We start from the raw sequence: 1,153,433 nt of genomic DNA, 5'->3' as shown, positions 1-1,153,433 counted from the left end.
TGTACTTACAATAGGATAAGGTATATCTAGGTCTGTAATTAGTTTATTAGCTATAGCATCAGATACATTAGTAAGAAAAAAACAGCGAATTTAAGTTTCTCATACAAAACTAGTTTTTGCTCTATTTCGTTTGTTTTATATACTAGAGCTATAAACTAATTACAGACCTAGATATACCTCATGTCATTGTATTTATGTGCAAAGTTTCATTACAATCCAACACGTAGTTTATAAAACTCCGTTTGTATAAGAAGGTGAAATTAAATTCGGCCGAGCTTGCCAGGGACTCTTAATTTTCTTCAAAATATATTTTATTTTTGTAATAAGCAATCTCACTAATTTAAAAATGTATATTCATCGAAGTGCTCCGAGTGTAGCTAGCGGGCGGAAAGGAGAGCCCTAGGGTGCAAAGCCACGATTATCCAACCTCGCCGGAGGGAGCCACCCCTCGTCGTATATTGCCAAACAACGCGTGTCGTCCAATATCTATAACATCCAGAGATAACGTGTTTGGGGTTGGATTTGAGGATTGTGGAAGTAAAACAAACATTATTACTTTTTACCAGACTATGGGAAAATTATTGTTGTTTTAGCACCCTCTCATTAGTCGGTATGTATTACCTAAATTATGTTTTATGGATTTGCCACACTGGGTGCGTTCTGCGGTCAGCGGTCAGGTTAAACTTCAACTTCAAAGGTTGCTGTCAATGTTGTTCATACATAATGCGGGTTCGACCTGACCGCTGACCGCAGAACGCATCCAGTGTGGCAAATCCTTTATCGTCAGGAAAACTACATTAGAATTGTGTATTCTTTTAAACTAAGTAGCTTTGCCTATCTTTCCGTCAGTGTCAAGTTGTCAACTGCCGTTTCCGTAGAGCCAGCCTCTTCTTGATTTCAAATTCAATAAATCTAGAAGCATATGAACTTAAGTCTAGTCTTAGGTATAATTATACCTAAGACTAGCTTTCTGCATACATGCAAAATTTCGTTTAATATCTGTGCCTTTCGTTTATATGTTTTTATAGCCTTAGCCGTGTGAAGCCCGTGTAAGTTAGACAGAATACTTTCGCGGTTAGTTTCACTACACTTATATTGACCGGGATATAGACCGTAATTACCTTTTGTATTATTTGTGAAATATCGGGAGCTCACAAATAATACAAAAGGTAATCACGGTCTATATCCCGGTCAATATAAGTCTAGAGAATACTTTCTCATTTACGAGAATACGGGAGCTGAGATTTAAATATTTTAGGTGAATATATCCGTCTCGCTAACGGAAGCGGCTCCTAAAACTAGTGCGATAAGGACAACGCCACGTTAGGGAAAAAATTCTATAAAAATCTCAAAAAACGAAGTTTTCTTACGCGATTGTTTCCTCCTGCAAAACTTAACCGAATGTAACGAGATTTTGAAATCTAAATGGTAACGAAATTATCTGTCGAACTGTTTCGCTTTTAAGGCTAATTGATGTTAGTTTTAAATAATATGCTTCTCTTTGCGGCCTAGTAAATTAGGCCGTTTTTGCGAATATTTGAAGTGCTCTAGCGCCTTAAAAAACAAAAATAGCTAAAAAAGCAAAAGAGTCCGACACAGATATTAAAAATAATAATCTATGTTGAAAAAAATCATTGTTCTAGCTTCAAAAACCACGAAGGAAACAGTCGAGTACGTTTGTATGCAGAAATGACTACTCCTGGTGGCTTTTGGTCCGAATGAACGTCACAATCACGGCAGTAATGCAATGATAAATGAAATAGATACAGCGGAGGCAACAACGACTCCGCAACAGTAAAGCAGCTGCAGCTGACATCCGGACGTCACCTTATAATACAAGTACTTATGGAATATCGCTACAGAAATAATCGGACTCGGACCAAAAAAAGCAGAAATCTCATCTAGATAAGAGATAAAAAACTGCACGTCCGTGACATGAAATAAATGTACTGAACGGCCATTCAGCCAAAGATGGCGGGCTGGAAATAAAGTGTTTTACCAACAGACGACCCTTAATCGGGGCCTTGCAAATGCATTTCGCCGCTTTGGCCCAATTCACAGAACGCGGCGAGAGTGGCGACATTATTTACGAGAAATTTATACCTATCTTTATTTAAAAAGTGAAAAAGAAAAAGTTTATTTTTAAAATTAAAAAAAGAAATCTTATACCTTTAATTTATATATATTTCGGGAATCTCGGAAACGGCTCTAACGATTTTGACGAAATTTGCTATATGGGGGGGGGGGCAGAGAATCTTTGAGTTTTCATATATTTTCCGAGCAAAGCTCGGTCTCCCAGATATTTGTATTAATGTGATTTTGACGCTGTTGACTTGAAATCGGCACAAACTCGTTAACCACCTCGCCTTATGTGGTAATAATTTAATAAATTAAGAAACTAAACATAGGTACCAGTAATCACTGCGTCCCTCCGTGCGTCATTTACAATAATTAAATATTGCAGGTCTTGAAAATAACTTCAGCTTTCCTACTGATAATGTAGATACTGCCTGCCACTGTTAGGTAAATATTATGTATATGATAATTTATAATAAATCCCGTGCATTTTACTTTTTATGTGACTTTTGCGAGCTACAGGAGTCTGTGCGAACGTATTGGTTCCCTTAGATTCCATACGACTCTTCTCTTTCCGCACTTGGTCTTGGAAGTCTTGATTCACTTTGACGCTAGGGTTGTCACTTTGCGTACTGTACACAACATTCGGCATCTGATAGTTCATGTTTACTTGTTCCTTTCTTTTTTACTTGCCTACTAAAGCTGTTTGCATGTTAAGTGACGTCACGATCGAGTAAGGTTTAGTAAGTGGCGTTTTGCGCGTAGAGTACGATTTAGACTGGCAATCATTTCTTACTTTTGTATTATATAGTCCTCCACATCGATTTCGATGACGGCGACCTCAACAATCAAGGTTTTTCCCTCTCATGAGCTCTTATGTGGCTGGCCAGGCCAAACTTGCTCTTAAAAACTCTTTTACACTCACGACAGTAGAGTTGACCGGCCGCATTGTACGTATACACGTAGGAGGGCTTAGGTCTTTCCTTGCGCAATTGTCGTTTTACATCTAACGTTGTGAGGCGGTTTTCCTCAAACGACTTGATGGATTCGAAGATGGTAGACCGCCAGGATGACCGTTTCACAGCGAGCTCCTCCCAACATGTAAGATCGATAGAGCACGCGCTCAGGTGAAGCTTAAACACATCCTTGTATCGAAGATGTTGACCGCCGTGCTTCCGCTTACCCTCTGCTAACTCCGAGTAGAATATAGCTTTGGGCAAGCGGCGATCATCCATTCGGAGAACATGCCCACACCACCTGAGCTGGCGCTGCATCAATAGCGCCTCCATACCATACATCCCGAAACGACGCAAAACCTCAGAATTCAGGATACGGTCCTGCCACTTAATCCTAAGTATATATCTCAGACATCTTAGGTGGTAGGTGTCTAGTCTTCTGATATCTGGCTTGTACAGGCACCAGGTTTCTGCGCCATACTTTTGTATTATGTAGGTACTTAAAGGCAATGGGTTCCATAAAGATATTTGATCCTCAAAACAAACAAATAGCCTTACCACGACTGCCTTATCACTGTCAAACTGATATATTATATGCGAGTCATCATCATCATCATCATTTTTATTCAAGAACAATATTACATTGTGTTTGAAATCTTAAAACTAGGCACATGCACACAAAAAAAATATTACAAAAACAAACATCATAGCCACCAATCTACGAGTAGGAGAGTACGAGTGAGATGCATAGAAACTAAGTTACGCACACGCTAGCGATAGCGAATGTGTCAGTCAGTGTCAAACTGGTGGTAGCCGTATTGATCGACGGATGCCATTAATAAAAACGTGTCATGAAGCCTATTATGTTTAATTTTATTAGACGCCCAGCCCAGCTTCTGGCACCTATAGGTACAAACTACGCTATTATTTTAAATTACTTATGTAGGTAATTCACCTATTATTGTTGGTCAATCGAGCATCACAGCTTACCTCGTCGTAAATTTAACTTATAAAGCATTAATTAAATTTTCACATCACCAATTCAAAAAGGGCTTTTTCTTCCCTGCTAGGAGGGATCAAAGTAACACTTTTCTGTTCTAGGACACTATTTTTAAAAAAATTCACATTATTTTTTTAGCTTAAATAATAGTTTTAAACATTATAATTACCTCATAGGTGATGTGAAAAGCAATATGTGTCACAAGGTAGCAAAATTATTTCCATCTTGGGCGTAACACACTTGAATCCCTCACTACGCTCAGAATTCTACTTTAGAACCCCTCGCTACGCTACTCTCGGGATTCTATTATAGAATCCTTCGCTTCGTTTAGGATTCAATTGTACGCCCGCCCTCGCCGTAAATATGTCATTTTGCTCCCTTGTGACACAATCTACTATGTACTATTAGTTATTCTGTGCTACTATTACGATTACCTAGATATACCTACGCCATAAATTATCTTTAATAATAAAATAATATATTAGTAACTCAACGCCTTGTCTCAGTTGTCTCACATGCACTAAAACTAATTTACATTGCAATGATTTCCTCAGCTTACCTTTCAGTAATAATTACCAAGTGTGTCCTGTCCTATTCCTATTACCTTATAAAAAAGTTCCTTATATAAATAATTATAAAATTAAAATTATAATGTAATTGAAAGTTGAGAGCCTTGACGACATTCCCCCGCGTCTCGGGCCGCGTCCAAATGGCAATTTGTTTTTTTTTTTCTTGATTCCGCGAAGCACGAAACAGGTTGGAGCGAGTTTTTTGGACGGGCAACTCCGTGTGAGCGTGGTGTTGCCAGTGTAGCTTTGAAGTGTATCGGAATCGGAACAAGCTCAATTAAAAATAAAAGGAATGTTATCTTTGGAACGTGAATGTTTTCACCAGTTTTCCGACTGGTTTCCGGCTTCTACAGACGATGCAACAAATAAATAAAAAGTAAAATAGAATGCTTTTATTTCAGACAAAGCAAATATTATTATTTTATTTCAGGCAAATGGCATGCGATTATCGGTGATGTTTGGAGAAGCCATTAACATTTCACTACTGGGTTGCCCGTTGCCCTAGCAATACCTACTGTACAATGTTTAGCTTAAATTTGAAAAACGTTTTTTCCAGATTGCGATTTTTACCATTCGCAATTATTACCATTTTATCTTTTCTCAATAGCTTCCTTTGCCGAAAGCATGTCTAACCATACGCGTATTTTCCCATTAATTTTATTTTCCAATAGCTTATTTTCCTGTTAGGCTTTCTAACCATTCGCATAATTTGGATATGTATTCTTATTATAATATACGAGACACTTAACTAAAAAATTACTTATTTTTGTCAATCATTATCGTACAATGAAATAAGTCGGTTCGCTACTGCTCGGCTTCGCGCACTGTTTTGCTCGCAGTTCACCTAACCTAACCTAACACACTCCTCGTCGCTTCGCTCGTCGTCGCACCTATCTATTATCTATCTTCCGTGATTGTAAACAACGTGGTTGTTTTATTATTAAACAAATGACATATAGTGGGAAATTATGCTAATGGTTAGAAAACCTATCATGAAAATAAGCTATTGACGAGAAAGAAATATAATGGAAAAAATGCGAATGGTTAGAAATTCTTTCGGAAAAGAAAGCTATTGAGAAAAAATAAAATTCGCAATTTTTTAGCGAATAGTAAAATCGCTATTTGGAAAAAAAATTCACACACCTACTATGCGACTTATATGTGCTTTCCCGGGCCTCAAACTATTTCCATAACAAATACCTTCAAAATCGGTCCAGCGGTTTAGGCGTGAAGAGGTAACAGACAGACTACAGGGTATTTGACTGTATTTAAAATAAATTATTTTACACCATGCATGAAATAAATCATCAAAAGATTAATAGAGAAACGTAGACAGCAGTTATTTTCAGACACAATTTCTATTTTAAAACCCGTATAAAACTATAAAGAGTAGGTAATTTGATTGTGACGTCACATGTTAGTGTTTCATATAAATTCCATAGTAGCAAATAAAAATCGTTTTGACAGTTCGAAAAAATAAATTGATTTGACTAGTAGTCAAATACCCTATTATTAGGAATTATACACTGCTTTTCACGTTGAATATTTTATGATATTTAATTTCGTGACTAAGTACTTAAGTGGGATACTGCGAGGTCTGCGAGTTATGTTATGATATGATACGATATATACTTCACTTCCGGGAGCTGTCAAGTAACGAACCGTATCTGTGCTACAGCGTAAATTTAATTAAAAGGGAAAGTGTACGGCGGTACGAAATATAATTAGTGACAATTAAATCACAAACTAAGGGTGACGGAAACAGTGCGTAAAAACCGAAAAGCGCGAAAACAAAAAACAGGAACAGACATAACTATACATATATCTAGTTATCATAACCTACGAACTGTCACATATCGAAACACGATATCCGGTGTTATGACACTTAAGCTGTCAAATACATAAGAAGTTGCCAGTACAAAAAGCTACCAAAGACAGAATTAGTGTTACCAAGTACTGCCCAGTGTTGCACGATATTAAAAAATCCTACCAATTAGTAGAATTTTCAACAACTATGGAAAAACTGATAACACAACTAGTAGAAAAAATGGAGACCATGAACATAAATATAAATAAAATGAAGGAAGAATACAAAGACCAAATGAAGGCACAAACAGAAAAACTCACCACCGATTTGGCCTCCACAATCGATGATAAGCTGAAACCACTCTTTGAAGAAAATAAGGTACTGAAAGACAAAGTAGAAACTCTAAACAACAAAGTCCGAAGCCTGGAAAAAGAAACTAGAAGGAACAATATTATTCTTCATGGAATCGATGAAACAGAGGAAAATAATAACGAGCTCCAAAAACTGGTCATTGAGGCATTCAGCACGGTGAGCACAGCTGCGGGATCAGAACCGTTCGATAAGTGGGAACTGAGTGACGTCTACAGACTGGGCAGAAAGCAAGAAAAGAAACGTCGACCCATACTAGTAAAACTTACCCTCGCATGGAGAAGGACAGAACTGCTAAAAAACAACAAAAAGTTTCCCCTGGACACCTATGTCACAGAAGACTTCCCAAAAGACGTCTTAAACACAAGAAAAGAACTCAAAGCAAAGATGCAAGAAGAGATCAAAAAAGGAAACAACGCAGTGATTCGCTATGACCGACTCATAATCAGAGAAAGATCGAACGCAACAGAAAAAAGAAAAAGGTCACCAACGATAACACCAACAAAAAAAGACTCCGATGAAGAAGTGCCCCAGAAGGCACCAAATAAAATATATAAGACAAATGCTTTCGATCTCATGAACCACCCAAGGGCAAATTCATATCAGTCCACGAGCGAACGAAGCGAAGAATAACAACAAACGACAGACCCCCGGAAACACACCACAGTAGATCAAGCAACCAACATAAACTATCATTCCCCAAGACGAATAGCGGTCATCGTGGGGAATTATGACCGCAACCCTCCAACAAAAGAAACACAAACAAATCATGCGCAACAAAACTCTAACCAGTAATCCCAGCGAAACTAAACAACAAAAAACTACACAACAGAAACTTGAACAAAAAAAAAACTATTTCAAAACAAATGAAGAACCTGTACGCAGAAAAACACTACAAAATGACATGAAACTGCAGGGAAAGAAAAATGGAGAGAATTGGAGGAGGCCTCCACTCAAAGAGGGGTCCAAATTAAATTAAATTAGTAAATAACATACACAAACTTAACACTAACTACTAGCTATAAGAAAATTACTAACAACACGCAAAAACTTTTAATGTAAAATTGGAAATTTGGAAATAAAGGCTTTTTTATTTTATTTTATTTATGATACGATACGCGGCTCGCAACACCCTTCCCGGATGGTTGTATGGCTGATTTCAGATTTTGTTCCCATAAAGGTCTCCGTTTATGCACTAGTGGAGCATAAATAGTTATTTGTGCAACAAGAGAGGAAAGTTGGTTTTTCTTGCGAGTGTTGATTTTGAGTCCCAAACAAGCGAAATATTCTACAATTGAATCACGGGCGAACCGAGTGATTCTAAGTTAGAATCTTGAGCGTAGCGAGGGACTCAAAAACACGAGATGTAAAATAACTTTGCTCTCGTGTTGCACAATCATATAATTTTTCACAAAATGTATTTCGAATTTGTAATGGACCCCGAAGTATGAAGTGGCAGTTCATGGCCTTTACTAAATTAAAAAGCTACTTTGTTTCACTCCCTGGAGTGACGAAAATCGCACATTCGTCACTCCCTGGAGTGAGGAAAGCAGTAGGCTTGTTCGAGCTGCTGAGGTGAAAAAGATATTTTTTCATACTGTTCATCTCGCTTCGGGAAGAAAAAGTAGGTACATACTTACAAACTTATTTTGTGCTTTCCACTCCCGACCTTTTTAACTTTTAATATCGTGCCAAAGAGTCAATTGCAAGCGCAATGACAACACGGTAGTTACGCCCACAGGTCAAGCCATATTTGACTCGTAACTAGGAAACACTCGCAGGCTGGCAACCCAGACAGTCAGGCTAATTGCCGACCGCCCGCGGCATACTAATGGACGGATTAAAATAGTTTTATAGCCCATAAACGTTGCTCAATGCCGACTTCTTACCTACCCAAACACCTACTTATACCATCTCTACACGTTATAGTAAAATATACCTTATTTTCACTAACTTTAAGGTTTATATTAAAATAATGTTTAGAAGACAGATACGAGGTTGTGAAAGTGATTGTGGATACGTCGTGTCGTATCGTAAAACGCAACCGGATAGTTTGCCTTATCGATAACTTGTATTGAAACTTGGTTTCATGTAGTTCGATTTGAAATTGCGTTGTCAGATTTATGATACGTAGGGAATGAGTTGTGGTAGTTCTGTTATCACTCGATTTAAAACTTCAAAAAAGGATATTTAAGCATGTTTTGTATTTTGTACAGATCAAAGATAGATATAACTCCGTAACAGGGACCGGACAACCCTTTCCGCGATAAAACCCTTTCAATGGGCGACACTTAAACACGGCTAACACATTGAAAGACTTTCCCTTTTAAACTGCAAGCCCATTCATACCCTTACCTTTGACTAACCCTTATTGAAAAGCTAACCAAATATAAGGCTAGCCCCTAATAAGGGTTACCCTTATCTTTAAGCGCTTTTTATAAAGGTTTCCCTTTGCGTGAAAGAGACAGGATTAGTATATATCTACGGTAGTGTATGAAAAGGAAAGAAAATACGTACCTAGTCAAAGAACGCCGCCGTCGCCGCCGACGATCGCTCGGATTCGAAGTAATGTGTGCTTTATGAACAAGGTAGACGACTTAAATTAGCACGCTTATATGCTAAAAGGGAAGCCCTTTATAAGGCTAACCCTTATAAGCAATATGCAAGGTGTTGGTGAGCGGATGATAAGGGTTTTGTAAGGGTATTTGGGCTACCGATTACTCAAATGTGGTAGCTTTATATAAGGGTTTTTAAAACCAAAACAAAGGGTTTCGTCTGGCAAAGGGTATGGTGAGTTAAGCCTTATGCAATACCCTTATAAAACCCCGATAAGGGATAGCGGGCCGGTCCCTGCTCCGTAATAGATGGATACAGTCTAAGGAAAAAACGTGCCTCGAAAATCACGAAAATTTAATCAAATTTTCGTGATTTTCGAGGCACGTTTTTTCGATCAGATGTCGCTACTACCTTTGGCCTACTCTCGTATAGAGGGCGTTGACGGTTTCGTTTGTTATTTAACAATTTTAACGCATATCAGTGAAAGAACATGGGTCAGATTAATAAAAATAATTAATGCAAATAAAAAAAAATCATTTATCCATATTTAAATACATTTTATCGTATTTTTATAAATCTTCATTTTTAGTTTTAAAGTGTGTCGATAGATGGCAGTGAATTTACTGTGGTTACAAAATTCCCTATGACAGTACCGCTCTATAATATTATCCTCTTTGGTACAGATGGACCTAGGCCCAGGGTAAGCCTTTGTGTTCTAGGTACAACGATATATAAAATAGATTCTCTCTCTCTCTCTTCCTAGCTATCTATCCCACATGGTGGTGGGGTCAGCTTTCCTGCCAAAAGTATTTTTTTAAGAACCCTTTAATTTCTAACCCATTCAATTTCTGGGTGGGTCTGTATTAAGTTTTCATACAGTATCTTTAGACCGAGTGACATCTTTTCTAACCATCGCTAAACGGTTTAATTCACATCATTATAAAACTCATTTACGACTAATAAGAATAAATAGTTATCGTGTGTTTTTTGAACCCAATCAATATGGATAATTCCAAATATTACAAAACAGTGTATAAAATAAACTTGATAATCATAATTACCTTTTGTATTATTTGTGAGCTCCCGATATTTCGACGCAGTTACATGCATCATGTTTACGGGTCACTGAAGATATCGGGTGGGTGGGTGTAACTGCGTCGAAATATCGGGAGCTCACAAATAATACAAAAGGTAATCACGGTCTATATCCCGATCAATATAAGTCTGTTGATAATCATACTTTTGTTTTTATAAGATTCAAAGAAAGTCAATCGGCTTTCTTATTTAAGAACTGGGGACTGAAGCCAGGAATGAATCCACTGGATCTACAAGGCGGTAATACTACCCAGGGTGCTATATGGGGCCGTGATATGGTGGCATAGGGCACACATTAAAGAATACCAAAAAGACCTAACCAAAGTACAGAGACTAGCGTGCCTCATGATGACAGGGGCTATGGGAATGACCCCGATACATGCAATGGAAGTAATGCTAGGGTTGAAGCCACTCTGGATTGAGGTGGAGAAAAGAGCCACTGAACAGTGGTATAGAATGAAAGGATGTAAAGAATGGAGAGGAAGCTATGTGGACAAGAGACACGCGCTGATTCAAAGAGAGGCACTATCAAAATTTGATATGTTGATGGCCAATAACGACCTCATAAAGAGGCAGGAGATATGTGACAAGAAATATAGAGTACACATAGAGACAACTGGAAGGTGGAAGTCAGACATCCGACGACTATCTGCTTGACGGATGGCTCAAGATGAAGCTCGACGAAACTAGCAGGAGCAGGCATAGTGATCCCTAAACTGGGAGAGAGAGTATCAGTACCACTGGGTAGATATGCTAGCGTGTTCCAAGCTGAGGTATGTGCCATAGCGCACTGCGCACGTATAGTTAAAGAGAGTGTGCAACAAGATGGCGCTGTTGTAATATACACAGATAGCCAAGCAGCACTGAAGGCACTAAAGAAATTATCGGTCAACTCTCTAGTGAGAGAATGTCGAGAGGAGCTTAACACGATAAGCAAGCAGAAAAGCGTTACGAACGTTACGGTGGCATGGGTACCAGGACACCAGAGAGTAACGGGAAATGAGAAAGCGGACGAGCTGGCGAGGATAAGGGCGGAGACGGGATATATAGGTCCGGAACCGGCTCGGCCTATGTCAGCGGATGTCACGAAGGGAGTAATAGAGAAGGTAAAAGAGATAAAAGCACAGAGAGAATGGGAAAAAGAGGCTGGATGCAGACAGTCGAAGATGATGATTAAAGGTATAGATCACAGGAGAACCAGGTATCTTCTGAAACTAGGTAAGAGCAGTCTGAGACTACTGACAGGTATTATTACAGGTCATAACATACTCAACAGGCACCTTAAGATAATGGAAATTAGTAGAGACGCCTCCTGTCCACATTGTGGTAAGGAGGAGACTAGCTTTCACTTACTAGCAGAGTGTATTATGTATGCGGCACCGCGATATAATACATTCGGTAGAGACACACTGAACGAACTAAAGGACGTCGAACTTAAAGATGTCCTTCTGTTCTGCAGGATAACGAGAAGATTTGAGGAGAGTAGTGTAGGAATGCCGCCGGGACAGTAACCTGCAGCTCCAACTTCAGGGAACTGGGCGAATGAACGCGACACGTGATCCACAGCCCGCCTGCTTTCGGCTGGGCGTCCCTACACTACATCTACATCTTATTAAACGCTATTTTGTACACATCGCGGTAACGAATGCCAGTTTTAATGGGCTCGTTGCTTACCTTATTTATTTTGCGTGATAATCTGTGTATTTTTAAGTTCATGTTTTTAATTGTATAATAAAATACGTAAATATAGTGTTTTTATCAAATTTTAAACTTTCATTTTCATTAATTAATTATTAAGAATTCAAACTCGTACGGGGTAAGAACGATGCATTCTGACGTTTTTCGGGGGTCTATTATAAACCTTCAATATAACGTTGAATGTCTTTAGAACTTGTTTTGTCTCTTTCTTTTTGCTAACGACGTAAAAGGGACAGAGATACTATTATATCAGAGATACTATTATTATCCTAGATTCTATAATTCAAGTATTTCGAACTTCTATTAGGTGCCGCATGTTATAATGACATTGAATATTACTCACTAGAATGTTATTTTGTATTACTGTGAGCAAAATGCGATTTTGCTCACTGTTTTTAAGATGCAAAGTACCCTTGTTCGAGCTGCCGAGGTGAAAAATATTTTTATTGTAAGATCCGCGGGAATAATCCGATTTGAGTCATAAAAGAAAATACCCATCCCAAAATGTGCCGATCAACAGAGAGACCTAATTGTGATGGCGCTTACGTTGCTACGAGTCGCATATTTTATTGATATCACGATCAGAATGGCGTAAGCACCAACAGCCTTAAGGTCCTTTTCTATATGAAGCATCACATATATCTGAAAAATAGTTCAGAGTTCTAGCATCCTCTGAAGTGGCTTTGTAAGCCCGTCGGCACGTGTGCAGGGATCAAAGTATTCTTCCCCGGGCTTTCACAGAATACGCAGTATTTTCTTATTTGATTGTTACACAATGGGATATTGCTGGCTTTTCCTTTTACGGGTTTGGGATGTCATTGTTTGAGGTGTTTATTAAATTTCTGGCGACGAAATTCATGTTATCCATAAAATTGTAGAAATTAAATTAAATGGAACGAAACAAATTAGAAACACCGGTTGACATTTTTTGCTGACATTTTTAAATATAGTTTTTTCATTATTTTCGTCGGTCACCTATAAAATATATTACTATTTCTCCTCCATACCTTTACTTTTCCATTCTTCTGACATTTCGCTTTCTAGGAATAATAGTAAATACATTAACTCCTAATACATTGAGTCATCAATTGATATGGATTTTGCGTTCATATAAAGTGTAATCCAAATGAACATCCAATTGACTGAAGAAAATTAAGGATTCAAATTAAAAAAATAAACAAGTTACAATAGGCGCTCGGTATTCTGGCGCTCGCCAATCCGGCACGCCCAGTACCTAATTAACGACTGAGGTGACCTAATAATTCTTTTAAGGTTTTATACAAAGTTTATTTTCTAAATTATACAGAATTAACCGTAAACTTAATAAACTAAAACTCAAAAAATAAAGCAATATTACAATAATATACCCACCTACTCGTATGTTAAATCCCCCAGGTCTGACCCCTGCGGATGGGTGCACGAATTTTGAAAATTAATAGGTATTTAATTTTTGTTATAGCTATAGCTTAATTACCATGTTCTGAAAATATATTTCAATACACCTGCCTTTTTCAGGTATTTCTCATATTTTGTGCCAAAGTTAATTGGAAAGAATAAAAGCGACGGAGCAACTACAAAGGGCAAGTTAATTGTCGCATTGTTGCCTCACAAAGACAGCGTATTTAAAATGTAGGTAAGTACTTATAAAGGGTTTTTTCAGGTAGTCTGAGTGTAATTGCGTTTACCCTGCAGTTATTTTTTACTCTGCTATTATGAAAATACTCGTATTTCGCCATGAAATAAATTTGCCGTCTCTTTATAAAAGGTTTTAGGTTTTAGTCTACAATGAGAATATCTAACTCAGCTTTTTTTAATGCACATCATGAATTTTAATTTCCACATGTTGTGCGTAATGGATTTTCAGGATGTAGATATTTTATATGTCTGGCCCATGATCAATTCATATTGATTGGAATGTGATCGGAATGGATATAATCTATATGAAAAAAAAAACTGCCTTCACAAAACAATTTGAAAGCCATTAATATTATTTGAAAGCATAGCGCATGTCATAAAAATAATACAATTAGCCCCAAGACCTAAAATACTTGTCGTGAAGGAGTTCCAAGACTAGTCTTCATGACCAGCTCCATTTCATGTTTTCACCAAATACAACTGTTTAAAAATTAAATTCTTGGATGGAAAAAAAATCGCTATATATATCGCTTGTAAGATCTCAGAGTTATTCCCTCGATTCCTTATGGAATCCATCATCAGAACTCGACCTTGACAAAAAATTTGCTTAATAATGTAACTTGATGAACAATCTAAGTGAAGAAGACACGTCGCCAAACGTGAAATATGTGTCGTTGAGGTGTTCCATTCTGGGCACCGTCAGGAAATGCACTTCATCAAATGTCACTTTTCTGAATGTTGATGAAAATACAGAAATAGTATGTCTATATAAGATTTGAGTAGTTGTCTCGATTCCTCATGAATCAAAAATAGGACCAATTTGTAAGTATTATGGGTTCAAATTATTTTCGTTGTCTTGTTTCTGACCACTCTGTCACACTTCTTTTTTTGTCTTTTATCAAATTGAGAAAAGTTAAAAACTAAATTTAACCCCATACAAAAAGCTCCACTCCGTCACATTTTAGGGGATAAAAAACAAGACAACGAAAACAATTTTGATCCGTACCTATACTTTCAATCAAAATAAGTTTCCAAATCGGTTGGGTAATAAACATCAAAGAAAAAACATACAACCGAATTCTGAACAGAATTGGTCCTCCGATTCCAGTTCTGGTCAAATCTTGTAAAAAATCGAAGTTCAAACATGTATTAATTGATTTGAGTGACTATTACTTATATTATATATTTACAGTAGTGTGCAGTATACTTATACGTAAAAATACTAATTACTATAGTATAAATAAACAATTTATACAATAGTAACTAGATTAAATCATTTGAACACATGACCTGACAAGTACTCGAAATGTTTCCGGCGCCAAAAAGAGGAAGAGGAAGGCCCCTCCAAACATGGACAGCTACCATAAACAAGGACATGAAAGATGCAAATGTCACATCTGAGACAACCCGGGACAGAGCGCCCTGGCGAAGAAGGACTAGGAGAGCCGACCCCAAATGATGGGATAAGGCTAGGCGGAGAGAGAGAGAGAACATAGAGTAAATCATTTCTAAAAATAGGTATAGACTAGACTGTAATGGTTTGTCGTATAGGTGGCACTAAGTATCTCCTAAGGTTTTTAAATAAGGGATTTAATGGACGGATTTTTTAAGACATGAGACCGCCTACGAAATGAAATGATTTTTCGGGTGATGTCGAAGTTATATCAGGATATTCATTGTTTTTTCATATGGCAACTCTAGTCTTAAGGGGCCCACTGATTACCAGTCCGCCGGACGATATCGGCCTGTCAGTTGTTCGGAACTGTCAAATTTTTGTTCCAACTGACAGGCTGATATCGTCCGGCGGACTGATAATCAGTGGGCCCCTTTATCTGTCCACTCTGTTTGGAGAAAACAAAATACACCGACCTACTTGAATTCATTTCATGCCACCAAGATTCAGAAGTCGCTAAAAATAGCAGGAACGGTGGCAATTTGCCGACATTAGCGCGGTAGTTTACAGCGCAGGCGCGTTATCTGCGCCATTACGCAAACGACCTTCTTGCGCGCGCGCAACGCATAATGCAAGACCTGTATGTGCATATATGAGACTGTTTTAAGATGACATCGTTTGTGGGAATATTTGCGGTCACACGTATTAATGTCGAGACATAAAAATATTTTGAATGCTTATGTATCTACCTATGCACCCACAAATTTAAGGTATATTTTGCAACATACAGATACAGAGCCCATAACGAAATACTCTGGAAACTGGAAAACTCGAGGCAAATTCATTTTTCATACTTATAGATTAACTATCCAATTGAGCGGCTGTTTAAACGGGGTTTATGGGGCATTGACACCTATTGCTTGTAGGAAATTTACTACGGATGCCTGGAAATAAGATGGAAGGGGCTAATCACTGGAGAGGGGCGACATTAGGAATTAGGATAGTTTGCCTAATTAAGTATGTACCTACACTTGAATAGGTTAAGAATACAAGAAAAAAAAACAAGTGCGAGTTCGTTTAACTCGCGCACCGAGGGTTCCGTACAAACTTTAAATTATCTCATGTTATAAACACAAAAGACTTGAAGTATGCTGAGCATAATTATGTACAGCGCCATCTATCGGTAAATTAGCCTACTAATTTGTGCGACCGGTAGTAGGTATGTATGTTGGTTATTCAGGGATAATTCTTTATCATGTGAACCGAATTCAATTTATTTTATTTTATTTAAAAGAAGGTAATTCAATTGTAATTTCCGAGAAATTTCAAGTACAATAAACACTCGCAAAGGTGGCAAAATCGTAAATTCAATTCGGAAAAGTTTTTTTGATATTTAAAAAAAAAGTTTTCAAGATAGAGGCGTGATTATATTTTTCCTGTAATATTTATGATAATGTTAATGTTGTGCAAATATTTCATGATTTTTATTGGTAAACTTCGGAGATGGAGGAATGGTATTTTTTTACATTTTCCTTCATAAGTAATTTTTTTTCTACTGAAAATTTTTTTTTAATTGTTTTGAAATGTACAATTTGAGCTCTTTCAACTTTACATATTTTATATTTATTAAAAACAAAATCAAAAAATAACAATTTTAATGTGTCTGGGTTAGCGTTGTTCATGACTATTCCAAATTTCAAATCAATAGCTCTCGAGATATTTAGCGATGTGACAGGCAGACGGACGGACAGTCGCACCATAAGGGTTCCGTTTGTACCTTTTTGGTACGGAACAGTGTGTAATTTTGGCCCGGCTGCGGCCACGTGTAGCTTATGTGTTTATTCGAAAGAGCTTGATATGGCAAACAATTGACAATGAGGATATAATAAGATAGAGCGGTACTGTCATAGTAAATTTTGTAACCACTGTAAATTCACTGCCATCTATCGACATACTTTAAAACTAAAAATGAAGATTTAAAAAAATACGTTAAAATGTATTTAAATATGGATAAATTATTTTTTTATTTGCATTAATTATTTTTATATGATTTTGACCCATGTTCTTTCACTGGTATGCGTTAAAATTATAAATAACAAACGAAACAGTCAACGCCCTCTATACGAGTGTAGGCCAAAACTAGTGGCGCCATCTGATCGAGAGTCAAATTTTCGTGATTTTCGAGGCACGTTTTTTCCTTAGACTGTATCCATCTATTACGGAGTTATATCTATCTTTGCAATTGATAAAAATTCCGATAGTAAATTTCTGTATAGGTACTTTTGGAGTTTTTTTTGTGAAAGGTCAATGACCTTAAGCAAAAATTAACTATTTTTTCACTCCTTAAATATAATTGTTTATATTTTCGTTAGTATCTTATGTAACGTAACATTGCATTATCTATTCGTATAAAAAAATAGGAAATGTAACTGTAATATGAGTTATTTAAGATTTTCTTATTTTCTCTTTTTATTGATATTTAATTTAATTTTTAGTCGGTCGCATTTTATTCTTCATTATAAATATGAACAATATTGTTGTTTATTATGTCCTAAAAAAATACACACGACGATAGAAGGGGTAGACAGATATAGAGTAAGTATTTTAGAAATTTCTATGGAAATAGGGTTGTCCAAAACTAACCACAAAAATAAATCCTATTAAGATTATAATGTGAAAGCTTGTATGTTTGGATGTATTGCTCGATCACACAAGAACGGCTGAACCGATTTAGATGAAATTTAGCCTACAATACAATACAATTCTTCAGATGATAATACGATGTTGTTATCTTCGTTATCGTCCGTATCCCGTTCAAATTCACTAGAAGTATCATCAGATTTTTTTTTGCGGTAACGAGTCGACATGGATAAGTACGGTATACATTGTGGGTTTTAAAAGTTGCAGAACTTTTTCTGGAATGGCAGAATGTTTTCGTTTTTATTTGTCTATTACGAAATGACATCGAGAAAAGGGGGTCAGGAGACTAAAGCTCGGTGGAACAAGTCAAGGACAGTGGTTTTACGGTCTAATTTTCGTGCATGGTGCTCTAGATCATAACGCCAAAATTTGTTCCTTGATTCACCGGCTTGTTCTGAGAGCATTCCTATGGGTAAGGAATGTGAAGAAATTGTATGATTTTCGCACCATGTACTAGTATTTTATATTGGGTTTTAGCGTACGCTTGACGAGAGCAGACCCCTTCCCAATACCACGCAATGTCCTTCATCGAAGGTATGGTATGACGTATGACCCAACGTTCTTTTGCGTAGCACAATTTTTTAAGAGTGTCAAACAGGCCAGCTGGCTGCCATATACAAGCATACGCCGACGACATACTCCTTGTGTGCACCTCCAAAACGATCCCTGAACTAGAACGTGTGACCAATCTCGCACTACAGATGGTTGAGGATTGGGGGGAAAGCGTCAAGCTTACCTTCGGCCATGAAAAAACTCGGATGATAGGGTTTACTCAAAGAGCTAAACTCGCCTAAGTGACTTTTACTTCCTCCATGAAATATTTAGGGATAACTATTGATGAGAAGCTAAGATTTACGTCACATGCTCTAACCACGATGGAGAAAGTCAAAAAGCTCTTTTACAAACTGCAGACTTTCATCAGACCAACATGGAGCGTGCATCCAGAAAACATTTGCACCATTTATGAGCACGTAGTAGAGCCTATTGTAACCTACGCGTTTTTTTGCAGTTATGGCTACAAACTTCTTTTATGAGAACATATTTTATTTATTTGCATATAATGCATTTGAAAAAAGATATTGCATTTTTATGGTTTCTATTTTTTTTTAATATATTATAGGACATTCTTAGGTACAAAGATTGACTAAGTCTTGTGTTATGGGTACTCAGACAACGATATATATAATATATAAATACTTAAATTGTTTTATCCTATATTTCATCTATGCCTGGTAACGAAATAATTTTTTTTTGTATTTTTTGTATTTTGTATTAAATACATAGAAAACACCTATGACTCAGGAAAAAATATCTGTGCTCATCCACAAATAAATGCCCTTACCGGGATTCGAACCCAGGACCATCGGCTTCACAGGCAGGGTCACCCAAGTACCCTCTAGGCCAGACCGGTCGTTCTATGGGTTTTTCTCGCAAATACCTCCGAAAATAATTTAAAAAAAACCTTCGGTGTCTTTGTCAGACCTCAAAAATAGTAACAGCTATCAATTAAACACATAAACCACACATAACCGCATCCAAGCCAAAATTACACACTGTGCGGAACCCTAAAAAAGGAACAATTGGAATGATTTTCAAATAATTCTGTTCTGGTCTAGCAGGACATCCACAGGACACAAACACATCACATGGGTCACTGTGTACAGAGATTTTCACTATATATATCAGAAATTCAAAAAAGGCGAAGAATAAAATATTCAACTGGTGCTTAGTGATTCAAAGTAAGGAAGCTTAGGGATAGGAACTTTTAGATGGTTTAGATTTTGTCTCTTATTTAGCTTATAGTCTTCTAGCTCCTTGTTTTTCCTCTACCTCCATTACCTCCAACCCCCTCTTTCTTCATCAATGAGGACCTCAAATATATGTAATCTATGGGTCTGTAAACTTTTGTAACCGAGTACCACGGCTAGGCCTCCGCTTCCTTTTCGCGACCCGGATTGTTTGCAATTTGACGAGGTGGCAGACTAAAAAGAAAGAAAGAAGGAAAGAAAGAATATACGTTTATTTAACGCCACAACAGATTACATATATGAAAAAAGGAAACATACAGAAAAAAACATTTGAAGGTTAAAACAGGACCCCACTCAGCATAATGCCGCGGTAATCCGCGGCGCTGGTCGCTGGTGGTGGACTAAACTTTGTGACAATAAATAAATAAATATTATAGGGACATTCTTACACAAATTGACTAAGTCCCACGGTAAGCCCAAAGAGGCTTGTGTTATGGGTACTCAGACAACGATATAATATATAAATACTTAAATACATAGAAAACACCCATGACTCAGGAACAAATATCTGTGCTCATCACACAAATGCCCTTACCGGGATTCGAACCCAGGACCATCAGCTTCACAGGCAGGGTCACTACGCACTAGGCCAGGCCGGTCGTATAACCTAAACAATACACAACAATACAGTACAATACAATACAATACAATACAATACGATCCAAACAATACGGCGGCGGGTACAATACGTCCTGCAAACTATAATAACTATAATATATAAACTATATGTTATATTTATAACAAATTATATTAACAACTAAAACTCCTTATAGATCTTTTATTAGTTTTCTTTATATTTCCTTTCAATTCACTATGTCCTAGACTAGACAAGCAATTTCAAGTCCTTAATTACAAAAATGACAAAAATACTAAATGAAATCAGTGAAATACCTCTATAGATACTATAGATGGAACACAACAATTTACATTATGTACCTACTGGTACTAACAACTCACCTATTTGAAGAACTTCTATGTTTTTGGACTTTTTGTCATACATACCTACGTAGTATGCTCAAGGCCCTCAGGATAAATGCAGACGTTGCCACTTTGATGAAACAAATTACATACAATCATCCGTTTTCTTTGTTCATCAGTGTTGTGATCGAGTATCGTCGATTCGTCGCGTCTGCGACTTCCGTGAATAAATTAATCGGAAATTCACTAAGTGAGAATGCACCCAGGCAGGGCCGTCTTTACCCGGGGGTGCAAGGGGTGCGTGGCACGTAAGTACGTGGCACCCAGGCGCAAGGGCTTTGGGGACGCCAGATATTGCCCAACACCTAATACATAATTAGGCATAATCTAGTTTTGAATATTGGTAAAATTTCAAGCCAGGCAGAGGAGTCACCATTGTTTTAAAATGCACTGTAGGTACGTGCATACCTGTAACTATCGGCACATTTATTTTGCCAAATTGAGAGTTTTGATGTACAAATTGCAAGCCAATGTAGATCTTATTACCACAGGAATTAAACATATGTTACCCACATCTTATATCGCAAAGCATTTCACCGACAAAGGGACCGCACCTAAACGTTTAATATAATCATTGACATTTTAAACCTCTCGCAGTATTCATGATAATATTCATGATGTTTTTGTTTCTAATATGACCCACTCGAGTCATCAAATACTAGGCTCAAGTGACTTAGCAATAGGTTTGGGCATTAACCATGTTTAGTTTTTACGACAACTCTGCTCTAGGGAGATGTTTTATCACTAATTAAAACAATAAAATAAAATTTAAATAGTTACCTACTTTGGATTTTTGGATAGTGATTTTTTTGGAAAAAATCAAATAATCCATGTAATGAACTTATTATTTTGTGCAAATTGTTTGTGTAATGTAAACTTGTTTAGTGGGTATCAAAATCATCATTACTAAGGTAAGGTACTTACAACATTTTACATTTAGAGTTCCGTAGCCGAAGTGGCAAAAACTTAATCATTATAGTTTCGCCATGTCCGATTGTCCGTCTGTAAGTTACAGCACAAATTAATAAGTAGTTATGGTTACAGCCACTTAAATCAGTAACAAATAAATGTATGTAATGAAGTTCCAAGTTCCAACTGGTGTAAAGGTACGTATTTTTTTTAACTGCTCTTAAAATTCATTTTTAAGGGGCAAATAAAAATGTGGGGCTAATATTTCGCAGATCTTTATAAATAGGTTATTTAGGCCATCATCATCATCTTCCTCGCGTTGTCCATTTGGCATGGCGTGGCATTTTGCCACGGCTCATGGGAGCCTAGGGTCCGCTTGGCAACTAATTCCAATTTTTACGAAAGCGACTGCCATCTGACCTTCCAACCCAAAGGGTAAACTAGGCTTTATCGGGATTAGTCCGGTTTCCTCACGATGTTTTCCTTCACCGAAAAGCGACTGGTAAATATCAAATGATATTTCGAACATAACGAAGTTCCGAAAAACTCATTGGTACGAGCCGGGGTTTAAATTGAACCCACGACCGCGCGCGTGATTGAAAGTCACACGCCCTTATCTCTAGGCCACTAGCGCTTGTCTCTTATCAAATTGATCCTAAAATATATAGGTTTTGTTTCTTTGTTCAAAATTGTAGGCGCAGTAATTTTAGAGATGGAGAAAATGAAGGAAGGGGTTAAATTTTCGCCTATTTTCTTAAATAACTTTTTATTTTCCTTTTTACTACTTATAAACAAAAAAAAACAGATTCTTATTTATAATGAACCCTTTCATTTGATATGTCAGACGACACGATATCGTTTATTTTTTTAATTTTCTAATTTATATCCCAAACTGATTGATTTTGAGTGCGTCCTTATTTTTTAGATAAAATTAATGATTTTTTGCACTGTTACGACTAGATAAAGTGTGGACACGAAAAAATCCGATCATGCATGATATGGTAAATCTTTTAATTGAATTACGGGATGTCTTTTGAATGTCCGCCACTACTTACTTGTGTCGAACAAGCAAAGACCCTCATTGGGTTGCTAAACCAGCGTAGATGAAACAGTTTTTAAATGTTACCTAACTTTAGGTACCAAAGGTTACTTTGCTTGTTATTTTAATATTTATTTTACCTTTAGGGGCTGCAACCCTTGCTCTATATTCATATTCATATATTTATTGATAAAGTGAATTACACGTCCAGAGTACATAAAATAAAATTACAAAAGTAAACATCGTTTAAATTTAAAAACAAATCATCGCATACATATATCTTAAAGCGAAAACGGAAATACATTAATATACCATGTCAGTCGTAATTATAAATTAAAATAATTCTAAATTTGGTCACATAATTTTAAATAGTGTATAGTAATTCATATAATAATGAAATTAAAAATAAAGATTCACAATGAAAATAATGTCCCATGAAAACAGCGAAATTAGACTTTTACATCGTGTGTGTGGATCGATGACACCCTGGCGAAAAATTCGTCGATAGTGTAGCACGCCATCTCTAGTAATGTTTTTTTAATTTTATTAGTAAATGTGACATCACTAGAGATATCTCTGATTTCTCTGGTTTTTTCCTGGTCCAACAAGTATCACTGACCATACAGCGATGGAATGCCGCCAGTATTTTTGGCACATTTGGTTCGAGTGAATCAGAGTGGGGGGTAAATTTGTATTTAAGTTTAGGTTTTAGTAGGTATAGGTAGGCAGTTGACGAAACCTGTTGTGGGTGTATAAGTATTTAGTATTAGTAGGCTTTACCTATGTATCATATCATATGGATGAAGACTGGATAACTTTTCTCTCTACATCTACATCTATCTATATATAAACATTGTAAGAGTTCTTGAATAGCTGGTTATGTAAATTTCCGTAATGAAGGTAAGTAATGTATAACTTCATCTTGTGGTTGAATATTAATTTTATAAGAATTTGCAAGTTTGTATGTAGGTTTTCATGTCCCTGCATGTTTTCCTCATATATTGTCTCTATTCTTAAAATATGTTAATGTTAATTAAGTAATATATATGTTGATTCATCACTTCTCTATTGCAAAGTGCAAATTGCTCTTATTCTCTCAATATTTTAATAATTGTAAATTTTTATTTATTAATAGCTTAAGTCTAAATGTCCTACTGTACCTATATTGTATGTCCTAAGATACTGGTATAAACTGTGGTTACCTATAATTGGACAAACATCTAACCTCAATGTTATGTAAGCTACAAATTATTTTTTCATGATATCGGCCTGTCGGTTGTTCAGAACTGTCAAATTTTTGTTCTAGCTAGTTAGGCTTACTGGTCTAATAAGTTACGGAACTTTTTTAATTTTACATCATTACATTCTCATTTCATATATTTCCGATAAAAGCAATTATTTTAAAAGGCAAAGTCCCAGCAGCAATCAGCTAAAAACCAAATGATTTTCCAATCCCATTTCCGCGTGGAAACCAGACAAAAGATCACAAAGGCCGTTGTTTCCTGGCCGGGCCGGGCCGTGGCCCCCTGTTGGCACCCGCCCCCCTGGCTTCCTTCCCCCTTGCCCCCTTCGCCCCTTATCCCCCTTGGCCGGCTTGGCCCCCTAGGGATCGCGTACTCTAATTGCGACGCTAAATTGGGGTAATGTATGGAACTGCGCGGATAAAACGGGCTAAGCTTGAAGGATCAAAGCTGCCATTTGTTTTAGTTAGCAGGATTTTCCTGTCTCGTTTATTCTTTAATGGGATTTTTGGTGTACGGAGATCGATGTGGGATTATAGCAACAGGTTTAAGGACGACAATAAACTTATACTCGTACCTATATCCAGATCAATTTCAGCTTAAGGCCGTTCCATCGGTTTGCCGCTGTCACTGTCACATTTCGCAAGAAAGAACGGGAAAGATCATGCGCGCCAAGTGTCAATTTTAAAAGAATTTTGTCGATTTTTATTTACTTCAAAAGGTTACCTTACAATATCGAAATTCGAAAGCTATGAAATTTACTATTTAAGTTAAGATTGTTTTTTCTTCGTTTTTGTTTATAGTATCACATTATAAATAACCGAGTAAAGTTTGATTAAAAGTCCGAGTTAGAGGTTAATACTTTGGGAATTAATTGTATCGAGCGAAGTGTCATAATTCGTGTATCGGAAGCTATGTTATTAAAGATAATATAGTCAAGAACTGCATATATTTTTTCCACGTCTACGAATATCAACGCCTCTTAGAAAAACATGATCATATAAGGAGATTTTTCGCCTTCTGGCTCAGGGAACCGCCTTAACATCTTTATTCTCCTACCTACTACTACTACTGCTGCTGCTATAGGAGTAGGACTAAGTTGTTGCCTACTGTTGTTTTTAAATGCGATCAAAACTGAATTACGAAATATTACAAAAGTATCTAATAGTAAGGTGAAACAAAAAGGAATAGAATGTTTGATTCAGACATTGATAGAATGATATATTCAAATATCAACTGGCAGCAACTGTGACACGGCATGCAGTAAACAAAGCCAACATAACGAGTTGATACGAACAAACGCTGCGCCCGACCTATTGGAATATGTAAATCATACAATGTAAATGGATGGAACCGAATACCAAAATGAATGAAATGATACATCGCGTGCGGTGCGGGCGTTCGCTTTCCAGTCGTACCTCGTCACGAATGTTATCGGCTGCTATTAAACGAGGCAACGAACATAAAATTCGATTGAAACGCCGTAAATAAAACATGTTGCCGGTCTCCCTTCGCATTCGCGTTATTGAGTTACGCGGCCCTGGAGCGTTTTGCCGCCAAAACAACGAACATTTTGCCCCCCGGCGCGCGTAAAAACATCCACAGAATTCTCCACGCGAGAGCAACACGAAATTAACGCGCAGGACAGAAAGGGATGGCTGCCTTAATATTTGATCAGGCATCTTCTCATCAGGAAATTAAAGATCATTCAAAATAGAACTCTGGCTAAACGTCATAGAGTTTATAATGGGATGTCGTCAATGACCATTGAGTGTGTGCCCTTACGTCGGTGAAAGGAAATTACAACCACACCCACGTATAATGTTGCCGCAATAAAAAACGTGTGAGAAGAAATAATGAGCGGTTACTGGCGAGTCGCGCCGGCCGGCGATTTGATCTTTTTTCGTATCCCTTTAATTGATTAGAGGAAGGAGCCGTCAAAGGACGCAGGCCAAGACTCAGGTCATGAATGATGGATGAAGGGTCGCAAATCTGATTACAAATTTAAATGTCGCGTACAGATGAGTCGTGATCGAGGCTTGTTCAAATTCAATGAGAACGGGGCCACCGTGATCATGCATCGATAACACTGGATTGTTCATGAATTGTCATTCAAAACATCCTACCGACGCATTCGATATCTAAATATAGAACTATTGTGCTGTTCAAAAGACTGCATCGATACTCAGTGACGATTGAATAGCCCGTATTATTATTTCGCAATATAATTTTTTTTTTAAATAGGGGCCAAAGGGTCCAACCATGCACTTAACTTGCTTGCAGTCCAAAACAACTCATATCTGCTTTTAAAAATTCGATAGGAGGTAATGAAAAAGTTAGGAAGAAACTTTTTGACAAGGTTAATATTGAATAGGTATGCCATTACCATCTAACCATAGACGATCAAAGATTTCTACAACGTTGGCATACCTAACGAAGGGAAGGTTCTGGAGTGGCGTCCGCGTACCGGAAGACGAACTGCCGGTAGGCCTCCAACGAGATGGAGCGACGACCTGGTGAAGGTCGCGGGAATTCGGTGGTTGCGAGCGGCACAGGATCGGTCGGAGTGGCGAGCCTTGGGGGAGGCCTATGTCCAGCAGTGGACGTCTATCGGCTGACATGATGATGATGATGATGATGATGGCATACCTAACTGTGATAGGTGAGTAACTAGTAACCAAATTACTTCATGCTTGTCTCGGGTCCATCTTTCCAAAAAAACCGTGAATTTAAATTACATTCATTCCTCAATCAATCAATCAATCAATCATTTATTACAAGAACATAGTAACAAGTTAACTTCGTGCTGCCCCCCGCATAGCAAGTACTTGCCAAGTAGGTACGGGGGTTGAGCGTATCCGCGTATCAACACGTTAAGGACTCACACTGACAAATTCATATACTGCAGTGGGGCCAATAACCGCCCTTAATTCATGGCAACAGGTCAAAATTCTACCAACTGGCCAAGACATAGAGCGGTACTGTCATGGTCATAGTAAATTTTGTAACCACAGTAAATTCAGTGCCATCTATCGACACACTTTAAAACTAAAAATGAAGATTTATGAAAATACGATAAAATGTATTTAAATATGGATAAATGATTTTGTTTTATTTTCATTAATTATTTTTTTGATTTTGACCCATGTTCTTTCACTGATACCTATACGTTAAAATTGTTAAATAACAAACGAAACCGTCAACGCCCTCTATACGAGAGTAGGCCAAAGGTAGTGGCGCCATCTGATCGAGAATCAAATTTTCGTGATTTTCGAGGAACGTTTTTTTCCTCAGACTATCCATTAAAATGTTGACGTGTAACTCTGTTATTAATAATAAATCTCATTTCATTTCATTTCTATTACTGATATCGGGCTTCGCCATTACAGGGAGCATTTAATTTGTAGAGCGCTTGGCTCGGTCCTTCGCTCCTACATTTATTAAATTTATCGCCTTTTTCTACTGACAAAGCTGGCTTGCCAAAGTATAATTTATAGCTTGAAGTGCTGGAGTAGGCAAAATGTTTTATATAGCTGTACAAAGTATAATAGGTACCTATCTTATTTTTTTGTCCAGCAGTGCAGATGTTGGGGTACATAAATATTGTCATAATTCTTTTCACGGATCATCATCATCATCATGTAGATTTGTAGGTACATCGAGTTTGAAGCCAGTTAAAAAGAGCTTGTTACACCTTTCTTAATTTAGTAACTGACAAGAGGGACGCCGATATGTAAGACGCGATAGGAGATATTTTTTATCGTGTCTCACGTATTGCGGTGTCCCTCTTGTCAGTTATAAAATTTAGGTAGGTGTAACAAGCGCTTTAGATGCCTTTTTTACAACCGTAACAACCAAGTTACATGCAAGAAGCTGTAAATGGCCAATCCTTTAAATCGTACTGTAAAGGGGTTACGCCTAGTGGGAGGATGTGGAATGGAATGACCGTATTTCAGCACTGCTGCTATGGATATCTTCTTATTTTTTTCATTCGATTTAACTAGTACAAATAAATATGACTAGCCGAGACGGCTGCCTCTTCAGGAATGGCGAACACGCACCCCCGTTCCATTTGACAGGGCGATACGATTCTAAATTCAAAACGTGGCTGTTGCCAGTTACTGATAAAAAGGCTGTAAAGGTTACAAACCTTTACAGTACACAACACAACAGTTCCTTTAAAAAAAAATGTTATTCTTACCCAGAAGCGTGAGCTCTTTTGTTCCTAATAGGATGAAAAAAAAAACATGTTTTGTTTCATTCCGATATCTTGTTTCATAAACTATATATATTATATAGTTGCTCAAGCAAATCTTGTCAGTAGAAAAAGGCGGCAAATTTGAAAAATGTAGGCGCGAAGGGATATCCTCCCCTAAAAAATTTGTTTTTCGCGCTTTTTCTACTGACAAGATTTGCTTGACTAACTATAACCGTGTATATCCCAACACCTCGCCAGTTAGAAATCCCGCCAAGCGATAAAAGCAATAATTTTTAAAGGCACTTCCAGTCCTAGCAGCACCTAGCTACCTAGTACCTAACTACCTAGTAGTCCTACCTACCTAGTACCGTCAAAAAACATTTGGCGATTGTGAAAATTAGAAATCAGAACCAGTTTCCTTTATGTTATGACGTTTTTCAATAACTGAATATTCAGAGTAGGAGTCCAAAAGCTTACCAACATTAAATAATTTAAAAAGATACCTCGTAACAAACGAATAAAGTTAAAAGATTGGTACAAGTATAGTTTTCATCATCAACCCGGTAATATCCCACTGTATCTCACTTACCATTTTGCTTCGAAAATCTCATCATCGTCCTAGCGTTGTCCCGGTATTTTGCCACGGCTCACTTGGGGAGGCTGAGGTCCGCTCGGCAAAATTATACCAAGAATTGGAGCACAGGTACGAGTACCAGGTACTTTTTGCGGGAGCGGCTTGCGTCTGCCCGGAAACCTGCGGAATAAGTTACGATAACGGTTTCTAGATCTTCTACCATGTCAGTATTTTTCCTTCTCATCTTAGCGTTTTTCCAGTTACAACTTAGATATCCGGAGGGGTCCGCTTTGTCGTATGATTTGTGGGCCTCGACGGCGATGGCGAGATCTACCTTGCCGCCTTTGATAGGAACTTGTGGGAGAGGAGTCAAGACCAGGATACGTGGAAAGGAATGGTGAAGGCCTTCGCCCAGCAGTGGGTAGAGTATCTCACTTTTCTAAGAGACGTTGATATTCGTAGACGTGGAAAAAATATATGCAGTTTTTGATTATATTATCTTTAATTAATAAGCTTCCGTTCCGATACATGAATTATGACACTTCGCTCGATACAATTAATTCCCAAAGTAACCTCTAATTAGCATTTTTAATCCAACTTTACCCGGTTATTTATTATGTGACACTATAAACAAAAAAAAAGAAGAAAAACAATCTTAACTTAAATAGTAAATTTCATAACTTTCGAATTTCGATATTGTAAGGTAACGTTTTGAAGTAAATAAAAATCGACAAAATTCGATCAAAATTGACACTTGCGCGCATGATCTTTCCCGTTCTTTCTTGCGAAATGTGACAGTTACAGCGGCAAACCGATGGAACGGCCTTAAGCTGAAATTGATCTGGATATAGGTACGAGTACAAGTTTATTGTCGTCCTTAAACCTGTTGCTATAATCCCACATCGATCTCCGTACACCAAAAATCCCATTAAAGAATAAACGAGACAGGAAAATCCTGCTAACTAAAACAAATGGCAGCTTTGATCCTTCAAGCTTAGCCCGTTTTATCCGCGCAGTTCCATACATAAATAGTTATTTGACCGCTTTCGAATTTCGATATTGTAAGGCAACGTTTTTAAAATAAATAAAAATCGACAAAATTCGATCAAAATTGACACTTGGCGCGCATGGTCTTTCGCGTTCTTTCTTGCGAAATGTGACAGTAATAGCCGCAAACCGATGGAACGGTCTTAAAGGGCTGGCATTCAGGCCATTCCATTAAAAAAACGAAATTTTTTTACATTTTTAGGCATTGACAGGGCAAGCTAATCAAGCTATGCTGGCGCCATCTGCTAAATACTTCGACCGGCCAACCCCATTGGGCCATTGCCTTGGCAAGTAACTATTGTCGCCCACTGACACCCACAACACTAGAGAGGTATAGTGTTTTTCAAACGGGAAGGGGTGACATTTGATTTTTTTCATTTCATGCTATTGACGTTTCAGACCAATCCTTTTTTAACAAAAATAACTTGAATCCTAGTAGGCCAAAAAATATATATATATCTTCTATCATTGGGTTCTGGCCAAGAAAAATTTAATTGAAGAATACTACCTACAATCAAACGACGTTTGAATGAAAATGGTCTAAAATGGGTAGGTACTTATCGCAATACGGTGAAGAAGCCTCTCCTTACTGAAAAGCATATGGAAAACAGTAGTAGTAGTAGTAGTAGTAAAACTCTTTATTGTACAAAAAGAAACATAAAACAAGAGAAAAACGCATCATTTGTACAAAGGCGAAAGGGATATCTTCCAGTTAACCTTTGAGCAATTGAGGGAGAGTTGGAGAACGGTAGACATCAAAGCTGTAGATTCTAAACGGCATAAAAGAAAATATTTAATTTCCTAAAAGACAGGTACACGTTTAACCTACAGTGGCTACAGTATATAGCATAGGCATAGGATTTATGTGAAATAAAACAAATATATATATATAACAGGCTATTGTGAGCGAGAGAAATCAAAAACCGAGATCGGAATAAAATGTTTTTTCCGATGAAGCTTATTTTTGGGCAGCTAATTACTCGACTCTGGCACGGCCGATAATAGAGTGTTCGTGCGAACCGTGAAACACACAGTAAAGGGTACCTACATGTTTGAGGATGCTTCTCGAAGTAGGGTTTCGGTCAATTGCACTTGTTCACCGCGGTACACTGGACGCCCATAAAATGGCCAAAATTTATGAAAAGGCCTTCCGCTATTAACATGTTCCCAAAGCATAACGCTTCTTGGATTCACCAAGAGGATAATGACCCTAAACACCGAAGCACAGACGTTGATTTGCCCGATTTAGGCGGCCAAAAGCCGATTATACAAAAATCAACATAGAGATAAAATAATTAACACATAATAACACTGTCACATTAACCCAGGGTTATTTTGCTACCCCTCTTACTCCTTATCGATAAGTATATTAAGGAGCTCAGGAAGAGGTCAAAGTTTGACTACCGCTCATAGTCTACGTTTCTGTTCTCGACGCTCCTAAAGTAACAAGTTTTATAAAGTATTTTTTTTTCTATCGTTTTTTAAAAAGTAATTCAGGTAAGAAGCAATGTAGAAGTAAAAAATTTAACTATATTTTTATGATGTATTATAGTTTTTGACCATGTTAAACTTGACCTTATATATTTTTTTCTTAAATTTTGATTTTTAATTGTCATTTTAAAATGGTTCCTAGTCCGTCCGAGGTCTAATTTTTTTGGACATTATAGTTACTCTATATACTTAAGTACATCTTAAGTATATTATCATAAAAAAAATAGGCGTGCCTTTTTAATTTAGATGCATTTAAAGGTTGTCAGCGAAAATTCGGGTTTTTAACTTTTTTTTTTAAACTTGATTTATCATTGTTTTTCGTTTTGCAGATCTACTTACTGCCTCGGGGAGTAGAGTTTTTACTCGGGAATATATTTTTCAATAGATAGTTGGCCAAAATTTGCCAACTTTTTCTGAAAATATGGATAGTTATGAAGAACATTTTATACTATCATACGGAGACACGGAAGATCACACACAATATCTGAAGCATGAATTTTAGCGGCGTGCCTTTTTAATTTAGATGCTTTTAAAGGTTGTCAGCGAAAATTCGGGTTTTTAACTTTTTTTTTAAACTTGATTTATCATTGTTTTTCGTTTTGCAGATCTACTTACTGCCTCGGGGAGTAGAGTTTTTACTCGGGAATATATTTTTCAATAGATAGTTGGCCAAAATTTGCCAACTTTTTCTGAAAATATGGATAGTTATGAAGAACATTTTATACTATCATACGGAGACACGGAAGATCACACACAATATCTGAAGCATGAATTTTAGCGGCGTGCCTTTTTAATTTAGATGCTTTTAAAGGTTGTCAGCGAAAATTCGGGTTTTTAACTTTTTTTTTAAACTTGATTTATCATTGTTTTTCGTTTTGCAGATCTACTTACTGCCTCGGGGAGTAGAGTTTTTACTCGGGAATATATTTTTCAATAGATAGTTGGCCAAAATTTGCCAACTTTTTCTGAAAATATGGATAGTTATGAAGAACATTTTATACTATCATACGGAGACACGGAAGATCACACACAATATCTGAAGCATGAATTTTCACGTAGGTATTAAATCACAATTTAAAGAAAGATGGCAGAAGGCAGGGAAAAAAGAAAGAGATTTTTAAATCATAACCAGTCTTGGCCGACCAGGCCGGTTCTCCAAAGAAGTGGGAAAGTTGCGTTCTATTACCCATTGAACAGTTGTCTGAAGGAGCAGCAGAAACAATAAACATTTCAGGGCGTACCGGCAAAACTTTGCGAGGAAATTTTTAAGGGAGCAGTGTAATTTAGATATACTAACTTACTGATATCAGATCCATTCATTAGTTGTATGAGACCAATGAAACAAACTTCATTCTCACGCAAAACATTTCTGACGGAGACAATCGAACTTTTGTTGTCTGCCGAACCATATTTGCCGGAACAGGAATGTTTTGAAAGTGAAGAAAATGAGAATGTTTAATTATCTTTAATTGAAATAAAACTATGAAAACGGATTATATCGCGTATATTTAATTTATAATAAAACCAATTTCCTTTTTCGAACCCTTTAATTTAATTTTAATGTTATTGTTTTGTTGTCCCTCTATTCTATTACATATCCCGAACGCATTTTTGTTTATTTTATGGGTATGTAGATAAACGTAATTTGATGTTTTGTTAAATATTTTTACGAATATTTTGTTAAATTAAGAAAATGTAAACGCTTTTTTTACATTTGTTTATTATAAGTAATTATAATGCATGACAGATTAAATATCAATTTTTAAATATATTTTTTTTCAATATTAAAAAAAAAACTCATCATCTGCCTCGCGTTGTCCCGGCATTTTGCCACGGCTCATGGGAGCCTGGGGTCCGCTTGGCAACTAATCCCAAGAATTGGCGTAGGCACTAGTTTTTACGAAAGCGACTGCCATCTGACCTTCCAACCCAGAGGGGAAACTAGGCCTTGTTGGGATAAGTCCGGTTTCCTCACGATGTTTTCCTTCACCGCAAAGCGACTGGTAAATATCAAATGATATTTCGTACATAAGTTCCGAAAAACTCATTGGTACGAGCCAGGGTTTGAACCTGCGACCTTCGGATTGCAAGTCGCACGCTCTTACCGCTAGGCCACCAGCGCTTCAAAAAAAAAACTATTTAATTAAAATAATGTAAATGCCTTTTAATAAAAAAACATTTTTCCGTTTTTTTTATTCCATTTAGAAATAATTTACACCATAAAATAATTTTGGCGCCTAAATCGGGCAAATCAACGTCTGTGCGAAGAGCACTGTATATTGCATGGAAAACTGAAAATGGCGTCCATGTTTTGTATTGGCCCTCACTATCACCCGGCGCCAATGCGACTGAAAATGTTTGGCGTGGAAATAGCTCAAATTACGAGGAAAGAATACTGTTAATGTTACTGATCTAACTCGAGAACTGAAGCCTGTGTGGAGGTCTCTTCTCTACCTCGCAGTTAAGCTGAAAATTTGGTCGAAAGTATGCCTCAAAGACACCTAGCTATTATCGATAATTCGGGAGACTGGACGCTTTATAATTATTAATAATTATAATAGGTAGGTTCTCTTATATAACGTATAGTAACTATTTGATATGATCTCTACTTTTTCCCAAAATGTATTGGTCACGCTCTTATTGTACACATACCTAGTGTACTACCTACGTACAAAACATATTAAAACGGTTCAGTTTATGACAAATATCAATATCGTCGTATTAATCACTTTTAGCGCGTTAAATGACAAACAAGACAACGTAGGCATTCATAACTCCACCGTGACTCTACCTAAACATTTATTCATTTCATTCAAGCAATAAGAATGAAACACCGCGGCGCCGACTAATCTCCGACAATCATAAATAATAACATCACGAGTTCCCACGTCAGTCAAGACGTCTTATTTATAAGCTTGTTATTCACTAACGCACTTGACCCTTTCAGGTCCGGTCCCCGATAAAAAAAAAATACAAAAAGAATAAAACTTATGAACGCATCCATTAGGCACACATGCAAGCGATAACCTCATTCGGACGTATCAAACGATTTAAAGTCATACACACGCACAAAACCCTGTTCATACCCGCACAAGCGTAAGTAAACCCAATAGTCTCACACATGCGCAGAGAACCGTGTTACCGATCAAGCATTCATGTGGCTTCCAATTTCAAATTCTCGTTCGTTTGCTCCGAACGGCGGCCTTAATTTGGATTCGTCTCACTTGCGCCGTGCGGCTCCGGCCATGTTCGTCGTATTTTTAGAGCTGATGCGCTGTTTTGCTGACGCTATATTTGCCGACTACGCGTTTTTACCGTTAATTCTTTCGAAGTTAAGCATTTTAAAACCGTGGCGTGTGGCTAATGAGCTGATACAACAAGTTCCTAATAAAGACACTGGGTTATTCCTGTTTTTATGATCAGGAAAAACATCTTGTTAGATATATGTAAATTATCGTGTTTTTATGAAAGTAGGTAAGCGATAACTTTATTAAACAGCGCATATTCATATAAATGAGTTTCATAGAACTGCTAATTACGTAGGTAATATTGACTTACTGCATGGTCGCCTTATACCTATGGGAAGGAGCTAAGTGGACTGAAAAACATCACCCTCTTTTATGATAAAAAAGTAGTATTCTATTCTTTCATTCGATAAAACATGGTTATGGTGATATCTAACCGTGTGAAAATTATCATACATTACTTATAGAAATTGAATGTAATGAGCAGTGTAACCTATTGCAAATTGCAGTTGAAATATCCGGTTCTAAAGGAGCCCACTGACTATCAGTCGGCCGGACGATATCGGCCTGTCAGTTAGAACAAAAATTGGACAGTTCCGAACAACTGACAGGCCGATATCGTCCGGCGGACTGATAGTCAGTGGGCCCTTTATACCTACCTACAATCTTCCTAAGGTTTTCTGCACACGAGGCGTAGGCGTGAGCGTCTCGTCAGCGTGGCGTGAGCGTCGCGTAGAACGAGAGCGCAACGAGCACGCACCTACAAGTTCAAACAAGTCCGCACACGAAGCGTAGTCTTGACGTAGCGTGAGATCTCTGCCGTCATGGGCGTCATGACATGCGTAAGCCGCGTAAGCGTGGCGTAAGCGTGAAAAACTTGTATGCAAACAGAACGATCACGCTTTCGCGACGCTTGGTGCCCAGACTCAGAACTCTTCTCATAACACGCCACGCCTACGCCTCGTGTGCTGAGGGCCTAAGGCTGCCAGCCGTCCCGGATTCTTCGGACCCGCATTTAAATATTAATAAAAAATGTGCAGTACGATGCTTATAATGAATACGGCTAGATGACTTTCCTGCAGAGACGCCGTGTGAACGATTTTGTAAGTTGCCATACAAATTTTGCTCTCACTACGGTATTCGATGGTGTGAAACTTGTTTGAAATAAGTATTTAACGTACTTATATGAATAAATGCAATTTATATAGATAATCAACGTACATGAGAACTTAAGTATGTAAATTTTGCTTAACCATTATAAAAGAGTAAGACGCGACGGTAAAGGTACGCAGCAGTAGCTTCTGACACCGTACGAGTAAGAAGGTTTTATGGTCACATTAATTCAAATAAATGACTGCTAGAGTTCCAATAGGTACTTACGGCTTTATTTAGAAGCGTATTATAATACCTAGGTATATATAATACGTACCTAGATTATAGTGTTGTAGTCAGAGATTCTTCAGTGTAAATTTGAAAAACTTAACTCGCTTTTACGAAACTGCGCTAAAAAATCCAGGTTTTTTAATTCCCGAGACGAGTATTTTAAGCGCAACGTAACTCAATAGGACTCGAACTCTGAATAAAGCGTCAACAATTTTGTAGCTTTTATTAAAATAAATACCTACTATAAAGTAGCAGTAAAGAAAATAAACGTTATTGTATCGTGTACCTAACACATGAATTTTACATGAAGACAATGATTTAGTATTTTTTTGTTAAAAAAAAGGAGAGCTCTGAAAAAGACTCAAGTCTCTGTAGAGACGAGTAACCAGAGTCTGTTGTAACAGACTCTGGTTACTCGGGTATCTATAATCTAACAAGTTGAAAGGGAACTCGAGCTGCGACTTCATTTATATGAGTGAAAAACACAGCCGAGTCTTAAAGCAGAGGACTCAAAGGACGTGTTAGTCCCGTAAGTTACGGGAAGTTTGTCTATCACACCTGACTAGTTTTCCACTGATCTACTCGAAGGTTAGCTAGAAGATATCCCTTATAGGGTTATAAGTTCGGCTTTGTACTTCCATTTCTGTAATTTAGTTATGTAAACCTGTGCTGTTTACAATAAAGTTATTAATACTACTATATACTTAACCAACGCAAAGAATCGTTAGAATAGGTAATAATCCATAAGATTGTTTTGACTTGTTAAATAAAATTTATTTCAAACTTGACTAGGTAAACGAATTAGGTAGGTAGTAGGTATATACCTACTAAAACGTCTGTCTACTTAATTGAGTTCTGATCTGATGGTGGAAAATCATGGATTGGTGGATTCAAGATGGGAGGCAACACCGCGACAGGCAAAACATCTTTCCACGTTCTAAATTTAAAACCCGGAAATAAACTCGTGTACCTACGAGTAACTCTGCGCTTGTGTTACTAAGGGCCACTTGCACCATCTCACTAACCCGGGGTTAACCGGTTAAACCCGGGTTAGTGAGATGGTGCAAGCTGCCCTAAGTAAATCAAGATGTGCAAATTTATGAAAGACATTACGGTCAGAACAAAAGTATACTAATATACAGTCACTGCGATTACTTAGCTGAATTATACAGGGTGTCCTTAGCCATTGGACAAAGCCGAAATGTACATATGCATTAGGGTATTTAGAATCAGTATACAAAGTATCATAACAACCGGTGTAGCGGTTACGAAGAAATTAACAAATTCCGATTTTTTACTTTGGAGCAGCCTGTTACAGTATGTGTTAGTAGCTCCTGAGCTCCTGAGGTAATAAATACTATGAAACCTTCTTCGACCTTATCGATTATCTTTTTTATTTATGACACTAATAAGATTCTGACTTTTAACAAATGTCATCATTGCCGCACATTTTTGAACAAATTGTCAAAAACACTGCCAATGATTAATACACTATGTTTCTTTTTGTAGTCGATCATTGGAATTAATTTTTGTTTGAAAATTTATTTTTTTATCTAATTAAAAATATAATATCCCAAAACGTCACAATAATTGTAGCGTGAAATTACAATTGGTTTCTGCAAAAGATAACTAGTTAAGAACTAAACTATAACGTATCTATTAGATCTTGTATTGTTCTCGTATCTAGTAATTATTTTTTCCCCTCACTAGCTCGGAAAGCCGCCTTTTATCCTTTAAAACAAGCGGGGAAAAACGCATTTTATCCACTAGTGGGGAAAGTAATTTGACCTTGAATGGAGCGTGTTTAAGTAGCTTGACAGATAACAAAACGTAAAACGCTCATAATAATGGTTCGTTCGATATTAATTATCATTAAATAAATGGTTTGAGAATCTAATAAAAAACACCAGATTTAGCTTTATTTGATGATTTTAAGTCATAAACCTTAAAATTCCATAATAAACGTTTGTTTTTTAATAATTATGTTAAATATAATTCTGAACGCACAAGTTAAGTCGATGCAATTTCAAAACGCATCATTGACATTTCATACGTCAGAAATGTCAACATTGTCAACAAAAATTTTACTTAAAAACTTCTCACGTAAAAGTACAGATTTTCCAGAGTTTTTTGTTATAATATGGTAAAAAAATCAGTGATTCCAGTTGAAGAAGATGATCTAACGCCTGTGGATGTTGCACTTTCCTCGCTATAGTGAGGGGAAAAGTTTTGTGTTACACACGGGTGCAAATGTATTTTACTTCTCGTGTGTTAAAACACTCGCTTCGCTCGTGGTTCAACTATAGAATCCTTTCGCTTGCTCGTGTTTCAATTCCACACTCGCGGGTAAAATACAACTTTGCACCCTTGTATAACAAATAACTATTATCACGTTGTTCAAATTGACCGGTCAGGTTTAGTAATCCGACGCTGGATACAAATTTGGATAAAATGCGGTCTCTTTGTTATTGTACCTCTAAGTTCTACTTGGAACTCTTTTGTGACATGTTCCGTACTCCGTATTATTATACCACGTGCTGTTATTTAGCTCCAATATCTACTGGCACAGTCAGCATCAAAAGTAGCGGATCAAAGTACGCGTCAAAAGTACCTATTCATTTTCTAATAGCTTAACAAAAAGTGAACTGTGTCTCTATATATGTATGAGATATATCTCGATATTTCAGGGTGGCAGATACTTTCGGTGCGTTGTTTCAACGTTACTTTTAATGCTGACTGTACCTAAGAATGTTCTCGAAAGAAGAAAATGCACGGATCATACGGAACTAGAAAACCCTATTGATCACGTGGAGTGACGCGATGATACTATTACCATAGAGTAACTTATACTAGAGCGGTACTGTCATAGTAAATTTTGTAACCCCAGTAAATTCACTGCCATCTGTCGACACACTTTAAAACTAAAAATGAAGATTTATAAAAATACGATAGAATGTAATAAAACTATGAAAACGGATTATATCGCGTATATTGAATTTATAATACATCCCGACGTTTCGAACTCTTTACAGCGTTCGTGGTCAACGGGTGACCCGTATTATAAATTCAATATACGCGATATAATCCGTTTTCATAGTTTTATTTCATGAGTAACTATCGCGGTAACCGAAGACAATATTACGATAGAATGTATTTAAATATAGATAAATGATTTTTTAATTTGCATTAATTATTTTTATGATTTTGGCCCATGTTCTTTCACTGATATGCGTTAAAATTGTTAAATAACAAACGAAACCGTCAACGCCATCTATACGACTGTAGGCCAAAACTAGTAGCGCCCTCTGAACGAGAATCAAATTTTCTTGATTTTCGAGGCACGTTTTTTCCTTAGACTGTATCCATCTATTACGGAGTTATATCTATCTTTGCTATTACGCTACCTGTGTGTGATGAAAGCTACATTTATCTTATACCTTTAAACGAGCAATTCTTGTATATACATACATATATATATATATATATATATATATTGATGAAATTTGCTATATGGTGTTTTTCGGGGGCGAAAAATCAATCTAACTAGGTCTTATCTCTGGGAAAACGCGCATTTTTGAGTTTTAATATGTTTTCCGAGCATTGCTCGGTCTCCCAGATATTAACTTATAACTTCTAAAACGTACAAAAATGCCTTGCCGTTTTTGGTCTGACTGAGTTAAAAACTTTTTACAATAGCGAAACAAAACGGCTTACTAGCATTCTCAAGGGCCCTCCACCCTCGCGTACGCGGCTTCGCGCCGCGATTCGCGCAAGAGTGTGGAGCGAGCTTTACAAAAATCTAAATAGCGTACCTACGTAAGCGACTCTGATGGAAAGGTGGAATGGTTTGATTTGGATTTGACCGAATATAGTGAAGCCAAGGTATAGGATATATCTACAGGATCGAGTGAAATTGAACATGATTGCTGAATTATTCTGTAAGCCCTTTATTAACTTCTTCTCAAAGACGTGTTAAGTTCTTATAGATTCGCTTCTCTCTTCTTCCTTCGTCCTTTTGTTAGTAATGAACAGAAAGCTTTCGATATTAATTAGAAGAAATATATTCTAAATACTTTTTTCTTTTATTTAATATACTATCAGCACAGCCCGGACGATAGCCACCCCGTAAAAACAGTGCTGAACATTAATAGCACGCAGCGACCAAGAGGCAGAGGCAGACCGCCCGCCACTTGGTGGTACACCGTCGAGAGGGACCTAAAAACCCAGAATATCCCATTGTTGACAACCCAGGACAGACTGGCCTGGCGCAAGCGCACAAGAAGGCCCTACCCCAAATGAAGTTGGGATTAAGGGCAGGAAGAAGAAGAAGACTATCAGCACAGCCCGGATTAGAATGAACAGTAACATTCGGAACCCATTAGAAACGCATGAAATAAGTGGGTGTTAATGAAATTTATGGCATAATTTTATTTTGTTAAAGGATATTGCCTAATTTTCGTTGTATCCCAATATCCGATCGATTGTAAGCGTAATATACATACGAATTCTGCATTTCTATCTATTCAGGTAGGTACAACTCGATCAGGTTCCCCTTACCTATATAGACCTCAAACAGAGTGGCGGCCGCACCCACGTTATCGGTAGATAGCCGTGACAACTCTAAACTGCCCTTCACGTACGAGCACGTGCAATGGCGTGTTCCCCTTGTAGCCACATTATTTCACCCGTTGGGTACTCATCGATAGTCAATGAGTGTGAAAATTCTGTACAAAAATCGCCACTTTTTCATGTGTTTGATGGTCAAAATAGTGGGCTAAAACCTCGGTTGTGCTGCATATGTAGAGCAAAAAAAATGTTCTCGAAAAAAAACAAATAGCTAGAGCTATAGCCTAGAGCTTCGATCAGGATCGTAATCAAACACAGACAAGAGGTTAAGTCGATACTGGTAGATTACATTCTTCTAGCAATAAATAAGCAGGTACCTATACGTAGGCATTTAGCATTTGTCGCAACTAATTTAAGTACAATATCTAGCATATTTGGCACTTTTGGGCTGGGTGGGGGTCGGAATGAGGCTGATAGTATAAGCAGGATAGTATATCAGTAGTGCTCTTATTTTTTTTTTTTTTTTTAGTTAGTTTTAGTGTCTTTTTATGTTTTTTTTATGTGCATACGTTTGTGTTTTAGATTTTAAGGTTTAACGTATATTTTGATCTTTGTAACTTGTTCTGAAATAAATTTTGACATTAGTACAATGTAACTAATGTCATTAAATCTTGAAGTCGTCATTAAATAGTTATCAACAACACCGCTGCACTACCAAAAACTTCTAGTGTACTCCAAAAACTTAACTGTTAATATATTCTAAGTTTCACGCCTAAAACGTTTTGCCGGAATTCGTGCATATTATGTCAAATCACGCTTAAAGTTCATACTTCAAAAGACGAACGTCTTCATAGTCGTTCTTCTGTTGAGTATGTTAAATTTCTCTTTGTAAGTAATAAATCACTCCTGTAACAGCATATAAGTAATATTATGTTTCTGTTTGACCCAATGGTTGAGTGGTAAACAATGAAAGCATGATGCTGTATACAAATTGTGGACCTAATGCCAAATTAAGTCCGCCAGTTGTAGCATTTTCGTTTTTGGTGCAATATAGCTTAAATAAATAACGCATATCACGCTGGAGGACGAATACTAACCAACCAAAAAATGTCACTCAGTGGACGGAAGCTACGAGTATTAGCGGTGTCAAGCGGTGCGCTCCGGCTCGGCCAATCCGGTTATTTTCGTGTACAAGCTGGTGCGCAATACCTACTTACCTAACCTAACCTATCAAAGAATATGTTTGACATAAACCAGTGGTTTTTTTTATGATGAATAGGCAGGCGTTTGACCACGATCCCACCTGATGGTAAGTGATGATGTGGTCTACGGTGGAGCACGCTTACCTATGAGATACCTATTAACTCTTGCCTTGAAGAGCTCCAAATTGTACTCATGCGGAAACACAGACTCGGGCAGGGCGTTCCACTCCTTGGCAGTTCGCATAAGAAATGTGGAAGCAAAACGCTTCGTGCGTATTTTTGGAATTCCTACCAGCGGCGGCTGGTGATTCTATATTATGGGTGTTCACTATCACAGTAAAAAACTACACATTCAATTAACCGACACAAAATACGGTCATTGAACTCTCTTATAGAATTTCGCTATTACGAATATCTTGACGACCGATAGACGCTAACTGCAGCTCATTTTACAAATGGATTCTAGGTTGTGAATGTTGTTTTAAAATTTTATGGAAATATGTACTAAATTGTTAACACATCGGTTTCGGTCCAAGCAAACTCACCGCACAGCCGTCGCCCGGCCCGCCCGCGCCCGCTCCAAACAAGACATATGTACTTAGGTAGGTAACACGATAAACTAAAACACCTAGTTACTTTTATCACAGCGACATAACACAACCACGGTGTTTTTGCATAGCGATCTTATTTAATGACATATAAGTTTTTGTTTTTGACGAACATTGTTACGAAAGTTCAAGGTTTTCCTTTTATATTGAACTCGAGTCGATTTTGTAAACTTCTTTCACATTCTCCCGTTAAATTCATTCATTTTAAATACCTCACAACAAACAAATTATGTGCACTTACTGCTTAAACTCTTGGTTAATTATTTATAATAAAAAAATGCCAAAATTCCATTCACGCGCGTACTTTAAAATTGACTACTAACTAAGGTCTGTTTACAAACAAGTGACAATATGGCGCGCACAATGCGCGCGCATTTGACGAGAGGGCGCAAGGTCAAACGGGCTACGGAGCGCCGCTCCAATTTTACCCCTTTCTTCAGAGAAAATCTTCTGTTTCACGTGCGGAACTGTAGCGAAACTTCTCTTTCGCTCTCATTGAATTTCCTATTGATTTTATGTATTAAATCTTTTTCATAGGAGCGCAATCCAAAGCGCTCCGCTTCGCGCGTTACCTATGATTCCTATGAAATTATAGGAGTAGGCCGAGTAGTATAGGCCGTCTATAAACTTATAATGAATAAAGGTAATTATTTAATTGGTATTTTACTTTTGTACGATAGATCTTAAAGAGTAATATATTAATTAGGCACTATAATTTCATTATGATTATTTATGGGAGTGCACTGCACAAGCGCTCCTTAGAGGAAGCCGCGCCTGATTCCTACCATGAAGCGATGCCGGAGTGCCATTTGTCGTGTGGTCCGATGGTAAAAATGGGACGGAGGAATAAGGTTGTGCAGTTCCTCGGCACACTCTCCGAAATGTATCCTATAAAAGAAAACCCCGGTTGGAAGCTAACGGCACCAAGTGGAGCGCTCCGGCTCGGCCAGTCCGGTTGTTTGTGGAGCAGGATTCCGTGCGTTAACGAGCTGCGCACACGCAGCGCTTCTGAGAAACTGCCGCTCCACTGCCATCAGCTTCTAATGCATTCCGAAAACTTACTGTTCATTCTATTCTAACCTGCCCTAATAGTGATGACGCGAGCATTTAAATGCTAAGTTCTGCTAAAGAGATGCTCACAAAAAAATATATCGATGCCAATGCAGCATTTATGTGACTGCAAAGCTTCTACAAAATTGAAACTTTCATGTAAATGTATACTCATATATATATGTAAAGCAATATATGTGTAAATGTAACTCAAGTAGCTTGAGAAAACACTCCACTGCCATCAGTTTCTACTTTCTAATGCATTCCGAGTTACTATTCATTCTAATCTCGCTCGAAAAATAGTAATGAAGAGAATTTGAGAACTGACAAAGTTAATAAGTAAGGTGAGGTCTAATGTAGTGCGAATGACTTGGGTGTAAGTTTCTGAGAAACAGCCCACTTCACTGCTATCAGCTTCTAATGCATTCCGAAACTTACTATTCATTATTTCTAGTATAATAAAGAGAGAAGAGAATTTGAATGCTGACAAAGTTTGCAAGCTGTACTATCGACTACCCTGTTTCTTTCTGCATATTAATGATAGGTTATTAACCAGATGATGGCGATAGCTACTACTACTGCGGGCGCAGCACGGTTCCATTTTTAACGCCTGTCACTATGCCCGTCACTTTCACACTTACATACTTGTTAGAACGTGACAGGCATGGTGACAAGCGATAAAAATGCGACCGTGCTAACCCTCCAGGTCGTGATAAGTGTCATAACGCCCCCCTGAGCAGGTGTCGGACTGTAGGAATTGTAGGATGCAACTTGAGTCTAAGATCTCGACCTCCCTTAACCTTTCCGACGCCGTGTCAAAGACAAAAGCTGTCACTCAGACGCCACGTCACCGAAGTATCAAAATTGAAATTGAACTTTATGCACATGCACGTAGGTCTATGCTGCTCTGTGGTCTATGACGGATTAATCCGTCTTTGGCGTTAGACCTGCGCTGCCGATATATCGGTCATTGGCGTCCAAAAGGTTAAACAGCTAGACGTCATCTCATTCTGTTCAACCCCAGTAAGTCACAAGGCTGCGCGTTTCCCGACAAGCAAGCGCCATTTGTCACAGCGCCAAGGTTTCAGGGTTTTCCCCGTACCATCTCTAAAAGTATCGGGATACTTAGTGTTGACATTACGAACGAAGTCCAGTTTCGGAGTCATCTGGAACATAAAAACCAAACTGGCCTTCAAGAAGCTTGGGCTGCTTAACAAAGCCAAACAGTTTTACGTCTTTTAGTTACAAATAAAGTGCTAATAAGTGTCGCTTAATTGTTTGTTGGGAGTACTTCACACCGGCTTGTGTTATATAAAGCGAAGGTTCGATCTCATATGGACTAGGGTAGGTACTGTTCTCATCTCTGGTCTGGCGCTCCGCAATACCAGCTCCTCTCTCTTGACTCCATCCAATGGCAGGCAGTTCGTATTGTTGGCGATCTCGAACTTAATGACGGCTTAGAACCTCTTAGCCTTCTGAGAAACGTTGGCTCTCTATGTAGGTATGTTCTACCGTCTGTCCATGGGGAATGCTCCGAAAAACTTTTTGAATTGGTGATATCGTCTCGCTTTTATCACCGCACCTCCCGCCAAAGGAGCAAAGTTCATTTCCACTTCTTAGATACATGGCACACCAAAACTAAGCGGCCATTTTGCTCATTTCTTCCCAGAATATTCCCATTTCTGCACGCAGAATGTGGAATGAGTTACCTCCCGAGGTATTTCCTTTACGCTATTTATTTATTTATCGTATGGCAATTTTATTTTACACTGTAGGTACATTCATTACCTAGTTTATGATCTAAATCTACATTTGTCCAAGTAGGTGATGGCTGCACTCGTTACGGTTTTAAAATCTTCCACTGACGCTATGACATGAGGTTCTTCAAAAAGCGGGTATTTAAGATTCTCAAGGGACGTATACGTGGCTCCTGTGATGTTGCTTATGTCCATGGGCCACGGTGACCGCTTCCCATCTGGCGGCTCGTCTGCTCGTTTGCTGACTATCACATAAAAAAAGTTGTAGCGGTCCATTAAACTACATTTATTCCTCATAAACTCAATTTCCCAATAATTAATACTCGAATAATATTTCATATCAGTAAATACGTGACTTATCTCAACAAAACTTCTGTACGTATTGTGTGTGTATTCAATGTTTCAAACATACTCAACACTAATAGTGCATTCATCGGAAATAAACCACTCGTCTCCCTCCCCTTGTTCAAGTCTCATGGGATGACACATGTGTATTGTGTACTAGTACCTAATGCACATACACAACTGTCTAGATGAGTTAAGGAACTTAAAAAACTTGTGTGAGTAGTAAAGGCATCTTTGAGTGTGGGTATATACAGAGAGTTCATTGTAATTGAAAATTAAAAAATAAAGTTTTTCAAATTATATCGTATTACATATCAAAATTAAATGAACGAGCTCATTGTGAGAATCTCAAATACTTATTTTTTATAATTTAAGGATAAACAGTTTAGAAGTTATTTAAGAAAAAAAAGACAAAAGATTGTCCTTTAGCTCCGAAACAACTGAGACTAAAACTGAAAAAAAATACACAAAATAGTAATAGTAGAGTCAAGCGTGTCAAGTTTTTGATCCGAGCCCTACGGGTTTTTAAAGACATTTCACGCACGTTTCATATAAAAAAAAACATTGTTAAAAATTGTGTAACATACGGAGCCCTTGGAACGGGAGTCCGACTCGCACTTGACCTGTTTTATTATTATTTAAAGCTTATGTTACACGCTATAATGTTGACATTTACCTACGCCGTATGATTAACAATATGTATTTAACACCGAAATTAGTACTAAACTAGCAGTTTTCTTGTTACATACATTCATAATTTATTATCAAAATCTAAATCCACACTTCAACTTGCCTCAAACGAGTTGCCTATTCCATTCTTAGCCGCGACAGCCGCCTACACACTCATTCATTCAAGCTCATTTACATCAGCCTCGACCCCCACGCGCCAGACAAGGACAAAATTACACGTTAGAGCAAGAGGGAGGATGTCTAAAGCGAGGGTTCGCTATCGACTAATGAGCTTCGGACAAGAAGCGTGGCGGCACTCGATAAAAAGTAGAAGTGTGATTAGAAGTTGTGGGCTAGATATGAACGATTGTGTTTGTTTCTAGGTTTTGTCTTAAAAATGTTGGCGTATGTTTTGGTATTTTCTTATCAATACATTCTTTGAAGTGGTAATCATAGGTATAACTCTTTGTATGATCATGTTACATAAAGGAATGAACTTTTTCCAATAACTGCGTAACAAAGCAATCAGTAGCTCAATTACAGGGTTATGTCATTAGTAAGATTGTGCAGGATTTTTTTTTTCTAAAGTACGATAAGGAATGAAACCACATTACCTATAATTTTATATAGTTGGTCAAGCAAATTTTGTCAGTAGAAAAAGGCGGCAAATAAAAAAAATGTAGGCGCGAAGGGACATAGTCCCATAGAAAATTTGAATTTGCGCCTTTTTCTACTGACAAGATTTGCTTGACCAACTATAGATAATGATCCAATTATTAACGTTGCACTAACAGAAGTAATTATTGGGTCGCGAGCGGTGGATATTTTAATGAGCCTATTACTAGTTTATCGTTAATCGACTTGTTTTCCATTGCCAGTAGCCATAATAATTTTACCAATTCAACCGTCACGGTAATGAGATAAAACAAATTCTACTAGTTAGGACAAAGAAACAACATCAAAAGCGCAATTAAGTGTTTAAGACATATTTAACACCAATTACAATAAAACACACCTTTGAACAAGCCCATTACAAGCGTCACACACCATTAAAGGTCAATTAATCTCACAACGTCAAACAAACGACTCTACTCTGCCACAGTAGAGCAATAAACACGCACAATTCCCATTTAAAACACTAATTTAATTCAAAATTGAACTTTACCCCATATAACTACGCGTTACATTCCAAGCGTCTATACATGCGCGTAATACGTTGTTTTGAAAGTTAGGGGTAATAATAGATACTTTCTTCAACCGCAAGCGGCGATGCATGAAGAAGAGAATGGGCGAAAGAAATGGCGCAATGACACATGGCCGGCATATGGCAACTAATTTACTCTAATAATGGAATAATTGCAATAATAGGGAAACACCGACATTGCGAACATAGCTATTGTGTTTTTGCTTTCGTCAAAATGTTAACAGTGCTAAATGATGGGTGCTAGTTCCTTACTATCGAAATTTAAAAGTATAATATATGATTATCTGTCTAAACCACAATGCGCGTAAATATGAAGAACTTACAAAGTATGTCTGTTAATTCCTATTATGTCGTTTTGTTCCTATTCCTCATCCTCTTATTTTCTTTGAAATAAATATCATAATATACTGCCATAAATATATCAACATTTGATTTACAATAGATTTGTAAAGTAATATTCTCTGTATGAATCAGTATTTTATATTGTACTAATAATTGCGTAACACTGATCCCCGATAATCTTTAGACAATCATACGGAATAACTGCAACTATGCCAAATAATTTCAATATAAAAGGCGTAATTTTTTATGCAAATATGTACGAGTAGAAGACCTGATCTGTGCCTGTCGGCCTGATCCTGATTCGAACTTTAAGATACGTCAAAAATTTGCTAAAGATACGACATGAATCGGATAATATATGTCAGTATCAAAAGTGACGTTTCTTTAAACAAAAACTTTTGGCATTGACATATCCGATGCATATGGTATCTTTAGCAAATTTTTGACGTATCTTAAAGTTCGAATCAGGCCTTGTGACTGCGCAAAAACTGCTAATTCCAAACAAGATTAATGGTTATTCAATACGCCCCTACGCGTAAGCGGCGAAGCGGTAACGACACGCTATACCTACAATGTAACGATAATTGATACATTATCACGTGGTTATGTAACAACTATCATTGTGGTAGAGGTTGAAAGTGTTAGATACAGATACATAACGTGTCTTTTATTTATCCCATTTTGATGTACGCGGATCTAAAGCTTGAACGTGAAATGTGTACCAAAATTCAATGCCGTATTTATAATTAAAAAGAACATGGTTATTTTTCATAAATTTTCGTGTATTTTAATAATGTATTTAACAACGTTAAATGCAAGATAAAGTTTACTCAAATGCGAGATTTTTAACGGAAGTTGTGGTACTTTAAAGCCATCGGTGTCGAAAACACAAATGTTGTCACTTCTAGGAGTTCTAGGGTTCCGTACCCAAAGGGTAAAAACAGGACCCTATTACTAAGACTCCGCTGTCCGTCTGTCCATCTGTCCGTCTGTCCGTCTGTCCGTCTGTCTGTCACCAGGCTGTATCTCATGAACCGTGATAGCTAAGACTGTTGAAATTTTCACAGATGATGTATTTCTGTTGCCGCTATAACAACAAATACTAAAAAGTACGGAACCCTCGGTGCGCGAGTCCGACTCGCACTTGGCCGGTTTTTTAATTTAATATTTAATCTTCCTTAGGAAAAGTTACGCATACGAAGTTTCGTATGCTCAATATATTTTACATTCTCGTCCCTTGGACCATTGCTGTTCTCAAAATAATAGTTACCTTGCCATACATTTCCATTTTAAGTGACATATGATTAGTCCCCCATAAGTCCCATCCCATTACGCAAAAACAGCTGTTTTTGTACTTTTTTGTCGGTAGGTATGACGTATCCAAAATTTCAGTTCTTTTTTTTATTTTCGGAGACGGTGACCTTAACGTTTCTTGAATGTTTGCCGATGTCCATATCTTAAAGATATTTTTAAACAGTTTTACTGCCACATTTGAATAATCTCATAATATGACCTCTCTGTAAGATTATGTGACTCTGTGGGCCGTCATTATCTTCAATCGATCTCTCCCAGGAAACTGGCTAATGCTGGAATGTTTACCTTCGCGATGGTGTTCTTCTAGATTGACCACAATTTCAAGAGAAAGAATCCAATGCCCCTGAAACTTACCGTATTAATTGACAGATATATAGACTTTAAATTGGCAGTTAGGTATAATTTCAGTTTAATTTTTTATTTACTTTTTACATGTTCAAATCTTTGTCCAGATTTCACTCCGCATACGTTAATCAGGGATGAAAATATATAGGTATAGAAGTTAAAACAATAGTGAGCTAGGGGAGCTGGTTGCTATGCCCAATACCTATAATTGGCGAGATCAAAGCCAGCACTGGTTCGGTTCAGACATCTGGAGGGGATGGGAGAGGATCGAGCTGTGAGAAGAGCGTATTTGGGCACCCGGGTAGAAGACATCCGTCCGGAGTCCGAACGTCCCAGATATGCATCAGTGCCAAAGCGTCTCCGTCGGTTATTGTGGAATTGATCTGTGAAACGCTTTACGTAGACTAATATAAAAAGCTACAGGTACAATTTGCTTTTCTGAATATACGTACCTATTAGTATCAAATATTTATTAATAGATACTAGATTCTCTATAAATACAGACAAGTAGCGAAATGTAATCAGAAGCAAATTAATTACGCAGGGAAGTTACGACCCTCAGAAACACAACGCGACGCAGGGAGGATATTACCTTTAAATATAATAATTATACTTAGTATAATGACAAACAATAGTAGGGGATAAAACAACACGCTATTATAAGTATTTGTCCCTAATAACAGTTCAATAGAGACATAATTATCTCTTTCCGTAAACGTTGTGACGCTTATCCGTTTACCACCATACTTTTGATGTCAGCTTTTAAATAATAAAGTATATTTTGCCTTATCTAATCCACACTTAATATTATAAATGCGAAAGTGTGTCTGTCTGTCCTGTTCAAGCTAAAACCGCTGAACCGATTTAATTGAAATTTAGCAAAGAGATAGTTTGAGTCCCGGGGAAGGACATAGGGTAGCTTTTATCGCAGAAATCATCCTTTAAGGGGGTGAAAAGGAGGGTGGAAGTTTGTATGGGAAATCGATAATAATTATGAAGTTAAAACTATAGGTTACATATACATAGTACTTTAGTTGATTTCTCACGCTTTAATATTCAGTCAGATATCGAGTTGTCAGCAGATCACAGCTCGCGCACCTGTTTCCTGTTCGCATCCTGAATTTTATTTATATTTTTACTACCTTTTGCAGCAGTGGCTCTGCGCCCCGCGTTCGTTTTAATGTTTTTCTCATATTAAAAGTGAAAAAAAGATTTGATTTACATAGTTACAAGTGCCTTTTTTATCTGTAAATAAAAAAAAACCCAGTTCCTAGTGTTTGATTTAGCAGGAAGGTTATTGCAGTCAGGTATGAAGAACATTACTCTTGTAAAAGCAAATTAAATGTTTTTCAGACCATTTTAGAAAGCCGATAGACTACTCATAGTTATATTGGATTTAACGCGTTTAGGTAGGAACAGAAAAGAAAAAATATGTATACGGAAATCAATTAAAATTATGAGACTGACCCATTAATAAAAAAACAGGCCAATTGCGAGTCGGACTCGCCCACCGAGGGTTCCGTACTTTTTAGTATTTGTTGTTATAGCGGCAACAGAAATACATCATCTGTGAAAATTTCAACTGTCTGAGCTATCACGGTTCATGAGATACAGCCTGGTGACAGATAGACGGACAGACGGACAGTGAAGTCTTAGTAATAGGGTCCCGTTTTTACCCTTTGGGTACGGAACCCTAATAGATGAATTCTACCTATTGCCATTGTGATTATGAGACTTATACCTAGATATGACCGCAGATCTCACACTATATTTCGCTGCGTCCAGCATTTTGAGACTGACTCGGTGAATGAATACAGACATTGAATGACGAAAACGTGAACAAACCTGACATTTACTGATGTACGATTTAACGTCTAGCTAGGACATTCTAATTCTCATATTTTATACTTTAGAAACAGTCGTTACGGCCAGCGTGGCTGGCACCGGGAAAAGTGACGTCTCAATGGGCATTACAATGATGGATGGGATAACCACCGGCCGACCCATTGTCTCGTCTGTGTAAGACAAAGTACGCAATAATACCACATAATCGTATCTAATACCTACTCTATTCATTATTCAGTAAGGTTGAATTTTGAATGTAGTTTTAGGATAATAGAGGTTTCTCTTGCGGTTGCAGGAGTTTTTCGTAGTTTTCGCTTAGTTTTAATGCTTTGTGCTTTTGGACATATTTTAAAGGACTGCTATTATTTTGAAATGTACGCATTAACGCATTGTTATCAATTTTTTTAATCGAATGGATTTTTTACGTCTGTAGGTAGTATAATTTACATACGTCTGTAGTTTTATTTTTATTTATTTATTAATCGATCAGTACCTACCTAATGTATTAATTAATACATATACAGACAAGTAACAATATTTTTAACAAATTACACCAAAAAAGGACAACCAGTACCAAATCTAATAAACAGTCAGCATTATATTCTCATACTTATAAGCGTAACAAAAATACATATACTTATGTATCTATGTAGAATGTGCCAGATGAAATTTTCTCTACTCTATTTGGAAAAAGACTCTACTTTTGGAGCGTTGGTTCATCCGCTACTATTCATACTGACTGTACCTAGTTCTGAAACTAATAATAACCCAACCCCAATTACGTGAAAACTCACTGGTCAGACCACACTCCAGTGCGCCCATAAAAGTGTGAGCGAAGATAAGCGAGGGTTGAAGCTCGAGGTTTTCAATTTCCGCCCCACCCCTCCCCTCACCTTCACCCTTCGGGCCTGGGCTGTTAAGTTAATACAATTGCTTATAGATTTTTTGTGTGTCAAACGCGTTCACGACCAGTATAACGGTTCTCGGAGTTGTTACGGTTTTTGAGGTCAGTTTTAAACTGGTTATTGTGAGCGTTAGATTAGACGTCGCATAGTAAGCGTTTGGAAGCGTCCCGGGCTCGGGGCCCGACGTCGGTAATTTTATTAAAAACGCCGGGACTGAATTTTTATCTCTTCATGCATTCCGCGTTGGTTTTGCTATTTGAAAGGGGTCGATGTTATTTTTATATTTGGTGAGTTAAGTACGTTTTAACGTCTCTATTTTATGGTTTATGACGAAAATTTTATCTCAACCAACGTATACTTACTTACAGTAGGGACCAGTTATATTAGAGATGGCAGAAAAAGTGACTTGGGTGTCGATTTGAGGCTTACGTACTGTAGGTAGGTGTAGCTGAAGATCAAAATCATTAGGGAAGGTGAAACGAACATTTTCCATGACTTTAATTTCCCACCAAATTTTACTGAAGGCGCAAATGTTTGTTTTTTCACCAAGATCTAACGCTAGCTTACCTACTTAAGTATTATTTTCCTGTGAAGCCTAATACATTTAGGTCAACGTGGGAAATATCGTCTATAAGAGAAGACCGTCTACAAGCTCTTACGTCGCTTTTAACTGTTTCGCCTTTTGTAGTCGTCGTCGTCACGAAGGAGTGAAGGTCTTACTTTCTGACTGTGTCTGAGCGACGTACGTTATTTCCCTATGACGGTCTCATCAATACATTTTACGTTACGTGGCGGTCTTCTCCACATTGAACTTAGAACTTGACGTTTTGCAGCAAACCTTTAGGTAGGTATATGATCATGGGTAAAATCTTTGGTTGTTGTCAAATAACCGACTTCGACGCCAAGTCAATTATGGCTTTATGACGTTCCTGTACATTGTCACTGCCAAGCCGGTATAAACAGCTCCAGGTTCCAGATAGCCTGCTCCAAAGTCCTTCATCCTTTGTCTGGCGAGGCCGAGGTAGGTATGTTGCATTGGATTGGCTACTGGTGATTATGTAATATGGATTACTTACCCGATTTTTATTACATAAACTCTCCACTCGAACACCTGCAGTAAAATTACTTTTTGCTCGTGTGCTCTTGTTTACACTGTGGGTTTACATAATAACATTTTAATAATATTTCTATAATCGATGACATTTACTCTTGCGTGTGACTTTATTTAAAGAGTCCTTGCCAGTTATGAAATGTTTAAAGTAAACATCAAAGTAGTAGTTATTCTAGTAGTATTATAAGTAGTATTCTAACAAAATTCCACAATGTAACGCGAGTTTTGTAATGAGCTAATGAGCCCATAATGCTGAGGGTCGAGCTATAAAATTAATGGATTAAAAAAATGGTATGATTCTGAAACAAAAAAATATTTCATCTTTTAGCCAATATCGAATACTTATCGAATACAAAGTCCTAAAGCTTATAACTAAAATATCTAAAGAGATTGAACCTCTAATAGGTTAAACTCAATGGCCAATTGCCTGATAATTAATATGTCAGTCTGAGGTTGTCAAGTTATGTCAATCATGTAGGTAATATAGTTGCTGTTTTGCTGTTCTCTTGTAAAATTGTACCTTATTCAAGATTTTCACGAATATACTTTCGACACTATATCGAGGTAAGATTAGCATTGTTTTAAGGAAATACTTACTTTCGGACCGATCAACAGAAATTCACACCAGGCAGTGATGCTCCAGAAATAATCAGGCAACATTGAAATATTTCAAATTTAGATCTAATAATTAATATAAAGAATAGTAGACATGATTGACGACTACTCTTCCAAGAGAGAATGACGAGTAATAATATATTTTGTGGAGAGCAACGGTCACCACGCTTTGAGTTGTTGCCGATGTGCAGGAAGGTTCCCACGCCATCACGCTCTAAACGACATTAGTAACATTACCTATACGCAGAGCGCTCGTCTCGGCAAATATGCCTTGCTCGCTGGAGCCCCCGGGTCTTAGCCGGTCCGATGGCAAGAGGCCGGATGGCATGACGTTAGTGCCTTGGCAGAAGGGTAAGTGCTTGCTTTGGGACGATACATGCGTCAGCACTTTTGCTGCTTCGCACATAAGTCGCACACGCACAGTAGGTTTAGCAGGAGCAGCTGCTGAGATAGCCGCTCTTAGAAAACGGGAAAAGTATGCGTGCTTGGGTAATAATTTGTTTGTTCCACTCGCGGTGGAGACCACTGGATGTTGGTGCTCGAAGGCACGGGCCTTCTTTAGGGAGCTCGGGAGTCGCTTGCGTGAGAGGGGTCTGGTTCCCCGCTCCGGGTCATTCCTGGTGCAAAGGTTATCTATTGCGGTTCAACGCGGAAACGCAGCGAGCGTGTTGGGAACTTTTGCTCCTGGAATGACAAGGGGTGGGTTATATGATTAGTTGTTATTCTGCTTTTATGTTCTGTTTTTTTTTGTTTTGTAATTTAATAATTTAATTTAATAATTGACATTGTAATTGTATTTAGAATTATGAATTTTATTATTTACGTTTTGATTTATGTATTGCCTATTTTCTGTGTAATGTAATGTATATACATGATTATGCAAATAAATAAATAATCATTTTTGAATAGGTAGCTACAGCTAGAAAAGATTTTGTGTGTAGCTATATTTTTTCGGGTTCTGACTTCTGACGAGTATGGTGTACATTCGCCGGTAATACACGACTCTCATTTCAGCTTTAGTTTACAAAATAAGTAGGTTGGAAAGTGCTGGCTGCTCACATTGTACATGATCACGGGAATATTTATAAATGTGTTTCTATGACATGTTTTTAGGATTCTGTACCCAAAGGGTAAACACGGGACCCTATAACTGAGACTCCGCAGTCTGTCTGTCTGTCTGTCCGTCTGTCACCAGACTGTATCTCATGAACCGTGATAGCTAGACAGTTGAAATTTTCACAGATGATGTATTTCTGTTGCCGCTATAACAACAAATACTAAAAACAGAATAAAATAAATATTTAAGTGGGGTTCCCATATAACAAACGTGATTTTTTTGCCGTTTTTTGCGTAATGCTCGGAGCAATGCTGAGCCGAACGGCGCCGAGAATACCCGAAAGGAGGAGTTTCGCACCCCTACTATGGACAAACATCAGTTAAACTCTTGTCTATGTACATAGTACATATGACAAAGGATTCTAACCGAATTTATAGTCATCTTATTGCATTTTTCAAAACTATTTATTCTGCTATTTCTGCTCTATACAGCACAACCGAGGTTTTATAACCCAAAATCTTTGACCACCACAAACACACATATGAAAGGTTAAGCTACCTCCCCCGACTGTGGCAGCATTTTTCCTAATCTAGATATATAGATGCAATCTATCTAAGTAGTAGTAAGAGTTTCTTCTACAAGTAAATGTCTACGTTTGTATTGGCCCATAGGCGTGCGTCATAACTCGTACGACGGTACCTATTAGTTACAGGCCGAAGTATTTTTAACAACACATCAACATATCTTCGTCGGTTATGCTACATTCATCCAAACAGTTAGCTCGACCCCGTCCATTTCTCCCTAGGACATTCAGGGTAGCATATATTAGTTCAGCGGTCCATAGGGGCGCGACGTGACTTCTACCGTTTCGAACCATCGTCAACCCTGTTGCAAAGTAAACTTTATTTCAAAGATATAAGGTCCACCGATGGCTAACAATGTCAGTGTTGGTACGTGTTACGAATCAGAATCGGCACCATTGTCTGCGATGTCTTCCTTTCGACATCTGGTCTGGTAAGTTTCACGATTATATTTTTGCAATTGTAGTTTGAGAAGACAAATTGAGCACGTTTCGTTTTAACTTTATGGTTTTAGAATGGGGTATAGCTAGTATAGAACTGTAGTTTTATTTTAACGAGTAAGTATGTTATACTGTAATAACTTAGTTCAATGTCTTGTTTGCATAAATATGATGATGATTGATGACGATGAATGAATGATGTAAAAGGAAAAGTATAGGCCTTTATTTGTAGTTGACCGAAGCGTAGCGAAGGTCTACGGTTTGACTCGCGCATTTTGCTTTTGTATGTCCGGATGTTCTCCTCTACAGGTCGCAATTCTCAACCGATTGTCGTGAAATTTTGTGACCAAATTCTATCACTAAATAGAATTTTTTTGACGATCCGGTTTTTGGAAATTTTTCAAAATGGCGGAGTCGTGATAGCTCGCGCCTAAACAAATAGTTGTATCGATATCATAACAGTATTTTCTTTTTAAGATATGTTTACAGATTAAATGTCGAAAAATGCAGAAATTTTGTATTGCTGGCTTTGGCGGTATTTAGATATTTGGTTTTTACTCGAGAATGAGTAGCTGAATTTCGTCAGCTTAGGTAAGCACTATCATGGCGTGTTTTGCAAACATTCGCTTTTTTCGTTTGCACCGGGTTGTCCCTGGTTCGATCCCCAGTAATTGTATGCTGCTACATAAATTTTTGGATTTTGTTTTTTACACTTAAAGTTACATTTCGTATTGTTTTTTTTTATTTGTTTTTTTTTTATATTTTGAAATTAATTGATCAAGCGCGGGCTTAGCGTATTCGTTTTATTTTTACAAGCTTTTATTTAACTAGCCCTAAAAAATATATTTTATTTTTGTTATTTTAATTTTCTAAAGTGTTTTGAACGGCGGAGTCATACATTTAGTTAGCTTTAAGTGGTTATCTCCTTTTCCGAATTTCATACAATTTTATTTACAGTTTTTCTTTTCAAATACGTAGATTTCTTACACCATAAACTTTGAGGTTTATGAAGTATAGATTCGTTTGTCTGAGCGGGTTTATGTGATTAAATTAACTACTGAAAAAATAAACGCCTGGTTAAAAAGCAGAATGGGGAAAAACGCGAATGGAACAAAAGCTATTGGGGAACAAAAATTTTGGGTAATTAATCTATACAGTCTTCGCAATAACTTCCACGCCACGTTTCACATCAACCACTGCGGCTGTATCCCTGATACAGCCTATCGAGGAAAACTTTTCCCATACAGTTTGTATGAAAATGAAATCTTTTATTTTTCACATGCTATTTTTTATGACAATTATTTTTAAAGAGAAATTTACAAACCTACAATATATTATGCTGAAGCGATCAAAATCAAAATCAGTGATTTGTTAAGATTTATTTAGTGGAAACCGTTTTCTGCCGAAATGGAAATTGTATGAAAAAAGTAGTACCTATTGTCTGTAGCTATTCTACCCTCTTAAACGTAACAGGACTGATTGGCGAGATAGGAAAATGTGAATAAAATTTCACGTTTACTCCATAGTAAATGTAAAATTTTGTTACCTACGCACGCCAACAGCACTAAGCTATCAATAGAAGCGTTATTGTTTTTGTAGTTATCGGTAGAAGAATTCGCGACACTCAATTGATAATAAGAATAACATACTCGTACGCTTAACTTGAAAAAGAACGTTAAAATTATTTAAAAAAAATTTGCACCGTCGGGGTTTGAACCATGTAGGTATCTCGGCTATTATCTGGTTTTTTTTTCAAACAAGAGATTACAGATGCTACGAGCACATGACAATTAATGTCTGAAAATATCAGTGCCTTGTCAAAGTCTCAAACAAGAATTTTAATTTAATTTCTAATTTTTATTAACAATAATCATTCCATCCGCTATCTAGGTTACTTTACTTTACGAATCTACTGATCTTTTGGTGGTTAGTCGGCAGGACAGCCCTAGACACATCCATCTTATCTTAAGCTATGCTCGCGAGGTCTACAGCTCACAGAGCCACTAGTTATATGTATTTTACATAAAACAAGCTTCAAACGGAAAGATATACAGGGTGTCCTTAGCCATTGGACAAAGCCGAAATGTACATATGCATTAGGGTATTTAGAACCAGTATACAAAGTATCATAACAACCGGTGTAGAGGTTACGAAGAAATTAACAAATTACGATTTTTTACTTTGGAGCAGCCTGTATGTGTTTATAGCTCCTGAGGTAATAATTAGTATGAAACCTTCGACCTTATTGATTATCTTTTTTATTTATGACATTAATAAGATTCTGACTTTTGACAAATGTCATCATTGCCGCACATTTTCGAACAAGTTGTCAAAAACACTGGCAATTATTAATACAGTATATGTTTCTTTTTGTTGTCGATCATTAGAATTAATTTTTGTTTGAAAATTTATTTTTTATCTATTGTCTAATAAAAAAAATATGAACGTTAGAGCATTCCTGAGAAGTAACCCTACGTGGGATTTCAGGGTTTGTCCAATGGCTAAGGTCACCCTCAAAATCTATCTATCGGTTTCTATTTAGAATGAGTAATATAATGAACCACAACACAAATAACCAAAACTAATTTAAGAAACCGATAACGTGATAGAAATCTGTAGAAATAACGGCGACAACAAAGGTTCATCGCAATTTTTTTGTACAAGGCATCCAAAAGCCACATGGTGATTCCGACCGCGCAAATTCGCAAACAGAACCGTTCTCAGAATATCCTTTGTCAGCCCAGACTCATTACAACGCGCAAATTTCGCCCGACATCGCATCCCCTTTATGTATGCCAGACATTAAAAAAACAACAACATCCAACTATCAATCTTAAAGCTCCCGCAAAGAGCTCATTTTCAAGTGCGCGCTGGGGTGAAACGAATTTTACCCCTCTGTTATTACGCTCAAGGCACCTCCGGTGCTTGGCTTCCACTTTCAGATATCACACAAACTAGCGCTGCATATCCATACTTTATTCGCCGGTCTAGCTGAAGACAGATAGCTTAAGCGCTTCAGTCGCTGAGCGATAATATAAGGGTGAAGGAAAAAAGAATTTGTCGAATCGGTATTTTCCCAAGCCATTGTCGGGGTCTTTTCAGAAATACCAAATGTTATTTACAATACTGGATTTGTTTCTTTTGTGCTTATGCGTAATCATATATAGCAGAGGTTGCTTACCTGCCCGAGCCAGACCTTTTTTGTGGCTAAAGGCGGACCATAATTTACGAGGCTTAGACAGATAATTGCAGATGATAAGGTTATTTTATTCATAATGGTCACCCATTGTCTCTTTAAGTGGTTTTTGCGCAATTCGTGTTGTGGAAAAGGTAAATTATTGTCATTAATGAGGGTAATGGTGTTGGCACGCAAATAGTCAATAATTAATGCTATCCGTGTATTTATATTTTTAAAAAGAGTTTTGCAGATAAATACAACGTACGCAATAGGTATGTTGAGAGACGAAGTAAAGGTCAGTATGATTAGTATGAAGATAGATAGGTATGAATGTTAAAGGAAATTTAGATGGGTTATCATTGGTGTTCTTGTACAGCGAATAAACGGTGAGAGATAACCGGAAAAATATATTAGATACTATTAGACACTATGCATACCGATAATGGGCATATTTTACTATTATATATTTAGACATAATTGACAGAAGGAAGTGAACTTTGATAGAGTCAGACCAAGAAAAGTCTGCAACGATTTCGATAGCACACGCAGTGCAAGTGTTATTTTAAACGTCAAACTTCTATGAAATTATGACGTACAAATAACACTTGCACTGCGTATGCTATCAAAATCGTTGCAGACTTTACTTGGTCTAACTCTAAGCCTTTATTACTTGTGCACTAATATTGCGGTTTGTATATTAAAGTTCAGTAGGCCTAATCCATTTCCAGTTCATAATTTTCTTAGTACTTGAATTTCCGAAACTAAATATCTATATTGTACCTACTAGCTCCTGCCCACAACTTCACCTGCCCAAAATGAGTGCTTAAATACTTCCAAAATGACCCTTCCCCCCTCCCCTCTAAAGGATGATTTCCAGAATAAATAGGTACCCACCTACTTACTATCCTGCCATTTGTACTTACTATCCTACATCATTTCCCAAGACAAAAACTACTTATCTACATACCAAATTTTATCTAAATCGGTTCAGCAATAGTCAGTCTCTTTCAATTTTTTTATTATTACTAATTATTGGATTGTCAACACAACTTTAATCTGTTCTGTTGTTCGCTTCAAGTTTTTGTTTGTATTTTTTTTACTGTTCGTTTTAAATGTATCAACTTGGTTGGTCATTTGACATTCTGCTAACAACTAACAACACAAGACTTTTATATAATAATAAATATTGACTCCTAACGGATTATCAGTTGAATTACTTGAATTCTTATAACCCGTCTGTTGGGTTGCACGATCAATCTACATACCACTTAACTACTCTTAGGGTCTCCTAAAATGTTTCCACAGATAGCTTGAAAATTTTTCGGCACTGTTTGTCTTTTTTGTAGTAAGGTGCGTTGGGATAATATTGAATAGGTTTTTCATGAGGGGTAAGACAAAAAATCATCCGTATGCCGAAGCATTACGGGCGACTTTTCATACTATCCCTCATGAAAAACCCTTTCAATCTTACCCCAACGCACTTTATCAGCATTGTATCTTTTGATGTAATCACTGTTCAATCAATCAATCAAGCTTTAATGTCAAAAACACATGTCAAAAATTACAATACAAATAAAATTAAAAATACACAACTTACCCTAATTAAATAACAAAATCACATATTAAAAAATAAAATATAGTAATAATATACATAAATGTCAAAAATCAAAAATCATTAAAAATCTAAAAATACAAATGTCAATAAAATAATAGGTACTATGGGAATCATTTCATGTTAAATTTACTATAAAACTCTTTTACCGTTAAAAATGCCTGGTCAATCAAGTCTGTTTTGTTGTCATAATAAAGAAAGGAGAAAAAACCGTCCATCATCTTACTTATACATATTTCCTTTGACAAACACTACATGACCAATAGGTGTAACAACTTTCCCTTGTCACCAAAGCGAATCCAAACAGATTTTTATTTAGCACTAAATACATAATGTAAACTAGAACCAATATTTCATACGCTTGCCGTGAGTCCATACGCCTGGCAGGCGGGCACCGACATCACTCAAGCAATATTTCTTGTGCTGTGCGTCGCTTTCACCCGCCGCCGATTTCTAGACCGCCATCAACATTTGATCGATAAAGGGCTAAGACTCACGCAACGCAAATATTAGAACGCTTGGTTTAATTCCAATGGTTTTCCATAACGCAAAATTATGCTGAGGGAGAATCAATCTATTTCTTGTGTGTCCCGTGTCTATGTCCCGTTACCCAGGCGACAATAGTACATTTTGGCTGGTCCATTTTCTATGGGAAGGTCTTTTTTTCCCGATTTCGTGGTTGGTCCCATAGTAAAAGTTGCTCAATATAATCCCAAAACCTCCCTGGCAACGGGAATGCCCTTCTTTTTAGCCACCCTGTATATCGTGCTTGGTAGATGAGATCACCCATTGTGGAAATAACTACCACGGAATTAGTGTAGGTATGTTTGGGTAATTTACTGCCATAAAACCAGGATTTATGAGTCCCCGGCAAGCTCGGCCGAATTTCACCTTCCCATACAAACGGAGTTTCGTTCTCATTTTAAAACTACGTGTTGGATTATATTGAAACTTTTCACATACAACGACATTAGGTATATCTAGTACTGTAGGTAATTAAATTAGTTTATATAGCTCTAGCATATAAAACAAACGACATAGAACAAAAACATGTTTTGTATGAAAAACTTAAATTCGCTGTATTTTTTTAGCTATGGTACCTGAAACTACATAAACTAAAACTATGAAAACGGATCCGTTTTCATAGTTTTATTTCATGAGTAACTATCGCGGTAACCGAAGACAATATTATCTACATAGACTAGTTAGTCGTTTTAAAATGAGAGCGTAACTACGTTTGTATGGAGAACCGAGCTTGCCGGGAATGCCGGGGACTCTTGGCGACCGTGACCATGGTAACGAGTGACAAGAAAAAGTTTATTCACCCAACATTCTGACATTGCATTGCATTAACCTATATATTTCTGAAAAGTAAAAATCACATATTCTCGCGTCGTTTCTTTTTTACTAGATTTTTCGAATAAAGCGTGATGCCCCAACAAAATTAGACATGCGAAAGAGCTTTTGCGACTTACTTGAAGAATAAATTCTTGATTTTGCATTGGAAGAAATGTTCGCGTAACAGTAACAAAATGTTTTAATACTACTTAGGTAGGTACCTACACAAAAATTGGGACTTACAAACTATTTGGTTTTAACAACAATTTTTATTTAGGATATTGATTAAAATTTATTTCTTTATTAGGTACGTAAGTTCAGTTTTTTAAGAATTTCTGCCACCTGCCAAATGGATTTAAGATAACAGGCGAATCAAACTACAAAGATATATTATATACGAGTAGGTACCTACCTACCTACTTAAGTCATGCTCATCTTGGTGACATCGAAACTAAGCTTCAGACTAAATAATTCCATAACGATAGACGTTAACCAATAGATCACCTCCGGAAGGAAGTTTTCAGAAGCTTGCCGTGAAGAAAACTCTGTGATAGAGATTTTATGTATTTTTGATATTCGATTTGAAGTAGGGTACCCACCGAGTGATCTGCAGTTTGACCCATGTTTGATCTCCAAGGGAGAAGGAAATGTCAGATTCAATTTAAAAAGGCACTGGTCAACCTTCGATAAAAACTTAGTAGAAGCAAACGTTTTTAATTCTTCTTCTTTGTCGTCTCTCATCACTGAGGCTAATTAAACATAATATGTAAGGTACCTATAGCTTCCTAAAGCGCGGTCTAAAGCCAAACGAATGAGATCCGATGAAATATTTTTAACTCTACAGTACTGAACCAGAAAGTAATTCAAGAGAAATCTTGCAATGCCTTACCTATTTAATCTGTTTAGTCGAGAATAGGATTTGAAATATTTTAAACCTACCTGTGTCTTCTGTTCTGTCTTTCTCCTCAGTACAAACCTAATCGACTGATACCATTAAAAAATTGTCAACTATATACCCTATTGTTTCTATAGTTTGTCAAGCAATCTTTCAGCACTAGTATTAATAAGTATAATGAATTAAAATTAATAATACTATGTACCTAAACAAAAATGAAGCTATAACGGTTTGAGTCTACAGAAGAAGATACAAATTTCAACAATTCTTGAATTATCGACAAGCAAAGTCATATATTCTGGAGCATACCGTTCCAAGCTGGATCAAAAAAAGACGAAATCCGGCCCACCGAACGTCGTAATTTCTGCTAAGTATTTCTATCGATCAGAATAAAATTCCAAGCCGTTTTTGAATTTGAATTTCGAATTCTAAGGTTTCTAAATGCGGCGCGGGTGTGATAACGATCGGAGCCGAAACCCAACGGTCAGTGGCGTGGCGATAAATAAACAGAAAAAACTCGAAGGGTCGGGGGGTCCGCCGCGCCGAGTGCCCTATTTGCATAACCACTAAATAACGGATCGAAATTAGGTAGTATTGACGTTTATGTATGGACCAATACGAACTAGCAATAAGGAGGAATTTCATTAGGTAATTAATTTTATTATTGGTGTTCTTAAAAATGTCTACATTTGTTACCATGTTACCATGGTTACCAGTACAATTCGACACTGGGTTAACGGATTAACCGCTTAACCCCGGGTTAGTGGTATGGTGAAGGGGCCCTAAACTATAGCTATTGTCTTAAAAGAAAATCTATTATTATTTTATTAAAGTTCTAAACATTAAATAAATCGCAGTTTCATGTTTCTTAACTGCTAAGCCAGAAATGGCTTGTTTACAGCCAGAGTTCTGAAAAATTGCACTACATAGGTATGTTATAATATTCCACATGTCACGAGCGTAATTTAAAGCACAACTGTAACTTCAAATAATTATAATAATTAGTTATATTATATGTTTGCTACTTTTCCTTTGATAGTTAGCCTGTGTATATTAGGTTATGTACATATCATATAGGTATATCTAGTACCTAAATCTTTTCCGCCGTCCGCCATTAAGAAAACAGCACTACAATAAGCGCTTTCTGTCGTAAATTTGCGCTCACTTTTTAGGGTTCCGTACGCAAAGGGTAAAAACGGGACCCTATTACTAAGACTCCGCTGTCCGTCTGTCTGTCCATCTGTCTGTCACCAGGCTGTATCTCATGAACCGTGATAGCTAGACAGTTAAAATTTTCTCACATGATGTGTTTCTGTTGCCGCTATAACAACAAATACTCAAAACAGAATAAAATAAATATTTAAGTGGGGCTCCCATACAACAAACGTGATTTTTTGCCGTTCTTATTTTATTTATTTTAACTTTTGTAGGTCACATAAGTCAATACTGACCTCAGGTCATAGATTAGGTATTTCTATCAGCTGAGGTACAGTCAGCGTCAAGTAGCGTATGAAATAAGAAATATAAGAACAACGCGTCAAAAATATCTGCCTCCCTGGAAGATTTTCCAAATAGAGATACCTATATCTCGACTTTGTTAAGCTATCAGATAATACTTATGGCGCATAGTCTGATAGGTATTCTACTTTTAACAGTGATACATTGAAATCTTAGCTTAGATAGGTACATATATAAATACCTAACAAATGCAGCTATTCGGCTTAAAAATGATATTCTGTCTTGACGTCGTCAATCCGCGCTGACGTAGGATTCGTAGGAAGACAGAGTTAGACCAAGAAAAGATTGCAACGATTTTGATACCATACGCAGTGCAAGTGTTATTTATACGTCATAATAATAATACTGATTATTTCATAGAAGTTTGACGTTTAAAATAACACATGATCTCTGTGTTATCAAAATCGTTGCAGTCTTGTCTTTGGTCTAACTTTATTCAATTTAATTCCTTTGAATCCCCATATAATATTCATTTTTACAAGCCAATATAATCTCTTGCAATTATTAGGCTCTCACGAATTTCCCCGCTCGCGTGTGCTATGAGGTAAAAACAGTGTTTAAAAACCGAGGGTATAACTTCATAATCAATCCAACATTGGTATATTTGGTATCGTCTCGTCTGTTTAGGTAACATATTTAAGCCAGTCCATTAAAATTAGTCTTATCAATTTTAAGGACTTATTTATTCAAAGTATTCAAACGCGCTACAAGCCAAGCTACAGTGGCGTAACTAGGGAGGGGGGCAGAGGGGGCAAGTGCCCCGGGCGCCATCCAAGGGGGGGGGGCGCCAAAATGGGCAAAAGGCAGCAGCAGGGAAACTTTTGTCAGTCGTCAGGGGGCGCAAATTTTGTGACTGCCACGGGCGCCATATCCTCTAGCTACGCCCCTGATAAGCTATTAATCGTCTTGTCATTTTGACTTATGTATTTGTAAGAAAGGGATAAGGCATAGATAATTTAATTAATATTGAGGCTTGTAAAGTTTTGCCTTGCTGGTTGCCTTGGATTTGGTTGGTTGGACACTAGATTGCCTTGGCTATATCAGCCTCGTGTAAAAAGTCTATGCATAAGGAGAGCTACTATTTCGAAAATTAATGAGAGCTATTGAGATGGACAGAATTTCTTCAGAATTCGATTTTCGCGGCTATCTCTATTGATGCGACGAGTTGACGATCCGAAACCTTTCGAATGTCATCAACCCCTGACCTCTCAGCATCGAAAAAACGTACATAATATAAAACATATTGTGCTGTTCAAAACATTTAATGCTTAAATATCATAATAAGTATTGCTTACATTATACAATACAATACTGTGAAACCGATAAATAATGCCGTTGTTTACAAAAAAGGCCGCCTGAGCGGCGCCGTTTACGTCAAGCTTAGGTAAGCGATATAGAACGCTACACGTATGGATGGTATAGAAAGGATCGCAATCTCTTATGGCAGAATTGTTGTAAAAGTGACCGCGTTAAGCTTTAAATAATAGTTCCTAATCTCTCCGGTGGAGCTAGTTAGGCTCTGGGACATGAGTATAACATTAACCATATAAGGCAACAAATAACCCGACCAAATTACGTAGGTTGTTTTTGGTAGTATTTCGGTGTATGGTGGCGCCGCCTAATTACTGTTTTTTGATGGACACTTTTCATACATAGAGATTTGGCTCCTTTATACAGTCTCCATGGCTACACGGTTTACCGTCTAAGAAAAAGATGACATGTGATTTGAAAGAACATTAAATTTGTAGGAATTTACAATAATTGTCATTTATGTGTGCTATGTTATGGACTTCCTTCTCAGTCGTTCACTTTTAGCAATGGTCGTGGTCACGCATTATGGTGGTTGTTCTCGTGCTCTTCCAGTCTTTCCACAGCGTTTTTTCGAGAAATATCTGTAGAAATAGCGCGAGAAGGAACTCGAGCCTTTTGGGTCAAAATTTGACGAACTTGACTACTCGTAGTTGTCGGTGTCACGCAACTCTGCGCATAAAAAGTCCCGAGTTAAGCGCAACTTAAAAGGACTAGAGCCTTCGGATAAAGACTTCGTCAAAAATTCTGTAATAGGTTTTATCTGAATGAACACTAAGGAAGATATACGTGCATTATTGAATGATGTGCACCTAATCCATGAATGAAAATTCGTGGAGACAATGCGTTTTAGAGAACTTTTTATACATAATTTTAGTTCTCTTTAAAAAGTCGTCTTTGCAAAAGACTCAAGTCTAGATAAGAACTCAAATTTAGAGTTTGAAAAACTGAGTAGTCTTAAGCCCGCTCCAGACTACACGGCGAGAAGCCGCGAACGCGAGTGTGGAGTCGATTTCGCTGATTAGCGAACTAGACTCTACACTCGCGTTCGCGGCTTCGCGCCGCGATTCGCGCATGAGTGTGGAGGGCCCTATAAAGCAGAGGACTCATAAGACTTGTCTTAACCGACACCAGAAGCGTGCGCACTTCACATTTTGCTTGTTACCTATGTATTTTCTAAGTCGGTCTAGTGGGTTGGTGCACCCTTATCCCTTCCATCTTACTATGACACCAAAATGGGCCATGAAGAGACCTGAGCGACAGCGGCAACCTGCCTGAGTTGGGAGAAGATGTAACCTTATAGAGATTTAAAGATGAAATGAACGTGGTATGCTGGATGTTCGGAATAACGCGAAATAACCGGCATAATTTCGCAACTTTAAGGCAGCCGCTTGTGTCTATAAGGCTTCTTGCGAAAACCGGCGAATTACATAGGTAACAAATGCCGCCTCTGCCTGGACCCGGTAAAGGAGGAAAGTCCTGACTTCTCTGTTGGATTGGACCCAATCTTTCAGCTCAATTCGACTTTAGGGCCGGTCGATCTACAGTCGATGACCCTACCAAACTATACCTAAAAGAAAAAGACCTAGCAAAAAGTGCGGTTGACCAAGAAGAAGTGGCCTTGGCAGTCCTGGCGGTATCCGCGCCACCAAGAACGCCGGCATCCGGACATCAACAACGCATTCAACAACATCCCGTTCGAGACGTTGATGCAAAGCAAGGGCCTGACACTCTTTGATAGGGAGAGATAGTCTTATTGCGACTCCTATAAGAGGAAAGAGAAAATAGTGCCATGCTTTGTCCGTATCACCGACGGGTGGCATCATAGGTAGGAGGCGATGGCGAAATACCGAAATTTATAAGAGTGAAAGAGAAAAAAACCTATGCTGCCCAAATTTTATATGAATATTCTTTCTCTTACCCCCAGTCGCTCTTGAAATGTCTATGCTTGAAAGAGTATTTCGTGCGTAGGTACGCATCGCGAAATTACCTGGAAAGCGGCCCTTTGTTTCTAAGCAGATGAGGACGCAACCGCAATAAATACCTACGAAAATGAGAGATTCCCAGAACGAGAGTGAAATGGGAATGTTCTTCTCAATAGGTAGTAGTCATACCGCCTATTGTCGTAAAGCGCCCTTTGAAAAGCGCCGAAGCTCCGGTGGTACACCGCACTCGCGGTACACCGCAGCACCTTTACCAACACTTGGTTTGTGAGGTTCCATAACTTTTTTATATGTAAGTAAGATAAGCGCATAGTAAAACTTGTTCTGTATAATGATATAATCCCAAAACCTCCCTGGCAACGGGAATGCACTTATTTTTTAGCCAACCTGTATATCGTTGTGTAGGTTGGAGACAATAAGACAAAAATCGTGCCGTCAAACGCAGATCCTGATTTGTGTAAAGGAGTTCTAGTTTCTACAGAAACCGGCGGTTCTAACTATTTTTACGGTCCACATCTAGAATTCTAATTCTAAGAATAAGTAGACTATATATTCTTACTACAAAATTTACTTAATTACTTATCTATTTATTCGTATTTCAATTACCTACCTAATGTAGTTCATCGAATATATATCTACCTATCAAGTCAAGTGCTTGGCTGTGATCTCCCTGTCTGAATAAAATAAGATAAATGAAACGTCAGCCAGGCTCATGTTAAGACGTAACATAGCAGCTATAGCTATAGCGATCCGCCCCGGCTTCGCACGGGTTAGCATTATACACTTAAACCTTCCTCAAGAATCACTCTATCGTAAGGTGAAAACCGCATGAAAATCCGTTCACTAGTTTTATTAGTACTCGTCAACCTCGCTACGACACCTAATAATAAAACACAATACATATTCGCGTCCTTTGTGCCGTGCCGTGTCGCAAGCTGTATACTTATCGCTCGTATCTCCGCCGAGCTGACAACAATGCCCCCAATGTGTGCCCGCATCCGGACCCCTCGCTATAATCCAAAATGTCCGTTTATTTTTCTACATGAGCAACGTAACAAAAAACAAAGTTGAAAATCGGACTAGAGAGAGAGGCAAACACGCAACTGCCGAGCCGCGTCGGGCGGGGCACTGCGTCGCGTGTTCTTATTGGGCGCCTCGGCTTCTCGCCCGCCGCCCGCGTCGAGCGGCCAATCAGGCGTGCGTTCGTATCTCCCCTCCCGCACCCCGCAGCCACGAAACGACGACGGCTCACGAATACCGACCCGATTCGACACGACTGTGAGTGCCTTAGTTACTTCACACGCGTTCTGATAGCCGGTCGCTTTCGCTGACGTTTTCAGTGAAATTTAAATAAGCTGGACCACTTTCGCGGCCGAATCTTTGTTGTCTTTCGACGTAGTCTATTCGTTAGTGATCGGAGCTGTGTTGTGCCGCTACTAAACAGGTATAATTTAAAATAAACTCGTCACATTGTTCCTAAAGTCATACTAAACCTAATACTTTTTACAGAATTAAAATATCTCTTCAAAATCCCGTGATAAACAAGTAATTTCGCGCCGGATGATCGAACGTAAAAGCGGTGTCCTCGTAATCAACGTAGGCCGTTCGGCGCGGCAACGTCGCGCGTAAATAATAGGGTAGCGCCGTGTTTCTCTCGCAGCCGGCGCGGGCTGGCAACGCCGCGTGGCTCCGCGGGAAGCGCCCGGCGCATTCACCGACAACCGAATATACCTACATAGCCGCGGCCGCGCGCAATCACAACAACTGCTTTCCTTTTGCAAATTATAACTTGTACTACGATGCCAACTCATTCAGAGTATATCTTTGATGGTTTGTCTATCACCTAGGATCTTATCTTTATATACCTATTAATCTTGTTATAGTACACCCTTATATACATATTAATTATGTGTTATATACAGTTATCTTATATGAAAATGGAAATTTATATTCATGATAATACTAATTTTAACATCTTAACAGCATCTATAAAACTTGATAGTATTATAAACTGAAAATAAGGCACGGTGTTGATGAAAATAAAACTTGTTTACAGATATCGAGCGGTTGTTTGAAGACCGGTGGCGCGCTCTGTCGGTGCGGCGAATAGTGACGCGAGCGGGACGCGCGGGGCGAGGACCGCCTCCCCCTACTTCAGTTTCTGCCGAGAGATCATACGAGGAGGCCGCGTCGCGCGACTCCAAAATCAAGGGACGTTCGCGCGGCAACTTTAAACTGTGACAGTGTGCGTTGACAAAAACAGTGTACTGGATTGCGGTGCCTAACCATTTGGATGCAGTGATTGGATCACACTAACTGGATTGCAGTGTTGTTCTTGGATCTGTTGTACAAATTTGGCCAGCAAACTGGGGATGCACAAGATGGGCCTCGGCGACAGCGTGTACGCCGCCGAGCGTATCATGAAGAAGAGAATTAAAAAGGTGAGCTTTCATAGTTTTTACGCACGTAAAAGTTTACGCAATTCGTTTAAGCAAGATCACATACCGGCTTTAGCTCTTGGCTTGTTTCATAATAACAGCATGTTTTCTTTCGCAAATTAAAACACGCTTTGTGTAGTTAGTGCCTGATGCATGGTCTGATTATAATTTAGATTCTGGTGCATTAATCCTGGCATTGTGGCGGCAGCAGCTGGTAAGGGTTCAGGCTCCTTTCACGCGTGTTTATCGTTGCTTATTATTATCAAGGCTCCCCTTACATGGCCCACAGAAACTGGGGCCCACTGAGAAATTGAATGGCCCATTATGCCCGTCTTGAGATTTCATTAAGTTTTTGATAGTAAACAAGTTTCTCATGAGGGTAGCCTTGTGACATTGTGATGTCTTTTTATGTGTCTTTTGGTTCTGTTACTAACCCTGAGTTTGAATAAAAGTTTGAATGGTTCCTGTTTTTTCTTGTGTGTCCGGACTGTCCGGTTTTATTATGGGTTGCACGGGTAAAGGTCACCCACGGGGAAGCTCGGCTTGTGGGAGGCGAGTGTTAACTCGATACGCCCACTGCGATAAGTACACTTTGAAGTCCTAATAGACATTTCAATAATAACAGTGTGTTTTTAGACATTGAAATATAATTGAGTAGTTATCATTTGTTCTATGGAACGTTACAACAATCAATGGAACAAAATGGGGATTATTTCCTAAGAGATAATTGGGATATTTTTTGTTGTACCAAGCGAACAAATGGGAATAACTCCTCAAATTTACTTCAGCACTCCTTTGTGGAGGTGTTATGGACTGACATAAGGTTTTTCTTCATGAAACAAAGCTCTTAAAAGTTCCGGTTACTTAAAAAAAAGTTGCCGGTATAATGTCAATGCTTCTTGTGACACTGGGCGTACACTTCAGTTTCCGGCGTTGCAATAACATGCTCAGGGGCTAACTGCGTACACTTTTATGATAATTGCGATACTCTCGCGTGTAGTTATTTAGTGCTCTTAAATTTTATGCTTTCACTGTGTACAATAACACATTGTAAGTATACTTTTATTGATATTTATTCTGACATATTTCTCTACCTAAATATTAAAAAGCATTGCAAAATACATAAAATTTTATGAATTAGTTTTGTAGCATGTAAAAAAGAAAACTATTGTTTTTAGTGTGATGTTTGGATGCCCCAAAAATTGACCCCATTTTTATTTTTCTTATGAATAAGTAGATTCTCATTTTGTTCATGTTTAATATTTCTTTAAGTAATATTTTAATTATTTCATACTGTCCTCTTTTCCTTGCCATTTTACTTTTAACATTTATCCAAATAATGTTCTTTTTAATGCGCTAATTAATTTGACATTTTGTCGGAATTTTACACACACACGACCTGGTGTACCGTTGCATATTTCTTTAACCTAGATTTGGCCCAAGTTCTCATTAGGTGTAGGTATATTTGTTAAATCTTATGACAAAATCATGCTACAAAGCTTTATTCGCGTATTAGTAGACATCTAAAAATAATTAATTTACTTAACATTCTTATTCAACCAAATAGAAAAACTTTTGTACACTGCAAAAAAATTACTCCGTTCAAATACACGTTATACCAGGTATTGAAATGTATTTTCTATTCAAAGCCGAGAATAGTTCGAAATTCATAATTCATTAACCATATCATCCTGATGCGCTCTAATAGGAAATGAATCCCGAAATAGGCTTCATAACTGGAATTCTGGAATATCAATATGTATTTAACCATCATAGAATGCCTTAATTGATCCTATTCCTGGAGTTGCCCAGTCTGCCGTGCGTTCATTTGCGCAAGGGTTGCTCTGAAATATGTCATAGGTAGCCATTTTAGCAAAAAGTTATTCAGAAATTTATTTAGGTAAATTATTTAATCCTTATTCATTGCTGTAGTCAAAGATAGATATAACTCCGTAATAGATGGATACAGTCTAAGGAAAAAACGTGCCTCGAAAATCACGAAACTTTGATTCTCGATCAGATGTCGCTACTACCTTTGACCTACACGTATAGAGGGCGTTGACGGTTTTGTTTGTTATTTAACAATTTTAACGCATATCAGTGAAAGAACATGGGTCAAAATAATAAAAATAATTAATGCAAATAAAAAAAATCATTTATCCATATTTAAATACATTTTATCGTATTTTTATAAATCTTCATTTTTAGTTTTAAAGTGTGTCGATAGATGGCAGTGAATTTACTGTGGTTACAAAATTTACTATGACAGTACCGCTCTATAATATTATATCCTCTTTTCTGTAGTTTACCACCGTTATCTTAAACAAGCTCTTTATCTCATTTTAGTTATAGAATAGTTCTCATTAGTCAAAGCTAATACCCAGCCCGTTCCGAATTCACGAAGCTAAATTGGAACCGATTTGGCGAACACGTGACTCGTGACTAGCAGTTAACGACACATATTGTTTTGTACACACGCAGTGCTGAAGCAAACGTACAAAATGCAACCATAAGTTATGTGACTATGACAATATTATTATAACATTTCAAAACGTGCGAAGTTTCCTACTGATATTATTGATGTCATATCTGTGCTGGTACATTTTGCTATATAGGTATTTCTTTACTATTAAGAAACAAACAGTCTCATATATGTAACAATAGGTACAACTGTAGTTACTAATATTGTAGACTTACAGTTTCCCTAATTAAATTTATGTAAACCTAAACATTAAAACAAGCAAGTATTTGTACGAATTATCAATTTGAATCGTTAATATTGTTAAAAACATTAACGGTGTGTTAATAAACAGTGCTAGAAAACTTGCAGTTATGCAAAAACAATATTAGAAACAATATATGCTACATTAAGGGCTTAACTTCATTCCTTCATATATTTTCCCATAGTTTAAAGCAAAGATAGATATAACTCCGTAATAGATGAATACAGTCTAAGGAAAAAACGTGCCTCGAAAATCAAGAAAATTTGATTCTCGTTCAGAGGGCGCTACTAGCTTTGGCTTACTGTCGTATAGATGGCGTTGACGGTTTCGTTTGTTATTTAACCATTTTAACGCATATCAGTGAAAGAGCATGGGTCAAAATCATAAAAATAATTAATGTAAATAAATAAATCATTTATCCATATTTAAATACATATTATCGTATTTTTATAAATATTTATTTTTAGTTTTAAAGTGTGTCGACAGATGGCAGTGAATTTACTGGGGTTACAAAATTTACTATGACAGTACCGCTCTAGTATAAGTTACTCTATGTTTAAAGTAAATCTGGGCTCTAAATATCCGCGAAAAGGTCAGCCAAGTGCAGTTAACGATATATATTGTTTTGTACACTCGTAGGTACTTGTTTGGAAACGTGCGAAATATTGTACTTTTTGTTACTGTGTCTATGCTGGCCCAGGCTTCCCTTTTTGCTCTGGATAAGGGCATCACTATTAATTCCTTCATATATTTCACATAGCTTAACGCAATCATATTTAAATTTGCAATATCGGCATAAGGGATATAAATAATTTAAATATCCGCAAGTCTTGCGCGAACAGAAATAAAGTATTTACTGGGTAGAAGGAAATGCTTGGAATATATGGACTAAGCCAATAAATATTAATACCTAACTGAATAATTTAATATCACGCGTGCATCTAAATATACAAAAATTCACACTACAAATGTCAACGTGAAATGTACCCTTTATTTTCTTCATTCATTATGACAAGCTGCTGCTGAAGTAAGCCTCTACGGCACGGCCGCGTCAAATTTAGGAAACTACTTAATACCAATATAAATAAACCTGTACCAGTGGGATTTAAACCATCTCATTAGTCAAATAAAGGCTATTTCAATGTGATATCTCCTTGGCATCTTATCAGTCGGCATAGTCTAACGTCGAGCTAACGTACCAAGTTGTACGAATTTCAACTCTCCATCTCAGTTATACCGCGCAAAACGTATAAACAGCGTATAATTCGTAAAGTAACTCCTACAGAGCGCTGTGGCCCTGGTATCTCGGAGCGAACGCGCCAGTATTCGGCTACGACCGAACGGACGTCGAATGCGCATGCTCCCCGCCGGTTCCGCCGACCAATCAGCGCGAAGCACTCGCTCGCTAGCGACTAATGCATTCCGCACGTCTTATTCCAGAAAAACTAACTCAATTGAGTTTTATGGATGCATCTTAACTTTTTGCTTTCTTCACAAGAAATACCGCCAGTATAGTAAATCTTACAGTAATAGCCATAATTCGCGTTAGAATATGTTGTTTTTGCGAGCAGATAGATGCCACTTTTACACTACACTTTTGCTAGCAACATCCGTTGTAGTTCAGGGGTTGACGGTGAGATGGCGTTGTTATTAATTAGTAGAAAAGTAAGCCAAACCCTGTTGATTGCTTCTCTGATAAAGAAAGTTTCGAGAAGGGTGGATTAGGGTAAGTTTTAGTTAAAATTTATAAGTTTCTAGTATTAGAAAGAATATTTAAGCAGTGTGCTAATTATTTTCCTATTTTTACTCTTATGTATCCAACTGTTGCTGTAATCAATACAATCATAACCTTGCATTTACATAACCTTGCAGTTATCTGATTGCAAATTGGATGTATTTATGTGCAATACATGTGTGGGTGGCATTTAACAATTACATGGGTACCAAAATTAATATCATGACTTTAGGTATTAGTTTCATAATTACACACAAAGTTTATAATATAAAATCTACTCTAAAATTTATGATAGTGACCTAATTTTCAAATATTTGTGGACAAACAGAATGATTAGCAATTGTCGCGAAAACCATAATGTTTTAGGTATAGATAATAGAATTAGAATAGCACTGCATAAATGTTAACGTGTTTCGAAAAAAAGAGTATGTAAATATTTCAAATTATAACGGTTCTTGAATTCAAAAAGGTCAAAGTAGGTAAAATTAACAAAAAAAGACACCGTTATCCACGGGTCACGATCTCACCCGAAGCCTTCGAGAGCGCCAAGAAGCGACGCGGAGCGACACAAAGCGGCCAAATTTTCTATAAATAATCGCCTGACAATGCCGAGCTGTAATTTTATCCGGCCCTACCTATATCGGAATGAAATAAAAAACGCGAAGATAACAGGGGAAGGTGTGGAGAGGACGTTTTTTATTTTTTTATTGACGCAACGATTATATTTGTTATACTTACCGATTTTTTACTTTACCTTACGGGCTGTATTAATTAAATTGAAAACATAGTAAAATAAATAAATGTCTGTGGCAAGTTTAGGTAGGTATACTATAGTATAAAAACATAAAATTTAAAAACAACGGATAAGAAGTAGAACATGACATTGACACGTTTATTGCATAGGTTTAGTTTATCATAAAATGTATTCATTTATGGTCGGCTAGAAAAAAATCCGCGAGACCTCGAAGTATTGATGCATTTCAATAGTAGATTGTTAACCAAGGGATGAAAGGGACTCATTCCTGTTCGAGCGCCAATAGTCCGAGGCAGAAATGATGCCTTTCACCCGAGTTAAACACTCTACTTTTCATTTCGAATACGAGGAAAGAAAATTGCATGTTTTTTTTAAAACATGACTAAGTATACATTTTTATAGTATTTATTGATGGTACTTTCAATTAACAATTCAGGCAAAAGTATCGTTATTTATGGAATGGGGAGTCAAATATCAGAATGGAAATTGTGTAACAAATCCATTTAAACTCAAATTTCTATTGCTTATCGTAAAATTAAAAAAAAAAAAACATACTTCTAGCGTAAAATGCTCTAGTGCAGACACATATCATTTTCTGCACACCTTTTAGAACAACAATAACCCTCTTTCAGAGCATGAGAAATGAAATAGTACATTTCCATGTTAGTGCGGAAAGTATGTCATTACTCCACGAGTACCGAGATATCTTGCCACGAGCCGTAGGCGAGTGGCAAGACTCGGGACGAGTGAAGAATGACATTTCCGCAAGTGTATCGAACGACGTTTTTTAATACAGTTGCGAAAAAATAAGAAAAACAACAAGTAAGTAATTCGAAACTTTTATATTATTAATTCTGTGACACCATTGACTTTGACATTATGAAGAGGTGTTTTTTTAGCTGGGTGTTATTATTATTGAACCCACTTCAATGAAAGTTTTTTTTTTAATGCATGTTCTATAAGACAGAAACAATTGTAAATATAAAACATTGTACTATTATTACCCAAATATCGTTAATTACGATTATTTGTGTATCGTACATTTATAAAAACAATATCGAATGTTGCCTTTGGAAACTTAAAGCAGAAAGAAAAAACGCCTCTTCTTTGACAGGCGTTCCGTTCCATTCAGACAACTTATTAAGAACGGTTTTTCAATATTCAATATAAAAAAAATAGACGTGTTATAATGATGAAGATGTAAGTAATAAAATATGAAATATGTATATTTTTCGTATTCTTACATTAACAGTAGGTTTTTATGTTGATTACGACGTTTAAAGGAAACTAATATCAACACTCATCAATAAGTAGTTATGAATTGGAACAAGAATAAAATTAAAAAAATTGAAAAAGTAAAAAGCACTAGTTCGCGAAAACCAACTTTCAGTACGCTAAACAGCTACGTAAAGTAGCACTTTTTGAGCAACTGTATTAAAAAGTAATTTTATAAACACAAGTTACTTGTTTTTCAAAGATAATAAAATAAATAAAAGCCGCAATTACATCCACTGCTCTCGTAGTTCCAATTCTTCCTTTCATTATAACTACATGCTTATATACCCGTTGTGTAGGTACCGGGCCGCCACCCTTCAAAAAACTATGTGAAGGGTCCCCCTATATTTAGAAAGCATACTTAATCGGGTACACGTTCGCTCCGAATATTAAAGCAGTGAATGGGGAAACGTCATATGGGAACGGACCCCTCGCAATTAGAGAGAACGCATTGTCTGCCACTTGCGTAGCATTCCGTTACACGCGGCGCGACGGGAACCACAATGCGAAATCGCGTTCTCACAGTATTCGGGGTCTGGTTCTTAAACGTCTTCGAATGAGTGTTTTGCTTGATGACTGCTGGCTTCGTCTTCTTATCTGTAATGATTTTGAATGAACAAAAGCCATAGTAGATGATATACTACTTCTAGAGTAATCAGGCTGTCTAATCAGATGGGTAAGTACTTTATTGAAATGCCTGTTGCAATTTTCATTAAACAATACTAGTTTTTGTGCAAGAATTATATTTAGAAGTGTTTGTTGATATCTATTTTTTTTTTTGTATTTTTCTTCAATCCGTTTGGATTTTAGTGTTTATACCAACGTTGAGCACCTTTTCTATCCTAACATGACACTTAGAGACACCTTCACTGCCATCACAATAATTATAATATCAATACCTATTATCATCACCAGAATCATCGTCACAACTGAACTAAACAGTTTCCTAATATTGGCCTATTTTGTCGGTTTTAGACCTGAAACAAAATCCCACCATCAATAATTTAATCCCACTTCCACATACGAAATCGGAAACGACATCAAAGAACATGGACACCATTACGAACATAAAAACGAGAGACAAGTTGACACTCAGTCATTATAAACGCCTTTAAAGATGAAAGGTAGTATAAAAGCATAAAGCCCATACAGCGACTGCTTTTTTAATGCAGTATTATAATGCGCTCGCCGGTTGGGTCGTTATGCCCCACGCATTATTATGTAGATGTGAAACGAAAAGTAAAGGTTTTTTTGTGGCTTTATCTGATGTAGATAATAAAGCTATAAAGGGATAGTAATTAGTGAAGGATATTGCAGGTGAGATGTTCCCACATGACGCGAACTAAATTGTATTTTACAGGAAACTAAATAATTTTTGACGCATCTGCTGTGGTCGTTGTGATTTTGCCCCATAGGACCGCATTGCTCAATCTACAAATGTAAGCACTTTGATAATTACTGAACTGAGCGGTGCCCCCACAAAATCGGCCCGTTGTCAGGCCTCACCCTTCTTTATAACTCTTCTAAATCATCCGCAGCACATAATTCCATATTCCTATAATGGAATGTAATCAGTAACGCCGCCTGCAAAGGGCAGCGAGGGTCAGCGCTGGAAAATATTTGGTGTATCTGCGTCCCTCCATTATTGTGTTTTTCTTATCGGTCCCGCAGGGAATGATGACTCTTAATTGAGTTATTATTTGCATTCATACATATTTGGGTCCAAGGGTTATTTGTTGATCAGATTCAGAAGTTAGCAGAATACTTATATTAAGTTTTAATCTGCTTTGTCTGATAAATGAGCATCTAAAAAAAGGAATAATCTCTTAGCGCTTGTTCATAAATCTCATTATTTTTCCGCATTAAAACCATACGATGCATCACTATCCCACCTAGGATATTTTGTTTGTTAATCAGAAAGACCCATCCGATAATTTACCGTATTCACCGATACAACAGTACTTTTCTAACAATGAAGAAACGCGGCGTCTGCAAATCAAATCAGGACGGTCATGTCCTCCACAAGTGTTTGTGAAGCGACTTAGAGACGAGTGCGGAAGGGTCGCCCCTGCCCGTGCCTGCAGCCCTACATCGCCCTTTTGCTTAATTTGCCCAATACAAGCATTTGTATCGCAAGAGTTTTACCTATCAAATGGTTCAGGTCCTTTTGTGCCAGCTTAATTATGAATTTGGATTTAAATGGTGCCGTTTATTGAACAAGTTTGACTACCGGTCGTTGTCAATGTCACCATCTCGTTATTTAAAACATAGTAGACGTTATAATTTGAAACCTATTTCATGCATATCATGTCAAAGCTGTTCTAAATTCTAATGAAATATTACTTTGACGTCGACTTTAATGTCAAAATGGCTCACCGAATTTGCATTTAAAAATGAGCTTCAAAGTTACATATGTAAACAGACCCCAAAACTAAACAGATAAAATCAAAATCTATCTAAACACCAAGGCCAATTAAATAATTATGGCCCGTCTGACAGCGTGTTCGCCGATTTTATAACACTATTGCCAAATCCATTCGTGTTTAATGATCTATATAAGATTAACAATCTGTTATGGATTCGATTTATTCGTGAATATGAATTTTTTATTGCATATTACAAAAGAATTTTGTGTTTAAAGATTGCACGTCGTTGTTTGTTATTCAATTATGTAGGTTATTCATAGGAGAGTCATTAGGGAAATGTCTGTATTTTGTATAACAAACCCCTATTCAAGTGATATATTATAAGAATCCTTTTGTTGTGGGGATTACGGCGCTGATCTTTGCCTGAAGGTATTGCGTTGCGTCTTGCTGGCATCCTTTGAGCATTCTACATTTCTATTGGCAAGATTATTAAGCTTCTTATTTATTTGTAGACCGGTTGAATAAACATTAAATATACTAAACACATAAGTACATTAAATATAATAGACTTCATAGTGGTCGTTTCAATTTCTCATTACCTAGATAATGAGAATATATTCACGGAAGAGCTTCTGTTGACGGCAGCAAAAGAGGATCATTGAATTACCTGGTTTTGCCGGTTTGCTTTAGCTATATGTCAATTCCAAATTCAATTCTTGTTAATAAAAATATTAACATGTATAATTTAATATACCTATCAGCAATTTAAGTCCAATAGCGCTACAACCCTGCAAACATTATCGTCTTTCCCGCTCATATTTAGATGCGTGACGGGTGCGGGTGACAGTGCATCGATTTAAGTCGAGTCGATGACCACGAGCGCCGTTATCGGTACTGTTTTACAAGGCTCTCCAAGGCTATATAGGTTCATTTCCACTGGCGTTTTGGGTAGCAACGATACGATTTGTAGGATTAGTAATGACATAAACCGTTACATTGACATCATTAACTTCAAAATGTATCGGTTTTGTTAAATCGACTTTTTTCTTCAAATCATTCAAAATACACTCAATACTTTGTCTTCGCCTTCACGAAGCAACAACCTATAATTCATTCATAAAAACATATCGATATTTTGAAGACGACACGTCCGTGCGGCATCGTGGCAGCAGAGCAACTGGCGGCCGCCGTCGCCGACAGCAGCCCGGCCCAGCCCCGTTCCCAGACTTGCTCGCCTTGTCTGGCGTATCAGTTTTCTCTGCTCGAACCACTACAGCGCGCCGCTGCGCTCCTGGTATTTGAGTTACGAAAGAATACGCGCGAGACTGCGTCGGCTGATAAAAAACCGGCCTTGTTCTTGTTGTTGTTTACCTTTATTATTAGAAATTCTCACTGCAAAGTGACTGATACGTCTTTTTTCTTTCACATCGCCCTTAGCAACCGTCACGTGTGAGGTCGTCTGTGTTGTGAGGTCCGTACGTGGCCGGAATAATCACGCTCACTCGGTGCGAGCTTGTCCTCGGACACTTGTGATGCTGCCCGCGTTCTGCTGGCTGCGAACTTAACTTGATTACGTGAATAATTTACGAAGTCTAGAGACTTTATTATGCAAACATTCATGAAGAGCCTCGAGATCTTTCAACATGTATGTTACACCCCTACACTCAAACTACACACTTACACAGCATATTAAAAACATAACTAGGCATTAACGAAATTAACTTCACTACAATCGCTATTATTATCACAATTCTCCAACAAGTTGTGTACGAGTATAAACAATGTGGAATAACTCGCACCTAAGTCGAGTTTTCATTTCTAAACATCTTGGTTCACGCGTTCGTTGTAATTTAATTATCATAGCTGCAGTGTTGCCCTTATTAGGCGTTGTTACGACTCCCGTACGAATTCACAACCTAGGCTCTGTAAGGCTAGCTACCGAGAGCTGATAGTCATTTCAGAGACATCAGCATAAAAGTGATCTTAAAATCTAAGTACATAAAGTAGGTACAATCAGAACTCGGTCAAAGTCAAAACTCCTTATTTTCATATTTTCCGTATTAGCATAGAGAAATATAAGTAAAGAAAGAGTGGTAACTCCATACATTAGTTTTCTTACCAAAACACGAGTTATTTCGTAGTCGACATCTAGCGTCAAGTAGAAATTTTGCAATGGACGCCATTATCTTGGTCCTAGTCTTCAGAGCACGGCCGCATCTTCAATGTTTGTCCATTTTTTTATGTCGTTGAACCAGTTTGGCTGTTTATTCAACCATGTAAGTACATAAATAATGTTCTACATACCAACATCTATTTAATGGATAACGAGGAAAGTCTAATTTATTTCTCCATAACATTTGGCGATCTAAAATAACAAAATAAAACCGGACAAGTGCGAGTCGGACTCGCCCACCGAGGGCTCCGTACAAATGTAACATAGGTATATATATATATTACAAATTTATAGTTTTGAGATTTTCCGCTGTACTTTGTAAGACGGTATTACTTGTCAAATTTCATAGTTCAAGGTCAACGGGAGATACCCTATAAATTTTGATTCCCTTGAGGTTGAGAGATTCGAAATATATGTTTTTTGCGGCATAAACGGCCGTATCTTTTTTTAACGTTACCTTAGAAGTTTGATTTTTCCACAGCTTTGAGGGACTGTAGACCTGACTGACCTGAGTATACGGTTGTAATTTCAACTCGATACCTCACGCGTTTCCGAGATAAAGGGTCTTGACAGACAGACGGACGGACGGACGGACGAAAGTGATACTATAAGATAAGGGTTTTGTTTTTTTCCTTTTGAGGTACGGAACCCTAAAAACACTCGCTTAACACAAACTGGAGGCAAGCCAGATCGGATCACGAAGCAATTATGGATAAGCTTCCGGCTACGAACGATCGAGGCGTGTCCACGGCGTAAAAATAACATTTACATTTTTTTTACAGTACATATAGTGCTACTTTCTCGCACTAGTGCTAAAAAGAGCACTTTTCCGCACTAGTGCTTTTTGTTTTCAATTTTTTAATAATTGTATGATACACGTGCGTAAAGATGATTTCCGACTCGTATTCCTTTATACACTCGTCGGAAGTCATACACTTTCCGCACTTGTTGCATAAATAGCAATTTTTTTATCCGTGTGCTGGTGCCGCTTGTGGTAACGTAGTGGCAATGCCATTGCCTTTTCACAAAAAACAAGTTCTTGTCTGAATATATGTGACGTTTTCAATCAAAAGGTACCACATAGTCGGTTGTCGATAAGGTTGATTTCTGATTGAAGCTATATGGAAATAGCGCCTTACTGACAAGCGGCAATAAGTACCCTTTTGGTTGAAAATGGCACATATGTACCTATAGGTACATGCTTAATTTATTTGATTGCGATATCTATTCGAGTCTTCAAAGGTTATATATTAAAAATAATATTCAATTTAAAACAGTTGATTTGAAACGGCACTCAAGAAACGAAAAGCCAATCCAATTTTTTTCAAGATACATCGCACGTCGACTAGCTCTCGCCTTAATAAAAGCAGTGAAATATTTCATTTTATACCAATACCTTTACATCTCCGGTCTCGATATTGCGGCCGGACGGCCCGAGGGGGGTGGGGGGGAGATTAATAGCCTGCCCCGGGACCACTGAGCTTGGCGGCTGTCAAATGCTCCACTTTACCAAGTTTACCTTATAGTTCCGCTTAGTTAAATACATTAAAATTTAAAAGCGATATTGTGGGTTCAACTAGGTAGTATGAGAAACAGTGGATACGCACTTCACAGTTTTAATAGGTATCTCAAACAAAATTAGGTATGAATTTGTTTTAAAACATCAATAGGTATCCCTCTGGCCTTTTCAGGTGATTTTATCTGGGGATTTTTATTCTGGGTTGGCTACTATTCTTTCATTTCAGCACTAAATATTTGATGGAATATCGTGTTTAAGTTTTTAATTGTATCTTGTTGTCTTAAATATCCCTATAATTGATTCCACTTACTTCGTAACGTTAAATTACTTTATTAAATAACAGAAAAGTAGAGAAGTAAGGAAAAAAAGCATTTTTTTTATTGATGTTTTTTATCAATTTACGTTTTTGTGTAACATAGTCATAAAGTAGGTAAGGTAATATACTCGTACTTAAATTAGGTCAAGCTCTCAATATATTTCCAATCCCATCTTAAAAGCACTTTATGTAAGAACGTGTAAGATATCTGCTATTTGTTTCATACTTAAGGCACACCGCCTTAACAAATTGTGTGAGCAATTTTACTCAGTCTGAACTAGCAGGCATTTTTTTCTGCATTCCGCTCCGCTAGTCTTGGTATATTGATTCGAAGTTGATCTCTCAAAAAATCTATAAAATCATTCAGCAAATAAAAATCTAATTAATTCATTAGCACCAATTAGGTTGCTTTGTACCTAATTGTGTTTTCCTACTCAGTGACTACCTACCTTTTATCTATCAGTTTCCTGAGACATCGTTAATATAACTGGCAATCTTCCGATCCCAGCAGCAACTGCTTTTCAATGGGATTTCAACCGTATGTGCATGACATAGAGTATCTTCTCAAAATTACTAGTAACTCATAGCGTTACTTAAGTTACTTTGGAAGCGTGACGCTGACTGTCCTATCCATTAACGTCTTTTGAGGAATGCGTCTCTTTAATTTAAGCTATTGAATAAGTAAATTTTCGTAGCTATGTTAAGAACTCAACAGTCTCAACACATAAGATTGCTTTTTATATTTGACTCATTCACAATCGTTTTGACATTTCGTTAAAAGTAACTCATATGTCTATACTATATATAGCCATTCCGAACCCCTATTCTTCCCTGGCATAGATTTAAAAGCAAAAAACAATTATAACACCCGCGATAAACTATCAAGTTCATGTCGATATCTTTTCTAAAAATTACTGTCATTTTAACTCCGACAAAATTTGATTTCAGAACACTCCATAAATTGCTCTCCCGGCAAGCTATAACGATCCCAATCCCCAATGCCCCAGGGTGTAAATTTGAATGTAATCCGATTGTAGCATTTAATTTCGCGACCCTCCGCGTTAAAAGGGTGGGTAGAGGGTGAGGCTCACAATTGGCGTGCCTAATAAGCTGCCGTGATTAATTTTTCAATGGAACTTTATGAAAAATGGCACTTCGCATGTCTTACTTTCGGAACCTCTAATCTGTCTTGATTGCTTTGTTACAATTACGACTGTATCTAGTCTGACTAAAGTCCAGATTTGTAGAAAAGCAGAGGTTTAAGTTTCTGTAGATTGTTTGAGGACTTGTTGATTGGGTGTGACGCTGACGACTGACAATTCAATTCTTGACTACGAAAAAGGGTTTTGATTGATGCCCGCTTCAGATTCGATGCCCGATTTCACCGCTAATTGAACAAGAAATTGTCGCGGCTCTTATAAAATCTGACTCTTCACTTTTTAAGTAAGATTAATGAGGGAGATTGAATGAGAAAAGTATTTTGTTTTTCGTTTTATAGTTTAATACGTCAGTAAACGGGTGGGTGCGGGATTTATGTATCAGATGAAAACTATGTTCTTAATTTTCTGCTATAGTAGGGAGTTTGATCATTTCCACATCCATGAGTTATCTACAGCAAAATATCTACTTATTATTAAATCGTTTGAAAACTATTACCATTAGATTATTTATATCCTATTCGAGCCCAGATACCTTTGTAAAGGACCAATTCCCAATTATTTTTTTAGTTTTATTAAACAGGACATGCTTCCAAATTCGAAAATATAAAACTTCTGGGGTCCAGGAGGAAATTAAAATTATCATAAGTATAGAGGTAATTGTGAAGTCAACATTTTATTTTGTTCTGCAAATAGAGGCCCCAGGGACTCTTTAAAATTTTGGCAAAGAAAGAAATGTTATCAAAAAATAACCGACTAGTTTGCCCTTCTCGTTATCTCAATGTATCTTGTAAGACAAACATTAACCCTACCAGCGTCACAGAAGGGGCACATCAGTTAACCCCACTCGCGCGCCCGAGGCGGGCAAAGTCGCGGGATGCGGGCGATCTGTGCGCTCGTTAATATTGAGATTTAGCCCACTAAAATACTCGCTCCAATGGTTATTTATCGTGTATTTATGTTTAAAATATGCAACCACTTAACGGGTCTGTTATAATATAAAATTTCGACGATTCAAGTTTGTTATCGGTTCACCATTCTAGATAGTAGGTAGGTAGGCAGCACAACCTAGGTTCTCTTGCACATTCACACTACTTCGCGTAGGTATAATAGAGGAGGGACACGAAAATATCAAGAATTTATATGACTTAAATACTCGACTCGAGCTTGTAAAAATGAAACGAATACGCTTTGCCTGCGCTTGATCAATAGACAATACGAAATTTTTAATTTAATAAAAACGATGTTTAAGTGTAAAAAAAACAAAAAGTTATGTTCCAACATACAGTAACTATGGTGGATCGAACCAGGGACCTCCCTACTTTAAAGCGAATGTTTGCAAACTGCGCCATGATAGCTCTTAGATTGGCCACTACTTATATTAGGTATAGCTTGGCTGACGAAATTTGGCTACTTATTCTCGAGTAAAAACTAAAATATCTAAATACCTAACCAGCGATACAAATTTTCTGCATTTTTGCCATTTACTCTGTAAACATGTTTCAAAAATAAAAAAATCTTATGATATCGGTACGACTATTTGTTTAGGCGCGAGCTATCACGACTCCGCCATTTTGAAAATTTTCCAAGAAACGGATCGACAAAAAAAAAACTATTTAATCATAGAATTTGGTCACAAAATTTGACGAGAATCATTTGAGAATTGCGACCTGTAGAGGAGAACATTCCGGACATACGAAAGCAAAATGGCCGAGTCAAAACACTCAAAACGTTATTTGATACCTACGCGTTACTCATCTATTGTAGGTTGTAGGTTGTATCTACCTAAGTTGAAAAACCGGCAAAGTACGAGTTGGACTCGCGCACGAAGGGTTCCGAACCATTACCCAAAAAATGGCAAAAAAATCACGTTTGTTGTGTGGGAGCCCCACTTAAATATTTATTTTATTGTTTTTAGTAGGCATTTGTTTTTACTTATAGCTGCAACAGAAATACATCATCTGTGAAAATTTCAACTAGCTATCTCTCTTTCAACTCTATAGCTATCACGGTTCAGGAGATACAGCCTGGTGACAGACGGACGGGCAGCGGAGTCAGTAATACCTATTAGGGTCCCATTTTCACCCTTTGGGTACGGAACCCTAATAAACGCGCGCTCGATCAGCAGAGACCGTGCAGTCGATGCTTCAGTCGAAGACCCTCGACATGGATATTCGTTTTTATATGTCTCGTATTGTCGAGCGTTTATTCGACTACTGAGTAACTCGTTAAGGCGGTTCCCTGAGAGAGATGGCGAAAAAATCTCCTTATATGATCATGTAAATAAATGTAGTATGGCTAAATTTAAAAATGAGTTAAAAAAAACGTTATTGGAAAAGATACCCTAATATTAAAACTGTAAACTATATTTGAATATACCTTAATTAGTTGTTAAAATAGTCTAAAAGGTGTAGTGACAATTAAACAAAAAGATAAAATAATATATCTTTTTTTTTTATAGTCATCATAAACTATCGCCATGCATGCTCGCTTTTCGGATAGTATCTAAGTTTAAGTTTAGTTTTTTAAGTGCATAAATGCTTAAAATGTAAAAATGAGCGCTATCTCGCCAACAAACTGCAATCGCAGTTTGGCGAGGAATATAATTGTAAGAAAATTGTTGTGATGTACATTGAGATAAATAAATTAAAAAAAAAAATGTTTTTCTAAGAGGCGTTAATATTCGTAGACGTGGAAAAAATATATGTAGTTCTTGACTATATTATCTTTAACAACATAGCTTCCGATACACGAATTATGACACTGCGCTCGATACAATTAATTCCCAAAGTAACCTCTAACTCGGACTTTTAATCCAATTTTACTCGGTTATTTATTATGTGATACTATAAACGAAAAAAGAGGAAAAGACAATCTTAACTTAAATAGTAATTTCATAGCTTTCGAATTTCGATATTGTAAGGTAACGTTTCTAAAATAAATAAAAATCGACAAAATTCGATCAAAATTGACACTTGGCGCGCATGATCTTTCCCGTTCTTTCTTGCGAAATGTGACAGTGACAGCGGCAAACCGATGGAACGGCCTTAAAATAATTTTAATATGACCCCGAAGAAAGGCGGATCCATGGTCTAGAAATGCTTAGGGCACCTACGGGCTCTGTACCAAAAAGTAAAGTAAAGTGTGTGTTTAAAGTAAGAAAACACTCACTGTAATCACATAGCAATCTTATAACGTTGCGTGTCGGTAATCTGCTTATCCAACGTAGCATTTGTGTCGGGCACTGCAATAATCTAACAGGGGGTATTATTGCATTGTTCTGCCGCCAGAGATGGACACTAGCAAATATTGTAAACCATAGAGTAACTTATACATACCTACTATGCCTCAGACAGTTTTTTGAGAATTTCTCACTATGACTTTAATGCATCAAAGCGGTTTGTTTACAGGCCTACCGCGAAACGTAAAAATCGAAATTTCGCTATCTGCCTCTTTATTGCACGAATTTGCAAGAGTGATAGAGAGGCAGATAACGAAATTTAGATTTTCGTGTTTCGCAGTAGGCCTTCAGTACCTATATACTTAGTCTAGTGGCGCTCCCTGCCCAGAGTTTTGCGTAATATCCCCTATTGGCATGGCATCACAGTACAATCCTACATACCTAATACCTACTACCTACACATTTATCTACGGAAATTGGCACATAAGTAATTTTTAAAGTTAGAAGTTTTTATATACAAGAGCTCAACTAGGTGGGGCTACACGTGGCTAATATCTCGTCCACATACTCGACAAGTGGTATGGGAAGTATGCAGGGCAGTATGGCGGCCGATAACGAGTAACGCGACCACACCACACTATATGTCTGCCTGCTTCCCTCGCTACTTCCCATCATGCCACTCGTCGAGTATGTGGCCGAGGTATTATAGAACCTTTGAACTGATTACAAAACGCTTGTGCGATCATTTTTGCGGCTTCCGTATCCGCAGCGAAACACTTCACTTGTAGGACCTGCTTAAGTAATTTATTTGTTCGATTTTAAACCTAAATCTTAGCTTTAAATCTCAACACTTTCTAATAGGTTTGCTATAGGTACCTTTACATGTGAATTTAGGCTTTGAACTTGGACTCTTGACTCGATAGTACAAGAAATCATGAAGGGGGATTGTTGAATTCAGCCATTCTTTAACCTTTCAGCGCTCACGGCTGTCTTAATAAGACCAAGCTCTAATATCTACACACGAGAATTTAGGGGTCCCAAAATTAAAAGGCCCTTGGCAAAAAGATCGGTTTCACACCGTTCGGGTAGGTAGGTAACGTTGTAAGTAATCAATAATCCTTCGATGCTTCCATATCCACCCAATTATTAACTGCCAGTTCCATCAGCAATTCTAACCAACGTCAATTAAGCCCTAGGTATTATCTCAGCGACCGCATTGCGGCTGACTTTAATTACTCGCACTAATTACTACGCGTTCCGATCTGTCCTAATTGGCGTCGTCCGACCAGACGCGGTCCGCCCATGGCGCGATTACTACCATCAAATCTACCATCTTAGCCACACCCACCAAACAAACAAAACTCAACCTTAACTGTTTGTATACAAGGGCTATAGTACTGGCATTAGTAACGTGGTAGGTCGAGCCGGACGTGCGCGGGGGTGGGGTGCGACGCGGAGGAGGCGGGGCCCTCCCTTCGCCCCGCCCGGGCCGTCTCTCGGCCAATAGCGGCGCGCCAGCCGAACGAGTTCACCTTGCCCATACGTCCCGGTGGGCCCTTTTATTTTTTGAAGGATTGCATTCGTTTATGGTTTTGAGTTTGCTGCGGCGAATACCTGATGTCTTTTGTTTGGGTTTATTGGTCTGACCAGGTAAAGAATTTTAACTGTCTTTTTGCTTAAGTTTTTTACCTGTTTCTTGACATTATTTATCTAAGGTAACCATAAATTAGTTTAAAAGCAATCAAGAATACATACCTACAATAAAATCATTAGGTAGATTTTTAATGCTTTTGTCAAAACAAAGTTTTACTACCATTCCGGTTTCATGCTGATTTGAGTTAAGCAGCTTAAGTGTGGATTCATTGAGGTTAAACGAATTTCAACAAACAATTTGGCTGAAGTCGTTTATGAATAACGCCATAAGTGATTATACTGAAGTACTTAGTGGTTAAAGCGAGGAACTCTCGTCTTAATCATTTGAGATACCTAGGTACATATTTACGTATTAAATATAAATGTTATCTATATTTGAGACTTTAATCTCTGTCTCTCGGGTACCGGTTACTTGAATGAACTTCGCTCGATATAAATAAATTCTTTATTTTCCTTTTAACTAATAAAATAAAATTATTTTTATTCGATCGATATAAGATATGGGTACTCAGGTCGTTTCCCTCCCGGACATACCTATTCTTATATGGCATTTGAAGATGGTCGCCTTCAGTGGTAGTAGGTATTTAGGTAGGTAGGTAGTCAATGAGGTAAATTGTAAAATCGCTCAGGATTCAGGTTATTCTCAAATCGTATTGAGTATTCATTTCTTTTGGTATTTAAGGATAAAGGTATTATAGGTATAGATTTTTCGTATAAGCCGTAAACATTAATTTTAAATACAATGGTATTTCTTATTTATGTACTACATAGATACACACTTATAGTCTCTATGCAATTGTGTGAAAGTCGTAGCTACTGCTAAAGTTAATACCCATAGCTCTAGTTTAAACCGGTTACATGATTCCTATGAATTCAGATAGAGGGAGAAGTACTCACTAGTGGTATTAAAATTATAAAATACCAATATGTAAATATAAAACGGTTCAATTTGTCCTTATTAGTAATTAATTTCTCCTGCACCAACATATATGTCTCTGTTTTACCCAATGGTTGACTGGCCTTTTGACATTAAGTCCGCCATTTGTACATGTTTTCTTTATTTGTGCAATTAAGTTCAAATAAATAAAAATAAAATAATTTAAATAAAAGCCGAACGCCCGTACAAAGTCACATCGCGCGTACCGCGTTCCTACTCACCCTCCGTCACTAAAACCAATAAGAGGCGAGGGTTCCCGAGATCCCGCCCAGTACCGAAACGGCCTATGTACATAACTACCAATAGAATTGAAGCCTTATGTAACAAAGTTTAGAGTTGGATTTTCTATGTGTTGGTTGTGGAATTAAGAGTGAAGTAGTAAAATGTAGGGTTTTATTTTTGGTTGCGGTGTCGCGTTCGAGTAATTTTATTGCGAAGTCCACAGATGGTCGATACTGTTTATATTTCGAAAGGAATTTTATTGATACGTACTTTATTAAATTATCTTTCATATTACTTACCGCAGTACACAGATCAACGTACCAATAAAGACAAGAGCGTCTGTGGTATAGGTAGGTACTTACCTAACCTAATGTGTAGACCTAACCTAATGACAATTTAACTTTACCGACTTATATTATAAGGCACCTACTTACTTACTTAGAAGCAATAAGTATAAATAAATATTAGGGGACATCTTAGATAGATCAACCTAGCCCCAAACTAAGCAAAGCTTGTACTATGGGTGCTACTGGTGCTAGGCGACGATATAGAGGTACATACTTATATAGATAAATACATACTAATATACAGAGAAAACACCCATGCCTCAGAAACAAATATTGGTGTTCATCACACAAATAAAATGTAGCTCAATTTCCCCAAGAATTATTTCTACTCTTATTTCTATTCAATTACTAGATAGGTATTAGGTAACTACTTAATTGAAAAAATGTCTTAATCATAGGACATTAGGTTTTTGAAAAATGTGTTGTTTTTCAAAAAAGCCTAATTAGTTAACCTTCTACAGCAGCAACCATTTGGACACTCAATATAAGATATGGACATTAAAATACAGTTTTACACATGCCTAGTTCCTACCTACTGGCGTGACGATGTCAGATTATAATAATTATGTGACAAATATAATACAAACAACATATATCATTATAGTCCGTAAGTTTATGTCCTTAGAAAAATAAAATGTAATAATCTTATTAATCTGCCCTTACATTGCATTGCACGTCCATTATATAGTACAACAATAACCTTATTAATCCCTCGTATAGCATGTCAGGTTTGCATGGGTATTCATTCAATAAAGCCTGTTATTATATGTTTTACCGAACGATCGCGTAACGAAACCAGTATAAGTCACTGTTCTTGTTTCTGTATCTGTATCTGTAGCGATAGACCACGGATACTTTTACTGGTTTTGCTTTTTATTAATACTCGGTAAGTGTTGACAATAGCCGACTGCACGAGCGAGGGTTCTCGGTTCGATTCCCGGGGAGATAGTCGCCAGCTGGCGCGGCAGGTGCGATGTCTTTTGGCAATTATTTTTTAATACTTTAGGGCCCCGTGTACTTTTTTAAAAACGGAACTATTTTTGTTTGCCTCATGTGGTCATTTTTTTTTTGTTTACAGGGATATGAGGTAGATAGGCATACCTACTATTATTATATCATAATAGGTAGGTATTAGGTATGTAATACGACGACATGGAAAGGTTTTAAATTTTTTTTTTAAAACGAGCCATGCATGATGTAAAACTTAAAATGGCACAACTATATGTATTTAAATACGGCATGCCGCAATGCAATTTAATAATGCTAAATCAAATCAGTAACTTAATTGAAGTAAATACCATTATCTAGGCACCTATGCATTTCGTCGAAAGTAGAAACTAATAATTAATTTCCACGTATTATCTTAATTATCTAATTTCGTGCAACGACTAATTCATTAAAAAAAATAAGATAAGAGCCGACAATAGACTATAGAGAACATGCAAGTTTAACGAGCTACAATAATGACTGAACCCACGCTCTCACGCGAGTGAACAGTCGTTAGGGCTCCTGTAGGTAGCCTGCAATTCCCGCAATATGCCTTATCGCCTAGGTACAATCAACACGTACTTATCATTACGGTGCTAACGTGCCATCTACATCACAGAATTTGCAACCCTAAACAGTGTAACCTAAGATAAAAGTTCGCTAACACTAAATTAGGGCCGTTAAGTTTTTGAATTGTTTTAAACACTTTGTGCCAACCCTCCCCGACGCCAGTCGCGGCACGAACGCCTTCCGAGCATGACTTAACGTACCGGTCTCTTGTTACAGGGCAAGGTGGAATACTACGTGAAATGGAAAGGCTGGAAACCCAAGCACAACACCTGGGAGCCGGAGGAGAACATTTTAGATCCAAGGCTGATCCAAAGCTTCGAGAGGGGAGAAGATTCAAAGAGGCCAGGGAGGGAGAGGAAACGCGAGCGCGAGCACTCACCCGAGAGAGCCCGAAGCGGGTCCGACGAGAGGGGACCGCTGCCTGGCAAGCGCAAGGCGCAGGTCCTATCGCAGGAGTCGGGGAAGATTGGAGTGACTATAACTATGAGCCCACAGAGGAATCGCGCGCCACCGCCAGTGCAGCCTCCGCCAGCCGCGTCGGCTGGAGGCGCTGCCGCCCCCGCCTCGCCCGCCGCCGAAGCGGCCGCCCCCAAAACCGGCCAGCGACGAGTACCCCATTCACCCGAAGAAGCCGACGCCCACACACCTCTTGAACGCGAAAGGCGCACACAGACGCAGCCTGAGGCGAAAGCCCCCGCGGAGCCTAAAGGCGCGCGACCACCTCCACCCGCACCTCAAGAAGATGAGGATTCCTGGAGCGAACCTGCTGTGGTTGCAGCACCGGCCCCCCAGCCGCGCCGCGGCGCCTCCTTCTGGATGGCGCGATCTCCTGTAGCAGACCAGATCTTCATCACCGACGTCACGGTCAACCTTCAAACCGTTACGATACGCGAGTGCCGCACGGAGCGCGGGTTTTTTCGTGCCCGAGAATCTCGCCCCCTCGATGTCACGTAGACTATCCTGTATTCATTTATTAGTGATGGACAATGTACAGTAGCTAGTTATTTAGTGATTACAACCGGAATCTCGGCTCCCGTAAACCGTACAACCGTCTAATGTCATGCTAAATTTATCTTGATGCGTCAAAATATGACTAGCTTGTTAGACATAGAAGTCACAGAAAAAGTACGGAGTACGTAGACTGTCCCCAAAGTTTATTAAGCCTAATGCTGGACAAAGTGATTGTCAATTGTTAACTATACTTAGATTATTTAGTTGTTATTCAATTGGTTCGGCTGTGGGCATTATAAAGGACGTTAAATACAAATGTGAGGACAATTGTTGGAAAATGTATGCAAAAATACATTTATTTAATATAAATTTGCTAACTAGCCTTTATAAATCCCAATTTAATAAATCAAATATCGGTTTAAATGTACAAATGTCAGGACCTATAACTAAATGCCAAGTGACTACATGGTACCTAAAATTATCGTGATTTGTCTGTTTGTAACCGTAAGGACGCTTTTAAGTATGTATTTACATAATAACCTACATTTTATGATACCCAGTGATTTCATAATCATTTAATTCATATTATGAGCATGACAACTATTTGTATATCAGGTGGCATGTGTACAGATGTACTGAGACTGACTGAATAGCATGACAAATGCGACCGTTTTCGAAAAAATACCATGGGAACCGATTGTTCACTACATCCGTATTCAGTAAATACATTTCTTAATGAGTTTTGTCCTAAATTTAGGACATCGGGCCTAGTATGTGTAAACATATGAAAAATGATCTGCAAATAGCTGTTCATGTATTTTAAATATTTATTTAGACTGGAAACATGCAAAAGATTTTATTAAATTATTATGTCACTTGTATCTAACAACTTTATTCAACGACGAATTAATTTACAGTTGTTTTATTTTAATAATTGTTGTTGTTATTTATGTAGCCTTGATTTAATTGAATGATTAGTATAAGTTATTTATGCAATTTTTTGAATTCTCAATTCTCAACACTGCCGAGGAGCAAGTTTAGTTTTAATGCTTTTAATTGATCCAATCGTTGAATATACCTAACTAGTTGAAAGAAATGTAATTTAATCAGGTTCAAATAACACGATCGATACAAAATAGGTTTCTTCAGACATATTAAAAGGAACACTGAAAAAGTGTAATTAGTGGCTGTTGATATATATGATAGATTACATTATGATACCTACGCATTTATTTCTTTTAAAAATGATTCATAATGCACTTTTAAGGCCAGTGCACACCAGTTGCGTATGCAGCTCCTACAATTTTAGAATCTATAGTCGTCGCGGCTGCATAGGCATGCGGTGTGACCTGGCCATTAGCCATTATTGGCCTATAGTAATGGCTCCTCTACACGATGGCCCAGCGTAGACCAGTCCACGGGAGCTATGCGGTAGAATGAGATAGCAATATCAGTTGCTCCCTCTAACGCATAAATGTGTCCCTTGGACTGGCCTACGCTGGGCCATCGTGTAGAGGAGCCGTAACAGAGTGCCTATCGCAAACCACGTTCGACGTGTTGCCTCCCTGTCGCACTTACGTACGTATTTACAAGTGCGCCAGAGAGGCAACACGTCGAACGTGGTTCGCGGTAGACCCTCAGCTCCTGAATGAACTATTTGTTGAACCTATGTCATAAATATAATTTTGTTCTGTGGTAGTAAGTTATTTTAGTTATTACATTTTAAGATTATATAGCATTGAACGCTAGTACTGTGTTCCTTTAAACTTTTATTGTTATTTTGGTTCCTCTTTATCAATAAGGAATTGTAATTACCTGTATTCTTGGATGGATTGAGTTGAGTATTGACTTGACAAGTATTTCGCGGCATTGAGCCTTGTAAATAGTGTAAATATAATATAAACCCTGTTTTATAATGTGATAGTTTCGCATTGTAGTCTGTAAATAAATGAGAATGAATTAGACTACGTTGTATTATTTCCAGCTTGGTTCTAGGTACGTGAAAACATAAAAGACACATGCGATTTAACAAAATTAAATAGAAAATACGTAGTTAATATATTTCCCGTGTTCTATGAGGACTATGAATTCTATGACAAATTTTGCCTAAAAAAATACCTACTTACACTTTGGTATATATGGGCGAACGATTTTATGAGTTTTTCATTTTTTCAAGTCTCTTTCAAACCTTAGATTATATCAGCATAAATCTAGAACAAAAATCTTTTTTGAAAATTGTAATACCCAACCGATCAAAAATTACCAAGATTTACAGTATTAGGTAATTATCTAATTAGGTATGTTCTGTATGTAGAACATTGGGTCGTTTATAAAAAACCGGACATGTGCAGGTCTGACTCGCCCACCGAGGGTTGCGTACTTTTTTGTATTTGTTGTTATAGCGGCAACAGAAATACATCTGTGAAAATTTCAACTGTCTAGCTATCACGGTTCATAAGATACAGCCTGGTGACAGACAGGCGGACAGTGGAGTCTTAGTAATAGGGTCCCGTTTTACCCCTTGGGTACAGAACCCTAAAAAACAGACTCAAAATGAATTGCAAAAAATATAAGTAAGTAAGTGAAGTGCATGTGTTATTTATACATCATAAATCATAAGTTCATAGAATTTGATAGAATGGTCCAAAGAGTATATAACCACTACGTGAATGGTCCTTAGCTATACGTACGTACGTTTTCCCTGAGAAAATACCCTGTAGTTTTTTTTTTTTTTTTTACTTTCTTGAATATTGAATTAACTGGTTAAAACAAAGCTAGTCTGTCGACTATCCAGTATGTTTGGAAATAAACAACTTTTTCAGTAGAAAAAGGCGCGACATTCAAATTTTCTATGGGACGATAACGCTTCGCGCCTACATTTTACAAATTTGCCGCTTTTTTCTACTGGCGGAAAGGCTTGACAGACTATAGATTTAATAACCAACAAATATAGTTGGTCAAGCAAATCTTGTTAGTAGAAAAAGGCGGCAAATTTAAAAAATGTAGGCACGAAGTTATCGGCCCATAGAAAATTTGAATTTCGCGCCATTTTCTACTGACAAGATTTGCTTGACCAACTATATCAAATTTTAAATTAAAAAAATGGCGCCAAATAAAAGTCCGCTCAAATACCATTACTACCATTAGCAACGGATGTATCTCTGTTTAACTCGGTGGTAAGCACAAGAAACATAAATATGTATATAGCACATATATGTATAGTATTTAATACTACGCTGTACCCAATTATATACACAAGATATATAATTTGCTTGCACAAAAACTGTAAGTATAATAGGTAGTTTATTTTGTAATATCTGAACGTAATCTAAATATGACAACCCTGACTGGATCGGTCTGACGACAAATTTATCGATCGGCGCGTCGACGTTTGACAGTTTGCTCCGGCAACCGAATTCTCGAACGACAATCCGCGCAATCTAGCAAACAATCCAGTGATCTGTCTTCAAATTATTTCCTGAGTAACATTGCAAGTCCAATGTTTACGTTTTGCTGTGCCGACTTGTGAGACGATGGAGTGGTCAAAAGAGAAGACTTTAAAGTTAATTGAGTTGTTACAAGTGAATGCTAGCCTATGGAATCCTTCTTTGTGTGATACGCGGAGGGACAAGCAGAAGAGAAAAGAAGAATTGCGTGGGATTTCTGCAATACTAGGTATTTCTGTGTCGGATACTACGAAAAAAATACAGCATTTGCGTACCCAATATAACCGGGAAGCCGCTAGAGAGGCTAGGGCTAACGAGGAGGACCCTGAAGACAGGTTTTTGAGTAACTGGTACGCGTTCGAATACTTGCACTTCATGAAGGACTCAAGTAAACCTTACAGGGTCTTGCAACTGGTAAGTGTCTTCCTACTTTGGTAACTTTTGCATAAAACCATTTCAAGACTTCATTCAGGTCTGAATGTGATGCGGGCTGTACACACCCGTCGAGAGACCCCGAGACAGGCCGAGAACGAGTGTGTATATACTGCTCCCATCTAATCTCGCTCTTACTTGTCTCGTTCTCCGATTGGGTCGGAGCAGCGCCAAGACTTGGCTTGGCAAGAGGCTCTTAACGAGTGTGCACAGCCGGCAACAATATGAACTTTTTTTCTATGATAATAGTTCTGTAGAAATAATTCTAATAACAATATAAGTATATCATTTTACAAACAACCATCTTTACAAAAAAGAATTGAAACCCCAAAGTAAAATAAACATGTAGCTTATTAAATAAAACTATGAAAACGGATTATATCGCGTATATTGAATTTATAATACATCCCGACGTTTCGAACCCTTTACAGCGTTCGTGGTCAACGGGTGACTGTGACGGGTTTTATTTCATAAGTAACTATCGCGGTAACCGAAGACAATATTATGTAGCTTCTTATTTTGATGAATGTTTCTTAACAGAATAGATCATTTTAATGTTTCTGCCCCTGTATAAAAAGGTGTTATATCTATATCACATGTGTATAAGTTTACTACAACTATTATTAATTCAATTTCAGGACAACCATTCAGATATCAACAGTAGTCTTCCCTCAAACTCAGATGGCTTTGTTGAATCCCTCCAGAACAAACTAGAAAACCATTCTCCGCCCCACAAAGTTCCACGGACAGACAACTTACACTTAGTCAAACCTGAGTTTGTGTACTCGTCTCCGCAATCAAGAGATGAGTTCTCGGTGTTTGGAGAATACATTGCTAACGAGTTAAGGTCCTTGAAAGGCGAGAAGAACTTACTTGTGCTAAAAAAGAAGATACAGGATGCTATATTTGAAGTTAAAATGGGGATGATCCATGAGCCAAAGACAGAAGAGAGTGCTTGCACGGTGTATGTGACCAGTCAACCACAAAATGTTACACCCATACACAGTAAGCTGTACACTACACCGGTAATGACAACTACGGCCCACATAGACCCGCTCACGTCACAAACACCCACTTCTGGCATCAGTGAGATAATCATTAATGGTGCTTGCCATTATTCCAACTTTAAGGTGGACAGCCAATAGCCATGTCATCCACTTCCCAATTAGATCAGGCAACAATTGCTCAAAAAAAGTTGAGGGAAATGCTTGGAACACAATTTTTGATATTGTAATAGGACTAGGAGGTGAACATATCATAAGTCCCCAGCCGGCCAAGATAAAATTGAGCCCTAAATAAACTTTCAAGAGTGGATATCTCAAAAACTATACAAGATATCGAAAAACTTGACTGAATAAAACTTGTAACAAATTTAATCAGCTTTGGTTTTGTGTAAGTAGTCATGTTACTAAGACACAAAGTTTCCAAGATATGTGAAACACCAAAAAATGGGACCTTTAAACCCCCCTCTCCTCGGCTCAAGGGCTACGGCCGGGGACTTTTGATATGTTCACCTCCTAACTAGTCCAAACAAAGTTACGAAAATTGTGTTCCTAGCATTTGCCTCTAAACCTTCTTGTTGCTTGGCCTAAATGGGGAAGTGGATAAAAATGAGACATACTATTAGAGGAATTAAGATACTCATAGTTTATAAGTTCATCCTGTGTTACTTTGAAGTTAAGTATTAGAATAAGCTATACATAGACAGTTTTAAAGTTAAGTAGGTACTTCTCTCAAGTTATTTACCACAAAGCTAGTGCCAATGCATGACTGTATACTCACGCTGTGTACATAAGTAAATCATTCACAGGTTCAATGATTGAATTAAAAATCATTAGATATTTTTTCTAAACCACGAAGTTGAACAAAACTTAATTAATATTAACATTGCTAGTTTATACCAATGTAAGTCTTGCCTGAATTGTCTGTTTGTCATTAATGACTTTGCAAAATGTAAGAAAACTTTGTCATTCAAAGCCAATAATAAATAGAGGGAAAGACAAACATACTATACTAGTAGGTATTGCTAAGGACTTTTACACTTGAGTTGACTGCCTTTTATTAAATTTGATTTGGTGTAAACACATAAAATATCATTACTTAATATTATGGAATTTATAGAGAAGTGGTAAATGTTGCGATTCTTTTTTTGTTAAGACGAAAGTGGAGGATCCGCGCAAAATCGCCTTTTCATACAAACATAATCCTCATTTTCCTCTCTGGATATTAACTAAAAAATCTGTTTTTCTCACCTAATTTTTACAATAATAAAAAAATTGAAAAAAGTCAAACGTAGGGGCATAGCTATGGTTAACATACATCAAATTACGTAAAAATACTTTGCATAAAGTCAATATCCAGAGAGGAAAATGGAGACTACATTTGTATGAAGAAGCAGCCGTCCCCTTTCCTCTTGATGGTACAAACCTGCTAATTGAAGAACATTAATGACATGCATAGTACTGACAGGTGTTAGAAAAAACACAAATTAAAATTATGGCCATGTAGCCATAATTAGTACTAAAATAATTAAATAGTTTTTATCAAATGATGCTTGTGGATTTACCATCAGTGTCATATGTCAGTATTTCTGATAATGTATCTAGTCATCTTCTCTTTATGTTTATGTAGTCATATGTTGTTGTTGTTGATGCAGAGATACCTGGCCCCCCCTGCATATAAACTTCTATTATACAGGTGTCTGCAGCTGAGCGACTGTATTTGTCATTTCACTAGCCATAAAATGTATAAAGTTTACTAGTAATGCTAAGTCTGTTAACTTAAAATAAATATACCTGTACCTGTAGCTTTATTTTAATCCCTGTATATACTATAGCTGAAAAACCTACACTTAAACCTATTAGCGCCACTTGCACCATCCCACTAACCCGGGGTTTTTACAATAATAAAAAAATCTAAAGAAGTTAAGCGTATAAAATTATGCAAAAATATTTTCCATAATGTCAATATCCAGAGAGGAAAATGGGGATTACGTTTGTATGGAGAAGCGGCCGTCCCCTTTCCTCTTAAACTGTTAACCCAATGTCAAATTGTACTGGTAACTCCAGGTTTAACCGGTTAACCCCGGGTGAGTTATTGGTGCAAGTGGCCCTATTATGGGTAAAATTTAATTTTATTGTTCTGTTACGATAGTATGTAGTGTAGGGGAGAGTGGGTCACGGGTAACAGTGGATCTTTTGCAATAACTTTTCTAATATTACTTGTACAGGGGTAAGCTCTCACGACGTTACCGCTTTTAAGCCCCTCCGTTTGCCTAACTATAACTAGATACCATCTCACCTTCAGAACAAACATTCGCAGTGATGAGCATCGCCTACCGCTACCACGCAGTTGTACAGCTATTTTTAGGGTTCCGTACCCAAAGGGTAAAAACGGGACCCTATTACTAAGACTCCGCTGTCCGTCTGTCTGTCACCAGGCTGTATCTCATAAACGGTGATAGCTAGACAGTTAAAATTTTCACAGATGATGTATTTCTGTTGCCGCTATAATAACAAATACTAAAAAGTACGACACCCTCGGTGCGCGAGTCCGACTCGCACTTGGCCGGTTTTTTACATGGTTTTCAAAAGAATCGCTTTCTTTATGGCTTGTGATTAAAAGTTCTTTCATTATTGTAAATATGGTTTTAATGTATGAAAAATCGATTGATTGCCTTATTTTAAGCATAAACCATACTAATACATTTTTGAGTGATTTTTTTACAACAACCATCAATGGGGGAAGAGTTGATCATATAAAATTGGGCCATGGTACTCATGGTAGTTCAAAGAAAAATCGGGCATGAAAATTAAAAAAAAAAATTATGAAAAAAAAATCATGATACTAGAAGCACAAAACTAATATACCTAAATCTCCACACAAAGAGCAAAATCCCTGTTATTCAATATGTAACCAGTATGAAAAAAATAAGATTAAAAATCATGGCACACGGCACACTACAAAATTTTCATCCAAATTTTGCACATATGTCATAAAACTTAATATATTTTAATGGATAAATGCTCAAACAATGCAGCAGCTCTTATCGTTTCGTTTAATCGGACGGCGATCCACTGTTACCCACACATCGGTATGATGGGTAACAGTGAATCATTCTCCACTTTTATATAAATTTCATCTTTTTTTATTTCTAGCCTTCCTTACAGCTTTTTTCTTAATAAGGAGTTAGATTGATTGATTAGGCTTAGATTAAGAAAACGATACAATTTGAAGTTAAAAATGTCGCAACTACAGCTCTTAAAAAAAGTGATTCACTGTGACCCACTCTTCCGTACAGTAAGCTGAGGAGATAAATGACCCCCCCGGCCCCTGCAAACAAATTTCTATGCAGGAGGAGTCAGCTACATGTACCATTATTTTATTATAATTTTCTATGAAGGTGATTTTCTATGATCATACAGAACGGCCACGCACCGCCCCGCCCCGATTCCTGTCATTTTTATTAGAAAATTGTATACCTTTTGTTGCAAGGTCTGCAGAGGCCTTTTGGTAACTGGCAACTCTACATATTTCTTTTTAAATTATAATACACATAGGTGGTAAGATCCTATAGATGAGCTCTCTTATAGTGTGCGACCATGAGTCTCCATTCGCACGAGAGCTTAAAAAGCGTTGCGTGTGGGACGCACCCATAAGTAAGAGCGAGAAAGCGATATCTCTTTCACGCTCTTATTGGGCCTGAGGGACAGAACACAGGCAATGCGTTGCGCAAATTCTTGTTGATTGGTCGTGTTATTTGTTCCCCCATAAACCATACTATTTTTTTTTCTCTTTATTTAAGAGCTTGTCACCGAGGTGAACATGTCGCTCCATAAAACCATACTAAATTTACGGTGGGGAATAAAAAAACCGGCCAAGTGCGAGTCGGACTCGCGTTCCAAGGGTTCCGTACATTACACAATTTAAACAATGTATTTTTTATGTGAAACGTGAGTGAAATGTTAGGGGTCGGATCAAAAACTAAGTAATTAAGTCCGACTCACGCTTGACTGCACATTTCTAGTAGGTTTTCCTGTGATCTATAAGTAAAGATCTATTTTGTGTATTTTTTTCAAAATTTTAGACCCAGTAGTTTCGGAGATAAAGGGGGAATGGTCATTTTTTGCCTATTTTCTTGAATAACTTCTAAACTGTTTATTCTAAATTTACAAAAAAAAATATTTAAAATTCTCACAATGAGCTCTTTCATTTGATATGTAACACGATATAGTTTGAAAAACTTTATTTTTTAATTTTCTTATTTGCCCCCCAAAAGTGGCCCCCGTGTTTAAAATTTATTTGTTTATGTTACATGTCCGTCGTTGGGTCACAAACTTACATATGTATACCAAATTTCAACTTAATTGGTCCAGCAGTTCTGGAGAAAATAGGCTGTGACAGACGGACAGACAGACACACGAGTGATCCTATAAGGGTTCCGTTTTTTCCTTTTGAGGTACGAAACCCTAAAAAGTTAGACTGTGACAAGGACAAACAATAATAGCGCTTTCTCTGATGCTCCTACTGAAAGATACATTAGACTATTCCGTTCTGTCAGTTCCCCCACCACTCATCATACCCAATCCGTACCATAATACTAGATTCATGACAGAAACAGACAAGTAACCCGACCAATCATTTTGATGCTTTGCGTATGTTCTGTCATTAATCTGTGGTTCTGTCCCTCACGGACGCACGCGTTAAGTAAGCCCATCTAGAGGATCCTACCAATTTTGACATTTTAAATCCAAGTTGGCAGCACTTGTCATAAATGTCATAATAATCACTATAAAAAGGTTTGGTTTTGGTTGGACCCGGTCGTATCGTACCGGCCGGCCGTTGCGAAAACTCGAAAAGTTGTTTGGACCTTGCAACGTGATAACAACTAACGGTAAAGATAATTGTGTTCTATATTAATATTATAACGAGTAATGCTAAGAAGTTATTCAATATGAAAAGTGTGTTGCTGTTTTTTCTGCTCCCTCTTATAAGTGCAGAAATTCGTAATGAAAATTACTTCAATGTGGAAAACTTCGATGTGTCGCGACGACGTTACAGTCCTGACTGGGATGATTTAGATACTCGACCTCTGCCCCAGTGGTACGATGAGGCCAAGATAGGTATTTTCCTGCATTGGGGTGTATTTTCTGTCCCGAGTTTTGGTTCTGAATGGTTTTGGAATCATTGGCAAGGTGAGTTAAGAAAACTTTTTTCTATTTTTTTTAGTTTGGTGAAGTTCATTATTAATCTGCCATGCCTAGCTTAAAAATATTATACTTTATTAAAAAAATGTTTCAAAAGTATTGACTTCTACCTGATTATCTGTCTTTTGCAGGGAAATATGTGAGGTATACAAACTTCATGGAGAAGAACTACCCGCCAAACTTTACTTACCAGGAGTTTGCTCCGATGTTCACCGCTGAGCTCTTTGACCCGGAAGAGTGGGCTGCCCTGTTTGCTAAAGCCGGAGCCAAGTAAGAACCTTACACCTAAAATACCCTTACAGACATGTAAAGAAAATGCCCTAATTTCTGAATCCTTTAAGCACATTTCTACAATGTAATTATTTTAAATCTCCCTTATTGATAACTTTCAAACTTTCGTTCTCGCTTTTCATATCATCACATTTTTAATCTAGCCGACATGGGCCAAAGTGGGAACTACATAATAAAAAATAAATAAAAATAAAATTCATTTATTTTGGACAATTCGGAATCCATATATCACAATTTACATATCAAATATAAAATATTAAAATTAAAATTACAGCATTGTTTAAATTATAAAATTACAATTAAAATAGAATTAAAATAAATAATTAAATTAAAATTTTAAAAATTGATTGAATACAATGATCAAGTTAAATTAAATTACACATCTTAAATTAAATTAAATTAAATTAATTAATGAGGCTAACTTGCATGGCACAATAATAATGCATTGTTGTGAACTCCGATAGAACTGTAAATGTTATTATACTTTTTTATTCATTTTTTCCTGTGGATTCTCTTTGTTTCATTTAATCCTATAATATTTAAAAAGTCCAATGTCCTTATATGTGCCATTTTCAACCAAAAGGGTACTTATTGTTGCTTGTCAGTAAGGCGCTATTTCCATATAGCTTCAATTATAAATCCACCTTATTAACAAGCGACAATGTGGTACCTTTTAGTTGAAAATGTCACATATATAAGCCCTCCTACACTTACACCTGCAACTCGACTGGACTCCATTGCGCATCATGCGGCCGCATCTTCAAGACAAAGTTTGGTTTTGCGCGCCACATTAGGGCATTTCATAATCTGGATAAGAATTGTTGATGGAGTCACCATTGCTGGATAGGGCAATGGTGACTCCATCAACATTTTTTACTTAGTGTAAGGCCTAAGTGAACGCTCTAAGCGGAGTGTTCGGCGGGGCGTGCATCGTGGCGTCGGACTCACAAGTGATTTGAGCAGTTTGCACTAAGGCTGCTCCTGTATTGTTTGATTGAAATGTTATACAGGTATATAGTCCTTACAACCAAACACCACGAGGGCTTCACGCTGTTCCCGTCCAAGCGCTCATTCAGCTGGAACGCTGTCGACGTCGGCCCACATCGCGATTTGGTCGGCGACTTAGCGGCAAGCGTGCGCGATGCAGGTAAGTTTGCTAAATCGATGGACCAGACCAGAGAGAATAACCCATCCCCTCTCTTCACACAGAAGGAATGGTGGTTAATGGACTACCACATCGAAAAAAAAAAGTTATAGTACATTCAATCTGATTATGGCTAAGAAAGCCGATGACAGAAGAAAAGAAAAGAACAAAAAACAAAATCGATGGACCATCGATGGGTTGGGACCAATAGCCGTACCTACGTTGCGAGGTGAATATATTAGGCATCCTGAAGAACTTTTATGGTACCTTACCAACACCAAAATCACAAAAAAGAATTATCTGTTTCATTATGCTCCAAACGATTAGTATTGTTTACCTAATGTAGGTGACATTGCTGCGCCCATCAGGGTTTTACGTGTCATTTGTGTACCTACCTATACTCTTAAGTACTTGTAAAACCTGTAATGTAAATGCAATAAATAAATACAATACAATACACTTTGGGCGGTACAATAGCATAACTTAGCTTTCAGTATGACCAACATATTCACAGATTAAAAAAACCGGCCAAGTGCGAGTCGGACTCGCGCACCGAGGGTTCCGTACATTACACAATTTAAACAATGTATTTTTTATGTGAAACGTGAGTGAAAGGTAAATTGCGGTTATAAATGTATTAAAAAAAACTACTTACTAGATCTCGTTCAAACCAATTTTCGCTGGAAGTTTGCATGGTAATGTACATCATATATATTTTTTAGTTTTATCATTCTCTTATTTTACATTTTACCACTTTGGAAGTGTCTCTCGCGCAAACTATTCAGTTTAGAAAAAAATTACATTAGAAACCTCAATATCATTTTTGAAGACCTACCCATAGATACCCCACACGTATGGGTTTGATGAAAAAAAATTTGAGTTTCAGTTCTAAGTATAGCGACTCCCAAAATTTATTTTCTATTTTTGTGTGAAAATCTTAATGCGGTTCACAGAATACATCTACTTACCAAGTTTCAACAGTATAGTTCTTATAGTTACGGAAAAAAGTGGCTGTGACATACGGACGGACAGACAGACAGACAGACATGACGAATCTATAAGGGTTCCGTTTTTTGCCATTTGGCTACGGAACCCTAAAAACATCCTGTATTACAAGAATACTAAATGGATATCATACCTATTTAGTGTATTAATCATTGCGCGTAATTATTTTTTTGGTTGACACAGTTTGGTTAACATTGCTTTACGGCTACGATGGTGGGACTACCGTCTTTTAATAACATAAAAAAATGTATAATGGTTATCAAAAGGTTCCTTTCTTACGTATGCAGGAATAAAGTTCGGCGTCTACCACTCCCTCTACGAGTGGTACAACCCTATCTACATAGAAGACAGGGAAACTAACTTCACTACACGGACTTACGTTATCAACAAACTATGGCCAGACTTAAAACAGCTGATCAACGATTACCACCCCTCAGTTCTCTGGGTCGATGGGGACTGGGAGACCTACGACCGTTACTGGCATTCGCAGGAGTTCCTAGCTTGGATGTACAATGACAGTCCGGTTTCTGATGAGATTGTGACTAATGATAGATGGGGGATCGGCTGCTATGGCAACCACGGAGATTTTTATAATTATGCTGATAGATATAATCCAGGTTAGTCCTTTTTAGATTAGATATTATCTATGGCCGGACTTGAAACAACTGGCCAACGACTACCACCCCTCAGTTCTCTGGGACGATGGAGACTGGGAGGCCTACGACCGTTACTGGCATTCGCAGGAGTTCCTAGCTTGGCTGTACAGTGACAGTCCGGTTGTTGATAAGATTGTCACTAACGATAGATGGCTGCTATGGCAAACATGAGATTTTTATAATGATTATTTTTATTATTTTACGCGATTAAATCCCGTCGTTGTGAATAATAATGAGTAAAAATCGTGAAAGTAAATCAGTGTATTCTAACAGATATAATCCAGGTATAGTAACTTTAAATAGTCCTCGTGCGATCTCTCAGGATTCAGAGATTATGGAAAGGAAAGAGGTGTGGGTATGGCGTGAGGAGCAAGCGGGGGCTTTTCTATACCTTGGTCTATTGGTCGTGGAAAGAGGTTAATATGTATTAACCTCAATCTGTTGATTTCGAACCTGTGTAAGAACGCTGTTTGTCAACCTCGATTTCATATCAGATCTTATAACATATTGAGGTTGATATGATCATGATATTAACCTCGTAAGAACGCTGAACTGTTTGTCAACCTCGATTTCATATCAGATCATATAACATATTGAGGTTGATATGATAATGATATCACGATATTAACCTCAAGAACGCCTGTTTGTCAAACTCGATTTCATGTCAGATCTTAACATATTGAGGTTAATATGATATCATGATATTAACCTCAATATGATAAAAGATATAAGATCTGATATGAAATCGAGGTTGACAAACACAGGCGCGGATCCAGCGTTGTGGGCAAGATGGGCATGCCCACAACCTTTTTTACACTTTCACGGTATATTGAGATCGATAGGCCTTCATAAAATAAAAAATAAAAACAATGAATCGTGCGTGATTCGGAACGCAGCAAAGAGCCATAGACAAAAATGGTGATACTTTTTGTCACATTTTTACAACATATTATCTGTTTCTTTTTGGCGCATGAATATGTATTAGAAAAAAAGAGATGACTACTGGTTGGAAGCGCGCACTCGCGCAGACCATAGACAATAGACAGATCTACTAATTTAAAAGCAAGAGTGTATTGAGTTGTATGCATGCACATGTAGATTCCCGCCAAAATGCCAAAAGTTCCGAGGCAAGCCGCCATTCTTGAAAAGTTTTTTGTTAATGTCAGTCAGGGTAAAATAGCTGTGATAGTGTGATTGTTGTTTCGACATGGGTAAGTTATTTTAATGAAATTATTGCTATTTTACCGCTCTAATGCAATGCCCTACTCTATATATCATTTGTAACTTTATTTTAACTTTGTTTTTTGGTCATTTCGGCCAGGGTTTACCTAAACAATCAGAGCAATTTATCGCTCTGATTGTTTCTCGACGTGTAAGTAAGCTACTCTATGTATATTACTTTATAATAAAACAAAGTTACAAATTATCCAATAAGATATTCATTACCTACATTGTTTATCGATTTATTATTTGTACCTATGATATTTCGTGTTGTGTGTGATTTGTTTTCTTGAGGGGGTTTTTTGGCGTCTTCTAGTCAATGACTAAGTAAATATCTTGAAAATTAAATCCTACAACTACTCACGTAGCTGTGCAATAGGTATATATTTATGGGGCATATCATGCTATCTCGACTGAACATTTAGATTTAAAAATTTTAATTGGGTAGATTCTTTATGTACCTAGTCAAATATAAAATAATTTACCTACATATTTAGTGGTCGATTGAGTAGTAATGAAATACCTCATACTATAGGGAAATAAGTCAGCTAAGCGTAACTACGTTTACTAAGTATTAGGTTGAAGGGAGTTTAAAAATGATTCATAATACGTATGTATTATTAGTAATTTTCAAACTTTACCATACTATATATTAAGTAAGGAAACTGGTATATGGAGTACTCTATACTTACTTATTTATTTAAGATTTGTACCCTAACATCAAAATGTTTTTACAAATATTAGCAACTCTCCCGGTTAGCGTTGCTACCGCAGAGAGATCTTTTTCTACTCTTCGCAGAGTAAAATCTTGGTTGCGGGCCTCAATGGCAGAGGAAAGGTTATCCGGGCTAGCTCTCCTGAATATACATAAAGATACGAACCTAGATATTGATCAAATAATCAACGTTTTCGCAAAAAAGAAACGTAAACTTGAATTTGTAATTTAAGTATATACTTAAATAGCAAAATCAAACTTACGTTTGGGTGCTCCCACAGTTATACCTCGTTACCTCGCGCGTCCAATGATGATGCCTATGACAGTTCATTTTTGTATGGAACAGCTGTCACGTAAAATGTTCGTACACTTTATTGGAAGTATAGCACATTCGTTTATTTAGAAATGTACTAATTAACTAATAAAAATACGGTATAAACATAAAATATTTCTTATCTTAAGTTCTTAAGCCTATTCAAATTTGACTTTGGAAAGTAGGTAAAGGTGTAAAACTGAGTCAAAACTTAGTAATAAATGTAATAAATAGATATATATTGATTATAGTCTAACATGACTTAATTGCTTTTAATGCAACTTATAGATTATGAAAAGCTCTGACAACTAAGTAGTCCACAAATTAGCTGTCTATCATTTATGATTTTTTACTTAGCCTCCTTGGGCTTACCGTGGGACTTAGTCAATCTGTGTAAGAATGTCCTATAATATTTATTCATTTATTTACTTACGCAAAAGGCTAAAATGTAAAATTCTTACTTTTTCATAATCTCGATACGAATGACTCCCTGTATACATAAGTATATAACAGATTGGCTCAAATATTTTTTTGCAAAAAATTATTGTAAACAAAGAGAGTGGTGCAAAACTGAATCATTGCAAATAAATATGTATGAAGCAGACCACTGATTAATTTTTGCACGTAGTATTTATTTTTGCAATAATTACTAGATTTAAGATTTGAGAGAATTGCTGTTTATTATAAGACGCGTTACAATAACAAAACAAATTAATAATAAAATTTTATAGGAATGTAAATAGGTATAGTGTTGTAGCACTATACCTATTTACATAAAAAAATCCTATATTTTTTTTAAAGTTCCTACTTAAACCAACTTGTCTGTATTATATTGGTTAAAAAGGAGTAGTTATATTACTAATCATCAGTCATGATCATTATCTTTAATTTCTATTTAAGTAAAAAAAATTAACCTAATTATCTATTTTTAGTTCATGTACGTATAATAACTTGATGGATGTCAAAGGATATTTATGAAGATCTTAGAAGTTTTGTTATGAAAAAAAATACCTGACTACCCGCCAATCATACCTCTATGATTGGTGCAAAACATGGTAATAACTTTTTAAAGATAAAATTCAACATCCTATTTTCAAATTACTCAAAATGAGAAATAATTTACAGCAAACATAATTGCTTACCAAATTCGTATACCTACATTTAAGATTCATTTCAAAGTAGAGTAGAATGCGGTTCGGTTTAGCATCTAACTGTTAATAAAGTTATTTAATGTAAAATGTATACTAGCGTTTAATTTAATTTGATATCATTTGAAGTAGCCGAAATTTCATCAAATCGGTTCAGTAGTTGTAAATTAAGTCTCGCCTGGTGCATGTCACTTGCTGGTCACACTACAATTTCCGAGACACAGTCAAGACACCGCCCAGTTTAGTGTCCCTATTGGCTTACTAGCTGTGGCTAGTATAGGAAACAAAAAAAAAGATTGATTGAAATTGATTTGGAATTTAATCAAAACTGACTATTTAATTCAACGAAATCAGCTCTGAATTAATTCAAAGCCAAAGTCCTGATGCGCAGGAAAAAGGAAATAGGTAATCAAATTCAAGTCATTCATGACTCATAATTGCTTTATGAGCGAACTTAGAGTCGCACTTGGCCGATTTTCGGTTTTCGGGTGGCTGTGACCACAACCTTTTTTGAGGGCTGGATCCGCGCCTGGACAAACAGCGTTCTTACATAGGAAAACTATTTACTTTGTTGAGACCAGGCGCGGCTTCCTCTAAGGAGCGCTTGTGCAGTGCACTCCCATAAATAATCATAATGAAATTATAGTGCCTAATTAATATATTACTCTTTAAGATCTATCGTACAAAAGTAAAATACCAATTAAATAATTACCTTTATTCATTATAAGTTTATAGACGGCCTATACTACTCGGCCTACTCCTATAATTTCATAGGAATCATAGGTAACGCGCGAAGCGGAGCGCTTTGGATTGCGCTCCTATGAAAAAGATTTAGTACATAAAATCAATAGGAAATTCAATGAGAGCGAAAGAGAAGTTTCGCTACAGTTCCGCACGTGAAACAGAAGATTTTCTATGAAGAAAGAGGTAAAATTGGAGCGGCGCTCCGTAGCCCGTTTGACCTTGCGCCCTCTCGTCGAATGCGCGCGCATTGTACGCGCCATATTGTCACTTGTTTGTAAACAGACCTTAGTTAGTAGTCAATTTTAAAGTACGCGCGTGAATGGAATTTTGGCATTTTTTTATTATAAATAATTAACCAAGAGTTTAAGCAGTAAGTGCACATAATTTGTTTGTTGTGAGGTATTTAAAATGAATGAATTTAACGGGAGAATGTGAAAAAAGTTTACAAAATCGACTCGAGTTCAATATAAAAGGAAAACCTTGAACTTTCGTAACAATGTTCGTCAAAAACAAAAACTTATATGTCATTAAATAAGATCAATATGCAAAAACACCGTGGTTGTGTTATGTCGCTGTGATAAAAGTAACTAGGTGTTTTAGTTTATCGTGTTACCTACCTAAGTACATATGTCTTGTTTGGAGCGGGCGCGGGCGGGCCGGGCGACGGCTGTGCGGTGAGTTTGCTTGGACCGAAACCGATGTGTTAACAATTTAGCACATATTTCCATAAAATTTTAAAACAACATTCACAACCTAGAATCCATTTGTAAAATGAACTGCAGTTAGCGTCTATCGGTCGTCAAGATATTCGTAATAGCGAAATTCTATAAGAGAGTTCAATGACCGTATTTTGTGTCGGTTAATTGAATGTGTAGTTTTTTACTGTGATAGTGAACACCCATAATATAGAATCACCAGCCGCCGCTGGTTGAGACAGATAGGTACAAGTATTTACCTAACTCGAGATAACTATGTCCCTACTCTTCTCGACTTACGCTGCGTTTTTAAATATTTCAGAAAAGCGGTCAATTTGATTTTTCTTTGAACTTGCTTTTTGTTAGTTTTGGCGATTTGCGAAGTGTGTGCCGGGGTCCCAAAATCAACGTGGAAACAATATAGGCTCTAAATTTGATATTTGCCTAAGTGTGCCCTATGCCCTCAAGTGATAAGATAAAGATGCCTACAATAAGAAATTCACTAACCAGTTTGTATTTATAGGTAAACTCTTGGCCCACAAATGGGAGAACGCGTTCACGGTGGACTCTAGGTCGTGGGGCTACCGGAGGAACGTTAAACTGAGCGACGTGCTCAGCTTCGACGACTTGTTGTACCAGGTCGTGTCGTCCGTCAGTTGCGGAGGTAGGTTTAGGTTAACAGAGGGCAGTTATCAAAGTTAGCACTTTCCGTCCCTTACGTTATCCCACGACTCAATTGTTGACAGTGTAAAGTTCAGCGTTCGACAGTTATTTGTCTTGAACACAGTAGTAAAAAACATTTTCTCAAAAATGGACGGCAGTCGACGTTGCCGGTTAAAAAATAGGTCGCGAAGTGCGTTGTTTATGGTCAGTCAAAAAATTAAAAATTTAAAAACATTGCAGTCTCGATTTCGGGACTGCAATGTTGCATACAAATTCCATTATTTGTCGAGTTCCAAACTTTTTAAAAGTTGAAGTGGCCATATCAAATGCAGGCATAGGTCCATTAAACAGCCAAACAGATGATCAATACTTATAATTATAATGTTGGTACCGCGACTATTTAGGTGTCTCAAATAGGTTGGCGTATTTTCAGCAGAAAAATACACTTCTATTTTTAATTTAAAAAATAAAACGGCGGCAAAGCAAATCTTATTACTTTTTTCTGTGAAAATATATACATAAGAACGTTGCTTCTGTAAAATATTTCTATTATATTTGTATTTATTGCGCCATTTTTGAGAAAAGCACTATATATGACTCGGCTGGAAGGCTACTTGCTGGCTTCGGATTCAATTAAACGGACTCCCAAGGTCGTCCGTTTAAAACGAATCCTCAGCCAGCAAGTAGCTACTTCCGAGCCTCGACAATAATGTACTATTACTCATACCCTATTATAACCCCCAGATTTTATCTGGCAAGCGACGTGCAGATTCATTCCACGTACAAACATTACTCATCAGCAAGACGTACGAGGACACAGAAATGCAGTAGAAGTAGTTACATAAAAGTTATGAAAAGTAGGAGAGATTTATATATATACTATACAAATAAATTATTTAGTTATGTCACCAATTAACGTTCTAGAGAGTAGAAGATAGTCATAGTCATTTTTTTAGGAACTGCGGATCAAAATTTTTGTTTTACCTCTAGTATACGTGTGCCAAACGGCTAACCTGTACATCGACTTGCGGTTTTTCTTTGAAATTGGGGTCGAGCGGCTTCCACTATCTGCCTTCAGCTGCGTAAACGAGGTTCTGGGTTTTAAACATACTTGAATTAATTACCCATAACGTAGATAAAAAAAGGTCTGTTGACTGACAAACGGCCTCATTTTCTTTCAACACCATAAGAATTATTTGGCCTGGCCTTTATAATATGTCACCAACAACGCAGCATTTAAACTTAAAAAACTTAACCAATGTTTTTTGTCCTCACTTATGCACTCTCATATGTAATGTGCCTCTAGTATCCAATACTACTCAGCTGATTAGACGGAACAGTAGTAACTGAAGATATTATAAGTTAAAATATACTAACACGAGAAAATGCCCTACCCAACGGCTTCATAGGCAATTTAATTAAATATATATATATTTGTATATAGTAATACATGTAGTCTAATTTAACTATATATGTGTAGTATGGTATATGTATTATATTATGTTTTTATTGTTTTCTTTATTTTGCACCACCCGATAACTACCGCTTCGTTCACCATCTCTCTATCTGAAGGTTCCCTGGAAGAGATCGCTGTTTAGCGATAAGTCCGCCTGTTGTTACCTACCAATTTATATCTTTTCTCAATTTCTGTATCTTTTTTCATGTAGTGTGCACAATAAATCATTTTATTATTATTATTTGTATCTCCTTGGATATCACGGGCCTATAAATCCCGGTCTTTTGATAGGCTTGCGTGGGGATATAGATCCAACACGTAGAGGCCCCTTGGAGAGCTTTTATTTAATTAATGTCATGTAGAACGCCTGCTGGAACCCGTTCACAGGCGCAACAATAGACACCCATGAACCGGTCGCAGCAGGCATTGGGACTATTGCAGAAGAAGTGAACAGTATACCGGGCTATGGATTGAAGTTTGGGTGGACAATGAGACTGGGCTATTGTAAAGAACTCCGGACACCTGCCATAACAATGTTAAAACACGTTATCGAGGCAGGTGGTGACTTGCCGCTGACTAGATGGGCCCCTGAAACTGCTATCGTGAAGACGACCAGGAGCAACACCGGTGTGAGCGGTTCAGGGGTGTCGAGAGGTGTGCGCCGCTTTCTACCCAGTGGCTGTTAGCAGCCACTGTGCCAACTCGCGTCTTATGCATCTTTCACTTCCACCCCTAGAGCATATAGCTCTTACGACTCCCCTCTGGACGGCTAATGAAGGCAAGCCAGAGCTGAGAGTCCTGCGGGTCCCCTTGGGGTCCACTCCGACCGTCGAAGACACGCCGGAGACAGAGACCCTGACCGCCTCTCTGGAGCACTCGGGCCCGTGGGGTCGTCACTCCCCAACAGCTCGCCACAAGCTGCCCTACTTATTATTATTATTAAATAATCCACTAATACGTGCAATATTTCAGGTAACGCCCTAATCAACGTCGGCCCCACTAAAGAAGGCACAATCGCCCCAATCTACCAAGAACGGCTCCTGTCCCTAGGCGCCTGGCTCGACATCAACGGCGAAGCCATCTATGCCTCCTCGCCCTGGCTTCACCAGAACGATTCCGCCAATACCGACGTCTGGTACACTTGCCACAGAGCCGAATACAATGCACAGTCACCCACATCGATACCTGTAATGACTGATAGTTTGACAGCTATATATGCGATAGTGTTGAAATGGCCGCAAGAGAGCGTGCTGGTGGTTAAGGATATAACGATGACGCTACATAGTGGAAATTATAATATTGAGTTGTTGGGTAACCCGGATATTAAAATACAGGTATGTTTGATTAGAATTAGGGAATGTAAACCGGTTTTTGATTGTATGGAAAAACCGGTTAATAAGGGGGCGTCCATTTATCACGTCATACGAAGTAAGGGTGTCTGAAAAAATCACGAATGATCACCATGGGGCGATCTAAGGAAATATGACGTGTAATTTTTTCTTATATTGGGCCAATCTTAAGTGTAATAAACAGCACCAAAAAAATTAATTTGTTCATTAACCAAATCTTGTTAAGAGTGATGTGATTGGGCCAGCATCCCGGTCCGACCACTATGGTCCGATATCTTGAGAACTAAGCGGCGGATTGGTGGCACTAACGTACACAATAATAAATAAAATAATAAATAAATAAATATTATTGGGACATTCTTACACAAACTGGCTAAGTCCCACGGTAAGCTCAAGAAGGCTTGTGTTGTGGGTACTCAGACGATATATATAATACCTATACAAATACTTAAATACATAGAAAACATCCATGACTCACTGATGATACGTACTTTAACATATAGGTCTCATATTCTACATAAATGCTATCTACACGTACCTACTATTGTTAGTTGATTGATACAAGATGTGCAACAGAATAGCTAGTGCCTGCTACGCTCTAAGCTGAGTAGCTAGGACAGTCACTCCAGAGGTTGCCCACTCACTTCGCTACCATCCACTCTCTCTTGCAATATGGGGCTGAACTCTGGGGTCGCTGTGCCGAGTGGGAAAGGGTTTTTCGCCTACAAAAACGTGCCATCAGAATCCTTGCACGAGTACCAATTGATACACCAGCTAAACATCTGTTTAAAGAGTTAGGCATACTTACGTTACCTGCAATTGTAATTATGCAAATAGCAGTGTATGTGCGTGAAAATATTAACACGTATAGAACAAATGGCATGGTACATGGTCCGCAATACTCGAAATGCAGATAAGCTCGTTTCTATTATCAGCCGCAGACTAGCCAAGTCCTCGAAACTGACTCTTGTGACGGGCCTTAAGGTATATAACCATCGGCCAAAAAATATAAATGCGGCTCCTAATGTAAGCAGCTTTAAGCACCGCCTAAAAAGATGGCTTATTGAGCGCCCGTTCTACAATTATGACGAGTTCATAATGACCAAGGAATTATAATTGTAAAAATTACTTGATTACTTTCTATTAAGTGTTGACTTTCATAATATTAAATTTACATAATTAAATTATTACTTTGTATCTTCTTGGTTGTAAACTGATATGTGATCTCGCTTACTATATGTAAGGATTCTTTATTTCCAGTATTTTTTTTAAGTTGTACCCAGACTGACATGTAAATTACCTTTACCAATAAAATGATTATGATATTATTGTACTTTTTTTTCAGTGGACCATAAAAGAAGGGCGAGCTTTGATAGAGTTGCCGAATAAAGCTGTGGTCAAGTCTTCCAATGCATGGGTACTGAAATTTACTTTAAAATAAAGGTTTTTTTTGTAACTGTTTTTTTGTTTTACAATCTACCTATTACAATGATAATAGCCCAATTTTAACCTGGTACAAGCTGAACTCGAGCCTCAACTCGTATACCTATAATGTAACAATAAAAAACCGTCCAAGTGCGAGTCGGACTCGCGCACCAAGGGCTCCGTACCATTACGCAAAAAACGGCAAAAAATCACGTTGGTTGTATGGGAGCCCCACTTAAATATTTATTTTATTCTATTCTCAGTATTTGTTGTTATAGCGGCAAGAGAAATCTGTGAAAATTTCAACTGTCTAGACAGTTGAAATTTTTGGGTACGGAACCCTAAAAAAGGTTTTGCTACTGGCGTTAATAATGATACCAATTATAGCTGGTCAAGCAAATCTTGTCAGTAGAAAAAGGCGCCATATTCAAATTTTCTATGGGACAATATCCCTTTGCGCCTATTTTTTTAAATTTGCCGCCTTTTTCTACTGACAAGATTTGCTTGACCAACTATAACCCCACAGCCGTGCGTGGCGCTTTTTTTTTGAACCTGACTTGGGCTCTATTGCATCTAGGGCAATTAGAGCGGTAGGACTGTGTGGGGGGATGGTAGCCTGGGGAAAATCCAAGACCCTTCCGCATCACACGAGACGAGCTACATCTATTGTAACCCGCCTTTTACCATAGGAGTTAAGGGTTCCCGGCTAGCTCGGTTCTCAATACAGACGTAGTTCCGCTCTCATTTTAAAACGACTTGCTAGATTGCTCTGAAACTTTGTTCTTACGGTATATCTGTCTGTAATGAGTTTATGTAGCTTCAGATAAAAAGAAACAGCGAATTTAAGTTTTTCATACAAAACTTGTTTTTGCTCTATTTAGTTTGTTTTATTACCTGGAGCTATATAAACTAATTACAGACCTAGATATACCTCATGTCATTGTATGTGCAAAGTTTCATTACAATCCAACACGTAGTTTTAAAATGATAGCGGAACTACGTTTGTATGGGAAGGTGCAATTCGGCCAAGCTTGCCGGGGACTTAAGATGTGATGCGATGTTTTGTCAGTAGGCGTGCCACTTTGTCTTTTATGCTAGCGCAAATTGCATAACTCCACACGATAACGTGACACGTGTAGATATCGTAAGTAGGTAAAATATGTTTAATTGTATTATTTTTAATTTAATTGCTTTTTTATAGCTACTACAAGACACCTATCCCCGTAGGTGCGGCCGATGAATTTGATTAGTATAAAAATACCTTGTCACAGTGACAACTATTTAATTAAACAATTTTAATAACCCCTACGCATTATGCCAAAAATTTCCATGCCATGCCTCATTTTGGAAAAGAAATGATACTTTTCAAACTACTGGATCGATTTTTATCAAACAAAGCTAAGGAAACTTACTTTCACCTAAAAAAACCGCTTGAGAGCTACGATGACAGACAGACAGACATTGGCGTCAAACATATAACACCCCTGTTTTTGCGTCGGGGGTCATAAATATGAGTCCGCAGCTTTCATATAGATTGAGATAAGGGCAAACTAATTCAACAGCATTTTGACTAAAAGCGTATGAAAGGAAGCCACAGTGTACACGCTCCAGCCAGTGTATTGTTTTTGTTTATTACAAAGAAATAAAACCCGATAGATAACGTCAAACAAGTGTATTCATGTATACAATCCTTCGTATTACAGAATAATCAGGTAAACGGTTGGAATACATAATTAGATAATCCCAAATTGTGCATTGATTACATTAGGAATGAATTAAATCATGGTGTACCATCGTACATATCGTACAACGTTTTACAGTACATATGGCCCTTTAAATTTTCGACATAGTTACGTAATGTCCTAATTATCGCACTAGTGCGGTAAAGTAGCACCATACGTACTGTAAAAATTCTTATAGGATCGAAAACTTTATAGACAGCTTAAATTTGCTGAATGCATGCATGGAATAATTATTCCAGTTAAAGCAATTTTCGGTGTTTAGACAAAATTTGTGTAAAACTAATTAGGTAAACGTAATTTCATTAATATTTTGTTAAGATAAGATATGATTTATTAATTACATGATACTGTATAATACAAAACTAGACTCTACAGGGCTAAACATACTTCATAATTTTTTTATGATTATAAATAATGGGACATTCTTATTTTAAGAAGTATAATTATAATATTGTCTGGTATCGGGTTGTAGGTACCTGATTTCTGTAGCACAGTAGCAATTTTATCGCCTGTCACGTTCTAACAAGTATGTAAGTGCGAAAGTGACAGGTGATAAAAATGCAACCATGCTGACACCGCTGGTATGATTACTGGTTAAATACAAGCTTACAAAAATATACTTATATTTTGATAACATAGATATAAAGAAAAAAAATAGTATTATATAAACAGTTGAAGAATACCATCAAATGGGGTAAAATAGGTCGTAAGGGGTACCATTAGAAAATGAAAACCGTTTATAATTAAATCATTTTACGGTTTAGACTCACTTGTTTTAGTCACTCGCGTGACATGTTTCGGAGAGCCTAGGTCTCCTTTCTCAAGCACTAATAGTCTAAACCGAGTAGTAGTGAGTCTAAACCGTAAAATGATTTAATGTTAGTATGTCTCACAACAGTTTAAAACCGTTTATAATCTTTGCATCTTAAACGGAAACTTGATCAATATTGCGCACTGGCTTGAACAGTGAGGCCGGTTGTAGACGTCCGGTGTTTTTGCCGGCAGCCGGACCGTATTACGCGACAACGTCCAGTTTTGTATGTGGCTACCGACAGCTGTATCCAAGAAACGACATCATCGCGGAATCGGCGAAAGCGGAATTGTCTAGTTTTTTCTAGCCAGGGAGTATTTAGCATGGTAGGCAATATTGACGAAGTTTGCGGTCAGTAGTCATTCTTATAACTATTAACTATGTAACTATCATAGTGATAACGTTTTCTAGTTGTAACATTACCCCTCAAGTCCCAACTTACCGAGTTTATGATACATCGTTAAGCGGTTTTAACAGTTCTAAGTACTGTAATATAATACGACAACCCTAGCATTGTAGTTCATATCATCAGTCAAAACCGCTATAAGGTCTGCCTGCTATAGTTTTTCTGTCTATGGTTTTAGTAAATGATTTAAGGTTCTTGAGAATATCTTGCACCGATCTCCAGTGGACACCAGCGATGCCATACAAATAAGGTATATGAACACTTAGTTCATTGGCTTTAACAGTCCCTCTAGCCACCCCGGCCAGTATCTTTAGTTATTGCACTACATCCACAAACGGCGTATATAAGCGAAGCACCATTATTTTACATATGAAGCATTTGCAAGCTATGAAATATGCAATCCCTCAGTACTTTCCTAAAAATATTTAGCTTAAAAAATAAAATATGATTAATACAACTATAATTAATATGGCTACTTTATAAATTCATTTAAAAATAAAACTTGGGACTTTTCAAAGTGGCTATAACGATATTTTTTTGTTGATTGTATAATGTATGAAACAGTTAATTTGGTTCTTTGCATGTTAGAAAGTAATGGATGTTTGTTTTTTGTAAATAATACCATTCTCTAAAAAAATCTCGTACCTATTTTTGGCAATTCATATTATTATAATGACTACAATGATTCGATTCTCACCACCTTTTACTAAAATTCATGGTAATGGAAACAAGGAAAAGACCCATTTCTTCCTAATATTAAAAAATAAGTAACAATATAAAATTTGGAATGTTATTTTTTTATCGCTTATCATGCGAATGTTTCAAATGATAAAAAAAATCAAAGCAATAAATTTAGACGCGGCTATAAATTTCATATCATACCTGTATAATTTTGACCTAAAAAACATAATGCCTTTCGGTAGTTATGCGATTATTTTAATGAAAACGGTTTAACTGTATGAAAAAGTAATAGAATTCAACGCTAGACGTATTGGTAACGTTTTTAAGTTGCAATGTTATTCACTCATCATTTTATTAGCATTTACGATTGAAATTTATCAAGTACAGTTAAGGTTAACTTTTGTTAACAAGTAAAACAATTATAGGTAGTTTTCTTGTTTAAGAGTCCCCGGCAAGCTCGGTACTCAATACAAATGTAGTTCCGCTCTCATTTTAAAACGACTAGCTAGATTGATCTGAAACTTTTTACTTACTTATTTCGTTTGTTTTATAAACTGGAGCTATATAAACTAATTACAGACCTAGATATACCTCACGTCATTGTATGTGCAAAGTTTCATTACAATCCAACAAGTAGTTTTAAAATGAGAGCGGAACTACGTTTGTATGGGAAGGTGCAATTCGGCCCAGCTTGCCGGGGACTCTTAAGAATTAAAAGATAATGTTACACTAATCAGTAAAATAGACGAATATTCGCACGTATGTTACTAACACAAGTAACAGGTCAATACGGTAGGAGTTCGCCATAAAAACACCTACTCTTCAAAATAGAGATTGTTTCGGATACGATACCATTACCAAAGATTCATTCATCGTATGCGATGTATAATTAAAGGCAAAGAAAAAATCGTGCCCCCGAGGCTGAACAAGATGTCGCTATACATCGCTAGCTGTTTTGTTGTAGCAGAATTGTCAAACGGAAACTTTCAACGACAGCTGTATAATAGGGAGTATTACTGCGATGTTCTGCCGCCAGAGTGCAGCACTAGTGCACATACTAAACCATAGAGTAACATTTACATACTAAGCCTTATACAGTTTTTTGACAAGTCTACACTATGACATTGATGCATCAAGGCGGTTTGTGTACAGGTGGCCTACCGCGTAACGCGAAAATCGAAATATTGTTATCTGCCTCTCTATCGATCGAATATGCAAGAGTGATAGAGATGCAGAAACCGAACTTTAGAAATACGTGTTTCGAGGTAGGCCCCGTGATTGTGCTAGTGACGCCCTCTATGTAGAGTTTTGCGTAATATTCCCTATTTACGGAGCCGTACAGCGCCCTCTACATAAGCTGTCAAATTCAAAGCACGAATTTGTCTTAGGGCGGTATTCCACTTGTCCAATGTGCATTGCGTCTCACTCTCTCATTAAGCAAAATGTGAGACGCAAATACACATTGGACCAAGATGTTGGGCAGATGGAATACCAACCTTACTATAGCCGGTTAAACGACTTTGTCAGTAGAAAAAGGCGCGATTTTTTTTTTATGGAACGATTACCCTTCGCGCCTACATTTTATGGTTCCGTACTCAAAGGGTAAAAACGGGACCCTATTAATAAGACTCCGCTGTCTGTCTGCCTGTCCGTCTGTCACCAGGCTGTATCTCTAGAACCGTGATAGCTAGACAGTTGAAATTTTCACAGATGATGTATTTCTGTTGCCGCTATAACAACAAATACTAAAAACAGAATAAAATAAATATTTAAGTGAGGCTCCCATACAACGTGTTTTTTTGCTGGTTTTTGCGTAATGGTACGGAACCCCGTGCGCGAGTCCGACTCGCACATGGCCGGTTTTAAAAAATGGCGCTTTTTTTACTACTGACTGAAATCGCTTGACAGACTATGTTAACTCTCATACAAATCAATGAATCATTGCTATTAGGAAATAAAGTACATACTACTGGTAAACTGATAGGTACCGAAATACAAGTACATGGCGGTAGCGATTATAGTCGCAAAAACCCTTTGCTTGGTCAATGGGTCCATTCCATAATACTCGTTGTCATACGAGGGGTGCGAAACTCCTCCTTTCGCGTATTCTCGGCTCCGTTCGGCTTAGCATTGCTCCGAGCAATTATTAGGGCTGACACAAATAGACGTCCCTTTGCGTGCACGACCACAGATAAGAAAATGACTTGAATTTTGACAACCCTAAATAGTCGAAAGGGATAGTTGCATATATGTATTAGAAAAGGACAGCATGAGTCGTCCCTGAACCGCTGTCAAACTTCGGTTTTATAGGAAGTTTCCTTTCTGTACGGTAGTACTATTATTTATTCTGTGGTCATACGTTTAACAATTTATTTTAGCATCAAACGATAACCGCTCTAACATGACGTGGAAATATTTACAATGCATATAGTATTGCGCAAAAGGCCTCATTAAATCTCTTTCATAATTAGAAAAAAATGCATTTATAGTTCACAAAAACCTTCACGACATCGACTGAAGCCTGTCTCTTTGTTTTAAGGCTTCTAAATCAGGTAATATGGATACTTTCTCGTTGAAGAACGCTTCTAGAGGTTCCTGTGAGAGCATTGTGGCGAGGAACTGCTCGAGGGAAATGGACCATTCTTCGTCCGTCGAAGGTTCGGTTTCCTTTGACGGGGATGGCTCAGTTTCTTGATCGGAAGTTGTGTTGCCGTTGGGATCCATCTGTACAAAACGACGTCTTATATGTGTGATTTTAAGATTAGAAGATAGAGATAGGATTAGAGATATGTTTTATGCAAAGCAAGTACTCATTGATTTAGATTTAAATCCTAAACGGTTAGTAAGTTTAATGTAATAGATGGTGTCGATGGTGAACAACAGTATCTTAAGGGGCCCACTGATTATCAGTCCGCCGGAAGATAGCGGCCTGTTAGGTAGAACAAAAATTTGACAGTTCCGAACAACTGACAGGCCGATATCGTCCGGCGGACTGGTAATCAGGGCCCCTTTACCTGACGCATCGCGGGCTGCTTTTCGGCTGCTGCTAAGAACAGGCTGTCTTGTGATATCTCGCGGTCCAGGCTCGCCCTTCGGTGGTTCCATTCGCCCATCTTCAACAGGAGCGTACCTAGAAAAAAAGGTACCAAAATGATAAAGGTGAACATTTTTATGTTTACATGTTACTCTGGTTGTACGATATTTTTTATCCCGGTAGTCGATCCCAAAGAAGGAATACTGGAAGTCTGAACGAGATTACGATTTATGATTTTCTTACAAAGTCGCGGCAACGCTATAATAAAATTCAAAGTAAATATGACGTGATATGCCAATATGGCAGGACGTAAAGGGCTACAATCCGTCCAGGTCTCTTTTTTAAAGTTATTTTGAGACTTGAACCGACTTTTTAGTAAATTCGGCGGCTTTTTAAAAATTTAGGGGGTTGGGACTCGACGAGTTCAATTAGTATAACAGTTACGTACCAGCTTGCACGGCCGCCTCATACAACTGGTCTTTATGCAGCGTGAGCGAGTGTATGGCGGCCAGCAGCTGCAGGAAGTGCGCGCGGGGCAGCGGCGGGGCGGCGGGCGGCGACGTGCCGGCGCCGGCGCCGGCGCCGGGCGTGGACGCGCCGGACCCGGGCCCGGGCCCGATGCCGGACCAGGCGCAGGCGCGGATGGATTCCGCTATAGGGTCCACGCTCGTTGCTGAAAAACCTTATTCATTCAATGAGGGCTAATGGTGGTCTTTTCCATAATTCGAAATGTCAAATGTCACTTGTCACTTCAATGACTGACAGCTGTTATTTAGTCTTTTGGACCACGATCAACAGAGGCGCCAACTGGTGAGCAAAAAAACGATAGCCCTCATTCCGTCCCGTTTTGAAGACTCGAGGGAATCCGCCAGAAAAGTCATTCACTCTCGGACTTGGGAACCAAAATGGTTGTTTTATAAGTTTTTAGAGGAATATTTTGCAAACGCACTAGATTAGACATTAGAATTACTTATTGTTTTTTTTTATTTAGATTTACATTCAGTATTTGACTTTTTATGATTTAATTTAATTTATTAATTAGGTAAACTTTAAATGATGTGGCTGTAAATAATAAGATAAGATAATATTTATTCATTTAAAACTTATGCTAATTGGTTTTATACAATGGTAAATATACAGTTTATACTTAAATATTAGTACATTCATAGATTCAACTCAAAATAGGTACAGGTCAAGTTAAAAACTTTAATACCGAACGAATTTGTATTTAATAATTTAATATTTTTTTTTTTTGTAAATAGTAACAAGGTGAAAATATTATTGTAATGTAAATAGTACTATTTATTGTATATTTGGATGTATATACACAAGTATGGCAAATAAATGATTTGACTTTGACTTTCCTATAACGAACCCTCCAAAGAATTGAATGAAGGCTGTGGAATAAACTTTTTGTTAAAAGACTTGTCAGATACGGAGACTTCAAAAAGGAGTGCGCATTTTTCTAAATTGAAAGTTTCTAAGCTGAATTTGCAAGCGTGCATATGCTACCGTAACCGCTTACCATCAGACAGACTATATGCTTGTTTCTCAAATATGTAGTACTACAGAAAGATAAAACCGACTTGGTCTACGGTACGAACAGCCAAGTAAAAAGTTCATGTACAATAAGCTGCAAAGACAACTGACCCCCCTTGCATATAAACTTGTTTGCAGAGAGGAGGGAGGGTCCGTTATATCTGCTTACTGTACCTGATAGGGTGTTGGAGCTGTCGCTGGATTTGTCCATGTAGCCGGCGTCACCGACGTCGCTTATAGACCGCTGCAGCTCTTGAGGTAAAGGTTCAGATCCGGACGGGTTTTCTACACTGTAACAATAAGTCACAGTGGTACATTTTCGTTGTAGGCAAAAATCGATGAAATAGTGTTAAGGGGCTTCCCGAGGTTTTAATCGATTTTTGACAAATTTTAAATCGTATTTCTTCCATTTGCACTATAGATAGAATTATAAGACAAACGGCTATCGGTTCTTTTATCTCCATTTTTGTCTACCGGAATTTGAAAGAAATAAATACATACTTATTTTTTATGATTTTTTAAAACATTGTCTAAATAAAATCTTTTTTCGTATCTCGATTGCTGTGAAAGATCTTACATATACGAAATCTACATATTTGGGTTCGTGTTTGACATCTCAAAAAAATGGTCAGAGGAATTAAATTTTAACTAGTTTTTCGGCCTAAAATTGTTGAACTTTGATGCCAAATATCTCGAACACAATGAACTTTGAAGTAAACATGGGATACTATTTGCTTAAAGCCGTTGCTGTTAATATGATAAGCTACAAAAAACTTTAGAAAACTAAAGGATTCAGATGGAAGGTCATTGGGGCATGGGATCCCCTTAAGTAATTGCATTAAAATAAGTTAAATGCTTTTAGAATGAGGGCGCCGTAGGCTGCAGTGCGCACAGCGCGAGCCTTACGTTAGGCTAGGCTCAACTTTTTTTGTATGCGGGCACACTGGGCACTGGACGTTATATGGGCGCCAAAAGCCAGTTGCATTGGAACGCCGCAGTACGCCTTATACATATACACTTTTCATGATTTTAGTTTGAGGGCGCTGAAGTTTTATTTATTTATTTATTTAAACCTTTGGGAAACAAACAGGCAGATACAACACACATAGTAAAATCAGAATACACTTTCACAAGCCACACAGTTTCCACGAATGAATAAATGTGTTTTTATAAATTGTATATGATATATTAACCATTTAAAAAAGAGTTAAGAGCGAAGAACATATTCCATACATTTTTATGAAGTTTTTATAATAATTAAAAAATTCAAACGAAGGGGAATAGCTGTGGTTGATATACATAGAATTGTGATAAAATATTTTCAATAATGTTAAGACTTGGGAATTGTGATTTATACAGAAAGTAATTGTTTTATTAGAAAACACAATTCCCCTAATGAGGGCGCCACTGGGACGGTCGACGCAGTCTTAATACAGAGAGGAAAATGAGGACTTCGTTTGTATGGAAAAGCGATTTCGCGCGGTCATTCGCTTTCCTCTCAACAGAATAAGCGCCACTTGCACCATCCCACTAACCCGGGTTTAACCGGACTCATGGTAACCGGTTAACTCCGAGTTAGTGGGATGGTGCGCGTGGCCCTAAATAAGATAGTAGAACACGGCATCGGCAACCTGTCGAAGAAGGAGATGGCATCGGCGGCGAGCTCGGCGCCGGCCGCGGCCCCGGCGGCCCCGGCGGCCCCGGCGGCCCTGGCGTCGTGCAGCTCGAGCTCCTCCCGCGCCAGCAGCGGCGGCGCGTGCGCGCAGTACAGCACGCGCAGCCGCCGCGCCGCCTCCGCGCGCGCGCTCACGCCCAGCGCCAGCGACAGCCCGCGGGCCGACACGAACCCGTCGCTGTCGTTGTCCATTAGCTGGTATAATAAACAATACGGTATTTGACTGTATTTTAAATAAATTATTTTTCTCAAACATGCTCTGTAATATTGATATTACGTTCTTTATATTAGGCTGGGAAGTATCACGACTCCGGCGCGGCTAGACGAGGGGCCTGTAATGAAATTTCATACAAAGTTGCAGGCCTAGGCCGGGAAGTGGCTCTTTTTTAATTTCCATTTCACATATATTTGAGACACAGCATCATGGCATTCAGCCAAAAAAAAAAATTATAACCAATATTTGCTTATGGTTCGGAATGACATTCTGCCAATACCCCTTAAAAAAAACAATAAACGATTATTAATATATTTTGCAGTTTTATTTGTATCAAATTTACAAAAAATATATAAATAAAACATTATTAACAAATTCCAATAATATTTAATTACAAATTTACCTACAAATACAGAGAATATAGTTGGTCAAACCAGTTTGTCAGTAAATAAGAACAAAAAAACTATACTCATCCTTTTCTTTTGGGTGCTAGTACCAGTATAAGACAAAGATAGTATGATTATCTCTGTCTATGTTTGAAATGAGACAGTCCTTTGACAAACATATTTCATTTAAATATTAGCGGTAAAAATGTCTACTCAAACACGCGTTGGTGGTTTTTTAATCGTTTTGGAGGTAAAGTTGAACATTTTTCATTGTGTATCTGTAATTATATTTTATTGGATTTATTGTGCGTTGTTTATTGTGTTATTTAATATGAGTTCCGACGAAAATATTAAATGAATACCTGTTAATTATACTCCATGTTTAAGGCAACGATGTATGTGAAGCATAATATCAACATAAAAAACGATGTAATCTTAGTTATGTGGCTAAAACTACAGTCAGAAGGATACAAGGCGAAAAATCAAAGATACATAAATATACCTTTGAACATTTGTGTAATAAATTGATTAACTACATGTGTAAAATATACGACACGTGTGATAAAGATAGGTACAAGTGGTAGTTATATTTTGTGCCTAGTTTACTTTTAGTTTCTTTAGAATTAAAACTTTGATTTCGTGGAGATTTCTTTATTTATTTCATTGCATGTTTGAGAAAAGCACTATACATACATCGGCGTGAAAAGGGGTTGTCGGCCTCATAACTATCCGGCCTCACTACGTTCGGCCGTATATATGCATTCGGCCGGCAACCCCTTACTTCCCGGCCTCTGTAGTAATGTACTATTACACCATGCATGAAATAAAGCACCAGAAGATTAATAGAGAAACGTACACAGCTGTTATTTTTAGACACCATTTTTATTTTAAAACCCGTATAAAACTATAAAGAGTAGGTAATTTGATTGTGACCTCACATGCTAGTGTTTCATATTAATTCTATAGTAAGAAAATCGTTTTGACAGTTCGAAAAAAGAAACTGATTTGACTAGTAGTCAAATACCCTATACTACATATGTGACGTTTTGAACTAAAAGGTACCACATTGTCGGTTGTCGATAAAGTTGGTTTCAAATTGAAGCTTTATGGAAATAACGCCTTATAACCGACAATAAGTACCTTTTTAGTTGAAAACGGCACATATAAATATCCACTCTTCTATACAATTAAGCCACACAAACATTTTGTTTAAAAACCCACGTGTTTCTGAAACTGAACAATAGGGTATTTGACTACTGGCCAAATCAGTTTCTTTTTTCGAACTGTCGAAACGATTTTGCTACTATGGAATTCATATGAAACACTAGCATGTGACGTCACAATCAAATTACCTACAGGCACCTGCCGCGATAACAGAGGACGCTGGTTCGATTCCAGCCTGGGGCACTGGAGGCCTTGGTCACTTTTTCTTAGTATATGACATTTATTTCAGTTTATAATTAATGATTTTTAAAAACTGTAATAGATGTCATATATTAAAGAAAAAGTGACGAAGCCCTCCAGTGGTGAAGGCCGGATTCGAACCGGCGTCTTTAGCTATCGCGGCTAACGCCATGAACCCCTAGGCCACCCCGCCACGGCGGTGCCCGTCCGAATTTCTCGACTATATGCCATCTTAGTAAGACTAGGCGTCTTTGACCAGCTCTAAGGGCAAGCAGTGCGCGCTTGCACCTCCTAAACGAACTCCTTACGGATTTACGTTGTAGCGAGAGAGACTGGTGCTGCCATCTATGAACAAGTTTGGGAACAAATCAAATTATTTTATTAAATATTTTGATTTGTGTTTTTTAAAGTAGTCACACTACTATATATAAATTAAAAACTGTAATAGATGTCATATATTAAAGAAAAAGTGACGAAGCCCTCCAGTGGTGAAGGCCGGATTCGAACCGGCGTCTTTAGCTATCGCGGCTAACGCCATGAACCCCTAGGCCACCCCGCCACGGCGGTGCCCGTCCGAATTTCTCGACTATATGCCATCTTAGTAAGACTAGGCGTCTTTGACCAGCTCTAAGGGCAAGCAGTGCGCGCTTGCACCTCCTAAACGAACTCCTTACGGATTTACGTTGTAGCGAGAGAGACTGGTGCTGCCATCTATGAACAAGTTTGGGAACAAATCAAATTATTTTATTAAATATTTTGATTTGTGTTTTTTAAAGTAGTCACACTACTATATATAAATTAAAAACTGTAATAGATGTCATATATTAAAGAAAAAGTGACGAAGCCCTCCAGTTTTTCTTTAATATATGACATCTATTACAGTTTTTAATTTATATATAGTAGTGTGACTACTTTAAAAAACACAAATCAAAATATTTAATAAAATAATTTGATTTGTTCCCAAACTTGTTCATAGATGGCAGCACCAGTCTCTCTCGCTACAACGTAAATCCGTAAGGAGTTCGTTTAGGAGGTGCAAGCGCGCACTGCTTGCCCTTAGAGCTGGTCAAAGACGCCTAGTCTTACTAAGATGGCATATAGTCGAGAAATTCGGACGGGCACCGCCGTGGCGGGGTGGCCTAGGGGTTCATGGCGTTAGCCGCGATAGCTAAAGACGCCGGTTCGAATCCGGCCTTCACCACTGGAGGGCTTCGTCACTTTTTCTTTAATATATGACATCTATTACAGTTTTTAATTTATATATAGTAGTGTGACTACTTTAAAAAACACAAATCAAAATATTTAATAAAATAATTTGATTTGTTCCCAAACTTGTTAATGATTTTTAACATAAGAAAAGCGTACATCTTACCTTAAACATCCTAGCAGTGATGGCCTCAGCGCACTCCCCCTTCCCCCACGACGACAGAGCAGTGAACAGGTTCTTGAACTGTGTGTAGTCGAGTCTATACGCTTCGTATGGGGCTTCTAGTCGCTCGCACGGCACGCGTTTAGCCCAGAGGAGCTCTTCACGGATTATACTTAGTAGTTCCTGTAAGTAACACAAACATTCTATGTTAACAATTAACATATATCATTGGTATATTGTTTTCGTCAAGTATATTAATTTGCAGACAATATACTGTAAAAGTTTTGAATGATTCACGGTTAGTTTCACTAGACTTATATTGACCGGGATATACAAACAATCCAAAAGGTAATCACGGTCTATATCCCGGTCAATATAAGTCTAATATACTGTACTTTGTGCCCTAGCTGGGACCAAATGGGAAATGTCAGTTTGGATGACAGCTGTGTTATACTTTGCCTACTATAGGTTAGCAAAAGTCGTGTGTCAGTGGAACATAGGCAGACACAATCACACTGTATTTTCCTTATACTATTATTATAACTTACAACCCCAAAAAGAGGGATGAGTAGAATAGGGTATTTCACTACTAGTCATATCAGTTTCTTTTATCGAAATGTTAAAAAGATTTTGCTACTATGGAATTTATATGAAACACTAGCATGTGACGTCACACCAAAATAGACATTGTGTCTAAAAATAACTGCTGTCAGCCGAAGACGGCTCTCTATTAATCTTTTTGGTGCTTTATTAAATGCATGGTGTAAAATAATTTATTTTAAATACAGTCAAAATACCCTATGTTGTTCTTCTGCTATTACTGACAAAACTTGTTTGCCAGTCTATAAATTCCCAGCTGGATTGGAATTGGAAAGTGAAATCGGAGCCTAGGCTCTTTTAGGAACCCCAGAGCGCTAATAAAAGTAAGACCTGCAGTTCTTGCGGCTCCAGCAGCCGGTCCATCTGCAGCGCTCGCAGCGTGTTCCTCTCGAGGCTGTCTTCTAACTGCCGAACCACTCGGAGACGGTGCTTCAGCCGAAGATGTTCTATGCATTCTGGTGTTACGCTCTGCCCGTATGAGCGGTACGACTGGTAGATGATGTCTTGGATTTTGACGCTCTGAAAAAACAATGAGAAGAAACATGATACAAAAAATTTAACAACTCTGAACAGAGTTTGGGATATTCGTTTCGGATTTGTTTTAGTCTTCTCACGATAGGTCACGTTGGTTGTGAGCAGCTAGCACTTAGACCCTTGTCCACAGTCACGTTCAGTGCTTGTCTAAAAGCGCACGCAATTCTATAGCGTTAACGTATGATAGACGTCTGGACTGTCAGTCAGACTTTGAAGTCCCGTAAATTACTTCTTTCAAATCGGATTATTTCAAATAAATCCCAGATTTATAATACATTTACGACCTGATAGAGCAAATATCACTTTTTGACATTAGATCCCCAGCCATAACATAACGTTAGGTGGTAGGTGGTCCAGTATGATCGACACGACTTATGGTCTCACCTTCTCAGCGGTCCTCGGCTCGGTGGATAACGCCATGGCTTCATCATTGTAGATGCCCTTCAGGTAGTCATTGAGCACCTGCATTGCCTGCCCGTCTTCTGTACATTTGAGCAACTTGTCTCGGTTGATATCTAGAATTTTTAGAGTCACCTGGAAGCATAAAGAAATCGGGCATTCAATGTGGCTTCGGAAGTAGAACTGAACTGAAATGGACCACTCCTTTCTCTAATAAAGGATTAATAAAAAAGTCACCGCTATTTAAGATTAGTCTTTCACCATCCAAACCCAATGGTTTGCAAAGACCTTGATCAGACCTTCATCAATATCATCATCAATAGTTTTAGCCGAAGTACTGTTAGAAACGACCTCCTCTATTATTATCTTTAATAGTCTTTCGTTACTCTCTTCCACAAAAATCACGAGCAGGTCATCCACAATACTTACGTCCATCAGACATAAGATAATGACCAAGAAGGTCTTCCAACTGCTTCCTAAGATCTTGAGCGACTTCATGTTTTGTTGAGGGCTTTCCCAAGGGATCTTAAAAAACTGTTGGAAGAATGGTCTCCTTCGATGCCAAATATACCGAAAATCATAAGACACACTTTTCAATAGTACTTTAGGAGGAACCCTTACTGACCTGAAAGATGACCTTAGCTCCGTCGTAGAAGAAACAATCCATGACGTTGACGGCGCACTCGTAGGGCATGACGCTGATGAACAGCGTGAGGAACCAGGACAGGGAGATCATGTTCATCATGCCGAGCTCGTCTAACTTCGCGTGGAGCTCGGGAAGGTGGGCCTCGGTTAGCTCTTCTAGTACGCCTTGGTCGACCTAAAAATAAAAATTGAATTAGCATCGGTTGTATCTAATGTGAGAAAAGACTATGACTATGACTAATATTCTGAGAATTATGGCGAATAAAAATTTGATATCTAGTGACACTTTAGTAGGTAAGCCCAGTCTAGTAGTTAGCTCACGCATTATATTATAAAAAAACCGGCCAAGTGCGAGTCGGACTTGCGCACCGAGGATTCCGTAATTTTTAGCATTTGTTGTTAAAGCAGCAACAGAAATACATCATCTGTGATACTTTCAACTGTCTAGCTATCACGGTTCATGAGATACAGCCTGGTGGCAGGCAGACGAACAGACGGACAGCGGAGTTTTAGTAATAGGATCCCGTTTTTACCCTTTGGGTACAGAACCCTAAAAACTATGGCGAGCAACAAATAAAAGACATTTCATGATTTACAAGATAAAGAAGCTTTTTTTAGCTAATAAGATAGTAAGTTTTCAACAGGTGGCATATGATCGGCAATGAAATTTGGCAGGTACTTAGAGATTCTTGATTATAATATAATGTTTACGGCGCCTACACATTTCGCAATTCGCCATATTTTTCCAAACACGGTTCTGCAACTCTTTGTTCCTTTAGAATGAGATCCAACACCAATACTTCGGCAAATATCGATATTTTTGTAGACATTAAGTGACTCACCAAAGCACCAACGACCCTCGTATTGTAATAATCCGGCAGTAGCGTCTCGCAGATGGTGGCCAGCAGCCAGAACGCTTGCTCTTCGGGACAGTATATAAGCAATACTGAAGCCACGATGTTCATGGCTTGGCAGTAGCCGATGGTCGGGTTCTTGAGTGCGTATGCGCAGAGGACGCGACGGAGTGCAGAAATGCCTGGAAAGATCACATTCAAATTTAGAATGCAGTAAAAATAGTTTCATTAAAATCAATAAGGATGGACGCGAAGGTCTAGAGTGACAACCACGGTCAGGAAAGCGCTTTACAGGACAGCATTTGACAAGATGGACGGACAATCTCACAAAGGTCACTGGATGGAAAGAAGTAACAAAAAACGTACTCACCAACATTATCTTGAAAAGCCGGATGCTCGGGCAGCGACCGATGCAAATCCCTTTCAATTTCATCATTCGCCTGATTCTTGGAAGATAACGCTTCATTCACGAGCCGTTCATATAGTCCCTTATTCTGGGTCTTCTGTAATATGGAGCCAGAGAAGACGCTCCATAGTTCGCCTCGAAGGGACTCTGGTATGCCGTTGATGACCAACTCGCTGCCGGCGGTGGTTTGGTACATGCTTATACCGCGACCGACGTCTGTCATGTGGTCTTCCCATTGTTTCTCCTGAAAGAATAGAATAATTACTATTTTTGTATTTGCAGCTCTATCAAAATGTAACTAGATGTAGACAAAGGTTAGTGTGGATAGCCTTCGTTATTCGGGAAGGTACCTACTAAAAGAAACACTGAAAAAAATGCGTGTTTAAAAAGAGGTCTTCGTAAAAGCAGTCCGCGCGTAGCCTATGGCGATACCATTCCGCTGGTTGCTTGTCTAAATATTATCGTTTGCTCATTCCAATATTTTACGACTCTGGTTTTGTATGTTGTACACACACACACACAGTTACCCATTTGTAAACCTTATAACAAAGACATAAGTTCCATGAATGATCAGTTAAGTATGTTGTTGTTGCTGTTAGTATGATATAGAGTTGTACACACCTTTTTCTGCTGTATCTGCTTGATGGGCGAAGTCTGCTGCGTCAGGAACAGCGACATGAGCGGCGGCTGCGGCACCCACGACGGCTCCTCGGTCTTCTTGTGTGGCTTCTCCCTGTACACATCACTGACATTCAACAGATTGAGAATTTATTTAAATAAAGGGGGCACCCTCGGTTAGTAGACCATACGCGTAGCAGGGGTAAAATTGTATGACTGAAAATGATACATACAAGTTGAAAGATACGTTTCAAACTTTTTTTGTGAAATCGTTGAATGCAAAAGGTCAATGTAACTGGCATGAACTTGATAACAGAGATCATACATTTTGCTAGTTTATTAACGATTTTATTCACATGTTCTTAAAAAAAGTTTGATAATATATCCTTAACTTGAATAACTCCAAAAGTCGTCCTGGCTGCATTCGAGTTAATAGCTGAAATGAAACTGAAAAATTAGATGATAGAGCCCAAAGATGAACAAAGGCAAGGGAAATTGATAAGAAATTGAGAATTTCTTGCTATAATATTTTATTAATAATTCAATATAGGATCAGCATCTTTGATAATATTGCTGATACAAAGTAACCCGTGGAAGGTAAAAATTGTTGTACCTAAAAAATCTTGTGACCATGTTTATCTCCAGTTTACAAACTGAGCCCAATTGTTAGTGGTGGAAAGGTAGAATATTATGTTAGGTTCATGTGTTAAGTAGTGTAAGATATTGTAGTCACATATGTTGAAGTAAACCGTTCTTTACGGCCCCTTATAATATGTGGATCAGCAGGATGTCAAACATTTACTACTATACCTCGTTGTTTTAGTATTACAAAAATGGTAAACAATCTTGAAAAATGTTACTTAGTGCACAACTACGTTGTGTCGATTCTGGATCGTTCACAGATTCAAACAATGTCGGATATCTGGCAACCCCATGATTCGACGTTTGCATAAGGTGAACGACTAATAAGCTTAGAATCATTCATTCACTCACTTGGGCAGCTTCGCTAGCAGCTCTGAGATCTTGTGCACCAGGAACTCGCGGTCGGAGATGTTCCCGAAGAGGAAGCTGGTGTGGTGCGCGGTGGTGATGAGGATACTGCCCGAGTCCGAGCTGCCCGTGCCGCCCGAGTCTGCTCGCTCCACTTGGTGCACGGTGCGCAGGGGGATCGTTAGACGAACCAGGTTACGCACCTGAAATTTAGTGTAAATCGGATGTGAGGTGGTGTGGTATTGTGAGATGAGGTGGAGGATTAGCTATATTAAGAGGGAAGAATAGTTTTGCGATCCTAACGAAATAGGGTATTTAGGAAAACACATGCTATCGCTCATGCGCTCATGCCGACCCCCAATCGTGCGATAGAGAGCGTTGCAGCTCGCGACTGACAATAGGTGCTTTATTGATGAAATTTCCATTTCGGAAAAAACGGTTTCCACTAACTAAATTTTAACAAATCACTTTTGACGTCGATCGCTTCAGCATAATATATTCTAGGTTAATAGGTTTGGTTTTTTTTAAATACAGAGTTTTTATAAAACAAACGGCTTAATTCGACCAAGTTTTAATAACAAAAATTAAGTTTTTGAGGTGCCTATAAGTTTCAATCTACTTATTGCAAATTTTGAAAACCTATAAACCTTGTCTTTCATTGTGTCAATAACGTACTAAAAAATAATAGAGAATGAAAAATATTTAGAAGTGGAAAAACTATTTCTCTTTTTGTATGGACGAGTACGTAGTATTCTTCCCTCTTAATCAATGGCAGTGGCAGAATAACAGCGCCCGTTACTTGAAGCCCTTAGGGCCGCTGTGCCCCGAGGCCTTCTGGCGCAGACATTAGCTGAGCCACTTTCCGTTTTAATTAGTTTGTAAGCATTATAATGTGTAAACATTTATTATTAGGTATGTTTAGATCTGGTACACGCGCCGCGAATGCACTTTCTATTATGCATGTCAAAAATTTGAAATACTTCTGACAATTGCGAGTGTGTTTCATAAGATTACCACATTATGGTGCAAATTTAAAATTTCTTTATGAATTAAATTTGCCTATGTTCGCGTGGCTCCAAGTCTTCTTAATCATTTTATACGTAAGTATACTGTAAATCTACAAATACCCTTAAAATAAATTAGATTTCGGCCTCACCATTATCATAATTGCATTTATAGCTCTTGCTTAAGTAATTAAATAGTAACATCGCGTCGCGTGCGACGATGCGATAACCTATTCGGCTAACAAACAATGTCAACATGCAGTCTTAATATCATAACATAAATTGTTATAATGTAACGCTCTGTTTAGTCTGGGGAACTATGTGAATATGCAAATGTACCTAATTAACACTATGAGCTACATGCATACCTACTCAGTGTTTACCGCCAATTAGAAGTCAATTCTGAAATGTATCATTTCAATACATTTTAGACTTGAAAGTGGCGATTATGGAGGTAATTCAAGAACTACACACTCAACAACACAATGCACACTTTCATTTCATACACCTTCCATATACCTATTCTTTATCTTTCTTTTTCTCATTTAATGTTCTTAATACTTAAGGTTTCTTTTTTTTTTTTCTTTTATCACTTAAAACTTTTTTTGTCTTTATTCCTTTTATTATGTAATAGGTACTTATTGTTTCTTTTTGTTTATAGGATCCGACTGAAAACCAGCGTTGCAGTAAATTTACTGCAACATTATGCTGAGTCGAGACTCCTTTTTAACATCACGCTGTCTTTAATGCCAATGTCAATTAATTTAGTTAAGAAGTAATGTATCTAGTTAGGTACATTAGTAAACTATTAACCTACATATTTTATGTTTCATGTTTTGTGATGTTAAATAAATTTTCTCTCTCTCTCTCTCTCTCTCTCTCTCTCAAATGTCGCTTACTAAATGTCTTTATTCCAATGCTTCTGAAAATACTAAGAACTTTGGTCTGGTATTTTACAATTTATACCTAACAAATTATTCTCGAGCGTTACGCATTTAATTGAGATAGCTGCCATGAAAGGCAAATTAAAGCGTCTTGTAAGCGTCATCCTCATGAAATGCCCCTATGACAAGTTTTCTTATTGACAAGATTATTTATTTAGTTGTGATAATATATGTATATATATGTATATATATTTATAGGTATATATTTGTGTTTATATGGATATGTATTGTATATATATATATATGTTTATTTTATATTCTAGATTACAGGTTTTAATTATTTACGTTTGTAATAATTGAACCATAATTTACTTTCTGTTCATAGTGTTCGTTTGTTTATCTTGATCTGTTTATTGTTTCATTCTCAATTGCTCAAAGGTTGACTGGAAGAGATCCCTTATAGGGATAAGTCCGCCTTTGTACATTGTATATATTTATGTTCTTTTATTGTGTTTGTAATCTGTCTTATGTACAATAAAGTGTTTACATACATACATACATACATACATACAAATGGCATTAATCCATTTGAATTCCAGCCTTGACAACAAACAAAACAAAGTTAATATTTAAACCACGCTGGCGCTGCCGCAGTTTGACTAATTATGATAAACCATCCGTCAAGCACAAACTAAAGGTAAAACCGTCGTAATCTCAAGCAAATAATCTTCACATTTACTTACCCGACTATCAAAACAAATGAAATTCTGCGATAAGTACAGCCGCCCCCAGTTATGCCTTTTATTATAAGGCGTCCACAGGGAACACTCTTCGGACCCGTCCAGCTTTTCCGTCTGCGGCAATCTGAACCTTAGCGTGTAGAGATTAGACTGCTTTCTCGCGTCCAGGTCTCGTTTTAAGAAGGAGGGTTTCTTTGGTACGTTTTTGCTGAGTTTCGTTAGAAGGTCCTTGTCTATATTGAAGCTACCTGGTTTGTCATCGATCAACCTTGAAACAGATGGAATAAAGTTATAGGATAACCCATTTTACACCGCCAGTTAATTCATAATTCATAAACCGTATTGCAATAACATACTATGGCTTACTATTAACCGAGCGAAAGCGAAAGTCTAAGTAAACATAAAGAATACCCTAAAATACTAACGACATAATGGATAGTTCCGTATGTCTGGATGTTCGGACGAGAATCGGTTGAGAAATGCGACCTGTAGTTCTGCCTATATTAAAGGAGTCAGAGTTTGTTAGTATAAATCAAATCAACACAATTAATAAACTAACACTTATCAGTCACTTGATATGTGTGGAGCATATATCAAGTTAGTGATGATATAATAGTTTGCGGAGCCTCCGCAAACTATTGATATAGATCTATGACACACCAAATCCGCGGTAATACTTTTAATTAACCCCATTTCAATTTAAAAATTAAACTATAATATTTTACCTACTCTGTACTAGTTAGGCTTAGGCCAACTGCACTCATTAAAAAAATCCATCTTCATTCTGCCATAACATAATCAAAAGCAATAATTAATCAGGTTCCCAATTATTTTAGTTGTAATACAATAGAAATACTTGCAAGTAAAAAATATCTCAGCTAACAATTAAACTCAACCTTTGGATTGAGATATTTGAGATTAAGGTTAAAGGCCCATTTACAGGGTATTTTACATTTCAATACATTGCTAACTATACATAGAATACAACAAGATTTCAGGAGAACAGTGTGGGAATGCCACCGGGACGGTAACCTGCATCTCCAACTTCGGGGAATTGGGCTGAATGAACGCGACACGTGATCGACAGCCCGCCTGCTCCCGGCCGGGCGTCCCTACACTACATCTACATCTATAAAGTACAGAGAATTCAGCCGTTTGACCAAATACCGTAATTTAACGAGAATCGTATGCAAGTTTTATATTTTGTAATTTGTTAAGTAATTTGATTAATTTTGTGCTTCAGTATTTAGTGTTTGTATGACGATATGTAAGTAAAATATTGTTTTGTATGGTATACTATTTTAATTTCATTGTTAAATTGGTAGACACACATGAATGGTACTTTAACACATGTAAGAGAGAAATGTTTGATGAGGCACAACTTACATTAAGACCTCTCCTTAAACAGGAGATATCCTGTACAAACAAAAATACTCACTGTTTCATTGCAATATTCGCTAACTGCTGCATAAGTGCATATGTCTCATTTTTCTTTAAAAACAAGGTAAAGTAATGCTCCGCATCTCTCGTCACCACTTTGATAGAGTCCGGAAACAGTAAACTGTTGGTCTTGGCTAGCTCTGTCACATCGGCCCATCGGATCTTGATTGAGGTCTTGTGTCCGAATATGTTGGAGTAGAAGCACATGTAGTGGACGGACAGGTATATCCAGCCTTGTCTAGGCATTTTGCTTTTCCAGTAACTGTCAAATGACTAATATTTCAGAATCATGAAATGCAAGTTAAACTACAATAAATAATTTATTTTTATAAATGGTGACCAGGATAATTGAAATTGTTTAACATCCCAAAGACTGTATATCTAAACTTATTTTATTAGAATTATCAAAAAAAAAATTGGGCCTATATGCTACATACATAATAGGGAGGTCATCAGGAGAACAAAACCATTTTCAAAAACCTTCATTTTATTATAAATCTTCTAGCCTACACAAGGTTTACATTTATGTTGTAAAATTTTGTTCATAGCAAATAAGTATTCAAACATACACAGTACAATCTCACTCCTGAGTTACTATGTTATCAAAATCAAATTTTAAATTAAGCAGTACCCAGACCTCCATCAGAATTAGGTCAAACATGATTCACATATCAAGACTTGAAATAACAAAGACAATGACTCACCTACAGGAGTAATAACACACCAATTTTTCATCTTTTGGCATTCCAAACCTTTGGTGGAACTCATACACAAAATTTTTGTATGTTATTGTATCCTCGTCTAAAAAAACAATAATTTTTACAACAATCTTCAGGCAAAACACATAAATATACATACATTATTTAATAATCTAACCCAATTGTGTGATTTATATGTAGAAAAATTTACAATGGTATTGGAGGGACATAAAGAAAATAGAAAACAATTAGACCTTCTGTAAAGTTTTCTTGTTCCGTAGCAATGATCGAGTTAATTTTACAACAAACAAACTCGGTGATCTCCTCCTCAGTATCAAAGGAGTGTAGTGTGGGGCAAACATTGTCAAGCAACCACTGCCAATCTTGACGAATATCTTGCTCCGTTAGGGCTGATGATATAACTGCAAACGTCAGCAAGTTGTATATGTGAGGGCAACTTTTTTAGATCATAATAAAAACTGATCCAGTATTAAACATCACAATGGTATGAACAACTAGTTACTGAAGTAAACTATTCATTTTTGACCAAATAATGTTTTAATGTTTATTTGGGCACAAACGGTACATGTTTCTTATTACTAGTGTCTTATACATAATTCATAAACCAAGACAGTTGCCACCACTTAATAGCTCATTATAGAAAAACAAAATATGGGATAACTAAAGTTAAAAATTAACAACAACAGTTGAATTAGGACAAGGGCTTGATTAATGAAGATAAAACAATTTTTATACATTAAATATGCAATTAAAGTGTAAAGTTACTGTGTACCTATTTAATTCGTTTGTTCTTTTAAAACCAAAAGTACTTGATGTTTAAATTTAGTCAAGGAATCATTAAATATATAATTTTTTGAGAAAATATCAGTTAAATCTGCAAGCTCTTATCAGAAAGGAGTTTGATTTATATTTCTTTTTAGCAAAGGGAATAAATAAAAGTAATTCTAAGTCTAGCTCTAAAATAGTGACAATCTACCTACTAATTTGATTAAATAGGCAATTTGAAAGTTAAACCTAAGAATTCTTATAGTAAATTCTTACCATAATATATTTCCGAATTGGGAGTTTGGTGGAGTATCCGGTATGGAGCAGGCTTTGTATCTCGGACACTGTCAAACGTACTAACGAGCAACGAAGACAGCCCCGCCGACTTGCCATGCCCTTTCCGTCTCTGAAGTACGAAATATAGCGTCGTTTCATCACTATCCCTGTAAAATATTACTCCATTTCAACTTCCAGATCATCGTTACAACTGCATAATATGTACAAAATAGATAAGCCACTGCTTGAATATACATTACCACAACGCAGTTTTTATAAACACTTCCTGCGGCTTAACCCACATTATAACACTTTACGATAACTTTGGCAATGAATCTTCACCGACCATCAAACATTATTAGCATTTTAAAACAATTAAGTTTTCTGTGGACGAAATTAAAGATATTATATGGTACTTGTATGGTACAAAATGGCACAATACAAAACAACGGCAACTTGACAGAACCACACTCAAGACAGAACTTGACAATAGTTTTGTTTTGACGTTTCACTGTAAACGCAATATTTTGGCGTTTACAAAGGTCGCTGTGAATGTTTGATATTTTTATAGTTGGTCAAACCAAATTGTCAGTAAATAAGAACAAGAAAACTATACTCATCCTTTTCTTTTGGGTGCTAGTACTAGTGTAAGACAAAGATACTTAAATCGATATCTGAGGATCCGAGAGGCCCCTTAACACGAATCTGAAATCGAAATTGAACGGAATCGTCGCCATGAATGCCTACTTTAGTGTGATATGTTCCAGAATAAAAAATAAATGGGCTACATTATCCAATTTTTTATTAAGTGCAAATCACCACACTGTAATTGTAACAGCCAAAATTGTCCCAAAAAATTACATAACATTTTATGTACAATTTTATTTTATTTTATGGAAAGGTATAATAATTATTTTAGAAATGAATTCCTCGTCCCTAAATTAAGTATACGAAAATGATATATAACTTGCCCTAAATGCTAAGAACAGGAAAAAATATAGTAGAGATTGCACCCTTGCGACCCTTTCACCCCCCCCACCCCCTTTTTTTGGGGGAATGCACGGTACGACCTCGAGAATCGTCCCAATGGGGTTGGCCGGTCGGAATAATTAGCAGATGCCGCCAGTATGGATGGTATAGAAAGGATGCCAATCTCTTATGGCAGAATTGTTACAAAAGTGACCGCTTTCAGCTTTAAATAATAGTTCCTAATCTCTCCGGTGGAGCTAGTTAGGCTCTGGGACATGAGTATAATATGAACCATATAAGGCAACAAATAACCCGACCAAATTACGTAGGTTGTTTTTGGTAGTATTTCGGTGTATGGTGGCGCCGCCTAATTACTGTTTTTTGATGGACACTTTTCATACATAGAGATTTGGCTCCTTTATACAGTCTCCATGGCCGCCAGCATAGCTTGCCCTGTCAATCCCTAGAATTGTGTTAAAATTTGTTTTTTTAGTGCCCTGGATGCCAGCCCTTTAAGCCAAATTTCATAGAAGAAGGGGCAAGCTATGATGGCGCCATCTCTGCAAACTTTTGACAGTTGCCAACCCCATTACTAACCCTACTATTACTAGTGCTGTCGTAATGACAAATCCACCTGGCATTTTGGTGACCCCCTAAACGTGGTGCCCAAAGCACGTGCTTATTTTGCTTATTGGACAAGAGGTTAAAAAAGCCGCAGCCGTCCACTGTAAATACCCTTGACTGCACCGTTCAAGGGGAAGTATGTAGTTTTAATTACTTGCGACCCGCCCCGGCTTCGTACGGGTTACCCTTATCCTTATTACCTTAACAAATTATACACCTAAACTAAACCTTCCTTAAGAATCACTCTATTGATAAGGTCCCTCCACACTCGTGCGCGAATCGCGGCGCGAAGCCGTGAACGCGAGTGTGGAGTCTAGTTCCGAAAGAACGTTCCGTCTCTAGAACCGTTCGTTGCGGTTTTCATAGGTGAAAACCGCATGAAAATCCGTTTAGTAGTTTTTACGTTTATCGCGAACAAACAGACATACAGACAGACGCGGCGGGGGACTTCGTTTTATAAGATGTGATTTTGCAGTTTATCGGTAGTTTTATTGAACAATTATAATGGTAACAATATTTTCTTAATGATGTGCTTCTTTTTCAGCTATTTTTCTCTGGGATTCTGCCCAACTTGCTTTATTTGCGTCAGAATTTACTACTGCGTGAATCTTTGCAAACGCGAAAAATCCAACAACCCAGCCTAGTGGATAATACATCCAGATAGTGTTATATTTCATATAGTGAAACATAGGAAACTGCGCAATTTTTGCAGATAAAGTGTAAGGAAATTTCATGTGCCTTCCGGATTTCCTGAAAAAAATATTAAATTTAATACGATTAGGTAGCAAGGTATTTTAACAACAAAACGGGCGCCAAAACTAACTTCGGATAAGGACAGTTAATTTGTGCCCGTGCCTGATAATAAAATTGTAACTGTTATATTTAAGTATTAGATAACACTACTTACTACACTACTATATACTAGTACAGCGGCCAGATGGCCTAAAACACCATTCGATGTGACTGTACAGTATACTCGTACTACAGACAAGTGGTATCGTTGTGTTCGGTAGACTCTACTGAGTACGAAATAACAACTTGCCACTTTCTAAGAGTGTGGGGGGATAACTGTGACGTCACAAAATCGGCAGTACAAAGTTTTTAACTTTTTTCTTTTAAATATACCATGTGGGGTACCAAATGAAAGGGCATTGTAAGTAGATTACAAATATATAACATAGTCTAACATTTTTACCGATTGGTCTAACAAAATATTAGAAAACGCTAAAAACGCTCTTGGCCCTGGGGTAAGATGATTTACTTGGATGAAAATGATGATAACATGACAGCGGTTCACACTCATCACAATCATAATAATCAACATAGTATGATGCAGTTTTCGTACTGATTATTTTTTGCATTTTTAAGTATAATGTAAAGTTAGATGATTTAAGTACAAGGTACAATTCAAAGAAGGGGAATTATGTATATTGTAACTTTTGAGAAAATTATATACCCAGCAAGAAAACCCACTTCGCGCAGAGTTTTCTCAAGTACACCATAAAAGACTTGCATGACATTGGGAAAAACCATATTGGCGCTTGTATTTAATGAAATAGTCTACCGAAATCTACTAAACACTTTTCTTTCCGCTAAAATCTATTATGGATTTACAAGTTAATTTGGCAAAACAAATTGACATTAATTCGTTCGAGGTTTGACCATTTATTTAAAGATTGTCATTTTTTATTCTTTTTATGTCCAGATTTTAGGGTCTCTAAACCTCACCGATATCGACATTCCGGTATTTGATTGATATCAAAGAATATAAAACACCCTCCACACTCGTGCGCGAATCGCGGCGCGAAGATATCGACATTCCGGTATTTGATTAATATCAAAGAATATAAAGGCCCTCCACACTCGTGCCCGAATCGCGGCGCGAAGCCGCGAACGCGAGTGTGGACTCTAGTTCGCTAGTCAGCGAAATCGACTCCACACTCGCGTTCGCGGCTTCGCGTAGCGTAGTCCGGAGCAGTTTAAAACGTAACACACCATCGCACCGCACCAAGGTCATTGTGCCACGCACAATAACTTTGGTGCGGTGCGATGGTGTGTTATGACTTTAATACTCACTAGAATTGATATATCTCAAACACACCCAACTTGTCAGTAAAAAAGGCGCGAAATTCAATTTTCTATGGGAAATCAACCCTTCGCGCCAAGGGCCTGACACTCTTGGATAGAGAAAGATAGTCTTATTGCGATTCCTATAAGAGGAAAGAGAAAATAGTGCCATGCTTTGTCCTTATCACCGACCGGGTGGCATCATAGGCAATACCGAAATGATCCTATCCTGTGAGAAAAAAATCCTATGCTGCCCAAATTTTGTATGAATATTCTTTCTCTTACCCCCGGTCGCTCGGTGGCGCGTCTATAACTACTTGTATGTACTATGTCTATGCTTCGCGCCTACTGCTGCCTTTTTCTACTGACAACGTGGCTTTGCCAGAGTATAAAATTCGTTCTTTCTTTCCTCAGAATAATGACTCATTATTCTGAGTTTCTTTCTTTCTTTTCTTGATGGACTTGAGGGCGGTGTTGCCCGTAGCCAATGTCACGTAAAAGGGTAGGAACAAAATAAATGCTCTTAGAGCACGACGCTGTTCGGTGGTTGTTGTAGTTGTCTCGTAAAACCGATAGCTGGATTTTACGAGAAGCACGTGGACTACCGGCCGTTGACTCCAAAATGGTGGTTAAACACGCTTTGAGATTAATTCTCCATTCACTGCACACTACCACATTAGATTATTGTATAATAAAGCTATCGATATTACACTTTAAACAATATTAATGAGCAAAAAACAAAGGAATTAATCACGAGGCTACTATCAAGATGGCGTTCGAACCGGAAGTTCATAAAATTCATTACTTAAAGGGAAATAATTTTGGGGTCTGCCGCTGAAATCGGAAAACGCTCAAAAAAGCAAGAGCGATAGAGAGGCACATAACTATTTTCGATTTTTTTATATGTTGGCGGTAGGCCCTCTGATTTTAGCATGAAGTTTATCAACTGTCAAGAAAAAAGTCACCTCCCACCCAAAACTCCTCCTTCTCTTACCTTCACTGACATCTGTTCTGTCACCTCACGTCAATTGGCGAAATTACTTCACGTGAACCATCGGAAGGAAATTATTAAAAATTTACAGACGGCTATTCAGTTCATCAAAATTCTATTGCAATGAGTGATAACGAAAAGGAAGAAGCTGCCAATTTGGTAAAAGACAAATATACAGAAGATAAAAACATAATTATTTAATGACATTTTAGAGTGCTATCCTAACAATGTAACGTTTGGGGTTTTTGTGTTTTTTAGAAAGAAGAATTCGAATGGGTTCTTCGAGAGGAGGTTCACTCGATCTTGCATCAGCTACACTCGGTTTTAGTCGTAAGTTTTTTTTTAATTTAATGAATCAATGTACTGTGGCATAGTTAGTATATGGATTTGTTTTGCAGGGTTGTGCTCACAGATTTCCTGTCCCTCTGTATGGGAATGAGGGCCAGAAACAAGACAAATTTATATTGACCTCGCAGCCTGAACAGCTGAAATGCATTGTAACACTAACTGGCGACAGCATAACTCATGCAGTGAGTATTATATTACTTGTAAATCCTCACTTATTGGAATACAAATGAGTGGCCTTACACGGTTGGAATCACTAACAGATGTTTGTGGTGAGCTTGTTAATACATTAATACTTTACATGTATTGGTGTGTATGTGCTGGAAAGATTTTTGGTTTTTATAATTAACTAGCTATTGCCCGCGACTTCGTCTGCGTGGAGTTAGTAATTTGGGTAGCTTATTTTTTAAACCAATCTGCTTTTTATTGATTCCCCATACAAACTTCCACCCCCTTAAAGGATGACTTCTGGGATAAAAACTTCCCTATGTCCTTCCCCGGTTCAGCGGTTTAAGCGTGAAGAGGTAACAGACAGACGGACACACTTTCGCATTTATAATATTAGTATGGATTTAATATAGTACATTGTTGGTTTTTGAGGTAAAATAATGCTTAAGTTTTACTCATGTTTTACTAGGTACTAATAAAATTAATTGCTTTCTAACATATTATGAAGCTCTATTACAGTAATAATGGCATAATGTGGGTGGCAATCTAAATTATATACTGCAAATATTACTAAGGTTTGTTAACAACTCTGGCAAGGCAATAAAAACACAAAATAGATTTACTAAATTTGTTTTTGAAACTGTTTATCTTCAATAAACAGTCTTGTTTCTCCCACCAGGACATAAGTTTTAAAGTGCTTCGGCAAATGCACACAATATGCCGCACTTCAATCAACCAGGACGGGCCGTGGAAGCTTCAGCAGATCCAGGACGCAGCCAACCACTTGCAGCAAGCCATCGGCTACATTGACAATGTAGACAAACATTATATATTCAGGTTAGTGATATCTAGATGACACTATTTTACAAGGGCATTATGGAAATAACATGACCTTATTGTTTCTGTAAATATATGATAGCAATGACATTAAGCCTACTTTCATTATTTTTCGCCTGAAAAATTAATAATTTTCAGAAGAACTGTGCATGTCTTACACCTTTGTGGCTTATGTAAACCTAACTGACAGTATTTTAACTTAAAAATATGGTACTTTACTTTAACCATAAGGTTCTCACTTCTGGTGGAATGTTGTCAAAATAATACTTTTCAGTTATATCTATAATTAATGAAAACGAATTAAATTATTAGTTAACTCATTTAGGTGCAATTAGTGCTCAAATGAGTTTACCATAAAAACAACACCTGGAAATAACAAATCTCAAGTTGCTTAATCAGATTCACAGTAGCATTTTATCACTTTTATTTTATCAATTCAATTAATTAGTGATTTTATTAAATCAGATAATTGGCTAAGATGAGAGCCTTAGCTAGCAATAAACTCATAATTTTTTATGTTGGTTTACAATAAGTACCTATGTCTTCATTGCAGGTCATCAGATGAAGTCTTACATATAATACAATGCCTGATTGGTTCCCTTCAAAGAGCCCGCACAGCACTAGTCCTCCCAAAAAAGAAAGCCATTGATGAACTAATGAAAAGTCGAAATATGGTAAGTACAAACCCCCTTATTCATGAAACTTAACAAGCCTCAATTAGTTAATTTATGTCTTATACCTTTCTTACAAATACGTAAATCAAAATGACAGATAAAGACAAACAATTAATTGATAATTGAGGTTTGTAGCATGTTAATGAACAACGCCAATGGTGTTTCACTATCAAGTCTACAGTGATATATTTGGCAACGCCACAATAAACATCTTTATGAAAATGAAGTAGGTAGGTTAGGTAGTTATGGTGGCGATGTTAACAACCACTATGCTTACGTGCAACAAAAAAACTATTGAGGGTAAGAGTGTTTTTGTATGAGGGTAAAATCTGTTATATGCGCAATGTTATCTGTGACAGCAAGCAATACTTGTGATGTAAGTCCTTGACAATCTGTTTTTGATCATCCAGATTAGCAATAAGAGAATTAGGTAATATAATTTTTATCAGAGGTGGCATTGAAAATAAACTGCCAATACTGCCAGTCTTTATCTGGGTTTCGTTAAGTTTTATTGTTGTTATCTCGATAACTATCACGATGCATTCAACTTATAAGGCTTTACCATATAACAGTACCTATCTCCTATAATCTTTTATATTTTTCATTTTACGGTTGAACTCACGACACAAATACCTACTGCTAAAATAATAACCCTTCCATAGTCATGTAAAAATAACTAAAAATCAAGGAAACTAAATATTTATACAACATAAGAGTGTTTTAATCGAAGTTGTGTAACTGTATATTCCCATGTCCTTAACTGTCAGGAAAATAAATAAGGACTCAAATCAGTGTACGACTCATTTTCTCAGACAATGTGTTCATGTGTTTTTTATTATTATTTTGTTTCTTACCTATAAAGCATTAAAGTTGAAAGTCCATTGCTTCACCGTTTTTGACCTTCTATGGGATAAGAATGACATAACAATAACACGAACGCTCATAAATTCATGTTATCGCACGACGAGCGTTGTCTAGAAAGAAACGCATTTATTATCTCAGCACATGAATTATACACAAAGAGTTATTATAACTATTGTAAAAAAGATGGAAAACGTAAGAAAATAAGATTGCCGCACAATTTCACAGCCTAATTAGATGGCGCTATAGGGAATACAAATTGAATTGTCAACCATCAACTTTTGATAACCACTTTTGCGGTAACTTGCATAAATTTCTCGAGGCACGAGTTTTTACTTTTTACTTTACACCTCTTCTTCTGAACTTCTTTTATCGTCGTGAATAAAGCACTTTCGATAATACATATAGTTATAACTTATATACCTACCTGTTAGGGAGTTGTTAAACTATCCTTTATCCGGTTCACCATTGTATTATACGATCTCTATTAGCGGCTTGGCGGCCCTGATTCTTGAGTGCCTTGTCTTTACGCTAGAAATTGTTTACTGTTTGATTTATTCTCAGACCCGAGCACTCGAGCAGCAGAAGGGTAGGGAAATCGTAACCACTCGATTGCCCCGTCCAACTTACAACTACTGGAATAGCCTCATGTCGTATTTGCGTATAACAATGTCTGCCCAATTTTGCGGGGAGGTGAAGAAGTAACACACACAAAAGATTAGATACTCACACATGCAAAAGTGATCTGTGTCGAAACACGAAGAGACATGTTAAATTATTTTAAAACAGGCCACTAACGTATTATTAAGTCACACGCACATTTAAATAAAAAATTACACATTCTCATTTTGATGCACACAAAAATATTGATATGAAATGAAATGAATATTTTTATTTCGTGTAACACATGGCCACATATTGTTATTAGTAGAACTTATAAACTAAGGGGTTAGTAGTTACTGCGAACTTAAATTTAAAACAAAACAACACTGATGGGGGAATGTAATCCCTCACAGTGCGACAAGTAGGGACAGTCAACCCTGTCCGCTATCATTCGTAGGACGCTGTTGGGACTGCCACGCACCCGGCGCACCAGGGATGCTGCGCATTCACGCATGGTAGTATAGAATTAGTCCACGCGCGCCGTCGCGAACATCCCTGGTGCGCTACAGAAATGAGGCAGCCCCATCAACACCCAGAGCGCATTATTGTACTGGACCTTAAGAGCCCCATATGCCCGTTGCGTTTACTGCGCCCATAAATTGCAGGTGTAGAGGGAAGTGCAAAACGCCCTAAACAATGTGACTTTCACCTTAATAGAGCACCTTGCAAATCTGCGGGCGATCATATTCGCCCGGACCGACAGGGCCCTTCGTTTCCTTTCATGTGCAGGTCGTCTTTGAGGTCAGTCGCGATCACATGGTCGAAGTACTTAAAATGATCCACTCTATCTATAAGGGTACCATTGAGGAAAATAGCAGCATTCAGCATTCTTGCGACCGCACTCAAACACCATGAACTGGCTCTTGGTTGCGTTATATTATAGTCACGATTTTAGACATACCTACGTTTCGCAAATTCTCAACAGTTTGCGCAGCCCACACACCGACGCGCTCAGCAGCACCATGTCGTCCGCATAACCACGCTTAACTTATGTTGTTGACACAAACTCCATCCACATGACAGCCGACCCCCCCCCCCCCTGTCTCACCCCGCACTCCAATCTGTACTCATCAGATAGCACGTCTACCCTTCTAACGCTGTTGACCTGGTTTTCATACCAATATTAAATATTCGAATGGTTTCCTGCGGTAAACTGATATTCTCCAGCTTCTTCTACATTATGTCATAGGAAACTAGGACAAAAGCCTTAGACAGATCAAGGAAACAGCCTACCACCGGGGTTTTACTTTTGGCGTAATACCTGACAGTGTGCTTAAGAGTCCCCGGCAAGCTCGATTCTCCATACAAACGTAGTTACGCCTTCATTTTTAAACGACTAGCTAGATTGCTCTGAAACTTTGTACTTACAATAGGATAAGGTACTTTTATCTTGGTCTGTAATTAGTTTATGTAGCTTCAGATGCAATAGTAAAAAAAATTCAGCGAATTTAAAAAATGTCATAGTACCTATAGGATAATTTTCTCTGTTTCATATTACATTACGTTCTTCCTTTTAGCAGGGCCTGGCAAAATGTGTAACCTTTATACGTGTAACATTTTTATTTAATTTCTAAGCTCAAGTGTCCCCTCTTTTCAGAAAGCCCTATCACCAAACCTACCCGAAGACCTCGCAATATCATTCTACATCCAGTCGCACAAGCTGATATTCGTGGCCTACCAGCTCAGCTCGGTCCACGGCACCATGCGTATCGACTCGTGCCAGGCGGACTGCGCCGTTCCGTGGCTTAGTGATGTCTTGTTCATGCTGACGGCCGCATTACACATGTGTCAGCAGCTTAAGGATAAGGTGAGGAGGGATTGTAGCACCATTTGCACGGATTGGCCTGATCTTGGAAGCTTTGTTTGTGCTACTGTTGATTATGATGACTAACTTTTTTTAAACATAATGTTGAAAAATAACTCGCGATTTCTAACTATGTAACTGTTGTAAGTCAACCAAGATAGTTGAGTCCATGGTGGAAATTTCACTTTTTTTTTACAAATGGATAGTTTGTTGCAATTTTACTGTGAATGCAGTAACCTTGTCAAATGCTTTTAGTAAACCGGAGGTATATGCATTTGCTTGTTGCTTGTAATAAAAAAAAATAGCATTGGTTCTATGGACGCAATAACCCTGGTTGACCTTAATTTAACGATATTTTACATTTATATGGTACACACACAATTTTATAGTTATTTTACTTTTATTTTATTGTGATAATAAAATATAACCAGTAATTTATAATAGATTTGTGATGTTTTGTTTTGTGATGTTGTTTTTACGTTATACTAAACCGAAATAGAAGAAGAAATAACAGAACCTAACCCTGCTTAATTCAATCCCTAATACATTTATTTTTCTACAATATGTATGCTTACTTACCTGGCGATATACAATAGATACATAATAGAAATATGTAAAATTTTAGACAGAAGAGAATTATGAACAAACATACTTGAATTAATTTCTCCTAAAATAGCTAGCGAATATTCAAACTCAATTTGGTAGATAGTACGGTACGTGTTTCGCCTCCCAAGAGTAATTAAATTAACATTAATATGTACCGCTTAATTTCGCTAACTCGTATTATTGTTTTGGATTCAGCCTAAATATGAACTCTTTTTCTATTATCACTAAGTCGATTTTGCGGTTGGAGAGTTGAGTAAAATACGAGTTTGGTCTTGCATTTCGATGTGGGTGGTTTTTATCTTGACGTGACCTAGCACTAGCACACACCTTGATATTGATAACGTTATAAACGATAATAATCGAATAATTAGGTAAACTTTTTTAATCGCTTGATTATTGTAATCGATTTATCACACCAATTCTAAGTTTTCTAGTCTGTGCAAAAACGGTTTACTATCTATGAGTTAGAAAGACTATCTTCTGCGTTCTTCGTGGTAAAAAAAAAACTACGGCCATAAATTCTCTATGTACCTACATACGCAAATTGTGTTCGTCTGTCTCTGTAGCTTTTTTAAATCTATCATGGAAAAGGGACCTCTGAAAATTTATTATTGGCCAAGAACAACCATTTGGAAGTTTTAAGCAGGGACCGGCCCGCTATCCCTTATCGGGGTTTTATAAGGGTATTGCATAAGGCTTAACTCACCATACCCTTTGCCAGACGAAACCCTTTGTTTTGCTTTTAAAAACCCTTATATAAAGCTACCACATTTGAGTAATCGGTAGCCCAAATACCCTTACAAAACCCTTATCATCCGCTCACCAACACCTTGCATATTGCTTATAAGGGTTAGCCTTATAAAGGGCTTCCCTTTTAGCATATAAGCATGCTAATTTAAGTCGTCTACCTTGTTCATAAAGCACACATTACTTCGAATCCGAGCGATCGTCGGCGGCGACGGCGGCGTTCTTTGACTAGGCACGTATTTTCTTTCCTTTTTATACACTACCGTAGATATATACCAATCCTGTCTCTTTCACGCAAAGGGAAACCTTTATAAAAAGCGCTTAAAGATAAGGGTAACCCTTATTAAGAGCTAGCCTTATTTTTGGTTAGCTTTTCGGTAAGGGTTAGTCAAAGGTAGGGGTATGAATGGGCTTGCAGTTCAAAAGGGAAAGACTTTCAATGTGATAGCCGTGTTTAAGTGTTGCCCATTGAAAGGGTTTTATCGCGGAAAGGGTTGTCCGGTCCCTGGTTTTAAGACGAAAGGGGACGACAGTCCCGATACCGGTTTTCCATACAAACGTATTCCCCATTTTCCTCTCTGGATATTAACATTATTGAAAATATTTTTACACAATTGGATGTATTTTAATCATTTAAGCTATTACTGGATTTCTATTACGTTATTATTAGGTTTCATACAATTTTTTAAGCTCCTAACTCTTATAAAGTAAAAAAAAAAAAAAAAACAAGCTATGATTAAAATACATCAAATCGTGTAAAAATATTTTCCATAATTTCAATATTTAGATAGGAAAATGAGGATTAGGTTTTTATGGAGAATCGATCGTCCCCTATCCTCTTAACTATTAATACCTATGGCGCAAAAAGTCTACAAAAGGTTGTTCTGTTATAATTTCGCAAATTATTTAGGTGCTTTCAGGGTCCAACGCTTACGAATCATATTATTAAAAGTACCTACAGTTGGCAATAAAAGATTGTACCTATCTTTTTTAGGGTTCCGTACCCAAAGGGTAAAAACGCGACCCTATTACTAAGACTCCGCTGTCCGTCTGTCTGTCACCAGGCATGAACCGTGATAGCTAGACAGTTGAAATTTTCACAGATGATTTATTTCTGTTGCCGCTATAACAACAAATACTAAAAAGTACGGAACCCTCGGTGCGCGAGTCCGACTCGCACTTGGCCGGTTTTTTTACTTACCTAAACTTTTTCGTTACAGCTGTGTGTGTTCTCGCAGTACAAAGACTTCACGGTGGGCTCCCGCTCCGCGTCAATGGTGTTTAACTGATTTCCTTCTCCACGTGATTCTCAATAATGTACGTAGGTATGATTAACGAATGGGGTTGGCCAATCGAAGCGTTTTACAGATGGCGCCAGGATGTTTCCCTGACAATAGTATCAAATTCTTTTTTTTTTTTTTTTTTTTTATTCTTGTTGTTTTTTGATGTTAGTCTTAAGCCAGCCCATACTCAACCTACGGCCTGCCGGGCTTTTTAGGTGGCCCGCCAGGTGATCCTGGTCACCTTTAAGCAAATTAATCATACGGCCCGGGGCTACATGGCAAAACCGTTTTTGTGGCCCCCTCATAAAAAAAGGTTGGCTATATGGCTGCTTTAAGCCAAATTCCTAGAAATGGGAAACCTATGCTGGCGCCATCTATGAAAACCTTTGACAGTTGCTATTCCCATTGTATGTATGTGTATTTATTTTATAGTTAACGAGTCCATTGTTGATATTCTTGTTGAATATGTTGTAACATAATGTATATGCGTAATAACTAACATTAATTTATTTAAGTATAGTTTAGGGAGGTTTGCACATGTTAGAAGGATAAAGGATGGTAGGTGTTGAAATTAATATTATGGCGCACTACAAAGCTGTTTCCACACTTTGATTTAGCCTATCTATCCCAACGACAATTAAACCTTTCATTATAAAGTCCAACGAAAGAATAAATAAAATAAATAAATATGTCACTGCTCGTAAACTGAAATAAGTAAAATACACCAAAGAAAAAGTGACCAAGTCCACCGGTGGCCGAGGCGGGAATCGAACCCGCGTCTTCAGCTTACGCGGCTAAAGACGCGGGTTCGATTTCTGCCTCGGCCACCGGTGAACTTGGTCACTTTTTCTTTGGTGTATGTTATCTATTTCAGTTTATAATTTGTATATAGCAGTGTGACTACTTAAAAAACACAAATCAATAAATATTTCATTAAATAATTTGATATGTTCCCTAGTTGGATGTCACTGTTTGAATAAATAAATAAAACGGTTTTTTTGGCGTCTCAAACGTTGACACATATTATTCAGTTGGCATTTTGAGGTGTCCTGTTTTCATGATTACAATGAGGAATCGGATTTAAATGCCTCGCATCCACAAAAACTATGACAACCTGTCAAACTGGATTTTGTCCAGGGAAGGAATTGGCAGTTTTCATACATGATTAAGAGAGTAATTAATTTTCATGAAAGTAATATACCAAAGACATTCCTTAAATAATTCAATTTGGGTATTAGATTTGTAAAAAATAATGTGGACACAGCTTTTTACACGGAAGCAATATAGCACAGGGATACCTCTGCCGATTAGCTTAATGTTAAATCACAATTGTATAGAGTTGTAACTTCACAGACTATTTTGACATACAAACATGTTGGTAGGAATTATTTAGTCTTGTAATAAGTAACTAGAACAGTCTCGTATAAGTTAGGCTAAACAATGCTTATTTCTTGTACAATGGGTGATTGCAATGATTAATAAGCCGATTTACATTCGCGGCTCGTGGCTCGACTCGTAAGTTCGTCGAGCTAATGATTACACTCTCGTCTCGTGGCTTGTCTCGTCTCTCGGCCACATCTCGTAAGCTAATCGATTTTAAACACAAACGCGAATGTAAACAGCAAACGCGCGTTCCCCGCGAGCCCCTTTGACTCGAGCCCAATAAAACCGCTCCTCCACGCGAGCCGAGCCACGAGCCCACCGATTACACTCGCGTCTCGTGGTTCGGCTCGCGGCTCGCAAGCGAATGTAGATCAGCTATCAAATATCAGTGTAGCGTTCTACAGACGTGTCAGTGAATTACAAAAAAATCGACAGTTTCAGCTTCAGCTAAAACGAAATTGTAACACGTACCTCACATTCTAACAGATAGCTGCATCTCATAATAAATTCAGTGCAATCTGGAGGGCGAATAAATTGAAGCTATACCTGATTTTTTTAAAGCTTCTGCCATGCTTATAACAAAAAACCGTGTCGGCAGTTGGTATAAGACTTTCACTTCGCAAGACTAATGTTAAATTGTTATTAGTTGTTATATACACTAAACTGCAATATTTGGTGCTATGGATTTTTTGTTACAGAAACATGTCAAGTATACACTGGATGTATTATAATTTATAACTTTCTATGATATTTTATTTAATCAATCCAATCAGATTTTGATATGCCTGTTATAATGTTATTTGCCAATTTGGGCTAATCGGCGTTTTTAGGGCAAAAGCTTTTAATTATATGAGTTACTTTTTCTTTCAATCGAAATAGAAATAACTACTTATATTCCCAAAATATGGAAAATTGTTATTTTGTTCTGAAACGAATTACATTTTATAATCGATATATAATTATTATATCTATTTCCAATAGTAAAAACAAACGCACTGTACGCAACTTCTTTATAGAACCCCGATAAAATCGCAATGCTTAAAAATCTACTAAGCCTTTTAGTAGATTTTTAATTTTATTTTTCAGTTTTAAAATTGTATTCGGATAGATCTGAACGAAATGAAAGGTTGTTGGTTAGTAATGTAATTTCGAAGCAATAACGCTTCCTTTAATTTGATCGTATTAGTCGCGAAAATTAACGTAATCCTCGAATTCATTGTAATTTGTAGCCTATTAAGTTTGTAAAATAAATATAAACAATGTCTCTTCCGAGAATTCAGATGTCAAATTTTATTTTCTATGAAATTATACTGCCTACATTTTATAGTAAAATACTTACCTTTAATACATAGCATTATATTAGATAGAGAGAGACGAGTAGAAAATTTAGAGCCTTATCACACTGGCGATTTGTTGGAAAGTTGAAAGTGAGACGGCTAGTTCGCCGCGGGCGCGCAATGATTTCGCCGCGAGCGCGCTAGTGTGATGTGGCTCCTAGTCTGCTAATCTTTGTGGAAAGTTTCATCTCTGCCCGATGGCGCCACTTTAGACCTCGCTATAGACAGCCCTCGAGTCATCAATCACCTACAAAAAGCAGGAGAAACACCATTGCTACATTGATTAGTAGTCTATATTATTTACTTATCTCTCAATTAACCTAGAGTTGCCTTTGTCACTGTCCAGAATTGTGCAATTAATGTATGTTTATATACCAAATATATAAATTCATGATATCATTGTGTAAATTGGAATATCAAAATATACATTCATAACAGTTTTCAGTTTCCATTTACCATAAAAGGAGGTCAGTGTGGTCACTACTAACGAAAATAATGGAGGTTTACAGACGCAGCCATTTGTGACTTTGGCAAGTTTGGCATCTACATTATAAATGCTATAATAGGTTCCGAGCGAATTCGTTCGACGCTTAATTTTTGCTAGCAGCATCGAATGATTGTTGATGTTGCAAGCGGCAACGTCAGATGCAGGTGGATGCAGCGGATTTGCTCAGAGCGTTTTTTTGGCAATTTGGCCTACTACATAGTCAAATATAACAAGTTGGTGACAAAGTGGTGACAAACTTGTTACATCTGTAGATGTCATATTATCTTTTAGGATCTGATAATAAATGCATATTTCCGCAATAGTTCACAACTTTTTGCTGATGTAATATTATAATTAAAAATATCAAAAAATACCTGTAACTTAAAAATCAGTAATTACATTGTTCCAGTGAAAAACCATCTGTTATTTTTAGTAGAATTTACTACGTACCTATCTTTTAATTTAAGGATCTATTTAATTATGATGTAAAATTATATTGTGATAATAAATCAAACAACGGAATTGGGAAATAAATAATGTTTAAATTGTATTTTTATGCACACAATAATAAAATTATATGTAGCTAGTTAATATTGTTAACGCACTTTCTATTGTAACTTATAATAACCGTTTGAGAAGTACACGTAGGTAAGTACCTTTTTTTAGTCCTTGTAATCAAAGAAATGTATTATTGTATTTTTAAGTTATTTAATCAGTACAAACGGTACCTAAAGTCATAACTCCACTAGTTTTCTGGTATCGGTTCAGAAATATGCAGGCCATGCACGACTCGTGCAATAATAATATTGATTATTTTTATGTTATAATCCTTATAGCAAAGAGTTAGTTATTGCACAAGAATTATATAGTCTATGAAAAATTGATGCTTCGAACTTGAGAGCTGAAAGAGATGGCGTTGTACGGCTCCGTACATGCGATTTATGCGGTAAAGTACCCACAAAACTAATCTCAAACTCAGGACACAGTTTTTTCTTAAACTTATAACTCTTCTACAATCAATAATTCTTTGCTTATAGTACCTATAAGAGGTCTCCTGTATTTGGTTTATGTCCAATAATATATATTATATCCAAGAACTGCATTTATAATTAACATTTTCTTTTTATATGACCTCTCAAGTACCACCTGTGTAAGTTTTTTGACATGTTTGACAATAAAATTATTATACTATACTAGTATTATTAGGTAGTCTCGGACTATTTAAATCTGTAATAAATAATCAGTTCTTGTGATTGTGTTGTGTTTCAGTAAACCAAAATGCTGTTACGTGTTTGTAGTTTTATTTATGTTTATTTCCATTACTATTTGCAGATCTTAAACATGCTCAAAATCTTCGGTAATACCGCGATAGTTACTCATGAAATAAAACTATGAAAACGATTTATATCGCGTATATTGAATTAATATACGCGATACAATCCGTTTTCATAGTTTTATTTCATGCTCAAATTAGCTGTACCTATTTGAGTCCCCAGCTATGCCCCAGCTTAGTCGCCCGTCGGTGTATAGGACCCTCCACACTCACGCGAATCACGGCGCGAAGCCGCGAGGCACGAACGCGAGTGTGGAGGCTAGTTCGCTAATCAGCGAATCGACTCCACACTCGCGTTTATGATTGATGGGTCTACGACGTAATTTATGGTGATCTCACACACTGGTGTTATACAGGCTGGCAAAAAAATAAGTGCATTCCCGTTGCCAGGGAGGGTTTGGGATTATACTCAGCCATTTTTACTATGGGACCAACCACGAAATAATCGTCACAAATTGGTCCGCACCCCATTTTATTGGTCAGGTTGGCGAAAATTGTCCTCGTCTGGACAGACCTTCATGGTGCGCTATAAATCTACACGACCAATCATATTGTCGCATTGCGTATGTTCTGTCTCTCACGGGGGCACGCGGTAGGCCACTTCTATAGGATCCTACCTTCTATGGTTTTAGCCAAGCACGTATTGCAAACTGTCTCCGTAAACGCCATTAACCTTTGGCTGCATTGACGTCTATCAATAGACGCTTTTGTTTTGAATAACTTTTGTTGACGAAAACGTCGCCCTATTTTTCACAAACTGTTGTAGGTTGTGAAGCAAAGATTATCATTATTACATGTAGTTAGAGTTTAGAATGGTTTACGATGATTAAATCACTATTGATAAAAATAACGTTGCATTTCCATTGATATTTGGAAATTGTAGTGTTTTAGGGACGTAGTGTTAAGTTGATTTCACTGATATTTTCAATTATTTATATTTTTCTTCGTTCTAATGTAACTAAATTAGGGTCCTGCAATTGTAGAATCTCAAAAACACAATGGCATTAAGAATTGGTGGGTGGTTTGGTTTAATTTCCGTGATAATGATTGGGTTGTTTGGATTCGGATGGTATTTAACAATTCTTTCGTTTTTGGTCTCATTTCTGGCAGGGTAAGTATGTTTATTTTAACCGAAATTACTGTAATTTCATATAAAATATCCATGAATCTAGTTTTGACCTTTCATTGACTATGATTTGTCTATAATTTTTAATTTGCAGTATATTAACCATCCTTTACCTTAATTATGACGACAAGAAAATCTTCAGTGTAGACATAAATTGCCTGGATGACCCACTGCAGCGAACAAATTATTCCATTCAGTCTCCAAAGGTGAGCTTTAGCAGATTTGCTAGGGTATTGGTTATGGTGCCTTATAATTAACCTTATAAGGCTTTATGACCTATTATTGGTTGTACATTGATTCAGGTGATAAATTTGTTCCAGAAAAGTGCTTCAAATTACCCAATCAATGCCCGTTTTAAATAACTGTTTTTTGTAACTCCAGTGGACTTATTCATATTGTCCGAATGTTCATAATGTGGTGTTAAAGCTTTTTTCTGCACTATATTTTTTTATACTTTGTAAATTTTTCTAATGTTGTGATTCTTATATAATTGATTACAAAATATTGAGTGAAAATTTTAAGTTTTATTCATTAATGTAATTAATATGTTTTAGATCCTAGGACTATTCAAATCAAACAAACCTTTGCCAAAATTTGACCAACGCATAACTGGCAGTGATACAGTTGACTCCTTCCTGAATGAAATCATCACAATAATCATAAATGACTATGTTACCACATGGTACGCCATCTTGACTGATGACGAAGAGTTCACAAGGCATTCAATCAAAAAATTGGTGATTTCTACGAGTGCTAATGTAGCCAATAGGTGAGTTTTGCTTTAATTCATTTACATCCTGCCTATCAACTTCCTGCCTCGCACAGTTAAACTGTGGAATGAGCTGGTGCCCGCGGTATTTTCTGACCAATTTCCAACCTAAACTTCCATCTTAAAGCTTTAAAATTGCTTACCATTAGGCGATTTGTCTGCTTCTTTGCCTTGGTTTGAAAAACATTGATTTAATGTGTGCTTTAACATTAGTAAGAACTGAGTCTAACTCACGGAGTAGGATGGAGATGGCAAGTGGGCGTTCCCGTCTATCCGACAGTTAGTAGCGACCGACTCACTTTATGCACAGACTATGCTCAGTTGTTGTGTAAACTTCATGCTCGAATGACATTCACGTCGTACGTACGCTCGTCTAACAAAAATTGATAATTAAATTTAAAATGCCGTCTTGTGCAGTATTAAGCTGCAGAAATCACAGCGGTTTAAAAAATCTTTCACGTGGAGGTATTTCCTATCACCGGTGGTTATTTATTTAAATATAATCCGATAAATACGAAAAATCTGTTTCTATTGCATTATTTACGAATGTTCGTTAAGTAAATCTATATTTTATCAGTTAGAACTTAGAGTTCACAATCCTTTGTCACTATTCTTTACGTTTATCTGGAATATTCGCTATCCTAAATGTCAAATAACTTCGCTACTCAGATGCTGCGCAATGTCGATATTTATATCGATAAAGTTAAAGTTACGATATTTCAAGTTTGATGTTTGGTAGTTCGGTAATAAATTATTATTTTAGACACGTTTCTAATTATTATTTGGGATAATCAATGTCTTAGTAAATATGGCAGCTCTGGTCATCAAGCACTAAGTTAAGTCGGGGTCATTTCATGGCAACCTTTCAAACCTTCGTATTCCTTTACATACGTTTTTGTTTTTTACACCCATCATATTTTCATCGTTAATATAATTAGACTAGGTACTTAATGCACTTATGCGTACAATGCATGCAATGTGCCATGAATAAACGTTTTATATTTTCTATTTCTTTATTATTAATTATTGTAGGTTACCACAAGATGCCGATATTAAAAATAAATGGGTCAATGCTACTGGGCAAGAAAATTAGTTTCCGCAAAAATATAGCACCATTTGCTAGGAGCATTTCTTAGAGAAAGATTTCTGGGGATAAAATTGCCATACATCTCATCTAGCGTCCACACGCCTAAAACTTAGTTACTAATTTAGTAATTATTAGTGACATTCGGGCTCACTTAATTAATAAAAAGTGTTCCGTACCACGCAAACTAGCGTGAAATATTGGAATTTTGCCGCCCCCCTTCCTGATTTGATAGGTCACAATCTTACAATCAAATCAAGTGGGATCGATGAGCCAGTTTCATGTATGCTTTCACACCATACAATTAATTTGACAATTTAATCAGGTTGTCCCGTCTAGATTGGCCTTAAATGCTGCTACAAGTAAATATATTGTTAAAGACGAATACTTACCTATGTAAGCAGGGACCGGACAACCCTTTCCGCGATAAAACCCTTTCAATGGGCGACACTTAAACACGGCTAACACATTGAAAGACTGTCCCTTTTGAACTGCAAGCCCATTCATACCCTTACCTTTGACTAACCCTTACCGAAAAGCTAACCAAAAATAAGGCTAGCCCTTAATAAGGGTTACCCTTATCTTTAAGCGCTTTTTATAAAGGTTTCCCTTTGCGTGAAAGAGACAGGATTAGTATATATCTACGGTAGTGTATGAAAAGGAAAGAAAATACGTGCCTAGTCAAAGAACGCCGCCGTCGCCGCCGACGATCGCTCGGATTCGAAGTAATGTGTGCTTTATGAACAAGGTAGACGACTTAAATTAGCACGCTTATTTACTAAAATGGAAGCCCTTTATAAGGCTAACCCTTATAAGCAATATGCAAGGTGTTGGTGAGCGGATGATAAGGGTTTTGTAAGGGTATTGGGCTACCGATTACTCAAATGTGGTAGTTTTATATAAGGGTTTTTAAAAGCAAAACAAAGGGTTTCGTCTGGCAAAGGGTATGGTGAGTTAAGCCTTATGCAATACCCTTATAAAACCCCGATAAGGGATAGCGGGCCGGTCCCTGTATGTAAGTAATTGCAGATTTGTGATCACAAAATAACAGCAATACCGAGTTAATAAACCTTTAAAGAACTATGATTTTATCTGTTTGACTTTAAGATATATTTAATGTTCACATTAACAACCTAGTTGGTCAATTAATAAGAAACAAATTTCTAGTTAGATATTTGTTGTACTGTACTACATATTATTTTTCATACAATCACGATTATCACTACCTATATTATAATCATAAATAAAGTATCATCTAAATGTGTTAAAACATACGGTAATGAAATATCAATACCTAACTGAACACACAAATATCGATAAAACACTCCGATTACACTGTCCCCTCCCTATATCGTCGAATGGAAAGAAGTTCCAACGGTTAGCTACTCGCAGGCGTGTAGAGGTCTCGAAAACACCAGTGTAACGTGACCGTGAGATCCGTAACAAACCATGCGTAATTAGACCTTACTTATACTGGTTTTTTAGCCCTTTTCTCGCCTGTTAAGTAAGTGATTTTAAAATTATATAAAATAACGCCATCTGGTGTTGAGTAGTTGTATTAGGTGAACGTTGAGCGAGCTTTTGTGAGATGAATGAGATAATGAAAGAGTCGTATGTCATATAGCTTTGACATTATAATTTAAACCGTCACTCATGTAGCCTACAGTTGATATTCGTTCGAGAAATGTCCACCGGTAATAGCTTTTTGGTATGGAAAGTTGCTACGAATCAGAGCAATTTTGTAAGTGTGTGACGTATTTTAACGTGGCTATGAATGTGTGAGTTTAGCGACACTGGTTTTCATACTAAATAGGAGTCATTTCACATCCACTAGTTTATTAATTCGTGGTCTAACTTATCTATTTGTATTATGGTGTTGTTTAATAGTAATACAGTCAGCAGCAGCTGTTGCTAAGCGGGCGAGGTGTGAAAATGATCTTGACGCAACTTTATTGTTAAGAGAATAAGAGTGTGTCAAGGTAATTTTGAACACCTCGCCCGCTTAGCAACTTCTGCTGCTGACTGTACAGTGGAACCTCGATAGACAGCATAAATTATGACAGTATTTTATTTCGTGTTAATGAGGATTTCGTCTTATCGAGATTAGAGTTAGCGAGGTTTCACTGTATTAACTTGAGTATCAAAATACAATTTTTAATATTATTGTCCGCGTAATACGCTATTTTACGCTGGTCCCTGCAACTTGTTTTCACAATTTTATAGTTAATATGCTTTCCCACTTAAGCCGCGTTATTGACCTGGTCACTTAAGAAACCTCCTTAGAGAAGAGAAATACACGCAAATACATAAAGAATATTGACCAGGTTCGATTCCCAGTTATGTATGAGAGTTAAAAAAAAAGTTTGAATGTCATTATTATTAAATCTAAAATCGACGCCATCGTTCCTAAGAACAGATTTCGCTATCTCACATAGTTTCTGACTTCTCCATACTGACCCATTTGGATTGGTCATCCTGTATATCATGTTGTTTTCTTCATCTGAAGGCTGTGTCCTGAAATGCTTGGTGACCTCTGTCACCAGTTGTCTCCAATCTGCCCTCAGCTTTTGTCATTGATCCACAAAAATATCTCATTACTTTCAAAGCTATGGTGGGACAAATTCCGCAAAGATCCTGTCCAAAGGTGTCCACTGTCCACATTCATGTTGACTGTCAGAGTTGGATAAAAAACCCCTGTTACTGACAGACTAACATGAATAATGTGCCTTGTGAATAAATCACAAATGCTCTTAGATATAAACATTTGTTTTGAATATAACATTTTATCCGGGGGCACGGCAGTGCCCCCGCCAAGTCGAGCAAAACAAAGAGGCACGGCTGTACCATCCTTTTCTCGAAGCCACTCAGGCCATTTTCAACGTCCTGTAATTTTGTGATAGCTAAAGCTAGAACCCTGAATTTTCACTGACGTATAGAGCATAATATGATTTAGATATATTCCCAATGACATGTAATTTGAACATGTAGTTTAAGAATTATTGCATGTCAAAGTTCCTTAATTTTGTCACTGACACACTCACTCACGATCATCATAATTCTAAGGTACTTCTAGCAGACCCACAAGCTCCAAATTTGAAACGTAATTAGTTTTTAGCGTAATAAGCCAATAAAAATTTAAAAATACTGCAATATCAGTCACGTTTTAAAGATTTAATAACTGCACAAGTAAGTTTGTAATCCTATATAAATATATGCGATAACAAAGTTACGTTTGCAGTTCCTACAATTAGTAGGTTAAGTATAGGTACACTACGTTGTACGATGTAAGTATGAATTAAGATGTGTATTATGATATGTGTATACATAGTATGGGTATGGTATGGGCATGAGTACACGAAAAGAAGGACTGTCTACAAAAAGAGATGAGATCCCATCAAAAACATTACATGTAAAAAGATGAAAGTCTCGCTACGCAGTTCATCTACTACAAAAAAGTTTTGAGATGTAATGTGAAACCAAGTCGGTTATTTTAGATGGTGCCAGGGGGTGTTAAAACCGTAACAATATTAGATATCTTTATGTTTTTAATACATACATATAATTGATGGGATATAAATATTGTAGTTTAAAAGAGGTTAATGTACGCTTGGAAACATAATTAATGCTTATCTAATGAACTCTGCTAATTATGATAATACTGTCAAGAAAGATTTGTTGCTATAGTAGATTACTTTAGACCTTTAATAACAAAACTTCCGTGAGACATAGACATATTAAATATATTAATGACGGGTCACTCACGTGTTTTAAGTCGAAAACGCTCGACATGTTTCACTCCGTACCGAGGAGCGTCATCAGGAGCTTGCGTCGACGGTGACGGACCGGCGCAGACTGCGGGCCGCAGCCCTCCGCGCCCGATGACTCGGCGGATACAAACCACAGTGTATCGTAAACCAACACATACAGATCGATATCTGAGGGCAGATTCGCACCATCATCCGTGCCACTTATCTTCTGTGCCCAGAACACTGTTTAATCGGGCCTTGAACCTCTGTGATCCACAGTACTTGGACCATGAGCTGGGTCACGTGAGGCGGGTATTGGAATGCAATGGCTATAACTGGAGGCAGAGTTATCGTGTTGCGAACGCATCAGCGCGTCCCCGTTTAACTACGGCAGAGAGATTGCCCCTATACCTACCTTACATTAAGGGCGTGACGGATAAAATCGGACACTTATTACGCCGGAGATACTGCATTAAGACGATTTTCCGTCCTCATATGAAGCTAGGACAGGTGCTGCGTTCGCCAAAGGATAGGGAGCCTTTGAACAGTCCGGGTGTATACATGATTCCTTGCTCCTGTGGGAAAAACTACATAGGAGAGACGGGCCGAAACATTTCCACCAGATTGTCCGAGCACATACGTAGTATGAAGAACAGGGATAGCCGGGGTTCTGCGGTGACGGAACACGTGTTGGATTCGGATTCGACTCACTATATACGTTTCGATAAGGTAACTGTGCTGGCGAAAGAAAAGTTATCGAAATTGGTCGTCATCCGAATTTTAACCGTGATTGTGGTTGGTCAGTGCCTCCGAGCTGGAAAACTGTTTTGGGTACTACGTCGGTGGACAGTGTGGACGAACCATTAGCGAATGACGTAGTGAGTGTTGTGTGCAACCCATCATTTGACAATAATGCCGTAAACGAGGGTAGTTTCTCGCCCCCCTGCCGCCACCGGCGCCCGCGCCGAGTCATCGGGCGCGGAGGGCTGCGGCCCGCAGTCTGCGCCGGTCCGTCACCGTCGACGCAAGCTCCTGATGACGCTCCTCGGTACGGAGTGAAACATGTCGAGCGTTTTCGACTTAAAACACGTGAGTGACCCGTCATTAATATATTTAATACTTTAGACCTTGACAATATAATTAGTACTCAAACATATCATAGCACTTGGCATATTCTTCATTGCTGCAATTTCGTGGCAAAAGTTAAGTTCGTAAAGCTACACAATTTTTTTTTTCACTGACAATTTCCTATGCATGCCTGGGTTGGTAAGAGTAAGAGCATACTCCCATCTTAAATGCTGGAAACGCATTTATAACTGATAATATAATATTTATGGGAGATGGTAATTGCTTACCATCAGGCGATTCCTCCCTAACAACCATTTTCGGTCGCCGTTACGACACGGTGTAGACACATCTTGCGTCGACACCGTCTTTTCCGGTCACAAAACGGTCGCAGTGTGGTCGCCGTTACGTCGCCGTTACCGAAATGGGGAAGGCTCGACACAGACACATTTCAGTCACAAAGTGTCGTCGCCGTGTGCACACATTGTTACCAGTTTGCGACTAGTTATCCCAAAATCATTCGTTCATTTTGTTCGTTTCAAATGGGAACTGTCAGATGGAAATATACTTAAATAAAAATAAACAAGTGACAAACGCCATCGCTAAGAAGGATTTACAAGACGTAAGTATTTATTGTTTGCATTTATATTACATTATGGCATTAAATACTATGGGAAATTAAACTGCTCGAGTGATTTGATTAACTAGGTGTAATTTTATCAACGCGCCACCTCATTATTTTAGTTTAGCCAGAAATGAAATTATTTACTTCTCAGTGCATGTGTTCATAACTACATTATTTGATGCAATTTTAGTGCTCCGATGCATATACTATACCTAAATAATAAAAATAACGCTTTACATATTACTAAACTTGGTACTTATGATGTAAAAATATGGTTTAAGGCTGAGAAAAATTCCAGTCACAAAGTAGTCGCAATGTTACGACTCTGTGTAGACTCTGTGTAGACACTGTGTAGACATATGTCAAAAGTAGTAACAAAGTTACTGGATTTGCAAAATGGCTCCTTGTACTCATTTGTTTTCAGATCAGTGTTGCCAGATCGTACCTCTTATTTACGTACTTTTTGAATAGCATATGTACTTAAAACGTACCCCGCCCAAAACCGTACTAAAATCGTACTATTTGGCTAAACCGCACATTTTAGTACGATTTTACGTACTTTTCGTATGAGCGGTTCAAAAATATGCTATAATGGCGTAGAAATAATAGTGACAGACCAAAAAAGTACGATTTATTTGCGTAAAAATTTGTGACTATGTTTTGGTATTTCTGTGCCTTACTATTTTGCATACTGTTCCTTTTGCCCTGAGAAAAACAAACTAAACATAGTTTTTTGCCCAACGTGACCGCAAGTTATCTTTATTTTCAGATCTAACCAATTGCTACAGAATACAAATGACAAAGAAAAGAAGCAAGAAGGAAATAAAACAAACAAAAATACAAATGATTCCTCGACGCAATCGGGTTATTCTTAAATTGTGTCCATTTTTTGTTTTTGTCATAAAAGTTTTTATAAGAGTTTTGAATGATTCACGGCTAGTTTCACTACCTATATAGACCGTGATTACCTTTTGTATTGTTTTTGAGCTCCCGATATTTCGACGCAGTTACATGCATCTTATTCACGGGTGACTGAAGATAGCGGGTGGGTGCAAAGTTGTGTAGACTGCGCTCTGTCTACCCTCATTATATCATATCGGGGATATTGGGAGCTCAAAAACAATACAAAAGGTAATTACGGTCTTCTTTTTTTCATACAAAACATGGTACTATATTGGTGATTCTTGAATTGTGTCCAGAAGTTTTTTTGGCATAAAAGTTTATTTTTCACATATTGTTACATATAAAGTACATACAAAAAGTGAGCGTTCCGTGACATTTCTTGCATTTTCTAAATATGTATTCTTTATCTATGAGGATCTCACTAGAATACCTAATATAATTAAGTCGTTAATTTTTAATTATCCTGTATAATGATCTCAGTAATTCGTTTTAGTAGTTTAAGTTTTAAATAAGTATTAAATAAGTACAAACGTATGGTTGTGATATAATATATAGACTGCGAGCCACGAACCGATTTTAATGACCAAATAGCCTCCCGGGCGAAAACCCGTAAAGTGGAATACCTAATATAATTAAGTCGTCAATTTTTAATTATTATTTATAATGATCTCAGCAAGTCGTTTTAGTTTAGTAAGAGCCTGTTATCGATTTTAGTCGCAAAAATGTAAAATTGTTAGATTAAGTCGCAGAAATTGTACACCTTTTGATACGTACTTAATAGAAATAACAAGTACTGGTTTCTATTAGCACGTCTTCTCATCTTGCAGTTTTACAGATCAATTTTTTGAAAACAGACTCTAAATTAGTAATGTTTTTTTTTCAGATGGACGTTTAGCGCGCGTAATGCACTGATTTTGTCGCTCATATTTATTTGTAAACTTCGTAAAGTTTGGACTGCTAAAAATAGTAATTTTGTATTACACATATCCTGTACTCTACCTTTTACAGACAATTTTTTTATTATTATGACTGAAGTAGTGTAAGTTAGACGAAATCAATTTCTAGTATATTGTTCTTGAAATCATTTTAGATCATTTAAAGCTTTTTTTTTCATACAAAACATGGTACTATATTGGTGATTCTTAAATTGTGTCCGGAAGTTATTTTTTATAAAAGTTTTTATTTTTCACACATTGTTACATATAAAGTACATACAAAAAGTGAGCGTTCCGTGACATTTCTTGCATTTTTTTAAATATGTTTTCTTTATCTATGAGGATCTCACTAGAATACCTAATATAATTAAGTCGTTAATTTTTAATTATCCTGTATAATGATCTCAGCAATTCGTTTTAGTAGTTTAAGTTTTAAATAAGTATTAAATAAGTACAAACGTATGGTTGTGATATAATATATAGGTATAGACTGCGAGCCACGAACCGATTTTAATGACCAATAGCCTCCCGGGCGAAAACTCGTAAAGTGGAAAACCCTGGTTTTTTTCTTGTTATTTTATAATAGTTTAGTATGGTCAACCACTGAACAAATATTAAACTTTAAAATATTTTGAGCCTTGCCAAGATAAGGGTTAAAAAAAGTATGCTTAGAGAATGTTAATAATTAATGTTTATTTATCGAAGCGTTGATAATATTGGAAAGAATACCATTTCGGTATTGCAATCCATAGCAAAAACTTTGCATTTAATGTCGTCTAAATTATATTCTCTCAATTCTTCATTTTCATAAATGAGCGCTGTGGCATATATGTTTATGTTTGATGATTTAAATGGCAACTCAAAAAAAATATATTTGTTTTTTATATTCCCGCCGAAGACTTTTATTTTTCCTTCTACACAAGTAGCGTATTGCATTTCTATTAAATTTTTGTCAGTAGTTAGAAACCACTTGTCCTTATTGTTTTTAAGCTTAGAATAAATTTAAAAGTGGAAAAATTACTGCCTTGGGTGAGACTTGAACTCACGGCCTCTGGATGCCTCGGCAGAGCGCTGGAGTATCTATTGTAGCAATTTTGGGAATAAATAAAAAATATAAATGCCACAAGATATATATATTGATATTTACAAGCCAAGGAAATCAACCTTATTAAATAAAATGCCACGGAAATCAATTTTATAAAAATGCCACGGAAATCAATCTTATTAAATAAAAAATGGCTAAAGCCTACTGGTACCAGTGGGGATCAGCCAGGAGTGAAGGCTGCGAGTAATAAATATTTAACAGTGGTTTAAATTATAAAAGATATAAAAAGGAAGACGTTGAGTAGATTGCCTAAAATTGGTAGGTAGGAAATAGGTACTTCCCTTGAGAGAGGAGAGTGAGCTGCTTGGAGAAACAGGCCCAGGCCTATACCGGTTCCGGTCAGGCGGATGTCGGAGCCGCAACCAGGGATCTATGCCGGACACTGTGGTATGGCGTGCGCCGTGATCCGTGTCCAGAAAAAGTAGGAGCAATATGTTCTCCAAATAAAATGAAAAACTGCGGACGAAGAGAAGGGCCACGCTATAATAAAGTGATGAAATGAAAACCAATAAAATAATAAAATAGAATATGGAACGGACTTACCCGCGACAAAAAGCGGTTCTCCTTATTTCTAAAGGGTCGGCTATTCACGTTAAAAAAACTTCCGTGATCCTGGATAAACCCGGTACTTGTTATAGATGGGCAGAAATGGCAGAATTACTTTTATTTTGTGAAAAGATCAATTACTTTTTCACCATCACATCCAATTCCTTCTCACATTGACAGTTTTCACACCTTCATCTTTTTTTCATTCTTTTGGCAGTTGTCAAAGCAAATCAAAGAACTCACTTGTAAAGAAAAAAAGGTTTCTCCTAAAGCGTTATGCTGCACTATCCAGAGGCCGTGAGTTCAAGTCTCACCCAAGGCAGTAATTTTTCCACTTTTTAATTTATTCTAAGCTTAATAGCATCGATCGTAGACGTTCCTGCTTGTTAAAAATTAACTTATTATTTTTAGATATCGAGTATTTTTTACTAATTCTGACTGTCTTAAAAACTTTTTCACCAGTTTCCAGTAAAATTTCGTTTTTGAGGGCGGGATCTGATTTGTTGCAAGTAGTCTCTATATTCAATTTCGACAGTTCTTGTATGCGATTCGCTACTTGCGCCAATGGTTGGTTCCCTTTTCGTAACAGGTTTTTAATACTGTAAAGCATACCTTCAAAAGGATAGGCGCTAAGAGAAGGTAGAGACCCGAACTTCATAACGTCAATCATTGACAACATGGCATTAAATCTTTTATACTGGACGCTCGATGCCCAAAAGGGACGGTAGTTCGGAAGGGACGACAAAGGGACGGTGTGGCATTAAAAAGGACGGAAAATCGTCCTATTTGGGACGATCTGGCAACACTGCTATTAATGGACAGTTTGACAAACCTTCGTTTCCAATAGGTATTTTATATTGTCATTTGCGGTCACAATGTTTCGAAACATTTCAGTAACCGTTACGACACATTGTGTAGAGATTTGGTCACAAACTGAACGCAAAGTGTACACAATGTGTCGACACCTTGTTACCGAAAAGTGTACACACGGCGACGACACTTAGTTACTGAAACAATTCTGGCCACATTGTGTGCACACGGCGACCACACTAAGTTACCAAAACTGAACACAGTCGCAAAGTGTAGTAACGGTTACGACACCGTTTCGACACATCTGACATTTAGTTACTACTTTGATGATTCTGCGACCGGAATGGTTATATGGGCTCTGCTTGTTTGCCTCCTATATCATAAAAAAAACGTGGTACAGTCGCCATCAGATATATCGGAGCGGCCAAGGTGTTCACAATATCTGAACGCGCTCTAGAACGCCTTGACAATAGAGGCCAGTTCAGATATTTGTGAGCGCCTTGGCCGCTCCGATATATCTAATGGCGACTGTACATAGCGTCAATATTTAGGGACCCTATTGTCGATGGCGCTTACGCTGCACAGCGTCGCGCGGCATTGTATTTATATCGGAGCATCGTTTATAATGGCGTGCACGGTGAAGGTATTGATTATGTATAGTGTAATGTTCGGTTCATATCAAACTGTTGAAGTCGGGTCGCGACTCGCGTCTTCATAATCAAGGGTATCTGACGCTGCTGTAGTATCTACTGTATATACATCTACAGAAGGTTCAAATTCATTTGACACGAGTGAGACGTGGCACGGATATTATGTTATCTTTTGCAGAGTAAAAACCGTGGACTGGATCCACCTCCTCTCGACAAAATTTCCTGAGGAGCTAACAATGCACCTAAAATTATTCAAACAGTCAAGAGTGAGGTTGAAGCACGTAGATCTAGTGGCTGCTAAAGAGGTCAACGGCAACGGCAAACCTAGTCCAAAGAAGGAGGAAAAGAAGACCCATAGGAGGAATAAGAGTGACACAGATTTGTCCTGGTCCCCAGGTATGTTTAAATCTAAATAATTTTGAATCCAGAATGAAGAATAATTCATGTGGTTACGATACTTTATAAAATGTATACTTTATATCTATGTGGATTCAAGCCTTCTGAATCATATTTTGATGATGTTAACAGCACATTCGTTTTATCTTAACACACTTAAAAGTGGCGCCTCAGATATGCCTTAAAACAACACGCCATGTCTCGTTGTCGTCTGTAAAACTATTTGCCTAGCTCTTGTCTGAGCTAAATTTGAATCTCGGCTTATCTAAAGTCTGCTCATGTTAACAATTTGTAAATTAAAGGTCAATCCGCCCTGTGGCGGCTAAAGCCAAACATAATCAGCGGCATTATTTTGTTTTCCAGATACTCAAACGTTTGGAAAGTCTAAGTTTTACGATAGCTCCGAAGATATCAGTGGGAAATCATTGACCGACCTGTTCTTCGATTTGGAAACCTCAATAGAGGGCAGACAGCTCTGCCGCGACGCTTTTTGCACCGATCCTAAAAAGGAATATGGTAAGAAATAGCCAATTTTAAAGTTTGTAAGAAAGGGATAAAACATAAATGAACAAATTGAGGCTTGTAAAGGCTTGAATAAGGGGGTAAGTTTAATTTTATACTGATACAGATCGGAAGTACCTACACTTAAAAGCAATCAATACGGGATAATTTTAATTAAAATTCGTATTTACAGTGACTGGTTTTTATTGCTCTTAAGTGTAAAAGTCATCATTATAACTGGTAATAGGTTGCGTTTATGTAAATTAAAATTTCGGGTGTTGATTTTTGTTCCGATTGCCAGGCTGATATACAAACACAGCGCAATTGTATGAATATCATTTTTATTCTATACACTTCTGAAATATTTTTTGTGTGATAAGAAATGATGAAGACAACCTAGTTGTAAAATAATTGACTTAGGTTTTGTATTGTTTTTCAGCATTACTATGCGAAGTGTCCGAAGCCGTGATTTACCTGGTGGCCCCTGAGGAGGTGTGGAGATGCCACGCCTTGAAGATGCTACTCATTGATCTACTGTCCTCAGTGGTTCTGCGACCTGCGGTGGCGCTGCTTAGCGATCCGGACAACATCAACAGAGCCATTATTAGGACGGTGAGTGGGAAACTCGTTATATAATTAAGTATTTCGCTGCTGGCATAGCCGTATCAAAAAAAAGGCTGATGCCTTGCAATGCTTTATAATCTCAAGGATGCCAATTGAATAGGTAATTTTGACAGGCAAGGCACGTAACACATTATAGCAGGTGCAGTCACTAACGATCTACTGCTGTAGCTATAGGGTGGCAAAGCGGGCAAAATGCCACGGGCTCTTGGCCCGAGAGGCGCACAGTTGGATCTAAAGGTCAAGGCACACGCCCCCATTTCCCCAATCAATGAATTTGACTCTCTCCTCCAAGATAATAATATGTATCCTACGTGATGGTTGGGCTGGTTTTCCGTATTTTTAATTTCAGCTCCGCCTTATCCCTGATAGGGATTTACGCGGGTATCACACTGATGCGGGTCGTCACAGCTCCGGTGTGTGAGCGAGACAGCGCTATGGACGTATTATAGCGGTGTCCTGCTAGTATACGGGATCTAGGCGGGGATCTCTATCGCATGTGAAAACCGCTTTATACTCTCTAACTCCCTACGGTGCTGTTAATGTTTTTTTCAGAGTTGTCGCGACGGGGTTCTGCCGTCAGAGCAGTTCCTCACGGTGATACGGTGCTGCGGCGACGCCGAGGAACTAGATGCCACGCTGGAGATGGTGCAGAAAGACATACAAAAACTTGTAAGAATTCTTAACCTGACATTTTATTGGTAAAAGTGATCTACAGCGACTAGCAACCAATTATTTTCTCGCATGTCAAACCTATCGTGTTATTTATTTAATGTACTCATCTAAGTGTAGGTAAACACTGTAGGGTCCACACTGTCAACTGACAATTCGTTAACTTTATTGCAAAGATATACGCGGTGGCTAAAAAATAAGCGCATTCTCGTTGCCAGGGAGGTTTTGGGATTATACTGAGCAACTTTTACTATGGGACCAACCTCGAAAATCTGGCTGTTTTATACATTTTGGCTGGTCCATTTTCTGTGGGAGGAAAATTTTTTTTTTCACGATTTCGTGGTTGGGCCCATGGTAAAAGTAGCTCAGAAGAATCCCAAAACCTCCCTGGCAACGGGAATGCACTTATTTTTTAGCCACCGTTTAGTACTAGGAGATGTGCGAATAACTTAACTTTTTTAAGAGAAATTACACGTTCGCGAAGAAAATAACTTGTTTATCGCCCGGGTCTGACGATATTGTCAATATTCAAGGTATTTATGTCATTTTATTGTAACATAATTTATTGTAATTCTAGCATTCGAAAGACAGTGCTGGAGAGTGGGAAATGCAAGATCGGCAGAAGCTGTCTTCACTGCAATATCTAACTAGGATCATACAGGCCCGGAAAGCCACTTTAGGTCCTCAAGGTAAATTTAGATGCGTGTTTACACTTTTTTCTGTAATTTTTTATCTGTAATTTGAGCTTAAGTTACAACTCTGTAACAGGCCACAAATAATTTTATGTGTGTGATTGGCTATTAGTCTCTAAACCCGTCAACGGAGCATCAGCTGACGTTTACCTGACCTCCTTTTTAGGAACCAGCAGCGCCACAGAAGTGAAATTGTCTGAAGAAGTGATTAGATCCGAGAAATTTCTGCGGGCACAAGAGAACTGGAGGTCTCAAGCGCAGTACACACTAGACATAGAACTCAATGGCTCAACAGGTTGGTTTTAAACATAATTTTAATTACCAATTCTTTCTACTTATAACACTTATAACGTAGCATAAATTTTACTAACTTAGCGGTTACACACGTGTTTTAGTCACTCGCGCGACATGTACTTAGTGTATCCGCTAACTTAGTTAAGTTAATATGTCTCACGATAGTTTAAATTCGATTGTAGCATAAATTGGTACACAAAATAACTTAAAATCGTGCTTTGTTGTCATTATTTTGGATTTATCAGTAGTATGTTATTTTACTTTCTAGGGTCATAAAACTGCACGTTACACAAACAAGCTTATACTAATAAGTCTAATAACTATAAATATTAGTAATATTAGTTTTTAGTTAGAAGTACAAAGAGACCTAGACAAAAAAGGACAAATTCTAGTTAGACAAATTCAAGCCATGGTAGTTATTATGTTCGTAAATTCTTGTAATTGTAATACTTGTTTTATATTTTAAAGTGACTCTATTTCGGAGGATGTCAACATTATCAAACAGAGGTAGGCCTATTCTGTAAAATAGGCATTTTAGAGATTAGCCTGTAGTCCTGTAATGCTTGCTTACTAGGTAATCATTAGATATAGTACGGTAGAGTTATTAATAGTGGAGGAGCTGTAGTCCATGGTATAATAATATACTCCGCCTGGTATTCTCTTCCGAGACTCGCGAACCACGTGACTGACACACCTACGTCTACGTCATCGTGAACCTGTTAACGGCACGATAACGTAGGCTTGTGGCAGTCACGTGGTTCGCGAGTCTCGGAAGAGAGTACCTTGTTATTATTATAGCATGCTGTAGTCTAAGAAAAATTGTGCCTCGAATTTGACAGCTGAAACACGTTGCTGTACAGTCGATCGCCTCGTACATTGTGCAAAAACTTTCATTTTCAAACGAAGACAATTCAGTTAATTGACAATTGCCCCCATATAGCGCCACAAAGTTCGACTATCAAAACCCGGGGGCACTATCTTTTTCAGACTCTACATCTCTTCTATATTCGACAACTTATATTTCATTAGAAAAACATTCAATATCCTTAAATCCTATAACAGTCTAGCAGTCTAGTGATATTTGCCAATCCATGTTTAGTCTCATTTGGATCGACTTAGACATAAAATAGACGCAAGTTACCTTATGCTGAATTCAACGCGCAACGTATAAAACGCAACCTAATTACACAAACATAAAGTTACATTTCCAATTTTCAGATTCGATACAGTCCTCAAAACTAGTGATCGACAAGCTTCGGTCATCCGCCTTAGAAGTATGTGACACGTACTTGTCTCCGAACCGAGTGAGCGTTTTGGGCCTCCCTGAGAACTGTTACGCGGAACTGGTCAGGAAAATAAATACGGAAGGAGAGGAGTTTGCTAACAACCCTGTTACATGCTTCGATGAGGTGTACAAATGTGTTTGGGATGCCCTTCAGGTGAGTTTTTTTTCGTTGATTTACTTTGTGTCTGTATTTGTATGAGTATTTCTATTGGACGTAGTTTTGTAAACGTGAACCAATCCCACGAAAGAATTGGACTTCGAAATTTAGTGTTAAATTAAAACATAAATTAAAAATTTGAATGGATATTTAGTGTGGGATGGTTCAAGTTGGTTCCCTTTTGCAGCCCCTTAGGTTTCCCTTTTCGGTATCTTGTTTATGAGCTAAAAACGCCTTAAACATTATAACGAATAAAAAAATTAAATTTCCGTCTCACCGATCACCGCCTGTCGGATGGCTACCTAGACTTGATTGAATTTGTTAATAACTGGAAGTATATTATTTAATTTTAGGACGATTATTCGTGGCAATTGTATTCCATGACGAATGGAGAACAGGACTCAGCTGGTAACAGGTACTACTGAATTTGTTTATTTGAACAACAAATGAAGAAAAATATGTTTAGTTATTCTTAAATCGTGGTGACATATTAAACTTTTATTTTCAGTGAAATCAAAAAAGATGACAAAGACACCAAGAAATATAGCGGTAAGATATTCAGTGAAACATTAGATAACTGTTATGCAGTACCTAACTTTAGGGACCGTGCGCGTAGGAGTCTCCGATTGCTTAAAGAGAAAACTTAAACTTTGACACTGTTCGCCAAGAAGCGGGTGCTACGCCTACGCCATACAGTTCAACGCGTTGGACAGTTCCCACTTTGCAGTCTTAATCGGAAATTAAACTTAAGTTTCGCGCCAATATGTTGGAGACTCCTGTGTTGTACCTACAATTCACACACTCTCCCAAATTCCCCATTGATAGGCATTAACTAATAAGATTAGGTATAATTACATGGTCAAAATAGCAATTTTTTTATGTTTTTGGATACATGTGAACGGCTGCGAATAGGGTGTGACGTCACACCCTTGTGTCATTTACTCTCATTTCTTATTGTTACGTGGCTTCAATGCAGGTATAGACATGTAATCCTCATAAAAATAGTATAGATCGACAATATAAAAACATTTAGTCAACATGCGTCTTACATTAATAGTATTTATGACCAAGGCCACCCAGGGAAATGCAAGAGACTATTGAAGTCGTGCCTCAGCACGTTCCCCAAGTTGTTTCACAAAAGTGACAAGCCCCAGTGGACGAATAAGGCCTCCACCTTCCCACGCAACGTCGCTAGAAGACCACCGTGCGACAGGAGCCATACGCTGCCTAAATGCAAATTTGGTATTTCGTTGCGGTTTTGTAGTACAATACCATTTATAATAGCGCCAGCGGAGTTGTAATATAAGTTGTAATATCTGTCACAATAGCTCGTTTTTTGGATTAGAAAAATAACCGTCTAAATTGCCCACATTTCTTTATTTATTCCAGCAATCTTGGAAGAATATTTTCAGTTTTAATATTGTTTTCTTAAGCGAGGTTTAGACTAGCAAGAACTTGCATGCAATTTTCATTACATTGCGGTATCTGGTAAACATTTTGAATGCAGTTTAGTAGTCAGCAATGTAACGTAAATTGCATGCAAGTAGTTCTTGCTAGTCTAAACCTCGCTTCAGAAATTGCACATGTTCTTAAAAAAACCGGCCAAGTGCGAGTCGGACTCGCACACCGAGGGTTCCGTACTTTTAAGTATTTGTTGTTATAGCGGCAACAGAAATACATCATCTGTGAAAATTTCATCTGTCTAGCTATCACGGTTCATGGGATACAGCCTGGTGACAGACGGACAGACAGACGGACAGCGGAGTCTTAGTAATAGGGTCCCGTTTTTACCCTTTGGGTACGGAACCCTAAAAACGAAGTATAAATTTCGACATACCTACGATTTTAGTTTAGTGACAGCTATATTTTGCCGGCACGGTGTTTTCTAACTGTAATATGTATCTTTAGTGTCAGTTGGTACTTAGATTATAGATGTAAATTGGAGTAGCATTTGGTTAGTTATTGAACACTAATAAATGTAGGTAAGTAGGCAAACCTTGGCTTTTCGGTGATACTTGGTAATTCGGTGATACTACGTTATTGTCTTACACAGCTCTCACCATGAGGAAATACAAGCTACTTATAAAATCGATGGCAGCTATCAGTTTTGAAGCTTGCAATCGGGTTGGCAGCGATTTAATTGCTTACATTTCACCAGTGTGAGCTTAGCGTTAGATAATAACGCAGTATCACCGAATTACCAAGTATCACCGATAAGCCAAGGTTTGCCCTACCTATTTCGCTCTGGATGAATACGTTTCTTTACTGAAACGTATTATTGATTACCGAATTGGCTAGATTTTATAGATGTACCTAGTCGGCTCATAAGTTCTGTCACTGGCCTTTAAAATTTAAATTTGGAACTCCTAAAACAAAAACCGTTCTGCATTTGAATTTCGAATCTTTATTAAATATTTGAGTAGTATAATTTTGCAATTTTCTGTTTTCTTCAACATGGAGTGGACGCTTAAAGATAGCCGTACCGCAATAATTGCAGTATATCGTTCTGGTCACTCGCCGACTAAAATTTTTAAGCTTCTTGAAAATTTAAAATTCTCTCTAAGATTTGTGTATCGTACCATAGAAAGATACAGTGAGGTCTCTAGTTTAAATGACAAGAAAAGAAGCGGTCGTCCGCGTACAGCTAGGACTCCAGCGGTTGTACAAGCAATTTGGGCACGCATTGCCAGAAATCCCGCTAGGAAACAAAAAGTTATGGCCCTCCAGATGGGTTTGAGCAAAAACACGGTGAAAAGAGTGCTTAATCAAGACCTGAGACTTCGTGCTTATAAACGAAAAACTGGCCATCTTCTCAATGGTCGGCTTAAAGCTTTAAGGCTTAAAAGATCTAAAGCTTTATTGAAGAAGTACGCTAAAAATAAGCACCGTTGTATACTGTTTTCGGACGAGAAAATTTTTGACATAGAAGAAAACTGTAATAAACAAAATGATAGAGTGTACGCTCGCAATAGTAAAGAAGCGTCTAATAGCATTCCCCGTATTCAAAGAGGTCATCACCCTTCATCTGTGATGGTTTGGCTGGGAGTTTCTTATGCGGGCGTCACTAGTATGCATTTTTGTGAGAAAGGAGTAAAAACTAGTGCCAAAGTGTACCAAGACACGGTGTTGACTAATATTGTGAAACCACTATCCCATACGATGTTTCTAAACCAGCATTGGGTTTTCCAGCAGGACTCTGCTCCAGCCCATAAGGCAAAGTCTACACAAGCCTGGCTCGCCTCCAATAAAATCGACTTTATACGGCATGAAGATTGGCCCTCCTCTAGCCCAGATCTTAATCCTTTAGACTATAAAATATGGCAGTATTTAGAGGAAAAGGTGTGCTCAAAACCTCATGCAAATCTAGACTCGCTGAAAAAATCTCTTGCTACGGCAGTGGCCAATATCGACATGAAAGTGGTGCGTGAATCCATTGACGACTGGCCACGAAGACTTCAAGCCTGTGTAGATAATTATGGCGGTCATTTTGAATAAATGTTATACATTTAGATTCTCTAGTTTATAAGCTTTCAAACGCTGTATAAATTATACGGAATAAACTTAAACGATTGATTTTATTTGATACTATGTATATGACAGAACTTATGAGCCGACTAGGTATATAGTAGAGTTTTCATAGTTACTTCCCTGATAGTGGATATTACTTGAACGCGTTCGAACGCTAGCAACAATTCTTTAAATTAAACAAAAAGTATTATAGTACTGTTGAACCTTCTTTATTTCTTAGTATGTTTTTTAAGTTTTAAGCGTGAAATTGCACAAACAGCTGTTTTTTTTTACTAAAGTAGTGCCTATGTTCTTCGTCAGTGATAATATGTTGTATTCATGACAGGAGTAGACACGTTACCAGTGCCTGGTGCAAGACACAACCGATCCCGGTCTGATATTGTGGGGAATTTGGCCCAAAAAATGATCAGCGAAGCTGCAGGTTTGTTTCTCCCTCGCTCTCTTATTTGTTCAAATTAAACATTATCTTGCAAAAAATTCAGTTTCTTGAATAAGTTGAACTAAATTATAAATGTTATCGTAACGAAACTTTGAAACTTATATGTTACTCTAATCTAAGTGACATAGTTCGCACTTTCTCAGGGGTCCATCTCTTTGGGTCATCTTTCTCTTTCCATGTTGAGTTAATGATCACGGTAATTGTTGCGGACTCTTTGTTAGAGCATTTCACCCTGTGTTTTTGAATACTGCAATATTATGTACCTACCTTAGTATTTCCATGCACGTGAAAAAAATCGTAAATTTTCAGGACCGTCAAATTTGACTTCTCCCAACACGAGCAATATGTCGCTGTCTCACTCAAACATCAGCCAAAACGCAAAGAATCTCACCTCTCCATTGCAAGCGTCAATCATTGAAACAGGTAATCATTTTATGAATATCAATCATGTATTGAAAGGTATTTCATTAAAGAAAGTAGAAATTTAAAGCCCGCTCCCTATTCTCGTGGAGAACACCCGAGAAAAAAATAAAAAAAAAAATAAAAAAAAAAATCATTTATTTCGGACCACAGAAATCCATAACAGGTTAGTCGAACATGCGGGAACTTAAAACTATGTTAGATACAATTAATTATTACTTAACTTACTAGATAAATGCTCTCTATCTATAAGTACCTATATGTATAGCCCGCATGATTTTCTCAGGTGCTTTTATCGAGAGTGCGGGGCTAGTATAATGAACAGTCGTCTAAAACCCATCATACAAAATGCTTGAGTATTATTTTGTAAACTTGACCGCAAATCAATTGAACAAAATTTGTGCGAGTGTTATGTTCTAAAAAAAGTATCGTTTTCATTGAAATCAAATGTTTATTATGTTAATCGTGTAGAAAATGATATGATATGATATGATATGATATGATTTATTTATCTCACAATATACAATTGCACTTAAAATTACACATGGTAGATTCTTAGGAATTTATATTGTGATTGTGGTTGTGAATGTTTTTATATCATGGCTCATGGCGTTAATAACCTGATACCTTCCTTGTAGCTCTGATGCAAGACAAAGGAAAAACAATTGGAATCTACGCTATAGCAGTGACGAGAGTGTCAGATAACGAGAAATGGCATATTTATAGGAGATACAGCGACTTTTATGACTTACATTCATCGATTAAAGATAAGGTACCTAAATGAGCTGAATTTATCCCTGACTCATTATAAATAGCAACACTTTTAACTTATGTCTCGGCAATAAGGCATACGAAATATTAGTTAAAATGTTTACGATGGCATGTGACGCGTATTCGTGATATTCAAACGCATGTACATATAAAAGAGTGAACCCTTTTCTAATGCGTCGGACCAAAAATCAATATAAAGCCTGACCAGGAATATATGATTAGTCGATCTTTATTTAATTCTTCTACTTATATTTTATGTTCTAGTGGCCGGAATTAGGCCATCTACCTTTCCCGGCGAAGAAGACGTTTCAAAACACCTCCCGCGCCGTCCTAGAATCCAGAAAACGGATGCTTAACAACTACCTGATGAATTTAGCGAATCTTGCAAGGGAAAAACGTTATATGGCGCTATGGTCACCGGATTATCTAGGAGGGTTCCTAAGTCAGGAGATACAGACGGGGAAGACTAGCAATATGGTAAGTACGACTCTACATGAAATTAGAAAGCGAATGCGAATGTTAATGCTGAACAACTACCTGATGAACTTAGCGAACTACGCACGATTGCGCGGTACATGGCGCTCAGGAAACTAGATTATCTAGGAGGGTTCCTGAGTCAAGATATACCTGCAGACTGGGAAGACTAGCAATATAGTAAGTAGAAGTACCATCGCCCACACTGTTAATAAAATTGTCCATCGGTAAACCTTATTACACAAGGCATACGGTCCACCGATGGACAAGTAACAGTGTTGCTGTTTGTACTAAAGTTGTAACAAAGTTTAAAGAAACCCTATCATAAAAAACTGAACTAAGATAGTGAATATAATAATCTTTTAATTTTTCACAGTTCGATGCCCTTTTAGTAAATTCAATAAAGGCTGGCGTGAGGACCTTAAAGAACATGCCTGACCAGTTTGCCAATACAGTCGACGGTGTTATGGATGGTAAGAGATTGCTCTTAATTTTCTTGGGGCCGTATAAGCATACCAGTCGCACAGTAATCTTAAAATTAATAGCTTTTAAGCATTTTAGGTACTCATTTGACGATATTTACCTACACACATTGTTATTATACTTACACTCTTATAAAAAATCCATGCCATCAAGGTTCCATTTGTATGGTAACTACATACTTAGCTTTAGCCGGTTTGCCAAATATTATCATTTTTACAGGTATTTCAAAAGTATTCCAAAGCAAAGGAAGCGACAGTTGTGAGGACCTCAGATATGGGAATTCTTCGGATAGTCAAGATGTAAGCACTTTTTATTTAATTTGAATCTCTGAATTCTAGGTTTAAACTTGATGATGATTGATGAAGATGATTCTTAGTTCTAAAAGCACTTATGGCGGGTTGCAAGCCTGAAAAATCAACTAAATTATTAACAGGAAATACTATGGTAGTGCTATTGCGCATGATATGGCGGTGTGCTTTATTTAGAGATGAGAGCGGGCGTATAATGAACGCGGTTTCCGCGTAGTAACCTCATAATAGACAATAGTATTTTATACAATCGTGATATAATAGAGAGCTTTTCAGTCGAGTACCGTGTTTAAGCAACGAAGCTTGCTGAGTTGCTTAAGTTAAGGTACGAGATTGAAAAGCTTGATTATATCACTATTGTATACAATACTTTTTCTACGAGACAAAAAATAATACTTTCAACTAGTAGAATCATATAAGTAAACAAACCAAAAGTATACAGCTAAGATACGCGAGCTGCCGCAGCCCGCGATACCTCGCGGCACGGCCGCCGGGCCCGGCGCCCCCGGCGGGTTGGTCAACGACACCTCGTAACTCATGAGGCCCTGGTACCTGCTCCGCGCTAAATTCAGTTTTAAGACAGTTTTTTTCTCGATTTTGGCCACCGTAGCCTATGGAGACTAACAAGCAACGCTAAGCGGTTTTCGTAGGGTATGGATGTTGCTATATGAAGGGTGTCACATGCGCGTTTCTGACTTATGAAGCAGTTATTTCTACTACAACATAAAATAAAATGTTTTTGTTGGCCAACCAATCACAAAGCAGATGCGATAATTTGCATTGAATCGAGTCTCCTTAAACAAGAAACATTTTATCGAAATGTATGAAGTTCTATTTTCAAAATTTTTATAATTGACTAAACCGTATCGATAAAATTCTTATGCTTGAGTCAGAAGTGCCATAGACTATCCAACGTTGAAAAGAGTAAGGTTGTAGTGTTGCATGTTAAGTTGTAATACACAGATTATACTCGACGAGTAGAAAAAGTCTATTTACGTTATGTCCTGGTAATGATGTATTATAAAGTATTGTATTATTTCCACAGGAGGGCGACGAGAGCGCAGCGCTGCGTCTGCTAGAAGAGGTGTTAGGCATACGGGGGCTGTGGCTGCGGAGGAAACTGCTCGCGCCCTTGCGCACACTTATTGCAGACCGAGTCAACAAGTAAGTTCGGTACACCCATACCCCATCCGGTATACGGCTACCACCATCCACTATCACACTGACATATTCGCTAGCGTGTGCGTAACTTACTTTCTATGCATCTGGGTGAATCTACTTTTGGAAACACTGATTTCGTGTTTTAGCAAAGAGAAATCGATTTTTCAAAAACCATGTTGTTTTTTTTTACTTTTTTGTTTACACGGGCATTAGATAGATAGATAGAATACTCTTTATTGGCACACCTCAGTAAAAGATACAGCTTACGAGTGAATATTTCTCTTATTTTTACAGAAAGGTGTTTGATTTAGTATCTTCGGTGACGTCGCCCCGGAACGTCGTTCAATATCTCAAGACATTTAAGTAAGTTGGATATTATAAACTGAAATAGATGTCATATATTAAAGAAAAAGTGACGAAGCCCTCCAGTGGTGAAGGCCGGATTAGAACCGGCGTCTTTAGCAATCCGGGCTAACGCCTTGAACCCCTAGGCCACCCCGCCACGGCGGAACCGGTCCCAATTTCTCGACTATATGCTGTATGTACTAAGACTACCTAAAAAAAACACAAATCAAAATATTTAATAAAAATAATTTTATTTGTTCCCAAAGTTGTGTACGTTGAATACTACTTTAATTGATTGCACCATCTTCTTAACCTTCTCGACGCCGTGTCAAATACAAAAGCTGTCACTCGGACGCCAAGCCACCGAAGTTTTATAACTGAAATTGAACTTTATGCGAATGCACGTAGGTCCTTGTTGCTCTGTGGTCTAGTACGGATTAATCAGTCTTTGGCGTTGGACCTGCGCTGCCGATATATCCGGCGTCCAAAAAGTTAAAATTAGGTATACAGCCATCGCATATAATTCCCAGTCCGCTATAACTTGGATCTTTTTAAATCGAGAGTGAATAGACATCATTTAGGTAAGCATGATCCATCCTAGACTGCATCGGCACTTACCATCAGGTGAGATTGCGGTCAAATGCTTGCCTTTTTGTAAAAAAAAAAAAAAAAAATATACTCGCCCTCAACCAATATTAAGTAAACTCAACATATATTAATATTATAAGTGAGCGGTGTATTAAAATGCCCAAAGTACTCGTACTTTTGTCACCAAAAATGATTACGCAAGCCATTTAAAATCGCACACACACGCTTAATTGTTTTTAGGGTTCCGTACCTCAAAAGGAAAAACGGAACCCTTATAGGATCACTCGTGCCTCTGTCTGTCTGTCCGTCTGTCACAGCCTATTTTCTCCGAAACTACTGGACCTATTAAGTTGAAATTTGGTATACATATGTAGGTTTGTGACCCAAAGATGGACATGTAACGTAAACAAATTAATTTTAAACATGGGGGCCAGTTTTAGGGGGTAAATGAGTAAATTAAAAAATAAAGTTTTTCAAACTATATCGTGTCAAATGAAAGAGCTTACTGTGAGAATCTCAAATACATTTTTTTTATAATTTTAGGATACATAGTTTAGAAGTTATTCAAGAAAATAGGCAAAAAATGACCATTCCCCCTTTATCTCCGAAACTACTGGGTCTAAAATTTTGAAAAAAATATTCAAAATAGATCTTTACCTATAGATCACAGGAAAACCTATTAGAAATGTGCAGTCAAGCGTGAGTCGGAATTATTTACTTAGTTTTTGATCCGACCCCTACGGGTTTTTTAAGACATTTCACTTACTTTTCACATAAAAAATACATTGTTTAAATAGTGTAATGTGCGGAACGCTTGGAACGCGAGTCCGACTCGCACTTGGTCGGTTTTTAATTTGTCATAATGATAACCTTAATTCTGTGCTCTTGTCTATATGGTCTATATGTGGTATTTCCTATAAAAAGGGACCTTATTGTCGATGGCGCTTACGCCATTATAAACGCTGCTCCGATATAAATACAATGCCGCGCGATGCCGTGCGGCGTAAGCGCAATAGACAATAAGGTCCCTTTTCATAGAAAATGCCCCATATGGATCCCGAGTATCCTGACCTAACAATATTTGTGTTTCAGACAATGGCTCACGAGTCGCAACAACCCGCAGGGCGGTAACCGCGATGCGGCCACTAAGGCTAGGACGAGAGTTGCCGCCAAAGTTGCTCTCTTAGCTGCTTCATCAGGTTACAAATATTACGTGGTTACAAATATTAGTGTACGCCAAAAAAAAAACCACAACTCGATGTATAGTTTGGCGCACGCATACTAGAAAAACAAAATTTTTGACTTGTGCTGAGTATTTTTTCAGAAACCTATTGTGTGTGGTATCATATGAAAGGGCTTTTTGAGGCGATTCTAAAAAATAACACAAAAAACAAAAATAATTTTCAAGGCATACCAAGTTTGGGGTCCTCCAGATACGATATGGCAGATTTGTTTTATACCACAAATGATACGTGATACCCTCATATCTAACCCCAAGAAATCAATTTTGAAGATTATATATATACAATTTACAAAATATTGAAAAATTATACACAAAAAATATTTTCAAAATGCTTTGGACTTTTTATGAGAAAAAGTATAGATGTGAACATAAATAATCGGTTATGTTGTTTCTATTCTACGATCAGTTATCAGTTTTAGAAGTACATACGTATTATGTGTAAATAGCAATGAGGATATAATAAGATAGAGCGGTACTGTCATAGTAAATTTTGTAACCACTGTAAATTCACTGCCATCTATCGACATACTTTAAAACTAAAAATGAAGATTTAAAAAAATACGTTAAAATGTATTTAAATATGGATAAATTATTTTTTTATTTTCATTAATTATTTTTATATGATTTTGACCCATGTTCTTTCACTTGGTAAATAGGAACTATTTACTCGTATACTAGTTTATTTTGCTACTTTGTCTGTCAGTAATTTAGGAGTTGAAATTTTAAAACATCCTTTTATAGTGGAGCTCGATGTAATTTGAGAACAAACAAGGTTTCAACGGTGTTGTAGGCTCTGCGTTTTCTATTCGTGTTATTTAATTATAAAAATGTAAGTAGGTAATGTTATTGTTTGACAGATGAGCTGAAACACATCGTCGGGTCTGACGCGGCCAGGCGGGGTCTACTTACAGTCTTCGACCTATTCCAAAATGAAGAGATCAACAAGAGGCTTATCTTTGTGCTATTGGAAGGTAAGTTCTTGTGTATCTCGAACTATTGAATAAATTATATGAGTTGCGTCATTAAGTGTAGTAGTTTGTGTGCCCAATTATTCTAGAGAAAACATTAAAGTATATTAATTGGGGCTATATAGTCACCAACAACAATGGTTTTTTTTTATTCATATCAAAAATACAGTAGTCGTTTTTAGGGTAATTTTCACAGATGATGTACTTCTGTTGCTGCTATAACAACAAATACTAAAAAGTACGGAACCCTCGGTGCGCGAGTCCCACTCGCACTTGGCCGTTTTTTTATTATTCTTATGTTATCGTGTGTAAGTTCGGGGAATTATTAAATCTCAAAATTAATTGTTTGGCATTGTTACAGCTACACTGGCGAACTTGTTCCCAGACAACGAATTCCCAGAACTGTTCAAGAAACTATACTCTAATTCGCCGAGAGTGCCTGCGTCTAAGAAAAATGTTAGTACTTAGATTAAAATACAACAAATTAAATACATTGTATTTAAAGTGAAGGGACCAGCCGGTCTGATCTGTTCAAAATGCCGTGTGCCAAGTTATTGACTGGAATTGATATGTTGTTATTTAAATTAGCGGTATATTCAAGATGATTAGACAAAATATTTTGTAATGACTTTCGCATGTACAGCGAGCTGCAAAATTGCATAGAAACATTGTGAATGGAATTAATTCATAAAGCGGTCATGCACTGCAGCTGGGTGTAGGTACATTGTACAGTCAGCATTTAATAGATAGTGACGGCCGAAGTGGCCAAATATATCGTAACACACCCTAGGTGTTACGATATATTTGGCCACTTCGGCCGTCACTATCTATTTGATACTGACTGTACCTAATTATAGTAAGAGCACGATAAAAAATAAAAACCCATACTACAGAGAAATGTGTTAATTTCTAAGCGTCAAGTAGATGTACGGTATACACGACCACGATGATAGACCATCTTAAAAGAAATTGTGAAGTCACTATACTTAATTTAAGAAAATAAAAATTCAACTTAATTTATATTCGTTTACAGCGCATGGTCTTAGTTGAACAGTTATGTTTAAGATCTCCTGTCTGAACTTAAAAAAAAAAAATTGAAAACGCTAAAATAAAAATAAAAAAACCCGGTTTATTATCGAATGAACTGTGAATCTACCGCATGTTTTTTTACCCATAAAATCAAATTTCATTTTACCTGTCGTCTACCAAACTGTCAAATAAACACACCCCTTTACCGAGGCGTATTTGCTACGTACGGAGATTACCGGTCATTTTACCCGTCGAAAAGCAGTTTTATTTAAAATCAATATAAAGCTGCTTTTCGACTGCGAATTTCCGAAAAAATCCGTCGGTACAAATCTGGGGTGGCCCGTGCGGGTGGTGAGCGGTAGACGGGGGCAGCGAACAATTGGCCGGTAATATCCGCATTTGTTAGACAACAGGCTGATCAAAAAATTCCATCCTTTATGAATAGACTAGTAATATACATATTTAAGTAAAGGAATACATTGCACCGTGATTAAAGTATTATTCATATTTAATAAAAATATAATTAGAGTATTGGAAATTATAATGTGATAAATTAGTAAAATTTACATACTTACCTAAATACTTGTACAAAAAAGCTTTTTACTATTGTTGTAATATTTACATATTGTAGCAAAGTTTTGAGATTACTTCGCAATTAATATACTATAGTTGTATGTAATTTAGGTTGTCTTGGTAAAAATAACAAACCTTTGCTTTGTATTGTGGAAAACTATGAACATACTTAAATAGTCCGAGAGCCAATCGTGTGGAATTTAAACACGACCTTTATTACGACCATTAAACGATATTATTAATTTACCATTGAGCGATTCACGCTTAATTTTAAAACATACTGACAGTAACACGGAAGTAGCATGAGTTTGCTAAAAAATATATTATGATTATGTACTTTATTGACATAAAACATTTTAGAAACAATAGTTATTTGTGCAACAAGAGAGGAAAGTTGGTTTTTCTTGCGAGTGTTTATTTTGAGTCCCGAGAAAGCGAAAGCGAGCGAAGCGAGTGATTCTAGGGTAGAATCTTGAGCGTAGCGAGGGACTCAAAAACACGAGATGTAAAATAACTTTGTTCTCGTGTTGTACATATAATTTTTCACCTCAGTAGTGAGAACATATTAAAGGTTAAAATGTATTTCGAATTACACAGAATAAACAGATAAAAAAAGTATTATAATATGTACGATACGATACGAGACGAAACCGGACCGGACCGTACCGTACCGTACCATAAAAGAAATGTAATAAAAGTATGAAGTTCATGGCCTTCACTAAATTAAAAAGCTACATTGTTTCACTCCCTGGAGTGAGGAAAGTCGCACTTTCCTCACTCCAGGGAGTGACGAAAGTAGGCTTGTTCGAGCTGCTGAGGTGAAAAATAAATATAAGTACTCTAATTAGGAATCTGGAGTAAATTGCTGCGAGCGCATGGTATTTAAATACTAGTTGGCATCTTGGACAATATTGTGTACACGCACTTCATGTTTAAATAACTTTTACGACAGAAAACTGAACTAATAGACGTACAAAGTAAAAATAAAGGTGCCGTAATGTGCCACGTCGTACTTGTCATAAAATTTTTGGGCTTTGTGAGAGAGTTATTTCGATAGCACATAAATTCTCTTCTGCTTAGCACGACTATTTGTTGGGGCTATCTGTGTTTTTATAAGCATTACATTATAAGTAATTATTAGTCTGGAGGGGTGCCATGTGACGGTTAAAATCTTATAATTTTACTTTTATTTTAAGTTTTGTTTCTTTTACTCAATGTATATTTTTAAAAGAGGTTATACAGGGTTTATGGTTGCTGGTCTGATAAAATACTTTTAGTTCAATTTAAAGCAATAAAATAGTCAGCACATATCATGTAAGGTTAGGTAATTTCCGCGTTGTCCTCGTTACTATAATGTTAATAGTATTATATTTTTTATAGCTGGATACATTCCACTTGTTTAACTTATTAAAATTTTATAAAATAGCCGAATGTTAGTGTAATATAGTTACGTGCCTATTTATTGATTTGAAATAAAATATTTGAACTTGAAGGAGACATATGTTTCATTGACATTAAAACACTTATTTTTAGGGTTCCGTACCCTTTGGGTAAAAACGGGACCCTATTACTAAGACTCCACTGTCCGTCTGTCTGTCACCAGGCTGAATTTTACGAACCGTGATTGCGAGACAGTTGAAATTTTCACATATGATGTACCTATTTCTGTTGCCGTAGAACTATAGAACTACAAATACTAAAAACAATAGATAATGGTACGGAACCCTTCGTGCGCGAATCCGGCTCGCACTTGGCCGGTTTTTTTGTTACTCGCCTTCTAAAACTATTACTCGTCAGATAATCCTTAACATACCGTCATCTGTATTAAAATGCCTCTTATTACTTAGATTTGAAAAATGTTTAACTTCGCTGTTTAATTCAGCTCTCTCTATTCAGAAACAGCGATTTTACGATTCTGTTTACTTTGAATCACTTGTTTTAGTACGATAAATTCTCCATCTATTGAGGTTATTACAATAACCAAACTTACCAAAAGCAGGTAGCCCAGATTTATAAATATGCGCTTTCACGACTTAGCATTTTACAGGCATAACTACTAGGTAAGTCCTATATGCTTGTAAAATATGCTCCAAAATCTGCAAATTCCGCCGAAACTAGACCATTAAACCGCCTCGTTTGCATACAATTCATCGTTAACCACAAGCTTTACTCATTATAACAGCAATTAAAACAGTGCAAGACGTTCAAACGTAGACACTTTCTTAGTTTTCTTACAAAACTTTGTGAAATGGCTCTTGATTTCTTGGGTCGACCAAAGCCGGTCACGAAGCTTTATGCTTGAATATGACTTTAAAACTTAAACCCTTGTTTGACCAACTGACAGACCTTTCAGAACTATTCTGCGGTTCTGTAAAAAATTATGCCCATTGCGATGATGGTACACAGGTACAGTCAAGGGCATAAATATATATACATTCCCAAAGTTTCAAAAATATGTAAACGCTCTTACACCTTAGACAATAAAGTCGTGTTCACATATTTTTGAGCCATTTGTCTGGATCGATATTTTTGCCTTCGACTGTACCATCGCAATGGGCATTCAATTAAAATAAGATCTAATTGGGTCGTAGTGCGCCATGCAGTGACGTAGGTAATTCATAGTACGACCAAAGATATATATAACTCCGTAATAGATGGATACAGTCTAAGGAAAAAACGTGCCACGAAAATCAAGAAAATTTAATTCTCGTTCAGAGGGTGCTACTAGCTTTGGCCTACAGTCGTATAGATGGAGTTGACGGTTTCGTTTGTTATTTAACAATTTTAACGCATATCAGTGAAGGAACATGGGTCAAAATCATAAAAATAATTAATGCAAATAAAAAAAATCATTTATCCATATTTAAATACATTTTATCGTATTTTTATAAATCTTCATTTTTAGTTTTAAAGTGTGTCGACAGATGGCAGTGAATTTTCTGGGGTTACAAAATTTACTATGACAGTACCGCTCTAGTATAAGTTACTCTATGGTACGACACAAATGTACAAACCAACGCATTTCACATTCAATGTCAAGAAGATAATAGCCTATATAGGTAGGTAGTCCCTTTATTGTTAAAGTAGGTATCTTGACGACAAGGGTCAAGAATTCCACTCTTAACTTCAGACTCCTTCCTCTAACGCGACCACTCTTACCAAACTCGACTAATTAAATCAAGTAGGTAGTAGTAATAGCAACAAATCGTAAAAGTATCTAAGTTGGTAAGTATATACAACAATCCACAATTTCGAAAGAAGTCCACTTGCTTCCCTGATTAAAAACCGCACCGCGTGGCCAAAGGCTAACTCACCCTAAACCTACTTAACCTTCCTTAAATTATTCAAAAGGAATAATAGTGTAACATGAATTGAATGCATATTACTATGCAGTGAAAGATTGCCAAATGAAGGCGGTAAACGTTGCGACCACTTTGTGTCTTGGGGGTTGGGTGGCCGCCAGAGGCCCCGATGCCAAGTCGCCCTCGCACTCGTTAATGTGAATGGATTTGGACTTCAAATCTGCACGTCCGATGTGTTTTAATGAGATGTAATCAACGCAGGTTTCTTGCTAATTGCTTTTAGTTTTATGTTTTGCTATTTTTTGTGTTTTAATTTTGTCTCATATACAAATAAACACAAGCGAAACGTTGGAATTTTCTTGCTCCTCCTTATTCGAAGTCGATTATATAATGTAGCCTATGTCATAGGCATCATCAAAGAGAGGGTTACTGTCTCAGTAAATTTTGTAGTCACAGCAAATTTACTGCCATCTATCGACACACGATTAAAACTAAAAATGAAAATGTATAAAAATATCAAAAAATGTATATATATATAATGGATAATAGTTATTTACGATACAAGTGCGGAAAAGAGGAAATTCGAAACGAGTGGCAATAAATCGACACGAGTTGCGAATTACCTATTCGCACGTGTATCGTACAACGTTTTACAGTACATATTGGCCCTTTAAACTTTCGACATATGCACGAAAAGTGCTCTTTACGCACTAGTGCGAGTAAGTAGCACTGTATGTACTGTAATAGTTATTTACGATACAAGTGCGGAAAAGAGGAAATTCGAAACGAGTGGCGATAAATTTAAACACGACCGCAGGGAGTGTTTTAAATCGACACGAGTTGCGAATTACCTATTCGCACGTGTATCGTACAACGTTTTACAGTACATATGGCCCTTTAAACTTTCGACACATGCACGAAAAGTGCTATTTGACGCACTAGTGCGAGAAAGTAGCACCATATGTACTGTAAATAATTTTTTTATTTGTATTTATTATTTTTATATGATTTTGACCCATGTTCTTTCACTAATATGGTGATATGTGTTCAAACTGTTGAATAACAAACGAAACCGTCAACGCAATCTAGCCGAGAAAAGGCCAAAGGTAGGCGCCATATCTGTCCGAGAATCAATTTTTCTTGATTTCCGAGGTACGTTTTTTCCTTAGGTAGACTTTATTCATCTTATACGGAGTAACATAAGGTCTTTGACATCATGAAAACGTATCGATTATCATCTTATAAGTAGGTAATGTAGGTATGTATACATAAAAATCGGCTTAAAGGTTTTGGCGCTACGGTAGGTATATATATATACATGTAGTACTTTGCCCGTCATTCTGAATAAAGTTTTATTTGTTCTTTAAATTAGTATATTATCTCATTGTCTGAGATACAGGATTACGTATATATTCCTAGTTCAGGCGCACGCAACAATGTAGGTATATATATATATATATATATATATATATATACTTACTACTACTACTTACGTACGTACGTTACGACTACGTAACAAACAAATAAAACTAAATAAAACTTTATTCAGAATGACGGGCAAAGTACTAACTTTGCCCGTCATTCTGAATAAAGTTGTATTTGTTCTTTAAATTAGTATATTATCTCATTGTCTGAGATACAGGATTACGTATATATTCCTAGTTTAGGCGCACGCAACAATGTAGGTAGGCTAGGTACGTAATAGGCATGTGAAAGTGCACGCATTATGTAACATTAAGCTATAAGGCTTTATCAATAAATTATTCTTCTTATTCTTATCATAATTCCTTGTTTTGGGTTTTTCAGTGGATCGTTGGTAAGTTGGTGGCTGGCTACCTACGTGACTTGCTTTGCTTGAGAGCATTTTTATGTTGATTTTGTAGTGAGCTTTTCAACTTAGTTTCCTGAGAATGCTGAAAATGAAGCTCACATTTCGCATCTTTATCCTATTGTCCACAATGTTTATTTACTAAAATTTGTGACTCGGTTGCCTATTAATTAAAGCTTTGTTTGGTTGTTTGTTTGTTTGTTTGTGTGTTGTTCACAAGAATGCATATTTCCAATCAACTCCATTGCAGTAGGTATCGCTCCTTCACGCGGTAGGAATCGAAATAGCGATAGAGGTTCAAGATGAGGTGGTTATTTATTAGGTATTGCCTATACTATTTAACAAGATTGTTACTACACAGTGTCTTGCAAGCACACTATGTGACACAGTCACAGTGTCTTGCAAGGTGCCCACGAGGAACTAGAGAGATTTTAACCACGCATTTCTGAGGGCAAGAGAAGGGAAAAGTATATTATATATGAGTCAATTTCGCCAAAAAAATTGTTTTCGATTTATTGTAAATAATGTATTTGTACATACAATATAAAAGCAATTTTCCCCTCACTAGCTCGGAAAGTTGTCTTTTATCCTTCAAAACGCGTTTTATCCACTAGTGGGGAAAGTAATTTGACCTTGATGGAGCGTGTTTAAGTAGCTTGACAGATAACAAAACGTAAAACGCTCATGATAATGGTTCGTTCGATATTAATTATCATTAAATAAATGGTTTGAGAATCTAATAAAAAATACCAAATTTAGCTTTATTTAATGATTTTAAGTCATAAACCTTAAAATTCCATAAGAAACGTTTGTTTTTTTATAATGATGTTAAAAATAATTCTGAACGCACAAGTTGAGTCGATGCAATTTCAAAACGCATCGTTGACATTTCATACGTCAGAAATGTCAACATTATCAACAAATTTTTTACTTAAACACTTCTCGCGTAAAAATACACAACTTCCAGAGTTTTCTGTTATAATATCGTAAAAAAATAAGTGATTCCAGTGATGAAGATGATCTAACGCCTGTGGATGTTGCACTTTCCTCGCTATAGTGAGGTGAAAAGTTTTGTGTTACACACGGGTGCAAATGTATTTTACTTCTCGTGTGTTGAAAAACTCGCTAAGCTCAGGATTCTATTTTACGACCACTCGCTTCGCTCGTGGTTCAAATATAGAATCCTTTCGCTTGCTCGTGTTTCAATTCTACACTCGCGGGTAAAATACAACTTTGCACCCTTGTATAACAAATAACTATTGCAAAACTGTCACTCAAAAAAAAAAAATTGTATAACCTAGATTATAATCAGGAATGTACCTACTGTTAAAATCTCTCGGGTTCTTCGTGGGCACGTTGTACACGGTGTAACATGAGGAAACCGTTTAATTTTAACAGCGTATTCCTGTTCATATTTAAAGACTAAAATGTCCTATAAACTTTTCTGTAATTCGCCTAGTTTCAGTTAATATCAATTTAAAAAAAAATAACAAGTTTTTATTGTTACATAGTGCAAAACGCATTTTTGATGGCGATGTTGCCACTATGGGACGTAGTGTCCTTATTAATAGCAAGTAAAAACTAGGTTTTTAGAAAAAAAAGTAAAAGTCCATTTTAAGTGACAATTAATAAGTTTACCAATAAAATTTACTTTTTATGTACAAAAACATTTAAAAAATCGAAAAAACAAAGTTTTTCTTGCGAATTAGACCTAAACTCTTATTAAATTTTTTCCTTCTTTTGGCCTCAGAAAAGCGTGGTTAAAATCTTTCGGTTTTCGGTTTCCTCGTGAACACCTTGTTGGTTCTATAATAGTTATTTGTTATACAAGGGTGCAAAGTTGTATTTTACCCGCGAGTGTTTTAACACACGAGAAGTAAAATACATTTGCACCCGTGTGTAACACAAAACTTTTCCCCTCACTATAGCGAGGAAAGTGCAACATCCACAGGCGATTTTTTTACGATATTATAACAAAAAACTCTGGAAATTCTGTACTTTTACGTGAGAAGTTTTTTTTTTTTTTATCCTATCTGGCTTTTACTCCCCGCAATTTTGCACGGGGTGAATTTGCCAATGTCGGTTTTTGACTTTCACACGTGAGGAGAATGTTCGGTAGTCTGGGAGGTGTGGTTGGGAAAACCTAAAAACGAATAATTGTTATGAACATCACAGACAAACACATGACGAATACAAAAATTAGTAGAAAAGCGGGAAGTGGGTGACAGAACGTTAATAGTGCCAACATGAAGGAAGTGGAAGAGAAGAAAACGATATATAAAATAAATATGAAGTATAGAATAAAACATAAATAATTAGACGCATTAGATTATAAAAGATAAGACGCTATTTAGAGTTTAATGTTGTTCGTTTGTAAATATTTAATGAGTATAGAAGTAAGCCTAGTATCCATGTGACAAAGCAGTGAGCTAAAGCATATATGAGAAGTTATCAAGTAAAATTTTTGTTGACAATGTTGACATTTCTGACGTATGAAATGTCAATGATACTTTTTGAAATTGCGTCTACTTAACTTGTGCGTTCAGTTATATTTAACATAATTATTAAAAAACAAACGTTTATTATGGAATTTTAAGGTTTATGACTAAAAATCATTAAATAAGGCTAAATCTGATATTTTTTATTAGATTCTCAAACCATTTATTTAATGATAATTAATATCGAACGAACCATTATTATGAGCGTTTTACGTTTTGTTATCTGTCAAGCTATTTAAACACGCTCCATTCAAGGTCAAATTACTTTCCCCACTAGTAGATAAAATGCGTTTTTCCCCGCTTGTTTTAAAGGATAAAAAACGGCTTTCCGAGCTAGTGAGGGGAAAAAACTATAGCGCTATTTAGTTTGCGTCGGGTACAGCGACATCTTTGAGGAAATTTGGACAACAAACCAAACATACTTTACATACTCTTATATGTACATATATGTATATGTATGTATGTATGGTATGTTATTTTATTATATTTTGTTGTTGTTGTTGTTGTTCTTAATCTTCTTAAAGTAGCACTGCACCGCCCACATATCCCTGCTTTGCCTAAAGGTTGACTGGTATAGAATGCCTCATGGCATTAAGTTCGCCTTTTGTACTGTAAGTTTTTCTTTTATGAAATAAAGGTTAAATAAATAAATACTCCATATCGGCTCGAACAAGTTGGCCTAATTATTAGGCATAATTTACCTAATACTCTTAAGACTGATCTTATTATTATCTCGTTGTGCATCTCGCTTGTATATTATATTAGTGTACGAGATTAGTCCAATTTCTTTGTCCAATATGTATTTGCGTCTCAAATTTTGCTAAGTGAGAGAGTGAGACGCAATGCACATTGGACCAAGAAATTGGAACCTAAGCAAGATGTGATGCGAGTAAGTAAGTACTTAACTAAATGTTAAATTAAATGAGCCAACGAATGAAGGGCTTAATTTGGCTTGATGGTTTTACATTAACTACCTACATTATAATGGTAGGTAGTTACAACGGTTAAGCAATTAGGCAATTTTGACTCTTTTTAATGTTTTACAAGAGTAAGCCCTGAATTGGACGTCGTCCAGAGTTCGAAGCTGCTGACGCGACCCGCGGTGTCAGGGACCTCCGGTACGCTCGTCGCTTGATGAATAGCGGAACTTACTTGACAACAGTTTAAACTTTCAGGTAAAATCGTTTTAACAGATTTGTCGCAGATAAATGGTCCGGGATCTGTTTTTGTTGTGGTGGCAGATTATTTGCAGATATAAATCCATGATGAATGTGCCGTCGACGTTCTGACGTTGCGATATATTTGTATCTTCATGCGTACCTATTATTTTATACCGTTGAATCAGCTATGCTTTCGTTTGAGCTTATTATTTGGGAAATGGGATAGGGTTCATAGAAACTAGCTCGCTAATTACCACTGGTTTTAGATGTGTGGCCGTGGACGTTGATACATAAACTCTATAGCTGAACGCGTTCTTAAGTCAAGTAAGTACCTATCGGTTAAGCCGATCATTTATAACCTATTGAAAATTTGCGTTTAGAGAGAAAACAGGTTAGACCCTCATTTATTCACGTCAAAAGAAGGAATGTAACATATATTTTCATATATAGAATCTATCTTGAACTGTTCATTTAAACATAACTCTCGCTCATAAGTAAACCTTCTATTCAGTAGGGCACAAAGGCGGAAATTTAATCATAATTTTGTAGTGAACAGCTGTTAAATTCCCAAAATTCTTTCTTACAACAATCATCGGGATTTCCCCAATATACTTTACTTTCGTCTAATCCGCAAGTTAGGCGCTTCGTATACTCCTGGGGAATACCGAAAAGACTCACCTCAAACGGTAAACAATTTCACGGACAGTGCTTCGATTTAATTGGTCGATTATCTTTTTTTACGCTCGGGTTGCGTAGAACCGTCGTCAAGTGTGTGACAGACAATAAATGATGCATCGGGCATCGCTAACTAAAGGGTTCGCTTAGCGACCGAACCTGGGGTCCTATTGACTTGTCCGTTTTTGAGTGATTGGTGGCCAGCAGCGGCGAAAGGTCACGTCCTTAACTGTCTTTGATTTGTGCTCTTTTGTGACGGAACGGAACCGTTTAAAATTTCATTGATGTTGCCTTGTAAGGATTTTAAGCACTTAAAGGAAGCATGGGTTTGAAGCGTTCACCGTAATAATAACGAGTCGCTATTCAATACTTGCCATTGTTTTTGAAGTAGCAAATTGGTATGGTGCGAGGGGTGTTGACGGTAGTAGGTACATCTTTTTGAATTGATCAATCAGATAAGGGCCGTCTATAATATCTTGCCCTAATAATAGAGGGCCTATGTTAAAATTTCATTGTTGCACTCGACAACAACCCGATTTCTTTCATGTCGAAATGTAAACATAATACTTATAGGTAATGGTTAATGGGTGGAGAAGAATAGGTTGTACTATAGGTATAGGTAATGTAATTAACCTACTTTAAAATAACTACTTTACTTCATAGATGCATATCTACCTCTTAGTCTAACCCGTTCGTATAAAAATACCGCAAATCGATGTACAGGTTAGCCGTTTGGCACACACATACTAGAGGCCTTAAACAAAATTTTTGACCCGCAGTTCCTAAAAAAATTTCGCTGGGGGGGGGGGGGGAGTGGTAAAACATTATTTTTTTGTATGGAAAAAAAAATCCAAAACCTATCGTATGTGGTATCATACGAAAGGGCTTTTTGAGACGATTCTAAAAATATATCACATCATTACATTTCGGGCATTTTTTTTAAATTAAAACAAAAAGAATTTTCGAAACATACCAAGTTTGGGCTCCTCCAGACACGATATGGCTGATATTCTTTTTATACAATATACCACACATGATACGTGATATCCTCATGTCTAACTCCAAGAAAGCAATTTTGAAAATAATATCATTACCAATTTTTTTTAATTTTTCAATTTTACAAAGTGACACAGTTCTACTTCAATACCTATTTCACGAGACTTATGGAACTATACTGCAGATACGGTACATATTAATCATAAAATGATACGTAATATCCATATATCGAACGAAAAATACCTCTTTAACCCTTTAACTGCGCCTTTCCTTTCATCAGTTGGTATAGTTTGTTTAGTTTTTGACACAAAATAGCAAGATTGTATGTGGTATATTGTACAAAAAAAATCAGTAAGGTATATCGTAGCTGGACGATACAACCTTGATATTTTGTGTCAATAACTAAACAAATTATACCAACTGATGAAAAGGCGTAGTTAAAGGGTTAAAGAGGTATTTCCCGTTGGATATATGGATATTACGTATCATTTTATGATTAATATGTACCGTATCTGCAGTATAGTTCCATAAGTCTCTTGAAATATGTATTGAAGTAGAACTGTGTCACTTTGTAAAATTGTAAGATAAAATAAAAAATTGTTAATGATATTATTTTCAAAATTGCTTTCTTGGGGTTAGACATGAGGATGTCACGTATCATTTGTGGTATATTGTACAAAAAAAAATCAGCCATATCGTGTCTGGAGGAGCCCAAACTGGGTATGTTTCGAAAATTCTTTTTGTGTTAATTAAAAAGAAATGCCCGAAATGTAATGATGTGATATATTTTTAGAATCGCCTCAAAAAGCCCTTTCGTATGATACCACATACGATAGGTTTTGGATTTTTTTTCCATACAAAAAAAAAATGTTTTACCACTCCCCCCCAGCGAATTTTTTTTACCTGTACATTGATTTGCGGTATATCTTTGAAATTGGGGTCGAGCGGCTTTCCCCCCCCCAGCGATTTTTTTTTACCTGTACATTGATTTGCGGTATTCCTTTGAAATTGGGGTCGAGCGGCTTTTCCGCTATCTGTTTAATCGAATATATATTACAATAAAACTACATAACTTGCAAACTGCCACGGCGAAGTATTCGAAGTAGGTACCTACTTATACTGTGTATTTTCGCGTTTACTTGCCATTGGACGGTAACGAAAACTTATGAGCAGAACCCGAACAGCAATAAACCATTGCACGGCTAGATGTCACAGCGAATAAAATTATCTGAAAGTATTTTCTCTCCTAGCACTCAAACTGCCAAACTGTAGGTAATAAACTTGCAAAGAAAATTAAGAATGTGAAAAAACAGTGAACGTTTTTTGGCAATCGCCCCAGAAGGCGGCCGACGGCCGACCTTGCGAACACAACCAGAGAAAGTCCAGGATATTGCAATTCTCTTCGTACTACATAGATGAGATTGAGTGTCCCTTTGAAACGACTCGAACGGCGAGGGGTCTGCAGGGCCATTTGCAAACAATAAAACGCCCTACACGATTTTAAAAGGCAAAATTGTTTCCTCTGCTACGGTCTTCGGCGGCAATAATGTAGGGGTATTTAGCAGACTATTTACTGCGCGACACTGCGCTCGGCGACTCCTCTAATACTCTTAATTATTTTTGCTAGTGTAAGCTGTTTTTCTGACGGGGAAATGCAATTGCAACATTTTGCATCCCCCTGCCGGCGGGCGCTCTCATTACGTACCCCGCATCCGTCCGCCACGGCTGAGATCGCAGAATAATTAGACTTTAAATCAGGAGTACGAGTAGCAAAGCGGTCAACCTCTCCAATGTGGTATGAATAGTCAATCGTCATTAAATTGTTCAGCTTTGGTAGTCTAATGCGTTCGAGGGCGGAAGGAGAGCCTTCCGCGGCCCTGGCATACGTGCTCACGTATACCTACGTCTGAGGAGAATTTATAATGAACGTCAACCTAACTACGGCGAACTACGGATTTATTTACGTAAATTAATTTGTTGAACTTTCATTTCACCTGCGCTTTCCAACTTGCCGTTCCGGCTCGTATGTGCGCTGCGCTATCTAAGTGCTGCATACCTAATTATTTTATAACAAAAAGTTACCGTATAATAAAATTCATTAGCGATTAAAATTAAATTAATACAGTCCGGGTGGAGTTCGCTCAAATTTAAGCAGTGCAAGATTTAAACGACAGCTCACATTTCGTACGTAATTATACCGTGGGTCGCCCGCTCGTAGCGCAATGTGCCAAATCGCTTACTCGCGGCTCTGACGAGCTACCATCGTTACTCATCAAGTCATTACATATCGCATACCTACTTCAAGGGTAAAAAAACAGGATCTTACATAGTGTCACAGTTATAGTGTCGCTAACTGCGACTATGCGGTGATATAGCGAATAGCTATTAACCATATTGTATACCACACGTTCGGTCTCGGTGCGAAATTAACGGGTTATTCCCACTAGTTACCACCAAGTGTTACCACTGGTAAAATTTGGGATTTTTTTCAAACAGATTAACCGGTACAAGTACAAAAACTATAAAATATATATAAAGATAAATTTAATCATTATTCGCACTTAAACTATCGTGAGACATATTTCAAAAGCGACTAAAAATAATAGTGAGTAAAAACCGTAAGTACTGATCTAAATATTAATCATTATTCATTTAAATTTTTTTTAAGTGATTTTATTAGGTAATTAAAAGTTTATGTTTTAGTATTTTTGATAATTTTCAAGGCAGTTTACTGAAACGAAACACTAATCAATTTATAATAATTTATTAAAGCAAAATTTATTTAAAAAAATTGGCTGTCATACATTTTGGCTGGTCATATCATATCATTTATTCAGACGGTCTGATGTTGAGTCCGGTAATTACATGTAAATAATTTACATGTGAATTGCAATAAATAAATACAATACAATATTCTCACGCGAAAAACGTATTTGTTCGCGTAGATGCATGTTGCTGGCGAATACTTTTGCTAGAATGAAAAACTCGCTCGCTATGCAAGCCGATCGCCGCCGCCGCGCCGCCGCGTCTCGAACGTCTCGGTCCCAGTTACTAAAGTTCCCCGCTTACCTTTACTCAAAGCCGCTTACATGTTCGCTTTTTGTGTCTTATCATACAAACCGCTTCCTATTAGGTACCTTAGGCTATAAACTGTCAGTTCATCGTTTACTCAGTCAACATTTCAGTACCGAAAACAATAAGTGCTTTCTTCCGCTTTCAAAAAGATTAGGTGTTGCAAAAATGTTATGAAGCCTACTTTCATATATACGAGTATATGTAGTCTGTCAAGCCATTTCCGTCAGTTTAAAAAATCGGCAAATTTAAAAAATGTAGGCGCGAAGGGTAATCGTCCCATAGAAAATTTGAATTTCGCGCCTTTTTCTACTGACAAAGTTGTTTAACCGGCTATACATAATAAACATAATTAAATAAACATTCACATATAACAAATAACATGAAAAATATATAAAATAAACCTTCGCTTCGCTTCGCGTTCGCGTGTTGTTCGCCTACGTAGTGCGCTGCGTGAGTCAGCGCCGCTCACCGCCCTCCACTGCCCGCTTCCTGTCGCTGTATGCTGTAAAAGAGTTAACCATCAGTTCATAGGTCACTTGTATTGAAAGTTACAATATCTCACGCTGAACTCGCGGCGAGCTCGCTTAGTACCGCCGCAGCGATCCTGAGTCAGCGCCGCTCGCCGCGCTCCGCTGCACCCCGCTTCCTGTCGCCGCCCTATGCTACAAACTTTCAGTTCATTTCATCGGTTAGGTTTATTGTACGCAAAATGACAGAGTCGGGTTTGTTGTTATCTGTTCACTTGACTTGTTCGGTGAAATGGCGATAGGAATTATTACAAATCGATCAAATTTTATTCGTATATATTATTTTTCTACTAATAATTGGCTTGCCTGTAAAGAGTGTGGCACAGGTACCTATAAAGAGTTTGGCAAACTAATTTGTCGGTAGAAAAAGGCGCAAAAAGGATCAATCTTAAATACAAATTTTGAATTTCGCCTTTTTCTACTGTTAAAAGTGCGAGTCGGACTTGCGCACCGAGGGTTCCGTACTTTTTAGTATTTGTTGTTATAGCGGCAACAGAAATACATCATCTGTGAAAATTTCAACTGTCTAGCTATCACGGTTCATGAGATACAGCCTGGTGACAGACAGGCGGACAGACGGACAGACGGCCAGACGGACAGACGGACAGCGGAGTCTTAGTAATAGGGTCCCGTTTTTACCCTTTGGGTACGGAACCCTAAAAAGGCCCAAATATAAAACAAACAATGGAAGACCCTACATTATTCAAATTTGTCGCCTTTTCTACTGGCTAATTAGATTGCCAGATTATGCCTTTATTATTTACCGAGGTACATATAATTTATTCACATAACTGAATTGAAACAGAATTGGTAATAAGTAGGTAACTATAAGGTAATAAGCAAGTATAGCTGGTCAAACAAATCTTGTCAGTAGAAAAAGGCGGCAAATTTAAAAAAATGTAGGCACGAAGGGATATTGACCTATAGAAAATTAGAATTTCGCGCCTTTTTCTACTGACAAGATTTGCTTGACCAACTATAGTTACGTCTACTATAGTTGGTCAAACCAAATTGTCAGTAAATAAGAACAAAAAAAAACTATACTCATCCTTTTCTTTTGGGTGCTAGTACTAGTGTAAGACAAAGATAGTATGATTCTCTATCTATGTTTGAAATGAGACAGTCCTTTGACAAACTATATGTAACAATTTTAACTATAAAACTCCCGTGAGACTCAAACATATTAGATTATTTTAAAACCGGGTCACTCACGTATTATTAAGTCGAATAGCTCGACATGTTTCGGTCCAATTTACGAGGACCGTCTTCACGGAGACACGACACGTCTTCACTGGTCGAGGGCGCGGCGTGTACTTGCGGCGGGCTTTGGCCGCAGTACTTACACGTGTCGTGTCTCCGTGAAGACGGTCCTCGTAAATTGGACCGAAACATGTCGAGCTATTCGACTTAATAATACGTGAGTGACCCGGTTTTAAAATAATCTAATATATATGTAACAATATCTATACTTGACACTCTTTTTAAAATAGGTAGCGACGTAGCGATATATAAATCTTCCTAAAGCCGGGGTAATTAAAAGAACGGCGTTTTACATTAGAGCTTAATCAGCAGTCGCCCGCATGGAGCACGTGATACGTTTGCCTCCAATGCAAAACAAAATAAAGAATTTTCATCCACTCCAAATAAATAAATTTCTAGAATATATAGGTATTTATGGATGCTCGGTATTCTCGGTAAGTACTAATGGCTTGTGTTAACGGCCTAGACTGCGTGGAATGATAATATGGACTCAAACTATCTCCATAGCAAATCTCATCTAGAGTTAGACCAAGCTAAGTTAGCAGCGATTTTGATAACACACAGTTTGCACAAGTGTTATTTAAACGTCATAATTTCATAAGGCCCCTCCACACTCAGCCCTATAGAAGTTTGAGAGTCCAACCAGACGCAATAAAAATCGCTGCAAAACATAGCTTGGTCTAACTCCAAGAGTATTTACAGACGGCCGCAAGGGACCGCGACCTTGGTGCGGTCAAAATATCTTTTTCTCGCTCTCACTTATAACGGCGTCCTTAACGGACGTACGGCGCCGGCCGACAACCTTACACGCGATCGAACGTGGGCCGGATCGCACCAAGGTCGCGGTCCGCTGCGGCCATAGATATGCTGCGGCCGTCTATAAACACTAAATCGGTCCGCATATCTCTTTCTCGCTCTCACTTATAGCTGGGTCCTTAACGGACGTACGCCGGACCACCTTCCACACGATAGAACAGGCCTCGGACTGGACCGAGGTTGCGGTCCGGTACGCCCGTCTGTTACGACTTTTAGCCACGCCCCCAAGCCTCGCGGCGCGAGACCCCGAACGCGAGTGTGGAGCGGCGTCCCAGATCTACGAAATCGACTCCACAACACACTCGCGTTCGCGGCCTCGCGCCACGATTCGCGCGCGAGTCTGAGGGAGCTCCACAACATGGCATGAACTGTTTTCCGTAAGCCGGTAACTATGTTTTTATTAGTACCTCATCAATACCTCATTAAGTGGAAAATATAGTTTGTCAAAGGACTGTCTCATTTCAAACATAGACAGAGATTATCATACTATCTTTGTCTTACACTAGTACTAGCACCCAAAAGAAAAGGATGAGTATAGTTTTTTTTGTTCTTATTTACTGCCAATTTGGTTTGACCGACTATATCCTTTGACAACTATAAAATTCGGTGGATGCAAGCGGCACAGGATCGGTCGGAGTGGCGAGCCTTGGGGGAGGCCTATGTCCAGCAGTGGACGTCTATCGGCTGACATGATGATGATGATGATGAACTATATACTTAGGAACACACCCAACTTGTCAGTAGAAAAAGGCGCGAAATTCAAATTTTCTATGGGAACTCTTTTTGCGCCAAATTTTTTAAAATTTGCCGCCTTTTTCTACTGACAAGGTCGCTATGCCAGAGTATAATATATGTTTATTCCCTAAAGTAATCTAAGTTTTAATATTTGACAATAAAAATATAATAATATAGTTGGTCAAGCAAATCTTGTCAGTAGAAAAAGCCGCGGAATTCAAATTTTCTATGGGAAGATAACCCTCCGCGCCTACTTTTTTTAAATTTGCCGCCTTTTTCTACTGACAAGATTTGCTTGACTAACTATAGCTGGTCAAGCAAATCTTGTCAGTAGAAAAAGGCGCGAAATTTAAATTTTCTATGGGACGATATCCCTTCGCGCCTGCATTTTTTAAATTTGCCGCCTTTTTCTACTGACAAGATTTGCTTGACCAACTATATATTTTATTTCTAAAGGCCTATCCAGACGAGGACAAGTTTTCGCCAATCTGATTAAATTGTCCGATCAAATCAGGCCGTGCGGACTCAAACGCCAATTTGGCTCGCCGAATTCGGCCGCCGATTATGACCGATAATGCCGATAAAATGTGGTCCGAAAATAATAATACCAATTTGTGACTAGTATTCGCGTTTGGGAGCATTTTTTAATTTAGAGCGCTCAAATACATACACATAGTATATACAAGTAGTTATAGACGCGCCATCGAGCGACCGGGGGTAAGAGAAAGAATATTCATATAAAATTTGGGCAGCATAGAATTTTTTTCTTTCACTTATAAATTTCGGTATTTTGCCATCGCCTCCTACCTATGATGCCACCTTGTCGGTGACAAGGACAAAGCATGGCACTATTTTCTTTTTCCTCTTATAGGAATCGCAATAAGACTATCTTTCTCTATCAAAGAGTGTCAGGCCATAGTCAGGCCCTTGGCTCAAATATCACCATAAATTTAAAATTAGTGAAAGTTGCCAAATTGGCGTTTGAGTCCGCATGACTTGATTTGATCGGACAATATAATCAGATTGGCGAAAAATAGTCCTCATCTGGACAGGCCTTAAACTTTAAACAAACGTGGAAAACCGCGTGAAACGAAAAGTCATAATCAGGTCTGTTCTAGGTTCTAGTTATCACTCATCACTCCATCTCACGTTTGGATAGTTTGGTGAGACCTCAGGGTGAGACCTTAAATTGTCAAATTGATGGAAACAGCAAAAACCGGCCAAGTGCGAGTCGGACTCGCGCACGAAGGGAAATTACGCAAAAACCGGAAAAATGTCACGTTTGTTATATGGGAGCCCCACTTAAATATTTATTTTATTCAGTTTTTAGTATTTGTTGTTATAGCGGCAACAGAAATACATCATCTGTGAAAATTTGAACTGTCTAGCTATCACGGTTCATACAGCCTGGTGACAGACAGACGGACAGATACAGACATACAGACGGACAGACAGACGGACAGTGGAGTGGGTAATAGGTTCCCGTTTTTACCCTTTGGGTACGGAACCCTAATAACTGTGGGAAAACATAGCCTTTATGAATATTGTTCTAGAACCGGGCGGCGGCTACCCTCTGCGCATGGACTCTCCGCGGCCACCGACGCGCCCCGCCGCGCCGGACTCGCCCGCGCTGCGCGCCCTGTTTGCATCGCGCACCTCCTTCGTGTCCGAGCTGCACAGCGACTCCACGCCTACCCCCAGCCAATTTTAGTACTTCTGTTATTTGTATAGTTTTTATTATATTAAGATTTTTAGTGTTTTATATATTTTTTTGTAAATGTAAAATGTGACCTGTAAAAATTGCTTTTACCAATAAAGTTCTGTATTCTGTATTAGTTTTTTTTTCTTGTGTAATTTAACATTTATATTTATGTAATTGTTTTTTGTAATTTTGGATTAATTTTATTGTTTGTAAAAATTGACATGTAAAAGTGCCCCTGTGGCCTATTTGCTGAATAAATGTTTGATGTTTGATGGTTGTTCAAAAACTTTTAATTACTAACTATTGTTTTACGGTTAATGAATCTTATTTACCCTTGACTCGAAATTTTAATTAGTTTAATAAAGTAAAAGCGAGAACAATAAAATAAAAATTAAGTATGTAACAATTAAAAGATTTGCTTTGATCGGAATTAAAAATTTTGGACGTCCGGGAGTGGTCTAGAAACATCCTAAATACTTATTGCCTCATTTTACTTCCGTTTGCGTGACGGCTGCCATGGCGGCGTCCATGATTTTTTCGCGTTGTGACAAATAACTAGAGTTTTTAGAAATGTGCTAATTTAGTGAAGTTCATGTTTGTGTAAATAAATATGTATTTGTAGTTTTGCAAGTGATTTGTGGACTGAAACTTTGTCGCCTTCAAAGCAAAGAGACGATTGCAACTCCAATCCTGGTCAGGAGCTGAGGATACGTTAAGCAGCAGTTTGCTGGTAGCGTAGCTGCAAAATAACGCAGATGTCATTGAGGTAGGTACGTTAATCTTGTGATTCTTAGAAACATTTATTTCTATTTGCTTGTTCGCTGTCTGTTAGTATTTAAATCGGTAGGTTTGTGCGTTACACGGTCTGATGAAATTATGTAATGTTGTAGGTGGTTTAATAACAAGGAGTTACTCTAGTCTAGCGCTTATTAAGTACATCTACACGGTCGCCGGGCACGTTTTGTAGGAAGGTGGATCATATTTATTGTGTTGTTATTTTGTCCCGTTAGCCAGGGACCAATAGTAGCATAGTTTGTTAGAAGAAATGTTATTACTAATTTCTAGTAATATTATGTTGTGACCCATTATGAAATCGGCTTATAACTGCTGTAAAAATGTATGTTTGGTTTTTTTATACAATACAACTAGGGTTTTAAGTGAACCAGGAAAGCGTAACCATGGCAATTTTTCATTTGTCGCCAATAGGTACATTCGTATGAATCATTTCCATTTGTGCCTGCCCCACGTGACCGCCGCCATACATGAGGCGGGGACAGATGGAAATGATTCATACGAATGTATCTTTTTCCATCTGTGCCCGGCGGGGACAAATGGGAATACATTAAAATTATGGCAGCAGTACTGCCTGTACATTTATTGCAAAATCTGTCGAAGCCAATAAATTGTCTTATAAAGTCAGGGAAGGTCTACTAAGACTTTTTTTATATAATCCATCATTTATACAGCGGTTAACATGTCTACAAACAGAAATCTCAAAATAACTCCTTTTATTCGAAGAGACCTTCCGCTAGCAACTATTGCAGGTGTGGTACACAAGCGCACTATTGCAACACAATGCTGCACTTTGATAATGCTCCACTTTGATTAGACGGCTTTAAACCCCTTTAATAAGCATACCGGGCTTAAACCAATAAATCAGCGAGATTTGATTAGCGGTATTTAGTTACTGCCGCGGGTCACGTGTTTGCCGGGCTTGCGGGATTATGACGGATTCCGGCATTACTGCGTTACGGCTGCAGATGTACTGCACGCGTGATCATTAACGTGGCTCTTACAATACAATACATTTTTGAAAGCGTTATGCGTTACATACTGTGCTGTGCTTTATGATCATTAACTGGGTTGTTACAATACATGCTTCTCGCGGCAATGTGTAACACATTGTACATTCAGCAGCGCCCGATTTAAAATATTTAAATGCAACGGAAACGAGTCTTTCTTTCGATATTTTCTAAAAATGTGTGGGTATATATCACTTTAATGTTCAAATGATAATGAAAAATCTTGGAAATAACTATTATTCACAGCTGGCGGTCCGTTTTTACTAAAGCTTCTATTATTTAGTGCAAGCAGAAGTCTCCGTTTATACTCATTTTAGAAAGGGACTCGCTAAAAATTGTGAAACATATTGCACATGTGATGCACTAGCATATATATTAACTACAACACGACACACGACTACATCTTATCGGACGACTTCAAAACCCTTTAATAAGCATACCGGGCTTAAAACTAATAAATCAACGTGATTTGATTAGCGGTAGTTACTGCCGCGGCTCACGTGTTTGCGGGGCTTGCTTGCGGGATTACCTATGTCAGATTACGGCATTACTGCGTTACGGCTGCAAATGTACTGCACGCGTGATCATTAACTTGGTTTGGCTCTTACAATACAATACAATTTCAAAAGCTTTCTGCGTTAAATTTGCTGTAGTTTGTGATAATTGTGATCATTAACATGGTTGTTACAATACATGCTTCTCGCGGCGATGCACTCTTCAGATTGAACTGCAATAACGGACAGTTTAATATAATTACCTTCATGTACGAATGATTATGCCTTATTAATCGAACTAGGAGTCTACTTTTACAAGGTTTAGCACAGGTAGTTAGATACAAGCATCATCACCAAAGTTGAGGTCACAGCTATAGCAAGATAGAATACTCGCTTTATTGCACACCTCAGTAGATTATACAGCTATAGGAAAACAATTGGACGTTGCTTGAAGTTGTTTTTTGATTGATAGGTACTGGATCATTAGTCATTACATAAAACTACAAATTACACCATGTATAGTTACTAGAGCGCGTCAAATATTGGAAGTGTCAGTCGCGCAACAAGTCTCTGATAACAAGGGTATGTTAATCTGCCGGTTTACATAGGCATAGGTGGTCATACGGAAGGGTAGAAAATTTGGAAAAAAATAATTTACTCGGGCGCGTCAGATATTCAAATGGACCCTACAAAAGTATCTATTTCAATAATCTGACGATTTCAGCGATTCGTAAGGAAATGGCAGTCACAAAGTTGCAAAAAAAACCGCCATCTTCAAATACTCGAGCGTGTCAGATTATTATACAGACAGGTTCAAATTGATGTCCCAGTTATGTAAAACCTTAATCTGACGATAATGTGGAGCAGTATCCTTATTTTGGCGAATAAAAAAAAATTTTTTTTTCATTTAAAAAAAAATTAAAAATTGTATGTTGTATGTATTTATTTTATTTGTTAACTTTTTTGTGCCTAAAACTCCCTGCTCGGTATCAAGGACGCATACTTGGTGGAGGTACTCAACAGGTTGCAAGGTATCCCCCATATCTTAATCTGACCCGCTCGAGTGACTCCAATAATCCCCTCTTGGGCTCCCTGACCATAACGCATTTGGCGTAGGTACTATAACTGCGCAGTGCGCGTGTTCAGATATTGACGCAAATTGATATCAAATCAAATATCACATTGTAAAAGTCTGAACACGCCTCCTGTCTCGTCACAGAATGCACCCCGCAAGTCCTGATGCCAGTTTAATTGCTCCCGACTGTTCTAATGCCCAATGTTTGCAAATCTCTCGCACGATCAACTTACTTGATAACAATGTTGTGTGAAGTTTATCCGCGGTTACCGTAACTTCGGTGCGGAATTAAAACAAGCGTAAGTGATTCTTTAAGGCTTTGAATACGGGTTGAGGGTTAAATTTGAATTCTGTTTGTAATTATTTACGCTTTTAGATTACTTTTTTATTTATGATATCACTAGTCTTCACAAAAATTTAAACTTACCAGGGTTTACTTCGGAAAGGTGTCAATGTTGATACCATAAATGAATTCAGCACCCCCGATTTATACGAAAACGTAACCGAACCCGGCTTCGCAGCTTCCCTGATGTAGATAATCAACATAAAAATGAGAGCCCTAAATAAACCTTCTAGAGCGGATATCTTAAAAACTATACAAGATATCAAAAAACTTGACTTAATAAAACTTGTAACAAATTAAATCACTTTTCATTTTGTATAAGTGGCCATGTCGCTCAGACGCATAGTTTCCAAGATATAATCGAAAAACCGAGAAATGGAACCTTCAAACCCCCTCTCCCCCCCAGCACCAGGGTTACGGTCGGGGACTTTTGATATGTTCATCTCCTAACTAGTACAAACAAAGCTACGAAGTTAAAAATTGTGTTCCTAGCATTTCCCTCTATACCTTCTTATTGCTTGGCCTAGCGGCCAACTTATCAAAACAATCGCTGATAACTTATAAAGCAAGTCAGAATCAGAACTCGTAGTACAATTTAGACTTTTCAAGATACACATTGAAATGAATGATAGCATCCACCTAATAAATTTGATGATTAAAACTGGAAGTTTAGACGTTAATAAAATGCTCGCGGCATCAGTGGAAAGTTTCATTTATAGATCACTAACTCAATAGATAGAGCATATAAGACTAATCAAATTGAAACGATACAGTACGCGTCGCGCGGGCATCGTGAACTGGTGCTCAGCACAATTAGTGCTTGAAAATGGAGACCTTTCCGAAACACGTTAAACCCTAAAACACTGAAAATACAATAATCGTAAAATTTGCTAGACATAAAATTAATCGTTCGAACTTTTGAATTCGACTACTGATTGAAACCTGCACCGGTAAGTCCGGTAACAATAGGTACATACATCTAGCTTGCACTTAAATATTGCGAGGAATTTTGACATTACTCAGAGTAATGTCAAAATTCTATATTCTATTTTGAAAGTTCGAATGCTATTCATGAGATCAGAATATAAAGAATAAAATATGCTAAGTTCAGTTACACCGACGTGAATACCCTGAAACTGCATTCGAAATTGAAAATAATCTACTTGCTTTGAATTTGATTTGTTATTACCCACAATGCTCAATACTAATATTTTCTATAATATCAAATCATGTGCCTATTTCTATTAATTCCACTCCTGTACGCGCATAAAAATGACCAAATTTATACGTAATTTTAACTTGGACTGTTGTACTTGTAGAATAAAACAATGTAAGATGTACCTAATTAATTGTTGGGTACTTAATGTACTTATATGTAAGAGTATATAATGATATATGGTGTGAGCGAGCTTTCGTATAATCTTTATAACGCGAATCTAGGGGAGGTAATCTGTGGTTGGGCTAGACAAAGCTCGACGGTCAAAGGGTTCATTACTTTATTGTAAATTACTTCGCAATAAATTCCAACACAGATGTTTAATTTATCGATGCTAAGTATCGCAGTCGGGGTTTTTATGCTTGCCCGTAACGTTAACGAAAAAGTTAAGTTGTTTGGAGACTATTAAAACATTTTTTAATTGGTTCTTTTAAATAGAATACTTTACTTTTTAAAGGCAAAGCGCTTTTAAAACGACGAGTTCCTCTATACTGATTATTTTATACAATATTATAGCGACAATACCGACTGTTGTCTAGTTTTTCTTTTTTGTACCAAATGAAAATAAATGTTTGTAGTGTATATATTGTATTGTATAGGACATGAGTGGCATATTGTTTTAAAAGGTGCCTAATTAATTAGGATTAAGTATATTTCTAACATTACCCACTTTTACATATTTTGTTACACGTGATTGGCGAGAGCATGTTTAAAAAAAAAACAAACAACATATGACATTATACCATAACATATAAACATAATATTTGAAATTTGAATTACCGTTTATACATACAAATACACAAAGGACAGAATGCCGTCAAAGCCATCTTTTCAATAGGGGATATTACTGCAATGTTCTGCCGCCAAAGTGCAGCACTAGCCTTTTTAGTAAACCATAGAGTAACTTAAACATACCTACTGTACCTTTAACAGGTTTTTGACAAGTTTTCAGATATGACAGTGATGTCATACATCTAGTTGCCGCGCGGGTTTTGCGAACTACCCGCACTTGAATCTTGATACAATTCCTCGCCAGTCTGCCTGTGACCACGAACGTAACGTCACGTTCGAAACGTCAGGCCATAAATAAACGTAAGTTTGTACGCGATTAAGTCCCGTATTAGATTTAAATTATGAGTGAAAATCGTGTTAGTTTAAATCAGTATATGAAATTGATGCATCAAGGCGGTTTGTTTACAGAGAACCTACCGGGAAACGCGAATCCGAAATTTCGCTATCTGCATCTTTGTCGCTCGAATATGCAAGTGACAGAGATGTTAGATAACGAAACTTTGATTTTCTTGTTCTCTGTTTCGCGATAGACCCTCATATCGTGGTAGTGGCGCCCCCTGCGCAGAGTTTCGCGTCATATTCCCTATTTACACAATTTTACATCCCAGTTTTAACACAGTTCTAAAAACCTAGTTCTCAGTCAGGACGCGCTAGCCCCCGGGTGCAGGTTCGACTCCCGATGCTAGGCGATAAAGCGTGTGAAAGATTCATCACTGCTCCCCCGGGGGCGATTCCTCTTCAAAGTTGTTGCCGACCCTCCCTCTCGCTCCGTTAAATATCATATTTTTCAAAATTTCCCGCAACTTCGAAATTTCACCGGCTATATGATGAGAACTTTTAACATTGAATAGGATCGACGATCCAATATTATCGTTGTTTTGCTATCAGTTTAATTACGTTTAGCTCGGCTTGATCTAGTTCTGTTGCTTAGTTTGTGGTTTTTAATAAAAGTTTAAATTGTTTGAAATTTTTGGTCGTGTTTCGGATTGTTTAAGAAGGAGAATCTTGGGTTTTAATTAGAGTTTAAAGTAAGTCGGTCCTGAGTTTGCTTATTTACTTAATTAGATGCCTAAAATAGCAGGTGCGTGATTAATTGAAATCACAAACGATTATTGTTCACGCGAAATGTATAAAGTTTGGAATTCAACCTATTTTATACTTTAAGTGGGTAGATTATCATAATTCATTTGCAATGTTTTGTGCAGATGAATGTAACAAATCGCGGGCCAGGAACAGATTTCCATGACCAATCGCCTCCCGGGCGAAAACTCGTATAGTGGTTAACCCTCGTAAACGTCAGCTGCCGCTCTGTTGGTGGATTGAGAAAAGGCAGCAAATAAAATCTATTAAAAAAATTTGTCATCGCCTCCCGCTTGATACTTTGTCAGATGATAGTTTAGATGCTATTGTGAATAAACAAAATCTTCAGCCGATTGTATCGCTGTAGAAAGACCGTCAGCTGGTCACATGAACATGTAAAAAAGAAAATTCTTTTCAGTCATCGGCGTCATCGTCTATAAAATGTGATTCGGAGTCAGTTTATTTAAAAATGTGGACTGAGAACGCTATGTGCGCAATCGTGATATTGATAATATTTATAGTAGGTACAGGTACCTTATCTTAAATGCTTTCAGAGCTTAACTGTTAATCTAGATTTCGTTGAGGAACCCTGTAACTCGACGGTCTCGATATTGACCACTTTTTGTCTAGGTTTTGTAATTAGCTAAGCCCGAGGTCTCAAATTTGGGTTGTTCATTATAAACAACTATGCAAAACTTTGAACTAACGGATTTGGCGTAAAACTTAAATGTTTAAGTTAAGTTTGGATTAGTGTCCTAGTTTGGGGGCAAGATAAACATACCTTTTTCAAATATGGCCTAAGTCTCATTTATTTATATGAAATAATATCGAAATATGATTGATTAACAGGGTTACAAGTAACACAATGTACGGACGACACACAGAGAACAGACTAACACCTTTTAGTCATGTCTTTCTCCTATTACCACTAGACATCTACGTGAATAGTCGTTATTTGATTAACCCATTATACACTTGTGTGCAATATAATAGCAGTCAATAAGAAAATGAAAACTATAACTTTAGATCAATTATGTTGGATCTTTTTTTATAAGTCTTCTACATTATTTGACATTGTTTCAAAATTAACTGTAACCTTTACTTAAATAATATTGGAAGTAAAAAAAAAAACATGCAAACCGGCTGTTTTACTGACTTGTGGAAATTCTTATAAATTCGGAAAGTTACCTGTAGAAAAGTTATTTTTTTGTCTGGATGACACGGGTTTAGCTTTGATTGGAAATAATAGATACTAAATTACAATTATAGTACACAATTGTATTTCTTTCGTAATAAGAATTTCCGCGAGTCAGTAAAAAAACCGGTTGTTATGATTCTTTTTTACTACCAAAATTATTTAAGTAGAAGTTACAGTTAATTTTGAAAGAATGTCAAGTAATGTAGAAGAAATATAAAAAAAAGATCCAATATAATTGATCTAAAGTTATAGTTTTCCCCTAATTTTCACTTTCTTATTGCCTGTTATTAGATTGCACACAACTGTACAGTCAAGGGCATAAATATATTATACATTCCTAAAGTTTCAAAAATATGTGCACGCTCTTACACCTTAGACAATAAAGTCGTGTTCACATATTTTTGAGCCATTTGTCTTGATCGATATTTTTGCCTTCGACTGTACATGTCTGTTATTGCAAATGATTGACTTCTTTCAGGTTTGCACTGCATCTGCTCGGGATTCTTCCACCGGCTTTTCAACCGAACTATACCGTGATTATCGGCAAGAGGAAACTAGGCGCTGTAAGGGTATGTGTGGTTTTATTTTATCCTATACCTTGTCCTCTATTTCTGTCATATAACTCTGCTGTCTCTTTCTGTTCATCGAAAACTACACAAAAGGGTAAAAAACGGGCTATCTGTTTTCAAATTTCCATACAAGGTGATCCGTTTTTAACTCTCTTCACTGTAGTGTACCTAATGAAAAATATTAATTAAAGGATATATAGGTATTGACATTATAAATTGCGTTCCTAGAATAACATGACCGAAATAAAACAGTGCCTTATTTTTTTTTATTTTAAATTTTTTTATTTAAACTTTATTGCACAAGCAAAGAAAAATTTACAAATGACGGACTTAATGCCAAAAGGCATTCTCTACCAGTCAACCATTAGGTCAAACAGAGACATAAATGTTGGTGCAGGATAGATTCATAAATTATAACGAGAAATAGAACCAAAAAAAGTCAAATATTATGTATATATATATATATAAACATAATAAAGTAAACTAACAGATTATTGCAATCTAAATGGTACCTTATTGTAATCTAAATGGTTTTTTACCTGAGTATTAGTTGAGCATGAGCGTAAATCAAACTCCAACAGAACAAGACACTAGGCAAGTAGGCACTTAAGCCTAAACGCACCATATAGCAGCAATAACCGATTTGAGAGGCATAACTTGATAGCTCTCAATAGTTATGGCGCGGTATCGCGTACTAACGAGACATTAGTCTGCCGGTCGGTCAAATTGCATATCATCTTGATTATAATTAACTGGCAAGTTATAGCCGGCAGCCACTCCCAGCCGTTAGGGCTGGTACACACCTACAGGAGTATTCTTCCAATCGTTTACCTAGCGCAGGCGAGTTGTACTTACCAGCTTATGAGAGCTATCTGATTATATAGTCGTTACAGACCTCGAGGTCAAGTAACATCGGTCGGCCTTAGAACTAGAGTTTGCTGACGCTCGCTCATGCGTTGCGAATACAAGGAACGGCTATATGTGTAATTGTGTATCGTCTTGTTCGTTCTCTCGATGCTTGTGCGAGACGGTGCTCTTATAAAGTAGCTCTAACGCAAGTATCTTTATGTTGTTAGTAGGAACTCATTATCAATTAGCTGGAACCTGAGAATTGATATTGAATAAGAAATGGATTTTTGAAATATTTGTACCAATATTTTCATTAAAAATCTAGAGATTTCGCTACTTCACAACACCGTTAAAAATATTGAAACCGTTTTTTTCTTTTTACTTGTATGATAACAAGAAGAAATGCGTATACTGGGTGTAATTTTTTAGGTGATACAAGATATATTGGACGCAATTGTACTTATTGCTATGATCAACTTTTACGGTAGCAGTAACTCTGATATCACAAAAAAGTCCTGGTCTTCGACTCTCCGTACAATAAAATTGTCGAATTGAAGTTCAAATATGGATAACCTGATCTTTTTTTTTTGCGATTACAGGATTGCTCTCATAACAAATGTTGCTCACAGTAATGAGTACAGTCGCGTATCACTTAAAACATTACACCCCGTATAAAAGAAACACTGATTTCAAAACTTAAGCTTAAGTATACTTATAAATGCTTTGTAAGAAATAAAATATGTAAAGGATGTCGTAAAAGTACGTACCTATTTATTCGTTGAAGTAATTTAAAAATAGTCTAGCCATAATTTTAAACTTAATATATATAGTAGATATTCCATGTAATAATTATTACAATTAATATATTAAACAATACTCATGCACCGAATATTAAAACGGTTTTCGTATATTTTTTCGGAGCTCATTTCAAATTTTCTAACGTTAACGAGTGGGTTTTGTCTCCTAAACTAAGTAGCGTCTCACAAAATACCTACCTATGTCATAAATTTCATTAAGATGGTAATACATTATAGTTTCCGAGTATAATTTTATTTATATTTTTTTATTTTATTTTATTGATAGTATACAGGAAGATTTCTTATTGTTCAAGTAAAATTAATCTTTGCACTAAATAATCATGGTCACCCTATGAAAGCGACAAGCCGTCACATTGAGTAGGGTGACCAAATTGTATGCAAAAAAGTTTTTTTCTACTTGTCATCTGAAAAATAATCATCGTTATTGGTGATAAACAATAATTAACAACATAATTAGGCTTATATTTGAATTTTATATGATGTCTTGTTCTCTTGCTACACGACCCCGAAATCACCCTGTAACGGAGAAACTATACGGATTCCGTTTTTGCCATTTTTGTTACGGAACCCTAAAAACCAACATTTAAAAACCTAAAGGATGATCCCGGTAAGTTTAAAACATGAAACTAGACAAGAAAGAATGTAATATTGTCTTCGGTTACCGCGATAGTTACTCATGAAATAAAACTATAAAAACGGATTATATCGCGTATATTGAATTTATAATACATTCCGACGTTTCGAACAACAAAACACACAACAAACAGCTTACAACAGTTTACAAAAGCTGTAAAAGGTTCCAAACGTCGGGATGTATTATAAATTAAATATACGCGATATAATCCGTTTTCATAGTTTTATTTCAAGAAAGAATGTCTTATAGCATAAGTAAAGGCATAAATATTTAATCATCGGTACGGTTTCACTCACTATTATTTTTAGTCGCTTTTGGCGACATGTTTCGGATTTGTCGTAAATATTTTGAAATATTTCTCACGATAGTTTAATTTCTATTAAAGGCATAAATCTCAAAAATGTAGTAGTACGTTTGTATACTTTTTGATGGCAAAGATATTTGCTTTTGGTTTGCGTTTGCTTAAGTGAATGGGGGCAACTGAAAAGTTAAGTTTGCACCACTATTCGTATTCATAAAAGTAATATTCGTTGCATCGCTAAAAGACAACATTGTTAATATTATTGGTACCTACTATTGGAAAAAAACTGTTGGGTGCATAGCATAATGGCTTCAGCCAGGCGTCAACGTTTTGCATCACTTGTGTTTTATAGGTCACAAAAGTGATATTTTTACAAACAAATAGAAAAAGAATAAATGGAATAAAATATCTTATTCAGCAGAGTTGGCTGGGAGGGATCGGTACGTTACTTTCCCGGGGTATGCCTCCCGAGTAACTGCAATAAATGTCGGGAAACTTTTGCAAAACATCCTTTAGTTGCGCTCGTTCGACATGTTTGGTTTTTAGATTTTCACTTGAGCGAGTTTCGCGATTTCGTTTCTTAGTTATAGTAGATACTGGTCTTACCGGTTCGCGTGTACAGTAGACTCGTTAATTTAAACCTGCGATAATCAAACCTCTCTATAATTCGAAGTTATCACGAGTTCCCTAGAACATCTCTTTATATTTCGAATAAAATCAATACATTTTTAAGCACTTGGTAATTCGAACAAAAGAAATCATCTCTACGTAACAAAACTACGCGTTAATTCGAACTCATAGGCGCCAAACACTCGACAATTCAAAGTTATCCGATAGCAGAGGTACCTACGTAGGTAGTCTACATTTTGAAACAAGTTCAAGTTCATCGTTGCACGAGCATTTATTATTGTAAAAGCCTTTCGGGTACTATTTCTGATAAAAAAGTTATTGATCAGTCTCAGCAATGTGCTTTGAGGCGAACTAATATTACAGGCTTCTTCCGAAAGACTAATAATTAATTCACATTATGTATGTACAATTGTACCTGTATGTACCTCTAACCTTTTTATATTGTTATAAATTGGCAGTTAATCAATAATAATCGATTATTACTTAATAATTCGAACTTTCGTATTTTTTCTTTCAAAAATTTCGAACCATTTGATATTTCAAACTCTCGATAATTCGTTATATTTTAAGTCCCTTGAGTTTTGAATTAACGAGAGTCGACTGTATCTGATTTGTATAGTAGTTCCCGCATGGTTTAACTAGGATTTACGCATGAGAAGATTGTCATGTTGACATGTCTCGAGTCATGTCGATTGGAAGTGTTTTACGTTGTGAAGAAAGGGTAGCCGTGGGCGATTCCTTTTATGAATAAGATATGTTTGCAAATTTTGGTATGCATGAGTAAAACACATACATATTTTAATATTAATATCCTCTTTTGTAGTGACGATATACGAATTTACGTAGATTTTACAGAATGCTGAAACCACTTGGCTGTTTTTTTTAAAGTTCATCAAATATTTAATAACAGAAAAATAACAATTAGAAATTAAGTATGATTTTTAATACTTAAGAAATGAAGACGATTTATGAATTAAACATATTAAAAATAACTTCATAAATAAGCCTGTAAAATCTGGTTTAGTTAAACATGAACAAAGTCAGACAAACAAATAAATAGAACAAGACGTAAATAGCAATGTGTTTGTGTATGAAGGTCGATCGATACGAAACAGAAGTTGAAACCTAACGCCGTAAAATAACCGGGATAAAACGGTATCAATAGTTTACTAAGTAAATACAGGATGGGTTGTAAATTTGTGCCCGTTTTAAACATGTCATCTTGGAATTGTTCTTACTTTTCTATTTGAGTAAAAATATTGTCTAGCTCAATCTCGTCAATGCTACCATCTACAAGTGGTAGGTACCACTTGTAGAAGATTCTATGACAGAGAAGAGAAGAGACCGATGACTTGACTGTAGGTATCGTAATTTCAGTAAATAGGTATTTTTATAGCTGAATATTATTGGTAATAATTCTAAAACTCATATACATATCGTTCATACAGGCCAATTCGAGTTTTAGTTATTCGATCTGTTTCCGATATGATACTGTTATGTCAGTGAGTGTAAGCGGTGGTCGGCGAGTGGATATGACGTCCGAATTTCAATCTGGGTTCAAATCCTGGCTGGTACCAATGAGTTTTTCGGAACTTACGAGGGGAGGTACAAATATTCGCGGAATGAAGTATTTGCAAATTAAATAAAACAAGAGAAGTATTTTTCTTTTTAAATATATTTACCCTCGAGTTTAATATATTTTTCAGATCGACTAATTAATTTATGTTGACCGTCAAAATTTTTTTTTTATCTTAGCCCTCAAAATGAGCCGAAATAGCCTCCTTCACTTCTTCATCGTCACAATTTTTTTTCCTCGTAGTTAGTGTTGTTAAAAGACTAGTCTTTAAGATTTTTGAACCTTAACGACTCGCGAACCTTTAAGGCTCAAGCTTTGAAATCTAAAGCGTTAAAGGTTTGCTCACAGAGCGGTTTAGAACCTTAACGACTCAAACTTTTTATGACTTGTCAAAATGAAGTCTTTAAGACTCGGGCCTCATAGGGAACTCTAGCTTTTTAACTTAAGCTCAAGCCCCCGAACCTTAAAAGCTTGTGTCAAGCTTAGAGCTCATACGTTGAGCTCTCTTTGCAGAAATTATTTTTGTGTAGAGAATTTAGAATAGAATAGAATAGAAATCATTTATTCAGGCAACACATCAATACAACACATATATAGCAAATACAGACAAAGATAAACGAAACAGTAGAAATAGAGATGTGAAGCCGAAATGGTCTCCACTCAGCAATGCAGCTGGCACGACTAGCGTGGTCAACGGCGCTGGTTTTCTGTGGAGCCAGTGGAGTGTGCGGGACAGCATAGTTCGGGACGGGACACGTTGTGGACGACGTGACATAATAACATAGAGTACTACTAATATAAATATATACATCGAATTTATATATATATATATATACAAATATACATAACTTAACTGGTGAATAACTAAAGAACAGAACAGAATAGGTAATAATGACGATGACGGGATCCGGATTTTTTTAAATATTTAGCTTCAGGCAGCAAAACTGTTGGTCCATTAGGTACGCTTTGAGTCTTGATTTAAAGGAACCTATAGTACTGCTCTGTCGGATTGGTGGCGGAAGATTATTCCAGCACTTCGTGGCAGCGTAGCGAAAGCTGCCACGGAATGCATCGGTTCTGTGCCTTGGGCATAGTAGTCTGGGACCACGCCTGATGTGTTGATAGATGGTCAATTTCTCAAATAAGTACACCGGCCTTTTCCTGTTACAGATACCAAAGAGGAGCGTAGCAAAATGTAGAATGCGTCGATTATTCATGTTTAAGAGTTTATTAGTACTCAGGTATGGGCTTATGTGCGACCGAGGTGGTATCGGGAAGCAAAAGCGTGCGCAGGCATTTTGCAGTCGTTGAATAACTCTTTTGGTGCGAGCCAGTAAACAGTTCCCGTATACCGTATCCGCATAATTAAGTTTGGATAGGATAAGAGTGTCACATAATTTCACGCGCATGTCCACACTGAGATAGTTTCGCACCCTGTAAAGAACTGTTAATCTATAGAAGCAATTTCTAACCGTTTCAATGATATGGTTTTCGAAATGCAAGGAACTATCCATAAGGATTCCTAGGTTACGGGCTTCTGCCACCATGTCCACATTTTGACCTGTAATGTTTACGCTCGGATTTAAAGTATTAATACTAAAGTATAATTTACGAATATTATTATATCTATATCGGAAGAGTAACTTAACATCAGTTAACGCATTTACTGCCTGCAACGTATACAGGGTGGACCATTTAGAACCGTGATTCCGTTGCGTATGTACATCCAGATTCCAGATACATTTTCTATGACACTATATTTTAAAATTTTCCCGTTTTGTTCCGTCCTGTATGAGTGAGTCATAAGAAATAAAAATATAAGTATTTAAAAAAAGATTTATTACTTAATTAAGACTGGGTGATTACTTGAAGATTTTTTTTTGTTTTTGCTCGAGCACTCTTTGTTAGCGTGTTCACATTTCACAACACATACCTATTCATACCAAGTTTCAACTTTCTAGTACTAGTCACTGAGCCAACCCGCGGACTGACAGACAAACGAACGGACAGATGGCGAAACTATAAGGGTTCCTAGTTGACTATACGGAACTCTAAAAACGCGATAAGTCATAATTATCTTTTTCTGTTTTTCCCTAATTCACAAACACGTATTAAATTTCACCCTACTCTATAGCATAGGTTGATCTTATTTGTTAAACGCTTTTACTTTTTGCTCCAAACCTTTACTGCTAAAAACCTTACAGACTTAAACCTTCAAAGATTAGGAGGCTTTAAAGCTTGAGGCCAAAAGACTCGAGGTTTCTTTGCTCGTAAGCAGCAACACGAACTCTTAGTTCGAGTCGTTAAGGTTCCGAGGCTTTAAGGTTCGAGGCTTCAAGGCTCAGCAGTCGCCACTCAAGTCTTGTAGTTTACGCCTCAAAGCTTAAATCCACAACACTACTCGTAGTTCTTTAAAAAAACTTTGGGAACAAATAATAATCGCTGAGGGCCAGATCCGGGCTGTAGGGTGGGTGAACCAGCAACTCGGAGCCGCACCTATTAAGAGCAGCTATCGCAACATGGCTCTTGTGAACCGGTGCATTGTCGTGCACCTCCACTCCTCCCGTCCTTCATGGAGTGGCTGGGGAGATCCTATGGGGCCGTAACATTTAGGCTGGCACAGGTGATGACCGTACACGGATGCTTCGGTCATTACCTGTGCAGAATAAAGAGGGAGGCCAACCCGTCTTGCCATGAGTGTGGCGCGCCGGATGATACGGCACAACACACGCTTGAAGAATGCAGTCGTTGGGCCGTAGAGCGCCGCACCATGACTACGGCTTTTGGAGTGGGAAACCTTTCGCTGCGCAACGTAGTAGCGGCTATGTTGGGCAGCGAAAGGAAATGGACGGCAGTTGCCTCCTTCTGTTAAACCGATTTCACAGAAGGAGGCCGCGGAAAGGGAGCGTGAAAGTAGCGCTGACGCGCATCCGAACCGACGCAGACGGCGGGGAAGAAGGCGGGCACAATTTGCCGCCCGTCTAAATCCCTAGCAGCGCCAGCGGGCTGTGGGGGCCCGCACAACACGGCGCTACACGATTGGCGGAGGGTCCAGCGTCCCTGACTCTCCTTTCCATCGGTGTGGGTATTCTGGCGCAAGATAAGCCAGGGCCGCCGGAAGGAGTCACGGTAGAATCTCAGGCATCCCATGGCCCCTTCAAAACGGTAAGACGGGTGACGCCGGAGTGGCTTTTAGTGGGTATACCTCCTCTCCTCCTCTCTTTAGGAGAGGATGGCTGCAGGAGGGAGTCCCACATATCCTCCAATGGCTCCCCAGGCCGGGGGAATGCGTAACGCATTTTACCACTCCGTCAAAAAAAAAAAAAGGTTAGAACTGCGACCTTCACAGAAACAAACTGCTACTAGAAAAGTGGGTAATTATCTAATTATAAATGAAATAATTCGCTTAACCACTGATTGCTTAACAGAATTTGATTAATGGTGGATCGTTTTCTGCCACTCAAATAATTGATTTGCCAACCAAATCATCAGCTCAATATGACATTAATTGCGACCTGGTTTGGAAATACTTGCTAAACCTTAAGTTGCTAACCAACTATATATTTTGGCTGACCAAATATATATTTTTGTTCATCAAAATAGGAATATTTTGCAGATCGAGTAAATGACACCCAATTTATAGTGTGATAGCTGAAACAAGACACTAATGCATATTTTTAACTTTTTTCTTATTTTAATTAATGTATAAATACATATAATATTTTTATAATATTTATGCTCACTCAATACCACCAAATAATACCATTTGATCATCCATCGAACGTTTTAAACTTCTTTTCTTTTAGATTTTTTTTAAATGTATCTTAGATTTTTTACCAATAACTTAATTGTGACTATAAATGCATAAGGTTATTCGTTTTCTTTTACTATTTACCTTCTCATATTACACTGGAGTAATTTTTAGAAAGCAACATTATGTCCAGACGTATTATAAACCCCTCCTGTATATACCGACAAATAAAAAGTATCTCTTAATAATAACAGTTAAGATAATACGCGTATGAGATCCAGAAACAGTAGTTTCCTTCTTCTTTGGTTATTGTTCAATAACGTTAAATCGAGTTGTATAGGAGCAAACTGGGTTACTAACTTCTGGAAGTCGCTGCTGCTTCCAGCAAAATTGATCTTACTACATTTTTGCGATAGTTTCAACTGATTACATAGTTGTTTATTGTTTAGCTGGACACTCGAGAGGAATAAAAACGAGTCACTGTGTTTGGATATTTCTATAATGTAGAACCTCTTTTAATTTTAAAGTGTAATGGCAGTTTTTAATAGATATTTTGCATTTATGCTAAGATTTTATTTTTATTTTCCAGTGTTAGTTTTACTATTTATTTCTTGCGCCAGATCATAAAACAACGTAGGTAAGTCTAAGTGATCATAGAATAAAATAACCATTACTGAGAAAGTCTAAGTGCTGGTACAAATAACACGAGCTTGCTCAGCTTAAAGTAATTAAGATTCTTTGTCCAGACAGTCGGTGAGTTCGTTCATATTTGAGTAAATTTAACCGTCTTTCACTCAATCGTGTTTAAATGTATCAAAAGTTGTTTGGACCCGGGTATGTCCTTCAACTGCGTCCGGACCCGGATATGTCCTTAAACTACGTCCAAAAGAGAGGTATGGGCACTGTGAATGACATCTCGCTTTGTGTGGTAGGGCACAGGACACCGGATGTCATTCCAGATCTAGAGCAGAGCCCGACTGGGGAAGTACCTCCACCTTACAGAAAACCGCAGCCAAATAACACTAGACCCTACCAATGAGGATATAATAAGATAGAGCGGTACTGTCATAGTCAATTTTGTAACCACTGTAAATTCACTGCTATCTATCGACATACTTTAAAACTAAAAATGAAGATTTATAAAAATACGTTAAAATGTATTTAAATATGGATAAATGATTTTTTTATTTACATTAATTATTTTTATAAGATTTTGACCCATGTTCTTTCACTGGTATGCGTTAAAATTATAAATAACAAACGAAACAGTCAACGCCCTCTATACGAGTGTAGGCCAAAACTAGTGGCGCCATCTGATCGAGAATAAAATTTTCGTGATTTTCGAGGCACGTTTTTTCCTTAGACTGTATCCATCTATTACGGAGTTATATCTATCTTTGACCCTACTCATAGTGTTGTGTTCCTGCCGGTAAGTAAGGTTGCCAGAGCTCAACGAGGGAGAGGAGTGTTAGGGTCGGCAACGCGCGTGTAATACCTCAGGTGTTGCAGGCGTCTATAGGCTACGGTAACTGCTTACCATCAGGCGGGCCGTATGCTTGATTGCCATCGACGTGGTATAAAAAAAAATGTTTCAAAAGTTTGGGACTATATGGTGTATTAACGGCTGTGTATATAGGTGGTAATTGGTACTAAAAAAAATAACGCATCTTGAATCTTAAATGCGTAATACCAAAGGTTGTTTATGTAACGTGTACAATAACACTTTATACACATCAATAGTACATTACTACAGAGGCTAGGAAGTTGGGGATTACCGGCCGAATGCATAATATGCATATATTATAGACCGGACAGTTAAGAGGCCGACAACCCCTTTTCACGCCGATGTATGTATAGTGCTTTTCTCAAACATGCAATGAAATAGATAAAGAAATCTCCACGAAATCAGTTTTATTTCTAAAAAAACTTAAAGTAAACGGCACAAAATATAACTACCACCTATACAGCTATCTTTATTACACGTGTCTTATATTTTACACATGCAGTTGTCAATTTATTACACAAATTTTCAAGATGTTTATGTATCTTTGATTTTTTCGCCTTGCATCCGTTGCAATATTCTGCAGTTTTATTTATATAAAATTGACATGAACATAATAAATAACACATTCACATTATTGACAAATTCCAATAAATGTGAATTGCAAATTAAACTACAGAAATACACATTTAAAATATTTCATTTAAATATTAGCGGTAACAAAGGACAAAATTGGAGGAGGCCTTTACCCTACAGAGGGGTTCTCATTTGGAAAAAAAAAAATATACTACGTCGGTGGCAAACAAGCATACGGCCCGCCTGATGTTAAGCAGTCTCCATAAAAAAATATTATATAAATAAAATAATAAATTAGTATATAAATTATTTTCAGTGCATGAATTAATAATAATAATAAAATAAAATAAATAATTAAATGTTTTGTCACAATTAAATTAAGTATTATAAAAATAATAAATTCAAATAAATAATTAATAATAATGTCACTGTAAATTGAAATGTTTACATTAAATATTAGAATGAATGAATGAATGAATGAATGAATGAAGTCGTTTATTCACAATGAACATATGGTAACATACGTTCTTAATTTATATACATTGCTTCCCACTATACATTCAGTCAAGATAGACATGTGAATATATTTGTCAGTGATATATATGTCACTCAGTCTGATAAAATTTGAATTATTTGTTTGTTGCATGTAAATGAAAAAATGTTACTCTGCATGTACAAAAATGAGAAAAATAAAAGGCTTGTATTGTATTGTTGTAGTTCGGGCGATTTTCCGCAACTCGACGACTGGCGCCTATTTTGCGTGACATGGGGGGGGGGGCTAGTCTTGCCAGCCCAGCTCCACGAGGAAACCTATCAAACATGTTTCTATTTCTATGTGTCTCTATTTCATGTTAACAATTTTTGTTTTGTACAATAAAGTGATTTACTACTACTACTACAAACCTTTGATGTTGAGTAGGACCTCAGGGAGGTCTCTCGGGGATCCGAGATGTTTTGCTCACCACGTGAGAGGCTGTTTCTTCTGTCTCCATGCATCCTCTGCATAGGGGACTGTCTGTGACACCTGTTAGAAAAAGATGTTTGTTAAATAGTCCGTGACCTGTTATGACATTGGTTACCATGCTTCAATTAGGAAAGACCCGACTGGTCTTTCCTAATTGAAGTAGCACCCTTGTGAGCTTTCCTTTGATGCCAGGCATGGCTTGTTTGGGCTGTCTGCATCCAGTCTGGTTTAGCCATGTTCTGTGCGTAGTTTCCCTGTACGTGCCAGCAGCATTGAGCGTACCTTGCTAAACGGTATCGGGAGGATCGGTTCTGGGCCAATCGAATAATAAAAGGCTTATTTAATTTAATTAGCGGTAAAAATGTCTACTCAAACACGCGTAGGTATTTTTTACATCATTTTGGAGGCAAAGTTGAACATTTTTCATTCTGTAAGTAATTCTGTTTTATTGGATTTATTGTGCGTTGTTGATTGTGTTATTTAATATGAGTTCCGACGTAAATATGAAATGATTATTAATTTACTCCTACAAAATTGAGAGCGAAAGGAGAATTGACTTAAAATAACTTGCTGCCGCCAAAATCAAAGGCGATGTATGTATATGGATTCTTAAGGCAATTTTGTAAATTGAAAAACTAAGAAAAATGGTCACAGTTTATCAGCATATTTTAAAGAACTGAATGTAACTATAAAGTCGTCAACACTGTGGGAATTATACTTCATGCTTAAGGCAACGATGTATGTGAACTTGTGAAGCATAATATCAACATTAAAAAAACCGGCCAAGTGCGAGTCGGACTCGCGCACGAAGGGTTCCGTACCATTACGCAAAAAACGGCAAAAAATCATTTTTTAAATATTTATTTTATTCTGTTTTTAGTGTTTGTTGTTATAGCTGAAATACAAATAAATCATCTGTGAAAATTTCAACTGTCCAGCTATCACGGTTCATAAGATACAGTCTGGTGACAGGCGGACAGACAAACAGACAGATGGACGGACAGCGGAGTCTTAGTAATAAATAATAAAATAATAATAATAAAAACGGGATCCCGTTTTTACCCTTTGGGTACGGGACCCTAATAACTATGTAAACTTAGTTATGTGGCGACGAAACGATAAAACGAAAGATGAAAGGCGAAAAAAATCAAAGATACGTTAATATACCTTGAAAATTTCTGTAATAAATTGACAAAATACATGTGATAAAGATAGGTAAAAGTGGTAGTTGTATTTTGTGTCTGGTTTACTTTTAGTTTCTCTAGAAATAAAACTTTGATTTTGTGGAGATTTCTTTAATTATTTCAATGCGTGTTTAAGAAAAGCACTATACAGTATACATACATCGGCGTGAAAAGGGGTTGCCGGCCGAATGCTTATGTTACTTACTTCCCAGCCTCTGTAGTAATGTACTATTGGCAGTTTTTTGGAATTAATCCGGTTTCCTTACAATATTTTGATTTACTTAATGACTGCTAAATAAATTACTGTCATGTTAGCAATTTTTGTTTTGTACAATAAAGTGATTTACTACTACTACTATTACTTAGATAAATACACTTCTTAGATAAGTTTTAAGAAATTATTTGATACCAGCCGGAGATCGGGCCGGCGGCTATTCAATACCAATCTCGATATATGACTACGAAACTATTTTTGCTAAAATCAGGCTTTAAAGAGGTCCACTGACTATCAGTCCGCCGGACGATATCGGCCTGTCAGTTAGAACAAAAATTTGACAGTTCCGAACAACTGACAGGCCGATATCGTCCGGCGGACTGATAGTCGGTGGGCCCCTTAAGAATTCTGTACCAACGACCAACTTTTTATTTGCGCTTTGACTTTTATAAAACGTGTATACATACTTCTAACTCCAGGAGCAGCATGTACAGTCAGCAATACTATTACAAACTTTTATCCAGGGGGGGGGTGCCTTTTCTCTGCAGCTGACTGTACATATTAAAAGTATTGTCATTTACCTTTTTAACATAATGATAAAATGAAACCTATAACGTTTATCTAACTGAGGTAGATGCGCTACTCTACGATTTATCTCAGTCCGTATTTGTACCATTTATTTATTTAAAGGTACTGAGAATACGTTTCTCAAATATGTCACGAGCACACAAATTCAAAGTTGCCCTAAATAATGTGTGCATTTCGTGGAATTGTCACACGTCGCTGGCTTAACACGCGCAAGATAAAGACATAGCTAGCACACAACGGCCTCGCTAACTTACCTGGCATTCCTGTTTAACTTTTTGGCACTTTCGACTAACACAAATATTCTGAAGAAACAGTCGAGTGAAATGGCGCTGACATTTCTAGCTGTTAGAAAGTTTAAGATGTTTGTTAAGATTTTACGGGTTACGTCTAACAGTTTTGCAGTTTTCTAGTGACAAATATAGCCAAGGAAATAACCAGAGGAAGCCAACCGCGGCACTTAAATAATCAGCCAGTTTTATAACCACATTGACCTAGTAGAGATAGAGGTTTAACATTTAAAATATCTGTAATTGTTTATAGACCGCGGGCCAGGAACAGATTTCCATGACCAATCGCCTCCCGGGCGAAAACTCTTATAGTGGTTAAAGGCTATGTATGATAAACCCTCGTGAACGTCAGCTGCCGCTTCGTTGGTGGGTTGAGGAATGGCAGCAAATAGTCTATAAATTTTTTTTGTCATCGCCTCCCGCTTGATACTTTGTCAGATGATAGTTTAGATGCTATTGTTAATAAAACAAATCGTCAGCCGGATGTATCGCGGTGGAAAGACCGTGTTACGCGTTTCGGTGGCTGCCATTCCTCAACCCACCAACGGAGCGGCAGCTGACGTTCACGAGGGTTCATCATACATAGCCGGTAACCGCTATACGAGTTTTCGCCCGGGAGGCGATGACTGACGAAATTTGCGCCTGGCGCGCGGTCTATTATTAGAGAGCAGAATAAGTAAATTTACATTATGTACATCGCCTAAGCTTAGTAGAACTGTAATAAAGAAGTTTTTCACAAAAAAAAAATTACGGTTATCTAGTTTCTACCTTCTACCACATATTTAAATATATATTATATTTATTATATTACATAGATTAGATTAGATTATATATATATATATATTATGTATATATTTATTTCACAACATATGATTACAGTACAAATTACATTAATGTCAATTTATAAGAAGACGTGGCAAGTAAACGTAGTACAGGTACATAAAGTTAAGACAATTTTTATGTAATTTATATAGCATTGACGGAAGATATTTAAATTTCAGAAGAGTAATATAATCGATAAATCGTAAAATATCACTTTAGAAAAATTACGTAACGCTAACGATCAGTTCCGTCTAATACAATATTCATTACCGCTCTCCGTCGATTAGTCTTTGATCAGTGCGTAATACCGGGCTATTATATCGAGGATCCTCACAAGGGCCTAAAAACGTGCTATGACAAAGAGTGTCGGGGCCTCGCCTCGGAGGGCCTCGGCCGGCCTCGCCCCGCGAAGGGCCCTCGGCTTTTGTTCGAGTTGCAACAATGCCTCTGTAAGGGCACTTGAGCGCACTTCAATCCGATGTGATATTCGCTGCTGGATTAGGGTTTCCAAGTAACTGTATGTTAAAAAGTGCCTTTGTCTTTGTCCATAAATTGTAGAATTTCTTAAAATAGGAGCGCTAAGTACTTAGCTGTTAATGTATTCTGGGAATACGCCTGCAACTGAAGGAGCCGCATCTCCTGTTGCTGATTTGTTTCAAGGTATGCTCACTTTTCTTGTTTATCAACACTAACAAGATTATGTTTGTTTAGATAGAGAGAAAGTTTATGACGAAATATTACGTATATGTATAAATTCCATACAAAAGACGAAAGCCAAAGTGCGTGAGTAGAAAGTCTCAGTAAACGCCAGAAATAAGATCACTCAGCATTGTTACAGTTTACAGTTTCCATGCTTCAACGAAATGCCATCTCTTTCTGTCAAATACACGGTACTTACGTTCTTCTGTAGACCGAACGAAGAGTTGTATAACAACGGCAAAGAAGCCCTCTCGCTCGCTCGCATTCAACAAATTAGACTTACGTATTATAATTGTGGATGCAAACTTGTTATTATTACGCAGTTGACAGAGAGTCTTTCCGGCGAAGTTGCCCTAATCCTCCGTTGTTTGACACGGCTGTGTGTGTATGCTAATGAAAACGCAACAGGGAAGTAACAATGCTTATTTATGAGCATTGAGAGAAATGCGATGAGAGAAATTATAATTTATAGGTTTATTAAATTTAATGATGCCTAACAATAGAAATAAACATTATAATCCGCCTCCTATTGTCATAATAAACCAAATAAATTCATTTATTTTTCATAAACTAGAGAGGTAAATCAACCATTGGTGTAAAATAGAAAAAGTCCGCGAGAAAACTGGTCTAAATCTATCAAACTTAATAGGCAAGTGTTTCATTACTATACAAAAATATTGCCTTTCACGTTAAAATACGGTAGGTACCTACGCATTTTTTTAGGGTTCCATACCCAAAGGGTAAAAACGGGACTCTATTACTAAGACTCCACTGTCCGTTTGTCTCTCACCAGGCTGTACTGTATCTCATGAACCGTGATTTCTAGACAGTTGAAATTTTCACAGATGATGTATTTCTGTTGCCGCTATTACAACAAATACTAAAAACAGAATAAAATAAATATTTAAGTGGGGCTCCCATACAACAAACGTGATTTTTTTTCAATTTTTTGCGTAATGTTATAGAACCCTTCGTGTGCAAGTCCGACTCGCAATTGGCCGGTTTTTTATTTAACATAAAAAACTTAATCTATACCAATCAGGATAAAAACTCCGGGGTTTACGTGGATTCAAACTGGCTTGAATAAATTGCGAATTTTATAGAAGCCATCTCGCAAAATGTTTCCAAAATCATAGCGCACAATAAAAGTTTTATTGGCTCGGTATTGTCTCGCGGGAGCTCGGCTCCGCTTGGGGCTCACCCGCACTTTATTTTCATTGATTAAACTGTTTGTTTAATAGAACATTTCGTTTAAAATCGAATAGGTGTGTTAGCAGTTACAATGACCTTTTCCAGCATAGATTTGATGTTCAACATAAAATATTTATATGTTTTGTACCGAAGTCAGCTTTGTTTATCTTCACTGATGGTTTTGTAAACTACTTAGTTCAAATAATGAAATTACATACTAGAATTTTTAAAGTTCAAAACGTACTTAAGCTTAATTTTAGAATGCGTTGTATTGTCAATATTGTCATTGACGCTCAAGTCTTTTGGCATTATAATTGTACCACGAAATAGATTGACGACGGCGCAAACCGCAAGTAAACAACCTAGTATGTAGGTACAACATTTTCAGGCTGCGAAGATGAGATAGGGATAGTATTGATGCATTATGAGACCAGTTAGTACTTCAGTTTCTCCTTTATGTCTATAAAGGTTGGTTGCCACTGCATCGTCTTTGTTAAAATGTACTGTACACTGTACAAATTTAAAACTTAGGCTTTCAAAAAGGCAAAAAAGTTCATTATTTGTATTTGATGAAAAAAATACCTTACCTTTTCAGTTCTTTTTTTCAGTGACGATCCCTATATAGGTAGTTTTGTACAAACTAGGTAACTAGCAAACCTAAGCCTCCCACCCCGCGCCGCATCGCTTCGATTCGCATTCGCGTGTTGTTCGCCTACGTAGTACGCTGCGTAAAACATGCAACCAGAAAGTCGCTTAGATGACAAGTCATTAGATAGATCTAAGTAGAATGCACCCAGCGGCGTGGGCGCGACTGCGAGCGGAGCGGGAAGCGGAAGCGAGTTGACATGGCGTCCAACAACTTCGCCGGACGGGAAGTTGTGTAATTTTTACAAACCAGAAACTTAAGCATGACACCTTGCTTGTTTCTCGATACTTTGCAACCGATGTCCAAAAGAAAAACGTTCTCAATTCGACTTTGTTGCTAACACAGAATTTTGTAATTCAGAAACCTATGCATATTTTTGACCTCTTAGTGATGTCTGATACTAAGACAGATCCATGAGAAATCGTCGAAACTTAGGAGTTAGGAGCTTCTGAAATGCTCGCTTCTTCAGAGTCCAGAGGGTGGTCCGTTTCCTCAGAGTAAGCCAGTCTTTGGGGAGCTGGTCTAAATTCCCCAACGCTTAATGTTTCCATACAAACACCTGTCTTTCCGTATATGTTCGACATACCCATGTTTAAAAAATCTTCGTTATTTTATTTTCTCCGCCATTATGTATAAAAAAATATATCAAAAAAATCTAATCAAGAGGCTATGCTGTGTTTAATATACCTATATCAAATTATCCAGATAAAAATCGGGACTAAGTTTATATGGAGAAGCGATCGTCCACTTTTCTCTTAAATAAGAGGAGCGTTATTTATTACTGTTGTTAGATTTCCTCGAAGAGTCTAATGTTTCTATTATAGTCGGTTTTTAATTAACTATGCAGTAGGTACTGCCCATAGGAAATATTATGGAACGCTCATTTGTTTCGTGCATAAAAAGTGTATATAGTACTTTATCATATTTATTTATTTAATCTTTCATTTCAGTACGAGTAATTACAATTACAAATGGGTAAAATTAATGTCTTAAGGTATTTTCAACAGTGAACCAGGTAGTCAAGTACTATCGGCCCTATTCCAACTTTAAGATACGTCAAATATTAGGTCTAGAAACGATATGGATTAGTTATGTCAGTGTGTCAAAAGTGACGTTTCTTCAAACAAAAACGTCACTTTTGACACTGACATCTAATCGATATCGTTTCTAGACGTATTTGACGTATCTTAAAGTTCGAATCGGGCCGTTAGTTAGTTTTAGAGGGTAGAGGGAGGGAGGGTAGAGTAGTGAACATTTTGAGGAAACACTTCGTCTGGATCAAATCTGTTCCATAAATATTTAATTAATAACCATTTTGATAAATTGAAATTTCTTATAATTAGACACTTTACGTGAGCGATGAATGGATAAGTCTGGCTTCAAAGTGCTCCTATTACTCACGAATAATATAACTACATAGGAACACTCCCGAGGATGCACTGAAATGTCAACCAGGCATCTGCTTTTGTTTTTATGAGGAGTCTAAACGGGCCCACCCATTACCAGTCCAGTCCGCCGGACGATGTTGGCCTGTCAATTGTTCGGAATCGGAATTGTCAAATTTTTGTTCCAACTTACAGGCTGTTATCGTCCGGCGGACTGGTAATGGGTGGGCCCCTTAACACAAATCAATCTAACCCCAAACTAAGCAATGCTTGGTAGGCGACGATATTCAATTATTCATACGTGTATAGATAAATACAAACTTAAGGGCCAATTCGAACAATGATCTAGATATCAACTAGATATACATATATCCTCAGATATGAAACAGACCGTAACGAGATATTTAAGAAAGTCATGTCAAATTTGACATTTCCTCAATTCCGAATGTCCTCTTGAACGATCTCTTTTAGATTTGATTAAGATATTACTTAGACATCCAATGGATATCTAATGAATATCCCAAAACGTCACAATAATTGTAGCGTGAAATGACAATTGGTTTCTCGAATCGAACTGCAAAAGATAACTAGTTGAGTACTAAACTATAACGTATCTATTAGATCTCGTGTTGTTCTCGTATCTAGTAATTATCACGTTGTTCGAATTGACCGGTTAGAAACATTCCATAACTTAGGATAAAAAAAAAAATCGTCACAAATAAACGCCCTTACCGGGATTCGCTGTTTTTGGAGTCGCAGTTTTGTTTGGTATCGGTGCCTTAGGTACTTTCATTTGCCATCATTGTTTTTATAAGCGTTGGTTAAAATAGACATACGACTCTATCGAGTATTTTGTTGGCCGAACGTAGAGATGTGGATTCCCTAAAGGTTGGTTTACCAGCCACCGGTGTAAAACGAAATGTAACCATTTAATGGTTTAATCCGTTCCCTATGTGAGAGAAAGAATATCGTTCAGTATAGGGTCATCGTCAACATCCTATTATGTGCTGTTGACCATGATCAATATACGTTACGTTTAATAATCTCAATCTGTTTAGGATCGATGCTTAGCAAAATAACTTATACCAAGTAAGATTTCCTACATATTCCAAACTACTCTAACAGCTACAAAGTAACGTCATACAAATGCCATTTATAAGGAACTCGTTTTACTTTTGCAAAGTTGAACAAATTTAAACTAGTCGAAGTGCGTCATTTCAATACGGAGCCAGTGTGCCCCCCCACCTTAATCTGTGCGGCGGATCTTAGAAACAATCCCGCCAGATCTTTCCAACAACTGAGGGCTTACCGCGAACCACGTACGACGTGTTGCCTCTCTGTCGCACTTGTAAATTCGTACGTAGGTGTGACAGGGTGGCAACACGTCGAACGTGGTTCGCGGTAGGCACTCTGAATTGAATTCATTATTCGAAAGAAAACACAACATGGCCAACTTCGAATTAAGTACTGCACTTTTAAATTGTTAGTAAAGTGAACTGGAGAATTGCATCGATTTCTATATTTCTCGCAATAAAGGAGAATCTAAATTCATCGAATACAAATAAAACGAACTTGAAAGTTCTACCGTGCAATTAAACCGCACTTTACTGCTACAATCCCTTCAGTTAAATAGAGAACTTTTAAAGGCGTGTCCTTTTGTCCGAGTTCCTTTATTTCTTGCCGGGAAATAATGTCGGTGCGACCGATGTACCTATTGTACCTGCACTGTATGCGACGTCCGACCTCAAATGGCGATGCATTTTGTTTCTTTTCGGAAAGAGGATTAACCGTATTTTGGAATCATTTGCATAGTACGTAGGTACAAGTACGCTTGAGTGCTGGACTCTTTTGTTTAAACTTTAAACGGTAAAATAAAATCATGGGAACGAAATGTGTTTACATAGACACGAGATTAAACAACGCCTTGCCTTAGATAAAAAGACAACGCCTTGGACGACCGTATATTATGGAGTTTAGTTTTCCTGTCGGTGGTTTATAGTTGGATTTTCATTGTCATTGCCAGAACGAAGCTACTGTTTTCGAAAAAAACAAGCTACCGTTATTTCGAATTTCTGGCTCTTTGTCCAATGTCCGACTAACTAATACTATAAGTTGTAATAATGGCCATTCAATAATGACTATTTTGAATAAAATAGTACCGTAACGTAACGTTTTTTTACTCATCGTAAAGTCGTTTCTTTTGTCACATAAAACTATTAATCTATACTTAAAAAATGTTTTGACTCATTATTATTTATTTACTGTCGCTCAAAAATAAGGTCCCAAATGGCAGTTTTTCTTCCACGAACACGGGCTGTTATCTGTGTATATTTAGACGCGGGTAGTAAGAGGGGGGGGGGGGGGGGCGAGATAGCAATCAAATAGATGTTGTTTCACTGCAGTCCTCGTATGCACACGTGCCGACAAGTGGTCTCGACGTCTTGACACTTGCGCTTATATACTGCGATGTAGATTATGACAACGGACCAAGGCCGTTTGTAGGACAAGAGTATATTTTCACATGACATTCGTGTGCATTGTGACTTGAACGTGTTTCAAAGGATGGTTACGATCGATCGCTACTCACGAAAAGTTTCTGTACAATGTAGGTTACAATATGAAGTTGTGGTCATTGTTTTATTTTCCAACATGTCTGAATAATGCAAGATTTTTAAAATTCTTTTGGTTTTTTTTCTTAAACAATTTATTGTACAAAAACAAATATTAAAGCGAAGTACAAAATCGAACTTAATGCCTTTGAGGGATCTCTTCCAGTTAACCTTTGAGTAGATTAGTTAGTACAAAGGTTATATTTAATTTAAAATATTTATGTAGGTAATTGCCGATTATCCTACAGAACAGAACCAAATTAAAAATTATTTGGATTTTTCATTCGATATCCTATTTATAACATGATTCATTTGCCGGGCTTGCGTCGCAAATGAGAGCCCGATGACGAAGCGTTTTGTCCAACTATCCGTGGCATAAATATTAAAATGCAACCGATACAGTTGATCATTTTATTCTATCGTTTTGAAATTTTCAACAAAATATGCAAAATCAGCAAATGTTACATTTTTCGAGCGAAATACAACGGTGAAAACCGATGTTTTGTGCAAGTGTAAATTATAAATTGGTTCAGTGGCAACGTTGCACCGCATTTCAGAGGTAACATTTGAAATCAGCGCTACAATTAAAATATTTTGAAATAAATTTAATTTAGGTCAGAAACATATTTTAAAATCGTATTAAACGGTGTAAATTTTCACGAAATGCACGGGACGAGAGCAATGGGCCCATAGCGACATAAAATATTTCTGGTTATATTGCGGTCGCTGGCGACAAGCTATTGCGGCAGGTATTTGTGAAGATATTGTTATAAATAATATTGCGTTTTGTGTTGCAGTCGCTTCTGTGTTTCCAAGGAAACTCACTAAATGCAATTCATAGTCGCTAACAATGTAATTTTTGTAGTCCGCAAATAATATCCTGGAACAAAAGAGGCGAGAAAAATGCAATTTTACGCGCTAAATCATATTTCCCTGCTTTATAAAATAGTGCACTTTGCCCTTTTATCTCTGATTTTACATTCCTTCTTATGCTTACAACCACCATAATATCACTGTACTATTTACCAACTAATATTAAACAAAGAAGAATAACAAACTATCAAAACTTCAGCTTCCATGTACATTTTTCACCTGAAGTATGTTTCGGCTGACGTAACGGTCATGAAACGTATTTTGGAAGAGCGATAAGGAAATGACACAAAGAAAACAAACTACAGTCCTCCTCGGTTGAAAATTTGTCGAGGCGGGCGGAGGCGGGGACGGCAGCGGGAGCGGGAGCGGTCGAGATAGTAGCAAATGTCAAAGTTATCGAAACGATGTCAGCGATCGCTCGCAACGGATATCTATCGACTTTTACGACGTTATTGCAATCTTTCGACGCTTTTAGACATATTCCCGTTGCCAATAAATTGGCGAGTTCCTAGGTAAGCTGCGTTTAATAAAGTATGTACGTTATGTTGTTCGCGGAGCTTTGTCGTAAAATTATTTTGTGACATTTACGATCGAGCAGTTTGCGCGAAATTGAATAATGGTGATCCCACCTCCTGAAAATTGTTCTTTTCATATGCAGCAAGCTTTTACTTGCTGCAATATAAATTTATATTTTTACTAGAGATGATTAGACTAAAGATAAAAGACGTTTTTTTACTTATTATACGAGTACATTGATTATTTTATTTATGTAAGCAGTAAATATGAGTACACTAGGGAGTTATTCCTGGAAGCTAGACATGACAAATCGATAGGCATTGTAAATTCAGTCCAGATTAGAATTGTATGCCGCACGCGAGCGATTGACGTGTCATCATATTGTCTTTGAAAATAGCTTTTCAAGAAATGATTTCTATAGCCGGCCAGTAAACATTACAGCAGCGATTTGTCAAGGGAATGGATTTCAACAAAAGGGTCCCAATTTGAATGGCAACTTGTTGTACGGCCGTTTTAATTTCATAAGTCGTTTATCATAATCAAGGCGTCGGGGTGATTTCACAACCCATGTCAATGTCTCGCCGTCGCCGATCAAGGAAATGTCACATACCTGCTTGGGCAGATGTGTGGACAAGGCCCGGACAAATAATCCACATGCTTGATAAAACTAAACATACTTTAAGGAGTCAGCCCGCAGACTACGTTGATCCGCCAACTCGTGTTCCCGTTGAAGCATAAAAATTTATAACAGCCTGAGCCGTGAAATAATAGTGTAAGCCGTTCGCATAAAAAAACCGCAAATCGATGTACAGGTTAGCCGTTTGGCACACGCATACTAGAGGCCAAAACAAAATTTTTGACCCGCAGTTCCTAAAAAAGTTTCCCTTAGGAGGGGAGTGCTGAAACATTTATTTTTTTGTATGAAAAAAAATTTTTTTTTTCAAAAACCTACCGTGTGTGGTATCATACGAAAGGGCTTTTTGAGGCGATTCTAAAAATATACCACATCATTACATTTCAGCCATTTTTTTAAATTAAAACAAAAATAATTTTTAAAACATACCAAGCTTGGACTCCTCCAGATACGATGTGGCAGATTTTTTTTTGTACAATATACCACAAATGATACGTGATATCTAACCCCAAGAAATCAATTTTGAAAATAATATCACATTTTTTTAACATTAACACTTTTTTTTAGTTTTTCAATTTTACAAAGTGACACAGTTCTACGTCAATACCTATTTAACGAGACTTATGGAACTGTACTGCAGATACGGTACATATTAATCATAAAATGATACGTAATATCCATATATCCAACGGGAAATACATCTTTAACCCTTTAGCTGCGCCTTTTCATCAGTTGGTATGGGTTGTTTACTTTTTGACACAAAATATTAAGGTTGTATCCTTCAGATACCATATACCTTACCAATTTTTCTTTGTACAATATACCACAAATGATACGTAATATCTTGATATCTAACCCCAAGAAAGCAATTTTAAAAATAATTTCATTTAAATTTATTTTTTATATTTCAATATTGTAATATTGAAAAAATATACATATGAAAAATAAAAATCTTATCTCTTATCAAGATATGACCTATCATTTGTGGTATATTGTACAAAAAAAATCAATAAGGTACATATAAGGTATTTATGCGTGTGCCAAACGGCTAACCTGTACATCGATTTACGGTTTTTCTTTGAAATTGGGGTCGAGCGGCTTCCACTATAAAAGAGGCGGCTTCTTACGAGCTATTTGTTAAAAAGTTAAAAGCGTTTTTGATTGACCACGCATTCTTTACGGTACAAGAATTTTATAGTAAATTTAACATAAAATGATTCCCATAATATTATTGACATTTGTAGGTAGTATCGTTTTTTAATGGTTTTAGATTTTTGTTATTTGTATATATTTTTAGGGTTCCGTACCTCAAAAGGAAAAAACGGAACCCTTATAGGATCACTCGTGCGTCTGTCTGTCTGTCTGTCTGTCCGTCTGTCACAGCCTATGTTCTCCGATACGACTGGACCAATTAAGTTGAAATTTGGTATACATATGTAAATTTGTGATCCAAAGACGTGTAACGTAAACAAATGAATTTTAAACACGGGGGCCACTTTTAATAAAAATTAGAAAATTAAAAAAAAAAGTTTGTCAAACTATCGTGTTATTAATTATGGGATATCGTGTATAATTTTGGGATAAACAGTTTAGAAGTTATTCAAGAAAATAGGTAAACTACTGGGTCTAACTTTTTGAAAAAAATCCACAAAATAGATCTTTACCTATAGATTACAGGAAACCTATTAAAAATGTGCAGTCAAGCGTGAGTCGGACTTAATTACTTACTTTTTGATCCGACCCCTACTGGTTTTTTAAAGACATTTCACTCACGTTTCACATAAAAAATACATTGTTTAAATTTTGTAATGTACGGAACCCTTGGAACGCGAGTCCGACTCGCACTTGGCCGGTTTTTATATTATGTAGAATAGAATAAGATTTTATTCGTAAGCACAAACAAACAAGACATTACATAATATAAAAGAAACATAAATAAGATTAAAGTGCCACGAAATGGCCTCATCTCAGCATGTTGCTGGTGACTTCCAGCGCTGATCTTCCGATGAGACCATGATGTTCCGATGTGATTTTGTTATTTAATTTAGTGTAGGTTGTGTTTTTGAATTTTATTTATATTGTTATTTTTGACATTTGTTTTTTGCCATTAAAGATTGATTGATTGAAGAGAGAAAAATGTCGAGTAATCTTTGACTTAAAATACGCGAGTAACCCGTTTTGGGTGGTGTATCCTAATTAAAGAATATCTTGATTTTTAGGGTTCCGTACCCAAAGGGTAAAAGCGGGACCCTATTACTCTACTCCAGTCCGTCTGTCTGTCATCAGGCTGTATCTCATGAACCGTGATAGCTAGACAGTTGAAATTTTCACAGATGATGTATTTCTGTTGCCGCTATAACAATAAATACTAAAAACTATGGAACCCTCGGTGGGCGAGTCCGACTCGCACTTGTTCGGTTTTTTGGTATTGTATTATAAATATCTTTGTGGTTTTACATAGGTACGTGATGCCGAATACACATAAAATGATTTTTTTTAATTATAAGCTTACGAAAACAATCACTTTAACATTAAACAAAAGTAACAATTAGTATTTTGTGCAACAGGTACATAATAAGGGTTCTTAAAATTCAAGGGCCGAAGTTACAAAATGAAATGAAGTTGAGTTTTGTAAAGACAGGCCCGAGAATTTTAAGACCTAATTATGTACCGTTGCACACAATATTTTTTCTAAGACAGCAACGAACACCTAAAATTATAAATAAAATCAAAGTAAATAATTGTTTGTAGATCTTTGCCTCGAAGTCAGAATAAAATATAAAAACCGGCCAAGTGCAAGTCGGACTCGCGCACGAAGGGGGTTCCGTACCATTACGCAAAAAACGGCAAAAAATCACGTTTGTTGTATGGGAGCCCCACTTAAATTTTTATTTTATTGTGTTTTTACTACCGATTTGTTGTAATAGCGGCAACAGAAATACATCATCTGTGAAAATTTCAACTGTCTAGCTATCACGGTTCATGAGATACAGCCTGGTGACAGATGGATGGACAGACAGACAGACGGACAGACGGACGGACAGCGGAGTCTTAGTGATAGGTTCCCTTTTTACCCATTGGATACGGAACCCTAAAAAACAACAGTTGAAAAATATTGTATGAACTTCCGGGGCCCGCCGCGCTTATTATTTGATTTCGATCTCACTGGCAGTCATTTAATCTAGATATAGGAGTGCTGGAGTAGATTTTTTTTTTAAACAATGTTACATGGTTTATAATGTTGGAAAACCGAAAGCCGTCTCCTCTTATCCGAGCAGGAGACATTACGACAGATTCAGGTTTCAGGTAGCTAAATAGTTCGCGCGGACCGATATCCCTAATCTAATATGCTACATTGCTACGTCCGGGGTCCGATGTCCGTGCCGGCTGCAATCTTCACTCTCTCTCCCTCCGGTTGCTGCTGCGGTAACAGTGTCCTTTTCACCCACTATTACTTGGACATTTTGTCCAGTGCTGACACTACTTGATCAGTGGTTTTCGAACGCTCGAAATAGTAGAATAATTTTCGGAAGTGTAAAATACTTTGTTTATTGTACCTACTCTTTAAAATTCAATTATTGTTAATTTAAACTATTTGACTTACAAGCCAATTCGAATGTGCACTGCTATCAAACCGATATTGGAATCAAATCACGGGCCAATTCGAACAATGATCTAGATATCAACTAGATATCCACTAGATATGAAACAGAAACGCTAACGAGATATTTAAGAAAGTCATGCCAAATTTGACATTTCCGCGATTTCGAATGTCCTCTTGAACGATCTCTTTAAGATTTGCTTAAGATATTACTTAGACACCCAATGGATATCTAATGGATATCCCAAAACGTCACAATAATTGTAGCGTGAAATGACAATTGGTTTCTCGAATCGAACTGCAAAAGATAACTAGTTGAGAACTAAACTATAACGTATCTATCAGATCTCGTATTGTTCTTGTATCTAGTAATTATCACGTTGTAAGAATTGACCGGTCAGTTAGCTGTCATTATGTATGTCAGTAAGTTGGGCGTCCCGCTCGCATTAATAGTTACTTGTGCGGATAAGCGGGCGGGCGGGCATTGTGTATGTAAGCCAACCGGCCAAGTGCGAGTCGGGCTCGCGCACGAAGGGTTCCGTACCATACGCAAAAAATCGGCAAAAAAATCACGTTTGTTGTATGGGAGCCCCACTTAAATATTTATTTTATTCTGTTTTTAGTATTTGTTGTTATAGCGGCATCAGAAATACATCATGTGTGAAAATTTCAACTGTCTAGCTATCACGGTTCGTGAGATGCAGCCTGGTGACAGACGGACAGACAGACAGCGGAGTCTTAGTAATACCCTCTTTTACCCTTTGGGTACGGAACCCTAAAAACTACCGTTTTTGTATCAACCAATTGCTTCAGATATTCAAGTCAGTAGGTACCTAAGTCTATAATAAAATCAATTTTGTTTGATATCTAAGAAAACAATTAAGTTTTTTAAACTTACTGAATGGCTAAATTTGGTGGATATAATCCAAATTTACAAATTGTGATCAACAATGAAATCTAGTTATTGTTTCTTTAGTTGGATTCCTACTGAGAATCGTGTTAGGAAATAAAATCGTGTTCACTCTGATTTTACGGTACGGTACAGTACAGTAACATAAGTAGGTACCTATGTAAAAAATTTATATGGTAATATCCGAGTAAATATCTGTAAATGTAAGTTTATTTTAGTTATAAAATACATTTTGCAAAAACTGAATAAACGCTGCAATTTGCCAAGTGACAAATTATGAACTGTTTCGCTAATTGCTACCCGGTACGGTTACCGCGTATTCGAAATGTTCTACGAGTAATCATATATTGGTTGAATTAAAATTAACCTTACTAGCTGTGCTTAAGGACTTTATATTTTATTATAAATTCAGATAAAACCTGGGCCGTAATCTGGCTCAAGTGTTTGGTTTCAATTGACCGTGTCCGTCACTACAAGTCGATATCGACTGTCAGAAAAATTCCGCAATGCTCAAAACAATTCTATTCCCGGAAACAGACCCACAATACTTTTGTTTTAAAAATAGCTCCCAGAACCCGAAATCTAAGTACGAGTATACGTATACATGTAACTGAAGAACTCTTTATTTCTTTAGCTTCACAGTCGATACTCGCCGGCTTTATTGCGAAACTTTCGGCAAGCATTCCTCTTTTATTACTCCAATTTTGTACGACTAAGCCTACGGAGCAGAGGGGCCGCGCGCGATCTTTATTATTTAGATTTCGATTGTTTGAGCTTACACACAAAAAAACACGGTAACGCGTCATATATATTCAGCGTTTCAGATTCGGAATCAATTGCGGATTTATAGTCTCGCGGCATTAATGCTTTATCTCCTTTGAGATTTTATACTCAGCTTTGTTGAGCGTACCTACTGCCAATCCATGACAGAAAGCCTTTTAGACATTTAAAAATAAAGTCGTTTTAATATTGATATTGTAAAACGTTACGTCAATTCTTGGGATTAGTTGTCAAGCTGACCCCAGGCTCCCATGAGCCGTGGCAAAATGCCGGGATAACGCGAGGAAGAAGAGGAAGAAGAAAAAGATTATTGATATAGTATGGCCTTATCAGGCACCAACAGGGTAGTTGACAATTTTCTATGAATGGTGTTAGTCGATTAGGTTTGTTTTGAGGATCAAATGTCTGTATGGGACCCATTGCCTTAAAGCAATACGAAACTGATGGTCAAAGTCTAACAATCGCACTTCACTGACGAAACGGTCCTAACAAAATGGCAATACATCGTGATGTCTCACCATGAAATAGAAGTCGTTTCGATGTATGGAAAACAAGGAAATTGCGATTTTGTCGGTGAAATATTGCGTTTATCCATTAACATTAATAAATATCAATTATTGACTTAATATCAACATCTGCACGTCCGTCTCGCACCTGTATGCGAGTAGTTACGATAATAGCTACTTACATTATTCTAAGTAAAATGTAATTAATGGATAACTGTTATTGGCCATCTGTTATGTAAACATTCAATGTAAAACTTATTTACGGCTGTTGTTGTCCTAAATATCAATAAAAAAAAACGTTACTCGACCTCCACCTTACTGGAACTTAAGTATTTGCAGTAATAAATGTAATAATTTTATTGTTCTAACTTTTACAGTGTTTGAAACAAACATTGCCCGACGCCTTAATTGCACTCTAAGACAACTAATTGCTATTGTATTAAGTGCACCGAAAACAAAAGGAATGTGATAGACAAATTAAACCGTTACCAAAACGAAGCGGGTCGTTTGGCGCTTAGCGTTTTTCGAGTGGTTTAAACATACACCCCCATACGTACCCCTATATAACGCGGTAAATAATTATCTACGTGCTAGCCGTGACGTATGCGCGCTATTTAAGGCAGGCGTCCTTATTTCCAAAGCGTTCGAGAAAGTTCCGATAAAATACCTGTAGGAATTCTACATCTAAATAGGTGATGGATTTGTAACTATGAAATGTAAATGTAACAAAGTTCCTTTGAAAACAAGATAATATTTACTGCCGTTTGATGTATATGTTTATGAATTATTTATTTATTTATTTATTAACGAGATAAAACAGAATCAGTCACAAAAATACAGCGTGTTGGTAACATCATTACTTAGGTATAGACGTTTCCTTAAACATATCTCACTGTGAACACAAAAAGTTATACACATACGCGATCATTACAGATAAAAAAAAAACTGAAATGAGTTTACTGATGAAATTCTGCATTGCAGTATCTAAACGTTAACGCAATCCGACTAAATTAGAAAGTCTTTATAAATTGTTCTTGCTCTTTCTTAAATATATATATATATATATATACCTATATAGTAATTAGCGTTAAGATTAAAGTTATAATTTATCTGTAATCATCGTGTTCGTATAGCTGCCGGCCGCCGCTCTCGCATTGGACTTACTAGTCATTTGCGGAAGTGCCATACTCTTATGGACGCTGTGACCGATAGCGAAGCGCAAGCGATTGTCACCTTGGCTAGGCCGCCTGAATCGAAAGCGAAAACAACTCACGCTTCTAAGCAGGTGCTGCCCCTACACTTCACGCTGCACTGGCTCTATTTCGCATTGTAGGGTCTGCCATATAGTGGCTTGAATCTAAAAATGTAAACTTGACATAATGCTTCTTGCCAATGAATAGAGGGTTTCTGTTGTGCCGTCTACAGTTCATGAACACTCTATAGGTACGTAAAGTAACTATAAACTAATGTGTAATGTGTGTGTGGTAAACTCATGTTTTTACATTCCAACCACATTTCGTAAATAATCTCGCAGGTGTCAGAATAGGCTCCCGGCGGGAGTGATGGCGGCGATAAGCACTAGCAATTAAAGCATTGCTACGCGACGCACGCGTTTCTTTGCGCCTCCCTTAATGGAGATTTGTGGTTGCCTGCTCCGCGTGGATTGGAGTCCGCGATACCTACTACAGTACTACAAGATGGCTGGGTATAAAAAAAAAAACACTAAGAAGCGTATAAAAGTACACTGCATTTTTTGTGCTCCGTCTTTGGTTGAAACGCTAACAGGATTACGTATGTGTCTGCCTGCCCGGTTTTGATGTATGTCTTAGGGCCACTTGCACCATCCCACTAACTCAAGGTTAACCGGTTAAACCTGGAGTTACCATCCTGTCCAGTACAATTTGACACCGAGTTCACGGTTTAACCGGTTAACCCCGGGTTAGTGGGATGGTACAAGTGGCGCTTAGTGACCGTGAAACAAAGAAAGCTGGAATTATTATAGCAACTGTTGAGCCAATTAAAAAGTTTCAAAGTTAATACCTATGTATGTTTTACTTTTCCGAAATCAATCGCGGGGACCGATTGAACGCTTGAAAATTTAAGGTCGATTCACAGTTTTTTCTCCTTTTCACTTCGATATTTTTAGGGTTCCGTACCCAAAGGGTAACTAAGACTCCACTGTCTGTCTGTCTGTCACCAGGCTGTATCTCATGAACCATGACAGCTAGACAGTTGAAATTTTCACAGATGATGTATTTCTGTTGCCGCTATAACAGCAAATACTAAAAACAGAATAATATAAATATTTAAATGGGGCTCCCATACAACAAAAGTGATTTTTTTGCTGTTTTTTCCGTAATGGTACGGAACCCTTCGTGCGCGAGTCCGACTCGCACTTAGCCGGTTTTTTTAAGTACTTTTGTGCGCTTTGTACGACTTTTTCGATGCTTGTGAAATATCATCTCTCAAGTTAGCGAAATTAAGAAAATCAGCAGGCATTCTATACTTTTACAAACTCATATAATAATTAATATTTTAAAGCAAGTAGCAACTTAAAACGGAGTCCTGTTATATGAAACTAGGTAACAATTTCACGGCGAGTATTAAATGCTCAACTTTCCGCCCGTTTGGCCGGTTATTTCAGCTTTTTCAGATCAATTACGGCTTTCTGACTTTAATCCGCACTTACTGCGGCACTGAGCCGGTTTCAATTCTAGTTAATAACTCTCGCGCGACTTACTTCTCAACTATTGTATTAGTCTGCTAATATGTATGTAAAGTATACATATAAGTAGTGTGGTTAGTAATACAAAGAGAAAAAAAAAACATTATGTAAGGCTCGTTTTATTTAATAATAATGTTTTTAAAAATTATACCTTTTAGTTCTTTTGGCCTTTAAGTAGTGATGTGTAACTTTCACTAGACTTATATCGACCGGGATATAGACCGTGATTACGTTTTGTATTATTTGCGAGCTATATAACCCGGAACGGGAATATCCTGGTCGATATAGGTATAGTGATACTAACCGTAAATCATTCAAAACTGTGTTTATATTTTATGTACGTACACGTACATAATTAATTTATTAACCGTATAAATAATTTGGAAATATGAAAAATTATTTGAATTAAATTGTACAAGGTAGAACCATAACCTAAAATCACAACAGATGAAAAATCCAGGAGCCACATTCGAATAGATAAATCATTAATATTTATAATGTAGCGATTGAATAGTTATTAGTTTACAAGGTAGTAAAGTTGTTCTTTAACCGCTCGTGCTAATATTGATACCCGAGCAAGCAAAGATTCCAAAATTGAACCACTAGCGTAGCAAGTGGTTTGAAAAGTGGAATCTTGAGCGTTGCGAGGCTTTCAAAGCACGAGCGTGAAATAAATTTTGTCAACGAGTGAAACACAAAATTTTTCACCACACCAATGCGAGGAAAATACTCACTGTAAAACATCAAACCATTATCATTCAAAATCATCTTTTCAAAGCCATTTCTACCAGCCAACATCAGGAAACAACTCAAAATTTGCATCAAATTACTTTGCCAGTCTTGTGGATAAAATGCAACATTCTCATCAGTTTTTGAACAATCAAGAGAGCCTTTACGAGCTGGTGTGGTGAAACATTATATAGGTATTGAATGTTGTGCTAAAAATTCAGTGTAGTAGTGTTAAAAGATTATCGCTTTAAATGCTCATAAATGCTGATAAGCCATTTACCACGACGCGACATAATAATTTTACGTGGATTATGAATGGTAGTCTTTAATAAAAAATAAAATAATAATTAGGAAACATTAGAATATTACAAAGGTTAGATTATTAGATTATTTTCCGCTACTGTACAATGAAAAATAGTTTTCGTGATTTTTTTCTATTGAGCCAACTTTTACTTTTTAAGGTTTTGCTTAGAGTCTGCCCTCGCAAATGTAATCCAGTTTCTTTGTGATTTTTTTCATGGCATTTGCTATTGAGTAAAACGTAATTTTTTTTATATAAAATCTGTAATTTTGTGTTATCCCCCTCTTAAACAACAAAAACTTATAACATTTTAAAACTTTCGCGTTTTGAACACATATATTAATTCACATTTACAACCGGGTCTATCGCGAATTTCTTTTGTTACCTTTATTTACCGACGTTTTCGACACAGGTTTCACTGTGTTTTACAAATATTGAGATTCATTATTATTGAGATTCGAGTAGTAAAGACTGTACACGATGAAACCCAACCACGCATGATGTGGTAAATCTTTTAAATGAATGTACATTTTCATGCAGCACTTTTCTCTTAATAATTTGTGGTTATAAAACTACATAATACAATTAGAAACACAATATAAAGTTAGGCTGTCTGTGGCTTTGAGCGTTATATATTCGTCAGTACCTATATTTTTTTGTCTACGGCCTTCTGACAGTCTTTACCAAAATTTCCAGTTAAAAATATTATATTATTTTAATTATATAAACCAAATTATACCTAATTACATTCTCTTTTCACAATTAAACATTTACAGATTATTAAAATAAAATAACTTCTTGAATATGTGCATTCGGTAAAAAGATATACCAGATCATGCATGGCCGGGTTTCATCGTGTACAGTCTTTAATTATTATCATTAATCGTCACATCAATCTTCCTTATGCTGGTATGTACCTATGTATATGTATAAAGACGTCCTTAATTTATTGAATGTTTGGAGACTATATTGGCTCTTTGATTTTAGTGCTATATTAATAATTAACTCCGTTTGGGACGCAGACGACGTGTATATTCAAATATGTTTATCTAGTTGGCACCTAGCTAGAGACCTTAGTGATCCTTAGTTAAATTATACACAAACGTATATTATACAGTGTGTAAATCCAATACGGGCAATAAATTAAACCAGATATAGACTTTATCCGTCTCCGTCTGATCATTAATTAAGAGGTTTTTTTTAAGTTACACTTAATTTTTTAAAATTTACTGAGCAGCAATGTACTGCAAACATTAATGAGACATAAGATGACATGACATTACGAGATACGAGCTTTTTACTCGTAATACGAGCCCAAATGCAAATGAGTTCGTCTAGTCACTTGCATAGCGACTTTTTTTTTAATTTTTATTACCGCATGAATGTTAATCTTTCAAAATATATTTAGCATTGGTGTCAATGTTGACGAACATAGTTTTAGGGTTCCGTACCCAAAGGGTAAAAACGGGACCCTATTACTAAGACTCCGCTGTCCGTCTGTCCGTCTGTCTGTCTGTCCTTCTGTCCGTCTGTCTGTCACCAGGCTGTATCTCATGAACCGTGATAGCTAGACAGTTGAAATTTTCACAGATGATGTATTTCTGTTGCCGCTATAACAACAAATACTAAAAAGTACGGAACCCTCGGTGCCCGAGTCCAACTAGCACTTGGCCGGTTTTTTTCTTTATATATTAATATCGGGCTGATATTGTACATAGCAAGAGAATTAATTATTTTTAGGGTTCCGTACCTCAAAAGGAAAAAACGGAACCCTTATAGGATCACTCGTGCGTCTGTCTGTCCGTCTGTCACAGCCTATTTTCTACGAGACTACTGGACCAATTAAGTTTAAATTTGGTATACATATGTAAGTTTGTGACCCAAAGACGGACATAAACAACGTAAACAAATCGATTTTAAACATGATGGGGGCCACTTTTGGGGTAAATGAGAAAATTAAAAAATAAAGTTTTTCGAACTATATCATGTTACATATCAAATGAAAGAGCTCATTGTGAGAATCTCAAATGTATTTTTTTATAATTTTAGGATAAACAGTTTAGAAGTTATTCAAGACAATAGGCAAAACATGACCATTCCCCCCCTTTATCTCCGAAACTACCGAATCTAAATTTTGAAAAAAATACACAAAATAGTTCTTTACCTATAGATCACAGGAAAACCTATTAGAAAAGTGCAGTCAAGCGTGAGTCAGACTTAATTTGATCCGACCCCTTGACGGGTTTGTTAAAGACATTTCGCTCACGTTTCACATAAAAATACATTGTTTAATTTGTGTAATGTACAAAACCCTTGGAACGCAAGTCCGACTCGCACTTGGCCGGTTTTTTATTTTGACGTCGCACAAGCAAACAAGTTCGTTTCACACTACTCGATGCAAAATAGTTCGTCAAGGAAGTAATTAGTGCTTTTAGAATCAATTTAAAAATAAAATTTGTTAGAAAAAAGAATTGTTTGATATTTTGGAAATGTCAGTTTGGCTATAAAAGACAAATTTTCTTAATCTCGTATTATTTACCAAGATTTCATATTCAATATGGGCCGCGGTAAAACAATTTCGCAAGACGTTCGATAAGTTATAATTCAAGCAGTAAATCAGGAGAATCTACGTATAATATAACTCAAGACCTTCACCCAGCGAGATCTACTATACAATATATTATTCAGCATTACAAGAAAACTGGATGTGTATCAAGCTTGAAGTAAACTCGTATCACAACACCAGCCCAAACAGAGTCTTAAAGAGGATCATTAAGCAAAATCGACGTGCTCGGGCAGGGGAACTCACCGTAAGATGGCGAGAAATGATCAACAAAGATGTTTCTGTCGATACATGCAAACGAGTCACGAAAATAATGGGATACGGATTCTATACGGCGATAGAAAAACCTTTACTTACTTGAACTTCAGAAAAAGAAGATGGCGACAAAAACAAGACAAATATAGTCTACTCTTTATCCAGATAATAAAGTCCGTTAATTAGTGCTGGATTGAGGTTTATGTCAAAGCTAATATGCGAGATAGAAAAAAATAATCGGTGATTTGGTACATGTAGTGGGTACTAAATTACTGTATTTTTTTCAATTAGGAATTTAGTCGTAGGAGTAGTAGACAGCAGAGTCTAAGAAAGGAAGTTTAAAAGTTTACTGTTTGAATTTATAAACGCGTGTATGTATATTATGTATATAGTAGGTACGTAGTATATCCCTAAGCCTTCATTACATGATAACATATTTATTTCACTACATTGCTTCCCTTCTTCCTTGTAAAATTATGTATGACGTTCCGATTCATGCGAGGCTTAAAGATTTTCCCATCAGGATTTATATTCTTGATCCAAGCATGTTCGTAAAAACCCTTTCCAAATATCCTCAACTACGATAAATCACACTAAATGTAATAAGTACATTTCCATTGGGAATTTTATTTCTAAATCGGGAAACCCTCTAGGTATAATTTAACAACGAGAAAATCAGGAAACTTAGTAATACTCGGTTCTTGCTAGCTTACAATTTGCGAAGTTCACTTCAGTACCCGTAACTAGAATTTGGTAGTTTGTAGCAAACCTACTTGAAACTGAAAAGTTTCAATGGATGCTGGTGCATAGGGAAATTAAACGTGGATTAGCAATGAATAGACTCACAGTTAACTTAGATTACGGTGCGCAAAACAGATCTCTCCGGTCCTTTGGATGGTTAGAGTCCGCATTATTAATATTTGGAAGACAAATATTTTTCGGCTGAGCCCCGATTTTACCAAACTATGCCGAGGGCTTTATCTACGATTATGGTTAAAATTATATGTCCGATCTGGATTAGTTATCTCCGGGGATACTCTTATCTTGTTTAGTCTGGTATTAACGTTCAAAATTATTGGATTATCAGGCTACTATCATGCATCAAACTGGCTTACTTAGGTACCTCTAGTTTGTCATTGACAGGTGATTTTTATACAATTGAATTTCTACATTATTTCAATTCTCATAAATTATATATTAAAAGATTCATAACTACTGGCTACGTTCTTAAAATATCAATTCTATTCTGTTTGTTATAAGGTACAAAAGTTTAAATTATTTATTAAATCACATTTAAAATCGGGTCTATCGCGAATTTATTTTGTTACCTTTATTTACCGACGTTTCGACACAGGTTTCACTGGTCGTGGTCGCGGCTAACTGTCAATCACAAACTAGATTTAATGTAGCTGAACACTTTTATGCTAAGGATCTTAGCTGGTACATCGTTAATTTAGGCGTGAAAATATTTCTAAAATGTGATATTACTTATATTGTATAGAAGATAAACTGTCCATGGAGCCTAAATATTGTGACTATTCTTACGGAAATTCATAAATGAATTGAAAGCGCATTGCATAGGTCAGGATATCCGCACGACAATTAGCACAAGTGCGTCAATGATGAACCACTAATCCGGCACAGAATAAATTTGCATCCGTAACGGCGCATTATACTTAGGCGCATGCAGGCTAGGTATATAATGCGCACTATTTCCCTATATCAATAATAATACCTGCACGACCATGGGTTGCCCAAGAGACAAGATGCTTGTTCCCAATTTCAGGCTTAGCCAAGATGACAATCGTACATCGACAAACGCCAAACGAAAATATAAAATGTATCGACGAAAATTCACGTGACTATTCGTAGCATCTGTAGTCACTTACATTATTTAAATTTAGTTTTGACTGGCGTGTTCTATCAACGATTGCCAAGTTGGCTACATTATATAATTTTCATCCACGTAAATAGTAATATTGCTTATTAAATGATCACTAGACTAATTTTGCACAAGCTTGGTAGTAAGAATGCATAAATATCCCCCTATGAAATCCATAATTGACGTAGCACTGGACATGAAGACTTAGCGCGGTCAGACTTTCATACTGGCATTATGATTTAAGGCGGTTCCCTGAGCCATCCTGTTTTTTAAGAGGCGTTGATATTCGTAGACGTGGAAAAAATATATGTAGTTCTTGACTATATTATCTTTAATATCATAGCTTCCGATACACGAAATATGACACTTCGCTCGATACAATTAATTCCCAAAGTAACCTCTAACTCGGACTTTTAATCCAACTTTACTCGGTTATTTATTATGTGAACCTATAAACAAAAAAAGAAGAAAAAACAACTAAATACTAAATAGTAATTTCATAGCTTTCGAATTTCGATACTGTAGGGTAACGTTTTAAAATAAATAAAAATCGACAAAATTCGATCAAAATTGATACTTGGTGCGCATGATCTTTCCCGTTCTTTCTTGCGAAATGTGACAGACACAGCGGCAAACCGATGGAACGACTTAATACGTGAACATCAAGAATAAAATTTTCAGAAGTTCTAATACTTCATCCACCTATATACCCCTTGATGGCTTGATATGTGCCTATATTGCGTTCATATTAGACTACCCGCATTGTTCATTGTAAGTTTCTTAAAAACTACAAAATAATCCTGAATACAGCTACAATAACTACAGTTGTTTCATGCATTAAAACAATGTTTATCTGTAAATGCAGGGGAAACTGGAGAAAGATTGCATCATTTGCATTGCACCAATTCGTTTGCCTCAAAATACCTACAGCGAAATAATCCACCTGCATCATACGAAACCCGCCGCTATTACAGGGTTCCGCGGCAACCGTTACAATCTACGCTTAATAGAGAAATTGGTCTCATTGTAATGCGTTTATTATTCATAGTGAATTTAATATGTGAGCAATGAACTATGCGACATGTAATATTTAAAAATATTATAAATACATGTCTATGTCTACTTTGTATACGTCTTACATTCTGCGTAAATATCTTAGGAGAATGTACTTCTCTATCATCATTAATTATTGTTATTTGCCTTAGTTATGTTTTTAACTTCATGTAGCAATTAACAGAACAAAATATAACATCTTCCCTGCAGCCGGATTCCAAGATTTATTTTTCTGGATTTCAACCCCTTATAGCTAGATAAAAAAAATTTAAACGAGCTTTGTTTTTATCTTACATGCATATCGCCATCCAAACATTATTTAGGAACTCCACAACGTTTGTGTATGTACGCATCATTAAAATCGGCTTATCTGGGATACCTCAGTCCATATAACGTGGACTGGGGTGGGTAAACATAATTATACTTGTTTTATAGCAAAATGTAGGTACTCCCACGTAACTCGTGTAGGTATTTTTCAAATATATTATCATCAAGTATGTGAATAACATTTGATACGATAAAGTTGGTATCCTTATCGAATTACATCATCTGGAAGTAATGATTTGTTTGATGTGATGTAGATTCCAGAAAGTTAGTACATAAGTAATGCCATGATTTCATCGGTCTGTTGAGCGTTAAGTGCATGCGAGATCTTACTCAATGTGGCCGGCTTTTTTGAGTTGCAAGTGTGGCCAATTTTTTTACACAATTCTTTTCTAGACACATTGTGTGCATATGCATAAGAGATGTGTGTGTGAGATTTCCATTTCTTTTTCTTCGGGTGACTGGTTGCACAGTAATTTACAGGTCTAAAACGATTAAATTTATGTATTTAAAAAACTACATATATTTTGCAATTTTTCATTGTTTTTAGAAAAAACGGTTGAAGTTACAACGAAATTGTGACTTAACAATATATCTTTCATTAAATTTTCTACAATAGTTTGCTTTAGACTTCCAAACAACATATAGGCCAAGCAATAAGAAGGTATAAAGGGAATGCAAGGAACACAATTTTTAACTTCGTAGCTTTGTTTGGACTAGTTAGGAGATGAACATATCAAAAGTCCCCGACCGTAACCCTGGTGCTGGGGGGGAGAGGGGGGTTTGAAGGTTCCACTTTTCGGTTTTTCGATTATATCTCGGAAACTATGCGTCTGAGCGACTTGGCCACTTATACAAAATGAAAAGAGATTTAATTTGTTACAAGTTTTATTCAGTCAAGTTTTTCACAGTACGGGCGGTACAGAACAATATGGGCGACATCAGCTAAGCAAAACATGTTTTTTTTTACTGTTGTAAAGCATAGTTTGGTGATATTTTGCTGTCAGCCCGTCTATGGTCTTTTGACACATGGATCCCTTCCTTGGTTGGTTCACATTTCTTAAAGCTACCATGCTGATTTGTATGCTAGAACATAATCACTCGTCAAAATGAACACCTCGCATAATTTGAAAACTATAACTCCATAACTGAAGAAGATGTCATATACTAAAGAAAAAGAGACGAAGCCCTCCCTCGAGTGGTGGAGGCTTAGAGTTCGTCAAAGACACTGAGTCTCTCCCAGACGACATAGTCGAGTAATTGGCACTTGTTCCGCCCGCCGGAGTGGCCTATGGGTATCTATTTTTTTTCCTATATATTATATTTGCTTTCTTCCGGTTGGGACTGTACCCTGAAATCATTCCAACCCCCTGGCTCAGTTAATGTTTTTATACAAATAAAGATTTTTCAAAATTTGCCCTTTTTTGAAATTGCGACGTTCCCCTAATTACCTATAACAGCCGTATAATACTATCATATGTTATAGGCATTACTGACAGAAATATAATACCCACCTGTATAAGACGTAAGGCCTCATTTATAGAGGAAAAATGCCGTCGGTTAGTGCAAATGGAGCACCATATATCATGTGTTACTGACCGCTTGCTATAGTAAAAGCTTTATTGGTAGGGCAGTCCGTAATGTAGTATTCGTGTGACTATTGAACGCTGAATGTGAACGCTCCTACCAATATATTTCAGAAAAATTAATCAGTGGTTATTGACAAAACCTAAATAATACTCTTTATAGTTAGAACGGTGAAGGAAAATCTCAAATTATGAGAAATAAGTCCATTTATCGTAGCAATCACGAAATCGAATTTAGAGGTAAGAAAGTTTCCTGGATTTATTTAATTAATTTTCATTACCTTTGCGTACCTACTTCATCCGTCACTATAGACAACCATTAACATAATTAACGTGTATTCGGGGTACATAAGGTACCCCGGTACTACATAAGGTCGAAAATGGGGTAATGTTGAAAATCATAAATATTTATTTAACGACCACTTTAAACAACCATATAGCAACACTTACAAAGCCACCTTGCAGTGTTGCAGCAAGAGGCGCAGAGACCTAATAGTCTGAATTTTATTCTTACGGAATTATTGTAAACAAACAACTGTCACTGTCAAAGTGACACTTGCAGGCAGGTCATCGGATCAAATTGATAACCTCTACCTTCAAATTACATTAAAGCCATTAAAAGCGATTACGGGAGCACTCAATCTCGAAAGGTTGTGAAAAATTATGTTTAGTGGCCCGCTTGGTCGCCCGGGTGAATCTCTATAGTGAGTGATACCAGTGCAATAAATAAACTACCCGACAAAATCACCTTTTTCTACTCGTCGAGTATAATCTGTGTATTACAACTTCATATGCAACACTACAACCTTACTCTTTTCATCGTTGGATAGTCTATGGCACTTACGACTCAAGCATAAGAATTTTATCGATACGGTTTAGTCAATTATAATTTTTTTTTCTACTCGTCAAGTATAATCTGTGTATTACAACTTCATATGTAATGTGACACTGCATTTTGTATAGGTGTTTCAGTTTAACAGTTTTGCTTGCGTCTCAAATAGTGCGTAGTTTTTTCATGTGACAAGTAAGTCTTTAGTGTAGCATCATTCATATGACAGCCAGTTGGCCGATGAAAAACTAATGGATGTTGCCACTACAAATTAAATTCACATTTATGGAATAATAGAGAATAGAAATTTAAATATAAAAGATTTAATTCATAGTGCAAAAAAAGAGTTTAAATATGTTTAGAAAATTAACTTATTACTTATCGTGAATTTATATATAAAATATTCCATAAACTTGAAATCTGTTGGGATTTTGAAGAGGTCATCCCCAGGATCTAGCTTGGAAGCCATTTCCTGGTTTGGGTTCGCCCTTGTCGGTCAGGTTTTCTTGTGAGAAAAGAAGCTGATTACATCATGCTCTAATTGAAGCAGATAGCATAAGATGCAATAACAGCTGCGCTCAGGAGCTAAAAGTTCCTACAGCACTTATTTTGGCACCAATAATGGCTCGGCCAAACACAAGGCGCGACCTAGCGCCGCGTCCGCGCCGCGTTCGCGCCGCTCTCAACACGCCCTCATCGCGCGCGCGAACGCGGCGCGATGCGGGCGTGACTCGCGTCCGATACAGCAGCATACGCGCGCGGAAGGTTTCTCATTTACGTCCGACTGATGTGTGACCCGGCGTGCCGCCGTGTGGACGCGCGCGACGGGGCGCGACAGAAGCGAGGCGCGATGCCGGCGGAACGCAGTCTGTTTGACGTCGCTAACCTGTTAGCATGGGCTGCGGTCGCGCCGCGCGACCGCGGCGCTGCGTCGCGCCTTGTGTTTGGCCGAGCCTTAAAAGTAAGTAGAATAATATAGTAGTGTCTTCAGGTTTGATTCCTTTGTCCCTGCTTATACTGACCATGCGTTTGTTTCCAGTCTGATGGTGGAATAATGTGGCGGGAAGGGGTGTCACAGCTGTGAAATAAGTCCAACATAAGAATTTCCAGCTGGTAAGAAATCTATATATATATAAGGGTCGGCAACGCGCGTGTAATATCTCTGGTGTTGCAGGCGTTCATAGGCTACGGCAACTGCTTACCATCAGGCGGGCCGTATGCTTGATTGCCACCGACGTGGTATAAAAAAAAATATAAACGTAAAAGTCCTGACTAACTGACTGACTGACTGACTCACTTAAATCACCGCCTAGCCCAAACCGTTGGACCTAGAGAGCTGAATTTTTCACAATAGATAGCTTTTATGACGTTAGTATCCACTAACAAGGGGTTTTTCAAAATTCATCCCCTAAGGTGGTGAAAAAGGGGTTGAAAGTTTGTATGGAGATCATAATTTTTTTTGAGTGCGGGACTTGAAACTTTGTGTAAAGGCATATTATTAAAATACTAGAAAAGCAATTTTAGCGTTTTTGAAAATTCATCCCTTAAGGTGGTGATTAAGGGGTAGAAAGTTTGTATGAAGGTCAAACATTTTTTTAAGTGCGCGATTTGAATCTTTGCATAAAGGCATGTTATTAGAATACAAGAAAAGTGATTTCAGCGTGTTTAAAATTTCATCCCCTAAAGTGGTTAAAAAGGGGTTGAAATTTTGTCGTGGTCCTAATTTTATTTTAAGCTAGGTACTTGAAACTTCATAGAAATATATATAAATAAAGGAGAAAAAAACTTATTTCAGCATTATTGAAAATTCATCCCCCAAGGTGGTAAAAATGGGGTTCAAAGTTTGTATGGAGATCAAATATTTTTTGAGTGCGGGAATTGAATCTTTGTATAAAGGCATATATTATTAGAATACAAGAAAAGTAATTTAAGCGTTTTTAAATATTCATCCCCTAAAAGGGTTAAAAAGGGGTTCAAAGTGAATCTATTACAAATGCTTTGAAACTTCTTAGAAAGGCATTGTATAAGATTCCAAAAAAGTTATTTCAACGTTCTTAAAAATTCAACCTCAAAAGGGGTTAAAAAGGGGATGTAAGTTTATATGTGGTACAAATTTACTTATAAGCTAGGAACTTGAAACTTGGTAAAAAGGGCATTATATTAAAATTGATTACTTACACCGTTTTTGAAAAGTGTATTAATAGTTTCGGGAGCGAATATTTTTTTAAATAGTGGACTTGTAAATCTTCTAAGAGGGTCGAGAGGGATTATATCGGAAACAATTTTTTTCAGTTAGGGTCTTGAAACTTCGTAGTTTGTGAAAGACAAATTTCATGCGTTGTATAATTATTAACAAATGATTAACCGTCCCTACTGATCAATCTTTTGCTGCATAATGTTCTATATTATGCTCATGTAGAATATATAACCACCAACATACAAATCCAAGCGTACGAAGTCGCGGGCAACAGCTAGTCAGAATATATATTTAAGGGATCTAGAAAGGTTAAGATTCCACATGGTCCTAATTGTTAACAAAATTATATTTCTTTCAGCTGACTGGTTGTTCCATCGTGTTCTATTGTGTACTATTCTGTTTCGTTCATGTTCCGATGACACACAACGCCCTGATGATGGAAATCTGTCCATGAGGGTCAAGAAAGAAACCATCTCCAAGTTGAAGCCTTAGCCGTCTGCACTGATCCGTGGCGTGGGGTCAATTGTGTGCTCCTGTATTGGCTCCGGCGCGGCCGAGGATAGCGCAACGGGCTTGATCGGGTGGTAATTCCTGGCAGGAGATTGGTGGACATATTTCTTTTCATCCTAAAAGGATAGGGTTAAAAGTGTTAAATTTAAATTGGTAAATTTCACATGTACGTAGACGTATGTGGTGGAAATTGGTAAATTAGGTATTAACAAACTTAGATAGGGCTGCTTGTAAATCATTGTGGAACCATTTGTAGCACGACCCAGGCTCTACCGACTGACAATTTTGTAGGATAAGGTGTGAAATGCTCAACTGAATGATTTGCTAGCAGGTTACTTTCATTGTTCTTAAGCAGTAATAAAATTATGTGTCGCAAATACTAACTTGTTATTACTATCCCATTCTTTTGCCCTGAAATGTTGATGGAAGTGAAGTTAATTTAGTTTGTTTTGAGTTTAAATTTCGATAGAGTGTGTTAACTGTCGGGATGTATTATAAATTCAATATTCGCGATATAATCCGTTTTCATAGTTTTATTTCATGAGTAACTTTCGCGGTAACCGAAGACAATATTAAATTCAATCCAATTTCTGGAGTAGAATATAAATTAAAGATTTATAATAAATATAGAAAATATGGACAGTTTAAGTACCTGGAATGCTGCAAAAGTTTTTTATCACCGGCCACACCTTTGTTTACATAAATTCCGTGAGAAAAAAATTCAGACTATAAGTGTTGCCAAAGTATAAAATGCTTCTAGTTAATCAAGTTTGGTAGATGTTCTATAAGGAATCCTAATATAAAAATATCTTAGAACTTATTCCGTTCTCTTGCTTTATTAAACAGCGTTTATATCTAAAGTTTATGACTAAGGATGATAGTAAGCAAAGTGTTCACCTACAAACCATTAAATAAAACAAACTCAACGCTAACAATATTCTTTCAGACCCTCACTATTCAGTTTTATCTCCCTTTGCAGGTCCTTAATAGCGTAAAACATTCTATTACACAGTTTTACCGGGGCCGTAGCCGATTTAACTGCAGTCCGCTTAGATTTAACCTTTCACGTGGCGAATCATAAACTGCGCCTGTTATGGAGCTCAAATTACGAAGAATGGCAATATGCCTCCCTCATTGTCTGCCCTTTAAGGGCCTGAGTGTACAAAGGAATACACCGAAAATGCCCAATCGTATAACATTTCTGTGACCTTTAAATTTGGGTCAGGAGAAAAATTGAATTGGTTAGGGATTATGATGGGGCTTTTATGACTGAGCTTGTAATGTATGGCATCGAATGGCTTGTTAAAAGGCAGGTCGTTTCGTTGCGTAATGATTTGCTATGAGATTTTGTGGGTTGAGAGAAATAAATTCTTTCAGGTAATGCGGAATACTTAGCTTACCTGATAGGGCGTGTATATGTTCTTACATACATGTACATTCCGAATTGTCTCTAGAATGTTTTAAACGCACGCCGTTAATAATTTTCGTGGATCAAAATATTAAGTAATATTAATTTAATTACTAAAATATTTACAATGAGAACTTCCTTTTAGTGGGTAATAATGAACAAACGAATGAAAGATTTTTGACAGTCTGTTTTAAAATGAACCGTCATGTTTTACTTCGAAATAAGAAAATAAAGTCATCAATCAGCAACAAGCACGAACAAAAACTGCAAATTAATCGCGAGCGATACAGACTGACAATAAAGTGGAGACGTCCCAAATTGCGGGCCACTTCGAGGCGTAAATAAAAATCGTGGGTCGTCGAAATTAAGGTTCCTACGAGCGTTGTCATTAGGGCCCGAATAGGGTTGTATCCTGGTGGTTGTAATAAGTCATGTCTGCCGCAGGACCCGACGCCCTCGACCCTGCCCCCCGCGCCGTGCTGTCCCCTCCCCTGCGACGCCCGGAGAACATTATCGCTCGCTAAGTATCGCCAACAGTCAATTTAATGGACAAATAGCCCGCCTGACCGATACAAACAAATTTTCTGGTTTCATCCAAAATCTATTTATTCACTTACGTTAGTGCGTAGGTACTTAGGTAATTAATTTGTTTCGGCTTGATTATGCCAGCTTACGTGTTTGAGGAAATTTTACGAAGCCGTATTGCGAACTTGCTTACTTAATTGTAAACTTAAGAACATTTATAATAATTATTCATTACCACTCTGCTTTGTAATATTTGTATTTAGTACTATTTTCCGATAAAATTAAATTGAACCAAGTAGAACACAGTTCCCCGTTTATCTTGAGTTAGTAATTTGGAGGTGCACTTATTCACCGTTCGTACTTATTCATGTAAATACCTCACACACAAATCCTAAGCGTAAGCTTGCGGCACTTTCCTCGGTCCCCCGTATCAGTTCGGTCCATAAACTACGTGCCCCTCCCGTGCCCCACTTTTCCCCCCGATGTGTTCCTTTTTGCACCTCCTTCCCCCATACGTTCTTCGCTTGTGAACATAAGCCCGGCCATTTTTTTAAATGCGTGCTTCGGACCATGCCGTTACATGCTAGGTATATCGACTCTTTGAAGTGTTCAACTTTTATTTCTTCCGTAGGTGTGCTAGGATTCTTTTGTTTCCCACGTTGTGAGTGATATATCGAATGGCGCACATGTTAGTGCTGTTAGAACGTATAAAGAGCATTGAAACGTTTTTAGTCCTAACGCGTCTACTTTTTCCTTGTTTATTATAGTTTTTAATTTCGAACTAAAAATGAACTGATTCGAAAATACATTACTCGTAGTACTTAAAAAAAACCGGCCAAGTGCGAGTCGGACTCGCGTTCCAAGGGTTCCGTACATGTGAAATGTAAGAGAAATGTCTTTAAAAAACCCGTAGGGGTCGGATCAAAAACTTGACTTCACATTTCTAATAGGTTTTCCTGTGATCTATAAAAAACTAATTTGTGCATTTTTTCAAAATTTTAGACCCAGTAGTTTCGGAGATAAAGGGCGGGGGGGGGGGGATGGTCATTTTTTGTATATTTTTCTTGAATAACTTCTAAACTGTTCATCCTAAAATTATAAAAAAAAATATGTGAATTTCTCACAATGAGTTCTTTCATTTCATATGTAACACGATATAGTTTAAAAACTTTATTTTTTAATTTTCTCATTTACCCCCAAAAGTGGTCCCCATATTTAAATTTTATTTGTTTACGTTACATGTCCATCTTTGGGTCACAAACTTACATGTATACCAAATTTCAACTTAATTGGTTCAGTAGTTTCGGAGAAAATAGGCTGTGACAGACGGACAGACGGACAGACAGACAGACAGACGCACGAGTGATCCTATAAGGGTTCCGTTTTTTCCTTTTGAGGTACGGAACCCTAAAAGTAACAAGGTTGAAGAAAAAACATATTTAGTGAATACCGACTAAAAATATTTATTCTTTAGTTCTAGGTCCTTATTTATATTTTTCTAATATTTTTCAACACATTTGCTCAAAACGACGTTTTTATTCCACCGATTGTTGGCTCGTAATCCTAGATATTAAACACGCGTGCTTTTTCAGTATATTATAACACTCGTGCTTTTTCATTATATTATCCGACTGAGTTAAGAAGGTAACCGATTGCTAATAATATGCATGGAAACGGAGCCTTCTTAATTTGGTCGAGTAATATATTTTTTTAAACCAACTATTAGGTTTCAATTGTTAGTTCAAAGAGTTTTATCTCTCCAAACAAAATTTATAGATTAAATTATCTCGTAAATGACATTAATGAATAAATAAACATAACATTGTATCGATTTGATCTCCATCCGTCGGTGAGAAATACGAAAATATTAGCTTTTTTACATTTTTTTTAATTGGCTGTTGGTCGATTTCGTTCGCGCCTTTGCCTTGTGGGCGCATTGGAACCGTGCGTAAAAAAAAATAACGCGCCAGCCATTTTCCGTATTTGTCATAAAATTGGAATAGTTTAGCATGTTTTTAGTTTATATATTGACGAAAATGACATTTTCAAGCATTGAAAATGAGAACACATAAAATTGACGCTACCAATACTAATAGAAGCAAGAGCCGAGAACGATAGCTGTTTACCATCAAAACCAGGTGAAAAATAATTGGCGGCATATGAAACTTTTATACAATGGAAAATCAGCAAAAACGCCCAGTCTTTCTTGGAAAACGTATTGGTAGCTTACTTCAATGAACTGGCGAATAAGTGCCTACAAGCCCAGCACGCTTTGGTGCAATTATTCGATGTTAAAACTGTAATTCACCATTTTAAATTTTTTACTTTTAATGTTTTGACAAAATAATAATCTAATTTATAAGTTTTGTGTTTTGAAAAACGTCGTATGAAACGCGTGTGCATTGGTCATTACCCACATCGGCTTTCTTATTGCGCGCTCGCTTACAGCTCGCGCGCACAATATCGCCTCGTGTGTAATGACCAACGTAGCACACTTGTATCATAAAGTACTATTACGTAACGCAGAAGACAAATGAATTAATAGTATGAGTATTTTAATATACTGTGCATAAACTACACATTATCTGCCGTAAATGTTAATAGTAAACAGATTAGAATAAGCGAATCTGCCATGATACCAGTTTAACCAACATTAAATTAATTTTGGCAGCGTCATGTAACGTATGAGGCAAATAATTGCAGCGATTAAGTGGGTTCAGATAGGATGTCTAACCATTTTGAAAAGTTACTATAGCTTCAGATTGTGTAAGCTATTTACATGAGAGTTATTATTTTAGTTCGTCATCATATAGATACAGATAAATCTTAAATCTAACCCCAGAAAATTAATCCATTTGATAGCTTCGTCGTTTAGTTTTATCAGATCTTCCGGGTGGCATCTTGGTGCGAATCTCTAGTTTCTCTAGGATCGTAATCGAAGGATTTACAACGATGAACCCGTAACGCTGCCTACCTATACATTCTGCGTGAAAGCTACCAAGTAACAGGATAAAAACTACCACTAACAGCCGCGTGGTAGTTTTTGCGAAAGGTTGTCACAGAGGCATGACGGGTCGCGGCCTCTTGTGTCGCAGAAGTGTCGCGGAGTGTGGCAATTAAAACTTGCGAATGTCAAGTACTTGCGAGGTCGCATTATAGTTTTATAATTGTAAATGTTGGGATTTGTGGGGCATTTATGTACTGTGGGTCGCATAATTGCTGTGGGGCATTGTTTTCAAAAAGAAATGTCAGTGTGATTATGAATTTAAGTATCCACACTGGGTTATAAGAATGTTTTGTATAAGCTTGCCTTATTTAGTTTGCCGCCAACCCATTAAGCTCATACAATAAATAATTGTCATACTTTTCTGATGGATTTTCGCTTCGAGCGCACTATAATATGATCCTTCCTACGGCGTAGCCCTACGTGTGTAACACAGGCCAATTCCAACAATATAATGTTATACTGGTCTATTATGAATCTGACGTCATTCCAACATGCAATGGTTTTATGTTAACGTATTATGTTAACCTTCAACCAAAAACCACTTTTGACACTTACTTCCAGATCAGTACCATATTGGAATGAGATTTATGTAATAACTAAAACTCGAATTGGCCTGACATTCACTGCCAGCGCGAGCTACGCGCTACACGCTCGTAGCGCTTAGCTCGCCCACAACACCGAAAAAAAATTTATGTAGCAAAAAGCGCCTACGAACAGAGAACCCGCCAAGCGGGTCGCTGGCAGTGAATGTGGTAACAGAAAAAAAAGTTCAATAGGTAAATTTTGTTTATTTCCACTCTATTCAACTATTTAGGTAACAACTCATTATTTTATGAGTTAGGGTACATTACTATATGTATATAAAGTTTAAACTAAAGTAGAAGTCATATATGTAATATAGAAAAAATATGATAATTTACAACTAAAAAAAGTAAAATCGATACTTCGAACTTTTTTGGCAACTAAAAGTATGTTCTCTCTTTCTAAACGAATTGTAGTCATATCCATATTACGTATATAGTGTGACACTATTTTGACGTATTTTGCATCCGTCAGCCGCCCATTAATGATCCAGCCAGCTGTCAACAGTGACATTTCTTCAACCAGAAATTCTGTTCCCTGGGTCAAAATTATTTTCGTTGTATTTTCTCCTCAAAAAAAATGTAACGGAGTGGAGCTTTTTGTATGGGGTGAAATTTAGTCTTTAATTTTTCTCAAGAGAATTATAATCAACAGCTAGCAAGTGACTTGCAACATGCAATATCACTCGACTTTTTTTATTTATTTGATAAAAGACAAAAATAGAAGCGTGACAGAGTGGTCAGAAACAAGACAACGAAAAGAATTTTGACCCCCCTAGTCGAGTATTGTTTACTATCCTTTTCAGCGTTTCACGGAGGTGGGTGACTTTTTAGGCCAAGCAATAAGAAGGTATAGAGGAAAATGCAAGGAACACAATTTTTAACTTCGTAGCTTTGTTTGGACTAATTAGGAGATGAACATATCAAAAGTCCCCGGCCGTAACCCTGGTGCTGGGGGGTAGAGGGGGTTTGAAGGTTCCATTTTTCGGTTTTTCGATTATATCTCGGAAGAGCGACTTGGCCACTTATACAAAATGAATTCAGTCAAGTTTTTCGATATCTTGTATAGTTTTTGAGATATCCGCTCTTGAAGGTTTATTTAGGGCTCTCATTTTTATCTAGATTATCTACATCAGTGAAGCTGCAAGGCCGGGTTTGGGATCGTTTTCGTATAAAGCCGGGGACTTTTGATATGTTCACCTCCTAACTAGTCCAAATAAAGCTACGAAGTCAAAAATTGTGTTCCAAGCATTTCCCTCTATACCTTTTTTTGGGCATTTATTTCCTGGCCTATTTAATTAACAACGATCTTTGCTCTTTCATTGCAAGTGATGCCAATTGACTATTTCCTTCACCAGCTGCCGTGTTGTCATCGTGGTTCATGATTCTTTTAAACTATTACTTATTTTCTATTAGAAATTACTTTTTAATCATTTAATAAAGATAATAAAATAATTAGGTTGCCAAAATAATGAATTTCAGTCGTCAGATTTAAAGAAACCTAGGCATAATTTGCTTTTTGATATTGGCCAGATGGTAAGGCATGAGCGAAATGCAAAATGAAGTTTTATTGTAGCGAAATTACTAGGTATAAAACTAAAAATAGTGTCGAAAAAAAAAACTGCAACTTTTTAAATATAGTCATTAAACTTATTTAGAAACGTGAACCACGATAAGATAATTAAATACGTACACTGTGAACCCATTCTGCATTTCGCCTGCAGATGAAATGGTTTAGAATCATTGTAGGTACCTACATTAAATTCTTCGTTTAATGAAAAAGTACCTATATTTGATAAAAATTCCACTTAGATTATTTTACGCTCATTTAAGTTGACAGTATTTAATTTTTAACTTAATTACGAGTATCTCAACATATCTAATAAAACATTGAACATTTTCGGAATCGTAAGTGCAGACACAGATTACTCCCGCATTCGTATATGATTTTTATGTTTGCACTACGTTAAAAAGCAATCGCATCGCAAATATCAGCACATTTTAATCCAGAAAAGCCTTTGTGCAACATGAATACGACTGAGCTTAATGGTAGGTACCTTCTTGCAATTGACACTCCACGCCAAATAAATTAAACGTACACAGTGTCACAAAAAGTTATTATCATGCAGATTTTCAGGAAATGGGTTGAATGTTTATTTTTTATTTTTTCATAAAGCTTTTCTTTTGTTTCTCGTTTCTTTTTTACTTAGGTATAGTCAGGATATTTTTTATCTACTCTCCATTTCATATAATGATGAAGCACGCTTTTACCACATCATTAAAACAAAATCAGGTGTCAGGGGCTAATGGCTCCATGATCTAATCTTTAAGGCTGTAACGAAAGTCAGTCTTGTCATTCCTACCTAACTTTTGAAAATGTAGGTAAGTATATTGACGCAATTTCTAGCAACCTGGAAAAAAATGTCCGATGTTTAATTTTGACGAATGTTTTTTACCGGAAGGTCTTTTCAAAACCTGTAGTAGTATTTTATTTAAAAAAAAAAGCATCTATAACGGGTTCACGGGTAAAACATTCTCAATACTTTTAACCAACCCTTTAGAAGACAATAGGTTTGGTAAAATTTGTAATGCTTCTGAAAATCCGACGGTTTTTGAAAAACGCGTTCAGTCAATTGAAAATATTGTAAATGATATAAATATAACAAATAATGTTTCGATTTTTCGAGCGAATGGTAACCCCCCTTATGTGACTATGCACCATTTAGATATCCCATTCGCATTGATCACTTATGCATTTGTCGATTTTCAGTTTCCTCTCCCCTCCGTACGTCGCAGTTACTTTTTTAGCTCGCTTCATTCTTCCATTTAAATTCGAGAGCTGCTCGGTCAACTTAGTACAAAAGCCATAATCGCATAACGATTCTTTGTATTTACCATCCAATGCGGAATCAAAAGAGAAATTCGCTATAAGCGCAGGTTAATAGTACTTGCAATTGACACAGTAAAATACGATAATATTCAAAAGTGGGGTTTTATCTAAGGGAATCTGCGCTTGGGAGTGGCAAGAATCAATTGTTCGGCTAACGGCCGAGGCGATAAGCTAAACTTACGACGCCTTTTGTATGTACCGCCGATTCTTTATTGTGAGTGTTGTTGGGGAGCGCTGCGGAAATAATTGGAATAGGATAATTAAGCAAGTTTTATTGAGTACTTTACAACTTTCCAAGAACAGAAATGATGACTGAAATTATAAAGTAATGGTAGAATAATTAAGCATTAATGAAGTATAATAGTTGGAACTTATTTTTATTAGTTCAATGCAGTGTATTTTAGTAAACAAGTTTCATACATCTTTATTGCGGTAACGACGAAGACGTTAATTAATACGAAGCTCTTGATAATAAATAAAGGTTTCATTTCTGAATGTTGAATACAGTAAATTAGCATATCAACCGTCCATTAAAGTACTAGCATTTTATTTCGCAACTTTTTAACTGCTGGCATTAGGCGGCCAAAAATGGTACCTTTTGCACCCGCGGGTATCTCAGGAAGCCTCGCTGCCCGACGGGTCATTAGGCAAAAAAAAAACGATTATAACCATTTCAGAAAATGGTGAAAAAAAAACCTTTTTGCCTAATTTAAACTCGTGGATACCGATTACGCTTTACAGCTAAATGAGAGTTTTAGACAAAGTTTGTCGATAGCAACTCGTGCGCGTAAATGTTTCAAACTGGTTGAATTTCTGACCCAATTTTAAAGTAAGTACATACGCAATGCTCGTCATAATAATTCCCGTTATTCGGTAAACTGACTCAGTGCTAGTAGATCCGTCGTGCTCTAGTTTCGTGGCAGCATATAATTTAATAACGTCATCCTTGAAAACCGTAACATTGATTTAATAGTCTATTAAACTGAGGAAGTCTCAGTCGCGAATTATTATATTTTGTTAGCTTAGGTATTCTGCTGCTTATTAGGAATTGTGTAGAAGACATTTAAATGTAATAATAAAAAAAATGAGCATAGTGGCGAAACTAAAGAATAAAGGGAGTTTATACAAAAAACAAACATCGCAGTACGTAAAGTCTATAGTCAACGGACCATCAACAAATATTTTAAATTCTAACATCAAAAACATCCACGACAGAAAACGAAAAAAATACTTATTTTTTTCACTCTTAGTCGTGGAATTACCCATTACTATTATTTGAATCGAACACAAAAAACATTTTTATACTTATCGTAATTAATCGTGAATCTGCATAAACATAAATTGGCTTCATCATCTTTATCCAATTTTCCAACCAAAACCCACTTTAAGAGGCAAGGGGACGGCCGTTTCTCCATACAAACGTATTCCCCATTTTCCTCCCTAGATATTGACATTATAGAATATAAATAATAAATAATAGAATATTTTTATTTTATTTATAGCTATGAAAAGTACGTTTGTATGAAAAGGCGATATCGCGCGAGTCCTCCACTTTAGTCTTAAGTTCCTTCGACGCCAACATGCATCTCTTCTCAACTTGTTTTTATACTTATTTAACGTCTTAAATGTTATTAAGCTATTATTTATCTGTTCAATTTGTTACAATACAATACAATATTATTTATTGCACAAATCGTTTACAAAACAAGTACAGAAACAAATAAAAGACAATTGTTACGTGATTACGGTTAATTAGATCTCTCAATAATATATGTAAATAATATTGCATTTAACGGAATGTTTACAGGAAATGAGTCAAAACACGTTATCTATATATGTACACCGTGGAACAGCACGAGGGACCTTTCCAGAAATGGGAGGCCTTAAGGCTACATTTTCCCCATATAAACTATAAAAATTCTTGTAAAATTTTGTATTAATATTTAAAGCGAATAAATAAAAACTATTTTGAAGTTATAGCCTTTTAAACATTCATGTAAAAAAATTACTTTGTGCCAACCTTAAACAGGTGAGAGGGTCAATGAACTTACTTGTAAACAATCGTTAGACGACAGAATATTATGTTAATTTGATGCCGTTTTTCCATTCCTGGGTCTGCCTCCAATGCCGTCAAGAATCGTTTCAGGATTTGCAGAGACCATTCTCTTTGTGACTCCATTTGTTAAATTTTTGGATGAAGAACTTATGTTATTCTCTAATATGAAATACTAACTACAACAAACAGATCGAGTAGTGACATTTGACAACCACTGACAACCAAAGTCAATCGTCATAAACAATTCTATGATACCTATCGTAACCTCTTTCATCATAAAATAATCTGTTTACCTTACGTCTGATTAAAAGGTTTTATAGCTGAATTTCACACAACTATTTCCTAGTGTATTGAAACTGTGCCCTGGTTTAGAAGGAATATTTTCATGCAATAGCTTGTCCTTGTTTTTTATTTGGTTTAAAACGTGGTTGCGAAATATTAAATACATTCGAATCAATACATTCTTGATGACTAACTTACACTTTAAATGAAAATGTCATTTTTACCTAATGCCTCAACTAAAAATGCTCTTGTTAGAAGCTCGTGATTATTTAAATTTGCTCTTATTATACGCGACATGCAATTATGGCTGATTCTTAATATAAATATCGACCACCGCATCAGACTGGGCGTAGGACGATTTTACCTGCTTTTTTGGTCATCGTTTCGATTGCTGACAATCAGCCCATTGTACTACGAACAAGCTCAGAATGACCAACGAACGTGGAGGAGGTGTTGTTAAAATTGCGGCTAGACTAGAAGAAAGAATGCGGTATTTTGAACGGAATCCAAAGAAAGGTTACATTTAATCAATATTAAAATGGCCGAGTGGATATGACGTCCGACTTTCAATCCGGAGATCGCGGGTTCAAATCCTGGCTCGTACCAATAGTTTTTCGGAACTTATGTACGGAATATCTATCACTAGCTTTTCGGCGAAGAAAAATATCCTAAAGAAACCTGCATACATCTGCGAAGAAATTCGAAACGTGTATGTGAAAAGTCTCCAATCCGCATTGGGCTAGCGATAGCGAGGTGACTATAGCCCAAGCCCTCTCGCGCACGAGAGGAGGCCTGTGCCCAGCAGTAGTGCCCAGCAGTAGGACGTATATAGGCTGAATTATTATTATTAAAAAAAATATACTTCGTTAGTTTGAAACTTTAGGTAGGTTCTGTAGCCAGCTACACATGTATAGAGTCTGTTCGGAAAGAGAAGAGTCGTGGAATGTATTGAGCCCCTAACATGACAACGTAAATGTTAATCAGTTACCCTATTTAGTTACATCAAAAGGGCATAGTAAAAATGTTATTAATTAGTAACATAGACTACCTAGAGTTGCAGGATAAAGACCTATAAGTGACTTTATAAAATAACCGGCCATGTGTGAGTGGGACTCGCGCACGAAGGGTTTCGTACCATTACGCAAAAAAGCGCAAAAAAATCACGTTTGTTGTATGAATATTTGTACCTAATATTTATTTTATTCTGTTTTTAGTATTTGTTGCTATAGCGGCAACAGAAATACTGTCTAGCTATCACGGTTCATGAGATACAGCCTGGTGACAGACGGATGGACAGCGGAGTCTTAATAATAAGGTCCCGTTTTTACCTTTTGGGTACGGAACCCTAAAAATAAGTTACCGGTAAACTGGGATACCTTTTTTTATTAATACTACGTCGGTGGCAAACAAGCATACGGCCCGCCTGATGTTAAGCAGCCTCCGTAGCCTATGTACGCCTTTTTTTTTTTGACGCAGGGGTAAATGCATTTACGCATCTCGCCCCCCGGGCAATGGGGAAGCCCATTGGGGGATGGTATGTGGGGCTCGCTCCTTCCAAGGCTCCCTCTGTTAGTCAGAGAGAGAGGAGGAGAATACCCACTAAAATCCCCTGCGGCGTTTCCGTCACCTGCCGTTGACGGGAGGCGCCATGTGATCGCTAGCATTCTAACCACGACGCCTCCCCAGCAGTCCTGGCTATTTATGCCAGGACACCCACTCCAGGGAGGGGACAGTCAGAAACGCTTGACTCTCCCCAAGCCTATGTACGCCTGCAACTCCAGAGGAGTTACATGCGCGTTGCTGACCCTAACACTCCGCACCCTCGTTGAGCTCTGGCAACCTTACCTACTCACCGGCAGGAACACAACACTGAGTACTGGAGTACTTTGATTCGTTGGATAACATGAACATCGATTAAAAAAAAAAAAAACTAAAGAATACGTTTCTGAACGCTTTCGTCATAAATATATTTCCGTCATCATAAAATTCTGAAGCTCGCGTTCAAATGTCAACTCCCTATTGCTCAAAAATTGATCATCAATGTTAACCCACGAATCAAAGTAACCCAATATGGGACTGGCTTAAATCAACCATATTAAATCACATTTAAAAACGGGTTTATCGCGAATTTATTTTGTTACCTTTATTTACAGACCAGTAAAACCAGTTTAAATCAACCAGTTGTAATGGATGATGTTTTTGGTTAATGTAGTTGTAATGAACAAAATTGTTTTTTTTTTTAATTTTAATACGCCTCCTGGATTAGCTAGCCTTTCGATATATTTACGTTAGATACCTATGTTTACCCACCCACCTGCAAAACAGTAGCAAAACACCTGCAAAACTGCAGTTTGCTTTTGGTTCTCCTTGTGTTTTAATGTGCCACGAATAAACTATTTCTATTTAAAACAATGTTCAAAATCCACATTTCCTTAGAAACATCGTCGCGTGTGCAACGGTATTAGCTCGTAGTGTATCAGTGCGCAAGCCAATCGAGCCATTAGCGATATTGCACCGTTTGTTATAATCCTATCAACTAAAAGTGGACTGCATCAAATACTGCCGCGTTGTTGATTCAAATCGAGGAAATTAGTTTGTTAACTGCTTGGGTATTTAACGAATTTTGTTGAGGCTCGTTTTTATTACACAACGATTTCTCAACCACGGTGTCAGTTATATATCTATATTTTTTTAAATGTTTTTATCCAAGGTTTTTATCCAAGTCACGCTAACAGACAGATCTGTTAATCAAGTGACTGACAGCAGGATGTAAACAGTACACTTTAACGGTATATTTAATTAATATAGGCACCAACATAGTGCAGTTCAGTGATTAGCTGTTAGCAAACGTTAACAATTTTTAATTCATTATTATTTATGATAATAATTATATATAAAGTACGACATTAAGGTCACATTTTAAAGGTCACAGGTAGAAGAAGTATGAATTTTATTCTATCACTATTCCTTTGGGGCTTGAGGGATAATCTGCTCAATTTTCTAAAATTATGCTTTTTTCCTACTAATTGAGTTCTAGGGACGCGTCGCCAACGATAGTTATTTAAAAAAACCCCGAATCGATTCTTCGTCATTATTAGGTTTGTTAAATTTATGACTGAAACACCGAACGCGCGGAAAGGGATTAACTTTTTTCTAATAAAGCTAGTGTAGGAAAACGCTCGCAATTTGGAGTGTGGCGTGAAAATAAAAGTGGTGTCCGTCGCGGGATATATTTAATTTTTTATCGCGAACGCGGCCAGCCGCTAACTCACGCCGCTACTGCACACGCGGCCGAATCGTGCGCAACTATTTGTTCTAGAATCCACTAGAATCTACTATGCTCGTATCAACAATTAAGATAAAGTGAATTTTCTAAGTAAGTATTGCAGCTTAATATATTAACTTATTAGGTAATCTACAAAAACGTCATCCAGCGAACGGAATAATAAGTAACTTAGTAACTAAACCTCGAGCGACTATTTGCTGACTTAGTTTTTTAACTGCACTGAATATGCTTGTGCCGCACAGTGCCGTACACTGCTGGAATCCCGCCTCAAGAGGAAAGGGGACGGCCGCTTCTCCATACAAACGTAGTCCCCATTTTCTTTTTTGGATATTGACATTATGGAAAATATTTTTTACATAATTTGATGTATCGTAACCCTAAGCAAATGCCCTCTACTTTGTTGGATTTTTTGATCATTGTAAAAATTTGGTGCGGAAAACAGATTTTATGCAAATTTTTAAATGATCCTAACTTTTATAATAATTAGTCGAAAAAAAATTGAACGTACGGCCGTTTTGTTACTACAATAACTATTGTATAATAAAAAATAATGAATAATAAATCAATTTTTCACCTTACGTCCCGGTGACGATTAGCGAAACTGCCAAGCCACATAATTTGACTAAGGTGTAGAGTTTGTGAAGTTAGGGCTTGTAGAGTTAGAAGCTTGGCTCTACAAGAGATCTGATAACTTTTTGACAGTGCGAGCGGTTTCGTCTTGGCAACATTTTACATGGAAATGTTTTTGGTGGGATTTTTACTTTACCAGCTGAGGAGGACTTGGGGGTGCAGTGTGGGATCATTTGGTGAGGTCGTTTGTTTCATGGGCTAGGTAGAGGTAGATAGCTTGCCAGATTTTTTGTGGCAACAACGGCACTTCCAGCTACTTCGATTTTCAATAGCTATTCGCGCTTTTAACTTATACATATTATATTTAAGCACTCCAAGCAGAAACGGATTTTATAGTATTAGCATTCTAAGAACTTACGAGGCGCTATTTTGCAGCCACATTTACCAAATAAGGGCACCATGTTATTTGTGTTTGGAGACATAAATTTAGAATAAAAGGTAGAAATAAATAAAATATTTTCTGGAGAAAATAAATATGGCTCACACAAATCGAAGTGCTACGACAGATTATTTCTTACCCGTGTATTTTTGTGCGCTACGCGCTACGTCGTAGCATGTCATAACCCCGGCGTCTGGATGAGAAGAGCACGAATTTATGTTATAGGGTTGAAGTCAGATAAAAAAATCAAGAATGAAATCTTTTCCAGGTTCTAAACAAACAAAACGAAAAACAAATTTAATTTTATTTCAAACACCCATAGTACTGCGGCTAATGCCGCGGCAATCGCACGGTTTGGCGGCGACATAGTTTTTTAGAAACAGTCCATATAAAGTTAACTTTATACGAACGTTTATGCAAGGAAAAGGATTTATGTTAAACTTGAAGTTACTTTACGGACTACTTCACTTTAAGGATTGTAAAAACAAAGCCGTATACTATACCGGCGGTTAAATGCTTTTTACTACTTGCTGCTACCTGCATAGTTCATTAAAAATAATCGCTGCGTAGAGCTTTACTTATGAACATTTTTCCCTATGAAATGGTTTTTAAATGATTGCATTGGTAAAAATATAGGTGCCCCCAGTCGAAATAAAAAATATATTTCTCTAAGGGATTTCTAGCATACGCCCATTACCTATATTTCTTTGTAACCACTATCAAATTATCGTTTAACAACCGACTTGCTGTTAACTCGTAAATAGTTGCCACATTTAAATCTTGATTAAACATATATAAAACAGTGCCCTTGCGTGACACTTACCCTTTTGCTCTAAATACCACCACACTACGTTATCCGGTCGAGTCAGAGCACTAGTAGCATTATCCGTAAACACCAGAAATAACAATTCAAACACAAAACATTCGTGAAATTCTACCGCAAATTCTGTGGTATTCCCACTTAGCGTACACATGCGCGGTCGAGTCCAGAACGTAAACTATTTAATCAACTCATGCAATATGCATTCGCCGAAATTTCGTCTCGTCCAGTCCATCAACTGAAGTCCTTATCGACGACGGCTTATCATCAACAGGTCCGCTGCCGGCTCGTGCGCTGTTATCTCCTGCTACAAATACTCACTTACTTAGCAGGCTAAAAAGCTTCTAACACCATTTTGGACACAGTATAATTTCAACCTCAATGCGAGTTCGTAGAGCTCAAAATTTGAACGACAACCTACGATGCTCGTATAACAGTGAATAAACGTACCCTATGGCACACATACGCCAGTCGCCTAATGCGCTCAATTCACGACAATGTAGACAGGTCTTTAGTAAATTAGTACTAAAGTCTATTGACATTGCAATAAAACAGTCATAAAGTGAGTTGACTTAAGTGTATTGCATATTACTAACATGAAGTAGCTCTCTTAGTTATGAAATTAATATCAATATAGAAATTAAAACGGTTCGTGGTAATATTTGCTTTGCTGTAGCACTTTGTTGGATGCATGGCGGTTGCGTTTAGATTCAGTTTATATTGATATTACTTTGCGCTCGGCTAATACTAGCAATTAATCCCGCAACATGTTAAAATTAATGGCTGCATTCGCTTATTGATTTTGTGTTAACAGCGACATAGTACTTAAATACAATGTAAAATGTCCACCTTGTTACTGGTTTATGTTCGTTTAATTGCCCTACAGCATGGGACGTTCATTACACCAGTTTACGAGAGTGCTATTTGACAAACGACCGTGCAATATTGCCTATATATTACACAAATACCAATAACATTCGATTATATTATAATAAATTCTGATGTTCCGTGTTACTGGAACCTAAATCATATCTGTCCCAGACTATTTGAATAACTAGATTAAACGAGAATGGAATATAGTAAAAGTATCATTCATTTGGCTTCTGAAGCAGAATATTATGTTTTGGTAAATAAAATGTACCTATTAGTTTTAAAATGACGTGGCATGACTAGTAATTGATCAGATTAATTATTAGTTTGCTTATATTTAGATGGTCTGAAATATAAAAAATTAAAAACAGAACTATGAAAACGGATTATATCGCGTATATTGAATTTATAATACATCCCGACGTTTCGAACTCTTTACAGCGTTCGTGGTCAACGGGTGACCACCACGTTTTATTTCATGAGTAACTATCGCGGTAACCGAAGACAATATTAATTAAAAACAGGTCATTAACTACACGCATACGCATAATATGATAAATAAAGTAACAATTTATAATTAGGAAACGTGAGTCTAAACAGCATGGCATAATTAGGGATATTCGTTCTTTTATATACGAGAGGATCAAATTGATGTGGGTAGTACTTAACTAATTTGAGTAATTTGACTGTGATGTGTTTGCCTATATGTGTGTTGTAAGTATTTAGAAACATGATTTTCAATATTAAACTAATTTTACAGTTTTGTTCGCGTATTTTTTTGTTTAATGTTAGTATGACTCAACACAGTTAAAAATTTTCGATATTTTTCATATGGGTACATACTTATCTAACTAAAAACTGAAATCTGCTCATCTATCTGTACATTTAATTCCTACATCTCTGTAGGTACAACGTATTTCAAAGACATTAATCGCTGACAATTGCACCTCAAAGATAACCACCATAACTTCCGACCACTTAGCCAACAATGTAAGGGAATTGAAGAGTCGCCGCGCAGGTGCCAGACATTGCTTTTAATTACGCTTCTTACTCTAGTGAAACTGCACTGGCGAATACGCTAGATTAAAGGGAACAATTAAATTCTATGTACTACAATTGTATTCGTTCTGTGCAATAAAAACATTTTATATCTTTTTTATCTTATCTTTATCTTAAATATTATATGTATTATTTTAATACTTTAATGTTACAAGTATTCGTATCCACGGAAGACCAGCGCTGTAGCATATACATGTTAGAGCATATGCTGAGTGGTGTCCATTTGTAGCCTCTATAGCAGCATCAATACTGTAATTATTGCATGTTAGTATAAGCTACAAGTAATTTTACATGTTTAGTGTAATAAGATCTTCTTCTTTTTTAAACTAATATGGTGCTGTATGTAGATGGTTTCTGCAATAAACGTTTTCTATTCTTGTTTCTCTATTCTATTATCCAGAAAATAAACTGGAATCACGCACGAGTTGCGTTGGAAGAAACAAATAAAAATACTCATGAAATAACTATGAAAACGGATTATATCGCGTATATTGAATTTATAATACATCCCGACGTTTCGAACACTTTACAGCCTTCGTGGTCAACAGGTGACTGAGGAAAAACTACAAAGTGCATAAATACCCACATACAAAAATAATGAACCATCATAAACTATAAACTTTAAGGCTGATTTTACATCGCAAAATCGGTTCATAAGGCTAGTTATACGATACAACTATTTTCAAGTAAAGATACATACGCGATAAAGCTACGCCGGCTGCAATTAACCTCTGACCCGAGAAGATTTAATTCCCTCCTAAATTGAAGAAGGGTATCCCAATATGCAGTGCCGGCCCAAGTCCTTGATCAGGGTAGAGCGAAATTGGGTTTTGACGCCCTTCGTTGAAGTTTTTTACCCAAAAGCAAAACGAACCGTATTTGTGGCCCGCGTCACACTCGCGTCTTTTAAAACAGTTGCCATTTTGGCGCCCTCCTTGCCATCCGGCGCCTAGAGCGGCCGCTCCACCCGCTCTACCCTAGATCCGGCCCTGCCAATATGGGACTGGCAACAAACTCGACTGGACACATCTTTTCAAAACATTATACTCAGAATGTCCAACATCATCCAACACAAAGGTCTCACAGTCTATGTCTCGCTTGTTTCTTTATGAGATGGACTACCGGATCCCAAGCTGGTGCCACCAGCCACCACCACTGGTGGTGGCTTTTCTCTACCACCAGTTTGTTGCCGGTCCCATATTGGGATACCCTCCTACAATTTAGGAGGGAATTAAATCTTCTCGGGTCAGAGGCGTGGGGTTGGAGCCGGAGTAGCTTTATCGCGTATATACATACATCTTTACTTGAAAATAGTTGTATTGTATAACTAGCCTTATGAACCAATTTTGCATGTACAACCAGCCTTAAAGTTTATAGTTTATGATGGTTCATTATTTTTGTATGTGGGTATTTTTGCACTTTGTAGTTTTTCCTCAGTCACCCCTTGACCACGAATGCTGCAAAGGGTTCGAAACGTCGGGATGTATTATAAATTCAATATACGCGAAATAATCCGTTTTCATGGTATTACTAGACTTATATTGATCGGGATATAGACCGTGATTACCTTTTGTATTGTTTATGAGCTCCCGATCTTCAGTCACCCGTGAACAAGATGCATGTAACTGCGTCGAAATATCGGGAGCTCATAAACAATACAAAAGGTAGTCACGGTCTATATCCCGGTCATTATAAGTCTAGTGAAACTAACCGTGGATCATTCAAAACTTTCATAGTTTTATTTCATGAGTAACTATCGCGGTATTAACCGAAGACAATATTAAATACCCGTATGATTTCTTTTGTATGAATTTAATTTTAGGGTTCCGTACCCAAAGGGTAAAAACGGGACCCTATTACTAAGACTCCGCTGTCCGTCTGTCCGTCTGTCACCAGGCTGTTTCACATGAACCGTGATAGCTAGACAGTTGAAATTTTCACAGATGATGTATTTCTGTTGCCGCTATTACAACAAATACTAAAAACAGAATAAAATAAATATTTAAGTGGGGCTCCCATACAACAAACAATTTTTTTGCCGTTTTTTGCGAAATGGTACGGAACCCTTCGTGCGCGAGTCCGACTTGCACTTGGCCGGTTTTTTATTTATGTTTTCGTTGATTCAAAAATGAAAAATATCATCTGTTATAATAAATTTATTAATTTTGGGGGATAAGTCAGAATATTTGACACCAAACAAAGAAAATAGTTCTGTAACTATAGGTTACAGGAAAAATCATAAATGTCCCACTCGCACTTGACCGGTTTTCATAATGTTACATTTTATTATTATTTTCACGACATGTAATATTGGCGCGAAAATAGAGCAGGCGTAATTTTTTTTTCATACTAAATGTATGTAGAACATTATCTTACTGGCTTTTTGACAAAATTCACGATTTTGTCCCTGACTGTACATGTTTTCCAAAATCTTTAAAATACAATCATCCTTAATTAAATAGAGAATGTCTCCTAAGATCATTTTCGGGTAGCAGCACAGGATCTGGTAGCTGCCCTCAGTGCCCTATTTAGGAAATCTGCCCTGTATATTTGACAATATATTACAAATGTGTGTACTTAGATGAATTTAGTGAACCCTTCACTCACTACTTTTCAAAGACCCCCCCAGTGTTTACCTGTGGATTATAAATAGCATCTCGTTCAGTCTATATCGAGCAGTATCACTAGTTGTCGCATGCCGTTGGACCCGTGTCCTAGTACGCTAATCGACCTACTGTCAAACGCACTTGCTCCTTCCGAGCGATCATCCAAACTGACCCAACCAGTACTTGACACCTAAACAAACAAAATACACTCTTATCACCAAGGCTTAGAAGCAGCTAGCAGGCCTGCAGCTTTTACGTCAGCCTAGCTGTCATGCTCGCTGCGGTTGATACGGCCAAAAATCGACTTAGTCAACACTATTGAGAGATTACGAAATGCTTGCTAAGATGGTTAAGTGTCTTAAAATGAATGTAATGTCCACTACATTGCCCATCGATTTCAGTACCAAGAAGGGTACTTGCATGTTGGCATTTGTAAAAAAGTTGATGATTTTGTTATATTGTATCTGGTTCATGATGACGATTAAATTGTGTACCTAGGTAGTGATTGATGTACAAGATTTGTGTAGAATTTGTGTTATTTTCTTATTATGCATGTAGGTAGGTGAAATTATTGTTTATGTTCTGTATTTTTTCTGTCATGAATTTTGTATGTAAGTAATAAATCGGGATGATCGAGATCTCCTTGATGCACATATTTGAATATGACGACAGTGATGTCAGTGATATAACTGGTAGGTTAATTCATTTATCTATAGTACGTTGGTTTTTGGTCTAGAAGTCTTCTGGAAATCGATTTTCGCTCATGTCATCGCAAATATGGACATATTTGGTATCAGTGCATTCAGTGTGATGTCTTGAACACAAATATATGAGATGACAAGCGCGAAAGTGGTGGGGGTAGTTGCTGTGACGTCAAAAAGTCGGCAGTACAAAGTTTTTACCTTTTTTTCTTTAATCATACCATGTGGGGTATTAAATGAAAGCGCTTTGTGAGTAGATCACAAATATATAACATACTGTAACATTTTCACTACTTCGTCTAACAAATTTTTAGAAAACGTTCAAAAATTTCACAATTCACATTTGACTTTGAACTGCTCTAAATTGAAAATGTCATCGCGGCGCGCTTGTCATCATATATTTGTGTTCAGGACATCACACTGAATGTACTGATACCAAATATGTCCATATTTGCGACGATATGAGCGAAAAGTTACCTAAAGCCTGTTTCGCCAAGCCACTACTATCACCGTAGCATATATCTAAGGTAGACGTTCGATTGCTAGTCACAGTAGTCACTGAGGCCAATTCAAACGTCCATTTTGACATCAAAATGATATCTAAATGATATCATTCAGATATTATTGGTGAGTGCATTTCGTTCGCACTTGTCCGTACATGTACCGTTGTGTAGTATTGGCACGAGCAAGACGCACGGGCGACTGATGACAAAATGACATAATTTCGATATCATTTTGATGTCAAAATGTAAGCTTTAATTGGCCACACTGTCCAAGTAACGTGATCTTTAAACTGACATCATAGAAATGTAATGAAATACGAGTATTTTATTATCTCTTGAGGTGACAGCAACTAGGACGTTTACCTTAAATATGCGATTAACGCTTTTCAGTACCGGCCCGGTAGATATTACTTACTTTTCAAGTTTTTCCTCAAATATTTTTATTATGTGTGAATCTGGCTGACTTAAGACATTTTGATCTCTTAATCGAAATTAATATATTTTACGAGTAGCCGGTTTGGTAAAAAAACCATTACAATAACAAATTAAACAACGCTAATTGATCGAAGACCGAATTTACCGATAGTTTAGTTTACCGGCATTAAGCATTCGTAGCAATATAGAGTGAGATGTAACCCGGAGATACTCGAACCCACCATAAGTGTCTTTAACACTAATTAATCCGTCTAACGTCGTCCAAAGCCGGAAATGTGGCTGGGATTATTGATATACATCATGACGTCAATCAACAATATCAACAGTCACTGATTACAATCCATCAGCATCTTCGGAAATGGGATGTCATGTATTAACATGCAAGTATTAGTACATATAGGTATATTATGTACATAAGTTGGTATAAGGTATTGCTCCCAGTAACATCATATTTTATTATAAGTACGAATATAGTAGCAACGCAAGGTGGGCAATAAATATAGCAAAGAGCGTGGGATACAATAAAAGTGAATTATTTCCGCAAAACATAAGCGCATTCTTATTTTTTGCTGTGCAAATACCTTTCCTTTCGGATGTTGGCGAGAATTTTGGCCCCGAGGTCGCGTATGTAATTTTAATCGTCACAGTTTCTAAATTTCAAGAGACATCGTTAAGATCAAAATACGGTTGCCAAAACATATGAATAATCTTGAGTTCTTTCTCAACTAACCTCATCACGAACATAAATAGGTTTAAAACGCAACATTCAATATTTGTAACAATTTTTGCACAAAAGCTAAATAAATAAGTCGCTAAATAAAGGTAACAAAATAAATTCGCGATAGACCCGATTGTAAATGTGATTTAATAAAAGCTAATAGCTAAATAGCATCATGATAATTGCTTGTAAAAAGGCGTAATTTTATTTTTGATCGAACTCATTGATACTTTTTTGTTAAAAGTAAAAATAACAATTCAATAACACTGATAAGAATATCCGTGATCCGGGGCACGCTCAGTGGTCAGCGAACTGCGTTCGTAAAAGGACTTGAACTCAAGGCGCCTTAATTCTGTAAATTAACATCTTATTTAATTTAGGATTTTAAGATAACTACGAAGTTTCTACAGGACACTTACATAAATAAAAATAAAGGTTGTAGGGTTTAGGGTTGATCACTCAAACGCCAATGTCAACAATACTTTTTTATTGACTTATAGGTACATTACGGGTTCATACAAAAAACAGGTTTACTTCCTAACTAAATTAAAACGTGAAGTAGTCGGCAAGGTTGAGCACGCCTACTTCCGTTGCAAAGAGCCAAGGGACAGTCGGGAACCTATCGCCAAGGCACTAGCTAAATCCTAGGGAGGTCAGGGAGAAGACTGCAAGTGGCTATTGAACGTTCCACTGAGACTAGCCAAAGGACAGAGGGTGTACCTATTGCTAAGGCAGTCGCTAGCTGAATGTGTCTGATGCGGCGCGGACCCGGCTTTTATTCGGTCCGGTCGGCGATCGTCGTGCGCGCTCGGTGCTCCTCGGTGGCTGGCCGGTGAGACGCAGTACTGTGCGAGCGAGAAAGTATTCGAGCCCGCGCGCTGTGAGAATTTGTATTGTTACATTCTCCCCTCTGGTACTCGATGACGTCCCGTGAGAGTACCAGGATTTGTATTGTTACATTCTCCCCCTCTGGTGCTCGATGACGTCCCGTGAGAGTACCAGGATTTGTATTTATTGTTATAGTCTTTCCCTCTGGCACACGTATGTCTGAAGAGAGAGTACCAGGACTTGTGTAGAACGCTGTCTCCTTCAGTTTCACCAAGTCGACTAGTTGGCACTATCCTACCGCAGGTACCGCCTGAGAGGGTGTTCGTCGGAACCCTCCCCCTGGAGTGAAGCTGGTCTGATAGCATACATCAACTGCATTGGTGTTACTGTGGATTCTTCTGTTGCTACTTTGTCTTCAAGTTGTGTTGTTACTACCTTCTTTGTACATGATTCGTCGTTAACCTCCTTATTTATCTCGTTTACAACCATTTTGTATGTAGAAAATAATGTAGGGTAGGTGTAACTTCTTCTTTAAAAGAGCGGGTAGTTCTCATTGTTGAGCGTGACAACTCACAATGTAAAAATAACCAAGGGACAGTCTATGAACCTATCGCCAAGGGACCTAGGTAAGTCTGGGAGAAGACTGCAAGTGGGCTATCGAACTCCCGACTCATTGTGACTCGCCAAAGGACAGAGGTGTACCTATCGCTAAGGCTGCCGCAAGCTAAGTGTGTCTGATGCGGCGCGGACCCGGCTTTTATTCGGTCCGGTCGGCGATCGTCGTGCGCGCTCGGTGCTCCTCGGTGGCTGGCCGGTGAGACGCAGTACTGTGCGAGCGAGAAAGTATTCGAGCCCGCGCGCTGTGAGAATTTGTATTGTTACAAGGTTATATTAAAATGCATTAGTAGTCTGTAGTTAGTCTGTAGGTAGTAAATTTACCAGATAAAAGCAACTAAATAATGTAATAAAATGAAATAAAACTATGAAAACTATCGCGTATATTGAATTTATAATACATCCCAACGTTGCGAACCCTTTACATCGTTCGTGGTCAACGGGTGACTGAGGAAAAACTACAAAGTGCAACAATACCCACATACTAAAAATAATGAGCCATCATACTAACTATAAACTTTAAGGCTGGTTGTACATGCAAAATCGGTTCATAAGGTAAGGTAAGGTGGTTATTTATATCGCGGTAACCGAAGACAATTTTAATGTAAAATTAATGATTTTTAAGGGTTCCGTACCTCAAACAGAAAAAACGGAACCCTTATAGGATCACTCGTGCGTCTGTCTGTCTGTCCGTCTGTCACAGCCTATTTTCTCCGAAACTACTGGACCATTTAAGTTGAAATTTGGTATACATATGTAAGTTTGTGACCCAAAGACGGACATGTAAAAACAAATGAATTTTAAACACGGGGCCACTTTTGGGGGGTAAATGAGAAAATTAAAAAATAAAGTTTTTCAAACTATATCGTGTTACATATCAAATGAAAGAGCTCATTGTTAGAATCTCAAATATATATTTTTAATAATTTTAGGATAAACAGGTTAGAAGTTATTCTAGAAAATGGGCAAAAAATTACCATTCCCCGTTTATCTCCGAAACTACTGGGTCTAAAGTTTTGAAAAAAATCCACAAAAAAGATCTTTACCTATAATCACAGGAAAACCTATTAGAAATGTGCAGTTAAGCGTGAGTCGGACTTAATTACTTACTTTTTGATCCGACCCCTACGGGTTTTATAAAAATATTTCACCCACGTTGAACATAAAAAATACATTGTTTAAATTGTGTAATGTACGGAACCCTTGGAACGGGAGTACGACTCGCATTTGGCCGGTTTTTTAAGTTTTAATTTCGCGGGAAGTATTTCTTTTGTTCCTTAATGTATTATAATTTATTACACAACTTCTGATATCTTAAACCGCTGAAAAGTGCACTGTTGTATTTAATGTTCACTAGTTCTGAATCGTTATTCCCATCGACTAGCACATCGCCTCAGAAGATTCTGATTACTAACAGTTGTTATGGAAGTCAGTGTTTGAAACTTGTCTATCTCTATCCCTGCCACTCTAATATAGCAAGATATACGAACACATGATAAACGTTGGAAATTAGTTTGATATCAACGTCTTCGTCTCGTTCGGTTCTAGAGTTCAGTCATACTATTATGTGCTGCGAGGAATGCCTGCGCAAATCACTCGGATCGGATATGTAAAGGCATTAAAATCAAATTGTCACATTGTTACTGGTGAATTCTCAATATAACCTGGGACTCCGGGGCCGTTATGATAAAATATTCTTAGGGTAAATGTCGTTATGTTCCTTCCTAAACAAAAAAGGAAGGAATGGGAAAATTCACACGCTTCTGGTGAACTTCCGTAGCTCAATTGGTTATTATTTTATTATTATCATTATTATTCAGAGCCCACTGTGTCCCACTGCTGGGCAAAGGGTTCCCCCCTCTTTTTCCACTCGTCTCTGTTTAGTGCTATATCTGGCCAGCCTCTCAAAAAGGAGTTATCCCGCCATCGCCGACGAGGTCCGCCGGATCCCCGGTTAACTTAGCCCACAAGTCATCCGGCATTCGGCAGACATGACCAGCTCAGTCCCATTTCAACTGAACCGCTTTCCGAGCTACGTCTATTAGTTGAGTCAGCTCAATTGGTTAAGAGTGAAAATTCGAGTCTTGCCGACGCGGTGGTTTTCCTTTAATATAATAAAATGTAGTATCGCTCGCAGACTTAAGTATACAAGAAAGACGTTCGTTTTCCAAGATACGATATGGATCGGATATGCCAGTGTCAAATGTGACGATTTTATTTAAAGAAACGTAACTTTTGACACTGATATATCCGATCCATATCGTATCTAGAGCAAATTTTTGACGTATATTCAAGTTAGGATCAGGCCGATAGTCCTCGTATTAAATATTTGTTACGAATCTCAACTATCTCAATGCCACAGTTACTAATAGTTAGCCCGAGTCGAACGCTCGTCTGACCTTTGTGAACACGACTCCTGAACTCAGGCCGCAAGACGGCTATATCTGGAGCCCGCGTCAGCCAATCTTAACCTAGCTATTAACATGTAAATGAAGAAGCTCGACGAACACGCTACATTGCCACGTAATCGCTCTTGACGTACTACAGACGCATCGAGTTTTATCTACTCTTTTTTTTTACTTTAGTATATGAAAAATCTATGCGGGATGCACTGCAATGCTAAGGTGATATGTTTTCAAGCTTTTTTGTGTTTATTTATTTACTATGAACACATTCTCATGTCACTGATGAAAAAGTATCCTGGGCGTAGTGGGTTTTGCAGTATTTGTATGTAATGCACGATTTTACGATGAACACGGTGTAATTCAATTTAGTTATACGTAGTGGGGCAGTATAATTGCTGTTTAAATTGCGTGCTACGACGTAGAACCGCAGGAGGAGCTAATGCGTCAAACTTAGAGCACCATTCGAATGAATTGTTTAGATGGTACTGTCAGTGTATTTCGCTAGCGGCAATAACATGCACGATGGAGATGTATGTATATATAAGTACCTAATTATTTATTTATTAAGGCAGAACTTTTAGAACGCATCATTATAACAACTATTTAACTTGGTGCGTTGAGTCAATTAAATATAACATAAACGTTACCTAGAAACATGTTTATTCCAATACCTACTAATTAGTTTTATTTACAATCCCTGGGTTTTTTATTAATTTACAATACAATAAAATTACAATAAAAGAATACCATCAATAAAAATACCTATTACATAAAAATACCCACAATAAACTTAACTAACACTAAACCTAAACTAACCCATAAAAACTAGTCGAATATCCCACCCCGCATCGCTCCCGACGCACAGGTGCCCATCACGCTTGCTGCGTTTCCGCGTTGCACCGTGATGGACAACCTCTGCGCCAGGAACGACCCGGAGCGGGGGTCGAGTCCCCTCTCCCGCAGGCGACGCCCCAGCCCGAGAAAAGTTTTCGCCTCCGCGCACCAGCACCCAGACATCTCAACAGCAAGGGGAACGAAAAAGTAGTTAGTTAGCCTCGAGTACTTGTCCCTTTTAGGGACGCCGCCTGCTCAGCGGCAGCTCCTGCCGGCCACACGGTGCGGCCTAGGTGCGAGGCGGCGAATGTGCTGACGCAGGTGGCGTCCCACAAAAGGCACTTACCTCTCTCCCACGGCACCAGAGTCAATCCGTCCGGCCTTTTAGTACCTAGTGTAATACTAAGTCTAGATCAGATTGGTATAGCTCTAATGTCAATCATTATTGTACCGCGCCAGCAAACTTGGTATAGAAATCAATAAACATAAATTGAATAGCATCTTTAACGGAAAATATGCACTTGAATTTTCAGTAATTATTTACTTCTTCAAGAAGCAGCACACCGCCATTTCACAGTCCCTTGCGTAACGAGGCGGCGACCGTTACAGTGATTGCGACTTAGGTGTCTCTCGGACGTCTTGCAACTTTGCTATTCTCGGGCCAGATATCGATTCCAGTGAACTTTCGACCGACTTAACAACTACCTGTTTATTCAGTACCTACCAGCAACTGACTAAAGCTTCATCAAGCAAAATCTCAATAATCCCAATTAATTTTAACTGTGCATCCGACTTGATATTAGAATATGAAAATATCACAGAAAGTATTATTATACCTAGTCTAGCCATAAATTCTGTTACAAAGTTAATTGTCTCTAGAGACTGTAATTTTTAAGTTATTTAATAAAGTTTTATACACCTAATAAAGGGACTAATAACGAATAAAAAATGCCTTATAATTATTCCATGTTGCCGTCCCTCACCTTAATACATGCCTTTTAAGGAGCAAGGGAAGAGGGCCTAACCACGCAAAAATTTTTGCGACAATATGACATTCTTGTTCTAAAAAAAATATTCATAGGTGATCAAATTTTGTTAAAGCCATACCTAAAAGACGTACCTAACTCCTATTTCCCAAACCTGAATATGGATTAATTTACCAAGGTTATTGAGGCAACTTACTGACTCTCCGCAAATAAATGTTTGATCCACTGGATAAAAAAAAACCGGCCAAGTGCGAGTCGGACTCGCGTTCCAAGGGTTCCGTACATTACACAATTTCAACAATGTGTTTTTTTTATGTGAAGCGTGAGTAAAATGTCATTAAAAAACCCGTAGGGGTCGGATCAAAAACGTAGTATTTAAGCCCGACTCACGCTTGACTGCAATTTCTTATAGGTTTTCCTTTAATCGAAAGGTAAAGATCTATTTTGTGTATTTTTTTCAAAATTTTAGACCCAGTAGGGTCGGAGATAAAGGGGGGGGGGGGGGGAATGGTCGTTTTTTGCCTATTTTCTTGAATAACTTCTAAATTGTTTATCCTAAAATTATAAAAAAATATATTTGAGATTCTCACAATGAGCTCTTTCATTTGATGTATAACACGATATATTTTGAAAAACTTTATTTTTTACTTTTCTCATTTACCCCCAAAAGTGGCCCCCATGTTTAAAATTCATTTGTTTACGTTATATGTTCGTCTTTGGGTCACAAACTTACATATGTATACCAAATTTCAACTTAATTGGTTAAGTAGTTTGTAATTCATTATAATTCTTTCTTGCATTCATGTATAGTTCCGTTTTTCCCTTTTGAGGTACGGAACCCTAAAAAATGTTATGTATCTTAAAGAACAAGGCCTATTCTACGCGATACATAAAAATAGTTTGTTACAGAAAAAAATTAAAGAAATTCCCGACGGAGGTGGTGAAAAAAGTGAAAAACTTTGAAACTTACAGATAGCTATGCCTACTTTAACATATATGTTATGATTTCTAAGCTGCGTGTGCGTGTGTGTGAGCTGTGTGTGTGCGTGTGGTGAAAAAGATTTGCGTATTCTGAGGCACTTCGATGCTTCATTAAAGGCTTTAAGATTTTCTAGTTACACTAACACCTTCCACTCCCAACGAATTTATTAATAAACGATTGATTCATTTATTATTCGTACCAATGCTCATAGTTCTCATACTAGACGCATTTTTACATTAAAAGATTCTTAATATGCGTACATGGGTTAAATGTCCCAAAAACGTATTTTTTTATTATTAAAAATATGCTGTTTAACTTTTTTTTATTAATTATTCTTGATTAGAATATTATTTAATAATAATTAAATATATATATATATGTATTAAAAAATGAAAACGAATTAAAGCAAAGCCCCTTCGAGGGCATTTTGTGTTGTAACAATGCCTATTACTAGGATTTCGTATTTCGATGCGACGCAGACGACGATATTTTCGATCTTTTTTTAACCATTTCAGGTAGGTACTCCAAACTTTCAGGAAATACGTGTTATTATTACTGTTTTTTCTTACAACAATTATTATTAAAAAAAAGGTATATATCTCCATACAAGGAACTCATTAGGGTCGCTATGTACCGTCATATAGGCCGCCATCTTAAATATCTCAGTTCCAGTTAAGATTTCGATCGTTCAACTGGCAAATTCGGATTCAGCGGGGTCTAATTAAGGGGTGTACCAAAAAAAAAAACTAAACTTCAAATGGCTGTAATTTTATTTTCCAAGCAAGATGACGACAGCTTTTTAACCGCAGTTAAAAGTCCTATTATTAAATTATATATTCCAATATAAATAATTCTGGTTTTACGCCATGCGACGTTACACCGGTGAATAGAAGAGATCACTGAAATTTAATCTTTTCCAAATGGCAAGAAAATTTTCAACATCCTCCACGCTTGCTTTCGATACACTTAAAATTACCTTGAAGTTTCGTGCATTTCATAATGTAATTAAATAATTTTGTACGTTGTCTCTTGAACAGAGGTCTCGAAGCGGCAGACCTCTAGGAACAAGTGACCCAAGGACCCTCAGAAAGAAGATTCGTGCAAAAGTTAGGATAGCTAAAGTAACCGAAAATTTGCGTTATTAATTTCTGGGCCAAGTCGAAAATCATACAATTTCCTTCGTACAAAAAGTCGCATTTTGTAATAGACGATGAGCAAAGTAAGACCACCATACACCATATAGAAGTGCCGTTCTCTCGACTATTCATGGGCTCAAATCAAGAGTGTATTAAAAGAGAAGGATAAAACAGACAAAAAACTTAAACAACTCCAGCAGGTGTTGGGATGGTGCAGGCAAATACGAAAAACAGCTCCGTAAAAAGCTGCCACTGAATGCGCTAGGAAAAAGCTACTTATCACTCCTGCAGAAAATTTAATAATAAAAAAACTGATAATTATTTAAATTAAAAGTAGCTTCATATTCTAGTAATCCTATATTCCAAAAATCCTTATCAAGTGCATCAGTTTTTTTCATTTGAAGTTTACCGTTTTTTTTTTCGGTACACCCCTTAGGACCCCTTAAAAAACCCAGTTGCCAAAAAGTAATAGACCGCGAGCCAGGCGCAAATTTCGTCAGTCATCGCCTCCCGGGCGAAAACTCGTATAGCGGTTAACGGCTACGTATGATGAACTCTCGTGAACGTCAGCTGCCGCTCCGTTGGTGGGTTGAGGAATGGCAGCCACCGAAACGCGTAACACGGTCTTTCCACCGCGATACAACCGGCTGACGATTTGTTTTATTAACAGAGGGCGGAATTGCTCATGGCAAAAATCAAACGTTAATAGAGTTGGAACGTTGAATTTTATCGACTTTTCAGCTATCGATAAGTTCAGTCACCTTAACAAATTCCGGAAATGTGGATTATTAATTTTTTTCCATGGAATGTTGCAACAAACGAGAAATATTATCAAATCTAGATTATAACTATTATCGTTCTTTATCTCTTTAAACTCGGGTGAATGTGTTTTACTCGTTATGTGAGTTTCAACGCAATATTTTTTTTAGGTGCTTTAAGTGAACCTTACATTTTAGAGCAGTATATTGTTAAGTTGTTTTCGTTGTAAGTAAGACAAGGATATTTCTTTATCCATTTGTTAATTGTTTTTCTTTTTGGATTTACCATTTTTTTAAAACGTGAATTAGTTGCAAAAAGACTAGTGGCAGAAATGACAGTTAACTGCCATGCAATTTACTTTTAATCTAATCAAAGAGATTTTATCGCGAATATTGAGTTTATAATACATCCCGACGTTTCGAACTCTTTACAGCGTTCGTGGTCAACGGGTGACCACGCCACGCGGGTGGGCACGGGTGGCCGTTTTCATAGTTTTAATACATGAGTAACTATCGCGGTAACCGAAGACAATACTAATCAAAGAGGTCAAATGGCCAACTAGCTAATCAAAGAGGTTAATGTTAAAGTCAGGTGACTGAACTTATCGATAGCTGAAAAAGTCGATAAAATTCAACGTTCCAACTCTATTAACGTTTGATTTTTGCCATGAGCAATTCCGCCCTGTTTATTAACAATGGCATCTAAACTATCATCTGACAAAGTATCAAATGGGAGGCGATGACGCCGATGACTGAAAAGAATTTTCTTTTTTACATGTTCATGTGACCAGCGGACGGTCTTTCCACAGCGATACAATCGGCTGACGATTTTGTTTATTCATCTGATAAAGTATCAAGCGGGAGGCGATGACTAAATTTTTTTTATAGACTTTTTTTGCTGCCATTCCTTAACCTACCAACGGAGTGGCAGCTGACGTTCACGAGGGTTCATCATACATAGCCGTTAACCACTGTACGAGTTTTCGCCCGGGAGGCGATTGGTCATGGAAATGTGTTCCTGGCCCGCGGTCTATAATATGATTTGCCGATCGCATCAAGAAGGAGAGCGATTTTAATTTTTTTTGTCTATATTTTGTAAACTTTCATTTAACTGTACTGAATTAGGCTCAAAAAAATTATAGGATCTCTAGATTTTCATGTCTTTTGACTACTATCATTAAAACATGGCGTTACGCAAAAATTTTAATATATTTATTGTTAAAAACGTTCCCTATTATGCACAATAAATCATATGAACATTCCTAGGATATTATATGAAGCGTTTCCTGTGTATTGACTCGTAACTAATGGTTTAAGTTTGCTCATTTATTTACAATAATTACTCTATGGTATTTGGCGACAATGCTCCGATGCTGGGCAATATTCATTAATATTAGGAAGATATTGTATCGGTCTACCTTCAACATTAATTACGTAAATATTATTTAGAAACGAAATTAATGACATCACAATAAATATTACCATTATTAATTGCTTGGTGTGAAAGTATTTTATCGTATATTAAACCAAAAGGTCTAAAGCGCTTTCGGGTGCTTAGTATATACGGTGAACTAAATATATATAACAGTAATAACTATATATAACTTGCTGCGGGTCTATGGTGGAGAGCAACGGGCACCATGCCTTGAGCTGTTGCTGGTGCGCGGGGAGGTTCCGACGGAACCACGCGTCAAATGATATTATTTATTCGAAGGGCACTGGTGTCAGCCAACATTTGCCAGCCATTTGAGGCCGCCGGGCCTTAGTTGGTCGGATGGGAAAAGGCCGGTTTGACTTTGGTGCCCGTGGGAGAGGGATAAGTGCCTTTTGTCTGATGCCACCTAAGTCAGTACGTTCGCCGCCACGCACCTTGGCTGCACCGTGCGATCAGCTCAGCTGCCGCTAAGCAGGCGGCGTCCCTAAAGAGGGACAAGTACTCGGGGCTAAGAAGCTACTTGTTTCTTCCCCTGGAGATGTCTGGGTGCTGGTGCGCGGAGGCGAAATCTTTTCTCGGGGAGCTGGGGCGTCGCCTACAGAAGAGGGGTCTCGTCCCCCCTTCCGGGTCGTTCCTAGTGCAAAGGTTGTCCATCGCGGTTCAACGCGGAAACGCAGCAAGCGTGATGGGCACCTCTGCGTCGGGAGCGATGCGGGATGGGTTGTTCGACTAATTTTTATAGGTTAGTTTAGGTTTAGTTTTATGTATAGTTAAGTTTATTGATATATTATTTTAGTTCATAAGTATTTTTTTTATTGTGTTTAAATAAATATTTTTCTATGGCTTATGTAATACCAAAGATAGATATAACTCCGTAATAGATGGATACAGTCTAAGGAAAAAACGTGCCTCGAAAATCAAGAAAATTTGATTCTCGTTCAGAGGGCGCTACTAGCTTTGGCCTACTGTCGTATAGATGGCGTTGACGGTTTCGTTTGTTATTTAACCATTTTAACGCATATCAGTGAAAGAACATGGGTCAAAATCATAAAAATTATAAATGCAAATAAAAAAAATCATTTATCCATATTTAAAACATTTTATGGTATTTTTATAGATGGCAGTGAATTTACTGGGGTTACAAAATTTACTATGACAGTACCGCTCTAGTATAAGTTACTCTATAGTAACACTAGCGACCCGCCCCGACTTCGCACGGGTAGTTCAACAAATTTACACAAAACATTTACAAATTATACATATAAACCTTCCTCTTGAATCACTCTATCTATGAAAAACAAAACCGCATCAAAATCCGTTGCGTAGTTTTAAAGATCTAAGCATACATAGGGACAGACAGGCGGAAAGCGCCTTTGTTTTCTACTATGTAGTGATTAACGTAGCTATGTACATACTTAAGTCAGCATGCATTTAAAAAAAATGCTGGTTTTATAGTAGTTCTGATGATTACAAGTAGGTATGAACAATGTTTGGTTACTAAAATATTCGTACAATGAATTAACAAAAAAAATTTCAGGGCAATATTAATAGCTAATAGCCTATTATTAAGGTTTTTGTACTAGATATTGACAACATTAGTTTAATTGTATTAAGTATTCATTTCCTGAATGTATTCTCTGTTTACAAAAAGATCAATACACATTTATTCAATATAATTATAGTACATTACTACAGAGGCCGTGAAGTAAGGGGTTGACGGCCGAATAGAATAGATAGTTTTGAGGCCGCCAACCCAACGCCGAGGTATGTATATTGCTTCTCTCAAACATGCAATGAAATAATGATACATACAACCATGATGATGATGATGATGATTGTTTGATGTCGTAATGTGATAGGTTATTCAGTGCGTGGAGTATCGGGGAGGTACAAAAATTTGATTATTTTTGCGCTACGACGCACGGTTTAGGAGATACAGCCCTATAAAGATTTTTTTCCGTTTTTTTTCCTTTTTTGCGTTTTTTTTTTTTTAAATATTAATTAAGGGTTTCTTAAAGGGGAACGAAAATTTGATTATATTTGCGCTACGATGCACGGTTTAGAAGATAGCGCTATAAAGTTTTTTTCTTCTTTTTCATTGTGTTTTTAGGGTTCCGTACCCAAAGGGTAAAAACGGGACCCTATTACTAAGACTCCGTCTGTCCGTCTATCTGTCTGTCACCAGCCTGTATCTCATAAACCGCGATAGCTAGACAGTTGAAATTTTCACAGATGATGTACTTCTGTTGCCGCTATAACAACAAATACTAAAAAGTACGGAACCATCGGTGCGCGAGTCCGACTCGCACTTGGCCGGTTTTTTTTGTATATTACTTTGGAGTTTCAAAAAGGAAAACGAAAATTTTATTATTTTTGCGCTACGACGCATGGTTTAGGAGATACAGCCCTAAAGATTTTTCTTGTTTTTTTTGTTGCTTTTTTTAAATATAAATTAAGGGTTTCATAAAGGGGAACGAAAATTTTGTTATTTTTGCGCTACGACGCATGGTTTACGCGATACAATCCGATAAAGTTTTTTTCTGTTTTATTTGCGTTTTTTTTATATAAATTAAGGGTTGCTTACGGGGGAACGAAAATTTGATTATTTTTGCGCTACGACGCACGGTTTAGGAGATACAGCCCTATAAAGATGAAAAAAAAAATCTGCTGTTTAGCCTGTTCACATGAACACAGAAGCCATGTTTGCATTAAAATAAAAAATAAAAAAAATTACTTCCCGGCCTAGGCCTTCAACTTCGTATGAAATCCTTTACAGTTCTCTCGAGTTGCTCGGCCCGAAGCGTGATACTTTGAATCCGGTTATGACGCACGTAAGAACGATATTTCATTGCATGTTTGAGAAAATAGATTGAAAGATTTGAAAGACTAAACATGTACCTATAATAAGTTTTATCCCTTTCATAAATCTATATATATAAACGTAAAAGTCCTGACTGACTGATTGACTCACTTAAATCAACGCCCAGCCCAAACCGTTGGACCTAGAGAGCTGAATTTTTGAAGAAAGGGTTTTTCAAAATTCATCCCCCAAGGGGGTGAAATTGGGGTCCAAAGTTTGTATGGGGTTCAAGTTTTATTTTAAGCTATGAATTCGAACCTTAGGTAAAAGATATATTATTAAAAAACAAGAAAACTACTTACAGCGTTTTTGAAAATTCATCCCTTAAGGTGGTGAAAAATGGGTTGAAAGTTTGTATGGAGATCAAAAATTTTATCAAATGCGGGACTTAAAACTTTGTATATAGGCATATTATTAGAATACAAGAAAAGTAATTTCAGCGTTGAAAGTTTGTCGTGGTCCTAATTTTATTTTAAGCTAGGTACTTGAAACTTCATAGAAAGATGTTTAATTAAAAGAGAAAAAAACTTGTTTCAGCATTATTGCAAATTCATCCCCCAAGGTGGTAAAAATGGAGTTGAAAGTTTGTATGGAGATAAATATTTTTTTGAGTGCGGGACTTTAATCTGTATAAAGGCATATTATTAGAATACAAGAAAAGTAATTTAAGCGTTTTTAAATATTCATTCCCTAAAAGGGTTAAAAAGGGGTTGATAGTTTGAATCTATTACAAATACTTTGAAACTTCTTAGAAAGGCATTGTATAAGATTCCAAAAAAGTTATTTCAACGTTCTTAAAAATTCAACCCCTAAAGGGGTTAAAAAGGGGATGTAAGTTTATATGTGGTACAAATTTTCTTTTAAGCTAGGAACTTGAAACTTGGTAAAAACGGCATTATATTAAAATAGACGAAAACTGATTACTTACACCGTTTTTGAAAAGTTTGTATTAATAGTTTCGGGAGCGAATTTTTTTTTTAAATAGTGGGCTTGTAAATCTATTCGAAAGGGATATTATATCGGGAACAATTTTTTTCAGTTAGGGTCTTGAAACTTTATAGTTTGTGAAAGACAAATTTCATGCGTTGTATAATTATTAACAAATGATGAACCGTCCCTACTGATATCTTTTGCTGCATAATGTTCTATATTATGCTCATGTAGAATATATAACCACCAACATACAAATCCACGCGTACGAAGTCGCGGGCAACAGCTAGTAAATAATAAATGTCGTGCTTGTAATTCGTACTAGGTCCAAAGATTACATTCAAAGAAGCCGACATAGGGTGTGGGCACTGTAGCTACGTTTTGATAACACGATACCTTCACCTCATTGGAGATACCAAATGACAGGGTACTGGTTGGATTCTGTAGTTTCTCCGTTAGTTTTCCGAAGCTGACATGTGAACAGAGCAAAAAAAGTGATTTTAGACAGTTCATAAATAATTGAAAGACTACTTTATCGGATACTATTGTAAATTTATAGTAAGCTCCTCGTCTAAGAAGTTGTTGTTCTGTTTCTTGTCATTTAGTTGGTAGCTTATAACATTTCATTTGCTTGTTTATACTCTGTATCGTTAGGTATTTAAATAAAAGTAAACAAATAATTTGTACATTTTCGGGTAGATATAACGGGGTCCCTTTGTTTGACATAATTATTGTAAGTCATAAGTAATGATTTTCAGGATTTTCCTTGGGTTATCCTATAGATAGGTTAGGTTAGGTTTGTTTTATGGCAATCCTGAAAAGTTATGCGTTTCTCAGAAAAACCAAATTATGACTAATGATAATATGACAATCATTACATTATGACTTTCAATAATTATGTCAAACAATAGAGACCCAGTTATAACGTTTATTGGTTAACCAACCAAATACAAAACCCCTTGGATCTGTCACTGAACGACCTGACTTTAAACTACATTATTTGATCATGTAATGTTTTCAACTACCCTCAACTGGCTTAAAGAGCCATTTGAGGGTAGATTTTGTTTACTTTTATTTAAATACCTAAAGATACAGAGTATAGAAGTAACAATTAGAGGCCTTATTCTACAGCCGTTCCATAATAAACCACTCAAGTTTAAGCACGATATAAGCGAGCACCCTGTGTGGCTTCTTGCGAGATATTGCGATCAAAGTTTACAACATTATTGGTACGTTAACAGCAGCTGGATCTACATGCATCAAAGAATTATTATTTAAAGAAGCGATACTCATTTATATTCCTGTTGAGCTTTATGCATTAATTTCTCAGTCAGTTCTGAGCATTTGTTGACATTCTTGATGATAAACTTTCAAGATTTCAAGATAAATATAAATTAACTTAAACGGGACTTAATCTCGTATGAAGATGCTTGAAAATTGCCTCCCACGTTTCAAAGGTGACATTGCCTTCTTGGTCCCGGAGAGAGACTGGTAAAGTATTGTGTAGGTTTATTAAATAGTGGTTAAAAGCTTATTAGTAAAGTATTTTTTTTAATGATAGCATGCCTGGTATCGGCCATGCCATGGCGTAGTATCCGTTTCTTACCTCCCATTCTGAGAACCGGCTTTTGTATAATATTTGACATGACGTGCCTAGACTTTCGCTTCCGCTTGTAGAAAGTATTGTGTGTGTGTTTTGCATTCTATGCACTGAATAGTCTTTACGATCTGAACATTAACTAACAAAATACAATTACAGATTACTCATTAACAAATAGGTATATCAACTTAATAGGCACATAAACAGCAACCGACGAACATTTATCAACAAAAAGTGGTAATTTTGTCTAACACATTTCTCGCCCTGCCAGTTACGACTACCGTAGTTACTCGGCTTGCTTTATTACTTTTACGAGAAACCTAATGTTAAGTTGTTTGGTCGGCAGTTTCATTATGGGGGAAATTATCGTGATGGCAACTTTCATTCATGACATTTGCTAATTATGTTATGCCGTATTTTAGGTTGCAGTACGTTTCTTTCATATTCATATTCTTCTTTGTACACTGTTTAACCATTAAGGGGAAGTTGTTAATGGGACGTATTTTTGCAAACGGGAACCAACCCACACCAAATACTTATTCAAATGTTTGCTACATACATACATACATTGTTTTAACATTAATGTTCGATTTTCAATGAGTACTTATTTGGTGTGGGTTGGTTCCCGTTTGCAAAAATACGTCCAATGACATTATCTGATGTAGACAAATGTATTCAATAATAAAAATAAAAAACAAAAAGAACCTTCCTAAAACCCGGTCCAAAGGTCCTCATCACACTAGCTACAAAGTCATTAAAAATATAATGTTTATGTGCTCTTTCACATACTAATCCATTATTATATAGTCAAAAATATGTCATAATTATTAATATTATTATATGTATCAAATGAACGTTTTAACCTGCGAGTTCCTACTCGTACGTCTGTTTGATGTCATTCAAGATATCGTGCGTGTACCTTAAACAAAAAGCCATACATAGTTATAGTTAGCCTCGCTCTGCATTTTCTATCGCATGACATGGGATTCTTCAAGAAGCGGGTATTTAGGGCTCTCAAGGGTCGGCAATGCTTAAGTGGCTACTGTGATGTTGCTTACGTCCATGGGCGACGATGACTGCTTCCCATCAGGCGGCTCGTCTGCTTGTTTGCGAAATATCACATAAAAAAAAAATATGTATAACGGCGTGTGCTCTGAGGATTTTGTCGGACTAATCCCTGGTGTACTTGGTGGTGGTGTGCACGTCTACGCACACGCACCCGGTGTGCAAGGCCTTTAATAATTGTCAGTATACCTCCAGGGCATGGAGACTATATAACGTAGCAAAATCTCTATGTATGAAAAGTGGCCATAAAATAACAGTAAATAGGCGCGTCACCACCACCATACACCGAAATGATATGTCATAGACCTAGTATTTTATATTGATGTGCGCCCATGCGACTGTGAGGGATAGAACATACGCAATGCGCCAAAATTAAAAACACGTTTTAACATTCCTGACAACATACCAAAAACAACCTACGTAAGTTGGTCGGGTTATTTGTTGCCCCTCCCCCATTTCAACTCTATACAAGCATGCTAGGTATGACATGAACCATAGAGGTATAATAATATATTATTATACCTCAATGGTTCATGTCATACCCCAGAGCCTACTTAGCCCCACCGAAGAGATTAGGAATTTATTATTTACAGCTGAAAGCTGGTCACTTTTGCAACAGTTCTGCCATAAAAGATTGTCGTCCTTTCTATACCGTCCATACTCCAGGGTATAGAACACGAAGCTAAAATAGAAGGTATTCGAATTGTCGTAACGTTGGCAATTTACTTCCAGGTACCCCATAAATATCGCAAAGAGTCAATAATTTAGGTCTGTAGAGTGCGACATGGAAGGAAACAATGCGCATATTAATCAGACAATCTCAATGGCGGGTCTAATTAGGTCTGACAGTGACAGAGCAGAGCGGGCGGGAACACTGTTTGCGTGTTGCAGCCGCATTCATTGTTTTCGCGGCATTGTCCCGCCCGCTTTGTCCTCTGTACACACTGTTTATTACTATTGACTATCTAGTTGGATATTTAATTTAAAACGTGGGTTGTAGAAAAAAAAATTGACACGAGAGTCTAAGGATAGCTTATTTAAGGGGACTGGAGGTACTATACCTAACAGAGCGATGTAAAGTTTTATCGATTATGAATTAGATTTTTAAATGTATTACGTAACATTTATCTACTTATACATATTAAAAAAAATATTGTATAATGTACCTACCGATTCGACATACAAGTTGTTCGTGCGATCAGTGGGTGAACCATACTATTTTTTAATTTATTATTTATATATGTAAATAAACGAAATTATATATGTAAATAAACGAAATTATATTTAGGAGTTTCCATTACATCTACTCTATGTAGAAATAACACAGTTCACACGCGATGCAAGCAGGCTGTCCGGAACGCCAAGATCCTCACAAACTTCATCAAAGAGTCCCGTATGCAATGGCAGATTACACGTCTGCTATATATAATGGTCATCGTACTCACAATCACATACGGGTGCGCGGCATTAACCTAAGCTAATAGATCTAAACTCGGACGATACGAACGAACAATTTTAAGAGACATGATAAATAAGTCAGGAACAGCGCCGAGACCCGGTAAGGTTTGCGATATATTATTTAAATGGCAAAACAATTACCAAAAGGATGTGCTATTTACCTAGGACACATCCTAAGACGCCCAAAACCGCACCTTTTAGAAGCCGCATATAGATATAGAGCTAGTAAACTTAAAGTTGGAAGACCAATCTACACGTGCCAAAGCTCAGCAAGTCAACATGGCAGGTGACAGAGGAAAATGAACAAAGCAGCAAGAGAAATATATCACCTGGACGAAACCGACAGCGAATCAGACGAAGAAGAACCAGCACCTCGAATCGACGAGCAAACGGCATCCCAAGATGACATCGACCTTGCTTGATACAAAATATTACAAAGACCGAAACGGAAACGACGAGAAACATATCACCAACGCTCTCCTTCGACGACATAACCTAACCCAGCTATCTTTCAATATTGGCTTTAGGCTGCTTAGCCGGTTGATTATAACTATCCCTTCCCCTTCCCGGAGCGTGTCACTTCCCACAAAATTTCGCCCCCTGGTATGCCGGCTGGTCCGGAGCAGGCATGTTCCAGGATGGGTGAGGCGCATTCTTATCTTCTTGTTATATAAAGATATATGTAAATACAAGTATAGGTTTGCATAGTATACCTATATGTATGTATATCACTTCTCCTTATGAAACAAAGTCCCCCGGCGCGTCTGTCTTTTTGAATGTTTGTATGTTCGCGATAAACTCGAAGACTACTGAACAGATTTTTATGCGGTTTTCACCTGTCAATAGAGTGATTCTTGAGAAAGGTTTACATGTATAATTTGTTAACCCGTGCGAATCCGGTGCGGGTCGCTAGTGATTTAATAATTATCTATTTGTGATTTGTGTCTCACTTCTCTGCTATTATTATCCTGCACCGAATTGTCTGAGAATGCAAAAACGTCATTAAACCCGTCATATGATCTTTCTTGTCAATACAAGCACAATTGCAACAAAGGTTAAATAAATATACAACAAACCTAGACCAAACATTTTAGATATGTTAAAAATATATATGCTGCATTTGATAGCCACTGTACGATAAACATAATAATTACTAAATGGTTTAAATTTCTAAATGTATAGTCATCGATCGGATTGCTGATCTGACGTAAATACATGCACATCAAAATCAGACAATATTTTGCTTAATTACCGAAAATGATAGTGATAGTGATAGATAGGACCTGCGTGAATTGCGCTTAGCGATCGCATCGCAAGCACACAATGGATTGCCGAACCAATCCGCCGCTGCTTGCGACAGACGTATAAAACCATTGTTGAAACCCAACATTGAGTTAAAGCTAATGACAACGAGTGTTATATGTATAGGTAGGAACATACAATAACCCAGGATAAAGTGGAACGAAAATCACGAGTATGTTAGCTAGTTATCATCTACCTTTCATTCCTATATAGGTTAATATCTCTACTTATTAATATCATAAATACGAAAATAATTTAATTTTTAATTTTATTTTATTTTATTTATTAACCTACTTTACATTTACAGTTAAACCAAACATGCAAGTTATGGGTTATAAACATATATGTACTTAAAACTAAAATAATATGCTTATCACTAAATTAATTAATATTAATAGTTGTGGGCGTGGATATTGATTCTAGGTAGCGGGCTGCTGTGGCTAGGAATTTCGGTTCTGATTGCGAGAATATGTCAAGAGTGGGATTATGTAAAATTATGTTATTAATATGGTTAAGTGCGATAAATAGAGGACTAGTGACTAGTGTCATTGTGCTGGTCTTAGGAATTACGAACATTGGTGAAATGCGAGGTCTGAGAGTAGCTCTAACGAATGGTGTCGGTACCTTAAAATGAACATATTCTAGTAGCAATGGATTAACTATTGATCCACGTATTACTCTAAAAAAGTATTTTACTGTTGCAAGCTGCCTTCGTACTTCAAGTCTTTGATATGAGACCATTCCCAATACAAACGGCGTGGGATACATGTAGGGATAGTACCCATGTGTTTTCCAGTAGAGATACCTAATAAATGACTTTTGGATTTTTTCAATAAGAAGAATGTATTTTTTTTCGTGCGGGTTCCATACAATACAGTCTGTCCCTCTGTTACCTCTTCACGCTTAAACCACTGAACCGGTTTGGGGTCATCCATTAATTACGTCACACGAATTTGACGATTTTTGACCCTCTCCCCTCTCCTTGTTACACCTGGTCATATTTGGCAACCCCCTCCCCCCTGGTGTGACGTCACATATTTGGCAATTTTTTTTTATTTATTTATTGGGGAAACAACAGAGGTATGCGACAGGGTAATAGGTTACATTGTTAGGTACATATATGATTGAGATGACACTTACTTCCTTAAACGCTCTCATTAAAACATACTTAAAATAAACGGACTTAACTAAAAGGTATGTTTACATACAAGTTTACCAAGTGTTCCAGACCATGCGTATGTGTACTTTAATTAGGTACTACAATTAAAATGAAAGAGAAAAGAAAAGAAAAATACCAAAAACTTGGAAATACTGACAACCAATCAAATCAATATATGTAATATTAAGTACAATTAAGTACAATGACAGTAGCGATACTAATAAATAGGCGATACTATAGCAATGATGACGACACATTACTGACGAACACTATGTTGGCCGTTGAGAATATTGAGTATTTGATTCAATATTTGGGCTTGGCGACATTGAATATATCGATGGAAGTAAATTCTTTATTGTAAGTGTTACAAATACGACGTACGGAGGCTCGCAAACCGGCGTTACTAGAGGCGGTGGAAACCGAGAACAAAGCATTAGAGCGCGAGCCGCATCGAGCTGGGACTCTGAACCGTATGAGCTCCAGCAGGTCTATACTGTTAAAGTGACCTTTGCAGATATTAAAGAGAGTAATTGCGTCACAGCATTTGCGTCTGGTATCTAATGACTGCAATTTATAATAGCGCAACAGATCAACGAAATCAGCAATTTAAATCCCACCAAAAACATTTTCATGTAAGATGTTGCCAAGACGCAATCATAAGGCTCGCACTGTCAAAAAGTTATCAGATCTCTTGTAGAGTCAAGCTTCTAACTCTACAAGCCCTAACTTCACAAACTCTACACCTTAGTCAAAATATGTGGCTGGGCCGTTTCGTTACTACTATTACTACAAAATTTATTTTTTAACAAGCAGAAACGTCTGCGTCTGCAGAAGCTTAAAATAAATTAAAATTTTAGCATGGGTAGCACATCGTAACTGGTGAATTACCAATATGACTGGGAACTCCGGTAGCCGTTTAAGTGTAACGCTCTTACGGTACATGTCGCTGGGGTCCCCTAGACCCATATGGTGGAAAGATTCGCTGGCTATGGATGAGGTCTTGGTGGCTCAGTTGGCAGAGCGTTGGACTATCGATCCCGTGGCCGTGAGGTCACCCAAGGCAGTAATTTTTCCACTTAAAAAAATCTCCCTATAATATATTCAGAAACGATAAGCTAACGACATTGATGTAGATAAAACAGTGTATGTAATTGATCCTTTTATGAAACTAATTTCATTCGTTTCATAAACCCACACTCGTATTTTAATGCCTTTCGTAATGTAGCAGTCACATAAACTACTAAAACCTAATGTATCACCATTTTTTGAAATTCCTGCTATTCATTATGTAAGCCAAAAGACATTGATTGCTGCGCACAAGCATCCTCCGAGGATTATTAACCAAATCGTCGGTCGAGATCATTTGGAACCACCTGCGTTATCTAGTACATTTCCGACACTTAAGAACCTTTTTGTATACTTGATTAGTCACACTATATACTTTGCAATTTTTTTCATTCCCTTATTTTCATTTATTTACCATACATGCCCGTTTTTGGGTCACCGACATGTGTGTACAGAATTTCAATCAAATCGGTTCAGTAGTTTCTGAGCAAATTGAGTGTAACAGACGAATGAACAGACAGACACACGAGTTGTACAGCCCGTCTACTTAAGCCAACACTGCACCAACTTTGACGTGACAAAGTGTGGATTGCCGTTATTAACGCCTTATTTTCACACTAAATGTGACGTTTATGAGGACACTTGCACACTGTCAATGCAAAGTTAGCTTGGTCCGACTCTACAGGGTTCCATTTTCCTTATTCGAGTTACGGAACCCTAAAAATAGTAGACAAGGGTCGATCAAGTATTCAAACCTGTTAAAAAACGTGTTCATACTTTTGAATCGGAGCCATGTTTGTAATTGATCTTATTTATTTCACAAATTGAAACTGCCACGATTTCCTTCGTCACTGCGAAAAAGTAATAAGAGATCCAGCTTTTTTCCGACTGCATGAATCAAAATAAGATTGTATGACACAAAAACTTCAATAACACACTTCGACGCTATGCATATATACCTACTTTCAAAGTTACAATAATCACCTGTTTGCCAATCGATAAGTACTATCAGTGATGACCAATATAATTCATGTAAATTATGGCTTCAGCACATCATTTCTTTCCCTTATCGGTAAATCAACAGCCAGTGCGTTGAGATATGACACATAATCACCTAATATACATAATTCACAGCATCCACAATAGAGCATCGGCATAGACCACGGCATTGCGCATATTAATCAGCCTATTTCAATGGCTCTAATTAGGGCTGACACTGACAGAGTTACACTAAGCGGTGAACATTATACACACCACCTCCATTAGACACCGGCAAATAGAACCAACACACCATTCTCCACCTTAAAGCCACGTGGTAAATGTTATTACATTTAAAGTATGTGTAAGGTATGCTGGCACAAATTACGAGATACCTTCGTGTGGTGCGCTGCCTATAAATTCGACCGTCAGGTGTTTCTCAGCTGTCAACAATTTTAGTTCCTAAGAAAGGTCCAAGGTTGGAAGTTACGGCTGTTTTAATAAGTACGAGTAAGGTGGTGATCAATTGAATCTGTTAAACTGTAAATAAACGAATCATTCGTAATTTTTAGGATTCCGTACCACAAAAGGCAAAAACGGAACCCTTATTGGATCACTCGTGCGACTCGTCTGTCCATCTGTCACAGCCCATATATTTTCTCCAAAACTACTGTTAGTACCAGTCAAGTTGAAATTTGGTACAAATATGTAAGTTTGTGACCCAAAGACGGACATGTAACCTAAACAAATTAATTTTAATCATAAGGGCCATTTTTAGGGGGTAAATGAGAAAATTAAAAAAATAAAGTTTTTCAAACTGTATTGTGTTAGGTACATACATCTCAAATGACAGAGAATTGAGAATCTCAAATAATTTTTTTTTGTAATTTTAAAATAAATGGTTTAGAAGTTATTTAAGAAAATAGCCAAAAGATTACCCCCCCCCCCCTTTATCTCTGAAACTATTGGGTGTAAAATTTTGAGTTTTTATGCACTTGGCCGGTTTTTCATATTATTGTGCGGCGGGTAGATACATTGTAAATATCCGCTGGCGTGTCTTATGTTTCGCAGGCCACTTCTCCAAAAGAGACTATTCCTGGCGCCTATTTCACTAACTTGACAACTGACACTTGATACTGACAATTTCCTGTACATTTCTGGGTCGATAGGTAACGACGGTAGAGCTCTTTCCCAACTGAGGTTCGGTTTTTTGCGGGAACGGTTTTTTGCAGGATCCCGTTTTAGTAGTATACGTGCTAATATAGTAACGTTCACACGAGCATTCTGTTTGCGGGATCCTGCAGAAAACAACCCGAGGTATCCGTAAAAAACTGGACCTCAGAGGGAAAGAGCTCGTAAATAGCGCGAATGTTTACTTGTTGGACCAGCAATGTACGGAAAATTGTCAATGTTGGACAACAATTGTCAGCGTGGTGAAACAGGGGCCAGGTTTTACAAATTATAATAAATATAACGATGTCAACAAGATATCATATGTCCGTCTGGTGCATTAAAAAAAACCTTAATATAAATAGGTCTTTTTGAATTGATTTTAAGGTTGAACAATTTTGTATGTTAATATCCTCTCTATTATTGATAGCCGTGACCTTTATTATTCGTCCGGCCCGCGGCTTTCTTACTAAGAATAAGCAATTGTAACTTTTAATTTTTAGAATAATTTACAATTCTTAGGGCCTGTTTCACAATGTCCAAGTAAAGTCCTGAATAAGCTACTTGCCACTTATCTGACGAATAAAGTCATCGTTAGCGTTTCACAATCTCCAAATAAGCTTTATCTGCTGGATAAAGAGCTTTTTTGTGTAGGAAATATTATCTGGCAGTTAATTTATTTGTTAATTAGCTATCCAATACTTTAGTTGGACATTGTGAAACAGGCCCTTAGATACTTTGAAGAATTTAACCTCAGTTCATTCAGTCTTACTCAGAAATAACAGAAAACGTATAATTTTCTGATTCGTTATTTGAGTTTATAATTCAGCTCATATACTTATCTTAATCCACCGGCTTTTGCTTTATAGTATATTATTTTCTATGAGAAACGGTTTTGAACTTATGACATTAGAACTAGACATGAGTTTACTTCATCCAAATAGAGGATGAAGTAAACTCATGTCCTCTCAGATTTACAAAACGGCTAACTTTCAGGATGTTTTACTTGCAATGAAATGAGCCCTGCTTACTTGAACAACTAATCAAACTTTAAAATGCGGCCATTAACAATTAAAGAGCTCTTCTGAACTAATTAAAAATGAGCATCGTCATTAAAACGGGCGCTTCTTCGACACAATTTGGACTATTTAAGTGCTTACGCGACCCGCTTCTGTCCAAGTCTGAGTTCAGAATAAAGAATTAATTATGAAGTGGAGAAGGCCAAGTTGGCGACGACGGGCGACTTGCGAGTTGGAACCGGTTACAATTTGTGGGAAAGTCGCAGGTGTGACTCGGGCCTGAAAACTTGAACTCCCGTACACACGCTTTGTTGCCTTCGCGGATGATAAAGTTGATTTGAATCACAGATTGTAGGTGTATTATAAACTAACTATTGTCGCTGGGAGTAGTTGTTTGCTTTATCTACCTACTGTACCTATCTATCGTAAGTAGAGGGAACATTTAGTCACGACACGTTTACATACGCATGGCTTTACTCTCTTGCAAAGGTAGTCAGAGACAAGTATAAGCACTGTCGTGCTGTGAATAATACTACATCTGCAGCGTTTTGTACGGAATAGTTGAATAGGACACGGCGAGCGGGTTGTTCGCCAGAGGTATTCCCTGGGGTGGGGACTATGATAGTGATTAAAAAGGCTTACTATTGTTTTTGTAGAGCTTTACACTCAAATCATTTTTATATCATAAACATGTTGGATCAAATACGGCTAGGCAAGCAAAGAATCGTCAGATTTTTTTAAATTATAGATACATTTACACCACCTGACGAAACTTGTTTGCTGGGAGCTTAAAAATGTAAAGCAATACATTCGCTCTTTAGCAATAAGACTGCCTGTTGTCTGCTTCTATCTTTAATCAACAATGTTTCTAAGTTGTATCTTAGGTACCTATGCCAATAAAGAGTATTCTACCTATATCTCTATCTTCATTAAAATTAAATAATTAAAATCACTTTTAAAGGTGACAGTTAACTGAATATAATAAAATAAAATAAAAAATACTTGCACAGGTAATTTACACAGAAGAATTGACTCAACTTGTAAATACATTATCAATTTAATTAGTTTCTAAATATATATCTTGAGAGGACTAGGTATAGCCACACAATAGTGAGAAACCGAATTCTAACAACGTGTGGTCTCTGTATGAGGATGATGTAAGTTTGACAATCTGTATATTTATTTCACCTAAACTGGATGACTTCAAAATAATGGATTAAGAATAAGTAGGACAAAAACAGAATACATGGTCTGCCACTTCAACCGCGTACATCCAGCCGATACTGATATCACATTAGACAATATCAAGCTGCCCCAAGTTAACAAATTTAAGTATCTTGGATCTGTGATATCAGACGATGGCACTATAGACGCGAATGTTATGCACAGAGTCACAGCAGGGTGGAACAAATGGCGCCAACTTACTGGGAGTTATATGTGATACAAAGATGCCAGTAAGAACCAAAGGCAAAGTGTTTAAGACTGCAATAAGACCGGCAATACTATATGGCACTGAAACATGGGCTGCTAAAAACATACACACACAGAAGCTCCACACCGCCGAAATGCGAATGCTGAGATGGTCCAGTGGTGTCTTTAAAGACAAAGTTCGGAATGAATATATTCGAGGTAGTCTCAAGGTGGCCCCGATTGCTGATAAACTCGCAGAGACCAGACTCAGATGGTATGGTCATGTGATGCGTAGACCAGACGATTATGTCGCGAAGAAGTGCCTTTCCATCGCAACAGGAAAAAGGGGAAGCGGTAGACCGCTAGCCTCATGGCTAACGACTGTCCAAAGGGACATGAAAATTCTCTCATTAGAATGCAATGACGTATATGACCGCAACAAATGGCGTGACATGGTTAAGAAAGCCGACCCCGTGTAGCGGGACAAAGGCGAGGACAAAGAAGAAGAAACTGGATGACTTCAAAGTGTCTGGGGTGGTGAATCTGTCGCGGTCCCCAGAGCTGCCTACGTTCCCGTATAATGTAATAAAACGTCATCTTGTGGAATGCACTGGAGATCAGGATGTGATAAGAATTCACTGGAGGGTTCGGTCATTTGCGTCGGGCCCTAATTCGATTAATTGCTTGTCATCTGTTGATTGTACTATGCAGACATTAGTCAAAACGAGCCTTGAGCTATGGCGCAATTGATTATGGCTAATAAGGGTTGACCATGCTACTATCCCAAGGTAATTTATGTATGTCTTGTGTTTTCGCTAAGCACGTAATTTAGAAACTTTGGGCATGTCGTTGAATACTATATACATCCTTTTAAGCGCTACGATGCAGCGATGCCACAGACAGACAAAAATACTGACATTGGCGTGAAACATATAACACCCCTCTTTTTGCGTCGGGGATTAAAAATGGCAGTAAAATGCATGCGTCTGATTGTGAGTAATCATGTCGAACGTCCACAAAGACATACATATTACACACCAATGCACACATATCATCCTTTCACATGCTTGATGAAAGTGGTTTTACAATGCGGTTTGAATTTGTGAACGAGCCATTAGTAGACAGTGATAACATGGTCTGGGCGTCTCCAAAACAGGAGTGAAGAAACGTCGGGCCATAAATAAACGTAAGTTTTTACGCGATTAAGTCCCGTGTTAGGTGAAGAATATATATATATATATATATATATATATATATATATATAGGCTATGGGCCGGATTACTGGAACATTCGGATTACCTACTGGAAGTTAGAGCAAATCTGCATATTACTGATCTGTTTTTTAGAATGTCGTAGAAATACATTTTACCAAAATAAATTTTAATTTAAAGAAAATTCTACTCTTATCTGAAACTTAGCCATTATAAAGAGAGTGAAGGGCGAAAATTTAAGCGCACATAGTAAATTAGGACATAGAATGATCATTTGTATCCCAATTTTAGTGCCGAATTACTGGGTAGGTATACCGGACCATCGAAGTGCCGGATTTTCGAGATTTCACTGTGTTGTATTTATCAGTGGAATTAATTTTTGACACTGTCGTCTCTTCCTATCAATTGAAAGGCTCAACCAATGGTCAGTTGGTGGTACATGCAAAGTATATATCTTTTATCAGATTATCATTTTGACAGTCAGTTTTCAGACTTATTTCAAATATTTCCGTAGCAGACTTGGTACCAAGATAAGGTGGTTAGGTTGAATCTTTAAATGAATAACGGACTCAACTTGTAAACAAGCATTTAGGTGTCATATACTAAATAAGTTTTTTACTTCTCACGCTTGTAAAGTTTGACTTTAAGTCGTGCGTAGACGACATAAAGTTACTTATTATGTTCTAGAGTAATCTAGAGCATAAAGTTAAATCATCTAAGCTATTACGACCCTGATTGACTTAGCAATAAAGTCCAAAATCTGCTATACAAACTGCCAGCCCGCCGGCGCGCCGCCGACCGGCGTGCCCCGCGCCCCCGACCAGCCCGAGTACAAATTTCTTTAGTCTTGAATAAATACGGTAAAATAACCTACAATATTGGATATTTTTATACGTATATTTAACTCACAATCGAAGTGAAAAGCAGAGTGTATAACTCAGGCATAAATGTCCATTTTTATCCTCGACTATATTGGTCCTCGCTCCGCTCGGACCAATAAATTGCCTCGGGTTCAATTGAATCGTTTTATGCCCTTGTTGTATAGTTAACGCTATCTCTACTGAGCTCGTTCACTTACGTACTAACAATGGAATTATGTTAAACAAAAGCCATTATATCTTTTGTGCCTGAGCGCGTGGCCTTTGTGCCTGAGGCTCCCACACAATAGCCACGCGATCAGGCACAAAGGCCACGCGCTCGGGCACAAAAGAAATAATGGCTTTTGTTTAACAGAATGCCATTGTCAGTGAAGGTAAGTGAACGAGCTCAGTAGATAGACCGCATACTATACAATCTACTATTTTGAGCAATACTTACCAAGACGCCTTGATAAGCGTTTCGAAGAATAAAATGCTTTTATTGAAATTAAATTCGTGATCTTCGAAATTACCCCGGTCTGCGAATTTGCTTCGATGCACTTTCCATATTGCCATATACGTATTGAAATTCTTATTATATTGCTATGGATTACTTATTTCAGGATATGACTGGTGTAAAAATCTATGAAATATAATTGTATAAATATTCGTACGAATGGTAATTATCTACAGGAAGTATCCCGTAGATAGGGCATGCCGGCGCGGGACAACGAGCGAAGGACACGATTACAGCTGACAGGGCAATTAATAAGGGCAGATGGCGATTGAACACGCGTCACCCGCTCGACCGGTATTAATCATAGGTACTGGGGTTTATTCCGTGTCGATATTGCTATTAGTTACCACTTCCACGAACCAACATAATTGATTTTATGGTAGCTATAAAAAATACGTATTGTCCCTGGTAACTTCATGTACATAATTAGATTAAATAAGGGTTTAAGTTTTTTAATAAAACAAAATTTTAGATAATCAACCCTTAAAGGGTGAAAGGGGGGGGGGGGGAGGGTGAAAGTTTGTATAATAGAAACACAAATTTGTACCAAAAAGGGCAAAAACGCATTCGCATACTTTATGAAGCATTGAAACATTATATTCATGCCTTTAAAACGCCAAATTGTTTATCTTTATCTTTATTTTGGATTTCACTGGCCTATAAACCCCGGTCTTTTGATAGGCTTGCCTGGTGATATAGATCCAACACGTAGAGGCCCTTTGGAGAGCTTTAATGTCACGTAGAACGCCTGACGCCTGTATCTTTATGTAGGATGTAAGATGTAGACACTTAAAATTAAGATAAAAATGAAAGCCCTAAATAAACCTTCAAGAGCGGATATCTTAAGAACTATACAAGATATGAAAAAACTTGACTGAATAAAACTTGTAAAAAATTCAATCACTTTTCATTTTGTATAAGTGGCCATGTCGCTCAAACGCATATTTTCCGAGATATAATCAAAAAACTGAAAAATTGAACCTTCAAGCCCCCCTCTCCCCCCCCCTCCAGCACTAGGGTTACGGTCGGGGACTTTTGATATGTTCATTTCCTAACTAGTTCAAACAAAGCTACGAAGTCAAAAATTGTGTTCCTTCCTCCAACCTTCTTATTGCTTGGCCTATTTGATTATTTTAATAAAATCAAAATGAAAATTGTCAGTTCGTTTAGTATGTCTTCCGGTTAATACGACGTAATATCAGCGTTCCCTTGGAGGTCGTTATAACCGGATTTTACTCTTTGATTTTCGGCTTACTTTTCATTGCATAGGTACTTAATACAAAAAAATGCTGGGAAATGCTATCGATTTTAATGGAATTTAAACTATCGTGAGGAAAAGTTGTTTTTGGGCCTAAATTCAATGTAGAATCTTAGTTTTATATTCAGCTTAATATTATTTTAAGGCGGTATTCCACCAGTGTGCGGCAGTGCGGCACAAGCATTTTTGCTACAAGCACAGTGCTGTACACTGGTGAAATGCCGCCTTTAGGATGTTGTGTTTGAACTATATCCGTTTGGTACTTAATGTCGCCTGTACACACTTGTCGAGAGCCTCTCGCCGAGGGTCTCGGCACCGCGTTGATTCAGTCGGAGAAGCATGAGACGAGACAAACGTTCTCGGCCTGTCTCGGGGTCTCTCGAAGAGCGTGTGTACAGCCCGCATAACACTTTCACCGCTGAGCTACGTCGTTCGTCGTTGCCGATAATCATGGGTTATATTAAATATCGGCAATTGTCGTAACTAAGATACCCATTCTATTTTATAACGATAACAAAAATCATTTTATCTTGCAGTCTTTTTATGCAGCATTCCATATTTTTTTTACCTGCTACTTATTTCAACCTCCTAAGATAAGCGTCCAAACATACATTTTTTGTCGAGTAGCTCTAAAGCTACTCGACATCCCAGCATCGTCCATAAGTACCTAACAAGTCACGGGTTGACGCTTGGCATATCGGTATTAATACTTAACCTTTTACAATATAGTAAATAATATATATCTTTCATTTTACGACTAGCTGTATCAGTATGCCGAATTGAGTAATTTTAACGTCAAATGTAAGATTCCTCCAATAAAAAACATACACACGGTAATCAGCATTTTATTTAAACCGTTTAAGCGGCCGTAAACGTAGAAAGACGCTTAAATGCGTAAGTAAATATATATTTATAAAGAGTGAACTCATTACTACCTAATTTTACTTAAACTATCCCTTATAGGGATAAGCTCGCCTTTGTACCTAAATTTATATGAATTTCATGTTAACAATTTTTGTTTTGTACAATAAAGTGATTTACTACTACTACTACTACTAACGACTCTGAAGTAGCAGTCAACACACCCGAATACAGAGAATGTTGACAGTCTGTGAAAATTAAGTTACCAAGCGCCCAGTTAGACCGATAGTGGGACCATATTTTTGACCTTAAAGTTATGATAATTCTAAAGAAGGAAAAGTGATGCTTATATGGCAGGGGACATGTTTTTAAGCATATTTGTAATTTAAGACGAAAAGTTAGAACGAGCGTTAGGTATAAATTAGGTATTTATATATTTTGATTGATGCTTTTTGAATATTGAATTAAAGTGCAAAGTTTAAGCTTCATCGTTTAAATTATGTATGACTCTTTAAACTGTTACATTTTTAGAAAAAAATTTAACGTGCTTCTTTGTCAAACTAAAATTAGCTTATTATTTTGTCGATATAGAATTAAAGTTTTAAAAATCCACAATAATATCTCTAAATTCTTAAGTTAATAGACAAAGCCGAAAAATTAGAAAAATAGGATTGCTGCTTAAATTTTAATATGCGTTTTTTGTCCTGTAAGGTCCAATATTGAATTAAAGTCTATAAAGATAAGTTTCATACTATAAAATAATATATGCAACCATATTATGAAAAGTAAGAAATTTCTGTGTGTAGCTTCCATTGTTATAGCCAAATCTATTTAAAAAGGCGCGAAATTCATACATACGCCGCGCTGGTCCGTCAAGGTGCCGGCGCGGCACGCGGGAGCCTATCGTAGCATTCGTATCTATCTATACCTATAGGTACCTCGCCCGGTCGCCCCACCCCCCGCTCAGCTTCGTAAGCGCTGCTTGACTTTTCTTGTCATTCATTAGTTTGTTTACCATGCACATAAATTAGATGCCGATATTACGTGAAATTAATGTAATTATGACTTCAAAATGAGTACAAAATGTTTGTTATGTGGACTGATTATTTGTAGTTACTTAGTGGTCCGAGAGCTGGTAGACATTTTGGAGTAGGTCCTTGAGGCAAGCTGAAAATTTGCCTGATACTTCTCCTATCATACCCTAATTCAGCACTGGAGGTCTGGCTGCAGGGTAGCGGGGCTAAATCAACCCTTATATTTTTTAAGATTTTTTAGGGCTCCAAAAAAGTTCGTGAGGCAATCTGTAATATTTACAGGTTGAAGTTAAGTATCTAAATAGTCACAAAAAAATAAGCCTGAACATTTGGTCGGGTCTTTGACCTTGCCAGAAGATCTAAAAAGTAACGTATGACACTTACTCGTACGTAAAATTAAGTTTGTCTACTATAGTAATTGTATGCATTACAAAGTTATTTTTGTAGTACAGTAAATTAAAGACTACTAGGTAGGATGTACAGTCAGCAATACTATTCGCTTAGCACCGTTGCATACAAACTTCTTTACAGGGGTGGTATCTTTTCTCTGCAGCTGACTGTACAATGTGATTGTAACTATGACGATGGTGTATATTTATGATGTATGTTATTTATTGTGTTTTTTATATGTTACTTAAGGGCTTCTGTTAAGGGAACGAAAATTTGATTATTTTTGCGCTACAACGCACGGTTTAGGAGATACAGCCCTGTAAATATTTTTTTCTGTTTTTTTTTCTATTTGTTTTTTTTTAATGTTTATTAAGGGTCCACTGCAGGCGAACGAAAATGTTTATTATTTTGCGCTACGGCACACGTTTTAGGAGATACAGAATTATAAAGGTTTTTTGTGTTTTTTTTTAATATATTAATGAAGGGTTTCTTAGTGGAACGAAAATTTGATTATTTTTGCGCTCCGTCGCACGGTTTAGGAGATACAGCCCTCTAAAAAAATTTTTTTTTTTTTCTTTTCTTTTTAAATGTTAATTAAGTTGAACGAAAATTTTATTATTTTACGCTAAGACGCTATTATTAAATTATGTTAGATTTTGAAATTTTTATATTAAATATATCTGCTTATATATAGGGTTGAAGTTTGGTTATTGAATTTTATATTATATAAATATACAAAAAAAGAAATATAGGGCTGTATCTCCTAACCCGTCCGTCGTAGCGCAAAAATAATAAAATTTTCGTTCCCCTTTAAAAACACTTTTAATATACAAAAAACACAATGAAACACAATAAGAAAAAAAAAACTCTACACGGCTGTATCTCCTAAGCCGAGCGTCGTAATATTTAAAAAAAAACAAACAAAAATACCAAAAAAATCTTTATAAGGCTGTATCTCTGAATCGTGGGTCGTAGAGTAAAATAATAAAATTTTCGTTCAACTTAATTAACATTTAAAAAGAAAAAAAAAAAAAGAATTTTTTTTTTAGAGGGCTGTATCTCCTAAACCGTGCGTTGTAGCGCAAAAATAATCTAATTTTCGTTCCCCTTTGAGAAACCCCTAAGTAACATACAGAAAACACAATGAAAAACTAAAAAGAAAAACAAAGAAAAAATCTTTATAGGGTTGTATCTCCTAAACCGTGCGACGGAGCGCAAAAATAATCCAATTTTCGTCCCACTAAGAAACCCTTAAGTAATATATTTAAAAAAAACACCGAAAATCTTTATAAGGCTGTATCTCCTAAACCGTGCATCGTGGCGCAAAATAATAAAATTTTCGTTCCATTGAAGTGGACCCTTAGTTAACATTAAAAAAAAGAAAAAAAAAACAGAAATAGTACATTTCGATGCTAGTGCGGAAAGTATGTCATACTTTACATACTTTCGAAGAATGACATTTCCGCACGTGTATCGAACGACGTTTTTAATACCGTTGCGAAAAAATAAGAAAAACAACAAGTAAGGAATTCGAAACTTTTATATTATTAATTCTCTGACATAATAAAATAATAATAAAATTTTCGTTCAACTTAATTAACATTTAAAAAGAAAAGAAAAAAAAACAGAATTTTTTTTTAGAGGGCTGTATCTCCTAAACCGTGCGTTGTAGCGCAAAAATAATCTAATTTTCGTTCCCCTTTGAGAAACCCCTAAGTAACATACAGAAAACACAATGAAAAACTAAAAAGAAAAACAAAGAAAAAATCTTTATAGGGTTGTATCTCCTAAACCGTGCGACGGAGCGCAAAAATAATCCAATTTTCGTTCCACTAAGAAACTCTTAAGTAATATATTTAAAAAAAACACTGAAAATCTTTATAAGGCTGTATCTCCTAAACCGTGCATCGTGGCGCAAAATAATAAAATTTTCGTTCCATTGCAGTGGACCCTTAGTTAACATAAAAAAAAGAAAAAAAAAAACAGAAATAGTACATTTCGATGCTAGTGCGGAAAGTATGTCATACTTTACATACTTTCGAAGAATGACATTTCCGCACGTGTATCGAACGACGTTTTTTAATACCGTTGCGAAAAAATAAGAAAAACAACAGTAAGGAATTCGAAACTTTTATATTATTAATTCTGTGACATTATTGACATTAGACTTATATTGACCAGGATATAGACCGTGATTACCTTTTGTATTATTTGTGAGCTCCCGATATTTCAAAACCTCCGTGAATCATTCAAAACTCTAATTATTGACATTGACATTATAAAGAGGTGTTTTTATAGCTTTTATTCGACTAGAATGGATTTTGTTATTATTATTGAACCCACTTCATACAACATTATACACATTGTATTGTTTTACAAATATAAAACATTGTACTATTATTACCTAAATATCGTTATTAACGATTATTTCAATACTCAGTAATCAACATAAAAACCTACTGTTAAAGTAAGAATACGAAAAATATACATATTTCATATTTTATTACTTACCTCTTCATCATTATAACACGTCTGTTTTTTTATACCTATATATTGAATATTGAAAAACCGTTCTTAATAAGTTGTCTGAATAGAACGAAACGCCTGTCAAAGGAGAGGCGTTTTTTATTTCTGCTTTAAATTTCCAGGCAACATTCGATATTGTTTTTATAAATGTACGATACACAAATAATCGTAATTAACGATATTTGGGTAATAATAGTACAATGTTTTATATGTACAATTGTCTTATAGAACATGCATTTAAAAAAAAACTTTCATTGAAGTGGGTTCAATAATAATAACACCCAGCTAAAAAAACACCTCTTCATAATGTCAATGTCAATGATGTCACAGAATTAATAATATAAAAGTTTCGAATTCCTTACTTGTTGTTTTTCTTATTTTTTCGCAACTGTATTGAAAAACGTCGTTCGATACACGTGCGGAAATGTCTAATAATGACATACTTTCCGCACTAGCATCGAAATGTCCTATTACAGGGCTGTATCTCGTAAACCGTGCGTTGTAGCGCAAAACTAATCTAATTTTCGTTCCCCTTTGAGAAACCCGTAAGTAACATTCAAAAAACATAATCGAACAACAAAGAAGAAAACAAAAAAATAAAAAATCTTTATAGGGTTGTATCTCCTAAACCGTGCGTTGTAGCGCAAAAATAATCTTATTTTCGTTCCCCTTTTCTTTTTTGTTTTTCATTGTATTTTTTGAATGTTACTTACGGGTTTCTCAAACGAGAACGAAAATTAGATTATTTTTGCGCTTCAACGCACGGTTTAGGAGAGACAGCCCTGTAAAGATATTTTTCTGTTTTTTTTTTTGTTTTTTTTAAATGTTAACTAAGGGTCCACTGCAATGGAACGAAAATTTTATTATTTTGCGCTACGATGCACGGTTTAGGAGATACAGCCTTATAAAGTTTTTTTTTTAAATATAAATTAAGGGTTTTAAGTGGAATGAAATTTTGATTATTTTTGCGCTACGACGCACGGTTTAGGAGTTACAGCCGTGTAAATATTTTTTTCGTTTTTTTTTGTTTTTTCTCATATTAAAAAAGGGTTTCTTAGAGGCAAAGAGGATATAATAAGATAGAGTGGTACTGTCATAGTAAATTTTGTAACCGCTTTAAATTCACTGCCATCTATCGACATACTTTAAAACTAAAAATGAAGATTTATAAAAATACGTTAAAATGTATTTAAATATGGATAAATGATTTTTTTAATTGCATTAATTATTTTTATATGATTTTGACCCATGTTCTTTCACTGATATGCGTTAAAATTATAAATAACAAACGAAACCGTCAACGCCATCTATACGAGAGTAAGCCAAAACTAGTGGCGCCCTCTGATCGAGAATCAAATTTTCGTGATTTTCGAGGCACGTTTTTCCTTAGACTGTATCCATCTATTACGGAGTTATATCTATCTTTGTTAGAAGGGAACGAACATTTTACTTTTTTTGCGCTCCGACGCACGGTTTAGGAGATACAGCCCTATAAAAAAATTGTTTACTTTGTTTTTTCTTTTATGTTTTCATTGTGTTTTTTGTATGTTACTTAGGGGCTTCTGATAGGGGAACGAAAATTTGATTATTTTTGCGCTATAACGAACGGTTTAGGAGATACAGCCCTGTAAATATTTTTCTGTTTTTTTTTTCTTTGTTTTTTTTTTTTTTAAATGTTTATTAAGGGTCCTCTGCAGGCGGACGAAAATGTTATTATTTTGCGCTACGGCGCACGGTTTAGGAGATTAAGCCTTATACGGATTTTTTGTGTTTTTTTTAATACCTATATTAATTAAGGGTTTCTTAAAGTGGAACGAAAATTTGATTATTTTTGCGCTCCGTCGCACGATTTAGGAGATTCAACCCTATAAAGATTTTTTCTTTGTTTTTCATTGTGTTTTTTGTATGTTAATTAGAGGTTTCTCAAAGGGGAACGAAAACAAAATTATTTTTGCTCTACAACGCACGGTTTAGGAGATACAGCCCTCTAAAGAATTTTTTTCCTTTTTTCTTTTTTTTAAATGTTAATTAAGGGTCCCCTGCAGTTGAACGAAAATTTTATTATTTTGCGCTACGACGCACGGTTCAGGAGATACAGCCTTATAAAGATTTTTTCGTTTTTTTTTTGTTTTTTTTTTTTAAATATTAAGTGAGGGTTTCTTAAAGTGGATCGAAAATTTGATGATTGTTTTTGTGCTACGACACGCGGTTTAGGAGATACAGCCGTGTAAAGTTTTTTTTTTCTTTTTGTGTTTCATTGTACGACCGGTCTGGCCTAGTGGGTGACCCTGCCTGTGAAGCCGATGGTCCTGGGTTCGAATTCCGGTAAGGGCATTTATTTGTGTGATGAACACAGATATTTGTTCCTGAGTCATGGGTGTTTTCTATGTATTTGTATATTATATATATCGTTGTCTGAGTACCCATAACAAAAGCCTTCTTGAGCTTACTGTGGGACTGTCAATCTGTGTAAGAATGTCCTATAATATTTATTTATTGTGTTTTTTGTATATTGAAAGAGGGGAACGATTTTTTTTTATTTTTGCGCTGCGACGGACGGTTTAGGAGATACAGCCCTATATATATTTTTTTGTTTATTGTTGTTTTTTTTTATGTTATATAATATAAAATTCCATAACCAAAATTCAAATTTTTATATAAGTAGATATCGTCATGAAACATCCAGGTGGGAGATGTTCTTAAAATATACATTATCCGAGGCATCGCGAAACAGTTCCGCAGAAGAACAAGCGAAACATGCGCGGATAAATGGCTGAGGTGTATCTGGGCCTTAGCTAAAGCCAACCTTTTCTCTTCCAGAGCCGAACTGACGCCTTCCGGAAATATAGGAGCACCCAAAAGAGAAAAGGTTGAGTAGATATACTCAATATAAAAATTTCAAAATCTAACATAACTTTTAATAGAAATGTCCTCATACATCATAAATATACACCATCCTCATAGTTACAATCACATTGTACAGTTAGCTGCAGAGAAAAGATACCACCCCTGTATAGGTTTGTATGCAAAGGTGCTAAGCGAATAGTATTGCTGACTGTACATCCTACCTAGTGGTCTTTAATTTACTACAAAAATAACTTTGTAATGCATACACTTTGTTTAGTAGACAAACATAACTTTGCGTGCAAAAATAACTGCGATGCATACGCTTTGTATAGTAAACTTAATTTTGTGTGCAAAGATAACTTTGTAATGCATACAATTTGTATAGTAAACAAACTTAATTTTGCGTGCAAGTAAGTGCCATACTTTTTAGATCGCCTGGCAAGGTTAAAGACACGACACGACCAAATGTTCTGGTTTATTATTTTTATGACTATTTAGATACTTAATTTTAACCTGTTAAAAATACAGATTACTTTTAGAACATTTTTTTGAATTTTGTGAAATATTATTTTGCACGCTTCTAGTAAGGTTAGGTTACCCGCTAGCCCGTTGATCTATATACCGTTGATCTACCTATATATCAATACCGTTTGATCGCTGCCTCGGCGGCGCACAGCGCGGCGCGCGCGAACATGCCGCGCGTTTGAAATGTAACGTAAATATAAGCACGGAATGCATACGTATCAGTATTTAGTGACGCACAAATTTTATATTTCTAATCTTTTGTGTGGGAACTAAGATCATTGTCATGACCGTTTAATATTAACTCTACAAACTTTAATTCAATATTGGCTATACTGCTTAACCAGAAATCAATATCTAGAGAAGCACATTGTCTACATTTCTAATTTTTTACAAGTATAATAAGCTGATCCATAATATCGTAATTTTGCAATATCAGCTACTCTAATTATTTATTTACAAAATAATTCATGTTTTTAAGTTCACCAGAAAGCACATGTTCCAGATTTCTAAAAACCGAATATTGTGTATAAATTAAAGTGGTATTGAATATGTTAAAGTTTTTTGTAACTTTAATTCTATATTTACAAAGTTATTAGCAGAAATTAAAATATTTCAATATATCCGAACGCTCACCCTAAAAATTTCTAACTTTTTACGAAAGTCTTATTTAACATGCTAACAATGACATATCTAAAAAGAAAAAACTTTAATATTATCAAAACCCATTTTTGTTCCACCGCTGGTCTAAGTCGCAGTTCAGTGTCCATTTGATCTTCCATTGGCACTTTAAACTTTGTAATTGAACCGTAAGTGAAATGGAGCAGAAAATGGACAATACTGTTGCTTAAATTTAACGCTAATAAGTAAGTGAACTCCAGGCGCCGAATTGCCGTGATTATGAGGGACGTTATGTTACAGTTATGGTATAACCATCCTAACCAGGATCTAGTTGAATAGAAATTACTTCTTAGCAGTTATTGTATTAGTTAGAAAAGATGAGGCAAGGGAATCAGTCTACTTGGATGTGAATCTATGTTCTTTATCTTTTTTGCCATCGTCATTTCGTGAATAACATTTACAATTCAAAAATAACCCTTATATTGTCATGCTTAAGAATCTTGCGTACTAGCCTTGTTTGTTTGCCTTTTAGAGCAAATATGCCATTTGCAAAAAGATGATTAAAATTGTGTGCGTTACATAGTTTACGGTTAGCATTGGGAATTTTTTTTATATTAAAACAATTTTTTATTTCTTATAACATCAAGCAAAGTAAGAACAAAATATATGACAAAATTTAACAATATAAATGATGCCGTTTGCTACAAATGCAGGTATACAACAAAAAGCACATCAAGTAAGTACTTACACAAACGTAGTGCAGCGTGCACCAAGACGGTAATTCCATCAACCGAGTGGCAGTGATCTCCGCGCTTATCGGGCACCTGTGGACTTGTACAAAGCCGTCCATTTTGAGAAATGGACCACTCGGTGTCACCCATTTGCAGATTGTAACTAGATTGCTTCCGTTACATTGCTCTGACTCGGCATTGCACACCAATCGTGATCGAGGGCTTTTTCATGTTTTCGCTATTAAAATTATTACAGCTGGAGACGGGTCACTAAGGCTTTTGTTGTTATTTTGGCAGGTGATAAGCACTGTGTAAGTTTAAGTACCTATGTAACAGAACAAGTTGCAAATTAAATACGTATATACTATCCGGCAAATACTTTAAGTATTATAAAATTTTAATCAAACTTTGCGCTCTGAAATTCCTTCAACCATTTATTCCTAAATAGCCGCTCGTATGTTACTGCTAAAATATACAATTTCGCGAACAAAGACTAGGCTACCAGCAACATACAGGTGTTACCAACTGCGTCTCAATTCCGAGCTTTACAAGACCGCAAAATCTGTCCCCGTCGAGCGCCGCTGCCCAGCTGCACTTCAAACTAATAGACGGCTCTGCTAGCCTGGTTTTAATTTTGGTACGTTTTGATTTACGGTGTCCATATGAAAGTGCGAGCTGTGCGTACATCTTTTAAAGTCTGGTCTGTGAAGTAACAACCGTCAACCCCTTGGAGATAGGTTATGAGACGAAGTGCGGGCGGCAGGGAACCTCAACCGGTAATGGTGCTATAAATACGCCGCCTTTTCAGGTCCATAACGTAGAATTAGTTCAGCTATTCATTACACGGCGGCACGCGGTGCGATGTTGATTGCTTATTGAACTTGTTGATAGTTGACGGGAATTGCTGTGAAGGCGGAAATCACAAATTGAGGTTAATTTAGAATTCATAGAATGCAGCAGTTTTGTTCCATGTCGCTATTTTAACGCTTCCAGAAATTCGAGGTTTATCGTTTATTTGTGACAAAAAAGCTACTATCAAGTGGGTACTACTCGTAGTATTTTTTTTAAAACAAAGTGTGCCTTAACGTCTTGCCGGTCACGCAGGCTTTCCGAAAGGTATGTTATCAAAACAAATGTTCTGCATGGTATGCTGTTTATCTGTTTACAAAATGTCGTAATTTTAGGTACTGGTACTATTTATTGTGATATAGTGGTCTGTTGCTTAAATAAAATCAATTCCTCGGTAATAATTAAAGGAAGTTTTAGTCAGAGGGTCAAATTACGAGTAAGCTACCTAGTTACCACTCAGTGACTTATAACTGTCTGCTACATACTGGGAAATTATATGTAACTGAATTATTATTTTTTTTACAAAACAGATACGTCTGCAAGTGATACTATAAATTTCATATCAAAGGAAATTCCATTTTTTTTCTTTGTATTAAGGGGATCCCATGCCCCAATGACCTTCGATCTGAATCCCATGTTTTTTGTAGTTTATAATATTAACAGCAACAGCTTTAAGCAATGTAGTATCAGAAACTTCAATTCTTACGTATCTACTTCAAAGTTCATTCTCGTCTTCGAGTAATTTGACATCAAAGAACAATTATAGGCAAAAAACTGGTTTTCTGGCCATAACTTTTGTGTTAATTAGTTTGAAATTAAAACCTCTGACCAGTTTTTAGAGACGTTAAAGACGAACCCAAAAATACGTAGATTTAGTATATGTAAGTCTTTGGAAGGTTAGCGATTCAGGTCTCAGGAGCAGCAGGCGGGGCTCTTCAATGACGGCTTCTTATTTTGATTTTTACGAATTGTTTTTATTGTATTTTTAAATTATTAAATGCAAATTTACAGAGCTTGAAAAGTAAGGCGATTTTTATATAAAAATGCAAATAATCGCGTGAGCGGCTTGTGTGTCGTGCCGTGTAGATGGTAAAGTGTTAGCTATCGCCGCGCCCCTGCGCGGCCGTGGTTGGAAACTCCGCCTCTTCTTGGGATGCCCGCTAGGTGGCGTTAGGCTCGCGAACAGTAAGATCTTTCCAAGCAATCGAGATACGAAAAGAGTGTTTTTTTAGACAATGTTTAAAAAAATCATAAAAAAAAGTATTCATTTCTTTCAAAATCCGGTAGACAAAAGTAGATGATGAATGGAAAACGAATAAAAGATTGAGCCGTTTGTCTTGTAATTCTATCTGTAGTTCAAAAGTAGGAGATCCGATGCAAAACTTGTCAAATATTGATGAAAACCTCGGGTAGCCTTAATATAAAACTGATTAATATTGATGTCGAAGGCATTTTGTAAGAATCCGCCGTTTACACACGGCGCCGTCATTTTATAAACGCGAAGGGGTTTGCAAATTGCCAAAGGCAATTTGTTAGTGCGCTTAATAGCGTCAACGTCAAACGTTGTGGGTTTCGTTAGGGTGATCATGGCTTAAAAAAACCTAAATCCCAACTGAACTAGACGGAGCCCAGCGGGGCCGGGTCCTATTTCTGGGCGGTTTGCCCTTAGGGCATCTGAAGCTACCTAACAAACCTAACTTACCTACCTATTGATTTAGTGTGACGTCCGTGAAAACATTCCACTCTGAGGAAAAAAGCGTAGGGAGGTAAGTAGGTTAGATGTTTTCACGGACGTCACACTAAATCAATAGGTAGGTGGGTTAGGTTCGTTAGGTAGCTTCAAAAGCTCAAAGGGCAAACCGCCCAGAAATAGGAGGCCCGCGAAGCGGGGCTCCGTCTAGTTAAGTCGTGAAAGAAATGATTTTTGAAAAGAAACAATCCGACGAACTCCAGATTTGATGGACACCCTAGCGTTTTTCATAGTTTTGATGTGCAGCGCCACGCGTGGTAAATTAAAGAACTAATTCGACCAAAATATTGTAAGTATGGGAAGTTTCATAGATCTCTGCTGCCTTACGTTGATCAATCTGTTAACTGCGGTTTGTGCAACTAGCCCTAAGTCGTCCAATTTATCTAACAATTACTTTATAACAATTAAAACAGTTTGAGAAGTATTTGATGAGCGAGGATATGTTTCACGGTAATTTCAGTATTACAATTCTGCCCACTAAGAAAGCTGTTAGCGATCCAACCTTTGTGGTCTAGCGCGGATGCTACTTATAAAACTATAAATTTTAAATATATGTCATAAAAACATTCGCTATAAAAACAATAAGATATGTCAATATATTCAATGTTAAACACAATAAATAATATTCTGATTCATTATATTAACAAGTTTTCATTATTACAATAATAAAATCAAGAATATAGTTCACGCCTCATAGGCGCGTGAACAAAGCAAAATGATCATGGTTAAAATTGCGCCAGCTTAAGAGTCCCCGGCAAACTCGATTCTCCAAACGAACGTAGTTACGCTCTCATTTTAAAACGACTAGCTAAATTGCTCTGAAACTTTGTACTTACAATAGGATAACGTATATACAGGTCTGTAAATAATGTAGCTTCAGATACCATAGTAAAAAAATACAGCGAATTTAAGTTTTTCATAAATAACTTGTTTTTGCTCTATTTCGTTTGTTTTATATTATACTAGAGCTATATAAACTAATTACACACCTAAATATACCTAATTTCGTTGTATGTGCAAAGTTTCATTACAATCCAACACGTAGTTTTTAAATGAGAATTAAACTCCGTTTGTATGGGAAGGTGGAATTCGGCCGAGCTTGCCGGGGACTTAATGAAAATAATAATTTAAGCGTGGATTTAAGCGTCAGAACGCTTAGTCGCATAAAATACTTGTTCGAAGTGAATATAGCATTCAGCTGCATAATAGAAGATGCAGGTTGAAACAAGAATAGAACCCTTGGCACAGTGGTAACAACGTCAGCATATTTCGATATTGGCTTGCCAAGTTTAACCTGCCATCTTATTCTGGGCGCTCACAAACCTACCAGTGTGCAAATAATATTGAAGATTGAAGTTTATTTGCTTTGCTGTTTTATTTAACGAGCGATCTATAATTTTAAGACAGAAACTTAAATCATATACCTATAGCATGATATTAATACTTTAATACTTTTGCACTTTTTATGATAAATATTTAATAACGTTAATTTGGTTTGATTTTATTTGATATTTTACAGTTAGTATTTTCGTCGCGATGGTGTGGTGAAAATTTTTGTGTTTCACTCGGTGGCAAAATTTTCTTCCTCTTGTCTTTTTTTGAATCCCTCTCAACTCGCAAAGCTCAAGATTCCATATTTCGAAAACTTATATTTTGGAATCTTTCGCTTGCTCGGGTGTCAATATTATCACGAGCGGTTTAACAAAAACTTTGCCTCCTTGTAAAACAAATAACTACATACTAATATATTTCTGTGGCTCACGGAAGTTTTGTTAAGTATTAAAATAATTAAATTTAGGTATGAAAAAATATACAAACTGACTTTTTTACTTTTGCTTCTTTGTAGTCATATTCGACATCCAATACCGGATCGGATATTGTGAAAACGTTCTAAGCCTATTTCCTCCGTGTTATTAGGCCGCCCCCGCCCCATCAGCGAGCGCGCAACGAGCGACGAGGCGGGCGGCGCGGGCAGTACACGACGTACAACCGCCGCGGACACTCGTGCCTGAGGAAGGATTCCCAAAGAATCCGAAACATGTCGCCAAAAGCGACTAAAAATAATAGTGAGTGAAACCGTACTGATCTAAATATTTTTACTATAATTGTTCTTAATAACCGTAGTCATAACTGTAGTAATTTACGAAATAATTGAAAACATATGATTATTTTACCGTACATATACATTAAAAGTACTGCTAAAACATGCACCTCAATAAATTATAACTTTATCGCAATAAATGTTATTTTAAAATATACGGGAAATTTTATGAGCTATCCAAAAGTATGTTTTATTGGTGTATAATATTACACAACCAAGTAATAATGAATTTTGTTCAGCATGGGTCACTGCGCATCGTCATATAAATCCCAACAAACAATTAAGCGATACTTAGCACCTAATTAACAGCAAAATGTCAAAACAGAGATTTGCTGGGACGTCAGTTAGCCGCGACCACGACCAGTGAAACCTGTGTCGAAACGTCGGTAAATAAAGGTAACAATATAAATTCGCGATAGACCCGATTGTAAACGTGATTTAATATGTGTTCAAAACGCGTAAGTTTTACATGTTATAATTGAAATCTTATAACAACTTAATTATTACCTGACTTTCAGAGCCATAATTCGTTTAAAAAACTAAAAAAGGTTTTTAAATGCGATATCAAAAGCACTAAACAAAAAATAAAACCTGCAGCATTTAACTCGGGAGTTCGGGGAATCTATTACGGCAACCACTAATTTTGGCGTGATCCCTGTAAACGTTGTCGTACCGTAAGCCCACCAAGTCCCGGTACATCATACCGTCCTGACACACGGCTTTGGTATTTGATAAAGTACCTGTTCACATATTTTATAGTACAAACATGGGTTAAAATTTATTATAAGGTGACGGTTTATAGCGGCACGCGTTGAAACTATTTGTTTGTGCAGTGGGTTGTACCTAGGGTTTTTACCAAAAACATTATGATTAAATTTAATAAATAAATATTGGACAATCTTACATAAATCGACCTAGTCCCACAGTAAGGTCAATCAGGCTTGTGTTGGCTAGACGACGTTACACAATGATAGATTTGTATTCGTATTAACACAAAAAAACTATTAGTAAGAAAACTAAGGAATGGTTAAAAAAAAATGGGCTCCTATCATTTTGGCAGCATTTACGGTGCGATTCGGGAAATGAATTAGAGATTTACTAGATATGAAATAGTAAAGATATGTGACGTCCCACGGGTAAAGGTACCTTGTGGCGGTTGGCGCTTACGCTATTATTAACGCCGCTCCAATTAATATTGGATGGCGCTTACGTCGCATAGCGCCGCAATAATTTGCGACGTAAGCGCCAGTTGCCATAAGTTACCTTTTGCCGTGGAACGTCACATATCTTTACTATTTTATATCTAGTGAATCTCTAATTCATTTCCCGAATCGCGCCGTTAGTCGGGCACACATTTTTTTTAATTCATTAACATTCATTGACTGCTTTGGAGATAAATATAGGACACGGGAAAATTAGATCGCAAATAAAACTCGTATAATATTTATTCATTTGATTGAACTAAGTATATACATATATATTATATCAGAAACCTTGATGGTAATAATTTACATTCACTATTCTATACTATGTTGTTTGTAGTAGGAAATGCCACAAAATCTACTAAACAATATAAGGGTAAAAGTAATTACTATCTTGGGGACTATAAAGAAGGCAACAAAAAATAAAGTACTTCTTGGATCAAATGCGAGGCAATTAAAAATCGAATCAAAACTCTACTCTTAGTTATCGATACCTACTGTTCATGATGAAGGTGTTCCACAAAAAAAGCTCACAATACGGGACACGAAAAACAGTTTAATTTCCGAAAAGTTACAACACCACGTGATTTAAATATGAGAGCAGTATGTACGTGTCTCGCGCGCGGATCTTAGACAAGCCGACTGACCCGTGGTCAAAGACAAAAGCCGTTGGAACCTTGTCGCTGCGTCACACGTATATCTACCTCCAAATTTCAGCTTAAGATTAAAGTTGTACAATTAACATAGTAGTCATAGTACCACCATAATAGACAAAATTAGAATACAGAGAAAAAAACCCATTTTGAGCACATCGCTAACACCTACTAATGAATTAAATTCAAATATCTTTGTAAATGTTATTTTACTTTATTAATATGTGTAACTTAACTGTATTTATTCAATAACTATTATATCTAAATGAAAGACTTAATTACCTATAAATATTAACATTTGTGGTCACGTAATTTGAACGGTTCAACAGTGAGAAACCTTCAAATTCCGTGACTGTACTTTTAATAATGTACAAAAGTATATGTCAGTTTGAATTTCCATTTTTAAATCAAGTTTGCTCAAAATTGAAATAAACGTAATTCGCCAACCCACAACAACAGAAAATTATCAAATCATACTGGCGCCTCATAATCCCTACCTAATCAACCTGGCTCGCTAAAGGGAATAACTTATTCGATTTATCCGCTAATAGAGCTACGAATAAGCAAACAAGATTAAGTTGAAGTAAGCGGGCCTTATAAATTTATGAAGGAAATCCTTTAATTCTCGAATCTGATGTTAGCGTTTTAAGTTCGCCTCACGGGAAGATTATAGGAAGTTCGTTAATCCGGCTCGGTGCTTGCGCAGCGCTGGACCGGCTTTTCTATGTGAGGAAAAATTCCTTATCTAGTATTTCTTGGATTGCCAATGAAATTCTATTTGAAAAATATAAAAGCCGTAGTCATCAAAGTAACCGCCTAGTTAGGGTTCCGTACCCAAAGGGTAAAACGGTACCCTATTACTAAGACTCCGCTGTATGTCCGTCTGTCTGTCCTTCTGTCACCAGGCTGTATCTCATGAACCGTGATAGCTAGACAATTAAAATTTTCACAGATGACTTATTTCTGTTGCCACTATAACAACAAATACTAAAAACAGAATAAAATAAATATTTAAGTGGGGCTCCCACAAACAAACGTGATTTTTTTGCCGTTTTTTGCGTAATGGTACGGAACCCTTCGTGTGCGAGTCCGACTCGAACTTGACCGGTTTTTTATACCGTTTTGCTTCTAGCGAAAACATAATACTGCAGATGTAATACTTAGCAGTTATTGTTATTGTGTTTTTTGTGCAGTTTTATATTTTATAATCGTTTAATAGCTTACAATTATTACCTAAAATGTAATAAACACTTTCAAATTATTTCCACGTATCTGTATACAACAACGAATTCGTTTCGGTCCTTCATGTGAATTATGATATTTCCATGCAAAACCAAGCTTGAAATAGAACGTAATTTAATCCAGAAGTTGTATTTCGCAGAGAATGTTTAACTTTTTGAATTATTTAACTAAATTTTGGACATAAAACCAGAATGATTCAATTATGTAATTTTTGCATATTAAATATTTATTTCCTCGTTGTGACACTCATAGTACGGTATGATTATAATTCCTAATGTACATAATAACAGGTTACGAATTTGATCTGGAGGTCAATTCAAACTTACATTAGATATCACAATGATATCTAAATGATGTATTTTGTTATCATTCGCCCGTGCGTCTCGCTCACGCCAATGTACGGACAAGTACCAGCGAAATATACGCGCGTATGATAAAGAAATTACATCAAATGATGTACAGTAACGAGCATCATCGCGATCGTTCGCGGAGTCATTTCAATATTTAGGTTTTAATTTGATATTTCTATTTTTGGAAGTCAACTTTGTTGAAACAATTAGGTACCCATAATGTGGTGTAAGCAGCCCCAAAGTTTGTCGGTAGCATATTTGACAAATATAGGTCAACCCCCCAAAGGCTTTCATGAACGGAAGATAAAACTTTTATTTTTCTGCATGTGTATATCTGTTACCGTAAAACCCGTTACCAGTGAAAACGTGTTTTTTCCTAGTTAAAACTAGTGTTCCGTTACAGTACCATATATATATATCCACCCATCCAGCTAATAGTTATCTAATACGTGATTGTAATGATGGTTTTGTGTTAGAGGTTTGTTATTTTTATATTATATCGATGTTATTAAACGAATGTACTTTTTGGCAAATGTAATATGTATAAATAAACCCAAGAGGATTATCTGTCAGTATTGAAAGTGAACAGGTACTCAAATGCAAGTTCAGTAATTTTATTATTGTGTCGTTTTATTTCAACCGGATAATAGCGCGCGGGCGATACACGGCAGAAAGGAGATTATCTTGGATTTAGCAATACAATTCCACCAGTCCAATACATAAAAGCGCAATCCATTAAATACCGGGCTACATTGTTTCGTAACTCTGTTTTTGTAGAATTGGAGTTTGTACGAGGATGCAATCGAGTCGAGCAATCTGTATTACATCAAATTTGATTATGATCAGTATTTTTTGTATGTGTTGGTTTTTAATCAAACTGATTTAGCCAATTCAATATTATGTAATTACGCGCTATTTAAAATTAAATTAAATACGATTCGTATACATATGTGGACACGCTCTTATCACCATCATCATTCGCTTGCATGACATTTACAGTTGCTTAATTGTCAATTATAATACAATATCTAAATTCTTTACCCATTAAAAATAATTTATAATGTAATTTAATATTATGAAATAAATAAATCTAAATCTAAATCATTGGGCAGCATTTGAATTAGGTGAGTGTAGGTTAGTACCTATGTATAATGTGGTGTTTAGTCTGCAGTGGGGCCCTGCAGTCGCATGCTGGTGAGTCTCGCCAACCACACTTAATCCTATTTAATTGGGCTCGGCGAATCATGTTTATTTCTTCTATAAGTACCTCTCTGTCGCCCGTCATCACGAAATTTGAATAGTTTATCCACCTTCTCCTTTATGCGCCTTTTCTTTTACGTCTCCCTCCATATACATTCTTAATATATTTTTATTCACATGACTTTTAAAGTTCCACATCTCATGACCGTGGTGCCATGCAATGCGACTTCCCCTTGATTTTTCTGCAAAGTTCAGATATTGTAAAAACCATTATGATCCAGAAATAAACAGTTAAATCTCCACTAACTCTATTACACCGCTCGCCAACGCAGACAACCCAGTATTTTAAAGTTATACCTACATAATGCATAATTTATTTTTAGGTACCTAATGCGTTATTATTATTTGAGGCCAATTTATGTCTCTCGTTAGGGTTTAGATGATCCTATTGTACGATACATGCCGTAATGGGTTATTGGAAAATTATTTATAATACAATCACTTTGCTTTTTGTACAAATGAAAAAATAGTATCTTAACAAAGGTTGTGTTATTGCTTGCGTATTTTATATATGTATATGGAGTAAGCGTTAGTAGATCTACATTAGTGTGACGTATAGTGGAATAAGTCGTTTGGCATACTGTAGTAGGTAGGCAAAGAAGAGTATGTTTATGGTAACTTATTTTATTAGGTCAATCAACCTCACAAATGATTTTAGAATAAACGTTAGGTATCGGAGGTAAATTTAAAACTTGGCCGTAGATGAGTGTAATTTAGATTAAGGTACGATGGGACTGGCGTAATCTTAAGATTAAAAGTCCCTAAATAAATACATGAATAAAAAAAAAAAATTAAAACTTATTTTTCGCGATTAAGTCCCGTCGTTGTGAATCTTTAATATTAACCAATTATAAATATGAATGAAGTTCTTATACAGTTCTATAAGGCCAAAGAAAGTGTTTATAAATATTACCTTCCTTTAAAATTAAATCCATAAAGTAATTACACTTAGAATCATCATCATCACCATTATGGTGGCCTTTTGGTGATCCAATCTTGGATGTAGGCCTTTTCCCTCTTCTTCCACTCCTATCGATCTTGTGCCCGATTCATCCAGTCCCGACCTCCGTGTCATCGGATGTCGTCCGTTTTTTTTTTGATTAAGTATTATTAATATTTTTTATTGGTGGCTATGATGTTTGTTTTTGTAATATTTTTTGTGTGCATGTGCCTAGTTTTAAGATTTCAAACACAATGTAATATTGTTCTTGAATAAAAAATGTTGATGAAAATGATGATGATGATGACGCAGCGCTGCGGTGGTCTACCGCTCCCTCGTGTGTCCGCTCTGGGCATTTAGAATACACTATAGGTAATATTCAGTAATAAACCTCGTGTCGGTCTTTCAACTATTATGGTCACAATCTATAAAGGGGCCCACTGACTATCAGTCCGCCGGACGATATCGGCCTGTCAGTTGTTCGGAACTGTCAAATTTTTGTTCTAACCGACAGGCCGATATCGTCAGTGGGCCCCTTAAAATACACGTCAAAAAAATAATGAAGCTTGAACGAAACACAACTACAAGATATATATTACTGTTAAGATATAGTCGAAATAAGAATCAAAGTTTTGCGTTTCAGATTATCGACCCAGTACCGTCCGCTCAGAGTTAACATTGGCAAAATAGCTCAGGGCATGCGTAGTGAGATCAATGTTCCTTAATCCCACTACATATGCGTATATTCTAGTGTAATTGCCAACTTATGTTGTTGATGTAATCACGTTAATTATCCTCACCCAGTGGGGTGTGAACATTATTTCGACTGCCAAACGCAGAGGTCGCTCATAGAGCTATTGACATTTAGACTGCCAATTGTAATCAAAAACGTATACTTGTAGTTATATTTATGTCGCAGGCAAATTGTATGAATCCGCCGTTTACAAACGGCATCGTCAATTTACTAATGTTTTCACGTTTGCAAATTACCGAAGGTAAATTGAGTGCGCTCAATAGTGTCAACGCAGACGGATGGTTGTCTAAGGGGTGACCATGGTTTGCTGTTTTATAAATTAATATTAACTTTTTTACCACACCACCATCCTCACGGCCACCAAAATCTCACCCAAAACCGAATCAGAGCACCCCACTATCCACGTGGTCTTGTCTGTCCTACCCCTAGAGAGCAATTGCGAATCGGAGGTGCGGAGGGAGAGCATTATCACGCGAGGGCGGAAGGGCGGCTCTTCCGCAGCGCCGGAGCCACCCAGATCCAAAAGCCTCCCTCGTCCCCTAAGCCCCTTATAAGTCCGACGAACTTCAGATTTGATGGACACCCCAGCGTTTCTGTGTGGCGCCACGCGTGGTAAATTAAAGAACTAATTCGACCAAAATGCCGCGGCTAATTACAAACGGCGCTGTTAATGTCATAAGGTATTTTACAAAATGCGGACTTTACAATTTGCATTCGGCATTTTACAAACGGCGGATTCTTACAATTTGACAGCGACATTTATATAACTACGAGTATATGAATGATAACCAGTACGAATAACATGGTCGTATTTGTCTACGTGACAGCGTGAATATCCTGTCTCTTTCAGTCGCGCGGTGTTAAAAAGTGATACTTATTTTATCACGTGGATAAAGCCATCCATAATAGACCTGCTGATTGTCAACGGAATTGACATGTCGTTGAACTAACTATAATCATGTACATTTGTGAGTTTTATCTCTTAAAATGGTACCTATATTATTGAGAAACATATGTTTGACTTTAAAACACACGACACACTTACTCGTGTGTCGATTTATAGCATATATAATACATATATAGATAATTAAGTAGACGCTTGGTACAAATATATATATGTACAATGTACCTACCTACATTAAAGCTAACATTTAATTTCGCATAAGTACCCGTGGTCCCGCAAACATCCAGATTTTGATAACGGTGGAGATCGTTAGTATAATTTCACTGAGCTCTGAGAAATTTCATGCAGTTTGCGTCTGGATTCAAGTGTGTTTACTTAGAATTACCATATCGACCACTTCGCACTGCTCATTTTCAATTTACGAGTATCAGTTTTCGATTCATATATTTTGTTGTGTATTTTTTTCAATTTCCCTCACACTTATCTGCATGCTGTACAGTATATGTGCCCTAACTTAAGTAACTTATATTCCCACGTGGATACTTATGTTTGGGTACTGACTGTATAGTCCTCCACATCGATTTCGATGACGGCGACCTCAACAATCAAGGTTTTTCCCTCTCATGAGCTCTTATGTGGCTGGCCAGGCCAAACTTGCTCTTAAAAACTCTTTTACACTCACGACAGTAGAGTTGACCGGCCGCATTGTACGTATACACGTAGGAGGGCTTAGGTCTTTCCTTGCGCAATTGTCGTTTTACATCTAACGTTGTGAGGCGGTTTTCCTCAAACGACTTGATGGATTCGAAGATGGTAGACCGCCAAGATGAAGATGACTGACTGTACCTATTGAGCATAATCGTTATTACTGTTATTAGCATGACGTATAAGTTATCAACTTCCTTTTTAGGGTTCCGTAGTCAACTAGGAACCCTTATAGTTTCGCTATGTCCATCTGTCTGTCTGTCAGACGTTTTGCTCCGTGATCGTTAGTGCTAGAAAGCTGCAATTTGGCATGGATATATTGGATATATAAATCAATAAATACAATAAAGTACAAGAGTCAAGAAAAAAAAAATTTAGGGTACCTCCCCTACACGTAGTGGGGGTGTAATTTTTTTGCGCTTCAACCCTACAGTATATAATTTCTCTAAAACAGTTTCATTGGCTGAATGCTTAGGTAAATGACATACATATACACTGGACATAACGACATAGGTTATATTTATACAGAGGATGTCGACAAATGTCCATATATTAATTGCAATGACTTTTGTTTCCGTTCTAAGTCTGGTGAATGCTGGTTACTCGGTCTCGTTGGGCTCGTGCTTCATGTGCTAATGTTTAAAAAAATACCAATTTCAAGAACTATGTACTGTCCTTTGAATTTTAGTTTGCCATTATGTCCTTAATTGGTGTGTCATATTACCCATACTATATGGACAAAATAGTTTTTGGCATGCATATATATTTTTCAGAATATATATTTTAATATGGTTTCTATTCAAAGGCTGTGTTAATGTTAGCCAATGAACCAATGGTGAGTATTAATAACTAAAACCGATTATACCTAATTACTTTAAATAAAGAGATATGATTCAAAACCAAACACCCTGTCATTTTGTCCGTACTTCCCCTGCGTGATAGCGCATTATTATTTAATAATTAATTCCTCAATGTAATTTGACGTAATGATACCGTTTAGAAAATGTAAGTCTTCTTACAGTAGATAGGTATGTCACTACGAGCCTTCCTATAACATGACTAAATTATTTATTCACGGAATAGATGCGAAGTTTGACATAAAAGACTGACACCAAAACCCATTGATAGGTGAGTAAATACAATCCCTGACGTCAATCCTCACAAAAGCGAATAAATCCCATTGACACCGCAGACGATTTTATTAATTTCATTCGTACTTAATACTTTCGGTTGGAATTGAGCGAAGTAGCTAATCTGATTTCGGAAATCATTGTCGGCCAGCGTGAACCGGCGAAAGCATAAATTGTGATAAAAATATACAGATATGCTTTTGCATAATTATACATGTAGTCGATCAAAACGGTGACGGGTTTTGTGGAGTTTGATCTTGTACTAGTCACCTAGTCATTCCTATAAGTACCTAGAATTTTCCCCAGCAAAATGAGGGATTGACAAAATGAAACATCGACCAACCTGTTATCGATAAGCAAAGCAAGTCAAAGATAAATTATAAAAGTAAATCGACTATATACACGGTGTTACTTGAGCCACTGAAAACCCGAAACACCCCAACAATTTTTATTTATTTTGAACTCATCTTGAGTCTTTATTCTTTAATCCAATAAATATTTAAAAAAATATTAGTTGTTTAGTTTTCTTAACTATTCTATTCGACAGGTAATTCTACACAAGATGCTTCGTCGTATTAGTGACATCAAACAATTGCTAGTTACCATCGTAAACACTATTAACAGACCATTTGCATACCTTACTGCGACGAGATAAGGTTTACCAATGGCCAGTTAAGGGTGTTACTCATTGACAAATAACGTGTCAAATGCTAGTAATTGATATTGTTGCATTACAAACCTGTAGAATGGGCATGTAAAAATAATAAAAATTATAAAAAAATTACCCCCATTAAAACATAGCGTGATTGATTCTCCTATCGATTCTTAACAAACTGTTTTTAGGTTTTCAGTGGGTCGTGAAACACCGTGTATTAACCCTTCTTATAGAACCTGACTATAAAAACGAAAACTAATATGTATAGTAGGTACCCTAAAGTCATTAAAAATGAGTCATATATTAAAGAAGATAGGCTACTACTATTTCGCGGTAGATGTTTTCTTAAAGAATGTCAATTATTCTCTATAGGTTGAGTTGAGGTATCTACGTATCGATAACAGTTATGTCGATATTTCATTAAAATTTTGTTAATCTCTCGATTTTTGCTAGTCCCCCATTCCTAGCAAAGTTATATTTTTTAATTAAACGGGGAAAAATCAATATGTTACTTCAAGCGGTGTCCACTCCGAAACCAAGTAAACTAACAACTTCACTTGAAGTCGATTAATATTTTAAACACTTTTTTATGCTCCAGGGAGCCATATAGATTATTACGGCAAATATTTTTATTAAAAATATTTGCCGTAATAATATATTTTCTGGTTTGAAATTCTTATGATAACGGCACAGCCATGGTAACTGTCGTAGTTATTTTAAACTTTAATAAAATATGAATTCAATAAATTACTTTTTTTAATAGTAGGAAATCGGCCACAAGCTTCGTCCTCTTCGCTCAAAACAACAGTCATCGGGACAAGACCTCAAACTACTCAACTTTAAGAGCATTTTCGCTGACATTCCCATCTATCCCACGAATGCTATTACCAAAGATCTATGAAGTGTATAAGATAAATAAATTCTAAGAAAAAAACGTGCCTCGGAAAATCAAGAAAAATGTTATTAATGCTCGTTTGATATTTAACAATTTTAACACATATCAGTGAAAGAACATGGGTCAAAGTCATATGGCGTTCTAAAAGTTTTAATCCTGTGTCAAAAGATGGCAGTAAATTTAGTGTGACTACAAAATTTACTATGACAATAAGCCTCTATACACTCAAATTTCTTTGCCATTACGAAGTCGATGAATGAATACTCGTAGTTTAGGCAAATCGAAAACCAGTAGCAAAGGCAAATGAGGTCATCTATTTAGGAGAGGGTAGTAATTTGATCTCTGCTGTATTAATGTGTCAGTTCATTTGTGCCTAGTGCCCTGATAGCTGGCTTTATAACCACTCCGCCATAAGTACTTTGACCTACAGTGAATGGGGAGATTATGGTATCAAGTTAGTTAATTTCTAGGCGATTGTGTCAATTACATATGGCCGAAATTGTGGCGCGTTGTTACACCAGAGATAACATGAGAATTACAGAGCGAACATAACACTGAATTATTAAGTACCTATATAGTACATATTTGCGATAGTATAATAGAAATGAAATAAAACTCTGTAGAGCAACTCCATCTGTTAGAAATCTCGTTTTAATCTATTATTTACACGTGTGAATCTCGCACGTACCAATATATAAGATGTGTTTTAGCTTACGAGTAAGTGAGCTTGTATGAAAAATTGCAATAAGTCGATACTCGTATAAAACAATATGTACAGGTTGGAACATTTCTAGCGACTGAGCTGAAAGGACAGTGTTATATAAGTGATCTACAATCGAGTTATTACAATCGCAAAGCTGGATTAAAAAGTAAAACAAAATCGAATTTAAACTATCGTGAGACATATAAACTTAACATATTAATACGTGAGTGAAACCGCTAAGTTAGTTAAGTTAAAACAAAATCATTAAAATTAAACATGTTTATATCAGTGACAACCCTACAAAGTTATTTACATTTTTAATTGACACATGTCATGTCATTAATTTGAGTTTACATTCTATGCTCGAAAGTACCGCCATGTCGCTATGCACGCATTATGCACGCTGCCGCCCGTGCCCGTGTATGACGGTGGACCTGTGATAACATTCGGTTTCGGGCATTTCTGCGAAGTGTTTCAAAGGCAACTGTAAGCCTTTGCCTCATCTCGTCCGCGGTGTTGCATTCCTCCTTGTACTCTATTTCTTTTAAAGTGCCTCATAAAAAATAAATCCAAGAGTGTTAGGTCTGGAGACCCAGGTGGCCAACGGCGTGGCCCAAATCTGCCTATCCGATGATGTCCAAACATGTCATTCAATTTCTCACGCACTTCAGCTGCGGAATGAGCTGGCGCTCCATCTTGCCACCAGACACGTCGCCTTTCGGCCAGTGGCAAATCTAGTAGATGAGGTCCCTTTGTTTGACATAATTATTGAAAGTCATAATGTAATGATTCTCATATTATTATTAGTCATAATTCCGAAACCGTTAACTTTTCAGGATTTTCCTCGGGTTATCCTATAGATAGGTTAGGTTAGGTTTGTTTTATGGCAATCCTGAAAAATTAAGCGTTTCTAAGAAAAACCAAATTATGACTAATGATAATATGACAATAATTACATTATGACTTTCAATATTTATGTCAAACAATAGAGACCCTATTCAATCAATCATCAAACCAAAAACTTCGCCATCTTTAAAAGAGGTTCGTCTGTACTTCAAATTATTGTACTTCTTCGCGAGACACTTTACTATTCAGAAATTAGTGATAAACTTTGAAAAATAGTAAAATGTGGTAACAAAGAAAATCGTTTAGAAATCTAAACATTATTAACAATTGTAGTTGGTAATAAACCTTTTTATTAACCCCATACTCTACAATTTCAGCATACCATGTCTATGCTAGGACTCAAGCAAAAGTCAACGTTACAGTCATGGAGATGATGATGTTGGATGGATGGGATGGATGGATATAAAGGAGCCAAATCTCTATGTATGAAAAGTGTCCATCAAAAAAACAGTAATTAGGCGGCGCAACCATACAGCGAAATACTACCAAAAACAACCTACGTAATTTGGTCGGGTTATTTGTTACCTTATATGGTTCATGTTATTATATACTCATGTTCCAGAGCCTAACTAGCGCCACCGGAGAGATTAGGAACTATTATTTAAATCTGAATGCGGTCACTTTTGCAACAATTCTGTCATAAGAGATTGGCATTCTTTCTATATCCATAGTTACAGTGACATGAATGCGTCATTGTCATTAACTTTTTTTACTACATGACGTCGGTAAAAAGGTCTTATTTAGATAACTAGTACACCTTACTTCGTCATGATGACGTCATCGGATCTACTTGCTAGGGTTGAAACATACAGATTTTTGCACAAATGTTTAACAAACTGTATCTCACAAACGGTTAGAAATATTAACGTGATTAATAAGTGAAAAATAAAGTACGTAACCTAAACAATTCCCCGTTTGCGTAAAGGTCGTTCGTTCGTCAGTAGTTCCACTACCAAATATTGCTTTCCGAGAGTATGTGCACGAGTTACTACCTATATGAAAAAATATTGAAATTAACAGTGATCTATAGTTACTGTGCTTCTAATATTTAAATTATCCCCTGTTTCATCATCAGATACTGATTTGCAAGAAAAAAAAGAACAAATATCCATATTGAGAATACAGTAGGCATATTGAGAATACAGTCGGTCACGTTGCGGATTTTATCTTAGGTATTAGCTAAAGCAAAATACTTACTTGATTTTTATATGTCGTAGTGTAAATTTCCAACTCTGTTAGCTGTACGTTCCGTAACTCGTTCAGTCGTTAAAACTGTCACAGAACTAGTTTACAAGCTTTTCTTGAACTTTACTCCCGTGTTAGTTTAGTACATTCGGGTAACATGTTTAAAGACGATTTTCATCTACTTGCATTTTAGTTTACGTACGTATGGCAAGAGACATATAATTGTTATATTGATTTCACCATCATATTCATAATAACATTATTTCTGTTAATAATATCCCTTTTTCTACTCCAGCACTCTTATTTGTAGATTAAATGATTGCCAGTGAGATCGAAATAGACTTCATAAAAAGCGCGGGGGCCCCGGCGCAGTGTTATAAGGATCCTACAGCAGTGTTCTTAGGGATACTCATACAATATTATGCAACTGTTGTTTTTAGGGTTCCGTACTCAAAGGGTAAAAACGGGACCCTATTACTAAGACTCCGCTGTCCGTCTGTCCGTCTGGCCGTCAGTCCGTCCGTCTGTCCGTCTGGCCGTCAGTCCGTCTGTCTGTCCGTCTGTCCGTCTCTCTGTCACCAGGCTGTATCTCATGAACCGTGATAGCTAGACAGTTGAAATTTTCACAGATGATGTATTTCTGTTGCCGCTATAACAACAAACACTAAAAAGTACGGAACCCTCGGTGCGCGAGTCCGACTCGCACTTGGCCGGGTTTTTTTTTATTCTGACTTCTAGGCAAAGATCTACAAATAAATGTTTACTTTGATTTTATTTATAATTTTAGGTGTTTGCTGTTGTCTTAAATAAATATTGTGTGCTCAACTTCGTTTCGTTTTGTAACTTCGGCCCTTGAATTTTAAGAACCCTTGTTTCTTTCTGAATGTGTTTATTATCCACAACAGAATGAAGAGTTAAAGAGTAAGTTATATTCCCATAATAATAATTTATGCTAAGAATCATCAGATTGCCACCACAGCCTTAACCCATTTAGCCCGACCAGTTGTTTATAACATCGCTTTATTTGTTGTATTTTTTGTAGTGGCTAATTTATACTATTTATATCGAAAAATCTTAAAAAAATCGAGGGGTAAGATTTTTTATAAGCTAACCGGCCTTAATAATAAAGGGGCCCACTGACTATCAGTCCGCCAGACGATATCGGCCTGTCAGTTGTTCGGAAATGACAAATTTTTGTTGTAACTGGCAAGCCGATATCGTCCGGCGGACTGATAGTCAGTGGGCCCCTTAACAAGCATCTCGGTTTGATAGCGAATAAATATTTACATTCCGAACTAACTGGTAAAAGTTCAAGGTAATTTGAAACTACTAACAGCAAAGCTCTTAACTGATCATACGTGGGATTTATGGGAAACTATCGAAACTTCTAAATATTATTGGTCCGATGTTTCATTGCCAAATTTAAATTTGCCCGCATGCGTTTTTTTAGAAACTGTTGAATTTTTAAAAACGTCGCCAATCTAACCTAGCCTAACCCGATGGCTTCTAGAGGATGCCTTAGAAGTTTAGAAAAACTAACGGTTTTTTTAAAAAACGCGTTCGGTTAAATGAAAATTTTGCAAATGAAACATCAGGCAAACAAACTTCAAAGTTGCGATATGATACTGGGGCTACCTATGTAATAAGGTGTAAGACACTTTTTTACTTTACTTGTAGTCTTACAGCCACTTTTAATCATTGTATAATCCATGGTATAGGTAGTAATGTATGTGTAATATGTAATTGTACTACTCAATAGGTAGGATATCCTGTTTAATTGAGTAACGATGTTACTCCGGTTTACAAGTATGTACTACATATATGTATATTGGCACCGACAGGCTCTTGACGTACCTCAAGATTTACTTGGCGGCTGAATTGTATAGATGCGTATGACTAGTATTTTATTTGACCTGACTGTTACAAATAGTGTTAATTAGCATTGATTTCTTAATATAAGCACCTCCTTGAATACATTAAGTATCTACATTTGCATCTAGATATGTTCCTGGCACTAACGGTTTACGTTTAAAAAAAGTTTTTTAGGTTAGAAAGGTCGTAGGTAAATTGGCTAGCTGTTGTTAAAGCATTACCGGTGTAATTGGACCGCTTAGTCTGTCACTTATTTTATCAAGGAGATTGATAAGTACCTACATTATCCGAATGCCGCTCCTGCAACGCTGCGTCGGCAATGCTGCTGCTGTCGGCAATTACCTTAAGCCATTTTTACGTTAAGTCCAAATTAAATTTATACTACTGCTCGTGCACATTGGCAATACCAAATTTGACGCCTCATATTCGGATGATTAGGTTCTTAAACTACACAGTTTGAGATGATATTATTTTACGACAGTATTATACCCTTATTCATACAATTTTGCAAACTTCTATCAATTAACAGACATGTAGGTGTAAATATTACAGGTAGAGTGCGTCTGAGCTAACTGCTGCACACACTTTGAAATGACAAAGTGTGCAAGTGCAACTATAAACGTCATGTTTTCATAGGAATTTGACTGTCACTGGCGACACAACACAGTATGTAAATAATGATTTTTATTTCAAAAGATTCTGTGTTAAGCCTGTTATTTTACATAGAAAAGAAATAGTAAGCATCAAATTCAATAAAACAAAATTTAATTAAACTGAGAAGTTAACATTAAACGTGTTTTAAAGGCGGTAGGCCTGAAATTTTATATTGGTGGATTCTGAGCTGAATTCAAGATGTTTATGAATGATCTGCTGAGGGCCCGTCAGGGCAAGTATCTCTTAACACCGATGTACCCACAGTATTGATGAAATACGTGGTTTTTTGATTTCATATCTCTATAGTAATTTTTTGAGTTAAGACGTCAAATGACAAACAACAAGCGTAAAGGACGCACTTATGCGGCAGAAGGAGGATGTTTGCACCATGTGTTGCCTGTTGAAGCTCAGTGGTGCCCTCAATAATTTTCTACAATTTCTTGTCGGACTGTAGCTCGGTTCGTTACTAAGGGATAAAGTATTTTTAACGGCATTTTAGAGTGACAGACGTTTATGAATAGTGCCATGTATGTACATACATAATTGTATATACTACTTTGGTGTTTAACCTACTACAACAAATCTTTCAAGCTTTTCTTGATACAGACCAAATGCATATTAGTTTAACTGCCCACAATTGCAGCTTTTCATACAAGACCAACTTTATTTAATCAGATAAATTAAGTCAAATTACTTTTGGTCTGATGAGCCTATTCCGGCTTTTTACCTGTATACTTACCACAATTTCATCAACAAAATGCAATGTAATGTCCGTCTACCCGTCTGTCCATCTGTCCGTATGTTACAGTTATTTTACTCGAAAACTATAAGCTATAATTAAGAGCCCGGTAACGATTTGAGAGCAAAAATGTAAAATTGATAGATTTAGTCGTTGAAATTGTACACCTTCTGTTACGTAATATCTAAACAACAAGTATTGGTTTCTATTAGTGTGTCTTCTCATCTTGCCTTTACCTACAGAACCCTTCATTATGCGCGGCTCATGCAATTGCCCGGTTTTTAAGTTAATCTTCTATGGAATCTATGGTAATGAAGGCTCTCACTTAGCTCACTGTTTTACCAGTTGCATACTTTGCTATTACTTTGGATCTTGGAGTTGCAACTAAACAATTATTTATCACCACACCAGCTGGTAAAGGCTCTCTTGATTATTCAAAAACTGATAAGAAGGTTGCATTTTATTCACATGCGAGGCAAAGTAATCAAATGCAAATTTGGAGTTGTTTTCTTATGTTTGCTGGTAGAGTTGACATTTAAATTTTGATTTTGAATGATCAATATTTATCACCCGATCGGTTTGCTTTGATTTTGTTTAATATTTTACAGTTAGTATTTTCCTTGTGTTGGTGTGGTGAGAAATTTTGTGTTTCACTCGGTGGCAAAATTTGTTTAACGTGCCTTGCAACCCTCGCAACGCTCAAGATTCCATTTTTCGCACGATTCGCTACGCTCGTGGTTCAATTTTGGAATCTTTCGCTTGCTCGGGTATCAATAATTAGCACGAGAGGTTAAACAACATTGCCCCTTGTAAAACAAATAACTATTACTGTATTAACATTTTCAACACACTTGCTCAAAACGACGTTTTTATTCCACCGATTTTTGGCTCATAATCCTAGATATTAACGCGTGCTTTGTCAGTATAATATAACAATCGTGCTTTTTCATTATATATAATGAAAAAAAAAAAAATATATATATATATATATATATATATATATATATATTAATATGAAAGTTTCTTTTTTTTCCTCGCAAGTGTGTTGAAAAACGTTGTATGAAACGCGTGTGCATTGGTTATTACACACATCGGCTTTCTTATTCTTATATACAATATCTCCTAGTGTGTAACGACCAACTTAGCACACTTTTATCATAATGTACTATTAATGTGTGATACCTAGAATCCCTTTTCTGGGCTATGTATCTTACAAAATGCATAATGTTACACCCTCTTTTTGTTTTTTTTAGGTAGTTAGGTGTATTCCCGTTTGTCCTCGCCGGGCACAGATTGGAATAGGTGTTTTCATATAATTGATTCCCATTTGTCCCTGCTTCATGTATGGAGGAGGAGTTCACGTGGGCGTGTGAAGCGAGGCTTGAACTCCTTTTTTAGGGTTCCGTACCTCAAAAGGAAAAAACGGAACCCTTATAGGATCACTCGTGCGTCTGTCCGTCTGTCTGTCTGTCTGTCCGTCTGTCACAGCCTATTTTCTCCGAAGCTACTAGACCAATTAAGTTGAAATTTGGTACACATATGTAAGTTTGTGACCCAAAGACGGACATGTAACGTAAACATATTAATTTTTAACACGGGGGCCACTTTAAATGAGATAATTAAAAAATAAAGTTTGTCAAACTATATCGTGTTACATATCAAATGAAAGAGCTCATTGTGAGAATATCAAATAAATAGTTTAGTTATTCAAGAAAATAGGCAAAAAATTACCATTCCCCTCCTTTATCTCCGAAACTACTGGGTCAAAATTTTTGAAAAAAAAATACACAAAATAGATCTTTACCTATAGATCACCGGAAAACCTATTAGAAATGTGCAGTCAAGCGTGAGTCGGACTTAATTACTTAGTTTTTGATCCGACCCCTACGGGTTTTTTAAAGACATTTCACATAAAAAATACATTGTTTAAATTGTGTAATGTACGGAACCCTTGGAACGCGAGTCCGACTCGCACTTGGCCGGTTTTTTAATTTGCCATGGAATATAATTTATAAATGTGCACAGAAATAGTTTTAGCTTCGGTACTTGTTCATATCCCTCTTTTTACTTTTTCACTTTTCAAGCATTATATAAGGAAAAAAGCTACGTTTTCGTTATATCTAATTTGTGATTGTCAGACGGCTTTTATATAGGTACATTGAATTATCCCTATTATCTATGCTTAAATCAAGTTAGAAGCAACATAATTATTAGGTTTTGGGTTTTAATTGTAGTCTTACGGTAGAAAATAGAAATAATTTAGTTTGTCGTAGATATAACAATATTGGGGTAAAATAAAGAATGAAACAACTGGTTATTGTTTGAACAATGTCCATATTATATTTATTACCACATACACACGGCACGATGTGAACCTTGTCTTAAATCATTGTATCATAATAGGTATATGTACATTGCACAATGTGTATACATACATCGCCATACACGCGCGCCCCGAGAGGCTGTATGATTATATATCTCATAGTATTATGTACGTTATATAATGTAATATTCCCATAAGTTAAAGTGCACTGGTGCACGGAATCGGGGCGGCGGACATACCCACCGCTTTTTACAAAATGTTTTGATATTATTATTTTAGTAAAGAGATGACGTAAAAACTAATTTATTTATTTTATTCAATCATTATGATTTATATCCATATTGTATACAGATTCATGTAACATATAATACACGAAGAAATGACGAAAATATTGCGTCGACGTCGCGACGAACAGTCGCGACCCGTTCGCCTATCGTTATCCTTCTTTCTCTAATATTTTAAATGTACATGACACCAAATTCGAACGTATATAAATCCAAATTTATTTTAATGTAAAATCTTAGGTAATTGATTTTTATTGCTATAGAAAATCAGTCAGCACGCGAAGCACGCAATCGAGAAGTAACCGCGAGAACGAAACCAAGCGGGCGGCGTTGCGCGGGGGGCGGGGGTGCCGGGTGAAGAGGGTGGGGGGGGAAGGGAACACAGACGCGAGCGCCGGCGGCGACGTCCGTCACCGCGCGGTCGCCGCCCGGCGGGCGCAGGGCGCGAGCTCGTGCTACATGCGCGTCGCGTGCGCCGCTAGCGGCCGGCGAGCGCTGGCTGGCGGTGCCGCCGCGGCCGCCACTGCCCGCTGTTTAAGTGACTTCTCATCATAATTATATCATAGACACGCTCTGATGGTGCAATGAAACAACCGATCGGCTGGGGTCGGTTCGTGCGGAGCCAATGCGCGTCCGGTTCTACGCGAATAAGTATACCTTTGGTCCTTGAAACATTAGGTTGGCCATCGCCGAATATGCAAAGCTACTTGATCTAAGGCCGCCACGGCGACTCTACGAACTTTACCAGTCTGTCACGTTATTAGATTAAAATTAATTATTATCTTTAATAACAATATAAAGTAGGTCGAGTGTAAAATAATGTAGAATGTTATTATACAAAATATAATAAATTATCTGTTCAATTTTATATATAAGATAAGTCGCAATATTAGGATCACAACGAATTTTTTTAAATAAATTTGAGATCTCGCTTATTATTACGTAGTCTTTATCGTGATATAGATCACATTTCTAAAAATGATGACTGAATTAAATCAACTAACGTATATACGAGGAAGCGAGAAAGCGGTGCAGTAGCGGCAGAACGCCAAGGCACATGCATAGAGGCGTCGGTTCACGGCGCCGAACTATCAAACTGATATATACTTTTTATAGGTTAGAAAGTTCGATGCCATCGTATTCGTATCTATGTTTGTACCTCTTGGGCATCTCCCGCGCCTTTCCGCGGCAACTAGGGTCACACTAAAGAAACAACCTCACATACCGTATCAACAAACCATTTCAACAACAATGGAACTAATCCATCGTCAAGCTAATCCTGATTGCAACTCGAATGAGTCTAATTTCGATCATCAGATGGTATCGGCTAACGTCTTTTTACATGCGGCTAACTATGTAACTATATACAATAGTAAGTATCATCGTCTCGATGCATCGCGGCGAACCGATGGCTTCTCACGAACGCGGCGAAACGAACGTCTCTCACTAAAATGTTTGTTTGTTTGTACTCGTACTCGCACGGGGACAAGCGGCCGTGTGCGCTTCTCCTACATTAAAAAGGTCGGTAAGAAAATACAATTAGAGTGAGGATGTGAGAGTGAGAATGAGTCGGCCGACGGCGGAGGGGAGCGCGGCTGCGCCGCCGCCGGCCCGGCCTAACAAGTATAACATCTCATCGTAATAATTAAATATCCTAAGAAAAAATGTCTTAATTACCTATAACACCGTAAATGTAAAACAAATAATTACGTTAATTTGTTAGGTATGATATCGATTTTCCGACCGTCCTACAGACTCACACCTTTCGATTTCATTATCAATTTCCTAGCTAACGTTTAACAACATAATCGCGGTCGCGTCTCCTGCGGTGCGGTGTGTGCGGCTCGGTGCGGCCCGGCCCGGGCGCGCTCGGGCGCGCTCGGCGCCGCTCAGCCGGCGCGCGCGGCGCTGTCACCGTCGTGTCAGCGAACCGACTCTCGGCACGAACGAAAAAACGCAAAGCGAGCGCGCCGCCCGGCGACGAGCGCACTCCGTCTAACACTCCATTATTCAATTAACTACATACTCATAAGTAATAAATCACCTTTAAAAAGAATATTGATTTATTTCGTATGATTTTCAATATTTTTTTTTGTAACAGGAAACATTTATATTTATAACGTATTTATATAATAATAGCATTTAAAAGATTGTTTATACCTAAAATTTAATACCTAGATTTATAATATTAATGTTTAATTGATGTAGATAATGTGTAATAATAGTAATTAATAGTAAATAACGAACGAACGAATGCAACCGAGTGCATGTGTGTAGCGAGCAGGCGGCTGCGCAGGCGCGGCTGCGTAGCGGCGCGTAGCGCGTCTACGGCGTAGCGGGTTACGACACCACCTACGCGCCTGTCTGCGGCAAACTAGATAAAAGTGGCCGATAAAAATGTCTCCAGTACCTAACGAATATGATTAATGAATTGACTTCATATTTAATCTATTACCTCGAGCCTGCACCTTTGGCTGAGTTACTTTTTGTGATATCCCTGTCTTTATTTTATTGAAATGCTTGTGTCGTGTGACTTTATTATCTGTACGAAAATTTATTGTTAATTAATAATTTGATTAAAATTGTAAATACAACTAAGTACAGTGTGACGCCACAATCTAGCGACGCCTCATTACTCATTAACAGTGGTCTTACATTACGGTAAATACAATCGTAAGAAACAATGAAATATGTATTACGTAATGCACAAAATTGTCATTTATTATTATTACAATACCTACTTTTAAAGGTACAAGACAGAAACGAATTATTATCTTAACGCGATGAGAGATATTGTGAAATGTTCCGACTTAGCTTTCCGACTTCCGTCTATTATTATCCTTAGGATAAAATTTAATATCATAATACATAAATATTAGAAAGTATGTATACGTAGTATTTTATCGTAACTAACGTAGTCTTATACAGAAGTAATCGAGAAACTGTTGTTAACTACTTGAAACGGAACAGCGGTTCAAAGACGTGATTTTATACAATTCGAATTAGGCGAAAAATTATTACATTCATAGGTAAAATATGCGTAATATATAGTAGTATAATAATTATGTTAATATTTGACATTAATATTAAAAATAGAATAAAATATGTGTTGGTGGACGAGCTAGGAGCGTGGTGCGCGTGCGTCGAGCCGGCGCGCCTCGCTTATTGTCACGTGGCCGTCCGGGCTGCGGGCCCGCTGCGCCGACGCACGCCGCCGCCATGCTTGCGACACGTTAGAACCTCCATACATAACTGCTCTTCATTTTCAAACTCCTACTCAATACAAAAGCTTGTTCCTAAAAAATTGTGACCTGTGATACGCGCTCGGTGGGCGACGTTATAGTACATGCCAAGTAATTCTGTATCTAGAAACAAAGGTCCCGCGCGCGTGGAGGGACATTAAGTTACACCTTAAAACTGTAATTTAACTATGAACAATAAAATAGTGAAGATATATCTCCCTGCGATTTAACTGTCTAGATGCATGTTTATATAATTATGAAATGTATTTTTTTGTAGTTTAATCCTTTAATATTCTGACAACACATCTACGGTACAGTTGAAAGCGAGAAAAATTTGAAAAAATACCTGTTTAAGTAATAGACTATCTCTCGTTCACACGATAAAAAGTAGATTATTATTATTTACAATAGACAGGGTCTCCTTAGGGTCTTCTCGGGATAGGGGTTGGATTTAAGGAAGGAGGAAAGAGGGAGGGGTAGTGATGTTTGTGGTCGACGGATCGGTCCGCGCGGTGGTCGGACGGATGAGACGACCGTCGCCGGCGCACGCGGGGACGCCCGGTGGGCGCGCGGGGCGGCGCGGAGTGAGGGCGGCGGGTGCCAGTCGAGGAGACGTGTCGTGCGGCGGCTGCCGCGGGACGTTACGCGACGCCACACCGCTCGCCACCTACGCATACGACATATATCGTTTCACATACTCTCCAAAGTCACACAATATTTATATAAGTACTCTAAAAGTAACCAAGAAAACCAACGTAGATATTTAAAATTCAAAGAAAGTAATCTGGTACTTTCTTGAAAGTCGAATCCACTCGCGTTTTACAATGTCCCCACTAATTGAGAAATACCTAACACTTGTAAATAATAGTTTAGAATTAGATAATAGTAATCAACTAGTCTATTGTACAAGTTATTTGAGAATAAAAAATTAAAGTGTAAGAATGACGAAATGTGAGGGAGGACGATGAGTTTAACGCTAAAAATACTTACGTAAAATATTAGTGCTGAGACACTTTCAATGGTATCCATTGGTAAAAGCCGCAGGAATCAGGGGTCCCTGAAATGAGGAGAAAATGCCATCAAATACTTTGTTGTAATCCAATTTTATTTTAATCCGAAAGGAAGATTTTCGACATTGCACTTAATGTCCTATCCGTTTCGATTCAGTTTTAAAATAAAGCCGAACTGCAAGCCATAATTGAATGGAAGTATAAAGCGTTCAGTCGAACATTATCCTCTCGGGGGACAGATTTAAAGGTAGGTAGTAAGTTTGGTGTTCGCAGTCGATAGAGCGGTAGAGGCTTGGTGGCCAACAAAATAAAAACAGTGAGCGGATGAGTTAGAGCTGCGCGCGACCGCTCGCCAACGGTAATTACACCGCTTGTTCTCCTTGATTTACTGTTATTGCCCGGGGGGCACTCCCGTTACCTAATAAGACCGTTTTACACCCGGGAACCACATGCGCCGCGGCCCGCCCGACGCCTGGACCGTTCATTCTCTCATTAGCGACATATTTGTTTTGCCCCGGCGATTACGGACGATTGAGTTAATATCCCATTTGATATATGACGGGCCTGCAACGGAAGGGTAGCTTATAGCCTCCGACCACCCGAATTAAGCGTCGAAAAACTTTAGCTCGTAAGTCTACGTCTACTTAAGTCAGTAACTGTCCATTATTAGCACTAGGCCGTTTTCGGTTCAAGTATCAGCAAATGAAAGGAGCTTCCGCTCTTGAAAAATGTGTTCGAGATACGACGACGTGGTGTTAAGATCTCGCCGGCGGCAGCGCTGGCGGGCGCCGACATGCAATGAAGACTGATGGCGTCTCAGAGAAGCAGTTATGGAGCGTGGTCGCAGTTTTAAAAAGCCATTACCCGCGGCACTGCACCGCGTAGATTGCCGCCCCGCCCGCTCGTCCCGCTCATATTTCGGAACACTTTATAATCGCATCTCTCACGCTTCACTCGCTCGCTAACTTATGGTGATTATGCTTTAAGAGCGACAAGGAAGATCGGTTCCATAATGAGATTGGACCATCTCGCTAAAATTTTAGAGTGCCGTCGGCTGCTAATTGCGTCTGCGGTGCTCGGCGCGCAGCTCGTGGCGCGCGCGGCGCGTGTCCCTGCCCCGCTCATCAACACACCCACTAACTAACTGCTAACCACATTTTTTTTTCACAGTGAGATTTAAAACCCGCTCCGCATTTCCTGGGCTATGTAAATGATTGTGGCTATAAAGAAAATGCAAAAATGATTTAAACATCTCGAAGCGCGAATCAAAAGCCCCGAAGAAAAACAAAACAGAACAAGCATTAATTTGAATTCCGTGACAGTTGAAACTTCCCAAACGAGGACAATTTTAGGAATTGCTGTCGTTTGAATCGGCATTGGAATAGGCATTTTTGAACTTGACGTAATAAATTAAAAAAGTTAATAACTAAGTTAACAAGTTTTAACATTTGTCCGTGATGAAAATACTAAATTGTTAATTTGTTTACTACCCTATCCATAGGTACTATCTAATATAATATAAGAGTAGATACTTAACAGTTTTAACCACTGAAGTACGAATGAGTTACGTCGCGTAAATTAGTTTTAGTTTATATTTTTTTTTTTATACCAATTTTAGTAATTTCCTAGCATGCAGCGATCAAAACAGATGAGAACGAATGTGAACGATATTTATAAATAGGTAAATTTGTATTCTTGACGTATGTGGTCAGTGTTGGTTTTTTCACAAATGATTGTATTTCTGTTGGCGCTATAACAACACATACTAAAAAGTACGAAACCCTCGGTGGACGAGTCCGACTTGCACTTGGCCGGTTTTTTTGTAATTTTTTTCTAATAGATAAGATATGTACTAAAATATTTGTAGCCTAATCAGAACACCTATTGTAAACAGCAGAATGTCATTCGTACATCAGTGTTAATGTAAGAAAAAACACGTCAGTGGTTAGGGGTTAACACATTGAGTGCTGGGAACCCCCGCGGCGGGTTCTCTGTTCGTAGGCGCTATCCTCTACAAAGCGGGAAAACGCTGGGACCGGCTACGAGCGTAGCGCTAGGAAATCGTTGGCAGTGAATGTGTTAATATTTTATGATATCATAACTTTTAAATATTTAAATCGATCAATACATTTCGCTCGCTAATCCTCCCCACCAACACCGGTCGTACAATACATCATTCACGGTACACTCCGTGAAGCTATGGAACGCGTTGCCACCTCCGCTGAAGCAGTGTCGGTCTGTGGCGTCGCTGAAGGAAAAAATTAAAGAGGTTATGGCTGTCAAATTAATGCCAAGTGGAAGAAACGTAGGTATATAGGATTGTGCGGTTATATATATTTTATATATTTATTTATATATAGATGTAGTTATGTATTTTTAGTATGTATGTATTATTATTTTTTGTTTTTATGATATGTAGTTATTTTGTTTTGCCTTTGCACCTAATGCATCGTATTGTATTGTATAGGTATTTAGTTATGTTCCTAGGGTTAGCTATTTCTTTAAAGTTTTGCCTTCATGTACATATTATCTTAGTTTGACTACCATTTCGTATGTATCTTTCTCAGTTACTTAAAGGTTAGCTGGAAGAGATACCTTAAGGGGATAAGTTCGCCTTTGTACACATTTACTGTATTCTCTCTGTGTTATGTACTTGTTTTGTGCAATATAGTGTTTACTACTACTACTACTACTACTACTACTACTACTACTACTACTACCTACTACTACTACATTTTTCCCTAAATAAACTTAATTGTGGTATTTTCTATAAAAAGGGACCTTATTGTCGATGGCGCTTACGCCATTATAAACGATGCTCCGAAATAAATACAATGCCGCGCGAAGCTGTGCGGCGTTAGCGCCATCGACAATAAGGTCCCTTTTCATAGAAAATGCCCCAATTAATTATGGAAATTAATAGCATAATTAGAAATGAAAGAGTAATAAAACTGTACAAAGTTAACGTATAAGTAGGTAACATATCCTAATAAAGTTTTAGCGTCAGAAGTTCTGACTCAGAACCATTTCAGTTTCAGTGATGTTCGAAGTTTGCCAATCTACAACATTATTAATACATATAAAGTAAGCCACATAAGAAGATCGTTAGAGTTTGTGTAAATAGTATTGTAAGATTTGTAGTAAGTTATTATGATCATTGCAAGTTATTATGAACAAAAATATTCCGTACGTTTTTCCAGTTTTCTAATCAGCTTAACCTGTTATAATTTTTGTGCCCCGAAATAAAAATCAAAACGAATGCACCAGGATCTTACCGGGGTGTAATTGAGGGGCGCGCGGCTGACTGCGATCGCGGGGAATCCAGAGGGCTGGGGGCTGGCCGCCTGTACGTAGCCGACGCTATCCGCGGCCGAGCCGTACACGTCAAGCGCGGGCCCGGGCGAGCTGGCGGCGGGGAAGCCGGCGCGGCCGCTGGCGGCGTGTGGGGACGCTGGCGGCCCGAACCCGGCGGCTGCCGCTTGGTAGTTGTTCATCACTGTGGATGCAGAAGCACACAATGAAAGCGTGTAGCAATTCGAAAATTTTGGCTCTTAGCACTTGAGTGCGTGTTTATATGTAATTAAGAAAAACAGAAAAACAATTGGCTAATTATAAGAAATACAATAATGTTTTGAAATACGGCCAACCGTTGCTCCAAAGATATATCATAATGTCACACAACATTTACATACATTATGTCTTTTTTCACTTATGGGGTTAAATCGGACACCTTGTTGTCCCTTATTCGTAGTAACGAGTAAATTGTACATAATATTTGTATACTATGATGCTGGTTCAAGTTTGTATTTAGAGATTATGATAGAAGATTGCCACTTGTTTCTACACAAACCGAAGTAATGACAATACGAGTATATTCGATTTAGTTCAAACATTAGTAATTATGTACTTATATTACCCGGTACACGATAATCTTATAATGGGACAACAATCTTTTTGCCCCGGCGTAATTATTATTTCAGTAAGTATATGCAGGCAATTGCACTAGCCACCATTAATTAAGCGTAAGTTCGTTAGCTAGAAATGACTTGCTTTTAGATTTATGTTTTAAAATAATGTTTAACGTAAATTGAAGTGTTAGATTATATTAGTTTATAGGTATACCTAAAATATTTTCCAGCAAAAATGAGCGATTGACAAGTTTTATCAATCCCTCGTTTTTGTTAGATAAAGTTCTAGGTATAGGTAAGTTTATAGGTTACGATGAAAATTTATAAATTTAGATTAAAAATTCTACAAAACTGTAAACCAGGGATCGTTACCGGTATAACTTAAAATCAAAATATGTTGTGGTTAAAGATTTTTTATTGATCTCAAAAGAAATTTACATTTCACTTAATGAGATACATGCACTAATAAATTATATTCAAAGTTACTTTGGTTTACGCCCGTGAGCGATAGTTTGTTTCTATTTAATACAATAACTTTTTTTTTATCAAAATGTCACCTAGCATTTGAATTATTTCTTTGATATTGTAGAATGGTATTTAGGTAAGGACAATGAGTTATCAGATTACCTAAATGAAATGGAGAAATATACGTAAACAACCGAGATACCGAAATTAAATACCGGTTATTTTGTTTGAAAAATATACCTGTATTTGATCCCTGCTGTAAACATTACTTTCGACCGTATAATTATCTAGCCTCATAGGCTACTTGCATGGCCATTTCTAGCGTGTTTGCGTGTAAGTTTTGTATCACATTGAGATATATAATATATAATAGCCCCTACAGACTTACGGCCAGAAAACTGCTAGGTTTACTGATAATTCTGGATAATTTAGTGAATCATCCACATTCACGGCTTGTTCTCATTTATATTCTGGTCACCATCCAGTATGCATGTGTGTATGTAGGTGTAAGTGCGCCAGTATAACTATCGTAGTCTCATAATAACCTGAGCCCTAGCGACAGTGTGGTTTCATTCTCTTGCTCGTGAAATCCCTTTAAAGTGGGAAATAACTTCATAGCGCCTGGAGACTCGCGAGTATCGCGAGGCCCAAAATGAAAAGACAGGGAATTCATCATATACTTGTTTCTCGAGGGTTTTGATTCTTCTCGCCGTGAGTGTATAAAAGGGATAAAGGAGTTCTGAATTAACAGTAAAGCCGTTTATTTGAGTACCTACTAAAGTTCTTGCTATGTGTCTATCTAAAAATAATCAAAACTACAAGCACAAAATAAATAATAAGTAATATGAAAATAAATAAAATGGTTTCCATGTCAAAAGGTACCTTATGGGCAATGCAAAAGACCATGGACTTTAAAAACAAAAATTCTGTTCTAAGGCTCAACTAAGAATTTTTGCTCAACTGGAATTAAACTATTAAGGGGATAAAAAAGGGTTCAAAGTTTTTAACACTTAAAACGCGGGTGAATACGCAGACAACAGGCTAGTATTTTCATAAAAATGTTGTAATATTTTATGTATTATCTAAAATAACAAAACTTCCGTGAGACACAGACATATTAAATATATTAATAACGGGTCACTCACGTGTTTTAGGTCGAAAAACGCTCGACATGTTTCACTCCGTACCGAGGAGTGTCATCAGGAGCTTGCGTTGACGGTGACGGACCGGCGCAGACTGCGGGCCGTCATTCGCTAATGGTTCGTCCACACTGTCCACCGACGTAGTACCCAAAACAGTTTTCTAGCTCGGAGGCACTGACCAACCACAATCACGGTTAAAATTCGGATGACGACTAATTTCGATAGCCTCTCGTACTTTTCGCTGAATCACAAACTTTTCTTTCGGCAGCACATTTACCTTATCGAAACGTATATAGTGAGACGAATCCGTATGATGCCGTAAACGAGGGTAGTTTCTCGCCCCCCCTGCCGCCACCGGCGCCCGCGCCGAGTAATCGGGCGCGGAGGGCTGCGGCCCGCAGTCTGCGCCGGTCCGTCACCGTCAACGCAAGCTCCTGATGACACTCCTGGGTACGGAGTGAAACGTGTCGAGCGTTTTTCGACTTAAAATACGTGAGTGACCAATATTAATATATTTAATATTATCTAAAATAATTAGACGTAATATTGTCTTCGGTTACCGCGATAGTTACTCATGAAATAAAAGTATGAAAACGGATTATATCGCGTATATTGAATTTATAATACATCCCGACGTTTCGAACTCTTTACAGCGTTCGTGGTCATCGAAAATCGTGGTCTTCGTGGTTCGTGGAAAATCGGTTCATAAGAATAATACACTACAATTATTTTCAAGTAAAGATATATATATATACGCGATAAAAACTACGCCGGCTCCAACCCTACACCACGGACCCGAGAAGATTTAATTCCCTCCTAAATTTGTAGGAGGGTATCCCAATATGGGACCGGCAACAATTGTTGCATGTACAACCAGCCTTAAAGTTTATAGTCTATGATTGTTCATTATTTTAGTATGTGGGTATTTTTGCACTTTGTAATTTTTCCTCAGTCACCCGTTGACCACGAACGCTGTAAAGAGTTCGAAACGTCGAGATGTATTATAAATTCAATATACGCGATATAATCCGTTTTCATAGTTTTATTTCATAATTAGACGTACTAACAAAAGATAAAGAAAAAATATTTACACAAACTGAAGAGGAAAAAGAAAACAAGTAAAGTAGTCGTTACACCGTTTCCGTTCTGGTGTGTTGTTGGTAATATTGGACTAAATAAAGTTCGACGTAAGTAGGTAACAAGTACAGAACATCTAACTAGTACAAAGCAAACAGAAATGTAGTTGACAATGACTAACACGCTATTAAAAAACACAAATACAACACTGAGATCTCAAGCGACCAACGTGGTGTCAAAATTTCTGTAATGAAATTTTGCGTTATTTCGTGTAAATTGTTAAACCTGTAGGAACAAAACAAGTTACTGCTTTAAGCGTCTAGCAAAATTTTGCGTGTTATGACAGCGCTTTATTTTATTGTTGCGGCAATGCGTTGCGTTAGTACAAAAGCCAAGTTTAGATTTAAAAAGTAGTGAAACGGGTATGTTCGTGTGGTTATTGAAGTACATGCGCAGGATTGGTGGCGGAGGGAGCGGGTGCTCACCTGAGAGCGCCTGCGCGAGCAGCGGTGTGTTGTTGTTCGGTGTCAGTTGGCCGTTGGTCAGGTCAACTGCAAACATACACACGGTTCGCATTCGCTCCACGTTTGAGTGACGCGCACTCTCGTTAGTGACACACACATCCATGACTGAACCATCGCATTTTTGAATGTCAAAAACTTGCCACCTTGCTCTCAACACCTCATCTTTTCTCAATTTAGCATATTGAACGGTAAAGTGACTATCGATGTAATCCCAACTCAATATTAAAGTTCTCCAGAGCGGATAAAGTTGGAGCGCGTAAATGCATGAATAATTTAGCCATTGGAGACAGATGCCGTGCTGACGAATGAGGACAAGGAAGACTCCCCGGACTTAGATTATGTCGGAACAAAAAATATCACGTATGTCACGTGCATTCAAATGAAAAATAGTACTCCGAGTTTCGCGGGTATAAATCACAGAGGGCGAAAAAACTTTTACAAACTATCCAGTAAATTATCCGACGTGAGTTCTCGCTGGCACGCGGCGGTGTGCTTATTGAATAGGGAAGGCATTAGCATACGGGGCACGTCGCAGCGTCTTGACGCCGCGCCCGCGCGGCTTACGCATTCCGCGGGGTAACTTTGATACAGCTTGCCGGACTACGGCCGGGCGGCGGGTGCATAACGATTGCGACCGGCTGCGGACGCAATATGTCCACGTACCAGTGATTTATTCTCCGTCTGACACTAACTTGCAAGTTATTCCGCTTACTAAATTACGCAAATTACGATTTGCAGCGAATTCAAATAATCAAAAGTAGTCGTGATATAATATGTATTATGAAAACGAGTGAATGTTTATTTTGACAGAAAATCTTACTTATCAAGTAGCCGATTAATGTTTGCTTGTCGTTTTTTGCTTGCTCATAGTGTTACCATTAGCCCTATCAGCTTGTGCGACAAATTTAATTTTTGTCAGATGCGCGAGTTATCATTTGGTGTGAAAAATGGAGGTCCGCGGTCGCACCAGGTGATTACCGGCCTGCGAGTGACTTTGCGAAAAAAGTACAATATAAGTAATGGAGGATGAATGATAGATGGCGTCGAGAGCCGGGCGGACGGCGTGCGTCCCGTTCGTGTCCGCGGCTGCCCCCGCTTCCGTTCTCGCTCGCGCTCTGCTTGGCGCGCCTCTGCTCGTACTAAAATGCTGACACGTTTTAATAACATTACTTTGCGTTGCGAGAGGCTATTTATTTTAGGGTTGCTGTGTACCAAATATGAAGTGGAGTGTTAGTTCAGACACGTCCTTTGGTCGTTAGCACACCGATCCGTCAAACTTCATTTTTTTCCCATTACTATAGGAAATAGGCTTGCTATTTAAGTAGCACTATTTATAACGAATACCAATATTTTTGCGGAAATAATATTTCTTTTGTATGTTAAACTTGGAGGGCTCAAGGGATGATAAGAGCCGGTGAAACATTTTATTGAAAATGTTTATTTACACACTGAATTAAAAATAATTAATTAATTAGGCGATTGATCCACAACTTCCTATTGCATGCTGTCTGTAGATTAGCTTATATTTCGACTCTCATTCCCGGACACTAGTTATATTTGTATAGCTATATAAACGTTCAGCTATAATAATCCGGCCGCAAAAATGGCAGTCGAGTGCCATAAATCTTTATTTATCCGTCTCAATCATAGCCCATGGGTCGGTGGCGATCAAAGTCACAGCCAGTATTCGAGTCCGCTGACCTCAAGTAATTCACGATTCAGTTTACAAGCACGGAGAAGCAACTCTGTTGTTAGTTCTAACGCCGGTCATATCTGCGTCTGACGTTAACTTCCAACTGGAAACTTGTGGGAATTACGATAAAATTGCGATCTGTCTTGGTTTCGGAATGTCCTACCACGAGCAAGAAAAACAGCAAACAAACGCATGAGACAAAAAGTGTTTGTCCTATAGCAGTAGCAATCTATGTACTTTGAAATTTGGTATGAAACGTTAAAAAAATATTAAAACACAAATAGAGACCAAACGACAATCGTGATTAGCGCTGAAGCAAATTGCGAAATAAATTCTTATTATTCCTATTATTTCGATTTCTAAAATAGTGATTGTAAGAAACCAGGAGATGTATTCTGATTGTAATATGGTAAATTGCCTGCTAGCCTAGTCGATAGTGACCCTGTCCTGCCGGTAAGGGCATTTATTTGTGTGTTCATCACAAATATTTTTCCTGAGTTATAGATGTTACCTTTGTATCTAAGTCTGTATTTATCTATATACGTATGTATATCGTCGTCTAGTACCCATAGCATAAGCTTTACTTATTTTGGGGCTGTACAGTCTAGTTAAGCTGGGTTATATAGTCCCCAAATATTTATTTATTTCTTAATAACAGGTCAAAAGTGATGTTTCTGGTTGATGAAATGTCACTTTTGACATTGACCTATCATATCCATAACATATCCATAATATATTCATAAACTGTTATTACAATCAGAATACGCCTCCATTTTACTCGTATCCTGTGTACTTAGTTAACCGCATCAGGCGTGGCTCACTCCACGATATCGTCACATCGCTACAAGTACATGCGGCAACACGCGGCCGGCACCAGTTTTGGTGTCTAGCCATAGTAGTTGCCGCGCACAGCTACGGAACGGACGCCTGCTCGCGCTTGCGCCACCTTGCGGTCATATCTGTCGTAATATACGCGTTTTGTTAGAGAGTGAACCTTCTGTACCTAGTATGATTATTTATTCTGTGACCGCATATACGTATTATCTCTAAGATTTACATTTAAGATCTCGCGATCTGTCAAACGGCCGTTAATGAAAATGTAAGCTGTCTTAACTCCGCACACTTGGGTCAGCGCGTTAACAACATAGTGATGTGCTAATATTCGCCAAGTATGTTCTACCTTGCAGGTGAGCATACATCTATAAATTCAGGAGCCGTCCTGCGAGAGCTATTCGAACTTTCATAATTGCGAAGTTCGGGGAAAACTTAATAATTCTTCTTCAGAAGTGGGATGACGGTCGAACGGGAATATTCACAGGGCGTACTCGCGTAACACCCGCCCTTCAAGCTACTATATTACTTACAAGTGCCAGCTTTTTATATCCTCCACGCAATATAAAAAGTTTTACATGAAAATGTTTGGATGGTGTGTTGCGGAGTTTTTGAGTTAAATGGTGTGTGGGAAAGTTTTACTTTGAGCTAAACTTACAAATTCTTATTACGGCGTTTCTTTATGTCTTCAAAGTGCTTAGTTAATACGTATAAAATATATATATAATGTGCCGTACATCGCTTCATACATTAAAAATATTGTAACACAATGTATAAAATAACCGGATTCAACATTTTTAAGGAGCATTAATAAAACAAAGGTATCTGGAGAAAAAATTCAGTTAACGCTCTCAAAGCGATGCTCATCGTAATCGCGGAGGGCATCACTTGTCGATAACATATGCGCATCTACCGACATTCGCAACCGGCGGATTGAAATGTTTTATATGAGCGGTTACGGGAGGCTCGTCCGCACACGCGTTGCCGTAAACGTATATTTAATAGATGCCATCAATAACTCCTCGAGATGATACGCTATGCGGGTTTTCGCGATGGTTTAGCCGTTGGGACTAATCTCAATTGCAAATTAATCGAATTTCTATGCTGGGTGGCCGAGGAGTGGCGATCGCGCACGCGCCAACGCCCGGATTTGTAATTCAAAGAAGCATGCGTCCTTTCTTTAAATCTCTCCCCGGACTATATTTTAGTGCGGCTCGCCGCTAATTTAATAAGCTGTTTACTTTGACGCGCTCATGCGCACCTACGTCATCCTGGTTCAGTCATGGACACGAATGTTAATCAGTACAAGTAAAGCGACATTAAAGAAGCAAAATGAAACATAGACAAACATTTTTAGTTAAAAACCCTTCAACACACGCTTCAAGTACTCAAAAAATGCTACTTAATTGATTACTATCTATAATATTTGTTAAAAAAAAACTACAATATTTTAATACAAGTTTTAACGTTACTCTCCATCAATTTGGATTTACCACTACATACATTGTACACTACAATAGTGAAATAACGCAGAATTATTCTAAACTAGTTTTATTAAAATAATTTCTCTATTCTAGTTGCAATTTGTGAGTTAATTTTAACATTGTAATACAATTTACCTAAGGTACAACAGTGTTCAAAATACAGTCTATGTATCTTAAAACTAAACAATAATATTCAACACGCTATAAAAAGTTTGCACCACCAATCACAAATTATGTCGACCATACAAAGAACAGCTACCAATTGTATCAATTACTGATAAAAGCCAAGTTTTGCCATCCTTTTATTTAGCATAAAATACATGGGGCCCTTTATACTGACACTAGTTCTGAAGCTTTGCTAAATTACATAAAATCAAATAGTCCACCATTAACCGAAATAGATATCGTACACTAAAGAAAAAGTGACAAAGTCCACCGGTGGCCGAGGCGGGAATCGAACCCGCGTCTTCAGTTTACGTGGCTAACGTCCTGACCACTAGACCGTGGTCTATACTATCTTTGAAAGGCTAGGCGCCTTTGACCAACTCTAAGGGAGAGCAGTACGTGCTTGCACCTCCTATACGAATCCTTTACTGGATTACGGTACAGTTTCTTTAGTGTATGATATCTATTTCAGTTTATAATTTATATATAGTAGTGTGACTACTTAAAAACACAAATCAAAATATTTTATAAAATAATTTGATTTGTTCCCTAGTTAGTTCACCATTATTTTAAAACAATCTAGACTATTATACCGATTGAAAATTCTCTAGTTTAAAATTGGTTAATAACGATAACAGATCTACAGACTTTAGATTACTTTGACACGCTTAAAAGTTTCTATTTCTTAGTCTATTCTAGTTTCTATCAGAATTCACTAAAAACTAATTCAGCATAATGTTTATCTATTAAAAATCTACCACACTTGGATTTTAACGTATGAAACAACAATATATCCAACGATATAATCAAACTATTCTATATTTTCAAAATGGTATAGTACCTTACTGATCAACTCGATAATGTTCAAATAGAAAATTACTCGCCCTAGCTTCGTCGTCGTCACACTCCATTCACCAAACTGCTGTTTCTCTTGTTATTCTCTTCACAGATTTTTTTGTTTATGCTCACTCATATACTTGACTATTTGTGCTATAGCGTTCGTAAATCCTTTATCCCTTGCAGGGATATGAAAGGTAATATTGCTTACGTTGTAAAGCAGCAGCAGTGTAGAGTGTAGAAAAAGCTACGTCGACGAGTGTTATTACGACACAGAACGTCAAGGCTTTGGCTGGGGATTGGTGTTACCAGAAACCTGGCGCAAGGAGAGACGAGTGGCTAATGCGCATGAGAGCGCTAACTGACCGTCCATGCAGGGGGGAAAGGATTTACTACGCAAACATCCCGGGTTTCTGCGCTGAATTCGTGCGCTCAACTGAACACTAACTAGAAGAGATTAGTATGCTAATAGTCACCATTATGGTCCCACGGACACACTTCCATTCGGTGAAACACTACATTAAAGTTTATAGGCGATGGAGCTCGCTAGACGTGTTTATAGTCAAAATCTATAGACATCCATAAAATAAAATAATCATCTAAAACAACAAACTAAATAATAAATTCTGACCCATCCATACACAGCACTCCTGATCTAAGACAGCGATGGATGGTCGCCGGCGGCTATGATCGACAGCTATGTCTATATATGGACTAAGAATGGTCAAAAGTAGCCGGCGTCTCGTCTCGAGCTACGTTCTGACCAAGCAACAAGCACTAAACGTAACAGTTACTAACACAGTTAACGGTCAAATATCTTAAATTACAAATGGAGTTTCCACAGTTTGCGACACGCGGCCACTCGCCGCCTCGCCAGCTAATTATTTGGATTCAACCCGACGGCTGTGTGACCCTTTAAGGGATTTTGTTTTAATGCGCTAATTTCGCTGAGGCAAACTTGAAACTTTTTAAAACAAATCTAAATCTAGAATTTAATCCTCTGTCTTTATAGTTATAATATGGGCAATATTTATCTGGAAGGCAAAGCTGAATAATTCAGTTTTGAGTTGAAAGCATTAAAGTGGCCGAATTAGGTAGTGTAGGCGTGTTCAGTTCAGTACCTAGATAGTACATTCTGGGGGTGAACATGTAGAATGCGAGGAATGCGGATTACGCGTGCGAGGCGGCGGCGGCAGCGGTCACCGGGCGTCCCCGGATGTGAGGTCACTAGTGCATGCACTCGGATTGCAAGTTGCACGCTTACCGGCCGGTTGCGCAGCGGCGCGCCGTGGACACCACGCTGCTAGTGCCGCATTGGATGAGTCAGAAAACGAAAGCCACCGTTAGAACACATCGAAAACACGGACGCGGTGCGCTTTCCTAAACCCATGTAAGAAGCAATCTAACTTCACCACTCGCTAGCCAACTCCTCGCTAACACACTATCTCTTCCAGTTATTTTGGTCGCAATCGATATGCGAACGAACGGTAAATAAGTGAGGCCGCGATTGACCTCCATTACAAAACGATCAATTGGACAATAAGCGATAAACGTTTTGCTTATACAACGGCAATTTCCTTTATTTTAAAATATAGCGACTTCACAATATGACAAACTTACGGATAATGATATAAGACGATATGTTAGAACAGCGATAAGAACATTTCTATTGACTTATTATTAAGAAATAGACTTATTGAAATATGAATTTGACAAGCGTTTACATTACAATGTTAAAAGTAATGCGCCGTTGACGACGCTGTTTATTATAATATAGGTACTTAATTATTTATATAAATGGTATGACTTCCTGAGGGAGACCGCAATTTCCTGATTAAATTCGAAGCGAATTTGCTCAAGTGACTTGAACGGGCTATATGGGCGAACCTAGTCGGGCGATCATCGGCACACATCTGCGAATCCGGGCGGGTTCAAAGTTATTTATAAACCCTTAGTTTTTGCGACATTGCATTCCTGGACCGCGGATCGGGGTAGCGGAGGGCATAATACCAAAGAGATATTCGTTCGAGAAAACATTTATTTATGTTCTTAGATGTATCCGGGAGCCGTTAACGGGTGGTGGTAGAAATAGGGGAGTGGTATAGCGACGTGGAGGGCTCCCCGGGAGTACGACCGACGAGGCGCTACGAGCCCTGCCCGAGCACCAGAGGGCTAACGTACTCAGCGCCGACCAAGAGCCGACTTTCCGCCGGGATAACTCCTACTACACCTGCGGCAACAAAACAAAAAGCTACAAAGCTGGCCACGCAGCCACTGACCGCTCAAACCAACAAAATATATAATTACTCTTAGAAATAGTATAAAAAACGGAGTATATCCCCCGGGGCTCCACTCATCGATTCTTTATGGGGAAACTTGGAATTGATAGTTTCCTGTTTACTGTTTTTAGGATATTTAAAATAGTTTGCACGCACAGACACGGAACGATAAACTTGGCTTCATTTGGTTTTTGTACCCGTATTCAAACTATCTGCATCACGCCCTACCACGATGCGGGAGGGGGCATTACACTTATTGATTCAATCAAACTATCACAAACATACGGTTATTTACTAATATTTGATTTGGCGTTAGTACATCTAGACACGCACTGGGAACTCAAACGGAGTAAATATGTAGTCCAGCTGCCCGGAGTTTGATTTTTTTGGAGGACGGTTTGGTACATAATAATGGTTAGTGCTCTAATGATACTTCCAAGTATGTCTGGCGCGAACTGATGTAATAGGTGCATGTTAATAGCATTGCTCTATCCTAAATAGGAGTACATTATTTTGTCTTATTGCAATATAACCTTATTGTTATTTATGACTAGTTTAGAGGATGGCGATAAGGACGGTCGCTCACTTCGGTGATAGCGATTTAATGATCAAATATTAACTTATTTATGTAGTAATTTTGATATCACACATTAAATTTTGACAAAACGTAATTGCGAGGTTTGGTAAGCAATGGCCAATGAAGCACATACTTGCCACAAAAAATTGTCAATTAGATATATCGTAAGAGAGCGGTACATAAGGCCGAACCAAACCGGATGCGTTTGCGTAGGTACTCCTAATGTGGTTCGGTCTTTACTGCCCTTTAAATTCGTTGCACCGTTACATGAATACAATGAACCACTCCATAACAACAATAACACGAAGAAGAGCATAAAACAGTAGCATTCAAAAATATCATACAACAATAACAATAAATTTTATAATTAGTTCATTTTATATAGAGCCGTGTAAATATAATTATAATAGAGAAATAACTTTTCGAACAAAAATTACACAACAGTTATTAATGTAGGTATTATAGTGAATACAAGATAAAAATTTAGTAATAAATTATATTATCAAGCTCGATAAAGTTTTTATTATTTATATACGATTGGCATAGGAATTAGTGAGAATCTAAACTATAGTCTATCTATACGGGAAGCTAAGTAACAAAACTGCTAAATGTACAATTGTACATTGGTTAGTAGTACTCATCCTCTAAACTTAGTAATTTGAAATTAACGGCTAGTAAGTAACCTTCTACTACCTATCCCTTAACTATCTAGGTCAGATTATTTTACTTATCTAACTTTAAACTCTTAGATAAAGATAAATCGAAATTCAGACTGATAATAATACTACGGGTATATCCAACGTCAATTTAAACTCAATCATCGGATTGAAAAAAAAAAGCATAAAAATCAAATTAGAGAACGTTAAGAATTTTTATTTGGTACAAAACGCGTCTTGTAGTATTATTGTTGGATAGTGTATGAAACAACGCAACTTAGACAATGACAAATGACTTTTATTCATTTTATTGTACGAAAGTACGGCGCGGGCGTATGCCCGTCATTTCCTATGCATGCACTGGGACATAGAACCCCTACTACGATCTACTACAAGCAGTCGAACATAGGCAAAAACAAGAAGCATACTTTTCTTATGCTTATTTAAAAATCTAAAAATAATTGCCCTGCAGTTCCTTAGAAGAAGGTCTCGTGTAGGTAAGGTACCTGATGTTTGAAATATAATAGCAGTATTATCGTCATTCTAATGAATTCGAAACTATTTTCTACAAAGCTAAATTGAAGATTTCCAGAATATACGGACTATCAAAAACACTACAAAGTGCCTAATGCGTCTAGTTATTATAATAACTATTTTATTACCTATTATAGAGAACTAAATTGATACTAAATTTAATTTTATTATTATATATGTATGTACTGTGAAGAGCTGTTTAATTTTTTTAAATGCAAAAGTGATCACTGCATCGTTTCAGCGTTAATACATTGTATAATATAATATGTATAATAGAAAAAAAAATTGTCACGCCTGATGTTCATAGTTATAAAAACCAGTAAGTTGTTTCTGGCAAACTTTTATTATTAGTTTTACAAGTTTCAAATACTGAAATTAACTACTTAGTTATTAGGTATGTATGATACATACCTAATAACTAAGTAGTTGGCGCACCTTAGAAGCTGATAAATACAAATATTCAACTATTACTTTACTTCTCGACAGCGGTTTCGCGCTCGTGGTAGCACACAATAATTTGACCGAGTTATTTGCCATCGTAGTGCGAACTATGTGTAAACTATGCCCTTGCGACTCGCATCTTTTCTGGCAACTGAGGCGATGTATTAAAATGTCAAAGCTACGAAATTTTCTTATTATTTTTGGAAATAGGTTTAAATCTAAAATATGTTCTAGTAAAATATTGGTATTTTTTATTTTCTTCATTATTCCAGTACATATAATCGTTACGTAATGCAGGTTAAAATATATATATTCCTGTGTCAAAGTCAACATATTTTATTGATGGTAAATAGTATTATGATTTCAGCAGCGTGATGTAGGTATGTCTGGGGGTGTAATTAATTTATTATGTACTTAAATATCGATGTAGATGACGTTACCAATAAGCCGGCGTGTCGGCGGAGGAATGCTAATGGCCGTAATGGACGTATGTACATTAATCGCGGGCGGTCGCGCGGCACGCGCACGTTGCGGTGGCGGGCCCGCGCCGGTCGCCGGTCGCCGACCACGGCTGCCCGCCGGTTCACATTTACCGCTTCCAAGAAAATGATACCTACCATATACGCGCTCTTTAAATTTCACCCTCAATAATTAATCTTTTATTTAAATGTACCAGTACCATTGCTTTTATCTAATTTTGTTTTTGTAATAAGTAGCTCTCTCTGGATTATACATGGTATCGAGCGGCTAAATATTGCTTCCATAAACCCATTAAATAAAAAGTTTCATATGGGACACTGTAATTATTGGGCCGGTTCTATTGTTAAATTATATTTACAACTAAACGAACGCCTACAATCAGTGTCATTTTGTGAGCCAGCCTGAAGAAACGCCTCTCTCGCGTGCCGTAAAACGCTCACTCGAAAGTAATTAACGCGGAACGATTTGTACGACTAATACAAAACAAAAACTACCCTAAGCGCGATAGCATCGACCACCACCAAGTTTTCCAAACAGACGCAATCCAATACAAACTGAACCACGGTTTACGCGTGATTCTCTCAGTTAGAATTCTCAATTGCCTTTGTATTTCCGGATTCTGCATGCTGGGTAGTGTTTGGGTCCAAAAAAAGTGTCAAAGCTTAGTGGCGCAATTAAGGCGGAGCGAAGGAGGCTCAAGCACGTAGTGTGGACAAATATCGAGGAGAGTATTTGTACAGCTGTGCTCTGCTTCTGCGAATCGCCTTTCGATGCAACTCACTGACCTCAAAAGTATTGTTAGATTCAAGCAAAAATTAACATTCTGGCCTCATTCGGGGGGCTCTTCTACCGACCTCAAGAGGACTACGTTTAATTAGTGGAAAATCTTTTTCGTCTGTTCGAGATTTACATAGAAGACCGCAAAAAGGATGTCACTTTTTCAGTACTTTTGTTTGAATCTGTTTAAATCTCTTTTAAAAGCTTTTGCTGTTAATGAGGGGCCGGCGATTGTGCGATACTAGTCCGGCGCGAGCGCGGGGCAGACTTGCGGGCGGGGGTGTGTGGAGCGAAGGCAAACACGGTATTTGCGCTAGAGTGTTTGCACGACGCGTAGCATTTGAGAATCGTTATAGGGCGACTCGTCAGTAAACATCGAGCGAGGCGCTCACGATTGGCCGGATTTTCTAGACAAAATTCTGGAGATAAACAATAAACATCATTTCTCAAAACATGGACGTTTTGTAATTGACAGCTTGGCAGATTTATCTACATGGCTCAGTCGTTGTTAAAGGTGTTAAATTATTAGTAAAGTTGTTAGTGACGTGAGTGAAGTTTACACGAATGAAAGTTTTGTTTTAGAACAAGTTAGTTGAAATCACAAGTTAGAAGTAGTCACCACAATTACGAGAATGCGATTTTAAGTTGTGTGCCTAGTTTTAATGACGGCATAGAAGATAATAAAATAAATCTACGGCAACGATTCGAAACATGTATCTAACTATAGGTATCTTGTATCGTTTGACAAGTGGTCCGTTTAATCCGATATCTGACGCACTTCTCGTTGATCGAGTTACAAAACGGTCGAGATATCAAATGAAACGAGGCCGAGTGTAGCGCGACAAATGGAAGCGAATCGTTGCCGCCGGAAGTTAGTGGTTAGTGGAATGCATTGTCGCAGGCGCGAGTTCACAGATGCATGGCGTGTACATTGTAGACGCCGCTCAACTCGAGCGGATGGTAAGGCAAGAGTGTCGCCAAGTGGTGGTAATGATTGCCGGACAGTTGGTGGTGCAAGCTCGTCAAGGGATTACCTGCAGGGTATGGCAGCCCGAAGCTAGGATAGCCCGAATAGCTCCGTCCTGCCGCGTAGGCGGCGTATGCTGCGGGGAAACCTGTACAACAAACGAAAGACATTAAAAGCTCCGCCGTGAGAAGCAAAGGGTAATTGTCAGGTTGCATGCTTATTTGAAACTTTTGAATCGATTGTACAAATGTGTCGACGACTCTTTTCTTGGCCGTGATATTTAAAACTTGTTCTATGTTCCTAAAACTTGTCCTGTCCTGTGGCCCAATTCTAAAATAGAGCTGTCTCACTGAAAACATAGGTAAGTGTATCGTACATACATACTTCATCGTACGACATCGTTTTGGACAATGTCCAGCAGAATATATTTTGTAAACATCGTTTCATGTTGCGCACTGTAAGTGGCGTAACGACGGCTTTATTAAACAGCTACAGCGATGCCTAATACTGCATGTCGTTAACAATCTATCTATGCGTATCGTTTTGCAAAACAAAAGGTAATTACACTATTTTAAAACATGACATTAATACTAAAACAACTAGTTACAACAATGGTATCATGGTGTCATTAACATGTAGGTACTAAAAAATCTACTTGTTCATCACATTTCCGATATGAACAAAGTACGGCAAATATAAAATGTAAAATGAATGATGACCGGACCCGTCCACGGCGGCTGATATGATTACTACACCGGATTGTTTATCATATTATTGCCAATCAAAATAGTGTATCTGTCAGGCTCCGCAATCCATCATGCGGTAGATAGGCGTACAGCGCGACAGGCTGATGTTCGATAATTCATTAATTAAATGTACTAACACCTACTAACACTTAAACTGACTCGCAGAGTTAATTATTACTGCCATAATCCATTTCCATAACCCCAAGTAGGACAAGTTCATTAATTGACATCGAAAAGTTTATCGAGAGACATAAAGGACGCGTTCATTCCAATGAGAAATGATCTGAGAGATGCAGGATAGCAGAATGAAGTGACTGGTAAAAAAATATGCAGTAAACTTACCGTCAGGAAGAGCACCCAATGACCACATGAAATCTAGAAATGTAAAAACATTTACATAAATCGATCGATTCTTACACTTATAAATGTGTCAAATTGATATAATAAGAGTTATTTGACATCAATGTGCCGGGAGACACTATTTTGCTTGGCGAAAAGTTATGCTATTTATTAGGTAATATCAATACTGATTGTATAAAGAGCGTGGAGTAATAATTAATAATGAATGTTTTGAAAAGCATTCATTGAAAAGTGTTCCGCCACCGACTGTATGATCAGTGGCTCAGGGGGTATGTTAGTTATGTCATCAATGATGATAATAGTAGCTAATTTAACATGTTAATCTAATCTACACATTGTTAGTCTAACGCTAAACATGTTAAACAAACAGACGTTTTCAAATATTTTGGAAATGATATTTATTAAACTAGACTACCGATTACCTACTTTAAACGTTAATATACAATTAATTCTATTAGTTAACGAGAACTACGATTATAATACAAATTCCAGTATATCATTATAACTTTACTGCTTTAAAAATAGAAGGGTTTAAGAAATCTACACAACTAAATCAAACAAATGATGAACATCTGTTTAGTCTTAAATTGGTAGAGTAGAACGGGGACAATTGAAACACGTTATGATTGAAACAAGCCAAATTTCTTGAAAACTACAACACCCGTGCATGTGACGCAGTACTCAGACTTTGCGGTCGGTCATTGTTAAATCCTGGACCAATAGCGCTCGAGCGCGTGAGCAACGCGGTAGAGGAGCCGTTCAAAAATTTCGCGGTAGTCAAGTACCTGTACTCGCATACTTTTCGTTTATTTTTTACTTATGTTTTGATTACTTGAATTCGTTAAATGAAATAGTCATAGGCCATCAAACATAAATTGTTTCAATTGTACCCAGTCTACCCTATGAATCATATAATAAATAATAAGAATACTAAATAGTGAACATCTATGGTATTCAATATTTATCTAAAATTAGGTGACTATAAATACACACAAAGATGCTTTTAAGTATGTATACTAAGTTTGAAAATCATATCATTATTATGACACAAGTTAGAAAAGAACAAGTAGTTCCTAATCGTCTAATTGATAGCACAAAACGCATAAAATTCACTGATAATACCTCTTGTTTCCACTCATACATATTTTTCAAAAGCCGACATCAAACTGTAAAGCTATTTATAGTAAAAACTACATAATAATAATATCAGTTAGGAAAATATGGTTTATAAGTGACTTCACCAAGTATCCTTAATTACTGGCGCGACTAGATTCTGTGGCTAAAAGGTAAGTTAATATGGATGGACATGTGGCATGGCAAGCTGGTCGAACCAAAAAGCTCTCTCCAAAATGTATATCATATTAAAAACTAGATAAAAATTTAAAAATACCAGGCTTAGTATTTGTAAAATCTACATGTAAATCAAATCGAATTAAGCGCCTACTACCTGGTAGAAAAATATTCCTCTCTATCTCCCTAAAATTACAATTGATCCTGCTGTTTCTACTTTATATTTAGCAAGATGATAATATTATTTTGTATTAATTAAATATCCGAACTCCTTTCTATGGATCTTCTAAATTCTGATTAGTACACAATTCGAAAATCTGCTAACTAACTGATTTACTAATGGCATTACTAAAATAAGACACTTTAAGATATTATCAGTTTCCTTAGAATTATAAACTTCGTCGGTCGGAGAGAAAGTCGTAGGAATGTAATATATATTAGGAATACATAGGAAGTTTGCCGCAAAGGAGAAAACAAGCGGAGTGGTATCATCGATGTTAATTTTTTCCCAGAATTTTCAAAAGGGATGGTGCGGATGTTGCTGGAAAAGGATCGCGGATCAGAGGGGCAGAGCGGCGGGCAAGGCTGCGTGTGTCAGGGGGGAGTAGAGCGCCGGGATGTCCAGGGCATGGGCACCCAGCAGTTCAGAGACGGAGTACGTCAAGGGAGGGATAGCGAGCGGTGCGAGCGCAGGACGCGGAGGCCGCGGGGCGGGGCGGAGAGCGGCGAGCGCGCGGCGGTAGGCGGCCGCGTGCGCTGAACCTCCGCCGCCCGCGCCCGCGCCCGCCACCAGCAGCTGGGCGGGCGCTGGGAAAGGGTAAGGAGCGTACCGGATTCCGCTGGCACCGGCCACCCCCGCACTGCCTAGCAACTCACCGTACGCGCCGCGACCGGCGGCTCTCGTCTTCGCCAGATTCGCTGGTAGCATAACTTCTTTAGGTTGTGCTTTTTTGCATTCCACCTGAAACAAGTATATATTATTAATTTTAACGCATAGAGTAAATAAAACCATTAATTGCTTTTAGACGGAGGTTAGGCCGCTTAACAATTGACTTTATACAGAATAGCGAAAATGATTCCTTGGCGCGGGTGTTCGTAGAATTATGGAAGAAAAGGGGCGAGGAAGCCGGTCGACAATCCGTTATGTTTCACGGTTCGACTCACAAATTGAATTTTAATTTGCTTTATCAAGTCAAGGAGCTTATCATTAAGTGCTTAGTATACAATACGCCCAATTTTACGAAATCTAAGGCAATTGTCAAAAAATAATGTTCAGATTGTACGAACTGGTGTTTAAATTACGAATATTACAACAAAAGTTACGTAAATATAAATATATAAAATGCAGAAAATCTTAGTTTATATGTTTAATAAATGGTAAATATTCAACATTAATATTTATTTGTTAAGTAGTTACAGTCAAAACAGTTTATAACGACTAAATACCTAACGATCAACCGGGTACAACGACGAAACTTTGAGGTCCTGTCTTAGTACAATATGAGTATTTAATCTTGGTTTTAGCGACTTTCGGTTATAACGAACGTAATCCATGGGTCCCTATGGTCGTTATGTGGTGTATTTTATTTTAAAGAAAACAATTGGTAGTTCGTCTTAGTACATTACATAAACATACAGGGTGGCCCAAAAATACGTTGACAAAGAACTGTACGAATCGTCGACGATCCCAAACTCACAAGCGGTATTGAACCTTTAAGTCTAAGGAAAGACTTCGCCTCCTTATCAATCAATCAATTTATTTTGCTACAATAAGGGTTGGTTATGCGTGTTCTACCGCTTGTACAATGGGCTGTGCTCCGAAGAATTGTTTGACATGATGCCAACGGCCGCTTTCTATCACCGCACCGATCGCCATCGGCAGGGTGTTCATCCTCACAACCTAGCACCTAAATGGTCGCGTACTGTGCGGTTTAGGAAAAAATTTCCTCCCGCGTACGCTTTGGCTGTGGAATGAGCTCCCTGCCGAGGTTTTTCCGAGGGGCTACAGTATGGGGTTCTTCGAAAAAGGAGTGAACAGGTTTTTAAAGGGTCGGCAACGCGCGTGTAATATCTCCGGTGTTGCAGGCGTTCATAGGCTACGGTAACTGCTTACCATTAGGCGGGCCGTATGCTTGATTGCCACCGACGTGGTATATAAAAAAAAACAATTTACTTTTTACTGATGAAAAACTTTTTTGTATTGGACAGGCCCATAATCACCAAAATGACAGAATTTACTCCTCTAGTCGCCTTGGTGAAGCCGCAGTCATTCCTCATCGCCAAAAGCCGGATTCAGTTATGGTTTGGGATGGTATTTGGTGTGCAGCAGTGGTGCAAAGATTATTTTCCCGGATTCATAAGATCAAAAGAGTGGCCACCCTACTAGCCTGATCTAAATCCAATGGATTATAGTTTGTGGTCAGTCTTAGAGACAAGGGCCTGTGCTATTAAACACAAAAGTGTTAACGTTCGAAAAGCAACACTTACCAAAGAATGGGAAAAAATATCCTTGGAAGAGCTGCGGCATATCGTTAAACATTTTAACAAACGTTTGTACTTGTGTATTTTAGCGAAAGGAGGCTATTTTGAAGTCAATTATTTTTTGTTCCATAAAAAAGACTGTAGTTTTAATTTCTAACTTATTTTGTACTAGTTACGTAAGTACTTGATAAAATATTTAGAAAAACTTTGTCAACGTATTTTTGGGCCAGCCTGTAAATAGCTATATTGTGCACCTCTGTAGTAAACTACATTTTAATATCTATAAAATAATTAAATTCAACGCTTAATCGATTCATTAGGTAATTTAAACGAACAAGATAACTCTCTGCAGTGCTTGTATCTCCCCCTCCCGAGGTGGAGGGCAGGAGGCAAGTATAAATTACCCAATCTACGCTAACCCAAACCTTTAGCAATAGAATTTTCGCTACCAAGTAGCATCGTTACAGAAAAGTACATAGGCTTAAATAATGTTAAAGCCAGTAGGATAAATCACTTACTCAACTCTCCCCCGATCCTGTTCCGAAGTTAGGTACGTTCCATTCAAACGCGAGTTTCTACTTGATGAATAGTTATCGTACAACGCTTGACAAGTAAAAACTTTTCAGTTTCATTTTTCATAGCGGTGCATAATCGCGGTCGACTATATGTGTGTATATTTAGCTAAGGCAGAGGCGGTGTAGGTAAGTCGCGTCCACATTTGTCACGCGGACGTCACGAGCCGACAAATGAAGGCTTTGCCACGGCGTTCGCACACTTTGTGCACTTTGCACAACTTTCTGCGCCGACATGGAACTACGTGCTCTTGCATTAACGCGGCGAAGTGAGTGCGCCGCCGCTGCAATGAGTGTCTTTCCACAAAGTTTTATGCCTAGATAAAGCTGATTCATCAAAACGTAAAATTAAAGTTTGTAACAACCTCGGCTTTAAGTAATAAACCGCGTACATACACGTACCGCAATGAGATCTTAAAAGTTTTTAGATATTCGTGGATTTCAAGAGTTGTATTATTTAATTATGTACTAGCTTGCATCAAAGTTGCAACATAAAAAAGTTAAACAATACGAAACAGAGCTAAAGCTAAATCGTTCCGCAACATGAACGGTATTCTTCGATCGTCCGCGACATAAAAATAGTAAGTGTCGCCATTTGTCAGGTCCGATAAAGCTTTACAAATGAACCGGCGCCTACGCCAGTAGCGGCCGCCAGCTCCGGGCCCACCCTCCATTTGTTCCCCAACACGCAACCTAGGGGACATGCCAGATAAATACCACTCCACTTTAAAACTAAGACAACACGACTTTTGAGATTTGTTAAAATTTAACGATCCTACTTTGTTTCGTGACCTCGGAATTGAAGTTAAGCCTGGAGAATTTGAGCCCAGTGACATAACGGAAGTCCCGCATATATATGCAGTATGCAGTATTATTCAGCGGAAAATAATTTAATTTTAAATCTATCTACAATTTGCCAGTATATTCACGAAGAAAATTCAGCCGGGGATCCGACGTTAATTGATGTCGCGTCGCTGGCGGGCGAGCGAGAAACAAAAGCTCACAAACAATTCGCATTGGAGTTCGCAATCCCGATCAAGCGTTCCGAGATCGCGACGCAGTTAAATGACACGAAAAATAACAAAGGTAAATTGTATTTAACCCCCGCTAGGTAGGCGACGTATCGATCCGACACGGATCGAGTAGTCCTCGATGCTGCTGATGCCGACGCGAAGATGTCGGTTTAACCGAGCGGACTTAAGATCCGCTCCGACGCGCCCTAGCTTAATGCGCCCAACCAGGGTCTTTCGCCCAGAAACTCCGCGCTTCTAATCCCGACGATGTATGAGAAATTTAATTGTTTCGCAGGAAAACGCCGTCCTTTATGCTCTACCACACCACTGAACATTCGCGTATGAAGGTGAATTCATACGAATCTGAAAGCAGTCATTAAATTTTCGCTCGATTGGTTCTGGTTGAAAGCCTTTTAAGGTAAAACAGTGTTGTCAATAAGGTAGGTTGGAAATGATTTGGCCTACCATTTTATGAACGTCATTACATACGTGAATTTGAGTAAATACCAGCACAATAAGGCAGCGTTTTTCGACTTGTTTCGTTAGCGTTAAGGGATTACGTGAGAGCTTGTGGAAGCAATCGGGCTCCGGTTGATGTTTTTTTTATTCACCTTTATGGACCTACCATTGAACACAAAAAAGCGTTGAAATAAAACAGCGAAATAAAATACTCAGGAATTTTGCGAATAAAAAGTCATGGCGTGTGTTTAAGTAGATCCATTGAGTCGAATTTTATTAATTCGCATATTGGCTGTATATTGCGGGGACTGATGAGTTATTGGCGACCCTGCTCCTAACGGGGACCTTAGGAACAAAAGACACTGAGATTAAGACATTCACTGCCAGCGACCCGCTAGGCGGGTTCTCTGTTCGTAGGCGTAGCTCGCTCTAGCAGCAGTTAAGTGATCGAAGGAGATGTCGTAAAACGCTACAGTGGGAAAAGGCGCCAAAGCAAAGTATGAATAGTAACTAATACATTATTTTTTAAGATTTTCTCAAATTCTGTATTTTATTTTTAATGTAGTGTGCAAATTAAATAAATCAGTGATAGTAACTAATCTATATAACAATCAATAGTGAAGTAGTAGCAACCAGTTAGACCCATTGCGCCGTGTGCTCTGAGTACAGTAGGTACCTGCCTAGGCTTATGCCGAGTACTACTGACGAAACAAAGTCCTGTGGCTGTTGACATTAATTACTTCAGATACCTACCTAGCGTAGCGCAAAGTAAGAACTTGTAGAATAAAGCAACTTCCCCGACTTGGGTACAAGCTCACCGAACCAGTCGGCATGTGTGTTGACGTTAACTGCATTTTATAAGATTTCGTGTTTGTTTTCTTTTACTAAAATTCCTGTTTCCATTGAAATTCTTGCGGCGGTCCTCGGGCAACCAGCCAAATAGACAACTTTTATAAAAGGATAAAATATTATGGCCATTCTTAAACGAATATGAATTGGTACACGTTGAAGTGACATTTGATAACTTCTGAGTATACATTTATGTGAATACTCTAGGTTGTCTTAATAAACTGAAGTATGTGATTTTATATTTAATTCGTTGTCGTCTTAAACGTTATAGTTCGAACTTTTTGACTGTTACATAGAGTCGACGCACTGATAAAAAGTCAAGGAGCAAGCGACACATTCGGAGAGAGTAATGTGGTGCGGGCGAAGCGTACGGAACATTCGTGAGATAAACGCAGTCGACGGGGGAGGTGCGGGGTAGAGGGGCACCGGGGAGGAGAGGGCTCTAGATAAGTTTATCAAGGAAACCTCTCGCCTTCGTATTGACAGAGCGCCTCGCAAGCGCGCCCTGATTGCCGCTAAACGGAAGCCCGAACGTGGGAACCGGGAACAGTCAGGTTTTTCCCAAATAGGTACTCGATAAAAATTCTAAATATCGTCGATCATTTTGGAAGATGTTCAAGAAAACGCCTAGTATTCGTATATAGAGTATGTAGTTATTATTTAGAATTAATAGTGTTTTAAGCGATGGGAAAACAAATAAGAATCTTCTTAAGCCTTAGCGTATACTTCTTTTTAGTTATTGCGATACGCAAGCATTGATTGATTGATTGATCATTTATTTGTCAATATGGGTTACAGAGGTCTTAAAACTATTTACAATATGTAATTACATAGGATCTCCACATTGTGCCTACAAACTGGCATACAAATTAGATTAAACTAGCCTAAGTCCATGCATATTATATTAACTTAACTATTAAGGAACTCGCCCACACTGTAGAAACATTTCCCACACAGCCAAGCTTTCATCATTTTCTTAAATGTTGTATTCTTTTCCCTTTTAAATTCATCCGGTAACTTATTATAAATTGTAATGCACATGATGTATGAATTTTTAGATGCTAATTCTAGTTTTGTAGCTGGTTTGTGTAATTTATGTTTATATTGTTGTCTGACATTACGAGAGCTCATCTGTTGTGCTTCTATGAATTCATCTTTATATTTATGAACAAACATACAGACCTCAGCTATATACACGCAAGCAACAGTTAGAATATTGTGCTGTATGAAGAAAGGCCGACACGATGCACTTCGGTCTAAATTAAAAACAGCCCTGACACACCGCTTTTGAGCCAAAAATATTTGATTTATTAGTGTACAATTACCCCAAATGACTAAACCATACCTTATTGTTGAGCTAACGTAACCATGGTATGCCATTAAAGCCGCTTCTGTGGAAACTGTTTGTCTTGTTCGTCTCAAGGCAAACACAAAACTGTTGAGTTTTGAATAGACCTTATCTACATGTTCTCGCCATTTGCACAGACAGTCCACCATTATTCCCAAAAATTTCGTACATTTAACTTCTTCTATAGGATCGTTATTATAGTGTACATTTAAGTTAGGCGGCGTAGCTCGTTCTGTATGAAATTGAATATAATTAGTTTTTTTAATATTAACCTTTAAATTATTTACTTCAAGCCACTGAATTGTTTGAGTTAATGTTAAATTTATATCATTATTATATGTCAGCAAATCATTACATTTAATTATAATAGATGTGTCATCTGCAAATAGAATACATTTGTGGGATAAGTAATTCGGCAAGTCATTTATATACATTAAAAATAGTAAAGGTCCCAGTATACTCCCTTGAGGAACTCCGTAACCATTATTCATATAGGAAGATCTATAAGACTCTATAGTTCGAGAATTGTTACAGTACTTGAGAATCTCTACACATTGCTTTCTGTTATCAAGGTAGTCCTTAATCCAATCGAGTGAGGGACCTCGTATACCATATCTATATAATTTGGCAAGTAGTCGCTTATGGCATACGAAATCAAACGCCTTACTCATGTCCATAAATAGGACCGTAACTGGCGTTTTATTGTCTATGGCATCTATCACACTTCTAATTAATTTGAATGTTGCCAGAGATGTGCATTTGGATTTACGAAAACCGTGCTGTTCTTCATTAATTACATTATTTTTCTCGAAGAATTTTATTAGTCTACTATACATAGCCTTCTCAAATATTTTTGCAAAAATAGGTACTAACGTAATTGGCCTATAATTACCCATTTCAGTTTTGACTCCATTCTTATACAGAGGCTTAACCACTGCCATTTTTAACTCTTCAGGGAAGACTCCCTGTATAAGTGAAAGATTAATAGCGTGAGAGAGCGGTTCTGCAATAATCAACATACTTTTCTTTACAATGTCAGTTCTCACGTTATCATGTCCAACAGAATTTGAATTATTAAGCGAAGAAATTATTCTAATCAATTCATTTACATTAATAGGATTCAGAAACATCGTAAGATTATTATTATCAATTTGAATGTCATTAGTAGTAGTAGATTTTAAATTATTATTCACTGTTTCAATAAAGTAATTATTGAACCTTTCTGCGATGTCTTGAGGATCATCAATACATTTTTTGTTTATCACTATTTTATCCACTGATTTACTGTTACAGTCCGCAGAGCTATACTTTTTTATAATATTCCACACTGCTTTACATTTATTACTATTTTTGTTCAGATATTTTAAGTTTTCTGTCCTTCTATGCGCTAATATACAACGTTTAAGCAAGCGTGTATAGTTTTTATATCTTAATAAACATTGTTTACAGTTTCTACCTAATATATATAACTGTCTTTTTTTACGACAGCAAGCACGTAAGCTTTTTGTTAAACATTTCGAGTTAACCGATGCACTTGTTACCTTAATTCTAATTATTGGAAAACATAATTGATAGAACAGAAGATAAAGTTCATAAAACTTTCTGAACGCTTGTGCTGCATTATTTTCTTCAAACACGTCGTTGAAAGATAATGAAGACAAACACAGGAGAAATTTTTCTTGATTTTCTTCACTGTAGTCCCTCTTAGTTTCATACCACCATTTTACTGGAGGAGGAATGCGCTTTTTAATAGGCATATGAAACGATTGTGCCGTATGATCAGAGAGACCTAAATCATGTATTATTGTTTTCCCGTCCTTCACATTGGTTGCTATGTGGTCTATGCAGGTTTCTGTATTGGCTGTAATTCTCGTAGGTTTCGCATTAGTTAATCTTATACCATAACTTTTTAAAGTTTGCTCAAGTTCTTTCGATATTGCTGTGTTTTTGATAGTGTCTATATTGAAATCACCACAAAGTACATATTTTTTCCTGCTGTGACGACAAACGATATGAAGTAATTCGTCAAGTTTGTGAAAGAACATAGATGAGGGCGATGCTGGAGCCTTATTTGTATAAACACAGATCACGACTACGTTATACTGTGGAATAGTTACCGCACAACATTCAAAAACGTATGATTCAGCGAGATGTATAATTTCTGTGACAGGTGTAAAGCTCAACGTATTTCTAATAAGAATCATAACTCCTCCCCTTTTTACTTGCTTACGGGAGTAATGGGCAGCTACTTGGAAGTTTTGTATTTTTAAGTTGGCCTCTGATCCTCGAAGGATATTGGTTTCACTTAAGCATAAGATGTCTACATGTATACCTTCATTTTCTAGATCCATTATTGAAGAGGTGAGTAGTTCTTGTTTATTAATTGCCCCGGAAATATTTTGGTGCATGATTCCTAAGCTGTTTTCAAAGCCGTTGGCGACGAAAAAATTTGCCCCTGCCTGTCGGTTCAGCTGTTATCTTCTGACTATTCGATATTTCAGATTCTAGCGCCACTTCAGTTTCTTCGTCAATGCTCAAACGAGTTTCAAATAAACTGGGACATACGGATAACTTTAGTTGCATTTGCGACCAGGCGTTGTACAGGTTACAAGCTATATGATGCGCAATTTTTTTTACGGTCAACATTTTTAGTTGATGTCTAGAAGCCCATTCTCCGTTGCTTAAATTTAGAAGTTCACAATGTTGAAATTGGTTAGCTAAATATTCTATCATATTATTTAAGGCCGATTCATTAAGATGGAGAGAACTAGCCACTTTAGATATTAGGACATTAGTGTTTTCAGCATTCTCAATAGTGTAGTACAAGTTTGCGAACATCTTGTGAGGGTTATAGTCATTACTTCCCGTTAGTATTATTAAAAAATCGTTTTTGGTAAGTGAGGTACGTGCTTTCATCGCTGCTTGAAGAACCTGTTTTGTGTCAGCTCCTGGGCATGAGTAGCATATTATGTTAAAATATTCCCCATAAATTTGATGTAGCGATGATCCCACGTTTGTCCCCTGTTGATCAGATACTATGAATAGCTTTCTTTTATTTAGACCCTGTTTCGTTCGATGCTTAAAATCTTCTTCAAACAGTTTAATGTACATATCTTTGTGATTTTTGGTGACACTGTGAGCTCCAAGTGGTTTAAAATGGTTGACTAAATCTGCTGTTTTATTTGTTTTTCCTTTCATGATCGGTGGAGTATCTTTATTACGATTATTTACTACATTGTCTGCGTCTGGTCCCACTGTATGAGGCTCTACTACCTTTTCGCGCGTTTCATTCAGTGTTTGTACAAATGACAGTTGTGAATTGTTCCTTGTGACCTGATTTTTATTCTTTTTTCTGGTACTTTTATTTTTTGCTGGCGTTGTAGATTTGCAAACATGAGTAAGTTGTTGTATTTTTAATTCATAATCGTTAACTCGTTTGGATAGCGTGCCATTTTCTGATAGTAAATTTTCGATTTCTAGTTCCGCTGAGCGCAGTTTTTCTTCAAGCTTTGTAATTTTATTTGTCAAATCATCTACTTTGTAGCTGTTGTTTAAACGTAGCTCATTTAGACTTCTATGTAAGTCACATTTTGGTGTGGAGGATAATGCTGAGCTATCAGTTTGTTCGTCATCACTGTCATCAGATAGCGTTTCGAAGGAATTTTTTGTGTCGACATTTACTTGATATTCTACACAGTCCGGTATGCTATCCTCGGAACTCTTTGGAATTGGAGATGGTGAAGTTGATTTTGTTTGGCTCTCTTGTCGACAAGAGTTATTATCTAATTTATCCAACGTCTGAGAAGATGAACTAGTTTCTACAGTTTTTCCATTGCTTTGTTTATTTTTATTCTTAGTTTGTCCTGAATTCGATGCTTTGTGAGTGCTGTTTTTGTTCATTTTCGGTGTGCTTGTTTGCTGTTTAATTTTACTCCTAGTCTGCTTTTTGTGGAGACAATTGACGCAGGTCCAGTCCGCTTTGCGTTGATTGTCCATTAAATTAAATATTTTTTCCTTATTTGTACAACGCAAATCGTATGAAAGCTTGCATATGGAGCATTCAAGGTATCGTTTACCGATAATTTTGTTGTGACACTTAGCACAATATTTTATCTGTATGGGTGTCATTTTAAATTTTGCGTGAATCAGAACGCATATGATATTTAGAGCGCGTTTCCGAACGTAAAAGCCACTGACAGTTATGTTATTATGTTGTCAATGTCAAATCGACCACGATCAGCTGTTGTTCAACCCTTATTTTTGCAATATTTTTTACAAAATTGGCTGTTAATTTCGAATGCTTTGCTTGTGTGAGTGTGAATCGTGTTCAAAACAGATTTGTTTTTATCATATTTATACAAAATCAGCTCACCATGGTGCGTTTTACGATGTTTAACACTTGCGGTGGAGTACTGTTATTCGTTTCACGGGTGCGGCGTAAGTTTCCACTTGATTTTACTATATATTCATTCAGTCGCTAAACTATTAAAATACTATGTTTTTGTTAGAAGTCCTTTAGTACACGTGCTTTTTTTACCGTATTTACACGTACTTATTTAAGAGCGCACTGGAGAGTGGAGCAGCTACACTAAAAATAGCAAAATATTAAAATATAATTATTTTTATGATAATATTTATAGCCAAGTCCAGTACTCGCAGTCGCTGTGGCCCAAAATGGGGTAGTACTCCATCATATCACATCATCACGTATTTAAATACTGCTAATATTCCTATGTCAGATAGTTTTATGTTTACAGTTTAATGTAATTTACATACGTATGTAAATGAATGACTAAATTATATTTAAGTATTGTTACGCTATTTATGTGTGTTTAGCTCCTCCACTCTCCAGTGCGCTCTTAAATACGTACGTGTAAAAAGGTCTACTATTTAAGACAAAGTATTATATGGGCTTCATTATTTCCTAGAAATCGACGAGTCATAGGGCTTGTAGGTACATTTAAGCTACAGGCAAGGTTACGTAAGAGATGATTCACAAATCTTGCGCTCAACAGGTCACGGCACAGATAATGAAGTAGTCAGCCGCACCCCAGGAGCTCTTTCCATATTTACCTAACCGTTGTCGGATAAAATAAGACAAGCGCGAGTCGTGAATTTCAGCTCTCAACTCTGTGTTTACGGAGTAGGGATGGGGGCCCGATGGGCTGTAATGCGAAATTCAAATCAGATATAAGCGATCGACGCTCGGCGCCGATAAGCGGTAACGTTACCTGCAGTGCTTCGCTGATAGCCCTCCAGCCAGTCTTATATTGAAGACGTTTTATATGGAAACGTTAAAAATTAATTTAAAATACGATTAGCAGATTTTATTTACGCGCTCAGGGTGCCTAGCCAAGGTAACAATCGCTTGCGCAACGACAACGAAACGTTTTTTGTCTCCATCACTCTTCTGTATTAGTGCGACAGTGACAGTTGCGTTTCGTTCGCTACGAAGCGTAAACGACTGGCATGTTGGCTACGCGTCGTGAAATATAGAAACGTATTTTTAAGCTTGTTGGGGGATATGAATTCTAAATGTTTAGTCTTTTATTCATAATAATATATTAGGCTAATATATCCCCTAAAACAGTTTTACGTTGTTTCATAGACTACTTTGTATAGAGTTTCGTTTCATATAAAATGATTAAAATATCATTGGTTCATTAAATAATCACTTTTAACCAAATTTTAATCGTAGATTTTTGTTGCAAAGAAAATATAAAGTTTCGATATTCATTTCAGTATTCAGTATTCAGTATTCATTTATTTCTTGCTTCCATGGTACATTTTTGGGTAGTATTTACATATTTCTTATGGTATCACATGGACCCTGAATAGGGTGTAGCAAATACAGATAATTAAATTAAATTACAGTTACTTAACTATATCTAGTGGCTTTTACAAACTTATAACTACGTATATAAACTTTGTATATGATATAACACAAAATTATTACTAGTAACAACAATAATTATAATATATATGTATTACGAGCATATCGATCAATAGGGGACGTAGGGGAGGGGGTAGGTGGGACGACCTATGACTATAATTTCCTTTCTTCCATAAATTCGGTTATTGTATAATATGCTTTTGTTAATAAATGCTGTTTTAATTTCTTTTCAAATGTATTGTTGTTTTCTTCTGATTTGATAAAACTGGGGATATGATTGTAGATTTGTATCGACGTGTAGTATGGGCCTTTTTTATAAATGTCTATTTTTGGTTCTGGTAGAATTAGATCTAAATTACGGCGGGGGTTTGTACTGAAATCGAATAGATGAATATTTTTACGAACAAATATGGCTGACTCTAAAATGCAAATTGAAGGTAAGGTTAAAACTCCTAGTCTAATAAAGTGTGGTTTGCAACTAGTTCTTTGTTTGATATTTACGATTATGCGTATGCATTTCTTCTGCATGACAAAGGCATCATGTGCGTCAGTACTGTGTCCCCACAATAAAACTCCGTATCGTAACAAGGAATGCGCATATCCATAATATGCTGTAAGCGCACATGATTCATTTGTGTTAGACTTAAGTACACTTAAGGCATAAATAAATGAAGCTAGTTTATTTTTAAGTCTTGCTATATGTCTTTTCCAATCGAGATGTGTGTCTATAGTGATGCCCAAAAGCGAACAATCCGATACCTCTTCAATGTTTAATTGTTTTGCTATGTAACTTATGTCTATGGCGCGTTTTTGGTGTGGTCTGAACTGGATAATTTTAGACTTTTTGTTATTGATTACAAGGTTGTGATCTTTTAGCCAGTTTACTATTGTGACGTATGTTTCGGTTATATTTATATAGGCGTCGTTACTCGTGGGGCTTTTGAAGAGTAGTGAAACATCATCGGCAAACATTACGCACTTGTGTTCTGTAATTTTTGGCAGGTCATTAATATATATTACAAAAAGTACACAACCGAGCACGCTGCCCTGTGGAATTGAATTGTTAATGGATATTAAATTAGATTTGTATGTTTGTAACTGACGCGATTGTTGATTGTAATATTCTATTTGGACATACTGTTTTCTGTTATTTAAATATGATTTTAACCAGTTCAGAGCTGGACCACGGATACCTATGTCATTTAGCTTTTGAAGTAAGATGGGATGTGATACTCTGTCATATGCCTTAGACATGTCTAGTAACAATCCAACCCCATAGGTTTTATCACGTAAATGCTCTAATACCGTTTGTATATAGTTATAAACTGCAAGTGTTGTTGAGCTGTTTTTTCGAAAGCCAAACTGGTTTTTATTTATGAGTTGAAATTTCTCTAGATAGTTATATACACGGTTTGCTACACATTTTTCGAATATTTTTGATACAGTGGGGAGTACTGCGATAGGCCTGTATTGGTTGGTATTATCTTTTTCCCCCGATTTTTTATACACAGGTCTAATTTTAGCTATTTTTAGTCTTTCCGGAAAACAACTTTCATCTAGGGATTGGTTAACTAGCCTAGTTAGGGGTGCGGTAAGTTCGTTTACGCATGCTTTGATTAATACAGAAGGTATTTCATCATGGCCACAGCTGAATTTATTAGGTAGGTTAAGGATAATACTACGCACTTCTTGCTCTGTAACTGGATATATGTATATAGAGTTAACTGAACAGGTTGCACTTGCGATGGAAGTGGTTTGTTGTTCACTTATTGACGCAAAATATTCGTTAAAATGATTAGCTACTTGCTGAGGGCAATTTATGTCAGTATTAGATACTCTTAGTTTAATATTATTTGGCTGATTTTTTGAGGCATGTTTCCCTGTTATTTCTTTTATACAATTCCACATAGTTTTTGTCTTATTTTTAGATTTATCTAGGGCTTTTATATACCTCATTCGTTTGGCTTGCTTGACACAGTTTTTAAGTGTTTTTGTTATTATTTTGTAATGTTTTGTTAAAATGATACTGTTTGATTGATTTACTAATATTTTTAGTAACCTTTTGTGCTTGCACGACTTTTTTATTCCAGTTGTAAGCCAGCTGTTGTTTTTTAGTTTTTGTCTGGTGTGTTTATAAGGTATATATTTGTTTAACAGTTGTGTTGTTGTGTGTTTCATATAATTTCAAATCATATATTCTTTATCCTTATATTATTCAATTTATGAAAACTTTTTACCAAGACATATGTTTTATATAATTATGTTTTATAGCCAACTTAAATTATAATACGGTGGTTTTTGGTCTAGAAGTCTTCTGCAAATCGATTTTCGATCATGTCGTCGCAAATATGGACATATTTGGTATCAGTGCATTCAGTGTGATATCTTGAACACAAATATATGAGACTAGCTTTTGCCCGCGATTTCGTCTGCGTGGACTTAGTAACCCCAGCTAGAGTAAGAATAGCGCCTGGAGAAATTCTTATAGCAATCATTCAATTTGAGCATAATATGCAAACAAATATTAGGCAACTCATTATCTCAATTCCACCATGATTCCACCCCGCTTTTCACCCTCTTAAGGGATGATTTTCGGGATAAAAACTATCCTATGTCCTTCCCCGGGACTCAAACTAACTCTACGCCAAATTTCAACTAAATCGGTTCAGCTGTTTAAGCGTGAAGAGGTAACACACAGACAGACAGACAGACAGATTTTCGCATTTATAATATTAGTATGGATGGATGACAAGCGCGAAAGTGGTGGGGGTAGTTGCTGTGACGTCAAAAAGTCGGCAGTACAAAGTTTTTTACTTTATTTTTTAATCATACCATGTGGGGTGTCAAATGGGGCTTTGTGAGTAGATCACAAATATATAACATACTGTAACATTTTCACTGCTTCGTCTAACAAATTATTAGAAAACGTTCAAAAATTTCACAATCCACAGTTGAATTTGAACTGCTCTAAACCCCTAACCGATAGTGCTCTGCGTTCCCGTTCCACGTCTTCATCATCTTTGAGATTGTCTGTGACCCATGGCCCAAATATTTAAATTTTGTAACAGTCTGAAGAGGAAAACCGTCTAGACTAATAGGTGGTACAGAATACGTTTTAGTACCAGACTTAAAGACTAAGATCTCACTCTTCTTGACATTATATTTGAGCCCGTGGGCCACAGCATGTCTCTCACATATAGCCAGCAAGATTTTTAATGCGTTTATTGAGGGGCTCAGCAGCACCATATCGTCGGCACCTTTTTTTTTTACATGGGGAATGCCGCCGAGCTGGGGAAGAAACCCGGACGGTTATGTGGGACTCAGGGCTGTATAGAGGCCCCACTACCCACTAAACCCCATGGTGTCCTCTCGCCGCTATGGTTGCGCGGTTACGGGGAAGCTAGCGTAATGCGTCCGCGACCCCGCAGCGGCTATCCTGACTAGGATCCAAACCCTTTTATTCCCCTGACCTACCCAGTGGAAGCGCTTCCGGGACACTAGGTCGCGCTTTCCATCTCGGGAGCCAGCGTCATGGGCGGGAACTCCCCTGTGTCCGCCGCCCGTTGGCTCTCATTAGGGCAGCAGGTTCCGCTCATGAGTATCATTCAGTAATCATTTTTTTTACGTGGAGTAATGCATTTAGGCATTCCGCCTGGCCGGGGAACTAGGACTATGTCGGACTCGTGGCCAAGGGGCCAAATACCAACTAAACCCTCCACGGTATGCCCGTCTCACAGCAATGGTGACGGTGAACACGGGATCGCAGAGCATTCCACCGCGAACACCGCCTGCTGCCGACAGCCGAAGCTGTCCCCTCCTTGGACCCGAAGGCCCTGGAGCCGAAGCTCCCCCTCTCGAAGGTAGTGTGCAGGGCGACACCACACACTGATCCCTCATGACAACCTCCACGCCGGGAGGAGATGGAAAAACCCCGGGTTCTACCCCCTCAGGTTGCCTTAGCGATTTTTTATAGAGGTGGTCATCCTCGTGGCCACCACGCCGGCGCCGGCCAGCAGTGGCAACTCCCCCAGCCGTCATCATAGGCCCTCTGCCTAGACAGTTACGGGGACCGCAGTTTTATACAGGTCAGCGGCATTCCTGTGCCCTCACGCGCCCGGCCCGAAGGCCCCATCCGCGACCGCAGCCGCCCGGCCCAAAGGCCCCCCTCCAGCACGCACTCAGGTGAACTCTCTCTCATTGAGAGGACACCCTGTGCGGAACCCCCGTAACCCCCCCCCCGTGACAGGGCATTTTCAGCACCCTTCCCTTTCCCCCGGATCAGCTGATCAAGAGGAATCCCACATTTCTAGTAGCATTTTGGTTCTGTAAGAGTCGCAGTTCTAACCCAACCTAACCCACTTTTATGGTAGAATTTCGTTTCAGTGAAGGTCACAGTTCTACCCTAATCCATTTTTGTGGTAGAAGTTCCGTTCTGTGAGGATCGAAGTTCTAAATTAACCGACTTTTCTGATAGGTGTTCGATTTTGTAAGGATCGCAGTTCTAACCTAACCTAATCCATTTTTCTGGAAGCAGTTCGGTTCTGTGAAGGTCACAGTTCTAACCTAACCTACTTTTCTAGTAACATTTCGGTTGTGTAAGGCTCGCAGTTCTAACCTAACCTGACCCACTTTTCTGAACAATTACGTCGACGGACAATTAAAATAATGAAAAACAGTGTTCATTAAAACATAATCCTAGGTACTGTATGGTAATTTAATAAACTAAAATAGTAAGATTTTAAAGTTCATTGAATTGCATTTCTGTGAATTATGTTTCATTGTAGTAAATAGGTGTTGAAACAAGAATATTCGAAATAAAAGAACAAGGACCGAGTATTATATAAAAACGAATTTGTATAAAATTTGAGTCTGCGAAACAAGAATACCCCACTCTAAGAACAAATTAAATTATTTTCTATGAAATATATATCTATATGATTATTTCAGTTTAAGAATGCCCCAAATATAATTCTATTGTTTGATAAGTTTGCTAAATAAAAAAAATTGATTTTAAAATTCATTGAATTGTGTTTCTGTGACATATGTTTCATTCAAATAAATAGTAATTGAAACAAAAATATTCGAACTCAAAATACAAGGACCAAGTAAGTATTATATGAAACATTTTCTACGAAACAAAATTTTATGAAATTTCTGTCTGCGAAGCAAGGGATCACCTGTATTGTTACAGGTGCCTTTTTATCTTAATGAATAAATACCCTGATCGTTCTGGATCCTGCCTTTCATTACTACACCTTGTTGAGTGAGGCCTACCTACTCTGCCCCCTCACACTGGCTGTGGCTGTTAAATACCTATTAACATAGTAGGAGACAAACATAAAACTATACGAAAGTATAAAGTAGCTGCCAACGCCCAACAGAAGCTACAGATAGGTAATCAATAATCACAGTAAAAAAAAACATACTTTGCAGTTAGAAAACAATAAGGAAATGGAATTTTTCTATCATAATTTTATAAATATCTCACACATCCTGTTTGCAACTAATAACACCTGAGGCTAGGCTATCCCTAACTTCTCCTCTGCTGGCCATGCAATGGTTGTATTTCCTGTAAAATTATGTTCTATTCTTATACAATCTCTATAATGAATATCAAAGCAGGAGGTCCCGGGTTCGAATCCTGTAACGGTATTTATTTGTGTGTTTATCACAAGTTATATGTATCTCGTCGTCTTGTACCCACAACACAAGAGAGAGGACGAAATTTCGCAACTGCGATTTTTATAGGATTATAAAGCATCAATATATTGTGTTTTTACATTTTTACAACCAAATATATTATAACAAACCTCCATATCGACACTAAATAGCAATTCGGTTACACTAAATATACCTACTTAAGAACACTACATAAACTGATTCGAGAATACTCTACATTCGACGAAACGCCCAACGATAGTCGCGGAAATTTCTAGCGGTTTAAAAACAAACTGAATAAAATCACTTTAAATATTCAACAAATAGTTGGCAATCAGTAACGGCCTCGACATCACAAATTTGGCTCTACTCACATTAATGTTGAATTTCAAATTACAGTGGCACTTGCCTTGCGATTCGCCATCATAGAAATGTTAGTTAGGCATTAAGTATGGAGGGTGGTGTAGAACGGGGCTTGCAACATTCTGAGCAAATGTAGCACCCGCGGCTATTCTGAGACATCGATGGCAATCGATAGTAATCGCTGCGAGCCGCGGAGCCCTCGGCCTGGCGCGGCCGCTTCGATGCTCACTGATTTATTAATTTTTACATTTTACTTGCACTTTTGGAGTTATGGAGCGTAAAGTAGTAGGCATGTATAAAAGTAATGTAATAAAATATTTTTTTGACACAAATATTGTTGTTATAATTTATCGGTGTAAAATATTGTGAAATATGAACTTCGAATTATTTAAATAAATTGTTAAGATTTTGTATAAAACTTATAATTTTAATTAGTTAGTAAGTTGAAGTTGAATCTATGTAATGCTTTGGTGTATACTTAAATATTACGTTTAATTTATGATTCCAATAAATAATAATAATAAAGCGTATGGGCCCTGCCATGCTGCTGGCGGCACCCTGGGTTTTTTAAATTAAACACATTTAATGTATGTACTTTGTATTGTTTTTGTATGTGATAAAACGAGAGATGAGAATGGGATGAAACGATGCGGAATGACTATCACATATGCACACCGATTATTAATTTCAAATGTATGAAGTAAGTAAGTAAAGAAATTTTGTGTATGTATTAGCGGGTATATAAAAGTATTTTTAATACAGTTGCTCAAAAAGTGCTACTTTACGTAGCTGTTTAGCGTGGGGAAAGTTGGTTTTCGCGAACTAGTGCTTTTTACTTTCCAATTTTTTTTAATTTATACTTGTTCCAATTCATGACTACTTATTGATGAGTGTTAATATTAGTTTCCTTTAAACGTCGTAATCAACATAAAAACCTACTGTTAATGTAAGAATACGAAAAATATACATATTTCATAATTTTTACTTACCTCATCTTCATTATAACACGTTTATTTTTTAACATTGAATATTGAAAAACCGTTCTTAATAAATTGTCTGAATGGAACGGAATAGCTATGGAAGGTAGAGGTAGGAATAGCTGCCGAAATGCCCGTTAAAGAAGAGGCGTTCTGTCTTACTTTTACTTCCTACTAAAGACGCGTTTTATGTTTCCAAAGTTTTTAATCCTTATTTGTTGTTTTTATTATTTTTTCGCAACTGTATTAAAAACGTCGTTCGATACACGTGCGAAAATGTCATTCTTCACTCGTCCCGAGTCTTGCCACTCGACTACGGCTCGTGGCAAGATATCTCGGTACTAGATAGAATATGATAAGATACATTTATTGATAAAATTGTACAAATTTTACACGTCAATTCAGCCATATTATAATATACAATGTCAACCATATAATTATAATAAATTTATACTACATTACAATATACAATTTGTGTTCGTATTTGTGTACTCGTGAGGTAATGACATACTTTCCGCACTAGCATCGAAATGTACTATTCCGTGTATTCAATTGAAGGCATGTTTACAAAAACAACATAACTAACATTTTTTGCAGATTTAAGTTTTTGGTATCATAGCATTCGTCTAAGCAGGAATTAGACGTAGAGCAAAAGATAGTGTCCAAAAATGACCCCAAAATCAGTAAATCCACTAGTTAAGTAAGATAAATCTGTACCTCTCTGATAGAATACAAAACATAATTTCTATAGAAACTTGTTTTATTTTCTTACAAAAATAACATAGCTAACAAAATTTTACAAAACCAGCAAGTGACGAACTTTTTTTTCAATTTTTTTTCCAAAAATACTGGTCTTTGAAATGTGTAATCATATATTTCGGAACTATTGGCCACTTACTAAAATCACCTATACAATGTTTATGTCACTTGTGGATGTGACTGGGGATCGTAGGGCTGGCAGCTTCCTCGCACAGCGCATTAGTATTGCAATTCAGCGGGGTAATGCTGCCAGCATCTACGGCACCTTACCGAGGGGTGAATTTTTATTTTAGTTAAGGTTTAGGATAGGTAGTATATTTTAGTTACGTTTAGTTTATAAGTTTTGTTACTATATTTTTATTTAATTTGTTCCAATAAAATTTATAGTATATTAAAATATCGGTTATAACTAATATATAAGAAGACATTTATTTTTTTCGTTTCCTGTAAATTCATGTAGTTATGTTGTTTTTGTAAACATGCCTTCAATTGAAATGCCCCGGGAAATCGCTCGGATTGGTTGCAGCACCTGCATTAGCCAATAAAAGGTAGTCGTTAGTGAATGCAGCAATGCTTAATTGATACATATTGGTGCAAGATGGTGGTACACATGGTTGGTGATACATAGTGGTGATTGCATTCAAATTACATTTATTTGTTTTCCTTTGGTGTGACTCTTGAAGTAATGTGCAGGTGACGTAAGATTTTAATGAAGGTGATTATTCCAGGAGCCCGCACTAAGGTGAAGTTTATGCCGTTGGTACCTACGTACATATCAGCTGCAGCAATTAGTTGGCAGTAATTAAGTAGGTTAGAGCAGGCGCCGCCGGCACGGCTTGTCAGCCGGTGCCGACTAGATTAAGGTCTGGAGCACGTGGTCTCACCGCTCGTAACTTGTTTTGCATGAATCTGTACGCGACTTTCATGTGACTCCCGTAGGAGTCTCTGCTCAGCACCTCTAATGTAAATGATATTGTGCGCAGGAACCAAGAAACAAAGCAGGGCTTCTTGCCCGCTATTTATCGCCGCTCGCGTCTCCTAACTCCCACGTAATGGGAATGTGGAGACGCCGAGCGCAGTAATGAACCGGCCTGCCCTAACGTATGGCCTTTATTGATGACGCCCGCGCCCTCAACACTCTCGCTACTTTATTGTCTCGCTACGCAGCGACACCGTTTCAATTACGCGCGGCTTCTTACAATACTTTATGATGATTGTATAATTTGTCGCAAGCTCCCGTTCGAACGATTGAGTTACCTACCATAATACTGAGTCATTAGGGTAGTGCGCGATTGTTAAAAGTTCCAGCCGTGTCAGCCGTCCTTTACACCAGGGGTAGGTATTCAAGTGTAAGCATATAGGATAGGTAAGGCAGGTTCGTGTGCGCGATGCCGTGCACCACCTGTGATTAATTAATTTTCTTTCACGCTTCGAATTTCAGTCGCAATCGTTAACGGCAGGAAAGGCCTGTTGAGCCATAATTTACGTCTTCGCGTTCGACTGGAGTTGGTCGCGTCATTTGGAAATTGCGTGCCGGTTGCCTTATAACCATTAAATTTATATTGTAGGTACGCACATAGGAAATTAGGCAGTTGTTCAAATACTGACTGCCGTGAGATTAGAATCGAACTTGTAAATTTTCGTTAAAAAGGTTCGAATATATATAGGTTAAATACCCTAACTTTTAATTCATCGATGTATTTTTCGGATTTAATTTAGGTTCCAAATATACGTATATTTGGATTAATTTATTTCATAATTTTATTGTGCAGGATAAAGCGGTTCTCGGATCTCATTAGTGGGAAGGTATTGCACACTGCTAATCCGACAGGGGATTCATGGTAACGTAATGCCTCTATTATTAATGATACAGATATGCTCTGGGACAATTCCCAGCCCAACTTTAACAAATGCACATATACCTACATATATATGAGTATCCAAATATTTTGCGGCCTAATACATTTGTAGACCAACGATACTAAAATAACGTCAATAGTTTTATTGACGTTATTCTCAAGATAATCAAAAATATTATTTTTGATTTTAGTAGTATTTAGGTATAGGTATAACGGCTGTTCAAATGTAGGTAACAAATAATCAAACTTTAAAAGTAAGCCGCGGCAATAGTGAGTTTCAAAGAAAAGGAGACTGTCACAATAACACTTAATACTTATATAGAAAGCGTAAAAATAGCTAAATCGATAAAGCTTAGAAGAAGCGAGCCGGGTCGTGTTAAAACGAAAAGTTTATGGTAATCACGGAGCAGAGGAACCCGTGATTGATTGTTCGACGTGCCACAATAGCGGGAGAGACTGCTGAGTCCTGATAGACGTGTCTCTCCAACACGCATATCCAGCGGCCGACCTAACAATGGAGCACTCAGAACAAGTTAAGCTTCATTTAAGTGACTCTTTTAATCAAAAGTTAAGCTCGGATTGGCTTGTGACAACGGCCGTATCTCCATCTTAATTTAAAGGGTTAAAGGTCGTGAGGCGTAATCCTTATCGAGGGCTATCAGCGCCGCTTAGGTATGTAGGACATTCTTTGATGCGCAGTAACGACAAGGGTGCGCCCGGTCTCGTACCAGTTAAGACACTAAGAAAAATGGCGATCGAGGATCCCAAGATTTAAGTGGCAGTTTCAAATGTGCCTACTTTTAGTGTTATTTCCTAAACGGAAACCATTTGTTTGCCTCATGCTCGATCGAGGAGAAAAATATACGCACTACCCAATATCTTTCCCTTGAGCGTTTACGCGAGGATGGCCTAAGCATTTATGTGCCACGCACAACTTCGTTTTGAAAGTGTTAATTAATATGGAGCTCCAAAAATATTAAAAAAATGTATCGTGTGAGGCGTATCTGCCATAAAAAAACTTGCCTATGAATCATCGAGTCCTGTCACGTTGTTTTGGGAAACCATTAGTTAAACGTCCAATAAAACGCAACGCGTATAGCGAACGAAAAATAAAATTTAGGGAATGCTTTTATATCGCTAGTTATAAAAGTTTCTTATGCTCACAAGTTTGAAGTTATAAAATCTCGTTGAACGTATGCAGCTACGAAGGTAAAATATAATCAATTTAGCTGAAAACTGAAAAACATATTCATGAACTCGCGAAGTGAAACATATCCGCGTCTGGCTCTGAAAGTGTCATCAGAAACAAACGAGCCTTTTCCCTAGTATTTATGTTTGGCGTCGAATGTTTACAAAGTTGATGCGATATAGTATTCCCGCAGAGGTGGAGTTGGCGTGTTTTCATTTATACAGCAGCGCAGGTGCGACTTCATGAGGCTACATATGCATAAGGCGTGTCGACACTGCTTCTGCCGTTGTTGCATTGATTGCTTATCGACTACCTACTCGCGCAAATATGAGAACAAGAATTTTATGTCATATCGAGAAAGAATTTAACATGCTAATATTGTATTAACTATAAAACTCCCGTGAGACTCAAACATATTAAATTATTTTAAAACGGGTCACTCACGTATTATTGAGTCGAATAGCTCGACATGTTTCGTTCCAATTTACGAGGATCCTGTTCACGGAGCAACGACACAACCACCACCAGCCCTCAACCAGTGAAGACGTGTCGTTGCCCCGTGAAGAGCTATTCGACTTAATAATACGTGAGTGACCCGTTTTAAAACAATTTAATGTATATGAATCAAGGTGACTCACTAACCAATGTAACATGTAACACGCGCTTAGTAATACCGCAATAATTTCATAAAACACGCATTTTTACTGCCGCAAGAAAGTCACGGTATCACCCTATCACTCTCGTGCGAGGAGGCGGTGCCGCTATTAGCTTAACGACCATTTTAATATAAGAGATGACATATTAAATTTACGAGGGCAGCTACCCGTAACGCAAACCTCGCGTTGACGTGCCATGACCCCTCAGCTGTCTCCTTTATTGCTGGAAATATAACTATCGGAAGTGTTTATGAAACGCAAAACTGATTGTTTGCATTCATACTATTTTCTGTTTCTCCATGTATGTATGCATCACATCTATTATAGCTTATACTTTACTTGAGAAATACTTTGTCAAAATAAATTGTTTGATTAACAACTTTATCCAATGTACAAATTACATAAAAACACAAAAACAGAATATCTTTTGTTAAATTATAAACTGAAATAGATATAACGACCGACCGAAACCGACGGTCGACCGACGAACCGAAAAAAATAAAACCGAAACCGAAGAAAAATTTCATAAAATAATTAATTTTGAAAATTACGTAAGCACCTCTCTAACTCGCTTAAAAATAAATGATCCGCATGTTACTTGTATACTTGGGTACATAATACAATATTTATTTATATATGTATGTATGTATGTATGCATGTTTGTATATATGTAGGTATATATTGTTATTATTCTTATATGTGTAAGTGTATAAATAAAATATATATTGTTCAGAATAATTTGATTAGTGTTTCATATTTCCTCTCGCTTTCTACAATCCTGCACTAACTACACGTTTCTGTTTGACCCAGTGGTTGACTGGTAGAGAATGCCTTAAGGCATTAAGTCCGCCTTTTGTACAATTTTATATCGTGCAATAAAGTTTAAATAAATAAATAGATTTGTTCCCTAGTTGGATCATTTGTTAAATTCAGCACATTACTATTCATGGTATTTTAGCAAACATTGTCGACATACACAAAATACTTTGTTACTTAGCAACTTTGTACATTTTATTAGAACACGAATCGGTTATTAAAACACCTTCAATGGTTCAATATTTATAGTACAAATACAAATGCACTATAAATATTGAGCTTTTACAATTCACTTGATATAGTACATTGTGCAACATGAGGCGTAAGTATTGCAAACGAGAGTATAGTTAAATCGCGACGGCTCGTCAGAGCGATTTTTAGACTCGAGTTTGCAACATTATTAACATTGTAACTTTTAAATTGTATGTTGATATGGGTGTACAACTGTACGTGTTGCCTGAAATAAAACTTTATTTATTTATTTATTTTATTTTATTTTATTAATACGCCCCGAGTTACACACAATGTTTTTTATCATACTTGCGATACGAAAATTAAGTATAAAGACAAAAAACTGATAATTATAATACTAGAAACTTCATAACTCCCTAGGGAAAACGCTTTTTCTATAGTTCCCGCTAAGCCTGCGTGCCATTCTACATTTACTGAGCGAGTGTGATGAAAAAGTATTTTTGATCGTTGATAGTTAATAAGTATAGTATTATTGATGCAAGGAAGTATTCATCTCAAATTACAAGGTTTGAAAACGATTATGGCAGCACTTGCAAGTTAAATATATAGTGCTGCTTAAAAACTTAGCGCATGAATGAAATTATTTAGAAATCTAGTTTTAATATCTATATGTATAAATAAAATATTACATAGGGGGTAATCTTAGATAATGCGACCTAGTTTCATACTAAGTTCATTAAGACTTGTGTTGTCAACATACCTACATGTGTACATACTATCGGCCTAAACCTTCTTAAAACATATCCATGCATATGACATAAATAATTGCCCTTAGGCCGCTAGTCTGTGTTAGGCGACGATGTCTTCTTGGGTGTGTTGCTGTTGGTAACCACATACAAAACTGCACGTAGTCGCGTATCACGGTCCGTTGTCCGGTGAAAACAACGGACATATAGGTACAGGCGGCTTTACAGTTGTGGCCAACTATTGGAACACGTCTCATAACACAATAGGAGAAATAGTTAAGGGTGGGGTAAATCATATCCAATTGATTGCGCCTTGCTTTCGAAGTCTGTATGCAATGTTAGGCGAGACATTATTCGATTAATTTTCGCTGTCTGCGTGTGTAGGTACATTACGCGTCGCGAAAAGAGCCCGATTCATGCACACCTCACGTTTTGCGGAAGCGAACCGTAATTGCTCTAAAACGCCGCCCATTTGTTTGATGTCTTTGTTCCTTGTTTGCACCACTAAGGGTACATCAGGCGGTACTGTACTCTTACGAATTCAGACCCGCGAGTTTCTACACCCATTATGGCGTAGACAATGGATGACACAAAAAACAAGCATTAATAATCAGGAATACCTATGCATCGGCTGGGGGCGGGTGCTGAGGAGACTTTCAGCGACAGTGAAAGATGATCCCGGTGAAAACTTTTAGTGACAATGAAGGTGGGGGCTCTGAATTGCGGGTGCGTTTTAATGAGTGTTCGCGGATTTTCCTCGTGAAGAGTGAAAACGTATGGTATTGTTAACGGTTAATGCTTCTTTACACTCTCCTGTTTATGAGTAACCGTCCCGAGTTTTTTTGTTGAAAAAAAAAAACATACACCTACACCTACAATAATATTTAACATTTTATACAGAAGCCCGTTTACTAGGAGTATAACAACTTACATAAATATAATATATGTAATTATTCATTTCTACAAAGTCATTCGTGGAACTTAATTGTGTACCTAGTGGTCAACCGAAGATGACCCCTCTATATCTCGCGTTTTATTCTCCAAGTTACTAGAGGACTGCTCTTGTAATTCACGATGTTTAACCCTTAAATGAATAGTGATGGATGCAGCCTACAGAAAAAAAAAACATCTAATTTTATGCATAAATCACTTCACTGGCTGATGATCCACCTAAATGTATGTAACCTTAATGTATAAATGATGCTGTATGTTTTCCTTAATAAAGAAAAGAAGAAAGAGATAAATACATAAAATCGATCTGTACCTGTATATATTGACAGTAAATAAATACATTTTCCGATTTTTTATTCAAATTTGTGCAGTATTTTAGTATTAAAAATTTACATTTCTTTTAAGACGAAATGGCGGAAATTTTGGAAAAAGCCAAAAGTTGATGATTTTTAGTATATGATTTAGGCGGTTTCTTTCGGGGTTTGCGATTATATTCTATTTAAAATCTTTATTATAGGTATATAATAAATAGTGTAAATTTCCGATTGTATTTAGTAAGATTTCATATATCTTACCAATAATTTTATATTTACATAATTATGATTTACCCTATCTAACTTCTAACACTAAATTAGCAGTAAAAATCGATGTTTTAATTTTATTTATTATTTTTCCCCGAATCAGTAAACAATTACGTGACACATATATGTATTAATTTCGAGCAAAAAGAAAAACAAAATCATGCATTGAAGGGTTAAAAAATAACTCAATTAGACGCAAATTTAAATTAAAACTATTTGAGTCTCGTTAATTTAAATCTTGTATTATTCATCGTCCTATCTGAGGCATAACACAAATGACGAAAATTTAGTATATTATACTGGACAACGGTTGCGTGTTGTTACAAGTTAATCGAGGGCGAGGTTTACTGCGTCACATGATTGTAATGGTCTTGTAAAGGGTGAATGTAATGTATTGCGGACGGCTGTAGACGACAAAGTACAAGTAAACGTTAGGCAAAAGGTTTGGCCAATGCACAATGTGCGAACGTGTAGTTTCGTAGAGAGATGTAACTTGATTAAACCATGGTTCAATCAATACTTCAATTAAAACCGAAATTCATGGATTTCGGTTTTAATTGAAGTATTGATTTGAATTTGCAATTCATTTAGCATCTACATTTTTTAAATGATATTGCAATTATCTTAATGGATTCAAAAATAGCTGTTTTTTAGCAGTTCAAAGTTCTGAATAAGCTGCTGAAAATTTGCGAAACATACGCGGAGAGCCACGGGCTAAGGTATAACGCGAAAAAAACAGAGCTCCTCGTGTTTAGGCCGCAAGGTGGTCACGTGGGTGCGGTGCCACCAGCGTTCCTGTCCGCAAATGAGATTAAGCGCGTGTCACAATTTAAATACCTGGGCCACTGGCTCACCGATGATTTATCCGATGGAGTTGATGTTGAGAGGGAGAGAAGAGCTCTGGCGGTAAAATGTAATATGCTCGCTCGCAGGTTCGCACGTTGTACGAAACAAGTAAAAATCTCCCTTTTTAAGGCATACTGCCAAAGCTGCAGCCTGTGGGTGAAGTATACGCAGAGAACGTTGGACACTATAAGAGTTCAATATAATAATGGGTTCAGGATGTTAATGGGGCTGCCGCGACACTGCAGTGCCTCGGGTATGTTTGCAGAAACGCGTACAGATGGGTTTCACGCGATTATACGTAAGCGTCGCATCCCTGGCGCAGGGTGTTCGTGGCAGTACCAATGGCATCCTGACCGTAGTGAGCAATAGGCTAGACTGTCCTTTTCAGAAGCACTGGATGGAGCTTCATGTTAGAGCGCCTACCCAGTCTAGGGTGTAATTTTATGTTGTACTTGTATTTTATCTTGTACTTTAATATTTTTTTGTAATTGTTTTGTTTTGTTTTGTGTCGTATGTAATAACTAACCTATGTTACCTACATGTAAATATTAATTCTACCTATACTAACACACTATGGACCACGGTCTGCAATAAATATTTCAATTTCAATTTCAAACTCGGTTTTCGTAGTTTAAACTAGTTTTCCTAAATACCATATGTACCTCTCACTGTTACTTAAAGGTTAGCTGGAAGAGATCCCTTAAAGCGGTTAAATTCGCCTTTGTACATTTACTGTATTATCTCTGTGTTACGTACTTGTTTTGTGCAATAAAGTGTTTACTACTACTACTACTACTTACTACTACAATGATGGAAGTAGGTTTTTACTAGTGAAAACTAGTTATTCTAAATGATTTCGTTCAAAATAGTTTAAACCACCTTTCAAAATATTTAGATCAGTACGGTTTTCATTCACTATTATTTTTAGTCGCTTTTGGCGACATGTTTCGGATTCTTTGGGAATCCTTCCTCAGGCACGAGTGTCCGCGGCGGTTGTACGTCGTGCACTGCCCGCGCCGCCCGCCTCGTCGCTCGTTGCGCACGCGCTGATGGGGCGGGGGCGGGGGGCGTGGGGCAGTCCGCAGACGGAGTCGTCAAGTGAAGGTCTGGTAGGGCGGCTGTATCGAACGAAGTCAAGCACACTGCACTCACTATGTCTCCGCGATCGTCACAACACACTTGCCGCTTGACCCTAGGTGTTATAGGCTTCCATGCAGGTGGCAACATCCAACCTCCGTCCCGACTCGTGCCTGAGGAAGGATTCCCAAAGAATCCGAAACATGTCGCCAAAAGCGACTAAAAATAATAGTGAGTAAAAACCGTACTGATCTAAATATTTTGAAATATGTCTCATGATAGTTTAAGTGCGATTAAACCACCTTTCCTTCGTCAAAACTAGTTTAATACAAAGATTAATTGCAGTTAAGACTAGTTCACGACGAACATCATGTTAGGTAAGCCGAGACCAAATAACAGTAGCGCCGACTTTATATTAATGATAATTAGGGACTAACAAAGAGATTTTGTGTTATTAAGACTAAATTGTCTAATTAAGACTGACATATACTTAGTTCTTAGTTAATACTAATTGTCATCTAGGTCAATCAAAGCCTTTAAGAAAACTTGTTTTAACTATGACGCCTTTATTATGGGGTTTTACTTACAAACATGTGTTACTACAAGTAAGTACAATACTTATTGATGATACGTTATTTGATGACACGATATTAGTGATGATACGTAATATCCATATATCCAACGGGAAATACCTCTTTAACCCTTTAACTGCGCCATTTCATCAGTTGGTATAGTTTGTTTAGTTTTTGACACAACTGATGAAAAGCCACAGTTAAAGGGTTAAAGCGGTATTTCCCGTTGGATATATGGATATTACGTATCATTTTATGATTAATATGTACCGTATCTGCAGTACAGTTCCATAAGTCTCGTTAAATAGGTATTGAAGTAGAACTGTGTCACTTTGTAAAATTGAAAAAAAAAAAAAAATTGTTAATGATATTATTTTCAAAATTGCTTTCTTGGGGTTGGATATGAGGATATCACGTATCATTGATGGTATATTGTACAAAAAAAAATCAGCCATATCGTATCTGGAGGAGCCCAAACTTGGTATGTTTTGAAAATTCTTTTTGTTTTAATAAAAAAATGGCTGAAATGTAAGGATGATACCACACACGCTAGGTTTTTTTTTTAAAAAAAGTTTTTTTTCCATACAAAAAAAAAAATGTTTTAGTACTCCCCTCCTAACGGAATTTTTTTTAGGAACTGCGGGTCAAAATTTTTATTTTGACCTCTATGCGTGTGCCAAACGGCTAACCTGTACATCGATTTGCGGTTTTTCTTTGAAATTGGGGTCGAGCGGCTTCCACTATAATTCAAGACAACGTTTTTAGCTGTAGTGACATCTCGAATACACACGTCGCGCCCCTCTCCGGGAAAAATCTAAACACAGTAAAAGGTGAGTTTACTGGTGTTTTATTGGCTCCGCTTGGAACCGCGCCAGCGCACTTCTTCGCTCCTAATTGATATCTAACCGACAATGTTAACAGTGGGATAGACTTGCGCTGCGCAGACGGTTTCATGTTTGTGTTACGATTCTTGAATTTAAACAAAAAGTTCATGATCGTTGAAAACATGTAAACTAAGAAAAAATGTGACCTTGAGTTTGACAGCTGTACTGGATGGCCCAGGCAGGCTAGGCGCCATATGTTTTGTGGTAAAGTAAGGACACTAAACACGCAAGCAGCATATAATTATCCGCATGCAATATAGATGCAAGAAGGTTATACGGAAAGCCCGATTTCTTCACGTTCGCCGTGTAGGCGCCAAGCTAGCCTCTTGGATGGAGATGGAGTAAGGCGTTTTGGTCGCTGGCAAAGTCGGTGGAGTCGAATTTCTGTCGCCCCTCTTTACCTCCATTGCTGAGGCCAGATGGATCACTGGCACATACACCGAAAGACAAGGCAAACCTGTTTGCCTCTCTTTTCGCAGAAAATTCGCGTCTGGACGCTGGCGTCGCTAAGCCTCCCTCCTTACCTACCTTTGGTGCTTCAATGTGTTATTATGTGTGTTATTATGTATATATTAATTTAGGGTACCTACTAATACTAGCTCTAAGTAAACTTTTGTTACTAATGGACATTATGTTTCCGAAATAAATTATATTTGAATTTGAATTTGAATGCCCGAAGTAAAAATACCCGTCAGGGAGTAAGGCGTTTTGGTCGCTGGCAAAGTCGGTGGAGTCGAATTTCTGTCGCCCCTCTTTACCTCCATTGCTGAGGCCAGATGGATCACTGGCACATACAGCGAAAGACAAGGCAAACCTGTTTGCCTCTCTTTTCGCAGAAAATTCGCGTCTGGACGCTGGCGTCGCTAAGCCTCCCTCCTTACCTACCTTTGGTGCTTCAATGTGTTATTATGTATATATTAATTTAGGGTACCTACTAATACTAGCTCTAAGTAAACTTTTGTTACTAATGGACATTATGTTTCCGAAATAAATTATATTTGAATTTGAATTTGAATGCCCGAAGTAAAAATACACCAAAGGGAGGTATTGAAAGCACTGCGCTGTCTAGACGTGAACAAAGCTAGTGGTCCTGATGGAGTTCCAGCGATTGTGTTGAAAACTTGTGCGCCTGAGTTGTCTCCAGTACTGACATGCCTGTATCGTCTTTCCCTGAGGTCGGGTCAAGTCCCCGAGTCGTGGAAGCTTACGTACAGCCTGTACCTAAGACGGGTAGTCGTGCTGACCCGTCAAATTATCGGCCTATCGCGATCACCTCCATACTTTGTAAGATTATGGAGCGTGTTCTGAACACCAAGCTCCTGGCATATCTCGAAGGTAACGATCTCCTCAATGATCGGCAATACGGTTTTCGCCGGAATCGGTCTACTGGGGACCTTCTGATTTATGCCACCCACCTATGGGGCGAGGCCATCGAGAGACATGGTGAGGCTATCGCCGTGTCCCTCGACATTTCCAAGGCTTTTGACAGAGTCTGGCACGACAGCCTAATTAGCAAGCTTTCCGCGTATGGGATCTCCTCTGGCCTACGCTCCTGGATCACTGATTTCCTGAGGGAACGATCTATTCGAGTTGTCCTAGATGGATGCTCGTCTGATCTTTTGGCTATTAATGCCGGGGTACCTCAGGGTTCAGTCCTCTCCGCGACCCTCTTTCTGCTGCCCATCAACGATCTTTGGGTACGCGGATGACAGCACGGTTACAGAGAGATACCTTGGTGACGCGAGGGTCAGTGAAGCTGACACCAAGATCCTCAGGGAGACCATGGTGGAGCGATTGAATCTGTCCTTGGATGCCGTGTCCGAATGGGGCGAGGCCAACTTGGTTGGATTCAACGCCACTAAAACACAGGCGTGTCTTTTCACCGCAAAACGGAGCCAGTTCACCTTGGCTCCCACTTTCCGAAATGTGTCCCTTCCCGTGACCAACACTTTAGAGCTTCTCGGTCTAAGTTTAAAATCAAACTTAAACTTCGGGTCGACTATTGAGTCTAGGGCTAAAACTGCTGCGAAAAAACTTGGTGTCCTATTTAAGGTGAAGCGGTGTTTCACCCTGAATCAGCTTCTCTCCCTATACCAAGCACAGGTACGCTCGTGCATGGAATACTGCTCCCACCTATGGGACGGTTCTGCCAAATATCAGCTGGCGGCCCTGGACTCAGTAGAGCGCCGGGCTCATAGACTCTTTGGCGATGACCCATCTGTCAAGTCAAGGATACAGAGCCTTGAGCATCGCCGTCGAGTCGCTTGCCTATCGGTGTTCTATCGGATACTTTTCGGGGAGTGCGCACAGGAACTACACGACCTGATCCCGCCTTCCCCTTTCCATCATCGGACATCCAGGCGCGGGGAGCGAATGCACCCGTTCGTGGTCCACATTCCATTTGTTCGGACGAAACGTTTTGCCTCCTCCTTTTTGGTACGGACGGCTAAGGAATGGACTGCGCTCCCGCCATTTGTATTCCCTGATCAATATGACCTCGGTCTCTTTAAAACAAGAGTGAATAGGCTGTTACTGAACCGGTGAGCTCCATCTTAGGCCCTGTCTTCACTTTCCATCAGGTGTGACTAGGGCCAATCGCCGATCAGTTTATATAAAAAATAAAAGATAGGAACAGGCAGGTCAATACACGAAATTATCCGAGCTTAGCGTTCTTACTTTAACCAAATTATCAAACGTCAACTTTTGACAACCGTTTAGGTAAATAATGCACGGAGCTGTACATCGGCATCTACATTACACATCTTATTCACATTCATTTTTAAGTATGTATGTGAAAATCTGCATTTGTTAAAGAGCAATACGCAATTTTATACATACAAGTTACTTAACATAATACATCGGGTTGTAATTACATAAAACTACTTACCATTTTGTTGTTGATTTCGTGAAAATGTATTTCGCACACTTTATCTACTATGTCTTCACTTTGAAACGTGACGAAACCGAAACCTGAAACAAAACAATAAAATGTTAGAACAAGGTATTATAAACTTTTACAGCATTTATTGCGAGATACGTTCTAACTGCGAATATAAACTACTCGTAGGTACTAGAGTAGTAAAGGTAAGTTTGCGCTTCGAACATTTCACGATTCGACAAGTCTCGCTGTTATACCGGCTAATACCCTGGAAAATAAGTTATAAAACTGTAAGTTACCTGTGCACCGACAATAGTTATGTTAAAATTGTTTTTAAATCTTTGGGATCGTTTTAATTAAAGGAAATTTGCGTCGGACTAGGTTCAAAGAAACTGCACAAAAGATCCCTATGGGTCGAAGTGTATCCGCAAGGGCCCCCGAAAACCATAAGATAAGAAGATAAGGTTCAAAGAAACGCGTCAGTCAGTTTTCGACAACAGCTATCGGGCTCACTTATGACGACAAACCATACAATATTCCTTCCTTTAAACGTTCCCAGATTCGCTGAGCCGCAGTGCCGAACAACTTCGGCGATACGTTCCGCATTCGACGCATAAGATCGCTCAAGTTCACCCCCTTATGGGATTCATGAATTACAAATTGCGATTTCGAGTTTCCCACTCGACATCCGAATTGCTTTCCGATATTTACTCTATACTCTTAAATAATAATTCAGAGATTGAAATGTGTCACAGGAATAGCTCAACTCGACACGGAATGCCTGAATCACGTAATCACCTGACACGGGCAAGTTTCCGCTTAAAGTAGCAAACAAAACACGATGATGAACCGGCGTGTTTCGGTCAGTTAACGATGAAGACACACACACACGCAGACGTGACGTGACGCCTCCACTACGACAAATAGCATTAGCGAGCTGCTCGACAAACAGGAGGTGGCGCCGCGATTAAGCTAACACGTAGGTACCGAGGGCGCGACTCCCCTGTCTCGCGCAAAAACTTTCTAGTTCGTCCCATGTCCACATGTTGATATGGGCACGTGTGAACAAGTCGCTCGCACTACACATAATGCGGGATCAGCGTCTCGCTGCTGTATCAGGATTTTAGGAAGGGGATAAGTAATTTTGAAACGGAGTCACATTCTATAAACAAACCATGAACCGCTGTTTTGAGCCTCGATAATCAATACCCGTCAAATGCTACCTTTAGAGAAGGGAACTATATGACAATTTGATAGTCGATAATTCGGGTTTGTTAATATTAAGCCTATCACCTTTCATGACTGTTCTGCCCTAAACAAACATCGCGAACTCTGCGATCGGCGAAACTAGCCAATATAATATAGCCTTGGCTGGCGGGCCAATTCGAACAATGATCTAGATATCAACTAGATATCCACTAGATATGAAACAGAAACGATAACGATTTATTTAAGAAAGTCATGTCAAATTTGACATTTCCGCGATTCCGAATGTCCTCTTGAACGATCTCTTTAAGATTTGCTTAACTTTACTTAGACATCCAATGGATATCTAATGGATATCCTAAAACGTCACAATAATTGTACCGTGAGATGACAATTGGTTTCTCGAATCGAACTGCAAAAGATAGCTAGTTGAGAACTAACTAAACTATTAGATCTCGTATTGTTCTCGTATCTAGTAATTATCACATTGTTCGAATTGACCGGTAGGACGCATTTGGTATTTCGCGCGCGAACGGGTGGCTTTACGTTGGAATTGAGGCAAAGATAATAATACCCCAAAAGGCAAATAAGGGTTCCCGACGAGTTCCATAGATGATGGTGTTTTCTTAATCCGTCGGGCATAGAAATGCATCAGAAAAAGTTGAGTACAATTTTTTTACTGACAACTTTTTCGCAGTTCTTCAGCTTGCTAGGTATTTGTTTATTATACTTATGTATTTACAGCTTTTTGATATTATTCATATTAATTATTTTATTAGTTATTATTTTTTGTATTTTATTGATAAAGTATATTGAGTGCAGTGAGTACATACATAGTGGATATCACATTGAAAAATGAAAAGAGTTGTTAGAATTGGCGGCATATTTATGCGGGTCCGCAAACCGAATAAAGTAGGAAGTAAGCAACAACGGTCCGACTGAACTTATCTGCGGGCCAATGGCTAAGCAAATATGAAATAGGATCTCCGGATCAAACTAAATGAAGTTTCTCTAAGTACGCAAGTTAAATTCGTCAATGTCAGTGACCGCATAAAAAGTTTTGGGTTTCGTTTTGCTTTTGTGTGGCCGCTCTAGATAAATTGGCCGTTTTCAAGAAATTCGTCCGCGTCACTTTTGGTAACAATGGGGAAGATAAATATCGCTGCGTAAGAAAAGGATTCTGTAAACATAATTATTTGAACTTGTAATTGTAGCCGTGAAACGCTAATGAAAGTTCTCGAGCGGCGTCGCTCCAGGAATTAACTTTATTTTTTCCGGCTTCAATTAGACTACCTACCTTTATTTTTTAGGAGGAATACTTTAATTAAATCCGGAAGCTTACAGGTGATTTGCGAGCAGTGCTTTGGACGTTCGGTAAAATAAATTGAGTTTGCATCAGGGATCGAGATGTCCCTACTTATATTAATAGCGGGCTCGCACCTGTGCAGGTGGTATTTCCTATTTTAATATGTAAGAAGTAGGGGGGTTGTAAGGCGAAGATTATGAAAGTGTCTTCCGATATCGGGTATCTCGACACATCTGTCGGGCGGCACGTGGTGCTGACAGTGGGCGGGCCGCCTGCCCCGCGCCCTCACCCCCTATCGGGGCCACAGGCAGTATAATCTGCCCCGGCACTGTATGAAACACCGGCCGGTGGCGTTTATGGCGCTATAATAACCGTATAAAGTGCGTCTTATTGTAGGCGTCGATAACGGACGTTATATACAACCTTACGCCTTTAGTTCGTGCCCTCTATACTGACGTTTTCGTCGTCGAAACCTTTAAATTTTTATGGTGCCTTTCTACAATACCTTACTAATACAGTTACTAAGCCAACATTTAGTCCTAATATTTCAGGTAACATTTTGAATTGCCATTTCGTCGGCCTAAATCGCAAACCTCGTAACTCAATTTGACCAAATTTTACAGGAGGCACAAAAAACTTCATTACCAAAAATTTTGCATGAAGACTTACTTAGTATTTTTTTTAGATAATGTTAAATTAAATTTAGCCATCAGATTGTTGAAACCTATTTTTTTTAAATCACCTGAACCTGGAAAATTTGGAGTTACTAGTTTTTCTTCAAAATTTCTAGAAAGCTAATCGGGAGTTAAGAGTTTTGCTATAAAAATCCGTAAAAATAGAGGATAATCTTTTGATCTCAACAAGGTAATTGTGAATTAAAAAAAAATAACTTGCAAATTAAAAATATTTATTAAACATAAAAACAGCAAAGCCTCCTCTGGCTTCCGACGTTAAAGTGGGAGTACAGAATTGCAGCGAGTCGGTAGTAGGATCCCATGGTTTGGGTAGCCAGAATCATAGGGGGCAAATGCTTGTCAACTTCCTCGAGAGAGGGGCTTTTCTTGATGAATTCGTTCTTCAACCATTCTAGGGCATTTATTTGTGTGATGAGCACAGAATAGATAGTAAATTTGTTCCTGAGTCATGGGTATCTTCTATGTATTTAAGTATTTATATATTATATATATCGTTGTCTGAGTACCCATAACACAAGCCTCCTTGGGCTTACCGTGGGACTTTGTCAATCTGTGTAAGATTGTCCTATAATATTTATTTATTTATTTAAGAAATAGCCCCAAAGGAACATGGAAGTGGACGTGATGAAGCCCAGATACTATGACAAAAAATGAGATCACAAAAAGCATATATATTCAGAGACGTCTCAGTGATCAACAGGTTCAACACCGGTAGTGATCACCGACTTGTTAGAGGCTCTCTGAATACAACCATAAGCTCGAACGTATCCGTTAGATAAGTCCAGGCTCCGACTTCCGACCTAGGCTACTCCAAACCATGGTAGGATCTAAAGCATTTCAGTCGAACCTGGAGAACCGATTCGCTGCCGTGGAAAGCACAAATGCCGTTGACATAAGCCAGACCCTCAAAAATGTGGTTGGAATCCTCAGGAAAGAAGGTATGAGATCTTGCGAAGTACAGCGTAAAGCCGGGAGGTCGAAGCTTTCAGAGGAAACCCTCAGGCTCATAATGGAACGATGGGAAAGACCCACCTGCCAAGTTGCAGAAGAAGGAAGGGAGGGAAGGTGGAAGAAGTCTTCACAGCGACGGGCTCTAAACAAGAAGATCGGCAACTAGTACAACGTGACTTCCGGTGCTAAAATACACGCTTCATTGAGCAAGCAATCGGGGGTCAAAAGTTTTTGTCCAGTCCCTTGGAAGAAGCCACCTGACGAAGCTGACCACAACTGATGGGGCTGTTGTATCCTCCCGGTCGGGGATTCTCTCTGAAATCAAATCCTTCTATAGCCTACGCTTCGCACGCATCTCAGTCAGATCCCGAAATGAGGATTCTAGAGCCACATTGATCCACACACATTTTATGCGGCAAAGCTTCTGGTTTATGATGAGCGGTTCTCATCACGATGAGCCGATTTCGTGGCTTGAAAAGCGATTTTTTTGTGTCCACAAGGTGCCTCCAGAGGCAAGCTCTTGAAACTAGTTACCAGCAGAAAACCACGTAACTAATCTTCATGAGTAAAGATCCAGGCGAAGCAAACCTCGTATGTCCATGGCACGCAACCAAAGGACATTTTCAATAGTCTAATGTGTTTAAATATGATAAATATCTATCAAGAATAAACAATCAGTAAAATCGTAGAACCTTATACACATACCTGTTATTCAGCACCCGTTTTCTTCTTAAATATTTACGCAAAACTGACGAGCAGTTACAACGCCATCGCAAACTGTACTGATGGGAGTAGCGGCGGGGGGAGATACGAGGTATTTCTTTTACAAAAATGGCGGTCGGGAGTTGCGAGTTTTTCTATTTTGCTTTTTAAACGTAAACGGTTTATTTTTAGTATTTAAGAGTTTTGCCGTTAGATGCGTTCAGAATAGTACTATCTAAAAGTGTCAAAACACGATTTTCAAAAAAAATGGAGTTACGAGGTATGCGATTTAGGCCGACGATTTATTTAATTGCAATTGAAACCTCATATAATATATCGGGTGTAGCCTGTAACACGAGCAAATAATTAAAACAAACGGTGACACTTTTGTTCAATAACTTTTAAAAATTATTAAGTCTTTAGATTTCCTATTTTTCATACGAATTAAATATTATCTTCAATCAATTACCGCGATAGTTACTCATGAAATAAAACTATGAAAACGGATTATATAATCCGTTTTCATAGTTTTATTTCATTATCTTCAATCATTGTAATTGACGTTGCTTGTCACGCCTTAAACATAACAAAATTTGCAATACATTGCGTCTTAGAATAATCTTTTTTTTTTAATCTTATTTATTTTATAAGCCATACATTTTATGATTTAAAGCTATTAAAACTCAAAATAAAAATTATTTTTGAAAATTGCTGAACAAATGGTCAGTTCTAGGAGTACAGCCTATTTAATTTTTTGCTCGTGTAGTTCGCGAACCCCAGAATACTAAAATGTGTGATGATTTCCTTTAGAAAGGCATTTGTATCAAAGTCTAAGGGGTTGAAGGGGTAAATATTACACAACAGCGTAATGTCGGTCAGGACAATTGTTTTAACTATGGCGCAAATGCAACTACTCTAAAAATAAAAGGAGTCTCTAGAGCTAGAGCCAATTCTATTCATGGCACACTTTCCCCAGTCATAAAATAAAGGTAGCTCACCAATGGTATAAGTGGCTCTAGCTCTAGACTTACTTCTTGTAGTTTTAGAGTAAGTAGTTGCATTTGTCCCATAGTGCAAATTGCCTTGGCCGATCATACTTTATATATGACAATCTAAGAGCGAATTACAAATCTACTTGAAATGTTAATTTGCTGCCTACACGCAGTCTTTGCAAAGTAAATTAGAGCGCAAGTCAATGACGACAGTGGACTACGAAAAATAAAAGTTGCATTCTATGTTCGCGGTAACAAGTTTTCATTAGGAGCGCGCAGAACAGCACTCAAATGAGCAGCAAACTTGCCCGGCCGCGCTCCGACGTCCAAACTTTTGTTATTGTTTCGCTTCATTATTGTAATACGAAATACGCAGCAGTATAATTAAGAGATGCCCTAGAATTGTCCTCGCCGACATAATAGTTGGCCAAAACTTTTATCTACGAGCTCTCATCGTGACAGAATGTTTGCTGCGTAAATATTTGCCATTTTTCTTCTGCGTCCAGCTAATAATAACAAGTTAATCGTAATAGTTATTAGGAATGAGAGACCGTTAGGAGAAAATTGGCCACGCCATGTCTAAACGTCGTGGCGAATTCGGGCCATATTATTAGATATCGGCTGATTGTCGGCGGTTGATTAATTAATGGCTTACGCATAGCTGCAGGGGAGTTGTACTGTTTGTCGCCAAGTCACTATTACTTGCTAGCTAAAGTATTCATAAGCAAATACGGAATCAAACTATAATAATGAAGAGGTAAAAGTTATAATTAAGTTTACAGTAACTTTTATATTCTGTACATAAATAGCTCCAACCAAATAATTTTTTTTTAAGAAATTTGTAATTGTGGATATTTTAATTTTCTTTGAGTGAGTTCCAGTTTTAACAAAGATGGAAAGAAGCAAGAAGCAGACAATAAATTGTTATGAAAACCAACAGTTTTATCAAAATTGGAACTTTTAAGGTAGTAGCTGATTCCAAGACAAATATGTACAGAGATTCTAATGCATTCTCGGCGAAGTGAAAACTGTGCGCAAACTTACGGCTGAGTGAAGAGATTCAGCAGATAAAAGCTGTTGTAAAAAGAATTGGCTCCTCTTCATTTTCTCTATTGTGAAGTTGAATGGAACACGAACAATCAACTTTCCCGTCTAGCTGATTGTGTGGAGACACCCTTATTGTCTACCTTCAGGTAAATAAAGTAGAAACACAATTGGCCCGGTACTCGGTGCGTCGAGATGCTCAACTTTTAAATTCCCAAACTTGACTAAGTTATTTTTATTTACTTTCATTTATTTTGTTCATTTCGGTGTTCAGTTGCTGGTACGGGATGTTTCGATAGTTAGTTCTCACCAGTGTACAATTAAATTTTCAGAAAACTTGTCAAAATATATGAAAGAAACTGTGCCATTAATCAAGCACACATAAAATTCTTTAGCGATACGTAAAATACACTAGAAATATTTGGTATGTTACATTACAACGAGAGTGGCCGTTAGGCCGCAGCTCGGAACAATTTATCAAAGGCGACGGAACCCTCGTCCAATCAGTTGATAGCAATGCCATAAATATTTACTTTAATAAGATTCTGTCCTTTCTTTCGCGACCCTGTTGTTTTACGGCACACTTTGCCCTATGGCTTTGACTTGCAGTAGCCAGTATTAGATACAAATGCCATTTAATTTTCATGTAACTATTTCAATAAAATTTGTAATTTTCGGACTATAAAATGTCATATTTGATGTCATAAGTACAGTCAAGGGCATAAATATATATACATTCCCAACATTTAAAAAATATGTGTACGCTCTTACACCTTAGACAATAAAGTCGTGTTCACATATTTTTGAGCCATTTGTCTGGATCGATATTTTTGCCTTCGACTGTACCTATTTCAAAATGACAGTACGTCTTAATGACACCCGACAATAAGTTACGTTCTTCTTGAAAACGGCTCAAATAAAGCATTACTCAAGTTTTCGTAGTATTACTGAAATGCCAGAAAGACATCATTAATGCTATCCTTAAGCCGCTAAGACGCCAGCATTACTAGCAGCGTATGGATGCCCAGACAGTCGAGTATGATTGTTGTGGTCACCCGAGATCGCGTCTAGATCGCGCAAAGCGCGTAATCCTGCGGAGAATACGTGCCTGCAACTCAAGGGATGGGATTTGCGGGATCATCAGGCAAGACGGGAATTCCCCGTTGGTCTCGACGTTGCTCCGAGTCTGATCTGCGTGTTCAGTTGCAAGATAAACTCGATAGTGTAATCCCTACATCAAACTATCATCCTGTTTGTTTCTGTCATATGCAGCCGGAAGAAAACCGATGTATGAATTAAGGTTTACTTTGTAGTTGCAAGTATGCTATTTCATTTATTCATGTATGTGTTATTTGTTCAACTTATTACCAGAATAATCCTTGACTGCATAAAAATGATAGTCACTGCGTAAATCAAATAATATTCATAAAGCTGGGGTGCAAAGTTAAAACTGATGTCAATGGTACAGACCCACATATTCCAATATTAATAATGGCTGACACGAATCCCACAAAAGATTGGGCGTTCATATGTACATTTATAATTCAAGCGCTGCGAAAGAGAAGTGCATGATTCTGATAGGTAATATTATTTTAATTGCGTAGCCAGCGTGGGAGCATTGTGATGCCACAAACGTACGCTCGGGAAGGCGCTCACTTGTTAGTGAGACTGCGGCGGCGGGAAAACCAAATGCTCGACTTGGCGGGGGCACTACCGTGCCCCCAGATATTAACAATAGTGGAGATGCAATCTGATTAAGATTTAGAAGGGAACAGTACGATGTTTAATACATTTATTATGCTGATATGAAATGTATTTTTCATTTCTCATGCTCTGAAAGAGGGTCGTTGTTGTTCTAAAAGGTGTGCAGAAAATGATACGTGTCTGCACTAGAGCATTATACGTTCGAAGTACGATTTTTTAATTTTTTTAAGATAAGCAATTGAAATTTGAGTTTAAATGGATTTGTTATACAATTTCCATTCTGATATTTGACTGTCCATTCCATAAATAACGATACTTTTGCATAAATTGTTAACTGAAAGTACCCTTAAAAAACCACCACCATACCATACCATACCACCATACCATACCATACCATAAAAATGTATACTTAGTCATGTCTTAAAGAAAACACATGCATTTTACTTTCCTCGTATTCGAAATGAGAAGTAGAGTGTTTAACTCGGGTGAAAGGCATCATTTCAGCCTCGGACTATTGGCGCTCTCACTGCGTTCGAGCGCCAAAATACCTCGGCAGAAATGAGTGCCTTTCATCCCTTGGTTAACAATCTACTATTATTTAGTGGCTGTCGTAATACGAGTAGATAACATTGCCTGGTGGTCTTAGCCTCCTAAGACCCGGGCTTTTAAAATATTACTTGTTAGAAAGACCGAACTAGCTTTTAAAAGAACAAAATGGCAACCATTGTTAAGTCCTGACGATTTGAAAACAGGTCTCGTTATGACCGAACTACCTATTAAAAGAACAAAATCAATTTTTAAACTTTATTGCGATATTTTAGACCTAAACGCCATTATCTTAGTGTTTATATATTTGTCCCTGTCACACGCGTTGAATGAAACGAAACCAAGTAGCCATATTTGTTCTTAGTGGCCAGTAAAAGGGGACAATGGCAGCATGTGGGAAACAACGTAAGTAAATCCATTAATACTTTATAGTAATATTGGTATTTCTTGCAATTAAAAATTGTGTTTTTTTCTAATGAATTAGTAATATTTAACTATAATGTATTATTTTTGACAAACATGCGACGTACGAGTAAACGATGTTTTTGCAAGGTAATTTAATTTGTTCTTTTAAAAGTGAGTTCGGTTAATAAATGGTATTTCATTCTAGTGCTACGCGACGTGGACATAGTGCAGCTTATTAAATCACATTTAGAAACGGGTCTATCGCGAATTTATTTTGTTACCTTTATTCGACGTTTCGACACAGGTTTCACTGGTCGTGGTCGCGGCTAACTGACGTCCCAGCAAAATGTCAAAACAGAGATTTGTGTGACTACCCCACGAAAAGTGCATTTAAAGTTTGAGGTAGACATCACATTTTCAAACCACCCACTACACATAAAAGTTAATTATTGTCAATAGTCCGACACACAACACTCACAATCTTAATTTCGACATTACTGGTGGAGTAATGTGTCTTATAAATGTATTTGCATGCATTATACTATGTTTTATGTGCAAATAAATGATTGATTGATTGATTTGATTGATTGACAACATCCGCGCACACATCCGAAGATAGATCCCTTGGCTTTAACTTCTGGATCACTGGTCCCCAAGTTGCCGATAAGTTAAAACCATCTTCCCTATTAAAATTTCTGGGGTGCTTCTTGATTTCAATCGCTTCTCGCACAACTCGAGGATAATAATGGCGTTCAGTGGAGACAACTTTTGGTTTATGAAGCTCAATCCAGTGATTTGCGCCGCATGTAAGTAGATGTTCGGCGATCGCGGACTTGTTTACTTGGCGATTTTTTACTGCCGCTATGTGTTCTTTCACTCTCTCTTGCACACTTCGTTTGGTTTGACCAATGTACACACTTCCGCATCTACATTCTATTTTGTAAACGCCCGGATTTTGGTACGGAATGACATCTTTTGGACTGCGTAAAAGATCTGCTACTTTGAATAACGGCTTGTATACAGCCTTGATGGAGAAATAAAGCTTGCTTGCTTGTCGGTAAATAAAGGTAACAAAATAAATTCGCGATAGACCAGTTTCTAAATGTGGTTTAATATGTGTTCAAACCGCAAAAGTTTTAAATGTTATAGTGCAGCTTCTCAATGAATCTGAAATAAAAGACACTGAGGATGGCGAAGGGTCGACTTATCAAGACCCTGAAATAGACGTAGTTTCTGGTCAACGTAGCGATGACCATTATTAATGCGGACTCGTCTAGCTCAGAAAATAAATATTCTTCTGACTCGGAAAATGAGGCTGATTACCCTTCTACCAGCAACCGTCGGGCCAGGACTCAACGTTGAGGAGTTGAGAAGCAAAGCTTTGTGCGTACGCGTGGTGAATTTCTGATTTGGTCAAGAAAATAAAACCAAATAACCAATTACCCATGCTGTTTACCTATAATTATTACATTAACTACTACATACTAAGCACGAGAGTTCTTTAAAAAGAACAAAACTATGGATTAGTTGACTTAGTGCAAAAAAAAGTTTCTTTGGTACTGAATAATGTTTGTTCTAGCAAAAATTGTATAGTCGGGTTTGAAACAGATTAAATTGCTGCTATAAGTTCAGGACTCAATGACTATAATACATTTGATCTTTTTAAAGGACATTCGGTTATAGTAACATCTTCTTCGTAGCAATACCCAGGACTCAATTATGAACGCCATTTTGTTCTTTTAGCAGGCACTTGGGACTTAGGAGGTTAGATAACTTCAATTTTAACTTTTCTTTTTAACATAATTAAATGACAGTAAAATAACTTTGTTGTAAAAGCACAAAAAATTGAGGCCTACAACTTTCAAATTTATTTTAGCTGAAAAGAAAACCTTTTTTCAACTAAACGTAGACAATTTAACCCATAACGATACGTATCTCTAAAAACTTTGCACTTCAAAAAGAGTCGTCCGAAAGTTGTAGGACGGGTTGTATTTCGAGTTATCCTCGGTCGAGCTCTCAAGTGACCGGCCCGGGTCAGCCGTTATTGCGAGAACGCTTATTTGCAGAACACTAGAGAACAGTTTTCGTGCTGATTTTGGCAATATACGACTAACGGTAGTGGCCGGTGTGTGGCGGGGAAACTTTTTCGGATTGTGTTTCGTACTGGTAACAAAATCGCCTACTTTGTGATATGTCTTTTATGCAGCCACATTGTGTGTCCAGGTTTTCTACGACACATAACTATTAAGAAGGATAGGGTAAACTATCCAGCACTGCTACTGCACGGTGTAGTGATGGTAAGTTACTACAAAAATAAATGCCAATGATTGGTACTTTATTATAAGTGCCTCTTTGTGTGCACTTGAAATTCAGGTGTGTATTACACATGAGTACATTTGTCAAAATGGCAATGCAATTTTTTTAGTGACTAAATGAAACACATTAAAATTTATAATATGTGTGCATATTTTTTGCCGAAGTCTCCTAAGAAATGAATCAACTCGCAAACAATGATGAACGTAACTAGAAGTATGTTACACCACGTGTCTTCTCGCCACATCGTTTTACTAACGTTTAGAAACTCCAGGCGTATGTAGACACCCTAATTTTTGTACATCATATCAGCTCGGCCACCACTCTTCACCAAAGAGCCACTTGTGTAACCCCCCTTATACTTAAAAGTCGATACATTGAACGCTTTGATCCGCGCTTTGTTCCGGTAAGGGCCTGCACACACGGAGGCATAAGTGCAAAGCGTATTTGCGCGCCGCGATTACGCAGCCGTGTTTACAGTGGAATATTAAACGAACGTTAATGAATGCTTAGGGTTTTAAGTTTCCTTCATTTTAAGTGATTTAGGAAAACATCAATGGTGTTGTAAGGATTACACCCCCTATAAAAGTCCCGCGACTGTTCGATCTTGATATTTTGTATACAATTGTAGATCATACGTGTGTCATGTCAATAAATGGCTGTAACATACGGAAGTACAGACGGACATGACGACACTATCATTATCCTGGCATTATCAGATTATCACACATTAAACAAATAAATTAATTTCGTGGTACAAAATTAAAGCATTCATAAACCTATAACGAGATATAATGCACTTTTCATGGCGATAAATAATTCAAATGCATTAATAACAAATGATCATGTGATCGATCGTGACGAAAAACTTTTGGGATTATATAATTGAACGATGCTCGTCCATTGTGTTTAAATATTTGTAGTGAAATAACGGAACCGCTTACAAAAGAGCTGGTTCGTTTACATTTCGAAAAAAATATTTATGTACACAATAGAAAGCAGTCTACATAACGAACATACTTTAAAATATATTATTTACATATAAAGAAAGACTGATGTACGGGACAAAATCGGTTTTACTTTTTTGGTTGGTTTTAATTTTACACGGTCTTCTGACAGTCTACCATATTCTCATATTAAAAACTTTTTATTATTTTTAATTATACAAGCCAAATTATACCTCATTACATTTTCTTTTTACAATAGTTAGAACTTTTCTAATTGTATACAGATTGAGATAGTTCTGAGGTATTTTAATTTGATTTTTTGTCAAAAAAATGCCTCCCATATAAAAACGACTTTCAGTGCTTGGAGTCGAAAGTCTTCCTGAGGTAGGTCAAGTAAAAAAGAGTTTCAAAAAGTATGTTTTTGGTAAGTTGACATTCTAATGAGCATAAAACAGCTTATAAAAATATAAATACAATTGTGGCATTATAGCAGGAAGCGAGTGAAGATAAAATACATGTATGTACGAGTCCTGATGCTGTAGAATTCGTCTAGTGGAAAATAGTTGTCAGTATTAGGTATATTGTCAGAGCCGTGTTGCTTTCCATTGTAATAGCCCTATCGAAATCTGTTATATTCCAACCAGACATAATTTGAAATAGAAAATAGTAAATTAGTATTACCTACTCTTAAACAGTCTTGATTTTTTAACTAAATAGTTATATACTTTTGTACAAATGTGAGACTCTAAAAATAGGTCTGACTAGACAAGAACATCGGGGCTCGTTAGGATTAAATAAGCCTTAAAGTAGATTGTTTCATGTGGTCAACAATAGCAAACACATAGAAATACACACAACAAATACTTACATAGAAAAAAACCCATGCTTCAAAAATCAAATCCAACTCCATAATAAATAACAGGATTAGATTATCATAATCAGAGTTGTAATGACGGAATTGGATAGGAAATTTACAGGTAGGTCGCAATAAAGACGCGCATAAGAGAGAGTTAAGTGCGCAAAGTAATCGCGGCCGACCGTTGTTTTACGGTCCGATTTTGCATATCCCAACATCTGTTAGAACAATAAACCCGAAAGAGACGCCGGGGTGTTGTGCGGAGTTGTTACTTGTTATTCCGTCTATCGTAACTCTATCCTTTATATTATAAGCTTAGAAACGTGTTTTTATAAAATGCGTTTGATCTACATTAATGTGTAATCTAAAATATTGTGGATTGAAAATATGTCAGAACGGTGATATTTCATGAAATTTTAGGGTCTATTCCAAGATGCACCTAAATAATTCATAAATCATAACTAATACACATGTGTGTGGTAGAAGCAAAGCTCAAGATTTAAAAATCATTTATATGTAACTACTAGCTGTTGCCCGCGACTTCGTACGCGTGGATTTGTATGTTGGTGGTTATATATTCTACATGAGCATAATATAGAACATTATGCAGCAATAGATATCAGTAGGGACGGTTAATAATAATAATAAAATCATTTATTTCAGACCGAGCTGATCCATAGTTTGTTAGTTACAGAGTATCTTAATAACTATGTTAGTGGCACAATACAAAAACAACAATAATTAAAATTTAACATTACAAATATAAAACTACATATATTACCTACACGACATAGGAAAAAAAAAATTATTTGGCAGGGGCAAGCAAGGCAGACAACCTGCTCTACTTGGCCCTGCCAATCGCCACTTTCACCCAGTAGCTAGTGAGAGGAGAGTCGAGACGCTCAGCCAACGCCCTCAGAAGGCCGTTGCTGCTGCCCCGCATACGACTTAGCAGTGATCCAACTCTTTTTCTCCTGACGGCGAAAAAGTCATCTGTACGCGCCTCAGCAAACATTCTGGATGCAGTGCAATGTCTCGGCAGCCGCAACAACATTCTGAGGATGTTGTTGTATTGCACGCGAATTGCGTTGTAGGCTCTCTGTGTAAATTTCACCCACAGACTACACGGTTAATCATTTGTTAATTATACAACGCATGAAATTTGTCTTTCACAAACTACGAAGTTTCAAGACCCTAACTGAAAAAAATTGTTCCCGATATAATCCCTCTCGACCCTCTTAGAAGATTTACAAGTCCACTATTTAAAAAAAATCGCTCCCGAAACTATTAATACAAACTTTTCAAAAACGGTGTAAGTAATCAATTTTCGTCTATTCTAATATAATGCCCTTTTTACCAAGTTTCAAGTTCCTAGCTTAAAAGAAAATTTGTACCACATATAAACTTACATCCCCTTTTTAACCCCTTTAGGGGTTGAATTTTTAAGAACGTTGAAATAACTTTTTTGGAATCTTATACAATGCCTTTCTAAGAAGTTTCAAAGCATTTGTAATAGATTCACTTTGAACCCCTTTTTAACCCTTTTAGGGGATGAATATTTAGAAACGCTTAAATTACTTTTCTTGTATTCTAATAATATATGCCTTTATACAAAGATTCAAGTCGCGCACTTAAAAAAATGTTTGACCTCCATACAAACTTTCTACCCCTTTTTCACCACCTTAAGGGATGAATTTTCAAAAACGCTGAAATTACTTTTCTAGTATTTTAATAATATGCCTTTATACAAAGTTTCAAGTCCCGCACTCAAAAAAAATTATGATCTCCATACAAACTTTCAACCCCTTTTTCACCACCTTAGGGGATGAATTTTGAAAAACCCCTTCTTGCTGGATAATAACGTCATAAAAACTATCTATTGTGAAAAATTCAGCTCTCTAGGTCCAACGGTTTGGGCTGGGCGTTGATTTAAGTGAGTCAGTCAGTTAGTCAGGACTTTTACGTTTATATATATAGATTTCCATTTGAATTTAAAACCTTTGAGTCATTACCTTCTTACTCAACCATGCATGCATTTTTCTCCTAACAGCTGGAAAAATGTACCTTAAGGCCTGAGATACACTTGTAAGTTTTACTTACGTAAGTGGGGACAAAGCTACTTCTTAGAATGTGATAACAATATTCATTTCTCATTCTGTAGTATATCTGTGTCCCTACTTACGCAAGTAAAACTTCCAAGTGTATTTTTCGCCTAAGTTGAAGAAAACATTAATGTGATCAAAAGTATAAAAGCTATATTTAATTTAAAATTTAACCATGCTGCTGCTGCTTTATTAGATAGCTAAAACAACGTCATATTAAAAATGATATGGCTTATGGCTCCGCAAATGTTTATGGAACTGACAGGCGTATTCGCATTTTAACAACAGGTTGTGAATTCAATCTGGATCTGGTCTGTCAGTGTCAAAAGTGACATTTTTGGTTGAAAAAATGTCAGTGTCACTTTTGACACTGACAGATCGGATCCATAACTGATCCAGATCTACTTTATAACCTGTTATTAAAATCAGAAGACTCCTGTGATTCTACGAGTATAAAAGACCGATATGCGACGTAGGTATGTAGTTATATGTTATACATAAGTAACCTATAACACACCAATTGTAAAACGCGCTATGATTTAATACAAAATAGGTTTAGCATGGTCGCATCAAATTATTTAATTGTATGACATAGTCAATACGCTCAACAATGTTGATGCACGCTATTTTATAGCGATCGTAAATAATAACGATGTTCCTGTTTGCCGGCGTTCTTTGAAAGAACAAGCAAGCCCTCGTTAGTGATATTGCGATAAACATTGTCTTCAATTAAATATTATTGCAAGGATTCTAAGTTCATAGCCTTTTTATTTACTATAGACGCCTAAAGGAGTTTAGCTGGGAAGAAATTTAAAATAGATATTTTTTTAAATTGCAAACACGTATTTAAATTTGAAAAGTTGGCCGGGACCGTTCGGTTCGGTTGCGGTAAAAGGGTATTACTTATGAATCAATAGTTAATGAGTATCAATGGGAGGCTTTTGAAACTCGCCGGCCTCTCTGTGTGCATTCTCGGCGCATCATTAATATTGAAACTTACTCTCCCGTCCATTGTCTCTCGAGTGGGCCTCTTTGTATAACTATACAGCAACTTCCTTGCCCAAATGAAACTACTCATTTCCTTTGCAAAGTGCTTTTCTCTCAAAAATTATAATCGGATTGGCTTTCAGTAAGTCCATTTTACAGTTTCTATTTAGTTTTAAGGATGTCATTCGAATGTGGAGATTGTAAAGGGAGAGCGGAAGCCTTTGCCCAGCAGTGGGACACACAAATAGGCTAAAAAAATATTCGAATGTGGCAAAATCTCTGTTTGATGATTCTTTTTAAACAATGTGTGTTTTTTTAGGCCAATTCAAACGTACCATGAGAATGATATTTGAATCATGTCCGAAATTAAACTATCGTTGGACATTTCAAAATATTTAGATCACTACGGTTACACTCACTAGTATTTTTAGTCGCTTTTGGCGACATGTTTCGGACTCGTCGGGAGTCCTTCCTCAGGCTCGAGTGTCCGCGGCGCCTGTCGCCAAAGGCGGCTGTAGTGATCTAAATATTTTGAATCATGTCATTTAGTAATCGTGCATCTCGCTCGTACTTGTCCGTACATTTATTGGCGCGCGCCACCTAGCGGACACCCTTAAATCTTACTTCTGTGTTCCTTTCGAAGAAAAATAAGAATGAGTAAGTGTAATTAAATTTTAAATTTCAAGTCGACCATTAGTGATCCGTTAATAAATAAAGGTACCGATGTATTACTAGTAAATACTACTACTACTACTTATATTTTGGTCTAATTTATCTATTGTGAAGTTTTATAGTTGCTTAAAATACACGGTATATATCAAAGGCAAACGTCAATTGTCAAACGTACCGGACGCACATACGCGGCAGAATGAGATGGTTGTATGGATGTTTGCATGTGTTACCTGTTGAAACCCAATGGCGCCCTCAATAAATTTGTTCAATTTCTTGTTCTACCTATATACTCAATAGGAATTTTACCATATATGTTTGTGGTAAAACAACCTCGTTACCCAGATACATTATTTTATATCGTTTTGTTTGTAAACTAAAGTGAAGAAAACACTGCAATAGAGAAATAAATATATTTGCTCATTTTTCTATGAACTTTTAGTTACAACACTGCACGCGAAATGAGAGAAATGTTGGAAATAGAAAGCTTTTTTCATATCGCATGAAATGGCTGTGGTGTCAAATATACTATTTTTTCCCATGGAAACTATTTTAATTAAACCTGTTCGGTTGGAAGGAGTTTATTGAGGGACAGAATCAAGCGGGCGCCGATAGATTGGGAATGTTCAATTTGGGGGCCTCTCGATGAAGCTTGGTGGCAGTAATTGTCGTAGTCATTAACATTTACGATAATGACCCGGCTGGGATTGACGCAGCAATCTCCGATATCGTGCGCCGGAGATATCGTCAATCCCTGTGTGCGCAAACGACCGCGACGGATTGATATGTCGTAAGTGACGCCAACGAGAACTACCACCACCACCACGGCCACTATAAAAACAACCTGTATGTCATACATAAAAGCGGCCGTATGCCGTACAGCTAATATTATTGCTGGTATCCATTGTTAATGCAGGTATACGCTTAAATATTACTTTGCTATAAAAGTGACGTACTCAGAAAGTGACGAACTCAGAAAGCGAGGGCCTCAGAAAGTGGTGTTCTCAGAATGTGACAAAATCAGAATGTAACGTACAGAAAGTGACGTCCTCAGAACGTGACCTAACTCGAAAGTGACTTCTTAAGCATGTGACATACCCCGCCTAAACCGATCAGTGATAGCGCTACAAGGCACGATTGAATAATACATGATTTGCTTTTATACATCTTAACCGATGAAATATTGTTTATTGCTTTAATTCCGTTACGCAAAAGTAAAAAAAACCGTAATTGGCCATTAAAGACTGCCACATAGAACTACCGCTCAGTACGGAGCGTCGCGCAGTACTTTCGAATTACTTCATGAATCTTCAAAACCAATCGAGATGCCATTATAATTTTTTTTATAGGACATTAGTACACCATAAGCTACATTATTGTCTAAAAATAAAAAAAAATAAAAAAATGCGAAGTTGGAAAAAAAAGATATTTAATACTAACTTCCGGTTTCCGGTTCCGGAAAAAGATAAAAAAAACTTTTTTTATAAATTTTCAAGGAAATCAACTAATATTCTCAAATAATCACTATTTAGTTATTATTAAATCCATTGAAAGAATTGCAATAATAATTTTTAAAAAATCCGTTCCTCAAATTTTGTAGTTTTTTCAAATGCGTATAAATTTTTAACGAAGCAATATATTAAAAAAGTAATGATGCCAAATTTTTTAGTTCACATATAGGTCCAATTAATCTAACTATGAACAAAATCCAAGAACCTGACAATTTGTTTGCTGCCCGCTTGACGTGAAATGCCCCTATAGTCCCCGGTCGTAGCCCTGGTGCCGCGGGGGAGAGGGGGTTTGAAGGTTCCATTTTTCGGTTTTTCACATATCTAAACTATACATCTGAGCGACATGGCCACTTATACAAAATGACAAGTGATTTAATTTGTTACAAGTTTTATTAAGTCAAGTTTTTCGATATTTTGTATAGTTTTTGAGATATCCGCTTTCATTCATTCGGGGCTCTCAATTTTATCTTGATATCTACATCAATGAAGCTACTAGGCCATGTTTGGTATCGTTTTCGTATAAATCGGGAATGCCAAATTCTTTTTTGGTATCACATTGACACCATTTCGAAGTAAAAACATATAAACATTAAACAAATAACTTTTTTTTAAACTCCTCTTCACGCTTAAACCGCTGAACCGATTTAGTTGAAATTTGGTGTAGAGATGTTTCAAGTCCCGAGACAGGACATAAGATAGTTTTTATCTCAAAATTATACTGTGATGGTGTGAAATTTGGTGTGAGGGGGATTCAGCTTCTTCGCCGAAGTTGAATTCCTGAGGTTAATACTGTTTAAATTTAGGTTTGAAGTCATGTTTGGTATCATTTTCAACTAAATCAAACATGTAGACCATCCCAAATATTATTTAAATCGGTTCAGCGGTTATTGATTTCCCATACAAACTACCACCCCACTTTTCACACCCTCGTAAGATGATTTTGGTTATAAAAACTATCATATATACTGTCCCGGGACTCAAACCATCTCTATACCAAATTTCAACGAAATCGGTTCAGCGGTTTAAGCGTGAAGTTGATTTTTTTTTAAATTTTTTATTTATTTAGGAATGGTGTCAATGTTGATATCATTAATGAATTTAGCACCCCCGATTTATACTAAAACGATACCAAACCCAGCCTAGTAGCTTCCCTGATGTAGATAATCAAGATAAAAATGAGAGCCCTAAATAAACCTTCAAGAGGGGATATCTCAAAAACTATACAAGATATCGAAAAACTTGACTTAATAAAACTTGTAACACAATAAATCACTTTTCATTTATGATATTTATTTTATGAAACTTACATTATAACGTCACAATAAAAAAAGGAAACAAAAAACAGTAAATAGAAAGTCCATGCATAGATCGTGATCGGCAACGCAGGCTTCGTCAGGTGGACACAAAAGCAAATCAGCAACAGGCTTCGTCATCTACGTACAAATGATGTAATCCGAAGCAGGCTTTGTCAATCTTAACCACTAAATTAAACTAGGCTATGGTGCCACCCCGGACCGTAGCCGGCCCAAACGTCCCCATGACACTGGCAGCGTTGCCTCGTTGAATTGTCAAGGAGATCTGTTGGACCAGGTACGACCCGGAGCGAGGATCGCAACCCCCATCTCTCAGTCGCTGACCCAATTCCCACACAAACTTCTTAGCCTCCGCACCCCACGGTCCTGCAGTCTCCACCGCAACTGGTGTAAAATCGTACATTGGTTCCAAGGCAGGGTACTTCGTATGCTTCTGTTTAGCCGCATACTCCGCCGCTGTACCAGCAGCACCGATGGAGTGACTCAGATGGGACGAAGCAAAGGTGCTAACACACGTTGCGTCTCATAAGAGGCACCGACCCTTCTGCCAAGAAACCAATGTAAGACCATCTGGCCTTTTGCCATCAGCCCGGCACAATCCCGGAGGCTCCAGGACACAGAGGGAACATTGGCTGAGACCAAAGCCCTGCGAACCACCTCATTTATCGCATGGTGACGCGAAAAACGCCCAGCGCACCTCTGACAACTAAGGCCATGGTGACCGTCCTTCTGAACCATGGCTCCACATATACACCTATGTACCTCGCAAACCTTCGAACCCAATCGTAAGGCAACCGCAATCCTCAAAGAATCGTTATCCAGCAACGTGCCTAACTGGGGGAAGGCAACGCATGCAGCCATGCTCCTGATTCGCACCTAGATGCGACCTTGAGGCGCGCTAAATCTGAGCCAATAGCCTCGCCCAGCAAATCTGCAACCACCTTCTTACATAGGATGTCGTCCCAACCTCTTTGGGTGGCGGTTCCGTACCCTGACAAAAAGATGACCACTTGACAAATGCCTCCGCAGCAAAAAGTATTTGGGTATTGCCACCATTGTCAGACAATATTCGAGTGACTAGTCCCAAGTACCATGTGCCGAGGCAAGGACCACTACGCCTACTTCACGACACCGACGAACCCCAAGACCCCCGTGACGTACCGGAAGAGCAGCCTGGGTCCACTGCGCCCCATTCAGATGTACATTTAATATTGACTCCAGCGCTAACTTGAGTGTGTCATCTAACTTCGCTACACCGTCATGAAACATCCAGGTGGGAGATGTTCTTAGAATATATATACATTATCCGAGGCATCGCGAAACAGTTCCGTAGAAGAATAAGTGAGACATGCGCGGATAAATGGCTGAGGTGTATGTGGGCCTTAGCTAAAGCCAACTTTTTCCCTTCCAGAGCCGAACTGACGCCTTCCGGAAATATAGGAGCACCCAAAAGAGAAAAGGTTGACTCTTGCAGGCGTCGAACCCCTGGCAATACTACCTTAAATCCTGAAATGGCATTAGCCTCATCGGAATCGCAACAAAACAGTTCGCATTTACCCGAATTTATTTCCAAACCGATCCCTCTCAAAGCCGGTACCAGCTTTTCAACATCGTTCAAAACTGTTTGCGGATCACCTCCAATCGTTCCGTCGTCCAAATACTACACGTTCACGCTCTTTTCATTTCGTATAAGTGGCCATGTCTGACGCATAGTTTCCTAGATATAATCGAAAAACCGAAAAATGGAACCTTCAAACCCCTCTCCCTCCCAGCACCATGGTTACGGCCGGGGACTTTTGATATGTTCACCTACCTAGTCCAAACAAAGCTACGAAGTCAAAAATTGTGTTCCAAGCATTTCCCTCTATCTTTTTTTGGGCCTTCGTTTCCTGGCCTAACTCGTAAGCGTGTAGACATCTCGAATACCCCAGTCCAGTGTAACGTGACCGTGAGATCCTTAACAACCTATGCGTAATCGGAGAGCTTACTTATACTTATATCGGTTTCTTTAGTCCTTGACTCGCGTATGATAAGTAAGCGATAATTAGTTATAGCACTATTCCGCGTTGAGTAGCTGAATAGCATTGGCGTTGGGCGAGCTTTTGTAAGATAAATTTTAAGAGGATATTTATAAAGTTAAGGTTAAAAACGCGATTTTAATACCCTAATTTGAATAATTTTTCGAAAATTTTCAGTTAAATGCCTACAATCCGAAACAAAGTTTCACTTGCATCGTAGTTTCATAAAACCACACATTACTTTTTTCCTATCTTGTTTTTCTTTTTTGTATAATAATAAAAAAAGGTTTCTTTAAATTAAAGTACTAAAAAAGGAAGGTATATTGCAGTTAAATATCATAGTCATACCGCTATATTATATAGGTCATTTACTTCAGGCGGTTGAGAAAAAAAATTGCGGAATGATTTTCTAGTAGATTCTTCTTAGTATTGGAATTGAAAATACATAGTTTATATATTACATAACTTTATTATGCAATCAAGTTTCATGCGGCCAAGTCTTCAGGGATGTCCGTAACTGACCATAACTTTTTACCTACCGCCTCAGTGAAATGGAAGACCTATATTTAAAGGTTTTTTTAAAGGTTTTATAGCTTTCTCATCGTCAGTTTTAGCTCATTACTCCCTAGTCGTATGAGTATTGGTAAGTCATTAAGGCGGAGACATCTGGCGAGGCCTGCATATGCATGATTCGCGCATATTAATATCGGGCTCACGGCATCGATGCTCCTTGCATAAGATGCCGTAGTTATGAACTCTGCATATAGACATATTACAATATTCTACACTAATTAAACGAGTCTTTTTATGCTTTGAAATATAATTCACATGCACGAGTACTCTATATACAGGTCATGCTGATCATTCATATAATCCTAAAAACTGTAGTAGATAAGCAACATTTGGTTTTATAACCGCATTTCTTAACTCTTTCTGACAATGCGTAGAAATCGTTTTTACGATGGGATGAACTTGAAAAGTACAGGGCCGATTTTACTAAGGCGCTTTTTGTATGAAAATCTGGCCTCCAAATTGACAATGTACTTATAAGTTTGAATACTTTGAATTGGAATCCCTGAAATGAAATAGATAAAAAAATTGTATCATGAATATGCCTTAACAGCGTAAATCGTTGTCAGCCTACTCACTGCTATCGTGCAACAGAGCTACGCCGTAGCATTTCGTAGTCTTTAGCACGTTTATCATATTCAGAGCCAGCGAGCGCTACGCGCTACGAGCGTAGCCGATAACATGTAAAAACCCGTATGTAGCGAAACCGACTACGGACTCAGCACCCGCCTGGCGGGTTACTGGCAGTGAATGTGTTATGCCGTATGGCAACGCATTCATTGCCAGCGCCAGCTATTATAATCGGATCTATTCTTATTATATTAGTGCCTTAAGAACAAGTATTTTTATATTATTAATACTTGTTTAGCTATCTTTAACTTAAATTAATTAATTAATTAATTAATTTATTTACACATGAGACTTAAATAATAATAAGTGTGTATTTTTAGGGTTCCGTACCTCAAAAGGAAAAAAACGGAACCCTTATATGATCACTCGTGCGTCTGTCTGTCCGTCTGTCACAGCCTATTTTCTCCGAAAGTACTGGACCAATTAAGTTGAAATTTGGTATACATATGTAAGTTTGTGACCCAAAGACGGACATGTAACGTAAACAAATGAATTTTAAACACGGGGGCCACTTTTTGGGGGTAAATGAGAAAAAAAAAATGTTTTTCAAACTATATCGTGTTACATATCAAATGAAAACGCTCATTGTGATAATCTCAAATATATTTTTTTTATAATTTTAAGATAAACAGTTTAGAAGTTATTCAAGAAAATAGGCAAAAAATTACCATTTCCCCCCTTACCTCTGAAACTACTGGATCTAAAATTTTGAAAAAAAAAATACACAAAATAGATCTTTACCTATAGATTACAGGAAAACCTATTAGAAATGTGCAGTCAAGCGTGAGTCGGACTTAATTACTTAGTTTTTGATCCGACCCCTACGGGTTTTTTAAAGACATTTCACATGAAAAATACGTTGTTTAAATTGTAATGTGTAATGTACGGAACCCTTGGAACGCGAGTCCGACTCGCACTTGGCCGGTTTTTTTATTTTCATAATTAAAGACCCACAAACTTGCACAAATACAAACCATCTAATCAACCACAAAAGTCCACTAAAGAAAGAGGAGTAATCTTAGTCATAAAAAACTTTTCAAAAAACTTGATAGCAAGACGGTTTTCTGTTTGAGCGTCAGAGATGCGGATCCACGTCGAGTACACCATGTAAACACAGCACCCTCAAATGAGGCTTTTGGCTGTGTTCACAGTGCGCTAGCAAGCGGTTAACACGTAAGTAGAAAGGATAGGTTGTCGTGTACACATGTTAGAGTTTTATTTAAAGCTCCTCCTTGTGATATACATTGATTACTACATACATACACACATACATACACACATACATTATAATATTGACAATTATTATTTAACCATTTAGTTAATTACTATTAATCAGAACTGTTTGTAATAAGTCAATCACTATTATTAATTATTTATTATTGACGTGTAAATTGTGCTTATAAATAAAATATTATGATTATGATTACTATGTAATATTAAGAATCTTCAAAATAAGATTTAACACAAAAAAAAAATCTAACAATTCCCTCCGAATAAACATAAAATTTATGCTTCCGATATTGTATTCAGCAGTGATACCGGCCAGCTCAATCAGTCCGTATAAGCTATAACGATAGCTGTAGAAAAAATATTGTCTTTCGTGGAGACAGATGTTAACAATTTATGCCCTTACGTACTTACGGCGCGATTCGGGAAATGAATTAGAGATTCACTAGATATAAAATAGTAAAGATATGTGACGTCCCACGGGTAAAGGTACCTTATGGCGGTTGGAGCTTACGCTATTAAAAACGCCGCTCCAATTAATATTGGATGGCGCTTACGTCGCATAGCGCCGCAATAATTTGCGACGCTATGCGACCTAAGCGCCTGCCGCCATAAGGTACCTTTTGCCGTGAGATGTCACATATCTTTACTATTTCATATCTAGTGAATCTCTAATTCATTTCTCGAATCGCGCCGTTTTTAAATTACTTTAGTACATACATTTTAAGTGCAATGATATGGACTAATTTGTTAACTAATACATCAAGTTCATAATATACATTGTTTTAATAATATTACTGGCTAATTTATATTTCACAAAACTGGGCGTTCTAAAACAAGAGTAAAAAAAAAACGCATTCCGCTCCGCTCACCGCTTCCTCTTTCAAAGTCACCTGCCCGCCCGCCCTCGGCGCCGCATCACCCCGTAATGATACGTCTCGAGAGATGCAGCTCGAGGCAGCCTTGCGAATTTTAATTACGTCACGCACGCATTTATGAACTGTGCTTCATTCTTTTTTACCAGGCTTTAATATGACATCGTGAAGTCGAGCGTGAAAAATGAATGAGGATTGTTGTAAATTACGAGGGCCGGTCCGAAAGTTGTAAGCTACTCCGGCTCTACTCACGCTCTTCAACTACTATTTCAAATAAAACTACCCATACAAAATTAAGCACCTAAGGCTTAACACGAACGATACGTCAGTCATTTTAACCCTCAAACTTTTCTTTAGCTAATAAATGAGTCAGTTCAACGGAAATGTGAATCGATATAGCCCATTATTACTTCACCAACTACACATATACGCTATATTAGTTTAGGTACCGTAAATACATCAGTACACACAATTTTAGCTCTATAAATGGGGTTGTACATAATTTAAATGTGAATTAATGTTTTTAAGTGACGTACGTACGTACCTACTTACGTACCCGTTTCATAAACAAGTTTGCGATTTATAGAAAATTTCTAACTTAATAATTCTAGTAACCGTTTATTATCATAATACTTGTGAGGCAAATCATATTATTTGGTCACTGGCTCAAAGTTGTTGGTTTTCCTCGTCCATTTTATTTGATTTCCTTGAGCATGCCTAAGGAAGAATTTTATTCGCGAAATATCAATGTGTACACAGTCAGTTAGCCACCTGACTTCGTGTATGGCTTCGTGTATTGATGTAGGCCCATAATATATATATTAGGTACTTACATTACAGTTTTACTTATCACACACATTTTTTCTTTAGACACGCTACGGAAAGTCCTTGGGTCCCATACCCCCGAGAGTCGGTCAGGCCCTTCCCTCCGGCTTGCCTTCATTGGCTGGCTGGAGTGAACACTGAGCAGGGTCCGCAGGACTCTCACCTCTGGCTTGCCTTTACCGGCCGTCCAGAGTGGGGTGTCAGAGCTATATGCTCGCAGGGTGGAAGTGAAATATGCATAAGACGCGAGTTGGCACAGTGGCTGTTAGTGTTTACAGCCACTGGGTAGAAAGCGGTGCACACCTCTACACACCCTGAGCCATTCACGCGATGTTGTCCCCTTGACGCTCCGTGCGAGCGGCCGTTTTCGGGGACGGTATATTGTGACTTGGCGAGTCACCACCTGTCCATTTTTTTCGTGTGTTTAAACATAGATTGGGGCAGGTGCCATAGTATTTTCATAGATCCGGTAACCAGTACACTAACATCTCAACACAATGCCTAGTTTCTTTTGTTTCTTATCATTGCAATAGTCCTACACTAACCGGGGCTTGTCCTTGGGTGCACTACTATAGTGCATACAGGGATAATCGTCGGTTGGTGTCACATCACCTTTTAGAGTGAATTGTTTTAGAGTGTTGGCTTCGGCCCCACGCACGCCTTCCAAGTGTCCGGGGCCCCATGGTCCCGAGATTATGTAAAGGAAGAACATTATAATAATAATATATTATATTCTTTATTGTGCACCAGATAATGAAAAAATAATACAGAAAAAGAACACACATTACATTAGGTAACAACAGGCGGTCTTATCGCTCAGAAGCGATCTCTTCCAAACAACAGTTGGGGTATATTGAGTGTTTACAAGGTTATCAAGTTTTATAATGAACTTGACGGGCCCGCGGCTCCGCTCGCGTAAGTGAAATAAAGGGGTTGTCTTATGTTTACTTAAATACCGACCTTACTACGTATAATCTATCCCTTCAGCATTCAACCCTGCCAGGGTTCATAGCTGTGATAGGGACTTATTTGTAACCGTTATTTAGATAGCTTTTACTTAGCAAATTTCTCAATAAATGATGTGATTTGATAAAAGGCAAGATTGTATTTTTAGGGTTCCGTACCCAAAGGGTAAAAACGAGACCCTATTACTAAGACTCCGCTGTCCGGCTGTCCGTCTGTCTGTCACCAGGCTGTATCTCATGAACCGGGATATCTAGACAGTTGAAATTTTCACAAATGATGTATTTTTGTTCCCGCTATAACAACAAATACTAAAAAGTACGGAACCCTCGGTGGGCGAGTCCGACTCGCACATGGCCGGTTTTTTCATCCACGTATTTATAAAAAACTTTTTTTAACATAAAATTATTATTTAATTTTATAAGCCCAGTTGCAAAAAAACGTTCATTAGATTAATGTGGACGACCACCGCCCAAAAAAACACGTTTGTTGTATGTGAGCCCCACTTAAATATTTATTTTATTCTGTTTTTAGTATTTGTTGTTATAACGGCAATAGAAATCCATCATCTGTGAAATTTTCAACTGTCTAGCTATCACGGTTCATGAGATACAGCCTGGTGACAGACGGACAGACAGACGCACAGACGGGCAGCGGAGTCTTAGTAATATTATAGGGTCCCGTTTTTACCCTTTGGGTAAGTAACCTTAACAGAAATAGTAACTGTTGAAGCATACCTAGTCATATTCGGTACTTTTTAACTTAATAAAATATTTACATACACCGACACCACCACCACCATCCCTTATTACGGGCACCATCCCTTCGCAGCATTCCTTGAACTGATAGGCTACATAACTTGCTACCAGCTTTGTATTTTTGGCCATGGAATCTAACTTATGGCGCTTCTCGCCATCCACCCGCCGCCGCATGCATGACACAGTTTTTGCCAAAGCCTTAAAAGCCACTGAATAATAAAACTCAGAAATTTAAAACAATAAAATACAAATGAGTAATAAATGTAGGATGCGTGGATTGGAATGTAAGGACTGAAAGAGTGAGTGAGAGAACGAACTGCAGAATGAACGATGAGTAAATGAGAGAGTGTGATGCTGAGTGTTAGTGCGTGCGAAAGAGATGTCAAAACGCTATCGGCAGATTTTAAAAATGGTAACTGGATACGAGAGACTGGATTTCGGACGTTACGATGTGACACTGCAATTTCATGTTTTTTCCAAAAATATGAGTTTTTATAATTATTTTGAGTTGTTTGAGTTCGCCCGACCCACATAAATATGATGTTAAGACTTACACTTTCATACATCACCACTATGACATAAGTCATATGGCATAAGCCACTCGTATGGGCATAGACTAAGGTTGACAGCACTTTTTATTTTACTTCGAGTGAAAAACGCCGAAATAACTGTATACCAACATGACAAACTTATTGAACTTACGTCAAATAATTTGGTCTGTAGCACCACCGAAACGAAACCAGCCGAGTTGCCGAAAATGGCCGATCGTCGTAAAATGGAGATTGTTATGAAAATTTCTTTTGCTTATTGTAAATTAAATACACAGCGAAAGCGATAGTTTTTATGCTCTAGTTCTATTCTCATATTTAGATAATAGATTTGAACAGTTTTTTTTTCTTATCATACGTGCGTCGTATTCGAGAAACGTGTCAAAAACTTTCCTAGAAATTTGTAAGGCGCCATCTCGCTTCTTCCCTCGTTTTTTATCCCGTTCTAGTTTTTAAATTTTGTATATATAGGTAGTAATTTATATCCTTCTAAACCATACCTAATTATTGCGAATATAGGATTAAATAAAACAGTCCTGTTTTGCGTCTCTAGTAAGTAAATAATCGGGTGTAGAAATTGTACAATATCCCTAATATCCATAAATATATTTTTGGAGATAAATAAAAATGTTCAAAGGGTATGCAGGTGTGTTGAATCCAACTGAAGCCCTCGCCCTGGGGGAGTCAGAAAGAAATATCGTAAAAACTCGTGAATATTGCAAACAATTCGTGAAGTTGTAAGTACCTGAACATTTTTCTCTTTCAAGTATTCGCGTGCTGGAGGTTTGGGGCTACGTTTTGTATCTAAATGCGAGATAAGGGCGTACTTGAGAGCGTGATGCACTAACGAAGGAAAAAATGAAGCTCTCCAAGCCTCTCCACTTGAAAGAGGGCACCGTCTCTCAATAGCTCCAAATAAAGATATTAGAAAAAATATATGTTTATTTTACGAATGTTTTTAAACAAAATGTGGAGTGAAATCTATGTTAAAGTGTTTTTGACTACAATTAATACCAAGTTTAAGTATGAAAACAGCATATATAAAAAAAAAATAGTATTTAGAGTGTCATTTTCATCCTTTATAGTTATACTAGCACTTCTCACGAAATAGAACAAGAGTTGAACTTTGAGCAGTAAACATAATAATTATGTTTTTTTATAATTTGAGTTGAAATTTTATATTTTCTAATCGAATAATTTTTATTTTAACTAGTACATATTTATGAACATCGGTCAATAACACGAGCGCATATACGTATTTTGCAAACATAAAAGAAATTCTTTCATTTTTAGAGCATCAAAAGGCACAAAAACAACGTCGAAACATGTTTACGCTAGTCAAAAATTTCTCGCCCGACGTTCAGTTGAAATTTGATAAAACGCACAGTAGGTACAGACTACAGATATAGTTAAATAGCGTGTTATTTTAATTAGTGTTTTAATAAAATCAATATAATATAGTAAACAACTATGTTAATAATATGTGATGACATATTAAGTTAATTTTATGTCGCGAACTGTGTCATGCAATAAATTAGCCAGGTTTACTATATGATAGATAACTATGATATGGACATGACATAGGTAATTTAATTTGTTAATTAAGTACTTACTCGATTTTCATTTTAAAATTCCTGTTTATACCAAAGCTCAAACTAACATCATTAATATCAAGTATAGACGTTACTTACACCCACGCACGTCCCACATACTCTTTCGTGCTCGCATCAAAATATAAAAATAATCAAATTTAAAATATGTAACAGTACCTAGAAAAATAAATACACTGGAGAGCAATGTTAACTGGCCGCTTTGTATTAATACTTCCACATTATAGGTGACCTATTTTTACTGCAATTAAGTAAACAAAACGACGCACATTCTTCTTTATTGTGTTCTTAGATTTTAAGTCACACAAGAGGTTATATACAGAGAGCGAATTTACATATTTAATAATTTTAAAGTAACAAAGTAACATATTTGTTACTGCATACATGTTTCAGAAACATACGTGTGTCCTCAACAGGATTTCAGCTTTATTAATAGTTACTACGGATATCCACGAAGGCAGATATCACTAACCTATTTTGTAAAGGATAAATATACAGTGTCGTAAACTTTAATGCAGTGCATAACATCGCAGTTCTGTAAAAGAATTTCCACAGACGTCGCTGGTGTCACCGGCGTCATAAAGGAGGAATATGTTTACAAGCCGGTAGCTCGTCAGCAAATCCACCGTTGCGAAGGCGTCTTACAAATTGTCGCACCCGCGGCTACGCTGGGTTATGAAAACTTGCCACAGGTAAAGATAGCTCAGGCAAACAATTTGTGCGCCGTTTACAATATACTTGCTTAAGTGTTTACCATAGCACAAAGTTCTCTGTCGAGGGCGATGTCTGTACTGCTAATGTAAACAATAGATCATTTAAAGACGGTGAATATTTTCATAGAAACCAAATTAGAGTATTCCCGATAGAGTGCGTCGAATACATATGATATACGTACGAAAATTGGTAAAGGTTTCATAATGTTTCATAAGGTTTCTAAATTAGAATCTTGAATATTCGACACAGACACTAAATCAAGTGGCTAAATTCCTACAACCATTTTCAACAACACGCAAACCTAGATAATGTGGAAAATTTATACATTCGCGGTCCCAGCACGGTTATTATTTATCTTAATTGTAATGTAATAGCTTTTTACAAATAAAGCGGAACGTCGTACACGCATACGTCCATTTTAATCGGCCCCCGAGGAGCCTTAAATGACGACTCAATTAAAGCAATCCACCGTAAAGCGTTTACTGTAATAGCCCGTTTAATACAAATGGCATCTTCGGTAAATATTATAAACAGTTATTGGCGAGTTCTTGTATTTATGTAAATAATTATTTTCTCCTTAATTGCTTAGTTGAGATAGCGGCTCGCATTTCACCATTAATGAACACAAATGTAATGGATATTTCTACAAGGTACCATAGTGGAGAAAAGATGTTGTGTCCGACCAAACGAAGCCAATTTTGATCTATTATGGACAAAAAGCGTAATCGTAGGCTTAAATTTAATTTATCGGGAGAATGGTAATGGCTATGAAGGAAAACGTAAGGATAAATGTCGATTTATGCGTGCTTTATAATTATGGCAATTATTTTAACAATCCAAGGACTGGCTGAAATTGCTTTTTCCGGAACAAAATGTGTACCTATTTAATAGTTGGCGGTAATATTTGTTCATTTGAAAATATGGTAGCTTAGTCGCGTTTTTTCTACAGGCCTGTTAACGTCTAATTATTAATATCTTATCCTTATCAATCTTATCATTTAATAAGGCAGAGAGTGGAGTTTATGGCGGACTGAAGAAGGGCTATAATTGCAGGTTGAGGCGGTGATACCTGATACGTCGGCGTCAGTGATTTGTTGAAACTTTAATTACAGTGGTTTTAAGTAAATAATTAATGGGGTCGCGCGTTTTATCGTTGATCAGGAGAAGTTGCGTGTTGAGGCAGCGGTGCGTTATGCAGTCATATACCTATTCAATGGATTCAAGCTGAACAGAGATCGCTCTGAACTTTGGTTAATAAATGCTTAGCTTCAAATGTCACTGTTATTCTTTGATTACTAGTATTTTAATAACAGACTGAAATCAATTATTTAGTCCTAGGTAAATATAGTAAATGACATAACCTAATAGTTAGTTTGCTGATTAGACGCAATTTGGGGCATTTTCTATGAAAAGGGACCTTATTGTCGATGGCGCTTACGCCGCACAGCGTCGCGCGGCATTGTATTTATATCGGAGCATCGTTTATAATAGCGTAAGCGCTATCGACAATAAGGTCCCTTTTTATAGAAAATAAACGTACTTTTATTAAAATATTCCTTACGTTGTTGCTTTGTCAGCTTATGTATATGTATTGTTAATTTTGTTACAGTGATGCGCTTATTATGATAGCCAAAATGAATTATCATTTACATCATTACATACATTCATATTCAATCACAACAAATTAAATAAAGCTTGAATCAGAATCTAGATTAATAAGTTAATACATCTTATTGGATAAGGGCATGCCTCTGAGCGACTTGTAAAACAGAACCAGACTTATTTTTGTGCTTTGTAATATAAAATAATTTAACTTCATGCGCTATAATACTATTTTGTTAGATTTAAAACGTAACCTTATAAGTAAGCGGGCGATCGAGGGTTCGCGTTATGACTGTGTAGCACGCTGTAGATAATTACCGTAAGCCGAGTGGCGGAAACAGATCAAATATACAGTTCGGAAAAAATGAATGGGCCCTGGAGGCAAAGTTCCTTAAAATCTTAAGTTAGCTCATTTTTCTTAAAGGAAACATTCTTTTCTTTTTAAAAGAAACCTTACTGCATTTAAGGTACTTTCCCTCCAGGGCTGATTAATTTTTTCCACACTGTATACACGCACACCTCGATCCTGTCTAAAAACAGAAACAGAATACCTATTCAGGGAATCGGACTCAACTTAGACCGGGCAGATTTCTGCAGTTATTGTAAATACGAGTACATAAGGGCATAAATAAATTAAAAATGAGATTTAAAATTTCAAGCATCTAAAATATTTCTAATACTTACCGAGATAAATATATCTTAGCTGCGATAAATATGGACCAGCTTGATCAAATGCGCAATAGCCAATGTCTATTGTCTGCCCCATTTTATTTCAAATTAAACCCTTCCTACGTTTACATTACTTTAACCTAATAAAAATGTATCTACCGACCCTTGCTTTATTAAATATGTAGACTTAGGTACTAAGTATGTCCTGGCCTAGTTATATCAAACGGCAGTACATGCTAACTCTCAGCTTAGTTTTATCAAACGTGCGTCCAAAACAGCTGCACTTCCTAGTTAAACTTTGTAAATGCTAAGGCAAAGTCCTTTTATCTTTGAATTTATTCAGCCTTTAAAACTTTTCTAAGACTCGAAAGCGATTAAGGAACTGGCAGTCGCGCGCAAGATCCTGATTATTCTAAAGTGTGAGTCGTAGAATTTTTTTTAAACTAACGGTGCGCCGCGTTGGGTAAATAGTTCTGTTGTAATCTAGCACTGCTGTTTAATCGAATTTAAACTATCGTGAGACATATTAACTTAACTAACTAAGCGGTTACACTCACGTGACGTGAAATGGAGACCTAGGCTCTCCGAAACATGTCGCGCGAGTGACTAAAAACACATGCTGCTGTTTAAGCTCAAGTATGCAATATTTAAAGTTTAAAGAGTTCTAGTAAGACAAATGTTACAAATTGAAGGTGAAATAAGTTTTAGGCAAAAAAAATATTTTTGGTACACGCTTTTTTCGCTGACTTTACTTTTCTTTCCACAGGCAACTAATACTTATCGAGACAATTCTAAAAAACCCAAACACAATTAGGTTGCGTTGCTTTATCACAGAGTTCCTATTACCAATTTCTAAGAGTAGTAGGTTTGTTATAACCTTGAAACCTGATCGTATTCAAAGTCCATTACGTGACCTTTCTCACAAGTGCAAACACGACTATGATACGATATTCCATCATGGAATGCCAGTGCCTGTCTTCCGGCTTCATCATCAGACCTTGAAACCTAATCGTGGTCAAAGTTCATTACAAGACTTTTCTAACAAATCCAAACACAGCTATGATACGATATTCCATCATGAAGTTCCAGTTCATATCTTCCGGCTCTATCATCAGATTAGTTCGACAGTACCATAATATTATTGTATTTTCATCAGAACTACATACAGCTGCCAATTTTCATGACGCTACGATCCTTGGAAGATGGTTAAATTAGTTACCTTAGATTCCATTACATAGCTGCAGGTCGATGAAGTTCCAGTTCATATCTTCCGGCTCCATCATCAGATCAGTTCAACAGTACCATATTATTGTATTGTCATCAGAACTACATACAGCTGCCAATTTTCATGACGCTACGATCCTTGGAAGATGGTTAAATTAGTTACCTTAGATTCCGTTACATAGTTAGGTACAGGTCGATGAAGTTCCAGTTCATATCTTCCAGCTCCATCATCAGATCAGTTCGACAGTACCATATTATTGTATTGTCATCAGAACTACATACAGCTGCCAATTTTCATGACGCTACGATCCTTGGAAGATGGGTGGTTAAATTAGTTACCTTAGATTCCATTAGGTATATAGTCAGTTACATACAGGTCGACCTAATAAAAGCGTGTTAAAAAGTTGATAAAGTACCCAGGTACTTATAAACCCGATACGAAAAGTTGAAGTCAAAGTTGTAGTAAGTCAAAGGAATACAGCTAAGATTCCAGGTGCTTCTTTTTGTTGACGCGTCAAGATTTAAATCAATAACGGCCATAAATGCGACGTGCCGCAGAAATCTTTTGAGAGATCGTTCCCTTAACTACACAACGCAATGGGATCTAAGCTGTCACACCGCGCGCCACCTTTAAGTACACAACTTTGGAACTCCTAATGGTTGTAACATTGTGGGAGTTCAAAAAAGCAATTTCGTGCTTGCCGGTCTAAGGTTTATGTTAATGCTGTTGTGTCCCGTCTATAGCTTTGTTTAAAATTGTGCAATATTTGTTTGGAAACTGCGCCCGTGGTTTTCAGGTGCCTTACACAATGGCCGTGGAAGTTAGTTCTAGAATCTTTGTTTGGATAACGGATACAGCTTGAAATAGTGGCCGGTGTATTTTAAAAAGTGGTAAGTTGGTAACAGATTTTCACGTGTGTATTTTTATTTACGTGTAGGTAACTGTATATTGTAGTGGTGCAGTTTAAGTTTTGCGGCACGTCGAACGTGGTACACGCGCGAGGTGGAAGCTGGAATGATGTTGTACAAGTGAGCAAGTGTAACAATAATGTAATACAGATATAGCCTGCGGGAACGTTGGGCGGACGACGGCGGATTCCGGCCCCGCTCGGCTTATCATCGCTGATAACGCGTGCCACATACCTATCTTTCTACCTATACACGACGGTATTTATCTTGTGGATTTTCTAACATAATTGAGAAAAAATAAATTGAACGGTAGGTCCCACTTGAAATATTTAATTGCATATTTAAAATCATTTTGTTTATTGACCGTACCAAGTTGATAATAAATTATGATTATAAGTTTGGTAACATTAGACAATATAATATTGCGTGTTGATCAAATACTTAAGTGAACGTAATAATTAGTGATGTTTACATAATTGCAGCTCTGTGGTCGAAGAAATTATGAGATTTTGTGTATACAAGAACAAAAGTACTTTTAATTAACAGCTAGTAAACTTAAAAATCTACACTACTTCATAGGAACACATTGGCCAAGGCTTTATCAAAACTAACGTTACTTGAGATAAAACAAAGCCTGAATGTATCGGCAAGCTACTTGAATGTAGCATCATTAACCGTACCTAATACTCGTCCGTGCATTGTTATCTTCGTAATAACAGCCCTTATAAGACCACTCAGCGTGAACCCCTACATTCGCCATAGCTTATCGTTTCATCTTATTACGAACTGATCCCCTTTTTATATACCACAAACCAGGAATACCCGCTTATTTCCGAAATTAGTTCCCAACTACAGTGTTATCGAAACTTGTACACGGCTCGATTGGTCCAATTTGTGTAATATTACATAAGTTCTTGATTAAATTTAATAAAACCAAGACGGTTAGCTAATTGCGCGCGCGAAGTTTGGTTAACGATGGTTCGATTCCGGCGCGAATGCGGTATTTCCGATTCTTGGTTTGACGACATTCAGTGAGGATCAGTCACGTGGCAGAATCTTATATAGAAGACATTCACGCTAATGCTTTTGCTTTATAATCATTAAACTCTTCATATTTTTCAATGAACCTAAGTATTAATAGATTTGTTTTTGGTTGTATGATTTCATTTGACGTGCTCATTACACGTTTAAATTTGGAAGACGTGTAGCTTTCATAAAATCGCGGGTACGTTCGTTAAGATATAGCTAATGATGTATTACAGTGATGGGTCACGTAATAACACTTCATCGCCATCGCTAGTGATATTGCGTTTTTCACATTATTAGGATTATAGTCGCTAAGCCATGCATTATCATTACGAGTACATGTCAAGTTTAGCTGAGCAATCCCTTAGCTTGAACTATATTGGGGCGACGCTAACCTGGTCAAATTCAACGCAACCAAAATGCAGGCGTGTCTGTTCTCTGCGAAACGGAGTCCTTTCGGCCTGACTCCTACTTTCCGGGATGTATCCGTACCGATATCCAACCATCTTCAGCTACTTGGCACGAGTATCTCGTCTAACCTGAGCTTTGGGGCGTATATTGAATCTCTGGCCAAATCTGCAGCTAGACGATTGGGCGTCCTCTCTAAGGTCAAGCGGTACTTCACACCGGGGCAGCTTCTTCAGCTTTACGTAGCTCAAGTCCGGTCGTGTATGGAGTACTGCAGCCACCTTTGGGATGGGTCCGCCAAATATCAGTTAGCCGCCTTAGATTCCATAGACAAACGCGCTAGGAAGCTTATTGGAGATGCGGGATTAGTAGGGGCTAGACTGCAGAGCCTTGAACACCGTAGAAAGGTAGCTTGTTTATCGGTGTTCTACAGGATACATTTCGGGGAGTGTGCGATGGGATTACATAATTTAATCCCCCCATCTCCATTCTGTCACCGTGGGACTAGACGCGGACTTGCGTTTCACCCTTACGTCGTTACTCTGCCACTGATTCGTACTAAGCGCTATGCATCCAGCTTTATCATACGAACGGCTAAGGAGTGGAATTCACTTCCTGCAAATATATTCCCAGTCCACTATAACTTGGATCTTTTTAAATCAAGAGTGAATAGACATCTTTTAGGTAAGCATGATCCATCCTAGACTGCATCGGCACTTACCATCAGGTGAGATTGCGGTCAAGTGCTTGCCTTTTTGTAATAAAAAAAAAAAAATATCAAACAGCAAACAATAATATATATCTACATAGGAAACACTGAAAGTTTTTAGAAAAGGCTACTTAGAGATTATATAATACTAATCATATATTAAGCTTAGAATAAACTAGCTTTTGCCCGCGACTTCGTCTGCGTAGACTTAGTAACCGCAGCTAGAGTAAGAATAGCGCCTGGAGAAAATCTCATAGCAATCTAAATTTGAGCATATTATGCACACAAATTAGTAGGCACTTCGTTAATTATCTCAATTCCACCCCGCTTTTTACTTTCTTAAGGGATGATTTTCGGGATAAAAACTATCCTATGTCCTTCTCAGGGACTCAACCTACCTCTATGCCAAATTTCATCTAAATTGGTTCAGCGGTTTAGGCGTGAAGAGGGAACACACAGACAGACAGACAGACAGACGGACAGACATACTTTCGCATTTATAATATTAGTATGGATGGATTTAAGCTTAATAATCTTAATTTTAGCTTAATTTCTAAACTTTATAACATCGTTCGCAGACGTTATATTATTCTCTATTATATTTTTGAGGTATATGATATACACCGTGTTTGAATTCCATATTAATGTCATTTCGAACATCGATCATCCGAGGTAGTACTTAAGTTTAGTAGCAAGTGTATGAACTCATACTAAACACTAATCAATATGTAAACAGGCCCTAAGGCAAGTATACACGCACGTAGCAGCCTTATCAGAAAAAAAAAAAAATGTCGTTTATCTCCGAAATGAAGTTAATTCGAATACCGGTATCTTTGAGAAAGTTACTTGATATAGTTCAGGTGTGATTTTGACAGGCAATTTGGAAATTGTGTGTCGAGCGTTAAATTAAAAGTGACGTTAAAATAAAGAGTGACGGGCTAATTACTTAGTTACTACAGTTTTCTCTATTCTAAAAAAATTAAGTTTGCCTCTTGTATGTAGCTATAATATGTAATTATATTTGTTAAATTGCGCCCTAGGTTTTGAGGCAATAGAGTCCAATAGACAACCGACACTATTCTTATAGTTTCAAAGTATAACCAACTGCCAGAAGTTATTATGTATTCATAGATTTGAAATCAAAGCATCTTGATTATTTCGTTAAAATAGAAATTTTCTTGCTTGGGGATAAGCCAAAGGCGTTATGATTATGTTGCGCCGCGTGCTTTCAGTTATATCATTTAACCATAATTGAGAGAGAAAATGATTTAAATAATGCTCCGAACACTTAAGAAGATTGCTAATAATAAAATTATTATTTTCAAATATGAATTTGAGCTAAAGTTGAAAATCCTCGTTTTATTTTTTTACAAATAGCTTATTCATTGATGCACATCAAACATTTCACAATATTCGAAATATGCAGATATGCATCAAACCTTGCGAAATACCGATCTCACCCTATTTTAATTAAAACAATGAAAAAAAAACTTGTAAAATCGACCAACTCGATTGTGACAATTCTATTCGCGCGAGTCACCTAAACCCAACAAAAGATCCGTTTTCCATTTTAATTCTATGTCACGTTTGCGATTGAATCATTTGGGAAATGTGGGACCGAAAATGAGAAAGCCCAGCGAGTGGATGAAATGGTACTTGCGTAAATGAGATTTATCAACGCGGTAGATTTGGCAGACGATTGCCCGTTTTAATTGCCGCACCATGTTCTCCGCAACCTGGAAAGTTCGCAAACTTGTTACACTGCAATAAGCTTGCTACGATTGCATCAATATCATGTTTTGTGTTTCATAAATACTGCCAGTTACTATAAAGTGTATTTAATATTCTCCGACTGAAGCAATTAAATCTCTTCATACTGGCGCCTGGGGATCAGAGCACTATCATGTTAATATCAGTTTAAAACACGTTGGCAACATTTCGCCTCGTACCTACACGTAAGTCTGAAACTAACACGGATAGCAACACCGTGCGGTTGTTGCTTATTAAACTTCGCTCTACCTTCTATTAGTAATAATCTACATGCGTTTATTCTACATCCACGCGCTCCGATACTATTAAACAGTTAATTAAATTGCTCGTTGTCTTACTCGTACAGGCTATACAAGTGTACAGGATGTGTATTGTTGATATTACCAGTTAAGGTGTCAGTTTATATTATTATGTTTGAATTTATTAAAGAAGTTCCAAATACCTACATTTAATATAAAAAAAAACTAAAATACATAAAAACCTAATCATTACTGTTTCGCATTTATTGATGTAATGCGTGATTGCCACCGACGTGGTATTAAAAAAATAATTAAAATAGCAGCTTCAAATACGACTGCTATAAATAGTTATCTTACAGGTGTTCATTAAAGCAGTTAAACAGTAAGTAGGTTCTAGAAGCTGAACAAATTCCACAAGCAAGTCAGCTCTGACTCCTGTCTAGACTACTACAACTTAGAGCACTGCAGAAACAAAGTGAAGCAAACTTTAACTAAGACAACTACTTTTGCATACAATATTCTTGGGGACTCACTGACTTTTGACTTTGCAAGTTTAGTAAACAAATAATACAGATCAAAGAATATCGTAGACTATTGTCAGATTGGAATCGTAGATGAAACACCTTTAGGCTTTAATCAAAAATTCGTGGCCAATAATCAAAGAACGAAGAAAAGAAAAAAAAAGAAAATGATGTCTTTTTAGTTAATACAAAGGCCTAGTGAAACCGGCAGACTGTGAACAAAAACAGTAATGGATTCGAACTTATGAAGCATAATTTTATCAATTAACGTTTGGGGAGCATAGAACGGGCCGTTGAAATACCTCTCACCTCGAAAGGCAAAAGCAGAACGGAAATAAAAACGGTATTAATTTAATCGAAACTCCTCTTCATTAGTTTCAGTCGTGCAGTTGAGTGGGCAAACAAATAAAAATGTTTGATCTCACCAGTTATGCAATTGGAACGATATACGAATCGTAACAAACGGCAGAGCGCTTCGATGGTTACGGTTTTGCGGCAGGGAGCTACTACGAGGACCAACCGTTGCTTTCATTATGCAACTAACTTTCTCCTGCGTCATTTGTTAAAAGGCAATAAACAACCGAAGGTACGCTAGGTATATTATTTCTTTTAGTCAGTTTATATCAGTGACATCGAGTAACTGACCAGGAATGGTTTGATGTGAAATTTTGTATTGTATGTTTGAATAACGTTTTACGCAACTTGATATTCCAAACGTTAGTTCACTGTTAACAAGAAATTACAAGAGTGAATTATTTTTTTATGGTAATCAATTTAATTAAGATAGTGTTTCGTTGCCTCGCATATTTTAATCTGTCATCATAACTTGATGTTAAACAAATAAAACTATTAATATCTAATTTCAATCATAAATAACTTCTGGTGAACTACTAGGAATAGAATTAATATTTGGTATGTGTAGGTATTCATCAGTAGATAACATGTTTGGATTTTATTATTTATTTTATAACGTCGAGTACGAGTACTTGCTCGTCGAGCTTAACGCAAAGAGAATATTTTACATACAAGAACCCAAATAGACCACAATAATAATTTAATACTTAGGTTGCCTAAAACAAAAAAAAACTTTCATAGTCGAAATGATAAGCTTATGAACAATATAATTATACTCGTACGGAGAAAACGGTAAGTAATTACCTTTTATGCCTTAAAAAACATTCGTTGGCCAATATTCATCCAGCACATTTATCGGGATCGCTCGCAGTGAATAGGCAGTTCTACCCCCGTACGTTCTATCCGTGTTCGATTTTATGCCACTGTTATTGTTTTCATACAAACACCTATTAAAGCTTTTGACCGACTACAAAAGCTGGCCTCCGCAAAAAAGGGGAAGCGTATTTAGGTATTTTCGTGAAATGTAAAACGGTTTTCTCGATTTGGACTAAGCGGTATATTCGACGGCTTTTAAAATATGTGTGAATTTTCAAGTATTATAAAGGGTAAATTTAATTGTGAAACGGTAGACAATGGGGTAGAAGCGTTAAGCGGTGTTTGTTTTAATTACCACTAAAAGGCTAAAGGCGTCTGAGATTTTATGCGCAACTTAATGGCTAGTGAACAAATCCTAGTTGTAGGAAAGTTTGTGCTTAAATCATGAAAGCATTGTAAATTCTGGATTAAAATCTCGTTGTAACGAGTTCCTAGTCAATCGAAACTTTAGTTTTATGAATAATTATTATTCTATTAAACATATTCCTAGCTCCTGATGACGCTCCTCGGTACGGAGTGAAACATGTCGAGCGTTTTCGACTTAAAATACGTGAGTGACCCGTTATTAATATGTTTAATATGTCTGTGTCTCACCGAAGTCTTGTTATTAAAATTATTATTCTCATTGAAAAATGTTGGGGTGAGCGGCTCCTCTATCGCTAACAATGTATTCTCTAATAAGCCGAGCGAGCTCCGAAGAAGCGCCGGCATCCGTCAAGCGAACACTCGACACCGTCGAGAGGCCTACTGCGTTCGTTAGCGGCAGCGTGACGAACTGCTGTCCCACTCTGTCCCACTTCTCGGCTCTTTTCATTAGGAAGTAATTCAGAGTGGGCACTCTTCCGCTTCATTCCTCCACGTTTGTGTCTCGCAAGAGCGCCTCGTGGCCTCGCTGATTCAGGTAAGGCTTTTGTGACGAGATTAAAGAGAACACATTTCCTTAGTGGTGCAGCCGTGTTCTCGGAGCTATATTTGGAATTAAGGTTGCCTCGTTGTTAGTGTAGTTGGGAAGTTGATAACTTGCGTCGTACGTCTCCGGTGTCATAGTCGCGAGACTCGCTCGACTTTCTTACTTGTTTTGGAGTCGTCTTAATTCAATAGTTTTACCACAAATAAATATACGATAGAAAAGCAGGTATTACCTTGAAATGCGTCTTGCTAAATAATGTGCAGTGCACCCGTTTGTATGCACGCAATACCAAATGTGTGCGAGTGCGACGAAATAACAATTTAATGCCCTAATTAAATGCTTAAGATTAGCAAATGAGAACATTTTATTTTTACACAAGCCATTTATGCCATTTACATTTTTTATGCCATTGTCTTTTTCATCTTTTTCTTTCATTTCATTTACTCCCATACTAAACATAACTTTTGCCAACGTAAAATAATGATTAAGAATGTTGTTCTTGAAAATCAAGTGCGTATTGTGCAAAACTAGTGCATCTATAACAAATACTTTTTGTGTTGTACACGTATATCAAGTATAATAGAAATATAGCTTAACTGTAAAAAAACGGCATTACAAGAAATTCTTTGGAGTGGGACACGGCAGTCTCGCACGTTTCGCACTGAAATTACTGAGCGAGCCGTCACTTCAGTGAAATGACTCGCTAAAGCGGCGTGTGAAGCAATTTGGTAATGCACTTTTATCCCGACTGTGGACATCTATGTAAGGCGGTTAGAAACCAGAAATACCTCTAAACGACACTGCCATTACGTGGTAAGTCAGATTTATACCGCATAATATGTCGAACGACATTAAAAAGTCCAAAGGATCAAATTAACGAATGGGAATACTTTGATTCCAGGGGTTACTTTGATAAAAACTTATCTTCGTGGTTAAACTTAAATGATTTGGCATTTCTTTATGATTGGTTGCATCGAAAGTTGTTGTCCGTGTGAGGGTTGTATTTAGTCGTGGGGTTAAACTACACTTATTAGTCTTATGAACTTTTAGTAGCACGTATAACTGTTAAAATTATTCATTGCACTATATCAGGCATATTTAGGCCTATAATATAAATACTTATTTGGGTATTTGCACCATGGGATATCTTTGAGCGCTATGAGGGTTTACTTTGATCACAAATTAATAATTAATATAATTAAAAGTAAAAAGTATTTTAATTTGAAATATCATTGAAAGTAAAAAAGTCATCTTATTTTTTATGTGATAGTCAGCAAACGAGCAGACGAGCCGCCTGATGGGAAGCAGACCCTTGAGAACTCTAAATACCCGCTTCTTGAAGAATCCCATATCCATTTATTTGAACGATACTATATCCTACTTTATTTTCTATTTAAACAATAAAGTGAGCTAAAAACATAATGACCTAAACTAAAAAACTTACAAATAAAAAATCTGACCTAGGTCTCGGTCGTGTGGTAGGGTGCCCAGAAGGCTGGCCGCATTTCCGCGCTGTATAGCTATGCTGATGCGCTGCGCGAAATAGTGACCAGCCCTCTGGTCACCGGAAGCTATACCGATACTATATTGTACTTGCGCTTCGTCTGTTAATTAAATAATGTCAGTGGCTTGGTAGGATATCATATTTTTATAATACGTCTAAACATTACACTTTTTCATAATAAAAATGATTTTGTTTCTAAAATATTCTTGTCTTCCTTCCCAAAGGCACAATTTTTTTTTGATGTTTTGGAGTTTTATTCTTTATCAGGTTACTATCAAATTCCATTATAAAAAGGGGGTTATCAAAGTAACCCAATATCAGTGTAAATATTATTACTACCTTTTTTTTAAGATACACTAATAATAAAATATTTCTTATTAATGAAATCGATAGGGGAACCAAAACTGATGACATTTTTTCTCTCTATTTTTAAATTCATATTTGGAGTGATAAACACTTCTAAATTGTGAAATTGAACAAAGTAACCCAATTAAATAAATATATATCATGGGACAATCTAACACAAATCGACCTAGCCCCACAGTAAGCTCATAAGGATTGTGTTGTGGGTACTAGACGACGATATATATACCTAATAGATAGATAACATGGATAAATCATCATGTTTTGAATTAATCAGATAATGACTGTTGTTACAAGAGGTGTCCATAAAAATAAGGAAACTTTTCTTTGAGTTGCTTTCATTTAGATAGTACAGATAACGAATGACCCAGTAAATACAAAGTTTCTGTGTTATAATAGGGCTGTATTAAAAGTAGCATAGTATTTTACGCAAGAGGCGTATCGTAGGGATCAATCGGCGGTTATCGAGGAAGAGATCTCAGCGCGTGTGTAGGGCATGTAGCGCACTATCGCACGGCGATCGCGCGCGGTATTAGCGCCATTCGTCTTTGTCGTACCGTTACCTAATTTGAATAATCGCCGGCGACTAAGGTGAGAATACCGAGTGAATTGCCTCACACCGTACGAACCCTCCCGGCAACCTGCAAGGAGCAATATGTCTTCCAGATTGGAACTTGTTTTTCTGCCGTCAACAAAACATAAATTCCTTATTTATCATCATCATCTTCATCATCCTGTCCTGGCCGGTTTGGGCATTGCGACTGGGTTTGTACTGGCTAGTGAGAGCGACGATCGTGAGCTCTCAGGTGGCTGACGTAGCCTATTTTTGCAGTGAATGTCCTTATTTATATGCCAGCTACCAACACTATAACTCCGAATTCAGCGGTAACAACAGGAAAATAACACGTAAAAAATTACAAAAGAAATAAAAACCGGCCAATTGCGAGACGGACTCGTGCACCGAGGGTTCCGTACTTTTTATTTATTTTTTATTTTTATATTCGAGTTGATTGAATGAAAGGTAAATTGCGGTTTACGATTTATGACGTATTAAAAAACACTACTTACTAGATCTCGTTCAAACTAATTTTCGGTGGAAGTTTGCATGGTAATGTACATCATATATTTTTTTAGTTTTATTATTCTCTTATTTTAGAAGTTACAGAGGGGCGGGGGGGGAGGCACATTTTACCACTTTGAAAGTGTCTGTCGCGCAAACTATTCAGTTTAGAAAAAAATGATATTAGAAACCTCAATATCATTTTTGAAGACCTATACCCCACACATACGGGTTTGATGAAAACAAATTTTTGAGTTTCAGTTCTAACCAGGGGAATCCCCAAAAGTTTATTGTTTTTTTTCTATTTTTGTGTGAAAATCTTTGCGGTTCACAGAATACATCTACTTACCAAGTTTCAACAGTATAGTTCTTATTCGGAGAAAAGTGGCTGTTAGATACGGACGGACAGACAGACAGACATGACGAATCCATAAGGGTTCCGTTTTTTGCCATTTGGCTACGGAACCCTAAAAAGACAAAAATTCGAAGTGAGAATCTTCTTATTACACCACAAATCAACTTTTAAAACAAATATTTAAAAAGAGAAAAGAATTTGCACACTACAAAATGCTCCTCATCCCTGGCTACTGCGAAACGCGAAATCCGATTTAATTTATTTTTATCGCGAGGCTTTATAATTTCATTTTCGCACTTTCCATTTCGAGAGCGCCGGCGCCGCGGACCGCTGCTCTATCCGAATGAGATCTCTACGAAATCAGGTACAAAAGAACGATAATGAACGCTCACAGCTCGCTACGTAATCTAAATTATTATACGAGTCGAAATTCTTACTTGGGAGCGAAAGAAATCAACTTTATCTCGGTACCGGGAGATGTTTAATAAAATTAAAACGTCGGAATAGGTCTCTGTAACAGTATTTCGATTCTAATTTTCTCTCATCTCTCCAAAAACGCGTTTTCTTTTCTGCTACATAGTCAGTTCATTTCGGATGAGCAAGAAACTGGTGTTTTTGTTAGATATCGCCAACGAAAGGAGGGTTTCCACCAGCCTACTTTTCGCACTTGTATCTTAACTTATGTTTAATTAATGCGCAACTTTGTAGGTACATAAACTTAAATGACGCTCAGTTTGGATTTAGGCCCGGTTTGTCAATGTTATGTATGTATATTGGTGGGTAGGGTTAAGTCTCCCCGCGCGCCCTCTGGCGCCGGCCTTATTGTAATGTCGCTGTCACTTGTCAGTCCGGTAATAAACCTATGTACTGAACGCACGGTCTTCTGCTTTTCCATCCCCGAGAACCCTCCGTACCATCCCCTGGGCTTATATATACCAATTGGCGACGAGATTCTTCGAGCTTCACGCGAGCAGTGTTAGCAGTGATACGGGAACGCGTTGTTTTCGCAGTAGTGAAGACGAAAATAGTAGCGAGTGACGGCAATATGGCGGTGGGCAAAGTGGAACCGTTTGATATTCACAAAGGCTGCTGGGAAGCGTACAAGGACCGAGTGGAACAATACTTTCTGGTGAACGACGTCAAGACCGAAAGGAAAGTTCCACTACTGATCACGTTGATGGGTGCCGAGGCGTACGAGCTGTTAGTAACTTTGTGTACGCCGGCAAAACCGTCCACCTTAACATACGACGAAATTAACAAACTGTTAACCAACCATTTACAGCCTACGCCCAGTGTGTTGGCCGAAAGGTACAAGTTTCGCCAGCGTAAACAGGCAAAAAGTGAATCGGTAGCAGATTACTTAGCAGATTTGAAGAAATTAAGTAGATTTTGTGACTTCAAAACTTGGTTGGACGAAAGTATAAGAGACCAGTTTGTGTGCGGTTTACATAGTGAGAGCATTCGTTTAAGGTTATTCACGGAAAAGGACCTTAAATTAAAAACGGCTACGGACTTAGCAATTGCAATGGAGGCGGCGGAATTTAATGCAGCGGAGGTAGCTCGTCGAAATAATCCGGGAGGTGAGCGTGAGTCGGCAGGTTGCTATGAAATTAGCGAAGCAACGGGTGCGAGCGGTGTGTTACGGGCTAGAGCGAGAGGCAACACACGAGCGGTAGCAAGCCGGCGAGGCGGTGCAACGACAAGCGGAAACGGGCGAGCATGGCCGAACGGACAGCGTAGAAATGGCGGCGCGGAAGTGACACTGACAACTGATTATTCGCGATCAAAAGTAGGTCACGGCCAACTTTGTTCTGTTTGTGGACGAGATCATTCCAGTGAAACCTGCAAATTTAAAATGTATTCATGTCGTGTGTGCAACCAGGAGGGACACTTAAAGAAGATGTGCCCGCGATTGGCGCGTTCCGTGGGGCACCATTATGTTATTACGGAAACGGGAAACCAATCGATCCCAGAAGATGATTTAGAGGTAAATGTTTCTTTTGTTAAACAAAATAAGTGTGATTCCAAATATCCGCCGTATAAAATGATGATAAATGTAAACAATAGGGACCTATTCATGGAAATTGACACTGGAAGCCGAATTTCATGTATTAGTACGCAATTTTATGAAACTCATTTTAGTGATTGTGTTTTAGAGGCCAGCAATTTGAGGTTATGTTATTTGACAGGAGAAAGTGTGCCGACACTAGGAATGATAAAATCTGTAGTGCGTTTGGGCAACCTGAGCAAAGTTTTGGACTTGTATGTAATAGATAATGGCAAAGAAAACTTGTTAGGAAGAGAGTGGTTAACTGAGTTGGGTATTATAAAAAGAGTTGAGCAACAGTTACAATTAATGCATTATGTAAAATCGAATGAAGTTTTTGATTTGACGGAATTTAGTTCCAGATTTAAAGACGTATTCTCGGAGGGGCTGGGCCGGTACAATGGCGGGCTGGTCACGCTGCGGGTGAGAGACGGCGCCAGGCCGGTATTCCTGCGCGCACGGCCGCTGGCGTACGCCCTTCGTGGACCGGTGGAGCGGGAGCTCGAGCGACTGCAGCGAGAAGGGGTCATAACACCAGTGGAAACAGCGGACTGGGCGACTCCGATTGTTCCCGTGGTCAAGTCAGATGGATCCCTCCGGATTTGTGGGGATTACAAGATAAGTTTGAACAAGTATTTAGAAGTGGACCGTTTTCCCTTGCCAAGAGTGGAGGATTTGTTTGCCAAATTACATGGTGGTAAAAAGTTTAGTAAGATTGACCTGTCACAGGCATATGCCCAGCTAGTTCTGGATGATACCTCCAAGTATACAGTCATAAACACACACAAGGGGCTGTTTAAATATAATCGCCTTATATATGGTTTATCCTCGAGTCCTGGTATTTTCCAGAGAATTTTGGAACAAATGTTTGTGGACATACCTCGAGTTGGTGTGTTTTTAGATGATGTGGTTATTACAGGGTTAGATGATCAAGAACATTTAAAGAATTTAACTGCAGTTTTTGAGCGACTACAAAAGTATGGTTTAAAAATAAAAAAAGAAAAATGCTCTTTCATGTCAGAATCTATAACATACTTGGGTTATGTTGTAAATAATGAAGGTATTCATACGTGCCCTAAGAAGATAGAAGGAATATTGAATGCAACAACGCCTGGCAACGTAGCTGAGCTGAGATCTTTTATAGGCATGACAATGTATTATGCTAAATTTGTAAAAAATATTAGTACAATAATGGCCCCGTTATATGCACTATTAAGGAAGGAAATGAAGTTCAATTGGACAGCTGAGTGTGATAAAGCCTTTAATAGAATAAAACATTTATTGTCTTCCAGCAAGGTGTTGGTACACTATTCACCAGAGCTGCCGCTGATTTTGACTACTGATGCCAGCAGCCATGGGGTGGCCGGCGTTATATCACACGTCATGCCAGATGGTACAGAGAGAGCGATAGCATATGCGTCCCGAGTTTTGAATAAAGCAGAGCGAGCATACTCGCAGATTGACAAAGAAGCATTGGGAATTATATACTCAGTAAAAAAATTCCATCAATACCTGTATGGTCGTCGGTTTGTTTTAAGAACAGATCACAAACCATTAGTGACAATTTTTGGGGACAAAGCAGGTATTCCAGTAATGGCTGCTAGCCGCTTGCAAAGATGGGCAGTAATCCTGGGTGGCTATCAATACGACATTGAATACATTCCAACAGCTAAGAATGCCGCGGATGCATTATCGAGATTACCATCAACTAGTCAGGATGTCAAGGACTACACAGAGGTAACATATATAAACTTTGTGCAAGATTTCCTACCTATAACGAGCACGGAGGTGAGGAAAGAGACAGAAAAAGATGAAACACTAAGGAAAGTAAACCAATTTTTAAACAGGGGCTGGCCGAGTCATTGTTTAGAGGAAGAAATTAAACCATATTTTGCACGACGACAGGGACTATATAATGATACAGGCTGCGTTATGTGGGGATACCGAATGGTGATACCAGCAGCACTGCGGCCTAGCATTATGAAGGAGTTACATAGCAGTCACCAGGGTATGGTGAAGATGAAGGGCATAGCCCGCAGTTTCGTTTGGTGGCCAGGTATTGATAAAGAAATTGAACAAACTTGCAAGCTTTGTGCAATCTGTGCGGCAGACGCAGCAGCACCTGCAAAGTCAGCCCCACAACCCTGGCCATACCACGAGCAAGCATGGAGTAGACTGCATATGGATTTTTTAGGCCCCTTTGAAGGAAGAACGTTCTTTGTCATTGTAGATTCAACAACAAAATGGATTGAAGCTTTCGTGATGCAGAGAACTACAGGGTCCGCGGTGATTAAGGTGCTAATGGAGACATTTGCTCGCTTCGGGTTACCAAAAGAAGTGGTTTCTGACAATGGGCCTCCCTTTACGAGCCAGGAAGTGGATCAATTCATGACACGGAGTGGAATTAAGCACACTTACAGTGCACCATATCATCCTGCTTCAAACGGAGCCGCAGAGGGTGCTGTCAAGCTATGCAAACGGGCTCTGCGGAAAGCCACCAAAGAAAAGGTAGACTTGGATGTGGCATTACAGACCTTTTTATTTAACTACCGGAATTGTCCACACAGTACGACAGGTGAGTCTCCAGCCATGATGTTACAGAAACGAGCTCTTCGCTGTAGGCTAGACTTACTTCAACCAGGCGCTACAGTGGATCAACGAGTCAGGCAAGCCCAAAGCAAGCAGGTGGAAAGGTACACTAGCAAACCATCACCTTCAATGAAGCTGGGAGATCTAGTTTGGTTGCAGGAATACAACGGCCCTGATAAATGGGTACCAGGAACGATATCGGAGGTAAAAGGAAACCGCAACTATGTTGTGTCAAGGGAAAATGGTACCACCACTCATAGGCATACTGATCAATTAAAGAGAAGATTCAAATATTGTGTACCACCCGGGAATCAACTTGAAAACAAGGAGGATATAGGTATAGAGGTACCAGAGCCGGTCGAGCGTCCGATCCAGACCTCCGATCGCGACGCGCCCGCGGCGCTCGCACAGCCCGGCACCAGTACCGACCTGCCCGCTCAGGTTACAAGTAATGAAAATAAAAGAATGAGACGCCCGCCCGTCAGATTTGGGTTTGAGATAGATTAAGTTTCCTGATGTTTTTGCTTATTATTTTTATAAATAAGGTAAATGTCCTAGGGCTTAACCTACTGTTCCTAGAGGTGGATATCCGTATATCACCTTCAGTAAACAGGGAAGGTTACATTAATGAACCCTTGTCAAGCTCTGGAACACTCGGTTAATTCCTAGGTTTAATAACTACTGTTATTTAAGAAAAGGGGTGTTATGTATGTATATTGGTGGGTAGGGTTAAGTCTCCCCGCGCGCCCTCTGGCGCCGGCCTTATTGTAATGTCGCTGTCACTTGTCAGTCCGGTAATAAACCTATGTACTGAACGCACGGTCTTCTGCTTTTCCATCCCCGAGAACCCTCCGTACCATCCCCTGGGCTTATATATACCAGTCAACTGACAGTGCAATCCAGTACTATACGGATAGAAACACACCTATCTACGGGTGTTTTCTTGACCTGTCGAAAGCGTTTGACCTGGTTGTGTACGACATACTGTGGGACAAACTAGCACGCACGGGCCTACCAGCGGAATGTGTAGCGTTGCTAAGGTATTGGTACAGCTCTCAGGTCAATCGTGTGAAATGGGCGGGGGAAGAATCGGACGAGTATAGACTCCAATGTGGTCTTAGGCAAGGGGGGCTATCGTCACCTATTTTGTTTAACCTCTATATAAATGAGTTGATCGATGGCCTCAGCAGGACGCGTGTCGGTTGTCACATGGGCGATAAGTGTTTTAATAACATTAGCTACGCGGACGATATGGTGCTGTTGGGGCCATCGTTCAACTCCATAAGGCAGTTGCTGGCAATATGTGAGGGTTACGCTGCGCAGCGTGGTCTCAGGTATAACGCTACCAAAAGCGAGCTGCAAATATGCCTGTAAATACAACCGGGAAGCTGTCCCTGAGATCACGCTGGGTGGGGTACCTCTAAAAGTAGTTGATAGGGTTAAATATCTTGGTCATATGCTCACCAGTGACCTGAACGATGACTCGGATCTGGAGAGGGAGAGGAGAGCGATGGCTGTGCGGGGCAATATGATCGCCCGCAGATTCGCACGCTGTAGTAACGCTCAGTCAAACTGACGCTTTTCAAGGCGTCACTGTCAGACGTTCTACACGTGTAGTCTGTGGGTGAGATTTACACAGAGAGCCTACAACGCAATTCGCGTGCAATACAACAACATCCTCAGAATGTTGTTGCGGCTGCCGAGACATTGCACTGCATCCAGAATGTTTGCTGAGGCGCGTACAGATAGTGACTTTTTCGCCGTCAGGAGAAAAAGAGTTGGATCACTGCTAAGTCGTATGCGGGGCAGCAGCAACGGCCTTCTGAGGGCGTTGGCTGAGCGTCTCGACTCTCCTCTCACTCGCTACTGGGTGGAAGTGGCGATTGGCAGAGCCAAGTAGAGCAGGTTGTCTGCCTTGCTTGCCCCTGCCAAATAATTTTTCCTATATCGTGTAGGTAATATATTTAGTTTTTTTTTTAATATTTGTATTGTTCCATTTTAATTATTGTTGTTTTTGTATTGTGCTACTAACATAGTTATTAAGATACTCTGTAACTAACAAACTATGGATCAGCTCGGTCTGAAATAAATGATTTATTATTATTTATTATGTTTAATGTACTGTTGTGACTAAAGCAAAGCGAAACATCAGGATGGCAGCGTTTAAGCGAGACTGTATGTTATTTGAAAACCAATTGCTAGCACGAACGACACCTCACGTGGAGTGCCATACATATATTAGGATTTTTGGTTATAATATTATTGGTTATTAGGACGTATCTTTACATATTCTTTGACTATTTAAGGCAATATACTCGTAATTACAATGTTACAGTTATATTCTTATACAAGCATTTACGGATTTGATGGCTCTATAGTTACGCTAGACCGTTTTTTTCTATCTTTATCTACTGGCGTTTGTTACCCTACTTTTGTGATAAAGTATGTGCTTACTAATTGTGTATTTAAGGTTAACGAAATGCTAAAGTGTATCAGCGTGTCTCGCGACGGGAACTACTTTTTTTTCAAAAACACGCGCAGGAGCAACAGCACGGCAGGCTACGCCATTCATCGATTCCTACGCCCCTCCGCACTCACTTCCTCTTTTCTGCTAGTAGCCAAGTAAGCGCGCCAGGTAATAAAAATGATCTAAATACACCTTTATTGCGGGGTGAGTAAGAGCGTGTGCAAAACATATTGAGCTTGCATTTTTGCAGCTTCTTGTGCGAATAACTTCATAACTTTTTAAATATAATGTAGTGAAATACGATATACTCGTAAGAAAGTAGAAACTTGATAGAGAGTTTTAAAAGTAATAGTGACATTACTTTATATTCTTTAGACAAATTGGTTGTTACCTTTTCTACTCTAATTGCGTTTCATATTACTGAAGACGAGCTAAGTTCAGTATTTTATATCCTAAGTAATAAATAAGACTCCGTCGGGATCCGACCATAACGATGTCTGAGCTAAACTCAAATTTTGTAGAACATAATCGGGCTGAGTAACGTAGACGTCTCCCGAAATAACCGTTTCGGTAATCACGAATTGTCACACCAGTGAACTGAGCTGTAATTAGGCAAATGCACCATGTAACGTGAAGTGTACGGGGCGGGCGCGGCCCGCGCGCCCGTCGCAGCTCGCTCGCTTCGCAGCCGTATTGTTCCCGTAATGATTATATAACCGTACTTTTACTACGCAATTAAAATTTAAGCGTTCCTAAAATTGTACGGAAGATTGTACAGTGCCTACCTACTCTATTTCATCTCAACCGACCGTGGCGGGGCACGAAAGGATGTACCTACCCGAAATTGGACTTTAATGTTAAGTTCAAATATTTATTAAGCCATTCGTGTGCGAAATTATTAATATGATTCAAACGCATTGTAAACCTAGGTATCATGTCATTAGCAGATGTAACTTAAGGCTCAGTTGCGAAGTGACTGAATTATTGTCAAGGTAGCAAAATATGAAAAAGCAGCATTCTGCTGAGGGGCGACAAATCCAACAGAAAAGGTTAAAATGTTCTCGGCGGTAAGTTCGTCAGCAATACACTCGGAGTTTATAAAGCACCTTATTCGAAATAACAACGCGAAACGCTGCGGATGTCTAACTTAAATAAGATTTAATATTCCTATCCGACAGGAAGTTTCTTGAAGGAGCGTGTGTAATCAAAATCTGCACTGGGAAAGTTTGAGCGGGAATCTCCCAGCAATTGCAGAACCAAGTTGCCGGTAAAAACTGAAATGAACTTGTCGCTTGAAACTAATTTCATTCCCAACTTTGTGTTAGAATAGTTTTTTCATGTTTTGCAGCTTTTTCTTCCCAACTTGTTCACAGCTTAAAAATCAATTTCTTGAAAGTTAAGGAAAGGGCAAGTTGTGAGGTGTTTACTCCGGCCCGCGACACTGCTGTGTGAACGAAAACTTACTCTACGTACAACGGAATTTTCTTTCCTAAATTAACTAAGTAGGAAAATATTTGCGAACAAGTTTCGTCGACTTTAAAGCGGATCACCACTAGAGAAAAAGTAAAATTACATAAAAAATAAATTATTGTAGAAAAACTCATATGGAATTAAATATATTGTAAATTATTTTTGTATTATATTACGTTATTTGTCAAATCTTTCTATTGTTATCTCTATTAACAAGTCGTTTCCTAATAATCCCTACCACAAGAAATGTCGCAACAAAAACGTTAACTAACTGTAGCCGCAGGATCACTGCAAGTTATAAAAGCAATCTTATAAAAAATATAAGCTGAAAAAACATTATCCCGTTTTGTTGATTATCGGGGTAGGAGTGATCCCTCGAGTCGGCGGAAATATTAAACGTGACTAAGTACGTTTACGACAGAGCGGTAGTGCCCCTTGTCCTTCAAGAGCGCAATTAGTCCGCTTTTTGCTGCACTCGGATGCTTTGAGTAATGATTGGACGCTGAGAGCTGCGGTTGTTTACGCTCGCAACAAACGCTGATTTATAGTTGTTCTAGAGAACCATTTAGGCACATGACATCATCATTACATATAAGACCATCACGTTTTGAAAATTGTTAGTTTTCTTTCTTCAGCACTTACTAGAGAATTGCGTTTACCGGTAAAATGTGCTCCAGTATCAAACAATTCTATGAAATCGGTGTAGAAATACTCCAAGGAACAGCTTAAACTGTGACGGCCGAAAACATGAAGACTAGACAAATTTCCTTCTGCGTACACAAATATTTATCCAGGAAAACTCGTGACGCTCCACTGTGTAGACGGATAAACAAATCGCCAAGCAAATGGGTCACCCCATTTATAACCAGCTTATAATTTTCTCGTTAGTCAATATCGTCGCCGGTGAAAAATATAAATTGAAATTAACGAAAAGGATAAAATAAAACCTGAACATCATAATGTTTTCAATAGTTATGCTTCCAAATTACTAGCAGGGGCTCGAAAATATTGATATATAGGTATTTACGGCAAAAAAGAGACGGAGACGCAAGCGTAAGATGCAAATCATATAGCCGGCCTTAAGGAACTTGGCAACGAACGTGTGGTAGTGGTGCTAGCAAATCTGTGCGACAGGCTTATCAGCTGCTCTGATTCACATCCCCCCCGCATACAAGGCATCGGGGACAATGGTTACGACAGAAGCTAAACGACTATGCGACTTTACATATATTATTACCGTATGGTGACCGCGCGCTGCATATGTAATATAAAATACTCTCACAATGACTGTCGTAGATCCCTAAAACGCTAATATTTAAACGAGTAAATCATGATTATTAAAGGCGCACAAATATCGTTTAGGAAATGAAGCTAACTCTGATAAGGCCGCATAGCAAATTTGATTCTTATTTACGTGGATTTAATAGAACTAAAACATTGTAGATGAAATTGAGTTGACAAGCCGCCGATCTCGTTCAAAACACAGCACATCCAGTAAACATTATCTGCGAAGGTAATGCAACAGGAAGAGTATGACGTTAACATTTTTTCATTTGTAGGTCGTTACAAAAATACAGATAACAGCGCACGTGCCGTTTATGGCTGGAAACGTTGAGGGAGACGCGAGCACAAAGCGGCCGAGATTTATTGGTCTGCCGTAAACGCACGTAAGAGGAAGTTTGTTTACTCGCGTTCAACGAATCGCAATATCTAACGTTCAACTATTTCCATCAATTTGTTCTACTAAGAAAGGAAAAACTTAAATTGAAGCGATTAAATCGCGAGCGGCTCGTGATTGATTCCTCGGGGCGTGGCGCGCCCGCGCCGATGGACCCGCGCTCGCGCCGTTGCCCCCATTGTACCCAAGATTTATTTCTATTTCGCTGTTTTTATTGCGTACTCAGAACTTATAACGAAATAGTTACGGCTGTTAAAAGGTTTTATTGGTTAACCTTCGGTCATAAAATAGATTCGTAACCAGAGAAGCGTACGCATAGTGATAGGTAGATTTATAACTGAATCACGTGAAAAAGAAACAAATTTTCCCTACAGAAGGATATAAAACTAGAGATATAGAGGAAATTTATCGGAAAATGTGCAAATCTCCGTATAATAAAATATTTTCTATTGAATATTGTATGGAAAGAGTTTTACGGGTCTTACTCATTTCACTCTATTTTACTACCTTTTTATGCAGGACCTCTGTATCTTGGAATACAAAACAGCTTAAAGCTATGTGGGGGTTTAGGATGTCGCTTGGGGCACTTACCTGAAACAAAAGAAGGGTTCAATTAGAAATATGTAGCAATAACATTTATTATGTTATTTAATTATAAATTATGTCAATCTTTTGGCAGCTCGCTTCACCGGCCTTACATTCTAACAAATAGGCATGTAAGAGCAATGTGACGCCTGACACGATACACGATACAAGCGCAACCAATCATATTCGGCCTGCTCACATCTTTTGTCACCCATGTCCTATTTTGTTATTGCAGACCCCATATAGGCTTGTAAATAATTATTAAAGGAGGCGTGTTACCCGGAACCGAAGTCCTAGTGGTTATTAAAATCATGAATGTTTAGAGTGATCAGGTTGTAAGCGGTGCCCCTAGTGCTTGCGAGCAAATTCACTTAATTTACCTCTCGCGTCGGCTTCGAGCCCTTCCGCTAAAACTTTACGCACTTAATAAACTCCAAGACGAATTAAAATTCCGCCGGTTTAGTAACAATCGTGTCGGAACGCCGTTAACTCAGCGCTCGAGTTATTAATAAGAAACACGCCTCGCCGCTGATTGCTGCCCGTTACATTTTGTACATCTTAATTATTGTCTATATAGAGGTTTTTAATTACGTGAGCTGTGACGTTTATTTATGAATATGATATTAGTCTGGGGGCACGGTCCCGCCAAGACGAGCCAAGCGAAGCGCAAGGGCACTACCCAACTTTTCTTGAGGTGCTTCGTCGTTTTTTTGCACCCTCATAATTTGTGTTTGGATTATCCCAGATAAACAAAATTCTTGCGCACATGATGACAATAGTGGAGTTATTAAACATAGAAAGTTTCAATTACATAGCTCTTATACTTTAGATTTTATTAAAATCTGAAAAAGAAAACGATTTCGTGACTGACTCACTCACTCATTCACTCACTCACTGATGATCATCAAAACTCTTAGGGGTCTTCCTGAAGTCCTAGAAAGCTAAAATTTGGTATGTAAGCTAGTATTAGTACACAAACAACAAAAAAAATTCTACAACATGGAAGTTTTACCCCCCAACCCCTTAAAGAGATGAGAAAGGTGAAGAAAGTTTGTATGAGACTTCCGCAAATTTTGATGCAACTTATAGGGACTCGTTGTTATAAAAAATAAAATGCGTATTTCAGGATTTTTAGTAAATCACCCCCATCCTTTAAATTAGGGCATGGAAGATTGCCATATACATGTTACAAAAAGAAGTGGAATGCCACCAAAAACATTTTCATGTAAAATGTTGCCAGACGAGACCATATGGCTCGCACTGTCAAAAAGTTATCAGATCTCTTGTAGCTTCTAACTTGCTTCGAACTCTACAGCCCTAAATTCACAAACTATACACCTTACTCCAAATATGTGGCTTGGTCGTTTTGCTACCGTCACATGGGCGTAAGGTGAAAAATGTATTCACTATTCATTACTTCTTTGATATAGGTTTCTACAATACCGAAACGCCCAAGTTACATATTTTGACTAATGCCTCCTCTACACTATCGGCGATGATCGTTGATAGTATCATCGTCTATTATCGTCAAGATCATTGTGCAAGCATCCACTTTGATGCGTGCCCAAAAAACCGACATCTCACGGGTCGCAGGCGATCATTGGCGATGTTAGACGATGACTGGCGGAGACTGCCGAGTATTCCCTCTACACTGTCGTGCCCGCCAGTCATCGTCTATCATCGCCGATAGTGTAGAGGAGCCATAAGGTGTAGTTTGTGAAGTTAGGGCTTGTAGACGTAGAGTTAGAAGCTTGGCTCTGCATGAGATCTGATAACTTTTTGACAGTGCCAGCCATATGGTCTCGTCTTGACAACATTTTACATGAAAATGTTTTTGTTGGGATAGTATTAACTTTATTGTACCCAACACAATTTACAGAAATTGAGGTACAAATGCGAACTTATCCCCAAAAAGGGATCTCTTCCTTCGATTAGAGAGTTACATAAACTTGATTTGTAACTGTAAGGGCCACTTGCACCATTCACTAATCCGGGATAACCCGTTAAATCTGGAGTTACCAGTACAATTTGACACGGGGTTAACGGTTTAACCGGTTAAGCCCGGGTTAGTGTGATTTTGCAAGTGGCGCTTAGAAACAAGTGGAAAATTCTAATTAGATCAAACTTACGGAATGGAAAATAATATTTGATAAAGTTTACAACCATTGTGTTCTCAAATGAATAAAATACTTAAATAACATTATAGATTAATATACAAACTATCATGCAGCAATATAACAATACTGTCTATTACTACTTCGTTATTTTTATTTCCTTCATTACCTTAGAAGTCCTAAAAGTAAATATTTTAAGCAATAGTTTGCCTTAATAATGTACATATAACAATTACTTACATATTAAAGTTCACCAACCGTTAAAACATGGCAAGGATTTTGTTTTTGTAATCAAAACAAGACGAAATTAGTACTTGCGGTGCCGTGCGTTGTTTATATGCAAATCATTTTTCAGTGCACGTTAGTTCGGTTGCACTTGTTTTGCATAAGCAAATCGCACTCTCGTGTGGCCACTCTTGCGTAGTGCCAAGATTGTTGACAATATTACAGGGGCCCAATTTTTCTCAAACCGTGACAGAATGGTGGCTATATGAATCCCATGTCATACCATATCGATATTTCTGTGATAGTTAATGATAGACAAGAACGGCCACGTTTTGAACGAGTATTATTGTTATTGGGGTGTTATGGGCCTTTGAGTGCCACGTCGACCAAGCAGTCTATTGTGACGGCCCTTTAAAGTTAATTACTAATGCCTGTTGAATCTAGAAATTTCCAGATTCTTTGGGCCGTAATGTTCTGTACCTCATAGGGTTGCAACGCGTCATATTTATTCACCATTCTGTAACAGCATAACAAAAAGTGATGTATTTTGATATAGATATACTTTTGAACGTAAATTTTAGAAATTTATCCGTATTTGGAAAAGTTATCTGGAATATCAGATGCTTTTGTCGCGTTGGTTCATCCACTACTATTGATGCTGACTATACACATGCTGTAGCTGTTGTATAATTTGATAATTATAATATATTAATTAATAAAAATAATAACGTTCCAGTATTATATTACATTACATAAAACTTAAAAGCTATATCTAAAAATAAATAATACTAACCTTAAAATAAAATACTAAAAAATATCCTCCCGCGGCATGGTGCCGCAGATGCTGGCAGCATTTCCTCGCTGTACCGCTAGACTAATTCTTTGAGCGAGGAAGCTGCCAGCTCTGCGGTCACCGGTGACCTCTGCCAACCTTTTGGATAGTTCAACGCTCCAGTATAACATTAAGTAAATATGCTGCACTCGAAACTGAATTCTCAAGTTATCTTACTTATCGCCTTCTATCAGCAGGGAATGTTGTTCCGCTGTTCTTCTAATGGACTGCGAGAGAATTAATTGAATAAACTTACGATACCGGCGTGTTTGAAAGCAATATAACTTTGTTTCTAGTTTCCTGTCATATTGAGACGTTTACTGTAATACTTGTGGCGAAGTTGCGGAGGAATAAAAATTAAAACGCGGACGAGGAAGGTTACATTTTTGGAAACTGATGTCATTTAGTAGATGCTCCTCTACTTAACACTTACACATCTTCCTTATTAATTGCAAAGATAGATAATAACTCCGTAATAGATGGATACAGTCTAAGGAAAAAACGTGCCTCGAAAATCAAGAAAATTTGATTCTCGTTCAGAGGGCGCTACTAGTTTTGGCCTACAGTCGTATAGATGGCGTTGACGGTTTCGTTTGTTATTTAACAATTTTAACGCATATCAGTGAAAGAACATGGGTCAAAATCATCAAAATAATTAATGCAAATAAAAAAAATTATTTATCTATATTTAAATACATTTTACCGTATTTTTACAAATCTTCAATTTTAGTTTTAAAGTGTGTCGACAGATGGCAGTGAATTTACTGGGGTTACAAAATTTACTATGGCAGTACCGCTCTAGTATAAGTTACTCTATGTTAATTGTAACATATTTCAATTTCAGTATCACAAATACCTAAGGGGGCACGTTGATCTGGAAACAAATTGATATCTATTTGATTTGTAGAGTATGTTTATACAAATATTAAGACGCCTATTATATTTTGAACTGCTATAAGTTATGACTCCTGTCATGCCGCTGATTATTTTTAAACTTCTTGTCACATCAACGATCATCAACGATGATCATGTGTGACGACTGGTCTGGCCTAGTGGGTAGTGACCCTGCCTGTGAAGCCGATGGTCCTGGGTTCGAATCCCGGTAAGGGCATTTATTTGTGTGATGAGCACAGATATTTGTTCCTGAGTCTTGGGTGTTTTCTATGTATTTATATATAATATATATATCGTTGTCTGAGTACCCATAACACAAGCCTTCTTGAGCTTACTGTTTGACTTAGTCAATCTGTGTAAGAATGTCCTATAATATTTATTTATTAACAGTAATGACTTCCAAAATATTAGGTATACCGACAGAACTTCAAAGAGATAACCAAGTTTTTTTATACCTGAACTAATTAGGAATGTTAATTAATGAATTATATTAAAATTATACACTATCATACACATTGACATCAAGTAAAATGGAAGTAAGATTAGTTAGATTAAATAAAGCAACTTAATATCTTCATTCATCGGAATATTCAACTAAAGCAAAAACAAACTAGGTTGCAAACTGGAGCTTAAAAAATGGTTGTAGTATTAGTTTGGTACTCGAGTTTAAGTCAAAATTTTCTTGTGTCAAGTTGTGCTTTATCTCTGCAGTAAAATTAAGTAAGTTGCCGCAACTAGTTAGAAAATATTCTTCGCCACTAACTTAATGTCTATAAAAGTTAAAATAAGCCCCGCCACAGACTACTCCAAATAATAAACGAGCGGACTAAAGATCGCTCAAATATTAAGATTACTGTAGTAGTTAGCTGTAAAAAGGACTTTATCCCCATTAATTTATATACATAGTTAAGTTAATTAAAAAACAAGGGTTTCGTCTTCTCAATATTGGTACGAGTACAAGTACACCTATAGTTGGTCAAAGGCGCCTAGTTTTTACAAAATTGCATATGAGAATACTAGTTGTCTGTGGTTGGAATGGGGGTTATGGCGTGAGCCGTGAAAGCTGAAGACGCACTGGAAGCCGTGATTACTTTTTCTTTCGTGACATTAATGTATTCCAGTTTTTAATTTATTTTTTATTATTTCTTTTTAAAAATAAAGCAAATAAAATATTTAATTGTATATTTTGATGGTTAAAGTATTGGTTTCTGTTTAAACACTTTGTTATTGTCTCTTAATCTTTTAATGTTATTTTATATAATGTAAGTAGGCCTTATCTTGTCAAATAGTAAGTTTATTTTTGAGTTATATAGTTCTATGCAATTAGCTTTCTTATTAATATTAAGAATAATACAGTCAGTTAGTTAAATCATTTATTTCTGGTATAAATTGCATTTTATGAAATGTTTGAAATTAAAAAAACTTAATTATCTGTAAAAAGGACCTTATAAATCTCGTGTATTGAGATTTTAAATATAGAAAATGATACACGATCTAAAATATATCAATGTTTATCATAAACAACTTACAGAAACGATGTACCTGAGATCGAAATTACCATTTGTTTGCAAGAGACTATCGGGCCAATTCAAACAATGATCTAGATAATATTGTCTTCGGTTACCGCGATAGTTACTCATGAAATAAAACTATGAAAACGGATTATATCGCGTATATTGAATTTATAATACATCCCGACGTTTCGAACTCTTTACAGCGTTCGTGGTCAACGGGTGACTGAGGAAAAATTACAAAATGCAAAAATACCCACATACTAAAATAATGAACAAGCATAGACTACAAACTTTAAGGCTGGTTGTACATGCAAAAACCGGTTCATAAGGCTAGTTATACACTATAATTATTTTTCAAGTAAAGATATATATATATACGCGATAAAAATAAACTATGCCGGCTCCAACCCTACACCACGGACCCGAGAAGATTTAATTCCCTCCTAAATTGTAGGAGGGTATCCCAATATGGGACCGGCAACAAACTCGGCGGGACACATCTTTTCAAAACATCAGAATGTCCAGCATCATCCAACACTACGGTCTCACAGTCTATGTCTCGCTTGCTCCTTTATCAGGTGGACTACAGGATCCCAAGCTGGTGGTAGAGAAAAGCCATCTTCCCTATTAAAGTTTGGATATTTCTTAATCTCAATGGCCTCGCGCAGCATTCTGGGTATGTAACGCTTCTCCTTGGCAAGAACCAGAGGCTTATCAAACTTGATTGAGTGATTGGCTTTATCCATGACATGCTCACAGACAGCAGACCTAGGTCGACGGTGCTTGACATCAGCTATGTGTTCCTTCACCCGAGTGGAAATGCTCCGTTTCGTCTGCCCGACATATGATAGGCCACACTCACAGTCCAGCCTGTACACTCCTGCAGTCTGTAGAGGGGTATTGCATTTTACAGGCCTCAGGAATTGTGACATCTTCTTCATTGGCTCAGTACCTCGCGGGAGCCCTCTCAGCATTACGTGGTAACACTAGCACGCATACAAAGGATTCTTACCATTTCATCGGTGAGATTAAAGACCTAACATTGACTGATGATGAGATCATGGTCAGTTTTGACGTCCAGTCGCTATTTACAAGCCTACCGGTACAAGACTGCATTGAAATTGTCAAGAAGAGGTTATGTGAGCAGAACATGTCAGAGGAATATGCTAAGCTATTGGAACATTGCCTTACATCTGGCTACTTGCTATGGAATGGTGAATTCTATCTTCAAGTCGACGGCGTGGCCATGGGGTCTCCGGTGTCTCCAGTAGTCGCTGACATCTTTATGGAGGACTTCGAGGAGAGGGCACTCTCATTGGCTCCTGTGCGACCGAAGATATTTAAAAGATACGTAGATGACACTTTTACTATACTTCCAAAAAGTAGTGTTTCAACTTTCTTGGGTCACCTAAATTCCATCCATAGCAAAATAAAATTTACTATTGAGTTGGAAAAAGACTGTTCTCTCCCCTTCTTAGATGTATTGGTATAAAGAAATCCTGATAACACCCTAGGTCGCACTGTGTATAGGAAACCTACTCATACTGATAGGTACTTAAATGGCAAATCGCATCACCATCCCAGTCAACTTGTTACAGTAGGCAAATCTTTGTTTCAGAGAGCCCAGAGGATATGTGATGACCAGCATCTGGCCGCGGAGCTCCAGCATGCCAGGCGCGCGCTCCAGGCAAACGAGCTCAGGATACCGCGGGTCAACCAGAGGTCCCACATTAAGATCCCCACAGTCGAGCGCAGGCCTGCCATTCTGCCTTTTGTCAGGGGGGTCACGGACAGGATCAGCCACATCTTGAAGCGTGCTTCTATAAAAACATATTTCAAGCCAATGAAGAAGATGTCACAATTCCTGAGGCCTGTAAAATGCAATACCCCTCTACAGACTGCAGGAGTGTACAGGCTGGACTGTGAGTGTGGCCTATCATATGTCGGGCAGACGAAACGGAGCATTTCCACTCGGGTGAAGGAACACATAGCTGATGTCAAGCACCGTCGACCTAGGTCTGCTGTCTGTGAGCATGTCATGGATAAAGCCAATCACTCAATCAAGTTTGATAAGCCTCTGGTTCTTGCCAAGGAGAAGCGTTACATACCCAGAATGCTGCGCGAGGCCATTGAGATTAAGAAATATCCAAACTTTAATAGGGAAGATGTCTTTTCTCTACCACCAGCTTGGGATCCTGTAGTCCACCTGATAAAGGAGCAAGCGAGACATAGACTGTGAGACCGTAGTGTTGGATGATGCTGGACATTCTGATGTTTTGAAAAGATGTGTCCCGCCGAGTTTGTTGCCGGTCCCATATTGGGATACCCTCCTACAATTTAGGAGGGAATTAAATCTTCTCGGGTCCGTGGTGTAGGGTTGGAGCCGGCATAGTTTATTTTTATCGCGTATATATATATATCTTTACTTGAAAAATAATTATAGTGTATAACTAGCCTTATGAACCGGTTTTTGCATGTACAACCAGCCTTAAAGTTTGTAGTCTATGATTGTTCATTATTTTAGTATGTGGGTATTTTTGCATTTTGTAATTTTTCCTCAGTCACCCGTTGACCACGAACGCTGTAAAGAGTTCGAAACGTCGGGATGTATTATAAATTCAATATAGGTACGCGATATAATCCGTTTTCATAGTTTTATTTAATGATCTAGATATCAACTAGATATCCACTAGATATGAAACAGAAACGATAACGAGATATTTAAGAAAGTCATGTCAAATTTGACATTTCCGCGATTCCGAATGTCCTCTTGAACGATATCTTTAGTATTTGCTTAAGATATTACTTAGAAATCCAATGGATATTCCAAACGTCACAATAATTGTAGCGTGAAATGTCAATTGGTTTCTCGAATCGAACTGCAAATGATAACTAGTTGAGAACTAAACTATAACGTATCTATTAGATCTCGTATTGTTGTCGTATCTAGTACTTATCACGTTGTTCGAATTGACCGGTATGCGTTTTGTTTTAGCGTTGTTTACGTTAAACTGCGTAGGCGACGTTAAACCTCTACGCCGTAGAGCCTACGGCTTGTAGCATGCGGATCCGACTGAAGGCGCATTCTGATTGTAATAACAGGTTATTGTAAATTAGGCCTTCAAATCAGGAGCGATATTCGAATTTTAAAATCTGTTAAGGAGACCAATTTAAATTGTAAATTCATGAATGCAAGTTCATATTAATATTGATATGATACGATCGCTCGCACTTATTTGTGCACGCGAGGTAAACAGCAAGTCGTGTCAAAGTTACGACTTGGAGTGCATTATCATAGTATAAACAGGGCAAAGTATGTTATCTTCATACAACGCACCGAGAAACGCGGGTCGAGATATTGTTTGAGTGTGCGTGCGGCGACCGTAGATACAAGTCGCGCACACATATACAAGTCGCGCGCGGTGCGTTTGTATGAAGATAACATACTTTGCCCTGTTTATAATATGGCATTATGCACGTGCTCAATGGTGCTCGCGAGTTTTTAAAATACTGTAACTCATTCTTACTCGCGCCTCGCTCGATAATGAGATCAAATTGACTTGAATTCGAATTGGTCTCCATGTTCCGATTAAGTTTATCTTAAACTTAATTTTTACGATGTGTTTGTCCTCTTTTTTATTTACGTTAATACCAAAAGCTACTACAGTATTCCTAAAAGTAATGATAGTAATTTCTCGTATATATTTATAAAGTAGATATCATTAATGAGTTGTATGTACTCATATCATAATACATAACACAATGTAGGTACTCAACAGAACAGAAGGATTACCTGAGGAGAGGATAAAATACAGGATTATTTGCGTCTTCGTGCACGGCACATTGCTTGTATGGAGATTACTAGTAGGTATCTGAGACGTACGTATGTAAATAAAATAATGCGCCGGCACATGGACTCTCCCACGAAGCCTCAACGTAAATTATAATCTTCTATTTACGATTGCCAGTTGGCTTAAAGCGAGCTATGATTAACAGTCCAATTGGAACAACCCACACTGACTTCTAAATGACATCTAGGTAAATGATGTCATTCAGTTGCCGTACATTTTGCTTGTACTTATCCGTACATGTATTGGCGCGAGCGAGACGATAACTAAATGACGTCATTCATAGATCATTTACGTTAGAATTGGGGTGCAAGTCGATTTTGAGAACGAATTTTATTGAGTGAACTACGTTTAATTGTAAAACTTGTTGAAGTTCTAAGACCACGAACGGGTGCATTCGCTCCCCGCGCCTGTATGTCCGATGATGGAAAGGGGAAGGTGGGATCAGGTCGTGCAGTTCCTGTGCGCACTCCCCGGAATGTATCCGATAGAACACCGACAGGCAAGCGACTCGACGGCGATGCTCAAGGCTCTGTATCCTTGACTTGACAGATGGGTCATCGCCAAAGAGTCTATGAGCCCGGCGCTCTATTGAGTCCAGGGCCGCCAGCTGATATTTGGCGGAACCGTCCCATAGATGGGAGCAGTATTCCATGCACGAGCGGACCTGTGCTTGGTATAGGGAGATAAGCTGATTCGGCGTGAAATACCGCTTCACCTTAAATAGGACACTGAGTTTTTTGGCAGCAGTTTTAGCCCTAGACCCAATAGTCGACCCGAAGTTTAAGTTCGATTTTAAACTTAGACCAAACAGCTCTAAAGTGTTGGTCACGGGAAGGGACACATTTCGGAAAGTGGGAGCCAAGGTGAACTGTCTCCGTTTTGCGGTGAAAAGACACGCCTGTGTTTTAGTGGCGTTGAATCCAACCAAGCTGGCATCATCGCTAGTGCTACCTAAATGCCACAATGCCGCCGATGTTTAGTAATCAAATCATTAAATGGAATCAAATGATTATGCAAAGCAAAAGAATTTTCCCACAGGTATAAACGCCTTATTATACGTACCTATTCGGACACACACGAGCTCAGGTTGACACCCACGCTCGGCTATGTAAATGGACGGAGAAAATTGCGTTTGCATAACGTTGATGTTTCCAGAATTAAATTAGTATGTCTGAAATTGTGACTTCAACGGGAACTCATTTTTGTACAGTGGTCTGCCGAGCAGAATTAGGCCTCTGTTTGGTAGTGTAAATTTAATAGGGTAGTTACCTACCCTTTAATCTTTATATTTATTACAGGTTTTAACCTGTAATACGTAATTTATTATGGTTGTTTTTGATATGAACAAAAAGATATAAATATCAGAAATCTATAAATATAAATCATCATAAATTAATATGAAAGTGAAAGGTTTTCTAACGGGATGCGAATTATGTCACTGGACGCAGTAGCTACCTAATTTTTAATAATTAAAAATCTAACACATTGTATACAGGGTGATTTGTAATAAAAGTATTATCAATTATTAAATCACATTTACAAACGGGTCTATCGCGAATTTATTTTGTTACCTTTATTTACCGACGTTTCGACACAGGTTTCACTGGTCGTGGTCGCGGCTAACTGACGTCCCAGCAAAACCACCAGTGAAACCTGTGTCGAAACGTCGGTAAATAAAGGTAACAAAATAAATTCGTGATAGACCCGTTTGTAAATGTGATTTAATATGTGTTCAAACCGCGAAAGTTTAAAATGTTATATCAATTATTAGTCGTGTATTTAAATCGTATTAGAGACGTGCTTAGGATTTAAAATTATAATGCTAATGTTTAGACAGCTTGAATGTAAGTATGTGTTATACTTACATTCAAGCTGTCTGAGACTATAATTACATAATAACATTTACAAAATAAAACATTAGAATTATAATTTTAAATCCTAAGCACGTCTCTAATACGATTTAAATACACGACTAATAATTGATAATACTTTTATTACAAAATTGATAAAAGTTTACTTAAACTATATTGTATCGCAGAGAGTCAAAGTTGGGTACTAACGGTAAAGTTAAATAATAAAGTAAATCAATTTGAGATAATTAATGTGAAAATTATATTGAAAACCTTTAGTTTCATAACGGATAACGGATTCTGGTTTAAAAAAACAGCAGAACATTGACAACGCATCAATACGTACGCGTTATTTCCGCGGAGGCTATAATTTCCAGCCCACCGTGCACTTATCAGGAACAACTGTGGTATTAGCTAAATGACAGACATTTTTAACAGAATAGGAGCTAAACGAATGAAGATAGATACCTTGATTTTAACTGTAAGTTGGATAACGACAATTATGATTCCTTATTAAAGTTGGTTTAAGCTATGCCGCTTATTAACAACGTTCATTCGCTAAAATTTGCGAATAAATTATAGAAATGAGAATAAGCGGAGGAAATCGAACAAAACTGTCGACAGACGGAAGTTTTTTTATTTTTTTGGACTATATAATCGGTACAATTATCATTATAAGGTAAACGGCATAGTGCTCGACATGCTATGCCCAATAAATGACACCCTAGACTTATATCGACCGGGAACCGTGAATCATTCAAAAATTGTACATGATCTCTATTGAAAATGTCTTAAGTTTAAAGATTTTCGTGTTATAAAGAAACGAGATGAACACTTTTGGTATGCACCAAAATGATGGTATAAGAAGCGCGTTTAACCAATACGTGTATACAATCTAGACATGTCAACGTAGGACTCGAAAATAATCTACTGAAACATCAACTTATTTAGTCAGTTCTGCCAGCATAATGCAAACTAAACTGCGGACCTATTGGAATATAATTGGAAAGTTGGCTCTAATTAAATATTCCCGGATAACGCCACGTGAACGCAGTTTCTGCGATTAATGGTGCGAGCCTAATCCAACTAAGCAGGCGCACAGAATCTCGATTACAACAGTGATCTCAAATAGAAAGCAGAATCTATGCCTATCATAAAACACGGCTAACGTGAAATGCTCTTTGTAAAGTACTTAGTTTAGTATTAATGACATAATAGTATCCATGTGCAGAAATAATTTATTGAGTAATAACTATTAATTTTTGCAGTTTTATTTTGCATTTCTACATATTTTAGCATGATCTTGCGTAAAAGATGAGATTACTCCACTGAAGAGTTAATACCACTACACTACTACAGCTTTTGTAGACATGGCGTTAATGATAATCTTATATTCATGACAGGTACAGGTAGACGTATAATATTTTTGCTAATCGTAAATATGTTACATCACATATCGATTGCATTTCTTTTTCTTTTATCAAACTTTGTTCACGGAACACTTTATGGGATCACTTCGGTCTTGCAAATCAGTTAAATCCTTTTGACGTAGATGTAGATACCTAAAATTTGGAACAGTTGTAGCAAATATCACTACTAATATTGTAAATAATTAATACCATTATTATATGCATACTTTTGGTATACTGTGCACATCACTTATACTGTGGCTGGAGACGAGTACGACGGAAACTCGAAACGTTTTTTACATGTCTATCACCTCAATATTCTCGAACTATCGATTTCAACTTGATTCAAATTAATTTGAGGCGATTTTTTTCGTACAGTGGGAGTATTGTCAAACGAGTTTATTGACTTTTCCAATATGGAATGCGTAGGATATGATTTTGAAAATAAGAATGAATTCATTGGGCCTTTTCCCGTAGTTAAATAATGACATGAACCCTTCTAATTGTATTTTTTATGGAAACTAAAACAACATATAACTCGTGGTAACGGTGATACTATACACTGATCTGACTGATCTGTATTGGTTCTCAAAAATGGTTGGAGTTAGAGGAGCAGAGGACAAATAACGGGAACTGCTTAGCTATATATGTAGTTATCTATCAGTAAATTATTTACTATTTACGAATTAACTTCTTCTTTATACTTGGTAGGCGTACCTATTATTAAATCAGGATCTTCATTTGGAAATAGTAGTTTATGCAACTGATACATATTGAGAGGCCTTAAAACACAAGTGTGGTTTCATAATAGAATCACACGAGTGTTTTAAGGCCTAATTATGTACAGTTGCATACACTACTTTATCTACACACATATCATAAGTACTCTAAGATGGGTTTTGAAGCCGTAGGGAAATGACCTGCATTGCTACTAGTGCTACCTGTAAAATATCTAAAGACTATAGATATTTGTACGGTCTACATACCGCACATTGCCATCTCAGCGAAATTACTTACAATTGCGTAAAGCAATAAAATACGAGTCAGTACACGTTCATCATTAGAACCTATCACGCGTGTCCTCATTAGCAATGTCATTCATAATATCGCGCTTTTATAGTTAAGAGTATTTTAGTAGCAATAGTGTTTATTTTCGGCAATATTGTGAATTATCATTATGTCAAGCAACCAACAGAATACAATTGGTGTATGTGACACTAGTAGCCCATACAATATTAAAATAATGCAATAAAAAATAAATTTGAACAAATACAGAAACAAACTACTCATATTTTCAAATAAAATGTAAATTACAAACAACTTTTTACAATTCTACTTTCGTAACATGAAAAAACCAACAAACAAATGACAACAGTAATGGCGGCAATTCGATCCTCCAAGACGATTTTTTTTAATGATAGACAAACGAATGAAGTCCCTATTCTCATGTCACTCGAGAGCAAATGTCGTGCGGTTTATATTAACACTATATGGATCAAAATGATTCGAATTAAATAATTGAATTGAATTGAATTAAAAAAACCGGCCAAGTGCGAGTCGGACTTGCCCACCGAGGGTTCCGTACTTTTTAGTATTTGTTGTTATAGCGGCAACAGAAATACATCTGTGAAAATTTCAACTGTCTAGCTATCACGGTTCATGAGATACAGCCTGGTGACAGACAGACAGATGGAGAGACGGACAGACGGATAGCGGAGTCTTAGTAATAGGGTCCCGTTTTTACCCTTTGGGTACGGAACCCTAAAAAACATACAGAATTGACGTTTCGTATCGATAACTGTTTTAATATCAGAATTCTATGGACTAGAGAATAGAGACCCACTTGAGTTTAGACAGCTGTTCCAAATTTAAACTCATAAGCTTACCAAAATTCTATAATGTAATAACATTAAAGTACAGATTTTACCTACTACCACAGATAAGAAAGTTCTCATAGTAACTAACTAACGTCACTTTTTTGAGTTGACATCTTATTAAATATATTAATAACGTCACTCACGTATTTTAAGTCGGAAAACGCTCGACATGTTTCACTCCGTACCGAGGAGTGTCATCAGGAGCTTGTGTTGACGGTGACGGACCGGCGCAGACTGCGAGCCGCAGCCCGCCCGATGAAATATGTCGAGCGTTTTTCAACTAAAAATTTGTGAGTGACCTGTTGTTAATATATTTAATATATGTATGTATATATGTGTGTCTCACGGAAGTTTTGTTATTAAAATTGACATCTTATTGTTAAATAAGGGTGGGTTAACACATTAATGCTTATCAGCATCCGTTTAAAAATGAAACATTAAATACCTACATGGAGCTTGTTTGCTAGTCACATAAAATGGAAGATATTTCAATTGGTTATTCATTTTATTAACATGTTTAAAGTTCCCTTGGTGAGCCAAGTAGAAGCTTCGTTCGAGTGTTATGTGCTTAATCCATACGTGGTAATTAATCTTCTTTAAAATTAACTTGAACTTTGATCATAACGACGTTTATTAATTGCAAGGCACTTGCTAGAAATTATGTTCATGCAGGTAATCAAACATATATTTCGAAATGATTAAATACGGTAAGTTACTACCATTTTCGTCCATAATTTATTTAATTTTTATTTCAAGAAGTGGTCATTTATTAATTTTTACTTACCGTGCAGGGCGTAATCAAATTAGTTTATTTAACAAGTAAAGCCTTTCTTGTAGGTACATATCAGCGAAGTGTTCGCATAGGTTATTTGAAATTTGTAATAAGAATATTTGACGTAAGGTTCGTAGACATATGGTTTACTTGGTTAAAAAATGTGAATACTTACAATTAATAGAATACCACTAATAACAAGCAATTGCCAATGCAAGAAAGGCTTTACTTAAGTTACTATATTCGTTTCGTTTTGTGTCTAATTCCTTTTTCCAATTATTTTACTTACTTAAAGATATTTAAAAGGTGCCTAAAACATTCTCCAAGTATCTCCCACACGTTGCATGATGGCGGCATTGTGCAGACGTCAGCGATCAATCAACCGATTGCCTGGCTCATCTATCACGCCATGGACTTCGCACCAAATGGCGGCTAACTGACGAGAAATTAGAAAACAATTTTCACCTACTTTGCCGTGGAATATACCTTTGCTTTTAGCACGACTTACACAATAACGAGAAAGTAGGTATAACAAATATATTAATTTCTAGAAAAGTTAAAAACGTGTTGATTAGATTAAGCAAAATAAGGCGAAGCGTGCTTACTGAAAATTAATCTCTATTCTTAATAAGAGCAATAATTGAATTGAATATATCGAGAATCCCTTCAAATGACACGTAATGCTTGTAAATAATAATATTGAAGAAAATCATTGTTTAGATGCCACATAATACCGTGGATCACATGACGTAATATAATAAAATTACAGTAGGTATATATATAATCAACTCCGTATAGTGTGGTTCGTCTCAAGGTAATTTCAGTGACTCTTCAGATGTTGCTTATAGATTTGTATACTTATTGATACCAATGTTTTAAAGGTGAATGATAAAGCGACGTTGTGTTTGCAGTTTCATAAAAACCAAAGCAGCGAATCGATTCTACGGAAAAATACATTTGTTATGGCAATGACGTGTCACGTAAGCAATATAATACATTCTCTTTTGGAACAATACATTGCCGGGTAAAAAACACAGTCATTTGTTTTACAATTTAATAGCAGAATTTGAAAAGAATTGAAATAAATGTACTCGTGCTCCAGTACAATTGCAATTAACATAATCTACTTAGGGTTTTGCTACAGAACATTCTTTACTTTAAATATGCTTACCAATATTATTGTGAAGGTAAAATTAGGTACTATTTAAGAACAATATTCATTCATAAGTCGGATGTGTTTTATGGTAAAGAAAAAAAGCATATTTATTAGGTAATACTCGTAAGTACCTATATCCTGTACCTCAAACAAAAGATAATTGTACCTACATTACATGAGAAAAATGTCTATGTTACTAGTGAATGACAATGGGTATTGTTTTATACCATTTAGTCGCTTTATTGCGAAACGTTTCCGGGCACTTTCCGGGTCATAAATTTTACCCTTAAATCCTATTTGGATAAAACGCAAAAATGTTCGGAAAAAATTTAATCACGCTCGGTAATTTCTACGGGACGCGCCTAAATCGGACGCTTTTATGATGTCAGACACTTCGCGTTAAATACGAAAGCTTAAAAAGGGTTGACAGCGAGTAGCCTTGTCACCTGGCAACACTGGGACATACCGCTACCTTCATCATACGGCGCGGCCGGACGTTCATTGATAATTAATGGGCGATGCCACTGTAACGAAAACAAACGACTGGCGGTACGCGTACGATAACGATTAATATCTTTGCGGGCGCAGCAAAAACAAACCTACTTCTGGCCTTGGTGTGATAAATCATATCTCATCGAGGCGCAAAAATAAATGAAGCCAATGATAAACGACGACGAATTTATGGAGTACCGCAATAGTCCATTTGAAAATTTTAACTCTCGAAGACACTTAAAAACAATATTGCGTCATGGATAGAATCTCTGACGTCAGGACAAAATTAAGGGTGAGTGATGAACCGAAAAATAATCTGGGCGGATATTATCAGTATTATCACAAACATTTTAGGTTTACCGTCAAATGTGCCTCCGCCAATTTAGCTCATGGGCTAATGGAATCCATTTATTCCTTGAAAAAGCGGCATTATAGCGGACGATTTTACAGCCAATAAGAAGGTGACGTTTTGCGTTACGGACGTTGCTGTTAATAAATGTTAAAAGCGCAAGCGATGTTGTAAATTGCGAACAAAGTAAACATTTTAACATAATTCAACAAAGTAACATTTTTATCGAGGAATAGTCTCAATCACGTAATCTCAAAAGACTCTTATTTGATTTTACGATAATGGTCCCAGGAGCGAGCATCGGCCGTCCCCAGGTACCCCCTACGTCCAGCCTCGGAAATTGTGTTAGCTAGCCACATTCGATGACCAGGAAATTAGAAACGTTGAAGGATGTAATCGAATGTCCTTCTCTAGTTTCGGTATACCTTTGTTACCTCTATCACTGGTTATACAACAAGCTAATCAGTAAATGGAATACCTACATATTTCACATTTCGAAAGAAAAGTGAATATTTATCGAGCGGGAATTTTTTTTTTAGGTACGTTTTGTATTGGATCCATACAATTATTGACGTATTGAATATAATTAAAGATATAGCCTCAAATCATAAGTAAAAGAAGTATCATTATATTTATAATAAAACTTTGTGTTCAATCTAGGAGCTTAATTGTATAATATAAGAACAATTATAAACTAAAACTGGCGAAAAAAATATTTTCATTGCGTTTTTTTAAACAAGATGTCGGTTTTCATTCGAAGAAAAAAACCGAATAATTTTAAAACTAACAAGGGACTTAATCGCGTACACTTAGGTTTTTCTATGGCCTGACGTTTCGAGCGTGACGTTACGTTCGAAACGTCAGGCCATAAATAAACATAAGTTTGAACGCGATTAAGTCCCGTGTTAGTTTTAAAATTATGAGTGAAAATCGTGTTAGTTTAAATCAAAAAAACCGAATGTTCGTCGTGCTAATTTCTGAAATACTTTGTGTTCGTTAGACCGACGTGACTCCGGTACGGTCGCCACCGACCGACTGTGCTAATTACGTTAGTGATCCCCACCCACCCCCAAAGTAAACGACTCCGCTTTCAGTGTAAACAACCACTCAACTTTACCAAGAAAAATTCGCAAACCCACTTATTCACGTCTCTAAGGTATACAGCGACAAAACGTATACGTTTGAGAGTTCTTTGATGTGATAAGATAAATTTTATTTATTTCGTTTCAATGAGGACACTACAAACTACCGTCAACCGGGGTGAATAGGGACAAAACTTTGAATGCGGTTTTCCTGTCGATTTCTTAAAAAATACTTACACAAATTGTATCATTCAATTGGAAATAATAGCAGATTTCGTATGATACTGAAATTGTCAGGAAAATCACATTTAAAGTTTTTTTTTTTTTTTTTTTTTTTTTTATTTATCCAAAACAATCTTAAAATACTATGTACAAATATTGGAAACAGCGAACGAAAACCGCGTACGGTTTATCTGCCGCCATTGTCGCTCGTTTACATTCCGGTTAGGTAGTTTTGTCCCTATTCACTCCAGCCATCCCTATTCACCCCGGTTGACGGCATTTTTTTGAGATTTACAGAAATAAACCAGCCAAGTGCAAGTCGGACTCGCGTTCCAAGGGTTCAGTTACATTACACAATTTTATGTGAAGCGTGAGTGAAATGTCTTAAAAAAAACCCGTAGGGCTCGGATCAAAAACTAAGTAATTAAGTGAGGTAAATAACTATTTTGTGTATTTTTTTTTTCAAAACTAGATCCAGTAGTTTTTTGTCTATTTTCTTTAATAACACTCGCTGTCGCTGTTGCTCTACGTCCGTAGAAATTACCTCAGATAACCCTACACGTGATCCCCGGGTGGTGCTAACACAGCAACAAACCTGGTAACCTGCACTGTCCTCCAGGACCTCGCAGTGCTTACTGGATACAAGTCACTCGATTACAATGCCAAAAATGAAAAAAGCGAATGTCAAGAAAGACGCCTACTCGCGTCATATGACAAGAGACATTGGACCTTCCGTCCGTGTCTGCTCACTCAACATAGAGGGTATCTTTAAATTAGAATTCAATTTAAATCCAGAAACTAAATGCCATACGATAAATAAATAATAACGTCTAAACTATTTATTTTAAAATTACAAAAAATATATATTTGAGATTCTTAAAATAAGGTCTTTTAGATATAATTTTATAAACTTTATTTTTTAATTTTCTCTTTTACCCTCCAAAAGTGGCCCCCATGTTTAAAATTCATTTGTTTACGTTACGTGTCCATCTTTGGGTCACAAATTTGTACCAAATGTGTACCAAATTTCAACTTAATTGGTCCAGTGGTTTTGGGGAAAATGGGCTGTGACAGACTGACAGACAGACAGACACACGAGTGATCCTATAAGGGTTCCGTTTTTTCCTTTTGAGGTACGGAACCCTAAAAAGAAGAGTTCACTTCTAAAATGTACCTAGTTTTGTGAGGTCAATTAAGCAATTTAAATATAGGTATACTATACCACGTTAATATACAATAAATATAATTATCTAATAAAATATATAAATATTAACGGTTTATAAAACTCACAAAAGAGGAGAGAAAAAAATAGGAACAGTCAAAACCAGTAACAAAACCTGTCCAGATATTATATTTTCCAATTTATTGATCCCCTAGGATATTGTGTTCAGTTTCGTTTCGGTACCCAGAAGTTTTCAATCCCTCTGCGTTTTGGGAGTTGCACTCGACAATCTTATCAGGGAGGGAGGGAGGGAGGGAAGATTTTCCAGTGTCCGGTGCCCTCTCACCTTGAAGGATTTCCCTCGGCGCGGAGGAGGGCACCGATACTATTTCAAATTATGCGTGTAGTTCTCCTTTGAGGGCTTTACTATTCGTAACGTTGTTTTGTTTCATTTTGTTGGAAATGTGCGTAGGTCTACAGGTGAGATTTTAGCTTCATCCCTTATTGAAGTTCAATATAAAAGGGTAACGAAATTACTTTCACAGAAATGTTCATTCATTTTTCAAGTAGAATATATTATCATAAAATGTAACCAACTCAATAATAAAGTTACGTAACGTAAAATGTTTACAAAACAACTTGATATAATGGGAGCGGAGAAAAAGTTTTAAGCCTCAATCGCGTTAGAGACAGCGTGGCCCTCGCCGATGATAATGCCATTGCAATACTTGAGATCCGATTGTATTGGCAAATTGGATCAAATGCAGCGTTCGCCGCGCAAAAGATAAGGTACCCGTACGCCGTACAACCCGTGTAGTAATACGGGCCGTAATATCAAGTCGTGCTATCGGGCCCTGACCACCGGCTGTAATCGCTACATACAATCGTATTCTCAGTATTTTTTTATCCTACGGGCAATTCATTTGTTCTTGATAATAAACTGCTTTATCAGTTTGTGTTCTTAGCTGTTGTTATGAAATCTTTGCACTATGCTTGCAAATATGTATACATTTCTTCACCTTAATCCATAGCACTAAACTCCACTATTATATAATCGACTGTCTCTCGTATATATTCGTCTCTCGTCTCGTTTATTCTATTGATTTACTTTACTTTCCTTTATTTATGTATTAGTATTATATTTCCGGTAAAATTTCGTTATGGTGAAGTATGAATATCATAATTATCATATAAAAAAGTATTCAATATGTTTCTAGCGTCATCCTGCCATTTTGCCACCGTAATCAATCACTTCGAGGCACGGTAAATCAATCTCTAGAATTTGATAGAAATTACGAGTACTAGTAAGAGTAGGCGTGCGATCTCGCGACCTCCGGTTTGAGAATAGTATAGTACACCTTAGCGCTAGGCTGCCAATGTTCATAGTATTCAGGTATACTATGTTGATAAAGTAAAACAATAATGAACATTTTGTTGGAATACATTCGATTCAAAACAAACAATTGGAGAGACAGGTTTAAAAACATCGCCTCAAAATGGTATAAACATGAATAAAACACAGATGAGATAAAATAACAATATCGCAAAACATTGCAACAATTCCCTAAATGTTTCGCATGTTACAAAAAAATATATGTAATATCGCGTCGTATCAAACACAAGCGCCGACGGCGCATTCGTGCCATTGTTTTTGTAACAACGAATATCATTCAAATAAACGAGAGCGCTGTTACGCAGATTATTACTGCGCTATGGAGGCTCGTTACTAAAACACGATAAAATATGAAAAAATCATACACGCGCTTACTATTTCAATAGGGTAATTGACACATGTTGAATTTTATAACTAAATCTAGTAAAATAGATAGAAAATGAGCAATTTATCACAATAAATTGGAAACTTAAAAAAAAGGGAATAATAAAAAAATACCGGTTTCAAAAAAAAAAGAAAAAACTTTTTTAAAACTTTCAAATAGGAAAAAATAATGATATGATATGATTTATTTATCTCACGATATACAATTGCACTTAAAATTGCACATGGTGAGTTCTTAGGAATTTATATTTTGATTGTCAGTTTTTTTTACATTATGAATTATGAAAAATAACAATGACAAAATTACATTCAAAATTATTAAATTACAATCGCATTTCACATTTCACCGACAAAATCGCAATTTCCTTGTTTTCCATACATCATAACGGCTTCTAAGGAAAGCGGCTTCTGAGCAATGACGTCACGATGTGTTGCCATTTGTGTTAGAGCGTTTGCTCAGTAAAGTGTCGATGTCAGACTTTGACCATCATATTTTGTGTATAGCTTTAAGACAATGGGTCCCATACAGACATTTGATCTTCAAAACAAACCTGATCGACTGATATCATTAAAAAAATTGTCAACTACCCTATTCGAATAGAAATTAAAGTGAATCATCTATAATAAGAGGTGTTGATAAAAAATATCTATTTGGTACTTACCATAACATAATTATATCGGAATGTAATTATCAGCTACTACATATGAGAAACGTATCAAAACGTTTGGATGTAACTAGCTCAGGGTGCCTAGCCAAGGTGACAATCGCCTGCGCTACGACAACGAAATGCTTTGTATCTCTCTGTCACTCTTCCATATTAGTGAGACAGTGACCGTTGCGTTTCATTCGCTACGGAGCGTAAACGATTAGCATGTTGGCTACGCACCCAGGAGCGGGATACGTGGCGTTCACGTGGCAAGAGGCTAAAATGCTGTTGATGATAATGATGTTCAAAACATGAGGATAAATATGAAAAAAAAAAGTCATAGAACGTTTCAAAACCGCGATCATTTTCTTTCAAAACCCTTTCGTGTAATATTGGCATTTTGTTTTCCATATTAGAACAGTAATAGCGATCAAACAGCGGTTCTCATTAGGGGGTGAATTTTAAATTTGCGAGGGTGTCCCACTCAACTATGTATGAAGAGGCCCTATCCTCGCACAGCGTTTGGTCGTTGCACGCATACTGGAAACCTCATTGTGTTCAGGATTGTCAGGGAGAGTTGACCAGTAGAGTGGCTTCAGTATATGCCTGAACATTAACTTGAACATAAAAAGTAAATGTAATTAGTACTTACAATGAATTGGTACTGTATTTTTTTGTAAAACCTAGGTTTTGCAGTGTTACGTGTACTTTTTGATATCCGAATATATTATATTTAGTCCAGGCCCCATCAAATAGGCGTTTTGCACTAAGTAACAATAAAATAGTTATTTGTTATACAAGGGTGCAAAGTTGTATTTTACCCGCGAGTGTAGAATTGAAACACGAGCAAGCGAAAGGATTCTATAGTTGAACCACGAGCGAAGCGAGTGGTTCTAAAATAGAATCCTGAGCGTAGCAAGTGTTTCAACACACGAGAAGTAAAATACATTTGCACCCGTGTGTAACACAAAACTTTTCACCTCACTATAGCGAGGAAAGTGCAACATCCACAGGCGTTAGATCATCTTCATCACTGAAATCACTCATTTTTTTACGATATTATAACAAAAAACTCTGGAAAATCTGTATTTTTACGTGAGAAGTTTTTAAGTAAAATTTTTGTTGACAATGTTGACATTTCTGACGTATGAAATGTCAATGATGCGTTTTGAAATTGCATCGACTCAACTTGTGCGTTCAGAATTATATTTAACATCATTATTAAAAAACAAACGTTTCTTATGGAACTTTAAGGTTTATGACAAAATCATTAAATAAAGCTAAATTTGGTATTTTTTATTAGATTCTCAAACCATTTGTTTAATGATAATTAATATCAAACGAATCATTATTATGAGCGTTTTACGTTTTGTTATCTGTCAAGCTACTTAAACACGCTCCATCCAAGGTCAAATTACTTTCCCCACTAGTGGATAAAATGCGTTTTTCCCCGCTTGTTTTAAAGGATAAAAGACAACTTTCCGAGCTAGTGAGGGGAAATAGTTATTTGTTATACAAGGGTGCAAAGTTGTATTTTACCCGCGAGTGTGGAATTGAAACAGGAGCAAGCGAAAGAATTCTATAGTTGAACCACGAGCGAAGCGAGTGGTTCTAAAATAGAATCCTGAGCGTAGAGAGTGTTTCAACACACAAGAAGTAAAATACATTTGCACCCGTGTGTAACACAAAACTTTTCCCCTCACTATAGCGAGGAAAGTGCAACATCCACAGGCGTTAGATCATCTTCATCACTGGAATCACTTATTTTTGTACGATATTATAACAGAAAACACTGGAAATTCTGATTTTTACGTGAGTCGGTGAGAAGTGTTTTTAAGTAAAAATTTTGTTGACAATGTTGACATTTCTGTTCTGACGTATGAACGATGCGTTTTGAAATTGCATCGACTCAACTTGTGCGTTAACATCATTATAAAAAATCTAACGTTTCTTATGGAATTTTATGGTTTATGACTTAAAATTATTAAATAAAGCTAAATTTGGTATTTTTTATTAGATTCTCAAACCATTTATTTAATGATAATTAATATCGAACGAACCATTATTATGAGCGTTTTACGTTTTGTTATCTGTCAAGCTACTTAAACATGCTCCATTCAAGGTCAAATTACTTTCCCCACTAGTGGATAAAATGCGTTTTTCCCCGCTTGTTTTAAAGGATAAAAGACGGCTTTCCGAGCTAGTGAGGGGAAAATATGTTTTTTATTTTTATTGACATTGTCTTTGAATATTATTAGGAATACACTGTTAAAATCTTTTGGGTTCCTCGTGAGCATATTGTATTGAAGCATGATTAGATTTAGATTTATATTACTTTATTTCATGATAAAAATTACACTATAAATTTGCAACAATGTCAAAATTAGGTTTCTCTTCTCATCATGATCGTCAAATGAATGACTTTATTTGGCAATATTGTGCCGTAGGTATGTTTGAAGTAAGAAAGGGAGGTGATCTAGTATAAATGTTTATTATTTATTCAAAACTAAATTAAATTTTTACTTCTACGCAATCATAATTATTTAAATATAGCATTTTTAGATTGCGTTATTGCTTTCAAAATTTTGAGCTTCATACCTTTTTCTAACATAAATTCATTAAAAAATATAATGACAAAAATAATAACGTTAAATATGAATAAAGTTTTTTATTTTTATTTGTGTCCGTATTGCCTGAGATTTAACTATTTTTTTATGTTGCACGACGTCGTATGACCCACAATTAATTTATCAGTCAGATCAAGACATTCAGGTGCATTCATTCAACATTCAGTTAAACACAACTAGTAATATAACTTTTCGCTTCATCTCCGCGATCTTTCTCACTCCGCGGGTGAAAACTCAAGGTAAACCGATTACGTGGTAAAAATTCATAAGGCCAATGTTATCTTCATGTTGAGCACCTAATGTTTAGTAAGTGGGCTTGGCTATTACGCGAGTATTTGCGTTTACGTAAATGACAGAAAAAATGTTTTCGCTGATAAAAATGCCGCGTTTCCCTGCTAAGAAATGCTTTTGCTAAAAACGTTAAAAATCCAAAACCAGTGTAAATTCTGTGCTTTGCTTGGAAGTTGAACGTGGTTGTAATGGTCAAATAACTGTAGTACCTATCTTAGTAAATATAAAAACATTTGAATAATTTACGAAATCATCCATTTATACATCTTATTAATTTGAACGAATCTAATATTTTATGAAAGTTTTTATAGAAACTGTTGTAGACATATATTATGTCTGAATTTAATAAAAACCAACACGAAAATAATAACATTTTTTTTACTAGGCGACCAGTCTGATCGTGAAGAGCCTCGATGAATATCTCAAAAGACGTTATACATATGACTGGATCAAGGTGGTGTCTGAAACAGAAGGCACGGACCACAGATTTAATATATACGCTAGATGACGCAAATACCACGATTTGCATTGAAACCAAGCGTGCCGACTTTTTCATACAAAATTTACGCATAGTATAATTTTAAAATTACTTATCTGTGATAGGAAATATGTCCTTGCCTTTGGGTGCTCGCAATTTTTGGGCTGTTGCAGTTAATTAGGTATCATGCAACGAAGCATTTTTTAAGTTTTCACGGACGTCCGGCTGCAACAACCGGCGGCGTGGACTGTAAAGAGCGACGGTCAACCTCGACGCTTGGTCGGGATTCGGACACGCGAAGTAGATGCATTTGCGTCTTCTATGGTATATTTATTTCTGTGGCACGAACGGACTACCGACGTTATTCGTATTAGAACGTGATATCGTCGCTTCGCAGTCGTATTCAGGCCACGAGAGGTTCTTCTCTGTGCGTGCCCTAACCGCCGGCAGTTTAAGCCATGTCCCGCTGCCGTTAATAATTATATAGTTTTTTTTTTTAAATATACTAGTGCTCTTTTGTATATTGTATTTTATTTCACTTTTATAAATAATAAATTCAAATAATGTAAATTATATGCACTAACAATCGTAATATAAATTCGTGTAGTATAGGTAATTAGTCTAGGATAATTTATATTGTAATTTTATATAATGAGAATAAATATCTAAATCTAAATCTATTCTGTTATGTAAGGTATGCAATTTAAAAGTATGTTTGCATTTTTTAGTGTCTCAGCTGACTGAAAGTTTCGAACACGCTGTAATAAATACATAGGGATAAATATTTAAAAATTATACTTGATTATAAAATTAAGAAGGTTGCGGAATATCTGGGTTTAGTGTGAATACTGTGTATGGCAAAACGAAAGCTTATTTAATTCCACACAAAAAGGTATATAACACCATGTCCAAAAAACGAAGCCTTCTTCTAGAAATATGGCTCAGAAGCTTACAAGATTTCATACATTTTTCTTTCATGGGAGATGGTAGATAATGTATTTGTGTTTCAATAATTGGTTAAAAAATTTGTACAAGTATTATTTTCTGACTCATCTTAGAATAAAATTTTAGTAGATGATTTAGTATAACCTTTTGAATTCTGATCCATATTTCTAGAAGAAGATTGTATACCTTGTTTGTGTGGAATTTAATAAGCTTTCGTTTCGCGATACACAGTATTCACACTAAACCCAGATATTCCGGGAAAAAAAGAAAAAAAAAACCGGCCAAGTGCGAGTCGGACTCGCGTTCCGAGGGTTCCGTACATTACACAATTTAAACAATGTATTTTTTATGTGAAATGTCTTTAAAAAACCCGTAGGGGTCGGATCAAAAACTAAGTAATTAAGTCCGACTCACGCTTGACTGCACATTTCTAATAGGTTTTCCTGTGATCTATAGGTAAAGATTTATTTTGTGTATTTTTTCCAAAATTTTTGACCCAGTAGTTTCGGAGATAAAGGGGGGAATGGTAATTTTTTGCCTATTTTCTTGAATAACTTCTAAACTGTTTATCTTAAAATTAAAAAAAATATATATATTTAAGATTCTCACAATGAGCTCTTTCATTTGATATATAATACGATATAGTTTGAAAAACTTTGTTTTTTAATTTTCTCATTTAGTTTTTAAAAGTGGCCCCCGTGTTTAAAATTAATTTGTTTACTTTACATGTCCGTCTTTGAGTCACAAACTTACATATGTATACCAAATTTCAACTTAATTGGCCCATTAGTTTCGGAGAAAATAGGCTGTGACAGACGGACAGACAGACAGACGCACTAGTGATTCCGTATTTTCCTTTTGAGGTACGGAACCCTAAAAATAAAAAAATCGTATACTTTTCAAGATGGCGTTTGATCTCCGGGGGGAAGGTCAAATTTTAAGACATGCAAATATTGAAGGTGTCAAATTTTATTACTGTCAGTATTGTCTAAGCCCCATTTATGACCTAAAATATGTTTTCCGACCTTACCAACGACCGAATTTCTGAATACCGAATTATTATATTTCCGATCGGATAATGATTTAAGAATCGGAAAAAAATATTTGTGTAAAAAGTGTAAAATCGGAACTTTAAGCATTCGGTCAAATGACAATCGGATTTTAAGTTTTCGGAAAAAGCACATTCGTGATTTTATTCCATCGTGTTTTAAAAAATCGTAATTTTGTAATTTCGGACTTATAAAAAATCGGGATTATGAAAATCGCGGTTATAAAAATCGTAAAAACATGTTTCGGAATATTTGGGTGTTCCCATTTACTACATAATTATAAACCTACTTATTTCTTTTTGAATAATTCTTGTACCTACACCATTAAATAAATAGGTTTTAAGATTAATCTATTGTAACTCAATGAAGCCCTCAAGCGCTTATTGAAAACAAAAATCTCAATAGAATTGTGGTAAACAATACGGCAGAAGCTTAAGCTTATCTCCCTCGCTGACTTATGATATCATTATTTCCCTTTTTGCAAAAATTTACGGAGCAAAAACAGGCGCATGGCGTGAATACTAATTTTTTCGGTCAATATATTGATATCAGCGCGCCTCAGGCCTAACGTAATAATTGCCCCCTCGTTCGTATCGTAATCGTAAAACAGATACACAAGATTTGTGTATGTAAGTTTTGCCTGTGAAAGTTATCATTTTAACTTTCTTTGTTCACCATGTTACCTAAATTGTTCAGCTGAGCTGGCTAAATAAACTCCGCAACACATCCCTAATGTAACGAAAGCTTACTTAGTTATTAATGGAAAACCACGTTTCATTGTGGGTATTAAGCCTTTTAGCGGTTTAGCATCGGTTTTTATTTTGTTGATGATAATTCATTTTTTATAACATTTTAAATAACAGATTATTAAGTCCCGCTAGGTCAGATCGTGTCTAGAATTATTAATGCCCATATCGTGTTTTGTGTTATGAAAGGGAAAATAATGCCCATTCGCCGTCACCCTCACATAAAACGGGTGATTTAGTGGAAAATACTGCTTATTTGCATTGCCAATACATCTCTCCGTGGGCATAAAACATGTGAACGTAAAACCGGATGAGCGAAATAAGATATAAACGGCCGCTTGCACATGGAATCTCAGACTTTACAGCCGTCTTATATATCTTAAAGTGAAATATGGGACGATGTCATTTTAGTCAATCGCCTGAAGTCGAGGACCCAAGTATTTATTTGCGAGACGTCTTTGGTGTGTGTTTGACAACATAGCTCATGTTTAAAGCGCTAAAATTATACTTACATAAATTGAAAATGTCTCGTTTAATTTGCCTCATCAGTAGCTTTCAAAGTAATATCCGCGGATGATTATCTTTAATAAATATTTCATTCTGAGAAATTTGCTTTGAGCGCGTTACGTTGAAGAATTTAATAATTCATCAGTACGAGCCATAAATTAAATCAAAACCTTAGGAATAGATAATGCGATCTCTTGAGGAAAACAGGATTGCCGAAATCTGTGCAAACAGGATAATGTAGACGCAATCGTGATGGACAAACAACGCGACAACTAAATAGCGCTCTTAAACGAACTGCTTTTAGCATTGTTTGTTTCGATTTACAGAACGAGTATTCAAATAGGAATTCTATATCAGATATTGAAAAAATAAAGGGTTATTTTGATGAACTTATTATTTTTGACTTTTTAGGGTTCCGTACCCAAAGGGTAAAAACGGGACCCTATTACTAAGACTCCGTTGTTAGTCTGTTTGTCTGTCCGTCTGTCCGTCTATCACCAGGCTGTATCTCATGAGCCGTGGTAGCTAGACAGTTGAAATTTTCACAGATGATGTGAAACGTGTTATAATGATGAAGAGGTGATAAAATATGTATATTTTTCGTATTCTTACATTAACAGTAGGTTTTTATGTTGATTACGAGTATTACGACGTTTAAAGGAGATTTTTTTTAAACCACTTGTCTACATTGTAAACTATATTACTTATTTGTTTTTGTTATTTAGTTGAAACACAAAACCAGGAATGCGACTAATAAAATGTGGTATGCAAACTCGTACATAAAACCTCAGTGGCAGTGGCAGGGATTGTTCATTGTGGATGCGCGCGCTGGAAGCACAAGTTCAAATAGCGGGATCCTGCCCTTCATACATACTTGAATGAGCCTGATTTACATAGTATCGTAAAAATTGTAATTAAAAATCACATCCCAGCGTCGTTGAGAGCCAGGGAGATAACTATTGTGTGTGTGCGTCAGTGTAATATAGTATATAGGTACAATACTTGTAGGTACTAAAGCACAGACAATATAGATTCGCTTTAAAGTACTGAGATTAACCGCGATTTAAATTAGGGGTCACCATTATGTTCAGCGTTGGAGGTAATGGCGACCAAATGAAAGCAGGGAATACTGATATCTAGATTTAATGTTTACAGAAGGCTGGTTAGAAAAAGTGAGTTTATCTACATACATGTAGAAGCTTATATAGTTAAGTACAGCGCCACACTATGACACTACGGATTGGTTATGAACTATTACATACATTGACATAGCCAACTAAGCTTATTGAGCACTTATACTAGTACATAATAGTTTCGGTAGATGTCGCCTTTACATATCATAGGACTGTGGTGCCACCTACAGACGATTGAGAGACTTAATCTGTCTAGATTAGGTAAGTAGGTATTTAGGTATGCTAATACCTACTTATCTGTTACCTACTTGTTAAGATAGGTCTTAACAAATGCACACACTAAAGTATGTATTACGGAAAGGCAAAGTGGACGCGGCCGTTGAAATTAAAATAGAGAAGTATAACCATAAATTTATACAAATATTATATTATCTACTTTGTGTCCTTTCAGGTCCGTTTTGCTCGCGACAATACATGTACGGCCAAGTACGAGCGAAATGCAAGATAACTAAATGACATCATGCAGATATCATTCTGATGTCAGTGTGAGTTCGAATTAGCCTGTTCGATGCCTTCACTGACTGTCATATAAAATCACATTTACAATCGGGTCTATATTAATAGTTAGTGTCATTTAACAACCTATCAATATTTGGTATTGATATTACTTGTAGCGCCCTTTGCTCGGAACGAGATGCACAAGCAAGTAATGTCAAAATGAGAAATTAAAATCTTAACAACACTCTTTAGCATCTAATATCTATCAAAGTGTGTGAATACGAGGCAAAAGTAAGACATTCATCTAGTTTAATATCCATGTCCTGACCCGACTGCTGCGGGCAAAACTTAGATATATATCCATGCTCTATTTAAATGTTTTTTTTTCCTATTTCCTAAACGACTCAAATTACCTGTACTGTAATAATAAAACGTTTCCATAAAAGCAAATGTTGTTTGCAATATGAAAACAAAGCTTAATGTATTTTATAACAAATGTAGGTATGTCTAGTTGCTCATAAACTAATTGAGGCAGTCAAAAATGTGAAATTATGTTTTGAATTTCAGGTTTCTAGTCATTGATAAAATTTTGAATAGGTAACAAAATCTGAACTGTGATGCATATATGCAAGTCGCGCTCTTTAATTGACCATCACGTAGGTAAACGTATATTTTGTTCTTATATGTTATGACAAAGCCTACACCCTAATTAAAAGTGCGTAAAGCATTCATTTTGCTTGCTTACGCTCACACCATACATAATGCATTTAAGCCTTCAAGCGAACAATGAAACCGTCAGAACATCATTCCATTGTACGGGGCGTTATCTAAAGATACGTTCCTGAAATCAAAAGTTCATGAATAGAACGCAGATTACACGTAACGTGGGCACGCGAGGCATTTAATGAAACAATAGATAACGTTCAAAAACACAAGGCAAGCAGTAATACTACAGCGCAGCGTAAAAATATACAGATATTTCATTTTACATAGCTGCAAACGGAAAAGACTGATATTTTTGTGAAACACCTTTTTTTAGACCCAAGCAATGAAAACAAATGTAAAAGTGACTTTTTAATTAAAGGAATGAATGCAGGTAGTAAGAGGCCAATTCGGACGTAGGTACACTTGACATCACAAGGATAATTTCAACTTTTTGGTATTTTTTTTATCATTTAAATTATAGTACCTAAATTACAATACACATTCGCATGGTCTCTAACACTTGTTAAACTTGTATGTAAACATACCTTTTAGTTAAGTCCGTTTATTTTAAATATGTTTTAGTGAGAGCGTTTAAGGAAGTAAGTGTTCATCTCAATCATATATGTAACTAACAATGTAACCTATTATCCTGTCGCATACTTCTGTTATTTCTCCAATAAAGTAAAAAAATATATAAGATACCGATATCAAATTGATGTCATTCAGATATCGTTATGATGTCAAGTGTACGTTCGAATTGGCGTGTAAGAAGAGAAACAAAAGTTAAACGCATTTATCGCTAAGCTATCACGTAGCGACTGGGTCAATCCAAATGGGTCAGTATGGAGAAGTCAGAAACTATGAGAGATAGCGAAATCTGTTCTTAGGAACCATGGCGTCGATTTTAGATTTAATAATAATGACATTCAAACTTTTTTTTTAACTCTCATACATAACCGGGAATCGAACCTGGTCAATATTCTTGATGTAATCGCGTGTAGTATTTGTTTGTATAATTGATCCTGATTTTTGAATAAAAAATTAGACAAAATTTAATGCCATCATCATTTTCCTCGCGTTGTCCCGACATTTGCCTGGGGTCCGCTTGGCAACCAATCCCAAGAATTAACGTGGGCACTAGTTTTTACGAAAGCGACTGCCATCTGACCTTCCAATCCACAGAAGGAACCCGAGCATAGCTCTCTCCATTGCTCTTTGCTTGACCTTGAGCCTTCTTATGAGGCCCATCGTTAGCGCCCACGTCTCAGATCCGAATGTCATCACTGGCAACACACACTGGTCAAAGACTTTTGACTTAAGACACTGCGGCAATTTGGACGAAAAGATACTGCGGAGCTGCTGCTGTCATTATTATTAAATCTAAAATCGACGCCATGGTTCCTAAGAACAGATTTCGCTGTCTCTCATAGTTTCTGACTTCTCCCTACTGACCCATTTGGATTGATCACCCTGTATTTGCAAGGGCAGACTCCAAGCAAAACTATAGAAAATTTAAGTTGGCTCTATAGAAAAAAATATACAAAAACATATACTTACTTACTTCACTGGCTCAGTGACCCAAAAAGGATCTTGGCCTCCGACACAAGAGAGCGCCACTCTGCCCTATTCTGCGCCACTTCACGCCAGCACAAACACATATACAAAAACATATATATATATATATTTTTTTCTGTTTTATATCATTACTCTGCATACAATAGTAGTATTGTGTTAGTATAAAATAGCTAGTAAGTTGTAAATATAGCCGAGGGACCTGACGAGCAAAAGGTTAAACAGAGGTATATTTTCAAAGTAATTGAGATAAGAGGTAAACCCCGCGCGGTGATCATATCTTCCGTCACACGTTTCGCGCGGCGCGTTATCTTTTATTTCCTGGCTTTACGCCCCCTCCTTAGTATAAGATTTACTGTAAGCAAGTGTGTTTACATAAGTTTTTTTTTTAACTATAAACTCCCGTGAGACTCAAACAAATAAATTGACCATAAATTGAAGTAAATTGGACCGAAACATGTCGAGCTATTCGACTTAATAATACGTGAGTGACCCGGTTTAAAATAATCTAATAAGTTTTTTTTATTGACTATTATTCGTATAATCATCTAAAAGTTTGAAGTTTTAATTCTACTTAAGCATATACAACCTAAACATGTGGGATGTACAACATGAAATCGATTAACAATTATTCGCTACGTTTACTAAAACCTCTGCAACCTACTTTACACATTTTAAGGTGTGGTGGAAATCATTTTTCACGCAAGAGTCGCTTGATAGCGGCTAATGCTTTGCCGCGGGCTCGACCACTCCGATAGATAGGAAATGAAGACAGATTATCGCGTGACTGCGCACGCCTGTGACTATGGATAAATACACAGACTTTGGACATAACAGAGAAACTAAATTTTATAAAATTAAGCCACAATTCGGAATTAGGCCGTGCTATTTATTTTTATTATTAAATTACATCTAAGACGATTCACACATTAGTTAACACTAGAATTTTCCACAATGCTCGTGTCAATCGTCCCGCGCGCTGTCATGTCCTCAGTGTGGGACATGTTGTAGTGTCAAACTGACATGACATGAGCGTCACGATCAGTTTGTCAAGAGTATATGGGAAGAAAAAGATATCTTGCACAGATTGTTAAATCCTTTATACTAAGTTATACTTTTTGTAAATATACTCTTGATACAAAGCTATTGAAACTTAAAATTTGATTTTACATCAAACATTGATCTATTACTACTAACGTGTAGAAACGGCATAGAGAACCAGTATTTTCCGCCACCAGTTGCTGCCGTTTTGGCATCAAACCATAGAAGCGGAGCGTGAACCTCGCGACCTAAACGCGTAAGCGCCATGAATTTTTACGGCGCTTACGACGTTTTGGTCGCGTGGTATGATGGCGACAATTTCATTGTGTGGTGTGTCATCTCTATAATAAAAATAACTCAATAACATCAAATGAGTAAGCACGAATGAGGTATTATGAGAATAATGTCAAATAAAAATCAGGTAAAGATTTCAAAAGTTCAAATAAGGTTTATTCTGTGAAATTATTTTAAGATACTTGCCGTACTTTTTACACTGATTCAAAATATCAAAAATACAGCAAGTTTTCCGCTCAAAGCGTAATAATAGTACAACATTATACAATTTACGACAACAGTTTGCTCTGTTTGTATGCGAGTTAATTAAAGCAGAAAAATTACGTCATACGAGCTTAAAAAATAAAGCTCACATATTTAGCTTTTTACACAAAGCTCCTGTAGTTCTGACTACCTAACTAATGTACTTGTGCGGGTGTAGTAATAAAATATGTAGTTTTATATTTTATAATTTTTAAACTGTAGGTACAAGTAGGGACTATAAGTACCTACAGGCGCACAAATGCTACGATGGGATTTATAACTTACATTTTGCATACAAATGCATTTATACGTTACTTCTGTAGTCATTGCCTTGTAATATAGCAATTAAAGGCAACGAAAAAACTACTCGTTTGGTTTAATTTTAATCTGAACGGCAAATGATACGTCCCGTCTGTTTGTTGAACATACCTAATCCATTTAAATATTAAATTATAAATATTCTTATTGACACCACGTTCTTTTAGCAATCACCTTTGTTAACTAGTGTTTTTCATAAAATCTAACTGAGCATGAATTAGCTAAGCTTGCAAATTTAATCAGAAGTTGAGTAATTAAATAGCGTAAGCAGTGGTCGAGTCACTGCGACACACGTGGTGCGTGCGCGAGCTCCGTGCGTGCCAACAATCACGCTTAAACCAGCCTGAATGTTTACACATAAACAAGATAATTATAATTTGTCGTCCCCTATCTACCGCTAACTTATCGCTCTATTAGCCGCTGTTTTACATTTTTATTTACGTCATTCGTGAAACATCGTTATTTGTGTTTTAAATTTTCAGGATATGTTATTTTCATATATTATCATTGCTTGATATAATAGTTTTTTCATTGATTGATCTATAATTTTAACAAGGCCTGGAATATCGACATTTAATACATACAGTTTTACGGCTATTCTCGTTCCTTCTTTAAACAAAGTGGAGTTTCGTTTAAAATTTTGCTCTACTTTCGTTAGAAGCAATGATAAGTAACCCGTGAAGCGCCCTAGTATCACAGTAGTATGGAATTCCTATACTAACTACTATCACACGTGTTATAGTAGGACGCGGGTTAAATACCGTGCGTGTTGTTAAAAAGGCATCGAATAAAAAGCATTGTTTTGCCAAAAATTATAACGAAACGCAAAACTCTCGTTTATTTTTATTTTTGGAATCATTTATTTTCGTCAAACAATTAGGCTGCGAGCGCTTCAAATGCCGCGGCAGCCCGGCGGAAGAAACTTCACGTCACATCGACTCTTGAAAAAAAGGGTTATTTTAAAAGCACTTTTTTGTTACGTAATCCCAAGCCACGCGGCCGCGGTCCATTGTGCCTTCGGATAATGCGCATGGCTCAGTCGAGGCGTGAGTTTAAAAATGTCATTTGCAGGGCAAGTAAATCCAGATTTGTTTTTAGCGGGTGACTTTCTAATTCGGGCGTCGGGGGAGAAGTTTCTGAAACGTATACCGTGTTCACGAGACCTGCGAGTGACCGCGGGTGGCCTCTAATCCGATCCGCGGCCGAGCCGAAACTTCTGCCGGCTCGCCTCTCGCAGCGCCCGCTTTGTCACCGCTTTATAATCTCTACACACTATACAAAACTCTCTGATTAATTTATACCGCAGCCGGCATAAACTTTTGTATACTAAAACAGAACCGTTGTTTCCTCGCTAATCCTTATAAATGCCACCGTCGTAAAAGTTCATAGGTACCCTAATTTGAATTTGATCTGATTATTTGGGAACGTTAATTTTTAAGTAATGATATTAAACGTTCAGTTAAACAACAGCATGATAATAATTAATTAATGTGGCAAATTAAACATTTTTTAGACATCATCAGCTGAAGTCACAAACCTCTTGTCTATGCCGACTGGAACTTTATTTAAGTAGGTATTTCCAGCTCAAGTGGAATATATTATACAATACAATATAAAAACTGCTTTTCTAATTGGTAAAATTTGAGATAAAGGTTAGCGTTATTGCATAACGTCGTCCAAGTATGATACATACATCCATTTAGTTTCTTTTGGCTTGTCTCAAAACTAATAGCGGTGATATGATTCGCAAAGTAATTGGCAGAATTCGGGCGGATGGCAGAATGGGTAGCTTACCAGGCAATCAGCGGGCAGCAGGAGGCTTTATTAACCCGTCAGGGCACTGCGGGCCCAGCTAATCAATCGACGCTCGCGTGTCGACCGCGCTATCTGTCTTTGGCCGATTGGACCCAGATAACGCCGACGCAAGATTACCGACGTATACGGGAATAGCCCATTTATAAAATTAACTTCTTTTATCTTCCCGAATAGACAGCATTAGGAAGAGTAAATAAGTCTAAAGTGCTCCTTAGGAAATGAATAGACCGATATGAATGTACTATCACCGTTAGAATAGACGAGTGAATAGATAAGCATTACGAGTATGTGTGTTTACTGATATACAGCCAAGACCCGGAGTCTTAGAGAGTTTACTTATCCCTACTAATATGATAAATGCAAACGTTACTCTGTCTGTCCGTCCGTATGTTACCTTTTTACGCTTAAACCGCTTTAGATGAAATTTAATATGGTTTGAGGCCCGAGGAAGGACATACGCCATTCAGCCGCTTGGATGTAACACTGGTCTTTCTGGACCTCATCGATCCATAGGTACCGAGGCCTTCCGACCGGACGTCTATCATAATAACTACCTACATAATATTAATTTGTGTTCACGAAAGTATGTAACAACCTACCATTAATCTAGCCTTTGTTTAATTAAACTAGTCTAGTTATATTTGCTTACAACAGGAAAATTGCTAGAGTATGATTTTCTGTTTGATTTGAAAACAAAGCTTCACTGCGCAATTAATACAAAAATAGCATTGTTACCAAGCGAATGAATTCGCAAAATACAAATATTTTCACAAACAAAACGTCCAAATAAATGCACGCAAGTTGCACTGCATATGTGATACTCAAAGATTACCTATGAATCGAAGTGCATTTAGACACGACAACAAAGTTCGTTACCAAAGGAAAATGTTTTATATTTCTCGGAATGTTCGACTATTCATAAATCACTAGTCTGAATGCTAGAGGAACAACTTTAAAAGTTAAGTCGGATAAACTCTCCCTAGAACTTTTTATGATTTTCCTTGATTAGAAGACATTATGTTGTCAAATACGAAACTGAATCTACTTAATTTGTGAGAAAAAATACAAGGAGAAAACGTTCAAAAGAGGGGGATGATTATATCTAAAGGAGCATGCATTTCTAAAACAGCGTAAACGACCGCTCATTACCGTCAACGCGGATGCTGGACGACTTTATAGCGCCGATACCTTTAAGGTATTTACAGAACGGTTAAGCGGTCGCAATCTAGCTGAGCGCGAAAAAAAATCCCGCACCCACGTAATCCTGGTGAAATGCCTTTTAAGAGCCTCACAATTTAATGCTAAGCATCGCAATTTCAAGACGACGGTGAGTCGGTCCTCGGGAGAGGGTTGAAAAAATGATATACGCGGGGTGAAGGGGGAAGGGGCAATCACGGTTAGTTAGCGGGACAGCTGCTCCCGGGGCGCGATAACACTTAAGGTGGTTTACGCGGCGCTCCGACAGGCAGCTTGGCGCTTAAAACCAAGTTCTATCCGCATCCCATTGAGATATTGCTCGTTTACCCACTATCCGCTTGACCGTTTACTAAAAAACTATTAATAGGTACATGAACTCGATTGTACAACACAGCGCTGAAAAAGTTTTACCAATAGAAAATTATATACCCATACTAAATAAGGCTCCATTTTAATTCGCCCGCCCATGACAAAAGTGTAAACCGAATAAAGAGCATAAAGCAAATTTCCACTAGATACTTCGTTACAAAATCCAGTATTAACGCGGTGACGAATGACGTTTATAATCACGTAATAAACAAGTAAAATTAAAATTTACGCAGTGCTGTTAACATAATCAGTTTATTAATCAAAATGTGCATAGTTCGCAGCAATTTATTGGGCAGTCTGAACTCGTTAAGAGGATGAGCGCTAAAGCTCTCCGCTTAAATTATGCGTTTCATTTGATGTGTTTCACCGAGTGTAAACAAACAACTATCTAAATTTGAGTGGTTTCGGTATACGTTTATCACTACTATTTTGCACATAAAAGTATAAAAGACAAATGTTATACTTTTCTAACACATTGAATACAATTAAATGCAATAATGCACGTTGATGGCGTTACTTTGCTCCTATATGTCATTACCTAATTAGCGAAACGTCTAAAAACAATTGCAGCCGTAGCATTTAATGATTCTGTTTAGGGACATTACGCAGGGGTCGAAAGAGAAATAACAGTTGATTCAAACCCGCAGTTTAGGTTACGCGATAATCGCAGTATCGTATTCGTAGTAATGGCGTGGCGGCTAGTTAATTCATTATCGGGTGCGGCAGGTGTGCGCGCGGCTTTACGGCGTCGTTACGTGCGCCCGCCCGATTGATGCGCCCCCACCCACGCCTATTCAAACGCAAATGCTATAGCCAAAAAACAATACCCATTCGGTGGTACGTAATATTACTTGGTATTACGATATTAGGAATGTCTGGGCAATTAAACACCTAGGTACTTGACCACTGGGTGTTAACTGGAATGCAAATACTATCCATTTACCTAGTATATTTAATACTTAATCGAATATCGAAAACCTTTTTTTTTATAATAACATTGACATTAAAGTATCATAGTAGTATTCGCTGTACCTAATTGAATTACTATCTGAAGAAATGAAGCGTAGATGAATCAATACAACGAATTCAATTTATTTACAATTCTCCGTACATCACTGACGTATCAATTGTTCAATCTAAGCGAAGGCTGATAAACGCACAGATCTGGCGATCGCTTTCCGATGAAAAAGATTGAAGATCCATCGATAGGATGCGCGAGTCCCAAAGTGAAAAATGTACATTCGGATGGCGTTAATTCGTTTAATTTCCGGTGAGATGGAGGGGCGGGGGTGATAAGCGGGCGGGGGTGAGCGGGACGGGTCTCTCAGATTAATTCCGCGCCAACGCCGCTGCGATAAGGACACTGAAATAAATTGAAAATGTTCCGAGATTGATTTGAATACTCTCGAGGATATATCGACGGCGGTCGACGCAAAATGACCACCACACTCTTATCACATTTCTTCGAGACTTATCTGGAAATGTGCGGCTTCAATGAATAAATTAAACGCCTCACCGTCTAAAATAAATGGAAGTTTAATTGTGTTATTTAAATATAATGCCACAATATTCAATTTATTAGTGACATACCTGTCCTGGCTTTAATAAATAAATTACACTATTACCATTTTGCGTTGGATATAACCATTTTCCGTCCGATTATAAATAGCTGAATCTGAAGATTGACTTTTAAATGGTTTATAAAATGATAAAATTAATGTAATCGGTGCGAGTGAGCCGAGATGGGACATCGTTCTAGGATTCCGTGCGCCGAATGTCAAATGAACTCGGGGCCTGCCGACTCGGGGACTACCATTTACATATTGCAATTTTGTATCAATACCGATTACGAAATGGAAAACTTTGAGAAGGTAGGAAACTTCAAGATCAGAAAATTCAGTGTTAAGTAACTACAAACTTTCACCATTTACACTTTTTGTTTGATTCAGCTGCGGTCGTAAAGGTAAATAAGACAACGAAACAACATAAACTTGCAAATGAAGACACGCCACAACGAGCATCCAGTCAGTCTCGTGTTTCTGTGAAAATCAGAGAATCAAAACGTCCGAACATGAAACAAATTGATTGGTGTGCGGAGGCGCTCGACAAGCGCCGAGCTCGTCGGCAGATTGGTAATAGCGCATGCTAAGCTTATTAGCCAAACGGAAAATGGCATTAGCAGACGTACAGTCGTCCAATCTGCCGTGAAACTTCATTCTTATTTCAGTTGACACAGCCGCACGTAAATGATTGTTGCAACCAATCAAACACGAGCTAATCTGATTCCAGTCGGCCCTAGGGAACTGAATTAAGCCGACTGGTTTAGAGTTTGGATAATATTTTCGTAGAGAATTTTAAATGGGACAATAGAGTTTCGTTTCATAAAGATTACGGGTGACACCCGGTAAAATGGCCACTTCCTAACGCTAAAACAATTTATCCGGAGTAATCCCAAAGTGTCAAATGATAATAAGAATGACATTTGGAGCTCGGCGAGCGGTTAATTCTGCAGCAGCGGCCCATTGTGACACGCGCTAAACCCTGTTGCCAACGGTAAGCCCATCAGGTGTTCGTTGCGAGCCTTCGACCTCAGACTAAACTTCGTTTGCAAATGCAGTCATTGAAATGTGCTTGTTTTATAAGTGGAACAAGAATAATTGACAATTTTAGTATCGTTTGGACAATACATTGTATTCGAGTAGCAAAAATATTTTTAAGTGTCTAGGAAATTTCTAAAGATGAGTTCTAAACATAAAATTGTAACATTATATATTTCAATGGAAATATTAAATATTACCACAACAGAGATGTACGCTCATTTTAGGAAGCTATTAACAAAGAACACAAACTGTACCATTCCATTAAAACTACACGATCCATATCCCTACAGAACGAGAGCAATTATTCGCATTCAGTCAACAAAGACGTAGCAGAGAACTGCACAAAGAGACCATTTCATAAGTTAAAGCGTCGCTGACGATACTTATCTGAGCGCAACTAGTGATGCGGTAATAAATCCTGAACGTAATACGTAGGTACACTTCGGAACTGTCCCTTGTTACGTTTCTGTTCCTACCTACCTACTACTTGTTCTATCCGACAGCCGCTTTAATATTTCATTCTGTATCCATTATTATTGATACAAAAAATCTATTAATATTTTTGTGTAGCTGTTATAATAAACGACAAGAAATTATAGAAATTTATTGAGGGCACCACTTAACTTCAACAGGCAACACATGATGCATATATCTATTTATCCATCGTGCGTTCTATACAAGGGCCTGCCACTCTTTGATAGAGAAAGATAATCTTATTGCGATTCCTATAAGAGGAAAGAGAAAATAGTGCCATGGTTTGTCCTTATCACCGACCGGGTTTTCTTCATGGTCGGGTTATGGCAGCATAGGTAGGAAGCGATGGCGAAATACCGAAATTTATAAGAGTGAAAGAGAAAAAGGATTATGCTGCCATACATTAACCTGTCAATACATGAATATGTCTTTCTCTTACCCCTGGTCGCTCGGTTTCATGTCTATAACTACTATACCATGTCTATGGTTCTATACGTTTGCTGTTTGGCAGTTGACGTTTGCCGATTCATCTTTGTTCGTATTTGTCACGCTACTTCAGTCAACCTCAGTACTTTTTGTACCGAGACTGACTGAAATAGCAAGACACGTTCGTACGTTTGCGTGAAAATACGATAGAAAATAATTAGGTATCCACCACATCTGTACCTAACCTCTAAACGTCATAATAGACAAATTAGACAAAATTATTAGGTTTTTTTTTATCGAAAATCGTGTAAACCTTTATTTCATAATTGACATATTTTAAATGAAAGTTTACAATAATAAAACTTACAAACGAATAAGTATTTAATCAATAGATCTCGTACATCGATGCCTTTGATTTATCAATATAAAATTACGTATTATGTATTTATTTAATACTTACCCGGCATTTCAGATTATTCATAAATATTTTTAAAATAGATCCTTGCCAACCTGGCCAGCTTGAAATTTTGGCCAACCGCCTTTAAAACACGTTTTATGCTATCTTGTGAGCTACATTATATTAATACTTTTTATATTCTTCGAAACAAAACTCATTAGGTAAATACAGAAGAATTTTAAAATATAACCTATGTTTACAAAAATCTCACAAAAAATTGATTGTTGTGACAAAACAGCTGGTGTTGCCATTATAAGTATTATTCGATTTTAGTTCTGTTTATTTAATTTATACAATCTTGTAGGACTGTAAATACGTTTTCTCGGGTTAATAGCGACGAAACTGAATTGTGACTATTACTAGTAGTGGTAGCGGTTTTAGTGGAAGATCCTGCCCACACAATTCCCTGTGAGGATTATGGCAGAGAGAAGAAAGTAAGAAGATTAATCCCACAAGGTAGAAGAGCGGTGAAATTTATTATAAAACGGTTTCGTCGGAGGCTTTAGTGCGATCCCGCTTGGTGAATTCGCCTGGTTATCGATGTGGTTGCTGCATGAAATGTTTATGTTTAGTCTTTGTTTATTTAGTTTGAAAAATGCGTTCGTGTTTTTATAATATTTTGCTCAAACATGTATTTACGATATTGGAGTATTTGGTAGTCTTTTAAAGGGAAATAGTGAAAGGTTGCTTAAAAAACTGTAAGTATCTCTGTGGCTACCACCAGTTTGGCAATGACATAAACGCTATCGACAACGTAACTTACTTTCTATGCATCTCGCTCGTACTCGCAAATTAGTGCAAGCGAGATGTATAGAAAGTAAATTATGTAGACGTTAGCGTATAATTATGACAGTTTTGATACTTTCAGTGACTCATGGGTACGGGTACTACTTTCAAAATCTTATTTTACTGAAATAAGTTTTTCATTCGGTACATTTTTAAAAGGAATTATATAAATACATTTTAAATTAGTTTGAATTAGATGTTTTTGCGAGTATGAATATCATAGTATATTTTATAGTAGGTATTTAGTATCTACTACCATTCTGTTATACTTTAAGAAAAAGTGATGGAATGTAGAATAATTAAAACTCTAAAATATACATATACTTTTGAACGTGAATTTTAGAGATTTATCTATATTTGGAAAAGTTATCCGAAATATCAGATACTTTTAGAGCGTTGTTACGTGCCTTACTATTGATGCTGACTGTATCTTCAGATTATTAAATGAAGTGTTGCTTCAAAATTAGAAGTCAACAAAAAAGTAAACCAGATGCACGGTTAAAGTTTATCGTGCACAGTTTTTAGCTATCACGTGCTTAGAGCAAACCAATTCGTTTTAGGCAATTGCCTGCGTAAAAGGTCATTATAGAACTAATCAATAGTTTCATGCTCTACAAAATGTAGTTCAGCCTAAATGCCATGTCTTCACCTGTGCAAATGTCAGTCAAGGAACTGTCGGCGGTGGTGTTCAAGGTGACTTTGGGTGAAGGTGTTTACTGTCCGCGCGCCAATTCCGTGCATTCGGAGGTCGAGGAACTGGGGGGTGTGCGCCGCGCCCGTACGTACAAAATGACAGCACTCTGTCATGATGCCCAGCATTCCTAACATTCCTCAGCCGTGCACGGAATTCGCGCGCGGACAGTATGTTGGAATCTTGAATTAAAGACAATATTGTTTGTCGCAATTTTATGGATACACACGTATCGAATGTTCTTGAGGCTATCAAAGCCTTTTCAAAATTTTACTTCTAATAATTTTTATTTATGTTTGATATAAAGAGTTGAAAGATTCAATTTATAGTATCATATATAATATATGTTTAGTTTTTTTTTTAACTAAAACAGTCGAAGAGTCGGTTTGTCAATAGAAGATTGTACAACAAGGGCACAAAGCGATTTATCTTCATACGAGGCAATTTAATATAGCCGAGGATAAAAATAGGCGTTTGTACCTGAGTTATACACACTGCTTTTCACTTCGATTGTGAGTAAAATAAAACAATGGCAAACAAATAAAATACATTTTTTTTAAATTTTTAACACGTCATATTTACCTTAAGCCCACTGCACACTCGTGCGCGAATCGCGGCGCAAAGCCGCGAACGCGAGTGTGGTGTCGATTTCGCTGATTAGCGAACTATCCACACTCGCGTTCACGGCTTCGCGCCGCAATTCGTTAAGTCTTTATTCATACTGCCAAATTATAACTACATTTTGTAGTTTATTTCTATAATAACTATGCTGTATTGTAAGATTTTAATGATTTAGTAATATATAAAACATGGATTATTAAAAAAACTGGCCAAATTAAGTGGAATAACAATATTATCCGATTATGTTTTATTGTGTACTATGGCAGTGATTTGTTTGACTTAGTCTTTAAAAAAAAATTACTTTGTGCACTAGAGCATAAAAGTAGCATTTTGTGCAGCCTACATCTAGCACAAAGGAGAACTTAACGAGCATGAGAAGTGAAAAATATATTTTAATCTCAATCAGTGCAAAGTGCGAATTCAAATTCCGACGCCGGCATGTTATTCTATTCTAATCCTGTTGTCGCTGTCACAACACAGACACTAAACCATAGGCATATCAGCCGCAGTGACATTCCGAACATGAGGGGAACAAATGGATCTGACGTTCAGTAAGTAGGCACCTATTTTAGCGACCTTCACTATAACGTAGAAAGCAGACGGGTTATCTTCAATTATTTACGGCTCTGACAGACGCAAAGAGTCTCTGACTAAAGTGACAATAGACCTCTCTTCAGGGGACTAAAAGTTTGCTCGAATACATGAATAGAAACACATATTTAATTATACGAACGGGTCTACCGCGATTTAAATTCATTGTTTTTACCTTAAATTTCGACGTTTCAGCTGAGTTGCATGAATAGAAGTTAGGATAATGTCTACATTTTTGGCAGTTATGCAAACTTAGAAGTTTTTTTCGGGTTCGCAATATTGAAATCTTACAGGATAATTAACTGAACAAAGTTGATTTTAAAATCTTTAGCACGGTTTCCGATATACAATTTCCGTAAAATATGCGTTCCTTTTATGATTTTACTATAGGATTTCCCTGTTACAACAAATTCATCGGGGTTCTTACGAAATAGAACAAGTTAAATGGGAATAATTTACAGTTTCAAACTATCTAGACTGAAGTAAGGGGGTTCAGTCCTAGGAGGAAGTGTTCGCAGATTTGAGGCAGTAGTAGCAAGGGTAAGGGTATGAGAGGAGGGGTGCCGTCGGCCCTGACGGTGTAAATAATTGCTCTGTCGAACACACCTGCCGGGAAAGAAAATTAAGCAAAACGCAATTTGACTGAGTGATGAAGCACCTACAGCGCTGGATCAGTTTAATGAGTTACTGGCGAAAAATTACTCCTGATTAATAAATTCATTATCTCGACTCCATTATAAACAGCTTAAATTCAATTGTATCTAATTAATTTGTAAGGAGCGAGTGTCATTTTGACACTGTTAGCAATACATCTTCTATAAATAATTAAATAATAAATAAATATTAGGGGACATCTTACACAGATCAACCTAGCCCCAAACAAAGCAAAGCTATGGGTATGGGTGCTAGGCGACGATATAGAGATACATACTTATATACATAGATAACACCCATTACTCAGAAACAAATATTTGTGTTCATCACACAAATTATAAATGCCCTCACCGGGATTCGAACCCAGGACCATCGACTTCACAGGTCACTACCCACTAGGCCAGACTGGTCGTCAAAGAAAAGAAAGGAAAAAATATCTAAAAGAAAAGATATTTAATATGTACATATATAAAAAATATAGTATGTTAATAAACAATATTAGACATTAGACAAGTTTGTAACTACATAGAATACTTTAAAACAGCTTTCAAAGAGTTATGCTTAACAAAGTTGTCTCTGCACACGTACGTACGTACTTATTTTGTTCCGAAGCAATGATCCGATAACATTTCGACGCGCGACACACGCTGCGCGATAGCGTTTATGTGCTCATTGCATGACAACCCCTCCTTAAGACCGCGATACTTGCACCAATCAAGACCCTAGACCTCGTAAAACAGACTATTTTATCAAAATTACTTAGGGATTACTTTTATTTCGGCCAAATAGCCATTTCAGATAATTAGCTTGAGCGTTTTATAGTGCGCTAAAGTAAACTTTGTCACCAATTTTGTGTTGGGTAAATTGCAGAGGTCTTTCACTCGGGCGTTTATTGGCAAGTTCATAAACATCGACTCACAAATAAAACGGTTGCGAGTGTACTCTGGAACGTTAGCGAGCCAACACGTTCCATATTTTCATGGAATTCAAATAAAAATAAAGGGGATGACCACGGGCCTGCATGGCGGTCTAATTTAATATAAACGTTGCATGTTATGTCATGCGGCTGATGTACCTGCTTTCATTTTATTGCTTAGGAGGGTAGCCAGAATACAAAAATGTTACACGGGGCGGCGCGTTTGACAGCTGTTAAACAGTTATATTATTGCCGGACGAACATCGCAGCGCGTATTTGCATAATTGAACGGCCACTTGGAGCCACTAGCTTTGTTATACTCTGCCGTGCCATTTGTCATATTCGCCGTATCATTTATGCATGTTGTTCGTAACGAGAACTGCGCCGTTTTTCTGGACCATTCATTATTTCTTTTGTGTTGTTTGCTATCCCGACCAGTCTTGCCCTTACTCAGACGACATAGACACGAGTAACACATGTCGACTTTTCTCCCTATTGACACAAGCAACCGCATTTTTGTAACATGAAGTTGAAAGGACTTTAATCTGGAATTCAGTCAGGTAAAATAAACATTTGCTTTTTGTTGCGCTCCAACAAGTTAAAGCGGACTGTGATAGCTTTTGTCGCTAGCGTTTAGGTAAAAAACGAAACTCTATTTTTCAACGAAATTGCTTTCGGAAACGGTTGTGCGAAACAAAAATTATGTTCGGCTACCGCGGTGACAAAACATTGATTAAAATGTGACTCCATTGGACCCGTGGGTTTAAACGAACAAAACTGCCTGAAATGCCCAATGACAAGGAAAATAAATTTTTATATAGAAAATTTGTAAACATTGGACTCACACTAGACGGATACTACTATTACATTGCTTAACATAGCCAATTAGCCACGGAACAATTAATCCGTATCATTCCTTGCGCAAGAACTTTGAAAGCCGCCGATCAGATCAGAGAATAATAAAAGAGCCATAAAATAGGTGTAGCAAACACAAAAAGCAGGCGTTATCTCGAACGCGTAAATGTTTAATGGCACGAGCCACTCGGAGCATTCGTGCGCAGCTCGCGAGCTGATTTTAAACTGATGACTTTTAGGAGCTGGTACGGAAATAGCTAGAATCATATTTTAATTCCAGTTATATATAAATTCTCTGAGCACGTTGTTTCGAACCCCCGTTTTTAGCTTCATTGAGTTTGTTTAACGCGACTCAAATGAATTCCCAATCGTAAGGCCAATTCGTTGTTATTAAAAGAACCACTTTCTCTGTCATTTTGGCGACATTAATCAAGAAGCTATGGATATCAAACAGCAATGTTCATTGTCTGAGAACAAAGATTACAAGACATTCATAGAACGAATGTGATTTTTATTATTCAAATGCTCGCATACGCTTATTGAGGTATTGTGGAAAGGAGCTTTGTAGAACTTTGTTGCAGGGACTTTTCTTTGTTGATCCTCTTTCGACAATATTCTGTTATATTTTTAAAGCTATCATTATAACATTAATATAAATTTTAGGAACCATCTTGTCGTCGTACTGTCGTGTACTCATAGTTGAACTAAACATAACATATATTAGGACCGAAAATTATTCCATACGCAGGTCTAAGTCTAAACTAAATTGTAGTTGCTCGTAGTTGCTACCGCGGTTAAATTACGGTTTCGTATTAAACAACCTCATTATTGTCCTGAGGGCACTGTGAGTGTGAACTGAAGTCTCAGAGGTGGCAGAGCTGTTGGAGCGAGACAGCCGGTCAATTCTCTGGGTTCGCTACACGAAACCCCTGATAGTTCCGTGGTTTACTAGACAAGTTGCAAATTTGTTGCTAGCGATCAGAGAATTGAATATCAAATAAAGTTTGTCGACGTTTAACTCTCCGTTGCATCTGCATGTGTTGTACTCTAGCATGACTAATTGTTCTATAATATTTTTATGGCATAATTAATAATTATAGAGCAAAAAAAGGAAATTAGAATAGATTCAATACATGGCAATATTCAGTTGAACAATTTTAATTTTCTAAAGCAAAGTTAAAAAACAACAATAAATTATACTTTAAATGATAGAAGACTTACATAGATGCAACTTTTCTTTGTTGTAGGTGTATGACACAAGATTAAAATAACTCCTCAGTGAAAAATTGAAATTGGACAAATACTATAGTGCACTATAAAAAATAGATTGCCGCTTTTGAAATGATATTTATCTGGAGAATATGTTTGAGTTTTGAGAATCAGAGAGTAATGAAATGAAAATGGTTTCATATTCGACTAAGTGTCGTACGACCTTTTGGTTGTTGTTCAGTTGGTAGCAGTCAATTATAACCTTCTATTCGATTTGATGCTCGCTCGGTCCCTAGGGCGGTACGGCGCTCGGTTTGGCCAGCAGTTTGCATTAATTCAAGATTGACACATCGCACCTCGTCGATGCTCGTTTTTTAAATCCTTTAAGCGCCACTTGCACCATCCCACTAACCCGGGCTTAACCGGTTAAACCGTCAACCCAGTGTCGAATTGTACTGGTGACCATGGTAACTCCAGGTTTAACCGGTTAATCCCGGGGTACAGTGAATAGTGCAAGTGGCCCTAATAGTTTAGCAACTTTCAGCTCTTTATTTGTCAGATACTCAGTTATTTTTTATTTTATCATCTATTTAAGCGCTTTTTCATTGGCAGGAATAAATAACATATTATTAACATGCATTGTTTACTATTTGTTGATGGAAAACTAACATTACACAAAAAATAGTGTGTAAATAAGTTATTATACTGTATCAACGGAGGCAGCTAATATTTTTCGGCGGTGAGCGTGCACTAGCATACAAGACAAACGAATAAATCTGCTCGTCGCACACATTCATTGCGTGCTCTAGCCCGTCTCGAATTTATGGGCCAAACCTCTTACAGCTCCATCAAAGCTTGCAAAATATTTACCTGACTGAACCATCCCTAACTGAAACAGCAAACGGCAGACAGCGTTCATAAAATATCAAGCAGTTTTGAACTCGTCGCTAATACGAAAGTTAATATTCCATCCAAATAGTTGGTTATTGGCGTTGTTTTCCAATTTTGTTGTCAGAAAATTGCGAGCCAAATTTACGTTTCCACCATTTTATTGCGAAATATCTGTGTGGTACTTTGTAATTTTCGTATTTAGTTATAGAACAAAAGTATTGGTCACCTGTAAAACAGTAATGGCCATAAATGTCGGAACAAAGATTATTCTCCATGCTGCAGTTGACGACGGTCAATTTAATACATTCCCTAAAGATTAATTTGATTTGTCCAACAAAAGATAATTACTGAAATGTATTTCAGTTAAAATGAACTTAATCACATGGCGCGAAGCGCTCCGCTGTACGTTGAGAATGTGTTTTAATGCAAATTTCCATTTGGCCGGTTGATATGCGCGAGCGAGTGTGTAAATTCGCAACGAATCACGTGTGACATTCAATTGACAAGCGAACAAAATGTGTAAATGTAGTGATGTTGTCGACGCCAGAAACTTTCAGTCGCAGTGTTGTGACCCTCCACCCGCCGCCTGGCGCACTCACCAACCGTCAATGACAACTTGAAATGTATTAAATTGATCACCTAAAGGGACCTGCACTCGTGGTCGTATCGAGCGACGTAGCCAATTAAATCGGTTTTATTCAGTAAATCACTGCGTCATTTAAAACGGGGCATTAATATTCTGCGGTTTTTGAATTAATATTTTAATTAACTTGGATTGGCAGTATAGTATCAGTAGGGTCTGCGCGCGTACGCGTTGCTGTTTTTCTTTCAGTTGAGCTTTAGACAGTAGAGAATAGGATAGCTAGTGATTATAATTATAAGTATGCAGCGGAGCTCGGATCGTCCCTCGCACCTGTTGCCGCTCTAAGCATACGCACCTACGAGTTGAAAGTCCGCCTCGTAGACTTTAGTACTTATGTAGTTAGGTCTATATTTTGAACAACTTTTGTGAAGTTTGTATACCTAAATGAAGTGTAATGAATTAGCTTATTACCTTTTTCCTAGTAACACGCTAAGCAGTAAGACACATATGATTAAGTAAGTATGATTACCACATAACGATCGTAACTTGGGAAGAAAGGTGACTTCTAAGTTATATTTCAAAGGTAGGTACTGTACTTGCTGCGTAAGTTTTGAAATCCATTAAGTTCACACATATCCCAAAAATCAGACACACAATACTCACTCACGCGCGCGTACATACACATCATAGTCTCACATGTTTGCTTCTTTCTCTAATTTAAATATTGTTAAAATTATATTATAAAATGTCTAACATTGTAACCATACGCTTGTAATCGGGAAGAAACTGGCTCTTGAGGCACAGGGAAACCTACTTTGAGGGCTAGGAATCAATGTTATATAATAATTTAAAGTTGCAATAAACATTATTTTATTTTATTATTTATTATTCAAGCAGTGGTTGACCTATTAAACCAAGCGAGCTGATGAGTTGAAAACATTTAAGACCCTTTTAACAATGGATAAGGTTTGATCGGTTTATTATTCAATGTATAAAATAGAGGGTGTGCAAACTTGGGAATTTACTTGTGAGTTTTGACATAAAATAAAATGTTTGCTCACTTCAAAGTCAAATAAGGCTTAGTGTGTTGGTTTAGAAGCTTGTTCCGTGTATCGCATGTCGGTCGAATTTGTCTTACTCACAGTGCATTGCGTTATACCCTGTTACACTTTACGGTGTTCGCTTATGGAACGGCGTGGCTAGAACAGTCGACAGTAAAACTTTCAGTGGATTGTTACCTACATTGAAGCCAACTAAATAAAGGCGGGGGTAGGTTCTCGCCAGAGCTTTTTTCATGGGCGTCGCCTTTATGCCGATTTTATGTTGCATGAGCAAAATACAGCTGTAATTCCGACACGGCATATTACGGCGAATCCTTACTAGAATCTGGCAGGCGAGTATAATACGGGGATTTCTTGAGAGAGCCCCGGGCTAGGTGAGGGTAGGCGCGACTCGAGTTTGTTACATAAAAATCCCGTTATCGCTACGGAGGTCGACAGATTACTTTCTTGTTAAGAGGATGAAAACAAGAGTTAGTTCACTTACGACAAAGAAATAAATAAGAAAGATTCTTCCTTGTAAGGCTCTTTTTTCAGTGAATCCGTTAAGTGTAGCTGAGAGGCAGTTTCTGGAATGTATTCCAGTTAGGTACTGTTGAAGGCTCATACAGGCCAATTCGAGTTTTAGTTCTACGATCTGTTTTCGATATGATACTGATATATCAGTGTCAAAAGTGACATTTCTTCAACAAAAAACGTTACTTTGGACACTGACAGATCAGTATCACATCGGAAACAGATCGAATAACTGAAACTCGAGTCGGCCTAACTAATAGTCCCTATTTGTTTCAACATGTTTGACACAAATAAAAATATTCAGGATATATTACGTGCAAGAAAACCGTAATGATTGTTGTATGTGGATAAAAGTTTGGAAGTACTTTGCGATGTAAATTGGCACTCAAATCTTGTAAAAGCATATCACGCTAATTGTGACATCCAATAGTCGAGTTTAAGTAATCAATAATAAAACATATCTATATACACACACAAACACACACATACACACACACACTATATCATAAACTCTCTATGCCCCGGCCAGCATAAAGATAGAATAAATTTCTCATTTGTGAAAATGTTTTTTTTTGCAACATTATATTTGATTGTATAATGACATTCGAATGACGGATATCTCTGAAATTGAATTGAAGGAATTTGATTTGACTCCAATTTTAATATCAGTCAAGATGACGTTTTATTCGTAATAAAATGTCTATTGCAAACAATGTGGTCAATGCCGCAATGACGGTAACATACGGATAGAGAGCTTATAATATGTATGTAAATAAAGCAGTGTATGGAACTAAACATAATTAGGCATTAAAACACTAGAGTTAAACATCACACAAAACTACCATTACACTTTATGTAGAAAATACCCGGACCCGCTTAAACTACGTCCGAAGGAGAGGTATGGGCACTGTGAATGATATCTCGCTTTGTGTGGTAGGGCACAGGACAGCGGATGTCATTCCAGATCTAGAGCAGAACCCAACTGGGGAAGTAACTCCACCTTACAGAAAACCGCAGCCAAATATCACTAGACCCTACTCATAGTGTTGTGTTGTGTTACCCGGTGGGTAAGGTTGGCAGAGCTTAACGAGGGTGCGGAGTGTTAGGGTTGGCAACGCGCATGTAACTCCTCTGGAGTTGCAGGCGTACATAGGCTACGGACGCTAGTATAAAAAAAAACAACTACCACCGTGTCTTACCATCAGCAGACAGGATGAGGATACCAATGCAATAATCTCGGCGGGACTCTTGTTTTTATAAATACATGACAAATCCACTCATTAGATGCTGCATGGTCATTAAAAGATACCTAGATGAAAATAAAAACGGGGTTTTATCACGTAACTGACGCAAGTCAATGATTTATCAACCATCGAAAAGCATCACTCTCATCATCAAGTTCTGATTTGCATTCTACGACAGAACAAGAGTGGTCTAGTGCATGTAAAATAATTCATGTTATATTCCAAATTGTGCGAAAGTAATCAGTCGGTTTATCCTGTATTCTGTAATGATCTCCCGGCTGCGGCGGCAAACACGCAATTTGTCCTCAGCGTTAAATCGACCGCAAACAAAACGGCGGCGCCGGCGCCGCGCCATCATTCACCTGTGGTCGCTCGTGATAATGAGATGGACCCACTGTTCAACATATTAGGCTGATTGCAATTGTGCATGCCGTACATAAATCAGCTATACCCAGCGTTCTTGCCTATTGCAATAGATTTCCATTATCCAGACGCCATTCCGAGTTGAGCAATTCGGTTTTGTAATATTTCTTTAGTATGTGAAATAAATGTGTGTTAGTAAGTACGCAGGTAGTAAATAAAATCATCATCTTCCTCGCGTTATCGGCATTTAGCTACGGCTCATGGGAGGGTGGGGTCCGCGTGGCAACTAATCCCGAGAATTGGCGTAGGCACTAGTTTTTACGAAAGCGACTGCCATCTGACCTTCCAACCCAGAAGGTAAACTAGACCTTATTGGGATTAGTCCGGTTTCCTCACGATGTTTTCTTCACCGAAAAGCGACTGGTAAATATCAATAGTACGGTGGTTTTGGTATCAGTGCATTCAGTGTGATGTCCTGAACCCAAATATATGAGATGACAAGCGTGAAAGTGGTGGGGTTGTTGCTGTGATGTCAAAAAGTCGGCAGTACAAAGTTTTTTACTTTTTTTTTATCATACCATGTGGGGTATCAAATGAAAGGGCTTTGTGAGTAGATCACAAATATATAACATACTGTAACATTTTCACTACTTCGTCTAACAAATTATTAGAAAACGTTCAAAAATTTCACAATCCACTTTGAACTGCTCTAAATTGAAAATGACTGAATGGATCATTCCAAAATACATACCAAGTGACTGTGAATGATAAAAAAAAAAAAAACTGTACTGCCGAATTTTTGACGTCACAGCAACTACCCCCACCACTTTCACGCTTGTCATATCATATATTTGCGTTCAGGATATCACACTGAATGCACTGATACCAAATATGTCCATATTTGCGACGACATGAGCGAAAAGTAACCTAAAGCCTGTTTCGCCAAGCCACTACAAATGATATTTCGTATATAAGTTCCGAAAAACTCATTGGTAGCCGGAGTTTGAACTCCGGATAAATAGGTAGTAAAATATTACATAATTTCCTTTTTTAGGATAAATGTATAATATGTATATACTCGTATTACTACGAGTATACGTATAGTATATTACCTTATGATGTTATAGCTGAATTCATTACGAAATACCTTTTTTGTTTGACATGTATTCCATTTTTTATTTAGTTTTAATTTGACGGTAATTTTCCAGTACCTTTTAACTTGTAATTGTTAGTTTTTCATAGATTGTATTGTTTTTGATTTATCATTGTATGTTTGCATGCCGAATAATTGACGATCATAATATAAATTCATATAGATTAGTGTATGAATAATTTATATTGTAATTTATCATTATGAAATAAATAAACTAAACTAAACTAAACCAAACATAGCCGTGATTTATTTTTATTTTTGAATTTGTTTTATTTTCAAAAACCAAAATTTCAACGAGATTTTCTCCCTGCGAGATATAAAAATTATATTAGAGGCCCTAAAATATGAGTAGCCTTAAATCATTCTAAGTATCAAAAGATTTCACCATAATTTTATTATGAAAAAAGTTTCGGGGAAATCCTTATTTTAAGGTGGAATTTGAAATCCTGAACTAACTTCGTCGATAACCACAAGCGTATGGACATAAAGAGATTTTCGCGATCGCTACTTGCTACAAAATTAACGGGATAACGCTCTTTAGGCGTTAAGTTTTACCGGGTGTAATTAACTTGGCCTTAGTAATTAAGATGGTTAATAAATGGCTGCGTAGTAAGTCGCTTTGAGATATGCCTGGAATCCTTTAATATAACCAAAACAAGCACGAATAACTCGCGTTAAAGTGTTCGTGTTAATGTAACAGAAGGACTTGGGGTAATGTTTTAGTGGATAAACTGGATAAGTTGTCGCGGAGGTCGCGTAATTAAGCGAGTGCGTGCGATTATCAACACCTGAGTTTTACAAAAGTTTTATTGAGGAGTCCCTTAATAGCAATAAATTTCAGTAGCGTTCATTTTTATGAAATGGTTTTAAATAGCTATTTCAGTTTTATTATGAGGGTTTATATTTAATGTAATGTAATACAGAAACGTTTGTTAAATTTTGTTAACTATTAAATTTGTTCAACTGTATTCGCTTCGATCTGTATTAAAAACAAACATTAAGTACTTATTCATAATTAATGTGTCTTCCTTAACACTACGATACATAAACACAGTCATATATAGGAGTACTGGTAGTTATCCACAATAAAACTGTTGATAATTACCCACGGAGAAAACAAAAGGGTTGATAAAAACACGTACTGTACGCTCTTTGTTCACATAATTTAAGTCAGTATAGTACATAAATTTAGTTTGTAATTAACAATCGAGGGGGAAAAATCTTAATCGTATTTATTAGTTGTTTAGCCAGTGTTCCGTCTTTTGTCCTTCGACATGACAATGTGAAGGTTGCAGTCAATTTTCCTCGGCCCCAGAATGGATGACTTTTCAATTGCTGCCACTTTATTTACCTTGACTCGGTAAGGATGTCTACAATAGCTTTTCTACTGTGTCATTTCCCGCACTCACTATTTTTTTTATCCATCCCTTTTCGATAGGAAATGATTTGCTAAAACATACTTCTAATGTACATTGTCGAAGCGTCGGGCCCTTAATGCTCCATTGACGACCAATTCGAGGTTTCGATTTATTGCTATCTATTCTTAAGGAGGTATTGTTGTACGATCCAAAGGAAATATTGGACGATAGAGTCTGAGCGCGTACGTGATTCCATTGGTCAGATTAAACAAATATAATGGCAGTAATCGCTAATAAGAATGAAAGAAGATTAATTTACCTAACTTAAAATTGTATTCGATATCTAACACTATAAATAAGTTCACCTCAATTACACTAAACTGCTATTTTCAGCGTTTAATATTGCCTATCGTAAAATTTTATTCATTGGCAAAGTTTTTGCCACTAACTAGTTAAGTAAACCACTTATGTATAACTACCGTCCGCTGAAAGACAGACCAACTAAATTCTCCAGTATTTTCCATGCCACTACTCCCCGCAGGGATCTCAATCCTCCACTAACGTGTAAATGAACTTGTTACTTGTTGCAACAGGGAGATATGGCTGCCCATCGTCGAATTTACCTACCGTCTAAGTGTGCGGTTATGTATTTTGAGGTGAGTTGGAAGTGGTTTCAGGCTGAATTTGATTTCAGTTGAAGTGTGCGTTTGAAAATTGTAGTTTAATTTACCCACAGATAGAGGGTTATGGCAAGATGTCACGATTCAAGATTTGTATTTAAATAAAAAACCGGCCAAGTGCGAGTCGGACTCGTGCACGAAGGGTTCCGTACCATTACGCAAAAAACGGCAAAAAAATCAAGTTTGTTGTATGGGAGCCCCCCTTAAATATTTATTTTATTCTGTTTTTATAGTATTTGTTGTTATAGCGGCAACAGAAATACACCATCTGTGAAAATTTCAACTGTCTAGCTATCACGGTTCATGAGATACAGCCTGGTGACAGACGGACAGACGGACGGACAGACAGCGGAGTCTTAGTAATAGGTCCCGTTTTTACCCTTTGGCTACGGAACGCTAAAAAAGGAGTGTAAAACATAAATAAATACAATATAGATACTTTTATAATTTTGTAAAAGAAAATGTATTGTCAGGAATAAAGGCTATTTCAATTCAAATTGTCTCTATTATGGATCTATTATATATGATTCGAAATATTGAAATGTTTTATTAATGGACCTAAGACACCGAGTCAGTGAGTTATCAGTTAAATTTTTTCAATTAGTCAAAAAAAAAAATTGAATAGGTACGTAAATGCTTTTCCTAGGTAAATGATTTTTGTAAATGATTAATATGTAGTTACATTTATCATCTATTTAGTCGCCTGGTTGTCACTTTAACAATATGTCATAAGCGTGTGTTTATCGCTACCTTAATTATTGTGTAACTGTGCTTCGTTTATTGAAATACACAACCATGAAATGTTTATTGAATGAAACTTTTAAGTTTTCACTATAAATATTTTACCAAATTTTACGAAAAGAAAACATTCGATAAGAACTTAAATCCTTTCTACTCAGTCTTGAAACTGTACAAAGAGGCGCGGAGCATGTGATTACGGAGCGGTCCCAGAGCTCGCGGGCCACATCTTCTCATATGCAATGCAACGGGATGCATTCTCACTCAACCGCGCCTTCTCGGGGGAGCCAGAGACTCGATACCGTATCAATATATCAACATTCTATTTAGAAAATGCAGTAACATAAATGGTACGTAAATGTAACGCCGATTCTTTCCCCCAGTGAATTGAAGCGATTGAGGTTACTGTACGTATTTAGGTTTTGTTGGTCATTTCTTGGTGACAGTTTTAGGTGTCAGTAGGTAAAGCGATCGCATATTTGTCGTTAAGTTGAGGCGTTTTTTTGGTGTAGGTGTAAATCTAATATTGAGCAAACTTGATGTAATGATGTGGGATAGTTTAAAGACTACACGAGGAAACCCGGCCACGCATGATTTGGTAAATCGTTTAAATGAATGTACATTTTCAAGCATCACTTTTCCTTTAATAATTTGTGGTTATCAAACTATGTACATAATAAAATTAAAAACATAATATAAAGTTAGATTGTCTGTGACTTTGAGCGTTATATATTCCACAGTAAGAACCTATATTTTTTGCCCACGGTCTTGTGACAGTCTTTACCAGATTTTCCATTAAAAATATTTTATTATTTTTAATTATAACTTATCTTTTCACAATACCTAACATTTTTCTGATTGTGTTCAGATTGAGATAGTTAACTTAGGTCAATTTGACTTTTTGACAAAAAAATGCCTCCCATATAAAAACAACGTTCAGTGCTTGGAGTAGAAAATTTTCCTGACTACCTCAAGTAGAAAAAAGTTTCAAAAAGTATGTTTTTGGTAAGAAGACATTAAGCCGTTCGAATTAAAAAACCTCAAATACTAGAGGTCAAAACAAAATTTTTGACCCGCAATTTTTGACGATATACCTTATCGATTTTTCTTTGTACAATATACCACAAATGATACGTAATATCTTATCATCTAACTCCAAGAAAGCAATTTTGAAAATAATTTCATTTAGTTTTTTTTTCATTTTTCAATATTGTAATATTGAAAAATTATATGTAATATTGATAAATACGATATATTATATCGTATCTGAAGGATACAATCTTGATATTTTGTGTCAAAAACAAAACAAACTATACCAACTGATGAAAAAGCGCAGTTAAAGGGTTAAAGAGGTATTTCCCGTTCGATATATAGATATTACGTATAATTTTATGATTAATATGTACCGTATCTGCAGTACAGTACCACACACGATAGGTTTTCCATACAAAAAAATGTTTTACCACTCCCCCCCCCCCAGGGAATTTTTTTTAGGAACTGCGGGTCAAAAATTTTGTTTGCGTGTACCTCTAGTATGCGTGTGCCAAACGGCTAACCTTACATCGATTTGCGGTTTTTCTTTGTAATTGGGGTCGAGCGGTTTCCGCTATAACCATAAATTGTGGCATTGAAGTACGAAGCGAGTGACTATTATCAAAAAACGCTAGGCAAAAATTTTAAGGTATGATGGAATATATTTGGCGAAAACTTTTAGAAGCCTATACATTGTAATTATGGTTGTATTTTTATTATAAATAACAATAATAACAGATTATTAAAACAAAAGAATTGCTTGAATATGTGCATTCGGTAAAAAGATATACTTACCAGATTACTTTAGAAGGGTTTAAGTAGTTAAATCAGTTACACTTCTTTATGCTTGTACAAAACCGTGAAGCTTTCTCATAACGCACACACGTGTGTTATTAAATTGATATTTTGTAGGTATTGAATTCTTGTGTTTAATCAATGTATCGATATGTTATGATCAAATAACTTTTGAGGGTAACATAAAGTGTACAACATTAATATCGATAATAATAATGTTACAATGATATGGAGGCCGATTTAAACGTACATTTTGATATCTAAATGGTGTCATCTTTATCTTGTTATTATACTCGCATGCATTTCGCTCGTACTTGTTCGTAAGTAAATATATCGGCGTGAGTGAGACTCACGGGCGAATGATATCAAAATTACATAATTTTGATGTCAAAATGTAAGTTTGGATTGGCCTCATGCTAATTTTCAATATGATATAAATTAACAAGTGGCTTTGTTATTTTAAGCGGATAGAATGGGTGACCTCATTGTCATGTTAATAAAGCAATAATTATGATGTATTCGCGGTGGAGTAATTTATGGCTATATCTAAATCGTCAAATTAGTTGAAAACCTCGGTAGGTGTTTTAGTTATATTTGTCGGAATGCGTGTGGTTATTTTAATGATTATTAGTACTATTACGATACTAATTTAGTTGTGTACATAAGTTGCCGTAATCACTTACAAACATAAATAATAAAGAACATAATTTACTTATTATAACATCTACTTCTCAGTATTCGCGTACAAGCCGGTGTACTGATGTAAAATGAATTAATTGTAATAGACGTAATATTAACAGGGCGGTTTGGTTTCCCACAAGATGCATCTAAGCTCGATGTGCTCGCTCCCCGGGGACGCTCCCACGTGCCGCCACTTAGCACTCCGCGAATACACGCTTACGAACATATAACACAGCCCAAACAACTCTTATTGTTCACTCATAAAGTCCAAAACCGCATACTCTGATTCACGGACTAAGATAGCAAACTTTACAGAGTCTGAGAGCTCTACTCCAGAAGCTTACTCGTGTTGGAATTGCCTCGACGTGTACAAAAATAGCGAAAGTGTTCGATGAATTGAATCCAATACAAAACAAATATAACATTTTAGTGTGTTGTGTTTGATTCGAATGCAATTTATGATTCGCAGCTACAAATACGTAACAGTCCGGATACGTACAAGTTATTTTGTTAAAAAAGGAGTTGAATGTAATTGTAAAACAAGTGTAAACTAAAGTTTTAAAATAAATATCCCAAAAACTCTCTCTCTCTCTCTCTCTCTCTCTTGGTGTTGCAATTTAGACCTTATTACATTTAGGTTACATTCCACAATTAACGGAAAATGATCTGACGAATAGATATAATTACCTATATAATCAATGTAAACATTTGTTATTGTTTGCCAAGCGGAACACGTGTTCCGCTTGTACAGTAGGAGGTGGCTTGACCACTGCCTTGTTACGTAATAAGGCAGTGGTCAAGCCACCTCCTACTGTTATGAACATTCACTTATAAATGTAAAATGTTGAGAGTTCACATCTAAATACTCATAGTCCAAACATATGACAAACATCGAGTTGAAGCGCTACGTTTGATATCTCTTTTTTGAGTGAATGAAAATGATCGTCATGGACGATAGGCGATAGGCGTCTTTACACATTGCGAACAGAGTCGAATGAAATATAGATAACACTACTCTTATGCAAAGCGAAAGGTGAAATTTTCACGGTAGCAGGGCACGCACTCGACGAAATGTGTCCCATAGGCGCGTGTTCTTTACCAAAAACCGAATGGAATCCGCCCCACTGAGATTGGTTCCGCTAGTTCTTTTCCCTTTAATATTTAACAACTTGGTGGCTCACAAATCGCGTTCACCTTTTATAGTGGTATGATAATAAAATAAAATAATGCACGGCCTTGCAGCAATAATACCGACTTTATCACACCAGCTCAAAAATATGAAAATTAAATTATTAAAAAAGACAATGGAATATTTCCGTGAAGGGATGCCATTAATATATTTTTTTAACCAACGAAAGGTCGTAAATAAAAGTAAAGGGTGCTATTAAACGCATTATTCGCGCATATTTAACGTACTGTAAAGGTTAAAAGGATTTTATTTTTCGCATTTTCGACAGCTTTACATAAAAATTACCCTACGAATTAAGTCCCTATTCAACACGTATAGGCAAAAAAACAAAAAACGGGCACCAAGCAAACAATTGGAAATCCTAAATATAAGCTATCAGTTTAATAATGATATGATAAGCAAACGTTTGTTTTGTGCAAATCGTCTCTAATTTAAATATATATAAATTTAATACGAAAACCATAAAAATATATAAACCTACACGATAAAAGTAATATATAAATGCCAATAACGACTGAAATATCCCAAGCAAATAAATATATCCAAAATATATATTATATAAATATGTATTTTATAGGTAAGTAAACTGTGATGTACAGTTTACCTGAGCAAGCTCATGCGGAACAGGGACCACGTGAGTCACCTTTTACGCTTAGTCACAACCGTTGCAGGTCATTCAACTCGCTTCAAATCACTCGGCAAGCGTAAAGCTATTGTTGTGATTTATAATTCAGGCGGCGGGATATTTTGTCGTCTTGCGGTGCCTCCGCCCTGGTCCGGGCCTTCAGTATGATAAAATAGATAATAAAATGTATTGAAATGGCTGCGGGCCGGCTTATCCGGTTGAAAGTCAATGAATATTTGATTTCAATTTTTTTCCCAACGTCGCCGTGAAGTATTCACGATATACCTAATTTGATTTTCGCCATTCCGCCCGTTCGCCGGGGCAGTTTGCATTCATATTCAGTTTGAATACGCGTTTGGGTTGCCTCTTGCCCGAGTTTGATACAAATAAACAGGGATATTTTTACATTTCTTGCTAGTATAACCCGACCCAACTGATTACGTTTCTGGGATAATAACCCATCCTGTGTATGAGTATGAGCCTATATAAGGAATATTTACAATAAAAAATTATACTCTTAAATTACATCATAATTCATATTTTACGGATGGCTCTTTACATCATGATAAGTTAGTGTTTGTGTCTCACAATCTTGCGATGCGAGATAGGAGGTAATGTCATTGAGAAGTAAATCGAATTTTATGACCTATATTAACCAAAATTTCCGCATAGATTAGCACACATGAAAATATTCATAACATTTCCAATATAGGGAAATACTTGCGCCATAAATTGAAAAGAGGGGTCTAAAAGTACAAGCGTAAGCTTTTTTAAACTAAGTACCGAGTGAGGAGTAACAATTTTCATCAGGCAAAAGAAAAATCGTTGGTAAATCATTTTATGTCTTAGGATGACAAAAAAAGGTTCGTTTTCCCTGAGCTGGGAATGAACAGGATTGGTTTTTGCGAACTTGCACAAATTACGGCACAACGATATTTTACCCAGGCTGAATATTTGGGTCAACCTGTTTTTGCGTAATAGGGATTACAAAAGCAAATTTAACATTGTGCTTGTAACTGCTGTAAGGGAACCTTCATTGGCAACAAAAGATGGCCGGCATTGATACATTTTCCACGGATTTCAATTAAAATCTTACGCGTTGTGGGGATAAAGAAACTGACTGAATATAAATCCGCGAGTGATTACAACGATTGCATTATTTATTTCAAAAATCACGCCAATCCTGAAAACCGAATGTTTACTAATGGACCGCGAGCATCAACATATTTTCAAGACCACTTCCCGTCAGGCGTATAAGTATACGTAAAGCGGCAGGTGATGTTCACGAGTCTTCAATATATATTTTTTCCTTGCTACCGGATATCGCCCGGAAAGAAATTACTGATAGAATTAATTGTACCTCGCTCGAGGTCTAAAAGCAGAAAACAAAATAAAATTACTGTTCGCTAAGATAAATGTTTCAACGTTGCTGATACGGTTTTCAACCAATTTTTCCCTTTCACCCGCACTAGATACCTACAACGAAATCTACATAAGGAAGCCATACGTTTTATTCGGGCGTCGATTTGTTATTTATTAGCCGGGAATAGTTGCAATACGAGGGAGGCAACACAATACCGAAATCGGTGAGCCTATTTAGTTTCGATACCACCTCGAACCTCCGTTTCGCTTCGTCTGAGCTGTAACCTCTACCAGCGATCATCGACCTCCCTTGCCTCTCTGGGACCCTTTGTATCGCGAGGTGAGGGTAGGCTATCTGTACACTATAATATGTCTTACTCCACTGGCCGTGCTTCATCGAGCGTTGGCGTCTGTATTTATCCGTAGCTAGGTTACCAACGACGACTTTGTGGCGAAGACGGCCAGTGAAATGAGGCGAGACGAGCACAAAAATGATATGTTTCCTTATGTGACATGCAAGCCTTTGGAAGTTGGCTGTTTTTCTAAGGAAAAGGAGGTGACATGACAGCTGAGCGCTTTTGCGTTAGTGATGTGCCGTTCCCGGATATATTTCCCCAATTGTGTGCGGAATGTTTCTCGCTTTGTTAACCTTGCAAATGAGGTGATCTATCCAGGAACGGTATATTATAACCTGTACTCGCGCTACTTTTAGATTATTGTCTTAAGTTTCTGTTACAACCCATAATCTTTATTTCGGCACCGTATGTAATTAAATTGTTAATACTGCTACCCACTGCTGAACATTAAATGGTTGTTTGGTATATCGACTTTATATAAACTACCTGTTACTTACGAAATTATATGAGCAGCCCCATCATTTAAATGTACCTTCCATTTCGAATTGCTTGTACAATTGCAGACGCAGGTCCATTCACACGCAGTACGCAGGGTATAAACGAAATTCAGTTGCGTGATTCTAATGGTCAATTAATTATTTGTATGCGGAGTAGGTATAAGATGTTACAACACGCAAACATACAGTTTTTGACCGCGCACCATTGAAATTATAGGTTGACCTAATAAAGGTTGATCGCTTGAAATATTTTATGGAAGTTTGTATCGTTACTCACCTCTGTGCCTATTGGTTTGTTTGTCGAACATTAACATGGCGTCCTCGATCTGCAACAAGAAAAAAAAGACATAAAATAAAGTTCAAATCCTGAAAAGATCGGGGGGGAATATAGCGAAAAACAAGGGCGTCGTACGCGATTTTAGCCCCGCCCCGGCAATAAAACACTCCGGCGCTGTAATAACGAATAAGCACCGGTACAGAGTAAACCACACGCTGCAAATAAACTTTGATAAGCGGGGGCGAGCAGGTAATAACGTATTCATAGAGAAATAAATGGAAAGTCGGCGGTTAGGACACGAACAATAATACACGCGAGGAGAGATGTGCTGTCAGCGGCGCGCGCGCCGCGCGGGTTGCTCGCGCTCACCAAACTCGGCCGCGAAGGAGCATTTTTAAATTCCCCATCCGGTTACAAAACAGCGATAAATCTCTGATGCTAGGTAGCGAAATAGCATCGTCAATATTCATGTTGATCGTACGCATTCTACATTCATGTCGGCCGTTGTAAATTCTATGCTTTTCAACATTTTCCAGTACGTTACTTAGTCTATATACACCGTTGACATATTTTTTTGTAACATTTTTTCCTCGCTGAAATTTTCTATTATCGTAAAAAAACAAAGTTGAAAAAAATAGCTTGATTTTGTTTCTAACGACAGTAATACCCTCCAAAAGGCAAAAAAAGTTTCTGAATAGGAGTATGCATAAATTGTCTATTAATTTACTAAATTATTACCTAGTAATGTTTAAAAACATGACTGTGTCCGTGGAACACTATTGGACAAGTTACGTTTGACAAGCGAGTGCTGCGGGTCTATCTCGGCGCCGGCTTTGGCGGCGGTTCCCTCGGGCCACATTAGGCGGAAGGTCGACGCTACGCACTCCCGATGATCGATGCCGAAAACCCGTAACAGGTGACCTTTCGCTGAATTATTCTTACCTGTAGAAACGTTTGTTTAGCGGTGATTTGTTTGAGTGGGAATTGCGACACTTTTTGTTTCACATGTGAAGTGGACAATCCTTTTTTTGCAGAGAAAGAGCTGTATTAAATTGTGCCGGGTTGAGTCAACTTTTGTTCTGAGTTTTGTGGTAGGTTTTAGCTAATGTGAGTTAATACTATTACGAACTTTTGCGAGGGATTTCGTAGAATATTTAATCCTTTACGCCACTTTTACATATGTCATATCATAAAAGAGTTTACAAAAAGTATTTATCAAAGGAGCCTAATTTGCTTGCAGATATTTAACAGAGCTACAAATAGGAATTCGTCTTTAAATCTTTGTCTTTCAAAAATAAATTAGTGGCCATTGAAACGTTTTATTAGGGAAGTTTGGCGTAAAGCAATCTTGCAAGGAAAATGAGAGAATTTGTTTCGTCAGGCGTCCGCCCGCGATTCGACATCCAGTCCCTCGGGCGACATTATAAATAAAGCAGCCTATCCGACACGCCCAATCGCCCATACTACCGAGTTTGGGGAGTGCGTTCGATATGATAACTTATAACAAGTACATATCTGTCAAAATCGTAATTTTTAATAAAAACTATGGTCACCAACTGTACTTTTCTTTCTTCTTCTTTCTTCTTCTTTAGCCATCTATTATTCACCAACATGGTTCTCAAAATCCCAAACTCAATACTTTTGCGTTGTTTTTTCAGAGTTAACGGCTATCTTCGGTTTTTGTCTAAAAATAAAGACTAGCTACTTGGCAACTAAAACAATGCAAAATGTCGCAATATCTTCGGGAAGACATGAAAAGGATGATGTGTAACTGTCTACCCCACTCTGTTCTTAAATTCGATGAACAAGTATAACTAAGCGGTTTCGGTTAAAAGGCATAACATACGTACTTAGGTACTAGAGATTACCAGAGAACCATTTCCTTGGTAAATTTCAATTCACCACTTTGCTACTAACTTAGCGTGTATTTATACGGCTTCGATAACTCTACGAAGATTGTGATCTAATGCGGTATCGTAACGGGCAATTTGTAAGGTCTAGTACTGTTGTCGCGCTCTAGCTGGTCGGTGTGGCGGGGGTGCGACAAGGACAGGTGACTGGCATGGCATGGGCCGCTCCCTTGGGTGACGTTAGAGAAATCGAACTTGGCTTGATCGACTGCAGTATCTTTCGCGTTAATGATCTTATGGTATCTATCTAATTGACGGATTTGATTTTAAATTGTAACTTTATTCTGTGATATAACGTTAACGTAAGACTTTTGTGGTCTTATTTTAAGTTTATTTAATTAGTAAATTTATGTTTTAGTCCCTCTTTACAAAAGCTTTTGACTTATGTATTTGTAAGACTAACGAAATTTTAAGGGCCAGTTGCACCAACCACAGCTAACAGACTGATCAACGTTACGCAGCAGAGATATATGAAACTTCCCATACAATAACATTTGAACGCCAACAGACAGATGGTTTGGTGCAACTGGCCCTAAGATAAACGATTAATGAGTGAATTGCAAAAATATGAAAAAATATGACAAAAAAATGAGGAAAATGTATGTGAAAGAAAAAATCGACGCCGCATTATATTATGTTTCACCGCGTGTAAAATAAAAATGCCGTTAAGCAAGTAATTTATCTATAGAACAATGTGAAAACAGTAGTAGAAAACGGTTAGCTTATCATCTGTTATCCAAATTTCCAATTTTTTTGCGACAATACTGAAACACATTTTCTGACGTTTGATCATTAGCTGACGATACGTGCGTTTGCGCCGGCGAAGGTTTAAAGTTTTTAAGAAGTTTTAATAAACGCATCCGTTCATATTCTTCCTTCAAACGCGTGAAATAGCGTAACACAGTAACAGAAAGGAACGAAATCTATCTCCGATTTTCAACACAACATTATTGTTATATAAAATTTTAATTTTAATTAACCGTCTAACAAACATTTTGATAATAAGGTTTTGTTTGTATAAAAAACGTCATTTAAAAAAGTTATGAATTTTATTTTATTTACAGTGGAGTGTTGCGAGGACCTAAGCATTGTGTATGGGAGAAAAAAATACAAAGTTTTCGTTATTTTTTTTAACACAAAGTAATATTTTACTGTAAAAGAGTTTGAGTTACACTATATGTACGAGTGTTTAAAATGATTGTATGTGCACTAATTTTTTGTACAGATATTAAAAGACATTTCTGATTGTGGAAACTACACTTTTTTTTGTAATTCACTCTAATAGCAAATTGAGGCTTGTAGAGCGTTTATGAATAACGCCATATGCTATGCTACGAGTACACTGCGCTACAAGGCGCTACACCGTGATACGCTGCGTAGCAAGTTGAATTCGTTGCAGCATGTTTCAAGTTGTAGCCAAAACTGCTCGTAGCGCCAAGACGTCAATTGAAATCATGAGCCACTTTCAGATTGCAGTGCTTCTCTCACGCGCGAATAACTGCGAACAAGATGTCTTATGATGCTTCTCGCAGTGTAGTTTGAGCGCACCAAGAAGCGCGAGCAATCGCGAGGTCAATTCTGATTTAACAGGTGTTCTGTGCTCAGTAGGCAATGGTAGGCTAGTAAAAATGCCATAAATTCTTAGACACCCATTATTGTCAAATAAATTAAGTCGGTGCAAATTATATAAAATATAATATGTTTAAAATGTAATAATGTACATACTGTCTTTTCTAGCTCTTACATATACCTTGCCATTTAAATTATGCGCAACAACGTCCCGCCAAGCAAACATTTAGCTTAGTGAAATTTTCAGATATCAATATAGTACAATTAAACATGTAGCTACTCGTAAGAGAGGGCGCAATTTTGCTAAATGTCGCCGTTTCCCTACAAAGCTGCCGGCCCTATTATTATTTTACTTAGGGGGTAGCGCATCGTCGTCCCCTGAGATACCTGTCGCTGTAATTTACTACGTGTAGGTACTTGTTTTAAGAATACTCGCTTTAATTTTTCTCAGTTTTCCCTGTGTTGCCGTGATTTAAGAACAGCCGTTTCTCCATACAAACGTAGTCCCCATTTTCCTCTCTGGATATTGACATTATGGAAAACATTTTATATAATTTGATATATATTAACCATAGCTACCTACTTTTTAGGATTTTATGATTATTTCAAAAATTTGGAGCGAAAAACAGATTTCATACAATTTTTTTAATGCTTTTACTTATAATAATTAAAAAATATTTGTGTAAATATTTTCAATAATGTAAATATCCAGAGAGGAAAATGAGGACTACATTTGTATGAAAAGGTGACTTCGCGCGAGTCCTCCACTTTCATCTTAATGTAATATGGAGAATTTAAGACGTTTTATCTCTGTTATTGTTGAGTTTGTGATGTTTTAAGACTAAGCCTTCGGCTAAATAGCTTTTAATACCTTTATTTTACTTAAAAGGACTGATGAGTTTTTTGTGCCGCCCATTTATGTAAATATATTAAATTGTCACAGCCATTCATTGCTATTAAGACAAATATATTCCGCTTAGGTATTATAAACTCAAAGAGTAATATTGACGGACTTCAGAGACAATCAATGAAGTAACAGACAAGTTTGGCTTGGAGCAACACACTGAACAGTCGACTTATATTGCATTTCACAAAAAGATCGACAGGTATGTAAACAACAGAAGCTAAGTGAACGCGTGTTTGTGCCGCAGTCCATTAAAAGCTAGCATGCGATATCACGAAGCGCCAACATTTTGTCAGTTGAACTAATATCAAATCAATCACGGGTGTGTTTGCACGCGTTTGTATCGGCACTGGTTCAACCAAGCACATGCAAGCGAATACCGGCCACTGCTTTAGCAAACACGTATCTCGAACAGTAGCACGAATGCTAAACCGAACTTGTTCAAATCAAAATAGGGTTCAGTTTAAATTAAGTTGAAACTTAGACGTGAGATTATGCGATCAACGCGAATCCGTAAACAGAGTTAGTTATGTAAAATTTAATTGGTTTGTTTAATCACCATAATGTAGGTACTTTGTTAAGGGATCGATCTGATATTCGACACGACACAACTCACAACTGAAAACTGTTTTTTTTTTTTAGTTTAGCACATAACTATTGACAGCCTGTCCTGTCCCACTTCTGGGCATTTTCCATTTCTCCCGGTTTTGTGTAATCTTCGGCATTCTTTTAAAAAGGAGTCTAGATCGTCTCCTCATGGTAGTTATGTTAAAATAATATTAAAGTTTTATAGAGAGATCGACAACGTAGTATGATAACAATAACCCTCAACTTATATAATCTTGTTATTTAATTGAATATGAATTTTCAATCTCTTTCAGGCCATGCGAAATTGTAGTTGATTTGAGTTGATATACTTAAATTATTTTAGTGGATTTTCACGTCAATTTTTTCGAATTCGCTCGATATGTTTTGATTCCTAACACGCCACACATTCTGTGGAGGTGTTGCTTGATATTTTTGCATCTCATATTTTTATATAGTTTTGTTAAATTTAATGCCATAGCGAATCCTGCACTTCTAACACATCTTGTCAAAAGTGCTTCATACATCAAGCACTACTTGACATATGTCATCCATATGGATTCGCTTCAGTCGCGGCAATAAATTATGTATACGCCACATAAAGCGGTATCATTCCTCGTTAACATTTTTGAAAAACGATTTAACCTTATCAAAACTGATACTACATAATTATGACGCAAAGCATCCAATCGTCGGACGTAGTGCCAAGTTGTAAATAAGATCGATTTTCAAACGATGCGATAATGGCGGTTGTATTTACTACTAGAATTCAATTCAATTTAATACTTTATTGATAAAATGCAATTTTACATGTCAGGTAAGATGCTAAATAGTGCTAAGTCTTATAATACCTACCTACTTACCTACCTCTAGATATCATTGTTATATACTATAGTTCTACACGCTCCGTATTTAATGTGAAATATTATTTGATAATTCATATCCACAATTTAAATTCAAATTCAGAATCCCAAAACGCCAGCTCACAGATTTATGGTTCATAAATCAGCTTTTACATATTAACTTCCTAATATCCTGATATTTTTATATCAAAATGAGCTTCCATTATCCCTATATTACGCAATAATGCCTTATTATAATTTCAAACTGCGTTATTACATTTCAAACTTTGCACAATCACTTTAATTTCACTTGAACACTCACAGAATCAATCACTCGACGGTAATATTGCAAATTAGTACCGCTTGTTGTCGAAAGGAACTTTCAAACTATGCAACCGTTTTCTCATGACGGTCAGTGGTTACTTCAGCAGTTTGGGGAACAATGGTTTAGTCGTAATGGTCAGGCTCGCGTCCATCAAAATACCAACAATGTTGGGCTAACAATGCTGCTTGTCTGTTATCTTGGTTTACACTGGACGAGGATCGTTCACATTTATTAAAGCTGGATTTTAGGAGCGCCGTTTTTTCATGCTTTAGTTTTCGTGAAAATATTGTGAAAGTCTGCCCAATTAGAACTTTAAGATATGTCAAGTATTACGTCTAGATACGATATGGATTAGATATGTTTTTGACTTTATTTTAAGATATGTCAAGTGACGTTTTTGTTTGAAGAACCGTCACTTTTGAAACTGACATATGTAATCCATATCGTATCTGTACGTACTATTTGACGTATCTTAAAGTTCGGGTCGGGCCGTGTTTCACTCGTTAGTACCAGTGAAACATGCTTACTCTTTGTTACGATTACGTAGTTGTAATTTTTTTCATTTCACCCAAAAAATCATGTGGTGTATTTCTTCAGCTATACAACCTACGTTAAGTGTTGTAAGCAAAAGTTTTAATTTGTTTAAATATTTACGCGGAGCTGCTTTCCCCGGACGGTTCTCAAGTTTCACGCCTCGGCATTACACAGCCCGCGGCGATCTAATGGGACAAGCAACCTGGTCTTAAAGGCGACATAACAATTAACTTGAAGAAGAAAATATTAGTTGAGCTAATAAAGCCACTCAGATACACTTCTGCCCCTGCCCTCTATAAATAACACCCTTTCCGGACAGACGCTCTAGAATTTTGTCGTATTTACGTAATGATTCTCTAAGGAGACAACTCTCGGAAGAGGATAGCGGCATTTTATCCTGTGTTTTTATAGGCGAATTGATTGGGAGCCTCATGAAATAATCTCGGGATGGGATTAGTTTTCTTAGGAAAGTTTAGGGGCGCCCGTTTTCTTATTTAACACTACTGGGCAACCACTTTGTTTTAAACTCTCTCGGTACCTTCGCTTCCCATTCAAAATATATTATCGACTGAGATAAGAGGCAAGTTTGAAGGGAAAATTAAAATGTAATAGAAAATGAGTTGTAGTAAGTCTAGTGATGTAGGTAAATTTCTCCACACTTAAATTGGATAGCGTCGGTATATGGACTGTTCATTTAACAAATGTAGGCAAACGGGAACTTATTAATTAAGAATGACAGGCAATGTTATCGTTCAATTATATCATTGGGATTCTACAATCTTTCATATTTACACAATGAAAACTACAGACTATTTTAATGGTTTATTCTATAATTAATACATACGGATAAAAATGACAGTCCCAAGTAATTATTAGGTATTTATACAAGTATTAGTATTAGTATTACAAATAATAAACTTGATTTTAATAATTATGATTCAGTACAAGCTACAACGTAAAGTAAAGTGCGTGTCGGACCACTCATAATACAGGGTTCCGTACCTTGACACGATATAAAAATCCGTACTACTAAAGAGCGTATCTTCCAGGCACTTACATCTGGTTCAACCGGTCAACCAATCATATTCAAAATAATTTTCGTTATTTTTTTGATTAATTAATAATTTTTTTACACATCTATGTTCCAAATTTTATTCTAATATACCTTAATTTTGTGATAAATGACTGTGACATGCAGACAGACGGACAGACGGATCGACAGATGGACATGAATAAAATTATAATGTAAGGTGTCCGTTATTGCCATTGTGGCTACAGAACCCTAAAAATTAATCTTTAAATAAGTATCTACTGTAAAATGTGTCATAGAATGTCCACGGGGTCAATGAAAATCATCCGTTGCTTTTCTGTGAGTTAATAGCTGCGAAAATTCTAACAACAATTACGAATTCCTCAAACCGTGAAGAAATCAGTGAATAAAATATGAGAGAAGTTTAGGGAAAACCGAAAACGTTTTTCGTATTTGAATAATCACTTTAACAAACAAAACTCAGTCGAATCCGCTTCATTACTTATTAACCTGCGCTTGAGTACCGAGACAAGCGGGAGCAAACAGGACGACACCCCCGGGGAGCCCGATCGAACCCAAAGATGAACCCTTCGGTTTTCACCCATTCTGTTCAAACCACCGGGACTTATAATACGACCTCTGAAATTTTTCATCCGTTTCAAGCGAAACACGATATTTTATTAGGTTTTAAGTTTTAAGCTTTTTGTCGATTTCGGCCATTTGTGTACTCTTCGCAGTTTTGCAGAATAGTTTAGTTATATATTGCAGGCGTAGTACGTAATATCATAGAGAAATAAGGAAGTAACATAGATAAAAAACCCAATTAAGTATAATAAGTTTTAAGTGAACTTTGATAATACATATTTGTAATAAGATTTAAGCTTGATAAGTATTAACATATAAGCGAGTTAAAACTTAATAATAATATGTTTTACCATACCTCCATACAACTTATTATTTATTAAGTAAGGAAATTGGTGTATGGAGTGAGCACTCTAAGCTTACTTATTTTTCAGTGGTACGCAATACAGATGCAATTGTTACATTCGAATACCGACTTATTGACGCTGGCGATGTCGCTGTTAATGTTCATAATAAATTGCATTGCTGCTAAAGTCACATTAAAGTCGCGATTACAATGTTCAATGCGTCACTCATTTTATCAATGAGATAGATAGTGACACCGCCCGCGACAACGCTGCAGCAGTAACGCTGCAATGCATGCAAGCTGGTGCAGTCGCCACCAGACTGCAACCTTATATTCTAAGCACACAAGACTAGGTATCTATAATACGTACATGCTTTTAAGTAGTTAATAAGTAACTGTGTTTTTAAAATTTAAGTCCAGTCTTGAAAATGTAAAACAAAAAAAATATGTTGTATTAAAAGCAAACTATCAATCACATACGTTAAAATCGAATAGACATCCAATGTCAATAGAATTACTATTTAATTGCTCACGCTAAACAAAATTTATAAACGGGAGCGCTTGTCATATTCGGTATTGATTTAATCTCAGCATTAGTAGAATGAAAGCAGAGTTGCAAGTACTTTCAAGTTTGTACCTTTTTAATTACAAAACTTCTCCTATCATGCGACCTGAATAAAAAAGTCATCGTTTTGAGCAAGCGACTCCCTGTTAATGATTAGGGCATTCTCCAAACTTTATGAACATTTCAAAAGTTAGGACGTGGTCTGCGACTCTCGCCCGATGTTAATTACCAACTTTTTAAAAACTGCAACTCATAATAGACAGGCCGGGTAAAAGATGAATGATGTGTAGGCCTTTTTGCTGGCTTTCTTTTTCCCCAAAAAAGTTAATGAATGATCAGGAAAAAATAATGCAACGTGGATTTGACAGCAATTCTGGTACGCGAATATCCAAATTCATGGCCATGCGGATTACAGAGTAAATTAATTACGTAGTTAGTGAGGAGGTATGGTGAAAATCTATTAGACAAGCTCGGACGTTGATAAAGTATAGCCACTCATTACACTGATATAATCCGCTGAAACTTGTATTAGATAGTTGAATTGATTTAGTATATTGGTTGGTATTTATGAGCACACCAGGTGGTTGCCGGAGCGGAGTTAAATAATGCAACACACTGAGCATTTGACGGGCTGATACGATCGTTGAAAGCATAATGACGCTACTCTGAAATTACACTCGTTAGTGTGACGGAGACCGTTGCCAGTCATCACCTATGGGAAAAGACACTTTCATGTGCTCGTCTTCATTTTCTAAATTACATAATGTTGACACGACAAAACTTAGAGCAAAACTGAACACAATATTTTACTGCATACGAGTAAGCCGTCGTGAGTGATCGAAACAGTTTAATTATATTTAGATTAGATTTAGATTTATTTATTTCAGGATAAAAATTACACTTATCAATGCCAAAATTATGCTTATCTTCTTATCACGATCGTCAAACATTACATACTAAAAAATACAAAATAAATTAACATAATTTATTCATAATAAATTAATATATTTATTATCATTTTTTTAATATATTTATTAATTTTTTCTTTGTATGTAGTTAGAATATAAATATTTAAAATATATAAATATATACATCTGCAATCCAGAGGTCGCGGGTTCAAACCCCGTCTCATACTTTTTCGATTAAGGTAAACATCGTGAGGAAACCGGACTAATCCCAATAAGGCCTAGTTTACCCTCGGGGTTGGAAGGTCAGATGGCAGTCGCTTTCGTAAAAACTAGTGCCCATGCCAATTTCTGGGATCAGTTGCCAACCGGACCCCAGGCTCCCATGAGCCGTGGCAAAATGCCGGGATTTGAATTATATTTGGGACCAAAATAAGTACTATTTAATTGAATACTGGAAGTATGAGTTAAACAAATGACGCCAACAGAGACATTAAGGACTTTTGAACTTTTAGAGGCTCAAAACAATACTTAACTGAATAATTTCCTTGTCAAGTGATTTCTCGAATTATGTCGCTGACACTCTTCATCTCGCATGCTTGTCATGAATAGAATCGACTACCATTGTGATATTTTATTATCACTGAGCAAAATGCAGTAAAGCGAGAGATATTGTTAAGCCCTTACAATAGAGCTTCTGTCGTCTTAGGGTCCAGTGCGCAAAACTTTAACAAGGATCTATTTATTTTCAGTTCCGTTGAAAATGCCAGATGTTTGTATACGAACTACTACTACTACTACTATAGGAATCTATTATCTGTACTTTCAAATATTTACATAGACGGGAGAAATTACGATAAGTAGTATCGTAGCGGGTACCGTAGCTGTCAGACAGGGCGGCATCGTGAGGACGTCGCCAGCTGTGACGTCACGCTATCACGGCCGCGCCCACGCTCCTTTACTCCCAATTTGCATATAAATCGAATATCGATAATGACGTCACTATCGCATGAATCCCGAAATTCGTTCAGAATCCGATAAGCCTTGCCGGTGAAAGCCCTAATCCACAGAAGTTTGGATGACCTCGATAGGGGATAGACCTACCGTCTTCTATTATGTAAATTATCAGCCACATGAAACTTTCAACTATTTAGCCACTATGGCTTCTAAGTTTGTGGGTAAAAGTTACGTTATTGACTAGCGGTCGTAACTTTTGATAGATTAAAGGATTAAAACAGGGCTAAACAGGGGTTTAGGTACTGTTTATTTATGTTTTATAAAATTGCTAGGGGTTGCAGTGCTCGGCGCTATAAATGACTTTAGAACTGCTGGTAAACGAAAGTAATTACGGGCCAATTCGAACAATGATCTAGATATCCACTAGATATGAAACAGAAACGATAACAAGATATTTAAGAAAGTCATGTCAAATTTGACATTTCCGCGATTCCGAATGTCTTCTTGAACGATCTCTTTAAGATTTGCTTAAGATATTACTTAGACATCCAATGGATATCTAATTGATATCCCAAAACGTCACAATAATTGTAGCGTGAAATGACAATTGGTTTCTCGAATCGAACTGCAAAAGATAACTAGTTGAGAACTAAACTATAACGTATACCTATATTAGATCTCGTATTGTTCTCGTATCTAGTCATTATCGCGGTGTTCGAATTGACCAGCTAGTTTTGTGAAACAAATTTATTGTTTACGTATCACATTAGTGCTTTTTGAATGTGCATGTAAAAGAAAAAAAGAAGGAAAAAATTAAAATAGAAAGGAAGAATAGAAAGGGAAAGTTGAGGCAAAGACGAAGGAGGGAAGACCAAGGAGAGCGTACATGCATCAAATAAAGGAAAAACTCAACGTCGTGTCATATTAGGCTGTCAAAGAGAAGGCAGAGGACCGCGAAATGTGGAAATTGCTCCACCGACAAGAGACTTGAATATATGATGATGATCATGTAAAATGTTATACAAGCAATGCTCCATTGGTACTATAGTAAAATTTCCTATGAAAAGAAGAGGTCGTTGTGCCTGTGGCGACAGCAGCTGTTGGTAACGATGGGTGCAAACGAGTCGCGTAGAAACACGACCGCCGACCGGCAGCCACTGCCCGCGCCGCGCCCCGGCCGGCGCAAACTCTTGCCAATTACGGACAACGTATGACATTGCTTTAATTATTACTCGTGTGTGCTGTGGATAAGCTCCATTTTAGTTTTATATTATATTTTTAATAATGTGTGTGTGTTATGAAATTCTAACTTACCATAAGTTTTGTTTTTAAATTATAATCCAGTGACATGTACATATAATAATAATAAAGCCTTTATTCTCACAAAATATTACAAAATAGACTTAACACTAACTTATATCCTACATTCTAGGTGAAAGCAAAGCAAAAGGCCTCCTCCAAGCCCTTCCAATGATCTCTGTCTTTAGCTTGTCGAGTCCATGTATTTCCAGCTATCCTCACAATATCATCTACCCATCTTCGTTGGGCGGCGTCTTGGTCGTGTTCTCTCGCGAGGGTGCCAGTGTAATATTTTCTCACTCCATCTATCATCCTTTATTCTCGCTACATGACCAGTCCATTTCCATTTCATTCTGCAGGCAAGTTCAACTGCATCTGTGTCCTTAGTTATTTTCCTAATGTCCAAGTTCCTTTTTCTGTCACTCCGCTTGATGCTTAACATACTCCTCTCTGTCGCCCTTTGGAATACATTAATCTTCTGAACAATATCTTTAGTGAATATCCATGTTTGGCAGCCATACAAGAGTATTGGTAGAACTATAGAATCCATCGCTTTGCGTTTCAGGTGGATTGGAAGGTTTGATTTGAAAATGTCTTTTAATGACCAGTATTTGTTCCATGCCGTTTTTATTCTTCGTTCGACTTCGCTAGATGTTTGCTGTTTGAAAGTTATTAGTTTGCCTAAGTATATATACTTATCAATATACTATATTGTATTTAATTCAGTCGTGATAGGTTTTTCTTCGCCGTTAGTCATGGCAAATGTTTTTTGATTATTCATTTGCAAACCACACTTTTGGCTTTCACTGTCTAAGGTATTCAGCATATATACTAGATCTTCATGGTCTTCCGCTATCAGAACAATATCATCGGTGAAACGTAGATTGTTAAGGTATTCACCATTTATATTTATTCCGATGGTTTCCCAGTTTAGTTTTCGAAATAAAGACTCTAAAAGGGCAGTGAATAGGTTTGGGGAGATAGGGTCGCCTTGTTTCACGCCTCTTTGGATATGGAATGGTTCTCCTTTCTGCTCCAACTTGACAACCGCTTTGCTATTCCTGTATATCTCTTGAAGTATAGTTACATAGGTAGATTCCACTCCTTGTTCCTTTAATGCAATCCATAGAGGCTTATGTTTTATGGAATCAAAAGCCTTGGAGTAATCAACAAAGGCTATGTATAGTGTTTTACTTGAGTCAGAGTGAAAATGTGGTCTATGGTTGAATAGCCACGTCTAAACCCTGCTTGTTCTCTGGGTTGGTTGTTATCCAATATACGTGACACTCTTTTTAACAATACAGATGCAAAAACCTTGTATATTGTATGCTGCAAACTTATTGGATTGTAGTTTTCTAAAAGAGTAGGGTCTCCTTTTTTGTATAACAGTGTTCTAACCGAAGTTCCCCATTCATTTGGCAGTGTCTTCTTTTCTAGTATTTGATTGAAGAGTTTGGTTAATACTGGTGTAAGCGGATCCACAATAACTTTCAGGATGTCATTTGTAATTCCATCGTCGCCCGGGCTTTTTGCAGATTTTAATTGTTGTATCGCATTCTTGATTTCAATCTCCAGAAACGATGGTAGGCTGTATTCGTGATCTTGGTTAATCATACTTTCGTGCTCGTCACTTTGCTCATTGTTTTGATATAGTTGTGCATAGATCTCTGTTGCACTATGAAGCAATTGTTTTCTGTTGGTTACAGTCTCGTTCTTATGTTCTAGTGTCAGTATCCAAGGTTTAGTATTATTAATTTTACACTGTGCTCTTTTAATCGATGATCTCTTTTCCAGTTCTTCCTCTATGATTTTGAAACCGTTCCGTTTATTTCTCTCATTCATTAGGTTTTCTATGTAGGGTGTTATTATTATTGTATCTTTTTCAGCATGCTTAGGTAATTTATTTGCTGCATCTCTAATATTGTTAGTTAATTTTTTGTATGCTGTTTCAATATCGTCGAACTCGATGTCGTCTATTTGGCTTGTAACTATATTCTTAAGTGATTCTTTTTCAATCGGGTTTAACTTATGGATTTTATTTTTATAGTGGTTTCGTGGTCTAGTTTTATTTTGTGGAAGTATAAAACTTGCTCTGACAATTCTGTGATCCGTTGAAAAGGTTGTATTAATGACTTGAACGTTTGAAACTGCATTCTTGTTTTTAATGAGTATAAAGTCAATTTCATTTTTAAATTTATTGTCCGGTGAAATCCATCTTCATTACTGCTTTTTTTTTTTGAATAGTGTATTGGCGATGGAGAACTGGTTTTCTAAGCAGAATTGTATTAGTATTTTCCCTCTATCATTTCTCTCTTCGTATCCCCAGGATCCCATACGCACATGTACATATGCCATACGATAAATAATAATCATGTAATAGTAAGCTTATAAAGAGGAGAATTGATGGGTATATTTAACAAAACAATACCAATGTGGGTCACATTTTTCTAAATTTTGTAATTATGCAAAAAAAGGAATAATAATTATTCATTTGCTCGGCACAAATTGACGATATTGCCAAGTTGCGCGTTGCCTTTCCCAGTGGCGTATATTGAGTGCATGTAACTTTGCTTTTAGAACCCAACCACAACTAGCTAAAAGTAATGCAAGTTAGTGTGATTCGACGGTTCCTGTTTTGTATAAAAATAATGTTATTAGAGTCTGTGCGGAAAGAGAAGAGTCGTGAAATGCATGGGATCCAATACATCTCTCTCTTTCCGCACAGACTCTAACAGTGTTACGAAGGTGGACCTTATTACAAATGTAAATTAATGTTCTATATTTGGTTCTAATTAAGTAATTAATCTTTATTGTGCACCATACAGTTAAAATACACAAAAAATTATGTATAGTTAAAAGCTAGGTAACAATAGGCGGTTTTATCGCTCAGAAGCGATCTCTTCCAGAAAACCTGTTTTTCACGAGATTTTTATTTTAGTCTCATGAGTTGTCAGATGTCTAGAAATACATCAACGGATGAAACAATATCACTGAAATGATGTGTAACAATTAATAATTAAATATGGTAACTAAATATGGTACGTGGTCTAAACGTAGTTTAAGGCAGCTACCAATACGCTTTGTTTTCATAGGCTAGCTTTACCCTGACCCAGTTTCCTTTTAATCCATCTCTTACCTATAACTTTTTATTGGCAATGGCCTATTACGACCTACATTAAGTATTAACATCATCATCCGATTTTACTATTTCCAGTCACGTGATCTTGAATTACGAATATAAACCATACGGCTGGCACACTTCTATATGCTTAGAATAGGGACCCGATTCATTTCATATGAACGGCGAAGTGAGAAGAAAATATATTTCCTTGAAACTTTTTCAATAACACTCCTGTCGTAAAATATCATGTCATTTTGCATAGCCTCCTTAGCTTTTGTAGATTTTTTGCCTTCGAAGCTCGCACCCAGGAATCAGCCACTAAGACAAATATGAATAGGGAAATGAATTATATGGCAAGCTCCTTCGGTGTGACGTGTGAGAGATTGCGTCGCTTTGCGTCGACCTCTGAATTTAACCAGTCGTTTGTGCGCCGCGCAAAACTTGCCTCGAGGTCACATTAAGCGGATTGCCAGCATCAAACAAAATCCGCCTTTTTTCGAGATACTACGGGTATATAACAATCCTGGATACGTAAATATTTTTTGTCGGCCTGCTCTACAGAACAATTTACGTAATGAACGTGCAAATTGCATTCATTACGCCAAGTACAAGCTATTTTATGAAGCATATTTGTTTAGGTACCTAATAATCATGTTCGGTGTGTATTCGGTGCACTAGGGCAGGAAATAAATACACAGCTTAAAAGTGGAGCAACCAAAGTCTAATGTTGAGCTTCAGACTTAATTTAATATTAAAGCTGCGCTTAGGTAGATTTATTAAACGCTTCCCGCGTTAATGCATCCCGGTAAGCCTTGAAAAAAGACTAGCCTTTTTCCATGCGACTGACCATCGGTCCGACGGTCTATCGAGCCGTGGGATCCCTCGCAGATAAATTGCAAGTCTTAAAACCAGTGGCAGGTAATTCTGCACAAATTCCTGTCGCTAGCCCTCCAGCCTGCCTTGGAAAATTTTCAACGATTAGTTTTACGTCTAATTTATGTTCCTGGGTACCGATAAAACGGTAGCACGGGAGCCGAGTACAGGTGAGACCCCGACCAAATTGCCCACTTTAATTAAAAAAGCGCTGATGAGAGTCGCTGTTGAAAGTTTTAAATATTTTCAACTTCACAAGGGCGTATGTAATTTCGAACGTTTTTTGTTGCATTTGGTTTGACCTACTCGAAGGTGGATTGGTGGTCTTGAGTCTGAGGGCCTGAATGAGGGCTTACGTGAGGCTGATGAATTGGCACACATTTATCACGCGCGGGGCGGGCGTGGACGCTCCGTTGGGACGTGAACTTGCGTGAGGGATCCCATTTAAAATCGAACGTCTTTGCTTCTAGATACATAGGTACCTACTGTACATTTTTAAAATATCGAAATAAAATATTTGCACCTTGCATAAAACTTGATAACTGAAAAACCAGTTTAAATTTGTCGCGTCGTAGTACTCAATTGAATGAGTTTTTAAATGGTTGTTATGGCTCTTGTGAGTAGTGGGGCAGATACAGCGAATATATCTAAAAACTGCTTCTTAAAATCTACCACTACTGGCAATGTAAGTTATCACCTAGAACGTAAATAACTTATTAATTAAATAGCACGATTTTTTACTAAATGTTATCGTGTCAGACTGAAAAGACAGACAAAAAAATAACTCATTATATCCAACTAGGGAACGACCTAAATTATTTTATGAAATATTTTTTGACTTGTGCTTTTTTAAGTAGTCACGCTACTACATATATATAATTACAAACTGAAATAGATAACATACACTAAAGTAAAAACTTGGTGGACTTGGTCACTTTTTCTTGTAGTGTATGTTGTCTATTTCAGTTTATAACTCATTATATGATCCAATCGAAGTGAACCGATTTACCTCATCAGGAAAACTAGGACCGCAGCCCTTTTTGTACGTGATGCTTCAATGTTTTATTCCTGTTTGTCCCTTCCGTCGGATTGATTTTATCCCAGGCCCGGATAGCTCACGGTGATGCATCGGGGAAGTACACAATCACTGTAACTTGGGATTACAAGTGAACATACCCTTAAAAATTTAACTGATTCTCCATACACCTACCATTCGAAACAAATCCCTGTCCAAAGACGTCAGTACGTTAGGATTTGTATTTGCGTAGCAGGTCATGTGTAATTTTGATTGGCATTTGAAGTTTTATTTTCCTTATACCTACCTATTCCCGTGTTCTGTGTTGACGTTTTAGATTTATTTTCCTTGGCAGAAGGATGATTTACGATAGGGAACATTGAAATCTATTTGAGGAGAAGAAAGTTGTATGAGTAAAATCGAATGTTATGTTTTTTTTTTTTTTTGTGTTTAGTGTTAATTATAGTCTTGGTGACCGAAAAATTTAAAACAATTCTTATTTCGAATACTTATTACTTATGTAAAATTGGGGTCCGATAATAATAGGGGGCGTGATCGATGTAAGGTCTGATATATATAAATATTGTAACGGAATCATATGTTAAGTATGTCAATAATCCAAGGCAAATATTGACGATGTCTATATATATAATTATATAGTAAGAAAATATCGTAACGCATACTGCGAACACCGTAATCCATTTATTGCGAATGAAATAAAGATGGCGAGATTGGCTGGATCACAACGCACTTACACAAATTTTGTTCTCGTGTCTTCGGCGATGAATAATAGATGTCGGCCGAATCGGCTCGAACTCTCCGATACGATGCGTACAGAACTTATATTGGTGCGGTCGAGGCCAGTATAAATACCGATTTTTAGGGTTCCGTCCCCAAAGGGTAAAAATGGGACCCTATTACTAAGACTCCGCTGTCCGTCTGTCCGTCTGTCACCAGGCTGTGTCTCATGAACCGTGATAGCTAGCTAGCTATCACGGTTCAGTTGAAATTTTCACAGATGATGTATTTCTGTTGCCGCTATTACAACGAATACTAAAAAGTACGGAACCCTCGGTGGGCGAGTCCGACTCGCACTTGTCCGGTTTTCTATACGAATATTTCTTACGGAAATACGAGTACATGTACCTAAGCATAAAATACAAGTCCATGTGAGTAAAAATCAAGATTTACGTTACAACAGTTTTAACTCTTTTAACGATAAGATTCAAGAATCCATAGTGAATCTGTCGATTAAAAATTTCAACATTATACTTCAATGCATAAATTAAACTAATCAAGTTGTAGGTATTATTGTAACACGGAATGCGTGGATAGGAATTATTTGAACATTTGGGCTGGTACTATTGCGGTGCCATCGGCTAGTCTGTTCCTAGCGGCGGAAGAGATTTATGTTCGGTATTCAATACATCTTGTTTAAATAGAATCTACGCAATTCGCGTAAATCTAGTAGCTGGTCCATTAATCTGGATTTGAAATCGTATTACGGACGTTCATAAAACAACAGAAATTGTAATCTCAATACTTAGGCACTTAATACATTTTTCATCTCATATGAAATGGTGCGAGTAATCGTTATATCTAGGAAAATTGATGTTTTTTTATAGAATGCAACATATATAAAAAATGGCCCTACATTTCGTTACTTCATAAGCGAAGCACATCGGGCCAGGCGCGGCAAGTGCAAATGGCGCGAAACGACAGTTTTAAAGCACAACATTGAATATATCTGGTGTTCGCACGTGCGCGGCGATTACTCGGTTCCCGCTCGAACTGAGCAAGTTGTATGCCGGCGCTTTTAACGCATTACCATGAATAATATATACTCAAATTGAAATGTCGCATTCGTGTCGCTCGAGCTGCCTATCTGCTCTCGCCTCCCGGCTGCCGCCGCCAACCTCTTTCTGTATTCTGCCCCTCTCGATTTGCCAATAGGCTTTACCTTTTATCGAAATCCCGATTTTTCTCTTTCAATTGTTTTAGGATTTCTCTGTTATAGTAATCTTCTAATGATTTTCTATAAAGCCTCCAAACTGCCCGATATTAATTATTTTAATCAGTTGTAAAGATTACATTGCAATAATAATTTTAAAATTAAATCAACACGTTTAACACAGTGTAAAATAAAGCAGAAGCTCTACATACATCTCAATTTCCGCCTTCTATTTAGGTTGTTAAAGTAAACCAAAAATACTTAATATAATTATCATGAGATCAAAAGGCGAAGTAACAATATAATTTTGAAAATTACTTTTGCCAAATAGCCCTCTCTTCTTTACACCGCACTGAGTGAAACACAAGCACCACAAATTACCGCTTTATATATTTAATTTGTGAAGAAAACGGATTAGCGAGTAATTGTGGTGAAATTAATACATACGGAATGCAATACAGAATAAACCGTAAGAGCAGTAAGTAGGAAATAATTTATTACGGTCTCAATTATCAGCCTTACCCACGATGCCACGATCCATGCCATTCATTTTGCCAATTAGGCAAAATTTCTTAGAAACTATTAAAAGGGACCTTCCGACATCCACCCCTAAGAAACGAATAAAGCGAGGGTCATCTTCAGAAATCAAAGCCGGGCCTTATTTATGACCTGGACTCGACTGTCCTATTTGGGCGAGATAAGTCCGTATATTATAATATAATAAAGTTTATACTGTTAAGGACGGCTATCTTACTCCATCTCGGGGTTAAGATAAGATCTCCATTAGTTGCAGATCTTATTCATCGTGTGCGTGGAGCCAGCTGAAGGAGCCTCGACCCGTAATTACACTTATAGGGGCGCGCGCAAACAGTCGAGCCGAGCCGCCGCCGAAACGCGATATGCGGCTTTATTCCTTAAGCCATTAATTCTTCGATCGTGCAGCCCAATAATTATTCCCTCTTTAGAATAAATAAATAAATACTGTAAGGGAATAATACGTTTGCTACAAATATATATTTGGTTATGTTAGTGCTTTATTGAGCAACATTTCCAGAAAGTAAAATTGCACGGAGCAGTCTTAACCTCAATGTCTAGTGGGTTTTTAAGCTGTCAAGGAAAGGCGTGATCAAAGAGAGTCTGATGTCTTGTGTGACTTTAGTGGATCTTAGGCCGGCTCGTGAGTGCTAATCTTGGGGGCGAGTGGGTTCTTTAATCCGGGCACTACTGCTGGGCAGAGGCCGGTATAATGCGCAATAGGCATTAGTATTAGTAACGAGTGTTGCGGGTGCGCCCGTAATCAGATTAATTAGATGATTTTACGGGCGTTATTAAAAGTTGAGCCGACTAAAGCGCGGCTCTGTTACCTCTGCCAAGATAGCGGGCTTATGCGCTACGTACACTACTTAGCGGATATTATACACACGCCGGGAATGCTCTTTAATGTTTTAGTATTTTCGACTGAGGTTGCGAACTCTGTGCCGTTTTGTTTGTGCGCCGCAGTGGGCGGCTGGAATAATTCACTTAAGCTTAACTGGGAAAGATAATTAGGATTCTACGTCGGTTGATGCAAAATGAACGCGAAAAACATGGTGGAGGATTCTTTTTTTGCACTCATTCAGAAATTGAATTTTATATTTGTAGACCAAAGTTTTAACGAGATGAACATTTTTTCTGCGTTTAGACATAAAATGAAACTAGGGTCTTTTTCATAATTAGATATAGTGCCTCTATTTCTCTTTGTTATAAAGTATTAATTTACAATGTAAACGAAGTTTATGGTATTGAGGTTGACACGATTAGAAACTCATTCTTAGGATTAATGGAATATGAATCTCCAGTAGTAATAAGTAGATCGAAATTATTAATACATGTATCGCCTTCCATTAGCTGTTTTTCAAAATAGCACAAAAATTAAAATATCCGTGGATTATGAGCATCAGAATGGTTATGTTATCAATTGACAAAAGTGAGGTATTTATAAGAAAGTTACACATGGAACATACCTAACTGCTTTTGATATCGTGATAACCTCACGCACCGCGATTACCGCATGTCACTCTGTTAGGACAAGGCCTAAAAAATTATCCATAGCTTTTTCGATACGGTTGCAAAATTACGAATTCAGAGCTCACAGTGGTCTGTATTATGCAACACGTGACAATGTGCACAAACCGCCCAGCAGATAGGTCTCTTAACAGCGGATCACGGCCGGCTGGGCTGAACGCGCGACCGAACACGGCCCGTGTGCTGTCAATCAAAAAAAAACCGGCCAAGTGCGAGTCGGACTCGCGCACCGAGGGTTCCGTACATTACATTATTTTAACAATGTATTTTTTATGTGAAACGTGACGTGTTATGATGTATTAAAAAAAACTACTTACTAGATCTCGTTCAAACTAATTTTCGGTGGAAGTTTGCATGGTAATGTACATCATATATTTTTTTCAGTTTTATCATTCTCTTATGTTAGAAGTTACAGGGGGGGGGGGGGGGGGCACATTTTACCAATTTGGAAGTGTCTCGCGCAAACTATTAAGTTTAGAAAAAAAATATATCCTCCTATATTATATTAGAAACCTCAATATCATTTTTGAAGACCTATCCATAGATATATCACACTGGGTTTGATGAAAAAAAATTTTTTGAGTTTCAGTTCCAAGTATGGGGAACCCCGAAAATTTATTGTTTTTTTTTTCTATTTTTGTGTGAAAATCTTAATGCGGTTCACAGAATACATCTACTTACCAAGTTTCAACAGTATAGTTCTTATAGTGTCAGAGAAAAGTGGCTGTGACATACGGACAGACAGACAGACATGACGAATCTATAAGGGTTCCGTGTTTTGCCATTTGGCTACGGAACCCTAAAAACCGGCAAAGTGCGAGTCGGACTCGCGCATGAAGGGTTCCGTACCATTACGCAAAAATCGGCAAAAAATCACGTTGTTGTATGGGAGCCCCACTTAAATATTTATTTTATTATGTTTTTAGTATTTGTTGTTATAGCAGCAACAGAAATAAATCATCTGTAAAAATTTGAACTGTCTAGCTAACTGTCTGTTCATGAGATACAGCCGGGTGACAGACGGACAGACGGACAGATAGCGGAGTCTTAGTAATAGGGTCCCGTTTTTACCCTTTGGGTACGGAACCCTAAAAACGGGTGAAATTTCAGTTGCTCTCTGTTTAGTATAGACGTGCGACAATACTAGCTGGCTTTTAACGCGGCCGCAATACCAGTTGCATAAAGCCGCTAAAAATGGCGGCCGTACGGTGGATTTAATCAAATGTCACCATTTCTACTATGTAAAATAAAAAAATAGTCAAATGACGAACACCCCTAGCTCGAACTGAGTAAGTTATCTACATATTTTAATATTGCATGATAATCATTTTTAAGCTACCCAGGAAATACTTTTTACTTTATAATCTTCATACGTTATTTGTTTCTTCTAGCATTTTATGAAAGCGTTTGAACCCACATTTTTTTCTTCACCTTTTTAGACTATTAAATTGAAACACTTTAGAGATCTTATACACCTCTAACATTTTATTTTATTTTAAATTTAATTTATATGTAATAATACTTATATTTTTAATGATTCTGACAGGTGATAGGAGACCTTTACATCTCTATGTGAATTTAAATTTGTAATTTAGATATTTATAGGTAGGTGGGTAGGTTCTTACGAATTATGTTGTGATTATGTGGCGCTATGCCGTCTTTAATGTAACATACGAGCACAAATGTTGTGTCTTACTGAATTAATTTACTTTATATATATTAATACAGCCCGGCAGCTTGAACATGTCATGCTCGCTTAAGTCTTTGCTTACGGTGGCGTCGTTGATCGGGTCGCCACTTTCCCGAATGAAGGTTGAGGGAGACGATGGCTGAGATACGCGGTATACTCGTGAACGGGTGCTGTTTGTGGAGACCGGTCTGTTTAAGTTTACACGGGCTTCATGTTACGTTATAAGTACCTATATAACTTTACTTTTTAATGGCATTAACGTGAGACACTTCATTCGGTTCTTGTCAGTTTATCTGATTTAATTTCTTGTATTTTTATTACTTATATAACAATTCAAGTCTTGGAGACCCTTTACACCTCTAAGGATAATTTAATGATCGTTTTTTATTATATATATTTTATCTCTGACACCTAGAGACTTTTACATCTCTAAACAATTTTAGTACTTGTCTGTTGTTTGTATATTTTTTATTAGTTTTTTTCGTAAACTCGACTTTTCTTTGTAACCTTCTGTTACAAGACCGGCGGACTTCACTCGCACGTGTACGTTTGGCCTCATGTTCCAATCGCTTGCCGAGCTCAACGGACATTGGTTGCTGCTTAAACTGTGGCCTTGATATTTGTAACAAGTATGCATAATCAGAGTTCATAATTACACTGGTTAATATGAAGCGAACTCTCGGCAAGCATTGGAAATATAAGGTCCAGTACGAGCCGATAATGCACCATGCACCGATTCGTCCGGCCGGTCCATTCTTTTGTTATTTCCTCTTTGTTCCGCGAAAGGTGGTGGTATTGTTTACCCACCGGAATAGCTCCAGATTGCGCTAAGAGTCAAGATTAGCGATAACGTGATGTGTGTGTGTAAGTACCTTAATTTAGTTTCGATAATGCGGAAGGAACGTAGAAAACGTTTTGTGTGAAGGTAATACTCTTATTGCCGTATAAAAATTTATCCTTGTATTCATTTTACAGAACATTTTGTAGGTAAAATGGTACGTGGTGTATTTGAATCGTACATTTTTGTGTAAGTAGTTTAAATAAAGTCGGTCATAGATAAACGTGTTTTATGGTTAAAATAAATAGACAAGTAAACGAGAGGGTCAAGGGTGTTAAATCACGGCTTTTTTATGTACAAAACTTTAAATACAAAATGCAGTTTTTAACAATCACACTCAGTTTAAATTAAAACGTTAGCTAAAAGGTGTATATTTAGCTGTCAAATGGAACTAAATATCTTCCAAAAATCTTACTTCTGAAAATTGTTGGTTGATATTGATTAGCATAGCTGATTGGACACTGTCATTGTTGAAAAAAAGAAAAAAAAACATATTATTGGGTATAAAATGAAAAGCGAAATGGTATTCTTCCTTCTACATAATGGCTACAGAAAATTATCGCTGCGAGTTATATTTCCACAAATTTTAATTTCGTCAAACTACTTAGCTTACACACATACCTAAACATTCCATAATCTCCGTCAGCACACATGCATTCCCTCAAACTTAATATAAATAATCCCTACTATTAGTTCAATGCACTACAATTACATTGTGCTTCTAGGTGCGTACTGGGCGAGAATTATGCAAACCTTCAATTGGATTAGGCTCCCTGTTTCCTGCGTCTGGCGGCGGCATGTGACTGGACTAAGGCTGTTACGATTACTAAGGCGATCATGACTTCAGTTACGTCTATTAACTCTCCGAGTGCTGTTATGTTATAGAGTACTATGGAATAACTGTCATACTTATATGTGTTAGAACTCAAATTTAAATCAAATACAAATGATTTTATGTTATTTAAATATCATTTGCCTAAGAGATTGACATCTGAATGATGTCGTTTTGTTATCACCGTGCTTGTATTTCGCTCGTACTTGTCCGTTCATGTATTGGCGCGAGCGAGATGCACGGGCGAAGTATACAAAAATAACATCATTTAGATTTCATTTTCATATCAAAATGTATTTGTATTGGCCTGTAAAGTACTTACTGAAATTGTAATTATAACCAATAAAAAACATTATAAATGACGAAAAGCATAATAAAACTGTTTTTAATATAAATGAGAACGACGATGTAGTTTTGTATTTTGAATGAAAAGCAAATTACTACCCACGTTCATTTTAAATTGTCAATTTTCGAAAACAGTTACTACGCATAATTTTATCTTTAAATACGAATAAGCGAATAAACAGAGTAAAATATGTTTTATCATTATTTGTTATTTATTTTATCGATAGCTTAATATTTTCATATCTGAATGATATATCTCCTTGCTTCGGTGGTCTACTGTAATAAATCCTTAAGTTCTCAAGTACAAAATGATGTTTTTACTGGCAATACTATATCAAAATCTTAAGACGACAGTCACAAACTAAAAGTTACAAGACAAACTTCGATGAACATTAAGTAAGTTAAAATAAAAACTAAAATATACATATACTTTAGTAAAATAAAAATACACGTTGAGTTTTGGCGGCTATGTAAGTTTAAATGGTAGGACAGATTAATTTTTTTTATAACATATTTAGCTTTGTATATTTTTGATGGCCGGTAAGGTTAAATGTGAGTAAACTGCAAGACCCCTAAATTAGTCCCGAAAACTTATATTATGTATGCTGCAGCGTTACAGTGCCATAGAATGGGCGATGATACATGGCCTGTCATCTTCTTGATAAACTGAGTGCCGGATTGAAATGTTTTATCGCGACAGCAATACCACTAACTGTATACATCAGTATATTCTCGGATATAAACCTAGAAAGGTTCGGGGAAAGCTTGGGACACCGTCGGAGTCTCCATAGCCTGTGGTGTCCGATTACTGTTAGATTTACATTCTAGGAGTCATTTTAATAAACTATGGTAATTTCATATATAATGTGTCAGTATATCATGAAGTATGTAGTTTAAATGCTGTGCTGGTTGCCTTCATATCTAAGTATTTGAAAAATTTGGAACTTGAATTTATAAACTTACTGCCAATTACTTGGTTAAAGAAAATCAACCGCGAACTACGAATGTTTCGTTTGATATTTATGGTTGCACTGTAAACGCTCAATTTTATCGTATTTAATCCAAGTTTAAAATTAAATTCCATCCAAAGTCTCAGTGGAAAAAACACAAAAGGGTAGCGGATATATAATGGCTTATTTAATGTAGGTACCTATATCCTTTCCGCGTGCCACGCCGCATTATCGTCGGGTGAAATGGACAGTCCGGCCCCTTGAGAAGCCCAAAGGGTTCGGTTTTCGTAGGCACTCAATAATTGAAGTCGTTGAAATTCCGAGCGGATTGTTGCGGCGCCACCTGAGGGAGGGTGGCGAGGCGTTTAACGGGAAACAATAACGTTAATGTTTATTATAATGCCCGATTTATTGGCGATTCTCATTTACGGTCCACGCTCGGAGTTAAATTCGCGCGGGCTTATTAACGCGCCGCACGCGCTGCGTAGTCGATTTTACTGCGTAGTGCGGCTTAACGGCAGGCCTAGCTTAATTAAAACTAAAACGACACTGTAAATACATTGATCTGCCCCTTGTATTCATCTGCTTTAACCAACCAGACTGCTCCGTTTTCTAATGATCTTACAACCGAGATTGGGTAGAGGCCCACGGAGACCATGCGGCTTCACGATGTAGGTATAATAATTGAGCAAGCATTAATATGATTGAGGTGAACCATTTCCCAGGTAAGTAATAGAACGTGTACCGCGGTAAGCTCGCAATAATCGGAGTTCATTAGTAAGGGCTGTGTATTTTTCCCCCGTTAAAGTTTCTGTGCGTGGTTAAACTATTTTCAGGGGTCCGCGGTGAGACATTTTAATCCGATAATATCGTGCTATGTGTTGTGCAGGAGTTTGTAATGAAGTTTTGTTGTTTAACTTTATACTAAGGCTATTTGCGTAACGTTTATATGCGTCGAATGCGAGACAACTTAGTTAAGTCCCAGTTTTCGTGCAATTCAGATATCAAATTAGTTTCACATCGTTACTTATAACTTAAAAGTAAAAAAAAAATACACTTGAAAAGGCTATAATTTTCTTTTGTCGGTCAGTGAAACTTTTTTGGTGAAATTTCCTCGTACATACAGCATATCGTAGCAACCCGCATCGAATTGACGGGCCGCTGGTTCCTTCGGGGTGCGGTTAGCTGAATTCACGTGCAAATACATCTCGGCGTAGCCCAATGTGCTAATGAAAGGCAATACATTATTCAACCTTTGAATTATACAGTGGCATGTAAATCGATATTTGCACCGCATAACCGCAATTAGCTGCTGAATGCCGATATAATTGAAACGTACACTTATATGCCGGATTTGTTTCGCATCTATGTTTTGTTGAATCAATTAAGAGTAGCTGGGAATTGTTCATAATGTAATTTTTGCCACCTTGTTAAATGAGCTAGATAATTATTGGATTAATTAAATTTGCAGTGGTGTTAAGCTGCTTTTCCTGTTCGTCACGGTGGGTTGGGAATACGTCGCTGTAGAGAGGTCGGAGTGGTAGCGTTTCTTGCTTCGGCTCACGGTACTTTGGGTCTTATCACTCGGATTTGGTCTAACAATGGTGACATTATCCAGGTACCGTTTGTAGCGGAGGCACCGGCCAAATGGACCACTTTCTGCGGTGGCGATGAGCGGACGGACACACCCATCGTTCAGCGGGGGTGGGACGATATATTGTGCAGAAGGACCTTGGCGAATATGTTAGGGGAGGCGGTAGAATCTGACTTGGCGCGCCTCAAAGCCGTTGAGTCGGGAGCGTGGCTGCACACATTGCCTTCCGCCTCGATAGGAAACTTTTAGATAACGATTCTTAAAGAATCGCGGTTGCCTTGCGTAAGGTGTGCGAAGCGCATCGGTGCATTTGTGGGGTTATGGTTGAAGAAGACGGTCACCAGAAAACCGCAGCCAAATAACACTAGACCCTACTAATAGTGTTGTGTTCCTGCCGGTGAGTAAGGTTGCCAGAGCTCGAGGGAGAGGAGTGTTAGGGTCGGCAACGCGCATGTAACTCCTCTGGAGTTGCAGGCGTACATAGGCTATGGAGACTGCTTAACATCAGGCGGGCCGTATGCTTGTTTGCCACCGACGTAGTATAAAAAAAAACCATGGCCTTAGCTGCATAAAGTGCGCGGGCCATTTTGCCAGGCATCATGCCATCAATGATGTCATCCGCAGGGCTTTGGTGTCGGCCAATATTCCTTGCGTTTTGGAGCCTCCACGGTTGTGCTGCATGGATAGCAAGAGGCCTGGTGGTCTGACATTGATTCCATGAATGATGACACTCCTCGGTACGGAGTGAAACATGTCGAGCGTTTTTCGACTTAAAATACGTGAGTGACCCGTTATTAATATATTTAACTTAGATTATTATTTTAAAAAAAATACGGAGCCTGTTGCGGATATCATCATTGGTATGTTTGGGCCGAACCATGTTGCTGATTTGCATTTGTAGCCACCGGACGAAACCTGCGTTGCGGATTTCTTACATATACCTAGATTATTTTTTAATATTTTGTTTTTGTCGGTTTTTTTTATACTACTGTTGCGAACGCAACTTTTTATTTATATAAAATATTCCTAGCAGTAGCTAAACGCAGCCTTTGGGCTCGGTCATCGCGGCCAAAGAGGTACAGTCAGCAAAGCTATTGGCTTAGCACCCCTGCATACAAACATGTATGCAGGAGTGCTAAGCGAATAATTTTGCTGACTGTACCTAAATTTAAACCACGTTTTTACTGTTCAATTTCGCTAAGTCACTCTCTCATCAGCCTCCATAGCATAACCATCACTTCTACACTTTTTAACCGTTTTGTCAACTGTACCTTTGTAACCAGTATTGAAGATTATATCAGTTCACTTCAAATCGAAGTCTTTTTATTTGAGTCGTCGAGACCTGCACGGCGGCTACAACTACGTCTGTGGCAAACAAGCATACGGCCCGCCTGATGTTAAGCAGCCTCCGTAGCCTATGAACACCTGCAACTCCAGAGGAGTTACATGCGCGTTACCGACCCTAACGCTCCGCACCCTCGTTGAGCTCTGGCAACCTTACTCACCGGCAGGAACACAACACTATGAGCAGGGTCTAGTGATATTTTCTGTAAGGTGGAGATACTTCCCCAGTTGGGCTCTGCTCTAGATCTGGGATGACATCCACTGTCCTGTACCCTACCACACAAAGCGAGATGTCATTCACAGTGCCCATACCTCTCCTAAATTTCGTTTTAATAAAGTATTAAAATGATTAAAGGGTCTAGCAGGCTAAGCGAACAAGAAGTGACCCCAACGAAGGATTGGTCATTCTTTCAGGTGGTGTACTGGCAGGACCTAAGAACACTACGCTTAATATCAGTCGTCGATCTTTTTTTTTTGTTTTCGAGTTATTCAGGATAATGTAAAATAATCAGCGTATCATTGAAAGTGTCATATTTTGTAAACTGTTCAAGTTAGATGAACCAAACAAAATTATGTTTGACAATAATAATAAAATGCATATTTTTAACTTGCATCATGTCCTTAATACTTCATTATAAAAAAATCTTTCAATTTTTTTTTACTTTTCGCGGAGGGTACACCTAAAAAAATATACATGAGTAGCCACATGGTAGCCACTAATACCCACTACATACACATATAAAAATATTTGCATAAATATTCGTGCGTCATGTCATAAAAAACATTATCGAACAAGTAGTTACTAGCATATATAAATAAAGTACCAGTGCAGTGTGATGATAACTTAGTATGTAGGTATACAATCTCTTCTATTAAAACTATTTATAATGCATCGACGATGACATGTCAACATTGATAACATTTGACAAATAATATTATTTGCATTTGTTTTTTGCATTTAAATCAGCCTCTTGCCCAGTTTTTATGCATTTTGTCTTCCCATCCATATTTTTAATGTTTTTTCACAAGACTGACACTTAATGTTATCCATTTTCCAACACAAAATGCCAAAAAACAAATGCAGATAATATTATTTGTCAAATATTATCAATGTTGACATGTCATCGTCGATGCATTATAAATAGGATTATTAGAAGAGATTGTATACCTACACACTAACTTATCTTCACACTGCACTGGTACTTTATTTATATATGTTAGTAACTATACTTGTTCGATAATGTTTTTTTTGACACAACACACATACAAATATTTTTATATGTGTATGTAGTGGGTATTAGTGGCTACTCATGCATTTTTTTTTGTAGGTGTACCCTACGCGAAAAGTAAAATATGCATTTTGCACTCTATTTTATTATTGTCAAACATAATTTTGTTTGGTTCATCTAACTTGAACAGTTTACAAAATATGACACTTTTAATGACACGCTGATTATATTTTACATTATCCTGAATAATTCGAAAACAAAAGAAGATCGAGGACTGATTATTAAGCGTAGAGTGTACTTAGGTTCTGCCAGTACACCGCCTGAAAGAATGACCAAATCCGTCGTTGGGGGCACTTCTTGTTCGCTTAGCCTGCTAGACCCTTTTAAATTTATGGTTTTATGTTTTACTCGATCATTGTTATACCTAGGTACTAGTTCCTCTAGCAAAAACGAGAGGTTGACAAATAACTAAATACCGACATAACTGTTATCGATACGTAGGTGCGCTCAAGGAGTTTAATTCAATTACCATTTCGTACCTGACAATAGTATAAGGTTAGTTTTTTGTTTGTGGAGACCAGACCGGTCTGTTTAACTTTACACGGGCTTCATGTTACGTTATAAATACCTATGTAACTACTTTTGAGTGGCATTAACGTGAGACAGTTCGGTTCTTGTCTGTTTGTCTGATTTAATTTCTTGTCTTTTAATTACTTATATAACATATTAAATTATTTTAAAACGGGTCACTCACGTATTATAAAGTCGAATAGCTCGACATGTTTCGATCCAATTTACATAAATGTTTGACGTTAGTAGCGACTTTCATAATTGATTGTCACTGTGACAAGGTACAAAATGGTACAGAAATGAAATTTTTTTACTGTACTTACTTCAACTGGGTTGGTGGAGTTGCAGGCGTACATAGGCTACGGAGACAGCTTAACATCAGGCGGGCCGTATGCTTGTTTGTGAGCTTTGATGTCTACCGTTCTCCAACTCTCCCTCAATTGCTCAAAGGTTAACTGGAAGAGATCCCTTAAGGGATAAATTCGCCTTTGTACAAATGATGCGTTTTTCTCGTGTTTTATGTTTATTTTTGTACAATAAAGAGTTTTACTACTACTACTACTACTACTACTGTATATGTAGAAAATACTATGATTTTCCAAGATGCCTATATACTTTAATACTCACATTAACTATTTGTATGACTTTAGGGTACCTATTATATACATAGGTAATAATTGTTGTAGTATATCACAAAAGACAGAGGCAAAATCCACAACGCAAGCTTCGTCAATATAATCAAGCACAATATACAACAGTTTTAGGTTTTATATTCAGGTACCGACTATATTATTTTGAGAAAATGTATATAGCGATTTGCATTTGATATATGTATATTTTTTAATTATTTAAGTAACACTTCAGTGAGGCATTATAATTTTCTTTATAGTATATTTATCTTTGATTTGCTTTGCTTATCGATAACAGGTTTTTCCATGTTTCATTTTGTAAATCCCTCATTTTTGCTAGAAATAGTATTAAGAATGACTATTAAATATTTTAGCGCAATAGTCTTTTATTTGACTTTATATGTTTATTTTCGACTTTAAGTGTAGTTTTTTATTTGACTTTAAATGTTTGTTTTCGATTATGAGTGTAGGTATATTTTAGCAAAAATCTACGTAGAAGTAGCTATTGTTAGCAAAGACCATGCCAGTTAGCACATTCCGTTTAAATCAGCATTTATGATCACCGGCAATCAACAGTTTCCGGAAACAGTCAAATAAGCGTGGGCAAGCATTATGAAAAAAAGCGAAATGGAATTCCCGTTCCTCTGTTCGGGCGTTGATTAGTTCGGTAACAAAAACTATTCCCAAACGGTGTGCAACAAGCGATGTGGAAAAAATCGATAAGAGAGGGAGGCCGTGCTATCTGATTCTGGGACGTAAGGTGCAATCGACGAGATGCGTTTCACAGTGAGCGCGCACCATTTTTAAATGATTACTGTCTCTCCATCATCCCGGGGTGCAGGCTAGCTCGAAACTTACTACTAGGACTTGCGAGATCAAACATCATCATTGATGTACTTACCTTTTGTAAATGTCGCTGTGTCATTCAAATAATAGGTAACTACTTCTGAAATAACACAACTACTTCTACTTGAAAAAACACAAATTAAAATATTTTCATAGAAAATAATTTACTATCAAAATCTTCAAAGACTACATAATTATTTAGGTACTATATATTATACACTGGTTAGAATATAAATAATGTTAGTCAAATCATCACTCCATAGTACCTAATAGGTACATGTATGAAATCTGTAATAAATTTTACGTTTAAAGCACAATATTTTTAAAGGGAAGCATTAATAAAAACGATTTTCTTTTATTAAATTGTTCTATACTATAAGTTCAAAGCCCATCGCCTAGCCAATACCTCTCGACTTATAACCATTTATTGCTCTGCACAATCGGACCGAAGCTCGCACGCACTAGTTCGCTACAAAGAACTGTAAACCAATTACAAAAAAGAGAAAAACGTCTTGGAAGATTTTCATTTTACCGATGGAACGCCAGTTTTTTTACTATGGGTCGCTTCATAAAGCAACGGAGTTGGGTTTAGACTGGTAAAACCATATAATTTTTATTTTTATGATTTGATTGTAATAATAGCTACTATTTATTACGTGTTGCTTTTGTCATGCCATACATTACGATCAACAAAAACAGGAAACGATAGTGCAATAAATGTTGCCTATTTTTTAGCAGAAACGTACCCAATACCAACAGAGAACCAAAACTCGTCACTTGCGAAAACGAATTCATTCGTCGGATGTGTAAAATGCTAAAGCATTCATCTATGCGCGCTCCGCACACTGGAATTCATGAGAGAATATAGAGCACACAAAACTGCCGCGACAGCAAACCTCACTGCATCAAACAACAACCGTCACATTTGATTAAAATAAATAAAAGGGAATCATATAGCACGAGTGGCGCGCGTTCTTCCACCCCACCCGTACCGTGCACACACCGGCGCTCCACGAATGCACATACATCACCACATACATCACCACATACATCACCACACACATCTAGATAAAATTTAAAACTTTACGTTGTAATACTGCATATTATTATATATGGCAAAAAATCATTCAACAATTCTCATCTATTACAAAACAACCCAGCAATAAATTAAAATGCATGTACGCGATGTAACAAATCAAAATTGTATCATGCAAATACGTGAAGTGCAAACCGTCATAAATATCTCGAACGCACGTAGAATACAAGTAAGACGCAACACTAAAACGGCATATCTATTCTAAACGGAAGCTAGCGAAGTATCGAGTTTCAAATCGTACAGAAAATCTAGATGTTGGCCATGCTCCAATCGAGAAGTGATCATATCTGTCAATATTCTTTGAGCATAAGATCCGTTTAGACCGCTCTCTACTACACTGTAATAAAGGGAAGTTAGCTAAAATAAGCTGATTCTATGTGTAACAATAACTGTGTGCCGAAATGTATTTACACATAATTATCAAAATCATATTATCGTACGTAATGTCTTATCTACCTACCAAATATCAAAATTTTACCATATATATAGTACATTTCAAGAAAATAAAACTTAATTTGAATATATAACATAAATAAAACAACTCGACTTAGTCTTCAATCTCCATCTAAATCCTAGCTGACTCCAAAGTCTCTCTTAATCTAATTATGACAATTCACTGAGTTACCACTTCACAGGGCCTTGGCAATTTCTTTTAATAAGTTAAAATTTTGAGGGCGTCTAAAACAACTTTTTAATTAAAGATAATCAGGCTGAAATGTCAGCAATAAAGCGGTGTCACGGAGGCAAACGCCAACTTCATAATTCTGATGCGACTCCCGTTGACGTGCCGACGGAAGGAACACGTTTTATTGGTAATTATGGCAAGTGGTGAAACTTAACTTTGTAGCGGAGTACTTCGCTCGAGAAATGCACATTTGCGGCGTTTGTAGGACTGTAATGGCTTCTCCGTAGTTTAAAACAAGGAGGATTCTCGACGCAGTTAGGTGATTGCTCTCGTTAGACTGCGTCGCAAGGACACTCGACGGTTCCTATGCGAATTCCAGTCTCCTTACGTGGATTATACGGTAAAGCCCGAGCCGTGCGGCAGTCGACTGTTTTGCATAGATACGTACAGTTAAGTACGTAGGGCACAATCTAAACAATTTACTGTCGTAAACTACAAACTCGCATGTTTTGGTACAGTCAGCGCAACGGCGCCCGTATATTTACGGTACTGTCGAGTTGTCAAGTTGCGCGGCAACATTTGGCCGCCATTTACATACAATTTCATATTCATATCAAAATTAGGTGGCTGGTGTGTCTAGCCCACACTCGATACGTTGCGGAGACGAGTTGCGGAACTAGCCTGTAGCCCACTGACTCGTTTTTATTGCAAAGCATTAATCATTGCTCAATAATACTTTCTGCATTATAATAATATATTCTTTTAATTTTCTAATGTCGACAACATTGAATAATAATATAATTATTATAAAATTTTAACAATATTTACTCCCTTATTTAATAATTTATATTGTATTTTTCTGTAGGTATAACACAAGCAAAGTCAAACTGACAGACATACAAAAGAATAATTTATAAATAAATATTTCAGGCTTTTAGTACGCTTATTAATTACGCCGTTAATTTTTCTGCGTTCTAAACAGGCTGTTACTAGGAAAAACTAGTTTAACCTAGGCTGAACTGGTTGCTCGGGTTGCCCCTAATATTAGTACACTTCTGGATAAACTGGTTTGGCCTAGTCTATACTAATAGTGAATTATACGAACGGGGGATTTTCCGCATGCACAGCAGGTCAGGCAGATCAGTGAAATGCCTAATCATATCGTGAAACGTGCAAATCTTTGTCTCCTTCCCTGAGTCGACGGAGATCCGCTACCCAGGGCTCCTATTTCTGTACAGTTTGCCCTTTCGGGCATCTGAAGCAACCTAACGAACCTATCCTACCTATCTATTGGTTCATAAAACATTACACACAAACATTACGATCTGCCTGATCTTACGATCGGCCGCCGACATCGACACCTAATCGCTTAATTTTTTTTGACTAAGCAAAATTAGTATAGACTAGGCCAAACTAATTTATCCTGAAGTGTACTTAGACTTTTGAATGATTCACGGTTAGTTTCACTTAGTGTAGTGTGTTTGGACAGACCAACGAGTGTGAACGCGACCAGACCAACAAGTGTGAATGCGACCGATGGTAACGTTGAAAGCGAACGCAGCCGACGCGCAAGAATGAGGGTAGACCGAGCGCTGTCTACGCAACTTTGACACCCACCCGCTATCTTTAGTCACCCGTGAACATGATGCATGTAACTGCATCGAAATATCGGGAGCTCATAAATAATACAAAAGGTAATCACGATCTATATCCCGGTCAATATAAGTCTAGTGTACCTACTATTAAGCTCAACCAGTTCAGCCTAGGTTAAACTAGTTTCTGCAATCGGCCTTAGGACGGATCAGTTTAGCCTAGTCTAGTCTGTACCGGTTTATCCTATCGCGTAAAGGATGAATTGGTTTGGCCGAGGAAAAACTAGTTTGTCATAAAATCGGGTTTGGCCGGTAACATATAAAGGTTTTGGGCATTGTCTCCAATAATGACTTATATCTATCTCAGAATAGCCACATACAAAAGAACTATTAAAAGTATAATTAAGTTTTGGTAACAAGTATATTTATTTATCGTATGGCATATGTACATGTCACTGGAATACAATTAAAAAAAACAAAACTTATGGTTAGTTAGAATTTCGCCCTTCCCAGGTACGCGACTGCTTCATCTGACAGGATCTTAAAATACAGGATATTTAGTAAGAGGGCATTCCAGAATGATGTGGTTGATGGTCTGATCCGGGTGCCCGCAGCTACAGGCAGAAGAGGAGCTCCAGCCCCATTAACAACAAGTAACAAGTAGGTAATTTTATTTAAATCAAGGTTGTACCTTGCGGGGTTAAGCCCGTACACGCGCCTAATAATAGGTACCTTCATCCGTGTGAAAGCAAACCTCTGATTAGGTACATCCATCATTCAACATTGTCTGACTTAATTAAACCGTAGAAATATTAAATTAAAAGGCAAACAAAACAAAACAAAGCGTGGCTTTCAATGGCTTTATTTAGCACGATAGGAAGTTACAATAACTTGTGCATTGCTGATGCGAATAAGAGAAACGGAAGATAAAACAGTGCAAGTTATATTGAATAAAAACTTTATTCTTGCATACTAATGCTAAAATTTGTATTCGACTGAGTTTTGCTTGACTTTTCATTAACTTTCTCGTTTCTCGCAGGCGAGAGATGAAAATCAAAATAATCATTAAGTCTGATTAAGCGTCTTGCAAATCGCAGTTGTGATGTTTTCTTTGTTAATATTAATTAGCGATCGTTTGGCTTTGTCGTATTGAATTAAAAGGAAATGGTTCATTTAAAATATGATTTCCTATTAAGATAAATTGATATTTATTTCAGGTAACATTTCATCTCACAGTTATTAATTCACAAGTTATTAATAATAATACTTCATCCGGACGCCTTGGCGAACCTGTAACCAGCATCAATTTAGAAATAAATTAAGACCATTCCTCTTCCTTTCTTGTTACTTAAACAAAAGATTTTTTAATGTTCTAAAAAGTATTTTATTACTTGAAAGCTCATCAAAAACAAAACTAAAATCCTACTCCTATAGAAAAACCAGCTGTTTAAAATTCAACAGCCACCGAGTATTAAACGCGTTGACGCGAAGGCATACAAACTAGCGTTGCACTTAAGAAATAGCGTACAAAACCAAAGACAAGGGATGTCGTGTCATGCATTAGGCAAATTAAAAAGTTTTCCTACTACTATAACAGAGCTGCCACTGAATGAAGGGGTGCAGGTGCGATCATTCTACACGTTAATCACGGTGAAAGAGTTATTGGAATCAAACGTTCTAAACGCGCCGGCTTCAAAGGGCGCGAAATGAGCATGTTCACAGTGGAACGAATTCGAATAAGTAGCAAGCGGGCGGGCCATGAGCACGAGCAGGAATCGCACCGACCGGTGCACAAATAAGTTTTAATGTGATGAGCATCGAACTGCGGGATACCACGTACCGATAACACCGTTCAGAATCCATTTCATACGGCTCCTGTATTCAATTGAAATTAGTTGAATGGGAACTGAAATGTTATTGCAGTGTGATATTCAACAATGAAGATAAGGTAAGGTTTGATAACGTTTTATGATTTGAAAAATTTATCAGATAAATTGTAGGTAACTTATGAAAAACATAACAATTACGTATTCCCATATATATATTTCAAACTTCCATCGAATCACAAAAGGCTCGGAATCAAATCAATCCCCGTTGCGCGCCTATAGTTGGTACACAAACTATTTTGTAACTCATAAAATATTAAGTTCCGTATAAAACCACAACGGACGAACGCGCCATATACCTTTCAAAGCCGTAACTGCCTACACGTTTAGGTTACAAAACCTCCGGCAAGAATTACTAAGGTCAAACGTAATAAATTTAGTTTTAGCCAGCAAACTATGCGGTCAGAGATTTTCGGGGGAGCTCGGCCTTTGTTTTGTCGATGCCTACTTTATTCCATGTAATCCATTAAGACACATGACGAATAGTTGGAGGGGGGAAGGGCCATCGACAGCCCTCTTAACTGCCCGATGCCGTGGCAAAGATTTGTAATGTGTTTACGAACCCCTTTTTGTAGGACAGTTCAGGCCGGGATGCGGTTTCCTAAAAGGCTATTTGTTATGATTTCAAACAAAGTCCTGTCAGAGAAAATAGCTTTTGTGTTTTATTTTCTGAGCCGGATATTTTAAGACCCTTACACGCAAACTGAAACAAATGCTTAGTGCGGGTACAAGACGGCTTCGATTCAGGGGTTTGTTTGCGTATGTGGGGGTAATAGGTACGACCGCTTTGTATTTACGCGTGCTTACATATTGCGCGGAAATTAAGTATATTTCAAATATATATATATAACGGCGCGTGCTTTTTTTTTTATGATGAATAGGCAGGCGTTTGACCACGATCCCACCTGATGGTAAGTGATGATGTGGTCTACGGTGGAGCACGCTTACTTATGAGATGCCTATTAACTCTTGCCTTGAAGAGCTCCAAATTGTACTCATGCGGAAACACAGACTCGGGCAGGGCGTTCCACTGCTTGGCAGTTCGCATAAGAAATGTGGAAGCAAAACACTTCGTGCGTATTTTTGGAATTCCTACCTTCCTAATTCGATGCTCGGGCTTGGTGCGCTACTGTGGATTTGTGCATGCAAGAAAAAGAGATAAGTAGTAGTAACCTAATAATTGCCCTAAGTCGAGCGCTTAAAGGCACGGCAGCGTCATGGCTGGCCCAGAATAGTTTTGCTGCGATAACCTGGACTCAGATAAAGGATTCCTTTCTCGCTCGCTTTGACTACGTCGAAACACCTGCTGCTACATTATACAGGCTGCTCAACGAGAACCCAAATGACGGTGAATGTTTAGCATCATACGCTAATCGATTTTTAAGCACGCTAATGAATAGATGGAGTTCTTTATCAAATGAGCAGATAGCGATAGCTGTAACGTTAGCACATGCATCAAAAATTGATCCACGACTGCACGAATGCAACAAGAACTGATGGCCTATACTTATCGTAAAAGAGGGCCTGCGACATAGGATAAACCGCTAAAAGACCCCGAGTTGATTCATTACGGAGGTGTTACATATGCAACAAGCCCACGTGTGGGCACACGACACCAATATGTCAACCACGCCTGTTCGGCCTCCCGATACCCCGACATATATATATATAATATTTAATATATCATATAGTGCTAGTTTTGTTTCCTTTAAGTAAAATGAGCTAACTTAAGGTTTAGGTTTATTAAAAAAAAAAATATAATTCAGAGACATCAGAGTGGTAATAAAGTAACAGATGGAAATCATCACAAACCTAATATCACAAATCATTCCAAATTAAGTGGGCATGACATCAAAAAGGAGGAATATTCTTATTTTTTTGCTTAGAATTTTCAGTTTTTGTGCATTACAAATTTAATGTTCCTAGAGTAAAATAATTGAGGTATCTTTGTAATGTGTAATTTAATAAAACTTTTTTTAATTCAAATTAAATATTAGTATGTCTTAATAATAAAATTTAATTTTGTTTATCTAAGGCAATAGACTTCACTGCAACAGCTGTTCAGATTGCAACTTTTTTGGTTTTTAATGTACATATTTGATAATGACATAATTTTGATTTTGAATAATCAAAAATAATTGTGCCACGCATTAATCACTCACATCTGTCATGGAAATAAAGTAAGTCGCCCTTTTATATACGGATTTTTATTTAAATCGGTACAAATTATACGAAGAAAATCATCATATTCATGATCCTTTTCGAAACCAGATTTAAAGGGAAGTGCAGTGTTTTTAAGTTTCATAATAGAAGACAAACTGTGAGTACGTTCAAGTCAATTATTAGTGTCGCACACATCGGGTAACAACAATAATCAGAAACTATTTTTAACAAAATTTGTAAAAGGGATATTACGTATACGTTTCGTACCCCCACAAAAATGAAAAGGGGAAACGTGACCAGTTTCGTACACCTTCAACGAAAGTATTTGGGACATGATACCCTTCTCTTCCAAAACATTACTTACGACTAAATTATACATTTTCAACTGACTTTGAACATTTTTATGTTCAATCTCTGGATTAGGATTTCTTTTTTGGAACTCTTCATCTAGTAATTTCAATTCATTATTGTCAACATGGAGGCGGAAATATCATTGCTTGTTGACGTTTCTGTACGCATCGCGAAAACATAATAGCTTCAGAAAGTTACTCAAGGAGCGCGTGACAGTTTCATATGTAGAATCGCGACTAGAAAATTTGGAATCACTGTGGGATGTTTTCGACAGGATATGACAAATTGGTTAAAGCCTAAAGAACTACGTGACACCAGACGTGGCATAATCTGTATAACAGAAACAGTATACGACGTAGACTTATATTGAACGGGATATGGACTGTGATTACCTTTTGTATTGTTTTCGAGCTCCCGATATTTCGACGCAGTTACATGCATCTTGTTCACTGGTAACAGAAGATAGCGGGTGGGTGTCAAAGTTAGTTATAGTTAGTAATATAAGTCTAGTAATATTGAAATATTATGTTAATGTTTTATTTGTATGTGCGCCTATTTTAAGAAGCCATAGTACTGGCAGTAGATGGAACCCTGTCAAATTTGTATTTGTATAGCAACGGTTCCAGAATTGTTTGTTTACGTTTAGATAAGTCAGTCGGTCAATAACAGCCCTCATGTAAAGCCTGAATAAATTACAAGTATTCACTTTCTTGGTTTCACTGTGTTGATCTCTGCTAAATAGTGATAGGTTTATCCCCCACAGTTGTTATGGGGCCTACGCACGAATAGTGATCAAGAATAGTGTTGACGGTAATAAGAAGAATTTTTTCAGCCGAAATGAGTAGTACTACTGTTAAAATTGATCAACTCAACGAAAGTAACTATGAAACATGGAAGATCCAAGTTGAAGCAGTGTTAATAAAAAACGACGCCTGGGGATACGCAAATGGGAGTATCCAGAAACCAGAGACAGTACCCGAAGCAGCAAAATGGGAAACAGGAGATTCTAAAGCTAAGTCCGACTTAATTTTATCGATAACCCCAAGCGAGTTAAGACATTTGAGAGGATGTAAGACATCGCGAGATGTATGGCTAAAGTTAGAGAATATTCATGCTTCCAAGGGACCTGCGAAAAAGGCTACACTGTTAAAAGAGTTGTTGCTGCGAAAATTGGATGAAGGTGGTGACTTAAGAGAACATGTCATGAGATTTTTCGATGTAATAAGCAAATTAGCAGACATGGATATTGAAATGAATGATGATTTGACGTCTATAATGCTCCTGTATAGTTTGCCGTCCAGTTTTGACAATTTCAGATGTGCCATAGAATCTCGAGATGCATTGCCAAAACCAGACGCATTGAAAATTAAAATATTAGAAGAGGAACATTCCAGAAACCAAAAAGAAAGTGTAGATAAGGCACTTCTTGTAAAAGGCAAGAGATCTTCTAAACCCAAGAGTAGTATAGAGCAACGTCAAGCATATGATGCCTCTGGGCAGGCTAGTTCGAAATTCAAGTATAAATGCTTTAAATGTCACCAGCATGGGCATAAAGCCTCTGAGTGTACACAAAAGAAGAAGGAACGTAATGATAGTGCAAAGTATGTGTCGAACTTAAGTGACTTACCAAATGTTGATTCCAATTTTGTAACATTCAATTGTGTTTCAGATGTTAATGCTGTTTGCAACGAGAATGGAGATTGGATCGTTGACAGTGGGTGTACGTCACACTTGTGCAATGATGCAGATAAATTTGGTACTACATTAATACAGTTGTCTGGTAAGCTAAATTTAGCGACGAATTCGAGCACAAACGTACAAGGTAAGGGGACAGTAAGATTTTCTTCATGTGATAATGGTTCTAAAACTGAAGTGCAACTGTTAAATACTCTATTTGTTCCGGATTTGCGATGTAACCTAATTTCTGTAGCTAAAATTACTGATCTAGGGTATAGCGTTACGTTCAAGAAAAACATAGCTAGTGTTCAAGATAGCTATGGTAACACTAAACTTGTCGCGAATCGTAAAGGTAATCTATATTACGTTGAGGAACATTGTGATGGAGTGTCAGCGATTTCTGAGCGAAAGGTTGACGTATGGTTGATGCATGAGCGTTTAGGTCACTTAAATGCGAAAGATCTTGTCCGAGTCTTAAACAAATCTGGCATGAACTTAAAAATGACAGATGTAGCTGAGTTGTACGATTGTGACATTTGTGCGAAAGGAAAAATGAGTAGGTTGCCTTTTTCTAGATCGAGTGGGCCATGCGATGAAAAGTTGAGGATAATACATTCTGATGTAGTAGGACCTATGCAGCATACGTCAATAAATGGAGCGAAATATTTCGTAACCTTTATCGACGATCATACGAGATGGTGTGAAGTATATTTTCTTAGCAAGAAAAGTGAAGTCTTCACTACATTCAAGGTATATAAAAATCACGTAGAGAACCTATTCGGACGTAAAATAACTTATCTTCATACAGATAACGGAGGCGAATACTGTAATCGAGATTTCGATGAGTTCCTGAAGAAAGAAGGAATAGCAAGAAGATTGACAATTCCTGGAGTACCCCAGCAGAACTCCGTAGCGGAAAGAAAGAACAGGACCTTGGTAGAAATGGCGAGATGTATGCTGATTTCGTCAGGACTTTCCCCGGGTTTCTGGGCAGATGCTGTAGCAACAGCTTGCCACGTAAGAAACCGTTGTCCGACCAGAAGTCTTGAAGGTGAGATACCTTCTGAGAAATGGTTTGAGCGACCTGTCAAGTTAGACTACTTACACAAGTTTGGATCTAAGGTACACGTCTTGGACAAGTCAACCGGGAAAGATAAGTTCGCACCAAGAAGCCTGGAAGGTATCTTTGTAGGCTATCCCAGAGATCGTAAGGGTTACAGAGTATGGATACCGAAACAACGACAAGTTATCATGTCTAGAGATGTGAAATTTCACGAAGCATCACAAGAGAAAAGTGAAGATAAAGAAAACATAAACCTTAAGATTGACCCCTTTGAAATCGATAAGAGTGAATCAGTAAATATTCAAAATCAACCTTTAACGGTAGATATAGAATTCCATCCGACTCAAACTAGTGGAAATCCGGTCGTACATATCTCCAATCACGAGGATGAGTGCATCGAGTCATCGAGTGGTCGTGATCCAGAACCTCAGGGAGGAGACGATGTTCCCGTTGAAGTCCGCCAAATGACAGACGATCCAGCTACTATCGCGGAATCATCTCAACATGATCCTCATCAAGACGACGTTCATGTTGATGGGGGGAGGATAGTAAAGAGAGGTCCAGGGCGACCGCGACTGGAGCGAGGTCATATTGGGCGTCCACGGAAAATATACAACATGGTTGACGTAGAGCCACAGGTTTCCTTGGAAGAAGGCGTTGAGTCGACTGATGGCTCATCAGTGGACTCACCCATAAGTGATGAGTATGCAGACTGCGAGGATTTCGTTGGAGTGGCCGAAATAACACTAAAGGAGGCCTTATCCGGTAATGAGCGAAAAGGATGGAAAGACGCAATAATCTCAGAAGTAAAAAGTTTAATCAAAAACGATACTTTCGATGTTGTCAAGAAACCTATGGGTCGAAATGTTGTTGGTTGCCGTTACATATTGACAACGAAGATGAATGTCGATAGAACTGAGAAGAAGAAAGCCAGACTAGTCGCGAAAGGTTTTAGCCAACGTTACGGCATCGATTACCAGAAAACCTTTGCGCCAGTCGCTAGGCTTGACTCGGTAAGATTGTTAGTTGCACTTGCAGTGGAACTAGATCTTGAAATTCATCAGTTGGACATTAATACGGTATATTTAAATGGATTACTAGAAGAGGAGATATACATGAAGGTGCCAGATCTTCTAGACGAATGTTTGCAAGATCTAACACGATTGGAGCAGCCAGGTTCAGTTTTGCATGAAAGAGCTAGCAAGATGTTATGCGACCTGAGGTCTGGAGGCAGTGTGTGCAGGCTCAAAAGGTCGCTGTACGGGCTTAAGCAAGCTGGTCGACAGTGGAACATCAGACTGGACGAACAGCTGAAATGCATGGGATTGCAAGCATCTTTAAATGAGCCGTGTCTTTATTTTAAAAATATAGATTCGCAAACTAAACTCTTTGTATTAGTTTACGTGGATGATATTCTCGTCGCTTCGCAAAGAGGTGAATGCATTGAACATTTCAAAAAGGAACTGGCCACTAAGTTTGAATTGAAAGATTATGGCATTGCGAAATATATGTTAGGCATAGAGTTTGACAGATGTGACAAAGGCATGAAATTGTCACAAGAAAAATACATTGATGATTTATTGATTAAATTTCATATGGATAAAAGTAAACCAATATCTACGCCTATGGAAGTTAAGCAAAAGATGGAAAAACCTGCGAGTAAGTGCAGTGAAAGTGAACAGTACCCATATCGTGAAATTATAGGTTCGTTGATGTACCTCTCTACGGGAACGAGACCTGACATTACGAATACCGTGGCTGTACTGAGTCAATTCTTGGATTGCCCTAATGAGGAATGTTGGAATGCTGCAAAGCGTGTGCTGCGATACCTAAAGCATACAAAACAATATGGACTTGTTTACAAAAAGACAGGTAAATCATTGCATGGTTACTCGGATGCTGATTGGGGAGGATGTTTGATAGATAGACGTTCTTACTCCGGTTATGTTTTTATGTTAGGAGGTGGATGCGTGTCGTGGAAGTCGCAGAAGCAGAAATGTGTCAGTACCTCATCCTGTGAATCCGAATACGTAAGCTTGGCCTCGTCAATGAAGGAAGCAATTTACTTGAACAGCTTGCTTACTGAAATTGGGTTATGTAAGTTTGCACCATTATCTTTACATGTAGATAATCAGGGGGCGATTTGTCTTGCGAGCGATCCAATGTTCCATTCTCGGAGTAAACACATTGACATAAGGTACCACTTTGTACGAAGTGTATTAAAGGACAATAAAAGTATTGAGTTAAAGTACTTACCAACCAGCTCAATGCTTGCCGACATATTAACGAAGGCTTTGCCTAGAGAAAAGCACTATACGTGCATGCGCGGTTTAGGCATTGCTTGTTAATTGTTTATTTATTTTTACAGTTGTTCTTTGATGTCACTTTGATTTGTTTGTATGTTTTATTGTGTTCCAATTTATTTTGAATATGCACATTAAGGGGGCGTATTGAAATATTATGTTAATGTTTTATTTGTATGTGCGCCTATTTTAAGAAGCCATAGTACTGGCAGTAGATGGAACCCTGTCAAATTTGTATTTGTATAGCAACGGTTCCAGAATTGTTTGTTTACGTTTAGATAAGTCAGTCGGTCAATAACAGCCCTCATGTAAAGCCTGAATAAATTACAAGTATTCACTTTCTTGGTTTCACTGTGTTGATCTCTGCTAAATAGTGATAGGTTTATCCCCCACAAGTAAAACTAACCGTGAATCATTCAAAACTGTTAGTATACGACGTAACTAAGGAAAATTACTTGAATAATAAATGCGCACTGAAAGATGCACTCAGCCGATTGAAACCAAATCCAAGTAACTCCGATACTTCGGTGCACATGTCAAAAGCTACAACTTCAAACACAAGTCATGTCTGATGTCAGGCTGCCAAAGATTACCATTCCAACATTTTCTGGACTTTATACAGAATGGATGAGTTTCAGGGATCTATTTGTATCACTCATTCAAGACAATAATGAAATTGATGATGTATATAGATTACATTTCTTGTAGGGACATCTCAAGGGAGAAGCTGAACAATTGTTACGGCATATACCCATAACTAATGATAGTTACGAGCAGCAATGCTGGACTCTTTTGAATAGCCAATACAACAATGAACAGTAAGTACTAGTAGTTTGGAGCATTTTACATTGCGTTTTCGGTCAAAAAAGCATTTCAATCGAGTCTTCCAGTGCAATCAAGCAATTACTAGATGTCACAACAGAAACTTTAAATGCCTTGAAAGGGTTAGGTATTTACATGAGATGTCATGATAATTTATGTTGTTATTCTGAGAGTAGAAAGCAGTGGGAGTCTGAGGTCAGCGAACTGGTATCGAATCCAGATAATTTGCCAATAATTACACAATTTAAACAATTTTGGAGACAAAATAACATTCGTTTGACGAATTGAAACGAATGTTTACTCGATTTTGAACCAAAACACTTGGTTGTGATTTAAAATCAAACACTTTTGTTCAGAAACAGCACACATGTTAGTTACATGTAGCTCTCAGACATTTTGTGCTTTATGCAAAGAGACAAGATCATCTTAGGAGTTGCAAGGAATTTATTAATATTATTCATTCATTCAATAACAGTTATCTTGACAACAAGCGTAACTTAGTCCAAACTCAAAGGTTATGTTTTAAATGTCAAACCACGTCTTACCAAATATGCAACAAGAGGCACCACTCATTCAACAACTAAGGTATTAATATCATTTTATGGAATGATAGTTAGATGTATTCTGATTTGCAAATTTGTTAAGGTTTTGATATTGATACGATACGATCGCTCACGCTGATTAGTTCGCGCGAAACGCACTGCGATATGAAGCATCTCGCTCGCACTTATTGATACGCGCAAGGTGCACTGCGTGTAGTTTCAAGGTCGTATCATAACAATCTATGTCGTATCAAAATCTGAATACTGCTCCAGATTTTAAATACCTTTATTTGGTTTGTTAATGATATGATACGAAGTTGACGACTCCTAGTGAATATCGCACACGCTTATTGGTACGCGCAAAATACACAGCGAGTCGTGTCAGTCGTGTATCGTATGACGTTACTAACAAATTAAGTTATGATTTTTAAACTTCGAATCTTGATCTCCGCCTTGGTCCTAGTATGCATGCAGGCACTTGCTACGAGTCTAGGCTACGAATAAACACGGCGAATGACGTTTAGTGGCCGTTGTACCAGATGAAATACGGCGTTTCGTAACCAAAGATTGGCAGGATTAGTCCTTAGGACCCAAGGATAGGGGGCTCTTAACTTTACCTTGATAACATTTTTGATTTAGTTGACTTTGATTTAGAAGTTCATATTGCAACAATTACGCAGTTAATTATTAATTGAAAATACAAATTCATTTAAATTGTAACAACACCACGTACGAAAAATTCTACCCATTAAAAATTGTATTATAGATATCTTAAAAGATAAGTACCAACTAATCAAGAATTGTAATTTAAATTCTACTCAATGTTGCTTTTAAGTTCTGAAAAGACGTTTCCTCGAGTATAAATAAATCACTCTCAAGAAAGTTGTAAAATTGCTTTATGTTTTTCCCGAAAAGAAACAGAAAAGTAATAACTTTTCAACCAATTACAACAGTCTACTTACATTAATCCAGTGAACCCGGCCATTTTTTCCCAAAAATAAAAGTTTCAAAATAACTTACCCTCCGAAAGAATCCCGAAAAAAGCATAAATATCAATGGTGAGGAGGGCTCAAAAGCGATTTAAGCCTTAAGTAAGTCGGTAGGACTGAGAGAGAGGCCTTATTAGAATTGACTGGGGTGCGAGGGTGACAAACATGGAGTAATACATGACATTCACGAAATAATCAATATGTAATATGACTTCTCAGCGCAATGAAAACTTTTGTCCTTCATCAGGAAGTGGCCTTATGGAGAAAAATCAGTGGAGCGACGCTCCGATCATATATTCCGAGGGGTCCGTAATTTCCGCAGGAGAGGGTTATGTTATGAATAGTTATGTTGACTACCAAGAAATTATTCAAATTTATTTGCCTTCATTTTTAGGTATGTTTTACCTGTATTTTTGGGTATATTATGAAACAAATAAGTCATTATTCACATATTGTTCACCAATCATACACACAATCATTTATACATAAATAACAACAAGTTGGCACACATTGTGGGCAAAATACGAGTACATAATAAAGCCTTTATTTTGATATGATAATAAATAAACGTCATAAATAGGTACCACACCAAAATTAAATTAGCGGATTATTTGTGTACCCACGCAAATGTTGAACAAATGATTAAGCGTTTCCAACACGCGCTTTCTCCCAAAAGACTAATACGTTGTGTGGCATAATTACTTTAGGCAAAATGGGCGCCTGTTTAGGGCAAGATGAAGAAGAATCGCAGGTGTAAATGGCCGTCTATTGCGCTTTATATCACCAGCACGGCGGGTCGCCCGAACCTCGGCAGGATCAGCTCAAAAACAAGCTAAGCAACAAAGAGATGTGGTCTATTTTGGCACACTTAGCGAGGAATGCCCCAGAGCGACTTCGCGCGGCGCGTTTGCGGTGGAGCTACGTTCCGGACAGCGGAACATTTAGAGCCAATTCCCGGCTGGCTTGTTGTATGAACAATTAAGTGTGCCAACCTGCTCCCGCGCGGTAAGAAACGTAATGAATGTTTACTGCTTCTAAGTGGTATGTCTAATACTTGTAACGTTAAACTGTAGTGAACTGTCCTGAACTGCCGCCACATGACACTCGGTTTGCGGATGGTTAGACTTGGTACATTTGGGGTTTCTAGTCTTGTTGAAAAATAATTAGATACTGTTTTTTGAGCCTGGCAAACTTACAAGTTACAAGGTTGTTTAGCTAAATTAAGAAATTTTTAAGTCAGTAATTTCTTGATTTACAGTCGAAAATTTACATTTAAGGACTTTTGTTCTTATTAAGTAAATTATAAGAATATGTTCAGGCCTGGTCCTTTAGGCCGGAAACAACGACGCAAAATGTTTTAAAATACTTAAAACAACGCATTCCGTGTGAAGGTATTAATGTAGAAAAGCGTAGCATTAAAACGAACTTACACTCCGCCTTCGTAGTGAGCTATCCGGAAAGTATAACCGAGCAAATCTACACGCCAACTTCGTGGCCACCGGGTGTAAAGATATCGGAGTGGTTTCGGAGGGGGACTGGCGGACCGCGGCCCGCCGCCATTCTCACCGACGGCCGGCGCGAGCGCACGTCTAGCTCGACCTCCGGCCGCTCGGAACTGTACTAGGAATGCATCACGGCCGCATGACGACTTCACAACAATGACAGTATGCCATCAAAACATAGCTGCTTTGGAAAATAAAACGTTGCGACTGGAAGTGTTACTGAAAGGCGAAATTAAGTGTGATATTCTTGCGATCTCTGAGCATTGGTTGTCAATGGATAAATTAAAATGTGTGAATCTTGACGGGTACAAATTAGCATCTAGTTACTGCAGGAACGTTTCTTCGCACGGTGGGTCTTGTATATTTACGCGGGATCATGTCAAATGTCTCGAGAACCACGATCTAGTTCAGTTATCGACCGAGAGATATTGTGAAATATCAGCCATAGATTTACTTGACTTTGATATAACGGTAGTTTGCATCTACCGTACGAATTTAATTAGCAATATAGATTTTTTGATAGAATTAGAACGGTTGCTCAATAAGATAAGCGAAGCCCATCTAAACTGTCTAATCATGGGTGATGTGAACATTAACTGCTTAGGCGAACCTAACACGGACATAAACAGATGGTCCGATTTACTATCTACCCATGGTATGGTGAATAAGGTCGACTTTCCCACTCGCGTCACTGCCACTACGTCAACCTGCCTTGACCACCTGTATTCGAACTTATCTATGGATTTTTTAAGTGTCGAACCCGTAATTACCAATTTGAGTGATCATCTTGCGGTTGTGGGAGTACTACGGCTACGAGATAATCGCTCAAAAAACGTCACTCACTTGTACTCGCGGAGTTTTACAGAGTCAAATCAATTAAATTTTTCTGCCGCTATTGAGAGCGTTGATTGGAGTCATATTTTTGAAAAAAACAGGGACGCCAATAGTCTTGCAATTTCACTTATTAATATAATTTCAAATAAATTTGACATTTGTTTTCCACTGAAAAAAAAAATTGTTAGGGATGGACATTGCCCAACCTGGATTAATAATGACATTAAATTATTTAAATCTTTTTTATTTGACATGATAGAATTAGGAAAGCGGCACACGAGTAACGATAACATTAGTAATTTTATAACTGACATCAAATTGCAATATGACATTTTAATTAAGAAGAAAAAATCGAATTACTATAGTGACTTAATAAAAACCGGCAACAATAAATCTAAAATGCTTTGGAATATCGTGAACAGGGAGAGAGGTAAAAATAACTGCCCACGATTGGACGTCACAGAGGTGATCGTGAACACCGATGGGTCACAGTTCGCAAGTAAAAAGGACGCTGTCGACGCGCTGAACAACAGGTTCCTCGGCGCCGCGGCGGCATGCGGCGCGCCGCGCGCCGACAGCACCCGTGCCCTACACCAGTTGCGCGCCGCGCTGCCGGCCGCGGATCGTTCCTTGAAGCTCCTTCCTTTCAGCGCGGATGAGGTGTATCGTTTGATAACCTCTCTCATCCCTCCTAAAGCCTCAATGGACATCTACGGGATAAATATGAAGCTACTGAGGGCTGCTCCAATCCCCTTAGCCTATGCCATGGCGGAGCTTTTCAATCGCTGTATAAGGGAGGGCATCTACCCTAAACCTCTGAAAATCAGCAAAATAGCTCCAATCTTTAAGGGCAAGGGAAAAAAGGGGGATATGGATGCGTACAGACCCGTTGCTATCATCCCCGCGATGGCAAAGGTCTTTGAAAATGGACTCAGCCGCCGGCTGACAAGTTTCCTAGAGTCGACGAGCGCCCTATCCGACAGACAACACGCCTATCGAGCGGGCCGCTCCACAACCACACTGACTCGTGATGTGGTTCGACGCGTGATAGACGCCAGAGAGAGGAATCAGCAAGTTGCTGTGTTGTGCTGTGACCTGTCCAGGGCGTTTGACGTCGCAGACCACGCACTCCTTACCAGCAAGCTAAGGCACTATGGGATCGATGGTCCGACACTTTCCCTGTTCAAGAGTCTTCTGCGATGTAGATTTCAAATTGTAGTCGGAGATGGTGGAAAGGCTAGATCAGACCCGCTAGAAACTACCATGGGTGTAGCTCAGGGCTCATCGGTTTCAAACATATTATTCTCGTTATTATTGAACGATCTGCCGAATGCTATACAGGCCGCTGAAATCCTCATGTACGCCGATGATGTTGCTGCAATCATCACGGCGCAATCGGTGGACGCCATAGAAGAGAAATTGAATGAAACCGCGGCGCAGCTTGCACAGTGGTTTTATGCCAATGGTCTAGCGCTAAACCTTAAGAAGACCCACTACCTGGTCTTCAATCTATCAGGTCGCAGCACGAGGCCGCTTGCTGTTTCCGTAAATGGAACTGCTCTAGACCAATTAAGTAGCACCGGTTTCCTAGGGTTCGAAATTGACACCTGTCTAAAGTGGGACCATCATGTTAGCAGACTCAGCGGAAGAATCGGCAGTGCGTGCTTTGCATTAGGACGAGTAACTAGGTTGGTGTCGGATGAGGTCGCGCGCTCGTGCTATTTTGCCACGGTGCACTCACTAATCCAGTACGGTGCGGAGCTATGGGGACGCTGTGCCGAGTGGGAAAGAGTATTCCGTCTCCAGAAGCGCGCGGTCAGGATAATCGCTCGGGTCCCGCACAACACTCCTGCACGACCCTATTTTAAAAAACTGGGGATACTGACTTTACCAGCAATAGTCATCTTGCAGGTGGCTATGTATGTGAGGTCAAACTTAACAGCCTACAAAACGAATAGCATGGTACACAATTACAACACGCGTAACGCCCACAAGCTCGTCGGCGTGGGCTGTAAAATGGCCAAGTCGGCCAAGCTCACCCACATCATGGGGCCCGCCGTCTATAACAAGCTGCCCGACAGCATCACCAGCGCCCAGAGCTTGGGCAGTTTTAAGTGTCGCCTCAAACGCTGGCTTGTTGAGCATCCGTTTTATGACTATGACGAGTACCTAAATTTCCACAAAAGTGATGTTAACTAGCTAATTCTTTTAGTTCTATATTATTACGAATAATGTGATTTATGTGATGTTATGTTTATTTCAAATTGATTTTGTGTATTTCTTAACGGCATATGTAAATATGTTCCATTTTTATAACGTGTAAATTAGCTTTATGAATAAATGACTTATGACTTATGACTTATGAATACAAGTATGCGCAAGGATGACTCGCTTCAAGCTACACTAAATTAAGACTAGTAAAAATATTGCACGCAGGCTTTGTATCCAGCAACGAGCGAAATTTAGGCTTCTAGGATATATAAGACTGACAATGTATTTCGAAGCCTATACGAACTTACAAATTAATATCAAAGTGATCCATTTTCGATATCACTTACATGAACATCTTGTATGGTCTAATGGCGCAAGACAGATACGCTTCGAGTAAGTTATAACACTAACATAATAACATTAACATAATGTTTGTTACCTACTCGTTACTGTTCTACTGTACTTAATACATATTAAAAAAACATGTTATTTCTAGTTTGTATTTAAATGGCTGTCCTTGCGTTTTACTTCCATTTCAAACTACTTATATCAAAGAAATACGTCTTAAAAACTTTCTGAATAATTCAAAGGAAAATTCTCACCCAAGCATAGCAAGCTATTAAACTGGAACTCGAACAACTTACCTGAAATGATAAAAATAAACATATTATAGGGAAGATCCTGCTCCATCGGGTTTAGCAATATGTTGTTTAAGTCGCAACAAAAGCCCGTTCGGCGTAATGAGCGTTGCGTGCGGCTCTGCGCGCGTCAAACATGTAAGCAAACAATTTAGGCACGGCTGAGTAAATACGACTGCGAAATATCTTTGCTCGGGGCCCGTGTGTGCAGACTTGCACCTTGGCACAAACTCCGAGCGGATGCGTTTAAAAATATAAATCTGCAAAGTTTTATTTTAACGATTATTGAGATGGAGTCTGTATTTTATATGGTAAGTATTTGTGCATAATATATTTTTTAGTAAATACGCCACACGCCTTATTTACTCATTTTGCGTTTATATCGTATAATCCGGGACTTGATCTTGTGAAGTCGGTAAGCTCTAAGAATTATATGTATTCGGTTTTCCGGTAGAATCGGACGTAATAATGTAATAGAAAATGACAATGTATTATTGATTTAGTTAAAGTCTAACACACGAAGAAATAAGCCGTATATTTAGCTTAGAATTAGGTATAAAAGCAGTTGATACCCTCAAAACATATATATTAATTTGATTTTGATTTAGAAATTCGTCGTGTAAGGTGCCTTTAAAAAACGCCTTGGGCTATTTTTTTATTATACAAATAGACGGAATGTTATGATGATGGTTGTAATTTTTGTAATTTGTTCAGTAGATACAATTATGAGATTAGTTGTATAAAAATATAACTATGTCCGTGATTTCGTGGTTGGTCCCATAGTACCTAAACGTTGCTCAGTATAGTCTCAAAACCTTCCTGGCAACGGGAATGCACTTATTTTATAGCCACCCTGTATATGTTTGTCAACTAAAGTATTCCTAATTAATAACGTTACTTAAGTCTATTCCCGTGGTTACTGTAACAAAAATGATATAAAACAAATTTAAACTAATGATCTGAAGCGAACCTCAAAGAGCTCCGACTAAGTTCCGGATTGAGGCGGTTCTATTCAAGCAACAAGGGAGAGGTTTTGCGACAAAAGTGTACGGGTAAACAGATTATGTTTATAAGTTATTCGAGAGCACAGAAATTCAATCTGTCTAAAAGGTGCGTGAACCAGTACATTCTCCTATAGTCAGTTACGTAGCATGCTTTTATTTATTGTTAAAAGAGGCTGTTGAGATGATGTCACAATGTGATGAGTTCACTGTTTGACGTTGTAATAGAGTACATTTTGATGCTAGTTAGGCGAGTGGCAAGACTCGGGACGAGTAAAGAATGACATTTCCGCACGTGTATCGAACGACGTTTTTTAATACTGTTGCGAAAAAATAATAAAAACTACAAGTAAGGAATAAAAACTTTGGAAACTTAAAACATGCATGCAGTAAGAAAAAACGCCCCTTCTTTGACAGGCGTTTCGGCAGCTATTCCTACCTCTACCTTCCATAGCTATGCCGTTCCATTCAGACAACTTATTAAGAATGGTTTTTCAATATTCAATATTAAAAAATAAACGTGTTATAATGATGAAGAGGTAAGTAATAAAATAAGAAATATGTATATTTTTCGTATTCTTACATTAAAAGTAGGTTTTTATGTTGATTACGACGTTTAAAGGAGAATAATATTAACACTGATCAATAAGTAGTCATGAATTGGAACAAGTATAAAATAAAAAAAATTGGAAAAGTGAAAACCAACTTTCCGCACGCTAAACAGCTACGTAAAGTAGCACTTTTTGCAACTGTATTAAAAATACATTTTCATTTCTCATGCTCTGAAAGAGGGTCATTGTTGTTCTAAAAGGTGCGCAGAAAATGATACGTGTCTGCACTAGAGCATTTTACGTTCGAAGTACGACTTTTTTAATTTTTTTACGATACGCAATTGAAATTTGAGTTTAAATGGATTTGTAATAAATTTTTCATTTTGATATTTGACTCTCCATTCCATAAATAACGATACTTTTGTCTGAATTGTTAATTGAAAGTACCCTCAAGAAATACTATAAAAATGTATACTTAGTCATGTTTCAAAAAAAATACATGCATTTTACTTTCCTCGTATTCGAAATGAAAAGTAGAGTGTTTAACTCGGGTGAAAGGCATCATTTCTGCCTCGGACTATTGGCGCTCTCACTGCATTCGAGCGCCAAAATACCTCGGCAGAAATGAGTGCCTTTCGTCCCTTGGTTAACAATCTACTATTTACTTTCACGTTTCACGATATTTAGATATGTATAGAATAAACTAGCGAAGTGCTAATAGGACTCCCGCCCTCCGCAATGATTCCGTACAATCAGATCATTTTTTTTAGTTTTTTTTAAGTTCAAACTATTTTAATTATTTATGGTATGTTTGTTATTGTCTACAGTATGTTTTTTTTATTATACCGAATTCGAAATTTGTATGTATGACTGTTATTAAAAAACCAAAATCAAATTTCGTATATGTTCGACAGCAAATTTTATTTGTTATTGTAGTGGCACTACAAATACACATGGCTACGGAACCCTTACAAATATACACTTAAAAAAACAGTCGTCGCATTTTGATTAAAACATATGATTTTTCACTTCTCATTCTCGTAAAGTTCGACATTTAGTCGTGCGTAGACGGCATAAAGTTGCGTATTATGTTCTAGAGCATAAAGTAGAATTATCTATTACGACCCTTATTGTCTTAGCAACAAAGTCCAAAATCTGCCATACAAACTGCCAGCGCCTGCGACCGGCCCGGGTACAATTGTCTTTAGTCTTGAATAAATATGGCAAAATAACCTACAATATTGGATATTTTTGTATATTTTACTCACAATCGAAGTAAAAAGTAGTGTATAACTCAGGCATAAATGTTCTTTTTTATCCTCGACTATAATGGTAAATTGCCTCGGATAAGAATGGATCGCTTTATGCCCTTGTTGTATCTAATATTTAGTTTAATTAATATTACATATTTTTAAATTAGAATACATGTTGTTTTCTCACAATCTGTCTAAATTATCTACGGTGGAAGGATTGAACGTAGTTCAAATCTAATAAGGGCACTGTTAAATAAATAAAAAATGCAAAAATTATTATTCATCTAGTGACTTGATGAATTACTAAATAATTATGCATGGGTAATTATCTTAAACCATATGTTAGCAGTTAGTTCGCGTGCAAAGGCTATACGTGTATATCACTTACTCCATAGCTTATTATTTATGATGAAATATATAAATTATTACATGCCTGTAGCTTCAAAATGAATAAAATAATGTTTGTTTAAGCAATTTACACTAAGCTGCATGTAATCGGCTAAACAAAACACTAACGCATTAACATACCTCAGCGCAGAATTTCACTAATATCAACCGGATTCACAAATCTGCAAGTTGGGGAGCGTAAATAGAAACAGTCGGCGAAACTTCGCTGCATTAGGCCACAATACGTGGGTTGCACGATTGCGCATATATTAGCGTCTTGTCCTTTGGCGAGATATCTCTGGAAGTTTGCCGTAGCCCGCGACGATTTACATTACTTCCGAAATAGTAAGGCGCGCTCGCCAAGCCGTACAACTAGTACCCAGAGCTTGCGTTGCTTCCGTGAGAGCAAACTAATTTGTTACTGCAACGGAACGACATGCTTCATGACCTTTGAATGACAAGTGTCGGCGCGATTCGGAAAGTATTTTTAATAATTTGCGACGCTATGCGACGTAAGCGCCAGCCGCCGAAATGTATCTTTTGCCATGGAATGTCACATATCTTTACTATTTCATATCTAGTGAATCGGTAATTCATTTCCCGAATTGCGCCGTATGACTATACTTATGTTTTGCAGGCAGAAAGTTCTAGATAACAATGCCTCGTTCCTGCCAAAAAATCTAGGTACAGATTTTACTAATCTCATTCGAATGAACTATAAAAGATTGCTGCGGAATTATGACTTGATAAAATGCCATAGCTAGTTCATGATACTCTTTGCATTCTTCTCTCCTTAACTACCTGTTACTTCTTAACTGTCAGGAATTATGTAGAAATGCGATTTGCTTAAGAGGCCGCTGTCGATTTTAGTCGCAAAAATGTAAAATTGATAGATTTAGTCGGTGAAATTGTACACCTTTTGTTACCTAATTGAAATAACAAGTACTGGTTTGTATTAGCACATCTTCTTATCTTACCTTTTATCAGATCAATTTGTTAAAAACAGACTCACTAAATTAGTAATGTTTGCTTTTCTGATGGACGTTTAGGTAAACGCGCGTAAAGCACTGATTTTGTCGCTATTATTTGTAAATTTCGTAAAGTTTGGACGGCTAAACATGGTAATTTTGTATTACACATATCCTGTACTTGACGTTTATCAGACTACATTTTTATTATTATGACTTTGAAGTAGTGTAAATAAAAGTTAGACGAAATCAATTTTCTCCAGAAATTACTTCAAAACAAGTGACAATTTCTCTGAAAATCGACTTAATTTCATCGTAATTTTGATACTTAAACAATCTACAACATTTGTTGAAACTATTTTTATACATCAATTTGTATAATTTACCACCATAAATTTTTGATGAATTTTTAAAAACTGCCCCTTCTTTTCATATATTACCGGTGACGCACGCTTGCGACCTCATTATTAAAAGGCAAGATGAGAAGACGTGCTAATAGAAACCAATACTTGTTATTTAGATATTACGTAACAAAACGTGTATAATTTCAACGACTAAATCTATCAATTTAAAATTTTTGCTCCAAAATCGACTACGGCCTCTTAACTTAGTCAAACAAACTATGTTTCAAAAATGTTTACCTGTCACATAATACTTAAGTATCTGATGAAATATCCTTATTCGAAAACCCAAATACTGTGTCTGAAATCGTTAAAAAAAAAGTAGACGATAAGATGAAGTCAGAAAGCACCGCAAGCCAACCCCTAGACCGCGACACACACAAGAGGCGCGCCGCAAACGTACACGGGAACTATTTTACGTCGCCAAAAGAATGCGGAAAACGGCTAGTAAACTTCTGTCTGTGTGACGCGGCCGGGAGATGGCGGCTGCCTTCGGGTCAGAAACTAAGGATTATTTTAATGCGATTTTTTTGTCAACAAGGGTATTTAGGCTAAAGTCAGCGATACTTGAAGATGTATCAAATAATATGCACTGCATGCTGTTTAACTACGCTTGTAGCGCTACGCCGTAGCATGTAGCTAGTTAATATTAGTATGTAGCGAAACAGCGTCCATTCTGTGTATATACCTATATGGCTCGTTAGGCGTAATAACAATGTATTACGATTTGTTCTCATTGGGTATTATCTTAAAAGAAAGAGTCCTGTATTTTTAATATCTGCAAATAGTAAAAAAAAAATGTCAAATGTATGTTGTAAGGTAGGTCTTTTTTGTAAGTAGGTAATTTAGGAGTAGCTTACTTACTTAAATAATAGTGAGCCGATTCTTGACCAGACTTGTGTTCATCCTCACACCCTAGAACCTAAATGGGTCGCGTACTGTGCGGTTTAAGAGGAATTTCCTCCCTCGGACGCTTCGGCTTTGGAATGAGCTCCCTGCCGAGGTTTTCCCGAGGGGCTACAGTATGGGGTTCTTCAAATAAGGAGTGTACAGGTTTTTAAAGGGTCGGCAACGCGCATGTAATATCTCTGGTGTTGCAGGCGTCCATGGGCTACGGTAACTGCTTACCATCAGGCGGGCCGTATGCTTGATTGCCACCGACGTGGTATAAAAAAAATACTACCTGTTGAATACATATAAACTTGAAGGGATAAATTATGTGCGGATATCTGAACATCCATTTGAGGCATCTTGATTTTGACGTCGCTTTTTAAGAAATATTCCTTTACCATACCTTTTGATACTGACAATATTAAAAATTTTTGGTAATTGCAATAATTTGTACGCAAAATTATTTTAAGTAGCCACTTAACGGGGACTAGGTTAACATATCAGAATCATTCAAACATTAACAAATGACATTAGTAATGAAAATTCAACAAAACAAACGCCATTCGTGCGTGTTTCAATGGCATTCGTACCACAATATAAACGTGGTTTCAGAAATTAATTAAACGCATTATTTAATTAACCAATGTAATGGAAGTTAACAATATAGATTATTTGAAACAAATCGAAAACAAAGACCATATATTACTGTGTGTAGAAATTAAAGGTTAACAGAGCAATACTCGTTTGTGTTAACGAGCCCAAGCACTGTCTAATCAAAGCCGAGTTGCCAAATTACGTGGCTGGTATAAATGTGAGCTTACTGTAAGCTCGCGATGTGCAATACTAATACGTATGTAGAGCTGCGGCGTGTCTAAACCCAGCTCCCAACCCACTGCATTAAGTTGATACTGTGAACGTAAGATTATGCATTTTTCTTCAGGTTAAAGTTTCTTAACCCTTAGGTGCATACGGTATCAAAAATGATACCATATCTTTTTTCCACACCAACATTCATATTTTTTTTATCATCACGGTCTATTGACCGATGTTAGATACCTTTGCTCCAATACTAATTAAAAAAAAACTGGCAACCACATAGTGCATCCATTTTTAAACTAAATGTCAAAAGTGTCAATTTGTGCGGTTACTTTTTCCGACAGTGAATTTTGTAAGTTTTAATTATTGTTTATCTGGTGAATCCCGTAATATTTTGAATAGGAAAAAACTGTACAAGTAAGGTTGGTATTCATATTTATCTTACATAATATGCATTTTGGTTTGATTTGTATTCTTTAAAATATTTTTTTGAGTTTTAAGTTGGTATAAAAAACGATACTCCATGTGATAACGTCTTTTTTCGTCGTATCAAAAACGATACTCCATGCAGTCTGCTCTATTTTTCTACTTGCACGGCTTGTGACATTATGTATTTGTTTGTATTTTACTAATATTTGGCATGTAGTTTGGGTGTGTATATGAGTTTTTATTTTTTCTACAGCAAGGTTCGTCATAGAGCATTATAAGATAAGGACATAGAAGAATTATTTGGCACAGTTAGAAGGTGGAGAAATATCGGAAGACGATGCCGAGTCTGACGGAGATGATCTCGAGTTTTATCCAACTCTCGAAGAACTGCAAGCATCTCTTGAGGAAGATGAAGAAGGAACGTGACGAAGAAACATTCTACAACATATGCCTTCACGCGATATACAGTTTGACGGAATTGGGCACATTCAAATAAAGGGAGATAAGGGGATGAAATGTCAAAAGGGTTTCAAACTACTCAGCAGTGTACAGTGCAATAAGTGTAAGTTTTTTTATGCTCAAAGAAGAATTCTGACTGTTTTAATGACTTCCATTTGTAGTTAACGTTTTTCTGATTGTTTAAATTCTTTATTTAAAGTTTATTATTAAAATATCTTTAAAATTACAAGAAGTTTTTTTTAGTGCTTACTCCATGGAGTATCAAATATGATACCAAGGGATTTTTTATAAAAAAATAATTAAAATATGACTATATATTTTTTTTACTATTTTTCCCATCATTGACGTACATTTTCTAATCACATATATTTTTTTTGCAAAAAAATATTAAATCATGCACCTAAGGGTTAAGTTTAAATTCGATTTTCTTCAGGTTTTTAGTTCTGTAAAATGTATTTATATTTTAAAAAGGCGCTATGCACAAGCGATCAATTTCATAAAATTGTATATAAATAGAATATTACGTTTCCTATAAAACGCGCTTTCTATGATAGCCCTTGTTAAATTAAGGCCACGATAAAAATAGAAATAAAATGTTTTTAAAATAATAGCATTATATATGCAGGAAAGAAAGTGCGCTCATCGATAGAGTACAAGTCGAACTTTAAAAATCTCATTTCAACTATTATTGTGTTCAGTATCTGCATATTGCGTGCACCAATTTATTAGTGCGAGCGAGATATCAATACAAGATTAAGTTATTGATGAAAGATTTATAAAATATAATAGCAGCAGCGCTGTCAATGTTACATTCGGATAGCGACTACAGGAGCTACGTACCTATATATATATACTGTTACATCGTCAATGTAGCAGCGTTGAAGCTGGCGGTGTCACTGTTAATTTCCTTGATAAAATGAGTGACGGGTGGCACTTTCTAATCGCGAGAACAACGTGGAAAAAGTAAAAACGCTAATTATCAAAGAAATTGCCAGTGATGTCACCTGTGTCAACGTGGCGTCAGTTACGCTGCAACAGTAATGCTGCTTCAGATAAAATTCGTCACCTTATGTATGGCGTTATGCAGAATGCTAGTAAAAAGTAAACAAACAACAGTCATTGCTTTTGATGAAATGGTGAATAAAAAAAACATCTGTATTCTTTTAGGTATATGTGTATGTTGTTATAAGTATATACGTACTTGTGATACATATGTACCATAAGTCTCACGTTGAAGTTTCATAATAATATAATTTATAACACGTTTCTCTGATATATTTTGTAAGGTGTGCTGAGGCCAAGACTTTTATTGGGGAAGTGGGCAGACGTTTGAGAGTGATCGGTCATGACCATCGCTCCGAATCTTTCTTTATGCAAAGGTTGTCCATCGCGGTTCAACGTGGCAACGCGGCGAGCGTGATGGGCTCCTTTGCATCTGAAGGGGCGCGGGGCGAATTTTTTAAATAGTTTTTGTGTTTTTTAGTTTTTAGTATAGGTTAAGATTTTTGTAATGTATGTACCTAAGTAGAGTTTAAGATTTTTCAAATTTTATTTCTATTTGTTTAGATTTTAAGTCGTTTTATGTGTAGATCTTGTAAACGTATCATGATAAATAAAATATTAAATTTTCATAGCACTAAAAACTTTCAACATTACCTTTCTTCCGATTAACGTACTTATACAATCAAAACACTTTCTTTAGCATCCCTTTTAATCCGTCCGGTGATGTCATAAGTTTCGAGTGTTTCGACCCGGACAGGCGGACAAGCCCGGCTCCGGCATTGGCGGAGGCTAACTTATTACTTAGTCACGAACAGATGAATCCAAGGAGGTTACCGAATTAATAGTACGGTGCTGTTTCGATAGCTTCTTGCCGCTTATCCTTTATCGTTCCAGTCTCGATATGGCTGTAATTTATTCCGCAGAGAGCCAAATTAAATATAAAACGTCGTTGCGGTGTATCACTGTAAGTGACTGTGATAAATGAAGCCATTAGTAACGCGAGCTGTACTTTTTTCGGTTCATCCGGCGGCGTCGACGGGCCGGGGGTTGCGGCGAGCGGGAGTTTGTGGACAATTTCATTAGAAAACGTTATAAGTGTGTCGCCGGGTGACGGGGTGACGCGGGTGACATAGAGGGGGGCGGCGGCGGGGCGGAATTACAAGCGACGCGATAAATTTTGTCGCCTTTGCGACATTAGGCTCACGGCGAGATAGGGACCGGGACACACCGCACGGCGGCGGCGACACAGCGAACGGAACGCGCCGATCCTTAAAAGAAATTAAAACAAGGAGCGCACTTGGCGAACAATAAAAACGTCTAATAAATCGCAGCTGCTGTCGACGTGTGTCCTGCAGGGCTTTATCAGAAACCCTTGTGCCATTGTGTTCCGCTTTACCTGCGGTTCATGAGGTTCTAAGGCTTAACAAATTAATATTTATTTCTAGTTTGTACTATGACAGCCTTTATTTATTTTATTATTAAGAAAAAGTGAAGTTTTTAAAGTGAAACTTTTATTTTATCGCCTTAAATTACAGAAGTACAGCATTAGTATAGTTCTACTTTATTTCTAGTACTTAGTTCATAATAGTGTTTGAAATAAGCTTCATTATCGGATAAAGGCTTAGAGGATATAACCAAACGGAGTAGCCATTAACAGGCGTTCTCCTCTGTTGAAAATAGTCGGCGAATGGTCATACGCAATGTATGTATATGATACTGACGTTTATCTGACATGGCTATTTTGACGTTACGTATACATTTGACGTTCCCCTCCCCCCATCCCATCCCAATTTTTAAATTTCCGAATAACGATATTCCGAATAATATTATTAAAGTTCGTTTTCTTTAGGGTCGCAGTTCTAACCTAACCTAATCCACTTTTCTGGCAACAGTTCGTTTTGTTCGGCGTCGCAGTTCTAAGCTAACCTAACAACTTTTCTGGCAACAGTTCGTTTTCTTGGGGGTCGCAGTTCTAACATAACCTAACCCACTTCTGGCAACAGTTCGTTTTCTTGGGGGTCGCAGTGCTAACCTAACTTAACCCACTTCTGGCAAGAGTTCGTTTACTTCGGGGTCGCAGTTATAAACTGACCTAACCCACTTTTCTGGCAACAGTTCGTTATCTTGATCTATCGTCGATTTTTATGTCAAAAATATTTTATTTGAATATAACGGATTTCATTTTTCCGACCTTACAAAAAACCGAATTTATGAATACCGAATTACTAAAACGTGAGTCTTCATTTGAATATCACGAATTTCATTTTTCCGACCTTACAAAAGACCGAATTTCTGAATACCGAATTATTTTATTTCCGATCGGACAATGATTTATTAGAATTTAAGAATTCGGAAAAGTGTAAAATCGGAACTAAGCTTTCGATCAAATGACAATCGGATTTTAAGTTTTCGGAAATAGCATATTTGTGATTTTATTCTATCGTGTTTTTAAATATCGTAATTTTGATATTATATAAAAAATCGAGATTATGAAAATCGTGGTTATAAAAATCGGAGAAACATATTTCGGAATATTTGGGTGTTCCCTAAGTAAGCGATATTAATAATTAATTACAGTGCCATTCCGTGTTGAGTAGCTGAATTACATTGGCTTTGGGCGAGCACTGCATTTTGTAATATAATTTTAGAGGATATTTATTGTTAAGATTAAAAACGCGATTTTATTACCCTAAATCGAATAATTTACCGAAAATTTCACTTGCATCGTGGTTTCATAGAACCACACAATCACTTTTTTTTAAAGTATGAAATATAAATGAAAAATAATGCTTATTAACTATTTTTATTGGAGCACGTTTAAAATAAGCGTTAATTATTCTTGCATAACCGGCGCCCAAGTTTTGAAAACGACTTGAGACGTTACTTTCAGCTGTGGTACCCAAAGACCAGCTATAAAGTTAAAAACTAGAAATAAATAAACATTAAACACAAGTAAGAGTATTTTCATTAAGGGGCTACAACGTTGCATGTTCGTACCGACAACGATTACTTTGAAGGAAAAACTAATTACGGTTGACAGAGTCTGTAAAGAGGGTATGTGCACGCCCGCTTCTTATAGGGGAATGACGATGATCTTATAAATATAAACATTTTGTTATTTGACGTTTTATTTTAATTTTTAAATTTGAAAACCTTTACGTAAGAAAGTATGTGATTTTCTATTTGTTTGTATAAGAGGGGGACTTCACTGTTATTGTAAAATAATAATTGTTAAAATTTTGTAAAATAGCAGTGACATATTGAAGTAAAAGCGGAATTCGCCTTCAATAAAACGAAGTCGTGACACAACATTGAGCTTCTCTAAAGTGATTATTATCCTTATTGTTTTATCTTGTTTACTTAATAAATAAGACTACATTATTTTATATGTATCCAATATTTTTCCTCTTCTTTTGTTGTGTTAAGAGTGAATACAATTTTACCGCAAATCTCACCTATATGTTCAGTAAATAAAATGATCAAAAATATTTCCGTGTCCATTGCTATTACATGTGGCGGTGTGATTAGCCCGGGCACTCTTTATAAGCACTCTTTAGAAGGCATGGAGGTCGATTCTTATTTAACACCAATACTTGATTGCATTTTGCAACTTACATTAAATTAATTAACAATTTGTTATGGTTATGAACTGGTTTTGATACGACCTTGGTGATCGTCTTTGTGATTAGAGCGCGTCTCGCGTACGTCTTTCACTTCATTTCGCTTCACTTCCACGTATCAAAACAAGATCAAAACCGTAACAAATTTCCAGGCTCCTGGAGGTCGTATCGATTGGGCATTTTGCTATCAAGATGATGTTATTTTGGTATCATTCGCGCGTGTATTTCGCTCTTACTAAATTTATTCATCATGTGATAGCATGCAGTTCACGATAATTTTTTTCTTAGATTTTTTTCGCCACTATTCTATTTTTATACTTTTAATGACAAATAATCTTTAGATTTCTTATTAATTTGAATGTGTTAGAAATCATGAAAGTGTAGTAAAATTTGTTATAACCTACATAAAATCAATTAATTAATGGAATTATTGCAATCATTCATCCCTACCTGCGTTATGTTCTATGTTTTTTTTTTACCAATGTACGACAAATATCGACAAATATGAAATGATTGCATGTGTACTGGTACGCTTTCTTTGCTTAGTGCTTGATATTGCCTGAAAAGTAAGCACTCGTAATCTTATTTCCTACCGCTGCGGGCTATTTACTATTGAAATTATCTAATTTTGATAAAACTAAACTAGTTTATAGATTAAAATTATGTCTTTAAATAAATTACATGTATTTACAGGTACTCGTAAATAAAATACAATAACCTATTTTTTCCAGATATTTTGTGTAGACGTTAGGTATACCTAATTATTTAGTCCCCATTTATTTCGCACAAAAACCAATCTAACTACAAAGATAACACGCATGTGTCCTTTTCAATAGGTTGGGACTTTTGTAAATACGTACAAATAGAACGTGTACAGAAAATGATTATGATTAATCAAATCCTGGAAATATATGATGATAAGGATTCGGGTCTGGAGCCCAAGGAAATTGTAATGGTGTTATTGGCATGCATTACTGTACCCTCACCCTATCGACATTCAGGGCTCGCCCGTCCTGCTGCCAAATATATTTATCGCTTTCACCAATTAGATTTTTACTGCTTTAAACCTACCGAGAAAAAACTTTATCAAGACACATTATCTAATTCCATTGCCGAGGATAACAGTAAAGCAAGTTTTATTACTTCAACGTTGATGATTGTAGGCCTTTTATTGAGTTTAAGGAAAGTATTTAGTTTCGTGTTTCACATAAAAAGTCTAAGGACCTGGAAGTTAATTGAAATATTTTTATAGGAAGGAAATTAGGGCCGTCGAAGTATTTCGATTCGTTGCTAATGTCTACAGCGGCTGTAAAACTTCGCTGTGAATCGCATTTTGATACTTCAATTTTTTTTATGTTTTAATATAAATGTAATTTTAAATCTATACAAAAATCAGAATAAAGGTTTTGTTTAGAAATTCGTGCAGACAGCATCAAATAGATATTTAGTGACAGCCAAATTTTTTGCAATACACCTTTGTAACCTTAGGAAGAAGGATGTGTTGCGGTATATTCGGTCACTTTGGCTGACCCCATCTATTCAATGCTGACTGTATAGAACCATGCAAAAAGGAAAACTTACAAATAATAAGCACTCCTTTTACTTCTAAGAATCTTGTGGACGCTAAGGTTTTGCTCATTGTCATTCTATTAAACTAGTTATAAATTTCAACATTCAACCACTTTCCGTAATTCCGTACATTGTTGCTTACCGACATAAAATAAAATGCGAAAGTTCAATTCGAATTTAATATGTCTTCTGTATTCCGACGCCACCCTATTTCTCCTGGAGGTACTGGTATAGTTACCTACGTATAGAACTTGTGACGCATTCAATTTGAAATCACATTATGACTTTCCAACATGCAACTCAAGCTTTCTATTCCTTGCTTTTATATTGAATATGTCTAAGTCTACGTCTTCAATATGACGCACATACATGGCGAAGGCGTAGTATAAAATATGCATCGGGATGCTACACAACTGTTACCAGATATAGGAAAGGAAAAGATGTATGCTGCAATTGCTGCATATTAATTCAGTTTACGCCCAGGGGCCTATTGCATAATAAAATACAAACATTGTACTATTGGTGATTTTACATACAAACTCACTAATGGTATTAGCTTCCCAAGTAGCAAATTGTGTCGTAAAAAAGGCAGCATTACGTTTCTCTTTCAGCTATTGGTCGAGAGATAGACTTGTAAAATGTCGAAAGAAGGATCTGACCACGTTCTCTCAACGCGATTTGGGCGCACTTCTTTCAGCTTTTTAGTGCTGTAAATATCGTAAGAGTATTTTATGAATAGCCAAATAGTTGAAAGAATATCGAGTAATCGCAACTCGGATGCTACTTAATTCTATGATAGTCATCAGAATCTCTTTCATTCGACTTATTTATCGTAATATAGCAGCGCAGTTGCAATCACTTGACTCTTTGGTCGTGAGAGCGCAAGTATAAACGGCACTCATTCAACATTTTTTATTTATCTATTGAAGACCGTGACGGTTGTCAAATTTGAGTAACAGAAAATAAAAATAAAACGTAGTATTTGCTCATGATGTTAAATTTTACGCCATTCATAATGATATTAGGTAACTCTTGACGACACTAGGCCGTAGATCTTACTTTCATGTGCGGAATTAAATTTTTCGTCTACGTTTCTTAAATGTTAGTTAAAATTTCCATGGACCGCAAGATTTTTCAGTATAAAATTAGTCAGAAATAATATTAATTTAAAAGTTAAAATGAATTCGCAGTTTTGTCATCTCTCTTTTTGTGAAAATCTACTTTGAATATATCTGTATCTTGAACTCTCCAACAAAGAGTTGCGCCCATTTTGTGAATTAAGTTTTTTGAAAGACAAAATGAAAGGGAAGTAAACAAATGATGGCGAATCTTTTTTTGTTGTTTATAAAATCAGCTGATCAGCAAAGGGGTAAGTAGGTTAGGTTGGTTAGACATTTTTTGATCAACAGATTTTTCAACTAACCAATTTTTGCGGATCAGGTAAATTGTAATCCAAAATAAAATAATCCGCTTACCAACTGGTTGTTTAACAAAATTTGATTAATGGTGGATCGCTTACTGCCGATCAAATAATTAATTTGCCAACCAAATCAATTTAGAGCAGCTCAGTATGACATTAATTGCAAATTGGTTTAGAAATACTTTCTAACCTTAAGTTCCTGACCAAGTATACATTTTGGCTGGCTAAATATATATTTTTGTTCATCAAAATAAGAATATTTTGCAAATCGATTAAATGACACCCATTGTTATATACCTACTCGTAGCTTCAGCTATTAGTTTATTTATCCTGATAATTCAGTAAAGTACACATGATATGAAAGTAAATGAACAAGGAGAGTTTTGCGGGCCTAGTGTCAAAGAGCCGGAGTAATTCCATTAATCTAACACATTAGCATAGAGGGGACAGGTCGGCGCCGTTTGATCTGTGATCTACGTGGCTTACATACTCTTAATGCTACATATTAATTTTCATAATTAATTAGGTACCCAGTTTCAAGGATATACCTATAATAGGTACTGTACGTATCATGAATGTTAGTCTAATTTTCCTGCCCGCGTTGTTGTTTTTTATGTATCAATTTATTCTATTGAGGTGTGCAATAAAGAGTATTTGTACTGTATTTTATTATACAACAAATAAATAGAAGCTCATTAATTAGTATCCGTCGTGCCCCTTACATGCCTCAATACACAATTACGTTTAACCAGAAACGAGTGAGTATATTTTCCTAATAGGAATTTAAAGACTACTTTTTATGTTTCTAAGTCACTAAATGGTACTCAGTCAAGGTTGCAGTTTCCTTCTTACTCGTGTAAAGTCATGGGTCGTGTAAAGTAGGTACGCGAATCACGATACCGTCATTTATATACGAATTTAGTTGTACCCAAACACTCGAATATCCCATCGAGGGCCATTCTATGTTCTCATTTGTTGAAACGCCAAATCGAGCCGCATTATTCTAATTCTCTTTTCCGATAGCTTTGGAAGAAGCTATTTATTTGTGCCGGAAGCCCACTCTGCCCCTTCAGAGTTGAAGAAAATAATGTCTTATATTATGCTGGCGTGTTTTAAGAGCATGCACGCGTGGACTATTAAATAAAGACAAAAACATTTAAGAGATCTTAGTACATAATCAGCCTTCGTGTCGAATGAAATTTATAAGAGAAAAGAGACCATGATGGAGATGACAACAAAAATTTGGGCATTGGGAATAAAAAAAAACATTAATAAACAGTCACTCAAGGTTCGAGCACAGATTGCTCTTACAATAAATTACAAGAATGAAAGGGTATATATATCATGATAATGTAACATTCAGCACATGTGGAATCTTTATTTTATCGCGGGCTGCAGAAGTGAAAGCTGTTCCAGATATAAAAACACATGCCCAATGCTAATAAAGTTGGGCAATATCGAAAAGGTGTTTTGTATGAACGGTTTCCAAGGGAGGCCAAAAAAAGGGACATAAAACTAAAAGACGGAAAGAAACGAATGTGGAAATATGGGCAGTATTTTATTTACTGCATACAATCGAACCTTTATCACAGAATGTATCGCTTTACAGTGTTTTGTAGTACGGCGTATTTGAGGAAGTTCAACATAAATGTTACTTTGTGAAGCATAATATTTGTAAAAAAAGTTGTCTTAATATTTTTTTTGTCATAGGTTTCTTGTTGGTATCTACGTACCGATTATTATTCTTTAGGTTTACTTTGATAATAATGACGGCCTCTTAGCCTAGTCGGTAGTGACCCTGCCTACGAAGCAGGAGGTCCCGGGTTTAAGTATTTGTGTGTTTATCACAAATGTTTATCCCTGAGTGAGCTTGCTGTGGAACTAGGTCGATCTGCATAAAATTGTCCTATAATATCATGTAACAATGGTGATCCGGATATTTGAGAGGCGTGCGCGGAGCCGAAATCAACACGTAGCGGCCCTTTTGACACTTTAATTAAATGTAGGAGGACGCATGTAGAGGCAGCCACACGCCATTAATAATACTTATACTAAGTTAGCTGTGCTATGAATTGGTCGTTTTATATTATTCGTAGCTATAATTTATTGAATGTAAACATAAGATACAAAATATATAGCAAAACGCCAATAAGCTGTCCTAGAATTACCGAATCGCGTATACGATATTACATATCCTTACCCTCGCTTTGCGTTAGTGCTTGCACAACAGCCCAATTTAGACAGCCTCAGCTGAGCGAAATTGCACATCCTATGTATGAAATGTTCAGAAGATAAATTATAGTAGGTACTAAACCATACAGGTATCATATACATTTTATACATGGTTCATATTGCCTACTAAAAATTTGTTAAGTAATAGTATATAAAAGTAAATATACGTCGAAAAAGAAAATGATTACTTCCCCGTAGTTTTACACTGATATACGGAACCCTCATTTTTTTGTGGCCCAACGAGTTCTCAGTTCGTGTTTAGGGATGAAATTTAGTAATTATTCATAGTTTGACGTCCATACGTATTACTTATCCCTATTGTGGCTAAATGAATTGGCAAACAAAAATACTTTACATAAATCGAATCTGATAACAAAATGAAAAACAAACGTGTAGATTTTCAAGGAACTCAATTCGATTCCCTCGCGTTGTTCAGCCGATCATAATCAATTGTATATTAGCAACAAAGACGGCGAAGCGTTCTATCGGTAAGGCTCAATAATTGGATTCGAAGGAAAGGAATTTTAGCGAAAAAATGTTAGACAATTTGTCAGTCAGCTAGGCGGGGATCTCAGCGACATGATCGTGCTTCATCATCGTTTTTTCGTCAAAGTACCCGCCCCTCCTCGCGGTGATACCAGAGAATTCGTATTACGCGCTCTGGATACATTCTGTACACACTTTTCCTTAAAAAGAACTTTAATTCTCTTCGCCAGTCCTAAATAGGGGAAATCGAGCAGCTTTATTACTTTGGGTACGCTTGTTTTTGTTTTCTTTTACGATAAAACACGACGTTACAACATTGTGCCGTAAGTGAGGGATGTGGAGCTGCTTCATGTTATGATGAGATTCTTATAAAGATGTAGGCCGCGACGCTACTGTAACTAACACTGATGAGCAGAATTTTTGTCATAAATATCGTAGTAGGCAATTTCTTCTGTAAGAAAAAGTTTGGCTTATGAATTCACCTCTACCTATGTCATTAAATGTTTATACAGCATAGTGATAAAAACGTACATATAACGTAACGTACTAGACGCTGTTTGTTGCTTTAATACATACAGGTTGAAATCGTTAAGTATAGCCAGTAATAATACAATTTGTTACACTCTGTATACAACATCAACATTATTATTTAGCCAAGATTACGCTTATAATATAACATTTCTATGGTTAACGCTTCTTATATATTTTTATTATTATAGTACAGGTAAATGTATTGATGACTCAATGCATTTATTCGACTGCAAGCGGTAGCACCTACGCGACGCGAAGCGCAGGATTCTGTAACGCGCGTGAAAAATACCTTTTCACATCACCAATTCAAAAAAGGGCTTTTTGTTCCCTGCTAGGAGGGATCAAAGTAACACTTTTCTGTTCTAGGACACTATTAAAAAAAAAAACACATTATTTTTAGCTTAAATATTATTTTTCAACATAAGTGATGTGAAAAGCAGTATGTGTCACATGGCAGCAAAATTATTTCCATCTTGGGCGTAACACATTTGAATCCCTCACCACGCTCAGGATTCTACTTTAGAATCCCTCACTACGCTCAGGATTCTACTTTAGAATCAAAATACTTTAAATCATGTTATGCTCTATAGGTCACTGAAAATTCAGGGCTTTAGCTATCACAAAATTATAGAACGCAGAAAATGGCCTGAGTGGCTTCGAGAAAAGGATAGTACGGCAGTGCCTCTTTGTTTTGTTCGACTTCGCGGGGGCACTGCCGTGCCCCCAGATTACGACCCTTATTGGCTTAGCAGTAGAGTCCAAAATCTGCCATACAAACTGCCAGCCGTGCCGGCGCGTCCCCGACCGGCGCGCTGCCGACCGGCGTGCCCCGCGCCCCCGACCGATTGCCTCGGATAAAAATGGATCGCTTTATGCCCTTGTTGTACAATCTACTATTTCATCCAAGGAATTCGTGCAGAAATGCCGAACTCTTATAAAGCGAAACGAGAAATAAAGAAACCGAATGATGGAAAAAAGGAACGGACTGAGTCTTGCTCGCAACGCCCGTAGATCTAGGTGATTGTGAGAAACGCCGTACCGCACCTTGAATTATTTGACAGTTTGAATTGTCACCGCTCGCCCGCTCTGTTATTTTTCGCACTTTCATGCCTCGCACACCGAAAAGATAATGCGTAAGTTATAAAACATACCGAAACTTGTTACAATAGGTACACCCGTCGCCTCGGTTTGTATTACCACTTCGGATGCTAAAAGAATAATATATTCCCGGTAGATGCGTGGTGCAAAATACTTGCGTTGACGTTTTCCTGGGGCGGTCGGAATTTATGTTTTATTTATAAATATCGTGATATAAAATGTCTGATTAACTATGATCAGTTCATAGTCAATTAGACTGGTATATACTTGGTAATTGTAACTTTACTGAACACCAATTTAATCGAAGTGAAATATTTATTGGTTTTACCCGCCTTGTCTAATCAAGGCGTCCGTTCACACTAAAGATTAAGTAACTAAATGTGATTAGTTGTTTACCTGGCGTTTAGTACTGTCCGGATAAATATACTGATATCCACGTAGTTAAAAATGTCATTTGCGTTAGCTTAGCTTGGACGTTCTCGTCTCGAAGTGGTAGGTACTACTACTAATCAGTGTGCAGTAGTAGGACGATACTACGAGAGCCACGTAGGATCCATTAATTACCAGAGCAGCCCGCCGCATGAGACGTCAACCTTCCACCTCCCACCTAAATCCCAACACTGATCTTTTCTCAAATATTTTTTTCACAAAGCCGTCATAAAATGAATGAATTAGCATACCTAATTGTCCCTTGAAATGGGAACAATAAATGAAGAGTCCCTCTATAGAATCCGAGCGGATTTCTACGAGGCAATCAAAATTGAAGAATTATTTACCATTTCCATCCACACGAAAATCCTGTATTTTTAAATGGAAAGTTCATGCGAGAACAAAACAGTTATATAGGCCGAGATGATGAGAGTTTTGCTAAATTTAAGCACTTTTATTAACGTCAGATAGGAAGAAATAAAAGGAATAATTGAGTCGGCCGCGAATCAGCCTTGCGAGCTTATAAAATCGAGTCCGCAGTCGACTTGGAGAATCTTCTCACACACGCGTGAAACGAACCTCTTTCGATTTTGAAAGAGCTTTGAATAAGACGTCTCGGGCGCTCTGTTGTGAGCTGATTCAAATGCCTACGTTGATTTTTTCATTTTAAAGGCACCCTTTCTTAAAGCGTGTGGATAAGTTCAATGAAATGAATAAAACACGTCCATATAAATATAAAATGTATCGTCATTATTAATTTTGCTTAAATTTAAAGTAACAGAACTTGAGGTATGAACTATATGAAACGTCCAATTTTTGTATAAGACATTTCGTAATTCCTAACCTATCGATATGATGTAGGTCACAATCACTGAACTTCTAGGTAAGGAGTAGGTACACAAAACTTAATTTAGCAATATTACGCATACCTACCTATTTATTAAGCATTGTGTTGCTCTTGGTGTTACATTTAATTAAAACTACGTAATGATGCGCGAATATTGAATAATTGAGTACCCTAAAATTGACCAACAAAAGATACAAAAGGGCAACAACATCACAGCAGCTTTTGGCGGGGGTGATTCCGAGACTCGTTTCGTATTTTAATTTATTTTGTTATTTTGCAAATGGCCGGCTTATAATGTCCTATCGGGTCCGAGTATTGTAACAGGATGAACTAGTCGATGCGTAAACCGTATTCATTAAATTTCACTGGAAGATTTTTATTGGTTATAAAGGAATTTTTAAACAGTCGGATATTGCGATTCGATGAATGTTTTCTAAACAGATACTTAACTTTTTGTAACAAGTTTGCGGGAAAACATAATTTATATTTTTATAGTCGTAATTTTATGGTTTTTTATTTACTAGTTATGTAAAATTATATTATTTTCTCAGGTATGTATGCCTTATAGCATTAGGTTCATCTTTTGTATGTTAAGATTTTTTGGGAACAATAAAGTTGTATAAATACATATGATACTTATTACTCATTGTTTATTATTTCTAGTTAGGTACCTATTTAATTAATTATGTATTGCTGTGTACATGCACACAGCAAATTACCGCTCTTTGAAATAAAAATGCGTTATTTACAGTTAAAATTATATTTCTTAATTTCCTAAATGTCTTCCACATTATAAACAAATCCGGTCAAGTACGAGTTCGTTTAACTCGCGCACCGAGGCTTCCGTAAAAAAACGTAAACGTAGAAAAGACTTTTGACCAGAAGTATGTAATTATACAATAATTGTGTACAGCGCCATCTATCGGCAAATTGGGTAACTAATTTGTGCGACCTGTATGTATAGGTATGTTGGTTCTTTATCATGTGAAACGATTTCAACAATTTTTGTTTTATTTGAAAAAAGGGTGTTTTTGGTCATCTTGTAGAAATTTCAAGTATCATAAACACTCGCAAAGGGGGTTCAATTGCAACTTAAATTGGAAAATGTTTTTTATACAAATTTTTTTATCCAGATAAAGGTGTGATAACCTTTATTTTTCCTGTAATATTTATGATAATTTTAATGTCATGCAAAATTTCATAATTTTTCGTTGGTAAACTTCGGTGATAAGGGGGGGGGGGGGGAGGGGGGATTTTTTTTACATTTTCCTTCAAAAAATAACTTTTTTTCACTATCTTCTTCTTCTCCTTGTCCTTTTGCCATTAGTTGGGGTCGGCTCTCCTAGTTATATTTCGCCAGGGTTCTCGGTCCTGGTTCATCTCAGGTGGGAACTTTTTTTCACTATGAAAAAAAAAATTGTTTCGGAATGTTCAATTAGAGCTCTTTCAAATGATATCCCACTTGAAATTTTGCCCCCTTTTAATATTGGTAATTTTCCATAGTTAATTTAAAAAAATACTTTCGATGTGTTTGGGTTAGCGATGTTCATGACTATTCCAAATTTCAAATCGATAGCTTCAGTAGTTCTCGAGATATTTAGCGATATGACACACGGACAGCCGGACAGTCGCGCCATACCTAAGGGTTCCTTTTGTACCTTTTTGGTACGGGAACCCTAAAGAGTAAAACAATGAAATAGGAAAATAGTACCTATGCTCATAATCGCATCCATAGTCCATATAGGCTACGGTGACTGCTTACCATCAGGCGGGCCGTAGGTATGCTTTTTAGCCACCGACGTGATATAAAAGAAAATCGATTAAAATTTCTTTGTAATCGATTACGTGCATACTATTTGGAAAACATAACAATTTACGCTTAAATAATATTTTGAAACAATAATTTCCTCATTCAATGATGTGAAAACCAGTATGTGTCACATGTACCTACATGGTAGTAAAATTGTTTCCACATTAGTCGTTAACACTTAGGTACGTCCACGCCATAAATATGTCATTTTTCTGCTCCCTTCTAACACTGTTAACACCACATTTTACAACAAAGTATACCTAGGTAGGTACACAACAGATAAGTAGGCAATAAAAATAATTAAATATGCATTGAACCATAAAATTAATTGACAATATTTATCCGAAATCCCCAATAAAGCTTTTAGTTACCGTGGCCTGTCTTGTCACGTCGTCGAGTGGCAGACGTATCGCGACGTAGCCCGGGGCGTCGACAATTACGAACAGGACGAGTACTAGACTTCTAATACAAATCGCTCGCCCCAGGGTTCGTTTATCCGTACCTCCCCACCCGACCCCTTCGGGTGCGGACGCACTTAGGACGAATCAAGAAAATGTAAGGCTTAAGCGCTCTTGTTCACTAAATTTAAGGCACGTTTTTAAAACGTGCCTTAAAAAAGAGAAGTAATCTAAGTATAGGTATAAATAATAAGTATGGGGGATTAATCATTTTTGTAGGAAATACCTTTCTAATAAATTTATTTATTTTGATCATAATGTAAAGTAATTACTATCAAAATACATTTGAGAATATATTTCACTAGATTCTGCTCGCAACTTCATCTCTGTGGAATGGTGATGATTCATAAAAACTATCGTAGGTCCTTCCCCGAGTCTCAGACAGATAGTCTGTCCGTACCAAGTTAATCGCAATCGGTTCAACGGTTTCATCGTGAAGAGGTAACACAGCCATAGAGAGTTACCATACCATTATAATAATATACTAGCTTCTGCCCACGACTTCGTTTGCGTAGAATTAGTATATCCATAGAGCTACTTTCGCATTTATATCATTAGAATTTCTTGTATTTATCATACTGTATTATACCTACTTATTATTAACTACTAAATATGTTATAATGCATTGCTAGGTTTCTATTTTTCCAGTTAATCTAGTAACGCCGCACCCCAATGCCGAGAAAACTATTACATCATTGTCCCACCACATTCCGATTTTATTTCTCTCGGCGAAAGCTCTTGTATCAACAAAATATACGACAATGTAAATGTTTCGCTGCGACTTTCCGAAACTCTTTGTTTTTAGGCAAATAGAGGAACAAGACGGATATGAATGTAATAAAAACACTCTTTTTGGTTAAAACACCTATTTCACGCCCGAAAACTACACTTAATAAATAAACTAAAATTTTAACGACCGCAAATTATGTTTCGCAGCGAAAGAAACCATAGGGAAAAAAAGACAAAGGAAATTGTATCCTGAAGTTAAATAACTCTTTTAACACATTACGAGTACGAGTATACTAATGACTCACCTGGTCATGTGAACGATTTAAAAGAGTATTTCAAATAAGAAGGAGGCAATATTAAATTACACCCTAGTGAACCATATTTTAAAAGAAAAGTTCCTTAAGGGGTCATTACGTGGTCCTGTAAAATCGTTCGTAGCGTAATTAGTTCACCATTTGCTTAATATATTGGCACTCCTGCTACCCGACCCGACTCGCTTCAATGCCAATGCAAACATAAAAGGAAAAAAAGTAGTCTATTTAGAAAAATGTGCTCGTAATCATTAGAGCCAGAGCTGTTTGAGTTCCTTTACGCAACTGCATTTTATTTCTGAATCATAATTTAAATATTTTCTTATTATAACAGAAACGTGAGACACTATATTTAATCAATCAGGGCTGTTAACTTTCCCATTCACCTTTCACCTAAAATATATAAATCTGTTATATTCAGATCGTTTTATTGGAATTAGTGCCGTGTTTTCCATCATCATTGCAGTAAATTTGAGTTGGCTTTGAAACAATCATGCTACTGAAATTCAATATATGCTTTTGTTATCTAACACTATTTTATCTAAAGCTTTAAGATTTTTAACTTATCCGTTTTGTGAAATTTAAACTTTGGTAACAAGATGAAGTAGGTCGGTAATGCTAGCACTTAATTCCTACTTTATGAATTGTGGGAGTAATAAAAACCTCAAATTAGGTCACCATTAAGTTAATATAATGTTATCGAAAAAATTCAAGTTTCTTTCTTAAGAGGCCGGTGTCGATTTTAGTCGCAAAAATGTAAAATTGATAGTTTTAGTCCGTGAAATTGTACACCTTTTGTTTCCTAATTGAAATAACAAGTACTGGTTTCTATTAGCATGTCTTCTTATCTTACCTTTTATCAGATCAATTTTTTGAAAACAGACTCACTAAATTAGTAATGTTTGCTTTTCTGATGGACGTTTAGGTAAACGCGCGTAAAGCACTGATTTTGTCGCTCTTATTTGTAAATTTCGTAAAGTTTGGACTGCTAAACATGGTAATTTTGTATTACACATATCCTATACTTGACGTTTATCAGACTACATTTTTATTATTATGACTGAAGTAGTGTAAATGAAAGTTAGACGAAATCAATTTTCTCCAGAAATTACTTCCAAACAAGTGACAATTTCTCTGAAAATCGACTTAATTTCAACGTAATTTTGATACTTAAACAATGTACAACATTTGCTGAAACTATTCTTATACATTAATTTGTATAATTTACCACCATGATTTTTTGATGAATTTTTAAAAACTGCCCCTTCTCTTCATTCATTACCGGTGATGCACGTTCGCGACCTCATTATTAAAAGGCAAGATGAGAAGACGTGCTAATAGAAATCAATATTTGGTATTTAGATATTACGTAACAAAACGTGTATAATTTCAACGACTAAATCTATCAATTTTACATTTTTGCTTCAAAATCGACTACGGCCTCTTAACGTAACTTTGAGGCAGTCCGATAAAATTTAAGTATGTAGACTAAATTTTTATTAAAAAGTGTTGTTCGTTGCTTATGAAACGTTTATTTCTGCAATTGTGCGGTTTCTAATGGTAGAAGCGAAGAACATCAGAATATCATTTTAGTACTAGTATCAAACTCGACATGTGAACATAAAACAGTTACGCAAAAGCCTATACAAATTACATGCCACAACTCGAGTGTCGTTGGTGGCCAGGGCTTTAGCAGCCTTCGATCACCCGTCAGCGCATAACCAAATTAGAGCAATTTAAGTCAGGAAATTGGAAGCGCTATCGACCGTTCGATGCACCGCCGTTGCAACGGGGTGCGCCTCTACCGCCACTGGCATTTCAGACATCCACCGTTTCAGCAACCGTGGCTAATGTCTGAACAATGCACGAATCTGGACAGACAGATCCGAACGGGCCCGAAGATAAACGATAACCGTGGCGCGTTGTAACAACTGATTGATATACGGTTTGCGATGATATCCTACCTAGCTATAGAAGTAGGCTAAAGCTAAGCCGAATTCCGGGCCTGCTTCAGTTACAGTTTGAGTGGTGTTGACAGTAAGCTATGTTTAGTTAGTGTTGTGAGCGCTAAGAGACGAATAGGGATCCAGTTACATTTGTTTGTTTTGATAAACCTATCTGCTGAATCCGTTTACATTTTTTCCGGCAGCTGTTGTTTTTAAAGTGATATTGCTAGGATGTTACTGAATTTGCTTTTAGAATGCGTAACACTTAAAAATGAATACAACTTACAGCTATGACCGACCCTTCTGCACAAACATTTTACTTACGTAACGAACTATAATGCATTTAGAATTTAGTATATTAGTTATTTATGGTTGTTTTAATTTTTAACGTAATTTTTGATCGCAGTATGTATTAAAAAATGCAATGCAAAACCAAAAAAGCAAATATTTACTGGAAGAGATCCGTTAGTGTTCAGTTTGCCTTAGTCTCATACTTTTTTTGGTTTTGCATTGCATTTTTAATCCATACTGCGATTAAAAATTACGTTAAAAATTAAAACAACCATAAATAACTATTGACATATAGTAGACATTAACTACAAACACACAACACGTATTAGTGGAGTCAATATAAAGTTTAAGTTACATTAAATGCACACTCAAATTTTTCTACATGGGTGAATTCTATATCATATTGAATACCCGTCTGTAAAGTAACAACTTGATATCAGTTCCCGTTTTTGAGAAATAAAACTTTTTTTTAAATCTTTTATACTACTTAAACAATAATTCCCACATAAGATATTTTTCGTAGAATGGGTTATGAAGCTTATACGACTACACGGTGAGAATATCTCTCGACAATAATGTAAATTATAGATTTATTGAAACAGATTATTATTTTGTAAGTTTTTCATGACCGAGGAACTCCCACACCGAGAGAAAAGTTTACTATGGTGGTTGTGAAGTAGTTGTATCGATCATGTTTAAAAATCTCCCGAGTCACTACTATATTTGTAGAATAGCAGCAAGATTTTGGAAACAAACAGCAAATAATGTTCTGCACAATTAATGGACATTTCTAGTTTTTTGCCAATAACTGCACAAGTTATGGAAGAATAACGTATTCATTTTTCTCTCGATAATTAAATCAATTTCCAGCATAAAAAAATTAAAAAGTATGCGGTATTTCCAGGCATTCACAGAGGCCAATTCGAACTTTATTTAAGATGTCAATAATATATCATTTTGTTATCATTCGCCCGACCGTCTCGCTCGCTCCAAAACATATTTTAACTAGTACGAGCGAAACGCACACGCAAATTAAAAAAATGATATCTTTAATAACAAAGTTCGAATTAGCCTCAAGGTACGAGTATATTAGGAAAGTATACCTTATGGCTTATGGCATTGCGTTAAGGTTCAATAGTTCAATGCATTAAGTGTCTGTCTTTATATGAAAAACGATAGCTGTCAAATTTTTATATCTATTCACGAAACGTTTAGAATACTGGATGCTGTGTCAGATATAAATAGACCCTTGAAGTCTTACAACTATCTATTATGCTTGATCTGAATCTTACTGGTTAGTAAGGACCGTCCACTTAGTCATACTTCGAATAGCCGCCCGGACAAATTATAAAGCTAATTTCGAATTTTAAATTTTGACAATTCACGAGAAGAGTAACGTAACGTCAAACGATATGTTTGTCCCTTTTCAACGATCCTGTCATCCGATGCTTTTAGTAGCGGGAGCTGTGAGAGTGAAAAGACGCAAATGTCAGCAATTCTTACCGCTTGGTATTTGTCAGCGAGCGCATCGCGACATGGAACCAGTATGAACCTGGCCCTCGATTACGTATAATTGTAAGGAAACTTGGGATCAAGTTATATTAGTCTAAGGTCTAACAGTTGAGAATAAGACGTGCTCTGAATATACAGTGTGGAATTTTTTTATGGGCCCTGAAGGGAAAGTGCCTTAAAACCTTAAGCTCATTTTATTTTTAAAAAGAAACAAAACTGCATTCAAAGGTTTTTTGAAATTCGCTTGTCTCGCCTGGGAATCGAACCGACTAAAAATTCCAAACAATAAACACTCCCTATTTTATTCTACTAGTCGATACCACGTCGATACAGTTAATGTTAATGATAACATTTCTTCAAGAAACATTAGGTCTTACACTCGTCTGTCGTACAAAATTTCCATAAAATCGAATATTTAGTACTCAAGAATATTTTTAGACAAGCAAAATTGAAAAAAAAAAATTAAAAACCTTTGAATGCAATTTAGTTTCTTTTTAAAAATAAAAGAATGTCTCCTTTAAGTAAAATGAGCTAACTTAAGGTTTTCAGAGAATTTCCCTCCAAAAGGGGGGTGAAAGGGTCGGCTCCCCAAGTCCAATCTATGCTATATTTCTTCCTGTTCTTAGCAACTAGGGCAACTTATATATCATTTTCGTATAATTTAGGAACGAGGAATTCATTTTTGAAAAAATTATTAGACCTTTCCATACAAAAAAAATGAGTTGTTTACAAAAATTTAAATGTTATGTAATTTTTTGTGACAATTTTCCCTGTTACAATTACAGTGTGGCGATTTGCACTAAATAGAAAAATGGACAATGTAGCCCATTTATTGTTCATTCTGGAAAATATCACTTTAAAGGAATAGCTGCCGAAACGCCTGTCAAAAAAGAGGCGTTTTTTCTTACTAAGCGGCGTTTTAAGTTTCCAAGTTTTTATTCCTTACTTGTTGTTTTTATTCCTCACTTGTTGTTTTTATTATTTTTTCGCAACTGTGTTAAAAAACGTCGTTCGATACACGTGCGGAAATGTCATTCTTCACTCGTCCCGAGTCTTGCCAAGATACCTATCTCGGTACTCGTGAAGTAATGACATACTTTCCGCACTAGCATCGAAATGTACTATTTATTTCATTTGGGCACCAAGAAGTATGTTGGTAGTAAACCTTTTTGCGAGTAAAATAGTATGTAATAATGATTTAATATAATATTGTTAATTAACTAAAGTTTCATTATTGCGTCATTTCATCTCATAACCCTACTACCCATTGTATTGAATGACCTTTTTCACGTTTTCTGCAGCAATGCAGTCGACTGCAGCAATATTGAAGCGCGACATTGCTGTCGACTGCTACGGCAGTAGCCGTAAATGTCAAAATCAAATTTCCTGTCTGGATTTTGACGTTCATTTAAAATAAATAATCAAAGGGGATCATCGATTTTGGGCCCGGAGGACAAACCATCGCGTATATTATGGTACACTACACAGACGGTTACAGTAATTATAAACGCATTTGATTACGGAAAAAGATATAATATTGGGTGTAAATGAAACGGGAATGTATTATACAATAAAATAAATTATATCTATTATTAATTTCCGTAAATCACACTATCATCTTTATTAGCATAGCATAGCTTAACGCTTAATTTCGCACAAACCGTGAGGTTTTCACTAAGGAGTTTAAAAATCTCTTTGCACTAAACTTTATGGTTGGTAAAAAAGTCTGTATTCTAATTTGGCACTAACTGCCACTGTCTGTCATTGCTATGTCATAGCCTCATAGCTGACATACGTGAGATATATGCCGCAATGTATGCATTGCGCGTTTTATCGGAGCTTTGCCTGAGGTGTGTTAAGTAAGCGCGCAATCAAAATTAAACATGCGTAAACAATCGTTACGCGTACCGATGAAACTGGGTAAGTTAGTCATGGGAGAATTAACGGTCGACCGCATCGCGAACTCTCGGCAGTTCAAGCGGACCGATCGTCTACCGCGAACATTGAAGTGAGACGGAGATATGGAAGTCGATCAAACGTTCTCTACAGTGAATCAGTACCCGTCAGTTAGTGCCTGCGTGGGTAATTTAAATAGCTTGGACGTCGTAATAATTATGGTTGTATTCCATACAATATTACATATACGTGAGATTTTTTTTGTTATTACACTAACATGAGTAAGAGATTTATGAAGGTGAAACAAAAGTCGAGTGTCCATTTTCTATAAGCAACAAAAAAAAATTCGAAACAAAAATGGTTAATAGTAATTAAACGGATTCATTTACGTTAGAGATTTTTTTGTAGAATATAGTAAATATAATGAGCTTAATTAACATGTAATTTTTATGTACACATTAGTTGTTATTTTTATGTACAAAAAATTTTTTATAAAGAAAGTTATTGGGGGCAGGTTTCTGTGCCAAGCTGGAAGAAAATATAAATACTTAATGAGTATATGCCTGAGAACAGCATATTAGAAAATCTCTAGTGTGGGGATTGATGTTTTGGTTTATTTCTCTATTTTAGTAATAATTTGGATTTATAAAAACAAATTGACATATTTTGTGGAGATTTTTTTCAAAATATATTATTTGTAACATAGGTAATCACATCTCAAAAAATTAATCATGTGAGAATTAATGTAGATTTCTCATACATTTTGAACTGTGCGGACCGGCCTATAGGGGAGACTATGGACGGTTGTGACAATTTTTACTTTAACCGACATATCTCAGCAACAAAGCATACCATCGCTATGAAGTTTATAATAGTTTGTAGTTAAATCCATACTGTTCTAAAATCTGGGGGCACGACAGTGCCCCCGCCAAGTTGAGCAAAACAAAGAGGCACGGCCGTACCATCCATTTCTCGAAGCCATTCAGGCCATTCGACGTCCTGTAATTTTGTACTAGCTAAAGCTAGAACCCTGGATTTTCAGTGACATATAGGGCATAATATGGCTTAGATATATTCCCAAGAACATTCAATTTGAACTTGTAGTTTGAGAATTATTGCACGTCAAAGTTCCTTAGTTTTGTCACTGACACACTCACTCACTCACGGTCATCATAATTCTAAGGTACTTCTAGCAGACCCGCGAGCTTCAAATTTTAAAAATACGTAGTTTTTAGTTTACCAAGCCATAAAAAAACCTAAAAATATTGCAATATCAGTCACGTTTTATAGATTTAAGGCTTGGCCAAACACACGGCATGACGCAGCGCCGCGTCCGCGCCGCGTGGACGAAAGTGGCCGGCGGGACGCAGTCTGTTTGACGTCGCTAACCTGTTAGCATGGGCGGCGGTCGCGCCGCGGGACCGTTTGGCCAAGCCTTTAAGAACTGCATTTGTAAGTTTGTAGTCATATATGAATACATGCTATTACAAAGTTACTTTTGCAGTTACTGCAAATAGTAGGTCTAAGATGTACGATGTGAGTATGAAGATGTGTATAGTATGAGCATGGTATCGCTATGAGTATGGTAAGGATATGAGTATGGTGTGGAATGGGTAGGTACTAGGGTGTGAGTATTGTATGAATACAAGACACGTGTAGTTTGGTATGGTCATGAGTATTGTACAGGAATGAAGTTACGAGTATAGTGTGGGATGGATATGAGTATGAGCTTTGAGAAAAGTGGTAGCTGACGTACACGCAGTAGTACCCGAAAAGTAGGACTACCTACAAAAAAAGATGAGATCCCATCAAAAACATTACATGTAAAAGATGCAAGTCTCGCAACGCAATTCTCCTACATAACCTACTACAAAAAAGTTTCGAGATGTAATGTGAAACCAAGTCGGTTATTTTAGTCAGTACCGGGGGGGTGTTAAAACCTTATCAACATTTTTATTTTTTAATACATATAATGTATTGGCAATCGCACATAATGCTTTACTCGTACCGTACTCGTAAATATGTGTAATGCTCAAACTGCATGTGATTAGAGCGAGCGTTATATTCAATTAAAATTATTTTTAATAGTTGATGATAATCCTTATGTCATTATGCAGCCGTGCGATGGCCAAGTCATTATATGTATTAAAAATTAAAGATATCTAATATTGATACGGTTTCAATTTAACACTCCCTGCCCCTGGCACTGACTAATAACTTGGTTTCAAATTACATCTTAAAACTTTTTTGTAGTAAAAATTACGTTGCGAGACTTGCATCTTTTTACATGTAATGTTTTTGATGGGATAAAAGTATTACAGTTTTTGAGAAAATCTACGAAAATCAGAACAACCCCTCAAGTCTCCCAACACCGAGGTACTTAGTATTTGAATACGAAATTGTGGCATTTTTTAGGACCAGCCGTAATAATAAAAATAGTCTGAAATCTAAATCTAGTCAATATTTTGTTGTTGGCTTACAAGGCCGCAATTTTTTCCTTGATAGGTCTTTCTGTGGTCATCGCATCAAATTCAACATTTTGGCTATTGAGTTGTTATTTTGTCTCTTTTGTATAGTTGTTAATCATTTGAAACAAGAAATAACGTTTTAAAATTCGACAGGACACTAAAAGACCAAAAAACCACCTAATCAGCAAAAATAAACTTAAATAGGACAGTTTTGATAAGCTGTCACAACTCGCCTAGGTACAGAAACTCACAACTCATTATAGTAATAATTCATAATTGACAAACAATGTGCAAATTTTATAAAACAAAGTCACATCTTAAAACTTGGAAAACCATAGAATATAAGAAAAAATTATCACAACAACCTAAACGTAATATTGCTTCAATCAAAGTTTTTGGGGAAAAGTTACTTTTCGCGTTTTTTTGTACGTAAATGTTGTATACCCAAAACCACTTTATATGCGCCGTTGGGAGGTATACGCCTAAATGTGCATTTCTAAAGGGGTTTTAGAGCGGTGGTTCCAGCTCGTTAACAATGATAGTTTTTTAGAAATCTGCATTGTCACAACTCCCCTTTGTCACAACTCTCCTTGGTCTCCCCTACCTACAACATATACACACATAGGCACGTCTTAAAAAAGTCCTCCCGGGGAAATAAGAATAATTATACCTAATACACGTATGTTTTTAAGTAAATAAAAATATTTATCATTTCTAGCATTAACGTATATTAAATTTAACATTAAATACATCACGTTGTAAGGCAAATATTACGGGCTATATTAAATGCCAAAGCGGGTCGCCGTTGATATAAATATTCATTAATATTTTTGATGAGATTGGCCGATATTTTCGCTGCATGTAAGTTTGTTACGTCATGAATATGGGTATCGAGCTGATAATAATCTGTTTGATGCGGATAATTCCGCAAGCGGACCGGAACAGTTCGATTCGAGGAAGGGCATTGCGCGGTTGCAGTTAATCCGGATGAATATGTATAGGCTGTGTATCCGTGTACTTTTTTATTAAATTTTTGACATTTATTTTTAGATTGTGTGTATCTATTTCCTAAGTATTCTTGAATGAATCATAAACATTTTTTTCATTTAAACTTTTTTATCTACACACATATCATAAACACTATGATGCCTTCAAAATCCGTAAATAATGGCCAACATTAAGATAAACTGTTTTGTTACAGCAAAATTTTTATCTGTGAAAATGTTATTATTGCTAAATAATAACATCGATTTTGATAATATTATTTTATTCAAATTTCGAACATCTCTAAAAAACAAAGAAATTTGATTTGACCTCTTTTCTAATATCAGTCGAGATGACGTTTTATTCGAAATGAAATGTCAATTGCATACAAATTTGACAAATCCCGCTTGTTAGTTGGTATCGATCGATATGGCAATCGACCCCCACTCTAGTTTGTTTCTGAATAAAAAAAAACTACGGATGCGTGACATGCGTGAAAAAAGTTTTCTTTGCCGCCATTTGACGTGCAGTTTATCTTTTAATTAGTTTGTAAGTAAAAAATAATTTGTTTTGTTGTTTTTAAAGTAACTAGCAAAAGTTTCGTGTAAAATGTGCAATAAAGATATTTCGGAGACGCCACCTCATATCCGCGAATTCCGCCAGAGAGCAACTATGCCACAATGTCGGCTGTAATATGAGGTTAGTGAATATATCATAGAAAGTTTATAATATGTGTGTAGATAAAGCAGTGTATGTAACTGAACATAATTAGGCATTAAAACACTCGTGTGATTCTATTATGAAACTCACTACGTTCGTTTCATAAACCAACACTCGAGTTTTAATGCCTTTCATTATGTAGCAGTCACATAAACTACTATAACATACATAATAGGTACATTATAATATATACAGTAGCAAACTAAAAAGAAACAATACACACTGACTCTCCAAGATACGCTAGTAGTTAATTTGTGATATAACTTCATCAAAATATTTGATTCAGGTGAGAAAACAAGATATCTATCTTGTTTTCTCACCTGAAACATTTCAAGTTTGTTTACAAAACTGAAAAGCACAAAGCAACTCGCACAAACACCTGGTACGCCATTTGCAACTGTGTACGGAATTCCGGCATGCAGTTGCAGTCAAGAGAACATGTCGATAGCCCATACAAAGTTAAGGAGCATAAGTTAAGATAATAACAAGTAATCGTGCAAGTTAGAGCACAAGGCAACACGCTTGCGTACGAGCTCAGAGCGAGCCGGTCAGAGTTTGGACTCGCTCGACGGCTAAAACAATGGCGAATCAAGCATGCAACGGAACTTTCTCAAAGACACCCTCTTGTGCGTGCGAAGCTTAGCGAACGCTCGGTCGCTAACTTTATATTGGTTAGGAAACTTCATCGTTAGCTGAGCTTAGAACCAGTAACACGAGGCGCCAGATTTGCAAGAAAGCATATTTTGTTAATTATTACCAAATCAAGAGTAAAGAGATAACTTTGCTTTACTGTGATATTAATGCGCTGAGAAATGGAATATAATATAATTCAATGTAAAAGAATAACTCATTTATCTCGCGTCGCTAAATATAATCATAATAAGTACAAACGGATATAAGAAAAACCCGTTATGGAGAAAGTATATTTTTATTTAAGCATCACAACCATATTTGTTGAGAATAAGGTTGTCCGCTTAACATTAAATAAGATCGTTTTAGCGAAGCAGATAGACAGATAAAGACGGCATACATTTTCATGAAAACAGAAAAAATAAAATGTAAGCAATCTGCGGCAACTTGTGAGGGCTAAGAGTCTGTTGAGATTTGCAGACGCGAAGACTCGGGGAGCAATGACGCAAGCGACACGGGGTGCGCTTCAAGATGACACCTACACCCCGACCCCTGGGGTAAACATTACAAACAACAAACTCGGCTAGAATAAACACTTAATCGTCGCAGTCTGCAGAGATTACACCGGTCGTTCGGCTAATTAATTTTTAAGCATCTCGGAGCCGGTAACCGGCATTCGACTTCCAAATGAATTAGAACGCTAAATAGGTACTGCTTGAACGCTTGAAACAAGTATATTGAAAAACTTCTGAAAAACGAGTAAAAATTAATATAGAGCTATTTATTTTATGCGGAAAACAATATACTTACCTACAAGAATGTGACGCATGTCGTAACAAGGTCAAACTATTAAATTTTGTTAGCAAAACAACTTAAAGTAAACTGTAATTAAGAAGATCCTTTTAATAAGTGTAACAATTTACCCAAAATTAATTTATGAGTCGGGGTTTGGGCGCGCACGTTATTAAATTACTGAAATTTTAATTCCTTCAACGTCTTTCTTACACATATTATTCGTAATTTCTAACGGCTAACAAAAAGCCACATGAAAAGCTTCTCATAATTATCCTACGTAATTAAAGCAATTAAGAACCCTAAAGTTTTTTACGAGTAGATAATGTTTTTTCTTTAGGTGCCGTTAAAATCAACCAGGGGAATCTATTTCTGTCATCTTAATCACTCAAGATTCATTGATTATACAAAAGTCATACACAAATTCGTGCTTAGAATTTGACAAATAATGTAGATGGCGCTTTATGGCTCCGTAGATTTTCCGGTGAAAAGTTGACGCTTTAAAATTCTGTTACTGCAGAACATATGGCATCGTATTTGCTCATTTTCTTTAGCTGTCAAACAGGGAACATAATATGTGACATTTTTTTCTTGCACTTCACATATCTTCTTTTCTATTTATATACGAATATGGGTATATTCTCACATAAATATAAAAAAAGTCTTTGTTTTTTTTGCATTATAGTGCTGAAACAGCCTTTATTTTACACGTGCTTCGTTGTTAGCTGTGGTCCACCTGTACGTGCCGATTAAACCGAAGGCACGTTTTCTCCTTAACTCTTTAGCTTAACTCCTTAGTTCCACTTAAAAGTTCCAAATGGAGGGAATTTTACGGAAGGATGATGTCAAGGGAATATCTCTACAAGCGACCGATAGTAAGCGTGCGATAACGAACACTATTGAATGAAAGTTGCGCCGACCGATCGGGCCATAAATACAACTAATACTTGAAAGGGCACTGCCAAGCAGCTTTCATCAGAAAATTCTCCATTATCTGGAGGAAATCGTTACCGGGGTTGAACCTCGCCCACCCTTCAGTCCCGACCCAACGTGCTCCTTTCATTTACGACGGCGTTGCGTGCACGCGTGCCCGCGGCCTTTGCTTCAGGTGGGCGTAGTCATTGTGTTCGGTATTTAAGGGGCTCATTTGATATTCTGAGACAGTTTGCATTCGGAAAGCTCGCACGTGGGGTGGGCCGGGGCCGTATCGAGACATCGGAGCCACGGAGCACGCACACATCGCCAGTAGTGTCGGGAAGGGAACTGGCCGCACCGGGCCGGCTCTCGGTACCGCACGTGCCGCGTCGTGCCGCCGCCGGCACGCCACCTCGCCTCGTATCGTAGCTGAGACCCACGCACACGCACGCACCTACATTGCGCCGAGTTACTGAGCTCATTGCGCAATGTTTATCCACAAATACACTAATGAAGGCACCTACAAAAGCGACTGGATTGTTAATTAAACTTGCTCAAAATGTGACACCCTTACGAAATGATGCCGAGTTGGGAGCACAGTGCACGGCTTGAATGTTATTGAATTAATTTGTAATCAGAATTCTCCGTGTGCGTTCTTGGATGTAATAATGGTAGGTATTAATTTATTTAGCCGCGTTGGAGGTACCCTTTAGGCTTCTTATGTAACGCTAGACTTATACCAGGATATGGACCGTGATTACCTTTTGTTTTCTTATGTAACGTTTTGTGTAAGCGTTGGTTTTGATAGTAAACAAAGCATGTCAAGGTTGACCTAATTAACAGTCGACCTTAAAATTCTTATTTTTGCCCCGAATAAAAATCAGACTAGAAATATCCAGAATACTTTCTTAACTATTTTGTAAATACAATTTATAGAAGCCGGTTTATTAAAGAGCTACCTATGTACACCGTCCTGTTAAGTACACATCAGCCGGTTTTCCTTCCTCCCGTTTAATTAGATTAATTGCGGTTACACAATATTTGGTAGACGCAGAAAGTAATTCAAAAGACCCCATCATTAGGCCTCCGACTAAAAGGAATAACCATTCCCTTAAACATTATTCTTAAAAGTCTTCATTAAATTCCTTTTATCTCCTTCAGGATATTTCCTTCGCTCGGCATCAATCACATCGAAAAACTCGTTGGCTCGTTATTCTAAACTCTCATAATAGGTAATGAAGGTCTTGATCGGCCAGCGCGGGCGACTGGCAGGCACCGATTACTTTGAGAGCCGGCACAATGACTCCCCGGCTGTAGCCAATGTTGAATTCTGAAAAGTCCCTTAGTCTGCATCCACGATGGATAAGGGGCTAATAACGAAACTTTTGTAGATAGACACCTGCGCTGCGCGGCCGCCAGACAAAGACCAACTTATCGCAGACTTCCAGGCAGGCAGGCGCGGACAAGGCGTTAATGGAATATTTACTTTAATGTCAAATATCAGGGCTCGGCTTTGCCCATCGCCGCGCCGCTTTAGCTCCGACCGATGGTGTTAAGACGGCAGCCTCATTCAATGCCAATCTACGACTATAATGAGACAAAGCAAATTGATCTTTGATCGGCATCTTTGCATTGGTATTGATTTCAACATTAACAATGCTGTGGAAATTTTATATTAATACTGGTAATGTAGTTATGAGAGTTTTAAATTTAAAAGGATTGTCCGGCGTAAATTCTCAATTTTTGCATATTTTACTTAGTATTTCATTCATCATATATATTAACAAAATTTTATTAGGTATCCAACAAAAACTACACAATAAACGAATGTTTTTAATCTGATTTGTTTATCTTCGGGACCGAAGTAAGCGAGCATGAAATAGTCATAACACAGTTTGCGACTTTGACAGACACACGCCTAATTCGAGGGTAACGTGTTTAATATTATGTGCACGAAATTATTTAGCTGCGGGCAAAATTAGGGTTGGCTAATAACAACTGAGACATGACAGCGCGAATTTAGTACACTTTTCCAAAAAGTTTGATGTAAATTAAATTTCGCGAGTGAAGTTGGCATAAGTTCGCGCTCTCGACGCTGACATGTCTCACGCAACATATCAGCATTCCTGCGTCTTGCTAACAAATATGAGATAGGTGCATAAATATTTTCAATTCAATTTATTTATTTAAGACAACACTGGGCCATAATGGATACATAGTAGCAATTAAGATTAAAAACTAAGTGTTAGTGGAACAAAAAACAGAAAGTGACAAAACAAAAACAGACAGCAATAACATTCTTACAACTATCACCTAATAGCGGTTATGATACATTCAAAATGCCGCATTATAGGTGAGTCGTATCGGCCCGCAACAGTGGTCAGGATGGGATTGGAGCTGGCCCGCACTCTGCAGAGCAACGAGGCAATTCTCTTGCGTATTATGGCATAGTAGTCATCCGTGTGAGCTTGCGCAAACATGCCCGATGCGCTGCAGAAACGGGACAGCCCCAACAACATCCAGAAACCATTATTATATTGGACTCGCAGGGAACTGATGGTCTTCTGCGTATAACTAGTCCAGAGGCTGCACGTGTAGAACACCTGACAATAGGCTTTAAATAACGTTACTTTTACCTGTTGGCTACATCGTGCAAACCTCCTTATTAGCATGTTACAACGGACTGCCCTGCCCTGCGCTCCCTTACTATATCTAATTGGTCTTTAAGGTCGTCGGTGACATAGTGTCCAAGATACCTAAATGTGTACACGCGCTCGAGTTTGTTATTATTAAGTTTTATGTCAGGTACACTTTCCGGTAGCTTGCCCCCGACGGCCTTAAATACGGCATGTTTACTTAAGTACTCTTCACATATGCTTAGTAGTTTTCTCAATGCCCTGACCGTTGGACTGAGCAGCACCATATCGTCTGCGTAGCTGATGTTGTTGATACTAACATCATCAACTATGCATTCTACTGAAGTGCTGCTCAACCCCTCGATCAGGTCGTTAACGTACAGGTTGAAGAGCTTGGGGGAGGTTATACCCCCCTGCCTCAACCCACACTCCAACCTGTACGACTGAGAAAACCTACCAGCCCATCTGACGCTATTGCTCTGGTTAAGGTACCAATATTGAAACATTCTCCGCCGGTACTTTTTGCTCCCTTAACTTGTTCCAAAGGACATCGTACGACACAAGATCAAATTCCCTGGATAAATCCAGGAAACATGCGTATATAGGTGTGTGACGCTCAGTGTATATATCAAAAACTGACTATGTAATAAACTATATAAATATCGTCTTTGTTGCAATAAGTTGGCGGTACTCGCCACCGGAAAATAGAAATCGCTATCAAACATTGCAAACTAAATGCAACAAACTAAAATGTGCACACTACTTTCTACTATACCGGGTGTGTCCTGTAACATGAGCAAAAAATTAAACTGTAGACTATACTCCTCGAACTGATCAACATTTGTTCAGCGAATTAAATATTGTCTCAATGTACGCTGTCAGAAGTGTAATTGACGTTGCTTGTCACGCTTTAAACAAAACAAAATTCGCAATACATTGCGTCTTAGAATAAACTTTAAAAATGTGCTAAAAATAAAAATACAAGTTATTTTTAAAAGTAGCTGAACAAATGTTGGTCAGTTTGAGGAGTACAGCCTACAGTTTAATTTTTTGCTCGTATTGCAGGACACACCCATAGGCGCAGCCAATTAAAAAAATAAGTGATTTAAACACGATTTTTACACTATTGTTTAAGAAGTAGGTCTTAATCCTAAACCTAAACTTAATCGCGTTTAATCAAATTTTAAAATTACCTCTCGGGGAAGACTCTTCTAATTGGTCTGGTCAGCAACGGTAGACTTGTTCACTTGACATTTTTTGACAGCTGCGACATGCGCGCTTTGGTAGTATGGTGAGTTTAAGCGATTATTTAAGCCCCGTTTTCGTATCACTGCTTGTCGCTTACATATTCCATAGATAATATTCATTAAACCTATTTTAAATTTTAAAGCCTATTCATTAAACCAGGACATATAGGAAGAAAATGTACTTACCGGGCCAAACTGTTCGAAGTAATTCTTTACGTCTTCCAGCGTTGTGGGTGCTGATAACCCTCCTACGAAGATTTTCTTTGTCCTGGTCACCATCTGAAACAAAACATTTATATTCATTTAAAATATGTACCTACCAGTGACAATCAGGTACTGTAAAACGGAGTGACTTTAAAAAAGCGGCAAGGTTAAGTACAAAACAAGAAATCTAGCGAAAAAAAGCGGTATTTTTAATAAATTATATTTTTGAAGGCGTCCCCAAATTTTAATGCTACTATTTTACAGTACCTATACAATATGCATGTTTGAGTTCAGTGTTTACTTTTTTCTGTTCGTGTTGACAGTTAGAGTAATTTAATAGTTTTTAAGAAAATCACAACGATAATGTGAGAAATATTTGATCCCGTCTGGTCGCCATCTTCATTACAGCTTGGTATGTTTGAGGATTGCAAAGTTTCAAGACTGTGCGCCGTAACAAGCGGGCGTACTTGAATCCTAACCTTACTTTATAAAATTGCAGTACATTTTTATTATTTATTCTGCTAGGGTTTCCTGTGAAGTGTAGTGTTACCATGTAATAAAACTAGATCAAGAAAGAGAAACATTCTTATGATAAATGTAATTCATTCAGCGTCCATAAAACAAAATGAAACATTCATTTCTATGCTTATTCCAATTAAATTTGATATCATTAATTGTCTGCCCTATATATTTTTGCATTATATGAAACTCTTTGGTAATTACGAGATTTTTTCTTTAAATGCACATTTTGCAGAAAATGTTAAAAAAAAAAAAAACTACAAAAATATTTCAATAAATATATATATTTATTTTTAGGCGCTGGTGGCCTAGTGGTAAGAGCGTGCGACTTGCAATCCGGAGGTCGTGGGTTCAAACCCCGGCTCGTACCAATGAGTTTTCCGGAACTTATGTACAAAATAAGTATCATTTGATATTTATTATCAGTCGCTTTTCGGTGAAGGAAAACATCGTCAGGAAACCGGACTAATCCCAATAAGGCCCAGTTTACCCTCTGGGTTGGAGGGTCAGTGGCAGTCGCTTTCGTAAAAACTAGCGCCTATGCCAATTCTTGGGATTAGTTGCCAAGCGGACTCCCAGGCTCCCACGACCCATGGCAAAATACCGGGACAACGCGAGGAAGATGATGATTTTTTTTATTAATAAAAATGATAAGATTTCTGTGAATCGCAGTAAAAAATGTAGTGAAAACGCGTTTCCCTAAGTTAGAATTAGTTTTCCGTATCACTTCAGTGAAAAAGGGTCTTCACTAGTTAAAACTATATTTCGAACACAAATAGTATTTTTTTCTAAGTTAAGATTATAAAATACATAAAGTCGGTCTGGCACTCACCGGTCGCTATACGCTCGCTATAGTTTTCACTAAAAACGGGTTTTTACGGTGACAAAATATAATGCGGTGTTATTATGGTATTTTTATTAGTAAAGATTGTTGAGCGGTATTTATTTATGCCATACTTTAAGAGTAAAAGCGTGGAGAGGTTTAAATCGGATTTCATTATAACGTCAATATCATTGGCTCGTTGTCAAAGGATGAGCCTGTTTCTTCTTGAATATTTATGCCGGTAATAACGAGCAAAAAAAGCAGGCGACGAGCTAACAATAGGGATTTTAGGTATTCGGCGCCGATGATAGGTAGTGGAAAGTAAAAACAAAACTGCAGAGAAGCCAATTAATTTTACGAAACTTACAAAAAGCCCGTTATTTAATTTTATTTATGAATCAATGATTTTACTTGTAACATTGCTATACTAAAATTAAAGTTTTGTGCTTCAGTAACATCCCCCCAGGCGCTTTTGTTTCCCGCTTCGGCCACCGATAGACTTGGTCACTTTTTCCTTAGTGTATATTTCAGTTTATATTTATATACAGGATGGAAAAAAATTACGGTCCATGAAGGGAAAGTGCCTTTAAACCTTAAGTTAGCTCAGTTTATTAAAGGAAACATACTTAATAAATTAGCGAGTGTTTATTTTTTGGAATTTTTAGTCGGTTCGATTCCCGTGCGAGACAAGCGAATATATTTTTTTTTTAATGCAGTTTTGTTTATTTTTAAAAATAAAATAATGTTTCCTTTAAGTAAAATGAGCTAACTTGTGGTTTTAAGGCACTTTCCCTCCAGGACCCAAATTTTTTTCCACACTGTATAGTAGTGTGACTACTAAAAAAACATCAAAATATTCCACAAAATAATTTGCGGTTAAAAGTCAGTTATATATTACATAATGCGTGATATAAATTGAAAATAAAAATCAGTGGGCTATTTACAATAATTTACCTATATTTTGTTATATTTTTATCGTTCTTATGATTCCATGTCCCAATATCTTAATGTCGGTATATGATAGCACTAAAATTTAGATAATAAAATAATTATAATAGCTGTGTAGAAATTGAATATAACAAGATTCGGAAACGTAATGTAACTAATATAAGTAAGTGAGGCGCTTCGGAGTTCTGTGACGATCCCAAACGAAATCACACTCAAATATAAATGACAAGAAAGTGCCTCCGCCCGGTCCGCTACGTGTCCAAGTGGCGGTCCCATCCCTAGCATCCCCGTGTCTCCCGTAAATCTCGAGTGTGACAACATATCCTGCTTCCCCCGTGTCGTTTTCTGTATAAACCATCGATTTTATTTGTTATGGAACGATGCCTACTTCAGTTGAACTTCAATAGTGGCGCATAAATCTAGATATATTTGTATTTAGACCATCGAGCACTTACATAAAATTATACTAAATTTCAATAACATACCTACTGTTTCAGGAAATAGTCTTACTTCATTAACGCATTAACATGTGCATTTTTTACATAAATGACATCTCAAGAAAACTATTTTGCAGGACAGAACTTAATAAAAAAATATCAGAAATGATTAAATCATCCCATCGTAATCTCACGGATGAGATCGATGTGATATTCAAAATAAATAGGTAAACCAATGGGCGATAATATCGCGTGTGGGACCGATTTGTTCCGCATCGATAACTGGTCTGATCTTGAATGGATTACGTTTCGCTTCATTCATTCGTTCAATCGATATTTGCGATTTTAATCATCGATATAGTAGCTGATACATTAAGGGTAATTATAAAATACCTATTTGATGGAACTTAACTGTTAATTAATTGTCAAATCAACAAGTGTCACTAAAATGAGTTAAATACTCTCGTTGACAAATAAATTTAACCAAACGTGAGCCGCAAAGAGAGACAAAGTGAATTTTTTTCGCTACACCGTAAATTGGGTTAAATATTTATAAAACAATAAATAAAAATTTGATAAAGCGGCATTTATTAGTGGGATTGTAAAGGGCGGCCCCGCGGGAGCGAGTGTCAGGTTTACCGGCGGCCGTCAGCCGAAACTGTTGGCAATTACCTTAAATGTGGACAACGCAGTTTACTCCACCGGGAAAATTATTATTCACCGCATATCCAATTTTTGGCCTACCCTAAATTGGGTCGCAACTTGTGATTGTCTGACGTAATCGCCTCCTGACTTGTTTCTACAAACCTGGTTCCGTAAGTAAACTTCATTGCTGGTTATTAATTAATTAAATGAGTAATATTTTTTGTTTCATTATAAAAACAAAAGCGGTGATTAAAATGGTTTCTAAAATGAGTCCACGTTCTAGCGCCATAATTCAAAATTTTTAAAATGTTTACGGCAGATACAAGAGCCGACTTGGCCAAACGACATTATCCACCCCCTCGTTAACAGAGGAGTCGGTCACCGCAGTCGTTTCGTTGTGAAAAATACAACAATTTAATTTAGTCTAACTTGACCGGAGGCGGCGGCAAACACCGAACGGTCGTAGCACGACAAAAACATACACACATCAATTACAACACGACCACCCGAGCCACGCCACGAGCGTCCCTCGCGACCGCGGGATCGCGAGCGCGTCCGCGTGTCCACGTTTGCACGACATCCGTTTGCAATATCCCGGGCCATTTCCTAATAACAATTTAATACAACAGGATTAAAATGCAAACTTATAAGTACACGTATGTACCTAGTACCTAAAGATGCTTATTTTGATATAAAAGTAAATTGTCACAGCGCCATGCATCAGTATCACATTTAATTTAAGATTAATTCCAACTTCAGTTGTCAGTTGCTTATCATAATAATTTGACATATTTATTCAAAAAACAATTTTTCTCATTAAATAAACAATTTTTTTATTTACGCACGTATCATTAGTGCTCTAAAATGCGTTTAGAAACCGTAGGAAATGACCAGCATTATTACAACCAATTTTACAATGAGAACTTTCTTGCCTGTGGTAGTAGGTAAGTAAAATATGTACTTTAATATTATTACAGTATCGATTTTTATAAGGTTATGAGTTTAAATTTGGAACAGCTGCCAAAACTCAAGTGGGTTTCTATTCTGGTATCCATAGATATTCAAACATTTATCGATACGAATCGTGAATTTAGTTTGTTTTGTTAATATAAACCGCACGAAATTTGATCTCCAGTGACATGAGAATAGCTAGGGACTTCATTCGTTTGTCTATGAATTTAATAAAAACATTACAAATGCGTGACATGCGTGAAAAAAGGTTTCATTTACCGCCATTTGACGTACAGTTTATCTTATAATTAGTCTTAAGTATAAAATTAATTTGTTTTGTTGTTTTCAAACAAACTTAAAGCAAAAGTTTCATGTAAAATGAGCAATAAAGATATTTCGGAGACGCCACCTCTAAAATCTGCGAGTTCTGTCAGAGAGAAATGATGCCCAATGTCGGCTGAAATATGAGGTTAGTGAATATATCATAGAAAGTTTATAATATGTTTGTAGGTAAAATAGTGTGTGTAACTGTACATAATTATGCATTAAAACACTCGTGTGATCCTTTTATGAAAAACACTTCGTTCGTTTCTTAAACCCACACTCGTATTTTAATAATGCCTTTCATTATGTAGCAGTCACATGAACTTCTAACCCACATACTTATTTAACCCATAAGGATTTAAATTCAATTCGAATTGAATTGTTTGTAGCTGATGAATACAGGCCTACAACTATGTATTGGTTGAACACTGTCGGTTGTTACGCATAAATTACTATCGCACACATCGCTTGCTATTCATTCATAATTTCAGATCTCCACTCTAGCCAGTAGGTGTAACAACGATGTCATTAAGAACATGTATTGCATACTTTATTATTATACTTGTCGTAACAGATATAAATGTATCAATTATATATGTGACTACTGTAACTACCCGAAATTACACTTATGACTGTTATGAATAACTTGAAATCATTCTGAATGGAGCTCTCTGGCTGTATGATTATTGCCCTGATTATTTGTGCACCCGTCTGATTGAACTACAGTAGCGGGAATAATGATAATATATCGGTGAACATTCATTTTAAAAATAGCAAAGAACCGTGTTCCGGATAGTACGGGTACTGGGCCATGACGCGTCCCGAATTAGCTTATACTCGTATATTATTAGATAGTGCATAGCCTATATCGATAGACTATACCGTCCTTATGAACGTATTTGGTGGGCATACTCGGTTAGCAAAAAGTCAACTGCGTTATATTAGGGCGGCCGAAACCCATTTCATTCGTGAAAATATCGCCTATAATTTATCTGTGAAATATTAAAACATTGTATTCATACTTTGAAACGCCAAATTCAGTATTTTTTAAACATTTTTTATATTTGACTTTGGCCATAATTCAATTTATATGGAAATCGTCACCGCCACGCGCTACAAATTATTATTCACAAAAAAAATTATGTGTGCCTATTTTGAATTGATACTTTTAAGAATGAGGAATAAATGGCCTAAACTGTGCAAGTTTTTATTTAGTGCAAATCGCCACACTGTGATTGTAAAGGTCAAAATTGTCACTAAAAAGAAATAATATTAACTTATTTTACAAAAATCAGTTTTTTTGGTATGAAAAGGTATAAAGATTATTTTAAAAATGAATTCCTCTTCCCTAAATTATATGAAAATGATATATAACTTGCCCTAGTTGCTAAGAGCATGAAGAAATATAGATTGGACCTGGAGGGCTGACCCTTCTCCCCCCCCCTCACCTTTTTGGTACACGGTACGATCTCGTGGTTACCGGGCCAAATCACCTTTGTTTGACAATCATGCCAAGCAAAGCGGCATCGCTTGAGACAAAAGTGCATACTCACTGCACTTCTTACCCTACTATACCTACTGGCATTTATAAAAATGTGAAATGTTGTTCAAGTGCAATGTTACTCACAAGACCGAAGGAAGAAGAAACAATGCTTTAACTGGTTCTCAGGAAAACGAAGAAGCTTTATTATACTTTCAGAATAAACCTTCATTTTGTACTAGTCCATCAGTAACTTCAAACGACGTATTTATGTCATAAGTTCGAAACAACATAGCAGTAATGTTACACCACTTTACACCAGAAGATAATATTGAAGACGACATAGCAATTATTATTTGGTATTTAGGGTATGCAAGGCATCTGACAGCCAATAAAACCTCCATCAACAGAAATGGGAGACATATTTATAAGATTTGACTGTCAGGATGAAGAATCTTTACAGATTTATACATCAATTAAGCCACCAGTGTTGGGTTGCTTATAATCATATACCCACTTCGAATAACAATGAAACTATTTTTCCGTTAATGTACTTGTAAAACCCCTATCCGTTAGTATGCGATTCATTAATGGACGCACCATGGCCCAAATCGGGACACGGTTCTTTATTTAATTTGTATTAAACCATTATGATAAGTGGGTATTTAAATTATCGTTTCAATTCTAAGTTAGTGTTTCAGTTGAAATATGATAATGATATGATAACAGCCTTTATTATTGAACTTTTCAGTTATAAAGAATATATTCATTTGGTTTCACAACTAGAACTTCAACTCTTCCGTTGATGTAGGCCTCCTCCATAGCTTTCCATTTATTTATTTATTTCCTTTGCTGTTTGCATCCATTTACCTCCTCCGATTCTTCTTAAATCATCCAACCATGTTAACTTTTACATTATAAGTTGCAATATAAATGTTGTTACTTTATTGTTTCTTTGATTGATTTCTTATAGATTGTTTTTGGTTTTTATACTTTTTGTGTTCACGAGGTATTTTGCTTTCTGGAGGGTTTTGGTCATTTTCCCCCACGGGGACCAGCCAGCTTGGGGGAGGTTGTTTATGTTGTTTCAGTTTGTGATCTGTTGGTGCTTGGTTTGATTCCCGGTTTTTGTTGTTTCTTATTAGTTTTTTGAAAATGTTTTGAGGTGTGGGTTCGGTCATTGGTCTTGCTAGGTAGTCTTTCATGCTATTCCTGTTCATCCTCTTGGGCTCCTCTCTTACTTCTGGGTGCCCAGGTTTGTCCTGATTCTGGGGTGAAGCAGTATTAACACGCTTCCTTTTTTCGCTAATATTTCCAGGTGTGTCTATGATGATCAATTTTTCAAACCGAATGTAAGCCTGCTTTCCCTTTTTTATCTCTTCCTGTTGTTGTACTTTGAGCTCTTTCCTTTTATTCAATATGTATTTAGGGTAATCTTCGCTAACATAAACATTTTTTGGTAGAAGCTTCATGTTTTAAACAGTTTCATTTTTTTCTATGCAAGGGTTACAGAAATAAGGATAGGCCTATGTTTATCTTTGACGGCTTCCCTAGTCTACGAACATTGCTTATTTCCCATTTTTAATTTGAAAATACATTTTTCCGTTTTAATTGTGAGACGTACCACATTATTACAAGCTATAAGTCGTAAATACATATGTCAATCACAATGATAAAATCAACGATGATCAACTCTAGTCAACGTGGGCCTCGAACCCACATCCTTGGATTGCCGGTCCAATGCGTTACCAATTCAGCCAGCTGACCATCTGCCAATCAACGCGAATTTAGTCATTGTAACTGTGAACAACAAGTCACTAGCGACATCTGCATTTAAAAGATTAAAGGTTGGTTACAGGTTTTGGGGTTAAAGGTTGTAAAAAATTGGTTTTCCATTATGTTTACAACTTCGTGGTCTTCTTAACCGAAGCTGTGGGTCGAGTTGAAGTAAAGGTAAGTAAACGCTAACGTGGATTTCGGATATTATTCACCTGGAAACGCGTACAGACTCTAACTCAATTCATAATATGCCATGCACGCTGCGTCGGTGAAATTTTTATGTTTCCACCTGTATCCCCCAACGCTCTGCATCTAAAGGTATGCACCCAACGTCAGCACTCACGCTATTACTTTGAATGTAAAACCATTTTAAACTGTAAAGGTTATTTGATTAATCTCTTTTTATGATGCTTTTGAAATTAGACTCTGCATACCTTATATAGTGAATACATGAATGCGAATATATTTTATTACAGTTATTTGCATGAAATTATATTTTTATAAATAAGGATGGTCATATAATTATTATGATATGACAAAGTCCGGTTAGGAGTACCCTTAATTAGTTTCCATCCAAAGACAATTTTGCGATCACCCGTCGCCACACAAAGGTCGCCCCAACGCTGACTTTACGTTTTGTTTTTATGTTTGCTCGTTTGCTCCCGGCGTTTGGTCTGCCTATCCATTCTTTGTCTTCCTAAATACATAAACGCGTGCTTTGGGCTACATGTTTTTCATTATTACAAGACATGTGACGTAGAACTTGACCTTTCTGTTCTTTTTCATGGACCCTGCCTTTATACATAATACTACTATAGGTTTTATATAGTATGTACAATTATGTATATTTTACTAAAAAAACAAAACGATAAAGTACAATTAAAACATTACATTAAATTAAATCATTTAACCACATAATTATTTACTTACTACATCAATACAAATTACTAAAAAAGACACAAACACAAATCAAAAACAAAGCAGTCAGTAGTTAGTCAGTCAAAAATCCCACCCCGCGTCATCCCAGGCGCAAAGGTGCCCAAAACGCTTGCCGCATTACCGCGCTGAATCGTATAACGTCTGCACCAAGAATGATCCGGAGCGGTAATCCAGACCTCTATTTCGCAAACGGTTCCCAAACTCCTTGAAAAATGAAACACATTTATTTATTTATTTATTTTAAACTTTATTGCACAAGAACAATTACAAAAGGCGGACTTAATGCCTTGAGGCATTCTCTACCAGTCAGCCACTGGGCCAAACAGAAATTGTTAAGGTGGGTGCAGTGCGATGCGAAAAAAAATAATTTCTAAATATAAATTCTAATACTAACGCCAATATACAAACTAGTAATATTTATTTATTTATTTATTTATACCTTTGGGAAACAAACAGCCAAAAACAACACACATAGAAAATCAGATAACACATTCACAAGCCACACAGTTTCCACTAATGAATGATAACAGTTATGTTGCTCAGAAACTAACATTAATAATACAATTTAAACTTAATTTAACATTAATACAATTTAAAGCATGCAAAACTTAAATACCTAACTCGAATTGTTGAAGACAGCATTTAAACGTTGGCAAGTAGATGATAATGGAACTAATGGGTATTATTTTTATTGTTAGCTGTTTTTTTGAGTAATAAACTATATTTACTAGAAACAGAACTTGTACCTATAAACTTAATATATTTTAAAGAATACGTCACAACTTCCGACGTTTGTGTGAATATATCGTAAGTCGAGGAACACATTTACCTTGAGCGCAGTGAGCATTCCACATAGATAGCAGATGATCCCGTCCCGTCGTGTCGCACACCTTATCTGGTTCACAGCTCATTAGGTCCGCACGGAGCGGCTGCGAGCAGACCTGTGCCATTTGTAACAATACAAGGACCGCACGGATGGCAAATGGTGATTCCCAGGGCTTACCGTGCCAGTCTCGTTACTTCAGTCGCAGTCTCCCTCCATGCGACGTGAAATAACTACTCGGCTAAGGCGTGCGACATCAACCGACGCAAGACACTAACCGCGTACGTTCTAAATGGCAGACATTAACAAAACGTTATTGCTTCTCGGCTTCACTAGCACTTGCACAGTATTAATCTCTATCTCGTTCTGATGCTCACTATCTGACGCTTTGTAGACTAGTTAATTCCTAGAATAGCTAGACTTGGCTCAGGCACGTATTGTTATTCGAAGGTGAGACGATTTTGGTACAGATAATCGTGACTGTGAAGTGATATTAATGCAAGTGCTTGTACGTAAAGGGGTTTGGTTGCGTATACTAACTACTAGAACATTACACCGAACATTTTTACAATATTTTATGCTCAGTTATTAACACATGCTGTGAATAAAATATTTACTTAGGGGTTACGTTTTCTTTCAATATCTGAAAAAGCAAGCACAAACAAGTAAATACGAAAGAAAAAGCGAATGCATGTAAATGAGGAAACTTCTTAGAATTACGTCGTGAGCTGAATAAATAACGACTGATCGATGGTTTGATAAGCCCATGATTTTTTTAAAGAAGATTCTATGCAACGGGAGAAACATGAAGTTCGTAATATCTATTCTGAAGCTTAGATGTCATATACCTACTCTTACTTTTTGTGTGTCTTACACTAGTAGGTACGCAAAGTTTTCACCCATATGTCCACAGGACTACTTGTTTCAACATTGTAGCAATCTAGGTACGCTCTAGTAGTTTTAATATTTCACTGCAAATATCTATTTAGATAGGAAGCTAGCTAACTTAAATATTGAAATGCAGTTGAGTAAAATCTCTTGATAGAGGTTCACGCTCCTACACGAGGGTTACAAAATAAAAGGCACATTTTAGCCGTCTAAAACCGTCATCGAAACCCATTCAAACACATTGAAATGACTCCATTTCCGCGAATGTATGGCGTTTATATCGTAGTAGGTGTGCATGTATTTGCTTTTCTTTTTGCAGTCTCGCCCAATGAGTGGATGAAAGCAAGACGTCAAGCCGCATTGCCGCTTACTCCCCCATCTTTGCTAAATGCAAAAACCTACGCTCATGCTAACCCTAACCTATTGTTAAAACTCGCTGAGAATGTTTTATTTCGAATATGCAGACAGGAACGCTGAATAGAATATCGACACGAGAATCAAATACCGACGTAACTACGCTAGATTCCTGTAATTTTGCGCAATACTACGTATACTAAATTAATGTCTCATTGAGTTTCAAATAAACATTCAATGGTAGACTAATTCGTAATCTCTCCTTGTGAATCTGAATTACATACCAGGTAATGTTTGCACACGCAAAACAGAAACAGGGATAGGTTTTTGCAATTTATGACCAACTTTGTTGTAATAACAGCGCTGAAGATTTTCGGCTTTTTTATTTATTTATTTAAGATCGCTTTTTAACAACAAAATTAATTAGCGACCACAAGGTAATTTTGAGTAACGGGCCCCTAATCTCTTCAACACGTGAAAGGTATCGGTGGGGTTTCAAAAGCTGATTCTCTATCACATGATAAACCACTTGAGTTACCACTTTTCCAATAATTAGGTATTCCAAAATGTTTTGACAGTTAATTTGATTAGTTTTTTGTTATAAATGAATTCTTGAATTATGGTCCATGAGAAGTTTTGTAAGTACCTAAGTAAATTACAACGTAAATATTTTATCTCCATTACGAGTAAAAGGGAAGGACATGATGTATTTCGAGTTTATTTATTTATTTTTGCTACGCATAATCAAATAAAACTTGATTTTATGTTTCGAGTCAAATTATAAGCGGAGGGAAAAGGAAATAAAAAGGGAATAATGAATGCGGAGGCCAAAACCGGGACCGCGCGACCGGAGCAATTATTTTGTTTCGAGTGCCATCAACACAGTACGTTCTTTAAAATTTTCATACATTAAGCAAATGTCGAGAATTTGCAACAAGGTCCTAATTTTCTACTGAGCCTCTGTAGCTTCACATTAATACACAAGTACCTAAGTCAGAAGAACACGGGTTCAACTCTAAGGTAGCTTTAATTTTCAGATCTTCTGCCTACAAATGACATTACTGTCTACGGACCGATACACAAATCAGAAAATTTATTAATGTTCGATCACGTGTAAATGCGTTTGTGAACAACTGAACCATTTATTGTTCAAAGCAATAATAATACTCTGGTTGTAAAATAGTTGTACCATTTTATCAAAGTTGCGGTTTCAACATTAATATCAAACAGTGGCAATATTACTGTTTACTCGCTCAACTTTATAGCACTATAAAATTTTAGAGAAATTTGTAAAGTGTGGATACCATTTTCTTTTTTACTTTATAAGAAGTAATGGCGTCACGAAACAACTTCTTGGCGTTCGCGCTTCCACACAAAACGTGCTGGGAAATGTATGGCACACCATTCGTAAGTGTGAGTAAATATTACAAACTACAGAAACAAGTGTCATGTATGACGGAGGCTGCCTACAAAACATGCAATCCGTATGAATGATTGCCGTCTGACTGAACTCTATGTGCCTTGTAACCGTATTTTTTCCGCAGCCCCACTAAAAGTAAACGATGTTCCCGACAAAACGACTATGGAATCTGAGTCGTGTTATGTAGTATAAGAGTAGTATTCTGTATGACACATGGGCATTGGGTTGAGCGTTTTCGTCTCCACATCGGTCGATAGTGTTGACGAACAAAATAAGCTCCCCTCGGGTGGGAGCGGTGTCAAGAGGCTATAGGATTAAACTTAAACTGGGTTTGCCCGCAGTTTAATTACACAAAAGGTATGTGTATTCACGTGCGACTTGAGCAAATGAATTGTTCCCTGTCACTAAGTTATAAAATTAGTCAATTTAAATCTTGTTTCAATTTCACATTCAAACGAGACAATTCGTTCATTGGGTTGTAAAACAAAACAGTATAAAATAAGTTTTGTTACGTTGAACTTAATAAAATTCGAATTTACAAAGTTGTGTAATATACCTACGAAAGCAGCATACGGAGATTACGGAGTAAATAATTGAATAATACAGTTTCGTTGTTCGTGTGTGTTGTTAAATATAAAGGCCGCACACACCCCACGACTGTACTAAATTGTGCGTGGCACGGAAAACTATTACAATTTCATGGCATGGCAAAAGCAGGTCAATAAATTATTGGCGCTCCTCTCAAACCAAACTTGCTAGAATAAGGCGCTGTATTTTAAGATTACGGTATCATAATCCCCATTGAAACTTAATAATGGGTCATAGGAGAGATTTCATTGTATGAGATATTGCTTTGCTTTTGATAAGGCTTCGGGTGTTTGGTCTGATTTTATTATTTTGTCAGTTGTAGAAAAAACTTGGTTCGAATAAGATAAAAAAACCTCGTTTACTTAGTAGTTTTAATAATATTTCCTCGAATTTATTTAAGGATTTAGGTACACATTTTACACATTTTACTAATCTACACCTAATATTTACAGGCTGGCCCAAAAATACGTTGACATAAAACATTTTCACTGCAGTATAGGTATTATTGATAATTTTCACTAAAACTACGTATCAAGTATACCTACCTACTAGTAAAACTATGTATCTAGTAAAAAGGTTGTTTGACCACTGACATTGGGGCGAATATGTTACATAGACGTAATTACCTCAACATTATTGACGCATTTTGCCAAGTTACAAAAAATTCTCCAAGAATATGGCATGGTTTTTTTCCCATAATACATAAAAGCGACCGTATGCAGTATAGCTAATAATGATTGCTGGTGTCCAATGCTCGACTGTATACGCTTAAATCATACTATGCTAAAAAAGGGACGTACTCAGAAAGTGACGTCCTCAGAACGTGGCCTCGAAAGTGACCTCCTCTAAGAATGTGACATACTCCGCCTAAACCAATTTCTTCGGGATGTCGCCTTCTAAGCGCGCCGTTTAAAAAAAAAACATCCTTCAAAAGAAAAGAAAAACAGTGTGACGTCAATGTCAAATATGTACCTAATATTATCTCAACTCAACAGAATGGTCTAGACAAAACGTCCAAGTTGGATAGAAGGTCCTTGGCAAAAACTATCATTGAAACTTGATCGCTAAATAATAAACTTTCCTATTTAAAAAACAAGGGGTTTTTATGAGTAGTTCCAACATTGCGAACATAAAAGTACCCGTTTTACTTGCCGGCGCTGACGACGTTTCCGACCATCTGACACGGGGCAATATGGCGGACTTCCGCGACCGCGAATAACGTCACGTACACGGCTTCATGTTTGGGATTTTCAATATTTTTTTTACCTTTCGTAAGGATTTTCATGTGAAAGTATCTTAGAAGTGCAGTTTGAGCTACTGCAAAGATAAGCGTTTGCTGCAAATTATCAGTTATACAACGAATAGTATGTTTCTTATGACGCAGCTGACAGACTTAAAATTACATTTAACTTTTAAGTATCATACAAGTATAATATGACATCTGTCCTGGTTCCTGAATAATAAAATAAAATAATTTCAATACTTCCTTCACGACCTATTTATTGAAGAAGAGATTTATTTAATAATGAATTTAGTAATTGACTTGTAGGTTTAAAAATTTGTGGTATGGATATAAAAATGACAATCAAGTTACGACCTTATTCGGATTCACTTTCTATTTAGCTTTTCGTAAATACCAAAAAGATCACCGCTTAATATATTTATCGCGCGGGGTAAGGCGATGCTCCGCCTGGCGGTAGCTTACGATAAATGCGTTAAGATCGTGGCTACATTTGGATTTAGCGTGCCATTAGACGAAACTCACGTCACGCAGGTAAAGCCTTGGCATTAATTAGCTGAGTCTTACTCATTTATTATGTGCTAATTGTGACTAAATAATATTCAGTTTGTCTGAAAGCTATGTCGCTTCTAACTTAGCGAATTCCTTTCATGAAAATAAAATGCATATTTTCTTTAAAAACTATGTCAACTGAACTAAATATCTAAATAATAATTGTATAAGTAGGTACCTACTCATTTACCTAAATATAAAACATCTAGTCAGATGTTCGATGTTCTAGTCGATGTCGAGTCAGTCGTGAGTGGTATGTACGTACGTACTTAGCAATATTACTCCACAAATGAGATAGCGTCAAATAAATATGTTAACGCGCTGCAAGATAATAATAATAAATAAATAAATATTATAGCACATTCTTACACAGATTGACTAAGTCCCATGGTAAGCCTAAGGAGGCTTGTGTTATGGGTACTCAGGCAACGATATATATAATATATAAATACTTAAATACATAGAAAACACCCATGACTCAGGAACAAATATCTGTGCTCATCACACAAATAAAGGCCCTTACCGGGATTCGAACCCAGGACCATCGGCTTCACAGGCAGGGTCACTACCCACTAGGCCAAACCGGTCGTCATTTGCCGGTCATAATATTGCAGGTGACTTAAATAATATTGGTGATTAAAATTGATTTTTGTATAGTTGTGTTTACCATTTTGAATGTATATAAAACGTATTTGTTCTTTCACTCGCTTGGTACATGTATGCGTGCCATTTTTATTATTAACTTACTTAAACATTGAACCCATAAAAAAGACAAGAAAATATAAAAGGTAGGGACAAACTGAGCCCACGTACGCAACGTATGCAATGCATTAGGAAATCAGTAGGGCTAAGATGGTCGGCTCTTTATCATTTGTTGTCATGCCTGTCACGTTCTAACAAATATGTACCTAAGTGTGAAAGTGACGCTCGGCATGATAGGTGATAAAAATGCGACCATGATACCGCTGCTGGACCCTGAAATGTGTATGCTTAGAAACATACTTGTCATACGCAACGCAACGCATGACATGTATGTTTCAAAGTATACAAGTTTCAGGGTTCAGATTTCATAATGCATTGCATACGTTGCATTGCGTGGGCTGTTTGTCCCTACCTTAAGTCAATCCGCGTTCGTTAAGCAGTGTTGCAGTTAATTGCAATAAGCTTCGAGCTAGGTAGATTGGGGGCTGCTGTTGTGGGAGGGGGTGGGACTTGATAGGGGGGAAGGGTAGAGTGTTGCGCAGGCGCATGGCAGCGGGTACTCGAGCACGCGTCGACACTCGAGCGCCCTCGAGCCGGTACTCGGCGCTCGCCGCGTCGAATTGAAAAGATAGCTACGCCGACACCGCACTGAATATTCGCTCACGTATCAAAACCGTAAAATGCAAATCTATGCAGTGCGGTTGTCTAGAGTGCTCGCCGCTCGCGGGCGCGATTCATCAAATACAATCTTACATGGATTATCACAAATCCAGCATAGACATGTTTTGATAAAGAGGGTCAATGGTCAACGTTACGTTGCTCCTCATAACCTGTTAATTATAATGAAGCAATTTATTTGTTTTTTATTATTCTGACTAAAACACTTTACTTATCTGGTACCGATATCGTTATGATGATACGAGTATAGCATATCAGTGTTGCATAAGGTTAAAAATTGGACTAATGTTTTATGTACACATACAGGTTTGTATAGACACCTACAGATGCGTAATTGCGTATTGCTATTCTTACGATATGAAGTCCGTATTAGCGGGAGCCACGAATGTTGCCAGAATAAGTGCCTGTAGACTTATGAATGTGCCATCCAAAACTTTCCAAATTTACAAATTTGCCACTTGGAAAATTTCTGAAAACTTCTCATATTTTTATAAGGGAATCGAATCTATTTCGAAAATGAAAGTTTTCTTTTTTTTCTGTAAAATCTTCCTGAATTTTCCGAAAACTCAAACTTTTTGGAAACCTTATTGCACAACTTCTATTCTTGCACATCTGTACTTATTTATAACCATGTACGCCGATATGAACCTACATATTTAATTTAAAAAAGTTATATACCTACCTTTGGACTGCCCACCTTATATGTCGTTCTTTGTTTGTTTATTAGCAATTTGAATGCTTTAAACGTGTTGTATCATATTGTGTTTTATTATCTTCTCACTAAAAGTATTACAAAATTCGTGCCGGAAAGAACGTCTACACCCCATTCTAATTTTATAACATTAATTTAATAAAATGTAATAGAAAAAGCCGCTAGAGCTGGTCAAAGACGCCTACTCTTACTAAGATGGCATATAGTCGAGAAATTGGGACGGGTACCGCCGGGGTTCATGGCGTTAGCCGCGATAGCTAAAGACGCCGGTTCGAATCCGGCCTTCACCACTGGAGGGCTTCGTCACTTTTTTCTTAAATATATGACATCTATTAGAGTTTATAATTTATATATAGTGGTGTGACTACTTAAAAAACACAAATCAACATATTTAATAAAATAATTTGATGTGTTTCCAAAACTTGTTAACAATAATTTTGTAAAAAAAAAATAATGGTGCTTAAAATTTCGCATTATGAATCTAAATATAAGATAACGGATTTCTTTGTACATATTTTATTGTATGTTGTTTATTTGGCGTGTACACGAAATCAAATTACAACATCCATCTCGCTGGCCTAATAGTATCCCGGACACGTTAATAGAAAACGCAAACGAATGCGGTGCGACATGAGATAGAAGCACGGGGTCACAGGACGCGTCGCCTGTGTTTGTACAGTACCTACCTATAGTATCTACGCTACTCCAATTTATAATGCGGACAAGCCACACTGAAATGGATTTACAGCTGCAAACCTGCTTGCCTTTGATGAGGGTTTATTTTCAGATGCGGGCCGAGCGCACCGCAACGTTCCGATATTTCCAGCCGATATATTATTATTACGCTTGAATCCGAATCGATGGCATGTTATAAAATGTATTACGCACTCGTCTCCCCGACGTTTCTTATTTGTAAACAGCGCTTGGGTAACTTCTCGCAAGCCGTCGATGATGTTTGATGTCTCGTTAAAAATAAAGACGACCGTCAATTGACGCGAATAAATCCCTAACTAATTTGTCGACTGACATGCCGAGGGACGTGGTAAAAATAATTTTTAGCTGGTTTCAACATGAGTTTGTATTAATAAACGTTCATGAAGCAAGGCTTACAAGATTGGTGATCCGATAATAAAAAATCACTAAGGATTAAGAGCGTTCATTGGAAGCCATTTGAAGTGAGAGCTTATAAGAATTCAGTATGTCAGAATCGGGTTGAGTCTTCACTGTGGAGTAATGGAGTTCGATGGTGTCGCAGTCAGATTCAGGTGGCATGTAAAGTTTCGTGTAATCCGCTGTAGGTGAACTAAACTCCGCAGTGTCTTTTAGGCACGCCTACTCTGTATGCAAGCGTTTTCCTGCACATCCGTTGTACGCGACCGCGGCAGGACTTCCGTACACAAAATACTATGTTTATGTCGAGTTCTTTTAGAATTCCTCGTCGCAGTTGACTCTTCGTGCCGACAGCGAACCGGAAATACACATACTTTTAACTTTCGCGGGGATTATCAAATTCCATACATTGTATTAAGTTAAAGTTGTTTTGCTACGAATGCGTAGGTACGCTGCTGCCATATGAAGTTTACAATTCAAGGCTTGTAATGTAAGATATTGTAATAATCTTATTAGTTACAGTTACCGTTTCTTGTATGGTTCTTCTAAGCATAAGCATGCGTATGAAAGGTAGTATATGCCCGCTAGTATCGTGAAAGGTAAACGTAATAACGTCAGTCGCCTGGATTATCATATGATGTGCTAGCCAAGCCGTATCCGACAAGCCCAAATATATATAGCTTCATATAGAGCTGTGCTACATCTTGCTATTGTTTTCACGCAAGTGAGTACATACGCATAATATCCTTGTTTACTGACACGTAAGATTGAATACCAATCAGTGGAATGGATTAATAAATATGTATTATTTTGGCTAGATGGTCTTCCAATTAACGAAAAGAGGATGTCTTATAAACTTAAAATGACAAATTAACAAACAAATATGTGAAGCGTAAACTATCACGCTAGTATAAGTACAATATTTAAACATTATATGTCCCTACCTCGGGAAACATTTTTTGAATAAAATCTTAGCAGTTACCTAGGTACCAATAATTAATATTTTCTTCAAAAAATCAATTTATATTTGGTATAACTAATCAAAGTGTGGTTATATACACCGCCAACCGCATAAAGGTTAGATATACACATCAGATTGCGATTGTCTTTTGCCTTTTCATCGAACAATGCCGCGTTGCTTATGCAGGGACTGATGCAAATAAGCAATGTAAATATCAGTCTTCTTAAAAAAAAGGGACGGATTGAACGTTGTAAATAATCACGACAGTAATGCAATTTATCAACGGATTTGACAGTGACATCGCCCAATTCCTACTAAATATTGCAACGTAATATACGCCACATTGCAGTAGTAACGCTGCTGCAGTCGCAGTATGAATATTTCTTTAAAACTATCATCTATCTATCTATAGGTCACAAGAGGCCCGAGAGCGAGAACACCTAAAGAGCAGTTACCCCCCGGCACAAGAGAAAAATGGGTGACCTGGAAGTCTTTAAATTGATTAAAATCAGGAGTGGGCCGATCTAAAGACAACCTTCTGAAATGGGGAATCAACCCGGGAAAAAGTGATGTAATATATGCGAATGTGGCGACCTACAAACAACACAACATATATTATGATGCAGTGTTCCTTGTGTCCAAATACGTGCACTGCAGAAGACCTCAAGAGCTACCCCCCGGGGGTTAGAGGTGGCAAGATATTGGCAAAATATTATTTAGTTATGATCCCTTCACACGATAAGAAGAAGATCTACAGGTACAAACTTTGAGCTTAACTGGAGGACTAGGTCGATTTACGTAAGATTGGCCCATAATATATTTTTTATGATATAGGAGGCAAACGGGCAGACGGATCGCCTGATGGTAAGCGGTTATCGCCACCCATGGACACCCGCAATACCACAGTATTTATTTTATAATAAACAATCGATCAATCATCGATCAATATGTCGATATTTAATAAGGTTTTGATCGCCAATCAATTGTACTGTCACGCAGAAAAATTAATACTTAACTTTTATTCTTCTAATCATCTCTTATTTTATTTTATTGTCAATCAGATCAATAGTATAAACCTGTTAATTTTTATTAATCTCATACTTAATAAAATCAACGCGTTCGCCGCTATACGTACGTATTGTTTTTACCCACTTAGTGTGGGAGTGGCTTAACAAACAAGTGAATAGCGTAGTTCGAGATATTTGCCACACTAATCTCCATTTTAAGAACGGTCGTGCGATCCTCGAGCCTAGGATTACGGAACTTGCGTGACACTAATTAAGTTGGAATTAAGGCCGAGCCTGTATCAGGAGCCGCGGCGCGAGTTATAAATGAAAGGGTATTACGCGTGTTTACTTATTACACCGAGCTCATAGGAAACTGATAAAGCGTATAATTTTGTTACCGTTTTCTATCTGGACAAAGTAGTTGCGACTGAAAGTGGCTGGTGGCAACCTTCATAAAAAATTTAATGGCTTATGGTTTAAACAAAAAAAAAATGAACTTGATAGAAAAAGTAACTGAAGTTACACCAAAATCAGTCAACTGCCTACAACTAGGGGTACACACAGTGTAAATTTCATTCGATAGCGTGACGTGACGTACGCGTTTGCGTCGTGTCATTTTGAATGGGATTTTGAGTTTCAATAACGTCCCGCTTGGCGCGCTGTTCAAAATCTCATTCAAAAATAATAGACATAACGCAAACGCGAACGTTCGTCACGATATCGAATGAAATTTCCTTTTGTACCTGTACCTTTACCTGTTGTACCTACAAAATTGATAAAATTGTATACCTAACGTTAATATGAGTCATCAATGATAATAATTATAATGCATATTATTTTTTTGAAACATTTAATTCACACCAGCTTTAGTCAATTTATCTGTAAGTATAAATAATTTTAGCTTTTATTTTTAGACAGCATCATATTTAATCGCTGATACCATTCAACAGATACAAACAATAATTAATATAATAAAATTATATTATCAATTAGTGTTCTTAAATGTGGTTGTTCAAATTTCTAAGAAGTTTTGAAAATATATAATAGTTATAATGTAGTTTATACATTTTTATCAAAGACTTGCCAATATGATATTCCCATAATCCTTTTCAAGAGGCGTAAGTCAAACACAAATCCTACTTTACTGTCACTTGTGTTAAAGTAGGGTACTCACTTTGATGGCTTTCGGGGACAAGTTTTGAAACTTCGGTATTTATCAACTTGCCTATTAGGGGCTTATTGATGACATCGTTACGTTGTCGATTTAATTATCTGCGGTCATGTCGGTAGAATAAAATCGAGGATAAAGAAAGAAACGGAAAATAAATGAATGAAAACAGAATAAGGCAAAGATCGGACATCGATTGAGCGTGGTATTGGGGCCTCGAGTATCCGATGTAAGCTGCGCCCGATCGCCTAATCCCTGTGCTCGGCTAACGGCAGCGGTTAGGCCCTCTACGTAAATTTGTGTAATTTGGAATCCAGGCCAAGTGCCAAGGGATCGGGCGGCTTGGCGGCAATGGTGATTGATATGACGCTGTAGTGAGCAGCGCCTTGCCCTGTCTCTGGGCCGCGCCGCTGTCAGTCTCAGACAGCCCGTTGCATTGGTTGCTAGCTTCTAATAATAGGTACTATAAATATATAGGTAGTCATAATTTTGTTTTATACAATTAATGTAAATAGTTATTTATGATCTTTTTAATAAAGGTTGTTTTCCTATAAATATATACGGACTTTCTTCTAGTTTGTATATCATGAAACTTTTTAGTAAAAAAGCTTGTGCATTTCGCTGTAACTATGGATTTTTATCAAACAATATTGTCATTTCTTATTAATTACGAATGTCAAGGACCAATTTGCGAATGCATCCCGAGTATCACGATTCCCAATCTTAGTCTGTGTTTATATAAAATGTTTGTGTGACATTTTGTAAGATAATGTTTAGAGAAACAACATGATCCGTTAATACCAAGGATGCGAAACTAATGTCTGTAACAAGCAAAATTTTGAATCCAGCATGTGTGCGCCTAGTTACAGGGAAAAACTTTTGATTCGTCGACATGCAACACTTCAAATTCTAGCTTCCACAACGCGTTTAAAAGCGATCCATCTCCATTTCGTTCTATACAGAATTTATATTACTCGTACGGGTTCCACAGGCGATCGCTCCTCGCTACGAGAAACTGAATTTCAAATAGCTACGCAAAACCTGCGGTTACTCTAGCGCGCTCTTCAATTTCTGCCATTAGTTGCCTTCCGCTTACCGCAAAATGTACGCTTACCGTCGCCGTACATCGCCAGCCAAAAAATGGTTAGAGTTAGGGAGGCTGGCGATTTTATGGTACAAAGCCACTGCAATCAAAGATCGGATAAAAATAGCATTGGAAAAATAAAACTTGGTAACTTGCTTATTTTTGTTTGGTTTGCTAAATTACATTAAGAAAATAGTAGTTACTAAGGAAACTAAATTACCTATATATATGTGAGAAAATAATTAATGTTCCGATATAAATGTGTACCAGAGGAAAAGAGAAGAAACGTGCAATGAATTTAAAAAGCAGTTTTAAAGGATTGTTCTCAGAACTATCATAGATGCACCAACTTGGCCTGTTTTTATTCCGTAACATGACAACCGAGTGAATTTTTGTATATTAAAATACTAGGGGTCGGTAAAGTGCTTGTGACACCCACTGCTGTTGCCATCGCCCGAAGGCTGGGGTGGTCGCTCACAGGTAGGTCGTACGCTTGCTTGCCACCGTCGCGTCTTTGTATAAAATAAACAATTATATCGTCGCTGCGCGTACAAAAGTCGCTATGTGATTTTTAACGATTTTTAGGTTTTAATGCCATTTTGAACCTTATTCCTATACGCATATGCTCCAAAAACAGCGTGGCGCTTATTTCAATATTTAAGGATTTATCAAATGTAGGTATGTGATGACTATACAATAAATGCTCTTCCTATAATCGCTAACTGGAACACCTACATATTATGTAGGTTGACACAAAAATATTTTTTATTAGTAATGCATATACACATTTGGTCAATTTACTAACGAGCATTTGTAAAACACGCAGCTGCGATAATAACAGTACACTAAGCTTAACCCTTGAGAAATGTAGTCGAATCAGGAAACTAAATGGGAAACGAAATAATAGCAGCAAAACCACCTTCAGTTTTGTAAATTACAATAAACCGTAGAGAAATCGTGGGCAGAATTCATGATGGCGGTGCCGGCGACAATAGGCTTAGATCGGTTGGGCGGCCCGATATCTAGTGCGGATGTGAGCTCTCGCCGGCCATTTACTTAACCCGTTTTATAACTACATCGCACGACTGTTGCAAATAAATAGGTACGAATAAAAACATTACTATATAGAAAATAAATGTTATGCTCTAACGTGACCTTTACTAAAATTGCTTTGCTGGACCGTGTGACCAGCCAGACACGTATAAATTTTAGTGGTGGGTACGAAACGATGTAGCTCTTAAAACAGTTAGCTGTCCGATATGCTATGAAAATAGATAAACCGATTTGCTATGACAACATATGTATATCATATTTATAAAAGTCAGGACACTCAATACTTAGTGTATTGGAGAAATTAGCTAATAGCTTTTTTAGTACAATAATTATACTCATAATAATAGAGTATTCTTGAAGAGTATTATTTATTATATGGTATTTTCTAATCTAAATATATTATTTTTTTAAAGAAAGAAAGTTATATATTAGGTCAGTTAAAACAACGTATTCCAGCCAATGGTCAATATTATACCACAAGTTTTTTTATAATGTTTTTTATTTCTTTCGATATCGCCGCCCAATCTATTCCGTAACCATTGAGTGCGATCCTTTGTACGTTATGATAGTATGTGGCATTGTTGTTTCGATTATTTTTGTGAATGTTAAGTTTAAGTATCGAGTATGTAGTAAAATAAGAATTGATACACATCACTTGATATGTATTGTCAATTAAATGACAGTAATTGTACAATTCTTATTTTACTACATACTCGATACTTACTTTCATTCACAAAGAATCGAAACAACAATACCACATATACTATCATAACGTACAAAAGATCGCCCTCAATGGTTACGGAATAGATTGGGCGGCGATATCGAAAGAACTACGGCTGAAAAGGACGACCTCGTTATTATTTGATAGACCTCATGATGAAAATCCACGCGACACGCAACTTCCCCGGCGTTCACTCGTCAGAATAAAAACAACAATGTATGGCATTCTGTAATCCACATCGAGCGACCTAGCCGAGCTTGAGCCTTGAATAAGTACGAATAAAGAATGCGAACAGCCCGCCGAACGAGACAATTTCTTGACAAGCTATGAGGAATTGGCCTTCATCACGCACAAATTTTCGCAAAAAGCTTCGGGTATCAGCGTGAATGTACAAGCCCGCGGCGATCGTAGGTAAGCGGTGACGTCGAGTACCTTGCACTGACGGTTAAAATCGAATTTCAACCTTTTACCAGTAAACGGTGCGAAACGTTGAAGATTTACGTACCTATAACGCTATCCTATTTACAGACTAGCAAATTGTATTTGCCTAAAGGTCGAATGGAGGCAATATCGTGGACGTCGCGACGGTGTGGGCGGGGGATGCAATAAGCGGAGCGGCCAGCGGCGGAGCCGTCGCCAATTTAAAGAAAGCCCATTGAACCGAAAGACAAGCGCATTGGCGGCTCACGAGCACCGTGCCCGCACCACCCGTTTTCTAAGGCTACTCATATAATTTTCAATCCAGCGAGCTCTAAAATCGATTGCTCTTTGTAAGTGCAAAATAAAACAAAGGAGATAACCGCGCCTCGCTACATTAACTCTTTAATTTGCTCATTTTCCCAGGAAGTTTTTCTGCTATAGATCCTAAACAAACAATAGTAAATACATATAGAAACAGCACTGTACTTTTATACATATAAGTGACTATTCTTGAACTCTAATTTATTTTGACAATCCTAAGTAACTAAGTAATAAGTCTAATTTCGTTGATAAATAGTCGATTGATGTGGTTTAATACCAGTCAAACCTCAACTTTCACCCATATCAAAGGGATATCGGTATTGATGGCAGAGGATTGGGTAGTTCCATTCGTAGCCATATACCGTTTCATGCGAAGATCGCACTTAGGGGGCGAGTGCGTAATGTTCGGGCTTATCTGTCTCCTTGATGCCACTTTAATGAAAGGGTTTGATCGTAAATCTACAAGGTTAAACTTAATAGACTGTCCTATTGGGTTTTGCTCGGCAACGGTTAGTAATTAATGTGCCGTCATAGAGTAAGTTTCATAATTATAAGGTATAATAGGTATCTATTGCAAAATCTTCAATATCTAGATCGTGTAAATCAAATATAAACTGTAAGCTTTTATGTCATAAAATATAACGGAAAAAAATATATTACTTATTGTAATCTCGGTTTTTGTTTTCTCTCGCCCACGATAGGCTTTTTTTCCATATGATTTTCAGTAAGGAGAAGCTTCTACACCGTACTGCGATATTTTAAATCATTATTATTCACAATGACGGGACTTAATCGCGTAAAATAAGTTTTAAATTTACCTCCGACGTTTCGAGGACTTACCCGTCGTTGTGAATAATAATGAGTAAAAATCGTGAAAGTTTAAATCAGTATTTTAAATCATTTTCATTCAAACGCCTACCGATTGTATCTAGAGATATCTTCAAACCTTTTTTGTTAAATTTTCCTTGCCCAAAATGAAATGATAGAAGTGGATTTTTATTTAAACATCTGCAAGCCCCCTTTCACCTCCGCGGAGGAGGTATTTTTTTTTTCAGCGTTTTGTTAAGTCGTAAATATTTCAATACTCCATATAATACTTCACCCACTTAATTACAAACGCCTTCGATTTATACATATACAATCAGCTTGGTTTCGTGACATTTTGGGTCCTTTCGGGTACGTACAGACAAAGGAACGCCGCCTAGTAACGTAAATCGTAAGCGACACTCTTTTTTAGGGTTCCGTACCTCAAAAGGAAAAAAACGGAACCCTTATAGGATCACTCGTGCGTCTGTCTGTCTGTCTGTCTGTCTGTCCGTCTGTCACAGCCTATTTTCTCCAATTAAGTTTAAATTTGGTACACATGTGTAAGTTTGTGACCCAAAGATGGACGTGTAACGTAAACAAATAAAATTTAAACATGGGGACCACTTTTGGGGACCACTTAAATGAGAAAAATAAAAAATAAAGTTTTTCAAACTATATCGTGTTACATAATAATCAAAGAGCTCACTGTGAGAAACTCAAATATATATTTTTCTATAATTTTAGGATAAACAGTTTAGAAGTTATTCAAGAAAATATACAAAAAATTACAATTCCCCCCTTTATCTCCGAAACTACTAAGTCTAAAATTTTGAAAAAAATACACAAAATAGATCTTTACCTATAGATCAGTTTTTGATCCGACCCTACGAGTCTTAAAAAACTCACGTTTCACATAAAAAAATACATTGTTAAAATTGTGTAATGTACGGAACCCGTGGAACGCGAGTCCGACTCGCACTTGGCCGGTTTTTTAAGTTCTAATTACTACTTGCTAGTATGAATGTGTAAGTGGCCCTTAATAACAGATACGTAGGTATATAATAGTTTCTGATATTTGACATTTGTAATATAATCCACCATAATTAAAGCCTGACCAGTAATATATGATCACTGTCAAGAGGGCGCTGTTCATTCTCATGTATAGGGTGACAGTTCAGTATAGTATGAAAAAATTAGTTTCAATTAAATTCCGCAACATGGCGCGTGATAAAATTCCTGGTCAGGCTTTATAAATATACGAAATTAAATCTTATTAATTAGGCTTAATAAATAGATTATAGTTGTTCTGAAATTATAAGAAGCGGACTTAATAGGGCCGATATGTACAACAGTATAAAGGTCCTGTAAAATAATAAATAAAATAAAAAATCTTATTGCAAAGATATAAGGTTAACTCGAATAAAAACATCAAACATTTTGGTATTTACAATGATAGATTATTCAACAAGGGCATAAAGTGGCCCATTTTATCAGAGGCAAATTCTCGATCCTAGAGGAAGCGAGTGCCGATTTAGGTCGACGATAAAATGGAAATTTATGCCTGAGTTATATACTCTGCTTTTCACTTCGATTGCTAGGATAATATATAAAAATATCAAATATTGAAGGTTATCTTACCGTATTTATTAAAGACTAAAGAAATGAGTACTATAAGGCCCGCGCATGGCCGTGTGGAGAGAAAAGCGCGCCCTCCACCATCAGGAGCAGTGGCAGTTTGTATGGCAGGTTTTGGGCTTTATTACTAAGTCAATAAGGCTCGTAATATCATTTTACTTTGCGAGCATGAGAAGTGACAAAATATTTTTGCTGGAGATTAAGCTACCCTAATTAGCAGGAAAACAATAAAAAAACTCAACAACAAGAACCTAAAAGCCTACCTAACTTTACCTAAAAGTAGACTTAATAGGTACGATAAAAACTGAGAAATAAATTTTACCACAGTACCTATATCACTTTATTAAATTTGCTTTAGTTATCAGTCCTTTTTGGTGCAGAATAAAGAATATTTACTTATACAGTAGTGGCAAAAAATCCATCATATTCCTATTTTGTAAATTCGTGAAATTAGACTTTATATCATGTAAACGATGACTGTATCATTATCAAAATCATATATATACCAACGTCCCACTGCACGTGGAAGCATAGGCAGCCACGTTAGCACAATGCGAATTGGGGACTTCACATACACCAATTAGTGTATGTTATAAATATTACCAACAATAAACCCTAGATGGATCGATTTTCATCATTATTTTACAATTTCACATTATTTCAAATCGAATCATTAGTTACTTTACAATTTAATACCCACCGGGATACCGCAGAAACTCGGGCAAAGTAATTATTTTTAAAATGTACGCTAGTTTGATCGTATTGTCCTTTTCATACACCCCTATATTGTAAATATGATCGAAGTCGCTAGAGCCCTTTTGAGAAATTACCAAAAAAATATATATGCAAATGTATCCAAAAAAATATAATAAATTATTTTCCGCTACTGTACATGCCTGAATATTATTTGAGATGAAATTCATGAGAGCGTATTTTATGTGCAAGTAGTACTTAATCTTTGCAAAAAAGGAATTTCTTTAAACTTTGAAGTAATAAATAAAATGTCATTGTAGCTTTATTTTTTTTATAAAATCTGCCTCTGGATAATTGGAAGCGCCGTTATAGAAGAACAGTAAAATTTTACGATCCGTTTAAAAAGTCTACGCTTTAAGCGACAGTGCGGGAGATAAAGAGGAGTAAAATCGCAACATAAACTACTTATATTGACCGGGATATAGACCGTGATCAAACACAACAAAAACAAACAATACAAAGTTGTGTCAAAAACAATACAAAAGGTAATCACGGTCTATATCCCGGTCAATATAGTCTAGTGAAACTTACCGTGAATCTACTACTTACCGTGAACTAAAATAGGTAGCTGTAATAATCCCAATCCGGACGCATGAAGGCAAAAAGGCGAAGATATCGAGGTCTAAGCCGTGTAAACACCGAAAGTTGTGAATTAATAACGATAACCTCAACCCTAGCCCCCCGGGGGAGCAGTGGGCTTGTAGTAATAAGAACAAACTAACTACAAGTAATTAGAACAAGAACAACTATTATTAATTTAAAAACCACAGGTTAAGGAGCTTGTTTCCTGTTTAATCTGCATGCAACGGTCAATTAAAAACAGCTTCTCGTTACTTTTGTTGTTGACTTAAGCGCTTATATTATGTTACTCGCGATTTAATTAAAACGTTTTAATTTTATTTTCGTTCTAGGAAATAGTGAAACTTATCGTTTTCATGCCATGTTTTTATGTTTCAAAAGAATAAAATTAAAGTATCATCCACAGCACTAAATACTTTAGTTAAAATAAAATTTACCATACGCGCATTTTTTATGTTTTTTATTATTGAATTGCTATCCGCATCGTCTAGACTTTTTGTAAAATAACTAGCAACGAAAAAAAGTGATAGAATTGTATCGCTTAAGTTTTGTTATGAACTTTTTCCTTATCCTTTGACATTAAATACCACTATAACATGATATCTCACATCCTTCAGACCACTAAGTTAGGTGTGCGTCAGACATTTAAGTTTCATCTATCATCATTCCCTGCTCTTCAATCATTACTGTTTACTTATTACTGGAGACAAGAACACCAAATAGCTGTTAAGCTTTACTAAACTTCATCACAGGCCAGCCAGTATTAGGTTAGCTACTCGAATAGAAGGATTATTTGGATGATGTTATTGTTTTCTAAAATATATTATGGTTAATCAAGCGTAACTTTTATAAGACCTGAGAGTATTGGAAGTTTGGGTTGCCCTATACCATTAACTTAAAATTAAAGTTAATAGATAAAAAAAATACAGACAATACACCCATGTAATATAAAATAGATTTTGAGGTAAATTGTACAAAGTAAAATTTCATGTAAATAAACAGTTATATTTTTTACATTACGTTGCTGAAATATGCAATTACTCGTACATCGAACTGGATATCATTTTATTTATTTAACACACAATAAATAATTCAAAAACTATTACAAAACACGTACCTAAACATAAGTTCAAAAAACCATTATAAAGATTTATTTTCTTTTATTTCATGGCATAACGAGATTCCTACAAACATAATTAAATGAATGGGTTATATCGCGTCCAAAATGGAACATGCGTATGAAACAAATATAAAATTAAATATTATATTCTAAAAACTGTAACAGACTATTTTATTCTATTTTATTTTGTTTATTTTTCGCAGGCTTCAAACCTGTCAGGCAATTTTTATTCGCATGTAGGGTAAGCTGGTCTACCAGTACGTACTTATAGATCTAAAAATTCTAAAAAAATAATAATGATAGATAGGTAATCAAATTTGCCATTATTCCATATACACGGAGGCAAAAAAATAAGTGCATTCCCGTTGCCATGGAGAATTTGGGATTATACTGAGCAACTTTTACTATGGGACCAACCCCGAAATCGCGAAAAAAAATTTGGCTGTTTTGTACATTTTGGCTGGTCCATTTTCTATGGGAGGGTAATTTTTTTTTTTGCGATTTCGTGGTTGGTCCCATAGTAAAAGTTGCTCAGTATAATCTCAAAACCTCCCTGGAAACGGGAATGCACTTATTTTTTAAGCCACCCAGTATAATTTAATCATCTTTCATAAAGTGACTTAAAAAGTAGCAAAACTAAGATAGTTTTCTAATAATAATAATAACAGTTAACTAATAAAACGGCAATAAATTAATTAATAAAACGGTATGCAGTATGTTAATGCATACCGTTTTATTAGGCAGGCGTCCGGTTCTTATCATCTTAGCTCAGTACTTAGTCCTTCGCTTTCACCCAATAACCTAAGTAGTTCATTTTAGATCCCATCAACACTTAATAGTCCTTACACCCTGGCGGGTGCTGCCTCTGCGTGCGTCCCATGAATGCAAGGGCAGCATCCGCTCGGTGTACCCCTTACATTTCACTTTCTCCTCTCATCTACTCAAAGGTTAACTGGAAGAGATCCCTCATAGGGATAAGTTCGCCTTTGTACATCTTATTATTTGTACCATGTAATTTTTAATGTGTATATTTGTACAATAAAGAGTTTACTACTACTACTACTACTACATTTCATTAAAGTGTCAATAGGACCTCTACGTGTTGGCTTCGGCTCCGCGCACGCCTCCCAAAGGTCCGGAACACCATTGTTCCGTGATGGGATATACATAATAATAACAATAAATAAAAATGGGAATTGCGTACTCTTACAACCCCTATTGGATAAGAGTACGCGTTAACGCCCATAAGAGTACGCGGGTAAAAACTAAAATATTATACTGGTAGAGGTAACAAAATAATTTTATTTGACCCTCATAGCTTTTACGAGTCTTAGGTCCCTTAAAGAGGAGCTTTGGAGTCTATGTATTTTTGGCACTTTTACTTTTAGGTAAAAACTATCTATTAACTGACCAGAATTGCTCCCGTGTAACGCGGTAGGCAACGTTATTGAAGATTTAACTGTATACTTCATTTTTACGAAACAATTAAAGTATTGTCTCAAAAATATTTCCAAAATATTAAAAATAAATAAAATTGTAAAAATTTAAAATCTTTAAACTTACGTAACTTCTGTATTTTCACAGAATTTTTCATTATTTTCCACACAACACTTCTATCATCGGTTCACTTCAAAATACAACATAAGTTGCTTGCGCGTATCCTAAACAGCTCCGTAGATTTTGGTGTAGCGTACTCTTATCGGATGCGTGCTCTTAGACCAGCTTACCCTATGTACCATCACAATTTTTATGAAAGCTAACAAACTCCGCTTCATTTTGGATAATAGTGAAATTATCCATTTCCAATATAGTTTTTCTCAAGTTATTAAATGGTTTTGTGTTAATAAACTTATATATCATGAAAAATCATCCCATCCGTACCTACCTAACCTACGACCTACCTACCCTCGAGAGATCTCAATTTACCCAGACAGAGTTCAAGATCCGTTCAATGTTTATTATTGTTGTGTAGGTACCTACTAAAAGTCTTAAGCTAAGTAATTTAGAATTAGTGTAATTATAATCTAAAATCATACTAGCTTCTTAGTTATAATCCATCTCTAAAAATCAACAGGTATACACAGGAAATGTTTGTGAGAATTTCTTATTTTTTTAACATTACCTATACCATGGCTGATTTTGTGAGGTTTTCTTTAATACAAAAAAAAAACAGATTTAAATGTAACAATGGCAAGAATTGATTGTAATATGTAAATAAAAAAGTCTACATGCCTATCAATTTAAATCATAAAGCGATGTATTCAAAATTATAATCGAAATATATAATGAATAAAAAGAGTATGTTTACAAAACAAATTGACCTTCCTTTAAAATATCCATTATCATAACATTCGAATTAACTATGAGCGTACGAGTGACATAACATTGTTACACAAATCACTTGTTACTGCCCATCACTGTTAAAACAATTATTTTTATGTTCTCGTATTTAGGGAAGGTCACGCAATAGGAATATTACGGACAAAACGACGGTATCAAATAATATAAACTAGCACATCGTAACTACGGGCCTCATACGTTTAGAATTAACTGGTTATCAATAACTTTTATGTATATGAAATATGTATCAATTAATTTGATTACCTACTTGAAATTAGTATTATAGTTATTACATATTATGTCACAATACCTACTAAATAAAAGTAAACTTTCACGAATAATTCAACTAGGTAAATTCAAGACATTCAAACGCAAATGCACCACGCAAAATATAATGTTTATTGGATTTAGTATGTCATTAATAAAACTCATACAAGATACATTTCTCAACTGACGTTGATAAAGTATGACTGCGAAATAATTACATTTTATTGAAGATATTTAATGATCTCTGACAATATACCGGTGCCATGCACTTTTATCTAGGTTCACTATTATACTTGAGTCCATTGAAGAATGTCACCTACCTATATGTGTAGTACTTTACTTATACATATGTGTGGTTCATATCATACCCATACAAACTGAATGTAATTATACATATTTTAATATAAATAAACTATGAAGATAAGTACGTGAGAGCAGTTAGAAAGGTTGTAACACGACTCAAGTGTTATTTTCTGTTTTTTGTACGATAATAAATAGCAACATAATATATATATATATATATATATATATATATGTTGCTGTATTAAAACTACTAACTTCCGTCCAAAAATAAACGGTATCAAAACAGACGTCGACCCTCGAATTTAGTTTACCATAAAATGGCGTACCGACGTAATTTGAGAAAATAGTAGGTAAACTTGAACTGTGAACAGTTAATATCACCGTTGCATGCGATCGCACAATTTTATTTCGAGCTAATAGTGTAGTTATTCTTTTCTTATCGTTACATTTGGGTATTATACAAAATATCAGTTCATCAATTGAAATCCGTCGGTTGGATTAGTTCTTTTAAATCGTATCTGTTGAAAGTAACAGGTCGATTGATCTGTTTGTTGTTTTTTCAATCGAAGAGGGAAGCGTCTCCGCGGCGCCGCCCAGCAGATACGAACCACTTGCGGCTGGCAATGTGCAGCGGCGCGCACTTCAACTTTACAAAACTTTGCGCTCCAGAAATAAACTTTTTCCAAACGGTACCAATCGATCACTCGAACACCGGGATGTGAATGTGGCGAGATGATGATGATACTAACCCTGATCGTCGCGCAGGTCGGGTTCTTGTGGATGGGTAGCACTGTAGTAGCGATAGGTAGCACTGACTTTAGCACTTTGGTCATGTAAAGTCGTAGGGGTGGTCACGTGTTTGCGCGGCGCGGGCCGGCGGCGCGTGTGGAGCGACGGTCGGGCGCGGGCGCGGATGGCGTGTGTCGAGCGACGCGGCCGCGGGTAGTGTGACGCCGCTGCCGCCGCGGGGCCGGCGCGCACGCGTCGCCGCCCAGCGCACGCCCCGCGCCCCCACCACCCCGCATCGACCGCCGACACCCTGTCCGCCTACCACCACCCGACCTAGGGTTGCCGATCAACCTAGCCGCACACGCTCAACGCTCAACTTTCAAAACTTACTACCACCAAAAAAAGTTATAATCCTACGACCTACGGTCAAATTACTTCCGTATTCAAAAAAGTTTATTAATTGTATTTTAACCATTATTCAAATGTTTCTAAATAATATTTATAGATATATAACGCAAGATAACAAACGTAAGTTTGATCTAAGTGTCAGTGTGTCATCCAAGTGCAAGACGCTGGCGGCGATAACCCTACGCCCGACCGACTGTTTTTCTCTCGGCACCCGAGCGGGGGACGCACCTGATTTTTTCCGTGATATTTTTTCCTCCCTCCTCTTCGCGACGCGATCCGTTCGCTTTCATTACGGTTTCGAGTTTGATTTATCACCGCAGTAGGTCTGAAATATTCTTACAAATAAAACTGGGTGTCGATCGCTAGCCTCCCAATTAGCATCAATCGATCAAACGGTCATTGATCGGAAAAATGAAAAATAAAACCTGAATATGTTCTTAATTAGCAAAAGTATTAAAAAAAAAATTACTCGATACCAAAAAAAAAAACTTATTTATCTACGTATAGAAATTAATCCTTAAATGAGCCTTAATTATGAGACGTAATTACTGCAAAAACTCTCGAAGAAGTTTTTCGTATTTGATAAAACTTTTTCTTCAAGGGTTGTTCGTTTAACCGCGTTCCGATAGCTTTTCCGCAGCATGCTAAAGGCTGCTGTGCTACGCGTTCATTACACGTTCGTAGCACTGCAGACTACGGCGTAGCCGGGCGTAGCGAATCTCCCACATTATTTGACCACTCCGTAGTAGTAGCCGATTGGTATTCGCCGACCACTCCGTTCCTACATCCCCTCACCGACTTAACATATTTGGCCACGATTCAATTTTAATGTTTTCATATTTGTGTCATAACTTTCGGTAAAGGGGAAAACAAAAATTACTTCCACCACAGACGTTATTTGTAAACGCTTGACGTCTCGGCATTTTTATGCAAAGTATGAGACACCCTTGTTCCATTTTGAGAAATTGTTTAGGTAGCCGGTATGGGGCTTGTAAAACAATAGCAGGTATGAGTTTTGATATGAAAAGAGCCGCGGCGATGTTGCGCTGAGATTGTGCGGTTTCGTATACGCTGCAATAAAACTTGCGTGACACTGACGGATCTAATTTGTAGTTCCACAAATCTTTTACATATTCGCTTGTGAAGTAGGTCTTCGTAGTGGAGTCGAGTCTGTTTGGTGTATTTTTAATTCAGCTATAACATTTGATGGACGGAACATTTCTGTTTGGCAGAATTTCATCAAAAAAGGGGTAGGAATTAAAACTGATCGCCGTCAGGGCATGGCAGCAGAGACATGAAAAATAATAGGTATGAATAGTTGAATACTGGCGGCGAATGTGGGGCGATACCGGGGTTCGGATCTCGGAGACCGCGCTGAACGCTTATGATTTAGCCTCGCTGAAAGTATTTAGCAAACCGATAATCGAGTTCTACAAGTTTATTAACAATGCGTTATGAATAATTATATAAATGATATATTATTACAAAGGTTTGTTACTTCATCATACAAAAACTTAGATTCTAAGCATTTACTTTATGCTTTTTATATTTTATTGCATTAAAAATGCAAAACCCAGAAACCATATGCATCTAACTTGACCATCAATCTTAATTTTCCACTAGATTATTTTCTATATGTTTAAAATCAATTATCGCCTAGATCCTCTCCGATAATACTGGTCTCAGAGTCTCTAAATAAGTGCAAGCCACGAATCACAGAAACTGTGCTCTAGGGAGCTAAGTGTAGGGTTGCCACTGCACCATAATACTCTTTACATTTTTTTAATCGATGACCTAATTTTATAATCAATTATATTATATCGTTATCAAACATAACACAGTTTTAAATATTATCTAGTAATTTTGAACTACACATATTATGTTTATTTCTACTTTTCATTATTTAATATGCAATCCAACACTCGCCATAATGATGAATTAAAATAAGTCACAATTCCCTCCTCCTATTTATCTAGCAATACAGTTACAATGCTACAACTGGTATAATAATTAATACGTTTATGTTGAAACCTTTTTTGTACAAATCCTGAATATAGTACAAACTAAACTGACCTTTTACCAAAAACGCAAAATACCAAACCGATTTTATCAGAGCTATGTATTCTATTACATGTTTTTCAATAATATGAATGAAAAATATTGCTTTACATATTCGAATAGATAGCCCGAACAACGAGGTGGTTAAATTTCAAGCATTGACAGATTATAATAAAAGCATGACAGATCTAGCAGGCTGATTCGACCGTAAAGTGACATCAGAATGATAACTGAATGATGTCATTTAGCTATCTTGAGTCTCGCTCGCGCCAATACATGTACGGACAAGTACAGGAGCGGTATTTGACATGCGTTAAGTGACGTTTCGTGTTGAACTTCAGTTGAATGGAAGAGATCGTGTGTTGTCGAATAGGTAAATTTGACATTAGCAATACACAGTTAGGTGACAACGAAACCAAACCGAACCACGCCGAGTTCAGAGCCATTTTAAACCGTATAGTAGTAAGAAAACAAAGTTGATTTTTGTTGCATAATTTTTTCAATGAATGAGTTTTGGTTGTACCAAATGATACTTTCCACAGTTGATGAACAAATGATTCATTCCACTGTTGAAGTGATGTTGAAGCCGAAAATGACAGTTGTGCATCTCGAATAGGGCCCCTGGTCGATTTGCAAGAGCTGGCACGAATTGAATGTATGAAAACGTCTATATGTATCACATTAACCAAAAAAACCGGCCAAGTGCGAGTCGAACTCGCGCACCGAGGGTTCCGTACTTTTTAGTTTTTATTGTTATAGCGGCAACAGAAATACATCATCTGTGAAAATTTCAACTGTCTAGCTATCACGGTTCATGAGATACAGCCTGGTGACAGACATACAGACGGACAGACGGACAGCGGAGTCTTAGTAATAGGGTCCCGTTTTTACCCTTTGGGTACGGAACCCTAAAAATGGCGGCTCTGACTGTATACCGTATGAAAGTTTCGTTCATTCCATTCGTGCCAGCTTTAGTAAATCAAGTGCACAAGATATTTTCTGGTTTTTAACCGACTTCAAAAAAGGAGCAGGTTAACCGATTCGTATTTTTTTTTTGTATATTGTTACCTCAGAACTCCGTCATTTCTGAACCGATTTGAAAAAAAAATCTTTTTTTAATGTATATAGTCCCCAGCTGGTCGCGTTTTTGTCAAAACCCAGTACTGATGATGGGATCCATGAGGAATCCAGGGTTCTCCTTAAATCTTATAGGCATACATATAAATATTTTAGTATTACCAGCAAACCAAGCATTTTCATTTCAAAACAGAGCCATTTGATGAAGTGGAACTGCTGAAGATGACCAGAACGGGACTCTTTAACAACGCATATTTCACTTTTAAGCAAGTAAGTTCTGAAGGAACATTTGTGTTAAGGTCTAGTTATGATGATGGGTTTCATGAGGTCCAACTCCTCAAATCTTGATGGCTTCGGATCCAGATCTTAAAACTTGAAACGTACCTAACACGCAAAAATGTTTAATGATATGTTGGGACGAGTATTGCAGAATGATGCATCAATCGTAAGAAAAACTATAAATGGAAAATTAAATTATTCTTAAAAAAAAGTTAAACCGACCAAAAATTAATATCAAAAAATAATAATCAAAAATAAAAATAATAGTGATAATCTACTCTATTATGTATTATTGTGATAATGATGTGTATGCTGTGTGACGTGTAAAATTATTCATAATTTTATCAATAAATTTCTCATTCTCTCATTCCTTCTCACTCTCAAAAAGGATAAAATAAAATATCATCCCGTTTTATATGCACTAGCAACTGACTACGTTTGTTTAATAATTGTTCTTTATTTCTCACCGAACTACACCAGGGTTGGCATTCTGGTTGACGGCGTGTTGACGCTTTTAAGATTTGGCTTGGCACCGACTTAAAACGTATCAGTTGCTAGCGCATATAAAACTGGATGATATTTTATTTTATTCTTTTTGAAGTCGGTTTTACTTTTTTTAAAGGTAAATTTTATCTCGAGTACTACTGTTTCATTTAAACACTGTCATAATTAACAATAATTATATTTTGACATTTGTAGTTGGATAATGAAATATTTTTCCTGCTAACTGTTTAGACTTCATTAATGCAAAGATGTGTTAATACATACATACATATTCAAATAACGTGACCTATTTTATTTTTCAATACTCAATATTTTTATACTCCAATATTGAATAAATAAATACATTAAATAAATTAAATAATAACCTTTCTTTCTTCTATATACCCTACTAAAGTACTTTGAATGGTCTCAAAAAACTTTATACCTATTCCAATAAACTCGAATTGGGTGCAATGGTACATTTTTGAATGATCAAATATCTCGTTTCATTGATTAGTATCACTAACTACCCCAATACTCTTTAAAGCTCTCAGCCCTATAGGTCTATCTCCACAGCGCAGCGCGCGTCGCAAAACGGCCAGTGTTCCGTCCACTTAAGTACGTAAGCGGGTGCACAGCCAGCCCTAATTGGATCACAATCGGTACCTGTTACGTCAGACACGCTCCGTAGGGCAGTCCCTCGGGCGTCCCACTTGGCTTATGCCTTTTCTTCGGGTTAATTCGCTTTAGTAATTTTCGATTACATTAAGGACCTGATTTTGTAATTTCCTCAATTAGTCTTCACAAACAGAATAACCATAACTAACTGCAAAGCCTATAATTAACTGAGTAACAAAGTTAAATCGGCGGGGATTACCGCGATCGGTGGCTTCGATAGTGCAAAACAGATAAAACTCTCATCAAATACAATCAGCCGGCGCCTGGACACGGCTTACAGCACTAGGCCTGGCCGCCATTTCCTCCGAGAATTTCATTACCACTAGCTCGTCCAGTAATCCCTGCCAGGCAACTGCCTTAATCTACCAGCTCTCACTTCGATTCCAACTCTAAAATACGCCACTTGTTTAATATTTACGTATAATCCATTTTTAATTGTCTTCTCTCCTCACTTGGCCATGATTCAATTTTCGAAGAGAAATTAATTAGAAAGACAACTTTCAAAGGCCGTCGATGTGACAATAGATTGTATCGGTGTTAATTTATTAAATAAAGCCGAGTTTAGAAGACTTTTGTTTCTGATTGATGTAATTCGTGGATTAAGATTTCAGATAAGCAAAATTCTCTGGTATTGTGGGAGAGTGGAAGTCCAATCTGTGTTTCATCAAAGTTTGCTATTGCGTCGTCTACTTCATTTCAATGCTAAAGCACATTTGATAGTCATAAATGCAACCCGGCATCATCTCTGACACTGTGGTTGCTAATTATTATCTGTAGAAGGAGTACGGTGGAAGTAACGGTTTATTTACCTCTCTTAGGTAGTAGGTTCGTCGAAGTGTCGGCGGATGATAGGAAGGGCGACACGTGGCGTCGATCGCGCAAGCGAGAAGGCGTGAGCGGCCGCGAGCCGCGCGGTTTAATCGAAGACTGCAGTTACGATTAGTCGATGATTAATGCTCGTACGGCGACGCCATCTGCTGAATTAATTGCTTCATTTCCTCTCGACGGCACCAAATGGCATTTTGTATTTCGATTCGTAAAACGTTTGTCGTTTTTGAAGGACGTACTTTACAGTCGTTCAGTTCGTTCAGGTCTATTATGGACTTGGTGATTTATCTTTATTTTACACCATACTTGAATTAGCAATTTTTTATACATATACATAAGCACCCATAGTATTTACGATAAACTTGTTTGTAGGTAAGTACTTATAAATTTTCACGTTGCTCACTTTGATTCCATGTCTTATTATTAACAAGTAAGTATACGGGCAGTGAACAACTTTAACGCCTCAAGAACGAGTTGAACTCCTTTGTAGACTTCAGAAGTTTTCACAAAAGAGGGCCCGCATGATTTGTGAATGCGTGTAATTTTTCAAACGTCATATTTTTTGTAATGGTTTTCCGAACGTTCATATTATAAAGTTTGCTTTTGTACTCAAACGACTTTTGGAAATGTTTCTTTAATTTTTTCAGTACTTTTGGTTAGTCGAAGTTTCATAGTTTGTGGCTTTGTTGGTGGCTTTGTTAGTTTGAGAAAGTTTTCAATGAAGATTAAATTATTAGATTTAAACTTTATTTTTTCTTCTCTGAAACGCTAAGCACCTTCATGATAATTATATTGAAAAGGTTTGTTAGTTCTCAAAAATACAATAGGTTAAACAAAAAAAAAACATAAAATTACCCATAACAAAACATTTAGTAATCCAATTCTATTGATATGTTTAATTCTGAAAAATCTTTTTGAACTTTATAATTGAATTTAAGGTTACATTCTGATTGCGCCTGCAGAAGCAGTTGTTGTTGTTGCAGTGCTCGCAATCACAATCAAAATAATAATAATTTAACATTATACGTCGGTATAATATGAAGAACCTATCCTATAACAATATTTATCAAGAAGGAACAAACCCATTCTGTACACCCCGGCACTAAGCTCAAGCGAACTTGATTAGTTTAGCATATGGCTTGTCCGTGTCCATTTCAAAGCGCAGGTGACGAAGTACCGAGATGAGTTATGGCACAGAGGGGTACCTCTGAACGAGGTAATCCTATGACGACAAGAGCCGCAGAAAGGCTATCTGTTGATGGCTGTCATAGGCTGATCGACCGACTCTACGCCCGCTGTAGACGGGCTAGAGGAATTTTACTATTTTTACTGTCTGTATCGTTGAGACAGATATTGCTGCGAAATTGAATATCACTTGAGGACAATTTTAAATTAAGTGGTTATTGTAGTTGTAACAGCTAAAACTAGTGGGTATTATTTAAAAAATAAGCTGAATATATCGCTTAACCTTCTTATTCATAAAACTTCTAAAGCATTAATAGCATCAAAGAAGTGCCTTATTTGAATAATAATATGTTTGGACTGAGTCGCATGAACGAGCGAGGAAAGATCGCATTCGAAGTGAACTTAAACAAATTTTTACACAACTTCGGGAACAAATCAAATTATTTTATTAAATATCTTTGATGTGTGTTTTAAGTGATTTCACTACTATATATAAATTATAAACTGATATAGATGTCATAATTAAAGAAAAAGTGACCAAGCCCTCCAATTTCTTTAATTTCTTTGGGCTCCCTCCAAGTCTTTAGCAATCCGGTTCGAATCCGGCCTTCAAGTTACACTGGAGGGCTTCGTCACTTTTTCTTTAATATATGATATCTATTTCAGTTGTTAACAAATTTTTCATAATAAAATACAGTTGTTTCTCTGCAAATCATCATTGTCGATGAGCGGTATTCATCTAATCGCATTAAACTCTAGACAGAGAAATGACCTTGTTTGATAAAATTAAAGCACTTTCACGGTTGGCGGCGATGCACTCATATTTCCGGATTTCATTCCCCCGCGCTCACTATACACACAGCAAATCCAAATGTCATCATAACGTAACCCTAGTGGTGCTCCCTGTAGATTGTATTAAACAAAAGGGAATTAAATAGCAGACAGCGCGGTGCGCCGAGCCGCGACCGGCCGCTGGTGTATGAACCACTTTATTCCACCTTCTATGCTGTATGCGCTCCTAGTAGGTACCCCGCATATGTCATACACCGCCGCCGTTTTATTTTTTCATGTAAACGACAACTTTATTACGTTAAAATCGCTCGAATGTCACACTGTGACTTACAAAACAAACTGATTAGGCGAATCAACACTAGCAGGCGTTTTCGATTACCATCCCGCCGTTGAAACAGCAGCTGATTAATTAGCATAATTTGGTTTGGAAATAAACAAAGTTAATTTTGTATAAACATTTGCCGTTTTAAATTCGGCTCGTGAAGCGATCGAACAGCTGGTTTTTTTAAGCATGTAGTTCCACAGTACAATCATTTACACTTAATGATTGTTCGGGCGCGGTCACTGCTCATTACCATTTTTAAATGAGAGAGAAAAAGCAACGGTCGGCCATTAATCAAGAGAATGGAGCAACAACACTGGCTAATACACTTATCAACTTTAATTCAATAATCCGGCGGCGCCCGCGCTGCCCTCACTGCCCTCGCCACTGGACTTTTCGTAACGTGAAAAATAAGTGGGAAATGGAACGCACGACCTAACAGACTAATCCCAATTAATTGCGCAGTAATACTGCCTAGCACGGGAGAATTCACCGGACATTTAATATGTGTATTATGGTTGGGGCTCAGTACTCCATGCAGAGTTCTTATTATCATTACGCCTAGAATGTTAAAGCGGCTAGCTCGGCCGGCTAGTTAAATACTAATATAATTAGCCGGCCGAGTATATCAATAAACGGCTGAGCAAAGTGAGGCCGATTAGTTACAAAAGGCTAGCAATCCTATAAAGACCGCGGCATATTTCAATATACATAAGTTTTGTTAAAAAAATGACGATACAGTTAAAATGTGATCATAATTTTGACCTAAACATTAAATCAACAGTTTGTGGGTTATACGGCAGATGCCTGTTCTGCGCGCGCGAGAAGATCAACGAAGAGTAAATGTTGAGAAACTGGTTTGCTTGGCTGAATTATTTATATATAAATAAAAAATACATTATATTGAAACTGTATTAAAAATTGATCTTATTGCCATGTGACATAAAGTTTATAAAGTCGTGTTGGTTTCATTACAATAGTTAATTATCTTAAGTATATTATACGTATCTAGACAATAAGTGCTTTAAATTCGTTGAACAAGCTTAAAGGTGCTTCGCAACCTGTGAAATTGTCCATGAATTAACTCACAAGTGATAAATACGCTAACAAAAACTATGCTAAATTATTACAAGGCATAAATAAGAAGCGTCTACGGCGTAGAGCGTAGCACCGTAGCACCGGTCTACGAGCGCACGTAGCCCCATTTAGGACACCGTGTACAGAAAATTTGGTACACTTAAACTCTTTAAAACTATTATCATAATTCTATAGTCGTATTACGTCAGCAGCAGGCTTTAGTAACTCCTCGCTAGCATTTCGCAGTTACCTATTGCTCTAGTATTAGGTGCATTTTCGGCACATCCTGTAGTTTATTGGTTTCCTCCTGGCCTGTATAACCGCCAATAAGTAATGTAATGGATTTTAAAAATATATAATGGAATCATGGGGAACAATAAACTTAAGTATTGTTATAAACTGAAATATATTATCATTCACTAAAGAAAAAGTGACCAAGTCCACCGGTGCCTGAGGCGGGAATCGAACCCGCGAGCTTACGCGGCTATCCTAGCTGTCGGCGTAAGCTGAAGACATGGGTTCGACTACCGATCCCCACCCGCCTCGGCCACCGGTGGACTTGGTCGCGTTTTCTTTAGTGTATGATATGTACTTCAGTTTATAATTTATAAACAGTAGTGTGACTACTTAAAAAAAAACTAAACAAAAAATATATCAAAATAATTTGATGTTTCCTAGTTAAGTATTGTTGACTTAATATTAACCAAGGCCTTATGTACTTGAGGTTGAAATCAAAATTACATTTTCTGTGATCGCGGCTGACGTCATAATAATGACATTTATCTTTTAGGTGAAAGAATGACAGAAAACAAATAACAAAATCTACTGAACATATTTTACACGTATACTTTAGTGGCACATTTTAGCAATGATCACACTACGATAACGTATATCTCCAATAACCCTCGTCGATCTCTGCCAATTAAACATTAAATTACCCTGTTTTTAATCGAATAACAGCCATTCTTAAATTTCGAAAATTCAGCAGTGCCCCAGTTCTAAGAATGGCGAACTAAGGTTTCGCGATCCAATTTCATGCCTTCCTGAACTCATGCGCCAATGGTCTACCCACTAGAGAAATTTCACTAACACAAAGTTATGATTAATTGAGGCAATAACATGAAGACTGCTACATTGTCCTGCTGAGATCCCGGAAGACAAAGAGGTTAAGGCGAAGTCGGTGTTGCGGCATTTATTCCGTTAAGTAGCCATTGGCTTGTTTTACGGCGATCTTGCTTTTTTAATAACTAATAGTTTAGTTTAATGTTTATTTTAACTTATTGATCTCCAATGTTATAGCTAGAGAGATATAGCTCCAGGAGTTCGATCTTAACTGACAAATTCATAAAAAAATTATCATCATTCACGAGTGAATCTTGCTCGTACTTATTATATAGGTACCGATATTGATGCGAGTGAGAAACATTACAAGTAATCAAATCTGGGGGCCGAAATTACATCTTCGGATAACGAATAGCTGGTAAAAAAATTGAACAAACCTCCAATTTTTGCATCTTGTTTTATATCATCGTACAGGTGTTGGATTTTTGGTGTCCGAATGTTATCAACGAACTCTTCCTAAATATGTTCAATGATTAATTCCAACATGGTTATAAAATTATAACTATGTGTTACGACGAGAAGAAATCGTTTTTGTCATTAAGTGTCAATGATGGTTAGATATTTCGGCTAAAATATTGTTAGTATTATAAGATGTGTATTTAACGTAGTGTGAACTTAATTTTTACTAAGGGTCCAATCTCGTCGCCCTTGGTCACCAGGTTTCGCTCCCGGAGGCCAATTCAAAATTACATTTTGAGGTCAAAATTGTACCTAAATGATGTAATTTTTGGTATCATTCGTGCGTGTATTTCGGTCATACTTGTTCGCACAAGTTTAGTGCGGGCGCGAGCGAGACGAACGGGCACAAATAAAAATAACTATCGCTGTCCGGACATATTCAAATAAGTGTTTGCCCCTATGGCGCTATGAAACTACTGCCTCAAAAGAAAGCTTAAATAGTTCTAGCGTGGTAGCACTAGCGCCATCTGTGGATTGCTCTGACGCGTTGCTGGTATTGGCAGTTGACAAAAGAATGCGGCTTTAAACTGAGTCATTTTTTAAGGAAACAAAACTTGCTTAGTTTCAAGTTATTTTGTGATACAATACATTTATGGTTAAGAGTCACGCTAAGCTAACTTTGCACCGACTTGAATATAACAAAGCAAGGTAGTGACATTACAAACGACACATTTTTATTTAAAAAAAATACACTAATATTGCAAAGCTAAATGCCATGCAGTGTCAGTTTCGTCCGAATTTAATAGAAGTTATTGCTACAATTTTCTACGGTGTATTACATCCAGCATGTGAGCTTATAAAGTTCAAACTCCAATTAATTTTGTGTATTACATGTTAAATAGATTCACAAAACCATTTGTAGAACAGTTCACATTTCTCAGCCTAGTTAAATAAACGTTACGGCTATATTGAAATTACTCTGAAGCATAGTTACTTTGTGCTAAGGGTTAACCAAATAGTTGTAATCTAGGTTAACTCCCATTCCAGCAGCATATATATTTGACTGTCGAGAGACTCAGTAATTCATAACATTTTATGTGTGACCCTACCTTCTGTTAAACTGAGATTACTATAAAATTACAAAAGTTAATTACACCACTAAAATATGTAACAAGATAAGCTGTTTTAGTTGAGCGCGGAGGTTATGCCGGAATGAGTTTTTAATTAGTCAAGCAGGTTTCATTACTTAACGCCGTTGCCACGTGTTGCTCTCGCAGACGCAGAGGAGCACAAAAGTTTAGATTTTTCTCAAAACAATAGATATACACGGCACTGCCGAGCGCTGGATATTCCTTACAGCAGTTCCGACTTTCATACCGAAGACAAAGGGACTTCCTACGTACCAACAAAAACTCATCCACGCCAGATGATGTGTCTATGGCGAGAAATTGCAAAAAAAGAAAAGGTAACTTCTACGTGCCGCTACGTATGCGTGGAATTTTCAAACGAGTCGTTTTTTCCCTACTTTTCGTTGAAGAAAACTGTACCGGATGCGAGAGGATAGACAAAAGGAGGGCTCTCTATACTTTGTTAGATATCTGGCGCGAGTAAAAGCGAATGTAGATGAGCCTTGCCCCGCGTGCCCCGCCGCGCCCCTGCTTAACTACAAACACAAAAGTCCTTACATAAATCTTGTCGTGCCGAGAACTCGCTCGGCGCCGACTCACCTCTCGCAGCCAGTACGCAGTACGCACGCTCCCCTGCCGATGAATTCGATAACACGACAAATTAGAACGTTGCTTCGCGCCCATGCGAATATAAAATGATAAAAATGTGGATTTGCCGCCGTAAAGCTCTACAGTTTATTGGGTTTCACGTGAGTGGCTCCCTTATTTTTAAGACACGTTTTTCATAAAAAGAAATCTAGTGAAAAATCTTCGCAAAATACGTGCGTAAATTTGCGTAACTACCAATTTAGAACACCTTTTATCTAAGACATAATTTAATTCGCACTTAAATGTAATTATAAGTATCATGAAAACGGATTATATCGCGTATATTGAATTTATAATACACCACCCGTTGACCACCAACCACGAACGCTGTAACGCTGTGTGTGGTTCGAAACGTCGGGATGTATGATAAATTCAATATACGCGATATAATCTGTTTTCATAGTTTTATTTCATGAATAACTATCGCGGTAACCGAAGACAATATTAAGTATCATAAAAGTTAAGTAAAGCGATGTAACAAGACAACAATTTAATGAATCATTAAACTAAATAAATGCGATCCATATACTAGTAGGTAAGATATAAAAAATATTGTTAGTTTTATGTTCCAATCCTATTTTCATATCATTTTATTACATAACAATCACTACACTGTCAAGAGTAATTTCATTATTATAAATGTGTCGCTTAACTAAAAACTCGGGTAAATCCATTCGACCCTCTTAGCAAATATATACCCTATTACCTTTTCTTAATACTAAAATCGCATAATCGGACACATGGATTTACCCGAGTTGGAAGTTAAGCGACTCAATTAGTGTCTGAACCGCAAAATTATGTGACTAAATTTGTCAGTTAATCACTAAACACTAATATAACTATTCCAATGGCACAATAAATAGTTAAAAAGTGCTAGCTATTTGGTTTTACAAACATACCCCATAAAGCAAAGAATAAGGTTGGAAATGGCTAATGCAACGCAGTCCCGTAGTTGGGTTGATGAAGTTTTATGACGGCAAACCTTACTACAAGTGATGCCCTGGTTTTAATTAACGATTTTCTTGGAACTCCCGTCACTCATTCTGAGCAGATTGAGCGCGAGTAATATATGTCCTCGTCTTATTAGGTTAATTCAGTTATTCTATTCCTATTTGTAGTATTGGTAGCAAAATAACTGACTGCTGTGTGCGAATCGATCTCGCGCAACCGGAGTTATTAGACAATTGTTTGTAATCATCATCATCATTATCATATCAGCCGAAAGACGTCCACTACTGGACATAGGCCTCCCCCAGGGATTTCCACAACGACCGGTCTTGCGTTGCTCTAATCCATCTGCTCCCCGCGGCCGCGACCTTAACTAGATCGTCAGACCATCTTGTTGTGGGTCTTTTCCTGCTGCATTTTCCGGTTCGCGGTCGCCACTCAAGAACCTTTCTGCCCCATCGGTTCTGCGAACAATGTGGCCCGCCGACTGCCACTTAAGTCTAGCAATTCTCTGAGCTGTGTGTCGACATAGCTCAGGAGGTCCGCAGGAGAACCAAAGTTGTCGAACTTTGGTTCTCCTGCGGATCTCCTCATTTCTGATTTGATCACGCAGGGAAACTCCGAGAATAGCTCGCTCCATTGCTTTGAGTAACCTTGAGCCTTCTTATGAGGCCCATTGTGAGCGACCTCGTCTCTGTTCCGTAAGTCATCACTGGCAACACACAATGGTTGAAAACCTTCGTCTTAAGACACTGCGGTATTTATGACGAGAAGATATTACGTAGCTTCCCAAACGCTGCCCATCCGAGTTGGATTCGACGAGCGACCTCTTTCTGAAAGTTGGAATTACCTAGCTGGATAATTTGTCCTAGGTATATATAGTCATTCACAACTTCAACTTTCAAGGGAGTGGGTACAATTACGACATAATTTTCGTCTTCTCAGTGTTCATATTAAGACCCACTTGTTGTGAGATTCTATCGAGGTCGTTGAGCATTTTACCAAGGTCTTTCTTAGCCATGACTACAATATCGTCAGCAAATCGGAGGTTGGTGACGTACTCGCCATTTATGTTGATGCCGAGCCCATCCAGTCCAGATGCTTGAAGACGTCTTCCAAAGCGGCAGTGAACAATTTGGGTATATAACATCTCCCTGTCGCACACCCCGCTCTAGTCGGATAGGCTTCGTGTCCCGATCCTGAAGACGGACTGACATAGTGGAATTCTCATACAGATACCGTAGTACTTCGATATACCGCTAGTCAATTTGGCACCTCTGGAGAGACTGTAGCACCGTCCAAGTTTCAATCGAATCAAAAGCCTTTTCATAGTCCACAAACGCTAAGCATTGCAAGCAAGCAATTGTTTGTAAGGATAATAATTATTCCCGAGACTAGTTTTTAGATTTCTTTACTATACAGTATAATTTGCTTAATCACCAAGTTCCATGTTTAGGTATGTGTATTACCGTTCTGAGAAATAACATAATACACAAAAAAAAAGTAACAAGATTTTCGAAAATACTTTTTGTAAAAATACATCAACGATAGAAAGCTAAGATGTGGTATGCAGTATAAAAGGCGTAATCTCAACAAGCAGCAAAGAAATCAAAAGTCACGGAATAAAATAATGGAGAGAGAGGTAAATTTGACATTCAGTTGCGTTGATTAGTCAGTTAAGGAGCGCCGGAGATTGGCTGCTCAGTCCATGCATCAAATATTCTACAAGTTTATTCCTACTAAACGCTCACAATGAAAATGAGACTATAAAGTTTCCTTGCGACGCAGAGTGATTCTATTACGAATATGAAATGTTATTACCTCGGACGGATTATAAGCAGGAGCAGGTTTTCACAAATGAAATTGCTTCCCTCCTTTGGAATCCATTTTAGGGATGAATGGTATAATTCTTACGAGTAAAGACTTTGTCAAGCGGGGCGCGCATTTGTTATAATGAAGCCATCTTATTCATGGAGCCTTCAAATGGTATACTAGGCAGTGTTTTGCTTAAAGACATGTGTCACTTTGATTTGAAAAAATAAGTTATGGTGGACTATGTCGGAAACGCGGCTGCGGTAGGCCTAAGAAGCGCTGGCTGGACGTCGTGATAGCGGACATGCAAGAGAACAATCTCACACCTGAGGATGCTTTTTTTTAATCGTATGGCCGATAATAACCGGGTCGCATAATTATATAATAATTAACTGCTTATTACTAAGTAGGTACTATAATTTAACATCTAGCTTCTTCACCCATCGGGCTGCGTTCACATCAGGGCAGAGCAGGTCCAGGGTAACTCCGGTATATTTCCTCTGAGGATGCTGAAGACCGGGCAAAGTGGAGAAAATTGAGTATGAAAGCGGACCCTGGCGCTAGGCCGGGAAAACGCTAGGTTAAAGAAGAAGATATTTTTGTAATTGTTTAATTGTATCAGAACTTTATACAAAAGTGATGCATTAAATAACACTATTTCTATTTCCTAATACTCATAAATAATATGCCCTGATACATTACTTAGGATCACGCAACCCTTATTATACAACAACAACAAACAAGCTATCATGCACACTTGACATACCGTCTCGAACTAAACATCATTACATCCGAAAACCGACTTACCTGAAAATAAAAATGGTTTAATGTAAATAAATTTTAATTTTAATGAAGTCATAAATTGCACTAAAATAATCCCGGATTCACGACTTGCAAACTCGAACGCCAACCGGGCGTGATTAAAGGCATAACTCGAGTTTACGACGCAGCGATATGTACTTAGTCGCACTTACGTACGAGAACATAATTCCCTGTCACGGTTTTATTACAATTTAACTCCTCTTCACACCTGTAATGGCACGTAATGTCGGGCAGCCATTACTTCAAGGGTCGAAAATGATAAACACGTTAAGTTCCGGACGTTAAAGGCTTTCGTATAAGTGTGAAGCAGTTTGAACTGCCACGGAGTGGGTAGGTTTTTTACTAGTCACATAAATGGCCTCATTGGATTTTTGGCGTAGATATTATGGCCATAAAATGTTTTTTTTTTTGGCCATAAAAAAATAACACAATAATAGCTCACTAAAATAATAATTTTAAGGGATGGGACAAATACTGTGTTAAGTGCAGGTGTCTCATATATTTAATAAGTTGCATAATTATCAAATTTAAATAGTAAATTACTGTGGCCTATTAAAAATGGCGTAATGTTACAATACTGTTTACTCAACCCTAGTATTTATGTTCCCGGTGTCAAAGTTCAGTGGGTACGTAAATAGGTCTGTATATTATTTTGGGTATTTTGTATGGTGCCTGTTTTTGAAATTCACAAATCAATTATCTACTTCCGCACACATCATATCAACAAGTTAAATAGTAAACTCAAACTAATAAAACTTACTCGTCAAGTTGGTGTGAAGTGTATGATAAGCTTAAGTACCTTTAGTAGTTCATTATGTCATATACATACATGAGGCGTATCTTTCTTTACATCGGTTCAGTGAAGCCCCAAAATATATTTCAAAGGCGAAGTGCTTACAACTTTCTCCACCTACTTAACCCATTAAGTTTAGTTTAAGCTGCGGTTTAAGTGATGTATAGTTATATATCGCAGGTATAGTTATATTGTTAATGTTCATTGTAATTTTTATAATTAATTAAGTTTACCGTTGCTGCTGTGCTGCGTTTCATGTTCTGGATTATGCGCTTGTTTTTACAATAATTGTTAATTTTATAATATAATAATTTCAATATAAACGGAACTATGTTGATTGTATTGTAACCATTCATTACCAAACCTGTGATAACTCGAGGCACATTCTAGGGATTTCATATCAATAAAAAAGATGTCAATATATATTTTGCATCCGTCAGCTGCCCATTAATAATTTAGTAATTATATTGTCAAAATAGTTTTGATAAAGACCTCCTTTCAGGCATATTTTACAAAATAAACAAGGTTTGTCTAGAAATGGTTCATGTATCTAATGGTATTTTTATGACTTGAGGTAAATTACACTTTTTATGTACTTCTAGCAATAAATGAAGATGGAGTAATGTTTAAGAAATAATAAATAACGTTATAAAATTATTAGAATAAAACATTTAGTGCCAATGTGGAAATACTGACATGGTTTAAAATAAAATAATTTCTTTGAGAAAACACCTTTTTATTAGAATTTAAGAAGCAGTATACAAAGGGATTTTGTATAATTTTGTAGAACATTTGGATGTTAACAGTAACATCGATATAATTGTCGATAATATATTTTGCTACGTCACTTTAGTGGAGTTATCCTTGGTTTGTTCATTATCCACCATTCTTACCATTCTTAGGTCAGTGTGTACTAATATGACAGGTCTCACAGCGGACAGCGATCATGAAATCAAGTTTATGGAAATACACTAAAAAACCGGCCTCGCGCACGAAGGGTTCCGTACCATTACGCAAAAAACGGCAAAAAAAATCAGGTTTGTTGTATGGGAGGAGCCCCACTTAAATATTTATATTATTTTGTTTTTTATTATTTGGTGTTATAGCGGCAACAGAAAATACATCATCTGTGAAAATTTCAACTGTCTAGCTATCGCGGTTCATAAGATACAGCCTGGTGACAGACAGACAGACAGAGACAGACAGACGGACAGCGGAGTCTTAGTAATAGGGTCCCGTTTTTACCCTTTGGGTACGGAACCCTAAAAAATAAGTTCAAATATAAGTATTTTGGCGCTGTCTACTGTGTATTATTATTTTAAAATGAAATAAAATAAAACTCATTAAAGGTGGTGTACATCTTAGAGTGCATTATCATATTAAGTTCATAGTCCTACCTATTTAGCATAGATTAACTATTGAAACATTACAAGATTCATTGTGAGTAATTATTTAACCTCTGCTTTCATTCATATAACCACTAGGGCCTTTATCTGAATTAAGTGTCGCGCAACTCTAAAAAGCTTTTTTTCACATCACCTATTCGGAAACTGGCTTATTCTTCCCTGCAAGGGGGGATCAAAGTGGCACTTTTCTGTTCAAGGATATTTTATTGCCAGTATGCCAGTTGCCTGTGTGTTTTTTTAATGAAATGTTAACACAAAGTAGTAGGAAATTACTATGCATATAATTGATTACAATTTCTTTATAATCGATTACGTGCATTTTATTTTTCTAACAAATAATATTTTGTCGTAATTGTAAACAATAAATGTAATAAGCGTATTTTAAATTAATTAATAGCACATTTTAATTAGGTAAATTAATTAATAAGCCTAATATTTACAAAGAAACGTGAAACCATTAGTTCAATAATAAAAAATGTATTTATACAAATTAGGTCTAGAAACGCAGCCATACTTGTCTATGCAATTTAAAAAGTTTTGTACAAATGTTTCACAAAAGCATATTGTATAAATTTGTAAACACTTAGTTTAAGTAAAAAACTTTATAATAATAAATATAAGTGATATCAGTCTTGTTCGAAGTTTTTGGTTCAAAGGGGTAAGAGCTAATTTGTTACCAGAGAAATCTACAAACATGATGCACTTGATTTTTATTGTATCATTTTAGGTGTTTGCTGCTGTCTATGAAAAGATATTATGTGCCACGGTACATAATTATGAGCTGTAGGTACTTTTAATTTGTTAGAACAGTCACGTATGAAAATATCGATACGGACAAAGTGCCAGAAATATGTAGGTATACACTACCTTAATATATGGGAAATAAGGTCGTGTTTATTTTTGGCACTTTGTCCGTGTCGATGTTTTCAGACGTGACTGTTATACCTATGTAAGTAGTAATGATTAAATAATGTAATTTCCTCATAGGTGATGTGAAAAGCAGTAAATGTCACTACGCTCAGGATTCAATTACGCCCACGCCGTAAATATGTCATTTTGCTCTTTTGTTATACAATCTACTATTTAATACACTGTTGTCTGCTTTAACCGTCATTAGATCATCATTAGAGCGATGATAAATCGCCTATCACTTCTACCATCAGCAGCTGATTACGGAACGGCCAGTGCAGCGGTGCGTGAATAGCCTTGACGCGGCCCGCGCCCTGCGTGCCTCTGACAGCGAGAAACAAATCGCCTACAATACATATATTAGCCAGACCCCATATCTGTTATCTCTAGTAAAACCCATTTTCTAAGCACGCAATACGCTGATACGCAAAAACGAATGAAAATAAACGCCTTGAGTAATAGTTTTTATTCTCCAACAAATATGATAAAAGTACGATTAGATTGTGACGGCTAAGTTTTATAATAAGCTGTTGAAATTTTTCTGATTACTTTTACAATAGTAGATTGTTAACCAAGGGTTGAAAGGCACCCATTTCTGTCCGGGTAGTTTGGCGCTCGAACGCGAGAGTGAGAGCGCCAATAGTCCGAGACGGAAATGGTGCCTTTCACCCGTTAAACACTACTTTTCATATGGAACGCGAGGAAACCAAACAAGGCAATTTTGCAAAATCAGTATGATTTTTTTACTTAGGACTTACATAGGTGCAATCGGTTGCATTACATGTGTGAATATAAATAACCCCTAGCGATAAACATCTTGATTGCAATATTTATGAAAACAGAACACAACAAAACAAACATTTTAACCAACTGCAGTATTTTTAAAATGATTTGTTCATTTTAGTATGAGAATCAGCGGGATTGCCTCTTACTTTTTTTTTACTTTTTCGTTCTAAAGCTCTCAATAGTCAACGGCATTACTCATTCAGCCAACATAATAAAAGTATTTTAATGAATTTTAATATTAAATAACAATTTAATGAATAAAATAAGCAATTTTTATCTTATATTTTATTTTATTTTCATGAATGGGGGCCACCCATTTAATATCGTATAAACGTTTAACTGTGGCTGTGTAATATTTTGCTTTCGCTTTTTTACGCGTGTAAGGTTTAAAAATTTTTTGGTGTATTCCTTAACGTTTTTTGTTCCCGCCTTATGAAATCGAGTAAATACAATTCAACAAAAGAAATCATTGATCCAACCCCTACGGGTTTTTTAAAGACAATTCACTCACGTTTCTCATAAAAAAATGCACTGTTAAAAAATGTGTAATGTACGGAACCCTTGGAACGCGAGTCCGACTCGCACTTGGCCGGTTTTTTTTTATAGTGGTAACTAAAATATAAAAAAAGTACAAAATATAAAGGAACTAAGACAAATAAATATTTCAAAGATTCTTGAACCCCGTAACACTACAACGATTAAATTATTGTTTCTATTAGCTTTCTCATGTTTCTTCAGAAGTTATGAAGTATTTTCGTAAGACGCTATTATTGGAAAATAATTTTCTTATTAGCTTTTATATATAGGCATATTAAGAATGTAATTTCATTCAATAATTCCGGTAGCCGCATCGTATACTCTTTGACAAATTAGATTTTTGCTGAGTATTGCTGGCTAAGACGAAATTACTGCTGACTTAGACTCAAGTGCAGGCTTTTAAACGTGAATTAGAGACCGCGTCGCTCAAGCGTTAATGGCATATTATGACGAAGCGGTTGCCGCTTGTGGAAATAATTAAGTCTTTTCCACTTTTTCGATGCAAAAATTGTTACAGACAAACCGCTTTACCTGCACCCCTCTTGCGATAAACTGGAAGAGAACAAATTTAATTTCTCGCATCACCGTTGTTACGTCCTGGTTTGAAACTTTGTTTGTGAAATTTTTTCGTATTGAAAAAAAAAACAGGAAGTGTGTTCGAACGATGATACGTCCATGAATTTTAATGTATCATCTGCGCCATATCCGCGCCGAAGCGGTTTAACAAACGAATGTTGAGCTTTTGTCTGTGGACGTAGATAGCTAGGTAGGTAGCTGCTCGTGTTTAGCAAGGGTCATGTTATATATTGTAGGTCCTGTGGCGCAGCACAACATAATCGGGTGCTCGCCCGCCATCTGCCGGAAGTTTTACAATGTTTATGAGCTCCATCGGGAAGCGTACATAAATTCCGACTATTGGACGTGTACAAGCGATAACGCGATACAATGGTTTAACTGTATTAAGCCGGGTAATTGTTTATGTAAGCCTAATGTATTAATGACTGTTTGTTTTGCAATTAGGAATGTTTTCATTTGTTTGGTAGATGCCAGTTTGGTCAGCTTGTAAGGCAAAATGGTATGCGTAATTTTAAAATTATAAAATGCTGATGTTTCCTTATTTTTCTTCCATACTTTAACAAAGCTTAACGTTACATTAATTCATTGGCCATAGCATAAACTTCACATTTAGTTTATCGCTCATACTATAGGAATGCATGCTTGCAGCCCAGTTAAGTTTGTCATGCACGGTATGTATGTACAGGAAAATGTGGTCCTTGCATTAAACTATAATTTTTCGCTTGCTTGTTTGAGAGATATATTTTGACTACGTTAAAGGTGCAGCTACCTATAATAAATCTTGACACAGATACAATGTATTGTCCGTGGGATATTCATTCATTTTTGCACAAATTAACAGGCGGGCCGTATGCTTGATTGCCACCGACGTGGTATAAAAAAAGGTGAACGATTTCTCATCATGCCATGTTCATCAAATTCTTGTCAAAAACGATTAACAAAACAGTTGCTTTCCATTTTTAAATATTTAAACACGTGCGATTTATATTGTACACCGACTATTTCTCTGTAGTATACGTATTTAACCGCAAGTTTTGCTCTTCTTTATTTTAAATCCTGAACAACCTTCAAGTCGCAACAAAGAAACAACTTACACATACAGCTGTACTATAAACTAAAGGTGAAACAACGGCTCAATTTATGGACAACTCTATCTTCAGAGACGACTTCCAAAATTATTTTATATTCAGTATTAATCCCGCAACCCGGTCTCGAGCACCGTTTCTTCCATACTTTGCAAGATTTCCGAAAGAAAGCTGCTTCGAGAAACTTCAATCCAAACTCCCGTGTAATCTTACTTATAAAAATAAACTTTTACATTAACAGATTCTGAATCAGGGGTGAGCAAGTTTAAAAGGTAGGCTGAGGCCGCGTCGGCCGGCAGAGGCTAGATATAATCAGCTGGAAAATAGAAATAAATAAATACGTCCTTAGTAGTTTGACTCGATAAAAGTAAGATACAGGGTCTAAAATTTATGGAAGAGTTCGGCAGATAATGTGAAAGTTGGCAGATAAGACAGGCTTTGTCGAGCTTGCGCGCGCACTCGGCGCGGTTGAATATTCCCGCTCTCAGGACTTCCTGCACACACACTAACACAATCTGATGCATCTTTTAATGTATAACTGTTAGTTGATTCTGTGGGAATATGATAAATACCAATATTAAGTAAGTTTTTACTTTTTCTGTAAATAATATATATAGCTTAATTATGAGCACTTTTCACTACCTACGTTTTCGTGTATATTTTATTGTTGCTACAATTGATAAAGTACAACAAAATTTAATGTGTAATAAGTTCTCGGTATTTAAGGGATGTGCAGTGTAGTACGGGAAAACGTCTAGTAGGGTAATAACGAGCATAGCGGAGAAACTAAAATTTTTGATAACATATAGGATTTTTGTTGTTTTAGTTTTAGAAATTAATCTTTAGATTTTAAATTTTTATTTGTACAAATAGTTTGCTTTAACCTAGGGAAGAGCGGTGCCTCCTGACACAGGCAATTTTTTGCTTACCGAGCGGCTCCATCACCTAAATCATGGCAATTTGTGTTTAAAACAAATAAAGATTTTTGTATTTTGTATTTGTATAGGAGGGGGCAGTGATTATTGTTTATTTGGCAAGTACTCGTAACCTCCGTACTTATGTAACACATTGTATGCTACATCTACGTTGGCTGATATTATGTGTATTTCAGTGAATAAAATTAATTTACAAAACCTGTATTTTTCTATTTATTTCTATTTCTCAATTATGACGCTTCATCCGATTTGAACTACTCTCGGCCTAATTCGCACAATGCTTATAAGATGTCACAGCGATACAATACCGATCTTTCAATGTCAAAAGTGACGTTTTTGGTGATATAATAATGATAATAAAATTACCCCCATTAAAATATAGCGCAATCGATTCTCCTATCGATTCTGAACAAACCGTTTTTAGGTTTTCAGTGGGTCATGAAACAGCCTGTAGATTTTATCTAAAACATCGCAAATCTGTTTATGAATAAAAAAGTGAACAAGCGCTCATTTTCGATGTTAGTTTTTTCGCTATCTTTGGCTGGCTATACGTTTCGTACCTGTGCTGAGGCCGGGTGTAATTAAGGTGCAAGGATATCCGAAGTCTGCCGACAAGAGAGCCTCGAGGACCCTTCAGTGGTTGCTTGTGTACTCAGAACCAGCAAGTGTTGCGTAGGCCGCCTTTATTCTTCTGTTTTGTGCGTTCAAAAGATTCCAAGCAAGCTTAATTGGGTTGCAGAATGATTTTCTTTTAAAATTCTGCACAATGTTACTTTTAATGCACCGTAAAATAAATCTGAAATAACGTGAGACAGTAAGTAACGCTACTAAGTTTATTTCGCTTTGTTAACATAAGAGCCAACTTTATGAATAAGACAGATAAAGTTTAAAACCTAGAGCGTCTATAATACGAGACGCTGTCGTTAAAGCCAGAGCTAACTCTGCGCGGCGTTACATGGAGCTCCTAAATAAACTAGTGGATGGAACATACAGAAACATAGAATCCAATCTTATTACGATTGCCCAACTTATATTCCACATTACATTAATTTCTCCGGAGACGTCTCGCAAACTAAGGAATAGCAGCTGCCCCGGTCGGTCGCATGTTTATTGAGAAATTGCCTAATCTCGAAGAGCTACAAAACAAAACCACATCGGAAATGTTAAACTAAAGTATTTCTTCTCTCCAAGGATGCTAGTTGTACCCTTGTCTGCGCCAACCGATCACACCCTTAAGGCTCCCGAATTACTGTCCGGGTTGATTACCGCCCCCGCCCCACCGTCGCCTTGTGAGCCCTCGCGCTCCGGGCCCTGCGTCAACTAATATTTGTGTTCCCTACTTATAATTTGTGCGCTGGAAAAGTTCGACAAACACCAGACATTTTATTAAGTATAACAAAACTTTCCGTGAACTTCTGTAGTGCGCTCTGGGATTGTTTATTGACGTTGCCTGATCGGATCGTTACCGATCTGCAATTGAATTAGGCATATCTAATTACCTGAGCGCGATTAACATACATTAATTTGTGGGGTAGAACATAATAAGACGGTGTGCGTTTCGGAATAATAAATCTCATTTGAATAACTCGTAAAACCTCTTTAATGAATTGCTACCGACTTTAATAAATAATAAATATTTATGTATGTATTATGTACGCATTCCTCGGCGAAAATAAATTTCAATTTATTGCCTCCTCTGCTTATTCTCATTAGAGTAAAAGATGTGAAAAACATTTTATTAGCAAACATCAACGAATATTTCACAAAAGGTACACAAAAAGGCACAAGGTTTTAATGCTCTTACCTACATTCTTGATTTTTCACCAAAACGGAAAAATGTGTTCATTGGCGCGAAACGAAATCATCGTCCCAAATACGTCTGTGAACAACAAAGACCGCCTCGGTACGTGTTTTACATATTTTTCTTTAAACAGGACAGGATATTTACTGGCTCACACATACTTATATGGGTTTAAGGGGTAAACAAAGGAGGTGCGATTATGGGCTTGCTTCAGGCAAGCAGTCGATTTGACAGCACAATACAACCAATTTAGAAAGTAGTATTGTCCTTATATTTGAAAAGGTTATTGATTTTCTTTTCATTAATAGGCATATCGAACCGACATTCCACTTATCAATGGGTATGTTCTTATGGGGGTAGGGGTCATGTATAATATGAACACTATCGTTAGTTAAACTTGCAGTCGGTTATTTTTGGTAAATTAACATTAATATAAATTTGAAAATTAACAAATTTGTTTATCGTGTTGCATTGATTGGCGTCTGTGAATAGATAAAAAAAATATATATAGACTATGAATGTCTTATATGTCGATATATTTGGTATATGTAATTAAAAATTTAAGGATGTACTCCAGTCATATTATGGACCGGAAGTATGGTGAATTGGAAATCCATACTAATATTATAAATGCGAAAGTCTGTCTGTCTGTCTGTCTGTGTGTTCCCTCTTCACGCTTAAACCGCTGAATCGATTTAGATGAAATTTGGCATAGAGATAGGTTGAGTCCCTGAGAAGGACATAGGATAGTTTTTATCCCGAAAATCATCCCTTAAGAAAGTAAAAAGCGGGGTGGAATTGAGATAATTAATGAAGTATCTGCTAATTTGTGTGCATAATATGCTCAAATTGAATAATTGCTATTAGATTTTCTCCAGGCGCTATTCTTACTCTAGCTGCGGTTACTAAGTCCACGCAGACGAAGTCGCGGGCAAAAGCTAGTACCTACATAAAAGCACACTGTTGTGAATGTAGCTTAACAACTACATTGAAATTTTCAATATCGTAACGTCATGTCTTTGCGTTGAATAATAGTACATTGTGATACAAGTGTGCTACGTTGGTCATTACTCACGAGTCGATATTATGCGCGCGAGTTGTAAGCGAGCGCGCAATAAGAAAGCCGATGTGTGTAATGACCAATGCACACGCGTTTCGTATGACGTTTTTCAACACACTTGCAAGGAAAAAAAGGAAACTTTCATACTAATCAAATTTTAATTATTAAAACAGTAAAAGTCTAAAATCTGTCATACTGCCTGCCACGCCCCTCGCCTGCCGCTGGCGGGCCGGCCGGGCCGCGGCAGGCGGTCGGCGGGGCGCCGGCGCCCGCCAGTCCGTGTTGTACAATATACTCGGCAAATTTAACCTTCTAAGTCCTGCGGTACCAAATTTTGTACATAATAAAAGTCACCCTTCAGTCCCAGCATTAAGTCAATTACTATACTTTTGTTCTTCATATCCTGCTACCCTAAGGTTGTCTGGAAGAGATCGCTCACAGCGATAAGACCGCCTGTTGCTACCATTATTTACATTGTAAATCTGTTTTAAAAATTTTGTTTCTTTGTGGTGCAATAAAGAATATTTATTATTATTATTATTATTATTCTCTTTATTTATTCTTTTTCTTATGTTAGGTTTTTTATAATATGCATATAAAAGTAAAATATAAAAACACTTACAAAACAATACAAAATACATATAAACAAATTATAAAAAACCTAACCTAGGGTGCCGCCAGCAGCGGGGCAGGGCCCAAGCTGCCGGTGGTCAGGGCCGCAGAGAGAGGAACCGGCGGACTATCCGCGCCGTGTCCAAGATCACCGCCTTCTGCATCTGACCCTTGATCCAACCACCTAGCGAGAGTCTCTCAAGGTGTTGGTCGAGACTCTTCGCTATGAGACCGTTCGCTGAAACGACTATCGGGACAATGATCGTCGAATCAACATCCCACATGGCGGTTATCACGTGAGGCAAGTCTAGGTACTTACTGGACTTGTCCTTCTCGGCTTTCACGAGATTCTCATCATGGGGGATGGTGATGTCGGCGATCGATCTATTATCACAATGTCAGGCTTATTGGCTACAATAGTCCTGTCAGTGATGATAGATCGATCCCAATAGAGCGTGGCACGACCATTCTCGAGAACTGGCACAGGTAAATACTTGTAGTACGGTACTTCGCAGTCCACAAGGCCGTATAGAAGAGCAAGGTGCTGGTGAATAATCCTGGCTACGAGATTATGTCTGTGCAAGTACTCGCCATTAGCAAGATGAGAACAACCGGAAATGATATGCCTGAGTGACTCTCCGGGACGGCGGCATGCCCGACAAATGTCGACCGTACCGTCCTTCAGGATATATTTCCGATAGTTGTTCGTCATCATAACTTCGTCCGCAATTGCACAGGCAAAACCCTCGGTTTCTCCGAAGAGGTCCCCGAATCGTAACCAGTTCACCGACGCGAGCAGGTCTACATCGGGTCCCGTGAGGGCCTTGTAGAACCGCCCGTGTAGCACCTTACTCTCCCATACCGCCTTGCGGCCCGCAGCACTTTGTACCACAGGTTTGTGCCAGTTCTCGTTTGCCAAGGAGAGCGGCGTGAAGTGCCTGTCCACTGCCACCACATCACGATGCATCCCACACTCGTTGTTAAGGAAATAATTCCTGAGATTGCACACCTCGCGGTTGTGGAGATCTTTGGCGTTAAGGAAGCCTCGACCTCCACACTTCCGTGAAATGTACAATCTCATAACTGACGAGCGTGGGTGTAGCATACGGTGTGTGGTGAGTAGTAGACGGACCCTCCGATCCAGGGCGTCCAGCTCGGTCTGAGTCCACCTTAGTATGCCAAAGGAGTATATGAGTATGGGCATTACCCAGGCGTTGAAGGCGCGCACTTTATTGCCTCCTGACAAAAGACTGTTAAGGACTTTATTATTATTATTATTATAGTAATAAACACTGATAGTACATATTTATATTAAGATGTCCCCCGCTTTCAAGTTTGAATGCTTTCGCGAAGTATTCAGTCCATAGAGTTGTAAGAAGTCTGTTTAGGACTGACAGCAAATATTTATTATGTGCAAAAAAACTGAACAAGAGGCCTCTAGGACTATGACGTTTAAAAAAACAGGGACTTAGGAGGTTAAAAAGGCTCAGTTTCCGTACATATTATTTACCTTCCTATGTCAGTCGGATCATCATTCATTACCTAACAAGTTCTATAATATAATGAAAAGCAACCCTGTTTAATATCTAGGATCATGAGCCTAAAAGCGGTTCAATAACCTGCATGTTACGAGCAACTGTGTTGAACAAGTTCCTATTATTAAGCATTCAAACATCCTTGAAGCAGAAATGTGTCACGTACCGAGCGGAGACTAGCGCGTTGTAAACTACGTCTTTGCCAACGTTTTTCCAATATCAAGGCAAGTGTTAACACTTTGTGTACCAATCGACTTAGGTATCAACTGCAAGTGAACATCAGCTCTGGCTCGCAGTAGAGTTTTACAGCAGTAAACAGTTTTGTATGAGAATTGTAGATTAAATCTAAGCGCACAATGCGGAGTGAAGTGAAGGATGCCAGTTTGTCTGGTGTTGATTGTGCTGAATAGGAATACTAAGTATAATGCCGTTATCAGTCTGATGCGAATTCACACGTCGCTTCGATGTATGAGCGTGACAGCGCTATGCATCAGAGCGGCGTGCGAATCCGTATCCAATGTAGACCGTCTAAAGAAGTAGTATTTAGTATTTTGCTAACAAAGAAACTTACCTACACACGAATGAACTACATATACCGGTATTGCAGCGATATAAATATATTGTGTATATAAAACGTCATGTTACTAGGATACTGACAGATAACATACAGCTTAAACGGTCAACGGTAGTATAATCTACTAAAAAGTTTTTTTTATTAAACCCCGAAGAGGGAAGGGTTTTGAATTTTTTTAACGACTTCTACATGGACGAAGCGAAGGCGCGGGCGGAGACTAATATTGTATATAACGTAACAATACTATAAGGTATACTTTTTAGTAAAGATATATTATGAATTGATTTCCGGTCTTATTCGAACTTTAAGATACGTCTAATATTTGCTAAATATACGATATTGATCGGATATGTCCGTGTCAAAAGTAAAACGTCACTTTTCTGTTTGTTCTTAAATCTTAAAGTTCGAATCAGGGCGTTATAGCAATTTCGCATACATATTATTTGCGTACTTATCTCAAACGTGTTCAGTTATACTGAGTGGAGTACCATGAAGTTCGTGAAGCTTTTCTTAACGAAAAACGGGTTTATGCCATACACGGTTTCACGATATGACCGACACTTACTCACTTACTTATTTATATGAACCGAAGCCTGGCAACGCACTTACAACCCGTTATTTCATCAGGCGATTTTTCTGATTATTCCTCCTATAATAATAATAAATTTCCGACAGAGTCCATACAATTTTGTTAGTAAATCATAAATGAAAACCAGCCAAGTGCAAGTCGAACTCGCGCACTATCCGTAACATTTCGCAAAAAACGGCAAAAAATCACGTTTGTATGGAAGCCCCACTTAAATATTTATTTTATTCTGGACGGACAGCGGAGTCTTAGTAATAGGGCCCCGTTTTTACCCTTTGGGTACGGAACCCTAAAAAGAGGTAACACTAAACACTATTCAGAATAAAATTCACTGGCACAATCACTTATGGCATGAAATGCACTGCGAGTCTCGTGTCATTAGGCATCTTGCTCGCAATCATCGCTACGCGCGAGATGCCCTGCGTCTCAAAGTGTAAGTCTAGCACCAGTCAGCGTGAGGGATCGTTAAGGTCGTGTCGTAACCAGATCAAAACCTCAACACCTTTTTAATACAGAATTGGCCCCAATATTAGCCGTATATTTTTAGTTTAGTACTTAGTATTCTGTGTGCTGCGGGCTCGGCGATGGGTGGAGCATGCCGGACGCATTAAGACGGATCGCTGTAGTAATCAGTTAATGCATTATGCGGTTTAAACTGCAACATGGAGAGTTTATACAAATATAACCTTTAGCTTTTTTTTCAGTCATCATGAAAATATACAGTACAGAAATTAGTTGACGGGAATACTTGGTATTTTTTTGTATTTAACAAATTTTCACTTGTTTCCCGGTTGTATTCTTTATACCACATCGGTGGCAAACAAGCATACGGCCCGCCTGACGTTAAGCAGTCACCATAGCCTATGGACGCCTGCAACTCCAGAGGTGTTACATGCGCGTTGCCGACCTTTTAAAACCTGTAGGCACACTCCTTTTTTGAAGAACCCTAATTAATAATAGAAATAATTTAATTAATATACGGGTTATTCCATCTTTGCTAAAGTATATAATATTATTATCTAATACAACGTTTTCTTACACTGATCAGTTGATTACATTTTAAAACTTTGCTAAATAGCCTCTTTTTTATATAAAGTGTCCTAAAACATGTCTGTCTTTTTTTTCGACTATGTTGTGGTATGATGTCCGATGGTAAACATTAAGTAGGTCTTGAACTAATATTGTTGCCTTTTGACGTATTAATAAAAAGCTAAGAAAATTACAAAAGGGAATCTAAGTCTGATATAGACTAGCAACAGCATACTTTATCCCTCATCATTTCTATTAAGCTTACATGTTTGGTAGGTAAATATAAAAGAAAGTATTAAATTTGTTTTTGTTAAACCCTGGCTTCGTAATGGTTGCCCCATCGCCATAGCGTCCAAAAGTAAGGTGCACATTTAAGAGACAGATGGCGTCATTCGGATAATTCTGTTATCAGCCGCGAGAGGGCGCCCCTGCGCTCGTATACTCAGACGGCCGTTTCCTGCGACGTTAAATCCTTATAAAGGTAACTGTGCTACTGAAAAACTCCCTATTTCTGTGACAAAGTGCGCTTTTAACCGCCCAAGTGAAAATTCTACGAGATTTTGTTTTTATCCGACGAGATACCAATCTTGCCCTCGCAGCAAAAAAAGAATGGAGCCCGATTTCAAGACAGCCTTATTATTTTCCTATTACTATTTATAAATATAATAAAGTTTCTATAATAGTTTTGTTATTAAGCATATCGCGTCGCCGTCGCACGGCGCGCAATCAGCAGTTTGTGAACTAGCTATCTGTAGCGACAGCGATATCGCATAAACATAGAAACAGAAATAATTTCTCTCTTTAGATTTATCGGCTATTGTGCGAGTTGAATCTGAATCTTTTACTTTTACGCACTAAATCATATTTATATGATTAACGACTGCTGACGTATGAAAACAAGGTAAGTGGAAGGTAGGGTGTGAGATAAGTACACATTAATAGGGCTACTTTTAGTAACGGTGTTATTATAGATCGGTTTATCATCAAAATTGTTCCACCAGAAAACGAACAAGATTATTTTCCATAGCAATGAAAATAAGCGCATTAGGTACGCATTAAAATTCGAGTTCACATTTCGGCTGGTAGTGACATACTCGTTACCAACAATGCGGACAATTTTATCGGTTCAATTCCTCTATTCATTCCAGCATACAAAAAGTAATTTGAAGTACTGATCCGGATGAGCGCTTACTTAGGTATCTATTTTTGAGAGACGCACCGAGTCTCGAAACGAGTGGAGCTGACTTCCGCGCATATGTGAGAAGGCACGCACCGTCTCACACGTTCGTGTTGTGCTTACGAACACGGTAAACACTTACATTATTCTATTCAACAGATTCCGCTCCCCTCTGTAAAGGTAGTATTCCTTTCTGTTGCATTTAAATCATTTCGCAACGACTCGACACTCTTCGGCACTTTAGTGCAATATTAATAAAGAATTTTCATTGTCGTATGAACCTGAAGAGGTTAGATTCAAGTGGATTAAGTAAATCGCCATGAAACCACTATAGAATATTGGAGTGGCAAGCAGGCTTCGTCCCGCGAGTGGCTAGTAACAATGACGACGCAGATAAAGAGGGTCGATAACGTGAAATAGCAACGTGAAAACGTGGCGAGAAAATAGCATTATTAACCTCCCGGGCATAATACGCGTGCCAGTGCGCCAGATATGGTAATGATTATGTAAATCCCCTCCTCACAGGTACATCTCGGGAACGTTATGTACTTATTAAAAGCAAGATTGCGAGACCGAGGGGATTGTCTCACAAAAAGTTTGTCCGACCTTCAAAAGACTTCAAAAGTGTTTACCGCCCTCTCAAATTTTACGACGTAAGTAATTCGAAATCTCAGGTTTCCTGAAATCGGACTATCGACGTTGCAGTTTTACTTGGCGACTCTCTTTTCAATTTTCTTAGTTTGCCACTCGATGCAGGGAAGCATTGTATGGCTAGATTCTTATCTCTCTCGAAAGCTATTTAGCTAAATGGAATTTACAGAGCCCGCACTGCAGTTCGACAAAGTACATTGCAATATTTAAAATCTTGAATTTTAAGTCTAAAACCCAGGCATTGTATTATGTGTCTAAGGTTTCTCAAGATTCTTTTTACGAAACTCCTCCTGTGTCCCTTTTTCATAATGCACTTCGCAAAATTAAAAAGTATCCTTCGCTGTAAACATATTTTTATTTAACTCAGTAAATAAGAGCTTCAAAGTGATTTAAACGGAATTGAGAGTTCATGAAAGTTCCAAATTATCCATTTTATGTACGCTTTTGGAAAATACGTATCCGATAAACATTCGTCAACAATTACACAAAGCGCTGTTTAAGATGTTTAACTTGAAGCACCTAATTGAGCCCCGTTAATCAAGATTCAAGAGTACAAAGTTTTCACAAGTGCTTAAATTATTTACCTCAAACAAAAACATCGACATTCAAAGTATTTCTGAGATGTTGTTGCTTACACTGAAAGGGCTGAACACAAAGTGTATATTTAATGCGAATATAAAATATTGAAAGCAAGCGCTGAGCGTCAAAAAACTGACGCTGAAACTCGTTAATAAAGTTAATGAGTAAAGAAACTGAGTTCTATCACACGGATAAGTTTACAAAAGCATCTCGCAAGTTTCTATTCTCAATGCTGGTGCTACAAGCCGGAGTATTCGTTTAACTTGTACAGAGCAAAATTAAATGCATCATAAAATAAATACAGTCTTACTACATGTTTCAAAATTTCCCAACTGCTTAACACGAGTTCCAACCTATTTTGCGCATTATTCGTTAATTATGCATTTGATTGTAATAATTAAGAAGATTCTTAGTGAAATCAGTAATTATGTGATTGAAGGAGATAATTATACACTTCATCATCATCATCAATATTTAAGGAGTAATCGCCACTCTTCTCTTTGCTGGGCTAGCCTTTTAACTCCCTCGTACGACACGACAGAAACTTTATCTTTTGTTTGGCTGAGATATGTGAGCCTCGACCTTCCTCTGCATCTTTTCCCCTCAATCTTGCCCTCCAGGATGTTTAAAAAGAATCTGTCGTGCCATATCAGGTGGCCAACCATCTTGCCCCTTCTGTTAGCTATTGTGTCTAACAGGCATCTCTTCAATCACTGATCAATTGTGCATGGCAGGAGAGCCTGCCATGCACAATTGATCAGTACCTCATCGTTCGTCTTCCTTTCTGTCCAGCTAATCCTTAGCATCCACTGCCAACACCACATTTCAAAGTCCTTCAATCGCCCTCTGTCCTGTTGTGTCGTTGTGTGATAGAGAGGCAGATAACGATTTTCGATTTCTCAATGTTGGCGATAGGCCATCAGGGTTACATTGATGCCTCAGTGAAATGTAAAAACAGAGAAATAAATATGTTCCTACCCTACAAAAAGTCAATGAATAAATTCGGGTTAGACTCAGTTAAGTTAGATTCGGTTTGGCTTCGGCTGGTACCTGTGTGAGAGGGTTGGAAGAGAGCAGACGACAGCGTGCCACCATTGTGACGGAAGAGCCGTGGACACGGCCCAACACACGCGCGAAGAGTGCCCTGCGTGGGCGGAGCCTCGCGCTGTCCTGTCCGCGGCTTTAGGAAGAGACCTCTCACTGCCGGCGCTAATATTTACGCCATATGATCGGCAGTGAAGAGGCATGGGCAGCAGGCCACCTTTAACGTCACCGTCCAGACGCAAAAGGAGGCCGCAGAACGAATGCGCGAGGACTGCTAACTCGCTCCCTCAGTGCCGAGGGAGGCCAGGTAGGCGGCGAAGAGCCTTCGCAGGCCGAATGCTGCCGCCTTAACGAGAACCTGCGAGTGATGGGTCGGGAGCTCCATCACTCGCCTGAAGTGGTTCCGAGCTAGAAGGCCCTCAAGTGTTCCGAGGTGCCTTCAGCGGAGTAGGCTGCTGGGGCAGCCCCAAATTGATGGGCCCGCAAGGGCAACGCCGGCGGGGTCTCAGAGGTCTGCAAAAGTTGTTCCCGTAACCCCGCCCAAAAGCGAGCGTCGGAACACCCCAGGGGGTTTAGTCCGTGGGAATCGGCACGGCTTCTCTTGGGCCAGTGAAGTCCATAAAGGATTCCCCCTGGGTCATCAAAAAAAAAAGTTCGGTTTGGCTCCCCCGCGGGTTGATCACCTTGTCGTGGTGGAGGGGCTTAGTAACCGAGACTTAGTCACCCACGGTAAAGCGAAGAGGCAACAAGGGCCGGCCTGTTTCAGGTGCGGGCTGGGCCGAGGAGGACGCTCCAGATGGGCTTGTTAAGCCCGCTTGTGATGCATTGGAGATGGACCGTTGAGGAAGAGGAGCTTCCGTATTGCGGTGAGCCGTTCTCCCTATCTTCGCGTTCTCGTGAACTTGGCGGGGCCGTTCCGGCGGCATAGCGGCGTTGGTGGGGCTGCAGAGGAAGATGATGTTACGATGTGCCGTTCTCCCTGTCCTCTGCAGCCGAGTTGTGGTTTTGTGGCAGAACCATAGACCTGACCTGTCGCCGGGCACCGGGGAGTTTTCTGGCGCCCGTGGCTTCCTTGTGGCGGGCTCGGGGGGGTCCGGTACAGTGCAGAACGGAGGCCGAGGAGGAAGGCGCGTCGAATCATCTGGCGCGCCTATCGTGAAGGGCCTTCGGGCGTTCGCATGCGGAATGCATGCGAACGTCCTTCGAATGCGAATCCTTCGTAGTCTACCCAATCGACCTAATTTCATGACTACTAAAAATAATAATGAATATGGTAATAGGGTCTGGTCCTCTTATGTACGAAAAGCTCTAAACAGCTTTCCCATCGATGTGATTGAGAATATAAATAATAACACCATCCACCTACCTGTTGAGCACGAACGCTGTAAAGGGTTCGAAACGGGATGTATTATAAATTTAATATGCGCGATATAATCCGTTTTCATAGTTTTATTTCATGTAAATAATAAACCTAGTAATATTAAAGCTATTGCTAGAAAAACACTGATAGATATAAATGTACACAGACCCAGTAGCATATACATTTAATATATATATTTAATTGTAACTTAATAATCTGATCAAGGGTTGCATCCCCATATGCCTTAGTGCATATAATCTTAAAATTATAAGGTTAGTACAAAGTTAATAAATATGTAAATTTGTTCTATAACAATAAACAGTTTTATTTTTATTTCATTTTTTTACATCACAATTTCATACCATCCACCACACGTAATATTAATTATTGTCAATAGTTCAACATGCAACACTCACAACATCCGCGCATACAACTGAAGATGGCCCTTGGCTTTAACTTCTGGATCACTGGTTCCCAAGTCAAAAAGTGGTAGGTTAAATTATTTCGCAATAGACCTTAATTAAAATATATTATATATTCGTCTAAGATACGATAAGGTTTTTGAAGATACGACAAATATATTATTATGATATTAATTAAGTAGAGAAATGTTTACGTCTAATGTAGAAATAGTTATTTACGATACAAGTGCGGAAAAGACGAAATTCGAAACGAGTGGCGATAAATTAAAACACAACCGCAGGGAGTGTTTTAAATCGACACGAGTTGCGAATTACCTATTCGCACGTGTATCGTACAACGTTTTACAGTACATATGGCCCTTTAAACTTTCGACATATGCACGAAAAGTGCTCTTTACGCACTAGTGCGAGAAAGTAGCACCATAATATGTACTGTAAAATACTTTGTACATACGCTTAGGTACTCATTGAATTACATCTAGAAAAACATTTTCCTTTTCTTGTTTTTATTAACATCCTTTATCAGTATTATCACAGAAACGCAGCAAAAGCTTGACAGGAAAATTGACACTAGAAAATATTGGCGAATAACGCTAACAAAAACCCAGTCTCCAAAACAACGCGATACCTACGTATTTACTCAGTAAAATGAAATACGTAGTCGGCACCGGCCTTCGGAAAATGGTTTAATATCGAAATGTGATCACTTAGCGCAATCTCTTACCAAAGAAAAAAACACAGAAATTCCCGAATTTACTTAGCTTTTACCAGAACCGAAATATGTTTCAATTTTCATGAAACACACAAAAACAGTTGGATAGGCGGCGCAATCCATTCCTTTTTGTATTAGATGAATGAGTTTTGCGCTTTTTCCGCTACATGCGTTGTGCTCAGGATTTTATAAAATATTGGAATATATTATTTAAATTACGATTGTTGGCAATCCATCAGTTTTATGGTGGTTTTATGATTTTATGACTGTTACCAATTAACCCTTAAATCGTTTCTGTCATTTTTTTGTAAAGTTTTAAGATAAACTGAAATACTCCAAGAACAAATTAAATTATTTTCTATGAAAATATTTTAATTTGTGGTTTTTTCAAGTAGACACACTACTATTTAAACTAAGTTTTAAGATATTGAAGGTATTGATTAACTAAATTTGAACGCATAGGTACATAGCTGCCTTCACCTCGATTTATCAAACCTAGAAATAATTAAGTGTTCATGGAGATACGGCTATAGAATTCTTCTACGCTGCAAAAGCACCCAAGAGGAAAATATTTACGCTTTTTCGAAATGCAGATATCAAGTAACAAGGAATCGGTTTTAGCGTGGAGCGTTAGGGCTTGCGAATAAAACGAAAGCACCAACGGTGCAGTAATAATGCTTACCTTCTGAAATATGAGTGAGGCATCCAAGCATGCCGCAATGCTGGCGAATCATCGGAAATGAACAAGTAATTAGTGCAGTTTTTGATGTTTCGTAAGATTATTTTTAACGATTTTATCTACTTACTTACTTTTGATCAGAAACGAGACATTTACTTAAATTCTGTTAAATAGCAGCTGATGGCTTAAATGTTTTGATTTATTATCATCATACATTTAAGAGTAAGACTCTTGTCGGTGGAGCAAATGGAAATGTGTGTGGTGGATGGAAATGTTATGATTAATAATTTTGTAAATATCCCCGTGTCTATAATGAAACTATTATTTAACAATTAATAAATATTATTTAACTTTATATAAAAAATAACTCCATAAATTTTACTTTATTGACTTGCGCTAAGGTAAACGTTGACCTTACTCACAGACCATAACTAATTATTCAAATAGTACCATATTATGAAGTTTTAAACACATATAAAAAAAAATGTTTAAATAAATAGTATAATAAATTAAAATGTACGTGACATGACTGTACATTAACTTTCTTTTAAAAAACTGTGTCGTGTACTTTCAATATGAAGTAGAGTTTTGAATGATTCACGGTTAGTTTCACTAGACTTATATTGACCGGGATATAGACCAAAACACAAAACAAGAGGTAATCACGGTCTATATCCCGGTCAATTATAAGTCTAGTAATATGAAATAGGTCTACAAATTTTATATGTATGTATAATAAATTCAATATAATCATTTTTATTAATAGTTGGTTGTTCCTGTATCAATCTTCGAATTAAAAAACGTGAGTGACTCGTTTTGATATATTTAGTATGTCTGTCTCACGGAAGTTTTGGTTATTGAAATAACATACGAAAGGGGGAACTTAGAATAACATTTATTCTAAGATTTTACCTACAAAGATATTAGAATTCGCAGTAGTACCGAGCTTAAAATTTATGTCTAATATAATATTTTAACAAAAAAAGAAATATGATAACTTCATAATTATATGAAAATTGTTTAGCTAAATTAAACGTAGCTATGAATTTTTCAAGAATATTATACGGTCAACTACATATAAGTTTGATTATAATTATAGGAGCTGCTTAATAAAGTGGTATCTTTGTTTTTATTAAGTCGCACGTTGTCGACCCCGATCTAATCACGAGCGGTCCCGTGCGTCATTTGCCTGCTCCTCTGGTGCAAGTTCGTTTTCCGTATCGTGTAGCTTTATCAAAGCGTTATAGGAAAAATATTTTTAGACGTCATTGAACCTTAAAAAAACATTGAATTGAATCTATGAATACTACTAAGTATATAAAAATTATAAAACAACATTGCCCTCTCCCTGGTTCCAGGTTCTCCTAGCACACTCGAGGGTAAGGTTGCCAGAGCGAACGAAGCCGCACTGTGTTGACAGCGAGAGGTACCTTCGTTTGTTCCTTAAACTTTAAACACAATGAATTCTTATATACCTATCAAAAGAAAGAAATGCACATGTGGCACCTCTGGAGATGCGATCGTAGGTACATAATCTTACCATTAGGATCATACGTTTGTTTACGACACGCAAACCCTAAATAAGCTTAATCGTACTAATACCTACCTACGAATAAAACCAAATACAGAGGATGTAAGCTCCAAAGTAACATTTATGCCAAAAGCAAGACATTAAATATCGCAAGTAACAATAAGAAGCGGGATCGTGGAAAATCACTGGGTAGCGACTTGCAATTAGCGGGCGAACACCCAGCGGAAATAAATTACGATATTTGCTTCCAGCCGCAGATCCGGGTAAAAAATAAGTACAAGTACCGACACGAATATTGAGTGTTCGATAAAAATAATGCGGGTAGTATGGATTCTGTGCTTGGTACGTACAAGTTGCACTGAGTAGAATATATTTATTAATAATCTAGTATTTTTATTTATTGTTGAAGTATAGGGATTCTATTTTTGTGTCAATATAATAACATGATGAAATTATACCACAACAAGCATTATTAGACAAAAAAAGAGTGAGCCGTTTAAATAATAAAGTTAAAATATAATTTAGATATGCATCCACCTCAAATACCTACACCAGCGGCGTTAGCATGGTCGCGTTTTTATCTCATGTCACCATGCCTGTCACATTCTAACAAGTATGTAAGTGCGAAAGGTAAATTAAAAAAAATGTGTGCGTAGTTAAGGACCTGATTCTCAAGATAATTGATTCCATTGTGTTACGACAATTACACAAGTTTCTATTTAATGTAATTACATGCATGAAAGTATGTTGGCGTATGTTAATGAATTTATGAATTAAATACATTAAATGCTATACAATACAATTTACATGGTTAATTTGCGTAACACAGAGTTGGACGGCGAATCCTATGTAATATTAATTATAGTAATATTAATGATAAACTTTCAACTTTCAACAGTGGAATATAAATAAATTAAATGAAGACTAAATTACAGGTTCTTAAATAATCTTAATTAAAAAAAAAATTAAAATTAAAATTAAAATTTAGTTACGTACATATTTTTGCAATACACCGAACTGTTACTCTCATTTACTGAAAATATATCAAATTAATTATTCAAAGGCAGCGTTACCGAGCGGCCACGACTTAGGTCGAGTTTGTATTTTGTAGGTTTTTAATTTAACCCTTAACCACCTACGCAAGGTCTCTCAGACCTTTGCAAATACAAAATAGTGAATAACTTAACACGTGTTCATTGCACGGACCTCTGTGACTTTGTACCTTTCCCTGCAGCCGTCTCAGTCTTAGTGCCGGCCATATGATCGACGCCTTCGGAGCTTCGGACGTGTCTTTTTGAATTTGGTGAGCAAAAGACTGTCGTCGTGTCTCAGCGACCTTGCCTAGGTAGTTATATACTATATCTCGCTGGTCTCTGAGACCTTGCCTAGGAGGTTACGTTTATTTTTATGAGCTTGTAATTTTTAATATTTTAACACATTTTATGTTTTTTCTTTGTAAAATTGTTATGCCTGCACACCACTAATAGGGGATGGAGGGTAAAAGTTACAAATTTATATGATCTTTGTATAGAAATCATATAGGCTTCATACCAAATATTTTAGCTCTCTAGGATATCGGGAAGTGCCCAGGGTACACTAGTTCTGTATAAGTATTAAGAACTGCACCCCCTTTATAAAGGGGTGCAGTTTTAGGATAGCAAGCGGGGGGAGGTGGTAGGTGGGGGTTAAGGTACAGCGTTTTATGTAAACCCTAGGCTCATCAGGACATCGAAAAGTGTCCTAGTTTTACTCGATATATATTTAGAACTCCACCCCCTGTTTTAGAGGTGGGAGGGTGAAAGTTACAGATTTATTAGTTTTACTGTTCTATGTAGGTATCTAAAACCTAGACTACATGGGAAAGTTCAGCTTTCTAGGACAGACATCAATCAGTATTGAATAAAATGTGTAAGTACTGTATTTATTGGCTCTGCATTGGCTGCCGCGAAAAATGGCTATTTGAATAGCTTGCAATTTTATAATAATAAAATAATACGTTTTTATATAAAAGTTATAGCTGATTAGCTAGACTGATTATTGTTCTTTAAGATTTATTAATAAAAAATATATCATGCAAATAATATTTTGTGATCAAGGGATCACAAAATATTGGGACAAGGGTCCCAAAGGACTTACAATGTTTTTTTTTGTTAAAAATAAGAAAAATGTTATATGTTAAGTTAAAGTTATATGTTATTGATTAATGTTGTATCGATATTTGTTAATAAATGCTTTAAACCATTAGATAGGTAAATATTATTTAATTGCCCCTCTAACATAATTCTTATAAATATTTTAGACCCAATTCAAATAGTGATCTACATGACCTCTCGTAGGTGGTTATGCTATAGAAATCGGACGTAGGTAGTTAAGGGTTAAGTATTTCTACTGTATCGTAGTATTATAAGTACATTGTGTAACGAGGGGGGGTAAGTGAAATATTGTACGAAGTGAATTAAAGACTCGAGTAACAATATTCTTACCCCCGGTCGTTACACACAATGTTTTTCATCACACTTGCAAAAAAAGACTAAATTTTAAGCGAAATAATTCTTAAATATGGTGACATTATAGACATTCGTCCGCCATATTGTAATTTTCAGGTACGATTGAAAATTGTGTACAAATATTTTAAACGGCTATTAAATCAATCAAATTAAATATTTTTAAACATAAACAATACAATTAAATTATAAACGTTAGCATTTTGAAAGTGAAACTAATTTTATACCTTACATTTTAACAAGTATTTTACTTAGTACATAATTAAAAAAAAAACTAAATCACGTGGTCGTAAAATTATCAGTTAACCGACCAAATAGAAAATTGCTTGGATCTGTTCCTCATTGTTCTGGCTTTTACCTATTTCATTTAATCGTGTAATGTTTTCATCTACCCTCAAATGGCTAAATATTCGATCTCGTTTTAGGTTCTTTATGGGGGCGAAGTAATAGCAAATATTACAAAACTAAATTACTATTGATTAATCATTTCATCCCGATATATTCCTATTAACAAAATAGCACGATTATAGCAGTTTCGTTGTTACGCTGAGTAAGTACCTAATAATATCGTAGTAAAACTTCTGTAGGTTTTGATACATCGAGTTAAATTAATTGACTTGAAGAATTTTCTTGCCCAATAAAAAACCTACATGTGGTTTGTTTACTTTCTTTTAAAAACCTATAAATACAGATTATAAATACTGGAATAAACAAAGTACTCGTATTTATAATTACAATGTCAATTAATATAAATTACAAGAAGGCACTTTGGAAAATTATTTTACATCGAGCTTAGCAATCGGTAAGTTAATAACAATTTTAGAGTAGGAAGCAAAAGCTTTATTATTCACGGCTCCTATCTTGGTGCCCACTTAATAAACGCTTTAAACACATTTCGGCAGAATTTAATTTACAAATTCGATGCTGGGCAGTGAGCGTTTGACGTGGCGGGAGATTCACTAATGGCGACTACAGAAATGCAAATAGAATTGATTAGCTGGTCCTTCGTACCTCACTTCCCTACCTGTCTTTGCGCTCCGAATTTTCCCTACAATTCAATACATCGTTATTCAGGAGTGCTTTGAGCAATTTCGATGATCATACAATGTATGTGAAATGATATAGCGAGAAAGCGGTGGGCGAGTAAAGTGCGTCTTTAGAAAAAACAAGGCCTCTGTTGAATATCACAGGTACCTAAAATTTATTTTGTCCATTTTATTCCTGATCATAATTCTAATTAAGCATTTTTAAGTTATTTTTTATCGTACGGTTAGTTGACGTATATAATTGTGTAACGCACTTACTTAATAAACTGCAAGTATACACGATATAATTAATCCGTTTTCATAGTTTCATTTCATGTGCAAGTATTGCTTATTTTTTTTTTAACGAAAACATGAAAATACGCAGGCATTAACCAAATCAGAAAACGAAGACTACATACGGGACGTAACATAATCTGGCTTTTAATGATCCAAGCTAGCCTTCCAGATTTTTCCTCTTAAGGGACCTGCCATCGATATCAAGTTACTTTATTATTTGAATTGGCAGAAATCGGCTAAGCTTAGAATGGAAGTCATTACAAGAGGAATTTACTAGCAATTTCATTGCCGAAAATGTTTCTCAGACCTACAAGCTTACCAGCAGTTTAGTATATTATGTTGCTGTGTTATATTTCACTGTGGGTCGTGTCGTAATTCGTAGTCGGCATATTTACGCATTGCAAACACGTAGATGTTTAGCTAGGTAGACCGTGATGTACAAGCCCTGCAGTATTCAAATTCTATTCAACTTCTTATAGAACTCTCGGGAATTGGATAAGACTAATCGAGTGATAGATTTCGCAGGCTCATACGTTGTGTACGTGGCTAAATTGTTTAAAGCCATTATTATCTTAAATTAAATAATATATTTAACTGCTATTTAAGCTTATTGTGTGGGTATTTTGGCAAATAAGTTGCTTAACTGTATCAATGAGTTAACTATGTCCTGTACAGCGTGAAATCGTTATCTCTGACCAAATTAAAGCATAAGCAAGTACAAAAAAAAAATACACGAGTTTTCTCTTTTAATATCATCTAGTATAATTTTTTTGAGAAAAGAAACCACAAAGATGTCTCAAAAACCTCTAACTTTGTGGCCAACTACGCGCGTCTCTGCCCTTATAAACCGCGAGCCAGGCGCAAATTTCGTCAGTCATCGCCTCCCGGGCGAAAACTCGTACAGCGGTTAACGGCTATGTATGATGAACCCTCGTGAACGTCAGTTGCCGCTCCGTTGGTGGGCTGAGGAATGGTAGATATTGGACCAGTGCGCGGATGTTGTTAGTGTTGCGTGTCGTGCCGTGGACAATAAACATTAAACAGAAACGGGTAGATAAAATTTATTTGTCTACCCCGAAAATTTATATAAACTAATGTCGGGTAGTTTAGTGCTGTTTACCAATATTTCAATTGACATTTGCTGGGACGTCAGTCTTCCGTGACCACAGCTAGTGCAACCTAGTTGAAACGTCGGAAAAAAGGTAAAATAATGTAATCGCGTTAGACCAGGTAATGACATTAATTATGTATCCTCGCTCCGGATCGTACCTGGTCCAACAGATCTCCTTGGCAATTCAACGGGGCAACGCTGCCAGTGTCATGGGGACTTTAGGGCCCATAGCCATAGGGGCCATAGTGGGGTGGCACCATAGCCTAAATAGTTTAATTTAGTGGTTAAGATTGACAAAGCCTGTTGCGGATTACATCATTTGTAAGTCGATGACGAAGCCTGTTGCTGATTTACTTTTGTGTCTACTTGACGAAGCCTGCGTTGCCGATCACGATCTATGCATGGACTTTCTATTTACTGTTTTATTTATTGTGACGTGAAAATAAATGATTTATATTATGTGTACAAAACGCGAGAGTTTAAAGTGTTGAATAGGTACTAGTTGTGCGACATTGGTATTCTTAGATCAAATCCGTGTCTGCGAAAGCGCGGAATTGGCAATGCTTCATATTGAGCCCCATGTAAATTATCACCACTTAAAAAGTAACATTGCACCTTTTCACAATTTATCATGATTCGAAAACCTTTTTATCAAATTCCGAAACCAAATAGCATTACGAGCACGCGCGACACAGTATGATCTCGAGTCAACGTTCGCGAGTGACTAACAGTAAGCGAAGCGGTTTGTTATGGTATAAACTGCAAACTACCCTCGTTTATGAATTTTGTGTTACTTATTTGGTTTGTTTACATCTGACGTAATAGGGTGACCACGCTTCATAAAAAATACTTTTACGGAAGTTAAAAATAAATGAATAAATGCTGCCGATTTTTTATCGGAAATAGAACTTTGAAGTGATTCCTAGTGCCTGGAAAAAGTTTCGTCAAAAATAACAAAATCATCCTGTATATATTATAATACTTCTCTTTTAATAATTTTGTGTGCGACTGTTGTAATTCGCAGATAAGATCGATAAACATAGACAAGAAAGAGTCCAGTTTAAAAACTTTTTTCATAAAAAACAATCTCGTCTATGTCCTTTTAATACCAGTTGAAGATGACAGCCATAACTGTCAAAATAGGTGTTTTTACATTTTTGTTACTTTGATTATGTACTTTTAATCTTTAAGCGCGTTTAACCACCTTTTTGGAGTCAACGGCCACGTGCTTCTTGTAAAGTCCAGCTATCGCTTTACAAGAGCTAATAAAATCACCGTACACTGTCTTGTACTAACCGTACAATTTTAGTCATATTTAAAGTATTGATAGGTACTGGCGAAATAGTCCTACTGGACTAAAGCTATAATTTTAAAATAATGAATAAATAAATGACTATGTACTTTATTTTTACTAAATTATTAATATTTGTTACTACTTGTGTGCAAGTGGCACTATATCTATGACAGAAATGTTATCAATAACGTATTGTGATGGAAATAATCTATGACATAATAACATGGACAAACTGGAGTTAAGGCACCAGCTTCTTGTGAGACATCACATATCGTTAAATTATACAACAAGATAAAAATTCTGGTGTTATCTGCACCTATAAGGTAGGTACTAAAGAGTGAATTCTGTGTTTATATTGAAATCGCACTCATTGCTACGTTAATCCTAATATTACAAGGTATCTTACGTGTATTCGCCACTAGTCACGTTAGATATAATTTTTCACAACACCAAGTCGTAAAAGCTCTCTTTAAACTTAAAAAGTGGTGAGAAAGTTGCATTTTATCATTTTTATCCACAACAGTGGCAAAGTAATCTGACGCAAATTTTGAGTTTTTTCATGATGTTGGCTGGTAAATTGACTTTAAAGTGATGATTTTGAATAATACATATTTAATAACGTTCATTTGAATAAGATTTGTTATGTTTTATTGTTAGTATTTTACTCGCGTTGGTGTGGTGAACAATTTTGTGTATCACTCGGGAGCAAAGTTTTTAACCGAGTGTAAACACTCCCCACGTGCCTTGAAACCCTGGCAACGCTTAAGATTCCACTTTTCGAACCAATTGATACGCTCGTAATTCAATTTTGGAATCTTTGGAATGCTCGGATATCGATATTAGTACACAACAACCTATTAGCCCCCTTGTAAAGCAAATAACTATTATACCATAACTGTTTCAATGATCAAAAAAAAAGTGAAATGATGAAGAGGAAAAATGTGATTAGATCATACAATCTTTCTTTCATCTTTATCATACAATCTTCATCATACAATCTTGATCATACAATCTTTTAAGAACTGCTTCCGTTGAATCATGTGAGTTAAAAACTCTAGCGTTTAGTAATTCCACTACTGATAGCTTGCACTTACATCAAATGTGGACCCACTTCCATTATTGGCAGTTGCGTCTTCCTGTTCAGAGACAAAGCAACGAGTTGACAAACTACAATATTGCAGTAGGTATTTGGAGAGCTTACCAGTATAATACGCGATGACAAAGCGCCGTGAGCCGTGCCGCATTTCAAGCTCCAACTTATATGGCTAAATGCGAGTAAGTAGTGATGCAAGACAGGCTATGACAAATTGATTGAAAAGCTAGGATGTCGCCTTAAAGGTTATCGTTCGTTTTTGGAAGTCTTTTACTTATATTCATGCAAGCGACTGATCTGATCAGATCGAATTAGGTTATATTTACATCGGAGGCATGGTGGAAGAATGAATGCGCGAGCCCATGATGCCCCCATACAACGTCTGAGAGGGTGACGCCGCAGGGGATGTTAGTGGGTATTCTCCTCCCCATCCTCTGGTTAGAGGATGTACGGGAGGAGCGAGTCCCACATACCACCCCCCCGGCATCCCCAGCCCGGGGGGTGAGATGCGTAAATGCATTTACCCCTGCGTAAAAAAAAAAAAAAAACAGGTTATATTTACATCGGCCACTCAAGATTATCTCGGGAAAAGATCTCGGGTTTGTTCTTATTTTATGTTTAGAAGTTTAATTAGTTTCATAACAGCGGTATTATGAAACAGATTGAGCTTCTAAAAAAAGGCCTGGGTTTTCACCATAGCAACTGTTTGTAATGTTATATACTAATTCAATAAAATTACGACTTTTTAACCAAGCTTAACAAAACAATAACTTTTAACAGCGGCAAGTAAGCTGAACTATAAAAAACAGCGCTATTTTATTGTATAAAGCATTGTTTCTAAGTTACGTTATGGCATAAAGTTTAAAGTATAATAGCGTGAAGAGAGTTTACGGTCAACGAGCGACTAGAAATTGGGTTTAAATAAACTAGGTGTAGTCTCGGTATCGCAAAATCTTATTTAATTGAATGATAACAGCCGCAAGCCAGTACTCTGTTTATGTAAATTTGATTCGGTTATTAGACCCTCCTTGGAATGTTTCGATTAGCTCATACTAGAGCGGAGTGCTAGTGTTTTAATCATAGTTTTAGCTGTAAATGATATTTATATTTATTATATAGCTCATTACCGCAATGTTAAAAAGCTTTTAATACATTTTAAACGTTTGTAATACGTTTCGTATTTTATTATGTAATAAATGTATGCAGTCATTTATCCGATTATCACAAATAAGTGAAGGACTACACCCCAGCCTGGAGAAACAACAAAATAAATGCTTTATGCTCTATGCTCGTAGCAGACGTAGCGCTACGCCATAGCCTGCTTTCTAATCTGCTTGTTGTTAAAATAAAGGCAGAAAGCCTTATAAAATAGACGTCTTCCATATACATTTTCTCCTGTTCTAAAATTGGCACTGACTAAATCCATCCTTCCTATTAACATTCTAAAAACAATTTCATCCTCACAAAAGGGGTAAAGTGTTTATATCACACCACCTATTCAAACGGCCGAGGATAAAATTTGCATTAAATCCATTTACAGCGAAGATTATGGCCTTACGGAATAGTCTGCTCTGCGGCGCCGTATTCCGTAGGCAGTATTGCAACGCACAATACACGTCGATTCGGATTACGCTATCGGTTGCCTCGTAAGTGGCTACGTAGCCTCAAATAGGCACTTACTGACACCACAATGAGACACCTCACAGCTTCCTTAGCTAGATCGCGCCCCAAGATTTTGCTATCACCACCGATATGCGACGCGCTTTTACGCTATAATTGAATTAGACATTACTTACGTTAGCGCGTTAGTAAAGTAGGTACTTTATGAAATATGAATAATTATCAATAATGTCTGTAGGTACGAGTATTCAACACTTCATACTAATCATATACAAATATTGACGCCTAACATTATCAGTTTACATATCCGTCTATTTTTTTGCGGGTAGGTATAGGTTATACATCTAAATATATAATATTTTTTCTTTGTAAGTTTATTATATTATCAATAGTTTTAACCTATTTGAGCCTTTCGATATATTCAAACTACGTGCATTGAATAGTTATCTTTCGTTTGCGTTTTATTAAATTTCCTGACGACGCCGCTTTGAACGTTATTCCTGCGTCGACCGACCTAAACCTTTATAAACGCTAGTAACAATTTTCAGTTTTGAAATCGATACACGAAGAGCAGAATACCAGGCGGTTAGCATCAAATTCTATGCACATTTTCAGGAATAGGGAAGCAATTTTCACTCAATCCCTCTCGACAACAAGTTCAAACTTACGCTGCGTACGTGCGTTCGTATCAATGGTATAACAAATAGGCTGATATTTTGTCAGAAATAACCCGAATCAAGTTTCAGTGCGAAAGCTTTGTGTGTGGCAGGTGAAAAAGTGAGAGGCTTGATTTATTCGTCCCGGCGCCGCCTAACGCTGGATGATTGAACGGAGAACGTGTTTATACATCGGCCAAACCGTGAAATATGACAAATGAAATTCGTTTGCAATCCTAATGTTTTGAAAAGTAAAAGTCAGAGAACTCCTTATACAAGTGACTGTTTCACTCGATCCGGCCCTCTACAAATATACATTTCCATAAACTATATTGCGCATGTAGACACTATACAAATTATTGGACATACTTAGTGGTATACAATTCCAAAAATAAATTAATAATCTTGTATTCTCAGCCTTGTGCGATGTACTACTAGAATGCCAGTTTCTTTAAAATTATCTTGTTAGTTTTTAAATTGCACGTTAGATGGCGCTGTTACACGAAAACGTGATAATTCTGAATCGCGCTATTCCAAGTTTTTTTTAAACATGAATCAAACACGAATTACCAGTCGCTTTTCGGTAAAGGAAAACATCGTGAAGAAACTGGTCTAATCCCAATAAGGCCTAGTTTCCCCTCTGGGCTGGAAAATCAGATGGCAGTCGCTTTCGTAAAAACTTTAGACTAGAGTCTACGCCAATTCTAGGCATCGTTTAATTTGCTCAACCTATAGGTATAAGTGTGACAGCGTAACAACTTGAATTTTTGTTCGTATAGAAAGAAACAGTTGTGCATGTATTGCAGCTAGACAGGGTTATTTTGTTCTGTCAGACGCCTCCATTTCGCTTGGCACGGATGCATGAAACATATCACTTAGGTCGTATCTCTTTTCAAATAATCGATTTTGGGTTAATTTTTGTATTTATAGTACACATAAAAGACAATTCGACATGATGAAATGATGTAAATAAAGTTATCTATTTAAAATGCCTCATTTAAATATAATTTATAGCGTACTTATTCTCTATGTTAAGTATTATCTCAAAAACTGTCAAATCAGTGTCTTCAGATTTCTTTATTGTTATTGCAGATAATATATTTTAAAAACTAAGTATACCTAACAGGCGATCTATTATAATAAGGCAACGAATCGTTCCTATGTTTTTGCCAAATTCTTACTTCTTCACTACAACCACAAGTTTAAGTACCTAATAAGACAAATGTTTTTTCTTTCAGGAACATGAAGGAAAGTCTTAAGAGAAAGCTATGCCTACAGTCAGCGCCAGGATACGAGTACCTGAGTGAGTCAATAAGAACAGGTGAATACACACATACGAATTAAAAAAACCGGCCAAGTGCGAGTCGGACTCGCGCACCGAGGGTTCCGTACCTTTTAGTATTTGTTGTTATAGCGGCAACAGAAATACATCATCTGTGAAAATTTCAACTGTCTAGCTATCACGGTTCATGATTTACAGCTTGGTGACAGACAGACAGACGGACAGACGGAGAGCGGAGTCTTAGTAATAGGGTCCCGGAACCCTAAAAATGTACTTTTACAAATTCCGACCCAGATAACTTCTAACAGCGCCACACGATGAATTTCAGCTTACGAAATTCACGCGTGCAAGTAAGTAATAGATGCTCGCTATAATGTGTGTGGCTGAACGTCGACAGTCGATATTGACTTTGATAAACGAGCTAGTCAGTGTCGCCACAACCAGCCGCGTCACCTACTTTGGTGCATTGCGGTTCTTACTTCTTACCAACACAAGCCCTGCCCATGTTTACACTCCATCCTCGTAGGTTTTATGACTACTAACATAATATTACGTCCGACAAGAGTGCCTCTGGTAGTCGTTTATTTGTTTGATACAGTTTATCGAATGTAAGTAAGTAGAATGTTGTTAGCAACTTGTGATTTCACGTTCGCGTCCTATTGCGATGTTATTTTGGTAGTTTTTTGTGTTCAAGAACTATTGCTTTAAACTTAATGTATTTTTTGTTTAGCTGATAGTTTCCCAATCAAATTATTCAATTAGGAAAGTCTTTTAGACGTATTTTTTATTCATAAGATGATGATCTATTTATTGATCCGAACCCGTTAGAGTAGTCTTGAAAACTTGGAACATTAAGAGAGTTGAATGAACTGTTAAACATGACTTTTTCTTTATGTCAATATTAGACGTAGTTACGAGAATAATCGTTGTAGTAATGCATTCATAAAAAAGGTTCTACAACTCCCACCTAGCCAAATTTTCTGAGCACTCTTTACACTATTCCATGAGCGGCATTCGCACCTAGGTATAAAAAACTATTATTGATTTGTTGCCAATATATTGTTATACTCAGAGCGTCTCACACACTAACTTATTCATAAGTATGAACGTGATATACGGTCAGTAATGTTCGAAAAAGTCATTTGGATATCTCTGTTTAAATTAGGAAATGGTATAGATGTATTTTGATACGATTAGTTTATCAACTGACACTTGCAGGCGTTTAAGTATTATTTCTGCGTTTTGATAAAATTAAAATAACTATCAATTTAAATTACTATAATTTTACTATTTCATCGATACTGGTTGTTAGCGCTGTGGCAACACCGCTATCTTCGTCACAAGCAATGATGTGTGGAAACGCAGCCCTGCAGCTCAAGATGCCAACATAGACGGCGGGATCGGCGTCCAACCAGAAAGCGCGATGCTAGCGCCAGAGTTTCGCACATACGCACATCTTCAGGCAGCGCTGCAAGATCATCAGCTCTTGCAATCTAACTTTTACACAGAACGCGCGTGTTCCAAATATTGAAGAACCTAGCATTCCTATATACTTATTGTAAAAAGACCAGTAAAATGGTAATTTAAGTCTTGTTTTATTTATACAGCGCAAATAGGCGCTAACACTGTTTTTTGTAATTTATTGAGAGCGCTATTAAAAATATACATCATTTGTATACATAATTTAAAAAAATGTCAACTGTTGTTACAAAACAGTTTGGGATCTCCTCATAAGCAACAATTATGCTTGTGACAGAAGACCACGTTATAATCGTGAAACAGATGCTTGTTTGATACTTTCTGGTACCAAAATATATTCTATTCGGCGAGCTTTCGTTATCGTTGCTTAATGGTAACAGAGACGACTACCGGAGGCTTTCAGCCAACTAACCGATAGCATTTGCATAATATTGAAGCGTTTCCAATACGGTGCCCTGGGTTCATTAGCCTCATTGATCGGATTACGATATCAACCATATGTAGTGTAGATATCTATTTAATAGTATTGAAATTAGGTACCTACCTGCAGATAAATCGTTTACGCTATGCCAAGCAGATTACACAGAAGCCAAATTGTACAGGCTGATAAGTCTCATTATTTTTTCCTCAAAACACTGGAGAAACTGGTAGACAGACTGGTAGATATAAGGGATGGTCCTCTTAAGAGACATCCGCTGCTCCAGGTTGCAGTGTGCGTACCAGCCGTGTAAATCGACTGAAACGGCACTGCACCTGGTGATAACCAGAGCGGAACAGGTAACATGGTAACGGCTAGACCAGACAAGAAATATTTTGTACTGACAAATTAAAAAGAAGTAATATTTTTTAGATTACCGTTGCAGTGTTGATCGTGCACAGATGCACATAGATCAGTGGCTACTAGAAGGCTGATGGCGATTAGCTTTTACTCGGTAAATAAACGCAAGCTTCTGGCCGCATATTCTAATTGCTTATCGAACACAGGCGAGTTAATAGCTCAACTTAACCATCATGTAGGTGACCTTGTAATCGATAACAATTATGCGCAACCAAATGAGGGTGTTTATAATGGATTAACTGTGCGTCTGACTCATCAGCACTCGGTTAGCGAGTCGAATAACATCTCTGCATAATATTGAATCGTCAGCGATACGGATCCTGTGCTCATTAACGTAATTGATCGGCTTTCCGCTGGTCCAGAATCAATCGCACGTCCCGTCATTGATTTGCATTAATTACCGAACACCGAATGTCACATACCGTCAATGTACTCATAAAGTAAATGGTTTTGATGAACTACGGATTTGATTATAAATGAAAGCAGTGGTGTCATATTTTTGGACGTATGCCTATGGCATTACAATAAAGTCGTATTTTATTCACATAGTTTATGTGACTTGACTATCAAAGTTGTTTAATCTATTGATCCAATATCAAATGCATGAAAAACTATCGATTGTTTATACCTAATCGTTTATGAAAATAATAACCACAGTGATTCAAGCAAGAAAACGAGTAAGAAAATATCATCATCAAATCGCGTGCGTTACGTTAAAACATGTACCTAGTGAACCTAATACCTTCCGCCGCGAAACAAACAAGGCAAACAACAATGAGGCTCCGTTTCAAAACATACAACTTTGACATCTGCCAAACCAGAACAAACACAATCCAGCGGAAGGCGGTGGTACACACCCGGTTTAAATCAAATAACTGTATTGCTTTTAGCTTTGTAAAGCTTCAAGTGCAATAGCGTCAGTGGCGGATGTTCCCCCGTCTCTAGTCTGTAGTCTATGATATTGCTCTCCGCCCTTTACGTGTAGCAGGGGCCTGAAGACGGCAGGCGCGAGCACGCACGGCCCGCGCCCGCTCACCGCTCGCTCTCCGGAGATATCGCGAGCGTGACGCTCGACTTAACTGCTCCAGTTTATCCCTTTAATTGCCTTTTTTCTGGAGAGCCGAGAGAGAGCCGGTTCAAGCGCACCCGCCATATCTCCTCACGTCGTAATTACGGAGACGTCTTATGATAAATCTGCCGTAATTTGCATGAGATAGCATACGCTCTCAACTTTCACGCGGTTCTTCCTACTCTTGTCGTTTATTACATTAAGGAACGTTTCCAAGAATGAGAATGAGCTATTTAACTACTAACTAGATAGCGTTAACTACGTTTTGCGGTTTTAGTGCTGGTTGAGGATTTTTCTTGTACAATAACTGTGACGTACCTGGGGTGAACGAAATTTGGAGTTGAAAATGGTAATATGTATTATGGAAAGTTTTGTTCCATGTTTTGTCAAATTATTTATTAATGACAATCACATTTATTGCTATGTATATTTTTATGATGAAAATAATCAAATTGTTAACAGTTGTTATCTGTTAAACTTTTGTATATTTTCCTGAACCAATTTTGCGAGTGTTTCCAAGAGCAAGAATTTTATTAGCGCACTGTGCCTTCATACAATTTTGCTCCACGGAAATAAGACGGTAAGAGGCAAACAAAACAGACGGCACAATCTCCGTGTTGCAACGTAGCGGTCGAGCTGACACCCCAAGGCTCTTCGGCAATCTCGACATTTTTTCGCAGTTGCCAGCAGGTTGGTGAACGGTAAAAATTGTACAGTCAGCGCTGCCTGCTCGCCTTCCACCGCCGCCTACCGCGCCACGGCTCGCTGTCCGCCGTACGCTGCGAACTGCGACAGCTATTTGTCGAACAATGCGCCAAAACATCGCATCGCAATCGCAGGGAAAATTATTCCTCGCCAGATTTCAACTTTTTGAAGGTGAATTTACTTTGTAGGTTGGAGTTTTATGCTCCGCGGATTGGGAATTGAGATTGTCTTATCTTCTTGGCAACCGTTTCAATGCCATTTCACGTTTCGATAATGCGGATGGGCGAGTAAAAATAAAATGCCAACATCCCAACAATATTTTAAAACATATATCTAAAAAAAAAACAACATAATATTATTATGTTTTTTTTTTACATAGATACCTAAGTACCTACTTCTTATCAAAAATCTTTTGATAGCTATTTTAATATAGCGTTACAAACTGTTTAACATCCAACCTTAATTTGCATCACACACAAAACTTTTTCCAATTTTCTCCCAACATTTTAAACGTAGTAAAAACCGTCACACGAAGCTCACAGTAAAACCTCTGGTCGATAAACTTATCTTATTACAGTGGAGTGTTCAATGATCGTTCGAGCGGACGGGCGGGCTCTTACGATGACACGTCATTAGTACCGCTTAGCTTCTGGCCCGGGACGTACTAGGCAAATAAAGTGGAGGAATAAGACTGCTTGCAGCATACGAGTATCACCTGACTACTAGTGTTTTGATTACAAAATTTGCAGTTATAAGAATGAAACATTTTTTTAACTTTGTTAGGTAATTTGTTTTGACCCATATGTTTTTACTGAAATTTCACAAAATTATGTATGACATTGTAAGATGATGATATTGATAATGCAGTTTCATGCACTACAATTGAGACAATATGTACAGACAGAGTACAAACAAGAAAACTTTATAATAAATGGGTGACCAGAGTTATAAAGACGAGAAGTAAAATGAAACGAGTTCTTACAAATATTAATAAGGCTACGTGTGCTATTTCTGTTTTAGAATATAGAGCTAAGTATAGTAACATATTTTTTCTACTCGTGTACTTTTATCTGTCATTTACATAGTCGCGAACGTACATATAAGGACATACATTATTTACTCCTTATAAAAGTCTATAGTCTATTGCCCAAAAAAGCACTTGTGTCGTTTTAGAGACATTATGACACGTTACGCTAGTGTTGAGCAGCAGGTGCCACATGCCGATACATTTCTACCAACTTGACAAACGATTGAATAAAACAAATTTGTACCAAGTTCATTGCTACCAATATAATAAAAAATACCGTTTTTTTTTATCATTACTATTGGAATGGAAGGTGGACGTATTAAGGGCCCTCCACACTCATGCGCGAATCACGGCACGAAGCCGCGAACGTGAGTGTGGAGTCTAGTTCGCTAATCAGCAAAATCGACTCCACACTCGCGTTCGCGGCTTCGCGCCGCGTAGTCTGGAGCGGGCTTAAAAAAACATAACCATAGACATTACTCGCTTGTTTTTACGTTTCCCGCCTTTAATGGTAATTTCTTGTTTTTTGAGTAGTTTGTGTTACTATTTGTTTTGCGTTCATAAAAAGTATTGAAAATGGACGAAGAGGACAACATTGTTTCTACACCTGAAGAAATATCCGCTGCAGCACAAGCAGCGACCGAAAATTTGTTACCTACTAAATCGCGGCACCTATACCTACGACAAATCTTATGAGAAGTTCATGGCGTGGAGATTGGAGCACAAAACTTCGTCATTCTCTGAAAACGTTCTATTGGCTTATTTTCAAAGCCTAATTGGAAAATTCAAGCCCTCAACACTGTGGGTGGAATACTCCAAATTAAAGTCGACCCTTAATATATATCACCAGACCGACATATCTAAATATTCAAAGTTATTATTATTAGCGTTATTGAAACGAAAGTATGAAGGTTTCAAGGCAAAGAAAGCCCAAATATTTTCGCCTGACGACTTAAAAACATTTATTGATAAAGATTATTTCTATAGTCTTTATGCCAAATATCAGCTGGCGGCCCTGGACTCAGTAGAGCGCCGGGCTCATAGACTCTTTGGCGATGATCCATCGGTCAAGTCAAGGATACAGAGCCTTGAGCATCGCCGTCGAGTCGCTTGCCTATCGGTGTTCTATCGGATACATTTCGGGGAGTGCGCACAGGAACTACACGACCTGATCCCACCTTCCCCTTTCCATCATCGGACATCCAGGCGCGGGGAGCGTATGCACCCGTTCGTGGTCCACATTCCATTCGTTCGGACGAAACGTTTTGCCTCCTCCTTTTTGGTACGGACGGCTAAGGAATGGAATGCGCTCCCGCCATCTGTATTCCCTGATCAATATGACCTCGGTCTCTTTAAAACAAGAGTGAATAGGCTGTTACTGAACCGGTGAGCTCCATCTTAGGCCCTGTCTTCACTTTCCATCAGGTGTGACTAGGGCCAATCGCCGATCAGTTTATAATAAATAAAAAAATAAAAAAAAGAACCGGCTCAGATCTATCTTTTAAGCAAGGTTGGTACTTACATGTTTTTAACATTTTTGATTTCATATTATCGTGTAGACAGTACAACGAACTATATTTATAATATGTACATTTTATATTTTTTCATTGAAACCGAATATTATACAAATCTCCGTTTTCTTGTTACAGGTTGCAGTAATATTTAGTATAATGGGTGCTTGTCGCAGACAAGAGCTACATAATTTAAAAATAAAAGATGTAGTTGATGCTCATGATACACTTACAGTGCATATAATGAACACCAAAAACAGGATAGACCGGACATTTACTGTGACTGGAAAATACAATACAATACAAATCTTCTTTATTGCTCACCAATATAAAAAGGACATGACATACAAATTAAGCACTTAAACTATGGTAGACAACAGGCGGTCTTATCGCTAAAGAGCGATCTCTTCCAGACAACCTTAGGGTAGTGGAGGCAAGTTATTTAAAAGGCAAATGCTTAGCACAAAATATAGGTATTAACACATTCGGCATGATGGGTAAGACAATAGCAACCTATTTGAAACTTCCAAAACCAGAGCTATACACGGGACATTGCTTCCGAAGAACCTCGGCAACACTATTAGTGGATGCAGGGGGAGATATTACATCTTTGAAACGACATGGTGGGTGGAAGTCTACTACGGTAGCCGAAGGTTATATAAAGTTTTCTAAGATCAACTCAATAAAGAGCAGAATAAAGGTCTCCAACCTTCTAATGACATCCATAGAAGAAAAAATGCCACAGAAGAATCCACTTTTATACCAGAAACTGGGCCACAGATTAATAATTTACCTGCTTATGTTACCGAAAATGAACCGCAGAACCCTCCAACTACACCTGAAGCAGAACAGACTGTGACACAAATTATCCAGAAAAACTCTGATATACGCATCAACACGGCAGCATCGACCAGCATTCCATATTGTATTTTATTTAATATTGCCTACTCATAGAAAAAGCATTGTATGCAACGTTGTATAAGTAGTCAAAAAATGCTCATGGCGTATACCCACGCCACTCGCATTTTTTGACCCCACTTATGCCACTGTTGCATAAAATACTATAGCAGTCATAATAAGGTATTCTAAAAGAACCGCGGTCCAATCTGAAATTTCTAAGATCAAGTATTGTTCTAAAGGCATATGTGGTATAGTAAACAAGTATAGAAATAAATTGTGTAAGAATAATCAAAAACAGCTGTCCTTCAACATTTTGTCCTTTAACAGAACCATAATAGATCCTAGAGAGGTCGCTGACGCTTTTTCAACGCAGTTTAGCCATACTAAATCTCCAAGTACTGGTGATTTGAATGCCGCAGTTCACTGATTCATTGTCTGCGTTTACGTAATAATAATTATAGTAGGCACTATAAAGATATTTTGTGGAAACCATTTATGTCCTCAGAGATAACAAAGACAGTACAGCACATAAAAAACAATAGTAGATTGTGTTACAAGGGAGCAAAATGACATATTTACGGCGAGGGCGTACATTGAATCCTAAACGAAGCGAATAATAGAATCCCGAAAGTAACGAGGGAATCTAAAGTAGAATCCTGAGCGTAGTAAGGGATTCAAGTGTGTTACGCCCAAGATGGAAATAATTTTGCTACCATGTGACACATACTGCTTTTCACATCACCTATGAGGTAATTATGATGTTTGTTGTTGTTGTTGTTGTTGAAAACCGAGTTTGTTGCCGGTCCCGTATTGGGATACCCTCCTACATTTTAGGAGGGAATTAAATCTTCTCGGGTCCGAGGTGTAGGGTTGGAGGATATATATATATATCTTTACCTGAAAATAGTTGTATTGTATAACTAGCCTTATGACCCGATTTTGCATGTACAACCAGCCTTAAAGTTTATAGTCTATGATGGTTCATTATTTTTAGTATGTGGGTATTTTTGAACTTTATAGTTTTTCCTCAGTCACCCGTTGACCACGAACGCTGTAAAGGGTTCGAAACATCGGGATGTATTATAAATTCAATATACGCGATATAATTCGTTTTCATAGTTTTATTTCATGAGTAACTATCGCGGTAACCGAAGACAATATTAAATAAAAAAACCGTCTTAAAAAATTAATTTAGAAAGGACCAACTCAAAAGAGAAGACCTCTCGGAGAAGAGTCTTCTCCGAGACCACGGGGACAACGTACTAAATGGGCGCGTACTTTACGGTTTAAGAGGAATTTCCTCCCGCGGACGCTTCGGCTGTGGAGCTCCCTGCCGAGGTTTTCCCGAGGGACTACAGTATGGGGTTCTTCAAAAAAGGAGTGTACAGGTTTTTAAAGGGTCGGCAACGCGCATGTATTATCTCTGGTGTTGCAGACGTCCATAGGCTACGGTGACTACTTCCCATCAGGCGGGCCGTATGCTTGTTTGCCACCGTCGTGGTATATATTAAAAAAAAACGTCCTCGAAACGTCGGAGGTAAATTTAAAACTTATTTTACGCGATTAAGTCCTGTCGTTGTGAAGTTAATAATGTTATGATTTTCATTGATTGCGGGTATATTTTATTGTGATTTGATTTATGTAGTAGGCTCTAACTATTCTGACAATAATATGTATTTAGGAACCAGACCTACTAAGAGTACTTACTTAGACCTAAGTATCGGTACTTTAATTAAAGGATGAATTATCATAACTTGACGATAGACGGACAGTGGAGCTACAAGCGGGTGTTCATAGCTAGATTAAATTCAATCGATTTCGTTAATAAATAAAAACATTAATGATTAATAAAGGATAATATATGGCAAAAAGATCGCAGACCCTATCAAAAAGTCCACTATAAAACTATAGTTTTTGTTAATTACTGTCAATTAAGTAGTTCTACAGACAAATGGATATATTACCTCATTGTTGATCATAGTTTTCAAAATCGGCATCTAAATTAGTGCTCGTAACTCACCGCATGTAAGCCTATATTCAGTAAAAGGAGTGCCAATACTTAAGAGCGAGAGGTAGTCGTCAGCGGGTCGCTGATGAGTCTGTAACTAAGGAGCAAGCTACCCATCATCTGCGATGACACCCTATTAACCCAACGGACTGGGCTTGCTAACTTACTTTGCTAATATGTTTTGAGACGTACACCTCGTTACCATCTAGCTGTAGGCATGTTTAGCAAGTCGGTAGATTTATGTGAAACGGACATATAATGTCTCGCCGGGCCCTGTAAACTTAAGGCTGTGTTATAGAGTTATTTATTCACTGACGCGTGTCCCTTCAGTTAAATGCGTACATACGATGTTAGGAGTCAATGATTAAGGCTAAAATAAGCTAAATAAATTGGTAACAATAATGATGAAACTAAATACTTTGCAGAGATACAGGTTTTTTGCACATTTATCGTTAATTAATCAGGAAAATAAGTCGTTAATGACTAAAAATGTTTGTTATGTATTAAGGACCCGTCGTAAATAATAATGTTGAATAAAAATGTTTAAGTGGCTTTGTCCCTTTCACATTTTGTCCTCGTCACTGGTGGCCAATTTAAGTATTAATAAGACGACAAAACGTGACCCAGGCACCGGCCGCCATCCATCAGGGCCACCCGTCAAGTGGCGGGCGAGCGATTAAAAAAGTGTTCCTAACCGATGTACCTAGCGGCAGATAGGGAAAGGTATTTCGGGACGCACAGCCCGGCGGTAAATGTTTTAGACAAGGGTGAGATTAAATATTAAATTCGCGGTTAGGAATTTTGGGTTGAAAAGTAACGGCGTTGAGCATGCGCAAACCTCTCTGATCCCCGGTCGTTTCAAAATCCAGTTACCGTCGCTACATCCGGACTAAAAACAAAAGTATGTAACTTTTAACATGTTCTAGAACGGCCGGTAGACTGTATATTAGGAAATGCTTTCCATGTGTGTTAACGAATTTAGTAGTTGGGTGAATTTTGAACGCAAATAACCCAAACATGGGCCCCGAAGTTGGTAAAGGCACGTCGTGTGCCAACGCGATAACGTAACTAATGATTGATATACTCTTACGTCTCTGTTCAAACTAATGACAGGGCGAAGGGTGTTGACTTTCAAGTTATTAATTAATACAGCTATTATTTAGACAGAAATGATTACTTACACATTCGCTCCAGTTTGGCGTTGACGTTCCTAAAAATTTGGATGTCAATTATGACGTGGCTCATTGGATTAATGTTGTACTTACAACATTAAAAACATCTTTTAATTATAAATTTTATTGATTTTAAGTAGATTTAATCGATTTTGGCATTAAACTATTTTTTTACATAATTCACGATTTAAAACATAACTCTAGTTCTATTTAAAAGTACCCAAACGACAGAAAACTCCGTGTTAATGTAATCCTGGCTTAAGTAGATGCTCGATAATTAAAAGTTGCTGAAATATCACACACGGAATAGAACGAACGAAAGATTAGAAACGTCGCGTAGTTTAGATATCTATGCAAGAGATGTTTCTATACAATTCCTCAATGACAATATAATTAAAGAGAATCCTAATAAAATACTTCAAACTTTGATATTGATATTGTGATATGACTAAGGTGCATATTTCTTGCACTCTCTATTAGTGCGCATGCAATACATAAGTAGAGAACAGCGATAGAGATAAGTCTTATACTATCGTACGCGACAAACGAAAAGTAATGTGATATTGTCTTCGGTTACCGCGATAGTTACTCATGAAATAAAACTATGAAAACGGATTATATCGCGTATATTGAATTTATAATACATCCCGACGTTTCGAACTCTTTACAACGAACGCTGTAAAGAGTACGAAACGTCGGGATGTATTATAAATTCAATATACGCGATATAATCCGTTTTCATAGTTTTATTTCACGAAAAGTAATGTGATTATTGCCATATATGTAAATGATTAACTCTAGGCACGCGGAAGTAATAAAACGCAAGTTTGCGTTTATGTTGACATGGGAAACTTTCAAAATTATATCAGTCAGTTCCGTGACAAAGGCGTGCGAGTAAAAACCTTATACGACGTTGAAAATATTAAAGTAATAGGTTGACAAGAAGTATGTTAGGAATTCATAAAATATACGAGAGAAAGCCAAGTTATGAGGTCTCAACATGATTAAATGCAATTCCTTTACAAAGTATGCTCCTTGCGCCCCGTGCTGGAACTTTTGCTTTCAGCGGGCAAATGTCGAAGAAGCGATTGTTTAAGTATTAAACTGCATGTCCGCATACATGTACATGTATGGAATTATTTCCTCGTGTCTTTTTTGTTTCGAATGTTACGATGTAGGTAACTTACTACGTACTACTACTTACCATCAGGCGGGCCGTATGCTTGATTGCCACCGACGTGGTATAAAAAAAAAAAAAAAAAAAAAAAAAAACTAAATGTTTTGATATTTGGATGGCGTATTGAAAAAAAAATCTTGTGTTGACTAATATATCCCCCTGTCGAATCTTTTGTTTAGAAGCCTTACGTTATTTACTTACTGTTCAAGTAACACTGAATTTTATTTACTAAATTTTGCACGCAGCAGTACATTGCGATATTAAGTTATAGTTTGTACATTTTATTTGTTTTACTTAATTATACCTATAGCACACCAGGGCCCCAAGATATTAAAAGTGCAGCACAGTTTCGGATCAGCATTAATGTATAGCATTGCATTACGTAGTAATTTGTATATATTTCTTGTTTTATGAAAAAAAAAACTAGATTTTTTTTAATAACCAAACCTTGGAAAAGATATACGCCGTAAACCAATAAATTGTATCAGATAATCTGTTTATTTATTGGCTTTGCGGAGAATTCGTAGTTGCAAATGATATGCAGCGCTGGTTGCAGCTTCACTCTGCGGTCGCGGGACTTATGTCCCGCTGGCCGGTAGTTATGAGTCCCGCCTAGCTCGTAAGTCACTCGCCGCATCTGTCCCATTCAACAGGCTTACCTTTATTAACTGCAAGATTTTAGTACTCATTTGCTGTTTTAGATATAGTTCAGTCTTAGTTACTGTTTAGGCTATCGGTAATGGAGTTCTATAGATAAGCCTCTCATTCATTGCGTAAACGGCAAGTGGCCTTACTTGAGAAAATAATAAAACCGGCCAAGTGCGAGTCGGACTCGCCCACCGAGGGTTTCGTACTGTTTAGTATTTGTTGTTATAGCGGCAACAGAATTACATCATCTGTGAAAATTTCAACTGTCTAGCGTTCACGGTTGATGAAATACAGCCTGGTGGCAGACAGACGGACAGACGGACAGAGGAGTCTTAGTAATAGGGTCCCGTACGTACGGAACCCTAAAAATATTTTTAACATCAGGTTTTCATGTTAACAACACACACGGTTAGTATTTTGACTCTGCCATGTATTTTATGTGCATGTATGAGTATGTACCGTCAGCAAAACTGTTAGCTCAGCACCCCTGCATAAAAATATGTATGCAGGGGTGCTGAGCTAATAGTTTTTCCGACTGTACCAATTGGACAAGTTTCAACATAGAAACAAACATATACAAGTTTGTCCCCATCTGGTCTTCGTAAAATAAATATCAAGAAAATAATGTGGTTGGCTGCCGTATCTTCTTCATACCATGCTATCATATTACCTATTTATTTACGTTTACTAACGGTTAAGAAGTGGAAACAAATAAGTGCTTGCATGCGCCCAACCACACCCAATTTACCGATTCCGTGAAGCACTATCGCATAAAACCTTACAATTTCATTAAATCCTCCCTAAATAGTTCTAAAGAACTTTGTTATTTGGCTGTCAGTCAGCTTTTAAAAGCCCAACAACAAAGTTAAAACGAAGTAGTTAAAAAAGAAAACACAAAATGCTTACAAAGTCGGAAGCTCGGCTCTCTTCACTTAAATTACTTGCGATTACACCGACAAAACGTTTAATGAAACACGTTAAATCGCGCCAACTGGGCCCCGCCACCGCCACACCGCGCTCGCGCCGCCTGCCGCGCCCACCGCGCCGCCGCCGCGCCAACGCCATTCCGCCGCGTCGCGAACCGCGCGTCGCCGTCTCGCGCCCTCTACGCGAGCCATACTTCTCCAACTTCGCCACTTACTTAACTGCGGTAGGTGCGGGTAGTTTTTCCCCAAATATCTTAGCCGTAAGGAGAGTTGGAAGTACTTCTGCAAAGTCCATTAAAGAGTATAACCCCACGCCACGGTGATTACAAATGCCACCGATTTTGGCGACCGTTTCGGGCTCGATTAAAGCTTTTTAATTGAAATGACGGTGGATAAACTTTGAGTAAGCATTGATTGCTGAATAGAATTGCGATAAGTGGGTGTAGCCACGTAAAACGTGGCGTTGAGTGGACTAATTTAGAAATCTTTATTTGATAATGGTACCCTTCTGCTTGAATAGAAAAAGTTTTAGATTTTACAAAGTTATTTTATTTAAATGGATTGTTCTTGTTAGGTTCCTACCCTGTTAAATAAAATATTATTATTATCGTTATTCAACGTACACCAAAATGAACGCACCAAAATGAATGAATGAATGAATGAACGTTGAAATAAGTCTGCCAGTCAGAAAAGCCTCGGTACGGAAAAAAGAAAATCTAGATTCAGTTTTAACCGAAGTTAACAATTTGCAGACTATTAAAATTAAACGAATAGATATTATTTCATGGAACGCAAGTCAGCGCGTCGTATAAATATGTAAGCGAAGGAAACGCTGACGTCTGCGTTCCGCCGCGCCGGTACGGAAACCGCGTCAATTAACTTGGCCACGATGACATATTAGCCTTTGTTCCCGCTCCCTCTCCGCATTCTCCAGCTTGGAACTCCCGTATAATCCAGATACAGATATCGCCCACAAGTATGCAACACCCGCGTTGCATCACAAATCTTCCCCTGCTTTATTTTATAGCCACTCGACCTGCACTTCCCCTTAAGGCCAAGCCCGCAATAATATTGCCAAAAAGTTTGCGATTATACAAGCAGTCACCTGCCAGATGCTAGACAAATTAAGTTTTACTGCATCAAATCTAAATTGAATAGACCCTGTGAAAATACAAAGTTTAGTGACTGTCAATGTCAAACAAAGAAGATGAAAAAAGTTTTTTCTTCCAATTCCATTTTACTTCACGATTCCTCTTTCAGTCTCTAAAAGTTTTTAAAATAAGAGGTTTTCGCAAGAGTCTCAATTATCGATAAAGACGATATTAAAAATTCGTTTGTTTTGTTCTCAGCTTCCGCTTGAGAGCGGTGTCCCCTTTTTTCCATTGTTTGCGCTATAAGGGAAAGCAGAAGCGCCGACGATAATCAGAATTTCAAATTTTCAGCCCCCCTCAATTACTGACAACGTCACCCAATTTATGATATATGCGTATATTGCGTATTAACCACCTAATTAGGTAAAAACAATAAAAATTACACCTCGTGTAAGCAGCAACATAACATACTAACGTACTATGAATTTGTTACATTACAATAAGTACCAAAATTTTATGAATAGTATCGTTGATTTTAGACGGCACGAAAAACAAATATTCAGATAACAATTTACTTAGACAATTACATTGTACCGTACGAGTAGCTCATGCTGGAATAATAGTAGTAGTAGTAAACTCTTTATTGTACAAAAATACATATTAAAAATTGCAAGGTACAAAATAAATAATAATTTATATGAAACGTGTCATTTTAGTTCTGTTTATTGTAGAATGCAGTTTATAACGAGCGCCATAGCGCCGTTGCTAAAAACAGAGGTTTCACGGCACGAAAAGGCTGACTGTAGTAGGTTCTAATTTCGAACGCCATTCCGAGACCCCTCGTTATCACGGACGATCTATACACTCCGTCGAATTTCCATACCTACATAGTTGCCGTTTGGTAGTGCTGTGATGAAGGAACATGCTCTAAATTTATTCGTAAGCATTACACTGTAACATGTACGAGGCAGTGCTCCCTTAATGTATTCATGTAATTCGCATAGCCGGCATCCCCTTTGACCGGCCACGCAACACCGCACTGGCTCGGATAGAGTAATACAACGTGATGTTTTAAAACCATCCATCACGTTTAATGTCTATATTATGAAAGAAGGAGCCAGCATGCTGGCGATCTTTTATATAACTTGCGGTCGCTCTTGGCAAGAACGTGTTCCGACTTTTGATTTTACACAATTTTGGAGTGATTGTACATAGTTTAATCTAATATTTACTTCTGTAATGGCAATTTGCTTAGAAGTTTTATATCGTATCCCCTAAACCTAGTCCGAATTATGCCATTTATAGCGAACAAAAGTAGTTTTCAACAGGACACTGACTTGGTGATTTCAAAATAAATAACAAGGTTATATTATTGAAATGAAGAAAGAAAAATCAACTTCTGATATTTCGAACAAATACCAGCATTATATGTACCTATATATGAAAGTAACAAAACAAAATTATCAATTAGACTAACACACAACAGTACTAATACAAAAGCGAAAGCCGCCCAACTACCCTTAGTGGGGACAAATAAAACCTCAAGTTTCAGCTACTTGAATGTAAAAACGTTGCGATACGGCCGAGCTAGCGGCGGCGGTCGCCAATTTACATTAAATGCGGCCAGCCCCGACCAGTGATAACTCACACTTACTTACAGAAGCTACAAAACAAGTGTCCAACCAGCTCCATGGCGAATTGCCTTGCTATTGCCAATTGGGGTCGTGATTGGGATGTTTTGGACCTAATGAGGACAACATTAAGTGGACGGTTCGCTTTTATCTGTACCTACTGTGAATTAACTCGTCAATTTCAAAATTCACTAAATATTTCACGAAAAAAAAAACTAGAACACTTAACTCAACTTTACATGTAACATATGTTATATATAATTTCGTAACATAATGGGACATATAACTTAAACTAAGATACCCATACTTAAATTACTTATACGATTAACCACGTGTAAATATTTTAGTTTTTTTTTGTTTTCTTCTTGACATTCGAAAATACCTAGGTTGGCCCTAGCTATGTATCATTGACATCTCTTTTTGTGACATTTGTTTTATTTATTTATTTTATATTCTATTATTTGATTTCTGTTCTAATGTTAAGTTCGATATTTTAGTGAAAGCCTTCGTTTTATCCCTTTTTGTAAAATACTGTGCCCTTTTCTTTAAGAAATAAATATACCTAATCATCTAATCCACTACTAACCCCATAAGTTTCCCGTGAACCAGAATGTTGCAAGGAACAACTTGTCACGTTACTCCCTCCTCCACGTATATTGGAGGAGTGAGTAACGGAGCTGGGAGTGAGGAGGTAGAAAGGAAAAGATAGATATAACAGGGGTAGGTTCTTTATTTAACGGCTATTGTCTAAATATGACACGCTAACAGATGGTTACAAAAAGAATAAAATAAAGTTTATAGTCGCGCTAATAGCACGCGCAAGGCAGGAGCACGCACACGGATAGGCGCGCTGATAGCACGCGCAAGGTGAGGCGCGCTGATAGCACGCGCACAGTAAGGCGCGCAGATAGCACGCGCAAGGGTAAGGCACGCAGATAGCACGCGCAAAGGTAAGGCGCGCAGATAGCACGCGCACAGTAAGGCGCGCAGATAGCACGCGCAAAGGTAAGGCGCGCAGATAGCACGCGCAAAGGTGAGGCGTGCTGGCAGCACGCGCACAGTAAGGCGCGCTGGTAGCGCGCGCACGGTAAGGCGCGCTGGGTAAGGCGAGCTGATAAGCACGCTCTTCGAAGAGGCGAGGCGCGGTGACAACACGCGCCTGTTGAGGCGAGGCGCGCCGATAGCGGGCGAGGCGCGGTGACAGCACGCGCCTGTTGAGGCGAGGCGCGCCGATAGCGCGCGCCTAGGAGACGAGGCGCTCCGCTAGAGCAACCTCAAAGCACCACCGGACTTGGGTGCGTGCAGAGAGCGCCAGACTTCGCCAGGAACACAGGTAACCTTTTAAGGAGCACGATCGAGGGTTTCTTGATGGTGCGGGGCCTGGCTTGGCCCCGCACGGACCCTTACAACTGATGTTCCTTTGTTGGGAACTAGAAGCAAACTGAATTCAGATGTCCGCTGGGCCGCTTATATAGCTAGCAATAACATTTTCTAGAATTCTTCTTTACTTCGTTATTAATTTTGAAAATATTTGAAAATATTTGTTCACCAGTAACAATTTTTAGGTAAAATTTAGAACAAACTAATTGAAAACTATACGACCTAAACTTCATGCTAAGGAATTTAGAGTAATTTAATAGTTTGACGGATTATGTCGAAACAAAGAAACAAATATGTCAAGGAAAATTTATAGTGAATTTTAGGTCGATTAGCTTTGAAATTATTATAAAAACATGAAATGATTAGAAAAACAGCAAGGTAAGTTTCAGGAATTATGAAACAGCAAGCGGGGCAGAGGTTTCAGACTTCGCACGCGACAGGAAAGTTCGCGAGAGCTTTAAGCATCTCCGTAACGTTATCCTGTGATTTTCAGGCGCAGATCAAGAAAATAGTAATTTAATTGGAGCCAGGGAATGCAATTTTAAAAGGTTCGATCAATTGGATTCTTACGCTAGAAACCAAAGAAGGGAGGAGTTACAGAGAAGTAATCCAGGCATGCAAGGTAAAACACTACATTACCCCAAAAACCACGGAAAAAAAAAAACTTTTACGTTAACTTCAACGGGAAAGTTTTTTTTTTAAATTTTTATTATTATTGTCTAATATACGTAAAAGTAGTGCAAAGTGAGGTGAAGTGCTAAAGAAAACATAGAATTAATTATTAAAGAAGAATTAGTGCAGGGTATGAGATGAAGTGCTAGAATAAAGTTAAACAAAATGAAGTAGGGAATTTCCTGTCCGTTCATACCTCTCTTTCAAAAATCACGCGATTATCCATCTCAGACATGAGTAAGGGGTTGTGGTTCACGTTCGATGACTCACACTCCTAAGGAAAAACTCTCAATGACCTATGGCTTGTTTTTTTTTTTGGGAGTAGTCGGCCGCTCCACTGGAAAAAATGATGAAAAATATATACAATCTAGTCGGTTTAGAGCCGACGAGAGTAAGAAAAAATAGAGTTAGTATCTACTTAAGTTGTGGTAGGGGTAGACCTACCACGAGTATTGGGCATAAATAGAATGACCAAGTAGCTTAATATATATATATATTTTTTTTTATATTTTAGATTGGAGAACCGCTCCGGAAGAAGATGCCATGCGAGACATTGAAGTCTAGTCGCAAGCTGAAGCATATTAGATGCCTGGAAATATAAGATAAAAAAAAAAATAAAAAAAATAAACCTAAGATGAAGTGATGAATATTAATTTAAATAGGTATTAATAAAAATTAAGTTTTGAAGTCCTTAATGTGCCATTTATTTCTGGACCCATTAGGATCTTCAAGTATATAGACAAGAGGTGAGAGTTTTTGGATAACTCTGCATTTGATATATTTAGGGGCCAGTTTGGCACTAAAATAGTTGCCGGCATTGCTGAGGACGTAATTTTTCCTCCAAATTATATCGCCAACCTCAAATTCCTTAAAGGATTTTCTAAGGTCGTATCTAGTGCTGTTTTTAGAGTGTGCCTTAAATAGGGCGACTTGAACTTTATCGAAAATTGGGGATAAGAGCGCCAGGTTATTGGCATAAATATCTCTAGGAAGGAACACTATTTCGTCAAGATTTTGACAGTGTGAATAAATAGAACCACAAGGAATAGTTTCGCGTCCGAAAACCAAAAATGAAGGCGTGTAGCCAGTTACTAGGTTAGTCGAGTTATTCATAGCAGACTGAATTGTTGGGAGGTGAGTATCCCATGATCTATGATCATCACCAACCAAGGATGCTAGAGCAGTTATTATGGTTCTATTATATCTTTCTGTCGGGTTAACCTGTGGACAGTAAAGGGGATTAAAGTTAGCGAAGGGTATTTTATATTTATTAATTAAGTTGTGGAACTCACGTGAACGGAATTGAGGTCCGTTGTCCATGATTAACGTTTGTGGGACTCCAAAAACTAGAAACACGAAATTCTCTAGGTAGTAAATTATGTCTGGAGCTCGGGCACGCTTTAAAGGAAAAATTATACTGTATTTAGTAAAATAACAGTTTATGACTAGTATGTATTGATTTCTTTTTCTAGTCATAGGTAAAGGGCCTAGAAGGTCAAGGGATATACATTGGAAGGGTCGTGAACAAATTTTTGGTTTGCCCATAGGACCATAGGGTGAATGATTGGAGTGTTTGTAGGATAGGCATGTTTCACATGTAGATATGAGTCTAGCCACATCTTTAAACATGCCTGTCCAGTAATAGTGTTGTGAAAGTTTCTTGTAAGTCTTGAAGGTTCCCAAGTGAGGTGCCGACGGAAGTCCATGAAATTTTTCAATCAGCGACTTTCTTTCTGCAGGAGGTGGAACTTCTTTCCAAATGAAATCATTCGATAAGGAGTCTTGATTGCACCTCTGACGGAATAACTTGTTGTCTTTGAAGTTGTAGTTTGGATAGCTGTCGGGATTGTTTTGACAATCTGTAACAAGTCTGTTATAAAGTTCTTCGTCGTTGTTTCTATGCTGATTTTCTTGGACTATAGGTGCTGTATAGTGAAGATCCGAGTCTTTGTTATTGAAGCGTGATAGTAAGTCTGGGACGACATTATCCTTACCTCGTTTGTGCTTTAGAATGAAGTTGAAAGTTGAAAGTCTGAGAGTCCATCTGGCAAGTCTTCCTGAAGGATTAGATAAATTTGAGAACCATTTGAGGGCTGCATGATCGGTGTATACCGTGAACTGTCTGCCGTTGTCGACGTAGCATCTCCAGTGCTCCAAAGCAGTAATTACAGCTAAAGTCTCGCGTTCAGTGGTTGAGTAGTTTTGCTCGTGCTTGTTCAGGGTCTTGCTCATATATGCGATGACAGCTTCTTTATCTTCATGTTTTTGAGTCAGAATCGCGCCGATTCCGTAATTTGAGGCATCACAATGGACGGCGAAGGGTTCTTCAAAGTTAGGGCAGGCAAGGACGGGAGTTGTAGCCAAGAGTTCTTTGAGTTTCAGGAAGGCTGTGTTAGCTTCAGAAGTCCAAAGGAATTTAGGAGCGTTCTTACCCGTAGCTGCTAGCTTGTTCAGTGGTGCTGCTATAGTGCTGAAGTTAGGTATGAACCTTCTAAACCAACTGCAGGTGCCGTGGAATCTTCTGATTTCTTTCTTCGTGGTTGGTGTAGGATAGTCTAATATAGCACGAACCTTATCAGGATCAGCCCTTAAGCCTTGTTCGTCGACGATGAATCCCAAGTATTTGAGTTCCTTTTTAAAGAATTGACTTTTTTCGAAGTTAATTGTTAGGCCAGCGTAAGTTAGTTTTTCGAGAACTTTTAGTAAAAGGGAGATATGTTCGTCAAAAGTTTTGGATACGATAACGATGTCGTCCAAATAGCAAAATACCTTATGTTCGAATTCTGGGGTAAAGAGTGTGTCCATAAGCCTTTGCTGCGTTGCAGGAGCGTTGGTGAGACCAAAAGGCATGACCACAAATCGGTACATTCCTCTGCCGGGAACGTAGAATGAAGTTTTGTCCTTGTCTGGAGGATGTAATGGAACTTCCCAGAATGCTTTAGCGATGTCGATGCTAGACAGGTATTTAGCTTCCCGCAGGTGATCCAAGATCTCGTTCATGAAAGGAAGGCTGTAGGCGTCACGACGAGTGATGGCGTTCAATTTCCTACTATCTACACAGAAACGCCACTCACCATTCTTTTTAGGGGTTATAATAACCGGTGATGACCAAGGGCTCTCGCAGGGTTCGATTACCTTCCAAGCGAGCATCTTGTCCACTTCGTTGATCAGCGCCTTTTGCTTCTCAGGAGAGAGTCGATAGCAGCGTTGTTTAATTGGAGGGGAATCACCGGTGTCAATCTTGTGGCAAACCAGGTGAGTTCTTCCAAGTTCGCCCTTTTCTTCAAAAGAAATCTGCCGAAAACGAGTAATTATATCTTTAGCGATGTTTTTCTGTTCAGACTTTAAGGCTTCGAAAGTAAAGATTTTTTCTTGTTCTAGTGTAATCGTGTTACACTTTAAGTCATCAAGAAAATTAGGTTTTAGTAAATCAGGAATCAAGTCAAAAGCTTTCCAGAAATCAACTCCAAGAATTATAGAAGGGTGTATTTCCGGGAATACGTGAGCTCTTATTGCGTGTGTTTTATTGTTAAAAGTCATGAGCAAGTCTATATGGCCAATTGAATGTAGTTTATTCTTCTTTTTGGCTGTAGAAACTGTAGTTGGACACGACTTAGATAAAGGATAACCCATTTTCAAAAGGCCGAAATGGGAGTTATTGCCCAGAATGGTTAATGAACTGCCGCTATCTAGTAAGCCAGAGAAGGGAATGTTATCTATAGTGAATGTTAAAAATGGTCTGTCACTATCTTGTTCTTCCTCATAGAGAACTGAAGAAATTTTATAGACAGTGAAAAAGTTACGAAGATAAGACAGCCAATCTTTCCAATCATTTGCATTAAAGTAATGAGCTTTATCTAAGTCGCGCTGAGTTAGTTTTTTGGAGAAGAACTATTTGAAGGATTGCATTTAGGGCAATCAGGGGACTTGTGACCTTTCAGACCACATTTGAAGCAAATAGGATAGTGAGGTTGGTTACAGGTGCTAAGGGAATGTCCATTGCTACGGCATCGGACGCAGAAAAGGTTAGCAGTAAATTTATTATTAATGCTATTTACTTGCTTTGAGAAATTATATCTGCCAGGTCTAACCTCCGAATTGAATGCAGATTTAGAATTATAATTAGAAGAGAATTTGGAAGTTGATGGAGTAGGCATATAGTTGAACTCCGAAGCCAGTTGGTCTACAGCTGGTTTGGGTTCTGTGAAGTTGCGGTCTCTGTCCAAAATATGTTCATAATTTTGGCATGCCGCTAGGAGTTCATCAATAGAATTTATTTTGTTGAGTGCAACAAAAACTGAGTAAGAAGGACGTATGTTTCTCAGGAGGATTGCCAGTTGTTCAGATTCCAGCAATTGCTTATTAAGGCGAGAGAACATGCCGTGCATAATGGAGACGTAGATAACGATCGCTTCACTTTCACCTTGCGTTCTAGCGTGAATAGCAGTCAAAAGTTTGTGATCGTAGTCCGTATTTCCGAAATCTCTAACTAATAAGTTAGAAATATCGTCCCAGGAAAGATCTGGTTTACGGATTTTTTGAAAGCGTATCCAATGAAGGGCTTTATCAGTGAAGATTTCAAACACTAACTCAGCAAGACGTTCCTTTTTAAGGTTGCGAGAGGTGCTGAATTCTTGTACCTTTTGAAGAAAAGATTTTGGGCAAGAGTCACCATTATAAGCAAGTTTCTTCAGCTCAGAGATTACGTTCGAAGGAGAAACAATTTGGAAGGTCTGTTGGCCGAGAGATTTTAATTGTTGGGAGTTAGAAGTAGCTAATGATGTCTCAGAGGTCTCGGGCGCGGGAGCGTGTTGGGAAAACTGAGGGGTAGATTCCGCTGATTCAAATAGTAAGCCTTCATAACTGTTCTCCAAAACCTTGAATCTTTCAGAGAGAGTATTAAGATTATCTGCAAAAGGAGAGTCATGATCTAGATCAATACGATTAAATCTATAATGTAAGTGATTGATAAATGATTCCAACCTTTTAGTTGCATATAGCGAAGGTTTCGCTTGAAGCTGCTCAATTTTTGCTTGTATGAAGGTAAGGCAAGTCTCAATCTGTAATAAATCTTCCTGTGGAGGAATAATGGAATTAAGTACCTCCGATGCGGGTTGCGATTGACCCAAAACCTCTGCTTGCTTTTTCAAGGCAACCAAGTTTTCCCTAGGTTCCTCTAACCTAATGCGAACCTCATATTCTAGCTCTGCTTTGTTTAGATTAGCGTATTTAATGGTGCGTGCCATATTTGACTAAAGAAATAAAATAAAAAAATTAAACAGAAAGAGGCCGAAAAGTTATTTAAGATTTAAAGACACGGATTCTGTCTATAATTTAGAATTTAGAGGGTTAAGAAAGCCGGTAAATTTAAAAGTTGGGCGCCAAAACTGTGACGTTACTCCCTCCTCCACGTATATTGGAGGAGTGAGTAACGGAGCTGGGAGTGAGGAGGTAGAAAGGAAAAGATAGATATAACAGGGGTAGGTTCTTTATTTAACGGCTATTGTCTAAATATGACACGCTAACAGATGGTTACAAAAAGAATAAAATAAAGTTTATAGTCGCGCTAATAGCACGCGCAAGGCAGGAGCACGCACACGGATAGGCGCGCTGATAGCACGCGCAAGGTGAGGCGCGCTGATAGCACGCGCACAGTAAGGCGCGCAGATAGCACGCGCAAGGGTAAGGCACGCAGATAGCACGCGCAAAGGTAAGGCGCGCAGATAGCACGCGCACAGTAAGGCGCGCAGATAGCACGCGCAAAGGTAAGGCGCGCAGATAGCACGCGCAAAGGTGAGGCGTGCTGGCAGCACGCGCACAGTAAGGCGCGCTGGTAGCGCGCGCACGGTAAGGCGCGCTGGGTAAGGCGAGCTGATAAGCACGCTCTTCGAAGAGGCGAGGCGCGGTGACAACACGCGCCTGTTGAGGCGAGGCGCGCCGATAGCGGGCGAGGCGCGGTGACAGCACGCGCCTGTTGAGGCGAGGCGCGCCGATAGCGCGCGCCTAGGAGACGAGGCGCTCCGCTAGAGCAACCTCAAAGCACCACCGGACTTGGGTGCGTGCAGAGAGCGCCAGACTTCGCCAGGAACACAGGTAACCTTTTAAGGAGCACGATCGAGGGTTTCTTGATGGTGCGGGGCCTGGCTTGGCCCCGCACGGACCCTTACAACTGATGTTCCTTTGTTGGGAACTAGAAGCAAACTGAATTCAGATGTCCGCTGGGCCGCTTATATAGCTAGCAATAACATTTTCTAGAATTCTTCTTTACTTCGTTATTAATTTTGAAAATATTTGAAAATATTTGTTCACCAGTAACAATTTTTAGGTAAAATTTAGAACAAACTAATTGAAAACTATACGACCTAAACTTCATGCTAAGGAATTTAGAGTAATTTAATAGTTTGACGGATTATGTCGAAACAAAGAAACAAATATGTCAAGGAAAATTTATAGTGAATTTTAGGTCGATTAGCTTTGAAATTATTATAAAAACATGAAATGATTAGAAAAACAGCAAGGTAAGTTTCAGGAATTATGAAACAGCAAGCGGGGCAGAGGTTTCAGACTTCGCACGCGACAGGAAAGTTCGCGAGAGCTTTAAGCATCTCCGTAACGTTATCCTGTGATTTTCAGGCGCAGATCAAGAAAATAGTAATTTAATTGGAGCCAGGGAATGCAATTTTAAAAGGTTCGATCAATTGGATTCTTACGCTAGAAACCAAAGAAGGGAGGAGTTACAGAGAAGTAATCCAGGCATGCAAGGTAAAACACTACAAACTACACAAAATATATATTATATATAAAACAATTCAGTTCTACAATTATTTATTCTTCCCGTTGTGAAAATCTTAACGAAGTATTAGTAAATGTCGTTACTAAGTAACTTTGCACAACGTGAACTGTAACCGACTGATCTGCCCGTGCAGCTGTCATAACCTCCATACGAATAAATCTTCAAACATTCCGCAGCTGAATTCAAAATTACCTATTTTAGGTATGCGGTTTTTAACGTGGTCGCTTTGAGGAGCCCCATTTGCAACTATGTTGAACAAAACGGAATAATAATAGACGCCGTGAGCCTTTGATATTAAACTCAATTTCATGCATTTATTAATAAATAAGCTAAAATTGAAATTCTGGAATGGATGTAAAATTTGGCACAGACGGAAACGGTTGTGTAAAGGGGTGGATGACATTGAGTAAGCTACCTAGCGCTTAGAATGACACTTTTTGAATTCAAATGCTTGATTTGTTGATAGAAATACAAACATCGCCTGTAACATTTGAGGAGTTCCCTCAATTCCTCATGGATTCCATCGTCAGCACTGGATTATTCACAAAAATGAGACCAATCTGGAAATATATACTTTCAAACAAAAAAGGAGTTCTGAGTACAAATTCACAAAACTAATTCGGCCGATTTAATAACCCTACTCCTTTTTTAGGAGTCGAATCCCTTATATTCACTATGCCAGTTCTTGATGCTTGATGATGATAGTTTTTAATAGGTATTGGTACAAAATCAAATTCCAAATCATAGTGAATATCAAAACCAAGGCAAATATAGATAGATAGATTACTCTTTATTGGGACACCTCAGTAAAAGATACAGCTCAGTAAATATATTACGGGTCAGTCACGTATTTTAACATCACACCAACATGCGGGTCGACGCATCGGTCCGCCAACGCGTACTCCCGACGAAGCTCCTCGGTATGAAGTGAAACATGTCGAGCAAATTCCACTTAAAATACGTGGGTATGTCTGAGTCTCACTGAAGCTTTGTTATCAATAGTTATTTGTGCAACAAGAGAGGAAAGTTGGTTTTTCTTGCGAGTGTTTATTTAGAATCCCGAGAAAGCGAAAGATTCTAAGGTAGAATCTTGAGCGTAGCGAGGGACTCAAAAACACGAGATGTAAAATAACTTTGCTCTCGTGTTGCACACATAATTTTTCACCTCAGTAGTGAGAACATATTAAAGGTTAAAATGTATTTCGAATTACACAGAATAAACAGAAAAAAAAGTATTATAATATGTACGATACGATAAGATACGATACGATACGATACGATACGATACGATACGATACGCGACGAGACGAGACCGGACCGGACCGGACCGTACCGTACCGTACCGTACCGTACCATACCATAAAAAAATGTAATAAAAGTATGAAGTTCATGGCCTTCACTAAATTAAAAAGCTACATTGTTTCACTCCCTGGAGTGACGAAAGTAGGCTTGTTTGAGCTGCTGAGGTGAAAATGTTTAAAATTAATCACCTTCCTTGCATCATCAATTTTCATATTTATGAAAGATGTAATTTGATATTCATATTCGCATGAACTAAGAATCAGATTGCATTAATAACTTATTATTATTTTTTTAACTTTAAAAGCTATTTTTAATGTAAATACGTTACATTCAAAATAACTTCTATTCTAACTTTCCTTAATGCATTTGGTTGTAATAACTACATTTGAATAGTTAGTAATAAATAATTAAGTATCTATGTGCAGAGATATCATAGGAAATAGACTCGATACGTTATTACACGATTCAATCAGGGGTCGGCCTCTGACTGAATCGCATCCAGGTTAAGGATGGCCTCAAGATCACAGCCCGCATACTAAATTGTTAGCCCTTATTTATGCATCGTAAGCCAACATCTTAATAGCGAGCGAGAGTTATGTCCAGCCTAAAATAATATTTTGTGTAAATGTTTGAAAATAAACAAGCAGCGTTCAAGCGGTATGCTTTACCCTCATAATATGTCGTAACTTTGCAGTACAAGGCTGCCATTTTGCGGCGATTTAATGTCGCAATGAGTTTATTTACTCTAATGGCAAGTTTAAGTTTCAATTTATTGCTAACCACAATGATATTATGAATCACTTACCTTTGGATGTGCTCTTCTGGGAAAGGCCACTTTAGGATCAATCTGGAAAGAAAATTCACCATTACATTTTATGAATATGATAGTCTTTATTATGTAAATTTGTCTCAATATTAAGCGGAGTTGAAAATAAACGTGGAAACGAAATTTTCCGTGGAATCATAACGTTTTACAGCGTAGAGGTTTATAATTATTATAACTAGATTGTAAGCAGAGTGAATAAGGGTTTGAGTCACGCAACACTAATTAATGAATGTGAACTAAAAACCAGTTTTTCCTGCCAACTAATCATAGACCACACGTCGAGTTCGGGACGAGCTCGATAAATTCGCATCGCTAGCGCGGCTGCATCGTCCAGGCCCAAAATCCAGCTAGCAAAAAAGCATCGGACTGAAAATCCTGCGCCGCGGTCCTGTCACTCGATTTCGGCCCTCGTCTTTTTCATGTAACCGAGCGCTAGTATTTCATACGTAGCACTGTTTAAGCCCTCAGATTTTCTCCGGCCGCAGCCGCAGGTCTTTTTACTCGTACCGCGTCACTGCTGACCGTTATAAACGCAAAATATAAACCTAAAGGAGCTACCTTTGACATTTTTAGAGGTAAAATGCTTCGTGTCCACTAGCGTTGATCATTTTGTCTTTTCTGCGTACTTTGGATTGCAGCGGGTTTTATGTTTTAAAATTAGTTTTTGAGTTTTTTTTTGCTTCACTTTACATCGGAAAACTTTAAGAAAATATAGCAGAATAAATTATGAATCTCGTTCTCTCTGACAGGAAATTATCAAGCGAATCTGAAATAATATTGAAAGGTACTAAAAAAAATCAGCTTAGAAGGTATAGTAATTAATAATTGTATGTATGTATGTATTATGTTTATTAGTGTCTTATGTATTTTGTATCCAAACCTCATTGTGTAATGTACTAGGTATATGTATGTTACCGTTGTTTGAAAAATATATATACAAACTTTATAAGAGAATTTCTGAAAAATCTTAGAAACGCTATACACAATAGTTGCGCAGGCTGTAGGCATCCGCGTCCGCGTAATTACGAAGCAAGCGTAAGAGAATAATTTAAAAGATTTTGCCCAAGAGGACTGCATTATTACAATATCAGGGAAAACGGCTTTACAGCGTCATTCATACATTCTTAATTATTTAATTATCTTCTGAGTGCGCCACGGAACACCGCAACTGCAGAAAATCTACCTCACTTATTTGATTAAATTGGATTTTGAGAACGAATTAAAATTTTCTAGTAATTTCATTATGCAAGGTAAGTAACACTACATACGTAGCTTATTTTATTGTTCTTTGCAATAATTATAATCATTTTCGGAGTACGGATATAATATGTCGTCGTCATTTTTTGAACATGTTTAAACTGTTTTTTTAATATGCATTTTTTTTCTATATAGACTCATATTTAATTTCAAAACTTATATTACTCATATCATATAAATGACCAAATACCGTTTCTGTGTTTTTTTACACGACTGCCCAAAAAAGGAGTGTATTGTTTTGTATATTAGTAAGTTTATAAAAATTATAATATGGAAATAAACAATAAAATAAAATAAAAACACAACGCGAGGCCTCTAGAATTTTGAATTCGCCTAGAGATCAATCACTTTTGAATAGTTAGATTTTCAATTGAAAAATTATACAAATATGTTATAATGAACGCTTATTATGTGGCCACAAAAACCCTACACACAAACAAAACGAGGACTTGTAAAATGTAGCAAAGCTTTTAACCCCACGCAAGCAATTTTGTAAACGTTGTAAAATGAACACGATAGTACACAGAGCAAGCAGAAAAATCATAAAACCCCAGATGGTGGCGTTAAAGCGATTAAGCGGGTCGATGATAAATTTTAACGAGTTATTTTAATGGAGGCGATCGCAGTCAGTGGCTATCCAGCAGCCCGCGTCATCTGCGTCGATAGAAAAATAAAAGGTAACATGCCAAAGGGTTTTCATTATTTCGCTTTTAGCAATTTATTTTCGTGCGTAAGTTTGGATAATAATTTTAATTGCAAAATAATTACGATCTTTCGAACAAACGTTTATCGCGAAACCAATTTTTCGAGCAGAGATAAAGTTTATCCTGACTCCGATCATTCGAAGGAACCTTTCTATCAATCAACTGTTTTACGCAATAGCGATCTGTCGCATAATCGTGCATCGCAAGTTTGTAATTTGAAGTCCAAAGTCGCACTAATAGAGGGAGTTTATGGTTTTATTCTAAATATACATGTATAAAATAAGTTTTCGTTGTCTTTTTACACCATAATTATACTGCACCAAATTGACGCATTATTCCTATATTAAGTACTAGCTTCTGCCCGCAACTCCGTCTGCGTGGATTGAAGATGATGATTGATAAAAACTGCCAAATTTCATCTTAATCGGTTCAACAGTTAAAGAGTGAAAGGCAACAGACAGTTACTTTCATATTCATTAATCACAATTTTTTTACTGACAATGAGTCTTCTTGGTGACATTACGTCACATGCGAAATGTCAGGACAAATAATAATGAGTATACGCGATTAAGTCTTATATCTCATCAATGTAGAGGACCCTCTATTTAGTCCGTATCCTAAATACACCCTTTATCTATATTTGACAATTAATTGTAGAACCAAATTTCCAAAAAGAAAGCTTTCTTTTAGAAATAAGGATAACTGTGTACAGCCACAGTCAGTCAACGAAAATTAAGTACTTACCTAAAAATACAGATATAACTCAATCGGTATAAAGATAAAATAATGGCTTATTATTATTCGGGCACCTAAATTATTAAACAAGAACTTTCATTTGACATTTCATGTATCATCGGACAGCAAACGAGTCCCAGTCATCCCACAAACGACTACTTAAAGGAAGTTTTTAAAACAAACATCAAGACACTCAAACTACTCCTGCGCAAAAATGACAACGAAACATCGAAACGAATGTGACATTTTGATATGGAGCCATTTGCGTGATTACAATCGACGCAGTGGCGCACCCTCCTTAGCCACCTTCACCTCCCCCTTCCTACAACTTCCCTTTGCGATAAAGATTGACATCCCTGCTTTTAAATTTTAACTTATCCTATGTCAAACACCAGAAACCAAACCAAAATATACCATAAAATCGACCAGCTAAAACCGAGATTCGTTTACAATTCTATTGAATTTTAGCTTGTCATCGTAAGGAAAGATTGTAGGAGAAAGCACATTAGTAGGATACTACTAAGGTTGGAAAAGAGCATGTTAGCTTTATGTAGTCAGAGCGATGTCATCGACATAAAGTCGATTATGTTAAATTTTATATTAAGCAAACACAATATCGGGGTCTGACGCGGTGAACACGAACGCCCGCAAAGTGAGTGTACAAAGCGTTTGCTCACTTTTTCACGGATAATGTGTGAATTCACTAAACACATAATCCTATTGTACTTCCATCGAGATCAAAGATTACAGTTTTATTGTTGTATGAAATGCTACGAGTACTTTGATGTTCTTTACTGTAAATTATAATTTTGGTGTTTTGTCGTTTACAGGCTTTATAAATACTTTCGACTTATCGTTTAGAAAGTTATTCATGGCATAGGAAATACACCTGCACCTGTTAGATGTAAATGCGCGAATTGTGAAGATATTATTATGTTTAGGGATCCATGTCCTACTTCTTTTACTTAGAAATTTAGTCGTTTTTATATGCTACGGCGGAAATCCAATCTGAAGTTACAATTAATATCACGAATATATTTCTATAAAGTATCCAATTATGTTTCAGTGAGTGCGAATCAAAGTAAATAGTTGTTTAAGCTTACAATAATTAACAATCATCCGGCGCTTCGGTCAAAATTAGGGAGCAGCTGTAGTGCACTTTAAGTTACACATGTAGCGCTTAATGACGCAGGTATACTGAGTGAAAATGTTAACTAAATATACGTGCAGACGACACGTAAATGTCGCAGGGGCGGTATTAAGTGGGGACCGCATCATTCGGTGTTCAGCCAGCACCGCGCACTCTAACTCCGCCTAATTGGAACGAATTTGGCTCTAGGTGCAATACTCGAGTTGGCTCAAGATTAGGGCGAGCTATTGCAAGTATATTCCGGACCGTTCCTTCTGAAATATTTGATGTGCAATGTGCGACTTGCGGAGTTGCGGCCCGTGAAGTGCCACCGCATTGCTCGCGCCATCGCCCACGTGCGCTTCCACTAACTTGAATTAAATTAAGAACAATATTTACCCCCGTAGCCAAGATAAATGATATTGCACCGTTTAGCCAGAGTTTATGCTTAGTGACGCCTTATTGTACCCACATTCTTAGAATAAGCTAGTGAAGTGCCTCCGCAGCGCCACGAAGAATAAAATTAATATGAGCCTTGTTGAACAGTAAGAGAAATACGAGTCTGGGAACCACCTCCAGAAGCACGATTTAACGAGCCACGACTTTACCGTGTAGACAAATTGCCGTGTTAAGAGGCGGCATTAAACTATGCCATTGTTGTAGATTTAGTAATTTTTAAATACGTATAATTTTATCTTTAGGGGACTCCTGAGATAAAATCAGAAAATACTTTACGCAGATGGTTAGCAAAATTGGCTTTGGTTTAACGCTACGAAACCAAGCCGTGGGTAATGACATCGCCAGGGAAGAGGCTCGACAAACGTCATTACTGGGGCACGCATAAATATGCAAGGCAGGTAACGCACATTTTCATGCGACGTCGCAAGAATTTTATCGCTCGTTTAATTCTGTAAGAAAAAAGTGGAATTCTTCCCGGTGTAACACGAGACAGGCGGCCGCGTGGGAACCGGGACACCGGCTCGAGCCTACTCCTCACACCTAAGTGCAACCGAAATATATTCTCTCCATTTTGTCAGATATTACTTTCTCTTAAATACCAACGTCGAAAGCGTAAGCGGTGGATGGGAAGAGACGTAATCTTATCCATCAGTCGAAAGCTCATTCGTCGGGCGCTAATGTGGGTGCTTCGCATACCTAGTTAGACGCACCTATTAACGTGTATTTTATTCATTGCCCTTTTCCTTCACTGTTTGCTTGTAATGTTTTCCGACGACCACTGTGAGCGTAGTGACTGGGCTCTAACGACGCTCTTTTTTCGTAATACCTTTACTGACTTTCTTGCTATTTATTCATCAGTTGTAAGTTTGTTCATTAATAACGCGTCTAGACATTCTCAAAGACCCTCGTGCTGTAAGAGATTGAAATAATCTCTTTGTGGTTTTAGTTATAATAGATTAGCAGCAAAAGTTAGCTGCAGATATAGTTTATAGTCAAATATTGTTAGCAACAGCTGCATAAAGGCCAGCAGTCACGACGTTAGCTAAGTCATGTCACTTGAGGACTCTTGGGACTAAGACCACTCACTATTCCCTTCGAGTTACGAGAATGTGACCACAACGTTTAATTGTAATCGAAGTTACCTAGTAGGATTTAGTTGGTGGATTGTTTATTATTTGTACAATTTAAAAAAGAAAATCGTAATACTACTTACTATTACTAGTTACTACTTTCTATGTTTTGGAGCGTGAGAAAGTTGCAGGCACTTTCAATCCAGAGGTCCTTTAATATTTTATACGATGCTTTCGTAAAAACTGATGCCTGCACCAATTTTCTTGCGCCTATAGTGTGCCATAGCAAAAATCAGAATAGCGCTTGGAAGATGGTGAGTATTGTCATTTAATTTTCATGAAGAATACTTTATCTACGTCACATTCAATGCAGACTGTTATAACTCTCCGCAACGCAACAAATCAGAATGTCGCAAGAAATTAAACCTCGGCGAAAGCATTTACAAAGCTTAGTCCTTTGAGACTTAAAGAAAACTACGAGCTGACGATGAAAAAACATCGTCTAGTTGCGTGGTGATGTTGGTCTATCTAGAACTGTGCGGGCCGACCGGTAGACATCCGGCACAGATATTTGCAGTCAAAACAGACTTAGGGCGCTGGCTCCACTCTGCGCATGTCACTCCGCCTCTGTATTATTTAGTAACTCCAACGAGCTTCCGATGTTACTTTATTCTATTGTACAACTGTATCTATGCCGGTTCCTGATGTCCGAGCTCGGGAAGTTTGCTCCGAACTGACACGACTCGGAGAAACTTTTCGTGCATAGAATGAATGCCTGTCAGCCAAACGTAAATAGAACTGAGATGCTTAGCCGGTGTGTATAGCGCTTGCAGTTGGATTTCGATATAAATTATAAGCACAAATTGTTAAGCCGTTTGTGGGGAATGTAAAAATGTTGGATGTTGTATGTTTGTATTTCATCTTCTTTGTAATGTTATAAAGTTTATTTTATGTATTTTTCACGAAAACTATTTTACACAAATATTATATAAATAAAATAGGAAATTTATCCAACAACACTTGTGCGGCATGGCCTTGTAAGTCATCATGACATTTTACTTTTAGCGCAGGCGCAGGTTAGATGGCGCTGACGCCACCGCAAAGCGCAAAGTGGACGCGTTCGATGATAGATAAGGCCGTGTTGTACGGTTGCGTTCGTGGCCCACAAATGGTCTCGCTGGAAGACCAGGGCTGACTTTAGGATTAGCATTATGCTGAGGCGGGACCATTTCGTGGTAAACTATATATAGTTTTGTTCGTATTTTTTTTTGTAATACGTTTGTATGAAATGTAGTTTGCCATGAATAAATAAATAATCCTTATTTTTATTCCAAAAATAAACATTTGAAAATATACAAAAATTGACGCTATTAGATTTTTAATGTACATATTATATTGAATTACTCGGAGTGAGTTCAATATCTTGTAGTTTGTGTTGATACGAGGGTATGGCGGCGTAGGTGAAGTAGTGGATGTTATTCGGGGACCGGGTGCAAGTAAAGGGCTCTATATTAAGCATTCCAGAGCCCTGATCTCGTCAGGTGAGCGCGCCGCACGGTACATGAACTCAACTCAAACTTATTATTTCAGAGCATGCAACTCCTTTGTTTTTCGTCTACAATCCATACATGTACGTATAATATCTACCGACAGACTCTAATCCTCATATTATATTCTACAAATATTTTCTGATTCTAGGATTTAGTGCGTTACTATGCTTATTTAATGTCAAACCATCGACACTTATAATTACTTTAATTAATGCGTGGTTAAAATTTGTATCAAGGACAGTAAGAATACTAATTACGAAAAAAATCTCCATTTTTGCAGTTGGGACTACGTAGCGTAGCGGCATTTTTTGTTTTATCTGGTGCTCTGTAAAAGCTGCCCGTTTTAAAACTGCCTTTAAATCGTCCATCATTAATGAACTCGTTATAACGTTAATTGTTGCCACAATCGCGCCGTGGCGGGACATTAAAAATGTATGTACACTATTTAAAGATTCCCATTTCGCGGTACCCGCGTGTAGGCGATTTACGAACGCGACTGGCCCAGTGCCCATTAAGGCAGATTACGGACGAAAAAAAACCTCAACGAGCTCTTGGCGTTATGAGTTAATTTTGGAAGAATAACGCGGGCGTCGGTTAGTGTTTCCCTTTATTTGGTGTTCCAGCCGCTCGGTTTGTTTAAACGGGTAATCCAGTGCAAAAACAAGCCGAGGCCGCCCTATACGTACGGCCTGTGCTTGCGGTGCTACACCAAATGTATGTTGCTCGCAATTTTGGCCGAACGTTATCGCCAACGATAAAATCACTTAGCGCCTCGAGTCGAGTCTAGTCTAGTCTAACTGCTACTTACATAAAAATCTTATTTTCCTATATTTACACTGAATCAAACAAAGATATCATTTATTCAAATTCAGATATCAAATTTATGCGCGGCAGTGGGAGACAAGAGTCAGTAGGAAGAAGGACGTAAATAATTGGTAATTATGAAGTTGAAACCGAGAAAATAGATATTGAAACCCCAAAACTAAATCTTATGATGTACCTTTATAAAACGACGTAAACGACGAAAAATATTTACTAACTTGTATTCCCCTAAACTCTTTAGAGCCGTGCTACAGCATATAATGACGAACTTACCATGGTCAAAACGAGGCATTAATATAATTAAGTACCATGATAAACGACCTTAATGAAGCAAGTATATAAATTGGACTAGAAATGAACCTTAAAAACGAAAATTATGACCAATTCACACATTGTACCAATTTTAGTTGAAGTTAAATTAAGGGTTTCACCTCGGAATGAAAGATAATAAGCTGGAAACTCGTATACACCTTCGTTATGACGTATTAAAGGTTCTCTTAAAAATCGACGCATAGATCGTGTGCGCGTTAGAAGTAATTCAAGGTCAAATGTCATACAAATCAGTTTTTCGCGGATATCAAATTTCTATAGTTCCGATGTTATTTACATGTAGAAAAGAGTTGTAGAGCATAAAATTTTCGACAATTAGGTACTAAAAATGTTTTCATGCGATTAGCCGTTTGGATGGAAAAACGTTGGTAATTTTTCCATTCAAACGTTCTCGACATTTTCCTCTGAATTTTGGCCCTAGATGAATATATTTTTTTTAATTAATTACCTGTGTCGGTGTGTTTTGCTGCTTTTGATTTACTGGTTTTTAAAAGAACTAGGTTACTTCAAACAGCGCTAAAAACGGCCAAAAAAATGCGCCGTAAAGAGACTTGTAGCATTCAAATTCGGCAACGATAAACGCAAAAATAAAAACGGTCAGACACAGATAATTTCTTTCTCATTCCGTTCCCAAAATTTCGTTACGTTTAGTTTTTGAGGAGGAAAATGCCGAGAACGAAACCTCGATTTCTGATATTTTTACGCAGTATTTTTCGCCTAAGCTGCAGTTGTACTTATCGGACTAATTTTAGGAGCCGCCCCCGTCAGCGCGACGGAGATATTTACCTAAAATTCTCAAATCTGAGAAGGGGCTCAGCTGGTATTTCCTCTTAAGGTACCTATATAGCTGCACCAAAAGTTACTTCATGGGCTGCATTGGAAAGGATTTATTTACATGGACGGCGGCGATTCCCTGCAACCACCCGGTGTCGTATTTTCGAATTCAACCAGAGAGCGCGGAACGTGGTAGTTGACAATATGAATTTATGATTATGGGAAAGTAAAAGCGTTCAAGGCGAACGTGATTCGACGTCGCAGTCATTCGTAAACAATCAAGAAAATTATAAAATGCAAAAAATATTATTAAATACTGGTACTAGGCAAACATGAGAATTCTTGGGAGATTCCAACTGTCAAGTTGGCAAAATACTTACATAACAAAACTGATTCAACATTTTATCAGTATACATATATTATATGTGTGTGTGTGTGTGTGTGTGTGTCATGTGTTCCACCGTAGCGTCAAAATTACTAAGAACCCAGAGAATGTCATCCTAGAAATAGAAGTGACAACTATTCGGCATTAGCATGTCCAGCGCTGGAACGATTACCTTATGTCATTTAAGTTATATCAAGTCAATAGATTAGTTTTTATGACCTGGATACATATTTTTGAAAGTCGGCTTTGAAAGAAGAGGATTTTTTTACTAAGTTAAAAACCGTAGTTTCACTAAAGCTTTAACACTTGTGGCTTGTCATAGGGATAATCTACAGTCGTCAAACTACTTTTGACTAGGTACTATGGTACCCTCATAAATTTTTGAAGTATTGTAAGTAATAGCAAAGTGTTAAATTATCTATAAAATGTAATGTTCCTTAAGTATAATGTTGCTCGTTGGAATACAAAACAAATAACACAATTTAACCATTTTGTCTTTTACACGAGCACAATAATAAAAATCCAAGCTATAAATAGACGTAGCTAAGTTTAGTCTCGTTAAGGCTCACTAGGGCCCCACACAGTTCCGGCCGCGACAAAAGGGAACCCATCCGGACCCACCGACCGGCGGGAAGAGGGATTTTTAATTGGCCTCGAAATAAAAAGCCTAACTTACCTATGACAGTCACGCTTTTTATGGCGCAATTTAAATACCCAATGAAAAGATTTATTTATTAATAGTTGTTAATCTTTTTTTTTATTTACTTTTACAGCTGCAAAAAACTTAATGTATGGAATGTTATTATTTTTTTACCTTTTATTTACTTTTACAGTGTTATTTTTCAGTGTTATCAAAGAGAATTATTGTTTTTTTTTTAATAGCCTATCATGTTTCCTAATGCTGGGCAAAGGCCTCCTCTTTCTTCCGCCACTCATCACGGCTTGGTGCATGCTCCCGCCAGTCGCTGCAAAAAGCGTCGAGGTCATCCCGCCATCTCTTTTTTGGTCTGCCTCTGCCCCGACTATAGTCTGCGGTGTCCATTCGGTAGCCAGATTGGCCTACCGATCTGGGTGCATACGGCACATATGTCCCGCCCAATCCCACTTCAGCTTAGTCATTTATTTATTGCAACCATAGTATAGTACAGATCTTAATAACTAGGTACATTTAGAGTCATATGGGCCCTGGCAGGGCATTGCAATGTCATACATATTTTATTATTATATTTTTTTATTTTATTTGAATGACTTGTAAAATGTATTTTATTTTACCAATAAAGATCTGTATATCTGTATATCTGTTAATTTACAATAATCGCAATCGTTTACTATTCTATTCTTATTTGGTACTTATTATGCAGGTTTTTTTTATTCCGTATGTAATAGTCCTAATTTTATACATTATATCACATTTTGTTATTTATGTTTTTACAACCATTAGCTTAGCGGCCTTAACATCCACATCTACGATTATATTATTCGATTTTTTTTATATACACTAATTACGGTATATATACGGTACATTATGATAAAATGTTTTAATAGGTATTAGATAGTAAGTTAAATATTGTTGTCTCCTAACAGGGGGTCATGAATTGACTAACTTACTGTAACATCTTATTATGTAATTATGTTCATGACTGTGCAAAAAATGAAATATGAAATATTTACATGTATTTATGCATTGTTATAGCAGTTGCATGCTTAATATTAAAATGTAGTAATTTTTATTGGTATAAAAATAAGGCATAACCCCATTTATGTACCGTTAAGAAACAACGAGTAATAAATTATTAATACATTGTGCAACGAGAGTCAATAGATTTTTTTTAAGACTCAAGTTTACAATCGTATTACAACACAATGTTTTTCATCACACTTGCGTGGAAACAAATTAAATTTCACTTGAAATAAGTGCTAAATACAGTAAAATTACAGATATCGTCAAATTTTTTTTTTATTGTTTGAATTAAAGGCATGTAAGGTTCATACGGCCTACAGCCACGATTTAAAATTGTGTAAAAGATATACCAGATACATATTGAATCGTTCAAATTTTACTTTTTAAATCATAAACAAAAGAAATGATGAGAAGTTTTTTTTCTGTGTTAGGATGGAAATATGAGTATCTAGTAATAAACAACATAAAATAACATAAAAATCATAGAACATTTCACATTTAAGAAGAGTTAGATACACATTTTTTGAAAGAAATGCTCGTTTTACACTTTTCATCCATTTATTTCCGATTAATCTTTCCCGCTTACGATGCAAGGTACCTACCTTCTAAAGATCGGATTTCAAAAGCCTGTGTTTATCTACATCTTGATCAGTCACCTAATACAGAATGCTCAATGCTCAGTTGCCATGTGAATGTTTGTGTCATATGAAGCAAATGCAATTGGAAGTGTACTAAAGGTAGCTTCAGTTTTGGCATCTTGTTGCTTCCGGTGAAGTGTCTTTGGATGTTGACATTTGATCGTGTCTACGAATGTCTGAGCTACAAATCTATATATCTTTTGCGGTTATCTTTGCTTTTGAACAAGGCATCTCTTGATTGCCTACATCAGATCAATATAATAAGATCTATCTATCTATAGAGAATAAAAAATATTTAGGTATCTATTGATTGGCCATTTTGGACGGAATATACACTGCCTCGGGCGAAACTTGAATTCATGACTGCGGGATACCAGCCCGCCGCGCCGTCTACCAAATGAGCTATCGATACTTACCTTAGAGACGCAGCGACTAATTGTAACATTTATTTCGGGCTATTAGGTAAATAGTCAATGTTCGTATATTAAATTAATTGAATTTATTTATGTGCTATTTGAATTAAACAGTAAAGTGTCACTAGTGATATTTTCCTAACGGTACCTATAAATAATTTATCTACACTAGCTGACACTTGCACTTGTGCTGTTTCACATAAAAAGTGGAAATAGTAAAATGAACGATGGATACTTGAAATAGAACACATCGTGAAGTGTACCTAAAGTACGGAAACCGAAGATAATATTCGATAAAATAAAAAATAGCCCGCATTGAATTTATATCATAACCGCTTTTTAAACTTCGTTAAATTAGTTCGAAACGTCACATTGCGTTAACGCGCCGGTCGTGCGAGTAACAAAGTGCATCATATTTTCGAACGGCGGTTATGAAGCCGCATAAAACATCGAACATTTCCCGCGTAAGTGAAAATTTTATTTTTACGCGAAATATTCTGACGGCGTAATTTAAACGTCCCGTGATTTAGAGCGTTACGCTGCGCCGCATCAAAACCCAGGAGCGGCATGCATATTTTAAGAATTAAATATTGATTATTTTGCTCTCAGTGCATCTCGCTCGCGCTTATTCTTTGGTCCCATGACCATGCATATGTAGTCACATCAATATCAAATAAATATTTTTTTTTAAATCTGAATGCTACTTCAGTACCTTTTAAATATTACATGTTTTATATTGTTAATAAGAAAGGTAGGTTCCAACAAGCATTTCTGTAGAACGTTAAATACTCGTAATGTAGGTACTATTTATTGGTAATAACTAATAAGGTATTAATGAACAACATGTTGAAACATTAACACCATTTGCGCTCGTACGAAGAAAATATATTCGGATACAAATAATAAGATGGATATATAGTTACTTTGATGCAAATCCGTTCTTGTATAAAAAATATTGTTACAAAATTTTGATCTCAAGTTGCGTTAGGAACGTGGGTTCACAAACGCTATTTGGACGAGATGAGAGACTTTGTTCCAAAAGGCACCTACTTCAATGGTCTTTTGATCGTCGCATCGATTTTGATATACATACTTAATTCATAATTTAACTCGTATTACAAAATAAAAAAACTGATGAAATATAAAATCATTTCATTATACTTTTTTTTTACTAAATTGTAAGTGTAAATTTCATTTGATATCGTTACGTGACGTACGCGTTTGCATTGTCTCATTTTGTATGGGATTTTGAGTTTCCAAATCGTCCCGTTTGGCGCGCTGTTCAAAATCACATACAAAATGAGACTTAACGCAAGCGCGTACGGCCGTCACGCTATCGAATGAAATTTACACTAGGAGTTCAGGAGGTATCAGTAGTTAACTATGTACTTTTGAATAAAATGAATGAATGATAATTTATAACAAATAATTTCACGGTTTAGGCTCACTTATTTTAGTCACTCGCGCGACATGTTTCGGAGAGGCTAGGTCTCCTTTCTCAAGCACTAATAGTGCGAGCAGCGTTGCGATGTTGAGCGATGGATTATATAATGTTAGTATGTCTCACAACAGTTTAAATTCGATTAATTTATAACTGTTGAATTTTTAAGAGCACTGGAGAAATTCATCCTTATAAATCGAAAGTACACATTAATACAGTCCTGTTTATATCGATGGCCTCCGCTGGCCGTCCCTCTATTTCTCTGTCGGCTTGTCAGGTATTAAGTACATGAACATACAGGAATGAACATTTTTACAGTGCATATTTGAATTACAGCTTTAATAACAAATCAAAGTAAGAGAATTGAAGGAACTAGATTTCTTGTATTTATTATATACGGTCTGGACATAACTTTATTGATGAGATAATAATAGCATTTTAACACATATTATCAATTTATCAGGGCTCGAACTTTTAGTGTACATAACGTAAAAATGTAGTCATTTTGCACACAGGATAATGTAGCAAATAAAATAAGTTTTAAGGAACTGGGTACAGTAAGATACAAAGTGAAGAAATGTCTCTTTTGACACACGGATCTAAACCATAATTGATCCTGATCTAATTTATATCCTGGTTTTAAAATCAGAATACGCCTAAAAGACACTGATCGTTTATAACCTCGATTTTCGCATTCATAATTTCTGTTTGGAAATAAGTATTAAAGTAACTGCACTTCACGAGTCAACAAGAGCTGTTGTTTATTTTTAACTATTTTAAATTTTTACAAGTTGTAACATAAACGGAAAAAGGCACATGTGCACGCCGCCCGTTGTTCAATCGTAAATATTATATAAATATTGATGACGCAGAAAGCAATAATGTTCAGACATACTCCCGAAAAAATGCCCGACAATTTACGACCTAAAGACATGCGATTAAGTTTTCCGCTTGGAGGCAGCATTTAGCCGACATTGAAACCGGCGATTTTTATATCGATAGGCAACATTTTCGAAACGCAAAAGTCGTGCTTAATATTATATAGATTTTATAGATGTTGAAGATACCCTGAATATAGCGTATGGTTGTTACTACTTGAACAATACGTTGTATGAAATCTTAAAACTATCAAAAAATATTTTATAAAAATTAACAAATAAAAATAATAGTGTCGTGATACCGTGGATTATACTAAATAGCCTCAGTTTTGATATTAACAGTTAACAGGTTAATTTTAACAACAAAATGATAACGAGATTATATTATAAAACAAGTTATCGAGTACGGCGCGTGAATAATTTAATCAATACTGGTTTAGAAAGGATGACGAAAAAGCGCTGCTGGCCTATCGGTAATAACGTGTGACTTTCAATCCGGAGGTTGCGGGTTTAAACCCTGGCTCGTACCAATGAGTTTTTCGGAATTTATGGATGAAATATCATTTGATATTTACCAATCGCTTTTCGGTGAATGAAAACATCGTGAGGAAACCGGACTAATCCCATCACTTTTCGTGGGGTAGTCACACAAATCTCTGTTTTGACATTTTGCTGGGACGTCAGTTATTCGCGACCACGACCAGTGAAACTTGTGTCGAAACGTCGGTAAATAATGGTAACAAAATAAATTTGCGATAGACCCGTTTGTAAATGTGATTTAATCCCATCAAGGCTTAGTTTCCCCTCTGGCACCTCTGGGTTGGAAGGTCGGATGGCACTCGCTTTTATCTACCATTTTTAACACGCTATTAACTAAATGATCAAGTCTAACCTACTGAAAAACATACATTCTAATTGTATAACAATAGATATACCACCTGACTAAGATGTGATCACAGCAATATATTGTTGTTGTCTGTGGCAACTATCACTAATAGTCTCAGCAAAAGCTAAAAGTACTAGTAGTACACAGCAACAGCATAATAAAGAATATGAAAACATTAATTGTAAACAAATACCTACTTAGAAATAAATCCACTATTGCGATCTTCCGCGTTCGTTTTATGTAAATTGAGAAAACGCTCTCTCTTCCCGCTCGATTTGCGAGGCTTCGGCTAATCTTCCGCCAGTCGACTACAATTTAATCAAAGTAAACAACGACGGGCGCTGTAATTTATCTAGATTATTTCGTGGCGAGCGATAGTAATCGACTTTTTTCTCCATCCGTACACAGAACGCGCGGAATGGGAACTCGTAATGTGTCTCGAATCCCAAGATACAAAGATGATTATTATCTACATAAAAGGTTAGACGTTATATGTATAAATATCAGTCTTATATTTGAGCTCCGGGATTTGGCGCAACTATTTGGTTTTATCGAAATAGTTTGCCATAATAAAGCATTCGCAACAGTTGACCCATTCGTCTGTTTCAGGGACGCGAGTGAGTGCGTGATAAATTGCCAATGTATGTAATAAACGACCGCACTTATGGTTTTAGAATATGTTATTTAAAAACCACCCCCGATAAAATAATAAGTATTGTAACACTGAATGGATAAATGTCACTGTTTGTGCCTCGCCTTAAAAAAGTAGGATTATGCTGAAGGTATAATAAATGTAGACCTCAAAAATATATTCGATAAATATAATTTTCTTTAGCACTAATAATTTAAAATGTCTCTCCACTGAAGAAGCGACTTACACAAATGTGTCACTTTGGGTATGTAAATAAAATCTCCCAAGAAATCATGGCTTAAATTGCTACAAATAATATAACACGCGTTGGAGTGACGATTCTATCGTAAGTAGTCGATTCTAACGGCCTATGCATAATACATAGGTACTCATCCGATTGTGCGCTTGCTAAGGGAGTACAATTTAGGAAGCTTTGTGTATAAGTACTTAATTCAAGTTTTTTTGACACGTTTACAGATTAGACTGCATATTAATTACATTCTTACTACAGTAATTACTTACCTTTTTGCCGTCTAATTCGTGTGTTCCTTGCGCTAATACTTTATCTACACTACCAGAGTCTCCGAATGTGATAAAGCCAAAACCCCTGTAACAATAGAAAAAACACAGGTTATTTCGGGAAAATCAAATAATCGTCGGTGAACATAGCACATACACTAACAGTAGTATCCTCTAGCGGCCCATCATGAAGAAAAATAGGCAGTCAAACTTGAATCAACGATATTAGGAAATAAAATTACATTTGCTCTGTTTTAAAATGGAGCGAAATAAAAGAGAAGCAAATCTGTTACATTTAATAATGATACATTTAATTGAAGGTACTTGGTACTAGTATTAGGACGGTGAGACGCTAGAGGTTAAGTAATAATATTCACATATAATAAATGTAGCGTTTGTACTGTTAAAAAAACAATGTGTGATTACCTATACGACTTTATATTTTTGAACATGTACTTACAGTATGTGTTTTAAATTAACTTTTACAAGTTTAACCTATTATTTCTAAAAATAATCCTAACCGCATTCACTTTTATGTACACTCGAACAAAAAAATAGGTTGTATAGAAATTTTAACACATTCGTCAATTGCTTTTGAGTGTCTATTTGTCCTGTCATTTATTGATTGGTTTTCCATCGACTAAAAACCTAAGGACACATCTGATATACTGATTTAAGCTGTCACGATTTTCACTCATAATTTTAAACTAACACTAAAGACTTACGTTTATTTATGGCCTGACGTGACAACCCTAGCGTACAAGTTAATAATCAAGATCAAGTGCGGGCAGTTCGCAAAATCCGCGCAGCAAGAAGATGTTGATACAATTCCTTGCCAATACAATGCCTGTGACCACGAACGTAACGTCACGTTCGATACGTCAGGCCATATATAAACGTAAGTCTTTACGCGATTAAGTCCCGTATTAGTTTAATTATGAAACATCTGATATTCCAGAATTGCACCTATAGAACATATTACCCATAAATTCGTTCATACCCCAAACGAAACTACATATTTACTTAATAGACAAGTCAATGAAGCATTTTACCAGCTCAACAAAATCTCTGTATGAAATTAAATTTAAACTAACTTAAAATTACGTAACAGGTAGAGTACAAAATGAGAAATTTCTTCAGTGTATACTGTCGTCGGAGAGGAGACGGACCGATAGGAGGTGTCTCTCTGATTGCGCCCCGCCCGACTGCTGGTTCACAGTAGTAATTTTAAAAACAGTTCTTGAACTAGTTGCATAAACGTTTTATTTTAATGAAACTTGGAGGCCAATTCGAATTACGAATGTAATTTCGAATTATACTCCTGTAATAGTCCCGTCCAGCAACAAAGACAAAGGTAATGTGTGCATGTGTGTCATGAGTCATATATTAAAACCCCGCTGTTGCTAATGATATTGTTACGTATACGATCTGTTTATCGCACTCAGCTTTTTCAGGATAATTTGGCCTTACCCTCTGAATTCGCCTGCGGAACTGGATTTCTCTCGAGATGTCGATGCCATAAAACATACTAATTTAGGACGATCCCATTCTGAAAATTCTTTAAGGGAAGTCTCAATTTCATACACAAGTTTGTTTCGGTTCTCAATGACGTTTTACGAGAAATATTGACGCGGCCTCTGCTGATAGTCATCCGTACTATTATATGCAGAAGGGCCCACGCTGACCCTTCGATAGCACACAGCTTTAAGGGAAACCAGCATTCACAGACATGGAGCCTGAGCATTCACCGTCAACTATGACTGTTAATTAAGCTTCGGTCTGCTGAAACAGACAGAAGCGTAATTATTTTCTCGGGAGGCCCACAGGATGTAAACTTTTAAAGAAGTGCTTTGTGCCAAACCCGATCAAAGACCTTTCCTATAGCCAAACTAACTAGCAACGTTTCAGCCTTTGTCTCGATCGCCTGTGCCCAACGAAGTGTCAGATGGTCACAAGCCGATCGGCCCCCGCGGAAAACGTATTGTCGGTCGCTAAGCAGCTGGTGGTTCTTTAGGTACCAAAGGAGCAGGCAATTGATAATGGGCCAATAGGCCTGTAGTTGAACGGATTTGAGCGGTAACCTTCTGTAGGGATCGAGTGCACCAAAGATGACTTTCAAGAGGCGGGACCACGCCAGAATAGAGCCGAAAAAGACGCGTAAAGACCGGCGTCTATTCAGGAACAAATTTCAGGGATTACATCGGGCCCACACGACTTATGAATGTCGAGAAAAAAAGTGCTTTACGCATTGAGCTTTGGTGAATACAAACATCCGGCATACAGCACTTCCACCGCGGTATGATCGGCGGCGCGTTTCTTCCATCATCCAAAATAGTTGTACGCAAAGAGTTTACCCAGGAGATCGGCTTTGTCTTTTACGTGTGGACCAACAAGTCATTTCCCATGTACAGAGGTGGAAAATATGGCGTCCAGAACTTCCCCTGAATATATAATCTTTGGCAAGAGACCAGAACGCACGAGTTTCCGAAGGCAGGTGCTTTAATTTCTCGCCAATCCTACCAATGTGCAACGACTTTGTCTTGGAAACAACTCTTTGCAAAGACCTGGAGTAGGAAATTCAAACCGGTAAGAAATTGCATATAAATTACGGGTTAACCTTTAAATTACCGGTATTTCACATTCCTGGTTGCATTCCCTAACCTGGAGGTACAGTTTAACTCTTATTTTAATACGCTGGTCTTTTCATCCGTACCGCCGCTGCATTTACCCCGGCTAGGTAACACTTGATTTTGATTTCATTATAAATAGTTTTGTCACATATTGATTTAAAGGTATTTATAGTTTCGGTTGAGTTAAGAGTTTAATATTTTATTATAAAATCGCTGCGTGATAATTGCGATTTCGATAAATAAAACAAAAATTACTTCGAAATAATACGGTACTGGTTTTTCTACTTTTACTGTGTAAACGGCGACACTAACGATGGTTGTATTTATTTTGTTCCAACATTCAAGTTTGTTTGCAAACTTTTATAAGTAATAAAATAAATTAAAATGACAACTTCTGCGTCTAGCACTGTAATATTTAGAAAGAAATATTTATTAACAATATTTAGTACCTACATCATTTTTAACTTGTTTTCGCATTTTTCTTTAAAAATAAGCATATTAGGCAAACATAAACCAATTTGAAACATACGAATATCTATCAACTTTGTACTTACCAAGCTGAAATAATTAATATTCACGACGTCTAAGAAAATTTTAACTTATATCCATTGCATAAAGAATATATGATTTTGACCTTGATATCGTGATTTGCAGGCTGCCAGAAAACGGTCAATTTAATCATTCAGATTTGAAAAACAATTAAATTTTCCTCTTTTTTCCCTTTTTGGACATTTTTCTTCTTGGATGTATGTCCAAGAATACCTTTATCTTGGCAAATAGTCTCTTTCCAGGCGCGACAGGACAAAGAAGTCCAAAGACGCACCGAAAACGCCTGGAAGAGCTATTGGTCAATGAAACACCTGATGAAGGGAGACCTACCTCTGTCACTCAAGCGTAGGCTTATGGACATGGGCGTACTTCCAGTTCTCACCTACGGTGCTCAGACCTGGTCTTTGACGCTCAGAAGTCCAAACTCGGGGTTTGCCAGAGAGCTATGGAGCGCAGCATATTAGGTGTAAAATTAAGGGATCGAGTCCGAAACACCACGCTGCGCTCTAAGACTCAAATAATAGACGTAGCTCGGAAAGCGGCCAAGTTGAAATGGGACTGGGCTGGTCATGTCTGCCGAATGCCGGATGACTTGTGGGCCAAGTTAACCACGGAGTGGGAGCCCCACGAGTCTAACCGGGGATCCGGCAGACCTCGTCGGCGATGGCGGGATAACTTGGACTCCTTCTTGACAGGCTGGCCAGATATAGCATTAAACAGAGACGAGTGGAAAAAGAGGGGGGAGGCCTTGCCCAGCAGTGGGATACAGTGGGCTCTGAATAATATAAATAATAATTCCCTGTTTGATTAGGATTGCCTAATCTGCTTTTTAGTGCGTGGCTATCAAAATCATCTCTACAAAATTGGCACGCATGCATTCCATTATTAAATTGAACAAGTTTACACAGCGTATTTTGGAACAAGCGGCTCGCAAGCGATAAATAATAAAAAGCCTTCTCCACTTTAGGACTTGCAAAAATCACAATTTATAGAGCATTTTAATTTCACTTAGCCGATCCATATTTTACATGTGGCGGGCGCCCGACCGTGCCCGGACTCGAATTAATACTAAATTGAAATTGTAAAAATGGAAATACAATTTTCTTGTTGGACCTCACCTACCTTCCGTTTATACGGAAGATGTGTTATCTCCTCACCGAGCTACTTTTAAACGGGTATAATTCAAGAGAGAAAGGGATGTGAACCATATTATATTAGGTTTTTAGTTTTGGGGCGACAAATATCATTAAATAAGTTTGCTCACACATGTTGAATTTTATAACTAAATCTAGTTAAGTAGATAGAAAATGTTTCACAATATTTAAAACTTTTTAAATTGTATTTAGATTGAGATAGTTCTGACGTGTTTTAACTTGTGAATTTTATTTTTTGACAAAAAAATGCCTCCCATATAAAAACGACTCAATGCTTGGACTCGAAAGTCTTCCTGACTACCTCAAGTAGAAGAAAGTTTAAAAAATATTTTTTTTGGTAAGATGACATTCTGGTGATCATAAAACAGCTTATAAAAATATAAATAAAATTATGGCATTGTAGCAGGAATTGAAAAAATTAAAGGTATGATGGAATATATTCCGCGAAAACTCACTGAAGACCATTTATTGTAATATGTTTGTATTTTCAGTAGATAGTACGATAATTACAGATTATTAAAATAAAATAAATCGCTTAAATATGTGCATTCGGTAAAAAGATATACCAGATCATGCATGCCACGATTTTGTCGCGTACAGTATTTACATACTTATATTAGGTACATACATATTATTATAATAAGTACATTTCAAATTTTTGTGGCAAACTTCATTCACTTTGGCTTTCGACTTACGATTTTCTTTATTCCATTAAGGTATATAAATTTGCAATCTAAAAAGTTAACCCAAAATTGAGTTAAGACCCTTTTTCTAAAATTCTGGCATCACAGTCGTATACACCCTCGAAACCGTATTAAATCAGGCAGGTCTTTAAATAAGATTCATGACTTAATACACTCGGTACTCATATTCGTATACAAAAATATGTAGAAAAGGGCGCTCGTGTTGGAAAAATTGAAAATAACGAGAACCTCCGTTCGCACCGCGCATCTTGCCGCCTATATGCGCCGCGACCAACAACTAGTGACCCATCGCCGGCCTTTCGATCTACCTTATCTCCTCTGATCTTCTCATCGATATGGGACGCGTCAGGGCTCAAGGGTACATGGTAGCACTACGGTAGCTCCGAGTGGAGAGGCCCGTTACCGCATAGAGTTACGTCCTAGTTATCTTTAAGGAGACGATGCCTTATTTTCATCCACTTGCTATAGGAACAAATCAATTCACTTGAATCTATCATTAAATCTTGTGAGGATTTTGTGAACCGGTTACTGTAACTTTGTTTTGAATTTGTTTCTTTAATTTGATTATACATATCTAAATTAGCATTACTATTAAGTGAATCACTAGTGTCAGTTCAGCGGGAGCTGTGTTGTGGTTTCCTGTCCCTCTTCGGTTATGCACAATGGAGCTTAAACAGCTCAGTCGGTAGCAAGCGTAACCGCCCGCCCTTAATTTATGGATGGCGAGATTTTGATACTGCAGCCCCACTAGTTATCTTGTTGTTAATGTAACTAAACGAGTCCGGTTGTAGCCACAACCGGACTCGTCTAGTTACAATTATGTCAACAGGCACGGGTGGCTACCCGTGCCTGTAAATATTGTAAATATATCCCACATTTCTCTTTTTCAATTTTTAGTACATGCGTACAATGCGATTTTTAGGGTTCCGTACCTAAAAAGGAAAAAACGGAACCCTTATAGGATCACTCGTGCGTCTGTCTGTCTGTCTGTCTGCCCGTCTGTTACAGCCTATTTTCTCCGAAACTACTGGACCAATTAAGTTGAAATTTGGTACACATATGTAAGTTTATGACCCAAAGATGGACATGTAAACAAATAAATTTTTAAACACGGGGGCCACTTTTCGGGGGTAAATTAGAAAATTAAAAAATAAAGTTTTTCAAACTATATCGTGTTACATATCAGATGAAAGAGCTCATTGTGAGAATCTCAAATATAATTTTTTATAATTTTAAGATAAACAGTTTAGAAGTTATTCAAGAAAATAGGCGAAAAATTACCATTCCCCACCTTTATCTCCGGAACTACTGGGTCAAATTTTTTGAAAAAATACACAAAATAGATCACAGGAAAACCTATTAGAAATGCGCAGTCAAGCTTGAGTCGGACTTAATTACTTAGTTTTTGATCCGACCCCTACGGGTTTTTTAAAGACATTTCACATAAAAAATACATTGTTTAGATTGTGTAATGTACGGAACCCTTGGAACACGAGTCCGACTCGCACTTGGCCGGTTTTTTTAAAGAATACGCTAATAGAGTTTGGCATGCCAGCTTTCTGCGAAATAATGATATACAGAGCAATATTTACCAACCATTGACTCATTTTCCGGCATTGCTAAATACAATTATTGGACAAAAGTTCATTAATATACCCAACCCGCAGTAGAGTTATTTCAAATGAGTCTATTGTTTTCCGCGGGATTAGGTTAGGGCCGAACTATCGAAATGAGTCCGATAATCCAGTCGGGTATTATGTTTCGACAAAACTCCAAGAAAATAAATACTTATAGGACGGGGTAGAGGCAAAAGCCCAAACCGCAACGTCAGGAACAAATAGCGGTAACTCCCGTATTCATGGCTCACGGCTGCAGCTTCAGAGGGAGCCGATAGCAATTACCGGCGGAATTAATATCACGCCCCAAATGTTGCTCGCACATTTATACGTATCGAGTGCAATATTGTCTCCTTTATTAGTTGCCGGGACAAATGCCGCCACTGTCGTAATTCCACCCTTATTTCGGTCTTCGATTGCCGCCTTTCTTATTTAATCTTGACGATAATTAATACTTCTTACGAGCGTTCCCGTTACAGTTCTTAGCTTGACGTGGTCACCTTTTCAATTTGTATTAGTTTGATGTAAATAATTCGCTATTGGATACGCAGATGAACGGGAAATGATTTAATGATTTGATTTGATTTATGCCGGTACAATTTGGGCAAAAGGCGCGGCGCGTAAAACCCAGCAGTTTTCAAATGCATTCACCATTGTGAACGATACTGTGCAAGTATTACCCACATAATCCGGAGCGAAATTAAGTAAGTAATCCAATAATTAATCTAAATGGACCGTACAGCCGAATGGTTCAAAACAATCAGCCCTGCCGCAAAATACGTGCATTAAATGAAGCGAATCGCCGCCTCCGGGGATCCCTGATAAATTAAATTGATTAGAATCCGTTCGATGCCGGCCGGTGGTGTAGCTGTGTAAAAATAAGGCCCACTGAAAAACAGCCCATGATTCTTGATCAACCCTCTTGCACTATTAAGTTCTGAACTTCTTATTTTCAGTATAAGGTTATTTTGTATTTTTTAAGGGTGGCTCATTTTATCAGTTTCATGTATACTTACTTACACAAAATACTCAAAAGGGATAATAAACATTATCCTCTAACTCCACAGCAATTACTCTCGCCCTTCAAACTCGCTCCAAATCTGCCTATCGTACTACCTAAGTATACCTGTCACGTACTTGCAAACATTTTAAGTATAGCACCAGTGTTCAATAAAGAGGAGCTTTTCACAAATTCCGTTCACGTAAGTTTTAACTGGCGATTAAAATTTAAGCTCGAATTTAGACGGCCTAATCTCAGCGCTGCATGTTTCACTGCATTTTCGTATAATTTTATATAATGAACCCGTTTATCTATCTAGGTTGGCCAAGATGAGAAGAGAGTGCAGCTTGTAGTTATGTGGCGCTGCAACTGAGCTAATCTGTTGCGACACACGCCCTGTATCTATGTTTATTAGCAGCCTACTACTCTAGTATGAGCACAGATCCCTTGCGTCTTATGCTTGTGTAGTTAACAAGTTTGGCTTCGCAGCTATTGCATTGTGCTTCAGGCTGGTGTCTGATAAACTACGACCTTTGTCATCGTAGACGACGGATGATATATTATGTGACGTCATATAACTGCGGTAACTTGTCTGTTAGGTATGTATTATTGTGATTGTGATGCACTCGAACTTGTGCCGTTATTTGCGAGTATTGCGAACTATACACGTTAAGCACTTGAACCACATATCACAGAAGCTGGTAGCTTTTTTTTAAAGTGTTGCAAAACAATGTTAAACTACTGTTACAGGTTTATAGATAACAAAGAGGTGTGTTTCTACTTCTAACATCATGACTATAATAAAATAAATTTTGTATTGTTTTAGTTTTAGCTTGTCTAGGTTTAATTAGTAATAATTAGTTTTAAGTTTTGATTTTTTTTAATTATGTATTGTACTTATAAATGTGTGTTGACGCAATAAACAACCCCAATATATGGAAAAAAAAACTGTAATAGATCTCATATATTAAAGAAAAAGTGACAAAGCCCTCCAGTGGTGAAGGCCGGAGCTAAAGACGCCGGTTCGAATCCGGCCTTCACCACTGGAGGGCTTCGTCACTTTTTGTTTAATATATGACATCTATTACAGTTTTTAATTTATATATAGTAGTGTGACTACTTAAAAAACACAAATCAAAATATTTAATAAAATAATTTGATTTGTTCCCAAACTTGTTTATAATAAAATAAATTAAACTGTTCTTCCAAGTAGTTTGAGTTTAGTCGATAAGGCTATATACGTTTAATTTCAAGGATTTCAAAATATTCTTCTATTCACAAAGTTACTGTAATCACATATTCAATAAAATAGAACGCGCAAGACTCATAACCTAGTGGATGACACTAAAAATGGTCAAGAAAACATGATGTAACTCGCCTTCCTACTTTGCCTTAAAAACGGCGTAATACAAACGTATATATAGCAGTTCATGTAGCTTATCAATTAATTCATCCCTATATTTATTTGTTTGCAGTCTGCATCGAGCATTGTTTGTCGATTGTGTACAAGGATACCGCGATAGAGGCCATGTGTATACTTAGTTAATAATTACATTAGCCCGTCCATATTCCGCTTTATTGATTATGTATACAGTATTTGCGTGTACAACCATCGCTTGTGGCAGTAACTGAAGAGTGGCAACATTGAGTGTTAGATCAAGACAATTGATTGATTAGTAGTTTAGACACAGTGATGGTGCAACTATCAGACACAAACTTCAACAAGCATATTGTGGCTTTATTTCATTTAGGTTTCTAAATTCGAAAATAGAACACAATGGTTGGCATTTTATGTCCATAAAAGTGAGACACCCTTCTACTTAGTTTGATTATTTGTAGGTATTTGTACTTTTTATTTAATATCTATTGATGTCAGTCTCCGTTTCCGACCAAAATGCTTTCGTATATCCGGCTGTTTTTCTACAGATCGCATTTCTGAACCGAGAGGCCAATTCTAATGTCAATCAGAATAATATCTCAATGATGTCATTTAGCTATCGTGCGTCTCGCTCGCGCCAATACATCGAAGGACATGTATGAGCGACATGCACGATAATCGATAACTAAATTACATCATTTGGAAGCCATTTTGATGTCAGTGTATGTCCGAATTGGCTTGTCATTCTCGTGAAATGTGGGTAGTCATCGCCGCCCATGGACATTAGCAACATCAGAGGAGTGACTTATGCGTTGCCCACCTTTGAGAACCCTAAATACCTGCTTCTTGAAGAACCCCATGTCATAGCGCAAGGGAAACACCTCAGAAGGTAGCTCATTCCACAACTTGCACGTTCTGGGCAAAAATGTCATGTTGCCTGCTTGTTTTTGGTTTATCAATTTGGTAAAAAATATTTTTGTTATGTCCAGGCAGTTTTCGGAAATCTTTCAAAATGGTGGAGCCGTGGGCCAGCGCGTCAAACCTTATAGCGGTTTTGATATCCTTACAGCTTTCTCTTCTTAAGATATGCTTAATGAGTGCTGGCCCAAAAATGCAGATATTTTGAAACCCTGCTTAAGTCGGTACATAGATATTTAAATTGTTACTCGAGAATAATAATCTTAGTCATTGCACTTCAATTTCAATTTCAATTATTTGTTCATAAAATTTTACATTTTATACGGCAGCTTCATTAGCTATATGTAACTGTGCATTCAGAGAGCTTTTTTTACTGTGCCGCGAGCCTGTGGCGCCCTCGTGTAAAAAGTGGGGTGCAGTCCAACGGTCGGAACTGACTGCGCTATGTGCAAATTAACATCGGACTTTGTCCTCATTAAGAACTTCCAAACATAAATCTATATGAAAGTTTGATATATTATTAAGAGACATTACATGTAAAGTAATAAATCTTAAACAAAAGGAATGAAAAATGACTTGAACTAGGTAATTCGTAATGAAATTATAACTTCAAAATGAATTAAATTAAAATAAAGTTCAGTAACTAAAGCCCCACTACTGAAAAATGGCGTTCTAAAAAGTATTAATCAAAAAACATTCTCTTCTGAAATTACGCCTCATCACGGGCAATGCGTATATATATCACCAAATGCCAAATCTTTGTTTAGCTCTCACATACAAAATACCGAATTTTGATTTCGTGTAAGCCTTTGTCTCTCAGAGGGCATGATTCGGTTATTATGATACATGACATAACACTGAACGAGAAATTATTAGGAATATGAATTTTATTTCTCTGTTGCATTAAATCTTCATGCTATTTCTTGGGCATTTGATAAAGCTTTCTTGGACATTTAATAAAGCGTATCACATAATACAACATATACATAATACAACTTTTAGCATTAAGTGACTAGTAGGTATTAATCCATTGCAATAAGGTAAAAAAATTATAGGTACATATTCATGAACTGGAATGTACATTGATGATACTAGTGTTTTTCGTATTAACTGTAATTTTAAAGCATTCATAATTCTAACTGCCTATTCAGGATGCAACGCTTTTGCAAAATCCACTTCTTGTTTACAGAAGGTATAAATTCTCAACTATTTTAAAGCTTAGAGGGAGAATGCTAAAGAACGCTAAGATTATTTTTCTTGTAATCCAATAATGTTTCAGGCCTTTTTATGATTTTTCAAGTCTGTCATATGGAAAAAAGAATTCAACCCCTTTTAATCGCCTTTTACAAAGTTTCTAGACCCTTAAAAAAATACTCAATACCAACTTTTAACCTAATTTTAACCCCCTTAGGTGATGAGTTCTAAAAACGTTCAAATGACTAAACCACTTTCTAATATTCAGTACCTACCTATTTCTACTAGGTTTATAATAATCATTTAATTACTTGTAAGTATCGTTTCGGTTACAAATAGGTAATTGATCCCTTTTTTTAACCCTCTTAGAGGATTAAGTTTCAAAAACGCTGAGATTACTTTACTATTTACTAATATAGTATTTTTCTACGAAGTTTCAATTCCCTCACTCAGAAACCCTCAACCGATACAACTTTTAACCCCCTTTTTACCACGTTACGGGATGAATTTTCAAAAACTCAACGATCACTTTTCTTGTTTTCTAATAATACTTGTTTTTTAATATAATGTCTGTTTGTAAAGTTTCAAGTTCCTAGCTTAAAATAAAACTTGTAACACATACAAAATTTCATCCCCGTTTTAACCCCCTTAATGGTTGAATTTTTCAAAATCGCTTCCTATTTCTTGTACCCATTATAAATTTAACATGATGTGCATATATCAATTTTCTAGCGTTGCTAGTTTCGGCTCTTCGTGGATGAGTCACTCAGTCAGGACATAGATACGCATTTTGTATAAATATGTTAATTATGTTTTCAAATAAGCGGTGGTAGGTCGAGTGGATCTGACGTCGTACTTTCAATCCGGAGGTCGCGGGTTCAAATCCTGGCTCGTACCAATGAGTTTTTCGGAACTTATGTACGGAATATCATTTGATATTTACCACTAGCTTTTCGGTATGTTTTAGAGAAATCAGATAAAGTATTCTGTCGTATTTCTTATTCAACTCACTCACCTAATGGGTGCAATGAAACCACTGATAATTCTGTCATCATCTTCCTCGCGTTGTCCCGGCATTTTGCCACGGCTCCATGGGAGCCTGGGGTCCGCTTGGCAACTAATCCCAAGAATTGGCGTAGGCACTAGTTTTTACGAAAGCGACTGCCATCTGACCGTCCAACCCAGAGGGGAAACTAGGCCTTGTCGGGATTAGTCCGGTTTCCTCACGATGTTTTCCTTCACCGAAAAGCGACTGGTAAATATCAAATGATATTTCGTACATAAGTTCCGAAAAACTCATCGGTACGAGCCGGGGTTTGAACCCGCGACCTCCGGATTGCAAGTCGCACGCTCTTACCGCTAGGCCACCAGCGCTCCAACCACAGATAATTCTGTACCGCAATATAAACATGTTCTGTATTAACAGGATATTTTAATTAATTGAAATACCATCAGTGGATTAAATAAATATTGATGTTTTGTTGCTTAATTATTTTATGACGTACATTCGGTGACAAATAATTTTGAAAATGTAATATTGCAAATGAAATAAAATATTATGTTTGATGCCCGGGCGTGAGAGAGATCGCTGTGGGGTTGTCAACAATTTAAATTAGCTAATTGTGGTTTTATAATTAATCTTAAATTTTTAGATTGCCCCACAAAATGGGAACGAAAACATTGCCGCAATTAATGTGAATGTTTTAACAAATGGAATTCATAGTAATAAATTTCCACTAAAGCCCTACTTCAGCTTCGAATATTTAGTTTTAAGACACTCAAAATCCAGTAGGCGATGTAATTAATTCGTGGTGGGTAGCGGAGGGCTCCCATCCTGGATTAATGGATGGGAATTACAAGCGCACACACAGAACATTATTCTTTACGTTTGAACTTGATTGCTTTCCCTTGTATGTAAGCTGTCACTAAAACTGCTGAACCATATCTACTGAAGAAATTATTCTTTACGCCTGAACTTGATTGCTTTCCCTTGTATGTAAGCTGTCACTAAAAATACTGAACCATATCTACTGAAGAAGTTTCTAATTTAATTTCTTAAGGTTGCAATGGCACCTACGAGGCTGCACTTTTTATTACTATGTATCTACTTTAAAGGGGCCCCAGTGGGTGGGACAAAAATTTGACAGTAATCAGTATTACCAGTCCGCCGGACGATATCGGCCTGTCAGTTGTTCGGAACTGTCAAATTTTTGTTCTAACAGACAGGGTGATATCTTTCGGCGGACTGATAATCAGTGGGCCCCATTAACCTTTTGGCCGCCGGACCTAGTCCGCAATGACGCTCTTTGGTGTGTCACGCGCAACTCCGATAACTTAAGTTACAGGGGTTACGGATAACCAGTCTAAATCGTTTTTAGAACCATTAAATTTATATCTACTAAAAGAAAATTTTGGGAATTTTAACTATTTACTGAGAAAAACATATGACTAAGTCATGTAACTTCATTTTTTGCCGATGGCGTCAAGCACAACTCCTTTAACCTGAGTTGCATGATACTTGTATATGCATGACTGGCACAACCAAAACCTTACCAAAATATCACCATTGTTTCTTAAGTTACCGGAGTTACGCATGACTGGCCGATGAATCAGGTACAATCGATTTTCAAATGCATAGAAAATAAGGCACGCGTATGTCATGTAACTTAACTTACATGGCGCTGTGTGACCAATAGTAAAGAATTATACGAAAAAAAATATAGCCCCTATTTTGTGACCCTACATCTACATTATCGCATCGCATGTCATGCCAAATTTTCGGCGCTTCGGCCCAGAGAGGCCGAATATTCGGTATTCGGTATTTGGCGAAAACCACTATTCGGGGCACTTCACTAAACTTGTGTGAAGCGGTCACTGCGGTGTATCCCTTCCCACTACGCTATCATCTCAAAATAAAATTATTTATTTATTATGTATATACATATAATTTTACATTTTTAACCTTTTGAAGTATTAGGTACATTTATATATTTTAATTACATATATTTATTTGTTCTGCGATTAGTCCACAATCTACAGGGGCAAATTTACTTGTCTGACTCTACTTTTTACAGCTGAAGAAGCTCCCTGACCTTTACATATAGTTATGCCTATCTGTCTCTCGTTTTACGTATTCTAGTAGTTACCTATTCGTTACCAAGAATTGGCGATTAACATGTGTTCAAATACTTAAATAAAAACAGATTTCTGACTTTATACTTACTTTAAAAAATACCCATATCGAGTTGTCATTCCCATCCTTATCTGTCTAAAATTTAAAAAAAATGGGAGCCACCAGTGAGTGACCATCTTAGAAGTAGGTATTTTTTTTATCCGTGGTTCAAAAATATTGTATAAGAATTATAGCTAATTTCTAATTAAAAAAACCGTCTGTTAAATACTTACTTATTTAGTTTTAAATTGTGTGTTTAAGTTATTAAACTTGTTACAGAATATTAGTAAATTCGAGTTAATACCGGATTATTACACCATATACATAATAATACAAACATATTTAGTTAAAATCTACATAAGAACCATACTGCCTTGCCTATTGCATGCCGTTTATGTAAAACACCTAACACAAAATTAACGCGTTTTAATAAACTGGAGGGTAAAGCGAGCCAGACACCTCTGTGGCACCGACCCGCTCTTCGAGAGTGAAGGTCGAAAACTCAGGCGGGTTAACGCGAAGCCTGCGACGTTTCCCCGAAATACATTAGGAATAGTTACCCATTAGGACAGCATTATTTGACCGGCAGAGGTGGCGTGTTTGAGGGCCGTTTTGCTTCAACGAAATTTACACCAGTAGATATCAAACCTACCAGTCAGATATTAAAACGTCTGCAGCTTTTGTGCAGGAAACTAACTGGAACCGTTTAAAACGAGAGCCTTAGCGTTGGCGGGAAAGATAAAAGTTTATGACTTATACATAAAACGATTTTCAAATCATATTTATGAGTGTCGTCCGAACATCTGCAATAGCTAGTTCGCGAGGAAATTGAAACCGTAGAGTGCATAACGCTTTCACGAACAATTTAAGTTGGTATTGTGCTCAGAACGCCGCGGACGATGCGCTTTTTGCGATGGTCAGCGGTTCCGGCCAACTTTATTGTTGTGTTTTGTGTGGCCCCTCTGATATCTTTTGTTGGAATGTTTGTGCAATTTACCTTATACCTGATAAGCTCGGAGTTTCGCGAGATTAACAAATAGGATTCTTTTATAAAGTAACATTGTATACACAAGTTTTAAAAGCATTTTTGTAATAAGTATTGAGTATAAGTGTCGAGTTATTTATATTATAGTTGCATTCTGAATAAGTGAAATCCACAATGCAAAAAATATATATTTATTCTGTCTGTAAAAATGGTATTGAAAAATATGGTAAATATTGTGGTAATGTAACAGCTTAGAGATTAGATGTTATTAGATGCTAACTACTTATATTAAACTAGTTGTAAACAATGCTTTTAGTTAACTGATAAAAGAACTAAGGTCCATACGAATAACAGTGGCTGCAGGTTAAGTGTGGCTGGCCTTCACATTGGGGTCTGTTTGTTTACACATTGATTAGTGTTTATATCTAGATCAGCCACTAAACGCAAGAGGCAAGAAACAAATGTATGAACTCTCAAACAATTATTAATGGATAAACAGGCCCTAATGTGAAGGCCAGCCACACTTAGGTACCCGTATGCCCATTGACCTCATAATAATATTATTTTATTTGACACGTACAATTATTATTTTTACGCTTCCTGCTAGTTTATAAATTCGTTCATCAAAACGAAGTTTGGTTTATGTTCGATGTAGTAGAAGGCATAATCCTCGCAGCATCTCACTGCGCAGTCACGCTCCGCAAGTCAAAGTCTTCTATTGCAACTAAAACGTTCCTTAAAATGCATTAATCATAGTATTCCGCGCCAATCTTGCGAAAGAGTTTCAACTCTATCTCTATCTTTTTAAAGTTCTAAGTCCCTATTTTACATTTTGCGTGAACTTCAACGTACTACACGCTATATCATGCTTCGGCTTCGTTCCTACCGGATATGTTTTACATTTTCTTTGAGGGTGTTGCTTAAGTCACTCACGGTAAAGTACGTATTATTTAATTCTTTCCGAAGTATTTTGATTCAAAAGAGCGTGTTGTATAACAGATTACGAGAAATCAGAAGCCGTCTAAATAAACATACGTACTTGTTGTGTATGCTAAATAGCATACACATACACAAAAGGGTTAAACAATATTAAGGCTACATAAAAGATTTGTTATCTTATTTTAATATTACCTACTTCCTTGACTTACTTCATATAAATATTAATCGGTAACTAAACCTTTACGAATATTGTACTCGTAATAATTTTGAAGCTTATAAGGAGCATCATTCAAACCTTAAAAACCTCATCTTCAAATATCAGATTGATAAAACTATTTAATTTCCCTCATATTAAAATACACTGCAAGTAATGTCAAACCAATATTCAATTAAGCTCACGTCTGCTCTCGTCAAGCCCCAGCGGGCATCTATTCTAAGTCAAAGAAGAATTTTGAATGTTGTCGTCAATGTATAGAAATTGTACGAAAGTATACATTTAAGATTGAATTTTTGTATTGTCTTTGTGAGTAAAAATATAAATTGACTATAATTCGCTAGTTCGATTATCTAGCTGTCAAAATCACACAACAATTTAATTACTGTCGAAGACAAAACTGTATTACTACATTTACGTCTTGTTCAAACGGAACTCCATATTCAGATTTTTGATACTTTTGTGTCGATTTGTAGAGCAAACAGAGTGTAGGGATAACAGCAAACAAAAAATAAAATGGCATGAAGAGTCGCTACACGGCTTCTTTGTGAACAAATTAACGTGTAATTTAATGTAATTATTAAACATTTATTGAACAAATGATTTGCGCAAAGTGAGGTATAAATAGTCAGGTCATATTTTTGACAAAATCGATTTCGACTGGCAAATCATGTTACTTTTTAAGTTATTTACGAAAAACTAAAAAAAGCTTTTCTTTAATTTCTAAAAAGCTGTATATTTAGAACCATAGCAGATGGGTACTCCAAACTTTCAGTAAATACGTGTTATTATTACTGCTATTTTCTGCATTAGTTATTAAAAAAATATGGGACATGGGGATAGGTTCGGTAATAATGGCCGCCATCTTGAATATCTCACTTCCGGTCAAGATTTCGATCGAGCAACTGGCAAATTCGGATTCAGCGGGGTCAAATTAGGTTAAAAAATCCGGTTGTCAAAAGTAAAATGATTTGCCAGTCGCATCAAGAAGGAGAGCGATTTTGTTTTTTTTTTGTCTAGACTATAAATCGAAAAGTCTAAGTCTAATGTTTTAGAGGTACTTACTGAAAAATATAAACGAAACAAGTTAATGACTTGAGCCTTGACCGCATAATATAGGTTTAAGGTAATTTAAAATCATAGATAGATAGATAGATAAACACTATTCATTTCCACAACATACATGGTAATAATAAAAAAATCATATAAAATAAAATAATAATCATATATCATCATGGTAAAATCATATTATGTAAAACGTTTTTTTATGATAGTCTGTCGTTTTAAATATAATTTACAATTACAAGATCACCTTCTTAGATGAGCATACACCATCATACTAATATTAACTGAAAAGGGCCATCGACGAAGATGAAACGGTCCTTTAACTTTCCCAAAATTACCCACGCGCGACCTCCGCTTTGATTCGACAAGGAGAAGAGAAGAGGCAGCAATCAAAAGAACTAACGGCGGTTCAGACGAGGCATTTCCATACGCGAGGGGGGCTTCGCAAAGTGCAAACGACACGATATTAGTTCGCAACTGATTACATTCCTCGCCGCCTTTGCTGCAAAAGACTCACAATGAAGTAGCGACGAATAAACTTCATTACGCCGAGTTAAGCAATGGGAAATTATAAGGAGGAATTTTCGTTGAACGGCAGCGGTGGCACGTACAACACATGTTCAACAGAATACTTCGGGATTATGGCCCAGGGCACTTATACGGACGCGACGCCACCGTTCACAGTCGCAAGGAGTTTACATGTGTCTACTTGAAAGTTAAACACCTGGAATGTTCTTCACGACCTTGTCAATATAGTTTTTTAATAGTTTTCTGATAAAATTCAAAAGCCTCATAAACATTCCTAGCCCTAGTGTAAAGCGCAAGACGCTTTGAGCGGCGCGGCCGTCGACCGTTGCAGCAGTGGCAGTCCCTTGCGAAAAGTAAATAGTGGTCCGGCAGAGGGCTTTACCAGATAAGATCTAAATCAGTCTTTGTCTCGTGCTAAACGCTATCCTTTTGAGAGATTTCCCATCTTTGCGGCAGCTCTACCGTATATTGTATTGGATGTCGAAATTGAAGGCTTCAGCGCATTTTCTGAACCATTTTGTTCGGAAAATGATTGTGTGGAACGATTTGACATGCAGTTCTAATGTGATCAGAATGTTTAAAATCGTCCATATATTTCAATACTTTGTATATTTCACACCGTACAATACTATCATATATTATTACTCAGCTTTAAAATCTCAAAAAACATATTAAATATATTTTCATAAAAATAATCTAAAGTAATGCAATTTGCGACGAGGGATTTCGGCAGTAGGTCAGTCAAACATCAGAGTTGTTGTTCGGAATTAGGGTCTTTGTAGCGCATGTTAGGTACCGTCACAAATAAGTTTTAATTAATGGAGTGGCACTTAGAGACACGCGCGCCCCGGTCGCCTTCTATTACACGCATTTCGCTCGTTGGCCCTTACACCAGACGATACATTTACTTTTTATATTTATTTAATTAATTAACATTCCGGAAGTTTGTATATCGTTTATATATTATTTCTAAAAATGCCGGGTTAGCAACATGCATTGGACGACGAGGAAAATAACAGAGACAATGCCAATTAAAAAGGATATATAGGCAGATTTATGTATAACTATCGTCGTAAGTTATCCATTACTTGCCTGCTCGCTCGTCTTATTTCCATCTATTATTGAAACCTGTTATCTGCGAGAAGCACAAAAGCGTAAGAAAAACAATTTGCCGACATAACTAATAACAGGAAGTCACCTCGTTACTCACAAGTGAATGGTACGTCGACAATCTCGCGAGCGCGCCCTCCACTTCTCAACTTAATGAATGAGAATAATTTTGCCAAAATACTTCGGAGAGATGGGACACACGCCCCGGGAATTTTTCAATTTGCAAACTGACATAATGTAATAAGAGTTACACCGTGAGCATGCCGACGCTGCGTAATTAATAACCTGTGAAATATTACCTGTTACAATAAATTTAGAGGATAAAAGTTGAGTGATAAATTTAAATAACAAGATAATGGCTCGTAGTCGGGACGAGGCCGAATACTTGGGAATAGTTCGCGTCGGTGATAAGTAGGTGTGTCAGGCGTTTTAGGGGATTCGCAAGTTTGTTCTCGTGCCTAATGAACGCGTGAAAGCGGAATAACTTCGCGAAAGCTTGAATAATGTATGCTTTAACGAGATGTTTTTCTTGAGGGAATCTCATTAACCCACTTTCTGATTGTGCGAATGTAATCTTTGAAAACTTCTTATTCTTAGTGTGAAGAATCTTTTACGAGTTCTGTAAATTAAATCACCTTCAAATTAAACTAAGTGTGTTGTTTGTTAACATTTGCTGAATTCTAGTTGGTGCCGTTGATTTTCGTTTTAATATCGTGTGTAGGTGCCCGAGTAGATTTACCTAAATATAGTGTTAAAATTATCGCTAACTTTTAGGGTTCCGTACCCAAAGGGTAAAAATGGGACCCTATTACTAAGACTCTGCTGGCTGTCTGTCCGTCTGTGACCAGGCTGTATCTCATGAACCGTGATAGCTAGACAGTTGAAATTTTCACAGATGATGGATTTCTGTTGCCGCTATAACAACAAATACTAAAAACAGAATAATATAAGTATTTAAGTGGGACTCCCATATAACGTGATTTTTTTGCCGTTTTTGCGTAATAGTACGGAACCCTTCGTGCGCGAGTCCGACTCGCACTTGGCTAGTTTCTTTACTTATTTTTTTGTTTAGATTTGAATTAAGCGAAATTTCAATTTTGCCGTTATTTAACATCATCTAAATGTTTTGAAGTAAATATAGATATGACAAGACACTCTCCGGTTCATCATCCGGCTCCGTAGGTCTTGCGCAGACTGTGCTGTCACATTGTTTAAACAAGGAAAAGCAAAATTTTGCAATACGTATTTAGTACCTCCAAGCTTAGAAATAAAGGAATAGTGGGAAAATACCAACAATTATCTCTTTAGTACTAGGTAACCTAGGTAGGCTAGGTGATGACATATGGATCTGAGACGTGGGCGCTAACGATGGGCCTCATAAGAAGGCTCAAGGTCACGCAAAGGGCAATGGAGAGAGCTATGCTCGGGGTTTCTCTGCGTGATAGAGTCAGAAATGTTGATATCCGCAGTAGAACTAGGGTCACCGACATATCTCGCAGAATTGCAAACCTTAAGTGGCAGTGGGCGGCGCACATTGCTCGCAGAACTGATAGCCGGTGGGGCCGGAAGGTTCTGGAGTGGCGTCCGCGTACCGGAAGACGAACTGCTGGTAGGCCTCCAACGAGATGGAGCGACGACCTGGTGAAGGTCGCGGGAATTCGGTGGAGGGGAGCAGCACAGGATCGGTCGTAGTGGCGAGCCTTGGGGGAGGCCTATGTCCAGCAGTGGACATCTATCGGCTGACATGACGATGATGATGATGATGACTAGGTAATCAATCACAGCTATTGGAAAAATGTTATGACTAATACTATATAAGCAACGCATTTGTATCTTTGCCGAAATAGAACCAATATAGCACTTTAAATATTCACATAAAATCCTTCGCCCGGCGTTGTTTAATCGGCGCGTTAAATTCGAGAAAAGTCGAGAACACATCAAATATTAACTCGGCTCGAGCGTTGTTTCGGTAAATGGGATGATATCGCGATCGTCCATCTAAATACGGTTATTTTTAGATAAAATTTAAAAAAGTGCCAGAAAACGATTTGATAATTCGTGTATTATTGAAAGCCGGGCGACAGAAAATCGTTCCTTTTCTTGAATCCTCGAATCACCATTAATCAAGTGGAACTGAAGTTCCGCGCTACCTCCCGAATCTAATTTCGCAAACAAAGAAAGCGAAAATCTATCTACCTTTATCAATCAAAACTGTTTGAAAATTCTATTTCGTTAGTTCGCAATGCGGCGACGCGCCACGGAGACAATTGGAAAAATGTATCACGAATAAAAAGTCGAATCGGAATGTAATATCGAGGGGACGCGGCTCCGAATATTGTTGTCAAGTGAAAATAAAGGGTCAGGAAAATACAGTGACAGGTTGTGAGTGGACAGTGGTCGTCGGAAGCGGGCACAAGTTTCGAATAAATAAACCCGGGGCAAATAATGACGTCATCCTCACGTGCTCTGCTCGCTGTCAAGGAAAAGAGCACCTGCTCTTATATGACACATTTGTGACAGCGAAGTCGGACTATTGTTAATTTCGAAGTCGGGGCGCTACTTTTCCGAGAAAGTTTGTCATGTATAATAATATGACATTGTGCTATTTCAGAGGTTGTCAGCCCATATCTAAATAGTGATAGAACTGCGAATTACGATCATTTTGGATTTTAAGGTTCCGATGGGTGCATCAGTTATATTTTTTTCCACGGTAAATTCGTAATTTTAGTAATTATAAAGTAACGAACATTAGGAGGGATTATATACTCGTAACTATATATAAATTTAGGTAAACCTTGTAATGTTGCATTTTAATTATAAGAGTTAGGAGTATTTAAAAAATTGTATGGGACCTGTTTTTGGCTTCTAACTTTTGTATTAATTAAAAAAAACGAAAAAAATTAAAGGGTCGGGCATTACTATGACTAAAATACATAAAATTCCGTAAATAATTTTCCGTAATGTCAATATCCAGAGATGAAAATGGGGACTACGTTTGTATGGAGAATCGATCGTCCCCTTGCCGTATGTTGCATCGTCGTTTTAAAATGAAGGCGTAACCTCGATTGTATGGGAGCGGCTTTTTTGCTTCTGGTTGGTGTGACTCTTAAAGACCAAAGCGACTGACATACATAGACTGCCCTTGTTTTTTGAAATCCTCGTGACGGAAAGAGGGGAGGCCACAGGCATAGTACTTAATATTCTTTTAAGTTTTTTTTCTGTCAAGGGTGTTTGAAAAGTAACATTCCGCACTGTTCAAAACCAGGAAAAGGTTTTATTTAACAAATTCAAAGAAGTGCTAAAATAGAGCACGCCGCGGGCTCATTTCCATATCATTTGACTATCCAAACATATCAGACACCGCCCAGCTCCCACTATCTTCTGCTGCAGACTTCATTGACTTCTCACACTTGAGAAAAAAGCAATTCAGCCGATTTTATAAAGTAGATTGCTAGATTTGTTTAGTGGTCGGTGATAAGCACAGGCAAAAACAAACGAAGAATAAAACTTTAAGATAACGGAATTCGAGAAAAACATATTTGAGTTTCCTTTTAGCATTCGTTGAAATACTGACAGATTATTAGACAGTTTTTTAAACAAGTCAGTGGCAAACAAGTAAACAGCCTGTCTGATTGTAAGACGTTTAAAATTTTAATGTAGGAAATTCCTGTGAAACCACCCAGTGCATGTCCATTTAGTTACCAGGGCACAAGGAAAATATCCTCCCGATGGCGGGTGATGCGGTGGTAGAATGAAGCCGTGTGCAAAAAATCAAATAATTCTTCTAAGCACAACCCATTGTACAAGCGGGATAAGGAGCAAAGTATCCTTAGACTTAATTAAAGGTTTAATATCGCTTATGAGTCAAGGATTATCGACGACTCCTACAGCGTGCCTCTGCATTGAGTCAAAGGGCTCCAACTTGATATCAAGGTGCTCCTAGTTAACAGATAACAGCAATACTCGTAAGGTTTATTCGTGACTAATAAAATAGTAGTATAGCTGCAGTGTTTTGGATTCCAGCGTGGTTTTTACTTCGAAGTGGTTTTCACTTCCATAACGGAATTGAACATCACGAGAAAATGTCAACATCGAAGATCACAATACTCTCTGACATGGTAAGTTGTGTAGTAGGAAAAAATGGCAAACCCTATTTGAAATTGTATGCGTTTTAGAAGCGCTTCAGGTGTTCAGGAGATGTAGAAGGATGGCTTGTGCTCGTGTAACAAGTAACAATATTAGAATTATATACTTTTATTTAATCTATATCTATACATCCGTTTTCTAAATCGTAGCAGACTTTTATTTTCCCTTTAAATTGTGTAAATATTAAATAAACTATGGTAATATAAGCAATTTCCATTATTGCAAACAACAAAACTTTAATAGAAAAACCAACAACGCTATAATAGGTTTAATTAAGGATATATAATGGAAGCTTACTTCATTGAATAGAGTTCTCATTATTAGGAACCGCAATCCCGAACGCTAGGTATACAATATGTTACATAGTACCACAGTTGGAATGTTAAGGAAGCAATATTATGCAAATCCGCCTGGAAGCCGCAAATATAAAAAGCTCTCGTTCGCCTCACACTTTGCATATCAAGGCTTGCATCTGACTGATACCAAGATGCCCCAGGAGGAAAAAATGAAAACCCTATTTGAAATTTCATGCGTTTTTAGAAGCACCTGATAGCCTCGTGAATGGGAATTTAGGATAGTGGTAATCACATCTTTGTAACAATATTAGAACTAGGTATTTATATTTTTCTGTCACTGAAAATACTCATATATACTATCAGTTATTCAAACACTATAGGGCAGAATTTCGAATCATTGCACTGTTGTTATGTAGGTGACTGGTTTGTAACGTAATAGCATGCACTATATTATCTGCGTATGATCTGGTCAACGAACCACAGCTAATTGTTTGCAATACTTCATCAACTACCTCATTTAAATTAATCAATCAACCCAAGCAGCATAAACGATACAACGTGATGTATTGGACAATACATCACGAGGAAAGTTTGTAGTGTTTAAATCAATTATAGCCACTAACGTTCTACGTAGAATTGATTCCAAGATAACAATCTTCAATGTCGGACAATGAGACCATTATGTGACTAGCGACGTCTTGTTCGATATGAAGTGAACCACGACCCACCTATGAATGCGAAAGCCGAACTTGCAATAATATGTTATTGTAGGTTGTGTAGGATGTATTTTGATTGACAATAGCCAATCTTATTGTGGTAGGGCCTTGAGATGATTAGCTTTGGGGTACACATTTGCGAGCTTGGACAATAGAGAGGGGCTTCATGTAGATTTATCACGGTCTGGATAAAATACGAAGTCTCTGTTAGATTTATAACCCGCGGCTTGACATGTAAAAGACTAATTACTGTAAGACAAAAGAAACCCCTTTTTACTTTATTCAAATTGTCAAGTGGTGTAATGGTACATGCAAAAGCTACTTAAAGAACGCGAAAACAAATTAGTAGTTTCATGTCTATTTGTAAGGTTAAGGTAAGGTTAATAAGTTATTAATTTATTCATTAAATATACTTAAATATATGTTAAACGACCTGAAATAAATATTGTCACAATTATACCTACATAAGACATTGTACTGCTTTCCGGAAGTTTAAACTGGACTTGATCCCTTATGGAATCCCTTTGTGTCATCAAAATGTACTGGTAGTTAAATACAAATAGTTACACATTAGTTAAATAAATTACATAGGTATTTTTTTCCCATTGCCCATCCGAATTGCTAACATAAAACGATTCTCCTTAATAACGCATAGTAAATGTAAGTAGCCCTCTCAAAAATCCGTATCAGACAGATTATGCATAGCCCATGCTTCGTATGTAGGCATCAGATTTGAAGCATTGTTATGCAAACTCCGTGGTTCGGTTTGCTAGCGTCAGTGTACAAGACAAAGCGCCGCTGACGACCGACGTCGACGTCGCCCGCTATCAGGGATCCTGTGGACGCAACTGCTCGAATTTCGTTCTTGTTACGTCACTATGTCATAGCTCGCCAATGGATGTTGTACAGACGTTTAACATGCCGGTAGCAATTTTGATTTTGCTATGTCAACTGGATTGTTGATGGGATTTTACGTTTTTATTTTGTGTCTTCTGCGAGGTAACACGTTGTGAGTTGTAAAACATGTAATAGAATAAATTGGAATACAACGTGTGTTAGTCCTTTCAGACGCGGCGAACGTGCATGAACGCTGTCGAAGCAAATAATAATTTAGAGTGAAATGTTGTCATTATTGATCTTGGGTGTGATCCATAATTACTTTATTACTATTTAATTGTTCTTAAGAATCCTCAATATCAGAAAGGAATATCAATATCACTTACGTGTAACGAAATGTTGCGCATCCGGACTAGCGCTAACAAATACACTTTATGACCTTTTCCGGGATCAGCGGGATCCAGCTCCTCACGATAGTGACTTACATCTGAACCCTATCCTCAAAATGAGTATCGGAAATTTACATCGGCCCGTAACCCCGTACCAACTGAGCCTTTATTGTAAACGGCGTAATTTGAATTTCGTCTTTGATATTTAAATGAAGCTCTACTTGAGACACTGCCTTAGTTATTTGAGTTTTTGTAAAGCAATCAAGTTTGTTTATAAGAGTCCGTGTAGTTGTAAATCTGATTCTGTGAACTTAATTAATGCATAAAATCACTTGCCACTCTTTGATGAGACATGCTCGCTTTATTTAAACTGAACGGAATAAATAATCTTGAACGTTCAACCAATTAACTTTATGAGTTCACGTTGCTGTTAATTATTTCACGTTTAGACAAGTTGTCAATTAGTGTTATTTATATGGTGAAATTTCTAGTCTTGTTCAAGTTTATTTAAATTTTTTAAATATGTTTTGGTATAGGTACGATTTTGTTACTTGACAATCCAAATCACCCTAGAAATACAACATAAGTTCGATGATTATTAATATTTATTAGCGTTTATTATTCCAATCTAACAGTAGGTTTCTACAGTAGAGGATACCAAAGTTAAAAGTTATACTACAAACTGTTGACACTTACAACGTGTAACATTATAAATATTTTTTAAATCAAAAATTCAAAATTCAAAAATGTTTAATTTATAAACAGTGCTTTTCGCAGGTTACAAATACAACTGTATATGACTTATTATATTTACATGTTTACGTGATGTTTACTGACACTGCACAGTACTAATTAAATGGAATTTAAAAATTACCCGTGACCCCTACACTAGGCTAGGCCTGTATCGTAGACTGACACAATTTCGATTGACAAACATTTCTCAGTTATCGCTAAAGAATTAAGGAATTAAATTAGTAAGTAATAGCAGACTGATTTACAGATAGGCAATTAATAGGTTACAATAGGTTAAGAAAAAAATAATTTAGAATCGCATGTACAGTTTTTTAGGGTTCCGTACCCAAAGAGTAAAACCGGGACCCTATTACTAAGACTCCACTGTCCGTCTGTCCATCTGTCTGTCACCGGGCTTTATCTCATGAACAGTGATAGTTAGACAGTTGAAATTTTCACAGATGATGTATTTCTGTTGCCGCTATAACAACAAATACTAAAAAGTGGGACCCTCGGTAGAAGGGTCCGACTCGCACTTGTCCGGTTTTTTTTTATATTAGTCATAGGCCTACATAATAACAGCGCAACTTGTTTGACAACGTGAGTAACAACAATTTCCCATAAATAGATAGATAGATAGATAGATTTTTATTCGGTATTAATCATACATTGTCAATTACATAATAAAAGTTGATTACAAAAATCATAATAAATTAAAATTATTTAAATTCACATAAAAATAAATTCGACAATTTTGAGATTCTAATACTTACATTAGGAAATCAGTAAAATATTATTCAAATTAAATACTTACAATTACAATTAAATACTTACAATAGCTATATCGAACGCGCAATATCAAAGGCAAGGAGTTTTCTCGCAAAGCCCGCAATCAATGTCATCCTGTATTTCTGGGTGTACTATTTGAATAAGAAGCTATGTATCTTATACTATGATATGTACCATTTTTGGTTAGAATCCCTATTATTTAAGGTCATAACACATAAAGCGCCCGATTTCCATGCTGATAACAGTTTGCGTGTTTGATGCCCTTCCGTGTTCTAAAGTTTTCAGCCGAACCGTCCTGAGATCGAATCGATATCGAATCACGAATTTTCCAGCACGAACGAATCTAATATGATTTTGAATGTTGAATTGCAGGTTGTAAGTGTACAACCTCTAAATCTTGTACAAACCGTACCCACTTTAATTGCTTGCGGCTAAGTATTTATTGTAATTGGATCTTTCAAATATTTTTAATGTAACCAAAAGAAAGCAAAAGGTTTAATAGGTATACAGGGTGGCTAAAAAATAAGTGCATTCCCATTGCCAGGGACGTTATGGGATTCTTACCAATTTTTACTATGAGACCAACCACGAAATCGCGAAAAAAAAAATTACCCTCCCATAGAAAATGGACCAGCCAAAATGTATGAAACAGCCAATTTTTTTTCGCGATTTCGGGGTTTGTCCCATGATAAAAGTTGCTCAGTATAATCCCAAAACCTCCATGGCAACGGAAATGCACTTATTTTGTAGCCACCGTGTATAAAATACAGCCAAAGTCAAGTGTCGCAGTAATGACGCGTTTTGTCGCGTCAATAGTTGGTTTGACGCGTTTAGTGCATGGTTTTAGTAAATTATGTGGTTCACTAATTAAAGAGACACGATTGACCGCTTATTAATCACGTTTATTGTCTCATTACCGTGACTTTGTGGACAGTTTTGTAATTAACCGTTCTATTCATTACGTCATTAAAATTGGCTTAGTAGGTAGTTTGTATTCACATATTGCAAAACATGCATAAAATTTAGCTTAGCGAGATGCACGCATATAAATAATAATAAATAGTAGATTAAATTAACAATCCTTAAAGTTCAAATTGGCCTCCTGATTTTCCACTAGAAATATCTCGTTTTTCTATTTTATTGAAACCGCCATACGCAGTTCATTATTTGACAGGACATTTTAGATATTTTTGAATTCTCAATAACGTGATAAACCTAACGATGGTCTACATATATATAATTATAAATGAAAATGGCATATAGTGATGAAATGTACAGGTACCTATCTCTCAAGGCTTTATTTGTATTGAATAATAATTAATACAGTAGTGTAGGTATGTAGTAGCAAAATAATTCTTCAAATATGGGTAAACATACGTAATTAAAAAATATTTTTCGTCACACTTGCGTATATCCTAATTTTTTCGACCTAGGGCTGTAAGTTTTTTTTTAACACACTTGCTAGGCAATGCGGTCCGTATATCCTAAATTTCGACCCAGGGCTGTAATGTGCGTCTGGCATTAGGTAGAAGTTTTATATTTTCCCTTATTTGCCTCACAAGTGTGACGATTATTATGTATTTGTTTTACAAGGGGGCAAAGCTGTTGTTTAACCTCTCGTGCTAATATTAATACTCGAGCAAGCGAAAGATTCCAAAATTGAACCACGAGCGTGCAAGCACGGTGGTTCGAAAAATGGAATCTTGAGCGTTGCAGGGTTTCAAGGCACGAGGGTTAAACAAATTTTGCCACCGAGTGAAACACAATATTTTCCGCCACACCAACACAAGTTAAATACTAACTGTAAAATATCAAACGAAATCAAAGCAAATCTATTCAAAACTAATGTTATTCATTCAAAATCATCATTTTAAAAGTTAATTCTATCAGCAAACATAAGAAAACAACTCAAAATTTGCATTTGATTACTTTGCCTCACATGTGAATAAAATGCAACTTTCTCATCCGTTTTTCAACAATAAAGAGAGCCTTTATTATATTATATGTAGTAATTTTATGTTGTGTACAATCTTAAAATGTTAATAGGGTAGTTGACAACTTTTTTTTAATGGTATTAGTCGATCAGGTTTGTTTTGAGGATATAATGTCTGTATGGGACCCATTGTCTTAAAGCAATACAAAAGTCACAAAATTATGGTCAGTCTGGCACCCGCACTTTACTGAGCAAACGCTCTTACGTGACGTCACTGTGTCACTGCTTAGAGTTTACAGTTAGTATTATATTATATTTGCATTTTGTCGGTGAAATGTTGCGTTTATGTATAGTGTTGCTATACATTTTTTTTTAAATAAATTGTAACGAATCGAATGGTATCGTTATTTTTTCCTGTTTGCTTGTATTTTTTTATTATTCCCATATATATTTTTTAGTTCCCAGTTTATTGTCATAAATTGCTCATTTTCTATCTATTTAACTAGATTTAGTTATAAAATTCAACATGTGTCAACTACCCTATAGGTGGATTCTTAATTACATTTTCTCGCTACACCTAAGTTGACGCATTTCTGTTTTGTTCCAACTCGTGTTGCTAGCGAGAAACTGCAAACTTATGGGAACGGTACTGTACGCTTAAACCTCGCCTGAAACCAATGACATCACGGAACTTTTGTAAGATATATTTAATATTTACCAGTTGCTTTTCGTATCCTATGGGTATACCTTTCTATAGAATACACACAACTTTGAAGTTTCCAATCCGCATCGGCATAGCGTTAGAAAAAAGTTCAACCCTCTTTTATAAGGACAGTAGGACTACCTAACAGTGGGACAGTATATAACTAGTAATGATAAAACTGTCGTTTTTTTCCACACCTTTTCCATTAAAATTTAGCGCGAAGTTTTAACATGTAACCCGATGCGCTGTTGCCAACTTAATTTTTTTTTTCACCGAACATTGAACAATAACGCCTATTAAAATGTGTATTTATTTTGGAGACCATTAAAGCCACGTGTAATGGGCAACCAGGAAAGCAAATCGCTTACCTTATGATAGCTTATAGCGCTCACGTCACGACGCTATCAAAGCACCGGCCGTGCCTCAACCCTCCCGCCGTCGCGGCGAATGTAAACAATCGCCGCTAAATCGTGTTATGATAGCCATCAACCATTAACACCTCGCCGCGATGTTATCACTGCAGTGACATCACTATACGTGTCACTGCCGGTTCGCGCTTCACGTAATTGCAGAACAAACTGGATTTAGTTTTAAAACGATAGTTCGTATACAATTTTATGTTGTACACGTTTATACTTAGAGAGATGTTGAAGGTGTGCAATGTGCATATTTTGTACTTTGATCGTTAATAACTCTACTTGGGTTACTAGAAGACTTGGGTTTATCCCCGTTGGGATTTGTTGAATTGGCGTGAAATGTTTGTGTTATGGATCTTTTCAAATTAATCTGTGTAATGTACTTAACTATCTTCATATTTAACGTCACGTAGTAAAAGCTTTTCTTAGGTAAGACATGATCAATCTGTATAAGAATGTCTCCAGATTATTGATTTCGTTTATTTATTTAATGTCAATGGTTGATGCTAGATGTTTGTATGGATTGTTTTTATCCAAACGCAGTTTTTATATGAGCATTGTTCATAAAGAAATACACAGCAAGATATTTAACGGAATTTATGCAAGAACAGATAATATTATATTAAGTGACTGTCTGTACCCTTTAATGAGAATAGGTTCCATTGGATATTGTTAGCATGTGCACTACGCCTTAAAAATGAATTCTTACGTATGGACTTGTTGCACTTTTTACGACTACTTATAAAGTTGACACAAAGTTACACATAACTCTGACGTTACGTTTTAATACTTTTACACTTTAGAGTCGTTAAATTATAAGCGCAGGTATGTCGTAAAAGTTTGTTATTAATTTATAACCCGAAAATGTTGAAAATAACTGTTTAAATTATCTTTTCTTAAAGACGCCGAGTGAATATTAAAAAATGTTGATCTTGTCGTATTAGACAAAAAGTCAGATATAGGTATTAATAAAAGTCACAAATCTGGACATTAAACATCAAACATTTATTCAGCAAATAGACCACAGGGGCACTTTTACATGTCAATTTTTACAAACAATAAAATTAACCCAAAATTCCAAAAAACAATTACATAAATATAAATGTCAAATTACACAAAAAAAAACTAATAAAAAATATACAAACAACAGAAGTACTAAAATTGTTTAGAGATGTAAAAGTCTCTAGGTGTCAGAGATAAAATGTAGGTATATAATAATAAAAAAGATCATCAAATTATCCAGAGATGTAAAGGGTCTCCAAGACTTGAATTGTTATATAATTAATAAAAAGACAATATATTAAATCAGACTGAATTTATAGTCACTCGATTTAAATATATTGGCATTGACAACTTTGACTAACTGAGTTCAGATTGAAAAGGTTTACCTCTAAGCAGCAATTACATGGCAAGCGAAAATATTGCAAGCACACGACAACGTGCCGACAAGGCGTCGTGTTAACACGTTAGCGTGCATTCTTTCGCAGCGTTCATTAGCATAACAAGTAGTTTCGTTAATCAAATGTACGAAATTAATAGTGGAGTTTAGCGCCGGCATTCCGCCCTGCGATCACATAGAGCTATTACAAATTGCCAGCAATTACCTGCCCCTCACCTTTAGCATGCATGGCCGGATTTTTTGCCAGCACGGAACATAACTATAATAGTTTACACTCGGTACACGTGTAGTCGTTAATGAATATTTGTTTGTTTTTGAACAATTTAATTTTACAGTCCGGGGATCGGTTTATGCAAATACCTTATGTATAAATGCGTATTAAGCAATAGTTACGTTATAGTTATATAATAAGGTTCTACGTATGTTATTGATGCGACTTTAACATAATATTAAAGTACGTAGATACTGTCTATTATAATTTATGATATGGTTAAAAGTAATAATGTAAGTAGTTATATTATTACTTTTAACCGTATAATAAATTATAATACAGTGTAAACGAACAAAGATTATAACGTCAGGTATCACGTATTATGTTCACTTACGAAGGGAAATTGTTTAGGTAACGTTAACTAAGGGCAACTTCTTATCCAAATATATTTTGATACACAAATGGATGGACTTTGTCGAAATCCAACACTACACCAACTTCAAGGAGTTATGTACATCTCCCCTGCTTCGGTATGTAGATCCACAAATATTCATTTTTACTCACTCAAAGGCGTATAAAGCTCTCCATTCCTCATCCTTTGAATGATGTTATCGCGATTTCCCAAATGTTTCGCTCTTATTGATCTAAATTCTTTATATTTGCTTCGCGGTTTGCCTTTTCCTACCACACATAGCAATTCTTTTGTAGTACGATAAGGCTTGATAAAAATCGAATCTTATTCGTAGCGCAATGCACTAAAAATAGCATGGGGTTTGTTGTTAGTCGACTGTCTGACGACCAATCAATACCCGGCGGTTACACAATCATGTCAACCATATACTTACTCGTCAAGGAAAAGACAGTATGCTAAAAATACAATTCTAAATCATTTGCCGGGGTTTCTAGTAATATATATGCAGACTTTTCAGTGACATAAATACATAATAACCATTTTATGATAGGTTTAATTTAACTTAACAGTGCTTATCAAGACAATTGTTTTAGGACTTAGTTTAAAAAACGCTCGGTTTAAGAAGTCTTATCCGAGGATAAAATAATTAAGATATTCATGCGATTATAAAGTGAGGAAAGTGACAAAAAAGAAAACTTTAATTAAGCTCTCCAGTATCATTATCAGATAACATTATTCATTAATTTTTAATGGTCCCAAAGCCTGGGCCGATTCCTGATAATTTTTGCCGAGTTCCAGGCGACAGGAAATGACATAAAATTTATCTCCAAACCAGAGGAATTACTTTGTGCCAACTTCGGGCAGATATGGAAATCTGTGCAGGTTTATAACTTTCGTGAAAATTGTTTCATTTTTCGATTTGTTATTTTATTAACTTTGGTAGCTAATTTAAGAAGTTTGTTTATTAGGCGTTATTAAATTGTTGAGACTTTGTGGGTGGAGGTTTTATGGAGAAATCATTAGTAAAGGTTGACTGAGTCAACAAACTGTCACTGGGCGCGCTAGTATATGGGAGGGACGGTCGGCAATAAACCGAAGACTTTAACGCATTCAAATATCAACGAAATTTTATCAACCTCCACTCCAAGCATAGGGTCCAATACGTTCGGGTCGTTTATGGCATATTACAGACGAAGACTCGTCAGCTCTCCGGCGGAAAAGTCAATTCGACGCAGATTATGGGGCGACTGAGGAGATTCTACTAAAATGCGAATGTTTGTAGACATTTCATTCGATATGAATAAAAACGACGCGGCAATTGAATGCAATTTACGATTGAATCTATATTTACTTTTTGATTTACATCGATGTATTCTCTTAAATTGTCAGTTTTAGAAAGTTTGTAAAATTTGAAAAAAAAAGCGGATGAAATATATTTATTACAAAACAACATATTACCTATATTAAAGAATTGGGATACGCCCCAGTTAGCTTTATAATATTAATTCCCTTCAAACACAAAAAAATATTTATAATAACTAGGTAACCTAACTTAACAATGTTGAATATAGGTACATAGCAAACGGTCCATCAATATCCCATAGTCAGTAGTTCACTAGGAAATATTACACGCGTATTCGTTATCAAGCATTGTGTCCGGCCTTTGGATACACACACTGAGTAAGAATGTGATAATCTGATAATAGTTGCTTGTGGTTCATTTTCTACGCGCACTAAGGCTGCGATTCCATGGGATTACGATTTTTTTCCGCTTGATATTCAGAGCAATATAATAATAACAGGGTTTGTTTATACAATAAGGTATATAAGTACCGGGAAAATAGTTCTACACGCAATAGGTACAATGGAAAGGACGATATTTGGTGTTATACTAAATATTATTTTTATTGAAATAATTAAACCATTTTTAACTATCCCTTAAAATAATATTTACTGCAAAGGGCGTATTTTAGTAGACCAATAACGTTCCTAAAGTAACTCTATTGGATACTATAGTTAACAGAGGTTCATACTCAAAAGTAAATTTATCAATTTGCTAGGTATCTATAAACATAATTATTAGATTCTTGTTATTATGTTTGTGTTTTTTAGTTTATTTGTTTTTCGGTTTCTATTTAAATTTATTTTTTGTATAAGAAGCATAACATATAGGGCCGTCATGTACGTGTTTCTTGTAACGGTACGTATAGGTATAGAAATAAGGTAAAAGAATCATTATTTAAGCAACAAGCATCACTCAACACTGATTTCACGATTTTTACTCATTATTATTTACAACGACGGGACTTAATCGCGTAAAATAGTTTTAAATTTACCTCCGACGTTTCGAGGACGGCGTTGTCCCCGTGGTCTCGGAGAAGACTGGCTAAAGTTGACATCAACATCTTCTAGAGACTTACTACTTACTACTTGAGAGGTACTCTATAAGGACGGTATACACTCCTTTATCCAAAATTGCAGGAAACCTGAGGTCACCGAAGGACGTTATCCCGTTCCAGTCACCTGGCGTTTATAAGATCGATTGCAGTTGTGGTAGTTCCTACATCGGGGAAACGAAACGTACCATTGCGGAGCGAGTTAAGGAACATATCGCAGCTGTCAAGAACCGTCAGGTGAACAAGTCTGCCGTTGCTGAGCATTTACTAGAGAACCACTGGATTGAGCTTCACAACCCTAGAATACTTTCTACAGATCGTGGGTTTTATAGTAGAAAAATCCGTGAAGCCATTGAAATCAAGAAACATAGAAATTTCAATCGAGACGAAGGTTTTAAGATCTCATCCACATGGAACCCAGTCATTAGTAAGTGTAAGCGAAACCAAATATCGAAAGTTGAAAAATCGAATATTGTGAGTGTTGTGTGTCGACCCGGTAGCATCTCTAGTGCGCAAAACGTTCAAGTTAATAAACAAGACCAAGTGCGGGTAGTTCGAAAAACTCGCGCGCCTAGAAGATGTTGATGTCAACTTTAGCCAGTCTTCTCCGAGACCACGGGGACAACGCCGTCCTCGAAACGTCGGAGGTAAATTTAAAACTATTTTACGCGATTAAGTCCCGTCGTTGTAAATAATAATAAGCATCACTCAAATCGAACCTTCACATCAAAAGCATCAAAAGCTATTTCTCTCTATGATTATTTTTTTAAAGTTAAAGGGACAACTTATTCTGCAATTCAGTACCATTCAATATTCGCTCATTCAATATAATTGTATACTATTTCGTAAGTATTATAATACTTTTTCCCGTTTAAAGGAATATAAATAAGATTATCCAAACATTTACTGTGGAGTCAAAAACATGCAGGAAGCAACAAGCATCACTCAAATCGAACCTTCACATCAAAAGCGTCAAAAGCTATTTCTCTCTATGATTATTTTTTTAAAGTTAAAGGGACAACTTATTCTTATCCAAAAATTTACTGTGGAGTCAAAAACATGCAGGAAGCTCCAGGGTGATCGCGGCCTAAACGTCCACTGAGTGGGCAGTGTAACTCCATGGGCGCGTTTCGCGACGATGTTCTATTACAAAAGGGAATTGGATCTTGATTCATTGGTTCGGAAAATCGGCAGCGTACCTTGATAATTTCATTTCTGTACAATTTGACCGCGTCCGTGGTCAGACGATTCTTGGGGCCCTCCGCGGACCCGAACACAATATAGGGACTCCCCTGCGGTACTCTCACACAATACTAAGCTTTTATTGCCTCCTTTTACAATCTCCCATTACCTCCAAGGCTCTGCTACTGGGAATTAGTTTTGTTACAGTTTTTTTTTCCTTTTGAACGATTTTCTATGGTTCGGACAGTTTTTTAACGTTATCGTTTGTAAATTTATAAACACCTTTGCCAGTTTATATGTGTAGACTGAACACATTTCGTACATCATATAATATGTACTATACATACCACTGATTAATAAGTTAACAATACAGGAATTCCTTCCTTCCGACTTGATCCTAAAAAAATAGTTGACTAACTGGTGAGAAATTCTTGATATTATGACAATATGATAATTGTATATGTTGCTACCTTTATTACATTGTAAATCTATTGTTTTTTTTTCTTATGTAAAAAATATTTACTTACTTTCTAAACTGTTCTTACTCGACTTCGCGAAGGGATTTTTTTAGCAGGCTATGCACGATTGACATGATTGTGTCGTATGTATATACCTCACGCCGCAACTACTGAGCTGATTATGATAAATTAAGTGTTAATCGGTTTGTGTTTAATGACGAAACAAACAAATATACTGCGTATGGGCTAAAATTTTAGCCGAATTTGTAGAACGGTGGGCGACTTTTTTACGTAAAAACTGTATTCAAATTAAAAATTTCGAAACGTTTTGTATAGTAAGTATTTTTCCTACAATATTGTTTGAGAAAACAAACTACAGTTGTCCGCTATAAAATCTAAGTCGTTACGATTGCAGTAAGAGCAATGCAATCGCCGGTGGCGGTATAGAATCAAAATACCAACTTCAAAGCAATCCGCGCACATACCTGGCTTTTACAGATATTGTGTTGGTAAAAATAAACGGAGGTATTGTAAATACACTTGCTGGCAGCATAAATTGAAAAATTTGTAAAATTCATGAATATGAATAAGTGTTCCGTAGACGTAAATGGGACATCAATTATGCAAAATGTATTGCATTGATCGTCGCTGCCGCTGCGGTGCGGGTTCGGTGCTCTGTGACGCGCACAATCAATACTCATCAAGTTCGTCAATTGCATGGCCTGCCGCCAGGATTTTTATCGATATTTTACATTATTAATGTTTATTGTGGAAATGTTATTTTAATTTTAAGTTGCGCCCTTCAGCTTAACTTAAGTGATCTTTAAATTATATGTAGAATGCGTTCTGATATTAATATTATACTTGTTTTATGTAGGTTACATTAGGTGGATAAAAAACAATAATGTGCTTTTATAAAATGATAGATTCTGTAAACCCTCCTTAGTATATTTATAACAAATAAAAAATCTTACACAAACTATATTTGCTAATTAAAAGTATCCATCCGACATTACTTATACCTACGTACCTACTTTTTACCTTACATTCAATTTTGTAGATTAAAATTAATTTATTGAATTATCTACATATAAACATTGAAAATCTGTATTTAATTATATATTTATTTTAGACTAACAAATGCTTCTAAATTTTTTTTACTAAAATAGGTGCATCTATTTGAAACCACACTCCCTGCATCGACTGACTATAACTACAGTATATTTTTTAAAAACAGTATGAACATTTTTGCCCAAAGATTTATTTCTTAGAGCAGAGCTTTATTTGAACCAGTTTAGTGGATATCAGCATACTAACTGTATTTAAAGTCCAATTAAAATTAATATATTTTAGACTAGAGCCTAAACAGACCCTCAGGCAGTATGTGTCCGACCGACGGCGGTCAGCATGTAGCGATAGAAAGGTTTTTTTTTCGCGATTAAGGATTTTATCTTAAATATTTTTTAAGAAAAAAAACCGACTTCAATGGGGGATGCCGTTGAGAGGTTACTTATTGTTGATAGTGCACTCCAGACAATGAAATGAAAAAGACAGCACCGTTTGCCTAACTAAAAGGAGGTAAAACCACCCACTTTTCTAGTAGCATTTCGTTTCTGTAAGGGTCACAGTTTTAACCTAACCTAACCCAATATTATGATAGCATTTCGTTTCTGTAAGTCACAGTTCTAACCTAACCTAACCCACTTTTCTGATAGCAGTTCGGTTCTGTGAGGATCGCAGTTCAAAAAAGTTCCACTTCATCAAATGTCACTTTTTTATGTAAATGCTGGATTTGTTGATGAAAATACAAAAATCACTATATGTATGCCTTTCACATTTGAGGAGTTCCCTCAGTTCCTTATGGATTCCATCATCAGAACTCGAGCTTGACGAAAATGTGTCTTTAAAACTTAACTTGCTTAACAAACATAAAAAAGAAGACAAATCGCCAAACGTGAACTATGCGTCATTAAAGAGTTCCATTCTGATATCAGCAGCTCCACTTCATCAAATGTCACTTTTTTAAATGGAAATGCTGGATTTGTTGATGAAAATACAAAAATCACTATATAGAATAGAATAGAATAGAATAGAATAGAATAGAAATAATTTATTCGTTAGCACACACAAATGGAAAGTTATATGTATGCCTTTCACATTTGAAGAGTTCCCTCGATTCTTCATGGATCCCATCATCAGAACTCGAGCTTGACAAAAATGCGTCTTGAAAACCTAACTTGCTTAACAAACATAACGAAGAGGACAAATCGCCAAACGTGAACTATGCGTCATTGAAGAGTTCCGTTTTGATCATCATGAGCAGTTCCACTTCAAATAATGTCACTTTTTTAAATGGAAATGCTGGATTTGTTGATGAAAATACAAAAATCACTATATGTATGCCTTTCACATTTGAAGAGTTCCCTTGATTCCTCATGGATCCCATCATCAGAACTCGAGCTTGACAAAAATGCGTCTTGAAAACCTAACTTGCTTAACAAACATAACGAAGAGGACAAATCGCCAAACGTGAACTATGCGTCATTGAAGAGTTCCGTTCTGATCATCATCAGCAGTTCCACTGCATCAAATGTCACTTTTTTAAATGTAAATGCTTGATTTGTTGATGAAAATACTAAAATCACTATATATATGCCTTTAACATTTGAGGAGTTCCCTCGATTCCTCATGGATCCCATCATCAGAACTGCGTTTTGACAAAAACGGAACCAATCTGTATGTATATTATTACAATCAAAAAAATAATTTTCAAAATCGGTCCAGGAATGACGGAGTTATGGAGTAACAAACATTTAAAAAAAACAACCGAATTGAGAACGGAGCAGGTTCTCAATTCGGTTGTTTTTTTTTTTTATCTTGAAGTCGATTAAAATATATTTTCCCCCTCACTAGCTCGGAAAGCCGTCTTTTATCCTTTAAAACAAGCGGGGGAAAACGCATTTTATCCACTAGTGGGGAAAGTAATTTGACCTTGGATGGAGCGTGTTTAAGTAGCTTGACAGATACCAAAACGTAAAACGCTCGTAATAATGGTTCGTTCGATATTAATTATCATTAAATAAATGGTTTGAGAATCTAATAAAAAATACCAGATTTAGCTTTATTTAATGATTTTAAGTCTTAAACCTTAAAATTCCATAATAAACGTTTGTTTTTTAATAATTATGTTAAATATAATTCTGAACGCACAAGTCGATGCAATTTCAAAACGCATCATTGACATTTCATACGTCAGAAATGTCAACATTGTCAACAAAAATTTTACTTTAAAACTTCTCACGTAAAAGTACAGAATTTCCAGAGTTTTTGTTATAATATCGTAAAAAAATGAGTGATTCCAGTGATAAAGATGATCTAACGCCTGTGGATGTTGCACTTTCCTCGCTATAGGGAGGTGAAAAGTTTTGTGTTACACACGGGTGCAAATGTATTTTTCTTCTCGTGTGTTGAAACACTCGCGGGTAAAATATAACTTTGCACCCTTGTATAACAAATAACTATTCCGGCAGCATGAACAGCCAGCGATCTGACTATTCAAGTATTCATTATATGAATATTTGATTCAGAAAGCATTTATCTTTAAATAGTCGATCGCTATTTACAGATTATTATGTAATTATGCCAAGATAATTACGATTTTTAAAATATTTCATTCCAGATTTTAATGGACCCTTTGGGCCAGTAGACAGAAAATGTAAGTACAATCAATACCTATAATCCTGTTCCCTATCTTGTAAGGCAGCTACAGCTATCCTACTGTTTGTCCCCTGTGCCTTGCGGCTAAAAGTCCTGACGCAGCGTTCGGTGAGCAATGTCAACTCCAAATTACAGGGCATGGGAATTCCGAGCACTTGCGCCCGCACTTCGCCTTGCACTCAAAGCTTTGTGCTGTGGTCGGTTTTTACGCTTTACTTGCAGTTCCGATAACCAAAAATATGTATAGTGAATTCAACTACGACTGCAGAGAAAAGACGTAGGTACCTACGTAATGAGCTCGGCAATATCTGAATGACAGGAAAGAGCACCGATCCTTATATCAAATAAAAATTATGTTTTTAATATTGGTGTGTGCCTCCAGAGCCAAGTCTTGATAAGTATGTTGCTACCGCTTAGACTTAATCTTATGTTAAATTAGATAAATTACCTTAAATTAGGTAAAAGCGGAAGCTTACCTAAAGTTAACTAGGTATAAAAAATACTGATACTTGAAAGAGTAACTATATTAAAGTCACGGCACGGCATAATTTATGAAACTACGCAAACATGCATTTTACTCGGATAGTCAAGACAGGATTTTACGTTGTTCTTATTTCCTAATCTGTAGTACCAAAGAGGATATAATAAGATAGAGCGGTACTGTCATAGTAGATTTTGTAACCACAGTAAATTCACTGCCATCTATCGACACACCTTAAAATTAAAAATGAAGATTTATAAAAATACGATAAAATGTATTTAAATATGGATAAATGATTTTTTTTATTTGCATTAATTATTTTTATGATTTTGACCCATGTCCTTTCACTGATATGCGTTTAAATTGTTAAATAACAAACGAAACCGTCAATGCCATCTATACGACAGTAGGCCAAAGCTAGTAGCGCCCTCTGATCGAGAATCAAATTTTCTTGATATTCTAGGCACGTTTTTTCCTTAGACTATATCCATTTATTACGGAGTTATATCTATCTTTGGTAGTACCTATGGTGTACGTACTTTATAAAATGTATTTCATTAAATAAGAGAATATCCTTCATTATTTAAAAATCACACTAATTTGTAATTCAACTTTATATCGTCGTAACATAGTTGAGTTTTCAGCGACAATGAAAATGTAATCATTATTACAAAGTATAAAGAAGTGAAGAGTTAAAACCTGAAAAGAAAATGTGCATTGGAATGAATTCTGCTACGCGGGTAGCTACCACACGTATCTATGCCACAGTATAAATAAAAGTAGTAGTATTAAAGGCTGTATAATTTAAAATTCATCACATAATCTGACAGTACTTAAATGACAACAATTTTTTTTCGACCTCATATATAATCATATTAATTACTTCCACACGTGAGTAACCGAACTATTTTAAAACCAGTACATGGATATAATGGGCATACTATGTTATCAAAAAAATATACTAGTATGCAGTTGTGATAATTTCTGCTTAAACAACAACCAGTTCAGTAAACTGCAGCATAATTAGTCAGTATTTACGGGACCGCTACCCCGGCAAGCTGTTACTTCAGAATGCAAAGTATGCAGGAGCGCCAACTATCTCACAAATTCTTAGACCACGCGTCACCTGGCACCTATACCATACGGATGTCCAGTGGAGCATGGCAGTAACTATAAACGAGGCCCGAGGAATTCATTCATATTATAATATAAATTATTATTATTATCTGTTATCAGCGTATTTAAGGTGCTCCAGCGTGATTGACTTCAGTTTACTCCCAGTGCAACTTATATACCTATATATACAATAAAGAACGAACGAAGTTTGTTCTTAGAGTAAGTTAGGTTTTACCTATGGATTTGCAATGTATTCTAATTGTTTGTTACACGCAGTGCATCTTTAACGCAACAGTATACTTAGGTATACCTATTTAGTATGTATATCACAACGGGTCACACGTATTTTATGTCGAAAAGTGCCCGACATGTTTATATCACATATATGTTTGTAGCCGCCGTGCAGGTCTCGACGACAAATAAAAAGACTTCGATTTTAAGTAAACTTATAATCAATAGGTGCTGGTTATATTGTCTTCGGTTACCGCGATAGTTACTCATGAAATAAAACTATGAAAACGGATTATATCGCGTATATTGAATTTATAATACATCCCGACGTTTCGAACTCTTTACAGCGTTCGTGGTCAACGGGTGACTGAGGAAAAATTACAAATTGCAAAAATACCCACATACTAAAATAATGAACAATCATAGACTACAAACTTTAAGGCTGGTTGTACATGAAAAATCGGTTCATAAGGCTAGTTATACACTATAATTATTTTTCAAGTAAAGATATATATATATACGCGATAAAAATAGCACATAACACATAGCTGATGTCAAGCACCGTCGACCTAGGTCTGCTGTCTGTGAGCATGTCATGGATAAAGCCAATCACTCAATCAAGTTTGATAAGCCTCTGGTTCTTGCCAAGGAGAAGCGTTACATACCCAGAATGCTGCGCGAGGCCATTGAGATTAAGAAATATCCAAACTTTAATAGGGAAGATGGCTTTTCTCTACCACCAGCTTGGGATCCTGTAGTCCACCTGATAAAGGAGCAAGCGAGACATAGACTGTGAGACCGTAGTGTTGGATGATGCTGGACATTCTGATGTTTTGAAAAGATGTGTCCCGCCGAGTTTGTTGCCGGTCCCATATTGGGATACCCTCCTACAATTTAGGAGGGAATTAAATCTTCTCGGGTCCGTGTTGTAGGGTTGGAGCCGGCATAGAAAAATAATTATAGTGTATAACTAGCCTTATGAACCGATTTTGCATGTACAACCAGCCTTAAAGTTTGTAGTCTATGATTGTTCATTATTTTAGTATGTGGGTATTTTTGCAATTTGTAATTTTTCCTCAGTCACCCGTTGACCACGAACGCTGTAAAGAGTTCGAAACGTCGGGATGTATTATAAATTCAATATACGCGATATAATCCGTTTTCATAGTTTTATTTCAGGTGCTGGTTACTTTACAAGGTACAGTTGACGTAAACGGTTAAAGGTGTAGAAGTGGTGGTAATAGTATGAAGGCTGATGCGAAAGTGATTTAGCTAATTTTGAATGTTAAAATGGTAGTCTAATAAATTTAGGTGCCTCTAATTGACCGCGATACAGGTTATGTGGAGCGCTCCTATTGGTGCATTTAAATAAGCCTCCGCATAGTAAGCGAGCCCGACGGCTGCGTTTAGCTACTGCATTACAAATAAAAGGTTGCGTTTGCAACAATGTTCACGGAAGTTATATTATTAATATCGGGTATAGGTGTACCTACAATAAGCACACGCCAAGCAAGACGTAACGCGACCCGAGTAAGGTGAAATCAGTATCAAATCAGGTTAACAATAAAATTAAGAAGTAACGCAGGGCAACTTGTGGCGAGCTGTTGGGGAGTAGCGACCCCACGTACCCGAGTGCTCCAGCTGGGTAGTTCTGTCACCCGAACGTTTTCTGCCGCTGGCTTGGCTTGGCTGCCGCCCAGAGTGGAGTCGCGAGAGCTGCGTTCTCGAGGGTAGATGTGGAAAGCCGCCTCTGTGCGTGTGTCCCTTGAGACGGGCAAGGACAATATCCGCTCGGTGTATCCCTTACATTTTGTTAGTGTCAAAAGGGTCTCTACGTGTTGACTTCGACTCCACCCACGCCTCCCAAAAGTCCGGAACACTATTGTTCCGTGATGGGAAAAACATAATTACAAATTAAGAAGTATACATGCCATTTCTACTACTAACAAACCAAATTCAGATGTTTAAAATTTGAATGTCATTCCTGATCATGCACTAAAGGTCACCACGATTGCCGCACTGCCACTGCATCTACTGCGAATTAACCGTCTAGACATTTACTTGAAGATTGCACATTACACAAGCACAAAATTTGTAATCTCACAAAAATGCACCTAGCGACGTAGCGACGCGTGCATCCTACAAATAAAAGACCGGCACCCTTATAATTTTGCCTGCAAACAAACGATGGAAGTAATTTAGTCAGAGGAAATGCAAGCAAAAAGCCGAGTATGATATTCTAGGGTTGATGCAAGATCCTAATAACTTTGTGGCTATATCAAAAGTTGATAGCTACCGGCTTAGTTACCTTTATTCGTTTATTATTTGAGTACGGTTAAACGTGTTAACGTGGCACGAGACCTCAGGGCCCACCTCCCACTAGATGGTGTGCTCAAATTACGGCACCTATGCAATTAAAACTGCACGAGGCCATGCGCTTGGCGAGGAACAGAACCCTGTGGAGGAACTTGGTCTTCAGCAGAAGGACATGATGTCACGATCCTCAGTATTGAGGGACTGACTGAAGAAGAAGAAACGTGTTAACTTTATAAGCGAAGCATGAAAATTGACCCCGAGCAACTCGCGTCACGTTGAAATTGTGGAGTTTTATCTCTTTTTCTCTATCCAATTTAACTTAAATGTTGCAAAAACTCTGTAATTTTGCCTTTTAATAAATGTAACAACAATAGCAATAAGCAATAACGATCGAAAAAGAACGATATTTTAATAGAATAAAATGTAATAACGTGATGTATAAGCGATGTTAATTAAACTGAATTCCGATGGAATACCCAGAGCCACGGATTTTTCTGACGAACATAAAAGCTAATACGTTTATCAGTCGGAGCTTATTTCCTCGCTGGAATTTTAATTCTCTTAACGCTTTGCCCGAATTAAAGTTACGGCGAACAATATAATTTTTAGAGTCCTTAAAAGTTACTCCTTTAAATAAGAGCCTTTTTTCTGAGACAGAGCTTAAGGAGAATGGGCATTTGCAACGTAATATTCAGATGGCATTAAAAGCAATGAAATCATTAAAGGCGGTTCCAAGGGGCTTCTGCAATGTCCCATCGCCTGCGAGCCACTCTATACCGGCACGTTCCGTCAATAATTTTCTTTGAACATCACAGATCTCGTCCAAGTACAATCGACGCGCAGTAAACATCGAATAAAGCGCCATGTCTATAATATAATTTCTAGCTGTTAGATTTTTAGTTTTTCGTCGAATCCCGTTCTACAAGTGGGCAATAATTGAAAACGAAACTGTTGTGCGGAGGCGGGACCGTGAGACACAGTATAAAGGCGCTCAAAATAGATTGAACGTATAAAATTTTCAGTTTAAATTCGCACGAAGCGGCGCCGGGGGAGGTGCTGTGTATCTTTTTACTTTGTGACCTCACTTTTTATTCCATTAGCGGGCGTGTGGGCCCCTCTAGCCCTGTAGCCAAACATCGTGGAATAATAAAAGCGATTAGTAATGATAACGCGTTGCGCAACACTGAAACTTGCGCGCTAAGAAATTCGCGAACGAACTTTTATTAAATAATGAATAGAATCAGGCGTTACTTTGCGGAAATCCTTATTAATGAATACTAAAATATTACTTTGCTAATCCGCGAAAAAATTAACGTGCTAGTCAGTCAGTGCTAACCCGTTATACTTACTTGCGTATTTTTTACATGCAATTAATGTTCCCACCGTCCCGCTGCAAAAATAAATATAACAAAAAAAATATAGCTAATGCAAAGTAATATTTTTGTATTAACGAACTCTTATTGCCGCAGTGCATTAGTTTGTTTTAAAATAGTCTAAATCGAGTCATAATTATGGAGAGTTCGGAAAACTTACTCAGAATCAGACGTTAAATATATTTATTTATACACAATTTAACTGTAACTGAACTAAAATATCTTTGACGTCTGACCCGTAATACATTTCCTAGACTCTTAAACAAACAGTATCTTAAAAAAGTATTTTTTCTTGGGTCTCTTACAAAGTTTAAAAAGATTTAAATCAATTTTTCTGAGCCTCTACTTATTTTCGAATTAGCACCGTGGTTATTTCGGAGAGTCGTTATCATTTTGTTAATCATCGTTTTTTAACTGTAATTACCTGTAATACACTACCTCAATATTTTATAGTAATTGCACTACTATATAATAAAGTTAAATAAGTTAAGTACATAATGTAACTAGAGACTGATGACCCCACAGTCAAACTCTTTATTGAGTTTTGTGGGGCATTCTTACTATGATATTTAAAAAAAAAAAAAACTGACACGCTCGAGTAATTCAAAATGACGGTTTTTTTGCAACTTTGTGACCCTTTTTTTTAACGTTGGGGAAATGCGTTTACGCATGCCACCTGGTCCGGTGGAACCAGGAGGGATGACGGACTAACCAGAGGACTACCGTCTAAAACCACCAACGAGTACCGAATCCGCCTTGATGGGGAGCCGCGGGGTCGCTATCAGCATTCGACCGCATGCGCCCCGGCGGGGCAACTTTGTGACCCTGCCATTTGCTAATGGATCGCTGAAGTCGTCAGATTATTGAAATCGACACTTTTGTAGGGTCCACTTAACATCCCCTTTGAAAATCTGGCGCGCTCGAGTAATTTTTTTTTTTCCAAATTTTCTACCATTCCGTATGACCACCCTGCCTATGTAAACCGGCAGATTAACATACCCTTGTTATCAGAGACATGTTGCGCGACTGACACTACCAATATCTGAGGCGCTCGAGTAACTCCATTGGTGTTTTTTTTAGGGTTCCGTACCCAAAGGGTAAAAACGGGACCCTATTACTAAGACTCCGCTGTCCGTCTGGCCGTCTGTCCGTCTGCCTGTCACCAGGCTGTATCTCATGAACCGTGATAGCTAGGCAGTTGAAATTTTCACAGATGATGTATTTCTGTTGCCGCTATAACAACAAATACTAAAAAGTACGGAACCCTCGGTGCGCGAGTCCGACTCGCACTTGGCCGGTTTTTTTATATTTTTAAATCTGTAGACGTTTTCCTGCTCGTTAAAAAAGAGAACATTATAACCTTTTTTTCTTCCTATCATCTAATCTTTCGAGTCCAGTAGGTCTCTACGACGCTCGAGTTACTGCACATTTAGCATCGTTGCCTCCCCTGCTATATGTTTGTGTATAAATTTCAATAAAATTATTTGTTGCATGTAACCAAACCAAACCATTGAACCAAGCTTTTGAGACGAAATGTAAACCATTTTAACAAAAAATCCACTTTTTTTATCCTCTCATTGTATTTTATCTACACAATAATCCGCACATTGCGTTGGTGGAACGAAGACTTTATGTTTAATCTTATTTTCCCTATGAGACACATTGCCGTTCGTTGGTTGCAGTCAGAGAGGAGCAACGAGATTTTCTGTGACTACAATACAATTCCTTAACACAGCAAAGCTCTTTTATCTCCCTCAAATAAACAATGTTATATTAATTGGTTTTTTTTTTTTCAAAGTTTCATAAAACAAATGAGAATCACATTCATATTGTTTTTTTTTTTAAATCATAATTTAATGACATTCTCGACATAGGTTATTTGTACAAATTGGTATTCAGAAAAGATGAAACCAAACCAATCAAACCAATTTCAAACAAAAAAAAAAGTGACGAAGCCTGTTGCGGATATCAAAAAAAAAAAAACCAATTTGAATATATATAATCATAATGAAACACATGCGTACATTTGAAAATTAAAAGTTTACTTCACTAATGCCGAATCTGTTGCTAGTAATAAGCTTTAAATCTGTTAAGTATAAACTATCGAGGTAGCTAATCTACAAATAACGCGAGCAAATACGCTTGCGTGCAATGTATCTTAGTGGGTCTAAATATTAGGATTCTGAATTAAAATTAATTTGTTTACTCTGTGAATAAATAATGTATATATGAGCTATTGTCAAGGTGGAATCATAAGAAGATCAAAACCTTACCAAATGAATAAAATAGAATAGGCCTATAGAAGTTTATAACAATAGAGAATCCATTCTCAAAGTGTGCTCCGCGGACCCCTAGGGCTCCTCAAAGCCTCTGTGAGCTCGCAAGAAAAAAGGAAAAGAAAACAATCACTAGCTCTTCTGATATGTCTGGTCCAGTTCAATAGTGACGAGCAAACATTTTTAATTTGGGGCTCCGTCAAATATTTTACTTTCCAAATAGGTTCCGTCGCCAAAAAAGGTTGAGAACCGCTGCAATAAACCAAGAAAAAATGCATGTTGTTATTTATTTAATCGTATGGCGATATAGTCACATAGGCAAAAATGATGTACAGTATTTTATTTTATAAGGCAACATCCAAGTGCATGGATGCATGTTGTAATCACGTATAACACGATTCTTGGTAGATATTTATATTTATACACCCAGCGTACAACGCTATCGCTCTTACACAAAACTTTTTATTTCCGTCTATAGCAAGTCAATCGCCTGCAAAAATTTTTCAGGCAAACTTTAACAGTGGAGGCAATCGCTCCTGAAATTCGAAAATGAAATCGTACCAAGCGTCGCAAAGATTTATCGATGAACGTTCCCAACTTTTGGGGCATAAAACTTATGACATGTAATCATATTATATTCCATTCAAACCTAGCGGCGGGAGTGCCTTTTATTTTAACTTTCGTGAAACTATTTACAGAGGCTTTGTTTGCTCTCTGATTTATAACTACAGAGTGAGCTGCCGGATCAGCGCCTAAAACTATATGAAGGATTACAATAACCATTTGAATGGTGGTTATAATTATTTAATAAAATTATTGTTACTCACAACGACGGGACTTAATCGCGTAAAATTAAGTTTTAAATTTAAAACTTAATTTACCTAAGTAACTTAATTTTACACGATTAAGTCCTGTTGTTGTGAAAAATAATGAGTACAGAAAAATCGTGAATCAGTGTTTTAATTAAATTATTATAAAATATGCTTATACTATAGTAAGTAGGTATACCAGTAGGTAGTATCATAAAGAGTAATCAGATCAAACTTATGGTAACTCGCGGAACTTGTACAACATCTACATGCAAACGTTGCAATTTCGCACGAGGAGCGGCATATAAACTTTAAATAAGAATAAAGTAAAATAAATAAGTATCTATTATTGATTTGTTATTCTACCATTAATTGTCCATCTAAACTAACCAACGCTAAAATAACAAAGAATTGAAAAACATTATTTTAAAGCTGGCCAGAAACGATATTACGACTCTTTATTTATACTTTATTATAAAGTACATACCAATCTCTCGAATAGATCGTATTAAAAAATTAGAGTATCCGAACGTGCACAGGTATTGAGAATAGAAATGAGCAAAAACTACAAGTTTCAATGCAAGCGCAAATGAACTCAATAATGTGTGGAGGGATAAAAATATCAGATACGGATAGAAATTAAATTAAAAGTAAGCATTTCATTTCGCTTATTACATTCCACATCGTTACACGATCTAGAGTTTGCACATATGCTAGATACAAACTACGTGTATGTTAATAGTTAAATATGATGAAAATATGTATTTGTAAATATTTCGCAAAACATAATTTATAAAGTACCTACACAAAAGCTAAAGCCAATAAAATAATAACACAAAAAATCTCTTGTAAGGCAAGAACCTCAACAGGCTCATCTGGCGTAGATTACAAGGTGTTTTTAAAGGTATCAGTCGCGTCGGTTTGTTTAGAAGTTCGAATGTATAGGTATATTATGTGTCCCCGTTTCATTAAAGCAAAACAAATTCAGAATATATATATTTCGTGCGTTGTATATATATATAAAACGCCCCTTATTTACTAAATAATCCTTATTACTTGATCGTAACGTCGCGCTTGATTTGAAGCCTTCTTGAAGTATGGAAAACAAGAAAATTACTATTTTGACGGTGAAATATTGCGTTGATGTATATAGTTACTATACAGTTTATTGTTTCAAAATAGGAATAAAACCTAATATTGTAACTGAAATCTTGGACTTTTTTGTGTCTAATTTTTCATATACCTATATTATTTAACTAAAATTTGTTATAAAAATCAACATGTGTCATTTTTCCAATTCCTGTTAATTTAGGATGGAAATTATATCTATTTCAACCGCTTGTAATGGCTCAGGGCCGGTATAAGCGGCGTACTCGAACAGAGGCCTGATATGCTAAGCAGTGGGCGATAAAAGGCTGATATGATGATGATGATATTGTTAGTCCTTAAAAAATATAACATGAATTTGTTTTTTTGTTTTATTTGCATGTAAGCATTTGAGGTGGAACCGGTCTAAGGTACGAATGTGATGACGGTACACGCAACACGTCTCGGAAGAGTATAAAAGGTTTGGCAGCACGATCGCCATGTACACAGAAATTTTGGTGGCCAGTTTTAGGTCGTGTGAGCAGAAGACCTTGGAACACAGTTTTCCAAACGCTGCAGCTGCAGTACCGATCCTGCTGTTGATCTCAGCGTCAAGGTCACACTTCGATTCTATAGTGCTCCCCAGATAACGGAATTTCTTGACCTGCTTCAACACATCGTCACCAAGCTGTACGGCTAGTGTCTCGTGACCATGTGAGTCCAAAGACATCACCTCCGTCTTTTTGACACTAATTTTAAGGCCGAACTTGCAGCAGGAATGGTGAAAAACTGACATCAGCTGTTGCAGACCATCTGGGGATTCCACAAGAAAGCATAGGTCGTCAGCATACATGATCTCTGTGATCAATGCATGTGAAATGCATGCTAAAAAAAATATCAAGAAACAAAAGCACTAACCAGTATCAAACCCTTTTCAGGCAAATGACAAACTCTTTTCGAAATTCATGGAATCGTACAATACAGTCGGGATTAAAACATGCAGCGTGTAGTGTTAAATATAACCTTTTCATAGTAAAAACATCCTACTGATCCATTTCCATGTATTCCAGAACATCTCCTGCGATGTTCGAATCTTATTCCAACAGATACATTTCTGCGTACATGCCGTCCGCGGCGCCTGGCGGATTAACCGATGCAATACGTGACGCAAACAAATAGACCACATTACGCGTGATTGATTCGCGTGTCAAAACGCTAGCGATTGTGCTTCCTGCTTTCCTAACTTTACTTACGAAATCAGATACCTTAGAGATGTAGTGCTGTGATTTTGTTAGGAATTATCTATAAGCAGAAAAACCGATAGCTCAAAAATTTAAGAAATGTTCTTAGTATATATAGAAACGCGCACGCGCGCGCGGCAACGCGCATGTAACTCCTCTGGAGTTGCAGGCGTACATAGGCTACGGAGACTGCTTAACATCAGGCGGGCCGTATGCTTGTTTGCCACCGAGGTAGTATAAAAAAAAAACATAACTACTAATTTTATATCAACGTCATCACATATCTATATCATTTGTTTGTCACATACATGAGAGGACCTCCTTAAATTGAGAGCTTATATAGTAAAACCCAGCTTTATAAGTTCTACTTCTTTTGTGCATCGAATACATGCATCGCGCTCTAACTTTTACATTTATATTTGTTTATAAAATGTACTAAACTATAGGTTTCTCATTCATTTGAAATAGTAAAGTACCTGACCCGTATAAACCTCGCCTTATTTATTTTTAAACACAAAAATAATACTACGAATTTTAAGTAAAAAACAACAATATTTATGAAATCATTTAATATTGAATCACTGTGGCTTAGAAAACGATGTTCAATATTAACTGTAACCGTTTTTGTAAAAAGGATCTAATATTTAAAAAGTGGGTTTTGTTAGGCAATGGCTTACATGGGTCAGGTACAGTAGCCATCAAATATATCGGAGCGGCCAAGGCGCTCACAAATATCTGAACACGCCTCTATTGTCAAGGCGTTAAAGTGCGTGTTCAGATATTTTTGAGCATCTCGGCCGTTCTGATATATCTGATCATCTGATGGTGACTGTACCTTAGTAACATATTAAACTTTATTACAAAAGTTACCCCATTTCAAGTCGAATTTAAAGTATTTAAACCAAATATAATATAAAACATTTTATTATATGAATAATCTTCGCTAACAATTCTTGTCGTAATAAAAATACTTTACCAAAACGTTACGAGTACAATTGTTTTCAAAATAGTCACGCTAAATAATAATTATAACAATGACGAATTAATAACAATTCTATCACTTACGCGTGCTTACGCTCAATAATCACGTTTTCGAAGCGTGCCAATATTAAATGATCTTGATTTGATTAGTATTTAAGCGTCTATCCGACTAAAACCTTGAAAATAATGAGCACTTGTAACAAAGGCGCTATCTGCGTCTGTATTGATCTTAGCATTAGGTACTTAAGGTGCTTACCCAACTCTATCTTTACATTATTTCAACGGATCCGTGGACGAATGCCAATAACAACTTGTTAATTTCACTAGTGGTTCTCGCAAAATGAAGGCTCGGACTCGTATTTCCAACTCATGAAATATTTATAGCGGTATAAGCAATCCCACCATTGGAAGTCTAGACGCAGTGTGAATGAGATGAAATGAAATATTATCGACTCAATACAAAACTGTCCTCGTGTTTATTGCCGCTTTAAAGTCAGATTTAGAGACATAATCCCTTAGTAATACTGAGGATTATGGTTAGATAGTATTTAAGATAGAATTCTTCAGAAAATGTACACGCTACGAGTAACATAAATGTCTTCTTCTTCCTCGCGTTATCCCGGATTTTTGCCACGGCTCTTGGAAGCCTGGGGTCCGCTTGGCAACTAATCCCGAGAATTGGCGTAGGCACTAGTTTTTACGAAAGCGACTGCCACTTGACCTTCCAACCCAGAGGAGAAACTAGGCCTTGTTGGGATTAGTCCGGTTTCCTTACGATGTTTTCCTTTACCGAAAAGCGACCGGTAAATAAGTTCCGAAAACTCATTGGTACGAGCCGCGGTTTGAACCCGCGACCTCCGGATTAAAAGCCGCGCTCTTACCGCTAGGCCACCAGCGCTCTAAATCACAAGTAACATGAATGTGTTTATTATGTATTATGTATCACGAAACATATATAAATATTATTTTTGTCATATAGTCGTTGCTAGGTTTTTGATATGTACATTTGTTGGGCTGTTTTGTTCAAAAACATATTTACTGCATATTTATAATTTCTTTCTATTGAATTGGCAATATTATTACCATTATGGTGAGCAGAGAAATATATTTGTTTTAATATCTGGTCTATCAGCAAATTATGATCAGGAGGATTAATCTGATTTTTATAACAGGTTATGAATTTGATCTGATTTTGTTATGGATATGATCTGTCTCTTCAACAAGAAACGTCACTTTTGCCTTTGACAGATCACATCTATAAACAAATCCAGATTAGATTCCTAACCTGTTATTCCAATTAGAATAAGCCTCCAGATACATACTCGTATCTGAATCAATCACCAATTATGTTTAATGTGTATAGCACACATAATGTCAGCTAACAATTTAGGTCGAAAAAATAAGAAACCTTTATTTCAACTGCTTGCTCTGACACCAAATGTACTGGAAGGGTCCTTCGCCCTTCGAAAACAGGGCAACAAATGTAATGACACCATTTTTTATATTGGAATTTTCAATACATTATCTTCATTATAACCTGGAACTTGTAACACTAATGAAGTACTAATAAAAAAAATCTTTATATGTAGAAAAAATATATTTTAATTGTGCACCCTTTCCTAAACAATGGATAATCTAACTATGCATATGCGTGGAGCAATTAAACTTTAGTTATTAAAAAACTTAGAGCATATATTATATTGACCGTTTTATTTATTTAAGCATTGTTATTGAGTCCGATAGCTGATCTCACATCTGAAGTTATTATATCGAATAGGGAGAGTAAACATTTGCAGCTGACGTTGCCGCGTACAACACGATGTCGGACAAAGCGTAAGTTCGGGTACATTCCACCGATGGGAGAGCAATCTTCGTGAGTGGTAAGTAGTCGGGAGTGATCGCAGCGGACTGTGCAAAGCCACAGAACATAAATATGCAGAGGTATCATTCAACGACCAAACAGGGAGAGGTCTTTACTCACGAGGAGGTCCGCGCATTCAAATAAAAATAAATTACTTGTGTTTAGATATAATTTAAAATTAATTAATATACTTAAGTTAGATTTAACCTTAGATAAAACTGTAAACTTTAAGAATGAGTCGGAATAAAAGGCTTTTTTTTTTCTGTCTGTCCGTCTGTCACCAGTCTGTATCTCATGAACCGTGATAGCTAGACAGTTGACATTTTCACAGGTGATGTATTTATGTTGCCGCTATAACAACAAATACTAAAAACAGAATAAAATTAATATTTAAGTGGAGTATTTATCATTCGACGTACAATCGAACAGACTGATTTCTGACCGACCATAGAACGTTTTCACAGTAAATGTCACAATGATTTTACTAATCAAAGTAATGCAAATGACGTATTAGTAAATGCGAAAAGGTAGTGGATCAGGGATCAAGTTATTTTGATAGTACAATACGTAAATAGTTTAACCATTTAAAAAGTAAATGAATGTGATTTACAGTCGTATATTTTAATAAGACTCCATATAACAATTATAAGTAAATATTCAATAAAAGTCCCTTCTTATTTCCTAATTCATCTTTTTTCTAGGTACCTTAACGGTGGAAAACATGCGTGCGAAACGTCTGAAGTTAAGCAGCCACCGCAGACACCGCAGCCTATGAGCGCTTGCAACTAGGTCTCTCTTGCTCTTCTAGCTTACATTTTATTGACTTTCGAATTATGTGAACTGGTTCGATAAATGGATTTTTGTTGATGGGATGATGGATTTTAGGAATTTATCACAATGACGTTGAGTTATGACAGTTGGCGAGATTTACAGCTCACAGAATTACTAGTAGAAATCGTCAAGCGAAAACCAAAACTCACTAAAAAAGTAAAAAAAATGAACAAAAAAAAACCCTGTTTTATTACTAGTAGGATGACTGCTCTGTAATAGTTATTGGCCACTACATAGTAATTGGCCATTCCTAACTAATCAGAATGAAACAAGCCAATATAAGTGTTATTGTTTAGAGTGGCCAATTACTATGTAGCGGCCAATAACTATAGCAGTCACCCTATCTTATACGATTTATTATGGCTCGGAACTGGAGGTCACCTGACTAATGATTATACAAGTTAATAAATATGACTACGCTGCCTGTGTATGATCTGTGGCGGCTAACAATTCCGTTCGTACCACGTCACCGCTCCCGATCGGATAAAGCCTCTGTGCGGACGAGCTCGATGCTTATACTAATATTGCAAAAAGATAACCCATTGTGAACCAATAACTGAACAGACTTATTTCGATTGACTGTTATTATTTGTGTACTATTAAATGTTGTCGTTGACGGGAACTTTTCGAGGTAAACAAACAAATATTTTGGACAATCGACGATCATAATAAGCTGAGGCCTGTGTTGTGGGTACTAGACGGCAATACACATACTCAGTTAGAATGGTAATCCAGTAACTTTGTCGACTTTTGTAACGGGCTTCGTTTGCGTAAAATCTGGTAGTTCCGATTTTTTGCAGATTTGTTTATGATGTTGGCCTAATGAATAATCCAAGTTTGAGACCTCGAGCGCCGAACGTAACTTTGTCAAAAATCGAAAATGTCGGTTTTTAGGGTTCCGTACCTCAAAAGTCAAAAACAGAACCCTTATAGGATCACTCGTGCGTCTGTCTGTCTGTCCGTCTGTCACAGCCTATTTTCTCCGAAACCACTGGACCAATTAAGTCGAATTTTGGTATACATATGTAAGTTTGTGACCCAAAGACGGACATGTAACGTAAACAAATGAATTTTAAACATGGGGGTTACTTTTTGGGGGGGTAAAAAAGAAAATTAAAAAATAAAGTTTTTCAAACTATATCATGTTATATATCAAATGAAAGAACTCATTGTGAGAATCTCAAGTATATTTTTTTATAATTTTAGGATAAACAATTTAGAAGATATTCAAGAAAATATGCAAAGAATGACCATCCCCCCTCCACCCTTTATCCTCGAAACTATTGGGTCTAAAATAAAATACACAAAATAGATCTTTACCTATAAATTACAAGAAAACCTATTAGAAATTGCAGTCAAGCGTGAGTCGGACTTAATTACTTAGTTTTTGATCCGAGTACGGGTTTTTTAAAGACATTTCACTCACGTTTCACATAAAAAATACATTGTTTAAATTGAGTAATGTACGGAACCCTTGGAACACTTGGCCGGTTTTTTTTAGATTTGGGCGATTATAACTCTAAAGGACTAGTTTTTGATACGACCTTCTCAGAGCGTTTTTAAAGTAGACTAAATCTGCTACAATATATACTAGACTAGCATGATCTCTGTACATCTAATAGTTTCCGAGATAAACGGCGCGATTCGGGAGATGACGTAAGCGCTATCCAATAATAATTATAGTGGCGTTAATAATAGCGTAAGCGCCAACCGCCATAAGGTACCTTTACCCGTGGGACGTCACATATCTTTACTATTTCATATCTAGTGAATCTCTAATTCATTTCCCAAATCGCACCGAAAGCCTTTAAAAATTTATATTTTTTTTAACTTGAATTCGAACTTAGGCTGAGTGCAGTGAGTATGCACTTTTGTCTCAGGCGATGCCGCTTGGCACGATTGTTCCTAAGGTCAAACAAAGCTAATTTGGCCCGGTAGCCACGAGATCGTACCGTGCCTACCCCCCAAAAGGGGGGCTCAGCTTTATTTGACATAGCCTACGAATACAAGTTCAAAAAAATTATAAATATTGAAAGGAAAAAAATCATCTCGGAAACTATTAAATCTGCAGAGACAATTCTAGTTTCGTATTGTAGCAAATTTAGTCTAGTATTGATTATTTAGCAATTGCGTTTTGAAAGCATTTACCATGAAGTTGTAAACTTTATTCTCAATTTGCAGAAATTTTGAATAAATAAAACTTAAATTCGATAATTTACTCTACGATTAAAAGGGTTATGACTTTATAGTCTATTTAAAGGTATGTTTGTTTCGTGTGGTCCAGCGTAGCGTAAAAACTATAAGGCCGATTTAAATGAATGGAGGGGTGTTAATCGATTCGTTTTTATGATGCGGGTAACATAGGCTATATTTTAACTGATTTCATAGTCGAATGAACAGACAGTTAATGTCAACCTAGAACTATCACCATAAAATAGAAGGTACAACTATTTCTGGGCTTAGGTATTATTTATGCACACCAGCTGGAAGCTTACTCTGATTTTAATAACGGCAGGCGTATTATGGATGGTATATTCACGTGATATACAACGAGTGTCACACGCGATTAAGTGACACGGATACTGTCATTATCACGCTGTCTCATGGACAAATATGTCCTGATGTTCCGTATTTGTTTTATTTCTCGTTAAAGAAAAGTTACTTTTAACAGCTGACAGATCATATCCATAACTAATCCAGATCAAATTCATAATAGATAAGTTAATATAATATGCATGAAATTAGGCTAGTTTAATTAAATTTGTATGCCGGTACTTTTTAGGCTTGAGCTCAAATAACAGGAAAGTTGGTTTCAATTCTCAGAACTCAGAACAGCTTACCGAAATATAGCCGATATGCCTGCCGTCATATCATAACGATAGTGGATAGCCTCATACGATGGCCTATTAATGAAGCCAGCACTGTGGAGCACAACGTTCCTGTAATGGTTTTACGATGGAATGTTCGAGTTATAAGAGGTAGCGGAAGAATAAGCGGCAACAGGGAGTAGCAAAACGGCTTTATTTAGGCTTGACTAAAAAAATAGGTATCACGATATTAATTCTGAGAACCCGGAGCTTTAGCCGAAATATGGCCGGTCTGCCTATCGTCATGTCTTAACGATAACGATAGCCTCATACGATGGTCGAATAATGAAGCAAGCACTGACTGTACGGAGCACAACGTTCCTGTAATAGTTTTACGATGGAACGTTTGAGTTATAAGAGGTAGCGGAAGAATAAGCGGCAAGGGAGTAGCAAAACCGCTTATTTAGGCTTGACTAAAAACATAGATAACACGATATCAATTCTGAGAACGCGGAGCTTTAGCCGAAATATGGCTGGTCTGCCTATCGTCATATCATAACGATAACGATAGCCTCATCCGATGGTCGAATAATGAAGCCAGCACTGACTGTACGGAGCACAACGTTCCTGTAATGGTTTTACGACGATACGTTTGAGTTATAAGAGGTAGCGGAAGAATGAGCGGCAACAGTGAGTAGCAAGACGTCTTTATTTAGGCTTGAACTCAAAAAACAGGAATCAAATTTTAGAATGCGGAGCTTAGGCTGAAATATGGCCGGTGTGCCAAGGATATCCTAATATGATGGCCGAATAATGAAGCCAGCAACAACGTACAACGTTCCTGTAATGGTTTTCTGATGATACGTTTGAATTATAAGCTAAGTTTGAAATATAAAATGACGGGCGTTTTCCCTGAGCCTTGATTAGGGTAGCGAAAAAGTAGGCGGCAAAAATGATTAGCAAAAAATAAGAAGTGTTTTGATAATACATTTTTTTGCCAATTATTTATTTTAAAAATTACTTTTATTTCTGAATCAGGAATTGTAATCGTAATTCCTGAAAATAAATGGACTAAGCATAAATAAATATTATTTTATAATACTGGAATCATTAATAATTCAATAACAAATTTAACAGTCTCGTACACTTACTTACCTATCTGTTCATAAATAACTCAAAGTATAACCAAATGAAATTTATGTTAAGCGCAAATATAATTTTTTAAATATCTTACAAACAAAGTAACCCATTTTTTAATGCATGTCTAATAAATCAGTTTTTTAATCATTGGAGCTAGTAAACTGGCCAATCAATCAAGTCGCAAATCATACGATACATCATTACATCATGGATATTATCACTCACCTCTCACACTACGAATATGAAGTAAGAGATATGTATTTATTCTTACCATAGAGAATATAATAAGATAGAGCGGTACTGTCATAGTAGATTTTGTAACCACAGTAAATTCACTGCCATCTATCGGCACACCTTAAAACTAAAAAAGAAGATTTATAAAAATACGATAAAATGTATTTATTTTTATTTTATTTATTTTATTTTATTTTATTTTTATTATTTTATTTTTATTTTATTTTTATCTTTAAATATGGATAAATGATTTTTTTATTTGCATTAATTATTTTTATGATTTTGACCCATGTTCTTTCACTGATATGCGTTAAAATTGTTAAATAACAAACGAAACCGTCAAAGCCATCTATACGACAGTAGGCCAAAGCTAGTAGCGCCATCTGATCGAGAATCAAATTTTCTTGATTTTCGAGGCTCGTTATTTCCTTAGACTGTATCCATCGATTACGGAGTTATAACTTTTTTTGTTCTTACCAAAGATAGATATAACTCCGCAATAGATGGATACAGTCTAAGGAAAAAACGTGCCTCGAAAATCAAGAAAATTTGACTCTCGATCAGAGGGCGCTACTGGCTTTTGGCCTACTGTCGTATAGATGGCGTTGACGGTTTCGTTTGTTATTTAACAATTTTTACGCATGTCAGTGAAAGAACATGGGTCAAAATCATAAAAATAATTAATGCAAATAAAAAAAATCATTTATCCATATTTAAATACATTTTATCGTATTTTTATAAATCTTCATTTTTAGTTTTAAAGTGTGTCGATAGATGGCAGTGAATTTACTGTGGTTACAAAATTTACTATGACAGTACAGGCTCTAGTATAAGTTACTCTATGTTCTTACGCATTACACGAGTGATATTGCTATTGCACACTCATGCGATATTTCGGTTAAAATAGTACCTATGTAAAGAGCCTGCAGTTCCCGCTAATAGTTAAAACGTTTCCGCAAACGCTATTACTAGTGACTTCCAGCCTTGCCAGTTCCTCTCTCCCCGCTAACTTCATCCCTTTAGCGCAGCAGACTCGACTACTTGATTATGCATCGTGCTACTTCCGACCGATTACCGAACTAGTAATGAACGTTACCGCATAGAAAGTTCAATATTTAATAACGGACTCTAGTTACTATTAATTAATAATGTTCATATAGTTATTGCCTAGTTTCTTCCTTGTAGTGTTGAGGCTATGAATTAGTTTGTACCCAGTACCCACATTATTGTTCGTCTGTTCCTGCTTTTGTTATGCATTTTTAATATTACATTACGATACAAGTACAGTCTGGCAAAAAAGAGTAGAAATTAAAAAGTGGCAACACTGTAGTGTCGTCCCTTTCAAATCAATCTGAGAAAAACGGGCCGACACTAAAGTGTTGCCACTTTTTAATTTCTACTCTTTTTTGCCAGACTGTACGAAACATAGGAAATTCGCAACGAGTGGCGATAAATTAAAACACCACCGAAGGGAGTGTTTTAAATCGACACGAGTTGCGAATTACCTATTCGCACATGTATCGTACATCGTTTTAAGGGGCCCACCCATTACCAGTCCGCCGGACGATTTCAACCTGTCAGTTAGAACAAAAATTTGACAGTTCCGGAACAACTGACAGGCCGATATCGTCCGGCGGTCTGGTAATGGGTGGGCCCATTTACAGTACATCCATGGCCCTTTAAGTTTCGACTTCGATATAGTTACGTAATGTGCTAATTATCGCACTAGTGCGGTAAAGTAGCATATGTACTGTAAATGATATTATATGATGGCAATTAACGTAGCAGTAAACTTTAAAAATATAAAGTTTTAGAGTTTTATTATTATTTCCGTTGATTTAGCGTCGTTGGTTTCGTTAGTTTTTAATGTTACCTTGAGGCATATTCTGATTGTAATAAAGGGTTCTGAATTTGTTCTGAATGGATTATGGATATATTATGATCTGTCAGTGTCAGTAAAGAAATATCACTATTGACACCGATATAATCATATCCGTGTCAAATCAAGATTCAATTCATAATCTTTTATTACAATCAGAAAACGCCTCCTTAACCACGTTGAGTGCCGGCAACCAGCTCGGCGGGCGCTCTGTTCGTACTCACTATCCTCTACAAAGCGGGTAAATGCTTGAATCGGCTACGAGTTTCACTAGACATGAAATAGTAAAGATATGTGACGTCCCACGGATAAAGGTACCTTATGGCAGTTGGCGTTTACGCTATTCTTAACGCCGCTCCAATTAATATTGGATGGCACTTGCGTCCCATGCCACGTAAGCGCCAGCCGCCATAAGGTACCTTTTGCCTTAGAACGTCACATATCTTTACTATTTCATATCTAGTCAATCTAATTCATTACTCGAATTGCGCCGTAGGTCTAGATACGATATGGATCGGACCTAATATTTAACGTATATAAGTCCGAATCGGGCCGGTTGGCAGTTAATACGTTAAAAGGTAACACTTTTGAGGCCTTTACACATACATGGCAGCGTTATAATAAATGCTTATAGATCTGGTACGCTACGCAATGCTACGACGTAGCAGTGCTGTGCGAAAAATTACAATACACAACATTCACATTTCAAGTATGAACAGTAGTTCGTACAAACTATTAGACCTATTCGTTCAACCTCATCATCTATCACCCCAAATGCATGACTAATTCCATCCATTGTGAAATATGTATTCCTTCATTTTAAGACTCCAATCTTGCGAAATAAACGAAATAATTTCGACTAAAACACTAATATATTAAGTTTTTTTAAACCTGACCGGGCATTTAAATATGTAATACGTAATTGTTGTTGTATCAACAAAAATATGTATCAACTTGCAATCAATAACAACAACAAGCGCATATTTGATCTTCTCGTCTGGTGATTGTACAAATAAACTTAATAAAATAAGTCCAGTTTGAGCCACAATATAAATCCTCACAGCGCTTACAAACGGCGCACATTCGTTGATCTAATTGCTCGTTAATAGATTAAGGCGTCTATCAATTAGCAAAATTAATTTTGTACGCAACTATTCCCCAAACTTGGTGCCGAAGCGCTGTTTAATCGTAGTGTTGTATGGACGTTTGTGACGTTTTGGTTAAACTGGCAGAGGCCACACGTTCTGTACCCAATCACCCCATCAGTATCGCAATACGGTTGTGCGGTCGATCAGAATAATGCTTCCTGGGTACTAGTATCGTTATTATTTCGGATAATTATCTGCGTGAAAATTGGAAAATGTTTTATTTTAAATATGCAGCGTGTACCTATTTTTGATACGACTATAGCAGTGTTGGCCGAAACGTTAATGCAATTAACCATTAACCAGTACAAATTGAACCGTAAACTGTAACCGTCCGTTACGGTTTACGGCCCTAATAAATTAAAAAAATTACAACTTTTATTTCCGTATAAAATAATTCAACACGCAATGTGTCACTACTTTGTTTTTATTCAACACTTCACACTTACTGACCATGACGTCACAAATATCACAAGCGATGATTATGCACGCAATACATTGCCGCTCGAAATAAATTCATTAATAAATAGCACTCTTTCATAGCGCTAAAACCCACGCCTCGTTTCAATTGGCAGTTGTATTAAAACTACAACAATAAAACAGAAAGAAAAATATCAACAATATTAACAATTTTACAAGCCTACGGCAAGGATAATGAATTTACCAGTCTACGTAAGTATGTCTGTATAAAACATACCCTGTTTTGGTGGTCCCACACTGGCTGTTATAAAATGTTATATAACTTTGTCTGAAAGGGACAACATAATAAAACACTATAATACTATTATGTTGTCCCTGTCACACGATGTTATTTAACGTAATATAACAGCCAGTGTGGGGCATTTGTGCCATGTATTTCATCTTAGCGCAAAACAGCCGAAGTCAATTTAAATGAGTGAGAGAGAGAGAGATTTATTATTTAAAAGTTATACATTATGTTATACAGTTTCCTGCGACTGTTTTCACAGTTTGTCTGCAGGTAAGATAGTTAACTAAATTATTCTACTTGCTATGCTACTTAACTTATTGCTTGTTATGCTAAATGTTAATTATTGGCACACTTAAGCGACATCCCTGTTTGTGATACAGGTGTCACTTAAGTGTATCCAGTAGGTATTACTTAAGCTGTTTTTTAAATTTAGATTTGTCGGGCTGGTGTCTTATCTTATACGGTAGGTTATTGAGGTAGTACGGTAATCTTTTCTTTAGGGTTCTGTCACCGAAATAGTTTTGTACACGTGGTAACCATTATTTGCCAGCAGACACTGATTTTGTGCTATGCGAGTGGTCGATCAGTATTAGGCTATGCGCTCGATTGCTATTGTTATTTACTGTGAGGAGATATTTGTGTTTTAAACTAATTGGCAAGATTTTGCAGATTGAGGATTGAGGATTCAGTCTATTTGTTTTTATGATACAGATGATATAGGCTAGATTTAAACTGACTGTAAGAGGCAAAGGAGTTTTTTACGAAAACCCGTAGTAAATATTACGCTTTTAAAATTCAGACTAGTCTATAAGAAAGTTTACGAAATTTTCTAAGAAAATAGATACCAGGCTCTGAGCTTGGTCAAAGTAAATACTTGTTCCCATTTTACAAGTCTAAACCGGTAAAAGTCGTTATTATTTGCCAAACACATGTTACGACGTGTGTTCACACTTTTTTTATTTATCTTTATAAAATGGGTCACAAGTATAAACATACAAAGTTGGAGAATTACCCAGCCTACAGCTTACAGCCACACGTTATACCGGGTGTTTCCTGTAACAGGAGCATTAAATTAAACTGGAGGCTGTACTCCTCAAACTGACCAACATTTGTTCAACAACTTTTAAAAATAACGTGTTTTGATTTTCATTACACAATTGACTTCAAACACACAGATGGCAGCGTACATTGAAAATAATATTTAATCAGTATGAAAATGTATAATCTAAAAATTTCATAATTTTAAAAAGTTGCTGAACAAATGTTTTTTTTTTATACCACGACGGTGGCAAACAAGCATACGGCCCGCCTGATGGTAAGCAGTCACCGTAGCCTATAGACGCCTGCAACACCAGAGATATTACATGCGCGTTGCCGACCGTTTAAAAACTTGTACACTCCTTTTTTGAAGAACCCCATACTGTAGCCCCTCGGGAAAACCTCGGCAGGGAGCTCATTCCACAGCCGAAGCGTCCGCGGGAGGAAATTTCTCTTAAACCGCATGTTGGTCACTTTGAGGCGTACAGCCTCCAGTTTAATTTATTGCTCCTGTTACAGGAAACACCGTGTATAAAGTACCTCACCAAAATACAGAAGCAAAGACAAACCTACTTTTGTTCATATTGTAATAGTTAGATTTAAACGTCACCTTGAACAAAAAAACAGTAAAAAGACTATTCGTTTAAGAATATTCGTTTAAGGTTGCACTCGTCATCAGTGAGGACTCGTCTCAAGATTACCGCGACTTAGCGTACAGCGCGCGGCGGCGCGGGCGCCGAGCCGCAACCGGCAAAGGGGGGGTATTCCCAATCCCTCTCATTTAAACACCGCTCCATTCATTCATCTGTAGGTATTTGCCCAAGCGATTTCGACGAAGGATCTCCCTTTTATGGCGCTACTTACAGCCTCATAGTGATTCGCGGTTTTATTTCGGACGCCTCTTGTAATGGGGCGTACATTTTTCATGCGGCGCGAAAAGCGAACGAAGTAATCTTTGCATTTATGCCGTGAGCCTTTATTGATTTTAGATTTTTAGTGGAAAGCGAAACGAATGAAACGGGCGTGAATGGAGAGGCGCCCGCTCAAAGCCGCTGTAAGCCACGCTATGATATAAATTTCCATTCAGTCGGGCGTATATCAGAAAACCCTAAAGTTGCCCGCATGTTTGCACGAGCCTAGCTAGTTCGCCGATTTACGATTCCCGGCTAATTCAGAAATTTCAAGTCTCCAAATGAACAACGAAAATTTTGCCATTGCTAAATCATAATCATCTGTTCAGCCTCCCCAACAGGAAATAGGCGTCTTTAAGTACAGAAACTTTGACCATAAAATTATAATAAAGGGTTTTTATTTACGACTAGAATAATTTGCCATAAGTTGCTTTTCAGCGTTTTAATATCTGCCACGGATGAATTTTGAAATAAAAATCATAAATGCATTGCTGTACCTCTCTACATAGGTCCTTCTGTTCTTAATGAACACGCTCGCTCATTTCCTCTTATAAGCCTGAAATAAACGTTTTTTTATACCGTAAAATGGTCCTACTTTGCTCCTTGGTGGGTAACTATGCTCCAATTCAAAAAAAGGACAACGTCTAATATATTTAAGCATAATATTTCTATATGATTATTTATATAGTCAGATAAATGAAATTGTATACATAAATATATATATATATATATATTAAATTGCTACGTTAGTCATAAAATTAATCTCTCTTTTTTGGCGGGACCTATTAATTTGGCGCACAATAGGGTAACTTTGCACCCCTAAGTAAACTATAGGTAGGAGCGAAAATACCCCTTTTGCTTCTTATTCATTGCTTCGTTTTATATAAAACAACATTTTATAAAGTTGGTTTAGCGATATAACATGTTCCTCTTAATATTCAATTCATCTGAATATTTAATAATGAACAGTTTAAAAAATTATTCAAAAATTCCTTAAATTGGAGCAAAGTAGGACCATTTTACGGAACCTTCCCAAAAAAAACAAAGAAACCGACCTATCATTAAAATAAATAAAAGGAAATAAAGCACCAACCGCAAATTATTTCACTTAGTTACCCAACTACTTCTTTTATAAAAATACGAACGATGCATTAAATTTTGGGGAGAAAGGAAACTCCCTTGTAAGCAATATCGAGCAGGCAAATTTTTCAGATATTGCCCTCAGGTAGCGCACATTTATTATGTACCCGAATATATTACTCTTGATTCATTGACTTTCGATATTGATTTACTTTGCTTGCATAAGCTGTTGGGGAAATTCCATGGCGAGCAAACTAAACGGCCTTTGATCTGAAGAATTAAGGGCGGGCTCGCGCGTGCGTGCCCTCGGACAAACACAATACGAATCCGCACACGAACCTTTCCGACTTGCTAAATCTGTGAGGTGTGACCGGACAATGCTATAAAAGTGTCCATAACACTTCAAGCTAACGTTTATTATAAATAACACCCCACCATTAGCATTTTTTCGAAGCAAACATTCAATGATAATTTGCAAGATACACAACCACCATTAATATCTTTGTTTATGGCCGCAAGTTTGAAACTGTTATCACTTTGGGGCGCAGTACGACGGTACATCTCGGCCTTTTCCGATGTCCACTTGATTTACGGTAACGATAAGGTGTCGACCTGAAAACTTCCGTGCTTCCCTTGGACGCGAAACACTGTCGCAAAAGATTTAAAACCGAAAAAATAGCACCTCAGATATTACCTCTTTTCCCATTTTCATGATTCAACTTTAGGGTATCTAAGTTGAAGATTTAAGATAGGTGTACGAGTTGAAAAGAATTTTCAAGTTTAAAAGTTACTTGCAACTTTGGTTTTTGGCGCGAGCAATTTTTTATAACAGTGACAGCTCGTAAAATTACTATCAGAATGCCAACAGTGGCTAGATTGCTTTATGTTAATTTATAGTTCCAAAAACACAATCCAAATAGGTAGGTACCTTATTCCGTTTATTGGAAAGAAACGACATTTTTCATAGTGTAGTCGTGGCCACGTTATACTTGTTAATTCAAAGATAAAATTCAATTTGAAATCTCGAATTGGTTATTAATCTAAAGTGATTCCAAATATAAAATAAAATATCAAAATGTTATTATACCTCAATATTCTATATACAAGTTCCAACAAATGAAGTAGGTATAAATAAGGTAAAGCGTTTAATTAACAGGGATTTAACGTTTATCCCGAATATAGCAATAAGCATAAACAAAAGACGTTTATGTTACATTTGGCTGAGAGGCAGAGCCCCGTTATAGCTGGCAGGCTGCATTCAGATTCAGCTGAGCCGCTTCAATATCGGTTCTCTGGATATTATTTCAGGGAGGGGCGAGAGGTAATATTGAGTTGTGAAACCGACGATTTACCTAACAGGAGACGCTGTTTACCGACGAACTTTACCTTGACACTTTGACAACTTATTTCTTGTCTAGAGAGTTGCTAAGCCACTTGGTTTGTTTATACAGTGGCTTGATTGTTGTGCGGTGCGATAGTGTTTGTAATAGCTGAACGAGATTGGTTTTATTGCAGAATTCATGTAAATGAAGTTTGGACAAGTTATAGTTAAAAATGCGTACATCAGTGGATGACCCTGTTTACTAGCCGTTGTCAATTACACGCATAACATCCCTTTTTAATTTTATTTATTTGGTTAAGTGCGTTTACATTACATTCAATTACATATTTATAAATACAATGAATAATATTTAGTCTGAAAGCGTTAAGTATTATCGAGGGTCAATGAGATATGCAACAAAATAGTTGAGCTATGCCCAAGGCAATACGGCTTATGTAATAATTTAGTTTAGCAACTGTAGAGTTGATACCGAAATCCTCACTCATTAGTCATTGTACTCGTCCAAGCGCTTAATTTAGTTGAAATAATTAGAGTTCTATTGTTAAGTTCCTAAATTTGAAGTCTAACATTTAACTACTTACAATTCAAAGGTAACCGCAAATTTTGGAACGAGCATGCCTCTACATAGAACAAAACTTATTTGCAAACCGATAACTTTTGGCGGGAGAGCCGGCCAGTTCACGCCGCTGCGCCAACTGAGTAACCGCCGCCATTCCAAAGTTGACTGTGATAAAAATGAATTGCCCTGTGTTTTAGAAGCATTACTTATCGGTACGAGTACCTGCACCATATTAATTTTCATTGACGCTAACTTTTTTTCGTAGGTACCTAAAAGAATTTTAGTAAGTAAATAGGAGGGCACCGCGAGCACGCGGGCGCACGCGCAGGCGCCGGTCGCGCGCGCGCACGCTCTGCTCAACTTCGTGCTCGAGGTACATCCGGAGTGTGTGTTTGTTTGTTAGTGCAATCGGACGACTGATGATTGAGTGTAAGAGAGTGATAGAGCGAGAGATGCCTGTAAGTAGATAATATATAAGTATAATTAATATTGTTATGTAAATAATTTTGTACCCAATGTATAAGTATTTCTGTCTCCTAATTTGTGCCGCTGTAGCTCTAGCTGTTAAGGTACAATTTTCAACTTAAATAATAAACAATAAACTATGAAATAACTTAAAAAAACATAATGCAAATTCTACGTAAGTAATTTTAAACTACACCAAAATCTAATTTTAACTATGAAATAAAACTGAAAACGGATTATATCGCGTATATTGAATTTATAATACACGCCGACTTTTCGAACCCTTTACAGCGTTCGTGGTCAATGGGTGACTGAAGAAAAACTACAAAGTGCAAAAATACCCACATACTAAAAATAATGAACTATCATAGACTATAAACTTTAAGGCTGGTTGTACATGCAAAATCGGTTCATAAGGCTAGTTATACAATACAACTATTTTCAAGTAAAGATACATATACACGCGATAAAAAATTACGCCGGCTCAAACCCTACACCTCGGACCCGAGAAGATTTAATTCCCTCCTAAATTGTAGGAGGGTATTCCAATATGGGACCGGCAACAAACTCGGCGGGACACATCTTTTCAAAACATATTATACTCAGAATGTCCAACATCATCCAACACTCACAGTCTATGTCTCGCTTGCTCCTTTATCAGATGGACTACCGGATCCCAAGCTGGTGGTAGAGAAAAGCCATCTTCCCTATTAGAGTTTGGATATTTCTTAATCTCAATGGCCTCGCGCAGTATTCTGGGTATGTATCGCTTCTCCTTGGCAAGAACCAGAGGCTTATCAAGCTTGATTGAGTGATTGGCTTTATGCTGTTTTCATAGTTTTATTTCATGAGTAACTATCGCGGTAACAGTATTTTCTAATTTTAACTAATCAAAATTAAATAAATATTATAGCAACAATTTACACAAATTGACTAAGTTCCACCACGGTAAGCTCAAGAAGGCCGAGTGTTAACCCTGTTAATTCTTTAAAGGTGAATGTTTCTGTTGCTGTGTGTATATATTGTATATGTATACAGTGTGTAAATCCAATACGGGCAATAAATTAAACCAGATATAATTTATCCGTGTAATCAATCATTAATAAAGAAGTTTTTTTAAGTAACACTTAATTATTTTTTGAAAATTTACCGTCCAACAATGTAACTGCAAACATTACGAAACATAACATGGCATGACATTACGAGATACGAGCTTTTTATAGTAACTGCCAACAAGCGCCTAAAGCCTGTATCTCGTAACTTGTGAGTTGCTTTACATTGCGAGCCGAATTATTTTTTATGGTTAATATTTTCATTTTATTTCTAATCAAAATTTATCTCAATATACTTTACAATGCATGTGCTCGAAAAGTGCGTTTCCTACGGAGCCATATCATGCGGAAAGTACTACTTTTCCGCACTAGTGCTTTTTATTTTCAATTTTTTTTACAGTACATATGGTGCTACTTTCTCGCACTAGTGCGGAAAAGAGCACTTTTCGTGCATATGTCGAAAGTTTAAAGGGCCATATGTACTGTAAGACGTTGAACGATACATGTGCGAATAGGTAATTTGCAACTCGTGTCGATTTAAAACACTCCTTTTAATAATTAAACTTATTTGCCATGATGTTTTTTTATTTACTCGCACAATGCATAGTAAAACATTGTATGATACACGTGCGTAAAGATGATTTCCGCACTTGTTCCATAAATAACTATTTTAGGTCGTATGCTAACCACCGTTTAAATATTCGCCCGTATTGGATTTACACACTGACCTGTATGTTTGTTAATACCCTTTATTTATGAGTATACCATGTGTTAAGGCCCTATTGTAGAAACGATCGTATCCTATCCTAGAACTAGGAAGTTTACGATGGCACTGACACAAACTACCTACTTCTAAGGCAAATTTATGTGTTAAATATACTTAATGCCTCAAAATTGTCTTATAAAAAAGTTAGAATTTTGCATAAATAAATTTAGTACTTCTTCTAAACGTTACTTTCCTTATCCTGCTGGTGCCCAAGTTAAATCTTTATTTTCCGTTTTCGTGAAAATATCTGCTCAGCGATTACAGTAAAATACCAAAATCCTAGTTGAGTATCCTTACAAATTGAATGTATAAAGACGTACCTCGACCGCCTCGTTGTTGGATCTTTCATAACCATAACTTCTGTGATTTCGCCGAATTTGCTAAAGTAATCTCGAAGGCTTTCTGGAAAGAAAAGAAAAAATTGGTTAAACAATGTTCAGTAAACTTTTAATAGGAAACGGAAAGTTCAATAGTTAGATGAGAATGGAGACGCAGGCTATATTTATAGCCTGACTAAGTTACATAATAATATATTTGTAGTTCTATGCATGAAAAATATATTTTACTTTATACGACGGAACATACTAATGGCGTTATTCATAAACGCGTTTCAAGCCTGAATTAGCTATGAATCGTTTGTCTTTATCTGTTATTTTGATTTATGTATGTGTAAGAAAGGGATAAAACGTAATTTAACTAAATCAGGCCCGTATAGTTTTATGAATAAGGGGGTAAGCCCGTAGACTCTACGGCTCTACGGCGTAGAGTATCGACATCGAGTCCGGTGACATTAGCTTGGCATCCACGTAAAGAAATCACTTAGCCAAATTGAATATTATTTTAATCCTGGCAAATACCGCATGCGTGAATAACGGAAATGCTACATAGTTTGAAAAAATAAAGTACACGAATGTATGTTGAATTTTATTATCCGAGGGTTAGTGTATTTTCCGAATACGAAAAGTTACGAAAAGTACTGGTACATACAGCGACAAAGAACGTTCATGGTACATTCACTCAACACTTCCACACAATAGAAGGGTCTCGTTTTGTAACGTCGAAGCCTTTTCGATTCGCAGTCCATAAAAGTAAGACGATAAGAGCCGTTCCCTTCAAATGACTGAAGGAGTCGTCAGGCAGAATGTTCGAGAGCGCACGCTCCGCAGAACCGTTCCGGTTGTTTATCGTGTCACGAGAGATTTGCTTCGACAGGGAGCTCGAGTATTTAGTATCGAGTTTCTCTATTTATGTTGGCTTGTTAAAACGTCTCGAATGTTTGCCTTAAATACATGCAAGGAGCATCCGCGAGATTTGTTTGCGGCCGCGCCACCCTAAGTCTCACTAATGGATAGGGTTCCCTATAAAATGAATATTCTGATTTTCCACGTTCACGTTTTAGACCTGCTTTGCATAATTTCCGGTCAGTGACTAACGCGGTATTTTGTCAAAAAAATATTCATTTAATTTAATGAAAGTAAAAACATCTCACATGTAGGTATGTGGCGGTGGTTATTTCTTATTAACGAAGTAGATATAAAAACCATTGTACCTAAGTTCAAATCAAGTTATGAATATGGAACAAGCATTCTCTATTTGCATTATTTTATAAAAAAATATTAGAGCTAACTGCCTCGCACGCTCAACACAAATAATATGATCCACGTGGACGAAGGCAAGAAAGCTTTAGAAGATACTCTTGCACTGCAGTGGGATTGTCAGTGTTCATTTTAATAAGTACAAAGCGAAATTTCAAAGTCATATGAGCCCTCCTCAAGTTTGCTAATATATGAATGTATTGGTCGATAATTTTTATGTTAATCAATTTATTGTAATTTTAACTATAAAACTCCCGTGAGACTCAAACATATTAAATTAATTTAAACCGGGTCACTTACGTATTATTAAGTCGAATAGCTCGACATGTTTCGGTCCAATTTACAACAACAAAACAATTTATTAAATTAAAATTATAAACCTAAATTTATACAGTAACTATTAAAATCCAAAAATAATTTCTGGAAGCGCGGAAATGGGCGAGAGTGTAAGAACAAGTCACGGGAAGAAGTTACCTCGTAATAAATTATTTCGAATTTATTGTCTGTACTTAAGTAGTAATTGAAGTATTTTATAATTTCTGCTGTGAAAAAAGTTATAAATAGGTAGTTTTATAAGTAAGCTAAGCGACAACCCTGCATGCAGTGCGTTGCAATTTATCTGGTTAACTATAACTTTAACCACTTCCTAAAGTAAACATCCATACCTAGTCGTATGTATTTACTTCTGTTTAACATCGAAATGACTGCGAGCGCTGCATTTGCTTGGCATACATACTCGTGCACACGATCACATTCAGTGTGTGAAACCATTTAGGTATAATTAAATTCGGGGTGTTATTGGAATGGAGAGGGCTTGAATGTATCCAAACACCATTCTTTTTCAGCTGCATCGTGTAAAACTTCCCGATTAATACCTAGTGGGTAATTAAGTACAAACAGGCCAATCACGAGAGGCTTATTGCGGGATACATTCCAATTTAAAGTTGCCTTCAATCCGGCTGCTGAGAGTGCTGAGGCGCTTGCAAAACCAAATGTTGGGCCATGCTTTTAAAGTCGATTTTCGACTTGTTTAGAAGTAAACTTTTCTAATCTGACCAGGCGGCCGCGGCTTTAGGGTCCGCACTTCGGAACAGTAATGAAAAGTAACGATTGCATGTTGACTGTACCATTAATCACCTAGGACATACTGCTACGGCGCATTTTACACTTTTTATTCTTCTTTATTGTGAGCAAAGTGAACGTGGGTAATGGAACGTGCATTGGTTTAATTCAATTATTACATTATTATGCAAATTGGGACATTGGAAATTCGTCAAAGTTTTTAATCACATTTAAATTCAGAACCAATTGCATTCACTACAGAAGTTCTGTAAATATTAAGTTAATAATTCAAATTTTCAGGTTGAAAAATTGCTTGTTTTCTGACAAACAGTCGCTTTGTTTTCAGTAAGAACAGGGGAATAACGTCGGTTTTGATTGACATTTTGTCTTATTTTAAAAATTATGTGAGTTTAAATGACAAAGACGCTAAGACTTTTTAGAGTTTAAGTAAAGTAAGAGTTTGTTAATTACCTGCATGCTCACTCATATTTTATGTTTTATCTTGGATTTTCTCTATTTAAGTGAAATGTTAAATTTCTTTTGAGAAAATAAATTTCTTTAACCACAAGACTTCTTATTACTAGTAGGTAACTTAATTAAGGCTAAAAATGTATATTTAATATTTTTATAAATATTTAAACAAAAGTTCTTATGATATGTATTCAACTTCGATATTGTTAAGTCAAGATTTATTTGGTATTAATTAACGTACGTAAACCTAAAATTACACAACATAAAAAACGCTACTAAATACATTATAAAAAGGTTATAACTATAGCTAGTAATTCGATAAGTTTTCAATCGTATCGTGTTCGTTTCGTTCATACAAATCAGCCTTACAAAATGTATGTATATTTTATTTAGATGATGCCTACTAGGCAATACTGGGGAGCCAGTGCGAAGGACAGCGGGGTAGATTCGGCACAGTTGCTCAACCACCATAAAATTAGCATTTGGCTGGCGAGTAGCGTTTCCATCCGAACGCAAGTTGTAGTGGTACCTGAATTATTCGACCGCACTTCTCGAGAGATTGGAGATTTTGTACGTCTAAGAAGTACACGGACATTGGGGGCTATCGCGGAGTACTTGTTTGCATTTTGTCCCTTTTTCCTTATTCTAGTTCATTATCAGTGAGTGCCAAAGGAAGATGCTCCGCGGAATTACATTGCAGTTTAAACAAATCAATTTAAGACAAGTTTCTTAGAGACACATTTGTAAGAAAATCTTTTATTGATTCAATTCTTGTTGTATGTTGTAACCTACTAACATAATATGAACACTAACAAAATATTTCAACACATTTCACACAAATTTAATTAAAAATTAAAAAAATTGTACTTTGCACACAAATATTGTGTTTTATATATCGGTAAGTGCTTACGATTCGCTAAAACCAAGAATAACTTTTAACATACTTGCACGCAAATATGACAGTAAAACTAATTTATCCTAGCAAGTCCAGACTAGCAAGTGTTCCATTTATTAAATTTACTGCGTTTAACTTTGCCCCTTAAAACAACATTTGCTCGTCGGCTCACCTCGAAGTAAGCTTTAAGGGTGCATTTAAGTTTTGAAATAGAATAAAAAACTTTATTTTCAGGCAACTAGTGGCTCATAGATAAATACCTGAAAACTAGCACACATATTACAAAAAATATATTTTAAAACAAAACTACAAATCACATCATGGTTGCCATATATTAAGCAACCCCACAGTGTCAGGGAGCCGGCCGCGGAAGCGCCGAAACTTGTCACCAAAGATAATATAACCACTACGTTTTAAGAGATGGGACCTTTTTACTGGCCAATATACTCAATTTGGCATTAGTCTAGTAACACACACATAATAAAACACAATTCAAACGTCAAAATTAAGTCAAGCAACATGAGTACCAACATACCGTTTCTCGATAAATTATCCGTTGTACTTCTCGGATGAGTCATCTTCTTTAACGATCAAAATACAAAAATAAAACAAACCTCATATTTTATTAACAAAAATTACAAATCATATTTTGCTGTGCAACCTTGATCGGCCTTTTTTAGGGTTCCGTACCCAAAGGGTAAAAACGTTACCCTATTACTAAGACTCCGCTGTCCGTCTGTCCGTCTGTCCGTCCGTCTGTCCGTCTGTCCGTCTGTCTGTCACCAGACTGTATCTCATGAACCGTGATAGCTAGACAGTTGAAATTTTCACATATGATGTATTTCTGTTGCCGCTATAACAACAAATACTAAAAACAGAATAATATAAATATTTAAATGGGGCTCCCATACACCAAACGTGATTTTTTTTGCTGTTTTTTTCCGTAATGGTACGGAACCCTTCGTGCGCGAGTCCGACTCGCACTTGGCCGGTTTTTTTATAAAACGGCAGTATTTTCACCAAGAGAAAATGCGTCATTTTTTTACGACATTCATTGAGTAATAGTAAAACAGAAAACATTAACGCTATCTTATAAACTGTAATAGATGTCATATAATAAAGAAAAAGTGACGAAGCCCTCCAGTGGTAAGGCAGTGGTGGAATTTATATATAGTACTGTGACTACTTCAAAAAACACAAATCAAAATATTTAATAAAAATAATTTAATTTGTTCCCAAAATTGAGTATAAACGCTATCTTCTTAGCTAATATATCTAAGGAGCCAAGCAGCTAATGTTGCATCTGACTTCCGGGGAATATTTTCCCGGTGATCTGAAACATTCGAGACAAATAGTTTATTAATCAAACGTAGCCAGAAGTCAATTTACAGCTACTGTTTGCAACTGAAAAATAAATTAAACTTATTTACAATTGTGCATGCACGTAATATGCTGTGGTAAACGGGACTAAAATAAGTATTATTTAATTTCTTGCTTACCGGTCAGGATCTAAAGGGTATTTCGCCATTAACTTCCTTTTTAGGGTTCCGTACCCAAAGGGTAAAAACGGGACCCTATTACTAAGACTCCGCTGTCCGTCTGTCCGTCTGTCCGTCTCTCTGTCTGTCACCAGGCTGTATCTCATAAACCGTGATAACTAGACAGTTGAAATTTTCACAGATGATGTATTTCTGTTGCCGCTATAACAACAAATACTAAAAAGTACGTAACCCTCGGTGCGCGAGTCCGACTCGCACTTGGCCGGTTTTTTTTTCACATCGGTAGTAGTAGGCACGATTTCCACAAATAGCACAAGTTCTTTATCGTTTACTTGGTCACATTTTTGTATGAAAAACATTTTTTGGAACGTACTGTGCTATACGTTTCAATAAATATTAAATCACATTTAAAATCGGGTCTATCGCGAATTTATTTTGTTACCTTTATTTTCCGACGTTTCGACACAGGTTTCACTGGTCGTGGTCGCGGCTAACTGGTGTGATGTGTGCGCGGATGTTGTAAGTGTTGCGTGTCTATGGACAATAATTAACATTTATGTGTAGTGGGTGGTTTGAAAATGTGATGTCTACCCCAAACTTTTCGGTCATACAAATCTCTGTTTTGACATTTTGCTGAGACATCAGTTAGCCGCGACCACGACTAGTGAAACCTGTGTCGAAACGTCGGAAAATAAAGGTAACAAAATAAATTCGCGATAGACCCGATTTTAAATGTGATTTAATATGTGTTCAAAACGCGAAAGTTTTAAATCTTATGTTTCAATCAATGTTTTTCGAAAAATGATAACACGAATTAAAACCAAAAACACGAAGAAAAACTCCAAAACTAACAGAAACTTTTGAAGCTCCCGCAATCACAATATGGCCACAGAGCAGATGAAAATGGCGATTATGAGATGAAGTAAGATGGATAAACTGAGAGAATGAGATGGCAATATCCGCCATTAGTTTTAGAGCAATTCCATAAAATTGTTTTTTGGTTCTTACTTGCGCCAGGCTGTTGACACTCTCTGGCCTAAACTCCTCCTTGTTGAAGGTCGCTAGACGTTCAACTTTTATCCAGCTGTGTACCTGTTCCATATTTTAAATATATGATATATGGATGGTATAGAAAGGATGCCAATCTCTTATGGCAGAATTGTTGTAAAAGTGACCGCTTTCAGCTTTAAATAATAGTTCCTAATCTCTCCGGTGGCGCTAGTTAGGCTCTGGGACATGAGTATAACATGAACCATATAAGGCAACAAATAACCCGACCAAATTACGTAGGTTGTTTTTGGTAGTATTTCGGTGTATGGTGGCGCCGCCTAATCACTGTTTTTTGATGGACACTTTTCATACATAGAGATTTGGCTCCTTTATATAGTCTCCATGATATGATAGGTAAATATCTACTGATTATGTCGACATCTCATAAGGTACTTGCGTCTAAGTAGGCCCATCGTCTTTTTTTTATAGAACTTCCAGCTTTGTCTATGTACTAGCGAACATGGGCGCAAAATTTAAACGCATTCACACTTCTAAAAATATGAAATTATGAAAGTAGACGCTTAAGAACAGGACCTTCTTAGACACAGGTATCTTATTTAAGTCAAGTTAGGAAGAGGAAGTGACACAAAACCAACTGATTATCCTCACAAAGCCAGTCTAAAACCTCTAATTAATCAATATTTGAACTACTACTTTACAAAATAACATTGCAATGAAATCTTACTTTCGGTAATGAATCCACAGCATCATGAAATTGCTACTTTTGTAGCACACGGAAGCCGCATATCGCATATCGGTAATGACGTAGCGCGGCGTACCTACTATGATATTTTATATCTTTTGTCGGTGCGCCACCCAGCAGTTGCTCAACCACCATTAAATTGGAAGTCACCATATTACTGGAACTAGTGCGCAGCTGCAATACGTCTATATCGCAGTAGCACTTTAATTATTACCTCCGACCTCGAGCGTAGGTATCCAAACTTAGTCAGTTTAACAATAACGGGTAGTTTGATTTTAAGATTAATTTCTATTTAATAACGATCTTAAAAAAATTGTCATTTTATTCATCGGAATTCGATTCATTAAAGTAACAAGTGTGACGTATGTATCTATATCACATGGTAATAACCAAGGAAATATGTAACTCTGTCCGTATAAGTAGTCTAAGAAAAAAACGTACCTCGGAAAATCAAGAAAAATGTATGCTCGAATAGATGGTGCCATACCTTTCACCTACTCGTGTAGATGGCGACATCGTTTGATATTTATCAATTTTAACAGATATCAGTGAAAAAACAAGGGTCAGTCATATGGCGTTCTAAAAATAATAAAAAATATTATTAATAAATCATTTATCCATATATACACGGTGTTACTTGAGCCACTGAAAACCTGAGACACCCCAAGAGTTTTTTATTTTATTTTGAACTCATCTTGAGTATTTATTCTTTAATCCGATAAATATTTAAAAAAGTATTAGTTGTTTAGTTTTCTTAACAATTCTATTCGACTAGTAATTAATTCTACACAAGATGCTTCGTCGTTTTAGTGACTTCAAACAATTGCTAGTTACCATCGAAAAACACTGTTAACAGACCATATGCATACCTTACTGCAACGAGATAAGGTTTACCAATGGCCAGTAAAGGGTGTTGCTCATTGACAAATAACGTGTCAAATGCTAGTTATTGATATTGTTGCATTACAAACCTGTAGAATGAGCATGTTAAAATAATAAGACATTTCACTCACGTTTCACATAAAAAAATACATTATTTAAATTGTGTAATGTACGGAACCCTTGGAACGCGAGTCCGACTCGCACTTGGCCGGTTTCAGTTTTAGTTTTAATCCTATGTCAAAAGATTGGCAGTAAATTTACTGTGACTACAAAATTTACTATGACAATAAAAAGCCTCTATACACTCTATTCTCTTTGCTACTACTTATAACAGTCACAACGGCCATAGAAACATCAGTTTGAATTTGGAGTTTGTTGCGCGAGAGTACGGTAAATAATTTAATGCGTTTTCCAATGACTACTACGGCTGTTACGCATATTCTAGATTCCAGTACCTACTTTTTTGTACATTTATGAAACGAAGATATACGAGTACGTATATTGGAGCTCTTTACAGCTACCCCACTTACAAGTCGAATAGACTCCTTAAATCAAAGTGAAATAAAATGAAATTTTTAAATTACTCAAATAATGACATGGAAACATTGTGGATCTACAAGTAATTTCGTAATTCAAATACATAATAATATATTATTACATCAGGATTATCCGACAGTTATCCAAGTTTTTTCAAGCGAACGAAGGGCTTGGAAGTCTTTTGAAAGTGAAAGTATTTTCTAGTCAGGAAAACGTTCAATGACTGAAGATTGTTCAGTGACCATAAAATCGAAATTCGGTCGGGCTCCGTTCAACCCCTTACACTACACGTAGATACATACAGATAACATCAAAATTGTTTACAATAATTATTTATTCAGGACACGTTCTCGCAATATCTACAACCTAAGTCAGTAGTATATCAAGGCTGGTTTAGATCTAAAAAATAGGGGTATGTTTTGGTGTTTTTTATTTAAGATAAATGCCAGTGCTGTTGCCGTGGCTTTTATTTCCATCGACGTGAAAATTCGAGTATTGCCAAACTAGTCGGTGCTGAACCTTACCAAGCACGGAAAGGCATTCATTTTGTAGAACCAGAACAATTGTGATCTCAGATAACGCATAGTAACCACTGACCTTTAGGTCAGATTTATGCTGGTAACTTCTGAAATAAATCCTCGCCCTTGGCGGCTAGCGATAAGAACAGAGAGCCAGCGCCTGAGTCAGGAACTTGCTCAATAAATAGTTGTGTTTGTCTTTGGTTTGGACAGTCGTGTGTCCACATACATACACACAATTGCATAAACAGTATCGTGTGTTAGTTACTAAGATAGGAGAAACCTTAGTTTATTAGTGTAGCATAGTTTTTTTAACTAGGAGAGACCGGGCTGGACGTTCCCAGGATAGTGTTCCGACAGTAATAACCTTGTAAGGAAGAGAGATAGCAATAAATTGGAACTGCATAGTAATAACGTCCCTTAACGTGCAGCGTTTGCAGGCATTTTTGTTAAATTGACAATTAAGATTGAGTTGTCGTCTTGAGCTGTCAAAATGTAACACTTGTGAATATTCTTGTGTTTAAACTTGTTCAATCTCTCGTCTGCAATGCACGTGCTGAATGCCCACTCCAAAATTTGCCTAAATCTACTTGTATAAAAACTATTGAGATAGATGAGTAGAAATAGTATGAAAATTCTTAACCAAAGTATGGCGATGCCTTTTATTCGAGTTAAACACTACTTTTCATATCGAATACGAGGAAAACAAAATAAAAAGGAAAAAAATCCTAATTCAGTCATTTCTCATAGTTAGATACATTTCATGCAAATTATTATTTTTAACAAAAATAACAATATTATACCTAAAATAAAATGCGATTAGAGTAATTTAAATATTTCATAACAATTTATTGAGTGAAGTAAACAGTTTTTAAATTATGTACATGAATAATAATATTGTCTTCGAGCACCGCAATAGTTACTTATGAAATAAAACTCTTTTAACGGATTACATCGCATAATATAATTCTACGCTACGCTACATAGATAAACAGAAGCCGACCTTCAGAGTAGGAGAAGTGAAAATACTATTTCAATACAAGAACAGACAAGTATCTAACATTTCGATATTCAAAAATCCTAAATTTTTTAACAAAACGTCATATTATTTTAAACTTGGAACTTTCAGTCCCGATATTTTCTAATTATCTTTTTATCACTTCAAAAAGAGAGAGGAATATATTAAGATGCATTCAGAGTTGCGAGTGCGCATCCATGTTTGCTCTAGATTGTGCATCTAATTAGCCCGCATAAAGGGCGCATTCTACAGCAAGCATGCATGCGCACTCGCGACGCATTAGCTCTAGATGCACACGCATTTTGTTATGCTACTCAGTTCACCGAATTATATTAAGGCAGCTTAAAATCATTTCCTAGAACTTGTTACTTGCTGAAGCTGATTTTCACATTTCACATCATTGAAATGTACTTTATACAGATTACTGTACTTTAGACTCTGACGAACCGGACAATTACCCTAAGAAAGGGTTATTTGTCAGTAGAATTTTATTGTCAAGCATCCATTGTCGTCAAGTCATCCAAGAATAATTACGCGAATTCTTAAACAACTTGGACTTGAAATGCCCCTAATTGGCAGTTTTAATGTACTAACTTTTGTTCGGAATTCGACAGAGGCAGGCAACAACTTGTCGTGGTTGGTGGAGGAACGAGGCGTCTCTCTAATTGAAAAATTTAAATTTATTCAGGCTAATTATTCTTACATAGAGGAGTATTCAAATTGTAATAACAGCTTATGAATCTGATCTGAACATGTTATGGTTTTGATCTGTCAGCGTCAAAAGTGATATTTCTTCAACCAGAAATCAAAACAAGATCAAAGCTGTATCAGATTGTCAATTCAGGATCGGCTTGAAGATTTACGACTACCCAACTTGCATCTACAGACTACGATGGATAGGGCCTACAGTGCCTGTGCCCATTTATGATACAATTTAAAAAAAATGGTCAAACAAATAGACCCTAAGATTTTTATATTTTTGTCAAGGCCCTACTATATTATTTTTCGATTTATATTTGTCCGAATCCACCGGCGACCGAGTTGGAAGATTCGCGCATTTCGAACGAGGGCCCGATATCCACGCCGCTTGCCCAACCACCATAAAATTGGAAACTAGCCCGACAAATTCGGCCGAAATGACCCGTCGCATCCATCACATTGAAACAGTATGATATTAGCTAAGTGTAGTTGGCAAGAATAGCAATAAGTGGTAAAGACTTAATTATTCATAATAATAAATAATAAATTTTAATTATAAAGTCATAGACCAACATACTAGATGTTTTCTATGACTATGATGCCTTTAAATCTCGCCTTTTATGCCTTAACTCAAGTATTGCGAGCGTAGAAAATAATGCCCTAAAAAGCTAAAGTTAACAGATAGAGAAAGTCCGTCATTTGTACCTACATTTTTAATCGAAACAAATTAAAATATCGTTACCTATCTTTGATTTTCGAACAGTCATTAAAATCATCTCACACACTTGAAAATGAAACAAAAAATGTTCTGTTGCTGAATTCGCAGTAGTAATGAAGCAATCAATCAAAATGTAAACGAAAACAATCCGCATCGCATATTTTATCTTTAACAATCCTTGCCCAACCGAACCAATTAGCGTGAAAACCTTTCGTAGTACATTCCAATGTTATAAATTTGGCACTTAGCCTGACGCAAATTTTCACTGGTGTCAGCAAATAAAGTGTGGCGCAGTCATAGTTTTCAACTGGATGCATTATCTCCAATATCTATAACATTTTTCAGAAGTTCCTGTTGACCTTGCCGTTCTTGTCGCATATTGTTAATATGTACATATAATATTGATTGCGATAAGCGTTCACATTTACATTTTTACATATATTTTCATTGATTTATGAATATGAACGACGAAGCCATAAAGTGGCTGAATGGTCTTAGTGTAGACATTTAATTACTTAAATTTGTTTCTATTTTTACAATATGTTTGCCATACGATTAAATAAATAATGGCCGTACTTTGTTTTTTTTTAACTTATTGCTTTATAAATGAAAATCATATTTACATGTCGTAAACAATTTATATTATCTTAAATCTTTGTCAAAAATTGCTATTCGAAAATGAAATCAGAACAAAATAAAAACAACGAAGGGGTGCATTACTTACTATTACTTTTAACGTTTATAGACTACTTTAAAATTGTGTCCTGTGAATAAAAACTGCACGTTAAATGTGTATTCGACACGTCAAAAGAAAAAAGTCAAAATAATATGTAGGTTTCCTACACACTTACGACCATTCTCGTTTGGGATTCTGTATTGCGGCTGGCGGAGAGCCAGCCACGTACGACACACGTTTGGGTCCGCGAAGCTCTCACTCGCTATTTCGCCACACAAACACTGGCCAAATTAACTTACCTAAATACTAGTTTTCTAGAATGCCTAATACTAATATCTTCTCAATTGTGTAATAACCATTATCCTTTGTTCTCCCAAAAAGCAAAATGAGCATAAGTGCATCGCACAAACGTCTTTTACACTACGTAGTTCCTAAACAGTGCGTCTCAGCAGCGGTATTATGGTCGCGTTTTTGTCACTTGTCATATCATGCGTCACTTTCGCACTTACGTACTTGTTAGAGCGTGACAGGTATAGTGACAAATGATAGACAGCCGTCCATCTTAGCCGTGCAGGGCATACTCTTAATTAAATAGGTGGGGCAGGACGGGGCTAGAAGTTATATTTATAAAATACAAAATTATTAGTAGTAGTAGTAGTAGTAAACACGTTATTCTACAAAACAAGTACATAACACAGAGATTACAGTAAATGTATACAAAGGTGAACTTATCCCCTTATCTACCGCCTTTTTTAGGTAAAGTAAGGTATGAAAACAGTGTATTTAGATTGTGTGGCTTGCACTGTTTGCTTAAAAGATTATTTGCGTTTTTAAAAGTGATATTATTTTATTCATTGTTAACCAGTTTTCCTACCAGAACATGTTTAATGTGAGCGGTCAGAACGGAACACCGAACAACTAACCCCGCAACAGGGCGTGTTGTTCCGTCGATTCAAATTCTAACTTATCCGTCAAATATTAAAATCTCGGTTCCCACACGCTAAAATAATGTCTTGCAATTCATCGAAATACGTGATTATTATTTTTTACTATAAACATAAAAATATATAATTCCATGGGGTAACTTGTGCCGTCATTTTAGTTTTTTTTTCCGTAACTACTATTCTACCATAATAGAAACAACTAAAACGGTTCCTGCAATATCATAGTATCCTAACCTTTCGCGACAAATATCATACGAATCGCTCCGTTGTTTACTTGCGTTCCTATTCTCATCGGAACAACTTACCCCCGGCACTTTTAGCCCCGATATCACCTACTTTGATTAATTTGTTCGATATTATTAGGGTAGGGGGGGGGTAGGGGTTAGGGGTATTTTAAACAACAAGTTGTCATATCAAATTAAATAAAAAAGGACGTGATTCGTTAGTGGTCTGCCGAGATTTTATGCGTTTTTATAAAGTTTTAAAATATTGCATGTTTTGTTAGAAAAACCGGACAAGTGCGAGTTGGACTCGCCCACCGAGGGTTCCGTACTTTTTAGTATTTGTTGTTATAGCGGCAACAGAAATACAGCAACTATCACGGTTCATGAGTGCAGCTTGGTGACAGACAGACGGACAGTGGAGTCTTAGTAATAGGGTCCCGTTTTTACCCTTTGAGTACGGAACCCTAAAACATCGTCCGAATATAGGACTTATGAAAATCGCATGTTAACATTTGGATTTCAAATTGTCGGTTATTTTTCCTACATGTTTAAAAAAATCGTTGACTTATCCAAAATATTTGTTACCAGGGTCTTCACTTCATCAGAATTTCTATTTTGCCGTATTTTTCTTCCAAGTTACACAAACTCATTAATGGATGAATACACGAAATAGACAACCCCGAGCTTACACTCAAAACACAGAGGCGGCAGCGCGAAAAAAATCCTGCTTACATCAAAGTAATTGCGAGCGAAAAACGCCACAGTCGAGGGGAATGTTGTAAAAATCACGACGACGTGTGAAGTGTCATCTGCTTCGTCTCAGTCGAGTGGCGATCGGTTGTTTTTCCCACTTTCGATGAGCGCCGCGGGCGCGGGCCGGCCTCGAGTCGAGGGCTCTCTCCGATTTCAGCGGCCCTGCAACGGGCTCTGTGTTTTATGAGGTCAAGAGAGGGCCTCCACAAAAAACACGTTCCTCGATAAATTACGCACTGACACATTCAGATTCGCCCATAATATACACGATCGTTATATATTGCTTTTACGATTTCCTGCGGCTGTTCACATTATATGTATTTGTGTATTTACTCAACCGCCTATTGTTATACATTTAGAGAGCCAATATTCTGAACAATAGTTTGTCACGATAATATTTATAACCGTGAATAAACAATTTTAGATGTTAACCGTGTAATAATCCTCTCTTGTCATTGTTACCATTAATTAATTTGGGAAAGCTTAATTCGATTTTATAACTCCTCTATTGTGTGATTGAAACGTTAATTAGTTTAAAACGTTATCCGTTACATTAAGAATTAATTTGATTGCTAATTTGGATCAACATTACTTCGGTGAGGGAATATCCATTTTGATCGCCCAATGTAAATTTTCCATGTTTTTATTTGCACTTAATTTTCATATTATTTATGTGACATTATTGATACAAGCTGACTAAATCTAGGCTGGTGTGTAATCTAATATCTATAAGTACCTATATATTCATTAATAAAACGTTGTGTTCAATTTTGATTTTACTAATATTTATTAATCATTTCATTGAATTGAATTGTTGTATTATTGACGCTATGCAACAGAAACGTTATATTATAAAACATTTTGTTTTAAACATACAAATAAACTCAGCCGGAAATCGCAACACCGTTATGATATTAAAATATCGTCTAATGTAATTTTAAGCTAACAATAACTATCAAGCGAGTGCAGATGTTGTTCAGTTTCAATTTAAGGGCCCGCCAGAAGTTGCCTACGAGAGAATTCCGACGAACTTTGGATGACATTGTCAAGTAATCTCCGACCGCTGGCGTACCTAACAAACAATAATAACTAGTTTGTTTATGGCTATATTAGTAAACCTTTAATTGTTGTACTTTTTGCTGCGATGTTTTATAACAAGTCCCGTTTCCATTGGTGTTAGGTAACTATACTTTTCTTTAGCAGGTATTATAATTGGTACAGTGAAGTCTTGGCTGGAAGCATTTACGTATTAAATACAATAGGGGTTCCAAATATAAAACAAAATATGTAAGTAATTATATCGTTGTAAAAAAATAACACAAAATTCATACTTAGGTGTATATATGAAAATAGTGTCTTACAGTGAGCGAATTTTAAATATAACCGGTTATTTTTTTTTTTTTTTATGAAATAGGAGGCAAACGAGCAGACGGATCACCTGATGGTAAGCGATTATCGCCGCCCATGGACACCCGCAACACCAGAGGGGTTGTAAGTGCGTTGCCGGCCTTTAAGATGGGAGTACGCTCTTTATATTTAATTTTTAATTTTTGGTTATATTTAATTTTTAAGTAGTTAATAGAATAATAGGGTAAACCCTCCAGTTAATGAACATAATCACGTTTTTTGTCACGTTGTGGACAGATTTCCATGGTAACGTTACGGCCTTTTTTATTAATGTTTTCTTTTGACGTTATCACGCAAAATTATCGTCCGTAAACCGACTTTACAACCACATTTTTTTTCTTATTAACAAGTCTGTTTGCTTCCTATGCAATGGTAACGTGTGATAAATTTATTTTCGACCAGTTCGATATGATTGGCGTTTGAAGTATCCCTGTTCCTGGTTTTGAAGTTTTTTATGTAAAAATTAGATCCTAGGTAAGAACAGTGTATGTTTGGAGCAACATAATTATGAAGTGCTTATTTAATGTTTACCTGTAGAAAGTTTAGTTATTTGGTTAGATTAAGAGTTAAAAACCTTCTATAACTGTACACATTGTTGGCTTATTCTGCGATTAAGTATTTATTTTTTATAGTTCCATTACTATTATCAAATAATCTCAAACCAGTAAATAAACGGTGTCTTCAGTTACTATAGCGTCGTCTAGATTTTTTTATTATTATTATTTAAATGTAAATGTAATCGTATTAAGCTCGTTTTTTTGTGATTCTGCATAGAAAACGATTCTGATTCATTCAGCCAATATTGGAACAAACCAAATTTTTATAGTCCATTTACTAGATTTTTCATGGACAATACATGCATGTATGAACAATACAGTAGCCTATAAAAAGGTTTAGGACCACTAGGTTTTTGAATATTTTTTAATAAATTCTTCTATAAGTAACTCAAAAACTACGAGTTATAAAAAATCACAGAAATTACATTCTTGTTTATTAAAAGAGGATTAAATTGCAATTAATTATTCTAATTATTAATGAATGCTGACAAATGATTTTTCAAAATTGGAAAATTGCTTGTTCATTAAAAAAAAAATTAAAAAAGTCATTTATTAGGTACAGTAAGCTTAAATTACAGCAGTATACAACTACATATAAGGAACTAACTATGTATATAAATTTTTTGACGACCGGTCTGGCCTAGTGGGTAGTAACCCTGCCTGTGAAGCCGATGGTCCTGGGTTCGAATCCCGGTAAGGGCATTTATTTGTGTGATGAGCACAGATATTTGTTCCTGAGTCTTGGGTGTTTTCTATGTATTTGTATATTATACAGGATGGAAAGACACGACGATCCTTCTCGCAAAGGGGGGTTAGTTTAAGTGATGGAGAATCGATTCGTAATGTTTAGATTTTTGTTACGAACAATTAGTAAAAATATTATAATTAATTAATCTTCTTCTTAGTGACAACCCTACTATTACTACGTACTACCTACATGTAAGTGTAATGTGACACTTATGTTTACAAAAATATTTGACATAAAATTGACATACGGCTAGTTGGGTGTGATGGAGGATATCTTTGTCTGTACCGTCGTAACGTTTCGGCGGTATTATAATTACACTCCCCGTATAACATAAGCAAATTTAGGTAATCGCGGGCTCCCAAGGGCATTTTGAAAATAGGTTTTTTCGCGTAATTTGCAATTTATTTGCGTCACGGTTTTATCACGGGTAAAGGTGACAGTCCATTTCCAACCGCAGCTGCATTACTGCTCCGACACTACTGCAGCCAGCGGCCTAAACGCTTCGGTGTTATTGTCAATTTCCATAGTAAAATGAATGACTATATCGACTGCACGTATGGTGATTTTAACGTTTTCCCGACCGCAGTTGCACTACTGCTCCGACACGTCGGTGTTATTGTCAATTTCCATAGTAAAATTAATGACAAGTCCGACTGCACGTAGCATGACCATTTTTGCGTATTTAGTGTATTATTGCAACTGCGGCTGCAGGCCGCACGTCAAATCTGTCACCTGCACTGAAATGTCTTTGGGTCACAGATATTAGTAGTTCTAAGCAAAGAGGATATAACCATATATGTTACTGAACCTAATGAGGGTTGTCACTTGCAGTATTTTGCATTAAAAGTTAACTGCCTATAAGTTCAAAACGGTTACGAATATGAGCCTAGTTTCTTTAGAGGAAATACAGTACTAAATCCAAACAATCCCCCTTTTGTGGAAAGGATCGTCGTGCCTTTCCACCCTGTATATATCGTTGTCTGAGTACCCACAACACAAGCCTTCTTGAGCTTACTGTGGGACTTAGTCAATCTATGTAAGAATGTCCTATAATATTTATTTATTTAGAAAACGGCCCGACGGCATCACTCTTGTCCCCTGGAAGTTGGGCCGGCCCCTAGTATGGGACGCGACGTGCGTCCATACTCTTGCACCGTCCCACCTTCCAGGGACCTCGACCAAGGCTGGGTCGGCCGCCGCGGCGGTCGAGCACCTCAAACGGTGCAAATATGCTGCCATTGATTCTGGTTGCATGTTTGAGCCGTTTGGGGTGGAAACGCTCGGGCCTTGGGGACCCGAAGCACTCTGTATATTTAGGGAGCTAGCGAAGCGTCTCATTGATGCTACGGGTGACCAGAGGGCTGGTTACTTCCTTGCCCAGCGAATTGGCATCGCGATTCAGCGTGGCAATGCTACCAGCCTTCTGGGCACCTTACCATAGATATTTTTAGTTAATTTAATTATTTATGTTTTTATATTTTTATGTTTGTTTAAAAATATATATATGACATTTAGAATTATAATTAACATATAAATGCTAAGTGCGACAATAGGCTCGGGACTCAGCTTGTGCCGCGAGTCACTGGAGGTCTTACCCTAGTAACGGTCCCAGATCAAAGATAGCCGCGATAGCTTTATTCAGCAGGTAATAACAAAGCATCCATATATTTTGGTACCCATTTCAATTTAAGGGATTGGTAGAAACAGAAACTTATCTAACTCCTGCCTAAAGTTTGCGAGAAACTCTGGTCCTTAGCGGCATTGTCTATAATCTGTAAGATACACTTGCACAAACTACAATATTTGCTGAATAATCTGTATATGACACATTGCGTTAGTTACTCGTAAAACTTTGCGTGGAGATATAAATTAGTTTCTGGCAGTATTTATGTTAAAATATGTAATCAAAATTTTTTATTTGAGTATATTCATTTGTATCTTTTGTCACTGTTATGCTTTCATAAGCTCAGTTATTATAAATAAAGATGGTATATCAGATTTAGATTTAGTATTGCAGACCACAGCGTATTATTTTGTTGAATGCGTACATATAGTTATTTATAAATGTTTTACAAAAGCATATCCAAAAATATTGAACTGCAACAATATAACTGTGTAACTTACACCTGCAATAACACAAATATTAATACCATAAAATTAACATTCAAATTTCAGTTTTCTGTAAGACTATGTCTTGTTTATATATGTACTCGTACTTTTACTTCAGTAGTTCAACTAAGCCGAAGTTCCAATCGCGACGTTTCGGACTGTAGTGCCTCCGTGACAGCTTCAAGTAATCCCAGATGGCGTTGCTGGGGATGAATTAAAGTCACTCAGCCCAGACTGGGAGCTAGGAACTTAGCGGCCCGAAACTCCCGTTTTGGAGTCGGCAGATACCTGCTGTTTTATTTGTTTTTAGACGATACAAGTACACTATATCTGTACATTTCAGTGATGATATAAGTTGAATACAAAATCACAACTTTTATTTGAAAAGATAAAAAAATTAAAATCTTAGTTTTAAGAGCTATCCAGGGGAACGTAACCATGCCAATTAGCTTAAAGAAAACGTTGATTCACTTACTTCATAAAAAATAATCCGGGGCACAATAAAATAACACATCAGGTTTTAGCTCGTGTTTGATCTTAAATCGTACCGTGAAATTCACTAAACAGGCAAGGCGTGAAAATGCTGACTATTTTTATCAATAAAACAATAATAAATAATACGGTTGTTTTATTGATAACAATAGTTAGCATTTTCACGCCTTGCCTGTTTAACTGTATCATATGCCCGCGTGAGCGCAACGCACAAACACAAGATCTCGGCTAAACAAAGAACATGTACCTACCCAATACCTACTACTCGCAGGGTTGCCTGTTGGGATTAAAGAAGGAATATTTGTACATAGTTATTATGTCTATTATACACGATCTTTCTTTTCATAAAAAGAAAGACAGGTTAAGATGACATGTCACAAGACATAATAGGTACATAATACAGGTATATGAGGTTGGTCGCACAACTGAAGACAGGTTGTAAACAATTAGGGCTAAAGACCTCGTTGATGGAGCCATATTTAACAAAAAAAAAGTACTTCATTTATCGCCAATTTTGTGGTTTACATATAGTACAATATTTACTTGATTACCATAAAAGGCTCCGCATTACTTGTTCAAGTAGGTACATACCATAAAAACTCATCTGAAGTTCCGGGCCCGGAAAAACTCCCTATATTAAACTTGCCAAATTTGGCTTATCTCATTTTTGTCCGGGCAACCCTAAACATAACAACGGCATTTTCGGGAGCAACATTTTAAACAAGTAAACTTAATATTAGACCACAGTGACACAGTTTATTCATGTCACCAGGTGTGGAGACAGGGCCTAACGCCCCAAGTTACCGCCATATTATACGTTTATACGTAGTACTATATCCAGACGCATTTCACTCAACTTTACGACTCAAACTGAGGTGGAAAGCTTATGTTTATGAATCTTTAAACATCTTTTAAAATCCGTATTGCGGTGTATTTTATGTCGCCAATCTACATTATTATGCCGTCATTACTCGTGTGTTTTGAGTGGATTTGTAAACCGTGAAAAAATATTGATTCCCTTTTAAAAAAAACTATTAATTTGCAAAAGTTATTGGCAAATCAGACTAAACATTTTAGATTGTACGTAATTCTATATTATTATTTTAACGCTAAAGTTAAGCTAGTTTAACGGTAGAAGAAAAGACTGACGTAGCACTTGTAACTGCGCAAGAAAAAGCGAACCGAAAAAGTACTCAATATGCACAATAGTTTCGGTATAATTTAATTATATACTACTACTATACTACTATATTCGAGGATAAGTCATCTAATTATAATAATAACAACTCAAACTCACCCCCACCTGTATTTTCATCGGCATTGTAGCTGAAACGCATTTATTATTTATAGTCCTGCATTTAATTGCCAGTTCTATTTTGAAATGTAATTTATACAATTTATGGCACCCGTTCATTCTACGCTTCCTACAATCGCTGTCTGTTCCCATTCACAGTGGTGATCGCTAAATGCGTCCCAAAATTAGCAACATATAGCTTGCCAGCTCATTTCTCATGCCGAAGACAGGGATGGATAAACTGGATATATGCGATTACACGATATTATCCAACTGATTATATAAATCATGGGACGCAACAATCGTCCACTTAATCACTGCCTACGGGAAGGCAAAATTATAGACCACGCAAATTGTTTATGTATCGATTGGCGCGCACTGCAAATTATAACGATTTATGAACTTGTTAACTGATTTAGAAATGTCATGAAGATATTGGGAAAGGGTACCGTTAAAAAACCAACCGTATGCGAGACGAACTTTGGCCCTAAGGTGGACACACGCTTGACAAGTTCTTATTATTAAAGTTGAAAGAAGTTTTTTAAAGTTGTCCTGCCGACACGTTATTATGTCTAGTGACAATATGTATTAAGTAGACAATGCTCAATAACACTGCTCTTCGACAGAATAGAGGTAGATTAATATTAAGTGACGTCTGTGCAGAAACTGCACGATGCAGTTCTAGGATATTCACACATGTTGAATTTCCTGACTCGCAGCTCTGCAGGGACGCTCCTGCTAATGTCTTCAATAATTTTAGCAGGTTTGCTTTAGTCTCAGGATGGAACATTGTGTGAATTAAATTGGCTCTGCATTAATCAAAAATTTCTAGTGTTTTCTCTTTTTCGTATGTGCTGCTGTGCTTCGCTTTTATTTATTTTCGTCTATTATTAGAAAAATCCAAGGGATTCTGAAATGTTCTTAAAAAAAAAATTATTTGAGCGAAGGACGTTAGATTGAAAAAATATCTTGTTTCCAAATAAATTCTTATTTGTAAATTACGAAAAAAATTATGAATGAAACATTGTTCAACCAGTGATTAGGTGTAAGCGGGTTTACTCAAATATTTTGTACAATGAAAGCAAGACAAATACCGTGGCCACTCTTTCTGGGCGGGCTGAAGCATGGCCGGCCGTCACGCGATCTAACCGCTCCACTTCCATGAGAAAAACCTTGATAATATCCACTGGTTACTTTATGAGACTCGTATATTCATGTGATTCATATTTAAAATATGGATTTTACACTATGCGACACAAGGCTGCTTTTAAAGTAACATGACTAAGCTTGTTATGAGGTCAAGACACTAACTGATTATATTAGGTGATTATATTATACTGATATACTGATTATATTAGGTATATGGATACCTACGTAAAATGAAGAAATGATATACATAGGCCTCATTGCCTCATAGTAACTACGTATGTCTGATCACTACGCTTTCTGTGCCATATATCTAGAAAACGGCTCATCTCATGAAAAAATGTTTCGTACCTAACTTGTCGCAAATTTTATGCTCTATACAATTCTTATCTACTTGTAAATAACATCGGAGGTCTAGAAATTTACCTCGAATAACTTCTGACGCACACACGATATATGCGTCGACTTTTAAAAGAACCTTTAATACGTCATAACGAAGGTGTATACGAGTTTCCAGCTTATTATCTCTCATCCCGAGGTTGACCCCCTTTTTAGGCCTACTTTAGGATAACTGACCCAAGAAACAAAGAATGTTTATGCATTTTGAATAGCCATCCCTTTAGGGGGTGAAAAGGGGGTGGAAGTTTGTATGGGTAATCAATAAAAAGCAGTTTGGCTAAAAAAATAAGCTACCCAAATTACTACTTCCACGCAGACGAAGTCGCGGGCAAGCTAGTGTATATGTATAAATATAAATACACCGTCTGTCCTCAAAATGAATAGAACTTGTCAGGAATTGATAAATTCAGGTCAGGCGTCTATTCTTGAAGCACCAAAAAAGGTTTGCGGTCAGTTTCGCCGTTGGATAGTGCGCTGTCCCCGACCACTGATTCTGTTACAACAAAGAGGATATAATAGGATAGAGCGGTACTGTTATAGTAAATTTTGTAACCACAGTAAATTCACTGCCATCTATCGACACACTTTAAAACTAAAAATGAAGATTTTTAAAAATACGATAAAATGTATTTAAATATGGATAAATGTTTTTTTTTTATTTGCATTAAAAAAAAATATTATTTTGACCCATGTTCTTTCACTGATATGCGTTAAAATTGTTAAATAACAAACGAAACCGTCATCGCCCTCTATACGAGAGTAGGCCAAAGGTAGTGGCTCCATCTGATCGAGAATCAAATTATAATTTTCGAGGCACGTTTTTTTCTTAGACTGTATCCATCTATTACGAAGTTATATCTATCTTTGGTTACAATAATAGATTTTGCCTCACCTATTGAACTAGGTTGTCATTGTTACTATTTTATTTTCTTTTATTTCAGAAGTAGGAGAGGGTGGAATAAAAGTATTTTTTATGATTTACGTAAGCCATTGTACTGTAAAGGTACTCATATGTTGTATGTTTTTTGCCTTTCACCCAAGCTTTAATAATGTTTAAAAGGTCTTAACTGGCTGTGAAGTTGTACTAACTTACAGATGAAAGTTTATTTATCACGCGCTATGATCGTTGCAATACGATTATGACAAACTGTTTACCATAAATCTACCTATTTGATGGCTACACTATTAGCACATCAAGGTCTATGATAAGAAAATACATGTCAAACATTTGCCGGTATTTGGGGACAATCATAAATAGATCGACTTAGATAATCTTACTAGGCGACTTATATAAGCAAATACAAACTTAGATCCATTGATAACATACATAACTCGAAAACGGGCCCTCCTTTTTTTTAAACAGGGTCACTATCGACTAGCCAAAGAGGTCGTGAAAATGAATAAAAATGAAATAAGTATGTGTTTCCTGGTTCCCTGGTTCCCTAAAACCGGCCAAGTGCGAGTCGGACTCGCGTTCCAAGGGTTCCGTACATTACACAATTTAAACAATGTATTTTTATGTGAACCGTGAGTGAAATGTCTTTAAAAAACCCGTAAGGGTCGGTTCAAAATCTAAGTAATTAAGTCCGACTCACGCTTGAATGCAGATTTTTAATAGGTTTTCCTGTAATCTATAGGTAAATATCTATTTTGTGTATTTTTTTCAAAATTTTAGACCCAGTAGTTTCGGAGATAAAGGGGGGGAATGGTCATTTATTGCCTATTTTCTTGAATAACTTCTAAATTGTTTATTCTAAAATTATATTTGAGATTCTCACAATGAGCTCTTTTATTTGACATGTATAACGATATAGTTTGAAAAACTTTATTTTTTAATTTTCTTATTTACCCCCAAAAGTGGCCCCCTTGTTTAAAATTCATTTGTTTACGTTACATGACCGTCTTTGGGTCACAAACTTACATATGTATAGCAAATTTCAGCTTAATTAGTCCAGTAGTTTCGAAGAAAATAGGCTGTGACAGACGGACAGACAGACAGACAGACAGACGCACGAGTGATCCTATAAGGGTTCCGTTTTTTCCTTTTGAGGTACGGAACCCTAAAAAGTATGTGCTTGCATGTAGGCACTGTAGATCCTAAAAATACAACACTACACAGGCTCAATAATAACATTGATGTTAGCCATGTTATAGAAAGCAATCTTGTCTAGTGAGCTTTGAATGTAGCAGTGAAATATAATTTCGATCGGACGGCAATCAGGGCCTGTTGAAGACGGCGCGTGAGACGACTTGCCAAAATATTAAACGTACTCTCGTTGCCCGTTCAACCCTCGGCCACTTTATTTTTGAAAGCATTTTAACATAGAGACACGCATCTTAAATATAATTTATAGTAAATTACCTATATAATTAGGTAGTACTTTTGGCTTCTCTTGAAGATGATGAAAACAAACGTTATTAAACTTCCGTCATCAAATAATGCAACAAAATCAATAGTGTCAATAGTTTGTTCTCAATACTCAATACTCAATATCTTTATTGCTAATAAGGACGAATCCATGCAGTAGTGGATACACAGTATCAAACCAATTTGAATATATATGAGTAATTAATTTTATACATGTCAAAAATATAGATACCCAATAAATTAAAATTGATGAGGTCATTTCGATTACAATAATAATGAATAATTATACAGATTAATTCGTCATGAAATTCCACAAATAGTAATAATAATAGTCTAAAACAATAAAAATTTAAATAAAATGAGTGTAATTGTCAGTCTTTGTTAATCAAATACGTCGTATTCTAGTAAATCAACTGTCTTAAAAGTTACCTCATAGGAAAATTAGAAAAGATTTAATTCAAATTCAAGAACACTGGAAGCGCAAAGTCAATTGCAAGGATTCTTAAAATTGCATCGCTAGTTAGACATTGCCAAGAAGATTTTATCTTGGTCACTCAAAACCTTTGAACTGTTAAGCGATCCAATTACTTCTGCTTATAACAATTTGAACTGTAGAAGTTTCTGAAATAGAAAAATCCTTGGAAGTGTAGCTGTATCATGGCGGGCAGAATAGATCACTCCCTGTAGGAAGGCGTCAATCGCAGGGTGATTTATAGAGAGCGGTGCGGGCGTCGACTAAACTGCTCGTGCTGCGCCGGCAAACAAGTCACTCACCTGCCCTGCCGCTCCCTCATCGAAAATGCGAACCCTATAAAATGCCTTTATAAACGGATACATTTTAAATTCCGTATAGTCTACCGAAATATCGGCGGAACTTCCAGACATGACGTGCGTGTTAACTAAACGCTCGCATCATATTTCGCATGGAAATTTTACAACTTTATATGAGCAATTTTAATAATATGGTCATTTTGTTTGGTTTTTAAGTTGGACTGCTATTTTAATGAGAAATCGTGCTATTTTCATGCCAATTCAGTTTGTACTTCTGTTTTTAAATATCGCTTGATGAAAATGTAAGTAGTGTGTGTCTACTTATTTGTCAGTACCTCAAAACGACGACTATATGCATGTAGAGAGTTCATTATTATGAATTTTGACGGGTTTTCATAATGACAGCAAAAACCCAGTGCCGAGAAAAACTCAGTTCCTAGATATGTTTAAAAATAAAAAATATATATAAATTATACGTTTTCAGTACCTACTGTTAACTAACTTCTTAGAAATGTAACAGAATAGAAACGTTCTACGAGGAAATTAATAATTTGCAAGTCGTCTTTTATGCAAACTTTAAACGCAAACTTAACCTAAGAATTCAATTAGGATTGGGTTGGCAATAATTGCACGATCCGGGAGCGCACTATTGCAAAACTTTACATCCCGTTGTTAACCTTCTATTGAAAACATCTTAACGTTATTCGTAGTTCTAGACAGGGGTTATAAATTGTTACAATGCAAACTACTTACAGCTGAACAAAGTTTAAATTTAATCTCCAAATGCAGACAACATTTTCAAATTACATCCCGGTTTAATTAAAGCCGAATTTCGCCTCTTTAATTAATACGACATCGATTCTACAAAGTGACAAGTTGTTCCAGCCATTTGCCCATTTGACCGACGTCGAAAGATAATAAAATGAAATGACAATCGCATTAAAAAAAAATTAAATGCATCTAGATAAAATGTAATTGAAACATTTTGGAGCATTGAAGAAGTTTTTAGTTCAATTTAGCGGCAATCAGGTCGGCCGCTGAAGACGGCGCGTGAGCCGAATGGCTAAAATATTAAATGTGCTGGAGTGACGAGTGCTGCGCCCGGCACCGGTGAGCGCCGGACGCACCGGACGACAGTTCAGACTTACAACCGCTTACAATCCTCAGACTGGCAAATAAGTGATAGTCTACTGTTTAGTAGATTGTTTTCAAGTCCAATTTGATTCAAAAACAAGACGAGTAATTTCTTGAAAGGGTTTATACTCGTATTAGAGCAGATTTGCTATGATTTTAGCCTAGTCAACTTCCAACTTTTATTTGCTTTTTTTGTAAATCTATTCTAGGAAAATAAAGACGCCAGCCCCCATACAACGCTGCGGGAATCGGGTCTACATCCCGGGTCTAATCTTAGGGTGTCCTACCTCCAGTGTCAGTTTGACGTGGTATTTTTGGGACAACCTGTATATCTATTTTGTAGGAAATTTTATATAGATTATTTTTTGCTGTGGGCTACCGTTTACGAGTTATTTACGAAAACAAAAAAAAAAACGACCTTAGAACCAATTATGTATGTATGTATGTCACTTTATTGCACATAAACAAGCTTACACAAAATATACATAATAGAGTAAAAATTGTAAAGTATATGTACAATATGCACCTTTGAGGAAATGAGAGAGAAACAAACACTAAAAGGTGAAAGACAATAAAAAATGAACTTATAACAACATTAAAATTTTGAACACACATAGCAAGCTAGCAATATAAATACGAATAACCTATAAAACTATATACATATACATATATACATATATAAATATATTATAATATTATTATATATAAGTACTCAATTTCAACATCAGGATTCCAACAACCACAGCTTTTTCAATTTTTCCTTGAGCGAGGCAACAGACTGTGATTTCCGAACGTCCACTGGTAGGTCGTTCCTCAATTTAACTGCATGAGCAGTGAAGGACCTAGAGTATATACGCGTCTTTTTAGGCGGAACGGCTAAAGACAAATTATAAGTAACTTTCCCACTTTAATATAAATATTTTGAAAAAAGTGTACTGATTCTTTTCTGTAAAAAAATTTATGTAGATTACTTATGTAATAGACCATTTTTTGTTACGGGCCACCGTTTAAGAGTTATTTACGAGAAACTATAAAAAGGGACCCCTATCTATTCCTGACAGTGGGTCGAATTACAAGTCACCTCATATAGGCGAGTATCTACGTACATGTAAATAAAATTCAGACGTTTTCATAAACTGCAGGTAAAATTAATTAGAAGTAATCTTGAGCACTTACAGAACAAGAAAAATGCGAAAAAGACGTGAAGGAGCAATAACTAAAACAGGTAGAGATAAAATTTGTGACAAGAGGGAAACGAGCCCAGCCGAGCGTATCTCACGAATGCAGCTGCTGATTTTAATTCAAGAAAATATCACGTTAATTAATTCGTTTAGGGAAATTTGCTGTTTATTTAAATGAGGAGTGACTCTTCACTCGCAGACAATATCACGATTCCATTACCCTACTTAATGGAAAAGGTTAATGAATAGAAGTTTGTTGTTTTTAATTCACGTAGATTGTTAATAAGTAATTTTCCATTTTTAGGGTTCCGTACCTCAAACGGAAAAAACGGAACCCTTAAGGATCACTCGTGCGTCTCTCTGTCCGTCTGTCACAGCCTATTTTCTCCGAAACTACTGGACCAATTAAGTGAAAATTTGATACACATATATTATGTAAGCCCATAGACGGAGTCAACAAATAAATTTTAAAGATAGGGGCCACTTTAGATGATGAGAAAATTAAAAACCGGCCAAGTGCGAGTCGGACTCGCGCACGAAGGGTTCCGTACCATTACGGAAAAAAACAGCAAAAAAATCACGTTTGTTGTATGGGAGCCTCATTTAAATATTTATATTATTCTGTTTTTAGTATTTGTTGTTATAGCGGCAACAGAAATACATCATCTGTGAAAATTTCAACTGTCTAGCTATCACGGTTAATGAGATACAGCCTGGTGACAGACAGACAGACAGACGGACAGCGGAGTCTTAGTAATAGGGTCCCGTTTTTACCCTTTGGGTACGGAACCCTAAAAACGAAGTTTTGAAAACTATAATATATCGTGATATATATCAAACGAAAGGGCTTAGTGAGAATCTCTATCCTACAATAAATAATAGTTCTTTACCCCAAAGATGACAGAAAAACCCACAAGAAATCTATAGTCAAGCGTGAGTCGGTTTTAAGAACAAAAATGCGGTTAGGCTTTTTTAGGGATACAGCCGCAATTGTTTTAGTGAAAAGTAGTTTAGACAGCTATTGCGAAACAAAAATGTTAAAATTGTGTGATGTACGGAACCCGTGAAACGCGAGTGCAATTCGCACTTGACCAGTTTTCTTTTTATTCTTATGATTCTAGAACAGAAATTAAAATCAAGTAAACTAATGTTATAAAATTCAAGTTTCATGATAAAACTGTCTAATTCAATTAAGAATTCATCTGCGCTATTGATTTATTCAGCAATAAAGCTGACTGAATTGCGCTATGAAATATTCACTTTTTATTATTTAAATGAATAGATTGGAATCAACCATTCGTGATTGTGTCCAGTGCGTTGTTTGGCTTGAATGTAGTGACATCATTAATAATGTGAAAAACTCATCCAGGGGCCTCATTCGGAAGCAAGAATTCAGTACCAAAACAATATTTGCCTTTTTATAATGAAAAACAGTGTGTTACTCTCGAACACATGAAGCTGTGCTCTTGAGAGAACAGGCATGTGTAAACCGTACGTTTGCCATAATATTAATTCATCAATACACATTTGGGAATAAGCTTGTATGTGTTATGGTCTTTGGAAGGATTTCAAGGTTAGACTTAATTCGACTGTGCAAATTAAGAAATATGTTGCAATTATGATTGAAAATATTTCGTAACGATTTATATTTAAAAACATTTTATAATCCTGTTATACTCGTAACATTAAATATGAAATGATAACTTTTCACTCTTAAATTTCTAGTGGAACGCTAGGCCGACGCAATCGCGAGCCCGCCGTCTTACTCTATTTGCTTCATTTTCAACGAGATTCGGATTGCCAAGAAGTTTTGCGTTCAATTTTTATAATATTACCTGCTTTTCTTGCGATGCAAGGCTCGTTCAGTAAACGGTTTTTAGCTTAGTCGATTTGGCGAACATCTTCACCATTCGTCAATCTTATTGTTTTATGCGCAAATTTTCCGAGCTCTTTCTGAATCTAAACGTTGGCAGGATTTGTGCAGTATTCTCATAACTATTTTAATTCGTCAAGTTATTTGTTTTATGTCAACACAAAAAAGTAACGTTAACATTTTTAAAGTAACCTGATAAAAAATAAATAAAATTCTAAGCTTATACAAGACAACCAGTATAAACAGTCGCTATCGCATTGTTCCATGCATGTATGAACACAGGCATTACAGGCCCTTATCGAGTTATTAAGTTTTTTTATGTAAAGGGCTTAAATAAGTTATAAGAAAACTGCCAATTAGCAAGAAATTCTTATTCTTTATACCTAACCCTAATATCATCAGCGATGAACGACGAACCTAACCTCTGGACCGATAACCAACCGCAGTGACCCGATCTCTCGTAACATCATCTGCAAGAACGGTTTCGCATGCAATCTGACACTTAAAACCACTTGGCTGCGATTTCTTGGAAAGTTAGTGCGCTCGGTATGATACCCGTCACACCCCGCTTCCGATGGACCCAAATCGATGAACTATAAATCCATTGTCTAAGTTTGCACAGACAGTGCTCCTCTCTGGACTCAGAAGATTAATTTTCTTAGTTTAGATTGTTTCGTGACCCTTTGTGCAGGCGATAATTGGATTTTCTCTACTATCTGTGATCTAGTTGTTACCTACCTCTTGAGCTTGACTTTAGTGTAAAATTCATCCAATTATTTCACCGCAATATGCATGACAATGGCGTATATGTAAAATGTCTGCGTTAAATTAATGAATCAACTAAACTGAGTAAATAATACTTAAAACAAACACCAAACTGTTGAACAAAAAGAACAAAGTAGGTAACCCGTAATCCAATATCGAAACGTACCTAGTTAGTGCCGAAATAAAATGTTGCACACAACGCCCAAACCACGTCGAAATTCCAAACGATGATATTATTTTTATTGAAAGAACGTTGACTAAACATTGTTGGTATTTTATCCCTGCAACTAGGTTTCTACCTTTTCACGACAGGTGGGTAGCAACAGCAATAAAACAGTTCTGTTTTATGAGCATCGTCGTCAAAGTCAGCTTAGCTCTGCGCGTTTCGTCGCGAGATTATTCTTTGCTCGAACATCATAACAGCTTTCAAGCGTGCAAGCGTGGTTTCTTAAATTTTTGAACATTATGTAATTTTGCACGCAATTAACAAAATCGCGTGTTAGCAATATGCAAAAGCGCTGCAACATCAACCGAGTCTCGAATAATCAGAAAGATGCTTCGCGCGAACTTAGCGGGTGTGATTTCGCTCTTATTACGCTAACTAGACATTGGTGTATTTCTTACTGACACAGAAACTGCCAAATAGGTAGGTATTTCTCCTTTTCCGGATTAATAATGATGATTGTACCATTTAATAATAACGAAAAATGGGTATTTGATATATTACTTATTTTACTAATTTATGTAATATGTAGGTACTTCTTTGTCCGCGAGTCCAGTTCATTACATAAACTTTAAAATAAATAATAAACTTTTTAGAACAGACGTTATACTTATTAATAGCTAGTTATTTATTAGCCGTCGCCGTCGTACAAAATACCACCCGTCCGTAGGTAATTGATACCTACGTGCTGAACGTAGTTTGAATAAAATAAGACGATTGATATTGATCTTTTCTAATTGTGTTGCGGCTGTGAATGTCGACCGACGGCCCCTTCATTAAATATTACTTAAAAGACACTGTAAGTAACTTGTTCGAAAGAATAAGCGAGGCTTATTGGTGCCATTTCTTTTACGTTATTTTAAAATTCACGAAAAGGTATTAAGTCGGCGAGTTGAATCGAGCGAGTTCAAATAAAAAGGTTAGGTTAATATAGGTCGACTTTTGGTTTCTTAATTAAAAAGACTTGTCCTTACTAATTCATATAAATCTATCCACTTTTACATTATTTACTTAAGGTCCCATAGCCAGAATGTCATATGTCCAAAACACAATACTTGCCCAAAAGAAAGTCATACTATATATTAATTCAACTACTTTGTCGCCAACACGTGCAAAATCAACCTTTTCCTTCTTTCAGTGTAAAGTGAATCCCGATATTATTAAATTAACTTTTAAACTTGTCATTTTAGTTGTCAACGACTAAATCATAAATAAAGTTCGAGGGATGAAGTTTTTAAGGGACTTTGTTGGGAGTTAAAAAGCGGTGCATTTCATGCGGCAGGTGACCGGCGCTTTATCAGCGCGGTGCAGCCCGCGGGTGATGGCATTACACCGGGCTGCAGTACTGCACGCTCAGCCGGTCTATTAGTCCTTGCCGGTCCACGATATACTTTGGTCTCGCTAAGACTGAAAGATGAATGTATTGGTTTTGACACTTACTACTAAATTTAAACGGTTTTACGAGGCTTCAGCTGAGCACTCTCTAAACCTGTATTTTTAGTTCTTGGTACTCTTATTAGTGTTCCTCCATTAGGTACTTATGTATAATTGTTTCTACTTAAAAGTAGGAAATGGTAAACACATAGACATTTTAAAATATGTATTAGAGTTAGACCAAGAAAAGTCTGCAGAGATTTTGACAGCACACGCAGTGCCAGTGTTATTTTTACGTCATAATTTCATAGAAGTTTGGCGTTTAAAATAACACATGCGTGTGCTGTCAAAATATCTGCACTGACTCTAACGTCTTTTATTTCCTCGTTTTAGGTCTTATTATATGTACGAGTATTGTTGTGACTTGCGGTAAAGGTACCTAGTTCTCATTTTGTAGCTTGTACACTTGCTTGTACTTGTACGCTTGTAATAACAGTATTCTTTATTGACAACCGAAAATAGCTAGACTTTGCATTGAAACAGTGCAACAAAAATATGGTTGTCTGTAAAGTCGGTTTACGGAATTCTGCATGATAACGTCACAAGAAAACATTGATGAAAAGGCCGTAACGTTACCATGGAGATCTGTCTATAACGTTACCATGGAGATCTGTCCACAACGTGACAGTTTTTCGTGCATGCTACCGGTATTCATCGATTTATAAGACGTTATCACGTCAAAAATTTTCTGTTTTTTCACTTTTTAAGACGACATTAGGTATTCTATTTCAATTATTGCATTTCAGGCATTTGATAGCGATCTAAATTAAAATACTTTTTTCCCAGTCCCAAAGAAACCACCTATGAGTGATACATGATAAAAATTAAACCTCTTTAAACAAACATGTTGTACAGTTAACTGCAGAGATACCTGACCCCCTGCAAACAAGTTTCTATGCAGGGGGTCATTTATCTCTGCAGGTTACTGTACACATTCATGATGTCTTCGATTAGCGACAAACTCTGGTATTGACACATTCTTTAACATATCGCTAATGATAATGTAATGTGCTTTACATTTGCGATATTTTACCATCCGCGAAGCATTGTACGATACCTTCTAGAAAAGCCAATATTAACTAACTTTTAGTACTTTAATTGCTCGTATATGTATTCATTCGTCATTTGCTTTGTGAGCGTCATATCCAGATGAAGAAGTGCAGCAGTGCAGTGGGCTAGCCTTACTGCAGCTCCGCGTACTGTGGCGGCTGAGCCACAAGATGCGAGCTGGCACACCTATCGCCCAGGCAGGACCTCCGCGAGAGGATAATCGGCTCATTTATAAAGTTTAGCGGGACAAAGCTGTGCGAGTTTTTGATTGAAAACAAACTTAGAAGGGACGGCCTCATTTGAATAAGTATTGTGCGAATAAAGTGTGGCTTTATGTTTTCCTTTAGGTGTTTTTTTTTTCTTTTGTAATGCAAAACAATGTTCCACCTTGTTTAGGTACAGCACGCTTTATTTTTGAGTGAAAGACTCTTTTGAAGTAAAGCTTTACGGTATAAATTATTTCATTTTCATAGCATTGTTCTTAAAATACTGTCTTTTGAAACTTTATGTGACTTTAGGCAGGGTAATTATTTAGAGTACAACTTAAAGGAGAGGGTCAACGTTTATTAATTTAATTTAAATAGCTTCTTCACTAAAATATTGGTCATTCATTCATGCTTTTATGTGTACTTGCATAGGTAAGGTCACTTCAGACTTCAGGTTGCTCAGTGTTCCCTCTTAGTCCAAATTCCTTAATTGCCTCTTGGTATTAAAGCAAAAACTAATGGCGATGTCTAATTTTTTTTATCTGGGAAAATTATAGAAAAGGTTGTTTTTAAACCTGTTATATTTGTCAGTTGTTTGCCTATGTTATATTTATTTGTTGAAACATGGTTGCACAATACAGGAAAATACAAAATAAAATCGGGCATAATGGCAAAAGGCATTCTCGACCAGACAAACAGAAAAAAAAACGGGTTCTGTAACAAAAATGAGACCAGAAAAGTCATCATGGTGTTTACATCCGACCGCATGTCACAACCACTTACATAACTGGACATAACCTCTAGCGGTCCACCATACACGAAAAAATGACAGTCAAATTGTAATTAATGGTATTAGAAAATAGAATTGAATTCGTTTCGTTTTATAATCAAACAAACAATCAATCAATCAATCAATCAAAAAACAAAAGCAACTTTGTTCCATTTAATAATGGTTCAAATTTCATTGGAGGTCATTTGTACTAGTATTAGGACTTGAAACCCCAAGAGGTTAAAGCTAGCCCCGAAAACTTGACAGTTTGCTATGCAATCCTTTTTACGTACTACATTCGGGCGTCAAGTAGCTGTTCGTACAGGCCACTTGTTGGATTCAAAATAGCCCCGGAAAATGGTACATTGATGTACCATTACCCAGGGTGAACCCCTTCTATACTGCCTCCCTTTTTAACAATATCTTTTTGAGCTTAGAAAAAATTTAAAAGTGGAAAAATTACTGCCTTGGGTGAGGCTTGAACTCACGGCCCCTGGATCCAGAGTTCAAGTCTCACCAAAGGCAGTAATTTTTCCACTACTAAATTTATTCTAAGCTTAATAGCATCGTTCGCAGACATTTCTGCTTGTTAAAAATTAATCTTTTTGGTTTTTTTTTCTTTGTTTTTCAAAAATTTCTAAATTGTATGTAAATTTTAAACCATACTACTCTTGAACGGTTTTTCTACAATTTAAAATGTTAGGGAAACCGGTAAAAGCCTATATCCTGAAAATAATAGACTTTACGAGGACTTACCTATGATGCCCGGATACAAAAATTGAATTAAATAATCTTTGTTTTTCTTTTAATTTTGTTTTAACCAGAAGCGTCTGCATACGATACCACAATGCTTAGAAATATAGTTGGAAAAACTCAGTTTCCAGCGAGACTCGAACATGCGGCTCTTGGATACCAGCCTACCGCTCTACCCGTTGACAGCGAATATTTCGACTATATTATCATACTTTACTGACCGAAGCGTAGCGAAGGTCTACGTTTTGACCCGGGCATTTTGTTTTCGTATGTCTAGAATAGATGTTCTCCTCTACAGGTCGCAATTCTCAACCGATTCTCGTGAAAATTTGTGACCAGTTGCTATGATTAAATTTTTTTTTGTCGATCCGGTGTTTGGTTTTTTTTTTTAAATGGCGGAGTCGTGATAGCTCGCGCCTAAACAAATAGTCGTATCGATATCATAAGTTTTTCTTTTTGAGACATGCATTCACTTTGAATGAAGTAGAGAGGTTCCCTGGTTCGATCTTCAGTAATTGCATGCTGGGACATAACATTTTCTTTAAAACGTACTTTATTACCTATAAGTATCAGGGTATATTTATCATATTACATTTTTTTTTTTTTTCAAATATATAAATTTTGTAGTGTTGATTGATCAAGCGCGGGCTAAGCGTATTCGTTTAATTTTTACAAGCTTTTATTTAAGGAGCCCTAAAAGTATATGTTTTGTTTTTTCTAAATTATTATATACGACGGAGCCATACATTTATTCAGCTTTAAGCTATGCCCGCGAGGTCTAGAGCTCACAGAGCCACTAGTTTATTTAATCGTATGACTGAATTGACTATATATAATCTACCTTAAGTGTGAGAGTGACGCCTCACGCCCAAGACAGTGAGTTATTCCACTTCTTTTATATTCCTTAGAAATGTCCTTGTTTTTTGTCTCTATATCAAATATAGTCTCCAAGAAAACAGTAAAGTAGTGTTAGGAAACACATTTACTCCCAATCCGGGCCGCTTAGTTCCGAATTAGCACGTACCGGCGGCGCAGTGATGTTGATTAGACAAATTTCGCGCGGTACAGCTAACTTGCTTTCAGATTAGCGGCTCACGTCCGTCAGTCGGTCCGGCGCGCAATTAGCGGCCTGATGCCGATGGGACGACAATTAACAACTTCGTACGAATTCCAACTGTTGGTGAGGCAAAGAAATTTAAGGCTTTAAATAGAGGTGTGCGGAGTTTGTTGCTCTAGTCGGTTAAAGGTGATCGACGACTGACACGGGAAAGTGTTACTTCGACAACTTGTCAATGCCCTAATTTTTTAATGCCAACTCTTGAAAATTGTGTTCCTCATGTAAATAGCTTGAGTGCCTGATGGAAAATAAATTAAAATTTACAACAATAATTAATATATAATCTCACTAGCTATTAAATAAGTTTAAGTAGCCTATCCTGGTAAATATCCGTAACACTTAGATTGCGAACCCTCTGACGTCGTCGAGAATTTACACACCAAAGAAAAATAAACTCGAGTGATGAATGAAAGCACATTATTGAACTCATTTCTGTCCTATCATCAATCTTTGCGGTATTGAAATTAGAATAAAGTACCACACCTAATTTAACACAATTTATTTTCTTTGAGGATTGAAATAGTATAATAATGCGCGTTTTGAAAGCGCGAGGATTGATATAGTATAATAATGCGCATGCGGTGTTTACCTGTAAGTAATTGTGACACCACTCCTTACATGTTTTAGCTTAGTACATTATTAATGTATCGATGTCAACAATTGTTGGTAAACCTTAAATAAATAAATAAATAATACCTATATCTTATTTTCTTCTAGATCAGATTTGACGTAGAGCCAAATGAGTTAATTGAAAAGGAAATTTTGAATTAGACGAATTGAATTGTTCGATTAAATTCTAGAATAGAATATCCGTACCTGTAATATACTAGCAGTAAATATAAAATCAGTGTGTTGTAAAGCAATTTATGGGCTCTACTCGTATACGTGTTCTTAAACAATCATTATTTATAAACTGAAAATGTTTTTAATGACTTGGTCTTGTTTTGGCCACCTTAACTTTAACTGGCGCTTTAACTTTTACAGAAAAAGGTGAAACTGATATTTTAACCCTTATCTTGGCAAGGCTCAAATAGTTTAAATTTTAATATTTTTTTGTTTTTTGTCACCTATTGACCATACTAGACTATTAAAAAATAATGAAAACAATCTAGGGTTTTCCAGTTTTGGAAAATCATATGTATCATATTTAATACAATGCCAACCCCTCGACAGACTAGTTGCCTACTTTTTAGAAGAAAAATGTGAATTTTAATAAAAATAAAACATGTAATGCAATAGAAATCATTTATGGTTATTAAACCGCAAACTAAAACATAAATAATTTGTCTGATGTATTGCGAGGCGATGGATGGTAGTGGTATTTTATAAAATTGTTATTGTAAAGTGTTGTGTACCTTAGCTAATAAGTTGAAAGCTCTAGATTTTACAGTGATTTGGTGTATACTGTCAGACTGTATAAGTTTTGTTTGAATAAATAAATAAATAAATAAATAAATAAATAAATAATAAAATGACTATTTACTCCTGTAAAAATAAATTACATCTATGAATACCTGATTATATGGTAGATTTTTTTTATCCCGTAGACATTCAAAAAACCGGCCAAGTGCGAGTCGGACTCGCCTTGCAAGGGTTCCGTACATTACACAATTTAAACAATGTATTTTTTATGTGAAATGTCTTTAAAAAACCCGTAGAGGTCGGATCAAAAACTAAGTAATTAAATCCGACTCACGCTTGACTGTACATTTCTAATAGGTTTTTCTGTAATCTATAGGTAAAGATCTATTTTGTGTATTTTTTTAAAAAATTTTGGCCCAGTAGTTTCGGAGATAAAGAGGGGGAATGGTCATTTTTGGCCTATTTTCCTGAATAACTTCTAAACTGTGTATCTTAAAATTATAAAAGCAATATATTTGAGATTCTCACAATGAGCTCTTTTATTTGATATGTAACACCATATAGTTTGAAAAACTTTATTTTTTAATTTTCTCATTTACCCCCCAAAAGTGGCCCCTGTGCTTAAAATTCATTTGTTTACGTTACATATCCGTCTTTGGGTCCCAAACTTACATATGTATACCAAATTTCAACTTAATTGGTCCAGTAGTTTCGGAGAAAATACGCTGTGACAGACGGACAGACAGACAGACGCACGAGTGATCCTATAAATAAGGGTTCCGTTTTTTTCTGTTGAGGTACGGAACCCTAAAAACACGTTAACAAAAAGTTGTGTAAAGTTGTGTAAAAACAAATAATTATAATACTTAGTAAAAAAAAACCTTTTTTTAACTTAGGAGGCATTTTTTGCCATAAATAAAATTTGCCGCGCTACGGTTTACGGCGTAGCACTAATGCTATAGCGTACGACTATACAGTTAAAATAATATATATTACTTTAAAAAAATTAAAGTTCACTATCTACATACTATGATAACTAATATGACATATTTGAAACCTGTTTCGTAACCCCCCACAAGTATAAAAAATTAAAACAATTCATGTACACATATTTTGACGACAACTTGTCAATGTATTAAAAATGTAATACTCATGTACTTTTATGAGTTAGTTTAGTTACAAATATGAAACATCTGTTATGTATCATTTTTGATACAGTTTTATGTAAATATTCTGTGTGTTAAATGTTTTTAAATACTACTATGTAAATCCTAATTTACTAACAGATAGTAAGCTAGTACATTAAATTGCAGATTATGCAAAAATATTTACTAATCTATGAAATAAGTGCAAAACTTAAAGTATGAAACGAGATCTGCTGATTCCGTGGCGCCAAGTTGATTTTTCCTTAACATCCTGGAAGGAAAAATTGAAAAGACGAGAGGCAGTGGAAAGCCTAGAATCACATACCTGAGCCAAGTAAAAGAGAATGCATCGTACGAGCAAATTAAAAGACTGGCTCAGGAAAGAAAGGACTGGCAATTACTCCACCGACAAGAGCAAAGCTCTTGAGTTATGATGATAATGAAGTTGATCATTACTAATTAATTTTCAAGTATTTTAAGAAGTATTTTGTTAAGTAAGAAAATGAACCTGCTAGATTTTTTAATGTTCCATGTATCACGGGTGTTACAATGCCAAGATAAGGGTTATGTAATCAAAAATACCCCAAATTTGGTACAAGTTCTGATTTGACATCGTCCTATTAATAGGAGATACATTAGATATGGTCGACCTTCACCAGTACGTCTGACGGATGAAACTGATGTTTTATGAAAGAAAATATGTTCCTGAACATAATTATATAAACAGGGTTGCCTACATAAATGTATTTTCTTTCTTCTTTCTTTCTTAAAGAAATATGGTCAAGGCTATTTTTACAAAAATTTTGAAGAAAGAAATATTTCTTCAAATATCACCGACTTGTCTGAAGAACGAAATAAGTTCCAATGGAAAGTATACAACATGTACAACATGAATCAATTAGGTTGCCTATGTTTTTCCGGTCACTATGTATTATGTGGTTGCCGTGCTTTAAACAGGTGAGTTTTTAATGGATAATTGCACTCATCTGTCTGAAGCTTGAATTATATAATTGCCTGCGAAAATTCGGTTACAAAAAAGGGTTTTAAATAAAATAAGAAGTGAAGACTTTTAGCGATAACTCATAAACTGCTTAACTGATCAAGTTTGTATTAATTTTATTTGAATGTGTTTGTTAAGCACTATTTTCATAATTTTTTTCTTATTTTTTGGATCTATGGTTCAAAAATTAGAAGGAAAAACCCTTTTTTAATTATTATTTCCGAAATGATTCACTTTATTAAAAAATGTTGTTTAAAGACCACTATTTATTTGGAAATACCTATCCAATGACACCCCACACTATAGGGTTGACACGATAAAAAAAATCACACACATTTTGTTTCTTTCAAAGCGATTATTTAAGAAAATATTCACTTTATCAATAAATGTTTTTCAAAACCCCTTATTTATTTTAAAAGACCTATTCAACGATATGCCACATCATAGGGTTCAAACGAAAAAAAAAACTCACATTTTGTTTCTTTCGAGGCGATTTTCGAAAATATTCACTTTATCAACAATTGATTTTTGAAAACCCGAATTCATTTTAACAGACCTATCCAACAATATCCAACACTATAGGTTTCAAATGAAAAAAATCCGCACACATTTTGTTTTTTTCAAAGCGTTTATTTTAGAAAACATCCACTTTATCTAAAATTGATTATTGAAGACCCCTATTAATTTTAAAAGACCTATCCAACAATATCCCGCACTATAGGTTGAAATGAAAAAAAAATACATTTTATTCCTTTAGAATCGATTATTTTCCAAAAGGTTTGTTTAAAACCCCTATTCATATTAATAGACCTGTCGAACGACATCCCACACCATAGGGCTGAAACAAAAAAAGTCGGTTTTACTTCTGTTTTAAAGATTATTTTTTTACCTCTTATTTGTGTGTCTTGATATTGCTTGATTGCGGAGTTAAAATCATTATATATGAAAATCTTATGCTACGTAGTGCAACGAGTATGTAAAACTAAGAACCACACAAACTTGGGTTAATAATAATACAAACACAGAATGAGTAGGTACAATACGGACCAGCCATGCCTAGCAAGTACACTCCCTACATCAAGATTAGCTGCAGGCTGCGGGCTGATTACGTCGCCGCGTATAAAGAGCCAAGATGAGCGCTGTACGTGGCTTTCTTCCGAGAACTTTCTATGGATAACGTAGTGCATTCTATAACCAGATTTTGTACCAGTAAAGTGACAATAAATTTCAATTAAAATTTAATTTTATCTTAAAAATTGGGTATGATAAAAAGTAACTTAGAATTGTTATAAATGTGATCGCCATCAATAACTGAATATAAAAATTTGGTTCCGGATCACCGATTAAATTCCATGTGTATATAGACGCGAGCTTTTTACTGGGGCAATAAATCTATTTGTTGTAGCCTTACCTGCCAGCGCAATCGTACAAAAAATATTAAGTTAGTATCGGAATAACAAAATAAGTGAAATAAAAGTGGCCAATCGCCTGTTCAAAATGAATTGCAAACAATATTACATTTTGGAAGCAATCTACGTTAAACCAAAGGGGAATGATGTGGCAGCTCTTTATATTGCAATTTTTGTGTCCAAACAAAACGAATTTGCCGCGCAATCAAAGCCGGAATCCGATTGATGACATGGCGGTATAATTGTTTCGCGAAATTGAAAACATTGCGGCTGTTTTCCTCTGTAACACCTTGCGCGGCGCCGCGGGAGCTTCGTGGCCAGTGTGATGCATACTGTGACTAACGATGGAAACTTGTGTCAAACATGGTCAAACACATTTAAGGAAAAGGTCACTTCTGTGGACAATATCATAAAAAATATCGACTGATACATATGTCCCGTTTTTCTTATTTGAGTCTCAAGTACTGAAAAAAAACCGGCCAAGTGCGAGTCGGACTCGCGTTCCAAGGGTTCCGTACATTACACAATTTAAACAATGTATTTTTTATGTGAAATGTCTTTAAAAAACCCGTAGGGGTCGGATCAAAAACTAAGTAATTAAGTCCGACTTACGCTTGACTGCACATTTCTAATAGGTTTTCCTGTGATCTATAGGTAAACATCTATTTTGTATATTTTTTTCAAATTTTTTGACCTAGTAGTTTCGGAGATAAAGGGGGGGGATGGTAATTTTTTGCCTATTTTCTTGAATAACTTCTAAACGGTTTATCTTAAAATTATAAAAAAAATATATTTGAGATTCTCACAATGAGCTCTTTCATATGATATGTAATACGATATAGTTTAAAAAACTTTATTTTTTTATTTTCTCATTTACCCTCAAAATGGCTCCCGTGTTTAAAAATTTATTTGTTTACGTTACATGTCTGTCTTTGGGTCACAAACTTACATATGTAAACCAAATTTCAACTTAATTGGTCCAGTAGTTTCGGAGGCTGTGACAGACGGACAGACAGACAGACAGACAGACAGACAGACAGAGGCACGAGTGATCCTATAAGGGTTCCGTTTTTTTCCTTTTGAGGTACGGAACCCTAAAAATGTATTCCACCTTTAAAGGTGTTTGTAGCGTTAAAATTAGCTTTAGATTCCCTTAACTTTGCTATGCCTACTGGAAAGACGCGAACGAGTTAACCATACTATTAAAATGTGTATACATTCGAAAACGACGTTAGATTTACATAAAAACAGAAAGCTGAGAAAATAGTGTTTTATACAATCGTGATATAATGGAGAGCTTTTCACGTCAAAAGTACGCTTCCTGTTCATGTCGTTTTTAAATGCTATTTATTTCTAATCATTTTAAGGATGTATCAGCCTTGCACAATTCGATAGCTTGATTATTCATCTTTAATTTGATATATATTTTACGTGGGTTTCTTTGATTCAATACATAGTCTATAGAGTTTTCCAAGCCTGCCTCCTGCACAATTGTATAAACCTATACGTTTTCGTGCGTAACTGAAAATTATGCAATGTTTGGAGGGGAATATCTTAGCTACAAACTAGTAAAATAAATAAAAGGTGGCCACAAAATTTGCGGTAATATAGAGGCCTCATTAAAACAAGCAATTGAACCTTCTGGCAAAGTTGCAAGATTACACTGGACACACTTTTGTAAAGTATAATTTTCATAAATTGACCGCGTGTTCACGTCTTCAGGCAATCTGGAGTTTTCCAAGGATTTCCATAAATTCTCAATCAGAATTTTATATCATTATATCATATTTTGATCACTACAAAATAAGCTAACAAACTGTACCTAAACTTTTTATTTTAAGCTTTATTTTATATTTAATCAGTTAAAAACCTAATAACCGAACTTAGTGACCGACTAGGTAACATCGATATGTTACGAAACATTGTTATCCGATTTTTACTTGATCGAAAACGGTTAGCCAATTATTTTTACTTTTATAATCAGTTAATTTAATTCGCGTAGGTGACTAAAATCAGAACTATATTGTATTTCACCGATATGGAAAATTGAAAATCGCCGTATCCGTACTCGGTATCGTACACGTACACTTCAATTATTGTTATTACTAAGAATAGATAGTCTTAAATATTATTGACATACTAGGTATTATTATTAAGTGAAAAGCCCAACTAGGAATTTTGTTCAGTTATTATAGGTGCTCCCTGTTAAATGTCATTCATTAGGTACATATTAACTGCGTTTTTTTCTAATTGTATTTTTATAGCTGCAGCCCCCACATCCTTCACCTCGTTCACTGTCAATAACTTTCTGACTGTAGTCAAACAAATAGATCAAATGGGCCGCATTAACATGCAGCTAACTCAGCGGCCATTACTCTGCATAAATCAATCATGCAACTAACATTCAACTCATTATTAGAGTTACCATTCATTGAGGATTAAAAGCGATGGTCCATTGGAATGATATTTGTGAGACGTGCGATATTGCAGAACAATTGTTTTGAAATGTGTCATACAGAAAGATGACATAATGTTCGATTTATTTTTAAAATGTAAGAATTTATTAGTCCGACCCGGACTTAATGTTTTTCTAGAGCAAAATTGTCTGCAATGTTATTTTAAAATAAAAAAGTGCTATAGGTACAGTCATACTCAATACATTAATCTTGGCCACTTTTTACTTTGTCAGATAAGATAAGATAATTATTTATTATAAGTGACAATGGCCAAAAACTATATATTAATTGTGATTGCGATAAAATGGGTATGCACTTTTGCGGCTCGCTGTACAAGTACAATATTTCCATTTATATACATTTAGTATAATATTTTCTTTCTTTTTGGCTTTCGAGATAAAAAACATATTTTATGGTGTAGAGCTACCATAAATAAATAGGTGGGTACTTAACTTGATGAATTACGGAGTTAAGAAGCAAATTGAAACCTCGTCCTTCTTTGGTATTTAGTGAAAATATTAAAATTACCATAATATACCATTAATTACAAGTATTGAATCAACAAAATAAATTCGCGATAGACCCGATTGTAAATGTGATTTAATATGTGTTCAAACCGCGAAAGTTTTAAATGTAATATTACTTACAAGGTTCGACTTCAAACACGATATTACCTTATGGTAATATCGTAGTGTGTTTATACACACTCACATATGCTCAAAATATTGAAATTCAGAAATTACCTACATAATTTATGTGTAAGTTTATTTTACTTTATCTTATCAATAAATAGTCATAGACATAAACATAACTTAATCAGTTCACACAAGCCCATTCAAACCACGGCGAATAATGTGAATCCAAATATCTAATACATTGTATATCTTTAAAACAAAAATCGCGCAATCCTATCAAACCGGTGACAAGCACAATAAAAGTTTACCTATAAGCAATATTTCATCCGTAAACCAATGTCACACTCGACTTCAATCTCAAATGGTAATATTTTATGAAGCCATTTCCTACGTAAGAACGTAAGTCAGAAACGGAGATGAGTTATACGTAAAAGATTGCCCTACATTCATTATATCGTTTTTTCATGCAAGTAATAGATAATTTTGCATTTTTTAACAAGTATCATTGCTTTGGCATTAATGAAAATTCGAGGTTGTTAGAGAAATTTGCGCTACAAGGTAAAGAGGCCTAGAAAAGCTGTTTGATAGCTCTTGAGCTAAAACTACGTGATGCTTTGAAGTATAGAGTATTTTATTCTAATTACCTATTTACTGTATATTCTGCTCCAGAATAGACAGTCGGTAGATAAGTAAAATGCTACTTTTTCATAGCAGCTGAGAAACTAAAATAATTTTACTAATCAAATCTAGACTGGCCAGGGGCCCATTTCTCCAACGGTATTAGGCTATTATTATTAGTCCACGAACTGTCAAGTCGTATGGGTTACCATGGCAACACACTAATATAATACACTAATACCGTTCGAGAAACGGGCTCCTGATGTAGCTCAAAACGAATGGAAGAAGAGGGGGGAGGCCTTTGCCCAGCAGTGGGACACAATAGGCTCACAATGATAATAACAATAATAAAATCTATAACTTTGGCATTTTGATCAGTTTGTCCCATAGATACTAATGTTTCCAGTGGGCAGGTATTACTATGCGCGGTCACGGCGCGACTTACCGCAAGCTCGCTAACGCCACCCTGTGACAATACGCTGAACTAAATAATGTCGCGGGACGGCGATTAAAGTTACACTACTTTTTTATTTTTTTCTTATAATTATTACGCGTTGTTACGGAGACCTTCGCTAACGCTTCGGGACATTATTTAAAAATATATGATTTTGGTTATTTCTCGATAGAATAAAAACCCGGGTAAAGTCTACTGCGTTACCGGACCCACGGTGTAGCACAGAATCAACTAATTATTACTTTGTAATTATTACCCGCATCCTGTATTTAAGGATATACGACTTGTCTTAAGTTTTAATTTAATTTTAATGATATTTAAAAGCAGCCAGAAGGTAATTGTTTTCATTAAATCGGGCAATATAATTTAAATCTTATTTTGTTGTCACAATGACTTGCATGATAAAAACCGTCAGTTATAAAACCGACGTGTTGATGGTCACGCTATTGCCATTTAGCAACTTATTCATCTCATGAACAATTGCCTAATGAAATTGCAAATTTGAATATTGTGCAACAAAATTCATCAAAACCAGTTGGTGTTGCACCGTACTTCTGTTTTATTGTACACGAGGTAAAGAGACTAGTAGAGGAGTAAATTCCATCATTTATGTTTAAAATACTTCTAAAATATAAATAGTTACAATCTCTTTATTTACATACAAGATATATACAGTGGTGTCTGTGTGTCTATAGTTACTTTTGATATTAGTTGATAAAACGTGGCTAAGCAGCAGCACCACACACGAGCTGTTTTTTTAGGGTTCCGTAGTCCATAGGCTACGGTAATTGCTTACCATCAGGCGGGCCGTATGCTTGATTGCCACCGACGTGGTATAAAAAAAAATACAGTGGTACTACGTAAACGAAATTATATAAATATACATAGGTCTACACGGACGCTATAAAATAAGTGCATTCCCGCATCCATGGAGGTTTTGGGATTATACTGAGCAACTTTTATTATGGGACCAACCCCAAAATCGCAAAAAAAAATATTTACCCTCCCATAGAAAATGGACCAGCCAAAATGTATGAAACAGCCAAATTTTTTTTCGCGATTTCGGGGTTGGTCCCATAGTAGAAGTTGCTCAGTATAATCCCAAAACCTTGGCAACGGGAATGCGCTTATTTTTTAGCCACCGTGTATATGTACATACATATTCTTTTAATATCATATTGTTATAGAAATAAATAAATGAAATGAATGAAATGAAATGAATGGCTTGATCGATCATATTGTAATTGAAATATGTATGTTAGTTCTAAAAATCACAATCGGTTATCGTGAATAAAGAACCATAAAGGTGATTTTCAGGTTTAGGCGACATTTTTTAGTACCTAGTTGGAATTACCCGAATACACCATACGTTTTTTTTGCCAATTTCTGCTATTAGTTCATACTAACAACAGCAACAACATTAGTATCTGTGGTACGGCAAAAGTTACTGAGGACGTTTTAATTAATCTTACTGTTTAAAACTTCTTCAATACCTGTATACCTACCTTGGACTATAGTATTAAAAATGTGCCACTGTAACACTAATATTCAATAGATTTGTTGAGGGTTTTGTTTGCTTATTATGCGAGTTTACTTTACCATTTACCATTCCTCGTGTACACCGGGATAAAGCGAATAGCCGATAATTAAATGATGACGTAGAGCGGTGCCACTGACGGACGCGTGGATTATTATGGTGATTTTGAGTTACATTTATGAGTTGATCACAAAATGTAAACGGTTTCGTTCGGTTTGTGCTTTTGTGACCTCACGTTTCATAAGCTTGGTTTTAAAATTAGTTGCAATCATGCCTGTTTGTCAAGTAGACTTTCTGCTTTTATTTTTTATCATCTTTTAATTACACTGGTAAAAATAAATATTGATGCTCATATTATCTAGAAACCTCATAATTTAAAACTAATACGGGACTTAATCGCGTACAAACTTACGTTTATTTATGGCGTGACGTTTCGAACGTGACGTTACGTTCGTGGTCACAGGCAGAAGTTTGTACGCGATTAAGTCCCGTATTAGTTTTAAATTATGAGTGAAAATCGTGTTAGTTTAAATCAGTATATCTAGAAACCTGTTTGAAAAAACCTATTTTAACCTATATTTAAACAGATTGGCTCTCTAAAGTAAACAAAATATTTTAATTCACTGTAAATTGATATTATTTACATGCCATAATGAAATTTTAATAACAAAACTTCCGTGAGACACAAACATATTAAACATTGAAAACGGGTCACTCACGTATTTTAAGTCGAAAACGCTCGACATGTTTCACTCCGTACCGAGGACGCTCTTCGGTACGGAGTGAAACATGTCGAGCGTTTTCGACTTAAAATACGTAAGTGACCCGTTTTTAATATGTTTAATATGCCATAATGAAATTAAAAGTACAGGATATTAACTATGGATTAAAATTGACAAATATTACGATACGATTACACGGATAAACCATTACAGTTTACGAATATACGATTATATGGGATTAAATTGTTATGTATTTGATATAAATGCAATAAATACATAATAAGTTAATTATATCACGAAAACTATGAACGAAACAGGACATTCAGAATCTAATTAATTGCTCCGATCATTACTTCGACTGACAGTTTTGATGTCATGTTATGTCTAAATTACCTTTGTTACTACACGTTTATAGTTTGTGCCTGTAAAGGCGGGATTCCACCAGTGTGCGGCACTGTGTGGCACAGGCATTTTGTACTGAATATGCTTGTGCCGCACAGTGACGCACGCTAATGGAATCCCGCCTTAATATTACAGGAGTATCTCTTCATTTTATGTTTAAATATCACGTGCACAGACACCTAACGTCAGTTCTATGCTTATAGAAGACCTGTTTAGCTTAAAACATTATCTTTAATGTCATCGTTTTTGCTCCTAATTACTTTCGATGCTTATAGTATGGGGAAAATAAACAAATTATAGCCAGCATTTGCCTTTGGTTATGGTGCTTTACGCACACTAGCGTCCCCTCCCTGACGCAACCCCCCCTTTTAGCATAAAATATGTCCCGATTGAAGGTTTTTTTTTAATTTTTGAGAAAAGTATTAGTATTAAATGACAAGGTAAGAAATAATCCTTAATAAATTTTAAACAAAAAATGTAATATGTAATTTTTTGGTAAGACTAACCATATTCATGTATTAACTTTTTGAAGTTCAATGTAACATAATACGTGAGAGTACTACTGCTACTGACAGAAATCGTATGGGGATAACCAGCTTGTTTAACGGTAAAATTTTGTCAAAGTTCATCTAGCTATAACATGAATATGGTGCATCATATCAAAAAACCGGCCTAGTGCGAGTCGGACTAGCGGCAACATCTGTGAAAATTTCAACTGTCTAGCTTTCACGGTTCATGAGATACAGCCTGGTGACAGGCAGACGGACAGACGGACAGCGGAGTCTTAGTAATAGGGTCCTGTTTTTACCATTTGGGTACGGAACCCTAAAAACTAATATAACCTTTTTTGTTGAGAATTTTATAAGGATTATTTCTTTAATTGACACTTTTTCCTATATTGTATACTTTAAAAAAAAATTGTCAACCGTGTCATATATCATGCTAAAAGGGGGGTTTGCGTCAGGGGGAGGGGGTGGGACACTACATTCATTTCAAGCTGGCTATAATTTGTTTTTCAAAAAACACAATTTGACCGAATAATATAATTTCAGGCGGTGGTGTTTATATTTCGTGAGTACTCCCCAAGACTAATCAATATTACTAGATTTAAAAATAGCAGTTCCGGTCATGTTTTGTTATTTCGTTTCCCTAAATTGATAACGATCAAACACGTAGAATTGATTATAGTTTAAAAAACAGCTTTTCGCGATTTAATAAAAAAAAATATGGGTGTGAGAAGGAAGAACTTACGGAAAATCAAGTTACAGCCTTTTCATCTTTCTAAGATCTTTATTAGTTTAGGATCAAGTAGACTATAGCCGCTAAGCCCGAACGTCAGCAGAATAGATGGCTTGATAACACCCGCGTCAAAATAGCAGACGTCGCGTTATCATATTCAGTCAACTTCGTGACAGGATAATCTCCCAGCCAAATCGAATTTCCAACTAATCGTGCTCTATTGTTCCACTAATCGTTGTAAAATTGCTGAAGAAAAATACCTCGAATTCTCGAGTAAGCTTAATAGCAGCGCAGCGTTCATTATTTGTTGTACATTGTATCGAATTACAATTTGTTAAATCCCTTAGGGATCTTAAAATGAGATCCGTAAAATTAATATACTTAATAAGGGTTTGAGGCCAGATATTGGTTTAAACAACTTCTAATTTAGAGGCGCTTGGACACTGAGTACCTATTAAATATTTATACCTTTATTAATCCAATATTTTATATTTAGGGTTTCGTGCCTAAAGGTTGACAAACAAAACTTTATTACTAAGCTTCCGCTCCGTCCATCTGTCTGTCCATATATTATATCTGAGAGCTCTCTCTTTTCGGTATGATAGTCATATTGTAATAAACTTATGTTAACCCGAAATAGTCCATTTGTTCTCATATAAAAAAAAAAACAATAACTAACTGGTTCTATAGACCACTAACGCCATTTAGAAGAATTTCCTTTAATCGACAATAAAAATTATATAATTATAGAACCTGCTTACCAAGTTTCACGAGAATCGGTTGAAAAATGCGACCTGTAGAGGAGAACATCCATATATACGAAAGCATTTATGTCCAACAGAAATGGAGACTTTTTGCTCCGCTCCGTCAATAAACCTAACAATTAAATTTAAGTACTATAAATCAAAGTTTGTTTATTTACAAAGCACAGTAAAATTAGAACCCTTTCTATGCACAATTATCATAAATTATCTGTAGAAAGTATAGTGCTCAACGCGGATGACAGCGTCGTCAATAATGCATGCGGCGGTCTCCGACCTAATTGATTCCTGACGCGACGTGCGCACATCACTGGCTCCTCGCGAGTAGGTGCCCCGGGGCCCGCGCGCTTCATTACGCTCTTATAGGATCACGTGCATGCGGAGATAGTAGTCGCGTACAATCGCTTACCTCGTAAAGAACGCAGTCTATATTATGTAAATGTGTGTTGTTTTTTTTTTTTTTTCTTGACTCATGGTTTTGTACCTGAATGTATGGTTTAATTAGCCCTGCAACTCCAACGGCTTTATGAATTTGGTCTGAGAGGTGTTCGCTAGTGCACAAGCAAGTCTAATTCTAAATAAACCAAATCTTCGTAAGTTGGGTGAAAAAATTACTATCTAAAATATCATATTGACAATTTCTAAACGCGGCATTTAACTATGAAATCTGTTATTGATATTTTACTGCTTTCAGCGAACCCGCTCGTACCATTACGTGCGTATGAGCGAGATAGCATGGGATAGAATGATATCAAAAAGAGATGAAAATGACATCCATATGGAATGAGCTTCCTGCGGAGGTTTTCCCGAGGGTCTACAGTATGGTGTTCTTAAAAAAGGAGCGTCCAGGTTTTTAAAGGGTCGACAATGCGCATGTAACACCTCTGATGTTGCAGGCGTCCATAGGCTACGGTGACTGCTTACCATCAGGCGGGCCGTATTCTTATTTGCCACCAACGTGGTATAAATAAAAACATTCAAATGTTCAAATGGGCCTCCAAGTCAAATGTCAGTATTATTATAATATAATTTTAACCTAAAATTATGTTTTTTAGGGCCACTTGCACCATCCCACTTACCCGAGGTTAAGCGGTTAAACGGTTAACCCAGTGTCAAATTGTACTGGTAACTATGGTAAATCCAGGTTTAACCGGTTAACCCCGGGTTTGTGGGATGATTCAAGTGACCCTTATCAGATTACAGTTAATAGTTGTCCAACCTTAAATTAGTGGCAGAAAGCAAGTACCCGGCCGCAGCTGATTGATATTCAGAATACATACCTCCGCAATCCCACTAGAGGCCATGATCTTGAATGGCGTGACACAGCGCTCCACGCTGCGTCGTTATTCCGAAAACTATTCAATAACGATTTCAGCGATAGTAATTGTAGAACATTTTTCCAAATTGAAGGTTTTTACAAGGTTGGCAAATGTTTTAGGGTTAGGGGTAGGGTAGGGGTCAAAGGGTAAAAACGGGACCCTATTACTAATTCCTCTGTTCATCTGTCTGTCACCAGGCTGTATCTCATGAACCGTGATAGCTAGACAGTTGAAATTTTCACAGATGATGTATTTCGCTATAACAACAAATACTACAAACAGAATTCCAGCCTTCCATACAACAAACGTGATTTATTTGCCGTTTTTTTTAAGTACTAGATACACCAAATCCAATACTAATAAGTTTTTAAAATATCAGTGCGATCAACCCATGAATGCTTACGTCAATTCGAAACCCCTAATTCGATGGTACTTTCATTGAAATATCTTCGTTCTGAAAATTTTGACCAGTACCAGTGTCCAGTACTGATTAGATCAGATCTCACAAAACTAGTCTTAATATTTAAAAAATTCAAATGACCCATATTACTATTCAATTGATTACTAATCTAGAAATCTTTATTTCAAATGGGTCCAGTTTGTGTGATAATACCTATTGAAATTATCCCATCATTTGGTTCTAAACGTAACGGATGTAAACACTGGCCGTTGACGTTCACCCGAGCACTTTAAAATCTGAATATTTTAATACTAAAAGTGATTAACATTGAAATGAAAAGGTTCTAGGTTTATTTAGATTGCAGATTATGCCGCAATCCGACTTGTTTACAAAGTTGTGGGGAGCAGAATAATTCCGGCGATCCCTGCTCGTAATGACAGACGTACGTGACTTATGTAAATAATGGCGACAGCGAAGATCAGTGGCCGTTACACGTTCTTACTGCCGTAATCATATAGTTTGAATATGAAATTGCCTCGAATGAATGCATGTTAGTTTTGATGTGCAAATAATGTGCAGCCGGCAAATTATCGATGGTTATAAAACCATATAAAGACCTGATAAAATAAGTGTCACTTTTTAACCCAACGTGATTGAAAGAGACGTCTTTATCATGCTGTCAAGTAGACAAATACGATCTTCATATCCATGGGTACTGATAGTCCAGGAAGAATGACTAACTTTCTAAAAAATATTTTATCTCATACCGATCATGAAACAGTATAACATACGCTATTTACATGTTTACAAATAAATACGTATTTATATTAATATATAATATAATTATAAGGCGCTATTTATTTGAAAAAAAAAAAAATTATCAGTTTGATTATTACTAAACCTGTAAAGCCATTTTCTGACTCAGTCTAAGATGCCATGTCGGTAGTTAGAAGGTTGTCCATTAAGTATTTACTGTATACCCAGTAGTTATATAAGTTACGTTCAATCAAGTCAAATCAAGTTCAACGTTATAACATAATATATACGCCAAATCACTCATTATCACGAAATTGTGCATGTGCAGCTATATGCGTTTCTTTCTCAGAACACGCGCGCTTGCACTTCCGTTCATTGTCTTTGGTCTAGTTTTAACTTTGAAATGATGGATTATAATTTAAATGTTGTAATAGTCAAATCATATTTTGACGTTGGTACGGAATAAATGTTTTCAGTGTTTTCGGCTGTCTCGAATGTACGAATGTAGGTAATTCCGAAAATTAATTTTGGTATGATGGAAATACGAGCGATTTACCCGTTCTTCGGAAGTGGTTCGCAGTTAACCCAAAACACGTAATATCAAATGATTTTATTGCCTAAATATATTGGCTGCAAGGTACTGAAAGTTTGTAAGTAAAGGTGCTTTGCATTTTTTTTATTATATGATGGCCCAAAAATACAGTGACAAAAATAGAAGAAAGTTTTTTACTTGCACGTCTTTTACAAAATGTCATTAAAAAAAACTACACATTTAACTAAAACAAAAAGTTACCTATCTACAAATAGTCTCCTAGGCTTTAATACACAAATATAAAGCTGTTTAAACTATCAACCATATGCATATTTAAAAAATGGTGGCAACATATTTTTGGGCCATCCTGTAGATTATTCAGTATCCAACCAATGAATTCTAGCTAACCAATGAGACTGCTACAAAGGACAAACGGATAAATCAAAGTTCCCCATTGCAAATAAGGTGCGTTTTGCCTCGTTGCCTTGCATGTGACCGATAGTTTACCAACACAATACAGATTTGAGAGATTCATACCATCGTCGGCATACCGGAATGTAAACAATTAGCTAGCCATACACGCACGGATTTGCCCGTCGGATCTGCCTGAAAAATGTGTCTGGCGGACACATCCGTCAATGTGTGGCGAGAAATAGACACAGATTTGTCCGACAGATGCCCGTCCGCTGCCCATCTGTGTCTATTTCTCGCCACACATTGACGGATGTGTCCGCCAGACACATCTTTCAGGCAGATCCGACGGGCAAATCCGTGGGTGTATGGCTAGCTAATGACTGAGGTCCAGATCTATACCTATTTACGAACAAAGAGAGATATTGTATGTGGTGAAACTACTGACGGATAAAGCCCAATTAAATTCAAATTTTTCAGTTTCTCTAAGAACAGGTACAACATTTTATTTGAAATCTCATATTTTTAATAACCTGTAGTGTCCCACTGCTGGGCAAAGGCCTCTCCCTTTGATTTCCATGACTCCCGTTGTTGAGCTGTTTCCGGCCAGTTATTAGTGAAGGTGTCTAAGTCGTCCCGCCATCTCCGCCTGGGACTGCCACGTCCGCGCTTCTTTTGCGGCATCCACTTGGTGGCTATACTAGCCCACCTATCCGGATGCATGCGGCAGACGTGACCTGCCCAGTCCCACTTCAGTCCGAAATCTCACATACTCTTAGAAAACTACGGATACTTTATAAGTGGCACATGTTAAGCAAGACAAAGACCTGAGAGTACCAAAGAGTAAGATTTCCTTATTTGAATATGTTAGTATAATTGTGTTGGTCAAATTTTGGAAACTAAATTGTAACCACCTGAGTACTTAGTACATGCACTACATTTTTGTGTTGGTTATTAAATATTTTTTTCTTATATTTTTTTTATTGTTAGGAGCTAATCTGATAATGAAGACAAAAGGTGGCCATGGCCATTGGTAAAACATCACAACCTCAATTCGGTCGCGTCAATTATTGTTAACTGTGAAAATTAAAGTCAGCGCTAAAATCTTGTATTAAAAATGTAATAAAATTATATTTGACATGGTAATATAACTTATATGATACCTAATATATACACAAATTTTGTCTTTCTACGTCTTTCAGGGAGAATTAATAATACGACGAAGTTTTGATATGACAAATAATTATTGCTGAAACTTTCCCACTTAAAACTTTTCCCATAGTTTCAATCTTTATTATAACGTAGTCAATATCTTCATAGTTTCTTGCTTGATATTTTAAAATTGTTAGGCTGACGCGTTAGAAAATGTAATCGAATACAGGCATAGACTTCGTCGACTAGAGCATCACAAGAACACGCCGACTGACACTAATGAGATGCACGGGCGACAATTTGTTTATGGCGCCCGCCTGTATACAATGCGGGGGACAACAAAAAACTACACCGTTGCATAGTTAAAGAGCCGAAATGCGTCGGGGAATTTTCGAAGACTGTCGCGCTAGTGAATGGTAATGTAAAATGGATATTTAGATTTTATGCCGCGCGGTTGAGTAGATAGTATTGAACTAGGTACCTACTGTTATAAATATACCCAGAACTTGTTTTTTCAAAAACGAGGGATTGTTGTTATTTGTGTTGACACAAGTAAGGTTTTATGTATAAATATAATTGATTCAAAAAAAATACACTATCATCATTCGCTTGCCCTTGTCCCATTCACATGGGGTCGGCGCAGCATGTCTTTTTCTTCCATACCTCTCTGTCACCCGTCATCTCATCATTCACTTGCGTTAGTTTCATATCATCTTTCACACAGTCCATCTACCTTTTCCTCGGTTTTCCTCTCCTCGTACCTCCCTCCACATTCATTCTTAATACCTCTCTCGTCACATGACTTTCATCCCTCCGCATCACATGCCCGTACCACGCTAGACGATTTGCCCTTACTTTTTCTGTTATGGGTGCAACTTTCAGGCTTCCTCTTATATACTCATTCCTTATCCTATCCATTCTCGTTAAGCCACACATCCACCTTAACATTCTCATCTCCGCTACATGCAATCTCTTTTCATCCGTCACCTTTAGGGCCTAACACTCTGATCCATACATGACGACAGGTCTTATGATCGTTTTTTAAATTTTACCCTTCAACCCAAGAGGCATACGGGCGTCGCAAATGGTTCCCGTAACCTGTCGCCATTTCTTCCATCCTGTGCTAATCCGGTTTTTCACGTCACGGTCAATATCGCCATCGCACTGTACGAGCGACCCGAGGTACTTGAAGTCGGAGCAGACCGGCAATGTAACGCTGTCGAGTTCTATGGCAGCAAAACTGGTGTGACCGCCAAAATCGCAGAACATGTGTTCTGTTTATATCTGCTGATCTTCAGGCCAACATTCTCCAATCTTTGCTGCCATTTCTCCAGTCTGCTCTGCACCTCTAGTTTGTTTTCACCTACAAGCACAATGTCATCAGCAAACAGCATACACCAAGGTGCCTCCTCCTGTATGTCCGACGACAGAGCGTCCATAACCAGCAGGAAGAGGTTAAGGGCTTAAAGCCGATCCCTGGTGCAAGCCTACCGTGACACTGAACCTGTCGGTGGTGCCAGCAGCTGACCGGACGCGTGTACAACATCGGTTGTACATTGACTGGATTAGCTCCACATACTTCCCAGGCACGCTTTTCTCTTTCAGAGCCCACCACAAAACCTCTCGGGGTACTCGATCGTATGCTTTTTCGAGGTCCACAACCACCAAATGTAGGTTCTTTTTGGCATGTCTGTATTTTTCGCACATTTGGCGAAGTGCAAAAATGGCGTCTGTTGTACCTCTCCCCTGCATAAACCCGAACTGGTTTTGTGTTATATCACTCTCATCTCTCATGCGTCTCTCTATCACTTTTTCCCATATTTTCATGCTATATGACATGAGCTTTATTCCTCTATAGTTGTTGCATTCCTGTACATTCCCTTTGTTTTTAAAAATACACTATATAGAGATATATTATGTATGAAACGATCACGCCTTTATTTTTTTTCATGTATGTATAAAAAAATATGATTTGGTTTTTTTTTTCTTTCTATTGCTCAAAGGTTAACTGAAAGAGATCCCCAATACGTTTACCTTGGTACATTGCATATATTTTGTTGTTAATGTACAGTATAGTGTTACATACATACATGGTTCAAGTCATAAGCACAGTGGTTAAGGCATACCGAAAATAAAATGTTATGACCACAATTCAAAATCACGATGAGATCAAAAATCCACTAAGAAAGTGTTAGAATCAGTGATTGCATGTGTTTCTTACACCACGACGCTGTTTGAGCGCTGAAATCCAAGTAAATGCAGCCCTTGTGAACGTAGTTTGCATCGTAAATTGAAGCCTTTTAAACTCAAACGCTTAGGTAGCTTGTTAGGAAGCGAGTCGGGAATTTCTTCGACAGGTTTCGCACCAGGTGAGATTTCAAACGCAGTACCATACTCGAATGTGTAAAACGTCATTTGCCGTGAGTCAAGATGAATTATGCAGTTTTAATAATCCTTATTTCGGTTTAATGCTTTTTAGAGTGTTAGATAATATATAGAAACCACGATTTTGAAATAAATGTCATGAAAATGTTAGTAATGTTACTTGAACATTTTACCCGCCCACCGCAGCCTTGGGCTGGTCCAGAAAATTTACTTAAGAGGTTTAGTAAAAATTTCGTGGTTCTAGAGATAATCGAACTTTTCTTGATATATACCTTCTTTCACTTTAATGATTAAAGGAATAAATTAAGATGTTTTGTTGCTAAATATTATTAGCTTACGCACGTGCATTTAGAGCTTTATCGTGGCCGGACCGTTTTATTCAATCATATTTTTCTTAAATTTTTGATTGTAAACGACTGTATAACATTTAAAACTTTCGCGGTTTGAACACATATTAAATCACATTTAGAAACGGGTCTATCGCGAATTTATTTTGTTACCTTTATTTACCGACGTTTTGACACAGGTTTCACTGGTCGTGGTCGCGGCTAACTGACTTCCCAGCAAAATGTCAAAACAGAGATTTGTGTGACTACCCCACGAAAAGTGCATTTAAAGTTTGAGGTAGACATCACATTTTCAAACCACCCACTACACATAAAAGTTAATTATTGTCAATAGTCCGACACACAACACTCACAACATCCGCGCACACATCCGAAGATAGATCCCTTGACTTTAACTTCTGGATCACTGGTCCCCAACCAGACCAGACAGACACTTGGGACTTGGGGTAGTCACACAAATCTCTGTTTTGACATTTTGCTGGGACGTCAGTTAGCCGCGACCACGACCAGTGAAACCTGTGTCGAAACGTCGGTAAATAAAGGTAACATAATAAATTCGCGATAGACCCGTTTCTAAATGTGATTTAATATGTAAACGACTGATTGTAAATAAAAAACATAAGGAGATCAGAGACCAACTTTCTGAAAGAATTTATGTACTTGATACTGATTTACACAATCGTTTTATAAATCAATTGCTACTTGATGAATCCTGAATTTATAAGTTTACAAAATATATTATATTCGATATAAATAGGTACCTAATTTCTATCTCTCTTGCGACAGTACTTACAATGACCAGAATTTTAGCTTTTTACCCTCTGAATACTTGACCCTAAATAATTTCTATTGATTATGCTTTTGATTTTTGATAACTTCACACCATCGATGAACTTGCGCAATGTTGTGTTTGTACCTGAAACAAACAAAAAACTTACTTAAAGGAAATTCATCATTCTGAAATGTTCTTAATGTTGAAGTCATTTCTATTTACTCAGAAAATCGGATCCAAGTTAGATGGTTCAACAAAAGTAACTGATTGGAAATACATGTCATGGCAGCATAATACTCTGCCCTGTATCTTTTTATTTATCTACGTCCACGCTGTAAAAGTCGCGGCGCTGTCCTGTAAGTATGTTGTACACAATAAATGCCCGTCGCGAAATCCAGTTACGTAGAGCGAGCCTCGACAGTTGATAGAGAAACTGTGTGCAACGATGAAATTTAAAAAGTCATTTGTTTCGAAATCCTTTTTCTCCGGTCGCCCGAGGCGGGGTGATATCAATTTTATTTTCTGTTGCGGCTTCTAGCGGGAGTACAAGCGGGCGGTTGTTTCCCGAGCGATAACACGCGTCGTGATGCGAGATACAATAACATTAATTACTAACTCTTGCCCGCGGCTTTATACGCGCGCTAAGACTGTTGCGTCGACTGGGGGAGACAGAATATAAGCCTTTTTTTATCTTTGCTATTAGTTTCGAGTATTATATGCTCATGCATATGTGTTCATACACTGGAAATGTATGCAGTAATAAAGATAAGATAAAGATAGTTTATTATTCAAGCAGGCATATTACATTTTTTTACATTGCGCTTATGAACGTCAAATAAAGCTACGCCGGCTCTAACCCTGCACCTCTGCCTCGAGAAGATTTAAATCCCCCCTCAATTGGAGGAGGGTATCCCAATATGGGACCAGCAACAAACTCGGCGGGACACATCTTTTCAAAACATTACATCTTATAATTAACATGCATTACGAATAAATAAGAAAAAATACACTTTAAATTAATATACAAATACAGAAGGTACTTTTCTTTATAGAAATTTGATTTAAAAATATATACCGTGTGTTTCATGTAACAAGAGCAATAAATTAAGCTGTAGGCTGTACTCCTCAAACTGACCAACATTAGTTCCGCATCTTTTAAAAATTACTTGTGTTTTGATTTTTATTACACTTTAAAGTTTATTCTAAGACGCAATGTATTGCAAAATGCAATATGTTTAAAGGGTGACAAGCAACGTCAAACACACAGATGGCAGCGTACATTGAAAATAATATTTAATTAGTATGAAAAAGGTATAATCTAAAAATTTCATAATTTTAAAAAGTTGCTGAACAAATGTTGGTCAGTTTGAGGCGTGCAGCCTCCAGTTTAATTTATTGCTCCTGTTACAGGAAACACCCGGTATGTACATCAAATGATACAAATACGTAGCTTTTTCAGAAAACATATCAAATTCTTAAAAAAGGAAAGAATTAAAATAAATAAAAGAAATGAGAATATATATTATATAACTATCTCTATTATATATCTGACTTATTGTTATAAAGTACGTACCTACATAAAATATATGATGTGCTTTCTTACCTGAGCTGTGTCACCTATAACTCTAATACCCACAATACAATGATTTTAATAAAACCATCACACTGCTGTAATAATAATATTATCGTACCCATACAAAGGACATTTTAAAATGTGTTTAAATACCTTGGCAGTGCAAATGTAAACATTAGTTTAAAAATTTAAGTAATTTAAAGTAATATATATTTTGATTTACTCCGTTGAGTGTTGCGGACACCCAGCAGAGGTTAATTGTAGGTCATACAGTTAGGCTTATTTTTTGAGGAAAACTTAGTAGTTTTATAATTATTTAAAATCGAATTTAGCCGCAGATTATTTTAACTGACGTAAAATGTGTTTTTTGTTAATAACTGAGATTATACATTATTTTGAAAAGTTATTACTGTTAGGGCATTAAATATGTTATTCCACAAAAATGTATAATATTTTCAAATTGATCAGAGCCTTATTTTAAAAAGAAAGCGATAACAATATACCGCTAGTATAGCGCTATCTCTTTCTACGCGCTTAGGATGAAAAGTTACGGTCGCGCCGCGCGCGCAATTAGCTTCCGTTTTAAAAACCTATTTGATGCCCACATAATAGTTACTATTAAAAACAATCTTTTAATAATCTTACCTACAATAATGTAAACTGATCGATTTTATACGATAAGATTTAAAACTTAAAATTAGAGACTATATTAGGTTTGATAGGGTAACCGTTCTGGCGCGAGAAAAGTTCTTCGTTCAACGGAAAATACGGGAAGCTATTGAGATTAGTCGTTATCCGAATTTCAATCGTGACAGTGGCTGGTCGGTGCCGCCTAGTTGGAAAACGGTTTTGGGTACTGCGTCGGTGGTCAGTGTGGTCCGGCCTTTAGCAAGTGACTCAGTGAGTGTTGTGTGCGATCCGACATTTGACAAACGCAATACGGAGGGTAGAGCTATCCTAGCAACGGTGACGTCGCCGGCGCCGCCGACGCCGTCTGTCGTGAGCGGCCGGGCGAGTCGGGCTTTGGCCCGCAGTACACGCCGCGCCCTCGACCAGTGAAGACGTGTCGTGTCTCCGTGAAGACGGTCCTCGTAAATTGGACCGAAACATGTCGAGCTATTTGACTTAATAATACGTGAGTGACCCGGTTTAAAATAATCTAATATGTTTGAATCTCACGGTAGTTTTATAGTTAAAATTAGAGAATTGTTAAGTACAGTTTTAAAGAAAAAAAATAATTAATAAGTATTGTAACTGATAATTTGCTGGACCTTACGTCTATGTAATAAAGTAGAAAATGTTAGTAGTTAAAAAAAGGGTTGTGTAGTTTCCAGAACCTTCTTCCAAGGCATAAAATGGGACGGGAGGTATATACGTTAGAGCAGGAAGGCAGATCTTGTTAGAACATTCGCGTAAGGAATTTTCCACAATATTTTTCCCCAATATGGGATCAAATTTGACGCGCCGCTTGCGCGCTTTCAGTGCATCTTCACCGGTCGTAAAGTAAATACGCATTTTCGTTACAAAGTTATTCTGTTCGGGAACGTTCTGGAAGCTACCTACTTTCTAAATTTTTTAGTGCTTTCGTATTACAGACTATTAGATTTCGTCATACGTGTAAAGACTTGCGCAGTTTAAACTTTAGACATTGTTTTGAAAAGACTATAGATTTCGTTATACGTGTAAAAGTGTGTTTTAATGAACATTATAGACGATTCAATTTGACTTTTGTTTCCGTTCGTTTTCCAACTTAGTTTCCCGGAGCGTAGGTTAGGTCTCAAGTTAGGTCCGTGGTGCACACTAGCTTTGCAGCCAGTAAAAGTCGATGACTGAAGAGCACTCAACTGTAGTCTATCGAAGAAGTCTAGGTTCGAATGTAGGCCTGCGGGGTTCCGGCCTCGAGTATCGCCTATAGGCAATATTGTTCAAACTCGAAAGGGTCAAAACAAGAATCTACGGTTTTATCTTTAGGTATTTTAAAGATATTTTCCAATTTTTTGGTCAAGTTTATAAAGGAAACGCTGGGTTGGATCTTTAGTAAATAACATGTAAAGTATTATAGAAGAAGAGTAAAAAACAATTTAGAATGTCTTATTTACCTAAGTATATGTAGAATTAAATTAAATTTCCCTTCTGTTTTTTTCATAAAGCTATTTTTTTTTAAATACCTATGTATGAATCGTGCTATTGAGTAACTTAGTTTGATTTATACCAAATTTATGTCGCAGTAAACCATTGTGTGCTGCTAAACACTTAAAGCGGTGCCATATCACAAAAGGATACACAAGTTAACTTAGACATTTATGCCAAAAACAGAACCGGCTTCTAGCTTACGTTACTACCGTTAGTGCTTATCAGTTTCAAAGGTATCCAGTATTTTTATTTTTATAAAACTTTAGGGTTCCGTACCTCAAAAGGAAAAAACGGAACCCTTATAGGATCACTCGTGCGTCTGTCTGTCTGTCTGTCCGTCTGTCACAGCCTATTTTCTCCGAAACTACTGGACCAATTAAGTTGAAATTTGGTATACATATTTGTGACCCAAAGACGGACATTTACGTTACATATCCGTCTTTGGGTTTGAACAAACGAATTTTTAACACGGGAGCCACTTTTGGGGGTAAATAAGAAAATAAAAAAAAATAGTTTGTCAAACTATATCGTGTTACATATCAAATGAAAGAGCTCATTGTGAGAATCTTAAATATATTTCTTTTATAATTTTAAGATAAACAGTTTAGAAGTTATTCAAGAAAATAGGCAAAAAATGACCATTCCCCCCTTTACCTCCGAAACTTTTGGGTCAAAAATTTTGAAAAAAATACACAAAATATATCTTTACCACAGGTTTTTCTTTATTACAGGAAAACCAATTAGAAATATGCAGTCAAGCGTGAGTCGGACTTAATTAGGTACTTAGTTTTTGATCCGACCCCTACGGGTTTACACATTTCACATAAAAAATACATTGTTTAAATTGTGTAATGTACGGAACCCTTGGAATGCGAGTCCGACTCGCACTTGGCTGGTTTTCTTTGTTAGTCGACATCGGCGGATGTCCGCCACCGTCGGAGGGCGGTCAATGCAATTAAGCTGATCACATGAAGACATATTTTATAGACTTCCTCGCTCCATTAAAGGTATTTAAATACTTGACGGCAAAAAAAAACATTAAATAATTTTGAATTCATATTACGAAATAAAATTAAATAACTCATCCAAAGGAGGCCATCCTGAACTACTGCCCGAAATTTTACACTGCAGAAAATAATTATTTCCGCGATAAACTATACCAAATTTGATCGAAATCAGTTCAGCGGTTTAAGAGTGAAGTTTTAACAGACAGACAGACAGAGTTACTTTCGCATTTATGATATTTATTAGGTATCTGGTAACTATTTTAATTATATCAGCAACTTTTGTTAGTGTGACTAACAAAACTAGACTTTTTGATATTATAAAAATGTTAATGTATGAATATTCGGGTAGTTATAAATTAATATTAAAAAATCACAATAATCAACCAATATTATTAATATTATAAAATTATTGTAAAACTGACCGAAGAATTACCTCCTTAATTATAACATTTTAAATATATTTTGGTCGTACCCCTTCAAATTATGGAACCTTCTGCCACAAGTATATTTTATACTTAAAAGAAGGTATACCATACCCTATTGCTGTTTAAATGCACATTGTAAACCAAATAAATTATTTTTAATTTTTCATGCATTTGGAGTATTGCTACAATAGGTACGCTATGGATTATTCGGTAAATGTATTTATAAATAATTCATGCACTAGGTAAAAGCGAGATAAGCTTCAAAGTAATCTGATATTCTTACTCCGCCAGCTGAAATATTTATTTAAGAATCTTTCGATTATTTTTCCTGAACGATCGCTCATCTTTATTCGGTATATTACAATTTCAAAACGATTGACGTCAATTGATTTAAATAGTGGTCTTTAACCGACTTGTTTGTGTTTACGGGGATGGCGTTATCTTCCGCTCACCTCCTGTGGGTCAGTCAGTAAGTCAAGGGTCGCAAGCTTTGTTTTATCCGCTTTTTGATCCGTTGGTAAACATATGTGCTGACATGGATCACACATGTGTGCAAGGTCAAGTTATTTACTCAAAACTTTACAGTTAGATCAGATTTTAAAGAGATGATAATGTGTCTGTTAGCTGCCTGTCAGTACGAGACGAATACGTAAAGCGAATACAGTCTGGCCGATCGAAATTTAAATGTTTGCCGCCGTTTTATTGAATACCAATATCGGATTACATTTTGCTTACTTCTCAGACCAAATTACAAAACAACATACGAACGGAAAAGTTACCGAAGTCTCAGCGCTCTGAATCCCAAGATTTTATTAAGATTGTGTTTAAACAAAACCTTCCAAATATCTGACGTATTTATGATTAGAACTTTTATGCTATATCATATTTCGTTCTAAATCTTCTTCAAAAACCTAAGCAACAAATTATCCATTATGATTTCGTGGAACAATTTCCCTTTGAAAATGACGTTCAAACAAGAAATACTTTATATCTCTCGCCGAAGAAAATGAAATCATCAGGAAAGCCTAAGAGCGTTGAGGGGCCGAGACTATAACATATTACCAGAAATTTACGTAATACTAACACCATTCAGACCCGCGGCGTCTATTACGAGATATGAAAAGTAAAACGTTTATAATACGAGCGAGAATGAAGTATGGGCGGTGGAGAGAGAAAGAGAAAAGATAAGAAAATAATGCGCCCCCATATATCATGACAATCGCCATAATTCTAGTCGGCCGGGTTGGCCAGCCGCGACCCTCTTCAGCCGTGAATATCCTGAAAACATTTAACTAAGCAAGAATGCTGCCACGGCCGCTAACCTATTTACACATCTTCCAATTTATTTTCAATTCCATTTCATTTTGGACAATGAAAAAAAATATTATGTATAATCTACATATACAATATTTAAAAAAAACAACAGATTGACGCTAAGCTAAACCAGCTGTGGCGGTAAAAATCTACCTCTAAGTAGTTGCTATTTTCTTGGTAAAAGTGTATGTTATTTTGTTTGCATATTCTTTTTTTAGGGTTCCGTACCCAAAGGGTAAAAACGGGAAGTAAAGTTCCACTTCATCAAATGGCTCTGTTTTGGATGAAAATGCTTGGTTTGTTGGTAATACTAAAATAGTTATATGTATGCCTATAAGATTTAAGGAGAACCCAGGATTCCTCATGGATCCTATCATCAGTACAGGGTTTTGACAAAAACGCGACCAGCTAGGGACTATATACATTCAAACAAAAAAATATATTTTCCAAATCGGTTCAGAAATGCCGGAGTTCTGAGGTAACATACATACAAAAAAAACGAATCGGTTAACCTGCTCCTTTTTTGAAGTCGGTTATAAACCAGAAAATATCTTGTGCACTTGATTAACTAAAGTTGGCACGAATGGAATAAACGAAACTTTCATACGGTATACAGTCAGAGCCACCATTTTTAGGGTTCCGTACCCAAAGGGTAAAAACGGGACCCTATTACTAAGACTCCGCTGTCCGTCTGTCCGTCTGTCTATCTGTCACCAGGCTGTATCTCATGAACCGTGATAGCTAGATAGTTGAAATTTTCACAGATGGTGTATTTCTGTTGCCGCTATAACAACAAATACTAAAAAGTACGGAACCCTCGGTGCGCGAGTCCGATTCGCACTTGGCCGGTTTTTTTCTATTTTTGTCTTATTTATTAGAAAATATATTTCAAAGTAAATAGTATTAAAAATACTAAACGTGTTCACCACTACACACAAAACTATACTCGCGATATAGATAATTTGGTTTTATTTATGCCATGACCGAGTAAATATTAAAATCACTAAATAAAGCGTTGCTGAAAATTTAAGTGCTAGTACGTAACTACTATAAGTTCTTTTAAAACTGATTAAAATAAACCTTTTTAGGGTTCCGTAGCCAAATAGCAAAAAACGGAACCCTTATGGATTCGTCATGTCTGTCTGTCTGTCCGTCCGTATGTCACAACCAGTTTTTTCCGAAACTATAAGAACTATACTGTTGTAACTTGGTAAGTAGATGTATTCTGTGAACCGCATTAAGATTTCAACACAAAAATAGAAAAATCAAACCCATACGTGTGGGGTATGTATGGATAGGTCTTCAAAAATGATATTGATAGTTTACGCGAGAGACACTTCCAAAGTGGTACATTGTGTCGTCGTCGTCGTCCCCCCCCCCCCCCACCCCTCTGTAACTTCTAAAATAAGAGAATGATAAAACTAAAAAAATATATGATGTACATTACCTTGCAAACTTCCACCCAAAATTGGTTTGAACGAGATCTAGTAAGTAGTTTTTTTTTTTAATACGTCATAAATCGTAAACCGCAATTTACCTTTCGCTCCTGTTTCACATAAAAAATATATTGTATAAAATTGTGTAATGTACGGACGGAACCCTCGGTGCGTGAGTCCGACTCGCACTTGGCCGGTTTTTATATTAACACTTGTTAGGAACAGATGATTTATGTAGTATTAATCTTTGACCACCTCGTGTTAGAGTGGATTGTAAATGGTAAAAGTAACCTTGGCCGATCGATACAGAATACACTTAATATTTGGAAACGGGCTTGAGAGAGTAAACAGGCGATTTGTCAGGGTCAATAAATATAGTAGCACTAATGCACTATTAATTCTGCAAAAAGATGGATGTCTACGCCAATAATTTCTGACGGATGCATCCATCAGATGAATCATGATTTAGTTCCGCTTAATACATTCTTAAAACTGCAAACCCCTGTAGTAAAACTGATTTGTCTACGTTTAAAAAGAAACTGTTAAATTCATAGGGTCGGTTACACCAAACTGTTTGTCATCGTTAAAGAGTTCGCAAAATTTTATTGTATGCAAAGTTTCATAGAAAACTCGGCGCGCCGGGTGACGTTGATCAGTCTGTCAAGTGCGGATTGTGCAACTGGTGCATAGTTAGTGTGAATACAAGATTGCTTAATCGGAATCCCCTTCCAGGTCTGGTCTTTAAGATACTCTCTCAGACTTTAAAAATGTATGGAATGGTAGGTATTTATCCGCACCTGATCCGAGCGTTTTTATGCCATTTATACATTTTACTCAAGAATGTAATAAGAGTTTAAAAAATCCGAGCCCATACAATCATTAAGTACCAAATGAAGAAGTTAATTCAACGTTACGAAAATAAAATCCTCGATGAGCGTATAGATACAGGTAATATATGCAAGAGTGAACGCTGCAACATTTGGTCACGTAAAGAGGAAGCAACCTAACTACGTGTTGCAAATTTAGCAGTCCAACTTTCCAACACGGGTCAAAATGCAGAGGTAAAATTATGATTGTTAACTATCTGAAGACCATTTTGAGAAAAGATTGAAGTGAAAAATAAATAAAAAACCGGCCAAGTGCGAGTAGGACTCGCGCACGTAGGGTTCCTTACCATTACGCAAAAAACGGCAAAAAACCACGTTTGTTGTATGGGAGCCCCACTTAAATATTTATTTTATTCTGTTTTTAGTATTTGTTATTATAGCGGCATACATCATTTTTGACAACTGTCTAGCTATCACGGTTCATGAGATGTCTGTCACCATGTGGCGCTGTATACAGCCTGGTGACAGACGGACAGATGGACGGACGGACAACGGAGTCTTAGTAATAGAGTCCCGTTTTTACCCTTTGGGTACGGAACCCTAAAAATGGTGGCTCTGACTGTATACCGTATGAAAGTTTCGTTTATTCCAGTCGTGCCAACTTTAGTGAATCAAGTGCACAAGATATTTTCTGGTTTTTAACCGACTTCAAAAAAGAAGCAGGTTAACCGATTCATTTTTTTTCTGTATGTATGTTACCTCAGAACTCCGTCATTTCTGAACCGATTTGGAAAATATTTTTTTGTTTGAATGTATATAGTCCCTAGCTGGTCGCGTTTTTGTCAAAACCCTGTACTGATGATGGGATCCATGAGGAATCCAGGGTTCTCCTTAAATCTTATAGGCATACATATAACTATTTTAGTATTACCAACAAACCAAGCATTTTCATCCAAAACAGATTTCGATTTGCTATAACGTAATGACTTGTGATCCACCATAGATCGTTTTACAGTAAGTAGTAAGACTCCACTGTCCGTCTGTCCGTCTGTCTGTCACCAGTCTGTACCTCATCAACCGTGATAGCTAGACAGTTGAAATTTTCACAGATGATGTATTTCTGTTGCCGCTATAACAACAAATACTAAAAAGTACGGAACCCTCGGTGGGCGAGTCTGATTCACACTTGTCCGGTTTTTTACAGTAATTTCACTTATTAAATCAATGCAATGCCATAGTAATTTTTTCACAGTGAATCAGGAATCAAGTTGTTCGATATATGTATGAGGGGATATACAACATATTGATAGGACTTTAAAATTTAGATAATACTATATTTTTGGGTGCACAACTAGTTAACAGTAAATACACAATGTGGCATAGGAACAAATTCTCAGTAATAAAGTCCCATTTGTTAGTAAAAAATGATCACTCTTATTGGAATAGTCATTTCGAACCGTCATCATTACCGGCGTCTATTTAACAAAACTAAGTATCTTTTTCATCGCAGTGCGGCGCCCTGAGTTCCCATTCATTGCGGTCAATTCGGCGTAATGTAATCAATTGTCGAACCAATAAAATAAATCAGCCGAGACAGTTTTAATTGATACCGTTCGGTATTAACTGCGTACAGTAACGGCACACTTGTGCCGCGTTATTATTAGCCAAGAACTGCCAGCAAAAGAAAAATTGTTGCTTTAATTATGAAGGTATTGAAGGTGTGTATGACAAGTTTTGATTTATATTTTTTCGATATACGTTTTGTACTTTTGAGACAAAACCTCCAAAAAACCCATTTTTAACATTAGACTACAAAAGCAAATGATTTAATATCACCAATTCATTTATTCCAATTTGATTTTTGCAGTAAATTGGACCAATAATTAACTGTAGGTATGTATTTAATTTAATTATATTGGGTCTAATAACTTTATTTAATTATTGGGCCTCATAATTTCATCAACAGAAAATTTCCTGAATAAAAACTTGGAAACATACCAGATAGCATCTTGCGTAGGCTTCCTTATAGTTATATGCCCACCAAGTATATTCCGGAGAAGAGATTGGCTTGCTTGGCATGTTGGAGTGACGGCTGGATCGGATTGCGTAAATACTAGACTAGATATATTGACGTCATACTAGTGCTTAACCCAACTTACTTGGTCAAATATATTACGGCATTTCGTATAACAGGAATAAGTATAAAAAATATTATTGAATTAATTAATTGCAGTGGAATTTAACAAAAATGACGATCCTTCACCTATATTTTTTATGATATAGGGGCAAACGAGCAGGCGGTTCACCTGATGGTAAGCGATTACCGCCACCCATGGACTAACGCAACACCAGAGCGGTTGTAAGTTGTTACAATGATGCAATTGAAGTATAGTGCCTCAAAATTCTCATCATGTTTCAGTGCATGTTCTCCACTCCAACCTAAGGTAAATAATTGTCCTAATAAAAAATCGGCCAAGTGGGAGTTGGACTCGCGCACGAAGAGTTCCGTACCATTACGCGAAGAACAGCAAAAAAACTCGTTTTTTGTATGGGAGCCCCACTTAAATATTTATTTTATCTTATTTTTAGTATGTGTTGTTATAGTGGCAACAGAAATACATCATCTGTGAAAATTTCAACTGTCTAGCTATCACGGTTCATGAGATACAGCCTGGTGACAGACAGACGGACAGACGGACAGTGGAGGCTTAGAATTAGGGTCCCGTTTTTACCCTTTGGGTACGGAACCCTAAAAAAGAGTACCGTATAAAGCGAATAACAACAAATACCCTCACCCTTCCAACCCTTCAACATTTAGGTATATAAAACTGCATTTTTAGTAGATTATAATAATAATAATAATAAGCCCGCAGGGCAGCTTGTGGCGAGCTGTTGGGGAGTGACGACCCCACGGACCCGAGTGCTCCAGAGAGTCGGTCAGGGTCTCCGTCTCCGGCGTGTCTTCGTCGGTCGGAGTGGACCCCAAGGGGACCCGAAAGACTCTCAGCTCTGGCTTGCCTTTATTGGCCGTCCAGAGGGGAGTCGTAAGAGCTATATGCTCCAGGGGTGGAAGTGAAAGATGCATAAGACGCGAGTTGGCACAGTGGCTGTTAACAGTCACTGGGTAGAAAGCGGCGCACACCTCTCGACACCCCTGAGCCGCTCACACCGGTGTTGCTCCTGGTCGTCTTCAAGACGGCAGTTTCAGGGGCCCATCTAGTCAGCGGCAAGTCACCATCTGCCTCGATAACGTGTTTTAACATTGTTATGGCAGGTGTCCGGACTTCTTTACAATAGCCCAGTCTCATTGTCCACCCAAACTTCAATCCATATACCGGCGTACTGTTCACTTTTTCTACAATAGTCCCAATGCCTGCTGCGACCGGTTCATGGGTGTCTATTGTTGCGCCTGTGAACGGGTTCCAGCAGGCGTTCTACATGACATTAAAGCTCTCCAAGGGGCCTCTACGTGTTGGATCTATATCCTCATCAAAAGACCGGAATGCATAGGCCCGTGATATCCAAGGAGATACAAATAATAATAATAAAAAATATTATTAAAAACATTCCAGCCTATATACGTCCCACTGCTGGGCACAGACCTCCTCTCATGTGCGAGAGGGATTGGGCTATAGTCCCCACGCTAGCCTAATGCGGGTTGGGGACTTCACATACACCTCTGAATTTCATCGCGGATGTATGCAGGTTTCCTCACAACGTTTTCCTTCACCGAAAAGCTAGTGGTAAATATCAAATGATAATCCGTACATTAGTTCCGAAAAACTCATTAGTACGAGCCAGGATTTTAACCCGCGACCTCCGGATTCGATTATATATATTATAAAAAAAAACACTCATGATTTAAAATATAACCGCTTGGTATTTATTTCAACGATAAATATTTATTATGTGCACGATGGAAAAACATTTTGTGAAATATACATGCATGTGAACTTTATCGTCCAGTTAAACTGTGCCCGAAAAGTGTCAGAAATATCACATTGCATTTCACGCCGACTACCAAATCACACATCGAAATAAATAACATCTTTCGGTATATTTAAATCTGAATCAAAATACGAGTAGCTCTGCGTATTTCATTACCACGAAGTGAATGTAATGTGTGGACGAGTTCCTGTTGGAATATTTGGATCTCATTATTTTTATCAACTTTTTAATAATTTAATGTTGTTTTATTCTCACGATGGGTCTTGATTTAAAAAAAAAACGATTATATCCAATATACAAAAAAACGACGAAGCGCTTCGAGAAAAGGTAGGTAGTGCCCTTGATCTTTGCTTATGGCGTGAGTAATTTTCAGCAAGTGTTGTTAAGGGTTAAACAAACAATCATTAATTCCACCTGACATCACGACGATGCCACAAAGTTGGCCATATGGTATAGCCGCCACATAAAAAGATGTCAAAAAAAGCTGATTTGCAACCCAGATGCTTTGATCTAGGTACGTATCGTACTATGAAAAATACCTCTGAGGGGCTCTTTGGATACTTAGAGTGATGTAAGAAATTAATGAATCCGATCGAAAGGTTCCTATAATCTATTCTAACTGATTCCATCGTCATGATCAGCAACGGCAAAAATGTCTGAAGATAGACATCCGGAACATTTTGATCCCACGGTACCATACCAACCACGAAAACGTGAAAAAAATCAGCTATTCTATAAAAAAAACCTAGCTCGTAACTGATTCGTGTAAGAGCTAACAATAGCGGTGGCTATTGTTAGCTGTAAAATTCACGTCCTATTGGATACTTAATTAATTAATTTGCCAGTTAACTTCCACAAAGTCATACGAATACATTAGGCCCGCAAACAATAAGCAGGTAACAATAAAATAGTATTTGATCCTGTCATTGCATTGATTGAGTGAAGCGAGCGGATAGTTGTTTATTTACTTATCGGCTCAATTAACGAATACGCTCCAGCACATTAGGTATCGATTCAAATCAGAATCGGAGCTTTCCCACGTTAGCCGATTTTCCGTGAAAACTCAATGAAAACTTCATAACAGTGTTGACTTTACGCTTGGAAACTGATCGCGTAATGGCCTTTGTCGAGCACAAAAAGCGACTGATCCGGTCCAGATCCGCTTTGTATAGTCCGTTTGCTTTAGTCAGTTGACAACATAATTATCGGCTGTTGTGTTGCAGCCGGTCAACGCACCGCGTGGAAGTGGAAATAGACTCGACCGCGACCGTCGCGGGCCGTATTGACATGTTAGCAAAGCGACCAGCAAGAGCTGGGCTTCTAATTGTGCCTCCTACTATCTGTAACAGTCTGGTGCGAAATAAGTGTTACCAAATGAAATAAAACTATGAAAACGGATTATATCGCGTATATTGAATTTATAATACATCCCGACGTTTCGAACTCTTTACAGCGTTCTGAGGACATTCTGATGTTTTGAAAAGATGTGTCCCGCCGAGTTTGTTGCCGGTCCCATATTGGGATACCCTCCTACAATTTAGGAGGGAATTAAATCTTCTCGGGTCCGTGGTGTAGGGTTGGAGCCGGCATAGTTTATTTTTATCGCGTATATATATATATCTTTACTTGAAAAATAATTATAGTGTATAACTAGCCTTATGAACCGATTTTGCATGTACAACCAGCCTTAAAGTTTGTAGTCTATGATTGTTCATTATTTTAGTATGTGGGTATTTTTGCATTTTGTAATTTTTCCTCAGTCACCCGTTGACCACGAACGCTGTAAAGAGTTCGAAACGTCGGGATGTATTATAAATTCAATATACGCGATATAATCCGTTTTCATAGTTTTATTTCATGAGTAACTATCGCGGTAACCGAAGACAATATTATGTTACCAAATGTAAAAACTCGAAAATCCTGACAAAATTGCTGATCTGCTGATCTAAATTATCAAATCTAATTTAAATACTTTTTTAATACAGTTGCTGAAAAAGTGCTATTTTTCGTGGCTATTTAGCGTGCGGAAAGTTGGTTTTCGCGAACTAGTGCTTTTTACTTTTCCAATTTTTTAAAATGTATACTTGTTCCAATTCATGACTACTTATTGATGAGTGTTAATATTAGTTTCCTTTAAACGTCGTAATCAACATAAAAACCTACGGAACGCCTGCCAAAGAAGAGGCGTTTATTCTTACTGCAAGAATATTTTAAGTTTCCAAAGGCAACATTCGATATTGTTTTTATAAATATACGATACACAAATAATCGTAAATAACGATATTTAGGTAATAATAGTACAATGTTTTATATTTACAATTGTTTCTGTCTTATACATGTAGAACGTGCATTTGAAAAAAAAACTTTCATTGAAGTGGGTTCAATAATAATAACAAAATCCATTCTAGTCGAATAAAAGCTAAAAAAACACCTCTTCATAATGTCAATGACAATGATGTCACAGAATTAATAATATAAAAGTTTCTAATTTCTTACGTTGTTTTTCTTATTTTTTCGCAACTGTATTAAAAACGTCGTTAGTTACACGTGCGGAAATGTCATTCTTCACTCGTCCCGAGTCTTGCCACTCGCCTATGGCTCGTGTGGCAAGATATCTCGGTACTCGTGAAGTAATGACAATTATGACATACTTCCGCACTAGCATCGAAATGTACTATTGTCTAACTCGACAAGTATTACAAAGTACACTAATACGATTTTCTTGTTTAGTTAAAATAATGTGTGAAAATAATAAAAGTTAAAGTACATATTATTCCAAATTGGTTTTAATGTTACATTTACGTGTCGAAATTTCCTAAAATATTACACGTTTCCGGTTGAAATTCTGACAAATAACCAAAATTCTTGCATCTAGCAACCCCTTACGGTGTATCAATGGTAATTTTATTGTTCTCGAAGTCACTCGTAAGACTCGTTCAGTATTACTAAACTACTGGATAATAATGCTAATTAGCGAGTATTATATATATTATGCTTAACCGTTAAACTTATTGTTATGTCATGCACCATGTGCAGTAAGCTGCAAAGATAACTGATCCCCCTGCAAACTATTTCCTATGCAGGAGGGATCAGTTATCTATGCAGCTTACTACTCTACTGTAAATGGTGCATAAGATAAAAAAGAGCGGCAATAGAATTTATATACTTAGCGTGTTAAATTCATAACAAACTAAAATTCAAAATTGCAATAAATGCTTCTCTCTAGTCAGATTTGGGGCGTTCTTAAAACTACCAAATCAAATCAAGTGAATCTATTCACTTACCAAAGTAGGTAATGCACTCGTCTCATCTCACTATACTGGCTTGCACTTTGCACTACAAACGCGCAGCGAGTCCAGCCTATCGCTACTAGATGGCGTTAAAGAAAACTCCCAAGCCCCAGGGAAACGTTAAATTCCGATACCGAGCGTTCCTCTAGATGTCGCTCAGTCTCCTTCGGTCACTCCAATCAGGCAAATGGCTATGTCATGTAATTTTCAAGGCTGAGATTTAAAAGCAATCAACATAATAAAAGGATTTTTTCCTCGTTCACTTTATAATGATGTCAGTCAATTTTTATTTTTCTCTGTTAGAATATTTATCAAGTGTCTTTGCTTATTATTCATTCAACCTTTTATTGTTTCAAAGGAAATATATTTTTGACTAAGTATTGATGCTTGTCAAAATTCCATTCCAGAATTAATCTTATATTCACCGTACATATGGTATACACGTGTGGTATTAGTCTGGTTGTGCTTTTTTGGGAATCATTGAGCTACGTTTAGACTACCATTTTTCAACTATTTCTGGTATTTTTTTAGCAATATGTTGGTTTACTAATTACCTAATAGGGTGAAAATTTTATTCGTTAATATTTATAAAAATGTGATGAAGTACAGTCGCGTTCACGAACATTTGGATACAAGCAACGTTCCAAAAATATATTTTTTCCCCTCACTAGCTCGGAAAGTTGTCGTTTATTATAGTGGGGAAAGTAATTTGACCTTGGATGGAGCGTGTTTAAGTAGCTTGACAGATAACAAAACGTAAAACGCTCATGATAATGGTTAGTTCGATATTAATTATCATTAAATAAATGGTTTGAGAATCTAATAAAAAATACCAAATTTAGCTTTATTTAATGATTTTAAGTCATAAACCTTAAAATTCCATAAGAAACGTTTATTTTTTTTATTTTATAATGATGTTAAATATAATTCTGAACGCATTAGTTGAGTCGATGCAATTTCAAAACGCATCGTTGACATTTCATACATCAGAAATGTCAACATTGTCAACAAATTTTTTACTTAAAACCTTTTCTTACCGACTCGCGTAAAAATACACAACTACCAGAGTTTTCTGTTATAATATCGTAAAGAAATGAGTGATTCCAGTGATGAAGATGATCTAACGCCTGTGGATGTTGCACTTTCCTCGCTATAGTGAGGTGAAAAGTTTTGTGTTACACACGGGCGCAAATGTATTTTACTTCTCGTGTGTTGAAACACTCGCGGGTAAAATACAACTTTGCACCCTTGTATAACAAATAACTATTACACGCCTCTAAGGCACTAACAATAAGGTCGTGTAAAATCCAAATAATCGTATTATTTTTTCCACCATTCTGATTTTTTTTGTAATTTGCACTAAATATTGCTGTATAATTTGAGACACGGTGTATGAATAAAGTAAGAGATTATTAAAAGTAGATTTATTTACTTTTCGTGATAATCTGTGTATTTTAAGTTCATTATTTTAATTATACAATAAAATATGTATAATAATAAAGATATTATCGCACTTAAACTATCGTGAGACATATTTCAAAATATTTATCAGTACGTAACATGTCGCCAAAAGCGACTAAAAATAATAGTGAGTAAAAACCGTACTGATAAATATTTTGAATAAAGATGTTTACATTTTTCGACTTATTTTAAGGGAGTAAGGTGCAAAAGTTGACGTCAAATGTACATACCACACACTTTTGTTACCATTTTATGCGTTTCCACACAAAAAACATGATTATCATGTAACTGTGTCGAGAAGGAAATACAATACAGCATTTTTTTGTTTTCTGAAGACATGAACATATCGGGACACAGTGGTAAAAAAACAAGGTAGGTAACGAAATCAATTTTGATCCAATAATTGCATTTATGCTTTTTGCAACAAATGTTTTAAGAAATCCCTTCTGTTTGGTCTGAATAAAGTTTCTAGCGAGCTCAAACATTAAGATAAATTTATAAATGTCTCTATGTACTTAGGGCCAGTGGCACCAACCACAGTTAAACAGAAATCTATGAAAGCGAATGCTTTAACGGTGACGGATGGTTTGGTGCAACCAACCCCTAGTGCTAAAACAACTGGTACATAATATTATTGTAATATAATTTGCACTGTGTGTTTATTTTATTTGTTAAAAAAAAAGTGACTGGTGTAAAGTGTAAACACATCTTTACAGCGATAACAAAATATTATGGCGTTATTCATAAACGCGTTACTGGCCTGAATTAGCTATGAATCGTTTATCTTTATCTGTCATTTTGACTTATGTATTAGTAAGAACGGAATAATACATAATTTAACTAAATCAGGCCCCTAAAGTTTTATGAATAAGGTGGTTAGTCCTTTCTAACGAAGGACATTTTTGAATGTTTGTTGGAATATTTTTGTACTAGCGGTTCGTCATTCGACACGATAGCGCGCAACATGCAGTATTTTACGAGTAGATGAAGTGACGGCTGACACGTCATGTCAATTCGCGCGCGATTGATTATAATTAGACGAGCGTAGTCGGTACGTACCGGAGACAAATTTAATTTTAACCGCGGATCTAGGTATTCAACTATACGTTATTCTGTAGAGGTTGAACCTTTTTATAGCACACTACATATGATTCATGGATACCTATACTTATTAAATATGCTTATGAGTACTATTTTAGTTAGAATATTTTTTGCAACTAATCCCTAGCTATAATATAACAGAAAGAAGAACAAAGTTTGTTCGACATTTTAAGATTTTCAGGTCTGAATAAATGAGTGGGATAGGATAGACCCTTTTGTTTCAATCTGTTTCACTTTGCAGTAATTACAAAGTTAATAAAAAATTACGATTTTCCGCGCCTCCTTCCAATGTTGAAAATGAACATTTTATGAAACAAACCAGCCTAAGTAATAACCGCTTGAAGATGAATATTTTTCACATTTAAGCACGACTTGGCTTACAAAAAGTAACATAAGTTTATACCAATCTTGGTTTACCTATTTTTTTGTCCTTAATAAAACAAAACTATTAGCTTGGTTATTGTTGATTTCGTTTGGAATAACCTGATCTAAGATACTTTCTTGGAAATGCTTACTGCTTGCAGAAGTGAGCGTAATGTACTCGTTATTTAATGAACTATTTTCATGCACAACTACTTCAATAATTCAAAAAGCATTTGTTTCTGACATCGTACGTGACTCAAGAAATTAGTGCCGTAAGTTCGTATTCACATAACTGGTCCGTAATACTGGCCACTCTATTTGGTCTGTATTTTTAATGAAAGAGTGACCTTTCAGTTGGTAAAAAAACACAAAGTGCATTCAGTTACTTTAGCGACGTGGAAACGTTTTAAAATACCTATTACCAAGTAATGTTGATATTATTTAGAGTTTGGGAATAGTTAAGATTCCAGAAGGGGAACTAATTAAGGGGAGGAGCAGTTTGAAGACTACTTTTTAATCGTTGTTCGTTCCGGACAATTGTCAACAAAATTTGCCGTCGCGTTTTAGCTTGAATCTTAATTGAAAATTCAATCATTTATTCATCTGATCAGAGTCGTTAGGGCTCTTTAATGGATCGCGTGTTTTCTTACTTTACTTTTACTTGCACGCAGGTAATATTATTTGTGTTAGCGGTTAAACACTGACTTTTTGATCATATTGAAGTGGTAGGAGTAAGAAGGTACTTCTGCTTACTATTTTCTTTTCAATCGCGAATTATTTAGCTAGTACGTATGATCAAATAATCTAAGTTCTCATGGCAGTGTCGGCAATAAGTACGTTTACCACACGCTAGTGATATTCTTTTATTGCCACCGCATCTACATGATGAAACCGTACTCAGCCGAGCGAGTTCGCAATATTTACTTTACCTCATAATAAAATAGGCAAACAATCTAGCAAAATAATATTCCCAACAAAGTTGTAGTCTGAGAAAAAACAAAAGGTGAGAAAAAGTGCATTTGAAGGGAGCTTATTGAGTTTCCAATAACGTGTGATAATGAAGTGGGTGAGTAATATTACGTTCGTGAGCCCACTGTGCTTCATCTCATATTTATAACTTTATTTCTATCGCCCTATAGCCGTGCACGTGCTCCAAGCAAAACTTATTTATTTATACGAAAAGGAAACCTTATATTCTAATTAATATTTTTCATAGGTTTGAGTGCAAACACCGATATTATTTGTTTTATATTTTAGAAACTGGAGAGTGAAGTTAATAAAGCGATTTTAATGTAAACATTAGTAACAGTATTTCAATTCAGAAATAATAGTTCATTTGTATAACGGGTGTGGCTGTAACACGAGCAAATAATTAAAACATAGATTTTACTCCTCAAACGATGACATTTTTATTCAATAACTTTTAAAATTATGAAGTCTGTAGACTTCCTATTTTTGATACAAAATAAATATTGTCTTCAATGTACGCCATTATCATTGTGATTGACGTTGTTTGTCACGTCAACATAACAATATTCGCAATACATTGCATCTTAGATTTATTATTTACAACGACGGGACTTAATCGCGTAAAAAATAATTTTCACAAACGCATTTTTTCTGTGTAGCCAATTTTCACATTGCGGTTTTTCACGATCGCAAAGTTTCTTTATTCGTCTTTTTTCATGTAACGATTTTTCATGAAGCGTTTTCAAATGTTAGCGTTTATTTTTTTGCTTATTTTAACAGTAGATTATTTTATCAGTCGCATATATTTTCAGCAGCATTAGGCAACCCACGCCTTATTTCGACGACGCTCCGCTTCGCGGGGCTCCTATTTCTAGGCGGTCTGCCCTTCGGGCATCTGAAGATACCTAACGAGCCCAACCTACCTACCTATTAATGTGTAATAACGTGCACAGTGGTCACTAAGGGGTAACGATTTGTTATAATAATTATTTCGAGTAAAATATCTAACAAACCGCACTATATTATACTGATAATAGTTGCGAATAATAAAATAATCTACTGTTAAAATAAGCGAAAAAAATAAACGCTAACATTTGAAAACGCTTCATGAAAAAAGACGAATAAAGAAATTTTGCGATCGTGAAAAACCGCAATGTGAAAATTCGCTACACAGAAAAAATGCGTTTGTGAAAATTATCTAACAAATATGCATATAGTCTATATATATATATAGACTTAAATATTATTTAGAACTGCTAAAAATGTAGAGTTCGTCTAAGCTAACAAAGTGAGAGAGTGTAAGTAAGTAGTGTTAGAGTGAGATAAACGTCATATTTTCATAGAAATTAGACATTAATGATGACATAGTGACACTCGGACTCTATCAATAATTGGACGTAGTTTAGGGAAAAGTATCTAATCCACATTTTGTTAAAAAAAACATAATTATGTTCCTTTCAAACAGAAAATTAATTAATTTAAATGTCATATTTTATGGATGAATCCTTTTTGATACTGAATTCAGTCCGAGTTTTTATAATGTTTTTATAACAATATAAACCGCATTAATGTTATTAATCTACTTAAGCTGTCAAAAAAGTATAAGTTATTTATATTTTCTGCACGTCTTCAATTTAAGACGAGGAAAAATATATAATATTATCGTGTTTTTTAAAGAATTTAAAAAAGAAAATTATTTATTACTTTTTACCACCATTTTTTTTTAAGAAAAACATATTTTAGTAGAACTTGGATTCATGAATTTTAACTGATATTTTTGTCACTGGCTCTAAGGTTGACGAAATATACTGCCCCATTCCAACTTTAAAATACGTCAAATATTACGGCTATAGATACGATATGGATTAGATATGTCAGTGTCAAAAGTGACGTTTGTTCAAACAAAAACGTATCGTAATATAATCGTAATATTTGACGTATCTTAAAGTTCGAATCGGGCCGATAAAGTGAGCCGATCTCTCAAACAAGTTTGAACAACATCGGCTCAATTTCGTCAACTTTACCTGTTTCCAAAAACTAGAATAAAAATTTTAACTGTCATATACTATAGGTCTTCCAAGATTATTTTCTCGTAACAGAACGGGATCTGGAATATACATACTGTATACAATTATACACAAATGTCATCGTACTTAATGCAAAGGGATATTGTGTATATCGTTTCGACTAATTAGATACTCTCTGATAAATATTAAATGACTTTGTTATCTCTATACGTCTTACTAACTCTATGTGCTTTATTGTGTAAAAAAACAAAACGACAGTAAAGAACGGAATTCTTAATTTAAAAATTTAAAGTTCACTCCAACAATAAATATGATTCTTACATATCTGCAACAATCATTTGATGGAAATGTCGCTTTTGTCATCAAATGAGTGTTGCAGATACGAGGTTGAGTAAGTATAGCCGCGACATCGAAATAGTCCATTCGTTGGAAAGCCCGTTCAAAATTTAAGCTTATTTGCATTATAACAAGGTTGTATTTTGTAGATCTTTTTTTCCCTCATGCGTTTAGTAGACTATTACAAAAAATGAAATAACCCACAAAAATAAGCAAGTTGAATTAAACTTTGTGTCACACACATTAGTCATTAATTTCAATGCCAAAGTTTTAAGTAAAGATCTTTCTCGCTAAAACGACTTCCTAATATGAAATTACCAGTCTAGAAAGCTGATCCAAGCTAGTAACTTAACCTAAGTAACCAAAGATCAGGCTGCAGTTTAAAAACTAATAAAGATAAGGTTAACCTGATAATTTTCCCGCCGTCTCCATACTCGATTTAGTTGGTTACTGGCTGGTTAGCTGCCTGTTAGCTATAGTTTTTGCGAAAATCCTCAGGACAGAGGAGAATCTTTTTATATGAAAACTTGCAACTTTAAATGCATTTTTTATCTAAACTACTGCAGTCTAAAATGAAGTCAAAATCAGTCCATCGACTTAATTTTTTGCAAGCTTTCTAATGGTACCCCACTCGATTCTTACAAATAAAATAAAAAAACAGGTTACCCCTCTCAACCCCCTAAATTACCCCCTAAAATAAGAAATAAGCGGTTTTGACTTATTAGTGGTGGTAATTGCTATAACTGTTTCAAATTTTAGGTATCTATGTCAAACGGTCTCTGAGAAAAACGCATTTAACTGATTTGCAAGAAGTGTTTCGTTTGTCAAAACAAAGTTTTGCACGGAACACTAAAAATCAAAACACATTATTTTTAGAAGTCGCTGAATAGATGTTTCTTATATTCATTACAGAGTGCCATAGTAAAAGAATATTTAAAAATGTCATTATCAAAAATGTTAAATTATAAGAAACAGAAACGACCAACAACAAGAACATGACGCTAGTGCAGGGTACAGGTAGACAGGTTGGGTAGGGCTGCACCGTCATTGAAACCGAAGAAATGTTGGATGGATTTGAATAAATTTGAATCTGTGCCGTGTCTTACGGGTACACATGCTGATGGCTCGGATTATTGAAATCATAATTTTGGATCTTAGCCAGCCCATTACTACACTAAGGGATCTGTCCAACCGATCAGCGATGGCTTCATCGAGATGTCTGATGAAGGTTGACATTTTCGGAGCGAAGACTCCATCGACGGATGTGACGAGGGGAGTGTAAGCTGAACAAATGTTCTTCAGTATGAGGAGTACAGCCTACAATACCTACCTACCTGACATGCCTACCTACTATGGGTGTACCTACTATGTGATATGCATATAAAATAAATATAAATAATAAATGATATCAATTTCAATTTCAGTTTAATTTTTTGCTCGTGTTACAGGCCACATCCGGTATTTCCTTACTTTTGTGGAACTAACAAAGCATTTTAACACTATGTTTGTTTATCTTCGTTTTTTACATTATTTTCTACTCTGAAACAGTGTTTTGTTTATGTCACGGGTTAAAAATTATAATCCTCAATCTTGTTCAGTACAAAGTGCTTATTTGAAGATATGTACTTAATATAATATAGTCATAAAAACTATAATGCAACAGGTAAATATTAAGCGGTGTCCTGGATAATTGTTTAATTTACGATGAAGCTATAAAGCTCAATTTTGTGGAAAACTAATCAAAATCCGTTAGACGGTGATTTAGTGCCCAGCAAATAGTAGGGAGTGCCCAAATAAGCTCCGCTAGCAGATTTTAAAGTTAGTTGTTTAATTAGGTAGTGAGGACTGTTTCTGAACGCAACCATACACTTGTGACGACCGAATGGTTTTGGTTTGATGTTTCTCTCTTCTTCTTCGACAACTCCCATCTTAACATCGCTCTGTGTTTAATTAATTGTTTTAATGAAAATATATAGTTTTCCTTACTAAAAAAGTGTTTTTAGTCATCCACCAACAAGGACTGATGGATAAACTTAGTTCTTTTTTTTTTATGTATATACAATACAAAACACCTCTATCGATTGTTATGGTACTATTGGGAGTATGGAATCTTTAATATACCTATTACATACAATCGATTGAAATAACTAGCGGTTTAATTTTCGTAGATATTTAATTTGGTATGGCGGAGCAGGAAAAGATGGAAATAATTATAATTGCGGTAATTATTAGGTGTCGTTGGTAATTTTAGGAGGGATACTTAGTTGTTATACCTATGTAGATAGATAGATAGATAGATAGATAGATAGAATAGTTACTCTTTATTGGCACACCTCAGTAAAAGATATAGCCTAAAGAAACAATTGATTAAGGATCTCTTTCAGACAACCTTTGGGTGGGTTTGGGTTTTGGGTATTATATTCGTTTAATTTGTAAGTTGGGTATTTATGTATCTTTTATGTGATTATTAATATATATATAACACTAGCTGTTGCCCGCGACTTCGTACGCGTGGATTTGTATGTTGGTGGTTCTATAATTTACATGAGCATAGAACATTATGCAGTAAAAGATATCAGTAGGGACGGTTAATCATATTTAATAATTATACAACGCATGAAATTTGTCTTTCACAAAGTACGAACGGGGAAAAAGATCCGGACGGGACGGGGAACGGGGAGGGGGGGTGAAAGTACGGGGATGAATTTTGAAAAACCCCTCCTTAGTAGATACTAACGTTATAAAAGCTACCTATTGTGAAAAATTCAGCTCTCTAGGTCCAACGGTTTGGGCTGGGCGTTGATTTAAGTGAGTCAGTTTTACGTTTATATATATAGATTAATTAACTAATCTGATATTCAGAGGTACACTTCACTCTTTAGTTTTCATCTTCATATACTTACTTCCTGAGTAAAATGATGCCTTCACTTAAAACTTTGCTCGGAAATCTCATCAATTTATTTTTAACAAATACATAATAATTCTACTAACTACCTTAAAAAACTAAAATCCGTTGTGAGCTATGCCGGGTCCAAAGGTCCCCATCGCACTAGTAGCGTTACCCCGCTATATGGCGATGGAGACCTGTTGGAAAAGCCATGACTCAGAACGGGAGCCAGTTTAATAAGATATGAAATTGGGGGTTTTAATATTTTACTGTAACTTTATTTTCGTTAGGAACTTTCATTTGGCTTTTTAGAAAATAATGTCTACTATGTTTAACATAGTCTAAAAATATATATAAATCCTAATTATATAAGTAACCATTATTTTATATCGTTTTTGTTTTTTTTTTTGCAAATCATTCATTCATTTCATTTTTTTTATTCATATAATACAGTTACACAGTTACACATATACTATAAATGCGCCAAACTGGAGTAACCAGTTTGTTAAATAAAAAGGTATTTTATTAAAAAAATAGGTACATAGGTATAGTAAAACTAATTAAAAACTAAACTTAATCACTAAACGTAAATATAAATATAAACTAAATGTGTATAAAACTACCGACAAACCCGTCCCGGGCTGTCCCCGACGCAAAGGTGCCCATCACGTCAGCTGCGTTGCCGCTTTGGATTGCGATGGAATTAAATATATAGGTAGACTACTAATGGTAGACAATCTCCTATTATTTCAAGCCAGTCATATAATTAATTAACCATATAGGTAATTATGTTTATGGTATGAACTAAACAATTTAAAATTTGACTTAAGACACAATAATATAGATCAATTTAGGTGGAGATTGGAAAAAAGTGTGAATAATATTCTCAAACATGCAGATAATTGTTGTGCTATACTCGTATATTTTATAGTTAATAATTATATGTTATCTTTGAATAATAGTATTGCTGTGCTATGAAGATATTTATCCAATATTTTCACACAGCGGCCGTAAATAAATTTAGAAAATAATTGCCGCATGCAAAACACGTCCAAGAAAACATTTTCACAAATGTGAAACAATAAGTGCTATCGCAGCTTTCAAGCGAAGCCAAGAACTCAACCTTTGTGAGAATTTATTTCATTCTTATGGCACTATTATGCCGTTCTCAGCTACACAACATAAATAATAATGCGGAGCGTTATAGGGTCATTACAGAGGGAACGGGCCTTGTGACGTCAGACCTTCTCCAATACGGACGCTATGCTTGACTCCTACTATAGATAAATAGATCATTTATTGATAAAAGTATTAAAAAAATTACATGTCAGATTTGCTGATTCCTTATTCTATACTATATACATTGTCTTTCCTGTCATGGAACCATGGTGTTCCGGGCATTTGGGAGGCGTGCGCGGAGGCGAAGCCAACACGTAGAGGCCCTATTGGCACTTTAATGAAATGTAAGGGGTACAACGAGCGATGTTATTAGGTACATTATTAGGTAATATCTTTTAATTACAAAAGGTACATCACAGATTCAGCACTGAACAACACTGAAATTATAACAATAGTAATTACCTAACTGCATCCCGAATATAATATTATAATAGCTATACCTATATTATATAATATTGTTTGCACATATCGATATTTTTCATCATTTATTTTATTTTATTTCTTATATTTTAAAATCAAATAGACTAAGCGATCTTCAATAACCTGATGATGATGTGAAATCATCTATTTGCTACGGCACGGCTATTTGGAGCTAAACATTATAACAATACCAATTTTCCTTTAATATTGGTAGCACTCAAATGTGATCACATTGTGCTTAATGGGTTCATTTTTAAAATAAAATAGAAATGTCTTAAATGTCTGTTGAAGGTATAGAACGAACGAAGTAATTACACCAATTGTATCATTCGAACCCCGACACTTAACACGAAGTTCTCCACATGCAGCAGCACTTTAAACCTGCACTCATAGCTTTATCCATATCGGCAAGACGGCGAAGTGGGGTAAGCCCGCCTCAACACCCAGTATCTGCTCGCCTTTGCAGCTCATTGAGAGCGCGCTGAAAGCGGGGTCATTACCTAGAACAAAAGCACGTATGCCGCTCAAACTCTAGCATAAATCGGACCCTGTTTGCTCAACGTGCTAAAGAAAAAACGCAGCCATTTTGAAAGGGCCGTCTGAAAGGACGTGCGGACCTTATACGTTTACTACGTCGTTAGGAATATATTTATTGTTTAGCTTTGAATATATTTTATGGAGTGCTTTTGATTTAAGTGTTGGTTTTTCAAACTGAATTAAAATAGCTATTTATGCAACAAGTGCGGAAAGTGCATGATTTCCGACGAGTGGAATTTTATTCACGAGCGAGCAAAGCGAGCGAGTGTATAAAGGAATACGAGTCGGAAATCATCTTTACGCACGTGTATCATACAATGTTTTACTATGCATTGTGCGAGTAAATAAAAAAACATATCATGGCAAATAAGTTTAATTACTAAAAAATTGAAAACAAAAAGCACTAGTGCGGAAAAGAGCACTTTCCGCATGATATGGCTCCGTAGGAAACGCACTTTTCGAGCACATGCATTGTAAAAACCTTTTTATTTGTACAGATTTTATCAAATACGGTATTTGTTAATCGTGACTCAATATTATACGTTACTGTTAGCATCAAAAAAAACATACCTATCAGACGTGTCAAAATTTCAATTGTCTAATTACTTCACAAAAAGAGGTAATTACCTAAGTCTCTATATGAAGAACAAAAAAATTAGACTATAACAGATATCGTTGATCGGGAACTGCTATGTAGATATGGCGCGTTGTTTCATCCGCTACTATTGACGGTGACTGTACTAACCCCTGTCCTGCCTGCGACTTTGTTCGCTTGGAAATTATTAGAATATAGCTTCACTACCCGGTTTTAGTACTCTCGAATTAAAATTGTTCTTCTTTAAAATGTATTTCTATCTCATAATCATACCCCGGGGGTTTGGTTGTGGGAATTTGCCACATTCTTTGCCAAAAAATTGTCAAAAACACATATTTGGAGCTTAGTTACTTTTTTACAATAATAGTTTGGTAACTATTTTACAATAATCAAAGTTATAAATATGTCGAAATCATTCCCGCACCCAAAACCCTGGGGTACGCTAATCTAGTTCTTAAGCAAAATTTCGCTAGTTGTTTTTGGAATCAGCTATATCCATAAAAACTTATAAACTTTAATATATCATCATGTAGATTTTACGCTTCAAATTAGTTCTTAAATCACTTATAAGCTGTGCATAAAGATGGCGGGGTATCAAACTAATCCCCCTTTAAAATTTGGAAACCAGAATAAGTCGCAGAAGCCCTTTATCATTCCATCGCCGCCATTATAAAAGAATAACCGTATCACACTGCAAGCGATGCATCGCCACATCCATTTGGCGATGTCAGGAGCAGTTGCAGATGATACAAGATTTGCTAACAATTGAATATGGCAGTAAATCAGTCGATAGCGAGACCGCCTGACCCGGCATGTAAATCGCTGCTGCTGTAGCACCGGCTTAAGTACGGGGCGCAAGGCAAGAGAGTTTGGCGTTCATGTTTTATCCGTCAGTGTAGGTCCGTCTTTTTGGTTTTAACGGCTGTGCCATTACGATCATAATTATTTTTAATTTACAAATCTATATTTATATCTACTAATCATTTGCTTAGTCTATTATAATTATGTCTGTTACACTCAAAGGGATTTTTCATAGTAAATTTAATGGCACTATCTATGTCAACAGCCTTTCCTCAAATAATTAATCCATAACTTATCGCAGATGATATAGCCATAGTAAGCTGCGAGTGCTGCTTCTACAGCCGAAACTATATCTCTCGATCTTCCATTTCCATGTAATTTGAATGTAAACAACTACGTTAAAAAAATCGGACGTAAGTATTTCGTACTTACCTACGTCCGATTTTTAGGGTTCCGTAGCCAAATGGCAAAAAACGGAACCCTTATGGATTCGTCATGTCTGTCTGTCTGTCCGTCCGTATGTCACAGCCACTTTTTTCCGAAACTATAAGAACTATACTATTGAAACTTGGTAAGTAGATGTATTCTGTGAACCGCATTAAGATTTTCACACAAAAATAGAAGAAAAACAATAAATTTTGGGGGTTCCCCATACTTAGAACTCAAACTCAATTTTTTTTTTGTTTTCAATAAACCCATTCATGTGGGGTATAGGTCTTCAAAAATGATATTGAGGTTTCTAATAACATTTTTTTCTAAACTGAATAGTTTGCGCGAGAGACACTTCCAAAGTAGTAGTAAAATGTGTGTAACTTCTAAAACAAGAGAATGATAAAACTAAAAAAAATGTATAATGTACATTACCATGTAAACTTCCACCGAAAATTGGTTTGAACGAAATCTAGTAAGTAGTTTTTTTTTAATACGTCATAAATCGTAAACCGCAATTTACCTTTCACTCACGTTTCACATAAAAAATCCATTGTTTAAATTGTGTAATGTACGGAACCCTCGGTGCGCGACTCCGACTCGCACTTGGCCGATTTTTTTAATGGAGCTACATGCCAAGGCGTAAGTATCGTCGCGTCGCAAAAAAAAAGAAAGTGTCATTAAGCAACCATATTTACTTAAAAGTATTTTTTTTATTATAAAAGCTAGGCTTTAATCTAGACATTTTCTTTAAATGTACCTATACCTACAGCATACATTAAAATAAAATTCATACAAATCTAACAATAACCTATGCCGTACATCATTACCTGCGACTGTTTTCCTATTCCGTTACACTATATATTATCTGTTTATGTGTTTCACATATGTTTCCTTTTAATTAGAACGTCAATCAGTTTTAGTGGGCATCGTCTTTTCTTACAAATTGCATCGCATCTCAAGCTTATCGTTTACACACAAAATGTCACAATACTTACTAGACAGTCTTGGAATTACAGACCAACCGAACATCCGCGCGTATTTTCCGTAATATGACGCGAGTCTCGTTAAACTGGACTAGAACCGAGTATATCGCATTTCGCATTAGACATAATCGAGACACATGTTCCGGTGCTGGCGATCGCAGCCAGGCGAGCGTAGAATTTATGCTTGTTGAGCGTGGTTGAATAAATTTTTTGCATTGTTTAAAGGGTTTTTTGAATGAGCCGTGAAATGTTTTACCGTAGGTATGAGGATACTCATTAGACTAAGAAATCAGACCATTATGCTTAAATTTCAGCTTGTTAGTGTAAAAAATGCAGTTTGATGGTACACATGTACGCAAAATTACACGGAGTAGATACTTTAAAAAATACCATTCCAAGACCGTATTTTTACTATTGATTATTGCAAACCTTATGTAGTGAATACTCTCTCTGTTCATTGAGATAAAGTTGTAACTATCAAAGGAAAATAACATTGATTCAGTAAATTAATAAAAAAAATCTCGTTGAAATCCAAAACTTCTCCACATAAATTTGCTGATATTCTATTTTCCTGGTTTTAGATGATGTTCAATATTTTTAGCTACTGCTTTCTCAACATCAACGACAGCTCAATAACAAATGAACGAATAGACAATTCATAATCTTACATCTCTGTGCATAAAATAGATTGCATTCATCTTCACAGACTGAAGAGAGACTGTTATGTTTATGAAACTGACACGTTATCTGATGTTAGTGTATAAATCATCGAGTCTGACATTTAAAGCAAACGTGATGACTCGTTGACAACGCAAATGGCGGACCAATTAGTCTTATCTTTTATTGTTTAGAATGGAACTGTTAATTTAATTCTGATTCCCAAACTTGTTCATAGATGGCAGCACCAGTCTCTCTCGCTACAACGTAAATCCGTAAGGAGTTCGTTTAGGAGGTGCAAGCGCTCACTGCTTGCCCTTAGAGCTGGTCAAAGACGCCTAGTCTTACTAAGATGGCATATAGTCGAGAAATTCGGACGGGCACCGCCGTGGCGGGGTGGCCTAGGGGTTCATGGCGTTAGCCGCGATAGCTAAAGACGCCGGTTCGAATCCGGTCTTCACCACTGGAGGGCTTCGTCACTTTTTCTTTAATATATGACATCTATTACAGTTTTTAATTTATATATAGTAGTGTGACTACTTAAAAAACACAAATCAAAATATTTAATAAAATAATTTGATTTGTTCCCAAACTTGTTCATAGATGGCAGCACCAGTCTCTTTCGCTACAACGTAAATCCGTAAGGAGTTCGTTTAGGAGGTCCAAGCGCGCACTGCTTGCCCTTAGAGCTGGTCAAAGACGCCTAGTCTTACTAAGATGGCATATAGTCGAGAAATTCGGACGGGCACCGCCGTGGCGGGGTGGCCTAGGGGTTCATGGCGTTAGCCGCGATAGCTAAAAACGCGGGTTCAAATCCGGTCTTCACCACTGGAGGGCTTCGTCACTATTTCTTTAATATATGACATCTATTACAGTTTTTAATTCTGATTGTTTCTATTACAACTAAATTACATCTAATGAATAGATTTTGACGTTGGTGCCACAGCTGTATCTGTCAATTTCCTTGACCAAATGAATGACGAATTGAACGTCATATTTAATCGCGACAGTAATGCAATGCCACTCATCCTAGCAAGGAAATTGTCATTGTCAGTGCCCGCGTCAAGGCCGAAGCAATAATATCGTAACAGTAATGCAGCTGCAGCTGACATCCGAATATCACCTTTAATGGAATTAGAAACAAATGACAACTAAAAGCAGGTACATACATTAATAGTTACTGGTTATGGATCAACGATCCCTTTCTCAGTCGAGTTAGCTCCATATAAACCGTCATTATAACAACGTCAACAACACCTGTTGCCTCTAAAATACATAGTCCTTATTGACTATGTTTAAAGTTGGTTCGCATCGTAAATATCTTGAGCAGTTTTCACTGTAAGATCCTATTTGATGTGACGTAGGAACTGCCCGCGACTACAGTTGGTTGGGCATACGCCAGATTACTCTTTTTGCTCTGCACACGAGACGTATGCTTCCTTTGCGACAGTGTATGTATCGCACATTCTCTCTAGGAATGAGACTGAATGCGTCGCGGCGACGCGACGTCCACAAATCAGTAGCCACTTTGTTCTTTCACGGTCGCAAACCATTCTCTGCCGAGAAATCGTTATTGATCTATTTTAAAAGTGATTACTGTCCGTTTGTCTCCCATTGTTCGATTTGGTTTCTGACGACTGAATTTAGAGTAGACATATTCATTGTAAGCTGAGACCGTGACTTCACGCTTAATGTGAAACTAAGTGGCGTCCAATTATGTTGAACTTTTGTTCTGTTTTCTTTTGCCGTCTAGAGAATGGTTTAAATGATCAAGTTTTTCATAAAGTTGCAGGTGGAATTTATTTTGTTTGTTAATAAAAGTTGTTTGCCATCTGCTTAAGAGGTAGTTTTCACGAATGTCATAATTTTATAACATTATTGTTTCAGTTGTTTTTAGAGTTCCGTACCCTTATCTGTTGGCTGTCAACGATACATGGCTATTTAGCCTTTGCTGTTCTACTGTATCTCTTTCAGCGAACTGTACTCTCATGAACTGTACTTGTAGACTGAAGAAATTTCAGAGTAAAAAATGGAAACATAGTTAGACGTGTTTTTGGTATGACAGGGAATCTTTCGTGTGAGAATATGACCTGGCCAATTGTTTATTCATGTAAAAGACTTGTGTAAAAGAGTATTGAACCCTTAAAGGTCTGCACAATGGTGCCTCCGACGGGGCCTGGCATTCCTGAACGCTGACTACTGCCTTATGCATCAGCGACGCACAATAAATCCCATTTATAGGTTCTGTGCGAGGGTCTAATTCAAATTCAGATTGACTACCTAAAAGCTTTCCTTTACATAGAAAAGGAAATGTCGTACGTGTTAGCCTCTGCTTACGATTGCGTTCTTGAATTTATTGGTTTTAAGTTTTAAGCGATTGTGTGTGAGAACTACAAGTTAGGGTGTGATGCTATACAGCACGACCACGGAAGACTTTGTAATTTCTTTTTCGGTACAAATTTCTACTTTGATGTATTGTATAAAAAAATCTTACGGTTTTGACACTGACAGATCTGTATCGTATCGGTGTGACTTCTAAGAGATCTTTCATTGTTCGAATTGGGCTCTGAATATTCCTATTTCCAGCCACCAACTCAATTTTAAATTCCTTTCAATTCAAATAACATTATACGTACCTGCATTAAAGTTTTCAGTTTTTAGTGGCACTATTTACATGGAGAGCACAGTTTGCAAGACATTCTAAAACTTGGAAAAGAAACTGTCTCAAAGAGCCGGCCTCCTAAGAACGGCACTGCTAGAAACTTGCGCAATTCTCAGACGCAATAAATGGTACGATCAATTGCTTGGCGTACCTAGGTGGCTACTTGGAAAAAAAACGCTTCGCGACTGTTTCATATCATAAAGGGTTATAAAATTGCGATGTAAAATTAGCGATAAATTCGCACTGGATCGCGGATTTAAGTTAAAGTTACTATATCAGTAACATGTTAATGGAAGATGTTTTGAATGAAATAATTCCTTGCTAACCTGAAAAATGGCATAACCCTAAATGATTGAACGATGCCTCAATTATTAATGCATATTATAATGTATGTTTTCTTCTTTATTGTGTAGAATATGGTATTTTATGTAGTTTTACGCTCTTTTGATTTATTTTATTTTAATTAAAAAATATTCCTATACAAACATTGCCCCTTCCGAAGTCTATTAAAACACTGTTCAACTTTCCCAAACCCGAAACATTAGCATTTGCACTTAAAGCACGTGTATGCGAAGTTTCAAGACTCCTTTATTTGTAAAAAGCCTTCGACATTACGCCGACTGCTTTCTTCTCGTTCCAATCACGGCGGCGCACTCTCTGCCGGCAACCGAGTTCTTTAAAAACGAGACAGCTCACTCCGATGCAACCACTACCACTAGTTTCTCGAATATACTTAACATTTTTCAACAAAGGCATTAAAATATATTTATATTCCTTTCGAACCCGTAACATAAGTTTAATTTTATGAATCACAGTTGACGACATAATTTGAGGTTTTTTTAGCGTTATTAGAAGGCTCATTTACATTATACAACTTTCTTGCACATTCTATACAATAAAATTGAGGGGAAAAAAGTGCTCAGTCTAAATCTAACGTGATATTCTTGCATATTCATATTCCTTTATTGATAAAATTACAAATTTTACATGTCATAAATATTAATAAGTAAGTATATGTCAGTTAAAAAAAGCAATATGATTTCAATTTTGGAACAGATGTAAACAGAGGCCAACAGTCGGTTGAATGCAAGAATTGCCGCTCCACCTATCATCCAAAAGATGGATTTTCCGCCGTGCGTATCCAGTATATACAAATCAGATGCTATTGTCAAAACCGTGTGTGCAATAAACAATAGGATGAATAAATTATGCCAAAGGACTGGGTATTCGCCCAGGTACTTGGCGAGAAACTGCCCCCACCAGGGCCACAGCAGGGCTGAAAAATTCAAAATTAAATTCACTTTTTTTCTACATGGAGGCCTCAAGGGCTCCTTTACAAGTCAATACAGCATTGACAGTGGCATCATGTAGTGACATAAGAAATACATAGCAACATTTATAATTGCAACAGCAGATACCTGGTTAAAAATTAGGTAGTACATAATAATAATTATCTATTAAAACTCTCTCTCGTTGAAATAACTTTAAAGTTTTTAATTTTATTAATAATTTCTTTTGGATCAAAATCTTCTAACCCAAATTCTATGGTTTTCCATAGAATTAGGGTTTGGTTGGGTTGGGTTTGGGTTTGATTTTAGTGCAGAGTCACAGATTTTTAGGGTTCCGTACCCAAAGGGTAAAAACGGGACCCTATTACTAAGACTCCCTGTCCGTCTGTCTGTCACTAGGCTGCATCTCATGAACCGACATAATAGCTAGACAGTTGAAATTTTCACAGATTATGTATTTCTGTTGCCGCTATAACGACAACACCCTGCGCTGTGGCGACCTGTCTGGCCTACTGGGTAGTGACCCTGCCTGTGAAGCCGATGGTCCTGGGTCGAAATCCTGGTAAGGGCATTTATTCAGTGATGAGCACGGATATTTGTTCCTAAGTCATGAGTGTTTTATAATATGTATATGTATGTATGTATTTATAACGACAAATACTAAAAATAATAGATAATGGTTTGCCACAAACATTTATGGTTGCCTTCTACTTATTTCTATAAATTTTATCGAATCGGAAAAAACAAATTTCAATACGTGTTATTGCTCATTTTTACGAGCACTAAATGAATGAATGAATATCTGCGACTGCAAATACGTACAATAACTGCAGCAATAATTACGTCATGTATTGTACAACTAAAATGTTGTCAAGACTTGCATTTGCATACAATTATTTTCGTGCAATAGTCATAAATGTAAACAAAGTAGGGTAGCAATTATTTCCTGTCAGTAGGTACTTGTATTCAGAAATTAATCACAAGTTTTTGATTATTGCTCATGTGTAAACTCTAAACTGATGTACTCATGTGCAATTCTTGAATTCTTATTGTTTTTGTAACATTTTTTTTTTATTTTTGATTGTGAACTAAATATAATTATTTTATTACGCTTGAATACTATTATTGAAACAAAATAATTGAATACAATTATTGCCGATTCTTGTACATGAAACTTGCATAGTCTAAATGGGCCTTTACACACTGAACCCTAAGGAAGACCAATCGGCTCGAAACATAATAACCATGTGACTTAACACATTCAGGTCCATTGCGAAAACCCGTACGTATGTAAATGTGTGTATGTTGCTGGCAATGAATGTGTTAAAAAAAAATTGTAGTTGTAACGTTATTACGATTAGCACATAAACGATCGTATCATACGTGTGTTCTACCTATGGTTTAACCGTTTCCATTTTATCGTTTATTCGGTACTTAAGCTGTTGCTCTGCCGGTACAGCATATTTAAATCTTTAAAATACACGATTCGCTTGCCACATCAAGTTATCGTTTCAGCTATGACAATCCATACTATCCGTACTGTATATACATATATATATAATATAAGGAAGGACATAGGATATTGTATAGTTTTTATGTCGAAAATCATCCCTTAAGAGGGTGAAAAGCGGGAAGGAATCATGGTGGAATTGAGATAATTAATGAATTGCCTGATAATTTTTGTGCATATTATGCTCAAATTGAATGATTGCTATATAGACTTTCTCCACGCGCTAAACTTACTCTAGCTGCTGTTACTGATTCCACGCAGACGAAGTCGCGGGCAAAAGATAGTAACAAATAAATAGAAGAGTTTCAAATTTACATTTCAAATTCAGCTGCACAAACTCTCGCAGCTCGCAGCAGCTCGCACAACACCCTAGTAGGGGTTTTACAATACAAGTACTTACTCCAATATTGTTTGTATGGGTTCCTGCAACTCTCTGCTACTTTGAGGCCTCCGCTTTAAGCATTTCAGCGAATAAACAACCTTTCGGTTAATTAAAGCAGGACAACGTTGTTAAATGAAAATTAAATAGGCTTCTAATGACGCTACAACGTCCGGGTTCATACGTACTGGCTTTTGAACTAACTATGCCTACTCTCTGAGAAGCTAAACGTGACGTTTTTAAGTTAATTAATTGAATCGGTCGTAACTGTTCTCAGTTCCACATTATGTGAATAAAAATATTACTCTGCTCTTCCACTGAATAGCGTGTAGTTCAATTAGCGACAATAAGAGTAAATACAATTTATAGTCGCTAATGGATCTGTATGTATATATTCTTTAGGAGGATATCGCAAAGGGTTTTTATTTTATCAGAGCAGCAATGAAAAATTGTGTTTTAAATGTCTAACTAAAAGCTTTGTATTTCTTAAACCCTTCATATTGTTGAATTCTTAAAATTATTTGTTTCAGGGTTTAATAAAATATTAAAACCTAAATCAATTGTTTCAGCAAGATTATGCTTTTTGTAATGGGCCCGTTGAATTTGTGATCATGTTAGTGTGTTAACATTTGATACACGGACAAGTGTTGACGTATTTTTGAGTTTTAAATGCAAATCTGAAAACTGAATTTACGTATGAATTTTCTTCTTCTGTAGGTCAACGGATGTAATAATTTGTATTTTAATTTTTTTTTTGCGATAGATAATATATTCATTTAAGACCCATAATTCGTATCTATTGCATATTATTGAACCATTGGGTTTTTTTCTCATATTATGTCATATCTTGCAGGTATAATACATGTGAATTTTCAAATTGCCTTCTACATTTGAATGTATAGTTTTTAGTAACGACCGCAAATACCCCTAATTTATGATTCAAGCAGTGCGTAACATTTGACAGTCCATCTAAATCATAACTCACGAGTGACGTGCATGCGGCTGTCAAGTCAGTAGGCCATAATATCACATTAGACCCAGTACAGTTGCAAATAATAACAGTTATTTGCGATCGACTGCTCTATCATATTTACTAAGTCAAATTTTATTATTTTTAAATTGTATGTAGGTACTTACCTGAAATCATTTATTTAAGTAACTAAACTCTCATTTTTAATTCCGTGGAATTCTGACAGCTGTCATAATTTGACGTTTCATGATTAGTAAAAAAAAATTACTGTACATAATTATTGTCCATTATTTTTATATGAAGTTAACATTTCTTGCATGAACTCTTGTTTATCTGAGAAACACATTCGCACGTTCAAGTTGAAACTGTTGAAAGCCGAATGACACCTGAGTGAGTGATGATGTAAACAGTTTTACAATTTGTTTGGGGGGATATTTGTCAGCTGACAAAACTGCAACACTAGATTTAATTTTCGCTAGACAAAATAAGTGTACCTACTAGCCATTTATTTCATAAAGCTGAGACGAGATAGTACAAAGTATAAAAAATATAATTTTAGACCAAAGGTTAGTTATATATGAATAATTATTTGTTTTACAAGGGGGCAAAGTTGTTGTTTAACCTCTCGTATTAATTATTGATACCCGAGCAACCGAAAGATTCCAAAACTGAACCACGAGCGTAGTGAGTGGTTCGAAAAATGGAATCTTGAGCGTTGCAGGGGTTTCGAGTCACGAGGGTTAAACAAATTTTGCCACCGCGTGAAACAATTTTTTTCACCACACCAACATAAGTACTAACTGTAAAATATCAAACAAAATCAAAGCAAATCGATTCAAAATTATAGTTATTAAATATTTATCATTCAAAATCATCATATAAAAGTTAATTCTACCAGCACACATAAGAAAACAACTCTAAATTTGCATTTGATTACTTTGCCTTACATTTGATTACTTTGCCTTACATGTGAATAAAATGCAACTTTCTTATCAATTTTTGTACAATCAAGAGAGCCTTTACCAGCTGGTGTAGTATAAAATTATTAGAATGATACCTGTAACCAGGGATCGGAACCGGTTTTTTGCAAAAACTTCGAAATAACCATACATTTCGAATTATTTTATACTCGAAACGTAGGACTCAGTTGTGTTTTTAGATACCGACTTCGTATTGTTAGATTGCCCAATTAGAAATGAAATAATTAACAAAGAACGAAAAAATTCCGTTTTTGTTTCCATCCAAAAAATACCGATATCCGATGCCTGCCCGTAAGAATTATTTTTCACCCCAGGAAAATACGTGATATTTTCTCGTGTCCAAATAGTGCACTTTAAAATTAAACTATCTTTGTTTTCACGAATAAAGCATTGCATGATAAGATTATGATTGTAAGAAAAATAATTGCGTCAAAATGTATTTTCTATATTTTATTTTGGCTTGTAGTTCTCACCACAAATTTAAGGAGTATTTTTTTGCCGAACGTCAGAATTCCACCCATTTATTGTGGCTAGGATAGACAACATACACGCCGTTGCGCGTTGGATCCTACATAAATCCAAGATTGTTCAGCTTCGAACACATTAGAAATAGAGCGAGACGTTGATAAATATTAGGTATATTTAGGAACATGACATTTGTTGAGCGTATTTTGAATAATGAAATACCTACTGAAATGAAACAGTGTCACTGGTTTGCGCAAACTAAAAGTACCTACCGACATATTATATTTTGTTTGTTTTAAAATAACGCTTTAAAAACTGTGAAATAAGATAATTCATTTAGGCACTGATTTGATTAAATATGTAAGTATATCAAAAATGCGGAAAATGTCATATTTTTAATACAACTCACTTACTCACCATAAACTCCAATAATACTGCCATGATTTAGGTACATGAGTCGTAAATATCAAATTTCTCATTATTGAGAAAAATGCTTAGATTTCATGAAAACCGCATACAACGCCATCTATATCCATATCAGCTGACCAATAAGCGATGCCCTCCTTGTGCCTCTACTCTAGACTACTCCGCTCCAGGCGGCCATTGAAGCGATATTATATACACTTGACAAATACACTATACTCCTTGCCGCTCGCCAATTCGCCAAATTTTGTGCATTGATGAATATTCACGCGACTCTTGCCAATAGCAAGCAATACATATATGCCTTGAATGCCAGCTGAAACTGTGACTAACATATTTTAAGCACTAAGAATGATTTCACTGCTCAAAATTTCTGTAGCAGTTTGGAAACGTAACTATTTCGGATTAAGACGAATTTGTATTTACAATACAACAAATCTCGACAGAAGGTAAGTTCTGGCGGTTACCTATACCGAAAACCCCATGTAACATATAAACTCGCTTATCTAATGCAATGACAGAAAAATGAGTAATGTACATGTGTGTGTTAGTGTCGCGTTTTGGCGTGTTTTACGACGAAAAAGTTACCTTCAGAGGTATGAAATAATTTTGCTAGTTCCGTCAACTCTTGATTTCACCAGTCGTAAAATTTTTACTCAAGAGATTTTATCGTTCGTCGAGTGGTCCAAAATAATCTAGTGTACTGTCGCTTACGTCTTTCGTCTGCGATGGCTATCATTTGATTGTAGTGCATGCTTTCAGACACCACCTGTTGGAGTCTTATTTATATCCTCTAGAACATAGATATAAATAATGAAAACAGTATGATTACAATTTAAGTCTATTTTTCTTGATTTTTAGGGTTCCGTACCCAAAGGGTAAAAACGGGACCCTATTACTAAGACTCCGCTGTCCGTCTGTCCGTCTGTCTGTCCGTCTGTCTGTCTGTCACCAGGCTGTATCTCATGAACCGTGATAGCTAGACAGTTGAAATTTTCACAGTGATTCTCGTTCCTTGAATATTATTAAAGTTCAAATTATTTAACCCCTGATATTTATCTATATTGTCTGAATTATAAAATTTGTTAATAAGTTAATTCTTACAATAATTATGTAGCTTCAAGCTGTTTGACTTATAACTTAAATCCACAAAGAAGTTTTCTCATTTATTTCTAAAATTACTTTATAAGATCATGAATGATATTGAAATATTCAATGCCTTAAAAAACGATTTTTGATGAAATGTATATATTTATGACTCTTTCATACTGAATCAAACCGGCTCTGCACATTAATACCTACGATGACGAAAGAGCACGGAAATAATTAGAGACCCTTTATCCAAGCAGATCGCATTCAGCATCGCATAATAAATGGAGCGTCACGGTACCGTCACAGGCGAAAGAATAACGCCATAGCCTCGCGCTGGTCCCCCGTCCTTCAGCTTTTCCACAAAAACGTTACCTACCGTTCGTTCCCAAAATACCGTGCACTAGCATTATTACTGCCAAATAATGCTTTGCAATATCAATTTTCTAATCATAATCGTAGTCCAATAATACAGTTACAACATGGTACCTTCCACGATTTATATTCCTAAACCTTAATGCAAAAATAAATCAAAACATCGCAATACCAAACAAATAAAAAATCGGATTCATTTGCGTGCCTTGTGGGATGACTTAAACACACATCGCAATGAAACAAAAACCTGGCAAATGTTTCCAAACCACAACGGAAATCGATACGAGAAAAGTAAAAAACAAAATATTAAAAAATTTCAAACCGTCCTGATCCTAGCTATCGGTATCAAAGCACGTCCAATCAAAACGAGCCATGACACTGAATGAGGACCTTTTCGATTTTGTGAATGGGCTCGCTAACTTATCGCCTCTTTATTTGCTGATTGCTGTTTGACACCGGCGCGCTGTGGCGGGGTGGAGGCTTGCGCGGGGGCGGATTTGGTTGGCATTTTTATTTAATTAACTTTAACAGAACTGTTACGTTTGTGGCGCGGGAGGAGGTGGGAGGGAAACACAATGATGACTAATTTACGCGCGGTTCCAGTTGCGTTTTTATTTCCCGTCTATCGGAAGTTGTGCGGATTTTTATAACTCGGTTTAATTTGTTTTAGAGTTTCATAAAAATGTTATTTTGTTTGCACCCTGCAAATATTTACACTTTGCTAATGAAGCTGCATAAAGTTCGTGTGTCTAATTGAAAATGCAAGTGGATGAATACAGGCGCCAAGTTGAATACGCTTCTAGGAAAGTGAGCGAAAGATAAGGCTATAATAATTCTTCGTGAAATGTCATGAAAGTTCATAACTGATAAAAGTTGAGTCCCTTTTCAGAAATTTTAATAGAGATTTAATTTTTGCAAGTGCCCCTAACTGTTGCTGATAACGGAACTAGCGCCGGCGCCGCTGTCCCAGCACCCCTTAAACAATAGCCGATATAACTTACGTTTAACGAAGCTCGCTAATACTCTACCAATCCGATTATCTTATTTTATACGTATCTATAAAATACCTTTAAGAAATAACGCTATTGACTACTTATAACGAAAGTAGGGGGAAGTCCCGTAACAACGGACGGCATCACGACGGCATATAGTACCGGACACACGTACTATCTTGGCAACTAACAACAAGAACAATTCAAGGATAAGTAAAAGGGGCGCAGGGGACGTACCATGGACGTGCACGGGACGCGCATTGTTTGTGACGCGCAGCGCAGGGGGAGTGTTGTTTTAGTGTTTTTGTAGGGAAGACGCTGCGTCGCATACGTTTCGGGTGAGTATTTCGGCCTATTTTAAGTGTTCAGCTGGATGTGTTTATTTTTAATAAACTCACTAATCACTTAAATTTCGTAGTCTATAAAAGTTTTTTAGTATAATCAGTAATTAATTGTAATGATTTCCTATCCCTCAGAACCGGACACAGTAGTAGTCCCGTACTGCCGGACAGTAAATATGCTTTTTTTTGTATTTTGTACCTACAATGTTTCAGATAGAAGAACGGGCAAGGCAAAATGGAAAAAGAGTTCAGTAAATAAGGTGTGAAAGAGGTGCAAATTTGATTGTATAAAGGAAAGCAAGCTATTCAATTTAAAAAGTAAAGAAAAAGTTGAAGCTGAGGGGAAACTAAATAAACAAGTGAAGAGCGAAGTTAAAAAAGGAGGAAAATCAGCAGCCATTGATTGATGCAGCGCGTAGTACGTTTAGACCATGACGAAGACTGTATACAGTGCTCCAGTTGCCATGGATGGGCGCAGGAAATCTGTGCTTGACATTCCAGAATGTTCAGAAGATTATATTTGTGATCGGTGTCAAATGTTTTCAAACCGTGCTAGTGGTTCGAAATGTAATCCGTCCGGTACTAGGTGCCTCTTGTAAAAAATTAGTTTTTATCACTAAAGTTTACTTTTCATCTTTGAATTAGTTTATAAAGAGGTTGCATTTGTGTTATTTTATTTGATTCTAAATTTTGTTGACAAAAGTAATTCATAAATAGATATATTTTATTAAATACTTTTTTATTTTCTTCAAAAAGGCTTAGGTGTCCGCCACTCATGGACTTCCCCCTAATATATTTATACTTATTTATAATAAAGGATACAAATTAAATTACAACTAAATCTTACAAATAAAAATTAAAACTATAAATTCATAAAAATAAACTTGTACTTTTTTACTATCCTCGACAAGGAGGTTAACGTTTAGTGTGTATATATCTACTATTATATTAGTTAGAGTGCATAATGTCCCACTCGCAAAATGTCCTTTTTGCAAAATGTCCCTCCCTTTTGCTCTTCTTGGTTTTTTGTAAAATCCCGAATTTAATCGTTTCTCAATAGGAACTAGATAGATCTAGACCTAATTATAAAGCTTCATCTTTTCTTTTAGACATCTAAACGTAATATTTCGTGAACAGGACATATAACGAAAGGGGTATTCTGTAAACGACTTTGAACAAGGGACATTTTACGATAAGATGGATATTTTGTGGAAGAGCCTAGAATAAAACAAAAGGAATTACTAAACCGACGACTTACAAATGGATTTTAATTTTGAAAAAGGATATTTTGCAAATGAAACATTATGCCTTCTAAAATTAAACTATAACTAATATTAGTTATAAAACACTACATGTATCAATCTGGGCCCCTGGGCCTGGGTATTAGCTTGTATTTTATTATGCAATAGGCCCCAGGATACAAGTTTTATATTTCAATAAACTTTAACCACATCTTCCAACAGTTTAAAGTGCGACATCTGATAGGTTCGATGGGCCATACTTACCGCCTTAGCGCGGCGCATGCAAGTTTGTAATTGAAAAAGTTGGCGTCGTATTTCTGATAGCTTTTTTTTTTTGCTTTTACTATTTTGTTTCATCGAACCGAAATCCAGCTGCTGCGCTTTTTCTAGTTGAAAAATCATTTTGTTAGAATTATGGTTTTTCAGGTATTTTTTTACTAAAATAAAAGCTTAAGCTATAGTGCGCTTACTTTTATAAAGCAATACTTTGAACAGTGGAGATATAAATAATAAATATATTCAACATGTATGATGTATGCGCATCATCGTGTCATCTCAACAGCCAGTATGGATCCGCCATAAGTAGGTATAATAGGGCTGTTTCCACATGTTGAATTTTATAACTAGATCTAGTTAAATAGATAGAAAATAAGAAATAGCCTACGGTGACTGCTTACCATCAGGCGGGCCGTATGCTTGTTTGCCACCGACGTGGTGTAAAAAAATCATATAAATTGAAAATCATAATATTATATAAATTGAAATATCATAATATAATATAAATTGGAAACTTAAAAAATATAATATGGGAATAATAAATAAATCAACAAAAAATAATACTTAGTACCTTACATTTTATTTAAAATTATTATGCAGCAACAATATACATAAACGCAATATTTCACCGACAAAATCGCAATTTCCTTGTTTACTACGGCTTCTAAGCACGTACGTCACGATGTAATGCCAATTTGTTAGAAGCGTTTCGTCAGTAAAGTGCGGGTGCCAGACTTTGACCATCATTTGTGACTTTTGTATTGCTTTAAGACAATGGGTCCCATACAGACATTTGATCCTCAAAACAAACCTGATCGACTGATACCATTAATAAAAAACCGGCCAAGTGCGAGTCGGACTCACACACGAAGGGTTCCGTACCATTAACTATAAAAACGGTCACCCATCCAAGTACTGACCCCGCCCGACGTTGCTTAACTTCGGTCAAAAATTACGTTTGTTGTATGGGAGCCCCTGGCCTCTTAAATCTCTATTTTATTCTGTTTTTAGTATTTGTTGTTATAACGGCAACCTAAATACATCATCTGTGAAAATTTCAGCTGTCTAGCTATCACAGATCACGAGATACAGCCTGGTGACAGACAGACAGACGGACAGACGGACAGACGGACAGACGGACCGACAGACGGATAGCGGAGTTTTAGTAATAGGGTCCCGTTTTTACTCTTTGGGTACGGAACCCTAAAAATTGTGAAATACCCTATTATGTAGGTCTTTGTACAGTGCCATCTATCGGCAAACCGGCTAACTGATTTGCACGACGTATGTATGTCGGTTGTTTGGAACCGATTTCAATTTTTATTTTTTATTTTAAGGCCCCGTAGGTTCAGGTTCTTCTCTTATTCTCACTTAGCGCAAGCGTGTGCGCAAGTTTTTGAATATTAATTTTTTTGTAGATTTAAATTTAAAAAAAGTAACCGATGACTTCGATCAAACGAAATATTCCAGAAGTCATTTTCATATTTTTATATGTAGTTTGTGTGCAAATTTTATTACAAATTTTTAAAGTGCGTTTTAAACCTATGCGATTTCGGGGGTTTTTTCTATCGAGCGAGTCAATAAATCTGGATTCGAATCGATGTAACTAGAGAAATGCCTCAAGATTGCTTATTAAATTTTTGGCAACCGTATTGTGATCTAAACAAGTGCTACAAAGAACTACGCTCTCTGAACCTACGGCACATTAATGAAAGTGTCTTGAGTGTAATCTCATAGGAATTTCGAGTAGGTATAATAAACACTGGCAAAGGTGGTTATATTACAAAATAAATTCAGAAATGTTTTTTCAAAAATGTATGTGATATATAATATACATTTGCAGTATTATATTAATTGCGAACTGGTTTAGAAATACTTGCTAACCTTAAGTTGCTAACCAAGTACCTATCCTATCCATTTTGGCTGACTAAATATATACTTTTGTTTATCAAAATAAAAAATATTTTGCAGATCGATTAAATGACACCCAAATACTTTATATAATGTTAATATCCAGAAAGGAAAAAGGGGCTACCTTTGTAGGGAGAAGCGGTTAAGTGACTTAGACCCCTTTCCTCTTAAATATAGCGAGTTTTGTAGGAATAACTACCTATTTCACTACCTACAATGCTCCAGTTAACGTAAATTGAATTCTGTGATACTGTGAACGTAAAAAGCTTTTTGAATTACACTTTAACAGAGATTTAAAACTGGACAGTTTTTTAGGAGCTTAAAGTGTTAGCGAGAATACAGTGATCGTTTTTTAGAGTTTTTAGTGCTCCTGTAGAAAGAAGAGATTTAGTATGCAGGAATGAAGGATTTAGATGTTTAAATGGAATGTCAACGATTTTGTAAAACAAATGAAATGCACGATACTATATTATTACATTTTATACACTTCCCCACATATCATAATTTGAAAGTTCATAAAACGCTACCTAATTAAAATTAAACGTAACACGTCAAAACTGTATATTATAAGTGTTAATATGGACATTTCTCATAGATTTACAAAGCGTTACAATCTTGCTTAACACAACTCTGAATAAATTACCCATTTTTTTCACAAACGTTAATTCAATTCAACAATTAATATCACGCTTACACCATGTGATTAAAGTCGGAAAAAGCTTGATTTAACTTTATAAAATTCCAGTGCAATGTGTTTTACTGGCTAGAAAAACTATATTTTTTTCAATTTTCCTTCTTAACTGTATGTCATAAGACTGAAATTTACTACGTCTCGCCGACTTGAAACGTAGGTCGTTTCATAGCCTGGCTTAATGTATAATTGAGTCATTAGTAGTAGGGGAACACGAGAGGTGAGAATACGTCAAAAGGTGCAAGCGATAAGTAAATGCAATTTCCTTCCAGACTGTGATGTTAAATAACTGCATTTATTACAGCTTGTCTTTGCCACAGCGTATCTTTGTGAAACCGTTGCATGTTTGGTGAACAAAGTAAATAACGAGGCTTTAGTTTAGGCCGTGGGAAAAGTGCATAACATCCCGACACAGCCGTACCTCATGTCCTGAAACTGACAAAATTGCTCCACCAAACAACAACCGGGATATAGACCGTGATTACCTTTTGTACTATTTAATATCGGGAGCTCATAAATAATACAAAAGGTAATCACGGTCTATATCCCGGTCAATATAAGTCTAGTGAATCTAACAGTAAATCATTCAAAACTCTAATACACTAATGAGCACCAAATTAGACTACACGGAGTTATTATGTTGTCTGACCACAAGAGCAACCAAAGTGTTTTATCATTTATGTCCAATGAAGGAAATAAATTAACAGCTCACGGTATGCAGTGTCATTATTAGGTCTGTGTGAAGTTAATAGTTGAATTTTACGTAAGGACACTTCACATTGAAATAGTCTGTGTCCCATTTATTTTGAATGCTTAATATTAGGTTACACTAATCACGCCACATCGCTTACACGGAAATAGAGACTTGATATATACTAATAATATGTCTTTTTATCATTATTTTACAGCGTATATATAAGTATGATGAATTAGTTCTTTAAAAAAGCTTAAATTTTAATAGGTAAGTACGTACATAATTAAATAAAAAAAAGCTTTAACTTTATTAGTGTTAAAAGTGTATAAAAGCAACCATTTTTGAAGCAGCTGTGCATATCTTTTGAAACTATTCAATACCAGCGTGGTACTAAAGGTAGGAATCAGCAAAAACGGCGTCAGCGAAATCAGCGAAATGCATTGTCCATCGACAGAGCGGAACGCGAGCGGCCGCGTCCAGCATGGAATAGCATTCGTTTTTGGTCCGAATAGCGGAGCCAGAACTTAATTGCTCTATTGTTAATTACGTAATGTTTCAACGTTCACCGCATCGCTTGGTGACCAATTCGGAAACCGCTATTTAACTTTTAATTTCAGGACATCGATATAATGATGTTTCGTTTGCGGTCGCGAATTACCCAAACGCTGAAATGTTCTATGAAACGGCGTAATTTGTCTTTTATGATTTTCTTTGAATTTGAACGATGTTGTTTCTTCAAAGTTTAAATAACTTTTGCTGCGTTTAATTATTCAGGGGTTATTTCAAAGTGATAGCCATTATTGAATTTAAGTTTGATTTGTACTAAGAAGGCGACTAATTTAGCGAGTGTCAAAATTGATTGGACACGGGCAGCTGTGGATTAAGAAATCAAAACGTTTACTTTTAAATGAAAGCAGGTCGTCATTAATCATTGCGAGGCAATCCAATTGGTAACGGTGAAGTGTTTGTACGAGTATCTCTCAATCAATTGTCACGTCGATTCGGTTTGATACAAGTCTACAGTGCCTGGTGTAAAACACATGTTTTACTTTCGTGGAAAAACGTGAAATGACCTAAATGTACCTAAATTGTATGTACCTATTTAATGAAATTCATACATTTATTTTGATGAATAATTAACCAGAGAAAAATGAAATCCTTATTGTTGAGTAGTATCTAAATTATTCACTGTTTCAAATACCTACTTCGGGTTTTTATTTTAACTTTCACCATCTACTAAGCTAAACAAAAGATATATTTAAACCATATCTAGTAGTGATCTGATAAAACGTATGCATTTATCATTGACCTTCAGTACCCTTACCATGAGTCATGGACAGTGTCAACACTGACATATATGCTAACGTGTACGTACTTTACTTTCTATGTATCTCGCTCGTACTGACATATTAGTGAAAGAAAGATATATAGAAAGTAGGTAAATTACGTAGAAGTTAGCGTATCAAGTATGTCAGTATTGACACTGTCAGTGACTCGTGGTACGGGTACCGGTTTGTAATGGCCTTTAATCACCCCATAATCACATTAAAATAAAGATGCTAGTAAGGCTGTATAGATATAATCGGTTCGTCGCATTTGGACTAATATGTAAGTGGAAGAGGGACGTTTCATGTAAGTAATTTAACTAATGTGATAAACTGATAATTACAGGGCAAAGTAACAACGTTGGATATTCTGACGTCGAATGTTTGCAAACCACTAGGATACGTCAATGTGACGACAGTTTGCGTAGATCTGATATTAACTCTATACAAAGAAACAGGTGAGATAGACGTGTGTGTCAATACGAGTAGTAGAAAGTAGAACCCGCGGATGAGAAGATAGCATCAATGGAGGTAAGTAATAAATAAATGTAACATTTCAATTTTAAATATTTACTCGTACAGTAGATATTTATATGAGGAAGTAAAGGTACCTAGATCTGACTGTGAAAAGCCCACCTTAATATAAAGAAAATAAATAATATAATAGATACAAAAACCTGTATGGGTCACGTTATTTTTCCCAGATAGAAGTTGGAAATCGAGTTTCTGCAAACACGATGCAGCACTGCAGGAACGCGGCAACCCCGTCATGCAGTGTCCGAAATATATTATTATACTGCACACAGATAGCGCTATATGATTTCCTGCTATACCTTACATTAAATGATTCATATTTGACCTCCCAACTATAAGTACGGGCTAACATTTTGCCTCGAACAGCTAAAGCACTCCTTTCACCCTTAACGCCACTGTACTGTCGTCCGTCAATATAGGTATAGGGCCAAGGTTCTTGAACGGCTGAACTTCCGACTTCCGATATGTTGTCCGGACCCTTTCGAGCCTTTTCAGTTTGGTCTTAGTCAAGTTGTATTTTAGCTCGTGAGAATTTACACAATTCCCATAAACTGAAACCATATTTCATAGGCCTTTGATAGAGGCAAGCCTTGGTGAAAAACAGTCTTGTTGAGTGTTACAACACTAGAGAAAAGTGTTGTCAAAAACTCTTAGTAAACAGATGACGATTTCGGGATATAAATAAATCTATACCTGGAGTCTTAGCACGGTACGCTTATCACCATGCCTGTCACGTTCTAACAAGTATGTGAGTGCGAAAGTGACGGAATTAGTGATAGGGGAAACCATGCTGCGCGGGCTGGTTATAAAGCTAGCCTCGTGCCAAATCTCATTCAAATTTGTTCAGCCCTTTTTAGCCTTAATAAGTAGGTAATAAAAATCTAAGAAACAAACCTTCGTGAATATAGACTATTACTGAAAAATACTAATAGTTATTAATATTACAACTATTTTTCCTTAAATAACTGTATCACTGTTTGAACATAGTTGAATTTTCACGTTTACGCTCTATTTCACGATACAATCATACATATAAATTAATATAATCATATTTCATACTTCCACTACACTATCTGTAACTGATCATGCGGGATTTCACAAGCTATTTCATTTTAAATGGCTTAGCGTAACTAGGTATTTGCATGAAATCATAACACGGTGCTGTGTCTGATTATTAACATATGCGCGCGTGCGCGACGTGCGTACCGATGATCTATTTTAAACAGTACCGCATTGAACGAAGTTATTGGACGTTACATTATTTGCCTTATTGCCAAAGTTCAATTGGAATCACATGTTACGCTATAAAACAAAAGATATTTTTACCTATTTATTTAACAAATATTTGTATATTCGTTTTTGAAAACATCTCGTCTCCAAAGATTCAGATACAATTTATAATTTAGGGGCGTTTAAAAGCAGAACACCGATATTCCCTAGTTTTCTCGGTCACCATGTTGTTTAATAATTTTAAGTATTTCTTTCATATTAACCTACATTGTTTTTTTTAACTACATTGAATAAACATTGCGCTCAAACAAATATAGATACCTACACATACATACACTTCTTTCGGTTCTAATAACATTAATAAAAACATGAATATTTTACAACTGAAAAATAAAATAAATTAAAGTGAAATGTGTTCATACTGATTAAGACTTACATTTAATTAAATCCTTTTTTTATTACAAGTAAGTTTTGTTTTTGTATCCATTATCCTCATTATATTGTTACATTAATAATATTAAAAATATGTTTAGTCCTTATTCCATTTATAAATATTCAAGCTCACGTTCGCCATAAATTGGTGAAAGAAAACAGTGGGCAGGTGTGTGCCATTATTTATTTAGCTATTAGAGGAAATGATTTATTAGGCTTAGGTCATATTCATATATCATCCTTGCACGTAATTAGCCGTTAATAAACAACCGGTCGACTCACACTTTGAAGTCCGATACAAGGAAACAATTATACTGTCCTTCAACAAAATAACATATAGAGAAGATTTATATCAAAAATAGGCACCGTTGTCTGTATTTTGCACGCTTCTATGGCATACACAAGGGTTAAAAAGAAGTTATTGTAGGTAAGTAAATTTACAAACACGTTTATTTTGATATAGGATCTCTGAAATTTACGAATATAGAGCACACATTAAAAGATGTATGGGTTTTTTAAACTATTTTTACTTTTTGCTACTAAAACAAATACATACCAACGTTAATAAAATGTTACTAAGCAAAGCAGCTAGGTCCAATTAGGCTGATATGGGTGTACTATTTACTGTACGTGATGTCTGAAAATAAAACTTTATTTATTTATTTATTATTTATTTTATTTTATTAGCGACTATCGCAGACATTCTTTTATTTTCAACCGTCAAAAACTCTTCGACAATGCTGTATAATTTGGCCATAGTTTTTTTTATAGCGTGCATAAAGAGGTCGTTTGCAGCGTTCCAGTAATCCGCTTAAACCGCCGTTTAACGTTAACCACCCATCCGTTTTGTGCAAGTTTTCCACTCTAACAAGACACTTGTTTTAGAGAAACTTCTTGCCGTGTCGCATCGTTTTACTTACCGTGTTCTACGAGTATTCAGACTATCTCGACAGATCTCTGCACTCCATTTTTGGGGTTCCATAGGCGAAATGGAAAAAACGAAACACTAAATAGTTTCGTCATGTTCGTCATAAGGGCCTACAGCGAAGTTCGCAAATTGCGGGCATCTTTCTCTTTGGGCATAATTAGAGTGACAGAGAAAGATGCCCGCAATTTGCGAACTTCGGTGTTCGTGGTAGACCCTCCGTCCTTTCGCTCGTCAGTGCTCACATCTCTCTGTCTGTCCGTATGCCACACGTCGTCTCGATTATTTTTGATTTTACTTGTTTCTAAAATAAGTCAGAGTTATTTTTAATAAAAGATGCCAGTTATTTTTAATTGTACCAAAAGAGTACGTGTAACTTGAACTAAGTTAGGTAAGTTTATACGACTTTTGAAATATTTTTACTTACAGCTACAAAACACTTAAACACATCATTATTGTTAATGTGTAGTAGTAGTACAGTCAGCAGCAGAAGTTGCTAATCCGGAGAGGTATTCAAAATGATCTAGACGCGACTTTATTGTTAAGAGAATAAGAGCGTGACAAGGTAATTTTAAACACTTCGCCCGCTTAGGAACTTCACAATTGAACCAATGCGTCACGAAACTTAAGACTAACAGCAATAATAATACATATAACAGCAACAATTATAATAACAATAATAGCACATTACAAGTATAGACAAATTATATTGGAACAGTTGAGCACCTAGCATCCATCGCCTCACAGAATCTCAGGCATTTATTATACACTGCCGTCCATCGCCACGCAAATAGGTCGCACTCAGGCGTCGATGCCAGGAGCGCATTGAGCAGTGAAAGGGCGCGGGGCAGGCGGCACGGCCAATAAATCGCGTTGTCGTGGTCTGAGGGCCATTCTCGGGACGTCCGGAACAAACAGACGCACGAGACCCGAGACAATTTTGGGACAGTCCGACTCTCCACGCAAGGCTCGGCATACCGTGACTAGCATTCCGCCTGATCTCCAAGGAATTGTACCCGAGGGAGCCGAAGAGATACTTTGTCGGGTACAGGTACGGATAGAATCCAAATATTTTTTTATAAGGGAACCTTAAGAACGCTTTCTGAACCTATTCGTAGGGGTTCCATATGATCGACGAAATCTCCAGCTTACTCCTTACACCAACACAAAAAAAACATAATATATATTGTAAAATGGTTTACTTTTACAATATATATTATGTTTTTTTTTTACATATATAGGTAGATATTTTTTACAACTGCATTCACCTTTATTTTTACCTATTTACTTAAAATATTAGTTTAAAATATACAATCAGCATGAAACTGCTTTCATTTTCATTTTCAGCTGCCTGCAGAAATTTATTTCCACTGCTACGCCTACTTTTAAGCTAGTGGGCACCTTCACCTTACTCGACATATTATGTTGTTTAAAAAGTGAAGCCCAAATTGCTTAGTACAATTTATAATATGCCTATTGAAAATTTAGACTCTTCGCCACTGGTTGCACCTTTGCATAAATATTTTATTCGAGATATGGGGGGTTTTTCCTTTACAGAAATATTATTTTCATCACACTTGCTTATTGTTGCGAATACAACCTTTATTTGTATAATGCAGTAGCTAAACGCAGCCGTCGGGCTCGCTTACTATGCGGAGGCTTTTTTAAATGCACCAATAGGAGCGCTCCACATAACTTGTATCGCAGCCAATTAGAGGCACCTAAATTTAGAAATCGAATCAGCCTCTATACTAGAACCACCACTTCTACACCCTTTAACCATTTTCGTCAACTATACCTCGTAACCAGCACCTATATATTCAAGATTACACGTTTACTTCAAATCGAAGTCTTTTTATTTGTCGTCGAGACCTGCACGGCGGCTACACTTGTTGCTGCACGCAAGTTTAGCGTATAATACTGCCGCCGCCGCGTAAAATAATTGACCAAGCGTTAGAGAAGGTCTCCGTTTCAGCTTAGGCAATAATGCTTTCGTATATCCTGATGCTCTCCGCTCCTCGCATTTCTCAACCGAATCTCGTGAAATTTTGTAAGTAGGCAGATTCGGTAGTTCGATGGAATTTTTCTATCGTTTCGTTTTTTGGAAAAAAAAGCGGAAATTGGCATTAAAGACTTAAGTGCTAGAAGGGTCTATGGCACTTAAATCCATTGTGAGCTCGCTGTGATAATGACCCAACGTAGTAAGAATTTTTAATTATTACATTTTTAAGCTTATCGCGAGGTCTACAGCTCACAGAGCCGCTAGTTATGTCCCTTAGTCATATGAACTAAGAAGGTTATAAGTCAAACATTAATTTATTTAAAATTATAGGCAAATTAATTTTACTTTAAAAATACAGATATTTATAATTTTATTTATTTTGTTTATAAATAAGTATGATTTCATAACTGATTCAATATTTTTACACAGTTTTAAATCGTGGCCGTGTGCCGAATGGATTTAGGCACGTAAAACAATAAACAAAATGGCGCCCGATACTGTAATTATAATATAGCTGGTCAAGCAAATCTTGTCAGTACAAAAAGGCGGCAAATTTAAAAAATGTAGGGGCGAAGGGATATCGCCCCATAGAAAATTTGAATTTCGCTCCTTTTTCTACTGACAAGATTTGCTTGACCAGCTATATATAGTCTTCATCTTTCATCTTAGATAAGGTTTTTTACAATATGGATATATAAGTAAAATATAAAAACCTATATTATTATTATGGTAGAGAATGCCATGATGCATTAAGTCCGACATTTGTACCTTTTTGATGTGCAATAAAGGTTAAAATAAATAAATAGGTAATTTGACAGTATCTAACACTTATTTCGCTTGATATTTCTGATGCACAAAATACCATAGTTATTAGGGTAAAATAGATATTATTTATTTAAATATTACTTGTACTTAAATCCACTATTTTATTGCATGATTATATGCAATAAATGTAAATTTCAATACAAACATTACGTTATTTTAAATGCTCAACAGATGAGCTTAACGCCTACCAGCCCGGCACAACAGGTATTTAAATCTGTCGCCGCAGAGTAGCGGACATTACTTTAACCGTCCTGCCGGCCCTCGTGAGAAGTGGGTCCGCGCCGAGAGTAACCTTTCAATACACCACCGACGTGCCCGAGATGCAAAACCACAGACCAAAGAGGTGTGCCTTACCTACGACATCTCATCATCATAAATAATGTATATGGTCCCGGCGACGCCTGAATTATTCAACGTTGACGTCCACTTTATTAAATTTGTCGTTTTATGAAAATATTAAGCAACTCTGTATCAACGAATACAAATTAATATGGCGCCGAATTAACATTTTCAAATTAAAAGGTTTATAAAGCGCCGGTTGCTCTTTAATTGATACTGAATCGCAGCGTGCTTAAAATACTTATTGTGTTTAAGCAAAACTAAATTAATCCAGCGATTAAATTTATAAATTTGATGGCATTTGGTTCAGTGATTCAATAAATGCGACAGGTTTTACTGCCTGATTTCATGGAGCAATGAATTACCAAATTGACGTAAAATCAACACTGTCACTTGTGAAAGCATGTTGATCGCTTTTATCCAGATATATTAATATAATCAGTATAATACTAAAAAAATACAAAGAAACTTACAAAACAAGCTTTACCTCCCTGAATTATTAAGAATATTATTTAAACGACTTTAATTTTACCCTCGATACCTAATGGTATAGAAAATCTATGTGCTATTAAAGTTGAGACCACGTTCTTATTTTCGCGGTTAACCTTAATGCGCTCCTCCTCGCTTCGCTCGTCATCGCACCTTTCTTTCGGCGCTTGCAAAATATCGTGAAAACTAGTTAAAACATGTTTAAATAACATTAATTTTGATTGATTAGTGAAAACTAGTTTTCACCGAAGCCTTACGGAATACTTGTATTTATCTAGTGAAGACGCGTTTTCGCTGAGGCGATGCAAAAAAATAGTTTTGACTGGGGAAAACGCGTTTTCGCTGAAAACGTGTTATTACGGTGACATACATTCTAAATACATTTACTTATTGTAAATAAAGGGAATGTGAATCATTTTAATTAAATATAGGTAGTCAAAAATCTTCCCAATGCATTATTAAGTCGTTGTTCTCAAAATAGGTAAGATCCAAAGTGTTCAGTCCAGCATGCTCGACTGACTGGCCAACCGCGATTCATTCAAGGGTTGTTGACGACGAAGGATATTCACAGGAAATTGAGTCAAGTATCTATCCTCAGGGATATATTTTCATCGTTTCTCTTTGATTTGCGTAGTATTATGATGTAGTTACTAACAAGGATTTCCAGATATTCAACTTGAATGTACCCTTATAATTTAAACTTATTTAAACCTTCGTTAGCGACTTACTCCGTGCGTCATTCGATTTATTATTTACCCACATAGTACCACTCTTGTCTTACTTTCCAAAAAACAAGTGATTAATACCTATTTTAAAATTACCTAATTCAATACCTATTGTAAGTATTGTAAAACATAATTATGTGGCCGTGAGTGGCGCCTCTGTTACAACTAAAACGGTTTACTCATTCTCCGAAAACATTCTGGAGTAATAACATTTGCGGTAGATACCAATTTTACTTTTATACTTAAGTCTTGGAATACCATGCGATGTCGACTATTACAGACCGGTAAAAAGTAAGGTGTGGCCTGTAACAAGTAAATTTTGACAGTTATGAATTGACCCTTATATATATATATGACACTAAGGCTATCAGCTAAACGGTAGGTCTTAGCTTCGTAAATATAAGGGTCAATTCATAATTTGTCAAAATTTACTTCTTAAGTTACACCGACTTTAGACGCATAATCCTCATGCGAAAGAAAACGTAACTCTTTCTTTACTGTGAATATGTCTAGCGGCTGAAATTGGAGTAAACTAAAAAGTAGTAAATTATATTAAAGTATTGGTCGTTCGATTGATGTCATGATGTGGTCGTGTCACGCTATTGCATTCTTATTGACTTCTATTGACTTTTCAAATTACGGTTGTTGGGTTAAGGTTAGATAATAACGGCAATTTTGCAATCGGCCACATACGCAGTTCTATCTGCTTATTACGTAACGTACATCATTTTATAAGGCACTGCTTGGCTTGCTACTTTAATACAAGTGCAACATTAGATGCATGCATAGCGTTAAGGGAAACACATACGATTTATTACTTTTAGCCAAGAGTGGTGGCTAACAAGCGGTCTGTGCTGTGCTGTCATCATATCCAATAAACGTATCTCCATTTGTTGGTTTAATCAGCTGATTTATTTTATTTTTTTTACTTAATATTGACTACTAAATAAGCAAATATTAGTAACTAATAAACGTATGCAATTTATATTTTCCGAAACGTTCGGAACAATAGAAGGACCCTTTAAATCGACAATGGGCTCTATTTCAGTATAAATATGTTAGGCAAACATAGTTCTTTCGGGTCAAAAGGTCAAGAGCGACCCACATCTAGGCCCTATATTCCCACCATTCTCCGAACACCGAGGAGTCGAACACTCTGCCAAACTGTGAGCTCATGGTCCGTAACAATAGTACATTATCGAAAACAGTGGTTTAGCCGGTTCGAGTTTGACTCGTTTACACTTGGATTGGAATACCAGCCCTGTGTACCGATTATAAAATAAAATGAGTGTGCTTGAGCCGAGGGTTGGCCCACGTAATTACGCCTATAAGAGATTGCTCTGTTATAGTTCCAAGATGTTATTAACCTTTGTGTCGTATTGTTGTTGAATTGGATTAGTAGTTATGTTATAAATCTACCTATGTACATAATATCCAGATCGTGACATTTTAAATTCTACATCGCATTTTCTATTTTATTGCCACTTTTTCTACTTTATTTACCTATATCAAATTTTTACATACCTAATTATTTTTATTGCTAACTATTACATAATAGACCGAATCAACTTTTTCTTGTCGTTGCAATGGTTATAGTATCGCTGAGGTCACTCTTAAAATCCTTGTTTTATGGTATTCCAAATAAACCAACATACTACATTTTTGGACCAAGCCAAAGAGAAAATCAACGTAGTGACGTATCAGGAGCTCAAAACAGTGGCAGAAAGAAGCACGGAGTGGCGGTTACTCCACCGACAAGAGCCAGGCTCTTAAGAGTTATGATGATGATGACTACATTTTTATGGCAGATAGAAGCCTAAAGCCGAAGAAGATATACTTAGCACATTTTATGAACGTAAATAGTATACCTAACATTTCTTTTAACAAACTATGCTACTATTATCGCCTAGCTGACTGGAGAGAATAACAAGAGAAAAAAGTTAATTCACCCTATAATATTGTTGATCATTAATTTTTTATTCAAAAATAAAAATAAAAAATTCCGAGATATTTTATTATCATTTTCGAATTCACTGTAAAAACCTTAACAGAAATAAGTACTTTCAACGATAGGTATATATAAAAATAAATTATTTTTGTGACTTTTTTTCTTAAATACCAAAAAATTAAAACTTTTTAGAGAACGTCTTTGCCAGCAGCCATCAAACAGCCACTTGTCACGCCAATGTGCCTCGACGAATGCAACTCGGCGTCGAGAAACACTGGTAGCCCCACTTTGTACTGTCAAAGATTTTTTTAAGTGCCATCGAACTGAATGGGTCTGCTGTGGCGGCCACTTACACACGGCCTGCTTTTACATAGAGGGAGAATTATTCTCTGAAAGGGACACTGGAGAAGCGCGATCTACAGAATCCTGTGGTAAGCACCTAGCAAATTATAACAATAAAGTGATATTTTCTCTGCGTAAATTTTGCATAGATGTTTTTTTCTGTTATATTTAACTTAAAAACATAATAATTTAAATATGTTATTATTTTACTTATCCAGCGTGCGAAAGCGTCTTCGTTTTAGCTTGGGCAATAAGGCTTTCGTATGTCCATCTTTTCTTTTCTACTAGACGCCAAAGAGTTAACCAACAGGGAACTCTATCGGCAACATTGCACTAGTGCTGTTCACTACCAAGAGAGTCAAGAAATCAATCCTTGTAAATAAGACGAGTCAGTAAAGTAGGTCGCACGATGGGGTCGGGCTCGAGGGTGACGATGCTGAGCCGAGCACATCTGCCCACTCCTCGATCACAAGCTTCTTCACCTCAGTGTTGCAGACTGCGGATAAAACTCAACTATGTCAATTGACTTGGAATTTGCGAGGAAATTTCAAATATATAGCATACCTTCTAGTTTCTGCCCGCTTCGCCTGCGTGGAATGGTGATGATGATTGATAAAAACTACCACATTATCCAAATCGGTTCAACGGTTTAAGCGTAAACATATAGACAAACAGTTACTTTCGCATTTATATTATTAGTAGAAATAGGAATATTAGTAGGATTTTTTTCTATTGATACGAGTGTACAGTCTGCGTTCCTCAGCTACCTTTTATACGTGATTTCACCTTGAGTTAAATCTGGTTATCAGCGTGCTGCGCTTAAGCAAGTGAAATAATTAGTTCTAATCTGATCCGGACACATTAATTTAAGCGAAATTCTGTGAAAATTATAATTTGAGTGGTTACTTATACACTAGTTACTTATGGCGTTATTCACAAACGCGCTATAAGCCTCTATTAGCTATTAATCGTTTTTCTTAATCTGTCATTATGGCTTATGTATTTGTAAGTATGGTATCAAATAAAAATTTACTAATTTAGGCTTGGAAAGTTTTATGATTCAGGAGGTTACACACTGAAAACGTATACCTCCTTCATCTCCAATCAGGCAAAATAGTTATCAAATATTTAGCTAACTACTATATGTGACTCTAGAGTTAGACCAAGAAAAGTCTGCAACGATTTTGATATAGCATTCGCAGTGCAAGTGTTACTTATACGTCATAGTTTCATAGAATTTTGAAGTTTAAAATAACACTTGCACTGCGTGTGCTATCAAAATCGTTGCAGACTTATCTTGGTTTAATTATAGAAATATGCAGTATATTCACTTTATTTACAAAACAATTGGCAACATTCTACTAGCGCAATTAAAGTTCAAAATATTGAGTCAGGAAATCAATCCGTGTAAATAAGAGGAGCCAGCAATCTGGGTCGCACGATGCCTAGCGTACATAGGTACGCATATATAGATCTGCCCAGTGCCCACTCTGAGCGGCATAATATAAACTTTTTCACCTGAGTACATACTCAACCTCATCCTCTTTTGTTGACATAAACAAGAGAGGATGAAAATATATGTGAACAAATTACTTCATTTTAACACCTAATTTTTGACTTCCGAAAACTTTCCCTTTTTATTGTTGTTTGATCAAGTTAAGCCTTATTTCAAGGCTAGGGTGTCAATAGCGGCCTACTTATATTTTTGGTGTCAATTTATTATCCAACATGCATTGTTCCGTGTTTCTTTCCTGTTCAAACTGACAATAAAGGAACTTTTTTCTGAGACATTTCTTCTTTTTTCGGTTTTACCTTCCTAAATAGACAAAAATATTTAAGTCGCCATGTTTTTACCGGTTCATTCATCCCACATTTCCATGCTTAAATTATATTCGTTAAACAGCTCAAAATTATACTTTACATTGATTAATGGTAGTAACATGACTTAAAGTACGTAAAATTGTTCTTACCTAAATATAGACCGGTAAATTATTCCCACGCAGTTTTTAATCGTTCGCCTGCGATATTTATGATTGTAGCCGTAATTCTAAATTTTAAAGCTGGAATTATATTTCACGTGTTTAGTTTTATACGTGCAGTGGCATATCGTAACACATTAAATTTCAGCGACAGTATTTTGAGCACCTCCCCTTGTATATGGCGCCAACTCTACAAGAGAGCTCCGTTCATCATTTGCAGGAGCCTTGCGTCACGTCCAGGCCCGGGAGTCAAATCAACTAATTCAATGTGCTCGTACGTCAAAGCTATCACCTGTCCAAAAAAACTGCTCAAAACGCGACTGAGACTAATTGTTTTTGTTGCCGATAGGTGACATTCCACGAGTTGGACTTTCATTTGATCTAGCTAGTTTGCGAGTGTTTGTCTTTTCATTAGCTTTCAGCTCTGTAGATCAGTTAGCTATTTGTTTGATAGTGTAATATTTTGAGGAAATACTGACCCACTTTGGAAGCAAACAAGCTAATGCTAGCTGCGTTTACTTAGTTCGCGGCTTTTGCATTGCTACTAATTAGGGTTCCGTACCCAAAGGGTAAAAACGGGACCCTATTACTAAGACTCCGCTGTCTGTCTGTCCGTCTGTCACCAGGCTGTATCTCACGAACCGTGATAGCAAGACAGTTGAAATTTTCACAGATGATGTATTTCTGTTGCCGCTATAATAACAAAGACTAAAAACAGAATAAAATAAAAATTTTGGTGGGGCTCCCATAAAACAAACGTGATTTTTTTGTCGTTTTTTGCGTAATGGTACGGAATCCTTCGTGCGCGAGCCCGACTCGCACTTGGCCGGTTTTTAACTAAACCAGTATGTGTTATAAGTATTAACAATAATCCCAAAAGGGATCCGCACGCATTTAGCGAAATTTTGGACACAGGACATCGCGCATATGTTGAATGTTTTTTTTTATATTTCCTTACAGAATTTTTAGGATAGAATCCAACTTTCAAGTTATATGCCTCACATTGATTACTTCTGAACATGATTAGCTTGATTGATCTGCTATAGATACGTATTGACTGTAAACAATATGGCACCGGTACACCAATCTCCGATGGCAATTAAGACTATGCCGGTCCGTGCAGGCTGAAACGAATGGGGCTCTTCAATCAACGAATCAATCTACAATCGCGAATGGTCGCCACTTGCCAGCGACAGCTCCACAGATTTATTGCTTCAAATGGGTGGTAATTTTCAAATTTCGACGCCTGTTGATCGCTGTTCGACGGGACGCAACGCGCTACGTGACTGCACTACTTGCAAATCGGGTTCTTTGTTTACTACTGGATGATTTCCATACGCAAATGAAGCTGCGGTGCAAACCGGGATTATACGTACAAAACGCACGGTTACAACAGTTTAGTTCACACCGCCGTAACCGCGTTTTAACATGTTAGTTTTGACTATGATCTTTAACTTTTTCTTTCACTGTTCTAAATAGTGGTGATAAATTAGGAGCAAAGTAGCGTGACAGTGCGTTGGCATGTATCATCTGTTAGTAATAGGCCGATTAGTGGCCATCCTTCATTACTTAGTGACGTTTTGAATGTATTATACTACACACAAAGATCCTTTTCACTTACGAATTTATCAAATAAACAAATCAAGTTTGTTAACACGTTTAACAATTCGAATTATAATTTTATAGCTTCCTATAAAATTATTTGCTCAGCGCAAAAGTAGACGCCTGAATTTACATAGGTAAAATGTGGTTTTGAAGTATACGAAGCAGGCAAACTCCCTACAAGTTTAAATTAGATATTTATAAGTAACTAGATAATGGATGCTTACGTATCAGTCTCAATATCAGCCCCCCGCCCGCAACCTTTAAAAACTTAAGTCCTAAGTATCCTAAAGGGTTAAAAGTATTTAAAAACTTTTAACCCTTTAGGATTAGAATTTAGAAAAATTCTTGCTTATAAGCTTTTAAAAATACATGTTTTGAAAGCTATATGGTGTTACCTTGCAATACTTAGTTTAGTTATACTGTGCATTGCCTGACAATATCTTTAAATATAACACAATATAATCGTTTTTCTGGCAGGTTAAATCAGGGTTCCAACAATGTCTCCCTAACTGGGCCTATTTTATTGACTTGACCACCGGGACTTTTTGAATTCTCCATCGTTGCGCTTAACGTAAGCTTTCTGTTTTCAACGACTTCTTTGAGAGCATTATTCTAACTCAGGCGCTTAGTTACACGTTGTTTTTTTTAGTAGAAAGTAGCTTAGTTTTGCGCTAAATCTATTTAAAGCATTTATTGTTTAATTTTTATTACTTATACATCATTTATCTACTCATAGCTAATCATTCAACTACACCATAGTCAACCGTAATAACTTTTCAGTAAACGTTAACCCCTCTGGTGATGCGGGTGTCCATGGGCGGCGGTAATCGCTTACCATCAGGTGATCCGTCTGCTCGTTTGCTTCCTATTTCATAAAAAAAAAGTATAAGTTGAAACCCCATATATTTAGACGGTTCTTGCGTGCTGTACGGTCCGTACAATGGTCAACATTTTGCCTGTCAGCGCTTCCCGTCACGTAGCCTTATTTTATACCTATTGTAAGACAGTACATGCCCGACCGCCGCGGAGTGTACCCATTAAACCGCAAAACTGTATCATTTTATCAATAAATAGTTATTTCGGTGGAAACTAGCATTATCAATTACTATCATCTCAAGATGTACGAGGGGCACCCCGTACATCTTTTTGGTCCTTCGAACCGGATCCGGTTCGAAGGACCAAAAAGATACAATTTGCACACATAATACAATTTTGCTGTTTAATGGGTACACTCCGCGGCGGTCGGGCATGTACTGCCATACAATAGGTATAATTAAAATAAGGCTACGTGACGGAAAGCGCGGACGGGCAAAATGTTGACCATTGTACTGACCGCACATGTGTAATATTCGATACATTGCTAACTACAGAGTACAATCGCCATTAGATATATCGGAGCGGCCAAGGCGCTCACAAATAGTTCTTTTTTTTGTAACTGAGGTGGCGCTGTTTGTAGAAGGTCTTTACAATAAATGTCTTTTCTTTCTTTCTTTCTTTCTTTCTTTCTTTCTTTCAAATATCTGAACACGCCTTTATTCTCAATGCGATAGAGTGCATGTTCACTATTTTCGAGCACCTCAGCCGCACTGATATATCTGATGGCGACTGTACAATGAATTCAATCGATCGACCAAATACCGCAATCTAACGAAAATTGCATGCACTTGTTTGAACCGTCTAAACGGGGCAAGTCATAAACCTTATTATATTAAACTTTATACAAGTCTTATATTACAGGATCATATTTATTTTCCACGAACCGTATAAACCTATAATAATGCAGAAGATGTCAGAAATCACGCAAAATGAATTCCACCATTTTTGAATAGTCTAAATCATGGTGGTAAATATATACCCCTTGCCTTTTATTAAGTGTTAAACGAACTATAACCTAATATATATTGTTTTGGAGTTTACCCATGCCAAATTCCGAAATCAAATAAAAAAATAACTTAAAAGTAAAAAACCTCACATAAACATTACAAGTTTTAATCCAAGCTCTAGCAAAACTACGGTTTAATATGAAATTTCAGCGAAGGCGAATCTCGCTATTAACAGTGCTTGAGCACGTAAAACGACGTTAAGGCGTGCTTAAGGCGTGCTCATCGGTTCCGACTCATTACGAGTTTTGCTCGACTCGTACTCGAGTTTAAGCCTGGTTAAGGTGTGCCGTGATTAAGCCAAGCAGACGTCGGACGTTGCCAAAACCACTTCAGCCATCGGTGGTTCGGTAGCTGCTTGAGTAGACACCTTGTTAGCGAGGCTTAATTTTAATACGTTGTTGGTAGGTTGGCTAAATTTGTCACGTCCTCCCAAAACTTATTTAATATTATCCGGTATGCTATTTTACCTACCTATACCTCTCGCGCAAATGATGATCCCTATGCCAGTTTCTTCAAGTCTTTCCGTACCCAAAGGGTAAAAACGGGAACCCTATTACTAAGACTCCGCTGTCTCTCACCAGGCTGTATCTCATCAACTGTGATGTTGCCGCTATTAACAACAAATACTGAAAAGTACGGAACCCTCGGTGCGCGAGTCCGACTCGCACTTGGCCGGTTTTTTTTAAGTCTTGTTTTTTTTTTATACTACGTCGGTGGCAAACAAGCATACGCCCGCCTGATGTTAAGCGGTCTCCGTAGCCTATGTATGCCTGCAACTCCAAAGGAGTTACATGCGCGTTGCCGACCCTAACACTCCTCTCCCTCGTTGAGCTCTGGCAACCTTACTCACCCGCAGGAACACAACACTATGAGTAGGGTCTAGTGTTATTTGGCTGCGGTTTCTTCCTTCTTCCCCAGTTGGGCTCTGCTCTAGATCTGGAATGACATCCGCTGTCCTGTGCCCTACCACACAAAGCGAAAGGTCATTCACAGTGCCCATACCATGTCTTTAGAATAATTAAAAAAAATTTTAAGAATTACTCTTTTACCGTATTTATATATGTATTACTAAACTTAAATGTTATATTTTTAAAATAATCAATGCTCTAAACTTGCAAAACAACATTTTTACATAACAGCTACTCCATATAAAAAAACCGGCCAAGTGCAAGTCGGCCTCGCGCACCGAGGGTTCCGTACTTTTTAGTATTTGTTGTTATAGCGACAACAGAAATACATCATCTGTGAAAATTTCAACTGTCTAGCTATCACGGTTCGAGAGATACAGCCTGGTGACAGACGGACAGACGGACAGACGGACAGCGGAGTCTTAGTAATAAGGTCCCGTTTTTACCCTTTGGGTACGGAACCCTAATTAATGTCATAGGGGACATCATTCGACGCGAGTGGTATTAACTTTTTTTTTACTGAAATAGATATCATACACTAAAGATAAAGTGACTAAGTCCATCGGTGGCCGAAGCGGGCTACTTAAAAACACAAATCAAAATATTTCATAAAATAATTTGATATTAGGTATTATTTTTTAATTAACCTTTTCGCATATGCGATATTATATTTACAACATTACGTATAAATAAAAAAATGAAAAGGCTACAGCTAAATACTTTTGTTTATTGTCCACGTATTGTCCTTATCACTTATACATAAGTCGGCGTTGCCAATACATTTCAACGTATATTATATTAACAACTAAAGGGCCAACTCCGTCACGTGCCTTAAAACAAGTCCCTCGAAAAGCTTCTTCTTCCAGATATGTCTTTCAGCGATTTACCTGAAAATAAGGAAAAAAGTTCACGTTAATTTATGGCGCTGGACACTAGCCAAACATTTCAACCACTCGTCTAATTTGGTCTTGTCGTCAATGAGCAAAAAAAAATGTCAGACAGTTGTTTGGTTCCTGATCAGTTATTTAAGAGACTTGAGAGATAGGCTGAGGTGCGACCAGACAATATAAAACTCATTTATATCCTGTCATCGTGACGTGCACGGCGTGCCAAGGCGTTTTCCAATACGCTCGTTTATCACACGCTCATCGACATAATGAGACGCATCTGAGCCGCTCGGCACTCAACCGCTCAACCGCCTACGCCTTACCGCTCAACTGACTCCCGCGTCCTTTCCCTAAACATTTATGTATTTTAATATGAATTGTCAAATTTATGTCTCCGAATGATTCAGTTAAAAAATAAACATTAATCTTCCGTTCACATTTAAATGTTACAATAAAGTTATCTTATATTTCATAAATCAAAAGAGACGGAATTATTTAGTGGGAAAATACGAGAAAGAAAACAAATAACGGAGAATGTGTTGGGTATAATATTTTCAGAATCGTCACGGCGATCCCTAGATGAAAGCGGGACAGTTGCATCAAGACAAATATATTCTGCTGCCTACCTAACCTGTGCTAACCTTTAACGCGATTTAAAATAAGAATTATTTTTTTCATAGTCATTTAAATTCTTAAGTGATCTTCTTATCTTAAGAACTATAATAGTTATTTGTTTTACAAGGGTACAAAGTTGTTGTTTAACCTCTCGTGCTAATATTTATACCCGAGCAAGCGCAAGATTCGAAAATTGCGAAACCAAGAGCGTAGCGTGTAGTTTGAAAAATTGCATTTTGAGCGTTGCGAGGGCTTCAAGGCACGAGGGTTAAACAAATTTTGCCACCGAGTGAAACACAAAAATTTTCACAACACCAACACAAGGAAAAGTTTTTGAACAATCAAGAGAGCCTAAACCAGCTGGTGTTGTGAAATTTAATATATATTAGTGAATGAATAATATGTTTGGCAAAAAAAGAAAGACGATACCAAATCTAAACTGGGAAAAGCAATTGTCGCTTAACTTTAAACTCGGGTAAATCCAAACTGTCAGATTTTGCGATTTTGGTATTAATTAAAGGTATTATGGTAGATATTTCATAAAAGGGGCCACTAAATATCAGTCCGCCGGACGATATCAGCCTGTCAGAACAAAAATTTGACAGTTCCGAACAACTGACAGGTCGATATCGTCCGGCGGACTGGTAATTAAGAGGGTCGAGTGGATTTATCCGAGTTTGAAGTTAAGCGCCACAATTATAAATAAATAAATAAATGCTGAGAGTCTTAAGAATGTCGAAAAAAGATTATTTAACCTTTACTGTTTTTTTATTATTATTAAGAATACAAATAAATATGTATGTACAAATATGATATACGAAAATGAGCTAAAAACAGGCCTAGTTTCATTCATTACAAAACTATTGACCGATAATCCACATATTTAAGGAATTTAATACAAGTCTATTGCAATACAACACAATCATATTATTATCCTTTTGGCATGCCCTAGGCGAAGCAAAGGTGACAACTGAGCCGCGAATGTGAGACTGTCTGTTGGAGTACGTCTGTCAGGCGTAAGAAACCGCGATATTTCTGTCCCGAGTAAAGGCAATCACTTTTAGACATCACATTAGAAAATCAAGAAGCATTAGCAATCACATGACGGCCAACTTTGGCCAACTAGGCTAACGCCCGCTGACTCATAAGACCGACAAAACAAATTCAAATACCTAGTAATATTTAAAACGAGTTTTCTATTTCAAAGACTGTTGTTCCGTTACAAATTTTAATATCATTATTTTTCAATGGACCGCAAAGCTCTACGGATAACTGTTTCACATACCATACTACATGGAAAGTTTGTGTGGCTATTTACAAATTGTTGACGAACTTCAAAACGTTTGAAATGCCCCGACTAATTTACCACTATGCTTTGAATGATTGTTTTTCTTTTTTAGTTGTTGTTGTTTATTTTGCACTTCCAACGGTCAGTTACCTTACATATATTTACATGTTTGTTTCGGTGCTGAAGATCTGCCTCTTCATAATTAATATTTTGCGGTTTTAATTACTTAGTTATTAAAAAGAGGTAGAAATCGTATGTTCAGTTTATTCAATTTCATATGTTATAGTCGAAACTGTCGGAAGACGTTTAGTTTTTTTAATTTTAATTATATTTACTACTACATCAAAATAATCATCCTCGCCCAACGCGATCCAGCGAGGAAATGCTGCCAGCATCCTCGGCACCATGCCCATTTTCGATTAAGATTTTTAGTTTTATAGTAGTTTTAGTTTAGTTAATTGTAGTTTATTTGTATAATTAATATGTTAAAGTTTTATAGTACTTAGGTATATACGCCACTCATTGCGTAACGTAACATTATTTTGCATTAAAACATCTCATATTTAAAATCATTAATAAATAATTTTCAATGCGAAATAAGTTTGTTGACTTTTGTGAATAAGATTGACCATGTAATACACATTACATTTAGCATCATACATTACAGTAGATTTAAGAACTATATTAGTAATATGTCACACTTCTTTTTATAAAAAAAAAAAAAAAAAAAAAAAACACTAAATTCTTTTATAGAGTATACAGCGTTTTTTTTTTTCATAATCTATTGATTTTGTTTTTGAAGTCTTTCTCTGGTAAAGTAGTTATATATGTAGGTAAGTTGGTTGTATAAATACATTTTGATAGAATTTTCTTGCTTGTGTAATCTCTGTTCTTGATTTAGGCATACCTACATAGCTGTTATTTATGGCTTTATACTTTAAATACCTAATATTTTATCACAATAGATTCATCACACTGAAATTTTATTTACGCATCATTATTTTAGGCTTATCCTATAGGCTCATACAGGATTTAAAAATCGATGTCATTTTGATCACATTTTGTCATCAGTTTTGGTTGGTATTTTGATACGTGTACCTACATCGTATGTATACTTAGATTACTTGCTTATTACTTAATACTTACAGCCAATTTGAAATGATTTTAGCATATTTAGTCAAGCAGGGTTCTACGTTCAAATTAGCTAGTTTTGGTGCAAGTTATAAATACCATATCGATTACAAATTAATAGCGATTTTTAACGTTCGAATGCTGCTTCAGTTCTCCTTATAATTGACGTCAGCATGTTGGAGATAAACTCTAACGGTGATAAATTAGCGCTACTAGAGTGCATGCGTGTTCGGCGCGTCGATCACGCGGAGGAGGATTGCGCGGGCGCGGTCCTCGCGGCGTGACGCACGTGTGACGCGCAAGAACGCACGTGTGACGCGCCAATGCCAACCATAAAGCTCGTCAGAGACGGAGCGATAATACATCGGCCGATATCGGTAGATACTGACAGATAGATAAGTACCACACACGCAACGATACCAAAATATATATCGTTCTCTGTCTTGCACCTACTTTGTGGGAGATACGAAATATATCTGTCGGCAGTAGATCGTGAAATCAGCCATATCGAGATATTCCTAGGCATATCATGAAACGCCGCCATTTCATGATCTGACTAGTGACTACCAGCCACATCGTTCAAACCACGACGTTTGACGATTTGCCTGGCGACGTTTAGGCATATCAAATAAGTAGGGTGTGATATTCCTAGGCAGATCATGAAACGCCGCCATTTCATGATCTACCTAGCCAACACCAGCCATATCGTGCAAACCTCAAGGGGTGATATTCCTAGGCAGATTATGAAACGCCGCCATTTCATGATCTGCCTAGCAACCACCAGCCATATCGTGCAAACCTCAAGGTGTGATATTCCTAGGCAGATCATGAAACGCCGGCATGCAAATATTTCGTTCGGCAGATGCCGTATCTGTCGGTATCTGCCGACATATTATCGCTCCGTCTGTGATGGGTTTAACCCACAAACTATTTTTACTACAAAGTCCCGGTCACACACTGTCAGAGTGAGGTTACTAAGGGCAGGTTTTTTTTGTAAATATTAAAATTAATGCATCATCATAAAATAATAAATGATCAAGATAACGTATTTGTTTAACGAGCGATCTACATAGTAATGTCATTACAGCTTAAGTAAACTAAACCAACGGTCGTTATTAAAAAATCTCATCTCGGAAATCAATTCGCAAAAAAGGTTTGTGGATTTTGCACACGCGGCGACATTGCGAAACAACAAAAATATTCAGTGGTAATCAAACACTGCCCGGCGCCCGGCAGCGGCACACAAGCTAATATTTACTCAGAAAATTTGCGTTAATACTCGAACTCGGACAAAAACTTCAATTATAAAGCTTCTCGAAGCTTTTTAGTACAGGAATTATGTTGTTATATTTAGAACGCACAATTTTTTGATCAAATTATATATAAAAATTCAAATGATTTTCTACTTTTAAAAATCATACATTGCCATCTTCAAAACGTTTGGCCACAAATTTGTTTGCTGAGAGACCTAGCTACGTCTTGCTGCTTTATTATCGCCTCGAATCATAAACATTTTACGCAAGCTTCGCATTTTATTGAACGTTATGAAAAAACATAATTTCCTAAAATTTGACGCCTATCATTCGGGTAGGTATCAAGCATTAAACGGCACTTAACACATCGGTTGGTTGCCATTGCGATTTATTGGATTCCCTGTACCTTTGAAAAAACATTAAATTTGTCAGTCATGATCGCTTAGAACGAAAATGGCCCCCGGAGGGCAGAGCGCAATCGGCTTACTGCCGTTCCTGGCAGGGATGGCAGCATATGACTAAGGACTTTATGCAAATTCATTCAAAGCTATTTTGCAACGGCAATGCAAATACGCATGTGAAGGCATGACTTGATACGCAAATAAAAATCTCGTTATTTACGCAAAACGATACAAATATCAATTTCATCATCATCATCATCATGTCAGCCGATAGACGTCCACTGCTGGACATAGGCCTCCCCCAAGGCTCGCCACTCCGACCGATCCTGTGCCGCTCGCAACCACCGAATTCCCGCGACTTTCACCAGGTCGTCGCTCCATCTCGTTGGAGGCCTACCGGCAGTTCGTCTTCCGGTACGCGGTTCCGGAATATCAATTTAATTAAGGAAAAAGCTGCTGATATTTAAGATAAATTTTCATGTTTAGGCGTTCCATATTGATTTTGAGTAGTTGACAACCCTGCTTTCGTGCCCCGCCCCCACTCCACTCTCTATGCAAACACATTAACGCCAATTTCTCTTGAATCACTTCCTCAATACAATATGACACACGGCGGCGTTTACATTACGCGTTTTAAGAAAATACCTCAACGAGGGAGAGGAGTTTTAGGGTCGACAACGCGCATGTAACTCCTCTGGAGTTGCAGGCGTACATAGACTACGGAGACTGCTTAACATCAGGCGGGCCGGATGCTTGTTTGCCACCGACGTAGTATAAAAAATAAATAAAAATAAACATAATGACATTGAATTAGCAGCGTTTTATTTTAATTTAGTCGTAACTTTCACTTGAGCTCTACATTATACACTAATTCATATTAAAATAATAGTCACCCTGCCGATAATGCTGATGTTGAATATTTCAATTTTCTACATGTTGAAATCCTTGCTACTTCTAAAAATAAAAGGAAATAATATTTATTTTATAATAATTTCCGAGCCTTTTTTGGTTTAGAAAAACTCCTTAGCGAAAAGACCGCGTTTTTGGCGTCGTTGTTTCTTTTGTTCGACAATAAAAAAAATGTTTCATTGATGGATGAATTCAAACATAATTCCGTTTTGATACAAGGTAGGTACTCTCTTGTAACATGCTACAGTAATGATGTTTTACAAACGAATAAAATAAAAAGCGAAATGCAAATTATAACATAAGAAGAAATTCCATCTGACATTCAAATAAGATAACTAAAGTAGCTATGTCAGTCAAATTGACTATAATGAGAAAAACTATATTGCAATGCAATAAAACTAATGCGAAAGTTTCAAAATTGACTCCAGTTAGACCGAACAGCTATTAACCTCTAATAAAACTGCCCCTAAAGCAGAGCGGAGCGGAGTTACATTAATCAACAGTTCGCCGTAGGTACATTACAAATACTTACTTAATCTTTTGTGGCAGCGTAACAAAAAAATATTGGTATATAATCCTATTCGAATATCCACAAATCCGGCAAAGGCTGCTAATATTTCGATGAAAATATTTTGATACAATATCTATTACGTATTGATTGATTCAACACGGGCGGACGTTCAGTTTGCATTCTAAATTGAATATTGCTTTTGTTTTTATACTTTTTTAGGATTTTGCAGCGGTAGCAAGCCGCGTCAGGGATTTCCATACGTTCCTTAAGTCAGAATATTCTCTACGTCTATAACAAAGCATGTGTAGGAAAATAACACAAAGATCGGCCACTACCTATTGCTTATTTGTATATACTGTTATTCGGTTCGCAGATTTAGTATTTTTTTAAGTAAAAAATAGGCAAGTTTTAACATTTAATATTATTTTATTTCGTATATTTTAAACGGATACTTGTTACATTAAACTGTGACGAAATTCGTCTATAAGGCAAGCTAGAGACGCCTTATAGCCTCCTAAGTCCCAGCTTTTTTTTTTACGTCATAGTCCTAGAGGCCTCTTGTTCATTTTTTTGCACATAATAAATATTTGCTGTCAGTCCTGAACAATTTTGTACCGAAATATGTACTATCGGTGTTTAATACTGTAACTTTTATTATGTACAAAATTTGGTACCGCAGGACTTAGGAGGATAGACGAATTTCGCTATATGCTACGAGGGCTGCTACGTATGTATCCGGAAAAGCAAAAAAATAAGAAAAATCTATAGTATAGTATATGCTTTTATTGTTTTTATATTTGTTCGCCAAGATGAACAATGTACTTTTTATACGTTGAAACAACTTTACTTGGCACTTTTTCCATTCTGATTTTGGTACACAAAACCTGCATTATGTACGCAAAAACGGCTTGTTACCGATGTTTTCTTTTTTGACAGCAGCAGCAGTTCATGTAATATTTTACAAATGCTCGTCATATTATTACCCAGAGACGCCTCATCTCGTGATATGTAGGTACTATGACGATCTTGCATTATGAGTTCGCGCACAGCATCTATATTTTATGGGATAACAGCCGATTTGGAGCGTTTTTTTTTTATTGTCCGTAAGCATACTACGACCACAATTAAACTCACTTAAATTTAGAACACGGTCAGTAAAGTAGCATTTCGTCCTATTTCCATAATAATATATAATATAGGTAATAAACATATGTCACTAGGTCGAATTTAATAATCGAATTGAATTGAGAGTGCAACGGAGACACGTATTAATAGGGTTAGGAAAAAAACACCGGCCAAGTGCGAGTCGGACTCGCGCACCGAGGGTTCCGTACACTACATAATTTTAACAATGTATTTTTTATGTGAAACGTGAGTGAAAGGTAAATTGCGGTTTACGATTTATGACGTATTAAAAAAAACTACTTACTAGATCTCGTTCAAACCAATTTTCGGTGGAAGTTTGCATGGTAATGTACATCATATATTTTTTTCAGTTTTATCATTCTCTTATTTTAGAAGTTACAGGGGGGGGGGGCACACATTTTACCACTTTGGAAGTCTCTCGCGCAAACTATTCAGTTTAAAAAAAAATGATATTAGAAACCTCAATATCATTTTTGAAGACCTATCCATAGATACCCCACACGTATGGGTTTGAAGAAAAATTTTTTTTTTTTAGTTTCAGTTCCAAGTATGGGGAACCCCCAAAATTTATTGTTTTTTTTTCTATTTTTGTGTGAAAATCTTAATGCGGTTCACAAAATACATCTACTTACCAAGTTTCAACAATATAGTTCTTATATTTTCAGAGAAAAGTGGCTGTGACATACGGACGGACAGACAGACAGACAGACAGACATGACGAATCTATAAGGGTTCCGTTTTTTGCCATTTGGCTACGGAACCCTAAAAAACTGACTTCAACTATAATATAATAAAATAATATTATCCCTTGTATATGCGCTAGCAACTGATATGTTTGAAGTCAGTGGCAAGCCAAATTTTAAGTGTCAACACACTGTCGAACCAAATCGAATGCCGATCCTGGCGCGGTTCGTTAATAAGTAAAGAAAGCTGTCCATTAGTTGTTTTAGGGGTATTATTGATCATTACTTATTATAAATATTTCGCTTGGCACCGACTTCAAACATATCATTTATTAGCGCGTATAAAATGGGTAATATATTATTTTATCCTTTTGAAGTCGGTTTTTCTTTTTTTGTTACTGTATATTTTATTTTTTTCATTTTTAGTTTCATGCCGGGATAACGCGAGGAAGGAGAAGAGTTAAGTTTTTGTAATAAGTGACGCAGCATTCCACAGGACTCGTTCCTAGCTGGTCAAACATGACATGACTGTCATTAAAAAAATTCGCGCTTCGGGTACGTCTCAAAATTAATCTGAATCCATGTTCCCTCGATTCCTCATGGAACTCATCATCAGAACTGGACCTTGACAAAAATGTTTCTTAGAACATTACTTGCTAGAAACAAACTTAACGAAGGAAACAAATTGCCTAACGTAAAATACGCATCGTGAATGGACTTTCAAAAGGAGTCTCTATTGTTTGACATAATTATTGCAAGTCATAATGTAATGATTGTCATATTATCATTAGTCATAATTCTGAAACCGTTAACTTTTCAGGATTTTCCTCGGGTTATCCTATAGATAGGTTAGGTTAGGTTTGTTTTATGGCAATCCTGAAAAGTTACGCGTTTCTGATAAAAACCAAATTATGAATAATGATAATATGACAATCATTACATTATGACTTTCAATAATTATGTCAAACAATAGAGACCCATTTCCCACATATGTATCGATCTTGCCTTAAAAAACAGAAAAAAGTTGGTACATTATAATTGCAATTATTGCAACGTTATTCCGACCCTGGACGTATTTAGCCAATTCGTTAAACCAACCAGTTATTTAATCCAGGATTTCCGTTTGCTACCTTCTGGCTGCATCATCATATCAGCTCCATGGTAGCATATTATTGCATTGTTATCGGAATTAAGGAAGAACTCCAAATTACCATATCAATGTACCATATTCTGACAAATAAATAAGGGGTGTACCGAAAAAAAAACTGTAAATTTCAAACAGCTGTAATTTTATTTCTAAGCAAGATGACGACAGTTTTCTAACCGCAGTTAAAAGTCCTATTATTAAATAATATATACCAATATAAATAATTCTGGTTTTACGCCATGCGACGTTACACCGGTAAACAGAAGAGATCACTGAAATTTAATCTTTTCCAAATGGCAAGAAAATTTTCAACATCCTACATGCTTGCTTTCGATACACCTAAAATTACCTCGAAGTTTCGTGCATTTCATAATATAAATAAATAATTTTATACTTTGTCTCTTGAACAGAGGTCTCGAAGCGGCAGACCTCTATGAACAAGTGACCCTAGGACCATCAGAAAGATTGTTAGGTAATAGAATTTGCGCCCGCCCCGCATGCCCGTCATATTTATCGTGAAAAATTGGGGTAGGTACATATATTATGCGGTTTACGTGAAACGAACTATAAAGAAACATAGTATATAGATTCGTACAAAAGTTAGGATAGCTAAAGTAACCAAAAATTTGCGATATTAATAAGTCACATTTTGTAATAGACGATGAGCAAAGTAAGACCACCATACGTCCTGCGGTGCCGTTTTCTCGACTATTCATGGGCTCAAATCAAGAGTGTATTAAAAGAGAAGGATAAAACAGCCAAAAAACTTTAACAACTCCAGCAAGTGTTAGGATGGTGCAGGCAAATATGAAAAACAGCTCCGTAAAAAGCTGCCACTGAATGTGCTAGGAAAAAGCTTCTAATCACTCCTGCAAAAAAAATTTATAGTAAAAAAAACTGATAATTAAAATTATGGCTTCAGTCCAGTCACTATTTCGCCAGTATCAAGGTCTTAGGAGCTTTAAATACGACTAAAATTGTACGGTTAGTACAAGACAGTGTACGGTGATTTTATTAGCTCTTGTAAAGCGATAGCTGGACTTTACAAGAAGCACGTGGACCGTTGACTCCAAAACAGTAGTTAAACCCGCTTCAAGATTAATTCTCCACTGCACACTACCACATTAGTTTACTGTATAATAAGCTATCGATATTACACTTTAAACAATATTATTAATGAGCAAAAACACAAAGCAATTAATCACGAGGCTAACTATCAAGATGGCGCTCGATCCGAAACGCCGACGTTTCTTCAAACAAAAACATCACTTTTGACACTGACATATCTAATCTATGTATATCGTTTCTAGATCTATTAATTGATGTATATTAAAGTTTGAATTGGGCAATCACTGTAGATGCGCAAAGTTCTAATAACATAAGTTGCATAATAACTTTTGATTCTGAGCATATCAACATACATGTTCGGTTACTAAATATGGCGTATGTTCCCAAGCAGTCAGCACGTGCGCGTCACGTGACCACGGGCGGTCCCGAGTCCAGACACGAACGCGCGCTAATTGAATAAAGCATGTTACTTGTAGTTTTTTACATGATTGGCTTATTAAAGTTGCTAACTAAGTGAAGCTTAAACACCGACGTTTATTGTACGGTACTCGTAAACGTCAAAAATAATGAACGGGTGACATGCACAAGCCATGATCATGTATCGTGTTTTATGTGGTTTTCCTGCCGCTTGGAAAATTCAAAGGCGTATAGTAAGTATGTGAGGGCTCGCGTGTCATTTATTACACGGTGTCAATATTAAAACTTGGATAATTGAGAGTAAAATTCACCTAATATTTCAATGACGTCAAAAAAATTGTTTATTTACCAATACCTAAACTTCATTGAAGAATGTTTCAAAAGCGGTTTATCTGTAAGTACCACAGTTTTACCAATCTAGATAATATAAACCGTAGGTAGGTACCTATATTAATATTAGACAAGTGTGGGTTAGAATAAATAAATAGATACCTAAATATCGAAAGGTCCCAGAATAAAGATCCCAGACTGAAAGGTTAAAAGACTTACTAGATATGAATTTGACGTAACTTTACCTCACGTATGTTAAGTTTCAGCGCAACTATTTCCTGCACTTTGGCCAAGTAAAGAAGCACAGCAAAAAACGATAAGTACTCCTGGTTATTACTATTCACTATCAGTCGTGTTCTGATTCTAAGAATAGGTTATGAGTTTATTTTATTATTATTTATTTATTTAATAAAATACAGAGTATTCTTACAATAATCATAGGCATCATAGCCCCGCAAAACTCAATAAAGAGTTTGACTGAGGGGTCATCAGTCTCTAGTTACATATGTACTTAACTAAATTTTATAGTAGTGCAATTACTACAAAACATTGAGGTAGTGTATTTACACAGATTTAAATTTAGACTTCTTATTTTCACATCTTATGGCTTCGGGCAAACTATTAAGCAAATATGGAATTCTTTTCCTAAGGGTTCTATCCCCGTAGAAGTTATTAATTCTAGGAACGCAGAGTTTGCCTGAAGTCACAGCCTTTGTGATGTAAGTGTGATTAACTGGTGTTAATGCATCCTCTGAGTTAAGCTCCTGCCGGCCATGGTTATTGATCGCAAGTAGGTATTTATGTTTTATTATATTGCAGATTTTGAATAGAAGTCTGTAGTTCACTAGACTTATATTGACCGGGATAAAGACCGTGAACCAAAAACCAAGGTCATTTCGACAGAACGCCACTATATACCAAGATTGGTAAGAGAAGCCGTTGAAATTCACAAATACAAAAATTTCAATCGTGAAGATGGGTTTAAACTGTCAAATGTGTGGAATCCTGTGATTTGTTTGTGTAAAAAACCAGTGATATCCGAATCAAACACGCGTAGTGACACCGTGAGTGTAGTGTGTTTGGACAGACCAACGAGTGTGAACGCGACCGGACCAACAAGTGTGAATGCGACCGTTAGTAACGTTGAAAGTGAACGCAGCCGACGCGCAAGAATGAGGGTAGACAGAGCGCTGTCTACACAACTTTGACACCCACCCGCTATCTTCAGTCACCCGTGAACATGATGCATGTAACTGCGTCGAAATATCGGGAGCTCACAAATAATACAAAAGGTAATCACGGTCTATATCCCTGTCAATATAAGTCTAGTGAAACTAACCGTGAATCATTCAAAACTCTAAGTCTGTAGTTACCTTTACATTTGAGTTTAGTTTTATGGTTAACAAGTAATTTTAAAAATCTGATGTGCTATTTTCTAATTTATTAGAAAATATGCAGATCAGATAGTTAGATCTGGATTAGTTAGGGATCTGCTCTGTCAGTCAGTGTCAAAACCGACGTTTTTGGTACAATAAATGTCACTCATGTGATCCACCTGGCCCTCTTGTGTTTAGTCTCGCAATACAGAAGGTGATATCTGGGCTTAGTTCTCCTTTAAACATATGGTACCTAGACGACGGTACTCTAGGGGGCAAGCCAGAGGACGTAAGGCAGGATTTAATCGCGCTGCTTCCACGCTTTCAGGAATTGGGTTTGGAGGTAAACGCAGGCAAGTGCGAATTCTTCCCTTGTGGCGCCGATTCCCGTTCCTCCTTTCCAGTTTTTAGCGACCTGCTTCCCGGTCTCAAGGAGTTGTCGGCTGATACTTTCACCCTTTTGTGCTCCCCTATTTTTAGGGATGCCGTCCCTGATGCGTTTGAGGTGCGAAGGCAACTGCTGCTCTCTGCTAGAGACAGATTGAGGAATTTGTCGGCGCATGTTGCCCTGGTCCTGCTTCGGATCTGCTTTGCTGTCCCGAGGCTCACATACTTTTTGCGCACCGTACCGGCTTGGCTTTTCCTTGAAGAGTTGGACTCTTTTGATAGCGTGTTAAAGGAGTCTGTGGAATTATTACTTAACGTTTCACTTAATCCTGACCATTGGGACCTGGCGTCCTCCATCGGCGGGTGGGGTTGTGGACCTGGTTAATAAAATTTTGGCTTCAGATGGCAATAGGGTAGCCATACCTTACTCTGCCGATGCTTTGGAGGCCTGGGAGGCTCTTAACCCGGGTAGGTCTGTGCCTGAAAGGCCGGAATTTCAACGGCTGTGGGATGACGTTGGGGTGAAGCGGGTGTTTGATGGCCTGTTGGACCGGTCTTCAGGGGTGGATCGAGCAAGACTTCTTGCAGGGTCGAGACCGGAGTCGGGAGCGTGGTTACAGGCGCTTCCTTCCCCGCATTTAGGCACCCTCCTCGACAACGATTCGTTGCGGGTGGCTGTTGCTCTTCGCTTGGGCTGCGATGTGTGCGTACCTCATTTATGCATTTGCGGCAACATGGTGGTGAGCAACGGTCATCACGCTTTGAGTTGTTGCCGATGTGCAGGAAGGTTCCCACGCCATCACGCTCTAAACGATATTATACGCAGAGCGCTCGTCTCGGCAAATGTGCCTTGCTCGCTGGAGCCCCCGGGCCTTAGCCGGTCCGATGGCAAGAGGCCGGATGGCATGACGTTGGTGCCTTGGCAGAAGGGTAAGTGCTTGCTTTGGGACGCTACATGCGTCAGCACTTTTGCTGCTTCGCACATCAGTCGCACAGTAGGTTTAGCGGGGGCAGCTGCTGAGATAGCCGCTCTTAGAAAACGGGAAAAGTATGCGTGCTTGGGCAGTTATTTGTTTGTTCCACTCGCGGTGGAGACCACTGGGTGTTGGTGCTCGAAGGCACGGGCCCCCCGCTCCGGGTCATTCCTGGTGCAAAGGTTATCTATTGCGGTTCAACGGGGAAACGCAGCGAGCGTGTTGGGAACTTTTGCGCCTGGAGTGACTCGGGGTGGGTTATTTGATTAGTTGTTAATTATGCTGCTTGTGCTTTTTTATGTTCTGTTTTTTTTTTGTTTTGTAATTTAATAATTTAATTTAATACTTGAAATTGTAATTGTAAATAATAAATGTTTTATTTATTTATTCTTTAGAGACTGACAGATCATATCCATAACTAATCCAGATCTAATTCATAACCTGTTATCAAAATAATAATACACCTAAATAAATACAATATACCTATCAACAAATTTCCGTTGCGTTTGGTACCCTTAAATGAACTCGTTGTTATATAGTATAATTGGGGATATATATTTCGAGCAAACACTTTTACACTTCTTTGGTAAATAAAAATGATAGCCACTAGTGAGAAGCGGCAGTAAAACAAACGAAATCTCTCCCGTATCTGACTGCCTGAACTTACATAGATCCACATTTAATAGTGTTTAAAAGTTGCAACAACTTAACTGTTAGCAAGATTTACTGGCATTTTAATAGCCTCTTTTAACTTTGATGGCGGGAACTACTTCCGATACTAAACAAAATGCGTTGAGTTACGGGCAACTTGATGAAAAATACGCAAGAGAAATCTAAAGACTCAATCTCACTCACTTTTCTTGTTAACTGTTCTTGTTGAAAACTAGTTTTCTATGCTATAAGGGGCCCTGCGGTTTCTGGCGTTCAACTGCTTCAGAAGAACAATAGCGTAGTTTGCAAACAAGTACATAAAATACTCATTTTACGCTGCATTAATTAAATAAATAATAAATAAATAAATAAATATTATAGGACATTCTTACACAGATTGACTAAGTCTCACGGTAAGCCCAAGGAGGCTTGTGTTATGGGTACTCAGACAACGATATATATAATATATAAATACTTAAAAACATAGAAAACACCCATGACTCAGGAACAAATATCTGTGCTCATCACACAAATAAATGCCCTTACCTTGATTCGAACCCAGGACCATCGGTTTCACAGGCAGGGTCACTACGCACTAGACCAGACCGGTCGTCAAATTAATTTAATATAAACATTATGAAACTGACATTTAAATACAAACAAGTAGTACTTTTTTTCGTAATTTAATCATTAATGCATGCAGCAATCTAATATCTATTAACAGGTCTTAATGACAATAGTTACAAGTATAAAAAGTGTAGGTATAATAAGACGGATTAAATGTGATATTATAGTAGGTAATTTAAATCTATAGTAAGTAATCTAAACAAATGCGCAACATCTGACAAAACGTGTTTAAGTTGAAAATATCTTCTCTGGCGGAAGATTGTGTAATTTCGGTATGTAGAAAACCGGCCAAGTGCGAGTCGGACTCGCCCACCGAGAGTTCCGTACGTTTTAGTATTTGTTGTTACAGCGGCAACAGAAATACATCATCTGTGAAAATTTCAACTGTCTAGTTATCACGGTTCATGAGATACAGCCTGGTGACAGACAAACGGACAGACAGACAGACAGACATATAGACAGACGGACAGCGGAGTCTTAGTAATAGGGTCCCGTTTTTACCCTTTGGGTAGGGAACCCTAAAAATGACTTACTACCGGGGGTTTCGTAACGAGGTTAGCAGATAGCGGCCAGCAATCAATCACGATAGTAATGAGTTGATCTCTCCTTGCCAGTGAGTAGTACCTACTGAAGCGCGTTTACCACATGTGTATTTAGTAATATCATAAGAGTTGTTTCAGGAAGATATACGATAATTGAAAAAAATGCCTGGTACAACTATTTTAAACGTGGAATTAATCACATTCTCAGCTACAATGATTATTTTATGTGTTTTTATTACAATGGGGTAAAAAGTGCTTTTATTGAACACAAATGAAAAAATAAATTAGGTGGTTTTTTTTATGGCCGTCAGCTAAGACTACCTATCTGTCAGCTATAACAGGTTTCTCAGCTTGGAAATATCTGGAGAGATCGCGGGGTTTCCGTAAAATCCAAAACCAAACTGGTACGGACTCTAGCCTTCTCGATCTTTTCGTATGGCGCTGAGACGTAGACATTGAAAGCTACTGACCGCAAATGCATTGACGCCTTCAAGATGTTGTGCTGGAGAAAGATGCTCCGTATCCCCTAGACAGCATTTCGGACTAACCTCTCCATATTGCGAGAACTCAAAATCTCGTCGCGGCTGTCATCCGAATGTCTACGCAGAGTTCTTGAATAATTCGGTCATATTGCTAGAAAAGACGGTGGCAACCTCGAAAAGCTTTTTGTGACCGACAAAGTGGATGGAAAAAGGCCTGGACGTGGACGCAGTCCAATACGTTGGTCTGACCAGATCCGCTCTTGACTCCACAGTTCACATGGGTCTCCACACCGCCAAAGACAGAAACAGATGGAGAAAGATCGTAAGAGAGAAAGTGATACAAAAGGGAGGTCCTCAATATTGAGGAATACGACGCAAGGAGGAGGAAAAGTACATGTCAAATTATTTGTGATATCACGACCGTTAAACCTATTAAATTTCTACTCAAATTTAATTAATAACCCGTTATTACAATCAGAATAAGCATCCGCCTCCGAGTTATGAGATAGATTCCTTGTCGGTATAAGCAGTAGAATAAACCTAAGTACTCTATGTCTAGAGTCTGTAAGTCCCAATGTATTGGTTCCCATACATTTCACGAATCTTCTCTTTCCGCACAGACTTTAGATACCTTTAGATTCCTACAAACGAAACTCTTTTATTTTTGTTTCAGGCACTATATTTTAGAAAACCCGAATAATCTACATGTTAAGTACTTCGTAAAGCTGCAGGCTTAAAAATTATTTCGTTATAAAAATAACTTGCAAAGTTAGATAAGGGTGTGGGGTAAAACCTGAAACTACTGTGGGAATAAAATTCATAACGTGCTTCTAAGTTTACCTGTCTCGTCGTACTTTGGAATTTTTAAATTAAATTCTGAGTACCTACCGCCGGCTGAACAAAGTTACGAATTCTTAAAATTTGGCATCGTAATTAATCTTTCGGTTTAATAAACATACAAAAAGTCCTCTCAACATTCTTGGTGAACGTCGGGTTCTTCCTATTTGTCCAGTGAACATTGTTAATATTTGATTTTAGTAGGTAGGGTAGAGGTAGGGTAGGGATTTAATTATACTTTTTCATTCTGTGCGGTAGACTAGGGACAAAAAGAACTGTGTGCAATGATTATTTATTTATCACAAGTTTTTATTTAATTTCACCTGTCCCATTGTCAGTTGTAATTAAATATTAAGTTATATGAGATACAAAAGGTATTTTTCACTTCGCCTGCGGTCGTGGTCTCATTCGTTGCATATCGAGAAAGTATTGTAATGGTCATGAAATGCAGAATGTGTACTCGTATCTTAATATGCAGAATAGTCCTTCTCCTTGTTTCAATTAGATGTAGCAGCAAATTTAAAGGGTTCAGGTTTGGCGGGGCCCTAAAAACAGGAAGGAATGTAGAGTGGGGCTTATTCCTTATTAATGGAAGGGATGACGCTAAATCTTGTAATTAATGCAGGTGCTCGCGTCGGCAAACTTACCGAAAGGATCTACGGCAATTATCGGAAAATCGCTCTCTATAACACGTTGCGCACAAAATTATTCTACATTCATTTTACTAAAAGCATTTCAGCGATTCTTAATGAGTTTCAATATATTAGTATTAAGAAATCAATTACGAGAATGATGGTGAGAAGTCCACTGCAAATATTCGTACAATATGGCATTAAATAAAAAAAATTGGTAATTAAATTAACTTTAATTACTTACTGAATACATCAAGTAATCATATTTAATAATGCGAACATAGTTTTTTACTGCTAAATAGTGACATGATTGTGTCTATCAACATATATATCTAGCGAAGATACAATTGACTAAATAAAACTCTAGTGTAACTAAGAAATAAAACATAGCAACACATGTGGAAGAGTGCAAAGATACTCTAAGTATATCTCAAAGCTTTTAGAAACTATCCGATAAAAACTTGCTCCGGTCCTTCTTCTTAGAGAGGTACTAATGCGTTTACAGCTTAGAAAAAAGTTTAAAGGATATCAAAGTTCATACTAAGTACTATTTGGTACATACCTACATGTGGAAGAAAACTACACAGATTACTCTGAAATTTACTGATTTTGTCAAAAAGCACCTAATTCTTAATAAAAAAATATATATATATATAATATTGTTTTATGGCTTGGGAACACACATAAAACAAACTTTACTTCTCAAGAACTAGAATAGAAGTTAGAACGCTTTGAAATTTCAACTAAAGTTCTTCAAAGTTAGTATTAAATACCTATCATGTTTTGTATTTATATTTTTATTCCGACTTTTGAACTATTGTTTCGATGTGTCAGTCAAAAATTACAAAGTGGTTATTGAAAAAGTTTAACGTACCGCGGACGTAATCTGAAAAAGATTAAAATATTTCCATACGAGGTTCATGTTAATCAGGATGCGACCCGCGCTCGAGGAGCGGGTATGTGGAGCCAGTACGAATGTCGGTGCCGTGGAGCGACGTCAGCAAGGTAGGACACCAAACGCACTTCTGGCGTATGTTATTGATTTTCAGTATTTTCACCGCCCGATGGGCGGGGCTAAATGTGCGCGAAAGGGATCACTAGATTGCCTCCTCATCAAATTAGAAGGGGAACCAGCATTTCTCTCAATAGCTATTCTAATAAAAGACGTACCATTAACCAACTATTTGAAATAGGTAAGGGCCCGTAGAAAATTATTCTTGTAAGAATTGTCTTCTCTACGTCAACTTTGACAACATCTCAAGTTTTACTTTATCGATTGTCTTATTCGTGTTTCTAGATTGTTAAACTTGGTTATTTATGTAAATATCTTAACTTAATGACACGTTCGAAGCGTCAAGGCCAATAAATATGCATAAGTGTATGCGATTAGTCCGTTTCATTAAATTATTCGTCAAGCAATCAACTGGTCTTGTTGTATATTGTAGAAATATTCATTTTGTTATTCGTATTATCTTAATCCATATTAATATACACTCAATTTCGTCAACCTAAGCAGTAAACGAATATCTTATTAGGTACGTGTGATTTTATAACGTAATCTTGTGCTCATTAAAATTATAAAAGTACATGGAGCCCAGATATTAATGGTCCACAAATGTCATTGTTGACAGCTGACAGATCATATGCAATTTGTTCCATAACAAGAAATTAACACATATGAATCGGTCTTACGATAGCTATGCAAAAGCGATTTAAAGTTCTGGCATAAAACTAATATAAATAGTAAATAGATCACTCTAAAATAATATCCCATCTCTTTTAGAGTAATATATTGTTGGTTAGATTTCCAAAGTCAATGAACAAGAAAATAAGCTGCTTTATAAAAACACTGAATAAAACGATCAATGAGACATAACACAGACGCCATTTGTGTCACTGTTCTAGTTTTAAGAATGAAAAATATAGCTAACTACATACTTTGACAACCCATGTCATTGCGCGGATGCTGCTCACAGACGGCTACATAGGCTGTATGATAGCAAAAAATACCCCGGAAGATATTTTAATCCCCTCAAAGGTCCGTTGTGCTTGAAGCTGGGATTACGGAACTTAATCACGTCGAAGTTTATTCATTAATAATGTAAACAAAAAATATTACGATTAGATTAATCTTTTGTGTTTTTAATTTTAGACAACTTAAGCTTGCAGCTACAAGTTATAGCCATCAGTTACGAGTTAATTTGAAAGTAAATAAATATTCTGTGGTTATATTTTCATAGGAACTGACGATTTTAAATCAAGTTAAAATCATATTATATTCACACGCATCCCTTTGAAGTAAAGCGAATACAAATCTATAGTTAGATTGTGCAGTTTAATTTCAAAAATCAAAAATAACTAATTGACGCTAAGTGATAATAACACACGATGTCAATAGTGTATTTCCAATTGAATGAGTGCTCTGGGACCGTTGAATCCGAAAGCGCATGTTTTTTTTTTTATATGATTCAAAATTCTTACCAGGCTGCGACAGTAAATCCTTGCATCTAGTTACAAATACCGTACCGGCGGGAAAGTAAAACTCAACACAAATGATCTTCATCCCGTGACATTTCTCGGGAGTTCAGCGGGTCAGGGTTGCGGGATGAAACGTGATCGTAACTATCTCGGCGATCGTGGAAGGAATAAGAATTGTGCAGCGGATTTGAATCCTCTTCGCCTTGTTTGTACATAACAAGCGGAAAGGTTTGTAAACAAACCATTAGGACGGTGATTCCAGGAGTGGACGTGGCAGCGGAAGTGATCGCAAATAATAATTATATAAATTGGGATATTAGCTGGGAGGCTGTTGCAATGTTTGCTTAAAAACTTTGTTACTTAATACAAACATAAAGTGACATACCTACAAATGCACATATAAAACTATTTGACAAGAACGCCTCAAATACGTTTCATAATTAATGTCAACAACTTACAAATGCCTTATTCCTTGTCGAACGTCGTGGCAAGTTTCTAGAAGAAAAGCTTGAAAAATGATACTTGCTACGTTCTCTAATATAATCCAGCTTAGTCAAAGTTTTAAAACATCGTTAAATGGACTTTAAAGAAGGTAAAAAGCAAGTAACCCTTATCATAATGATCTGCGTAATACAAAATTCAGCAAAGTTTCGTCGTTCTTTCTTTTGAGCGACCCCTGAATTGAAATTGAAATTGAAATAGCCTTTATTCCTGACTCAGTTCAGTTTTTACAATATAGTTTTTAATATTAGTATATGTATCTATATTTTATTTATTTATGCTCTTTTTTTTCTGCTTCTTTGTCAGGCTGTCTTTGACATAGGCCTCCTCCAGGCGGCGCCACTCATCGCGGTTTTTTGAGAGTCTTCTCCAGTCTTCAGGAAAGTCATCTTCCCATCTTTTGTATGGTTTACATTGGGGTCTTTTCTTTCCTCTTGGGTACCATTCCGTGACATCTTTTGTCCATTTGTCTTTTTGTGAGCGCATCATGTGCCCTGTCCATTTCCATTTGAGCGTTCTGATTCTCTGGGAAACATCTTCTATTTTGGTTGTTTTCCTAATATCTGTGAGTCTGCATCGGTCTCTTAGTTTTATTCCCAGCATACTCCTCTTTAAGTTTTAAAACATCGTTAAATGGACTTTAAAGAAGGTAAAAAGCAAGTAACCCTTATCATAATGATCTGCGTAATACAAAATTCAGCAAAGTTTCGTCGTTCTTTCTTTTGAGCGACCCCTAGGTTGGTAAAAGTATTATGAAGGTATAAAAAACTTTAGTCAGGTTTTGACAGAACGTGCCATCCTTTGAAATATAAGTCACAGAATAGGTTTCTGCTGTGTGAATACAAATTTACCAAAATTAAATAATTAACTTTTTTTCTATCATCTACAATTTCAAGGGAGGATTTATTGACTTTAATCGTAGCTAAAAGCCCTCAGACGACGTAAATGGGTTTCAAGTTTCAGCAGAACAATAGCAATTTGGAATTACAAAAAAAGTGAAAAAGCGGTCAAACTCAGCACAATCAAGACTCTCAAGTGCAGAAACATAAATGAAGCAATTAATTATCCGCAATCCCAATTATTCTGCCTGCCCTCTCCTCCGTTGCCTGCGCTCTTATATTTTTTCTCTTTTCCGTTAATTTGTCGAAAGTTAATTGAAGGGATACTGTTGTAAGCGCTGTATAGCTCGAACATGGGCCGTAATGACGCGCGTGAGGAAACTCAATGGCCAGCTTAAGTTATTTGTTGCAATCGTGAGCAAAGCTTGCAAAAGCAATTCTCCCATTAAGTAGTTTTTAACACGCAGATTTGGTTATTACACAATTTGTATTTAGTTAACGTTTAGTATGTTAAGATTATCAGAATGTAACTCTGGAACAATTGATGGTGAATTGGTTTGTTTTATTTTAAGTAGAAATACTACTTTATTAATTATAAGCTAAAATAGATGTCATAAGTATACGAAAGAAGAAGTGATCAAGGCTTCCAGTGCCCTGTACTGGGATCGAACCAGCGCAGCGTCCTCTGCATTCGCGGCAGATGCCTAGGGTCGAATAGCCCCATGCCGCCGTACACTGAGGCCTTTGTTACTTTTTCATACGTATATGACAAACGTTACGAAACACTTAGGTACACATCTTTTACAACAGCGTGACTCCGCCAATAATGTGTTGAGACAGCTAATTATGACTTGGTTCATATTAACAACTTAATTTTTACTTGGCTTCACTTCGTATTTTCGTAGGTAGGTTTTCTTTAACTAGCTATATTTTCACAACTTTGGGAACAAATCAAATTATTTTATTAAAATATTTTGATTTGTGTTTTTCACCACTGGAGGACTTCGTCACTTTTTCTTTAATATATGATATCTATTTCAGTTTATATTTATATTTTGTTAGATATAGGTATTAAAACCTTCCCAAACCTTACCTTAAAAAAGGTCTAGAGATGGAATTGATAGACATTCAAATAACAGGAGGTACAGTCAGCAAAAATAGCGAGTATAAAAAAGGCAACAACTTTTTGTTGCGTGAAACTAGGGAATAAAGTGGCCACAGTGGCGTAGAAGTGGCCGAGTGGTCTAACGGTCAGGCAGGATGTTAGCCGCGTAAGCTGAAGACGCCGGTTCGATTCCAGCCTCGGCCACCGGTGGACTTGGTCACTTTTGCTATAGTATATGACATCTATTTCAGCTTATAAACTTTTTCATGGCTTAAATGCACTTTTAGCTTAGTAATATTTCAACGGCACCCTCAGTTTTCACAAATGCATGGGCTCTATAACCTGCTGTCAACAAATGAGAGACTAGGCGTCCTAATAAGTCGTATGAGTCATGTTTATTTCACCGGTTCCACTCTCCATTCACTCTCCAAACACTCCATAATTAGCAAATTTACACAAATATATAATTTACAATGTATATCAAATAATAATTTAAAAAACAACAATACAAACCCGTAAAATTAATAACTGATTCGACGATGGCGTGATCGTTTGATGAAACCTTTTAAAATTGGCGGTTTTTTTCACACGCTGCAGGATCTGCTTATCTGTAGTGCGTCACATTTAAGTTCATTTGCTACATTGAGATAAAGTGTATTATAGCTTGTGCTATGTTCAGTCTAGGTTGTATTGTAAAAGGGTCGTCACCTAGTGAGGCGAATAACTGGAAGGATTGACGACGCGCCGCAGCATTGTGTACAAAAACAATGGCCGACCTCCGCGGAGTCATTAACCCACCTCCGCAGCTCCGATGTCGGAGCTTGCAGCGTGCATATCTCAAACGTTTTAATTTAAACTTCGCCGGTTAAACTTGTTTAGGGGTTTACCATTCATTTTAGTAAATTGTTAAAAATGTCATCTAAAACGATTAGTGTTCTTGATGACTTTTAAAAAATAGCTTAAATAAACTAACAGCAACTCACAGGCGTATTCTGATTTTAATAACAGATTATGAATTAAATTTGGGGAATAAGTTGATAGGAACGTTCATGGAAATATCGAATATGGCAGAGTAGGTGAATAATTGTTAAAAAAAATATTTACGCTTAATGCAATTCATACTTAGGTACACAAAAGCAAAAGTAGATTCCTACTTTACGTTCAAATCATGCCGACTTTTATAACCTTTACCCCTGTATAGGTTCAAAAGACTTGAGCAGGATCAACACTGAGCATTTCGTTACAAGCAACTGTTTAGTATCAGTATTAGTAAGATTAACGTAAATTTTTTAGTCGTTGAAAAAAAAAGTTATTTATTTATTTACGACATACATGGTCGCCCTACAATTAGTGTGTTCTGTGTTAAATTGACTGTCATCACCATTTCATCCATAGAGACTGTAAAAAGAAGCCAAATCTCTATGTATGAAAAGAGTCCATCAAAAAACAGTAATTAGGCGGCGCCACCATACACCGAAATACTACCAAAAACAACCTACGTAATTTGGTCGGGTTATTTGTTGCCTTATATGGTTCATGTTTAGAGTCTAACTAGCGCCACCGGAGAGATTAGGAACTATTATTTAAAGCTTAACGCGGTCACTTTTACAACAATTCTGCCATAAGAGATTGCGATCCTTTCTATACCATCCATACCATGTCGTCAGAGTCTGGTTACTTGTGAAAACTCGTATCTCACTCAAGTTTGACAGTTTATTTTCTTCATAATCAAAATACTGTCATTACAGTTAAAGAGGTTTTATGTTTATTAATCAGTTGTTGTAGGGTAACCATGATTGTAGAGAATTAAATTTGTCCTCACCAAAAAGTTAAAAAATCAGAAAAAGTGTGGTATGTTTCAACTAAATACGACGGTTATCGATCAATAAACAGTTACTGAGTGTGCAGGATTAGTCCAGCCCGCACAGCATGGTTTCCCCTATCACTAAGTCCGTCACTTTCGCACTCGCATACTTGTTAGAACGTGACAGGCATGGTGATAAGCGTACCGTGCTACGACTCCTGCTCACGTCTCATGAATCATCCTGTATATAAAGTAAATAAAATAACATTAACTACCCTGGCATATTCCTTGATTACCTACGCACGCAGCAGTCGCAGCACTATATTTCGATTTGCAAAGTTGCACAACGGTTCATCGCGGGTCTCTAATAGTCCCCGGCACGCGTCCCGCTCAGGCGGCCCGGCCGCGTGATTGCTCACGTGCTACTTATAGGACGAATGGGTACCTGGTGATATTCCTCAATAACTATTTACTCAACTTCTTATTGACCTAATTTAGTAGTACATTGCAAGTGCTCAGTACAGCCGCTGTCACAGAATAGATAAAAGAGTGGTAAACAAAATAATGTAGGTACAAACATAATTTCCAGACTTCGAAATAGTTTTTAGGGAGAGATAGCCAAAAAGCGGAGTCGAAAGTGGACTCCTTTAACATATAACCAGTATAAGTGCTATGATGAGGAAGGAATAGTAGTCAGATGCAGAGATAGTTGACACCCTCCACTGCAAACAGCTAGCAGCAGCTATCAGTAATCAAACCTACCCCATACTTTTAATACGAGCTCACTTATTTTTCTGTATCTGTAATGAAAATTAAGACTCGAAATAAAGTGTTCAATAACAATTTCACATAAACTTGCGAAAATTCAATCAGAAGTGTCAATTACGTACCCCGACAAGTCTAGCGAATCCCTAGAACGTGTTCAAAGGGTAGACATAAAAGAGTAGAAAGGAACTTTTATCACTGCCTACCTATTCACCAGATTTTATAAAAAATTACTGCAGAAAAAGTGCTACTAAAATGATTTAAGGCTTATTGTAAAATTATCATCATCAATCGCGCAGGATGAAAATGTTTTTTTTTACTCAATGAGTTTGGGTATTACATTTTTTCAGTGCACCAACTTCTATATTTGTGAAAAGAGCATAGCAGTGTAAAGATTGCGTCCAAAAATACTTATTGGTACGCGTGAGATGCAGTACGAGTAGTACCAAATGAGTGAAGAAAGTCCGTTTCGCTAGCTCAACACGAAACATATACCAAACGGTCATTTTCATTCCTGTAATGAAAATCGTAACTCCGGAAAATGTCAAGCCAAAATAACTGACCCAATTAAGTCCGAAACGCCATGCTGTGCATTTGTTTCGAACGGTTACTGAGCGGGCACCAGATCGGTGTCACGTGACCACGCCGGTGGCGTGGCGGTGGTGTCGGAAACGTCACGTGGGCAGAGCATCCGACGGCGATACCTGGCTGAATTAAATGTGCCGTCGAAATCGGTTTCGACAATACGCTTCGATGTATTTACCCAAGTTTTGCTAGTTGTGTTGAAAGATAAATAAGATTTTTAACTTTTATCCGACTATAAATTTTAGTATCACAAATATACGAAATAACCTTAAAAAATATTCCAGATAAGTACGAAATACTGTTTCCATTTTGAAAACGAAGGACTACGCTACGCTTAAGGACGAATATTTTGATTTCCACTCTTCAAAACGACAGCTGGGCTGATGCTGCGTGCTTCAGATAAACAGAATTCATAAAAATATGTAGGTTATTACGTTTTAAAGTAGCACAAAATAACACGATGTTACGAATAATGTACATAATTTTATAATAGGGGCCTAATTCTCACCATATAAAATAAGTGTCAGTAAATAAGTTCAGTACATTTAATGACCCGTGTGGGTCTCACTAAAAATGTTTTGTTCCTGAAATTTTATCCGTAATTGTATGCTTTGTTCGTAGGTGTTTCTCTCGGTTCTAAACAAAAGTAGGTATCTTACACAAAAAAAGTCTCATCGTAAGAAGCAAAGAATTTTTATAAGCATACTTTTGTCGGCGTGGTGGCGATATCGTTAATCCTCCACATTGTCAAGCACCTAGGTATTTCCACGCTTCTTTAAATTACCACTTTTATTTTAAAGGAGGCAATTTTTCGTGGGACCTAGTCGTAACTTAGTTGGAAAGCGGAAATAGGCTTCTAGTAAAACTGACGCAGTAAGACTAAAAAAGTAAACGTTTCGTATTTTTTAGTACGTCTCGATCCCGACAAACAAGCATACGAACTACCAGATGGTTATTCCCCGTCTATCACACACACACTTACTTACACTTGCGGATCAGGGTGCGTAGACAAGATGCCAATCGTTAACGCTTCGTAGCGATTTAGCGAACGAAACGCAACTGTCTCTGTCGCACTAAGTGGTAGAGAGAGATAACTACCTACGCTACGCTATGGAGCGTGAACAATCGGCATCATTTTGTCTACGCACTCAGGAGATCTGAAAAGCGCTCAACTTTCTTAACAACGGGGTTTCATAATTAACTTGTCCAAAGCGAACCAATGTTTGCGACATTTTTTTTATTAATTTTAATACAGTAGGACTCAGTAGGCACTTAGGTAGCATTGAATTCCTGCTGTACTATTTTAAGCGGTCTGATTATCTCTATTTTATGAGAATTTGAATGCTGTGGCAAAACAATTGTGAGGCTTTCCTCTCTCTCAAACGTGCTTCATGCTAGGACCTAATACCTTTATTTTATGATATAGGAGGCAAGCGAGCAGACGAATCGCGTAGTACGCGATTACCGTAGACTACAGCCATGAAGAAATTTAAACTAGCAAAAAGCAGAGCTTTTTAAGGGCTCGCGGAGTTTTTCTACCTCATCATCATATATTTAAGAGTTAGACTTGTCGGTGGAGCGATTTCTATGCGTGTCGGTTCTCTGCCTTCTCCTCGACAGCCTGATACGACGCGACGACGACGTTGAGTTTTTCCTTATTTGATCTATGTACGTTCTTCTTGTTGTTGTTTTTTCTACCTATATATAGGTATAGTTATAATTACTAAGGCAGTTTTTAATAAGAGATACATCTTTAAAAAATTATATGATATATGATATAAGGGCTTCTGTAAATAATTAATTCGCCAAATCATTTTTAAAGTTTTTTTATTATATTTTATCAATACATTAAATCCTTCATACGATTATCTTATTGTTTCCTACATTTCAACACGTAAATGTCCGGAGCATCAATATGTTCATGACGGGTAGACATGAATATGGGCGCAGCGATGTGACGACCCCATCGCCTGCTTATGGCCCAGTAGGCATATACACTGCGTTGGCTGGGCAGCTAGTGGAGAGCTGTTGGGGAGAACCATTCCCACTAACTCTACTGCTCCAGGGAAGTTCTGCCACCCGATAGATGAAAAGGGCCCTCTGCCTCTATCGTGCTTTAGCCGGCCGTCCGTCCCATTAAAGTCCAGTGACACCTTTGTACTCTCAGCCCCAATACCGGTGTTGCTTTTAAGCCATCATAGATGTTGTTTTTTTGTGAGGACCCATTTTGTGAGGGCGAGGTCATCGTCTGCTCATAAATTGCTGGCAATACATTTTTATTAGGCTCTCAATAGTCCTTACGCCGCGCCGTTCCGGTTGCTGCCTCTGCGTGCGTCCCATGACACGGGCAAGAGCAGCAACCGCTCGTTGTAAGTGTCAAAAAGGCCTCTACGTGTTGGCTTCGGCTCCGCGCAAGCCTCCTAAGTGTCCAAAACCATTGTTGCGCGATGGGTGAAAGCATTAATATAATTTAAAATTTTCATATTTTCACCAAGTTCTGCTGTATAATTCGCATTTAGACCGCAGTTTTCTATGCTTCTGTTAAAGGTACTTAGATAGGTATGTACGAGTATCTCATGATGACTGACGCTCAAATAGAATAGTTTTTATATTTCACGCCAAAAAATTATAAAACGCCTTTAACTTAACATTTAAATATCCAACGATTTTGTTTATTATAGTAACCAGGGTGCGTACTTGCGTAGCCCGCGGACTTAAGGTTGCAGCTATAAGTGAGAGCTAAGAAAGAAATATACTGACCGGATCACGGTCGCTGCCCGGTACGACTGTCTGTTACAGCTTTTAATTTGTCCTTGCCTGTTTTAGGGTGCCGTACCCAAAGGGTATTAAAAACAGGACCCTATTACTAAGACTCCTATATCCGTCTGTCCGTCTGTCACCGGGCTTGTATCTCATGAACCGTGATAGCTAATAGACAGTTGAAATTTCACAGATGATGTATTTCTGTTCCCGCTATAACAACAAATACTAAAAAGTACGGAACCCTCGGTGTGCGAGTCCGACTCGCTTTTGTCCGGTTTTTTACAATGAACGCCATCTGTTAGAAAAATAAAGAATTAACATTGGTACGAATGTTAATTCATTATTTTTCTAACAGATGGCGTCAGTAGTCATACAAAGTGTTATACCTTTATTATATTTTTTTATGTTTATAAAATGATATTTTTATATTTGATAACACATCTAGACATGAATTTAAATTACTATGTCAAATCTCAAAGCTAACAGTTTGATAGTTTTTCAGTAAAGTGTACCACAAGAATGCATAGATTGTCAAACAGTGATAGGGCTCACTTCGCTCGCCTTAATAATAGGAATATAAGACAACAGTTTATTCTTATTCCCACTTGAATCATCATCATCATCCCCCTAGCGGTCCTAGCATTGTCCCGGCATTTTTGCCACGGCTCACTTCGGCAACATAAGGCGATTTTCACATTGGTTGTACATTCGCACGTCGCTCTGGTGCGCGAGCGGGTTATCGCTATATTCATGCATAAGTTAACGCTGTCGCGCTCATACACCTAAGCAACGTGCGAATTCATATCAGTGTCATCCGAAGAATGGACATATACCTAGTTTTAACGAAGGCGACTGCCATCTGACCTTTCAACCCTGAAGCGAAAGTAGTCTTTATTGGGACTTAGTCCCGCTTAAAATATTTAGCTTAAGCTTAAAGTAATTTAATTATTATTATGCAAACCTAAGCACAAATCCATAAACATGTCGTTTATTAAAAGAGCATTTTCAGCGCACATCGCAATGTAAAAAGCCATTTGAAAGAACCTTCAAAGATTATATGGGTTAAGTAGTGAGTCATTCATTACGCAAACAATGTGTCTCCGCGGAAAATTGCACATGAGCGTTGCGTCATACCTGTGAAGGCTATGCAGATGCAGTTACGCGCGCTGCACTGATAAACCTAGATGGGACTCTTTCATATATAAAAGTTTAACTTTTTTACCCACTACTTTACGATCATTAATGCGTAATCTATAAAACGTGATAAAATATTTACACAACTCCCAAATATACACTTACAGTAAAACTGGTGGATCCCAATGTCTTTGCAATAAGGTTTACGAATTGTCATTTAACTTTGTGGGCGATGGTATGTGTGAGTAAGCTTTAACTAGTTAATTGTCTATCTAACCAAATAATATAATAATGATATTTGAACCAATTTAACAGAACTGAAATAATTATGGCTTTTAGTCGCAATAGTTATATGTGGTTCATTCATTAGAATAAATCGACAGCATATTTGTACTTTTTATTTTGAACAAATATTTTATATAAATGACGTGTGACTCGAAATCAGAAATAGTTTGTTAAATATTGTGTATTATGAGACAACCCTTTAGGCTGTTTGCTTAAATCTCTAAGTGCGCGTTACGACAGCGCTTCTTTTAACCGCTATTTATTTGCTTCAGTATGTGGGGCATGTAGCATAATAACGGTTACTAGAGCAGGCTCACTTGGCAGCGGCGACGCGGGCTCGCAGTATCATGTTATCCCTCGCCAGCAGCCTCTGTGCCAGGACTTGGCATCCTCGACGCGGACAATTTGGGCCCAGGCCGAGCCACCTACTCGTTATTGGATTGTCATAATTTAACATTGTATGTATCGGCGTTACTGCCAGGAGCTATGGGGATAAACTTGCCCGTGGCCAAGCCAGATATTTGATTAGTTTTTAGTTTCGAATCGAACGGGTATAGGTTGTTTTGATATATCAGACAAGTCGTGGTATGTGTGTGTTGTGTTTTGTAGTAGAAAAAGATAGATATATGTATATAGATACCTATGGCAGTCACACCCACATTAAGCAGTCTAGATAGTATGCATTAGCTTAGTGTGAATATTCATCGAGTGTAGTATTTTTAGGTTTTATCACAGCAAGGGACAAGTTAATTGAAAGGAAATTCAAGTAGCTGTATATAGGCTGGTAATGACTGGCACATGAAAGACATTTTTGGATAGGACGAAAGCCGCGATATTATTTAAGTAGTCGATATACCACCCATGTTACCATGATTAAGCAAATAAATAATTATCTTATAATAACGTTGTAGGTAACATTCCTAGTGAGCAAATAGATAGGTACAAAGGCATTAATTTAGCGACGGGCGTGGGAATCGCGCATTTATTCGCAGCGCATAATACTGACCGATTCACATAAAAAGATGCCACAATGCAAGAGACTGCTCACCGTCCCAGTCCGTAACTCGCAAATGAGGGCGACAGGATTGCACGCACGATATTAATGTTAATGACCCAGTATTAAAGCCTATTTCGCTAAATTGTTGTGTTTACCTTTTAACTAATCATTTACATACCTAATATTTTATTAAGTAATTGAATCGCGGTCCCTACAATTCATTGTATATAGAATACTTCATAGTCGGGTCAGCACAGTTCAAAATGTATGGGAACTGATATCAAGTTGTTACTTTACAAACGGGTATTCAATATGATATAGAATTTACCCATGTAGAAAAAATTGAGTGTGCATTTAAATGTAACTTAAACGTAAGTTCGTCTATAGGTACCTAAGTTGGAATTTGCAATATTGAAATACCGTGATTTAAAAACAAAGCAAGTGAAACATTTAGTCATCGTTCTACCAACTTGTGTAAAACTTGTCTATGGTAAAACATACCTATTATAAATATTATTGATTTTATGTTTATTTATTTATTTTATTAACTTTCGCTCTATTGTGTTTTAAATAAACTACTTAGTTTACGAATTATGATTTTGATTTTTATGATTGTGTTATACTTATAAAAGAATCGTAAAAATAGATATTCACAAGCGTAATAACTACTAATCAAGATAAAAACATAAACTTTACATTCCAACGCGGCAACGCAGCTGGCGTGATGGGCACCTTTTCGTCGGGGACAGCCCGGGACGGGTTTCAGTAGGTAGTTTTATACACATTTAGTTTATATTTATATTTATAGAAATAGAAATAGAAAGGTTTAGTGATTAAGTTTGGTTTTGAATTAGTTTTACTATTACCTATTTTGTGTATTGTGTGTGTGTATTATATATTTAAGATAAAAACCGAAGTAATAAATTAAGTCTAATAAGGGTACTATAAATAAGTAAAAAAATAATTGAAGTGAATCAATGTCATGTTCTAAATTCTTCATCATTAATACACACTCGACAAACATGCGCGTTTTTAAATAGGTTCTTAGGTATTCTGCACGACACGCACTTAAAACTTCGCGTAAAAACTGTCTAGGAAGCAAGAAATTCATAATTTCATTTCAACGCCGTCTAATTTCTGTCGGCAGTCAAGGAGCTCACGTGTTAAAAGCAATTTCCATACAAATGATGTCTCCGCAATCTGTCTGGGGTTTAAGCAAGTGCAGCGGCCATTAGGGGCTCGATGCTGCACGCCCATTAATTTAATAGCAAGTTTTCTTTGCGGCAGCTATTAACCGACTGCTCTCGCAGACTAATTCTTGGGAGGTTTAACGGCAGATTTACGCGGCGCTCCCTGCGTCGCATTGAGCCTTAGTCTGGCTGTGATCATGTTATGTCACTGAGCCTTTTACTTTTAACTGAAAGTTCTTATAATACAGTAACTTTATACATTTAGCGTTTGCGTCAAATCCGCTAGTTTTGATTTTTTGCAGACTTGTTTATGATGTTGACCCAATGAATAATCCAAGTTTGAGACCTCGAGCGCCGAACGCAACTTTGTCAAAAATCGAAAAAACTGTGTTTTTTTTTATATTTGTACGAATATAACCCTAAAGGACTAAAGCCTAAGCTAAGGGGCTAAGGGCTTTAGGATAGCTAAAGACGCCGGTTCGAATCCGGCCTTCACCACTGGAGGGCTTAGTCACTTTTTTCTATAATATATGACAACTTGGCAAGGACCAACAAACAAAAGAAAAAGAGGTAAACCGAGGTAAAAATGGATCGAACAAATTATAAGAAAAGCCGGCAAAGACTGGATCACAAAAGCACAAGATAGACAGGCGTGGAGCAAAATGGAGGAGGCCTTTACCCGTTGAGGGATCCATATTGTAACAATGATCACTTAATAATTTTAATTATTAATTGTATAAAATTTTTATAAATTTCAGTTTCTGACCATATCAGCTTTAACATAATTATTATAGTGGTAAAATATTTTATGTATGTATAGACTTATAGAGCATGAAACTTAATTTATGCATGGAACAAAATTTTATTAATTAATTAATCATGATAAGACAACAATTTAATAATTAATGTGTAAATGTAATATTTATGTTATGCATGTTAAATATAATTATGTACTTAGATTAATTATTCATTATGGAAATAAAGAGGCTTATTATTATTATATGACACCTATTACAGTTCCTAAAGGACTAGTTTTTGATAGTACTTTCTCAAGATGTTTTTAAAGTAGACTAAATTTGCTACAATACGAGACTAGAATTGTCTCTGGAGATTTAATAGCTTCCGAGATGAAGCCTTTGAATATTTATCTTTTTTTTTTAACTTGTATTAAATGTTAATGTCAATGAAACTGTATAAGATGACATATATTAAAGAAAAAGTGACGAAGCCCTCCAGTGGTGAAGGCCGGGTTCGAACCGGCGTCTTTAGCTATCGCGTCTAAAGCCACCACCACCACCACTCCACCACCACCACCACCACCACTGGAGGGCTTCGTCACTTTTTATTTAATATATGGCATGTATTACAGTTTATAATTTATATATAGCAGTGTGACTACTTAAAAAACACAAATATTTTTTTTTGTAAAATAATTTGATTTCTTCCCAAAGTTGTTTGTATTCGTAGGCTATGTAAGTGCAGTGAGTATGCACTTTTGTCTCAGGCGATGCCGCTTGGCACGATTGTTCCTAAGGTCAAACAAAGCTGATTTGGCCTGGTAACTATGAGATCATTCAAATCTAAAAAAAAACGATATTTTCGCGGTTTTCTGGATTTTTGACAAAGTTGCGTTCGGCGCTCGAGGTCTCAAACTTAGATTTTACATTGAGGCAACATCAAAAACAAGTCCGCAAAAAATCAGAACGGTAGTTAAATCCGGTAGGATTTAACGCAAACGAACCCCATTATAAATGGCGACAAAGTTACTGGATTATTATGCTAAGTTATAGTTTAAATCGATTCAAAAAAGTGTTACTATTATAACATTCGATTTAGATAGTGTCATATTTAGAACGAGTCGAAAAGTCGAAATCCTTTGCTGGACATATGAGTAGGGCTTCCTCGAGAATCTTCATAACGACAGGTCGCTCGCTGCCCTCATTCAAATGTATACTTAAATAAAATAGTTTTATTTGTGTCCTTGTATGTATATGCACACACTAGAACTGAACTTTGAATTATTTCTCATTTTACAACAGCCATAAACTGTTGGTTACGCCAGTATATAACTTTACATGGTTGCAATCACATACTCGTACTATATTAAAGGTCAATTAAAAGTTGTTATACGAACTAACCAAATTATAATCAATTAAATATTTTTGAATAAATTTAAAAGTGGAAAACATACTGCCGTGGGTGAGACTTGAACTCACGGCCTCTGGATCGATACTCCGGCGCTCTGCCAACTGAGCTACCAAGACCTCATCCATAGTCAGCAAATCTTCCCACTATAGGGTCTTGAATTGTTGTTGTATGTCGGTATTGAAGTAGTAGTAGTAGTAGTAAATCACTTTATTGTACAAAATAAAAATTGTTAACATGAAATTCATATAAACGAAGTTAGACCTACAGTAAATTAATTAAGTAATAATCAATTATTAACGTTTGAGCACAAGAAAACGCAAGGAACTCCAATTTCTCGTCAAAAATTACTACTTTGAGCATAAAACCAAGCTTTCTCTCCCCTACACTGCTAGCCAACCCCTTATAAATCTTTGAAACTACGGATCTCAATTCAATAAAACCTTTACATTCACGTAATTAATTTCCTCGAAGCTTTATCTTGGTGTCTTCAGTATATTTACATAATTGCTAGCCTGCGAGCAAAACCGCAAGCAAAAGCTACCTTTTATTAATTTAATTTACACTTTAAGTCCGGTGAATTTGCATATAATTCCATTGAAAAGAGAAAATACATAGAACGCACACTTACCTCAGAGCCGGAATGAAATTAAAAGTTGTCTTACAGTGGTAGAAAGTTGAGAGCGTCGCGAGATCCAGTTGTGCTGAAGAGATTAGCGGCGCGCGGGCAGCTCTGGTTACATTATCAATTTACAGGCTCTTATCTAGACTACAGCCACAATAATAATTGTGGAATGAAAGTTAGAGTTTAGACTTTCTCGTGTAATCATCATAGTGTGTTTTTAATGGGTCTCTATTGTTTCCCATAAAGTTTTAAGTCATGATGTATTGTTTGTCCGCATTTTCGTTAGTCATAATTTGGTTTTTCTCTGAAACACGTAACTTTTCAGGATTGCCATAAAACAAACCTAACCTAACCTAACCGCTCTATCTATTATACCTTATACCTTAATATCTATCTATTATACCTTACGCAAGTCCTGAAAAGATAACGGTTTCAGAATTATGACTAATGATAATCTGACAATCATTACATTATGACTTTCAATAATTATGTCAAACAAAGGGATTCGGTTTTTATATATACCTTGATTACCTATAATTTGTGATTCTCACATGTTTTCAGCTTTGAATCTTCTATAATATGACGATGATTAATTATAGTCTATTTAATTATCATAAGAATTATACGATTTCGCGAAGTGTTTTATATGTGTGAGGGCAAGGCATCCAGTTTGAATAATAGTACCGTCATAAATGTACTAAATAAAATTATTACTGGTTCTGATAGATTTCGAGAAATTGTATTTTTAAAGTTTATTCTTAAAAACTTTTAAACACAATATCCTATGAAGTCACCTCGTTTAATCGTCAATCCTACCTCGTTTCATTATATGGAGTACTTAGTATCAAACTATTTATATATAATACTGTATTCTTTTTTACTTTACAGAATTTCAAAATTACCTTTGGTTCGCCTTACAAACTAGAGGTCGTGGGTTTGAATTCGAGCTGCCCGAAAAAGCTTCTAAAGCTCTTCTTATGAAGGTAGGTAACTAATAAATATTATACGCATAAAATGGGGTCCAAAACGAGTATGAAAGATAGCAGTGTTTAGTGGTGGAGTGTATAGATATAAGACTAGACAGATTTCGCCTTTTCCCAGCCATAACAATATCAATAACACACTGGCCTGTGCTACCAGTCTAAATAATAATGGCCACGAAATTATCAATTACTCGCTCGTTTACAATACCTAATATGCACTGATTACTATAATTAGGGCAACGACATATCTCTAGCTACAGGAAATGTGCTTAAGCGGCCTAAGGTACATTTTGTCACCGTCACAACAGCGTTAAATGAAGCAATTTCCGCTCCTTAAATTGACTCCTCTGTGAAATTGGTTTAGAGAAATGAGCTTTGGCATTATTTGAATTGTTTTACTGAATTGCTTTTGTTAAATGGGGAAACAAAAATGAGCTCCTAACACTTCTTAATCATAATGTGATAATTTAGCGTTTCGTTTTGTTCCTTAAAGAAGGATTTATTTTTGTCGTTTTTTTTGTTATGTTTAGAAATGGTTCTAATATAAAAAATTCAAACAAACCGGCGATACGATTACTGCTGCACGGGGCGGATCTTACGTTTGATTTCGACAAATAATGTTAACTAACACTCATTCATTAGTTAACTGGAGCTTGTCGTCATCTTAACGCATTTTTCGTTAATGTCCGTTTTGAATTTGTCACCCGATATTAGAAATCAGAATACAGCTGCGGGTAGCAGAGTCAGTTGACACTGCGGTCGTCGTGTGTTTATCTCTCGTCCCATGCCAACGTACCGTGAAATCATTCTTCGCACCTACTCTTCCCGGCCTTGTCCTTACGCACCTCCATCTTTACGCGTGCTGGTTTTTCAACTTGAGTGCGCCTGAACGAATGCACACAGTGCTCCCAAACCACCAGAATTAAAGAGTTCACCGGCAGGGAACGTCTTCCGACAATACCGCCGCATCTCATACTTGGCTGGGTATTCTAACAAGTGCTTCACAGTTTGTCTTGTTATGCTAAACAGTCTTGATTTGTTTCCTTCAGCTTTGTTTTCTTTGTGCGTAAGTTACTTAGTCAAACGTTCTCTTAGGTAAATACTTAATTTTAAAATTAAACTGAGCCTCAAAGTTTCTTAGAAGGTAGAAAGCGATCTTACATTGTTAAACAATTGAAACCTACAGTGTTTCACTTCGCGCTATTTTATTGTCGTTTTGCCTTTGTAACGGCTGAAGGTGTGAAGTAAATAATAAATATACGCCTTTAGGTACAAAGGATGTGAAGTTTTGCGAAGTGAAGCATAATTTTATCTGAGATATGATTGATTCTTTGGAAAAATAACTTAGAGGTAAGGTAAGATGAAGTACATGTTATAAGATTTTGTTTTCGTACACTAACTGAACTGACCGGCTAGCATGAGTTGCGTTCTCGCGCGCGACTCCACACATAAAATAAATAAATAAATAAATAATTATAGGACATTCTTACACAGATTGACTAAGTCCCACGGTAAGCCCAAGGAGGCTTGTGTTATGGGTTCTCAGACAACGATATATATAATATATAAATACTTAAATACATACAAAACACCCATGACTCGGGAACAAATATCTGTGCTCGTCACACAACTAAATGCCCTTACCGGGATTCGAACCCAGGACCATCGGCTTCACAGGCAGGGTCACTACCCACGTGGCCAGACCGGTCGTCAAAACATCATACGTCATACATCTAGTGCGACTTCGAGTATGAGAGAACGCATCTCATGCTAGCCGGTCAGTTCAGTTAGTTTACGAAAACAAAATCTGCTTAATACCACACTATAGTCCTAGTACCTGATTTTAAGTCATGCTTAACTGGAGTTAAGCGGTTATCACATATGCAGAAATTGCATCATGTGAAGCCCCCTTAGGATCGGTAAATGATATTTACAATTCTTACGAAACACTGAGAGTAGGTACCTGCCTTGTTACTAATCATTTAAAGTTTTACTATGACAATTTGTCCAAGATAATTTTTGTCCATTACTTTGCAAGCACTCTATGTATACTGTTGAATATTCATACCATACTGCTTTGCACTTGACGTGACACTGCAAATTACGACGAAATTTCCGATAGAATTCTTTGAAGCTCGAAGGTAAATTGCCTTTTCCAAGTTCACAAACGATTAGCCGAAAAAGGCTGCTAATGCTCGTTTTTAGTGCGGCGGACATATGAATGGAGTTAATTGTCGCCTAGGCGTGTTGAGGCCACAGATCGTTCACCTACTAGATGGGGCATATAAGAAGGCTCGCTGTCATGACACATACAAGGTTACATTTTTAATAGGGAATGTAGCAGTGTTACTCCTGCGTCATCTTTAGATGTTTCCATGCTTTATTTAGAATGAGATCCCAAACTCACAAGCAGTATTGAAACGAGACCATTTAATTTAATGTGTGTGAGCTACCGTTTGTACAATTATGGGCTGTGCTCTGAAGAATTATATTTGACAAGATGCCAATGACTGCTTTCCATCGCTTACTGTCGGCAGGGTGTTCATCCTCACATCCTAGAACCAAAATGATAGCGCGTTGTGCGGTTTAAAAGGATTTTTTTTCCTACCGCGGACGCTCCGGCTGTGGAATAAGCTCCATGCCGAGGTTTTCTCGAGGGACTAGGGGGAGGGTGTGGGGTCATTCAAAAAAAAACCAAGGCATCCCTTTGGATGACCGTTTACCACCAGGCGGGCCGTATGCTTATTTGTCACTAACTCGGTATAATAATACAAAAGAGCAAGACTGCTTAATTTAGTTGCGTCCACGTGTACACGACATCACAGACGTAACAGTAATTATTAAGTTTTATGGGGCTCATAAATGAAAGAGGGTGCAAATGCAACATATTCTTGCGGCTCGTGGTGAAATTAACAAGTAAAAGAGTGCCTATGAGTACATAATATATCATAACCGGATTCAAGGTTGTAATCTCTTTTTAACACGGAGTCTGTCTGAGGCAGTCAGTCCACGGCTGAGGCGGACGTTTGGCCGGCGCGCGCGACGCGCGTGCCAGTTGGCCGGGCACCCCGCCGCTAATCAGTGGAAGGACCGCCGAAACCGCGACTTTTTGGCGCTTACGACTTTTTCTTTAACGTCAAAACTATCATTTTAAGGGTTCCGTGGCCAAAATGACAAAAACAGAACGCGGAAATTATAAAATTTCGTCATATCCGTCTCTCCGTCCATCTGTCTGTCCGTTTGTCACAGCCATTTTACTCGAAAATAATAAGCTATATTTTAATGTAATTTGGAACACAGGTGTCTAAAAAGCCATTTATGAAACCAGCCAGTTTTGAAAGATTCACAGTTAGTTATATTGACCGGGATATAGACCGTAAAAAGAAAATCACGAAAATCGGGAAAGGTAATCACGGTCTACATATCCCGGTCAATATAAGTCAAGCCATTCAATGCCAAATAACTAACGCTATACCTATATATTTATAATTAATGTTTTAAACGTTGAACTTTAGCTCACGGTACTTGGTTAATAAATTATGACCGATGAATTCAGCTAATCACGTACCTATTCAAAATGTGTATAGTTTATTATTGAAACAGTGGTAAACATACTAAAAGTCAACAATTGCGAACTTGAGTTGTAAATTTTTTTTCTGACCCTCGTTTAAATGACGACACCAAAGAGTTTCGATGTTCAAAAACCTTATTTTTTGTTACTAGCTTTTGCCCGCAACTTCGTCTACGGGGGATGATGATGATAATGATAATTGATAAAAACTATGTCCTTACTCGGCCTCAAGCTATCTTCATTCTCATCTAAATAAGTTCAGCGGTTTAAGCGTGAATAATATATGTTGTATTTGTTTTTGTATAAAATGTGTTATTATAATTCAGTTTTGAGTGCATTTAACCTAGAGATGTTAAAAAAAGATAGGTATGTGCAATCAATGTGAAAAATTCAAAATTGCATGTAAATTCAAGTAAAAAATCACAACAATTGTGTGATACTTTCGTACCAATAAGTGTCATTTAATATTTCATTTCCTACAAATATATTTATTGTTTGATGTACGAGTGTTATTATTACTTGTCCCATGTGTTCGACTTAGATCTCGGGACTCATACAATACGACATACATATCTTGCATTAAAATGACTACAATATTATTATAATAACATTAATCAGCGTGATCGCGGTATTAATTTTTGACACTAAACTAAACAAAAGCAATACGAATAATATCAACAGTGAATAAAGCACTTTCGTAAAGTGGTGAAAATTATTCAAATGTGCTATCACGACGTGACATGCCCATTAACGAACGAGCTGAATGCATTTCAATTAATAATCGTAAGCGACACAGCACAATACTAAAACACTTAACGTCGTATGTATCCGCTTTATGTGTAGGACTTACGTCAGATAGCATCTGAGGTAGAACTACAATAAGCCAAAGGTCATTGTCAATACTTTAATACAAATGAAGTCCTCATTCCAGTACAATATGGTGCACTGTCGATTACGTCGCTCTGGTCGTTGCACGTTCGCTATACTCGTAATACGCGATAATCGAGTGATACTCGAAATTGCAGCAGCCGATTTTCTGAAAACGGACTGGATCTGGCTAAAGCTGCTACTACATATTGAGACTGCTACTGTATTGTCAAATTTAACATTAAATAAATGATATCGCAACTATGCCGTCCCCTATCATTGGCAGAGAAGATAATTTATTTTTAAACATATATTTAATTTTGTGAATAACAGTACCGCTATTTTTAAGATTCCGCATTAAAGAAATACTTAGCTCTAAGTGCCAGTTGCACCATCCGTACTTGACAGACTGATCAACGTTACCCGGCGCGCCGCAGCGATTTACTATGAAACTTTCCGTACAATCAAATTTAGCGAACTCTTTAACGATGACAAACAGTTTGGTGCAACCGACCCTTAATGTCACAATCTAATTACTCAGTACGACAGCTTCAGTGATACATACATATCGTTCACTTGTTTGTTCTCGCTACTGTGTGTCAGTATTTAGATATTGTTATGTCCTGCTTACAATTCATAAAACCCGACTCGGTGGGGAAAGTCGGACCTGCCTTAAATTCCGACCACTGAAACAGCGAATGTCGTACAAAGAACATGACGTAATGCTTGCACGTCGTGGTGCTCGGGGCTGTAAGGGCCGTTTACATTTTTCACCGTACTAATTTTATTTGACCCGCCCTGAATATATTATGTCCTATTATTACGCCCACCCTCCGCAAGCGTTTAATGCCAACAATGAGAAATTTTTCCTCCCTTAAATGTTAACATTAAATTCAGCTGAAAATGTTAAAAATCTGATATCATTACCTTTTATTGCTCATTAAGGTTTGCTTTTATTTTTCCTTTCGGCGTTAAACTGACACATTTACCAGGGCCACAGTGTCAATGGTTTTAAACAGCGTTTTATTAAATTATACTTGGCATTTAATAAATAAGACAATTCTTGCAAGTTAAAAGCTTAATTCGAGGTAAATATTTTTCATCAGGATACATGAGGAATCATTTCAACAGAATTATATTCTTCGGTACCTATCCATAATTTGGTTACACCTAGAGCCGGAAAAAATCAGCCTTCTCTTATATTCTTCTCCAAAACATTCTCATAATTAGTTTTTACCGTTATAATTACACTTATTTAACACTTGCACAAACATAAGAATAGTTACCGGCCTATGAGATAAAATTATTATTCTATATAACAAGAGATTCTCTAAGTTAATTTAATGAAAGCTCGCTATTTGGAATGTATGTTCGCACCTATAACCAAAAAATTTGCTACGGCGTAGCACTCGTAGCATTTCAAACCTTCGCGTTAATTTTGGTGGTTTTTTACCTCATATACGGTCATAATAGCTATTTATGCAACAAGTGTGGAAAGTGTATGATTTCCGACGAGTGGAATTTTATTCACGAGCGAGCAAAGCGAGTCAAAATCATCTTTACGCACGTGTATCATACAGTGTTTTACTATGCATTGTGCGAGTAAATAAAAAAACATATTATGGCAAATAAGTTTAATTATTACAAGGAGTGTTTTTAATCGACACGAGTTGCGAATTACCTATTCGCACGTGTATCGTACAACGTTTTACAGTACATATGGCCCTTTAGTCTATATTTTAGTTATTTATCCTGATACTTGATCGCCACTTGTTGCGATCTTTAGTCATTGCTGGCGTTAGGCCTAGCTCCGTCATGTCCTTGGAGATGGTTCTAGTCCAGTTGGTTGGCGGGCAGCCTCTGCCTCTCTTGCCCTCGTCTATAGCCATAACTAGTCTCGTCATGTGGTGTTCGTCTCTGCGCATTACATGGCCATACCAGCGTAATCGGCCCTCCTGCATCTTATGATGTATCTCTGCCACTTTAAAAGTGCCTCGGATATACTCATTCCAGCGCAGCATTTTCATTTCAGTGACATGTACTTTCTGTTCGTCACACTTTCTCATTCCCCAACATTCGGATCCGTAAAGTAAAGCTGGTCTCACTGCTCGTTTGTACACGGTACCCTTGGTTTTAATTGGCATTCTTGCGTCACAGAGAACTCCAGTAAGAGATCTCCACTTGAGCCATCCTGTTTTTATTCTGCTTTCAATATCACTTACGGTATCGGCTTTAGTATTAACAACGGACCCTAATTACTTGAATTTCTCAACCTTATTCAAAGGATTTCCATCGATTGTGGGTAGTGACTGCGTGCATATGTCGCTGTTAGAGAAATTGCAATGCATGTATTCAGTTTTCTGCCGACTCACTCTTAGTCCTTTGTCTTCTAGTGCCGCCCGCCATGCTTCGAGGTTCCTTTGAAGTTCCGGCAGAGATTCCTCTACTAGGACTACATCATCTGCATATAACAGTGTCCATGGGGCCGGTTTTTGCAGGTCTTTGGTGATGTAATCCATGAGGATATTGAAGAGCAGGGGGCTGAGGGCAGATCCCTGGTGAACGCCGACTTTCACTTCGAAGCTGTTACTCTTGCCAGCAGGTGAAACAACTCGGGTGGTAACATTGTTGTACATGTCTTGTACGATACTTATGTACTGTTCCGGTACTTGTTGGGCCCTGAGTGCTTGCCATATGAGTCGACGCGGTATTCGGTCAAAAGCTTTTTCAATTATTATATTCATTATTTAAAGGGAAAATTATTATTATATTCATTATTTAATTTATTGGATTTTGATTTTATTGTTAAAAGTTTTGTTTTTATTTTTAATGTATTTACTAACACTTAGCTATAACGATGGTACTAACAATATTGTATGGAATTTGGAATGTTCTGAAATAAAGATATTTTATTTTATTTATTTTATTTTATTTAAACTTTCGACATATGCACGAAAAGTGCTCTTTTCTGCACTAGTGCGAGAAAGTAGCACCGTATGTACTGTAAAAAAAACAATGAAAACAACAAGCACTAGTGCGGGAAAGTAGTACTTTCCACATGATATGGCTCCGTAGGAAACGCACTTTTCGAGCACATGCATTGTAAATATAATTATCGGATGATTTCGTAAACGGCCTTCCAAATGTTCAATTAGGTATCTTCTAATTTTAAGGGGCTGTCAACACCCAATGTCCTTGAAGTTGCTGTTACTTAAGCAGTATATAAAAAAAAATTGTTTTAGTAGAGCAAAAAAGAAGTCGTATTTACCTTAACTCTTCTACCTCTCTCTCTAATAAATTAAGAATATTTTTGCTGAAACCGCAAAATTATAATGACGAAACAACGGAATAATCTGACTGAACTTACATTATTTCCATTGTAAAGAACTGTGTAAACGAATTTCTCGTGCGAATTGGTGCATAATTCTACCTGAAACAAGAAAAAAATGTATTAGTGCTGTGTTTTATCTAAAAGTTAGGTATGCACAAAGAAACACACTTCGGGAAGATCATGCAGGTTTTTTTATATTTTCCTTAATAATAACGCCCTTAGAATTCATGAATAGAACTTCCTTATCCTTTATGCTGTCAATGTAAAAAGATTTTGTTATGTATATCGTGATCCTCTGGCCTTCTCATTACGTGGCTGTACCACCTAAGCGTTGCCCCTAATTATATGCCTGGCTAATATTTAATAGGAACGAAAGGTTACTGCGATCGGTGACGCCGGGCGGCTAACTGGCAATTAATCGCTAATCTAAGGCCACGTATGCATTGCCTACCGAGAGAAGGAGAGAAACGCTCAGAGAAACCAATTTAACTATGACCCGAGACCTTTAACGAATATGTGTAATCAAAGAGCGCACTTATACTGGTTTGCCTGAGCATTCGACCGTTTGTGCCCGGAAAGCGACTGAAAGGACACCCAAGGTGTCACATGCATGCGAGTCTCGGTCATCACCAATTTATGATATGAGGCCACTTACGCAAGGAATAGACATTTAACACGAAGTTAATAAGGACTCCAGGGTGTTGCTTATTTCGTCGAAGAGTAGAGTAGTAGTTTTTTTTTTTAATTTTCAGTTACGTTTCAGAGATGAACCCTTCTTTTTTTTTTGTTAATTGGTTTTTCTCTTTGGGGATAACGAATAATTATGTATTAACGTGCAGTTTAACATAAAACAACATCTCTAATTTTTTAAAGCATAATATTCGAAAGAAAGAAAGAAAGAAAAAAAAAGAAAATACATTTATTAAACATCATAACACAAACATTGGACAATACATTGAAAAACACATACAACACAAACTAGATGCTAAAACAGGATCCCACAGCACTATGCCACGTCCACTCAGCATAATGCCACAGCAAGCCATGACGCCTTTTCAGTGGGTACCTGAATTGAAACTAAGCTACAACTAAACTAAAACTAAACGAGTAACAACACAAACGTCAAACACAAATTACAGAATACCGACACAATGAAGAGGACCGATACCTTTTTTTTTTTTTTAATCTGGTTTTTATGGAGGCTTTGGACACTCTAGGTGAACATGTCAGCCTCATGGGTGCTATCATAGTTCCCTACTCAAGGGAGAGGTCAATAAAGTGGTAAACACTGATTGCTTTGTCCGATATAGGCTCTGCCAACCAACAATTGATCTGTCCATTGTGCATGGAGCCCAGACTACCAAAAATTCTTTTTCTCAAGTCCGAATTCCGGACGCATTCCAACAACACGTGAGACAAGTCATCAGTCTTCTGACAGTTTGCACAAAGTGGTGACGATTTAACACCCATCATGCACAGAAATTTGTTTGTAGGGATGTGTCCGGACCGGACTCGGAAAGCTGAGACTAACACTTTTCTAGAGAGGTTGGCAGAATCAAACCAGGGTATCCACAAGGGTCTATCTTGAATTGTTCTGTACCAGATTACAACACCCCTTGATAAAGCTTGTTCTCCAAAATGGTATTCCCATTTCTGTAAACATCTTTTTTTAATTCTGGGAATTACTTCACTTAGGACCGATACCTATAAAATAAACTAAAATTGAGTATAGAGTATTAAGCAAGCAAAAACACAGCAGAGAAAATGGGTTACTTTTTCCGTCAGTGAGACACAACAGGAAAATTACCTTACGCATACAATGTAAACATTAAATTCTTAAAATTTTATTAAGAATGTTACTTAATTAGATCGTTCAGCAAGTATGCTCGACATTGGGACTTAAAAGTGTTAAGCTATTTCAGTGCACGGATCGGCGGCGGAATTAAGTGTCAGCACTTCGTGGCAGTATATCTAAAACTACCACGATACGCTGCTGTCTGGTGAACCTTGAAGAAACCTTGCAGACCTAACCTCGTTGGACCTGGAATTGCGTGACCATAACAGCTTGTTGTAGAGGTATGATGGTATTTGTTTGTTGACAACACCGAACACCAAGATAGCTAAATGGAGTCTTTGATGAGTAGACATCTTTAAAATGCGATTATGATTCAGATAGGGCGTCACGTGAGCGCGCGGCGGATTTTTATAACAAAAACGCGCACAGGCATTTTGTATTCGCTGAATCAGCCGCTTCATGCGCGACAACAAGCGCGGTCCGTACACTATATTGCCATAGTTTAGTGTTGAGAGCACCAGCGCCTCACAGTTTAACTCTTAGTTTAACATGTAGGAATTCTCATATTTTGTACAAAACTTTCAATCGATAGAAGCAGTTGCGAATTGTGTTCTGCACATGTGTTTCATAGCGAAGTTCGCCATCCATGACGATTCCCAGATTACGAGCTTCCTGGACACGTTCTAAGAATTCATGGTTTATATGTACTAAGATGTTACATTTATATATATTATCAATTTGGTTTTTAGACCCTAGAATAATATATTTTGATTTTGTCGGATTTAAATGAAGTGAGTTTGAGTGTGACCAATTAGATACGCGCTCCAGGTCCTCATTGAGCTTATTAATTTGATTGACGCAGTTTTTGCTGTTGCAATTAATATAAATTTGAAGATCGTCGGCATATATATGGAATTTGGAGTGCATAATTACACTAGTTAAATCGCTGCAGTATAAGTAGTTGACTTCAGTTCTGCCTTAGAACGTCGCGAATTTAATAGACTAGAAAGAAAAAGAAAAAACCCAGCCACTGGCAACATTAACTATTACCAAATGTCAGTAAGTTTAGAGCTAAATGAAGACGCTAATAAGGGAAGAAGTTAACAATATTAATGTCAACTTGGGAGGGAGGGAAGCTGGCAGGGAAGGGAGGGCAGCATGGACTAAGTACTTCATATTAGAACTTCACTTCAGGTAAGTTCATTTAAACCTGTAATTATATTTGTACTTAGTCCGTGGTAAACTATTGTAGATGTTTAGCGAATTTAACATCAATAAATAACTTACAATCATATAAAGTTGAGCCTCGCAGGAACATACTTGTGTCCATTATAAAATATGTATAATTATTAAGGGTACACAGTTAGAAAACAAGTGGAAACTTATTATTAGCAAATTTATAGAACTGCTTTATGCTGGAATTAATAACAGACCTAAGGATAGTTTTGGAGAGCTCTTGATCTTTGGGAATATCTCATCATCATCACGCTTGGCTCATGAGAGCCTGCTTTGAAATATCTGTAACTATTAAACAAACGTCTAATTAGCATTATAAAAATGATAATGATTTAGTCATATTTATGTTCATATATATTTGTTATCTACATCTTTCAATGATAGCTGAGGTTAACTGTTCTCTTTAGGCTCGAGAGGTACCTCGCTATTACAGACCTCTCTGCTCTGTTAGACCAAGCAAAACGTGAGTAACAAAATTACATGACATTACTAATTATCATGAGTTGCTTTAATAATTTGCGTGCCCATACTAAAAATGCTAAAAGCAAATTAGTTTGTAATTTATTCTAGTTCCGGGAAATTCAAATTAGCCACACAATATTTATTTAAAAATAATATATAGTTGGATAGGTAGGTATATACATCACATACAAGTTATTTAGGTATTTAAATAAACTACGATTTGATTTTGTCATTTGGGCCAAGGCGCGCCTTGAAAAACAATAATTATTATTTATCAGATAAAAGCTACACTCATTGTTGAAGTAAATCACACTTCTTCACCCTCCCTGTCTCTCTCTCTCAATTTAAATAATTACCTACCATATTATATTCTGTCAAGCTATTTCCGTCAGTAGAAAAAAGCAGCAAATTTAAAAAATGTAGGCGCGAAGGGTAATGGTCCCTAAGAAAATTCGAATTTCGCGCCATTTGCTACTGACAAACTTGTTTGACCGGCTATATATATTTAATAAGCTTGTACTATTTATAACTGTCACTGTAACTGTTGACAAGACTAATGAAATGGTAAAATAAAAACATTACACATATATATGTATAGATGTTAAGTCAAACTCTCCTTGAACTTTTAAATCGATCCCAATTTAATTTTGTGTATATCTACGATTAAGGTAAATAAATATTATAAAATAATATGAAAAAATAAACGCTATATATTTTGGAAATGTTTTGTAAGTGTTTTTATATTGTACTTTTCAGGAATTAATAAACTAGGTACTTTTATACTCATATTCTGAAACCCTAACCTAAGACCCAAGTCAAATAATAAAATAAACGTCACAAATGTTGTGAATGTAACTTATTATGGATAAGGTGGAGAGAATCATGGAATAATTAACTCTTTTTCATTGCGATATAACGCGATACCTAACGCGATAAATCGTTAGACGTATTATTGTTGATTCATACGGATTTAACAACCTGAGAGCTAAATCGAAGTATGTCTAGTAGCGTGTGCGGCGACAGAATGGAATAAACCATGTCTATGTTCGACTACGTAGTAGTTACAGGTATGCATGTTAACAAAAATGAAATTAAATACATTTTCTCAAACATGCAATGAAATTTTATATTAAAGGAAAAAAAGAAAATGTTACGCTTCCGGCAGGACTTGAACCCGCAACCTCCGCAATCCGTGCGTTGCTCTTAACCAATTGAAAATGCAATTTTGTAATGATATGTCGTCTTTCCGTGTGTCATAACCGGCTTCAAAGCAGCACGTTTCGGGCGGACCAACTCGAGAGAACTGTAAAAGAATTTCATACGAAATTGAAGGCCTAGGCCGGGAAGTATTTTTTTTTAATTTTAATGTAAACATAGCGTCTGTGTTCATGAACAGGCAGCAGAATTTTTTTTTCATCTTTATAGGGCTGTTTCTCCTAAACCGTGCGTTGTAGCGCAAAAATAATATTTTTTACGTTACGTTTACAACGTTAACGTTTAATTACTACCGGCCTGCAACAGCACATGCTGAAGCATTCGTAATGAAAGTGTCACTGAAATCACGTCCATAATAAATAAAAATAAATGGAACTTAATTAACAACGTATTAAGCATTCAAACAGGCCCATGTTTACACATGTTAAAACGGCAATCGCATTCGTCGGAAACTCGGGAGTTAATCCTGGTTTCAGTATCCGAAATTACAATTGTTTTATCTAGTTAATAAATAAATTCCTCCCGATAATCTAGGGAAATAAAATAAACAGACAGCGCATTAATTACTTGGCATTTAATCAACGACCCGCTCGCACGGCATAATGACTCGGATAGGATAAGACAGCTGAAATTCGGAGGCACTCATTCGAACCAATCCAATAATAGCGTGCTTCGATCGCTCCAAGTATAACCGGCCGGGAAGCCTCGCTGCGGCCTGCGGCGCTAATGGACCCACTGTGACAGTTGTTTTTAAATTTAAACCACTCGCTGACCCACTCTGCCAGACAGTTCCCAAATTATCATACCCTACTGCTTCGGACAATAAAACCTACAAATCGCTAATGGACATCATAGTCGAATTTAACTTATTTAACCTGCAAATGAATCATTTAGTTGTGATATATTCATGCGGTTTAAATAGAATATTAATAGTTTATACTGCATCAAGTATCAAATTGCGGTCATGAAGCTTTTTAGATAATAGGACATCATTTTCTAGACTATTTCTTGCCGTCGCATTTTCGACGTTTCATTTCCTCGTCGGCAACGGGCGTGACTTTGACGTCTAGTTTGGCATTGCTATTAAGAAAATAAAAGCGCACTTAGAGCGTCGGCATAAGCCGTGTACTTAATGCTAGGTAAATGACACGAGGAATGGGGAGCGGGCGTGCCGGTGCGGCGGCGAGACGATAGCGCCAGCTTACCGGGCTCTATCGCCGGGCGCACCCGCCACAGCCTTAGCGCAAATACGCGCCGCCGCACCGCCTGCATTTTGCCTACGATTGCACTCGACCTCGCTTACAATAAAATAGGACAACACTTAAACGCAGTCACTACGTTACTTTTACGAGGCGAAAATGAGAAATTCATTTTACACTGGCTAGTCTCCATAGGACACTTAAACTTCATCTTAAAAATAAAAACGTATAATTTCCTTCGTAAGGCTGAGATTCATAGAGCGTACCGTGGAAAATAAACATCACTTGTATTTCAACGCGAGCATCTCATCTAACGCAGCGTCGAGCTCGCGTTTCTTAAGATGCTCGCGTAAAGTAAGTACCTATTATACGTATACAACGTCCACGCTGTTTACGCGGCCGGCCGCGGCTGCCCATCGGTTTACGAATGAATACTAACATTACAATGTATGAAACAGTCACGCATTCTGTGCAATGCTTAGCATAACGCGGTTATGAAACATTCCTATTAGTACTTATACCAGCAAATATATATTATGTGTAAATACAACGCATTAACATAATATAATATTTAGTTTCCGTATTTCCTTTTTATAAAACAGTGGGTTTAACCTATTAAATTAGCCTTCGCTATTAGGTCTAGTCATCGGTCATAGTATATATGTGAGACTCCTAAACTAAAGTTGCTTATCTTCCTAACGTGGAACATTTGGAGTATTTGAACTAGTCGTCAAATCATCAATTATGAAACCAATATAAAATCGAGGGGGAAAATACTGCAACGAAAAACCGATACCTATATTGATTTGAGGTTTGGCAGACAAAGTAGTGTATAGTAGAAATAAGTGCACTGTATTGCGACGTGGCTGTCTTGTAAGGCTAAACAAAACAAACATCAGTGCTGGGAGATACGGCTGAAAGCCCGACAGCCGCAGCGGCACGCGTCGACTCCCGCGAATGCCTCTTACACAGTATGAGCGCCTGTTTCTCTGTCAATTACCACCTCATTACCATGCTCGCAAAGCTCACCTGGAGGATTCGCAATTGTTCACCCAGAAACAAGGAATATTCATTTAATCGACAAATTGTTAAATGTGGCCAGTTATTTAAGGCTATATTCCTGATATTTTCAGTCTTTTTTCAGCACTAAAGTTTTTAACCATAATATTGATATTATCTTTTCACCTCAGCAGCTCGAACAAGCCTACTTTCGTCACTCCCTGGAGTGAGGAAAGTGCGACTTTCCTCACTCCAGGGAGTGAAACAATGTAGCTTTTTAATTTAGTAAAGGCCATGAACTTCATACTTTTATTACATTTTTTTATTGGTATGGTACGGTACGGTAAGGTACGGTACGGTACGGTCCGGTCCGGTCCGGTCCGGTCCGGTCCGGTCCCGTATCGTATCGTACATATTAGAATACTTTTTTTTTCTGTTTATTCTGTGTAATTCGAAATACATTTTAACCTTTAATATGTTCTCACTACTGAGGTGAAAAATAATGTGTGCAACACGAGAGCAAAGTTATTTTACATCTCGTGTTTTTGAGTCCCTCGCTACGCTCAAGATTCTACCTTAGAATCTTTCGCTTTCTCAGGACTCAAAATAAACACTCGCAAGAAAAACCAACTTTCCTCTCTTGTTGCACAAATAACTATTTCCTATTGTCGAGAGAATTCGTTGGTGCCACGGTGGTGGCAAGGGAGCGAATATCTGAACTTCTACAAAATAAACAAGATAAGGTGCAAGTCTGGCACAGTCTTACACATGTATGCCGCTATCGGAGCATTTTATAGACACGACTCAGTGTTGTTGTGTGCGTGAACCACGAAATACGCTAAGCAGGTCAACGTTCTGCAGGCTGATGATAATATGCGTTGTTACCATGCCATATACAGATATAATCATACACGCCGCTGACAGTGATCGATTGTTGAGAAGACCTCAGCTTGGGCAAACATCTCCATATTGAGGTTGAAGACAGAAAAATCTCTTGCCAAGGAAACGATGCATGCTAGTGAGTCGGTGCGTGATAGATCGCGTAGTAAATGATCTCGACAATCTCGCAGCAATCGAAACGAGGTACATGCGAATACACAGACTTTTATTACCTACCTACAGGAAAACTACTAGTTCAGAAGTACATACAACACAATAATATAGATGACGAAAGACGCTTCTTTCAAGGGGGCATTTTTGAAAAAAAAACCGGCCAAGTGCGAGTCGGACTCGCGCACCGAGGGTTCCGTACTTTTTAGTATTTGTTGTTATAGCGGCAACAGAAATACATCATCTGTGAAAATTTCAACTGTCTAGCTATCACGGTTCATGAGATACAGTCTGGTGACAGACAGACGGACAGCGAAGTCTTAGTAATAGGGTCCCGTTTTTACCCTTTGGGTACGGAACCCTCAAAAAGCATCCAAATAAATTTAACGTTTGCATATATATATGCAACAATCGTCGTCTTATCACAAATTCATATTACATTACAGATTAGAATAATATTAGTTTTTTTCTTTTATTTATCACCTTGCAAGCGTTGTATTCTTGATTACTAAAACAGACCTGGATGAATGACTTAAGGGGACCACTGACTATCAGTCCGCCTGACGATATCGGCCGGTCAGTTGTTCGGAATTATCAAATTTTAATTCTAACTGACAGGCCGATATCGTCCGGCGGACTGATAGTCAGTGGGCCCCTTAATACCTATTCTGGTGAGTGCACCCGCTATACTACATTTCATGCCAGAACCTGTGCCATAACTATTGTCCTCTCGTTAGTTTATTTGTATAAATATAAGTTGTTTATGACATATTATTTGGATTTTACGACGCTCAAAAGCAATAACATTATTATCTCCTTAACATTAAGATAACTTGCTTAATTTATAAACTGAGATAGATACTAAGAGATAGTACTTGTCGACACAACGTTTGAATAATATCATAATTAATATTTTCGATACCATGTCTGGCCCTAGATGGAATCAAATATTAATTTAAGTAACTATGAATGTACGTGTATTTATTTACTATTTTGTAGTTTATTTTAGAGTATGTTACTACTTCCATTTCCACTTAAATAGTTCATACTAATTCAAGGGATGAAGTCTCGGGATTTTCACTAAGGAGGAATTGACCGAAGCAGTGCCGGCGTTTTCGCGGCTATACCTCGAGGTTACGTCATATATACCAAGTGTCTATTATTTTACCAAAAATATATACGTATAAATAATTATCCTACCTATGATACCCATGTATGGTACCTATGGTTGTTACCTAAGGGTCTCTGTTGCCAGGGTGTTGCCAGGGGGTACACTACATAATTCCGAAAACTTTAATTCCGAATTTTAGAATGTCGAATTTTACCATCCCGATTTTTAAATGCTTCATCAAAATTCCAACTGTCGTAATTACGAATGATGAAAATCACGAAAATTTATATTTCCGAAAACCCGAAAAGCCGAATTTTGTAAATTCCGAACCACATAATTCCGATTATAACAATTCCGATGGTGACAAACACCAAATTTAACAATTACGATTTTTGAAATCACGAATTCCGAATTGTCATTATTCCGAAATTTTAAATTCCGAACCACATAATTCCGACTATAACAATTACGACAGTGACAAACGCCGAATTTAACATTGACAATTTTTAAAATCACGATTTTGAATTGGTCTTATTCCGAATTGACGTTATTCCTATTTTAAATATCCCAATTTTTTTATTTCCGAATAACGATATTCCGAATATATTCAGTTCTAACCTAACCTAATCTACTTTTCTGGCAACAGTTTGTTTTCTTAGGGGTCGCAGTACAAACCTAACCTAACCCACTTCTGGCAACAGTTCGTTTTCTTAGGGGTAGCAGTTCTAACCTAACCTAACCCACTTCTAGCAAGAGTTCGTTTACTCCGGGGTCGCAGTTATAACCTAACCTAACCCACTTTTCTGGCGACAGTTCGTTTTCTTGAGAGTCGCAGTTCTAACCTAACCCACTTTTCTGGCAACAGTTCCTTTTCTTGGAGGTCGCAGTTCTAACCTAAGGTAACTCACTTTTCTGGCAACAGTTCATTATCTTGAGGGTCACAGTTCTACCGAATTTATTTATGCCGAATTTAACATGATGCGGCACGACAGGCACCTGTAATAATTACTAACGTGAGTCTTCATTTCAATATCACGTATTTTATTTTTCCGACCTAACAAAAGACCGAATTTCTGAATACCGAATTATTTTATTTCCGATCGGACAATGATTTTTCGGAATTTAAGAATTCGGAAAAAAATATTTTCGGAAAAGTGTAAAATCGGAACTTTAATTTTTCGGCCAAATGACAATCGGATTATAAGTTTTCGGAAATAGCACATTCGTGATTTTATTCCATCGTGTTTTTAAAAATCGTCATTTTGATATTTCGGGATTATGAATATCGTGGTTATAAAAATCAAAAAAACATATTTCGGAATATTTGGGTGTTCCCGTTGCCAGGTCCTTATGTTGCCATTTTATATCCAATAACTACCTTTATAATTATCAAACAAAAAACTTGAACGAGATTACCTATATCTCTTCTCAAATATTTTTAGGTCACAAAATCTAGCCTTTTATACCATTTATACACGTAAGACTCCGCTCCAGTGCTTTTTATTTAGTCAACTTATGAGAAGCGCGAGGCGAAATTACGGGTCTCAAATCTAAGACTGATTGTAAGGACAATTTATGGGCTAATATATTACAATAGCGGTATCTGACGGTGAAATGCGCCACATTGTTGCTCCAACCGGCGAATTATGCAATAAATCCTAGGATGCGGACAACGGCTCACTACTAAGCCGATCGACGAGATTGTATACAAGATTTTTAATCGCAATTTATAGCGACTACATTCTTATCACATGGTAATAAGCGCGAGAACCCAGCCTTTACCATCCTACTGCAGCGTATCGTCTTTCATTATTGGCAGTTATCGACCGCGAGTTTCCGAACACGTGCTAAATGATAAATCATGTATTTCACTACCCACATAAAACCGTGACGACACATTTAACACTCAAACTCGGCTAGTAACAGTACCTAACGTTACAAAATTTATGTGTTTATGAAAAATAGGAATAATCCTGTTTGGCTTCGTGCGTAATATTTGTTTAGTCGGCTGCAGCTAAGCAATTGTCGAGAAAGTCGTGCCTCTCTGATCAAGGCAACATCTGACACTTCTCCGAAGAGCCGACCAGGAGCGAAGTGCTAACGGAAACAAATGAACTGTTGCTGAAGGCTATCTGGAGCTATATTGCGGCGTGAGCAAGAAACAACCTTATCGGCCTGTGATACAAATGCATTTGTAATAGAAGTGCAAAATACACAAACAGGTCTAGTTGCTTTCAACGCACTGCATTGCATTCTATTGCATAGCCGCGACGAAGCGGTTGGAAAGACATTTGACACGTCCCCGTGACAATAATATGTGTGTGTAAAGCGGAGCAAAATACAAGTAAATAGGTACGACCAACACAACACGTCCACGCACCTTACAAGCACGCAGCTCTTGCTAGGCGAATGTTTCTGGTATACACTAACAGTCATAAGTGTAAAATAAAATATGGGACAACATTTCAGTTATTAAATAATCTAAGACTGTATTCAATTCCAACTATTCTGACAATGGATATACCTATGTGAAATTATAGTACAGACAAACAACGACAAACGAGACAAACTACGTGTCAAAAGTATCTACAATAGCTTAAGGCCCCGTAGGTTCAGGTTCTTCTCTCACTGAGTGTAAGCGTGGGCGAGTTGACTGTGCGTCCCCGGGACCGCGGATACCATGTTTTTTAATTTAAAATTTTTTGTAAGTTAATTTATAAAAAACCGGCCAAGTGCGAGTCGGACTCGCGCACCGAGGGTTTCGTACTTTTTAGTATTTGTTGTTATAGCGGCAACAGAAATACATCATCTGTGTAAATTTCAACTGTCTAGCTATCACGGTACATGAGATACAGCCTGGTGACAGACGGACAGAGACAGACGGACAGACGGACAGCGGAGTCTTAGTAATAGGGTCCCGTTTTTACCCTTTGGGTACGGAACCCTAAAAAGGAATCGATGGTTTTCATCAAAATCTTGCTCATTTTATTGCAAAAATTGTTACAACGTATTGTTTTAGACCTATGTTCGTGATTTTTTCTATCAGGTCATAAAATCAGGATTCGTATAGTTGAAGTTACTCGTACTAGAGAAAGGCCTCAAGATTGCTAATTCAATTTTTGGCAACCATAGATATTGTAAGCCAAAAAAGCACTAGGATTTTTCAAAAACTTTATTATCTGAACCTATGGCACCTTAACAAAAATACGTGGAACAATTATATTTTGACAGATACTTTAAAAAGCGTACCGAAGAGATAATATTTATACCAATTTTTATAAAATAAACCAGAATGGCAGATACATTTGGAGCGTTTGTTTCATGACCGCTACTGTTGATGCTGATGACTGTAGGACATTGTTCAGAAAGTCGACTAAATAATGACAATTGTTAACGAGAGTCAAATAAAAAGGTAGAGGGTTTAAAATAAACATTATTTTCAACAAATAAATATACACAGATTAAAAACTGTAATAGATGTCATATATTAAAGAAAAAGTGACGAAGCCCTCCAGTGGTGAAGGCCGGATTCGAACCGGCGGCGTCTTTAGCTGTCGCGGCTAACGCCATGAACCCCTAGGCCACCTTGCTCGGTGGCGAGGTGGCCTGTATTAGTTAGAATGTGTCTTTGCAAACGGAAATAATCTTGTTTTATAGGTAACTGCATAAACGAATCACGCACGACTCGCACGAGTGTGGAGGGGGCTTAATAATAGGTATATAGCTTTTGTTCGCGTGTGTGATGCCGTCACATTATTTTCGACCTTGCTGCTGAATAATCTAAATTTGTTATCCGTGATTATTCTCTAGACAATATATTATGAATCTTATGATAAGTAGTGCGTGAAACATTAAACAGTTTAGCAAAATCATCAAAGCCATTCGAATATATCCTTTTGCTTCGTTTATTAATTACATGGGTGAATCGGTTCTTCCCCCCCCCCCCCTCCATTCCGGGGCTCTTTCACCCCCTCAATGAGGCAATAACTTGTTTATCGCACGACTGCGGAAACTAGATCCCTAACTCCGATCGGAAAATATCCTCCAAATTTCCGTCGCACGTTTAACACGTTAATTTATACGACATAAACGGACAAAGTTTGCACGGAAAGAATAATTAAGGATATCCGTTAAGGAAAGGTGTATACATTTATTATCATGATTTACTTAGCCCCGAAACCCAACATACTTATATCTTATCCTAAATATAGAATATTTTTTGAGAACGCTCTTCTTTTTACAAAACTCTTTCGAGTCGGAATCAATGAGCACCTTGGTTATAAGAGAGAAAATGTCCCCATTTGTCCGCTCCAATGCGTCACTATTTAACATATTATTACATTATTATACATTTTTAGGGTTCCGTACCTCAAAAGGAAAAACGGAACCCTTATAGGATCACTCGTGCGTCTATCTGTCTGTCTGTCTGTCCGTCTGTCACAGCCTATTTTCTCCGAAACTACTGGACCAATTAAGTTGAAATTTGGTACTTATATGTAAGTTTGTGACCCAAAGACGGACATGTAACGTAAACAAATTAATTTTAAACATGGGGGCCACTTTTGGGGGGTAAACGAGAAAATTAAAAAATAAAAGCTTTTGAAACTATATTGTGTTACATTACATATTAAATGAAAGAGCTCATTGTGATAATCTTCCAATTACAATTCCCTCCCCCCCCCCCTTTATATCCGAAACTACTGAATCTAAAATTTTGTTTCCACTGCTTCACGTATAAGTACAATTATTAAAAACCGGCACAGTGCGAGTCGGACTCACGTTCTAAGGGTTACATCCGTACATTACACAATTTTTAACAATGTTTTTTTTGAGTAAAACGTCAGTGAAATGTCTTTAAAAAACACGTAGGAGTCGGATCAAAAACTAAGGAATTAAGTCCAACTCACGCTTGACTGCACATTTCTAATAGGTTTTCCTGTGATCTATAGGTAAAGATCTATTTAGTGTATTTTTTTCAATATTTTAGACCCAGTAGTTTCGGAGATAAAGGGGGGGGTGGTAATTTTTTGCCTATTTTCTTGAATAACTTCTAAGCTGTTTATCCTAAAATTATCTAAAAAATATATGTGAGATCCTCACAATACGCTCTTTCATTTGATATGTAACAAGATATAGTTTCAAAAACTACTTTTTTTAATTTGCTCATTTACCCCCCAAAAGTGGCCCCTGTGTATAAAATTAATTTATTTACGTTACATGTCCGTCTTTGGGTCACAACCTTACATATGTGTACCAAATTTCAACTTAATTGGTCCAGTAGTTTCGGAGAAAATAGGCTGTGACAGACGGACAGACAGACAGACAGACAGACGCACGAGTGATCCTATAAGGGTTCCGTTTTTTCCTTTTGAGGTACGGAACCCTAAAAAATTATGAAATCGGGTTTTCGCTCCTAATTTTTACAATAATTAAGAAATCGAAAAAAGTAGGGGCATAGCTATGTTTATTATACATCAAATTATGTAAAAATATTTTCCACAATGTCAATATTAGGGTATGCAAATCGGTTATAACCGTAACAGAAATAATCGGTTATAAAATAAGCATATTATAATGATTTTGTAGCTGTTGGTACTCCTTAAATAATAAAATAAAAATAAATAAATAACCGATTATTTTGTCAAAATTCCATAACCGATTATTGGAAACTCGAATAAGCGGTTACGATTATTTTCGGTTATTTATTTTTGACTGAAATTACTACAACTATATACTACACTATAAAATCCTGCCTTTTTGGCTGTGACGCTTGACTTTAATGTTTGTCATTCGTGTAATAACAAAAATATACCAAATTTACTTCCCTTACTTATGAAATATTTTGATTGAATATTGTATCATGTCCAAGGTCATATTTTACTTTTTTCTGTATTTTGTGTGTTTTATTAAAAAACGAAGACATACTCACTCCTTTACTGTACCTTAATTTTCGTTTTTTTTTTTAATTTCTTGATTGTAAATTTATCATTTTTTGTTGACAATAACCGTAACCGATTCAAACCGATTATCGGTTATTTTTCGGGCATAACCGTAACCAAAACCGGTTATGAAGTTTGGCCGGTTATTGCATTCCCTAGTCAATATCCAGAGAGGAAAATGGGGACTACGTTTGTATGGAGAAGCGGCCGTACCCTTTTCTCTTAAGGTCGATCATACAACGAAAGTAAATACCTATGTTTGCAATAATGACGCAAATACACGACCGATATATTATTTACAGCCTAAACTGCGTCATAAATTCGCTCGATGTAGAAATGATTCGATGCACCGCAATGTCGCGTTGCTTGAGAACTAGGGCAAAGACCTATCATAAAGTTTGATATCTTGACTTAGATTTTTTCTGATAGAACGTTAATAGTAATTCCTTATCTCGTGTTCCAATTGATTGTGAGGTCGGGTGACGTGCATCGGGGGGAAGGGTGTGGTCAGGGATGACACTTACTCTATTACGCACTGATAAATCTCTTCAACTGTAATGTTACATAGATATATTTTAAGTTAAATAATCAGCAATTAAACATGCGTTAGAAAATTAAACTGCAAGTTATACCCGATTTGATTAACAATAAGAAATTAAAAGTCATCGGCAAGCTCGGCCGAATTGCAACTTCCCATACAAACGTAGTTCCGCTCTCATTTTAAAACTACGTTTTATGGTAATGAAACTTTCCACATACAATGACATGAGGTATATCTAGGTTTGAAATTAGTTTAATTTAATAGAGACCCTTAAAGTCGATTTTAATATACCTACCTAAAACACAGATGAAACATAATACGTATGATTTTCTATCTATGGTAATAATAGTTTGCTGATATTCCTACTATTAGAAATTGTCGCCATTATTTATCTGCAAATAACACATTTACACATATAATATATCAAAGTAATAGTCTAGAACATTAAAGAACCTAAAATTTTTACTGAGCGAAAATTTGAAAACGAATCATCATCTTCCTAGCGTTGTCCTAGCTTTTGCCACGGCTCACGGGAGCCTGGGGTCCGCTTGGCAACCAATCCCGAGAATTGACGTAGGCACAAATTTTTACGAAAGCGACTGCCTTCTGACCTTCCAACCCATAGGGTAAACTAGACCTTATTGGGATTAGTGCGGTTTTCTCACGATGTTTTCCTTCACCGAAAAGCGGCTAGTAAATATCAAATGATATTTCGTACACGAAAACAGTGTGTTTTTAGTTTTAAGATATAGTTTTTAGTTTTAAAATATATTGTTTGTAATACGTATGCTAGTTTTAAGGTATTTATCTATGGGCTACTAGTTGCCTGAAATAAAGTTATTTCATTTATTCATTCAAAACGAATAATTTGGTTAAATATTAACCTAAGTCAATCACGCAAATCAAAAATCAAAAAATCAAAAACGCAAATAACGCGGTAAATATACATCTAGAAACGTTTACATTTCGCGTAAACTATAAGGTAAGAAATACCTACAATAAAAATTGAAGTAATATTTAAGTAAATCTGTCAACCCTAAGGGGTAGCCACGGCGCGGGCAGCGGGGAGAGCTTCCGCGCCGGCACCGGAGATTGCGTCCCAGCCTCCCGCGCAACCGTCTAACTCAATCATCTGCGTGAAAATATCGAATAAAACTTGCTCCCGGCGACACTTTTAACTGAACGCATGGAACGAACCGTGGACTACAGGTCGATTCATAAGAGCTGGAGCGAGGTTTTGTTCTAAGCTGTCAGTGTTTCCATAGAAATACCGAGTCTGCTTTCGTGAAAATCGGGAATCAATTTGTAGGTCCTCACCGCATGTATATATATATATATATAATAATGTCCTCCTCGCCGTGTCCGACGACGGCGACTCCAACTGTTTTTAATGGGGAACATGGAACGCTCTAATGTGGCTTCCGAAGCCAAACTTGGTTTTGAAGATGCGATTGCATGGTACGCAATGGAGCTGGCCGGCTGAGTTGTAGGTGTAAGTATACGAAGGCTTCGGCCGCGTCTTACGGAGATCCAAGTCTTCTAAGCGACGCTGCTCGTATTGCTCTACACTTTTATGAATAGTTACGCGCCATGCCGTTCTACTCATCGCGCTTTCCTCGCAGGAATCGCTCGGTATACCGCAAGTGGATAGGTGACGCTTGAGGACGTCTTTATGGCGCAAGTACTGACCCCCCTGTTTCCTTTTTCCGCTAGAGAGCTCTAAATAGAATACAGCTTTGGGTAATCTGTTGTTGCCCATGCGCACGACGTGGCCACCCCACCTCAGCTGATGTTTAATGATGAGTGCCTCGATACCAGGCATCTTGACGCGACGCAGGACTTCCGTGTTCGGGATTTTGTCTTGCCACTTTATGCGCAGAATTGAGCGAAGACAGCATAGATGGAAGGAGTACAGCCTTTTAATATCTGCTTTGTAACAGCACCAGGTTTCTGCGGCATAAAGAAGAGTCGGTATGACTATGGCTTTATAGACCATAATTTTGGTTGCTAATTTAAGGTCATGTGATCGCCAAACACGGTTGTTTAGTTTCCCAAACGCTGCGGCTGCGCCGGCTATCCTGGATGGTGTTTCGGACGTCAGGCTATTGTCGTTCCGGAGCTGGCTTCCCAGGTACCTAAAGTGTGACACCTCTTCCAGATCCTTGCTTTGTGTATGTAACATTGTGAATAATATTGTTAATGTCCCAATTTTTAATAAGTCGCTGCTGTTTTCTTAAATATTTTTCCCACTGCACCCACGTTCGAGAATCTCTGTTTTGCCCTATGGTTGACTGGTAGAGAATGCCTTAAGGCATCTTAGTCCGCCATTTGTACTTATTTTTGTTGTGAGTTTTAAAAAAAGTGCGTTTCTTTTTCCGCTCCAATACATAGGTAGGTACTTAATACATGTCCACTTGCAATTTGAATTGTAAATATTATTACAATAATAAAATTATTAAATATAATTTAATTAAATTTCCGTCTGTCAATCATACTATTTTTAGTTTTAGTATAGTTGTGTATTTTTACAGTGTACAATTGGTCATTATTATAATAAGTTTAAAATTACATTTCATATTTAAAAACACATTTATTGCTGACTTTACTTTACGCCTCCACAAATAATTGGACTCGTTAAAACAAATCATATGAGCCCAATCTCGAGGAGACTAGCTACTAGTAAACACCGAATATTTCCACTATCTATTTTCTGGCTTCACCTCGTTAGTGCCAAATTATTGTATTGTCATCTGTATTATTTATACTTGCAATGCTTTTCAAATCGATACGACTTAGATGTAGGTTAAAATCGACTTCGAAGATTTCATAACCAACATTGTTAGTTTGTCAGTTACTTAATTAGTTACAAGTAAAGTTAATATAAATAATATTGTCTTCAGTTACCGCGATAGTTACTCATGAAATAAAACTATAAATAAACTATAAATGTTAAAATCTACAAACCAGATTAACAAATATATTGAAAGCGGCGTCGGAGGTTACTGTAATAACAAATTTATGAAATAACGATGACTTTGCGTTTACTGGCGGTGTTCCATAGCAAAGTTTAGACAATACATCCGCAGTTCGCTCCTTTTTCTTGACAGCAACGTCAAAAACAAGCGTGCGTGAAGGTGAACATCAATCAAGTGGGATGCTCTATTTTTGAACGGTCATCGACTACTTTGTAACATTTGAACTACCGGAATAGTATTCGAGTGCATTGGTCATGGCACACATCTTGGAGAGCCGCGTGTTCGGCCTATTGTTTTATAATTTATCTATACTGAGCTTTTGAATGAAACTTGGTTTTTTAAACTTTCGTTTTTTCTTGTAGGATATTTCGTTTTTGTTTCAATATAATTTATAAAATATACTTCTATAATGGAAACATCGTTTCATCCATGTAATCCGTTCTTTTCGGCCTGAAGATACCAAGTTAAAACCACCTCTCCCTTTAGCAACTGATTGAGAAAAGTATCTATAGATGTTAATGTAACTGGTCACATGAATGCATGTGTGGTCACCATCAGTTTGACACTGACATAAACGCTATCGAGAACGCATAATAGTACGAACGAGATGTATAGAAAGTAAATTTCGTAGACGTTAGCTTATATGTCAGTTTTGACACTGTCCGTGACTCATGGTACGGGTACTGTTTATAATAGTACTTGTATTTTGTTTTCATGCGGTGTTAATGTCCGGCACTAAAATACAACACAAGTGTCAACAGCAAATTGTTTAACGATGGACAAGTTATTATTAGTTTTTCGTCGAGATAACGAGCCGCGTATGACAAAGCGAGACACAAAAATCACGGAATATGTTGCTTTGAAATTCTCAGTGATCATGGAAATTGTGTGCATGTCTTGTACCCGAAAGCGGGTATTTACCCGATATTTACCTACCCGTGGGTAAATACGCGGCCGACGACCGGTCTGGCCTAGTGGATGGTGACCCTGCCTGTGAAGCCGATGGTCCTGGGTTCGAATCCCGGTAATGGCATTTATTTGTGTGATGAACACAAATATTTGTTCTTGAGTCATGGGTGTTTTCTATGTATATAAGTATGTATTTATCTATATGTATATCGTCGCCTACCACCCATAGTACAAGCTTTTCTTAGCTTGAGTTCTAAATTTGATGTGTTAAATGGTATGTGAGTATAAATAAGATAAATTTAAGTAATTTTTGTAATGTTACATAAAATGTATGTTCAAATGAATTGCGAAAGGGTTGCTATTGAGGTGAAGTTCGATTTTAACATATCAGTCCAAATATGAAAATCATGTAAAATCATTCCCTGGCTTCCGGAATGGAAAAATGTGTAGTATCACAACTTGAGAAGCTCATAAGTCAACTACACCTACATATAGTTTATATAGTCTATATAGTATTATGACAAAAATGTATATAACATTTTTTGTAGGAAATATTGTCTGCTTTAGTTTGTACATACAACACTTTTCGATATTAATAACAGATTCGCAGAAATATGAAAAAGTTAACTCTTACCCCCCACACCTCCCGCCGACCGAAGTTTGAATGTTTATTATAAACGTATAAGTACGATAATTTACTCAATCAAAAAAATACTCTTATAATGGACTTTTTTTTAATATTTATTAAAATTATATAAAAAATTCCTCAATTATAACTGCAGGTTTCACTAAACCATTTCCACCACATTAAAATTACAACCACTAACTTGGTTTATATCTCTAACACAAATCAACATGTAACAAAAAATGAATCTACCCGTCCATTTGGGCAGATACGGGTAAATACCGGGTAGATGGTTATTTACCGGTTAGGTAAAGTGGGTAAATACCCGCGACTCATCTCTGTTTAAAATATTAGACATTGTTACAACTTAATTCATAATCTCGTTTGGAAAAATTTATTGCACGCGGTTAGTATTCAACGGTTGTTATTTTAAATATGACATCATTATTATCCTTCGTGTGAAATAAGAAAGTGCGTTATGCATAATATATAAATAATACATACGTCTAGTTCCAAAATAAATTATTAACTGAGTCACTGATTATATTTGGAAGGGAAAAACCGAAAATGAACTAAATTGATAACCAAATATTTATATCAACAGTCTTAATCTGTCTTAGTCTGACGACCGGTCTGGCCTAGTGGGTAGTGACCCTGCCTATGAAGCCGATGGTCCTGGGTTCGAATCCCGGCATTTATTTGTGCGATGAGCACAGATATTTGTTCCTGAGTCATCGATGATTTCTATGTATCTAAGTGTTCGTTGTCTGAGTACCCACATCACAAGCCTCTTTGGGCTTACCGTAGTCAATTTGTGTAAGAATGCCCCTATAATATTTATTTATTTATTTTAATCAAACTGTAAAAGTGTCGGGCTGGCATTCACTTAGTCAAACTATTGGTATATAAATGGACAAGATAAGTAGAAACGATCTTCAGACTTTGGTGCTTATCCTTTCTGCAAAGACGACCAACAATATTTGAGGTTTGGAATGTAGCCAAAATTTGATTTTAATGTCAGCTCATACCTACGCACATATACGACTGTTGCTTTAGAATTTTACGTTGAAGACGGAGACAAATAGTTACGTCTTCTTAGTCAATTAATGTGTAGGCATAAAGTAACTTAGTTAGGTTTTTACTTTATTTAAATTGTGTGAAAGATTTGACTTTAAGCATAAAAAGACTTTAGTTTTACCGTTCTCTCCTGAAGAAAATGTATGACAATCAAGAAAATAGTAAAATAGGTATGCATTTTTTATTAATGACTAGTTAGGTACATTCCAAATAAACATTACTATTACACAATTAAATAAAAACGATTTCAATAAAAGATGTACCTATGACGAATAATAATGACATTATTTTTCCAGTCATAAATATATCCTGGCCGGTTTGGTTAACGGCACAAATTGTCGCTCGAATATTTATAAATACGGTAGCGGAGTTGGTAATGCGGCTAGACAGACAGTTGCTAAATTTCAATGCGCTCTATTTCGAATTTCTAGCTTCGGCTTTCATAGCGTCAGAGAATAGCTCAGCGCTGACTGTTCGCTGCCGAGGGACACCCGTTTCGTCTCAAGATTCCGATATGGCGGCTTTGCTACAGCATCGTTTTCTTTGATTAAAATACATAGGACATAATAAGATGAAAAATCCTCGCGGCTCTGAGATTGACTTCACAATTCCATAGGAGAGTTGCTCGATTCACTCGGTGGCGTTCAACGCAGCAAAACGCGCCAGTGTGTGAACTGCAGCCGTATAAAGTTCGCAGAGCTTCCAAAACGCCCTAAAGCCGATATATATTGTAGACCATATTATTCTGCGCACTTCCATTTGGGTTTAGTAAGAAGTACTCAGCCAAATTTTTGAGTTATATTCACATGAAGTGAAGACAGTTTATGATCGTCTGCTATTTTCTATGTAGATGCGATTTCGCAAACTCTCTATAATATAATATTCTGCAAGACGGCAAGAGCTGTTGTCGTATTACGCAGTATGACTTTTAGTGTTTATTAATAAGCACCGATGCATATCAATTATATATTTTTTTACCTTAGTGGATATAGGTATCTAACAAAGCCCCTGTAAACAAAGCTTAAAAGTTAAATCAAAATTGCCAAAAAGTTTAAAGGTCATGTATTGGGCAATAAAGGCGGTGGCTAACGTTTAATAGCTGAAATGTTCGTGAGAGCATGCTTGGGGACGTAATTGCGTTTCTAGGCGCAGTGACATCGTTCCGCGTCTTTATAGGGCAATTACTGCCGTTATCTGGCATTGATATTGCATCTAATTTATTCATGCTCGCATTGGAATAAATATATGCCAGCTGCACTGACCTCCCATATCCATTTCACTGTTAGACTTTTCGCATCTTGTACGAGCCGCGCGAGATGTATGATTACCATACAGCAACTATTATTCCCTAAGCAAGCCAAGAACGGTTTAAAATGGAACGTGAAGCCAGCACATCGAATGAAGCCGCGGCTCTGGTTTTAATTAAATGCAAGGTTTTTGAAAACGTGATCCCGGATTCGGGGCACGCGTGTGTCGTCTACCCAAAGTTAAATTCTGAGGGAGTAGATTATGTTTGAATATTTTATAGGAAGTGGCAGTAGATAGTGAGATATGCAAATTTCGAGGATATGCCTTGTTGAAATCCAATTTTGACGTTTTGCGTCTCAGTTTAAGTAGCTCTAGCTTTTTCGAGTCACAGTTTTACTTCCTACTATGTCTTTTCCGATTGTGCCGTGCTCACAGCGTGCTGCAAATTGAATAACCAGATAATTCTAGTATAGGTATTGTTCAGATACTTCTGCAACGTCATACAGATTGAATTGTTATAAAATTTAAATCATCCTTTGTTTTATATTGTAAGATTTTATTTTTAGTTTTTGTTATGTAATCAAGTTAATTTTCTTTTGCTTAAACCGATACTAGTGTTATATATTATTTTTATGTAAATAATACATTAATCAGCACATGTACGACATGGCCTTTTATGTCATCATGTCATCTCACCGGCAGATTAGATGGCGCTGATCGCCGCCCATTCGCCACCGCAAAGTCGCGTTCAGTTTTAAAATAGGGCCGTGTCGTACAGCTGCGTTCGTTCGTGGCCCTCAAAATGGTCTCGCCGGAAGATCAGCGCTGACTTTTGGGTTAGCATTATGCTGAGGCAGGACTATTTCGTGGTAAACTATTTATTTTTTATATTTATATTTCTTTGTTGTTTTTATACTTTTGTATGTTATAGCAAAGATAGATATAACTCCGTAATAGATGGATACAGTCTAAGGAAAAAACGTGCCTCGAAAATCACGAAAATTTGATTCTCGATCAGATGGCGCCACTAGTTTTGGCCTACTCTCGTATAGAGGGCGTTGACTGTTTCATTTGTTATTTATAATTTAAACGCATACCAGTGAAAGAACATGGGTCAAAATCATATAAAAATAATTAATGCAAATAAAAAAATCATTTATCCATATTTAAATACATTTTAACGTATTTTTATAAATCTTCATTTTTAGTTTTAAAGTATGTCGATAGATGGCAGTGAATTTACAGTGGTTACAAAATTTACTATGACAGTACCGCTCTATCTTATTATATCCTCATTGGTTATAGTTTATCACGAATAAATGCGATGATTCCTGATTTTTGATTTCTAAATTTTCCTAGTCCATCGCGAAGACACTCAAAATTTAACAAAGTTACGGCCTGATTCGAACTTTAAGATACGTCAAAAATTTGCTAAAGATACGATACGGATCGGATAATTATGTCAGGGTCAAAAGTGACGTTTTTGTTTAAAGAGACGTCACTTGAAGTTAGTTTCTTATGTATATGGTTACAGGCCGCATAGGTAGTAATTATATTACAATATCAATATCGTAAATATTTTATACAATCTATAGGACTATGTTAAAGGTAACGATCGGAATGGTGTGCAAAATTAAACATTTTCATGCCCCATATATGTCATACATATCTTATGACAAATATGACTCATACCAAACATTCTCAGGTATCATCACTCAATGGGGTGGAATGTGGTTTTACAGCTAATTTAATGCAGTGATATGCAATATAAATTCAAAACATATTAATAAAAAACCCGTGTTCGTACTACACTACCAAGTAGGTACTACAAACACTACCAAGATATAGTTGAATTTTTAAGGCCTTTGACCGTTTAGGACTATTAATACTCTCATGGTCCTAAACGGTCAGCTTAAAAAATTCCACTATACCAATCTGAATAGACTCAAACTTCAAAATCCGATCTTCTCTAATAGAAATCATGTGAGATAAGATTCAGTGCTAAAGTCCCTTTTTTGAATTTACTGCATTGTATAGATAAACCAGTTAGATTTGTTAAAGCAAAAAGACGTGGTACGCTATTCGGACTAAGCAGAGGCTCATAAGCCGGTCGGGCTTGCCAACTTGGATTCTTGGTTGTTTCTTAAACCAGAAACTATTTATTCGCCGCAAAATAGTTATACCAATGCAACTTGTACTTTATAGGGTCTGCACACGTATTCCTAAATAAGAGTATGTCAGATTTATTGATTAAAGATATAGTAATATACTTTATTTAATTAATTAAAATTAATGAAATAGGCAATAAGAAGGTAATGCAGTATTTAATTAAGACCAGTTAGTTACTGCTCAATGTATATGTATTAAAGGGATACCTAGTTATCTACAAGGTTTGAATATGAAAACATGAAAAGTGTAAATATTATTTAATTATGAAGTAATATATTTGTGATAGCGGATATAAGTAAAAGTATATCGTAGACTTACTAAACATATAATCGATTTACATAATCGGCTCCATTACCAAAAATCTTAATATTGTATTGTTAAATTAGTCAAGTAAGTACGCTGCGCAATATATTGGTGGCTTATTATTAGTACTGGATACCCTAACGTACATACTTGACATAATTTAAAGCAGTACTAAAACTAGCAAGGGCTGGTATATCATATATTACACTGTAATCAGTTGGAATATACGTTACGTAGTAATTACTAAAAACTCATTTTAAATCACGCTTATTAGGTCATCATAGGTCACATTGAAGATTGTAACGTACATACCATCAGACTATAATAAAAGCAAATCACACAGAAAGATATAACAAGTCATAAAAATCACAAATAATAGAAATATAAAATTGACACTTAACTTGGTTCCTCGTCGTTAGCTCTCCAACCGAGAAGTCCTCACAATTGTCAGACACCCGCTTATATCACATCAGGCTTTACCCCTTCCACCACTTCTTGGTAGGAGAAACAAAGTACGATGTTTCCGGCACATCCGGTTATCGTAATAATCAAATGTAGCAAATACAATTTATATGAAAATAAACCGATAGTAATTTAGGAAGGCTCATAATAAATAGATTAATTTATTATTAGCTTAAGACGGAATAATAAAATTGTCATCTAAGACTACCGCACATCCGGTTAGCGTAATAATTGAATTTAACAAATGTATTTCCTACATTTAATTTTAATTTATTATAGAATAATTAACGCAAACTAATACACATTTAATCGTGGCTAATTATTATTAATAGTTTACGTTACTTATGTTCTGACAGTTATGGTCACGAAATATACATGAAGGGTAGTTGTGTTATTGGCTGTGCTAAATTATTATAATTTATATCAATATACGGATTGCCTTAGCAAAAGTGAACTTTTTCGTGAAAATGTAAGTGTGATCGTTGTTAATAATACGTATCTCACAAGTACTTATTTTAACAACTTTTTTTCTGAAAGTTAATGTTCCTACAATGTACACGGTTTTCAGTTTTCCTGCCAAAATATTTATTTTTTAAAACGGTAAATAATAATTCTACATTAAGCATAACTCACGTTGGACCGGGCCGTGTCCGGGCCGGAGCTTCCGGCGCTTACTTTTCTATGACATGACAGGTGATCACGTGATGCTTTCCATAGAAAACGAAGCGCCGGAAGCTCCGGCCCGGATACGGCCCGGTCTAACGTGAGTTATCCTTTAAATGTAAATAAAAAAATAGTCTATTTATTGTTGATCGAATTATGTACCTACTTACAAATTGTCACAGCGCCATAATAAAGATAAACTTAGATAAATATTAAAGTCAACGTGGCTCGATAAGCTGTCTAATATCATTAAAGATTATTATGTTGCTTGAATATAGCTTGCCTGAATAGTGAGTGATGTTGTGATATCAATAAAAATGTCATCGTTAATTTTATTAGCATTACTACATCCACTCACACTTGTTAGCGAGATATGAATAATAGTATTAATAGTGTACCTTTGAAACTGGGTTCATATTATCATTTTGTTTCTTAATGGCGTAGCGGTTGGCAACGCATCTATTGAAATTGAAAATTAGTTGGAGTATACATAATTCTATTTAATGCACCAGTGGTATGTTTATAATTGACTATTTATAAAAATAATCGAGCTCTGATGCCTCTGAACTAGCCAATGAGAAGTGTTTTTTTTTAAACTTGACTTGGGCTCTATTGCACTAGGGCAATTAGAGCGGTAGGACTGTGTGAGGGGATGGTAGCCTGGGGAAAATCCAGGACACTTCCGCATCACACGAGAGATGAGAAATGAGAAGCGAGAGTATGCGGCTCTCTTTATGGTAATTACGAGTGAGCAACTTAGTTATAACTTTGTCACACTAACTAACGCGTTCGGTCTAGCGATTGTAATTGGCCAATATAGTTTCGTAAAAATGCACAAGTTTAGACACATTTCGCCTGAATTTTATTGAGCTTATTTGATTATTTGCGTATTATTTGAGCTACATCGTTCGGCTGTATAACTATATGTTTTAGATGACTCTAATTACGCTCTATAAGCTGGTAATGGTTTAAACAAGTGCTTGATTACGGTCTAGCTACAAGTTGAGATTTAATGAGCCAAAATCTCTCAGAACGACAAAAGTTCTGCCTATTTTCTCATCCTACGGTCAGGGGAGAAGAGTGCGAGTCTAGATTATACCTAGACCAGAACCGTTACCTTTTTCCACAATGATATTCGTACGTACTTCAAGCCGCAGTTCTAAGCCTGAAGTAGGTACGAGTACCAAAGTTTATTCACAATTATTTTGGGGAAAATTACCTTTTCTAAACCTGTCTAGCTCACACACTCTCTCGCTCTAACGGCGACCAATTAGAGAATGAAAGAGCTAGCTTTCGCCGTGGTATGGTTCAACCACGTAAATATAATAATCTAGTATAGGAGTTCGGCTCATTATTATCATGACTGGGATAGAGATAGGTTCTAGGGAATTATTTGAATTATCAGTTCAGTTAAATCTTAAATTACATTACAACTTAGGCATAATACAGATTCTACCTAGGTCTTAAGGCTACCTACGTTGATCAAGATCTTTATTTTAGCGAATACAACAAAGAATTTAATTATAATTTATGTCTTAGGATCATTTACTAAATAACGTGTATGGTTCCGGTCAGCGGGTCGGCTGTCTTTCACACTAAACATTTTCAAAATTACTGTAATGTATGAAATGTATCTAATGCTATAAACTGAAAAAATAAAAAGTGGCCAAGTCCACCGGTGGCCGAGGCGGGAATCGAACCCGCGTCTTCAGCTTATGCGGCTAACGTCCTGACCACTAGACCCTAGATTTGATTTGTTCCCTAGTTATCTAATGCTAGTTTAATAAATAATAAAATAGTTCTTATCGCGTCATCCTGGCACTAACATAAATGCAAGAGTCAACAGTGCTTATCTGTAACGAAAAAGCAAAGTTTGTTTATCAGAATGATAAACCGCATTTTAAACAACGGCATTGACAAAATTTGGTGACTTTGGGCTGTGGGAATATTTTGTTACCAGAGTCTTAAGCACACATTTTTTAGATACCAAACTTTTTTCCCTTCCGACCGTTTGTAAGATTAATAGGTAAGTACACAAGTCTCATATTTGCCAAGTACGCCTACTGTATATTTAATACCTAAGGTGAAATATTTAAGTATGTGTTACTATTTAAGTAACATGAGAAGGGCGTTACTGGAATGATATTATTATTCTTGGACGCCATCCTTGTTCAATGCAACAAATTGCCATGTAATGCAACAATGATCTTAAGTACTCTTCATTAATATCCCTCCGTGCTCATTAGTAGGCTGCATTCTGATGTAGTAGTGACTTTTCCACATGTATGCCTCATGTCATCGACTGCAGTAATCCCTTGTGATTGGACTAACATCTGATTCGCCCTGACGCGAATAAACTTGCAGGATTCGATTATTTGCTTTTAATACCAGCTCTACGAAGGATTACGCCCTCTGAGGTTAATGAAACCGCGGTGAAGTCATGTAAGCCGGTTGGATGGTGCGGCTCTTACCGGCAACATTTTCATCTAGCATCGATTGATTAACGATCCTTTTGTGAATTATTATTATTAAGTTTGACATATCTATAATAATTCAATGTTTTTAAGAATAATAATAACTGCATCAATAAATTGCTCTGATATTTAGATTAAGGTAATATTTAAAACTTGACAATTTTAAAGTGCTTGTTGCTAGGCCTATTTCAATAAAGAATATATTGAATTGAATTGAATTAATAACCACACTACGCCTCAATTCATTAATTCAAACGAATTACTTTCTAAGATACCTCATAACATATCGATAAATAAAAGCTTGGATATTAAAGTATATTTGCTATGACTCGTCCCATTGTAGGACACATCGTTCTAATTATCAATCAAGTGGATTTGGCCGAGTACACTGATTGATTGAAAAAAATGTTAACGTATGTTTTATGGGCAAGTCAATATTACAATATCCTTAATTGTGTATGCTTATCTACACAACTTATTTTATTATCATTAATATTTTAGAGATATGCTCTTGTCGGTGGGTAGGTAATCGCCACTCTTCTCTTTGCTGGGCCAATCTTTCAACTCCCTCGTACGACACGACAGAAACTCTATCTTTTATTTGGCTGAGATAATAATATGTGAGCCTGGGCCTTTCTCAGCGTCCTTTCCCCTTAATCTTGCCCTCAAGGATATTTAAAAAGAATCTGTCGTGCCGTATCAGGTGGCCAACCATCTTGGCCCTTCTGTTAGCTATTGTGTCTAACAGGCATACCTTTTCTCCTGCCATGCTCAGTACCTCTTCGTTCGTCTTCCTTTCTGTCCAGCTAATCCTTGGCATCCTCCGCCAACACCACATTTCAAAGGCCTCCAATTTATTCCACGGTTAGTTGGTATATATTTTAATTATTTATCTCAAATACATATGTTTTATACATACCATTTTTTAGGATTGTTCAAGAGATTTAAACCTTTGTCCTTTTTTTGCGTAGGTTCTGAATAATTGAATATATCACCTGTATGTAGTTAGGTTAGACGTTACAATAAAATCTGTACAAGAAACGTCTGCGAACGATGCTATTAAGCCTAGAATAAATTTAAAAGTAGAAAAATGTACTGCCCTGGCTTGGGTAAGACTTGAACCTACGGCTTCTAAATCGATACTCCAGCGCTCTGCCAACTGTGCCACCAAGACCTCATCCATAGCCAGCCATAGAGGCCGTGAGTTTAAGTCTCACCCAAGGCAGTAATTTTTCCATATACATTTTTATATTTTTACTAAAATTTGCAGTAGCGAACTTGGTATGGTTTAAAAGTTTCAATTCAAAGTTAGCCACAAACTTTACAAATACATTAACAACTGACTTAATTACAAATACAAATCAATATTTACAATCAACGTAGGTCTTATTATTAGTTATGACTTGAGACAAGTATAATAAGCTAATTTTGCAATTTACTGATCTCGCGGTAGATGAATGTAATTTAGAATTCTATCTCAAGGTGTGGCGAACCGCAGCAGTAGGCGGCTTAACTCGACATTACCCATATCAACAGGGTAGTTAGCCTACAGACTACCTTAAACATGAAATGGCTTACAAACGTGGCAGAAGAATTTTGAAGATTAACTTTCGAACAAATAATTTTAAAAAAAACCTGACCAGTGCAAGTCGGACTCGCCCACTGAGGGTTCCGTACTTTTTCGTATTTGTTGTTATAGCGGCAACAGCAATACATCATCTGTGAATATTTCAACTGTCTAGCTATCACGGTTCATGAGATACAGCCTGGTGACTGACAGACGGACAGACAGACAGTCGGACAGACAGACAGTGGAGTCTTAGTAATAGGGTCCCGTACCGAATTATTAAATTATTGTAGCAATTCTTCAATCAAGGAATTCTTTGCATATTTGACTTCAATGAGCGAACAAAAGACGCCTTAGCGTTCAAGACCTAAATAGGAACTGGGTTGTAGCCTAGAAGCGTCTAGCTAGGTAGTGACGCACGCGCTTGGAGCTCGGCGACCTAAGTGTTTCTTTCCTGCCACGGAAACACGTTCATTAATTTAGTCAGTACCGGTTTAACTCCGACTCTTTGGGGCTATTTAGAGCTGGCAAGAACTGATTTTTACTGCCCAAACGGAAGATGCTTTAACATGTTAAATTAGTTTACCGAGATGAGTAGTTTAGTCGTGAAACGCTGTCAGGTCCTTGGTCGAGTTGCACAAAATTATTTGACGATGTACAGTCACCTGTAATAATATGTTACTCTTCGAAGGCCGCATAAATATATAAACACACTTTTACGGCTCTAAAAATAAGATCGTGTTAGATATTTTTGCGGCCTTCGTTGTGTTGTGTAACATATTATTGCAGGTGACAGTACCTACTCGTACTCAAGCTGTTTTTGACAAGATCTATTTTGTTTACGACTAAGTACCTGGTATGAACGAAATTATTTTGTGAATATTTATTGAAATTTGCACAAAGTTATTTAAACTTAAAATATTTTATACAAATGCGTGCATTAGTATTCGAAAACAACATAATAACTGAACAGTATTAACTCGACTTGCGGTATCTTGTGTCGACGACACTGAATTGGCAATAAGTTACAGGATTGCAACAGATATTATGTCGTCAATATGCTGTTATTGGAAGTTACGTTGTATAACATGCTGAATGTTTGATTATTATCGAACGTTTCTTTTGAGTATAAAGCTTTGTAAAAAAATAGACTAGCAAACAACCGCGCGCTCGACCGCGTAAACATTCGTATAACTTGACGTCTCGACAATTCCAATAGCTACTCGTCTTTTATTTTACTTGCTAATGTTCGATATGAGCTTCTATTTATTATTCTGAGAAGTCATAAATTGACTGTTATTTTTCATAACTTACATCTTTATTTAGAATTCTTCATTCACTGTGTAGTATCTACTAAATTACGAAAGTAACACAAAGAAGCCGGTCAATTCTATTTGAGAATTATACATTAACTTGGTTATAGATTATTTTTTAATGTAACTAACTCGCGTGTAACTTTATATAACGTTGACAGCTTTCTAGCAGTAATGCGACATTTTTGTTCAAAAAACCTGCCTCTCGGAGCTAGTTAAGTATAATAAAGTTAATAAGTATTTAACGATAGATAATAGATTGTGAATCAGTAATTATCCCTAACCAAAACTAAATTTTACATTAATAAACTTATAAAAAACTAGCACAAACGTTGATACTCAAACGCAACTTATTAAACGTGAAACCCGAACAACTTGGAAACGTTGACATATATGTACCTCATCTCGGCAGTAGCCAGTTGCAAAGATAGAAGATCCCTAGCCAATTACAATTGAGGCTCGTATTTGCTAACTATTTAAAACTTCAATTAGTTGGTATATCCGGGGAAGTTCCACGCTAAAAACTATCTAAGTGGCTTCAAGTAATTTGGCACTGGACACAAAGTGGGCAGTGAGCAAGAATTGGACAGCTGACCACAGCATTAGCACATGCTGGCTCGTACTCTATTGCTGCTACTTCCAACTTAATTAGTACATTAGGACTAAATTTTACATGAAAAACTTTGACGAGCATTACACACATACAAAAGGTTTTTTAAATAAATTTACTGAATAACGGATATGCTATGCAAGACCACGCTTAATTAACTCGGTACCTTCGTAAATTATGAAAGAAAACGCGGAGAATTTGACGACGAGGCTTGTATGATATCCCCTTAAGTTGAATCTATTTTTATAATAATTTTTAAATATTAATTTGTTACGGTGGCAGAAGAAATGCATAGCCAGAATATATCTGTCAGATATATATCCAACGACCAAACACACAAAAATTCACGTCACGTGTATGGGGGGGCCCGTTTCTTTAAAATTATATCTTTTCTTGTTACAGTTTATGAAATTCAGCCTACTAGAATTAGATCAAGAAAAGTCTCAGAGCAAGTGTTATTTATACGTCATAATTTCATAGAAGTTTCACGTTGTCAAATAACACTTGCACTGCGTGGGCTATCAAAATCGTTGCAGACTTTCCTTGGTATAACTCTAATAGGCTTACTTATCAATAGGTTTCTGTTAACGAAAAAAACCGGCCAAGTGCGAGTCGGGCTCGCGCACGAAGGGTTCCGTACCATTACGAAAAAAATGGCAAAAAAGCACGTTTGTTGTATGGGAGCCCCACTTAAATATTTATTTTATTCTGTTTAAGTATTTGTTGATAAAACGGAAACAGAAATACGTCATCTGTAAAAATTTCAACTGTCTAGCTATCACAGTTCGTGAGATACAGCCTGGTGACAAACGGACAGACAGACAGCGGAGTTTTAGTAATAGGGTACCGTTTTTACCCTTTGGGTACGGAACCCTAAGAAGGTAATTTTCTTATGGTTATATTTTAAGGGATTGTGGTATTTGCAAACATATCTACAGACACGAGGTATATCAGATATAATGAAAATATTCGAATCCGATCGCGAAAGCCTGATTTACTAAACTTTTTTTGTATAAAATATTTGTTCATACGTTTCGAGTCGTCTGGTGAACTCACGTCAAATAAATTATTCTGTCCTTGGCCTTCCATGTTTTATTGAACGATATACGTACGCTTATTGCGGTATTCGTAGCTAAACTTCACGAAGGTTACATTTGATATGTTGCATGCACTATTTATATGTTTGGTACCGATTTGTAGTGGAGTACCTAATACGTCCGACATTTTTTTAATTGTAGTCAGTTGTTTCGTTATGTCTTCAGTTAAGGAGTTCAGCGACGGATTTTATCTACCCCCTATTTTTTTTTACAAACAACCTTATTTTCAAAGACATATCAAATGATGTGTCTTTCGTAAAATTCGGCATATTGTCACGATAAACACGAAAATAGATAATATTAATAAGTAATCAGCATTCTGAACATCTTATTTTACCATCGTTGTAGGAGCTCAAGCTGCAAGCTGCTAGTAGTCACTGTTAAGTAAGAATTTTAATCCACCACATTATCAATCAACTTGTAAAATATATTATATGTACCTAAAACAGAAGGTGAATTGCATAACACAGATTGGAAGAGCAGTTAAGCTCAGATTACTGCAATCTCTTGTTATTCAAACATCGATAAAGTATATCTCTAGCTCGAAGAGCACAAAATGCGGGCGGTCGCGAGTGTCTGGGAGCGTAGCATTTTGTTACATGTACCTAATCCGATTAACGCTGCGACGTCTGCGCCCTATGCGCCTTGCACGTCTTCCGCATATAAATACGTTTCTAGCACTAGAACCTGCTCAACTGGACTATATTTATCATTTAGTTAAGATTCAAACTGTTTATTGTACGACATTTTATTCCTATTTTTTTTAAAAAGCTCAAGTTCGACTACCTAATACCAGAATTTAATGCAGGCTATAGTTTATGGTTATCAGAAGGAAAACTAAATTAGACTTCAGCCCAAGCGAGTTCAGAACTTGACTGTTATTAATCTGCCCAGGTCTGTAATACGGCTTAGGAAGTAGTAACAACTGGAAAAGTTCAACGCTCAAACTGTTTAAATTTATCTACTACTAATATTCCGGCTTTTTATCAACATATATGAAGGTACAACATATATTACAACTTCTTAATATTGGCTATATTAAATAAGTATCCACATATAATTTTTAAAACTAACACGGGACTTAATCGCGTACAAACTTACGTTTATTTATGGCCCGACGTTTCGAACGTGTCGTTACGTTCGTGGTCACAGACAGACGAACGTAACGTCACGTTCGAAACGTCGGGCCATAAATAAACGTAAGTTTGTACGTGATTAAGTCCCGTGTTAGTTTTAAAAATTATGAGTGAAACTCGTGTTAGTTTAAATCAGTATAAGTATCCACATGTTCGAATGGAGATACTACCATAGGATTAGAGCCGCAGTAGGCGGTGCGCCGAATTTGCAGACTTCTATTACACGGCTCAGTTGGCTCGGCGGCAGATTCAGTGTACCCATCATAAGCCAGCTATCGACAAAGGTCGAACCAGTATAACTGTGGCCTGAAAATCTCAAAGACTGTGCGCAATCTGAGATCTCAATAATGCTGGTTCACTTATAAATAAAGATCGTTGGCGTTAAATAAACGATGGGAATATGGAGCCTGGCCCTGCAGCGATTACGCTGATAGCTGTTCACACCAATAATACCATCCGATATCTTAGTCATAACTTAGCCTCGTATTCCAAACGATTTCTCGTAAATATTTATACGACGCGGCCTTCATTCTGAAAATACACTGACATTTAGAAAACAATATAAGGCAATATAGGAACATGAAAAAATGTGCAATAAACACCAAAATACATCACAACGATAAATGTAATAACAATAATAATCGTGCTCTTATCGTAATCATGCATAGCGTGACATCGACTGTTAGACGCTCTCTAAGAGTATCTACTAAGCTCTGTACTCAAGCGCTACTCTACTGTGTAAGAATGCGTCCGGTGGTTCCCGGGAAAGAGCTATTTATGCGTGATGTTCCGCACTGTTGGTGTCAAGAAGCTTGCGACAGGGCATCAGCGGTACAATCGACAAAATATTTCTCTCCGGAATCACGACGGGCAGACTGTATAAATGGAGTGCCTCACTTACCAAACTTCGGAGGATGGCAACTAAGGTGCTCCACCACAATTACCGCTTGCGTAACCCTGGGGAAAATATTTTCTCCGTGAATCTAACGTGTAAGTTATTCTAATTACAACGGTTGGTCTTATAGATAGGGCAACTTTACTGGATTCAAATAATACTCCGTGACTGGGTGTGACTCTTAACTCTAACATGCTGGTCTGTTACTGCTGGAGCATGGATTAAGGATTGCCTTTGCATTAGGATTTTATACTCTAACATAGTATACTCTGCTTTTTGTAAGTATTTGAAAAAAAAACTTACACAATCTACTTGACTTTAAATAACAAAATAAATAATTGTACTAATAACCGCTAACCGGTTGGTACTAGAAACTGATTCTATAAACTAAAACACAATATTTATTATCTAGGAGTAAATACAGTTTTCTAACACACAATTATAGCAATTTAATGAGTAAGTAGGGAGGTAATTTAATATTGTTCGGCGGTAGTACAATAAACAGACTACGACAATAGTGGAGATAAATAGAAGTACATATTCAATTATAGACTACAATGGAATAGGTTTTACAAAGAAATAAAGTGAATGATTACGTATTATTATTTTCCAGTGGGAATATTACCATTTATTTATAGGAATTGTAAGTTCACCTGGAAAAGATGGTTATTATTAAAATACATTATACATTTCGCAAATATATTCCTGTCGGTAAAATATCTTTAAAACGGATAAATTAAATATTTATTTCATTCAGTAGTAAATCATAATGGCGTGGACCTTGAAACCGTTTCAGTTAGGTCGGCGAGCGCGCACTAAAGTCGCTTAAAGCACATTGTGAGTCAAACAAACAAACAAGCATTGTAGGGGCAACGCAACGGGGCGTCGCGGGCGCGGGCGCGGCGTCCGGCAGAGGCCGTGGTCCGCTCATTGAGCGCTCGCCAATTGAGATAATGGCCTCGAATGCAGATGATTACTGACCCATTCATTGGAAACTAGCTGTTAGTAGCTCGCTGCGTTAGCGATTTATATAATTACGCAACGATAGGGCACTTCTATTAAATTAAGTTAACGCTGAACACTAGTACCGCTCCCGGTGATATGTGTGTTTACCTAAGACCGATATATTAGTTTGTACCATTTGTTTTCATGGTTTGCCAACGGAAATAATATATGTTGAATAATTTGTGGTTAAATAACCAATAAATAGATTATCACACTATTCACACTGTGATAAATGCATTACACATGCTTTTAGTTTAGGTAGGTAATACAATCAACCGAAGTAGTTGTATAGGTTATAGTATTATGACACCCTAAAGACCATAAATATCTTAGTAGTCATGAAGATCTTGCTTTTCGATTGTCCTTGGCTCCCAGTTGTTATATTAGCATACTAATGACAACAATGTATCGAATACAAAGCCAGCTACGATCCCGCGGACGGAACGCAGCTTGTAATTTGCAGGAAATGCAAATTTTCTCACTGAACTATGTTCTGTGTCAGAACGCTAGCTAGCAGTTAATAAAGAAAGTAGAATATATTATATGTATGCACAAAAATTTTAATCAGTTTAAAAAGTTTTCATGACAAGTTAGCAGTTTTAGCGCTGTTTTTGATTGTATAATCCACACTGAAATCGCACCCGCTCGGTATTTTCAATTTATGCTTCGCTGAGTTTATTACTGTCAAATACATTTATGCTGTTTAATTGCATTTATGACAAATTTCATATGTCATTAGAGTGTGTAATAGTCGTAACCGAGATTTACAGTGTCATACAAACAGCTATTTTGGTATCGGACTGGCTCTCTTCACACTTTAATAATAGACACAAAATGTTAGAGATATTTCAATGGCTAAGGTCCAGTTCCTAAAAAATATTATAATTTAAACTAAATATAAACTTCGTGGTGTTTTGCTGGGTTCACGCTTAAGCTGATTTTGACGATAGTTATAAAATGTTTACGAGTAATAATTATTGTTGAAAACTATAAAAAAAATCAGGCACAATATAACTGAATTATGCAGTAACAGTTTGTTTAAATTGACTACGACAGTTCCATTAGTACAGTATCTATCGAAGCTGTAATTCCTATAAATATTGGCACGACGGCACAGCCGTACAAATGTCAGCACGGAGTGAATGGACTCAAGTGTATCTTTTTTTATTTCTGCATACGTCCGCATGCACGTGCCAACAAACCATAGAACCGCTAAACTCCTAACAATAAAGTATTTATTCCGAACTCCCAGAATGACATGTACGAGTATTACTGCTTGTTAGTTTACTTAATAGCCTTTATGGATTGGGAGGGACAGAAATAAACTAAACCTAAATAATTATGAAGTATGAAGCATGCGATCGTTTTGGAACGACGTTTTCTACGGTTGCAGCATTCCCGGGGAGCCATTAAGATCGCGTAAACATTTGTTACGTAATGAAGTTCAATGACGTGACACGCAGTTGCCTTGATCTGGCGGAGTATCGTAAGTGGATTAGTGCGGCGGGCTATCGCAGGGCACGCTGCGTTGCTCGGTGCACTTCATGCGCCCGGCGGAGGTCGCACGCGCAGAGATCTATTGCACTAAGCATAACCGCCTTAAATGTATTTGAAAAGTCATTGAATTGTGTACCTTGTTACAAAACAACAAGTTACACAATTTAACGAGTACTTAAATGCAGATACGACGCCATAGGTACGCGAAACGGGCGCAGGCGGGGATACGACTTGCTATTAAGGTCGTTTCACACTACATCTACACTGCCTATGTGCTATATGTGATATAATGTTAATTAGTAATTTTATGTGCATTTCCTGATAACATTACTAATGCGAACTAGGCTATTTACCACACTTCACGGTTACTTTTCGTTACACGAATGCTACGGATAGAGCTTTTTGAAGTGAACTTTATTGTTGGTAGTATTGTATGGACGTCATTATTCAATACAAAGGATACACGTACTACAATTTGAACGGTGATTTTTTAGCGAGGGCTCATATTATTTAAACGCGTATCTCTGGCGCGCTCTCTTTATTAACGTCTAGGTCACGTTACACTGGACTGCGCGACAGCCTTCCCCCTGCGCTCGCGCGATGACAATTTCACTGTACACTATTATAATAGTGTACAGTGAAATTGTATTGTATTGTTGTAGCTATAGCTTACCAGTTGCCGATTCATACTGTACATACCCACTTTTTTCTTGTAAAAATAAATAAGTTACTTTGTTCTGTTTTAGAATATATTCTATGCTATTCGTGCACTCTGTAAATAATGTATATAATGTTTGTTTGTATTTCTCTATGTAAGTGAATTGTAATATTCTTTTGGAGAAATAAATTCTTAAACCATATTTATAATTACGACCAATACATATGGGGTTAACCATACATATGGGGTAAGTAGATAATGATAAAGCTATGTTATCGGCAACTACCTACTAGAACGAATAGAGATTAATTGAACACTTGAACAGCTATAGAAAGTAATAACGGGTAGTATAGTCCGATTTGTAACTGGCCCCGAACGGCTAATCCTTTGTCTATTGTTAAGTAAAACCGCACGTGCTACTACCTGCATAAAAATAGTTTGGTCACTTTAACCGGTTATTGTATTAATTACAATTCCTATGGAAATTGCAATAAGATTCAAAATGAACAAATGGAAAAATAATTTGCGATTTCTCGGGTGGTCCCTCTACGGTTACTGAGTGCCGGCGAGTCGAACGCTACAGAACCAGTCTAAAATGTGTCATCGAGATGCATAACAAAGGCGCGTTATCGGAGAGCGCACCTACACTGTTTTTTTGAGCGTTAGACTAGCCCGCGCTTAGGTGCCAATTATAATTATACGACCCCTTTTTTGCAGGTAGTGGCACGTGCAGTTTTACTTAACAATAGACAAAGGATTAGACGTTAGGGGCCAGCTACAAATCGAACGACTATACTAAGGCGATGATCAAACTTATATAGTTCCAATATTGAATAAGTTTGTTGATCTAGATAGATTAAAATTAGATTGAGAAGTTACAAATATCTATGAAGCTTGCTCAACAAGGTATCGTTTGTTACAGTTATAGATAGCAACATGCAGTTTCACTAGCCGCGTCATGATATTTTCGAAAAAATATAAGTGTCTATCCAATTAGTTTATGTATATTATATATTATGTATATTATATTATGTTTCAACACGGTACTGTAACCACCAATATTGGTACAAACTCGTAGATCAATAATTTATTATAGCGAGCAAACCATCGACGCAGTGGAATATACAATTATTTATATACAAACGCTGGGGACTTCAAAAACCACTGAGTTACTTAGGTAGTCAGACATTAAACAAACTCTTTTCGACAGAAAGAAAGAGATTGCGACAGATTATTAAAACGATTTGTACCATATGTATAGTAAAATTTGCTTTTAATAATCTGACCTCTATAGAGATGACCACGATCCTCAGTGATAAAAAACAATGAAAGGAGGATGTCCCTTTTTCAAAATATGTCAAGTATTCGAAAATAAGCATTTTGCTTTTAAATTTTATCTACCTACAGCAAAAAAACTGTAATGTCCTACGACGCTGCTATTGGCATGCGTAGTGCGTGCGATGTATGCGCACTGGGTAGTGGGTAGTGGGTAGTGACGGCTGCGAGATACCTATTGTACATGAATGGGTGGATTGTACCTAACCTACTCACATTGCATCGACCCCTAATGGGTTACAATCTGTAACTGATAGCTAGAGAAAATCTAAGCGTTTTATCGCTCTGACCTGACTGACTTTATATACCTATTTGGCCTTATTTGGCTTAGTTATAACATGTACCTACATCAAAGAGGAAGATAGTTGGACTTGGTAGGTACCTCTCGATATCGTGCATATCCATTAAAAAAACTGAAATTTAATGGATGTTACATGTTTGTTCCTTAATCACACAAAAGCGGCTGAATGGAATGGAATTTAATGGAAGTTCAACCACTTAAATGCGGATGAAGTCGCAGGCAGTTAGCTGGGTCAAAATTATTTTCGTTGTCTTGTTTCTGACCACTCTGTCACGCTTGTATTTCCGTCTTCTATCAAATAAATACAAAAAGTCGAGTGCTATCGCATGACTTTCTAGCTGTATATTTATATTTTACATGAGAAAAATTAAATACTAAATTTCATCTCATACAAAAAGCTCCACTCCGTCACATTTTTTGGGGACAAAAACAAGACAACGAATATAATTTTGACCCAGCTACAAATTAGTTTCGCACTATATACTTGCATAGTGACGTTGACGACGTTGTATTGGAAATCGTCACTACTTTGAAAAACCCTCGTATCTCGCACTGCTACTCAAAGTTAAAACGCAGTAACTGTATGCATCCCATACATGGTTACCACGTTTTTCTTTTGATTGACAGAACAAGATACGTTTTTTTTTTTTCAAAGTAGTCGCAAAGTATCGTAATATACTTTTAATAGTTGCAAATATTTAAAAATATAACCATTAAAAGTTGTTTTAATGTGAAAATAATAGCCCTATGCCACCTTAAATAAGATTTAATGTGCATTTTACATTAATTTTTTGACTTGCACTCTTCCGCGACCTTCCAGCTCCCTTGTTTAGCTATAATAAAACTGACATCAGTATCCTAGTTATCTTTTAGATTATTGTATACCTATTTAAAAAAATTTCATGTATTTTAAGTATGTGTTTATTTACTCATATACTTTAACCTGATATATATATATGTCGGCGGCAGATCGTAAAATCGGGCATATCGAGACATTCCTAGGCATATCATGAAACGCCGCCCTTTCACGATCTGACTAAGAATAACCCAGGCATATCACGATCTGCCTAATAAAAGAGGCGGCAGATCGATCATACCAATTGCATTCGTTGATATTCCTAGCTTCATACCGGGCGCATCGTAAAATAACATGAAACGCCGGCATTTCTTGATCTGACTAGCGACAACTAGCCATATCGTGCAATCTTCAAGAGTTTCGATTGGAAAGATAAATATCAATTATAAATTAGAATTATATTGTATTAAGCGACTATATTTTACGGTTTTACAACAAAACAAAATGGAAAAACCGCTAAATCACATATGATGCCGTAGATAAACTAACAGTTAAACTCGATCAGCTGATGCTTTTCCGCCATTTTGCCGCAAACCAAATTGCGAAATCGCCGTGAAGGGGTGATATTCCTAGGCAGATCATGAAACGCCGGCATTTCATGATCTGCCTAGCGACCACTAGCCATATCGTGCAAACTTCAAGTTGAGATATTCCTAGGCATATCATGAAACGCCGTCATTTCATGATCTGACTACGATTAACCCAGGCATATCACGATATGCCTTACAAAAGATGCGGCAGATCGATAGGAGCAATGTATTCGTCGAAATTCCTAGCTTCATACCGGGCGCATCGTAAAATAATTGCATTTTTTACCAATGGTGGCGCTGCATTCTATGTGGCGCTGCGTCCGCCAGTGTTGCCAGATCGTACCCATTAGTGCAGAGCAAATTTAAAAAATGTAGGCGCAAAGGAATATCGTAGGTACGTATCTTTTGTGAAAATTGTGTATTGGTAAAGCCCCCTCCAGACTATGTGCGTAAATCGCGGCGCGACTTCGCGGAGATGACGTATGACTCCACACTCGCACAACTTCACGGCGATTTCGATGCGACGATCTTCCTAGGAATATCAAACTTTGAAGTTTGCACGATATGGCTAGTGGTCGCTAGGCAGATCATGAAATGCCGGCGTTTCATGATCTGCCTAGGAATATCACCCCGTGAAGTTTGCACGATATGGCTGTTGATCGTTAGGCAGATCACGAAATGCCGGCGTTTCATGATCTGCCTAGGAATATCACAACTTGAAGTTTGCACGATATGGCTAGTGCTCGCTAGGCAGATCACCCCTTCACGACGCACACTTCGCAGTTTGGTTTGCGGCAAAATGGCGGAAAAGCATCAGCTGATCGAGTTTAACTGTTAGTTATCTACGGCATCATATGTGATTTTGCTGTTTTTCCATTTTGTTTTGTTGTAAAACCGTAAAATATAGTCGCTTAATACAATATAATTCTAATTTATAATTGATATTTATCTTTCCACTTGAAACCCTTGAGGTTTGAACGATATGGCCGGTAGTCGCTAGTCAGATCGTGAAATGGCGGCGTTTCATGATATGCCTAGGAATATCTCGATATGCCCGGTTTTACGATCTGCCGCCGACATATACACGGTGTTACTTGAGCCACTGAAAACCTGAGACACCCCAACAGTTTATTTTTTATTTTTAACTCATCTTAAGTATTTATTTTTTAATTCGATAAATATTTAAAGAAATATTAGTCGTATAGTTTTCTTAACAATTTTATTCGACTGGTAATTAATTTTACACAAGATGCTTCGTCGTTTTAGTGACATCAAACAATTGCTAGTTACCATCGAAAACACTGTTAACAGACACTGATTTAAACTTTCACGATTTTTACTCATTATTATTTACAACGACGGGACTTAATCGCGTAAAATAAGTTTTAACTTTACCTCCGACGTTTCGAGGAAGGCGTTGTCCCCGTGGTCTCGGAGAAGACTGGCTAAAGTTGACATCAACATCTTCTAGGCGCGCGAGTTTTTCGAACAACCCGCACTTGGTCTTGTTTATTAACTTGAACGTTTTGCGCACTAGGGATGTCACCGGGTCAACTTTAGCCAGTCTTCTCCGAGACCATGGGGACAACGCCGTCCTCGAAACGTCGGAGCTAAAGTTTAACTTACTGTTAACAGACCATTTGCATACCTTACTGCAACGAGATAAGGTTTACCAATGGCCAGTTAAAGGTGTTGCTCATAGACAAATAACGTGTCAAATGCTAGTTATTGATATTGTTGCATTACAAACCTGTAGCATGGGCATGTAAAAAAAAAATTACCCCCATTAAAACATAGCGCGATCGATTTTCCTATCAATTCTGAACAAACTGTTTTTAGGTTTTCAGTGGGTCAAGAAACACCGTGTATATATAGGTATTTCTTAACTACATTATATGAATTAAAGAGACATTTACTTGAACAACGAGAAGGATCACTTTTTTTTTACTTTTAATCTAGCTCTAAAGAGAGTTTTCCTTCTTACTTGTCCCTGAATAGAATAACTTTTAATAATAACGTCTTAACAAACATTCTCGACAAAGTCGAAATGTAATCCCTATTTCAATGCTATCTATCGCGCTCGAGAGGGGAACAATTTATATGCCTAAACAAATATTTGCCGTCGCCTATAGAAACTTTCGTAAACTGCGGATTGTTGCGCCTCGACGCATACAGCGAATTAATAACACACGAAAGCCAAGCGTCAATATAGTAGTAACCACAAAATCCTAAACAACACGTATTGGAATCAAATTTTACGATCATCGTTAAAATAATTAGGTAGCTACATCGTTTTGGGGTGTTAATAAGAACAATGGCTAAATATTTATAAGATACTGCGAGTCTGCGACCATTGAAATATTAAAATAACGCAGAAAAGCACATTTTTCGGAATGTTAAAATGACTTACTACTAAGCCAAAATGAGAAAATTAAATTGCCCTGCTTCCGTTCTCATTTTGCCGAGCATCCTATGACATTAATAAGTTTAACTATTCGTTACATTGCCCAAGTTGGATCAATAAAGACTAACAAAGGGATCTAGTGTGACGTTTATTTCTTAAACCAAAATATTAAAATTGCGCATTGTTATGCAAATATGTAGTAGTATTTCCTTAATATATATTTATTATCTGAAAAGTGTTAAAGTACAAAGATAAAGTACACAAGTAACACAAGGGAGGATTAATGTGACTGACACCCAGATCGCCTAGGTGGGTAATGGTAGCGTCCAGAACATAATATATTATGTTAGAAGCCCTATACAATAATTACCTTCACATATTTGATACTAAGAAGAGAAATAGAAAATCAAGCACAAGTCGGCAGTTACTAATAGTTTTACGACTTTCATGTTATATTATGCCAAACGAATAGTGAGTAAATGTATTTCACTGCATTCTTGATATTATCATGACACCGAGACATGTGTCTTGGCTAGCATCCAAGTACTTTCTCTTAAATCGGGAAATTATTTCATTAAATTGTAACTTACCAGCCGTTTGAGACGCTACTATGTATTAGCTATAAAATAAAGTACCGATCAAAACCTATAAAAGTTTAACGTCGGATGTTTTGATTTTGATAGTGCACTTGGTCGGGACTCGGGACACGAGCTAAACTGTTCTTTGTAGAAGCGTAGTAAAATCAAAATTGTTGGTAATTTTGTTGGTAAAGGAGATTGGACTAGTACGTAGGCGCCTGAGAGATCCATTAGGGCCCTGGAGTGTACGGCAGCCATTAATTGCGGCGGCTGTGTCTCCGAGTGACACCCTCGACTCTACCTGGAACAATAAGCTTTTTCTCAGCTCGAGACTCGACATTTTCGGATTCGACAATTCTGAATAATAGCTCAATCAAACGGCTTGTGGCTAATTTACGACGCTTGTATATTTGTTTTGGAATTAAATTTAGCGTGTTCTATTTCGCTAAAGCGTTTTTGACTATGCGAAAGTGTAGGTCATAAAATAAACCCGTGTTTTGTGATTTCAGAGCAGCAAAAATATTTCTAAAAGCTAAAAATATTTTTGTAATATCTTACGTAGGTACATATAGAAACCTGGAGGTCGTTAATTGATTAAATGCAATTCAAAAACACTAAAGATGGGGACAGTGTCAAAACATTAAGAGATAATATCACTCATTGTTTTATTAAACGGTGCTTGTCACTCAGTAAGACGAGCTCACGGAATGCAAAAGTAAAATAATTACTTGAGCTCGCATCAAACTTATTATACGTTTGAATTGAGTATTGCGTGACATACGGACGGTCTAATTAACTTCCTCTTTATCTAGATGTAGGTACACGCTTTGAAATGCCACAGTCACGTGACATTTATGATTATTTCAGATCTATTTACTTGTCTTGGTTTTACAATTTTTCTTGCACGTGCTTTACGCATCTAAATTTAATTTATTTGTAATTATAGAATCAGTATATGTACATATAAGTATTGTCTATCGTATTCAAGGTTAGTCGACATACTTATAACGCGCAATTCATATAAGAAGTGATTGAGGCGCATTACTCTAGTAATCATACTCGTATTATTTTATGAAGCATGTAGACAATAATCCTCAACAAATGCGCGGGTAATATTTTTTCTTAGTGTAATTTTACTACATGATAGTAAATGGGATTGAAAAAAAAACTACATATCTTATAGTGGAATATCTGTCAGCTCCAACTTGTAATGTACATGTTTATCCCTCACACACGACTCCACGAGACGGCCTAGATGTCAATAAAATCCTGCTTAGCATTTCTTATTTACAAAACAATCTGAGGCCATAGAAAACTACGCATTACCTCGAACAAGATTTTCCTTCTCTCCGTATGATAAGTCGTCCGCACTGTCCGCAGCGGTCACGTCAAGAATGTGTGAATCCACTCAGCCAGCTGTGCTCGACGGAATAATGTTTCCAAAATGAATAACAGAGCCATATCAAAAGTCGATATCATTTTTGTGATGTTATCGCGCTTATACAAGGTCTACAGCTACACAATCTTAAATATAAATCCCATCAAAAACATAAATGTGAAATAAGAGCCAGTACTTCACACCAGGGTGACCGGTTTTCGTTATACAAAGCGCAGGTTCGACCACATATGGAGTACTGTTCTCATCTCTGGTCTGGAGCACCGAAATACTAACTTCTTCCACTTGACTCCATCCAACGTCGGGCAGTTCGTATTGTTGGCGATCCCGATCTCACAGTCGGTTTGGAACCTCTTAGCGTTCGGAGGGACGTTGGCTCTCTGTGCTTGTTCTACCGTCTGTACAATGGGAAATGTTCTGAAGAACTTTTTGATCTGGTGCCACCGTCACGTTTTTACCACCGCACCTCCTGCCAAAGAAACAAAGCTCATCCTCACTTTCTTGAGACGTGGCAAACCAAAAACAAGCGGGCATCTCGCTTGTTTTTGGCCAGAACGTGCAAGTTGTGGAATGAGCTACCTTCTGAGGTGTTTCCCTTGCGCTATGACATGGGGTTCTTCAAGAAGCAGGTGGTGTTGCTTATGTCCATGGGCAGCGATGACTGCTTCCCATCAGGCGGCTCGTCTGCTCGTTTACTTCTTATTACATTTAAAAAAATTGAACTTGGCTCTCATTTCACATTTATGTTTTTGATGGGATATCATTACTTTTTGAACCGAAATTATTTGTCTAATCGAAATTAATCATCTGATCATAAGTAGGTAGTTGATTTCGAAACTAAAATTCATTTTTGCTATTACAAATTCGATATGCGCTTAACGTGACAGTAAATAGGAACTGTTTTTTTTTTAATATTTCAAATGGTAAAAAACACTGTACGGTTTCTTTATTTTAGGTCCGTAACCACACAATTGCCCAGCTAGATGCCAAATGTCAACTTGCTAGGTCATTTGAAAGTGACTTAGGTTTTTGATGTTAGGTCAGTCAGTCAGTCAGTGAGAAAACCCCCCAATTTTAGATGCATTTATCTTAATAACCGGTTGATCTATATTCATGAATTTCGGGGTTCTAGTTAGCCTGAAGGGTCTTAATAAATGATCCAAATTTAATATGTTTATGTTAAAGATTTTGAATTACCTAAGGGTCAAAAGGGGCTTCAAATGGTTCGTATAATATAACACGGCCGCTGCGTTGCCAGTTTCTGAAAATAATCACTTAATCAAAAAATGGTTGTTGTAGACCCTTGTTCATTTTGAAAGACCTATCCAACAATATCTCACACTATTGAGTTAAAGCGAAAAAAAATTAAAAAATAAACCATTTTGTATGGAACATTTTTTTTTTATTACGGCTTCTTAGGATTGGTTGATTTATATATACATGCCAAATTTCAGGTTTTTAGCACTACCGATCACGGAGCAAAGCCTCGGACAGACAGACAGACGGACGGACATGGCGAAACTATAAGGGTTCCTAGTTGACTACGGAACCCTAAAAATTGTCTATTTGCCCAAAGGGTAAAAACGGGACCCTATTACTAAGACTCCTCTGTCCGTCTGTTTGTCTGTCTGTCTGTCGGTTTGTCGGTCTGTCCGTCTGTCTGTCACCAGGCTGTGTCTTATGAACCGTGATAGCTAGACAGGTGAAATTTTCACAGATAATGTATTTCTGTTGCCGCTATAGCAACAAATACTAAAAACAGAAAAATCAAAAAGAAAATCAATATTTAAGTGGGGCTCCCATACAACAAACGTGATTTTTTTACCGTTTTTTTGCGTAATGGTATGGAACCCTTCGTGCGCAAGTCGACTCGCACTTAGCCGGTTTTTCTTACTTCTAATGACAGTTCAGAACCCTTGACATCAAATAAATCGGTTCCATACGGGTAAAGTAGGCAATCGCCATTCAGTTAACAGGCTTAGGTATGTAGGTACGCAACGCAACTCACTCACGAAGCTACTAAGCACTCTTGTAATAAATTTTCTAACCACTTTATCTCCCTATTTATGAGAAGTTTGTGCTAATTACAGTAACTTACAGTATATATTAAATAAATAATAATAAACAATAACATGTAGGTTAAATCGATAGATAAAACATGGACATTTCAATTGCAATAAGAATGGGACATCATATATATATATTATCGCTACAGCTCTGTATGTAATGTGATATGAGTAAAGTTACTGTTTTTTTTTTCGTGCCTGACCTTCTAGAACTCACTGTCTCCATGCCAAATTTCATCTAAATCGATTCAGCCAGGCAGTCAGACACATTAATTTGTTTCATATAGTAGGGTTTTTTACCTTTTTATAAAATATGTACTTGTGTACAACACATAAACCGTTTCGAATGGAATCGTTGGAGATAGAAATCGGTGAAAGACAGCTCTTAAAAACCGGTCTATTGCGAGTCGGACTCGCGCACCGAGGATTCCGTACTAACATGTACTAACTTACCTATGGAAATCATTCAAATAATTCATTCATTCAATCATTCGATTCCCGATGTTTTAACGAAAAATAAACTGCACCGAAGGACAATATTAACTGCCGTTGGAAAACTATTGTCCACATACATCGACAAAGGTAGCGGTTAGTTTACCAACCGCAATAACTATAATCGCAAAAAAGTTTTTGTGATGTAACTACAAATTTACGGTTTTCGGACTTATTCCTTTACTTGTGCTAACATTATGGCATTGCTTCTTGACAAATTTCATGGTTGTAGGTCAACAGGAAGTCCCCTATAGATTTTGATTCCCTTGCGAGTATCAAAATATGCATCATGACAGAAGCATAAAAGCATTGAAAACCTTTTCTGTAGATTGCGTTGACTTAGAAGTTTGATTGTTAGGGTTCCGTAGCCAAAATCTGTAATCCGTCCGTTTAGTCTCGGTAATAAGGGCATTTATTTGTGTGATGAGCACAGATATTTGTTCCTGAGTCATGGATGTTTTATATGTATTTAAGTATTTGATTAAGTATTATATATACATAATACATATATATCGTTCTCTAAGTACCCACAAGACAAGCCTTCTTGAGCTTACCTTGGGACTTAGTCAATTTGTGTAAGAATTTTCCTATAATATTTATTTATTTATTTAGTGAAATTTGGAACTAGCAGTTAAGGGGCCCACTGACTATCAGTCCGCCGGACGCTATCTGCCTGTCAGTTAGAACAAAAATTTGACAGTTCCGATCAACTGACAGGCCGAAATCGTCCGGCCGACTGATAGTCAGTGGGTCCCTTTAAACGTTATAAAAATATTTTTAGGGGAACACGCCATACATGTAACTAAAAGTAAAACAAAACTAAGATTTTTTTTTATCCAGTGAACACTGAAAATAATCGCTTCGAAAGATTTGAACCAGACTTGCCAAAAAATAAAAAAACCGGCCAAGTGCGAGTCGGACTCGCGTTCCAAGGGCAGGCCGAAATCATCCGGCCGACTGATAGTCAGTGGGTCCCTTTAAACGTTATAAAAATATTTTTAGGGTAACACGCCATACATATAACTAAAAGTAAAACAAAACTAAGATTTTTTTTATCTAGTGAACACTGAAAATAATCGCTCCGAAAGATTTGAACCAGACTTGCCAAAAAATAAAAAAACCGGCCAAGTGCGAGTCGGACTCGCGTTCCAAGGGTTACGTACATTACACAATTTACACAATGTATTTTTTATGTGAAACGTGAGTGAAATGCCTTTAAAAACCCCGTAGGGGTCGGATCAAAAACTAATTAATTAAGTCCGACTCACGCTTGACTGCACATTTCTAGTAGGTTTTTGTGTGATCTAAAAATTTAAAAATCAATACGTAGTAAGTTTAGTCAATACTTTCCAAGTTATTTTGAATATGATGAGACTTTAATAAGTTTTTTTAGGGTTCCGTACCTCAAAAGGAAGAGACAGGAGAGAGGTCACATATATAAGTTTGTGACCCAAAGATGGACATGTAACGTAAACAAATTAATTTGAAACACAGGGGCCACTTTTGGGGGGTAAATGAGAAAATTAAAAAATAAAGTTTGTCAAACTATATCGTGTTACATATCAAATGAAAGAGCTCATTGTGAGAATCTCAAATATATTTTTTTTTATAATTTTAAGATAAACAGTTTAGAAGGCATGGCTTATCTTGCAGCAGTAGTGCGGGCCGCATCACACGCCACGCCAGCATCAACGACATTCTGCGTCGGGCCTTTACCAGTGCCGGAGCACCAGCCGTCCTAGAGCCCACAGGCTTGTGCAGGGACGACGGAAAACGGCCCGACGGCATACTCTTGTCCCCTGGAAGTTGGGCCGGCCCCTAGTATGGGACGCGACGTGCGTCGATACTCTTGCACCGTCCCACCTTCCAGGGACCTCGACCAAGGCTGGGTCGCACCTCAAACGGCGCAAATATGTTGCCATTGATTCTGGTTGCATGTTTGAGCCGTTTGGGGTGGAGATCCTCGGGCCTTGGGGACCCGGAGCACATGGTATATTTAGGGAGCTAGCGAAGCGTCTCACTGATGCTACGGGTGACCAGAGGGCTAGTTACTTTCTTGCTCAGAGAATTGGCATCGCCGCCGCGAAGATACGCTTTTTCGTTTGTATGGCTTTCTATATTGTATAAAGGTTACCTCCCATTATGCGTGGTCCGACAAGAACTTGGCCGGTTTTTTCGCTACTCCCAAGGGTAGCCCTGAGCATTGACATTAATTTCAACTTAATACCACCACGCGTTAATGAGAAAAAAGTCCTTGACAGACGGACAGACGGACTACAATGTGATCCTAAAAGAGTTATATTGCGGCCGACTAAGGTAAGAAACCCCAAAAATTCATAAAATCACGTTTTTTGCAAGGGGGACTCTCCTTATGTTGAAATATTATTTTTATTTTCTGTTGCTCTATGCCTTCTATGACGGCAATAGAAAACAGACACAGAAAATCTCAAATGTACTTTTGTTATTCATGTTTAGATATCTGGGGGCACGGTAGTGCCCCCGCCAACTCGAGCAAAACAAAGAGGCACGGCCGTACCATCCTTTTCTCGAAGCCATTCAGGCCATTTTCGTCGTCCTGTAATTTTGTGCTGGCTAAATATTTAATTTTCAGTGACAGGGCATGATATGGCTTACATATATTCCGAATAACATTCAGTCATGTGACGAGAAAGGTATTAAGAATGAATGTGGAGGGAGGTACGAGGAGAGGAAAACCGAGGAAAAGGTGGATGGACTGTGTGAAAGATGATATGAAACTAACGCAAGTGAATGATGAGATGACGGGTGACAGAAAGGTATGGAAGAAAAAGACATGCTGCGCCGACCCCAAGTGAATGGGACAAGGGCAAGCGAATGATGATATTCCGAATAACATTCGATTTGAACTTGTAGTTTAAGAATTATTGCACGTCAAAGTTCCATATCCTTAAATTACTTTTGTCACTGACACACTCACTCACTCACCGATCATCATAATTCTAAGGTACTTCTAGCCAACCCACAAGCTTCAAATTTTAAACATAAGGTAGGGTGGTCTAAGACTGCGCGGTCGATAAGAATGCGCATACGTCATAACTTAAATACAAAGTGAAGTTCGTGGCTAACTTCAGTGCTGTTTTGAAGCACTGGCACCTGTTATTGCTCCCGGAATCAATTTAGTTTACTGTGAAACTAAGACACTCTAGGTTAAGTTTGAAGTTTTTATCACATTTTGATCTTATTTTTCTTCAATTTAAATGTATTGTCACTAATAAGACCTAGGTAAATTAAAATATGAGATCTTGACTATAGATGGCGTATGCGATGGCGCGTTTGAACAGCCGTCGCTAGTTCACGTCATTTTGCATAGGTGGCGTTACCAGTATGCTTTAGTGAAAATGGAGGAATGTGTAAGAATGCGCATGGTACAAATGTGTAAAAATGCGCGCGCAGTCTTACACATCCATTTCCACATGAATGTGAAAAATGGCTCAGAAATAACCCAGGAAAAACTATAACTATTCCAAATGTTTAAAATCTTCACACCAGCTTATCCCAAAGCTGCAAACCCCGCATGCGCTGCTGAAAGTTTTAAACCTTCAGGAATATCACCTTGTAATCCTGAGGTATTAAATGAAGCTGATTTCTTGGCTAGTTCTGTAACGGAACGAGAAAACACGAGGTTAATTTTGCTGAAGCCAAAGAGACACATCAAGCGCAATCTACAATTTATACAAGCTAAGATATGTTGTTGTAAATGATGTTGACCCTCTTGGGCATGCCCGTGATGTGGCGAAATCTATAAAGATCCAATTACTGAAGACTGGATCACGTGCATCGCTTGTAATGAATGGTGGCATGAACAATATACAGCGCACACGGGTGCTGCCATTTATGTAAATAGTTAAACTTGGCTGGATATGCTACCGCGTTTCCTTAGGTATCGCGCATTCTTACACCACCCGCGCAATCTTACACATCTTGCTGCGCATTCTTACAACGCGGGTAGTGTAAGAATGCGCATTTCTCGTTTTCCAATTATGCTCTAATATATCAAGATTGGTTGATCTCATTTACTAATAGAGTTTAAAATTCTGTTGTCTTGTTATTCGGGAAGAAAATAACAAAAGTTGACTTCAATTATACCGTTTGTTTTTATTTTATCACGTCTCAAACCTTAAGTGCGCAGTCTTAGACCACCCTACCTTTTTAGCTTAACAAGCCATAAAAAACCTAACAATATTGCAATATCAGTCACGTTTTAAAGATTTAGGAACTGCATAAGTAAGTTTATAGTCCCACATAAAAATATGCTATTACAAAGTTACTTTTACAGTTCCAACCAATAGTAGGTAAAGTAAAGGTCTAAGATGTACGATGTGAGTATAAAGATGTGTATAGTATGAGTATGGTATGGCTATGAGTATGGTAAGGATATGAATATGATATAGGTATGAGTGCGGGTATGGTGTGAGATAGGGACTTGGGTATGAGTATTGTATGAATACAAGTATAATTTGGTATGGCCATGAGTATTGCTTCGGTATGAGTACGAGTATAGTATGGAGTGTGGGACGGGTATGAGTATGAGCTTTGAGAAAAGTGGTAGCTGACGTACAAGAAGTAGTACCCGAGAAGAAGGACTGCCTACAAAAAGAGATGAGATCCCACCAAAAACATATTACATGTAATAAGATGCAAGTCTCGCAACGCAATTCTTCTATTACAAAAAAGTTTTGAGATGTAATGTGATACCAAGTCGGTATATTTGAGTCTTGCCAGGGGGTGTTAAAACCGCATCAATATCAGATATGTTAAATTTTTAATAAGTATAATGACTTGGCCATCGCACGCCAAGTCATTATACGGGGCACAAAAACCTATCGATATATTAGCCGTAGATATCTCGTCAATGTCAATATAGGTATTTATTCATTCACTCGTCACATCGTAAATCGATTATCAAAGAGCTTTTATTTTATCCTTCTTTAAATTAAGATCTAAAATTTTCACTTCGTTTATTTTAATAAACGACAGCAATAAATGTCACTGACAAAGGGTTCCGATTGTTGACATATTCCTTTATCATAAAAACCACAGGAGCAAATATTTATTAAAGAAAAACCAACAGTTAATTTCCTTCTTACCTTTGTAGGCGAGTCGTTTTAAATCATGGTGGAATCTAAAGTAGAGCAATTTATCTAGGAAGACTTTACCCTTTGGAATATAAACCGCACTATTTTTTCTGTGTATCTTGACTTTCTTGTTTACTAAATGTATTTTCATGGTGAGTAGCAATTCTTTGTTAATTTTATGCGTTGTATCTTTTTTGGTATTATGATTTCGAAGCTGAAGGTCCTGGGCTCAAATCCCGCTAAGGACAGCATTAGGAGGTATGCATAAATCTATACAATTTTGTATATCGACGCCTAGTACAGTCAGCATTATCTACCATTCTATAAAACCTTAACAACAAGATAGGTATATCTCTATATGTAGCACAATTCTACTGTAACAGATACTTTTGAACGAGAACTCTAGAAATTTATCTTTATCTTTATTCAGGGTGACATGTACCTTTGGTACGTTTCATCTGTTACTATTGATGTTTACTGTGCGTTTAGTACAAGCTTTGCTTAGGTATGCCTCGGCCACGAAACGCAACGTACACGCTCGACGCTGGCGCAGACGTCGGCACGTGTGTCGTGGCCCTCGGGTTAGTTTGAGGATCGGTCGCTCTTTGTATTTCACATAAATAAGCAGCATATGTAAATAAAATGACTGGTAGGAACTAGCAAAGTCTTTAAACAACATTAGATAAATAAAGTTCACCATAATTCTAAACTCCGTCGTCCGATTTCCGTATGTTTTTTTACGAGTAGATAGCTAATTACATTTCTAACATCGGACGGACATCGGACGTCGGACATATTTTACTACGGCGACAAGATATAAATTATCATAAGGATGTCAATTAAACCTAAACACGTTTTGGTGCAGTGAAATTTCTCATATTTGAACATTGGGTCCAAAATATAAAAACTACATCTCTTTACGCTCGCTTCACGCCGCCGTCAATTAGCATGTCGTTTGAAGATACAATGCACTTCACAACAACTAGTCTCCTTAGGTCACAATTCATAATAAAACTTTAGTTAGATTTCTACCTTATGCTTTAGTTTTTAGGGTTCACTATTTTGTGTCATATCAGCGCAATGGAAATGTGGAGTTTAATGCTTAGCTGCGGCAGGTCGGCGCGGCAGCAGCGTGAAGTCGTGTGCGCGACATATGAGTAATGACAACAACGCAGTGGCGTGTGTCGTCTGAGTCGAATGTTCCCAGATGTGAGTCCATAATGCGCGGATTGCAGTTATGTAAGCCTCGAAGAAATGTTCGTAGTGCATTTGAGGATTCCGACCAAGATTAAGGCGATATTAAAGCCGCTACATGTACTAAAAGATGTCTAAAAGATGAAATAAATAGGAAGCTTATACCTCTATGATAACTTAAAGACACTTTTTAGGGTTCCGTACCTAAAGGGTAAAGACCTTATTACTAAGACTCCTCTGTCTCCGCCTGTCCGTCCGTATGTCTGTCTGTCACCAGGCTGTATCTCATGAACCGTGAAAGCTAGACAGTTGAAATTATTACAGATGATGAATTTCTGTTGCCGCTATAACTACAAATACTTAAAAGTATGGAACCCTCGGTGGGCGAGTCCGACTCGCACGTGTCCGGTTGTTTTCTGTATGTTTAGTTTTATTAAAATAAACATGCGTACATATGTGCAACAAAGCCACAACAAAGTTCCAACCGATGTGGGGAGTGGCATCCGAACTTTAATGTATTGATCTGATATTGCGAGTTATGTCAAATCAACATCAAATTAAGACACTCCAGATGTAATCTATCGGTCAACGGATCTTTAAAAAATGATGAACCTAAACGGCGGCGGCGCAAGTATTTAATTTGTCTTACCGCTAAATAAAATATAAAGGATTTAAAGAAAAGAACACATTTTTTATTATTATATTTATTAGAATAGAATATATTTTATTTGTAGTAATTGTACATCGTCATATTCAAAAATTATTTACAATACAATTATTATTAAAAAAATTAAATAATAATTATTAATTAATTAATAATTATTATTCCATCGAAGACCGATAAACCGCCGGGTTTACTCGCGTTCCAAGGGTTCAGTACATTACACAATTTTTATAATGTAGCAATTTTTTCTGTGAAACGTGAGATGTCTTAAAAACATCCGTAGGGGTCGGATGCAAAAAATAAGTAATTAAGTCCGACTCACGTTTGACTGCACATTTTTAATAGGTTATCTGTGATCTATAGGTAAAGAGCTATTTTGTATATTTTTTTCAAAATTTTAGACCCAATAGTTTCGGAGATAAAGTGGGGGGGGGAATAGTAATTTTTTTGGCTATTTTCTTTAATAAATTCTAAACTATTTATTTTAAAACTTGTTCGCTTCGCCTGCTAGACCCTTTGCTACAATATGAGACTAGAATTGTCTCTGTAGATCTAATATTTTCCGAGATAAAAATGTATAATTTATTCGACCTTGAATTCGTAGGCTAAGTAACTGCAGTGAGTAGGTATGCACCTTGTCTCAGGCGATGCCGCTTGCCACGATTTTTTCTAAGATCAAACAAAGCTGTTTTGGCCCGGTAGCCACGAGATCGTACCGTGCTCAAAAAGGAGGGGGGGAGGGGAGAGGGTCCAATCTATGCTATATTTCTTCCTGCTCTTAGCAACTAGAGCAAGTTATATATCATTTTCATATTTGACGCAAACGCTAAATATATAAAGTTACTGGATTATCAGTTATCTGAAATGATATCATTATTTACATGGCCTGTAGTCCATAAAATTGTTAACTACGCACTCCTGTTGATGTAACATATCATTCATAAAGGTTAAGTACAAAACAAAATGTTACAAAAAAGTTTTTCCAGAATTATCATTAAATTTAATTTTGGTTCCTTCGTTTGTGGAAATAATATTTTTCAAAACATTCGTTCTTTCCCTATCTAAATTGCCTGAAGGGCGAGCATATTAGTAGGTCCCCGTGTTTCCAGTACACTATAAATAGTTACCAGCACCACCCAACACTACGGGGAACTCACATTAACCACATGTGCCGTATTAACAAAAATTTCTAAATTGTTCCATAGCGTTGACTGACGTTTCGTCGTCAGCGGCGTGCTACAAAAAATTTTTTGTTATGATGTTGTTCAGAGCCGAAAAAGAGTAATCAAGTATATTGGTTGCGCCTGCGGGCATTTGATGGATTGCTTTATATATAGGTATTAAAACCCGAGTACCTACTCATAAGATAGGAAATCATTGATAGACTGGAACGTAAGTAAACCGTTCATTAGGTAGGTATTGGTTAAGTATAGTTTGTTTCCGTAACTGAAAAGTGACCTGGCCTTACTACGAGTTCTCGAAGAACCGGATGATACGGTCTCTGGCAACCATTACCTACTTACATACGTGTGCTGTCATTTATGCTACAAAGTCAGTTATGTTAAAAGTGTAGTAGTGTGTATAGTAACTGGTACATTTGCTTGCCTACACATGCTTGAAATACGTTCTAATCTGACAAAAAGCAAATAACATGTGCGTGCCGACAAGTCTATTAATTGTTGTCCCACCACTTGTCTTCTGACTAGTTATTATAAAGATTAAATAATTAACAAAATCATATTCTATATTCTTTTAAATAGGTCTGTTAATAAATTTATAGCGGCCTACACCACTGGAGGGCTTCGTCACTTTTTCTTTAATATACGACATCTATTTAAGTTTATAAATTTATAGCTATTCGCAAAAAAAGAACTAAGAACTTACCTATGTTGAACAAATAAATCTTGGAATCTTTTAATCTTTAAGTATTTTTGTAATTTTTTTTATCGTTTGTTAACTGTCCTATACCTTTAAATATAGCGTAGTGAATATGTTAAAAAAATAAAGCCATCACAGATGGGACCGTAACCGGTATCTTCGACGTTAACGCGCTCTAAAAACAAACAGAATAAACCGCAAGCTCTTCGTTTATTGCCTGCTAAAAGTTAGACGCTATTTAATGATTTATTATTTTTTTCTATCTTGATTTATGCGAGACAAAGAAGTGTTCGCACGCGCGCTCTGTCTATTTGCGGCCAGGCCAAAATAGCCCACAAAACGAAACTTGTATCCGGTTCCTATAAATGGTAAAGCAGCTCCCAAACTGCTGTTTTCTAGCGCAATGCCACCGCACGCTTTGTAGGAGGATTATGCTACGATTTGCGGTAATGCGGTCCTATTTGACCACTTGCTAAATCTTTTGCCTGTCAGATCAGTAGAAACCAGAATGGAATGGAATAATGTAGAATACTCCTTTGCCGCATAATACTCGGATATCCTTTGAAGCAACAGAGAAGCAAAGCTATTTTCGGAATCGACCTTCGATTTACACTTCACTTCATGTAATTTGCATTGTGTTCAGGTATAATCCCAGCTCAGATTTAGATCGCAGTTTTGTTTCACTAGTTTCCGTTCCCTTTGTTTTTTTTTTCATTATCACATATATTTCGCTAACCCATATAAAAAAACATCATGCTATGTTATGCTATATATACGTTTTCGTAGTGTTAGTGTAATATTTCGGTGAATATTTTTAGGCAATGTCTCCGAGTAAAATGAAACACAATCCTTTTCTCTACCACCTGCTGAGCGCTCAGACCGTTAACGAAGTAATTTTTTTACTGGGATGTTTTTTGTAGTGCGCTGTCAACTTCAGCTCCGGGGCTTACTGAAGCGCGGCACTTGCCTTCTATAATTGTGGAAAATAGAACTGTTGGAATAGTTTTTGAGGAATAATTTATTGGGACAGCAAGAAAATGAATTCTCTGTAAAATTAAAAATATTTTTCCCTTAATGTATCTTGTAATAAATAGGTACTGTTATTAATACAAGAAAATAAAATACCTAAGTAAACAGTTATGATATCATCAGATATTATCATCATCATTTATGATTTTTTTGAACGCAGACAAGTTATAATAATTACTAAAGTAAGGACGCTAATCACGAGGAAATTCGTACATGTACGTACCCGCCTGTTCTTATCTATATTGCACGCGCATATGTAATAACTAGCTTTTGCCAGCGACTTTGTCTGCGTAGAATCAGTAACAGCATCTAGAGTAAGTTTAGCGGTTGGATAAAGTGTGTTAGCAATCATTCAATTTGAGCAAAAGCTTAATTTAATCGCTTGACATCAATTATCAGGCAATTCATTAAATCTCAATTTCATCCTCCTTTTTACTCTCTTCAGGGATGATTTCCGACATAAAAACTATCTTATGTCCTTCTCCGGGATTCAAACTACCTATCTGTAACCCAAATTTCAACTAATTCGGTTCAGCGGTTTAAGCGTGAAGAGGTAACACACAAACAGACAGACAGACAGACTTTTGCATTTATAATACTAAGTATGGATATTGGAGTCCCGCCCATGACGCCGGCGGTCAAGCGGACACTGCGGAGCGGAGCGAAGGCGGACACTGTGCAAGGACAGCAATATAATTACTAGACATAGTAGAGATGCAACGGATATCCGGTCACTATATCCGACCTATCCGGCCATATTTTTTACTATCCGGCCGGATACCGGATAGTTGCGTAGATAGTATAGACACTTTTAAATTGTCAACACGAAAATCTGCCTGATTACCTCTCTCTCTGCGTACTCTCGTGAAGTTCACTCGGAGTGGAAATTAAATAAGGACAATCCGTTCGTTCTGCATTAGAGATTTGCCTGCTGCATAATTCAGCGTATGCAAAATGTCTGGTTTAATAATAGATAGAGGCAAAGGTGAATTTCTCGCAATCGACGAAGGAATTGAGTTGTGACCCTTTCAGCAACTGAAAGGGTTGCGCAGTCTTTTGTCTTCGGAGGAAATTCAATGATAATTTCCATCATCTTTAGAATAGAGCGAATGCGCGTTACGTCCTACCTATAAAACAAATTTACCTTCCATTTATATGAATAAATTCAGTAACTAAAATAATTAGGTAGGCATCTAAATAGCTTTATAGTTTAAAAAATGACAACACCCTACAAGACGACTCCAACTTAATGTGATATTCAACTCATTTTGAAATCACTCGCGATGTCCTGATATGCGCCAACAATCAATATCGTATGCCGCTCCTAAAACGGGGACCTGATAAACAGAGCCAAAAAACGAGGTACGGTATGGTCGATAGACAAGCTCATTAACCACTCGCAGGATTTGTAAAGCCGATCCATTGATTTGTACAGAGTCGCGTAATGCTCGAGCTAGGCTAACAATCGTATTCATAATTTAACCGTAACATGCTTAACGGCGATTTTGCTTCATCTGTATTGTGTTAGGAGCAGGCCGAGTATTACGAGCTGAGGCGACACGAACACTGTGAATACTAGTGTAACTGTAATCTTGTGATCCTACGAATATTCAGAACAGTCTCGTTCTTAAAATGGTTACCTAAGTGTTAGGCTCGCATGCACTTGGTAAGCTATAGGAATAGCACTCCAAGCACGCGTCGGCGGCCACTAACGTCTGGGACAGATTTTACGATTGCCGACATGATCAGTTCGCGTTACTACCTACTACGTTTTTCTTTTTAGTGCTAGACATTAGACATTGTTACAATAAGCGGGAAAAAGTATTTCCAATTTTCCACTACAGCTACTTTTATTGATTGAAGTTGGAAATGTATGTCCCATTAGTTCTACCTAACAAATGCTGCTAGTATTAGGTACTTTTAAGGAAACCTTCAACTATTCAGCTGCAGAGAAAAGGTACCCCATCTGCATAGAAGTTTGTATGCAAAGGTGCTAAGCGAATAGTATTGCTGACTGTACCTAGTAGTTACTTGTCTTTTTACTAAGAAAAGAAGATTTTTTGCAATAACTCAAAAACTACTAGACCGATCATGTTCGCTATAGTTTTCATTGGAATTATTTATTAAGTGTTTATTTAACGTTTTTTTTTTCTTATTTTTGGACCCATGGTTCAAAAGTTAGGGATAAGTACATATTTTTTACCTTTAGGAGCGATTATTTCCGAAAATTATAACTACATCAAACAATGGTTTTTGGAGACCCTTATTCGTTTTGAAAGACCTATCCAACGACACTCCACACTAGGGACAAAGCAAAAAAAAAAAATATCATTTTGCATGGGTGGGAATGGTTCCGTAACCATTACGCAAAAAAAAACGGCAAAAAATCACTTTTGTTGTATGGGAGCCCCACTTAAATATTTATTTTATTCTGTTTTTAGTATTTGTTTTTATAGTGGCAACAGAAATACATCATGTGTGAAAATTTCAACTGTCTAGCTATCACGGTTCGTGAGATACAGCCTGGTGACAGACGGACAGACAGACAGACATACAGTGGAGTCTTAGTAATAGGGTCCCGTTTTTACCCTTTGGGTACGGAACCCTAAAAAGGATTGTCTCTCGAGAGTAATTCAGACGTTCGAGCGTAACCGAAGGAGTTTACGCAAATCGAAGCCATCGAAGATATCCAAGTTAAATGTTGGTACGTTGGCTTGAAACATAAATACACCACAGGTTTTGAAAAACCAAATTTACATTTGTAGCTTCGAGAAAATGTTAAACGTATTATAGGTATTCCAGATTGGTAGATAGGGAAGATATATTGAGTCAATCGTATCAATCAATCAAAGTCCTGATAACAAATGCAGTGTACTTGTCATCTGTTTTTGTAAAGCTATATGTATAACATCAGATTTCAATACCTAATGCTAACACGCGGCTAATCTAGATAGTCAGTTATCTTTAACAGCCACCTTTGTAAATTCCGGAGTCAAAGCGTGTCAATGATATGTCAGGCGCGAGAAGTGAGCCAGATAATGGAAGCAACCTTTTGTCTAGCAACTATTTACTATGAAACAGCTTACGCTCGCAACACGGGGATAATGAGTTTGTATACTGTGGAAATATAAAATAGAATAACTTATCTCGCTGTTGCATACAATTTAACAAAGAGGTGGGCGCTTTTATCTGGATTTAAAGATGTCTTAATGCTGCTAACAGTTCCATTTAGTTGATCTATTTCATGTTAGAAGCAATTATGATGATTATGAATTAATACGTACTAAGAAGCTTCGTAAGACCCAATGACTCCTATTATTATAAAAATAAAACTCTATCATAACAGTCCACGTGGTTGATAAAGAAAAAAACCGGCCTAGTGCGAGTCGGACTCGCGTTCCAAGGGTTCCGTACATTACACAATTTAAACAATGTATATTTTATGTGAAACATGAGTGAAATGTCTTTAAAAAACCCGTAGGGGTCGGATCAAAAACTAAGTAATTAAGTCCGACTCACGCTTGACTGCACATTTCTAATAGGTTTTCCTGTGATCTATAGGTAAAGATCTATTTTGTGGATTTTTTTAAAAATTTTAGACCCAGTAGTTTCGGAGATAAAGTGGGGGAACGGTCACTTTTTGCCTATTTTCTTGAATAACTATCAAACTGTTTATCCTAAAATTATATTTGAGATTCTCATAATGAGCTCTTTCATTTGATATGTAACACGATATAGTTTGAAAAACTTTATTTTTTAATTTTCTCATTTACCCCCCAAAAGTTTTCCCGTGTTTAAAATTCATTTGTTTACGTTACCGTCCGTCCGTTTGTCCGTCTTTGGGTCATAAACTTACATATGTATACCAAATTTTAACTTAATTGGTCCAGTAGTTTCGGAGAAAATAGGCTGTGACAGACGGACAGACAGACAGACAGACGCACGAGTGATCCTATAAGGCTTCCGTTTTTTCCTTTTGAGGTACGGAACCCTAAAAACGGAACCCTTATAGAATCACTTTGTTGTCCGTCCGTCCGTCCATCTGTCTGTCAAGACCCTTTATCTCGGGAACGCGTGGAGGTATCGAGTTGAAATTAAAACGATAGGTATACTCAGGTCTACAGCCTCTTGAAGCTGTGAAAAAATCAAACTTCTAAGTTAGCGTAAAAAATTGATACGACCGTTGGGCGAGTCCGACTCGCACTTAGCCTGTTTTTTTTAACTTTCTATGATTAACATTCTAAGTAGGATTCAAAAGTTTTATTTTTGCCTAGCATTTAGCTAATACACGGAGTAAATTTTGTTTCGTCGTTAAAACGTCGTTAAGCCAAGAGATCAAGTCACCCACGCTGAGTAGGATTCGTTTCCTTCCGCTCTCATGGTTTTTTAAACTAAATTGCTGCACGAACAACTAGCTCTCTAATCTCTCATCGTCTCATTAGGGAGCCTGTTGTTTGAGGTATACGTATACCACTTGAGTTACCCAACGTCATCTCGTGGGTACATATACATACTCGTATATATCGTCAGGTGACAACCAAAACTCAATAATTACTAACACAAGTTAATAGCCATAGTGAACCATATTAATACCTAAATAAGGTTGAGTTTTGTATAATTATTTTTTAGTAATTAGTAAGTTTTGGTTGTCACCTGACGAATTATTATTACAGCTTAAGAAAAAGGATGTTTCTCTCCGGCGATAATATATTTTTATAAGCATTACCTACGTATTCTATCAACACCTATGTGTAGGTACCTAATATGCACCTATTCTATAACTATTATGCTTCTAGTAGGTAAAAATAAAGCTTGCTGGAAAAGAAAGCTTACATCCGTAATCCACAGAAAACATACGAATAAGTTTTGGTAGTACCTTGAACCATAAATTCGTTGCTTGTTGTAAAAATATCTTATCGCATTATATTTCGGTTCCCATCCAAGGAAAATCCACGTTATACGCGTTGAATATGTACATAATACCTACCTACTCTGTCATGGTCTTAAAAGCGGTGTGTTAATTATTTTATGTATGTACCTTACGATTGTTACTAGGTATATCGCAAATGTATGTTAAAGGGAAAATCTCTGGGTTCTCAAAGAATTAGATAATGTCGAGTATAAAATAGCGCCTGTCAGTATTTATTTATCATCACTTATCACTGAGTTGTGATTGATTCACGAACTGTATATTTAAACATTTAAGATTACCGAAATATATCTTAGGGTAACTATTCGTACGGCGCCGCGATAAGGAAAACTATCCGACTATCATGCGATAACAGGTACCAAATTACAAATTATCTTATCTTCACGGCTCGGGTAAGGTGTAAACAAGCGGAGCAAACTTAGCTCGGGGAGAACAAATCAATGAATTCCATAACTTAACACATTTAGAGTCACAGCTAGAACCGGCATGAAATAATCTATATGTAGTATTTTCGAGTATACGTGATTTTAGTGATGCCTTTTCTAGAGCCAAATTGTAATACGTTTGTATGAAATGTAGTTTGCCATGAATAAATGAATTATTCTTATTCTATTCAAATAATCGCCGAATTAAACCTCATATTTATTGGATTTGGTTTTTCTAAAAAGAAAGAAAATACATCGTTTAAAATTGAATTATTTTAGCGTTTCTGGCATATTGTTACAATTGCTTGTGAAGTAGGAAAGATATGACCGGATGAAGCATTACACGGTGCATGACCGAGGGCTGATTCATGATGCTACCGATATAGAAGCGCGGGATTGGTCGATCCGATAATATCCAATGCATATTGGCTAGTAATCGCCGATGCAGCGCCCTAGATATCTCCAGAGAAGAACAAAGTTGGCATAGATAGAGGGATCAAAGTGCGGCGTGGGCGCTCGACCCAATACCGCGGGCATCACTTGCGCCGCGCGCGCAGACCTTTTGCGTTGCACACGCGCAATTAGTTTAAAAGTAATTGATGGCCTTTATTACGGGTCTAGGGGAACGCTTACGGACGTAAAATTATACTTTTTTACTGAGCTATGTTATGCGCAATAAATAAACGTGACAATATTGACTATTACGCGCTATGTTAAATACCTATTTATGTCAAGATAACATAATCCTTTGTGTATGTTTAAATTTTTTTAAATCTCTATTAATTGCAATGATATATTTATTGTAAATTAGTCATGATTTTGAGTTAAGTTTCCTTTCGATCTGGTTCTAATGCCGCTTTGAATTTCATGCACACAAGGATTGGAATGAAACAATTTAAATATAATTTTGTTTTGTATTTAAATATCTTACATCGAGTATACGAATCAAAACTTATTGCCAATTGGTATGGTGTGAGCATAACTTAAGTTGACGGAAACGCGCCGGTCGGTAGCGCTCTACCTAGATTGAGGTTATGTTGTGATAACCGTTAAAGGGGAAAAGCCGGTAACGGAAAATGTTGCTAGATTTTCCAACTGAACCGTTGTAGCAATAGGGATGAGATTCGCTTGACAGTTGACAACGTGAGAGGTCACAGCGGCAGAGGAGCCTGCGCGCGCACCTGGCATGGCCGCCGCCACACACCTGACCCGCAATACACCTCGACTTCACAACTCAATTACATCATGTTCTATAGCAACTCCATGTCATTACACGCACCGAAGACGCCGAGTACACCCTACACATGCATCTCACCGAATATCACGTAAACTCAACGAACGACACCGGTAACTATTCGGCTACATAACACGACTAATCAGCTGATAACGAAACTTTTTGGTTACCGGTGTTTACGTAATTTTAGTACATCACTGAAAACGCGAGAGTTCCTATTGAGTAGGAAATGGTTTTCCGCGGTGCGGCGGGCGGCTCGGCCGCGCGTGCATCGGATGCACTTTTCGTCGCCGGCGAGCGTACCTGGACTAGTCTGCCAGCTGAGTCCTCCGACGAACATCTTCCTGCAACAAATATTGCGATTAGTCAGGAGTCGATAGCGGAGATGACAGCCGGCGAAGGGACACCGGCGGCGACGTACCCGGGGTCGTTCGGCACTTCAGCGGGGCTGTGTGCCGCATCCTGATTCTGGGTTTCCATGGACTCGTGGGCGGGCGCACTACGACTACGAGCGAGCGACGGCGCGGCGGGGACGGCTCCCGGAGTCGCTCGGTTAACCTACCGACTACCGGCACGAGACTGGCGCGCCGCGGCGCACCCCTCCACGCAGCCGCCCCGCTCCGCCGCTCCCGCTCCCGCGCCGCGCATCGATTCATTCACTCCGTACACAATTATTCATACGAGCCGGCACGACGGACGCGCGCTCGGCGGTACCACGTGAGCGCGCGGCACGTGCTCGGCGCTTGCACCCCTCCCCCCTTCCCGCCTGAGCCGCCACGGCTCGCACGCCCACCACGCACTTACGCGCGCCAAGCCACCCCCACATTTTGCACAACAATATTAACAAAACGAAAGTTAACATTACAATTCGGAACTTACCTAGAAGTTTTATAACTTTTCAGATCGTCTTCAACTTACACTTGGAATCACAAAAATATTATTTGCATGTTTAAATAAATTTATTTATAACTATTTGGCACATAATATGTAGGTGCACATGTAGAAAAAAAACATTTTGAACTTTTGGCACGCTATCTAATCGATTATCTGACGATCACGAAACAGTTCGTTTACCTTTCTGATGCAAAGTGACAATGATAAAAATCGTAAACAAAGCGATTACCGTGAACCGTGATGTACGACGACGCGGCGTTGTGAAATCTGCCGCCGACGTCACTGTTACGTACGAGTACGTGCGGCCGTAGCGGCCTACGAACGTGCTACGCAACCTGCGCTCAATCGCCGCTACGTGTGTAGATCCGAACTTTTGACAACTTAATAACGACATCGATTGGTTGAGATCACTTGTTAATGTGTTTTGAATTTGAAGTTTTAGAGCAATTGTTATAAGTACATATTATACTTCATTACTTCAGTAATAATTAATCGTCTCGAAAATCGAAGTTTTTTTTATAAATAAACCTGTTTTCAGAGACTTATCTCTAGATATTCAGTTTGACAGACATATATATCGATAACAGCTATAATAGAGAGAGATCACAGGGGATTAATACAACAAACACTACTTAATAATTATTAGCTACGTCAAATTAAGCTGAAAATGGGCGATCTGCGGAAATAATTCGTGTAGTTTTGAAAATTGGTATAGTTATACCTTGTGATGTATAGATGAACATACTAAAAGTCCTCGGGGGTGGGGGTTGAGCTGAGGGTATAGGAGGGGGTTGAAGGTACCTTTTTTCAGATTTTTGCTCGTATCTCGAATATCTGTACAATAAGCATTATAATTACTTCGAACCAAAGTTTCTACATAATATTTTCTACAAATTAGGTTATATTTATTTTTACTCTACGGTCAATACTTTACGAGCTACAGGATGTTTAAATTAACAAAGAGTTAAGGTTTAAATTAAAAAATAGACGATATAAGCATGGTTCGACATGATTGATCTTTGTAAACACCCTGTAGCTCCTAAAGTATTGATCGTAGAGTAAAAATAAATATAACCTAATTTGTATAAAATATTATGCGGAAACTTTGGTTCGAATTAATTATAATGCTATTTGTACAGATATTCGAGATACGAGCAAAAATCTGAAAAAAGGTACCTTCAACCCCCTCCTACTACACCCTCAGCTCAACCCCCACCCCCGAGGACTTTTAGTATGTTCATCTGGACACCACCTACCTTATACCAACTATACCAATTTTCAAAACTACACGAATTATTTCCGCAGATTTGTTTAATTTTCTTGGGTTATATGTCAAAATATTTCTCTCCGCGCCATTTAAATAAATACATATTTGTGCCATTTTCAATCAAAAGGGTACTTATTGTCGCTTGTCAGTAAGGCGCTATTTCCATATAGCTTCAATTAGAAATCAACCTTATCAACAAGCAACAATGTGGTACCTTTGGGTTGAAAACGTCACATTTGAAGCGTGTTTCTACATGCCAAGTAAACAGTATCCTGATAAAAACAGTACCGCTGAAATAACAGCAAATACATTTCTGTCTAGGCGTTACGGCTCATTTAAATTATTCGTTTGATCATCGTTAAGCTACTTGAGGTGGCGCTGTGTTCGTGGAAATGACTACTTCCAGCCATTTGTTAAATGGCCTGAGCCGGCCTACCATTGCTAATGGCTTATATATGTTGATAATCCAAACCCGGCCTAATTCGATCTTGTTTACACTGGTATTGCGGTTCCTTTATGTAGAAGTCGGTCGACGAAAACGAGTAACTGTCCGAGTCTGCTGGGGGTCTATACGGCTCATCAAAATGACTAGTACGTGACCATATAGTAACCAGCACACATTTGTCACTAACGAGTCCCATAGACCCGCATATATGGTCAATGACGTGGGTAAAAGTAAGACGAAACCGAGAACCCTACAGTTATAATATTATAAGTCATTTCATTATAGATTACATTGAATGTATATTTAGTTATTTACGTGTATTCTATTATCTATAAAAGTAAAAAAAAAACTATGAAATTATAAATATCTTGTCTTATTTTTCTTAATATTTTTACCCGACTTAACCCTAGTACACTGTACATACATTACGACTTTACTGAGTGTAGGAACCTTAGAAACCCGTCAGTTACAACTAGACTCAAATTACCCGACGCGAAGGTACCTTCTTCGACTTTTAGTTTAATTTAGGAGCACAATTTGTTACGAAATTCGTTAGTCCTAGACATCGTGAATATTGTGACATTGAAATAATTATAGCACTTCAACTTTTGAATTGTCTGACAATTCACCGATAACATGTCCATACTGTTACATGAATATTAAGTGACCACTATGCTCACAAAACAAATGAAATTATACTAAACGTAAACAGTACGTCGACTATAAAATTATACAAGTGAGAAATAGTTTGTTAACACATCATTTATTACATCCACAAGCTCGCAATAACAAAGGCAGTCTACACTTACAACCATAAGTCGAGTAGTCTAGCTTGTACAATGTAGATACTAGTGTTGAACGACTTACATAGCGCTCTATACGACGCACTCACGAGATAAGAGTAGGGGTTTGCTATAACATTTGCATTTAAACTAAATACGAATAGGTACTTGTATTGAGTAGGTATGGGTATCAGAATAGGTTAGTTTTCTGAAAAGAAATTGTTTTACAGCAATCATGATAGTAATATTGAAGAAATAAACAGACGAGTTGGTATATCACTTGGAAAAAGTACTGGAGTCATAAAGAAATTCTAAAATCAATCCTACCAATGACATTGAAGCGCAAGGTACTTAACACTTGTATACTTTCCAGCCTCACCTACGCATGCCAAATATGGATCTACAACGCAAAGACAAAGAATAATATCCAGGTGTGTCAAAGGAGTATAGAGAGAAGTGTACTCAACATAAAACTTAGAGACGAGAAGAGATGCTCAGAAATAAGAAACACAACTAAAGTGATAGATGCACTCGACCACTCAAGATCATTAAAATGGAAGTGGGCAGGCCACTTAGCCAGATTAGAAGACCAGAGATGGACCAAAGTGGTGACAGAGTGGCATGGACCCCATGGAAAAAGACACAGAGGGAGACCAAAAACCAGGTGGATAGATGATATTGTCCCAATAGCTGGACAAAGTTGGAAAAAGTTGGAGGAGGCCTATACCAAGAACGGGTCCTTAAATTAGAAATAAATATAAGCAAAAATTAATTGTAACTACATGTATACTTAAGGAATAAAAGGCTCTATTATTATTATTATATATGATAGTAATGTATTCATGGAAAAACAAGAGTATCATTATTTCCTGAAGATTTCGTGTTAAAACTATTTATAAACTAGCTTAAACGCATATATATATATAAACGTATACTATGACGTCACACAAATTCGTGATTAAACAACAATAATTACAGCACATTAACGTTAGATCTAACGTTACATTTTGATGTCATTGAGGATATTCCCGTCATTTGGTATCAAATATGGAATAATCCATTAAGTTATTATCAATTTAGAGCAGTTCAAAGTCAACTGTGGATTGTGAAATTTTTGAACGTTTTCTAATAATTTGTTAGACCAAGTAGTAAAAATGTTACAGTATTTTATATTTGAGATCTACTCACAAAGCCCTTTCATTTGGTACCCCACATGGTATGTTTCGAAGAAAAAAATTAAAAACTGTACTGCCGAGTGCCTACTTTATGACGTCACAGCAACTACCCCCACCACTTTCGCGCTTGTCATCTCATATTTCTGTGTTCAGGACATCAAACTGAATGCATTGATACCATATTCACCTATATCTGAGATGACATGAACGAAAATAACCTACAAACCTGCTCCGCCCTGCTATTAGAAGGCCGTTTTTCCAGTGTTTTTCCTTACTGATTTCATGTCAGGTAATTGATAACTTTTTAAGAAGAGCAGCTGAATTTACTCATTAGATCTCTCTCTAACCTAACTGTAAGGCTGCGTTTCCACCAGGGATGTGTTTGTTAAGAACCAATAAAATCACTTCATTTGTCTTCCTCGCTCAGTGTGAAGTAGTGATTCTATTGGTTCTTAACAAACACATCCCTCGCAACGCATCCTCGCACATCTCAGGTGGAAGCGCAGCATTATGTGGGATGTGACAAAAACAGTTATAAGAAACAATATTGTGGTTGAAATAAATTTACTAGTAAGTCTAACGTTTAGACACATTCAACATTACACACAAATTCCACTAATACAACACATTGCAATTAGAGAATGCTTTAAGTAACTCTATCGTCTAGGTAGTATTAGATAAGATAGGAATCATTGACAACATTAATATCTGATTCTAATCCTTTACACAGCCATAATAACCTACAACTATTTATTTAGTAATAAATGATTAATGTAGGTAACGATTTATTGAAATGCCTGGCTAATATAAATAAAATAAAAGATTCCAAAATATGGTCGAAGTCCTACAGGTCGATTTACGAAAGCTGGCACGAATGGAAAGAAAATATCGAAGTGAATGGAAATATCTGTGTAACAGATAAACCAATATAATGGTGACTCTGGCTGCATACCGATACATACGTGTCAGTCACACAACTACAGATATAATTCGTTTCGTTCATTCCATTCGTGCCAGCTTTCGTGAATCGACCTTGTACCTACATTTAGACACAAATACATTATTTTAGAATCAAACTTACCTATTGTTCAATTTTTTTTCAATTAATGTATCTTTATCAAACAGTTGAACATATTAAACATTGTGGGATTTATGGGTTTATATGAATATATCACAGAAAATTACGTCAAGTTATTTAACAACGATCCTGGTTAACGTAGCAAAGTATTGTTTAACACATTTTGCTTTACTGTTTGTGACTCCTACTACTCCTATATAGTGAATGTTGATTTGTACCAATAAAATATTATGTTACAAAACATGGAAGTCTATTCGTCAGCCGGATTTATGCGACTATTACATAACGATACAAGTGCGAAAAATAGGAAATTCGCACATGTATCGTACGTTTTACATACGGCCCTTTAAATTTTCTACATAGTCACGTTATGTGCTAAATATCGCACTAGTGCGGTAAAGTAACACCATATACATACTGTAAAATATCATAATCATCATCATCATCATCAGTGCGGTAAAGTAACACCATATGTACCTACTGTGAAATAATTTTATTCGATGATAATTTTATTGCGAGGTTTCTTTTAAGATCAATCTCGAAATTTGGAAATAGGCGAATGAAACGAATGAAATCACATCAGCGTTGGAAACTATGCTTACCATTGGCATTAATGGGGCTGGTGTGACTCCCTTCAGTGCGTGTGTGGTGACCCTTATATTAGCAGACGGTCGAACACATTGTTCTGGAAAGCCATTTCACCAAATATATAAATACATAAAAAAAAGATTCATAGACTACAAACTTTTTATGTGTTCCAGTTCGAACCATTATAATTATAATCTTTTTAACCTCATTCCGAATTTAAAATGACGTTGACAGTTTCATGTTTATACACGACTGTTTTTGTGTGACAGGCATCTCTCCACCGTCTATTTTTGCTTCGTAGACCTGTACCGCTGGCTATATTTTGACCCCTAGGTTATAAAAATATTAAAGTCAATTCTGTTTTCGCTTATGAATACTTTGTTAAGATGTAAATCTTACATTTTGTTTTGTGTCATATATATAATTTGCTTTTCTAGTAATTTGTTATTTTGTGGTAATTATTTTTTATTTTGAATTATCTTGGAGAAAAAAATATTCGAGAGAAAACATGTAACTGTGTTGCATTTAGGATAGTGTTTTTAGTGTGAAAACATAGTTTGTGTCAATTACGTCCACTGCAATCTGATACTGTGTCATAATATTCTAAATGACACAAAAAAAAATTAGAGTTAAAAAAAATTACTTAGGTCGAATTTAATCGTTTAAATAGGTCCATTAAATGATTTTGTGTCTTATTAAGGCATAGCTTCATAAGATATTTGATGATTTTGTTGTAACAGGCTGTCACCGTTACAAAAGAATATTAAAGATATTAGAGTTTACATCTTATTAATTTGAAATGCGGGATAAATAAGATGTATGAATTTGTGTCACTTGCATCCACTGCATAAACAAATATTACAAAAATATTATTTGCGTTCAAACGAAGCTAGCGGGCGGTCTGAATGGGCAACGGAGGCCGTGCAGGGTGGGGCCGCGGCGTGACCTTGCCGTACGCAACGCATGTTTACTTCGCCTGTGCGCCAAATTAACGCAACTTATTCAAAGAAGTTACGCAAACAACACAACAACAAGCAACAAGCAAGCAAAGAATGCGTCGAATTATCTTTTACCTATTTAAATCTCATAGATATTGTACAATGTCACCATTATGCAAAATAACTGTAAGTACATGTTTGATTTGCGAGCGAGCTGGCAACATTGCGCAGGGAAATCTTAAAAATATCGCGTTTACGTGAACGCCACATACATTTGTGACAGTGATAGGGAAAAGGTACCACTAAAGTAAAATTTGGTTATAAATACCGAGACTTTCTTTCATTCTTTGATAAAAAAAATTGCTATTTATGCAACAAGTGCGGAAATCATCTTTACGCACGTGTATCATACAATGTTTTACTATGCATTGTGCGAGTAAATAAAAAAACATGTCATGGCAAATAAGTTTAATTATTAAAAGGAGTGTTTTAAATCGACACGAGTTGCGAATTACCTATTCGCACGTGTATCGTACGTTTTACAGTACATATGGCCCTTTAAACTTTCGACATATGCACGGTAAGTGCTCTTTTCCGCACTAGTGCGAGAAAGTAGCACCATATGTACTGTAAAAAAAAATTGAAAACAAAAAGCACTAGTGCGGAAAAGCAGTACTTTCCGCACGACATGGCTCCGTAGGAAACGCACTTTTCGAGCACATGCATTGTAAAAAAATATATAGGACTGTATCTCCTAAACCATGCGTCGTAGCGCAATAATAATAAAATTTTCGTTCCCCTTTATGTAACCCAAAAGTAATACATGAAAAATACAATGAAAAAAAAAGAAACAAAATCTTTATAGGGCTGTATTAGCTGTATCTCCTATATCGTGCATCGTAGCGCAAAAATAATCAAATTTTCGCTTCCCTTTAAGAAGCCCCTAATTAAGATTTAAAAACGCAAAAAAGAAAAAAAAAGAGGAAAAAATCTTTATAGGGCTGCATCTCCTAAACCGTGCATCGTAGCACAAAAATAATCAAATTTTCGTTCCCCTTAAGAAATCCTTAATTAAAACTTTAAAAAAAAACCAGGAAAAAAACTTTATAGAGCTATTATTGCTATATATATAGATATAATATCTCCTAAACCGTGCTTGGTGGCGCAAAAATAATAAAAATTTCGTTCCCCTTTATGAAGCCCCAAAGTAATATACTAAAAACACAATGAAAAAAAAGAAAAAAAATAACAAAAAAACTTTATAGGGCTGTATCTCCTACACCGTGCATCGTAGCGCAAGAATAATTAAAAAAAAATCCCTTTAAGAAACCCCTAATTAAGATTGAAAAACGCAAAAAAGAAAGTGGAAAAAAAATCATTTTAGGGCTGTATCTCCTAAACCGTGCGTCGTAGCGCAAAAATAATAAAATTTTCGTTTCCCTTTACGGAACCCCAAAGTAATATACAAAAAAACACAATGAAAAAAAAAACAAAAAAAAAAATCTTTATAGGGCTGCATATCCTAAATCGTGCATCGTAGCGCAAAAATAATCAATTTTTCGTTCCCCTTTAAGGATCCCTTAATTAATACTTAAAAAAAAAAACAAAAAAAAACAGGAAAAAATCTTTATAGACCTATATCTCCTAAACCGTGCGTGGTAGCGCAAAAAGAACAAAATTTTCGTTCCCCTTTACGGAATCGCACTTAAACTATCGTGAGACATATTTCAAAATATTTATCAGTACGGTTTTTACTCACTATTATTTTTAGTCGCTTTTGGCGACATGTTTCGGATCCTTTACGGAACCCCAAAATAATATACAAAAAACACAATGAAAAAAAAAAACAACAAAAAAAATCTTTATAGGGCTGCATCTCCTAAACCGTGCATCGTAGCACAAAAATAATCAAATTTTCGTTCCCCTTTAAGAAACCCTTAATTAAAACTTTAAAAAAAACCAGGAAAAAAACTTTATAGAGCTATTATAGCTATATATAGTATATATATAGATATAATATCTCCTAAACCGTGCGTGGTGGCGCAAAAATAATAAAATTTTCGTTCCCCTTTATGCAACCCATAATTTATATTTAAAAAAAAAAAACGCAAAATTTAAAAAAAAAAACTTTATAGGGCTGTATCTCTTAAACCATGCGTCGTAGCGCAAAAATAATTTAAAAAAACCCCTTTAAGAAACCCGTAATTAATACTTAAAAAAAAAAAACAAAAAAAACCAGGAAAAAAAACTTTATAGAGCTGTATCTCCTAAACCGTGCGTGGTACCGCAAAAACAATAAAATTTTCGTTCCCCTTTATGCAACCCATAATTTATATTTAAAAAAAAAACGCAAAATTTAAAAAAAAAATCTTTATAGGGCTGTATCTCCTAAACCATGCGTCGTAGCGCAAAAATAATAAAATTTTCTTTCCCCTTTATGCAACCCATAATTTATATTTAAAAAAAAAACGCAAAATAAAAAAAAAACATTATAGGGCTGTATCTCTTAAACCATGCGTCGTAGCGCAAAAATAATTTAAAAAACCCCTTTAAGAAACCCGTAATTAATACTTAATAAAAAACAAAAAAAAACCAGGAAAAAAAACTTTATAGAGCTGTATCTCCTAAACCGTGCGTGGTACCGCAAAAATAATAAAATTTTCGTTCCCCTTTATGAAACCCCAAAGTAATATACAAAAAACACAATGTAAAAAAGAAAAAAAAAACAATAAAAAAATCTTTATAGGGCTGTATCTCTTAAACCATGCGTCGTAGCGCAAAAATAATTTAAAAAACCCCTTTAAGAAACCCGTAATTAATACTTAAAAAAAACAACAAAAAAAAACCAGGAAAAAAAACTTTATAGAGCTGTATCTCCTAAACCGTGCGTGGTACCGCAAAAACAATAAAATTTTCGTTCCCCTTTATGCAACCCATAATTTATATTTAAAAATACGCAAAATTTAAAAAAAAAATCTTTATAGGGCTGTATCTCCTAAACCATGCGTCGTAGCGCAAAAATAATAAAATTTTCGTTCCCCTTTATGAAGCCCCTAAATAATATACAAAAACACAAGAAAAAGAAAGAAAAAAATAATAACAAAAAAACTTTATAGGGCTGTATCTCCTAAACCGTGCATCGTAGCGCAAAAATAATCAATATCCGTTCCCCTTTAAGAAGCCCCTAATTAAGATTTAAAAACGCAAAAAAGAAAAAGAGAAAAAAATCATTTTAGGGCTGTATCTCCTAAACCGTGCGTCGTAGCGCAAAAATAATAAAATTTTCGTTCCCTTTTATGAAACCCCAAAGTAATAACAAAAAACGCAATGACAAAAAAAAGAAAAAAAAAACAACAAAAAAAACTTTAGGGATGTATCTCCTAAACCGTGCATGGTAGCGAAAAATAATCAAATTTTCGTTCCCCTTAAGAAGCCCTTAATTAAGATTTAGAAACGTAAAAAAGAAAAAGAAAAAAATCTATATAGGGCTGTATCTCCTAAACCGTGCGTCGTAGCGCAAAAATAATCAACTTTTCGGTCCCCTTTATGTAACCATTAATTTATACAAAAAAAACGCAAAAAAAAAAGAGTTTTTTTATAGGGCTTGATCTCCTAAACCATGCGTCGTAGCGCAAAAATAATTAAATTTTCGTTCCCCTTTATGAAACCCCAAAGTAATATACAAAAAACACAATGTAAAAAAGAAAAAAACAATAAAAAAAACTTTATAGGGCTGTATCTCCTAAACCGTGCGTCGTAGCGCAAAAATAATCAAATTTTCTTTCCTCTTTATTCAACCCTTAATTTATATTTAAAAAAAAAACGCTTTCACTAAACTGCTGTAACTCGGAAACTTAGAATCCACAAAGGGGACTTTACTAAATTATGACACATATTAAAGCCTGACCAGTAATATATGATCATTGTCAAGAGGGCGCTGTTCATTCTCATGTATAGGGTGACAGTTCAGTATAGTATGAAAAAATATTGTATTTAATAAACATCATCATCAATGTAATTAATGTTGCTTGCCACGCTTAAACATAACAAAAATCACAATAAATTGCGTCTTAAAATAAAAATAAAAATAAAATAAAAATCTTTATTGCTTTAAACCTTGGATATACATTTCACATTATAAAGTTTGACAATATGAAACAGGTGTAACAGGTTTGTAACACATTTAGGTAGTGGGGTTGAGTCTCTGCCTCCCGAACTAGGTCCAAGCCTGTGTCTCGGGAGTCAGTGATTCCTCCTAGGTACATTTGAGCTCTCAATTTAATAACAATAATAGTATACACGTAGCAATATACGTTCTTAAACAGGGATATAAAGCAAATGACGAAGAGAAAATAAAGAAAAGAAGTATACAAACAACAACAACAAATACTAAAAGAGAGAAAATAAGCCAGCTAATAAGTGTAAGTATGTGTGTAATTGTGGTTAAGTTAGTGCGTGTTCGTGTGTGTATGGTGTATGAAGTGTGTATGGGGGAGGTGTGAAGTTAGAGGGAGTGTAGATAATGCGGTTAGTAACTATGAATAACTTGATATTTAAGGAGGAGAGCAATAGCTATTTATGGGTTACTTCAAGCATGATAAGAGGTTCTCGGTTTCCTGATATGATAGAGATTGTAAAAAGGCATTTAGTTTTGCTTTACAGTTATAGGAGTTTAAAGGATATATATTTAATTGTTTATTAATTTTATTATAAACACGGGCACTCATCGATATGTATTGGCGGGTTGCAAATACTGTCCGCTGGGGAACCACCGGACAAGAGGTTTGTTTACTTCGCTTGCTTAATACTTTGGCACAGAGAGGGAGGTGACGATGTCGGCGAAGAACAGCACGCAGAACGTATAGTTGTCTAACTGTGAGAACACTACACTCGGCGTATGGTAGGGAATCTGAATGGTTTAGAAGTTGCCACTTTAAGCACAGCTCTCTGTGCACGTTCTATTGTTATCATGGTTGTCTTCCCGGCTGCTCCCCAGAGTGGTAAACAATATGTGAGGAGAGTTTGGCACAACGATTTATACACCATCATTAGGATTTTGGAGTCGACTGAATGACGGAGTTGCTTAAAGATGTACATCAGTTTCCTTACTCGAGCTGTCACAGAGTTTATATGGGTGTGCCAATTCAGATTTTGATCAAGGACAACACCAAGATACTTATTACTAGAGGTCAGAGCAAGAGAAGGACATAGGCAGTTAGAAGAAGGAGACTGACATATGTGGCTTTGTATTGTAAGTGGTATAAACTTAAAAAGTCTACTAAAAATCGAAACAAAAGTAATTTTTAAGTCGCTGTTGTGACATTCTCAATCAAAAGGTAGGTACCACTTTGTCGTTTACCATAAAGACGAAATTTGATTATATCTTTATACAAATAACCTGTCAGAGAAAGTGGTACCTTTTCATTAGGAACGTCACAAATGTTGGTCAGTATGAGGAGTGCAGCCTACAGTTTATTTTTAATTATATTTATATACCTACTACGGTAAGATTGATAAGGCAATGTAATTATGCCTCCGAATGAAATAAATACACTGTATCGCAAAACTAAGTGGCGAGACAGCTCATAATGCCATCTCTTGGTTGGTCTTAACAAGGGTAAAGGAGATAGTATTAAGATCTCAGTCGCCAGCTGATATTGCGGCAAGTATAATAAGCACCCCACCCGCGTAGGTACCCTTCCCCGCGCACGCCCTTCTTGTTCAATTGAGTTTTATTTTGCCAGATAGTAAAAAAACCGTGGATCAAAATGACCCAAATTATGAATGATGTCTCAATGTGGTATTATAATATTGTAGACGTAAACTTAATAACATGAATTTTTTTTTGTGGCAGATACAGGGTGTTAATTAGAAAAATTTTTTTTTTAAATAAAAGCGGTGGATGAATTTGACACAGATTTGTTTGAATAACATATAACAATGTTCTGTAAAGTACAACACTTCACTTACCGACTCTAATATTTTTTTAGGCGTTTTAGGATCAATATTAGGTATTTATTAAATGCCATTATACCCGTGGATGAAAATGACACAAAATGCGTGTGTACGTCGGAAGCCACTTTGCCTTTACAGGGAAACAAAGAATTTCGTCTCGAATATTTTTTTTACAGAATGCTGATTGAAAAAAGAAATACCTAAATTTCTACCTAAGCAAATACCTAGGATGACACAAAATATTATTTTTAGGTTTAGTATATGGTCTGGAAACTATATATAAAAAATAAGCAACATTAATATTCTTATAACCTCAGAAGTTATTGGTACAGGTCTATCGTATTGTTGTACGTACTTCTTGTCATTTTTTTTATCATCCATGTATTTCTTAACAAATACCCAGAAAATGCTCAAAATCATGAGTAAAAATCTAGGGTTTTGCCTAGATCTTGACTCTTTTTCATCCTAAAACATCCTGCATTCTTTTTATTGGTAGCAACGAATAAATGATTTATGATTTATTACTAAGTTCTACGTAGCACACAGTTACACAAAGCGTTCCGTTGTCGAAGCGATAGCGATTGTCACCTTGGCTAGGCCGGCAGGTCATATGACGGCTTATTTTTAAAAGGATTTATGCCGGACATCTATTATCTCAAACGAAAAAAGACAACTACGAATGAAATCGCAGTTGCAGCATTGCAGGTGCGGTATTTTCGGAAAAATTGATCGTAGTTATTCTTGAAATAGGATCGCCTCCCCCCTGTTCGGGGGAGCAGGGCTGTTATTTCAGTCGATCTCCGGTCATTCGTTCGAGATAAACCAGCATAAGCGTCAGCTCGAAATCCGTAACAACGAATGGGAACTGTTATAGCCGGTAGTTCGCCTACGCTCGTGTAGCTAAGAAAATACCGAGCCAGATCTGAAACTCGTACCACTGCGCCGCATCCGAGGAGACTAACTTTAACCCAGGAGCGGTATTCGACATGCGTTAAGTGACGTTTCGTGTTGAACTTCAGTTGAATGAAAGAAATCGTGTGTTGTCGAATAGGTAAATTTGACATTAGCAATCCACAGTTAGGTGACAACGAAACCAAACCATTTTAAACCGTATAGTAGTAAGAAAACAAAGTTGATTTTTGTTGCATAATTTTTTCAATGAATGACTTTTGGTCGTACCAAATGATACTTTCCACAGTTGATGAACAAATGATTCATTCCACTGTTGAACTGATGTTGAAGCCGAAACTGACAGTTGTGCATCTCGAATAGGGCCCCTGGTCACAATGAAACGAATAGTGGACGCCCTGATCGATACCCCATGTAGCTAATTCTAAATACGGAATAGGTCGGATTCGCGGAACGAAAAGGGTCATTAAAATTCAAGCTAATATTCTACTCCGGGCCCAAATCCGCTCGCGCTTGCAACTGGTGTATATTTGATAAAAACAGTAATATTAGCGCACCTGTACATATTAATTAGAGTATTGCTTCTTTTTCTTCTGTCTTGTCAGTGTAGCTCAAAGAAAATCCGACATGACATTAAATTTGTAGTAAGTATACAACTCATCTAGAAAATAATTTTTAAGAAAAATAAACCGGCCAAGTGCAAGTCAGACTCGCGTTCCAAGGGTTCCGTACAATACACAATTTAAACAATGTATTTTTTATGTGAAATGTCTTTAAAAACCGGCCAAGTGCGAGTCGGACTCGCGTTCCAAGGGTTCCGTACACTACACAATTTAAACAATGTATTTTTTATGTGAAATGTCTTTGCCGACTCACGCTTGAGCTTGACTGCACATTTCTAATAGGTTTTCCGGTGATCTATAGGTAAAGATCTATTTTGTGCATTTTTTTCAAAAATGTTGACCCAGTAGTTTCGGAGATAAAGGGGGGGGGGGGGGGGGGGGAATGGTCATTTTTTTGCCTATTTTCTTGAATAACTTCTAAACTATTTATCTTAAAATTATAAAAAAAATATATTTGAGATTCTCACAATGAGCTCATCATTTGATATGTAACACGATATAGTTTGACAAACTTTATTTTTTCATTTACCCCCAAAAGTGGCCCCCGTGTTTAAAATTAATATGTTTCCGATACATGTCCACCTTTGGGTCACAAACTTACATATGTGTACCAAATTTCAACTGTAACCATAACAACTGTGTATGTTCAAGCGAAATAAATAAATTTAAATTGAACTTTATTCCAGTCCAGTAGTTTCGGAGAAAATAGGCTGTGACAGACGGACAGACAGACAGACAGACGAGTGATGCTATAAGGGTTCCGTTTTTTCCTTTTGAGGTACGGAACCCTAAAAACCCGTAGGGGTCGGATCTAAAACTAAGTAATTAAGTCCGACTCACACTTGACTACACATTTCTAATAGGTTTTCCTGTGATCTATAGGTAAAGAACTATTTTGTGTATGTTTTTCATAAAATTATAAAAAAACTGTATTTAAGTTTCTCACAATGAGCTCTTTCATTTGATATGTAACACGGTATAGCTTTATTTTTTAATTTTCTCATTTACCCCCCCCCCCCCCCTAAAAGTGGTTTCCATATTTGAATTTTATTTGTTTACGTTACATGTCCATCTTTGGGTCACAAACTTACATATGTATACCAAATTTCAACTTAATTGGTCTAGTAGTTTCGGACAAAATAGGCTGTGACAGACGGACAGACAGACGCACGAGTGATCCTATAAGGGTTCCGTTTTTTTTTCCTTTTGAGGCACAGAACCCTAAAAAACCGACTTCAATGGGGGGATGCCGTTGAAAGATTACTTTTTGTTGATAGTGCACTCTTCATTAGATTCCGGACAATAAAATGAAAAAGACAGCATCCTTCGATCTATGTAATTTGGTTTGGGGTCGTCAGGTGATAACCTCGCTCCACAATAATACGTCTCAAGTGTCGATGGAATTGTTTTGGTCATCGATAAAATACAATACTATTTAGCAACTGTAGTACATCGAGAGATTCAAACTGGTCCTCAAAAGACTAAGGGCGTAGGCGAACACGTTAAACTGACCTATATACATGTAAATACTGCCGAAATGCACATACATGAATAACAAAACTTCCGTGAAACTCGGACATATTAGATATTTTCAAACGGGTCACTCACGTTTTTTAAAACGATAACTCGGCTGCAAAAAGAACAATAAATTGAAAATTGCGTCGGTCCTCGTTGAAGCTCCTCGTTATAGAGCGAAACATGTCGTTTTAAACCGCGGGCCAGGAACAGATTTCCATGACCAATCGTCTCCCGGGCGAAAACTCGTATAGCGTACGTAACGTAACGGAGCGGCAGCCGACGTTCACGAGGGTTCATCATACATAGCCGTTAACCGCTATACGAGTTTTCGTCCGGGAGGTAATGGAGTGGCCAGTTTTAATATATTTTGTCGAAATGCCTTTCAAAAAAGCTTTTGCAGTAAGACCTAGAATTGTAGCGACAGTGCTAAGATTTCTGAGGCCCCTCAACACCTAAGGAGGAATAAAAATGCGGAATTCGACTTCCGAATAGACCATCCGAAAATATGAATCATAAAATAAGGACATATGTATTTTCAATGCAAATTTTCAACAACACTTTACAGTTAATTTGACATTGTGTCCGAGGCACAATTATGTTCTGAATAATTTATTGCCACGGGCAAGATTACAACAATTACTTTGGTTGACGTTTTTCAATCGTAATAATTACCTTTTTTAGGAAACAATGATAAGTTATGTGTTATGTCACTACTCTTCGCTAACGAAATTTTGCAAAACATCAAGTTTCGAAAAAACTGGCCAATATAAAAATATTCTCATTGAAACTACTGTTCTGTTTTACAAAATATGCTAAGATTGACATACATGCGCGAATGGACGAAAATCTTGTTTACAAAAATATGTCTGTATGTATTCTTTTTCCCATATTGTAATGCCTCCTATCTCGTAAAAGTCGACTTAGCTTTAATTATCCTCGTGCCGCCCAATGTGCAATACATTGTACAAATTAACACTCAGCATAAACGCCCAGACGCAAAAACTAAATTTAGTGCTAGACGCCCAGTGTACAATACGGTGCTCATTCCGCACACATATAATGACAGTTTTAAATTGTCTCATAGATTGCACATTGGGCGTTTAGCTGATCTCGCGTTTTTTTCTTGGGCGGCACGAGGTTATACAATTAAAAACCCGGTAACGATACATTTATTAAAACTACATGCGTCATCGCGACATCAACTTATCCTTAAAAATTACTAATAAAAAAAACAATACAACAATAAGATTAAAGCTTAATATTTTAAACACAGCCAACTTATTTATATTAATCAGTGACAACGTAGTTTAAGAAGCAAAGCATGTCTAAAATAAATACAACAATTGTAAAATATTGTCTTAAATTGCACACAAGCATCAAGCTAGTCGACGTAACGACCATTCGTAACAACAATGAATATTGCAACTAAAAGCATAAAATACAATTAAAAGATTAAAGCTCACAAATATTAAGAGGAAAGGGGACGGCCGCTTCTCCATAGAAAAAAACAAACGTAGGAGCATAGCTGTGATTGATATACAACAAATTGTGTCAAAATATTTTCAATAATGTTAATATCCAGGGAGGAAAGTGAGGACTACGTTTGTATGAAAAGGCGATAAAGCGCGGGTCCTCCACTTTCGTCTTAAGCATTTTACAATCCAAATACTATTAAGTCTATTAACTTGTAACGACCATTGGTAAAAACAGTGAATATTGCAACTAAAAGAATACAAAAAATAAAGCTTACATTATATTAAGCATTGCCACAAATAAAAGCATGGCTGAGAAAGCCATGTCTCTTGGTTTTATAAAAATTAAACAGTACAGCCAAACCTCTTAAACATATAAAAATACAATAAAAAATAATTTAAACAATCTAATAAAAAGCCGCATAAAAGCAAAGCAAAGCAGTCTTATTCATTTGTATATTACAGATTAAAGCAAATAATTAGTAGAAGATATTTTTGGTTCACGTTACGACACTTATTTTCATAAGGAAATGAGATTCAGTTTCAGAATTAAAAAGGAATATTCAGAACTAGTATTTCCACGTTCTAACATTCAACTGGTTCCGATAAAATCAGTAATCAAATTTTGTCTGCATTTTTTTTGTAGCTAACTAACATTTATGAACAAAGTATTGAAATGATAGAATACGAAACATTTACTATTAATACCCGAACGAAACGAATAACCCGAAAGTTCTACCCTTTCTAATTACATTTAAATAAATGCCAGCTTACAAGCTATTCAAAACCATTGTTGCCCTAAAATACAATGAACAATTATCACATATAAATAATACTGATTTACAGTTATTTGTACTCTATTTTGGCACATATTATAATAAACACAACCTTCATTTAGCCAGACGATAGAAAGTTACAATCCAGTCCTAAATTCAAAGAATACCGTAAAAATAACTGTATTATTTTATGGCATTTCCAACCACAAGGATTTATTCTTCGACTTAGCACTTAATTATAGCTCACCACATGCTGATTTAGCTTACTAATAATAGACTTCAGTATTACACAACTAAGCGATCGGGTAACTTAAGAGGTAGTTAAATAAATATAAATCCAATTAAACATGTCTCGAATTACAAGTGTTCACTCGCACTAAGTGGTTTTCCAAATGATTTAATCAATATAATTTTGACCATGATACATTAAGAATTACTCTACATACACTGAAATAGCTTTGTAATTTTGAACCCTATTATGTCTCGTTTTTACGCCACGACAATTTTAAGCTTTAACACTTAGTGAAACAGCAATGTATTAATAAATAGTTACCTTAATAGTTACTACATATTGAGATCATGAATTCGAGAATGATTAGTTACTTGGGAATGTTGAAATCTAAGCTAATTTTAATTTTTTTTTCCTTGGGCGTTCTCGGCGTTCGACGCGAGCAAAGCGGACAGTGTGGCGTGAGTGGCACTCAAAGTGCCCGACGTGGGACTCGTTATGTTCGAAGTAGGATTAATGATGGCGTTGCTTAAGATCGTGCTGCCCGAGCTTACGATGGTCACATTAGGCGGTGGGGTAGACCCGTTAGCGAAACCCGTAGACAGCACCTTTTGTGTGTTATGCATCATGAAAGATTTAGCGGCGCCGGCACTTCCCAGAGTGAGGACTTTCTTGAGCATGACCGAAGAGTTACACGCGTTGTCGATCATGTCTTTAGTAGTGGAAATATTGTCGAAGTCTCCAGAGCTCGCTGTTACTACGGTGCTTATTTTAGAAGTAGTTTGCACTGCCGGTTTGACTGTGGTGACGTTGAACGACATGGCAGAGGTGACCGCTGTACGGTTGAGAATGTTGCGAGAAACGATGGCGTTATGTAAGATGTTACCAGTGGGGAATGATTTGGAAGAAACGTTGACGTACTGGACTGGAGTGGCGTTAGTAGTTCGAGTTCCGAAGCCGATGATAGCGCTGGCGGTGCCTTGAGACATTACGGTGCTGAATGTGCCGGTTTTTGTGTTGATCGGGATTCTGAAATGTAACGTAAGGATTAGATGAAACACATTTTTCCAAAGACGTTATCTGACGCGCGTGACTGCAGCCCAATATGAACCGTCGTGCATTCTGACAAGGTTCAAGATGACGCGCCGCACACGATAAGACGTGGCGTTCAAAGGGTGAATGCACTTATTTAAGGTCGGCACAGATGAAAGTTCTCTCAGACAAGACGTAAAAAACCGGTCAAGTGCGAGTCGGACTCGCGCACGAAGGGTTCCGTACCATTACGGAAAAAAACAGCAAAAAAATCACGTTTGTTGTATGGGAGCCCCATTTAAATATTTATATTATTCTGTTTTTAGTATTTGTTGTTATAGCGGCAACAGAAATACATCATCTGTGAAAATTTCAACTGTCTAGCTATCACGGTTCATGAGATACAGCCTGGTGACAGACAGACGGACGGACAGACGGACAGCGGAGTCATAGTAATAGGTTCCCGTTTTTACCCTTTGGGTACGGAACCCTAAAAATGACATGCAAAGTGCCTCTTCTACGTCTTTGCCATCAATGTAAATCAATAAAACAACGTCATCGTGATGAAAACACATCACATTATATACTGACACCCTGTACAATAAACTTATGCTTACACCGTTCATAAATTATTGGTCCATTCCTGTATTGCACAACCACCTTAAGAAGTGTATAATTTAAATTGTATTCACTCGGACATTGCAATTAATCGTCTGCCATAGTGTTATAGGCCAATGTAGGTTTCTGTATTTTCTGCCAAAGCAACGTATTACTTTTAGGAGAGCTGTTTTTATAGTTGTTCCCCAAATTCTATTCTGTGTGATAGATTTAGATTAGTAAAGGTATGGGTAATGGCTTCTATATGTAATGTCTTGTATTGATCCTAATCAGCCCACTACAAAGCATGGAACTTTCATTAGTTTCGTTGTACAAGAGGTTTTGGGCTATACTCGGTGGATAAAAAATATGTGCATTCCTTTTGCCAGGGAGGTTTTGGGATTATACTGAGCAACTTTTACTATGGGACCAACCCCAAAATCGCGAAAAAAAAATTTGGGCGTTTCATACATTTTGGCTGGTCCATTTTCTATGGGAGGGTAAATTTTTTTTTACGATTTCGTGGTTGATCCCATACTCCCATAGTAAAAGTTGCTCAGTATAATCCCAAAACCTCCCTGGCAACGGGAATGCATTTATTTTTTAGCCAACCTGTATACAGTTCTCACGCTAAACCAGTGTGGATTGGGGACTTCATACGTGAATTTCTTCCCAGTTGATAGTCTTACATTAGGGATGTGAATGCAGACCTACATGCTAATAATATCTGAGCAATGATATATATACTGACCCGCGGAGCACCTGCGACTGCGGTAGGCCCTGGATGGTGACGGACGGCAGATGGTGCACGGTGCGCTGCGGCACGCTGGTGTAGTAGTGCACGGTGGAGCCCGTGATGCGCGGCGCCTGGATGTGCGCCACGGGCACGCTGTGGATCATGCCGCTCGTTGTAGACGCCACGGTGATGCATTTTGTTTGGTTGCTGGAATACTGGGGGAATAAAGGTGGGATTATCCTTGTGTTCTTATTGAATACTTCAATGTAGGCAGAGTAGGTCAACTAGCGTCTAGCGACCTTCACCAAGGGGGAGTTTTGTCCGAAGGGTTTCAAGTTCTGGCGGTTCCGCGGCCGGCTCCCTGCGGGGTTACGTAACGTGAGTCATCGCAACCATAATGTGTTTTAAGTATTAAGATATATTTTTATAATATGTATGTTAGTTTTAAGGTCAAATCATAGGCCACTATAGTTGCCTGAAATAAAGTAAAATAAAGATTTCATTCATTCATCTCAAAATTTTATCTCCGACCGATACACTGTCGTATAGGGCGCTACCGTTTGTAAACCACCACATCACTACTCACACCTCTGCCTCACCCCGCATGTAATACGGTGAGTGATGTTTTAAAATCAGTACAGGAAACAATTTGACGAGGCTTCTAATGTCTCTGATTGCGTGGTAGACTGATTAGTCTATGTATAGGAGATTTCCTATAGACTCCAATAGCAGTATAAATTTACAGTGGATTATTATTAAACCTGTATTCATCACAATAGAAAAGTATTTTCTGATAAAATCGGAAATAGTGTGGTCATAATAATAGAGTGAGCGGATTTAGTCGAATAATGATCTTATACCCCATGCCCCATGCCCATGCCCCATCTTACAAAACAAGTTCTTATCATAGACCTAGCATTACATAGATGCGGCCTACCGCGTGTGCCCGTAAGGGTTAGACATAGATGACGTCATAAACGTGAGGATACCATATTGGTAAAAATTACCCCAATATTTGATATCACGTTGGGGCGATTACCCTGGAGGCAAAGTTTGACGGTATTAAAATTGTTGAATAAAACGTCAATGGGCCGTTCTTTTTAGGCGTATGAACAATGAAATACCTCCTATAAATCGCGCAGGTGGTACAAAACTAAACATGATTAGTAAATAAAACGTAAAATAAAATGTATTATGAGTTTTAATTTTATGAAATCACAAATCACAATCAGATTATTCACACCAATTAATGTACACCACATTTAATCTTCACAACATTTGTTTATTTTATTTTTTGGAATTAGAAATACGAAAAAACTTCGAGGTCAAAATTACCCATAAAATTATGATATTTTCATCTGGTATCCCTAACATGATTGTTATGCAGCTAAATTAAGAAGAAGATTAAAAACGGCTGACCTTAGACTCGTCTGAGTAGCTGACATATTACCACAAACAACCTACGTAATTTGGGCGGATAATTTTACAAATAATGTTTTGTTAATTTGCGTAAATAATTGTGATATTTTTATTGAAATCGTTTGATTCTACATTGCTTTGAGTGTAACGTAATTTTACGATGTTATTCTCACATATTGCGTTAAGAGGAAGGTGTAAAAAACCGTACTTACGTGTGAAAGGTTACGTAGTGAAACTATGACAAAGACAAAAAGTAATATATTGCTCTCTGTCACTACTACTGATAGAAACATAAGACTATCCCGTTCGGTCATTTCGCCCCACCCCTCATGACCGATCCATGTTATACTAGATTCATGGTTCTTATTAAAGAACCTGTTTAAGGTTATAGATAGTAAACTGTCATTGGAAACTGTTTTCAGTTTAAACAACATACCAAAATACAAACGTGAAATGATAATATGACATAAGTATTGGTAAAAATACCTAAATTTAGAATTAGTAAGTTTAAAACACTTACGTTGCTGGTATTCAAAGTGGGCCCCAAATCAAACTCGTCTCCCACAAGAGTGATAGTATCCGGATTGGCACCCGTCAACTTTTCAATAGTTTTCCTGGCGTCCGCGTCGCTCTCAATATTACCCAGATTTCTGCTAAGAAACTCAATATCAGACTCCAGCAGACCATCAACCAGATGATTCTGATCATCATCTTGCTTGCACAGAGCAAAATCTTCTTTCTCCAGTTTCATATCGTCTACATTTATTCCGTCAATGTCATCCATGTTTTCAACTTTGATATCCACATCTAAATCTTCCACCTTAATCCCGTCTACTTTCATTTCGTCTAGATCTTCAACTTTGATTCCATCAACTTTGATATCTTCAATGTCTTCTACTTTGATATCAGCTAAATCGGTATCATCTTTGTTAGTTGGTACGTCAGCGAAGTCTCTAGTATTATCGGTGTAGCGTGATGCATCGAAAGAGTCGTATGTGTCTTGATCGGGTTCCAGTTTGACTTCTGATTTAAACTTGGGGTCATCATTGCTGGTGGAGGGTTGTGGACTGTCTGGATTACTAATGTCTCCACTGAGGGCCCGTTTCATTACGTATGCTTTTATTTTTCTGAGCATGAACGGTGGCACTTTGAAGCCCGTTAGTTCGCCGAGCATTGGTAAAGAGTTGTGGCGGTAGGCCTCGCTGTTTGCTAGTTCTTCTATGTCTTCGAGTACCTATGACAACATATTACAAGTTGGAATGATTACATAGTTTTATTTGAAAACAATTTTGGAAATTACTCAACAGGTCATAGCAGGCAAGACAATAACTATTTAACCCTTTGAACGCTACGCTTATCGTGCGCGGTGCCGGTGCGTCATCGTGAACCTTGTCTGAATGTAAGAAGGTTCATATTCAGTGATCGGAATAGGCAGAGTATAAATACCTAAACTTGGTAGAACAAAGTCATAAAGTGGAGACTGCCTTGCGATAACATTTTTTTCCGGAACTAAAGTCCCGGAAACGTACGAAGTAAATAATATTGTTATAAATACGGTAAAAAACAATGCATTCCTCGTTTTTGTTCAATACAAGCAATAGGCGTAAAATAAAATAACCAATTTGTTTCTGCAACTTTCCATATATATTTCTTAAATCTAAATACACACATATTGTCAATTAAATATTAGTTGCGAATATGATCCTGATTCTGACGACATATACTTAGATTTAAGAAATATACATAATCATTATTATTATTTTTTAATGTTATAAGCTTTATTGAAAAGATGATAAATAAAATTTACATTAATTGTATAAAACAATCATTGTACGTCGCGAGACATATTACAGAGAACAATAATATTTTATACAATCGTGATATAATAGAGAGCTTTTCAGTCGAGTACCGTGTTTAAGCAACGAAGCTTGCTGAGTTGCTTAAGTTAAGGTACGAGATTGAAAAGCTTGATTATATCACTATTGTATACAATACTTTTTCTACGAGACAAAAAAAATAATACTTTCAACTAGTAGAATCATATACTTAGGTAAACAAACCAAAAGAAGTGCCATAGACTATCCAACGTTGAAAAATAGTATTTTATACAATCGTGATATAATAGAGAGCTTTTCAGTCGAGTACCGTGTTTAAGCAACGAAGCTTGCTGAGTTGCTTAAGTTAAGGTACGAGATTGAAAAGCTTGATTATATCACTATTGTATACAATACTTTTTCTACGAGACAAAAAAGTAATACTTTCAACTAGTAGAATCATATAAGTAAACAAACCAAAAGTGTACAACTAAGATACGCGAGCTGCCGCAGCCCGCGATACCTCGCGCCCCGGCCGCCGGGCAAGCAAGCTTCGTTGCTTAAACACGACTGAAAAGCTCTCTATTATATCACGATTGTATAAAATACTATTGTTCTCTGTAATATGTCTCGCGACGTACAATGATTGTTTTATACAATTAATGTAAATTTTATTTATCATCTTTTCAATAAAGCTTATAACATTAAAAAATAATAATAATGATTATGTATATTTCTTAAATCTAAGTATATGTCGTCAGAATCAGGATCATATTCGCAACTAATATTTAATTGACAATATGTGTGTATTTAGATTTAAGAAATATATATGGAAAGTTGCAGAAACAAATTGGTTATTTTATTTTACGCCTATTGCTTGTATTGAACAAAAACGAGGAATGCATTGTTTTTTACCGTATTTATAACAATATTATTTACTTCGTACGTTTCCGGGACTTTAGTTCCGGAAAAAAATGTTATCGCAAGGCAGTCTCCACTTTATGACTTTGTTCTACCAAGTTTAGGTATTTATACTCTGCCTATTCCGATCACTGTTCATATTTATAATTGCTCAAGAAAATCTTGTCAGTAGAAAAAGGCGGCAAATTTAAAAAATGTAGGCGCGAAGGGATATCGTCCCATAGAAAATTTGAATTTCGCTCCTTTTTCTACTGACAAGATCGCTTGACCAACTATAGGTAGCGCGTCAGTTGACGACTTTGCCGGTCAAGGTTAATAATAAGAAGCATAGAATATAACCTGCACGTCTGTCACGTCTTGCCGCAATTGGCGCAGCTCCATATGTCAAGTCGCCCTGGATGTACGAAGTCGCGCCTTGTTTCAAGATATTCCAGTAAGTAAGTTTTCACTACGTCGTGCGTTAGCGTCGCTTGTATTAGCCAGTAGCAATAGTGAGTTTCCTTACCATGATATAGGTTTTGCCGCCGACGGCGTTGACCAGGTTGTGGCTGGCGATCCACTCCTTGTCGGAGCTGTCCGCCGGGTAGCGCAGCAAACCCGCGTGGCAGGTATAAAGCCGACCCCGACAGTTGCCCAACCCTAGAACCTGCAAACACAAGCGATTATTTAGTAATTTCTTTGCGTAACAGGTTTATTTGGTAGTCTGCTGATTGGTTCTCTTTTCATTGAAAGTTAACTCTGAGCGCCACGCTTATCGTTTATGGTGCGTCATCGTAAACACAAACCTAATAAATTCCATTTACACCTTGAGCGCTAAGTTAAGTTTACTTTAAAGGATGGAAGCGGTGATAACACACAAAAGTCCCACTTTCATTTCAATACAAGTATCTAAAACTGGATACTGCAGACTAAATATATCTCAATGTTAGAGTGGTACTTCACAGTTTGAGCAACACTATGAAATGGAGAGCTCTTGTTAGATAGCAAAACGTTAAGTACACACTTGCAAAAGTGGAGAAATAGCCTGGGAGAGTAGAGATAATTCCTTGAGGTTCGGATAATGACCCTAAACCCACAGATTATGTTTGGTTACCAAATCACATGCTAGACCTAGCTAGAGTTCTAGTAGATACTAAACATTTGAACTTAGTAAAATCTAGAATCATGCTTTTTAATCGTTGTGTTTATGGACAAAGAGGCATGCCTGTTGCATATGAAGCTCTACAGTTGATTCATGAGTTTATTTGTAATGATAGAGTTGTTAAAATACAGTGGATTCCTTCCCACGTAGGGTTAGTAGGAAACGAGGCAGTAGATAAGCTTGCTAAAACCGCTGTAATGGATGGCTCTGTACTCGCATCTATACCATATTCAAGTGAAGTAATTCCCAGAATTAAAAAAAGATGTTTACAGAAATGGGAATACCATTTTAGAGAACAAGCTTTATCAAAGGGTGTTGGAATCTGGTACAGAACAATTCAAGATAGACCCTTGTGGATACCCTGGTTTGATTCTGCCAACCTCTCTAGAAAAGTGTTAGTCTCAGCTTTCCGAGTCCGGTCCGGACACATCCTTACAAACAAATTTCTGTGCATGATGGGTGTTAAATCGTCACCACTGTGTGCAAACTGTCAGAAGACTGATGACTTGTCTCACGTGTTGTTGGAATGCGTCCGGAATTCGGACTCGAGAAAAAGAATTTTTGGTAGTCTGGGCTCCATGCACAATGGACAGATCAATTGTTGGTTGGCAGAGCCTATATCGGACAAAGCAATCTGTGTTTATCACTTTATTGACCTCTCCCTTGAGTAGGGAACTATGATAGCACCCATGAGGCTGACATGTTCACCTAGAGTGTCCAAAGCCTCCATAAAAACCAGATAAAAAAAAATAGAAAAAAAGATACTTTCCAAAGGCCCCGATTTATTTATGTGATTTTTGTTTAGTTTCTCGCTTTAGATTGCATCAAGAATTCCGAATCGCGCTGACATGATTTGGGATTAGGGCCCAGAAACATTTTTAAGATACTTCTCCAACAAATAGATATTGTGACAACAAACATAACTAACGAATAATAGCAATAATGGTACATTCACATACTTACTTATAAATGGGTTATTCCCACTAGTTACCACCAAGTTGTTACCAGTGGTATAGGTATTATTAGTGGGTTTTTTTTTCTTAGTAGTTACCACAAACTCAGTTTGGTTCGGTATGGTGGTAACTACTGGGATTTTTTTTCCCAGTAGTTACCACTGGTAAAAGATGGGAAAAATATTCCCAAGAGTTACCACTGGTAAAAGATGGGAAAAATATTTCCAGTAGTTACCACTGGTAACTTGGTGGTAACTAGTGGGAATAACCCTCATAAATCTGCTATTTACCTTGTGTGCATGAGACCCCATAATAAACAGTGTTTCTTGCGTCAGCCGGTTCGGGTTCCATTTCTCAGGGTCCCTGTAGGTCGACAGCGGTAGGGGCGACGAAGACCTGCTGTCTGAAGTTTCTTCTTGCTTAATCTTCCGTCGTTTGAAGCATGCGTCGAAATCGGCCTCGGACTCCTTGCGTTTAGTATGCGAGGGACTCTGTAACTGTTTTTAAATCAATCAAGTTAAGCTTTAGGTTTTAAGTTTAAGTTTAAATCAGTGTATTTTTTTTTTAATTATAACCTAACCATATTTTTGGTGGCATTGTTATGGTTCTTCAAGTCACTGAAAACAACATTTGCGGCTCTCTGAGATTCCGCTAAGATGATAATCCTCCTAGCGATGTCCCGACATCTGTTACTGGCAACCTAATCCCAAGAATTGACATAGGCACTAGTTTTAGTTTTAGTGCCATTTGACCTACCAACCCAGAAGGGAAACTAGGCCAGATTAGGACTAGTCCGTTTTCCTCACAATTTTTCTTCAAGAAATCGTACATTAGTTTGTTTAATCTTGGTGTCTGCACTGTTGGAGTCATCGCTGTTGTCGGAAGGCGACGGCGCCGGCTTGGCGGGCGTGGTGTACAGCAGGCGCGTGGCGTCCAGCATGGCTCGGCAAATGGCTCGCACCTGAGAAGGAAATATACATTATGAAAGCATTTTATTTCGGATACAAATAATCCATATTATGTTAGTAGTAACTTATGTTAGGTGTGTTAGTAGAAAGTATAATTATAATTACAATTGACTCATTGTCATTGAGATCAAGAGGAAATGAGACGGCCGCTTCTCCATACAAACGTAGTCCAAATTTTCCTCTCTGGATATTAACATTATGGAAAATATTTTTACATAATTTGATGTAGATATATTAACCACTATGCCCCTACATTTGACTTTTTTCGATTTTTTGATTATTGTAAAAATTAGGAGCGAAAAACAGATTTCATACAAATTGTTAAATGCTCCTAACTCTTCTTCTTCTTCTACTTTGTGTTAGGGGCTATATAAGGCTCCAAAGCCTATGTATCACTGCGACCATCCCTGATCTATTGTGATCGCCACCTACTACTACAACTCTCCATCCAAACCTGCAACTTCAAACAGCTGCAGGATCTTTTTGATCTCGAGAGACTTTAACTCCTCCGGGAATATGTAGGATTAAGACGCGAGTACGCATTAGGCAAGGGCACTCTGTGTGTCTCCTCTGCCTCCATACAGAGTCTGCACCGCCCCATGTCACGTTTCCCCATAGTGTGCATGTGCTTATTTAGGCCGCAGTGCCCGGTAAGCACCCATACCAAGTTGCGCATTTGGTTCCTAGACAGCGCTAAGGCGTTCGAAGACGCCGTTTTGCTGAAGGCTTTGATAAGCGCTTTGGAAACCATTCCAAACCTAGAATGGTCCTAATTCTTATAATAATTTAAAAATTCGAAAAAAAAACAAAGTGTGGTTGATATACAACAAACTGTGTCAAAATATTTTCAATAATGTTAATATCCAGAGAGGAATATGAGGACTATGTTTGTATGAAATACTTTTGTCTTAACTTTACACTTAATACTTAAAACTTATGTTAGGTGCATTGGGGTAAATTCGAAATAGAGTAGGGATAGTTGGAGGAAGAAGCCCTTTATGATCTAGCAATGCCTTACATAGACATATTACCAAAACATAAATTACTACCTGGTTTCATATAAATTTGTGTTTTAACAAATTTAACTATTAACCATTTGCAAAATCTCAATCATTAAAAAAATATTGGTGAAAATTGATTAACTGAAATAATAATTGAACACCAATACACACAAACACCTTATAACAAGTATAGCACACTTCTGTTTGCAAAGAGGGCTAAAAAGGCAACAGAAATAACATGAATACTTGCTTTATTTGAATAGACTAGGATGCAATCTATGCTATCAGTATCAGTAATAAAAGATTACATTAGCAGTAAAAGCTGACTTAATTATACGTTACCATTTACTAGCCAGTCTATGCCAGTGCTGCTACACAATGCAATGTTGCTACAAGTAAGAATTTATTTTATTTTATATAGGTATATGTGATACCGGCCAAGTGCGAGTCGGACTCGCGCACGAAGGGTTCCGTACCGTTACGAAAAAAACGTCAAAAAAATCACGTTTGTTGTATAGAAGCCCCACTTAAATATTAATTTTATTCTGTTTTTAGTATATGTGGTGTCTAGCTATCACGGTTCATGAGATACAGTCTGGTGACAGACAGGCGGACAGACAGACAGACAGACGTACAGATGGACTGTGGAGTCTTAGTAATAGGGTCCCGTTTTTACCCTTTGGGTACGGAACCCTAAAAAGCAAGAAACAGTTTGATACAAAAGGGGTACGTAAAGTTTATTCTGTGATTAGTAGCCAGTTAGCGTAGCAAAAAGTTAATCAAAATACAATCTTCAAAACTAATTTTCCGTTATTATTGTATGATACTATCCGTAAACTTTCAATAAAATGTACATCAAAATTATTCAGGAAAATGGGTGTCTTCCCTGTGGACAACATTATAGTTAACAATTTAAGTATACATTTTACTAAGTAGTATTAGTTTTTAACTTTCATGAAACGGTTTTGAAGAAATAGAAGGTTTAAAATATGTCGATAAAGTTTCAGCAAGAAAATTATTTATTTCATGATGTCCACCGAAATCATAGTTGTAAAACTAAGGCATATACCTGTAATATCCCACTAACTAGTAATAATATTTTAATATCATCAATAGTAATTTTATTCAGTACATTATCATATCATCAACTTATCACTAACCTGATCTTCACTAACGGACTCATCTCCCAAGTTCAGCCTAATATTGTTTACTGCAGGTACAAAGAATTTCTGAAAGATACAATAAAAACATTACTCATTTAACACACTCACTGCAGCACTGGGGCAAAAGACCTGATACAAAGTATGGTTATTTACTAATTGCTGCAGCATATGTTGATACTGTTTGAAAGACATTAAATGTATAATTATCTTTCTGTTTATAAAAATAAAAAAATAAATAAAAAAGCCTTTTATTTCTGGGTTGAAACTTAATCTAAATTTTTCTAAATGTCTAATATCTAATGATCACTCCAGAACCCTCCTAAGAGGTATAGGCCTCTTCCAGAATCTGCCACTTTCTTCGGTCTTGGGCCTCCCATATCCAGTTGGCCCCCACTGTTTTAATTATGTCGTCCGACCATCGTGCCAATGGCCGTCTTCTCTTCCTCTTTCCGTCTGGACCTTTCCAGGCCGTTGTGTGAAAAGTCCACCTCTCGTCTTGGAGTCTGGCAACATGGCCAGCCCATCTCCATTTTTGTTTCTGGGCCTGGCTTCGTGCGTCTATAAGCTTAGTTTTTTCTCGGATTATGGAATGTCTGATCTTGTAAATTTTTCTTATTTTAAGTATACTCCGTTCCATGCCCCTTTGGCATGAAACTATCGTCCTTTTGGCCTTTGAAGTGAATTTCCATGTTTGGCATGCATAGATCATTGTTGGGAGTATGCACATATCCATTACCTTCTTCTTAAGCTTGATAGGTAGGTCGCTTTTTAGGGTTTCTTTTAGACTCCAGTACTTATTCCAGGTGTTTTTAGTTCTTCTCTTAATTTCCTGTTCGTTTGCATTTGGGTTGAAGCTTACTTGTTTTCCCAGGTATATGTCGGTAGGTATTGGTCGACATACTCTATATTTTCATTTTTTATAGTTATCTGATTTTTGTTGCTATTTGACATAACTTTAGTTTTGCTATAATTCATTTCAAGTCCAACTTTTTTGCTCTCTATGTTCAATGTGTTCATCATATATTCTAAGTCTTTACTACTTCTTGCAAACAGGGCCAGATCATCCGCAAATCTTAGATGTGTCAGGTTTTTTCCTCCAATATTTATGCCAAGTGATTTCCAATCTAGCTGTCTGAAAACTGATTCTAGCACGGCTATAAAAATTCTTGGGGATAGTGGGTCTCCCTGCCTTACCCCTCTCTTAATGGGAAATGATGGGCCAATTTTGTCAAGTTGTATTTTGCTGGTACTATTCATGTAAATGTTTTTAATTACTGTTATGTAGGTGTTGTGAACTTGTTGGTTTTCTAGTGTTTCCCAAATGGCTGAATGTAGTATTGTGTCAAAAGCCTTCTTGTAATCAATATAGGCTATATAAAGTGGTGTGTTGAATTCTTGGTGTTTTTCTATGATTTGTTCCAACGAGTGTATGTGGTCTACTGTTGAAAAACCCCGTCTGAAGCCCGCTTGTTCAAGTGGTTGGTGTCTATCTAGGATGGTGCTTATTCTTTTTTCTATAACTGATGAAAAGAGTTTGTATAGGATGGGCATTAAACTTATCGGTCTATAATTGTTAACATCGTTAGGATTCCCTTTTTTGTAAAGCAGTATTATGTTTGATTCTGACCATTGACTTGGAATCTCTGTAGTTTTCAATATAAGGTTAAATAAGAATGTCAGTGGAGTACACAGGAGAGACTCTGCGGCTTTTATGGCTTCGTTGCTCAGGTTGTCTGGGCCTGGGCTTTTGTCAAGTTTCAGAAGTTGGATGGCCTTTGATACTTCGTTCTTCGTGATATTTTCTAATTCATCTTGTTGTTGTATGTTGTTGTTTTGCAGAGATGTATGATCTTGGATTGTACTTATATTTGTGTTCTCATATTCTTTTGTGTTATATAAATCTTTGTAGAATGCTGTGGCTACGTCCAAGACTTCTTTGCGGTTATGAGCTGTTGTTTGTTGGTTTGCTAAACTTTTAATCCAGGTTTTGTGTGTTTGTAATTGTTTATAAGCCTTTTTTAAGCTGCTTGTTTGGGTGAGATGCTTTTCTAGTATTCTAAGTTTATAGTTCTTGTAGTCGTTTTTGATACATTTATTTGTTATTTTGTATAACGCCCTAAGCTCGTTTTTCATGGACCGTGATTTTGGTTTCGTTTTTTGTAATTGCTGTCTGCGGGACAACAGTGCATTTGTTCGTTCTGATAGAACCAGGTTTTCTTGAGATTCTTGACTTTCTGTTTATAACCAGACATATATACTACTAGTTCTTTGACCCTTCCAATCTCATTTAACAGACTTAACACCCAACTTAAGTTATTTTTAATTTACCCTTGACAGCATTCGACATTAACCATTAGGTGGTGTAAATAGTTATCAATTAATTGAATAACTTACTTCCAAATACTTTTTTATCACTTGATCAATTTCCCTGGTCACCGCTGACTGTATGGTTTGCCGCAACATATCCAAAGATTTGTTGGCGCTGGCCCGGAACTCGGCTATGGGCCTTGAATGGGGCTGCACTGGGCCAGGCAGGCTGAATCGGCGATGCATGGCTGCTAGTGTGTTAATGGCTATTTGCCGTGTAATTGGCTGCTTCTGTGAAATAAAAACTACTTATTTGACTACTACATTACTGCAATTAGGATATTTGCACTATGTTTAGGCTTTTTAATGTCAATTATTGAAAAGCATTTTTTATCTAGAGATATAGAATGTAGAACTGTGTAGTCTGAACAAATAAAACATAATAGTAGTAGTAGTAGTAGTAGTAGTAGTAGTAGTAAATCACTTTATTGTACAAAACAAAAATTGATAACATGAAATTCATATAAATTTAGGTACAAAGGCGAGCTTATCCCTATAAGGGATTTCTTCCAGCTACAATATTTACGTCGTCAAACTTAATAATGGAAACAAACGATAAACATTTTTTTTTTATATGAACACAATTTGATGGACAAGTCAAGAACTAGATTTAATAATTTTATCACATCTTTGCAGTCACTTAATTATCAAAATATTCACGATCTAAATTACTTAGTGAATTTAGTCAATTGATTTTCGAATTCTTAGAAGATTCTTAGAAATCTAAACTCAAAACATGACTTACCGTTTGCATGGTGCATGTAGTGTTTGGACGAACAGTCAACGTTTTAGTAGGAGCTTGGAAACTCCATGAAACAGTGGCCGTATTTTGAGTCTGGCTTTCAGAAGCAGACGCCGTTGTTTCAGTGTTATTCCAATTCTTTTGAATCACCATTTCGTATGTAAATTAATCACGACTCTTTACAAATTATCTGCAATAAGAAGTTGGTAACATAACATTATGGGTTTAATTTATAAACATACTACATTTTATAATTTAATCTAATTATAAATAAAAACAATTACGCTTAAATGAAAAATATACGGCACTCCACTTTGCTTGCTCCATCTTCAGAAATATCAATCAATCGTTTGAATCGTTGGTAGTGATCACAGTAGTGATGTAGTGATGGATATCAATATGACAAATGTAGGACTATAATTGTACCGTAATGATGAATCTGGTACAAAAATTACGGTTTAAAAACGATACAGTTTTTTTTATTATTTAATATCTATATTTTCATTTAAGCGCTTCATTGCACCTTTTGTGTTATAATAGCACTATTTATTTAGTAAATTTCTTCTAACACGATTGGACATGAGCGGGAATAAGTTAAATAAATATTGTTAAAAAATGCGCACATTTGATAGCCATGTATAAATCACTTCTATAATAAATGTTTGGGAAATTAATGCCTTTAGTGGTACGTCAGGTACATACGTGTACCGCAACATGAACCATAAACATTTACAATAAGGGCCGCGATTTGCGCATGAGTGTGGGGGACCTTTATACAAACCCAAACTTAATAATGTTACCAGATGTAAATATTATCATAGGTACTATCAGTGGCCACGGATGTAGATTTCGGGTGGAGTACACGGGCCAAAAAGTGTGTCCACATGAGAAGTCAAAGTGGGCGGTTGCATCTCTTTCTAATTAGGGTGACCATATGTGGGATATTAGGATAAGTTGGAATGTATTCAGAAAGGAATTCACCTATTCAGAAAGGGCCTTTTTCTTCCCTGCTAGGAGCTAATTTATACGAACCAAGTACCTACTTAAAAATCTTATATTAACTAAAATTATAGGTTTTTTTTTTTCAAAATCCCGCGGGAACAAAATAGATCTTTGTCCTTTAGTACACCTGCATGAAATAAAATATTTTTGACCAAGTGGGATTAAAAATCACGAAATGTCATGATAAATTAGGTGTGATAAGTTAAATATAAGATTTAACTTTGGATTTAAATTTTGGCAATGATATATAGCTCTCATTACGTCAACCAAATAATTAAACAAGCCGAAATAAAGATATACTTATTTAGGTAAACTTATTTTTACATTAAGTAAGTACGTAGGTAATAAGAAATCTGTAAGACCGATTCACATCGTGCCGACATCATAGTCATCCTAATGAGTTTGACAATGTTGTCTTGTATTTTTATCGTAAACTTGAATAGTTGAGGCTTACCTTTGAAACGATATACCACAATCAGCAAAACTTTTACTCCTGCAACCTTTCACACAACGTCTTTTACCCATTTTATACTATATTTCGCAAATAAATCCTGAGTGCCGCCTTCACGTATTTTGAAAATTTCTTTATCAAGTTGGGGATACCAATTAATATTCAAAGTTACTACAATGTATACCATATTAAAATTAATATATTTTTTGATGTGCACATGCTTGGTTAAATCAGTTAATATATATATAGTATTGACATCATAATTATTTACAAATTACGTAAAAGATATCAGAACCGTACTGTGAATATAGCACTTAAATAATATAAGAAGGTATTTAATTTTAGTAGTTATTGATATAAATACTACCAAAATGGTATATTTTAACATTGGCAACATGTGCGAGTGGGACACCGCGACCCTCTTTTGATATCTCATGTGGACCGTTTTCTCTAGTCTGGTACGAACACCTTTCTGGCTCGGTGGTAAGGTTCAATTTAGTATGACAAAAAAAGTGACAGCTCGCTCCAGTTTAGGGTATAACTTCATGTCAGTGGCATGGTCATCTGTGGCGTTTAATAAAGGTCCTGAAAGCCGAAATTCGCAAATTGCGGGGATCTTTCTCTTTTACTCTGTAATTAGAGTGACAAAGAAAAATGCCCGCAATTTGTGAACTTCGATTTTCGCTGTTTTAGCCCTGTCATCATCATCATATCAGCCCTTTATCGCCCACTGCTGAGCATAGGCCTCTCTTCCAGTACGCCACTTGTCCCGATCCTGAGCTAATCTCATCCAGAAGTGACCCACAATCTTCCGGATGTCGTCCACCCAACGAGCCGATGGACGCCAGGGGCTTCTTTCATTCGAAAGCGGCCACCATTCCGTTAACATTTTAGTCCACCTGCCATCACTCTGCCTAACAACATGTCCCGCCCAACTCCATTTTAGTTTGGTAATGGCGCAATCAACGTCTTGCACCTTGGTGCGTCGACGGATCTCGACATTCCTTACTCGATCTTGAAGCTTGATACCGAGCATGGCGCGCTCCATGTCTCTCTGTGCTACGCGGATTTTATGCACAGCCTCCTTAGTGAGCATCCATGTCTCGGCACCGTATGTCATGGTGGGCAGGACACATTGGTTGAAGAGGCGAGTGGCATTGTGGAATGTTAACAGGTTTCAGGATGTCCGCTAATTAATTAAATGCCGCCCAACCCAGCTGGATTCTCCTGGAGATCTCCTTCTGCTGCTGTGCTTTGTCAAATGATAGAATATGTCCAAGATACAAGTATTGCTCGACCACCTCTAGCATTTCGTTCCCAACCTTAATGATTGGAATCAAATTACCGGGGATGAATAGAATAGAATAGAATAGAATAGAATAGAATAATATAGAATAGAATAGAACAAAACTATGAAAACGGATTATATCGCGTATATTGAATTTATAATACATCCCGACGTTTCGAACTCTTTACAGCGTTCGTGGTCAACGGGTGACTGAGGAAAAATTACAAAGTGCAAAAATACCCACATACTAAAATAATGAACAATCATAGACTACAAACTTTAAGGCTGGTTGTACATGCAAAATCGGTTCATAAGGCTAGTTATACACTACAATTATTTTCAAGTAAAGATATATATACGCGATAAAAACTACGCCGGCTCCAACCCTACACCACGGACCCGAGAAGATTTAATTCCCTCCTAAATTGTAGGAGGGTATCCCAATATGGGACCGGCAACAAACTCGGCGGGACACATCTTTTCAAAACATCAGAATGTCCAGCATCATCCAACACTAAGGTCTCACAGTCTATGTCTCGCTTGCTCCTTTATCAGATGGACTACAGGATCCCAAGCTGGTGGTAGAGAAAAGCCATCTTCCCTATTAAAGTTTGGATATTTCTTAATCTCAATGGCCTCGCGCAGCATTCTGGGTATGTAACGCTTCTCCTTGGCAAGAACCAGAGGCTTATCAAACTTGATTGAGTGATTGGCTTTATCCATGACATGCTCACAGACAGCAGACCTAGGTCGACGGCGCTTGACATCAGCTATGTGTTCCTTCACCCGAGTGGAAATGCTCCGTTTCGTCTGCCCGACATATGATAGGCCACACTCACAGTCCAGCCTGTACACTCCTGCAGTCTGTAGAGGGGTATTGCATTTTACAGGCCTCAGGAATTGTGACATCTTCTTCATTGGCTTGAAATATGTTTTTATAGAAGCACGCTTCAAGATATGGCTGATCCTGTCCGTGACCCCCCTGACAAAAGGCAGAATGGCAGGCCTGCGCTCGACTGTGGGGATCTTAATGTGGGACCTCTGGTTGACCCGCGGTATCCTGAGCTCGTTTGCCTGGAGCGCGCGCCTGGCATGCTGGAGCTCCGCGGCCAGATCCAGATTCAGAGGCCAGATGGAGGTTTTATTTCATGAGTAACTATCGCGGTAACCGAAGACAATATTAGAATAGAATATTTTTTATTTTGCTTAAAAATGTGGTACAAGAGATGTTACAAAAAAATATATTGTGGTCACACACATTCCACCAGAAACAGGCATGCAAAATTTAAAGTACCTAAATATTAAAAGAAAGCATGCAACCGTCATAACCTTAGTCTTGGACATATTCATCTTAAGATCTATCTTCAAAGAAGCAAGGTATAGGCTTTCAATCATGCTTTGAAGATCTTCCAGGGTCTCGGCAAACAAAACAATGTCGTCGGCAAATCTCAGGTGCGACAAGAAGACACCCCATGGATATTTATACCATTTTTGTCCCATGCAAGCGTTTTTATGACGTAACCTGCCCCTGCTGACGTAAGCCCTGTAACCTGTAAATTCTAACACATTTTTTTTAGACTATCCGTGACTATAAAAGTATCTTTTGGCTAAGTCTGGCGATGTCTATTAGCCATAAAAATTTTGAATTTCTCGCGTTTTCTACAGAAAAATGATTCGCCACACAAGTATATAGGTATTATAAATTGTCCTCATTGTGTTTACGAAAACAAACCTACAGTAGAAATTAAGAGAAGAATGGCTGTGAGATATAGACAGACAAGCATTATTTTGGTAACGGAACCGTAAATTTACGTATTAAAAACTTCGAGAGTAATTGCTTTGCGCTTGTTGTCTTAGAGCGAGCTGTATTTTTGAGTATTTTGTTGACATTAAATTTGTACTTAATTCTTTGAATGCTGCTCTTGCCCGTATGAATTGTCCTCCTTATGTTAAGGAAAACACACCTACAGTAGAAATGAAAAGAATAATGGCTATGACATATAGACAGACGGGCATTATTTTGGTAACGGAACCGTATAAATTTACGTATTAAAAACTTCGAGAGTAATTACTTTGCGCTTGTTGTCTTAGAGTGCGCTGTATTTTTTTGTGTATTTTGTTGACACTAAATTTGTATAGGTACTTAATCCTTTGAATGCTGCCCTTGCCCGTGTCACGGGATGCATGGAAAGGCAGCGCCCGCCAGGGTGTAAAGACTATTGTGAGCCGATGGAATTTAAAATGAACTAGGCTATTGGGTGAAAACTATTATTTTCGGTAGAAGATAACTCGCCCCCACAAGCACCCATAATAATGTGGCATCTAGGATGGCTCAAGGGCAACACCGGTGCGAGGGCTCAGGGTAGAAAGGAGATGCGTCACTGACTGAACGAATTACTGTCCAGATTTTGATATTTTTCAATCATGGGGAGTTGTAAAAGTGTCTCTTCTTCTACTAGTTTTTACAAAAGCGACTGCCATCTAACCTTCCAACCCGGAGGAGAAACCAGGCCTTATTGGGATTAGTCCGGTTTCCTTACGATGTTTTCCTTCACCGAAAAGCAACTGGTAAATATCAAATTAATGATATTTCGTACATAAGTTCCGAAAAACTCATTGGACGAGCCGGGGTTTGAACCCGCGACCTCCGGATTGAAAGTCGCACGCTCTTACCGCTAGGCCACCAGCGCTTTCAATAAAGGTAGGTACTAACTACACAATATGTATACCAACAAGAGGAAATTTTTTATATGGTATAATTAAGTGTAGATATAAAATAATACCCGCAATATAACGATTACCCAATATAAGTTAATTATAAATTACATTCTAGTGGTATAATAGAGTCATACCAAGATAACTGCAACGATTTTTATAGCACAAACGTGCAAGTGTTATTTAAACGTCATAATTTCATAGAAGTTTGATTGACGGATGACTTGGTCTGATAGGTCTGACTCTATATGATATTGCATATGTACATAAATATTTCATCGAAAAAAAGAATCCCTACATCATTTGTAAATGAGTGAAAAAATTACCTTTTTCGTTTATACATATGAATTTATATTAGGTACATGCCATAAAATGAGGTAAATGGACATAGCTTAAATTTAGATATAATAATTTGTGAATATTTTTCTCACTAATATAGGTTTGTACATAGCAAATACGACTTGGTGACACGTCGACGAAGCCCCGCTTCGCAGGTCTTCTATTTTCTGCTCCGAGAGACAAAAGGTAACTAACGAACCTAGAACCTACCCAACCTAAAATAGCGGTTCCACTTGCTTTTCTTTATCGTGCGAACTCCCTAAGCCCCCGTCTTTAGATAGACTGTGTATAGACACAGTCTATCTTAAGACGGGGGCTTGGGGCTTGACAAATAGTTGTCTGACCTATATCATACTTGATACGACTAGGGAATGCAAAACCGGTTTTTATTTGTATGAAAATGCGGTGAATATTCGGTTATTAACCGATTTTTCCATACAAATTCGGTTTTGCATTCCCTAGATACGACGCATATATATAAAAAAATATGTCTATAAATAGTTGTTATATAGAGTGAAACACACCCTGTTTAGGTATCTACATATTGCTTTGCATTGAATTTATTATTTTGCAAAAATGTAGAATCTACACTACATTATATATATTATATATACTACACTACACTATATATTATATAATAAGAGTTAGGTAATTAAAATAAATCAATACAAACTTTGGTTTCGCGCCACACAAACTCCATACTATTTATACTTGAAGTAACCTCATTGAATGTCAAAATGAACAAAAACTATCGATAATTACTCAAACACCATCGGTACAAGTGGACGGCACTATTAAAAATTAAAACATGTGAAGTGATGGAGGAAAGGAGAGAAACGGAAACTACACTGGCAGCGGCAGCACTGCAGTCGGCTGACAGTTCTTTTCTGGTGCTAATTAATTGGTAGGTGATTTTCTTTTATTATAAAGCGTTTATTTTACGAATTATTAATTACTTCTTGTGCTAAACCCCTAGTGACAGTTATTATGAGCAATTTTACATACTTTATGCTTTTTCATACAGACTATATTAAATTACTCCTATCCTATTAGACGGTAACGTCGTGATGTGGCCGAGGCGATTGTACTCCCAAAAACCTAATAATAATTACTTCATACAATTGCTCAGTCAAAATGATTCTGTTATCAGTTGCTATCAACAGACAGAGCAGTTGATTCGTGCTAGTCGATAGGGTACGACGTGTCCAATTGGTTAGATATTATTACTATTGGTAAGCAATTTGATTTAGACTTTCACTAATTCATAATAATTTTTCTTTAATTAACTTCTTAATATGTCGATTTTAATTAGGTACTTTCATTTTTGGACTTAATACAGGGACTATAATATTAAGGTAGCAACTTGAACTTTGTACTGGTTGTTTACTCGGCGACAACCTGTTTTCAAGGTGTCTCCTTGATTTACAATTGTAATTGACATAGAATGTAAAAAAATCGGAGTTCAGTTGCCTGTTGCTAGTGCCAGTGAGTCCCTTGTTCATTAAATATTTGTAAATAATAAGCATTTAAGTGTTTTACAGTGTTTCTTGGATCTATTACTTGTTTCTAATACTATTTTTAGTACTTAAGGCTAACAATTAGCAACAGTGATAGGTAATACATTTCTGTAAAGACTGCTACACGACAATTAATGGGTATTTTTATAGTAATACTGCATGGTAAATAGGGGAATGATTTTGCATTATTTTAAGAATTCATAAGCTTTGTTGATTCTTTTGATACCAAGATACAAATGTCGACAGTTATCAGTGTTATGACAGTCGCTGATAATTGTTATCAAGATGTTGTATAAAAAAAAATCATTGTTGCTGTTTAATTTGCACTACCTATTTCAATTTGTCTTTTAAGTAAAAAATATTGATTGCAAATAATTAGTTATATCCCAACTATGCCCAAGTTTTTTTTTTAAGTTTTGTTATTTTCTCATTAAATATGTATTAATTGAGAAATACTTTTATCCTTAATAATAAAATTGACTGATTCAAAATTGCTAGTCGGCATTAAAAGTATTTTTAACATTCTAGCTGGACATATACCCGAGACATAACCAATTAACCATCTGTACATTATCAATATTATCATAACTAATCAGGTTAAAAAAAAACATATATATGTGTCTAACTAAATCAGATATTCATGATATGTTTAATTTCTGGTGTCATATACTATTCTTTAAACAATATTTGCTACCTATGTACAGTCAGATGCAGAGAGAGGTGACCCCCCCTGCATGGACTGATTGTATGCAGAGGGGGTCACGTCTCTCTGCATGTGACATACATAAAAAGTTCTACAATAAAACTTAAAAAAAATATATAAAACTAACTACACCTTATATTAAATTTTATTGGATAGTAACAAAAAACATGAGACAATTTCAGAGATTAATATGGTTCTAGCTGGAAAACAAACAAAGTCTAGTCTATGAGATATATTTTGCTCAGCTTGTTTTATTAATTATTTAGTAGATAAATTGGACTGTGTTATGTAAAAAGCAATCAAGCGACTCGTAGTTAAAATCAAGAAAATGAGATTCAAAGATTAAATATAACAATTGGTTGTTTGTGTTTATTTTTTAAATTCAGAGTAAAATTTTTACTATTAAGTCATAGAAATGCATATAGGTATAAAGTTTTAGCAAAATTACACTTGATTCTTTATTGTCTTATTTCATTTTTAGGGTTCCGTACCCAAAGGGTAAAAACGGGACCCTATTACTAAGATTCCGCTGTCCGTCTGTCCGTCTGTCACCAGGCTGTATCTCATGAACCGTGATAGCTAGACAGTTGAAATTTTCACAGATGATGTATTTCTGTTGCCGCTATAATAACAAATATTAAAAAGTACGGAACCCTCGGTGGGCGAATCCGACTCGCACTTGGCCGTTTTTTTTTTTGTTTGATTCTTCAAAGATAATGCAAACCATTAAAACAATTATTGAAATATTACTTAATTACATTTTCTAAAAAAAACGATTAAGTACTTACATTATTAATTGATATAAATTACCTATTCATATATTCTGCAAAAACATGCTAAGCTTTGTAATTACTAATTGATCAATATTTTATAGACATTGCATGTCCGTTTTTATTGTGAAACATGCTTTTACATCGCGTGACTACTAATATTACAGGATCTATTGTTCTAGAATTTGATGTAAGTAAGTAGGTACCTAATAGAAAAACTTGTTTATCTATGATTATTCAAACTTCCAAAAAGCCTTACACTTATGGTCCTTACATTTTTTATGAACATTAAATTTAACAACATTAAACTTAAATACATACAGGTTTTATGTTACCCGAATAACCCCAAATAATTAGACCGTAATGTAGCTGAAATTCAACATACATGTCCATTATGCTGTATTTTTTTCAAAAACACATTTGGATTCTCCTAAAATAATATTTAAAAAAATCTGTATATATTAACATAATGCTATACGATTAAATAATTAAAAAAGATTGTACTTTTTGTACCCACATGATTTACACAGAAGAGTTCAAAATGAGTAGGTAACTAGGTACCTACTTATACGAGGGTTGATCCGTATGCACCACCCCTAACCCTCTTACAATGAAACTACATTCAATATTTATTTTTTATTTTTCTACATAGTCTCTCTCAACACTAATACACTTATTCCATCAGTGCTCCAGCATTTCAATAGCCTCCTGAAAAAAAAATGTCCGACCTCTGAAAACCACTCCTCCACAACAGATATCACCTCTTGATTATCCAAAAAAAAATTTCCACGTAAAAATTCCTTTAATTTTGGGAATAGCTTGTAGCCGCTGGGGGCCAAGTCAGGCGAATACGGTGGGTGCTCCACCAATTCGAAGCCTGCTTGGTGTATGGCAGCCTTAGCGACACAGGACGTATGGACGGTAGCATTGTCTTGGTGGAAGAGTACGCCACTTTTCAACTTGCCTCGGCGTTTCTCTTTAATAGCCTCTCGCAATTTTAGAATTAAGTTTGCATAATAGGCCCCTGTAATAGTCTCTCCCTTTTTCAAATAGTCAGCCAGGATTATTCCTTGAGCATCCCAGAATACAGACAGCATAACCTTTCCTGCAGACGATGCCACTTTAAATTTACGTGGTGGCGGAGAACCACTGTGTTTCCACTTTAAATTTTAGTTTCGGTATCATAGTGATGTACCCAAGACTCGTCCATGATTACGTATCTATGGAGAAAATTATCTTTATTAGCTTGGTAAGTACATATCCAACAGACGCTGGCAAATCAATACTCTATGTCTTTTCTGATCAATGGTCCACATTCGTGGCACCCATCTTGCACTGATCTTGTTCATACCCAATTCTTTAGTAAGTATCTGTTGCACTACATGATATGACAAGCCAGTCTCTTCAACAATTTGCCTGATACGTATTCGCCGGTTTTGTAACACCATATCGTGAACTTTATTAATGTTTTCGTCTGGAGTGACCGTTACAGGTGGTCCACCGCCATGTTGGTTTTCACAACTTGATCTTCCGCACTTAAACTCTCGACACCAACGTTTCACTATGTAATAGGATACTGCATACTCCCCTACAGTTGCCACAATATCTTGATGGATTTGAGTTGATGTAAAATATTTTACTTACCGCCCTCTGCTCAACAAAATCCATTTTCATACAAAAAAACCACGACTCAACAATTACAGTAAGCTGTAGCTCAATAATAGTTCGACATTTAAAAATGTTTAATTTTTTTTAATAACCCCTAAATGTCTATAAACCTACAGCAAAAAGGTTTTAATAACCAAGTGACAGCAAAGAGGTCAGGGGTGGTGCATACGGATCAACCTTCGTAAACCTCTCGCAACATTATTTTATTAGCGGCTAATAACTTCATTTGTTTGCTACATGTTTAATTTAACATAGTATAAAACAAAGTCGCTTTTCGCTCTGTATGTCTGTCCCTATGTATGCTTAGATCTTTAAAACTAGGCAACGGATTTTGATACGGTTTTATTTAATAGATAGAGTAATTAAAGAGGAAGGTTTATATGTACTTATATTTGTAAAGGTTTCGGGGCGGGTCGCTAGTTATTTATTAAAAAAGATATCTACTCATTCTACCATAGTGCCATTTGCGATAATGCGCCCTATTTTGTGGTGTGCTTTGATTCATTTATCTTCAAAGTTCATGATGATTATGGTAAAATTGCCATAAACATGTTATTTTTATCTTTGAATAATGTCACATACGCGATATCTTTAGCAAATAGCATTAACACGACACGTACACTCTTATCACTTTAAATAATAGTTTGATATGTAAGTATCTGCGCTACCAATGATACATATTACTTTTAGCATGACACATGGTAGTAGTTTCACTTTTAACATTTTCTTCGCCTCTTTAAGATAAGAAGGGAAGTCATATGCCGAGAAAGGTATTAAGAATGAATGTGGAGGTACGAGGAGAGGAAAATCGAGGCAAAGATGGATGGCCTGTGTGAGAGATGATATGAAACGAACGCAAGTGAATGATGAGATGACGGGCGACAGAGAGGTATGGAAGAAAAAGACATGCTGCGCCGACCCCAAGTTAATGGGACAAGGGCAAGCGAATGATGATGAGCCGTCTTTAAGATAGACTACTTCCCATTGTAAGCAAATATCTAGTTAGCTAGTTACCTACTTTTATGTAGAGAGACGGCAAGGGGAGCGTGAATTTATACGCGCCCTATGTAACTATTCTATAAGTCGGTAGTGTGTTCTTTGCAAAGGTACATTGTATCCTTTTTCCCAAAATATCAATCAAAATTATCAGAGAAAGGGTCTTTGCCTGTAGGCATAGGCACTTAAGTCAGCCATTTTTTATGCTTTTGCGATAGACGCTATCGAGCAAGTAGCTCTACCAATAGTTTGCGCGTTCATTATCAAGGTTACTATTGCGAGTGATTGACCTACCTATGTTATAATATTATTGCTAGTAATGTGGTTAGTAATGTGATAACGCGCGTAACCTTTGCTAAGAGCGTAGGGGTCTTCGATAATCTATATAGAGATAGGTAATATTGAATAATATCTAACAATAACATAATAAACGCGGTTGGGTCTATTATATTGACAAAAAAGATCAGAATTTGAACCACCCGCTACTAGTAGCGGCGAGCACGATTTGGTACTTATAGGTACATTTATCATAGCTAATTAGCAACATTCAACATTTTGCTACACTATCGCATTGGGCAACAGCTGTATCATTATTATCAATAAATAAATAAACATTGAAAATAATTGAACTTAAAAAAATACTTTAACTAAAATGTAAAAATTGTAAACTAGTGTTTTTATTAATTTAATCAAATCGAATCTTAAAATATCAGTTAGTTTTCCTTACGTATACGCCATCCACTTAGCATCGCTTTCGTAAACATAGAATAGTATAAACAATTCCATATTCACATATTATTTTCGTAATGTTATTTTATTATTGTTACAGAAAAACCAACATGTCGAAAATCAAGGCCGGACCCGTCGTTGATATCCTTGGTGATGAAATGACCAGAATCATCTGGGACCTCATCAAGAACAAGCTAATTTTGCCCTTCCTGAACATCGAGCTGCATACCTATGACTTGGGCATGGAATACCGTGACAAGACTGACGATCAGGTCACAATCGATTGCGCCAACGCAATCAAGAAATATAATGTTGGCATCAAGTGTGCCACGATCACTCCCGATGAGAACAGAGTAAAGGAGTTCAAACTCAAGAAAATGTGGAAGAGTCCGAACGGTACCATTCGTAATATCCTTGGAGGTACCGTCTTCAGGGAAGCTATTATCTGCAAAAACATTCCCCGTCTCGTCACCGGCTGGGAGAAGCCCATCATTATTGGCCGTCACGCTCACGCCGACCAGTACAAGGCCACCGACTTCGTTGTCCCCGGCGAGGGCCAACTCGAGCTCATCTGGACTCCTCCCTCTGGAGAGCCCATTAGGCACGTCGTAAACGAGTACAAGGGTGCTGGAGTTGCTCTTGCCATGTTCAACACTGACGCATCCATTGTCGACTTTGCACATTCCTCATTCAAATTCGCTTTGGACAGGAAATACCCCCTGTACTTGAGCACGAAGAACACCATTCTCAAGAAGTACGATGGACGTTTCAAGGACATCTTCCAAGAAATCTACGACAAGGAATACAAGGCACAATTCGAAGCTGCTGGCATCTGGTACGAGCACAGGCTGATCGACGACATGGTCGCCTACGCCATGAAATCGGAAGGAGGCTTCGTGTGGGCTTGCAAGAATTATGACGGTGACGTCCAGTCGGACTCTGTTGCTCAGGGTTACGGATCTCTGGGACTCATGACTTCCGTGCTGATCTGCCCTGACGGCAAGACAGTGGAGGCCGAAGCTGCCCACGGTACCGTGACCAGGCACTTCCGTTTCTACCAGCAAGGGAAGGAAACTTCCACCAACCCTATTGCTTCCATCTTCGCGTGGACGAGAGGCTTGCTACATCGCGCCAAGTTAGATGATAACGCTGAACTTAAGAACTTCGCTGAGACCCTTGAGAGCGTGTGTATTGACACGATTGAAGGGGGCGTCATGACTAAAGATCTTGCTATTTGCATTAAGGGTATGAATAATGTAAAACGATCGGACTATTACGAAACGTTCGAGTTCATGGATAAACTGGCCGAAAACTTGAAGAAGCGCCTTGGCAAATGACTGCCTAAAGCGAAACTCTAGATTTAAGAGTTTTTTACTATTCTGTCTCGAAATGGGATAAAGGGTACCTATTTATACATGCATGTACCTATTTATGCATGCTGAATTTATATGCTTTTATTTATTAGATTATATTAATATTTTCTTATTTTAATAAATATATTTCATTTAATTAACTTTAATGTTTTGATCATACCTTTATTGTTCATAAGAATATAATAAGCAGCAGTCTTTATTATAGCACAATGGGATTAGGACTAACCTCGAAATCTCTAGAAGAGTAGAAATTTGGTATGTATGTTAATTAAAGGTCTATTTTTCATGTCCACACTATTTGAAATTTGGGAACCTCGAGGAACCGCCACGACACCATTTTGGAAAATGTGTAGGTACAAGGTAGGAGAAATTTGCATTCTACTCGGAAAAAATACATGTTATTAGAGAAAATACTTGTTGAATCCAGATTTAGCACTTATACACTTTCAAGGGACATTCTCTTAATAGGAAAGTTGGAGGAATATGAATTTTTGTCTATACATTTGTACGTGATCTATCCTAAAAGTAGGGTTATGGGTTTAAGTACTGATATTCAGTACATCCTGTACAGTAGCGGCAAGTAATCTATCATATTGCTATTATTTTGCAGGCATGTATTCGAAAATTCGTGAAATTATATTTTTTATCATATGAACAATGATTGTATCATCATGACTAATATCTTTATTACGTCCCACTACACGTGGCAACATAGGCAGCCACGTTAGCACAATGCGAATTAGGGACTTGACACACACCAATTAATGTATGTTATAAATATTGAATTTCTTCTTTGAAAACACTCCAAAGCGAATCTTAGCAACAATAAAACCTCGATGGATCGATTTTTTGCCCTCGTTAGCCTCTGGTTTGAAAATTAAATTGAATCATTACTTTATAATTACACTACCGCGAAAACTCGAGGAAACTAATTATTTAAAAATGTACCCTAGTTTGATCGAATTGTCGTTTTTATACGCCCCTATATTGTAAATTTCATTATAATCGTTAGAGCCGTTTTTGAGAGATTAGCAAAAAAATATGCAAACGTGTCTGAAAAAATATGATAGATTATTTGCCGCTACTGTAGCTTAGGATACTGGACGGATTTTTTTATACTGCTAACATACATACTAAAGTTCAGGACTCTTCTAAAGATTTCGAGGTTAGTTCTAATCCGATTGTGCTATTTATACCTAGATGGTTGCTAGATGGATTTATAACAGCTGACGTAAAAAAAGGACTAACAAATGACATCCATTATTAAATATGTATTTGCCAACCTACACAAGTACACACGCATATACAATTTTATTACTTATTTATTCGATTTATTTACATCAACATTGGTTGATTTGACCTGAAGACCTGGGTGCCTAGCCAAGGTGACAATCACTTGCGCTACGACAACGAAACGCTATGTCTCTATCACTATTTTATATTAGTGCGACAGTCAGTTTCGTTCGCTACGGAGCGTAAACGATTGGCATGTTGGCTACGCACCCTGGAGGCCTAGCCAAGATGACAATCGCTGATTTAGAAAACGCCAATTGGTAATTAAATAATGTATGGAAATAGTCACGTGACTTTTCGTTGTAGTTGAAGTAAAAAGAAATAAAAGAATAAACTTTGCACTTCAGCCAGTTACGAGACGAGACGACATGTTATTGCACAATGCACAGTAGGTAATCAAGTTTTATGCAACAATAGGCTGTTAACCCTTAAATGCATGATTTTTTGTATAACTTTTTAATAAATTGAAATAGATGTGTCATGTTGTATAGATTGAGGGAAAAATAAAGAAAAAAATCATAGTATTTAAAAAAACATATATAATATACGATGCATATATACATCATTATGCATTTAAGGGTTAAAGCGATAAATTATGGACAAACCTGAGAATCAACTACTTGGAGTAAATGCGTTATGAATGTTATAATATGAGTTATAAACAATGCATATTTACTAACAAAATATACTCTGTAGCTCAAAGAATCTTCTTATTTACGACGAATAATATTGAGCACTAAATGTTGTAAACGTAGATGTAGAAATTTAAACTGTTAATGCTGTACATCAAGCTGAAAAAAAAACATAATAGCTACGAGGTAGATCTCGAACCACATTCGAACTCAAAATTTTAACTTGATAGGACATTCATTTGACAATGCTCGCAGACCTCGCATCTAGCTCATACCAATTTATATATTGGTTCACGTGCACTGCAAGTTATGTCAAATAGAACCAAATCAAGTTGACTTTCTAAAGTTCAAATGCGACTCATGTGGTAAGTCGTAACCTCTCGTTCCATTGCTCTGGCGCGACCGACCGCAAGTGCGTTATCATTAGGGCAAAACGTCCGGTGTATTCGCCTTATTCACAATCGTCTTGCTCAACTGTCCCTAATAACAAATTTTGACCTGGAGAACAGTAACAGATATGGGTAATACGAGATTTACTTATACTGGTCACATGGAAGCGATGCGCTGTGTTTTGAAACAGACAGTTGTGTCACATCTTGCTTCAATTATAAATTGCTTATGACGACTGGCACTATTAAGGAGTTCCTTTGGTGCTTAGCTTTTAGCTGTAAGGCCTGCAATGGGGAGTTTTTATTGTGTTTACGTGTTTTTCATACTAGGGCGCAAAGCTAGTAGGTACTGAAGGGGTACATCCGTTTGACTTCGAACCTATTTAGCTAAATTTATAGCGGAGGAGAGGTTTCGAATATGAATGTAGTTATTTGTGCAACAAGAGAGGAAAGTTGGTTTTTCTTGCGAGTGTTTATTTTGAGTCCCGAGAAAGCGAAAGATTCTATAATTGAATCAAGAGTGAAGCGAGTGATTCTAAGTTAGGATCTTGAGCGTAGCGAGGGACTCAAAAACACTTAACTTTGCTCTCGTGTTGCACATATAATTTTTCACCTCAGTATAGTGAGAACATATTAAAGGTTAAAATGTATTTCGAATTACACAGAATAATACAGAGAAACAAAAAAAAAAACTAATTGATAATAGAATTATGAAGTGGCAGTTCATGGCCTTCACTAAATTAAAAAAAAATTAAAAAGCTACTTCGTTTCACTCCCTGGAGTGAGGAAAGTCGCACTTTCGTCACTCCCTCGAGTGACGAAAGTAGGCTTGTTCAAGCTGCTGAGGTGAAAAATAAATAAGACAATGTACTTAAAGGCATGTACGTTTGTAACTAAACTACAGTCGACGTCAAAGATATGTTTACACTTTTGCACCTTCCTCCTTTCTAATAAGGTTAAAAAATGTAAACATATCTTTGGTGTCGACTGTACAAGCCGACATATTCAAAAATTCCCTCCAATCACGTTTGTTTTAAACATTAATCATGTGCGCATTAATCTGAGTATATAAATAAGTATATGTAAACGTCTATTTCTTAGACACGCTTCACATCCCAAACGGCTTTATAAGAGCTATATATAATTAATGATTAAATTAACCTTATGGTCCTTCGAGCCGGATGGTAGTAAGGACGGAATTGTTTCAACTTTTTAGGGTTCCGGACCTCAAAAGGAAAAAACGGAACCCTTATAGGATCACTCGTGCGTCTGTCTGTCTGTCTGTCTGTCTGTCTGTCTGTCTGTCTGTCCGTCTGTCAAAGCCTACTTTCTCAGAAACTACTGGACCAATTAAGGTGAATTGTGACTGTGATGATTGTGATTGTGATGGACATGTAACTTAAACAAATTAATTTTAAACACGGGGGCCACTTTTGGGGGGTAAATGAGAAAATTTAAAAATAAAGTTTGTCAAACTATATCGTGTTATATATCAAATTAAAGAGTTCATTGTAAGAATCTCAAATATATTTTCTTTATAATTTTAAGATAAACAATTAAGAAGTTATTCAAGAAAATAGGCAAAAAATAACCATTCCCCCCCCTTTATCTCCGAAACTACTGGGTCAAAAATTTTGAAAAAAATACACAAAATAGATCATTACCTATAGATCACCGGAAAACCTATTAGAAATGTGCAGTCAAGCGTGAGTCGGACTTAATTACTTAGTTTTTGATCCTACTCCTACGGGTTTTTTAAAGTCATTCGCATAAAAAATACATTGTTTAAATTGTGTAATGTACGGAACCCTTGGAATGCGAGTCCGACTCGCACTTGGCCGGTTTTTTTTATAAAAATTAAGATTAGAGAGGTTTTAGGGTATCTTAAGGAAGTCTCCAAATTAATAACTAGTGGAATGAAAATGAAACACGTTGACTAAAACAAAATTGGAAACAAACATAAATCAAATCGAACTAAATAAACTCAAATAATATTTTTTTACAAATTGAACGATTCCCTGTAGATGCGAGTCAGCAAATAACTTTTCTTAGTGAATTACCGGAGGCGGTTGACGCGGTTTCCCCTACACGATCATCGAAATAGAGTAAGCAGTAAGACTGTACTAGCTTCTAGTGTTCTTAGTGCCTTTCTTCTTTGAGGTGTAAGGCGGCCCTCCCGCCGTTCTCCCTCCGTTCGAGAGGGCCATTCAGAGTCGGTTCGCGAAGCTCTCCGTGCTTGCTGCTTCAGTTTGGCGGGCTTAGCGTCAGTCAACAGTCGTGCGGTACTGCCAACTTCGCGGACACGCTTGGCGGGAACCGGCTCGCGGCAACAACCTACAAGTCCTACAACCCACCCCAAAGTTTATGTGCGCGTGAAACATGTCTATAAAATCAGACTATTTGATGCTTTTACGATGGTTCATCGTAATAAATATTGCTGTGGTAAGCATTTATGTGTTTTTATATAAACGTTACTTATGAAAATTGCTGTTACTATATGCAATTTTAAGACTTTTATGATTATAACAGAATAATTAAGAAAGGACATGATATATATTTTGAACAACAGTGTATTTTTGTATCTCATAGATGCAGTAAGGTATTTTTTTACAATATTTATTAGGTAGATACTTTAATATTATATTTGGTATGTAGGCATGTATATATATAGGTAAAGTATATAGGTACACATCGTATAGCACATTCATAATACTTCTGCTTATTTTAAAGGAAATACCTACAGTTTCAAAATATCAACCAATTAAATGGCAAACATTAGTTTCACTATTGATACAGTTGTAGCTGTTTTGTCTATCCATAAGATAGGAAATACTCCGGGACCGAATACCGGTATATTTTTCATACAAATTAACCGGTATTCAATCTCGGTTGTTTATGTATATTTTTGCATTTAATTTAGCTAATCTGATCAATCAATTCCTTACCTAAATACTATTATAGGAAAGCAAAAAAAAAATACTGTGAATGCTATGTGATATTTAGATTTTTAGTTATATTGGTAACGGTCCCTGAAATACTTGCTTAATATTCAGCAAGATAAATGCGGGGAAGACCGGCAAATCTGAATATTGGGCAAGTATTTCAGGGACCGTTACCGGTATAACTAAAAATCAAATTATCACATAGCATTCACAGTTTTTTTTTTAAATAAAGGTTGACTGAATATTGTCTTCGGTTACCGCGATAGTTATTCATGAAATAAAACTATGAAAACGGATTATATATTAACGCGTATATTAAATTAATAATACATTCCGACGTTTCGAACCCTTTACAGCGTAAAATAAAGTTTGGATGAAACTAGGGTATTATAGGTATATATCTATTTTGTGTCCATGTTCATTTTTACATAGGATGGTATTAAAACATTATAAAGTCGGTACACGGTACCTACCCTGTTAGGGCAATTGCCATACCCTAACAGGGCACCATTAGTATTATTGAATCTTTTAATATTAATGGTGACTATTTACAAATAAATACACACAAATTGACTTAGTCCCACGGTAAGCTCAAGAAGGCTTGTGTTGTGGGTTGTGGGTAATCAGACAACGATATTTGTAATATACAAATACCGTAAGGTCAGGGTACTTTAGCCCTTACAAGGTTACTTTGTCCGCCCATCTTTACTTCTATTTTAACGATTTTATTTGCGGAGCCACGTTGCACTCGGTGTTCAAGTTCGAAAGACGAATAAATTGAGTAGTGTTCGTCCTAGCGATATGTATTGGATAGCAAAGCAATGAATTTAGGATGAAAAATTGCTATACCAACAGAGTTGTGTACGTATATAAACCAAAGTAGCGTACGTATATAAACATAAAGGTTGATTAGACGGACTTGCCTGATAGACGGTCTTCGCCGCATTGACCATTGACCTTACCTGCGTACATACCTACACGGTCAAGGGCAATAGTGGCAATAAATAATTATAAAGCTAACTAGGTGCACTGTTAACCGCTTAAGAGCTTATTAAGAGTCCCCGGCAAGCTGTGTTCTCCATGCAAACGTAGTTACGCTCTCAGTTTAAAACTACTAGCTAAGATTGCTCTAAAACTTTTTACTTACAATAGGATAAGGTATATCTAGGTCTGTAATTAGTTTATGTAGGTTCAGATACAACAGTTAAAAAAATACAGCGAATTTAAGTTTTTCATTCAAAACTTGTTTTTGCTCTATTTCGTTTGTTTTATATACTAGAGCTATATAAACTAATTACAAACTCTAGTTAAGTCATTGTATGTGCAAAGTTTCAATACAATCCAACGCGTAGTTTTAAAATGAGATATGAAACTACGTTTGTATGGGAAGGTGAAATTCGGCCGAGCTTGCCGGGGACTGAGTACCACGGTATTTAATTACCTAGTTCTAAATTAAAAAAAACCGTGAAACATAAATCTAACTCCACATTTCATTTAGCTCCATCACTAATCAGGTTTTAAATGCCGTTCAAAACATAATTTTAAGCCTTATCTTCACATCTAAACATACATTAGTCCATTACAAAGTTACAATAACTAACTGTAATGATTGCAACACCGTGTCTGCTTGTACTTGCACTTGCGGTTCACATCGAGTGTAAATCGTTCTTTAAAAGTGTACCTACTCGTAGCTACCGGTATTTTCGTTCATTGCCGTAACGATAGAATACATGCCATGTGATGCACATTTAAACTCGCCTGTTTTTATCTAAGTACTCGTTCGTCTGCTCGTTTGCTATCACATAAAAAAAAAGTACCTAAGTAATTCATCCTAAAATTATCAATGTTGATTTTAATGAATTATTAAAATTCTTCTGTCGATCCTTGAAATTAGAATTCGTAAAATTATCTCCATTAAACATTTGAAACTTAAAAATACCTATACGAAATCACGTTCATATTTTTATTAGAAATCTAAATTATTTCTAAATTATAGATAGGTAGAGCTTAGGACAGGGTTGTATCTTATACCTTTAAACGAGCAATTCTTGTATATATATTTCGGGATCTCGGAAACGGCTCTAACGATTTCGATGAAATTTGCGATATGGGGGTTTTCGGGAGCGAAAAATCGATCTTTTGTCTTATCTCTGGGAAAACGCGCATTTTTGAGTTTTTATATGTTTTCTCCCAGATATTTTATTATAATAGTGCAATTTACAGTGTCGTTTTTGTATGAAAACAAAATGGTTGCCTGATTCGGTGACCGCTTTAGGCAAACGACCCCTTGTAATTACACCCTAGAGATCATGTAATCGGTAAATAAATTAACTAAACATTTGGTACGTTGTTCCTTACTAAAATAGGGATAAAAGGAACTTTCAACTGTCAGTTTGTATGCCAGTTTTATGCAACTTCCATTACACTCACACACACACACACACACACACACACACACACACACACACAATAAAAACAAATGATTGTGCTGATCTTACAGATAGTATTTTCCCAGCGAAGATTCCGTGTCCTGGCGGTTTCGTAGGCATGGTCAATGACGTAATGTCGTATGCCAGTCGTCCGTCGTGCTTTCGATAAGTTATCGTCTCACCGACAAAGCACTGGCAAGGCTACGACACACGGCAGAGAACCGCTAGCCTGCCATATCAATTACTACAGCCGCTCGGGTGCACCCAATTACGGGCTCTGGTTCACATGATTCCTATTTATCACCGTCTCGAGATTGCTCGCCGATTAAAAATCGATTTAGCACTCGGTGCAGTAAAGCCTCGATAAGTAACGAGATTATATTGATTAGGGATTATTGATAAAATTCCTGGAGGATGTTCCTGAATACTTGAAAAGAGATGTAGGTACCGTCTTCTTGACAGTGGCTGTGGCTTAATGTCGTGAATAAGACTAGTGTGCGTCTCCTTGGATCTACAGCACATTTCATCAAGTCTTTGGTCAAGTCGATCCACCGCATAAGCGTCTTACACGATCTGATTATTTCTACTTTACCCTTAACCCAAGCTTGAAGAACTTAAGACCAAGGAAAATGGTGTGTGCAGAAGGAGATCTACCTATACCTAGTGGGTGGAAACGGGTTGAAGTAAAAGAAGACCGTTGACCATAGAACACCCTAGTCTCAGGTAAACTAATGTGGTAGTGTGCAGTACTTAAATGGAGAATTAATCTTGAAGCGCGTTTAACCACCATTTTGGAGTCAACGGCCGGTAGTCCACGTGCTCCTTGTAAAGTCCAGCTAACGCTTTACAAGAGCTAATAAAATCACCATACACTGTCTTGTACTAACCGTACAATTTTTGGATATTTGGATATTTAGGTGAATCCACTTTTACGACACAATTTGCCTAATAACGAAGATTGTGTACCATCAGATGACGGGTAAGCTGAAAATATCATCGGGAAAATATATAGGGTGGTTTTCCGGTAGGTACTCAACTCAACGTAACTCATACCAAAGATAGATATAACTCCGTAATAGATGGATACAGTCTAAGGAAAAAACGTGCCTCGAAAATCACGAAAATTTGATTCTCGATCAGATGGCGCCACTAGTTTTGGCCTACTCTCGTATAGAGGGCGTTGACGGTTTCGTTTATTTATAATTTTAACACATATCAGTGAAAGAACATGGGTCAAAATGATATAAAAATAATTAATGCAAATAAAAATTTTTTTATCCATATTTAAATACATTTTAAGGTATTTTTATAAATCTTCATTTTTAGTTTTAAAGTATGTCGATAGATGGCAGTGAATTTACAGTGGTTACAAAATTGACTATGACAGTACCGCTCTATCTTATTATATCCTCTTTGCTCATACATAGCTACCTCATACAGATACAGACATTCAATAGATGCATTTGTTTTCATATTGTATGGAATAAAATTGCGGGGCTTCATTCAGCTGGGTTAAAAAATTTGCCTATTGAATTTAATGAAAACTAAACTGCAATCATAATGTGATTCTTTTCGAAATAACAATGTGGTAAATGTCGTGAAATTAGGGTTTATTTATTCATATCATTTTATGTAGTAGATAGTTTAATAAAACTGATAATGAAAAGTACCTACATATATATTGATACCCAGAGAACACTACTATACCTGTTAAATTTACAAAAATAACTGAATTTCACAACAGCCTGACCTCTACATATTTTAATATCGGAAAGTTGTTTGTGCGTAATGGTTTTAAAATTAACATTTTACTTTAAAATGTGCCAATTAAAACTTAAATAATGTATAAAAAATAGTCACGTGACTTATCGTAGCATCTGTCATCCCGTACATTATTTTCGATGTACGATTGTCATCTTGGCTATGCCCCCAGTAGTGAAGTAGAGTAACATGAAGTAACAATCCACAAACCGATATACATACAAAACCTAGATTCTCACTACCCATTTCGCAATTTCTTGGTAACAGAGATGGCAACACTAGCCGGTAATTGGGTACTTCGCTCCCGGCGTTCCCTAATTGCGGACGCGATTCCCACGCGAGCGGATAGATGCGGCATTAGGTAAACTTATGGATCATTTACCTTTTAGATGGAGCATGTAAGGTGACACGCGTTTATCCCGCGTTGACGTTTGATTCTCTTGTACTAATTTAGGTACCTATATTGAGCGGTGTTTATTTATTTTTGCGAATTTATGAGCCGACGAATATTTCGAAGGGAAATGACAAATTTCAATATAGGTAAATACTTCTGCATTTCTTATGAATCTTAAATTTAAAGCTGAAGTTGCGTTCATGTTTACGATTTGTAAGATATTTGGTGGTTTGTAGTTCATAGTAACGATGCGATTTACATTCAGTTAAATAGCAATCTCAACAATAATTATTGTTTAAACCAATGAATTTTACCTGGGATGATCTTGTACAAAATGGTGAGAGATGGTCCGGAGTAGTCCGGCTCCGGCCCGTGTCGTAGTAAATATTACAAGTAAAATATTTATGTTATGCTTCATAATGCGGAGTGTTTGGGGGTAGTCTCTGAGTACAGTTGATTATTAGACGAGCAACCGCCTAAAGAAGTCATTACTGCAAGTTGAACCTTATCTATTATACTTCAAAGTCGCTTTTTGAACATATTAAATTCCAACCAACCAACTTATGGATTGCAAGTACCTACACGTAACCTTATTCCAAATCATGATCGTAGGTGGGCTTCAAGCAGTCGGATGCAGTAGTTAGCAGTAGGTAATAGTTAGGTGCGCATAACTAACTACTGTAAAACGAATTGAATTAGGTACCTAGGAACTTTGTGACAGATGACAATAAAATTATAGACATATAAAGTAAAGTCAGCATCAAAAGTAGTGTATCAGACTACGCGTCAAAAGTATGTACGTACCATTCTCTAATTGCTTAAAAGAAGTTATGCCCCTCTATGTAGAACAATTGCGATAAATAACTACGTTTGAAAACAAACTGTAGAGCAGCTATTCTCAAAGTTGAGAAGTTTTTTTTATATTTATTTAATTTAATTGAATGCAGATTATAAAATTGAATTTCTTACAGTCATGAGATTATTAAGTAGTACTTACCTACGCATAATACAGTCATAAGATTAATTGTTTTTAAATACTTAGATAATGCAAAGGCTATACACTACCGCTCATAACTATTGCCTGTGACGTGACATTGCCTATTTACCAAATGGCAAGCGTAAAAAAATCCATAAATCGTTTTCCAGTACAAAATCGTTTTATTTTGTATGAACTAGTACATATGGGTTTTTTAAATTGTTGCATAAAGTAAACTCGAAATTTTAAAGAATGTTTTTGGCAACAATCCCAATATTACAAGGGCACAAAACTTTGTTAGTATTTTTAATTTTAGCTTTAGTTATTATAATTGTGGTTAGTTTTAGTTTTATATTCATTTTATAACACTTATTATCTATTAAAGTACATAATAAAATTACGTTGTTACTAAATAAATAAAACAATTTGAGGCTCAATATATTTACCTAAATAATAATTCAATTCAACATGCCATTTCCCTGCGATCGAACAGTATGACTTTAAAAATAATTTTTGTATACAATTGTATGGTGAAAATTGCGGGTGCCTAAATACTTTTCACTTTTCAGCGGTAGTGTATGTTTATTTTTTTCATTTCATTTAACGACCTCTGTGTGCGATAATAATTGCTTTATATAGCAAATATGCATATTGAAAGTTTATAGCACATTTATGCGTGCGTAAGTATTATTAGCAAAAACTTAATAACCCAGTCGGTGACAAGTGAACTGCGTGAGTAAAAGCTATTGACATCGGACGTAACTTTATTTTCAGTAAGTCGGTAATAACAGAGGTTACGTTAACGATCGCGGTGATAACGCCATTTGCTTAATTTAACCTTAATTAAGTTTAAGAGGTAGATAAGTAATAATTAGTCAGTAATGCATCAATCCTGCGCAGTGATTAAAGTATATTATTAGTAAATAAGTACGTGGTGATGAGAAAATTATTTCACCTATAATATGTAGAGTAGGTATCTATGGCTTATAGGTACACACGTTACCTAGTCGTACCTGGCTTAAAATACACATGTATGGCTGTATATCAGCGACGACAATGCTTCAGTTATGTTACTTTCGAGCATGAGATCATATCGTTACAGACCACGATTCGAACGTAAATATGAGTTTCTCATTAGTTTTCGAAGTACCTATGTAAAGGTTTATAATTGTATATACCGTGAATGTCTTTAACTCGCAATTAACCTAGGAGCAGGCATTATAGTACCAGTATTATAATACCCATTTCCATTTTAAGAGGATACCGCCACTACCGCCAGTCCCCAGTTGTCAGTCATCTGGCTAAAGTCGAATGAAGTCTCAATTAAAATAACATAGTAGGTTATAAATAAAAAAATCTAATTAAAAGCTCCCAAGTGAAATATTGAACGAGTGCGGATTTCCTGTTTTACTCGTACATTGGATACCCCACTTTATCATCTTCATTCAATGTTAAGCTAATTCAATTCCGATACAACAATCAAATTCTTATTAACCTTGTTAACCAACTCATGCGTAGCAAAACATTAACCAACTCAAATGATATCACGCACGTAGCGATTGGTATCAACATCAACTAGTAAAACGGTCTGAGAAAGTGATTTGCAAAAAACATACAAGAAACCATATCACATGTGTTTTGCGTCGACACACGGTCAATAACCCGATCCAATTATCGTTGCATAATAGGTTCTTTTTTTACAGTGATTAGATTGGTTTTTTCAAGCGCGAAGCAATTTATGATATATTATCTTCCTTCAGATAGTGTCAGCTCGTATTTATCGAGTAGCAGTTGCTTGTTATTTGTCTTGGAGAACCGATAGTCAGCTTACGAATTCTAAAAATGCTTACATGGTGCTTTTTTTAAACATCTTGGCAAATAGAGATTATTTGTACGACACCAAGATTTCGTCTGTTGGAAAGAGGGTCAGATATAATGGATACTGTCAATAACACCTAATCCTCTTTAGCTACCGTGTTGATGTACTTGATGTAGACATAGATTATGAGTTAGTAGAGTAGTGAGTGTAGGTACCTATATCGCTAACACTAGTTCTTTTTACAGTCCCTAAAAATGAGTGATTTTACAATTTAATGGAATTTTGGTAGGTATATAGTATCAAAAAGGATATAAGATAGAGCGGTACTATCATAGTAAATTTTGTAACCACTGTAAATTCACTGTCATCTATCGACATACTTTAAAACTAAAACTGAAGATTTATAAAAATACGTTAAAAATGTATTAAAATATGGATAAATGATTTTTTTATTTGCATTTTTTACTTTTATATGATTTTGACCCATGTTCTTTCACTGATATGCGTTAAAATTATAAATAACAAACGAAACCGTCAACGCCCTCTATACGAGAGTAGGCCAAAGATAGTGGCGCACTCTGATCGAGAATCAAATTTTCGTTATTTTCGAGGCACGTTTTTTCCTTAGACTGTATGTTACGGAGTTATATCTATCTTTGATAGTATCTAATTTCTTCATTGGAATAGTAATCAATTTACGAATAACCTTGTTATTTTACTCTCAGGATTGTTCATATTTTTATAAAGAAGGACAAGGCGACAAAGGTATACCAGATTGTTATTTAAAAAAAACCGGCCATGTGCGAGTCTGACTCGCGCACCGAGGGTTCCGTACATTACATAATTTTAACAATGTATTTTTTATGTGAAACGTGAGTGAAAGGTAAATTGCGGTTTACGATTCAGATTGTATTAAAAAAAACTACTTACTAGATCTCGTTAAAACCAATTTTCGGTGGAAGTTTGCATGGTAATGTACATCATATATTTTTTTGTGTTTTATCATTCTCTTATTTTAGAAGTTACAGGGAGGGGGACACATTTTACCACTTTGGAAGTGTCTCTCGCGTAAACTATTGAGTTTAGAAAAATGATATTAGAAACCGCAATATATTTTTTAAAGACTTATCCATAGATAACCCACACGTATGGGTTTAATTATGCGGATACGGTATATGGGAACTGTTTACTGGCTCGCACCAAAAGAGTTATTCAACGACTGCAAAATGCCTGCGCACGCTTTTGCATCCCGATACCACCTCGGTCGCACATAAGCCCATACCTGAGTACTAATAAACTCTTAAACATGAATAATCGACGCATTCTACATTTTGCTACGCTCCTCTTTGGTATCTGTAACAGTAAAAGGCCGGTGTACTTATTTGAGATATTGACCATCTATCAACACATCAGCCGTGGCCCCAGACTACTATGCCCAAGGCACAGAACCGCTGCATTCCGTGGCAGCTTTCGGTACGCTGCCACGAAGTGCTGGAATAATCTTCCGCCACCAATCCGACAGAGCAGTACTATAGGTTCCTTTAAATCAAGACTCAAAGCGTACCTAATGGAATGGAGTCGTGCCAGTTGCATTGCTGAGTGGAGACCATTTTGGCTTCACATCTCTATTTCTACTGTTTCGTTTATCTTTGTCTTGTATTTGCTATATATGTGTTGTATTGATGTGTTGTCTGAATAAATGATTTCTATTCTATTCTATTCTAATGAAAAAATTTTTTTGAGTTTCAGTTCCAAGTATGGGGAAGTCTTTATTACTATTCCAATGAAGAAATTAAATACTATCAAAGATAGATATAACTCCGTAACATACAGTCTAAGGAAAAAACGTGCCTCGAAAATCACGAAAATTTGATTCTCGATCAGATGGCGCCACTAGTGTTGGCCTACTCTCGTATAGAGGGCGTTGACGGTTTCGTTTGGTATTTATAATTTTAACGCATATCAGTGAAAGAACATGGGTCAAAATAATATAAAAATAATTAATGCAAATAAAAAAATCATTTTTCCATATTTAAATACATTTTAAGGTATTTTTATAAATTTTCATTTTTAGTTTTAAAGTATGTCGATAGATGGCAGTGAATTTACAGTGGTTACAAAATTTACTATGACAGTACCGCTCTATCTTATTATATCCTCTTTGATCTCATGAACCGTGATAGTTGAAATTTTCACAGATGATATATTTCTGTTGCCGCTATAACAACAAATACTAAAAAGTACGGATATTAAATTATTTATAATCGGGTCTATCGCGTATTTATTTTGTTACATTTATTTACCGACGTTTCGGAAGATGTATTTAACTTATCGGCAACTTTGGGGACCAGTGATCCAGAAGTAAAGCCAAGGGATATATCTTCGGATGTGTGCGACTGTGCGTGGATGTTGTGAGTTGCGTGTCGGACTATTGACAATAATTAACATTTATGTGTAGTGGGTGGTTTGAAAATGTGTTGTCTACTGTCTACCCCAAACTTTTTCATACACTTTTCGTCGGGTAGTCACACAAATCTCTGTTTTGACATTTTGTTGGGACGTCAGTTAGCCGCGACCACGACCAGTGAAACCTGTGTCGAAACGTCGGTAAATTAAGGTAACAAAATAAATTCGCGATAGACACAAAAGTTTTAAATGTTACAACCCCTTCCTGAATCCTCGGTGGTGAGTCCAACTCGCACTTGTCCGGTTTTTTTTTCAATGCATGTTTTATTAATAACCAACCGCTTAATACCTGTTCATTCAATCTCTGTCATTTATAACTAAACAGATTTCAGAAGTCCAATTTTGAACCGTCTCAGTAGACTATTTTCTAAAGTATTACCTATTTAAGGTCTTTGATGCAACTTTAAAACAAACGTGTTTGTAGATGCAGTTTTAAAAAGTAAGTCCTGTCTGCCACTTTACTTCTTAGTTACTTAATTACTACAAAAGACAGTTATTTTAGTTTCATCAGATCTCATCTCATCTCACCTAGTAAGTACTTAGTAAAAAGTCTCACTGAATAAGTTAATCTATTTGAAGATCTAATCTCAAATAGTCAGTCGAGGTACAATGAACTGTTTAACGTGGAACTAATTTCGATTCGCCATTTTCTTGATACAATGTCTATTGTGGTCAACAAATTAGGTCCAGGTGTGTTATTGCAAACGTTTAGCGAGCTGAGGGGGCATATTCAAACATCACTCATGTTTCACATCATATCATATCATATCATATTTTGACATCACTCGCAGAAGTCGCAGAACATCTCGCTCACATCAATATGCGTACGAGCAGGAAACAATTTATGAAAGTTCGGATAGGTGTCTAGAGTCTAGGTTCCAGGTATAGTTCTCTGAACGATCAGTAAGTAATATCAGTACCTAGGTATGCAAGTGTTGTCCAAACCATTCCCGAGCGTGTTTAGCGTATGTTTCGATATCGATTACAGATGGATGACGGAGATAAGTATTGTACATTATCTATTCATTTGCAGTGTATGCACCTGTCTTTAGAATGCCATTTTATACGATTCATGATGGCAATCGATGCTTGTCGATTAGGAGAAATAATCATTGTTGTTTTCTTACACCTTTTCCCCTATTTAGTAAACCATTTATTCCTACAGTAATATATATCTATTATAATAACTAAATATGACGAATAAGGTTAACAACACAACCTTCCTTAGTATTTTTACACAGTTTTATATGAGACTAATATTATTTATTTAGTTTGGTAGTAGTAGTTAGTAGCCTATGTGGTACTGGTAGTCATATATATCTCAGTATGACATTCTTTTATACGTCAATATACGTTATTTTCAGTAGCCTCGTCGTTTCCTAATCAATAATGATTGGTCCAGTTATGTATGAAGATTGAAGAATTAGATGACCGAGCGCCAGCCGACAATCGTGTCGAACACGGTACGTGACGTGAGTTATCCTTAATTCTAACTTCAATCCACGTTAGTAATTTTATGGTTTTCCAATTACCTCGTTTCACACTTGCGTTAACGGTAACGCGCGTGTTATCAATAGTAACGCAGTTCTGACCGCAATAGATCACTGTTGTTTGCGGACTTTGCGGTCTGGGATCTAAATTGTTTTGGGCGTGGAGCTTTAAAGATTAACTTTCGTAGACTCGTATATTTAACCTTATTTCCTTGTCGAAAGTTTCAATTTGCATGCAGTATAAATACGTCTGTTCATAAATATTGTGTGAATTCGATATGTAGGCCCGTTGCTCGACAAATTTTGCTTATTAGTATGGGCACTTTGCCCTTTCCTTTTCGGGCCCAGTGGGACGTTAGAAATACTATGTGTAAAAAATATATTTACACACTTAAATTGATAAGCACTATTTCGGGACGCTTTAACAAACAAACTAAGTATATACTTACTTTACATAAGATACTTTACATAGTTGTTGTTAGTTGTTAGTTGGAAAGATGCTCGTATCATATATGTATATACGTATTTATTTCGCTCAGACACAGTCAGAAAGGAAGAGCTTCGCTCCCTCTGCTCTGCCGACCTTCTGTTAGTGGAGTATGTGTACAAACACACAAACACAAGAGTTAGAAGTAAAGCAAGAGCTTGTAGATGGTTTTACCTCTATGCTCACTGTAGGTTGGTCTTTCAATGGATTCTTTACAGTCAATTTCAAATGCGAGGGCAACTCTTCTACCTATTGTCTTATCACGGTTAAACTACTTAACGATTTTGATGAAGTACCTAGATTAGGTTACTTTTGCAAATTGCATCCCCCGGGGGGTAGAAAGGGAAATAGCATAAAATATACATAACTGTTATTTACTATAAAATAAACAGTTAACAAATTTACAGGACACAGAGTGAGACCTATACAAGTACCGACGCGCTATCAAGTCGTTTTATGGCATGGCATGGCACATAGTGAATGGCTGCCTACGAATTCCCATTGCTCACCTAGCATCGTTGACACTTTTAATACGTCATATTTAAACCTTACTGCAATAAGATAAGGTCTATCAATGTTCAGCAGCACCTGTTAGTCAGTCGAGCGCTAGTATCCAGTATAAGTGCGCTCTCCAATCACACATAGTTGATGTGAATCCTGGGCTCATATTTCTATTGGTTTTGCATTTAGTAGTGAGAAATTGAGAATATAGGGCCTGGTCAGTGGTACCGTTGCACCGTCAATGGTCCGGGTCGTCCATTCGACCCCCCGTGCCCTATCGATCCATATACTAGGCCCTCCAGCCAATAAACTACAACTTTCCCTTGGCAGTCTAACAGCTACGTGCAGTAAGGATATTTATGTTTCTTGCAAGTTGAATTTGACTGCTGTGAAAAATATAGATATTTTTAAAGAATCACCGTCTAAATTGACTAAGTCTGGATTGGACACTCGTCCCGTGCGTAGCGCCATAAAGAATAACTTACGCTATAGCGGGCCGGGCCTGGGCCGAGGCGTCCGACATGTCATTTTCTATGACGGCTGATGGGTGATCTCGTGGTGCTTTCCATAGAAAACGAAGCGCCGGAAGCTCCGGCCCAGTCTAGCGTGAGTCATCCTTAAGATATCGCAATTGTCACTTTACTCACTTTAGCTAGTCGAATTGACCCCCAACCTATTTAGGTTTTGTTTATCCGATCTATGTATAATAATATCCTTACCTCGACTTAGTCCAACCACCGGACGTGCGTGAAAATTTATTCTTTATATTTTATTACAGAGGGTGGTAAAATTTAAGTTACCAAAAGTAGAAACACCCGTACTAACGAGTATAATACAGGTAATAAAGACGAAATGCTAAATACAGTGAAAGGGTTGAAGACGATCGAAATCCCTCCTGCCCTTATTAACCCGTGTTATTGTGTCAACTTGCCCATTCTTAGTGTAATGTTGATTGAGCTGTTCGGCTTAGGTATTAGATACCACTTTTTGCGGCTCTTAATCTTTTGTTGGTTTAGTTTTTGTCGCCGGTTTAGTTTTTGTGAATGGCGCTTAATTAAATAAGCGTTACATAGCGACAGCGGGTGTCGCAGACTGATAGCAAAAAGTTACTGATAGCGATTTACGAGACAAACGGATGACCACGCGATACGGTTGCTGGAGACATTCCGAGAATTTGATCATAATCTCTCACCCGAGTCTCATCGAACGAGACTGTAATAGTTATTTGTTATACAAGGGTGCAAAGTTGTATTTTACCCGCGAGTGTGGAATTGAAACATGAGCGTAGCTAGTGTTTCAACACACGAGAAGTAAAATACATTTGCACCCGTGTGTAACACAAAACTTTTCCCCTCACTATAGCGAGGAAAGTGCAACATCCACAGGCGTTAGATCATCTTCATCACTGAAATCACTAATTTTTTACGATATTATAACAGAAAACACTAGAAATTCTGATTTTTACGTGAGTCGGTGAGAAGAACAGTAAAAATTTTGTTGACAATGTTGACATTTCTGTTCTGACGTATGAAATGTCAACGATGCGTTTTGAAATTGCATCGAATCAACTTGTGCGTTCAGAATTATATTTAACATCATTATAAAAAATCTAACGTTTCTTATGGAGTTTTAAAGTTTATGACTTAAAATTATTAAATAAAGCATAATTTGGTATTTTTTATTAGATTCTCAAACCATTTATTTAATGATAATTAATATCGAACGAACCATTATTATGAGCGTTTTATGTTTTGTTATTACACGCTCCATCCAAGGTCAAATTACTTTCCCCACTAGTGGATAAAATGCGTTTTTCCCCGCTTGTTTTAAAGGATAATAGACGGCTTTCCGAGCTAGTGAGGGGAAAACAGTATTCCTATGTATGTTATGCGTATATTGGTACAAATGGTATTATAGAAATACGATACAAACTAAATAAATGGACTAACATGAACTTTGCTTCTATGGCGACGTGGAACATAAAAACTATTTACAAATAAAAAAAACTTTAAAAAGGATAAAATAAAATATTATTCTATAGTATAATATGCGTTACCAACTGATATGTTTGAAGTCGGTGCCACAACCAAAATTTTTTTTATTTTACAAGTAAGTCGGGCACGGCACGGTTTAAAGTCATTGTCGAAGAAGTTTTACAGTGTCATTATACGTACAATAGATTAAAATTTCTAATAGTAAACAAAACTTATTTCTTTAAAAGGAAATATCGTCACTCTGGCATCGATCATCACTGACATTTTATGAACCCAACCGTGACAAATAGATAGTAGTATCAATGCTAATTAATAATCATAATCATCGCGCCGATTAATAATTAACACAATTACTTACATTAAATCGGACAAAAAGCCGCGTTACAATTAGCCAAGAACCGTTAAGATGATGAGGAGGTTAAGGGAATGTATTATAAATTCAATATACGCGATATAATCCGTTTTCATAGTTTTATTTCATGAGTAAAGGATGACTCACGTTAGACCGGGCCGTGTCCGGGCCGGAGCGTCCGTAGCTTACTTTTCTATGACATGACAGGTGATCACGTGATGCTTTCCATAGAAAACGAAGCGCCGGAAGCTCCGGCCCGGACACAGCCCGGTCTAACGTCAGTCATCCTTAACTGTCGCGGTAACCGAAGACAATATTACGTTAAGGAGATTTTAGTGTTCTCGTTAAATTATTAGAGCTCTGCTCTTGTCGAAACTATTTTTCTTCAGTTATTAATCAGTTGTTTCATTCATTCAGCACGTGTTCAAGTTCCTAGTTCCTAGTTGACGTTTATAACCTAGGTTTGACCTAGGTTTTGTTGCGTACCATCAAGCCCGAGCAGAGCCCGGCTCGTGAAGTTGACTGACATAATTAACATAAAACATAATAAACGATTATATACATCTATAAATGTATTTAAAAAAGGGGTGTGTCGTGGAACACTCGGTTGGAACGAAGTTAAGAAAGGCTGGCAAGTATATTTTATAGTTTGTGTTTTTGTTTTATTACTAGGTACTTTAATTTTGTAATATTATAATTTAATTATTTTACATTATATCTAGTCTTTGTACATAGTTTTATACTATTATATGACAGGTTAACGGCTGGTGACGTGTTTATGTTCATGTTCATGCTCATGCTCATGTTTTTTTTAAATTTTTTGTATAGTCATTAATCATAGTAGATTTAATTTAATTGAATTGATTGGTTATCGAACGAGCGAGCAAAGCTAAGTGAAGTTCTTACATTTAACTTGGAACACACGGCTGGCTACTGGCTAGGTGCCCGTCCCTGCATTTCGATGTTTTTAAGCTGAACTATCAGAGGATAGTTTGACGGACAATAACTTAAGTAAATTTGTTCTAATTTAAATGTAAATTCGGTAACCGTGTATATGTAGGCATTGTTTTAGTCATTAAATTATCAAGATTTATAAAAACCAAATAAAATAAACATAATATAGGGAGGTATTTGACATTTGACAAGATAGATTACGGCTTACCACAGTAATAGTTTATTTTAATCTCTATGGTGACTTAAGTCTATCAGTTAAGGGCTCCACAGACCTTGCAATAAATCGCACGCGATTTTCGATCCTTTGCTGACCAGGTATTATAGGTGCATTCAATTGATCTACCTTTTTGGCGAACCGCGGGTTCTCAGTTCGGGGCAAACTACTAGTGTGAAGATGTCATCGGCTAAGACCAACACTTAAATAATAGGCAGACAACTTAGGGGTGTAGAACAAAGTTACGTGCGGCGTATCGACTCTTGTCATTCAACCATCTCAAATATCGGACCTTGTATGATTCCAGAAATCGATGTTGTTTGCAATACGCGATCGAGGGTGGCGAGGGTGGCCACCCCCTCTATAAATCACTGTCCGAATTACAGCGGTACTATAATATTCGTAATCCGGTGGTTGGACATGCGGTCGGAATGGGAAACAATCGCCCACAGCGGGGTCACCCTACACGGATCAGAAATTAATTGAAATTTGAAATGATTTGTCACTGTTGATTTGTTAATTGTGTTCATGAATAACGACGTAGTACGAGTATAATACTTATAACACTTGTAGATATTAAGATTGATGGAGAAATAAGGATGTTTTTCCTATGCTTTAAATTAAAGTACCATAATATGCAAATAGCAATCTTTCTTCTGTTGTGTACCTTCTAGAAGTCAACTATTTAGCTACTTTACAAAACATAATTTGATACTATATACTTAACTACCTAACGAATTTCGTTGAGGCTTAGTTATACGTAACTACTAGAAGAGCCTATGTGTATAGTTCAACGACGGAGCCGCGTTGTGTATCAAAAACTGCACAACAGATTCGGTAATACAGTCCTGTACGTCCCTTATAGAAAGGCATTAACGTTAATACCCTATTATAGAGTCCGAGCGAGCTGGGGAAAGAAGATCAAGTATTTAGGTAGCCGCAAGCCGCAAAAGGGTCCCAAATATTACGAATATTTTGCTCCATTTTGTAACTTTCGTAACTCAACTTACCTGGCCGTAAGTGTTCGTGTTTTGATTTACAATGCCGATGTTATTCTTAGTAAAATAATTCGCTTTAAATAATAATAAATTCCAATAGACTTTACGGTGCAAACTATTATTTAACTTTCGATTTTATCTGTAAGCTTGCTTTTACAGTAAAATCAAAACGATCAGTAGGTATTTAATACTGTAGATATTACCTAGCACGCTTCAGCGTCAGCGGTTTCTATAAGAAAACGAGTACCGACTGGAAAAGCCAGATCATCCTTTTGAAAAATAGCTTCTTGAGTAAGGTTTTTCTCTTGAGCATGTTTAGAATAGAATAAGTCGATCGTCTAGACGGGTCGGAGGGTGCGTGCCCCGGGGAGATAGGAAAATTGTAAAGCAATAAAATAATATTCAATCTACTTCACAAATAGCTCGTAACTTGTAAAGGAATGAGGGAGTGCCGGCAGGACTTAAGATCCTGATCTTGTTAGCGCGAGTGGAAGAATGATACATGTGCAGTCTGATTTATTTATATACGAAAATATCTTTTAATATATTTAATGCTAGGCCGCTTTAAAGGCTGAACAAAAGAAAAGACTTACATACATTATTTTTATTTTATGTAAGTATGTACAATGGTATAAATTAAGCTTTTACCATTCTCGTCGTTTTGTTTGAGACAAAGTGGGGTAGATAAGGCATAAGGTAAAATTATTTCATTCTGATTTACTTGCAATTTCTTTGTAAAATTCTTATACATAATAAGACAAGTATCAATAGTAGGTATGTAACTTTTCAAATTTAATATTACAAAGACTACACCTGAAAACATAACTCCTATTACTATAGGTACCTAACCTAAAATGTTCACTGTAACAATACAACTTGAGCAAGGTAGGTGAATTATTCTAGTCTAGGTGATTTCACGTTAATTCTGTTTCTACGATAAGGGGAAAGTTGCAATCATTTTTCGCTGCGCGTTGTATTTTCACTCAGTCGTGCTAGACGGACCTGATAATATAGGAGAAACGTAAACCACCGTCGAACCCACGGTCCAATGAACTAAAGCGTCAAGTTACATTAACTTAGAAGCCCTCAACTGGAGTGCTAAAATACTTTTCCAAGATAATTATTACGAGCTGGAGCGCAAAATAACTTTTCCCCTCACTAGCTCGGAAAGTTGTCTTTTATCCTTTAAAACAAGCGGGGAAAAACGCATTTTATCCACTAGTGGGGAAAGTAATTTGACCTTGGATGGAGCGTGTTTAAGTAGCTTGACAGATAACAAAACGTAAAACGCTCATAATAATGGTTCGTTCGATATTAATTATCATTAAACAAATGGTTTGAGAATCTAATAAAAAATACCAAATTTAGCTTTATTTAATGATTTTATGTCATAAACCTTAAAGTTCCATAAGAAACGTTTGTTTTTAATAATGATGTTAAATATAATTCTGAACGCACAAGTTGAGTCGATGCAATTTCAAAACGCATCATTGACATTTCATACGTCAGAAATGTCAACATTGTCAACAAAATTTTTACTTAATAACTTCTCACGTATAAATACAGAATTTCCAGAGTTTTTGTTATAATATCGTAAAAAATGAGTGATTCCAGTGATAAAGATGATCTAATGTCTAGTGGATGTTGCACTTTCCTCGCTATAGTGAGGTGAAAAGTTTTGTGTTACACACGGGTGCAAATGTATTTTACTTCTCGTGTGTTGAAACACTCGCTACGCTCAGGATTCTATTTTAGAACCACTCGCTTCGCTCGTGGTTCAACTATAGAATTCTTTCGCTTGCGCGTGTTTGGATTCCACACTCGCGGGTAAAGTACAACTTTGCACCCTTGTATAACAAATAACTATTTCCAAACCGCGGTCCTTCACATAAGGGAGGCCGGGCCGGAGCTTCCGGCGCTTCGTTTTCTATGGAAAGCACCACGTGATCAGCCGTCATACAAAATGACATGTCGGACGCCTCGGCCCGGGCCCGGCCCGGTCTAGCGTGAGTCATCCTTAAGACTTGTTAGACATTTACAATATCGGAGCTATAAGTGCTACTTATTCAGTTTAAAGTTCTATAGCATTTTCTTGTTATTTATAAATACATTACATATTCCACCTTGTGTAACGAATACTACTTTTTTAAATATAGGTATGTACCTATATATTTTCTTCCAAATCTGTCAAACTCGCCGCAGTTGGTTCTTGATAGGATTATTTCTCGTTACAAGCCTATTGTTAACATTGAGCAGAATCGTGAACACGCGTCTAACTGCTATACTTAACGGTTCAACTTTGACATACAAAAGTGATAGACCGCGGGTCAGGAACAGATTTCCATGACCAATCGCCTCCCGGGCGAAAACTTGTATGGTTAACGGCTATGTATGATAAACCCTCGTGAACGTCAGCGGCCGCTCTGTTGGGGGATTAAGGAATGGCAGCAAATAAATTATATAAAAAAAAACAATCATCGCCTCCCGCTTGATACTTTGTCAGATGATAGTTTAGATGCTATTGTTAATAAAACAAATCGTCAGCCTGTTGTATCGCGGTGGAAAGACCGTGTTACGCGTTTCGGTGGCTGCCATACCTAAACCCACAAACGGAGCGGCAGCTGACATTCACAAGGATTCATCATACGTAGCCGTTAACCGCTATACGAGTTTTCGCCCGGGAGGCGATGACTGACGAAACTTGCGCCTCGCTCGCGGTCTATGAGAAGTTCACACCAAATCCTAACCCCGTTAAGACCCTTTGTGGCCGGAGAACAGATGGCGGAAAATTTGATAAGCACGTGTTACAATAGCCTTTTATAATCGTTGAATAGAAGATATTTATAGACGGCATTTCCAGGTGAAATTGAATTGACCCCAGAAAAATCTGCAGGTAATCGATTAGATAAAGTGAAACGTGCTGACCAATTACGTAATTAAAATTTTACAAGAAAAGCTAAATATATGATCTTAACTAATTTGATGCTACTTCCTCTTTTTGGAATCCTTAAAAATCTTCGTTTTGATTAGTAGAAATATTATTAGCAAAACATACAATTTCAGACTTGCGGGTAAAATAAATAAGAACGAGTGGGTTGCCCGCACTTCCTTTATTTATAAATAAATAAATAAATAAATATTAGGGGACATTTTACAAAGATCAACCTAGCCACAAACTAAGCAGAGCTTGTAGTATGGGTACTATTTAGGCGACTATATATATATATATATATATATATATATATATATATATATATCAATCGAATTCAAACCCAGGACAAACTTCATAGGCAGGGTCACCCACTAGGCCAGACCGGTCGTCGTTATGAAGCATTTTTCAGTGTTCTCTAGGTATTCTCTGTGATAAAAGGCTTAATAAATTGCCTTAGATAGCACGATGATCCTTTAAAGACATGGTCCGGTGGTCCGCTCCATTTAACCTACGTACTACACTTATCGACTAAAAGCCTCTTCTGGTAGTCATTTTAATCGCAACGTGAGTAAGTAGAGCTCTCGGACAAATCAACAAAATTCTCAGTTTGATTATTATGAATTATCGAACTTGTGTTAGTGCGAGTGATGTCAAATATATTACTCAAGATAATTGTTTTACTTAGCGAGGAATTACCTAAGTACCTACTGTTATTTAAATACGTCATTGGCTGACCTAAAAATATTCCGTCGTTATCAAACAGGATTCAACCCCTGCCACCACGCCTGTCTATATGTGTACTTATATTAGTTATAAATATATAGGTACATTTTTTTATTCGCGGCAATTTTTGAGTAGGTATTTCGCGTCGCTACCTAGATTAGGGATCTGGATTGACTCGGATGACAGGTCATGTTACACTAGTTCATCCAAGATCTTGACTCGTACGATAATGAGAAGCAGAGCCGCTAATGATTGCATATGTAGACCGATAAAATTTCGCATGATCACGTTTTTAATGTAAATATGGACTTTGGTTACTTTAATACATTAATGCTTAAAAATAACTATTTACAAGTTCAAATAAACTAAATACATAATTAATTTTACTACATTCAGTAATGTCTACTCGACAAGAATGAAACAATAGAGAGAAGGCGTTTTTGCGGCCTTATAATATGGTATAAGGTTAATGTTCATTATGAATCCATACTTTTTGTGTAATTGAAACTATCGTTATTTGATTCTTTTTTATTAAGCCTATAATTTCCCTTCCATCCAATGGGGTAAACACACAATAGCACTTAAATTAAAAACATTGTTAAAAATATATTCTTTGAATAAAATGACGCTGAAACTTAGATAATAATCCGTTTATTAGGTACCCTACCCTACCTACTACAAATTTACCCAATACCAGGGTTAGTGCTCCGTGTCTTTCTGTGGACGTAGTTTTGGATGCTGTCTTATGATATTTTTAAAACGAACATGGTTGAAAAGGTAATTTTTAGCATGCGACTCAAATATAGTGCGTATACTTTATGAATGAAATCCATCCATTATTCATACCTACAACCTAACAGGTGCCTACTTTAATCTGACACGATTTATGTAGATATGCTAGAATGCCAGACTTCAAAACTAGATTATAGCTCAATGACGTGACTAACAAAATAAATATATAGTTACTTCGGTAAGTAACCATGCAATCTAGATTTGCGGCCTATGAAAAGGCACGTAGCGCTACTAGCATTATTTTTACTCTACTGTATGACCTGCTTTATATCCTACGCTGAACTGAAATGAGGGTTAGTTGGTGCTTAAATGCAACTGTCAGAATAAGCTTTTCTATAGGACTACTTCTAAACTACATTCATTAAGTAACTATTAAAACATCATGAAATGTTGTTATGTATATATTTCTAACTGAGTTTAGACCTCGTTTTTAAACAGTAGTCGTGTTTGTATATATATTTTTTCGAGTGAATATAATCAGTACCTACCAGCCTATACTATTTTAATGAATTAAACTATAAAAATCTGTGTTTTAAATATACTCGTACATATTTAGTCAGTCAGAGAATCTCTTCCTGACGTTAGGTTCGTCAGTAATTGGTATGTAAGAAGAATACAAGCTAGAGATGTATGGGCGCATTGACAGTGGCCAAAGAGGGCTCGTGCGCGGTCAACGACCACGCGGCGGCGCACGCGGCTCTATTCTCGACGCTGCGTTGCGCAAAGTGTGAGCTAAGTCAAGGCCGTACTCGGCTGACCTTGACCTGACCTTTGAGGTCCCTTATCTTATAGTTTTAGTTAATTTTCTAGTCCAGAATTAATTACACTATTTTACAAGGACGAGGCGATTAAAATATTTTGTCATGACTTAGAATCATCATTATTATATTTGTAGTTTTAAAATTGTGAGGTTTTTTAATGCAGCTGTATAATGTTTATAGATTTTTAACGGACTCTTAAAAATAAATATATAGCGGAAAAGCTTAAAAGCGGAGTAGCTGTTACCTACAATAAATCAATTACTTACAAAAGAATGGCGACGTATGTATGACACGACACCTATGTACCTATTTGCAAACGTCAATAGACTATGGTGACTGCTTACGATAAGTCGGGTCATGTTATTTTTTAATGATTTTTGATTTTTTTGATATTCAGTAGCGTATTTGCAGTCTTGGGTGCCCTAGGCCTTGGCCTTTTAGTTTGTAGTAGTGTAGGTTTCTCAGCACTCATCTTGCTTGCTGCCGCCCCTAACGTCTTGCCGCCCTAGGCCCGGGCCTACTTGGCCTTAGGGCGAATCCGCCACTGATCATATTTATTCAATTTAATTTCAAAGCTTATATTCTCTTGAAATTGGCCCGTGGCAATCGGGTAGGTAGCAAGAATTCTAGTTAATTGTTTTATTTTTATATCTTAAATTACGAGTATGTTCCTATAGCAGATGACTGCACCTAGGCATTTCGTAATTGAATTTTTACGAATGGACAACATTCGCAAAACGTAAAAAATAAAAATGCTGTAGAGAGGAATATTTCACGATGCATTTTTTATGTCCCGTTCAACATGCTACTCGCAGCTTCGTACATAATAAAGCTCGCACTCTCGCAGTGTTCGCAGGCCGCACGCACATTAGCTTCCGGTGCATGATTGTCGACCTGCAATTCAAATGGTTTCTATTACAGCCCGATAAAGTACAGATTCGATCACCCAAATCCACCTTCATTACGATTGCAAGCCATAGAATGCCTCGACGTGCGCGTAGGGAACGGGTCTTAATTGGCAAACAATGCATTGTTTATGGCTCAAGTAGGCAAGGCACATAAGTTATCTCTTTAATCTTTCATAATATTGAACACTATGGAATTAATCAGTTCATTGTGTGATTTTCGTTATGCCCATTCGCGGGGAAAGTCACATAAGTATAAATGTTTAACGGTGTTAGTGAATTGTGAATGCGAATTCCCATGGATCTATAGTAGGTTCGCCTTTATTAATAATTTATAACATGACTACTAGATTCTTGGAAATTCGTCCGAGTTTTACTAATTCCGAGCATGTTTACTGCTGCGAAGCCTGCGAATGATCGTGTGAATGACCGAAGAACTGATTGTTTATGTTTAAGGATGTGGATATTGAGTTGTACTATTATGATGACCGCTGCGCAGCACAGCTAGCTCCCAGCAAGAGTCATGATTTAATACATGGCAATTAAATGCAAACAACCTGTAAAATAATGACATGAATTTAGAGCTTGTCATTGTTTTAGTACAAACACTAAATTGTTATTGGGTGTCATTTAATCGATCGATCTGCAAAATATTCCTTTTTTGACGAACAAGAATATAATACAACAACTTATGGTTAGCAAGTATAAATCAGTTCGCAATTAATGTTATTCTGAGATTTAATCGGCAGTAAGCGATCCACCATTATTAAAATTTTGTTAAACAATCATGACAGACGGCCATGGCGACTCTATAAGGGTTCCTAGTTGACTACGGAACCCTAAAACTGGCACGAGTCTTTCAGCTATAGCTATCGAATGGTGTAAAGGATGTAGGTACCTAACTGATACCATGTCAGGGAGTATCCTCGGTGTCGACATCTCCAGTGACGTCCAATTCCGTAAAAGCTTGGACCCTTCGACTCAGTCCAAAGGCGCGCTGTACGAATCGTCGACGATCCCAAACTCACAAGCGGTATTGAACTTTTAAGTCTAAGGAGAGACTTCGCCTCCTTGTGTGTGTTCTACCGCTTGTACAATGGGCTGTGCTCTGAAGAATTGTTTAACATGATGCCAACGGCCGCTTTCTATCACCGCACCGCTCGCCGTCGGCAGGGTGTTCATCCTCACACCCTAGAACCTAAATTGTCGCGTACTGTGCGGTTTAAGAGGAACTTCCTCCCACGGACGCTTCGGCTTTGGAATGAGCTCCCTGCCGAGGTTTTTCCGAGGGGCTACAGTATGGGGTTCTTCAAAACAGGAGTGTACAGGTTTTTAAAGTGTCGCCAACGCGCATGTAATACCTCTGGTGTTGCAGGCGTCCATACCATACGGTAACAGCTTACCATCAGGCGGGCCGTATGCTTGATTGCCACCGACATGGTATAAAAAAAATGAACCAAAAACGAAGAAGAATTCATACATTATTAATATGACATTAATAATATAATTATATTCTGTGTCATAGCACGTTTTGTTTAATAATCAGTTTTTTTAATTGCCTCCTATGGAAGCAATTTTAAAGACCTATTTAATTATTTATAGACGTCAAAAAAATAAATGGCGCATAGAGCAAGAGGCTCAACAAATCATGTTTGTTTCCACAGATAGCCACTTACTTACATAATCTACATGTGAATATTCCATTGAATTGCAATTTGTAAGATAAGATAGAATCACTATCACGTTTAGATAATTAATTGTATTGCCTTAGAAACAGTTACTAACTGGTTTAGTGGCGATCAGTTTGATATGCGACGCGTGTGATCTCATTTTTAAATTGAAATATTTAAGTTCATTGACTGTTAGAAATGAAGCAAATTTGGAGCAAAATTCCTATGCAAAATAATATTTTGGGATGAAAAAGTCCAAAGTTGCAAACATGTATCACTAGTATGTTACATATTCTTAGATTATAATAGTATCTTAAATATACATTTCTTTATTTTAATTCATTGATATGAGATAACCTAGATGATAAAATATTCATGTTTATGATCAGAATTTAAGAGTAACAAGACGGATAGTCGGATACAGGCATATATTATTAAGCTTTGAGGATTCCAATTATTTAACGAAATAGGTAAAGCACAAAAAGTCTAATAGGTTTTACTACGTACCTATTGGAGAAACACCGTTATTCTGTTCCTATTCATCCCAAAATTAACATAAATATCTCAAATTGCAAACTGGACGCAACATACCTTAGCGTAAAACTTTTTGTTTTGACGCCAGCTTTGTCGATGGTGACTTGCGGCGACCACAAAGTACAATATTCACTTGCGGTCTGGCCATATCTATTGTTCTCCGAGTTCATATAAATTTTATGTTGTTCTGTCTTACCACATCACCTGCAAAGTTTTCTTTCTAACTTGGTTCTCCACCGGCTTTTATTAATATCATCATTTTAGAATGTTCATAAGTTTTAGTACACAGTAAAACATCTCGAGCACAAGTATAACTAGACAGTTGCGTTTGTTAAGCTATCTTGCGGCTTAATTAAACAGTTGCAATTGAGTCGCCGTTTTTAACAACCAAATAAGTAGAGAGGCTATCCGTATAATGAAAAGTAATAAAAAAGTAGTTTTAAATCTTCAGCACCTTAATGCTTTAAGAAGTCAGAAAAGCAAGAATGATAGAGTCGTAAACAATATTCCATTTCATTTCGTACTAGAGTACTACTTTCATGAGAAGTATTAAAGTCAGTTATGACGGGGCTCATCAATGGAGCGACCATTATGCGTACATCTAGCCTTTTATTAACTTTTTGTAGTTAGCCGGTATCCTGGAAATAAAACGATAAAAAGTAAAATAAGCCCTTCATCCAATACCAGGAATGAAATGATGCACTAGAGATAAATCTGGTTCAGCCCATGTTCGGGTTACGTTACAAATGACATTACCTATATACTATACGTATATTAAATTATTTATTGAATTGACATTATATACACTCAAATTAGAATTATTCATACATATACAATATAAATAATAGAATTATTGCGTAATTGACATATTTTGATTTTTTAAATTTTTTTTAGTTGTAGTTGTAGGTAAGTACAAGTTAAGACTGACATTTTATAATTGTAATTGTTTTTTTTTTCATTAGCAAATCATTTTTGTTATATTTGAGCAAATTAACGTTTATTCCTTGTGTTATTGTGTATTTTTTTTTGTGTTAGCCTAAGTATTTTAATGTATAATTTCCAATGCGATGTAAATATTGCTTGTGAATGAAATAAATGAAATTAATGATATATAGAAGTCCAAATAAAACCAAATAGAAATTCGAAACAGAACATTGAACTAAAATAGATAACGTCGGGGATAGTGCAATACCGCGCATAAGTAACTTTACTTACCACTAACTAGACCAGACAAGTAGGTCCCTAAGCTTCTCGATCATCAGTGTCAATATGAGTATACATTGAAATTGGCTTGCAATAATGCATCCTACTTTTAATATATTTGCATTTCCAAATAAAAACTGGCGATGGGATAGTCACGGTCGGTTTTTCGTCCGCACATCTAAGGTAGTGGGCCAGCGATGGTGCGTGACGCAGATCTACACGTGGCCCATTCCATAGTGCATGCTGTCAACCTTCGCATGGCCATCTCGCTAATCCAGCGCTGGGCCATTGTGTAGAGTCTCCCTGTTAAAATTAGACAGTGTCCGAATAGATTTGCATTTAAAAAATCCTTACGTGAGTACTTTGCTGGCAGAACGATGAATTCTTAGTGTTTCTGTTTTGAAAGTTTCATCTGATATCTTATGTATTTGTATGTATGTATATTGTATGTATTTATATGAATATTATATATACAGATATATGTATGTATGTCTATGCCTGTCCATTATTTAACTATACTTGTATATATATATGTAATCACTATGTTGCACCGCCTACAAATTATCTGCTTTGCCCGAAGGTTGACTGGTAGAGAATGCCTCATAGCATTAAGTCCGCCTTTTGTACGATTGTATTTTCTTTTGTGCAATAAAGATTAAATAAATAAATAAATAAATAGAGGAGCCATGAGAGCCATAAGAATCCCTGGTCTGGGATTATTTTATTTAAACAAATAGTAGGTACCTAAATTACACGTATAGTCAGCGTCAATACGCGCCAAATAATTAAATAAAGATACCTATGTCTCTAGGTCTACATTACGCGTTCAGAAGTATTTGCCACTAATTTAAATGTTCTACATGTATAAGTAAGTAGACTTGTATCTTTTTTTGTTAAGCTATTAGATAATGGTAGGTAGATACTTTTGACGCATAGTCAGATGGCCTACCGCGAACCACGTTTGACGTGTTTCCACCCTATCACACTTACGTACGAATTTACAAGTGCGACAGAGAGGCAACACGTCGAACGTGGTTCGCGGTAGGCCCTCTGATAGGTGCTACTTTGATGCTAATGGCTATCTAAAGTCGGCGGGTTTTTTGACGCATAATGCAAACGGCATGCTTACAAATTCTTGTCATAGCCTCATTTATTTCGGGTGTAGTGTACGTTAGCTACATGATATACCTACGTTTGTCAGCACATAAAGGTTTTTTTTATGACACCTGTTCGCCGCATTATTCTAGTCATGTCGCGATGTAAGAATAGCGCTCGCGGTAACTTTCTCAAGCCCAAGAAACAGTTAAGCTTTTGTCGAGTTCAATGTCACTTATTACCAGTATCATATGGTGCTCTATTCTTCCTTGTTCCTTTAAGTTCGCAGGAATCTTAGAGGTAGCAAGAAAGTAAACACAATCGTGCCTGTCACGCTCTCATGGTCGCAGTAATAGGAAAACTCACATTTCATTTTCTTGACAGATAGTCTGGTTAAAAAAAATAATAATTGCGTCATAATACATCATTATGTCATCACGGAATGCTGATGTAATTATAGCGCCGGGCTATGCAAACGACGGGCTGTGGTTGTGTCCTAAGATAATGCCGTCATAGAGTAACTTATACTAGAGCGGTACTGTCATAGTAAATTTTGTAACCCCAGTAAATTCACTGCCATCTGTCGACACACTTTAAAACTAAAAATAAATATTTATAAAAATACGATAAAATGTATTTAAATATGGATAAATGATTTTTTTATTTGCATTAATTATTTTTATATGATTTTGACCCATGTTCTTTCACTGGTATGCGTTAAAATTATAAATAACAAACGAAACAGTCAACGCCCTCTATACGAGTGTAGGCCAAAACTAGTGGCGCCATCTAATCGAGAATCAAATTTTCGTGATTTTCGAGGCACGTTTTTTCCTTAGACTGTATCCATCTATTACGGAGTTATATCTATCTTTGATGCCGTGTAAAAAGTGCATACCATGCAGTTCGCGTACAATGCTCCTTTTTTTTTCACGAAGAGCTATTTTAAAGATAATCGTATGTTTTACTTTGGTTTTACAAAGTATCTAATAAATATATAAATATATTAAATATATCATTGCCCCTAGAGTAAATTAGTACATATAAGTGGAAACCTTGGCCAGATAGTGTTTCTTCGCAATGGATTTTTTAAAACGCGTTACGAATCGATCGACACCAGACACCAAATAGTACAATATTTTAATAAGTGCTAAACAAACTGAAATGCACGCATTAAATAATACAGTACAATGGAAAAAGCATCAAAGCAATGTAGCGATATGTTGTTAAATGAAAAAATCATCAAACAGGATTTCTTATATTTCCATCATCATTATCACATCAAGTTTCTTTTATCTATATCGAATCGCTAACTGTAGATAAAAGGACCGCTCAGCGATACCTGTCATCATAGGTATACATATCATATGATATCATTAACACTACATGTTGACTCCTAAGTGTTAATATCTAGCCTATTGTAGATACAGTTAGGGGTAATTTAATCACAAAATGCACTTATGGATTCAAGCTGATCACGCGCACGTTGTGAGTATCTGAGTTTTCCCACATAAATCATACAGAATTCTAAATTATACGGTATATTCACGAACTGGCACGATCCATTCTCTAGATATCTGAGATACCTTATGAGTGGTTGGGTACCTACTGCTTACAAGTTACCAGGAAATTGATGTGAGATCTTCGTGGGGTCATTTACACGTTGATCTGTTCAGGCTTTAAAGCTGGGAAGAAAATTTTCTCTTATTTTTATCAAACAGATACGTTTGCGAGCGGTATTACGAAATTTTATAAGGAAAAGTGGAAAAATTACCACGCCCGCTTCTGGTAAGCTTCGTTCGGTAGTTCGGTTGGTTTAGAGCGATCGGACCTTTAATTTAAAAAATCCCTATCAACTAATCAATATAATTGTTGTATTGTTGGAACACTTTCAAGATTAGGTAGGTACCTATCTATTTTTATGTGGTTGTAAATATATGCTATGCATTACCGAACCGAAGCTAAGCTGATTTTCCCATAATAAATTCAGGTCAGTGTGCTAGAAAAGGAAAATACGACTGCAACGTCGTGCTGGAATTAATAATTAACAATTCGTTATTGATTCTCTTCGATAGTGTCATATTCGTTCGATACCTACCTTTCCCTCTTATAAATAAGGTGAACGTCGAACTTGAGTAAAAACTGTTTGATTAACGTCACAAAACGGGACTTATGAATTATGGATTACATATCAGACCCTTCTTCCTTTCTGAATAATTCGGCGTTTTCGGTGCTGATACAAGTTAGTGAGTAGGTACCTACACCTACCTACATATTTTCCCAAGCTGAGACGTTAAAATTTTAATTTAGGAGCGCATACTATTTTTTAAATATGATACTGATTTGGTGTTATTCGCATTGCGTCCCTTTTGACAAACAAATGAATAAGAGTGAGATGCCCTTGTAAAAATATTAAATCGAATACGCTTTAAATAGGTCGATTATTATAGGGCCCGAGGGGTGAAATACATTTAAAACTCCCTCACCAGCCTTACCACGAGATCGTATGAGTGTTATTTGGGGTAGAAATTTTACTAGTAGTTTTCAATAGCCAGTTTCCGTAGGTGACTACTGCCTAATAATTTCACAAGGTTAATAGGATGATTTAGCAAATGTATGAGGAGGCGTATATCAAAGGATATCCTTATATAAGCGAAGACAACCGATTGTAACTGACAGACTCATTTAACAATTTACAGCTATGACAACATATTTTAAATAATAATTTGGAATGCAAGCAACATCGGCGTAATTCTACATTGTTTTTGACAGCTTGTGAAGTAAGGTTGTGACATCATACGGCTTCTTGGCCTCAACGCCTCAACTATGGTCCCATCCGGCAGAAAGCACGAAACTTGGCATGCACATAGCTTTTAGGTTTATAAGAATAAATAGAAGTAGAAACACGCCGAGACGTTTTTGCTCCCCCCCCCCCCCCCCCACTTGTATATCCTTATTTCTGAGAGCTACAATAAAAATGTTTAGGAAAAGTATACTGCATAAAATTCTCTACAATACTGTCTTTGGAAGTACATTGTTAAAACCATAGAGTAACTTATACTATTATACTAGAGCGGTACTGTCATAGTAAATTTTGTAACCCCAGTAAATTCACTGCCATCTATCGACACACCTTAAAACTAAAAATGAAGATTTATAAAAATACGATAAAATGTATTTAAATATGGATAAATGATTTTTTTTATTTGCATTAATTATTTTTATGATTTTGACCCATGTTCTTTCACTGATATGCGTTAAAATTGTTAAATAACAAACGAAACCGTCAACGCCATCTATACGACAGTAGGCCAAAGCTAGTAGCGCCCTCTGAACGAGAATCAAATTTTCTTGATTTTCGAGGCACGTTTTTTCCTTAGACTGTATCCATCTATTACGGAGTTATATCTATCTTTGTTAAAACTTATAGTTTTCAAATTATGCTTAATTTCTAGTGAGGCAAGTTTGTGCAGCGAGTATGCACTTCTATCTCAGGGGATGCCGCTTGGCTTGGCACGATTATTCCTTAGGTCAAACAAAGCTGATTTGGACCCCCCAAGAAGAGGGGGAAAGGGTCGGTTCCCCAGATCCAATCTATGCTATATTTCTTACTGCTCTTATTAACTAGGGCAAGTTGTATATGATTTACGTATAATTTAGGGACGAGGAATTTATTTTTCAAATAATCGTTATACCTTTTCATACAAAGAACCTGATTTGTGCTCAAAACAGGAAAATATATGTAACTTTTTGTGACAATTTCGGCCTTTACAATCACAGTGTGGCAATTTGTACTATTTAAATAAAAATTTGTCAATATAGCCCATTTATTCCTTATTCGTAAAAGTGTAACTTCAAAGTATATATACTCATACATTTTTTTGTAAAAAAACAATAATTAGTAGCGCGGGGCGGTGACGGCTTTCATATCAAAAATGTTTAAAAACACTGTATTTGGCGTTTTAAAAGTGTGAATACAATGTTTTAATGCGTTTTTGCCCTTTTTTGGTACAAATTTGTGTTTTTTTTTTTTTATACAAACTCATAATTTCAAATAGTATATAGAATAAGGACAAATCAAGCATAATTTGAAAACTGTATGTTTTAACAATATACTTTCAAAGACAATATTGTAGAGAATTTTATGGAGAATATACTTCTAGACATTTTTATTGTAACTTTCACAGTTTTCATGAAAATTTATAAGAACTAAAAATGGGGTTATAAAAGTGGGGGACGGAGGGAAACAATAATTTTTCGGCGTGTTTCTACTTCTATTTATTCTCATAAACCTAAAAGCTATATGCATGCTAAGTTTTGTGCTTTCTGCCGGATGGGACCATACCTCCATACTAAATCGAGCTAAGGAGCCGCACTATCAAAAATCTTGGACAAGTCTTTATTGTGGATTCATTTAAAACAATTTTCGATTAAATAAATATGTAGGTAGGTACTTAACAGTAAAGTTACCTATATAACATAATAACTATTACATTTACATTTTTTTACTAATTACTTTATGATTAAACTTAACTGAGAGCAATAACGTTGTATTTATTTTGATTTAACCACACAACATACACGCTTATTAGCGCTTGAATGGATATTGTGCATAAAGATATCATTTTTAGGACGTGTCAAATACTAGCACTGAATTTGAACTTTTTGCTCAAGGTGTTAATTAAAGTGAAAAAAAATGAGTTTAGATACTCAAGACATCCAAGAACACATTATCCCAGTAGGTACGAGACACTTATACGCGACAGCTACTAAGTTATACGAGATATGCAGTATAGGTATAATATGTATAGTTCATGTTGACTGCACTTACGAGGTGTAAGCTGTGCCATTTTGAATATTTACTCGTTTAAAGGGCAATACTCTGCAACCATCCTTGCTTGTTCTCCTTGACAAGTTATTTTTAAGCTGTTTCACTATCCAAGATGAATTTTTGGTCCTTTTTCATTAAACTGCATAAACGTATGTACCCATTATCCCATTAATTAGGTACCTACAAGTAGAAATAACATTCGCATCTTCAGTACCTATGGGGTCGAACTGTGGGCGGAAGCCGCTGGTTGGGATTGGGAAAGGGTCTCTCGCCTACAAAAACGGGCGGTTAAGGGGTCCACTGACTATCAGTCCGCCGGACGATATCGGTCTGTCAGTTAGAACAAAAATTTGACAGTTCCGAACAACTGACAGGCCGATATCGTCCGGCGGACTGATAGTCAGTGGGCCCCTAGAGCTATAGTGCGAATGCCTCAAACCGAAACTGCTAACACTTTTTAAAGTCACTTGGCATATTGACGATGCCACCTCTCTTTATTTTTACTATGGCAATGGCCACACGGAAAGAAGTAGACGCCAACTGTAACGTAGCCCCGCGCAGGTATGAGACCCGCAGCGCGCGCGCTGGAAAGCTACCTTGCGTGTCACACCGACTCACAAAGTCAGGAAAGCTCACACACGTCATGTCATGGGTCGTAAGATCTATAACCACCTCCCGGATCAAATCATCGCTACACATAGGTCTAGCAATACGAAACTTAAAAAACCGGCCAAGTGCGAGTCGGACTCGCGTTCCAAAGGTTCCGTACATTAAGTACACAATTTTTTTACAATTTACCTATTTTTTATGTGAAACGTGAGATGTCTTTTAAAAATCCGTAGGGGTCGGATCAAAAACTAAGTAATTAAGTCCGACTCACGCTTGACTGCACATTTCTAATGGATTTTCCTGTAATCTATAGGTAAAGAGCTATTCTGTATATTTTTTTTAAATTTTGGAAATTGGAATGGTTATTTATTGGCTATTAACTTAAATAACTTCTAAAATATTTATTGTAAAATTACAAAAAATATATATTTGAGATTCCCATAATGAGCTCTTTCATTTGATATGTAACACGATGGAGTTTTAAAAACTTTATTTTTTAATTTTCTCATTTACCCCCCAAAAGTGGCCACCATGTTTAAAATTCATTTGTTTACGTTACATGTCCGTCTTTGGGTCACAAACTTACGTCGGTGTACTTACCACATTTCAACTTAAGGCCGTTCCATCGGTTTGCCGCTGTCTCTGTCACATTTTGCAAGAAAGAACGGGAAAGAGCACGCGCGCCAAGTGTCCATTTTGATCGAATTTTGTAGATTTTTATTTATTTTAAAAACGTTACCCTACAATATCGAAATTCGAAAGCTATTAAATTACTACTTAAGTTAAGATTGTTTTTTCTTCTTTTTTTGTTTATAGTATCAAATAATAAATAACCGAGTAAAGTTGGATTAAAAGTCCGAGTTAGAGGTTACTTTGGGAATTAATTGTATCGAGCGAAGTGTCATAATTCGTGTATCGGAAGCTATGATATTAAAGATAATATAGTCAAGAACTACATATATTTTTTCCACGTCTACGAATATCAACGCCTCTTAGAAAAACATGATCATATAAGGAGATTTTTCGCCTCTTGGCTCAGGGAACCGCCTTAATAGGTCCAGTAGTTTTGGAAAAAATAGGCTGTGACAGACGGACATACAGACAGACGCACGAGTGATACTATAAGGCAGCGGTTCCTAACCTGGGGGTAATTGTCCCCGTGGGGGTAAAACTGGCATTTTGACGTGGTTCAAAATCAAAGATAACAAAGACCTATCTAAGGACCCACTGTGAATGACATCTCGCTTTGTGTGGTAGGGCACAGGACAGCGGATTTCATTCCAGATCTAGAGCAGAGCCCAACTGGGGAGGTACCTCCACCTTACAGAAAACCGCAGCCAAATAACACTAGACCCTACTAATAGTGTTGTGTTCCTGCCGGTGTGTAAGGTTGCCAGAGCTCGAGGGAGAGGAGTGTTAGGGTCGGCAACGCGCATGTAACTCCTCTGGAGTTGCAGGCGTACATAGGCTACGGAGACTGCTTAACATCAGGCGGGCCGTATGCTTATTTGCCACCGACGTAGTATAGAAAAAAATATAATAAAGAATATTAATGATTATGGAGGAGGGGTAAAATCGAGTTCCCTCTAATTTAGTCAAAGGGGTGACAGTACTGAAAAGGTTAGGAACCACTGCTATAAGGGTTCCATTTTTCCTTATGAGGTACGGAACCCTAAAAACAGGCCAAGAGCATGTCGGGCCATGCTCAGTGTAGGGTTCTGTAGTTACCCTTCCGTCATAATAGGCTAAACTGGAGTGATGTGAGGGATGAAATGATGCTTGATGTAGGCATCAAGCATCATTTCATTCGTAGATTGTTTAACTCGGGTGAGAGGTCACCCGAGTTAAACAATCTACTTTTCATATCCAAGACAAGGCAAATTAGCATAATCAGTACTTAATTAAAGTAATAGACGTATGGCCATATTTTTTTTTCCTTAGAACTTAAGTACTTTAAATCGGAGACTGCATGTCTGGTGGTCATAATAATCCATAGCGAAAAATATTAAATTGTAATATTTATTAAAATACACATATTTTAGGAAACTGCAGTAATTTTAAAATGATTTGTTAATTAAAGGAAGGAAGGAAAGGAAGGAAGGAAAGGTTGTAACTTTCAATAAAATCAATAAAATGATTATGATTACTTGGCTAGAAACTCGGAATATTAGGATACTAACCTGACATAGGTTGTAACTTTCATGCTTCTTTTATACAACCTATGTCAGGTAAGTATCCTAATATTCCTGACCAAATTATGTATATATCGTAGAATAATTATACTATTCCTGATCAAATGATATTTCTAAATTAAAAATTAATAGACGCGTATTTTGCTCTCTGTCTTAGGACTCTTAGGTTGGTTTAGTACCTACAATTTTATTTTTTTAGAGTAGCAAATCGAATTGACATATACTTTTCTATTTTTCCTCAGAGAGCCCGAGGTGCGCTATTGGGTGCGCAGTGCCGCTCTAGCTCAGACTGCGCGGTGCGGAACACGCACTGCGAAAACGGACTCTGCGCCTGCGACCCGTACTTCGCTAAAATTGACAACTCCACGTGTCTTGAGTGTAAGTATTATTCACTGCAACTCCAGTATTCCTACTGAGCTAAAAGCTAAAGAAAACGTATGTATGCGGGCATCTTTGTTTGTGCAATAAAGTTTAAATAAATAAATATACTTTTCCCCTCACTAGCTCGGAAAGCCATCTTTTATCCTTTAAAATAAGCGGGGAAAAACACATTTTATCCACTAGTGGGGAAAGTAATTTGACCTTGGATGGAGCGTGTTTAAGTAGCTTTTGACAGATAACAAAACGTAAAACGCTCATAATAATGGTTCGTTCGATATTATTTATCATTAAATAAATGGTTTGAGAATTTAATAAATAATACCAAATTTAGCTTTATTTAATGATTTTAAGTCATAAACCTTAAATTCCATAAGAAACATTTGTTTTTTAAAATGATGTTGAATGTAATTCTGAACGCACAAGTTGAGTCGATGCAATTTTAAAACGCATCGTCAGAAATGTCAACATTGTCAACAAAAATTTTCTCACCGACTCCGACACGTAAAAATACACAACTTCCAGAGTTTTCTGTTATAATATCGTATTATCGTAAAAAAATTAGTGATTCCAGTGATGAAGATGATCTAACGCCTGTGCATGTTGCACTTTCCTCGCTATAGTGAGGGGAAAAGTTTTGTGTTACACACGGGTGCAAATGTATTTTACTTCTCGTGTGTTGAAAGACTCGCTTCGCTCAGGATTCTATTTTAGAACCACTCGCTTCGCTCGTCGTTCAACTATAGAATCCTTTCGCTTGCTCGTGTTTCATTCCACACTCGCGGGTAAAATACAACTTTGCACCCTTGTATAACAAATAACTATACCTATACCGTCCGTTTGGCTTCGACCGAGCCACGCAAAATATGGGTAAGAAATTACAAAATATTTCTCTGCTCATTATTTACCCTCGCATTGTTTCTGTGAGAGAATTCTTCTCACAAAACCAGGTTATGTACTTAAGACGTTTGTTTGCTTTCCTATCTCGGCTAAAACTAAACCTACCTATGCCAATACTAGACTTACACCTACACACCTATGTATAACTATACCGAAAAAAAGAGAAAAAACTACTTACTGAAATATAAATATGTATAGACCTTAATGAATAAGTTCACCAAACTCGAATTAGAAGAAGATTGTGCAACGTGCATACGTCAAACGGCACTCAAGTGACCATCATATCATAGCTCTATCAAGAACTTAGCAAACACGGAGATGGCTTCGTAATATCCATTCCTTTCTCTAACTTTCATGCTCGCGTAAATCACCGTCATAATGTCTCAGCACCCTTTTTATAAAAATCCCATCTTACGTTATAGCCATTTTCACTTTTAGCATTACACACAACCGATGAGGCCTTTCCTAATGATCCTGTGTAGTAGTCTGTGGTGAGAAAGACTTTCACTTAAACGGTCAGTTAACAAAACTGTCCAGTTTTCATTACTAACAAAGATAACTTTCGTTATGCCAAAATCGAATTTCGATTTTCAATATCGCAATTTACTTAGGTAAAGCAAGGCACTAATCAAAGCAATGCCGCTTCCGTCAATGACCGTGCCATCTTGATTTTCATTGTGTCAGTCTATTCAATAGTTCAGGTTTGTTTGATGTACAATAGCAATAAACTTTGCATAGCAATTTTATCTGCTTTCACTTTTGTTTTTTTTGTCGTCATTACTATAATTTCAGTGCTTGTTTTTATGTGACGTGAAAACGAAATACATTCATAATACATATAATGTTTTGCATAAAGAAGGAAGTACCTCATATTATGTGCCATATTTAACCAACAGCTTATGTGGCATTGGCGTGGTTTCAAAGTAACATCTTTTGAATTTTCATTTTAAAAGCAGTCCTAGGTTATCAAGCGCACGTCATCGTCAGGCCGCGTCTGACGTACTCGTACAACGCGATGCTATCGCGGCATTATCACACGCCTTTATTTTGATCGTCCCATTATCCCACGCTTGCCTTACTTTCTTTGCCCAATTCTTTCCGTCGTAAGTATCCAAATCGAGCAAACCTCACGGAACACGGAATGGGTTTACAACGGTACTTTTGCCGATTATGTTTTTGAATAGCACCTCATTCGGATCAATATCATTAGCAAAATACGGACGATGGGTTTGGTTTTAATTCGCACATTGTTAAAAAAACATTCGTATACATAGCAAGTAGGCCAGTCGTGCTAAGAAATAAAGTACAAGGTTTAAATAGGGCACACTTATAGACACTTAAAGGATTTATGGCATCTGACCGCAAATGCCGTAGGGCAAGAAGGCTGACATGTTTTTATCCCCGTTTAGTTCGATCTAACTACATTTTGTGCGACTAGATGACGCGCAAGCCCGTAATCGTTAACTTGCCGGCGGAACTATTAGCGGATGCGGTGAGTAACACACTTACCCTTGGGACCCGCAGGTCCAGTCGGGCGGCATTTCAAACGAGGCCCGACCCGGCCCGCTACGCAGCGGCTAACCAACGGCAAACGTAACTGGCTATTCATAATTCAATGTTATTAAGCCGTATATCAAACATATACGTAAAGCATCGTCGAGTATTCATTAAGGAATATGAGATGACCCCGCAATCATGTAAACTCAATTTGCAGTTGTATATACACCCTTTATTAAAAACTGCATGATGTTACATATGTATGTAATATCATCCAATTTTAATAACGGGTCCAATCTGAACCCTTGCGTGGTTTATTATGTTTGCACAATCGATCTTGCAGTTGTCCTGGTAGGATCGAAATAAGTCAGCTACACTATACAATAGTGCTAAGTTGAATGAAGATCTTATTAGTTACAAGCTCAATGGCTTGCGCGTAATGATATACTGTATATAGGTATCTAATATAAGATAGGTGCAAACGTTAACCCGACCAATGCAATTTCGCGAAGGTGTTATAGGTAGGTAATTATTATTCTTTAAAGAATTATTATTTAAAGAAGTCAAAACTTATTTACATGCGCTCAAATTTAGGATTGGATATCCGTGATAGTTGGTATTTTAATAGACAATTCGCACAGTTTCTCTATCAAGGTGCACAATTATCTGTCAGCGAGTATCAAAGTGGGCTGTAATTGATTCAGGCCCGCCCATTCAACAATAACAAAGGAGATGTCATTGAATATGGGCTAAACGTCTAGTGGAGTGACAGCTGGCCCGGAGCACCCTGGTCAGTGTGCCATGCGTGAGCAATCTCCGGCTAGGGAGCGCTGTGCCTTACCGTTCGATGTAGCCTCACCATTTCGCCATCATCCGTGACAGATGAATGCTGCAATTATAGCTTTTAAATAACAGTGTTTCAGAGCACGATCATTGCCAAGGTATATATACAAAATTAAATATACCTCTACCTACGTATACGTACATTTATTTCTCATCGGTTCAGCACAATGTATAAATGCAGGGAATAATCCCCCTTTAACTTTTTAATGGTTTTCTGGCGTGTTTAAAACTGCGCCCTCAAGAAATAATGTCTAGACTTCATAATTCAGGGTGAAGCCGTCAACTTGCGCTATCCTTTAATTAAGCTGTGTATCAACGCGGCCCAATGAAGCACGACGCGCCAATAAATTCTTATTCCGGCCCTAAAGCACCATGTGTTATTGCAATGTGTCCACAGTGCGTTTATTTGTGGAACCAATTTAAATAAACTTGTTGACGGTTACGAGAGCCCGCCAGGGTTTACTCTGAAGCCCGGTCGTCCGGTCCGGTCCACAGTAAATTGCCTGCAGCATTTGCTTGGGGACGCGATACTCGCACAATTTAATTTAAAATATAATTGGAATCGAAAACAATGACACGACAATAATTCTTTACCAGTTAACAATTTCGAAACTGTCCGACCTGGCAAATCGAGGCGACCGAGACACGCCGTGTGATTTCGATTTCTAAGAATTCTAAGTCAGATTACTTCCTGCGGTTCCGGTTAAGTTGCTTGATGCAGTTCGCTGACAGACATGCTTATCTTTAGTAAGTCTCGTTCAAAGTTACATGCATTTCCGTTGTATATGTGAATTGTGTCATCTCCGTATTTTACCGTTACATGAGCTTTTCTTAACTTACAAATTGGATTTTTGATTGCTTCCTCTTTCTGCTAAGCTCATCCTTACTTCCTTAGTGCAACTGCAGCACAGTTATTTTATGCAGAATCGGACTCAGAATTTGAATGAGCACGAATACTTATAACTGACGCAGACGAGCCTAAATCCGTTTGTTTGTGTTTGAATGTGAGCATAAGCAGTACAAATAGATGGAAAGCGAGATTTCCGTGTGGCTTCACTTGCTAACGCAAGCCCCTGACTACACTAACCAAACCAAACGTCTAGGCAACGACAGAACTTTTGATTAAACTTTTATATACGCAGGTTAAAACGTGGATGGGAACGAAGGAACGATGTTATTTGTTTTGTCTTAGTTGTGGCATTCTTAGCAAACTGTTCGCATCCCACGATAAGTACAGTTATCATTGAAGTTTTACATATTTTTTATTGCCGAGGTTTATGAGTTGCAGACCTTATCTTTGACCGAGATATCGCACTCAGGATGAGCCTTAATTTTACAAGAGATAAAACTAAACTTTTTCTGGGTAAAATATGTCTTTTGATAAGTATTTACATTTTAAAACGTAAACCCTGTTTTTAATTACCATAATATATTATATGATGAAATGATGATCTACTTGCCCATTTGTAATTACCTATATACTGATATCATCAGCCGTTTATCTTCTGCCAGATAAAGTTATCACCATTCATAATTCCATTCCCCTTCCTTCCAGATCATCTGCAAGGAAACAACTTAATCACTAACGTTTTCATCTCCTTACATTGTTTTTCAAAATATCCATCTACATACCGCCACTTGCTAACTAACCCGCGTAGTTAACCGGTTAAACCGTTAACTTAGTTTCAAATTGTACTGGTAACCTTGGTAACTCCAGGTTTAACCGGTTAACCCCGGGTTAGTGAATGGTGCAAGTGGCCCTAAGTATATATAGCGACATATTATGTGTTTTGATACCATGAATCTTGGAACATCAAATCGCTGCAACGATTAGACGTTCACGAGTCTTTAATCCGCTCTTTGACCCAACGAACAATACTGTTTCTGCATCCATTAACCCAGTTCATGGCTGTAACAAGCAGCACTTTATTTTCAACAGCCACGGCACGCTAAGCACTAATGATGGATTACTGGAATATTAAATCTTTACTTTGTTCGCACTTTCGCAGCCATCATCACCTTAACCTGGCAAGTTTGTAGATCGTGTAAACGAGGCATTGATGGGGCATGTTAAGCAATTAAGTACCTACAGAACAGAGCGCTGTCTGACATAGTCAGTTTACTTTGGTGATAGGTACCTATTTAATTTATTTTTAATACTCATGCTTCATTTATTATAATCAATAAGAAAATCTTTACCAATAGTTTTGAAAACGAATAGGTTGTGAATCTACCAGATAGTTTTGTTTGTCAGTCTGTCCATTTACGTAGTAAGTAATTCTATGTTTAGGAAATAACCAACGGAACGGAGACGGAACTACGTAAAAATCGTAGCTTAGTTTCTGTGACATGGGCATAACAATTAAGAAATGTAAACACAGTGGTTATCTATAATATCCATAGGGATAAGGTGCTCACTGCACCTGTTTGACCCATGTGTAGCACTATACAATTACCAGCGAAGAGCCAGTTGAGTATAGTATTTACGTATCCCGATGGGTAATATTCGTAGAAGGAGATTTAGGGCTCGTATGATACAACCGTTACGACGATAGACCTACACACCATATAAGGCAGACCCTCTATGGCGGCGCAACGGAGATATTGCGGCAAGCACCATTAAAGTATAGTCTAGCCAGTTGGTTCGTAGTAACGAAACGATGGCTTACATTTATTATGTCACTATCACCTGTGACTCACACGGGCGGCAATCACTCTTGCTATTATAAAGCAATTATGATGTACCTAACATTTGCTGCGCCGGCGACTCAGTCCGCGTAAAAGTCGTTCAACGACGACCCCATACAAACTTTTAATAACTACGCTGACTACTGGAAAGTTTCATACAAGTTCGTTCAGTAGATTTTGCGATAAACGAAAAATATACGGCTCAAACCCTCAAATTTTATACCTACCTCTAAACCTGGGCTCATTTCAGATTTAAGTATTTTATATGAATATTCCTGGCTGGACAATCACTGTCAATACCAATAGGACCCTTATAGACAGTCCCTTCTGTAGGACCGTTTTGATTCTTGCACTGTGATAAAATTTGTATTTTGCGGCCAATGTTATTAGAATTTTTAAACATTATTTGGAATGGCTACAAAAACAACAAATATCCAAGGAAGGAAAACAAAAAGACAGATGTTTATATTATTCTTATTAAAATAGAAAGTTGTTCATAAATCACCGATAATGTTTACTTTCATTATGATTTCGATCACTTTAACTTGACGTAAAAGGCACGCCCACTTCCTGCCACACGTGTTCGTAGGCAAATACCTAAAATAATCGCACATCTCCAAACAAACCAAAGTTATCATCATAAAATTATTATCATTATAAGATTTATTTATATTTATTTTATTTATTTATATGAGCCTAGAGTGTCCCACTGCTGAGCAAAGGCCTCCCTCCTCCCTTTCCACGTATCCCGGTCTTGACCCGTCTACCACCAGTTCCTTCTCGCCAACGCCGTCGAGGTTTGCCGCGACCCCGGGTTTGATGTGGGACCAAATTGGTTGTTATTTTAGGCCACAAATCATCCGGCATACGACAAACGTGTATATACCGCATTGTCCCACTTCTATTCAGCTTGGCGGCTGTTTCAGCTACGTCAGCTATTTGAGTTTTGGAGCGTTGTACAGTGTTTTTGATGCGATCGGTCAACTTCACAGCGACATTCGAGCGCCTATAGTTCGAGGGTGAGATGGTTACTTTTACCCGAGTTAAACACTCTACTTTTCATTTCGACTATGAGGAACTAGGAGGGTATATTTTGATTATTATTCTTTATTAAATTTGATCCTTAATTATTATTAAAATAATTATTGATATTGTTCTGACGATCTTTGTGAATGCATTTGACGTTCCCCTCCCCCGCAAAAATTGGCAGACTTTTTTGTACAGCAACTTACAGACGTGGCGGCTCCGTTGGCTATATCCTCCTAGATGAGGAAAGTCAAACAAGAAAATATAGTTTGTCAAAGGACTATCTTTGTCTTACACTAGTACCCAAAAGAAAAGGATGAGTATAGTTTTCTTTGTTCTTATTTATACATTTTAATCGGAAAAAAATTCTAAAACCATAGATAATCCGATCTTGAATTGGGATGTGTCCAAAATGTGTCTGAAACGGCCTTGATTTATACGCGCCTTAATAAAAGTGAAACTGAATGAATGAATGTAATGTAATGACAATATTTTAAACATTTATCGTCATTTATATTGATTTATTAACAAATATTTATATTTATTTCATACATTTAAATACAAGTAGTAGGTATAGGTAGGAAGGAAGGTAGGTAGGTAGGTATAGGTAGTAGTAGGTAGGTACAAGTAGTAGTAGGTATTTTTATAATTTTTAATAATGCAATGCAATTGACATTTAATTGATAATGAAGGAAGCTACAAGAAAACATTTTGACATCCAGATATGAGAGCTTTTAACTGAATAATATGGCATACTTATAAGCAGGCATCGTAAACTGCGAGCGAAATCCATTGAAGTTCTAGGGTTGTTACTTGTTGTCATACGTCATTTCAATGGATTTCGCTCGCAGTTTACGATGCCTGCTTATAAGGCTGTTAGCCGTTGCTCGAAGTACAAATTAAAAAGAAAATACTTTCCGACCCTAGGGTGCAATGCAATTTTCTACCCGGCTATCAGCCTATGAAAGGTGAACTTTCCGAATAGGAGAGATGGAAAAGATACTTCACTCACTTGATGCGCCCCAAATACCCCGTATACCGTACCCCGACAAGTACGTACGTATCAGCGCTGAATCAAATCGACCTTGACTTTGTCTCGAGATAATCTTCAGACCCAAACGCAAAGTCATGCACATCAAACTTTTCACGGCTGTCGACGGTGTGCCAAATCTAATAAATGCAAGTGCCCATTGTAATCCATTTTGAGATTATTGTGTCAGTTCAGCATCTTGATTACGAATGATAACTTTCTGGGGCCCTATTCGAGATGCACAACTGTCAGTTTCGGCTTCAACATCAGTTCAACAGTGGAATGAATCATTTGTTCATCAACTGTGGAAAGTATCATTTGGTTGTACACCAAAACTCATTCATTGAAAAAATTATGCAACAAAAATCAACTTTGTTTTCTTACTACTATACGGTTTAAAATGGCTCTGAACTCTGCGTGGTTCGGTTTGGTTTCGTTGTCACCTAACTGTGGATTGCTAATGTCAAATTTACCTATTTGACAACACACGATTTCTTCCATTCAACTGAAGTTCAATACGAAACGTCACTTAACGCATGTCGAATACCGCTCCTGAAGTCTGCAAACTGACAGCGGTTAATAGTTTTTTTTCTAGGTACTTAGTATTTAGCTGCTTAATAACATTTTTACAGTACATATGGTGCTACTTTCTCGCACTAGTGCGTCAAATAGCACTTTTCGTGCATATGTCGAAAGTTTAAAGGGTTACCATATGTACTGTAAAACGTTGTACGATACACGTGCGAATAGGTAATTCGCAACTCGTGTCGATTTAAAACACTCCCTGCGGTCGTGTTTTAATTTATCGCCACACGTTTCGAATTTCCTCTTTTCCGCACTTGTATCGTAAATAACTATTACAATGCATGTGCTCGAAAAGTGCGTTTCCTACGGAGCTATATCATGCGGAAAGTACTACTTTTCCGCACTAGTGCTTTTTGTTTTCAATTTATTTTACAGTACATATGGTGCTACTTTCTCGCACTAGTGCGGATAAGAGCACTTTTCCGCACTAGTGCTTTTTGTTTTCAATTTTTTAATAATTAAACTTATTTGCCATGATATGTTTTTTTATTTACTCGCACAATGCATAGTAAAACATTGTATGATACACGTGCGTAAAGATGATTTCCGCACATGTTGCATAAATAGCTATTTGTTTATTCGTGTAGGTATCCTTATATATAGATATTAAGATACACGTCTTCAATATTGTTAATAGTGTATCACAGAACATAACATTTTAAGAGGAACTTTTTACTATTTAATTATCCACGTTACCATACACTAATGTCGATGAAATACATATAAGCCATTGCGCGCAGCGCGCAGCCAATTTACAAGTTAGTAGCCGAAGATTAAATTTAATTTTCCGCTCAAAATTGATCAAAACATGTTTTTTAATCTCTTAATATTAATGGGGATAAAAAAACAAGATAAATATCGTTGCTGATTTGTTGAAAGCGTATCTACCTATCTGGATAAATCACGATTTGCTAGACTAGCGTAAAGTCCGAGGATCATTGAGGTGGGTTAAACATTTCTTTCCTTCCTGAAAGTGTTAAAGTTTTGATTAGTAAAAGGTTAGTAAATTTAGTACAAAAGCATGTGATGGCAATTGATAGATAGAAAACTATTACTATAACCAACATAGATAGGACTGCTTGTAAATCATTGTAGAAAAAAAAACTTAGCACGACCCTATTTATGCAACATGTGCGGAAATCATCTTTACGCACGTGTATCATACAATGTTTTACTATGCATTGTTCGAGTAAATAAAAAAACATATCATGGCAAATAAAAGGTATCTCATAGGTAAGCGTGCTCCACCGTAGACCACATCATCACTTACCATCAGGTGGGATCGTGGTCAAACGCCTGCCTATTCATCATAAAAAAAAAAACGACCCAGGCTCTACCGATTGATATTTGCAGGATTAAGGTTTTAAGGTGCTAAATGCTCATCTGGTGATCTACTTGCAGTAATACTCCTGTGTAATCAAAATAGTAATAAGTTGTGTCATGAGTAGGTACCGTCTGATATACTATCCTCTTATCGACCTGAATAGTTGATGGAAGTAATGATATAGTCTTTTGAAAGTTTAGTCTTGATTAGATTGAGTTTTCCTTAGGGTAAGGCCCCAGCCGGGCGAGGAAAACTCACGTGACAATTTGGCGTAATAATGTGATTATTATGATAAATAAAAAAAAGCCTTCGTGTCCGTGTCTCATAATTAAAGAAAACTAGGAAAGCATAAAAATTGATTCCTAATTAATAAAACATAAATTATTACCATTGTGAATTAAACTGGCATATAAATTATTGGGTGTCAATTGGAAAATGATTCATTAAGCGGTCCCATTTATAATTTTACGCGGAACTCTGGTTTCGTCCGTTTAAAATCGTTGGTGATTAATCAAGTGCGTAAATCGCATGCATATTCATACACACCTATCAGCTGCTTGCCAATTTCCTTATGGATGGCCGCATACCACTGTGTTATCAACAGTCATTTAAATACTTTGTTTTTAAACAGTTTTACATTTCATCAGCTTCCGAGTTTTTATTTTATTCCGCTTGATGGTACTATCATTAATAACTATTAGTGGTATTTCCCGATAGGTGGCCAAGAAAGAAAGTACAACTTTTACAAACTATCATACACACTGGTTTATTTTTATATACTTATCGAATTTACAGTTAAGACACCTTTAAAATAATTTTAGGACACAGATGATGATGTTTGTGACAAGTGAAAACTTATACAAACTATCATACACACTGATTTACATTTACCTATATATCGAATTTATATTTAAGAAACCTTTTAAATAATTTTAGGACAGATAATTATGTTTATCTACACACATTTATAAACCCTCTATGATGCCTTCAAAATCCGTAAATTATGGCCAACATTAAAATAGGCAAAAAATAGCGGTTAAACATGCTAAAAAAAACAAAAAAATATTTATGGGGCTGTATCTCCTAAACCATGCGTCGTAGCACAAAACTAATCAAATTTTCGTTCCCCTCTAGCTGACCCTTAATTTATAGTTGAAAAAAAAAAACCCAAAAAAAAAACAAAAAATCTTTATTTGGCTGTATCTCCTAAACCAAGCGTCGTAGCGCAAAAATAATAAAATTTTCGTTCCCCTTTAAGAAACCCCAAAATAATACACAAAAAACACAATGAAAATCAAAAAAGAAAAAAAAATCTTTATATGGCTGTATCTCATAAACCATGCGCTGTAGCGTAAAAATAATAAAATTTTCGTTTACCTCTAGGTGCTCTCAATTTATATTTGAAAAAAAAAAACAAAAAAATCTTTATAGGGCTGTATCTCCTAAACCATGCGTCGTAGCGCAAAATTAATAAAATTTTCGTTCCCCTTTAAGAAACCTCAAAATAATACACAAAAAACACAATGAAAATCAAAAAAGAAAAAAAAAGAAAAAACATCTTTATAGGGTATACTAAACACAATAAGGAAAAGAAGGTAAGTAAATAGTTATCAGGTAACACCTGTAATCACACGTTCTCGTCCGTTATGTAATATTTCTTGAACGCGTTTTTACATACGTTTTTAAGTTAAAATCCTACCTACCGTAAAGTTTTTCTATTTACAATTTCCTGAAATTCAACAGTATTTTAATTACATCAAATTAAATGAGCATGAAATTCTGTTCCGACTAAATTATACGGACCTGCAATTAAATTACTCCTAGAAAGTAGAAACATAATAATAACTAATATTAAGCAGCTGATGTACGTCAGTGCCTAGCATCAGAACTATGGATGGTATAGAGAGGATCGCAATGAATCTCTTATGGCAGAATTGATGCAAAAGTGACCAGCTGTCAGCTGTAAATAATAGTTCCAAATCTCTCCGGTGGCGCTAGGTAGGCTCTGAGACCAAAGAGTATTGTAATATATAGGAGACTCTATAACATGAACCATAGAGGTATAGTAATGTAGAGATGAAATGGGGGAGGGGCAGCAAATAACCCGACCAAATTACGTCGGTTGTTTCTGGTATGTTGTCAGGAATGTTAAAACGTGTTTTTAATTGTGTCGCATTGCGTATGTTCTGTCCCTCACGGTCGCACGGGTGCACATCTATATAAAATACTAGGTGTATGGTCTAGGTACTTCAGTGCATGGCGGCGCCGCCTGTTTACTGTTTTTTACGGTCACTTTTTGATTAATGAAGATTTATTTCCTTACCTCTACCTTCCATAGTCAGAACCAACCTGCTTCCAGGCATCGGACCTATTGATCAACCAGTTAATCGTTCCATTTGTGAGACTTTGTCATTGTCTAATAAATCGTAATTCCTTTTCAGCTTGTTTCTGGTCTCATTAATTATTTAGTTAATTAATTTAAAAAAAGTCTTATCTGAGATCTTACCGCATAGATTAGCTAAAGATAAGAATAATACACCCACTTTTTTAAATTGCTTAATTTTTCGTTTTTTCTTTGCATTTATCCCCTAAGTATTACGAACATGCCTTTATCATATTTCCTATTAGGTCTAGTTTTCTAATATAAAATATATTTAAACAATGGTTTCCTGTTACAGCAACGCTATTGGGCTCGGAGTGCGTCGTATCGGAGCAGTGCACTCTGAAGGTGGCTTACAGTGCTTGTTTGGAAGGCGTGTGCCGCTGCTCCGACGGTCATCTGCAGTTCAGGAAGCACACATGTCTTTCTCGTAAGTAATCCTTGACTTTCACTAACAAAAATTAAGAGATTAAAATTGAAATGTATGGTATTTAGTATAACATATCACATTTATTATGATGAGCGTTTACGTCCAAAGTGTTTTAGAAACCTCACGAACCGCTTGCAAACAAACAGTATTTTTAGAGTCTAAAGAAGCATAATACAGCGTATGTAAATCGAGCCCAACTATATTGTTCAGTAATAAACTGTCTGCATTTTCTTGAGTCCGATTACCAACATAACTATCTAACCCGCTCGTATTGTCCGAGCCAGTAAGCGTAACAATAGCATGGCATTATCCTCACAACTCCTCACTCCGATACACACCGGTAACACATCATTTACTTTCGATTTCGTTCGGTCGTCTAGCGACTCATGCCGAATTGACCAAGTCACGGAGAGTTACTGGACTGCGACGAACCGAGATAAGTCGCCGTGTAATTCTATAAATCGGGAAGGTGTGTGTTGTCACGGGGGATACGTAGTAGGGTTCGTGCCGTTCGTGGCGATGCGAGTTCTGATATAAATCTGATATCGCTTTGTGGTCTTAAATCTATTATTTTCTCTTATGTCAAAGATCATTATTTTCTTATTATATAAGTCTATTCTGAAATACTCTAAAAATTCTAAATAAAAATATTGGAATTGAACTTCCAAATGGTGTGTCTGTGTTCTCAATGTCCTCACAGCAATTATAATTGAGATTTATATTTTATTAGTTGGTAGTTAGTATAGTTAGGTATCTATAAAAGAGCTGTCTTCACTTATTCTATATACATATTTTCCAATATAGTGGAAGTAGTTTTAGTAGAGCATCATTTCCGTGTGCGAAGCCCGCTTGTGAGAAAACGAGGTAATTGTTCTTCGGACTTGCGGCGACTTCATGTGAAACTCTCTTATTACGGCCAATAACGCCACCATTATGATCTTATTGTGAGAATTATACCACTTATAGCATAGTTCGTCAAAATGCTTTTAATAACCAAGTTTGCCCACATACAGGCAAAAATAGCGTTAGAAGATGGTAATTCTATAAACTACAGGTAGCAAAAGAAAGGATATTCATTAACATCTAGAAACATCAAAATTACAACATAAAGTAGTCAAAGCATAGCAAGCTACCTCTATTAAAAAAGGCTTCCGCTGAACTAAGGAATTACGAATAATGCCATAGATTGCTTTGCCGTAGTAACAATAGGTAGGTACCGTAGCAATGACTTCCAGTGTGATACAATAATAGCAGTATTCACAATCATCAAACTTTGAAGATTGGATTAACACATTGTTTCCAGCACGAAATCGAAATCCTTAATTTGCATATTAATTGTAATTTTATCACGAACTAATTCTGAAGAATCATTGCTTCGAAGCACCGCATTGTAATCACACCACAATATCTCCTGATTATCCAATTTAAATAAAATAAGTAGGCGAATAGATACTGTCCTACATAACTCAACATCTTGCTATTATCTAGTCAACATTTTGTTATTTTGAATAACCACAGACCACAGGCGATGACTAAGTATCTGGGTCGTCAACACATCTGAAGGCAAGTCCACACAAAAAAGCAGTCGGAACACCAACTATGGTGCGTGCCTTACTGTTTCTGATTACCATATAATGGACTATCAAATTACCATTTGTAAATTTACATTCACTACACTTAATCAAATTGGCGTTGTTTTATTATTATAGCATTTGCATTGTAAAAACAATCGCTGTTCGGAAAACTTGCATCATTTACATATGCAAGCAGGTACCTATACCCTCCCGCGTTTGGTCATCGGTACGATATCGTATAGTGATTTACTTGGTCTATTGGGAGAATATTTCTTTGTTACCTGTTCCCTGTTCTGCTAAATTAAGTATTAGTTAATTAACCACAATAAATTATACTCGCTCGCTCACTTTTTAGGGTTTCGTACCTCAAAAGGAAAAAAAACGGAACCCTTATAGGATCACTCGTTCGTCTGTCTGTCTGTCTGTCCGTCTGTCACAGTCTATTTTCTCCGAAACTATTGGACCAATGAAGTTCAAATTTGGTACACATATGTAAGTTTGTGACCCAAAGATGGACATGTAACGTAAACATTTTTGTATGGATTGACATGTTATCAAATAATTAATTAAATTGTATGTAGTTATTACAAATTATGAATTTAATTTTATTTGTTTTTCACTTGTTATTTAGTTTATTTATTTATTTCATTTTTATTTTTTGTTTGTTTAGTTTGGGTAATGAAATTTGACCAAATTCTTTTTGGGAAAACGGCAGGATCCCTTACTCAGTTTAATTAAGTTATAAGCATGTATGTAATTAGTTCGTAAGATTTCTATTATTGTTAAAGAAATAAATAAATGAATGAATGAATGAATGAACAAATTAATTTTAAACAGGGGGGCTACTTTTGGGGGTAAATGAGAAAATTAAAAAATAAAGTTTGTCAAACTATATCGTGTTGCATATCAAATGAAAGAGCTCATTGTGAGAATCTCAAAAATTTTTTTATAATTTTAAGATAAATAGTTTAGAAGTTATTCAAGAAAATAGGCAAAAAATGACCATTCCCCCCTTTTATCTCCGAAACTACTGGGTCAAAAATTTCGAAAAAATACACAAAATAGATCTTTACCTATAGATCACCGGAAACCTATTAGAAATGTGCAGTCAAGCGTAAGTCGGACTTAATTACTTAGTTTTTGATCCGACCCCTACGGGTTTTTTAAAGACATTTCACATAAAAAATACATTGTTTAAATTGTGTAATGTACGGAACCCTTGGAACGCGAGTCCGACTCGCACTTGGCCGGTTTTTTTTTTTTCATACTGTGAATGAATCAAACATGCAAATGAATAAGGAAAAACACGACACGTTCTATTAGATACCTTTAAATTAAAATTATGTTGGTAATAGTAGAAAAGAAACTATATGTATATAATATTTACTACCTTACCTCATCATGTTGTCATCTATAAAAATCGAACCATAACCAAAGTACGAGTCGTGTCTGATGCATCTTGTATAAATGAGTGGGATTTTGCTAAACTACTGTGTACCGTGTACGCATTAGACAACTATTCATACCTTTTCTTGGTATTAAATGCTACTTAGCATAAGAAAGAGAGTATGATTTTATTTTTGGTTATTAACCAAAGCGAAATTATAGCTTGCGACAAGCTGCAACTAGAATTCTTCATTCTAGGTTTTTTTCTGAGAAACCGTTAACTTTCAAATTCCAAAGGCAAAACTATGACTTATTGCACTGTTTAAATAGAAGATAACACATGACATAATGATGCGACACAAACAGCTGTTTACAACTGTACATCGGCTATTAGAACGTTAGCAGAGCGTCGCGTATGGTCAGCATCAGGAAAATTGCTATCAACAACCGATCATTATAAGACCAGCACGTTTCATGCATTACTGTAAAGTGTAAATAAATACAACTATTTTTAGAATATATGTATGCGAAGGACTCCCATTAATATATGAGTAAGATTAGGTAGGTACTAATTATTGTATTATTATCTCGCTTTCAGCTGCACCACCCGGACATGTCTGCTACAGCAACGAACACTGTCGGCTATGGGACAGAGAAAGTCATTGTGAATTTGTCATACCCAATCTCTTTGGTAGATGCTCCTGCAACGCATTTTACCGATTAACCGGCGATAAATGTGTGGCACAAAAACCGACCTTGGTCACAGAAGCGGTTGTTGCTGAACAAGAAACCGTGTTAGTGGACGCCAATGGAACCATATTAGAAAATACTGTGAGCCATAAATCGCCCACGGCATCCGCATTTGTAAATTCTGGGTCCGTAGATTATTTACGACCAGCAAACACATTTACAGATTCGTCAGAAGATGTCAAGCCTAGTAACTTACCAATGTTCACGAACAAAAACGAAATACTAAGCACACAAGAAGATAGTCCACTAATGCAAGCTGTTATGAAAGTTCCCGAACCAACTAAAAAACTGCCGGTGTCAAACCGCAAAGATGGAGAACCTAATGAAACCGTTGGTATCGATGAGTTGACTGCCAATTTGCATGCAAACGATCAGCCGATCTATAGAGTTGTGACGCAACCGTCCTTAGATAAGAAAAGTAACAAAAAAACCGGAACATCTAAAGACCAGCAGAAATACAAAACAGGACACCAGAAGAAATCATCTTTGAAAGGTAACTTGCTTTTTATGGGTGAATCAACTTATAGAAAACTTATTACGTGTTTTAGACTGGTTAACAAAGAAAAATCGTTTTTTTTAAACCATGTTGATTTTTTACTTTTTTGTTTACAAATTAGATACAAGTATTTAATTAACACATTAAAATTAACAACTTGATAAATTTATATTTTGTACGGTAACGCAGCAAAAAAATACAAAAATGGTGAGTCCCTGATTTTTGTATGGGAGAAAACTTTTTCCACTGCGTTACCGTACAAAATGTAACTTATCTGATCAAGTTGTTAATTTTAATGTGTTAAAATAATACTTATGGATCTAATAATGCCCGTGTAAACAAAAAAGTAAAAAGATTAACATTGTTTTTGAAAAAAGCCATTTTTCTTTGCTAAGTAGTCTAGGGACACGAAATTAAGTGTTTTAAAAGTAGATTCACCCGTATAATAATTAACATTATAAACAAACAGTTCGTTTTCTAATAAGTAGTCTAACGTTGTATTTGCAATTTCTAGATAAACACCGTATCCGAGCAGATTCCGTAGCTGATATCGGGCCGGCCTCTCTCGGAATGCCTTGTTTAACCGACTCACAGTGCCATCTCGTTGATCCGTACACGCGATGTCTCAACAAACGCTGTGACTGTGCGTATCGGACTAATTCCACTTCGGCGTGCTCAGCGAGAAACAGAGGGTGCTTGCCGGGGACATTCCAGGTTAGTTTTAATTTATAATAAATTAGTATTGTGAAAGAATTTTGAAATATTTTAAAATGAATTATTAAAAAGTAAAATTTAATTTTTGTATCTAACCTTTTTTAAATATTATACTTAATTATTGAAGTATATTCTATGAACGTATGTAAACGCTATTAATTTTGCAATCTATTATTTCAGTGCCGTTCGACTGGGGCGTGTATCAGTTGGTACTTTGTCTGTGATGGCCGAAAAGATTGTCCCGACGGATCCGATGAAACTTGTCAAGGTACCGGTAAAGGTCGGTAGTTAATGCACATTATCTTTTTGCACTTCTATTCCTTGTCTATTTTAACTGTCATTTTCTCTCACTCTTAATACATAGGTACTCGTTTTATTTTAAGAACTAGATCTTCAAATGTGGCTCAATGTAGTCGTAGTCGCGTGCCTGCCCTCTTTATCGTTACCATTAGCGCCAGTAATGCTTATTTATTCCCTCGTTATACTTAGTTTAAATACTCTGTCTTATAGGAAACGGGTTGCGAACTGGTTTAATAGTAATTCTCGTCATATACATAGGTAATGATCGCTCAACAGCGCTGGTTGGCGTCTACATGACGTTACTGTCCGTATCGCGATTTCGCATTAATGTTCCTTGTTAATAATCTTGAGCGGTTAAATTACTTTATCAAGGGTAATAACATCGCCTCTCATTGCCGATGCCGTGTTAGACTTTCTAAATCTGAAATAAAATCGTCGTTAACTTGGTTTATGAGCTAAATCTCAATGCCATACTTTGTATCAGCCATAAATAACTATAGTCTTATAATTAAAAAAAATATTCAAATACGGCTAATTTAACCTAAGTAAAAAAAACCCTAACCTACTCGTAAAGTAAACAAACACATAAAAAAAGTGACTATTAATCTATGGCAGTCGTTTATCGACAAAGACAGACGATATTTTTTTTTACTTGAACCAACATTTATCATGTAATGCCATGACAACTTATTTATATTTGAAGCTATTGAAGCTATAGGCTACAATGTGCGATTACTTTAGGTGTCTAACTGGACTATCGTGATAGCGTAGCACATGTGATGTGATTCTTGCTTCGTATTTCGTATGAAGCGCCGATCTATCAAAGTAATACGAACATACCTTTCAAGCTCTCATATGTTCCATTGGATTTGCAGATGGTACTGGCGAGCGGTGTCCCATGCACGCGTTCCGTTGCGGCGGCGTGGGTTCTCAATGCGTGTCGCGGGCGGCGCGGTGCGACGGCACACCTCAGTGCTCCGGCGGAGAGGACGAGAGGAATTGTCGGGCTACAAGGAGAAAAGGGTAAGGGTGACTTAGCACCTACCTTTTATAAAAGAGATTAAAAACAGGGAAAATCTGAGTGTTTAACTGGGGTGAAAGGCACCATTTCAGTCTCGGACTATTGGCGATCTCACTGCGTTCGAGCGCCAAACTACCTAGACAGTGGGGTACCTTTCACCCGAGTTAAACACTCTACTTTTCATTTTGAATACGAGGAAAGTAAAATATTACATGTGCATTTAAAAAAACAGCAAACAGCAACAGATAAACATCAGTAGGTAGTATTTCTTGAGGGTACTTTCAAATCTTTCAATTAACAATTTAGGTAAACATATCGTTATTCATGGAATGGGCAGTTAATTATCAGAATGGAAATTATAGAACAAATCTATTTAAAACCAAAAAAAAAATTGCTTATTGTAAAAAAAAAACGTACTTAGAAAGTACAGTGCTCCAGAGCCGAAACGTATCATTTTCTGCACACTTTTTAAAACAACAACGACCCACTTTCAGAGCATGAGAAATGCAAAATTAGAAACAGTCTTATTCGTATTTATTTCAGATGTCCTCGCCATACGTTCCGCTGCGGATCTGGGGAGTGCTTGCCAGAGTACGAATTCTGCAACGCCATAGTGTCTTGCAAGGATGGCTCGGATGAGCCTAAACACCTCTGCAATGAGCAATCACGGTACGTACCTACTGTCCGCGCGCGAATTCCGTGCACGGCTGAGGAATGTTAGGAATGTTGGGCTGGGCGTCATGACAGAGTGGTGTCATATTGTACGTACGGGCGCAGTGCCGTTTTCAATCAAAAGGTCGCTTGCCATAAGGACGCTCAGGCTATTCGTATAAAGATACAATCCAATTTCGTCCTTATGGTAAGCGACAAAGTGGTACCTTTTGATTGAAAACGTCACAAATAGGTACCTACTTACCTAACGAAAGATATACCTAGTTAGATTAGATCAGCCATTCTCAGTGTGCTCCGCAGACCCCAAAGCCTCTGTGGGGGCTCCGCGAGAAAAAGCGAAAACAAATCAATAACCGCTCTTCTATATCTCTGGTCTACAGTTAAATAGTGAAAGTGACGAAAGATTTTTTATTTTTATTTAAGGCTCCGTCAAATATTTCGCTTTCCAAAAGGGTTCCTTCGCCAAAAAGTTTTTGAACCGCTGGATTAGATCGTTAACGGTGTTCTGTTTGCACAACTGTAGAAAGACTGCAAAAGACGTGCAAAAGGTAGGTAGGTATGTATGTGTTTTTCGTAGTAAAATTTCCTTTTTTTTTCAGATGGCGGGCCGCGGATTTCTGCCCGCTACGTTGCGGGAACGGGCGCTGCAGGAGCACGGCTGTGGCCTGCTCGGGCCGGGACGGGTGTGGTGACAACAGTGACGAGATTGCTTGCACCGTCTGTAGTAAGTTGCAATTTGTAGCCATGGTCCACTCAATTTTCGTGTTTCTTTCTTTGGCTCCCATGTCACCAAGCTCGGGCCAATTTCACCTTCCCATACAAACGGAGTTTCGATCTCATTTTAAAATTATGTGTTGGATTGTAATGAAACTGCACATACAATGACATGAGGTATATCTAGGTCTGTAATTAGTTTATATAGCTCCAGTTTATAAAACAAACGAAATAGAGCAAAATAAGTTTTGTATGAAAAATTTAAATTCGCTGTATTTTTTAACTATGGTATCTGAAGCTACATAAACGAATTACAGACATAGATATTCATGTAAAATGTTGCCAAGACGACGTACTGTCAAAAAGTTATCAGATCTCTTGTAGAGCCAAGCTTCTAACTCTACAAGCCCTAACTTCACAAACTCTACACCTTATTCCACCCCCCTTTTCACCCCCTTAGGGGCTAAAAATTTAAAGTTTTTGAATTTTTCTGTTGTTTGTGTACTAAGACTATTTTACATACCAAATTTTAGCTTCGTAGGATTTCAGGAAGTTCAGTGACTTCAGTGAGCGAGTGCATGACGAAATCGGGGTTTTTTAGATATCAATAAAATCTAAAGTATAAGAGCTATGTAATTGAAATTTTTAAATGCTTAATAAGTCCACTAATGACATCATATCCCGAGAATTTTCTTTATCTGGTATAATCCAAACCCAAGTTATGAGCGTTCAAAAAAACGACGAAGCGCTTCGAGAAAAGGTAGGTGCGTTTCGCTTTGCTCGTCTTGGCGGGGGCACTACCGTGCCCTCAGATACCTTATCCTATTGTAAATACAAAGTTTCAGAGCAAACTAGCTACTCGTTTTGAAATGAGAGCGTAACTACGTTTGTATGGAGAACCGAGCTTGCCGGGGACCCTTAACGTAGACGGCCTGCGCCGTAATACCCATCCCTGCACAGCCAACAGACTTTGTAAAGTTAGCCTGTTTTAACTGGATACTTTTGCTAGGGACGTCGTTTGGTCTTTGCATAAAGCATTTATTGATAAAATGTATGTTGACACTCGCGCGTTCCCGAGATACTAGAGCTACATACATCCCGTACAGATGCTCTCGCGCGTAAATCGCGCTATCTGGACAGGCTCTAAAACTCGGAGCTCATTGACGGCAGAATCGTCAGCTACTTAATATTCAAAAATCCCAGCTCAAGGAGCTTTGGTGGAAAAAATAAAACTGACATTAATGTCTTCGCGACATCTTAACATCTTCGCTGCGGCAACAACAAACGTGTAAAACTATTACGAAGCATTTAGCACACTTGGAGCAATTAATAATCGTCTTATTTGTCGAATGAAAGCAATAGATATATGTATGTTCACGATCTTTTTCCCGCTTCTCTACTATAACAATTAAAGCGCAATTCACTCCCAGCGTGAGATCGAAAGAGGCAACAAAATAAAAAAAAGAAACAAAAGCAAGCTACAATAGAAGCAATTTCTAGTTCCATTTCGAATAAGTTCGTTGCCCAAGAAAATTGACCTTAGCACTGAAGTTGAAAAGGCCAGTCCAGCTGATTACATATTTGTCCGCTATGAAGACATGTGGCGCACATTAGGACGATTTGCTACGATATGTGGTCCCGTTACTTGTACAATGCATGCAAATGATGCCACATGTGATGTATATGTGTTCAAAACGCGAAAGTTTTAAATGTTATACTGTTAATGTCACCTGTGTGCGGGCTGTGCGTAAAATGAAACTAATAACCTTATTCCTTTTTTCCACAGGATGTCCAGCGCCACAAGATAAACCTTGAATTTGAGTGTAGTTCAACGAATCATTCTAGTGAACATTCTTGACTGTGTCGGATCTCAACTTATAGTGCATTTATTATTTGTCGAGTGTGATCGTTCTGTCTCTTAGCATACAACGCAATAGCCGAGGCTGCTCAAATGGTAACACTGCCATAAGGCGGGTTACCTAATATAATGAGTTCTATGTCTATTTCTTAACAACTTCACTTCTGCCTATAAATGAGACAAGAGACCTTTTGTTGACTTTATTTGTCAGGGGTATTTATGTATTTCCAACCTGATGTCAAGTGGTCTCATCACTGAAAGGATAAGTAAGAATCACTGAAGTATGAGATAGTGCGCCATACGGCAAGTATTTGCCTCTCCTCTGCCTATA

General features: G+C 36.9%; 11 protein-coding genes and 2 long non-coding RNA genes across 24 annotated transcripts; 9 read left to right on the top strand and 4 right to left on the bottom strand.

The window, feature by feature from the left end:
- The first annotated feature begins 6,648 nt into the window (after positions 1-6,648).
- LOC134742332 (uncharacterized) lies at positions 6,649-7,410 on the top strand. Its single transcript, XM_063675381.1, has one exon. It carries the CDS (start codon positions 6,649-6,651, stop codon positions 7,408-7,410), a length of 762 nt encoding a protein of 253 aa, XP_063531451.1.
- A 61,388-nt stretch (positions 7,411-68,798) lies between these two features.
- On the top strand, positions 68,799-94,215 carry LOC134742494 (polycomb group protein Pc). Its single transcript, XM_063675709.1, has 3 exons — positions 68,799-68,959; positions 69,572-69,956; positions 92,085-94,215. Exons 2-3 carry the CDS (start codon positions 69,888-69,890, stop codon positions 92,820-92,822), a joined length of 807 nt encoding a protein of 268 aa, XP_063531779.1. The 5' UTR covers positions 68,799-68,959; positions 69,572-69,887; the 3' UTR covers positions 92,823-94,215.
- Positions 94,216-96,194: 1,979 nt separating this feature from the next.
- Positions 96,195-97,862, top strand: LOC134742493 (uncharacterized). Its single transcript, XM_063675708.1, has 2 exons — positions 96,195-96,679; positions 97,336-97,862. The coding sequence occupies exons 1-2, from the start codon at positions 96,353-96,355 to the stop codon at positions 97,840-97,842; spliced, it is 834 nt and encodes a 277-aa protein (XP_063531778.1). The 5' UTR covers positions 96,195-96,352; the 3' UTR covers positions 97,843-97,862.
- A 4,658-nt stretch (positions 97,863-102,520) lies between these two features.
- LOC134742473 (tissue alpha-L-fucosidase) lies at positions 102,521-129,773 on the top strand. The gene is made up of 8 exons (XM_063675668.1): positions 102,521-102,891; positions 103,035-103,173; positions 104,205-104,341; positions 105,631-105,960; positions 111,359-111,499; positions 113,927-114,288; positions 115,649-115,744; positions 129,762-129,773. Exons 1-7 carry the CDS (start codon positions 102,651-102,653, stop codon positions 115,742-115,744), a joined length of 1,446 nt encoding a protein of 481 aa, XP_063531738.1. The 5' UTR covers positions 102,521-102,650; the 3' UTR covers positions 129,762-129,773.
- Positions 119,932-140,319, bottom strand: LOC134742444 (TBC1 domain family member 9). Of its 2 annotated transcripts, none has more exons than XM_063675602.1 (19): positions 140,124-140,319; positions 139,864-140,030; positions 139,056-139,223; positions 138,808-138,904; positions 138,102-138,365; positions 136,667-136,931; positions 134,039-134,238; positions 133,049-133,172; positions 132,392-132,671; positions 132,010-132,203; positions 131,148-131,342; positions 130,508-130,657; positions 129,920-130,108; positions 128,993-129,172; positions 125,573-125,811; positions 124,116-124,231; positions 122,851-123,075; positions 122,383-122,498; positions 119,932-122,092 (listed from the first exon to the last, which is right to left on the bottom strand). In XM_063675602.1, the coding sequence occupies exons 1-19, from the start codon at positions 140,165-140,167 to the stop codon at positions 121,871-121,873; spliced, it is 3,435 nt and encodes a 1,144-aa protein (XP_063531672.1). In that variant the 5' UTR covers positions 140,168-140,319; the 3' UTR covers positions 119,932-121,870. The 2 variants fall into 2 exon arrangements, with proteins under 2 accessions (XP_063531672.1, XP_063531673.1); XM_063675603.1 differs by having other exon boundaries at positions 133,049-133,160; positions 140,124-140,318.
- A 4,203-nt stretch (positions 140,320-144,522) lies between these two features.
- On the top strand, positions 144,523-153,131 carry LOC134742163 (protein rogdi). Of its 4 annotated transcripts, none has more exons than XM_063675137.1 (7): positions 144,524-144,673; positions 144,773-144,844; positions 144,913-145,044; positions 145,707-145,864; positions 146,418-146,538; positions 149,660-149,869; positions 152,440-153,131. In XM_063675137.1, the coding sequence occupies exons 1-7, from the start codon at positions 144,638-144,640 to the stop codon at positions 152,506-152,508; spliced, it is 798 nt and encodes a 265-aa protein (XP_063531207.1). In that variant the 5' UTR covers positions 144,524-144,637; the 3' UTR covers positions 152,509-153,131. The 4 variants fall into 4 exon arrangements, with proteins under 4 accessions (XP_063531204.1, XP_063531207.1, XP_063531205.1 ...); XM_063675135.1 differs by having other exon boundaries at positions 145,689-145,864; XM_063675134.1 differs by lacking the exon at positions 152,440-153,131 and having other exon boundaries at positions 144,523-144,673; positions 145,689-145,864; positions 149,660-150,311.
- Positions 153,132-157,826: 4,695 nt separating this feature from the next.
- LOC134742161 (sorting nexin-13-like) lies at positions 157,827-186,484 on the top strand. Its single transcript, XM_063675133.1, has 23 exons — positions 157,827-158,153; positions 158,263-158,374; positions 158,723-158,937; positions 170,585-170,802; positions 171,166-171,318; positions 171,743-171,915; positions 172,480-172,596; positions 173,174-173,285; positions 173,455-173,583; positions 174,801-175,021; positions 175,378-175,439; positions 175,533-175,573; positions 178,878-178,973; positions 179,301-179,414; positions 180,050-180,183; positions 180,447-180,659; positions 181,033-181,129; positions 181,359-181,438; positions 182,493-182,611; positions 182,903-182,971; positions 184,634-184,740; positions 185,642-185,755; positions 186,114-186,484. Exons 1-23 carry the CDS (start codon positions 158,041-158,043, stop codon positions 186,218-186,220), a joined length of 2,916 nt encoding a protein of 971 aa, XP_063531203.1. The 5' UTR covers positions 157,827-158,040; the 3' UTR covers positions 186,221-186,484.
- Positions 186,485-295,657: 109,173 nt separating this feature from the next.
- On the top strand, positions 295,658-296,125 carry LOC134742560 (uncharacterized). Its single transcript, XR_010127948.1, has 2 exons — positions 295,658-295,716; positions 295,933-296,125. It is a non-coding gene; the product is annotated as an uncharacterized LOC134742560 (long non-coding RNA).
- A 48,260-nt stretch (positions 296,126-344,385) lies between these two features.
- Positions 344,386-1,043,915, bottom strand: LOC134742486 (RNA-binding protein Musashi homolog Rbp6). 5 transcript variants are annotated; one of them, XM_063675694.1, is made up of 15 exons: positions 1,043,566-1,043,891; positions 1,043,448-1,043,488; positions 812,213-812,294; positions 742,279-742,363; positions 725,953-725,994; positions 616,295-616,387; positions 523,836-523,884; positions 403,792-403,874; positions 371,040-371,124; positions 368,856-368,888; positions 367,835-367,915; positions 356,008-356,073; positions 352,206-352,426; positions 348,911-348,977; positions 344,386-348,587 (listed from the first exon to the last, which is right to left on the bottom strand). In XM_063675694.1, the coding sequence occupies exons 1-14, from the start codon at positions 1,043,622-1,043,624 to the stop codon at positions 348,936-348,938; spliced, it is 1,062 nt and encodes a 353-aa protein (XP_063531764.1). In that variant the 5' UTR covers positions 1,043,625-1,043,891; the 3' UTR covers positions 344,386-348,587; positions 348,911-348,935. The 5 variants fall into 5 exon arrangements, with proteins under 5 accessions (XP_063531764.1, XP_063531765.1, XP_063531766.1 ...); XM_063675695.1 differs by lacking the exon at positions 368,856-368,888 and having other exon boundaries at positions 1,043,566-1,043,910; XM_063675696.1 differs by lacking the exon at positions 356,008-356,073 and having other exon boundaries at positions 1,043,566-1,043,899.
- Positions 437,970-438,611, bottom strand: LOC134742559 (uncharacterized). The gene is made up of 2 exons (XR_010127947.1): positions 438,338-438,611; positions 437,970-438,143 (listed from the first exon to the last, which is right to left on the bottom strand). It is a non-coding gene; the product is annotated as an uncharacterized LOC134742559 (long non-coding RNA).
- Positions 1,043,916-1,057,547: 13,632 nt separating the features above from the next.
- Positions 1,057,548-1,077,008, bottom strand: LOC134742160 (uncharacterized). 2 transcript variants are annotated; one of them, XM_063675131.1, is made up of 10 exons: positions 1,076,932-1,077,008; positions 1,076,651-1,076,837; positions 1,075,933-1,076,136; positions 1,073,536-1,073,604; positions 1,071,236-1,071,367; positions 1,070,697-1,070,903; positions 1,068,818-1,068,958; positions 1,066,098-1,066,811; positions 1,064,174-1,064,373; positions 1,057,548-1,062,822 (listed from the first exon to the last, which is right to left on the bottom strand). In XM_063675131.1, the coding sequence occupies exons 2-10, from the start codon at positions 1,076,798-1,076,800 to the stop codon at positions 1,062,195-1,062,197; spliced, it is 2,445 nt and encodes an 814-aa protein (XP_063531201.1). In that variant the 5' UTR covers positions 1,076,801-1,076,837; positions 1,076,932-1,077,008; the 3' UTR covers positions 1,057,548-1,062,194. The 2 variants fall into 2 exon arrangements, with proteins under 2 accessions (XP_063531201.1, XP_063531202.1); XM_063675132.1 differs by lacking the exon at positions 1,076,932-1,077,008 and having other exon boundaries at positions 1,070,697-1,070,897; positions 1,076,651-1,076,918.
- A 6,238-nt stretch (positions 1,077,009-1,083,246) lies between these two features.
- LOC134742481 (isocitrate dehydrogenase [NADP] cytoplasmic) lies at positions 1,083,247-1,090,331 on the top strand. Of its 2 annotated transcripts, none has more exons than XM_063675685.1 (2): positions 1,083,247-1,083,346; positions 1,088,926-1,090,331. In XM_063675685.1, exon 2 carries the CDS (start codon positions 1,088,936-1,088,938, stop codon positions 1,090,160-1,090,162), a length of 1,227 nt encoding a protein of 408 aa, XP_063531755.1. In that variant the 5' UTR covers positions 1,083,247-1,083,346; positions 1,088,926-1,088,935; the 3' UTR covers positions 1,090,163-1,090,331. The 2 variants fall into 2 exon arrangements, with proteins under 2 accessions (XP_063531755.1, XP_063531754.1); XM_063675684.1 differs by lacking the exon at positions 1,083,247-1,083,346 and adding an exon at positions 1,083,536-1,083,674.
- A 4,238-nt stretch (positions 1,090,332-1,094,569) lies between these two features.
- LOC134742468 (prolow-density lipoprotein receptor-related protein 1-like) lies at positions 1,094,570-1,153,229 on the top strand. Of its 2 annotated transcripts, none has more exons than XM_063675658.1 (10): positions 1,094,570-1,094,954; positions 1,130,779-1,130,914; positions 1,143,486-1,143,617; positions 1,147,176-1,147,820; positions 1,148,338-1,148,537; positions 1,148,718-1,148,805; positions 1,149,713-1,149,860; positions 1,150,402-1,150,527; positions 1,151,130-1,151,254; positions 1,153,031-1,153,229. In XM_063675658.1, the coding sequence occupies exons 1-10, from the start codon at positions 1,094,892-1,094,894 to the stop codon at positions 1,153,057-1,153,059; spliced, it is 1,692 nt and encodes a 563-aa protein (XP_063531728.1). In that variant the 5' UTR covers positions 1,094,570-1,094,891; the 3' UTR covers positions 1,153,060-1,153,229. The 2 variants fall into 2 exon arrangements, with proteins under 2 accessions (XP_063531728.1, XP_063531727.1); XM_063675657.1 differs by having other exon boundaries at positions 1,094,571-1,094,954; positions 1,148,718-1,148,817.
- The last annotated feature ends 204 nt before the right edge of the window (positions 1,153,230-1,153,433 follow it).

The sequence above is a fragment of the Cydia strobilella genome, chromosome 6 (genome assembly GCF_947568885.1).
Source record: "Cydia strobilella chromosome 6, ilCydStro3.1, whole genome shotgun sequence".
In the NCBI taxonomy this organism is placed as follows: Eukaryota; Metazoa; Arthropoda; class Insecta; order Lepidoptera; family Tortricidae; genus Cydia; species Cydia strobilella.
Note: the sequence above shows the minus strand (reverse complement) of the source record. Positions and strands in the feature narration are given on the sequence as shown.

Excerpts from the sequence above, each read along its gene's own strand:
- LOC134742332 (XM_063675381.1), top strand. The coding sequence starts at position 6,649 with ATGGAGACCATGAACATAAATATAAATAAAATGAAGGAAGAATACAAA.
- LOC134742494 (XM_063675709.1), top strand. The coding sequence starts at position 69,888 with ATGCACAAGATGGGCCTCGGCGACAGCGTGTACGCCGCCGAGCGTATC. Across the intron at positions 69,957-92,084 it reads TGAAGAAGAGAATTAAAAAG|GGCAAGGTGGAATACTACGT; the intron begins GTGAGCTTTCAT and ends CTCTTGTTACAG.
- LOC134742493 (XM_063675708.1), top strand. The coding sequence starts at position 96,353 with ATGGAGTGGTCAAAAGAGAAGACTTTAAAGTTAATTGAGTTGTTACAA. Across the intron at positions 96,680-97,335 it reads CTTACAGGGTCTTGCAACTG|GACAACCATTCAGATATCAA; the intron begins GTAAGTGTCTTC and ends ATTCAATTTCAG.
- LOC134742473 (XM_063675668.1), top strand. The coding sequence starts at position 102,651 with ATGAAAAGTGTGTTGCTGTTTTTTCTGCTCCCTCTTATAAGTGCAGAA. Across the intron at positions 104,342-105,630 it reads GGCAAGCGTGCGCGATGCAG|GAATAAAGTTCGGCGTCTAC; the intron begins GTAAGTTTGCTA and ends TTACGTATGCAG. Across the intron at positions 111,500-113,926 it reads GTCGTCCGTCAGTTGCGGAG|GTAACGCCCTAATCAACGTC; the intron begins GTAGGTTTAGGT and ends GCAATATTTCAG.
- LOC134742444 (XM_063675602.1), bottom strand. The coding sequence starts at position 140,167 with ATGTGGGTTAAGCCGCAGGAAGTGTTTATAAAAACTGCGTTGTG. Across the intron at positions 129,173-129,919 it reads TGGAGCCGCAAGAACTGCAG|GAACTACTAAGTATAATCCG; the intron begins GTCTTACTTTTA and ends TGTTACTTACAG. Across the intron at positions 124,232-125,572 it reads GCCATCTCCTTCTTCGACAG|TGTAGAAAACCCGTCCGGAT; the intron begins GTTGCCGATGCC and ends TTATTGTTACAG.
- LOC134742163 (XM_063675134.1), top strand. The coding sequence starts at position 144,638 with ATGAGTGATAACGAAAAGGAAGAAGCTGCCAATTTG. Across the intron at positions 145,045-145,688 it reads GCGACAGCATAACTCATGCA|TCTTGTTTCTCCCACCAGGA; the intron begins GTGAGTATTATA and ends TTCAATAAACAG. Across the intron at positions 145,865-146,417 it reads GACAAACATTATATATTCAG|GTCATCAGATGAAGTCTTAC; the intron begins GTTAGTGATATC and ends TCTTCATTGCAG.
- LOC134742161 (XM_063675133.1), top strand. The coding sequence starts at position 158,041 with ATGGCATTAAGAATTGGTGGGTGGTTTGGTTTAATTTCCGTGATAATG. Across the intron at positions 171,916-172,479 it reads ACAGAGCCATTATTAGGACG|AGTTGTCGCGACGGGGTTCT; the intron begins GTGAGTGGGAAA and ends TGTTTTTTTCAG. Across the intron at positions 175,022-175,377 it reads GTGTTTGGGATGCCCTTCAG|GACGATTATTCGTGGCAATT; the intron begins GTGAGTTTTTTT and ends ATTTAATTTTAG.
- LOC134742486 (XM_063675694.1), bottom strand. The coding sequence starts at position 1,043,624 with ATGGAAACCCAGAATCAGGATGCGGCACACAGCCCCGCTGAAGTGCCG. Across the intron at positions 616,388-725,952 it reads CCAGAAGAGCACATCCAAAG|ATGGTGACCAGGACAAAGAA; the intron begins GTAAGTGATTCA and ends GTTTTGTTTCAG. Across the intron at positions 371,125-403,791 it reads ACGAAATCAACAACAAAATG|GTGGAATGCAAAAAAGCACA; the intron begins GTAAGTAGTTTT and ends TACTTGTTTCAG.
- LOC134742160 (XM_063675131.1), bottom strand. The coding sequence starts at position 1,076,800 with ATGGTGATTCAAAAGAATTGGAATAACACTGAAACAACGGCGTCTGCT. Across the intron at positions 1,073,605-1,075,932 it reads TGATAAAAAAGTATTTGGAA|AAATTCTTTGTACCTGCAGT; the intron begins GTAAGTTATTCA and ends TGTATCTTTCAG. Across the intron at positions 1,071,368-1,073,535 it reads AGTCCGTTAGTGAAGATCAG|GTGCGAGCCATTTGCCGAGC; the intron begins GTTAGTGATAAG and ends TTTCCTTCTCAG.
- LOC134742481 (XM_063675685.1), top strand. The coding sequence starts at position 1,088,936 with ATGTCGAAAATCAAGGCCGGACCCGTCGTTGATATCCTTGGTGATGAA.
- LOC134742468 (XM_063675657.1), top strand. The coding sequence starts at position 1,094,892 with ATGTCTATAAAATCAGACTATTTGATGCTTTTACGATGGTTCATCGTA. Across the intron at positions 1,143,618-1,147,175 it reads GAAGCACACATGTCTTTCTC|CTGCACCACCCGGACATGTC; the intron begins GTAAGTAATCCT and ends TCTCGCTTTCAG. Across the intron at positions 1,150,528-1,151,129 it reads CTCTGCAATGAGCAATCACG|ATGGCGGGCCGCGGATTTCT; the intron begins GTACGTACCTAC and ends TTTTTTTTTCAG.